Genomic DNA, 1153433 nt, shown 5'->3' with positions numbered 1-1153433 from the left:
AAACCCTTGTAATCTCTAAAGTAATAAGTATTGTTTTGTATGCTAATGAGATAGCCTGGGGCTAGTGCTCCTGGATGGAGGCTGGTTGCCAGGGAAATGGACCATATCATTAGAGGATTGGAACTTTTAGCTTCGCTCCCCAACCTCCAGGGTGGGGAGAAGGTCTGGGGTTTAAGTCAGTTACTAATTGCCAATGATTTAATCAATTGTGCCTATGTAATGAAGCCTCCATAAAAGGGGTTCAGAATGCTTCCAGGCTTAAGGAACACATGGATGTGCTGGGAGGGTTGTGCGCCCGGAGAGGACATTGAAGCTACACCCCTTTCCACATACCTCACCCTATGCATCTCTTCCATGTGTCTCTTCCTGAGCTGTATCCTTTTATAATAAACTGGCAATCTAGTAAGTAAACTTTTTCTGAGTTCTATAACCTGTTCTAGCAAACTGTCAAACCTGAGGAAGGATCATGGGAACCCCCAATTTATAGCTAGTCAGTCAGAAATACAGGTAAAACTTAGGACTTGCAACTGATGTATGAATTTGGGGGTGGGGGGTGCACTCTTGTGGGACTGATCCCTTAACCTGTGGGGTCTAATGCTAACTCCAGGTGGTTAGTAACAGAATGGAGTTACATTGTAGGACACCTAGAAAGCTGTCTGCTGAGAACTGGAGAATTGCTTGGTGTGAAAAATCCACACATTTGATGTCAGAGTGTTGAAAGTAGTAGAGAAAAAAGCAGAGGTTTGCCTTTAGCTGGTGAGCAGAAGAAATGGGAGTTTTTCCTTTACTTGGCATATGTTTCTCTACATCATTAGACCTGATTTAGATGATAAATGTTACATTTCATTTATCTCTGAGCCTCCAAGCCTAACCAAGGCTTTTCACACAGTAAGTGCTCCATGAATATTTACTGAGAGAATGAGTTCCTGAAGTCACTAGACTAGGTAGGCATTACAGGAGTTGAGGAGCTGAATGCCCTTGGCAAATCTTTCCCTCTTTTGGCCTTAGTTTCCCCATTTGCGCTCAGCGTGCTCAAGACCTCAAACTCCATTATTCCATAGTGCCAAAAGGAGTAGATTTTAGAGCTACTAAATACCAACCAGTTTCTATGGCAACCACAGGTTCTATTGGCCCAGAGCTGCAGAAGTTCAATTGGAATGTACCAGGCAGTCGAAGATTACAGAGGCCCTCTCTTCTCCCAGAGGCCACCCAGAGGCAAATGATATGGTCTGTCTTCTCCCCCTTGCCAAATCCTCAATCCCAGACCTGTTTCTTATGTCCCTAGAGATGTAACAAATGGTTGCTATAGAAACAGCATCCCTCCTGAAAGCCTTTGCTCTCTCTGTGCAGACTGCTCCTGGCTATGTGGGTAAACTCCCAGTGATTGCAAGATGGGTCCTGATAAAAGCTGGCTCAAGGGGGAAAACCAGGAAAGAGCATCAAGTACAACACAGGGCCTCTGTAGTGAGCTTTCACTTATACCAGCTCATCTTATCCTAAGTCAGCTGGTGAAGTGATTGTTACTCTCCCTAGTGCACAGATGAGGAAACCAAAGCTCCTCTCAGAGAATTAAGAGGCTTTCCCCTGGTCACAGAACTAGAGTGTGAAAACAGTGATTTAAAGTCAAGTCTGATTTCAAAGCCTATGTTCTTAGCCATTAGGTGTTGCTGCCTCATAATTCAAGCAGGTAACAGTGAGACCTTAGCGCTATGTTTGGAGAAAAGAGGATTCCTGGAACAGACCAGGTACCAGGGAGTCACCAGCAGTCTAGTCTCCCAAATCTGGAAGATGATTTAAGAATGTCTGCAGCTGGTGCCAATGTCCAGTTGGAAGGACAAGGCAGGATATACCAGGCACTGGCAGAATTCAAGGTCATGGGACTGTAGGGAAATCACACGTCCTCAAAGTCTTACTTCTCTCTTTTAGTTCACTTAATTCTCATAAGACTCATAAGAAGCAGGTTATTGTGCCCATTTTACAGATAGGCACACTGAGGCTCAAAAAGTTGACTTGTCCAAAGTTAAGTACCAAGTAAACAGTTGAAAAAGAGCTTACTCTCGATCTTTTGATTATAATTCCTGTGCCCCAAGCACTAACATTTTAATCATCTCTAGTCACAGAGGGCATGGCCAGCATAGATGATAATGATAATGGACACCATTTTTTGAGACTTATGTGTTCAAGAAAGTTAAGGGACTCACCTAAGGTTTAATATTCTCTCCCATCCTCACTACAACCCCGTGGAGTAGACATTACTGTCCCATTTTATAGATTAGGAAACTGAACTCAGACAGGTAAAGTGTGAAATATAATAAGAAATGTATAATTGGTCTTCACCCTGGTTTCTAGCTCCTAAAACAAGTTTCCAAAGCAGTGAGAGTGATAAAGGTGTTTTGTTATGTTAGTGAGGTGACTTTTGGACTAGACCTAAAGATGAGGGCTGGTTGTCAGCTGAGTCAACCACGTGATTAGAGAGTTGAAACTTTCAGTCCGACCTCTGACTTCCAGGGAGGGTAGAGGGGCTTGAGATTGAGTTCAGTCCCCAATGGTTTATGACTTAATAAGTCATGCCTGTGTAATGAAGCCTCCTAAAAACCCAAATGGACAGGAATCATAGACCTTCCAGATTGATGAACACATGAAGATTTGGGGGGAGAGGTGTGTGCTCAAAGAGGGCTTGAAAGTTCCAGACCCTTTTCCCATACATTGCCCTGTGTATCTCTTCATCTCACTGTTGACTTGTGTCCTTTAATATCTTTTGTAATAAATCAATAATCTATGAAGCAAATCATTTTCCTGAGTTCTGTGAGCCTCTCTAGCAAGTTAATCAAACTCAAAAAGGAGGTGATGGGAACCTGACTTATAGCCTGTTGATCAGAAGTACAGGTAACAACTTAGGCTTGTGACTGGCATCGGAAATGAAGGGTAGTCTTGTGGGATTGAGCTCTTATCCTGGACTCTAATGCTATCTCCAGGTAGACAGCATCAGAATTGAGTTGAAATGTAGGACACCCAGTTTGTGTCAAAGAATTGCTTGCTGGTGTGGGAAAACTTTCCCCCACAAGCACACACACACACATTGGAATGGGTGCTCAGAGCCTTTTTATGAAGGGGCTTTCCCAAGATTATCAAATAAGTAACTTGGTAGAAGCTGAATTTCAACTCAGGTATATCTGATTATAATCTCCTCCACAACCAAACCGGATCTGTAAAAAACTGGCAATTATTTCATTTCTCTTTACCTTGCCTACTCTGATAGATTCCTCAGCTTAGAAAGCCTTCACTTGTCAAATCCAAGCCCTCTTATCTGTATCAGTGTTTTGGCTGCATGTGACCCAAAATAACAAGAGTTTAATGATGGAACATTATTTTTCTTTCACATAAGAAAGCCTCAGAGGTAGATAGCCCAGAGCTGGCATGGCAACTTTGGAATGATCAGGAACCCAGGCCCCTACCAGCTGTCTCTCTGTCATTCTTAGGGTATGACCTTCCTCCTCAGGGTCCAAGGAGTTGCTAGAATCACAGCCTCCATGCCCAAGTGCCAAGCAACCTGAAGGAGGAAGGAATAAAAGGTAATACATGTCCTTCCATGAAGAGACTTCCTGGAATTACTATATAACATATTTATTTACATCCCTGGTCAAACTTAGCCACACCCAGCTGCCACACCTAGCTGCAAGGGAGGCTGGTGACCATATCATTCGACAGGGCATTCTGTTACTGAGGAGGGAGGGAAGAATGGATGATAGAGCAAGCAACCAGCAGTGCTGGTCACATCATCCTTCAAGGATCAGCTTTAGTTTCACCTCTTTCTTGAAGCGCTTCTGACCATCAAAGCCCAATGCGATCTCCCTCCTCTGAACTCTCATTGCATTTACCAAGGTGGCTTTTGGCATGCACTGTACTAGCTTCTGTATGATTTATGTGCCAGATATGATAGGTAGAGGGATGATGTGGGACAGATATATCTGAGCCTGAAAAATGGATATAGGTTGTATACACATAGATACAGATGCACATGTGAACAAAGATTTAAACTTTCAGTGGGTAGCACAGTGATTCAGAAAAAGTACAAAGAGTCAAACAGACCCAAGTGTAAGCCCCATCTCGGCCCATAATTTCTATGCCAATTTGTAGGTTAATTAACCTAAGCCTCAATTTCTTGATCTGTAACATGAAGACCATAACTGAACCTAGCTAATAAGGTGGTTTTGATCGCTGCATAAGATAATGCATGTAAACAACTTGGCACTTTGCCAGGCACATAGTAAGTACTCATTAAATATTAGCCACTCTTATTTCTCCTTCATTCCTCACCATGGCCCAATGAAATGATGACATACTTTTGAAAAGAGGGAAGTGAAGCTCAGAGAAGTTAAAAGAACTTGCCTAAGGTAACACTGCTACTGGTGGTACTCAGACAGGAACTTGAACCTGCCCTCAAATCCTGAGCACCTAATTCAAGACCCCGTCTTCGGTCTCTTTTCACCCCTGACATGTCAAATACATAATTCGTCTGCTATAACAAAGTCAAATGAATCAGCTGTCACTCCGCCTTTTGCTTTAAGGCCTTCTAGGCTGTTATCTCTATGGCACAATGCAATACAGGGAAAAATATTTTTCATTTTCAAGATAAGGATCATTTTCATATGAAAACCATACAGGGTGGAAAATCTGATTAGAAAGCTTTTATTTAGAAAGAAATTAGCTCAAGGCAGCCTTTTTGGCTAGCAGAGGAATGACAAGGAGAAGCAGATGCATCTAAGTAAACATGCAGCCGCTCTCCCTCGGAGATGCAATTTGGCATTCCAAGCCGCGAACTTCATTTGCTTCAGGAACAAAACCATTTGAGTCTCCACCTCACTAAAAAATCAAGATATTTTCATAAGCGATAACTCAATTTTGAGAGATAATTGGCTTTGGGAATGAAAGATTCAGTGCACTCACATACATTTCTAAAAATTAGGAGGTATGCGTAGTCCACTGTAACGGATAACCGAAGTGGAGGGCGCTTCTACTGTCTGTCCTGAGCTGGGATCAGGAGCACATCAGATTTTTCACAGTCCTCTAAGGTGTATCCTTCTTAATGTGAAGACGCTCAGATTCAGTGTCAAAACTCCCGGGCTCTAGTTCTGGATGCTGCCGTGAGATAACTGCCTTTACATGCAAGCCACCCTCTCTCTCTGCCTTTCCATTTTAACTTCAATAAAATGAGAGTTAGGCTATGTGACCACTGAGGAACCTTCCAGCTGAAACCATGTTTTATATCTAGACCTGGGATTAATTCTGGACACTTGCAAAGAATTAAGTAAAGCATATGAAATGTTATAGGTCCCATTTTAATTTGTTTTGTCTGCTGACTTTTGTTCTTTTTTTTAACATTTTTTATTGATTTATAATCATTTTACAATGTTGTGTCAAATTCCAGTGTTCAGCACAACTTTTCAGTCATACATGGACATATACACACTCATTGTCACATTTTTTTCTCTGTGAGCTACCATAACATTTTGTGTATATTTTCCTGTGCTATACAGTATAATCTTGTTTATCTATTCTACAATTTTGAAATCCCAGTCTATCTGATTTTGTTTTTTATAAGGCATCTTTTCCCCTTCATTTTTTTGTTGTTGTTACCTTTAAGAGAATGGTCCTTCTTAGGATATGTGCTCTGTACAGAATATCGAATCGTGTTGCCATGTTGATGAATACTTTTTAAAAATCTAATATCTGTATAGCATTTCACACACTCCAAAGCAATTTCACTGTCATTATCTCACTCACTTTTCACAATTAACTCTTGAGACCAGAACAGTATTGTTGATGCATCAGAACAAGGATGGATTTGGGACTCAAATAGCCTGAAGCTAAATTCCAGCTCAACCCGTTACTAAGTCAAAAGAACTTGGGAAATTTTCTTAACTTTTCTGAACCCTCCGCCTTCCTTATCTGTGAAACTAGGAAGGTGGTAACAATAAAATGAGATTTTTGTCGAAAATGCCTAGCAGCCTCATGGCTTCATATTGGGAGGGCACTAGAAGACAAGATTGGTTGAGACTCTCGTAAGGTTAGGAGCTGCCATCTAACAGGAGGGAGTCAGGGAATTAACCAAATTTAAGACATCTGCAAAAAGGGTACTTCCGGTTTTTCCTGGCAGCCCAGTCATTCATCTTTGCATCCAAGGAACACTGACTGAGCATTTACTGTTTGCAGAAAGACCTGGGAGTGGGGGCAGGAATGAATAGATTTGGGGGTTAGAGCGAGGCCCTGAAGGCACAGAGTTTTTCTTTGTACCTTATTGAGGTGATGGTGTTGCAGGGCTGATGGTGGCCTCTGGGAGGATTCTTAGGTCACTGGTTTATTCCAACACTATGCTGGGTACTGGAGACACCAGAACTTGTCCTCTTCAAGTTGCTTCTGGTCTAGTACTATGCTGGGTACTGGAGACACCAGAACTTGTCCTCTTCAAGTTGCTTCTGGTCTAGTGGGGACACAGCAACAACCCCAGGAAAGATATGAGCGCTCAAATCGAGGTGTCACAGAAGGGAAGATGCTTCTGTGCGGGAAAGTCACGTAGGCTTCCCAGAGAAGGGAATGTTAGAGCTGATCTTCGAGTAAGGGCTTAAGAGGGGTGTACCAGACTGGCAAGAGGAAGAAACCATTCCAGGCAGAGGTGAGACAAAGCCTGAAGCACTCTGGGAACCACAGATAGTTAGGGATTTATAGGGGAGCAGAAGAGGTAAGACTAGAGACATAGGTGGCCAGGGGAGATCCAAAAGGCTGTTAAGGAACAAAATTCAACCAAGGAAATTTTAAAGATCTTATTAGCTTTGTGAATGAAAAATACTGCAAACGGTATCAGTAAACAAAGAATGCTGAAGCCATCAAGTCATCAGCCGCTGCCGCCACCCCCCAGTGAAGACAAGCCTGCAGCCCGGCCTCTGCAGCCACTTACAATGGTGCACTAGGAGGGGACTCAGAATAAGAAAGGACAGGATACTGGCCCTAGATAGCCAGGTGGTTGTCAAAGTAATGAATTCAGTGAGCCCAAATGTTTGCTTCCTCCCATACATAGAAAAGCACTAAATTCTTTAACTTGAGATTCCTGGTTTTCTTTAGTTAACAAGTAATCTTTTATTGTTCCAACTACCTGGTCTTTGTTGTAAAGCTCATATATGCTAGCTCCTCCCCTACCTCTTCGGAGCAGTCCCTCAGAGCCATATAAAACAACTCTCAACTTTTAGGCTGCGCATTTATTTTAGTCGACAGCTTTATTCAGCAAGTTTCTTACATTCCCAGCTTCATTCCATCATCTGTAAAATGGAAATAATAGTTCCTATCCTGCGGGGTTATTGCGAGATTAGGATAATGGGTACAAAGGGCCTCATGCTCAGTAGTTAGCTTGATAAATGTTATCTATTACTATACAAATGTTTTTATTTTAATTTTCTGAAGAGTCAGCCCTCAGAGTGTATTTAAATATGACTTAATTTAGAATGTTCGATCTATAAAAACTTGATTACACATGACGTACCAGGAACCTGCTTTTTTAAAGGAGGCATGCCAACATCTTCTTTGTAGTTCTCCTTCTATTCCTGAAGGTCAGATTCTTAAACTATTATTGGGTGGGAGAATGGAGAAGAGGGAAAACAGGCAGGAAACTGTTAAATCTTAAATTATATGTTTCATCTAAGTCATTTGAATCCTACGATGATACCTAACCTTTCTCAGTTTTCCTCTGATTTTTCTCTTTATATCTCTAGTCACCTCAGACAAACTAATTGAACTTCAGAAATCCTTGAAGGATTGTGTGTTCCCATCTCAGCCGCACTTAGAATTTCAAATAAGATGCCATCTTCTCGGAGAATACACAATTGTTCTTTTATCAACTCCTGTGATTTCCTAATGTCAGTCATTCAGCCAGCCTTTATTAGGTGATTTCTATTCTTGGTGGGTAGTGCAAAGAAGAGAAAAAGACAAGTCATTCAGATGCAGAATTAAGAGTCTTGGGCTCTCTGCAAAAGCTGCAGCAAAATGGGCTTTGTATACCTTACAGTTTACAAGGCACTTTGCAGTTTTTTAACGTGCTTTCACAGACATTGTAGTTTTTAATCTTCTCAAGGACTCTTGGATGTATTATAATCAGCATTTTGCAAATGAGGGACTATTGCTCAGAAAAGATTTGTGACCTAGTCAGGAGATACAGAATTAGTACGAGGCAGAATTGATCCTTCAATCCAGGTCTCTCTGACATGAGTCCAGGTCTAAGACACAGTGGCCTGAAAGCTGAGCCTGAGAAACTTTAATGAAAAGGCAAATTACCCTAAGTTTGTGTGATGTGTGAGCTACATCTTCCCTAGAGGAAATGAGAATAGAATTCTTCAGTGACCATGAAATATAGGCACAGTTCGGAAATGTGCCTCTGTGCACTTAACAACTACAAAATGTTTTTGTGAGTTAAAAAAGTATTCACTTAACACAGGTTTACTGAGTGCCCAGTAAGCAGCCTGTACTGTTGGATGTATTTGAGAATATGACAATGAGCAAAATGAGCAAAACTCTTGGGGAGCTTACACTCTAGAGGAGGAGAGGAACAGATAATAAAGAAGTAAATATATAAAATGGTGAGAAAAGATGTTGAGAAAAATAAAGCAAGGGAAAGGATTGTGGAGTGCTGAGAAGCTAAAGTCAGTCAATACAGACGTCCATAAGAAAGAGTTTTGATGTGCGTTCAAATCCAGGATTCACCACTTAGGAGCTTTGAGTTGTGGATGAAGAATGTCACCTGCCATATCAGGCAAAGGGTGTTGTGGCCATCAAGCCAACAGCCACTGCAGCTGTCCCCAACTGCACCCCTGAGGGGATTCAGGATGGAGAAAAGCAGGATGCCGGCCCTAGACAGTTAAGGTGCGTATCAAAGAAATGATTTCAGTGAGCCCAGAACCTTACACCTTCCCACACAAAGAAAAGCACCAAATTCATTAACTTGAGATGTCTGGTTTTCTGTCATTAAAAATGATCTTTTGATGTTCTGACCACCTGGTTTTATTGCCAAACTTAGGTTCGGCTGCTCGCTGTTCAAAAGCCAATAATCAAGAGGCAAGTGTCAATAGAAAGGAAAGGTGCTTTAATCAGAAAAGCCAGCAATCTAGGGAGAAGGTGGGCTTATGTCCTGAGACCAACTCGGAAGATTCTGCTCAGCCGTGACAGTTTTTAAAGGGAAAAGAGGAGGGAAGAATCTCAGTGAATCCTCGAGGCAGGAGGTTGATTCTGCATCCTTCTCCACTATATGCAGATTGGCTGACTCTCTTCAGGTGTTATCTTGCCCCTACGGGTCTGCCTGCAGGACTGCTAAGAGGGCTGTGGGAGGAGAGAGCTGGTCATTCTTTAACTACTTAGCTCTTCATCCTGACTTCTTTTAATCTAGGGAAAGAATCAACAGGTCAGGCAGGGCTTGGTGTGCATTCAGGAGACCGTAAATCAGGAGTTTCGTGATCTCATTCCTATAATTAGGTTCTCTCAGGGTTAGAGGGGAGCAGAAGTGGGCAAATAGGAAAGGGGCCAAACAGCTGCTTTCCGTTTCTGTTGCAAAACTCCTCTGTATCCTGGCTCCTCCCTTACCACTTCAGAGCGGTCTCTCAGAGCGATCTGAGTCCACCGAATAAAACATAATTCTCAATTTTTAAGTTGTGCTTTTTTTTAGTAGACAGAGTTTTGAGGAGTCATTTAATTAACCAATGTGAGCCTCCATTTCTTCATCCATAGTGTTGCTGAAAGATCCCTGACGAGCCAAATAACTGAGATCGGGTCTTGGAGCTTAGAAGAAAAGAGGCAGCTTTATTACTGTGCGGGGCAAAGAGGGCTAACAGCAGGCTGGTGCCTTCAAAACTGTGGACCCACCTTGGGGATGGGGCAGGGTGATTATACAGCCATCGCTTAAAAAACAAAGCATTGATAACAATCAACAGAATCATTTTCTTCTCATAAAACTTACAGTTGCATCATGGTGTCTCCAGGAGACCAAGTCTGTAGAGGCTAGTGGTTGTCACTCTTTCCATCTCTTTATGTTATAAGCTCCCAAGGTGTGGGTTTCTTGGTAATTCAGGCTATTTTGTAAGGTTACAGTCCTGTGTGACCTCCCTGGAGAGTGGCTCAGAGACGAAGCTTGATTATTGCTTTCGATTCCTGGAATAAAGTAGAAACAGTAAGATCAATAGCTTTAGAGTTAACAGTGGGCCTGGGGCTGTGCGTAGCAACCGGTCAGTCAGGGCAAGCATAAGAATAAGCCGTCTGTTAGCCTAAGTGGGGCCATTTTATTATTCCTCCTTCCACAGGGCCTCCCAGGGTTACTGGGAGACTCAGCAATGAAGGCAGTATCTCTTGCACAAAGAAAGCCCTCAGTAAACATTCGTGTCCTCCCTAACTCCCCTTTGTCATTGTTAAAGGATAAATTGAGGCATATTAAACATTTTAAATTCATTTGAGCAAAAATCAGTTCTAATTGTGCAGCACCAAACTGGAAGTTAGGAGCACCCACCAGTGAAGCCAGAGGAAAGACTTATAGACAGACAGTGTATGTGGGAGCAAAGAAAGGAAATTACCTGCTTGACAGTTGCTCAAAGCCTAGTTGGCTGATTGTGGTGGATGGTGTCGGAGAGGAGGACATTTTCCTTTTCCCTTCCGGGTTCTTCCAGCTGCTCTAATAATTAAATTGACATGAGACAGATGGACAGAAGAAAATTAAACAAAAGTTTAATAACATGTATACATGTTAGAGATCCAGGAAAACTGAGTAACTTGCCGGAGTAGCTGAAGCCCTCACCTTAAATGCCATCTTCAGCTAAAGGCAAAAGAAGACGTAGTGGGTGATGGTCTGGGACTTGAAAGGGGAGGAAGGCAATACACCTAAAGATGAAAAAGCAAATGTTTGGTAAAGCAATGTCTGCTGGGCCAGGCAGACACAATGGGACACAGAGTGGACTCTGAGGCCCGGAGTTCCCCCCTCACACCTGGCCCATATTCTTTGCAGATACCTCGGGTGATAGCTCTGTTCCAGGAACAGATCTTCTGTCCAAATTCTTTTAGGCAGTTTGGGGAAGATCAAAGTTTCTTCCTGGATCTTTGGGCCTTGATTGTTTTCAGCTTGAAATAGTCTGCATGCCAAAAAACATGATGGGGTGGCAAGTTTTGCCTACAGTTTTCTTTAGCATTTTGATTTTTGTAAGGTTGAGGCATTTACAGGCTTAGATTTCGGTTTGCGTTCCTAGGCCACCACGGCCTTAAAGTCATCTCAGTCTAATGGCCTCCTTGCTTAATCAATTTAACAGCATCCACCATCCTGCTGCCCAGAGATGCCAGCCTTATTATAGCTCACTCCCTCCAACCTGGCTTCCCCCATTCCCTAAAAATAGCATGCTACAAAATTAGCATATCTCTTCCTCATTTCTTTTTTTGAAAGCATGAAAAAAACAGCAAAGGAAATCAAAGTAATAATAAAACAAACATTCATGCATTCATGTACTTGCCACTCAGAATTAAAGTTTTTTTTTAATAAAGAAAACAAAGTATTACAAAGTTATTTTTATTCTCTATGCTCATCCCTTCCAAAGTAAATCATTATTGTGAATTTGGTGTTAATCCTTTTAGCTCATTATTAACACATTTACTAAAAGATAGAATCTCTGTGAAGTTGCTGGCCTCAACCATTTCTGACTTACAAAAATATTTGTAAGTCCATATAACTCAACTTACTGCCTGTTGACTGGAAGAAAAACATACAACATAAAGTTGTGAGTTAAGTTTTATTTAGGGACCTTACTGATGACCCAGGATACAGCTTCTCAGCAGCTGAGGGGACTGCTCCGAAGGGGTGAGCCAGTAGAGAGACATGAAATTTTTGGCTGGGAAATACGTGTAGTCAAGCATATATCTTGGTAAATGATTACTGCTAATCACAAAGAACAGATATCTCAGGTTAAAGATTTTAGTGCTTTTCTACGTGTGGGAGGATGCAAGAATCTGGGGTCAATGAAATTCTTCCTATGCATCTAACTGTCTAGGGGTCAACACAACATGCGTGAGCTTACAGAGGCTCCTTCCACAATCCAGCCTTGAAATGACTGCAGCCCCAGCCAAAACCTCAAATGCAGTCTTGTAAGAGACCCTGAGCCAGAGGACCCATAGCAGTTGTGAAATAATAAATATGTATTCTTTTGAAAACACTAATTCAAAAATATACGCCAATGTTGATAGCAGCATTATTTACAATTGATAAGAAATGGAAGCAAACTAAGTGTCCACTGACAGATGAATGGAGAGGAAATGTGGTATGCACCCACAATGGAATACCATTCAGCTCTAAAACAAGATGAAATTTTGCCAACTGCCACAACATGGTTGGACCTGGAGAGTATAATGCATAAGTGAATAGGAGAGACAAAGAAAGACAAATACTGAATGTTATCGCTTATATGTGGATCCTAAAAAATAAAACAAACAAATGAATATAACAAACCAGAAACAGATTCACAGATGTCAAGAACAAATTAGTGGTTACCAGTGGGAAGAGGGAAGGGGCAAAATAGGGCTAGGGGATTTAAGAGGTACAAACTACTATGTATAAAATAAATAACCTACAAGGATGTATTGTACAGCATAGGGAATATAGCCAATATTTTATAGTAACTTTAAATGGAGTATGATCTATAAATATTTTGAATCATTATGTTGTACACCTAAAACTAGTACAATATTGTAAATAGCTATACCTCAATTTTTAAAAAAGTAATGTGTAAGAGCACCTAAATGATAATTTAAATGCATCCATTCCTGTAAGATGAATTTTAAGTGGTTTTGTTTATTTAAATATTGTGGCTCACCTTAAAAAAAATCATATGCCCACTTGGTGTTATATCAAGCATCCATTTAAACAGAAGTTTGTCAAATGTGTATAATACTACAGAAACGTTTATAAATGATATGAAAGGAGCAAATTAAAATAAAATAAAAATATACGTGTAGTGTTTTAAGATGCAAAGTTTTGGGGTACTTTGTTATGCAGCCATAGAGAATCAATAAACTTCTTTTCCTTGGTCATATTTTATTCATCTTTTAGATATAAAAAAGCTAACCAAATTTCTCAGTGTAGTTTTTTATTTATTAGAATAGGTATCTGAAGTGTTGGTTTCAACATCTTTACCTGTTTTCATCTTCCCAAGCAGTGACGTGTGTGACTCAAAAAAGACCTTGCTAGGTTGTCACATGAAAGAGATCTTGAGTCTAAGAAACTTTCATTGTAAATAGGCCATATATATTTTTAAAGCAATGCAAGTACATGGCTTAAAAACATAGAGTATACAGAAAGAATTAAAAGCAAAAGACATTTTTTCCTGTTAATCCCAGTATTACTCCCCAGAAATGTTTATTAACACTTTTTTTAATCTTTCCAGGAAATAAATTTCTCATATATATACCACGCATGTATCTTTTCCATATTTACAAATAGGGATATGTTACTTATACTTTTGGTTACTTTTATTGACCTAATTTACCCTGGAGATCTTCCCTTGCCAGCCCATATATACCTACCTTGACGGTTATTTTTCTATTTTGTGATTGTAGCATAATTTAACTAGTCCCTTGCTTTTGGATCTTTAGATTGTTTCCTTCTTTTTTAAAACTATTAAAAGTAGTGCTTCAGTGACTTGCATATATGAATAAGTCTATAAAAAGACCCCTAGCAGTGAAACTGAGGTTTAAAACACACACATCTGAAGATTTTATGTATATTAATAAAGCCTCTTTTTTTTTTTAACACACCCTCACCACCACTGGGTGTTATCAAACTTCTAAATTTTTGCCCATCTCATAAGTGAAAACCATGAAGAATTTTCTAGAAATAACTCAGAGTCTTGGTTGGCTTCTGACCAGATGCTTTTATTTTTAATGGTTTTCTTCCTGAGCACCTTTGGGTATTTTTGTTTGTTTTTTATTGAAGTATAGTTTTACATGTCGTGTTAGTTTATGGTGTACAACATAGTGATTCAGTTATACATATATATATTCCTTTTCATATTCTTTTTCCTTATAGGTTATAACAAGCTGTTGAATATAGTTCCCTGTGCTATATAGCAGGACCTTGTTGTTCATCTATTTTATAAATAGTAGTTTGTATTTACTCCTAATCTATCCCTCCCCCACCCCCTTTCCTCTTTGGTAATCATAAGTTTGTTTTCTATGTCTGTGAGTCTGTTTCTGTTTTGTAAATAAGTTCATTTGTGTCTTTTTTTTTAGATTCCACATATGAGTGATATCATATGGTATTTGTCTCTGGCTGACTTACTTCATTTAGTATGATAATCTCTAGGTCCATCCATATTGCTGCAAATGGCATTATTTCATTCCTTTTCATGGCTGAGTAGTATTCCATTGCGAGATAGATATAGGTATAGATACAGATATAGATCTATCTCACAACTTCTTTATCCAGTCATCTGTTGATAGACATTTAGGTAACTTCCATGTCTTGGTTATTGTAAATAGTGCTGCTATAAACATTGAGGTGCATGTATCTTTTTGAATTAGTTTTCTCTGGAAAAAATCAAAAATAGAAAAGGTTAATGAGAAAAGACATGGGGAAAAATTTTTAAGTCAAGTTGGTGCCATGGGCACTGGAGCTAGACCCTCGTTGCTAAAGCTGGCACTGTAGACACGGACCACTATATACTTCAGATCCCACTGTCTCCACCCACCCCAGGATGAACTCAGCTCCCATACTTCTTTCTATCTCTTACATTAGACTCACAGTCCTAAGGCCACATCTACTCTCTGGCTACCAGGGAACTGGGAGCAGAATGTCTGCCACTTCAGCTTCCAGTCCAGGGATTAAAGAAAGGATTCGGATGTGAGACAGCATCAAGTGTCATAAATATGCATGATGGGAACTTAACCTACACATTTTTAGCAATAGTCGAGGGACCATAGACCAAATATTGTGTCTTTAGTCACTCCACCAAGGAAGAAGAGTGCCAGCTTTGATCTTGGTAGGTTCCACCAGGCACATTGCCAGAAGTCAGAGCATGAACACGTGGGCTACAACCCTGAGGGGAGAATGTGATGTGGAGGCCAGTGTGCCTGTATATGGAATTTATATTCTCCACTCGGAACACCTATCTGATCTCACACTCTGAAAATGTTTATTTTGGAAGCTATGTGTAACACCATGGAAAGAGCAATTTGTCTTAAAGAAGTGAAATTCATCCATCAGTTGACAAACATTTATTCAATGTGCAGTCTGGGCACTAGAAATACAAATGTCAGCATGAGACAGCCTTTGATCAGGAATTGCCCACAGTCTAATGACGGAGAAGTCTAGGATGTGAGGCGGAGAGTTCAAATGTTACAGATGAAGTCCAAGTGAAAGGCGTTGGGTGGGGAGGTCACCAGGGGGAGAGGACTTGTGAGTGGCAGGGGTTACAGAAGGTTGTGCAGGAAAGGCAGTCGTTGAGCTGGTTCCTTCACTCTGGTATCTAGAGAGGACCTTTGAACAATAAGGGTTTTAACTGTGTGTGGCCATTTAAATGCAGATTTTTTGACAAAACATGTCCTACATTACTACACCATCTGTGGTTGGTTATATCTGCGGATGCAGAACCGCGGATGTGGAGGGCCAACTGTAAAGTTATATGTGGACCTTTCACTGTGTGGGGGGTCAGCGCCCCTCACCCCCACATTGTTCAAGGGTCAGCTGTGCTTCAGAGTTGCAGCACGAGGGCTGACTTACCTCTCTTCCTTCATGAAAATGTTTAGAATATTTCCCCTCACACTTTTATGATAGTTTGGACAGTGAATCATGGACTATCATTTCTTTGAAGGCTGAAAATAGATCTAACTCCAACACCTCACAAGAAGCTAGCACATAACTGGTGCTCGGAAAATATTTTTCCAACCAAATGGAACTAGTTACAAGTCAAACCCCTCCCCAGATTTGCAACTCAGTTTTCTTCACAACGGAATAAAAGGTATAGACTAGACCAGGTGATTTCTGGGGTCCCTGCTAGTGTAAATGGTCTGTGACTCCACCTTGCCTACTTTTTCAGAATATTCAATTTCCCCGATCAGTTCAAGCCATTCAAGTCTTTGCAAATTAATTTACTAAAGACCTGTGGGTCCCGGCTGTTGAGAATTTGGTAGATGACTGGCTTCCTTCTGTCTGTAGCGGCTGAGGCCGTGCCTAAGAAATGTCAAAACAATGATTGAGCTCTGTCAAACCGCTCAGCAGGGCTGATTGAAGAAAGATCAACCAACTCCTCTGAAGAGAACAGGCAGTTCTGTTAAAATGCTCACTCTTACGACCTCAGGCAAATACAAATCTCATTCGCTGGATCTTAAATGTCCTCAAAGTCACGGGTTCAACATCCCCTCTAATCATAGGGAAAGGAAATTATGGTAGACATGCGTGCCTTGAGATCATTTCTGTAAAAGGACTTTGCAACTAGAGCATGCTATGAGAATGTGACTTACTACATTATTGTTCACAGTGATGATGCTATTAAAAAAATTGGGAAAAATATACAGCTAACAGTTAACAACATTTACATCTGAAAGGCGAGATTAAAAGATAACTTTCTTAGATTTGTGTTTCTAAGGCGTTTGAATTTAAAACAATCAATTCATGTTGATTTTGTGCCAGCAAAACCAATTAAGAGAAAAAAACAAGGTGACCTGCTCTGTGTGTAGTATTGCTTTGTAATAATTTTAACCCCATGTCCCTGAGCAGGGAGGTCACTTGAAGTCCAGATGCAGCCATGTACTTAGTAGGTAGGTGGCAATAGCCCAGCCACCTAACTTCTGGAAGTTTATTCCTTTATGAGTTAAATGTCCACCTCCCAGAACCAGTCAAAGGACTTCAGAGGTGAACTGAAAACAACATTGTAAATAAAATCAAGGAAGTATGACTATCTTACTGCATATGTCCAGCAACAGTGTTGTTTTGGCTGGATTTCTTATCTGCCCATCTATGAAGGCTACAACAGAGACCCAAACAGGTTAAGTAAATGGTTTGAGCAACAAGCCTAGTTAGCCCTGAGGTTTATTTCCTGTTTGCATGTTTTATGCATATGTTTTTATGTATCTGTTTGTTTGCCTAGGGCTAGGGTATCAGTTGCATATCATTTTCTGATACAATCCAAAAAAGAATACAAGTATAAAAGAAGAAAATCTCAGTTAACAAATCTACCATTAACAAAATAGTTGTCACCATCTTGGGCAGCCGTGAAGAAAGAACCACGCATCCAAGCCCAATTGAAGGCTGCCAAATGTAATTTTCTCTAGCTTTATTTATCTCCAAAAAGCAATTAAACAGAAGGCAGAAAAGATGCAAGAGGAAAAAAATAGCTCATTTCAAACTAAAGCAACCTATATTCCTTGGGCTGCCTCTTCCCCTCCCCCAAGCCCTCCTTCAGCTGCAGCCTCTAGAAATGCCTGTGAATTCTTAACATATTGAGGCTGCATCTCATATTTCACAGCTCCTGAAGTGACAGATATTGCACAGGTTGTCACTGTGAATGGCAGATCCAAAGACTGGGGGCTCAGCTGCCTCCCTCATTCAGAAGGGAATGGCTGAGAGTTATTTTTTACCGTCGCAGGCAGGCATGGTTGGCTCTGCCACCAGCCAGCTGTTTGAATCATTTAACTTTTTCAAACCTGTCTTCTTTCATCTGTGGAATAGATGCATTGATAGCTACTTCATAGGGTTGTTGCAGGAATTAAATGAGATAACGCAGATGGGATTAAATGACATTAATAGTAAAGTACCTAGCATGGGGCTTGGCATATGGCAGGTGCTCAAAAACTGCTTGCCAGCTAAGGTGCATTGTGGTATAAGGGCTAAGTGTCTGGACTTTGACCTGGGCAGCCTGGGTTTGAATCCTGGCTCTGCCATTTACTAACGTGTACTTAACAGTCACTGATCCTGTCTCTATAGAGTGGGGGGTAATGACAGTGCCCATTGTAAGGAACCTGAAATGCTCAGAACAGTGTTTGTTAAATAAATTGCAAAGGGCTCGTACATTATCTAAACTGCCATGTAGGAGGTAAGGAAGCAGGGGGAACCGCTCAGCCACGGCCACCTCATGGCACCACGACTGTTCTAACGGTCCAAACAGCACCCCCCACTTCTCCCTAAATCTGTTTCTGTGCCTCCTGGCAACTTCTTGTTCTCCACTCTCTCCTCAGTCAGTGGCTTCTGTCCCTGAGCTTCTCCACCTACTGCACCTACTGTGCCCTGCATTCACGCTCCTCATTTGACTCGTGTAGCCACCCACCCAGGCTGCCCCAGAAGCCAGTGGCCTCCCTCACGTGCATCCACGTGGCATTTAGTCGTAACCACAGTTGAAAAGTCATGTGATTCAAAGGCCCACAACGTGTGTCCTAGGAAGTTGGCCGTAAGAGTGGCAAATGATTTAAATTACAATTTCATAACAGTCACTGCAATTATTAAATCCAATGCTCTCATTTTATAGATGGGGAACTGAGCTTCAGACTGAGAAAGTGAGTTGTCCAATGGCATATACTGTGTTAAAAGGTAGAGCCAAACCAAGTCTTTCTTTTGTTTAAAAATATTTTATTTATTTATTTATTGCTTACCGTTGTTGTTTTGGGGAGGAGGTAATTAGATTTATTTATTTATTTATTTATTTTAATGGAGGTACCAGGGATTGAACCCAGGACCTGGGGCACGCTAAGCATGCACTCTGCCACCGAGATCTACTACCCACAAGCCACGTCTTTTTGACTCCTAGTCCAGGGCTGGTTCCGCTCCTCCAAATTCCTGCATCTTCCTCAAATGTTGCTGAGCCCAAACTGAAGACTGTGCATTTGGACAAGCGCACAGTCTGGGACAGCAGGGAAGCACATGACCGCCCTTGAGGGGCTCGGGTTCTGCTGGGGGAGACAGGCAAATGAAGCAATAAGACAGGCAATGTTCCGCAGGCACCCGTAATGTGCTAGGAAAGTCCAAAGGCAGGAGAGGTGAGCCTGTGGGCAGAGTCAGAGGAGAATGCCCAGAGCCAGGCTCATTTGAGTTACCCCGGTAGGATGGAAGGATGGATGCGTAGGAGATGATCAGCATGACAAGATGGGGGAAGGGGGAGGCAGAGGGAAAAGGGTGGGCAGAGGCATGGAAGGTAAGAGAGCATGCCTAGTCGGGAGGATGGTGTGGCAAGGTGGGGAGGAAGCAAAAATGTATCTGGGGGAAGAGACAAGGAGAAGAAGCAGGGTCCAAGGAGCACTAATTTCCAAATGCGTGTCTAGAGCAGCACGATCACAGTCGTAATAGTCCTTCATTTTGCCGCCTCCTCATTCCCACCCACTGGGCTACCTGATCAGCTCAAAATTCACCTCCTGGGAGCTTTCCCTAATCCTCACCCCCTTCTGCACCCTCCCAGGGACTCTGTACACGCCCTGCTATAGCACTGGCATGGCATCCCTGAGCCAGGCAACCCCAACCAGGCTGTGAACCCAAAGGCAGGGGCTCTGTCTTCGTTCCCTATTATGGTTGCATCAGTACCTAAATCTTGCACAACAGTAAACACCTGTGCACAGGGAACTGTATTCGATAGCATGTAATAACCTATAATGAAAAAGAATATAAAAAACTATATATATGCATAACAGAATCACTATGCTGTATACCAGAAACTAACACAACACTGTAAATCGACTATACTTCAATTTAAAAAATTTTTTTTTAAAACAGTAAACGTTTGTGGACTAAATAAACAAATGCATGGGGGAAAAAAACAATGAATGAACAAAGGCTGAGTAGATCTTAGGCAGAGAGTATGGTGAGAGAGTCCCAGGAAGATAAGTTATATGGTAAGAATATGCTGATCTAAGGCTATCTGATCCATTATCAGTCAGTTACAAAATAAAATAGGTCAAGTCAGAGAATTACAGAAGAAAAAAAAGCCGTATATATACTGTGGCAGAGGTTACCAGTTGTTTCCAATAACCCTTCTCCCAATCTTTCTTGAAGTGATGGAAACCCAGATTTTAGCAGGTCATGTGACCTTCTGGAATAAAGACTGCACATTTCTCAGCCTGCATCAGCCAGGCATGGCCATGTGACCAAGTTCTGGCCAGTGAGATGTGACCATAAGTGACACATGCAACTACCATCCCATCAGCTTCCAGTGGTTTCACCTACACCTCTGACAGCGATTTTTATAAACTCCTCACTTCTAGTGAAGCTATCCAAAAAATACAACTCAGCTTTTATGGACATAAATTCTATTTCACATTTTATCCATTTATATAACATTTTACTGAACTGTATAATAACAATAACAACCACCGTGGGAATAAATAGTTTAGGATCAAATAAAACTGACTCTCCGTAAGCAGAAACTAGCACTAGTAACTTCCTTAGTAGGAGTGAAAGTCCACACGTGAACCAGAGTAGCCTCTTCGCAGCCGAGGACTCTGCCTCCCTCAGGTGTCAATCAGAGCATCTACAGAGGAAATAACCCCAGCTGACCTGGCAAGGCGGTAACATGAAGTTAGTTGAGAGCTTCTGCTATAAAAACCAAAGGCACGGGGATGCATTTGGGGTGTTTGGTGGGGAAAGATGAATAGACTAGATGCAGCAGCACTGCCAGCAGTGACCAGGGCTGGATAGAGGAAAGCTTCTGGGGGGTCTTGTCTCCTCTGGGCTCTCCTTGGATGAGTGAGCAGTAGGCGGTCTCACAACCTGTCACCACCAGTCTGGCCCTCGCCTGTAAGCTTCAGCTTTCTTAAAGGGGCAGTTCCTCTGATTGCCTGCCGTCTGGGGTTGGGCGAGTACACAGCTCTTTGTATACCTGGCAGATAGAAGAAAGTTTTGCAGTTCATGGGAGAGAGTAGAGATCTCTGGGCTCCTTTTCCACGCATGCCATGCCTTCTGCAATAATACATACTCAAAGAAGCACATGAGGCGTGGCAGAGTCCCCTGGCCCTGAGGCCGTGTGCACACAAGAATAGCCTGTATTCTGGGAAGCTGGCCCTGCTCCCTCTACAGGATGTTTGCCCAAGAAAGGAGAGCAGACCTTGTCTGCTCTTTGGCTTGGAAAGAAGAGGGTGCCAAAAACAGGTCAAGCAACAGAGGATGGAGAGAACAAACAGTAACCTGGAGCCAGGGAGGCTTATGCCTCAACCAGAAGAGAGAGAGAGACATAAGTACTGAGCAGGAATTCTAGAAATGTTTGGTGACTGGATAAACGTATTGCCCTCCCGGGAGGTGTGTGTGTTTGTTGACCTGCCCTTGGGAGTCACCAAGTCTTCTAGCTTCTCATAGTGTGGTAACCTGTAATTGCTATGTTAGGATGAGTCACAGGGACTTAATTATGCACTTCCTTGTTGATACCCATATCAAACTGAAAGCCCCATAATCTGTCTCATCCATATATTCTCAGGGACCAACACAGCCATAACAGAAGTAATAATAATAATAATAATAACAACAACAACAACAACAACAATTTGGTGAATGAATGAATGACATGCTATACACTTCATAGAACATTTTTACAGTCATTGTCTCACTTGATCCTCCTAAAACCCTGTGAGTTAGGAGGAACAACTTTATTATCATGATTTTAGAGATGAGCAGACAGCCTTAGAGAAACCAAAGTCACAGCTAGAGTATGTGCCAAACCCTTTTCTCCAAGCAGAACATCAATCTCCTTCCCAGGGAAAATAAAAGAGAAAGCATCACCTCCTGATGTGCAAGAGGAGACCGATCTCTGGTCTGACTCCCTGGCTTTGTGGACAAGGACAGCGAGGCTGAGAGAGCCAGTTAGGGGCAGAACAGAGGCTGGAACCCAGGTCCCCATCTCCCAGCCCAGTGCACTGTCCTGTTCAGCATGCAGAGTCTCTCTGGCTGTGGGGTGTCGGTCCAGTTGTTTCGGATGTGACGGAGTGACAGGAAGGAAATTCTGGTAAAAGACCGTACCGGACAGCATGGCGCCTGAGTTGCTGTCAGCTGTGCCCCGAGCAAGGAGGCCAAGCGCTCACCAGCCAGCTGTGCAGTCACCGTTTTGGCCCCGGCAGCAGAGGGATCTTGAATCCAAAGGAACCAGTTTCCTTAGTGTCGCTTTCTCCTCTGGGGTCCTAGCAGCCTTTCCTTCACTGAAAAAGAGAGAGGCTTGAGGTTTATCCTCCACCACCCCACCCATGTCACGGTAGCAGATATCTGTCCCAATAATAGGAAAACCCAGCCCAGGACCAGTGCTCTGGCTGGGAGTGGCTCTTATTGCCTCCTTCCTACTGGGCTTCCCCACAAATATCTGTCCACCTGTATGGGACACCATTGCTTGACATGAAGTCACCATCCGTGAAGGGCTCACCTCAGCTGGAAAGTCTCCTGCTGGCTGCCTGAGGATGGGGCCTGAGGAGCCCACACCCAGAACCTCTCCCCAAGCCTCAGGGAGCAAGCAGGCTCTGGGCTCTGGGCACTGGGGAGGCGGGGAACTGCTGCCAGTTGTGGCTCAAGAGCCACTGTCCAGAGTTTGTGGGGTTCCCTGCTCTAATGGGAGGAAAGTCACCCATTTCCACACCACCCCTTCCAGTGCCTGGAGTGGCTGCAGAGGGACAGTGTGTGGAACCCAGATGCCCCGTGGGGACCTAGTCCCCCAGCCCGTGGAAGCAGATGAGGCTGTGCTTAGGGTTTGGCCGATTCCTGAGGCCCTTGCGCTCATGATGCAGTTCCAAGGACGGCGCGGTGGCCTCTGGTCTGCCCCACATCACCCCAGATGCGTGCCTCAATCCCTTCACTTGTTTCTCCAAGAAGATTTTGCGAGTTTAAGGGAGGTGAGAGGAAGACAGCCCAGCACAGAGCGTGGAATTCTGCCATCTCTTCAGCTCTGATACAGATCACGCCCTGTGACAGACACTACTGACACCCTTCGTCCTCCTCTGAGTCCACCAGCAGCTACAGTACACAGTTTCCAGAACACTGCAACTTTCCCCCTGTGTCTCTCTTCTGCTCCATCTGTGGGCTTTCTCTAGGACCTAAAACTTGTTCAACCCATCCAGGGCAACCCAGGGGTGCCAGCCAGGAATAATCCTCAACCAGTGAGCGACAAGAGGCTACAAAAAATACTCCAGCCTCCCTGACTCCAGATGGGATGACTCTGAGGTACATTCAGACCAGTTCTTTAGTCCCTCTGGGACTGAGCCCCTGTTGCCCACATGGAACCTTCTCGGCAAAGTGCCTCTGGGGCTCGCTCCCTTCCTTGTCACTTCCTCTCTCACCTGTGATCCCTGGCTCACCTTCCAGATAGATGGCCTACACCCAAGCCTTTGTCTCAGGGCTGGGTTTGGAGAAACCCAAAGTCAGATGCTCCTTTTGGAGCTTCAGAATTTCCTTCTCTGTTAGGCAGATGGTTCACTTCCCCTCTCCGGGGGCAGCACATACTCACGGGCACTCAGGTCCCCTACAGAGCCCAACGCTCTTTCTTCCCACAGCAGTTGCTCTCTCACTGAGAGGAATTCTGTTCCTATTTTTAGAAAACTATTTTCTCTCTCGTCTCTCTTTCTCTCCCTCTCCTCTCACTCTCATAGGCCTGGTTATTTCATGTGTGTTTCCTCTGTGAAGAGCATGTGCTTAAGATCAGCAGGGTAACAACAGGGCACCAGAAAAACCCAGTTTGTCCTCACCCAGCTAGTGCCCAGCTGCTGGAACTGGGAGCTAGAAGGCCTGGGCTCTGGTCCATTTGTCTCACTCACTCGTTGGCCTTGGGCAAGTCACAGACATTTCTGCCATGAGTTTCATTACCTCTTAAAAGAAGGAGGTGCCCCAGGAGAGCTGAGAGGTGTGTAGGTAGCCGAAAGAAAGCCAGGAGGTGGCAGTACTCACCAGAGGAACAAGTCCCTCAGTCTCCCCGGTTTCCTTTCCCTCTAAAACAAGGGAGTTGAACCGAATGGCCTCTCATCTCCTGCGGCTCTACAAGCCACAGAATTGAGTCCCTCCTCCCGGCAACTTTCAGAGGTAGTTGGAAAAACTACAGAAAGAGGGAAAAGTGAGTGCTATTGGGTCCAATTGATGTTGTTTTCAAAGTAGAGCAACCTGCCCTAAGATGAATGGATAATTGAGAAGAAAAGGTACCTGCCGCCTCTGAGATTCCCACAAGCCTCAGGGGAAGACAGAAGAAAAGGCACCCTGAGCGCCCCCTGACCGGAAATGCTGGGGTGGTTCCTGATGCCGCTAGCAACACCGTCCACGCAGTTCACAAGTCTGAACTTGTTCACGAGGAAGATGAAAGAGCTCCTGTTCCCCCAGCAGTAGGCATGGTCCCAGGGTGCCCTGGAGGCCACCTCCTACATACAGGTTGCCCACACAGCTCAGAGTTGACAACAGGGAGACGAAAAGGAGGAAAGGCCATTTTCTCAGCTTCAGTACTGTTTCTATAGCTGTAAAAGAATACGTGTTCACAGCAAGGAAATTTTCAAATGCAGCACAAAGGAGATGCTGCAGCCTGGGTGCTGCGGTGGGTGCCAGGCCAGGCTCTAGATGCTAACCTGCTGGGTGAATACCTTTGTCTCCCCAAGTCACAGATACCTTCCTTACAGAATTGTGGTGACGACACGCCCCTCCCAGAGCTGCTGTGAGCATCAAATGGGGCAGTGTGTGTGCAAGGGCTTTACACACAGCAGCCGTCTCTTCAGACTCCGGAAGGTCGATGTACTTTGCGGCCGAGTGCACAGATGCACAGGATCAGCTCCTAGCTGCCACTTGGTAATCATAACCCCTGTCCATGCCTGTCTTTGTACCTGCAAAATGAAGATGGTAATAATAATAGCGGCCTCAGAGAGGGTGTTGGGGGAACTAAATGTGATCATTTACAGGAGGTTCTCAGATCAGTATCTGGCTAAGATAAGCCCTTGAAAAAATAAGTCATTATAGTATTTCTCATTTAGCATAGGCTCCATGAGGGCAGGAATGTCACTCTTTTTTCAGGCCCTTGTACAGTGCAGGACACACAGGAATAGTAAATCAGTGCTTACTTCACCACCACCTCTCTCATCCACCCACATGTCCTCTTCTCCAGGCAAAACCTCCCTGGTGTCAACTGCATCTCAGCCAACATAGACTCTGAGACATGTCCCCACTCTGTTAGTTCCTGCTCATTGATGCCTCTCTCCAAACACAGTGACCAGCCCTGAAAAAGGGCTATAGGTTGAATGAAGTGTCCCCAGTTTATGGTCCTAATAGCTGGGCTCATTTTCTACACCATAAGTGTGGATGTAGGTTGAGTTGGACTACAGGTGGGTCTTATCCAAAATGGTGTGATGTTGCTGAGAGGCAGTGACAGTGGGATCCATTACCTCTGCCTGGGTTATGAGGCACCAGCCCAGAAGCTCTGTCTGCAACCTGGAAGCAGCTAGAGTGGCCCTCAGCCCAGGGAAGTTTCAGATAGATCTGCCTGTGCCTACAAAGGGCAGAATGAGACAGGCTGGGGCATGGGACCTGGGACCCTTTGCTTCCGTGCTTGCACCTGGAGAAACATCTCCTAGAGCAAGAGAACACAAAGAAACGATAAGGGACTAAAAATAACGGCACACATGCACAGTCGGGGCAAATTATGAGTAAGATACAAAAAGACCAAAACCCAAAGGCCACTTCTGAGGTGCAGGGAACAAAAGCACTGTGCTGCGCATGATCCCTGCACACAGCACCACCAAGGGGGTGGGCGGACCCACTGATTTGCCCCAACCCTCACCCCTTTTAAGGGACTAGCTCATCCTACCACAGGGAGCAAGCAAGAGAACCTGTTACTTGTTTTCACTCCCTTGTGCTGCAGCACGAGTCTCAGTAAAGCCTTGCCTGACTTTCCCATCTGGCCTCTTATCAGTTGCTATTGATTAAGGAGTTCAAGGACCCTGATCAGTAAAACAAGAAGAAAATGAAAACTGCCATTGAAGCCACTTGGCATCACATAGGAAATCAAGTGAACAAAAGAATTATTGGCTGAATTCAACAGTCATCATGCTTCCCTACTGAGAGCAGGAAGTTGCCTAGTGTACTGTAAAAGCACTGGGGTGGCCTGGGAAGTCTCAAGTTCTGCTCCATGACCTTCTGAGCCTCAGTTTCCTTATGTGGAAAATGGGGCTATTTCTTCTCTCACTCAAGGTGAAGATCAAAAAAAACAAAAACAAAAACAAAAAACAGTAAGGAACCCAAAGAACCTGGAAATTGTAAAGAGCTACATAAATTTAAGGAAAATAAAAATGTATTTTTGCATTTTCTTTTTTAGCCACAAAGAAGAGAAGTAGCAATAATGCCTTCAAACTTTTCAGGACAGTTAGTCATGTGAATGTTCCCACCATATTCCTACCTCCTGGCACAGGGCCTGACAACTGTTAATAAATATCTGATAAAGGAAAGAATTAATAGCTACCGCCAGCATTTCCACTTTCTTAATCTTTAGGACCCAAGGAACATTTTATTTAAATGAAAAAAGCATGACTTGGTGACTCTGACAGGCCTGAGTTCAAATCGAGATCCGACCACTTAGTAGCTATCGAGGGCTAATCAGCCCGTGACCCTGAACCTTCAGGAAAGTGTGGACCATGGGCCCTTATCAAAACAAGTTGCTGTGTGGGAAAAGAATGAGGTAACGTAGGTAGAGGTTTTAGTTAGCACTCATTATACCTCTGATGTCCTCTCAATTCAAGAAGAGTTACATTCATATGAACTTAGAACAATAAAGTTTCTTAAGAATGATTTATTCCAAATTCATTAGTGGAAACCTGAGGCCCAGGAGTTAGGATGACTTCCAAGGTCACAAAGCTCTCAGATGCGCTCCTTTAAGTTGCCTTCCATCTGGGCACCGGGTGCTTGGGGAGGTGTCCCAGCACACAGGGATCCCAGACAGCATGAAGAGCCCCGTCTTCCTGCGACCTCGTGATGAGCGGGCGTAGGAGAGCACTCTTAGGGGTGCTGATGACTGTGGGACTTTTGTTTAGTTTTCCTCCCTTGAGTTCCTCTGATCCGTAGATTTCTTTATAGATATTTGTAGCCGGTGAAAGAAATTTCAGATGTTTAGGACTAAGCATAAAACTAGAAAGTGTGACCCTTATCCTTGGTGGTTTGTTTTTGTTTTTGTTTTTGTTTTTTTAATGACTCCAAATTTTAATTACCATAATCTCCATCTGCTTTTTTTTTTTTTTTTTAATTAGGGAGACAGTACTGGAGCACATATCTTACAACACTTCTTTAAAGATGCAAAGCACTTGGATTCTGCATAGCTCATTATATTCCTTAGGAAGGCACTAATTACATTTACCCAGGCCATGTGCTCCCGTTCCAGTTGAGAACATCTACACTGGAAAGCTTCTGCTGCAGAGCAGAGCAGATGGAGAAACGGCTGATAAAAGAAGGGTTCCTTTGGGGAAAGGTGCCTCGGTGCCAACTAACAAAATTCCTTCTTTTCCTGTCACCATAGAGAAATATGGTGACAACAGAACTTGAGACCAAACAAGGTGGCAACTTATCTAATTGTACAGGCATCTTTGGGCAGCACATACACAACTTCCTGATGCTGGGAGCTCTGTGAGGCATTTTAAGTGTTTTCTCATTTAAGTGGTTTCTCATCTCTGAAGGTTCAAGCGAGCCATTTGGGAGGCTATCGTCATTCTAATGATGCTTCCTGTTACGTGCAAAGTATTCTGCATTTCTCACCTCTAGGTCTCACAGTAGCCCCGTAATAAAGATATTATCATTCCTCCATATTATAGATTGAAAACTGAGGTTTAGAGAAATTAAATTAGTTTAAATTTAATTTGCCCAAGTTCCTACAGCTGGTAAGCAGTGGAGCCAGAATACAAACTTGGGTCTGCCTGGCTTTGAATGAAGCCTGTGTGTTCTGTCTCTTAGATCCCAGATCATATTCCTCCACTCTGTGTTCCAGAGAGAAAGGCAGGTGCAAATAGGAACAGGGAGTCTAGCTTCAAGTAAAGCATCTTATGAGCAATATCTAAGGAGCCTTCCTATTCTGAGGTTCAAAGACTCCAAGAGAATGTTTCCATCCGTGTGCTTGTGATCACAAAAGTCCTCTACAAAGCCAAGCTGCTATTAGACCTTGAAATCTTCTCTGATTCTCAGTTTGTAGTGGTCCCAGTAGCTTGTTCCTATTTTTTAGCCCCCTCTTCACCTCTCTGTACCCCATCTCCAATGAAAAGAAGAATCAAAAATGTGCGATCATCATAAACTTTCTGGGAGAGGTGACTGGGTATTCTCTGTTTTGTTAGGGGAAGGGGGGGACGAAGCTTCCTAGCCCGGAGAGATGGAGCAGTAGGTGATTCCTGCCTGGACCTGCCTGAAGTAACACTTGGTTAAGAAAAGTTAATGTATTCCTTACAAAGTCCTGTAAGAAGAGTACTACTATTAACCCCTTTTTTACAAACCTCCATTCACAAATGAGAAAGTCTCAGGTACAAAGAGGTGACATAAATTGTCTGAGCTGATCAAAGGTCAGCCCACCCAAGATGGCTGTCCTCTTGCTCTCTGTGCATCCCCTGCTCCTCCAGCTCCTGCTTCACCTTCTCACATGACTGACCTTCCTACATACCTGCCCCAGGCCCCAGCTGGTGACTGTTCTTATCAAAGGGGTGGTGAGGGGTGTGCCCCTTTGCTAGCTTCCCTGGTAACCAGCGAGCCAACCTGTTATCAATTCCCCCTATAACTGCTAACCTCCCCCCAGCCCCTGGGAGCAAAGTCTGCCACACATGGTGGGGATTCGCTCCAGGACCCTGAAGACTTGTAAACTCCCCCATCCATTAACCATTGATGGCTCTGTAGCTGACTCCAGGCTCTTCTTTCAGTCTTGAAGCTGGGCAAGTACAGGACATGTAGGCCTGCAGGGTGCAGCCCAACACCTGGTAGGGGCGGAGCTAAGATTCAAGCCCAGGCAATCTGGTTCCCAAATTCAGATCTAACTGCTGCCATATACACCTGTTAAAGCCTGTCATAAAACACCTTGCTTACTAACACAATATCTCATTCTCTACTAGAGACCATCCCAATCTGCCTGTATCCTGATCTTGGACTTTCAGCCTCCAGAACAGTAAGAAATACATGTTTATTGTTAAAGCCACCCAATCTATGATATTTTTGTTATAGCAGCCCACATGGACTAAGATATCCATCATCAAGCGTCTCAGAAAAGAGAGAGAATGTTTTGGGGAGCAGAGAAAAACAGTCAAATGATAGAGCAAAGATTGACTTCAAAAATTCATAAGATTTATGCTTTGAGGCACCCATCTTCTCCAAACACAGAATAACGATAGATACAAGAAAAAAAAGAGCTTCACTCAAAAACTATAGATACGTCTCAATAGACCAAAAAAGGAGCAGAAATACAAGGAGTGTAAGAGGGACCAATGCCAATGGAGTCTAGTCTGTGAAGGAGGAAGCAGCAGCCAAGAGTTTGGCCCCTGAAAAGATGGTCCCTGAAGAGATACTAAGACTAAAATTGTTCACGCAAGACAAGAAATCAGAACCAAAGCTTAAAGGCACACATGCTTGTGAAAGAAGGTGAACAAAACTGGTGCCAATTCATGGCCTGGGGCTAAGGCTTTCAAGGACATAATGAACTGAGAAAGGAGAGAGGACATAGACCAGCCCAAGAACTGAACCACCAGTAATTACCCCTGTGATACTCTAAAACACACTACAGAACAGGAGCATCGAATTCCATCACATGGCTTGATTCTGAGCTGAGAGTTCCAGGGTACCAACTGGAAGAAAAAAAAAAGGGGGTGGGGGGATAACCAGTGCAATCAAAGTGCCAAGTCTACTGCTGAGATAGCCAACAAGATAAATCATTGAAACAAATTTCAGATTAATTTTTAAAAGTTGAAATTTTACAGAAACTTAAGATTTTAACATAAATGTTTAGAATGTTCAGAGATGAATAAAATGACTTTCATTTTTTTTTTAAAAAAAAGGACATGAAATGACATTGAAACAAGCTGAAGAAGGCTATGAAAAATAATCAATTAGAAAATGTGGAGAAAAAAATATACAGTCCATTTGGCTGCTACAATAAATTACCATAGGCAAGGTGGCTTATAAACAACAGAATTTTATTTCTCATAATTCTGGAGCCTGGGAAGTTCAAGATTGACATATCTGGTAAGAACCTATTTCCTGGTTCATAAATGGCCTTCTTCTTACCATATCCTCACATGGCAGAAGGGGCAAGGGACCTCTCTGGGGTCTCTCTTATAGGGCATTAACCCCATTCATGAGGGTTCTAGCCTTATATCTTAATCATGTCCCAAAGGCCCCACCTCCAAATGTCATCACTTTGTGGATTAGGTTTCAACATATGAAATTTGGGAAACACACAAAACATTCCATCTATATATATATATAATACTTATATATAAAGTATAGGAGAATATCTTTATGACCTCAGAATGAGGAAGGATTTCTTAATCCAGGCATCTATACAAAAAAGAAACACTGATTAATTCTGCAACCTAAATTTTTTTAATGATTATTTCTCAAGTTACCATTAAAAAAAAATTAAGGTAAACGACAGACTTGGAGAACATGATTTGCCACACATATAATCTCTTTAGAATGAATGGGTGTTTTCAGCTTAGGGGATGTAGTCACAATTTAGTACATAGGGAAAAGTCCCATTTTAATATCCCTTCCCATAATGTCCATAAATAATAATAATTCCACAAACAATATATCATGCTTTAAAATTTATGTAAGTGGTATCATATTTATTATTCTAGAGCTTGCATTTCCTCTCATTATTTTTTGATCCATTTAAATGTATACTGCTATTTTTAGTTATTTTTACCTGTCATATAATATTCCATTGTATGATTATATCACAGTTTGCCTTTTTCATTCATTCTTCTATTGATGGACTTTGAATTTTTCTTAAATCTTTTGTGACTACTAATTATGCTGTTAAAACAGAATAATGTGACTGTTCTACTTAGGAGTATGTTTCAAACCATATTATACTGTTACTGTTTATTTCTAATTTAATTATACTGAGATCAGAGAAATGGTCATTGATTATTGACTCTGAAATCTGATGAAGCTTTCTTTGTTTCTCTTATACGGTTAATTTTTTAAATGGCCCATGAATACTTGATTAAAATGTATTTCTTTATTTGTTGGGTAAGACTTCCTCTTTATCAGTTAGGTGAGAGGGTCTGGAAGTTATGGCCTTAGGGCCAGTTCTGGCCCACAGCATGTTTTGTAAAGTTTAAGTTGAATTTAGCCATGTTCTTTCATGTAGCTACTGTCTATGGCTGCTTTTAGGTGAGGGAACCCTATGTGGCCCACAAAGACCAAAATAGTTACTATAATCTGGTCCTTTATAGGAAAAGTTTGCCATTCTTGCATTAGATAAGGCTTTAATTCTGTTCTTCAAAATGTTCAACCCCTACTAATTTTATATCGGTTTAATCTGCTAGTTCCTAATAGTGGCGTGTTAAAAATCCCCCACTTACAGTAGATTTTTCCATTTCTTTTTGTAATTCTAGCAAATTTTGTTTTATACTTTTGGCCCAGATGAAAGCCTTGGAGGTCCAGAACCTTCACTCTCTCCCTCCCACTGCCCTCCAGCCACCCTCTTGCACTTGAAATTATTTTTGGACATGAGTCAGATATCAGCCCCTGCGACCTCAATCTCGATGAGACAATTGTTGTTTTCCAAATGTTTCTCTTTTATTTGAATTGAGGAAGCCATTCCGTAAATGATAGCTGTCAAAGCAAGGCAAAATAGAGCATTTCCATGTCCTGAGGACAAGCTATCAATTTCACTCTGCAAGCGCAGCCTCTCTCTAGCTCCAAAGAAAAAATCTTCTTGTCCTCTTAAAAAAAAAAAAAAAAAAAAAAGTCTAGCAAAACTAGTTGTAAGCACTATTGTGGGGAGAGGCCAAAGCCAAGAAATGTCAACAGTGGGTCCCACAAGGTGTCGAGCAAGCACATTTGGAGCGCGACTGCCAGGACTTATTAGACAGGAGGTCGTTTGCCAGCCAGAGAGACTGGCTGCATTCTATACACTACTTGTCTTTCTGCAGCTGCCGGAAACAAACGGGGGATTAGGAGTCCCACCACAGATGTCGCATTACTAGGGACATCAGCAATGACCCGTGTGACATGGTGAATAATGCGACCTTTTGCCCAGGACTGCTCATGGAGCAAACTATAGATCTGAATCTGAAAGAAGCAGGTTAAAGATGGAATTCTTTTTGAAGTATAGTTGATTTACAATATTAGTTTCTGGTGTACAGCAAAGTGATTCAGCTTTATATATATTGTGATCAACCCTAGAGAATGTTGCATGAGTCTAATATTTTCACTTGGTTTTGCCAAGGCTCTAAAATGGCTCTAAAAAAATTAAGTCTATTAAATTTTTTAAAAAGAGTGAGGGGTAAAAAAGGAATGAGCCCACGATAGCAGCCTCATTCTCCGCCTCTATGGGTTGTGGGAGCACGGAAGTCCACAAGCGCTGGCGGGTTGCCCACATGTGGAGGTGGGGCTGAAATCCAAGCCAATCTCCAACCTGCAGCTTCAGAAGCAGGGCTGACATCTGAGTGTCTCAGGGGCTGTGTGATCCACAGATTTACACTGCCACGGGCAATTTTGTAAACTCAGCGCCTGTGGAAAATCTGAGCAGATTACTGGTGCTTCGCCGGCTGCGGTGGGCCTGGCTGCAGGCTCCGGCCGTGCGCACGCGGAGGCGGGGCTGGGGTCTGGGTTGACGCAGCCGCTCCCTCGGCAGCTCCAGGTGCTGACTGCTGCCGGCCCAGCGCCCGACCCCAGCGGTCCTGCAGACCCAGCGGTTCTGCACCAGTGAGTCTGCGCTGATGGCTTTGTGAGCACAACACTTGAGAGACACCCGGACCAGTTGCCTGAATTCCCACGGTTGAAGCGGGGCTGAGGGTAGTGCCAAAAACAGTGTACTGTGTGAGCCTGGACAACGGGTTACGGACGGCTTCACAGGAGTATGGACGTCTTTGATGCACATGAAGCTCTGTGCATCCTCCCTTCCCTGAAAACAGCCGCCCTTGGCCACTCCTCAGGCCTAGGGGTGCACCTGCGCTTGTACAGTCCTCCGGAGGACGGGTCTGGGAGCTGGCTGTGCAGGCTCTGAAGGCAGGTGTGGTCCATTTGGACAGGAAATTCTGGGGTCTTGGGTTTCCGAAAGTGGGACTAGAAAGCTGTTCTCCCTATGGGGAGGGGCTTGGCCAAAGGAAAGCTAGAGTGGGGTGCCCTAAATCATTGGGTCCAGGGCAGACCCTTGGTTGCTCAGGTCTACAGGTGATACTAGATTTAGATAGCCATGGTCTGTTGCTTCCGGAATCTTACAAACAATATAACGCTTTGGAATCTGCATTTCAGCCCTACAAACACTAGTGACCTTAACACACTCCTTCTGAAAGACTTTGTAGGTTGATTCGGGACACAAGAATGACAAAGATGGTTTTTAACTGCTAATGCCACCAGCTGTTTTGCTCCAGCAGTGGCCCATAAGCAGAATCTGAAAGCTGGACTTCCACGTGAGTCCTGGTGGATAAAGTGGCTCTTTTTCTGGAAACAGCCGTGTTGCTTTTGCCGGCACCTAGGCCACCGATTTGCTACAGTCTCATCCTCCCTGGGTGAAAGAGGCTGAATCCGACTTCTCAGCCCCTCAGCTTTCTGGAATTCCTTTTCCTATTCACAGAATGGCTTATGAGCTACAGCTTTCCTTCAGCAAGGACCTTGTGCATCAAAAGGAGCTTCTCCATCTGCACTCAGCTCACCCCAAGTTCTAACAAATCTGGAGAAAGCTTCAGACTGCCCAGTTCTTTGCTTACAGACATTCATGTTGTCAAGGACATGGGACAAGAGGGCAAAACTCTGCCTCTTCATGAGGATTGTAGGGGCCTTAAAACATTGCTTGAAACTATTATCCCATCATTACAGAGACAGAGCATCACTGTCTTGAGAGTCTGTATTTTAAATTCTGGCACCTCTTAATCACTCCCCCCTCATGCATTCCACTGCAATTTACAAAGTGCTTTCACAGAAATTTCTTTTCTGCTGTGTCTTTTCAAGTCTAAAATCGGACATTGATTTCATTAAGTGTTCTCCCTTATTGTAAAAGTAAATGCTATAGATTATCTCTAATTACTGATTTACTGGAACCTCAGAAAATATTTTCATGGTCATCCTGTTTTAAATGCTTATTTCTGTTGTGGTTTCTTATTGAATCCATGAAGTATTTAATAATGAGGGTTTTTTTTTTAATGTTTCATATCAGTTTCTTTTTCTTTTAGGGCTTCTTGTATCCCACTCCTTCCTCCTAAGTTCAGTCTCAGTACTTCCTTCAGAAAGGGTCTGTGAAAGGTAAATTTTCTCAGCCTTTTTCTGAAATTGTCTTTACATTCCCCTCACTCTCTAATGAAAAGTTAACTAGGCATAGAATTCTAAGGTGGCTGTTACTTTCTCTCAGCACTTAGAAGATACTTATTCCACTGTCTCTTGGTCTTTATTGTTGACATTGGAAGTCTAAGAATTCTGTTTTCCCTTCTGGTTGTGTTTAAGACTTTTTGTGTTAAAGATTTCTCTTTCGCATTTTGCATTTTCACTATGAATTACCTAGCTGTAGTATTTATTTTATTTTTTTTTTTTAATACTGCTTGACACTCACTGGGCTCCTTAAATCTGAATGATGTCTTCAATAAGTTCCAGAAAATTCTCAGTCACTATTTCCTGAATGTCACCTGTTCTCTTTTTGGAGTGCCTGTTAAACCTATTAATCTTCCCCTTCTCTCCTCTCCATTTATTAATAGTTCCACTATGTTCTTCATATTTTTATCCCTCGGTTCTCATTTCCTCTGTGTTCATAAATTATACTCAGTCAGTGGTTATAAAAATAATTTAAAGAACCTGTTTTATTTACCCATCTACTGAAGTCGTTTTTTAAAAAAAATCATATCTTTCCTTTTAAAGGTCTAAATAATGATTTGTGTTTGTTTTTATAAGCTCTACTTAGTACTTTTCAAATCCACCTGCTCTCTTTTGCACGGTGTCTTTTTCTTAGTGTAGTGAGAGAGTGTTCCTCTGGGATGGGGTTATAACAAAAGGATTCAGCAACCAGCCTGAAGAGGCTCCCTTTGGACAAAGATGGGGCAATCTGAGCTTCAGTAAGAGCAATGCCTGCAATTGATTGGAATACAGTGTGTACACGTAAAGCCATGAGTTATGACACATTAAAAAATTTTATTAGTCACCTTTGGAAGATGCTCTTTCCCATGCACATTGTACATAAAGGTAACTGAAAAGTTGGTAAGAAGTGTCTCTTTATAAGAATTCCAGCTAATAGATGAAGAAGAAATGATACAATAAGAAATGATACAATAAGAAATCACCACTTTACAACTTCAAGTGATAAAATAGATGTAGTCAATGATCATCAACGGCTGCTAATGTCACAAAGAGAGATCAAGGCAAATGTACTTTTAGATAGAAACACATAACTCCATTGTAACCATTGCAACCCTTGCAGGAATGTTTAAATGCCACGAAGTTTCAGGTCTTGAATGGCAGAAGATGATTTTAAGCATTTAAACATGTGGATAGACCATTATGCTTGCCTTGAACGGAGTTATCAATATAAAACCAAACAAACAAAAAGCAGTCCTTGAGACTGAATCATTTCCCTTTAACATACAGTGACACAATCAAAAAATATATATCCTATATTCTAAATGACCAGTGATTGGTCACACCAGAGATCTCAGTGTGCTTCCTTGACGTGCTTCATAGGTAAGCACCATGCCTACTGCCAACTAAAGACTGTCGCTCGTCATTCAGTTCTCAGCTGAGGGTTGAGTCATTAGCCACTGCAGCTGCTGAAAAGAGTTCAGGGCAGAGATCAAAAAGGAGGCACCCTGTCATCTGGGAAAACTGGCAGAACAGGCCTTCAAACAGTTAGAAAATGTAAATGAACCCAACTTCTTGCATCTTTCCATACTTAGAAAAAAACCAAAGTCATTAACAAAGATATCTGTGCCTCGGACTGACAGTAACCTTCTACCAGGATGTGTGCTTGATTGCATGCACCCCTTCTCCAAAATCACCTATATGCTGACCTCGCCCCTTCTTCTTCTAAAGCAGTTCCTCAGAACTATCTGAGAGGTTGTCTCCTGGGCTCTAATCCTCAGAAAGTCCCCAGATAAAACTGAAACTCACAGCTCTCATGCTGTGTGTGGTTTTTTCTTAAGTCAGCACTCCTCATTGGGTGACCACAGGCTGCCCACAGCCATTGGGTGACAGCTTCCCTCTCTCATTGACTCTGCTCCCAGCTATATAAGCTCAGCCTTAAATGACCTCACACAGTTAAACAGGTTGAGAAGGATGCTTTAAAATACCCACAAACCTCCACAGTACTTCGTCCAGGCAGCAGTAGAATTATGCCGCCCAAACTTTCTATGAGCCCAAGCGTAATTTAACAATAGTAGTTTATCACCTATAGTCATGGGAGACTCTCAGAGCCACAGAGGGGAAGTAGCCAGGCCCTTCATGAAACATAAAATCGGCCACTTTAAGAGAGATATTCCTAAGAAAGTGTATTGCAAACATCCTTTTCTCATTACTGATATAATAAACCTTATTAGCTCCTTTCTCTTTATGATGTGGGGGCCCTAAGCATTTTAAACAGAAGCCCTCATTTTGAATCCTCTCCAGCATTTGTTTCTGGTACACAGGGTTCCTGGACCTTTTGTGAAAAGGCGGGGGATGGAATGGAAATTAAGCATGAGAAGTTATTACAGACCCAGCTGAACTGGAAATGAAATAAACAGTCACTATACCCTAAATAGGAAACCGCTAATTAGATTTTTGAGCTCAGCATACACGCCTCCCAAGCTGCATGTTAATACAGGAACTCACTGTATATTGATTCAATTTGCTTGAATCAAAGGATGCACTGGCTGGATGTGTCCCTGGAGGTTTAATTGCGCTGAGCATCCCACAGCAGTGGCTGTATTGAAATCTAAATAACACCGTGAGCCATCATTTATGTCTACAGTGTTTGGAAGCTGGTCATTCTAAATGATTATTTTTATCTTTTTCTCATCTTAGCTTTGGGAAAATGTCAAAAATGACTGGAACTCATTCCCAGGTCAAGCACACGCATACATCTAATATTAATTAAACACAAAGCAGAGGGCCCATACCTTTCAGTCCTTGCATCAGTCCAACAATTCTTTAATTAAGAAACTTCAGCCATCAAACAGTCCTCAGTAAGAATGTGAGGTCGACAAACCCTCAGGGTGGCGCCAGGTCAGTGACAGCTCTAAGAGCGTGCTCTGCTTTTGACAATTGCATTACTTCAGGAGAGAAGCAAGGAGCAGAAGAGAGCTCAACAAGGGCAGGGATAAAGGAAATAGGAAGAGGGGGAAGTCAGTGCAAAGTGGGGAATTGTTTGCTTGGTAGGAATGCAGTAGAGGACGTTGACAGCACTTGAAGACAGAAGACTAATTTTCCATCCTGAATTCAGTCCACCACCAGAGTAAACTGAGAGCCAATCGGACATACACCCAGAGCTCAGAGGACAGGGCAAATATTTACACACAGTCTGCCTCCCAAGATCTTCCGGGTTTGGAGGACAGTGGCTGCTGCCTGAGTTTGAATTTCCCCCACCCCACCTCCTCAAAACAACCAAAATTGACAATGAGAACAAAATCAACAGTGGAATAATGAGGAGGCCCTGAAAAGAGTAAGAGGCCGAGAGTAGGGAGAAGGAAGAAGGAAATAGACTCAAAATGAATAATGCCAGTCAAGCTTCTCCATCAGTGATTCTTTATTTTTTTAAGTATAGTCAGTTTACATTGTGTCCATTTCTCATGTACAGTATAATGTTTCAGTTCTACATATACATACATATATTCCTTTTTCATATTCTGTTTCCTTATAGGTTACTACAAGATATTGAATATAGTTCCCTGTGCTATATAGAGGGAACTATTTTGTATATAGTAGTTAGTGTCTGCACTCAATCATTCTTAAACCTGGTCCCTGGATTCTCAGCATCAACATCACCTGGGAACTTGTTAGAGATGCGAATTCTCAGGCCCCACCGCAGACCTAAATCAGGAACTCTGGGGGTAGGTCCAGCAGTCTGTTTTTACAAGCCCTCCAAGTACTTCTGAGGCAAGCCAAAGAGGGAGAACCACTGCCTTAAGCTGTTTTCTCTCCGAGACTGTGCCCCTTCCATAACGGAGCCAAGGAAGCCCCAGCAACTTTCAAGTTGGCTGCTTCTGTTTCTGACAGAATATTGTGAAAATGATGCTTGAATCTGACACCCCATTCCTGAAGCTTTAGGAAAGAAATTCAAATAGAACTTCCCCAGCAGCCCTCATCCTGGGACATCGACCCTCTCCCTCAGTGTGTTTGTGAACACTGTTCTTCCTTTAAGCTTGGGGTTTCTAATTTCATTTCTCTTCCTAATTTTATTGTCTTTCCTTAGAGCAAGGGTCTGTAAAGGATCTTTCCACGGAGTAACCAGGTTAACTCCATGCAGATTTCAGGTTTGAATTAAGTAGCGCATGGATGTGGCCACCAGAAAACTAAATTATCTCTCTGTCATCTCATATTCATAGCCATAGACACCATTCTTTCATAATTTATAAACATTTTCTTAAATCTCTTAAAATCTGTTTCTCAGTTATTTTTCCAGAGGATTCCTGGTCATGTGTATATAATTTTATATGCATATAAATGTAACTTTCCCTAGGATTCCTGGCTATTGTAAAGACTGTTGGTTTCCTCACCTTTAAAACTAAACAGTAATACTAAACTTTCAAGGTCACTGTGAAGACTACATATAATGAAGTGTTTGTCACCAGTATATGCTTAATAAATGGTATCTAATTTTACTGATATTTTCAGCTTAGTCTATTGTATCTAAACTGCCCAAATGGCCCAAAATAAAATTCTTCACTCTAATAAAACTATGAAGAACCTAGGAGAATAATGGGAACTTAAATTTTTAATTTTTAAGAAATTTTAAATCCTGGATAGAGCAAACACTGTAGAAGAAACTTTCTATTTCTCTTTTTCCCAACCATAACATACCAAGTAGGATGGTTCTTAAGGGCCTGAAAGTTGTCACTAAGTAAGTGGGCTTGGAAGAGAAGAAATCACTATCAGAATGGCCCTCGTAGAGGAGAAAGTGCTCAGAGTGAGGGACATGAGCATCAAGAGGAAATAAGTAATTTCCATCCAACCTCTTCTCTACCAGAGAGATGGTGAAGGCTGTGTGTGGTCTGTGAGCTCAGACTGCTTGCATTGGCATCTGCCTCTATTACTTCCTAGTGTTCTTGTGCAAGTCGCTTAATATCTCTGCACCTGTTTCCTCATCTGTAAAGTGGAGGCAAAAATAGCACTTGAATTGCCTGGCTTATAAGTCTAAAATGTGTTTGAGTGCTCGGTGGGAGCCAAGTACCAGTCTGCATTCTTTAGATGCACTAGTTGATTTGGTGCTCATAACAGTGCTAGGAACTATCACCAGCTTCCAGTTCAAGAAACCAAAGTACAGCGAGGTTGAGTGACACCTCCCACAGCTAGTCACTTGCAGGCCCAGGATTCAAACCCAGATAGCCTGGAGCCAGAGTTTTCTCTCCGTCTATGTAGCCCCCTTGCAACAAACAGGGGCAATTATTATTGCCACCACCACTGCTTCTACAGATGATGTCATTTGCTCACTCAAACTCTACAGAACTAACAACATTGATGAAGCACCCGCTGTATTCAGTGCACAATGTCAGGCACAGCTCTGTCCCTCCCCACAGCAATTTCTAATCTATTTGTGGAGACGACATAGACAGAAGTAGTGAAACCAGAATTTGCACACTACTTATGAGATGGGCAAAGGAAGAAGGGGAGGAAGGGAGGAGAGAGACAGGAAAGAAACTTTTAGCTCTCATTCCTATGATCTATCTCATCTTGCTCCCAAGCACTCATTCTGCTAATGTGATGGGGGAGAGAGAGTTGGAAAACTTAAAACCTAGAAGTTATGCTTCTTCTCCTTGTTTCCTTCCATCTCCAGCTGCCTCTGCTGCTGATAGGTCTGTGACTGGCCTCCCCTGGGTCTGTTCTCTCCCTGAAGTTCAGGACTGATGTGTGGCCCAACCCTGGATCTCACTGGATTCTCTGGTCCTCTGAGGCATCTGCAACTGCTTTGAGGTCCCCAGTGGGGGTGTCCTGCCCTGCCCTGTCCTCTTCTGTAGTACCTCTTCATCTCTGACTATTGTGAACAAGCTCCTTGGCCTTCTGAGCTCAAGAGCCAGCATCTTCCAAGTGCCTCAGTGCCTGAAGACCATGCAGAACTTCTGTATCCCCCAGGAAGCAGACAATAGAGACCTAAGGTTCATCTCTTAGACAATTGTTTTAGCAATTTTTACCCTACCACTTGGATACCTAGAGGTAGGGGTGTCATCCCCAAATCTGGGCTTCTCTGTGGGGTTTACAACTTGTTTGGGCCATATGTGAGGAAAGCAGGATCATGTATTTTCAGTCCTTGTCCTTCTGTCATCCTGTCCACTGGTTCACCACCATTCTCAATATTGGATTCCACAGAGAGGAAGGCAAAGTCATTGGCATCTGAGTTCTGTCTCACCTCTTCCACCCAGTACCAGAAGGTCTTCCAATGTCCTCTTCCCTCCCAGAAGGGACATTCCTTATATTAGAGCCTCCTCTTTTCTTCATTTTAGCCTTTTTCTTTTAATTTGGGGGAGTAATTAGGTTTTATTTTATTTAAATTGAGGTACTGGTGATTGAACCAGGACCTCCTGCATGCTAAGCATGCACTCTACCACTGAGCTATACCCTCCCCCCATTTTAGCCTTTTGATCTTGTCCTGTTAGAGAAAACATTACGGAAAAATACACAGAATTAATAAGAAGTGAAATTGCAACAAGAGTTATTTTTAAAATATTATCTATGTTATGCACATAAAACATTAAGCTGTCCAAGGGGATTGTGTTTAATTCAATTTTATTTATTTTATTTTATTTTTTAGAGGAGGTTCTGGGAACTGAACCCAGGACCTTGTGCATGCTAAGCATGCACACTACCATGAGCTATACCCCCCAAGAGGGTTGTGTTAAATACTTGATAAGGCGCTTCAGGAGTTCAGAGGAGTTCAAAGGCGGAGCAATCATCAAAGCTATGATAGTCCAGGGAGGCTTCATGAAACCAGTGGGATTCAGGCTGTTTGAAAACTTGATACTCCTTGGACAAGCAGAATAAACTGGAGTTAGCATTGCAGGAAGGGAAAACTAGGCAAGCAATGTGAGGCATGTGTAAAGTCTCCTGGGTAGTTCAGATAGAGCAAAGGGTTTGTTTAGGGAAGTGGTACAAGAGAGGCCACTAACAGTCAGATTATGATGCACTTTGAATGCCAGGCTAGGTCCTGTCACAAATGTTCCCTTTTTCACCCTCAGAACAACCCCATTAGGTAGGCAATTTTTGTATCCCTATTTTACAGATGAGGACCCAGGAGCTCCAAGAAATTAAGTGGTTTGTCTAAGACCAAACAGCCAGTTAGTTGCAAAATCTTCAGTCATCCAGTCTTTTTTTTTTTTTAAATATGTATTTATTGAAGTATACTCCAAAGTGTCATTAAAAATGCTCTGTAAGAGTGCAGTCCTTGGGAAGGAGTAAGGTCGCTGGGGCGTTGCTGGAGCTGGCGGGCGATCACTGCTATAAGCCCTGGATGGAAACCAGGCAGGGCCGAGAGCTCAGCCCAGGGAGGGCCTGCGGATAGGGATAAATATAAGGATTTGGGGGCGCTAACGGGCACAGGAATGGTGGATGAGGTGCTCAGAAGGGCCCAAGCTAAGATAAAACCCTCCTCGAAGGCTCTCAATTATCCTTACGATGAATAAAGACTCTCAAAGCAGTGCTCACTCCCTGCTCAACATCTCCACTTGGAAACTGATCCGGGTCTAGGTGTCTTTGAAATGTGTACATTCTAACTTTCCCTTAACCTAATTACAGTCACTTCAAAATTAGGCTAAGTGGATCTACTTTCAATCCTAATCAGCCTCTAGCCTAGAGGTGTGGATTTTTTGATTCACATTTCTACCATTTCCTTCTCAGTATCTATTTTCAGCCTCTTCTCCTCAACTTCCCTCAGAAAATGGGGCAGCGTTGTCAACGGACTCTGTGTCTTAATGGACTATTGTTTGCCTCTCTCTGTCTTCTTTTTTTAAGCCTATTTACTTACATTATATAATCCTAGTCATAAGAATAAGCCCTGGCTTCACTAAATCACGCGCCGGTGAATGTGAGACCATGAGCAAAGTGTATTAAATGTCAGTGCTTTTTAACAAACATTCGCGGTGAGATTCTGCCCCGGAGCGCCAAGTGGAGAAGGCCGTCCCAGTCATAGGTGCTTACGGCCAGGCCACCACGCGTCCTCAGAGCTCCCTCCCGCTCTGGAATTCTGTAAGGCAGGCCCGTGTTATCTGGGTCTGACAGGAGCGCTGTCTCGGTGTTTTGTTTGCCTTGTTTTCAGCACAGGACTTTAGTGCAAAATGAGCTCCCTTCTGGTCCTTGTCCCCAAGGAGAGTTTGTCTTTCCACAGCTGTGCACAGGCACATTAGTGCTTTTTCTTAAATTCTGAGCGTTTTGTTCCATTGCCACACCTTAGGTTTTTATTGTGTACCACTTCCTCCCGCACAGATGGTCCTCAGAATACATTCTGTTTTCTCACCCCTTTGGACCTTTACATACTGATCTCTCTGTCTGAGACACTGCTCTCCTAGGAAATATCCCCATAGAAAGCCTTCCCTAAGTGTCCCAAGATACATGCAAATGCATCTTTGTCTGTAAGATGTGTACGTGCAACTGACCTTTAAGGCAGTCTTCATGCTGGATTAGAATCACTTGTTTGCATGGCTGTTTCAAGAGACACAGAACAGCTGCTGTATTAGTCAGGGTCTCCAGAGAAACAGAACCAATAGGTGTGTGCATAGAGAGAGAGAAAGTGATTTATTTGAACGAATTGGATCATGTGATGGTGGAGGCTTGGGGAATCTAAAATCAAATGAGGGAGGCTGCCAGGCTGGAGACTCAGGAAAGAGTTGCAGTTTGAAGCAGTCTGCTACAGAAGCAGAAAGAGCCGATATTGTAGATGAAGTCTGAAGGTTGTCTGCTGGCAAATTGCCCTTTCTCTGGGGAGGAGGTCAGTCTTTCATTCTACTCAGGCCTTCAACTATTTGGATGAGGCCTACCCACACTATGGAGGGCAATCTGCTTTACTTGAAGTCCATCAATTTAAATGTAAACTTCAGGGGGAAGGGTATAGCTCAGTGGTCGAGCACTGTGCTTACCATGCACAAGGTCCTGGGTTCAATCTCCAGTGCTTCCATTAAGAAGTAAATTTAAAAAATAAACCTAATTACCTCTGCCCACAACCCCAAAATAAAACATTTATTTTAACTTAAAAATAAGCAAATAATGTAAACCTCATCCAAAAACGCTCTCATAGAAATACCCAGAATAATTTTTGACCAGATATCTGGGCATAGTGGCCCAGGCCAGTTGACATGTAAAATTAACCATCACAGGGGCTTGGTTTCATTTGTCTTTAACATCCTTAGCACCCAGCAAAAGCTTAACATACAGGGGGTTTGTCGAATAAATGATGTCCAATGAGGAGAGAACAAACTTTCTCAGAGGCTTGAAATACTCAGTTCAGTATGACCAGAATTTTTCTTTTTTACTTATCAGTAATAATTGCAAAAAAACCCCTTAAAACAGTGTCAGTGTCCCATTTAGAGACTGATGGACAATCTGGACCTGTAGGCAAAAATGATAGGAGCAAATCCTGTGACAAGAAAAATAAACCTGTGTCCAGGAATGAGAAAGGCTATGTCATGCCCATCCCTAAAGCTGAGACCATGTGGTATTTCCATTTATGGTCCTTCTCCTCTCTTTCTCCTCCCTCCTCCACTGGGCCTCTGAGTGGGAGTGGAAATATATCCAACAAGGACTTTCCGACTAATCCCTGGACACAGCCTACACCTTTTCTCCCATCCCTGCTGCTCTTAAGCCACAAGAGTCACAGGGAGAGATTGTAATAGATGGAGTGCAAGCTTTTCTCCCAGAAATTCAGAGAGGCTACTTCCCCACTTTTCCATCCTTTGGTCTATATGTGACTCTTCAAACCTGGCATGTGGCCCCTGAAGCCAGGGTAAGAGAAAGGAGGGGGGGGATGCCATGATGAATTGTACTAAGATTATACTTAAAAGTAATAAAATGTTCTTGAAAGACCTATAACATAATGATCTAGCAGAGAGACACATGAGGGCATTCTATCTAACCAGCAACAGAGGAAAATGAGCCTGGAGTTGCTTGGAGATTTTATTCATTTGATTTATTGCAGCCCTTTTTAAATGGCATTGGTGAATTAAGCTCCTACCTTGGGACTCATTTCTGTGGTTTTGATATGGCTCCATAATTTTCAAGAAGAGCAAAGTGTCCGAGCACTTACTCATTCATTCAAAGCACATTTATTGAGGCCCTGTGCTAAGCCATGAAGATGACTAAGACTCAGCCCCCGCCTTCGAAGAGCCCAGTGGGTGGAGGAAGTCGTCTAAGACAGTCTTGGTAGCATTATTTGTGATCACAGAAAGCTGGAAACCAACCAAATGTCTCCATCAAAGAGAGAATGGAGAAAAAAATAATCATGGAGCAGGCCCCTAAACTTTGGAACCTGAGAGCAACTTCATAACTTACTAGGCAGCAGAGCCTGACTTGAATTAACATGAGGCTATTGAGTATCTGTATTATTCCACTTAGCGTTAATGATTTCTCCATTTTAACCAGACATATTCATGTGTCTGATTACAACATGCTTCTCAATACCCAAATTGGGATGGAGGTGGGGATGGGTATGTAATTGATAGAACATATATCCTATTACCTTTATAAAAATAAGCAAAAAAGGCTATATTTGGAAACACCTCTGGCCCCAGGGATCTTTACTAAAGCCTCAAGGATCTGTATATTCATACAATGGGATTCCACCATCAATGAAAATGAATGAGTTACATATCAACTTGGATGAATCCCTAAAGCATGTTGAATGAGAGAAAGCAAGTCACAGAAGAAAGCATTCAGCATGTTTTCTAAAGTTCTGATGCTGACTTAACCCTCTGTTGCTTAGGAGTGCACACATTTTACCAGTAACTAACACTGTAACTAAAAGCAAAGGAATCGTAAGCACAGATTCTGAGTGGCGGCTCCTCTTTGCGGGGGAGGCTCCCACAGTTTAGCAGTGACAGAGCACAAATGCTTGCTGAAGTCTCTGCAGGCAGGGTCCCCACCTGGGGCCAGTAAGAGAGCATGCAGAGGAGCCCACTGGGGTGTGAGGTGTGGTTACGGGCTCTATGACTTGCAAGGCTGCTCGAGTCCTCCTTCAGTGACTTCTCTGCAAAATCATAGTATTGAACCTATGCCTAACAGGACTATGGGACTCCGTTCTCTAGATTTTCCTTCTCCTTTGTCCTAGATTTAACCTCAAATGCCCTGATTAGACTAAAGTGGAGTTGGTTCAGGTAGGAGTTACCAACAGGGGCTAAAAGGCTGCAGTTGTTATGGGGACCTCTGATGAGGAAGGATGCAATTAAAAATCTCCAGTCAGCAGGAAGTCAGGGTATAAGTGATTCATTTTAATTTGCAATCCCGACTTTATGAGCATTTCAAACAATTTATGAGAATTGCTAATGAGAATATAAACTAGCTTGATATTCAGAATGGTTATCCTCGTTAAAAACTAATCATAATTTCTACTCACGGTCCCCCTACCTCATCCTACTTCTGCACATAGAAGCTGCCTTATTGAATCTGGCTATGATGGGTAGAGCCTGAGGATGGAATTGCAGAATCCAAAAGTGTCATAAGTTTTACAGTCAGATGGCAGTGCCCTTAGTAGTACTAGGGGGAGATGTAGACATGATTGGAACCAGCTAGTGGTGGAAAATTATATTTATCACATGGTCCTGACTATATACTTTCATGCATCCATCCATTCATCTACTCATTTTTTTCCTTATACAATGTTCTAGGTACTGTGCTAGATCCTGGAGGTAGAAAGTTGATTATGGTCCATGCCCTTAAAAGAGCTCCCTGTTAGAAAGAGATACAAAAATGAAAATAGATGAACAATATAATGAGTATTATTATAGAGTAAATACAAGGGCCACCCACTGCTATTTATTTATAGATAAAATTTGCTGCTCCCTGGAGGTATGTGTTAAGAGGACCTAAGATGCTGCTGAAATACAGGGAAGGGCTAGGCAGAGACAGAAAAGGTGCCATTAGAAGGTGATATTGTGGCAGGGTATAGCTCAGTGGTAGAATGCATACTTAGCATGCACACAGTCCTGGATTCAATCCCCAGTACCTCCATTTAAATACATATATACATATATACATACATACATACTTAATTACCTCCCCCCCCAAAAGAAGGTGGTATTGACCTTAATTTTGAAGAATGAATAGGAGCAGGCCCTGAGAAAGAGGAAAAAGGGAGATATGCATGAAAGTACAGTTTTGTTCCTCATGAAATAAGGTTTATTCTTCAGCTTGAATCATTTAACCATGAAGATGTCATATCTGCTTCCTGTCAGTTCCCTCCATTCTTGAGAAATTTTTAGGTGTTGAGAATCTATAAATTCCATCTGGACAGAAGAAAATTCCACAAGGTCCAACAGACCAAGTATACATAACTCTCCTGGGGAATCTAGAATTTGAAAGCCTATGAAGGAACAAACAAACTTAAAGAATAGTAAAAATAGTTTCTATTACTGAGTGCAACTCTGCACAAGGCCCTGGACAGGGCAATTTACAAGTAATGTCTCAGTGAATCTTTGCAAAAACCATAAATGATATGTTTTACAGACATTGCAATTGAGGCTGGAAACAATAAATTTATCTGCCCAAAGTCACAAAGATAGTAAATGGAGGACCTAGTTTTGTTTGATCCTAAAGCTTTGCTCTTGAGAAAATAAAATGAATTAAGAAATAGTAGAGATTTAAGAAATCAAAGAAAGTGCTCCCTGTCCAGATCTCTCCAATTACAGTTTTGCAGGAGAATCTAATCTATTCTGCCAAACCCCACAACCCACTGAAGGACCCATTTCCCCTCTCAGAGGTGTAATAAGAGTAAATAAATAGTCTTGAACCTGTATCCTTTTTGACACAACTCAAGTGATGCACATTTTGAAGAAAACTTTTTTTAGAGATAAAAATCATCTGTATAACTTCCAAAGAAACCATCAGACAACTCTGGCTTAAATAAAATAATTAGAAGTTATTGTGTGTAGTGGATTTCATTACTGGTAAGGATTACACAAGTATATCTCACTGTCTCTAATATACAGCAGCCTAGAAGGGGACATACTGTCCAACAACTCAAAGGAAGAAATAACAACATTGATATTGAACCACAATATCCCCTGGCATAAGCAACAAAAATAAGCCTTCATTTTCTTTTTCAAAAATCCTGAACCATTGTTTCAGCAAAGCACTTCTGAGCTGCAAACTTGAATAAAAAGACATCCTCTGATGTTAGTCAAGGTTCCCTGGAGAAATAGAACCAACAAGATGTATATAGAGAAAGAGAGACTTATTTTAAGGGATTGGCTCATGCAGTTGTGGGTGCTGGCAAGGCTGAAATCCACAGGACAGGCTGGCAGGCTAGGGTCTGAGGCAAGAGTTAAGGTTGCAGTCTTGAGTCTGAAGGCCATCTGAAGGCCTCCTTCCTCATAGGATCTGTCTTCTCTCTAAGTTGATTAAATGAGGCCCATCTGCCTCAATTTTGGAGGGTAATCTACTCAAAGTCTACTGATTGAAATGTTAATCACATCTTAAAAAGACCTTCACAGCAGCATCCAGACCTGGTGTTTGGCCAGGGAACTGAGTACCACAGCCTCACCAAGTTAACACAAAATTAACCATCACATCTCCCAGATCCCAAATCTCCATAAATGGCAACACCACGCACCTGACTGCCCAAGTAAGGAGCATGGACTCTTCTAGAATCTTCTCTTCCCTCATCCCACAAACCCAAGTCCTGAAAATACTGACTCCCAAATATTTCTAGACTTAGTTCCTTCCTCTTCATCCCCATGCCTACTGCCAAACCATTGTTCCTTACCTGATTTATTTAAGTGGTCTCCTTGCCCCCAAGTTCATCCTCCTCTTACATTTCTAAACCATTAAACTCATGTTCCATCTTAAAATGCTTCAATGATTCTTCATTGTTTTCTAGATAAAATCTAAACTCCCTAAAACATGGCCTATGGGCCCTTCAAGACCTGGCCGATGCCTGCCTCTCTGCCTTCATGTCCCTCCACGTATCCTTACCCCAAACCTGGACAGCCCCTTGCAGGAGCCAAACACCCCAAACATTTTTCATATTGCAGTGATAGTTCACATGGGGCTCCCTCTGTTAAGAATGTCTTGTCCATCTGGCAAGTGCCCACTCTTCCATCTTCCCATCCCAAATTTCCCTTCTTCCCGATCAGGCTCACTTTTGCAACAGATATTTCATACAATACCGAGTTACGTTTTCCTTTTTCTGAGCTCCCATGGTATTCAGTTCATACTTCTATCAATCACATTCATTTATGCATGAAAAACATATCTATTTACATGCTTGTCATCACCATTAGTACGTGATCTTGTTAAAGGATTGGATTTTTTTCTTTGTTCATTTTGTAACTTCAGTTCAAAAGATAAAACCCAGTATAGCGCCCATCACTTAACAAATATCCCATACGTGTGTGCAGTGGTCTTTTAACTTACTTGTAAACACTTCCTTCTAGACTTATGCTCTTTAAGGAAAATAATTGTGGTTGGTTTACCCAGTGCCTGCATAGTGCCTGGTGTATAGGAGACATCTAGTAGAGATTTGGCCAATGAATGAGCACCTTAGCCATTAAATTTGATCATTTCTACCCCAGACATTCTCTCCATTTTTCTTGTCCTGAAGTCTTCAGCTAGGTAGAAAGGTTCTCATTGGCATAGACTAGTCTTCTACTTTTCTGTTGTTCTTTCTCCTCTTTGCCCCCACCCATCCGAGGACCTAGCATGGGACTGGATACATGCTAGGAACTCAGTTAATACTTACTGATTAAATGATGAATAGGTTTTATACCTATGTATTCTTTTCTTTGGATCAGAACTTCCTCATATCAAAATTTGTCCCTGAACCTATTGCAATGAGCTGGGGAAAATCAGGCTGAGTGAGTCTACCCAACAAAGTCAACTCTGCCCAGGAGAGACAGAGCAATGTCTTTTGTGATTAATCTGTACACATCTCAGGAAGGCACATGCCCATACTCTCCAGAAGGACTGTATTTCATCCTGATGTGCAGGTGAAAGATGAGGGAAGGAAGAGTCAGAGGGAGGAGAGCCACTGTTGAAGACGAGCACTCCATGTAGGTACCTAGGAACTAAAATGAAACCAGAGCAAACTGGAGTTAGTTAAGTCAGGGGAACTTGTGGCTTAATCTTGAACCAAAAAGCAATAAGCTCACCCTGAGCCAAAAAACTCACCTGTACCTCTTGGGCAAGCAACACCTGGAAGGTGACTAGACTTTTACATCAACAGTCTTTGAGTTCTGAGCATCCTCCCAACCACATTCACAGTGAAAACCCTGGACTCCCACATCTCATGCCCACCTTGACTCCTCTCTCTTCTCTATTCTTTTTGACTGTGTCTTCTGTTTGTAGGTCCAAGGTCAAACTTCCAGGGCCTAAAAACAAATATGACTTCTCTGATGTGAATCTCTTGAACATGGTTTTATAGGATAAGCAGTGTATCAGAATGGAAAGAGCAGGGGTTTGGAGTTATTAGACCTGGATTTGAATCCCACTCACAAGCTGAGCCTCTGTTTCTTTATGGGTTAAAGCAAATTGAATAACCTATCCCATAGAGGGTATCTTAGTCCATTTGGGCCACTATAACAAAAACTATATAATCCATAAACTGAGTGGTTTATAAACAACAAACATTAATTTCTCATAGTTCTGGAGGTTGGGAAGTCCAAGATCAAGGCACCAGCAGATTCAGTGTCTGGGGAGAGCCCACATTCTTGGTCCACAGACAGCACCTCCTTTCTGTGTTCTCACATGGTGGAAAGTCTAGGGAGCGCTCTGAGTCTCTTTCGTAAGTCTTAAGGACTCCACCCTCATGACTTAAGCACCTCCCAAAGGTCCCACCTCCAAATACCACCACATAAGCCATTAGGTTTCAACATATGAATCTGGGGGGACACAAACATTCAGACCATGGGAGAGTAGTTTTGTGTATTAAATGAAATAAACAAGACTAGCATTTATCACCACTCGCCCTCTTTATCTGCATCTGTTGGTCTTCCAGCCTAGAGGCAGATGGGCATATAACCAGACCCAGCCAACTGTTCCATCCTTTCCTTCTGGCCACGGTAATTAGTTGATAAATGGGCATGTGACCCCAGCAAAACAAATGAGCTCAATGAGGTTTGAAAATGGAAGACAGGAGATGAGATCTCACTTCCCTTTGAAATTATAAGCTCTAAGAATAACATAAGACTCTAGGAACAAACTGTATAGCCATCTTTACCACCACAAAGAAAGGCCTTGCCTGAAAATTAAGCCAATAGAGGAAATCTAACCCAGACATGCAGAGACTGCATCTTAATGTTTGAACTCCAGAACCCAGCAGTAACTGAAGCTGGATGTGCTCTCAGATTTTCCAATGCATAAACAATACATTGTCTCTTTTTCACTTACTCTAATTTGAAGTGGGTTTTCATCACATGCAACAGAGCACAGAATGATACAGAAGAAGTGCGTTCCCTCAGATTCCAGCGGCCAGATTCCAAAAGTGAACGGTAAGGGGAAGTCCCCAAATCCCTACTTATTACTAATAAGGTAATCAAATCAGGTACTATCTGGCCTTTTTGAAAAACTATATATTCTAAAATTTACTAAATCATGTGTTGTATATCAGAAATGGGAAGAGGATAAGAAGCTTTATCTGGAAAGATCACACAGCACTTCTCAGTTAAATGATTAGAAAACCAGATCATGTCTCCAAATCCATTTTTACATTAGTCTGTCTATCTGTCGGAAAAACAGAAACCACTCTAACCATTTCAACAGAGGAAACTTAATATGGGGAATTGGTTAGATGCTGGAGGGCTCAAAGAGCAAAAAGGGAATATTTGAAGTACCCAGAGGTAGTAGCTTCAGTAAGAAGCTACTACTCCTAAAGCAGAGGGAACAGAGACTAATGGAGGTGCTTCGTGGAGCTGGGCTCAGATCTCTGGGAGAGGCAAAACCTGGCTGCTGCTGATACCACTGATGGGACAGGATGAGGCCAGATCTGGAAGTTCCAAAAGATGCTGGAGGCTAGAACCAACTGCACCCCCTGGGGCAAAGAGCTATGGCTTGAATGACAGTGACCAGAACAACAAGCAAACAGGAAATCACTTCTCCCCTCCTCCTGCCTTCCAACTTCCCTCTAGTGCCCCCTAATGGCAGAACCTAAAAAGATGCCAATGGACAAAGTAGGAAAATGTTATGCAGAGATCCAACACAAAGCAGAGCATAGAAAGTTGGATTTGGAGCTGAGTGATAATAATTTAACAACCAACACAATCCACAGTCTTAAATTATATTTCTATTTGATTTATCTCGCGTCTCAACAAGTTACCAGACAATTCTCTCATCAAGGGACTCTTCCCAGTTCCATTTGCCTTGACTGTTAAACACAGAGCTCAGATAATCCCTAAAAGTTTTTGTTTGCTTGCTTGTTTATTTGTTTATTTGTTTTTTAAGGGTGAACTAAATCTTTACAAGTTGTTTCTCAAGTAGCATTCCAAATAGAGAGCCTGTAGCCTGACAGAATCTTCTAAGAATAGTTATGAATGTCTCAGGATCTTCTCTTCAGAGAGTATCCAAGTAACCACTGTAAGATATGAAGAGAATAAAAATCAATCTAAGGAAAACTGCTATGGCCACTTCCCTCTATACAGGATAAGAACATAGGCTGTATTACTACTCACTCTGAAAAACTTTACACGTCCTTATAAACCCTTTAAAGTCCACCTTTCAATGATGTAGGCAGGTGTCATGGCATTCATTGCAGCCCATATGTCCCTTCAAGCCAATGGACTATTATAAATATGTGTATTTTAATATCTCCATTCTTTTCCACTTATCCCATAGTACACACAAATGTGACTTGAAGACAAGGTCCTAACTACTCTGCTTAACTTGGCTATTTGCCAGAGTACAGTGAATCCAGAGTATGGTGGAATGGAAAATAAATGGGCCCCCAAAATTGACCTCTAAAAATTGAAGTTCTGAAATTTCATGATAAAATGCCTGGAGTAACATTTTTTGAAATTCATTTTGCTGAGTCCTCAGTGAATTATTTATCTCTGCAAACTTATCCTTCAATTTTAGAATTTATGTTTTATCTATTGAATAATTTTCTTCCCTCTCCTTCCCATTTCTTACTGAAACATCAATTAATCAGCCATTGGACCTCTTGATTGATCCTCTAATTTCATCTCTTTTCTCCTCTGTACTCCATCTTTGTCTGACAGCCTGCTCTCTAGTAGTCCAGTGAGAGTAGGAGGGTTTGTGCTTCATTGTCCAACATGCAGATTTTCACTTAATTCTGCTACTTTCAGTAAGATGACTGCCCTCTGCTGTCTTTGGGGTCTTGAGTACAGAGCCTGTATGATTCAATTTCCTCAAAGAATAAACTACTTCCCCTTGCCTGCTGGATGTGAAAAGTGGTTGCCTGGTTTATTAAGGTGCAGAAGAGAATCTGGTGGTTTTCCTTTTCCCAATATAGTCCTGTTTTCAGCCTCATCCCTCACCTCTACCTTATGAAGCATCGAGTACTTTCAATTCCTGAGCCTTTCTGGAGTTCTGAAATTGAACCAACTTTGCTTCTTGTCATCTCCCTCTGCAGATTTCCAAAAATTGTCTAAATAATATAATAAAGCATATAAGAGCACAGGACCTGTGTCCAGATTACCAAAGTTTGAATTTTGGCCCTTTTACCTACCAGCCATTTGACCATGGGCACAAGTTAAAATCTGTGCTCTAGTATTTTCATTTATAAACAGAGATCATAATAGTACCTACCTCTTAAGGTTGTTATAAAGATTAACTAATTTCTTTTAAATATTTAGAAGGGTGAAAGGGTTGTACATTGAAAACAACAAAACACTACTTAAACAAATTAAAGAAGACAAAAATAAATGAAAAGACATCCATGTTCATGATTGGAAAACTTAATGTTGTTAAGATGTGAATACTACACAAAGCAATCCATAAATTTAATACAATCTCTATCAAAATCCCAATGGCATATCTTTTAAAGAAATAGAAACTTCATCCTAAAATTCACATATCTCAAGGGACCCCCAATAACCAAAGCAATCTTGAAAAAACAAAGTTGGAGTTCTCGTACTTCCTGATTTCAAAACTTACTACAAAGTTACAGTAATCAAAGCAGGGTGATACTGACATAAAGACAGACATACAGACCAATTGAATAGAATAGAGTCCAGATATTTTTGACAAGGTACCAAGACCATCCAGTGGGGGAAAGGGCAGACTTTTTAATGAATGGTATTGGGATGACTGATATTAAAATGCAAAAGAATGGCATTAACTCAAGATGGATCAAAGACCTAAAATTATAAAACTCTTAGAAAAAAACATAAAGAAAAACTTTATGATACTGAGTTTGGCAATGATTTTTTTGGTTATGATGAAAAAAGCATAGTCAACAAAAGTAAAAAGAGATAAACTGGACTATATTAAAATTAAAAACCTCTGTGCATCAAAGGATACAATCAGTACAGTAAAAAAGAAATCCATGAAATGGTAGAAAATATTTGCAAATCATACATCTGAAAAGTGATTAATAACCAGAATATGTAAAGAACATCTCCAACTCAAAATGACACCACTAAAACAGACAAGACACTTGAACAGACGTTTCTCCAAAGAAGATATACAAATGGTCTTTCCACATCTGGCTTCAGTCCCAGAGAGTCAGCCTTATCTTCCCAGGTATCCCTAATGAGGAATAAATCAGACAGGAAATTTCTCTGCTTCGGTCTTTTTCAGTTCCTTAAAAACACTCTCTAGCTCTCCACAAGAGAGCCTTGAAAACCTGAACACTTGCCTTATACGTCAGTGAACAGTGCCATCTGCCTTACAGCTCTTGAACGTAAGGTGAGGCGCCCTGCCCTCGGATGGTGGGCAAGAAGGAAGTCTTCACCTTCCCAGATAGGGCCGAAAGCCCAGGACAGCCTGCAGGTCACCCAGACTGAGAGACCCAACAGCCGCGCCCTCTCCACTGCTTAAATGACAGACCGGAGAGTCTGACCTTCCAGCTCCCCAGGTTTCTGGTGCTAAATCACAGTCCCTTAGAAAATCAACACACTTAGAGGCGTTAATCACTTCTCCTTCTCACAGGTAAAATGTTTTTTCTGCTAATCCTGTGCAGGATGCTCTCTCAGAAATAATGTGTAAAAGTGATTCTTCTCAAGCTTCCCAGTTCAGGGAAATATCTTACCAACCAGGATTCCAGCCTACATCCTGGGCACTCTGCCTCATGATCTGCCCTGGTGCTCAGAGATCTTAGAAGTCATGTAATTCACCCTGGACTTTGTATATAGAGAGAAACTGAGGTACAGAGTGGAGATAAGGCGTGACCGAGAGGCATGAACTGTCAGAGCCAGATTCAAGCCTAGATTTCTGTCCAGTTGTCTGTCCCACCAAGGGGGGACCATATCTTCAGTACCACCAATACCACATCTTCAAGGCCACCAGATAGTGTTGAGAGACTAGGCTTTAAGGATTCCCTTTTTTGGTACTATGTGACCATGAGCAGGTTACCTACCTTGCACCTCAAGATGTGGTCCCCTGACCGGCAACCTCGGCAGTCCCTGGGAGCTTGTTGGAAATGCAAAATCTCAAGCTGCAAGCAGGGTCTACTGAATCAGAATCTGATTTTAACAAGATACCCAGACAGTTTACATATACATTAAAGTTTGAGGAACACTACTTAAATTGTCTGAGCTTCAATTTCTTTATCTGTTAAATGGGATAATAGTACTTACCTTGGGAGATTGTACCAAAAATTAGCTGTATCTTGCAAGCAATAAGATGCCTTGATTTGAAAACTCAGAGAGTCTTCAAGAAGGTTTAAAACTCAGCCATCTGGCAGCATTAAAAGAAAAGAAATCTCCATGTACTGCTTCAATTCAAATCACATCTCTTATAACTTTTGGGTAATGATTAGAGCAGGAGCTGGAATATAATTCAAATTAAGAAAAAATATATTTAGCTTTTGGTTCTTGGGTGAGACATTCTGGGTTTGCTCCTTTCCTAGAAAGGCAACCTTGGGTGACATATTTACCTTCACTAACTTCGGTTTCCAGATCTGTAAAGTGAGGGTAAGAATGCGTCATATGGTGATGAGAATTCAGTGGGGTAATGCAGTGAGAAGTACTTAGCACAAGGCTTGGACATCACACGTTTCCAGAGAAGGTCAGCTATCTTCAGCATCAGCATCATCTTCATTATCATCATCATTCACAACTATGTCCTCCAGGATGTCACTCAGTGACTGTGACTTGGGAAGGTCTCAGAACCAATGCTCCTGATGAGAGACAGGACAGGAGCCTCTCCCTCTCTGATACAAATAATCAACTGCGACCTTCCTTTCCCTTCCATGAAGATCCGCTTATCCATGGCAAGTCAACACAGCGTTCTTATATTGAATGATACCTCTCTACCTCCTTACTAGCTCCCTTGGTCCTGAATAATTAAGTAGAATTTTCTTTTTGTCAAACATTTTGTGGAGAAAAGCTCGAGGTGGGTACATGCAGCCTGCTAAAAGTTTTTTTATCTCCTCCAAATGAGCACAAGGGATAGTATTTCAGTAGTTCAACAGTTACATTCAGTTCAGAGTCACTAACCAGATTTTTTACCAAGTTTTTGTACTATCTGTGAGTTCTTCACAGGGGCTTTGCGGGAGAGCAGAATTCAAGTTACCTCACTTATCTCCTACCCAACAAATTAAACAAAAAGAGCTGCCTCCATCTTTCATATCAGAACAAGTTCCAGAAAAGGAGATTCAATTCAGCCGGCATCTTGGCACACACACTATTACCGCAATACAGCCCCTGGGAAGTAACTGAGCCCCAGAGAGCCTTGGTAATTTAGTAAATGGAAACTCGCCTGAGGTCACACAGTCAGTCAGACGGGACAACACTCAGGTCTTAGACAGTCCCAAGGCTGCACAGTCCAGTGTCTCCCAACCTTTAGAGCCTGGTTTATTCTTCCCAGTGGTTGACCTAATCGCTCTTATCCTGCCGTCTGGAAAGCTCCAGGGATCCCCTTTTAAGTCCCACTCACCTTGCCCTTTGCACAGGTATCACCTTGGAGGAAATCTATTCGACCTCATTAGCCTCAGATCCCACCATCTTTGAATGAGAGGAGATGAACCAAAGTGTGGTATGTCCACTCCCTTGAGAGATGGGGTAAAGAAAGGCATGGCCTGTGCATTGCGAGCGCCCTGCAGTAACAGTCGAGGTCTCTGCCTCGGAGCAGCGGAGAGCACAGGGCGTCGTCAGAGGCTCTTGCTTGCCTATCACACTCGAACTCTCCAGAGCACATCCGCATGCTACTGAGCCTTCCAACCATCCCACGAGGAGGGCAGAGCAGGAATTACGAAGCCCCATGTTTTTAGGTGAGTAAGATGAACCTCAGAAAGGTGGAACGGTTTTTCCAAAGTCACATAGCTAGTGAGCAGTCAGGCCAGGACCAGGCAGAACCAAGACCAGGTATTTTTCCCAGACTTTCTCTCACACACATTGGAAAAGAAAGCTCGGGGTGGATCCTGTCTCAAGCTTGATTAGAAATGCTCTGATCATCAGTTGATGCTTTAATGAGGACGAGCTGGCAGTCAGCTGAGAACAAGAATGGTACAAACTTACTATCACGGGGAAGCCTGGGATGTGGTCAGATGGAGGAAAGGAGAAGAGAGGAGGGTTCCCAGGGCAAAGATCTCAAACTCCATTGTTTTATTGAAGATGAGATCTGACCAGGCCAAACCAACCGATTTGTAAGCTCTTTGGGCTCTGGTCCAAGACAGAGATTTTGTGTCTCTAATGGCCAGCATGCTGCTGAGCAGACTAAATTCACGTACAGGTTTGGTGAATGAACGAATGAATGAATGAATGAATGTGTCCACGCTAACTCTTGGTTTTGTCTTTTACAAGGTCATTGACCTCATCTCTGGTTTTCTCCCTGGCTCCTCTCCAATCTCTCTAGCCCAGGTCAGTGTCAGGGCTCTAATCAAGAAGGGAATTATGGCCCAATAAAGAAGTCATCTTGGCGCATTGCAGAGTGCAAGCAGCTCGGGGCCTGAGAGCAGTTTTCAGTTGAACCCAGCTAGCAGTTTTATTGTTCATTCCACCTGGATACATCAGATTTGACATTTCTCCCAGCAGAGGGATTGCTTGTTGCAAAACAAAATGAAATCAATACGGTTTTATTAGCCATCCAGTGTAATAAATTTGCCCCAGATGACAGCCTCAAGGCCCAATTCTTAGCAATCTAGGTTGAGTCTGAGATCACAAGGAATATGTTCAAATACTCTCCACTCCTCCTGCCCTCTCCTTTGTGTCCCGAGCAAAATCACCCCAGTCGCTTCCTTAATCACCCTCCGTCTCACAAACACTCTCCCAGACTCCAGGCTCTCTGCCCTCCAGCTTTTCTCCACCTGACCTGAACATTCCCTCCTTCCTGTGGTGTTTAGGGGCCCTCACAATGTGGCCCACCTCTCCTGATTGGTTTCTCACCTCTCCTCCCAATCACCCTACAGGTCAGTGGAACCACTCCCCAGTCAGTCCAGGAACATCCCCACCTTTGCTCACACTAGTCCCTCTCCCTAGAGTGCCCTTTCCTGCTTCTTTACCAGGAGACCTCCTACTCATCTTCCAGGACTCACTTCCTCTGGGAAGCCTTCCCCAGAGTTCCCCAGAAAGAGACATTTACTCCCTCCTCCACACTCTCTCAGCATTTATTCCTACTTTGATACCTGGCACATTATCTTTTAATTTCATTTATTCGTCTCTTCTCCTACTTGTAAATTCCTCTAAGATGGGTATGGTATGTTATTTAACTTTTAGACATCCTTGAATGCCCATCCCTATCACAGCATCCATACCATGCACCCAAAAGTGTACTGCACTGAAAGAGTTACCAAGGATGGTCCAAATCTCTGGAGAACTCAGGAGCTATCGATTCAGGCAAGTCATAGGTTGCACGCTGGTAAGAGCTATTGAAAGTTAAGGAACACCTCATAAGAGTATGCAAATTAGCGAAACTTTCTGGAGGGCAACTTAGCAATATATTTCAACATAGTAAATGTGTGAACTCTTTACATTCAGTTTCATCACTTTCCTCAGGGAATTGTGAGAAGCTATTACATCCTAAAAAAGAAACAACAAAAGATCCTGAAATAAATAAAATTACACATTAATAACAATGGGATGAAGAATACATATGGAGTTGAGAATTTTAAAACAACCTTTAAAATTACGCTCAGGTTAGAGAAGGAAAAATTAAAATTACAAACTATTCTAGAAGTAAACAGCAATGAAAGAACTAGATATCAAAACTTGTGGGAAATTGTCAATATGGTATTAGAAAAAAAAAAGCTATAGCCTCAAATGCATTTATTAGAAAACCAAACAGAAGCTACATGGAGAGAGAGAACAAACCCTCCCCCCCAAAAAAATAGAAAAGAGAAATTAATTTTAAAAATTAAGCTAATTACTAAAATCAAATCTGATTCTTTGAGAAGACGAATAAAATACATCTCTAACAAGTTTAATCAAAGAAAAAAATAGGACAGCAAAAACTAGCTTTTAGCTAAATGTAGGGAGATATACAGAGAGGATTGTTAAAATTATGAGAACAATATTTCTAATAAATTTGAAAATCTAGATGAAAGGAACTACTTTGCTAGAAAATGTAAATTGCCAAAAATGATGCAAGAAAAAGTAGAATTTCTGAATAAACCACCAATAACCAGGGAAGATATTCAGAAGGGTCTCAAAACATCCCCTTTCAAAAGATTCCAGGTCCAGACAGTTTTGCCAGGAGTTCTACCAAAACTTTAGGGAATAAATCAACATAATAACAACAAAGAATGATAAAATACCTAGATGAAATACCTATAAGCTTAATAATATGGAAAGAATCTTACTGAATGACAGACAAGGTGCAGACACACCATATTCTTAACTGGAAGGCTTAATGCTAGGAAGATGTTGATTCTTCCCAAATTGATCTGTAAATACAGTTTATTTCCAAGGATAATTCCAGCTGGATTTTTAAATGGAATTTGGATAGAATGAGGAATACACTGAAAATCTTTTCAATCCTCAAGTTATAAATGTCATTCCTGCTTATAATTTTCTCTATAAAACTTATGTTTTCTAGCTAAAAATCACACTTCCTTATTTTCTCTTTGTTTCCATAGGCACAGATAGCAATTGGATTGGGGGGGGGGGGCTACTACTATTGGCAATAACAACCAAAAAATTCATTATATTTATAAAATAAATATATTTAATACTTATAAATCTCACTCTGTGTGAATGCAGAAGGTATATCTTATCTCATATAATTCACCAAATACTGTGTAAGACACCTTGAGTTATAAGAAGTACCACTGACTTACAGACCACTAAAAGAGAAAAACCCCCACTATTTAATCTGTATCTCCCAATTTCAGAGCCAATAAAATCGAAAGAAAACATGTCTTAGAATCAATGAAGGATGTTATTATCCCCACTGTATAAAAGAAAACTGAAGCACATTCAGATTTAAGCAGCTTCTCTGTTAGTTTCTTCTGCGCTCTGCGTGGATTGTATTTCTCCTCACAACTCCATCCTACACTTAGAGTTGGTTTTGTTCATTCATTTATTTTTAATTAAGCATGTGCATAAAAACTACACCCCACTTATCCTACTACAAGCATACGATTTACTTGAACGACCCTGGAAAGGCCATTTCTCTTTGGAGGATGGGTTCTTTGTGTCTTAAGGCAATTCTAATGTTTCATATGACCTAAAGTCAGGACCCCTCAGACTATTGCATGTGTTAGATAGGGCTTTCCCTTTTATGGCAAGCATCTCAGGGTTTGGGGGAGGCTGAATGAGAAGACTTGAAAGGAAAAGCAGCATTCCTTAGAAAGAGCACTTAACAGCAATCCCGAGACCGCGTTCCAGTTCTGACCTGGCCTTTGGTCCACCAGCCTGTGAGGCGAGTCTGTGAGGAGCAGCAGCTACAGCCCCCCAGCATCTCCTCCTTCACCCACTCAAGTTAGAAAGGATCCTGGAGGACACCTGCTTCAACCCTCATGTTATAATGAGGAAACTGAGGCCCTCCTGGAGGAATGACCAGCCTTCATCACACACTCCATGGAAAGAGCTTGGGCTCTGGGGTCCATTCCAGACCTGCGCTGGAGCCCGGCTCTGCCGTTGGTTATCCACGTGACCTTGGGCAGGGCCCGTAAGCTCTCTGGAAAAGCTCTTCCCTAAAATGGTGAGGATTAATGGGTACCTGACACATGGTGTGGCATGAATCACATCATCAATATCACTTATTATTTACTACCTACCACTTCCCATCATTTACTCTGGTTATGCCTTCTCCACCTGTGCAGAGTAAGTCTGATTCCTCTGTAATGCAGTCCTGTCCCCAGGATCTCATCCAGATTATACTACACTGTCCCTTCAATCCTGTTTTTTGTGACATGATCTTTTGATACCTCGTGGATCCAGCTATCCTCATTGAAAGATTCCACTTGTAAATGTTTCTTTTAAAATGATACATACTACTAGAGTCAACACAGAAAAAAATGACAGACCATTAAAAATATTCACAGCATATATCAGAGGAAGGATTATTATCTCTCTAGTATACAAATGAAAAAATTCTATACCATATACTACATACATAATTTTTAAAAAATTTAATACCATATGGTATCACTCATATGTGGAATCTAAAAAAAAAGAAAAGAAAAGGACACTATGAACTCATCTACAAAACAGAAACAGACTCATAGACATAGTAAACAATCAATTTTTTTTACCTTTTTATTGAGTTATAGTCATTTTACAATGTTGTGTCAATTTCCAGTGTAGAGCATAGTTTTACATGAACATACGTATATTCATTGTCTCATTCTTTTTCGCTGTGAGCTACCACAAGATCTTGTATATATTTCCCTGTGCTATACAGTATAATCTTGTTTATCTATTCTGCGTATGCCTGTCAGTATCTACAAATTTCGAACTCCCAGTCTGTCCCTGTAAAGAATCTTATGGTTACAGGGGAAAGGGTTGGAAAGGGAAAAATCAGGGAGTTTGAGATTTACAAATGTTAGCCACTACATTATAGAATTTTTTAGAAGTTTTTGCTGTATAGCACAGGGAACTATGTTCAGTATCTTATAATAACCTTTAAAAAATATGAACATGAATATATGTATGTATATGCATGACTGGGACACTGTGCTGCACACCAGAAATTGACAAATTGTTACTGATGGTACTTCAATTAAAAAAAAAAATTAAGAGCCCAGTTGATAACTGGACAAAGGGTATAAGCCCCAAATTCACATGTGAGGATTTATAGCTAGTAAGTAAACATCTAGAGAAATAACCAACTTATTAATAATCAGAGAAATAACGTTTAAAAATGAGTATGAGGTGCTATTTTATGTGTAAAATTAGTTTTAAAAAAGAGGGGGAGTGTTTTGTCATGGTAATATCCAGTGCTAGCGAGGGTACAGGGAAACGCATGCTTCCAAAAGCATAAATGCTTGAATAAATTTATACGACTTACATATAAAACAATTTGGCAATATATCTGAAGAACAATAATAAGTGTTTATACTCTGATCCAATAAAATCAATTCTGGAAGTTATCTTAAAAAGTGAAAACATTTTTTACTGTTTATAAAAAATAAAAGAAGGCTCAAGTAGCCCACAGTAAGAAATTAGTTTAAACAATTCAATCTACATTCTCTAATGCAATGGTTTAATGGTCTCTGTACCCACATGAGAAAACGGTAATAATGCACAATTTATATTAAGCTGTTAATACTATATTTTTTAAAGTAAGCTATAAACTGTTGTAAATTGCAACTATGATCTAAAGAAAAGAACTCATAAGAAGAACGATTGTAAATAAATACACTAATATGTAAATGATTGTTTTCTTAAGACAGTGAAGTTATTTTGATTTTTCTTTTCACTTCAGCTGGAGGAATCCATGGTGACTGTACTCTGGTGTACTCCAGGAGGCTGCAGCCGCAGAAATACCTAACACCTCTGCAGGAAAATTCAGTTAAGTAAATCTTTGCTTTGACTAAGGAATTTTATCAAAAGGATTTTAAAAATAACAATAATGCATTTATTTCAAAAGCAAGTGCTGCCAAAAACAATTTTCCTAAAACCACTTCACTCCAGTATCTGGAGGCTGGTGAAAACATATCAGTTCGTGAGGGATGCATATATATTCGTATAAAAAGATGTCATGGCTATTTTCATTTGGGAACAGATCTTGCCGTTGAAATTATAAATCTGTGCTGTTTTTACCAGAAGAAGATAAAAATATTAAAAGGACAGCCAGGGTAATATCTTGTGGGGAATAACTTCCCAAACAGCTCCTTGAGAACATTTTGCTTTACTTACTTCATCTGCTGGCTGTGGCGGAGAGGGTCTGAGATCAACTGGGACTCTTGATTCCAATTCTGACAGCAGTTAATAAGACCTTGAGCGAGTTATTTAACGTCTCTAAGCCTCAGTTCTCTCATCAATTAAATGGGAACGAGAATACCTAGTTATAGAGGTATAGTAAGGAATAAACGAGAAAGGGAGTGTACTTCCAATGACCTACCAAAGCACATGGTTGGACACGGTATCCCATCATCCTACCAACCTGCAAGATTCCTGAGGGAAATATAAGTGTGGGGTCAGGCCTGGCAGAAGAATAGTCTTTACTGCCATGAGGGTTCTCACACTAACGCAGACTGAGCCACGGGGAGCACGCCTTTGTCCACCTGGCCTGGATCGTGAGTTCAAAGTGAAACTGAGCAGGACCCCGCAGGACTTTCCCAGGGACAGGACCCTGACGTCCCCTACGTCTTGTTTGTAAAAAAGCTTTAGCCACCTAGACCTTTCCCGAGTTACAAAAAGCAAATTTAATCAGAGAAGTGAGAAAAAGGGAGAAACAAAGGAAAACGGTCAAGCAAGACAATAATAAGGGTTTAACCATAAAACAAAGTCAAAGACCTTTTAGGTCCCCCTCGAGGGCTATACACAATATTCTGAGCCATATCCTTGAGTTGTTCTGCAGACACTAAAACCCCCACCAGGAGGAAGAAGTTAACTGCATGTCTGACCACCGGCACATAGACCCCGGACCCACTGGAACCAGAAGGCTGATAATATTGACTCTGGAAATACTGCCCGGCTACCTCACCACCAGCCAATCAGAAGTAGGTCCACAAGCTGATCGGGTACCCAGCAACTGTCTCCCTCACTTTGTCTTTAAAAACCATTCCCTGAAAGCCACTGGGGCGTTCAGGTCTTCCGAGCACAAGCAGCCCTTTCTCCTCGCCTGGACCCACACTGAGTGCCCCGCAGCCAAGGCAGCACTTTTTCTCACCACAACCTGGTAGCAGTAGGCTGGCTCTGCTGCATCTCAGGCGAGTGGACCCAGGTTTGACTCAGTAACAAGAGCTGACTGAGTGGCCTCCTTTGCCCTTTCCCTGTCAGCCCACATGAGAACCCCAGATCATACATCTCAGGTAGGGAGGACAGAGCAATGCAGGAAGAGCCCACATGCTCAGGAGCAGAGCAAGAGGGCCTCTATGGGCCTGCCCTCAGTAGAGCTGGTCTGGGCTTCACAGGCTGGGGCAGTAAAAGCCTCCAGGCTGTCTCACCTTCACGCAGCAAGGAACAAGATAAGACAACCTTCCGCAACAGCGGAGGACCGTTCTTCTTGGTCAAGGGTATATGAGTAGCTGTGCTCCTCTCCTAGAACATCCAAACAAGCGTTCAAGATGATAAAGGAGCACAAGAGAGTAAGAGAGAGCTGGTGCAGTGTTCCCTGAGCAAGAGAAACTCAGCCCTCTGGAAGGAAGAGGATCCCAAGAGATCAGCCCTATGTCAGCTCTGACCTATAAATGGTTCAACTCAGTGGATGCTCCCCATCCTGGTCCAGCAAAATGTGTTCTGATGCCAACAATCTGTAGCAATGCTCTTCCTACATAATGTGGAGAGAATGAGGCAGCAGCCAGGACTGGGTGAGTCTCCCCCAGCGACTTACATGAAGGACCAACACGTGGTCCATCATACCAACGTTATTTCCCTTTCTCTTCCAAGCTTCTGGTATTGTTGATGTGAAAAGGATAGTAAAGCTGATCTACTCTTGGAAGAAGGACTGGGTTTCAGGTATTAGGAGCAGAGAAGGGGTCAGAAGTAAGCCCTCACCAGCTCTTACCTGGAACTGACTCCAGAGGAAGGCTATGTAAGGTAGGGGGTATGGGTAAGAGCGGGAGGGGTGGGGAGTGGCCAAGGGCCAAGGGGGCAGGACTGAGCTCTGCTGCTTGGAAACCAGGGTTCAGGCACCAGTTGTCAGGTAGGAGCTCTAGACTTTAGCACCAGGGGCTGACCAGACATCCAGGAGCCAAGCATCATATTTCCATAATCTTTTGTCATGTCTACTAAACTAGCCTGATAAGGTCACAATATTTCTGTCATATTTTTTCTGAATTCTGGGGGAGAATATGGAACGATAGAGGATTCCTCAAATGCAGAGATCCCAAAGGCCTTGGTATGTACCCTCTGAAATGTAAGCATCTACTGGACATGGTGAGCACTTCCATGACAGTATCCGTCACCTGGGGGAGCTGGGGATCCTGCCTTCTCTTGCACTAGATGGACCAGGGACTCGGTCTTGGTGGTCCTTGTTGCTATCTATGGGACCACAGAGCAAAGCGGAGCAATCATGGCATTTGCCCACTTGACCAGGTTGACTGGTCCAGGATTGAAATCAACTTCAAGCTGGCTTATGAATCTTTTCCCTTCAGATGTTTGGAACCAGAGAAAACTCAGTCTCTCTCTGGTGGCCAAAGTCAGGATGGAAAACTTGAGAGCTGTCAGAGGCCATTTTCCTCCCATTTGGAAAAAAACAAGACTACAACTGAATAATAGTAATGACAGCTAACACTCTTTAAGCATCTTTACGTACCAGGCACCATGCCAAGCCCTTTATGTGCATTAATCCATTTCATCCTCACAACAACCCCAGGAGGTAAATAATATGATTATCATTATTTACAAAGGAAGAAATGGAGGCAAAACAAGGTTAAGTAAATTGCTCAGTATCACAAAGCTAGTAAGTAACAAAGTGTGAAGTGAGCTGGCTCCAGAGACCATCATCGTGAACACTACTCTTACAGAGCTGGCAGGCGGATAGGAGGGAAAATAAGAGATGGCCAAAGGCCTGGTCATGTTCTAGCCCCGGCTTGCCCTGGGTCTGTAGGGCAGACTGTGTGTACAGACAACACATGGTTGGTTCTCAAGGTGAATTTCTGTCACCAGCCACCAAGAAATTCCTGACAAAGATAGTGTCTGCCCAGCATGGAGCATGCTGCCCACCAACAACCTCCGTACTCCACATTTTACTCCTCCCAAAGTGAGATTCCAGTTCCAAATGAAATCACATCCTAAAACCCTCCAATACCCTCCTAGTGCCCTGGGACAAAGTCAAGACCTCTCTGTGTAACGTACAAGATTCTTCAGGGTCTTGCTCCTGCTTCATTTCTCACCATTCCCCCTACCCGCTTCCCACGACAATCTACAGCTAGTGGGGAGAAAAATGAATTCCTGGGCTCCCATGTATGGTCTCAATATCAGCATCATTTTATCTAAGCTCACCCCAGTTGCTTCCAAGTAGTTCTCAGGATTGGTGTCTGCTTTGGCTCCTGCTACCCGGACTGGTTTTTTCTGCTCACTTCTCCAGAGACAGAAAGCCAAAAATAGAAATCAAGACCTTAGCACTCCCAGATGAGGGCTGCTCACCTGGCTGACTCCCAAACACTGTATGCGCATCATTTCTGCCCACTGTGCTTCACCCAGCCGGGATTCCGCTGCCTAACTGAAGTGACACATGAGCAAGTGCCCTGCACAGTGCCTGGAACATGGTAGTTGCTGAGTATGTGATAGTCTCCTTCCTTTGTTCCTCTGTCCCTCTCATGGGACCCCTATTATTAAAGTGCTTTTGTCCTCATCCTGCCCCAATGAACGCATCTCAGGAGAGACTCCCCCATTCATCTGCCCTATGGTATATCGGTTCTATCAGGCCTCCTGTCCAAGTCCTAAGATCCAACAAGAATGGTTCAAGTCCTCGTGCCTTAGGTCAATGTGGGTGCTGCTTTGGGGGCTGGGTCTGTGGCTGCAGGTGGGTATGAAGGGCTTAGCTGTGAAGAGGAAAGAGCTTCAGAAGCTGACACCCCGGGAGACCCAATAGGACCTGCCCACACAGCACCTTTCCCTGACCCTGCATTCACTTTAAAAAGAACAAGCTCAAAGCAAGCTGTTCTGGAAGCTTGTTCCATCTTCATAGCAATTCTATTTGTGTCAGCAGAAGAAAGAGGGTGGAGCATCCCATTTGGGTACAATTGGAACAATTACCCCATTAAATGTGATGATTACAGTTTGATCATTCGTAGCCAATGGCAAGATTGGTTCCAAGATCTCCTCCGCATTGAAACTTTCTATAAAGAAACTACTTATTTTGCAGAGCCACAGCCTTCCAGTGCCTACCTTTCCAAAAGGACATAAATTCTGGTATTTCTCTTTGTGCTGTGCTGCTAAATTTAATGGTGACCCATGGCAATTCTCTGGATAATTTAAACCAGAACGACTAGACCTTTTACATGTGTCCATCAGCTTAAGAGCCTCTGTCTTGTCAGATGCCATGTGACATTTTGACATTCATTTGACTAAGGTGGCAGCATAAATAGTGTTTCTCTCAAGGCCCTGAATAAAAAAGCTATATTCAGATTTCATTTTGTATCTGTAAGCTGTGTAACTGATCTGCCCACTCTGGACATCAGAATCTTATCTGCATAATTCAAGGTTTGGAACCTTATCATGGCTGCAAAAAGTTGAGAATAAATAAATCTAACCCATGAAATAAACTATATACAGATTGCCATGTAAATTATTTAAGTGTAAGTACATAAAACCAGTTATAACCATCACCATGGGATGAGAAGTTATCTTCAGGGATGGTGAAGCCCTTTGATCCCTAGCCAGATATGTCTAAAGAAACATTTCTGCCCTCTTCCTGTCCAGAAGGTCTTCATGTGTCATCCCGAGTCTGCATTATAACTCCTTTTGGGGCCCAAAGGGCCCATGTTCCACACATATCTGCCCTTAATGGCCACCTCCTAGTCTTGAGGTTTTGAGAATTCTCAGTCTCTCCTTCTGTAGTAGTTCCAAGTTCATGCCTTAAGTGCTGACAGAATCACTAGATCAATATTTTTATGTTCTAGTGGCCACTACTCCTGAGGTACCAATGCAAATATCCACAAACGCTCCAACTTCAAGACGTTCACCGTCCTGCTGGCCTTTCTGCAGCTGCTTGAGGCCGAGCAGTGTTACATGTGTCGCTCGGGCTTTCAAGGGAAGAGCACAGCCTCCACATGAAGTGCCATCCTCGGGTGTCTCCTACCACCTGGAGGTCCTCTGCCCCCTCTTGCCTACAGCAGTTTGGAGTGTTGCTGTTTCTCTATTTCAAATGCTCTCATATCCAACCTACACACGTTCTGTTAATCTGGAGAGGATACCTTTGTCATCTCTGGGTCTTTCACAGGAAAACATCCACGCCTTTCATATGTATCTATGCCACAAGTTGTTTATCCATTTATCCTTTGATAGACATGTTTGGGCTGTTTCTATCTTTTGACTAGTATGAGTGCTGTTATGAACATGCGTGTATATGTACTTGCCTGATTGCTTGAGTATCTGTTTTAACACTTCGGATAGACACCTAGGAATGGGATTGCAGGCTCATATGGTAATCCTATGTTTAACCTTTTGAGGGAAGACCCATTTCTTTCTAAATGAATGGCCAATTCTTTATGAAAGGGGGGTGGATGTTTTCCCATGGAAGACCCAGAGATGACAACACATCCTCTACAGAGGGAAGGACTGTCTTATGTTTAGATTCTCACGGCTTAGCACAGTGCCTGGCACCATACATAGTGCCCAATAAGAATTAGCTGAAGAATCAATGAGCGACACTATCAAATATGATATAACATTGAGAAGTATATAATGCTTTAACAGTTATTTATTTTCTTTTTATTATTCTTTCCTTTGATTCACTGTGATCAGCCAACTTGTAGTGGGGTGTCATTGCCAGCCCTCTAGTACAATTAGGAAAAAATTTCTTCCCAGATCTGTGGAGGCCAGGGGTTAGTGATCACTTTCAAGCCATGAAAAATGTGATATTAACATAAAATAACATAAAGCTTTTGTGACAACGGACTCTTCTGACTCAAGGATTGCACAACAACTATAAAATTTGTTGCAGAAATAAGGGCAAAGGATGGTCTTTGGTTCAGTCCACACACTCCCTCTAGTGTTGAGAACTCCAAGTAAGCTAAGGAAGGACATGGAGTCTGTTGGGTCCCATTGATCTCTCTTTCAATGCCTCCTTTACTTGCTTTAAAAAAACACACTGGGATTCCTTCACATCACTTATTCCAAGAGAAAAGATCTGACCGATCTTTTGATGACCAGGCTGCATCCTCTCTCCTCAAAGTCACCAGAGCTACATTCACTGGCTATCTGGCCATCTCATGTGATTATGCCCAGCCTGGGTCCCCAGACCTCTGGGCATCAGAGGAAAGAGTATTGGGGTCCCCAAGAGGGTCCTGGCATTTCAATATGCCTAAGGAAATTGTACTGTTGCTGGAGATGAGATGGAAAACCACCAAGGAAATTGGCAGGTACTTTTGCCTTCAGCTGGAATTTATCAGCTTGGTCTTTGATCATCACTGCTTATCTCCCACTTGCTAAATGGCAGTCATCTTTGTCTTGAATTAACTGAAAATAGGAAAATAGGTAATATCTTCATAATGTGATTGGTAAAGAATGTAAGGTATTCAAATGTGGGGCGTACAAGGGTGAAAATGCAGTAACAGTGGTCCTTTTCCGTGAAAAAATCAGGACCCACCTCCTAGCTACCCTAGCGGCCTCTGAGGTATGGATTAACCAGACTGCTTCCAGAGGGGAGCATTTCTCACGGCCAGGTCCCTCATCAGATGTCAGGAGCAGCAGTGATTCATTAGCTTGTACTAGTGAATGGCAGGTAGTATTTTCTGGAAAGGCATTCAAACTTATCAGTTTGGGCTCAAAAACTTTTGGAATCTCCTGAGAGTCTACTCAAAATTCTACCTAAAGTGTTTAGTCTCTTTTTATTCTTCTTTATTTTGGGTTTTTTTTCTCCCCCAATTCCACCCAATCTTCCAAATGCCTCCTATGCCCCAATCTATCAGGTCTTCTCACCAAACTATGACTATATTTTGAATGTTTATTCATTTATTTGACACAAAGGCTTGTTATGGGCCAGGAATGATGTTGGAGAAGATGGTGACAGATGTGTCTCTACCATCGTGAAGGATACAAATAAGAGGTGCCATCTGTTTACAATAGCCAAGACACGGAAACAACCCAAATGTCCATGGACAGACGACTGGATAAAGAAGATGTGGTGTATATAGACAATGGAATACTACTCAGTCATAAAAAAAGAATAAAATAATGTCATTGCAGCAGCATGGATGGACCTGGAGATTGTCATTCTAAGTGAAGTAAGTTAGAAAGGAAAGGAAAAATACTACATGATATCGCTGATATGTGGAATCTTAAAAAAAAGGACACAAATGAACTCATCTATAAGACAGAAACAGACTCACAGACAGAGAACAAACATGTTACCAGGGGGTAAGGGGGGTGGGAAGGGATAAATTGGGAATTTGAAATTTGCATGTCTTGGGAAATGATGGAAATGTTAGCTATTTTGATTGCAGTGGTGGTTTTATTGGTGTACACATCTATCAAAATTCATCAAATTGTACGTTTGAAATATGTGTAGTTTACTGTACAGGAATCACACCATAATAAAGGTGTTAGAAGAAAAAGTGCCATGACACGGGAAGCTTGGGTTGCTATGGGAGTCCATAACAAATACACGAAAGCTCCATGTGGGGAGAGGAAGGACCCCACCCCCCTCACCCCACCCAAGAATTGTATTTAAACTAAGATCTGAAGGACAGGAAGGAATGCACCAGGTAAAGAGGAGGAGAAATTGCTCCGAATTGAGAGAGCACCATGGGCAGAGGCCCTGAAGTGGGAAGGAGCAGGAGGTTACTAAAATGTCCTTGCTTACTCCAATCCTCTTTCCTAGACCTCCTCCCTACAATCTCTACCTAACACAAACCCTTCAAAACACGGATCAAACCTTACCTCCTCTTGCTAACCGTGACCAAAAAGTATCATCCTCAACTGAACCAAAGAATTTTCTCCTGTAACATTTAGATGGCATTAATCTATTCCTGCTGTGTGTCGAAGTTATTAGCAGGGTCTGAGATCGTACCTACTCACAAGATAAGTTAGCCTGCCACCGTTGCATCGACGTTGGCAGAAGACATGAGGCTCCTTGGCCAGAGACAAAGGGTATAACTACTCATAGCACAGCACGCAGTCAAGCATCAGAATATTTGAATGATTCCCCTTCCCTGAGTCCCATGGTGGGGATGCAGATAGGCCCAGGTGGGTACCTGAGTGTGCAGTGGATTGCATTACAGAAAGGAACCCTAAGCTATAAAAACCCAAATCTTTTAGAACAGGCAATAAGCATGAGGCCTTTTGCTCCGGAGGGACAGACTATACTTCCCAAGGCTGTTCATTATACAAACTTCCTTAAAAAGAGAGTCCATAACAAAAGGCAGAGAGGGCCTCTGTGGGCAAGCTATGCAGAAGCATGAGTGACCCATGGCAAATAATCTCCCAACACTGAGCAAAAGGCAACAGGCATTAGTAATAAAAACAGCTACAGCTTTTTTGGTGTTTATATGTGTCATGTATTGTGCTAAGTATTTTATATGTATTGTCTCCTTTATTCCTCTTAACATACTTTTGAGAAAATATTAACAAATTAATGGGAAAATGCTTTTATAAACTAAGATTTTCAGCAAATAATTAATAGCAACAATAGACAGTTTAGAAACACAGGAGCGTTAGAGAGGTCTCAGGAAGCTGTAAAATCTATTAGCTGCATACCACCTAGACTCACTCCATCTACTGTCCCTGCTTCGGCCTCTCTGTCCTTTGGCCCACTTAGCAAAATATGGCTGTGCCGGCTCCCAAATTCACTTGCTGTGGTTCCACCCAGCTTCAGAAGGTAATTAAGAATCCCTGAATCCAATTGCCAATTACACAAAAAAGAATATGATTGGCCCACCATCAACACTGTGTATTTGTGTTTAGGAGAGTTTTACAGTAATACAAATAGCAATCAATATGTATTAATGTAAAAGAGGTACACTTTTTTCCATAATCCTTACTGAATTTAAGTAAGGGTTTTTCTTGGGGGGAGAGGGGAGTAATTAGGTTTATTCATTTATTTAATTTTAGAGGAGGTACTGGGAATTGAATCCAGGGCCTCTTGTATGTTAAGCCTGAGCCCTACCACTTGAGCTATACCCTCCCCACCATTACTGAATTTAAGGTAAGTGAAAATTTTGTGTTCCCAATTACTAGTCTATATATTCCAGTAGGCTGTGAGCTCCTCCAGAGCAGCTGGAGTTATTTTTATTAATAATGCCTGTTGACTTTACTTATATCATTTGAAGAATTATAATCATATTGGGGAGATAAATATATATATTTGCATATTTTATATTTATTATATTTATATATTTATATATATATAAATTAAGCATTTTCTTGTCACTAAGTTTTTTTTAATACTTAATGATTGTATAATATTCCAGTTTGGGACATTTCTGCAGTTTATTGAATTATTTTGAATATTTAGATTATTTTCAATTTTTCACTATTATAATTAATATTGCTAGAGTTATCATCTTTAAACATCTTAGCTACAGATGTGATTCTTATTTTAGAGTAGAATCTTGGAAGTGAAACTGGCTACTCAATTTTAAGTTTTATACCTTATTGTTTTCCAAATATGTTGTACTAACATACACTCCTGCCAGCAGCGTGAATGACTCTATCTGATGGTTTATTTGGAAGAATTTATAATTATTTTTTAGAAAAATTTTAATAGCTAAAAATGTTATTGCTTTATGTTTTTTTTTTAACTGATGTGATTAGGTTTTTTTCTTTAGTTTTTAATAACAATTTATATTTCCTTTCCATAAATTGTCTATTAAAGCCCTGGCAGAAATCAAGTGTTTTAATGTGCCTCAGTGCTTTGAATGGTGCTTGTCACGGAGCTGATGATGCTCACAAAGCTTTGAAAACAAATTCGTAGATTGAGTAATCTAGTGGTAACTTTTTACATCCTTGTAAGAATAATTAAGCCACTAAAATCTAACAACTGTAACCACTTTAGAATTTACAAAGACTATATTAGCACATTTGAACCCCACAAGTACTGTGTGTTGTTATTTTCAGCATTTTACCATGTGGGGCAAAGACTGCGGTAATTAAATTCTGAAAGGGATAAATGGGGAAAATCAGGTCCACCCTAGAAATTGAGAAATTCGGTTTCCCTGAAGAGAGCGTCTAAACCAAGTAAAGTACGTCCTCCTGTACACGAGAGGGCGAAGCAGCAGGATATGAAGCAGCAAGAATGAGGGACTCGCTGAACTACACTTCCCAGAGGTCTCTGCGCGATCCCCCGAGATGCTCAGCCGCCGAGGACTGCACGTCCCAGGTTGCCGTGCGGCTAGACGTGACTCCTACCGATTTAAGCTCTTAATGGCCGTTGGCTCTCCGTCGGGAACTGGTTGTTGAGCTGTACACCTCGTTGCTAGGCCCCGGAAGTTTCTCAAACAAGATGTCGCTTTCCTAGGGCGGTAACGGCGTATAGAGTTGGGGAGGGGTGGTGGGAGAAGAGGAGCCGCTCTGAACCATGCTAGGGAATTGTGGGTCCGTGTGTGAGGAGGCCCGGCTTTGCTGGACCGCGGTGCGAGCCCGCACCGGGAAGTGTGCCTGTGCCAGGCCGAAAACTACATTTCCCAGCATCCTCGCGGTGCTAGAACTACCTTGCCCGAAAGCGTGAGCTCATTCATCTAGTCTTTCGCCCCTTCCCGCCGGCCGGAAAACCGAGGGCATGTGGAGTCGCCGGGTTTGGCTGCTCCTGCGGTCTGAAGGCAGCGGGGGCCGCCGGGCTTCAACTCCCCGCGGGCGTTTCTCGCTGGCCCTGCCGAGAGGTGAGAAAAGGCACCGTATTACCGACGCCTGCGTGCTTTGTAGGGAGACGGTGCCCGTGGTTCTTGCCTGCTCGGGCGAGCGGGAGGCAATGGTGCCACGCCCTCCTCCCAACCCACTCCTGGCGCTGGCGACCCGGCTGCTGGGGCTCACCCGGTGGGGTTGAGGCGGGAGGGGCGAGGACCGAGCAGAGGACTGCCATTCTATTCTGGCTGAGCTTCCCACATGGCTCCATTACTAGAGCTGCCGTCAGCCTTTTTTCTGAGCCCTTGTTTTTTTTAATTAAATCAGGCTGATAATCCCTGCCCTTTCGTAGGTGTGTCAGGAAACCACAGAGTAAGCAGTGTTGGGGAAGTCCTGATTTCTTTTGCGCCCTGTTCAAACTTAGACTGTATTACGCAGGTGCTGTCCTCGACCCCAGGTTTTTAGTAAAACTACAGCGTACATTTCAGGTCAGGTCACTTGGCAGTCAGCTATTCGAACAACAACAAAAGAAAACGGCAATGCGGGGACCTACAGGTGTTGCCTGGCCAGCGCACCTGACAGCAATGTGTCCTAGTTATCTGGCTTTATTGAGAGATGCTTCCAGAATCTTTGTTTTCCCCAGTTTTTAAACTCTTTAAGGTTGTTCGCGGAGGAGGCACTTCATACTAACCTTAGCATTCTCGGTTCACCGTAAATCTAAGGTGCCTGGTGAACTGAGCCGCCTAGTACCACTACTTTGTTAAGCTGTTACCATATTGTTTCATTTTACTCACATGGCAAGAATATAGCTGTCCATCCCCCATCTATAAGACCGCTGTTAAGCACACAGGGTCCTTCACAAGGTACTTGGTTACATATTTAGGTATTTAGTATACAAACACATTATGATGGTCTTTACAAAAAGGACGTAGCATTTTTTGAACCCTAGGAAATCGCCCAACCTCAATCGTTTGTAAACTTGTAGAGCTATGCTTTTTTACATATGCAAATGAAAACGGAATATTAAACATTTTAAGAGAATGAACTTTGCAGTACATGCCATACATGGAAAATGCATCAACATAATTAAACAGTAATGTCTCAGCATGTTTGTTGATTTAACCTGCCTGAATCTGAGTGTTCTTAGAGAAACCTTAAGTGGCCCCTTGCACCTAATGTAATTGGGTCCCTCATCACTAAATACTTATTGAATGTTTACTGTATACAAGTAGTTTGTTTGCCTAATATTGTTAGTAATAAAGGAATTTGAAAACCTTGAGCTCTGACCCAGGGAATGAGCTTAATTATTGTCTAGTCCAATTCCCTTCTTAAAGAGAAGGGACAGAAAGGTGATGTTATTTGTCTTAAGTTTTGTGACCAGTAGTGCTGGGTTCATTACTACTTCCCAAATTTAGCAGAATATCAAAAACACTGGAGGGTGCTTTTAAAAACAGATTTTAGGCCTTCCCCTAGAACTACTGGGTCAGTATCCAGAGGTGGAGCCCAGAGAGCTCTGTGTTAGTTTATTATTTAATATATTGAAGTATAGGTGATTTACAGTGTGTTAGTTTCTGGTAAACAGCAAAGTGATTCAGTTTTATATGTCTATATTCTTTTCCAGATTGTTTTCCATTATAGTTCATTACAAAATATTGAAGATAGTCCCCTCTGCTGTACAGTAAAACCTGTTGTTTATCTAATTTGTATGTAATAGTTTATATCTGCTAACCCCTAACTCCTAATTTATTCTTCCCCCACTCTCCCCTTTGGTAACCATAAGTTTGTTTTCTGTGTCTATGACTCTATTTTGTAAATAAGTTTATTTGTATCCTTTTTTTTAGATTTTACATGTAAGTGATGTGATATTTATCTTTCTCTGTCTGACTTACTTCACTTAGTGTGATAATCTCAGGTTCCATCCATGTTGCTGCAGATGGCATTCTTTCATTCTTTTTTATGGCTGAGTAGTATTCCATTCTGTATATATACACCACATCTTTATCCAGTCATCTGTGGATGGACATTTAGGTTGCTTCCATATCTTGACTGTTGTAAATAGTGCTGCTGTGAACACTGGGGTACATTTATCTTTTTGAATTAGAGTTTTCTCCAGACATATGCCCAGGAGTGGGATTGCTGGATCATGTGGTAACTCTGTTTTTAGTTTCTTAAGGAACCTCCATACTGTTTGTCCATAGTGGCTGCACCAGCTTATATTCCCATCAACTGTGTAGGAGGGCTCTCTTTTCTTTATACCCCTCCAGAATTTATCATTTGTGTACTTTTTAATAGATGGCCATTCTGACTGGTGTGAAGTAATACCTCATTGTAGTTTTGTCTGCATTTCTCTAGTAATCAGCAATGTTGAGCATCTTTTCATGTGCCTATTGCCCATCTGTATGTCATCTTCAGAGAAATGTCTCTTTAGATCTTCTGCCCATTTTTTAATTGGTTTGTTTGGTTTTTTTGTTACTGAGTTGTATGAGCTGTTAGTGTTATTTTGGAAAGTAAGCCCTTGTCAGTCACATCGTTCACAAATATTTTCTCCCATTCTGTAGGTTGTCTTTTTGTTTTGTTTATGGTTTCCTTTGCTGTACAAAAGCTTATAAGTTTGATTAGATCCCATTTGTTTGTTTGTTTGTTTTGTTTTGTTTTTATTTCTGTTATCTTGGGAGACTGACCTAAGGAAACATTGCTATGATTTATGACAGAGAATGTTTTGCCTATGTTCTCTTCTAGAAGATGTATGGTATCCTGTCTTATGTTTGAGTCTTTAAGCCATTTGAGTTTATTTTTGTGTATGGCATGAGGGAATGTTATAACTTCATTGCTTTACATGCAGCTGACCAGCTTTCCCAACACCACTTGCTGAAAAGACTGTCTTTTCTCCATTGTATATTCTTGCCTCCTTAGTTGAAGATTAATTAACTGTAAGTGTGGATTTATTTTTCGGCTCTCTATTCTGTTCCATTGATCTATATGTCTTTTTTTGTGTGTGCCAATACTATGCTGTTTTGATTACTGTAGTTTTGTAGTATTATCTGAAGTCTGGAAGGGTTATTCCTCCAGCTTTGTTCTTTTGCCTCAGGATTGCTTTGGCAATTCTGGGTCTTTTATGGTTCCATATAAATTTTAGGATTATTTGTTCTAGTTCTATGAGAAACGTCATGGGTAATTTGATAGGGATTGCATTGAATCTATAGATTGCTTTGGATAGTATGGTCATTTAAAAGTATTAATTTTTCCAATCTAAGAGCATGAGAAATCTTTTCATTTCTTCCTTTGTCAGTAATTCTCAGCATATAAGTCTTTCATCTTGTCAGGTTTATTCTGAAGTATTTTATTTTTTTGATGCAATTTTAAAGTGGATTTTTAACTTTCCTTTTTTGATATTTCATTGCTAGTGTAAAGAAATGCAACAGATTTCTGTATGTTAATCTTGTATCCTGGTACCTTGCTGAATTTGTGTCTCAGTTCTAGTAGTTTTGTGTGGAGTTTTTAGGGTTTTCTATATATTATATCATGTCGTCTGCATATGTTGACAGTTTTACCTCTTTCCTTGCATTTTGAATCCCTTTTATTCCTTTTTCTTGTCTAATTAGATATGGATAGGACTTCCAGTACTGTGTTGAATAGAAGTGGTGAGAGTGGGCATCCTTGTCTTGTTCCAGATTTTAGCAGGAAGACTTTCACCTTTTCACTGTTCAGTATTATGTTGGCTACGGGTTTGTCATAAATAGCTTTTATTATGTTGAGATATGTTCCCTCTATATGCACTTTGGTAAGAGGTTTTTTTTTTTTTTTTTTATCATGAATGAATGTTGAATTTTATCAAATGCTTTTTCTGCATCTATTGAGATGATCATGTGGTTTTTGTCTTTTGTTTTGTTGATGTGGTGATCACATTGATTTGCATATGTTGAGTCACCCTTGTGACCCTGGGATGAATCTAACTTGATTGTAGTGTATAATCTTTTTTATGGGTTGTTGGATTCAGGTTGCTAATGTTTTGTTGAGAATTTTTGCATATATGTTCATCAGTGATACTGGCCTGTAATTTTCTTTTTTGGTAGTGTCTTTGTCTGGTTTTGGTGTCAGGGTGACAGTGGCTTCATTGAGCAACTTTGAGAGTGTTCCCTCCTCTTCAGTCTTTTGGAAGAGTTTGAGAAGGATCGGTATAAGTTCTTCTTTGTATGTTTGGTAGAATTCTGCAATGACACCATCTGGCCCTAGACTTTTGTTTACAGGGAGTTTTTTGTTTATTTGTTTTTTTAATTACACACTATTTCACTTCTAGTGATTGGTCTGTTCAGATTATCTGTTTCTTCTTGATTCAGGTTTGGTGGACTGTATGTTTCTAGAAACTTGTCTGTTTTTGTAGGTTGTCCAATTTATTGGCATGTAATTGTTCATAATATTCTCATTTGTTTTTGTTTTGTTTTTTGTATTTCTGTGGTGTCAGTTGTTATTTCTCCTTTTTCATTTCTTATTTTCTTTATTTACATCCTCTCCTTTTCTTCTTGGTAAGCCTGGCCAGAGGTTTGTCGATTTTTGTTTACTCTTTCTAAAAACCAGCTCTTGGTTTCATTGATTTTTAAAAAAAATCTCTTTTATTTTTTTCCTCTCTGATCTTTATTATATCCTTCCTTCTGCTGACTTTAGGTTTTGTTTGTTCTTCTTTTTCTACTTCTTTTAGGTGGTAGGTTAAGTTGTTTGGGATTTTTTTTTTTTTTTTTTTTTTTTTTTTTTTTTTTGGTTTTTTTGAGGAAGGCCTATATAGCTGTAAACTTCCCTCTTAGGACTTCTTTTGATGCATCCCATAGATTTTGTGTGTTTGTGTTTCTGTTGTCATTTATCTCAAGATACTTTTTAATTTCCTTTTGATTTCATTGTTGGCCCATTGGTTTTTTAGTAGTATATTGTTTAGTCTGCACATAATTGTTTTTTTCTTGTTTCCCTTTCTGTGGTTGATTTCTAGTTTCATGCTGTTGTGGTCAGAAAGATGCTTGAAATCATTTCTATCCTCTTAAATTTGTTGAGGCTTGTTTTGTGTCATAATATGTGGTTTATCCTAACAATATGTGGTTGTTCCATGTGTGCTTGAAAAGAATGTGTATTCTGGCTCCCACCACCGCTTGGGCTGGGGAGTACCATGAGGTGGCACAGATCCTCTGTGCCAGTCTCTCTCTCTTCTTCCTGCTGCAAACTGGCTGCTGTGTTCTCCAAACCTGTGGGGCTCCCTTTCTATCTCAGCTGATCTCCCTGCTGGTGAAGGGGCTTCCTAGGGTGAGAGAACTTTTCCTCTTTCACAGCTCCCTCCCAGGGGTACAGGTCCTGTCCCAATTTTTTCTTTTCCTATGCTACTTGATTACCACCTACTTGAGAAAGGTGGTAACTTTTCTCATCGTTTTCATTGTATGAGATCTGCCAGAGTTCAGTAGGTATTCTATGAGAATTGTTCCACATGTAGATATATTTTTGATGTATTTGTGGGAGAAGGTGAGCTCTGTGTCCTTCCATTCTGCCATCTTGATCCAAGCCCAAGGTGGAAATTTTGAAGATACTTGTTCCAAATGAATAAAGAAATCTTTAGATGGTTATTTTAAAATGGGGTAAATAAAATTGACATTAATAGGACTAAATCAAAGGTTTGATACTGTGCTACCTAAGGTTGGATGGGCCAAAGGAACCCCCTGCTGGCCCCAACATTAAAGGGCCCCAAACAAGTCTGCTCTATTTACCCCAGTTTAATACACACACTTCAAAAGCTGGAAGAAAATTACACTGAGATACCTGACCAGCAATTACTTGGAGCAACAGTTTGAACAATTAATCAAGTTAAAAGAGTGACAAAAGGGCCTGATTCCCTTGGCTAACCCCATACTGGGGACCCCAGAGCTTTTTATAAAAAATAGATAAAATTGTTAGGATAAAAAAAAAAAGGCTTCTAGGACTTCTTGTAAGACTAACACTTGTTGATTGCATCCTAATGGAAACCAAAGTTGATGGTGTAGTAGTTGATAGAATTGAGATGAAGGTCTGTAAAAGTTGGTATATTTAAATAGTCTTTATATAAGATGGTTACATCTGTTTTGCTGAATTATATTGTGGGATAGACATGTTTCACTGGGAAAGGCTTCTCCTGCTTCGTATTATAAGACAGGGCATATGAATCTGCCCCTCAGGATACATTAATGAAATACAGTAAAGGAAACCAATAGGGTTACCTGAGCCCATACAGTATAAAGTAATACTGGGAACTAATATTCAGAAACTGATCAAAATGGTAGAGACTTTGAGTCTAACCTGTGCACTCAGAGAGCCTTTGTTGAATGCTTTATGCAAGCTTTTGAAGACATGATAAATTAAAGCCCAAACATTCCAGAATATAGAGCTCTTGAGCTTCAGTTTGGTTGGAAATCTTCTCACTGATATAAGAAAGGAAATGAAAGAAAATAGTTGGGCAAATCAGTCTTTTAATATTATTTATGTGACAGACCAGTTCTTTGGCGAGTTAAAAGCAACTGTCGTTATCTTGCAAATCTCTACAAATCAGAAATGTAAAAACAGCCCACAATGACATGAGACTGAGCCTAATTTGCTCAATCAGGTAAAACCTGAAACCAAGGGGAGGGGAGGTAGTTTTCATTTGAACTCTTTAGTCATAATTATGTTTTGAGAATGTCTGTCTAAAATAGTTTCTTCAGATTTTTGGTAACTTGAGTTTTGCTAAGTTAAATGATGGGAATTCTTTGGATATCCAGGTCATTTTACGTAAGATAAAATATTGGATCATTAAATACTAAATGGATCCAAATTTACCTACTTTTGTCTCCTTACAAGAGGAAAACTAATGTGTTTGGCTATCACAATGAGGAAAGAAATTAAATTATAGGTTTCTAGAGGTTATGGGATATTCCAGTCAGGAAATGCTGGTATGACGGAGTGCAATCATTTGCTGCATGTAGGTTTTTGCTAGAGATAAAGGTTTTTAAGGGTTAAAATTGTAATATGAAATTAAAAGCACTAAAGATAATAAGGGAAACATTTCAATATGCAGGGAAAGTACAATGAGTGTTTTCTGCAAAAGAAGGTATGGGAAATGGAAATAGATTTTGCTAAGGGGAGAGAATGATTTTGCCCTAGAGCTGGTTATTTTTGGATGGAAAAATAAGGGACAAACTAATATGGCTACAAAAAGTTTTGAAAGGTTTGTAGAAAGGGAGCCCTGGAAAAGGAGTTTTGTACATGGTCAGGCTGGGTTTAGATTAAATTTAATTAGGTAAATGGGTTTTGTTATTAAAAGTAGGCTGGTGCGGGACTAGATTTGGTTTTTCTCTGTTGGAGTACTGTATTTGGTAACAGATTGTGTAAGTTTCTTTGCCTTTAAGTGATCTGTATTTTTCAACTTCTGTCACTTTGGTTAAGTGAGTAAGTATTGTTTCACAATGACCTATGATCCTATTTGAGTAAGTGTTTTGAAACCTTTTTAATATTTTTGACAAACTTCCCAAATAACTAAAGTTCTTCTGACCTCCAGCTAACTCTGGGATGCTTCAGAGTAACCCTGTGACATCTCAGAGAGGAATATTAAACTAATTAGACTTATTTGGTATGTTAAATAATCATTGTCAAGTGACATGAGATAAACCTTGGGTTGTAGTGTATGGATAAATGTTATTAATATAGATATTCCAAAATTTATATGAAATTCCTAAAAATCTGATACACCCTGGTATATTATCAGTTATAATTCTAGTTATTATCTTTTTTTTTTTTAACAGAGGTATTGGGGATTGAACCCAGGACCTCGTGCATGCTAAGCACACACTCTGTTACTGAGCTGTTACCTTCCCCTCTTAGTTATTACTTTAAAATGTTGTATGTCACAGAAATATTCAAGTTTCTTGTCAGTTGCATTGTAATCAGATCTTTAACCATGCCATTTTGTCTTGTCATTTATAGACAATCATTATTTTATTCTGTTGCTTCTATAAAATGAAGATCTTCATGAAGATTCATAAAAAGGACTTTTTGACAAATACACGTTTCTGATAGTATTTAGATCATACCACTGAACTGGAGAAGAAATGACAAAACTCTAATGGGAAACCTGATGACTACATTCAGATCATCAGGAATTAATTACATAAGACTGAATGAACTGATAAATGATTTATAATCTTAGGACTTTTTCTGAAATATGCTGACTTTTAATCTGTATATTCCAGAGAAACCTTTCCTCTTGTGATCTACAAGTTGAAAGCATACCTTTGTAAGCACAGATGAAACATGGATCTTTTTCTCTCTACCTGATCCTTCCAGAATTTGGCTTCTCCATCTGGCTCCCCTGTGGACTTTATGGTTTATTCCAGCCAGATTACGATTAGTTATACTAATCATTGTTTTAAATTGTTCTTTTGGTTTTCAGTTTCTTTATGCTTGTGTCTCTCACTGCTGTACTATGACTTTATTAATGTCACTTGCTGTATTACTTATATCCTGTTTTATAAGACTGTTGTCTCTTTCATTACCCAACGTGTAACCTGGTCTCCAACAAAACTGATGATGGCTAAAAGTTTTGAGACAGTTAATACATAATTCTACATAGAATAATTGTAACAGTGCAACTCTAGATACAGGAAGAAGCAATAAGGAAAAACATTTCCTGGATCATAATAGATTAGTTAGGGGACCCAGTTAATTTTAGAGTATCAACAGGGCCTAATCTAAAAATTAATACACTGAGTGGCCTATCAACAGAATCTTTTCCTGATCTGGGAATGAGCCTTCCTAGCACCGTAAGACAAAATTGGTCATGCAACGCCTCCCAAATGTTGGTTGAATTTATGACCAAGGGGAGACACCGTGGATGAGAAACGTTACTTGCCATATCAGTAAGCAAAGGATGTTGCGGCCGTCAAGCCTTCAGCCATGATGGAGAAAAGCAGGATACTGACCCTAGATAGTTAAGGTGCATGCCAAAGGAATGATTTCCGTGAGTCCAGATCCCTTGCATCTTTCCAGACAGAGAGAAGCTGTAAATTCATTAACTTGAGATGTCTGGTTTTCTTTAATTAACAGTGATCTTTTGATGTTCTCACTACCTGGCTTTTGCTGCAAAACTCCTATATGGCCTCACTCCTTCCTTACCTCTTCAGAGCAGTCCCTCAGAGTGATCTGAGAGGCTGTCATCTGGGCTTAAATCCCCTGAAAATCCTCCAAAAACATAATTCTCAACTTTTTAGGTTGTGCATTTGTTTTTCATCTGACAAGTAGGAAGCTTCTCTTTGTGGAAAGTATTCAAAGTTTGTTGACTGAACTCAGAGGAATTATGTACTAATCTGCCTCACTCTTGAGACTAAGCTCTCAGACAACTTACTTAGCTCCTTTGAGCCTCATCCACATCATGAGAATTTTAAGAATAAGTAAGAGGTGTGAAAGTAGTAACATGTTATAGAAATGTTATTACTGATTTTTTCCCCTCAAACTCCAAATAAAAGATGGAACTTCTAATCAAGGATAGGTAACTAAGGCTACCAATCATTATTCCTAATGTAGTTGTTACTGGAACTATTCTTGAAATCTGCTCCCCCTTTTCCTCTAATTTTTCCTTTTCTCTCCCTCCATAGGTCTAGTATTGACACACACAGGCCCGTTGCTTAACTCTACTAGATGGCACTCAAAGCCAAAGATGACTGACCCCTGTGCTAATGAGTGTGTGTGTGTTTGTGTGTGTTCATAATTTCACCTTTACATCTGCTTCCTTTCGTATCTCGTTAACTAGATAGAGTTCATCTGAGTATTTGAATGAATTAATGTATAGGACTGGATATTACTCTTTCATCATTTGAATTTAGAGTTTAAGTTTGATTTTTTCTTAAAAACCTCTGTTTCCTGCCTACTAGTCTAAAAAGTCAATGAAGACATAGCTTTGTCTGGTTTTGCTCATCATCTTCTGTGCCTAACACAGTGCCTGGCACTCAGATGTTTGTTAGCTGGAAAGACATAGAGGAAGCAATCACATTTGCCTTACACCGTACTAGCAGAAAGGAATACTTGAGGTTGCTGCTGTTTTAAGTACCTAGATGTCTTAGGTGGCTTAGGATAAAAAAAGAGAACATGGGGTGACAGAGCATGAGCTTTGCATTTGGAGGACCTGGATCTGAATCCTGATTCTGCCAGAGACTCTGTGACCTTAGACAAAACCTTAGGCTTTCCCTTTCCTGGGTCTGGCTTTTCTTATCTAAAAAGGTAGATAATACTACCTTGCCTTGGCCGTATGTAAAGTATCTAGCACCTTGTATTCATACTAATTAGCGGTTATTTTACTTAACACATGGTAATACAATAAAGTTGTATATGGACAAAGTTCTCCCCAAAAGAAAACAGTTCTTAATAAAATTTGATGATGAAAGAGTAATGTCCAGTCCTATACATTAATTCACTCAAATTTAATAAAATCAGCAGTAGATGGAAAAGGACCATGCTGTGTCTAGATTAAAAACTGAGAAATTATTATATAATAGGATATTTCAAAAATGAGAAAAATTTTGTGGGTCTTTTGTGTTGATAACACTAGATATTCCAGGATTTAAAATCCAATTCACTGATTGAGTCAACAGTAAAATACTGTGACCCGACTATTTGCCAAGCACTGTTTTAGATACTGAAGATACAATAATGAAAAACACAGTCCGGGCCTCATACAGCTTACAGTCTGGTTCAGAGAGACAAACAGTAAACAAGATAGTTTCAGACACGACTTGAGAACTATGAAAATAGACTGTGGATATATAGGAGAGTGGGAGTACAGAAAGCTACTTTATATGGGGGTGTATGTATGAAAAATTGTCATAGCTCTATGGAAGACTTCCTAGCACTGAGGAGAGGTGGGCGGTTTCTGCTCTCCGGTAATTAGAGGTGTGGCAGTGATACTCAATGCTGTTGAAGTATATTAAGACTGACTCTTAACATTTCAGAATACTAAAAGAAAGTAAACATTTATTGAATGTTTGCTGTGTATAGAATAATGTTAGAGACTTTTCAAATATAAGAAATCGGGCTCAGAGGAGTCATTTATCTAGCTTGAAATTATAGAATTCCTAAGTAGAAGAGCTGGAATGGTATTATAAACTGCTGGGAGGTGGGGGGAGATGCTATAGAAGCTAAAGTATGATGATGCATCTGTTAGTTACTACAAAACAAGTTGTCTTCTCTTTTCAGACTTCTTCACCACCACAACCAAGGAAGGATATGATATGAGGCAAGTGGACATAACTCCTTTAGGACAAAGGAAATTAACTTTTGATACCCATGCACTGGTTCAGGACTTGGAAGCTCATGGTAAGAAACACAGGTCCCTCTTGAAAGGGGAATATTAACAGCACTCACAATAGATTATCTAGTCAAGACAGTATCACTATTAGGAACAACTAAGAGTCGCTAAATACAAGAGCCATCCATACAATGGAATATTTTAGTCATAAAATGGTATAGCTAGAAGAGTATTTACTGATAGAAGAAATACTCAAGATATGTTAAGTGAAAAAAGCATTATATAAAATTGCATGTGCAGAATGATTCCAATTACGTAAAAAAATAAAAACAACAAGAGTTTCTAGGCTGATAGTGTAGTTCATGTGGAAGTACAAGCACAGTGTTAAGAATAGACAAAAAGGAAATCAAAGAACAGGCACAAAAAATTACCAGATGTCAAAACAGTAATTTAAATTATGTCCTACTACAGAAATAGAAGAGTTGATTTAATGGAGTAGAATGGCATTCAGAAACGTGTGTGTGTGTAAGTATGTCTTAGCAATAAAGAAGGCATTACAAATTAGAGAAAGGAAGAACTAATAAATGAGCTCTGATAAATGACTAATCATTGGAATGCAATAGATTAGATCCCCTTACTGAAAAATAAATCCTAGATTGAGTAAAAGCTAAATGTAAAAAAAAAAAAATGATAAACTACATAAAAATTATAATATAGATATATTATAGACTAATTTTAGAGTAAGGAAGCTAGACAAAACTCAAAAGCAATGAAAGTAAAGATTGACATGTGACTATAGAAATATTTACTTAAATCTCTGTATCAGAAGATACGATCCGTAAAGTTAAAAATGTTAGCAATACATATGAGATTATTGCTTTAATATATAGAGAATTTATATGAATCAATAAGAAAAGTTCAGCAATTTTATAGAAAAACGTCCAAAGGCATCCATAAATATGTGGCTCATAGAAAAATAAATATAAATAACCAATAAATATATATAAAGATGCTTGACCAAGGATATGCAAACCGTAAGTATAAATTAAAGTAACAATGCAATACCATTTTTATGTCAATTATACACTCAAAAGAGACTAGTAATATCCATGTTGATGTAGATGTGGGGAAATGGATCAGTGGAATTAAATGTGGATAGTGCTTTTAGAAAGTAACTTAGCACAATCTGTTGATTTTTTTAAAAAGACTGCAGCTGACCCTTGAACAAATGTGGGGTTTAGGGGCACCAACCCCTGCACAGTAACTTTATAGTGTAACTTTATAGTGTCCCTCTGTGTCTGCAGTTCCACATCCATGGATTCAACCAACCACAGGTCGTAAGGTACAATAGTATTTACCATTGACAAAAATCTGCGTCTAACTGGACCCACTCAATTCAAACCTATGTTGTTAAGGAGTCAACTGTATGACAATTTAAATGATGAAAGTTATCCTGTTTATTCTGAGAAGGATTTGCACTTTTTAAAAAAATATAAATACCTATTTGCTGCCTATAGGATTTGACAAAGCACAAGCAGAAACAATTGTATCAGCATTAACCACCTTATCAAATGTCAGCCTGGATACTATCTATAAGGAGATGGCCACTCAAGCTCAACAGGTAGTATTTTCATTTTTATCACTTCTAACTGTTTCATTAGACAGCCTTTTTCATAACTGCATCTCTGTCTACCCACCCACCTCCCCAACACACCTGTGTCTTCCCATTGTTCTTTCTAAAGGGACCAAAAACAAAAAATGGAAAACCTTTAGTAGAGTCAGTATCCAGAGAGATTGAGGAGTTGGAATAGTCTTCACAAAATTCTGGTAGCACAGAGAATTAAATTTTGTTAGATCTTTCATTGTGTAAAATAATTATATTATTGGAATCATGGGATGGTGGTAGGTTGTTAAGCAACTTTTTCCCCATAGAAAGCCCACCGCAGCCAAAGAGCTAATCACTTCACTGCAGTAATGTGTATGTTCTGGTTGATTTTCACAAACTTGGAAAGCTGGAAGGGACTTAATAGCTGGGAAGGACTTCATAAATCACCTGGCTGTAATGCTTTAATCCGACCAGATATTCAAATCCTTAAATGTCAGATAATACCATTTACTAAGAACATAAGAAGTGAGAGGCACAGTGCTGGGGACTTCTCATATATTATCTTATTTAATCCCTCTTAACAACCTGAAAAGTAGGCAGAATTGTTCTATTTTGCCACGGAAGAGAGGATCAGGGATGTTGAGTAATTTGCAAGAGTCCTCATTGTGGTACTATGGACAAAAAGCAATAATTTTATATAAAGGATGGAATAAGCTAGATGAGCTTAACTGTGGAATAATAAATCATAGTCTATCAATCATGAATTCACTGTGTTTAACAATTGTTTCCTTTCTATGGCTGTATTTTTTAATTTTAATTTTCCTCCTCAGATAAATACTCATATTTAGGCTTTCCTCCTCAGATAAAATTTCATAGCAGAAAGAATTAGGATTTCTTTCTTATATAAAATTAGGAGCTCTTGCATAAAATTTCATTACTTTAAAGGTGATGAAAGATTGAAAGCTTTTAAAGATCTTTACTGTAATCTCTAATTAATTATATGTTTAGAATTAAAAGCATTCAACCCCTAGATTTAACAACTTTCAATTTGTGTGTGCATTATTTTACCTAAATTTACTCAGGATCATAACAGACTACTAAATCCACCAAAGAAAAAGCCAGTTGTTTAATGGTCTCAAACACCTGAGCTATCCTGAAAGAGCTAATGACATTTTTAATAAAGTCATTTACTCTTAAATCAGATTTTTAAGTTTGCCTATATATATATATATAGTCAGTGAATTAAAACTGTTGTTTGAAGAATTATGCTGCCAGGACCATTTAGTCTTTTTTTTTTTTTTAATTCAGATTTAATTTTTCTTTTTTTTTGAGGTCCCAGTGTGTTTCGTGTGTGTGTGTGTGTATTTTTTTTTACTGAAGTATAGTCGGTTTACAATGTTGTGTCAATTTCTAGTTTACAGCACAATGCTTCAGTCATACTTGAATATACATATATTCGTTTTCATATTCTTTTTCACCATAAGCTACTACAAGATATCAAATATAGTTCCCTGTGCTATACAGTATAAACTTGTTTATCTTTTATATATACCAGTCAGGACCACTTAGTCTTACATTTAAAATGTAGGATGGGATGTAGGACTACTACTAAACTTTTGGGTTTTTTATGACTAGTGTGTGAAACTGAAATCCTGTTCCATCCTTGAGCATGAGCCTCAAGGCAAACGAACTTCACACTTGATCACTTCAGAAAGGGCCATGCTAAATCAAGTCCGCTCAATCTGAGAATTCAGTTATATTCTGAATTTGCTTGTAATCTGAGTTACATTCGTATTCTCTGGTGGCTCCACGATAGTTAACAATGATCGCACTTTTAATAGATTTGACTACTTAATGCTAGATTATATTTTTCCCCTTAAAGTTTTTGAAAATGGACATATATGCTGTTTTGTAGGCTTTTTGAGCCACAAACTGTATTTAAAGGAGGAAAGGAAAATAAAAAGAGGCTAATTAGGGTTACAGTACAATTCCTTATCCTCAGGTTCAGAGTCTACAAGAAATATGTAATTAAATTTTCAGCTCTTCTCTACATAGTCTTGGTAATAAAATAACATTTTTATTAAGGATTTGAACAAGGATAACATTACAGTTACTGTCTTAGAACTCCATAATATTTGGGGGCAACAGGACTAACAACCCCTAGAGGCCACTTCCATATGATTCTGGGGTAATTCTCATGAATGTTAATTCTCACGAAGCCTAACTACCCAAAAGAAAATAAACCCCTTCCCCAGTAATATAGATGAGGGTTAGGGAAGGCATTAGAGTCAAGGATGTCTGTTGCACACTAAAAAGTACTTTCAAATTTTATGATAGGAATAATATTTAAAGCAAAACTTCCTCCACGTCAAACCACTGGAGCTATACTGTCCTGCTTTAGCCATTAGATCCATATCTCGTTACATTCATTGAAGCGCTAACTGTGCACCAAGTATTACTGTAAGCATTTTATGTGCGTTATTGCATTTAATGCTCAAAATAACTGTATAAGGTATAGGTAGTTATTATTTCCATTGTACCAAAGAGGAGGTCAGAGAAGTTAAATGCCCAGAGTCTCACAATAAATGGCAGCGTTTGGATTCACCCAGGCAGCCTGACTCCAGAACTCACATTTTTTTAACCTCCACTCTATGTGGCTGTGCCATCTGAGAGTTGTTTTTGGAGAAGATGTGTGCATTCCAGACCCTTTAAAGACTGAGCCATTTCCTAGTCATGCATTTGGAACGGTTGTAGCCTCTGCTTTCTAAAAGTCATGTCAGTTTTGAGATAGCCTTTCTCACCCATGTTGGCCAGTGGAGGACCATAACCTCAACAATGCACCCCTAGCCACAAATTGTGACAAAAATGGGAGTTCTGCTGGGGATCCCGTTCTTGTTTGGGGTTTTTTTGTTGTTTATAAAACTTGTTACAGAGGGTCCTTTTCAAGGTTACACCTTCATCTGCCTTTTCTTTTGATAAAAAAGGATAAAAGATGAGTCAGCAAGCCACATGAGTTTGAGGTTAGTGGTAAAAGTTGTATTTTCTTTATTTGCTACAATTTCTACAAAAATGTGCCTCCCTAGGGAAGGAAAAGTTTAAAAATCTATCAAATACGGGCCAGCTTTTCTTTCACAAATTCTTTGTAGTGCCAAATATAGGAAAGATAACTCAGGAATTTAAACAAAGCTAATTATGTTATGCTGACAAGGGGTAATTATTTAAACCATATTTCTACCTATTTTGCTTTATTACCTGACTTCTGAGTCTTACCCATTATCCTAGAAATTTCCAATGGTAGAAAATCCCTCAAAATCAAAGCAATGAAAATTAAAACTTTTCCATGTAAATATTTTGAAAATAAGTAAATAAACAAAGAGGCATTATTTGTTGAGAAACTCTTAGAGGTTAAGTAAGCATTTTATTGGAATTCTTTCAGTGAAAAGACCTAGACATTTGTTTCTCTTCACTGGGAAATTTTTTTTTCCCTTGCATTTCTTGTTCCTTTTCATTTTGATATTTCAGGCATATTGGTTTCAAGTTTTGTTATTTTTACTTAGCCAAGCAACATTATACCTTGTAGCAAGATAACAGATTCTTTTTAAGTTTCATGAACAATTCCATGTAAGGGGATGGCAATACATAGATCACTATATTATTTTAATTTTGCTTTCTAGGAAATAACAGTACAACAGCTAATGGCTCATTTGGACTCCATCAGGAAAGACATGGTCATCCTAGAGAAAAGTGAATTTGCAAATCTGAGAGCAGAGAACCAGGTGATACAAGTTTTAATTTATTATTAATAAAATAACTTATTTTACAAATATTCTGTTTGGTAAAGAATAGGACCCAAAATGATTTCATGTGGTTATTAAATAATTATTAGCAAGTTTTTAGATGAAAATATACTACATGTTTAACCATACCTAATGTATATATAAATCATAGATTCCTGAAACTAGAGAATAAGAGTTGTATCTTCTATAGGTCACATAAAAAGGGAACTCTTTGAGCTACATATATTTTATAAAATTTCTAGTGTGGTTCAGTGTAATGTTCTCAGAGCTGACAGTAATGTGGCATTTTCCTTTTTTTCTTGATACTATAATCATTTTTGTCACATAAGAGAAAAATGTTTCTGTAATTCAGACCTTTGTTGTTATCCACTAGCTTAAATATTTTTAAATTTAGAATATCAATCTTTCTTTAAGTAAAATACAGTAGTGCCCCCTTATCTGTATTTTCACTTCCCACAGTTTTAGTTACCTGTGGTCAACTGCAGTCTGAAAATATTAAATGGAAAATTCTAGGAATAAACAATACACGTATTTTAAATTGCTCGCTGTTCTGAGTCGTATGATGAAATCTTTCACTGTGCCACTGCACCCCCCTGGTATGTGAATCATCTCTTTGTCCAGTGTATCCATACTGTATGTGCCACCCAGCCGTTAGTGTTAAGAAAAAACACGGTACATATAGGGTTCAGTACTATTTGAGGTTCCAGGCATCCGCTGGATGTCATGGAACATATCCCCAGTGCTAAGGGAGCTACTATAATAAAATATAAACACATTTTCTGATGTTCTAAGAATTGTTTTCTGAATAAGATGAATTTTTAGTTCTTTTTTTGTCTTTATTTTAAATCAAATTTTGTATTAGAAATCCATAGATTGTCTAATATTTGCTTATGCAGGGTTTCAGATTTCTTTTTTAGTAAATCATAATATGGACTTTTGGTTTAATGCCAATTGTGTATGATCTTTATACCTAGAAAATGAAAACTGAATTAGAACAAGTTAAGCAACAACTGATAGTAAGTGAAACTTTTTTCCCACTTCAGAGTATTTTATTAATTTCAGAACAAATATTCATTATGAGATCACTTTTTAAATATTTTTATTTTCTTTAAAGAATGAAACTAGTCGAATTAGAGCAGATAATAAACTGGATATCAACCTGGAAAGGAGCAGAGTGACAGATATGGTAATGTGCTTTTAAATGTACCTTCTTGGTCACTTATTCCTTTTTAATTCCTCTTTGTCTTTTTTTTTTAACCTCCTGATAAACCATATCCTTTAGTTTACAGATCAAGAAAAGAAACTTATGGAAGCAACCACAGAATTTACCAGAAAAGTAAGCTGCTATGTCAAAGTTTCTCTTTTGCCCAGCTCTCATGCCTTGTATAACTGCTTTTATGTGTAACATTTTGTAAGTGTGGACTTGAACAAGCCATCCCTATAGAATCCATGATCTCCTCAGAGCTACTGTAGTTACCTGTACTTGGGGGGAAGCCGCCGCCAAGTGGATGGTAGTGCCTGAGCTATGACCTCTGAGTCAGAGTCACGCTTCCCAGGTAGCAGACTTTTTTTTTTTAAACTAAGTTATTTTTATATGGGAAAGAACTATTTTTTTAAAAGACAGGGATTCACAATTAGTATTTAAATGAGTACCGAGGTTCAATTAAATAATTATCTTAAAATTTTTTTAAATAATAGCAAATAGAGTGCTTATTACATATTAGATACTGTTTTACTTATTTTTGTCTATTAATTTATTTCATCCTCTTACCCTCCATGTGAGGTAGGCACTCATTCCCATTTAAGAATTTGGAAAATGAGGCAGAGGGAGGCTAAGGTCACAGAGCTAATAAGCATGAAATGTGAACTTGGATTCTAAACCTCAAACTCATAACTACTGTTTACCTCTTAGTAATCCTATAGTGTAATCATTACTTAATCTCTATGACTGAGTGAAATCCAGCTTTCTGACTCAGTGTAGTCCTTTTCTTAGAAGTTAAGAGCTACTTGGTCTACCTTCTAACACAAGAGCCATCACTAGATTATAATTCAAAAGAAGCGAAGGTCCCATTTGCCTTTCCAAGCAGCCTATTCTCTTCTCTTACTTCTTGACCAAGATAAAGGAGATAAATACGGAAATCAACAAATTCTCTCACAGCTAATTTCTGAGCTCTAAATATCATCTTATTTCTCTTCCTACCCCTTAGGCCCTGTGCACATAGCATTCAGTGTTACCTGACAAGCATTTTTGCCATTTCCTTTAATACTGGTGTCAGCTTATGTTGTAAACCTAGTTGGTTTTTTCTTTTGCAAAATGTCAAGTTTCAACTATGCTATCTCAAGGACTTTATACATGAAAAGTGAGAGTTCTGTGACTAACATTTTTGCTTCTTAGTTTATCCTCTTACATATTTAGGTCTCAAATACAGGCATACCTCAGAGATATTGCAGGTCCCGTTCCAGGCCACATCAATAAAGCAAATGTTGCAATAAAGTGAATCACACAAATGCTTTGGTTTCCCAGTGCATATAAAAGTTATGTTTACACAATACTGTAGTCTGTTAAGTGTGCCGAAGCAGCATGTCTAAATAAACAATATCCATACCTTAATTAAAAAATAAGAGTCACTAAAAAGATGCTAGCCATGTTCTGAGCCTTCAGTGAGTGGTAATCTTTTTGCAGTAGTAACAGCAAAGATCACTGTTCATAGATAACCATAACAAATAGAATAAAAATGAAAAAGTTTCAAGTATTATGAGAATTAACAAAATGTGACACAGACATGAAGCGAACAAATGTTGTTGGAAAAATGGTGCCAGTAGACTCGCTTGACTCAGGGTTGCCACAAATCTTCAGTTTGTTTAAAAAAAACAAAGTGTGTTATCTGTGAAGTGCAATAAAAACAGGTATGCCTGTATCTTACTTACTGTGAGGCTGTTAATAGCGTGTGCCCAGAATGTGATAATCCTGTCTCCAATATCAACAGAGAAGGAATCTTTTTTGTCAGCCTGTAATGTTCATGTAATGTTATATTTTTTAATATCACTGTGCTTTTACGTATTTCTGCACTTAAAACTTCTGTAACACAAAATTAGCCCATAAGTGAGGGTTTCTAAAGTAAACATTTTGTCCATGATACATAGGGACAAAATTTAATTGTCTTATTAATTACTACAGGATACCACAACCAGAAGTATTATTTCAGAGACTGGTAACAAAATTGACACTGAAATTGCTTCTTTAAAAACGCTGATGGAGTCTAATAAGCTTGAGACAATTCGTTATCTTGCAGGTAAGGCTGTGTTTGTCATGTGATCTTCAGACCTGTTAGCTCCTACATCCCAAGGTAGCCATGGGGGCACGGAAGGAAAAAAGGAGGCACTGTAACAGGTTTCCTTTATTGTTTGGTCCCCTGCAGTGCTTGGAGAATGTAAGTTTAACAGGCAGTAAGTTTAGGATATAAGTTTAACAGGCAACTCTACATCCTCCTAATAGTATGTAAAGCATATGGATGTCAAGGATATACATAAACACAACTACAAAATGGCGCAAAAATAAACTGGGTATTCCACAGTGGGAAAAAAAGAAAAGTTTTAGACAAAGGTTGCTAAAATAGATACAGGCTATTGAAAACCATAGCAAGCAAAGGGGGGGAAATTACTTCCTGCCTTGAATTCAATTGACAGAGCTCCCTAAAATTAGATTGTCACACACTGAGTTCCTCACATACCATGTGACCTGACGCATGTACAGAGCCCCAGGAAGTTAGGAAGAATGCCCTATTCAAGTACTACTTTTCTTTTTCCTTTTGATAAAAGAGTAATGTATTTTCATTCTAAATTGTTTATAATTCAAAAGCAGTGTAGTAAAAGTGAAAGCCTCCTCCCCATTTTACTGTTCATAGTGTATGTCTTTCTAGGCTTTTCATTCTAGATATAAACATTGCAGATTTTTTAAATAGTAACTAGATGTTACTGTACAGACTACCACTTGTTAAAGTTTAACCAGGTGTCTTGACTATCTTTCCACATGAATACATATATAGACATCTTTTTACTAGAAAGCATAGCATTCCATTGTATGAAAATACTATTATGTATTTATCCAAACCTCTATTAACAGACATTCTGCTCCCAGTTTTTCATTGTTAAAAACAATATTGCACTGAATAGCCATATATATTTGTATGAATAAATTACACACACACAAATATCTTTATACCCTCATACTAATATTTCTATATAATAAGTTGCTTATGCACATTAGAATCTGGGATCAAAAGATATGCATATTTAAAATTTTTTATATTCTTGTTGTCCAAAATAAAATTGCTGGTTTATATCATCAGTGATTTTCTGGCAGCCACTAATTACGTTAAAGTGGTAATTGGAGTAAAGATGGAGACCCACACCCTCTTCATCTCCTCAGTTTGAATGGCTTAGTTTCTATTTTTTAAAATATTGGGCTTCTGCTGAAGATCCATTTGAAGAAAGGGTTCTAGGCTTTCAAAAAACAAGTTTTGAAAACCCCTATTCTAGCAAAGTCTCTGGAAGTGGAGATCTGTTGTTCAGTAGTAATGCTCAGGGAAGTTCCAAATCAGCCTTGTTTGGTGTGTGCATTCCCAGTTTCAAAATAGATCTCAAAGCAACCCAGGTTAGGGGAAGCTTTGTACACATAGTGTTAGTCCTGCTTCCACCACTTGCTGGCAGTACAGCCTTGGGCTTGTTGCCTCATCCACACGATGGGAATACTATCACCAACCTCATAGGGTTTTAATTATGGCTAAATAAGGTGATATATGGAATCCTTCAGCACGTGCCTGGAACATGGTAACTAGTAACAGGATCAAATAGGGGAATATACAATTGACCAGTGGCAACAAGACAAGAAACTCTTAGTGTTATTCTTTCTTCTTAAATGTCCAGCTTCCCACTCTGTCTTGGAGAGACCTAATCCCATTTCTTAAAATTAAGGAAATGATCTTGTCATTAACCAAGTTTCAGTAAGTAGCAGGGTCAAATGGGATAATGTATAATTAGATTTATACATTAAAAATAGGATAGAAGTTTACTCTCCATCTCAGAGTCTCTTCTAAAAGTCATGATTGTTTAAACTAGAATCTAGGGAGTCCCTAAAAGCCTCACCAACATTCACCTCCTTAAGGAGAACAGAAAGGTTTTCTATCCAGAATGATGTAACAATAAAGGTATTAACTATTTAAAAAGCCTGATTTTTTGCTGCCTTTTCTTTTACCTCACTGAGTTTTTTTTAAGGGTTTTCATTAAAATTTCATTTTTTATTTAAATTTTTAATAATTATGAAATTATTTTTAAGTACTGAAAAGGCAATTAAAATTCTTATGGATAATACAGATGTGTCTCGCTAGCTTAACCATGTAATTTTTTAATATAGGTAAGATAGTTTTTCACTTAATAAATTATATCTAAAATTAAAGTTCATAATTATTTAAAGTAGTCATTGTTAAGTGCTAATGTTAATGATGACAAACACTGTTCATAGATTCTGACATACAATCTACACTTTGAAATTACTGTCATCCTTATTCTGGTTTAGAATACAAGATTTTAAGAAGAACTGGTATTAATCCTGCCCTAATGGGTATCCTTTATCCTTAGCTTAATTTTCTAAGAAATGAAAAACCTAAGGTAGAAAATCGGTTGGATTTCCTGTGCTTTTTGCTTTTCATTTAAATTGAAGATATTATTCTGTTTGTCTCTGCAAGATACTCACAAATGCATGGCCTGTATGTAACGTGGTTTCTTCTTTTCACAGCCTCAGTGTTTACTTGCCTGGCAATAGCACTGGGATTTTATAGACTCTGGAAGTAACAGTGAAACTACTATATTGTGCTCCTACTCCTACTATTGACTTCTTAAAAAACACTATGGATTTACTTTGGACGTTGAAAGTTGCAGCAGAAACAACACAAGATTATGTAAAGTACATACGGACTGAAAGGAAATGTTTTAGAATGGGAAGGTATTTTGTCTTTTTTTTTATATACGTCTTTATTATGCTGAAAAGATGCCATTCAAAACCTGATTGATTTGAGATAGAAGGGCCTTTTGTCTTTATCCTTTTGATAGCTGGAACCAGGGTTTTCTTTTGTTAGCTTAAACAACTGTCAATCATATAAGATTTCTTTGGTATCTGCTGCAAATTTGAAAACTATTCCCAAGCCTACATACTTGTTACTGTATTCAGTTTTCCTGCAAACTGTTGCACAACTACCTTTTTATATAAAATACTATTATAACAAAGTTGTTTGCATTTTAAGAGCAACTTATCCTATAGCTGGAGTTTGATTTTTTTTTGTAATGAACTAAAACAATACATTTTAAAATAATGTGTGCCCTACTGCAAGTGTATGACACTCAGTATGAAATCTATAGAGTTGCTTAATCTTAAACTCATTACATATATTTTAAAAAAGCTTTTTTAGAGGACGTAATTAGACATATTTATTTACTTATTTTTTAAGTGGAGGTTCTGGGGATTGAACCTAGGACCTTATGCATGTAAGGAAGGCACTCTACCACTGAGCTATCCCCTCCCCATATTTTTAAATTTTTTGATTCACAAAAACCAGTTTATCCTTGCTTTTCAGGAACCCATTGTAAATTTATTACATGAAAGAAAGCTTTTGAAAATTCAGCACATGTCTTGATATATAATCCCTACTCAAGAAAATCATGGAAAATTTCATGTTTTCGTTTTGTTTTTACTGGCCCTATTTTTTTTTTTAGATAATAATGTCTATTAATAGTATATATGTAGTTTCAAGGAAAGTACACAATACTGTTTTCATCTCAGACATTCAGTTTTATCCAGATCAAGAAGCCAAGGCCAGGAAGTGCTAAACATTTCAAAAGATTTCATAATGCCTTGGCAACAGCTTTAAAAGTTTGATAATCCACAAGTTATTCAAAATGATCCCCATCATTTGTTTAGTAAATAGGAAATCTGAAGTATAGGGCAGTCAAAAGACCAACCTGTACAGTCCAAGTGAGAATCAGAGGCCTTCCAACTAAATTTTCTTCAAAGATCTAACCACTGAGTTGTTTTCAGAACAAAACTCTCTATGTTATAACATTATTTTGTTGCATTCTGATTCATTTTTATCTCAGAAGCTTTTGCCTAAGAAAATTCTTGGCACATTGTAGACTTTTTATTGGATTAATAAATAAAGACCAAAAAGTTTGCATTGTAACAAACTCTACAGTGCATCTGTTCATTCAATAAATAAGAATGCCTGCTGTGGGCCTGACAACATTCTGGCCCCATGTGCACAGAGCTGAGCATGGCTTCCTTCTCATGGAACTTAACTGAAGTCTTAATTGAAGAAGACAAGACAGCAAACAGGTAAGTTATTCATCTGCTACAATTTAAAATATGCTGCAGTATTGAGAGGGAATACTTCTTTCCTCCACGTGAAGAAAGCTTCAGTAGCATAACACTGTGATCACTCTTCCTTCAGCCACCCTGCCCCAGGTTATTAAGTGAGGTGAAAGGAGAAACAAGGCCCAAATAGCCCAGCCACTTCTCCCCATTCCGGTTTGGGATCAGCCTGTCTACAGAGAGCATTCATTCTGCTCTGCCCTAAAGGATCAAGCTCAGCTTCTGCAGGGTGAGGCCTGCTCTAGTACAGTGATGCTTGGGACAAGGTGAGTAAGTCTGTCCAATTCTGGGGTTCAGTGATGAGAAGTTTACTGGACTGAAGATATTAACCATATTCTCCAATATCAGTTTTTAACAGTAAAGAAAGGTACTATTTAGATCTTTACATCAGTTCATTTGTTTATTTTTTGTATATGATGTTAGAGAATGTTCTAATTTCATTCTTTTACATGTAGCTGTACAGTTTTCCCAGCACCACTTATCGAAGAGACTGTCTTTCACTCCATTATATATTCTTGCCTCCTTTGTTGAAGATTAATTGACCATAGGTGTGTGGGTTTTTCTGAGCTCTATTCTGTTCCATTGATCATGTCTGTTTTTGTGCCAACAACATGCTGTTTTGATTACTATAACTTTGTAGCAGTGTCTGAAGACTGAGAGGGTTATGCTTCCAGCTTTGTTATTTTTCCTCAGCATTGTTTTGGCAATTCTCCATCTTTTGTGATTCCATATAAATTTTAGGATTATTTGCTCTAGTTCGGTGAAAAATGCCATAAGCTGTAGTCAGAAAAGATGCTTGAAATAATTTCTATCCTCTTAAATTTGTTGAGCCTTGTTTTGTGTATTAGTATGTGGCCTGTTTTAGGGACTGTTCCATGTGCATTTGAAAAGAATATGTATTCTGGGTTTTTTGGATGTAATGTCCTGAAGAGATCAGTTAAGTCTTAACTGTTTTGTTGTGTCACTTAAGGTCTCTGTTGCTGTATTGATTTTCTGTCTGAAAGATCTGTCCATTGATGTCAGTGGGGCTAAGAGTCTCCTACTATTATTGTATGCGCATCAATTTCTCCCTTTATGTCTGTTTGTATTTGCTTTATGTATTAAGTTCAATTATATGGGGTGGATATGTTAATGACTAATATCCTCTTTTTGTATTGCTCCTTTTAGCATTGTATAGTGTCCTTTATCTTTATGGCTTTTGCTTTAAAGTCTGTTTTGTCTGAGTATTGCTTCCCCTGCTTTCATATCATTTCCGTTTGCATGAAATACCTTTTTCCATCCCCTCACTTTCAATCTGTTTCCTTTGCCCTACAGTGGGTCTCTTGCAGGCAGCACATTGTAGGTTCTTGATTTATTATCCAATTTGCTACTCAGTGTCTGTTGATGGAGCATTAGTCCATTCATATTTAAAGTAATTACTGAGAGAGAGGTATTTATTGCCATTTTAAACCCTGTTTTCCAGTTAATTTTGTATTGTTTCTTTGTTCCTTCTTTGTTTTCCTTTTGTGGTTTGATGGTTTTCTTTTGTATTATGCTTGAGTACCTTTTTTGGTGTTTGTGTGTGAACCCATTGTGTTTTTGATTTGTGGTTACCCTAGTTTTTCAAGTATTTTAACCCATCACTACATTTACTTGCTTTAGACTGGTAGTCATATCAGCTCAGACACATTCTAAAAGATCTACATTTTCTTACATTCCTCCCCCACATTTTGTAGATTTTGATGTCCTATTTAACATCTTCATGTTTATCCTTGTACTGTTCTTTGTAGTTTTAACTGCTTTCACAGAATGTTTTTGATTGTTTTTTAAACCTATGTACTGACTTATTTAACTGACCTCCATCATTTTATATATTTACCTTTCCTATTGTGATTTTCCCTTTCCTATAGGTTCTAGCTTCTTTTCTATTTAGATAAGACCTTTGAATGTTTCTTTTAGGATAGGGTTAGTATTGCTGGATTCTTTTAGATTTTGCTTGCCTGAGAAATTCTTTCTCTCTCTTTCTATTCTAAATGATAATCTTGCTGGGTAGAGTATCATAGGTTGCAGTTTTCCCTTTCAGGACTTTAACTATATCTTGCCACTCCCTTCTGGCCTGCGAAATTTCTGTAAAGAAATCAGCTGATAGCCTTATGTGGGGCCACTTGTAATTGACTTTGTTTTTTTCTCTTGTTGCACTTATAATCCTGTCTTTAACTTTTGGCATTTTAATTATGATATATCTTGGAGTAGGTCTGTTTAGCTTCATCTTATTTGGGACCGTCTGTGCTTCCTGTACCTGGATGTCTATTTCCTTCTTTATTTTTCAGCCATGATTTCTTCAAATACATTTTCTATTCCCTTTTTCTTCTTCTGGGATTCCTATTATGTGTAGATTGGCACGCTTTGTATTATCCCATAGAGCTTGTATATTGCTTTCATTTTTTTAAATTTGTCCTTATATTTTTTAAATTTGTCTTTATATTTGCTCTGATTGGGTGATTTCCGTTATCTTCCAGATCACGTATTCATTCTTTAATTTGCTATTTATTGCCTTTAGCTTGGTTTTCATCTCGGCAATTGAAAAGTCAGATTTTGGCTCCTTTTTATAGTTTCTAGTTCCTTGTTACAGTGATCTGCATTTCTGTCAATAGGCTTTCCTAATTCCTTCAGCATTTTTACCACCTCCTTTTGAACTCAAGGTCTGGTAGACTGGAGAGATCTGTTTCATTGTTCTAGGGGCTTTCTCTTGTTCTTTTAATTAGGAGTAATTTCTCTCCTTTTTTACTGTTCTTATATTTCTGTGACTTTATGAATTTAGGAGAAAATTATCTGCGGTGGTCTTGAAGGGCTGTTTTTATGTGGGCGGATCCCTGTGTAGCCTGTTTGCATCAGATATTTTTGGTGTGAGGGCTGTTTTTGGTATGGATGCCTGCTGCATCTTTCCTCAGAGTATGCTGGCCATTGTTCCCTCCATAGGGGGTGTGTTTGGTGTGGTGACCAGAGTCCCCAGTGATGCTGGGTGGGGCCTTTTTCCTCTGTGGATGTCATAGCCCTGTCAGAGGCAGGGTCTGCTCCCCAGTTGCTATAGTAGAAGTCCTCAGCTCTGGTTCTAAGCTGTTGTGTGAAGTAGCCAGGACTGGAGTGCTCCCTCTGGGATAGGAGCCACTCGTGTTCCTTCCTGGGAACTGTCCACCAGGACGTGTGATTCTGTGATGCTGCCTGCCCCTGGGTGTGCACCCGCATAGATCACTGATGCTGCTGTTGCCCTCAGGGGCCAGCTCTGGTAACGTCTCAGAGCATGTGCACTAGCAAAGCTGCCAGTGAGTAAACCTACAGGAGCCGAGTTTCCTGAGCCTGCAGTCAGCCCAGATGGCCCTCAGGCACGTGCATGAGGTCCTGTGACAAAAATCCAAGCAGGAACCTGCCAAAACTGCATCCTTGCACCCACAGTGGGGTGCCCACAATCGGCTCACATTTCAGCCCTGCCTCCATGTACGTGCACCCACAAAGTTTGCAGAACCTGCTGTGTCAGTAGTATCCCCAGGTCTGTCTGCTGAAGCCTGATTTTGAGCACCTTGTCGCTGCACACACCAGTAGGCGCGCGGTGCCATGGCCAGGCTGGTCTGTGTTGTTCTCTCTACCCTACAGGCTGCAGCCCGGCTCCCACACTCACCTCTCCAGCCTCTGAAGCTCCCTGTCTGTCCCATTGGACCTCCCGGCCAGTGAAGGTTCCCAGGGTGAGGGAACCTTCCCTCTTTCGCAGCTCCCTCCCAGCGGCACAGGTCTGTCCTGTTCCCTCTCCTCCCTTTCCCCTTCATCCTACCTGGATATGTGGGGATCTTTCTTGCAGCAATATAAAGGGGGAAAAAATGAGGCAGTGGGAAAGGCTACGGTCACCAACACTGAAATTAGTGATTGTCACTTAATAGAATAGCTATATTGACTGTATAACCATGGATGTACTAAGTAATATATATCAACTCACCAATTTTCATAGCAGTCCTCTTGGGTAGGCGGTGTAGTCCTAGTTGAGTTCTCTATCTCAAGAGATGGACAGTCTACTGAGGCATAGGGAAAAGCAGAGTTTCTACTTATATCTCTTTTGTTTTAACATCTTCTCTTTATTATGGTTTATTAACAAATGTGCCATGATAAACGTATATTTGGTCTTCGTCCCCAGTTCCTGGCACGGAGCTCCTAAAACCCTTACAGTTTCCTGAGTGATGAGCTGATTAGGCATTTCTGTTTTTCTGGTGCATAGCTCCTAAAATCCTTGGACTTTCAGGAGTGACAGGAGTATCTTGGACTGGCGGCTAGGAGCCCTTGCAGACCTTCAGAATGAGGACTGATTGTCAGAAAGACCAAGGTATGGCTGGAGTTGGAACTTTCAGTCTCCCCCACACTCCACCTCAACCTCTGGGGAGGGGAGAGGAAAAGAGAGGAGCTAGAGGTTGAGCTCAGTCACCAGTGGCCAACCTGATCAACATCAGGGTGCTGGGAGGGTGGCACACCTCCTACCCCATACTTTGCTCTATGTATCTCTTCCATCTGGCTGTTCCTGAGATACATCCTTTTAAGTAACTACTAATAGTAAGTTAAGTGTCTTCCTGAGTTCTGTGAGTCATTCTAGCAAATTACTGAATCTGCAAAAGGAGTTCTGGGAACCTCCATTGTACAGCAGATCAGTCAGAAGTACTGGTGACAACCTGGGACTTGCAAATGGTGCCTGAAGTGGGGTGCTCTCGTGAGACTGAGTGTGATGCTAACTCTGGGTAGTCAGTGTCAGAACTGAATTGTCAAACAGTTGCTGTCTGGAAAATCAGAGAACTATTTGTTAGTGTTGGAAAACACCACACCTAACATGACAATACATATACATGAGTTATACTTAAATACACATAATTTGACAGTTGTATTACAATTTAGATTTAGCTGCCATAATTAGACACAAAATAATAGTGGCTTAAATACAGAGGTTTATTTCTCGCTTACCTGCAGTCTAAGTAGATACATTACCAGGCTTATATGTCAGCTCCATTGTGTCAGGGTCCAGGCTTTTTTTTTCCCCATTAAAGTATAGTTGATTTACAATATTGGGTTGGTTTCAGGTGTACAGCAAAGTGATGTGGTTATGCATATATGTGTATATATATTCTTTTTAAAACTTTTGCATTATAGTTTATGGCAAGATACTGAATATAGTTCCCTGTGCTATACAGTAAATCCTTGTTTTATATGGCATTGTGCATCTGTTAATTACATACTCCCAATTTTCTCCTTCCCTCCGTCTTCCCCTTTGTTAATCATAAGTTTGTTTTCTAGATTTGTCTTTATTTTGAAAGTAAGTTCATTTGTACTATTTTTAGATTCCACATACAAGTGATATCATACAATATTTGTCTTTCTCTGCTTGACTGACTTAGCATGATAACCTCTAGGTCCATTCATGTTGCTGCAAATGACACTATTTCATTTTTAACAGCTGAGTAATATTCCATTGTGTGTGTGTTTGTGTGTCTTGTTTATCCATTCATCTGACATCATGACAAATATCAAATGACACTTAGGTTGCTTCCATGTCTTGGCTATTGTAACTAGTACTGCTATGAACACTGGGGTGTGTGTATCTTTTCAAATTAGAGCTTTTGTCTTTTCCAGAAATATGCCCAGGAGTGGGATTGCTGGATCATAAGGTAAGTCTATTTTTAGTTGTTTAAGGAATCTCCATACTGTCTTCCATAGTGGCTGCACCAATTTACATCCCCACCTACTGTGTAGGAAGGTTCCCTTTTCTCCCCTCTCTCTCCAGCATTTATGATTTGTAGACTTTTTGATGATGGCCATGCTGACCAGTGTGAGGTGATACCTCACTGTAGTTTTGATTTGCATTTCTCTACTACTTAGTGATACTGAGCATCTTTTCATGTATCCAGGCTCCTTTCTGTCTTATTACTCCATTATCCCTGGTGTTGCCTTCATTGACAAAGGTCCAGTGACTCACCAACACACCCACATTCCAGAAGAAAGGGACAAGATGTGGGGTAGGCCTTTCTCTTTATGGGCATGACCCTAAGGTTATACACACCATTTTTGCTCACACTCTATTGGCTATAACTTGGTATCTGAGCTGCAGAGGAGACTGGGAAGTCAGTCCTTATCTTGAGTAGCCACAAACCTAGGGAAATCATAATACTGTGGAGAAAGGGGAGAAGAGATATTGGGAGACAACCAGGGAACCTCTCACAAGGGTGCATGCATGCTTCTGTTACAACAGTCTTCTGGTGTTTCCTACCTCACTGGTACAGAGAGAGGCTAGAGATGTGGCCTTGAGAAAACTGGAGCAAGTATAACAAATTCCTCCCAGGGTTGGAAGGACCTTAGGGTCACCAGGCTAGAAGGAAAAAGGTTATAATCCTGGCTCCACATTGCTGTGTGACTCTCAGCAAATTTCTTACTCTATATCTAAAATAGTATACCTGCCTCATACAGCTGCGGTGAGAATTAAGAAATAATACATGTAGAAGACTTGACACAGATCCTACACATAGTAAGTGCCCACTAAATGGTGACAGCTATTTTTACTACAGATTGAAATACTACTAGAAACCACAGAAAAACTAACAATAATGACTATAAAGGTTATCAAAGGATAGGTAAGCCATTTTTGAACTCTTGCTTACAAGCTCTTGACCAGCATGAACTGGTCTTAGCAGTGAAATGCACTTATGTCAGGGCAAACTGGCCCTTATGATACTGGGCCAAAATGGCCTTTAGCATCCATGTAAGGTACCTGCCAGGGCCTAGAGGGTGGACAGTCTGATGTATGGTGAGAAGGCTGCTGCCTTCTATCCAGAGGAAAACTTTAATTCAAAAAGATACACGCACCCCACTGTTCACAGCAGCACTATTTACAATAGCCAGGACGTGGAAGCAACCAAAATGTCCATCGATAAAGAAGATGTATATATATACACACACATACACACACACACACACACACACACACACACACACACACAGGAATACTACTTAGCCATTAAAAATGAAATAATACCATTTGCAGCAACATGGTTGGACTTAGTGATTATCATACTAAGTGAAGTAAGTCAGAAAGACAAATATATGACATCACTTATATGTGTAATCTAAAAAATAGCACAAATGAACTTATTTACAAAACAGAGACTCACAGTCATAGAAAACAAATTTATGGTTACAAATGGGGAAAGGGTGAGGAGGGATAAATTAGAGTTTGGGATTAGCAGATAGAAACTACTATACATAAAATAAACAAGGCCCTACTGTATAGCACAGGGAACTACATTCAGTATTGTGTAATAACCTATTATGAAAAAGAATATAAATATATATGTATAACTGAATCACTATGCTGTACACCAGAATCTAACAACATTGTAAATCAACTGTACTTCAATTTAAAAGAAATAGTGTTGTATATAGAAAACCCTAAAAGCACCACATAAAACCTGCTAGAGCTGATAAGAATTCAGCAAGACAGCAGGATACAAGATTAACATACAAACATCAGTTGCATTTCTTTACACTAACAATGAAATAGCAGGAAAAGAAAGTAAAGAAACAATCCTTTTTAAAATCACATCCAAAACAATAAAATACTTAGGAATAAATCTGACCAAGGAGGTGAAAGACTTACAGAGAACTACAAAACACTGATTAAAGAAATTAAAGATAACCTAAAGAAATGGAAAGATATCCCATGCTCTTCAATTGTAAGAATCAGTATTGTTAAAATGGCCATACTCCCCAAGGCAATCTACAGATTTAATGCAATCCCTATCAAATTACCCAGGACATTTTTCACAGAACTAGAATAATCCTAAAATTTATATAGAATCATGAAAGACCCAGAATTGCCAAAGCAATATTGAAGAAAAAGAACAAAGCTGCAGGAATAACCATCCGAGACTTAAGACAACACTACAGTGTTATAGTAATCAAAACAGCATGCTATTGGCATAAAAACAGACATATGGATCAATGGAACAGAATAGAGAGCCCAGAAATAAACCCACAGACTTACGGTCAATCTTCGACAAAGTAGGCAAAAATATACAATGGAGAAAAGAGTCTCTTCAGCAAGTGGTGTTGGGAAAACTGGACAGCTGCATGTAAATCAGTGAAGTTAGAACACTCCCTCACACCATACATAAAAATACACTCAAGATGGCTTAAAGACTTAAATATAAAACAAGACATGATAAACCTAGAAGAAAACAGGCAAAACATTCTCTGACATAAATCTTACCAATACTCTCCTAGGGCAGTCTACCCAGGCAATAGAAATAAGAGCAAAAATAAACAAATGGGACCTAATTAAACTTAAAAGCATTTTGCACAGCAAAGGAAACCATAAGTAAAACAAAACCACAACCTAAGAAATGGGAGAAAATATTTGCAAATGATGCAACTGACAAAGGTTTAATATCCAGAATATATCAATAGCTCATACAACTTCAAAAAAATAAATAAATAAACCCAATGCAAAAATGGGCAGAAGACCTAAACAAGCAATTCTCCAGTGAAGACATGTGAATGGCCAATAGACACATGAAAAAATGCTCAGTATCACTAATTATCAGAGAAATGCAAATCAAAACTACAATGAGGTATCACCTCACACCAGTCAGAACGGCCATCTTTCAAAAGTCCACAAATGATAAATGCTGGAGAGGCTGTGAAGAAAAGGGAACCCTCCTACACTGTTGGTGGGAATGTAAATTGGTGCAGCCACTATGGAAAACAGTGTGGAGATTCCTCAAAAAGCTAAAAATAGACTTACCATATGATCCAGCAATCCCATTCCTGGGCATACATCCAGAGGGAACTCTAATTTGAAAAGATACACAGGCACCGTAATGTTCATAGCAGCACTATATTCAATAGCCAAGATATTGAAGCAACCTTAAAGTCCATTGATGGATGACTGGATAAAGAGGCTGTGGTATATTTATACAGTGGAATACTACTCAGCCATAAAAAATAATAAAATAATGCCACTTGCAGCAACATGGATGGACCTGGAGATTGTCATCCTAAGTGAAGTCAGCCAGAAAGAGAAAGAAAAATACCGTATCACTCATATGTAGAATCTAAAAGAAAAGAAAAAAAAGGACACTAATTCACCTACAAAACAGAAACAGACTCACAGACATAGTAAACAATTTTGTTTACCAGAGGAAAGGAGGTGGGAAGGAATAGATTTGGGAGTTTGAGATTTGCAAAGGTTAGCCACTATATATATATAAAAAAAAGACAAATTTCTTCTGTATAGCACAGAGAACTATGTTCAATATCTTGTAATGACCTTTGATGAAAAAGAATATGAAGGGGAATATATGTACATATGTGCATGACTGGGACATTATGCTGTACACCAGAAATTGACACATTGTAACTGACTATACTTCAATTTTTAAAAAAAGAAGAAGGCTGCTGCCAGTGAAGCCAAGCCCAAAGCCAGCAGTCAGATGCTCAGGGGGAGGCAGGATCTAGACAAACGCCCCAAGACAGTCCCACGTCTTTGCTGGCTCAGGGAAGAAATGGGTAGGGTAGGAAAAGTGAGGGAATTGCTTTCAGAACTGAAATGAAATGCCATAGTTTTTTGGTCAGCAAAGTCAAGGGGAAAAAAGAGAAGGAAAAATAATAAAGCCGCATGTTTTTCATCCTATCCCCTCCGTCTTGTCTCTGTTACTCCTTTTTTATGAAGCTTGCAAGACAGAACAATGGCTGAATTCTAAAGCAGATTATTTAAAGGCATATTTTTAGCACTTTTTTTTTCTTTTTACAAGAGCTGATTTTCATTTTATGTAAACTTTCCTGAGTGAGATACTTGGTTATTCCTGTAAAGTTGTCCTTTTCTAAAACTTATTTTCTTCCAAGGTTAGATGCTTTTTAAAAATCATCTGAAAAAATTGAAGAAAAAGCTATACCTACACTAGTAAAATGGTACTCTCTAGAAAGCAAAAGAAATATAATTCTACTGTGAAGCCATTAACAGAACTTTAATAATCTTTAATATCAATAACTAGGTATCTTTCGATTACTAGACTGTATTATCTTATATTTTAAATTTTATGTGAATGCTTGCAAATTACTCATAAATCTAGCCTTGCCTACATAAATATATAAGAAGTATATTGGGAGGGGAGTATAACTGAGTCCATGTAATTTTTAACCCCTTTGATAACATGTAATATATTTCTGCTTTCAGAATTGTAATAACACCATGTGAGAGTAATGCTGAGAAGAATTTATATAGATTTACATTTATATGTATTTAAGAATAAAAGAGAAAAATCAAGCAAGTTTATTTAAAGTTATTTCACTGATCAGTACTTAGTACCTTTTCACAAAAACTCCCCCAGAAGACACCTTTTTCTTCACTCGCCTCTTCTCTTTGCTGAACTCACAGGAAGAGTCGTCTTCCTACAAAGGAAAAGAGAGCCAAATAAGATTCTGTGCTAGATACATTTTCATCTTTCTACATTATCTGTTCCAAAAGAAAAAATTTAACCATACTAATATTTTCAATTCTGGCTTACATTTATTTTAGAATTTTGTGTAAATAAACTCTCACATTCGAAGTACCAGTGCATCATATTCTGCTGATTCATGAGACTGAGAGGCACCTTGAGAAACCATCCAGTCCTCCCTCTGCCTCATGTATCCCCCATACAGAACACCTTGTTATTTCTTCTTCTTTGACCAACATTTCACAACATTGCTAACACAAAGTGTTAGCATGCCATCCTCAGTTTTTTGTAAGCCCCATTGTTCTAGGAGTCACATTTCCTGGGACCTGCATTTCCTCCTCTGTTCACACAACATCCCTCAACTGCTTTTGTCTTATGTCCCACTTTGCCTTGCCACCCACTGTTTCTGTTTCTCATCCATCGTGGTATTCAGTACCTAGCACAGAAGATTCACTTAGTAAGTGCTATGAGAAGGAGCAAAAGAGGACTAGAAACACAGTGGATACTCACTAGATGTCATTCATCTTTGAATAATTCTCTAGTCAAAAAATACTCTGCACCCAGTGGGACAGGACAGAACAGATCTAAATGCAGTAGTTTCAGGAACATCACAAGGCATGTGTCCATGAGGAGAGCCCATGGCTGGAGTAAGTATTCCCCAAGGTGCTCCTGCCTACACCTTTGCTAATGAGGTCAGTTAGCTTAACTCCTATAGTAGTGTGTGAACAGAGAAGCAAGTGGCCATTATTCCACCACCACCCAGAAAAACAACCACACAGCTGTCCCTCCCCTACTCTCAGCCACAAACCTGACAGAGGAGCAGGTGGAGAATCGTCTAGCCCTTACAGTGGCCAGGCACTGGTGGGCGCAGGGTAATACGATGGTCCCTCCTTGTAAAAGCTTACCAACCAGCCTTAAGACCAATAGCAACAAACATTTCATTGGGGCTTAGCATATGGTGAATACTTTACATATAACAAGGTGAAGTAGGTCGTATTACCAGCATTTTACAGATACAGGGACAGAAGTCAGAGAGGTTAAACAGCTTTCTCCCAGGTCACAAAACTAAATGGCAGGATTTGAATCTGAATTTTGTCTGACACCAAAGTTCATGTTATAACCATTCCTCAATCCTATCTTTAGCAAAAAACTTGCTCGTTCAGTTCCTAGAACTGCACTGAATACTGTATACAGTATACTATCTGTACACAAAAAGGAATGAGGTATGGTTCCTACTCAGGAGTCTGTGGGGGAGTAGCCAATTAAAAGAAGTGCTCGATTCACCCCTTCCTCCTCACCCTCCCCAGGTTTCAGGAGGGACTCGGGATCATTAGGGGATGAAATGCAAAGATGGCCATGAAAGAAAAACACTGAGGTAGGGCAGGAGTTTAACCTCACCCAAATAGATGGAATTAGAGAAAGAACACGGGGAAAAAAAACAAAGCTACTTGTCAGAGGTAACTGAGTTTCTACTGCTTAATAGAGTTTAAGACTTTAAGAAACAGTTCTATTTATTTTCCTTTACTTTTCATATATGCTAACTCCTAAAGGTTTTTAACAATTTCAAATACTCTAGAAGTAGTGGTTAAATACCAAAAGCTCTACTAACAAAAAATATGTAACTTATTCTGTCTAACCAGGCCTTAGCGTAAACTAGTTCAAAAGAAAATACGTGCTTGGCAGCTGACAGTCCTCCAGTAAGTGTTCACTGAAACTGCCAAACCTTCAAATTCCAGAAGTTCCTGCATCTGGGGAACATTCTTTCACCAAGATTACTCATTTCCTCATCATGAATTATAGTCAGAAACATATTTCTCCCTAATATGTGTTTTCTCCCAAACTCGAGAAGAGCGCTACAATACTGAGATATTAAATGTGAATCCCAGTGCTTAGGCACCCAGAGCAATTCCAGGTTACATGCAGTCTAGTATTACACCAACAAAATTAGGCAACAACCCCTGTGTGAAAGGACTTCCATCTGAGAGAATTTACAGGTTTGTTGAAGAGATTAATACTGCACAGGAAACTTGACAGAGGGCATGGACCTACAAACTATGGCTTGGGTATATGGAATTCTTATTTTTAAAAAATTCCATGCAACCTGAGAAGTTCTGGGAAGCATATACAACTGAAAGGAGATAAATGCCACTTTCTTGATTGCTAGCACAGTCTCTTAGCAGAGTGTCAAGACAGTGTAGCCAATTTAGAAAGACAGAGAAATCACAAACTTCTAGAACTTCCCTAGACTAAAAGCTCAGCTTGGATGAGCTCACTTAAGCCCTCAGATTGTTCCAAGAGGACAGGGAGAAGCCCAGCAGAGACCATATCAGTGCCCAACCTAGTTCCAAATCCTTGTAGGTAGAAAACCAGGGTAAGTTAAACACAAAAGTAATGGAGTATTACCAATTCCAGGTTGGCCATTCTTGATTAGTAAGCATGGCCCCAAAGCTTTAGACCAATGACTTCCTGAATGATTCTAGTTTTGGAGATGGAAGCTATGAGGAGTCAGTGCTTCATTCTGTGGATATGCATCTCTGCCAAAAGGATTACAGTTCCCATCTAGTTTAAAAATTTTAAGTAAACATTTTAAGTATAATACACATATCAAACAGTGCCCCCCAAACTGTACAGTGTGATGAATTTTTACAAAGCAAACACACCCAATGTGGCCACAACTGAGATCAAGAAATTGAACATTACCTATATCCCAGAAGCCTCCATTTGCCTCCTCCCAGGCAGTATTAATTTGATTTATTTTACCTATTTTGGGACTGCCTGGCATCATTCAGTACTTTTTTGTAGTTTTGCTCAGCATTATGTTTGTGAAATTGATCCACAGTGATATGTAGGGCAGTAATTCATTCATTCATTTCCATTACTGTATAATATTCTATTTTATTATACCAAGATGTATTTATTCTTACTGTTGATGGAATATGTGGTTTTTTCCTAGTTTGGGGGATATCTATAGTAATCCTAGTATGAACATTCTTGTACACATCTTTTGGTACCTGTCTGTGTACATCAAGAGACGTGTACTCATTCCACTGGGAATTGAGTCACGGGTATGGATATGTTCAACTTTAACAGATACAACCAAACAACATTCCAAAGTGTCCAAAGTGACTAGAATTAATTTACACCATCACCAGTGATAATAATGTTACTTGCTCCACATTCTCATCAACACTTGGTAATGTCTGTTTTGTTTTAATTTTAGCCATTTTGGTGGTATACTGGTACCTTGTTGGGTGTTAATTTACATTTCTGATAACATTTGAGTACACTTTCATGTTTATTCGCCACTTGGATATCTTCTTTTGTGAAGTGCCTGATCATGTCTTGTCCAGTTTTTTACCAGGTTGCCTGTCTTTTTTATATTGATTTGTGTAAGTTCTTTATACTTTTAGATACAAGGAAGGAAAATAGGAAGAAAGGAAACACATTCTCCTATTCTTTGGCTTGCCTTTTCAATCTGTTTATGTTGTGCCTGATGAAGTGAAATCTTATTTTAATAAAGTTGAATCTACCAACTTTTTTTCTACCCCACGGTCACAAAGATATCCTACTGCATTATCTTTTGGAAACTTCATCACCTCAACTTTATATTTAAGACACATCTTGAAATAAATGGTGAATTAATGTGTATAATTCCAATGTAACACTTTATCAAATTACATTTTATATTTAAATTTTCATAAGTAAACTCTATTGACAAGCTACCATCAAAAGATTTTAAAGATCAATTTTTCAAAATAAATTTTCTTACAAGCACAGTGAGTGAGCAGGAAGGGTCTGCAGGCTATAATGGCAAGAATAAGTGTCATTAAAAGCACAGGCTTGGGGCTGGGCAGTTAGGTTCAACTCATGGCTACCCCTCTAACAAGCTGTCTCACTTTATACAAATTCCTTATTTTCTCTGAGATTTGGTTTCTTATTTGTAAAATGAAGATAATGACATCTTCCAGATACAAAATTCTTGGCACTGAGCCCAACATGTAACAAGTACTCAGTAACTGTTGTCAATGAATATGTTATTAATCAAGGCAAGTTAGACAATCTCACAGAACCTGACTTTCCAGCACTGGGGGTAAAGTATCCAATTAAACTATAATGCGGATGATGAGGTGCCCTCTGAGCAGTCAGAGCAGTACAAAGGGCTTGCTGAGAGAGGGAGAGATCATACATAATCATACATAATAATGAGGGAGGTTAGGATGAGGTGGACAAACCAGATGGCTCCTAGAGGATTTTGAGAGGCAGAGCTGACAGTGAGCCTTCAAGGCATATGGACAAAACAAAGGCTTGGGGGTGGGAAAGGGGCGGCCAAGTTCGGGAAAGGTAGGCTACATGTGGGAGAATAGGAAAAATAAGGCAGGTGAGGTAGGTTAATTCAGGCTGAGATAATGTGTGAAAGCACTATAAAAATAGTTACTATTATCAAAACTGATCATTACTTTAAAAAAAGATTTAAGAGCATTATGTCAAACTATCCTCAGAATTTTTTTCTGGCTAAAAATTACTCTATTATGGGTTCATTTACAGGGGAAAAGTTCTTAAAGATACAGTTGTATGCAATCATAGGTCCTTACCATAAGGTGGCAGGAGAAAGATTTAGTCAGAGCTTCTTCAAGAGTCTATAAATGAGCACTGAATCAAAAGTTCATTTTACTTATACTTTATATATTTAGACTCCAAAATAAACTAATTCCTCTTACTCTCAGATGCATGTGGCTCTACATGTTTATTCACCCACTAACAATGCTGAAACAATTCAAATGTAGAAAATGGAAAGGAAGGAAGGGAGGAAAAGCCATGAGGAAGGGAGACTATGGTACCCTGACTACTGCTAGGCAGAAAACACCTCAGGCTTTCTACACTGCTTCATCTAAGGTCAACACCATCCCATGAAGTAGGTCTTATCCCCATTTTACAGATTAGTATATTGAGACCCAGAAGCTTTTGCAGAACAAAATAAGCAGCTGCCATGAGAGGTCAGTGACATTTGCTCGTTTACAAAAACTGGTGTAACCTAAGGCAGGACTGCAGAACCTGGTGGGCCCAGGGTGCAGGACTTTGAGTCAGCTCTCCTGAGAGCCTCCGCATTGTAGGTAAAGAGCGAGGTTTTACAGAGGATGTGCTCAGGAGTGTGACATCAAACCCAACCCTGGGAACAGACGCTTCTGGGCAAGAAAAGAATATTTTTATATAGCTAAAAACCAAAAATTTATTAAGTAGACGATCAATTTGGATTGACTCAAAAGGGGTGCAGCTTGGTTGATCTCCAAAAGATCTAGGCAGCTAGCAAAGAACAACATGCGTTCCTGCCTCTGAGGAGACGGGGTCAGCAGAGTTCCTGCCATGAGGTGGAGAGGGAGCGGAAGTGGAGTGTCAGCGGCGGTTTATTAAAGGTGGGTGTCCGCTAGCCAACACCGCATGACTGTACAGGCTGGCCTCTCATACTGAAATGACCCAGGGGCTAAATGTAGCATAAGATGATTACTGTAAAAATGAAGAGAATGATTATGATTAATTATACCCCTTGGAAAATTGAGCACTGGTGAGATACCAAAACCCAGAGGAAGTGTTTGAATTTGTATATAGAAATATGTTCTTGCAGATGAACAGAATGTTGTCTACTCTGAGACATACCAAACTGTTAACAGTAGCTCCCCCTGGAGAGTGGAACTTGGTAATAGGGAGGAACATCTGCCCTGTTTTTAACATTTTACAACAAGCACATATGTTATTTTAATATTTTTTAAGTTGTTATTAAAGAGACTAATGATTTAGTCTGTACAAAATAAAAAGCAGCCAGGAAGCTTTTATTACAGTTAACATTTGAGGTCATGTAGATCTAGAACAAAATTAACTCACCTGCAAGAACTGAAGAAAAAATTTCCCCACAGAAGGAAAATACAAAACATATCTGACCCCCTACACTGAGTCACGTGAACTGTCCATGTGGGCCACATCATGGCTGTGTTCACTAGCAGAGGACAGCGAGGGGCAAAGTGCCCCCAGACCACTTTCCGCCTGCTCTCCTCTTGTCCCGAAATACAAGCACTACTGGCTGTCACTTTCAGTCTATTTTTTTATACTCCACTAGCTCTTTTGTATTTGTTCTTTGTATCTATTTCTCATATCACTTTCTTTTTAGCTTCCTTCTACATATTTGTCTTCTTTATTTGCCACTCTAAGCATTTTTCTATATTGTAGCACTATATTCTGAATTCCAAATTCATAATTCCAGCCAGGAATTATAAAAAGAACAAAGGCTGTGGAGTCAAAAGTTAGAGATTGAATATTGATCCCACCATTACAGTGTGAATTTAGACAAGTCACTTAACCTCTCTGAGCCTTGGTTTTGTTGTATGTTACATGGGAGCAGATCAAATGACACACTGTAACAGGTCAAAGAATTTTGTGAAGTGTTACAAAGGTTAGTTTTTATTACTGTGTAATCTGAACAAAGAGATGCTATGATGATTTTCACACCGGCTCCTTTCTACTCTTAAAACTGCTCTTTCTACTCAGCCATAAAAAAGAATGAAACCCTGCCATTTGCAACAACATAGATAGACCTATGCTAAGTGACGTAAGTCAGGGAAAGACAAATACAGTAGGCTCTTACTAAAAACCAAAATAAATGACAAACATAACAAAACAGACTCATACAGTGAACAGAGGAGAGGGGGTGGGAAGATGAATGAATTAGATGAAGGATTAAGGGATACAAACTTCCAATTATAAATAAGTCATAGCCTAAACAAGAAATTATCCATTGACACAACATTGTAAAATGACTATAACTCAATAAAAAAATGTTTAAAAAAGTCACTTAAAAAAATAAATAAAATAAAATTGGAAAAAAAATTATCTAATGAAGATATATGAATGGCCAATAGGCACATGAAAAAAATGCTCATTATCACTAATTATCAGAGAAATGCAAATCAAAACTACAATGAGGTATCACCTCACACCAGTCAGAATGGCCATCATTCAAAAGTCCACAAACGATAAATGCTGGAGAGGATGTGGAGAAAAGGGAACCCTCCTATGCTGTTGGTGGGAATGTAAATTGGTGCAGCCACTATGGAAAACAGTATGGAAATTCCTCAAAAAACTAAAAATAGACTTACCATATGATCCAGCAATCCCACTCTCGGGCATATATCCAGAGGGAACTCTAATTTGAAAAGATACATGCACCCCAATGTTCACAGCAGCACTACATACAATAGCCAAGACATGGAAACAACTTAAACTTCCATCGACAGATGACTGGATCAAGAAGCTGTGGTGTATTTATACAATGGAATACTACTCAGCCATAAAAAATAATAAAATAATGCCATTTGCAGCAACATGGACGGACCTAGCACTGTATAGCACAGGGAACTATAGTCAATATCTTGTAGTAACCTATAATGAAAAAGGATATGAAAACGAATACATGTATGACTAGAACAGATGCTGCACACCAGAAATTGATACAACATTGTAAACTGACTATACTTCAATAAAATTTTTTAAAAATAAAAATAAAAAGTCACAGGAATGTAATGCACAGCACAGGGAATATAGTCAATAATACTGTAATATCTTTGTATGATGACAAATGGTAACTAGACTTACTGTGGTGATTATTTCATAATGTATAAAAATATCAAATCACTGTGTTGTGCACCTGAAACTAATATAATATTGCAAGTCAATCATACTTCAATTAAAAAAAGAAACAAAACTGCTCTTTTGAGGATTTGAAGCTTTCTTACATGGATTCCATTCAAAGCAGTTTTTTTGGATATTTAAAATGTTAAAATATACATACTCTAGCTGTCTTAGAATCCTCATTGATTACTGTGCTTATAGTAAAATTTTTTCCTTGTATGGTACAATAATAAGAACAGTAGCATTTACAGCACACTTGAGAACCCAGCTACTGTTCGGATAGACAGACAGCTCCATCCAAAGCCTGGGCTCTTAGCTACTCTTTTATACTACTACTTGAGAAAGATAAATGTGTTAAGGATACCAACCACAGCCACAGAGTTGGGAACCTGAGTTTTTTCCAGCGTCTCCCTGAGTTGATCCACCTCTGCTCGATACTCATCCAGCTGACATTCTAATTTTTCTCTACGTAGCCGTTCATACTCCAGTTGGCCCTGCAGCTCTCTGATAGTCCTGTCAAAAAAAAATTGTTTTCAATCAATCTCCAGTATAAACTAGCAATTATTTTTGGTAATAGTGAAAAGCATTCATCTATTATATTTAAGTCAAATGAAGAAATCACTGATTGGACAAATATATATGGAGAGTCTGCTATCAGCCAGCACTGATCTAGACACTGGGGATAGAGGAGTAGTGAACAAAACAGGCCAAATCTGCCCTCACGGGGCTTACCTTAGCAGTGGAGGAAGATAGACAGTAAAGAAAATAAGTAAGTAAATATATGGTATGCTGGAAGGTGATAAATGCTAAGGGAGAAAAAATAAAGCAAGAAAGTAATAGGAAATGTTGTCAAGAAGGGGTTAATACTTCATACACAGTAGCCAGGGAAGGCCTTACTGAGACTGGGGCTTGTGAGCAAGTCCTAAAGATAAAGATAATGGGTGAGATAATCAAGTAGACATCTGGAGGAAGAGCATTCCAGACAGAGGGACCAGCAAGTGCAAAGGCCCTAATGCAGAATGCCTGGTGAACTGGAAGGAAACCAGAAGGCCAAAGTGGCTGGAGAAGTAGTTCAAGGTGTAAAAGGGAGAATCAGAGAGGTACAAGGGAGCCAGAATAAGCAGGGCCTTCTAACCATAGCAAGGACTAAGTTTTCCTTTGAGTGAAATGGGAAGCCATTTGAGGGCATGATCTGACTTAATTTCCTTTTGTTTTGTTTTGTTTTGCCTTGTTTTTTAATGATGTAAAATTTACTGAGTGAAATACACAAACACTGTGATCAATTCAATGAGTTCTGACTAATGTGTAAACCTTTGTATCCACCATCACTTCTAAGATATAAAGTAGAATATTTCCATCATCTCAGAAAGTTCCCCCCTGCCCTTCCCAGGCAATCCTCACTTCCCACAGGCAACCACAGTTCTGAATACTTATCACATTAGATCAGCTTTGCCTCTGGTTATAAATGAAATTTTACATTATGTACATTTGTGTGCCTGGCTTCCTTCAGTCAACAGTATGTGAGATTTATCTGACTTCGTTTTAACACGATTAACAGACTGCAGGGTATGGGGTGGGGGACTAGGGAGCAGGCACAGGAAGTTGGGAGACATACCAGGAAGATGTTAAAATCAATCCAGACAAGTGATGCTATGACTCGAACCAGGGTTTTTCCTGCCATATTGCTGGATGGTGAGGGGAACTGAACTCCCAGGCATGCTGGCGTGGGTGTCAGGTCTCTAGGAGAGTGACCTAAGAGTATACAGGAGTGGCTCTGGTATGGAAGTGAGTGGGCTGAAGGTAGGGACAGGCTAAAAGAGCTGCAGCTGTGGAAACTCAGAATCCAGCAAGTAAGAAAAGAAAATCAGCCCCAGGACAGAATAATACAACCAGGTTTCGTTGTATTCTGAGTTTCATCTAACCCATGGAGAACATCATCATCAAGAGGACATCCCTCAAACCAACACTTACCCAGGTTTTCTTTACACTGAAACATGAAGATTAGAATGAAAAGTTTCATTAAAAACTATTAAAATCGTAATGACCTTGGATAACAGGTTTGGAGTCATACAGACTCAGACTCAAATCCTGGCTCCACCTCCGACTCTTAGTCCTCCCTTTGTGACTTTATACAAGTTACTTAACCTCTACATTAAGTCTTGGTTTCCTAATCTGAGTAGTGAGACGACAGATGGTGGAGCTGTGAAGCTGGCATGAAGTAATACACGTGAGCGGCTTATCTGGTGCCCTGCACGTAGCAGTGCTCAGCAGTGACACAGCGGCCTTAGCAGTAGTATCTGCCTTGGAAGAGAAGTACAGAGAGCAAATGTAAAGCTTGTTTTCTGGGAAATAATACTCCACTGCAAAGCACTTTTCTAGACTACATGGAGTCTAAGAACTTTTAGCCAGGTTCTTAGGCAGAGGCCAATACTGAAAATATCCTATGTCTCAAATGCTTAAAAACCAATATAAAGGCACTGGAGAGCTACTTATGTGATGTGATTTGTAAGATACCAAGAGGGCCTCTGATACAAAGAAAATTTTTTTTTGATCTGCCAGAACATCCTAGTGTCTAAAAACCCACTAAGAGCATGGAATATTTTGGCTTAAGGTTTTGTCTTCTGTTCAGATTCCCAAGTACCTGTGGAAGGATAACATACTAATTCTTAACAAAGATTAGAATTAGATGTTACTCTGTATAGATTTACCAGACCTCTTACTCAGGCTAGATTCAGAAGAGGATGGAGGAAAGGGAAACAGAAGGTTCTAAGAGTGTGAGGGGAAGAAACCCAACCAAAGGAACAGGCAGAGAAAGTGGAGAATCCATGCAAACCGTTCTTTACAGACCTGTTTTTTTTGTTAAACTAGAAGTCTCCCCTCCTTTCTCCCATTGTTCCCCGCCCACTGTGGAAAGCACACAGAAAAGTAGTGAGGCAGTGGGAGGAAATAAGCACCAGGAGTCCCCTATCCCAGCAGCCATTAATTAGGTAGCAGTACCCAGTGTGCAGCCAGCCAGCTTCCGGTGCAGGGAATGAGAGGGGAGGGGCTATGGAGGCGCTCACTGCCTCCAGGCACGAGCGCAGCCTGAGGGTACTGCCATCAGTGAACACAGGACTGGGTCGCAGACTTGTGAGCAAGCAATCCCATTTGACAGGGATGGCTACAGACTGCTGAAAAGCTCAAAGTAGCTGTGGTCTCAAAAAACAAAACCAACCAACCAACCAAAAACTCCTTTGCAAGACAAAAAAGAGTTCTGGAGATTGGTTGTGCAACGTGAATGTACTTAACATTACTGACTCCTACCTTAAAAATGGTTAAGATGATACATTTTATGTTATGTATATTTTACAATTTAAATCTTAACGCCATCTGTGGGCTCAGGAGGAAAACAGGCTGGAAACTTACACCCTTTGGTGGGGAGGAAAAAAGTTGTTGATCAACAAACCCTCAAGTAGCATATAGAAAAGTAAGTAAAAACAAACCACTAGAGTTTGGAGGACATTACTTTTCAGACTCGAGCTGTTCTTTCTTCTGCTTTAAATCTTCTTCTGTTACTCCTCCCAAGCATTTATAGTTGCTCTCAGCAATTTCCAGGAGGTGTCTCAATTCTACAATTTTCTTGTAAGCTCTCACTGCAAGACAGAGTGGAACAGGAACCTGGTTGAGACAGACAGCAGCTCGTGTGTGCATAGGATGCGGGTCCTACGGTATATTCCTCCTCTAGAGCCAGCGTCTGTGTGGTCTGGGGGAGGGCAGGGAGGGACGGTGGCATCAACACAGAAGGACAGATATCAGCAGCAGAACATCAGGGTGTAAGAGCAATGAAACACCTAAATGGAGGATTCTTTTCCTGCTGTTGGAGGATGTATCAGATTGTTATGACTAGTAATATCTCAAGAAAGGGGAAGGGGGAGGGTAAGGGGAGGAAGAAAAGAGAAGAAAAGAAAAAGACGACAAACTCACAGTGTTTAGGACTAGTGGTGTATTACAGGACCACACATAACCTACTGTATGTTGGAAAATTAGAAAAACTAAAATGTTTGATTTATTTAAAATAAACCAGAACTAATCTAGCCCCAAAATATTATGATCAGTCACTTGTGATATCTACACAAGGGGACACTGAGAAGGAAGTATGTTGAGAGCTACTCTTAGCTCTTCTCTGACTATCAAAACTATGATTTTTCTATCATTTATGGTACGGGTTCTCAGCCTGGGGTGATTGTCTCCTCCAAGGGACACTTGGCAATATCTAGAGGCATTTTCACTTGTCAAACCTTGGGGGACGGAGGGAAACAGGCTGTTGGCATCCTGAGGCTCAGGAGGCTACTAAGTGTCTCACAATGCACAGGAGAACCCTCCTCAACAAGTAAGTACCTGCCCAAACTGTCATCAGTGCAGAAGGGGAGAAACTCTGCTTTACATCCAGGTTAGCAAACCACAGCCTCTCCTCCCTCACACTCACCTCTCTGATTTATCTGTCAATAGGTTAGAGCTGCAGATTCCAAACTGCATACAACAGAATCAACTGGGGTTCTTTTTTAAATGTACATGGTTAAGCCCCATATATCAGTCCTACACATTCAGGTATCAGTACTTAGTAAAAGCTCCTCAGACAAATCTGATGGGCAGGCAGGTTTGGGAACCACCAGAACTACTAGCAAGCAAGTAAAGGGGATTTTTTTTTTTAATGTTACATAAAATTGAAAAAATTGTTGCTGTTGAGATTATATAATTTAATATCTGAAGGCTTTGTTTTGAAAGAGCTGTTCTATGGAGTCATTGGAAGTAGGAGCTAGGAGTAACTGGGATTAGCTCCAGGAAGACAGATCTTACATCAACAAAGGCGAAACTTTTCAACAAAAACAGTAAGAGCTGTCATGTATTTGTGGAGTCCTATGATGTGCAGGACACTACACTGAGTACCCTAAACATTTTAATCCTCACAAGGACCCTGTCAAAAGATAGAAATGGGCCACTTAGGCAATAGGGATTTCCTCGTCACTGAAGGTGACTGGATGCTGGATTGTCCACACAAAAACATGTATACGAATGTTCATAGCAGCATTATTCTTAACAGCCAAAATGTGGAAACAACTGAAATGTCCAACAACTGATGCATGGATATATAAAATGTGATATATCCAAACAAGAATATTATTTGGCAATAAAAAGGAACAAACTATGAAGTAATGATCCATGTTACAATGTGCATGAACCTTGAAAGCACTATGCTAAGTGAAAGAAGCCGGTCACAAAAGACCACATCTAGTATCATTCCATTCGTGTGAAATGCCCAGAAAAAGCAAACCTAGAGAGACAGAGTAGATTAGCAGTTACCTAACGCGTGGGCTTTGAGGGAGAGGGAAAAGAGGGTAAGCATAATGAGAACTGACTACTAATGGGTGTGAGGTTTCTTTTTGTGATGATGGAAGTGCTACAAAATTTATTGTAATAATGGTTTCCCATATCTGAGAATATACTAAAAACCATTAAATGGGTAAATTGAATGGTATATGAATTATATCTTGGTAAAGTTATTTAAGATAAAGCTGTCAGGGAGGAGGTGCCAAGATGGAGTAGAGAGACTCAGAGCTCGCTCTCTCCCAATACACCAAGACTTGCATCTACAAACCCACTGAATCACACAGACCACCTACTGAACTCTGGCAGAGTGTCTCTCGCTTCAAAATACAGGAGGATACTCACAAAATCTGATAAACAACAAGTTCATACTGTACAGCATAGGGAACTATATTCAGTATCTTGTAGTAACTTATGGTGAAAAAGAATATGAAAACGAAAATATGTATGTTCACGTATGAATGAAGCATCGTGCTGTACACCAGAAACTGACACAACATTGTAAACTGACTATACTTCAATTAAAATATATGAAAAATAACAATAAATAAGTAAATAAAGCTGTCAGGAAATTCTGACGGGGTCACTGATTCTGGGCCTCACTGTCGGGGGACCTCAGAGGGCTGCTGGTTGGGAACCCTGACCTGAGCATCCTCAGGTTGTGTTTACCAGGGAAGGGGCTTCTACCATCCCCTGGAGAGTGATGCTCTGCCTGGCAATGTTGTGGGAGCTCTTTTTAAAATTTTTCTTTAATTTAGACATGAATTGGAAGTTTTCCTTGGAGAATACAGTTTTGGTACAATTCGTTCTTCCTGCCAGAATAACTGAAGACACTTTCTGAAGATCCAGAGGAAGGGAACAGATGTTTATGAAGCCTCAGCAATGGGCGGGCATCTCCTGTTCTCTAGTGCACTCATTTCATCTGTGTAGTAACTCTGCGGGTGACATGATGTGAGCAGTCTCATTTTTATAGATGAGGAAACTGAGGCTAAGAGAGTAACACAGCTAGAAAGAGGTGATGCTCTGAGGTCTGAATCCAGTGTCCAAGCTCTGCTCACTTTACTCCAGCTGCCTTTGTTTTGGTTAACCTCGGTTGAAACAGCTCCTTCTCACCTTTCTCCTAGTTAGGAATGCCACTGACTCAGTTCTTCTCCATTCACATGAACGACAACTCTGACAATATCATGAGAAGTGAAATTAGGGTCATATGACATGAAAATATCCCTTCCCTCTTCGATGGACAGAGGTCATGTCTTATACTATTTGTATGTTCAACAACCCCTAGTACAAAAATCTGTACTAGCTCTGTTTCCCCCCAAAACATCAAAGTAGTTTACTTTGTAGATGGTGGTTGTCTTTGGATGATTCCCAAATTTGTGGTAAAAACGAGCTATGGTATTTTTTAAATGATAAATCACAAAAGAGTTGGCACACTTACCTCTGGCATCTGTTTTATCCGACTCACTGAGACCTAAATCATCCTTGGCATCAGTGCTTCCCTCAACACCATGTCTTATAAAAAACTTCATATCATTTTCATCAATTTCATTCTCATCATCTGTATCATATTTCTGTAGTCCTTCCAATAGCTTTACTGCTGCTAAATGGGCAAACCTGTAGAAAAGAATTAGTAATTAACAAGATCTACCGTCTTTTTCAAATTGATATTGCAGTTTGCACTTAATTTGGGGAATTACACTCTACAACTCAGGAAAGGAGCAAAACTGAATCTGAAGGTCAGTGACAATTTGATGCATATCCAGCCACGTGAGAAACTCAGTTACTGGAAACTAAGGACCAGACATCCGGTTAAAAGATTGATTCGGTAATTTTTATTGGCAAAAATCCAACTGAAAGAGGAGACCTACTATCAAAAGAATATTTAGTGTGACCCCACACAGAGTTGCTCAACTGAGTAGGAAGTCCAGAACCACCCTACTCAATTATCTGTATTTACTGCCTTCTCCCTGATGGCCTCACTTAGACTGTAGAATTAGTTCTGTCCCACTTTTAGGGCAAACTATAGCTCTAGCCTTCTTAATTGCCATCCTTCCTCAACCCTCAAAGCACTCAGCATGGCTTTGAAATTTAAAAATAATGACTTTTCTATCCACATTTTCATTTTTTTTGATCTTGCTCACATCTCTATGAAGCTTTTAGTAATATACCCTTGGTTTTCTGAGTTAGTGTTGTGACTGTATGTAATCTGCATATTTTTCCCAGTTCTGCTAATTAAAATGTTTAATGCTTTCTCTTAGGACACGGAGAGTTACTGCTAAACACAAAAACCTCGCATCCTATTTTTTTCACACACTTACATAACCACATGCACATGCACAGATATCCTTACCTTTCACCAGGTGCTGCAAATCATTAACGATAGAGTAATAAACACAGGAAGTTGAAAGGTTAGTAGAATTTAATATCTCTATTACTAGGCTGTAACTTAACAGCTATCATTTACTGAGTACTTACTGTACACCAGATTCAAGCTTAATTCTATAACAACTACACTCACACTTAGCATTTTGGTGCAAGAATGACAAATATGGGCCAGAAATTACAAATAACTTTACATACACCCACAGTACTGAATCACCCATGTGATACTGATAAAGATAGGCAAAAAGATGAATGGACAAAATATAGAGTACAGAAATAAGCCCACACATACATGGACACCTGACTTGGACATAGACACAAAGGCAATACATTGGGAAAAGGACAGCCTTTTCAACGAACGGTGCTAGAACAATTAGATATCCACATGTGAAAAAGAAAAAAAAGGACTTGGAACATATCTCATACTATATGCAAAAATTAACTCAAAATGGATCATAGACCTCACTGTAAAACCAATAACTACACAACGTCTAAAAGAAAACATAAAAGAGAAAATCTTTGTGACTTTCTGTTAATCAAAGATTTCCTAGATATGATACTAAAAGCATAACCTATAAAAGAGCAGACTGACAAAAAAAAATGTTTGCTCTTCAAAGACATTGTTAAGAGAATGAAAAAACAAGACACAACTGGGAGAAAATCTCTGCAAAACAAAAATCTGAGGAAGAATTAGTATCGAGTATAGAAAGGGTTCTTAAAAATCAACAATAAGAAAACCACCAAATTTTTAAAAGTGGACAAAAGATCTCAACAGTCACTTCACTAAAGGAAAATATACAAATGGCAAAGATCTGTAAGAAAAGATGTCCCAAATCACTTTTCAATAGGAAAAAGCAAGTTAAAACCACAGTGAGATACCACTACACACCTGTTGGAATTACAAAAATAAAAAAACCTAACAATATCAAATGCTGGCAAGATAAGGAGCAACAGAAACTCTTATCCATTGCTGGTAAGAATACAGATTGGTGTGGTCACTTTGGCAGTTTCTTACAAAGTTAAACACACCCTTTAGCATCTGACCCAGCCACCCTACTGCTAAGTACTACCCAAGTGAACTGAAAACTTACGTTCACACAAAAATCTGTACCTGAGTATTTATAATAGCTTAATTCATAATCACCAAACAATAGACACAATCGAGATGTCCTTCAACAGGTTAATGGATAATCAAACTATGGAATACTGTGGAATTCTATATCCTGTGGAGTACTGCTCAACAACAAGAAAGAAATGAACTACTACACATGAATGAATTTCAGAATAATTATGCTGAGTGAAAAAAGTCAGATGTATGAGTACATACTGTATGGTTCTGTTTATATAAAATTCTAGTAAATGCAAACAAATCTATAGTGACAGCAGATTAATGTTTGTTTGGGGAAGAGGCAGTGGAAAGCAGTGGGAGAGAGATTTCAAAGGGGCACAAGGTGACTTTTGGGGGTGATGGCTATGTTCACGATCTAGATTGTGATCATTTTACAGGTGTATACATATATCAGAATTCATCAGTTTGTGCTGTACAAATATGTGTACTTTATTGTATGCCAATCATATCCTGATAAAGTTATTTTAAAAAATAAAAATAAAGTGGACCTGAGCTGATAGTGATGCCAGTATGTGGTAAAACAAAACCACATTCCAAGACCTCAAAATGATCCCACAAACAAAATTTTAAGGAACACGAACTCACAAACAAAAATTACGGGGCATGAATAACTAGATCCTTATATCCTGTCAGGCCTCATGCACAACTTTTAGCCCACACACCTACTTTAGGGTCAAGCAGTTCTGAACCACAGGCAGTTCCTCAGACACACAAGGTGTTATCTCACGACTCTTCCTCCTTTAAGTGTCAGCCTAAATGTTGCTTTATCCAAAAAAAGTTTTCCCTGACTTCTCTATAAATTCTGTCTCCCTGTAGTTTCCTTCATAACTCCTTACCATCATCTGTATTAATATTTCTCTCCCACAACATTTAATTTTTTCCAGATTTACTAAAATATAACTGACATTTAACATTGTGTATATTTAAGGTATTCAGTGTGTTGAGTTGATACACTTATATACTGCAGTATAATTACCACCACAGCATTAGCTAACACCTCCATCACATCACATAACTACCACTTCTGTTTGCAGTGAGAACATTTAAGATCTACTCTCTTAGCAACTTGCAAGTATAAAATATAGCATTATGAACTATAATCACCATGCTGTACATTAGTCTGCAAAACTAACTCACCTTATAACTAGAAATTTTCACCCTTTGAACAACATCTGTTTCCCCCACCCCCTGGCAACCACCATTCTACTCTCTGTTTATGAGTTCAGCATTTTTCTACGTCTAAGTGATGTCATACTTATTTAAGAAGACATATCTGTCTTTCTCTGTCTGACTTATTTCACTTAGCATTATGCCCTCAAGGTCCATCTGTGTTGTCTTCTTTCTCAGACTGAATAATATTTCACATTATAGTTCACATATATATATTTCATACTTCATATATATCACATTTCTTTACTGATGGACCCTTAGGTTGCTTCCATATTTAGCCAACGCTAATTTAGATGTAGTGACATGGCTATAATTTTTTTTTTTTTGGTTTCCCATTCATTCAACTGTGAATTATTCACTGTTTCACTCGTCCAGTGAGTTTTTAATTTCAGTGATTAAATTTTTCATTTCCAGGGATTCTATTTTTTCTAATCTGCCTATCTTTTTTATTTATAATGTGCTTTTTATGTGCTTTTTTATTAATGCCTTTATTTGAACACTTGCATATTTAAATGTGCCCTTCAATTTAGTCTATTTTCTATAGGTTTTTTGGTATATGAACTCTCCAGCTTTCTGTACTTTCACTCATAGCAGTTTTGCTTTTTCTCATGCTTTGCTTTATAAGTTTGGGGTGTGCACGTGCATGTGTGTGTGTGTTCTCATCTTAAGTTAGAACTGTTTTCCACGGATACTCCACATGGCCTGAGCTGTGGAGGAAGTCTAATGGGATATTTTGACTTGTCAATAGACTTAAGGGTTTACCTGCTTCTGGATAAGTTTCTATGTTAATTTTCAGTTCTTTTTCTGGCACTACATGTATGGGTTCTAAGTTCAGATTCTTCATATAAAGTTGGTGAAGGCGTGGGGCAAGGGGTGGGGTCCAAATCCTAGTAGGTGACATTTTCAGCCCATAGCAAAGGGTGGTCACACACTTCTATGCAGTGCCCTGGAGTCAGTTGGCAACGTTTTCTTTCCCTGTTTCATATACTAAACAGCTCTTCCAGACTCCAGATTTACTGAAGGATGCCTGGCTCTGGCTTCCCACAAGCAAGGGATTTCATCATAGACTCCTATTCCTGTGAATGTTAAAGCCCAGCTCAGTGGATGGATCTCAGTTCTATGGGGCCTGAAACATGACTTGGGTAGTCTTCTTTTACAAATTGTAAATATGAAATTAGACACTAAAGTAAGTCATTATTTACAATGAGGAAATAACTTGTAATAAATTACAAATTTTAAAAGGTTGACACCACAAAAACCACAAAATCCAAGAAAAATAACGTATCTTTATGAATTAACTGCCTGACACACTTCTGATGCATTTTTTCCCCGACATTTTAGCTGCAGTCTTTGTTTACCTCTTCAAATGACAACAATTACCTCTTCAAAACAGGTAACAGAGTAAGAAGTCTTTCCTCTTATATAGAATCAAATTTTGTATGAACTTTTAAATAACTGACAGCTTCAAAGGTTTCTTTCAGCTCCAAAACTCACTGGCAATTTCACATAAAGTTTTAAGACTGTTGTAAAATTTGTCCCCAACTTTCAAACAGGAAGACTTGGGCACTTTTTCTCCTCTGCTCTTACTGTACCTTATACATAACAAGTAATGTGATATAATGACTATAATTAATAAAAATTATGTTTGCACATCTGTCTGTCTACAAGACTGTAGTTCCTTGAGGGCAAGGACTATGTTTTTTCATCTTTGTAATACTAATGCTAACCATAGCACCTGGAACATGGTAAGTATACAGGAAGTTGAATGAAAAACAACCAAACGGATGGACTAATTATTCCTGAAGGACTTGACCTGAATGAGCTGGAGGTATTTGATAATAGGTATTATATTTAATTCAAAAAATTCTAAAAATCCATGTGACTCCTTTTGATTACTTCTTTTTATCACATAATACTTATCAACAGGTAGCTGCATTTATGGGGTAGGGCAGTTCTTCGCTGTACACCACTGTTTAAGCACTGTAGAACGTTTAGCATTCCTGGCCCTGACCTCACTAAATATTACTGATGGTTTCTGTCTCTGTGACAACCCTCCACACATTTCCAAATGCCCCTCCCCTCCAGGAAAGGGGACAATACTACCTCCCAGTTGAGAATCACTGTCATTGTCAAGGTCAATTCAGCTTGAAAATTACCATTCCATCAGCATTTGACTGAGTCCTGTAATTCCAGAAATCTTCAGATATTTCTGAGTATAGGAGAGTAAATGCAAAACTTTAAAACTTTAAAAACAAAAGAAGTAAAGCAGATAGGGTTACCTCTTAGCCACATCACTGGCTTTCTCCCCTAATTTGTTTGTAATATTACTGTCTGCGCCCATTTTAATAAGCCACTGCAAACATTCAATGTGGCCTTGTCCAGCAGCTGTGAAAACAAACAGACAAAACAGAAGATACACACACACAAAAAGTTATTGTTATTAGTAATTATTTTCTAAAATTTTGAACAGTACCACTAGGGAGTACTTTTGTAAATACTAATCCTTGCAATGACCAACAAAAGTAGGTTGGGCAGATGTTATTTTCTCTATTTCATTTATTCATTCATTAGACAAATATTTCATCAAATATCTGCTGTGCTCAGCCCCTATGCAGATAACTTCACAGATAGATATAAAAGTTGAAGCTCAAAGAGGTTATTTATTTAACATCACAAAGTCAATAAGCAATGGAATAAGTGATGGATATGAAACTATAACCTAGATTTTTTCTAATCCTTATCCAGTGCTCATTTACTGTATCCTGACCAATCTTGTATCAGGCCAGAATGTGAGTGCAATCTGTGTGAACGTGAAAGACTTTGAGAATCTTTTGCCATCTTATACAAATAGCTTCTTCTTCTGACAGTCACAACTCAAATTTTATCCATCTTCATTGAATACTTTAACTATTTACTACCCTTTCTTAAAACACATGCACTCAATATTAATCTTCACATCCACAAGTCTGCTCATTGTCTTCTCACCTAGTGCCCTTCACTCAGTTATGTGGTCATCTGACTTCTACCCATCCTTCAGGGTCCACCTCAAGACTCAGGGAAACTGAGGGGAAAAAACTCAATACACTTTTAAGATCTGACTTTAGGACTGCTGAACAACAGACTGGCAGACAGGACAGAACTTAGCAAGTGGTAAGCACATACAGACCCTCAATAATTGTCTACAGAGTGGATGAAAAAATAAATAAATGAAAAAAATGAATGAAATCTCAGCTCTGCTCTTACTAGTTGTACAACCTCAGTCAAGAAACCCAATCCCTCTGGACCTAAATGTCCTCATCTTTTACAGAGATGATTCATATTTATAAGGGGAATACGCTGCTGCTTCATAAAATTACAATAAGGATTAAACGTGATGACAGCTTTACACCCTGCTAAGTGCCATATAAGCATAAGGTATTGTTTCTGAATTCTCATAAACATTTCCTCAATGACTTAACCCTTAGCAACTTTCTCTGCACCTCAATATCTACTCCTGAATTCCTACTGCATGTATTTTAACAGCCAGATACTCTTTGCCACTAATTATATCCTGACTGATAAAAAGCTCTAGCTGTTCGTGGTATGAGTATGCAGCTCCTTAACAGTAAGATCTGGATCTCATACTGTCTTCATGGTGCGGGCACATGGTTGGTGCTAAATATACACGTGCCTCTGTAGAATGAGTCAGAGAGCATCCGGGATGACTTTGATGCCTTAAAAAGCTAAGCTACCTCCAATACCAGCAACGGAGAGGAAAGGACACAAAGCCAGATCCAGTGACAAAGCAACCGCCTCACTACAGCCTTGTAGCCCAGCTCACGAAAGGTCTGTAAGACCAGTGTCCTGTTCCTATGCTTGACTCAGAGCCACCTGCCAAACCCAGAGTTGGCTCTTGAAGAGCCTGGGGCTTCTTTCAGCGAATCCAAAACCAGCTAGCAAGGAATACTACAAGATTTCCCAGACCTCTAGAAATAACCTCAGTTTAGACAAAAACAGCAACATATTGTGCTTTAAGGGTTACAAAATCATATTTATCAATCACAGATAATGGTGAGTTTTTATAAGACAGTATGAGTTTAACCCAACATTTCCATTTTATTACACAAGTAATGCTTACAAAGGGCAGGGGAGGCTAAGTAATGTATCTACAATGAAATACAACTGAAAGATTTTTCACCCGGAATATTTGTTGCATACTGATTAGGATATGTTGATTAATTTAGGAGAACAAAATAAAATTATGCAGTGGCTAAACATTTTTAAGAACTGATTTGAAATAATTATGGCTTATGTATCTTTTTGAATTAACTCTTATTTTGTGGTTGGCTTTACTCCTTTGATAACTATGTAAGTTTAAAAATCTAAAGCTCTAAATATTCTTAGAAACCATGAACAGTGTATATATGTAAATTTTAAAAATATGTGCAGTATATTGTGTATATGTATTTGCATGCAATATATTGTATATGTGCAAACTAACAATTCTACCTAATAAAACTGAAAAATGAAAAAAGAAAAAGCAAATGAAGAGAGGAGGCTATAGCTCAGCAGTAGAACACATGCTTAGCATGTACGAGGTCTTGGGTTCAATCCCCAATACCTCCTTTAAAAATAAATTAGTCCTCCAAAAAAAAAATAAATAAAATAAAAAAGAGCAAGTGAAAAATAAGAGAAGTCATAGAGGATTTAACAATCATTAAGTGACTAAGAAGAATGCCTCAATAATAGATACTGTAGTTTATTTACTGAATCAAAATTAAAATGAAAGAAAAAGAAGTAGACTGACAAAATGTGAGAAATATGACTCAAACTATGAGGAGACATCAACTTTTATTCACCCATTTTGCATATGATCTAAACACAGATGTTCCCCAGGAAAAGGCGAAGGTACACAAAACGCCCCTTCCCCCACCCGCAGCCCTGTATCACCCTTCCGCCACAGCATCTGATCCCCCCTGACCCAGGAGTCCTTAAAGGACAGACTAGATGGGGGGGAGGACAAAGCTTTCTGGTTCCTCCTCACTTTCATCCTCCCACCTTTTCACAGTGGCTGCACCCCAAACACCCTGTTGTTGTACATCAGTCTCTCCAGAATTTTCTTCCAGGTCCCTCATTTCCATCTCAGCTCAAGTGGTAAAGAAATGACTGTGATAGGCCGAAACCAGCCATCAGTGAAACTTACTTTATTGTTCCCCGAAGATGCATTATGACACTACGTGTAAGGGAATCTATCTTTTGCCACAGTGTGACAGTGACAGCCCATGTGCACATTAGCAATAAAAAATGGTTATACCTAGGATATGAAATGGGAGCTTTGCTCCAGAGCACCACGTTTTTTAAAAAATAGATTTTGTGCACATTTTACGTCTCCCCTCTGTTCACAAACGTCATGGTGAAGAATCTTACCCCTAGACAGCCAGCAGAAATGGATGGAGTGAAATTCTCCAAAGTCCAGGGTAGAATGTTAGCCAAAATGGGGACCTTTCTGTATTAACAGAAACCCCTTTCACATTCCTCTTCTTCCTGCTCCACCCAACCTCTCTTTCTTATTTAAAAAACTACTGGTATTCATGGTGCTTATACTCAATACTTGAGATACAGTATGAATTAAACTTTAATGATTAAGCTAAGAACCGAACCAACAGGAACACAATCTGTGATTGGGACTACCAGAAGTTATTTATGAAATAAAGTCTAATTCAAATGCAAGACTGTATTAACAAGCCTACTATCTTTTTACAAGAATTATCTGCCATCAATTATAAAGAAACTTAAAATATCACAAATGAAGCAGAATGGAAATTCACATAACAGGTTAAAGATTTGGTTTTGATTTTATAAATAAAAGATTGGCAAGAATAAATCCTAGATTGTATACTTTTAACACTAAGTTGACAATTTGACAAAGTCTGATTAAAAAATAACAGAAAAAAGATTAATATTTTAGAATTCCACATAGACGGAGGGAGAATATACAGAAAAGTGGCACACATTTTGAAAATATGTTCAAATCTAATGTTCACTGATACTTGTATGGAAGTAAAAACATTTTTGCAGAATACGAGAAAGAAGAAAATTCTGCTATACCTTTTTTCAAGAGAGATGGTTTCTGCTTTAATGAACTAAGGTCCAAAAGAAAAAGTTCTTAGAAACTTCTCTGGCAGTGAATTTCACATCTGAACTAACATGACAATGTCACAAGAGAATTTCTTTTGGAATTACCCTCAAATGTAATAATGTGTGAATCTCTGGCATCATAAGAAGAATATCACACTTGAATTGCAAATTAAGCACTCTATCTACCATATAAGGAAGGCTGATACCTTTTAGGGTATCAGGAAGTTTTGCATTTGCATGTGTTTCTGATGAATAGTTATTTTAAAAGGTAAGTAACTCAACAGCAATTGTGTCAGAACTGAAAATGAAGCAGAAACCATAACTCACCTTTATGCATAAGTGTTGATCCATTATTATCACGTTCATTAATGTTGATTACTCCATCTTCTATTAATTTCTTAAGCATTTCCAAATCACTCTTATAGGCAGCCACATGACCTGGAAATGCTAAAGCTATGAATAAAAATTTCAGCATTTCAATAAACACAAGAGTTCATTTTTTTCCCCGCCTTAATCAATCATGCATTTCAATATTAACTCAAGTATAAGAATGCTATATTGGAATTAGATCAGTTGATGCAATGGCAAGTAATAAAAAGAGAATCATAAAGTAAGATTATTATTAATTGTGTAGTCTTTCCATCCCTAGGAATCTCAAATATGCCAGGATTATATTGTACCAGAACTATTCTCAGTCATAGTCCCAGTTTCCCTCAGGCCATCATAAAACACAAGGTGGTGGTCATTTTCAACCCTTTGTATAAAGACACAATTGGTCTCAAGTCCTATATTTGCACAGACTACTCCCTCTCTGTTTACAAGGAAGTAAAGAAAGGAAAAGAAACAGGAAGCAGATAAAGTATACGGGTGTATGTAAACATATACATATACATAAACAAATGTGACTGCACCTGATCTAGTGCCTAGCACATAGTAAATACTTAATAAAATGTTTTCAATGATAACAACTACATACACTGAGCCCTTACTGAATGCCAGGTATGGTAGTAAGCACTTGTAAGGACTGCCTTGTGTAATCCTCTTAACAATTCTAAGATAGAGCGATTCTCAATTTTATGTATGGAAAGGAAGCAGTTCAGAATACCCAAAGAGTATTTTAAAAAGAACAAAATTGGAGACTTACACTACCTGACTGTAAGTCTTACTATAAAGCTACAGTAATCAAAATTGTGTAGTATTGGCAAATAAACAGATACATCAGTAAGACAGAATACATAAACAAAATATGGTACAGCCATACAATGGAATACTAATCAGCAATAAAAAGGAATTAATTACTAATATAAACAACACAAATCTCAAAAGAGTTCCACTGGAAAATTCAAACTAATCTATAGTGATAGAAAGCCAATCAGTGGTTGTGCAGGGCCAAGGTGAAAGGAGGGATGAACAGCAAGGAGGGACGAAAAAAACCTACAGGGTTGACAGAAATGTTTTCTATCTTGATTGTGGTGGTGGTTTCATGAGCATATACATATGTCAAAATTCATCAAACTGCATATTTTAAATGAATATAGTTTACTGCATATAAGTCATACTTGAAATAAATTTGATTCTTTTTTAAAAAAGGATATCATTTGTCAAAAAACAAGCCACAACGTGGGCTAAAATAACTTTATCAGATAAAATTAATACAAGATCGGTATCAAGACTTTATAAAAGAACTTGAATTATTTAGAAAAGGACAATTCTATGGGCAATTCATAGAAAACGAGAATAGACAATAATTTTATGGAACAATGTTCAACCTCATTAGTAACCAAGAAGATGCAAATCAAAACACAAATTAAACCTCTTCATACCCAATCAATTGGCAAAAATTTTAAAGCCTGACAATATTGAATATTGTTTCTCTAAATTCTCACCAGGCATCACTGATGAGAGCACAGATCTCTATAACCACTTTGATGAAGAATACAGCATCAATACCTATTTATACTGAAGATGGGCATATCCCACCAAGCAAAACCTAAAGTAGACTTTCCCAACTACCTACCAAGGCAGAGCTCTTAACTCTCAGTCGTCAGAGAAGACGGGCAATACCTCAAGAAGCCTCATCCAGCAATCCCAGTGGATCATACAAATATCATTTTCTACATGGGCTATGGGTGAAAAAAGCAGGGAAGTACTTCTCTAAAGAATCTCTTGTACATGTACACAAGGAGACACATACATGAATATCCATTACCCACACTGACTGTAATACTGCAAACTGTAAACAATCTAAATGTCATATTGGAGAACAGATAATTTTTGTTAATAAAATGCAGTACTACACAAACACTTAGAAAGAATAAACTAGAATACATCTATCTGCCTAATAAACCTCAAAAAAAACAAAATAATTCGTGGAAAAAGCAAGTCATAGAAGGATACATAGCGTTTTATGCCATTTTTATAGTTTTAAAAGAAGTTTCAGACTTCTAGTTGTCCACTAAAAGCCCCTTCCTTCCATTGTAACAGAGTTGCAGCTGAGCTGAGGCTTCTCATCTAGGTACTAATTCTCCAGGCTTCCTTGCACCTAGGTGTGGTCATATGACTAAACTCTTGTCAACATAATGTTAGCAAAAGTGATGAGTGCAAATCAGACCTTGAAAATCCCTAGTCCTAGACTCCTGTTCCCTCTCCACCTCCTGCTGGATAAGCAACAACTAGAGAGAGCAAGCTGGGAAGATAGCAGGTCCCTGAGTGACTGCACAGAATAGATTCACTCTGCAACCCGGGCTGTCATATGAAAGAAATAAAGTTCTGTATCATTTGAGCTGCTGAATTTTAAGATTTCTTAGTTATAACAGCCTAGTCTCTTACTCTAAACATACACAAAATAATACTGCCTATTTTTCCAGTACATATGTACTAAATATAAAACCACAGAATGGAATTAGAAATCCATGTATCTGAGAGGGAGAAAAGGGAGTGAATGGTATTAGGAAAAGAGAACCAAGAAACTTCAACTGTATCTATAATATTTTATTCTTAAATCCGGTGGTACAAAGACTGTTCATCACATTACATTAATCTCTATATATTTCTGCTTAAAATATTTCATATAAAGAAGAGAATCTGGATAAATTTGTGGACAATGATATGGAATATATTTTAATATAACATTTGCCTTATAACTTCTTTCTTTTCCTTTTCCATTTGTTCTTCTTATTAAATGCTAAAACACTTGAGGTTTATCACTTACTTTGCTGATCTTCTGGATCATTTCCTTCATACTCAGCCCCCTGGATAAATTGTAAAATGTTCTGTTTAAAGAATCTCTGGGCCAGATCCACCACATTTTCTCCATTATCATTGAAGGACTTTAAAGCTTGAGAGGTACTGCTCATTCTACTGAGTAGGAATTTAAAACAGTGAAGGTGGCCCTCCATGGCTGCTAAGTGAACTACAGGTGAGAGAAAAAAATATTTAATTTTTAAATTGACAACAAAAGAACTTATAAAAAGGAATAACACAGAGATTGTAATCCTCACAGGGAGATGACTATTCCTGCCCTGTGTATCAGGAATGTACTTTGTGCAAGGATAACAGACCTTTTTTCCAGCTTACGTGACCTTACTCAGCCAGCCTTCTAGTTATGCCAAAGCAACAGACTAAATGGTTGAATAGCTACACTTACCATGAATGCAGAGAGGCCAAGTGAGGGTCACCAATGAGCAGGCCCCAGAAAATTTTCTTGGAAACTGAAATCCCAATTATGCAGCTTATAATTATATGAAAAAATGCTTGCTATGTAAGATAGATAATAAATTTATCTTAATATTTTGGGGGAAAGTGGAAGAAATAAACCAAGATAGTCACTAGGTAAATACGGGTGATGTTATTTTTATCACTGTGTATTTTGTCACTTTTCCATAAACATTATTTTTATTATGAACAAGAAGAGTGGATCAGACTACAAACTAAGCACACACACTACCTCATTTCTCCTCTTAAATCTTTGAAAATAACAGGAAAGATATTTTTTGAAGCCATAAAGGACAAGAAAATCAGGGAAGAACACCATGAAAAGACAAGAAATGTTAAGGAATCCCTGAAAGAAAATATACTGAATGAGACTAAGGGAGAGCCATAACCCAAAATCTGCCAAAAAAAAAAAAAGGAATGGTTCTGCGTAGTAAAGCTTAGAAGCAACAATTACAAAGAACAAGACAGGCTTGAGAAGTGACTATTTGGGAAACAGCCCAATTGATACACATACCTTGCCTCTGGAGAAGCAGGGCAGTGACCCTATAACTCAAGAGAATCAAGTCACAATGTCTAAAAGGGAAGTTGTTGGCACATGTCACTCTACATTTTTCAGCTGAACCTTCCACTAAAAACCTCCCCCTAAAACTTCAGACTCCTCTAACTGCTTACTCCTCAGACACTTAAATGTGTCATAGGCATTCCTAACTTAACATTCAAAAACTGAACTCCTTACCCATTTTGCATATATATTTCTTACACAGCTTTCCCCACCTCAGTTAATGAAAACTCTCTCCTCTTCATGAATTTCAGGCCAAAAACCCTGGAGCCATCCTTGACTTCCACTTCTGTCACCTCCCACATCTAATCAATCATTAAAACTTACTGGCTCCATCTTTAAAAGATACACAAACCCCAATTACTTCTCACTATCTTTGCTGCCTCTACTCTGGCCCAAGCATATAATGGCCTCAATTATTGCATCGAGCTCCTAACTGCTCATGCCCACACCCTCACTGCAATCTAGTATTATAAACGCAATAGCCAAAATGATGCTTTTAAACGTAGGTCACGTGACTCCCATGCTCAAAATCCTTTGACAGCTCCTGTTACCTCTCTGACCTCATCATCTATCACTTACCCCTCACTTCTGTTCCTAGAACACTGACTTGCTGTACTACGGGCTGTTAATCAAGCACACCAGGCACACCCCTGCCTCGGGCACTTTACATTTGCTGTTACCTCCTCCTAAAATGTTTTTAAAATGTTATTCCCTAAGGATACCCACAAGCCTTGCTCCCTCAACTCCAGGCCTTCACTCAGGTGTCACCTCTTCAGTGAAGACTTCCCTGACCACCCTATTTCAAACTTCATCCCCTGTAACACTCTACTCCCCTTTGCTATTTAATCCAAACACATATCCCTATTTAATATAATATGTATTTTATTCATTCATTTTTATTATTGTCTGTCTCCCACCTTACCACCACACAAAGGCAGAGACTTCTGTCTGTTTTATTTGCAGTGCTATCCCCAGCACCTAACAGAGGGATACACAGATGCTGAATAAATAAATTTTGAATTAATAATTTTTAAGAGAAGGCTGAACATAAGCAGTCTCGTCCTGAGGCCACATATCCTTTACCTCTACATTATACTATTAAAAATGTACTATACATGGTTATAAAATAATTATACATGTTTCAAGAAATAAAAGTTGGATTTTTTTTAAATGAGCAAACAACCAGAGACTAACAATGTGATCACACAAAATTAATAAAGAACTAAATAAAAATGAAATTGCCCCTGTCTTGTATTACAGGAAAGTCATAACCAGGTGGGTTGGAGATCTAAATGTGAAAGTAAAATAATAAAATTCCTAGAAGATAATATAAAAGAGTGTCTTCATGACCATGGAGTAGGGAAAGATTTTGTTAACAGGATTCAGAAAGCACTAACCATAAAGGAAGAGCTTAGAAACCTGGACTACATTAAAATTAAAACTTCTGTCCATCAAAAGATATCTTAAAAGAATGAAAAAGCAAGACACAGAATGGAAGATACCTAAATGGAAAAAATAGTTGCAACATATATAAGTGACAAAGAGTGTGTTACTAGAAAATATAAAGAACCCTTATAATTCAATTTAAAAAAAAGACAACTCAATAAACAAATGCAGAAGCTTTGAACTGGTATTTCACAAAAGAAAAATAACCAAATGGCCATTACATATATGAAACAATGTTCTACATCTCTAGTCATCAGAGAAAATGCAAATTGAAACCACAATGAGATATTACTATACACTCAAAAGATGACTAAAACTAAAAAAACCAATAGTATCAAGTGTTAATGAGAAGGTGAAATAACTGGAAGCCTTAAACACTGCTCGTGGTATATAAATTGGTAACAACCACTTTAGTAAATCAAAAGAAGCCACACACAAAAGGACACCCGCGTATTATTTTACTCCATAGAACTCAGAAAGAAAAAAAAAACTAATTTTTATGTTGTAAACCAAGTTAGTGATTAACTCTGGAAGCTGGTGGTAACCAGAAAGAGGACATGCAGGAGACTATTGTTTCTTGATTTAGCTAATGGTTACAGAGACGTGTTCACTTAGGAAAATTTAGTGAGCTGTGTATTTGAAATGGGCGCTTTTCTCTATGTAGGTTACACTTAAATTTTTAAAAAAAATTTAAAAGAGTGAGAGTAAAATAGTTACTTCCAGATACATTAAAAATTGAGAGTGTATATCAACAGAAGTTCACTAAATGAACACTAAAGGAAGTATTTTAGAAAGAAGCAAAATGTTCCCTGATCATAGTGTCAAGGGATAGAAGATGAGGCCAGGGAGGCAGGACAGAGCCAAATTATGAAGGCTGAGCATGCCAAGCTAAGGAGTCAGCTCTCCATAGGAATTTAAGGAGTTTTTAAGCAGCAAAGTGATTTGATCAAAGTAATTATTTTGCCTGGACTTCCCCTTCATTTGTTTGCTACCTAAGATTCCTTTAAGACAATTCAAGTATTATTTTCAGTAACCAATCTTATTGTAGTCTATCTTTCTTCTGAATTTCTACAGCACCTCATAGACAAAGACAGGGTGTTTAGAGTATAGATCTCAACTGGCCAGTTAATTGCAGGCTAGACAACTGCAATTAGCAAATTAACTCAAATACACTAGTGTCTACTATCCGTACTATTTTCAAGTAGTTTGTGGGGAAGACACATATGAAATTAAAAAACAGTAACACTAGACAGTAGATGAAGGAAACAGCTGGTGGGAAGAGTAAATCCAAGTTTAATTTTGCCAATTTTTTTGCTGATATGGTTCCAGAAAAAAAAAAAAAAATCAACCACATGATGGATACATAACATAGACATAATATAAGATAAAAAATTTTCATGCCAACCTATTTACTACTTTAGTTTTGCTAGGGACTATTAGAATGATGAAAGTTTAAATTTCTTAAACATGATCAAATATTTTAAAAGTTTATATCAATGAAATACCAAAATATTTGCTTTTGCAAATACCTGGAAGGTTTCCGTTGTAGTCCACATCTTCTATGCTACATCCCCATTTAATCAGAAGTTGCAAACAGCCCAGCCGCCCATGAAAAGCTGCATAATGCACTGGTTTCCATTCTCTCTTATCAGCCACGCTGGGATCCTAGAGGTAACATTCACAGGAACTCAGTTTCTTTCCATTTTGCAGGGAAAACACTAAGTCTAGCAGCTTAATTCTGCAAATGAGAATTGGAGGCTGTTCTTAAAACTATATGGCAAACCATAGGGAGTAGCATCATGATAAAGAGTACAAATAAAAAAGAGATTTGGTGTTTTTAAAATTTAAAAAACTACATGGCAAACACAAAATATAATAGAAATATTTACTACAACCACTGATTTGAAAATATGAGCTAATAGGGTACTAATGAAATTTTAGTTTGTTTTTTTTTAAATATAACTAGCCACATTAAAATCGTTTTTAAAAAGGAACTTAACTAGTCATTTTACTGGTCACAAGTAGGTCGAATAAAATGAAAGAGATGAATTCAAATGATCAAAGCAAATCATTGAGAGCATAAGCAAAGAGTTAATAAGAAGATATTTTAATTCTTATAGGAAGTTATTTTTTACAACCACTAAGATTAAAAATAAATATCACAACAAATGAAATTTCTAGAGACATAAATCACTTTCTAAATTAGTGTATGAAATAAGAGTTACAAAAGAAACACACAGGTAAACAGACAGCAAATTCAGAAAGATTTACAATCCCTAGTTAAGATGTGCTTGGAAGCTTCAGAATCTTCCTTATTAAACTCTGAATTGACATGAAGAATCCAGAGCATCCAAAATATTTTGTACTACCAAACTGGGTTTTTTTCCTGCTATTGAAGATTTCTCTAAATTAGTGCTCCAATATTTAAAGATGGGAAAGCTAAAGAAGAGATCAGATTACTTCCTCAAAGTCATATAAGGGCTTTAAAAAAGTCAGGAAGAGTTAACCAGACTGCCAACTGTTAGTCCATCTACAAGATTACACATTCCCACATAGTAACAGGAGCCCTCACCACTCCACTCCGGAGCATTATTTGTAGAGTGAAAGAATGTCCATGTGTTGCAGCAAGGTGTAAAGGAGTGCATCCACGATCATCCTGAGCTGCCAGATTCGCTCCGTTGATTATAAGAGCCTAAAAGTAGAGAAATAAGAATGACTTCACATGAATATAGACATTAAATCATAAATGCAAATGTAGATTATGTAAAGGCAAACAATTCAGTAACCTATAACTAAGTTACTACATAAATTCTTACAGATGTGCTACCTGCTAAGTGTAAAAAATTCGTAGCTAATCCTAAGGAAATGCTTGAGATCCTTTTTACCATTGCCTAGGAGACATTTATACCCAATTTCACATTCTGATTTGAGCATGTACATGCAATTTATAAGGCAAGCTTTTCATAAGCACAGATTAACAACCACTGAATTGAATACTTTAATGCTAAGCTAATAAAACTGAAATTGAAACTTTCTCTATTTCAAAAGCAGAATCTTTTTATCAGCTGGGTTTTGAATACAATAAAAGGATTTCATTATTAAAGTAATTAGATCTAAGCTCCAAATCAAACTTCTAACTGATTCTGAGAAGATTCCATCTGAATTTACAACTGGCCCAGTTTTTTTTTCTTTTTTAAAAATTAACTTGCATTTTATTAATCTCAGCAATATCTACATATTTTTGATGCATATGCATTTATGTGTAACATTAAATATTTATCCCAACAGAGAGAATGTTTTGGCAGACATATGAAATTGCAACTCCCTTGCAATAATTCTGAACTACCTACCACCATCCAATACCTGTCCAGGGAATCCTCAGACCATCTTTGAGAACCACTGTCCTAATTTATAAAACTCTGAATTGGACGAATGTGCATCTTGTCACCAAATATCCCAAAGCTTGACTTAAAACATGAAACTTGAAAGAGGTATATTTAGAACACAGTAGTCTAAGATTTGTAAATATAACCTCAGAAATAGTATAAAATTAAAAATAGGAATTTTTCCAAAATGTTTATGTTAGTCACTGCCTGATATGTCTGTAATAAGTTTTTAAAGAAAATTGTTCTTTCAGATTCCACAACCTTTGTGGTGACATCAGGGAGTGAAGCAGGGCTGTGTCATGACATTTCTCGGTGCTACTAAGCCAAATAAACCAAGTCTTGTCAATATTAGTTCTCACCAATGTGTCCTGATCGGGCATAATATAGAGGCACACTGAATAAAGACAAAATGAATGAATGAATCATGAAAACAAGAGATGAAAAATGGAAAAAAGGAAACCCAGTTCTAGGACTCAGTAATTTGCCATCCTACAAATAAAGTACAGAAATGATTTAAGGCAGGGTTCTAAAAATCAATTTCATCTAGATTTCCAGAAAAATCAGAAACTATAGAGTGAAACAGAATGGCTTAGGTTCACTTCTTCATTACCGAAAAAAATACATTTTGTTATTTGCACATATACAATCCCATTCAGTTTATTTTCTAGGGAAGCCCAGTCAGTTAACCCTTTTGCTGTTCCTTTCAGCAGATCTGAACATGCCTTTTAGTCCCCCTGCACAATCTACCTTGGAACCCAGAGACTTCCCTAATGGCCACAGTCTCCGTAACTTCTCTAAGAGGTTCTGGACTAGCCATTCAAGAAGGAAGAGCAGAATGAACAAAACAATTATAATCTTCATGGACAATCTGTGTTCATACTTTTGTCATTAAATAAAAAGAATGATAGGTCATTTCAGTCAATCAACAGATCAGTAAAATTCTTAAAGTTTAGTAAACTGAGATGGGAAAATAAATTTACACAATCTTCCTTTTTAAAATGAAAAACTAAGCACTAGGATGTTTTTCTTTTTTTTTTTTTTTTAATTTTTTTTAAAGGATGTTTTTCTTTTTGTTTTGTTTTAAAGAAGACTGTACATAGCCTGGTTTCTGGTTGTGGCTCTGTTAATAGCTGTGTGGCCATGGTTACAACTGGCCCAGTTTCTGTATATGGGTTATATCATACACACAACATGCCCCTTTATATAATATACAGAGTAATTAGTTAAAAAGAATTATTAGCTAATATTTTTTAGTTTTATCTCCTGTAGACTTTTTTTTTTTCTTTTTTAACCAGTCTATGTTTACTACCAGTATTTCAGCAAAAGTTTACTTAGTCATAATGTCTATCAAGAGTTTTAGGAAGAATAGTCTCCATGATTTTGCCTGACTCCCATTAACAAACTAGTCAATTATCTTCACAAACCATATATTGAGTGCTTACTGTGTCACTACAAAGAATATGAAGATGTATCAATTAGGGATTTAGGACATATGTAGAGACAAAGATAATCAGTTCTACAAAGCAGCCCTTAATAAATAACAACTACACAGTACAGTAGCCCGAAAGCATCACAAAAGCTCTAAGAATGAAGAGATCACTTTGGGGAAGAGAAGGATAATCAAGGCAGACAGAATGGCTTAAACTAATGCTTAGAGGAAGGAAAGCATCAAGTGAAGTTTCATTGCACCCTGACATCCCTTTAAATTACTGCTGTATTTGCTCCTTCCTTTTACTGCCTACTTCTCAAATTAATACCTCAATGACTCACCTTCAAATCCACCTGCAAACTGGGTGCCATTCCTATCATTGCAAAGAAATGCAGCCAACCTCCCCTTATAGTGAGTTCTCCAGTTCAATGACACTTCCTTAAGCGTTATTCCCCTTAGTTGTATCCTGTAACTGCTACTCTGCCTAACTTGCTAAACTTCTTCCTTCACTTGTACAGCACTAACGGATCCCAAATCTTCTGACTTTCTCCTCTGAATTCTTTACTTGCTTGTCTGCTTCCTCCCATCCCTACTAGTAACATTCTTCAATATTTAATCCTCAATAGTCTACACTCTTCTCTATGCTTTATTATTCCTGAAATCTGCATCTCCAGCACCGTTTTCAACTGCCTGGACCTTCTGCATCTGAATGACCTACAGGCACCTTAAACTCAACATGTGCCAAATTGAACTCAACACATTTCCTGTCAAATCTCCCCTGCCTTTCAGATGTCCGTGTCTATAGTGCCATAATTACCTGTCATTCTGACTCATAACTTTATATTCTCACCATACTTTGTCAATGCCTGCTTCGCAAGATGTTTGAATCATTCTTTCTTTCCCACTGTCATCAACTAATCTCACCCTCTATGGTTAGTGATTATACTAAAAGTCTCTAACTCGTCTTCTTGCCTCCAAACTCTCTTCATCCTAGGTAATCCTGGATATATCTTACTAGAATAATTTCCCGTTTTCATTACCACATTCCCCTGTTAACATCCATGTGCATGTATATGTATGTATGTTTGTATATGTATGTGTGATACATATACATACATACATAATATACATAAAACTCTCTTTCCTATACAAATGAATCTTTATTCTAAGACATTTTACAAATCTGGCTAATCTAAACTTAGTTCATAACAGTCCACATACAAATCATCTACATTCAGTCAAACTCATATAAAGGTATATTCCCTGAACTCACCTGATTTTTCCAATTCAAAGACTACACATAGAATTACAGCTTAGAGGTTAACAGGACAAAGTCTAGGTTCCAATTTTGGCTCTGTCACTTACTTAGGCAAGATACCTAACTCTCTGTTTCCTAATCTACTTGAAGGGAAACTCACAAGATGGTTGTATTGAATGAAGTGACACATGAGAGGCTGTAATTGACACATTAGAAGTGTTCAATGATAATCATTATTTTTATTTGCTCCTGACACATTCCCTACTTACAATGCTTCTTTATTACTTACGTTTTTTTAATCAACCCATTCTTTTAGGATTAGCTGAAGTTTTAATTCCTCCATTTATGATTCCTCAATCTCCTCTTAAGATTTACAGTTCTTCTCATCTATACTTTTCATGAGAAACTTACTCTTAGACTGTGCTTTGTACTGTTTTGTAACTCATTGAGTAGAGCTCCTATCTTTCCAAACAGAATCTAAGGCTTCTTATAGGTAGGGACTGTTTGCTTATACAATTCTGTATTCCTTCAAATTCCAGTCCATCTTGCTATACTAATTAATTCTAGTTACTCTAATACACTGGGTATCACCATATATTAATGTATAACTCTGGCCAAGAAATACATTATATAAGGAATTTTAGGCATAGCAAGCTATAAAAAAGTTAATCTGGGCATGACTGTGTCATCCCTTAAAACAACCCAAACAGAGCCAACTACTTCAGAGAGAAAATTATTTCCAGTCTTGTACAATTTGTTTCAGTGATAGTTGTTGGTACCAAAATATCTGAGTCTTAGAATTCAGTGTTTATTTAGAACACAGAACTAAGTCTATAGGATCAAATTATTAGAATAAAGGCAAGAGCCGAACAGAAGTATGCTAAAGTAATTAAACTTACTGAATTAATAAAAAAGAAATCCAAGTTATTATTACCTGCATACAAGCATCCTGTCCCCTGATTGCAGCTATGTGAGCCGCTGTCCAACCTCTCACAGTTACTTGTGAGATATCAGCTCCATGCCAGAGGAGCCAATGAAGACACTATATTAAGGAAATAACCATGTTAACAAGAGATAAGGCAGATTTTTTAAAAACATTTTTATATCTTTTAGGTTTGTCTATTATCATGAAATACTACTATCTGAGAAGCATCATAAGTGAATGGCAGGGGGCAGGCATAAGAAAAACGAAAGCACAAGCACACTGACATGGTAACCAACACTTGGCTTTACTGTTGGGTAAACGTAACAGGGGGTGGTAGGAGCTGTAGCAAACTGGAGACCACATTCCTTGACCATAAGATGAAATGCTGCTCAATCTCAGCCAGTTGTTGCTGTGAGTGAAATGCTGGTCCAAGTCTTATGTTTGACCAATACTCTACAAGCCAAACAAAACACATCTGTGGTCAAATTCACTCAATGGCTGCCAACTTGCAACCTCTGCCATAGATCTTTAGATGAATCCAGAAGCTTCTGTATCAGAGCAAACATTGTTATTCTGACAATCCTTTCTAAAAAAATAAGTGGCATATTAAAAAAAAAAAAAAGGGAGGGAGTCAAACACATCTTCATTTAAGATTTTTTAAAAATTAACTTACTCCTCCAAAAATAAGTAAACCTAATTACCTCCCCCTCCAAAAAAAAAAAAAAGAAAAATGAAAAAAATTAACCTAAGCTTCAATGTAATACAGTACTACAGATCTTTACCACACACAGTGTTACTGCCTTTATATGTTCAATTCTGTAGATTCCACCTTAAAGAAGTTTCTTTCTTATAAAAAACTAATTGCATCCCTGGGGTACACTATCACATCAGTCATAGCCATACAATTTTTTGAAAAACCTAATCATCTACGTATCATTTGCCTGTCACAGAGATTAATGGCTAATAAAAATATGGGGGGGAGCTCAACCTCACTAATAAACACAATAAGTCATTCATTTGTTTAACAAATATTTATGGAGAGATAACTGTATGCCAAGACAATTCAGGTACTGGAGAATAAAACCACTGTAAATATTCATGTACAAGTATCTTATCTCTCCTGGGTAAACACGTAGAAGCAAGATTGCTGAGACATAGGTAAGTATATGTTTAACTTTATAAGAAACTGCTAAACTGTTTTCCAAAGTGGCTGTGCCATTTTACATTTCTACCAGCAATGTATGAGAGTTCTAGCTGCTCCATTTCCACAAGGAAAAAAACCCAACCCATTTTTTTGGCTTTTTGTTTTGCCACTCTAGTAGGTATGCAGTGGCATCTTATTGTGGTTTTAATTTGCATTTCCCTATTGGCTAATGATGTTGAACATTTTTTTCAAATGCTGAATTGCCATCCATATGTCCTCTTTGAGAAAGTGTCTATTGAATTTGCCCATTATTAATTGGGTGTTTTGTTTTCTTACTATTGAGTTGTGAGAGTCTCATATATTCTAGCTACAAGTTCTTAGTCAGAGATATGGTTTGCAAAGATTTTCTCCTGTGTTTTCTTCTAGAAGCTTTATAAGGTTAATTTTACATTTGTTTATGATCTGCTTTCAGTACATTTTTATAGATAGTGCCAAGCATGAGTTGAGGTTCATTTTCTTACCTATGACTGTACAACTGTGCCACACCAGTTAGTGAAAATACTATCTGTTCTCCATTGGACTGCATTTGCATCTTTGTCAAAAATCAACTGACCAATCAGCAGGACTTCAGAAATGGCTAAGTGACGAGCTTGGTAAACCCTCTCCAAGAAGCAATAACAAATCTCCAGAAAGTGGACATAGACAGAACGTATCTCAACATAATAAAGGCCATGTATGACAAACCCAGAGCTAACATCATACTTAATGGGGAAAAGCTGAAAACATTTCCTCTAAGATCAGGAACAAGACAAGGATGCCCACTCTTACCACTTTTATTCAGCATAGTTTTGGAAGTCCTAGCCACAGCAATCAGAGAAGAAAAAGGAATCTAAATTGGAAACAAACAAGTAAAACTGTCACTGTTTGCAGATGACATGATACTATACAAAGAAAACCCTAAAGAAGCAACCAGAAAACTACTAGGACTCATCAATGAATTTGGTAGAGTTGCAAGATAAAAAATTAATATACAGAAATCAGCTGCATTTCTATACACTAACAATAAAACAGAAGAAAAAGAAATTAAGGAAACAATACCATTTACCACTGCATCAGAAAGAATAAAATACCTAGGAATAAGCAAACCCAAGGAGGCAAAAGACTTGTGCTCCAAAAACTATAAGACACTAATGAAAGAAATTGAAGACACCATAAACAAATGGAAAGATATACCATGTTCTTGGATTGGAAGAATATTGTTAAAATGGCCATACTACACAAGGCAATATACAGATTCAGTGCAATCCCTATCAAATTACCATTGACATTTTTCACATAGCTGGAACAAAAAAACGTTCAGACTTACATGGAAACACAAGAGACCTGAATAGCCAAAACAATCTTGAAAAAGAAGAATGGAGCTGAGAGAATCACGTTCCCTGACTTCACACTAAACTACAAAGCTAGAGTAATCAAAACAGTATGGTACTGGCACAAAAACAGACACACAGATCAATGGAACAGGACAGAAAGTCCAGAAATAAACCCATGCACTTATGATCAATTAATGTATGACACAGAGGCAAGAATATACAACAGAGAAAAGACAGTCTCTTCAATAAGTGGTGCTGGGAAAACTGGACATCTACCTGTAGAAGCCTGAAATTAGAATACCAGATACAAAAATAAACTCAAAATGGATTAAAGACTTAAATGTAAGACCAGATACTATAAAACTCCTAGAGGAAAACATAGGCAGAACACTCTTGGACATAAATCACAGCAATATATTTTTTGAACCAGCTGCTAGAGTAATGGAAATAAAAGCAAAAATAAACAAATGGGATTTAATTAAACTTGAAAGCTTTTGCACAGCTAAGGATACCATCAACAAAATGAAAAGACAACCTACAGAATGGGAGAAAATATTTGCAAATGATGTGACCAACAAGGGACTAATTTCCAAAATATACACACAGCTCATGTACTTTAATATCACAAAATCAAGAAATTCTATCAAAAAATAGGCAGAAGACCTAACAGACATCTCAACAAAGAAGACAAGTAGGAAGGCACCAAAACCTTCTGACTGAGATTTGTTCTTGTTAAAATTCAACAAATACTTCTTGAACATCTGCTATGCAGTGTGCTAGACACTAGAAATATTTATATATTTAATTCAACAAATTCAGCAGTACAACATTCATTGAGAACCCATAATGTGACTCTAGTATGCCAGACACTATGCTAGATGCTGTGGGGAAAAAAGATAAATAAAATCCAAATGGTACCTTCAAAGAGCTCAAAATCTAACTGAGAATACAATTCAATTGTGACAAAAACAATTTTAAAAATACGTATAAAATTGAGGGAAAAGATGCTAGTTGGAGGATATTAAGGGGGGGGGGGGAACACAGAAGGCTCTGCTAAGGGGATGCTACCTGATCTGGATTTTAACCAGCTAATCACCAGGAAGAGGTGAGACCAGGCAAATGAAACGGCATGTGCAAGGTCTGTGATAATATGAAACAACAGACTAGTTTGGGAAATGACAGCAGTCGCCAGTACTGCAGCACCAAACAAGTATGTAGGGAGATGTGGTTGGAGAGGTAAGTCTACCATATTAAACAGCTTAAACTTTATCCCACAGGGTATAGAGTCACTACAGGGTCTTAAAGAAGGTTTTAAGTGATATCACACATTAGTTTTAAAGCAGTAAGTTTCTATGCCAGTTATGAACCAGAGGTAGGTGAGACAAAACAAGGAAATCAAGTAGATCTAAGGCAGTGGCTAGGATGGAGAGGACAAATTCAAGAGACAAAGATGGAACAGAATCAACTGACCTAGTGATCAGTTCTCACCGCCTCAACGTGCATCATGAAATGCAAGTCATCAGGACAAATTTTTTTTTAACATTTTTTTATTGAGTTATAGTCATTTTACAACATTGTGTCAAATTCCAGTGTAGAGCATAATTTTTCAGTTATACATGAACATACATATATTCACTGTCACTTTTTTTTTCGCTGAGTTACCATAAGATCTTGTATATATTTCCCTGTGCTATACAGTATAATCTTGTTGATCTGTTCCACATTTTGAAATCCCAGTCTGTCCCTTCCCACCCCCCGACCCAGGACTAATGTTGATACTGTGTTTTGCTTCTGTAAAACGCTGAGACAACCCAATAATGGCGCAAAGGACATTAGCCTGGAAAACTTATGGAAGGAAAAGAATAGCAATTTAGTTTTAGATCAACTGAATTTGAAATGCCAGTCATATATGTATGAGCTGTTTATAAGCACCTGATGCATAAGCTAGAATTCAAATTCTGGGGAGAAAGTAAATCAGTGAATTATTATGTAGAAGTGAGTGATAAAGCCAAGGAAGTCTAAACATGGCATGGAGAGAGAGTGTAAAGTGGAAGAGAAGGCCATTAGCAGAAGCATAAAGAATACCTATAATTTGACTATGAAAAGGAATATATATATGTATAACCAAATCACTATGCTGTACACCAGAAATTAACACAACATTGTAAACTGACTATACTTAAATAAAAAAATAAAAAACAAAAAAAGAAAGTTTGAGATTACATTCTCTAAGGAAAACCTGAAATAAAGATTTCTAACTAAAAACAAAAAAAGAATACCTATAACTTTAAAGTAGGTAGGGGAGGTTAACCAAAGGAGACAGAATAATCAGAGAAGCTGAAAGGATCCCAGAAAAGAGAGGAAATAAATGGTATAGCAAGAAGTCCTATCCCATTTGAATATGGCAGAGTAAAATCAGTATTTCCTCCTTCCTTCAAAATCATCACAAAAAAAAAAAAAAAAAAGAGAGAGAGAGAGAGAGCAAGAAAACCCCATCTTTGATGAAGCTAGGAGACATCTGAAACCACAAAACAGATGGGAAAGCTGCCAAGGTGTAGACCAAACAGGGATGTGGGAGGAAGCAGCAGAGAAAATATCCACACAGGGCTGCAAGCACAGAAAGACCCAGCAAGGCACATTTCTCCCACATGAGAGGAAGCCCCTAAAAGGCCAAAGCAAAAATCCCTACAGTTCAAGTGGGGCACACAAACCGGTGGAGAGAGAGTCTCTGGACCAGAGCTGGTTCCATGAAGCAGAGAAATCAAACAAACAAGAAATCACATGGAGAAGCCATATTCCTAGAAAGCAGTCTCTATTTGTGTGGCAGGGGAAGAAAGAGAGGCTGCACAGTGAAATGTAATAGCTGGGGAAATTTAATAGCTAAAATAAGCTCCCCACACACAACCATCAATCATGAGAAAAATTCCAGTTGGCTTTGTACAGCCAAGAATAAGGAGTTTTGCATAAAAATATTCACTAAGCACTGCTTACACTAGCTAAAAACTGAAACCAACTAAATAGTCATCAATCAAAAACTAGATAAAGTCTGATACTCATCTAAGAAGAGACTATTACAACACAGCTGAAAGAAATGAACTAGAGTATGTATATGTAACCATACGGTTAAAACTCAAAAACATATTGTTGGACAAAAAAAAAGCAAGCTGCAGAAATACACAGAATATATCATTTACATAAAATATGTCATTTAGAACAGCGATGTGATCATATGTAATAAAAGCATAAAACATATATATAATCACATGTAATAACAGTATAAAACAGCAAAAAATAAACACCAAATTCAGGGTAATAATTATCTCTGGAGTAGGAACAAGAGAAATGACACCTGGGAGAGATGCACAGGGACTTCAAGTGTATCTGTGATATTCCATTTATTTTCCAAAAATCTGAGGCAACTACAGCAAAAATAGTAGGATTTGATAGAGTTCAGTTTGCATTATGTTATCCTCTGTAAGTTACCCTCTATGCTTGCATTTGGAACCCAGCCACCACAATGTGAGGAAGCACAAACCAGCCCAGGTGGAGAGACCTCACAAAAAGGCCCACGTGGAGAGGAATTAAGGTGCTCAGCCTATAACCAGCGTCCACCACCAGACGTCTGTGTGAACAAGCAGATTCCAAAAGATTCCAGCTCAAGCTTTTAAATCTAGCTGAAGCCCCAGACGGCATGAAGCAGAGACACAGTGTCCCTGAAATCCAGACTCCCGGTTCACTCCTGAGCATATATAAATTGTTATTTTATGCCACCCAGTTTTAGGATGATTTATGACAAAGCTATAGTAACCAGAACACTTAAACGTTAGACTGATTTGAAAAGAAAAATATTTCTGGTGCCTAGCATAAGGCCTCAGTCCTGTTTGCTAAATTTACAAAACTGTCAAGAGCTCTAAACTCACTTTAGTTTAATCATTTATGTAACTTCTTACCTCCAGACTTCCAGAATGGGCTGCCCAATGTAAAGGGGTAAATTTATGAAGAATGTCAACTTCATTGATGCTGGCACCTCGTTCTACTATTTCTGAAAGCTGCTTTACATCTCCAGCTCGTACCGCATCATGTATGCTACCAAAATGCACATTCTTCCTGGCACCTATTGAAAAATCAAATTGCTTAAAATATATTACAAAACTAAAACAAACAAACAAACAACAATAGCAACAACAAACTAAAGCAATGATTGAACTGAAAGCATGTGATCACTTGGGCTTTCCAAATATTTACTAAAATATTGTAGTATTTATTACAAATACTACAAATACTTCAGTATTTGTAGTAATTAACATCTTAAGTAGACTTCAATTTCACCTCTAATATGTAAAGAATATGGAAGTTGTCACCCCCATATATACAGGGGAAAAGCTGAATAAACTGAAAGTCAACAACTTTAGTTGGACTCATCAGAGAAGTAAGATTTCAGGGCAAACGGCCATCCTGAATCTGGAGAGACAGGCAAATACAGAAAAATACAGTCAAGTTCAGCTTACCTGGAGCAGAAGCCACTGGAGCCATAAACTTCGAGAAGCACCTAAATGGTGATTTTGATAAATTGCTGGGGGCTGGGTATGCAGCCTAAGAGTGAGAAACTCCTGGGGGCCAGTCTTAGAGGCCCCCACATTTTCATAGAGATATATATATATATCCTTTCTCCACAATTAGCACATTTAATTTCTTGAGATCTGGAATCATATCTGACGCCAATTCTTGGCAAAATGCTGTATACTTTACTCAAAAATCCTTTCTGAGCATCTACTACATGCCAATCACTACAATAACACAATGGAAAATAGACATGTTTAACACATTTTCTTTCCATCAACACTTTAAAATCTATTTGGATAAATTCAATGAAATTAAAAACCTCACAGTAACATCTTTAAAGAGTACAGCTAAAATGAAGGAGGAGGAGGGGGAAACACTTGAGCAAGACCTTGAAGAACAATTAAGACATACATAAACGGGGAGAGGAGCACTCCAAACTGCTTCTGGTTATCCACTACAAGTCTAGAGAACCAAATCCAAACCCTCAGTATGACATCCATGCCCTCACATAATTTGGCTCCATCTAATCTTATACCGTTTTTCTCATCACATTCCATCCCAATTTATTCATTCACCTACCCATCCATCCACTCAATTTGGTATCTACCATAAAAATAAAAAGATAAACAAGACATGACCTCTAATCTCAAGGAACTCACAGAGATATACAAACACAAGTTACAAAACAATGTAGTAAGGACAATGGCAGAAATATTCATAAGAACTTATGTAAGCACAGAAGACTTCTAACTCAGCTGGGTAGGAGGTAAGGGTAACAAAAAACAGTATAAGGCAGCTTTTTCTGATCCCCAACCTCACCCCATACTGAAACAAAGGGCCCTCTACTCCTCTTTCTAATTGTCATCACACTAGTCATTACTTGGCTATTTATCTTCCCCACTAGAAGGTAAACAATGTGCCTTTTTCGCTTACGTATCCTTAAAACAAAGCACACGGTAGGCACTCAATAAATATTTACTGGATTACTGCGTGAATAACACAGACTTGGGGGTCCTCAGTAGGGTCAAAGTCATCGTACATGACGAGAATAAAAGCACCAGTGATGGCACTATTCAAGGAAGAAAGCAACATTTAAGAAGTGGATGGAAGAAAAGTCAGCAAAAGAAAACAAAAAAATAAATAAATAAAACGGGAGCGTCAATAAAGTGAAAGGAAGAATACTGGATAAGTGTAATGTTATCTCCACAGAGTTAAATGCTGCAGAGACGCCAAAACTTACAGGGGTCCATAAGATTGACCAAGAGTTGTTATCAGTCTGGGCAAGAAGTCTCGGGAATGTCGCAGATAGGAAGAAAGGAAGGAAAGCTGAAATCAGTAAGGATGGGGGCCAGGTGAACAGCTTTGGGATCCACTGAAAAAGGTCAATTACAGGAAACGAGGAGTAACAGCTGAGAAAGGGAACTGCCAGAAAGAGCGAAGGCACCTGTGGGCTGAAGGGAGAAAAGGAGTGTGGCAGAGGCAAGGGCCAGAGAAATAGTAGTCTGACTCACACGGGGTCGAAGTCTCCGTGGAGGAGGTGGAGGGGCCTGAATCCGACACCCCGGGCATGGTGCGGTCCCTCAGACTCCGGGGAGGAGTCGAGTCCAGGCCCCTGCTGCGGCAGCGGTCTTCGCTCGCTGTTACCCACGAGCCACTGCAGCAGCGGCTGTCTTCCTCGTTGTCACTAAGCCCGGGGCCACTGTTCTCCGCCGTTCTCTCCCAGGAGCCCCGGCAGCGGGAAACTTCGTCTTCACTTTCCCTCTCCCAGAAGCGGCGGAGGTTGGCGTCTTCGCTGATGCTCACTTCCGAGGAGTCGCTGGCCAAGTAGCCGCGGTCTTCACTTACCCCTTCCCAGGCACTGCTGAGGTTGCGGCCACCATCCACACTCCCGCCCTCCCATGAGCCACTGAGGCGACGGCTGCGGTCGTCACTGCCTCTCTCTCCCGAGTCACTGGTTTGGGGGCCCCGGACCTCCCTGACTCTCTCCCAGGTCCCACTGAGGCGGAGGCCGCGGCCTTCTTTGACTGTTCCCCCGGATTCACTAGTAGGGTGGCTGCCGACTTTACTTAAACTCTCGTCGCTGCTACGGTCTTCCCTTACTCTCTCCCAAGAGTTCCTGGGAAGGTGGCCACCATCTCCCCTGACTCTCTCCTGAGAAACACTGCGGCGGTGGCCCAGGTCTTCACTGACCCTTCTCGAGTCTTTGCAGGAGAAGCCCACGTCTTCACTCACTCTTCCTATCGGGACCCTGCAGCGGTGGTCGCTGTCTTCACGGATTCTTTCCCTATCTTCGCTACCACTAAAGCCCCAGTCTTCGCTAACTCTTTCCCTGAACCGGTCGCCGCGTTGGCCGTGCGGGCCGTTTATTCTCCACACGCGATGGCTGGCGCGACGGCCGCAGTCTTCGGTTGCTACTCCCCGCGACCTGCTGTGGCGGCGACCGCCGTCGGCGGGTACTCTCTCATCCGACTCGCTTTCCAGCGTCCCGACTCCAGCCGCCTGGTTGGAGAGGTGGAGCCGTCGCCTTAGAAACGGGCAAACTTCCGGCGTGCTGCAGTCATTTCCGGTTCCTCGCGACTGTGCGTCACTTCCGGCTTTCTTGCATCGACGTCTTTTTTTTTTTTTTTTTTTTTTTTTTTTGTCCCCACCCCACCCCTCCCCCCGTCTTCGCCTCTTGAGAAATTGGATGATAGTGTGGACCGGTTTTCGGTGAAATTCTGCTAGGTATCACAACCAGCCTGTCTAGGCCCCATCTCTGTAACGGCACGGCATCCGTCGCGCCCGCCATGGTTCGGCGACGCATGTGGAGGCTCCAGGACTGCAGTCGGCGTAGGTGACCTGCGAGTGTGGTGCGGACCGGGCGGGGCCTTTCGTCCTTGGCAAACCTAGTGTCATTTTTCAGTGCTGGTTGAAGCATTGGAGAAAATGTATTCTTACCCTGTCACTTCACAAGTATGGGAAAAAAAGACCAAAAGGAGAAGTTAGCAGCTGCAGCTCTATCATTATTGAGTGTTACCACTTCCAGGCTCTTTGATAATCGCTTGGTACTAATTCTCACACTAATTTTGTAAGGTAGGTGTTATCCCCATCTTACAGGTGAGGAGATTCATGGTATCAGTAATTTGCTAAGGCGAAACAGCCGGTAAGTTGTAAAGCCAGTATGAAATCACAGATCATTAGTCAAAAGACTGCACCAGGTCTCCTGACTCAAAGATTCTTTTAAATGTAAAATGTTTATTTGTCAGCAGTTTGGCCCAGATCTTTTTCTAACCAACCCTATTGCTTAACGTGTGTTCTTCCATTCATGTTTATAGCAAATATATGGGCTAGGTTTTGTGCTGGCAGCTGAAAATACAGAAATTAGAATTCTCTGCCCTCCAGGGGCATCACCCACCTTGCTTCTCCCCTCGCCCTGTTTTTCCCATCCTTACTGCCTTGTCACAGTTTTTGTTCTGTGAACACATTTGGGAAAGTCCCCTGACCTTGCCTTTCCTCTCTTGAAGTACAGTAAATGCCTTTCTTTAACTTCCATAGCCTCTTGTATCATTAATAACTAACATTTGTTGAGCTTATATGATGAGACTGGCACTGTAGCAAGCTCTTTATATTAATTTTCTTGTTTAATCCTTAATATAACCTACCAGGATAGTATTACTGTTCCTTTCTACAGAAAGAGAAACAAAACACCAAAATTAGTTGCCTGAGGATACACAACTAGTAAGAAGTACCTGAATTAGTACCTAGATCTTTGATTTTGCTGCGCATACTCCTCAAAGCCCCTGAATTCCCACAGCCTTTATTAGACCGCTATCACATTATATTATAATTACCTATTTAACAACTGGTCCTCACCTCTATCCTCCGAGGACTCTGACCTTCTGGGAGGTAGGAACTGTATCATTCTGGCATTCTTAACATCTGGAGTATTTAGTTAAAGGGAAGGGCTTGCTAACTGTTCTGTGGATGAGTGGGTGGGTTGATGATTGGTTGTTGGTGGATGAACTGATAGATTGAAAATAAAATTTTTGAGTTAGAAGGGAATTTGGGATTAGTCAGCCCAATCCCCTCATTTTTAGAAATGGGGCACCTGAGGCCTTTTATCTTATTAGACATCTATTTAGTTATTAATATGGGCCAGTTTTTATGCTAAATGATTTGCAAATAGTTTTAAACTTAATCTGTATTGTTATTTCTATTTTTCTATTTTTACAGGTGAAGAAATCAAGATTTGGCTAAGATCACATAACTAGGAGGTGGGGAGTTGGAACCCACTATGACTGACTCCAAATTATTACAGTGTTTGTAGCCACTTACATAATAATGGTAAAGGCTTTATTTTATGCTCTGTTGTATGGATAAACACACTGAGGGAAAAAGGCAGCATGTTCTTAAAGGACATACTCTTGGCAAAAAAGGATCAGAAAAGGAAATAGAAACAGATAGAGAAGCAGAAAGTAAACGCTCCCAAAATAAAAAAAAAGAATTAAAAATAAAAGCAGAAGTTAATGAAATAGAAAATAAAATTGATTATAATAGCTGGTATTTGAAAAGAACAATGAATAGACAGTAAATCTGAAACTACTGGAAACAAAAAGAACATATTACAGATAGGAGGGACTTTGAAACTGAATTATTTAGTGTAAACTTGTACTAATAATCTTGAAAATTGACTTGGACAATTTCTTAGGAAAATACAAAATTCAAAAATTGGCTCAAGGGTTAAAAACCTTACTAAATTGATAATCATAAAAGAATGTCGTATGTATCCCTGACAGAAGTCACTAGGAACAAGGCATAGAGAAGAATAGAGTACTTTCCAACTTTGGAGGTTACATATCTGTAACAGAATCTAAATAAGGAGAAAAACCTTAAAGCTCCATCTCAGTTATGAATATACCTGCAGAAATCCTAAGGAAACTCTGAAACCAGCAGTGCATTTAGAGAATAATGTCATAACCAAGTTAGGTGTATCCCACCAGTCCAAGGATGGGTCAACATTAAACAAGATAGTAATGAAAATTTCTTATATTAATAGATAAAAGTTGTATGGTCTTAATTGACACTGAAAAAGCACTTAGAAAATTAGTGTCTGTTACAGACTCAAAAAGAAGAAAGTAAAATTCATATTAAGCAAGTGATAAAAGGAAGCTTGCTTAACTGGGTGAAGGGTATCAACCAGAGATAAACAGCATACTTAAGGTCATACTCTAGTGTATCTGCCTGTCATTCCTATAATTCAGCACTGTTCTGAGAATTTGTGACCCAGCATAATAGGTAAGATAAATAAGGCAAGTAATGGAAAGGAAGAAATTAAGATAAATGATATTATTTACCTGGAAAATATAAGACAACTGTAAAATACCATTAAATATTAGAATAAAGAGTTTAGTAAGATGAAAGGCTGTAAGAGCAACATACAGAATTAAGGTTACCTATGAACTAGATAAAATTACATTTTAAATGTAAAGGAAGATCTTGCTCACAATGGCAGCAGTGATAGTGAAATATCCTAGAAATAAACCTATTAAGAAATGAACAAAAAAAACCCATAAAATTTCATTTATGGTTGTTACAGAAGTTCCAAATAAAAAGAAGCTCTGCTACATCAGTAGGCTCAGTACTGTAAAGATACGATTCTCCTCAGACTATATTTGTTGCATTTCAAGTTAAAATTCTAATGTAATTTTTACTGGAAATTAGCAAGTTGATTTTAAAGTTTACCTGGAAGAATAAATGTGCAGTATTACCCAAAACATTTTTGAAAAAGAAGAATTAATAAGGACTTACCCAAATACGTATCAGAACTATAAAACTAGAGTATTTAGAACAGGGTGATATTGGAACAGGACTGGACGAATAGATTAGTGGAACAAACTAAAATCCAGAAATAACCCAATGTTTTTGTTTATTCTTGAGGTGGCATTTCAAATAGAGAAGTGAAGGCTCTTCAAAATTTTCATGTACAAAAATTTCAGAAGAATTAAAGAAATTAACAAAGTGTTAGAAGAAAATATGGAAAATTTATAAACCTTAGGAAGGTCTTCCTAAGCAAGACAAGCCATGCAGGGAAAAAAATTTACTGTGTAAACTTAAATGTTTGGGCTTCAGGATACGTTACAATAAAGTTGAGACCAGAGATAGGCTTAATGTTTATCATCTTCTAAAAATTTAAGTCAGTTATAAAGAGTAACTCAATAGAAAAATTAATGAGTGAAAAACAAAAATATCAAGAGCAAATAAACAAAAGAAAGGATATTCACACTGATAGAGAAAGACTGCTGTTTGTGCATCACAATGATGCACATCAAAAACTGAGAGATTATGGCTAACAAGTTCTGGAAGAGGTTGGCCAAAGTATTCTAAAGATCCTGATGATGAAAGGCTAAATTGGAGTGACCTGTGAAGGACAACTTGGGCTGTATCTGTCAGAATTCTAAGTACACAATAACCTTGAACCAGCAACTATTCAGTTGTAAAATCTTCAAAAATAACTTGCTTAGCTGTATCTACTTTGTAATTGTAAATAATTAGAAACTTGAATACATGTCAATGAAAGAATGACTAAATGAGTTATGCTACATTCATATTATGAAATATTACACAGTGGTAAAAATGCAGATCTCTGTGCATTAATCAAAATGGAAAGAGTTGCAAGATAGAGTAGATAAGAAGAGTCCAAACTATATATATGTGATGTCATTTAATTCCTTAAAATTACTTTGTAAAAGATTTTTTTTTCAAAATTTGGCAAAGAGCTATACTAAATTGTTAAGTTAGTGGTTACTTTACAGAACAAGAAAGGATATGAAAGCAGACTGTTTTCTGTAATTCCAGAATTATTTTATTTTTAATTAAAAAAAATTTTCCTAAATAAAAATATAGAAGCATAGGAAGACATGCACTGTCACATAAAAGAAGATAATTTTTAACAAGTATATGGGCCAAGAGCAATTAATTAAGAGGCTAAGAAAAGCACACTGGTTTTGGTAAAGGGTCATTGATAATGCTCAGGAGAGTAATTTTGATGAAATAGTCTAGATGTAAAAACCAGATTGCAAAGGATTTCAAGGTAAGTGAGGGACTGACTATGAAGGAAGTTTCTCAAGTAAAACGGGTTTCAGAGCACACTGACAGCATCTTGGCATTCCATAGAATCAGAACCCTTTGTAAGTATGAAGCTTATGGTTACAATTAGTCAAAAATGGCTAGTTCTCCACCTTTACCTCAGTTTTTCCAAAGTGAGGTGATAAATCAGATTGTCCCTCTAATCCTCCATAAATCAGCTCTTTCCATCTAGTTCCACAGGAGGGAGTAGGGCCAATTCCAGGACAAAAACATTGAATTAAGTGGGTTTTGGTAACCATCTCCACTCTGCTTATGTACCCTCTTGCTTCCCAAGCATTCTTGCTTTCCCCTTGGTGCTCACCGCCATACCCTTACTGGGGTGCCCCAGGGGTGCTTTTTGGCTCTTATTCTTTTGTTTGTTTTATTTTGGGGGCAGGTAATTAGGTTCTTATTTGTTTACTTATTATTTTGATGAAGGTACTGGAGATTGAACCCAGGACTTTGTGCATGCTAAGCAAACACTCTACCAACTGAGCTATACCTTCCCCAACCCCGGTCCTGCTCTTATTCTTTAACTTGCTCTTCCCAGCCTGCCCAACAAAGTGTCCATTATTTCAGAGAACTGACCCCATGTAGGAGAAGGAGGAAACTTTCTACTGTTAATTAGAAGTTCAGGATTTTCTTGACAATAGCCTAATTTTCCGTTTCTATCTCCAAATGACCTCCTCTTTATAGTCAGTTAAATCTTTCCGTTTGCAGACATGGTTAGATGCCTCCTTGTATCTTCCTGAATGTTTAGTATAAACCCTGCAAACCATTCATTAGGTGCTAAATATTAGGCTGTAAGGAAAGCCAACCAGAATCTAAAATTGTCTGTTTCAGGTTAAGCTATTGTGAGAATCTTCAGATTTTTTTAAATTGAGGTGTAGTTGATGTACAATTTTACATAAGTTTCAGGTATACATTGTGATTCACAATTTTAAGGGCTATATTCCATTTATAGTCATTATAAAATACTGGTTATATTTCCCGTAGCTTATGTTTTATACAGAGTAGTCTGTACCTCTTGATCCCCTACTCCTACCTTGCCCCTCCCCACTTCCCTCTCCCTACTGGTAACAAGTTCTCTATATTTATGAGTCGTTTTTTGTTGTATTCACTAGTTTGTTTTATTTTTTAGTCTACATATGAGATATACAATATTTGTTAAATTTTTAATATATAATTTTTTTCTCCCCAAACCTTGTTTTATTTTTAGCTGAATAACTAATTACTTTGTTGTATATTTAACAGGACATGAAAGTTGGAAGTTTTAAGTAGGTAAGTTATGTTGAAATCAGAGGACACTTTAAAGAGAATATAAAAAATGAAATTTGTAGATTTTAGGTAATACAATATTCCTTATTCTCACAAACTTCAACTCTTACTTCAGAAGACAGTGTTCTATCTTCTCTGAAGTTTCCTTCAGCTTTCCTTGCTCTACTTTCTCTTATAGAATAATAGTTCTAGTTCCTAATGGTATGTGTTGACTTAGTCGATTTTCTTAGGGGATTAAAATTAAGTGTTGCTGATTTCTAGATCAGTTGTCAGATCTGTTTATTAGAATTAACTGTTGGGGCTTTTTGTTAATTGAGGTGTAATTGATATGAAACATTGGCTTCAGCTGTAACTGTAGAGCTTCTTAAATATTAGGTGTGTATGAATGCCAGTCTACTAAATGAGAGTGGGGAGATAAGCAGTCTGTTCTTAGCATTCACTGTGTGATTCTAATGCACAACCTAATTTGGGGACCACACATCAAAATCACTACCAGACATCTACCTCAAAGAAAAACTAGGAATTGAATTCTCAATTTCAACTGTAAATACCTGTGACCATCTCAGAAAAAATACTGTTCCTCCTCCATTCGAACTCATTCTTCTTGTGCTATTGATAGTGTCTCATTCCAGTTCTGAGACTGGCCTATCAGCCATCTCTCTTCAATCTCTTTCCCCAGTGAGCTGCTTTTAACATAAATGCTAACATCTCTCCTATTTGTCTAACTGAAATTAAATCTCTTCAGTTCGCCTCTCACGCATACTCAACTGTTCCTCAGTCAATAGGGGGTATTTCTCAGTCTTTCTGTATTTTCTTGACTTTGTTGACTACCCATTCTTTGAAAAACATACTTTTCCCATTGCCAGTTGTCCTGTTTTACTTCTTTTGTGCCAATTTCTCACTTTCCCACCTAAGAGTCTTTAAATGTTTGTTTTTCACACCCTCCTTGTCCTTGGCCCTCTTCCTCTATACAGATACTCTTGGTACATTTGTAGGTTTGAATGGCATCTTTCTCTTGATGGTGACACACTTTTAAGCATTTGATAAAAGCTGTGGATGGTCTCCCCAAAAAAGACAAAACAGAAGTTTTGCCTGCATTTTTATTAGATTTAGACCCCAGCATTTCTTCCATGAAATTGTTCATGTATACTCTTAAGTTCAGCTGTCACATAATGTGTTTATATTTCTCAAATCCAGTGGACACCAGTTTTCTTACTGGACCTTTCTATAGCATTTGGTAATCTTTTTATATTTTTATTCACTTGATTCTTAAAAAAAAAAAAAAAGCCAACCTTAGATAAAAATAGGGTATCACTTCTGTTTAAAATTTCCAGTGGTTCCTGTGGTCATCAGTGTAATACAAACTCCTCCTTAGCATGACCAAGAAGACTCTTCATAATCTATTCAATGTTACTGGGTTTTAACCAAGTAAAAACTAATTTTTCAAGCCTTCATATTTGCTGCTCATCCTCCCACTCTCCCACCAATGTGGACTCCACTTCAAGTTATCTTCTAAGACTTAAATATCACCTCTGTAAAGTCTTCCCTTAACCCACCTCGAGGTAGTTTGGTGTGCCTATTTCTATCTGGCATTTCTCTCAGGGTATTTTTGTAAATTGCAGTGGAATAAAGTGAAGCAAAGCCAGGTTCACATTCTTGTTCTACAACTTTTTAAGTGAATGATTCAATTTCATCTGTAAACTGGGGATACCACCTACCATTTAGGGTTATTTGTAAGTTTCAGAGAAAATACATGTAAAGAGTTTGCCAGTGCCTACTACACAGTAAGTTAAATGCTCAACACATTGACTTTCATTGTTTTATATGCCTATCTCCTCCAGTAGATGGCAGAAAAGATTATTCTTGCATTTCAGAGTACCTGGCTCATAGCAGATGCTTCATTCATGTTTTAATGAACAGAGTGATGAAAGACAGGAAAAAGGTCTCTTTCTAAAAGCCATTCAAGAAATAAAGAGATACAAACTGGAGTTTCTTCATCATTCTATTTATTACATGTATGAATATTAACATCTCATGGCATCCATCTAATTCAATCAAAACCAACAAAGGAAAAAAGGTTAACCATGTTTCAAATTAACATTCTTACAGATCCCCCTGTAACTTAAAATAGAAATATGTTCATCTGCATTAAATTGTTTGACAAATTTGAAAAATGTCATTAAAAAAAAAATCACCTTTAGTACTTAAATATATTTGTTAATCATTTGATGGCATCAGTGTCCAAGTTCAATAAAAGTTGCTTCATTAGGTACTTTTCAAAAATGGACATCTGGATGGTTCTTTATAGTTGTAGATAGATATATGCAAATATGTCCTATTTTGTTTTAAAAATTTTTTCAAATCTGACTTTTCAATTTGAGAAAAGTCCTGCAGTGCTCTCACAACCCCCTTTTAAAGGATAAAACTCAGACTTCGCTTCTTTGATCAAGGGAAGCTACTAGAAAAAAACCTTATGTTGAGGTTGCTGTTTAATTCCATTTTCACCCAATAAAAAGTACAGAAACACTGTCTTTATTTGATGGTGTGCATAAATATTACACTCCATGGATAGCAAAAATATTTTTTATTTATAATTTACAGTTTCACAAGTGAAAATCGTACATTTTTACACATACAATTTCATTTTGTTAAATTTGCACACATCTACAGAACTTTCACACGACAAGCACCTGAAACTGTGCAGGCAGTAGGAAATGCAAATACTAAAATGTATTTATTAACCAAATGATAGCTGAAGGCCCTGCCTCAGCTGGACAATTTATATAGATATATGTCTATATATACATAAAAAATTCTTCACCTTCTAGATCCAACAGCAGCTCTTTTTTTTTTTTTTTAAAGAAAAACATACCTTTCTCATTTTATTTAAACTGACTCAACTGTATCATTTTCTATTTTAATTTCAGTGGGTGTTGCTATGCTTTCCTCTGTACAAGCTGGTGGAGTATCAATTCGTTCTTCCTTAACTTTGGGACTTTCACAAGGTTCCTGCAATTCATTTTTGACAATGTTCAACATAATGTTCAAAGGATTTTCAACTGGTGTCTTGCTGGGAGACGGTGTACAATCAAATGAAGATGTCTACAAGATGAAAAACCCTTTTAAGTACTGATTAAAGTTCAAAAGTATCACATTAAGTGACAGGTTTATAAGCCCCTCCTATGGGCAAAAACACATATACCAAATGCAACTGAAAAACCTGCTTTCCCACAAAACATGTCATAAAGGCAGCCAATGAATAAAACATATATTGAGCACTTGATACAGACTCAGCAGTGAGCTAAGGTAAGAAAAGCGGTAACCAACAGAAGGCCAAACAAATTGATTAACTGATTAGGCATGTTTCTCTATTTAAAACCCCAATATCTGGATGATAACCCCAATATACATATTCTGAGATTTGTGACTCCTAATTTCAAATAGTCTTGAGGATTTTAAAATCCCTACAAACCATCAAATCATCCTACAAAGTCTAGTCTTTTGATGACCTAAGTATCTTTCAAACTGCCCCTTGAACTTGTAGAACAAATATTCTTTTCAAAGTTCATCTATTCCATTGTTTGGTTTAAAAAAAAGTGATCACTTTACAAATATGAAAATTTGAATTTTGAAGGTAAACAGACTGATGTCTTTTTCAGATTTCATTTATGATCATTTAAAAATTATTCCTATATTACATGGCTGACTGGAATATGTAAAGAAAAAAAAGTAAATGCTACCCGTAACTTTTAGAAAATTATTTCCATCATGAACCTTCTCATCTTTAGTTTTCCTCATATTTCTCTAGGCCTAGTGCCCTCGTAGAAGATATCATCAGGATTCAAATAAACAGAGTGCAAGGAATGATACAAAAATCTCAAAATTTAAATTAGATCGTATCAACCCTGCACCAGTATTTACTGAACAACCTAAACACTACATCAAAACTAAAACAGCTCAACATGTCTAGATTAACAATGTTGCTCTGATGCAAGAAATAACTGAAAATAAAATTTATTAAAATAAATGAGAACAAACAGCAGCCAAAAAGAACTTACATTTTGATAATCTTCATAACATGATGGATGATAAATCTGAAGCAAAAACAAAAAAGTGAGTAAGTATTCACATGCATATTCATTTCTAATGGACTATTCTGATACGATTTTCTTTTTGGAAAGGCAATGAAAATCATCTGGTCATAAAAATGAATAGAAACAAAATTTCATCCTGATTTCTCTTGGAAGTTCCTTTATGTATTTAAGTAGACAACATGGTTTGTTTTCAAGACAAATAGTTTTGGTGGTGAAATATAAATTCAGAATCAAAGTAGTGTAGTTAGGCAGAAAGAAGACGAACAAGGCTCAGAAGACCTTGTCCTGGATTTATCATTTACTAGTTATGCAACCTCTTATATAAAATATGAATACAGGACCAGATGACTGCTAAAATCCCTTCCAACTCAAACACTCTGACTCTCTAAAATTCAGTACTTTAGAAATACCTTTTGTATTAAAAACCAAAAAAACCAAAAACAATTAACATTTTTCTTTCAAAGTGGTGAACTACCCATACAAAAAACCAAAACTATCTTAACACCTCCTTATAAAGTAAAGAACTGAAAATTACCTTTCCATCTACTCTAATAGCATTTTTTAAATGCCATTCCTCCTCCTCTTCATCCCAGTACTGTTCAAATTGTTCTTGACAAATTTCACAACTCTAAAATAGAATCATATAAAATTAAATTTATGTAGCAGAACACATTTAATCCCCTTAAATAAAAATACATAAACATTTTGTTAAGTGGAGAAAGGAATTTAAGAGTTTTCTGAAAATTTAACACTATTCAAATACATGACACAAAATAAAAGTCTAAGGATTTCATATTCTTCCATGCAAAAATAGTTAACATTTCACTGCTCTTGTTCACTGGTAATTATGTAATAACTACAGTGGTTATGAAATCCAAAGCCAGATCATAAGATTGAAACTGTAAAGCTTAAGAAATCTTAAAATCATTAAAAGAGGGAGGTAAATAAAGTTATATGTTGATGATTATTTCCTTAAAGAGGGAGGAAATTTAACATTTTTCTTTTACCTCAACTGCCCCAGCTGGTCCAGCAGGTACACTTTGGAACTCCTTTTCTTTAGCAGCCTCCTGAGTTTTGAGCACAACTTCTTCATGCACCTTTTCAAAAAACTGGCTCTTTGCACGTTCTTCCAAGTCAGCTATTTCCTCAAATTCTATCCAGTCCTTAAAAAGAGTTAATTAAAAGAATATATTCATTTGTTTCTGAACTTTTGCTGCACACCATCAATATAATCCCGTTTAAAGGTAAGGGTACATTCTTCTATGATATCCTTTACTATTAATTATCTAAAATTATACCTTCTTTTTGAGCTCCAAAGTAGTAGACAACATAAAGCAACTAATGAATAGTTAAGATCTTCATGTTAACTTTCCATTACCTCTAGAGTTACAACTATTAAAGTAAACAAGATAAATTTCATGTACAATTTTTTACAAAAAAAAAATCAGTCATAGAACCTTGGAATTGTGTTCTAATCAACAAAAAGCAAATATATACTCCTCAAATTTATTTTTTAACTAGTTAGCATTCAGCAATTATTTAAATACACTTTAAATACACTTATAGAATGATATAATTTAAAGGCTAAAAGATAGTTTAGAGGCACATGTATTACTTACTGTTAAACTGTAGTACCAACGTCTGTGAGTGACTTTTCTGCTAACATCTTTTTCAGTTCTATTTTGCCGATAATGCCAGTCCAAGTGATCTGCATATACATCTGTCTGTGATGTTGTAAACCTCATTCCACAAGAGTAACACTGAATACCAGTGTACAGTCGATTTATAACACTATCATAACGTCTATTTTGAAAAATACAGAAATAATCCTTAGTTTTGATTAGGTGGCTTAATGGCCTTTAAAAAAAAAGGCAGCTATAAATACTTCAGATTTCCATATTTTAATAATGGTGAAGCCATTATTATGTAACAAAATAATGTTTCAGCTAAGAGCTGGCTAAAAGAGTTCATATCCAAAGACCACTATTATTCTCTAATAGTGTATCACTGACTCTCTTTATCCTAACTTTGGTTAATTTTGGAACATGAAGTCTACTCTCTTAACAACAGACCTGACCCAGTTACTTATTTCCTTCTAGGTAATAATGGAATGATCATCTGCCAACTAATAAGGCAACAGTTGGCCTGTTCTTAGATTAATGTCAACATCAAGGTGGATATGGCATTACAATTAGATTTCACATCTCCAGAGATCTTTAAAGTTCTAATAACTCAACTTTACCACACTGGTCTAAAGAATAGTGAAAGAGGTACAGAAGAAGTAATAGTATGACTAACTAAAAAGAAAAATTAGAAGACTAATGAGAAACTGAGGTCAACAATAATCAGTTTTTTTACTTCTGGGCTCCCTGTTTGGAAAGAGATAGTTATGCAGATCAAGGAAGTGAACAAAAAGGACAAGTTATTAACTCCAAAATTTTTTTTAGTGTGTATAAAGACAAAAGCACAATACAGTAGTATTTTGTATACCTGAAAACAAAATAAATATTTCGAGTCATAGTACTGATACTGAATAGTGATTTAATGAAAAATGGTTTTACAACTATATGAAGGAGAGCTGATAGGACAGTCAAAGAGCTAGCTAAATCTTCACTTTCAGAAAGTCAAGCGACTGTCTAAATGAGATAAATCAAGAAATGTATTAAATCAGAAGACTATGTATCTTTTAAGAAACGAAGAAGTAAGTACCAGAAACCATAGTTAAAAGAGCTAGAGAAAAAAATGGTGCCTTTGAGTAAAGAGCAGTACTAGGAGAAAAGAATGCCATCTTTTATTATAAGCCTTTCTTGTAAGACTTACATTATAAAGTTTTAAATTAACTATGTGAAAGTATCACTTTGAAAAAAATTGCCTTTAAAAGGCTGAAACCCATTAGTTCTGTTTTTTTTTTATAAAATAATCATAAGGATGTAATGAATCCATAAAGCAACTTTAAATGTTTTTTATATAATATAGGCAATAAAAATTTGTGAAAATATATGCACCAAATGTTAACAGTGGTTATCAGTGAAGTGGGAATTGTAGGAATTTTCTTGATTTTATTTATTTGTATTTTCTATAAAATGAAAATGCTAATTTTTTAAATACTAGACTACAAAAATCTCATTTTCTTAACTTCAAAAGCATAGGAATATCAATACAGGGAAAAAAAAGATTAAGAAAAAATAAAGATAAAAAGGAAGACATATGAGTGATTATCAATACCTAATACTTAACTCCCTATACTTGCTATACCAAACAGCGATAATAAAAAATAGAAATACTGGGACAGACTTTTGGCCTAAATACTTGTACAGCAGACATATCTGAAAAGGGATTTAAGTTTATGTTATGTATATTTCACTACATTAAAAAAGAGAAAACAGGCTTCCTTAATTTTAAAAACAGTGAGAAGGGTAAAACAAATAGCACTGATGATAATATCCACTGTATTAAAGTCACTGTCCCTTTTATCTTAGAAAATTAGGAAGAAAATTAGATTACATACTGTTTCAATTCTTCGATTGTAAAATTGGTAAGATCTGGAACATCCTGATCTTCATTTTGATCTTCCTCCTCCTCAGCAGGGGGCTGAGCAGCAACTTCATTTACTTCTTCAATTGAAAAGAGAAACATAAATTTCTCAACACCAGTTTCCATGTATTCTTTATACGGAAACACTATAGTGTTATAAGCATATAGAGAGCCCCATCTCATCTATTCAGTGCTTCTGATCTTAGGTTTACTAGTCAAGGAACCTAAGAAATTCTTTACTTTGATAAGTGATATTAGGTCTGATCTCTTAAAAGTCAATCTTTATGAAATTTTATTTCATCAATATTCAAACAATTTTTTGAAAGCTAAAATAGTATAGAATAACTAGAGAAAAGTCTGTACATGGTGTCTGTAGGAATGTTAGTTAAATGAAACAATGTCAACTCTTACAGTAACAGTGTACTGTTAAACACGTAACAGTTCCATGTTAGAAAATTTTTTAAATTTCATTATAAACGAGTTATACTTCATTTCAAAAATAAAAAAAATCTAAGAATTCAATTATTGTAAGAACTTTTATCATAGAATACATCATTATATCATACATCTTTATAACTTAATGAAGCTTTGTGTAGATGAATTATAGAACCATACTTACGTGTTGTAGCTGAATCAGGCTGGGACAATTTGAGAATTCCTGTTTTCAGCAGTTTTGAAAATAATTCATTTACATCCACCTGACTGAGATGATTATCAGGATATGCCTTAGGAAGGGCTCCTTTAAAAAAAATAACACTCTTAAAATCAAAGTAGAACTTAAAGATGCAAATTATACTAAGCATTTTTAAAGCTTTCTTCAGAATGTCCTATAAACATTAAATTTGATAAATCTTGTTATGATGAGTGCAATTATCAATAGCTCCCAAAAATGAACTTTGCATTTAGGTAAGCAATCATCACCTCTTAAAAATATATTCTAGGACAAATACTGAAAACAACTAATACTTTATAAGGACATATGTATTATCTTAAAAAAAAAAAAAAGAATATTATTCATTGTTGCCCAATTAACCATGCCAAAGAAAAGCAGAATACAGAGGGCAGAGAGCTTCCTGCTCCCTTCCGTGCAATGAAGCACCACCTCTGGGTCGAACTTTTCACCCTTCTAATTATCTATTCCTCATCTTCTAACCATATTGAGAAAGATAGTTTTGTGTAGATAAAGTAGATTACTATCCCTCAGCCCAGATTTCTAGGGGAAAAAAGTACCCAAAGCATAAGTATTCCTGCCAAGTCCCCCTTGCCTCCCATGACTACCCAGGGAAACTAATAAAGGCAAATGAACCATGTGGCTCAGAAGTATACCTGCTCCTCTGACCTTTGCTGAATTACTGCCTGTGCAAAGCAGCTCAGGCTACTGATGAACAGGTGTCAGGCTTACTAAAGCTTCAATAATTTGAATAAATGAGACAAGGATAACAATCTTCTTAAATTCACCCATGAAGAATCAACCCAATTAAATATTTTGCTAAACATTAATCTAATAATTATAATTGTTTAACTCAACTATAAAAACAGTATTTTAACATATTTGTATGTCACTACTATGCATCTTACCACTAAAAGGTTCTAAACCACTAAAAATTCCTCTTAATGGCAGAAAGGTCCTGAACCACTAAAAATTCCTAATGGCAGAAATTTGCACCCACAATACAATACATAATCCTAGCCCTTAACCATTGCCTACTCTTTATACTTAGCACAGTGCCTTGTATACAGTAGGCTAATAAATGTTTGAAATGTCTGAATACATGAATTAATAAATCAACCTCAATAGTCAATTACAACAGCCATTTCATAATAGTTTAACCTTCACATTTCATTAGAATTAACTATTTATATGTCTAAGAGTCATAACGAACTAATCACATGTCTGCACACAGCCAAGTTTAGTAAACAAGAACATGAAATATGGACCCAGACTCCTGGTATTCTAACTAGAAATTACACTTTCTAGTTGTGTGACATGATCAAGTTGCTTATCTGTGCCTCAGTTTTCTTGATCTGTAAAAGGACAGTAATAATTGTTCTTATCTAAGGTTGTTATCAGGATTAAATGAATATTTGTAAGGCACAGAGGTGTTTGGCAGTATATATAATATTCGTTTAAAAAAAAAAAAAACAGTCCAAGTAAAATAAGTCAGACAGAAAAAGGCAAATACTGTATGATTTCACTTGTACATGGAATCTAAAAAGTACAACAAACTAGTGAATATAACAAAAAAGAAGCCAACTCACAGATACAGAGAACAAACTAGTGGTTACCAGTGGGGAGAGAGAAGGGGAAAGGGGTAAGGGGCAATACAGGGATAGGGGATTAAGAGGTACAAACTATTATGTATAAAATAAGCTATAAGGATATACTGTACAACACAGGGAATATAGTCAGTATTTTATAGTAACCATAAATGGAGTATAACTTTTAAAAATTGTGAATCATATTATACATTTATAACATACAATTTAAAAAAACACTGAAGAAAAATAAAAAAAAAAAGCTTAGACATACTCAGATTTGATTTGATTTTCTATGCATTTAAAAACAGGAAGAGGTGATTTCAGAACAGATTTGGAATTTCATACTTGGGCACCCAGTGTTGGTATCTAGCTTATCCAAGGATATAAATAAATGAATAGTTGTTTCAAAAAAAAAAAAAAGCACACAATAGTCCATAGATCCTGCTACACTATAAAGCTCTTAGAAGGACAAATCTTACTAAAGTCATCCTAGCACAATGCCTAGCATATAGCAAATGATCAATATTTGTTTGGATGAATAAATGAACATGAGTATATTTACTACTAGGAAAAGGGTGTTTTTACTTTCATTTTTGAGGAAAAACCTTGAGAAAAGCTGAATACAAAACAATGAATACTTTTCGTATCTCTTTAAGAATAAGTAAAACCTGAAGAAGGCAGGCATACCTAACATCTCATTTAATACCTTCAACGCAGGAAATAAGATGTGACTTCCTCTGTGACATTGCTATGCCCCGTATACACAAGCACCCCAAGGTTGTGAAAGCAGAAAAATATTCCCAAGTTTTGTATTTTATCTCATACAAAAAAGAGCAAAATTTGCAGTTGTTGCACACCACCTCATGCTATCAACCCCAATACAAGTCCTCTACTAGACAAGAAAAACTGAATTCTAAAGGAAAATACACCAACATAGCACAAGTTACAAAGTACTTTCGCATATACTATCTCATTTGATTCTCCAAAACAAAAAAATTCCCAGGCAAGTACTGACTTTTACGATATCCTTTCTACAGAGGGAAAACTGAACCCCAAAGGATATTTGCTTATATCCTGCCCACCTATAAAGTAGCAGAGTGGAGATTCTAACCCTGGTCTTGTGACTTTAGACCTCAAATTCTTTCCTTGTCTTTTCATTATAGTGAAAACAAAAAATATGAAAAATATTAATCCTAATTGTCAGTCTAGAAATTAAAAACAAAATGTTTTCAAATTAATTTGAGTGAATTTCTTGTGATGATACAGTTTAAGAACAAATGCATAAACTAGTGCTTGGCTAGGACTTCCACAGTTACTCCTAAATTTCTGAAAAACTCCCTAACTTTGTAAATAAACTGAACAGAGCCACACTAGAGCATGCTTCCGAAGATGGTAATGATTCAGAAATAAAGCAAGTAGCAAGTATCACTTCAATTTGGTTGAGCTAGTTCTCAATACAGTGACTCTGCAGTAATTTTAATTTATATAGTTCTCATTTTTCACATATTAAAACTAAAATTTATTTTTAAAGACCTCATATCTACTATACTGTATCCATAACAATATTGTTATGCCTCACCCCACAGGTGCTTATCAGGGGCATCTGGCTAGAAGATCAGAAGTGGATTTTTTTTACTTCTCTTTTAACATGTTGTATACAATTATTTTAGTGCCCAGAAAGACATATGAATGAATTAGCTTACAAGGTGATGTCCCCAGTATTCACTTAATGTATACCGGATCACCAAACACAAAACAAAAACTCAGGATATTAAATAACTGAGATTTCTAAGCTTTGTCATTGATTTCATTTTACCTCAACACAAATGTTGCATTCCTATCCCACCCTCCAGCTTCCACTCAATAGGTCTCCTTCCCTTTTTTCGGTCTACACATCCTGGCTAACCATTTCCAGTTGTAAAGAGGATCAGTGTGACTACACATCAACTATGTAAATAAACTCAGAAAAGGAACAAAACGTTCTAGCCAGACTAAATTTCTCTAAATTGCATATGCCCTCTAAAATTGTCATTTTCTAAAATTGACAAGGTAGCTATTCAATCAAACAATAACTGTCTTTTGAAAAACACAAAGTTTAGAAAGTACATACCTGAAGGATTCTGAACAAATGCTCCAGGATTTTGTGGATGAACTGGTAAAAATTGTTGTCCCTGGCCAAATGCTACTGGCTGAGCAACACCAGTCAGAACCTTGAAGAGAAGGATTGTTTTAAGTAAAACTTTTACATTCAAATTACATTAATATATTCACAGATATCATAAGACCTAGTTTCTATCATAATAAAGATTTACAAGTGTAACCAAAGATTTACAAGTGTAACCTATCAGGGTCACTTCACTTCTAGGCTTTCTATAAAAATGAACAATAATACCTTCCCTTATCTTTTTCACACAATTATAAGGAACTGAGAATAGATGTGAAGTTTCTTTGAAAAGTTTACGATACCATGCAAATGTAACATAGCCAACAACCAGCTGTCTGACCTTACACAAATCACTTTAGCTTGCCTATGTTTCCCCTTATTATACAAATAGAAAACTGACATCCAGAGATGTGACCTATACACAATCGTAACAGATGTCAAAAGCCTGCTTTAATTAGCAATCTGAACTTCTCTATGATCATCCTGCTCGGCCAAACTCTGGGTTACAAAGTAGACTGTAAACGATGTTAAGGGAATGTTAAAGAATAAAACAGTCATGAAACATGTACCGCACAGGCATACAAATATTGTATTTGTAGTCAAGGGTGAGACTGGACTTCTACAAATTGCTATGTAAACAAATATTCATTTATAGGGCTTGTTCAGTATCCAACGAATTTCAGTTAATTTTCAGTGGTATGCATACATAATAAAAACTCCATCAATTCTGTATAAGTCTAAGTCCCATTCTAGAGTATCTTGTCAATTACAGAATCATTTCTTTTAAGAACATAGCAACAGAGTAAATGTAACTAAGCAGGCCAACTTCCTCAAACCACTGGGTATTAACAGAAGACTGCCTTTTATCAATAATGTTTATAACATGCTTTTAAAACCTTTCTTCATGTTTTACACTTTCTTCCATGCAATGTTAGTAGTATAGAATGAATTAGTCCTAGAAAGAAAGACTCAGCACCTGGAAAAAAGTAAATTTAGCCTAGGAAAAAAAGTAAATTTGCCTAGTAAATTCAGCAGGCAAGCAAAAGTAGTTGTTAATATTAATTAAATCACAAATTATAAGCATGTTGTTTTAACATTTCAATATGCATTTAAAAATGTATACAGAATAAGTGCAAAAAAATAGCAACAAGTGACTACACATTTGTTGAGGTGATCTAATGAATATATTTAGAAGAGAAGTTGGAAGTTTGCTGTGTTGGCATTAACATCAAACAACTGTATTTGACTGGAATGATGGAAAAAAGTGGTGGAAAGTTAGGAAAAGAGGAAGAAGAAGAACCACAGACTGTAAAAGCATGGGCAATTTGATTCTCTTATTTTTTGCTTAACTCAAGCTGAGGAAGTTCTTAAAGAACAGTCTATAAAATCAGCTGCTTTAAAACTTATCAAGGTTCAACAGTTGTACAATGTAGCAGAGGTCTATGAAACATGCACAATTTTATCACACTTTACTATCTTTGAAGCAAAACAAAACAAAACAAAAAACCATAATGGGGAGGCTATGCATGTGTGAAGGCAAGGGGTATATGGGAAACCCTCAATTTTGCTGTGAGCCTAAAACTACTCTACTCTAAAAAACTTAAGTCTATTTTTAAAAAAAAATGATTGGGGGAAGGAGGAGATTGAGATTTACAGAATTCTCTAGATCCTGGAAGAACTAAGATCAATTTTGGATTTAAATAGCAAATTTCAGCCCCAAATGACTCTTAACCTACACATCCCTAGCAAATGGGTTTTGGTTTTTTTTTAAGTACATTAAAAACTTTCCAAAAAAAAAATTTTTTTATCAAAAAGAATTTAAATTTTTAAAAAAACCTTTCCAACCTATATAATAAACTATCTCCTGAAAACCTTCCCCCAACACTAGAAACATTAAAAATGGTTCATATCTGCATACAACATAATTTTAAAATAACTGTAACAGACTTACCTGTTGAGATGCCTGAATATTTCCTACTGTTATTGGAGCAGGTAAATTGCCAAAGTTTCCAAATTGAGAACTCTGAAGATTCTTCTCATCAAAATAGTGTCCAGAAGCTCTGTTAAGGGGATTCGAGAAATTCTGGTTTCCAGGGCCATGTGGTCCATTAAAATTTGGTCCTTGAGGTGAATCAAATATTTGTTCATGTCTTTGGAACTGTAGTCCTTGGGATGGGGCATTAAAAGCATTGCCAGGTGGATCATTATATGGACCAGTCTGATTGAAAGATACTGATTCAAGCCTTTGTGAAGGATGATTGTCAAATCGTGTGCCTTGAAGACCAAGAGGAATATCGAACCTTGATGCTTGCTGGTGTTGTGGCCCATCAAATCTCTGAGGTACACCATCAAATCTTGGTTGAACCTGCTGTCCAGGTGGTCCATCAAATCTCTGTGGGCCTGGCTGACCAGTTCTTTCAAATCTAGGACCTGGCTGACCATGTAATCCATCAAATCTTGGCAACAGCGATGGCTGACCTGGCTGCCCATCAAACCTTAAAGCATGACAACCTTCAAATCTTGGACCACCTTGACCCAGAGGTCCTTCAATTCTCAGGCCACCTCCTGGTACAGAAGGACCGTCAAACCTCATTCCACCTCCTTGTTGGACTAAAGGTCCTTCAAACCTGATCCCAACCCCTGGTTGACCATGTGGACCCTCAAACCTAAGGTTGCCACCAAGCTGATTATGTTGGCCTTCAAACCTCATACCAGCTACTGACTGACCATGGGGGCCCTCAAACCTCATTCCAACTCCCTGCTGTAGCAAAGGGCCCTCAAATCTGATCCCACCAGATGGCTGACCATGAGGTCCATCAAACCTAAGTGCAGCCCCTGACGGACCATGACCTCCCTCAAATCTAAGCCCACCTACAGGCTGACCTCGGGGACTATCAAATCTAAGCCCACCCACGGGCTGACCATGAGGTCCGTCAAACCTCATACCACCCACAGGTTGACCCCGATGTCCCTCAAACCTGAGACCACCCACAGGCTGGCCCCCTGGTCCTTCAAATCGCAAACCACCTGCAGACCCCTCAAACCTCAGACCGGGAGAACCTTCAAACCGAAAACCACCTCCTCCTGCTTGACCAATTGGCCCCTCAAACCGCAGAGGTGTCCCTACTGGTCCTGGAGGACCTTCAAATCTCAAAGGACACCCACCTCCTAGCTGGCCTTGTGGTCCTTCAAATCTCAAAGGGCCACCTCCCCCCATTTGTCCTGGTGACCCATCAAACCGAAGAGAACCTGGTGTAGGAGGTCCATCAATTCTAGGGCTTAATTTATTAGGTCCTTCAAAAATCATCTTGGCTGGGCCATCTCTTGCTACTGATGGCCTACTAGGTCCATCATATAATGGTCTGTCTTCAGCTAAAGCCGTAAGTCGTTGATTTGTATCAAGGCCGGCAAATCTTGATGCTGGGCTATCTACAAATGGTTTATCTGAATCTTCATATCTAGGTCGCTTAAGTGGAAAACGATCATTGAACGGTGATCTCTGCTCTTCTCGTACACCTTTTAAAAAGAAAAAAAATTTATTTTCCCTGAATCTGAATATATATCAAATGATCTTAAAATCTTTTTTCTATATTTCATAAAACATCCATAACTATCTGACTTTATTAGAGGGGAGGGAAAAGAAAGCATCAAGCAGCAAGTAAGAGAATGCCCTCCAGAGTCATACAAACCTGGGTTTAAAAAAAAAGAAAATCCCCATTCGGTCAACTTACTAATTATTTGACTTCGAGAACAAGTTATTTAACCTCTCTGGTCTTGTTTCCTATCTGTAAAACGGGGATATTACACATTTCATTGGGTTGTTGTGAGGATTAAGTCAGAGTACACATGTAAGTACCTGACACACAGTTGGCCTTATAAATATTAGCTCCCTTCCCTTCCCTATGAGGGAAAAAAGAAACAAAACAAACAAAAACCAGTAGCCTGAACAGTCACAAATATCCATCCCCACTTAGCTTGTTCATTTTCCCTTCACTGCTGTGTGATTCAATAGGCATAATCTGATTTAACTTTTTCTACCTTTAGCAGAGACTTGCTCGTCATGTCTTCTCCGGCCCTCATGGGGTGAAAGATTCTCAGCATAAGTACGACTCCCAGATATAGGAGAAAGACGTCTTGCTCTTTCACTAAATTGTTCTTTTCTGTCAAACTGTGCTCCACTATTCCTACTTGCATGTTTACTTTTGGATGGCTCACATTCTATTCCAGACAACAAGGCATCAGTCAAAGGGTAGTCAAAAATATCAGGATCTAAGAGATCAAGTCTTGGAAATGAATGCTGAACCTGTGTCCTTTTCAGTTTTGCTTTATGTTCATAGTAGGTTAATTCAGCATCAGACAAAAGAGGTTTCTTTTTTAATCCACCTTTATTTTCTTCTGTAGGACTATCCCGTACATTGCATCTATGTTTACCTTCTTGATACTGAAATAGCTGTCGAATTTGATGCACAACAACAAGGAACTCATCCTGTGTAATTTCACCAGATGCTAAACGTTCACTCGTCTGCATAGGGGTGATAAAAGGAAATCAAATATTTTAAATATAAAAAATACTTACAAAATAAGACTTACAGATAAAAGGAGAATAACGACTATATGGGGAGCACAGTAGCTACCTTTTGAAGTAATTCTCTTTTGCTTGCAAGAGTTAACTCTTTAGGAATCTGAAGATTGGCATCTACACTTAATCGATGCTGCTGCTTTGGGGCTCGAGGTGACAAGATTCCTTTAGTGCTTGACCAGCTCTCCCTATGCCTTAGATGAGGAGCTTTACTATGTTCATCACCCTGTTGTAAACTGAAACCATAAAAGCAATGTTACTTCATAAAAAAAAAGTTTAAATACACCAGGACCTTATTTAAGGATCCTTAATAGGATCTGGTTAAAATGAATATATGTAACCATAAAAGTTAGTTAAATGATTAAGAGCATAAGATCTGAAGTCAGGAAAATCAGACATGAATTCTGATTCTTGCATGCCTTGGATGTGCCGCCTTAGGTGGATTAGTTAACCTTTCTAAACTTTACAGTTTCCTTATCTGTAAAATAGCAATAGCAATAATAATGGTCCTTAACCCATGGAATTGTAAAAATTAAATGGTAAAAAAGTACTAATTATAGCACCCAATAAACATTATTCAGTTTTTATATTAGCACTGTATTTTTAAATGTATATATTATTCTACTTAATTAAAAATGTTAACATCCTACCTTTTATTCTCTTCCCAACCAGACTTCCATCGTTTGGTAGACTTGGAACTTTGCCAATTTTCTACATTCTCCTTTGGTTCAGTGCCTGATTTTGTAGAATGCTGATTTGCAGTTTCTTGCGGTCGGTCCTCTTCAGTCTTTTTTATTCGCCTTGGATCTCGAACATCTTGTTTAGTACTTCTCTTCGTATTTCTTTCTTCCCTGGAAGGTGGAGTAAACTCTTCCATATGTGACTGCTTAACTCCCGACTGGCGAATCTTCCCAGCTTTGGGTGTTGAGGTTGGAGACATACTCCTTTGCCTTCGTTTGGGTGACCGCCTATCTCTTCTCTTGGGAGAATGTATAATCGGTGAGCGGGACTTGGGTGATCGTGATCTTGATCGCTTTCTAGTACTTGATCTTCCTGGTTTTGTCCCCTGTTTTTCCGAATCTTCCGTTATTGTATCCTGTTTCTGTACAATGCCATTTATGATTTTATTTCTACTTCCTACCAGTCTATGTTCAGATGATTTCATGTGCTCATCTTTATCCTTTTTTTCTGTAGTTTTTCTCTTCTCTTTTATATCATCATCTTTGCTATCAGTCTTATCCTGAAGATGTTTTTTCAATCTTGGATCTCTCTTGCTTATATCAGACACCCTTGTGCTTTCAGATTCTTGATTTTTTAAGTCTTTTGTGTGGGATAATTTGTTTTTCAAAGGTGATGGTGATTTAGATTTAGATTTGGATTTAGAATCTAATTGGTCGAGTTCTTTCTTGGTTATTTTTTCACCTGATTTATTTTTTTCTTGTTTGGATGAATTTAATTTTTCAGAGGGTACAGTTTTACTTGTCTTAGTATCAGACTGGTTCAGTGTGTTCATTAGGAATTCTTTCCTGTGACTCTGATCTTTTCCATGAGAAGAATGCTGACTCATCCTATTAAGACGGGGATCCCGGTTAGTTCCCTTCAAATCCTGAATTTGTAAGGATGGACCTGGACGACTTTTCTCGGGTTGCACAGGAACTTGATGGGGAGCTTTAACTGCCATAGGGGGAATTTGTGAAACATGTAATTTGGACGGTGCAGATCCAGGACCTAAGTTGGATGTCTCCTGCTGAACACTAAGAGAAACTGCCTGAAATGCAAAATAAATGTTCATGTTAAAACTGTAAAATATGCAGATTATCTGTCAAGAAATTGAAAACTAAAGAATGTAATGCTTTATTCAATAAATCTACTTATTCAATACTGTATTTATAGTGTATACTTCTACCATTAAAGATTGAAATGAGAAAAGTGATGTACATACATGGTCTGTTATTTCTTACTAGTCCTCTACTTTTTGTAACTTCGATAAGATGAAGAAAAATTCCTCCTTCTTCCTAATTATTCAGAATTCTGAGCCAGACTGATACTAAGAAACTACTAAACAAATCACTGCACTCCAGCTGCACAGGAGTCAAGGTCATTCCAACTGAATTCTATGTCAGTAAATTTAGTTCTTCTCAAAATGGTACTGATAATGAACTCATAAAATTCTGCCTTCCTGTACTCCTTCACTCTCAGGGAAGGTCAAGTGCTAAAGAAAATAACTTACTGTAAGGTCGTTCATGCACAGAACTATGTAATCTTCCTGGCCTCCTTAATTTTGTGATGGCTTTTTTCTTTTCTTTTTTTTTTTTTAGGCTTCTAAGCTTCCTGCTAAGGATTTCTGCTAATAAAGTATAAGCTCATAAAATATTAAAGACTAGGCATAAACATTTGCCACAACATACCTACCATCTTGGGACTGATATTAAGTCCACATGATATAATTTTTAACAAAATTTAAGGTGCTATCTCATAAGATAGCTATCTCACAAAAACTATTTCAAAGAAAATAGTGCACAGTTTATATTCAAGTGAGTTTTACAATAAGGATACAAAAATTTGGACTAATAAATACACCATAATTTGCAAAATATGTGAAAGTAGAAAAATATATTAGTAAGAGTAACATGTTAATACAATTCAAATACAAAATAATTCCTTCTCCATCAGAAAACAGGTTTAAAGTATTTAAAATGCCAAATCTCCTCTACTTACCAGTTGTGCCTTAGCTTGCTCTAGCTCAAGCTCCAGCTTCTTCTGCTGAAGTTCTAACAACTGCTTTTGTTTTGCCAGTAACTGCTGCCTTATTAGTTGCTCTTGGGTTAGATTCTTTTGTATATCCGGAACAATTGGAGGAGTGGAGATGCTAGGGGAACTGACCACTGTGCCAGGTGTTGAAGACTCTTCAGGCTACAAGAAAAAATAATTTGTTAAAAAAAAAAAATTCACAGCTATAAAGGAAGCTAAGGGGGAACTAAAAATTATCAACTTATCTCTTACTACTATCCATAGTCTTAGATAGTCAATCATGTTTAAAAGCACACAGAAAATGTTGGGGAATTTAAAAACCAAGATAAATATATTACATAAAACCTAAGCAAGAATAGTTATAATGCACTGTGAACCTTGCAGGGGGTTAGTTAACTAAACTAATTCAGTACAGCGTATTCTTGAGACATTTTTCTGGGAAGAAATTTTACAGAAGTAAAAATTTGACAGTTAAAACTATTAGTTATATACAATACTTGTTAAAACTTACCGATTTATTTAAAAATTTAGGATTCACATGGATGCTAGATGTATTCACATTGGGGGGTAGAGGTTTAATAGGCCAAGCAGGATCTAACGAATTGACTCTGACATCCAAGGCATAAAGTTTCTTCAAAGGGAATATTTCATCCCATGTGGAACGTAATTTAAATAAACTTTTTCTAGTATTTTCATCCACCTAGAACAACAGAACAATTCTATGGCTTGTTAAGTTACTATAGAATGTTTTTTACATATTAAAGTACAAAGCTCCAAAAATCTTCTACTTCACATATAGCACACAAACTACTCATTCATAAATATATACAACAGTAATAATTTATTAAACATCTACTTGTTTGCAGATGTAAAGAAATTTCTCTGTCCAAAAAAAACTAGACAAAGTCAAGTCATTATTACGTAGCCTTCATGAAAGCAAACAAGTAGACAAGTCTGTATTTTTAAAAGAACAACAAACACGCTTCCAAATTTTAGGGCTTGATATAGTTATTTCTAATATTACTCTTACTCTGGACAAATATTCAACAGAAAATAGTTTACCTGATGGCTTAAATTTTTAAAGCTATTTACATGTAGTACAAAATTAAAGAAAATTATCTCATTAACTGATCTTCCACAACACAATATGGTTGGTACCTAGGAAGAAGCTATTTTGGGTATGGAAGGCAGCTGAATAACTGAAATTCACAAAATCTTGCCCACTGATGAGCTTTAGTTTTATGCCACTTATCTGCTCATGCTTGTTATGGGCATAACAACAACAGTACTTTTTAAATCAGCCATCAGAGAAATCTCGTACTTGGAAAAACTGAATTCTTAACTTTAGAATAATAAAATCTTGACTATATTCAAGTTTTTAGATAATATTTACTACAAGTTCATTTTCATCACCTGCAGTGTTAAGGCCCAAGTAGATTTAGTAAAAGTATGCTACCAAACACCCAAATGAATTTGACATACTGAAATCAAGAAATTGGTTTAGCACCCTAATTTCTATAATGCAAAGTTGGCTTCTCCTTCTCCAGTCTCAGGTAAGCAGTATTTTATCAAAGGTCTACCATACACTATTAGCAAGCTCCATAACAATTTGAAACACAGCTTTCCAAATTTCTTCTGCATATACTTACTTAGCAGTATTTCTTTTCTCTAAGAGCTTAAAGGGAAAAAATTACTCAAGTAGCAACTACACATTTTCTGTTCTAATGAACAAATTAAATTGATAATGAGAGTTCTTTCAAAATAATCCCAATTCTCCAAGTCTGACAACTGTTAAGATTTCTCCAGACACAAAAGGTACATCTACTAAGATATAAGAACCACCAATTTTTTGTTAGGAAACAATCTTCAAACCCAAATAAATGCCCTTTTGCTCAGCGTGAAAGATTAGACCTGACAGGAAGAGAATTACTTCAGCAAATCCTTTGTCTTCCTCAAGATAATACTGTATTAACCAAACTACCAGACACAATGTTATAGAAGGAATTTATAATCTCTAGGTATAGAAACTAATAAGCCTTTCTTCTAAACACTAAGAGGCGCCAGGGTTGGGGGTAAGTATTTCCAAAATAACCTAAAGCAATTAACTGATCCACCATTAACACATATCTAGAACATTCATATAAAATATACTTGGACAAAGTAACAAGAGGAAACATTTCCAGAAAAAAAGTGTCACAAAAGTTTCAGGCATCAATCACAGGTTGAGACACACTACCAGATTCTTTTTTGGTTTTTGTTTTTTGAAGATAGAAATAGTCAACATTCTAACACCAGAAACCCAAACAATGAAATTTGGAGTACTCTTGATAGCTTCAGATCTGTTTGCCCATATCCTATTGACTAAACAGATCTTCAATCAAATGAACAAATTCAATCCAAAAAAATTCTAAAAGCAAATCCACCTACTCTTGAATGGATAATGTAAAACACCTAGAATCTGCTTTAAACATAAAATACTAACTTAAGCATGGTAAATGTTTAAGAGAATAAAACATTTCACCACCCAAGAAAACCCAACACAAAGGCAAGTATTTATTTAATCAGGGAACATTTTTTAAAAATTCAAATGTTTCTAAATGTATATATACCTTTTCAAACACACAAATAAATGTTGCAACTAGATTTTTAGTAAAGGCAGTGAGATACTCTCTTCCAACATTTTTCACGATAGAATCCATAAGGTACATAACAGGAAGCTTCTCTGAGGAAGGAGCCTGAAGTAATAAAAAGAAACTGAGAAGTTTAGTATAATGAATTGCCACCAAAGAAATTACTTTTAAAAGTGAGTTTTTAACCTATAATACAGACCTCTATTTTGTGGATATTAAATACTTTTGAGTCAATTAACTTTATGAAAATTAAGTGTTCAAGTTCTCACCTTACAACGAATGACCTTTAGTTGAGCACACAAAATAAGCTCAGAATTACCAGGAAGAAAAACAGAGTCTCTAGTACATTCATTCAAGTCAATGGATTTGTCAGGTCCATATAGTCAAAAAAAAACAAAAACAAAAAAACTTGTGTTTTAAGTGACCAAAACAAGGGACAGGGTATTTTCTGTAATCCAAGTGTAAGATTTGTGACCCACATTAACTTATGATGAATTGTGCCTATCCTCAATGAAACAAAGTTTCCAGACCTCTGGCAGAAACCCTAATTTCCATAGGCATATTTTATATGTTAAAGTCTACGAGGCCTTTGTTACCTGTAACATCATTAGGATTATTTCTCTATAATCCAATGAACAAAGTACACTTCACATATGAAGTTAATGGCAAAAAAACACTTTTAAACTTGCACAGGAACATGCAGGAAGGTGCAAGTTGTTACTTATACAAGAAAAACTGGATGGAGCAGCCGCTGAGTCATGTAAATCAGGTTGAACTTGACTCTGGAAACCAGGATTTGTCCTGAAGATTTTCTTCACAGCACAGACTCTCCGTCGAAACACTTTTCCTCTGACACGCACAAACCAGGGGTTCTAAATTTGTGCAGAGCCAGTGTGATGATGCCGATACAGGTGGCCCTTTCCAAAGGAAAGAAATGTGGCCCCAGCTCAACTGGAATGCCTACCCATTACTGGCTTTTAGAAGGCACAGCAAGTTTCCAGAAAGCATCAGCAGGTTCACAGACTTGTTGAGGAGCATTAAGACACACCATATAAACCGTTAACTCCCACTCCACAGGAACACCCATGATTTAAAAACAAAAACAGAATTATCCCCATTTACCCTTCCCATGTGTATAGGAACCTTAACCCTAAAACAATTTGCCCATAGCTACCTGTAGCTAGGGTAGACACAGTTCTGCAGTACACAATGCCATCTTATTTCACAAAACCAATTGCCCATACAAGTGTGTGGAAGTGCTCTTGCTTCTGATAACACCTTTACAACCAAAGTTGACTAAGGAAACCTCCGAATAACTTAAAATTTTCTTTTACAGTACTATCTTAAAAAAGGGTTTCACAAGGCCATTGCATGTGGGTAAACTATTAAGTACCAACATGTCAACTGCTTCATTGCTGTGTCTTCATCTTACCATGTCATGTTTTATACCATTTTAGTTATTGTTGTACTTATGAAAATAAACAGGCTCTCTTTAAAACCAAAATCTGTTCAGTAGGCTAACTTTTTATTGTACAAGTGAATCCTTATATGTAATATTTTTTCGCTACTGCTGCCTCATGGGAGGGGTCAAGTTAAGTGTGAATTCTTAAGTTTAGTAATGCTGAGACGCTAGAGGGTAAGGACACAAGCATTCACCTCCAGAAACACAAAACCAAGCCAGTTTGCTACCAAATGACAGAAAATCCCTCCCCTCACCCTCACCCCCAACCCTGATTAAGGTATTTCCCCAAAGTGACTTTTACATCTTTTCCTCAATCTGGCTTTACAAAATTACCAGAAAGCGTGTGCCAAAAAAATTTCAGCTGTCTTTCATCAGCAAATAGTCTAACTATTTTCGCCACTCTGTGTAGCCATACATAAATACAAACTTTAGTGTGGTCACTATAGTCAGCATTTAGTTTTCATTTCTCGAAGGTCTTCTGGATCCATTAAAAACCAGCAAGGAAACAGGTCTTTTGAGTGACAACCTAAACTGCTAAAATTTTAGGCTCTGTGGAATATTAGTAATCCCAAAAAACACTAGGTAGGATTTTAAAAATCGATGTTATTTTTTTTAAAAAACGGCAATGCAGTTGTTTTTTTTTAAAGGCATTTAATGATAAGCCTTTAACAAGACAAAAACTAAGTTTTCACGTCCAACATGTTTGCGGTATCAATAAAAAGGATGTTGAGTATGAGAAACGCTTCCTCTTTAAATCTCATACTTTAAAAAAAGAACAATAGCTGTTTCACACAGACATTCACAGGAAAAGGTGAATGAGGACTTGTATTTTAGCTGTCAGACAGCATGACAAACTTGTTGGGCCTTTTAAAGAAAAACAAACCTTACTTTCTGTCCTCTTTAAGGCATGAAAGGACCACCTGAAACCGTGTATCTTGTGAACAGATTTACCCAAAAGAGTGGATGGAACCTAAAGAATGAACCCAAGTCACTTAAAGACTTTTGTTAAAAACACACAACCACGTAGATAAAAATAAGTCTTGGAAACAAATTCTACACCTTACAAAGGTAAATAAAAAAGACAAATACATATTTTATATGTTTTATTCACAAATTTTATAATACCAGTCACACATTTCAAAACCATTTATTAAAGTCAGACCACTCAGTTTTACACTAGACAGAAACCGCCTCTAAACAATATATATTGGTGGTTGTTGTTAAAGTGGCCTTTTAAAAGGGGTTCACTCTGCTAAAAGGAGGCTCATCCTGGTAATTTCAATCACTAACAACTAGAAAAAAACTAAACCATAAGTACAAACTTGAAAAATAACTTAAAATGAAGTACTGGGAAGCCATTAAAACTCAATATGATAACTAAATTTAACAGTAACTTTACTTAAATGACATATCGCTCCCACATGAATCCACAGAAGAGGAGGACTACAGGGAAATAAAGGGTGGCAGAGGACCACTGCTGTCAAGGGGTGAAGCAAAGCACGTCTTCACTCTCAGGGAAGGGAGGAAAAAAAGAGAAAAGGAAGAGGAGGAGGGACTGAACTTTTTCAAAAAAAAAACTACAAGTACTTGTTACCCAGTGGGCCAGTTCTCCACCTACAGGTTGGATAAGATCTCCTCCCCACCCCACCCCCAAACCCCACCCTTACCCCCAGTTTCTCGTATTTGGGGGGCAAGTTAGACCCTCCGATAGGAGAAGAAGAGTTACATCTAGCCGCCCCCACCCCAAAACGGGGCTGACGGGTGTGAGCAGCTGCCTGGCTGGCAGGGAATGGATTCTCCTCTCTTCCCTTTCGCATCATGTGCTTTTCAGGCGCCATGTTGGGCTCCTAACAGGCGGCTGCTCCACTCGGGGCCAGTGCCCTGTTCCCACCCACCAACAGCTCGCTCCCAGGTCCCCCTTCACCTCCTTCCAACCCACAGAGCACAATTACCCAAAAGGGTACGGGGGCCGGGCGGGGAGGGGGGGCAAACGGGGGAGGAACCACTCCCCACCTTCCCAGGAGATTAAAATGGCTTTAACTCTTACTTCCCCACACCACAAACTGCCTTTAGGTCTCCCCCTCCCCAAAGGGCTCCATTATTCAAAGCGTGTGTGTCGGGATACACGATGCGGTGGCCTAAATAGGGAGCTGGTAAGCGGAAGTGGGACTCCACCCTTTAACCTCCCCACTCCCTCCAAGAGAGGCCCACGCTCGAAGCCTGGGCCAAGGACCGAGCCTGAGTTGGGGTGGGGGTTGGAGAGGAGGAACACTGTCCCCCTTCGGATGGAAGCGAGACCTGGGATGAGGCTGACACTAAAATCAGGGAGTATTAGAAGAATAGGAGGCTGCGGGGTGTATAAAAACCTTGGCGGTTTGGGCCTCGATGAGAGAGACGATCTCCTTGGCGAAGGGCAGGTTCTCCTCGGCTAGAATGGTCAGCATATTGATGTGCGGTTTGCTATTGAAGGTCAGGTCTTCGAGTGATGACTGATAATCCCGACAGGCGTCCTCCCGGGCCCCCGCAGTACCGGCCTCGGCCGGCGTCTGCTCTGACATTGCGCCGCGGCCCCCCTCCGAGGTCCGCCGCAGCTGAAGCTGAAGCCGCTCTCGTTACCCCGCCTCCCTTCCGACTCCTCTTCCTCTCCCCGGGTCGCTCGCGGCTCCGGCTTCACCACATGCTGACCGCGGAGGGGGGTTGGGGGACGACACAGGGGGAACCTCGGGTTTGAAACGCCGCCGTCTCACGGGTGATCTCCGTCCACTTCCAGCCGCCACAGAAGCTTCTTTCTCCACAGACACAAAATGGCGGCGGCAGTGGCGGCTCCAGCTCCGAAAATGTCTGTGTTCCCAACCGCTGCGTCGTGCGAAATGAGCTAGGGGAGGGGAAATGTGCTGTAAAAGGGCGGGGCCGTTGATAAAGCCCGACGTGATTGGCTCGCCCGCTAACGTCACAAGCCCCCGCTCCTGGACCTTCCGCTGAACCTCCCGACACCTCCTTCTTCTCGGGATCCTACCCGGGCTTTCGCAATACCTACTGCCCGGAGGTGGGGTGGAAAAGACGGCCCCTTTCATTGGCCGATTCATAAGGGACTGTTCGGTCATTTGTTACCATAACAACCCACTCGGAGTGGCCAATAGGCCTGGGGGAGGCTGTTCCCGCGACCCAACCCAACCAGTTTAAGGGGAAAGCTCAGCCGTCCCTGCTTCGTCCCACCCTCTGCAAAGTCTTAGCCGCTGAGCGGCCCCGTCAATCATGCCCTCTTCCGCCTTCCTCGGCGGCCGCGCTGGGGGTGGGGGCTAAGCCGAGCGGGGCTTCGGGCCGCCGGCCCCACCTTGTTTTCGTCTCAGGTGCTCCCGAAAGCCTGGGCGGGTCGAGCCGCCGCGGCCGACTGCCCCTCCTGGAACTGAGACCCGGAGGAGGGACCGGGCTTCACCCCGACCTCGGCAAGAGCACTGGAGTCTGCTCCAGCACGCTGATTCCCACTTCCACAAACAAAAACATCTAGGCCGGCTTTCTTGAGTTGAACCCTTAGGAAAATGCGTTTATTTATGGGTGTGTGTGTGTGTGTACCCTTAGGAAAATGCGTTTATTTATGGGGGGGGCGGTGTGCGCGCGCGTGTAAGAGAAAGGCTTTTTCTATAAGGAATTTGGAGGAGATTCTTTGGGAAGCCCACTCGGATCTCTAGGAAAGGTTTCTCACAACAGCCACACCCAGCCCCGAGCCTGATAGCTCCTCTCGACCTTCTGCACTTCGAAACGGCCCTAGGATATGCAATTTGGGTCACCTACGAAAAATTATGTATTTCACTTGCAAGGAGCTTTCCCCAGGCTTCTAAAATCCTATTTAGAGGCTGAAAATGATGCTCGCGAAACACAAAGCATTCAAATAGTTCTGCCGTTGAGCTGCAACGTAACACAATAAAAGGGTATTTTTTTCGTTGCGTAGAGGTAGTAACCTAAATGTAGGCTGAAAAAAAACTGGTATTAATTACATAAAATACTTAGGCTACTAGGCTCCGTAGAGGTACATTGTTGTTCCCCAGAAGACACTGCTCTAAATAAATGAAGTAATTCCTTTATTTGTCCTAATAAGTAACGTTTTCATTTCTAATTTTTGTTTTGGGGTTTTTTAGCAGCTTTATTAAAGTATAACTGATATATCATAAACTGCACGTACTTAAACATGTACAAGATTGTTTAGACATGTATTTTTCATTTCTTAACGTGATAGCACATAAATGAGAAGAGTTTTTTTGTCATTTGAAGCTGAGAAATACTGTTGAATAGGTATTTATGGATCTCAATTTCATACCATTGTTAGTGATGGTATTTAGATACAACAGACAGTTAAAATTAAGGAACTGTCAAAGTTCCTGTTTTCTGGAGGAAAATGCGGTGAAATAGTCCTAATAGATTTCCTTATAATTCTAAAGGTCAATTTAATCACTAAACTTTGAATTGCAGAAGCTATTTGCCTTTCCTTATTTTTTCTATCGTCTTAACAACCAAGTGAGCTTTTAAAAAATAATTTTCAAAACTCTGATTTGGCTCTTATGCAGTCCTCCGAAGCTACACAGAGAGTAAATATACGCTTAGCATGTAAATCAGCAAATCTATGTACCCACAAAGGACGTGGAAAACTCAAGAGTGACGTAGCAATCATATTTGAATCATGTGCTACACTACAAGAATACTTTTACTTTATATCCTCATAACAGACCACAAACTAAATAATCACTATTTTTAAATAAACAAATGAATGCATGAAACTTCTCCCATGATAGTTTCAGTGCCAGTTTTTTCATCAGAATATGTAACTAATGCACTCGGCACCAATATTAAGCCCATCTCTATGCCAGGTGCTGTGGTGACCATAATAGGACCTTGGCTTGGCCTTCCTGAAATTTATAGCCCAATTATAATCTCATGGAATGATATGAAAAAACACTACACCTGACCAGAGAAGAGTGGGTATCCCAGAACTACTTTCAAAAATCAAACCCAGTGGTTATTATATTTCCAGAGAATATGAAACTTTTTTAAGGAAAATAACTATACACCTCCCTGGGTTCACAGAGTGTTTACAAGAGGACTTGATTTCTCCCAAGAGAAACCTGTTCTAGGCAATCAAGTACCTTTTTGATGTAAATATTTGAAGTCATCAGAAAGACTAAAATGTATACACTAAACATAGAAAGTAAAAAGGAAATAAGGGAAGAAGAATTAAAAAGCAATCCCTTTAAAAGTAGATAGTTAACTAGCACTGCCAGCAGGTGGAATATCCCCCTTTAACATGTGAATTCAATGTGTATAAATAATATGCAAGAAGAATATAGTATATATGTCTATGTATATATAAAATATACCTTATATATGATATATATATTCTTGTTCAAAACATGAACAAAACTTGCACCCATTTAAATATTCTTTATTGTTTACACATTTTATAATTACAAAAGTAATACATGCTTATTCTTAAGAATTCAAATACAAGTGTATAAATAGAAAATGAAAGCTCCCATTCTCTGCCCCTGGCCACAAGGTAACCACTGTTCACGGTTTAATGTGTATCCTTTCATGTATTTTTCAATGAACATACCCACAAACAGGATGCGTACAGCTTTTTATTTTTGATCTTTACAAAAATGGGATCATTACTTGCTTTTTAAACTCAAAGTATAACGGACATCCTTTCATGAGCAGACCTAAAGCTATATAATACAAAGCACTTGTTTTCCAAGTCTGTGGCTTAGAAAGATGGCTATCACAAGAATAAATCAATTCTGGTGTTAGCTCCAAAGGAGATTCTAAAATTGGCATGTAGTATATATTTAATGAACACTTGTTGACTCATCCAGATCTTCTGATTTCAGTTTCACCTTGCTTATCCAATGTTGTATTCCACTAGTTCAAACAAGCAACTATAGGGTTAGCTGAGAACCTAGGATAGAGGTTGGACGTGATGTTACTGAGTTTAGAGAGAGATTATCAAGGGAGGAGAGGCTGACTGACTATTCAAACGGTGTGATCACCCTGTTCCAGAAACCAGTTTATAGTTTTGGGCCTTAGAAATTTTGCCAGTGATCTTACCCTTAGCAATCTTTTCACTGATTTGCAGAAAAATATGCCTTGATGGATACAATTTCTCAGTATCACTTTTGCTCCCATATATTTATCTTACCACTTGGCATTTCCTTCCAGTTGTGCATGAAAAAAGCAAAAGAACACACAGCAAATAAATACAAAGAGAAGATCTCCCAAATACTGTTTCATAACAATTATAGGTAGACAGATTTTCTTGCTAAAAAGTTGTTCATTTTTCATTAGTCCATTCAACATGGCCCCTGCTCTCATGGAGATATTTACATTGTATATATGTAGTTTATACTACATATATATAGAAAGAGACGAGAGAGAGTCTGCTGGGTGAGATAAACAATTAAACCAACAATTACCTTATAGTGTGACACAAGTCATATCTTACTGTGTAACAAGGTAGCAGAGTAGACGGAGAGCATTCAAGAAGTATCTAAATCTGACTGAAGTGGTCAGGGAAGCCTGCCCTGAATTTTTGACAGTTGGCAGGTTTCAAAGGAATAGAGTAACTTAAGATTAAGGTAAAAAAGGGCATTTGAAGCAAAAAGACAGTAGATCCAGGTTTTGTGGGTCCCAAAGCTATACAATTTGCAAGACCTTCTTGGAGAAAATAACACAATATTACAAATATAAAATGTTATGGCTGTGTAAGTGAGGTTTTGCTGGTTTCTCTGTATGTCCACATATTTGAAGAGACCTATTCAAAGAAGGAACTAGATCTCTGAGTTTTGTAAAAAAAAAAAAAAGATCAAAAGCATGTGTGTAGGAGAATTTTTGATACAAGAGCCAACTGCAAATGACCTATGAGCTTTGTAGTACAAGAAATGGGAGTCCACCAAAAGATTTTTATGGGGAAGTGGCCAGATTTTTGTATCAAAAAGGTAATTCTGACAATGCCAGGTTTGGTAAAAATTGAATTACATTTCTTTTAAAACACTTAGGGTTGTCTTTTTTTTGTATTTAAGCAGAAAATGATTTTGCTTAAACAAAGGTAACTACAGTATAATTTCATGGGGGGGAAGTGGATATACATCATAATATGTTATTTTGACATGTAGGTTTGGTTACAAAGTTTACTCTGAGAATTATGTGAATTAGTTTTAAGTACATCCCATTTTCATTTCCCAGATTATTTGGTGGTTGAAATTCTTGTGAGTCAAAATAAAAAGCCCTATTCTTCTCATCATTTAGGTCATTTTCTGGTACTGACTTTTGCTTTCAGAAGCCCAGTTCATCTAATTCCAGGACTGTTCTGTGCCAGGAAATAACTTAGGCCAAGGCAAGAATAGAGCCTGATATCAGGTAAGTGAATTAAACTGAAGGAACATGTACATAGACTGCATGGAGAAACCATAGCTCAGAGTAGTGGTTCAAAGCACGGAGGCTGATAAAATGGTTTCCCTCCTGTCTCTGTAGCAGCTTCTTAGCCCGATGATTCTAAGAAAGTTATCTAATCTCTTTAAGCTTCCAGTTTCTCATATGTAAAAAAGAATTAATGACAAGTCTCACCTCACAGGATAATTACAAGGATGAAATGAGATGACAGATACTTTGTGGACTTTGTCCTGCTATATTGACTCAGCAAATCCACTTTTAAGAACAAAAGACAGATTTACCCAGCCATGTGGGAAATCAAGTGTGTAGAAGGTTATTCATTTCAGCATGGCTTGAAGTAGCAACACATTGAAAACAATTGAAATGTCCATTGGCAGAGGACAGGGTTAATTATGGTACATCTGTGCAATAAAACAGCTGTTCTAAAGCTTTGTAGTCTCAAGACCATGTTGAGGGGGTGGGTATAGCTCAGTGGTAGAGCACATGCTCACCTGGGTTCAATCCTCAGTACCACCCTTAAAAAAAAAATTACTGAGGATCCCAAATAGCTTTAGTTTATATGGATTGCATCTGTTAGTGTTTATCACTTTAGAAATTAGAATTTAGAAATTATAAAAATATTTATTCATTTAAAATAATAAGCTCTTTACATGTTAACATAAAAACACATTTAAAAATAATTATATTTTCCAAAGTACATACACAAAATCAGTAAGGAAGGTTTATATTTTTGCAGATCTCTTTAATATCTGGCTTAATACAAGAAGACAACTGGATTTTTAGGCCTGCTTCTACATTCATTCTGTTGCAATAACATACGACAAGTAGGCACTGGAAAACTCCATTTTATTCTAGTGAAAGAGACTGAAAAAGGAAAATAACATCTTAGTGTTAAGAAAATAATTTTGACCTCAAGACCTCCGGTCACTATGAGAACCACTGCATTGGAATACTAGGTGACTTTTTAAAAGAATGAGAAAGCTCTTTGTGTGTTGCTATAGAATAAGCTCTAAGTTACATTGTTGAATGAAAAAATAAATAAAAGCAAGATACAGAACCCTAGAGGGGAGGTTATAGCTCAGTGTTAGGGTGCCTGCTTAGCATGTATAAGGTCCTGGGTTCAATCCCCAGTACCTCCATTAAATAAGTAAATAAACCTAATTACCTTCCTCCAAAAAGGGGGGTGGGGGGGAAATAAGATACAGAATCCTATAATTGTATATTAAGATTGCATTCATTGAAAAAAATCAAGGAAACAAAATACATACAAGTAATTATATATATATGTTTGTATGTGTATTTACCACTACTGGAGGAATATACAAAAAACTGGTAACATTAATTGCCCTTGGATAGGGCAGCCTGGAAACAGGGTAAGAAGAAATCTTTTCACTTCATTATCTTTTTTGCTTTTTGAACTTTCTACCTTATGAAAATATTAATTAAAAAAATAAATTTGTTTTTAAAAAAAAGAGATGATATATATACTTTTCACAGCACTTAGCAGATGCTCAATGAATTATATATAGTGCCTTTATTCTGAGATAAAACCATTATTCTAAAAGCTTTTCTTAACAATAGGGAAAATGTACAACAACTGAAAATCTTTTATTTGAATGCACACACTCTTATTAAACAGCCTCAGAATTAAATATACAAAATCTAAACATTCTAATAATTGCAGTTACTTTAAATCTGTTATTAGAATGATCATGACAATCATGGAGATAGACAAACAATAATCTGAAAATAACATCAATTCAATCAGACAGCAAATAGATGAGCTACCTGATAAATCAAATGAAGAAACGTAGACAAATTAGAAAACTTCACAAAGCCAAATCAGCATAAATTTCTAAAAAATGTTTAATACGAACCATTGGTTTGAAACAGTATTTGCTGCACATCAATCAACTTTAAACTCTTGGGCTTTTAGTAGCAAATATTTATTTCCTCTCTCACTGGTTTGTAGGTTGAATGTGGCTCTGCCAGGCTTGACTGGAATCAGTTAGGCTTGACTCCAGGCTGCTGGTTGGAATCAAGCCTGTGCCACATATTTCCTCATTCTCCCTGGACCAGTGGCTACATGGGACATGTTTTTCTCATGGAGGGCCACTGGAGTCCAAGAGAGTAAGCAGAAATATAAGATGCCTCTTGAGGTCCTGGCCTGGAACGATCATTTTGGCCCACATCTCATTGACCAAAACAAGTTGCAAGGCCAAGTGCATCATCATTTGGGGTGAGGGGACATGTCCTCTGCCTCCTCTAATAGGAGACACTAAAAAGTCATATGATAAGTATGTAGATGTAGAATTGCAATATAGGAAGGTCATGAAGCATTGAGTGCAATGATTCAATCTATCGTATCATTTTAAAAGAGCTCACTGTGCTCCTTAATGGCTCAACAATGACTCTGGGTATATTTATCTCAAGATACAAAACCTCTGGTCCATAAACAACCTCATCCTGCTGAACTGGTAACCCTGGTTTTCTTGCACCAATAAACATAGAAACAGTGAAGCAAATCAAACCCACACTGGAACAATCGGTATATATGTATTACTTATTTGGGAGAGAAGCAAGCAAGACAGTGGCAGCATTAAAGGTTTGCAACCAGTATGAGACACCACCTTCTGGCTCCAGGCTGACTCCTCAGCTTTCAACCTTGCTGAGTATAGCAGCTCAAGTTGCCTTTGCCACCACACACTGGATTGTCACGAAAGATAAGATCTAGCAGCAGGATTCTTGCTGAGTGTGTGACAAAGCATGAAACTAAAGGCTGGGCTAGATGACAAAGAGGGGCTTGTGGTACTTAGGTCAAAACATGGTACTAAAAAGGAGTCATCTAATATACGTAGAATTTATCCTTTCCTCAAGATATTTTAAAGCAGAAATGAAACAAAACTAATTAAAGATGTGACCCATCCTTGACCACCTCAACTACTGATTGGACCAAAGTGATCAGTTCCTTAAGCTAGATGCCTAACAGAAGAAAGGCATGTTCTCTGGGGAGAGGAGGTAACATGTACTCCAATATCTATGGTCTTTTAAAACAATGTCTGGCTGACATTAATTAAAAGTTAAAAGACTTGAGATGAAATAGAGTGAAGTGACCCAAAATCAAGAGGAAAAAAGTCAATAGAAGCAGATCTACAGATGACCCATATATTGAATTAAAATAGAAGGACTTTAATATAACCATGATAAATATATTAAAGAAATTTGAGGAAAAGATGAACAAAATAAATTAAAAGATAAAGTTTTTTTCCATTAAATGAAAACCTTTATTTTTTTCCAGTGTAGAGCACAATTTTTCAGCTATACATGAACATACGTATATTCATTGTCACATTTTTTTCACTGTGAACTACCACAAGATCTTGTATATATTTCCCTGTGCTATACAGTATATCTATTCTACATATGCCTGTCAGTATCTACAAATTTTGAACTCACAGTCTATCCCTTACCACCCTCCTCCCCCTTAGGATCCAAAAGTTTGTATTCTATGTCTATGAGTCTCTTTCTGTTTTATATTTATGTTCCTTTTTTTTTTTAGATTCCACATATGAGCGATCTCATATGGTATTTTTCTTTCTCTTTCTGGCTTACTTCACTTAGAACGACATTCTCCAGGAATATCCATGTTCCTGCAAATGTTGTGTTGTCATTTTTATGGCTGAATAGTATTCCATTGTATAAATAGACCACCTCTTCTTTATCCAGGCATCTGTTGATGGACATTTAGGCTGTTTCCATGTCTTGGCTATTGTAAATAGTGCTGCTATGAACATTGGGGTGCAGGTGTCTTTTTGAAGTAGGGTTCCTTCTGGATATATGACCAGGAGTAGGATTCCTGGGTCATAAGATAAGTCTATTCCTAGTCTTTTGAGGAATCTCCATACTGTTTTCCACAGTGGCTGCATCAAAAAAGATAAAGAATTTAAACAAAGAAATAAATCTCTTTTAAAAAAGAAATGGAAATTGCGGAAATAAAAGAAAACATATGAAGTTAAAAATGTAGCTCAGTAAATTTCTGGCTGTTACCTCCCAGTCACCTTGACTTGATATGTCAAATACTTTGGTATAGCTGATAGAGACTAGAGAAACACCTTGATCTCATCAGCAACACATTAACATTCCATATACAAAGCCACTCTTGGACAGTTAAAAATTCACTTTAACAAAGCTCTTTGTTTAATCAGAATAGGTAATAAAAATTGAAAGTATCTCTGATAATCTGAAATGAATATACGTCCTTTTGTTTAAATACAGTATCAGCCTGTTAGAGACCTTGGAATACATTCTTGACAGCCTAACATTCTCCATTTAGCCAAAGAACTTACAGGCCAAGCAGTGTAGTGTAGGTTCTGACATTCCCTAGTCTGCTGCTGGAGCCATCATGCTAAACATCAGCTGCAAAAACTTAAGCCCTCCCACGGCCTCCCATTGCCCCAGGATCAAGTCCCTAATCCTGCAAGTTTCCCACTGATTCTGGACCTTGACTACCCCTGAGCCTCACGAGGCCAGTGGGCCCTGGTTCTCTGTACTTCCACCACAAAAGCAGAGTTCCAAGCATCTTCTTTTCTCAGGGCTTTGGCAACGCCATTCCCTCCGCTGGGACTGTTCCCCTCAGTGTTGCCTCCTTCTAGCAGACACATGGCTCCTGTCACTTTCCAAAAGACCCTCAGACTAGGTTAAGAACTCCTGATTTTAAGACTTTAAAAAAACTTGACAGAAATTATATATCTTTGTCATTAAGTTATTCAGAAAGCTTTAGCCAATTAATTCCCTCTAAAGTATATTTAGATTGTTTATAGTGTTTAGCTTTTATGCACATGACTCAGTGAACACCTCTGTATATTATTAATATACTACAACAGAGCTCTTGGTGCCCTACAGATGTTCCCTTGGCCCTCAATGTCTTTTTACACTAGGGTATCTCTTTCAACTTCAGGTACCTGTGACTTGGCCTTAGACTTTCTGAGTGGGAGGAGAGAGCTTGGATCATGCGTGGGTGGGGCATTAACAACTCAGCAGCTCATCATTCAATGGTACTTTAGCCTTCTTGGGTAAGACACCTCTGAGGCAAATTCTGTATAGTACCCCTGAGTAGAACTGAGCCCAAGTTGCCCACAGGAGTGATCTGTTATGAATTTTGCACCTTCCCTTCCCTCTCTCCTTTCCTCGCTCCCTCACAAGTGATTCTGGGTCACTTTCCAAATAAACCGCTTACATTCAAATCCTCATCTCAAGGACTATTTCAGGAAGAACTCAACCTAAAATGTTATCATATAGTTGCTTACTTGGATTCATCTGATAATTACTAAAGTAGAATTCTTGGTGCAAGGGTTAAGCATTTCAAATTTTGATCAATAATCTCCAAAAAAAGTTGGTGTAAGGAATGCCTATTTAACAAGGATCATTTAAATTTTTAAATTACTATATTCTATTTTATTTCATACAGGACTTGAAACACTTTTCTAGCAGTGAGCAACTCTTAGCCAAATTATTTACTAGGATTTTTTTTTTTTTTTGGTAGCTTGTTAAGAGAACAGGGCCTTTGAAGTCAGGTAAACCCAGGTTAGAATCCCACATCTTATTTATTAATTTACTTGTTAATCTTACTTGTTAATCAACTGTGTGATGTTGACAAGTTATTAACATCTCTTAAGCATCATTTTCTTTAGGTCTAAAACAAGCAAATAATAATAATACCAATTTCACAGATTGTTTGAGAATTAAATGAAATGATATATTTAAAAAAAATTGTATAGTACCTGACAAGTAGTAAAAGCCCAATAAATGGTAATTATTATTACTGGAAAGAAAAATCAATGACTTATGCATATTTATGTCCTGTGGTACTAAGCACAGTACCTGGGACCTAGTAAATGTTCAAATGTTTATTGAATTACCTAATGCACACAGTTGTAGAGATTAAATGACAGAATGTGTATAAAAATGCTCTGAAAACTAGAAAAGACTGTAGAAACATGGTGCTATTTGTCTCCTTGACTGGCAAAAGCTTCACTTTTTTTTTTCAGAAAATGGTTGGCTAGCTGATGTCCCTCTTCCTGTTCTCAAAATCAATATTTTGAGGCAGTTTTAAACTTCACCTTGTGAGAAACTGCCCTTTCTGTGTGGGTTCTGCCTGCAGGTGCAAAGCTGTGGCGGACAACTGCTTCAGTGTGGAATCCTACTGTCCTGAGTCCAGCTCCTTCAGGCCCATGGGTTTGTGCCGCAGGCAGTCAGACCAGGGTCAGAAGCATGGAGATTTGATCTGGATTTTCTGAAAACAGTCCAAATTTCAAATATCCACACATTCTAAACTGAGTTTGTGAATTGTTGTATTTCTCTTTAGTATAAATTTATTATTATCAATATACTCATTCCTTCCTTCGATTTTTATTGAATACCTGTATGAGATACTGAAGAGGACAGACATGATCCTTGTCCTTGTAGAGCTTACAATCTGCGAATTACATGAGACACTAGATGCGGTTTAATTCTTATGCTTTTGCAACACTTTTCATGTGAATAAATTCACACACTGGGAAAAAAAAGTTTTTAAAGCTTGTGTCTATATTTTTCATTTTTAAAAATGTGGTCACGTTAGCTGTGAAGAGGTGTCAAGGATCGTACCTTTCCCAATAGTCCTCTCAGAAAGGGGAGGAAGGGGAGGTTACTTTAAAACCAAACACTTCACTTACCTAATTAAATTGTAACAACTTGAGAGGAAGCTGTTCTCATCTCCACTTTAAGAAGAACTGAGACTAAGACAGGCTAAATGTCTTGCCAAAGTCTACCACTTAATAAGATGCCGCTGCTAAAATTAGAACCCGGTGCTGCCTGACTCCCCAATCCAAGCTCTTTCTCCAACCCCATTCTACCCCTAATCAAGCAACCAACTATTAAGCCAAATAAGTATCATGGGTGGCACACAAAAAAATATGGTTCTTAAACTCACGGGGTGTAAATCTGGTTGTGACACAAAACGGACATGAACTGAAGTTAAGTGACTCTGAGTATAATGAGTTTCCAGTGAATATACATAAATGTGGATTTGAGTGGTTCAAAACAGTTTCACAGAAGATATATGAGTTGCCCCAGTCCCTTCTGGGCATGTGTATTTCCCATGTAGCTAAGTGATCTCTCTTAATCACACTGTATTCAGTGAGTTTTCCCACCTTCCTTCCTTCCAAGAAAGTGAGCTCCATGAGGTCAGGAACCACATTCTTATTTCCTTAACCTGTGTGTCCCCAGTGCTTACTATGAAATAGATAGTAGGAGTTTGAGTAAAGTTGGATTAAATGGAGAAGGTTATGAGAACTGGGTATGGAAAGAAGATTTAAGATTAACAGGGGAAGTGATTCTAGGGGTGAAGGGGACGATAGTGGAAGCAAAGGTGAGGACGTTTAAGATGGAATATGGCAGGTATGGTACAAATCGTCTGAATGCAGCAGGTCTGAGAAACTGAATCTCAGAGCTGTTCCCATGTTTGTGGGCCACCTAGACCTGGAAAAGAACTCTTTTCAGTCCAAAAAACTAACCTGAGATTATAGGCACCCACAAAGGAAAATAGGAAAAGGTAGTTAGAACCATCATGAAAACAGAAGCAGCAGGAGCACTGGAGAAACTTGCCTAATGCTCACAATCTCCCAACAACTCTGAGCAGCCAGCCTAGAGGAATCAGACGGTAGCAATCATCTCATCAGTGCTGCTAGACTGCATTCCAGGGCTGAGTTAATGATCCTGTCTTTCCATTTGATCCTAAGTATAGCCCTCCGTGAGGCCCATGAAAACATCCCTAAGGGTAACCAATTAAAAGACACTTCTTTCATTTGTAATCTTTCCCCTGCCCTCTCTTCTACCCCTCCCCAAAGTCTTTAAATCCTAAGGACTCCCTCCTTGGCTGAGTTGCTAAATTCTTTAGCCTGCTAGAGCAAATCAAAATAAGATTCAAGACAGGAGAAAAACAAAGTGAGTGTTACATTGTTTCTCACGGTACTAAGAGGCCCAATATTCAGAGGCTGACGGGGGTGGGGTGGGGTGGGGTGAGGGTGGAGGGTCTTCCATGTGCTGAAGACATTTAGCCCGGGTTTCAAGCACAAGGAGGCCTCTGATTTGGGCTGCTATTTAGTGTTGAATCTGCAGGGAGCAAGGAAAGGCCTTGTCATAAATAGTAATCCTAAATGAAATTTAGGTACCTCTAGGGAGAAGACTGATTCAAAATGAGGAGGTCTCCAAATCTGAAAGCTGCCCCAGCTCACAGAAACTCTTTCAAGGTCTGAGAATAATCTTCATACCTAAACTACATCGTTATCTTTGTGCCCAGAGGACTGGTATGAGAATTTTCTGGTGGTTATTGCTGCCTTAAAAAGAACAAGCTCTGTACTTGGGCAGTTTTAAATTTGTTCCTGCTTGAAGCTGACTAGTTCATTTACAAAAGCTTTCACTCACAATCGCGGACTTGATCATTATAGCCCTGGGAGGTGATCAAATCGAAGTTCATAGGTGAGGGTGTAGATGTTCAAAGAGGCTCAAACTATTGAAAGAGTTCACTGGGTAGAAAGTTCTGGGATTGGGACTAGAATCCAGGTCATCCTTCACCTGGTCCAGTAGTTTTTTTTTCCCCTCCACAAAACAAGTGGTCCAAAAAGTATCTTTATAGTCTTTATTCCCACTAGCAGAATCAAACTACAGCCTCAGATCTGACATCTTGCTAATAACTCAGCAAACATATACTGAGTCCGACCATGAACCAGGAATTAGGCTAAGTGCTGGGAATACAGAGTATAAAAAAAAAGTCACAGACTTTACCCTCGAGATCCCAGAGTCTTGTTGGGGAGGTAGTTATGTAGACAGTTAATCTCAGTACAGTGTGGTATGTGCTGTAATTCAGCTGAGAATTGGAATAGAGTTGTATAAAGAAAGATCAAACTACTTGGGGTGACTGGAGGATAATGTCCCAGAGAAAGTGATGATTAGATTAAAATTAAGATATAAGTAAGAGTGTGACTGGTGGACAATGGAAAAGGCATTCTTGGCCGAATGAACAGCTCAACCAAAGGCATGGAGGTCTGACTAAGTTGTTATCATTATAAACTAATGAATACAAGAGTTACACTTGCTGGTGGTGTCACTCCTTCAATCAGCAGTGCCCACCTCCGCAGTTCTCATCAGATACCACTGAGTATGTATATATTGAGCCCCTTCTGTGTTCTAGGGCCTGGAGGTACAACAAAGTAAGCCAAGTCCCTGCCCTCAAGGAGCCCACATTCTAGTGGGAGGAAGCAGGCAATTAAAAAATAGTACATTAGGGGTGATAAGGGTTATGTAAACAGGTATCATAGTATAAAATTTCAGTTCCAGAAGTACATTATTTAGGATATGTTTGGCTGTACATAACAGAAAACCCTAATATAACAGAGACTTACACAATATAGAGTTTATTTCTAATGTAAAAGAGAAAGGCAGTCCAGGGTCGTTACGGCAGGTCATCAAATTGTCAGAGACCCAGGCCCCTTCCAACATTCTATTCCACCAAGTCTAGGGTGTGACTCTAATCCTCATGTTCTAATATGGATGCTGGAGCTCCAGGAATCACATCATCGTCTAGACAGCAGGATGGAGGAACAGAGAAGGGTGGGCCTTTTAAAGAGATATAAGAAGAACCATATAGCATTTCTACTTACTGTGCCCCTGCTTAGCTACATGGGAAGCTTGAAAAATAGTTTTCCAGCTGTGTAGCAATGAACTAAGATAAAAAGGAGCATTCTGCTTCCAAAGAAGGGGAAAATTAACCTTAACAAGTGTATGGTCAAGATCCTAACAGGAAACAATTGGTACTCTCAAAATTAAGAAAGGTTTATTTACAAAGAGACTTTTATGAAAGTGAAGATCAGGGTCCCACAAGGCACAGTGCAGTCATCTGGGGGCTGGTAGCAGCTGTGCTGTTACCACCCCAAGGTCTAAAGGGACAAGGCGAGTAAGCGGTTTCAGAACTCAGAAGGAGAGAGGAAGTGTAGATTCGGCGACCTCGAGAGGAACTGTGAGTTTGCTTAAGGGACTCAGCCAGCCAGAAGTGGCCCTGCAGAGAGGAAGCCAAGGAAACAAACACCCTGCCCTCCCTTCCTGCCCTGGCTCTGCTCTCAGGCCAGGGCTTCTTTTATCCCTGAAAACTTTAACTGAAAACTTGAGGGCACTGAAGCCCTAAGCACGGAGTGGGGAAGAAAAGCAAACCGTGGTTCTAGGGGCCAAACAGGAAACATTAAACACAAGAGGTGGTGGTATTCTCGGCCACAGGAACAGGTCTGGGAACAGCAGACCCCCTTTCCATATCAAATTTTGCATTCAGTTCTAATTGTCTCTCACAGGCCTTCCTCTCTATTCTCTCTCTCTCATGAGACTTAGGCCTGCCCCTAATCATGCTAATTTGACTCTTCCTGATTATGGTCTATCTTTCCAACAGCCAACACTTCATTTGATCCCTTCCAACTTAGTAACCTAGCACTAAACACTCTTGTCAGAAACTATCCTCAAGGGATGTGCTTCCCACTTGAATCTGTTTCTATCCCAAGAGTAGGAATCATCCAAGCTTCACAGAAAGTCACAAAATCTGAAATACAGAGTTCATGTATAATGATGCAAATTCACTTTAAGGATCAGCAGCCCTTAAATATGCATAATTTCAGAATTTTAGTCACCCATTTTGCACCTACCATTGTATCCCTAATCTGCTATTGACTGGAGTGTTCAGCTGATCTCTTTCATTGGACTGATTTAATTCCAGGGTGCTGCTAATAACAGAAGACATAAATACTCCCTCAACCTTAACAATCTCTGTCTTGATGTTCTCTGCTGTAGGTACTGATGACCAGTTCCGTAAATAAGCCCTGGAACAGGGCAGTCAACCCAGGCACAATATCTGATTATCAGAGGAGCATCAAGTCATATGGGGTAACCACAAGTCCTGGGACAAAAAGCTTGGATGTTAATCAAGGATCAAGCATTTCTGAGAGTTTCCTCTTTTGTGGTTGGTTTTTGGTGGGCACTCTATGCATGAGTGGCTGCAGCTTCCACTATCCAAGTTTTTTTTTTTTCCCCTTAAAAACAATAAAATGATTAAAACAATTTTATAAAACAAATCCTGAGATCATAAGTATTGTTTCTACAGAGAAACCACCATTAAAACTTCAGTATTAAGGTACTCAGAACGCAATTGGTAGAACTGGTTTGTATGTGACTGTAAGCAAGTTACTTTTACTCCTAAGCCTCACTTTCATCATCTGTAAATCGGAGATAAAAACACCTACCTCCCTGGAGGTTGTAAAGATTAAGTGAGAGAGTTTGTAAAGCTGATATCACAATACATAGCATTTAGAAGGCACTCAAATGTCTGTTTTTTCCCCTCCATCCTTCATGAAACTGTTATTTGTTGTTGTTGTTGTTGTTGGGGTGGGGGGAGATGATTAGGTTTGTTTGTTTGTTTATCTTTATGGAGGTGCTGGGTTTTGAACCCAGGACTCCAGGTATGCCAGGCATGTGCTCTACCACTGAGCTAAACCCTCCCCTTCATGAAACTGTTATTTCATATAAAATTCTGTAATTACAAAACATCCACTTCCAAACCTGGACAGATAGACTTTGAAATTATTGGCAAACAATAATATTAAGTTTAAAATTTCCATTGTTAAATGTCAATCATACCTCAATAATAAAAAAATTTCTCCCAGACATTCCTTCTCTTTATTAGCACAGTACCTAGCAGACAGTAGGTGCTCAATAAATGTCTGTCAAGTGAATCAATGCATGCATGCATAATTAACAGAATCTTTTCTTCTGTGAAGCTCTACATAATATTAGTTGGTTTCTCTCTCATTATTTTAAACAGACTTGATTTTTCAGAGCAGTTTTAGGTTAACAGCCAAATTGAGAGGAAGGTATAGATTTCCCCTGCCCCAACACATGCATAGCCTCCTCCATTATCAACATCCTCCACAAGAGTGGTGCATTTGTTACAACTGGTGAACCTACGCTGACACATCATTATTATCCAGAGTCCATAGTTTACATTAAGGTTCACTCTTGGTATTGTGTATATGAAACTATGGGTTTGGACAAAAGTATAGTGACATGTAGCCACCGTCATAGTATCATACAAAGCATTTTCATTGCCCTAAAAGTCCTCTGTGCTCTGCCTACTCATCTTTCCCTTCCCCTTAACCATTGGCAACAACTGATCTTCTCACTGTCTGCATAGTTTTGTCTTTTCCAGAATCATATAGTTGGAATCACACAGTATGGAGCTTTTTAAGAATAGCTTCCTTCATCTAGTTATATACATTTACTATTCCTTCGTGTATTTTCATGGCTTGATAGCTCATTTCTTTTAGCTCTGAATGATATTCTACTGTATCACAGTGTTCTTATCCATTCACCAGCTAAAGAACATTTGGGTTGTTTCCAAGTTTTGGCAATCATGAATAAAACTGCTATAAACATCTGTGTGCAGGTTTTTGTGAGGACGTAAGTTTTCAATCCCTCTGAATAAATACCAAGAAGTGTGATTGCTGGATCTCTGGTAAAAGCATGTTTTGTTTTTTAAGAAACCACCAAACTTTGGAAAGTGGTTGAACCATTTTGCATTCCCACCAGCAATGGAGTTGCTGACAATCATCAAACTGTTCTCTGTATCTATAAGGGTAGTTTGTTTGTTTTTTTGAAAGTATCCCAAACAAGAAGAGAAACTTCTCAGAGGTGACTTTAAAAAACTTTTTTTTGCATTTTAGCTTTGTTTTGTTTTCTAATTTTTCTACATTGACCATGTATTGCCTTTTAAAAAAAGAAAAGAAAAATAAATACTTTATTTTTATTAAAAACAAATCTTCTAGCCATGTACTGGAAGAGTAGTTTTTGGATATGTCCCAGCACAGAGCTGGAGGTTTAACTGACTCATTCCCTTGGATACTGAGTCATACCTAGAGTTATCTCTTGAGTAGAATCTGTAGCCCTGTCTTGGGGTACACTTTTGACCTATCCCCTCTTAGATTACTCCCAATTAATTGATAAATTTGACATTATTTTCTGAAATTTGCAAGCCAATCTCAAGACTCAGACCCCAACAGGTCATTCACTATTAATCTAAAAGCATTAATTGAGGAAGGTAGGTCTGAGCTAGAGGAAATAGGGAGAAATTAGTGGTGCCAAGGACCTTCTTAAATGAAACAGATAAGAATAATACATAGGGAATGTAGTTTGGTGCAACCATTATTGAAAATAGTATGGAGATTCCTCAAAAAACTAAAAATAGACTTACCATATGATCCAGCAATCTCACTTCTGGGGATAGATCTGGAGTGAACTCTAATTTGAAAAGATACATGCACCCCAATGTTCACAGCAGCATTGCAATAGCCAAGACATGGAAGCAACCTAAATGTCCATCAATAGATGACTGCATAAAGAAGTTGTGGTATATTTATACAATGGAATACTACTCAGCCATAAACAAGAATAAAATAAGGCAATTTGCAGCAACATAGAAGGACCTGGAAATCATCATTCTAAGTGAAGTAAGCCAGAAAGAAAAAGAAAAACACCATATGATATCACTCATATGTAGAATCTAAAAAAAAAAAAAAAGAAGAAAAAGGACACTATGAACTTATTTACAAAACAGAAAGACTCACAGACATAGTAAATAATTTTATGGTTACTGGGGAAAGGGGGTGCGAAGGGATAAATTTGGGAGCTTGAGATTTACAAATGTTAGCCACTATATATAAAAATAGATTTTAAAAAAGTTTCTGCTGTATAGCACAGGGAACTATGTTCAATATCTCATAATAACCTTTCATGAAAAAGAATATGAAAATGAATATATGTACGTATATGCATGTCCAGGACTTTGTGCTGTACACCAGAAATTGACACATTGTAACTGACTATACTTCAATAAAAAAAATACATAAACGTGTATAGATTAGTATTTTCTAAAATACTTGCTTAGAAATCATGATCTAATTTTTAATTATAAAACTTACATGTAGTTACAATTATAAATTAATGCACACTCCTTAAATACAATCTAAAAAATACAGAAAAGAAGAAAATGATTAATTGCCTATAGACTGCAAACCAGAAACAACCACTGTTACATTATTCCCATTCAATTTGGAGGGGTAATATACATAAAACTATACTATATTTTATGCATCCCTCTATGGTCTTGCTCATTTCATTAATTTACAGTCTAGGACAGTAATTTCCAAACTTTCCACCATCAAGGACTTTTATTTTTTGTATGCATAGACCTCACCTCCTACCATCGTGGATCCCAAATTTTGAAAAATGTTGTTAACCAAACTATATTAATTCATAATTATTTGTTTCATTACTTTTTAAGTAGTCAAGGTCATCAGTGACTCACATCAGAGCTGATCTGTCACACTGAATAGATCATTACAACCCCAAAGCTAACATGTGAGTTAGGTCCCACTAACTGATAGGTCCCACTCGAGGTTGAAAATTATTCTGAAACTTCTGTTACCACTTTCTCAGACTGCTTAAGTATCCAGGAACCCCACATCATGAGTCTGTCTTAAGAAGAAAATGCTTGCTAAGCAAGGGAAATTTACCCGAAACCCAGTCAAAATTATCACCAAGCCTTAATAGGTGATATCTAGATTAATAAAGATTCAGAATCATCTGTTCTTATGCTTAGTTTGATCTTCACCTTGGAACTAGACAATTTTCTCACTAAAAGCATGCCTTGAGATGGAGTCATTTTGGAATTTCTTTTTGAATAGAGTTGAGGTTTTGCATAAAAATATAAATTTGTGGAACCTCTAGTGGTGACATTGTTTACTTCAAGAAAAGTCACTGTCAAAAGATGTATGGATGAAGAAGATGTGGGGGGTCTGTGTGTGTGTACACAATGGAATTCTACTCAGCTATAAAATGAAATTTTGCCATTTGCAACAACATAGATGGACCTGGAGGGTATTATGCCAAGTGAAATAAGTCAGACAGAAAAAGACAAATACCGTATGATATCACTTATATGTGGAAAAACTTTTTTTTAATAAAACAAACTAGTGAATATAACAAAAAAGAAACATACTCACAGATATAGAGAACAAACTAGTGGTTACCAAGTAGGGAGATGGAAGGGAGGAGGGGCAAGAAAGGGGTAGGAGAGTGAGAGGTACAAACTACCATGTATAAAATAAATAAGCTACAATGATATATTGTACAACACAGGAACATAGCCAATATTTTATTAAACTATAAGTGGAATATGACCTTTAAAGATTGTGAATCACCATGTACACCTGAAATTTATATAATACCGTACATCAACAATACCTCAATTAAAAATTTTTTTTTAAAACTCAGTGTCCATAATGATCTCAGTAAGAAATATCAGCAGCAGAGGTGTCAGCCATACTCCTGGCCACATTCTCAAATGTCTCAACGAGGCACTCATAGCAAAACCTACCCAGCAAGATAAGATGTTAATATTATTGAATCAGGGTTATACACAGTCAAAGTCCAGGGCTTTTACAATTAGTCTTTCTACAGCAGTCTGAAACTTCAGAGTATTTTGGTATCACTAATTTGATAGATAGAGTCACACACTGGCTGGAACAAAATGTTCTCTGCCCCTTATCGTGGCTTTAATTTGGAGCCACTACCTTGATATCCTGAAGACTTACTCTATAAATGTTCTCTTTTAAGAGAAAATGTTCTTGCCAGAGTTACTCCTTCACTGTTGATGGAGAACACAGAGTGCTTGGAAATGAGCACACCTGGGTTCACACAAGTAGAACTCTGAGTCCACAGGGAAGGTGTCTGGGCCCAGTGGTAACAAGGGGAAGACTCCCAGTCCAGCCTTATAGGTACTGCCATCTCTAAGAGCAGGATAACAAAAACATTAGTGACTGGGTAGTCCAAAGTTCAAATCCTAAATACTTCCCAGCTAGAGAGACTTTTGAGGAAGTGAAAACTTATGAGCCCCAGTTTCTCCATCAGTATAAATTAGGTATATAAATGAAACTTTATGAGGCACTTGTGAGAATTCAATGAGAAAACAAATATAAAAAAGGCTTGCCAAATGATGTCTCTCTGAAAGAAACTGTGGATTCCAAGGTACCTTTAAAAAATGTCATCCTCTCCACACCCTTGGGTATTTAGTATTACAGAGGCACTAGCCCTAGGGGAACTAGCCTCTTGACAGTAAAAAGATACCCCAGATTTCTCCCGGCTCCTTTGCACCAAACTGGGTTGGAGTTTTAGCCTCTATGCAAAGCAGCCAATGGTTTTGATCAAAGAATAAGTAAGAAGTGCTTTTCTGGGAATGTGTGGTCATTACTCTTCAGTGTGGTCAAAAAAGTTAGGAGAGCCTTGAAGATATTTCTTCAGTTCCTACTATGTTCAAGGCTTGAGTGAGAAGAGTATGATGCAGTGGTTATGAGCATGGACACTGGTACCCGACGATCTGGGCACCACCGCTTAACTGTAGGGATGTTAGTTTTCTCACCTTAAAATAGAGTTATAGTAGTACCTTTAATGAAGATGAAATGAGGTAATGTTTGCAAAATGCTTTTAGTGGAGTGCTTGGCACATGGTAAGTGCTATGCATTGGATAAATTCATTTTGATTGTGTTGAGTGTTTACTTGGTCTATGTAGGTCTTGGCTTTTTCTATTGGATTATAAAATCCCCACAGAAAGAATGAATTTGGAAAGGGAAGGGGTAATTCACATTTCCCTTTGTATTAGAGAGTGTCCCTACACCTACTCGTGTTAGATGGTCTCATATATGCTTTCCATACAACTAATTCCCACCTTTCGGAATAGATGTTATCTTTTTTTTTTTTTTTAACAGACGAAGAAGTTAAAGTTGAGAGAGGATGGGTAAATTGCCTACGATTGTGCTGTATTGAAGACAGAATTTGAATCTGGCCTAATGACACACTCCATAATCAAATACTTTAACAGTTATGAGGTGAGCTGAGGGGAGAATCCAGAGCTTGTTGTTAATCTCTTATCAGTCCCCTAAAGTGTTTAGTGAATGTTTCTGAAATAATGCAGGGAAAAATAGTCCATACTGTGCCTATGGACCACACGCACAAAAGCAATTATCCTGCTTTCCCAGTGCAAATACAAATTTATGTCAGAAAAAGAAAAAAATTAATAATTATATTTTTGAGAGGGGAGGGTGAAGGAGCAGAAGGGATGAAAAGGAAGGGAGGTATTCTGTGGAGTAGTAAATGCTGTAAACATAATTCACAAGACTGATGAACACAAACATTCAGGAAGTACCATAAGAAACATGAAATTAGCTTCTGCCTGGAGGAAAGAAAAGGCCAGCGGACAAACACGTCACAGGCCACCAGGAAGCACTCATGTGAACAGGTGCAGGTGCAGCCAAGCACAGGAGGTGTCCCGAGGACAGGTGAATTTCAAGCCAGGCACTAGTGAAAACAAGGAGCATGAGTGAACAGAAGACTAGGACCCATTGTCACTGCTGTGGACCTTCAGGTAAGGCTGACAAGTCAGTGGCTTTTGGAGTTGGACTTTGAAAAAGGCTGTTCAGAGTACTTGGGAAAGATTGTTCCATACAACATGGAGTATAACGAGAAGGAGAAAGAGGATGGGAGACAGATGCGGAAGAGGCAGGAGGAAAGGAAAAGGGGAAAGAGAGTCTGGGGAGTAGAGAAGAATATTAAAGGTAGAAATAAAAAAGATCATACCATCGGTCAGATATTTTAGTTTAGCACCTGCTATACGCTCAACACTGAAACTCTAGGCTGAGGATACGACAGAATAAGAATACATACCACCATTCTTTGAATGTTAACAAAATGACAGGCACTATGGCAACAAGTTAGACACTTATTTCGGTTTGTTTTCATCTTAACAACAGCTCTCTGAAGTGAGGATTCTAGGCTTGAGAGATTAATCATAGCTAGTTACTGGCCATCTGGGATTCCCAAAGTATCAGAGTTAAGATAATGTACTTTTCTTCTCCTCTCTCCTCATCTTCCCTTTAATTTTGATAGAACTTAAAAAATGTTTTTGTGTATATTGCTAACTGTAAAAAGGATACATATTTACTGTAGAAAAATTGGGAAACACTGTTAATAAGGTAAAAAGGCAGTATTTTTCAAGTCTATGCAATTTTAAAGAAGTACAGGAAAGACCATCCTGAAACTGGTTGCTAAAGCATGTGTGAAAGATCCTGTTCTTGCATTCACATCAACACTGAGCATCAATCACCCTTTAAAAAACGCCCATTTGATAAAGGGAAAGGGAAGCTCGTTGTTATTTTAATTTGCATTTCTCTAAGACTCCTGAGATTTTATGGTTTTTCATGTTTTTGGCTGTGGCCTCTTCTGTTTTATGTGCATATCTTTCCTTCATTTTCTTTTGGAATATGTGTTTCTAATGGATTTGTAAAATTATATCAAGAATATTAACTTTGTTGCAGGGGGTTGTGGTATAGCTCAGTGGTAGGATGCCTACTTAGTATGCACAAGGTCCTGGTTCAATCCCCGTGCCTCCATTAAAAAATAGATAAACCTAATTACCTCCTTGCAAAAAGAAAAAAAAAAGAATATTAACTTTGTTAAATGTGGCAAACATTTTTCCTAGTTTCTCTTGTTTATAGGACATTTGACATAAAGAAAAATTTCATTCTTGTATAATCAAATTTACTGCACAATTTCTTTATGTTTTCCTCTTTTGCTTTCTTCATTTGGAAAGACCTTCTTCACACCAAGGTTGGCTTTGTTATCTGCTAATGGGCTGGGTTTTGAAGGAGGCAAAGGATGTGGATTGACCCAGAGGAGAAGAAAGGGATTTCGGGACTCAAAGCAAATGCAGGGATGGGGCTGGTGCTGGCAGAAGCAGGGATGGGGCCCAGGGACTGGCAAATAGAAACTGGACTGCATCAGTCTATGGAAGGCAGACATGGAGGAAAAAAAAACATATGGGTTTGGGGCCGGGAAGGCTGGGCTGTGGAGCCTGGTATTGATTTGTTAAACAGAAAATAGAGAGTCATGCCAGCTTCTCCCCAAAGGGAATCCCAGATGGGAAAAGGACACTGTATAACAATAAATCTACTAGAAGTTGCACAGATACAGGGAGCCGGAAGAGCTGGAATGCTGTTGCTGCAACCCAGGCCCCAGGTGATGACATACTGATGTCAGAAATGTTTCTGCAGGGAAAACAACAAAAACTAAAAAACAGCAACAAGAACAACCCAGGACTTGGTGACAATACACTAGGAGACACACAAAAGATCGAGGTTAAAATGTCTCCTGTGTTTCGAGGAGGTGAAGTTTCTGTTTCAATGACAGCAGCAGAGGGATTTCGAAGGATAAACTGGTTTGGGGAGCAGCACAAAAAGGGAAACCTAAGCTCAGCGTTTGGGCGCTCTAATTTCTGGGTGCTGATTTAATATCTACAAGCACTATCCCCTAGATGAGAAGAGAAAGAGAGAGAGAGAGCAGCTCACTGGTAGAAGGAGGGAAGCTTGAGATTAGCAAGGAAACTGAGGGACTTGATTCTTTCCTCCCCAGCATATGACTCTGTGCTTGGAAAATGAAGCAGCTTGCTGGCTCCTCAGGCATATTTGGGGACTGATTAATTAATGAGCACAGAGCCTAAAAGGTGTAATTTTGAGAAATGACAGCTTCCATGTTGATGTCAGTGCTTGGGGTGAGATCCTCTGAGCAGAGTTGCCAGATAAAATACAGATCTCAGTTATATGTGAATTCAAGATGAATAATGAAAAAAATTAACAGAAGTATAACTCAAATGTTGTATGGGACACATTTACACTAAAGAAATTATTCACTGTTTATCTGAAATTCACATTTAACTTGGTGGCATATATTTTTATTTTGCTAAACCTAGAAACCCTACCTATAAGGGGAGATTCTCCAGGAAGATGGCAGGTTGTACTAGCAGTTGGTGACAGTTGGGAAACAGAAAACACAGCAGGAAATTTCAGCTTCCCAAAGATGAGAAGATGCAAATGAAGCAGGATGAAGAGATGATAAATGCAGAAGAGATGAATCAGTCAATTCGTGTTTCTTGAGCACCTGCTCTGCACTGTGCTGGGTACTTTGGGGGCTTTACTCAAGGGGATTACAATGAGTTTTAAGTTGATTCCTACAGTCAGTCATTTAACGAGCAGGTATTGAGAACGTACTGTGTCCTGGGTTCAGACCTTGGCACTAAGTTCTCAGAGGAAGAAGATTGTGTTGGGGTTCATCACAGTAGAGGAGACTAGAATAACCCAGGAAAAAAACATTTGGAGACCAATTCAAGAGGGAATCTAACTGGGAACTAAAAGTGTGGCTTCTGAGAGCAAAAAAGTGAGTAAAGAATTGACGTCTCCTCTATCTCCATGGCTTTCTTTAGTTACCTTCGAGAAGCAACCAGTCAAAGGATGCAGCAATCAGCTGAAGATCACACATTAATTGAAGGATAGGGCCTTGGAACCAAGCCCTGAGTCACTCTAAAGGTCTGTGCGTGACACCACTCTGTGCTGCTGTAAGAAAGGGCTCGTGAAACATGCCAGCTGTTTGCACTGACAAGAAGATGGAAGAGTCTGCAGATGAAAATTCACTGTGGGGATATTCTGCAGACAAAGTGCTGAGCAATAACATTCTCTCCCCAGCCCCACTTTCCCTCCAAGTTCCAGGATCCTCGGTGAGAGGCATTTCTTCTTTGGGAAAGCTGAGCGTGCAGATGAGTTTTCCTGATGAGGGTGAGCACTGGTGAAGGGTTCCTTACTAGACAGACCTGGGAAAGATGACCTGGAACTTCTGTGTCCGAGCTCCCCTTCATGTCCCCTTCTCCCCCGAAATGTCAGTGGCTCAGCATCCAATACAAGTGTGGCCGTGAGGGCACGAGACCTCTGCAGCCCATGTGATGGGAAACCTGGCACCTCATGCACAGTGCCGTATTTCCTGTCTCAGGGCATGGCTGGTACAGGGCCAGAGACAAAGGACTCGCTAGTGTTTTTAAGAGTACGTCACAATTTATGAAGGGCTATAATCCACATATTTCTCTTGTTACTCAGAAAAATCCTGAGAAGTACTTTCAGATGGGGAACCCAAATTTCAGAGATGACAGGTGATTGGTCCAAGTTCACACTGCCTAAAAGTGTTGGGGTTACACTTTGGGACCTAAATTCTTCTAATTCTAAATCTCACAATTACTCCCATCACAGCTGCCTGATTTCTGGGAAATTCCTTGTAAACATACTGATACAACTGTTTCAGGGGACTGTCTTCTGAGGACTTGGGCTTTGGGATATGAGAGCTTATTATTAAGGGATTTGGCCTCAACTCTTGCCCTTCTTCCTCTGATAATAAAAACTACCATTTACTGGGCACTTTCCGTGTACTCTGCATCACTGAAGTTAAGTAAGGTCTCCAAAGCTTAACTCTTCATTATTTAGGCTTTGAACATGTTCTTTCCAAAACAACGAGTCCTGCCTGTCCCCAACAATGTTACAATCTTTCAAGTGCCTACTTTCAACATAGACTCAACCATAGTTTCTCAATTAGATGTGGTTGGACCAGTTTGGGGACTTTGGGAGAAATCTGCAAGGCTGCCGTCTCCAGGAATGCTCAAGTGTTTTGTGGAAGGCCTGCATCCTCTCACCTTTCAGTGAGGAGCGCCCTGTGCTGATTTTCCTGAAGCTTTAAGATGAGGAAGTCACAATGAAGGGAGGGGGTATTGGGGGCAGGAATGGGAGCTGGCACGACAGCTCCCGACGGGAAAGGAACAGGGCTCCTGTGTGCTTACCGCTTCCCTTAGTTGATTAGCAAATATTTACTGAGTTCATATGTCACCTGCATGCTAGCTGTGTGTGTGGGGACTCTGGCCATATCCTCCTAGCACGTGGGAGGAGACAGCCATGTTAATAGGTCATCTTAGTTTCCTCTTTCTACACAAAGTGCCTGCAGATTATACAAAGGATCAGTGCTCGGCTTTAGGTTTAATCACAGATCTTGATCTGCAGGTTGGGGAACATTGATTTTCTTTTTCTTTTTTCTTTTTTAAAATCTCATGTATTTTGAGCTTTCATTATTTGCCTGGTGATTTGCTAAATATTTGTATGTTCATTGTCTAAGACTGTTTCCTTGTCTGTAAAATAGAGGCAATGATGGTAGCTGCCTTGTGGGGTTATAGTAAGTCAGATGATAATAACAGGGGCAATTTGTTCAGAGCGAGCCTTATGCCAGGTACCATCATAAGCATAGTAATTACTGAATTCAATACTTACAAAAATCATGAGGTGGATACTCTTATTAGCCACATTTCACAGATCAGCACATTGAGGCTCAGACTGGTTAAGTAAGTTGCTCAAGCTCACAAGGCAAATAAGTGACAGAGTCTGGACTCTAGGTTGGTCAGAGGTTAAAGCTATGTGTGCAACTAGAGACCCACAGTGCCTTCATAATAAAAGTGTAAGAAGATTCTAATATGTGGTTTGGCAACGACTGCTCTCTGTTGGTTGTTTCTAATCCGTTCTGCAACTCTATAAACAGTTTTACAAACTAAAATTTAAAATTTTCTCTGCTCCACAGCCTTGGACAGATGTATTTTTTTCCCCCTCAGAAAACTACCTTAGGGCTGTAAGATGCTAGTGGAAATAACATTAATGCTTTATAAGGCATGAAGGCTTCCAGGTCCCACAACCCTCAAATGGACTTAATTGCCTTCTGATCAGCCTCCCCATCAAATGTGAGACCTCTGCGGGGTGGGGATGGCCTGGTCTGATTTATTTCTGTGTCCCAGCACCTGGCACCCCACAGATGAACGAGGAGAGAGCAGAGCTCCTGCACAGAGCCAGCCCCTCTCCTCCCTCCTCTCCAGTAATGGACAGATATATTCTTGATAAAAGAAATAGAAAACAAAGGTCATCCCTCTGGGGCTTGGAAGCTAAAGTGAATACATTTCCACTGCATGCTCCCTTTTCACCTTAATTAACTTCTTTTCTCCAGTTAAAAATAATCTTTGATGACCTTTGGCAGCAACCTTGAAGGAGAAAAATTCACCAAAGGGCAACAGATAGCCTGAACAGAAAGTGAGAAGGGCGAAGAGCAGGGAGGGGATTAATATTTATTAAGCTCCTCTATATGCCAGTCATCTTAAGTATGTTATTCAACTCAAATTTGCTCAAGACTTATTGAGCACCTACTGCATGCCTGAAAGTGTGCTGATGACGATCTATCAAATTCTTACCACAACATTGCAAAATGAGGACACAGAGCCTCAAAGGAGTTAAGTAATTTGCCCAAGGTCACATGACCGGTTGTTGACAGAACCTCATTGCAAACTCTGGTCAGCCTGCTTTCAGTCTGTGCTATTTTCATTATTTTTCTGCTTTGCCCGGGTGATGCTGCTAGTAAAGGAATTCTCTGAGATTCTAAGTTGATAAGCCCAAGTTCTAAGTCCCAGTTGATAGACCCAAACTGCACCCCATCCCCTACCCTTGTTCGCCATCGGTGGACTCACACTTTCAGAGAAGCTGGGAAATTAGGGGAGACCAATAAAAGATTTCTTTAAGAAATCTTTTTTTATAGATTTAGTCAACTAGCATTGCTTTAAGCACTATTCTGGAAACTTTCTAGTAACTTTGAATTTGGCTTTGAAGAAACGCCTTTTAGGAATTGCTGATTGCTCTGGAAAAGTCTAAATAAATATCACAGCTTTCCAGAGGCTGTACACTTTGCACTGAGTGTAGTGTTTGCACATCTCAGAGGCACGTCACTAGAGCTAGTGGGGCCAGAAATCCTCTGATGTGGGGCAGAAATCCTCCAGGCACAAATAGGCTTGGAGCCAACCGCTTCTGCTCTAAGCAGTCCAAGTGGAGCCAGAAACAAGAGGCATGGAGTGAAATGTTTCACAGGATAATCGGCAGGGTCAGTCTCACACTTGCCCCTGTCAGCTATGTGAAGAGGCACGTGTTTTTAGAATGTTTTGAACTATTCTCTTATGCACTGGAAAACCAAACATCAAAGAAATCAGCTTGCTCTTGAATTCTGCGGCTGCAGTGTTTCCCATTATGATCCCTTTTTTTCCTCTTTAAATTGCTTGGTATGATTAAGACAGAAATCAAAGTAGTCTATCTTTTAGAAAAGCTGGCAAATTCTAGCATTTACATCTCATAAATATCTGGATGCTAAAAGAAAAGCATCTATTGATGGCAATAGTTTATTGAACACTTAACCATGTACTGGTCCTTGTGATAATAGCTGATGATAAAGTGATGAATGGCTCCTGCTTTCAAGAAGCTTTCAGTCTAGTGGGAAAACAGCACAGACATGCAGAGTCATACTCAGAACAAAATGGGGTTATTCTTCACCACTGAAGTACTTCTAAGGCAGGCTGCAGGGAGCTGGTACCAGGTGGGGCCAGGCTCATGTCCCTTCTGCTTCTTAATGACACAGGGACCTTGTCCAGATACTCCATCTCATCCATCATGTTTAGCTCTCTGTTAGAGATGAACAATGCCATCTCTTAGGACTATTTTGAGATCCAGCACAGTACTAGACTCATGTATCATCAAGATAATCTGCCATAATTTGCTTAACCATTGCTCTGGTATTTTTAAAAAATAATATATGTGCTGTGCCTGATGAAAGAAAATTCAGAGTACTGAAGAGTATAAAACGTAAGTCTCTCTCCCTTGTTCCTAGTTCACCTCCTGGAAGGCTACCACTCTTTTTAATCCTTTGTCTATTACTCCACAGATGTTTTAATGCTTAATATACATGCATATATGCCTTTTAAAATTTTATACAAATCCTAGCATCCTATATAGACTGCTCTGCAGTTTGGTTTTTAATTTATTTTGAAACTCTTTTTATATCAGTGCACAGAGATTGCATCATTCTTTTTAATGGCTCTATAGAATTACATTTTGTTGATATATTGCAGTTCACATAACCATCACCCTGTTGATAGACATTTTGGTTATTCTCCATCTTTTGCTGTTGCAATGCTGCAATTAATATTCTTCACATATATCTTTGTATGTATGTTTCTGTAGGATAAATCTGATGCTGTGTCAAAGTAATAGTCATTTTTGATAGATATTGTTCAATCACTCTTCAAAAAGATTGTACCAATTTACACTCCCATCAACAATGTATGACAGTGGTTCCCCACACCCTAGTCAAAATAATGTATTGTCAAACTTTTTGATCCTTGTCAAACTTTTTGATCCTTGCCAAACTGATGAAAAATAATGTCTTACTTAGTTTCAATTTTCAGATCTCTTACTTTAAGTGAAGTTGAACATTTTTATTATCTGTTCAAAAGCCACTTAGAGATCTTTTTGTTCAGAAACTTTGCCATAACCTAATCCAATAACAATTAAGGAAGCTAATAGACAAGGGTGTAAAACATAGAACACCCTGTTTGACTTTGGAGATGAAAGATGAAGATGACAAGATCTGTGCAATAAAGATTGGTCATGAAAAGTACTTAGGTAAAAGAAGCTGACTCATAGTCAGACTGTTTTGACAATCTCTGGACAGTGTGGATGATGTATTGGAGATGCCAAGGGAACTGGAGGGAGGAATATAAATTAGTTAAAAAGTTGTTGCAATAATCAAGGCAAGAGACAATAGTATCCTGAACTAAGGCATTGCCAAAAAGAATGGAGATGGTGAAATCAATTTGAAAAACATTTCAGAAACAGATCAGAAAAACTTGATGGTTCAATAAATGTCAGATATGAAAGAAAGAGAGAAGCAATTTAGGCAAATGAATGGATTAAAAAGAAAGGAAACCCATAGTGGGGAACCTGGCTTCTAACATTACTAAACAACTACTAAGTAAGGGCTTTTATTAGTTGGTTGTATATATATGGTTATATATATAAATATAAACATCAAACAATGAAAATAATACACACATTGCATTGATTCAATTTCACAATAACCCTATTAGGGAAATATTATAATCCAGGTAAATATTCAAAAGCCAAATTAGAAAAGTTAAGTAACATGTGCAAAGTAAAAACTATTGAATTAACTGACTATACTTCAATACATACATACATACATACAGAAAAAAAAAAAACTATTGAATTGTCTCAATTTATACAGAATTCAAATTCTGACATATCTGACTGCAAAACCAATGCTCCTTACACTATTCCAAGTTACCCAGGCTTAAAGAAAAGATTTAGGGAGAAAAAGTTATCTTACATCATGCAGTGAAGCAAACCCTCAACACCTGCAAAGCGTCAGGAATTATTCCCTGAGCTACTATATCATCAGTTTGGTTTAAATACAACAATTCTCAGAGGAACCCATTATAACTCACAGCTGCCTCCATTCTGAATTGACCAAGTTCACCCTTTTTACAGAAAAAACCTAACCTCTTCCCTTCACCTGCTGTCACTTCTCTGAAACTCATTTGGGAAAACATGTCAAATTGTATTAAGAATTTTGACACTGTAAATATAGTCATATTCAAATGTTACACAAAAATGCCTCGCCAAGGAGATAACATCTTCATTAAATATATTGACTGTTAAATTGGATGGGGGATTGTGAACACATAATTAACATAACTACTTTGAAAGGGTAATGGACTACTGGAGAAACAATTCCTGATATTTGGACTGAATATTACATATTATCTGTCAAAGCAGATTCTGTATCATTGCTTACGTTGGAGAAATCATATATTTAAATTTCATTTAACACTAATCAACTACTAGCTTCCTTCTATATGTGTTATTACTTTATTCTCAGTCTTTTCATTGGGTAAGTGCTTTCATTATTGTAACCAGCTAGTGTGTACTGAGCCTAGCAAGGTAATTGATTACATGGCTCTTTAGTTTTTTGTTCCCAAAGCTAATTATACACTTCATATACTAAGTCCTTAATGAAGACAGTTTAAAACAAAAAAAGTAAACACTAAGACAAAACAAAAAATGTGAACAAGAATAGCTAACAGTAATAATGAACATTAATTCCCCAGGTATTGAGTTATGGAGTAAAGAAGTGACATAACTCTTCAGAAAAATAACACAAATCTACAAGTTTCAAGTTTCTCAGAATCGGGCCAGGATAAAGAGGAAACTTGGAATTAGATCAGGTTTAAAAAAAAAACAAACCTTACCTGGCAGGGGAGATACCATGATCATGAAGGTGGTTTTCCCAGGGCGAGGCTTATCCATTGCACTCCGGATGTGCTGACTCCTGCGATTTCCCCAAGTATGGGAAACCCATAATTTGTAGTAGTTGGGGACTGCGTTCGCACTTTCCCCTAAAAGAAAAGAAAAAGAAAGAAGAAAAAGGAAATGAGAAACCTCTAAAGGCTATGATTAGCTTTACAAACACCTGAGGAGTGAGCAGCATAGGAAGAGATCAGCCTTGTTCTGTAAGAGAATTTAGACATGAAACTGTTATTATTGGGGGAAAGATGGCTTATTCAATAACTGCTAAAAAAAATCCAGATATGCATCTGGGAAAAAAAATTAGCTTGGAGCCATACCTCAAACCATATGCCAAAAATAAATTTCAGATAAACCAAATATTTAATTATTTAAAATTACTAACAGAAATAAGGAGCTATTTTATAATTTCAGAATGAAGAAGAGGAATAAATAAGCTGCCATTATTCACACATGATAAGGTTATATACATAGAAAATCCAAAAGAGCCTACAGATAAATTACTAGAATTAAAAAGTGAGATTAAGAAGGTTGCTGGGTAAAGGGCCAATATATAAATCAATTGTATTTCTATGTACAAACAACAAACAATTAGGAATTAAAATTTTTAAATTTTCAAAAACTTAGAAATAAATTCAGACCCCAAAATGTGTAAGATCTTTACACAGAAAAATATAAACTTTATTGAGAAACATTAAAGAAGTATTAAAAAAAAAAAAAAAGGAAAGCTATACTATGCTTATGTGTTGGAAGACTCAATTATCTTATAGATGTCAATTCTATTATCCATAGATTCAATGCAATTCCAATGCCAGTCCAAAGAAGACTTTTGTTTATGAAACTCCATAAGCTGATTCTAAAATTTATAGGGCCATGGAAAAGTCCAATAGTAGCCAAGCCAAAAGAACAAGGTAGGAGTAACTGCTCCATCAGATATCAAGATTTATTATAAAACTATAGTAATTAAGTCAGTATGGTAATGGTGCAAGGAAAGAAAATAGACCAATGGAACAGAACACAAAACTCAGGAAAGAACCGCCACACACACATTTGATTTATGATAAAGGTGGCACTTCCAAACAGTGGGGAAAGGACGGTCTTTCAATAAAAATGGTGCCGGGTCGTTAGATATCCATATACTGAAAAAAGGAAAGACAATATACAAAATTTAACACTAGGTAGATTACAGTCTTAAATATGGAAAGCAGAACAACACAATTTCTAGGAGATTTCATAGGGAGTATCTACCTTGAGACAGATGAAAAGTTCCTAAACAGAACCAAAGAATGCACAATAGAGGAAAGACTGATCAGTTTACTACATTAAAAAGAAGAACTTCTATTCATCCAGAGACAGCACTAGGAAGAATAAAAAGCAAAGCACAGATTGAGAGGAGATATGCAGCATGTATAATCTACAGGGATTTACATCTATATATAGGAAAAAGCACCTACAAATCAATGAAAGTCAAACAATTGAAACTTACAGATAGGCAAAAATCTTCAAAGGCACTTCACAAAAGAGGATATCCAAATGGCCAAAGAACATTTGTAATCAGGGAAATGTTAATTACACAATCATAAGCCATAGCATACCCACTAAGATGGCAAGTTTTAAAAAAGAAAAAGAAAAGAAGAAGAAGAAGAAAAAAACTCCAATAAAACTTTTATTTAGAGAAAAAGAAAAAGAAGGAAAAGGACGTGGAAAGACGTCTCTCATACGTGGCTGATGAGAATGCAAATTGGTATAACCAGAGGCGAAACTGTTTGGTATTAGCTTTGGAAGTTGCACATATACACACCTGTGACCCAGCAATTCTACTCCTAGGAATATACCCAATAGAAATGCATTTACATGTGCATCAAGGGACTTATATTAGCACATTCACAGCAGCATTCAGCATTAATTATAAGAGCAAAAAACTGGGAACAATCAACATGACCATAAACAGTACAATGAATAATAAATGGTGGCATATTTTTATAACAGAATACTACACAATGAAGAAATAAACCCACAACCTATAAGCCAAAGAAGTTAGATATAAAAGAATATTTCTGTATATATTATTCCATTCTTAAAGCTCAAAAACAAACAAAAAAATGAAACTATGATATGTGTTTAGGAATCACTATTATGCAGTAAAACCATAAAGAAAAGCAAGTAGTTATTACTATGAAAATTCAGGATGGTGGTTACTTTGATGGGAGGGTGGACACAAAAGGGGGCTGTTGGGAAGCTAGCAATGTTCTATTTCTTGACATTGGTGGTGATTACCTGAGTATTAGCATTGTGATCATTCATTGAGTTACACGTTTTGTTTTGTGGACTTTTCTGCATATGCACTGTATCTCAGTTTGGAAAATGGTTTAAAGAAACCCTCTGTTTAGAGACAACGCAAATATGGCAAACTGTCAACAATTGCTGCTGCGACTAGGTGAAGAATATATGGATATTGTGATATTCTTTCAACCTTTCTGTAAGTTTGAACATTTTTTAAAAAGTTGGAGGAAAAACTCTTCTTTAAAAAAAATCATAGTATAGTTGATTTACAATGTTGTGTGTTGTGCTAGTTTCTGGTGTATAGCAGGGTGATTCAGTTATACACACATATATATCTTTTTTGTATTCTTTTTCATTATAGATTTTTACAAGCTATTGAATATAGTTCCCTGTGCTATACAATAGGACCTTGTTGTTTAACTATTTTGTATACAGTAGTTTGTAACTGCTAATCCCAAACTCCTAATTTTTTCCTCCCCCTTTTCCCCTTTGGTAACCATACGTTTGTTTTCCATGTCTGTGAGTCTGTTTTTGTTTTGTAAATAAGTTCATTTGTGTCATTTTTAAAGATTCCACATATAAATGATATCATATGATATTTGCCTTTCTCTGTCTTTCTTCATTTAGTATGATAAGGAGGAAAAACTCTCTTTTGATTTAACTTCTCCTGTGATTGCTACCTCATTTCATCCCCTTACCTTATGGCAAAACTCCTTGAAAATGTTGTCTATACTCAGGGTCTCCAGTTCCCTTCCTCCAACTTTCTCCTGAACATACTTCTTTCGGGGTTTTGCTTCCACCACGGCAGTGAAACTCTTCCTCAAGGTCACAGATGACCTCCACTTAATCCAATGATTGTGTCTCCATTCTTATCTTTATTTACTATCTGCAGCATTTTACATTGTTGATCTCTCTGCCCTGCAACACTTTCCAGTTTCTGGGACAAAAGCCTGATTTTTCTCTAATCCAGATGCTTCTTGTCATTCTCCTTTCCTGGTGCTCTTCATCTTCCCCGACCTCTAAATATTAGAATGGCCCAGGGCTCTGCCCCGAGGCAGCACATGGACATTTCAAACCTTTATTTAAAAGTAATTTTTTTTTTTCACTGAGACCTTGTCTGGATACCGTTATCTAAAATTGCAACTCTACACTTCTTAACTTCTTTTCTTAGTTTGTTAAAATATTCTCCTTAGTGCTATCAAAAAATGCTATCTATTTTACTTATTTATTTTTGTTTACTCCCTGTCTCCCTGACTAGAATGTAATTTTCAAGAGTTTTAATGTTACTACTGTGTGTCCAGAGCCTAGAACAGGGCCTGGGACACATTAGGCACTCAATCAGTATTTGCTGAATAGTTAATGAATTGCATTTTTAGGTAAAATCCATAGCCCAAGCTTATAAAACTCTGCTTAATTTGTCTTCATTTCATACCCCTTTAATGTGTTTTTTTGGTCTGTCTACTCTGAAGAAATACAAGCTTCATGAGGCTTGGGGGTCTAGTCTGTCTTTCTATCTCATTGATATGTCCCCAAGATCTAGCACAGGCCTAGCACAAAGTTGGCAATCAATAAATGTCTAGGGAGAAAGTGAATGAATAAACAATGAAGTAAATAAATTAAGGAAAAAAACCCCCCAACTTTCTCAATGGTTAGAGCAGGGTTCAAATAGACACAAAGAAGCTAGGCCATCACTCTCCATGAGAGGAGAAAGGATATTCGTCCTGAAGCATCAAGAGTCCAAGATGACATACTCAGAATTCCTTCAGAGTCAACAACCTTCAAGAACATTTTTCCCTCTGAATAGTCTGACCAGTTACTGAGGGATAAAGAACAAGTGTGGAAATAGTCCACCTTCACCAAATGGGCTCCTTTTGATGTACTAGTCAGAGATGGCTTGAAATGCCTGGTTATGGACAATTAAGGATGACTGGGCTTTAAGACTCAGTAGTTTGTGCTTGAGACAATGATGGCTGTGTGGGAAGAGAAGTGGGAGGATGCCTTCCTGGTTGGGGGTAAAGTACATTGTGTGTACTACATGTATTTTATTGTTATTATATGTTTGCAAGAAGTTTTACAGCAAATTAAAGTCAGGTTTAAAGGGAAAAGAAACCACAAAAGGGAAAAATGCAATTTGGAGTGGAGAAGTTGGAGGAGCAGATCGTCAACCAATTTCATGAGAAGAAATCACTAAAGGCCAGGCATGTCATTTAATTGACACCACTGAATCTTTAAAATAACTTTTCATGGTAAGTATACAGTTCCCATTTAATAGATGAAGAAATGGGAGTTTAGAGGTATGAGGAACTTGTTCAAGTTCACATGGAAAGTAAGCCACACCCTGAGTGAAACCTTGATCCCTCTGCTGCCAAGCTCAGACGTCTCCCACCATAGCTGGTAGTCTGCCCCCCGTCCTCCAAATAAAGTCTTAGCCCCCTAGAGCTTTGCATCTGAGGTGACTGCCCCAGAGTTCCCTCTACAATGCTGTTTTATGATGTATTTCTCTCCATTCTCAGTGACAAGCATAGTGCCTGGTACATAGCTGGCTCTTCAATAAAGGCCCACTGAGTAAAAAATAAAAGAATGAACACATGAACAAAGGAGATGTCTTAAACAGTATAGCTTCCCTGTGAATCACAAGTTGAGAACCAAAAACACTTAGTTTCTGGGGCTCTTCCTCCCCACTGAAGCTCTCTAGGGAAAGGATGTCTCTTCAGAAAGAGCACAAAAGACCTGGCAAAAAGAGGCTGCAGTTAGTCTGGTGTTGTGTTTCCTCTGCCTGGATCTGGGCAATACTCTGGTTGTAAAGCCTGTAGGATTGTCTTCTGGTGGTGTAGCAGCTGCCAATAACAATAAATGCCAACAACATTTATTGAGCACATACTATGTGCTAGGCACTGTGCTAAGCCCATTCATGTTTTACTTTAATCCTAAAAAGCCTAAGAAAGGTAAATCTATTACTTCAGGTATAGGAAAGAAGATTTTGGCTTTATAACAAACATCAACTGCCAATTTGTGGGGCAAGTACTATAAAGTCCCTACTTTATCTCCTTTCTCTCCTTCAGTTTCTTTCTAAGATGTAAAAATATAATGCCTTCAGAAGCCCAATTGTTTGAGAATAGAGTCATCAAAAAAAGGATTTGCCCAGTCAAAAGACTCAAGAATCCATAAGTCATTGCATTTGCCCTGATGAATAAGGTAGGACAGGGCTGCTCTTAAAAAATACTGTTTTTATAAAAGGGAATGCATCAAATCTGATGTCAGAAGCCCTGCATTTGAGTCCCAGCTTTATGACTGACTGTGGGTCTTTGATTGTCATTAACCTTTGAAGAGCCTCAGCTTTCTCACATATGAAGTGGGGATAATACAAAACCTTTCCCCATGGGCTGGTACAAGGACCAAAAGAAGGAATGCGATTTGGATAGAGTGAACCCATCTATAAATGCTGACTATTCTTCTGTTTGGAGATGAGCTGGGGTCCCCCAGAACTCTTAAAAGTCAGGATCCACCATGCAGCCGCGGGAGAGTGTTGTCATCAGAGCTAGTGACAGTAAGTTTTTGTCCAGGATTGGACACAACTGTCCTGAGACTATTAGGAGCTATTTCTGTGTAGCATTTTAGTTTTTCCTTCCTATACATATGACATTTGTTTACAGCAACAAAGAACTGGAAATAGGGAGGTTTCTGAAGCACTTGGTTTTCAGAAAGGGTATTGTACTTGGAGCATTAAGAAGTGGGGTGAAAATAGTCTGAACATAGTATATTTCTCCATCTGTTTATGTCTTTTTTAATGTCTTTGAATAAAATTTTAGTCTTCTTTCTAGAGATAGACACATCTTTTGTTAGATTATTCCTACGTACTTGAAGGCTATTTTAAGTTGTCTATTTCAGGTATGCTTTTAAAAACTATTTGTGGCTGGTATATAAAAATGCAATTGATTTTTAAAATTAGTTTTATATGCAATCAACTTTCTAAGCTCTTATTAAGTCTAATAATTTATACATAGTTGTTTTTGGATTTTCTTTCTTTCCTTCTAATCCTTAATACCTTTAATTTATATATTTTTCTTGCTTTACTGAGCTGGTTAGGACCTCCAGGACAATTGTAAATAAAATTAGTCTTTTATTCTTGAACTCAAAGGGAAATTTTTCATCTTTTAATCATTAAGTATTATATACTTTTAAAAGTTATCCTTTATCAGTTTAAGCCAGCTATTGCTTCCTTAAGCATAAGTTTTTTTTTTTAAATACATATCCTTTATTAGTTTAGGAGGTTCTCTTCTAGTCCCAGTTTGTCAAGAGTTTTGTTTTTATGAAGAGATGTTGAATTTTATTAAAATTTTTTCTGCATCTACTGAAGTGACCATTTGTGTTTATCCCATCAATCAGTTAAGGTACAAATTACATTTTGATTTTAAAGTTATTAAACCAAACTTATATTCCTGATACAAATACATGGTTATAATGTATATTGTGGGTTTGGTTTGCTAGTATTTTAAGATTTTTTCACCTGTATTGAAAAGTGAGATCAACCTATACATCTCATTTACCTTTGCAAAGTGGGTTTTATCATCTTCATTTTAGCTGTGACTCCTAAGAAGTGAATACGTGACCAGTGTCACAGCTAGTTGGTGGCTATGCCAGGATTGGAAATAAGGTCTGTTTGAATACAAACCTGTTTGTTTCCTCTAAGCCACACAGTTGAACATTCATCAAGACTTCAAAATCAAATACCTAGCTCCTTAATGTTTTGAAAACATAAGTTTGAGGGGAGGAGCATGGTAAGGATAATAGCAGCAAATAGTTTGGGAGGCTGGGCTAATATTCTGATTCACCAAAGTCAAGAAGAAATAATCATCTGCACTTGAGGAGAAAATGTGAAGCCAAGAGCCTAAGTAGTTAACCGTGCAATTCCATAGGAATTGACTTTGCAAATAAGCATAAAAAAGAAAGAGAGAAAACACAGCAAAAGTTGCCAGACCAAAAGTATGTCACGAGATCATTCAGAGGCCAAGGGCAAACCAAATGACAAAAATCCACCTTCTCAAGATAAAAATATGGCTCCAGCTAAGTATTGTAATGTCCAGAAAATGTGTTACTGTGAAGGAAACTACTGATTATATACAGGCCAACTTGAGGGGAAAATGGAAAACCCACATTTTAGCTCTTGGATTTGAATAAACAAGAGAAAATCTTCAACAAGATGGAGGAAGCAGTCCCAGTGCAATATAAAAAATAAATTCAGATTTGTTGGATCAAAGACTTAAACAAGACAAGATACAATAAACCTCCTAGAAGAAAATATAGGCAAAACATTATCTAACATACATCTCAAAAATATTCTCCTAGGACAGTCTACCCAAGCAATAGAAATAAAAGCAAGAATAAACAAATGGGACCTAATTAAAACTTCTGCACAGCAAAGGAAACCATAAGTAAAACAAAACGACAACCTACGGAATGGGAGAAATTTTTTGCAAATGAAACTGACAAAGGCTTGATCTCCAGAATATATAAGCAGCTTATACGACTTAATAAGAAAACAACAACAACCCAAACAAACAAACAAAGTTTCCAAACTTTTTTGGAAACCAGACAACCAAACAACCCAATCCAAAAATGGGCAGAAGACCTAAACAAGCAATTCTCCAAGGAAGAAATACAAATGATCAATAGGCATGTGAAAAAATGCTCAATATCACTAATTATCAGAGAAATGCAAATCAAAACTACAATGATGTATCACCTCACACCAGTCAGAATGGCCATCATTCAAAAGTCCACAAATGGCAAATGCTGGAGAGGCTGTGGAGAAAAGGGAACCCTCCTACACTGCTGGTGGGAATGCAGTTTGGTACAGCCACTGTGGAAAACTGTATGGAGATTCCTCAAAAGACTAGGAATAGACTTATCATGTGACCCAGGAATCCCACTCCTGGGCATATACCCAGAAGGAACCTTACTTCAGGATGACACCTGCATCCCAATGTTCATAGCAGCACTATTTACAATAGCCAAGACATGGAAACAGCCTAAATGTCCATCAACAGATGCCTGGATAAAGAAGAGGTGGTATATTTATACAATGGAATACTATTCAGCTATAAAACCTGACAACATAATGCCATTTGCAGCAACATGGATGTTCCTGGAGAATGTCATTCTAAGTGAAGTAAGCCAGAAAGAGAAAGAAAGGTGCCATATGAGATAGCTCATATGTGGAATCTAAAAAAAAGTAAATAAATAAATACAAAACAGAAAGAAACTCATAGACATAGAATACAAACTTGTGGTTGCCAAGAGGGCGGGGGGTGGGAAGGGACAGACTGGGATTTCAAAATGTAGAATAGATAAACAAGATTGTACTGTATAGCACAGGGAACTATATACAAGATCTTGTGGTAGCTCACAGCAAAAAAAATGTGACAATGAATATATGTATGTTCATGTATAACTGAAAAATTGTGCTCTACACTGGAATTTGACATGGCATTGTAAAATGATTATAAATCAATAAAAAATGTTAAAAAATATATTCACATTTGTTACATATTTTTATAAACATTAGAGAAATGTGTTGAGCTGATTTAGTAGCCTATAGAGTACAAGGTGCTGGAGGGGTGGTATCTTCATTCCTTCAGGTGTTCCCAGTGGTGTCTATGAAAAGCTTTGGAAACCAGAGTGTAAATCCTGACATTTTTTCACACTTTACCCAAAGGACTTTTACAGCTATTTTCTCATAAGCTCTCTCATAATCTTCATGTTTCTTAAGTTAATGGGGTTAATCTCCCTCTTTATTGTCTTAATGTGCCAGACTGTGGCAATTTCTCTCTCCCTTCTCTGGGCTCTTGTCAAACCTTGTTGTTTTAGTCAGAGTACACTAACTGCTGTAACAAACAACCTCCACATCTCAATAACCTAACACAGTGAGTGTATTTCTGACTCATGTCACAATCCAATGCAGACTGGCAGTGGAGGGAGGAAGACAGAGCCCCTTACATCTAATGGTATCCAATGCTGGATCCTCTGACAGATGAGGGAAGAAGAGAACATGGAAAATTGCATGGGAAAGTTTCATGGCTCAGGTCTGGAGGTGGTGGTGATCACTTCTGCCCATATTTCATTGGCCAGAGCACAGTTATGTGGTTGCAAAGGAGGCCAGGAAATGTGTCCTTTTAACTTGCCCATGTTTTGATGAACAACTAGTTAGTCTCTACCACACTAGAATATGAGGAAGTTTAAATGAATTCTTGTAAAGAGTTTAGCTCAGCATCTCTGAGCACATAGTAACAGTTCAGTAGCACCATGTTAAATTCTTCTCAGTGAGGTGGGTACTAGTGTTAATCATCCTCATTTCAGAGATGAGAAACAGACTACAAGAGGTTGCTTCTTTCCCAAAATTGCATGGCTAGTAAATAGCAGAGCTGAGATTAAATCTAAATAGCTCTGACAAGGTCCATTTTCTTAAAAACTAGAATGTGTTTCTTTGAATGTAGGTTCTGCCTTTGTACAGACAGACCGGACTCTCAAGGGTTCCCCTATGCTCAGCATTTCTGATTTCCTGGAAAGTCTTGTACCCTTCCCATTTGCCATTCATAAATGAACCTGGATCAATCATAGCTAAAGATAAGATTGGCTAGTCCCACCATTGATCTCCAAAGTGGAATGTGCTCACTCTAGTGGTATGCAAGATAACCCCCTGAGGTGTGGTAACAATTTTTGTAGCTTCTATGAATGTTTGTTATTCACCAAAGAAAAAAAAATTAACCTCTGTTAGTATGGATTGAGCTTGGCATCCCCACACTGTCCTTGTATTTAATGTTCACATGTCACTGAGGTATGAATGGAGTTCTTTCACTTTCAACATTTAGTGACATATTGCGGTTCAAAAAAGGATTTGTGGATTTTTTTTAAAAATCTGATTTTCACTAAATTTCACAAAATGAACAATTGGTTTAAAAAGACTGCTTTTAGGTGGAGGGTATAGCTCAGTGGTAGAGTGCATGTTTAGCATGCGCGAGGTCTTGGATTTGATCCCCAGCACCTCCATTTAAAAAAATAAATACATAAAAAAAAAAATCTCGCTACCTCCTCCCCCAAAAAATATTGCTTTAAAAGATTCTGTGAATTGAAGATGATACATAGAAGGACCAAAAAAAAAAAAAAAAAAAAAAAAAGGCAGAACTGATACTTCTACTTAGTGTCAGTCACATTATGAGGTCAAATACAATGGTGATCTAATCAAACCTGACAATTTGACCAAAAAAAAGTCCAAAATTATAAAGCAGTGTATTTGAAATATAAATTTATATCCACTATTAATAACAAAGTACATAATCCTAAGTATATACTTTGGCCTGAGATAAAACTATTTTAACTTCATTTTATCCTTTAAAATTTCTGATTGTATCTACATTTCATAGTGGCTATCTTATACTAGTAAAGTAATATACATATATTGGCCCATATTAAGTGTACTTAATTAGAGATTACTGACTTAGACAAAGCCTTTCCACTTTTCTCCAGTTATGAGTTCTGGCCTGTGAACACAGCAGTGACTAGTACCTAATGATCATGAAAAAAGAGTTGCTATTACCAACGTTAGTTCAAGTTACACAGTCCAAGACATTAGTTCAAGTTACAAAGCCCAAGGAGATTCAGACGCTTCTGATGCAGATGGAAATCATTCATATGTAACCTCCACCATTTCACCTCAAGTAAACAACATAATCTGATCTCTCTGCCGATAGTTTCTTTGCCTGCAATATAACATTTGCTGCAATTATAACACTAGATCTACAAGGCAGTCATACTGACTTGAGGAAGTCCAGAAGGGTGTACTTCCAACCACTGTCTTTCAGTGTGACTTGAGGAAACCCACAAAGACCTCTCTTAACTCTTCCTCTTCCAGCAAAAGCCCCCTTATCTCATTCCTGCAAAGTCCCACTATTAGCATTTATTTTTATGAAGAGGACTACCTTCATTTCCCCTGGCCCCCAAGTTCACCTTCTCTGCTCTGTGCTTCTAGGCGTCAAGTACAGTTGTCCCTCCGTAGGTGGCAGGGATTGGCTCCAGGACCTTCTATGGATGCTTAAGTCCCTTATATAAAATAGCCTAGTCCAGTCCACCCACCATAGCGTGAGCTCGGCATCCACGGATATGGAGGGCCTACTGTACAAACCTCAGTTAACAGTACTTTGAATATAGATACTTGCTAATACCTGCCTGCGGAATAACACGCTCCAGCGGGCATAAAGGCTTTCTTACTCACAAGCTTTGGAGTTAGTGCTGACTATACAATCTTACGCATGTTACTAAACCTCTCTTAACGTAGGGTCTCATTTATAAAGTGGGAAAGTACTTTATAGGGCTGCTGTGAACGTTAAATAAGACAATATAGTTTTAAAAAAATATTTGGCTCATGTTAGGTGTTCAAAGAAAGTTATTACTATTTTCTCTACCCCTCCCACCCAACACAATAATAAATGTTGCTAGATGTATGTTAAGTGAAAAAAAAAGTGAAATTGATTAACTTTGTTTAAGTCCTGAGATTCTCTTATAAAATATGACTTTTCTGAGTAATAGTCACTAACATTTCAAGAGTGTTTAGTACATCTTAGGTACTATGGTATATGCTTTATACTCATTTAATCCTCAGAACAACTATATAAAGTAGGTACTACCTTAATCCTCTTTTTACACATGAGAGAACTGCCTGAGGTCTAGTAATTTATCCATATTTGAGTGTTGGAGCCAAGATCGGAATCCAGGTCCTTCTAACTCTAGAGCCCATATTCTTAACAGCTGTATTTACTACTGAGGAATACTAAGGTTTAATACCCAACTTTCAGTCATGCTTACGGCTGGCCCTGTGGTTTTTATTACCAAACCCAGAACAAGCTGTATATATTTGGATTTAGAGCAAACACTGCTTAGGCCTTTCACAAACACTTCATGGAGACTCTCCTGTTCCCTCCCCAGCAAGGCTGTGGCCTCTGAAAAGGAACATGCATAGCAGTGCCAGGAACCAGACCCTTTGAAGTATACAGCCCCGTGAAATCAGCCTGCCTGGGCTTTGGCTGAGCCCCATCTCAGTCAGCTGACAAGCAAAAGGGCCAGAGGCTCAGATGTAATCAGTCCCTGGACAGGCTCAACCACTGGACCTCGGCCTTTCTCAGTCTTTCTTATCCTTCCAACCTGATTTCACCACAAGAAACTTGTGAGGGAAGGCACCACTTCTTCAGGAGCGGCCCAGTGACACCCCCTTAGTCCCTCCCTTACTGACTCCCCACAGCAGACAGCCACACCTACTTCGTAAATGACAACAGTCATGAGTGGTAACCAACACTGGAAGCTTTGGTAGTGGATTCGAATGGAGCATAGACTTTGGTGTCAAATCAGCCAGGGTTCAAAGTCGCAGCTTTGCAACATTGCTGGGCAAATTGCCTAATCTCTTTAAATTTCAGTGTTCTTACTGATAAATTTGTGATGACAATATTAGCAGTATTTTACTGAGTTGCTATAAAGACTGAGAAACACGTGAATGGAATGAAGGCAATGCCCTTGGAGCAGTGCCTTTGCTTACAGTGAGCCCTCAAATGTTAGCTATAACTGTAGCCTGGGGCGAGTGAACCCTGGCAACTCAGTTACTCTTCACTCAGAAAGTTTTTGTGCAAATCAAAAAGCCTCTGTCATATAGTAAGTGCTCAGAACATTGATCCATTGGATTAACAAACTCCCTCTCTGTTTTCCAGTTTAGTAATAATACTAGTAAAAAACCCTCTAGTTTCTTCCATCACAAGCCTGGGTTAGATGCAGTACTGCCATCATGTATAAAAGGGACAACACTATTGGAGATTAGGTAAGCATCCAAATAGTTCCTTGAGTTAGACTGTGCTAGGTCCAAAGGATTTTACAGAAACTAAGGGCGACTAGATGTGTTTAAACAGCTTTATAGTTTACGTGGCATCCAGTTTTTCTTTAACCAATTTGATCCTCACAACTTTATGGGGTAGTTATTATTCCATATTTGGAATTATTTAGAATGTTTCTTTCACATGTCAGTCTCCTCTGAGACAGGACAATTTTTTCAACATTTTTCTCTACCCAGATAAAATTTCACAGATAAGGACACTGGCCTAAGTGTTTTAAGTGGGTTTCTGCGTAAGGAAAGGTTAAAAAAGAAATAGAAATTCCATCTAGAAAGCCAGAGATATGTTACCAACATAAAATTAGCTTTGGGACAAATCTTAATTTCTTTATCTATAAAATAACATAACCTCTACTTCATAAGCCTTAAAAAGATAAAGAATATAACACTGATCTTTTGATTGCAGCACATATTGGAGAACCTAAAAGCAAATTAGATACAATTTCTGCTCATAGAAAGCAAACTGAACATGACTGTTAGTTAACGGTCAGGAGACACAGAGTAATTTTCTCAGATCTATGAAGGACGAATAAAGGATGACAGCACCACACGGCACTACAAGCTAATGGAAAATGCATCCAAGCTGCTTAGGTGCACAGAGATATTTCCAGGGCTGTTCTTACGTGGGCACACAGGCGATTACAGAGGGGCTGAAAACATTACAAAATTATGGGTTTTGCACAAATGCAGTGGGGGTGGTTAGGGTGAGAAGAGGGACTTAGCTGTTTCTTTTTGTATGTAATGGGAGAGGTGACATCCTAGATGGGTCCAATGGGTCTACAGATTTTCTAAAATTCTTAGAGGTCCACGGACCCAGAAAACTTTCTAGGGCATAAGTAAAATCCCTACCCATTCAGCAAACATCTGTCAGACACTTACTATGTAGAGGCACTATGCTGTCTGTGCATGCATAGTGGAGAATTAGATGAGAAAGAAATATTCTGAATATTTCCAGTGAATTACGGCGTAAGTTTTTCTCCTTTTTGTTACCAAGACAAATAGGCTCCCTTTGTGATGTCTCTACCTAACTGCTTATCTCAGTGACCTAGAGAAGAGAGGCATGTATAAAGTGACTAGCACATGGCAGGCCCTCAACAGTTAGTTCCTTTCTCTTCACTTATCAAATTAAAGCCATGTACAGCTTCTCCTCTGCTTCCCCTCTCTAAATGCTACTTTTAACATTCACTGAAATGAAATCTTGTATATCTAGGCATATGTTATCCAGGATGAGAGGAGACAGGGTGTGATTTTCCCATATCTGTGCACATATAAAGGACAGCAGCATTATAAAAATCCTTAAATAATGTACATCAAATACCCAACATTAAAAGTTCATAGAAGGTACTGAATGAATGGCTCATTAAAAAACAAAAGAGAGAGAGAGAGAACAGGTGCAAACCCAGAGGAAGTGAGAACAGAAGTAACACTGGTTAAGTTTTAACAGGTTTCAGAGTCATAAAATGTGAGAACTGCAGGGAAACTCAGAGTATATATAGTCATTCTATAAGTGAGAAGACTGAGGGTCAGAGAGCTGTATCACCAAAGCCCAATTAAAATTGGCCTTAATTTTGCTCTGCAGCTACTGACATCAAACTACCTGAAATTTTAGGGGATCATAATGCTTGCTAGAGTTTGGTTATTGTTATCCACAGATGTGTCTCTTCAGTTGAAACTGGAGGACAGAAACTCAGAAAACACACACAAGGGTTTTGTTTCTAGTTGGAGAAAACTGAAATAGACTTTAGAATATACTTAATCCAACCTTATTTTTTTATGCAAAAGAAAAAATTTTTAATATGCATGGAAAAAATGACACAAAGTCTAAAGTCAAACAGCAAACTAGGATAAAATATTTGCATTGCACAGCACAATTTTTCTCAATGTACAAAGTGTGTTTACAAATCAGTAGGAGAACTAGGTGTGTTGATGGATGTTAACTAGACACATTGTGATTGTTTCACAACATATACAAATATTATGTTGTACACCTGAAGCTAGTATAATGTTACGTGTCAATTATATCTGCATAAAAACAAAAAATAATGGGGGGAAAAGACCAACACAACAAGAGACAAAGAACACAAACAGTTGAAATAAAAGGCATCTAAACATTTGTAAAGGTGTTTTGCCGACTTATAATAAGAGAAAAGCAAATGAAGTCAAGAGTAAGATATTGTCATTGCTGGTTTGGCAAAAATCAAAAGGTTTGGTAACACACTGGCCCCGCCATGACTTGGGAAACAGCCTCTCTCATACATTGCTGCCAGGAGGGCAAATTGGCACAACCTCGATGAAGGTAACTGGGCAATGTCCATCAAAATTACACATGCGCATAGTCTTGAATCTGACAATTCCCCTCCTAGGAAATTATATTCACACATGAATGTGATGTTGTATACACAAAGATGTCTCTTACAACATTGTTTGCAATAGCAAAAGATTGGGAGAAAAAGCCTACCTGTCCTTCACTCAGGACCGAGTTAAGCCCATTATGACGCATCCACACCACAGAATTTTTTGATGTCTTTTAAAAGAGCAGGTCTGTCCTATATGTATCGATGTGGCAGAATCTCCAATGTACAGTGAAAAAAAGCAAGGTTCAGAACAAGGGGTTACATTTGTTACCATTTGGATGTGCATGGGTGTTGAAGGAACTCTATGCATGTAGACTTGTGTATGCACTAAACGCTTCTAGAAGAATCGAAAGAAAATGATAACACCTATTGCCTCTAGGGAAGGAATCTATGCAGCTAGGGAGAGGGAGACTATGACAATCTACTTTTTTGGTATAATTTTGGTGTCTTTTGCATTCTCTGCCATGTTTCCTATTTTTAGGTTTTATTTTTCCCATATATGATTCTGTTTTTACTTGGATACCATATCATTTATTTTTTTTAATTGAGTAATAGTTACTTTACAATGTTATGTCAAATTCTAGTGTAGAGCACAATTTTTCAGTTATACATGAACATATATATATTCATGGTCACATTTTTTTTTCGCTGTGAGGTACCACAAGATCTTATATATATTTCCCTGTGCTATACAGTATAATCTTGTTTATCTATTCTACATTTTGAAATCCCAGTCTGTCCCTTCCCACCCCCCGCCCTCTTGGCAACCACAAATTTGTATTCTATGTCTATGAATTTCTTTCTGTTTTGTTTGTATGTATGTATGTATTTTAGATTCCACATACGAGTGATCTCACATGGTATTTTTCTTTCTCTTTCTGGCTTACTTCACTTAGAACGACATTCTCCAGGAACATCCATGTTGCTGCAAATGGCGTTATGTTGTCAGGTTTTATGGCTGAATAGTATTCCATTGTATAAATATACCACCTCTTCTTTATCCAGGCATCTGTTGATGGACATTTAGGCTGTTTCCATGTCTTGGCTATTGTAAATAGTGCTGCTATGAACATTGGCGTGCAGGTGTTATTTTGAAGTAGGGTTCCTTCTGGGTATACGCCCAGGAGCGGGATACCTGGGTCACATGGTAAGTCTATTCCTAGTCTTTTGAGGAATCTCCATACTGTTTTCCACAGTGGCTGTACCAAACTGCATTCCCACCAGCAGTGTAGGAGGGTTCCCTTTTCTCCACAGCCTCTCCAGCATTTGTCATTCGTGGACTTTTGAATGATGGCCATTCTGACTGGTGTGAGGTGATAACCTCATTGTAGTTTTGATTTGCATTTCTCTGATAATTAGTGATATTGAGCATTTTTTCACATGCCTATTGATCATTTGTATTTCTTCCTTGGAGAATTGCTTGTTTAGGTCTTCTGCCCATTTTTGGATTGGGTTGTTTGTTTTTTTTTCTTGTTAAGTCGTATAAGCTGCTTATATATTCTGGAGACCAAGCCTTTGTCAGTTTCATTTGCAAAAATTTCCTCCCTTTCTGTAGGTTGTCGTTTTGTTTTACTTATGGTTCCCTTTGCTGTTCAGAAGTTTGTAAGTTTCATTAGGTCCCATTTGTTTATTCTTGCTTTTATTTCTATTGCTTGGGTAGACTGTCCTAGGAGAATATTTTTGAGATGTATGTTAGATAATGTTTTGCCTATATTTTCTTCTAGGAGGTTTATTGTACCTTGTCTTATGTTTAAGTCTTTGATCCATTTTGAGTTTACTTTTGTGTATGGTGTAAGGGAGTGTTCTAGCTTCACTGATTTACATGCTGCTGTCCAGTTTTCCCAACACCATTTGCTAAAGAGACTGTCTTTATTCCATTGTATATTCTTGCCTCCTTTCTCGAAGATTAGTTGACCGTAAGTTTGTGGGCTCATTTCTGGGCTCTCTATTCTGTTCCATTGGTCTATATGTCTGTTTTTGTACCAATACCATGCTATCTTGATTACTGTAGCTCTGTAGTATTGTCTGAAGTCTGGGAGAGTTACTCCTCCAGCCTCTTTTTTTCTTCAGTAATGCTTTGGCAATTCTAGGTCTTTGATGGTTCCATATAAATTTTATTATGATTTGTTCTAGTTCTGTGAAATATGTCCTGGGTAATTTGATAAGGATTGCATTAAATCTGTAGATTGCTTTGGGCAGTGTGACCATTTTAACAATATTGATTCTTCCAATCCAGGAGCATGGGATATCTTTCCAGTTTTCGAAGTCTTCTTTAATTTCCTTCATCAATGGTTTATAGTTTTCTGTGTATAATTCTTTCACCTCCTTGGTTATTTATTTCTAGGTATTTTATTACTTTGGGTGCTATTTTAAAGGGGATTGTTTCTTTATTTCTCTGTTGATTCATTGTTAGTGTAAAGAAATGCAACTGATTTTTGAACGCTTATCTTGTAACCTGCTGCCTTGCTGAATTCTTCGATCAGCTCTAGTAGTTTCTGTGGTCCTTTTAGGGTTTTCTATATATACTAACATGTCATCGGCATATAGTGACACTTTTACCTTTTCTTTTCCAATTTGGATCTCTTTTATTTTTCTCTCTTGCCTGATTGCTGTGGCTAGGACTTCCAAGACTATGTTGAATAAGAGTGGTGATAGTGGGCAGCCTTGTCTTGTCCCAGATTTTAGTGGGAAGCTTTTGAGTTCTTCACCGTTGAGTACTATCCAAACTTAGTTTTTATAAGTGATGAAATTGAAGCCCAGAAAGGGCATTTGACTCTTTTCAAGAACAGGTTACTGGCAGAATCAGTACTAGAATCCCAGTTCTGTAGCTCCAGATAAAGACAGATCAGTCTTCACAGGAAGGACACTCCTCTTCAGGGCTCATCTATTTGGTGTTCCCTATCTTTGAGAACCCAGGACCCTTATACTTCTCAAAACACAAAACACACTACCATTATCTATCCTTCCAAGCACACTGTTCTACTGTCAGGCTCTAATCTCCAATTCCACCCACTGACCCCTATCCTCTTTCTAATCTAAGGCACACACACTACATACACCATGCACCCTTACCTTTTCTGAGTCCTAATTCTTTTCAACAGTTTGATCTACAAACTAAAATGTGGATGACAAGCAATGGTGTAATGATTCAGCCCCTCCCTGGATATCTGTATTTCTAAAGAGGCTTAACAGAAAGGGTACTGTCCCAAAATACACATTTTTTTTTTGAATTAGGAATATATATTAAACATTCAAACAATTTTTGAAAAATAAAAGTATTTTTATCAGAATTATAAAAAGGGCAGCACAAGAGAATTTGGGGGGGTGATGGAACTGTTCTAATCTTGACTGTAGTGGTGATTACATGACTGTGCATTTGTGAAAACTCATAGAATTATACACCAAAAAGAGTGAATCTCACTATGTAAATTAAAACATTTTTTAAAAAGGAGAAAAAAAGTGATTTCATAGCCTGTTAAAATCCTTTAGTTTTCCTGCCCAGAGGCAACTACAATGCAAAGCCGGTCTTATAGAGAATAACATTCTAGTGGTGGAAATTTAGTCAGAATCAGACTTATTGGAGAGCTATTTTTGGAAATAGTTGTTTTAGAACTCTTAAACCAGGAAACCATCTGATCCACTACAATATTATACAGCAGATTTTTCAGTTTACATATCTATTTTTCCACCTCTTTCCCAAAAGACTGTTAGACTTTGAAGGGCATGTGCCTATTTAGTTATCCTGGAGTTCCCAGAATCTACCTAGTATATCTGACACCTAGTGGATACTCAATGAATATTTGTTGGAGAAACAGAAGTCTTGTTTTAAGCACAGGAAGTGTGAAAATAAATATGGTATAGTTCCCGCTCTAAAAGAAACTTAAAACTTAGTGTCATGTACCCTGAATATAGTTAGTAGCGCACAAACAAAAGTGGGAAATAAAAGGACAGAAGGTAGGGAAAGATTTCGTGTAGGCTGATTATGTCAAGTGTAATCCTATCTTAATGTCCTATAATGAACATTGGTATATAGTGAGTAACAGGAGACCCTTTAATGTCCTTTCATAGAGCTGTGGCTGATGAAGAACATGGGTGACAGGAAAATAGACCAGATGGAGGTAGTCTATCTAAAAATGTTTTACCTAATTGCAGAGTATTTTTTTTATTTTTAAAGGCATTGAAGATGGAACAGCCTTTGACCAAACTACATCATCTTTGAATCTACAAAGAATTAGGTCCCAAAGGAAAACAATAATTAATGTCCTAAAAACTAAGTCATTCTGGACACATTTTACAGGTTTCTGTTAGAAGATAAGTATTATAGTAATGGCTTTATGGTCATGGCATTAAACACATGATATAAAGCTCAGCTATTAATAATATGTTTATTTTTAAATCAAGGCCCTCTCTCTACTGGGACTCAAAGGTTCTAATTCAGTCTTCTGTCCAGGCCATTTAGGTTTTCATAAACAACCACCTATTTCCTTCATTGTCTGAAACAGTTCACTCCACTAGCTAAAAATCTGTCACAAAAGAATCAGGTGGTAAGAGGTGTTGTAAATCAATTATTACTTACAGGATTAAACAATCCATCAAAGTATTATAAGTTTAACAACTTATTTATCCATTAAACAATTGCTGCCTGCCTACTGTATATGTGGCAGGCAGAAGGGTGTATTACCTACAGGTAACAGTAACATCTGGCTGCCAAAGGCAGTTTACTGGTTTATGATCCTGTCATGTTGCAGCTTTTTGCTAAAAGGGAAGGAAAGTGAGAAAGTAGAATCAAATTGTTTCCTAGACATTGTAATCAGCTTTTGGCAAGCACTGTCAATTTTAAAGGTGGTTTTCTAATTTTCTCCGTTGGCCTACAATTAGTCACAGGTTTGAATTGTAGGTCAAACAATAAATGCAATATATTCATAATTATTTTCAAAATATAAAATTATATCATTGGCCTGCACAGGAACTACAAGTTAAAAAAGAATTCTGGAAATTAGAATTATTCTGGAAAGTCTAGAACATACTGTCACTATGCTTATGCTTCTAAGTACCAAACCATCTAGATGACTATTCTGGAAAGAAAATAACTACAGGTCAATAATTCCTTACCATAAACTCTTGGGACCAGGTGTGATTCAGAATTCAGAAATCCTTAGGGTTTACAATGGCAATAAGGTCCATATAATGTATATTATAGAATGTCTCCAGCAGAGTCTGGGGTATCACACCATGATCAAACAGTATTTCTGCAGTGAAGTGAATAAATGTTCACACTAAGTAGTATGAGTAAAGCTTATAACTGGCTTCATACCAGTACAGGCCAGGCCAGGTTTTACTTCTCAGGTGCTCAATTTCTTTATATGTAAAATGAAGTTCCATTTAACTTCTCCAAGTTATGGATTGACCAACATGAGTGCCTGAGTCAGAAATGAAGTATCTCTCTCTACTATGCATTTAGAGATGCTGGTCTAGTATTCCTCACGTAGATCAAAAGGCCCTTGAAAATCACTTTGTGTCTGAATGATCTTTTGTCTAGGCTGCTTTATTGCCTTCTAAACAACCCATATGAAAACATACCCACTAATATTGATGGAGGGTGGGTGTAGGTAGGAGAGTGGGCATTAAAAAATCCTTTTAGCTGTAAATTACCAACACAAACCTCAGAAACCTTGAAATGTTTTTCCTGGAGGGTACAAAAGATGAAAAGATATCAAATAAATTGTGAAGGCAAAGCAGAGATCATTGCAGCATAAACTACAGCTTGTCTGTATTTAAGGTTTTAAAAATATTATGTATTTTCAAATGAGACTTTTAAAAATGTGATTTAAATAGTTATGGAAATTTTGTTGTATCATCCAGTCAGCTTCACATGGCTGTTTTCTCTCTTTGGGAAATGAAGGGAAAAGACCACATTTGTAGTCTTTGCCAAATAAAAGATACTTAGGTCTGGGACATTTACTTCATTTCCTTTGTTGTTTCACCTAAAAGTAAAAGATACTAGCAGCAGTTACTGTGTAGTAGACTTTAAAACCTGGGTTTTATTTTCAACTCCTCTCTATTCATTAATGGGTGACCTGGGTGGATTTGTGCTTTAATTTAAAAATGGAGGTGATTCCTACTCTGAAGTACTGTTCAATGAAAATGGTAGCCAAACATACTTACAGCTGTACTCACTAGCATTCTGTTGAGGAGAAAATAAAATATCCCTCTTCATTCACTTATTAAATGTCTGAGGAAGAAGAGGTATTTTTAATTTCCATAGTTGGAGGTAGATTAATGTTGAAATGTTTCAGCAGAGTCTAGAAAAATAGAGGTACCACAGCTTTGAGACCGATCAAGTGAGGATAAACTAGTTGAGCATGCCAGGGAGTTTCCTAGGCTTTTGGAATATATCAGATACAGTGAACAACAACAACAAATCCTTCTCTCAGGAAGCTTACACACCAGTGTGACCACATGAAGACACTAGTCCTACCCTTTAACTCTATCTATAAGACATATTACTTGAGTTACAAATAACCCCTCCAATCTGTTTACTTACAGAGCGAAGAGAGCATTTAGTCCGCAGTATGGTATTCCATTATTCACGTTATACCTTGATGAACTTACTGTTCTCTAAAACTGTGAATCCCTTACAGAGAAAGTTTCATTCATTCATTCATCCCGTTATCGAGCTCTTAATACTCTTACTACGTTCTAAGTGTAGTGGATACAGACAAGCTTGGATACTTTCAGACAACAGCAAAGGAGCCTCTTTCCCTGCCTGCCCCCACTAAACAAAAGGACATAATTTAGTACTTTCTAAAAACTATCTCTTTTCTTAAACACGAAAAATAAGGGAACTTCCTTAAGTCTACTTTATACTGCAACTGTTTTGCAGTTTTGAATTGTATGAGGTAAGGCATCACAAGTTTTTCAGTGCTTGGGTCTCTAAAGATCTTAATCAGGCCTTAGATATAACAGTGAAAAATAAAGTTCCTATCATTAAAAAGTTTAGCCAAGGTTCTTAACCAGGGGTTCACAGGTAGAATTCAAGAGTCCATGAACTTGGATGGGAGTCCAATATACTTCTATTTTCAATAGCTTCTATAAAATTTAAATGCAGGCAACAGATTACAAGTGTTAGTAAATGTGACTATCAGAGCTGAACTCTGGTATTCTCCAATTACGACTGTTGCAGACAACTTGAAATATCATATATACTCACCACTATGCTGAAATTTCAGTAGTTATTAGAGCCACTGCTAGATTTTGTTAACGAGTTAATAACATATACATTTCAGTATCAAAAATGTTTTAAAATTGTTGATAATTATTTCTTTATTGTCTCCCTATGTAATCCAATATACTGTGCTTGATGCTTTTAAAATACTTTTTTCTGAAGTGATCCATAGACTTCACTAGATTGACCAAGGGGTGCATGACACTAAAAAGGTTGACTCTAATGGTGGAGGATCATAGTGATCTTTGTACCTCCACAGTCTTTTAGTTGGTAACTACTCAATACATACGTATAGAATGAAAGAAATGGATTTAGAACTAGCTGAAACTGACCCCACCTCCAAATACTGATACTTTACATGTCTATAATATAGTACTGTAGGGCTTCTCCTTATTCAGAAATTTTTAATCAAATGCTTTACATGAAGACATGGATCATATAATTTGTTCATGTCCCCAAAATAAACTTTACCATACACCTCAATTAAGCAATACTTGATGACTATATTCTTCATTGAATATACATACAAAGAAACATTTTTAAAGTTTTGGCATCTATGTCGTGAAATTGCAGCAAGAATAAGTACTGATCAAAATGGAAAGAGTGAATTAGGCACACAAAAATGAGGAGCCTACGTATAAAGGGCTGACTTCGGCAAGTTATTCTACCTTGATGCTTTCAAGTAAAACTAGGTGAAGAGGAATCACCTGGCGAGTTTATTAAAAAGAGATCCTCAGATCTTGCCCTCAGATTTTTAAGAAACACAACTATGTTGGGACACTAGAATATGCATATTTGACATGTATTTCAGGAGATTCTGATACTGGAAGCCTGCAGACCACACTGTAGAGCTAACATTACAGAAAACTATGTATTTGGTGTTCTATGTTAGATGCTACCATATTTTTAAAGATAAGGAAACAGATTTAAAAAGTTAACCTTTTTATCTCACAGCGAAAAAAATGTGACAATATAGTATGTTCATGTATAACTGAAAAATTGTGCTTTACACTGGAATTTGACACGTAAAATGACTATAACTCAATAAAAAATGTTGAAAAAAAAAGAAAAAAGTTAACCTTTTAAAAAACATGTTTTCCCGGTTATTCCATATTCTTGAAACACACTTGATTTTAACAGACTTTCTCATTTTTGCCAATCTGGTGGGTGTGAAATGGTATGAGGTTTTTTTTTTTTTCAAGTTAAAAAAATTTATTTAATCTTATTTTGGGGGGGCAAGGGGAAGGTAATTACGTTTATCATCTATTTAATAGAGGTCCTAGGGCTTGAACCAAGGACCTCAATCATGCTAGGCATGCACTCTACCTCTGAGCTATAACCCCCCCTCAAAAAGTTAATTCGATTAAGCAGATACTTTACTTATGAATTTATTACACAAGGAATCCAAAACCCAGGCCTGACTCTAAGACAGTTCTTTCAAGCTATGCCTTTGGAGTTTCTTGCAGACCTAACATTCTTAAAGTAGGCCATAAAGCTTGAATTCACTTCAAGTATTTGCAGACCAAACTCTGTAAATGGTTTTATTTTAGATAACACTTTCCTTATATTCTCAATCTTTAAACTGTCAGTGATAGAGTCCCTGTTAATTGTAAATCATGGTATAAATATCACATGTAAGTTACACACAAAATATTTATATAGTATATAAAGTATCATTTAATAAGAAGTATCTGGTAAACAGGGACATTAACTTACAGCATCTAAGTTAGAGAGAATCATACTACTCATGTTAAAAACGGTTTAATTTTGAAGGATTATGTACTTTCAGTGAGTCCTAATCTATGGTGAGTAGACTTGCAAAAACCTTTTTGCCTCAAAAGTGATCTCACATGTGACAGTGCTTTACAGATGCATTCAGCTCTCACAGCAACGCGCTGAGGGAAGTACTATTCCCACTGCACAGATGAAGCTGAGGCAGAGTTAAATAACTTGCTCAAAGTCAACACAACTGGCAGAAGTGATTTCAACCCAGGCTGACTGGCTCTGAAGCTATGCTCTAAGCCACTGCACTATACTGCCTTTTGAGTGCTTATTAATTTCATGTTATTTCCTTAATTCTAAGGAAAACTTAATAAAGCTCATAGTATTACTCTCACAGGACTCAAAGTCTCAGACTGCTGAATATGCCCAAAGTCACATAAAAAGTGTTGAGATTCAAACCCAGGTCTTTCCATTGCTAAAACCCATACTCTGAACAGCTAAACCACCTTCTCACAAACCTATGGTGATGACTGTATATGAATTTATCCATCATAATGTGTAATATGAACATTTTAACAGCATGTCCTTGCCAGTGTTATCAGGCAAATTACTTTTCAGTTGTCTGAACTGTTAAATGTATTAAGTGAACTCTATACAGTACCAAGATATATTCTATGAGGGGAGGGTAGAGCTCAAGCTTAGCATGCATGAAGTCCTAGGTTCAATTCCCAGTATTTCTAAAAATAACCTAATTATCTCCCCACCAAAATAAAATAATTGATACAATAATAAATTTTAAAAATATGAATAAAATGTTAAAAAATTTAAAAGATATATTCCAGAAATCTAGAGTTATTTTAAGTTACACTGGGTCATACACAATTTTTGAGTTTCCACTTATTCAAAAGCAGAATGGGCTAAATGAGTAGCCTATATGAAGTTTTCTTAACCAGACCACTGAGCAGGTATTAGCAATTAACAATTGAATTAGTAACTAATTACCTTAAGTAAGTCAGCAATAAACAGGGGTGTCAAATAACCTTGTGAATCTGGGTATAACTCCGGGCTCATTACAATAAACACTCTCCTAACATTGTGTTGTCTTTCTCTCTCTCCAAATGGTCAGTGGCAGGAGACTGGGATTGTCTAACATTTGCTAGAAATAGGTTATTAGCCTGGACAGTCAAGTTTTAACCTAAACTGGGGGCTACATGCTGGATGTATGAAGGTTTGCACTATGACTGCAATCCAAAATGTAACTTGTAGCAGAGAAAAATTCAACTGGTAGCCACAAATCTGTCTTTTCTTGGAAATCTCAGGTATTTTTGGTGTGTATTTCATGAAAAGCAGTGAAATCACATTGGGACACACTGGGTTATTGTGCTAAGATCTAGCAATAACCAACTCCCTTTGATATATTTTTTGATTATACAAAATCTTTGCTGCTTCCTTCTTTTGCTGACATCTACCCATTTATCCCGCCAGTTAAAACTCCCAAAAGAAAACGGTAGCTCATTTATACTACTGGGTAATGGAACGAGAGTGAGTTCAAGTTATGGGAAATTTAGTTCATAACTATCAGAATTGGATTTTCCACTAAGATGTTTGCTTTTCTCTCCTTGTGCATTTTTTTCTGTGTTCTCACAATCATACCCTCCTCACTTCAGTAATCTGAAGATTTCTTCTCTTAGATTTCTCCTCCTCTACATAACATATATTGAAAATCACAGCTGGGCAAGAAACAGACAAGTCCTGTTCAAGTCTAACCTTCTGGTTCAACTGACACCAACTATTTTCTCTAAAAGTGGCTGTGAGGATCCCAGTCAGTTTGGCTAGAAGTATGAATGATATAGGTATAAGGGGCAGATATCTTTTAGAACAAGTCATTTTTCAAAAGAAGTTGAGGCTCATGGTCACTGCTGTGCTTTTTTTGGAACTGTCATAAAAACCACTATTCTTGGTGTACAAGTTTAGTTAAAGAAAGACCTAAAAAGAACTGAAAAGTAGGAAGGAAAAAAATCAAATCAAGTGAAAAGCACTGAGTATTATGTAGAAAAAAAATCACAAAAGTACCTCAGGTGTCTTCCCCCTCTACTCCTAGTCTGATTTCAGGGCAAGGTAGAATTTTAAGTCCTGGTTTCTTTGGGAAATGATTGAACTGCTCTAAAGTAGAATGTGATTTTGACCTCAAAGTAGCAAGATTTAAATATAAACCTTCTTTCAATCCCACATGCCCTCTGTAAACTATTATTTCTTGCCCCTTTCAGAGCCAAACTTCTTAAAAGAAGTTATCTATTTGTAGTACCTACTTCTTTCTCCATTCCCTTCATTCACTCCTCAAACTCCTGAAATCTGGCTTCCTCTCAGTACTTTGTAATTCTAAGAACTTCCACGTAAGAACCCAGAACTGCAACGAATGCAAATCAGGTTCCAAGAACAAGGAAAATGAGAGAGCAGAGTTTATCTGGAAAACAAGAAAATCCATCTCAGGCAAATACACTGCCAGATGAAAAGCAATAAAAATTGCTCATAGATTATCTCAGGACCAGCCAGAAACAAAGCAGCAAAGAACTTTAGAAAGACACACAAATATGAACACTGAAAATATAAGTCACGGGACTGAAACTCAAGAGGCATAATGCCCAATGTTAATGAGTAAACAGGATTGAAACGGAGATTCTTCCATTGAGATTGTCAAAATGTAGTAACTTTGAAGTTCACCACCAAAACCAGCCAAGTTACACTACTTTCACTATTCTCAATTTCTGAGACAAAATAAATGCTGTACCATCCTATCGTTAGGAAAGCATTCCACTGAAATAGCATGGTATGGTAAAGGTCCTTTGTATCTCTTATGTAAGATGCTATTTAGCTGCAGTACAGCAACTGTAATGAAGTGCTCAACTATGTGAATGTTATTTGCTTCTGAACACTACTACTTATGCAACTGCTTTATTTCAACATGTTGAAAAATTTAAAGCTTTTCCGTATTTTTCTGCCTTGTATGTAAAACACTATGAAACATTCACAAGCTCTACATATGCTGACATTGAACCAACAGAATAAATCCTGTCCAGTTAAAATAGGGACAACTGCCAAGAAACTATGAAAGACCCATATAATACATTAATGACTAAAATTCTGGTGGGAGAGGGTAAAGAAGGGGGAAAGCTGAGTTTCATTTTGGCTCAAAGTGAATAAAAAATTACATCTTAGGTTATGTCAAGGATTATGGTTACTGAATTTTATCTTCTGGTGGTGGATGGAGGAGCTCAAACAAGTCTGTAGGTGATTCTATTTGTAAGCACCTATGTGCCAAATTCATCAAATTATGAGCTAGGCATGAAGAGGGTGACTGATGAACATTTCCTAAAATGTTTAGACAGCATTCACTGAGGATTAACCTTTACACCAAGTTCAAAAAATACAGCATCGTCAAAAAATCCGTATCAAATTACTTATGAATAGGTACCTATTTACATAATTGCTTACAATTGTGTATCTCTGCAGTTTCCTTACATGGCTATATTCTTGAACATATTTATATTGGATTAAGTTCATCTTCATATACTTATTCTTGCAAAAAATGTTTTCTAGTGTCACTTTAGTTATCAGACCTATTAAAAACTGAGAAATAAAAATCACAGAATAGATGGTTTGCTTTTCTGGTTAATCATTAGCTATGCACATTATTTACCACACTTACAACTTTTGTGGCATATGAAATCTAGCAGCTAAAATCATTCCAATCTGTTGCAAACACAAGAGTGGATCAGCTAAACAAGACTAGAAAACATACATTTTAGTTTTCTTAATATTGCTAACTCAAGCTGTTTAAAATATGAAATATAAAGTTTCAAGAATGAGTTATACATCTTCTATAGACAAACTCCAACTGCTGAATGCTGCATGGCACGCTCATCTGTGTCCATTATAGAAATATACACCCTGGAAAATAGTTAGCTCAATTTAAGTTTACAATATAATATAAAGTTAACTTTGCTAAAATGTTTTTCATTTTCTCCCTTAAGTTTGCTTGTCTCAATTCTATAATCAGGTTAAAATAATTTTTACTGTAACTACTGAGTTTCCATCGCCTTTGGGTTGCTGACAGTTCATTTCTGAGATTGGTAAGAAAACTGATTCTATCTTGGAAGAGATACAGAAGGACAGGCAACATAACAGATAGCTATTCTCTTAAACTTCATAGCTTGGAATATAAAAGCATTATTTTAGAACTTTGTTAACACGATACAATTCTAGTATTTTTCATACTTTAGATCATCTTCTTTTAGAGGATTAACTACAGTGATTCTCAATAAAGACAGGGCCTAATTTTCTTAATCAACTGTGGGACTTTTTCAAACTACACAAGTACGCAAGCAAAATTTTACTGTTATGTAGTTTTTTTCGACTTCAGTCACCCCAGGCACTACCGTGATCTCAGAAAAAGGAATTTTACATTCTTTATGTAGTATGGGCTGAAAAAAAATTGCCCTGTATCATCACTTTATCAAAGGAAAAACTGAAACTGTATTTTGCTAAGAATTTGGTCATACAAGTTTGACTCATCGACAAATAGTTAAGAGCAGATGTAAGGTAATCCTTGTCCTTGGGTCCTAAGTAGTATGAGACTACTTAAAAAAAAAAAAAACCCACAACAAGTTTACATGTTCCAAAATCCCATGCTAAATGCTTAACATAATTTTGTTTAATCCTCATCATCACCCCTATGAGGCTGCTATTACCACTAAGGGTTACTAATTTTACAAAAATTAGTAAGCCATTCAAGACAGGTTTCAAACTGATGCAGTAGGAACCCAGTGGCCACTGATATTACTGTCCAAAACACTGAAGTCAGTCTTCATATACCATCTCCAAGAGGACCTCCCTCCTTGACAGACTCATTAAGTGTCTGACTCTTGGGGCTGCTTTAAAATTTTCACCTGCCTGTTCTGTCTTGTCTTTATTCTTTAGCAGATATGGATGAAAGAATGTTACAGGATTTTGAATGTAAAGATCACAAATTTAGTGACTGAGTAAAAGAATCTGGAGCTTAAAAAAAAAAAAGACACCCAAATGTACCCAAATGCCAAGAATACTATGATAACATCAATAATTAAAAAAAAAATTAAGGATTAGGGCAAGGAGTTACTAAATTATTTTCAGAAAATTCTAGTATCTTGTCGTCTAGATACTTCAGTTTCTTTTAAATACCTGAATAACTTTACCTTAATTTTGTCAATAGTGTTAGGCTCTTACTGGGTAAGTGTCTGTTTACTTTCTGAGTATTAGACTAAACCCACACTCTAAGAAATATCCACAAAGTCAGGAAATGTGGTAGTCTTAACGCTAAAACTGATTTTCTTTTCCTTCCCTCCTTCCTTCCTGCCACCCTCAACTACCATGTATAAACTGATCCCTAGGTCATCTACACATCTTCAAAATTCATTCATGAGTATAAATAGTAATAAACCTTTGCCAAAACTTTTGTTACTAGTTGTGTGACACACCAGAGAAAAACACAAATATAAGATGTGGAGGACTGCTCTACCCTACCCCTGTACATGCACCAGTTTTAAAAAAACACAACAGCTGGTTACAACCCTGGAGAATAATTCAGCTGAGGCGAGTGGGCAACAACTACACGTTTCTAGAGTTCTATAGGTGATCCAGACACTTGATGGCTGCAAAAAAAAATCCTTGTTCTAACAGCAACTAACGCAGTACTCTTTAATGAGTTGCCTAAAATTATAACACAAATCAATGTCCTAATTCTCTTTTGAAAGATGAAAAGAATATAGGTTTTTTTTTTTTAAATCTACTTAAGACATTCCTAATTTCATTTTTCAGTTTTCCTAGTCCAGGTTTTTCTCTGGGACACTGAGGCTGTTCTTTCAGAAGCTGGCATCATCAACTCCTCAAATATTAATTTTGTAAATGAAATTTTTAGAGTGTAGGATTTTTCGCCCTAAGATTATAGAGCCTTTTTTTTTTTTTTTAAAGCTATTAACTAGCTTTGTTTCATTTCTTTATGGTTAGATGTCCACTGGGTATAAGGCTAGAAAAATTTCTAACTACCCAAACATGACAAATTATAGAAATCACTGCATTATACAGGTCTTATTTCTGACAGACAGTATTTCTGAGAAATCTGCTGAGTTCCCCCACTACAAATTTGTCTTCCACAGTAACTCAAATTAAGGTTACTGCTTATACAAAGAAATAATATTAAAAAAAAGTTTTAACTTGAACAAGGTAAGTTTGAATAAGACAACACCACCCGAATCACCACCCCCTAAAAATAATTTGTAAGAGTCTGAAACTAAGCCTAAATGTAAACCTGTTCAGCCTATTTTATCTTTATTATGCTTAAAACACTTCTGTACTTACTGAAGATCAGAAAGAAAATAGTGAAGATTTTGTTCCTTTTCTTATACTTACCACCATTACTTGCAAAGAAGGTATTTCTGAATAACAGATATCTGCATGAGCCCTTCCCATTCATGGATAAATGAGACCAATATATGCTACCTTTACTTAAAAATGAAACAAAGCCATTCATCTTCTGACTTGCCCGAGGAACATGACATACATAAGATCATTCTTCATAAAACTGTGTAGTTATCATCTGCATACATACGAGACAGTCCCTACCATGTTTTTGTTGTTTATAATCACTGTATGTGGCCTTTCTTTGATAGAACAATCCATTTATCAGCTATAATTTTAACTCCTAAAACGTGAAGTACATACCCCATCTGACCTAAAATGATTTGTTAATTCTGTTTTCAGAATAATACGGAAAAGGAAAGGAGAGAAACAGCACAAATATATCAGCATTTTTAGCCCTTCAGACACTTTCAGGAAGAAAAGAATTTCCCATCTTTTCAAACTGTAGAGAGAGTCTGAAAAAGAACAAACACACAGCACGGTTTTAGTAACACAATTGGAAAAAAAATACAGTTCATTTGAGATACTGGGCAAACTAAAGACCAATGACTTTGGTTTGTTAGTTAAAAAAAATCAGTTCCTAAAGTAGTCGTATTTATGGAGTTCCACAAACTAAACACTAAACGTAGTTTTAAAATAAGTTGGTGATCCATGCTACTTAAGATCCTATCTCCGCAGTATTTTTGCACACACTCTAGGTTTATTAAAAAACCCGGGTTACTCTGGAACCAATCGCCAGCCGTCTGCAGGCCTAACATCGGTATTTCCTTTCAGCATCTCCCTGCTTTCGCGGGCAGGTATGCAGAGATAGTTTTAAACCAGGTGTGTTCACTCCTGTAGGATTTTCCCTGTCTTTTCTTTATTGCGGGGCCAAAACACTGTCCCTTTCCAGCTTGGCTGCTTTCCAACAACTACTTCTTTGGAACCTTTTGCAAATCATTCCTGTATGAAAAACCAAGGAGGGTCCGACACTTTGGGGAGGGGTATGGATGGCTGGAAAATGAATAACAAGAAAATAAAAATAACTTCGGGAGGGAGAGGCCAGTTCCGTAGGTTGAAGCTGCTCCGACCAAAGACGAAAGGGTCGCCACCCGGGGTCCCCAGACCCCCCCCCAAAAAAAAACACAACCGCCCCAACTATCCTGTTAGCCGGTCTAAATGATGCTCTGTGCCCAGAAGTAAACTGACTCCCTCAATCCCCTGGTTATAGAACCGAGCAAAAGGCGTAGAAGGGACTCCGCAACCGCTGCAGGGCCGTGCAGCCCAGGCCCATTCGGCCTCTGATGCCGCCACCAGCCGGACGCGCCCTACTCCTTCCCCAGATGCCGCCTCCACCCCACCCCCCTGGCCCCCCGGTTCGGAACCCAGGCTTTCCCACTGGCTTGTCCTGCTCCTCACCGTCCCCTCTGCACCACAACTCGGCTCCCGCGCTCCCTAAAACCTCAGCCGGCTCCGCGGACTCGTCCCGGCAGTCCTAACATGGCGGCCAAGTCACCTTCGCTCCCTTCGCCCGCTTTAGGCGCGTCCGACCTTGGCGCATTTTGGGCATTGTAGTTCCGGCGGTAGCCTCGGTGTCCCGCCAGACCGTGAGGAGACTACAACTCCCAGAAGGCACCGCCCCTGAGCATGGCTATTGGGGTCCTTTGGACAGAGGGATGATGTCATTGCAAAAACCCTACTGCATTCATTGTGCTACGGTCTATCCACCCCCCTGCTGCTGCTGCCGCTGCTGCTGCTGCTAGGCTTGCGATTGCCGCTCGCTCCAGCTGAGCTACGAGTAGCAGCCGCACCAGGGCAGGAACTGACTCCAGCCCTCGGACTTAGGACATCGCAACACCTTCCCTTGCGTGTGTGATTCATTCTCACATCCTTTCTGTTTATGCCTGGGGTGGGGAGAAAAATCCCAAACCAGGTGAGTTGAAGTTGATTTATTCAAATGGTTCTACCAAGTTATTCCTCCCGCTGAGTTCTCAAGGCTTTCTTTCGGGAACATGGGGGCGGGAGGATTGGGGAGGTGCTCGCAAGCGCTGCTAAGCAAAAAGCTCTGTGCAATTTGGGTCACTGCAAAGAACAACTCCAGCAACCTTCCCCCGCCGGAGGACCGATGCCTGCCAGTGCCCTCGCAACTCCCCTCAACCTTTTTGGAGCTTAGGAGAGGGGGCTGGGCTGGGGAGGATGTTGGGAAATGCTCTTGGAAAATCAGAAGAAGGCAGAGGTGGGGGACTGCAGTCCTGTCACATAACGGCCCGAGTGCTGCGATTTGAGTGGGAAGGGGTGATGGCGTGGGGAGAAATGGAGACAGTGATTTTATGTGGTCGCACTACTTTGGAACATTTCTGTGTCTCTTGAGCGAGCACACACTATTCATTTTAAAGACGAGCGTGCTTCTTCTGAGTAGGTTAAGTTTTGTGGGGCTTTATTATATGTGCGTGTGTCTACGTCGTTAGTCTCGCCTTTTCTGCTGATTTGAGGTGACGGTGTCCTTTAATGGTGCACTCCGTGCCAGTTAGAAACATTTCACGTGTCTGGGGAAGGTTTTCTAAGGCTGCTAGAAGCTGCATTTTTGTTAAGTGTTTTCTTCTCCCGACTGCAGGATTTCAGAATTGTTTGGAAGTGGAGCCGACAGATTTGTGCTTGTGTTGAGTGTTTTAAATTACATTGCAATAGGCTCCTTGCCACTGACAATGGTACCATAATGAGCTGCTGTTTCCTGAGGCACAGTCACCAGTCACAAATAACGGTTTGGAGAAGGAATCATTAGGGACACTCGGGTTCAATTTACGCATTAGAGAAAAGAAAAGTTGGAAGCGCTTTTAACCTTCATTTGCCATTACTGAAAGGTACGCATGGAAGAGTGATCCTGGACAGGGAAACCAAGGAGCATAGTAGAGGTTTTGTTTGTTTATTTGGGTTTTGAGGGGCTTTTTGGTTCTGTTTTTAAACAAACTGACACGTTTAATGGGACAGAGAGCATTCTGACTTGTATGGTGTTGGCTCTCTTGTAAGAGTTATTAGGATCATTAGTGCAATAAATATGTTACTTTGAAATAAACAGCTGGCTGACTCCAGAACAGATGGGGCCAGTCTTAGCTGAGAGATGTACAACCTTGGAAATGAATGGACCTAGGGTCAACCACACCCCCTCCTGGAATGTCAAAAGGAGAAATGCCAGAGTGTTTTATGCTTAGCTCCAAAATGCCAAAGCTTTTCATAGCCAAGTCAGGCACTGGGGGAAAGTCATTACTGGTTGTCTTCTGCTGCTGAACCAATTTTGTTGATTTTTAATTCAGACCCTTACATCTCCAAAGTTGCAGCTGGGTGATGCTTCGTTAAATGCTGCTTGTTACTGAATGCAAGGGACAGTCCATTGTATGGGCTTTGTAGTAAGGTGATTTATTGGGATGCAATGAGCAGCTTTGGGATTTGGGAAAAGATGGACTGCCTGGCTTTGCCTCTCTGTCACTCTGTTGCTTACAGCCTGCTTTTCTGAACACCCTACCCACCCCCACCCCCTTTTTCCTTTCCCCACCCCTCTGTTTCTTGAAGTTCTTTCAGATTCTTTCCCTTTCTCTGCATTTGCAATGCTCATTTTCCCTCTGTGTTTCAAAATCTCCCTGTTTTTGCTGGGATAGCACATCTCTTTCTCTAAATCTCTTTCCAGTCTGTCTGAATACCCTCCTGTCCCTTCTCTACTGCACCCAGAAACTCCAGGGTGAATCAGACTGTGTGAATATTTATCCTACAGAGTCCTTATTGAAGAGGCTTTGCCTTTTCTTTTTCTTGCAGTTGGTGCTTGGTAGGATGAACGGCAATGAACCTGACCCCTTGGCCTGGTTTGTGGCTTCTGTGACAGACATAATTTGTCCCTCACAGCACGTGGGCAGTGAACTGTTGCAGTTGAGCTCATGTCACTTTTCCTTTCATTGGTACCTGTGTTAAGAACTGACAGTGGGTTAGCAAGGTTTTTAAATGCCCTACACAGAATGTTCTCATAATTCCCAAAGAAAAAGTAGACTTTGAATAGCGGCTTTTGCCTCATTTAATATGCTTTCTTTTTTTTTTCTTTCCCTGGTTCAGTAAATGGTGGGAAATGTCCCAACCCCTCCCTTCCCTGTTGATTGCTGAGGAGCAGTCCAGGTGGCCAGACTACCCATATGGGGTTTGTTTTTTTTTTTTTTTTTTGGAAGTTGCTTGGAGCAGCAATAGTGTTCCCTCCTGTCGTTTCTTCTCCTTTGCGGATGAAAGAAGTTTGTTGTTTCATACCCCAACTATTAAGGAGGAGGGCATGGTGGTGGTTATGTTTATTTGTGTAACGGCTGTGCTTCTCTAGGCGTGAAAAATCTAACTGCTGCCCATCTGGAGGCAACTAGTGTGACAGGCAGATTCAGAAGCTCTCATCATCCACCTCTCTTATCACCTTCATTCCTGTTTCTTTTTCTCAGTTGCTCCATCTCCTACCCAGGCTTTTTGTTGTTTGAGGAAATAGAAACGAGCTGAAGGGAAGGTTAGATTTGGCCCACTGTCTCTGTGACCTTGAATAACTATGCATTTATTTCTCCCTCAGTTTAAATCTTTTGCAAAAGGATAAGGATCCTTGGTCCTTGGTTTTACTTGGCCTGATGTTATAGCCCCAGCCTGTCCTTCTGACAACATATACTATGAGCAGCTACTGTGTTCCAAGACTGGATACATCAGTGAAAAGGGAAGCTTCCCCTGCCCTCACGGAATTTATGTTCTAATAGGGGAGAGAGTCATTGGAGAAGTAATTGCAAGTGCTATGGCCAAAGGGGATGTACTACAAGGTGGGATGGGAGTGCTTAATGTGGTGTGCTTCCCTTGTCTGGGGGAATCCGGAAGCCTTCCTGTAAGAAGTAACATTTAAAGAGACTTGGAGAGTAAGTGGAAGTAATTTAGGATGTCAGTGGGAGGTGCTGAGAGGGCAACAGAGGGTTTCTGACCAGGTAACTGCATGTTCAAAGTACAAAGGAAAGCGTGCTGACTATGCGTATTTAAAAGGTTAGTCACTATAAGGGGGCAGAGCAAGAGGAGAGAGACCAGAATGAAGAAAATTGAGGCTGGAGAGGTGGACAGAGTCTAGAGAGTGGGCAGTTTTCTGAACCACAGGTGAATTTGGTCTTTATTCTAAGTGAAGGGCTTTAATTAGCTAGATGACTTACACATGCAGGCAGAATGATACTAGAAACATCACCATAGCTGTTAGGTGGAGAAGAGATGGGAGAGAATTGGCCAAAGTGAATGAACGTGAGATAAAGTAGCAAGTCATTTTTGTAGGCTTCGTGCTCAGTGGTGGTGACTTGGATCTAGGGTGGTGGCAGGGGGCTTGGAGAGAAGGGAAGAGATTGGAGAGACACGAAGTTTGAAGATTATAGTTGATGAGATGGTTGACTGATTGGTTGTGGGGTTAGGGTAAAGATGAGGGTAGTCAAGGTGACTTGAGTTTTTCCTTGAGCCACTGGAGATGCCACTTACTAGAGAAAGAGAACAGTGGTTGGGGACCAGATTTTTGTTTGTTTGTTTTTTTGAGAAGGAGAGACTTTTGGACATACTGAGTTTGAGGTTCCAGAAAGACATTCATCTAAGTTCTTTCTCTCACTCACCTTGTCCATGTGTAGGATGCAGCATGGTGGAAAGGAGGAGCGCTCTGGTGAGGCTTTCAAAGACTGAGTACTACTTATTTATTAGCTGTAAGATGTTCAACACATATTCTTTTACTGAGCTTTAGTTTCCTCATCTGTAAGATATATTTACTCCACCAATTTATACTGATCACCAGCTATATGTGCGCTGTGCTCGGAATACAGCATTGAATAAGACAGTGTTTGCTTTGGAAAAATTCACTCAGGTGAGGGAGAGAAACATCAATAATCACTTACAGAGAGGTCTGTAAGTGGTGCCTGGAGAGCACAGCCCCAGGGGAGGCTTTTTTGCTTCTTTACTGAGATGGGATGGGGCGGTGTTCACAATGTGGTAGGTGACCTTTGACCTGAGACACAGAGACAGTGGAAAAAACTCTCCAGAGTGGGTTCCCAGGCACCTAATAGAGCACTTTGCACAAACTGGAGAATCTGGATGTTTGTCGATTGAGTAAACTAGCCTAAGTCATAAGGGCCCATTCAAAAGCAGGAAATAGCAACACATTGGAAGATGCCAGTTAGCAATGCAAATATAAAATGTGAAATGCTTTTAACAAATACATTGAAATGAGGAGACCTGATTCTGAGGAGACTTGCAGCCTTTGAGATGTCTTGTGGGTGACTGTCAGGGGAAATTCAGAAATATTTCAGATCTGGTTTCTTTTGGGGCTGAACTTCCTTTATTCCAGTTAGTTTCTCAAAAATAATTTTGATTGTATAGAGTTCCCTAAATCAGTGCATTTCAGACTTTTGAATTTTATAGATAAGTAAAAATACAAAAAATAAGATAAAATTGGGTGAGATAAAAACCTTGTTGCTAAGGATTATTTTGCCATAGTAAAGATATTTTAAAAATATGTCCTCCTTTGCTTTATCTCATGAAATAAAAGGCATTTAATATCAAAAGTTGTAGAAAAAGCATCATTTTAAAATTCAAGATATATTTAGCTTTATGAAAAATTCCCTACATTGTCTTTATTTTTTTTTTCATTTTGTTGCAGAGTAGTAAAAAACAAGACAAACACACACCAGAATGTTATAATAATTTATAGGACGATTGCCCTATTTTCTTGGCTACAGTAGAAATGTGGCCCATCTCCAAATAAGATTTCCAAGTGTGGAAGAATTGTATATGGAACACAGAGACTTTGTTTTCAGTTTCTTCTCCATGGGAATCCAACACTTGAAAGCTAGGCAGGCCTTCTCAAGATTCGTCTGTCTAAGGTAGGGCTTCTTTACTTGTCCTTGGAGGATCTTCAGGGATCGTCATGAACCCGGGAGATCATATGTTGAAATGTGTGTGTTTGTGTGTGTGTGTATGTGTGTGTGTGTGTGTGTATAAGTTCACATGTGCATATGCACATTTTTCTGTCACTACATATGTGTCCTCCAGCAAGTGACTTAACCTCTTTGAACCTCTGTTTCTTTGCAAGATTGTTGTGAGCCTTAAATGAGATAATATATTTCAAAATGTCTGGCACTATGCCTGGGATGGCTGGTGCTCATGGGAGCTGTTTTTTGACATTATATTTATTTATTGTTTTAAATATTTTATTTATTGGCTGATGCTTTCTTAGTACCCACAGTGACACAGTGAAGAAAAAGATAACTCAGTGTAACTAGACAACTTGATGCAGTGGGAAGTACACAATATTACCAAGGTAGAATTCTTGCCAGAAATGTTTAACTTAAATCTAATCATGAGGAAAGAAACAGGCAGATCCAGATTGTGGGACATACTGCAAAACAGCTGGCCTGTGATCTTTGAAAATGTCAATGTCATGACAGAGAAAGAAAACAAAATAAAACAGTGTATGGGGGACTAATCTAGATTAAGGGAGACTAAAGAGCTATGACAACAAAATGCAGCATGCAACCCCTGATTGGATCCTGGACTTTTAAAAAAAGCTATGAAGGACACTGGGGGCACAATTGGGGAAATTTGAATGGGAGCTGCATAGGAGATAATCGGTAACAATGTCCGTTTTCTTGGATGTGATAATCATTCCGTCTGCTTAGGCTGACATGTTGTGGATACTGGTGTCCAGATCAGTTGCGGTTCCTGACTGTCGCCTTTAGGCAGGTCACAGCAGAGCTAGAAGACATCAAGGAGTTCTTCAGACGATAGTGATATTCTTGGTCACTGCACGTAGTGAGTCAGCCTGTGGACTGGAATACCCTTTGTTGGGGGATATTGTAAGTGATCTTTTCTGTCCTTTCTAACCACGATCCTGTCATTCCCTAAGAGTGCAAACTTCTACAGCTGGCACTCTTTATATCTAGAGGTAATAATGCAGGTGGAACTAGCTGTTTGCAAAGTGAAGAGGGAAGGATGGAAAAGAGGACATAAATATATATCTTAAATTAGTTTTTTGATTCTAGACATAAGATTAATCAAAATTCATCACAGAAATACGCAATGAACTACAAAGGAAAGTTACCCTTAATTCCACCCTACATAGTCAGCTGTTGAGATTTTGATGTTTATCCCTGTCAGTTCCCCCCACACATATGCTTATGACACTATTATAGTACATATTCTGCTTGCTCTCTTTTACTTAACATATTTTGTGCATTTGCCCCGTGTATTTGCAGGTTCTAGGCTACCCTTTTTAGTGGCTGTTGGACACTGCTGTGGTGAGCATTTGAGCATGCATCCTTTTGTAATGACCTTGTGGGAACATTTCTGTAGGATTTATTTCTAGGGATGGAAATGCTGGGTCAAAGGGCATGAACAGGTTCCCTTTAATTGCCCCCTGATTTAAATTCTCATCGCCGTCTTTGACAGTGCCATTTCTACGTACTTTTGCCAAGTCCTTTAGCCACTTGGGCTACCCTCTCTTACTAAGGGAAGGAAGTTGTGATGGTGGACAGAAAGGGGGCCAAAATGGAATTTGAGTTCCTGCTGGTTTTTGTGCTGGCTGCAGTAAAGGTTGATGTGTAAATAACATGGAAACCTCTGGAAGAGAGAAAATATTTTATCCTTGTCTGCAACACAGCACAATTTTTTAAAAAGTGAATCGAAACAATAAAGCAGCCAAGAGTCTTCCCTAGAAAATCCTTCAGAAAAAAGTAATTTTGGAGTTAAGGTTAACTTCACTAAAATGTGGACACCATCAACCTTGAGATGAAAATAACCTCTTCTGCTCACTTCCTCTCCATGTCAGTCACACAACCACACACGAAAGGGGAATTTAAGTTCCATTCTTAATATCTGAAGCAGGTAGTTAAAAGGCCTGATTGTTCATCTTTCTGAATATCAACAGAAGCAATCCCAGAAGGCAGATTTCTGGCATTTTTTTGTAGAAAAGGCCTGAGTTTAGGAGTGGCCATTGGTGACTCACCCTCTCCCATTGGAGACCCTGTGATCACCAAGCTATGAATTATTTCCATTCTTTTAGCCAGTTATTTTCATTCTTTTGTGGCTGGGTGGAGCAAACACAAATATGAGCTGTGGGATAGATGGCTTATTTAACTTTTCAAGCCTCAGTTGATTCATCTCTAAAGTAGGGGTTATTGTGAGGCTTAAATGAGATAATGTGTACAATAGGGCTTTGGCAACTTTATGTTGCTAAGGTGCTGCTGTCTGTGGCTGGACCAGCTCATATTAATCTTTCCTTTAATTCCAATGGCATTTGTAGCCCAAAAGACTGTCCTTAGGCATTCTGTCCCATAATACCTTACTGTTAACGTCTTCATCCAGCTACGTGCAAATCCCTGTGCTGAGTGTTCTGATAGGGAAACAAAAGTAGAACCAGCCAGGAGCTTTCCTTCTTCTCCACTTTTATTCTAGGAGACTAATATCTTTTAATGAGAATCTTCAATAAGATATGCTTTACAAAGATGTATTATGTATGCTGTCTTATTCTCTCAACCTGGTGGTCGAATGTAGCTCCATTTTTCCGTATGAGTGAGGAAACAGTTCTTAGTGAGGTTAAGCAACTTACTGTTTTGTTTTTAAAAATTACCTAACTTAAAAAAATTTTGCATCCTTGGGAAAATGGTGTTGAGAGGCTTAAACATAAAGCTTAGTTATCAGAGAGCCGTAAGTTTATTTACTGGTTTCATGCAGGTTAACTTTCTTTAGTTATTTTATCTTAAGAAAGAATAATAAAACCATTTCATGCATTGTTTTGAGTATTAAAATGTCTACCAATATACAGAGCATGCAATCTTTGCTAGTACGTGGTTTACTTTCTTTATATATATATATAAAATTGAAGTATAGTCAGTTTATAATGTGTCAGTTTCTGGTGTACAGCATAGTGCTTCAGTCATACATGAACATACATATATTTGTTTTCATATTCTTTTTCACCATACGTTACTACAAGATATTGAATACAGCTCCTTGTGCTATACAGTGTAAACTTGTTTATTTTATATATATATTGGTTAGTACCATGGTTTACTTTCAATCAGTAGTTTTCCTCTATCCTTTCCTAGAATCATTAGAATAACTAGGTAAGACCACTTAAATTGTGTCTAGCACAGAATCAGTACTCAGTACCCCTCTTTTTCTATCAATCCAGTGTTATTTTTTCATAAAGAAAATTTATCATAAAATAAAAAAAAATGTGCAGGTAGGTAGATTTTCTGCATCTCCAGTTGCTTCCTGTTTTTGCTTTACCTTCTGATCAAAAGTATAAAGTTTATGAAGGCAGGATTGGCCGGCTGGTGGCATTTACTTTGATTTGCTTATTCTCCCTCTGTGCATAGGAGGAGGAGCTTTCTGTAGATCTACTGAGGTGCAACTGTGACGGGAAGTGTCATAGCACCCAGTAGGTGCCAAATGGTTTACATGCTTTGATTTTTTTCCCCAACTTATTTTGAAACATTTCAAACATATAGAAAAATTGCAAAAATGTTATAGTGAACACCCTAGACCTTTCATCTAGGTTTATTTGCTTTCTCTTTCTGCCTGCACACATGCACACACATTCACCTTTTTTTTTTTTTCTAAACCACTTAAAAGTGAGTTGCAGACACCACAACACTTGATCTCTAAGCACTGCAGCATATATCTCTAAAGAACAAGGACATTTGCCGCTGTAACCACAATATCATTACATTGAAACAATATTTTTCAGATTTCCCCAGTTGTTCCAATGTCCTTTATAACTTTTGGGTGTGTGTGTGGAGGACCCAGGATCTAGTCAAGGATTACTTACACAGTATAGTTGTGTCTCTTCAGTTTCCTTTAATGTCGCAAAGTTCCCCTGCCTTTTTTGTCTTTCATAACATTGAATTTTTAAAGATTCTAAGCCGCTTTGTAGGCTGTAAATAGGATTTGTCTGACTGTTTTCTCATTCTTAGACTCAGGCTAAACATTTGCGGTAAGAATTCCTCACAGGTGATGCCACACTCCTCCCCTTTCGTCCCATTAGGTGACACATAATGTCAGTTTGCCTCTTCGCTGGTGACGGGAGGTTTGCATTTGGATGAGGTGGTATTGCTTGATCTCTGCATTGTAAAGGTACCCTTTTCTCTTTGTAATTAATAAAATTATCTGTGGGATGATACTTTGAGACTGTTTGGACATCTTATTCCTCAACAACTTGCATCCAGTGGTTTAAGCACCTATTGCTAATCCTGGCCTAGGTCAGTTAATATCTATAAAAGGATGATTTCCTAATTCTCTTTCCTTCTATGTTTGCTTCCTGGCATTGTTCTGATAGATTAGCTTTTGGCTCCCTTCTTTTTTATTTATTTATTTATTTTTTTAATTATCTCTTGGACCCCTCGATTCTTTTTCTCCCCAATGTGTTACAATCCCTTACCAAACTTCTGCCTCCCCTCCCCTCACATTTATGCTTTTTGATAAAAAAATTATCCCAAATTTGGCCAAGGGGAGCCTGAATTATCTTATTTAGCCCCAGGAGCGACCTGAAAAGTAGGTGGGATTTTTACAAAGTGAGGAAATTAAGGCTCAGAAAATACAAGTAACTTTCCGAGAGTCTTGTAGCTAGTCAGCAGAGAAGGCCAGATACAGACCCGGTGCCGACTAACTCTTAAGTGCTTCCTGCTATTGGTCCTGTCTCCTGGCTGTCCAGGAGCACGATGTCACCCGAGGAACCAAGTTAAAAAGAGAGCATGGTCATTGCGTCATTGTTGCTAACTGCAAATGGTTGGAAACAACCTTAAGTGGGAAACTGATTAAATAAATGGGTATGTTCACAGAAGGGAAAGCTGTTAAACTACAGACAAGAATTAGGGTTTCTCTAAATACCGATATGTGAAGATCTCCAAGGATATACTAAGTGAAAGAAGGATGGTGCAGAAGAAGTGCATATTTTGTGAAAGAAGTGGGGATGAGAAAATACATTTGAATTTGCACAAAGGAATCCTGAAAGAATATAAAATAACATAACGATTACTGGTAGAGGGCAGTAGGAGTGAGTGTGGGGTGTGTGTGTGTAGTGAGATTCCTTAAGATTTACTGTGTTGTATAACGCTGTCTTTTAAAAATAGCTTTATTGAGATATAATTCACACATCACATAATTCACCCATTTAAACTGTACATACACTTCATTGGTTTTTCATAAATTCAGAGTTTTGCAGTCATCACCACAATCAATTTATAATATTTCTATCATTCCCAAAAGAACCCCTGTACTCATTAGCAGTCATTTGCTGTCTTCCTCACCCTGGCCTCCCAGCCCCAGGCAACCACTAATCGACTATAAACTTGCCTAATTCTGAACATTTCATATAATGGCATCAGGGCACTATAAGGTCTTGTGTGACTGGTTTCTTTCATTAGCATAATCTTTTCAAGGTTTATCCCTGTTGTCCCTTGGATTAGTACTCCATTCTTGTTTTATTACCAAGTATTCTACTGTGTGGATATACAGCATTTTACTTATCCATTCATCACTTGATGGACATTGGGTTGTTTCTACTTTTTGGCTGCTGTGACTAATGCTGTTATAAATATTTGTATACAGTTTTTAATTGGACATTTGTTTTTATTCAGTTTGCATCTGTGCCTAGGGGTATAATTGCTGGGTCAACTGGAAACTTGGTGTTTGAACTGGAAACTTTGTATTTGAACTGGAAACTTTGTATTTGAACTAGAAACTTTGTGTTTAAACTGCCAAATTGTTTTTCAAAGCAGCTGCACCATTTTACATTCCCTCCAGCAATGTGTGAGGGTTCCAGTTTCTCCATGTCCTTGCCAACACTTGTTATTACCTATCTTTTTTTTTTATCATACCCATCCTAGTGGGTATATCACAAGGTGTTTTGACCCATATGAATGTGTTACCAATATGATATCTACTTTAGAATAAAAGAAAATTATAAAAAATTAGAGGTAAACAACAGCCCCAAAAGAAAAGTTTCAGATGACCAGCTGAAGGGTCAGGATTTGGCAAGATGGCCTTAGTAGAGGGATGACTTCAGGTTTTCCTTGTTCAGCCTGGTGTCCTGATACACATTTACATCATCTGCTTTTTGGTACCAGCTGACTTTTCTTCCTTGGGTGCTCTCTTTGGTCATTGCCGAGAGAGTGAGGGGGCTTGGGTGTGAAGTGCTGGCCTCAGGATTTCTTGCATTGTAGAAGCAGCCCTAGAGACAGGGTGGTTAGGACTGTGTTCATTTTTAAGACCAGAGGAAGTACCAGGATTCTGTGGGCCGTGACGTCCCCACTTTAGTTTCCCCTGTGCACACAGTGAAGGCATTAGACAAGACTGCTTTAGCCATTGGTAACTGGTCTAGGAGGCAGTGGGATGCTTTAGAAGAATCCTACATATGGGAGCCTATAACCTGGAGTTTGAATTTGCGTTCTGGCATTTTCTCTGAGCTTCAGATTCCTCATCCATGGTAGAGAAGCCTGGACTGAAGTATCTCCTCACAAGGTACTTCTTAATTACAAAGGAGGAAAGAGTAACTTTACAGTGATGGACCTGTTTTTACTAAATGATTAAAATTAATCCCACTGATGAGGCAAATCAACATTTGAGAAAGACCCATCACTTGTGCGGCATTCCTGCCAAAAGTGCATAACATGAACTGGATCATGAGGAAATATCAGATAAACCCAAAATGAGAAACATTCTAAAAAATAAATGAACTGTACTTTTCAAAAACGCCAAGGTCATGAAAGACAAAGACTGGGGACTAGTTCTAGGTTAAAACTAAAACACATAGAAACTAAATATAACACATGATCCTAGACTGGATCTTGGACAAGAGAAATTTTTTTTCTTTTGACGTAAAGGACGTTGTCACTTTTATGTAGAATCTAAAAAAATAAAACAAATAAATCAATATAACAATACAGAAATACTCACAGATATAGAGAACAAACTAATGCTTACCAGTGGGGAAAGAGAAGGGGGTGGAGCAAGGTGGGGTAAGGGATTAAGAGGTGCAGATTACTATGTATTAAATAAGTATGCTGCAAGGATATATTGTACAGCACAAGAAATATAGCCAATATTTTACGATAACTTTAAATGCAGTGTAATCTATAAAAATTTTGAATCACTATGCTGTACAGCTGAAACTAATATTGTAAATCAGCTATACCTCAACAACAAAAAAATTATCAGGATGGAAAAAAAAGCACATTATTTGGTCAACTGGTGAAATTTGAATAAAGGTTGAGACTAGATTATAGGATAGTGCCGATATTAATTTTCTGATTTTGATAATCATATTGTGACAATATAAGAGAATGTCCTTTATTTTTAAGGATTTAGAAGGAAAGTAATATTTATAAACAGAAAGAATAATAAAGCAAATGCGGTAAAATATTTATACTTTGGTAATCTGGATGAAGGGTTATATAAATTCTTAGTAATTTTCTTGAAGGTTTTTTTGGTTGTTAAATCTAAAATCAATTCAAAATAAAAAGTAAAAGAAAAATACCATAAGATATCACTCATATGTGGTGTCTAAAAAAAAAAAAAAGGGGGAGACTATGAACTCATCCACAAAACAGAAACAGACTCACAGACTTAAACAATCTTATGGTTACCAGGGAAATGGGGTGGGAGGGGATAAATTGGAAATTTGAGATTTACAAATATTAGCCACTATATATAAAAATAGATTAAAAAAAGTTTCTTTTGTATAGCACAGGGGACTATGTTCAATGTCTTTAATAACCTTTAATGGAAAAAAATGAAAACGAATATATGTATGTATGTACATGACTGGGATATTGTGCTGTACACCAGAAAGGGACACATTGTAACTGACTGTACTTTAATAAAAAAAAAAATAAATAAATAAAAAAGTAAAAAAGGAGGGAGGGGGCCACGCCAGTACTTAGAGCATAGTGTCGTGAGGATTTAACACGGTCTTGTGTGTCCAGTCTCAGACTGGTGCCCTTCACCTGGTGGGCCTGGAAGTCATATGGGTGTCCTGGATGGACAAGGCAGCCAATAGCCCTTCACCATTATTTAGAAGCCAAATTAAAATTGACACATGGCATATGGGGACAGTATTGTTCTGAATCCAAAACTGGGACACATGATCTGACAAAGAATTTTTTTCCCTTATGTATAGGTTAATTTAATTGCACAGTCTTACCAAAAATATATATCAAATCACAGTTAGTCATCCATTTAACAGATCATCTCAGTATAGTGTTAAATTTACATGAAATCATGATTGTCCCAGGAAAGTTATGAGATACAGTCCCTTGGGGCCACCTTTGGGCCAATGTTAGCATTCAGGCAACTTTCTCTTTCCTTCTCTTTTTTCATCCCTTTCCTCTCCTCCACCACACAACCAAGTTTCTGATCTCACCTCAGAGAGCCATTTTAATTAGCCTCGGCAAATGTTAATTGTTTTGGCAGACAAAAAGAAACTTGGATAAGTTTTTCCTTCTAAGATGTAAGGATTCCACTTTCTAAGAGCTAACTTTGGAAGGAATGTTTCTGGGCTGGAAAATTTGGATAGCAACCTCAAAAGGAATTCATGTGCTAGAGGAACTGGGAGTGGGGTGGGGAGCCCAATTTCCTTTGAGACAGATTGAAACAAATACTTCTGTCTGAAATAGTAATAAAGATCTATTTCTCTCTTTCATCCTTTTGCTGACAAGTTCAAAACATGAATGATTAAATTCAAAATAGATTTAGCCCAGGCACACAAAAAACCCTCAAGTCATCCTGATTAGAAAACATTTATGAGATCATGGACAGGCTGCTTTGCTAAGTGAGATGGTCCTTAGTACAGCATTTATGGCTGTCCCTTTGAAGTGACAAAGTTTTCAGCTCCTCGAACTACAACTGTATAGCTGAAGATTTCATGTTCTGTGATACCAATCTGGATTCATTGTTACCGCTGTGTTGTCTTTCTGTTTTGACTCTTACCTGTCCTAAATTACTTGGTCTCAGAATTCTGCATACTCTTCTAAAAATTAAAAAAAAAAATTTTTTTTTTTTGAAAGGAGGTAGTTAGGTTTAGTTTTGGAAGAGGTACTGGGGAATGAACCCAGGACCTTGTGTATGCTGAGCATGCACTCTACCACTTGTGCTGTCTCCTTCCCTGGTCTAAACACTCTTTGCTTTTAAAATTATCATGGCCAGGAAGCTAACTGGCATGTTTGTATGGGCATTAAGTTACTTTTATTGTATAACTTTGTCATCATAATATTGGCAAACATTTTTTGAGTTTATAGTGTGCCAGGTGCTGTGCTGACTGCTTTTACATAAGTTTCAGTGGTTAATTGTGGCAAAAACCACATGAGAAAACTGACGTTCCGAGAGATTAAGCAACCTGCCTAACTAAGGTCACATGACTAGTAAGAGGCAGAACCAAGACCAGGAATCAAGGCTGTTTTACTGCAAAGCCTGTGCTCTTCTGCTGTGTGTTACTGTCATTTTGCAGATTTTGTGTGGAAGATCATTACTTTTTTACTTCATCTTTGGAGCAGAGTCCTGTCTTACTTGACAAGTATTTATTGCATGCCCATTGCATGGCAGGAACCTTGGGGAGTACAGAGATGATTGAGACCCATTCTTTGTCATTCAGAAGTTCACACTCCAGTAGAGGAGATAAAACAGATATACCCCTGAACACCCACGTTCATAGCAGCATTATTCACAATAGCCAAAAGGTGAAAGCAACCCAAGTGTCCATCAACAGATGAATGGATAAGCAAAATGTAGGATGTACATGCAATGGAATACTGAATAATTATTCAGTATATTCAACCTTGAATGTATTTCAAAGCTGAATAGCCTTGAAAAGAAAGGATATTCTGACACATGCTACAACATGGATAAACCTTGAGGACATGTGCTAAGTGAAATAAGCCTGACACAGATGGACAAGTATTGTATGATTCTACTCATAAGAGGGACCTAGAGTAAGCAAACTCATAGAGACAGAAAGTAGAATGGTGGTTGCTAGGGGCTGGGGGAAGGAAGCAGTTGGGGAGTTGTTTAATGGGTATAGAGCTTTGGTTTCACAAAATGAAGTTCTGGAGATTGTCTGCACAACAGATATACTTAACACCATTGAACTGTATACTTAAAAATGGTTAAGATGGTAAATTTTACATTATGTGCTTTTTGCCACAATTTAAAAAACCAAACAGTACACTCAAGTACGTGGTGGAAAGTAATTAGTGAGACAGGAAGGACTGATGACATCATAAAACCAGAGATGGCTTTCTAGACTAGGTATATCTGACTGGGCAGTGAAGGATGGGTAAGATTTGTGTGGCAATGAGGAAGTTGGGAAGGGCAACCCAGGTGAAGGGTACAGAGAACATTATAGAGACTACTCAGTGCTGCTTTAAGATCCAATTTCCAGCAAGAAACAAACTCCAAATACATGGCTCTCTAATTATGGGTGTCCCAGCCACCTTCCATGTGGGCAGGGACTTAAATGCAAAGTCTAAACCAGGTTTGTGAAGTTGTGGTATGCTGGACAGGGACTTATTCATGATTCATTCAGTAAACATTTGTTTAGTACATAGTGCGGTTGCTATGTGAGGTACTTTATATATGTTGGCAGATTTAATATCCCCAACAACTCTGAAGTTATTAACGGCCCCAATTAACAGATGCAGCAGTTGTGACTCAGTCAGATGAAGCTATTTACCCAGTCACATGACTGATAGGTAGCAGAAGCAAGACTTCACCTGGGAGCCCATGCTGTGTCCACTGAACTACACTGCCTCCCTCTGGGGCTAACAGTGAAGTAATGTCTCCCTTTGAACGTACAGTCAAACTGACATGTGACTGCCACTACTTACCTCCTTACTGCTTTTGAGGCTACCTTGGCTGAGTTATCTCATAGCTCTGAGCCTCACCTTCCTTATCTGTGAAACGAAGACCTTGTATTAGACCAGAATTCCTAAGGTTTCTCCCAGATCTAAAAGCCCTATTTATACATCCATCTATCCATCCATCCAACATTAATTTAGTATCTATTATGTACCAGGTACCATGTTGGTAGGTACTGATAATCAAGATTTGGCAGAACATTGTTCTTACCTGAAAGGAGATTGTAGGCTAGTGAAAGAGACATAAAATAGATGATTATTGTATCGTGTGGTCAAAGCACTGGTAGTAGTGTATGCAGAAGACTGGAGCATAGAGGAGGGGCACATCCCTGTCTTGGATAAGAAGATGTCAAGAGGAAATGGTTCCAAAGACCAGGAAGATAATGAAGGCCAAAAGAACCCCATCCTTCCTGTTGTCCCTGTGGTCACAGGCACACACTGCATATTGATTAAATCCAGTAAAGCTTTGGTAAACTCCAAACTCCCTTTATTTTAAGCCTTGTGAAAAGTTTAGTTGAATTTGACAGTTGTTAGATGCAGCTGTGTGCCAAATAGCCATAAGGTTTGGATTCTCTTTCACATTGGAGAAAGATTATAAGGTTGAATTTTTTTTTAAAGGGAATTTAGGAAGCATGAAGTAGTCTAGTAAAAGGCCAAAGGGCCCAGAGTTATTTTAGATGTCACAGATGATTCTGTTTCAAAGAGGCAAGTGAAATGGGTAGGACATTGGATAATATATGTGATTCTCTCAAGACTACCAAGCCTGGTGAATTACTAAGAATTAGAATGACTAAATATTAGAATTCCAATACTAAGGTATTGAAGTGAGGGTTGAGGGGAAAAGTTAAGAGCTCACATTCTAAAACAGCTTCTTCATTTTATCCTCCCCAGAATCCTATACGGTCAGTGTTGTATCCTTTACAGATATTGAAACTGAGGCTCAAAGAGATTGTGACTTGTTTAAGGTCACAGCTAACAAGAGACTGAGCAGTGGCTCAAGCCCAGGTTTGTGAAAATCAAGGCCTTTGCTCTTTCCACTACCCCCTGTTTCTTTAGGTTTCTGGATTTTCTGTTTCTGGGGAAACTGCACCAGGGTACAGGATCTCCCTCTCATCCTTGGAGCCTGAGATGTAGTGATATTCAGGAGACGCTCACTCTTCAAGTTTTCCAACACCGCAAAGGGCAGCTCCCCCAACTTCCCATGTCTTCTTCCAATGTGGTACGTCACCAGCTGCCAGGGATAAAGGGCTTTTACTAAACCATTAATTTTTTTTTCCCCTTTTCCCCTCTCCCAAGTAACATGTGAGTATTTGATCTTGGCAATTTGTCTCTCAGACGCAGCTCATAAGAATCATCTGAGATACACATTACTATATGTAAAATAAACAATGAGGACCTACTGTAGAGCACAGGGAACTATACTCAACTTCTTGTAATAACTTATATTGGAAAAGAATCTGAAAAAAAATGTATATGTATAATTGAATTGCTTTGCTGTACACCTGAAACTAACATTGTAAATCAACTACACTTCAATTAAAAAAAAAAAAGAATCATCTGAGAGAATGCTCTTTGAAGCCAGCTAACTTTATGTGTCTGATCCCCTCTCCCTTCCCAGGAAAGGGTAACTTCAGTTCATTTGCCCCAGATTCTATCTTTGGGGTCCTGAGAGAGCCAGTTGCCTGGTTCGCAGAGGCTCTGACCATGTGGTTCTGCCAGGATCACGTGGAGGTCTCGGCACTCCTAACTCCCTGCTTCGGGCTCCTTCCTCCTCTCTCAAGGCCTCCCTGTGGGCACAAGCTATGGTGTCTTGTAGGAGTGTTTTCCCATCTGGGTTTGGAAGCAGACCAGGCATTTATCCCAGGCCCTTTAACCTCCCCCCACCGAAAGTTCCCACGTGAAACAGAAAACTGCCCCAAATGGATTAACAAATTATGGCGGTGGGGAAAAGTCCCCTTCAGCTGGGCCATTTCTCTGCCCCAGTATTCCATAATTTGGGTGATGATGAAATGGACCGAGGATATGGGGTCAGGAAATTGGAGCTCAAGTCTTGGCTCAGATCACAAATCCTGGGGCTGTGAGCCCTTGACCTGTCTGAGCCTGTGTTCTTAGCTGAAAATGAAGGACTGATGACAATCCCAGCTTGATACTGTCGTTGTGGGAGTCAGAACTCCCACGTTGTATGTACTACATAATACACAGTGTACATACACATTGTATGTAGTGTACAGGGTGCTCTGTAACTAACCCATAGAATGCATTACAGACATCAGTGCTTGTGGTTATGAAACAAATTTGGCTCATTGAGAGACATTTCTGGAAACTGAGCAGGATGCATGCTGTGTCATCACTAGCTCCTCGTTCAGGCAAAACTTTTCATTGCTTACGTAGGCATTCCTGGCATCATTCTCCTGTTTATTTTTTTAAATCTTTTCATTTATAGTCTTACAAATATTCCCTTAAGCTTTGGTGGTTCTTTTTTTTTTTTACCTGATAAATAAACAAAACTTTGTTGGTAAACAAAATTCCATAGCTAATGCAACTCTTGAACAAAAGGAGGTTTTTTATTTCTTTTTTCTGGCTTTTTTAAAACTGAAGTATAGTCAGTTTACAATGTTGTGTCAATTTCTGGTGTACAGCATAATGTTTCAGTCATACATGTACATACATATATTTGCTTTCATATTCTTTTTTCATTAGAGGTTACTACAAGATGTTGAATATAGTTCCCTATGCTATACAGAAGAAACTTGTTTATCTATTTTACATATAGTAGTTAATATTTGCAAATTTCAAACTCCCAGTTTATCTCTTCCCACCCCCTTCCCCCCCGGTAACCATAAGTTTGCTTACTGTGTCTGTGAGTCTGTTTCTGCTTTGTAATAAGTTCATTAGTGTCTTCTTCTTTCTTTTTTTAGACTCCATATATGAATGATATCATATGGTGTTTTTCTTTCTCTTTTTGGCTTACTTCACTGAGAATGATGATCTCCAGGTCCAAACATGTTGCTGCAAATGGCATTTTTTATTCTTTTTTATGGTCAAGTAGTATACCATTGTATAAATATACCACAGCGTCTTTATCCAGTCATCTGTCGATGGACATTTAGGTTGTTTCCATGTCTTGGCTATTGTAAATAGTGCTGCATATGAACATTGGGGTGCATGTATCCTTTCAAATTAGAGTTCCCTCTGGATATATGCCCAGGAGTGGGATTGCTGGATCATATGGTAAGTCTATTTGTGGTTTTTTTATGGAATCTTCATACTGTTTTCCATAATGGCACCAAACTACATTCACTTTGGTGGTTCTTGAATGTTTATCTTTGAAAAGTCTGGTCAGGCTTGTACACTCATACCCTGAGCTCTTTGCCCCAGAGTAATTATTTGACTTCTTGGAACTGCATGTGGATCTATTTTCCAATAAAGCCTGGGACAGCAAGGCTGGCTGTGTATGATGAGTGACATTTATCTGCTTGCTAGGGCTCTAGATGGGTGAGAACTCTTGACGGTGTACCCTAAAGCTGGACTAGTACAACTTCATGGATGCTTCTAGTAATGAAATAAGAATGGAGAGATTATTTTACTGTAAGTGGCTTATAAGTTTAGACCTAGAAGCGCTTAGAAACTGAAGAGTCTTTTGTGATTTATCATCAGTCTGTGGGAATTACTACTGTGTTCTGAGAAATTTTCTAGGTGTTCCCTAGACACTTAAGGATTGTCGCTTACTTCTATTGTCTTGCCCCTTCAGATGACTGCAATTCGTTCTTCTTGGCTGTGTTCCTCAGAACTCTTTGAGTTGTAAATGAAAGACACCCAACTCAAACTAGCTTGGGCAAAGAGGGAATTTATGGGAAGAATACTGGGGTATTTCATGTAACCATAGGAAGGATGGGTGCAGATGGAACCAGGAAATATTAGAGCAGGTAACTGTCTTAACAGGCCACCCAAATTTCGGTGCTTAACACAAACAAAGCTGATTTCTTGTTCATACAACAAGTCAATTTGGTTTTTCCTGGTTAGGCCACCTTCTAGGTTTTAGGGACCCAGACTTCTGCCGTCTTGTGTCTACCTTCTCTTCTAGGTGTCTCAGAGTTCTCTCCTCTCAACCTGCAGATGGAGAAGATTGAAGGATCTCATGTCAGAGGTTTTCATGGGCCAGGACTGGAAGTGGCTTATGTTACTTCTGTCCTCATTCTGTCAGTTATTTCTCAGTTCATGATCCCACCTAACAGTAAAGGAAGTGAGAAATAGAACTTAAAAAGAAAAAGAAATGGGTTTGGTGAGCATGTAGCTAGTTTGAGCTATACAGGGACTCAAATGATGTCATGATTCTGTCTCTTACCTTTGCTTCTCTCCTACATGGCAGGGAGCATGGCCAGGGATCGTTCCTGGACTCTAAATCTCACTGTCGCTCACACCAGAGAAGAACTGACCTATACTCTCATTAGCTCCAAGTCAGAAATCTCAGAGTAATTATTGGCTCAGTTTGAACCATGTGACCACCCCTGAACCAATCAGTGTGGGCAGAAGGACAGGGTCAGTTAGCATAGACTGGCCCCTGGGATGCTTTTAGAGAAGGGGGAATCATTGTGAGAGAAACAGCTACTCCACTTGCCAGCCACCAAAAAGGCCCAAGCTCTCTTTTTGTTTCTACTCTTGTGGAAAATTCAGTGCAGGTTTACAGTCATCTTTCCAACCCTTCTTACCACGGCCATGTCAAATGATTATATTTCACTGAATCTGTGACACCATTATTTTTAACATGTATGGCTACTCTATGTACCACTGAGAAAGAGAGAGAAAATAAGGTTCCAAATAAACCATGACACATTGCCAAGACGCCATCCATTGTGAAATGCTTCCTAATTTACCAGCTGTCAAAATGTAGGAAAACATGTTTTTAGAACTGATAAATGATATTTATTACTCTACAACCAAGCTCTATACTTTCATGCCCTAGTACCACTGCTCTTTTATTTCTTCAGTCCATCCATTAATTCAAAAAAACATTTATAGGCCAGGTAACAACGAATAAGACAGATTCAGTGTCTGCTCTGTTAATGCCCACTGCCTTTCCCGCTTTTCCGCCCTGGCATCATGAAGTACCTGCTGAGTACTGGGCAGTCTACTGGAAAATGATGAGGTCCTTGTCCTCAAGGAACTTAATAGCCTGGAGTAGTGGAGGCAGTGGGGTGTGAGGAGATGATTATACGAACAAATGAGTGAATAAAGGGTCACAGATCCTGTTACTAACATCCTTACAGGGTCCATTGAGCCCACAAAGTAGAGGGAATGGTCCGTTCTGCTTTGAGGAGTGAGAATGGTTTTACCGTGTTTACTAAAATGTTTGTGTACTGTTAAAAGAATAAGCAATAGTGTCTTTTGAGTATTAATATGCAATTTTCCCATAAGTACTTGGTAAGAATATCTGAGTAGTCCAATTGTTTTCCAACACCTATTTGAATCACCTCAAACTTTTATTAGACTTCACATTCAGAAGGCACATAGACTTCACATTCTCTTTGTGCAAATGTTAATGAATAGTCTGTGAAACCTTTTATAAAGACAAAGTGAGTAGATGTCAGATTTATCTTACGGTAGAGGCAGTCAGTTTGCATTTCTGTACACTAGATGCATAGACTCCTACCAGGGATTTTTTTTTTTTTTTTTTTTTTTTTACCATGTGATGATTTTTTTGGCCCTAGAAGATGCTCTGGATCACACGCTCCAGCAGGGAGAAGAGCCAGGAACAGGCACTCAGGGCTGTGCTGGGTCCTGCAGCAGGGGTTACATTGATGGGACTGGAGAAGAGGTGGGTGAGGCTGTTTGGTTCTGGGATCAGAGAACAGCCATTGCAGGATTTTTCCTTCAAGGGTCTTAGAGCTCACAGAATATAATCCAAGTGCTGGATCCTTATCCTTCAAGCAAAGATGCCGGCCAAGGGATTAAATCTGTTTTTATTGGTTGAAAAACCTATGAAAACAAGAAGACTCTGAGAAGCAAAGGGATATTTTTTTTTTTAAGTTCGCACAGAGGTCAGCAGAGTGTCAGTGTCTGTCTGTCCTGGCTGTTGGAAGAAGTTTACCTAATGAGTCAGGAAAAGAATCCAAATTTAAACTATTCTCTCTGGTTTCTGAAGAGCCTGGAAATAAGCATTGAGGCATACAGATGGTTGTTTTTTACCCTTCTGGGCCAGGATATCTGGAGCATGGTGCCTGGGGGTGGGGCTGGAAATGAGACTGTATGAATCCACCTCATCACTGGGTGGGGAGGCCTTCGGACTTCTCTGGTCAGCTGGAGGAAGAGAGGGCTCCAAGCAGCTTCTTTAGAGGAGACTAGAGGGGGCAGAATCTCCAGATGAACTTGATAATTGCTAAGGAACAGTCTGACTAGGGAGTATGTGGTTGGGGTGTGCTGCACTGGTACTGGAGATGCTCAGTTATGGGGTGCAGAAAAGCACCCCCAGACCCACTCAGGAGGACTCCTTATAAACATACAGAGGAAGAGTGAAGGCCAGAAAGAAAAAAAAAACAAAACCAGAAACCCATTCTTTGAAATCAGCAAAAGGCATAAAAGCCCAGGAGTGATTTATGGATGTACAGAGAAGGAACATTAAAAGTATAATTGCTGGCTGTTTATTTTGGAAAAGTATGTGTGGTGAGAGTGGAGGCCGGCTTTATTGTCTCTGTTACCTTGCTCCAACTTCCATTAGTGTTAATAGGATCATATATTCTAGACTTCACTTGGCTTGCTGCCCTGACATAAATGTTTGATTTCCTTGTTTTGGTATTATGCATTCTTAACAACAGAGGGAAAGAGAAACAGAATGTTGCGAGCTAAATTATTCTATATGCCTAATTTTGGATGGGATTTACTCTCTTGGGTCCATGGCTATTCAGATGATCTGTGTTTCTGATAGCTACTCCTAGATAGCGTTATAATTTGCCCAAGGGGTTTGTTCAGGGAGTGGCTAAATGTATTTTTTATTTGGTGGAACAGGTGAGTCTTAATCCTGGATATCTGAGCTCAGGGCCGGTTCGGGTGCTGCTGTCACCCAAAGGGCCAGGAGAGCTGCTGCACGGTCCCCTTGCTGTGGCAAACCGATGCTGGGGGCACACATTAGGCAGTCATTTGATACCCATTGACCCACTTTACCCTCTTGGTGGGGGATTTAGTTCTTAGGGTCACTGCTCCAGAATCCATTTACTCAATTAGACAAATGACAATTGAGCTCCTGCTGTGCCTCGTGTTACTGGTTCAGACTTGGGAATGCTCTGTGCGCAGAGCCAGGATGGGACTGTTCAAGCAGAATGAGAATGCTGAAATTTCCGGGTTTGAAGGGCCCTTAGAGCTCATCTAATCCAGCGTCAGCAAGCTCTTCTGTAAAGGGCTGAAAAGTAAGTATATTAGGTTTTAGAGACCCACACAGGCTTAGGGGAGCTCAGATGTATATTATTTAATGCATATTGTTTGCTTTTATAACCCTTTAAAAATGTCAAAATCATTCTAAACTGGAGGGGTATGTGTGGACCATAGGCTGGATTTGTCCCATGAGCCATAATTTGTCACCCCCTGATCAAATCCATTCCCCTCGTTTCATTAAAGAGGAAACAGAGCCAGAGATTGAAATGATCCCTGCCTAACCCCACCCCTACCGCCCAGGGTCACACAACTTCTTCTTGACACTACTGGATTGGTGACCCTTGTAAAAGATCCCCAGAGGTTTAGGCCCACACCTCAAAATGCCTAGTCACTTGGCAGATTTATTGTTTTGGGTCCTATGGGAAGTATGAATTTTAGTTAATTATTAAGTCATTAGGTGCCTACCACATTCCAAGCACTGTGTTTGGGACTGAGGATGCGAAGTTAGCGTGACAAAGTCCCAGCACTCAAATCTGCCTGGTTGTTGGTGCAGGCAGGTAAGATGGCAATGTGGGGAGTGGCATATGGGGATGAACTGTGGGTGCCGTGGGAGCACAGAAAGGCTCTCCTCCCTCAGTATGTGGGATGCTCGTGTGGGTTAATGAATGAGTCTGCTCATTCATTGCACCTCCCCTACTTGAGTTTTGGAAGACACTACCCAGCCTAAAGGGCGGGGACGAGGATCTGGCTTCCCCTGCACGTGCTTATTTTTCTTTCTGGGGGCTGACACCTTGTGCACATCCTATATCTGCACAGGTAGGCTATGAGATTAAAGGAACCAGAGAAAGACGGTTTATTTAGCAATTGCTTTGTTGTGCCAGTTTATCTCAGTGATGCTGGGACATATATGAAACCATGGGCACTCAGCTGTAGAGCCTTTTATTATTCTAGAGCTGGAAGGGATTTTAGAGATGCCTTAGCTGTACCCTTTCATTTAACAGATAGAGTGTGAGATCCAGGCATGTTAAATTTCTTACTCTGGGTCACAGCTAATTCATAGAGTCTCAGGGTTGTAAAGAACCTAAAAAGATATCTAGTACAACCACCCAGATAATAATAAAGAATAATAATCATAGCCAACATTTATTGAAAATTTATTGCCGTATATAGAGAATACATATATCTCATTTAATTCTGACAATAACTCAACATAAAAGGTACGATTACCATCCCCACTTTACAGCTTGCGAAACTAAGCTTAAAGAATGTAAAAAAAATTTGCCCAAAGTCACCCAGCCAAGTGGCAGAGCCAGGATTCAAGTCCAGGCTCAAGTGCTTAAACCTGCTCAGACCCTTTACTCCAGCTCATCTAAGTGTTTGGACTGTGCTTCTCCATTAGCTTAGGAGCTCCTTGTGGGCAGGGGCCCTGTCTCCTTCATCGGTGTTTCGCCATTCTGGTTTTGGTGTCTAAAATTTGCTCAACAGTTGTTTGCACAATAAGTGAATCAATTAGTCTATCAATCAATCCATGCTTTAAGCAGTTAACACTTCTAGGGTCAAGTGAATGGGAACTCAGTGGCTGAGCTAGAACCATGCCCAGGTCTGCTGTTGTCTAGTCTTTTCATCAGACAGATATGCTAACATGCAGCTATGGGCCAGGAAAGTCTGTGTTCTGCAGCTGTCTTTACAGTGTCAGTAGACAGTTTTGAGAATTAATGTGCACAGTAGAATTCTCTTTGAACATCAGAGGTTCCTTGATGGCATGGCAGCCTGGTTGTTTTCTGGGACTGGGATGAAGTTTGTGGAGCCCATTGGATGATGCTCTCTGCGTGTGGTGCCTTCTTCCTTTTGCACAACCATTTTAATTTGAAGTTGTGGTTTCAAACTATAGTCTGAGGCATCCTGGGGTTTGTGGGCTAGAGAAATGAGGGATTCTGTTTAAAAAAAAAAAAAGTGGGCATGGATTTGGCTTTGAGCCAAATAACGCCTGAAACAAATATCTTTGCTGCATTAAACTTTCAGTTTTGACGGATGAGAACAACTGACTCATTAAAGGTACAGTACCTTGAGCCATTTTCTTTCCTTTCTTATATAAGGCTTTTTTTTTTTCCTCACCTGACAATGGTTAACACACGGGAATGCTTGATTTGTCTTTTTGGAAAAGACATTTTAATAGATTTGTAGAGATTGATCGAAAAAATTAATTGCTCTACCTAAATTACTGGTTTTTTATATAAAGAACAGCGTGGGCTTTGTTTGCCGTTCGTTGTAAGCAGACATCCTCTGTAAGGCATAGGAAAGCTGAGGCCCTTGTATTTCAGCTCAGAAAGCCATATCCTTTGAATTTAGGTCCCTGGGTTAGTTCATATAAGTTAATACACGGTGTTAATAATTGCTGCATATCACTTGGAGGAAAATTCAAATTAAATAAAGGAGGCTTTCATCCGGTTGTGAAAAAACAGATTTTGGCTCTATTGGTAAGAATCCTAAGGGATTTTCAGCGGGGAGAGATGTAATACAAGATATTCTTCTCATTCGTAGGCGTTTGAGAAATCCCTTTAAATAGAGGAACACATGAATATTTGTTTCCTAACACAAAATAATTCAAAGACCTGCCCATGTTTCTTGCCAAAGCTTTTTTCTTTTCATGCTCTAGCCAACCCGCCACAATTTTTTTTCTGATTATGTTTGGTAGAAGACCTCACTCAGTGATTGCTTGCTACTTTTAAACATTTGTTATCTATGAATGGATCTTTTTTTAACTATAGTAGGGCATACCTCTGGTTTACTGCAGTTTCTGTCTGTTCTGCCTCCCCCTTCAGCGGCAGTACAGCTTCCAGTACAAAGGGGTAGGAGGGGGAGGATGGCAAAAAAAGGATGAGAAGGATCTGTTCACTGTATGGTGGTGTGCTGGGTTACCAGATAAATATTCAGTGTCACCATGTTCTGGAGATCGGTGTGTAATTTTTCTTTCTAACTTTTTATTTTGAAAAATTTCGAATGAGCAGATTAGTGCAAAGAACAGTCAAAAACTCTCACATTTACTAATTGTTAATAGTTTGCCACATTTGCTTTCTCCATATATGCACATTTATGGTTCTGGGGAGCAGACGTCATAATACTTTATCTCTAAATACGTCAATATTTATCTCCTAAGTATAAATAAGGACATCCTTCCACATAACCACAATACCATTATCATGCCCCAGAAACTTACATTGATTCCACAGTATTGTCTAATGTACAGTCTATATTTAAATCTCACTTTCCATCAGTTAGTTCCCTTTCATTGCATAATAAATCATGCCAAAACTTTGTGGCTTAAAACAACCACTATTCACTCATTCATTCATTCATTCACTCATTCACTTATTTATTGGGTTAGGTTTTTTATTTTAATAGTTTTCCTTGTAAAGACAATGTCAAATACACACACCCATACACAATCTCACTGCCTTAACACAAAAGAGGTATTCATTTTGGTGCATAGATTTAGAGTACAGATGCATAAATTTTTGCAAGCATTGAACAACCACTATTTATTATTGCTTATAATTCTGAGGGTCAATGGGGTGGTTCTCCTAATGTGCATCTGGCTCTGCTGATCTTGGCTGGGTCCCCTCGAAGTCTGCAGTCAGTGCTGGATTCACTAGGGACTGGCTGGTCTATGTTGCGTCACTTTGGACTGCTTGTCTCTGCTCCATAGGGTCTCTCAACCTCTAGTAGTAGAGCCCAGACTTATTCCCATGGCACGCAGGCAGATTCTGAGAGAGTGGAAGTGTGCAAAGCCTTCTGAGGCTTAGGATGGAAGCTGGCACTGCCTAACTTCTGTTGCAGTCTTTTTGCCAAAGCAAGTCACAAGCTCCTTTTGGAGGGAGGAACCGCAAAGTCGTATCGCTCAAGGGCATTAGTACAGGGAGTGAACAACTGCAGGCATTTTTGCAAACAATCTATCATACCCCTATTGTCCAAATAATATTAATAGTAATGTTAATTTTAACCATATGATATCACATACATGTGGAATCTAAAAAAAAGAAGACACAAATGAACTTATTTACAAAACAGAAACAGACTCACATTCATAGAGAACAAACTTATGGTTACCAGTGGGGTAAGGGGGTAGGTAGGGATAAATTGGGAGTTTGAAATTCTCAGATACTAACTACAATATATAAAATAGATAAACAACAAGTTTCTACTGTATAGCACAGGGAACTATATTCAATATCTTGTAATAGTCTTTAATGAAAAAGAATATGAAAGGGAATCTATGTATGTATATGTATGACTGAAACATTATGCTGTACTCCAGAAACTGACACCAAAACTGACTATACTTCAATTAAAAGAGAATGTAAAAAATTTTTTTTAAAATAATGTCAATTTTATAATGTTAATAACTGTTACTTTTTTTAACCCAACCCCCTGATCAAGGACTATACATTAAATTTAGGTGTGTATCTTTAGTCTTTCTTACTCTTTTTTTTTAAGTTTTTAAAAAAGTCTCTCCTCTTTTTGTGTTTTATGAAATTGATATTTTTTAAGACTCCATGCCTGTTTTCTTAAGAATATCTCACAATCTGAATTGGTCTACTTCTCCATGATTATTTTCAGGTTAGCCGTTTTTGGTAAGAATTCTAAATAGCTGATACTGTATACTTTCCATTGCTTCACAAGTGGAGGCACATAGTGTTAGTTTACCCCATTATTGGTGATACTCAGTGTAATCACTGCTAAGGTGGTGTCTGCAAGACTTTGCAATCATAAAGGTGCCATCTCCTGTAGGTAGGTTTGTATTAGGTCTGAACATCTCGTGCTGAAGTTCTTCCAATCACATCAGCATATACTTATTAGATACCTACTGTGTGTCTAGTCTTGAATTTAGTGCTATGGCAAATCTAAAAGATGGTAAGGGATGTTGCCTGTTGGAAAGAATATATAGTTTGAGTTACTCTTTTAAAAACTGGACAGAGTGCAGGAGTTGTATAATGATTGGTTTATAAAAACTTTTTGCTGAAGTGTGATGTACGTGCAGAAAAGTGCATATTTAAGTGTATAGCTTGATGAAATTTTCAAACTATACACACCAGTGTAATAATGCCCAGATTAGGAAACAGAATATGAGCATATCTCAATAAGACTGATTTTTAACTGCATGGAACTTATACCCGAATGATGGTTGTCTTTTTCAATACCAGTTTATGAGTGGCCCGAGAAAATAAGTATCATTTTAGGCTCAAAATGGTGTTATCTAACTTGATCACTCTCTGTACCCATCCAGCTTGATTCAGAGTATCTTTCAGAATGTCCATGCACCAGTCTCTCCTCCTCGATTCCTGTCCCAGAGCAGAAGGTGACACCTCTCCTTTCCCAAGGGTAGCCTTTCCCTCTGCATTCTGTCCCACCCCTCTTGACTCCCTAGAGTCTGGTCCTCTCGATTTCTTTCTTGTATCTCCTCCATCTGTCTTTTGTCTTCAGCCTCCTCTTTTGGTTCTTGCTCCTTAACCTTCCATTGTATCAGTAGTCCTTCTGCTTCTCCCCAGGCTGCTATTTGTCCCTCTCCTTTTTATCCCCAGACTTCTTAAAAGACTGCCTCCTCTTCCTCCTTAACCCACTCATCCAAATGCCTTCTGCGACTTGGTTTCTTTCCCCACAACTCTAGTGAAGTTCATCAGCAAGCTCCGAGTTACTAAGTCAGCCTTTGTTCTCTGAGATTTCTGCTTCCTTTGGAAGTCTTACTCGCCTTTTCTTTGAGATTCTCTCTTCCCTTGGCTTCCATTTATTGTGTGCTCTTAGTCTTCTGCCCCCTGCTCTGACAATCCCTCTAACAGTTTTGACTTCCCAAAGAGAAAACAACAGTAATTCCAACTTCTTTTGGTCTGTATGAGAGTGACATTTCTTAGAACCTTTTTCATGGACTGTGGTTCATTCTGTTGGTAATTTCCCTGCAGTTTGAAGATTGTGGCTTTAATGACAGATTCTTAATTAAATGGATGTAAATTCTCTATAACCTTAGTTTCTTGATGCTCTGCCTGGTAGGAACTCAGTAAATGCTTGTTGGAGTCATTTATTCATTCAATTTTTCATTGATATGGCAATAAATATTTATTAAATGAATTGAATTGTTTGTGAAATTTAAGTTTACATTTTTTCACATTGTTGAAATATGGTTGTCTTTATCTTTAAAAGCCTTTGTTGAAGTTTGCTTATTTGCTTATTTTTTTCCTAATTTGAACAATTACTAGCTGTATGACTCTTGGGTAGTTTACTTAACCTCCAGAATTGATTTTATAATTTTGTATACAGGGTATTAAGTGCTGACCTTCTGGGCTGTTGTAAGGATTTGATGGCAAAAACGCACACAATTCAGAGAGCACATACCTAGCATATAGTAATGGTTCAATAAATGCTAGTTGTCATTATTATTCTTACCGTAATGTGCCAGACGCTGGACTCAGGTCCTTACAACAAGCATCCTAAATTAGGCATTGTTTTTCCCATTTTGCAAAGAGAGAAACTGAGACAAAGGGGATTTAAATACGTTGCCAAATGTCACAGAGCTAATAAATTGCAGATCTAGGATATCTGATTCTGTAGCGTGTGCCTTTTGCCTAAGCAGAAAGCCTTTCATCATTTTGTATGACACTTAGCAGTAAAGTAGGAGTCACTTTATAGTGAATGAAACAAGCTAATGCTGTTCTTATTTACCTTCTAGAAGATAGGACATACCATGGAAGCTCTGACCTGTTTGGCAGACTCCAGTCCTAAAGGTCAGGTTAATAAAGATTTTTATATTAAAACCACAGAATTCTAGGGCTTGGAAAGATTTTAGGTTTAGAAGATTTACCCACCAGTTATTGAATTCCATAACAATCTAGCCAGGGGGTCATCTGGTTTATTCTTTAAGACTTCCAGGGACAGGGAAGTTGTCATCATTTGGGGTACCTCACTCCACTTTCCACAGCTCTGACCATAAGACAGCCCTTCCTTACATGTAACTAAGTTCTGTTCCTGTGTTTCCTGTGGCAGCGATGGATGGCCATGAAGTAACTAGAACCCCTGTTTCTTAAAGGCAATCTTTCAGATTCTTGTTATTGACTCTCCATTTTCACCCCCAACTTCTTCTCTTCACCAGGTTAAGTAGCTTCAGGTCTTTAATTCACAACTTCCCCTGCATGAACACAACTGGATCTACTTTTTTTGCCCTTCTTGGTGTGATAGGAATAAAAAGAATGTCTATCTTATGAGCATTTTGCTTTTCATCTAGTCTTTCTCATAATCCATGGTACCACCATCTACCCAGTTGTTCAAGCTAGAAACCCAGGAGTTTATTCCCTTCCCCATTCACATACAGTCCACCAGCAAGCCTGTTCAGTCCTGTCTCCAAATATAAAATCCATCTCTACTACCATCATCCCAGTCCAAGCCAGCATCATCTCTCCCCTGATCCCTAACTCTTGCCCCCGCCCTGCACTCCCTCCTCCACACAGCATCCAGAATGGTCTCTTTAAAGCACAGAGCAGGTCACATCACTCCTTTAAGTCAAACTCTTCTTTGATTTCCTGTTGACCTTCCAACAAAACCAAACTCTTCTGTGGTCAGCGAGGCCCTGCCTCATCTCATGTTCTTTCTTCCCTGTTGCTCATGCAGCCTCTGTCCCTGGCGTCTTTCATATTCTCTGGACACGCCAAGCCTTTTCCTGCAGACGGCGTTGGCCCCTCTTGTTCCTTCTGCCTGCACTCATCTTCTAGTTTTGCAAATGCCCACCTCATTCCCATCTTCCAGGTCTCAGCTAAAGTGCTTCAGAGCAGCCTGCCCTGATCCCTCACCGGAGGTCCTAATCTCATCACCCAGTACCTGTCTTTCTGATCACCTCATCTTCTCTGCTCATGAGAATGTAAGTCCTTTGGTGACTGGATCTGCACTACACGTTAGCAGTGGGATCTTCTCCCAGTGGCATAGTAGCTGTCTAGAGAAGGTGCTCGGTAGATATCTGAGGAATAAGTGCATGGCCTCATGATTGAATGTTGGAGTTCTATTAAAAATGCATTTGAATCTGAGCTTTGCCACTTTCTGTGTGACTTTGAGCAAATTGTGTTACCTCTCTGGTCCTTGGGTGGCACATCTGTATGATAGCCATCTTATCTACCTCACAGCATGTGGTGAAGATTAATTAAGATATTCTGTATCTTGTAGTCATCTGTAATGAAAAAGAATATGAAAAGGAATATATGTATGTTCATGTGTGACTGAAACATTATGCTGTACACCAGAAATTGACACGACATTTTAAACCAACTATACTTCAGTAAAAAAAAATTAATAAAACAAAACCTCCAAGGAGGAAAGAAAAAAGAGATAGCATCTATGAAGGTGCTTGCCACAGTACCTGGCACGTATTAGGTGTTCAGTCCTCCTCCAATCCTGGTGCTTAATTGTGAACATGTGGAGAAGAGCTCTGTCAAGTTTCAGCCTGATTAATGGGACTGTATGGTGTGCCTGTGTGTGCGTGACCCACACGCTGGGTGTAAGGTGCCTGCGACCCCCCCAACCCCAGGTAACACTTACCTGGCTGGGAAAACAGTTCCAACCCTGGATATCAGCTGTTGTACTGAGTGATGCTCAGTCTGATAACACAGAGGTGCTAAGCCCAGGGCCTTCACTGGGCTGCTGAACACAGACCCCAAAAAATGAAATGAGCAAACCTGACACTGTGTGGCCCATCTCTCGTCAAGATGGATTAGGATGCTCTGTCTAGACGGTAGTCTCCCTTGGGAAATCACAGTTGCTCTAAGAGAAGGCACATGGTCTCCTGTTAGGAATACAAAATAGGCCTGTGAGCTGTTGATGGGGATGTGGGGGGCGGGGGCTCTCTGTGAGGTGTGTGGGTCTACGGAGCAGAGCCTGTGGAGAGGAGCCGATGGCTGCACCATCGTGGTGGTGGCCTTCCCCTTCACACGCACACAGTGTCAGCAGAGCCCATGCTCTGTGGGAGGTGGAAACAGCACTGTCAGCCTTCTCAAAGCCGTAATTCCGTGCCCTCATTGAGGAGTGCTGGAAGGAACTGACAGGTAACCCTGGAACGTGGATTACCTGCTGGGAAGGGGGCAGAGGTCTCTGTGCAACTTGCTTGAGCATAATGGCTTCTGTGGTTCCCCTCTGTAGGCTGTCAGGGTGAGTGTTTTCACATGGGGGTGCTCTAGAATTAGGTGGACCTGGGTTCCAATCCTGGCAGTGTCATGACATTGGCCAAGTTACTTAGCATCTGGCCTTAGTTTCCTCATTGAAAATAGGGATGATAAATGACCCCTATCTTGTCTGGTTGTTGTGAGGATTAGCTGATATAGTGTGTACAGAATCTTAGCTTACTTCCAGGCACACAGCTGATGTTCAGTGAATGATCATTCTTCTTATTAGGCCACACAGGTCAGGATTTTGAGTTTATTTCTGATCAGCCTCACCCATATTGAACTTTGAGTCTTGCTTCCCCACTTGCCAGCTGTGTGCTATCTAACCTCTGTGAGTCAGTGTTTTTATCTGTTAGATGCAGTTTATAAATCCCACCTCATAGTCAAAGTGGAATGAGATCAGAGCGTCTGACACATAGTAAGTGATCAAAATATTTGTTTCCTCCTCTTTGGTTCCCGAGTATCTGAAAGACGGTCCCTTTAAGCATGTTAAGATTCCTCACTAGCCTTGTATGCAGCTGTGTTCAGACAGCTTTGGCAGAAAGAAAGAGGCTTTTTTTTTTTAAATGACTGTTTCATAATCTGTTGGCTCAGATCTGCTGTTGCCACACCCTGTGCTTCTCAGGGTCCCTGGGTCCTGTTGTAATTAGCATGTGCCTTCCCTCTCACCTAAATGACCCTGGAAAGTGGCTGAATACAAAGTGGATCTTCCTCCCTTCTCTTTGGGGCGAAGCTGGCCCCGGGATTCTTAGCTGCTGGGGGAGGGGCTGGCGGGAGCCTGGGCTGCAGTTGGACTGAGCAGCCAGGCGTTTTCTGGTTTTCATTAAAATTCTCTTGCTGTCTTTCGGGATTGCTCCATTGGCTGTGACTACGCACTGGAGCCCGTTGTGCTGGCTCTCAGCCGCACACACCCATCAAATCACAGTGGCCCTGAGGACGAGAGAAAACTGCAGGTGAGGGACAGGCTGGCTAAGGGGTTTTGCTCAGCAGCCTTTGTGATAAGGAACACCCATCTACAAGTGCAGAACTTGAGCTTTGCAAATCCTTAAGGACCAGTGGGGAGGCAGACATAACTGAGCTGGGAATGGGTAGCAGGGAGAATCCTCACTCCTGATGACAGACTTGCTCCTGGGGGCAGATCAAGGTTTCTGGGCAGCTGTTAGAGGGTCTCCAGATGTTTAACGAATGAAATCAGTCTGGTTGAATCATTTTTCTGAGATGCTGATACCCTCATAGGCCCAAGGGGTTGGGGTTAAATGGCAGTTCTCTGAGAGGGATAGACTGCATTAGAGTAAAGATTCATTTTTTTGTTTTTGCTGTTGTTTTTATTTCTATTGAAGTATATAGTCAGTTTACAATGTGTCAATTTCTGGTGTACAGCATAATGTTTCAATCATACATATACATCCATATATTCATTTTCATATTCTTTTTCAGGATAGGTTACTACAAAATATTGAATATAGTTCCCTGTGCTACACAGGAGGAACTTATTCAAATGTTAATTTCAGATAGCTGAAGAAATCTCACTTGAGATTGAAACTGAAATCTGAAAACCTGGGTTCAGAATCATGACTTTGCTATTGACTTGCTTTGTGACCTTGGGCAAGTTACTTCCCTGGGTCTCAGCTTCCCAGTAGGGTTGTGAAGATTAAATGAGATAAACTATGTTAAACTCTTGGCCTATCCTATGTTCTCCGTAGATGGTTGATGTTCATATAAATTGGGCTCGATTTGACCTGTCCCTCCAGCTCACCAAGATACAGCCCAGTTCTGTCATCTAAAACATTTGTTCTGCATCCTTCTCAGCTTTGTGTCTTTTAAGAATTTGAGGCAAATGTGTTCCCTAGGGCAAGCTGAATCTCCTTTCACTGGAAAAATACATCAAAACCATATTATTATGTTTCCCAGTGAGAGGCTTACAATGTTGGATGATTCATCTTCATGCAGCTTAGTAGAAAAAAAAAGTTATCTATTATTCTCAATAATGGATAGGTTGTGAGAAAGCCGTTTTAATTGATCTTGGATATAAATGTCCTTGATGATACACCCAAGAGAGCATCAACGAGGCTCCCATTTGCTTTCAGAATTAACTCCACTTCCAGTCTTTTCTCCTTTGACTCTGCTCTTCAAACCCTGTGTTCTAGCCGCAGTGGACTGCTCACAAAAAAATAATTAATATGAAACCTACCAAACTTACTGAAAAATCCTTTAAATATATATTTATAGTTAAAGAGCAATAAAGTGAAAATTGTGTATCCACCATCCAGCTTATCAAATTGAACATTATGGGTCCCTTAGAAGCTGCTTGGGACCCTCTGTCCCAAAATCCTGACCCCTTTTCTTCTCACTTGAGGCTGTGGTGATCCTGATTCTTATGTTGATCATCCTCTTACTTTTCTTTATGATTTAACCACTCATTGTTGTATTACAAAAGTATACGTTGTTTAGTTTTTTTAAAACAAAGGAGCAAGCACAAATCTAGCAAGCTTTGTTAAAAAAAAAAAAGAGCAACATTGCCACTAGTAGATGGAAAAATAAATTAAATGGACTCAGGTTCATAGCCTGGCTTTAGCTGCCCTGGGGGTTTACTAAAGGTCCTAATGGGGAAGTCAGTGTGCAAGGTTGTGAGTGAATCCCAGGAAAAACAAGGCTCACCACGACCTGGGCATCTGATGGGGCTGTAGAGTGGGCCAGGTCCTGGACATCTGGTAGCAATTGGTCACAGAGAATGGACTGCTATATCTTTTCTCTTTTTGGTTTCTTGGTGGCCTACCTCCAGGTCTCAGGGAGTAGGTCAAAGCAAAACTCTTCCATGGGATGAAGTGAATGCCGTCAGCTAACCCAGATGGCCAGCATGGAGGGGATGAGCAGATACTTCATTAGCACATGGTCAAGGCCAACAGAGTCAGAAAGGAGTCTCAACTGAGTTTACCTGTCATTCTTGGTCAAGTCTTTTTAACCTCTTTTTGAGAGTATGCAGTACCACCATGGAATATGTTCACCTTAAAGTTCACTGCTAAATCAATCAAGCCTCTAGAAGTAACTTTTTTCTTCCAAATTTATTAACTTATTTCAACATAATGTTAATAAATGAATCATATGTTAACATAAATAAAAACTGTGTTTTCCAAAACAAAAAGAAATTGGCCAGAACACATTGTTACACTTTTGCAAATTTCTTTCTTTTCTTCCAGTTTTATTGATATATAATTGACATACAGCACTGTGTAAGTTTAAGGTGTACAGCATAATAATTTGATTTACATACACCAGGAAGTGATTTTCACAATAAGTTTAATGAACATCCATTGTCTCATAGAGACATAAAATCAAGAAATAGAAAAAAAAGTTTTTTCTTTGATGAGAATTTTAGGACTTACTCTCTTACAGAGCTAACTTTGATTTATTGGAAATATGGGAGAAAGGATGACAAACTGAAGTACACTCTAAGGTTCAGGATTAACAGATACACACTACTATATATAAAATAGATAAACAACAAGGACCTACTGTATAGCACTGGGAACTATATTCAGTTTCTTGTAATGAGCCGTAATAGAAAAGAAAAAATATATATGTATGTATGTATATGTATAACGGACTCACTTTGCTGTACATCTGAAATTAACACTGTGAATCGACTGCACTTCAATAAAAAATAAAAGTTAAAAAAATAAAAAATAACACTCTAAGGAAACAAACATATGAATTCAGAGTGTTGGACAACTGACTTGGCTTCTGCAGCAAGTCAACAGCATGAAAAAAAAATTAATGTGACTTAAAAATCATAATCAAATGTGGATGTATGAACCTTACTTTGATTTGGATAGTCTATATATTAGTTTGCTACAACTTTCGTAACTGAGTATTACAGACTGGCTGGCTTAAACAACAGAAATTTATTTTCTCATAGTTCTGGTGGCTGGAAGCCCAAGATCAAGGTGCTGGCAGGGTTGGTTTCCTCTGAGCCCTCTCTCCGAGGCTGGCCAACAGCTGCCTTCTGCTGCCTCTTCACATGGTCATCCCTCTGCACACATGTGGCCCTGGTGTCTCTCTGTACGTTCTAATCTCCTTTCTTTTTATCAGGACATCAGTCCAGGTAGATTAGGGCCTACCGTACAGGCCTTATTTTAACTTAGTTACCTTTTTAAAACTCCTATCTCCAGTTACAGTCACATTCTGAGATATACCAGCGTACAACATATAAACTTTTTTTGAAGGGTGGGAGATACAGTTCAGCCATGACAGTCTAATTATAAAAAGGCATTTTTGAGATGTTGGGGAAATTTTATTATGGACCAATATCAAGGAATTACTGTTAATTTTTCTAGGTGTGATAATAGTATTGTGATGTTAGAAAATGGGAACATAGAGATAGGTTCTGGAGTATACAGAGGTGAAATGATACTATGTGGAATTTGTTTTAAAATATTTAAACAATGAAAAAAAAAAAAAGAGGATGGACTGGTAACAGACCAAAATGTTCATAATTGTTGAATCTGGGTGATGGGTTTCAGGGGCCTACTTTTGACTGTGTTTGAAAATTTTATAATCATATACTTAAAATATTTGGATCAACAACACCAAAGAGGGTTTAATGGCAGTGGGGTTGTTGGTGATGACTGTCTTCAGCACGTCTGCCCCTTGAGTTACACTTCTCTGGTCTGGCTGGCTTCTTCATGTGGTATCCCTCTTGGGGTCCTCTGTTGCCTGACTCTACCAGGTCCTCTGTTGCTTGTATATAGCTTGGTGAAAGACATCCTACGGGAGCTTCTTAAGAAAAGGTTCATGGAGTGTGAATTTCTGAGATCTCAGATACCTGAAAATGTCTGTGTTCTATTCTCATACTTGATCAACAGTTTGGGTTCTTAGATCTCATTCTAAGTTGGAAATCATTTTCCTTCAGAATTTTAAAGATACTGCTCCAATGTCTTCTTGTTTTTTATTGATGCTGTTGAGAAATTGGAAGCATTCTGGTTTCTGATTCTTTGTACGTTCTGTTTGATTTCTCCTTTCTGACAGCTTATAGAATTTTCTCTGTCTGCAGTTCTCTGAAATTTCACAGAAATTTCATGCTGTCTTTGGTGTGCTGGACCCTTTTACCTAGCCACCTGCACCCCCCAGTTCTTCCAAGTTTTATTGAATTACTATATTGTTACAATTTTTCTTTCTTTTTTCTATTTTGTTTTTTTGGAAATTTCTCTTTTTCATCCCCCTGTACTGGTTCTGTGGAATGTACGTTACTTCTCTCTCCTGTTTTCTGTATCTTTATTTTTTAATTTTTATTCTCAAGATTTCCTCAACTTTATCTTTCAATCCTTTTATTGAGTTTTAAAAATTCTGCTATTAAGTTGTCAATTTCTAAGAGCTCTCTCTCTCTCTCTTTTTTTTTTTAGTGTTTCCTTTTTATGGGATCCTATTTTTGTTTCATGGGTACAGTTTTATTTCATTTTTGTGAGAATATTAATGGTAGTCCCCACCCCACTGCAGAGTAGCTGTTTCCTTCAAGTTGCTTTTGTGTGTGTGCTGTGGTCTGTATCTTTGTTAGCGGCTCTCCCAGTATGTCAGTCTGAATGTGATCCTTGGCTGTGTTGCTTCTGATTAAGTTTGGAGGGTGGTGGGGTGGATAATAAAAACTGTTGAGACTTTGACGTTATGGTAAGTGAATGAAGCCACTCACAAAATACCACATAGTGTATGATTTCATTTATATGAAATGTCCAGAATAGGCAAATCTATGGGGACAGAAAATAGATTAGTAGTTGCCTGGGGCTGGAAAGTGGGGGGGAATGTGGAGCGACTGCTAATGGGTATAGGGTTTTCTTTGGGGTGATGAAACTGTCCTAAAATTGATTGTGGTGATGCTTGTACCACTTTGTGAATATATTAAACACTACTGAATTGTACCTTTTATTTTATTTTATTTATTTTTGTTGTTTTTTGTTTGTTTGTTTTAGTTGAAGTATAGTCAGTTTACAATGCTGTGTCAATTTCTGGTATACAGCATAATGTTTCAGTCACTAAATTGTACACTTTAAAAGAGTGACTTGAGTATGTGAGTTACATCTTAATAAAGCTTAATATTATAGCTTAATGAACCACTCCAGTGATGATGGTTATACAACTCTGTGAATATATTAAACACCATTAAATTGCACACTTGTAAAGGATGAATTGAGTATGTGAGTTATAGCTTAATAAAACTGTCAACAACAAGAAACTTCCAGGAAAGTGAATGTGGGATGGAGAGTGTTCCGTTTGAGCCTCCCCCATAGCTTGAACTGGGCGGGCTGTCTGCTGGGAGCCCCTGGGACAGCATCTTCAGGTTTTCCCATGGTTGTGTCCCCCCCGCCCCCTAGGAGGAGTCCCCATCCTCCTTACAGAGCACGGGTCCACCTGGCAATGTCCTGGCAGTCAAGAGGAGAGGGCATGTGAAAATCTGCTACCCTTCTCCTTCAGTAAACACAGGACCCTGTCTTCTTCTGTTCCCTTTCAACCTTACTGGGTACTCCTGAGCCAGAGATACTTATTATTATGGAAAATTTCAAAGATTTACAAAAGTCAAGAGGATAGTGCAACAATAAACCCCCATGCTCCTATCACCCCAGTTCACCAGTGATTGCTTTGTGGCTATTTTCCTTTCACCTGTATCCGCCACTCCCTTCCCCAGGTTATCATAAAGCAAAGACTAAACATTTCTGTTTTATGCTTTCCAGAGACTAAGCATCCAGAATTCTGTCAGTGAGGAGAGGGATTTAGGGCTCTAACTTCTTTTCGAGCAGCCTTTCCCTGCTGTCTTTCTTTTAGGATCTATACCCCTGCTCTAGGAGTACATGGGCCCACCAGTCCCCGGCCCGGTAAGGATTCTGTGGTTTAAATCAGCCAATTCTCAGCTTCCCCTGCATCTGGTTTAGGATTCAGATTTCTTGAATCTGCAAAGTCTGTTACTACTTGCTCCCAAGCTTCCCAAATCTGACACCATCATCTTCTCTCCTCTTTCCTTCTCCTGAACAGTTTTGTTACTAAGAAAAAAAAGCAGGAGTTGGTGAAACTGATGGCAGTTGTTCAATGTGCCGCCTTCTCAGGAAGATCGGCTGTTTGTTATTACTATTTTTTTTTTTTCTTTTCAGTTTTACTTTGTCAAGCCCTGTTCTACTCCAACCTAGGACCCTCTTTTATTTATTTACCCATGATTGATTTCTTTGCCTGGAAAACTCCCTTCCAACCTTCTGAGAAGTAAGAGGAATCTCCTGGTTTGAACATGCCTGTCTTCTGACCTGCAGCCCAGGCGAAGTTAAGGAGAAAGTTGGTGAAGGCATTTGTGCCTGCTGGCATCTTGTACTCGCCTCTTCTAGCGTCATCTGCCTGCGCTCCGCGGGCTGCATTGCGGTGTGTTTCCCAGTCTGTCTTCCCTGTTGGCCTGGGAAGCAGGACTTGTGAGTAGGACTATGCCTGGGTTTTGCTCTGTCCTGTGAGCCCAGTGCCTCACTCCTAGTAAACATCTGGTAACCCCCAGACTGGGTAATTAAGCGCTGGGCTTCCTGGGTGGGGACGGCAAGTGGACAGATGATGCGCGCTTTCCTTCTTGCCTCTTGCGGGCATGACTGGTAAATACTAAGAAGTAAAACATGCCTTGTTGGCTTGTTATACAACATTATTCCCTTTGCTTTCAAATCTGATGTTTTTAACCCTGTCAGCAGCTTGGAGAGGGCTAGAGGGCGGCTGTGAGGGTGTAAACATCCTAATGAAGAAGGAATGGCTTCACTCGGAGATGCGTAGTTTCCCTCCCTTGATAGAAAGGCTTGTGGTCTACACGCTGCATCATGCAAAAGAAGGAGTGAAGCTGTTCTGTCTTGACAGCTACTTCCTTCTCCACTGCCTTTTCCTTTGGGACATGATGCTAGGAGAATTTTTTAAACAGTTGATATTATGTTGTTAAAAAAAAATCTGGCGTTAAGATAGTATCTCTGAGAGGTCCTGTTAAAATGCAAATATATAACCTTGGAAGAGTTACACTTGTTATTTCTTAAAGTAGATCCTCAAGATGCTATAAATACCCTCCAGTGGAAAGAAATAGAGAACCAGTGGTCAAACAAATTTGGGATGCTAGATTAAACAAAGTTAAATCAGGTTCCTTACTTCGAGGCTTCTCAAAGCCTTGCTCCTGTGCATTATGAATCTCCTAACCTATGTATGTGGGGAGGGGGTGGAAGCTGACAAATCCAGGAAAGCTTCCAGAAGGAGAGTGATTCCTTTTGGACTTGATTTTGAAAACCATGGGAAGCCATAGTAGGGTTTTCAGCAGAAAAGCAAGCTGTCCAGCATATTTTGGATACATTTCCAGGTGGTGGGTGGTAGCCAGTATTATTCTCATTTTCTAAATGGGGAAACTGAGGCTCAGAAAGTGACTTGCCCAGGGTCACAGCTTGTCAGAGGTAGAACAGAACCACAGTTTCAACTCAGATCCATGTGGATCTCCCCACTACTGAGCTACCTCTCAAAGTAACCAAGGCCACCAATTGTATTGGATTTCTTACTGAAAAGGACTCATACTCTCACTCTGATTCTTGAGTTAGAGCATAGTTTTAAGACTTAATGCGATCAGGAGCTAAATTTCTGTGGTACAGGTACTTAGGTGCTATAAGGATTCAGAGAAGGAGAGATCTGGGAGGACTTCATGGGGGAGATGGCATCTAGGTTGCCAGAAGGAAGAAGTAACTAGAACAGACGAGAAGCCAGGTGAGAGAAAGATGGAGCCAAAGGGGGTGGGGCTGTGCCACCATGTGGTGGAGCAGGAGTGGGCAAGGGAAACAGATGACAAGAGGCCCCTTCCTAGCACAGCCATTGTCACTTGCTTCCTGAGATAGCTATGTAAAGAGGAAAGAAACAAAATGATCACATATCTTAATTTCCATCTTCACTTTTGCTGAATATATATACACAACTGACACTGAAAAAGTATTTTTACTACCTTATTACAGTCAGTAGCGAGTTTATTCCCAGTGATGTTCCTCCTTACTCTGCACTGTGGTTTATCCCACTGTGCCCATCCCCTCCTCAGACCCACTCTGTACGTATAAGGGCAACAACTGAGGGTTCTACCACTAGTAGGACCACAGTCAGATGTGCAAACATAAATGACATTTGAGTGAAAATGCAGGAATAGAATTCTGTATGATGAACAGAGCTTGCTTACATAGAGGAAGAGGGTATGTGTTTCTCTCCCAAGTTCTCCTAAGAGTTCTCTAACCCTATTCTGATTATCTTCAGAGCCTGGAGTTGGGGTCTTTTGCAAATGCTACTCTTATTATATCACAGTCAATGGTGTGGTGGAAAGAGGATGCATGTATGAGTCAAAACAGACCTGGATTCATATCCCAGCTCCCTGCCTACCAGTTCTTTTACCTTGGGCACATTGTTAGCTGTGTTAAGACCAAATCTTGTAGATCTTTGATCTTGTAATTATGGCCCCTCTCTGCCATCATGAAATTTACCCTCATCCCTGGATAATTTTCAGTAGTACATATGCATCCTCTAGTGTTTCTTTTCTGAAAACAACCCCCCCGGCCAAGAAAAGATTCCAAAATGTTTTCTAATTGTGCCCCTCAAATATTACAAAATAAGTTCATTATTCAGTTTAAAACTCTGTCTAGCTATTGTCTCATTTTTTTGGTTCCCTTTCTCAGTGAAACATGAAAGTTGTTGATAGTCTTGGCATGGACTGCTTCCCCTCACTCTAATCTCTCCTCACCATTCCATGGGACTGTTCTTGCCTGTGTCAGCCAGTGACCTTCATGTTGCCAGGTTGAAGGCCATAGCTTTGTTTTAGTCCTATTTATTCTCTCCGCAGCATTTGGCAAGGCTGAGCTCTGTCCTCTTTGACAGTCTACTTTCCTGGGTCTCTTCTACCTCTTTGACTCTTCCTCAAGTCTCCATCTCTTCTTCATTGCTAGATGGTGATGTGCCCCATGTTCTGAAATGGCCCCCTTCTCTTCCCTGTTCTCCATCCGTAGATGTCCTCTCCTAATCCAATGGCTTTCCATAACATCCATTTGCTAAGGATCTTCACATTTGTAGCTTCATCCTCAGACTTCCTCTTGAACTCCAGACTCATAGCCAAATGTCTAAGAGGCATTACAAATTTATCATGGTTGAAAGAGAATTCTTGATTTAATCTCTACCCCAAACTTATTCTTCTTTCAATCTTCCTCATCTTGCTTACTATTCCTGCTAAGTGCTCAAGTAAAAATATTTTTTAAATTACTTAAAAAATTTTTATTTTTAATATAGTTGATTTACAATGTTAGTTTCAAGTGTACAACAAAGTGATTAAGTTATACATATACATACGTATATTTTTTTCAGATTCTTTTCCATAATATGTTATTACAAGAAACTGAATATAGTTTCCTATGCCATACAGTAGGTCCTTGTTCTTTATCTAGTTTATATATAGTAATGTGTATCTGTTAATCCCAAATTCTTAATTTATCCCTCCCCTGCCCTTTCCCCTTTGGTAACCATAGGGGATTATTTTCTATGTGAGTCTATTTTTGGTTTGTAAATAAAATTTGTATCATTTTTTTAGATTCCACATGTAAGTGATAGCGTATGATATTTGTCTTTCTCTGACCAATTTACTTCACTCAACATGATAATCTCTGGGCCAATCCATGTTGCTGCAAATGGCATTATTTCATTCTTTTTATGGCTGAGTAGTATTCCATTATATAAATATACCACAACTTCTTTATCCAGTCATCTGTTGATGGACATTTAGGTTATTTCCATGTCTCAGCTATTGCAAATAGTGTGCTATTAACATTGGGGTTCATTTGTCTTTTCAAATTATAGTTTTCTCCAGGTATATGCCCAGAAATGGAATTGCTGGATCATGGGGTAAGTCTGTTTTTAGTTTCTTAAGGAAACTCCGTACTATCTTCCATAGTGACCACGTATTACTTTTGATGTCTTTCTTCACCATCATCATCCAGTCCTTCAGCAAGTTCTATCTTCTGTATCTTCAAAAACATTCCCAAATTTATCTCCTTCCCTCCATCTCCACTACCAGCACCCTCGTCCAAGCCACATCCTCTCTCACCTAGACTTCCTGCAGTAACCTCCTAACTAGTCTCCCTGCTTTGACTTGTGTCTGTGCCACAATACCCTCCATTACAGGGACCAGAGAAATCTTTGAAAAATGTTAATTGGTTTATGTCACATTCTGACCTCCCCCTCCAGGTGGCCTCCTGTTGCACGCAGAATGAAATCCAAACTCCTCATCTGGGCTGACCCAGCTCTGTGGGACCTGCCCCATGCCTGTCTCTCAGCTCTCTTCCCACTGACCGTACATCCAGCCTCGTTGTTCTATTTTGGGTTCCTTGAATATGCCAAGTCCATTCTTGCTTTAGGGCCCTTTTCACTAGGTATTCCTTCAGCCCCACATGTTATTCTTCCAGTCTTCATGTGCTTGGCTCTTTCTTATTCAAATCTCATCTCAAATAGAGCCACCTCAGAGAGGCCTCTGACAACACACTCTAAAATTGCTGTCTAGCCACTATCCCTTTTATTTTTATTCTCTACTGGCACTTGCCACTATCTGATCTTTTCCTCGTTTATTTATGCATATGCTCATTTCCCCATTCATCCATCGCTCTCTTCTCTGCCCAACTGGAATGTGTGCTCTATGAAGGGGGAATTTATCTGCCTGGTCATCACTGTATCCTCTGCGCCTGGGTCAGTGACTTGCACGTGGTAAATGCTCACTACAAATGTATGAGTGAATGTGTTTTTCTCATCTGTAGAATCCAGGGGCTAGTATTTCTGTCTCAGAGTTGTTGAGGACTTGCATTATTAAACTTGATAATGCACCTAAAGTGAGTAATTCTGTATCTAGCACACTATGTTTCATAAATAGAAATTATATTATTTTTTAAGTATCTGACTCATCATAGACATTCAACAAAGATTAATTCTCTTTTTTTTTCCCCTTGCAGTCTGGGTCCCCTGCAGTATTTTGTATTGAAATAACCTGCACTCTGGACAAGAGGAAAGGTCTTCCAATCAGCTTCTAAAGAAGAAGCTTTAAAAGTCCTATTCAGTGAATAGTCCACATCAGCTAGTTTTGAACTGTTATTAATGTCACTTCGGCTCCCCCCCGCCCCACAGAGACACTGCATTGTAATAAGGTTTGGCTTTCTCCTGGGAAATTATCATTTTCTTCTTCTCTTTGGTTGTATGATCTTTGCCAGTGAACTCTCCTTAGGATCAGTGTGTTTTGGAGTTTGATTTCCTCATCCTGGTGTTTAAGGTTCTCTGAAAAGTATTCCTAGCTTTTGCACATGCTGATCAATATTTCTTTCATATTTATTTAACAGGTATTTATTTAGGCAATGGGGATACAAATAGGAGGAATTCATAGGGGCCTGTGTCCTTAGGGTCTAGTGGGGGAAACAAGATACCTAAACCAATGAGGATAATGAAGTGTCAATGAAGAGAGTCCCCGTAGAGAGTAGTGGAGGCGTAAAGGGGGGAGCAGCTAATTCACAGCAGGGAGGGGAGGAAGGTTTCAGAGATCTGTAGTTGCACCAAGGAGAGAAAGGCACCATGTGAGTGAAGATGTGGAGGGACGAACCTGCCTTGGGGTCTGCATCCTGGGAGCTTGGCACAGCCATGTGATCTGAGTGGCGGTGGTCATGCAAAGATCACAGGAAGTGAAGGCAGAGAGATGCGCGGGGGTTGGCTCAGGGGTGCTCTGCAGGCCCTGCCGGGGAATTTGAGATTTCTCTAACCATGACAGTAACAGGAGCAAACCCTAATACCGAGCATTTCCTATCTGCCAGACTGTCTCCTTTGTGCTTTGTTATATTAATTCCTTTAATCCACATGGCCACCCTCTGAGGTAGGCAATGCTGTTATCTCTACTTACAAATAAAGAAACGTGGGCACCAAGAGGACAGGGAAACTGCCCGAGGTCACCCAACTTGTAAAGGGCAGAGGCGGAACTCAGACTCAGGCAGCCTGGCTCCAGAGTGCGCGCCCTTCACCAGGGCCCTGTCCCTCGGCTCACAGAGGACTTGCAGCCGGGAGCCCCCAGGGGACTGAGGCATGGGAATGACGTAGTCTGATTAGGACTTTGGCAGTGTTGTGGTGGAGTCACATTGCATCTTGTTCAGAGGTTAGTTTCTAACAGCCTCTAAGGCAGAGAACGCAGCGTGACAATTTCCCTTGGAGTGGGGAGTATCTGACCGAGGTTGGCTGTGTCAGCGGTGGCCTCTCCCACCTCAGGCTGCCTGCCCCCAGCTTGCCCCCCGTCTTGCAGCAGAGGGCGGAGACTTTGCTAGACACGCGTGCAAGAGAGACAGAGTCCGCTTGTATTGAGGGGCCCGTTTTTGAAAAGCCCCAAAGCACTCACATCCCTGCAGAAACCAAGTCCCTCCGGGGTTGACAGTAGTCTCGGCCTCCCCTTCACTCCCTCTAGGGCCCCCACCCACCCACTGAGCCTCGGAGCCCAGCACTGCTTAGACAGTGATCCGCCCTGTCCTCTCCCTGAAGGGGTCCAGGGTTGGGTGGGCATCAGGCCTGTGTGTGATGATTGTGGGTGGAGGAAAGAATGTTTGCAAGCAGGGAAACAGGAGGGAGGTGGGAAGTCAGAACAGCCAGGAGAGGGCAGCTGGCCCCCTTGAAGGCTAGGGTGGTTGGACAGGAGAATAAGCACGTGAAAGGTGTCCAGGAGGTCACATATTCTGGATCTAATGACCGATTGAATTTGTTCCCTTCAAGCTTTTTTCTAATCTGAAAACTTATGACATCGTTATATGTATATTTTTTCCAAGTCTGATAAAATTCCTTCTAATTTCCAACCACATCAGCTTTAGTAACACAGCATCCTGTGCTCCGGATTATAGCTACTGAAATAGGCCTCAGAGCCTTCTGCAGGAACTCTGATCATTCCATCTACTTTGTCACAATGGTGCAATATTTCTGTTTTTCGCTCACAGACACGTTGTAGCAGGTCAGTTCTCTTGATGGCACTTGAAAAAACCCATCACTGTATGTTCACACAGATCTTATGTTACATTTTTAAAAATGGAAATGATTTTGTAACTACTTTCAAGAAAATGTTGACATGATCACAGTGATCAAAACAAAACCAGATCACCCAGTGCATTGGTAAAAGAGATGGGGAAGAACACATCAAAATGCTGACAGTGCTTGTGTTCCTTTTGGTCATTTATTTTACCCTTTTCTGTGTTTCCTAAATTTGAAAAAAATGTGTCTGTAGTACAGAGACCTCTGTTAAAAACTTAAGAAAAGAGGGGGTTGTGGTGTGAAGAAAAGACCAAAAAAACAAAAACAAAACCAAACCCAAAACCACACACACACACACACACACATACACACACACAAAGGAAAGAAACAAAGCGGGGGTGAGGATAAAACTTAAAAAACAAAAAGTGCCCTGTGATCTCATAATCCAAACACGATATATGTTCTTGCTTTTCCAATGCCCCTATTCACATACATACTTATTTTGTATAGCTGCAGTCCTAACAAATGCAGCTTTGTGTATTCTTTTAATTTTACAGCGTATTTGCAACATTATTTCATATTTCTGCATAGTTTTCATAACTGGCATTTCTAATGGCTGCCCTGCATTCCAGGGTGTTGGTTTTACATATTGGACCTTTGGATTGTTTCCCATTCTTTTAAATAAAATGTAATGAGCATTTTTGTTCCTTTTGCATTTTGAGTTTGTTCAGTTCTTTCCTTAAAGTGAATTCCCAGTAGGGAGCTCCCAGCCAGAAAGATTTGAACTCTTTTATGGCTTTTGGTTTGTACCTAGTAAGATCCTACTTCCTAGAAGAGCCGATTGAATGTGGATGGTCACTAGCTGGTTATGTGTCTACCTGTTCCATGTTTCCCTCACCAGTACTGAGTCCTTATATTTTAATAGTGTATTGTTTCTAAGTAAGTCATGTTTATGGAAGAAAATTTAGAAAAGGTAAAAGTATATAAAGAAGAAAATAAGGTATCTATAATCCCACCACCCAGAGGTGAGCATTTTAAAAATGTGTTTTCTTCCAAGTATGTATTTCATAACATTACATCCTGTGGCTCAAAGTGTAACCACTTCTCCACTGTTGGATAGAGGTTTTACTCCTTCCATTTTGGGGGTCAATTCTAAGTAATACTGGAATGAACTTCCTTGTGAATAAATCTTTGTGTGCACCTTGGAAATCCTTCCTCAGGGAAATTCTCAGGAGCAGAATTGCTAGATCAAAGAGTATGGGGGTTATTAAGGCTTTTGATAAATATTGAAGACTTGAGATTGCTATTTCCACTTCACCTGGTTAAAAGTGTGTGGTAGACTGACTGGGGGAGAGGTGACAGGGCCTGGGCCAGGGTGCTGCGGCAGAGACAAAGCTGTTGCAGAGAAGGAATTCCAGCTGTCTATCTGACAGCACCTCTACAGGCCTTGGCGCCAAATGGCTTATGGCATGCTGTGTGCCTGTGGTGTGTGTGTTGGAGGAAGTGTTGAGGGGGAATTTCTACCCTATCTTCCATAGAGGAATTTGCCAGGATGCAAATAAGATAATTTACTGGACAGCACTTAGCAAACTTGAGGTGCTCTGTAGATGTGAAAGCTTATTGATAGTAATGGTAACTAAGAAATCTCACCCAATCAGGATGTTTTGAAGATGAAATGGGCTGGTATGTAGAAAGGACTAGGCTCTAGACACGTGGTCATTCTCCCCAGTGACACGGGACCAGGCACAGCCTTCGGAGAGAAACTTGGGACAATTGCTACATTTTCTCCTCATCCATTTGAGTCCTGGAGCATGTAGACACTTGCTTCCCTTCTCCTTTTCCTCCTGTTGCCCGTGAGGAGGGAGTCTCTTTAAGCAGCTGAGGGCAGGGTCCAGCCTGGAGTGACAGGGAAGGGGCTATAGCCTCTGTCCTTGGTCTGCCTTGGGTCCCTGGGGCGGAGGGAAGCGCCCTGGCCTGCAGCCCTGACCTCTGGCTGGGCAGCACTGTGTGCTCAGCCTCAGGGAGGAGCTACAGATGCTGATAACGAGGCCCTTCCGGCCCAGCCTAACAGGCGCGGGGAAGCTTCTGCAGAGGAAAGATTAGACACAGCCCCCGATTTAGAGAATCGCTACGGGCAGGACCAACCTGCCCTGCCTCCCTTGAGCTCTTTGCGGGGGGTATTGTTTATTGTTGGAGGAGGACAACAGAGGGAGCCTGTGCAGAAGAGGAAACAGCCAGTTGGGGCTGGGAAGGCCTTTTTTAGATCCGTTCAACAAACATGTTTTGCAGACAGGGGCTCCCCATCTTGGAAGGGGATTAATGAGTGGGAAGGGTATCTTTCTTTTCCCCTAGGAAACAAGGTGCCTGTTCTTACAAGTGCATCCAAGACTGTCAGGCACCTGCGCTCCAGTGCTGTGGTACCAAACAAATGAGCTCTGCCGGGAGAGTGAACTGAACGGGGGCCCAAGTGGGTCCCACACAGTGGCCTTCCCCCCTCCTCTCACGTCTCTGTGGGAAAACAAACCCGGGCTCAGCGCAGTGACGCCTGCTCACGGCGGGAGGTGAAAGAGCATTACTAACTTCAGCAAGAGAATTCAGACCTTTGCTTTCGTTGCTGTTGATGAAATGCTGCTCCATGGATTCCATTTCATCTTCCTTGTATGTCCAGTATCCCCAAATCCATTTTGTATTTCGAGGAAATAGGAGAATACAAAAGCCAGTATGTACAAAGAATAAGAGACTAAAATGTTACTGTCTTGCTTTTTGAAAGTAATATCATGGAGATCTTGGGCCTGCTTTATTTTTTATTTTTATTTTTTGCACATTTAAAAAAATATTCCCAAGGGCTACTTTTGACCTCCTTCCCCTCTGTGGGTCCACACCAGCCCCCCATGAGGTGGTTCTGCCCCTGGCCTTGCCCAGGAGGGATCTATATTCCCACCTGTGCTCTTCTGACGCTGCTGCTTGCATGCTGTGTGGCCTGAGGCCAGTCACTCTCCTAATTTCAAATGTCATTTCTGGAAGATTCTGTGTCAGAGTGCGGTGAGAGTAATTTCTGAGCAGTAATCCATGATACACATGGGTGAGAGTTTTGTTTTTATTAGTGACACAAATAAACTATTGTTCTGTCCATTGGTTTTGGTTGTCACACAGTGGTTACTTGGCTTTGAGGGAGGTTGGTGTGAGAGAATGAGTCCACCACGTAAGGACTGGCTGGGCGGAGACATGGTTTAATACACAAGATGAACTGGGAAAAGAAAGTTCTTAGCCTGGGTGGGACATTCCTTCCTGGGTCTCTGTCACAGGAAGGGGTGCGGCTGGAGTGACAAAAAGAAAGAAAAAAAGAAACACAGCACTCCAAACAGATTTTTGTTTTTTAAGGGCCCCTCTCACTGTATTGCGACAACTACCTGGCCTTTCGAGAAAGCTTTATAATAGACTGAACGGAAGGGCAGAGTGTAATTTGTTAAGAGTTGGAGATTGTCTTCTTTCCCACAAAGAGCTGGATACAAAGTCTCCCCTGAAGCAAACACTGTTGGCTAGTTTTCTTTTGTATCCTTCGGGAGATATTTTATGCATGTACAGATAAATAATTATATGCCCTCCTTTTCATGCTATATACATCATTTTCCACTTTGCTTCTTTCTTGCAGATGTCCATAGCGGGCTGCATGGGATATTGATGTACAGTTTTTGTAATCTGTACAACTGTTTTCTTGCTGATGGACTTAGGCTGTTTTCATATTTGCTATTACAAACATTGTTGTAATGGGTCTCCTACCCAATGTGTCTTTGTACATGTGTATCAGGATAAGTGTAGGATAGATTCCTAGAAGTGGAATTGCTCAGACAGAGGGGTTATAATAGCCTTTTAAGTTTGAAGTCAATATTGCCTCCAAAGAGGTTGCATCGATTTGCCTCCTACCAGCAGTATACAAGGGCCCCATTTTTCCATACTCTGTCCACTACAGAGTGAATGTTGCCAATCTGAAATGAAAAATGGCCTCTGATCACAAATTCATTATAGTTTTCATTATAAATTACAATTTATAATGATAAATTCATTATAGTTTGAATTTACTCTAATGAGTGAGGCTGATTATTATTATTTTTAAGTATGAGTACAGTTTTTATTTCCTTTCCTATAAACTATCTGCTCATGTCCTTTGCCCATTTTTTTCTATTGGGTTGTTCAAATTTTCTTACTGATTTGTAGGAACTCTTTATGCATTTAAGGAAATTTGCTCTTAGTTATATGCATTTCAAGTATTTTAGTCAGTTCATCCTTTATTGTTTTGCCATGTGGAATTTTTAAAAATTAGTCAAATTGGTCAATATCTTTATTTTATGGCTTTGATTTTGAGCAATTCTTAGAAAGCCTTCCACACTTTAAGATTTTATGTGTATCATGCCTTCTATTACTTTCATGTTTTCATTTTTAAAAATCCAAATCTTTAATCCATCTGCAATTTATTTTCGTATAAGGAATGACAGAGTTCCAACTTAATTTTTTCACAAAAAAGAAATGAATTTTGAATCCTGGCACATTTACTCATTAGCTATGTAATTTTGAACAAAAAAGTTAACCTCTCTGAACCTCAATTTCCTTATCTGTATAATAGGAACAATAATAACAATGCCTACCTAATGAGGCTGTTGAAAGGTTAAATAAGATTGTATATGGAAATACACATGTATGTATATGTATGACTGAAAAAGGCTGTACACCAGAAATTGACACATCATTGTAAGCTGACTATACTTCAATTAAAAAAGATTATATGTGAAAATATGTAGCACAATTCCTGTCACATAGTAAGTGTTCAAATCATGACTCACATATCCAGGAACCTGAGAAGACATAGTGTGTTCCAGCAAATGGGGGAAGTTCTAGGTGGCTGGGGTACAGAGGTCACCCTTGCAACTCACCAGTGTGTGACTTAGGGTGAATCACTTCATCACCTAAACCCTTGGTTTCCTCACCTGCATAATGAATGATGAGAACCAGTTCATGAGATTGTTGGCAGGTCCAGATTAGATCACGTCTGTGAAAGCATTTGGTAAACAGATGAAAATCCTGGGGATTATGGCCCGATGAACAAGAAGCAGTCATGGCACAGGTGGGTCTTTGCCATCCCTGGCCAAGGAGAATAATTAACTTGCAATAACATGAAATTAGCAGCTGATGTAAAGCAAGTGAGCTTGCAGCAGTTGATTATAGTAATGTTTAGTAATTGCCTTCTGGTGATTAAGCAATAATGAGCTTCCTGAGACAGAACCTTGTTAAAGCAAAAGACGGATCAAATGTTTCCAATTCAATGTATACTTCTTGAACACAGCAGTAGAGCATGCAGACACGAGTGTCTGAAACATGGTCCTTGTCTTGAAGGACAGACAATAGGAGCAATGGATGTGTAGAGCACAGCCCCCTCCATCAGGCAGGGTGCATGTGGAGATGTACTTGGAGTCCACGATGCCCCAGGTTGTCCAGGAGGGAGAGACTCACCTTCTGTGCCCTGTGTACCAGTCTGAACCTGGTCTCTGGAGTCTGGCCCAGATTCTAAAGAACCACAGCTCAGCAATGCCTTCTTCTGTGTTACTTGTTGCCTTTTTTTAAAAAACTTTTTTTTGGTTATTTTTTAGTTAAACATCTTTTTTTTCTTTTTGGAGATAGTAATTAGGTTTGTTTATTTATTTGTTTGTCTATTTATTCATTCATTTATTTTTTTAGTGGAGGTACTGGGGATTGAGTCCAGGACCTTGTGCATGCTAAGCAGGCATCCTACCACTGAGCTATACTCTCCCCTCTTGCTGCTCTTTTTTATTCCTCTTTTGGTTGTTTTGGATTTATCAGGCTCATATCTTCTTTCTCATGCCTTGCCCATCTCCCTCCACAGCTTCTAGGGAAACTGGGGTTGTGCTTAAGGCCTCTGTTTCTACCAGACCTGATGGGTCAAATTTTCCCTGGGTAGAGGCTGTCAGACAAAATATAGGATGCCCAGTTAAATTTGAATTTCAGATAAACAACTAACAATTTTTTAGTAAGTATGACCCATGAAATATTTGGGTCATATTATATACCAAAAAATTATTCATATGTCCCATGTAATATTTGGAACAAACATATTAAAATTTATTTGTTGCTATCTGAAATGGAAATTTAACTATGTCCCTTTCCTTCCTTCCCTCCTTCTCTCCTTCCTTCCTTCCTCCCCCCCCTCCCCCCAGCCATTCAAATGCTGTAAAATAGCATTTACCACACTAATGTGTCATGGAACCCTAGTAGCAAGGGATGTTAAAAGGTGTTAATATAAGAAAAGAGTTCTCAGCTAAAATCATGTTTGGTAAGTCCTGGATTAAACAGTTAGCCAGTTTTCTTCATTATGGGAATTTTTAGAACCTTTTAAATCTCCGACTATACTATTAGTTATAGTATTTAGTGTTTCTCAAAGTTATGTTACTAGCCTCCGCCTTCTCCTTCTTGAGTGTTTAGGGTCATAATAGCAAACGTTACATGAATACTGACAGTCCTGGTAGCTGGTTCTGTTTGTAGACCGTGAATTCTGATTCTGGGTTTTGGGAAAATGCCACTCTATAGAAAACAAGACAAAACAAAACAAACAAAAACTTTTGTATAATATTATGATTCTGTTTTTGTTTTACAATCCATAAACTAAAAAAAAAAAAAACCACATAGGTGTGAGAATATATATATAAAACTAGAAGGATGTATACCAAAATATTAACTATAATTATCCCCAGGAGAGGGTATGGTTAGGGCAAGAGATTTCCCTAGGTGATTTTCTTTCCATTTTGTTTGGCTGTATGTTCTGCAATTAGTATATATGACTCTTGTCAGAAGGGTTAGGGTAAAGAAAATATTTGATATTTATATTTTTAAAAGGGTCATTTTCCCATACATTACCTGATTTGCCTCTCAAGCAACTCAGTGTTATTGCTTCTAATATTATCCCCATTTTATGGATGAGGAAACTTTACATAGCTCTTTGGCAGACCGAAATCTCTTGGTTTCCTTACAGTACTCAGGCTGCCTCTTCGGGTTGGAAAACAGCAGCACGTGCCATCCTGGGGGGGCCATCCTGGGCGGGGCCTATCCTGGGGAGGGTGGCACCTCTTCACCCAACCTCCTCACATTACAGATCAGGGTTGAGACCTTGAAGGGAAAATGTACCTGAACGAGGCACACGGTCCTTGAACAAAAAGAAGTCCCGGAATATCATTTTCTTGGGCAGATGCTGGGGGTCAGAAGGCAGGGCAGGGATCTGGCCCTGTGTTCACCAGAAGCCTTGACTTTATCTGTTACACTGAGCCGAAAAGGACAATGGGAAAAATGTTCTGATGTACAGCAGTGAATACAGTTTGTTTTGTTTTTTTTTTAAAATGTCACTTTGATAAATGGTTTATGTTACCAAAATCACATGGCTTAGAATGTTATTTTCTTTTTAAGCTTTTCATAGTACATCTTGTTTTCTTTTCTTTTCTTTTTTATTTATTTTTTAACATTTTTTATTGACTTATAATCATTTTACAATGTTGTGTCAAATTCCAGTGTTCAGCACAATTTTTCAGTCATTCATGGACATATACACACTCATTGTCACATTTTTTCTCTGTGAGCTACCATAACGTTTTGTGTATATTTCCCTGTGTATACAGTGTAATCTTGTTTATCTATTCTACAATTTTGAAATCCCAGTCTATCCCTTCCCACCCTCCACCCCCCCTGGCAACCACAAGTCTGTATTCTCTGTCTATGAGTCTATTTCTGTCCTGTATTTATGCTTTGTTTTTGTTTGTTTGTTTGTTTTTGTTTTTTAGATTCCACATATGAGCGATCTCATATGGTATTTTTCTTTCTCTTTCTGGCTTACTTCACTTAGAATGACATTCTCCAGGAGCATCCATGTTGCTGCAAATGGCATTATGTTGTCAGTTTTTATGGCTGAGTAGTATTCCATTGTATAAATATACCACATCTTCTTTATCCAGTCACCTGTTGATGGACATTTAGGCTGTTTCCATTTTTGGCTATTGTAAATAGTGCTGCTATGAACATTGGGGTGCAGGTGTCATCCTGAAGTAGGGTTCCTTCTGGATACAAGCCCAGGAGTGGGATTCCTGGGTCATATGGTAAGTCTATTCCTAGTCTTTTGAGGAATCTCCACACTGTTTTTCATAGTGGCTGCACCAAACTGCATTCCCACCAGCAGTGTAGGAGGGTTCTCCTTTCTCCACAGCCTCTCCAGCATTTGTCATTTGTGGATTTTTGAATGACGGCCATTCTGACTGGTGTGAGGTGATACCTCATTGTAGTTTTGATTTGCATTTCTCTGATAATTAGTGATATTGAGCATTTTTTCACATGCCTATTGATCATTTGTATTTCTTCCTTGGAGAATTGCTTGTTTAGGTCTTCTGCCCATTTTTGGATTGGGTTGTTTTTTTATTATTAAGTCATGTGAGCTGTTTCTATATTCTGGAGATCAAGCCCTTGTCACTTTCATCTTTTGCAAATATTTTCTCCCATTCTGTAGGTTGTCATTTTGTTTTATTTATGGTTTCCTTTGCTGTGCAGAAGCTTGTAAGTTTAATTAGGTCCCATTTGTTTATTCTTGCTTTTATTTCTATTGCTTGGATAGACTGCCCTAAGAGAGCATTTTTGAGATGTATGTCAGATAATGTTTTGCCTATATTTTCTTCTAGGAGGTTTATTGTATCTTGTCTTATGTTTAAGTCTTTGATCCATTTTGAGTTGATTTTTGTGTATGGTGTAAGGGAGTGTTCTAACTTCATTGCTTTACATGCTGCTGTCCAGTTTTCCCAACACCATTTGCTGAAGAGACTGTCTTTATTCCACTGTATATTCTTGCCTCCTTTGTCAAAGATTAATTGACCAAAATTTTGTGGGTTCATTTCTGGGCTCTCTATTCTGTTCCATTGGTCTGTATGTCTGTTTTTGTACCAATACCATGCTGTCTTGATGACTGTAGCTCTATAGTATTGTCTGAAGTCTGAAGTTATTCCTCCAGCCTTTTTTTTTTCCTTCAGAAATGCTTTGGCAATTCTTGGTCTTCTGTGGTTCCATATAAATTTTATTATGATTTGTTCTAGTTCTGTGAAATATGTCCTGAGTAATTTGATAGAGATTGCATTAAATCTGTAGATTGCCTTGGGCAGTATGACTATTTTAACAATATTGATTCTTCCAATCCAGGAGCATGGGATATCTTTCCATATTTTTAAGTCTTCTTTAATTTCCTTAATCAGTGTTTTATAGTTTTCCGTGTATGTCTTTCACCTCCTTGGTTAGATTTATTCCTAGGTATTTTATTACTTTGGGTGCTGTTTTAAAGGGGATTGTTTCTTTACTTTCTTTTTCTGTTGATTTCATCGTTAGTGTAAAGAAATGCAACTGATTTTTGAACATTATCTTGTAACCTGCTATTTTGCTGAAATCTTTGATCATCTCCAGTAGGTTTCTGTGTGGACCTTTTAGGGTTTTCTATATATAGTATCATGTCATATGCATATAGTGACAATTTTACCTCTTCTTTTCCAGTTTAGATCCCTTTTTTTTCTCTCTCTCTTTCCTGATTGCTGTGGTTAGGACTTCCAAGACTATGTTGAATAGGAGTGGTGATAGTGGGCAGTCTTGTCTTGTCCCAGATTTTAGTGGGAAGCTTTTGAGTTTTTCACCATTGAGTACTATGCTGGCTGTAGGTTTGTCATATATAGCTTTTATTATGTTGAGATATGTTCCCTCTATACCCACTTTGGTGAGAGTTTTTATCATAAATGGGTGTTGAATTTTATCAAATGCTTTTTCTGCATCGATTGAGATGATCATGTGGTTTTTGTCCTTTCTCTTGTTGATGTGATATATTACCTTGATTGATTTGCATATGTTGAACCATCCTTGTGTCCCTGGGATGAACCCCACTTGATCATGATGTATAATCTTTTTTATGTGCTGTTGGATTCTATTTGCTTGTATTTTGGTAAGGATTTTTGCATCTATGTTCATCAGTGATATTGGGCTATAATTCTTTTTTTTGGTGGTGTCTTTGACTGGTTTTGTATCAGGGTGATGGTGGCTTCATAGAATGAGTTTGGGAGTATTCCCTCTTTTTCAGTCTTCTGGAAGAGTTTGAGAAGGACTGGTATGAGTTCTTCTTTGAATGTTTGGTAGAATTCCCCAGTGAAGCCGTCTGGTCCTGGACTTTTATTTGTAGGGAGGTTTTTTATTGCTAATTCAATTTCATTTCTAGTGATCAGTTTGTTCAAGTGGTCAGTTTCTTCTTGATTCTGTCTTGGTGGACTGTATGTTTCCAGAAACTTGTCCATCTCCTCTAGGTTATCCAGTTTGGTTGCATATAGTTTTTCATAATATTCTCATATGATATTTTGTATTTCTATGTTATTTGTTGTAATTTCTCCATTTTCCTTTCTTATTTTGCTTATTTGTGCTCTCTCTTTTTTCTTCTTTGTGAGTTTGGCCAGAGGTTTGTTGATTTTCTTTACTCTTTCAAAAAACCAGCTTTTGATTTGATTGATTTTTTTCTATTGTTTTTTTAATCTCTATTTTATTTATTTCCTCCTTGATCTTTATTATTTCCTTCCTTTTGCTGACTTTTGGGTGTTTTTGCTCTTCTTTTTCTAGTTCTTTTAGCTGGTAGGTTACAGTGTTTATTTGAGATTGTTCTTTTTTGAGGAAGGCCTGTATCACTATAAACTTCCCTCTTAGCACTGCCTTTGCTGCGTCCCATAAGTTTTGTGTGGTTGTGTTTTCATTTTCATTTGTCTCAAGGTATTTTTAAATTTCAACTTCGATTTCATCATTGACCCATTGGTTTTTTAATAGCATGTTGTTTAATCTCCGTGTTTCCTTTTTTTCTCCTTTGTTTCTCTGTAGTTGATTTCTAGCTTCATGGCATTGTGGTCAGTAAAGATGCTTGGGATAATTTCTATCTTCTTATAATTGTTGAGGCTTTCTTTTGTGCCCAAGTACATTATCAATCCTAGAAAATGTTCCATGTGCACTTGAAAAGAATGTGTATCCAAATTTTGGGGGGTGTAATGCTCTGAAAATATCCACCAAATCTCATTTTTCTGTTGTATCATTTAATTTCTCTGTTGCCTTATTTATTTTTTGTCTGAAAGATCTGTCTAGTGATGTTAATGCACTGTTAAAATCTCCGACAATGATTGTATTCCCATCAATTTCCCCCTTTATCTCTGTTAGTAGTTGTTTTATGTACTTAGGTGCTCCTATGTTGGGTGCATATATATTAATGATTGTAATATCCTTATCTTGTATTACTCCTTTAATCAGTCTAAAATGTCCTTCTTTATCTTTCATTATGGCCCTTGTTTTAAAGTCTGTTTTGTGTGAAATCAGTTCTGCTACACCTGCTTTTTTGGCTTTTCCATTTGCATGGAATATCCTTTTCCATCCTTTCACTCTCAATCTATATGTGTCCTTCTCCCTAAAGTGGGTCTCTTGTATGCAGCATATTGAAGGTTCTTGCTTTATTATCCAGTCTGCCACTCTACATCTTTTGACTGGAGCATTAAGTTCATTAACATTTACAGTAATTAATGATAGGTGAGTGTTTATTGCCATTTTGAACTTATTTTTGCGGTTGATTTGATATTTCCTCTTTGTTCCTTTCTTCTTCCTTTTGTGGTTTGGTAATTTTCCTTTGTATTATCTTGGATTTTATTTAGTTTTTGTGACTCACTTGTAAGTCTTTGGCTTGTGGTTACCCTTTTTTGTAAGTCTATTAACCTATTACTATAACTATTTATACTAAACAGATAGTAATGTAATCTCAAACCCATCCTACCAAGAACAAAAAATTTAAAAGAAAGAAAAAAAATGCTCTATATTTTCTTGCTTCCCTCTCCCGCTCTTAATGATTTAGATATCTTCTTTTACAATTTTGTGTTTATTCTATTTGTAATTCATGATAGTTATCACCTTTCCAGTTATGAGTTTCTCATTTTTGTAGCATCCTGCTTCTTTTCTATTTAGAGTAGACCTGTCAATATTTCTTTTAGCATGGGTTTTATGTTGCTAAACTCTTTGTTTTTGGTTGTCTGAAATTGTTTATCTCTCCTGGTATTCTAAAGGATAGCCTTGCTGGATAGAGTATCCTAGGCTGCATCTTTTTTTCATTCAGGACTTTCAATGTATCTTGCCACTCCCTTCTGGCCTGTAGTGTTTGTGTAGAGAAATCAGCTGAAAGCCTTACGGGGATTCCCTTCTAACTCATTCTTTGTTTTTCTCTTGCTGCCTTTAGGATCATTTCTTTATCCTTGATTCTGGCCATCTTGATTATGATATGTCTTGGTGTGGGTCTGTTTGGGACCCTCTGAGTCTCCTGTACTTGGATATCTGATTCCTTCTTTAGATTTGGGAAGTTTTCGGTCATGATTTCTTCAAATACCTTTTCAATCCCCTTTGTTCTTTCTTCCCCTTCTGGAACCTCTATTATGTGTAGATTGGCACGCTTTACATTATCCCATAGGTCCCTTATATTGTTTTCACTGTTTTTTATTTGTTTTTCTCTCGGCTGTTCTGATTGGGTGCTTTCTGTTGTTCTGTCTTCTAGGTCACTTATTCGTTCCTCTGCATTATCTAGCATGCTTTGTACAGCCTTTAGATCAGGTCTCATCTCAGCCAATGAGTTGACCAGTTCTACTTGGCTCTTCTTTATAGCTTCCATTTCATTCTTGACATATTTTATATCTCTAAACACTATCTCTTTTAGTTCCTTCAGTATTTTGATCACTCCTTTTTTGAAATCCTGATCTAGTAGGCCATCAATGTCTATTTCCTTGATCATGCTTTCAGGGGATATCTCTTGCTTTTTTAACTAGGAGTGGTTCCTCTGCTTCTTCATATTGTTCATATCTCTCTGGCACTGTGGCTTAAGGAGTATTAGTTATCTATTGTGGTCCTTAAGGAGTTTATTTATCTATCTAAAGCCTATGCAGGAATAAAACTTTAAAAAAAAAGAGAGAATTTTAAAAGAATGGAGGAGAAAAACGTTTGAAAACAGTGTATAATCAATAATAGAAGAGTAAGTTGAAGCAGAATAGCAATTTGATTTGAGACCTCTTTTAAAAACCTTAAAAAAAAAGAGAAAAGATCAGAAAACAATATTTGAGACCTGTATATAATCAATAACAGATCAAAACCAAGAGAAATAAAAATGAAATGAGGTGGATTTTTAAAAGTAATAAAAATAAAAATAAAAATATTTTAAAAGAAAAATTTTAAAGGGATTAAAACTGGAGACACATACAATTGTTTAAAAAGTAAATTTTTAAAAGGTAATAGAAAATAGAACAGATTTTAACAACAGATAAAAGAGAATTTTAAAAGAAGGGAGAAAAAAATATTTGAAAACAGTGTATAATCAATAATAGAAGATCAAGTTGAAGCAGAATAGCAATTGAGTTGAGACGTCTTTTAAAAACCTTAATAAAAAGGAGAAAAAAATCAAAAAACAATATTTGAAACCTGTGAATAATCAATAACAGGAGATCAAAACCAAGAGAATTAAAAATGAAATGAGGTGGATTTTTAAAAATAATAATAAAAAAATTTTAAAAGAAAAGTTTAAAAGGGATTAAAACTGTAAACATATACAACTGTTTAAAAAGTAAAGATTAAAAAGATAATAGAAAATAAAACAGATATAAAAAAGATTAAAACAAAAAAAGGATGTGTTCTCCTGGAGAGTGTGCACTCTTAATGGTTTTATCGAGAAGTCTTTCTGCCTTCGCCCTGTTTCGCGAACTCAGCTTGCTGTTTCCAGAGGCCCTTCCTTGGCGCCCTCCTCTGTGCTGCTCCCAGTGCCTGTCGGCAAGAAGATTACGCCCCCTCCCAGCACCTCGATCAGGTGCTGCGTTCCTGCCAGGAAGGTGTGTGACCGCCCACCCTCTGCTGGCGCAGGTCCCTCCGCTGCTCTGTGCGGCTGCCTGCTCAGCCTTGGGTCGGTGCTTCGTAGGCAGGCTCAGGGAAGACCACAGAACCACCCCGCCCCTGCTCTGTTTCAAAACTCAGCTCCTTGTCTGTCTTGGCGGTGCGAGTTCTCTGAGGTTTCAGGGCAGGAAGATCCTATCTGCCTCCAGCTGTAAACAAGTCTCAGTCCTGCCTAGGAGGTTGCAGAGCCCCCAGGTGCAGATTCAAGTCTTGACCCCACCCCTGCGCTAGCACTGCGCACAGGAGGAGATGGCGGCCATGGCTGCGCCCCGCCTCTCTTCTCGCGAGAAGCGCCAGTAATGGTGTCGCGGGTCTGAGGAGACAAAGGCTACAGCACTCCTCCCCCCAGGGCACCCCGGCAGTGTTGCTTTGCTTTTTTTTCCTGTAATTTATGGGGGACCAAGGTTGTTCTGTTCCGTATCCCCTCCCAGCCATGGCGCGCAGCCCCCTGCAGTCCCCCCGGGGCTGCCTCAGTGCAGCCGCCGCAGTCCTCCGCCTGGCTCGGGCAGCCTGTCCCGGCTCGGGCAGCCTGTCCCGGCTCGGGCAGCCTGTCCCGGCCCCGGCAGCCTGTCCCGGCCCCAGCTGCCGGCTCGCATCTCGGGCTGGGTGTTGCAGGGACCCTTTGTGCCCGTTTAACTTGGTTCTTTTGGTCAAGGGGTGCTCTGTACAGATCCGAGCCTCGGAGGCTCCACCTCCGTCCTGCTGCCCTCTCCATTGGAGATGGGGAGGTTCAGCGAACGAGCTCTATTCCTCCTTTGCCGCTCCCTCCCCGCGGGACCGGTCCCGCACTGTTTTGCTTTTTCTTCTTTTTTTCCCCCTTTTCTCCTACCAGATTTTTGGCATCTTTGTCTTTCGAAGAGGGCGATGTTCTGTCGGAGTTCGGCAGGTACTCTGGTCAGCTGAGTGGGTCTGTAGATGTGAGTTTTGGTGTATTTGTGAGAGAGGGTGAGCTATGAGCGCCCTTCTACTCCGCCATCTTGCTTCTCTCTACATCTTGTTTTCTTACCTTTTTTAAACTCATTTTTTCTTTTCCTCATCTTCCTTTTTTGAGTCTTATGTACATATCTGTTTATTTAGAGCTCTCATGGTGATTATGATGGTTGAGGTTTTGCTAGTTTATCTGAGTAGTGTTCCTGTTTATCTCCCCTGTGCTGACCACAGCAAAGAATGGTGACTGAATTGTGGGCGTGGTTTGCCAGGAGGAGTCTGGGTCCAGCTCCTAAGAGACCTGGGCTCAGAGGGCACAGCGAGAGCCGTGCTTGTGCAACCTGGAGTCAGTGAGTGGCCCTTTCAGTGTGGGTGGGCTGCTTCCAGTGCAGGAAGTTTCCAGAACACTGCAATTCGAGTAGGTCTGGAGGTCCAGTCAACTAAGCCTCATGACAGTTGTAACAGTGCTGTCAACCACAAGGCAAGGCGTAGCAGCATCATATTTCAGAAGGAGCCGTGCTTTGGAGTCAGATGGATCTGGGTTTGAATCCTTGTCCTAAGACTAACTAGCTGTGTGACTTGAGAACAACCTCTCTGTGCCTCAGTTTCCTCCTCTTCTGTAAGTTAGGGTGATAACAGTAGTACCTACCTCATATGATTGCTATGAGGATTAAATGAGTGAATACATGTAGAAGAATACCTGACACATAATAAACATCGAGTTATGTGTCAGTTATTATTGTTGTTGTTGTTATTAACAACAAGCATAGAATATAAAATTCCTAGGATTGTGCTTGGCCAGTAGCATATCTCTGATATGCTTGCTCTCCAGACAAGGTGTGACTTTTGTTGTCAGTTGTAGGGCGAGGTGTAACTGACTGCTTCTGAGTGGGTGCCCCCTCCTGGGATGCTGTCTCATCACGTGGTGACTGGTGATACCTGAGCTGTTACGTTACTGTTACGTCCCAAAGTAAAAGGCTTCCTCAGAGCATAGTTTCCAGACAGTCTTGTGAGCTTTTCATCCAGCAATGTGTTTTCTATTAGAAACAGAACAGTAACCACAGCCAGTAACCCCGGAGTTTACAGCCCAGCCTTTACCACAGGCAGTCTGCATTTTTAAAGAGGCCAAACACTTTTTCTCCCAGAGGTTTATTTAAAGAAACATTCAATGGAGGATTAAAGTTAATTTCTTATAGAAAGGAGAAGGGTCTTCCCTTTTATTCTGTAGCTGGCTCCTGCTGATAACCGTGTAAGACTTGACTTTGAGAGCTGATTCTGGCCGAGTAACCCTTTGCCTCCTTTCCCTGAAGATGCGTAACTTGGGCACCACTAACCTTCTCTTAGGAGCCTGGTTTCTCTGGTCTTTATTTTCAGACATCCTCCTCTGGGTTCTCTGCTTTGTTTCTTTGACCTCTGCTAAAGATAGAGAAATAAATACGTTGCAATCTAAGCACAGAAAAAGAAAGCAGCTCCAACCTGTGTTCTCTTTTAGCTGGCTGAGGAAGCAGAGTTGTGGCCCGTGCATGACCCACAGAACCTCATGTCTGCCTGTTCTCCTTTTTCCTAGCCCTGAGGTCTATTTTCTTTTTACTTTTAACAGCTTTATTGAGTTTTAATCCCTGGGTTTTTAGCCGGAGTCTGAACTTGATTCTTATTTAAACTACTACAGTGTGGTAAGAAAGAGTCTGGGAGTTGAAGCCAGAGGGGAAGAGAAAAAAGAAATCACATTTATTGAGCCTTGTCCTTCATCATTCGGTTCATCAGATCTTTCTGAAGCTCCTAGTGTGAGCCAGGCATTGTGAAAGGTGCTATAGGGGAGCGCTTCAGGGACATGGGAGCTGGACCCAGGTTATTTGGGTTTGAATTTCAGCTCTACCAGTGAAGTGGGACCCACCTTTAAGTGGGACCTTAATGACTTATTTAACTTCTCCTGTGCCTCGGTATCCCCATGTTAGGATGCTAATAGTGTCCCCCTGAGATATATTATGAGGACTAAATGAGTTAATAATATAGAATGAGATGATGATGGTGGTGGTGGTGGTGGTGATGATGATAGTGATGATGACAGGGAGGTGTGGGATCAGGACTCTACCGGACAGACACCTCGTTCCTCTCAGTTGTGTGTGCATGTGGGGTAGAAGTGCTTAGGGATGGAGTGTGAGAGATATATATGATTAAGTACAGTAAAACTTGGTGAGTATTATTGTAGGGCAGGGGAGGGGACCGTGGGAACACGTAGCAGGGAGGCTTCTTTGGATAGCAGGGTATACCTTCTGAACTTGAAGTCTGGCTCTTTGCTTTATGACTTTGGGCTACCCTCAATTTACTCACCTGTAAAACAGCTAACATGTTAATAAATACCAGCCTCACAGACTTGTAAAAACAAGTGGAAGTAGGCACAAAGTGCCAAGTAGAGAGTCTGGCATATAGTGAGTTCAACGACTGCTTATGGCCCCAGATTCTTTTATTAATTAATTAATTAATTAAATAATTAATTAATTTAAAAAACTCAATTTATAATGTTGTGTTAATTTCTGGTGTAGAGCATCAGGATTCCGTTTTACATATATATATATATATTCCTTTTCATTTTCTTTTCCATTATAGGCTGTCAGTCCTCTTCCCAAGAATCACTGGAATCACACAGACATCACCTTTGCTCACGGGGAGTCTGCTCCCCTGGCTCCTTGACAGGTCTCAGGGCAGCAGGCTTTCCATCCACCCTGCAGCCCTGCGGCACTTCCCGCTTCTGCTCCCTGGCAGGAGTGACCCCAAGGCTGCTCTGGCTTCCGAGGTCCCTTTCCCCTCTTGGGCTTGCTGATCGTCCTTTTCCTCTTCTTCCAGGCTCCGTCTGTCTTGTTCTGCCTTCACCTTATGAAATGAGCTCTGCTGCTGGTTTGAATTGTATTTAACTTTGTTATTGTTCTTTAACTTTTCTTGTGTGGGTCTCAAGGGCAGAGACCGTCTCATCTCTGTATTTCTTACAGTGATTAGCACAGCGCTACAGTAAGTACTCAATTGTTTTCACTGGGATAGGGCTTTATGGGTCCCAAGATCTTTTGTGTAGTTTTTTTCTTTTTTAGAATTCTTCACAATCATCCTCTGAAATCAACAGAGTAGAGAGTATTCTTTTTAGCACTGTTGAGAAACTATGGCCTACTCTAAAGCCACAGGCCCATTAATTAATTATTTAATTCTATGGGGTAGATATTTAGTAAGTGTAACTCTGTCCCGTGGGCTAGGAAAATAGAGTGGGAAGACATCATCCCCTCCCTCAAGGATGAGGCAGACATTTGAACAAATACTTGTATGAAGTTTTAGGACAGAGGAATGTATTTGGGGGAGATCAGCGAAAAATTCAGAGAAAGAGATGCTTGCATTGGTCCTTAAAGGACTGAGTTCCCGACACAGGGTGGCAGGAGGGCGTCCCAGGCAGAGGAAACGCAGTATACACAGCCCATGGGAATGAAAAGACTGGCACTTTGGGAGGTTTCACAGCATCAGCAGGGCTTACAGGAGGTGCAGAGCAGGGGGGTGGTAGAAGGGAAATTGGCAGTGACTCCCAGTGGTAAGACCCCACCCAGGGCTTGCAGGAGACTGGAAGGTACCTCCCTAGTTCCTTCCCCTTGGTTCAGTCTCCCAATCTCTGACCCTTCTTCCCAGAGGCACATACAGTGGGTCCAAAAAACCACCTTTCAGTTTTGGATGGGCTCCCCATCACTCTGCTCCCTTGAGCCCCTAGCTTGTCGGCAAGTCAATTTATAATCTTCTTTTGATGCTAAAAGAAAACATCTTATCACATGAGCGACCTGCGACCTGACTGCTTGGAAGAATAAAGGTTACCAGGTGAAAGGGCATCTGTGTCCTTTACTCTCTGTGGCGTGAGGTAACGGGGAAGGAATAAAGTCCGTCTGTGACCAAACACCTGTGTTCCTCTCTCGCTTGCAGGGTCACCGGAGGGGAGCGTTAAATTGCTTCTCAAATGAGTCAGACCCGTTGTTCCCAAGGAGACCGGCTGGCGCAGCTTGAGCTCTGCGGGCAGGTCTGACCAGGCCCCTCTCACTCGTGCCTGTGTTTGCCTTGCAGCTGTGTAAATGAGTATGGAAGATTATGATTTCCTGTTTAAAATTGTTTTAATCGGCAATGCTGGTGTGGGGAAGACGTGCCTAGTCCGCCGATTCACTCAGGTAAGTCCGGGGTGGATTTCTCCGTCTGGCCTGCGAGGTCCGGGGATCCTGATTGGATGGGTGAGTGGTACCCGCACCAGCCTCCTGGCTGCCGGGCCTGAATGCACCCTTTGCAAGCGCACCAGCTCTATAGCCTAGAGTTTTGCGGATTTGGGGTGGGGGGAGACACTTAAAATTTTTCATTTTATTTGAAGTCTCAGCAACGGTGAACACGACCCCTCCTTTCTCTGTGAAATACCCTTTGTTCTTTATTTTTTTTTAAATTTTTTATTTTTAAAACTGAAAGTGTAGTTGATGTACAATATAACATGTTACAGGTGTACAACATAATGATTCACAAATTTTAAAGGTTATATTCCATTTAGAGTTGTTATAAACTATTGGCTCTGTTCCCTGTGTTGTGTAATATATTCTCATAGATTATTTATTTTGTATGTAATAGTTTGTATTGACTAGAGTTTTTAAACCGTGTCGAGGGCACACAGCTGGGTGGCTCAACACCAGCCCTCCCACGCCTCCTGTGGCTTCCTTGTGTGAAAGGGGCGAGTAGTTTTGCTTTCAGTGTGCAGCATCAAAAATAGCTTATAAGATTAAAAAAAAAGATTATTCGTTAATAATAATCCAAAGGTGGAAACAAATGAATCTGGACATCAAGTTCAACCTAAATATTAACTTTATAAAAACTCAAATACAAATTAAACTATTGAAGCTCCCTGCTGATGCCCTGTCAATTTCTTCCAAGAAACTGACTGAATTGTTTTGGTTTAAAACCACATATGCTCATTTTTCTAATCTGTTTAACGGGAATGAAATGAGAACAGTGAAGGACTATTTGAACTAAATTAAATGTTCCTTCTGGGTTGAGTTCTTATCGTATGTTTTGAGTACAAGTTCCCTCTGGGGCTGCCCTTTTGAGAATTCCTGCCAGGAATTATATACCTGATTTTATACAGAAATGGGTGGGAAATCTTTCTGAGGTTGACCTTTTGTGTTTTCCCGGAAAATAATGAATGGCATCCTTTTCAGGATTAGCGTGCTTGCCTCTTGTATTTTCATAAAGTAATAGTTGGGAAGATTGATAATAGCTCTCCTGTCTAAGGCACAGGGCAGCCTGGTGTCGGGGGAAGAACACTGGTTTGAGAGTGGAGACACGGGGAAGTTATGTCCCCCGGCCAGGCCTCCCCACCGCCCGCCAGGGGCATGATGATCTCCAAGGCCCCTTCCAGCTCTGACAGTCTGTGGTTCTGTGGAAAACTGCAGAGGCGGATTGGATAACACAAACAGCTAGAGGACAAAGAGTCACCTTTGGAAATGTCAAGGTTTTTCCCATGATAATGAACACAGACTAGAACGTGTGCTTATTTACTAAGCCGTGGCCTGGTAAAATCAGAAGTAACAAGCTAACAGGCATCTGGGCTCAGGCAGCTGCCACGGCATTGTGCCGGGAATTCCAGCTGGTTTTCCTTCCACCTAATGTCAGTAATCTTTTCTGCTTTTGGCAGGAGGACAAGACTGCAGAGATGTAGAGAAATTTTCAGTCCTTTTATCAACAGTTCCCTTGACCTTGTCTTATTACTGAAAGTTCCCTTAGAGATTTGTCAGCCCATTCCTCTCATTTCACAGGTGGAAAACTCAGGTCTAAAGGGATGAAATGACTTATTTGCATCTCATATCATGTTAGTGGCAAGGCTAGAATTAGAACTCAGGTCTTCTGGTTCATAGCCTGACCATTTTTTTTCTTTTTTTTTAAATGGAGGTACTGGGGATTGAACCCAGGACCTCATGTGTGCTAAGCATGTGCCCTAACACTGAGCTATACTCCAACCCTTAGCCTAATCATTTTTATCTTCCACATGTCCTAACCTCTGAGACCATAGGAATCTGGCCTTTCTTTTTAAAAGCCTAATTCTTGTTATTAGGGATAAAAATACTTCCATTTTTTAAACAGTAATTTTTTACCAGTAAGCACAGTGCCCCTTATTTTTCTTTTCTGTCTACTTTTTACCCTTCCCAGTCCCTCAACTTCAAAAGTTCATATTTCATAGACAGGGCTATGTTTGGTTTTGTTACTTACTAGACAGTTAAAATGAATTGGATTCAACTGTGTTTGAGGCATGAGGAATTGGGGAACAAAATGATGGGGGAGACATTGGGAAGGATTTGTTTTCTTCTTTGGCACTTGTTATACTGTAAAACAGCTGGAGCTATAAACTTGAAGCTTGGCAGCCTTGTGTTTGAGCCAAACCAAAATAGAAGAAAATTGATTCAATATTTGTAAGTAAAGTTATGAATGTTTATATTTACATCTTTTGCAGACATGCAGTGGAACATTTTCTGTTGGTTTGAAGCTCATTATTTTAAGTCCAAACTTTAATGAAAGAACCGTCTTTTTAGGGAATGGACTTAATTAAAGGTGCCCCAATCTTAGCTTCCAGAGCTAATAAAGTCCATTTTACTTTAATCTCTGGAAATTCTGGAATATGGATGTGAAGAGGAAGAGAATCTAGGTGATGAGGTCTTTCTCTAGAATTCCTCCTACCTCCAACTCCCTCCCTAAGCTTACAGGAACTATTATGTAACAGAAAATTACATTATACATGTGATTTTACTAGAATTGTATCTTTCTAGTTCAAATTCCAGTTTGATGTAAAGCTTTGTCTTGAAATAATTATATCTGGCCAGAGGGAGGGACTGGTGTGCCTGAGGTCACTCAGAGTGGCTAGGGCTGCTGACTCCTGGCTTGGTGCTATTTCTGATATACTGTCCCCCTGAATGACTTTATTTTCTTCAGCTGTCTTTCCAGGGTCACTGGCCCTGCTCTCATGTAGATATATCTGTGTGGCACATTGCACTGGGGACATAGTTACCACTCTCAGAGCCGAAGGAGATTAGGAGATTCAAAACTTCACTGTCTCATTTGCGTTTCTTGTATTGAGTTCTTGTTTGTTTGTTTTTTTTCATATTTGTAGTTCACCCCAAGGGATGTCCCTGCCGTAGACTAATAGTCAGTTTTAACGTCCTTGATACTACCTTTTAGAGCACCTCCCCTAACCATCCCGATCTCATCCCTGCGGCTCCATGTTCCTCAGTCCTATCCTTGTGTCTGATTTCTCTGTTTAATTCTTTGAAATCAGGTCCCCTGTCCTTTCCCAGTTCTCTCCCTATATCCTCTCTGCTTGCCTCCCCTTTCTTTGTCCACTTTTCCCCTTCCGTCTGCTCTCAGCACTTTTCTCTCCCCCATTCACCCTCCTTCCTCCTCTCCTCAAAACATACACACAAAGTTAAATTAAACAGGGCTCCCATGACACTAACCAGAGTTCTTTTTCCTACCAGTTAACTCAACCAAAGAAAGGGGCTGGTGATTTGCAGTGATGGGGGAGGTGGGGAAGAGTTTCATTTCATCAAAAGATTTTGCTCATTGTCATTTTCCATTATTTCTGCTTTAGGGTCTTTTCCCCCCTGGACAAGGAGCCACAATTGGAGTTGATTTTATGATTAAGACAGTGGAGATAAATGGTGAAAAAGTGAAGGTAAGATGCTAAGTGTTTTATAAGGCTTTCATTGTGCTGTGTGAGAGGAAGGAGTGTTTTCATAACATTTATTAAATCACCTAATGGAAACCCACATTGAAAATAACGTAATCAGCCATGGCAGCTTATTTCCAAACAGAGTTCCTCTCTTCCTTTTGTGGGGGCAGGATCGAGTTGTGGGCGATGTGTTTACACGTGGTAAGACAGAGAGAAAAGGCTAAGGCAAGTTTGTCCCGTCTCTGTCGTGTCAGAGGTGATGTAAAAACAAGGAATTTCTTTTGAGGATCTCCTGAGTTGAGCAGAGCTGTTTCTTCTGAACAGCAGTCTCATGAAAGAGCCTCCTGATTCCTACATTCGCCGTGGGTCACTCTGTCCTATGAATCATTTATTAGAATTATTCTGTCTCCCACCCGACCTCTGTCCCTAGTAGGGGAGAAATACTAAATAAGGGGTCCGGGAGGGATCCTTGATCTCCCCTCCCCCTTTTGTGGCCTCTGGATGGTTTGGTGCTTGTAAGAATATGGTGTGTTCAGTAACAGGAGAAGGGAGGTAGTGTTTTTCAAGTGCCTAATATGTGTCAGTCCCTCGCTACATGCTTTTACACTTGCTACTGTATTTAACCTAATCTTTATTGTAAACCCTGTGAGGTAAGTGGTGAATTATCTTCAGGTCATAGTTTTCAGAGAGGTTGGGTGACTTATTTATCCATGGCTACACAGTTAGCAAGAGAGTTAGGCAGGATCTGAAGCAGTTTTGTGAGCCGGTGCGCCCCACTGCCTCTCTGGGGTCTCCCCTGCTATGAGAGAGAGAATGAAGGCACAACAAGCCCGTCACCTTGGAGCAAGGAAAGAAGGAGGCGATGGAAAGAAATGTGCCGTGAGAATAAATTACTTGGAAGGAGGGTAGAGATACTGATTTTTGGCACTGTGCTCTGCCTGCCCCTCAGAGTTAGTGAAATTCCACCATCAGATCAGAGCTGAATCCCATGGAAAGAAGTGATGACCCTGGCCCCAGCAGCACAATGAGACCTGTAGCATCAGAGCTCCAGCCAGATCTCAACCTCAGCATCCTAACCTGAGCATCCCAAGTCTGAGTCCGTGTCACTTGCATCCTTCTTCCGCATGAACCTGCACTCCTTCCGCATGAACCTGCACTTTAGATGCTTCTGGAAGACCAGAGAAGCTCCAGGGTGCTCTTACAGAATTTCACAGACACACAGAGATGTGTTTAGGGATGAGGCTCCTGCGTGGGGGACAGAAGCTTTCCCAGTGTCTCTTCCAGCCCTGACTCCTCATAGAGGTTCCTTACTGCAAAGACGTCTACACTGAATACAACAGTGATGGAGAGCTGAGGGCTCTGGAAAACAAAAGTGGGGTGGGAAATCCACATAAATGCCAACCGGAGAGGTCAGAAAAATAGTGTGGGGAGAGGAGGGAGACAGGGGTGTGCACTTAAGAGGCGGCAGCAGGAAGAGCCACTTGTGGTCTTGTTCCAGGAGAGGGAGGTGGTTGCCATCCCAAGGAGCTGGGTGAAGATAACTGCTGTTTCAGGCATTTTGTTTCCAGGTGTTTGGGTTTCTCATTTATATTCACATATGTGTATGAGTTCATTCCTTTGACCAGAGATCCAGTCCCGTGCACCAGGCCCTGGGAATAAATAGCCGTGAATCAGAAGTGGTCCCCATCGGTAAAGAACAGGTTTATTTTTCTTTCCTGAATCCCCAGGTTTAGGTATTATATTAATTCCACTTTCTGTGAATCATAACTTCATTTTAAAGTACGTATTACACTTAGCTAAAATCCATCCTTTTTTAACATCTCACTCCACCACGAGACCGCAGGCTCCCCGGGAACAAGGTTTAGCTCTTCCTCATCTTTGTATCACAGCACAGTTCCTGTTCCTTTCATCGCTTTATGCCTCTGGACCTTCATCTCTGGGAAGTGAGAGTTGGCTGATCTCCCAAATCCAGTCCTAATTAATTTGCCTGTGATTCTTTCTAGCCGTGTATGTAGAATCCAGATACAAAATGACTGTCCTCAACCGCGTTACATTAACGCGGGTCTCATTAACACTTGGACGCGTGAGGAGAGCAACCCAGGCTTCACTAAGGAGATGACTGTTGTCTGACTGTTGCCAGTGTTCTTTAACCTTTACTGAATCCCTCTTCTTGGTGATAGTTCAGTCTTTTTGCTAGTGGTTTGCAGGCTTTCTCAGAGCCCCATAGAGTCAGTGGAGAGAGAATCCACTGGTCGTTTTTGCAAGATCGGCTGCCCGGCGAGTGGCAGGGCAGGACCAGAACCTCAGTTTCTCTCCTGACTTATCCTCCCTCAGCCTCCCCTACAAGTACCATTCCTTCTAGAGTGGTTCCCAGGATCAAAGGCAGCTTATCAAAGGTATTAGAAAGATTCTTGTGGCTTTTAAGGCTTGGTGCCAAATCAGTCAAGGCAAAGTTGAGGAAGAGGCTCTTCTCTTAAAGTGGTCTGCATTATGAAGGTGACCTTGGGTAGAAAATATAATTAAAACATACAGAATTTTCTCCTCTCCATTGATTTTTTAAAGCCTATCATAAGTTAATGAGTCATAAGCAAAGCTCTAAGCTCAGTCTGCAATGTTTTAATGTTAGGAGATGAATTATAATAGAAATAGAAGATTTGCTGGATTTTCCTCTCATCAGGTGTGTATTGCATAGATCTGAAAGTCTGGAAAGTGTGCACATGTATCTGCTCTTTCAACCATCTGTCTATCCTTTCATTCATCCAACCATCCTGTCTTAGAGTAGATGCTTTGTGCCAGGCACTGTGTTAGGGGAAGCATCCTTGGTCCCTAGTAACTTACTGTCATCTTGCTCAAACATTTTATCTGTGAAATCTTCTTTAATATCCTACTAATTTTTTAAGCAGAATGCATCAATCCTTCCTTTGTGATTCCACCATCCTTTGTTCATTTAGTTATCCATCATTCAAATGTGTTCACCATGTATCACATACTGTTTTAGGAAGGCGCTGGGGATATAAGGTTGAATAAAAGACAGCCTTTGCCTCCTTAAGAACTCAGTCTAACAAGGGGACATGCTAGTAAACCAATGATCACAGTATATTATTGTAATGGGGAGGCAGTAGAGGTGTAAATGACTGTGCAAAGAAGAGACTGGAAGAGCGCAGCCCCATGCTAGAGTGAGAGTGGTTAGAAAGCCCAGGGCTGTGGTATTGAGAGCATATTGATGGACATAAGACTAACACCAGGAGACACTCTTTCATAAAACATCTCATATCTTACTCTGGTTGGTCAACTACGTGTTGTTTGTCCTTCTTGTACTGCAAGCTCTTCGAGATCAGAGATTGTATTTTATTTCACTTTGTTATCCTCCCTGTGCTTAGCACAGTGTTCTGCATCTATTAATCATCTATAAATGCTGAAAAAGAGCAAATGAATTGCAGAGGGAATAGTGAAACCAAGTTCAATGATAAAGGCAGTGGAATACGGATTCCCTCAAATTAACCATAAGGCTAGAAACAGGCAGCCCCCTTTGAGGAAGCAGCATACGTCTTAGCAAAAGCATAGAATCACTATTCTAGGAAATATTTCAGTGGTTTTAATTCTCAGAGCTGTTCTCAAGATGTGCCAGTCATGGGAACATACTGATTTCTAATGATGGACAGAATTAAATCCAATCACAAGTGTTTTTCAAGGCTCAGTGTGGCACTAAATTAATAGTCTTTTGTTCTAAGACACATCCTGGTAGAGGGGAGCCATGTCCCTAGGTTTGGGGCAGAGAAGAGAAATAGCTTTTGTCCTGGCAAAAGCTGTAACATCTGCATGGGTGCCTTCAGCCTACACAGGCTTTCGTGTACATCCTCAAAGAGCAGCTGCTACTTCAAATCAAAGAAGAGCCTGTGTGCCGCTGATTGGTGGCAGGGACCACCAGTCACTCATCGTCTCCTCAGCTAAACTGGTATGAGCAGAGGGTGACACCAACTGCCTCATCCTCTTTGGATGCAGATGTACATTTAAATCGGTCTCCCGTGGCAAAGGCAGCCCGGTGTGTGGACTGAGTCCCCCACTAGGAATCAGAAGCCCCGGAGTCTGAGTCCCAGCCTTGCAAGTAACTAGCTGTGTGTAACCTGTTAATGAAAGGGAGGCATAAACTTGCCTGCCTCACTGGGTTGTTGTAAAGTTTAAACGAGACCATGAGTAAATATTTGAACATTTACTACATGCCAGACACTATTTGGTGTAAGGGATGCTGCAAGTAAAACGGACCCTGACTGCCCCTTCATGAAGCTTTCAGTCTAATGAGGAAGACGGTTATTAAACAAGTTGCTACAAATAAATAAGTGATACGGATGTTGTCAGGTGCTGTGAGGGAGGAGGCTGGGTTATAGCGTGGGTTGCAGGAGGGAATATGTGGGAGTCGGGGGGCAGGGATGGGGAACCTGGCCTGATCCAAAAGTTCAGGAGGTCTTCCCTGGGGAAATGATGTTCTGTTAATGGGGGTGAATGCGTCTTGTGACAAGTGAAATTTCTGCGATTAGAAGGGGAGATTACTGCTGTTGTTATTTCTCAAGGCCTGCGATTTGTTCTGCACTCAGCAGTCTCTCTGGGGAACGGTTCTCTTTCAGAAGTCTGCCCTGTGCTGTGAAATTCAGGTTGAGGTGAATTTGCCTTCTTTGTTATTAGAACCATCAGTTATTAGGTCTTAAAACTGGTAAATGACTTCAGAAAATGTGAACTTTCAGCAGGTTTGCATATTATTAAAACCTCTTTTTAAAAAGAAGCCGTAGAAGCCCAGAGAGTTTAAGTGACTTGCCCAAGGTCAGAGAATTTAAAAGTGGTGGAGAGAAATTCTTGTCTGTCATGGCACTGTTCCTGTTTTCAGTAACAAAGATAATGCCTTAATATAGTCATTTGAATTTTGAACTGGAAAAGGTGGTGAAGTTGGGTTTTCTCTCTCCAGTTGCTACCTGATATGCCAGCAGTCACAGAGTGACAGCTTGCCCTGTGTCCCGACCTTTGTAATAAGGCATTGAGATTAAGGACATAGACTCTGGGACCACAATGCCTGGTTGAATCAGCTCTTGGACATATTGGCCATGAGACATTGAGCAAGTTCATTAATCTCTCTGTGCCTCAGTTTCTTTATGTGAGAAATGGATATAGTAATAGTACCTGCCTCATAGAGTTATTGTGAGGATTAAGTGAGTTATTACATTTAAAGTGCTTAGAAAAGAGCTTGGCACATAAATGCTCAATAGTTTGGTGATTTTTTGTTTTTTAAAGAATAGAGGGGATTTACTGCTTACAACCAAAATGAGAAAGTTTGAAATATGTTACAGGAATATAAAGCTTTAATAAGACATAGGAATATGCTTTCTGGTTTAGAAAATAAACAAAATGGAAAATGAAAATATGAGCTATGGAGAATCTATAGATAAAAAATATCAATTCTTATGGTAATATAGGTTTATACTAAAAATTAACAGATCATAAATACCCTAATTTCACCTTTTAAATGATGTTACACTAGATGCCTTTGAAAAGGAAGAATAAAGGGGAAAACTCAAAATATTTTAATGAAGAAAAAAACCCAAAAAACAAAGTGAGTCCCTCTCTCTCACCAGACACACTGAACAGATTTTTTAAAAAAATTATAGGTGCCTTTTTCTTAGGGCAGAAAATAACTATGAAATTATTTGGGTGAAGGTGATTCTGTTTCTAAACTAAGCAAACCAGTGCTTTCTTTCTTTTCTGCTTCTCCACCCTGATCCTTTTCTAATGCCTTTACAGCTTCAGATCTGGGACACAGCAGGTCAAGAGAGATTTCGGTCCATCACCCAGAGTTATTACCGGAGCGCCAATGCCTTGATCCTCACCTATGACATAACCTGTGAGGAATCCTTCCGTTGCCTTCCTGAGTGGCTGCGGGAGATAGAACAATATGCTAGCAACAAGGTCATCACTGTGCTAGTGGGTAAGTAATGACTAATGAGGGAAATTTTTTTTATTATTGAATTATAGTCAGTTTGCAATGTTGTGTCAATTTCCAGTGTAGAGCACAATTTTTCATTTCCACATGAACATACATATATTCATTGTCGCATTTTTTCGCCATGAGCTAGCTACCACAAGATCTTGTATTTATTTCCCTGTGCTGTACAGTATAATCTTGTTGATCTGTTCTATATATATCTGTCAGTGTCTACAAATTTCAAACTCCTGGTCTGTCCCTTAGCCACCTCCCTCCCCCCGGCAACCACAAGTTTGTATTCTATGTCTATGAATCTGTTTCTGTTTTGTATTTATGTTTGACTAATGAGGGAAATTGACATGTGAGCATCAGAGAATTTATAATCACATAAGGCTTGTGCCATGGTACCTTCCAAGAGTGTAGTCTACAGCTATATAAATCAGTCGACATTCAGTTCTTCTGAACGCAATTGAAGAGAAAATGAAATAGATCCTATCCCATGGTGATGGTTTAGAAAAGTAAAGTAGAAAATATTGCTGATTGGTTTTCCTACCAGTGCAAGCTCTAGGGAAGAAGGTGGGCTGCCATGAAAGCTATGTGGGCTGCTAAAAATTTAAAAAATCTAGGCCACAGAAACTGCTGGTCTACAAGTAAAACATATCTAAGTTGATAAAGAATTTGTTATTGAAGCAGTTGTTTTTTGCCTTAAAAATGTACTTTGATTAATTTTTTCCCTTCTTACATTCAAACTGATCTGAGAAATTCCAATTTTCAGAAAGAATCCACTAAGGATTTGTTTCATCTTGTAGGAGGGTAGGACCTCTATTTAGTATGGGGAAAAGCAGAAAACAACCCATGATTTTCTGTGGTGAGAAATATACCCATTAAAAATGGAATTGCAGGGGGAAGGGTATAGCTCAAGTGGTAGAGCTCATGCTTAGCATGCATGAGGTCCTGGGTTCAATCCCCAGTGCCTCCTCTAAAAATAGATACATACATAAACCTAACTACCCACCCCCGTCCCCCAAAAATGGAATTGCAGTGAAATGGACTAGATTATTAAAAATCCCCAGTGGTCATGGAAAAATACGAATACTGTATGATTTTTAAAATATTTTCTTCCTAAGAAGAAATATTGCTATATATTCTAGGAAGACCTGAATTTTGGAAAGCCGGGTAGAGAACCTCAGAAACATTCAGTTATGAATCATGGTTAACAGTAAGCTAAGTAAACACTTTACAGAAAGCATTACAGCTAGTATCTGTGTACCAGAAATCATATTAGGAACATTATGTGTCATGTTCCCAAATATATAGATGAGGAAACCAAGGTTCAGACAGGTGAAGTTCTTCCCCAAGCTCACACAGCATATAAGAATAACTCCAAACCCTGTGTTTGTCCAGCTGTAATATGCTGCCTTGTAACAAACTGCTGGACTTTTCCTTCAGGCCACAGGATTAAGTATGTGTCTCTCTATGAGCTAGTGCTCCAGGCTCAGTCCTGAAAACCCTCCTGGAGCATCTTTGCTGTGAAGAGCTGAAAGCCGTCTGTTTTGGACTTGAGCTTTTTCTCTGTTCCACAGAAAGCCCTTGAGAACTTGAGTCAAAGCAGTACTACTTGGGATTCTAAGGAAGTTAAGTGAGGTTATGAGGGGACATAATTAGTCAGTTCAGTATGAAAGAGACACTGGCTTTTTTAAAAAAAATTTATTATGGAAAGTTTTAAGCAGAAGCAAAATAGAGAAAACAGTATAATGAACTCCCATATACACATCTCACAGCTTTGACAGTTACCAACTCAGAGCGAATCTTATTTCATCTGTTCCCCATCTATTCTGTCTGCCCTCCCCTGCAGGTTATTTTGAAGCAAATCCCAGAGTTGTACTAATTCAGTTTATATTATTTTAGTGTGTATCTCTAAAAGATAAAAATTTTAAAAAAAGAGAACCTAACCACAATGCCATTTGCACACCTAAAAATATTAACAATTCCTTAATAGCATAAAAAATTTAGACAGTATTCAAATTTCCTTGATTGGCTCATACATTAAAAAATTTTTATTCAAATCAAGATCCAAATAAGGTCCATATCTTGTTATTAATTTTTATGTCTTTCAATTTTCCTTTTAGTTGTAGGTTATCCCTCCATTTTTGCTCCCTGTGAATTTATTTGTTAAAGCATTTGCTTGTCCTGTGGTGTTTTCAAGTCTGAATTTTGTTATTTTACTTCTGTGTTGTCATTTGATATGTTCCTCCATCACCCGTATTTCTTGCAGATTTGTAGGTAAATCTAGAGCCTGGTCAGATTCAGGTTTTTTGTTTTTCATTTTAGCAAATGCACTTCATAGTTGGTATTCTGAGGTACAGTTCTCATAGGACAATCAAGAAAAATGCTTGATTCTTTCTTTTCCATTTATCACTTTTTAAAGTAGTGAGTTGGTTGCCTAGTCTTCCAAAAATATTGACATTTGTTTATATTTTGAATATCATCATAGATTTAAATATATTTGATGTATTCCAGTCCCTTGCAATGATTATTACTGATGCTCCAATTGTTGCAACTTTGAAAGTGGAGTTTCAGATACATGTACCCAAATGTTCTCATAGTAGCACCATGTATATAATAGCCAAGACTTGGAAGCAACCTAAATGTCCATCAGCAGATGACTGAATAAAGAAGTGGTGTATTTATACAATGGAATACTACTCAGCCATAAAAAGAATAAAATAATGCCATTTGCAGCAACATGAATGGACCTAGAGATCATCTTTCTAAGTGAAGACAGAAAGAGAAAAAAAAACAACTATATGATATCACTCATATGTGGAATCTGAAAAAAAAAGAAGACACTATGAACTCATCTACAAAACAGAAACAGACTTGCAGACATAGTAAACAATCTTATGGTTACGGGGATGGAAGGGGTAAATTTGGGAGTTTGAGATTTACAAATGTTAGCCATTAAATAAAAATAGATTTTTAAAAAAGTTTCTGTGGTATAGCACAGGAAACTATGTTCAATATCTTGTAATAACCTTTAGTAAAAAAAAATATGAAAACGAATACATGTATGTATATGCATGACTGGGACATTGTGCTTTATACCAGAAATCGACACATTGTAACTAACTGTACTTCAATAAACTATATATATTATATAAAAGTGGAGTTTCTTCAAATGGGCTCCTGAGTCCCTTTGACATGACTCAGCAATCTTTGATAACTTTCTTGCTTTCTGGTAGGAAAAGCGTTCCAGGCATATCTTATGCATTCCCTTTCCCGGACCTGGAATTAGCCATTTCTTCAAGAAGCACTGTTTCTTTTCAATGGGAAGTTGTATTTTGAGGCTACAACCAAGGTGATAGGAATCCTTTTTACTAGGGGGTTTGTGATTGCTTTTTAGGCTTTTCAGTGGACAGAGCTAGTGTGTGTGTGTATGTGTGTCTGTGCACATGCTGAATTGTGTAGCATCCACAGGGGGTGTCTTATTAGGCTCTGCTAAACACTTTGACTCAGGAGACTACCGTAGGCCCCACTTGGCATCATAGTCACTTAGAAGGATGTAGGCGAGGAAACAGCTTAACAGCAGGTCCGCATCAAGCATCCCTCTTTAGTGGAGGCAGCCCTCACAGCAGTCCAGTGCTGTGAGGACCTCCCGGGACAGTTCAGGTGTGAAGGGAAAAGGCTCATTTCAGGCAAGTGCAGGATCATCCCTGGCTAGAAGCCTCAATGCCCCAGAGGAGCCAGTCATTCTTGTAACAACCTGACAGGCCTAACTTTCAGGATCTCTTCAAGTGAAGAATCACCATACTCAGGAAAGCCCAAAGTTAAGGCTTTCCATTAAGTATTTATAATTCATATGTAGAATTCTCAGGCCAGATGGAAGTTATCAATCAAGGGTCAGTTTTACTATGAGCAATGTTACCAAGTAATACAGTTGACATATCACCTTGGTCAGATTTCCAGAATAGAGGTAGGAAATTTTTTAAAGATAAAATAACACCATGAATTATTCACACTGATACTTCCATTTATAATTCAGGACTATGGAAATTTTATTTAACCTCATTAATTTTATATCTGTATTTCCTCTCTCTCATGCCGAAGATCCCTGTCCCAATGCCACCAGCATAATTACTCATTTGCTTTATCCCCTAAAACATGTATAGCAACCCCAGAATAATGATGCCAGTGCCACTACCAAGATGATTACTGCAACAGTTCAAGATTTTTTCCTTTAATTCTTTCTGTCCTTAGGGTACATGCCACTGGGGATGTGTGATTAAATTACTGTATCTTAAAACTCATCTGATATAGTTCCTCTCTGTGTGGTTATGCCACTTCATGATTAACAGGTTCATTTGTTTAATTTTGCTTTCAGTTTTAAGAATTGCTTTTTAAATTTTTAATGTTATATTAATTGTATAATCATGTAAAACATCAATAAGATTCTGAAATCAGATCTATAAAACAAAGTATATTTAGAGAGGTCTAGTTTCCATCCTTCATCCTTGTTTCTTTCATTGGTAACCATTATCTTTAAAATGAAAATTCTGTTTTATTATCATGTTAAAAAAAGCAAATGAACTGTACGTATTTTTTCATTCTACATCTAAGAAAGTATCTATTATGTACACTTTTTTCTACTTTGTGTCATTTGTTTAACAATATATCCTAATGTTTCATTCCGTGGCAACATGTAGACATATTCCTCATTGCTTTTTACAGTGGCAGATAACTCCAAATACCTATGGATGTAACATAGTTCATTCTGGCAGTGCCCAACTGATGGACTTTTAGGTTGTTTCCAGTTCTGTGGCATTACACATGGCACTGACATTTTAAAATGAACAATCCAGTAATCACAGTCACATTGGTTTTGTGTTACTTGCCCATCTGTCTGGTTTGACTTCAGATTCGGGGTCGAAGTTTTGAGGTTTCCGAATTTGCGAAAAAGTCAAATGACGATTCCTTCTTTGATTTTACCGCTGTTTTAGGCAACAAGATTGATCTGGCTGAAAGGAGAGAGGTCTCCCAGCAGAGAGCTGAAGAATTCTCAGAAGCTCAGGACATGTATTATCTGGAGACCTCAGCCAAGGAATCAGATAACGTGGAGAAACTCTTCCTTGACTTAGCGTGCCGCCTCATCAGTGAAGCCAGGCAGAACACGCTGGTGAACAATGTATCGTCACCCTTACCTGGAGAAGGCAAAAGCATCAGCTATTTGACTTGTTGTAATTTCAACTAAAGGCTGGGGCAAGGTGAAGCAAGAGGAATCAGCAGCTGCCCCAATGGGCCACGAATTGCTAGGGAGATCTGGCGATGACTGTGGCTCCCGCTCTGGGACCTTCTGACTCCTGTGGGCTCCTGAGCTTACAAAGCATGGCAGGCCCAGGGCCCTGTCCACAGGCCAGCATTAGCAGAACATATAATGGTTTCACCCTTTTGCGGTCTGGAGTCGGATCAAGGAGAAAATTGCACTAGGCACTCCATGATCTGCAGAGCATGTTGCTTTTGTTTTTTTAAAAAAGCAAGTAAAACGCATTCCTGAACACAGTCCAGGGGGAAGTGTACCGTAGGGACCCTCCTGCACGGCAGTGGGTGCATGTGGGGGCTGCTCTTTAGGGCTTCTGGGGGCCCCAGGGTTTCTTGTCTACCAGATAAACCAAAACTGGGAAGGCCAAGTCCTGTCTCTGCGGTGCATGTTGATGGCGCCACGGAGATTCTGAAAAGTGTTATTTCTCTTTTCCACCGGCACTTTCAAGAACTTTGGGATGTAAAAATGAAATGAAACTACCCGTGACAACAGTAACAATCCTTGTTTTAATAATACATACAAGCTCCATGACTCCTTTTGGTGCTAATGATTCCGCTCTTTCACAGACCAAACATTTTACTACAATGATGTCCTTAAATACATTACATAGAAATAAAAGGAAAAAAAGGAGGGAAGTCCATGAATCAGCGCTCTTTCTCGAAGTCTCATTACTACCTTTTCTAGGGTAGATTTGTTGGAAAAAGAATACTTTTCCTTTCATGTTCCCTTCTGAATCTCTACCATTTTCTTCTTTCATTCTCCCATCTTTCCTGACCTTTAAGTAAATGACAAAGTTTGAAAAATGAAAAAAAAAAAGTCAATACTCTACTATAAAAGATTAGCTTGAAGACATTACAAGTACTATGAGAAAACAGACCAGATCTGACCAAAATACTGTGGATTAATGGGCTGCAGGGCAGAGTTCCAGGCAGAGCACAGTCCTCGAGAGCAGGTCACACCTTTTACTTCCTGGTACTCTCCGTCTTGGACAGACCAAGGCTTAGGATTTTGTAGATGTTTTTAGTATGGTACGTGAGAAGAGCAACAGATGAAAAGTCTCACGGACCATTTTTGTATCTGCAGTGATAACCTTAGAAAAAGTCTGCTTGTGGAAGCAGACTGAGTAGTCATCTGTCACCTCTTTGTAGTACTGTTACTCTCAGACTCATGACCATACATCCTTTCCTGTTTCTTTTTCTTTTCCTCTCTTTTCTTTCCTGGTCTCCCCCTTTTACCTCCTTTCCTCCGTATCCCGCTCCATCCCTCCCTTCCTTTTATGCATGTGTTACTGCAAATCTCCAATTCGAATGGAGGTGTATATGCCTTTACCTAGCCAATTTAAAGACAGAACTCAAAAAAGAAGCCATGCTGCTGAATATGTGTTACTGTTTCTTCAGTGCCATACTTTGAGACCTTCCAATTTGTTCACTGATATAAATGCAAATTGGGAAAATAGTTAAACCTGTTTGCTGTTGATGCTGTCAGATGTTTCTGTAGCTTGCTGCTTAGTGTAACCAATGGATGGGGAATGGGATAAGGACAGGATAGGTAATTCCACTGTTGCTGTAGGTGGTGGCAATCTCGGTCCTGATCTATTGATGTGTGAAAGCTACTGAATATTAAAGCAATGAGTCATGCAGAGATGTGATATTGGTGAAGCGTTTCTAGTGTTCCTCTAGCATTTTTCAAAATGACCCATCTCTCTCACCTGGGAACTCTAGACTGTTTAAGGGACTGATACTTACAGTTGGCCTCACTGTGCTTGTCCTGATCCTTTGGGTAAGAGAAAATGATCACAGAAGTTTGAATTGCTTTTAATTTAGAATCCATCTCTACAGGAAAGAAAAATTATTTTAATAATAAACACCAACCAAAATAATTTATCATAGATGCCTTTCCCACCTCATTTTCCTCACCAAGCCAGCAACTAAATGTATTCAGAAAACAAGCTGATCAAGGTGGGCAGAACAACTCTTTTTAAATGGTGAGGAAATGTCCCTAAGTGTAGGTTTATTATCTTTCATCTATGGCAAAAACCCAATGTCCCTAGCACATCACAGCCCAATTTTGTCTTGCAGCAGCAAGACAATAAAGTTGCTTTGTGAATGTGGAGAATGAGACTTTGTTAGATTGGAAATTTCGTTGTAAAATAACAAGTTCTAGGGTAACTTTTGAATTCTGAAGTTCTTATTTCCCAGGGCTCAGCCTCTTCTGCCTACCCTTGGCCAAACTCAGAAGGGGATTAGGAAGCTGTGACCTTGACCCCTTTCCTCCCGGTTACTCCTCCCAGCCTTTCTGAAACTTGCAGTCACCTATCTACAGCACATCAGCAGGGACACGAGAGAATGCAGGGCTTTGTTTCTTTTCTTCCTCGTAGTTGTGTGAATTCCAGATTAGGCCTTATGGACACTTGTTCAGTGATGTATCTCAAGTTTGAGAACAAACCCTGATAATATTGTAGGTGCTCAATAAACATTAGTTGAATAAACGACTTAGTGCCAAGAGGAGGTTTTCCGGATAAACAGAACTTTCTCAAATAGAACTTGAGAAAGGACATTAGTTCAATGTGGTCATCTTAACCCAGGCCAGGACCTAAACCTATTGGTTTGCCTACTAGTTGTTACTGTCATGGCAATATTTGCTAGGATGAGCCTTCTCATTTAATGGTGGGTGAAAATGAGGTTGCCTTTTCAATGTTCAGTTTGGCTTGATCTGACTCATAAGACTACCAGAGTCCATGTCTGCTTCCATTTTGGTGTGATTTTTTTTTTTTAAATACAATCACTAAATATATGGCAAAATTTTCTCAATTTCCAATTAAAGCATATATTCATGTCAGAGAGTTGGATTTGGAGAATCTGTGAAATCACATAGCTTGCTCATATTAAGGATGTTAGGGCTTTGTGTAGACTGTACCCTCACAGGATTTTGTGCTTTCTCCTTTACCAATGCAAGGCTTTTATTTCTTTATATGCGTTTGTTAGAGCTATTCAATTATATTAACATTTAATTTTGATTATATGGGGCCAATTTATCTTTCTGTGGATTATTTAGAATAGGCTATTAGGTTTTCTTGGCCTTTTCCCGCCTGTTTTTAGTCGTTTCACGTTAGCACCTCTTCCTAAGTAAAGAGGGAAGAAAATAACTAAAAACGAAAGTCAGATGGATTGATTTGATGATGTGTCAATTTCTGAGTTAGAGTTTGGTAAGAAAGGTGAAAACCACTGGCCAAAATAGATATTTGGTAATTTATTTTAAGCAATTTAGACTTGTTGGAGAAAAGAGGCAGAATTTAACCAAGGACTGGATTCATCTTTCTTCCGTTCATGAATGTTTGCCTTTGGGGGACATCAGTGACTTCCAGTATTAGATAATGATTTGCTTCATATACCCTTTGAGTTATACCATAATTCTTCCAGATCCAGCATCAAGTTTCAGTTAATGAATCTTTCTGCATAGATACCAGTTGCAAGTGATTTTGAATTGGTCCTCTGACTAAAGGGAAAAAATATCTTTTTTTTAACAAATCAAGCTACATGAATGAAATCATAATCAGAAAAAAACTTTAATTTTTTTCCATCTGTCAAACTAATGGCTTTAAAGATAGACATTTTCTATTTTGTAATTCTACAGAACTCTGTGTATTGCATGGTCATAAATACTTTAGGGACCGCTGCCCTGTTAGCCTGTGGGAGAGCTCTCCTGGGGTTTACCTTTTCTTTTTTCTAGAATTTTTTTTTTTTAACTGCAACTGGTTACTTACTTTCCTCAACCATGTCTCTGACAGATGTGGTTTAGTGCAACTGAAATACTCTTGAGACTTAACTAGAAAAGCAAAAGCAGTGAAAAAACATGTGTATCTCATCCTTCTGACAAAATGTACTCCACGTAAGCTGTATGGTTGAACGTTAGTTTGGGGATAAGAGAGGGATGTGTTTTGTTTCCTTTCTTCGTTTTGGATTTCCTATCTGTGACATAAGCCTATTTGTATTTGGAGGGAACGCTGCCTTCCCTTCCATTCTTCACACTGGAGAGAGAACATACTGAATTAAGAAATGATCATCCCTTCCAGGAGCTCATTAATACAGTAATGTTAAGGCCAGGAAGATGCCACTTCATCTCCTTTCGTAAACCCATGTTGTTGGAACATCGCAGTCATTTTTGGGAGCCATAGTTTAAAAACAAATTGAGGCATAACAAAGATGGTGAAGGATTTTTAAAATTTAAGACATTTGAAGAATGTTTGAAGGATTTAGGGAAATGTAGCTTGGGAGAGGGAGAGGATTACAGTCAGTACATTAGAGCAAGACTGTGGCTCAAAGGGGTGGAATGAGGCCCACTGAAGAGAGGCCACAAGGCCACAGATTTGAACTTCATGTCAGGGAGAACTTTCTCAAAAAGTTGGTTCACCATGGAAGGGGCTGCCTCAGGTACCGGTCTGTCAAGCAGAGGTTACGTAAGAACTCAGCAAAGATGATGTGGAGAAGATCCCAGCATTTGCTGGGTAACATCTTCAATTAAATATCTGTTGACGCACAGCTAATGATTTTTTTTTTAAGGCTTTGATCTTCTGTCCGAAGTGCATCCCATCCTCCAGGAAGGAGGTTGGTAACATGTTGTTATGTCAAGAGACTGGCTTGCCATTATGCCCTATTCTGGGATTGCTTTGTGGGATTCACTGATGTCCCGTTGAAATCACAAACTGGGTCTTGAGTTAAAATTTTTAAGAGGTATTGTTTTAGTAGAAGTTACATGAAATCATGGAAACTTTGTGTTTGTCACTTGCCAAAAATTGGCTATGCTCGGTTTTAGTGAATAACTGGTATCTCTTCAGAATTTCAGGATAGGCCTTTTTAGCAGAGCAGAATCTTCAGTGAAAGGTCCCATAAATATACCAACATGAAGTTTTGCAGCTCCCATCACAGATGGGCTGGTGGTCACTGACATAAAACAGTCCCCAAGATCTATTCTGGAAAAATCTCAAATGACATTTGGTCAGTTGATCTGATTCTCTTAAAAAAAAAAAAAAAAAAAGAAAGGAAAAATGATCTGGAAATGATTTTTAAAAAGTGGAGGACAACTTGCTTCATGTAGAAAGTAACAAAATATAGATCTTTGATTTCAAAATCAGAGATAACAATAAGCAACATTTGGTAATAAAGTCCATGACCCACATGATTCCACCTGCAAAATAACTTGCATCCTTGCAAGGATGGTAGATGGCTCTTCATTGGTCTTTATTTTAAAAAGTCATTAGTCTTGCATCAGTATGGTGAGAAACCCTTGAGTTTGGGTGAGACTTTCTTTGACCCTTTTGGATAAGAAGTCATAGCACAAAAGCTAGCCTCTTCTTTCATTGACTTCCTGAGGTGTATGAGTAAAAATTTTACTTTCCCACTAAGTTAAAGCAGAACTTTTAGAGCTGTTGTGCTCTAGTTCCTGATGGAATCCTTGGTGGGTTGTGACTTTGACTTCAATGGGTGATACAGGGAGTTGTACAGAAGGGGGAACACTAGGCTGGGTGTGAGGAGTCCCAGTATTCCCATGAATTAGCTGTAACATTATGCAAAGCACAATCTCTTGAGCATCAGTTTCCTCATCTATGAGATAGACTCATAATAATACCTGTTAGGATTATTGTGGAAATTAAATAAGATAAATGGAAAGTATAGTGTTTAGTAAACAGTAAGCACTCAAATATTAGTTTTTTTCTCCTTGATTAAGAGCAGACTTTGGATGGCGTGATACAAGTATAGACCCTTAGAACAAAACAAGGAACCCTCCTGACTGAAAGAAAAGAGTTGCATTTCTGAGAGGACCTTGAAAGAAAGTCACTTACTTGATCCATCCTTCTGCCTTAGGGCACAACTGTTACCCAAGAGGCTCCACTCTTTACCTACTTCAAGAAAGGTATTCCTTCTCTCTCTCCCAATGGGCAATTCCAGGGTTGGAAATTCATTATCAGGAAACTTAACTTTATTACTGAAATACCTCACAGTGCAATTTGAACCTCTTTCTTCTTGATCCCATTCTTCATGGGAAGAAAACTTTGTTGATCTTGTCTTCTTTTTAAGGAGCCATGTTTGCCATTTATTATTGCCCTTTTGCCTCTTGTTTTTTTTTTTTATTGACAGTCAGAAAAGCTCATTAAGGTGATTATTATTCCCTTGGGGAATGTCATAGGTGTTTATAAACTCAGCTTCTTACTGATATCAGATTTAGATCACCATCTTCCTGTTGATTAACTCTTCAATTATCCATGTATTTTCTTCTCTAATTAACATATAATTGATAACCAAGTGTGCTTCTAAAGAATTATTCTGGTTGTATGGCTCTTGTTTTCTCCTTTTAGTAAAAATGGAGTCATGAATCTCAGTTTTGTCATCGACTTTTAGAATTTAATTTCATATATGACATTACTTAATGGACATAATTGCTACCACCTAAGTTTAGCAGGGTTTCTTTCCCTTTCTACGTGTGCACTAAGTTCTGAAATAAAAATTGGAATACCAAATGCTCACTAAAGCAAAACTTCATGCACAGAATAACAAACGATAAGAATCTGGTCTGCTAGGATAATTTGTCACTAGTTGGTTGAATGGTGCACAGCTTTTGTTTAAGGTTACACAGTTATGCCTGGATTAAATAACAATAGCAAAACTTTGATAAGCCCTCTGAAAAACAGCTGCTAAACATACTGCTTTCTGGAATGTAATCATTAGGAATAAATACTCTCTTGTCCTATACAATTGCAGAATGTTAATGGGACTTTCTTGTAGGCTACTTGACAATGAATGTCAACTGATTTATTTAAAATTTTTTTTTGTGAATCTGTTTAAGGCGTGTTGGGGCTTTCATGTTCCTTTTGTAGAAAATTTCAAATGACTGGAATGCTGGCTTCTAATTTCTGCTCACTGAAGTGTCCTCTAGACATACGAGATGGTTGGGGCTTTTTTGATGATATGTGAGGGCACTACATACATGTATTATGTAAATACACTTACATAAATGTAAGTGTGTGAGTAAAATTGCTGTTTTCAGCAAAAAAAAAAAAAACCCAACTCTGCTCAAAAATTCAGATAATAAAGGGTTAAGAGAGATTTTTGATAATCTAAAGGGAAAAAGTGTGCCCCATATATATTGTTGCATACATTTTAATGCATGACTTTTAGTATAGGGATGAAATAAAATACAACATATAATTCTGGAGGTCTTCTCAGCAGCTAGTTAACTATTTAGAGAAGCTGTTCCATGAAGACTTAGAGAATCCCTGATTTCCCTTTTCCTATCTCTTCCCATTGAAACATGGGTCTTTAATATACACATAGTTTTAACAAACATGTTTATCACTGAATCTTATGAACTCAACTCTATTTGGTTGTTGATTTCAAGCATAGGCTCTCAGTAATATCTGAATATGCCAGTGTATAAAATCTAACCATTAGCTTCAACACAAGCAAAATACTTGATTTTAAATGTTAATATGCAGATATTAACAGTATACTGTATTGTGTCTTATGTGTTCATGTGTTTTTTTAAAATAAAATGCCTGTTAGAAATATAAGCTGATGATGGCCTGAGTGCAATTAGCTGAAAACATTCTGTAGAAAGGTGATTGGATGAAAACTTTAATCAACATTAAAAAGGGGGGAGTGGGAACAGGAATCTGAGCAAAATATTTTGACATGAGGTTGCATTTCTCTTTTTAAAATTAAGATATAAGTCATACATCATAGAGATCACCCATTTAAAGTATACAATTCAGTAGGGTTTTTTGTATTTGTTTTTTAGTATTTTCACAAAGTTGTGCAACCATCACCATTATCTAACTCCAGAATATTTTCTTCATCCCCAGAGAAGTTACCTGTTAGTAATCACTCCCCCTGCTTCCCTTCTGGCATATGGCAACCACTAATCTATTTTCTGTCTATATAGATTTGCCTATCCTGGACATTTCATATAAATAGAATTATACAGTATGTCCTCTTTTGTGTTTGGCTTCTTTCACTTAGCATAATGTTTTCAAGTTTCATGTCATAGGATGTTTCATGTCATAGGATGTTTCATGTTGTAGCATGAATCAATACATTCTTTTTATGGTTAAATAATATTCCAGTGTGTGTGTGTGTGTGTGTGTGTGTGTATACACCACATTTTATTTGTCCATTCATCAGTTGATGGACATTTGGGTTGTTTTTACCTTTTGGCTATTATATATAATGCTGCTATAAATATTTGTGTACAAGTTTTCTCTGTGGGCATATATTTTCACTTTTCTCTTATAAAGCAATTAGTCTAGTATTTCAAGTCACTTGTGTTCATTTAAGCAGAACCTCTTAAAATCCTACTTAGAGAATGCAACTTATAATCTTAGATCAATTGGTCAATTAGGAGATCCCCAAATAATTGCCAACTCTCCCATATGTCTATAAGAATTTTTCTATGAGGCTATCATTCAGCTATGATAATCAATTTCATGAAGACTGCTTCAGTCTTACAGAAATTGAATTGTCATCACATAGAGAATTTCTAAGTCTTCTGCAATGTTTTAAAGGACAGCTACAAATCATGCTGGAGCGCAGCACTCAATCTTCTAGGATTCAGTAAAGGAGCACTTTTAACATAAAATTTCCTTTCTGTATATCGACTGTCTTTTAAAGTTTGGACTTTCCTTCTTGAAAAAAGATTGTCAAATTGCCAAACCACCTGACTGTCCACTGTTGCTTCAGTTTTTATTATTAAGAAATAATTCATACTGAGAGTAAAAGTAAAAAGAATGTATTTTGTGTGCAAAGGATGAATGTATTAATAACTTTTTATTTGTAACAGAATTTTTTAAAAAAGATGAATGGAAATTGCTTTCCCATGTACTTGTATATAAATAAACATTTCCTGTTGCCCACATTTTGGACAATCATATGCCATCAAAGTATATAAAAAACAAATATGCTTTAAGTGCACTAATGTCCTTCAGCACGCTGTAGAATGTGTTCTGGATTTGGGGGTCTGGAGACTTGAGCTTGAATATTGATTCTCTAACTGGCTAACGTTAGACAAATCATTTAACATTTTGCACTATGGATTTCTCCTTTGTAAAATAAGGGGCTAGAATAAGTAATCCCTATTTTTTAATTTTAATTTTTAATTAATTAATGTATTTAAGAACCGTCAGTTGCAATGTGTCAGTTTCTGGTGTACAGCACAATGACCTAGTCATGCAGATACATATATTTATTTGTTTTCAAATTTTTTTGAATAATGGCCGTTCTGACTGGTGTGAGGTGATATCTCATAGTTTTTGATTTGTATTTCTCTGATAATTAGTGATATTGATCATTTTTTCATGTGCCTATTGGCCATTTGTATGTCTTCATTGGAGAACTGCTTGTTTAGGTCTTCTGCCCATTTTTGGATTGGGTTTTTTGTTGTTGTTATCAAGTTGTATGAGCTGTTTATATATTCTGGAAATTAAGCCTCTGTCAGTCGCATAGAATGAGTAATCTTTAAATCCTCCTTCAACTGTAATACTAAATAAGACTCCTCTGCTATATTCAGGATGTGAAAATTATATGTTAGTTTTCTAATGAGGAAGATGCTTTATCATATCATGTATTGGAAGGAGTATTACACTGAGAAGCAGGAGTCAAATCCTAGTCCCAGCTCTGACACTGAGAAGCTGTGTGACTTTGGGTCAATCATTTAATTTCAAGCCTTAATTTTCCCAACTGCAAAATACAGATATGAGATTAGATATGTTTAAGGTTCCTTCCAGCTAAAACACATTACATGGTTTTATTTATTTAGTGATGTCATTTAAGTTATTTTTCATAATTTGGAATGAGACTGCTTACTCATTACTAAGGCACTGATTCATTCAGTCATTCATTTATTCACCATTTATTGAGCACATAGGGCAGGTGCAGGAATCTGCTTTTAGATGTCTCCCACCTTTACTGCAGGAGTCACGGATTTGCACCTTTTTTGAAATTCATCCCCACCCCAATGCTTGCCTCTCACTCTCTGCCTTGGAACATGCATTTGAGAGATAAATGTCCTGGATTAGGAGTGAGTACAGTGGGTCATGGAGCATGGCAGAGTTAACAGGATAACAAAGGGATTGTACTATGACTTTTGGGTTTCCTGGCATGGTGTTCTTGAGTTAACTAAGCATAGGTAGTCTGTAACCTTATTTGACATTATCATTTAGCATTCATAAAATATTCAATTTTGCAAAATCACTTATTATAAGTTTGTTTTTATCTAATGACAGCTCTCTGCAGTTGGTAAGAGACTTAATTTTGCTCCTTTAGCACCTTCTTTAAAATAATATATTTGCAAAACCTTCTGAATTTATACATGCTGTGGTTTTAAGTGTTTTATTATTATTAACTTGAACCATGTGAAATTATGTTTTATAGGTCAAAATCAGTCACATATTGGCAATTTTGTGATTCTAATACGACCTAGTTAAGTCGTGAGCAACAAATACTGCGAGACAAATATCACTAGTTGGAGGAGAAACTTTGGTAAGTGTTCTCATCCTGTTTTTTGGTTTTTGCCACTAAGGGAATTTCGACAAACTATTTCAACTTGCACGTTGGTTTTTTTCCAATAGTTAAATGGGACAAATTGCAAACATGAATAGAATTTTTAAATGTTTATTCATGTACAAATCATGACAGATCACTGGAAGAAAATTACAAATGTGGTTTATTCCCCAAATATCTAAGTGTTTAGATCATTGTGCTTCTCATTTGGGCAATGTAATGCTTCAGATACACAATTCTTTGGCAAATTGGAGATCAGAGTTTTGAAAACACTTGAGGCTCGCTATCATTAATTTACTGAATTATTTCACAACTGCTAACTGGCAGACTTTACATGCTATATGCTATCTATATACCCCAAAACTCATCTGCAGCTGAGAGGTGAAACCTGGAGCTATTTTTAAACCACAATCATGTGGCTGTGCTTTTGGCCAGGTGCTCACCTCTGACTATTTCAAGAACCAAAATATCTTAATTCCTTTACTTAAAGGAAACCACATGTTAGTAACATAAGACAGCCCGTCTAAATTTTAATACCTGGAGTTTATTTAGGCTTCCCAGAGAATAGTTGTATTTTTCACATGTAGATAAAAATAAGCTTGAAGAAACAGGGTAGTCTTTCTGACTTTGATCTTAGAGATGAAACCACAAGAACTAACAACTCTATGTGGCCTAAAATTCTATAAAGTTTATTGATGCTTATATTCACATTTAATCCTGACTGTAACCTTGTGAAGTACTTTCAGCAGCTGGAGTACAAAGTACAGAGGTTTTGATGGGAGACAAAGATTAAGACCCTACTTTGAACATGGAAGGTGTTCTAGGCAAAAGGATTGAAGAGTACAAAGGCTTTAGGCCAAAGTATCTGTATTACTTTGGGAAGTTACTCACCCTCTTTTAACCTTAGTTTCCTCATTATAAAGTGAGGAGCAAACAACTTCCTTTCATGGAATTGACTTGGCATGGGAGGGGTAGAAAATAAAGAAATACTAATAATGTCAGGCAGTGATAATTAGTATAAAGTAAATAAGTCAGGGCAAGAGAGAGAAGCAGTGATGGCAGAGTGTTGTTATTATATATACATATATCTATTTTTTTTATATAGCCACCTTATATTTTATATAAGGTGGTTAAGGGAAGACCACATTGGTAATACGTCATTTAATAGTAGACCTGAAAGAAATGACAGATTGAACGGTGTGCATATCTTGGTGAAAAGTGTTCTAGGCAGAGCGAATAGAATGTACAAAAGCCTTAAGGCAAAGGGATCCCAGGATGGCTAAAACAAAATGAAAAAGTGAGGGGCAAAGGGTCTATGATGTTTGAGGGGAGTGGTGGTATACATCACAGCACCTTGGAGTCCACTGCAAGGACTCTGGTTTTTACCTAGAGTGAGTTGGCAGCCCTTGGAAGGTTTTGAGTAGAGAATTAATTTGACTTACATTTAGATAAGATCATTCTGCTGCTGTGTGGAGAGTAGATTATAAAACAGTTAAAGGTAGAACCAGGGTGACCATTCAGGGAGATCACTGCTATAACCCGGGTGACTTGGACATGGGAGTAGGTGAGGAAATTGTGGGAAGTGCTTGTATTGTGGCTATATTTTACTTAACTTTTCTTTAAAAACTGAGATATAATTGACATATAACATTGTATTAGCTTCAGGTGTACAACATAATGATCAGATATGTATATATATTGCAAAATGATCACCACAATAACACTAGTTAACATCCATCACTACACATAGAAACAAATTTTTGTGTGATGAGAGAACCATTTAACTTTTTGTTATAGAAAATGTCCAACATAGATAAAAGTAGACTAGTATAACAGACCTCCAGGTACACATCACTCACCTTCAACAATTGTCAACTCATGATCAGTCTTCTTTCTTCTATGTTTCCATTTTCTCCATTCTGTATTATTTTGCAGCAAGGCCCACACATCATTATCATTTCATCTAGAAATATTTCAGTATGTTTCATTAAAAGGTCAGTTTTAAAAACCATAATATTATAATCATATCTAAAAAAGTTTAAATAATTTTTAATATTTTCAAACACATGTTCTGTATATATTTTAAAAATACAGCCTACAGGTCTTGCTCATGGTTTAGATGTAAAGAAAGAGGAGTCAAGGACGACTCTGAAGTTTTTGACTTAAGCAACTGGTGTTGTATTGATGTTTGTATGGAAAACACTGTGGGAGGAGCAGTTTTGGTGGGTAGGGTGAAACAGTAGTTCGGTTTAGGACTTGTTGAGTTTGAGATGTCTATTTGACATCCAGATAGAGATGTTGATTTGGCAGTTGTATATACGTGTCTGAAATTTGGGAAGAGATCAGTCTGGAGTTAGAAATGTGGGAATTGACAGCACAACGATAGTACTAAAAGACATAAAACTGTTTGACATCACCAAAGAAGTGAGTATAAGTGGAAAAAAGGCCTGAGGACTGAACCTTGGGGCACTCCAACATTTAGTCAGCAAGGGATGGAACACATGACCAGTAAAACAGGAAGAAAACAAACAGTGGTATTCTGGGAGTTTTACTTAAAGAACTGAAAATAGAGTTACCATATGATCCAGCAATTCCACTCCTGGGCATATATCTGGAAAAGACAAAAACTCTAATTCAAAAAGATACATGCACCCCAATGTTCACAGCAGCACTGTTTACAATAGTCAAGACATGGAAGCAACCTAAATGTCCATCAACAGATGAATGGATGAAGAAGACGTGTATACATACAATGGAATTCTACTCAGCCATAAAAAAGAATAATGGCATTTGCAGCAACATGGATGGACCTAGAGATTATCATACTAAGTGAAGTAAGTCAGAGAAAGACAAATATCATATGATATCACTTATATGTGGAATCTAAAAAAAATGCCACAAATGAACTTATTTACAAAATTGAAAGAGACTCAACAAACATTGTAAATCAGCTATACCTCAACAGAAAAATAAATAACAAAATGCCATAGACTGGATGGCTAATAAACACCAGAAATTAATAAATTAAAAAAAATTTATTTAATAAATAAAAAAAATTCTCACAGTTCTGGAGGCTGGGAAGTCTAAGAGCAAAGTGCCTGCAGATTTGGAGTCTGCTGAGGGCATGCTTCCTGGTTCACAGATGGCTGTCTTTTCACTGTGTCCTCACGTGGCAGAAGGGGTGAGGGAGCTCTCTGGGACCTCTTTAATAAGGGCACTCATCCCATTTATACCTGCTCAGCAGTGTATAAAGCACCTGGATCTGAGTACAGGTGCTGCTGTGTCAACCCAGGCCCTGAGCACTTGTAGCTGCTGTATACAAAATGAAAAAAATACTGGTCAGGCCTGGGTTTTGCTGTGTCATGAGTTATCATTTCCTGCTCAAGGCAGGCAGGAGATGGACAAACATTTGGCTCTTGGCTGGTGCCTCTGGTTAGTCAGCAGAAAATGCTTCAGCCAGTGAGGGAGCTATGAAGAAGGGAGACAGTCCAAGTGGTCATACACTTCATCTTGGCACCTAAAGGGAACTGCAGGAAACAGACTGAACCCTATTAAGGAAAAGGCAAGATTTTTAGAGGTGAGTTCATTTCTCTCCCATGGAGACAGTTTTCTTTATCACATCACAAATTAACTTAGGCTGAAAGGGCAAATGATGGTTCAGATAAAAACACTGCAGAATATTTAACTTACCTTCAACCTTAAATTATTCAAGTGCTTGCAGCTATTGGTCAACAAGAAGACAGGGGTTTCACAGAGAAATGCCTCGTCTGAGAGATGAGGGCTCATGCAGCATTCTCCCAAGCTCCGAGGGGCAATGCAGTGCGCTGGAAAAATCAGAGCTTTGGCTCTGCCACTTAGTGATGTGGCCTCGGCCTTGAGTGAGTTACTTGACCTCTGTAAATGACAAAGTATGTGAAATATCTAAGAGGACTGGCCCAGAGAGAGATGCTCCACATGTCAGTGCCTTTTGCTTCCCTCATTACAATGCACCTACTTACATTCTTTACAATTATTTTAAAAACATTAAAAATATAAACTAAAACATGAATGCAAGAAAACAAATGTTATCATTTAATAAACTATCATAAGGTAAACACCCTTATGTTTTAGTCAAGAAATAAAACTTTGCCAACAATCCCTGAATCTCCTCTTTCCTCCTCAAAGAAACTGCTATCTTGACTTTTACAGTAATCAAGGAAGTGACACCCACAAGTGCGCACTTCAAATCAGTGGAGTTCAGTCTTATCCAGTTAAAATTCATGTGCCTTTTAAATGATTTATAGGCTCCTCCTCCATCTCTTTCTTTTTCTTAAAATCATCTGTTGAAGAACATACATTGTTTGGTATGCAGTTTCCCAGTCTGGATTTCGCTGATTTCATTTTTATGGTGCAGGTCTCCATGTTCTTTTGTCCATTGTGTATTTTGCAAATTGACAGCTAGATAGAGGCATGATTAGAGACAGGTTCAATCCCTCTGGCAAGATTAAAGGAAGTGATATATTCTTTCACCAGGACGCATATAATATCTTGTCTCTTTTGGGGTCTTTTTGAAGATCTAATTGGCTCTGTTGAATGATTTATGAATCAAGCAGCAACTTATCTAGTAAACAGACAGGTGCTCCTTGTTTCTTTTTGGAAAGTTAGCAGCCATTGATGCTCAATGAGTATATCCATTATTCATTGGGGGTTGCAATGTATTAGTTGGAGTATTTTTATAAGGAGAACTTCCTTACATCTATTTGTTTATCCAAAGATAAATATTTAATTCTTTCCCTTTGTTTTTATCAGTTTTCAAGATAATGAGTTGGTTCTCTAGCATCACTTAAAAATGACTAGTGTTTAAAATATCATTATTCTCATGAAATATATACAGGTGTGTATATATATATATATAAAACACCATATAGTCTGACCTTTACTTTTTTCACTGTTTTTTTTTGTGTGTATCCTTCCAGCAATATTTTACACATATAAAATCATTTATAAATGATGGTTATTTCACTATTTTGCTATTATAAGCAATGCTGTATGGAATATCTTTAATACTTGTTTATATATAAATGTATTTGTGGGATAACTTCCTAGAAATGAAAATGATGCTTTTAAAATTTTCATAGATGATGTCAAATTATCTTCCACAGAATTAATACCAATTACATTACCATCAACAATGTATCAGTGATACATTGAAGGCATATTTTCAAAAAATACTTTGGGTTGCAAGGGGGAAGCAAGAGGTCAGAAAAAAAGGGCTGAATTTTAATAGAGGAAGGAAGATGAGAAAAAACTATGGTGGAGGTGAGGAACTGGAATTGGGTCAAGGAATTACAACTATAGAGCAGATGCTAATTCGAATAAAGGAGCAGATGGAAGCAAACAGAAAATTCTGGTACTGGCAGGTGTGGTGGTGTGGAAAGAGCATTGAATTTGATGGCAGGAACCATGTTCCACAGTTATTATCTTATTTAATTCTCATAGTAGCTTTAAGAGTTGTTATTTCTGTTTTACAGAAAAGAAAGTAGAGACTATGGGGATAACACTATCTATTTCACAGGACTTAATGAAGTTTAAATGATACAATGTATGTGACATTATCTATTAGAGTATGAGCTTCTTGAGGGCAGTTATCTCAAACCTAGCACAGTGCCAGGTACATTCTGAAACTCAATAAACAATTTGCTTAATACTCTTAATGAATGACAGAACCTAGCACAGGGTCTGCCACATAAGTATGTGCTCAAAAAATGGTTATTGACTCTTTAAAGATCAGCAACTAAAAGAAAGTCTGGTTGGCCACAATACCACATTAGATTCTGGTACCTATTGCCTAAACAGTCAATGATGATGCAGTTCTCATTATTAGAAAGTAATCAAGCCTATCACTTTTGATGTGAGACAGTTTTCCCCCCCTGGTATTAAATTCTAAACAACAAACACAACATTTTATAGCACCTCAGGTAGAAGATGCAGCCTAGGTGGTAACTTCAACACCAGCTTTGAAGGACGAATGCTAACTAGATAACCTTTATAGTTTTCCATAAGCTTTCTCTCCAAGTTTAGATTTCCAGAATGTCTTTGTACTCAGTCATCCTGTCATCAGTGCTAAGTACACAGAAAACAGTTGATGTTTGTTATATGAATTCTTGAATTAAAAGAAATGTTGCCAATCTTTAACATTCAGTAATAAAGGAGGCAGGAAGGAGTATTGGGTCCTGGAGTAAGAGTTAGGGTATCTCACATACTCACCTCAACCTTGTGTAAATGTGGCCTTTGGGAAGACTTCTAGCATCTCTGGGTCTCAGTTGCCTCATCTATGAGGGTTAGACCAGTGCTTTTAAACCTTGGCTTCACATTAGAATCATCTGGAGAGTTTAAAAAACTACTGATGTGTGAGATTTATCCCCACAAATTTTGATAAATCTGGTCTGGGGTGGGATCTAGGCAATACTACGGTTTTAAAAGGTCCCAAGTGATTTAAATGAGCAGCCCATGGACGAGGACCACTAATACAGATGTTTTGCAAGGTCCCCTCCAGGTCTAAAATGGTAAGAATTGATAAGATTCAGTATTTAGAAATTTAGTTACTCTTTTAACAGGCTAATAAAGGTAGTTGCAACTTTGGGGATGGATTTTTTTTTTTTTTAATCATCTAAAAAGAGTAAAAATCCTGGGACATTTGTTACTAAATGATAACTCATGGCAGGTCACATATTGTAATATATTCACAAATAATTCAGCCATAGGAGATCAACAAAATGCTTAGGGAACAATGTTAATCCAGTTTTCATTGTTGTGTAGGGCAAGGGGGATAACTTGCTCTTGATAAGGAATTTAATAGGATTAGGAATTGCCCACTAAGGCAGGACCTCAGAAGGTCTCCAGTATAGGGGGAATCAGATATAAACCCTTAGCAGTGGAGGAAGAAAACAGTCCCTAAGAAGTTATCCATACCCTGTATGGATGAACAACCCAAATTCAGTTAATTTAGTGAATCTATAAAAACCCCTCTAACTATGAACTTTGTTAGAGTTGTTTTAGATTGGTAGCGTTTCCAGGCACTTGGCAGAAGCAAATGGAAATCCTTCCCCAGAACACTTTCTTAGGCCTCAGAATTCTCATAAATACTTCCCAAAGAAAATAAGTTGCTTCAGCTAAACTAAGACTCAAGAAAACATGGCAATACTAGTGAGAACCAGCAGGAAAAAAAATATGACAATAAGAACCTGTCAAGACTTCAGTTATTGAAACTGTCAAACACAGAATGTAAAATAACTATGCTTACTGTGGTTAAAGTAGTAAGAGACAAACTTGAAAATGTGTACAGGAAATAGGAAACTTTGAGATGTGATATAGTAAGTTAGAAAAGATATGAATCTAGCTTTCAGAAAATACATAATTTCGGGGGTAAAAACTCTCAATAGGTAAGTAGAAAAGGAGACTAGACACAAATGGTCAAAAGAAATGATACAGAATGAAGCACAGATATAAAGATGAAAGCAATCAAGAAAAGGTTAAGAAAATGAAAGTGTGAGAATGCATAACACGGTTAATTGGAATTCTAAAACGAGACGATAGAGAGAATGAAGTAGAGGTAATATTATAAAAGATTATGGCTAAGAAATCAGAATTGATGAAAGGCAGTAATGCACAGATTCTGTAAACTTAATGAATCTAAAGGAGGATTAATAAAAAAAATCCATATCTCAACATACCATTAATAGAACCAAGAAACACTAAAAACAAAGGGAATAAAAATATCCAGAAAGAAAAATATCAGATTACTAAAAAAAAAAAAAAAAAAAGGGAAGCCAGTTAGCTGGCTTTCCAAGAGCAACAAGAGCCAGGGACAGTTGAATGGCATTGTGAGTGGAAAGAGAAATAAAGAGAATAACTCCTACCCTAGAATCAAAACCTGAGTTTTCCATCAAAAGAATCTCAACAAAAGAAATTCTGAAGGATATATTTCAGGTCAAAGGGAAGTGACAGAAGATCTGGGATTCAAGATAAACCAAAGAGCAAAGAAAATGGTAAATATGTGAGCAAATCTGAAACAAAACCCCCCAAACTCCAAAAAAAAAAAAAAACACAAAACAAACTGACTATAGGATCTAGTATCTTGTGGGGTTAAAAATACAGAATTAAAACTTATGACAAGTGTAATTTAAAAGGAGAGCAAATAGATTAAAAAAGATTTAAAGTCTTTAGGAAAGGATTACAAGCACTGATTAGTTTTACACTTTGATTAAGTATGCATGTTGTAATTCCTAGAGTAAAAACAAACAAAAAAACCAGCATTTAACTTCCAAACCTAGGAGAAAGAAAACCAGAAATGACAAAAAATAATCAACAGAAAAAGAAAGAAGAAATGAAACATTGATAAATAGGAAGTGTAAAATATGATAAACCAAATATATTTTCATTATTACATTAATTGTTAATGGGCGAAATGTTCCAGCTAGATTGTCAAACTGGACAATAAAACCTAACTATATGAGGTTTATAAAAAACACTTGTAAGACATAACAATATGGAAAGATCTAAAAAATAAATGAAAAAAAAAAACACCCCAACAAAAACCTTTTGCAAATACTAACCAAAACAAAGGAAATATAGCACAGTAATAACAATTAAATTTTAGGACAAAAAACATTAATAGCAACGAAGCAGTACTTTCATGACGGAATTCTCAGTCCATCAGGAAGATACAACAAGACTGAATTTGTACCTAATAACATAGCCTGAAAATAATGTAAAAATTGACAGAACTGCAAGGAGAAACATACACATTCACAACCATAGAGGGAGATTTTAAAATCCCTCTTTCAATAATTAATAGAACAGGGGAAAAATCAGTACAGATGTAGATAATTTGAACATGAATAATATATCAGACATACATATAAAATTCCATGCCCAATAATGTTACAATATATATTCTTTTCAAGTACACCTGGAACATTTACAAAGTGACTATAAATTGGACCAGAAACGTTTCAACAAGTTTCAAAGGACTGAAGTAACATAGAATAAGTTTTCTGACTACAATGTAATTTAGGTAGTAATCATTCACAAAGAGACAGGAACAAAAAAAAAAATTTGTTTGGAAATTAAGAAAACACATTTGTTAAAAACTCATGGGTCAAAGAACCCATATGGAAATTATAAAACATTTTGAGCTGAATGATAACAAAAACACTAACATATAAGTCTGGTCTCAGGAGAAAGTCTAGATAGAAGACAGACTTCAAATTAAACAGTTATGGGTGGTTACTGTGGATAAGTAGATAAATTCAACCAAAGAGTACATGTATAAGTTCTAATAATTGAACACTAAGAGGCACCATCTTTTAAAAGGCAGGCAAAAGAAGGCAGTTAAGGACTATAAGGAGAGATGATCAGACAGTACCTCTAAGACCTGAGTAAGAAGGGACCTCACCCCAGTCTCATGTCTCAGAGACTGATGCTTTGTTATGCCTTTAAGATTTTCTAAATCCTTCTCCAGTTCCTGGGACTAAGGTACCCTGAGCTTGGATCTGGTCCTACATGGGACGTAGTCATCAGAGTGCCTCTTCTGAAATTTTCAAGTCCACTTTGGTGCTGGGACAGATGCCATTTCTCCCCTTTGAGGTGCTCTTTGACCCTCTCTTGGTGTGGAGCAAATGCTCTGAGGAGCTCTGGGTCTTGTGCCTAAGGAATTTCCCTGGATCTGAAGAGTGGAGCATTTCTACTGACTGAAGCAGTATTTCTTCCACACAATAGTATGAAGTTGAGCTGCCAGAATGGTGCTGACATGCTTTTAGGTGACTCTTACATTGGACACAGAGTGAATTCAGGGTTTGAGGATTGAGTTGTGTGTGCGGGCCTGTGCATTGGCTCCTTCTGGTCTGTGTTTAAACTATGGGGCTGCCCTTGGTCTCTAGACCCCCCCCCCCCCACCAACGCTTATGAGAGTGATGGCATTGTTCTTAACCCAGTCTACCTCCCACAATTGGTGCCAGGAAGGTCACCCTACTCCTTTCTTTAGATTCTGCACTGTTTGTTGGGACAGGCCTACCTTATCTCAGGCTTTTCAAGATTGTTATGCCCCCATGCCTACTGGCTCTTCCAATCAATGTCTTTCCTCTCATTTCCAGTTGACAGTGACATTGTGCTCTCCAGGTTTGGGCTTAAGACATGCTGATGAAGGGATGGATATTCATTGCACAAATGAAACCACTCTTCATGCTCCACCCATGGGCCTCTTGCCTATTTTTCCTGGGTGTGACTAAAAGATCACAGTTTAGGAATGCAGTAATTACAGCCTAAAGAGTACAAGAGAAGACATGGTTGGAATATGTGTTCTATGTCTATGCTAGGAAAGTCCAAATGCTAAATACAATATAACCAGAAAATGAATTATCATTCACATTTTCCTGCACACTCTGGGTAAGACTTGCATTTTCAGTAATCATCAACGAAGCAGAGTGACAACATAGAGTTACTGGAAGTCAGTACTCATGGTGGAACAATGAATGCACATCATGGGTAAAGATGTAACCAGCATTAAATATTAGGTAACTGTAGAGGCAAGATCTATATAGTTCCATACAATAGAAACTGCATTACAACTCTTTTATCACAGTGGGAGATAGGAAATAGCAAGGAACAGCACATTTGGCAACAAAGAACATGAAGAGACTATTTTCTTGGCCTGAGAAAGAGAGGCTGCTGGTATACTATAAAGATCTTCACATGCACTGACTGGGCAATAAACATGCACCTTTTCCTTATCCATTATTCTAAATCTTCATTGACAAACCACTCTACCTTACATGGGACCAACCATGACTTTTGTAAAATATTTTAGAATCAAATTGTTTATGTAGGGCCCTGAAAAAAAAAATTGCCCTGCAGGCATACCTGATCAGAGACTATGAGAAACCAGAAAACATGAGTGGGTATGTTGGAAATAGAGGAAGTGCAAAGAGGTCAAATAAAATAAAATAAGGAATGATAAATCCATTGGATTTGAGGGTTAAAAATCTACTGATACCATAGCCACTGGAAGTGGGGGAGAGAGAACAGACTGCAGTAGGTTGAATAGTGAGTGGTGTGAAAGTTGACAGTGACTATTTTTTGTTGGAGCCTGGCGATGAACAACTGTGGTTAGTAGTGACATAGCAAGAAGTATTACATAGAGTACCAGCAAGAATAATGAGTGCAAATGACTGTAAATCATTGAGAAAACAAAAATTTTTAAGTACATAGTGATAGGGAGCAGGAAAAGGAAATGCACTCAACACCACTGGTAGGCAAGGATAATACTGACTCTTTACTCTTAAAAAGTAAAAAAAGAGTACCTTTACAATGGAGAGATCTGGTGAGCAACATCTTAACTAAGCAATCTCATTTAGCATCATTAAAAGTGGACAACCGGACATTGTGTCTCCTAATGTGATATAATAGGAAGTGCACAACATAAACCCATGAAGTATCTCTGCCCAAACCCTGAACCTAATCAAGCCTTTAGACTTTACAGGAAATACTGGGGGATAGAGAGACAAGGTAGTGATACTATAAAGAAGCAAACACAAAAATCTAGAATGGGACACTCTACAAAACAATGGTCTGATTTTTTCATAAAGCCAATGCAGTGGGAAATAAGAGGTGAAATTCTGGAAAAAGAGACAAGAGACATAACTAAACACATGGAGTCATCTTAATAATAAAATTTTGATTAAACATCAACAATTACAAGACAACTTAAGGACAAGTAGAAAAACTTAAAAATGGGCTAAACATTAGATAATATTGTAGAGTTACCATTATTTTTCTTTAGTATGATAATAATATTGTAGTTATGCAGAAGAAAAAGTCCTTATTTTACCTTCAAAAGGTTCAGCAAAAGCAACCATAGATACATTTACAGACACACTGGAAGTAAATACACCCATACATAAAAGGCAAAATGTTAAAAATGATGGAATCTAGGTGGCGTGTATAGATGCTGTATCATTGTGTCATCGTTCAGCTTTTTTGTGTTTGCAAATTTTCTAAATAAGAAGTGGGGGAGGGGGAGAGCCAGTAGAGTGAAAAGGTAAAGATGGGTGTAACAGAGCAACAGCCCTAAAAGATTAGCACTAAATAGGAGGTGTGCATCATTTTCTGAGATTAGAGGAAAGAGCTGTGGGTGAGCAGAGATAAGTCAGTAGGTATGGGTGTGGGAAGGTGAAGGTAATACCAGGTGATCATGACGTAGGAGGCAAGGAGCGCAGTGTAGGTTGGGAGGCGTAGTGAAGATTTGGAATAGTTGCTGTGAGGAATGACCAGAGGTACATAAAAGAGCTGAGGTGCTGCAAAGGACTTGAATGTCTAGAAAACAGTCCTCATTTTTGCTCCTTATTAGTCCTTCAAGCTTATCTCCCTATCATAGAAATTACTGGATACTAATTGTCTATCCTTTAGACCTTCAGTTTCTTGAGGTAAGGGGCTTGACTTTCATTTTTGAATTCCAAGCACTTAGCACAGTGCCTGGCATATAGTAACCATTCAATGAGTACTTAATAAAAAGTGAGTTTCACATTTCACTCTAAATAGTGAGTTTTTATTGACCTTTCTTCTTATTCCCAGCCCATAGATGGTGCTGGGTTAACTGATTCCCTATCACACTCCGGAGCAACATAAATGTAATATCCATGAAAAACCTCAATCATTACATTTACTGCATTGTATTGAAAGTGTCTATTCTATTTCTGTTGTACCCAGTAGACTAAAATCTTTTGAGATCAGTGAACTTGCAGCTTTGTATCACGAACTCAGCACAGTAGTTGGCTTAATACATGGCAGGCATTTTCTGATCTAAGCTGAACAATTAAGAAAGACTAAGTTTTGGTTTGCAATGCCTTTATTTCTGAATGTACGTGTGATTTCAACAAATACTTGTAACAAGCAAAATTAACAATATTGCTTAAGTACAATCAACAATATAAGATAAAGTGCAAAATTATCTGAAATCAGAGTATTCTGGATAAAACACTGGGAAAAACAATGGCTTCCCACCATTTAAAAGGCAAAACAGCACCTCTTTTCTCTTTGCTTCTCTTCAAGTGGTCAAAATGGTAAGAATGCTTTCCATGCCAATGGAGGTAAGAGTTTCCAAACAGACTTACCTTTGAAAGTCCAGTAATTGGGTTCAGGTGACATTTTGTGAAAACAATTCAGGAGACCAAGCACTTTTAGTGTCAGGCATGGAAGGTGGCCAGTTTTCTGAAAGTGGAAGGCAACATTTGACTTCTGAACAAGAACCAAGTCCCAACACTGACTCTTTGAAAATCCAGCCTGACCTTGTTCTGTTATATTCAGGAGTTTTCTGATTTGTAACTGCTGCTGTAAGCATATTCTTTAAATTTAACTCCTTCTTAATTAAACATTTATTAGTTCTTTGTTTGACATATTTCCGTTTTTTTCTTGGTAATTCTTTTTGATCAGGAGAATTATAAGCAGCAGGAAATTTCCTTAGACCCATGGCCTGGAATCCATGCATTTCTGAAAGAAATACTTTTTGTGTGGTAGGAGGGACCCATTCATCAACATCACTTTCAGGGCATTCAGCAACAGGACAGCTGTTGAAAATCTCTGGTTGTGTCATACCAGATATAGTAGGACTTCTGGATTTCTGGCTGGGTGTCTTTATATTTTTTGGACAGGTAGGGGTGGCTTGCTGTGTGTCATTTTCAGAGGAAAGCCTTGTTTTTTTATAGTTAACATCAAGATCTGAATAAAACGCAGGAAATTTTTTGAAAGCTCCTTTCATCCCGTCGTGAATTCTAGTTTGGTGGAATCGTGCAACTGGAGTTGACTGTGAACATGGAACAAAATCTTGGCTATCTTCAAAGTCATACTCCAAATCTGACTGAAAATGAGGTGAAGAGGAACGTGTTCTTGGATACAGAGAAGCAGATGTGCTTTGCAAGGATAATTTTTGTGAAGACTGGCTAGAGTTTTCAGAAAGGGATCTCAATGAAAAATCAGATTCTGTCTGACGACTTTCTGCCAAAGGCTTTCCCCACTGTAACAAAATATCCTGTGACTTTTTGGTCATTTCTGTTGCAATGTCCATTTCTTTAGCACTATCATCAAAGAGATCAGCAGAAGCGTTGTAGCCACCTTCATGACCAGTAGAACAGTTCTGTGTTAAGTTATTACTGGTGTGTTCATAATGCATTTCTTTCAGTGTATTCGTACTTCTATTTGGACTACTGCAGGGAGCTTCTAAAGGATATGTGAGTTTCCTGCAAATTGGAAAACTGTCACCCTGGTTCTTTGGCAACCTAGAGTACTGTTTATTTTCTAAGGTGTGAAGGCTGGAAACATCATTATATCTCCTAGAATGCAAAGTTGTCAACTTTTCACTCATTTCTGAAAGCGATTTTTCTCCACATCCATTAAAATATTTGCCTTTGAGACAAGAATGGTCACTCTCTGAAGCACTGCATGTAAGTGAAACTTCAGCCCTATGTGATGTAATTTCAGTAGACTTGAGAGTACTTGTTGTGCCTGAGCCTTTTGAAGATGGAAACAGAGCTGACAGATAAACATTTGGTAGAAAATTTTCAGATGTGTCTCTTCCACTACTACTTATAGAGATAGCCTCTGCGGTGTTCTCTGGATGTGACTCCTTATGAACACTAGGACTTAGATTCGCTTCACAGTTGGAAAGGAAGTTATCTTTGCTGGTGTTTGCTTTGGCTGTCACTTGTGGTGATCTTAAGGCTATGGGTGGCATATTCAGTATGCTAGTAGTTCTCTTGGGAGTTACTGATAACCTGCTGTGGTCTACAGGTAATTTACCAACATCATTATCTAGATGACATTTCCTGCTACTGACATCTGTGTGAGTTAGAGAAATCTCATTTTCGAAAGCTGCCAGAAATTCATTTAGGCTTTCAGAGAATGGCAGATCATCCCAAATCTCAGGTTCACAGTCCTGGGAACCACCAGCTATCTCTTCAAATCTGAGTGATGGAGGTGGACAACACACAGATCTCTCCTGAAGGCCACGGAGGGTATCTACATCATGATACTGGCGATATTTTAGTTCACACTGGGAATACCTATTTTTAATTTCCACTGTACTGTGAAAGGATTTTGTATTAGTTGGCTCAAGGGGCTTTTCCACTTTCAAAGGGAATAAATTAGAGCCAGAGACTCTAATTTCATGATGATTGCTATGAACTGCTCTTGGCTGATTAGCTTGTAAGCCAGGTTCTTCACACAACTTTTGTGCTGTACTCTTTTTATCCATGTATGAAACAAAGTTCCACGAAATATGAGTGGTATCATGGCAGGTGTTGGAACCAGTGGCCTCTGTAAAGGAGATGCACTTTCTGTTCTGGGAAAGAGTACCAATGGCCTTGCTTTGTTCTGAAGCTGAAAAATCATCATCTGTTAGTTGTGAATCAGTGGAAATGAGTTCAAGTGATGGCTGCCTGAATCCTGAAAAATTCTCTCTGCCATGGGACTCAAAACAACAAGAGCTGCTGTCAGGGCCACATATGCTGCTGAAATCACTACTTGAGTGTTCTAAAGCAAGGAAGCGGCTGCTAGGTGCCCGGGAACCACAACGAAGTTTCCTGACATCAGAAAGCTGCAAAAGCTGATGGAAATAGTCAATGACAGTGAAGCCTACAACACCTGGGTCTGGTAGAACAATCTGGCAAGCTATAAGCGCTTTAACTTCTTTCTTGAGGTCTGAGCACTGCTGTAAGAAGTTATTGGAACCTGAACCTTGTCCATATTGGTTTTCAAAATTCTATGAAAGAAGTAAATAAATGTAAATGAGAATAAAATTTTCTTCCTTTGACTCAAATGTGAAACAGGGTTTAAAAGGTTAAAACAGATGCAATTATAACCCCACTCCCATAATTTCATTTCCTCTCGTATTGCAGGCAGAGTAGCCTACCCTTTGGGCTTTTCTCACTGTTCAGTTGTGGAGGGCTCTCTTCCCCTTTTAAAATTCTGATTCCAGTAGAGGCAGAGTAGCCTATAACACTAGAGGAACTGAAATTATAGGGAAGTAAACCTTGTAGTAAAGAGACTTGCCTTCAAATCCTGGTTCTAACATTTCCCAGTGTTGGGGCTTTGAACAAGTAATTAGTTTTCTCATTTATAAAATAGGGATAAATGTGTAGGATTATTGTATTAGCAATAACAACACAAAAAACTATAGTGCTTAGCAAATATAGTAGATGCTCAATAAATGGTAGCTACCATTACATCCTCATTAGCTTCCATAAACTTTGAGTATTTAAGGAAATGCTCTCATTTCTTTAAAAAAAAAAAAAGAAGAAAAGAAAAAGAGCCATCTAAGATTGTAACAAAGAAAACTTCTGTAGCTCCTGGTTTCACTTTCCCTTTGGGTTTTTCTCACTGTTCAGTTGTGGAGTGCTCTATTCCCCTTTTTAAAACACTGATTCCAATGTAGACAAAATTTTCATTTGTTCCCTTTAGCATACAAGAGACAGAAAATGATGACTCCTTCAGAGTCAGCACATTTTTTAGACTTTTCCTACAGTTACTTTGGTAATTATTTAAGATGATCCTTCCCAATCTATTTGTAGAGTTATCAATACTCAGTTGCTTTGCCTTCAATGTTAGTTCCCTCCTTTTATAGATGAGAGAATTAAAAAGCCAGAGTTAATGAAAGTTTTGCTACAGAATCTGAACCGAATTTAGAGGATACAATAGATACCAAATATCAAAACATCTAACACTTCTGAATTTATACTAAATTTAGATTTTTAAAGCTCTGAAAGCATTTGAACTGGGTTCTTCTAACTTTTGAAAGAGGAAGTTGTCACCATGGTGTTTTAACAAATCACCTAAAGCCTATTTTTACATAGCTTAAAAGTGCTTCTACAGGCCCTCACATTTATGACTCCTAAAAACTATTTAGAAAATTCAAACCATCTCATTACAATGGAAATGTTAGCATAATACTAAAAAGAATGCTAGTCTCAATTACCGTCACTCCAAAAATGAAGCTTTGTCCAACAAAGCAAGTTTCAACTGCTTTAGTTAATAGGTTCTGAGTTGTATCACTGTCCAGTGTTTCGGGAATTTCATTAGGATCCTGAATATACCTTGATTGAAAAGAAAATTAAAAATGTGAAGAGATAAGCTTTGAAATTTTAACTTGCCATGAAGTCAGAAGATACAATTGGTTTGAAAATGCAGCATGAACCCTATGAGTTTACATATAGGGGGAAAAAATGACTTTAAGAGCTAGTCATTTTGTTCCCTCTAGGTTCTTATAGCCTAGAAAGACAAAAATAATTGATCAAGTGTGATTAAAGTAGATGCCTGCCTAGTAATTAGGCAGCAGTTATTCTAAAAGTGGCAGTGGGAGTAGTGGTGGGATCTTTAGCACCCTTCTCCTCAAAGCAGAGGGAAGTCTTTCCTTCTCCCTGGCAATCCTGGCTGTGGTCCCTGGGCTCTTTCATCAAATCAGTTTGCTCTCAACAACAAGAAGACAGAGATTTCCTTAGTTAAGTGATTAGGGGAGAAGGGTAGAAGATTGAAGGGGAAAAAAAAGATTCAACTGCTTATATATATATATATATATATATATCCTTACATTCTCAGGACAACATCTTAACAGGTCAAGCTATGCAGATGAAGTTGCAATGCAAATTAAATAAATGAAAAAAATTCAAATTCTGATAATGTAAATATTCCTTCAAATAGCTTCTTCCACTGCAAGAGATCTTAGCCTCTTGAATGCTAACCTCAATTTGAATAATCTTTCAGTTTGAAACAATTTTATTTTCTTAGTCTGTATTTCTATAACTTGGATTAGAGTTTTGTAATTTAATACTCTAATTATAGCTTAGTTGGCCTAACTAAAAGGAGCATGGTTTAACAATATGTATTGAGGAAATAAACATCTTTCACTTCAACTCTTGATTATATTTTAAAGGAACCAACAATACGAGGTTGAGTGATCATCTTTTTACTAAATGTGTATTACCTTAAAAACACATTATCTTCAAATTCTATTGATGTACTAAAGGAGTAGCTAGGAAAAAGAATGCTTTAAATATTCTTACCTGTGCAAACCAGTGGCTGTAAGACCAAAAAATGCATCTAAGCAGCTTCCAAATACAGTAATACCAAACAATTTGTTTGACTCTGCAACTTTTAAGGAAAGTTTATATCTGTAACTAGCATTTTCAGCTTCACCAGTAGAGCCACATTTTGGACAATTAGACCTGGAAAAAGGGAAGAAAAAAATCATAGAGATAGTCACTAATTTTTTTTATATGATGTAAAACAAATCTGGAAAAGTAAAAATCAAAAATAATATTTTGTATACAAATGTACCTATACAATTTACATTCTTTTTAAATGATTTCAGATCAACCACTTTTGAATTTTCTCTGTCCATAACAGTTAATTTTACTGATTTAAATAAAGTAGCACCAAACTGATAGAAACTGAAGGTGGGGAGGAGAGGGAGAGAGAAGAAGGAGGTTAGCTGGTTGGTTGTTACTGGGTAGCTAAATCATCATTAACAAACTGAGGCATATTATAGTCTGAGGTTGGGGGTGGGGGCAAAATAATATAATAAAGGGAGTGCCACACCAACAGAAGACCTGAAATTTAATGTCTGTTTTTTGTTAAGAGAATAATGCCTATTAAGGGAATAATGAATAATCTTGAAATGTTTAATAAATATTTATACACAAGGTACCTAGTTATATTTTTCTGACTATTAAAAGAATAACCTTACTTTCTTTAATTCATTGAAATATACTAAAAATTTATTAGATTACAAAAATTAGGCATAAAACATCTTGTTTCACTTGCTTGTAAGGCAATTATGCAATTATGGCCAAAGGCTTTCCTATCAAAAACTACTATGTGTCAAGTGTAATATCACTGTTATGTACTAGCTGTCTGGCCTTGGGATAGATACCAAATCCCTTAAACCTAGACTCCCTCATCGGTGAAATCCAGGGTTGAAGAAGGATAAAGTGAGACGAAGTATAAGAAAGGTAAGTAAAGAAAGGATCTAGTACAGATCTTGCCAAATTAATGTTTAGTCTGCTTCTCCCTCATAATTATACTAAATATTGTGAGGGTTACTGTCACTTTTACTTATGTTTCCCTCTTTTCTAGTTATTTGCAATATAGAACTCTGATCTCCATCTTTCACATTCTTAATTTAGCAAACTGACCCCTTAAAATATCTTATGGTAATGGTTAATCCTATGTTTCTTCATGTCGCTAATGATCTGGCTTAAAAATGAATGGCAAAATGCAAATAGAAAATAATGTTGAACATAGTTGTATAAATTTGGTTGCTGCCATATATGCCACTAGGGGGAGCCTAAATTCCACAGCTCACAAGGTGATTATTTTGAACAGAGGTTAATCCTTCCTGTAAGAAGTTGCTGATTCCTGGGGGGAGGGTGTAGCTCAGTGGTAGAAAGCATGCTTAGCATGCATGAGGTCATGGGTTCAATCCTCAGTACCTCCATTAAAAATAAATAAATAAACCTAATTACCCCCTCCCCTCCAAAAAACCACAAACAACAACAAAAAGAAAGTTATTGACTCATCATCATTACATCTGTGCTAATTATTACTTTTTTCCCCCACACTGAGGTTGGATCTGTGCCAATCCATTCATATACTCCTAACCAAATCTGCTGTAGTTTGTGCTACAGTCCAGACATAGAATAAAGTGAAGGTAATTGACTCATCAGGGGATAGAACCTCATTAGTACCAAGCTCTCATAAAATGAACTAACTGTTTTGAATATATATTAGAATGTCTTTAAAGATTACATATTAATAATGTATTCATGTCTAATGTAAAATTCCCAGCAAATTCTAGAATTAATATGCATCTGTATTTTACATTTATAAATGTTTTCAATATACATTATTTCATTCTGATAGGTAAACAAAGCATTTACTCCCACACACAAACTGGGGGAATTGGGGTAAATTTTTGCCTGACGTGATAAAGTTGGTGAATTTTATGACCAAATACAAGGCTTTGGATTCCCAGCTTGGAGTTCTTTCCTGTATGGTAACTATAAGAATGGAATGGTTAGTAATGAACTATCTTGCAAACAGAGTATCAATGATAGCCTAACAAAGGCTAGGTCTATTAGTATTAATGCATATACCCACTAAATTATATATACTTTTATATTACATATAAAATGAAAATATTTATTTATGCAGTTTCCTTTAATCCTGTAGGGAATAAGTCTGGACTGAAATAAGTAATTGTTAGTATGGAGTAATATAGATCACAGCTTTTTCAAACTTTAATATGCATACCAAACACCTAAGAATCTTGTTAAAATGAAGATTCTGAGTCAGTAAATCTGAGACAAGGCCCAAGATCCTGCATTTCTAATAAGCTCCCAGGGTGACACCAATGCAGCTGTTCCTCAGAACACTTTGAGAAGCAAGGGTAGAGACAACACATTCAAATAATAGTCGCCTGATTTAACTTCTAGAGGCAACCCAATTTCCAAAATGTTATTTGTTATGGAATCTAATTTTCAAACATTTTTGGTCTCAGGACCCTTTATATTCCTAAAAATTAATGAGACTACCAAAGAGCTTTTGTTTATGTGGGTAATATCTGTCTATATTTCCAACTGAATATGAGAAAGTAAATAAAAGTGAGAAAATTGAGAATTCTAAAAAATACTTATTTATTCCTCAAAAAAATCCATTGCATAGGTAACAAAAAGAACATATTTTTATGAAAAATAACTATGTGTTCCAAAATAAATTAGTGAGAAGAGAATGGCATTGTTTTGTATTTTGCAAACCTCTTTAATGTCTGGCTTAATAAAGACAGTTGTATTCTCATACCTCCTTCTCTGCTCAATCTGTTGTGATATCACATGTCATGGAGTCTCTGGAAAACTCTACTATGCACTTTTAAGAGAATGAGATTGAAAGGCAAATAATGCCTTAGAATTATTATGAAAAGTTTTGACCCCCAAGAAGCCTTTGAAAGGATCTATCTGAAATAATACTGGTAATTTGCTAGTTTTTTGTTTGATACCAGTTAAAACACCAAATTTCATTCATTTTTCTATGTTAGTGTATTTATATTTAGCCCCAAAGTAGAAAAATTGATGAGATTAGTAATTCTTAGTGTTTTCTTGGCCTTGAAACCCTTTGAGAAAGACATAAAAAATGTCTTTATCTGTATCTTCATCTATGTCATGGAATCCTTTTTGAAATGGAATCTAACTTGGAACCCTAATACAAGGCTGAGACTAGAGCTCTTGTTGAAACTAAAGTGGGAACTCTAAAGCCTTACAATCCACTATTACGTCTTTAATCTTACATCCTAGAAGCATACAGCCCTAAAGCGCTGCAGAACATAATTTGAAAACCACCACTGACTGCTCTAATCTTGGAGGTTGTTGTCTCTAAGGATTTGGGGTTCAATGACAAACTTCAAGGAGCAGTCTTTTTGCTCTTCATTGTCTCTAAAATCTAGAGTATGAAATGTCTGTCATAAACTTGCCATGCTGCAGCAGTAAGGAATTTCCATTTCCTGTGCTGGCTTACAACAGACTCCAGGTAAGGGAAAAGGAAAGCAGAAATAACAGTAGAAAAGATAAGCACCTGAAATTATGGGAATAAGACTTTTTATAGCACCGTCAATGTAATATCTATAGAGGACAGGCTATATTTCTGGGGACTATGTTTCCATAGGCAAGGACCAAGTGCTGTGGATTATATGTGCCTCAATGGAGCAATTAGAGCTCACTTTTCCTGGGGCATCTTAAATGCTGGGAGAGAAAGAGGGGTAGGTGTTCACTGGATACAAATTTCACTACTCATTAGGAGGTAACAGTGATTAGGAAGGTAGACAGCTTTGTTTAGGCTTGAGTATGTTTCTGCCACTATCTAGTTGGTTGTGTGATTTGGGGTAAGTTCTTTAATCTTTCTAAGCTTTAATTTTCTCCTCTGAAAGTTAGCATTAACAGTAGCATCACCTCACAGGGCTGTTGTATCAAAAGATATAATGTTTAAAAGCTCCTAGCATCATGCCTAGCATATAGTAAACATTCATTAATGTTATCTATTGTTATTACCAGTCTAAAGAGGTAAAAATGGAAGTATTGTTCAACCTAAATTTTTGTTGTAGATTATCTTTAAAAAGAAATGACTTGGGGGAAAAAACTCGGTTTTAAAAAAATTTCACATCTGTATATTATTGATTACATATCACATAATATTTGAAGCATTTAAGCATTTATTAATTCATTTGATCCTTACAACAGCCCTATGAAACAGGTATTATTACTTTCTCCATTTTGAGATCCAGATAATTTAAGTGACTTGCCCAAGGCTACAGAGCTTTTAAGTAGCAGGGTTGAGATTTGTACTCAGGCAGTCTGGCTCCAGGGAACTGTGCTTTTTAATTACCAGGATAAATGCTATTATATCCCAAGATCATACAATTATCAAGTGTCAGAGCCTATCTGCAACCTTGTTGCAGTCTCCAAAGTTTGAAACTATTCTATTATACCACACTGCTTCTAAGAATAGGCCCTGATCAAAGGGAAACAGTCCTAGGGTTTTAGTTTTTTTCAGGAAATAGGTAGAAATCTAAAAAATGGGTGAACCTACGTCCAGATCTAAGACAACCTAGACACTATCATACTGTCATTTATTCATTCACTGAACAAACATTTATTGCATATTTTCTATGAACTAAACTATAGATTGAACGCTAAGGATTTAGTGATGAATAATACAAATAGGTTCTTTCTCTCAGAGTTGACAATGAGTACTTGAAAGAATAGCTTAATAAAGTAATAATAATAATTAATGGAAGGATGACTTTGAGTCCAGATGTGCGTTAGAGCTGCCAGTTCCTCCCCATGTGATTCTAATGAGACAAAAAGACTAGTTAAGAATCATTGCTGGCCTACTGTTCTTGCTTATATACTACCAGGTACTTCCTAGGTAGATAGTCTTCTCCTCTCCTCCAGGCAGAGAGAATGTGTTCTTAAGGAACTCCAACCCTACCTCTCACTTGCACTCTATGAAGATCAGAGAAGAAACTGAGGTTCTCAGCCTGAAGTAAGTGGCCTGAATCTGAGCACCGTAATCAAGTATCATGTGCCGAGCACTGCCCCAGCTGCTGAAGGAGACGGAGATTACAACAACGGTCCCTATTCTCCAGTTTATTTGTTAAAAAAAAAAACCACCCTGGAGATTATGCAAAAATAAACAACGAACAAACAAAAAAACCCTATATTATTTCCAGGGATATCCCAGAAGGAGGCTAAGTTTTTGTATTAGGTTCGTGATTTCCTCTGAGAAATTATTTTTCTTCTCTGAAGCAGGTACTTAGCAAAGATTTGGAGATAATCTGAAACTTCCCTCTAGTAATAGAGGATTACCAGCCAATTCTATTCTAGGATTTACAGAAGAACCTCAAAGAATCTTATGTCCTGGTAAGAATTTAATCCTTATTTGCCTTTGAGCCATGGGAAATCTACAACATACACTTGTATTTCCTCTCTCACATTTACAGACTTTATCTTTACCTTTTGGAGATCAGGATTATCCGAGAAAAGCACCTTTGACATGAAGGATATATAAAACTCGAATTCTGGAGAGCAAGAACTGAGGCGAGAAGAAATTTTCTTCTTCTATTCATGTGTTCTCACTGTGGCCTGAGAAACAAAACAGCCATGGGATGAATGGCAGATCTTTAATTGTATGTGCATAATTCATTTCCTAGGAAAACACTTAACCTTCACTGCAAAGCTGATAGATTTTTTTTTTGCATTAAATGTCAGTGTACTGAAAAACTAATTCTCTTTTTCTGCTTAATTAATTAAGAAAATAAGATTTAAAACAGAGTAGCTCAAATATGCTATTTCTGAATAAATGCTCCAGCCCTGTAATTCATAAAAGCTATCATTTAGCTTCTTTCAATATCTTTATAAGCCATATAGAACTTGTTTCTACCATTAATAAGTAGGAATGTAAATGAATTTACACGACTGTTGTATCAAATCTAAACTGGTGGGAAAACAGTTCTTTTTAGCTGAAAAAATCACTTTATTTCAGTGTGTACACTTTTATACAGCTAGATGAGGGAAAAAAGGCAATTTAGAATGTGCAAACCAAAAAGAATGCTGCATGGTCAAAGGAGAGTTCAAAGAGCTTTATGAGCCTTGTATAAAACATATCAGAGAAGTAAAAACAATAAAATAGCAATGTTCTCCTCTTTCATAATTTCTTTTTAAAAATTCAAATGTTGGTTTATCAAAATTTAAAAATTGATTAGCTTATTTATAGCATAATATAAATGGTCTGAAATAAGTCTCTGTACATGTTCAAGATAAAGCTTTTTCAACAAATTTTCATCTGTAAACACATGGCAAAAGCTTTCAATTTCTGAAAATGGGTGAAACTGTTTCTGAGACTGGCATCAGTAAATTTTGACAAAGTGGAAGTCATCAGTTTAAAAATCATAAAAGAATCTTTTAGGTATAGTAGTACATTTATATAGAATATATATACAATATATTATATAGTACTATATACGATAGACAAATAACTTCAAGAGATAGATAATTAAAAAAAAAGAGTAATTAGAAACCGAAAAAAAAAAAATCCTGCTGTTTAGAATGAATCCTCAATTCCTGACAATGCCTGCAAGGACAATGCCTGCAAGGCCCTAGCTCATCCTGCCCACCTCCTTGATCTCACCTTGTACCACTCACCCCCTTAATCACTGCATTTCAAATCATGCTAGCCTTCTTTCTGCTCCTCGAACACACCAAATATTTCCTCTTCTCAAGCTTCTGTACTTACTGTTCCCTTTGTCTAGAATGCTCTTTCTACTCTTAGTTCTTCAAATAGCTGGCTTATTTTCATCCTTCAATCTTTACTCCTCAGAGAGCCCCATTTTATCTCAAGTAGATACCTCCTTCCTCTTAGTTTCTATGACATCACTCATTTATTCCTTTTTGGTATTAATCATCCTTGTGATACATGCAATCATGAAAATGTATATATTGGATGATATATACTTACTTATTTTTCTTGGTTCTACAACCATTAGTCTAAATTTTCATGAAGATGAGGACCTGGCCTAACAAGTCACCAATAAATGAAAAACTTGTATAAGCAGAAATATTTGGGAATTAATTTCTAAATTAATTGTACAAGCACTAATTACTGTATTTTTAAAGGAAGGGTGGTTAAATTGTCATTATTTAATGGTTTATTGCCCTCTAGTGGAGAAATAAGTATGTTTAGAAAACTATAACTTCATGGTAAATTTGAGAACTGAAATGAAAAAAGTCATTAAAATATTTTTTACTATTTGTGTTTCATTGTGTAAACTCAAGCAAAAAGACTTTCCATTCATTGACTGGTGGGCAAAAATGCAATAAGGTCCTTTCAGGCAGTCACTTTAGTTATTCCCTTTGCTGTATTCATAGTATTTCCTTATACTTGTCATCTAGTTTGTTTTCTTCTTTCTCTCTCTCTCTCCACTGCCTGACTTGCAGTAGGGTAAATTCATGTTTGATGGATAACTGAATGAACCATCAGGGATGAGTAAATACTAAAGTTAGAAAAACATGATCATAGACTTAGGAACAATTTTATATATGGTATCTATTGCAATTTATCTTTCCTGTTTGATTTTATTGGGAAGGATGGTGATATAGCATTATATTTCTTTCATCCCATCATAGTCAGCAAACCATATTCCAATTTAAAAAGTTCAATATATTTACTTATTTATCAATTATTTATTGTGTAGCTGGTAAATACCAGGTGATGGGAATAATATATTTTGACAGACAGACAAGGTCCCTACCTGGTCACTAGACTTACAGTCTAGTGCAAGAGACAGATTTTAAATCAATAATCACACCAAAAAACTGAAATTGTGGAAAATTCAATAAAGGAAGTGTACAGAATATTATGAGAAAATATAACAAGAGGACCGATTTAGTCTTACCTTGAGGGGATGTGGACATAAGGGATAATAGGCCTACAGATAACCTTCTTTTGAAAAGTATTTTCTCTGAGTTGTCAGATTATTTGAAGATGATCTTTATTTCCTTTATATAGTCAAAATATTTTCTAAATCCATTACTGTTATAAATCAATAAATATAATAAAAGTACTAGGCAGGGAACTTAGCAATAATGTACAAAGAAAAACCTGGGTTCTCTCAATCTCTCACATATAGAAGTAGAAACAAGGAGGCTGAGATGGGGAGAGAGGAAGAAAAGTATAAATGCTAGGGAGTTAATTAGGGCCTCAGCTGGCTTTTGTTTTGAAGGCCCAGAGACTGTTCAAGTCAACGTCCAGGAATGAAGACTGATAGACTAACGCTTATGAAAATATGTGGGGTCCAGGTGGACACATTACAGTGCATTTCTAATTAAACATGGAATACTCTGGAATACTTGCTTTCTCTCTTTCTAGTCAAGCCATGTGGGAGATCAACCATAATCCAAGATGCTTTACTAATTTACCATGAAAATTACTGTCAGAGGGAAGGGACTCATCTTAAGCCCGTATTTTCTTTTGGATATAACTACATGTTAAGCCAAATTATAAACAGAAAGTTACTTGAAGAAGGGGCATTAGGTGAAGCAAATATTAATGGAATCAGGCCAATATAGTTGATGCATCCTTTTCGCACTGGAGATGTTTTTGTCAATGCGCCCAGATATGTAAGCTCATTGATTATCACTCTTGCACCCCATTTTCATACTAGCCAAGTGGTTCTCAAACTTTAGTATGCATCAATATCACCAGCAACATTGGGCTTCTTTTAGGTTCTTGAACACTAAGACGTTAAGCTCTTTCCTGCTTTAGGGCTTTGGCATAACCTATTCACTCTGGAATGTCCTTCCTTTCCTCTGTTGCACGGCTGGATCATTCTCATCTTTTAGGCCTCAATTTAAGTGTCAACTCCTCAGAGAGGCCTTCCCAGACTAACTTAAATAGGTTCTCCTTTATTCTTCTCAAGTCCACCCATAAAAGGCTTAAGTTCCACGAGGACAGGAATGTCACATCGTGTTCACCATTGTAATCCTAGTACCTAGCAGTTCTTGGCACAGAGGAGGGAGGCACTTACAAACAATCTGTAGAATGAGGAACTACTGGGTGCTTTGTGACTCAATCTTGCAGAGTCAGGAAAGGCTTCCTGACTTAGAAGGCTTCATAAACTAAATTTTAAGGAATAAGAATTAGCTGGGTTGGGGATGGGATTTAGGAGAGGTCTGGAGGTGAGGGATGGTGCATTTGGGGAACTCAAAATGACATTCTGAATGGTTGGAGCATAGGGCTAGAGTGAAGAAAAAAACAAAGCCAGATGGGAAGGGTTAACCACGTTAAGAAGTTTAGACTTAAACCTTAAGTTAGAGCAAATAGATGCAACCAAAAGAAAGGTGATTAATGGGGAGAGGCCTGATCAGATTTGGGTTTGATCAGCCTGGCAACATGGAGACTGGACTGGAATGTAACAAGACTGAAAGAAGCAGAACCAGGTGAGAGGCTAGTGTCGTAGTTATGTAGCAGTCTTGCTGAACCAAAGTAATAACAGTAAAAGTGGCGGTAAGTGTAGGGGTTTGAGATACTCAAGAGACTAGTATGACTGGCTGGATGTGAGAGAAAAGAAGGCATCTAGAAAACATTCAAAGTTTCTGTTTTGAGCACCCTGCTCAGTTAAGCACTTTTCCCTCTGGGTCATAAAAGCAGTTTGGAAAAGACCCCTTTTGAGCACGTATTACTCAGCATAGCAGCCAGCTGAATACGTATTTCTGAGTACCTGAAAGGCTGGAGCAGCACCTTTTCCTCTCTGTATTTCCGGATCCAGACATTCACCCGTGTCCAGTCCGATGGCACAGTAAATATTCGACAAACGTTCGGTGAGTGATTACAACAGCACTGTCTAAAATTAAAAAACTTAACCTTACACTTCTACCCTCATAACCGCCCTTTTACGGAAGAGACTGACTCCTGAAAAAAAACCAACATAGATAGCTCGGAGTCTCACTCATAATGACGTTAAGGGTCCCGTTAGGAGTCTCCAGCCCTTGCTCTCCGAGAACCTCCTCCATCAGCTCCTCACCTGAGGCAGAAGACCGGGGCCCTGTCCGGGCAAAGCTCAGTGACGCCGGCCGGCAGGGATCAGCCACAAGCCAAGCGCGCTCCAATCAAATCTCCCGCGCCGTCTTCCGCCGGAAGTGACGCTTGGTCGCCCTTCCTCAGAGCCAATCAGAAGAAGGCACCGTCGAGGGTGGCGATTCAGCACAACAACCTGTGAGCATTTGGGAACGACCATTTTCGTCAAACTTGGGGTAGAGACAGGGTTTGACGAGGGTTCTTTCCCGAGTGGTGAAGCAGTAGTACAGTCTGTAAAGTTCGTTTTAGGGCAGCGCTGAGCTGGGTTTAGGGTCCCCAGGAAGGGCTGGGAGCGGGCGGGGGTGCCCCTCAGACGGGTCAGCCGGCTGACTGGAAGGAGAGGTGGAAGCTGACTGATCGGGGTGGGCGGAGCCGTGAAGATGGAGGGAGCTCCGCCGGTGCGGGATGGCACTGCCGGGGGCCGGGGGAAAAAGGGAAGGCGGGGCCTGAAGCGGGCTACCTGCTGCCGGGAGAAGGGGCCTTAATCTGAAGAAGGGACTGGGACTTAGTGGGATTCTCGGGCGACTTCCGTTGAGTGACGGACTGCGTGGGTCACACTGAGGTTTGGGGTGACTCACGGACAGAGTATCGTAGGAGGTCGCTAGGCTGACGTCATGGAGGTGGGGTGCAAAGGAGCCAGACCGAGTGGTTTGCGAAGCGTGCTCCACTGCATGGTATCCGAGAGACCCAGTGCAAGTGTGGGCACCTCTCTGAGCCTCAGTTACCTCAGCTATAAATGGGATAACAACCATACACGACGAACAGCGTTGGTGGGGTGGTTACTGAGGTGAAGTGTGTGCTATAGTGACCTGCTGTGAATGATTAATAAATTGTTATGGTACCACAATTATTAACATTATATGGTATTTGCGGAGGGCAAGGGATGTGGCAATCGAAATGACGCGGACAGGACAGGGTTTGGAGGTGACTAGAAAGGCGAGGACATAGGGTGATGAGGCGGGAAGCTGGGTTTGGGAGGGGATATAGTCAAGGATGGGTTTCGGCGGTCAGGTAGGAGGGGCCCTGGAATGATAAAGGCAGACTTAGAGTGTGACCAAAGTAAAGGTGGACTCTAAAGAAGGGGTGGTACACTCTGGTACGGGGACGGGGCCTTGTGGCTGGGGTGACCCTGGGTTGAGCGGCGTTGCTGAGGGGCGGGGTGTCTTAGCGTTTCCCGGGGGAGGAGGAGCCTGTCTGCGGCGGGCGGAGCTGCGGGCTGGACCCGGCTGCGCGCATCTGCCGGTCTCCCTCGTACTCGCGCTGCAGCCGCCAGCCTGAGCCATGGGACGTCGCTCCCTCCTGCTCCTGCTCTTGGTTTTCCTGACACCCGGGGCCGCCACCCCGGTACCGCCGGCCCTGAGGGCCCTCAGCAGCCTGCACATGTCCACCAGCTTCAAATACCGCCCCACTGTGGCCCTGGAGTACTCGATTCACTACATCCAACAGAAGGTAAGGCGGAAGGGTTTCGGGGTGTGTAGGCTGGAGCGGGGCGAGGATTGGGGCTTTGTGGTCCTCACCCAACCGACGGGACCCCAGGCGCTGGAGCTCACCTGGAATTTCAGACCCCTAATGCCTAGGACTTGTCCAACGATCGGACAAGTCCTAGACTCACATTTTATAGACGGTGGCCCCAAGTCACAGTCTGTTTAAAACTCTTTCCTCCCATTACCAACAATTTAATATCAGTACTGGCTCCACACACTATTCTGTAATTGGCCACAACAGTCACTTCAACTCCTTTTGCTCCCAGAGGATGCCCTAACTTAAATTCCCTTGACCTCCCATCAAATTCAAATTATTTAATGCCATCTCTGGTCCCTACTTCTCCGTGACCATCCTTTGTCCCAAAGCAGCTCCCAGCTTCAAATTTCCAGTACCTTATTAGATAGTATCTAATGTTTATCCAGTCTAAAATGCCAGCCTATCATCTCATGCTCAACTCAGAGTTGGTTTTGTAGCCCTTTTATTAAGAGTTTTAACATTCCCTGTTCACCATGAAACTGAACGTATACGTAGCTCATGCTTGTAAAGGAAGTTGTAGTCTCATGATTTGAGAAGCGGAGTAGGGTGAGCATCTCTGAAACCTGAGTTTAGAGGTTTAAAGTAGGCATGATGCTGAAGTTGGCTGAAGCGTGAGGTAGGAATTCCTTGAGAAGCCTGGATGAAGAAGTACATCCTGTGTGAAATGACAGAATCCCTTACAGTTCTGCATTTCTGGGAGCCTCTGAAAAGATAGGCAAAGATTTGGGAAAGGCTAGAATAGAAGTGCAAGAGTCTGAGGTTGGGCATTAGGAATCAAATAGACCAGAATTCCAAGCTGCTAGCTCCGTGACCTTAGGAAGGTTACAGTACCTTTGTAAGCCCAATTTCTTGATGATCTGGGGATTTGGTGATGGTTAAATGAGGGTAGATGACATGTCGTAGCAGAGTATCTGGACTCAAGTATCCACTTATATTAAATTCATAGTTACTGACCTATGTGAATTTTGAATAGGAATTTGAGATAGAAAGATGGCATGAACTTGTAGAATAATTTATAAGAAATGATTTTTAACCCAGAAATTTAAATTAGAGATTATAAAGAAGAGAAAGCCTTCTAATTCTGGCAGGGGTACTAGGAAATGGGTCTTTTTCTCAGGCAACTCTTTAGGCTACAGTTTCCTTACTGGTAAATTGAGAGATTTGGACAAGGACCAGTGTGTTTCACATTTTATTGAGGAAAATTTAGGGGTCTTTGGGGAGCTGTCTCAGAGGAACGGTGAAGACTTAAGTGGAAGCTAAGTTAGCGTGCCCCAGTAACCCCTCTCTCCCTGATCTCTTTCAGCCTGAACTTTATGCTTTTATCTGATTCATATACTGGGATTTTGCAGAGTTCTGTAACTAAAGTTCAGTTGACGAGGAACTATTGGAATGAGGATCTCTAAAATCCCTTTAGGAATGATGAAAGAGAACTATCAGCAGAAAGGGGGGAAATGAAAGGGTGAAAGAGACTGAATGATCTCTTAAGTCCTAATTTATTTTCCTTCATTGTAGAGTCCTTTCTTTACCACTTCGCTCTTTAGAAATATAAGTTAGGGCCAGTTCTTTTTCCATTTTTGGTGATTTGCAAGATTAGGTTGGCCTTACTCAGCCACCTTTTGCCCTCTGGCTTATATTTAGTTCATGTTTAAGGACACAGATTCCACAAAATATTTATTACCATAATAATAGTTTTCTATATATCAACTCCTGTTGAGTTTTATTTCATTTTTTCATTTTAATTTATTTTTTTGAGAAAAACTTTCACATATATATTTGTTGCATAGTAATGGCTTTATAGTAATTTCCAATTTTTCTAGACCATAGGTTTTTAGTTGGGACTAAAAAGTATGTGTAAATTCAACTTTAATTTTTTTTAGTTAGAGCACATTAAATACTTTTATGCCTTTTAATAATGAACATTATTATTGTAACTAAGGCTTAGTTTTTATTCAAGGTTTAATTTTCATCAAACTTTACAGTGATTTCTTTATATGTAGTTATATCTGATCACCTGACCAAGCTATTCCCAGCTGTCCTTGTATGCACTTAAGCTCCATGGATGGTCTTGGTAAAAAGGCTTAGCCCATGGTCCTGCTCCTCCTCTGCTTAGGAATCTTTTACAACTCTGATTACTTGCAGAATAAAGGTTAAAGTCTTTGGTGTTGTTCCTCATCACATAACCCCAGCTGGTCTTCAGCTGCCTTAGACCTCTGCCTACACCCCTCTCCTCCCCACATACACGTCTAGCAACATAGAAAATAGACTCAGTTGAAGTTTACTGTATCAGAAATTCTGCCTGGAAAACCATCCCTCTTTTCCACTAGTTAAACTCATACCTCTATCCCAGCTGAAATGTCACTCCTTGTGTGAAATCTTCTTGACTTTAATTGGTCTTTTTTCACATTAACTATGTCACATGTGTCTCCTTAGCTTGATAGCACTATCCAGTACCCACAAGAGCCCATAAAAACATAAAATTCAAAATAAATATTTGTTGAGGGAGTGAATGGACTACTATCCAAAGAAAGCCCAAACAAAGCAAAGTCTACCATTATATAATTGACACAAATCATTTTTTCTTTTTCTTTTTTATCTTTCCTTCTCTTCTTTACCACTTATATTTCCTCTTCTTTCAAAGTCTTCAAATGTTGTCGACTTAGAAGGAATATTTGATTCCTTTTATCCAGAATAACTGAATCCAGACACTGGACAAAGGATAGTTCATCACATGGGCGCATCAAGGCTCTGTGTTGTATATGGTGTGATGCCAATGTTGTAAAGGGCTCCTTGGGATGCATGACTTGTGGTTATGAGGTTTCCCTGCTCCTCATTACCCTCCGACTCCTGCCCTAGCCCCTCAGACTAGAATGTGAGTCCTGAAGGCATTCTACTGTGTGGTGTAGTGGGGAAAGAGAATGAGTCCTTTCAGGCTGTTATTTTCCTCAGTGGTGAAAACAGAAAGCAGTATCTATTGTATTACTCAGAGTTCTCTAGAGAAACAGAACCAATAGGATGTGTGTGTCTCTCTCTCCGTGTATATATCCCTTTCTCCAGAAAGAGAGAGAGAGACTGGTTTATTTTAAGAAATTAACTCATAATGCTGAAGCTTTGTTAAGTCCAAAACCTGCAGGTTTGGCCGGTGGGCTGGAGACCCAGGAAAGAGTTGCAGTCTGAGTCCAAAAGCAGTCTGCTTGCATTCCTTCTTGCTCAGGAAAGGTTATTTTTTGTGCTCTTTAGGCCTTCACTTCACTGGATGGAGAGTAAAGCTGCTTTACTCAGAGTCCACTGATTTAATTGTTAATCCCATCCAAAAGACATCTTCACAGAAACATCTAGAATGTTTGACCAAATATCTGGGCACCATGGTGAAGCTGAGTTGACATGTAAAATTAACCATTCCATCTACCAAGGTTGTTGTGAAGGTTAAATATGGTAATATAGGAAACCACATGCACAATGCCTGGGACGTTAGGAAATTAAGGAACTTAGTACAGTAAATGCTGGTTCCTCCCCTACTCCATCTTAAAACCACACTCTTCATAGTGCTGTACATTTCAGATTGATCCAAATGCATAACAGTTGTGGTAACACTTCTTCCAGTAACCTAGTGGTCAGTCATCTATACTTGACTATTTTTACTTAACTATTGACAGTGTTTATGTGAGAACTCTGCTTCCTGGCCCAGCATTGAGCTCATGGCCACTGACTCCTGCAGGGCTTTCCCACAGCTCCTTCCTTGTCTGCTGTGAGACCATTACTGTGGGCTAAGCTATTTCATTTATGTACATCCCTTACAGTTCTGCTTTCAATTCCTGTTCTGGGTTTCCCTTTCTTGTCACAGTGGCCCTGATGTCTAGTAAAATGGAGCTGTGTTGGGCCCCTTGGAGAAGGACCTATTGCTTTTTCTCCTCCTCTTACTCTTTATTTTTTCTTTCTTCTCATTGTCTTCTTATTGGTTCACTATTTGGTGGCCTTCCCCTTAGGCTGAGAGTATACTGTCACAAATATTATGTAAATTCTGAACTGGTTTTTGTTTTTGCTCATGATAATTCTGTGAGCAAAAGGGGTCATGTAGTCCACCCCTTACATAGGAGGAATTGACCTTGATCTAAATTATAGAGGGTTAGAAACTTGATAGAGCTTGAATACTGTACAGGTTTGAGAATGAATTCTATCTCTAACACTACCTGAGTAACTTCAGGCAAGTTACTCTGAGCTTCCATTTTTATGATCAGCAAAATAAGGATAATTATACTACTCATTTCACAGACTTGTGAAATGAGCTGGTGTGTGTAAAGTGCTTATTTAGCATAGTTTATATCACTTGGTAAACACTCAGTAAATGGTGAATGTTACTTTTATCTTACAGTTTCTTAATGTATATGATTTTAACTTATATCCTTTCCACTCAGAATAAAATATTTAAGTCATTCCTTACTATACCTAAATTAGTTATTCTGGAAAATATGAAAATCTTTGTGAATTCTGTTCTGTTACATGCATAGTACAGCATAGTACATATGTGTCTTTTTATCAGTGGGATGTAATGTAATACACTTATAAATAAGGCATAGAAATTAAGTTTTTTCATCACTTGAAACCATTTTCTTTCATATAAGACTGATACATAAAGAAAGGCATATGAAGCTTTCTTTTTTTTCTATGCTATTTTGAGTTTTGGTAAATTGTGGAGGAGAAAATATATGATAATAAATGTATCCTTTTAGATTTTTGCTTCTTGATAATAATACTAAATCGAACACTGTCTTTCTGATAGCTGAATTTTGAATATTTTACTGGTTAATACTAAAATGTAATTCTAGCAAAAATTAAATTGAGATTTTGTACTGTCATGTTTATATCCCTTTGTCAGCATATTGCAGGAACTTTGTGCTTTAGGCACTTAAAACACAATATTTTCAAAGTTTGGGTGCTAGTATCAGCCCTGCCACTAATGTATTACTACCCTGGGCAAGTTGCTTCACTCTAGATCTCAGTGTCAATATGTGAGATAAGAAGATAAGATCTGCAGATCTCTGATGCATCTGTGATTCTGTTCATGAATGTCTCCTGTCCATAGGACACTATATCAGGAGTAGTGTGGATGTGAGCACAGGTTCTCTTTTTTGTCCTACCACTAATTGCCTTTGGTAAATCAGACCTAAACAAATTTTCCATCTCAACTTTGAATAACATGCAGACTCAAATCATGTAAAATGTTTTATAAATAAAAATTAGCTCTCAAACTGACACAATATTTATAACAATAGAGCATTATATTTATGTTTATGATTTTAAAGTCTGCTTGGTTGTGGGTGGATTGGAGAGGAAAGAAGAATCATAGGTAAAAAGAATCACTGATGATATGTCTTGTTTCCATTCCCAGTGCTCTGCATGGTGCCCTCTACATAGTATTTCTTAATAAAGATTTTTAGAATGGAAAAATTTTGCTATAAATTGAAATGAATATGGAATAAGAGGTAGGAGGGTAAATTGAAATTTTGCGTGTCTAATGCAATAATAATAATCATCATAATAATCTGCTACCATTTATTGGAAGCTTTATATGCCCTTGGTATTCTGCTAAATACTTAATAGACATTCACCTATTTAATTCCTATAGCCTTGCTATGAGATAGATGCTATTATTGTCCAACTTTATAGGTGAGAGAACTATCAAACAGAGACGTTAACTTACACATTCAAGATAAATTGCTTATTTGTACATTCTGTTTTTTTAAAAATAAACTCATGAGTTTCTAGTTCTAAAATGAATGTCATTACCTTGCTTGTTGTACTAAGCAGGATAGGCTAGGTTGTGCTGCAGTAACAAAACTCCAAAATTTCAGTGATTTAACCCAACAAAAATTTATGACTCATACAGTATATTTCCATTGAGGTAAGCAGAGGGTTCTGCTTGTTACATTCACTTAGAGACCACAGGACTGATGGGGCTTCCTCTCAATTTATGCTTTCATGAACACTGTAGCAGTGGAGAAAGAACACAGAAGGACTTGTGCCAGCATGTAAATGCTCCAACCTGGAAATGACAGGTCACCTCCTTTCATAACTCATTAGCCAGAAGAGGTTACATTGTTTTATCTAAAGACAGGGTGGGGAGACAAAAAGTATTAACTTTGGAGTACCTGAAAGTAGAGACAGCACTAGTGACTACCATAGTCAGTCAATCACTTACCCATCCACCCACCCACTTACTCAGTGTTCATCCAATTCCTTCTGTATGTCAGGCACTGGGCTAGGTCCTGGGAAGACAGAGATGATTACATCCTGAGGGACTTCACATTATGTTTGTTGACCATTCCAATAGCACACACTTAAACTTGTATCTGAAAAATATGGAAAGGCACTGATAAATTGGTAATGTCTTGGCATTTATATAACTCAACAGACTGTTTAAAAAAAATCCCTAAAGTGAGGCATATTTATATGTACACATTGAAGCACATAATAAAAAGGGAATTTATTTATTCATATTGTCATTCAGTAATTAAAAATAATTGTTCTGCTTATCTTTTTTAAAATAAAAGAAGCAAAATTGATAAAGAGATCCATATAAAAAGTCTTATGTGTGCTTTGTAAGTACAAGTTAATTGTTCATCAAAAAAAGAAAATTGTGCATTGATAATATTTATTTTATTCGGGAATATATAAAATCTTTTTCTTCTGGTTCACAATTTAAGGAAAGTCCTAGTTATTGTTTATGAGCAGAGAGCAATGAAATTTATTGATTATCTTATCTGGGCCAGATATTATGCTAAACTCTTTTACATATCTATTTTTAATTATTACAATCACTTTTAAAAATAGATGGTTTAATTAAGATTGACACAGGCTAAATGTCTTGATCAAGGTATTAATGGACAATATTATGAATTATATTATAATTTGTTGCTTCCAAAATCTATGATCTCTCATTCGGTTGACACCATGATGCCTCTGTGCTGTAAGCAGTAGTAACAAAACTGATATCTCTGTATCTATTTATATTCCACGTTCAGACCTTACAACAATCCTATGAGGTAAATATTATCTTCATTTTTAGATGTGAAACTACCAGGGTTCAAAAAGATCAAGGGAGGAAACATCCAAAATATCCAACTTGTAAATATCCTGGTTTTTCATTGTAAATACATTATTGTACATCATTGTAAGTGATTTGTGGTGTATGCATTAAGTGGAATATTATTAGCTGTTAAAAATGTTGGAAATGATGGCCTTGAAGTATATCTGACAACATGGAGAAATATTCATGAATTAATGATGTGAAAAAATCAAAACAGAAAATTGAATGAACATTGTGTTTCCAAATTAATTCACTCAGTTTTTATTAAGTGCCTACTATGTGCTAAGCACTATTTTGGCCAGTGGGGGAAGAACATTCAAGGCAGTGAGAAGAGCAAGTACAAAAACCGTAAGGTAGGTATGTGCCTGGTGGGAACAACAGGAAGGAGGCCAGCATCTGAAGGGATGTGCCCAAGTAGGGGATGAGGACAGTGAAGAGGAGAGAGAATGTAGATACTCTCCTCTTAAAAGAGGAGGAAAACAAAGGGACTAGGGAAATAGAGTTTGATTGCAGGGCAGTTATGAAGTCCCATGCAAGTTAGTACAAGCATATGACATGGCTGTATGTTTCTCTAGCTACATTCAGTTTCTTGGCTCTGGGTGTGGAATTGGCGGAGAGTTCTTTTCAACCAGGATTGCCCTTTTGCCAAATGAGTAAAAGTGAGAGAGAGAGAGAGTGAGCGAGAGAGAGCGAGCGAGTGCTGAGTGGTGTATGCAAGGGAGTGATTATACTCATGGACCTTGGAATTTAAACCAGGTAGCGAGGTGGGTAAGGGACAGTGAAAAGGGGGATAATAAGAGGTTGACATATTTGGAGAATCATAGTAGAAGAGGGAATGAGCTGGAAAGATAAGAGGAAGTAGAATGCTTGAAATTGAGGGTATGGTAGGAACTGGGAGCAACAAGATCCAGGGTTTGACCGTGGGTTAGTGACCAAGGTAGGTGAAGGAAAAGGTTATTGGAAAAGAGAAGCAACAGGAACTACAGGGTCAGGATATTGAAATCACTAAGAGTTTTGAAAGGAGTTATGTTGGAGTAACAGTGAACAAGGAGCTTAAATCTTCAAGGCTGAGGGAAAGTGAACCACGGGTCAGTAGGGGATTGTAGTAAGAAGGGTAGTGGGGTAGTATAATTTGACATCGTAATATTAAAGGCAGTGGAATGGGGAAGAGGGAGGGAAAACTAGGAACAGTGAGAATACCTGTTCCACCTCCAGGCCCGGTAGTGGAAGAGATTTGAGAGAAAGATTAACTACTAGTTGAGAGGGTCAAATATGTTTAAAAATATGTTTATAGCTGTGTGGAGAAAGAGTAGAAGATACTATACTGAAATATTAATAATGGTGGAAAGGTATGTGTGATATTTCATTTTATTCTTTATACTTTTTTGTAGAAAAAGACAACAGCTGGACTGCTCATGTGGAGCTTATTTTCTGGTTAGGAAATAAGTAGATAATAAGCAAATAAACATTAAATAAATAAGATAATTATAGATTATAATGATGCCTTGAAGGAAATATGCAAGGTGATATGTATGTGTAAATATAGGGTATAGCAGATAGGAATGTCTTATCTCAGGAAGGTTTCTCTGAGGTAGGGACCCTGGGTCAGAGAGGGAGCAGAAAGTATAAAGGCCCTAAAGCTTGAAATGTCAGTTACTTTTGGCTCTTCCTTCTCCTGCACTCTTTGTAAAATTTGGGTTGATTCCATTCACAGAGTGTGTTTGTTATTTTCACATATATGGCCCTCATACTTTGCTGTGGCTCCTGTTACTGCCTTCCTGTACTGAAAGAGTCTTTTAACTCGTCCTCCTTGCAACCTGCAGTTCCTCCTCCACTACAGTCCCTATGGGCCACATTAATTACCTCTCCTCCAGTCAAACAACTCTTCTGCTCAGGACCTGCAGTGATTCCTTATTGTTTGCTTTATTAGGGAATAAAATCCTGTAGTGTTCACAGCTTTCCACCCTTTGACTCCAACCCACCTTTCTAGTCTGCTAATCTGTTCTCCACACATGCCCATTCCTTTCCTGTTTCTATGCTTTAGCACACATTGTTGTTCCCTTTGCCTGAAATGCCTCTCCCCTGGCCCTTCCCTCCTTAAGCAACCCCTTCCATTTTTTCAAGCCCCGTCTCAGACAGTGCCTCCTCCAGGAGCCATTTCTTAATCTCCCAGAAAGTGAGTGATTGGTCAGATCTTTCTTTGTACTTCTCTCTTGCTATGTGTCTTACTCTAGCCTTGTGTTAAAATCTTTTTGTGCTCTTGTTTTATTCCCCCTTTAAAACAGGAAACCTGTCTTGTAAGTAACCAGACCCCTTCATAGCATACTGCACATTACATTGTTTTTCTTAGAGTATCATCTTCACAAGTGTTTTTTGAATTTGTGTCTCCCTGCTTCCCTTTTCCTGTTTCCCTACATTGAAGTAGGGATGTGTGTGTATAGGGAAGGGAAGGGTATGGAAACTTGATTTCCAACTGTCTAACATGTTTTGGGGGAACAAGGTAGGAAGCCAGGCAAATAAATACAGGCCTACTTGTTCTTATCCTCTTATTTTTATGATCTGGGAGCAGTCTCCATTTTTTTCTTTCTGTTTTGTGTTTGGGTGAGGGCTATGGGAAGGGTGAAGAAAGAACATATCAGTAAAAATATCTCCTTAAAAGCTACTTCTGTGGTGAGTGTGTACGCCCATGTTTATTTTATTAGAGAGCTAAAGTCAAGGCAGTACTTTTCATTTGCTAACAGAGGCTAATTAACTATGTGTATTTGTAAATCCTTACTATCTATTATATGAGTCAGGTAGTTCCAAGTTGCCCTGCAGTGTGGTGACTAGAGAGAAGCAGCTGCGTGTCTCTGGCAGCTCGTGATGTTCTTGTTCTGGCCGTTCATATTGTGAGGGCTGCCCACATGGGGTTAGGAAAAGGCAAATTTATTAAAGTCACATTTTTTTAGGAACTTTCCCTGAGCAGCCTTGCAATTTGGTTATATGATACAATTTATATGTATGAAGTATCACTGTTATAGCAGATATGATATCTAACATTTATATAGTAAAGCAGCACGGTTATATATTCATTCAGCAAATATTTATCAAACTCTTCCTAGGTGCCAGACATTGTGTCAGTAGCTGGGGATATGGGGAGGGCAAAGACAGACCTCATGAAGCTTACAGTTTGGTGGGAAAGAAGATAGTGACAAGTAATTACAAGTGTGACATGTGTTTTAAGGAAGTAGTTTGTTGTGGGATCTACAGTGGGGTCCTACATCTTGGGTATTAGGGATTCCTCTAGTCAGCAATGGTGTTATAGCAGAAGCAAGAAGCTGAGTAGGAATTGGCCAGGAGAAGGGAGGGGTGATCAAGATTTCTCTCCAGGTAGAGGGTGTATCACATATAAGACGCTAAGTTAGAAAAGAGCAGACCATGTTGGAGGAACTAAAAGGAGGCCCCTTAAGGCTGCGACAAGGGGGCAGAGATGATAAAGCAGGAGTTGGGCCATCAACACTGAAGTCAGTGTTGTCACTGTTTCCACTTACACACTCATGGTGTGGGTATTTCTTCTTTGAAGCTTTCACTGACTTTAAGAACATAACTTGGTGTTGAATTGGGGCAGAGCACTACTCTCTTCACCAGAGTATGACACATTTATCTTGTGATGGGTATTGTGTACATGCTCTTATATACTTAACCCTGCACAGAAGTACTATATCTATTTTATAGAGGAATAAAGGGCTCAGAGATGAAGTAATATATTTGTGATCACATAGCTGATAAATGACAGCAGCAGGATTTAAACTGAGCTTTGTTGTCATCAGAGCCCTTGTTCCATGTTGCCTCTGTACTAGCTGTGATTCTGAAATGAATGGAAGATTTTGTAACTCATGTCTTGATTTAGATATGGTTGTGGAAGTCACATTTAGTAAGGAAATCCATATTAGTAATAAAGTTGAGAAGAGGCATTTCAATTCTCTTTCTAACACAAAGTTGGGTAATTTTGGAGAGTAAAAAAAATCATAATGGAGGTATTTACAATACGGAACTTTCTTTCTTTCTAACTTTGGCTTTGTGTTATGGAAAGAAGAATTTAAAGGAATGGGAACTATGTTAGCATCAGAAAGGGACTGTGAAACCTAAGATGAAATGTACTATGGGATATTTTGGGGGTGGCTTTATACATTCTAAAGGATGTTAAGAGACCTCCACTGATGATTACAAAAGGGCAGTCTCCAAAGGAATATAGGAATGAGGTCACTACTGTAGTACTTTGTCCCCTTAAGCTTGTTGCTTGATGCAATTTACCCTAATTCCATTAGCGAATCCTTCATTTTAAGCTTTCCCAGCAGTCTCTGTATAAAATTTGGCTTGGAATAAGTTAATAAGAGTTTATGTAAAGGTCTCTAATCTATGCTGCATGGACTAGTCCCTGCCATATCTTCATCTTCCACTCTACTTGCAGAGGTCCTTGCAGGTACCCTGTCCTCCCAATAACTCCAAAGAACTGAGATCACTGTTTGGTACTCTGCTTTTGAAAGTCTACCAGTCCCTGGATTAGGGAGTCAAGTCCTGTTAACTCTGCATATGAATTTTGTTTTCTTTAAAAGCCTCGATATTGGTCTCATCTTTAAACATGACGTTTGGAATAATAGTACCATTCTTCTGTTTATTTAATAAAGTATTATTGTTTTAAAGGATATAAATTAATTTATTCACATTAGCCTGAAAATTTAAGCTAATCTCTTTAAACCACGTTTATTAGAAGTCTGGCTGTTTGAACCATTGTTCTGCCACCAAAGAGGAAATAAGTAGTTCCTTGAGATATGGATTTATAATCCTTAGCATATGAAGTGATGAAGTAGATATCACAGATTATTTTAAATTTCTTTAGAAATAAAGTATCCACAGCAACCATATTTTATTGCTGGCAATATGTAGTTTTCCTCAGAGCTACATAGTTTACACAGCAATGAATGTGTACTAAAGTATATTGCACTGTCATTGCATTGGTGACTGGTAACTGGACAGAAAGTCAAAAGCAAAAGCATAAGCATTTCACATACTAGGCCACAACATATTTGGTATGTAAGAGGCTTTCAGTGTCACTGAGTCACTACTCTGTTGGCTATCATCAGTTCCAAGAGAGCTGAAAAAATTTTTTTTTTAATTTTACTTTGTAAGGTCATGGTTTTTTAAGTGAACGCTCAGAAAAAATTGCTAAGTTTACATATACTAATTTTTCCCTCCCAAGTGGCAATATTAAACACATAACTTAAATCATTGTGTGTGTTTGTGTTTGTAAGTGGTTTCAGACTTGGATGGTACATGCTAACAATACACTGTAAAATATATTAATAATACATGAAGCTCTCACTTCCTCCAGGCCCTTGCTGGAAACTTACATGAATCTATTATCCAACTTAATCATCACAAGACACATCTGGGATAGGTATTAAGTTTTTCATTTTACATATAAGAAAACAAGTCCAAAGACATGGAGTAACTTGTTCAAGTTCAAGTAGCTCTAATAGATGGCAGAATTGTTACTCAAACTCAAATCTGTCTTCAAATTCCCTTCTCTTTCCACTGCATCACAGAACGCTTGTGGTTTCCAGGGGGGAAAAGCCCCAAAGTTTTTGAAAGATGCCCTTGGTACTGGTTAGATTTTATTAGTGCAAAAACGTGTGTGTGTGTGTGTGTGTGTGTGTTTGTGTGTGTATATTTAAGCCTTGACACACACTGACATTTTTGATAAGTTTTCCTGATGGCATATGACTAGCATGTATGGCCAGCATCATTGTGTTTTAATAACCTAATTTAAACAAGGAACTGCAGCCCAAACAATGGCTCTGATTCAGCAGATAGGAAAGTGAGGAAGTACTTGTTATCATTTGTCAGTTAATTTTTATTTTTACGCAATTTGAACCATGGGTCACACTGCAGACGTTGTGCTTTAAAACTGTCGGAAACCTCTGTCACTTCCTGAGCAATGATGGCCTCTTCCTTTCAGGGAGTCGCTCATACAACAATTTTGGAAAGCAGTGGTGATGACTCTCTTCTTGGCGTCAGGCGGATGCTTCCTTTCTCTTGAACAATTGTGTTTAAATGACCATGACTGGTGCAGCCAGAACAGACCAAAACAGGTTTTTTGTTTGCCTTTTTATATAGTCTAAACTAAATAAATTTCTAGAAAGTGACCACACTTTAAAAGAGAAGGGAATTCGTATTTACTAAGCATCTCTCCATGATCTCCTCAAGGGCAGCAACCTTGGGTTTCACTCATCTGTGGATCTGGGAGGCCATAGCACCAAGCTCTGTACCTGGGGAACTGAGCTGATGGAATGGCACTACATGTTGTATTCTGTTTTACTGCAAATATCAACCTTAGGCAAGGTATAGAAGAGCCTATTGCTGCTACTTAAATATCCCCAGTGCTTTGGTCCATCTCTGAATAGTGTGAGTGATACTATTGTGAACTAGATGTTGGCTGAGATGCCAGGGGAATTACATTCCAGAAAATATGGATTATAGTTTTTGAAGATTTCCAGAAGGGGTTTTCACAGTCAAATTCTATAACATTGCCAAACCCTTTTATTAATTTGAATTTATAGTCATTTATCTGTAGTCTCTGTTCTCCATGTGACCTTTTTCCACTCCATGCCCCAGGCAAATATATATACACACATTTATTCTTTCCTTCTTGGTCTTCCTGCAAAGCTTTATTCTTTAAATACTTCTTTGATCTTCAATGTGTCTGGCCTGTTTAATGGTCACTTTTTCCCTCCTGTTAAAAAATGTCCCCCTCCAGGAAGGACTTTTTTTGTTAATTGGAAAAGTAGTTAGCTGGTCTTTTGTTACTACTTCATACTCCAGTTCATTCACTGTTCTTCCCTCATCTTTGATTAAGCACATCTAACAAGTGCAGGCAACTCCAGATAATGTGTGGATTCCGTGTGCTTCATTTTAAAATTTCAAACTGACTGACCCCATGCCTTCCAGGATATCTTTTGTGTGTGTGTGTGTGTGTGTGTGTGTGTGACTTTTTTTTTCAGTTTTACTAGGAAGAACTGTTAGAATTTGACTGCACATATACATTATATTGCATGTAAATAGATGTATTCAATATACTGCACATTTTTTTTTTAGTTTACATATATGTACTGATGATTGTTTCTAAGAACAGATTAGAGCTTTAGCTTTTTAAACTTACATAGTTATCAAAGGAATAAAGCCAACCACAAAATAAGAATCAACAGGATTCGGTAATCCAATCATAAAGGACAGTCAAGTGTGTTTACACATATTCAAGAAATCAGTCATCTAAATTATAAATAATAAGTGGTTCATTTGTGTCTTTTTTTTTTTTTTAAGATTCCACATGTAAGTGATATCATATGGTATTTTTCTTTTCTTTCCGACCTACTTCACTTAGAATGATGATCTCTAGGTCCATCCATGTTGCTGCAAATGGCATTATTTTATTCTTTTTTAATGGCTGAGTAAGTATTCTGTTGTGTATATATACGACATCTTCTTTATCCAGTCATCTGTTGATGGACATTTGGGTTGTTTCCATGTCTTGGCTACTGTAATTAGTGCTGCTGTGAACATTGGGGTGCATGTGTCTTTTTGAATTTTATTTTTCTCCGGGTATATGCCCAGGAGTCTCCCAGGATATTTGATTGCCCCATACCTTGCTTAGCTAGTGTAGGCTCAGACAATGCAAATGAATTTTAGGATCAACCTTTAAAAACATAAATCTGCTAGGGAGAAACTATTTATTATTTATTGTTATTTATTATTGACCCTGTGTGCCTGGCATTACATATTGGTCATCTTATTGTTTTGTACACACTGTGCTGGGTTGTGGTTTATACAGTGCTGGTATATCTCTGCTTGGAATGGTTTGTTTTCTTTCTTTCCCTGCTTGGCAAACTCACAAACGTTTATCCTTCACTGCTCAGATCTTGGATCACCTACTTTGTGAAACCTTATGGGACTGCTTTGCTTCCTTCCCACAGGCTGGGTAATTGACTACATCCCCTTTGTGTCTCCCATTGCACTCTATAGATACTTCTGTGCTACTACTCTGGATTGCATTGATTTGTTTATATGTTGGTGTTTCCCTCCTGAGCACTGGGACCACATCCATTAGTGTATCTTCAGTGTACGGCCTTAACAGCTGTTTGAATGAATAGGTGGCTGAGGCTGAAGTGAATACTCCCTCTTCTGAACGCTGTTAGTGCTCGCTTATATTTTATTTTGCCTGGTACTACCAATATGGCATAGACACTGCCCAACCAAAGCAGAAGCTGATCATAGAGCTGAGGCCTCGCGCAGTGCTGTGGGTTAGTTCTTTAGATCTTTAGGTCTGGAGAAGGACTGGGGAAGCTGGGAAGGTAGGCATAGAGAGTGGGTGGGGATCACTCAAGGTGCAAAGGTAATTATTTGCCAACAGGTATGGAAGTGTTTCAATATTTTAAGAACTGGCTGAGTAGCAGCCTTGATTCTTCCAGGTAATGAATGACTTAAGAATAGGATACTGCTTATGCTGCTTAGTATATCTCATATGGACACCTAGGGACAACTCAGAGGTTCAGAGCAAGATAAACTTGTAACACATATTAAGGTTTTATTTCACAAGACTCCCTTCTGAAACTCCTTTGATTTTTTTTTCACATTACTGTTAATGGCACTACTCTTCTCCTAGGATAGGAAACTTTTGAATCGTTTGATTCTGTCACCTTCACCTTCATACCAAAATCGAGTCAATCTCCAAGGCTTTCCATGATTCCTTCCTAGTTTTTGCCCCTTCCTTTACATTCCCAAGGTTATCACCTTGTATAGGCCCAAGGTAAATTATTAAAATAGCCTCTTCAGTTTGTATATTCTTTCTGCCTCAGTCCAGGCCAGCTGGCCTGGTGTTTTTTTCTCTTTTCCAGTCCAGGCCTTACTGGGCCCTGCTTAAACCTCACTTACTCAGGGAAACCTTCCCCAACTGACCCAGCCTAGCATAAGCTATCCTTCCCCAGGCTTCCCTAGTACTTAACATCTGTAGCATTCATCCAGTTAACTGTGCTGTACTTTGTGAAATGGCTCTTTTTGCCTGACCTGTGATTACATCTTGGAATGTGACTTAATAGGTAGTTATCCTTCAAGTATTAAGTCCTAGAATTAATATACCCATGGGGGCATAATCATTCAGGCTATTAGATTTGAAAATTTTGGGGATAGATGTAATTTTAAATTCTGTAGCTAGGTTGCTGAATAACATGCCATTTTGTTAAAGAGAAATGCTGACTGTGACCAACTAAATGGATCACAACCTCCATTTTATAAAATACTGATCTAGACTATATAGGCCTTACAAAGATGAATCTTTCTCCCGTAACGAAGAGGTAAGTCCTGGAAGCAAAAATCCTTAAAGTGTTGCAAGAGAGGTATATAGCAGGGAGTTCAGAGGGGAGAGAATTTTGCATGGCAAAACTGCTTCCTGTCATAGGAAGATGTTTCTGTTTGGGGGAGAAGGGACTTGGATATCCCCTAGCAGTCTTCTAGATTTTCCTTTGGTAGTTAAATCATTCCTTTCAGAGGTTTTTTCCTTTCACAAGGGCAGTTGGGAATAATACACATTCCTTTCCTCTTTACTTATTCACCATCTTGTTTTCCTTCTCAGTGTTCATGTGCTTGTGTAATAGCAGGATTTGTAATTGACGTTTCCTGACTTGGATTATGTTTCCGAACACTAACGAGCAAAGCAGGACACCATAAGGGATAAGATTTATTTCTTGTTTAATGTTCATCCATTTTGAGGATGAACAAAAAAGACTGTTTTTAAAATGGGAAACTCTAAGAGGTACTAGGCTTTGAGATGAAAACATCATCACTTGCAAATAGTGGTAATTACCCTTTCACTGTAGCTTCTTGAATTATAGTTTTAAAGGGAGGGCATGTTGTATAGCAAGCAATGTTGGCAGAGTGTAATTCTTACCCCTGAGTGATTTCCCTCAAAATGCACTGTTTTTCATTGCTCTTTCTTTCTTTCTTTTTCTTTCTCTCTCTCTCTTCTCTTTCTTTCTTATGAAATGAGTCTTTGAGGTGAAGCTTTTCTTGGTTATATTCTTTGTGGCAGCTCTTTTCCCTTATGGAAGATCCGTTATGTAAAGGCTACTTTACATCATTTTCACTCCCTTAATAAAGACAGAATTGTACCTGGGGAAAATATATTATCAAATTGTTTTTTAGGTTCCTCAGGGTCACATGCCACATGTTGTAAAAATATCCGTATGGTTGTAAAGTACTTTTGTGTGTGTTTTTTAATAGCACAAGATAAAATGATTGATGGCTGTTAATCCTCAGGGGATATTTGCTATAATTCAGTAAATTTTGAGCCTTTACTGTGGTCAAGGTTTTGTACTATACTTGAATCCTGGCAGCCTTGTCAGGAAGATATTAGTAGCTCCTTTTAGAGATGAGAGGCAGCTGAGATTTGTAGATGTGAAAAAGTTTGCTGGAACTCACCTAACTGGAAAGTGGTACAATCAGCATTTCAACTCAGGATTGCCAGGCTACAAAGCAGGGCCCTTTCCATTAGAGAAGGAGCACTCTACTCTGGTCTTGGGGTTATCTTGGAAAGCAATGGGACAGTGCTTGAGTGAACACCTGGATGGATGGAGGGTGAAGCTGGAGTTTTCTGTAATGATGTGAGGGAGGAGGACTTTTCAGGCGGGGGGAAATCCATGTGCAGCAGCTTGGAGACTTGAGAAAGTATATTATATCCAGATGATTTCTGAATTATGAAGCAGGAGAGGGTCAAGTGGCAGAAGATGAGGTTGGAAAAGAGGTAGGTAGGGTCCCAGCACGGGCATTACTAGCTTCTCTGAGTTTGCCTCCTCTGTAGTCTTCTGTACCAGCAGTTAGTTGGGTTGTGTCTCCTCTTGGCTTCCATAACAAACATCCTGTGCATAATGTGCATCCCTTGTTTAGAAATAGTTTCTTTGCTTGCTTGTTTACAATAAATTGGCCTCTTTGAGAGCAAAGATTGTGCCTTTTATCCGTGTCTCCAGTGTTGCCAGGCACATGCAGTAGGCACTAAGGAAGCAGTGGGAAGATGAAAGGGTGTTGGTCTTGCTAAGGAGAATCAGTATTAATCATAGTCACCTCTGTGTTTGATTTTAACTTGATAATTTTAGGATCTATTTACATTTCCTGAGGCTAACACACCTGATAGAAAGCTAACAGAGCCTCGGTGGTGGCCCCTAGACCCAGAGCAGGGTTAACTGGTGTGGTGCAACTACAGCCTGGGTTACTTATTTTCTGGTGTCACATCCCACTTCTCACTTCTTCTGCTTGGTTCAACTCAACAGTCATTGGTGGAGTAAGTGCTGTGCCCACTGTACTTCATGTTCTGCGGGTTCAGACATGAACAAGAAAGGGGAGGCAGTATGGCATAGAGGGAAAAAAATGCAGCCTTTCTGTTGCATAGGGTTCCTGTGAAGAACAAATGAAAGAAAGTACATTTAGCTGTTAGTGCAGCCCTTACATTATTTACGGGACAGGTGGGAATACTACACATTTTTTTAAGATTTCTTTTTTTTTTTAATTGAAGTATAGTTGATTTACAATGTTTAGTGTTAGTTTCACATGTACAGCAAAATGACACAGTTATATACATGTATTTTTTCAGATCTTTTCCATTATAGTTATTACAAGATATTGAATATAGTTCTCTCTGCTATACACTAGGTCCTTGTTATTTATCTATTTTATATATAGTAGTATATATATGTTAATCACAGACTCCTAATTTATTCCTCCCTCTTATCTCCTTTAGTAATCATAGTTTGTTTTCTGTGTCTGTGAATACACGTGGTTTTGATCAATAGGCTCTTAAAATATTATATGGGTTTACTTTAGTCTGGGGTTTATAATAGTATCGCAGATGTACGATATGTGTATATAAGTAACTACAGTGCAAAGGTTACATTTGAAAAGCACTCTAATGAAAGCACAATGGAGGTAGGAAGGCCAAGGAATGCTTCATGTAGAAAGTGGAATTGAATAGAATCCCTTGACCTTTTCACACAGTTGACATACCTAACTAGAAGGCTGTGGAGATTAAAGAGTTAATTAACCACTGCCTGCTCTTGAGACCTCTTCTCTGATCACCCTATTAAAATTAGGTCTATCTCTGTTATTCTCTGTCAGAGTGAAATCTACACAATTACAGTTTCTAAGTGTTTCTTTATTTGTGTATTTGCTTGTTTGTTATCTATTTCTTTCACTAGATTATATACACTAGGGGGCAGTGACCATATCTAGCTTGTTCACTGTTGTATCTCCAGCACTAATTCTTGGTAGGCACTAAAGAAGTACTTGTTAAATGAATGAATGACTGTACCACTGACTGTCATTTATCTGTCTATCCTATTAGCTCTGGGCAGTTGCTATATAAGATAGTGGCACAGTGACAAAAGCACCTGAAAGTAATCAAAGGAGGAACTTGGTTGCGTTTGAACTTGCTGTCGTTGTTCTGAGCTTTTTGGTTTCAGCTGAGGATATCCTTTTCCCTTCCTTTATCTTTCTTACAGTGAGTGCCCTTGCCCCTCAGACCGGATGAATGCTGAAAACAATGAGTAGTCCATAGAGTGTATTTTTAAGTTGATGATTAAGAGTCTCTAGAGTCCATTTTATAGTGAAATCAGGACTGAAAATTGGATGTTGGAGTTCCTCAGCAGGAAAAAGCTCAGGCTGCTACTTTCTTCAGTTGTTTCCTTTTGTGGATGATCTTCATGTGGGCATTTTGTAAAGCTTAATTTTTTGGAATACTAAAGCCTTTAAAGTCATGTATTAGTCAATGTAGTAAAAAATAATTCCTTTAAAGCAGTCTCTAAAGAGAAGATGCTGTAGATTTTCTGTTTCAGCAGTTCTCACAGTATGATTCATAGAAGATCCTTTGTGAGGGAGGAGCATTTTAGCATTGTGTTGTAGTATCTTGTTTGTATGTACTACTTAAAAAAAGAAAGTGGTCTATTGACTTAACAGAGGTAACTAGATAAAGACATCCCCTGATGTCTTTTGTCTCACTGGAGAGGAACAGAGACTGTCGCGTTTGAGAACATTGGATTTTCACTTTGTACAATTTCTTTAAATAGTCTTTGGAGGAAAAGTTAGAAATAATATCTACTTTGTTAATTTCCATTAAATGCTACAGGGAGCCTGATGGCCTTGGAACTCTATCACCATTTTAGTGGGGCTCTTACTATTTAGAATGTCCAGAGTCAGGATCAATACAGAATCAATTATTAAAGGACAGTACTGGTGGTTACAGCTATTCAGGTTTCCTTTTGTTGATTGCTATTATGCAAATATTGCTGATGTCATCCATTGAGTCCTTTTTCATTGTGATCTTTCCTGGGTGTACTATGAGTTTAGAAAGTAGTATATTATATTAAATGTGTTATATATGTCATGATTGAGGGAAGACTGGGTTGAAACCAGGCTTATTTATTATTCTTGCCATAATCTCTCACCTGGACCTTTCAATAGCCTTCTGTTTACTTTTCTCCCTTTCTTTATTATCTCCTTCTCCAGGCCAGCCTCCACAGAATAGCCAGAGTGATCTCTTTAAAACATAGATCAGAGTAAGTCTTACAATTCTTTAAGGCTTTCTCATTGCTCTTCAGGTTAAAGTTAAACTACCTACTGTGGTGTACCCAGCCCTGAGCCCCATCTTGTACCACTCTCTCTGTTGTTCACCATGTTCCAGACACTGTGGGTTCCTTTCTTTTTCTGCAGCATGCTAGATCTCTAGGCCTTTGTATTTTCTGTTCTTTCTTTCTAAAGTTCTTCCTCTGGCTGGCTCCTTCAGGCTTTACCTCCAATGGCACCTCCAGGAAGAGACCTATGCTAGTTTTTAGGGCTGTTGTAATAAAGTGTCACAAACCAGGAGGCTTAAAAGAACAGAAATTTGTTTTCCAACAGTTTTGGAGGCCAGAAATTAAAAATCAAGATGCCTAGCAATCCTTAGTGGCTTGCAGCTGCGTGATTCCAGTGTCTCCTTTTGTCATCCCGTGGCTGTCTTTCTTTTGTACATTTGTGTCTCCACGTGGCCTTCTCTCTGTATGTCTCCGTGTTTCTTCTCTTTTTATAAAGACACCAATTATATTGGACTAAGGGCCAACCTTACTCCAGCGTGACCTCATTGTAACTAATTATGTTTGTAATGATCATTTCCAGATAAAGTCACATTCTGAGGTTTCGGGAGGAACATGAATTCAACCCAGTACACCTTTCCTGACTCAATTTAAAGTAGGCTGCATTAGTGGAACTGTATCTATAAACATACTCACAAGTTATTTCTGTCTTTGGTGAGCAGGACACTTCATTAGACCACATTTCATGCATTGTACTCAGTTCTGCGTATGCCATCCATGAGAGGAAAGTTATTTGAACTAGGATGTGAGTGGCACTATGAAGAGTTTAGAAATCATGTCACATGGGTTAGTACTGGGGTTTTGCTCAGTTGGAGAAGAGAAGATGTGGGAAGTCATCACAGCCCTCTGCAGGAGGACCATCCCTTCAGAGGAAGGGGAGTATGGAAGAAAAGATTGTAAGTTACATCCATCACAGGCCTGTATCCTGTATTTGAGAAGCATGGTTTCACCTTTCTGAGGGTGGGGGTGGGGTCTTTATCCTTTTGCATTTTACCAGATACTAGCCTCCATCTCTCAGAAGATCTGGTGTGGTATATGTTTATAAAATGCTACCAGGAGAATATTTTGCATATACAGAAACATTCAGAACCACAGAGCATAAGGGAAGAAAAACATTAGTAATATATCACATTATATTTAACAAAGGAGGAGAATAAACCTGTAAAGCTTTGTTTGATAATATTATATCTTTTTATAAGATTATTATTGAAATGCCTATGTATTGTGTATAGGAATCTCCCCTTATCTATGATCTTGCTTTCCACAGTTTCAGTTAATGTACAGTCAACTGTGGTCCAAAAATATTAAATGGAAAATTCCAGAAATAAACAATTCATAAGTTTTAAATTGTGTGCCATTCTGAGTAGTGCAATGAAATCTCACATCTTCTACCCCATTCTGCCAGGACCTGAGCCATCCCTGTGTCCAGCATAACAGATGCTATCCATCTGTTAGCATAGGAAAAATATAGGATATGTTCCTTTGGTACCCACAGGGGATTGGTTCCAGAGCCCCTCCGTGGATACCAAAATCCATGGATGTTTAAGGCCCTTATGTGTCATACATTATACTACACAATGGCATAGTACAGTCAGCCCTCTGTATCTGTAGGTTCCACATCCGTGGATATGGAGGGCTGAGTGTATAGGGTTCAGCACTGTCTGCAGTTTTTGGCATCCATTGAGGGTCCTGGAACATATTCCCCATGGATGAGGGGGGATTATTGTATATGCGTTCTGGCAAGATTTTCCACTTTTTGAAATGAAATAAAGATAATGTAGTTTAGATACCCTTGCAATTCAGCAAGCATATTTTGGCAGCATTTACCTGGAATGGAGAGGACCTCATGGCTTTGGGTATTAATGGATTCACGGACATCAGGGATGACCTCAACTCTCTTGCCTCCTGTCCTCTGTCATAGCTTCTCCCAGCCTAGTTTTATCCAGCCATTAAACTCCTCTACTCCTATCCTGAGTTGTGGATGTCTGCTGAAGCAAACCACAACTAGGAAGATTGTTGTGTTGTGTTGCAAATTCAGCCTTTAGACTCAGGGACCCTATGGAGGCCTCAGCTTCAGTTCCTTCTTCCATGCTACACTTTCACCTCTATTTTCAAATCATTGCCATACTGTGCCCTTTTCTCTCTTTTAATAGATAGCCTTGTCCTCTACTTCACTGATTAAAAAACTAAGTTGTTGTATGAGAGGCATTTTAGCTAGAACCCCTTCAATTTCCTCCTTCTCCAACTAGAGATGTAAGTCCTTCTGCACTCATCTGTTTCCCAACGGAAGAGGGATTCCTCCTGTTCAGATCAAATCCCTCCATCTGTGTCTTTGACCCTATTTTCTCCTGTCTCCTCAGAATCTCCCAGCATCACTAATCCCCCTCTCACCTGTAATCTCAACTATTCCCTCTAATCACTTTTTGCCTTTGGGCTTTATACCTCTCACATTTTTCTTCCTTCTTTATAAAACTCTTTGTTGGAAAAAATGTATCGTACACATTGATCAAATCAACATTTTGCAGCACATTTGGGTTTACTGAACACTAGTATGCTGCTGAATGAACCCTTATGATAATACATTTTACAGGAAGCTGTCATTCAGATCAAATAACTGCACTGGTTGAGAACCACAGCTTTGTGTCCTTTATAGCCCTAAACTTACTGTCACAAGGTCATACCTGACCTTGTAGGTTACATACTTCAATAAAATGCCGATTAGTTCTTCCCCTGTCCCTCCATCCAGATGCTGGCCTTTTGTCTGTATTAATTTGTAGTTATTTATCTTCCTGTTTTTCCTCCCAGAAGAGGGCATACAGTTCGTGATTCCTCAGCAGCCTGGATAAAGCTAAACTGTTGTGAGTTGGGTTTAGATTTTATGCTTGGGTTCTCCCTCAGCCATGTGATTTGTCACTGAGCAAAAGGCACATCTGACTATAGTGTTCTGCAGCTCTTCCAAAGCCAGTAACAGACCCGTGCAACAAATGAACCTGCACAAGCTTGATCTTGTGAACTGTGATTTTCATTCTCTTTGCTTTGAGTCATGCTATTCTCTGAAGCTGTGTTGGGCTTGTTTTAATTCTAGTTGCAGAGCTAGGATGTATGCATGCATGCATTCATTCTGTGTATATTCATTGATCTTCTACCATGTGTCAGACATTATTCTAATCACTGGAGACTTAGCAGTGGACAAAACAGACAAAATTAAGACTGCCTCATTAAGACTCTACGTCTAATGTACCGATTTCATTATTCCCTGTTGGTTTAGAGAGGCAATCTCAGATTTCAGATAGGTTTCTCTTTGTAGGAAGATTTTCCTGTCTACATCAGGTGGCAGCCCAATGAATCTACTCTCATCTCCCGTCTCTTACCCTCATAAACTATATATCTCTTGCTATAAACAAGAACAGTTCCTGAACATGCTTGTTCTGTGGAGTTCATCATGCTCCCTTTGCTTGAAATGCTTTTCTGTACCTGAAAAAATTCTTGTTACTCTTCAGAGTTCAGCTCAGATATCACCTCCTTGGTGAAGCCTTCCATGATTCCCTGAGGTCTGAATGTAACTTCTCAGCTCCCACAGCACTTTGTATATAAAACTTAAACTATACCATCTTGTGATTGTTTATTAGTATGCTCATCACTTTTTTTAGATTTGAAACTTTAGAAATGGAATTGTATCTTACTCAATTCTCTTTCTTTAGCATCTGTCATTTAATGAATACTCAATGTACATTTTTAAATGAAGGAAAAATTTAATATATATGTGATTTAGTACAATATAATTTACATATGACTATAGTGAAATAGAAATGTAAACATCGTATGTACATTATAATACATACATCTTAAAGGAAATCTTAAATGTTTATAAATCTATTTGCTAATTATCTTATTATTATAGATATAGAAAAATGCATCACCCTGACTCCAGAATCTCCTTATTCTCTTTTAGAATCACTATCCCTCCCCTTGCAAGGGTAATCACTGTTCTTACTTCTAACAGCATGCATTTTGAACCCAGACTTTACACTATGTGAATATATCTTTATTTAAAAAAGGAAGATTTAAAATAATTGACATCTGTTTTTTGACGTCTCAGTTTTTTTTTTTTTTCTTTAATTTAAGAGTTTGGACTTGAGCTTTAAGTTCCCTTCCTGTCCTAAAATTGTATGAATCTAATTTAACACCTAACGAAGGGGGGAGGGTATAGCTCAAGTGGTAGAGCGCATGCTTAGTATGCACGGGGTCCTGAGTTCAATCCCCAGTACCTCCATTGAAAAACCGAATAAATAAACCTAATTACCTCCCCCCTGCAAAAAAAAGGTGCCCATAACACCTAACAGGTCTCTCACTTTATCACTTATACAACAGCGCCCTCTGACGATGTAATATTTTCTAAAATTTGAGAGCTTAAACTGTGGTCAGGGTAATTCTAGTGATACAAAGCTTCCTAAAGCCACAGGAAGTTATTGATCATGTGATGCTGTCACAGAGCTGTTTAGTGAGCAGTTGATGCCAGAATCTTCCTCTGATGAAGTACTTAACTATTGTTTGACAAAACATGTTATTTCTTGATTTACTGGAGTGTTTTAGGTGTTCTCAAGGACAGGATGTCTTCACCTCTGTTTTAGCAGTAGAGCAGAAAATATTTTGATATCATAGATTTGGGTAATTTAGAATGTGATTCTGTCTTTGGGGCCCAAAATCCTTGGTCAGGGGAAGTGGGGCTTCTTGAGCACCGTAGAACTGTACTGAATCCATTTTCCTACCAAGTATAACTATTTAAAAAATGTAATTGGATCCTGTTGTGATATTTATTCATACTGTTATTAAATTGATAATAGCTTCTCTTATATTTTCTCAAGCACTGGCTTGATAAAATGTAAGATATAAAATGTCTATGAGAATTTTAACATTAACAAGAGGACCTTATACACAGCTATGTGGGGAATCACTGATTTACAAGATTTGAACTGCAGTCATTTAATAATTATTTATAAAGTATCTGTCTTTTACAGGGGCACTGTGGTAGCTACTGTATTTTTGTCTTTCTAACTATCCATTTATAAGTATAGGAGTCTGGATAGCCAAACTTTTTCCACAGTGGACTGTCTCATATCTTTTTCTTCCCTCCCCAGTTTGTTATTTTATCTTTAAGTAAATAATTTCTTTGTAAGTGTCCTTTTTCAGACTAGGAGCAGATTACAAGTAATATATAGAAGAAAGGCATACAATTCTCTCTTCTAGTTAATATGGACAGAAAGATGTATGAAGATGAGCAGCATCTTATTACATAGAAGGATGGTTTCATTTGAAGGTTACCTCTGATGAAACTTCCACTTCCTTGTTAAAATGGAAACTAGACCTGCTAAGATTGTCAATGAAGAGAGCATCCCTGTGGGAAGGGAAGGACAGTCTTGTTTCTTAGACTCATCTTCCTCTTGGAGGGACTTGTGATCCTTTCCCTTGTCACCACCACCACTCTTGTCATCAAGGGATACTGTTTCCCTTTTAATTCTTTAAGTCAGATTTACTCTCCAGTCCTTCCTGGTATCTTTATAGTACAGGTGAACAAAGGTTGAGCATTCAAAGGATTCTTGAAAGGTTCTGACATAATAAAGTAGAAATTAATCAAGAGTCACCCGTGATCTGACTCATAAGTTATGGCTTGCTCTCCCATCTTGTCCCATCTCTGAGGCTACTCCTGGGTGAGGGACAAATTAGTAGGACCCTATTTTTTTCCAACTATAGGCCCAGGGACTGCCTAAACCCCAGCTTCCTTTCAGGTTTTGGTTCCTTCTTTGAGAACTTGTGTCCTTCTAACACAGAGTTGTCTGACGCTTCAGGGGAGATCAAGCTTGCCCAGAAACAATGTCAGTCTCCATTTAGGAACTCTTAACAGAATGTAATGCCATTATTCCAAAATTAATACAAGACACATACATCAAATGGAAGAAAGGAGGTCTTATTTCATTTTAGCATCTCTGAATTAGAATCGGAGAGCCCTCTTTCAAGGTGCTTTAATTTATGGGAGGTGTGAGTCCATTTTTTGGGTCCTGTATACCTCTGAGTATACTTTTCATATGTTTAGTAAAATTTCACTTAGCTATTGTCATATATCTGAGTATGTAAATGAGACCAATTGTATACTGAGTTTCCTAAAACTAAAGGCTACTGAGTAAGAGTCAATGTGATTTTGTTTTTTATCAGTGGCCTAATTAAATGAGTTAAAAACAGTATAGTAACAATTACCGAATCAGGTCAGTGAGAAGACCAACATTCCGTATATTCTTTACTATAACTGTTAGTATGCGGTTGAGGATGTGTACTTCATTTTGCAAATCTAGGAGAAAGATATTCTAGTGTCCCCTGCTGAAAGTTGAACTTTGTAGCCAGCTCTGTCTGCAATACTGTGTTATAGTGAAAAAAGCAGACTGATTTTGTCAGAGGTTGGATTGGATAGTGGGTAAAGCACATGAAAAAGAGTTGTATTTGACTTTTGTTTGTTAGTTATATTACCCTGGACAAGTTATTGGACCTCTCTGAGGTTCAGTGTCTTTATTATAAGACTGATGTAATGAATGTGCCCCCAGAGGGTGATTGGGAGGATGGTGAGGTGACCTGTGTAAAGCACCAGCACAGCACCAGTCACAGAGTAAGTGCTCTATGTTATCCCCCCAGCCCCCCACTCCTCCCACGTGGCCACCAAAACTGTGTCCAATAGATTTGATGTTCTCGCAGCCTTTTCTGGATATAAATCTTATTTCTGATCAGTTTTAAAGTCAAAATAGTTATTTGTGCCACAATAAACTATTCACAGGGTGGTGTTCTCTTTATTCCTTCTTGCCTACCCATTCTCATGGATCTGTTTCTCCTCTACAAGGTGAAGGAGGGAAGCATCCCTTGACATTTCTTGGATCACATTCTGGAAAGAACTGTTGGGTGTGACTAGAGGTGTGTTTCCTTCTCGAGGTCATGCTTGTGTTGCTTTTACAGAGCTATTATTTAGTTATCTGAATACACCAAATTGCAAAAATAATGAAAAATTCCAGCTTTGCCTCTGACTTGTGACCTTGGCCAAGTCATTTGACCTCTTTGAGCCTGGTTTCTTCAGTTGAACAATGCAGATCAAATAGTTTCTAAGGCCCTTGTCTCCTTTTATGTTGTAATTTATAAAATCTCTATTCAGGAACTCAGAGCTGGAAGTGGCATGCAGGCCTCAGTTCTCAACAGCAGAGGGCACAGTGCAACTAGTGTGCCTGGCCGTTAGGTGTTGGAAACTGTCTACAGTTATGTAACCTGAATTGCTATCCTTGATGATTATGAAGAGTCAGGAAAATTCTGTAAATTAGTGTTTTGCAAAGGATATTTCACTACCTGTTTCTAACTGTTTAATATTTAAGAAATAGGAGATTTTAACATTCTAAGAGTACTTCCTGTAATATGGGAAGAGCTTCATCTCTCTTCACCTCATTTACCCCATCTAAGTACTCCATGCTTATCATTGGTGCACAGATGGGTTGGAGAGGAGAACTGAGATTCACTGAGCATGAATTATATGTCAGGAACTATACCTGATACTTTCGGTACACTTTCTCTAATCTTCACAGCAATCCTTTGAGTTATGTGTTATTATCCTTATTTTATATAGAACGACAATGGGGCTCCGAGAGATTAAGTGACTTGCCTGAGGCCTCACAGTAGCAATTCAAGTTCAGATCTATTAACTCCTTAACCTACTTTCTTTCTGTCATATCAGAGTTCCACCCCCTTCCCCCCAGTCTAAACACTTAGGGATTGCTAGGAGCAAGAGTACCCTGAGAGTGGCCACAAAAGGAAGTCTGGTCTTCTCTGTCTAAAGTTCTCATTGCCTTTGTAATTCTGGATGGAATCTTTTCCTCTGGCAATAATTTTTTTTAACATTTACATTTAACATGATATATACAAACACATACCCATGTTTTCAAATTTGAAACCTTTAAAGTGGATTATTGAAATGTTTCTTTGTGGGCTGCTTTTAAAGGGAACAGCAATTTCATTTCATAAGAATGAATAAGAAAGAATTCTAGGCTCTAAAGTCAGTGGGTAAGTTGAAAATCATTATGGCAAAATTACCTTTGAGAATACCACGGGAAAGCATCTTGTTTGAGAGCCATATGCTTCCTTTCTTTAAGTCCATCACAGCTAGTCTTTTCTCCTTTGTTGAAACAGATCATGGTGTTTCCTGTTGAGCTTCAAATGATATACTTTGCTTACAACTGGGGCCTTGTTGGATGATAATTCACATCTTTAAACATCAGAGTGTCATTCAGTGTGGTGAGATGCTTGTAGTATTAGAAATATTCTGCAACCTGGATCAAGACAAGGAACAGCAGACTCATGTCTTATTTTGGAGCTTATGCTAACTCAGTGGTTCTCAAAACATTAGCTGTACATCAGAATTATCTGGAGGGCCTGTTAAAACATAGATTACTGGGTTCTATTACCCACAGTTTCTAATTCAGTAGGTCTGGTATTCAGCAAGAGAGTCTGTGTTTTTAACAAGTTCCCAGATGAAGCTGATACTGATATCCAGGGACCTCACATGGAGAACCACTGTACAAAGCAAGTGGAATCACTTGTTTATAGTCCCTTCACTGTCTGCCTGTTTCTTTTAGGCTGAGTGGATATAGTTGAATTAGTTTAAGTTAAATGAAGGAATTGTGGCTCAGCCAATTCCTTATCCTGTTGCTAAGCTTACTGCTTGGCCTAGAACGCGTACTTGGCCCATTCAGTAGATGCTTATTGAGCGAGTGAGTAAGTGAGTTAACATATATCATGGGGGTGGTTTTAAGCATACAGACATCATTATTATATACCTGTTCCATACAAACTGCTTATTTTACTGCAAGGCAATTAGTCTTTATAATAGAATAGCTTATATTTTAGAAGTATAAATGGTAACGATTGTGGACATCAGGAAGTATGCAATTAGGTGCAGTATTGAGAAACTTGCATTTTGGGACCAATGGTATAAATGTGAAGAGGGTGTGTGTGTGTGTGTAGATAGTGGGTACGAGAGTTCCATCTGTTGTAGAATGACCTAGGGAAATCTTGCAGGGGCTGGTTTAGGTCAGAACTAACTCCTGCCCCAGGGAGGCTGGAGCAGCGCTGGATTAGCCTGAGTGCCCCAGGCCAGCCTCTGCATTCTCACTCCTGTCCCTCCAAAGCACTGAGAAATTCAAACCCTATGATCCTAAAAGCTCAGTGGGCTCTGTATTGGTGGGTAGCTCTGTAAATTCAGATAGTTGTGTATGAATCTTACCATATTATAGGGTTTAAGAATTTTATTTTTAATGTGGTGAGTTTTAAAATGATGAGTAAAAGTGAAGCGTAAAAGAAAAAAAATCTCAAGAATATAAAGTTCAATTTAAGCTTAAAATTGTGTCCTTTTTTCATTTTTGACATGTTTTAGATTATGTCTCACAAAGTCTTAGTATCCAGTATGTTTTCTCTTTCTGTGTAGATTAAAATTTTTCCTTTAAATTTATTTTACTTTTATATGCTGAAGTATTTTCAAGTAAATTACAGACAGCATGAGTAGCTATCTCTAAATCCTTCCATGTACAGCTGTAAAAAAGAAAAACGTTTTCTTATATAGCCAAAACAATATGATCACTCCTAACAAAATGAATGAGTCCTTAGTATCATCTAATACCTAGTCCACATTTAAATTAACATAATTTCCCCTAAATTGTCATTTATATCTTGTTTATTCAAACCAAGATATAATCTGGAGTCATGCATTACATCTGGTAACAACATAAGGAATGTTGTTCCTACAATGTTCCTTAAAATTTAATCTAAGACAGTCCTTTTATCAGGACATTGCCTTGCCATTGTCTTGTAAAATGTCCCACCTTTGGATTTGTCTGATTGCCTCATCAGAGTATCTTCAGCTTGTTCTTTTACCCTCTGTATTTCCCAGAAACTGGAAATTAGATCTAAAGGCTAGACTAAGATACAAGTTGAACATTTTGGGCAAGAATTCATCATAGGTGATATGTACTTTGTGTTATACCATGTGAGGAGATACATAATCCCTGCCTATACCACTGTTAGTGATGCTAACTTTGATCACTAGATTAAGGTGATGATGACAGCCTGATATTGTGACAGTATTCTCTATGATATTACTTTGGTAGTAATATGAATGTTCATTTTCCTATTATCCATTCCTTTAATGCTTTTAACACCATTTGATAATTCTTGCCTGACTCAGTAACTTCACTAGGGTTTGCCAAAGTATCATTTTTCTAATTCTGTTCTTCCTTCTGCATCAGCTGACATGTGATTTAACAGAGCTCTTTTCATTAACTGGAACTTATTTGGTACCCTGAAATGCAATTCTGTTGGAAAGGCAGGTTAAATGTTGAGTTCTTTACTTTTTTAGTCACATTTTGTAAGTGAGGAGTTGGCTTAATAGATACCCTAAATGGTGGCAAATTAATATTTTTCTTGCTTTCTTTTTTTTGGTATCCTTAAGGAGTAATGGATTTTCATGAATTGAATGTTTCAGTCAACTACAATGATTTTTTTATGTTCAATTTGTTTTATGTTCAGTTTATTAAAAGTTTAGCCAATGCTAGTCCCTTGCAGTTGGCATCTGTGTTCGTTAGACATAACTCAATTAATTTTCCAATGCGTCCTTGCTTTTTTGTGCAGCAAGATGCATTGATTTATCTTGTAGCTTCCTTATCCCAAATATCAGTCAGCCACTTCACTAACAAGCCCTAGTTCCTTTTAGTAGGGAATGGTATTGGACACCCAAATCATAGCCCTTGAAATGTCAATTGTTATTGGGATGACAATGTTTATAGACCTTTTCAGTGGTCTGTTTAGTTCTTGAATTTTGATATTGAAAGTTTCAATAAAACAAAGCATAAATACAAAACAGAAATAGACTTACAGACATAGAATATAAACTTGTGGTTGCCAAGGCGTTTAGGGGTGGGAAGAGATAGACTGGGATTTCAAAATTGTAGAATAGATAAACAAGATTATACTGTATAGCACAGGGAAATATACACAAGATCTTATGGTAGCTCACAGAGAAAAAGATGTGACAATGAATATATATATATGTTCATGTATAACTGAAAAATTGTGCTCTACACTGGAATTTGACACAACATTGTAAAATGATTATAAATCAATAACAAATGTTAAAAAAAAGTTCTCTATAGGAAATAAGGTGTTGGATCATAAAGGAGGGAAAATAAAATTGCATTATATTCAGAAAAAAAAGTTTCAATAATGAAAAAAAGTAAGGAATATCTGTGTTTTGAAAGTAATAGGTTCATATCACTATTTCCAATCCGTTTTAACATTATTGTGTTTTTAAGTAGCTACTTGATTTTATAATTGTGTCTTTTCTCTTATATCGAAAATCCTGACCATCACTAACATTGCTTTATCTTACAATAAAAAGAAATTTAAAAATAACAGTGTCAGTACTACTACTAGTGAAACCAAATGAAGTTTAATTTTTTGTGTGATTTTTGTAGCATAGGTTGATTTTAATGGAAGAATAAATATAAATTGTTTTGATCTTTATTTTTCTTTGAAATATGTTTTGTCTGTTTCATTTTTGTCATAGGTTGATCATTTTGGATTTAATACTGATAAAACTTTTAAACAGCGGTACCTAATAGCTGATAGACACTGGAAGAAAGATGGTGGATCAATACTTTTCTACACTGGTAATGAAGGGGACATTATCTGGTTTTGCAACAATACGGTATGTGCAGATTAGTGAAACTCCTCTGCTCAGTTTTCTTTCTATTATGTTTAACTGGAAAAAATCTTTTGTGGTATGTATGACCAAGTTTTTCTGTATTTAATTGTGAAGTTCTTTAAAAAATAACGAAAAGATAAACTCACTAATAATAGAAAAAAATCAAAAGTAAATGAATAGGCAGTTCACAAAAGAATAAATATAGATCTCCAATAAGCCTGTTCAGCCCTAAAGAATTATACATGAAAAGAATGAAATACTGTTTTTGGACAATTGAATTTTAAAAGGTTAAAAATAAATTTCTAGCTTATTTCAAGATTGAACAAGGATGTGAGGGAAATGAGGATGGGAATGTTATTATGTGTGGGGCCTGTAGAATAGGAACACAAGGGCAGGAATTTTTATTTGTTTGTTTATTTGTTTATTCTCAGATCCAAGACTCTGCTAGACATATAGTAGGAGCTCAATAAATATTTGTTAAATGGATAAATGAATAAAATCTAAACAAAGCCAGTGCAGATAAGAAAAAAAAATACAAGTTTGATTATCAAATGGGAATGGACAAAGGCAAAGTTGTAGCTGTATTTTAGCTTTCCTTTTCTACCATTTTTATTATATTTGTGAGGGTAAACAACAATGCAGCTGTTAGCTTGCTTGCCTGCCTATATAGTCTATCATCTTTATAATGCTTAAGTCTGTTAACAAAACTTAATTTAGAAGACACATGAAAGGCAGAAATGTTCCTTTTTAATATGTCAGAGCTAAGACTAGAAAATGTCAACTTGCTACCAAAAAGTTAGTCTGTGAATTACCTTAGAGTGGGGACTGAATCATATTTTCTCCACTGCCAATGTCTGGCATGGTGTCTGGTATTCAGGAGATCTCAGTTAATGTTGAACTGAACTGCACTGAAAGCAGAGATATGAATCCAATTATACTGTGTTATTGCATTCTGTATTTCTGATTATTTCCTTAGAAATGTTAACAGTCTAAATATGTTAGTTGAAATTAAAATAATTCCCTAAGAATTGAGATCCTAGATATCTGTCTCTTAGATAAGTGACAGATGAAATCAGGACTTATTTTCCATCAGGTTCCTGCTCTGTTATTCTGTGAAGCAACTGAGGCTCCTTTGTCTCTCTTTCTCTTTCTTGTGTGATTTCTCTTTTATGCCAGGGCCACAGGCAAAAAATATCCAGTTATTTTCCCAGGTCCAGTTCTTCATCATAGGTAGGCAGCTCTTCCTGCCTCCACAGACCCCACTGCTCTGACAGGCACTACAGCATACCTTAAGGCTTCTGGGGATTTCTGACCTCAGAAGTGGTAGAAAGGAAGAGCTACTGAGGGTAGGAACAGTTCCAGATAACTCAAAGGACAGATCTTGGTACTTTACCAGCCCTAAACACACCTTCCTTTATATATTAGAATGTTTGGGTTGCATATTCATATATTCTGGACACTGATTTGTTGAGAGCCAGTGTAGCATAGTGGTCAAGAGTGAAAACTTCAGCCAGACAGATAAGGTTTGAATTCTGGTTTTGCCACTATGGTTTGTGACTTTGAGCAAGTGATTCTGTGCCTCATTTTTCACGTGTTAAATGGGTATAATAATAGCATCCAGTTCATAGAGTTGTTGTGAGGGCAAATAAGAAATAGGAACTTAGAACAATGCTGGCACAGAATGTTATTTAATGTTAATATGTTACATGGACCTCTTTTGAAAAATAGAACTATCCTAAAATAGATGCTGGCAAATAATCACTTATTACAATGTGAATCAGATACTTCATCTCAAAGCCTGAGGTCAACTCCACAAAGGTCTGGCTGTTTTGATGGATGATCCTTACTCTTAAGAAAGATCCTTACTCTGACCCTATCATAGTCTGGTAGGGTCAGACACCTAGGTAAGCAATATTGCATCAAAGTAACCGAGATCTATACCTAGCGCAGTGGAATTAGGAGGAGGGAGTGATCCGCAAGCCAGAGTGAGGAAGACGGAGGAGGGCTGGTGTTCCAGGATCTGAAGGTACATGTCAGGGAATGAGCAGAGTGTTATCCTCACCTGCATGCAGCTCTTTTGTTTGTTTGTTTATTGGTCAAGACAAACAAAAAGTTTTAGACGTTCTTAGTCCTTGTTAGGGAGCAGCAGCTCATTAAAAAGCAATAGTGTGCATTAGGAATGACAAATAGTTTTTAATCTGTGCTAAGTTTAAATCTAGTCGATTGATGTTGGCCACCTGTAATGCTTTGTTGCAAAGGATTCTGAGGGCACAACTTGAGGTAAGTGAAAAAAATGCAGTGGTTGATTAATGACCAGTATTATGTATGGAAATAAGGAAGTCTAAATGCACTTGATTTTGTTCTGGAGCCAGACAGCCTGTGCTTGAATCTTGGCTCTGCTACTTTCTAGCTGTGTATCTGTCACAGGTTATTTAAACTCTTGTGCCTCAGTGTCCTTGTCTGTAAAATGGGGATAATCAAAGTGCCTGCTCTTAGATTGTTGTGATAATTAAGTGAATTAATAAGTAAAGTGTTAAGAACAGTGCCTGACACTTTGTAAACTTTCAATTAATTAATATTAGCTATTGTTAGCTACTGTTTATCTTCAAATAAATAAGATTACTATAAAACCCAAGGGGGTCCAGTACATTTATTTGTACTGTTCTCTTATGTTATAAACGTCTGTGAGTAGGCAGATATCTTAGTTATCCTCAGCACTTTTCTAGACTCTTTGGGACAGTGCAGTTTGAAGGCTATTTTAGACATAATGTTGATTCTAAGACTAGAGTGTCGGAATAAGGAGAGTTGGAATGACTGGTGGTTGAGCAACTTGGGCCTATTTTTAATTGTTTCACAGTGTGAGACTGATGTACAACAATGAAACAACAATTATATCATTTATCTGTAAAACAAATACGAATTGTGCAGCTTCTCAGATAATCCTCTTTGGTCTGGTTTAACATCTATCTCATATGAGTTGCAAAAAGATTCAGACTTTTTTCACATCTTGAGTTTACACTGTGAATTTGTAAATTCTTCCTAGGGGTTCATGTGGGACGTGGCTGAGGAACTGAAAGCTATGTTGGTGTTTGCTGAACATAGATACTATGGAGAATCCCTGCCCTTTGGTTCCAACTCTTTCAAAGTAAGTGTACTTTTTACTTTTGAGTTTAGAACATTTTCTAATTACATGAAAGAAATAATAGCTTTAGCTTGAACTGCCCAAAATTCCAGTAATTTGTATATAATTTTTCCTTTTTATATAGAATTTGAACAGAATTTTTATGTAGAATTTTTTAAACCATATTATTACTATTATGTTGATCAGTCTTTAGCTCAGTGTGATGAAGCTAGACGTCTCCACGTAAATCTTAATCTTTGGCTTCAGAGACTGTGGAGGGAACTTTTCATTGTTTAAAAAATGTCAGTAAATAATCTGCTTTGTAAATTATACACTTAAGTTATCGGTTCTACCACTGGAAAAAGTGTAATGAACGTATATATATTTGTTTAATAAAAGGTGTTTTTCAATAAAATAAGAACAAATAATCTCTATGATTCAGTGAGGTCAACTGGCCACTTGGATTCCCTTCTGGCCTTTCTGTTCTCACAAGGAGCTTTGGCGTTGGTCACAGATCTACACTTAAGAAACTAGGACACTTCTTCCTCAGCAGAGTCACTCATGTACTACCCTTGTGTTTCTGACTTTATGAATTTGCCTCTGTTTTATTACTTACTGAATATTTTTCTTTAAACAACTCACTTTTTAGACTTAGCATTATCTTAATAAGGGCTTTATGTACTATTTTTTAAAATTATATTAAAATAAAAACAATGATTAAATTTTAAATGTTTGTGCACTACCTAAGACTATCATGCATACCATTAGTATGTACATACTATGTTTTAGAGAACTGAGTTAGAAGAAACTTGGGGTTAACCATTTTCTAGGCTTCTTGTTTTAAAAGGGGTTTTGATTTTTGTTCTCAGAGGTTTTATTATATCGTATTATAAATAAATAAGTAAAAAGTCCTTGTGTTACAAATGAAAAGCTGATCAATTTGCTGATATTCATTGGGCTGCATAGGAAACGCCATTCTTTAGCTTATTATTTTGTGTAACTATCTGACTAGATGAGTTGACATATCCTGAAACCATTGGGAAGTAGTCAGCTTGTTGCAGCTAAAAATGTAACTCTTTTCCTAAGTCCCTGTGGTTCATACTTCATTGGCATAATAGAGCTAAGGGCTGTCTTTGATATGCTTCCTTCCCTTCATGTGCTCACAGAATTTGTCAGTAGCATGGGGGAATATTACAAATATATTGTGAGGATTGGGGGAAAAACTGCACTAAACTACATACATTAGTGCCATGAAAACTGGAAGTGAAAAACAGTGACAGACATGAGAAAGAAGGTAAGAAGTTCTAAAGCATACATCTTAGATTAGGGGGAAGGCTAAAGGAGTGAATGACATGCATAGGAAAGAGGAAAGATGGGACTCTCTGGTTCTGAAATGTGCCAGTGATGGGAGTGTTCAGAGTGATGAGACCAAAGCATGAAGGTCAAATAGGATAGCTTAATATGGGTATGTAGCTGTATTAGTTATCTATTGCTACATAACAATTTACCTGAAACCTTAGTGGCTTAAAACAGCATTAAACATTTATTATCTCACAGTTCCTGTGGGTAAGGAATTAGGAGTAGCTCAGCTAGGTGGTTCTGTTTCAGGGGATCTCATGAGATTGTCAGCTGGTGCTTCAGTCATCTGAAGGCTTGACTGGGGCTGGAGGACCCTCTCTGATCATATGGAGGATCCACTTAAGTGACAAACTGGTGCTGGATATTAGCAAGAGGCTTCAGTTTGTCTCCTCCTGGGTTTTTCCTAAGGCCCACTTGAATGGCCTCATGACGTGGCCGCTACCTTCCCTCAAAGTTGACAATCCAAGAGAGCAAGGTAGAAACTACAGTACTTTTAACGACCTCATATTGGAAGTCACATATCACTTCTGCCACATTCTGTTTGTTAGAGTCAGGTCACTAAATGCAGCCCAAGTTCAAAGGGAGAAGAATTAGGCTTTACCTTTTAAAGAGAGACATCTCATTAGCCTCCTGAGCTAATCAGGACTCTGCTTGAGTTCCACCTCCCTACATTGCAGTGAGGAAATTCTCCCTAAGCAGAGAGCTAGATGATCATGAAATTTACTTGCTGAGTGTCCTCTCAGGGATCAATGTCTTGTGTTGCCTGTATTCCAGTGCCTGAAATAGTTGTTCCATAGGTTGCTGTTTTCTTTTTTTTTCGTCTCCAATTTTATCGTTGTACAACAGGCAGGCTAACTTATTTCCAGTTGTTGGTATATCAGACATAATAATCTTTTTGATGAGGAAGGATGAGTTTTATTTTTACTGATGATTCTAACTTCAATTTTCCACAGGATTTAGTTTACCTTTGACTATATGGTAGCCACTGTAAATGTTTCAAGATTTGAAATAAAAGTTATAATAAAGTAGTTGTCTGTTAAGATTAGTATTGTATTCCATCACATTTGTTGTTAAATGTTACCTACCATTTGTTTCTGTTGTTTCTACTGCCTCAACAAGGTCTTTGGTAAATAGCATTTAAGAGAAATTACATTTGAATGCAAAATACATTATCTTTTTCCCCAAATTTTAAGATCAGTTTTTCATAAGTTGTTTAAATCAGCATTGCTATACTTTAACTGGGTGTTTTAGCTCAGTTGCCTAGAAATTCTATTTGGAGAAAAGCTTATCAGGCTTTTTTCTGGAGTTGTGCTATGACTAAGCTGCTATTATTTGTACATTTATACCCATGTTCTTTGTCATTTTTCTTTAGGATTCCAAACACTTGAATTTTCTGACATCAGAACAAGCTCTGGCTGATTTTGCAAAGTTAATCAAATACTTGAAAAGAACAATCCCAGGAGCCAAAAATCAACCAGTCATTGCCCTAGGGGGCTCTTATGGTGGCATGCTTGCAGCCTGGTTCAGGATGAAGTATCCTCATATTGTGGTTGGGTAAATGCATTTATGTTGGCATGAGCACGTCTTAATAATTGTCAATGAAAACTTAGAGATTTGTTTTTGGTAAAACATGTTCTATTTTATTATACTGAGGTTTCTAACTTCTGTTTCATTAACAGCTGTTATTTTTCTCACCATTTTTGTTCAATATCAATTTCAATTTTAAAACTTGAATTCAATGAGTTACATTTTTTTCTTTTCTCCTTCTTTGTTCTTCTTACCATTTAGAGCTCTTGCATCCTCTGCCCCGATCTGGCAATTTGAGAATATAGTACCTTGTGGTGTATTTATGAAGGCTGTAACTACAGATTTTAGGAAGAGTGGCCCAAATTGTTCAGAGAGCATCCATAGGTCCTGGGATGCCATTAGTCGACTCGCAAAAAAGGGTAAGCTTTAATTAAGAAAATGGAATCGTGGTTTTGTTTTGTTTTTTTTAACCTGTTATGTGTTAAATTTAACACTTCCCACTTTTTCAGTAAACTTTTTATTTAAGTATAATATGCATGTTTAAGTATAACGTATAGAAAAGTATACATATCAAAATACACAGCTTGGTGAATTTTTGCAAAGCAAATACATAGTGTAATCAGCATGCAGAATAAGAAATCCCATCAGGAATCCCCTCATGCCCTTTAGAGATACTACCTCTGCATTTATCAGGCTAAACACTATCCTGAATTCTAGAACAGTAGATTAATTTTGCTTGCTCTGGAATTTTTTAGTAATTGGAATTGCATAGTATGTATTTGTTGTCTCTGCTGTCTTTTGCTGAATGCTTTGTTTGTCAGATAAATCAATTTGTTTCATTTAGTTGTAGTTTATGCATTCTCATTGCTCTGTAGGGTTCCATATGTTTATTTACAATAGGGAATGATTCAGAATACTAATTCTGGTAAGCTCCATAAAGGTAGGCAGCTTACCTATCATGGGAATAATTAGGTGTCAACTTACCTATCATGGAATTACCCAGTTATACTAAAAATATTTTGTTGAGTGTTAAAAAAGCACTCTTGGAGAAACTGTATAGAAGATGGAGTTTTATAAAATATCAAGTTAAGAATAAATGATCTGCAAAGCCCTTCTGTTGAGCAGTGTTTTTTAGATCTAACAGTGTGATTCTATACTCAGGCACTGGCTTGCGTTGGCTTTCTGAAGCCCTTCACTTATGCACTCCGTTAACAAATTCTCAGGATGTTCAGCATTTGAAAGACTGGATCTCTGAAACCTGGGTAAATCTGGCAATGGTGGACTACCCTTACGAGTCTAACTTTTTACAGCCTTTGCCTGCTTGGCCTATCAAGGTAATAGGAAAATGCCCTTTCATCATTTTTAATAACATACTTCTCTCTGTCTCCCCCCGCCTTCTTTTTTTGGTGTGTGCTCTGACTTTCAACATCAGAGGAAGTCCCAGTGACAAAGGGGCTCTGGAGTTAGTCAGACTTCAAACTTAGGCAGGAATCCTGGCTTCTGTCACTTTCTGGTTACTCAGCCTTGGACATGTTACCTAGCTCTTCTGAACCTCAGTTTCCTCATTTAAATAATGGAGATAAAGTGCATAAATTACAGGGTTGTATGAATTACAACTCTTAGGACTATGAACTAACTCTTAGAAATAAGACCAATAGTTGCTGTTAATGAAATAATTACTATCTGCCAAATCCTATGCTATGCACTTCATGTACACTATTTATATATATGAGACACATAAAGCTGTGGATACACTATCAGTGCTTAATAAATGGCAGCTGCTAGCACAGTGCTATGATTTAGTCAACTGCTAACGCATTCTGAGTGCTACATACATCATAAAGGTGTGATCCCCATGCAGCATGGTGGAGTGGAAAGAGCACTGACTCTGGATCCTTGTCCAGAACTACCATTTACCAGCTGTGTCATCTTGGTCAAGTCTCCTCTTCTTGAGCCTCCATGTCTTCCTCTGTGGAATCGGATGATGATCCTTATTATCTCAATAGGGCTGTGCTGAGGATCAAATAAAATTTTGGTTGCGAAAACACTCTGGAAAGTGTAAAGACACTTGACACAATAAATTTTAACTTTCTTTTCATGCCAAAATTCTTTATCGTATGTATTCTTTTTATGTATTCCTTTGTAAAGAGCATTCCTCTTAATTTTGAAAGCAAAGGTTGGCCAGCTTGATGGTTATTAAATTTAGAGAAAAAAACAGTCTCTGCTAGAAGGAGTGCTGTAAATATAGATAGAATTGGTAATACAAGAACCAGGTTTCAAAAGCACTTTTAATTTAACTGTCCTTTTGAGCTATTAAACGCACATCTTGCTTAAAACTTTGTAACCCAAGTGGAACAAGGTCATTTACTATTAGAGATATTTTTCTTCATCTAAAAAGTAAAATGACCAGTGAGGGTCTTGCACATAGCAGGCCAGAGGTAAATGTATATTGAATTAAATTGAATTTTGACACTACAGAGTTATTTTAAAGAGCAGATCTCTCTCATAGTAAGAAAACCTGGATCAAAATTATGAGAAAAAAGTGAATCTGAACCAATTATAGTCTCCATAAATGCCTTTGTGCCAATAATGTCTTATCTTCCTATTTTATTTTACTATTTACAGAACATTTTCTTTTTTTTTTATTGAAGTATAGTTGATTTACAATGTTGTGTTAGTTTCTGGTGTATGGCAAAGTGATTCAGGTATACATACATATAAATGTCTATATATATATTATTTTCCATTATGGTTTATTACAAGATATTGAATATAGTTTCCTGTGTTATACAGTAGGACCTTGTTGTTTAGATATAGTAATTTGTATCTGCTAATCCCAAACTCCTAATTTATTTCTCCCCCACCTCCTTTCCCCTTTGGTAACCATAGGTTTGTATTCTATATCTGTGAGTCTGTTTTTACAAAGCACTTCCAGATACACTACTTCATTTAGTCCCCATGAAAATATTGTGGGAAAAAGAGGTATAATCCCAGTTTTATGAAGAAGAAATTTAAGCTCAACTAAGAGGTGGTGAAAGTGGGATTTGAATTCAAGTCAGCCATTGTTCAGAGCCTGTGATCTTCTCCCACATTGCACTGAACCAGGAGGAGACCTGACTGAAGATGTGGGTGGATTGCTGGCCACAGTGTGACAACTATAAGATTTAGCTGTGTACTCTTTGTACAAAGTGAGAAGTACATTTGCATCTTTATGCCCACTTGGAGAGCAATGGAGTTGTCACAGATAAAAACATATGGGGAATTCCCTTGTTATTTAGAATAGGGGTTGGCAAACGTTATCTGTAAAGGACTATAGTAAATATTTTAGGCTTTGTGGGCTATACACTATCTGTCACAACTGCTGAACTCTGTAGCTCTAGCAAGAAAGTAACCACAGACAATATGTAAGTGAATGAGGATGACTATGTTCCAATAATACTTTATTTGTAAAACAGGCAGTCGGCAGGCTTTGGCCTGGGGGCTGTAGTTTGCCGGCCTGATTTAGAAAAAATGCCAGAGGAATACAGCTTTTTAGTATTCATTTGTTTATAATTTGGAACAGTGAACAGTCTAACTGGCTTTGTTTTTACTTCTTGTTTCTTCCTTTTGAGATATTTGCTTTTGAATCTTAGGTATAAATGTATTATATTCTTTCTCTCTCCTAAATAATCACTTAAAATTAGTGGAGCATATCTCAGATGTTTTGTCATCTGTTTTTGATTTTAGCATTATCTTTCTTATATCTTTTGTGTATATATATTTATTATATATATATATGTATATATATATATATATAGATAGATAAAATAAAAGTTTATTTTTAAGACAAGATAACTTTGTGTCTTTGCCTTACAATCATCTTTTACTTCTTTTATTCAGGACTTGTTCTTGTCATTTACTTCAGTTATTATTATTATTATTATTATTATTATTTTTTACCAACTTTATCCCTTTTTTTTGACATATTAAGCAATTCTTGATTGCTTATGATATATGTATAATTCTGTTTCCTGCCTGCACCCCAGTAAAAGTATCTTCTCTCTGCTTCCTGCTTTTCATTGCAAACATCTATCTTTAATTTTATACTATCTGATTTCAGAATTTTTCCACTGCATGGCTCCCTCACAGACTTTTAGCTTCAGATCACTTTCTTTCACTGTTCATTCTGTTTCTCCTTTCTTGACCCCCTCTCTGTTCTCCCAACCCACTAATCCCTGGAACACTACCCAGTTGGGGACCGCTCTTTCACTTGGATAGTTCCATTTAACCAGGGCTCCTCCTCCCTCTGATACACTTCCTCCTTTTTAAAGGGCTGACAAACAGCGGTCCTTTTCTGAGTCTCTGACTCAGGCTTAGGATGGTGAGATAATATGTAATAGTTGGGTTATGAAAAAAAGCAGATGATTTCCAATTCTGCCTGAATCTTGCACGGTTCTGAAGCATCCATAGGCAACGACTGAATGCCATTTTCTGTGTCAACTCAAGTATCATTCTTTTTAATTTATCTTTGGGCTGTGCACACTCAGACTCCATTTGCTTTTGTTTACTGTTAACAGAAGCTGCAACATTCATGCAGAAATAATCATGGACTTGGCTGATAGAACACAAGGAAGAAGAGAAAAGGGAAATAGAAAACCCCCTCTGTCATTTGACTGCTCTGTCAGCATAAAAACTGCTAACTCTTAGTTCTCAGGCTTAAAGAGCAGTTTTAAAGGATACTGTAGAGTTTGTTTATTTTGGAATCATTTTGATAACTCATTAAATTTTTTGGCTTAGCCTTCTGAGCACACAGATAGATATAGTGAAATAATAAGATGTAAGATGGAAAATCTCTTCCGTTTGTCTTGGTGCTTGATAATGTATGCGACCTCTCTGGGTGGTTTAAGCGGTTTAGGTGCATTCTATGAAAAGGGAGCTTTTAATGACAAAACTAATGTGATTATCTGAGTGAGTGTGAGAGGGGTATTGAAACCTTAGAGAAAGAAAATCTGTTAGAAAAGCTGAATGTATCTGCTTAATCCTTTCTCTAATGTGGATGGACCATACTCTCTGAGAAGAGATTGGTCTTTTTTTTTTTTAACCTATCTTCTTTCCTCCCTCTTTAAAAACATTTTCTTTGCCTTTTTTTTTTCTTTCAAATGCTTATCCTCATAGGTAGAGGGACACTTAAAGCTTTTAAAGAATGTATTATCTTTACTTTCTCTGATGGTGTGCATAGGTCAAAGGGCAGAACCTAAATTTGAGTGCAGGGATGATTATTAGTTTGGTACTAAGGTTAGAATGTTCTACTGTCTTCATAATTTCTACACTCTTTAAAACAGAATTATTAAAATGGATTTCTTATGCTCTTGTTACGTTTTTCTTGAATGTTCACCTTTGTTCTAGGAAATAGAAAGTGAATTAGGTCTGTCCGTTTCTTGAACCTCATTTCACTCTACTGTTTTACAGTTTTTATTACTGCATAGTAAAAAGTTTTATGATTTTATATTGCCACAGAATCCCTTCTAAGTTTTTACCTGAGACAAATTTAGAAAAATATAAAAAATATAAATTATAAAAATCGAAAAATTAAAAAATTGTTTAAAAAATTAAGCATGAGACTACAGGTATGTTTAGGTATTGTGTTGTTATTTGTCTCTTACTCTATAACTTCAAAATTGAGTGTGTGTAGTGTAGTAGTAACAAATGGAAGCTTCAGATTGAGTGCATTTGAATCCCATCTGCTACTTCCTGGTTGCATGGCTTTGAAGAAGTTTCTTAATCTCTTTGTTCTTTAGTTTCCTCATCTGCAAAATGGGGATAATAGTAATTGTAATGGTTATTCAGGTCGTTATGAGGATTTAATAGGAGCTCGTATATAGTAAACACTAAATTGATGCTAGTTATATAATAATAACACTAGCTATAATTGTTATATGATATCAAGGAAACATTGTTATACCAGGACTTTGTAGCCAAAGTCTGGGTTCAGAACCTATAGATACACCTAATTTGTGTATCTATAGCCAGACCCTTCTGAGATTATTTCCTTCTTTGTGAAATGGGGATGGCCATTATGTTTCTTCCTGGGTCATTGAAGGGAAAGCACATGACCTCAAGGACCATTTAATAGTTTTACTAGCTGATTCAGCTCCTGATGCCCCCATATCAGTGAATTTATGGCATAAGTAGGAATGCTGTGCCTTATGTAGAGGCTGTGTAGAAGATGCTCTTTACTAGCGTCTGCAAAATAAATAGAAAAGATAGTACAGGGGCTATCTCAGCGTTGAGTATTTTGGATAGAAATGGTTGGTTAGGGACCCTTTCTTTGTTGTCTGATTAGATTATAGCCCCTAAGTAAATAACCAACAGACCAAGTGCTTGCCTCATCAGGTGGACAGTATCTGCAAATGATCAGACTTAAGCTGAAGCATTATAAGAGTTTGAACCAAATATGCCAGTATTTGTATTTGACTTATAAAGATGGCAGTTTCATATGGCTCAACTTAACATTTACATAAGTATTTTGGCATCCTATAGAGCTTATTAAGTATATGAATGTCTCCTTTTGAATTACTACAGTCTTTGAATAAACATGGGAATAGTGCTGAGGTTTTATTAGCATAATATAAGTATTTTTGCAAAAACTTTATTCACTCCTCCTGGTTACCAAAATTGTTAAGGAAGTACAGTCTTCCCTCAGTATCTGCAGTATCTGCAGGGGGTTGGTTCCAGGAGCCCCTGTGGATACCAAAATCCACAGATGCTCAAGTCCCTTATATAAAATGGCATAGAGCTTCTGAATCCATGGGTTTTCTATCTGTGGCTTCAGCCAGCCTTGGATGGAAATTTCCATCCACGGATGCCAAACTCGCAGATACAGAGGATTGAATGTATATTTGTTGGGAAAAAAAAACTGTATATAAATGGACCCATGTAGTTCAAACCCATGTTTTTTAAAGAGATATATAGAGAGTGTCTCTGGCATAAAGGTAGGGGCTGATGCTTTAAACTGACAGAATTGAGTTAGAAAGTAACTTTAGAAACATCTAAAATAACAAAATTGCCTTAGTAAATTTGCAAATATTTTGCAAACAGATTTTAAGTGCTATTTTTCAGTCCTGTCTAGCATACTGGTTGAATTATAAATTGGTACTTCCTCTCTGTAAGGCAATTTGACAGGATGCAGCAAAGGCCTTAAAAATGTTTATTTCCTTCAAACCAGTAATAACCCTAAGAATTTAATCTCAAGAATACAATTAAGGATATATAAAAAAATTTAGCTCCAATGATGTTTATTGTAGCCTTACTTGTAATAATAAAAGATTGAGAATGATACAAATGATCAATGTAGGATTTCTTCTCAACTCCCCATCCTGACTGCTCCCCTATGAATTTTTTCATGTTAGTCAGTGTCCTTCTTAAAATGTCCTCAGAACCGGGCCCTATTCTCCGAGGGTGCTCTGACCTCACAGGGGACAGTGGTCTCAGGATTGTCCCTAATCTGGACATGGAATTTCTATCAGCAGGGGCCCAGTTTCTGACCATGATGTTCTCTCTGTGTAAGTGGGGCTGCCAAAACCCAAGTATTGTCAGCTGGTGCCAGTCCCCAGCCATGCTTGTATCTTTTAGGGAGTGACAGTAACTGCTGTTTGCAGAGATGGCTATTCATGGGGACTCCTTTTCTTTGCCTGACAGAGGCCCAGTGTTCTAGCTCTGAGAGGGGATCTGATGCCAGCATGTGAATCATACTCACTTGTTACTGTTCTTTTCCAGAGTTTTAGGCCACTAGTTGCTGCACCCCCTTTTCTCCCTGCCCAGCTTTCATTGTCACCCTGCCTCATCTACCATGCTGTGCTTGAATATAATGCTTTTCTCTGCATTCCATGGGTCTACTCCATAGTTTCGTACTGCATTTGGAAAAAGCCAAGTCCACTGAGGGTGTCCACAAGCAGGAAAAGTTGCTGATCGACTGTTGGCAATAAATAAATTAATAAATTCTATGATTGGCTCTTGATTTCCATATATTCTTGAATATTTCTGATTGGCATATTTCTTAGAAACATTTTCTGAGAAAAATGCTATGCAGTTTTAAGTATTTTTTGGCTTACCATGAGTAATCAAGAGTTTTCAGAATAGTAAAACACTCTTTTGCCTTTTTTCTTCAACTTGCATTTTCTTACTGCTTTAGCCTTGATAGGTCTGTGAAGCTTTCAGTTTAATTCAATTTTCTTTCTTTAAACCCTAAACCCTGGTGTATCATATACTCATGACCTCACAATTACCTTTTTAAGGTATAGTCATTTAGACATCTTAATTTCTGATTTTTCTCACACTTATTGTTTCCAAAAGCCTACTGAGAATAATGCACACTCTTACCTCACTTTTGGAAAGTCATAGTGCAGTTGAGCATATTAAAGGCTCTGGGAAATCCTGCAGTTAAGGACACTGTTCACATTTGCTGCTACATTCCTAAAATTATTTGACTGTGAAATCTTTTCTCACAAGGTTTCATTTAACATTCCATAGAAATATTGTTGTGCCAAATACATTTGGGAAGAGGTATTAAAGTTTCCCTATGATTCATTTCCTCCGTCTTTTCAAGTTTCCCTTCTTTCAGGAAGGTGTTGCTGGAAGTTGGTCCTAGACAGAACTGTGATGGGAGGCTGGCTTTGCTTGTGGCCGCTCACCTTCTTTCTCAGTGCCTTCCTTTCCTGACTGGGAGCGTGTCCCTAGACCAGGCCTTGTTGGTTCTGCTGCCCAGAATCTCTCTCTGAAGTGGGATAACTGGGCTCTTTCTTTCCTGGCTCCTCCTTCTCTGGACTTGTCTCTTTTTTTGTTAGAACTTGCCTTGTGTGTATCTTTTTCCATGTGAAATGAAAAGGGACCAGATATTGAATTCATGTCATGATGTTAATAAAGGATGGTATATGATCCTTTTAATGTATCATTGAATTTGGCTTGCTAATTTTTGTTGAAGATATTTACATCTATGTTTATCAGGGATATTGGCCTATAATTTTCATTTCTTGTGACATCCTTATCTAGGTAGATCATCCAGACAGAAAATTAATAAGGAAACATTGGCTTTAAACAACACATTAAACCAGATGGACTTAACAGATAATTTATAGAACATTCTATCCCAAAGCAGCGGAATATACATTCTCAAGTGCACATAGAACATTTTCTAGGATAGATCAAATAAATGTTAAGCCATAAAACAAGTCGTAATAAATTTAAGAGGACTGAAATCATATGAAACATCTTTTCCACCCACAGTGGTATGAAACTAGAAATAAATTACATGAAGAAAACTGGAAAATTCACAAATATGTGGAGATTAAGCAGTATGTTATTGAACAACCAGTGGGTCAAATAGGAAATTAAAAGAGAAATTGAAAAATACCTTGAGACAAATGGAAATGGAAATGTAACATATCAGAATTTGGGGGTGCAGCAAAAGCACTTCTGGGAGGGAAGTTCAGAATGATAAATGCCTACCTCAAGAAACAAGAAAAGTCTCAAATAAACCTAAATTTATACCTGAAGGAACTAGAAAAAGAAGAACAAGTGAAGCCCAAATTTAGTAGACGGAAGAAAAATTAAAGATTAGAGCAGAAACAAATGAAATATAGACTATAAACTTCAGCTTTAATATCATTATCGAGAGTTCAGTATTTGTTTATGACTCTTTGAGGTAAAATTTATATACAGTGAAGTGTACAAAATCGTAAATGTGCTGTTTGTTATATAACCCAGACTCCTATGAAAAATATTTCTACAAAAAATATTTCTGTACCCTGAAAGTACCCCATGCCCCTGACTGGTCAGTCCTGCCCTCACTCCCAGCTCCAAATATTACCTGTGATTTTTAGCACTGATTATAGTCGAGTGTTAGGAGTATTTGGAAGCTGGGGAGCTGCCTAATATGCTTCTCATCACGCTATAGGCATAGGAGCTTAGGGTAGTTTTTCTAAAAGAAATTTCGTAAATTTTGCATTTTCATAAAAATATAGTCACTCATTCAGCAAACATTTAGTTGCCAGATACCTTGCTAAATGCCGAGGGAGATGTTCTGGAATGAAATGAGTGTGGTATCAGCAAGACAAGAGCTCTGATAGAAATAGGCACAGGATGTAGTAGGGGCACAAAGGAGAGAGTGATTTAGTTCTCCCTGACTTGAGGGCAGAGGCAACAGTTGCCTCATAGAGGAGGTGATATTTGAGCTGCATTGAGGGAATGAGTTGGTGTTTGCTGGGCTTTAGTGGAGTGGGAGAGTGGGAAAAGGGCATTTCAATGTGAGCAAAGGCAGTGAGGAGGGAAAGAAGTTGGTGTGGTGGGAATGGTTTTGCTAGGCTGGAGCAAAGGCTACAGGAGATGAAGCTAGAGTGGTAGGTGGAGAGGACTTTGCATATCATGCAACTGACTTTGGTTTATTTCTATAGCTTATTTCCATTATATAGAATTCTAAGATTCTAAAGAGTAATTTTAAAGGTATATTTATTTATGAAGGGGATTATACTCAGATGAAATCATCAAGCAGTGCGGTTAGATGCTTAAGATTGTTTTATGATCAAATCAAAATCGTATTTCTTCTTTGTTTTATTAAATTGTAATTTTATATTTATATTCAACTCTTCCTTTCATCTCTCTAAAATGACAGGTAGTGTGCCAATATTTGAAAAATCCTAGTGTATCTGATTCACTGCTGCTGCAGAATATTTTTCAAGCTCTGAATGTGTATTACAATTATTCAGGCCAGGTGAGATGCCTGAATATATCAGAGACAGCAACCAGCAGTCTGGGAGCCCAGGGTTGGAGCTATCAGGTAAGTGTGTATAATTTTCCTAAGTGGAACTTACTTTTCACTGGTACAGTTGTGCTGTAACAGAGAATTCACAAGATTTTGTCACCTAACCTGTATCCAAATCTGGGCTTTGTTACCTTATACTTTGACACCATGGATAAGTTTCCTGATTCGTTCATTCATTAAATACCAAGTCAATTTGATATTTAATCATCACCAAATATTCTGAGTATTTACCACATGTCAGGCACTGTTCTAGGCTCCAAAGATACAAAGATAAGTAAGATGTGTTCTAATCATCAACTATAGCTTGATGGGACAGATAGGTGACTAAACTAATATTACAATAGATCTCGGTAAGTCCTATAAAGTAAGCATTTTATGGACACAGAAAAGACAGGGGGTCTAACTTGATTCTGTCTGAGCTTTTATTCCTTCATCTGTACAATGAGACTAGTAATAATAAAAGTAATACTTTCCCTCCAGAGTTGTTTTGAGGGTTAAACATGATAATACATGGGAAATAAAGCAGTTTGCGAAGAATGTGTAGCCCCAAATTCTGTTACTTCTCAGCTGAGCCTTTCTAGGAATAATGAGAGGTGGGGTGACATAGACATAAAGAACAGGGGCTCTGAAGCCAGACTGCCTGAGTTCAAACCCTGGCTTTGCTGCTTACGGGCTGTATAACTTTGGACAATTTATTTAACATTTTATGCCTCTTTTTCTCATTGGAGCCTCTCCTGGTTTGCTTTTTCAGGCCTGCACAGAAATGGTTATGCCCTTTTGTTCTAATGGTATTGATGACATGTTTGAACCCCGGTCGTGGAATTTGAAGGACTATTCCGATGAATGTTTTAAACTGTGGGGTGTGAGACCTAGGCCCTCCTGGATCACTACTATGTATGGAGGCAAAAACATCAGTTCACACACAAACATCATTTTCAGGTGAAGTTTTGCTGATCCAAAGAAAACTTTGGTTGACAGAGACATTTTGTAAAATGACTGAGAAAACAGAACCAGGAGAATGCTGCACAGTTAAAACAGTATAGAATGCAGTAGTGGTATCCATCATGTTTTTCTACTCCTTGAAAGACAGAGGATGTTGAGAAGTGATTTGATTTTATGCTCTATACCAGTATGCTTGAAGGCTTAAAAACAATAGTAACAATATTAAAATATTAAAAAAAATGCTCTCGAACACAAAATGAAGCATCATCTGGCGTTCTCAATTTGCCTTACTATTATTATTATTGTTATTAATGATAATACAAACTTTTCAGTATATATTCAACAAACACTTTTGAAGTACCCACTCTGTTCTGTTCCAGGCACTGTATGAGGCACTTTAAATAAACCACCTAATTCAACCCTCATAACAACCCTGGGAAGCAGTTGTTAGAGTGCCTTTTTTACTGAGGAGGAAAGTGAAGGTCACTGTGTTCAGTCACTTGCCAAAACTCATCCAGCTTTGTTTTAGTTACCAGGTGATAAAGCCAGTTTTCATCCTTGGCCTGACTGCAAAATCCATGTTTCTTCTTCTGTTTCACTGCTCCTTTTAGAAGTGCCATATTTGGTACTGGTTCTCTTTGGAGTTGATTGAGTAGACTCTATATGTATCTGATTGTGACTTCAAAATTTCCATGTTTTGGCTTGAACATTAGGTTGTCAGTTATTAAAACAGCAAGGATCCTCAGTTTTCTCTTCTGTAAAATGAGAATAACAATACCACTCACCCCATAGAGTTGTTGTGATGCTTTAAAGTGTTAATCCAGTGAAGTACTTGGCCCAGACTTGGCGAATGTATTTCCTTTAAAAAATATTTGTTGAATGAATAAACAGAAGTACACTCTTAGCCTTGCACTTTACCTTCAAAAGAGGACTGTCTATTTGTCCTTGAGTGTCCTTTCCCTTCCTCTTTGTTTCCTTTTCTTAAGACTCAGGAATCCTCCAAGAACCCTTCCCTGACTCCTTCAGGGAGGTTAGGTTTCTCCCACACTCTAAGCTCTCCTAAGGCCTGTGACTATTCCTTAGCACTGTGTGTGGAAGTTATCTGTTTCTATCTGTCCCATGAGATTGCGAACTTCTCAATGGCAGAGACTTTGTCTTAATCATCTCTGTGCCTTTAGCACCTGCTACAGTTACTGGCACTTAATGGATACCAAATAAATGTTCGTGCTGATAAGGATGAGGAATGATATAAAATTCAGGAAGTCTTCAGAGGCACGTGAAAGTTTAAAGGCAGGACTATATGAAGATGCTGGTTTATCTTTCTGCAGTGGCAAGTCTACTTTTAAAAAGAAATCTTTTCCCATATGCTGCTAGGTGTGAAGAATTCAGTATAAAATATAAGTTATTTAAAAATTCAAAATTCTACTACTTTTCTGAAGAAAGCACATTCTCAAAGTAAAGGAGCAGCCTTAGGTGTCTCTCTTCTGTCTACTTAGTGGCTACCAGCCAGAAAACTTTTCTGGTTGATGAATAAGAAAATGTCCAAGGAACCATGTGAAAAGTATATTTTATGTTCATATGTCTCTCCTTAAGTCACTTCACACAAATCCAACTGTGACTGCTTGTCTAGTTAAAAAATTCAGTCTGTTTTTAATTGTTGGATTGGAGATTTGTCTGTTAAGAGCCTGGGCTTTCAAGTCAGGGAGACCTGAGTGCCATTCTGCTTCTTTACCAAATTAGCTGCATGGCCCCAGGCAAATTGCCAATATATATGCTAGATATAATGGCTGTGTGACAGGGTTACTTCAAGAAGTAGATAGATTATCATAGAAGTGAGCACTATTAGGAGTGGCAGAGATTTTGTTCCTGGTTGAATCACCTGTGCCCAATCAGTACCTTACACATAGTGGGTACTCAGTAAACATGTGTTGAATGAATGAGGACTTAATAGTAGCTATTAATAGTTCCATTTCAGCAGTTTTCTTATTTTACAGTGATTTTGTTGAAAGGATTAATTTTTTTCCCAACCCCAATTGGTAAGAAATTATCCTACCACTGGTCATTTTCAGTTATTTAAATATAAATCCAAAAAGTCCCTCAGAAGCTGATTAGTGTAACATTATTTCTTAGGCAAATTAATTATTGCCAGCAATTAAGTGAGGCTCACTATTGGGAATTTTATCCAGGCATCTAGATTCTATTGTGATAGCCAGTTTTTTGTTTTTTTGTTTTATTTTTCCTGTAAATTTCCCAGTGACTGGTTTAGCTTTCACATGTCTAAGACCAAGAAATTCAAGTCCATGTGCATCTTAGGTCTCTCAGCAACTCCAAACACTGTTGCTAAGCCACTAGGCTGATTTCAGATGACCTTTTAAATCAAATGCAGTTTGCTTATTATGTGGCTGTTGGGATAGCTTTTTTGTTTTGCAAATAATGGAGAGTTTCCTATCTGGGTTGGTCCTGTCAAATTAGAATAATGATAAAGGCCGTTTGTTCATGTAAGAGAATCCAACTCCTTGTGTAGTTTACTTTAAAATTTATCTGGTAGTTGAAAGCTAAGGCTCCTATTTTGCATGTATGTTTTCCTTCTTGTTTTTAACAAAACCAAAAAAAGTACATTTTTGGAGTGATTTTCTTTTCCAGTAATAATGTTATCCAGCTGCAATTGAATTAATTTTTTTTTAAGAAAAATGTAGTGAAAATAGAACAGGGATTTTAAACTTGTATTTCAAACACACATATATTTAATGTACCTAAATGCTTATTTCTCCTTTAATTTGTACACTTACCTAGAAAATTGATTGCATTAGTTTTCTGACCAAATTTCTGTGAGAAATGCTGTCATGTCCCTTTTCATGATTCACTTAACTCTTAGAAGTATTAACACTTTGCATGCTGGTAGAATAAGATAATGATTATAATAATACTGCACATTCATGTAGTATTTTATAGTTTATACCTTACTTCCACATATATTATTCAACGTAGCCTCACAGTATTTCTGTGAGTGAGGGGCATTATCTTTTTTTAAAAATGGGTTTTGGGTTTTTTTTTTTTTTTTTTTTTTTTGTTAATACATACCAGAATTGAGGTTTAGAGGGATCAGGTGACTTACTGAAAGTAATATGGCTTACTAGGGTTTAAAACTTAGATCTGCTTAGTTCATTGTTCTTGCCAGTATTACACATAGCTGAAGGTCAGTCTCTATATATTTATATTAATCACTTATATGAACTCTGCTTTTCCAGAGTACTTTAAAAAGTAATGAAGTGATTTACATGTTCCTGAACTTGCATAATGTATTTATAGATCTCTTTTGTGTAGGGCATCTGATATAAGGCAACAGACAACTAGACACTTACATTCTTTTTTCATTCATTCAGTAAATATTTGTGTGGCTCCTACTGTGTGCCAGGCATAGAGGATACAGTAATAAAACAGACAAAAATTCCTGCCTTTGGGGGAGTTCTAGTTTGAGAGATGGGTGATAAACAAGATAGCACCTATAAACATGTTAGAAGGAGGTACATACTGAGGGGAAAAAAACTAAACCAGGGAAGAGGGCTGTGAAATGTTGGTGAGGTTAGGGGGAAGTTTGACATTTTAGATGAGGTGACTAAGGAAGACCTCACCAAGGGGCGACTTTTGAATAGTGATCTGGAGGAAGGAGCTAGCTAGTCATGAGTTTGGTGGGGTGAGAATTCTCCAAACAGGGAGGTAAGCAACGGCAAAGGCCTTGAGAGGTAGATGTCCCAGCATATTCTCGTCCAGGTACAGTGAGAAGGTCAGTGTGGCTGGAGTGGAGTTAATGAGGGAGAGAGTAGGCGGAGATGAAATCAGAGAAGCCATAGAGGGCCTGGATCTATATAGAGACTTATAGGTCCTACATGTTTGATTTTTACTCTGAATGAAATGGGAAAACTTGGAGTGTTTTGAGCAAAGGAGTGACATAATCTGATTCAGGTTTTAACAGGATCAGATTGACTGCTCTATTGATATTAGATTGCAGGGAGACAGCAAGAAGATCAGTTAAAAGGCTATTCAGGCTAGAGATAATGGTGACTTAGACCAGAGCAGTTGCACTGGAGAGGGTGAGATGTGTTCAGATTCTGGTTATATTTGAATATACAACTGACAGGATTTGTTGACAGATTAGATATGAAAGGGAAAGATTGAAGAATAACGGCTTTTTGGCCCAGCAGCTGGAAGGATAAGGTTGTCATTAACAGAGATTGGGAAGATAGTGGAAGGGGCTGGTTGGGAGTTGGAGAGTACCAAGAACTGTTTTGGACCTGAAAATATGAAATGTCTAGTTAGACATCCATGTAAAAATGTCAAGTATACAGTTGAATTTTGGATCTGAAGTTTAGAGGAAAGGTCCTGGCTAGAGATATTATTTGATAGTCATTTGTGTATAGCTTGTACTTATAGATGATTATGCAAATTATGGAAATAATTTCATGTATCTGCTAATGTAACCTTGAAGATATGTTATTTCAGGCTTTGTGATAATATCAGCAAAATGCAATGTGCATTAAACAAATGTCAGAACACATATTAAAATGTTATGTAAGTGATTTCAGGTGATATGTAGATAAAGCTATACCAAGAGCTGCTGTACAGGGAAAGGGACCTAATACCTGCCATGGGCCAGGTACTTGAATCCAGGTATTTCAGCCGCTGTTGTATCCTGAGGAATTTAAGCTTCCAGGAAATTAGGAAGATGAGAGGCAGACCTGAGACTAGAACCCAGGATGTATGATCCCAAAGTTCATACTCTGCACCACACAAACCAGGAGAGTAAATGCTGTTGATTTCCATGAAATGCTATGTAGTATAAAACGAGCATTAGAATAGGGTTACAGGAGTTTATATCTCAGAGGCTTGATTTGAGCTAAAGTCCTGAGTTTGTATCTTAGAGGCTTGATTTGAGTAAGCCTTCTAACTTCTCTGGGCATTAGTTTTCTCATCTATTAAAAGAATTGTAATTAAACCTACTTCACATGATTGCTATAATGGTCAAATGTGAATGGCTTTTAAACTCTAAATCAGTCTATTCATGTGTGTATTGATAATGCTAGGGGAAAATTTGATTTACAATAGCATCAAGAATGAAATACTTAGGAATAAGTTTAACAAAAGTGCAAGGCATACACACTGAAAACTACAAAACTTTGTTGGAAGGAATTAAAGATCTAAATAAATGGAGACATCTCATGTTACGGAAGAAATAATATTGTTAAGATGTCAATCAATACTCTACAAATTCATCTACAGATTCCATGCAATCCCTATCAAAATCTCAGCTGACCTTTTTTTTTTTTGACAAGGTGAATGGACTTTTTTTTTTTTCAAAAAAGATGTACAAATGGCCAATCAGCACAATAAGAAAATACTCAATACCATCAGTCATTTGGGAAATGCAAATCAAAACCACAGTGAGATTTCATTTCATACCTACATAGGATGATATAATAAAAAAGACAGGTAGTAAGTGTTGGTGAGGATATAGAGAAAATTGGAACCCTCATATGCCACTTGTGGAAATATAAAATAGTGTAGTCACTTTGGAAAGCAGTTTGGCAGCTCATCAAAAGGTTAAGTAAACATATATCCCAGAAATTTCATTCCTAGGTATATACCCAAAAGAAATGAAAAATTCATCCACACAAAAACTTGTACATAAATGTATGTAGGAACAATATTCATAATAGCCAAAAAGTGGAAACAATATAAATGATGACTGGATAATCCATATGTAATGGAATATTATTTGGAAATAAAAAGAAAAAATGTACTGATACATGCTACAACATGGATGAAACTTGAAAATATGTCAAAGTGAAAGAAGCCAATCACACACAAAAAAGACTATTGTATAATTCCATTTATAAGAAATTTCCAAAATAGGGAAATCTATGGAGATAGAAAGTAGATGAGTGGTTACCTGAGACTGAGAGTGAGGGGATGTAGTAGAGGGAAATGAGGATTTGACTACCAATGAGTGTGGGTTTCTTTTTGGGGTGATAAAAATGTTCCAAAATTGATTGTGATGATTGGTTGCACAACTGTGAATATACTAAAAACCATTGAATTGTACAAGTTAAATGTACATTTAAATGTTCATTTTGTGGGAGATGAATTATAGCTCAACAAAGCTGTTAACAAATATAATGCTGTCTGTGGTTGTGTTGGCTTTTTATTAAGCTAAACTAAATATCCTGTTTCAATGATTGATCCTGTTTACATCATTCCAGCGTATGTTGTATAAACCAGCCAAAACTTATAACCTAATAGCATTTCCTTAATTTTAAAGCTAATGTTAAAGGAGGATCTTTGAGTAATGCCCAAATTTTCTGATTCTAGGATTAAGGGTTTTTCAGTTCTACTACCCTATTTCCCGAAGTACTATACTAAGAGGGAAATATTGTTTAGAAAAATGCAGTGTTTTTTTTTTTCTAAGAGCTAAGAGATAATTAGCATTTTTAAATATGGGAGTTTTTCTTTATCACGTTGGTAGTTGTATCCTAGGAAAGAAGGAAACTGGCTTTAATGGAGGAACTCCTATTGTGCCTGACACTTACTAAATAAATGTACCATCTGATTAACCTTAAAGCAACCTTGTGAGGTAGACTTTGTTAACTCCACAGATGAGAAAACGGAATCAGGTAACCTGTATAAGATTCCAGTCCCACCTTCACCACTCATTGCTTTTGAGTGATGAAGGCGGGACTGGAATTCAGTCTTCTAAATTCCAAGTCCCAGTGCAATCTAGGTTGATTCATGGTGCACCACCTTCAGTCTTCTCTGGTCCTATTCTTGTACCTGTTTGCAGAAATATTGTCAAACTCCATGATGAAGCACCTTTCTGTATGACAGATTAAATCCTCAGATCAAACCTCTCAGGTTATGAGCTTATAATTTTAGGTGTTATGCATATAATAGGTTTCTCCTATCTTATCTGTGTATAGATATGAAAAACTAACAATCTTTTATTTTTTTTCTTTCCCTCACTTAGCAATGGTGAACTAGACCCCTGGTCAGGAGGTGGAGTAACCAAGAATATTACAGACACCTTAGTTGCAATCGTCATCCCAGACGGGGCCCATCATCTAGATCTCCGAGCCAACAATGCCTTTGATCCCACAAGTGTGCTATTAGCCCGCTCCTTGGAAGTTAAACACATGAAGCAGTGGATCAAAGATTTCTATGCCAGTCTGGGAAAGAAACACGGAGTAACTTTTGATCACTTTTAGTTTCTTCTTTTAAGTTCATTCCACCCACATTTCCATTCACTTTGATTTTCTGTACATAATTACTTTCCCTTGTTTATCATTAGATTTGGTGGGACAAAGGTTGAGATAGAAGAGAACAAGATGGTGTTGATAGTAGCCATCCCACCGCCTGGATCCTCGCCACCTTCGCACCATCTCCAGGAAGAATCTCTTCATGAAAGCTTCCCCGAAGCATCAATGGCCTACAGAACTGGAACAAAGTGTTGACTGCCTTTCACAAGAGGGAGAGTCACTTCCTTTGTTTCTCTGAAAGCAGGGATTTCTCTTGGTTTTGAAGTTGAAGTCTCTTTGGCCCATTTGTCACTCCTCCCTCCTCTACCCTCCCAAAAGGAAAAGCAGAAGATGGATAAAAATGATGTAATTGCAGCTGGTAGGAAGCATATCCAATGCCAAACCAGGAAATGGGAGCAATTTCTTTTGTACTTGATTTAACGACATTTGACTATGCTGTAAATAAAGAATAGGGCTGGACCTTATACCTGTGTGTTGCTTCTGAAGCTCCCTCCAGCTGTTGGGAATGCCCTGTGTCCTGGGCTTGGCTGTTTTTGGGAAGTCCATTAATTTTTTTCTCTTCTACTTGGCAGCTTTTCTTAGTTCTGGGATATTTGCCACTGTGGTACTGCCAGTAAGAAATTTGGCCTTTTTCTGCTCCATTTCTCTTTGTTTCTAAGGTTAGTTTTGTGGTAATTTGGTTACATTTTGCCAGTTTAGGAAATGACTCTGTTTTCTTTTTCTTTTTACATCTGAGCAAGCTTTTATATGCTGTGATCACTGATGATACTTCAGTAAGAAGCCTTTAAAAATGGATGAATCAGCTATTCAGAAGGTAGAATATAGTTATGTTCAGCATTTTGTTTTTTGAATTTTATTTTCTGGTGGTTGTTACTGCTGTCATTAAAGCCAGAAGTGTCAGGACACTTAAGAGGCAGGTGCACAAGAACTTTTCTGTATGGCTTCCAAAAGACAAGCTGACTAATTCATGCAGGCAGCATATTTGACGTTAATAAATGGCCAAGCCGTTTCTATTTCCAAGGGGTTGGCTTCTTTCAAGCAGTTCTTACACTGAGACCTTTCTTTAGAAGAGCTTTTCTAGGATAACAAATAGGGTTGGATCAAAACCTTTCAGGGACAGAGAGACAGACTAACAGTTTCTACTCTGTTGAAAGATTTCTTTTTCCTTATTTCTTTTTATTTTCTCTCAATTTTTTTTCCCTTCACTCTGTTTTGGGAACATTTCTTGCTTTTTAAAAATTGTGTCTTGAGCTTGATTATTTCTAAAGCACTTATTTATTTTTTTTCTATAAAATGCAGATGTAATGTTTATTCTTGAGTGGGAGACTGAAATATTTCCCTACTTTCCCTGGCATCTGGGAGATACAGAAAAATCTTTGTCTGGTTTCGGAAGCCCTAGTTCTCATTGTAATCAGTTGTCCATCAAAGCATTTGGTCACTATTTTTATTTCTGCATCAGAGGAAAGTCTGCTGGGGTAGGAATTAAAGGGTCAAAACAATACTAGTTTGTTTTTTTTTTTTGCCATCTAAGAAGTTATATAATGCAGGGTTTATGGGCTTAATGGAGGATATTCTTGCTATTTATTTTAGGCTACATGAACTTCAGGATATTTTCCTTAAAACTTTTTTTACTTAAAATCTTTAAAATACTTTGCCACTTCATTTAATATTGATTGTTTGGATAAGTTGCATTTTTGTGAAGAGAAAAATTGCCAAAAATGACTATTTTTTTTTCAAGTATAATTTGGTTTTAAGTACATGGTTTTTTTTTTTTTTCTATGTACGTTTCATGGCAGATAGCAACCTTAACCAAAGTTGGCCTAATTATAATATATTAAAATTTAATTTTAAATTGAAAAAGAATTAGAACATCAAATAAGCCTTATTATTTAAATCATCTGATCTTCTAATTAATAGATGATTCTTTTGAAAGACCAGGAAAGAGAGACATAGAGAGTTGGGGGTGTTTTTATTTTTTTGTTTTTGTTACTATAACTACCTAGAGTCAATGGGTAGAGCTAAAGAAATTTAAAGAGTTATTTCTTAAGAGACCCATAGAGTCAAAAGATTATCCAGAGGAGCCATGTCTAGTCTGGCATATTAGAGAGTTCTGAGGACGTTTCAGATGTCATACAATCCAGCCACATCACCTGTAGGAGATGGCATTGTAGTCCAGATAGAAGGGACTTTTCTAAGGCCTCATAGCTCATTTTTAGCAGAACCAAGCTTTGAATCCAGGTTTGTTTGTTGTTGCTGTTGTTTTGTTGTTTTTACTTTATTGGTTTAGTTAGATCCTTATTTGAATTCAAGCAACAAAACCTCACCAAACGATCTTAAGCAAGAGAGGGAACTTACTGAAGTTATGCAGGAATAGCTCCAGGACTTGGGTAACTGGGAATTGTGAAGGAATGGAATTGTGGTCTGGAAAGTCATTAAAAGTTAAGACTGCTACTTTCTGTTTCTCTCACTTACAACAGAGGTCACCAGTTGTCAGCCTGTGAGTAAAATTTTTTCCTCAGATATTTATAGTTTGGCTAGCAGACTAGAGTGTGTATGTGCATCAGAATTACCTGAAGGGCATGTTAGAACATTGATTGCTGAGCCCCACCCTAGAGCTTTTAATATGTCTTGGAGTGGATCCTGGAAGGTTGGACTTCTAACAGGTTTCTAGGTGATGCTGGGGGACCGCATTTGAGAACCACTAGTTAAAAGAGAATTCAGATTTGAATTCCTTCAGACAGGGCATGTCCCTTCAGTTCCCCTCATTCCTTTTGTCCTACCTAATCCCATTTAAGTACAGGAACTCTGCCTAACACTTCTTTTCCCATGGCTGCTTCATCTCTGCAGACCAGCTGCTGCTTCTCTTCTTGCAGAAGGCCCATGATGTCTTCCCAGAATGGTGTCCTCAGGCCCCTAAGGCTGCATCACCTCACAAGCCCACAGCTATCAGGTAGTTAGGGAGGGACAAGTTCATAAAAACATGACTTCAGAGATACACTGTTTAGGATGGAGGAAGAGCAGTTCAAACAACTCAGTACATAATCTGTCACTCAGTGTTTCTTGGAAAACAGGTGTCCAGTGAAATGCTAATTACTTATGTAATAGAAAGATCCATAGTAAAGCAAGTTTGGAAAATGATGGGTTAAACAAAGTTGAATAGTTTTTTTTTTATCTGTAAATATACATTGTGACTTTCCAAAATGGTAGTCAAGAATACAGTTTTTGCTACTCTTACTCACAGAGCATCTCCAAGGCATAAGATGTTCTGGAACCTGGAGGATACAATAGTAAAAAAGCAAACACAGTATCTGTCCTAATAAGGTTTACATACCAGTGGGAAGAAGGCATGTGATGTCAAATTATACAATGAATTGTTACAATTGTGAGTGCTATGAAGAGTAGGGGTTATTAGGACATTTAGCAGGGAATATTCTGAACCAGTCTGTAGAAGTAAGAGAATGCTTTTTTGAGATGTGACATTTTAGCTGTTATCTAAATGATAAATAGGGGCTACACTAGAAGAGGAGCGGAGAAGACGGCATGTGCAAAAGCCCTGAGTGTAGCATATTCAAGATAGCAGATGACCACAGAGGAAGTGATGTAAGATGAATCTGGAGACGTGGGCAGGAAGAAAGCTCATTCAAGTAGATGCTGATCGGGACTGATATAGGAGACCCCTACTATCATTCACCAAGTAAGAGAAAAAGAGCTTTGACTAGGGTGGTAGAGGTGAAATGAGAAGTGGATGAATTTGAGAGAGGTTGAGTAAGGAATGTCAGTGGGATTTGGTGATAGGTTCTATTTGAGATATGAGTTGGGCAAGTGTCAAAATTGATTTCTTACTTGTGCACTTGGATGGATGCCATATACTGGAAAGAGAGCCCCACAAGATTTGGCAGGAAGATTATGAGTTCAGTTCAGTTTTGTCATACTGAGTTCTATGCATTTTTGAAATAGTGAAATGGAGCTAGCTGTCAAGTAGGACTGTTGGATGTAAAGATCTGAAGCACAGATCTGGAGAGCTATAGTGAATAGATGGTATTTGAAATGTGGGTTGTGAGCTCAAGGAACTAGTGTTCAGGAAATACACTTCAGGAGCTGCTCCTATACTGTATCTACCATGACAATTCTTAAGAAAACCCTAAACAACCTAATTCTCCAACAACTGTAGTACATATGACTCCTCTGAGCCCACTCACCACTTGATCCCTGGTATAGCCTTTGCCAAAATTGGGACCTACCTCCCTGCACTCATTTCCCATTCTTACTGCTGCCTTTCCCTTTCCTAATACCCTGCACTTCAGCCACACCAAACTTTCTATTACTCTGAAATACTGTTCCTCTGCCTAATATTCCTTTCTCATCACTACCCTCCAATATGTTTCCACTGGTAAACATCTATGCTTCTTTCAAAGCCCAGATCAACTTGATTATCTCCCCTGTGAAGTCGTTCTCAGTTTTCCTAAGGGAGTAGTTCTTTTTTATCTATGATCTCACAGAACAAGGTTCACACCTAGCATGTCAGCTAAGATGTAAACTTCATCAGGGTGGAGATTGTCAGTCTTGTTCATTTCTGCATCTCCAGTACTTTTCAACAGTGCTTGACCACCTCTAATTTAGTACACATACCCCTAGGTGTAATATATTGCTAAATGTTCTCACCCTCTTTTTAGGAATTCCAGGCTCTCTGAAAGGAGAAACTATGTCTTATTTCTTCTAGTAATCAGCATCTAGTAATGGCATGGGGCCTGGCTGCCGATCTCAGTAGGCCCTCCATAAGTTTATAAGAATGGATACTTTCCAGGGTGGAAAGGCCAAGTTTCCCACCCATCTCTGTAGCCAAGCATCTTTCACAGCTCTGATACGCTCATGGGACCTGCCCTGGGGCTGCCTGGATTTTGAAAGGTATTTAATATCTCTAAAACTTGGACTTACTAATTTTTCCTCACTTCAACCACACATACCCTGGTTTCCCTCTTCCACTCAATCAGCCTGGCACTTTTGTCAAAGGAGCTGAAGGTAACTCTACCTTGATGTTACATGGGAATAGAACACTAAAATCTACCCACTACTAGTGAGCCACTTTACAATGCAAGGGGATGAAGGAAGAGGATGGTTCCAATAGATTTTGCTGCCTAATAGTGGAGATAGAAGGATAGAAGCTTACAATAGCAGAGCTGGAAAGCAGTCTTAGGATCATTTAATTCTACATGTCTTTTCAACATGGCTAACATCTTTAATAAGAAGCTTAGATCTGGAGTGTGAAAGTTACTTGCCCAAAGTCATACAGCTAAATGTTTATTATTTGCTTTTAAATTTTTGTCATACCTGGTTCTGAAAGGATTTCAGATAATCTAAAGATAATGAGCACAGCATAAGTGGGACAGAGGAGACTTAAAAGAGATAGAGATATAAAATGGATCTAGGAATGCAAACCATAAAGCAGCATTTATCAAACAGTTTCCACAGAATGCTAGTAAGGCCAGATGATAGTGAGTGTTACATAGAAAAGAGTTATATGATCAAACTGCTTAAACATAGTTGAAATAAATTTAAACAGGTTATCTTTATTGCAGAATCTCAAAACTTTGATATGCCATGTGCATTGTAAATCAACAAAAATGTGACATTTCCCAAATTTATTTGATCTGAAAGCCTTTTTTCCCAAAAACATTTGAGGAACTAGTGCTCTGCCTGACACCCACTGGGAAATGCTGCCATGGAAATCTGTACATTTTCTGAAGATGGAGACCAGGAAAATTTGGCTCTAAGCTTCCTATCAGCCATCTGCAAAGAGGAAAACAAAGTCAGTTAAACAGTTCTCACTGTGCTTAATAAAGTCAGACCAATAAACCTGGGAGAAGCCTAGGCAGGAACTTCCTGAAAGAGCCTCAGAAAGAGGAAAATTATAATGTAATGAATGTGATCTTCTACTTTTCTACACATATTGCTAAATTTAACTGTATTCATTCTTGTATGATCATTCAGTATAAAAGAAAGTCGTAACATTAAATTATAATGATCATTTCATAGTGAACTAATGAAATAGTCTGCTGGTATGTATATATATTGAAGTGCGTGTGTATGTATTGCTACTTAGAAGGCTTAATCTAGAAATAGATTTTTCAGTGTCTGGAAGAACAGTTTCAGCCAAAATTTTGCCAGATAGATGTTTACTGGCCAGTTTAAATGCCACTGCAGGTAGTTGACTAGGGGGAAGGAATGATGTTTTGTAACACAGATGAAGTAGTTTGAAAAACTACTTCTGAATCTACACAGACATTTGAGTCTAGTATTAACCCTATTTGGCTCATGGATGAATTATGGCACCAACAGTAGCTCACCAGCCACGTGGAGGCAGAGCAGAGACAGGGAATCAGATGATTCTATGCAGAGATGTTTGCATCTGTTACCAAATTTCCTCTTTGGCTTTGGGAGAGTGGTTTTAACCATTTTTCTTTGTTTTGTAGCTCCTGAAATCTAGATGTAAGTAGCCATCAAAAGACATGCAGAAAACCATCAATCAGTAACTCCAAGATATTAAGCTCCAGATGGAACTTTTTGCTCAAGTGGTATGTAAGGTGCTATGATACTGAGAGTGTACAGTAAGTGCCCTTGAATAAGTTCAGTACACTGCAAGTAGCCAGATGATTTGACAAATGGCTTCCTTTTTTTTTTTTTTAATCAATTAAGGCTATCAGATTATTCCTGTTTTAGAAATCTCATGGCTGACAGAAGACATTTTGTATAGTATCGTGTTATCAGTTTATTTGGTCAATCTATCTACCTTCAGAATGGAAGGTACAATTATAAAGCAGTAAACCATCTGCTTTATCTTTAAGGAACTCATGGTCAGATTTACACCATCTCTTTTGTCTTCTTTTCTGGTGCCACAAAGCCCTCACCTGCAGGAATTTACTCTTTAGGTCTAAGCCAGTGGTTTTCAACTGGTGTCAGTTTTGCCACCCAGGGATATTTGGCACTGTCTGGAGATGTTATTGGTTATCACAACTTGGTTGTGATGGCGGGGTGGGGAGTTGCTCCTGGCATCTAATTTAGTAGAAATCTTCCAGTGCAAAGGACAGGCTCCCACAAGAAAGAATTATCTGGCCCCAAATGGCAATAGTGTTGGTATTGAGAAACTCTAGTCTAACCTAAGTCTTCTCTATTATAATTTAAGGTCCTTTCTTCAAGTTTTACCCTGCAAAGGAGATGAAAGACTGATTGTTAATTCAGTTCATCCAATGGTCTTGTACTCTAAGCAACACAATAGCACAAAGATTAGCACAGACACATTCTTCTCTAAAATTTAATAACCTTTATTTTGAAGACTGATTCTTAAGTTACTCCTTGAATTTCTCTTCCCTGGGCCAAATAACTGCAATTCTTTGGGTTGTTTGTTCATTTATCATTTGTTCATTCAAATGTTTATTCAATAGCTACTCTATGCAGTACAGTGTTAGGTAGTGAGAATTCAAAGGCAACGCCCTATTGTTTTGTTATTGTTGTTGTTGTTTAGCCTTATTGTCTTTAAGAAGCTCAGTGTTAATGGGGAGAGATGGTCACAATGTCAAATGATTAAGTACAATGGGCCAAGAATTTGTGTTGTGTTCAGGATGCTGTGGGAGCATGAAAGCTGAAGTAAATGAATTCATCCTGGAGGTTTGAGGAAGGCTCTAAAGGAGAAGTAGCATTTAAATTGAGACTTGAAAGATGGAAGTTTGCAGGGTGGATGAAGCTTGGTGAGAAAGGCAATAAAAGCACTATTCTTTTTTAAAAAAATTATATTATACGATTTTTAAAGATTACTTTCCATTTACAGTTATTACAAAATATTGGCTATATTCCCTGTGTTATACAATACATCCTTGAGCCTATCTTACACCCAGTGGTTTGTACCCTGCCCCCAGGTGGTAACCACTGGTTCTCTGTATCTGTGAGTTTGCTTCTTGTATGTTATATTCACTAGTTTGTTGTATTTTTTAGACTCCATATATAAGTGATACAATACAGTATTTATCTTTCTCTATTTGACTTATTTCACTTAGTATAATGTCCTCCAAGTCTATCCATGTTGCTGCAAATGGCAAAATTTCATTATTTTTTTATGGCTGAGTAATATTCCATTTTGTGTGTGTGTGTGTGTGTGTGTGTGTGTGTGTGTGTGTGTGTATCACATTAAAAACACTATCCTTTAAAAAATATTATCAAGCAGCCATTGTATACCAAGGGTTAAGTACCAATCATGTTACTGTGAAAAAACAGGCATATTTCCTGTCACTATAGGGGTTATAAAAAAGTAAGCCAAAAGAAATCCCCCTTTAATGTTTGTATCATAGTTATAGACCTCAGAATTCTGCCACCTTCCTTTTCTCATTTGAGCTCCTAAACATCCCTGTGTGGGAGACAACACAGATGTTACCTACCTCCATTTTATAAAGGAGGACCAGGAGGCCAAAAGAAATGACTTTTCCACCCCTAACCACTAGCCACAGATCTAGTAAATGACAATGGTCTCTCTGATCCCAAATCCTGTGCTTTTCTATTCTTTTTTGATTCTAAATGCAATTTCCTGTGGCAGAGAGGCAAGCACGCTTTTTCCTACCCCCCTCCTTGCCCTGCTGTCTTCATCTCTGTCTTAACTTTAGGTCCCAATGCTGAAGAAGTTTTCCAGTTTTCCCAGTTCTGATTGCTGAGAGATTGCCAAGGGGAGGAAGGAGTGAGAATTGCCACTGTCCATTTTCAAAATAATTTCTACCTCGATTTCCCAAGTTTTTTGAGGAATAAGGAAAACTGAGATGTGGAACAGAAAATCCCTTTTGTTTGTCTTGGTGTTTGATAATGTATGCAACCTCTCTGGGTGGTTTAAGCGGTTTAGGTACTTTCTATAAAAGGGATCTTTTAATGACAAAACTAATGTGATTATCTGAGTGAGTGTGAGAGGCGTATTCAAGGCTTAAAGAAAATCTGTTAGAATAGCTGAATGTATCTGCTTAATCCTTTCTCTAATGTGGCTGAACAATGCTCTGGGAAGCCATTGGTCCGTTCTTTCTTCTAGTAAATGCCTGTCTCCAGAGGTAGGGACTGTTTGCAGCTTTTGATTCCCTTACGCTTCACCTTCTCAGCTGCACAAAAGCACAGGAAAGGCCTGGAGGAGCCCCAAGCACTGGCAGAAACTGAGTGTCTCCTGAGTGCTGAGGGCAAAACGTACAGCACATGCATGCTTTCTCCATGAGGGTGTGGAGAAGTGAGGGCTGCAGTCATCAGCAGGAATGGCATCTCCAAGAAGGGCCCTATTCTCAGCGCCTGCTTTCATTGGGTGCTAGGTGAGGGATCACTTTTGGAAGCTTAAAATCTTACACTTGAATTTGAAAAGTAGCTGAGCTACTCTTTTTTTTTTTTTTTTTTTTTTGAAAGAGAGGTGGGCAATGGTATCACAAGAGGGGAGAAAATTGCCACAGGTTTGGGTTCTGCAAGTTGCTCTGTGACTTTGGGACAAAATCAAATTCTTCTGAGTCTGTTTCTCTCATTTGTGAACTCAGGATAATAATACCTGCCACATAAACTCACTGTGAGAACCAAAGTGAAAATGTGAAGATGAATGTGAAAGTGTCACAGCCAATCTAGAGCATGATCAGATAAGATGTACACTTTTATTTTTATTTTATCTTACTTTATTTAAAGCATTATTTTTAACTCTTTTTCTTTTAAGAATACCTTTCTTTTCTAAATGTATAATTCAGTTTAACTCAACAAAACGTTTGTTCACTAAGTATGTGCTAGGCACTGTTCTGGGAATACAGATATTAGTAAGTCTTTGAACTTTAAGGAGGTCATAGTCTTGTAGGGTAGGCAGGCATATAAAATTCAGCTTGCTAAATATGCATTAGAAGTGATTAATTTTTCTTGGAGGGGTCTATAATAATAGCTAAATCTTATACAGTGCTTATTATTTGCCAGGAGCTGAGTTAGATGCTTTGCTTAAGTTACTTCATTCAGTTCTTATGCCCTATGGGGTAGGAACTGTTACGCCCATTTCTCAAGTGAGGAGACTGAGGCTTGGTCAGATCAATTAAGTCACTTTTCCACAATAGTGGATAGTAGGCCAAATTACAGTCCCAAATCTGTTTGACTTTACAGTTTAAATTCTTACTCATTGTGCTGTACTGCATCTTAAGTCAAGGAAGACTTCCCTGAGGAGTTAACCGTAGATGGGTTTCCAAACAGAATTAGAAGTTTTCCAGAGAAGAAAGGGCATTCCAGGCAGATGGAATAGCATAGGTTAAAAAACCCATGTTGGCTAGAAAAGCATTTGTGCAGAGAGGAACCAGAAGCAGTTTGTGATTATAGTGGAGTGGGCAGGTTGGAACAGTAAGTAGGGTTTATGATCTCTCACGCTGCACCTTTGTGGAAAAAGTATGTAATTATTGATTTTAATTAATGACTTGATTTATACCTTGTTTATCAAAAAGGGTTTTGCAGTAAAGTGAGGACAGTTGCCACTTTTATGGTGCAGAATCACAAAATATACTTCCCATTTTAGAATCAGAAAACTTTTATGATGGAACACACTTAAGAGACCATGGACTCACTCTGTGCAAGAGGAAATCAAGGCTGAATGCTTGTGAATGTCTTAATCAAGGTTATAAAGCAGTTTAATCAGCTGAACCAGGAATATTTGTGTTTTTTCGATGGATTATGGAGTTAAAGTGAACAGTAAGTGAGAGTTATAGGATTATCTTCAGGTGCACTTATAGAAATTGGTGAATTGAAAAGAGGGAGAGATGAAGTAAATAATTCCAGTGAAAAGGAATAAAGTCCTTAGCCGAAGCTGTAGGTTTCCCACTGGGAAACGTCATGACAGCTCTCTTTGGTGAGTGGTGTTGGGTATGTAAGTAAGTGTCTTGGCTGAGCTGACGCTGGGAATCGGGTTTGCCTGGAAAGCAGAGTTAGGGGATATCTTCCTACATCTGTTTGTTGATTCTTTTGGACTGCTTTAAATGGGGGCCTGGTACAGATGTGGGCTGGTTCTTGTTCTCACTGAGCTCACAATCTCAGTGAGAAAGATAGGACAGGGAAGAGAACAGGTAATTGCAACCAACTGAAATTAGTCATAAAAATAAGGTACAGGATGCTATGGCAGCCCTGAAGGGACGTGAGTAACCTGACTATGTTCTGGAGGGGTGACGAAAAGCCTCCTTGATGAGGAGGAGGGGAGATAGTGACATGGGAGGTAAAATCTGAAGGACGAGTTAGAGAGTAATGAAGGGGAAGGCAAAGAGTGCTCTAAATAAAGGGAACAGTTTATGCAGATCTCCCAAGGGAAGAGACCACTGCATTTGGGAAAATTAACTTGAACGTACCATTCCCATTTGGCATAGCCGAAATGTAGTGTGTGAGGTGGGAGAGACATCAGTTTTTTCTCTGACCTTTCCTTCCCCAATATGCAAGGTTACATATACAGGCAGTTTACTAGAGAGTATCACAACTCTGACAAAAAAAAATCAAAATACTTTCGGGAATACAGAGAGCAGGTGCTGACGTCCTGGGAGCACACTAAATGATGGCACAAAACAAAAACTCTAATATTCCCCCTCCCCATCCCACTGACCTGAGAACCAGCCTTTCCAAAGGAGCTACTTCTCACCTCTAAGACAGAAAACAAAAGGCATGAAATCAATGCTCTGAATGTAAACTAGACAAATAAATGTCAGGGCAGCAGGAGGGAGCAGCAATAAAGTGAGCAGGCCTGAGTGATGGTGGTAACCTGCTGAATTCTCAGGTCACAGAGTAATTTACTGACTGGTCCTAGGCCACTAGATAATTATCTGGGCAGCCCTGATTCTGTGCAAAGCCTCCTGCTGCTTATGTTATTAATACCAGCAGCAATCAGCAGGTGTTGGTGGGAGCAGAGAAGAGCAAACTGAGTCCCCAGGCTGCTGAGTGAATGCAGAGGCACCTGCCAGGGCCCCCTGAGCTGGGCCTCACCAGGAAAACTGACCAGCTTCAGCATTTAGCTCCTAGCCCAGCTATTGCATGGTCCCCAGGGAGAGGCTCCCCAAGGGTAGCTGAGGGCTTGGGCAAAGGAGTAAGTCACCCAAGTTCTGGAGTTTGAGCAGCTTGTGCAAAGAGCCTCTGCCCCATTCCCCCTTGGAGCTGACTGGAAAGTGATTTTGAGGCCTCCCCAGAATAATTTAAATTAATATCCATGGAGCAATGTCAAACACTCCTCTTTGACATGGCGTGGGAATTAGACTTCTTGCACCCATATGGGGCCAGGGAAAGTAATACTGTCGGTTCTAGGATTTAATCATTTGGGAGCTTGACCTCAGGTAGCCCTGAAGGGATTTCAGGGGATAATTGATATGGGATTGGGCTCGCTTATCCCATATCCCTCTTTAAAACATGATAACATTTGTAAAGTGCCCAGCACATAGTAGATATTTTCAATCAGTGTGAGTGTACTTCCCTCTTCTTCCTCTTCTAAGATTATCTAGTGAATGGCCTCTTGACTGATCTTTTATCTTCTTTTCCCTCCAAAACAGTGATTCTCATCCAGGGGCAATTTTGCCTCCTAGGCAACATTGCCAGTGTCTGAAGACACCTTTTTGGCTTTCACAATTGGGAAGGGCATAAAAATCATATGATCATCTTAATAGATGCAGAAAAATCATCTGACAAAATTCAACATCTGTTTATGACAAAAACTCTCAACAAAGTAGGTATGGAGGGAACGTATCTCAATAAAGGCCATGTATGACAAACCCACAGCCAAAATCACAATCAACAGTGAAATGCTGAAAGTTTTTTCCCCCAAATTGGGAACTCTACCCACTAATTGCCATTAGCACTTCCTCATCTGCTTTTTTGGAAGCGCTTGAGAATAGTCGCTAATAATTCTTTTAATGTTTGGTAGAATTCACCAGTGAAGCCATCTGTCATGGACCTTTGTTTGTTCGGAGGTTGTTGATTACTGATTCAGTCTCCTTACTAGTAATTGGTTCAGTCAGATTTTTCTTTTTCTTCATAATTCAGTCTTGGTAAGTTATACATTTCTAGAAATTTATTCTTTCTTATAGATTTTCCAACATGTTGGTGTATCTTTATGATCCTTTGAATTTTTGTGGTATTAGTTATAATGTCTCTTCTTTCATTTATAATTTTATTTATTTAAATTCTCTCTTTTTACCTTGATAATTCTAGATAAAATGTTGTCAGTTTTATTGTTTAAAAAAACCTAGCTTTAGTTTCATTGATGTTTTCTTATTTTCAGTCTCTATTTCATTTTTTTTTTTTTTTTTGCTCTGATTTTTATTTCCTTCCTTCTACTAACTTTGGGCTTAGTTTGTCTTAAAAAAATTTTTTTTAATTCTTTAGTTCTTTGAGATATAAAGCTATGTTGTTTATTTGAAATCTTTTTCCTCAAAGTAGGTATTTGTCACTATAAATTTCCCTCTTACAACTGCTTTTGATACATCCCATAAGTTTTGTTGTGTTATGTTTCCATTTTCATTTGTCTCTAGATATATTTTGATTTCTCTTTTGATTTTTTCTTTGACCCATTGGTTGTTCAATAGTGTAATGTTTAATCTCCATATATTTGTGAATTTACAGTTTCCTTCTTATAATTGATTTATAATTTCATACCATTGTAATCAGAAAAGATGCTTGATATGATTTTAGTCTATTTAAATTTATTAAGACATGTTTGGTAGTCTAACATATGGTCTGTCCTGGAGAATGTTTCATGTTGTGCTTGAGAAGAATGTGTATTCTGTCTCTGTTAGATGGAATGTCCTATAAAAGTTTATTAGGTCTATCTCATCTAATGTGTCATTTAAGGCCAGTGTTTCCTTATTGATTTCCTCTCTAGATGATCTATTTATTATTGAAAGTGGGGTATTAAAGTATCCTACTATTATTGTATTGCTACCTAGTTCTCCCTTCAGATCTGCTAATATTTGACTTATATATTTAGTTACCCTGATGTTGGGTGCATACATATTTACAATTATTACACACTCTAGATGAATTAACCTCTTTATTATTATAGATAATAACATTTATTACTATTGTCTTCTTTGTCTCTTGTTATAGTCTTTGGCTTAAAGTCTGTCTGATAATATAAGTATAGCTACCCCTGCTTTTTAGTTTGTTTTTATTTGCATGGAGTTGGGGAGGGGTAAAGGCCAAAGCAAGAGAAGCCTTCAAGAGCACATTTTCTAAAAGACAGCGGTTCCAGTTTCCTCCGGACCTCTGTTAAAATATCTGGATAAATGGAGCTCCTTTTATCAGCATTCCCCAAGGAACTCTAAGACACATGCAAATTACCCTGGGCCTAAGGATTCACTGGCTGTGAGATGACAGCAGGTTGATCTCCTCTAAACCAATTTCCCAATCTCTCTCCTTTTTAAAAAAAATTGAAGTATAGTTGATTTACAATATTAGTTTCAGGTATATGACATAGTCATTCAGTATATTTATAGATTATACTCCATTAAAGTTGTTATAAGATAGTGGCTGTAATTCCCTGTGCTGTACAATATACTTTGTTGCTTACCTATTTCATACCTAGCAGTTTGTATGTCTTAATCCCATACCCCTATCTTTCCCCTCCCTCCTTTTCTCTCCACACTGGTAATCACTACTTTGTTTTCCAAATCTGTGAGTCTGTTTCTTTTAGTTATATGCATTCATTGGTTTTATTTTTTAGATTCCACATGAAAGTGATATCATATAGTATTTATCTTTCTCTGTCTGAATTATTTCACTAAGCATAATATTCTCTAGGTCCATCGATGCTACAGTAAATGGTAGAATTTCATTATTTTTTATGGCTGAGTAAATTCCATTGGGTGGAATGGATAAAGAAGAACCCGAGTATTCATCAACATATGAATGGATAAAGAGGATGTGATATATATCATACATATATTTTCAGTTTTTTGAAGAAACTCTGTACTATTTTTCATAGTGGTTGCACTAATTTACATTCCCACCAGCAGTGTACAGGCGTCCCTTTTCTTGACATCCTCACCAATGAGGATTTTGTTATTCATAGACATTTTGATGATAGGTGTTCTGACAGATATGAAGTGATGTCTTATTGTTGTTTTGATTTTCATTTCTCTAATAATTTGCGATGTTTAGCATCTTCTCATGCACCTGTTACCCGTCTGTATGTCTTCTTTGGAAAACTGTCTATTCAGGTCATTTGCAAATGATATGACATTTCTCCCATTCCATAGGTTGTATTTTCATTTTGTCGATAGTTTCCTTTGCTTTGCAAAAGCTTTTAAGTTTAATTAAGTACTGTTTGTTTATTTTTGCTTTTGTTTCTTTTGCCTTAGGAGACAGATTTAAAAAAAACATTGCTATGATTTATGTCAAGGAGTGTTCTGCCTATGTTCTTTTCTGGTTTTATGATTTTAGGTCTTACATTTAGTTCTTTAATCCATTTTGAGTTTATTTTTTACATAGTGTGGGAAAATATTCTAATCTTGTTTTACTTATCGGTGTCCAGCTTTCCCAGCACCAATATTGAAGAGACTGTCTTTTCTCCATTGTATATTCTTGCCTCTTTTATCATAGATTAATTGACCATAAGTGTGTGGGTTTATTTCTGGGCTTTCTAACCTGTTCCATTGATCTATGTATCTGTTTTTGTGCCAGTGCTATGCTGTTTTGATGACTGTAGCTTTGTAGTATAGTCTGAAGCCTCAGAGGGTGATACCTCCAGCTCTGTTCTTCTTTCTTGAGATTATTTTGGCTATTTGAGGTCTTCTCTGTTTCCATACAAATTTTAAAATTATTTGCTCTAGTTCTATGAAAAATGTCATGGGTATTTTGGTAGAGGTTGCATTAAATCTGTAGGTTGTTTTAGGCAATACGGGCATTTTAACAATATTAATTATTCCAGTCCAAGAGAACAGGATATCTTTTCCATTTCTTTGTAACATCTTCAATGCCTTTTACTAATGTTTTATAGTTTTCAGAGTATAGGTCTTTTACCTCTTTTACCTTGGTTCAGTTTTTCTTAGGTATTTTATTTTATTTTTTGATGTGATTTTAAATAGGGGTTTTAAAACTTTCTCTTTTTGATAGTTCATTATGAGTATATAGAAAAACAACAGATTTTTGTATATTAGTCTTATATGCTGCAACTTTGCTGAATTTATTTATTAGTTCTAATAGTTTTTTTGTGTGGAGATTTTAGAGTTTTCTATATAAAGTATTATGTCACCTGCAAAAAATGACAGTTTAACTTCTTCCTTTACAATTTGTATGCTTTTTATTTCTTTTTCTTGTCTGATTGCTGTTGCTAGGACTTCCAATACTAGGTTAAATAGAAGTGTTAATAGTGGGCATCCTTGTCTTGTTCCTGAATTTATAGGGAAGGCTTTCAGCTTTTCACCATTGAGTATGATATTAGGTGTGGGTTTGTCATAAACGGCCTTTATTTTGTTGGTATGTGTTCTCTCTATACCCACTTTGATGAGAGTTTTTTTCATGAATGGATGTTGAAGTTTGTCAAATGCTTTTTCTGTGTCTATTGAGATGATTATGAGGTTTTTGTCTTTCCTTTTGTTAATGTGGTGTGTCACATTGATGGATGTGCAAATATTGAACCATCCTTGCGACTCTGGAATAAATCCAACTTGATCATGGTATATGATCCATTTCATACATTGTTGAATTCAGTTTGCTAATATTTTGTTGAGAATTTTTGCAACTATATTTATCAAAGATATTTGCCTGTAATTTCTTTTTTGTTATGGCTTTATCATTACCCTGATGGCCTTGTAGAATGAATTTAGGGGTATTCCATCCTCTTCAATTTTTTGAAAGAGTGTGAGAAGGCTAGGTATTAGCTTTTTAATATATATATATATAAGTTTGGTAGAATTGCCCTGTGAAGCTGTTCAGTCCTGGACTTTTGCTGCTTGGAGGTTTTTTGCTTTTTTTAATTACAAATTAAATTTCGCTACTAGTGATCAGCCTGTTCAAACTGTCTGTTCTTCTTGATTCAGTCTTGGCAGGTAGAGGCATTGCTTCTAGGTTGTCCAATTTATTGGCATATAACTGTTCATAGTATTTGCTTATGATTTTTTTGTAACTCTGTGATATAGGTTGTTATTTCTCCTCTTTCATCTTATTTTATTTATTTGAGTCCTCTCTCTTTTCTTCTTGGTGAGTCTGGCTAAAGGTTTATCAATTTTGTACATCTTTTCAAAAAACTAATGTTTGGTTTCATTGATTTTTTTTCTATTTTAAATCTCCATTTTATTTATTTCCTCCTGATCTTTATTATTTCCTTCCTTCTGCTGACTTAGGGTTTACTTATTCTTCTTTTTCTTCTAATTCCTTTAAATAGTAGATTATGTTATTAATTTGAGATTTTTTTATTGTTTCTTGAGAAAGGCCTCTACTGCTATAAACTTCCCTCTTAGAATTGCTTTTGCTGCATCCCATAGATTTTGCAGTGTTGTGCTTCCATTTTCATTAGTCTTGAAATACTCTCTGATTTCCTCTTTGACGAGGTCACCTCTGTGTCCCACAGTTGAATCTTCTCTCCGGTCATGGCTGCTCCAGATCCAGTACTGCTCTTTGATGTGGAGTGAGCAGGTTGGAGCATTTGCTCAGCTTGGGCTGAGTCATAGGAAACCCAGCAGTCACTAGAGCAGTTGTCTCTCCATGCTGCCTTGGGGTCAGGCTAGCACACATGCTCCTCAAGAGTGAAGTCCAGACTTCCCACTGCCCTCCTGTTATTCCTAGCAGTCCTTCTACTAGCCCAGAGGGCTCGTCTCCCTGCATGGGGCCCCAGGACTAGTGCGTCCAATCTAGGCTCTAAGGCACAATGTAATTACTTGTTTGTCAAGTTTGTTGTTCTCACTAGGCTGGGAAGTCCCCCAGACAGGAACTAACTCCCCTCCCCCTTTCCAAACTAGCATTTATTGATGACCTTCTATGTGCCAAGTACAGTATAAGAATTGTAACTACATTAACTAATTTCATCGCTTTCTGAGCAACCCCTGGAAATAGATATTATGAAGTCCACTTTAGAGGTAAGGATTCTGAGAACAGAGTGTTTAAGTGACTTGCTGAGCTGTGATTCAGAAATTTCCTTTGTTTTCTGTCAATGACCAGGTACATGGTGAATGTTCAATACTAAGTGGCAAGCTAAAATTCCTGAATGGAAATCTCAGTTTAGATACCATCTGTTCTAGGTATCCTTCTATACCCTATGTTACCTCTTTGTTATAATAAATCCTGATCAGACCTTTGTTATCACCCTTATCACTCTGACGTGTGGTCTTCACTAGGCAGATCAGTTTTCTAAGTCTGTTGAGTAGACTAGATGGATTACAATTCTCTTCCCGCCAGAGTGGGCAGGAGTGGGAGGCTAGCCGACTGAGCCAGCTCTGGAAGAGGTGCTCATGGAGCACCCAGGGCCGAGGCAGTTAATTTGCCCCAGTGGTGAGGAGGAAATTTCTTGTAAAAGCTAGCTTTCCTCAGAACAATGTGGCCTTTTATTTTTTAGCTTTGGAATGGAGCCTAGCTGTCCATGGAAACAAAGAGAGGAGAGAATCACTGAACCAGTCTCGCACATAAAAAACTGACCATGTCTGTCTTTGAAGTCTCCTTTATGTCGTTTTGAAAACTTTGGATTATAAGGGTGTATTTTCCTCCTTTTCTTCCTCAGTTCCTCACCCCACCCCAATTTTTTTTTTCATAGAAAAGAGAGAACTGGGTGTAAGGGAACCTTTCTTTGAAACAGGGCAGAAGTCATTAATTAAGGCTTCCATTCATTCCTGCTGACACTTGCTCATCAATCAGATTTCCTCTTAGCATTCTGATGACCCTGCTGACCTGGAGTCCTCCATACTGTCTGCCAGACAGAATTGAAACTCAGACCACACACCAGAAAAGCAGGAGTGGGCCCTGGCTCCTGGCTTCCTGAGACTGAGGAGAAAGCATCTGGGGACAAAGCTGGCTGGTCGGGAGCTCTTTGGAGTCGAGGTGAAGGTGAATAAAGAAGATATTATCTCTGCGGAAGCAAGTGTTGCTCACTTCACTGAAACAGTGATCTATAGTTGCCCTTCCCTTTCTCCTCCAACCCAGGGTCAGCCATGCAGCTCGGAGCCCAGCCAGCTGAGCCAGGGAAACCAGGCTAGCAGTTTTCTCTCTGCCGGCTCGGCACTGCTGAATGAAGTTAACAGCTCAGAGACGTCTCAGAAAATTACAGGGAGCTGTTCTGGAGATGACAGTGGCATTTGGGGTGGGGGTGGGGTAGTCAGCCTAAGCTGTGGGACTTTTACTGTATTACTTATTCATTCATTCATTCAATAGCCATTTCTGTGGCATCCACTGTGTAGCAAATATCACATTAGGTATCGAGGACAGTACTGTGAAAGAGGCAGATGCAATCTCTATCCTCATGGAGCTTACAGTCTATCTGGAAATGTACCTGAGACTTTCTTTAAGAAAAATTGGGTATTTAAGAGGACCCATGGCAGTCATGTGCAATTAAAATGCAATGACTATTTATTGGTCTTCTTTGTAGTAGGCATACGGAATACTAAAAGAAAAAAAGAAAAGAAGTACCCACAACCCATATCCTCAAGGAATTAACAGAGTAGGCAATGGTAGACAGGTAAACAAGCTCATTAATATTCAGTGTGATGTGTTATTACAGGTACATACAGGATTCAGAGGAAACAGAGAAGTTTATTCTACATGAAACTCCTTGGCTCTTACTCAGAGTGAGATGGGAACCCCAGAAAAGTTTGGAGCAGAGGGATGACACAATCTCACACATTTAAGAAAGTTTGGAGAATAGATTTAGAGGGTGAGGCAAGGGAGGAAATAGGGATACTGGTTAGTAGGTTTATTGCAATAAACCAGGTTTGTTATCTTAGACCATAGAGGTAATAATGTAGGTGTGGAGAAGATGTTCTATTTTATGTATTGGAAAACAGAGCCAGCAGAATTTGGTGGTGGATTCAATGTCTGGTATTAGAGAAAAGAGTCAGTGTTGACTCTAAAGTTTTTGACCTGAGAAGCCAGAATTTTGGAGTTTTCATTAATTGAGATAGAGAAAATTGTAGAAGTAGAGATTTTAAGGGAAGATCAGCAGTTTGGCTTTAGACATGTTCATTTCGTATGTCTATTAAACTTCTAAGTAGAATTATTTGATCAAGCAGTTGGATACTTAAGTCTGAAGTTCAAGTGAGAAGTCTGCACTGTATTTACAAATTTAAGAATTGTCAGCCTGGTAATTGTATTTAAAATCATGAGCCTGGATGAGATCATAAGGATGTGAGTACATGAAGGAAAGAGAGTAGATCTAAGGGCTAAGCCCTGGAGTGTTCCATTGTTTAGAGATCAGGAAGAGGAGGAGGAACCAGAAAAAGGAGACTGAGAAGGTGCAGTCAATGAGATGAAGAGGATTGCATGTTCCTGGATTCCAAGTAAACACGACGTTTAAAGGAAGGAGGGAGGAACCAAATACATCAAATGTTCCTGACTGGTAAAGTAAGCTATGACTATGAATTAGTCATTGGATTTGTTAGCGTTGGTTACTAAAGACCTTGATAAGAGTAGTATCTATGAAATGGTAGGGGTGAATTGTTGCTTGAGGTAGACTCCCTAGAGAACAGAGAGGAAGGAATTGGAAAAAATGGACATAGACAAATCCTTTCAAGAATTTTGCTTTACAGCAAGTAAATTATTTTTTTTTAATAAATGGAAGAATTTCAGGTGTTTTTTAAGCAAATAGGGATGATTTTATAGAGAGATAGTAATCAATGACATAAGAGAGAGAAGAGAATTTCTGGACTGATGCCCTTGATTAAGCCAGAGGAGAAGGAATAGGAGTAGACAGGTTGGCCTTTGGTGGGAGAAGACTGTCCATTCAGAACAACGAGAGGGAAGGCAGAGTATGTGGGCACAGACACCTGTGTGAAGGCAAATGTGATGATGCAGCTTCTGGCAATTCTGTGTGACTGTTTCTACTTCTCCAGCGAAGGAGGCAGCAATGGAAGAAGGAGTGGAAGTTTACAGAGAGGAAAATGTATGAAATACTTATCTAAGAAAGTGGGAGAGTGAATGCATCTGGGAGACGATTCCTGAGCAGCTCCAAGTGTCTGCGCAAGTTTTGGAGTCATAAACTTAAATTCAGGCCTGTCGGCATGGCTGTGTGTTTACCTCCAGCCAGGTTCAGCTGCTCAGGAGCAGGCTGGGAGAAGTGAAGAGGTGGATCTTGCTGAGGCTGGAGTTTTTCAGGGAGAGTACAATGGAGCAAGAAAGGGAAAGGGACCTGAGGGGGCATGTAAGGGAGAAATTGTGTTGACAGATTATAGACTCGAAGCTGGGTAGAGGGGATGTGAAGCCACAGCAGGGTGCTAGAGTGGGGAAAAGTGAACAGGAGTAGGAGCTGTAGATTGTAGGTCTCTGTGGGCTCAAAAATTTGTTGGAATTGGGATACCCAAACTGGAAAGATAAATGGTGGTGACCAGATGGTGGCATGCTTGGAATTGAGATTAGGCAAAATTGTGATTATGGTATTAATTAGGTGTAGAATATGACTATGGGAATGTCTAGGTTGGGGTGTAAGACAATATCACTGGAAGACATGAGGTCAAGGAACACAGAAGCCAGGACTTGGGGAGGAACATCTCTATGATTATTGAAATTATATCTCAATGAAATTAATTGAATTATAAGTGAGGGTAAAAGTATGATACAATCTCCAAGAAATGAAAGAGCATGACTTAAAGGTAAGTAGATGACAGCAACAAAGAGAGGGTAATGGGTAGGACTGTCTGGTGACATTATTTAAAGCTGGGAGTTTTAAGGAGGACGAAGTGAGAGTTGTCAAGAGGCACTATAATGGGCAAGGAGAACATTTACTTCACCCGGGTCTGTAGTACAAGGAGTTTGGAGATAAAACAGCAACCACTTGAGAGGGTTGCTGGGTAAGCAGTGCACTCCCAAGAGGGTCAGGTTTCTGCTAGAACAAGAAGGCAAAGGGAAAGTACAAGATTGAGAATATATGGGATTTGCTGATGACTGTTCTGACTTCCGGGAGGATACAGTGGAAGGGTTTCCTCAGGTATCTCCTGAGGTCAATGGCATCAGAAAAGTGGATATAGAGAGCCAAGTGGGAGCTAGGAGCCCAGAGGATGAGAATGCTGTGACTAAAATGTGTCTTACTTAAAAAGGTATAAAGGGCATATGAGATTGAGCCTGATGCTCTCAAGGCAGAGAGTGATGTGAGGCTGTGAGTGTTGAAAGGGGGAGGAGGGGGAGGAGGGAGAGGTCAGGGTCCCATCAGAAGCATAGAGAAAGACGGTCCTGTCTAGATCAACCCAGACTGCAAGGCACTCTTCTCATTTTCATAATACACGGTGCTCTAAGACTTTCTTCTGACTCTGTTGGTGGATTTTGCTGGTGAAACTGGGCTGCTGTCAATTTTTAAAACCATCTGTGTTGATATTATTATGTAATCCAGACTTGCTCTAGCTCTCCTTATAAATTGGGGTCTTGGGAAGTGGCCTGGCTGGTCTGCCCCTAAATTTGACTCTAAATTTGATTGAAAAGAATCACTGAATTAAAATAGACCATTTGTGATAGGATATAATTGAGCCAGGATATCTTTGATTGAGATGTCTGGCAAAGTGCTAGATAGTGACAGTTCATTGAATCTTGGTATGCTCCTTGGGCCAGATCTGCTAGCAGTGTACATGCTTTTCTAAAAGATATACTGGGGATTGTACTTTTTGGACTATTCAGATAAATTTTAATTTAAACTTTGTTGCCTTGTAGCTCCTTGCTCAATGACTCAATGACTTTCAATGGGAGAGCAGATACCACCTAAAGCAAACTGTCCATTATTCATCTTTCAGTTTCAGACCTGAATTCTTTGATGAATCCTTAGGAGGACAATAGTTTTGAGAATCAGGTATTTTTGAAGGTAAAGATAGATTTTTAAAGATATTAAGCTTCCTTTATATATCAAAAGCAAAGCTTAGATTTCCTAACATGAACATTTATTTTTGGCTAGTGTTTTCAGACTTTTTTGACCACAACCCATGGTAAAAAATACATTTTCAAATCACCACCCAGCACACACATGCCTATATTCACGTAAAATTGAAACAAAATTTTCAGGAAATAAAAACAAACAGTCCAATTAAAAAATGAGCAGAAGACCTGAATAGACATTTTTTCAAAAAAGACATACAGATGGCCAACAGGCACATGAAATGATGCTCAACATCACTAATCATCAGTGAAATGAAAATCAAAACCCCAATAAGATATCACCTCACTATGTTGTACACCTGAAACCAATATAACATATATAAATATATTTCAATTAAAGATTCAGAAAATAGTATTACTCTTACTTCAGGGGATGCCCCCTAATATTTTCTATTATGTTCAATTCTATTTTATTTCATTTGTAAAAATGATTGTTTTGAACCACTAAGTTGATCTTGTAACACATTAATAATTTATAATGTAATTTAAATAGCTACTGTAAATCATAGTGCAGGGAACAGTCAGAGTACACAGGGAAAGGCTCTAACTGATGAGACTGAAGAAATCCCACCTATCTTAGTGTTGTTAATATTGGAAGGGAAAGAGAGACCATGGAAGAGGTAGGGTAAGACAGACAGTGGAGTCCTCATCAGGGCCCCTCCTTTTTCAGGGTATAACCTTGAGGGGTGTGTGTGTGTGCACGCACGTGTGTGTGGATGTACGTGCGTATACCACAGAAGTCAGATAGGTGTGATATAACTAAGAGCATTGGAACTAGTGGCCTAGGTCCAGGGCCTAGGGATGCTTCAAACCTCTAGGAGAAGTTGTACATTTGGGTTAGTGCTAAGTCTAACAAGAGCCAGGAGCTGTACAGTGTAGCAGTGTCTGAGAAGTAGTCTAGCTAGATGGTTCCCTTGACCTGTGAAGAGTACACAAGGAATTTAGAAGTTTCTGCTTGGCTTGGTGATGGGGCTCAGATGTGTTGAGAAGCTTTGTGGGCTAGCAGAGTTGGGGTTGAGATAAAGAAAAGGCCAGGTAGGAGTAGAAATTTTGCAACCACAAGCAAATAACCAATAGTCTGAACTTTAATAGCACTAGATATGGGTATGATATCCCAAAAGATCTGATGGGATCAATAACACCTCTGTGTGTACCATTCTAGGGACCAGACATGAGGGTGATGAATAAGGAACGTGCTGAAAAGATTCAAGGGCCCTACTCCCCAGCTACCACAGACCGATATAACCCCCTCTCCAGGATCCAAATGCCATTCCTGGGGTGGATTAGAAGGAAGAGAAAGCCAAAATCCTAAGCATTTACCCTCAAGACATCAAGATACACGAAAGAGACTGGTGGTTGCCTTTTTGTGTCTGGTGTTGCTGTTCAGGACTGGTGGAAGCTGAATTTTTGTCAGGTGACTAATGGCAATGGTCTATTTCCCTTTCTGCAGTCTGAGGGTTGGCAGCCACTGCAGCTGGGAAGCAGCTGCCCAAACCTGGGGTTTGGTGGGAGAGAGGGCCTCTGAAATGCTTGGCCACAGGCAGATGCAGTTAAGCCCCTGCCTGAACGCAGACCTTTCTGACCAGCTGGTTTGGCACCTTTTCCTCTCTGGTTTTAAAGAGTCGGAGAGGATGAGAGATGAGAAAAATTCTTTCTTGCTGACTGGAGACATAGCTTGGAAGTCTGAATAGACTGGCTTCCACCTTAAAAAAAATAAAAGCTCTAAATGAATTGTGAACAGAGGAACTGATGTGTCTCTTATCGGTCTGCTGCCTGTTGACTGGCTGGGAGATAATCACCATGGTTAACAAGGATCCTGGCAGCCAGTTATTATTCATTCCTGACCACTCTCATTCACCATTGTTTTGGCATATAAAACCCTGAAAGAATATGAAATCCCCAATGCTCTGCAGTGTTGTGGGTTTCTCTGTGAACCACAACCTCCTCATCCTTTCCCCAGCTCTCTCTCCCTTCCTTCTCCCTTCCCCCCACCCCTACCAACTGCATGAGACAAGAAGGGGGCCGAGCAGGTCCTTCCCGATCTCATGTCCTCACTCCAACCACAGGAGCTCTGCTACCATCACTTATGAAGTGAGCTACTGGGCATCATTTATTCCAGAGGGTTCCTCTGTGAAACAGCTGAAAACCACATGCTCTCAGATGTTCATGACCTCCAGCTACAAACCCCAACAGGGGCGAGACGGTTGCATGCAGTCTTCCTGTCCTCCACCCATTGAGTAAGTAAGTGCAAATCACTGTTAGTCCTTAGTACCTGTCCTCACCACATCACTGACACCAGCAAGAAAGTGAAGGAACCCTGGGGCATCCTGTTTGTATAGGTGTCTGACAGCTGATCGAATCCATTTTTGTAGTCAAGTCCTAAGTCTCTGAAGGTAGAGCTTGTTTTCCTGTCAGGAAAAGGGTGGTCACTCTTAAATTTTCTCAGCCTTGGTCCAAATTTTGTTTGGTCCCTGGGGTAGGTTTGAAGTGCCACAGGTTAACAGCATCCACGTAGTTCTGTTTTTTTTATCTAACCTGGACCACTTACTTGAATTCTTGGTGGGAGGATACAAAGGAGCAGCAGGATTGGCTTCTGGTCTCCAGAAGTAATTTGGGCAGCAGTGTGAGCTTGCTCCAACCCAGTTCCTTGCTCCCTGGTGCCCAACTTGACTCTTATCCATCCCTTCACTCTCTTCGGTTGACATAATATTTTGGGTTCATTTTTCTGACAAAGGGCCAGAACTTTCCTTTAAGATATATATATATCTCTTAATAGAAGATGTATGTGTGTGTGTGTGTGTGTGTGTGTGTGTGTGTGTGTGTGTGTGTGTATAATTAAATTTACTTTCTAGATCCATTAATTGCATTTGGGCATAAAAGTATTTCTTTGCCAAAACCTCCCTCCCATCATAGCTTGAGGGTTAAATTCTAGGGCAGCCTCCCATCTGAATTTTTGTCAGGGAAGAGAAACAGAATTGTGCACAATTAAGGAAAGTCCAGAGGAGACAGCAAAGTCTCCATCAGGAATGGGAAATTGGGCTGGTGCATAAAATCATTACCATTACTAGGTCCTGAGATAAGCGATCAACACAGCTTTTACCTTCATAGGCCAGCAGAGGAGGTACCTCCCAAAGCAAATAGTTCCAATACAGTTTGTCCAATGTTCAATAGATTTCATGTCAAAAACCAAAGGAGAGAGTAATTATTGGGCTGTTAAGATCTATGAGAGGCTATTTATCCTCTCTTGGATTAGCCCACTCCCAGTTCTTGGGCATATACTATATTTTACTACCTTTTTACTTACTAGTAAAATCTTGTTTATATCATACTTTCAGTCTCTCATTAAAAATTCTTTTTTTTTTTTTTTTGGTGACCAAGAACCGAGGTAATTCTTTTTTTTTAAATTTCATTTTATTGAGTTATAGTCTGTTTACAATGTGTAAATTTCCAGTGTACAGCACAATTTTTCTGTTATACATGGACATACACATATTCATTGTCACATTCTTTTTCACTGTGAGCTACCACAAGATCTTGTATATATTTCCCTGTGCTATACAGTATAATCTTGTTCATCTATTCTGCATATGCCTGTCAGTATCTACAAATTTTGAACTGTTCCTTCCCACCCCCTCCCCTCTGGCAACCACAAGTTTGTATTCTATGTCTATGAGTCTGTTTCTGTTTTATATTTATGTTCATTTCTCTCTCTCTCTTTTTTTTTTTTTTAGATTCTACATATGAGTGATCTCATGTGGTATTTTTCTTTTTCTTTCTAGATTACTTCACTTACAATGACATTCTCCAGGGACATCCATGTTGCTGCAAATGGCATTATGTTGTCATTTTTATTGCTGAATAGTATTCCATTGTATAAATATACCACATCTTCTTTATCCAGTCATCTGTCAATGGACATTTAGGCTGTTTCCATGTCTTGGCTATTGTAAATAGTGCTGCTATGAACATTGGGGTGCAGGCGTCTTTTTGAAGTAGGGTTCCTTCTGTATTTTTGCCCAGGATTGGGATTACTGGGTCATATGTTAAATCTATTCCTAGTCTTTTGAGGAATCTCCACATCTCCAGAATATATAGCAGCTCACATGACTTAATAAGAAAAAACCAAACAACCCAATCCAAAAATGGGCAGACTAAACAAGCAATTCTCCAATGAAGACACATGAATGATCAATAGGCACATGAAAAAATCCTCAGTATCACTAATTATCAGAGAAATGCAAATCAAAACTACAATGAGGCATCACCTCACACCAGTTAGAATGGCCATCATTCAAAAGTCCACAAATGATAAATGCTGGAGAGGCTGTGGAGAAAAGGGAACCCTCCTACACTGCTGGTGGGAATGCAGTTTGGTGCAGCCATTATGGAAAACAGTATGGAGAGTTCTCAAAAGACTAGGAATAGACTTACCATATGACCCAGTAATCCCACTCCTGGGCATATATCCAGGAGGTAATTCTTATTTCCCTCCTCCCAATAACATTATAAATCACCATATCACAATGAGTCATCATCAGATGACTCCAGAAGTCCCTTACTAAATTGTATGTGACATTTGTCGACAAAAAAATAATCGATAGTCGATCTAAGAAGGAAATAAAAAATTTTAAGAAAAGATCTATTAGAGTGAAGATCCTGTCTGTCTTATTCACTGTTACCTTGAATTTAGCACAGTGCTTGGGACATAATAGTATTTCATATACATTTGTTTAATTGAATTGATTCAATTATACCAGGTATATCCAATGGCTTGATTGATTCATTCAATTATATAATCATTCACTTAATCATTTATTCAATTCCTAAATAGTGTTAACTATTCTTAGGTAGTAAGGCAATTTTCCACCACCTAATTTGAATGCAAAGTTATACTTCAATAACAGTAGGAAGAATTTTGATTAAATATACATGAGAATTATGATCTTAGACACACCTACCATTTATTGAACAATAACTGTGTGCTGACTCCTCACAAAATACATAGTGTCATTCTCCATATGCAGATAAGAAAATAGAAGTTGATAGAGCTGAAATAACTTGCCCAGCTCATAGAATGGGATTCAAACCCAGGTCTGTCTGCCTGACTTCAAAGTCTGTGATAATTTCCTACCCAACACTGTGCCTGTTAGAGGGTGTGGAACCCCAATGTCCGGTCCTGGAGAAGTGGATAGAGCTGGACTTAGGCCCAGGGCTATGGGAAGTAAGCAGTAGGCCTGGTCCCTGAGGTAGGTGGCCAAGAGTCTTAGGGCTGTGATTAACTTGATTTGATTTAAACAGGTATTTGGAGGTAAATTTTTATCTGGAAACAGGGCCTAACAAGGTCCCAGTTAGTGATGATACCTAGACAATAGAGGGCAAGGGTAAGACAGCCAGGATTTGAAATAGGGCTGTAGCTAGCCAAGATTGGGAGGCAGTGGTCAGAGAGATGGGATGGAGCCCATTCCACTGAGAGAGGAGGCCTTTCAACAAAGGTTAGTAGGGCCCTGGGGCCCAGTAAAGCAGGTTGGATTCAGGAAACAAAAGTCCAAACCAGGAAACTGTTTGCTAAACTGCACTTAAGGTCACTTTTTAAGGCATACCTCTCGTTTCCTCTTTTGCTGACATCTTAACAACACAACTGCAGTGTGGTGCAGTATAAAGAATCTTAGACTTGGGGCTCCTGTTTTTCTACTTGCCAGCTTTGAACATTCTGTCAAGTGGCCTCACATCTTTGGATTTCATTTCCCTCATTTTAAACACGGAGATTTTTAACATTGGCTTCACTTTGTGATAAACAGGATGATAGGAGAAACAGTTTGTGAAGTACCACACTGTTTTAATGCTGAGGCTCTATAGCCACTGAAGTCTTATTCTCATGTGTTACATTTTCTATAAAACCGAGGCTTGAGACTGTATGTGCAGAAAATAGGCCTGGAAAGCAGAAGTTGGTGGAATGGTATGTGTCAGTGATTATGGGGCAATGGGACATCGATTAAAAATGGACTGCAGCCTTCTATGGGGGAGGTGGTGGGACTTAATGGAAAGTAACAAGAAGTGCTCATAAAACAGCTCTTTATGCAGAGAGGAGACAGTTTTTGCCTTGTTGCTAAGGTCCTGATTGTTTCCTGGCTATGTTTTGTGTGTCTGTGTCAGGCCATTCTGTGAGTTCTTTTAAAAAACTTGGTGATATTGGCCTGCAGATAATTAGATCAGTGTCATCACTTTCACTGTCCCTTTTTTTTATTCTGCTGGGACAATTTGCATCAAAATAGAAGTGGGTGATAGTCCTTTCCCATTAACAAGGCTTAATTTCTTACTGGGACACAACTTGGGGGGGTCATTGCACATAGGGGCTTTGGAAAAAAGTCTCAAGTCTATTACGTGAGTGAGCCTGCTTTAAAGAGGCTTACAAGACCCAGATGTTCAGATAAGTCATCCACTTCCCAAACCGACCCTTTAAAAACTTCCCTTCATGATATAGAAGAACTTCCTCTGGGGTTAATCAGACTGCAACTTGTTCAAGAGAAACTTTTAGGAGGCCTATATTCTGTAGTGAAATTGGTGCTGATGTTTGTAAGCATAGATGTGTATGTTTTTGTAGGTCTCTCCTCAGCTTAGAGCTTATCAAAGAGCTGGACCTAGTAAGAACCTCAGTTTGCAGCAGTGAAATTTGGGGAAAAGATTCACATAGTTGCCATTAATTTACTGTAAAGGGATGGAGGTGTAGTAAAAAGAGGATAGATTTAGGTGTCAACCAGAATCAGATTTAAATATTAGCTGCATGTGCACTAGTGGTTCAATCTCAATGACCCACACCCACGATGTCATGGGGGAATTCTCTGTTACTGTTTGACAAAGGAAGAAAATTCTAGCCTGGTCTACATATGGTTCCACATGTTTTACTGGCTCCAGCCAGAAATGTACTTTAGGAGCACAGTAGTCCAAATTTGTAGAAGTCAGTCTGTCTTTTCCCAGCCACTCTGATGCTTGCTCAAAGTTGTACATGAGTTTAACAACACAGGCCTCCCCTTCTCTAAGGCTGAACTACCTATCACCACGGCTGACAGCCCAACTTACCAACAGCAAAGATGAATACTGAACTCCTGACCTCACGCTATACCCCGGGGGTACGAACCAGCCACCTGGTAGCAGGTTGATTAAAATGTCCCCTCCATCACTAAGAGAACAAATTTTCTTTTGCTTTCCTTTTTAAACAAATCTCTCACTAGAATGGTCATTCTGGGTATGGATTTGCTTTCCTTCCCAAATGCTTCTGCCAGCTCCATCATCTATGGACTTGCAGAATGCCTTATTCACCATCATAGCATCTCACCATTTCATTGTTTTGTTCAAGGAAATAATTATTTACAGCAAAGGAGTGAGGCTTAGGGCTCTAGCTCATGGGATTCACTGTTTTTATTGTGCAACCGTACATCCTATTCTCCAGAGGAAGCTGGCTTTATAGGGCAGTAGAATGATCCAGTTATATCATCTGGGAGACAACACTTTTGGAGGATGGATGCTATCCTACAATTTGCAATATATGCTAATCTAGTGACCAATATATGACTCTGTTTATCTCATAGCTAGACTACACAGAGCTGGAAATCAGAGGGTTAAAGTGGGAGTTGCTCCTTTGACTAACCCCAAAATTGTAGAATTTTTCTTCCCATGTTTATGTATTTGGACACTGCTGATTTTAGAGGACTTAATATACAAAGAAAGAATGCTTTCATGAGGAGACATACAGTGAGTCCATTGAGTTGGAAGTTGGGACTGTCACCTGGCTATTTTGGGCTCCCTCATGTCATTGATCTAACATACCAAGAAGGGTGTGACTGCAGTGGTTGAGGTGATTGATTCTAATTTCCAAGGGAAAATTAGGTTGCTGTTACACAATGAGGGAAAGAGAACAGTGTCTGGAAACTAGGGGAGTCTCCAGGTGCACGACAGTGACCCAGTAAAAGTAGGACTGCTTACAGCTTCAGACCCTTTAAGAATGAAGATTTGGGTCATTCTGCAAGGTTCTAAACCTTGATCGACTGAGGTGATGGCTGAAGGAAAGAGGAACATGGAAACTTAGTGGAATAAAGAAAGTATAAAACTCAACTATAGCATCATGATCATTTGTAAAGATGAGAACTATAGCAGATATTATTTTTTCTTTGCTTTTATGTATATTTTAGTATACATTAACTATTTTGCCTCACTATATTATTTTTATGAGATTGTTTGTTGGGATTAACTTTTAAATTTAAAATTTAGGTTAAAAAATATTCGGGTAGAATTTTGACTGAACTAAAACAGAAGTTAAATTTCATCTAGAGATGGATATGATGGCTGTGGGGATGCTGTCTTCCCTTTTTGGGTGAGAATGTCTTCCTCTGTGCAAATGTTAGTTGCGTCATTAGGAGGTAGCATGAAGTCGTTACTGTTCTTGTATGCAAGTTTAAGTGTTGGTCGAGGGCTTTGATTGGATACTGAGTAAAGGGGTATATTGTGCATTCATTCTTATTATTTGTCTCTTGTCTCCTAGATCTAAGCCTACTCTTCTATATTCTGTTCTGTGATGCTGGGGCTGGGTCTCTGCAAACTGCTCTTCCTAGATTTCCTTGCTAGCTGGCTTCCTTCCGCTAGGCTGTGCCAATGGGAAGCACTCATGGAAAACTGGAAAGAGTGAAGAGAGGAAAAGGTACTGCTTCCCTGTTTCCAGCTCCCTTTAGTGTCAGCTATTTTGATAATGATGGCACTGAGTCTATAGAACAATTTGGTTAGTATTGCTATCTTAACAAAATTGTTTTCTGATTCACGAACATGGACTATCTTCCATTTATTTAGATCTTCTTAAATTACTTTCAACAATGTTTTACAGTTTTCAGAGCATAGGTTTTGTCAAATTTGTTCCTAAAGTATTCTATTCTTTTTGATGCTATTATAAATGGAATTGTTCTCTTAATTTCACTTTTGCATTGTTCATTTCTAGTGTGTAGAAATTCAACTGATATTTTATGTTGATCTTGTATCATGCAATCTTGCTGAACTTTTTTGTTAGCTCTGATAGTTTTTATGTGGACTCCTTAGAATTTTCTATATATAGGATCATGTCTTTGGCAAATAGATACGTTTCTTCCTTTCCAATCTGAATGCTTTTTATTTTGTTTTCTTGACTAATTGCTCTAGTTGGACTTTCTAGTACAATACTGAATAGAAGAGGTGACAGTGGATATTCTTCCCTTTTTCCCTTAGAGGGAAAAATATTCAGTCTTTTACTGTTAAGTATGATGTTAGCTATAGGTTTTTGCAGTTACATATATTATTTTTGGAATTCATGTATAATTTCTTAATGAAATAAATTTTGGCCTTTTTATGACTATGAAAATATAGTTCATAGACTGACCCATGTAGTAGGTAATAAAAGATCTGTGTAGACTTGTTTCTGTGTATACATCTCACACACTGGAAATTCCCAGAAACAATTTTAAGAAAGGTCAATTTTCTCAAATTAGACCAGCAAGGCTCTTGAAGCAGATGGCATTTTTGTCTAGAAATTCATAGGGCTTAAGTAATTGGTTTTAGACTTTTCCTCTTTTCTAATATGAGCATTTAAGCATTTAATATTATAAATTTCTCTCGTGATTATATTCACTGTATTTCATGAATTTTTGATATGTTATGCTTTTATTATTCAGATAAAAATATTTTCTAATTTCTCTTGTTATTTCTTCTTTGACCCATGGGTTATTTATAAGTGCATCATTTAATTTCCAAATATTTGAGAATTTTCAAGGTATCTCTAATTCCACTGAGGTCAAAGAACATGATTTCTATGAGTTTCAATTCTTTTTTTCTAAATAATTTTTTGCTTATTTATTTTTTGTAGGGGGAGGTAATTAGGTTTGTTCATTTATTTATTTATTTTTAATGGAGGTACTGGTGATTGAACCTGGGACCTCATGCATGCCAAGCACACACTCTACCACTGAGCTATACCCTCCCCCTCTATGACTTTAATTCTTTTAAGTATATTGAGACTTGTTTTCTTGCTGAGAATATGGTCTACCTTAGTAAATGTTCTATGTGCACTTATAAAGAACTTAAATTCTACTGTTATTGAGTGGAATGTTGTCAATAACAGTTGTATCAAATAGGTTGATGATATTATTCAAGTATTCAAAAATCTTTTTGATTTTCTATCCACTTGTTTCAGCAGTTACTAAGGAAGGACTGTTGAAATTTTAAACTACAAGTGTGCATTTGTCTATTTCTTCTTTTCATTTTTGTCATTTTGCTCTATTTATTTTGAATTTCTGTTACAAGATACATATACATTTAGGAATTTTATGTCTTCTTGATGAACTGACCCTTTTTGTCACTAGGGAATGTTTTTCTTTATTTCTGGCAGTATTTCTTGTCTTTAATTCTACCTTATCCAAAAGCAATATAGCTATTTCGGCTTTCTTATGATTAATATTTACATAATATATTTTTCACCATTCCTTTACTTTTAATCTATACACAAAGTGGGTTTCTTGCAGGAAGTTTATATATGGGTCTTACTTTTTATCTAGTCTAATGATCTCTGTCTTTTAACTAGATTGTGTAGGTCAGCACTTTCCAATTGAAATATAATGTAAGGCACACATGCAATTTTAAACTATGTAGTATCTACAGTTAAAAGTAAAGCTAAACAAGGGGAATTATTAATAACATATTTTATTTATCATGTAAAATATTATTTCAAAATTTAATTGATATAAAGATTTATTAACAAGATGGTACACATTCTTTTTTGTATCAAGTCTTCAGAATCCAGCATGCATTTACACTTATAGCACATCTCAGTGTAGACACTAAATTATTTTTATTGAGTTATAGTCAGTTTACAATGTTGTGTCAATTTCTGGCGTACAGCACAATTTTTCTGTCATACATGAATATACATATATTAATTTTCATATTATTTTTCACCATGAGCTACTACAAGGTCTTGTATATATATTTCTCTGTACTGTACAGTATAAACTTGTTTATCTATTCTATATATACCTGTCAGTATCTACAAATCTCAAACTCCCCGTCTGTCCCTTCCTACCCCACACCCCCCCAGCAACCACAGGTTTGTATTCTATGTCTATGAGTCTGTTTCTGTTTTATACTTAAGTTCATTTTAGACACTAAATCTATATTAGAAATAGTTGACTTGTATTTAGTTTCACAAAATTTAGAGTTGAAAAAGTAGATTCACAGACTTAAGTTCTAAAAATGCTTGAAAAATTTCCAATAATCAAAGCATCGTTTTTAAAATCTAAATTAATTAAAAGTAAATGAAAATTTTGTTCCTCAGTTGCACTAACCATATTTCAGGTGTTCAATAGCCACATGTGGCTACTATATAAGACAGCACAGGCTTAGGCCATTGATATGGTTAGGATTAAATTTAGTCCTTCTGCTATTTATTTATAATTAGTTATTTGTACCTTCCCCCCTCTTTTCCTGCTTTCTTTTGGCTTAACTTAATAAATGTTTTTAGTATTTTACCTTTCATATTGACCTATTAATCATATCTTTTGTTTCATTTCTTTAGTGGTTGATCTAGGGTTTACAGTATGCTTTTTAATATGTTGCATTCTACCTTAAATCAATAATGCAATACTTTATGACTAGTATAAGAGAGATATAATCAAGTGCTTTAATTCCTCATTCTCTGTGCAGTTTTTGCCATACATTTTACTTCTACATGTTATAAATACCATTATACATTGTTATTATTTTTCCTTCAAAGAGCCAATCATCTTTTAAATACATTTAAAAAAATAATAATAACAATAAGTAATCTTTCATTGAATGCCTATGTGTTGTTGCAAGGCAAGGATGCTTTATGTAAATTGTATCTTTTAATCCACACAGAAGTTGGTAAAGACAGTATTACTTTCATATTTTACAGTTGAGGGATTAGAGTCTTAACGATGCATTTTCCTTTGAGCAGAGCCTTTGCTGAGTTTGATCTTGTTTCTAGGCCGAGAGGTGAAGGACCAATAACTCTGAGAAGGGGTATTTGTATATTGAAAAGAAGAATATCTTCACCTGTCTTTGTGCCTTGTTTCTGTATAAGTAACGTCCAATGATTATGATTATGGGAGTCAGCAGTATCAGAAATGCTGCCAAAGCTGTGACTACTCTGAAGACTGATGAACTGAAGGACTCAGCAACTGAAATGCAGATTTCCACCAGTCAGTTACAGTTATGAAGAGCATTGTTCCCACCTGCGCTTCTTGCTTAGTGAGTTCCCAGTCATAGCCCCTCAAGCAGTAATAATTGTGAACCCTCCCTCTGCCTCCATGTTCCTTCAGATTATGGTTAATTAGTAAGTTCAAACTTCCATTCGAATATTATCTTACTCAGCTTACTTGTTCAGCCAATAAATTGAAGCAAATAAATTCTTTTCCTCAATGGAAAAATAGCAGTGTGACAGAATGTAACAGAATTGAGAGTATTGACAAAAGAGTAGGTCAGGGAGTTAGTCCACAGAGTTCAGAGGGGGCTGAGGCTGGTAGCCTGGGATAGCACATAACATTCAAGGGACCAGAGGTCTCTAGGAGTGGGAAAAGCCTAAGTAAAAAGAGGTAAAGTATGAAAGTTGGAGAAATTGGAAGTTGTCATCAAAAAGTAAAATATTAGGATTTAACATTTCAGAACTGAAACATTTTCACGTTTGGACCAAGCCCAGGATCTGACAAGGGTGGTGGGTGATGGAAGTGAAGTGAGTCTCTGCACTTTGTCTATTCTGGGACCACCTGTCACCTTTCCCTTTGCCATTCTTACTGGCCAATTTCTACTCAGTCTTCAGGTATCAGGTGAATATTATCTCAAAGAAGCCTTTGTTGAGAGAAAAGTGTCTAAAACATGGAAATAAGGCAAAAAGTTAATCCCATGTCTTTTCAATGCCATACTAAAGCATTATCTGATAAACTTGCCAAAGCGTCACCCGACTTAGGGAAATAATACTTTGCTATGGTTTTACTGACCTGTAAAACATTAACTTAGCAGTCTTATTTTAGGATTCCACTTTTTTTCCTACTGATTTTGTTATCCTACTCTTTCCCCCATTTATGAGTTAATTAAGCTGACAGCACTTGATTTCTAAGTATTTTTATGAGAATTGCATTTTTAACATTTTGAAAGTTATACTTTGACTCATTCTCTCGCTCTTCCCATTATCTGTCTCTCCTTTCTGTTCTCATATTATTCTGTGCTTACTCCATACGTTGTATTATAACTGTCAATTGCATTCATTCATTCCTAGGTGCCACATACTGTGATAGGTGCTAGTGATACTGTAGTGAACAAGGCAGACGTGGTCTAGCCCTCAAGGGCTTTTTCTGTTGCACAGCCTTCTCCACCTACCAAAGTGTAAGTCCTGTAAGCATAAAGACTACGTCTTAGCCATTATGGCATTTCAGTGTTTAGCATTGTGCTGGCCCACAAAAGTTACCCAATAAATATTTGTTGGATAGATGCATGGATAAATGTATAACAATGGAAATGTGGCATTCATGGAACTGAGATGCGAGTTTATTAGATGAACTGTTTCCTTGAACATTAAAGTGAACTAAGGCGATGGCAGGTATTAGGGTGGAAAGGCAGATTATGGCTCAGTCTTCAATAAATGGAGAGAAGTGATGGGCTCATGACAAAACCTTTAAATACAGGAGGTATTTACATGATTGGAAGGGGAGAAAGGGCTGGAACTGGCCCTGGGAATTGAATGCAATGAAAGGGAAAGTGGGATCTTTAGGATAAATTCAGGTTTGTTTGTTTCTTTGTTTTTTTAATTTAGGTAAGATGGTAGATGGAAATTGAGGGAAGAGATGAAAGACGTCATAGGAGTTACTTTCAGTGGAATACATTTCTAGATGGCCAAGAGGAAAAGTTTGGATTGGGGGAATTGGAAACAGTGGAAAATCGATCCAAATTAGAGAATGAATGGAGGTGAGTGGCCTGTATCGTAACTTAAAATTTGATCCTATAAAAACTCTCTCTTTTGAGCTCTGTTTCATAGCACTGTATCTCCCCCTGCCTGGTCTCACAGTCATTCTCCCCACTCATTGATGGCACCAGGCCCTGGCTTCCATGCCACTCCCCAGGCCAAGGTCTATCATTATCTTTAGTGACTTTAGTGTCCACATGGACCCAGGCTGCCCAAAACCCTTGTCTTTCTCTTTATTGAACTTTTCAACCACAAATGTTTATTGAATGCTTTGTTTCATTTACTATATTACATAGTGGGTTGAGAAATATTAAAAAGAATCATGCCTCCCATTGTCATGAAAGTTACTCTATACTGAGTGGCATTGACATTAAATATAAATGCACAAGGGCATATATAATTGCATCGTTTTGGTACCAATGTTATGAAAACAGCAAGGAGCTATGACAGAGAATAATGCTGGAATCAAATTCTGCTGGAGGGGCAGTAAAAGGTAGTCTCCCTAAGGAAGTAATATTTCATCCAAGCATAGAAGAATAAACAAGAGTTATCCAGAAAAAGAATGGAGAGAATAACTGAAAACCACCACATAGAAATGAGGTACAATGTGCTAGTGAAAACAGCTCTGGGCTAGGAGACAGAGAACTTGAGTTTGGTGAGCTTTTGGTGTTCAGCTACACTTGGCTTGGAGTGATAAATTGCCTTAGGCAGGTCTTATTGCCTTTATCCATGGCAGTTTCTCTGACTTTCTCTTTGGAACATGTGAGGATATTGTAATGGCAGATACACATTATTTTCATACTACTTTTCTTTTAACCTCCTTCTAAGGTGTGCAGTTACTGAATGGAAGGCCCTTAGTTCGGCTGAGGCATTGATGAGTTTGGACAGGCAAATTTGGAGAAAGCTGAAATATCCTTTATAAAAGAAGGAAAATAATTCAGTGTTGGGTGAGGGGTGGGGGGCACACAGTTCAGGAAGGACGGGATGAAGCACTGAAGAGTGAGCATGGCAGGAACAAGGAAGACTGGAGCTCGGAACATAGCAGGATTTTGGTGTGATCCCTCCATGTCATCCTCTCAAATCGGTAATATATTCTACTAGGAAGAAAGCCAGAGCAGAGTGTTCTAGTCAGAGAGGGCAGCAAGTGCAAAGGATGGATATAAGAAAAAGGCTGGTGCATTTGAGGAACTGGTCAAAGCCAGTGTGCTTAGAACTCAGTGAGAGAGAGGGAGATTAACTGGCATAAAGTTTGGGAGCTCAGGAGAGGGTGAATTATGCTGGTCAGCCTGCACTTTGACTCCTCCTTTCCTCATCAACTCTTATGGCCATTTCTGGACTTGTCATCACCTAGAATTGCCCCACATCTTGCTTAACTTTTAGACTTCCAATACAAATATGGCTGGATAAGTCAGTATGTTCCCCTTCTCTTCTTGGAAATAAAATACCAGTAAAAAGGAACCAAATTAAAAAAAAAACAACCTGCAAATACCACACTTTAAAATAGGCGTCAAGGCAGCTAAAAGCAGCTGTGGACACATAAGAGCCAAGTGGCAAAAAATGAAGAGAGGTATGGAGAATGGTGAGAAGACCATGCAATGGCAAATATCAGGAAGCAGCAGCAGAATTATACTTATTGAAGATCAAGGGGACATCCTGAAGGTCAAAAGCTACATGCCTGTTTGTAGCAAAGGGTTTGAGAACTGGGGTATTCAGTCCTAGACCAATTTTTGTTCAGAGAAGCAGAGTGGGTGGAATACGCAAATATTCACACATATGAGCCATGTTTACAAGAAGCAGCCTGTCTCTGTGGCAGTAGTTAGATTGTGAGGATCGGCTATTCTGGAAGACTATACTAGTCTCTCTGCCTCACTTGTGGAAATGGCTGGTCCAGGAGAATTCAGTACATGCAGTAAAGAGTAAGACAAAAAGAGCTGGTGTGGCAAGGATACAGAGATTATACATGGAAAAAGGAGAAAAAAGACAGTCGACATTTACTAGAAAAATGTTGCCATACCATAGAATAGATGAATACTGTAGCCGAACTTTTAACCATGAATTTAAAAACTATTAATGAACCAATAGATTCTGTGAAAGAAGGACAAAAAACAGAAATACAAGAACTTAAGGGAACTGTGGCAAAACAATAAGACCTGGCAGAAGTGAGCAAGAAAGTGGAATATATATATTCATATATACTTATCTATCAAAATTATAACTGCATGCCAATAAGAATTTGATCTGTGCTTAGGCTCATAGTATTTTTGCAGCAGGCTGTCTAAGCAGAGGGAGAATCTAGCAAAAAAAAAAAATGTAACAAGAAACAGGAGAGGTTAGTCTATTGGAAGTCTAGTGAGGAGAAAGTTTGAAAGTGGTTTGAATGTTTATGTCCCCTCAAAAATCATGTGTTGACATCCTAATGCCCAATGTGATGGTTTTAGGAGGTGGTGCCTTTGGAAGTACTTAGGTCATGAGGGCTTTGCCCTCATGAGAATGAGATTAGTATCCTTATCAGTGGACCCCACAGAGCTCCCTAACCCCTTTTACTATACAGTGACACAGCAAGAAGTTGACAGGCTGCCACCCAGAAGAGGACTTTCACCAGAACCCAATCGTGCTGGCACCCTGATTTTGGTCTTCCAGACTCCAGAACTGTGAGAAATAAATTTCTGTTTTTTACAAGCCATGCAATCAAAATACCCAGTGGTATTTTGTTATAGCGGCCTGAAAAGAGTAAGACAAGAGGGTCCAAGTCCATGGAGGTACTAAGTAGGTGAGGGCTGGAAAACTTGGTCAGGAAAGAAAGGGACGTGGTAGAAAGAAGTGGAGGGAAGTTGGGTTGGGGTGGAGAGGCTGGTGTGGGTGTAATGGAGAGAAGCAGCACTGAGCAGAGCTGGTGAAGGGACTAATTTCCCAGGTGGCAGGTTAGAGCTGCCCCTGCAGGGAGTCGGGGCAGAAAAGCCCATTTTGGAGGGTACAGAGTGGGAAGACAGAAAACTGACCTGCTATGGACAATTGTTCCTCCTTTTTTTGATTCAGTTTTGGGTTCCAGACAGAACCTATTAGATTCTTCTGAGAAGGTTCTCTGAGTAATTCCCTTAGACAATTAACCCCTTTAGCATTATGTAATGTCCCTATTTATCCCTGATAATTTTCCTGTGTAAGAATAATATAGCTACTCCTACTTTTTTGAATTAGTATTAGCATGCTGGTTTTTCTCCATCCATTTATTTTCAATGTATATGTATTTTATATTTAAGGTGGGCTTTTTTTTGTGGACAACATATAGTTGGGTTTTGTTTTTTGATCCACTCTGACACTCTGTCTTCTAATTGACACATTTAGACCATTGATGTTCAAAGTGATTATTGATATTGTTGGATTAATGTCTACCATATTGTCACTGTTTACTATTTGTTACCCTTGGTCCATTTTTTTTTTTTGTCTTCCACTATTTTTCTGTCTTTTGTTGTTTTAACTGAGCATTTTGTATGGTTCCATTTTCTCTTTTCTTAGCACATCAGTTATACTTCTTTAAAAAAATTTTTTTAGTGGTTGCCCTAGAGTTTACAACATACATTAACAACTAATCCAAGTCTACCTTCAAATAACATTATACTGCTTCATGGGTAGTGCAAGTGCCTCATAACGAAATGATTCTAAGTCCTCCTGTCCCTTGTGTCATTGCTGTCATTCATTTCACTGATACATAAGCATATATAAGCATATATATACACTTACATATATGTATGCATACATAAGCATATATAATCAAATACATTATTACTATTATTATTTGGAATAAACTCATCTGCTAGATCAATTAAAAATAAAAGGGTTATTTTATCTTCACTTATTCCTTCTCCATGCTCTTTTTTTTGTGGATCTAAGTTTCTTGTCTATATTATTTTCTTTCTCTCTAAATAACTTCTTTTAATATTTTCTGCAAGGCAAGTCTACTGGCAACAACTTCCTTCAATATTAGTTTGTATGAAGATGTATTTATTTCTCCTTAACTTTGGAAGGACAATTTTACAGGATACAGAATTTTAGGTCCTTTTCTTTCTCTCAACACTTTAAATATTTCCCTCTATTCTCTTCTTGCTTTCATGGTTTTTGAGGAGAAGTTGAATGTAATTTTTATCTTTACTCTTCTCTACATAAGGTGTTTTTCCCCTCTGGCTTCTTTTAGGATTTTTTTTTTTAATCTTTGATTTTCTGTACTTTGAAAATTTTATCCCTCAGGATAGCTTTTTGTTTGTTCATTTATTTCTGTTTTGTTTTGGATTTTTTTTTTTTTTTGCATTTATACTGCTTAATGTTCTCTGATCTTCCTGAATCTTTGATTTGGTGTCTAACATTAACTTGGGAGAAATTTTCAGACATTATTGCTTCAAATATTTCTTCTGTTTATTTCTCTCTTCTCTTTCCAGTATTTCCATTACTCATTTTACACCTTTTGTAATTGTCCCACAGTTCGTGGATATTCTGTTCTGTTTTTTCCTCCCAGCCTTTTTTTTTTTTTTCCCCTCTCTTTTTCTTAGTTTTGGTTGTTTTTCTTGAGATATTCTCAAGCTTAGAGATTCTGCCCTCAACTGTGTCCAGGCTACTAATAAACCCATCAAAGGCATTCTTCATTTCTGTTACAGTGTTTTGGACCTTTAGCATTTCTTTTTCTTTTTTTCCTTAGAATTCCTATCTCTCTGCTTCCATTTCCTATCTGTTCTTGCCTGCTGTCTACTTTATCCATTAGAGCTCTTGTCATATAATCAGAATTATTTTAAATCCCTGGTCTGATAATTTCAATATCCCTACCATATATGAGTCTGTTTCTGTTTCTTTGTCTCTTCAAACTGTGTATTTGGCCTTTTAGTATGTCTCATAATTTTTTCTTATAGTTGGACATGATGTACTGGGTGAAAGGAACTGCTGTAAATAGGACTTAGTGATGTGGTGGTGAGGGGAAGCATTCTATAGACCTACGATTAGGGCTTAGTCTCTTACTGAGTCTATGCCTCTGAACTGTGAGCTTCCTAAGTGTTTCGCAGGTCTGGTTTCTCCCCCCTCCTCTTAGGTGGAATAGGATGGCAGGAGTGGGCTGGAATTGGGTATTTTCCTTTCCCCAGGTGGATAAGGCTCTGGTTAAATAGTTTTTTTCTAAGGACTGACCTCGTTCAGAAGAGAATAACCTGGCATATTTCAAGATGATTCCTTTTCCCCTCCTCCTGTTGGAAACACAGGAAGATTTTCCTCCACTATTCACTGTGAGAACAGGTAGAGCTCTAGGAGGTAAAACAAAAAATTGTGGGATTCCATGATGACAGGGTCCCCCTTGAGTTTTTCTCTCTCAGACTTTTCCACATGGAGCCTCTAGCAATTTGTCAATGACAATTCAGGTCATCTTACACCATAGGAAACCCTGTGGTTCCCACAGATGTTTCTGTTCCAGTAATTTGTGATTCTCTATATTCACCTGTCTCTCCCTCCAGTCTTGAGGGCAGTGTTTTGCCCTGTAACCTCATTTCTCTTGTGGAACTAGAAAGAGTTGCTAATTTTTCCTTTTTTCCCAGCTTTTTACTTGTTGGATGAGGTAGCAACTTCTAAGCTCCTTATATCCAGGACCCAGAAATCTTTTAGCTTTTTTTCATAGCTCCTAGTTAAATTATTTGGTTTCTAACAGAATAAATTTAATCTCTTTTCTAAATGATATACTTTAAATATGTGAAGAAAGCTATTGTGTCATTTCTAAGTTTCCCTGGACTAACATTTTCCTTTTATTGTCTCATATTTCCTCTTTTCTCTTCTCTTTCCATCTCCCCTTTCTCTTTCTCCCTTGTCAAATATTTCTTAAACTTCTACCTGTCACATTTTCTGTCAGGCACCGAGGATAACTTCTTTCCTTCTCTTAGAAAGATTACACACTGGTAGGAAAAAAGGCACATAAAATTTTTTACTTATTAAAATAAATAGAAGAATTCAGGGATGCTCTGAATCCTATAGAAGCATACTTCCTCCTGTGCTTTGATTTTTATCAGCATCACTCTCCTGGTCATTTTCCTTTAAATAAGTTGTAACATAACATTCTCCTTAACTTGTAGTCTGGCTGTGGTTAGATCCAGAAAGTTCTCTCATCTCCCATCTTTAAGGCTAACTGTCTTTTGAGTAGGTTGGCGATTGTTTATGTAGGATAAGTCATGACTAGAAAAGTGCATTTGAATGGTTCATGCCATGTGTAAAAGTTGGACCAGCTTAATATTATTTTCTAATGAATATTTACTGCACTGCTAAATTTAAAAATGTAATTAAGCTCACATAGGATGGCATAGCCATTTTGGACTCTGGCAATCTTTAATGGAAAGTGAATGAAATCTTGTTTGCTCCAATGCAGGTGTAGACCCTAATAACCATCAGGGCTCACACTGAGCAAAGTCCATCCCAGAACTTGTCACAGACAGCAGTTTTTTATGAACCCAGAATTTCATGGTGTGGAGAGCCCATGATTTACATTGGTCAACCGTGACTCATTGGTGGTAGATGGACGAAGAATAAAACAATACTATTTAGTGGGTCACCATAGTTACTATTAAAAATGAACACATACAGAGGGTTTTTTTTTTCTAACTTCAAGATATTTTCAAGGTGGCTTTGAATTGTCCAATGCAGAATCCTAAAAAAAGTTAAATCAATGGCTTAGACTTCAAAATGAAAAATAAAATAGGTTCCAGAAAGAGAACATAAAACTTCTTAGAAAGGAAGTTTTGCCTTTTGTATACAGCTTTGCAACTGAAAATCTGTGTTTGGATTCCAATGACCCTGAACAATGAGGGTGGAAGTGGGCCTTTATTTATTTCACATTGCCTTTCAGATTTCCCTTTAAATTCCCTGCGATGAGGGACTTTTGTCGTTTTTGATGGTAAAATGATGCTTAAAGATGAAAACCAGGCCTTGACTAGGGTAGCCTGTAATATACCCAGGAGATGACTCTGTATAAAGATTTGAAAACACGAAGGGTAGGGGAGCCTGTAAAGAAGAATTCCCAGCTCACAGCAGCTTAGCAGAGAAAAGCTAAGACCACCAAATGGTTTTATCTGCCAAAGCACAGTGGCTTTTGCTTGCTCATGAGAGTGATTGGAAACTATAACATTCCAGCCTGTGTTAGTAGAAGTTCTATCTCACCATGCTAAGATGTGATATGACCCAGAAGAAGAGGCAGAAGAGAAAGTTCTTGGGCACACTTATGCGTACTGCTAAAAATCTCAAACGTAAGAGACAGTCTACTGAGTCAGTTGTCAGAGAACAATACTCAAATCAAATATAACTCTGAGCTGAAGTGAGACAATTGGATCTCCTCCCAGAGAGATTCCTTATTTTTGAAAGAAGGCAGAAAAACTGAAAAGAATGGCTCCTGGTCCTTCAAGTATTCCAAGAATGAAAGAGAAAGCCTGGTCTTAAACAAAATAATTTTAAAAATTAAAAAACAACCCCCCCCCCACTTCTTGTGGCATATGGCAAAGTCCTCTCATATTTCCTTCTCAAAATTACATCAATCCTTTGTCTCCTCTAAGAGCCCAAGATTCACTTTGGGGTGATAATGTTGAATAAAAAACATTGCTATGGTAAGCCTGCATTCAGTGCTTTTATGTCTCATTGCCTGTCACGAGGAAGCTTCCTGGACATTTTAAACTTTTAAAAAAAACTTCAATTCAATAAAAATGAAGATTTTCCTTTTAGGTCGCCATTTCTTCTGGCAGACTGAGTCTAAAGTGCACTTTATTTCCCTTTAATTTAACAGCTCCAGCAGCTTTTCCAGTTAAATCGACTGTTCATTATTGAGCCCCATTTATGAAGGGGCTGTGCAGTGCAGTTTAATGAATCCTTGGCACAAAGCTCCCTTTCAGGACTGGGAAAGAATAGGGGCTGTTCAGGCCCTGTAGGGCTGTATGTCAAAGCCAGCCCATAATGCCTGTCAGCCAAGGGCAGAAATTCCCACTGATATAAGAATGTGCAAGAAATCAACTTTCACCACCGACGAGCAGATTAAGACACGATCAGGAAATGAGACTGTAGGTTGAGAACAGTGACACCTGTTTGAACAGAGCATTTTCCCATCCCTTGATCAGTGCTGGCTTGGGTGGGGGCTGGTAGAAGCAGCCACAGAGCCAAGTCTTCAAAGCCTTCCAGAGTCTTCTGAGAAGGAAAGGAAAGACCAAAAGACATTGGGGATGGGAGCATCTTTAGGCTAGGTCCTGTGCTAAGTGCCTTCACATTCTTTTTTCTACTTTAATCCTTATAAGCAGCCCTATGAGGATTATTTGCATGTGACAGGGGAGGAAACTGAGGCTCACATAACTTCATTCTGGTTCAAGGTTCCACTGCTAATTGGCCATGAAATGGCAATGACAGGGTGGAACATAGGACTGTCTGGCTCCCAGGTGTTTGTCTCTCCTAGTCCTCTGAAGTGAGGCTTCTCAGTAGATTTGGTCCTTTGGAAATAGCCAAGCTCTGGCCACTAGGAATACTTAAATTTTTTTAATTGCATGGGGCATACATTGAGCGCCTGCTGTGTCCTGGGCATATTTGATATACACTGGGGATACAGGCAGATGAGACGTGGCATGAAGGTATGAAGAGTGTAGTTAGGGCCTGCTTTTAGTGCTTTTAGTTGGAATCCCAGCTCTGACTATCCATAACTTTAGTGACTTTCAGACCTTGGGAAACCCTGGGAAAGTCCCTCTCACTAAGCCTTGGCTGTGCAGCTCTTCCCCCACCCGCCACCCCAGCCACCCAGTGATCAGGGGGTGACGGCTCCAAAGGCTCTGGTACTGCTGACTACTCTCTGAAGGGTAACATGGTGCAAAGGATTTCTACAGAAAAGAGTCCTCTCTGCCTTGTGTTATAGTAGTATCATGTGGTCCCTGAGTTCTCAAGATGGGTGTGTGAATTGGTTTTCTTCCAGTATCATGGATCAGATCAAACCTGTTGAAGTGTAACTCCTAAAAAGATGAAATCAGGACTCTCAGGCAAATATAAAATGAACAAATGTAAGAGATTCTATTTAACTCATGAATTAGTGAGGGAACCACTAAGATATTATGATTGATTCAAAGGACATTTTTTAAAAAAAGCCAGGTGTATATTATGTAATATTAGGATACATTTACTGGGTTACATAAAAAACTGGGCTATAAATCTCCGTGGCTGTCTGTTCCATGGGCAGAAATTGTTTGTATAATTTGTATAATTATTTGTATTGTAAGTAATTTCACTAAATCAGGGACCTTCAATGAACAGCAAATTGTGAGAGAAATTAAATACATTACCTCTAGACAATCTCTGGGTGGTCTTTGTTCCTGTATAGCATTGAAAGAATGTGGGACCCACCTTCCTGCCTTATTTCCAAGTTTTGGATAGTTTTTCTGGATAGCCCTACATTTTACAGACAAGTAAATTTGGGCCCACCTAGAGAAAGGAAATGATTTGCTCACATGATAGTGAGTCAGTGGCAAAGCCAGAACTAAAACCCAGGTCTCCTATCTCCCTAAAAGTGTTTACTTTACTTCTGTAGAACAAGATACCAATGCTGCTGAGACCAGAGAAGGAGAGGACTTGAACTCTTCTAATTGCAAAGAGTGAAGGGGTATTGAATTTTCCAGGACACCTTTTAAATTAAGATCAATTAAGTGTGAGAAAAAGAAATATATGCTAATTGACCTTTGTTCCTGAGGTACAGATTAGGATGTTAACCCCGGGTTTAATTCTCACTAATGACACAGAGGTAGTCTGGTTCCTTGGACAGGGATCCCTGCAAACATCCCCTTGGACAGATCCCCTGATGGAGTTGTGGGTAGAAGTTTGATTGAGGAGGATTCCTGGGAGATACATCTGTAGGGAAGTGAGGAATTAAGATTGAGCAGAAGAAGAAGCCAGCAGTTTTAGCCGATCTTACAGAAAGCTCTGGAGCTGGATCTTTTAGACTTGACTCAAATTGAAGCAAGATGGGGTCTGGCTTTTGTATCCTCCCATCAGCCAGTCACTGGTCTTCAGTGCACTTGGTAGAGGACATGACCTCTGGCAAGGCAGTGTCCTTCAGCTGTGGGCAATGCTTGGTGAAGGGACCATCTGTCAGCCATCAGCAGATGGTAGATTCAGCAACTGAGGGATGGGTGCATCAACCCCCAGAGGCATATGGGCAGAGCACAGCAGTATCCACTGTGTCTGGTTTCTACTGTAAGATAAACTGTGATAAAAAGATTTCAACCCAAGGACCACCACTGCTGGATTAGCAGTGTCAAGGTCACTTGTTCAGAAAGGTTTTGGGCTCATCTGGGCTCAGCAGAAAGAATGTGGGGATTGATGAGTGATGTCTGTAGGACAACGGGGCATGATGCCATGTTTCCTTTTGGATTTAATGGTGGTGTAAAGTGACTACACCAACAGTTTCTTGGGACCACCCTGGTTTATGCTTATGCTTCCAGGAGAATTACTAATACATGTTACGTTTTATTCTCAAAAATGTCCTCCTCTAGAAGATTGATTTTATGGTTATGCTAAGAAAGAGATTCTTCTCAATCTTGCTATTCTTGCTTCTCCCTTCTGAAAAGTGGGACAAGTAGCCTGGTATCCTCAGTGCACTGAGGGTTTCAAAGAAGACTGGCAGAGTTTTCTTTGGCAACTTCTGCTTCTAGCTTAGCAATACAAATCTCTCTTGAGGCATAGGTGCAAACATCCCTGGCAACCTTCCTAGAATGGGCAAGGAGGAGGCGGAGTGTGGAGATGTGAGACAAAACATGCTGCAACCACAGAAAATGATTCTGCCAATGTTAAAGAGGGTCTTTGCAGGTATATGGCCACCATCTGGCCTGGATGAGGGCATACTGACCCTACATTTAAAATCAGAGACTCTTAAGTCCAGAAGGGAAGGTAGAACAAGCTATCCATTTTATAGAAGGGCCACAGGCAAAGGCTACATTCTAGGAACTTGCAGAGCGGGGATCAGGACCCTGCCTCTTTAAGTCTCCTAGGCTAATACTGCTTCCACTGGACCAAATTCTGTTCTCCAAGGAGAAAAAAAGCAGAGTCTGTAGCAGTGACAACAACATGGAGGCAGCAATTTGGCCTCAGATAAAAGAGAAAGATTGCTCTCAGACCTGGGATGAATTGGCAGAGGGGCTGGCAAGAAAATTGCTATACGCAAGAGCATGGGCATTATTTTTCCTGTGTAAACAGAACATGACATCATGTTGGGGGCCAGAGTCTTCTCTGATGCCAGGAAAGTGACAAATGCTAAAAACTGCTACCAAGAACAAGGCAGCGTGCCACACGCCATGGAACACAAAGACAAATAAGCTCCTCTGCTCAGAAATCTCTCCATTTTCATAAGATCAAGGCTAAGCTCCTTTATATAACTTTCCAGGTGCTCTTTCCAATTTTATCCCCCTCTACTCCCTGCCTCACACCCTGCACTCTAGCCAGAAAGTACTGTTTAAATTACCCTGACACTACTATGCAGCTTTTTACCTCTGTGCCCTGGCTCTTGAGGACTCTGTCTAGGATGCCTTCCCCACTTTTTGAAAAAACCTATCAGAACTCTCCTTATCCTTTACAGCCCCTCAATGGCATCTTCTTTATGAAACCTTCTCTGAGCTTCCCAAACACAACATATCACTCCCTCTTGTGTGCTCTGGTGACAATTTGCTTGTGCCTCAATTTGAACACTCTCCTGAGGACAGGAAGCATAACTGTGCCGTTTCTCCATGCCTAGAGCATGGGGTCCCTAGGATATAATAGGTGCTCCTCAGATGTTTCTCTATTGAATAAATAAATGACACAACCACTGGACTCAAATAGATTATTGGGAGTATGTCTGTCTTCTTAGGACCAGGACTTATGTGTGTATTCTTGGTGCTTAGGATGGTGTCTGGCACATAGTAGGCCCCATTAGATATTTATCAAGTGACAGAGATAGACAACTACACAAATAGCTGATTCGAGGCACTCGGAGTTGGGGGATAGCAATTTAGATTTTACTCTATCATTATTTTTCAGTTTTCAGTTTTACTCGGTAGAATTGTTACCATTTGACTGCACATATACAATATATTGCATGTAAATACATATATACAATATATTGCACATTTTTTTAGTTTACATATATGTGCTAATCATTCTTTCTAAGAACGGTTTAGAGCTTTAGTTTTTTAAAGTTACATAGTTATCAAAGGAATAAAGCCAACCACAAAATAAGAATCAACAGAATGTGTAATCCAATCATAAAGGACAGTCAAATGTGCTTACACATATTCAAGAAATCTGTCATCTAATTTATGAATAATAAGTAATTCATTTTTTTAGATTCCACATATGAGTGATATCATATGGCATTTTTTTTCTCTTTCTGGCTACTCTGTTGTTTTTTTAATTGAAGTACAGTCAGTTTACAATACTGTGTCAGTTTCTGGTATACAGCATAATGTTTCAGTCATACATGTCCCTATCTATATTCCTTTTCATTATAGGCAACTACAAGATATTGAAAATAGTTCCCTGTGCTATACAGTAGAAACTTGTTGTTTATCTATTTTATATATATAGTTAGTATCTGCAAATATTGAACCCCCAATTTATCCCTTCCCACCCCTTTTCCCCCGGTAACTATAAATTTGTTATTTATGTCTGTGAATCTGTTTCTGTTTTGTAAATAAGTTCATTTGTGCCATTTCTTAAGATTCACATATAAGTGATATTTTTCTTTTTGTTTCTGGCTTCACTTTGTCTGATGATCTCCAGGTCCATCCATGTTGCTGCAAATGGCATTATTTTATTCTTTTTTATGGCTGAGTGGTATTCCACTGTATATATACATATATATGTATATATCCCACAACTTCTTTATCCAGTTATCATCAGTGGACATTTAGGTTGTGTCCATGTCTTGGCTAGCAATTTAGATTTGAAGCTAAACATTGTCAGTACCATCTGTTAGACCTTTGGCCAGGTTTGTGAGTTTAAGTGTCTGTAGTGAAATGGGGATGATATTAATTACATGAAAGGGTTATTGTGAGGATTAAATAAATTATATGTGAATGTGCCCAGTACTGCTTCAGATATAAGATGGGAGCTCAGTAAATGCTTGTTGAGCAATGGACAGATGAATAAAGTGTCATAGAAAAGACAAAGGTAAAGCATCAAGGAAGCATAAGTGGGAGGTAGTGTCAGCCTGAATCGGTGGTAACAGTGATCTTGGGAGCTTTTTGAGAGAGGTCAACATTTAATGTGGATTTTGAAAGCAGACTAGGATTTTCGGGAAGTACAGTGGAATTAGTGATACCCTGATTCTACCTTATAGAAATCTATTCTAATCTATTTTCTGCTGCCCCAAATGCTGTGTCCAAGAAAAGTCACCTTAATAGTATTGAGGAAAGACCAAGCATAGTATAGCAAAACTGGCCGTGGCAGGGGAGTCATAACTTAGATTCTCTTTTCATAAAAGTGATCTTGAAGGCTTGGAGGAGGGGCATTGAAAGATGGGTGTGGTATCCTAAGACTTGAAAGCTTCCCCTTATAACTCATTTCCTCATCGATGTGGTCAGGAAGTGCTTTCCGGAAAGATCGGGCAGGTTTAATGCAATTATGCGGTATTGGCCCTCCCCAGGTATTGGCCCTCCCCAGCCTGCCCATGTGCTCGGCAGCTCCAGCTGGCCTCACACAAGAGAAAGCAACTTCAGCTGCACACCCGCCCCCCGCCCCCGGGCCATTGTTTTAGCACTCCGCAGAGAAGTGTTCCAGCGGCTGATCGGAGCCGCTTAAGCTGTTAATTGAATGAATTCAACCTCATATAATAGGATCTGGATCTTTAAGCATTTCTGTCTGGCACACCGGATATTGGACTGAGGGCTGCTCAAGTTACCCGGCCTTCCCGAGGCCCTGGTCTCCCCGGTGTCCGCACTAGTCACATTTTGGTGTAAACCTCTGTGGGCTCAGAGCAGCCTTCCGCTGTGCTCTGATAGGATTGCTCCACATTGATTCAACTTAAGTCACGAAATCTGAACAAAGGAAAATTCCAAGTGGAGGGTCTGGTGTAATTTCCCTCATTTCCAGGGAGAGGAGGGGGCACAATCGCTCTTTGGAAATCAAGCCCTTCAGCTCCATCTTGGACGCCTCTGCGTGGGCCTGCAGCAGAACTGCCACGTGATTGAGCAGGCCCTGATTGAACTGAAACGAGAGAGAAAGCAATGGAGAGGCAGGTTGATCTTCCTCACCCTTGCTCTGTGCCAATCCATCTTTCATATTCATGCCAAACTGAGATTTCTTTGTGTGTGTGTGTGTGTGTGTGTAACTTACAAACACGGACATGACAGATCTTAAGTGTACAGTTCTATGTGTTTTGACAAACGCACACATCGAAGTAACCAACACCTCAGTGAAGATACACGGTTCTGTAACCGCTGAAAGATCCCTTGTGCCCTCCTTCAGGCAATCCTTTCCCCCAGAGGCAACCATTGTTCTGATTTCCTGCACCATGAATTAGTTTTCCTGTTTGAAATTTCATATAAATGGAATCATACAGTATGCACTCCTTTATATCTGGCTTATTGGGCCCATCATAATGTTTTTGAGATTCATTTGTGTTATTGCAACAGTAGTTTGTAACTTAAAAAAATTTTTTTTAATTCATTTTGTTGAAGAATAGTTGCTATACAATATTATGTAAGTTACAGCTGTACAATATAGTGATTCAGTTGTTAAAGGTTCTATACTCCATTTATACTTACTATGAAATATTGGCTATATTCCCTGTGTTATAAAATAAGTACCTTTTTATTACTAAATAGTATTTCATCACATATATATATTCCATATATATATGCATTCCATATGCAATGGAATACTCCTCTGTTTCTGTTTCTCTGTCTCTTTCTATATAATTAAAATATATATACTATGTCTAAAACTATATATACAAATATATATACTATATATATAATAATATTATACATATATATAATTAAAAAAAATAAACAACTGACCATCTTAAAGTCCTTCATCAGTCCCTCACTGATGGTAATAGTGCCAAAACTTTTTAGGATGACATTCAAGTCTCTTCTTCTCTGACATGGCCTTATCTCCTGCCACTCTCAACTACACAAACCATATTCCACAGGAACATCTCATTGTTCTGCTAATACATTATCTCCTACTGCTGTGTATTCTGACCTGGATGTGTCCTCAGCTGAAATGTTCTTTGCCCTTTTTCCTTCATGGCAGTTTCCTCCCCAGCCTTCAAGCCTGTGTAAGCCTTCCCTCACCTATTAGCCAGTTATTCCTCTGACCTCTGTGTTGCCATGACCCCTTAGACATCCCACAATCACAGACTGGACGTTGGGGCCCTTGACAATGGGATAACGCGCAACTTTTCTTGGCAGTCCTGGGATTAGAACCGTGCTGTGCTCTGCAAAAAGAGAATTTTAAGGTAGCAAATCAATAATTTCATTGGTTGGGTAAGGAATGGGGTTGTTTACCTTATGCAGAACAGCTTTAACAGCCCAATGAATTGGAGTCTCTTCATGGCCTGTGAAATTGGGTGGAAAAACAGGCAATACAGGTGAAGCACCTCACTGCTGACTCCACTGCTTTGGGGAGCCTAGTTCCTCTCTCTAGATTGCCTAGGGGGCTCTTTCTCAAACTTTTGACACCTGAGCACTTCTCAATGGGAGTTCAGCACACAGGCATGTCACTGATTTTCTTTATTTGAGATATAATTCACATATCATAAAAACTCACCCTTTTAAAGTATGCAGTTCAGTGGTTTTTAGTGTATTCACAAAGTTGTGTAACCATCACCACTATCTAATTCCAGAACATTTTTATCACCTCAAAAAGAAACCCCAGCCCCATTAATACAAATCATCATCTTTAGGCAAATGGAATAAAATGTTTAAAAAATTAATCATAGATTATAGCAAGAGAACACAGTTTTAAAAAGTAATAAAAATATTTTGTATCAGTCAGAGGAGTGAAATCATATGCAGCAAGGTGACTGTCCTGAGCAGTAACAGACTACTTCAACTGTGGGTCAGATTCTATAACTAGGAAATTTTTCTTCCTCTCTATTTATACCATATTAGAAGTTCTAACTTACAATTGTAGGAAGTTGGGAATGACAGCAAAGGTTTGATGGTTTTCTTAGACAGTTCTGGATATTTGGATCAAATGAAGTATCTTGTCCGTTATACACCCAAAGCCATCCTTCCCCCTTTTCCTGCTTACAGAACACTCATCTGTTTAGATGTTGGGCAGAGAGCCTTCCATCTCAGTGAGTGTAGATGCCTACCCTATCCAAGGGTAAATTATGATTATCCTAAACAAATCATCATAATATCCTTTCCCATAGTCACTGAGCGGTATAAGGGTAAGCATGTAATCTAGTTTTGGATAATGAGATGCTTTACTGGGGAGAACTTCCCTTTCTGTGTAAAGTCATAAAGACTCTGAGGAAAAGGCCCTCTGCCCTTTTGGAACAGGAATGTGATATCTGGAAGCAAATCTTAACAACAATGAGGCAAGGATGAAAACAAACACATTAAAGAAGATGGAGCAGAAAAATAGAGTTTGGGCTCATGGTGGTACCTATATGTAGTGAACCAGTGCCAGAATTTGCTTACATTAGAATCTCTTTATTATCTATTATCTATCTATCTATCTATCTATCTATCTATCTATCTATCTATCTATCTATCTATCTATCTATCTGGTTTTCTATGACCACTAGTCCAATTATAAAGACCAAGAAATTATTAAGAGATTTCTAACTTAACATCCCATGAGATGTTACTTTTTATAAACATGATGTGCTTGAATATTTTAAGTTGGGAGGTGGAGATGAATGGGCTTCTAATTCCACTATTGGCCACATATGTATCTAGAAAGTACTTTTTTTATGCTGCATTGCAGTATGTTGATATAGTTTTGAAATATTTGTCAGTAATGTGCTTTTAATTACTTTCTTGGATAAGCGAGGGAAATCATCACCTAAAAAGAAAACAAAATCAATCTTTAGGTAATCATGTTGCTTCCTCCACAGTTTTATTCCTAAAAATCCTGTGATCTTATCCTTGACATAAAGCAATTTTGATATTTCAGCTCTACTATGATTAGTCCTGGCTATTCAGGATACTGAATATGTTGCTAAGATGAGACACTTGAGAAATATTCATGCCATTGCTGAAATTGCCCTTATTAGTATCACAATGTCATTATTTCTACTTGGAATAGAGTAACAGTGGAAAAGTACCTATAGAGTGGCTTTTTCAATTTAAAATTTTAAATTGTTATTAAAATAAATATGTGCATGGTTTAGAAAGAAAAATATTAGAATTTTCTTCCCCATTATCCCTATTTCTGACTCTAAACATTTTAAAACTATTTTTTTCTTTCTATTTTTTACCTAGATGTTTTAAAATAATCATATGTGCCAGGCATGGAGATGCACTGCTCAGATCCCTCTTCGGGAAAGGACCCATTGCCCAGCAGCTGCAAGTATGGTAAGCCAACAGCCTTCAGGTGTTAACTTGTTCAGGCTTCCCGCTCTTCCAGGCTGAGGCCACACTCTTCTGGAGGTGGCTCCACCTGATGACGGGCAAAGTGGTAATACACAGGCCTAGCCATTTCTGCTTAGTGTCGTTCTCCTTTAGATGCCCGCTCTGGGCTCACTGAGACTTTTATCAGGCTTGTGGACTGTCTGAGGCCCTCCCTGCTGGATTTGGCTTCCTCTTTCCTTTCCATTCACAGGTCTCAGTTCTACATTGCACTCAGAAGGTTTTCCTTGTCCAATTCCATTTTCTCTCCCTTTTACCTTTCATAAATATTGCTCCTCAAAAAACTGCTTGTCCTGAAAACTCTATTACTTATAGAACACTTACACCTTTTCTACCTGTGGGGTACTCCCCCTCTTCCCTTTCCAGGTCCTCCCAGTATAGTTATAGTTTGGTTGAATTAATATTCAATGATTATTCTATTATTATGTAACTATTGTTCACAGTTCATATGTATTTTACTAAAATTTCTGGCACAGCTTTTTGTTTTGCCTGAAGTTAACAATTGCTTATTTGGGGGGGCACTTCGTTTTCTATGTGTATTTCACTAATTCTTCCATAAACACATTAACAGAAGGATAATACCTTCTTATAGAATTTGGAATGCTTTTTTAAATATGTAGAAACAAAATATTATTGGAAGTGTATTTCTTTTCTTTTTTTTTTGAACTATAGTGGATTTATAATGTTGTGTTAGTTTCAGGTATACAGCGAAGTGATTCAGTTTTATATATATACACACACACACACACATATATATATATATATACACACATATATATGTATATATATTCTTTTTCAGATTCTTTTCCATTATAGGTTATTACTGGATATTGAATATAGTTCCCTCTGCTATACAGTAGGTGCTTGTTGTTCATTTTATATGTAGTAGTGTATATCTGTTAATCCCAAACTCCTAATTTACCCCTCCCTCACTTTGCTTTTGATAAACATAAGTTTGGTTTCTATGTCTGTGAGTCTGTTTCTGTTTTGTAAATAAGTTCATTTGTATCATTTTTTTAAATTCCATATATAAGTGGTATCATATGGTATTTGTCTTTCTCTGTCTGATTTACTTCACTTAGTATAGTAATCTCTAGGTCCATCCATATTGTTGCAAATGTCATTATTTCATTCATTTTTATGGCAGAGTAATATTCCATTGAGTGTGAGATACACACACACATCTTCTTTATCCCTTCGTCTGTTGATGGACACTTAGGTTGCCTCCCTGTCTTGGCTACTGTGAATAGTGCTGCTGTGAACATTGGGATGCATATGTATCTTTTTGAATTAGACTTTTCGTCTTTTCTAGATATATGCCTAGGAGTGGGATTGCTAGATCATATGGTAACTCTAATTTTAGTTTCTTAAGGAACCTCCATACTGTTTTCCATAGTGACTGCACCAATTTACATTCCCACCAACAGTGTAGGATGGTTCCCTTTTTTCCTTACTCTCTCCAGCATTTATTATTTGTAGACTTTTTGATGATGGCCATTCTGATTGGTGTGGGGTGATACCTTATTGGAGTTTTGATTTGCATTTCTCTAATAATTGGTGATGTTGAGTAGAATGCTTTTGATTGCAAAGTAGCACCATACCAAACTAAAAGTAGCCTAAACAAAATAAGTTTTTATTATCTTACTCTTAAAGAAGTCTGGAGCTAGGGAATTCCGGGGTTGGTTAGCTCAGTGACATTATAATATCTCTGAGGATTCAGGTGCTTTTCATATTTCTGCTCTGCCAACCTCAGTATGTTGATTTTTTGTTTTTAGGCTTAACTCTTCATGATTATAAGATGGCTGCTGTAGCTCCAAGTGTCACTTATATATAACAAAGCCAGGAAGGGCAGCATTTCTTCCTCTCTCTTTCCTTTTCTCCTTTTATCTCTTTTTAAAATATGTAGGTGAGAAGGAACTCTCCTGGAATTCCAAGAGTAGATTTCTCTTAATGTCTCTTTGGCCACGATTGGCTCTCATGCCCTGCTGTGGTTAAAAGGGAGGTGCAACTATCTGTCATTTTCAGCCTCCACAGACAGTGCACTCTATCAGGTAAGAATAAGGGTAGGATATTCAAAGCAGCAAGAGTATCTGCTTCTGCCTATCATCATGGTCAAATACATTAAAAAAAGTTATCACTTCCATTTATTTTTCTTGGAGAAATCTCCTCCTTCTCCAGAATTCTGCATTTCCCTGTTCCAATTTAGACTGGTTGTCCCGTGGTGGGGTGATATTTCTCTGTCACTATCCAGGAATTCTCTTTGACTGTGTCTCAAGATGGATTCCCTGTTTTCTGGATATTCTTTTCTTCTACTTTCTTCCACCACTATTCAGTGGTTTCTTGAGAAGAGTTTCCTGAGAGACAATTGTATAAGAAAATGTTATTCTACCCTCATACTTGATTAGTCATTAGGTTTGCTATGGAATTCTAAGTAGGAAATAATTCTCTCTCAGATTTTTAAGAGCATTGCTCCATTTCCCCCTCAAATTCCAGTGTTGTTAATGAGAGGTCTGATGTTATTCTGATTTTATTTTTATTTTTTGTTCATAACATTTCTCTCTCTAATTTAGAGTCCTTTATTCCCTGATATCCTGAAAACTTGTAATGTGCTTTGGTGTGGGTCTTATCACTAAGTTTACTAAGCATTTAGTGGATTCTTTTAATCTGGAAATACATATCCTTCAGTCCTACACTATTTCCTTGTTTTATTTCTTTGCTAGTATTTTCTCCTGCATTTCATCTATTCTTCTTTTCTGAAATTCCTGTAGGCTTAGTGTTTAATATCTCTTTGACTTTTTGTTCATGCTAGGAGATTTCCTTAACTTTATCTTCCAAGCCCTCTATTAACTTTTAAAAAACATTACCACAAATTTCTAAGAGGTCTTTCTTATTTTTTAGTTACTTGCCCTCCCTTTTTCGGTAGCATCTAATTTTTGTTTCATAGTTGCAATATTTTTTCTTATCTCTTCAATCTTTGATCTTATTTTATCTCTTTGAATTTTAATTATATGAAAGTTTTCTTTTGCTCTTTCTTTGTTCATTTCCTCTGGGATTCTCTCCCCCTAATTTTTTTTTTCTTGGTTTCTGTTATTCATGTTGGAGACATTGCCAAGTGTTTGATGAATGTTGGATGTCAATTTATATTTAAGAGTGGATAACCAAAAAGCTTATTGGAAATCCACCCAGTCTTCTCTCTTGTGCTATTAAACCTTCAGAGAAGACTCCTCCAATTTCCTGATTGGGGAGTATGTGACCTGCTGCAAACATTCTAGAAACTGCCTGGAAAAATGAGGTTGAGGGTCATTATTCATTACTCATAATGTAGAATCTCATTTAATTCCTTTGTTTTCAGTACAGTGTGTCATTGCTCACTCTAAATTGTACATGGAATCCCCTAGACTAGAATCATCTTGGTTCAATTCCATAGAAAATAAAAATCTTATTTTCAATCTGGGAGAGACGTTGCCATGTGGCTGCATGGGGTAGGGGAGGGGATCTTGAAATCTAATTGCTTCTTTTTTATTTTCATTGATTATTTATTGAAGTATAGTTTACAATGTTGTGTCAATTTCTGGTGTACAGCATTATGTTTCAGTTATACATATGCATACATTGGATTCCTTTCCATATTTTTTTCATTATAGGTTACTACAAGATATTAAATATAGTTCCCTGTGCTATACAGTATAAACTTATTTATCTATTTTGTATTTAATAGTTAGTATCTGCAAATCTCAAACTCCCAATTTATCCCTTCCCATCCCCTTTCCCCTCTGGTAACCGTAAGTTTGTTTTCTATGTCTGAGTCTGTTTCTGTTTTGTAAATAAGATCATTTGTGTCTTTTTTTTTTTTTTTAAGATTCCACATATGACTGATATCATATGGTATTTTTCTTTCTTTTTCTGGTTTCTTCACTAGAATGACAGTCTCCAGGGCCATCCATGTTACTGCAGTTGGCATTACTTCTTATGGCTGAGTAGTATTCCTTTGTATAAATATACCACAACTTTATCCAGTCATCTCTCAATGGACATTTAGGTTGTTTCCATGTCCTGGCTATAGTAAATAGTGCTACTGTGAATATTGGGGTGCATGTATCTTTTTGAATTAGAGTTCCCTCTAGATATATGCCCAGGAGTGGGATTGCTGGATCATATGGTAAGTCTATTTTTAGTTTTTGGAGGAATGTCCATACTGTTTTCCGTAATGGCTGCACCAAACTACATTCCCACCAACAGTGTAGGAGAGTTCCCTTTTCTTCACACTCTCTCCAGCATTTACCGTTTGTTGACTTTTTAATGATTGTCATTCTGATTGGTTTGAGGTAATGCCTCATTGTAGTTTTGATGTGCATTTCTCTGATAGTTATATTGAGGATTTTCTCATGTGCCTATTGGCCATTTGTATGTCTTCATTGGAGAATTGCTTGCTTAGGTCATCTGCCCATTTTTGGATTGGTTTTTTGTTGTTGTTGTTGTTATTAGGTTGTATGAGCTGTTTATATATTCTGGAAATTAAACTCTTGTCAGTTGGATCATTTGCAAATCTTGTAGATTGTCCTTTTGTTTTGCTTATGGTTTCCTTTGCTGTGTAAAAGCTTGTAAGTTTAATTAGGTCCCGTTTGTTTACTTTCCCTTTTATTTCTATTGCCTGGGTAGACTGCCCTAGGAGAACATTGCTAAGAATTATGTCAGAGAATGTTTTGCCTATGTTTTCTTCTAGGAGGTTTATAGTGTCTTGTCTTATGTTTAAGTCTTTAAGCCATTTTGAATTTATTTTTGTGTATGGTGTGAGGGAGTGTTCTAACTTCACTAATTTACATGCAGCTGTCTGGTTTTCCCACTTGTTGAAGAGACTATCTTTTCTCCATTGTATATTCTTGCCTCCTCTGTTGAAGATTAATTGACAGTAAGTCTGTAGATTTATTTCTGGGCTCTCTATTCTGTTCTATTCATCTATATGTCTGTTCTTGTGCCAATACCATGCTATTTTGATTAGTATAGCTCTTTAGTATTGTCTGAAGTCTGGGAGGGTTATTCCTCCAGCTTTGTTCTTTTTCTTCAGTAATGCTTTGGCAATTCTGGGTCTTTTGTGGTTTCATATAAATTTTAGAATTATTTGTTCTAGTTCTATGAAAAAATGTCCTGGGTAATTTAATAGGTGTCACATTAAATCTGTAGATTTCTTTGGGGAGTATGGCCATTTTAACAATATTAATTCTTCCAATCCAAGAGCATGGGATATCCTTCCATTTCTCTAAGTCATCTGTAATTTCCTTAATCAATGTTTTGTAGTTCTCCACATAGTTCGCCTCTTTCGTCAGATTTATTCCTGAGTATTTTGTTTTTTGGATACAATTTTAAACGGGATTGTTTACTTTCCTTTTCTGATATTTCATTGTTAGTGTAAAGAAATGCAACTGACTTCTGTATGTTAATCTTGTATCCTGCTACCTTGCTAAGTTCTTTTATCAGCTCTAGCAGTTTTTGTGTGGAGCCTTTAGGGTTTTCTATATATAGAATAATGTCATCCACATATAGTGACAATTTTACCTCTTCTCTTCCAATTTGGATCCCTTTTATTTCTTTTTCTTGCCTGATTGCTGCAGCTAGGACTTCTAAGGCTATGTTAAATAGAAATGGTGAGAGTGGGTATCCTTGTCTTGTTCCAGATTTTAGCAGGAAGGCTTTCAAGTTTTCTCATTGACTATTATGCTGGCTGTGGGTTTGTCACAAATAGCTTTTCCTATGTTGAGATATGTTCCCTCTATACCCACTTTGGTAAGAGGTTTTTTTTTTTTTTTTTTTTTATCATAAATGGGTGTTGAATTTTACCAAATGCTTTTTCTGCATCTATGGAGATGATCATGTGATTTGTGTCCTTTCTTTTGCTGATGTGGTCTAACTGCTTCTTATACAGGCTTTCAACCAAGTCTCCTCTTTTCCCTCCTCTCACTGTTACTTTCTCAAGTACTGAGGCTTTCCTGGCCCAAATCAGATAGTTTCCAAATTTCTTCTTCCTTTTTTTTTTTTTTTTTTTTGTAGTGCTTTAAAAAAAGGCTTATCTTGTATATCCCAATAGGTGGAGGGGGCCACAATAGAAGATTGCCCTCTCTGAATATGTCCTGTGGTATAGTTTTGGCTTTGAAACCACATAAATTAAAAAAAAATTGTAAAACAAAATTAAAGATTTATAAAGCAATTTTATATAAAGCAAAGTAAAACAAATAAACCTAACTGTGAATTGAATTGGTGGCATAATCACACAGAGAGGATTTTTTTAAAGTGAATTTAAAACACAGTAATTCGACTGTTTATCACTAGTGGGATATGTTTTGAGCACAAAATAATGGAGAAGAGAGAAAAAATAAAATTGTAGTAATTATACTATTATTAAGAATACTGGCATCATTATTTTGAATCCATTATACATACTATAGCATATATTTTATAGGATGTATGTGTGTGTGAGCAACCACTATAGCATAAAAAAGAACATGAATCTGACCAAGCCCCTGTATATTTACTTCTCACTTACAGAAAACACAGGGGCCAGAGAAACATTAAATAACACCATGGAGATGGATGCAACTAACCAAATCCAGAATGTGGGAGAAGAAAGATGACAAGACAATGACCAGTTCCTTCAATAAACCAATTGCAAAGAAAACAAAAAGGTAGGTGATACAGATGAAAAGAGATTTAAGAGACATACCAAAATTCTTTGCTATTTATTCTACTAGGCAGTGGATTCTAATTTCCTTCCTCTTGAGCTGGCCTTAATGACTTGTTTGACCAATAGAATGTAAGTGATGTTCTGGGAATTCCAGAGATAGGCATAAGGAGCCTGACAGGTGCCACATGGGGTCTCTTGCAACACTGTCTCTGGGATTCCTGAGCCTCCATGTAAGAAGCCTGATTACTCATAACCAGCATACTAGGTAGGGCTGCATGTGTAGGCACAGGTGCCATCATGTGAATGGTGCCATCTTGGACCTTCCAGACCAGCCACTGTCAATATCACATGGACCAGAAGGATCACCCAGCCAGTCATTGCTCAAATTATTGATGCATAATATTGTGAGATATAACAAAATGGTTATTAGTTTAAATCACTCTGTTTGGGAGTAGTTTGTTAGAAAACTATAGATAACCAGAAGGGCATCTAATATTTTAAGATGGAAATTAAGACCTATTGTTGGGAGAATCTGGTTTGCAGGAGGAAAAGATGAGAAATAAAACAAGAGATACATTTTGGAGGTTTCAAAACTTGTAAGGTAACATCATTTTATGATGAAATTCAGTTTAAAAATTGTGTGGTAAAACCGAGGAATTGATTTGTTTTGAGGTTTCAAAAATAGTGAATGACAAGCAATTGGTATGGGAAGAGAGATGGAGAGAGAAAAAGATGCATATTTTTTCTCCCTTTATGAACGTGCATTCCTGACATTTCTGAGGACTAAGATTGTGCTGCAGGGAATATGATTAAAGTTACAAAGAGGAAAACAAAATAAGTTAGTCAGCTTTTGATCTGGCTGCTATATTTACCCACAAGAAAGGAGACAGCTCTCAGGTGGGCTTTTGTCTAAGTAATGTCCTGAAATCCAAGTGTAAAAGAACAATATGAAATCTCAATTCTCCCAAACGGTTTGGGGCGAGTTCAGCCCTTGAATCCCTGCGGGACTTGGTTCCCAAGGAGACTAATCCCACTTGCTCAGCCTTAGGTATCAGTTCCGCAAAAGAGCTCTAGTTTGGAACTCTGCGGAGAGGCCCTAGTGCAGGCTAGAGCCGGGTCCCTTCTCCCCATAGGAAGTGAAATGGATTGATGTCAAAGCCGCTTAAGTAAGCGTGCTCACTCAGGGTATAGGAGGGGTGGATGGGCCCGGTAGGAGCTGGCCACTCACTTTTTGCTGAAACTCATTTTATGAGACAGAAAGCAGATCAAGGGGAAAGCAGCTGAGACCATGAGATGGGGTCCACATGTACAATTTAGTTGCATATTGGAAGCTCTAAGGATTTATCTTGGTCTCAGGTATAGAAAGATTTCAAGCCGAAGCTGTTCTTTGTTGCCTTCTTATCTATAGTTTTCCATAGACACCAGTGTTTTCGTGTGATCATACCTCTGCCTCACCGTTCCCAGGGATACTGCTTGTTTGCTTGGCACACTCAGATGTATCCTCTAAGTCTTAGCTCAGATGCTACCTGTCTATGCAGGCGTCCCCAGCTCCTCTGGACAGACTCGGGAGTCTTTCAGCCCATTAGCTATTGTACCTTTAATTTACTTCCATTTAGAAGTATTACATTTTATCACCATGGCTTGTTGGCATATCTGTCTTTCCACTAAAGAGAGTAGGAATCATGACTTCTTCCCTCTGTATCCATAGTACTAACAGAATGCTGAGTACATTGTTGGTGTCAGTATCTTTTGGTTGAATGAATAAGTGACTGGATGGATATTTTATGTGTAAGGATCACTTTTGTGAATCAGTCTATAGAACTTTTAAGCCATGAATATCTTATATTTGTATATAGAGCTTTATGGCTGACAAAGAACTTTCATTTTCATTATCTCATTGATTTTCACAATAGCCTTATCAAATAGACTCACGTGATTATTCCCACTTTATAGATGGAAATATTGAGCTACAGGAGGTTAAGTGAATTTTTATAGTCAGGTGGATAATGAAAGGGTAGATTGAACTCCAGTCTCAATCTCTGTTCCAATTTGAGCACTCTCTCTATGCTATTATACTGCCTTTTTCTAAGTTTCTACAACCTGCAAGTATAACTACTCTCTTGCATTTGGAAACAGTCATTCACTTTGTTGGGGGAAAGAACAAATGATGCTGATTTTAGAGGGTATGTGTTGGTAAGAAATGGGTGGGGCCTAAGGAATAAAGAACAGGGACATTTGTTGATCTGCTATTTTGAGCCAGGAGCTTTCATATATACCATCTCACAGCACCCCTGTGAGATGAGATGATCTCCATTGCACAGATAAAATAAGCAAGACTCAGAGGTAGTATTTGCCTATTAGGTTATGTAATTCTCACAAAGACTCTGAGAACAGTTAGGACCATTCCCACTTTTCAGATGAGGAAACTGAGCCTTAGGAAGACAGACTGACTTGTCCAAGGGTACTCACCTAGCAAGTGGCAGTCCAGAATTTGAACTTGTCCTCCTCTAACTCCAAATCAACTTTGATGCTCAGAACACCAATGATCTGGAGATAGAGACATTTACATATAAATCTTTTCATATTCCACTTTTTAATATGATTTTGTAAGGACTTAAGCTAATTCCCTGCAGATTAAGAGAGATTTTTTTTTTCAGACTAAAGATGTCAATTAAATGTATTGTCCTATGAAATCTATGTCTGGGGATTTGTAAGAGTTGCTCAGTTGAAAGAAGGTTAAAAAAAAGAATTAGTGCCTTTGGCTGCCAGACCCGGAGGTCTATGGAATGGTCCTGCCAAAAGGGAAAGGAAAATGCTGATGTCCACATCCGAGGGGAGAAACACAACTTAGTGACAAGCCCACACAATTTTCTGAGTGCAGGTTCACCAACAATAAAATAGTCCAATCATGGAGGACAAAATCCTGTGTGTAACTCAAATGAAAGGTACATTATAATTGAGCCAACTTGAGTTAAAAAAAAAAGTTTATTTCAGTGTCAGCTTGAGAAAAGTATTTCATCTCCCAGATGAAGAGTGTTCATCTGCCCCGTTCTTCTTTGGTAAGGCTGTGCCTTCAGGGTGCTCAAAAATGGTTTTGCATTCTGAAAAATGAGGCTTAAAGAAGAGTTTTGAAAGAGATGGTCTTTATCTTCCCCATGTAGACTCTACACCTAAACTATAGTAACTCATTTAGAGAACACTTTATCACACACACAGCATCTTCATATATGTGACCTCACTTAATCCTCATGAACATCCTGTGATTGAGATGCTCTACTGCATGTTAGGTGATCATGTAAGGAAATAGAGTCACCGTCTTGTGCTTTTAGAGAAGTAAGGGCAGATACTCATCACAAGTGCCCTGTGAGGTGGGCAAGCTTACCCGCATTCAACACAAGCAAGCTAAGGCAGAGAGAGGTCAGCTGTTTTGCCCAAAGCTATGTACTCATCAAAGCAAGGATTTCAGCCTATCAAAAAGCTATAGAGTGGTGAGGCTGAGACCAGAACCCAAGTCTTCTGAATTAGCCTCCATGCTCTACCACATTACTCATTTTCTCCATCTCAAGAAGCCCAGGTGAAACTGGGTTTAAATGAACTTCAAAGTGATTCTTAAAATGCAGCAGAAGTTCCAAAAGGACAACCTAAATAGCATCACAAGTAGGGGAAAGGTTCCAATCCATATTTTGTCCTAAGATGCTGAGAGTTTTATACACACACACATACAGGGCTCTCTCTCAAATACCAGGTAGCTTAGTGGCCACTGCCTCCCTTGCCTCCTGGCGTCTGTCTACTGCTAATAAAAGATGGGTCAAGTACTGGCCTCAATTTGCTATAAACTGTTACCTGTAACAATGAAGGGATCGAAGAAAAAACACCAGACTTGAGAGTCCTACAGAAACTTGAGTTAGAATCTTAGGACCAAGGCTAGAGCTTGAAGAGACATTAGTTTCCTTCCCCCATCTGATAGATGAACATCCCGAGGCCAGAGAACAATTTTGTCAAGGGCTTAGGAACGGCTTTAGAGTCAGACTGGACAGGAGATAGCCTTGGCCAACTCACTGAAACTCTGAGGCTCAGTTTCCATATTTTTTAGATGGTGATAATAATAAGTACTTCACAGGAGTATTGTTTAAAGATTAAATGAGGAAATGCATGGCCAGTGCTTGGCAATAAGCAAGCTCCCAGTAGCTGATGGCTATTACTGTTACCAGAGCTAGTACTGAAACCCAGTGTCTGGATTCTGGCCTTCTCAACCTCCGGTGGGTTGGGTTCCCTAAGCCAGGGTGTGACTGTACAGGAGCTGGAGATTGAGGACCTTCTCACGTCTTGCGGTCGCAGCTGGCCAAGAGAAACTCGCGGGGCAAAGGGAAACTAAGGGGTTAAGGCGACGAGCTGGAGAAAGCCCTGAAAACGAAAAAAGCGACCCCCCACCCCCGGCTTAGCCCCACTAAGTAAGCCCCTCCCCTCCGCCACCGGGGCGGTAGCCGCGCGTTCCCTCCCTCCGCCCCTCGCTTACAAGACCTAATGAGCTCCCCCGGGAGGCCGAGCAGCAAGCCCGGCCCGGAGCGAGGAGGCTTCGCCGCGCGCACCGCGCCAGGGCGGGAGCCGGGCCTGGGCCGCGGGCGGGAACCGGCCGGGGGCGCACCGGCCGCGCTGCGGGCCGCCGGGGAGCCACGGCGATGGCAGTCCAAGCGGCGCTTCTCAGCACGCACCCCTTCGTCCCGTTCGGTTTCGGGGGCTCCCCGGACGGGCTGGGGGGCGCGTTTGGAGCCCTGGACAAGGGTTGCTGTTTCGAGGACGAGGAGACCGGGACGCCGGCGGGCGCGCTGCTGGCTGGCGCCGAGGGCGGGGACGTGCGCGAGGCCACCCGCGACCTGCTCAGCTTCATCGACTCGGCGTGCAGCAACATCAAGCTGGCGTTGGACAAGCCTGGCAAGTCTAAGCGGAAGGTGAACCACCGCAAGTACCTGCAGAAGCAAATTAAGCGCTGCAGCGGCCTCATGGGCACCGCGCCCCCGGGCCCGCCCTCCCCGTGCGCCTCCGACACGCCCGCCAAGCGGCCGCTCGTCGCCGCCGGCGCCCAGACAGTCGCGGTCCCAGCCCACGGGAAGGCGGCCCCCCGGCGGGAGGCGTCGCAGGCCGCTGCGGCGGCCAGCCTGCAAAGCCGCAGCCTGGCCGCGCTCTTCGACTCGCTGCGCCACGTCCCCGGAGGCGCCGAGTCGGCGGGGGCTACAGTAGCGGCGCCGGCGGCCGGGCTCGGCAGAGCAGGCGCTGGGGGTGCAGGAGGGGACGCGGCCGGCCCCGCGGGGGGTCCATTGGTCCCTGGCGCCAGGAAGGTCCCGCTGCGGGCCCGCAATCTGCCCCCGTCCTTTTTCACCGAGCCGTCCCGGGCAGGCGGCGGCGTGTGCGGCCCGTCGGGGCCCGGCGTGAGCTTGGGAGACCTGGAGAAGGGCGCCGAGGCGGTGGAGTTCTTCGAGCTGCTGGGGCCCGACTACGGCGCCGGCACCGAGACGGGCGTCTTGCTCGCCGCGGAGTCCTTAGATGTGTTCCCCACCGGAGCCGCTGCCCTGCGGGGACCCCCGGAGCTGGAGCCCGGCCTCTTTGAGCCGCCGCCGGCGATGGTGGGGAGCCTCCTGTACCCTGAGCCCTGGAGCGCCCCGGGCTGCCCCCCAACCAAGAAGCCGCCCTTAGCTGCCCCCCGCGGTGGCTTGACCTTGAACGAGCCCTTGCGCCCCCTGTACCCCGCGGCCGCGGACTCCCCAGGCGGGGAGGACGGGCCTGGCCTTTTGGCCACTCTCGCCCCCTTCTTCTCAGACTGCGCTCTGCCCCCGCCGCCGCTGCCCCAACAGGTGTCCTACGACTACAGCGCGGGCTACAGCCGCACCGCCTACTCAAGTCTTTGGAGAGCCGACGGGGTTTGGGAAGGGGCGTCCGGGGAGGAGGGGGCGCACCGGGACTGAGTGCGAGGTGCCCTCCCCTCCCAATAGAGACTGCTGTGGGGGAGCTCCCGCCTAAAGTACGATGGGAAAATGCACGTGGAGAGGAAAAGGGATTTTTAAAAATTCAATTAAATAAAAGAAACTTAAGAAAACGATAAGAGAAGTGGGGGGTTGTTTTAGTCACAGCCTCGTGTTTAAAAAAAAAAAAGCCGTTGGTAGGCTCTTACCGGATGAGACGAGCCAAGAAACCAAGACGGGGTTTGGAGAATGGGATGGGGATTGGAAGGGACAGGAGATGGCTTTTGTAGCCACCTGTCCCTTCTTCAGCTTTTCATCAAAAGGTCAGTGTATTAAGTGTAACTGCTCCTAGCAAACAGTGCCCTGGTCCCTCCCCTTCCGCCCCCTTTGAGTGCGTTATGAATTAAAGCCTATATTGAAAAGAATGGAGCAGAGGTATGTTGTTATTGATTTGGGTGTTTTGTATAGGACGGTTTTCCATGTGATCTCTTTGCCCTGTTAGGTGAGAATGGTATTGAGGACGTGAGGCCAGTGGCCACTGAGGACCTCCCCTGCGCTTGTCCTTGGGTGTGGAGCTCTCTCTGTCACTCTTCCTCTTAGGTTTTTCTGGCTCCCTTCCCTCTTCCATCTCTTTATCTCTGCCACTCCTATCAGTGCCGTTGTTCACTTCTCTTCTTTTGGCCTCTCATTGCTCTACCTGATATCTTTTTCTGTGGGCTTTTCTTGCAAATTTCTGATGTAAGAGGCTTAAATTTAGCAAACTCGAGGTCCCTTTCCCTTCTTTCTTTTTCCCGTTCTTCAACCACTTTGGGAGGGAGAAACTGGGCAAGTTATAACCTCTTTGCATCAAAGTTTTCTTATCTGAGAGGGTGGGGATGACAATATTCTTCCACTTTTTACTTCTTCACAGCTTGTTAGATAGCTCAGAGGGAAAATACATAATATGCCTTGAGACCACTGCAGGGGTGTGTGTGTGTGTGTGTGTGTTTTATGTACATGTGTAAATGGCTTCCGCATATGGAAGCCATTAGGATTGTGAGTCCCATGCACTTTGTTGGCCCATCTATTTGCCTGATGATTGCCCTTTCCCTTACAAGCTGTACACCTCTTTCCCCTCCCTCCCCCTGTTCCACCCACAGGCTCCGTTGGTTTCTGCCTCCCTGTGCTTCCTCACTGCCTATACCCACATCCTCTCCATGCAAGGAAATGGTGAAGGTATGATGTTTCCAAGCAAATCTCTTCCCTGAATAGCAGGTTTGATGAATGGCATCTGAAGGCGCCCTGGAGAGGAGTGTGATCTGTTCATCTAAGGGAGATTTGAGGAAAGTCAGAGAAATGTTTTAACCAGCCATGAAGTGGCAGAGAGGACATGTGGCATATCAGGGTGGTTGAGGGGCAGAGGAGGAAGGAGTGCGTGGGAAGTGAGCCATTGGGGAAAAAAAAGGTCGGGGGGAGCCCTTTGCAGACTGGCTGGCAAAAATGTCCCATGAAAACAGCACCCAGATAATGCAAGATGTTGCTACTGGTTATGTTGCAGAGGAGAGCTGCCTCTATTCAAGCAAGCAAGACCCATCATAAGAAAATCGACATGTGAGAAAGTTGAAACCAGTGTCATAAAAAAGATTTTAAAATCTCGGTCAATGTTTGTGCAAAAGTACTGTGATCTTTTCAGAAAAGAATTTGCGAAAAAAACAAATGGTATTGAGCCTTGGCAGACAGCTTTAGATGCATCCCTAAGTCACTTTCTTCTGAATAAAACCTGTCTTAAGAAAGCACCACAGGAAATAAAACAGTCTTGTTAACTATGAAAATAACTTTTACAATTTGAGAAACTTGGTGTCTTATTAAATTTCAAGGTGGTGAAAAGTGATTAATTCCATTGTGTTAGCAGAATATTATTCAGCAATTACTTAATTTGTTGAAATTACTTTATGACGAATACAGTCCAGGATAGAGGTGCGCAGCAGGAAAACGTGAATACCCCTGTGACAATTACTAAGTGTCACTGCAATGTTTCTTAATTTCCTCTTCCTTCTTACCTAGTTTATAGTAAAACAAGGTCTCTCTCTCCCAGCATCTTACTTGCTGTGCCTTTCATTAAAAATGATAATACCAAAACGGTGTGTTTCCGTGTGCCAGCACTAAGCTGGGGACCAACTCACTGAGCCTCTCTCTTAAGAGTCAGATGACGTAAGTGCTGATATTCCCATTTGAAAAGTGAGGCTCAGACAGAGTAAATAGCTTGCTGAAAGGAAGTAGTGGATCCAAGATCCAGATCTAAAAGTGACTTGTCACCAAGACCTGCCTGTTGCTTGTGAAGTTCTGCTGGGCTTTGTTAGTGTGCATGGTCCCCAATCCCCTGTATGATGCTGCTAGCAGGGACTCAGCTGCACCACTGTTAACTTTGGGGGCAGGATATGCTTTGCTGTGGGGGCTGTCCTTTACAGAGTAGAAAGTTTAGCAGCATCTCTGGCCTCTACCCACTGGATACCAATAGCACTCCCCTAGTTGTGACAATCAAAAATATGGCCCTTACTGCAAACCCCAGTTGGGCAGGTGGGGAGCAAAACTGCTACCAGTTGAAAACTGCTATGCTAGACAAATACATAAGCAGTGTCTACTGGGTGCCTGGCACTTTCACACACATGATCTCATTTAATTCTTACAAAGACCTGTGCTTAGGCATTGTTATTATCCTCATTGTTATAGGTGAAAAGTAAGAAGGACAAAGGGAGGGGCTTAATCAGTCAGCTTAGCTACATCTCATCTCTGCTAATTTACCAGCCAGGGACTAGCTATTTAACTGTATTGAAATGCAGTCTTCCCATTGACAAAACTGGATGACCATCACAAAGGGTTATCTTATCTTGAGGCTTTGGCATGGAGTACATATAAATGGCCGAAGAGGGAGAGAGAGTTGTTAGTATCAAGCAGCCAAGGCTTGGCATTATGTCAAGTTTCTAAACCCTCCTGCTATACAGGATGCCAAGAATGTGTGTCTAGCCCCCATGTAGCCTCCAAATTGCTCCACCTCCGCGTCCTCTTCTCCCCACTTTGCTTTGCAGTCTGAGCTCATGTGTGTCTGACCATGCCCCCTACCACAGTACAGTAAGGCGTGCGCATTAATAATAGTCCTGCCAAAGGCTGAACATATTGTTGCTTCCTCTCACGTGTCATTTTCTCCCACAGCCTGTTAGAAAGTATTTTTGTCTCCTCTTTGGCCACATACTTGCCTGTATACAATTCTTTTTAAATGCAATGGTAGATAATTTTCAAGACTCAAATTATGTCATAAGATGCTCATAGCTGTACAACTTTGGGCAGGCTAGGCATCCTAGCCTGTTGGTAGCAATAATTACATTATATGCTGCATATTCATGATTCCCCATGACAGCTGGGCAGTCCTTCGTGCCTGGGGGGTGTTTCAGTGTCTTCTTGCATCTTCTAAATGGCTCTTCCAAGCCTCTGTTATCTCCATTCAAGCCTCCACTCTACCCCTCTCCTCACACCACATCCTGACAGGGTGGAGCTTGTGTTGTAATCTCCTCACTTCCCAACTTTCACATACAGGATTTTCTCTCAGGCAGGCAGACCTTCTCCTGCTCTGGGGGCTCAGCATCCTGCCTCTTCTACTTCAGGAAGACAAGATGCTGCTCCACCCATTATCCTTATTCTCCTTTCTCTCCAGCCTCATCCTCACTTCTTCCTTTCACTTTAGAAATAAGCCTTTAGCATGGTTTAAAAAATAAGAAAGAGGGGATAGAGATGTGAAAATCTCTCTCAATCCTGTTTCCTTCTCCAGATATTACCTTCTTCTGTTTAGAGTTGAGTCTTTCAGAAAAAGAATCCACACCTTTGGCCTCCATCTCACCTGCTATTTAAACCTTACCTGTTTTGAGTCCCAGGCTGACTAATCATCCCAGTTTGCATAGAACTGTCCCAGTTTTAGCACTGAAAGTTCCACGTACCAAAAAGCCCCCCAATCTAAAAAAATGACACAAACAAAATTATTTTTAAAACAGAGAGACTCACAGACATTGGAAACAAACATGATTACAGCAGGACAAGAGGGGGAAGAGAGGGATAAATTGGGAGTTTGGGATTAATAGATACAAACTACTATGTGCAGAATAGATAAACAACAAGGTCCTAATGTATAGCACAGGAAACTGTATTCAATGGCTTGTAGTAACCTGTGATGAAAAAGAATTTGTATATACTTATATGCATAACTGAATCACTCTGCTGTACAACAGAAACTAATACAACATTGTAAATCAACTGTAATATAAAAGATGGGAAAGAAAATAAAAGACTTGGAATAGTCATAACCCTGTTAAATATAATAGCTGTGTTCCTGGCCCCTGCAAAAATAAAGATTCACATTTAATATTAGCATATTAAAGTTTCTGAAAAGAAAAAAAACAAAACCAAGCGTTCTCAAAAAAAAAGAACCCCCCCACCAAGCCCCGGGCAAACTGAGATGGTTAGTCCCTCTAGTTCTGCCCACTTTTCCCCCAAGTTGTTCTCACTGAAGCCCCAATTACCAACCACAGGGTCTTCAGCCTTAAGCTTCCGTGGCCTCTGTGCTGCATCTGAAAAACTGGGCTCCATCTGCCTAAAACTCTTCCCTTTGGTGTTTGGAACCTCATTTTCTTTTGGTTTTCCTCTAACTTCCTGGCCAGGCCGCCTTCTCTTTGCAGGGGCTCTCAGACACTGGTGTGCCCCAGGGCTCCCTCTCTTCTGCCCTGTGCTGTTCACTCTCCACACATTCTTTCCATGTGCAGGTGGCTCTTCCCAAAGCTTCCTCTATCACTAATGCACTGATGACCCCCAGCCTCTCAGCCTCGGTGTCTTTCCTCCATCCTAGAGCCAGTTCCCCATCTATTTCCTAGACATCTTCTCCTGGGGGTCAGGGGCAGTCTCATAAACTCCTTGAACTTTATGTCCCAAAGTTAAACACACACACAACCTGAGTGGCCACCGTCAACCAAACCACACTTTTTCTTGTAGCCTCTCATCCTGTCCAAATGGTTACCAAGGCTTACTCTGTACTACCCTTTAAGTCAGTATGTTTCAATTATTTTTATTCATGATCTCTAGAAAAACTTCATTTTGCATCATGTTCTAATACATCCATATGAACATATCCATGGTTAATAATATAAATCTTATTAGGTTATTATCTATATTAATATTCAGTGATCTGTTTCAATAGGTAATTTTTAAAAAGCTATTTTTATATATAGTGGCTAACATTTGCAAATCTTTAACTCCCAAATCTATCCCTTCCCACCCCTTTTCCCAGTACCATAAGATTGTTTACTGAGTCTGCAAGTCTGTTTCTGTTTTGTAGATGAGTTCATAATGTCCTTTATTTTTTTCTAAGATTCCACATGTGAGTAATATCATATGGTATTTTTCTTTCTCTTTTTGGCTTACTTCACTTAGAATGACGATCTCTTGGTCCATCCATGTTGCTGCAAATGGCATTATTTCATTCTTTCTTATGACTGAGTAGTATTCCAGTGTATAAATATACCACAACTTCTTTATCCAGTCATCTGTTGATGGACATTTAGGTTGGTTCCATGTCTTGGCTATTGTATACAGTGCTGCCATGAACATTGGGGTGCATGTGTCTTTTTGAATTAGAGTTCCCTGTGGATATATGCCCAAGAGTGGGATTGCTGGATGATATGGTAGGTCTATTTTTAGTTTTTTGAGGAATTCCCATTTTGTTTTCCATAATGGCTATTTCAATAGATAATTAAAGTTTTTATTACTAGTTCTTGCTAAGAGCTATGTGATACACTGATATTTTCTTTTCTACTTTTTTTGGCATTTTATTATTTTTTATTGAAGTATAGTTGATTTGCAATGTTGTGTTAGTTGCTGGTGTACAGCAAATTGATTCAGTTATACATATATATATTTTCATTATAGATAATTATAAGATACTGAATGTCATTCCCTGTGCTATACATCTTCTCTATTTCTTAATAAAATCCATCTATTATCCATTAGGTTGCTGTTATGACTCACTAATAGGTTAGACCTGCAGTTTGAAAGACCCTGTTTTAAGCAACCCTTGCATGTCTCCTCCACTCTTTTGTCAATGACCTTTCTAATTTGGGCTCTTGTCACCCCTCACCTCACTGACTGCTATAATCTCCTAATGACCTCCTTGTCCCTGAATTCACAGTCCTTTAATTCATCCTTCCCATTGCTCACTGATGTGATATTGCTAAAAAGGCAACTCAGGTGCCATTGCTCCTTTGCTTAAAATTGTTCAAGGGCTCCTTGTCATTTCTAAGGTCAAGTTCAAAGTTGTTAGCTTCAACACGTGGCTCCTGTCAGCCTCTCTAGTCTCACTACCACTCCCCTATTGTATCTGTTACGGAACTCTAGTACTGATTGTACAGAGATGCTTGAATTCTCCATATCCAAGTCACTTACATGAGTTTATTCCTGTTCTACCTATACCTAGAATGCACTCCTCATTTTCTCTGCTTGCTAATTTCTACTAAACCTATCATTCTCAGCTTAAGTGTCGCCTTTTTAAACCTCTCTGGATCAGTTAAGCACACCTACTCTGGAATCATCTGTGATACTCCAAGACCTCAGGCTTATCTTCTTATAACAGTTAATTATACTATTGTAATAGTAGTTATTCCTCTGCCTCCTCTGTAGGGGGCAGGTACTTACATCTGACTTCCTATCATTTTCTGGAATCTAGCAATAGTTACCTGTAATAAATGATTACTGGATGATTATTACGGGGCTTTAACGTTGAAAAAGAAATTTCACATTTGTGCTTCACCCCAAACTTGTCAAATGGCCATATAATCATATGCCACTATATGTTAAGGACTTACTGTGCCAGGAGTGCCCCCTTTCTGTGGAAAGCCTAATTGTGGCAGAAATTGTGTATGTGGCAAGAACAGCCACGCTAGTCATTTTACTGAACAAAAGGGCAGAGTTATTTTGCCTGGAGCAGTGCGTGTGGTAGCAGGCATAGAGGATACTGTGACCTGCTTTCTGTCATTTGTTCTACCCATAGAATGTGAGCAGCATTTTCCTCTGTGACATTAACAATAACTAGAAGTCCTGTTCTCAGGGAGTCTAAAATTGAGTTGGACAGTTAAGACTACAGATACAAGAGACGTTTAGTGCCAAAGTGAGAGTGAAGAAGCAATACAGGAAAATAATCTGAGGGATGTCACAAAGTGCTAGATAGTTTGATGGCTAAATGAATAGTATAAGCAGGTATTTTTTTCACTTTCAAAATGTAATGTTCTTAGAAACATATTCCAAGTTGAGAAACATCATGTTTATTTTTTCACAGAATGTGATGGCAAGGAGAGAGAGATGGGGGGTGGAGGGAGAGAACAAATATGTAGTTAGAGTCCTGGCTTCAGGCTCAAGATCACTTGTTACCTAGAATAAATGTTATGGGCTGGACTGTGTCCCCTCAGAAAGATATGTTGAAGTCTCAACTCCCAGGCCCTCAGAATGTGACCTTATTTGGAAATAGGGTCTTACCTAATCAGAGATTATCAAGTTAAAATAAGGTCTCTAGAGTGGGAACTATTCCAAAATGATTGATGTTCTTATAAAAAGGAGAAATCTGGACGCAGAGAGATGTCTCACAACGAGGGAAGACAGTGTGAAGACACGAAGGGAGAAGATACCCACGTGACTGGAGTGAGGCAGCTCCAAACTAAGCAGTGCCAAGGATTGCCCACAAACACCAGAAGCTGAAAATGGCAGGGAAGTGTCTTTCTCTAGCACCTTCATAGAGACCCTACCGACACCTTGATTTCAGACTTCCAGCCTTCAGAACAATAAATTTCTGTTGTCTTAAGTGGATTAGTTTGTGGCATTTTGTTACAGAAGCCCTTGGAAACTAATAATGAACATTATGACAAGTAAAATTAAATCCTATTTGTTGTGCCACACAGAGGTTTTGTAGTGTGCTGAAACAAGACTTATGTAACCATGCCATTATTTTATTTTATCTTATTTTATTTTATTGTGTTATTTCATGTCATGTTATTCCATTGCATTGTGTTGCATTGCATTTTAGGGAATACTGGGAAAGGGACTCTGAATAGATGTAACACAATCTCTAGAAGCTGTCCACAATTAGAGGGACAGGCTCTCAGCAGCCAAGAACGCCAGGGAACGGACTGAGCAGCTCAGTTCATGCCCAGGCTTGGTCAGAATGAGGTGCATCTGGCAGCGAGCAACTGATGCCGACAACTTGTTACGCACTCTGAGACTGTTGTTGAACCTTATCGCAACCAGCTTCACTTGGCTGTAAATACTCAGCGTCTGGGCCGGTAAGAACCCATCCTGACAGTGCATGGGGGCAGTCTGCTCCTCACCAAGAGATGGTCTAGGTGGGAGGGTATAGCTCAAGCGGTAGAGCGCATGCTTAGCATGAACAAAGTCCTGAGTTCAATCCCCAGTACCTCCTCTAAAAATAAACGAATAAATAAACCTTATTACCTCCCTCAGCCAAAAAAAAACACCAAAACATTAAAGATATGGTCTAATGGCTCCCTGGTGGTGGGGGTAGAGTGGACAAGCCCCTCTGTGTTCAAGATGGTGCAGCCTCACCCCTCCCCTCCTTGATGCATTCTTGATCTGTGTGATTTTTGCCCTGTCTCCCACTAAGTTCAGCTGGGTCTGGAGCTCTATGTGGACATCCAGCTGGGGCCTGGCCCTTTGTCTTCACAGGCATTGTGTGCGTCCTGTTCATTGTTGTACCTCCAGGGACGACCTGTGTCTGACATACAGGGACTCAAATTCTTATCATGTGAACAAATTGCCAGCCCTCCTTGCTATTGGCAAGACTTGTGCTTCCTTGCTACCAAATTTTCTACCACCTTCAGCCACTGCTTCAAGATGCCTTCAAAGATGAATTGGAACAAAAATGCTGCTTCTCGTGTGACTTCCTTTCCTGGATTCTAACAGCTCTGAATGTCTTACCTACTCCTCTCGTCCTCTCTTCCCCTCACATCCAAGTCCCAGTTGTCTCTGGGACCTTGTGACTAGGTCACTTTCCTGGACTCCAGTCCTATTCAGTGCCTCTAGCCCTGTTCCAGTTTCTTTGTAGTATTTACCCCACAAAGACTCCCTCACTCTTCACTTGCCCAAAAGAAAGGTCTTTGTTAAAGTCAGAAATTGATAGAATTGTTAAAAACACAGGAAATTAAATATATAAGTCATGATTCTATTTGTTTGGCAACAAAGTAAAAATGAACTATTTTGTTTAAGGTAGAAAACAGTATCAAGCAGTATCAGTCAGTAGAAGTGAGGTTAGCAAAATGGTGGAATAAATGGTCCCAGCTTCAGTTTCCTTCACAGAGAGACCAACTAGCAATTGAATAGGACAGGACGCCTTTGTGAAGATTCCAGAACCCAGGAGTGAGGCTGAAGCATACCCTTGGATCACAGAAACTAAGAAAAACTGCATTAGAAGGGTAAGAGCAGTACTTCACTTTGATAGCATCACCCCCCACTCCCCCGGGGCAGCATGGCTCTGCACCTGCAGGGTCCTGGGGCCTCAGTTCCTCCTGTGGGATAAAGAGAGTTCAAGGTGAACATCCAGCTTCTGCAGCATTTCAAGATGCTTCCAAGGAAGCCCACTTCAGTCTTGTCTCCCAGGAATCATTGGGGAATCTATAGGGTTAGACCACCAGGGATCAGTTGGAGATGGAGAAAGGGATGCGGCTCACAGCCAACAGCACATAGATCTTGGCTGACTATGTTCCTGCTGTTGGCAGTGCCTAAGCAGAGAGCCGAGCCAGCAGTCCTGCCCATCTACACAGCCCAGCTGGTGGACCTTTCTGACCAGGGAGCTAGATAAGTGGTTCTGCCCAGTTTGGATCCCCAGCCAGTGGGCTGTAGTTCTCATCCTGTTTCTCCACCTGGACAAGGTGCCAAGCCCCCAGCCCTGCCTGATTGCTAAGCATAACTTCCAGCCTTGCCTAACGAGAGCCTGGCAAGAGACCCCGATTAGCCTCTGAGCCCAGTTTATTGCCCTCCTTAGGCAGGGAGCCAAGCCAGCAGCCGAGCAGCAGAGCACAGCCTGTGGCCCCGCCCAACCCGGGAGGCTGGGCACTGACCCTACCCAGTGTCAGAGCCTAACACCCAGCTTGATTGCTAAGTGTACTCAGTGGCCCAGCCTGATCGGGGAGCCATTCCAACAGCAGAGTACAGCCAGTGGCCTGTCCAGTTGTGCATGACAGCCTGTGGCCCTGTCTGATTATCCAGTTAAGCCAGCTGCATTTTATGAGGCTGGCATTACCCTGATATCAAAGCCAGGTAAGAACGATACAAGAAAATTAAATTACAGGCCAGTGTCCCTGAGGAACATGGAAGGCAAAACCATCAACAAAATGTTAGCAAATCAAATTCATCAGTATGTTAAAAGGATCATACACCATGATTAAGTGGAATTTATTCCAGGCATTTGCATAAATGTGATGGGGGCCAGAGTTGGCAAATGTGTGGCAAGAACCACTCCTCACTCCTGCAGTCTTGGCAGATATTGCTAATTCTGTAGGCTGCGCTTGTGCTCTGACCCTGAATTTAGTTCTATTTACTGTCATTTGCCCGGATTAAAACCTGTTTTCAATCTGGCATTGAGTCAGTGCCCCAGAACAGATCCAATGCTTGAAGACTGACTCACACTATCCAAATGCACAAGGGATCCCAGTGTCTAAACCATGAGTCCTCTTGCTAATAAGAGTGAGACACATAAGCCTGCATCAGTTCATGCCTGACCAGGAGAATCCCTAGTATCTACCTACACAGACAACAAGAACACCAGAACAGCACCAAATGAGCAGGAGCTCGGAGCAGGAGCGGTCTAACTTGCATAAACTTATCCACAATTTGGACACAACTATGGCTAAATTTATTTTTTTTTACATTTTAAAAAAATTGAAATATAATTAATACAGTTGACTGTCAGTTTACAATGGTATGTCAATTTCTGGTGTACAGCATAATGTTTCAGTCATACATATACATACATAGATTCTTTTTAATATTCCTTTTCATTATAGGTTACTATAAGATATTGAATATAGTTCCCTGTGCTGTACAGTAGGACCTTGTTTATCTATTTTATATATATTAGTTAGTATCTGCATATCTTGAACTCCCAGTTTATCCTTTCTCACCCTCTTTCTCTCTGGGTAACCATAATTTTGTGTTCTATGTCTGTGAGTCTGTTTCTGTTTTGTAAATAAGTTCGTTTATCTCATTTTTTTAGATTCCAGATACAAGTGACATCATATGATACTTTTTTTTCCCTCTTTCTAGCTTACTTCACTTAGGATGACAATCTCCAGGTCCATCCATGTTGCTGCAAATGGCATTATTTTATTCTTTTTTATCGCTGAGTAGTATTCTATTGTATAAATATACCACAACTTCCTTATCCAGTCATCTGTCAATAGGCATTTAGGTTGTTTCCCTGTTTTGGCTATTGTAAATAGTGCTGCTATGAACATTGGGGTGCAAGTAGCTTTTTGAATTAGAGTTCCCTCTGGTTATATGCCCTGGAGTAGGACTGCTGGATCATATGATAAGTCTATTGTTAGTTTTTGGAGGAATGTCCATACTGTTTTCCATAATGGCTACACCAAACTACATTCCCACCAACAGTGTAGGAGGGTTGCCTTTTCTCCACACCCTCTCCAGCATTTATTGTTTGTGGACTTTTTAACAGTGGCCATTCCAACTGGAGGGAGGTGATACCTAATTGTAGTTTTTTTTTCCCATTTCATAACATCTTTATTTTACTCTGTTTCAAATTTCTTAGGCAAGCGAATTTGTCAAAATTCAAAGAAAGCTGAATTTGATTAAAGAAAATAACTTTCAGCATTTGTTCCAATGATGAATATATTCCGCTTGTGTTGCTAATTTATTTGATCTTTTCCTTTGAGATTCAATGAGGAAGGCAAGGATAATCCAACAATTGTACATAATTTCCATATGCCTTTATAATTTCTTTTAAACGGTTTTTTAAAAACATTTTTTTATTGAGTAGTAGTCATTTTACAATGCTGTGTCAAGTTCCAGTGTAGAGCACAATTTTTCAGTTATACATGAACATACATATATTCATTGTCACATTTTTTTTCGCTGTGAGCTACCACAATATCTTGTATATATTTCCCTGTGCTATATAGTATAATTTTGTTTATTCTACATTTTAAAATCCCAGTCAGTCCCTTCCCACCCTCTGCCCCCTTGGCAACCACAAGTTTGTATTCTATGTCTATGAGTCTGTTTCTGTTTTGTATTTGTTTTTGTTTTTTTTTTTTTTTTGGATTCCACACATGAGTGATCTCATATGGTATTTTTCTTTCTCTTCCTGGCTTACTTCACTTAGAATGACATTCTCCAGGAACATCCATGCTGCTGCAAATGGCATTATGTTGTTGGTTTTTGTGGCTGAATAGTATTCCATTGTATAAATATACCACATCTTTATCCAGTCATCTGTTGATGGACATCCAGGCTGTTTCCATGTCTTGGCTGTTGTAAATAATGCTGTTATGAACATTGGGGTGCAGGTGTCATTTTGAAGTAGGGTTCCTTCTGGATATATGCCCAGAAGTGGGATTCTTGAGTCCTATGGTAAGTCTATTCCCAGTCTTTTGAGGAATCTCCATACTGTTTTCCACAGTGGCTTTCCTTGCTTCCCTCTTCCACTCTTAATGACTTAGATGTCTTCTTTTACAATTTTGTGTTTATTCTATTTGTAATTCATGGTAGTTATCACCTTTGAAGTTATGAGTTTCTCATTTTTGTAGCATCCTGCTTCTTTTCTATTTAGAGTAGACCTGTCAATATTTCTTTTAGCATGGGTTTAGTGTTGCTAAACTCTTTTAGTTTTTGCTTGTCTATGAAGTTCTTTATCTCTCCTTCTATTCTAAAGGATAGCCTTGGTAGATAGAGTATCCTAGGCTGCATCTTTTTTTCATTCAGGACTTTGAATATATCTTGCCACTCCCTTCTGGCCTGTAGTGTTTGTGTAGAGAAATCAGCTGAAAGCCTTATGGGGGTTCCCTTGTAACTCACTCTGTGTTTTTCTCTTGCTGCCTTTAGGGTCATTTCTTTATCCTTCACTCTGGCCATTTTGATTATGATCTGTCTTGGTGTGGTTCTGTTTGGGTTCTTCCTGTTTGGGACCCTCTGAGCATCCTGTACTTGGATATCTGATTCCTTCTTTAGTTTAGGGAAGTTTTCAGTCATGATTTCTTCAAATACCTTTTCCATCCCCTTTGTTCTTTCTTTCCCTTCTGGAACCCCTATTATGCATAGATTGGCACGCTTTATATTATCCCATAGGTCCCTTATATTGTTTTCATCATTTTTTATTTGTTTTCTCTCAGCTCTTCTGATTGTGTTCTTTCTGTTGTCCTGTCTTCTAGGTCACTTATTCGTCCCTCTGCATTATCTAGTCTGCTTTGCACAGCCTTTAGGTCAGCTCTCATCTCAGCAAATGAGTTTACTAACTCTGCTTGGTTCTTCTTTATAGCTTCTATTTCATTTTTGACATATTTTATATCTCTAAACACTATTTCTTTTAGTTCCTTCAGTACTTTGATCACTCCTTTTTTGAAATCTTGATCTAGTAGGCCATCAATGTCTATTTCCTTGACCATGCTTTCAGGGGATTTCTCTTGATCTTTTAATTGGGAGTGTTTCCTCTGCTTCTTCATATTGCTCATATCTCTCTGGCACTGTGGCCGGTGGGCAGGTGGGTCACTCCCCCTCCCGATGCCGCAGTCAGATGCTGAGCTTGGGCGAGGCAGGTGGGCGGATCTTGCTCCCTCCCAGCACCTTGGTCAGGTGCTGCGTTCCTGCCAAGAAGGCAGGTGGCTGCCCGCCCTCTCCCAGCGCCTTTGCTCCACTGCTTTGTGTAGCTGCCTGCTCCGCCTCGGGTTGGCGCTCCGTAGGCGGGCTCAGGGAAGACTGCGGAACAGCCCTGCCCCTGCTCTGTGCCAAATCTCAGCTCCTTGTTTGTCTTGGTGGCGTGAGTTCTCTAGGGTGCCAGGGCAGAAAGATCCTATCTGTATCGGGCTGTAAACAAGTGTCAGTCCTGCCTAGGAGGTCGCAGAGCCCCCCAGGTGCGGATTCAGGGCTCGGCCCCACCCCCACCCGGGTGCTGCACACAGATGGCAGCTGTGGCTGTGCCTGCCTCTCTTCTTGCCAGAAGCGCCAGTAATGTCGCCGCAGGTCTGAGGAGACAAAGGCTACGGCACCCCTCCCCCCAGGGCACATCAGCCTTGTTGCTTTGCTTTTTTCGCAATTTATGGGGGACCGAGGTTGTTCTGCTCCATATCCCCTCCCAGACACAGCACGCAGCACCCTGGAGTGCCCCGGGGCTGCCTCAGTGCAGCCGCCCCCATCCTCCGACTGGCTCGGGCAGCCTGTTGCGGCCCCAGCTGCTAGCTTGTGTCTTGGGCTGGGTGTTACAGGGACCCTTTGTGCCCGTTCAACTTAGTTCTGTCAGTTAAGGGGTGCTCGGGGCAGATCTGAGCCTCGGAGGCTCCCCCTCCATCCCACTGGCCTCTCCGTTGGAGAGGGGGAGGTTCAACGAACAAGCTGTAGTCCTCCTTTGCTGCTCCCTCCCCGTGGGACCAGTCCCACACTGTTTTGTTTTTAATTCTTTCTTTTTTCCTTTTCTCCGACCAGATTTTTGGCGTCTTTGTCTTTCGAAGAGGGTGATGTTCTGTCAGAGTTCAGCAGGTGCTCTGGTTGGCTGAGTGAGTCCGTAGATGTGAGTTTTGGTGTATTTGTGGGAGAGGGTGAGCTACAAGTGTCCTTCTACTCTGCCATATTGGTTCTCTCCTCTAATTGTAGTTTTGATTTGCATTTCTCTGATAATTAGTGATATTGAGCATTTTTTTCTTGTGCCTATTGGCCATTTGTCTGTTCTTATTGGAGAAATGCTTGTTTAGGTCTCCTGAACTATGGCTAAGTTTCTTCGTGTTTAATTAACTGCTGAAGCACTTACTGCCTTATTTTCATTAATTCTTAGTATCTTTCCACTAGAATATTCCCCTCTTCCATAGTATGCCAGAACCTGGAGGCTTACTCAGTCCGGTAGACATACAGTCCAACAAGGATTCAGACTGGCTTTGCCATTCAGGTGAGTTTAGAACAGGGGTCTGATAAATCTGCTACTGTCATTGCTTTTTATGCAACTTAGGGTCACAGAGTTGTGCACTGTAGAGCATACACAGACAGATGAGTGGAAATGAAAATCCAGCCCATGCTTACTCTAGGACCACTAAGCTGTGCACCCAAGGAAGGGGATGCCTTCTTCTTCATTTTAAAATTTGTGTAAAGGCACTGTATAGGTAGCTCTGATCCTGGAGGTCACCAGTGGAAACTGGTCTTACTCAGAAGAACAGACCTGCTGGTACAGTTGATCCCATTTGCTGTGAAGTTCCCACGTGCACTGAGGGAAGACGATCTCCTCGCAGGAGCATTAGGTCAGGACTCTTTTGGAACCACCACCTCAGGGACCCAGCACCTCCAATACTTGCCTTCCTCTCTTTCTAGGGTCTACTTGGGTCACCAACTTTTACTTTTCAACCCTTTCTCTGAACTGTGGGGGTTATGGACTGAATGTGTGTCTCCCCAAATCTGTGTGGTTATGTTTGGAGATGGGGCCTTTGGGTGTTAATCAGGTCATAAGGATGGAGCTCTTATGAACGGAGTTATTACCCTTAAAAGAAGAGGCCAGAAAGCTAGCTCACTCTCTTCCTCCATGTGAGGATACAGAAAGAAGGGGGGCCTTACCAAGAACCCAAACATGCTGGCACCCAGTTCTCAAACTTTCAGCCTCTGGAACTGGGAGAAATAAATGTCTGTCATTTGAGCCACCCAGTCTATGGTAATTGTTACAGCAACCCGAGCTGACTAAGAGAATGGGGCTCCTTATTTATAAGGGTGCCTTCTGCAGGGTTCACAGTTTATTTCCTTTTCCAGCCAATTCTAGTCTAGCTGGCAATTCCTAACTTCTGGTAGGGGCCAGGGTTGGAGGGTCCTGGCTACATTACTTAGGTGGTCTGAATGTCTAGGGGCATCTTCGGAGCCAGGCAGGCAGAACTGAGTATTGATTCCTGGTTACCCAATCAGCTGTGTGCCCCTGAGCAGAATTCTAAACCAGAGCCTCAGCTTTCTCTTCTGTCCAATGGCAATAATGAACCACAGAGAGTTGCGGCTGCAATAGATGACTATATACAGTCCCAGGCATTATATTATGACCTTTAAAAACCTGTCACTATAATTGTTACCACTATTGCCCAGAAAGGCCTCAGCCGAGAGCAGGAGAAGGGCCTCGGTCTTCTGGTCCTTTTCTTCTCTGCATCCAGTGAGGAAGGGCTCTGGATGCCCTGGGATTTTCATCTCAGGATTTAAATGGTCACTGGAAGCTCTGGCCTGATCCCTCCACAGTGTCTCGGAATCCGTGACTAACTGGCCCCTTCACATGAGCTGGTTCCTAAAGGAGCGATGTGGAGGGAGCCTTTCTCCCAGAAGGCAGAACAAAACCCGCACAAAGGACTCGCGGCGGCGGCGGCGAGTGATGTGTCCTCCCTGGAGTGTGCGTCCTCCCTGCACGCTTTGTGCTCTGGTCCTGGTCCTTTTCTCTGCTGGGAGCAGGCCCCACTATGAGGGCCCAATGGTGGGTGGTCAGCTTTGTGACCAGGACACCCGAGTCCTGGGTGCAGAGTGCTGCTGAGAACCTGATCTCTCAATCCATTCTGCCCAGAACAACAGGATGCCATGGCATGGCAGGGAACCAAGTGGCCCAGAGAAACCCGGACACACTTGAACAGTAGCCCAGAACTCGGACAGAATCTGAATCTCCTTGGCACAGGCCTGGGTCATGGGTGGCTGCCAGGGCAGCCGTTCTCGTCCACACAGCGGCATGAGGAAGCAGGGAGCTGCTACATGATTTTAATTACTAGCTTCTCTCTGAGCCGGGCTGCTGTTCAGCTGGGGTTGGATGCTGGGGGGACTTACCTTTGCTCCTGTGTTTCCCCGCACCCGCACTGCCCAGAGCAAGTTGGAAAACAGTGGAGAAGGGGAAACAATCACAGTTCCAACAACAGCGACCTGGACTTGCACTGGGCAGGCACCCAGGTTGACCTGGGCTGAATTCTATTGCCGCCTTTCCTAGTGATGCCATCGGTAGTCACAGAACCCTCTAAGCGTTGGTTTTCTCTCTGGAGAGTGGGAACAAAAACATTGCCTGCTGTTCAGGGTTGGTCTGATCATTAGGAATCTTGTGTTTAGCTACTGGCAAAGGGCCAGGCACACAGCAAGCTCCCAGGCAATGGGAGATATCCTTATTTCAACACTGTTACTTACAAACACTGAATAGGTCAGTCACTTGATCATTTTTGAATATCATCTCTAAAATGAGGACTCTGGTGTCTCCACATGGTGGTTGTTGAGTTGAGAGAGAATGTAAACAGCTTCCAGCAGAGCATCTGCTGCCTTCAAGACATTAGTAAATGTTAGTGAAATCTGAAAATCACATAGTCAGAGAACAATCCCCTCCTTAGCTGTGAATTTATTTCCCTTTAATATGGAGTTTGAGGAAGATCAAAGTCCTGTTGACTCTTTGAAGATTCTCCACTGTAAACTAATACTTGCAGCTGACTTTTAGGTCAGAGTGATATTATTTCTTCTGTGTGAGATTGTCATTTCCTTTCGGCTAAGGGAATAGTTTCAAACACAACTTCAAAGAGCAAGTCATGTACTTCCCTTGGAGAGCAGACTGGTCCTCAGTCCTGACTGATCTTCAGAACACCTGGCGTGAGGGGAGGGCTGGAAAAACAGCCTCAGCTCCACCAATACTAGCTGAAGTGGTTGCTGCAGCCAGGCCAGGGATGGAGCCCAGTTTGAGAACCACTTTTGTGTGCCATGTGCATCTTGTGAGGGTACTGGAGGACTGGCTGTTTATTCTATTACCTGCTTGCTCCCCAGCCTCTGTCAATGCCTTTTTTGTTTTTCTATTTTCCTTATTCACATAACTTACAAAATGTTCAACTACAGCATATGAAAGACAGGGCTAATCTTGACACTGGACAAAATTATAGGATCATGTTTGATGAGAGAAAGGAAGAGATTCTTTTCTAAATATTAAAAAAAATTTAAATATTTATACTCTATGTGGCAGTGAGTGGAGAAAATTGGCCTTTTGGCCATTAAAGTGTTTGATGTTAAGGTTAAAAAGCCTGTTTTAAGAAGGAACCTGGTGGGGAGAGTATAGCTCAGTGGTAGAGTGCATGCTTAGCATGCACAAGGTCCTGGGCTCAATCCCCAGTACCTCTGTTGAATAAATAAATAAACCTAATTATCTACCCACCACCAAAAAAAAAAAAAAAAAAAAAAAGAGAGAGAGAGGGAAAAAAGAGGAAATCTGGAAATGTGAATTACAGCCTTAGCCCTGCCAAAATGGGCAGGTTGCTTAAACCTCCCTGAATGTCAGTATTTTCCTCTATGAAATGAATATTGTGATGGCACTACTTGTCCCTCTTACTTCATTATGCTGTAGTGAGGAGTCAGGGAATTGAAGCATTGGCAGTATTTTATAAAATGCAATGTAACAACGTAAAGAATCACAAGTTCTGCATCTGCCTCTAACTTGCCTTCTGATCTCAGGCAAGTTAATTTTCATTTTAGTCCCTCAGTTTCCCCACATGCAAAGTGGGACCAACAATGCTTAATGCTGACCTCACTGGGAGGTCATGATGACAAAGGTGAGGGCGTTTGGGAAAGCACTTGCAAAAGCTGGAAAACTGTATTAAATTCCTGTAGTGTTATAGTCTCCCCTTCATGAAGATAAAACAGAGATAGGGAGAGATGAAGTCCTACTGAACATTCAGGCCAGAGCCAGGGTTTTGGCCTGGCATAGACGGCTCAGCGTCTCTGCCTCCAGTAGGCATCCTCCATGCCCTGCTTAACTGCACTGACCTCTCTTTTCTCTCAGTTGCTAATCTTCCTGAGGTATAGGCAGGCCCAGACTCATTCTTCGGATGAGGCCAGGAAGAATAGGGCCATTTATGTCTCTGCTCAGATGACTGGAAAATCCTTTTATCCTGCTTCACTGAAAAGCATCTCAAATCAAAACTTTCGGCATCTGACGGCCTAAAGAGCCACCTAGTGATGACACGTGCAAAGGACTCCATCTTTTGTCAGTAGCTTTATTGGCATAAGGATAATAGGAATGGATTTGTTTTCTTCCTCTCTTAAATTTGTGCCTACCCTGCAACCACCAGATGGAGACTGACGTAACTGTCCACCTTCTCTGCTTATAAACAGATGGCAGAGTGAAGCAGGATGAAAGCTGGGAACCCCTTGCAAACCTGAACTGCAACAAAGCATGGCTTCCACTCTCAGCTCCCAGTTTGTAGTTAGATGTGTGCATGTGACTAAGTTTTAGGTGATGGATTGTGAATGAAAGTCATATGCTTCAGTTGTATGTTGGGCCCCTAGAACTTCCCATGTGTGATCTCCATGCTTTTTCTCCTTTGTGCTTTGATGCAGATGGGCATGGCAATCTTGGAATTCTTGTGTTGAAGGTGGAGCCACAGAGGGAAGGAATCTTGAGTCTCCAAGTCATCACTTAGAGGAGAGCTGCCAGCCAGTGAAGAAAATCTCTTTTGGACTTTATACAAGTAAGAAATAAACCTCTCTTATGCTTGAGTTGTAACTCAGCTTTGCATTTGTTTGTTACAGAAGTTATGGTGAACTTAACCAATACAGGTGTGTGTGTGCTGGTTGTGCTAATCAGATCAACCATGGGAATTCAAGACAGGTTTACTATGAAGCCAGTGAAACTCTATCTTTAGGGCTCTTCACTTGCACAAGACCCTTCCAAGGCCAAGGGTGTGTGTATCTGTGTGTGTGAATGTGTGTTCATATGGTTATATTTTGTGCCATTTGCAGAAGGTATTCTCAACTGCATGCAATTGGTAAGGATGGCTGTCTCCTACCTTTTCAACTTCCCCTCCATCACACTTTACTTTGTATTGGATGCTACTGGAGAGGCCATGGGATTTTTTGGATCCATCTAATGGGAAGTTGTGTGGAATGCATTTGGTTTGAGTTTAGTGAATATGTTTATGTGGTCTTTTCTCTCTTCCATGGAGAATTAAGTTATTGCTAGCTGTTTAGCATAGCAGTGGTTTCCAGGAGTATTCATACACTCACTGTGCAGTTGTTAAAAGAAGGTGCCTGGTTAGAGGTTGTATTGCAATAGAATCTGTTCTAAAGTGCCTGGTCCAGGAAAAATATGAGTAGTAGAGAAGAAACAAAGTTTGATATGTATGGAGTCAGAAGATGGTCTGTAGAAATTTCTTCTAATCTATTGAATGTATAAAACTAGAGAATATTCAGCTCTCATTGATGCTTTGTTAAACTTGAATTTCTCTCTTGTCAGAAATATACTTGATAATTTTTAAAAAGCATATATAATCCTAAACACTTTACATGTCTCCCCTTTTTGATGTAAATAGTTTAATTGATAAAACTTTAATATACATTTAAAGGGCATTTCTGAAAGATGTTTTGGAACACTTCAAAACAGTTGAATTACAGAAATTACAGACTTCTGAGTTTACCTTACTTTGACAACTTTAAATTTAGTTATTTTCAAGGAACTGAGAGAAAATACAGATAAAAGTAACAGAATATCAAATATGAAAGCAATAAATAAGATGAGGAAAATAATAAAAATTATTATGACTATAAGAAGTTATTTGAAACAAATTTTTTTTTCAGATCATGCCCAAAATAGTAGTTCACTAGAAGAAAGAAATTGCAAATAGAAGTAACTAGTAGTCTCTTGGATTATTTGGTAATCCATTTGCTAAAGAGTAGTGAATTATATGAACATATCAGAAAAGATTTAAATTTCTTGATAATTTGACACAATATTCAGACATTGAAAAAATGATATAAAGCTCAAAATCTCCATGACAGCAAGAATATTGACAGCAAACTGGTTAATGAAAATGATAATTCAAGGATGATTTAAGACTAGTCACTGCACACAGAAAAATTGTGAAATACTTTGAAATCTTAAAGTTCACACATGAAAGAAAATTAATAGAGGTTTTCCCAAATTTTGACAGCAATTCTAAAATTTCACATGACACTATCAATAACAATTTGTGAAGGTGAAAAATACTTTCCTAAAATATAGAGAAAAAAAATCACTCATGCTAGAGGAAAGACTAAATTGTCTATTTTCTCCATAGAAAATAATATTGCAATATCATTGCCATATGATGGTGCAATTAACAAAAACATAGTCAAAATGTAGGACAAAAGCATTTTAAGAGCAGTGAAGAAAAATACTAATTTACTTTTTAGAATTTTGTGATGTTTGTGGCATTTGATAGCTTTCATAAATCTGTTATTTGGTGTGATTTTTAAAAATTTGAAATAAATTCTTGTATAGTGATTAACTTTGTGATTATAAGTTTGGATTCTGTGTCTTGATAGGGTCCTAAATTTATATAAGCTATTCTCCACAAGATCCCAATTCATGCTTGGGCCTGGAACCTGTTGGTACCTTCCTTGAGTGAGGCTCTGGGAGACTGACTTCAGCCTGTGATCTCAATGTCCTGACCAGTGGGAGGCGCTGGTAGGAGGAAACCATGTGGGTCTTTGATTCTGGCAGCGGCTGTGTTCCTCTTTGGCTATATACTAGTTTTTTATTGCTGCTGTAACAAATCACCACATTTAGTGACAAAACAACACCCGTTTATTGGCGCACAGTTCTGGAGCTCAGAAGTATGGGTAGGCTTAACTGGGTTCTCTGTTCAGGGTCTCCTAAGCCTGAAATCAAAGTGTCAGCTGGGTTGGGTTGTTATCTGGTGGCTCTGGGTGGAGGCTGGGATGTCTACTTCCAAGCTCATTGAGGCTGGCAGATTCAAGTTCCCACCGTTATAGGACTGAGGTCCCATTTCCTGGCTGGCTGTCAGCCCAGCTCCCCTCTTCCCCCTACAAGCTGTCCACATTCCTTTACAAGTAGCTCCTCTGTTTTCAAGCCAGCAGTGACTTTGATGGCTAGCTTGTCAAGTCCTCACGGTTTGAGTCTTTCTCCTTCTTCTTTTACTAGCTAGATAAAGTTCTCTGCTTTTAAATGCTTATGTAATTAGATTAAGCCTATCTGGATAATTTCCCTTATTTAAGGCCACTGGATATTTTGATAGGATATTTGGGTATTTTGATAATTTTAATCTACATTAAATATGTAGATTGCTTTGGATAGTCTGACCATTTTAACAATATTAATTCTTCCAATTCATGAACACCGGTTATCTTTTATTTCTTTGTATAGTCTTCAATTTATTTCATCAGTGTTTTGTAGTTTTCAGAGTATAAGTCTTTAACCTCCTTGGTTAAGTTTATTCCTAGGTATTTTATTCTTTTTGATGCAGTTTTAAGTGGGATTGTTTTCTTGCTTTCTCTTTCTGATTGTTCATTATTAGTATGTAGAAAAGCAACTGATTTCTATATATTAATCTTGTATCCTGAAAGTTTACTGAACTCATTTATTAGTTCTAGTAATTTTTTTGGTGGAGACGTTAGGGTTTCCTGTATATAGTATCATGTTATCTGGAAATAGTGACCGTTTCACTAATGCCTTTCCAATTTGGATGCTTTTTATTTCTTTTTATTGTCTGATTGCTGTGGCTAGGACTTCTTTTATTAAATACTATGTTACTATGTTAAGTAGAAGTGGCAAGAGTGGACGCCCTTGTCTTGTTCCTGATTTTAGAGGAAAAGCTTTCAGCTTTTTACCATTGAGTATGATGTTAGTTAGTTGTGGGTTTGTTGTATTATAAATGGCCTTTATTATATTGAGATGTGTTCCCTCTATCCTACTTTGATGAGAGATTTTTTTTTATCATGAATGAATGTTGAATTTTGTCAAATGATTTTTCTGCATCTATTGAGATAATCATGTGATTTTTATCCTTTGTTTTATTAATGTGGTGTATCATATTGATTGATTTGCAAATGTTGAACCATCCTTGCATCCCTGGAATAAATCTTACTTGGTCATGGTGTATGATCCTTTTAATATATCATTGAATTTGGTTTACTAACTAATATCAATGTTTGTTGAGGAGTTTTACATCTGTACTCATCAAAGATATTGGCTTGTAATTTTCCTGTTTTGTAGTCTTTGATCTTGGTATCAGGTTAATGGTGGCCTCAAAGAATGATTTTAGAAGTGTTACTTCCTCTTCCAATTTTGTAGGATGGTTTTAGAAGGATAGGTATTAGCTCTTCTTTGTCTGATTGGTAGAATTCTCCTGTGAAGCTTCCTGGTCCTGGACTTCAGTTTACTGGGAGTTTTCTTATTACTAATTCAATTTCACTTCTAGTGATTGGTCTGTTCAGATTGTCCATTTCTTCCTGATTCACACTTGGAAGAGGATATGTTTCCAGAAATTTATCTATTTCTTCTAGGTTGTCCAGTCTCTTGGCATGTAACTGTTTATTGTATTCTCTTATGATTTTTTATATCTCTGTTATTAGTTTTAATTTCTCCTCTTTCATTTCTTATTTTGTTTATTTAGGTCCTCTCTCTGTTTTTCTTAATGAGCCTGGCCATATGCTTATTAATTTTGTTTATCTTTTCAAAAAACGAGCTCTAGATTTCATTGACCTTTTCTGTTGCTTTTTGTGTCTTTTTTTATTTATTTCCTCTCTGATCTTTATGGTTTCCTTCCTTCTGCTGACTTGGGGCTTTGTTTGTTTATTTTTCTAACTTCTGTCGATGGTAGGTTAGGTTATCTGAGTTTTCTCTTATTTCTTGAGGAGGAGGTAATTTGGATTATTTATTTATTTATTTTAATGGAGGTACTGGGGATTGAACCCAGGACCTCATGCATGCTAAGAACACTCTACTCTGAGCTATACCCTCCCCTTCTTGTTTCTTGAGATAGGCCTTTATTGCTATAAACTTCCCTCTTAGAACTAATTTTTTACTGTATTCCATAGATTTTGAAAAGTTGTGTTTTTATCTTCATTTGTCTTGAGGTATTTTGTGATTTCCTCTTTGATTTCTTCATCAACCCATTGGTTTTTTAGTAGCCATATTGTTTATTATCCATGTGTTTGTGTTTCTCCCAATTTTCTTCCTGTAATTGATATCTAGTTTAACATCCTTATGGTCATAACAAATGCTTTATATAACTTCTGTCCTCTTAAATCTGTTGAGATGTGTTTTGTGGCCTAGTATGTGATCTGTCCTGGAGAATGTTCCATGTGTACCTGAAAAGAATGTGTACTCTTCTGTTTTTGGATGGAGTGTCCTATAGGAATCTATTAAGTCCAACTGGTCTAATGTGTCAATTATAAGACCACTGTTTCCTCATTGATTCTCTGAATAATCTTTACACTGATGTAAGTGGGGTGTTAAAGTCCCCTTCTATTATTATCAGTTTCTCTCTTTATGTCTGTTAATATTTCCTTTCTATAACTAGGTACTCCTATATTAGGTGCATATATATTAAGAGATGTTATATCTTCTTATATTAATACCTTTATCATTATATGATGCCCTTCTTTGTCTTTGTTATAGACTTTGTTTTAAAGCCTACTTTGTCTAGATATGAGTATTGCTTATCCTACTTTTCTGTTGCTTCCATTTGCATGAAATGTCTTTTTCTATGTTGTCACTTTCAACCTGTCTGTGTCTTTAGCTCTGAAGTCAGTCTGTTGTGAGCAGCGTATAGCTGGGTCCTTTTTTTTTTCCCCCAATCAGCCATGGTATGTCTTTTGATTGCAGTGTTAAGTCCCTTGACACTTAAAGTGATTATTGATAGGTACTTACTGCCATATTGTTACTTGTTTTCCAGTTGTTTTTGTAGTTCTCTCTTCTTTTCTTTTTCTTTTAGTTTCTTGCCTTGTGATTTGATGATTTTCTTTAGTGAAATGTTTGTGTTCCTTTCTCTCTAGTTTTTGTGTATCATGGGTTTTTGATTTGTAGTTACCATGGGAATCATATATGTTGACCTATAACTTTATCTACTTGTTTTAAACTGATACTCATTTAAAAGACCTACTTTTTTTTTTATTCCACTCTCCCACATTTTGTGTTTTTTGTGTCATATTTTACATCTCCACTTTATTCCTTCACTGTTTATGGTAGTTAAAGTTGATTTTATAATTTTTTTTTTTTGTCTTTTAACCTTTGTACTAGTTAATTTAAGTGGTTGATTCACAACCTTTACTATGTATTTGCCTTTACTAGTGGGACTTTTCCTGTCCTATAAATTTTTACTTCTTGTTACAGCCTTTTCTCTTCCACTTAGAGAGGATCCTTCAACATTTCTTTTAGGATTTGTGTAGTGTTGATGAACTCTTAATTTTTGCTTGTCTGAAAAGTTCTTTATCTCTCCTTCAATTCTGAATGATAATCTTGCTGAGTATTTTAGGTTGCAGGTTTTTCATTTCACTACTTTAAATATATCACAAATAATATAAATATGCCACTTTCTTCTGGCCTGCATAATTTCTGCAGAAAAATCAGCTGATAGCTTTATGGGGATTCCCTTATATGTGACTCTTTGTTTTTCTCTTGCTGTCTTTAGAATTCTCTCTTTAACTTTTGCCATTGTAATTATGACATGTCTTGGTATTGATCTCTTTGGGTTTATCTTATTTGTGACTCTTTGTGCTTTCTGTGCCTGGATATTTGTTTCCTTCTTCAGTTTGGGAAGTTTTCTTCCATAATTTTGTCAAAAAAAATTTCTACCCCTTTCACTCTCTCTTCTTCTGGGACTCCTACAATGCAAATGTTAGGATGTTTGATGTTGTCCCAAAGGTCCCTTAAACTGTCTTCATTTTTTAAAATGTTTTCCTTTTTGTTATTCTGATTGAGCAATTTCTATTATTCTTTTTTCCAGATCACTTATATATTCTTTTGTATCATCTTGTCTGCTATTAATTCCTTCCAGTGTGTTTTTCATTTCAATTATTGTATTCTTCAGCTCTGAGTGGTTCTTTTTTATGTTTTCTATTTCCTTGTTAAAATTCTCACTGTATTCATCTATTATTTCCCACCTTCAGTTAGCATTCTTATTACTAATGCTTTGAACTTTTTATCTTGTAAACTGTATATCTCTGTTTCATTAGTTGTTTTTTCAGGTTTTTTTTTTTTTTTAAATTATTCTTTTGTTTGAAACAAATTCCTCTGTCTTCTCATTTTGTTTAACTTTCTACTTCTGTATGAAGTTAGGTGAAACCGTTACCTATCCTAGTCTTGAAGGGGTGTCCTTGTATGGCAGCATCCTATGCAGTTGGCGTGTGTCCAGTGGCTTTGGTGGGAGATCTGGATCTGACGCACAAGTCACATCTTCCCCCAGGGTAAGCTGGCAGCTATCACTTTGTTGGGAGGTGTGGCTGGAGAAGGAGGGGCTAGAGCCAGAGCCAGAGCCAGGTGTGAGCTGGGGCTTCTCCTATGCTCACTGACTGTCTCTGCTTTACTGGGGGTGGCGTCAGGTCCCAAGATGCTGGAGCAGAAACCCTGAGGGTCAGATATGAGCTGGTTTCATTTTAGTTTTGTGCTCTCCCTACCCTGAGCCTTTGCCACAGAGGGGAGCAGTGCTGGAGCACAAGGGGCCAGAGTGTGTGCCTGGTGTGGGCTAGGGTGTGTACTGCGATAATCCTCGCACATCAGTCAGAGCTCCAGACAGCTCCTGATCTGCTGCCTCTGTGACCACCAGCAATGACCATCCTTACCCTATTCAGATGCAGTGCTGGGTTGGAGCCAGCTCAGTTCAGTCCCCCTCACGCATGCACATTCCCCAACAATGGCAGCATTTGCTGTAGTGGGGAGCTTTGCAGGAGCTAGAGGGGCTGGGGTGGGTACTCAGTTTTGTCTGGGGCATATGCTGGGGAGGTCATGGGAAACTGGCCAAAGCTGAGCAGTTTTTATCTGTTTCTTCTACCTTGTTCCTAGGAGTAAGCAAGGGTGTGCATGCTCTTCAAGAGCAGAATCTAGGTTTCTTACAGCCCTCCTGTAAGTCCCACTGGTTTTCAAACCAGCTAAAGGGATTCATCTTCCTTGTGTCAGACCCCAGGGCTGGGGTACCCAATATGTTGTTTGAATCCTTCAATCCCCAGGGAGGGATCTCAAGTCTATGATGTCTCTGTCCTCTTCTCTGTCCCCTCCTAGGGGCAGGGGTTCTTACCTGATCGCTTCTCTTCCCTTCCTACCCGACTCCATGTAAACCTTTCTTTATAACCGTGATTGTAGGAGTCTTTCTGCCAGTTTCCAGTTTGTTTTCAGTGAGAATTGCTCCACGTGTAGATGTGTTTTTGATGTGTTTGTGGGGGAAGGTGAGCTCAGTGTCCTCCTGCTCTGTCATCTCATCACCTGACTCCTTCATTTACCAGCTGTGCAAACTTGGACAAGATGCTTAACCTCTGTCAGCTTTGGTCTCTTCATTTGAGAAATAGCAGTCATGAGAATGTTGAGAGAAGTGAATGAGTTAATCCCTGCAAAGCACTTGGCAGTGCCACATAGCAAGCATTCAGTCACTGTTGTTTCTTTGATATTACTTGATATGAGGGCTGCTTGATGTAGAGTAGCTCTCATACTGACTTGCCTGTACCAGGCTTGGTTAAAACCAAGTTAGGCTAGCTTTGGTCTGTTTCATCTGTGTGCTGTTTGTGCTCCCTTGTGCCTTCTTTTCCTGTTTTTCGGTCATGGTATCTAGAGTCTGAAATCCCAGAAGTTATGGATACAGTCTTCCTTCTTCCTCCCACCTTAACAAAAAGATATTTTGTATTTACTTCACCCTTCCATTGTTTATTTTTTATTTTATTTTTATTTATTAAATTTTTTTTAAAAAAATGGAGGTGCTGGGGGTTCAACCCAGAAGCTTGTGCATGCCAAGCCTCTGCTCTACCACTGAGCTATGCTCCCACTCCTCCATTGTTTATTTATTTATTTATTTATTTATTTTAATAAGTTGAATATTTTATTAAACTGTTTCTTATTTTCCTGCAAAGCTATTGCTTCACTGTATAAAAATAGCACCAGCAAACACAATATATTGCAAAATTTAGATAGTATTGTTTGTTCTTCATCTGACACTGTACAACTAACAAAAATTTTTCTCTACTGCCAGTTATTTCCAGTGGGAAGATCATTAAGTATTTTCACCCAAATCCAGGGATGGATGTAAGCAAGTTACACTATTATATAATAATTATGATGACAATGTTACCATTGAATTATATACTTTTTATAATTATAACTAGTTTTACCACAGGTAATTTCAGGAACTCTGAATATTATAAATGGAGCTTAGCCTAAAAATCATAGGGTGCTGTGAAAAAGATGCATAGTATTTATCTAAAGCCATTAGTAAGTTAAGGGATATTTTTCTTCTGGTAACATTGTTGCAAGTAGTTTCTTTTACTAAAAGCTCTTTTAAAATTTTTTTCTATCTACCACTAATTTAAGACAACTATGCTAGATTAAGTTGTCTCAGACTAGTTTATTTAAGGGTTCCATTTTCACTCTTCAGTAGATTTTATGCATTTCTCATATGCTTCTTCACTCATTGGTTCATCTAGTTCTGAAGGGTTACTGAGTCATCTTGATCAGCCAACCATCTTCATAACAAGATTTGTTGGCAAGTCCTGGATTTTCTGCTAGAGCTTCACTGATTTAAGTAACTTCTCCTGATAGAGGAGAATAGAGTTCACCAGCAGCTTTCACACTTTCCAAAGCACCAAACTCCTCTTGTTTGTTCAATTTTGCCTCAACTTCAGGCAGACTACAGTAAACAACATCTCCCAAAGCTTCCTGTGCAAAATTGCTGATTCCCACTGTTCCAACATCGTTTTCTGTCCTTATCCATTCATGTTTGTTTGTGAGTTTACACACGGAGAGCAGAGCCCGGCCCGTGCGCAGCGTCTGGTTGGCGCTGGTCGCAGCCCCCAGCGCCGGGGCAGGCAGGGTGCGGCGGGCGCGGAGACCGTGGCCCGCTCGCTTCGCGCCGCCAGCAGCGCCGTGTTCGCAGGGGTGCCGAGGGCTGCGGAGCAGCACCCTCGGCACCCGGGCCCCTCCATTGTTTATTTTTGATGGTATAGAAACACTTGTCTGTTTTCAAACTAATGCAGCAAGCACCTTTTAAGATCAATATGATAGGAAGAGAAAATCCTTGGGGAAGGACGGGTAGCATACTGCAGAGGAGGCTCCCTGGCTCCCTTCCTTTTCCTGACTCTTGATTCAGAGAAGCCTCCACCCCCTGAGGACAGTTCCTTCTCAGTGGGTAGCTTTGCCAATGCAGCACTAATATAATCCTTTAGGGTTATGATTCTCCATGTATGATCCCAACCAGCAGCATCAGAATCACCAGAAAACTTGTTAAAAACGCAAAATTTGGAGCCCACTCCAGATCTAACGAATTGGAAATTTTGAGAATGGAGCCCAAGTGTTTTAACAAGCTCTCCGGTTGATTCTGATGCACTTGGAGTTTGTGACCCGCTGAATGCCCTCACCTGCCATTCCACATTGCATTTTTGAGTTCCCATGGCTGTCTCTGGATTGCTTGAGAGCAGGGACTCCGACTATTCTATATCAACCTTCCTTCCCACCCACCAAGCATCTTCCTTGACACTGCCTGCAAAAAGTTGGAGCTTGTCTTTAATCTCTGCTGCTGGCTGCCACACTCTGTGAAGGCAGGACTTTTGCTGAACCAGCTGCTTCACCTCTCCCACCCACTGGGCTCTCACAGGGCTTCTACTAACAGGTGGTATAGGAGACTCCTTACTACTGTCACTGCCTATTAGGAAAACCCTCTGTGGTGCCATGCTGGGGTCTGTGTCCAGTCACCACCATGACTATTTCTCCTGGTTTTGAATCTAAGAAAACAAAGGGTCTTTGCCCCATAATGTTTACAAATTTCCCAACAAACTGGCTTCAACTTTTGTCCTCCACAGACTTGTTCAGTAGGGCCAGTTCAGGTGTGGCCAGATAGATGCAGGGCAGCCATTCTGGGTTGAGGGATTCAAGGCAGTCCTTTCACAGCAAAGCATGGGTAGACATTCTAGCAGGACTGCCTGGCTTTACCATTTGCTGTTTCTTACTATTTGAGCAAGTTATTTAACTTCTCTATTTTGGGTCTCTCTTCTAGGAAAGATCAGGAATAAAAAGATCTACCTCATATGGTTATTATGAGGATTAAAGGAGAAAATATGCTTAGAAGGTGCTTGGCATGTAGTAAGTGATAATGTCTATTAATTTAAGCAGAAGCTCACTTTTCTAGCAGAAGAGGAATCCTCTTCTTCATTACAATAATTCCTGGCCCAACTAGCTATTCTTCTAGAGCGCAAGCAGTTAGAAGCCAGGGAAGGACCAAGGGGGAAAGAAGCATTCCCAGCTTAAGTCTTTTCACTCAGTGAATGTTCGTTGAATGCCTTCTCTGTTTGCCAGGCTCTGTGCTGAGCAGTGAGGATGCAGTGATGGGTGCAATGCACAGTCACTTCTTCCCTGGCTTACAGTCTGGGGTGGGAGATACATATTTTAATCAATTGCACAGTAAAGATATGACGTGGGCTCTGACAAATGATATGCAGGTAGACGACATGTTGTGTGAGAGTGTGAAAGCATCATTACCAGCCTGAACTACTCTGCAGTTTGAGGGTCACCCACCTGGCGAGTATGGGATCTGATCATATCCAGAATCTGTTCCTCCTACCAGTCTCATCGTGGTTTCTTCTTTAAGATTTTAGCTATAGAAAATCCTTTCTGGTAGTTTCCAGTCTTTTTGATCGCTAGTTGTTCTGCAGTTAGTCATGGTCTTGGTGTATCTGTGCCAGGAGGTGACCTCCAGCTGCTTTTACTCCACCGTCTTGAAAGGAAGTCCTCACCAGCCTGGACTAGTCTGAGAAGACACAGCTGTCCACTGCCCAGGTGGGTCCAGCTCATCAGAAACCTATTTGCTGGGGGGTCAGGGGATCCTTGTAAACAAGACCTTACCCTGATGGGAAAAGGAGCCCCCTTGGACAGACTAGACCCAACCTGGAGGTCTTGGTAGTAGGTTCGGAGGGGCAGGTTTGAGTTGAGTGTGGCATCTGCTATTTCAGTTTGTATCCTCATCCAGTCCCCACTAATTCTGGATCTGAATTTTTGGACAGTGGATAAGAGGGTGGGAAGAGGAGAGAGACGGTGGCTCCCACATGGGGGTTGCCTGACTTTTCTCCCGAGCACAGATGAGACACATTCTGGCAATTCTTAGAAAGACCCTGCAATTGTTCTGCAGAAGATGAGGTTCTACATACAGAAATGGAGGCAGGAAAGGGTGGAATTTGGATTTTGACTGTTAACTGTGACCTGAACCTCATTTATGGGGAGAGCCTGAAGCTTGGGGCAATGTGGGGTACATACAAATTTCGAGTAGTCTTCCATTGCCTGGAGCAGTTGTAGATTCTGGATTATAGCACAATATAGCAGATGCTGCGTTGGCTTTAACATTATGTGACACAGCTTGTGCCTTGCTCACAATTTGGGAGGGGGACACAGAACTGCAGTATAAAGATGACCTTGAATGTGGATTTTGTTGAAGGATCCAGGTCCCCAACATTGCAACATTGGGAGGTCTTGGTGTATCTGTGAATTGAAAACTATAATATCAATATGGTTTAATCATGGCAGGAAAGACTCAATGAAAATTACTCCTATATGTTTGGACCTAAAGTAATTAAGAAATGAATCACTGCAGGCATCTGCCCATTAAAAAGGAAGGCAGAAGGACCCTTGGCGTGGCTTTTTTTTTTTTTTTTCCCCCCAGAACAGCGATCTCTACCTTGTTTTGATGGAAACAATTTCGTTCTGGAATCCACATCAATGAGTTTTTAATCCCCTAATTAAATCACTCTTCTGGATTATCCAAATACATGTTCTGGGATAAAATATCTTACAAGATTTTCTTTTAATGAATCCCACTGGAATCTAACAGAAGCCTAATTAGTCTCCTTAATTGATGTGTTCGATACAAGGAGACTCAAGCCAACTGCTGATACTGGAGTGTCCTCACTCTGCAAAGAGTTTCAGCACCTGATTCTTGGCAGTTACTATGTACCCAGACAGATGGCAGATGGGCTCATCATCCCAATGACTTGTGTACCCAGAAGAAAAGGACAAATGCATACTCAGCTTGAGGATATTAATTATCTCCCTAGAAAGTGGCTTTATGTATTAAACAAGTTTTGTTTCCGATTGGTAGCCATCATGGTCTAACTTCTCGGTCACTTAGGCAAAGCTTAATTTGCGAAAAAGTGTGATATCAGTGGGATACCCTCGGCTGCTCTGATACTTGGTTGGTGTATCCTTTGCATTATCCCAGGCCCAGTACATACACCAGCCCCCTCTCAAGTCATCCTGGAACTCCACTGCAGGGGATAACATGGTGTTTTGGAAAGATTAAGGGCTTTGAAGGGGCACTTAAATTTGTATCCCATTTCTACTAATACTTAGCTTTGTGATATTGTGTAAATTCCTTAATTTTTCTACTCTCAATCTCCAGTCTCCTGAGCTATACAAAGGAGATAAAATATACTCAGCAGTGTTATTGTGAGGATAAAATCTGACATGCTGGACAATAAATTATTAAGCAGAAAATATCATCATCTCTTTATCTGTGCTTTTCTAAGCATATGACTTACATCTCTACCAAGCATTTACTTCATTCTGCCTTCTAGTATTGTCTGTTTTCAACTTCATGTGTGTAGGCTCGGTTCTGGTAACAAAGGATCCACACATGTAATGGGGGAACACAATAGAAGTTTATTTTTTTGTTCTTATAATAGACCAGGGGTCTGTGGAAGGGGATCTGTTTTATGCAACAGAAGAATATGTGGCTGAGAAAATTTGAATTATTCATCACATGAAGATTACTTCTTTAAATAAAGGGACATTAAGAAAACACCAAATTAAAAGTGTTATTTCCCCCATTTAAGCCTGTATTTCAGATGGTCTCAAGGTAGCTCCCCTCATACTGAAAGAGAGAAAGAAACATGGAGACTGGCATGAAAAGAAAGAAAACAGACTTCAGAACTGTGTGTAGGAAAGAAATTAGGTTGTGTAACTGGCACATGAAATTGACTGAAAGCAAATTACAGCCAGCCCTGTCGGGTATATACCTGTCTTTTTTGCTAGAATGCAAGTTTTCTAAGAGCAGCGATTTTGCGTCATACTCTGCATCTCCTTTTACAGTCCCTGACACTTTATAAATGCTGAATTGAAGTTCATTGAGCCCCTTGGATCTTTTGAATGAGGGTTATATCAGTATTGGAGACTTAAATTCCGGCACTTGGACAGCACATAGGCATTTTCGGTGCCTGTGATATCCTAGGACCTAAGCAAGGTGTGGGAGACACTCTGGAAGCAAACCAGATGTGGTCCCACCCTGACATCTTGCAGCTGTCAGCCTACGGGGGACACACATTTATCCAATGATTACAGACATACTTAACGTCACACTCTAATAAATGCTAAGAATGTTACTTAGAACTGAAAAGAGGGGTGAATGGCTGCATTTTAGGCATTACAAAAGCTAGTTGTGAGAGGAACTGAACAGCAGACAGAAGTTTTGGGGATCGATTGAATCACTCCCAGGTAGGCAACTTCTCTTGCTGCTACACAATATCCAGCCAGCGAACGTTTACCAAATGGTGTTGGGGACAGAACTTGCTTTTGGAGTCGGATAGATTTAAATTCAAATTCTGGTTCTGCTCTTTACTAGTTGGGTCATATTTGATAAGTTGCTTAGCCTCTCTGTGCCTCGATTTCAAATGATTAAGTGGGATTAATGATGATGATGAAGATGAGAACAAACATTTTTTGAGACCTCACTGTGTGCTTGGCAACATCCTGAGTATATTAACTCATTTAATGAGATGGTTGTAAGCATTAGATAAGCGAATATATTTAAGACTTGCAGCACAAAGCAGGAATCTAAAATCAGTATCCAGTAACAGTGGTTCCAAGGGTGGAGGTGTTGGGGTGTCTGCCACATGTGTGAGCAACAAGGTGGTGCATTTTCTGTGGAGAATTTATAAACAGTAATAAAGCTGTCTGGAAATTGCTTTGCTTTTTATTGTCACCATAAACCAGCAATTCTAAACAATGTCAGTTACAAAATACTGGTTGCTGAGGAGGGGAAGAAAGGACTTCTGCTGTGGGTACTATGGAAGTTGAAAAATTTCAATAGGCACACACATGTATTTTTTATTGAAGTATAGTTGATTTACAATATTGTGTTAATTTCATGTGTACAGCAAAGTGATTCTGTTTTACATATTTTTTTTTAGGTTATTTTCCATTTTAGGTTATTATAAGATGTTGAATATAGTTCCCTGTGTTATACAGGAAATCCTTATTGCTTGTCTATTTTATGTAGAGTAGTTTGTATCTGTTAATCCCAAACTCCTATTTTACCCCTGACTCCCTTTCCCCTTTGGTAACCATAAGTTTGTTTTCTGTGTCTATTTGAGTGTGTGAGTCTATTTCTGTTTTGTATGTAGATACACTTGTGTTAATTTTTAGATTTCATATATAAGTGGTAACATACGGTATTTGTCTTTATCTGTCTTACTTTAGTGTGATAATCTCTAGGTATATCCATGTTGCTGCAAATTTCAGTATTTCATTCTTTTTTATGGGTAAGTAATATTCCATTGTATATCTCTATCTATCTATCTCATATCTTCTTAAGCCAATTGTCTGTTTATGGACACTTGGGTTGTTTCCATGCCTTGGCTATTGTAAATAGTGCTACTATGAACATCGGGATGCACGTATCTTTTTGAATTAGAGTTTTTCTTTTTTCTGGTTATATACGCAGGAGTGGGATTGCTGGATCATATGATAACTCAATTTTTAGTTTTTAAGAGGACCTTCATACTATTGTCCATAGTGGCTGCACCAATTTACATTCCCACCAACAGTGCAGGAGGGTTCCCTTTTCTCCACACCCTCTCGAGCATTTATTATTTGTAGACTTTTTGATGATGGCCATTCTGACTGGTGTGACATGATACCCCATTGTGGTTTTGATTTGCATTTCTCAAATAATTAGTGATGTCTGTATGTCTTCTTTGGAAAAATGTCTATTTAGGTCTTCTCATTTTTTGATTGGGCTGTTTGGTTTTTTTTTGATATTGAGTTGTGTAAGCTGTTTGTATATTTTGGATATTAACCCCTTGTTGGTTGCACTGTTTGCAAATATTTTCTTCCATTCTGTAGATTGTCTTTTCATTCGTTGATGGTTTCCTTTGCTGTTTTCACATATATATTTACACTTCATCTAGTACATTTTTGTTATTTATGTTTTATTAAAAATGTAATTTACATGAAAGTTAATTTGGAGACTCCAGTTTTTTAGTCAGTGGACTGAACACATGCGACTCAGCTATATGTGATTCATGGAAAGTAATTCATAATGATGTGGAATTGTTTTGTGTCATTTTGGACACAGTTCCCTGTGGTCCTACATATTTCTGCATTTAAGCAAGTAGATTCAAAATAAAAATAGATATCACAGTGATTGAAGGACGAAGAAACAGAACTTGGTTACTTCAGTTCTGTTCTCTGTGCAAATCACTCTTGGATAATCATGGAGTTCATTCTCTTGGAAGCTTTTTTGGTCTTCACTGCCCTCTTTTTTAAGAAAAAGTAGTTCATGTAATTATATCAATCCCCTTCTTTAATATTTAGGTAAGTTTTAAATTTTTTATTGTCATGGTACAACATTTCTTTTTTACTGCTTGATTCCTTGTCTGATCATCCTGACTATTTGTTTTCTTTCATGATAAATAATAAAAGAAATTTATTATTTTATGGAGGAGGGAGGTGTTAAAAATGATCTTCACCAGATGTCACATATTCTGGGTGTGGACCATTAATATTATTCTCTTCCCTCTTCTTACTTAGGCCAGTTAGGAGTTGCTTCACTCCCTTGAGTTGCAGAAACTTATCAGTAAAATACTATTGTTTGGGAAACTGCTTTGGGTTTGCCTTGGAAGGAGTTCGAGGTGGGGGTGATGACTCACTCACTGGCTTTCCTGAGACCTCAGAAGAAATTCTTGAAACTCAGACAATGAGTGACTGAAGGACTGATGACTTATTCTAAAAGCATCAATTCTAGGGGTGGAGGGATGTGCTGAAAAGAGATGGAAGCCTCTAAACCTCACGCCTGAGGCAAAGGGAGTGAGTGTTCATCCAGCCAGAGTGCGGGAGTGACTGGGAACAACTCAGGCTCTCTGGGGTCTCGGTAGCACCTGCAAAAGCCTCCTGGACAGACTTTTTCTGTGGGAGGTGATCTGGGTAAGGCAGCACACACTGCCTCCTCCCTATTCACTGTAGGTTAACTATCTTGACGGACAGATTCTGTAACAGAGAAGAACAAATTTTGACTCCTTGACTCCGTATTAGACCTGTTTCTTTAACCGTGTGCCGTTTTCTAAGCCTACTCTTGCTATCTCTGTACCTTTTGTAAAAGAATGTTGTCTTTAGCCTGAAATATACAGAAGAGCCTATTCTCAAGGCTCTGACACTTTTGCACTTACATAAAGATAACAAGTTGCAGAATAGAAAATAACGTTTATTTTGTAAGGTTTTACAGGGGCAGCATGACCTGACCCAGGTGGACAGCTACAAGAACAAAGAATTCCTACACCAGGAAATTTGCAACAACCAACCACCGCCCCTCCGTTTTAGTATGAAAGAAGCCTGAATTCTGACTTGAGTAAGATGGTTCTCCAGGACTTTAGTCTGCCATCTTCTCGGTCTGCTGGCTTTCCGATTAAAGTCGCTATTCCTTGCCCCTGCACCTCGTCTCCCGATTTACTGGCCTGTCGGGCGGTGAGCAGAATGAGTTTAGACTCGGTAACAATTTGAGCACGTGATGGTGGTGGGTGGGGCTGTACCAGCCATGGAGTAAGTTTTCACTGACCATCTTCTATTCCGCGTCAGCTTCATTCTCTTGTAGCACATACTGAGTGCCTGTGATGTGCAGTGCTGTGTGGGGAGGGGCCTTCACATTTGCTCTTTTAAGAACTTGTGTGGGGCTATGAAGAGACCAATGTAGTGGGTAAGGAGGCTGTGTTTTGTTGTTAAACACAAGGAGGTTCAAATGTGAGCTCTGCTAGTTCCCAGCTGTGTGACCTAGGGCAAGTTACTTAACCTCTCTGAGCCTCTACTTCCTTCTCTGTAAAATGGGGGTAACTAATAACCACCTGGCTGAGAAGTGGAGAGAATTAAGAGCTGCACTGTAAGTAGAGGCCAAGCATAGCATCTGACGCATTGCAGGTCATCAGATGGCTACTATTTTACCTCTTGATGCAAATGAAAAAGGCCCAGAGAGGTAAATGACTTGTTTAGAGTAAAACAAAACCAGCCCCTACTACTTTACATGTTTATTTCTTCCTAGAAGAAATTCTGTGCAGTTCTCCTGCAGGGGCAGGAGATGTGGTGAAGCCACATTTCTTTTGCTTGGTGTGGTCTCTCCCTGGTGGCGGTCGGTGCTGATGGAAGTGATGGAATCAAGTCCAGACACAACAACTCCTGTGAACCGTGGTTAGAGCAGGGGGAGGATGTTTCCCAGAAGAAGAAGCACCCCAGAAGTGAAAAGTGTGCAGGTGCCTATTTAGACAGAACAATGGGTGTCCACTCAGTAGCGTCACAGCTATCATAGTTCTGCATTTTGTTAGCTGTTCAGAGCTACTAGTGCCAATATACGTGCCCTTAGAATGTCTGGCTTTCTCCTCCCCTTCGGTGGTATGGAAAGTCTACACAGTATCAGTATTTGTGACGCTGGTCGTGAGGGAAGATGCTTTGGTGCCCTAATGTTGAAATGCATGATGCGAGATATGAGGAGCTCACATTGAGAAGATGGGTGGGGAGCTCCCAGGACCTGTGTCTCTGAATTAAGGGTCAGAGTATCGGTGGCAGCTGCTACTTCTGTGAGCAAGCCCTTAATACTGTGGGTGTGGAAAGGGGCTAAGCCAGGAGGGGGTTATGAAATGCTGCCATGGGAAAGTTCTTCTCTCTGCCTGTAACTTAAAAAAGCACCTTCAAAATGTACTCTTTGAATCCATGTGGGAAATATTTATCGCATGACTGGTAAACTATAAGATTATACAGTCCTGATGTTCTATATCTTTCATTTATTCCAGAACCTCAGAGAAGGTTTTCGTACTATTAACTGATTCATCTGCTTTATTTGTTGTCTCGCCTGCCTATAAACCAGCTGAGAGAATCAGGAACTGCATTTACACTTGTTGGAGTTCCAGATTACAGAAGTAAAGTTAGGTCTTCTGTCTAATTGATTCCTTAATACATGCAGGCTCGATAAATGCTTGACTAGATGGTAAGACAGGGATACTTCTGCATTTCAGAGGCACAGATTCTGTGGTGGGGTTTAGCCTTCAGTCCAGCACCTATGGAAGAGGTGACAGGGAACAGGACTGGGCAGGGGCCAGGTGAAGCTGCATGCAGGTTCAGGGACAGCCTCAGCCAACTCAAGGGAGCTCTGGAGCAAGGATGGCCTTTTAGGAGTGTCTCTATTGGCTCGAGATCACCAGATCCTTTCCCCACTGCATCAGCTGGTCATTGTATGTGGGTCTCCCTGGGAAGGGCGTGACCTTGGGCTAGGCAGCTCTTTGCAGCAGAGGTGGTTCCTGGTGCTGACGCCTGGAGGCTGTCCACATGAAGACTCCCAGCAGCTGGGTGAGAAGTACTTTAATGAGGGGAGTGTAAGCAGAGCACATGGTATCCATCATACAGTGGTATTTTATAAAGAGTGGGGTGTCTATGACAGCATATGTGGTGTGTGTGTGTGTGATCATTAACATTTGTCAGACTGGAAAAAGACCAGAAAACATTCACTCTGTTTACCTGGTTCAACTGGGGTGACATAATGGTCTTTGAACACAAGGTGGCGCTGCAGTTTCAGTTCTGAGGAGCTTTGAGGCAGCTAGGGATTCTGGAGAAGGCACCATCCTATTCTCTTTACAAAGAAAAACCATAGGAAAGAGGCTGAGCTGCTGTTTTAAAGTCGTTTCCCCCCTGACAACTGAAATACTCAGAAGAGGAGAGGTGTAAGGTGTGTGTAGGTGTGGGTGTGTGGGAGTGAGCGCACGTGCGTGCGCCCAATGACAGGTATGAAGGTGGTGGGAGCTGGTGGAGTCATCTCTCTTCCTTCTTTTCTTCCTTCTGAAAATACTCACCTTAGTGCCAGCTCTGGGTTCCATGCTCTGGCTGATCACCAGGGTAACACAAATGAACACTACCTTGCTTCCCCTATGTGAGCTTTGATGAAGCAACGAAATGGCATCTGTATGCACCCCTAAATATGTGTCGTGGGTGCTACATTCCTAAGTCAGAGCTTAGGAAGCGATGTGGCAGGGGGAGGGGTGGTGTGGCTGCAGGCGAGTTTGAACTAAGCCTGGAGCCAGATGACACAGCTCCCTGTTCAAGAGGCAGCTGTAGCACTGGGGTTAAGCCCATGTTTCTGGGGTCACATGCCTGGATCTGGTCTGACCCCTGCTACTTCCTAGCTGTGTGAATTTAGGCAGATGACACAATTACTTTGTGCCTTTAAAACACTCTTGGATGGAATATAATTATCGTTCTTCCATGTTAGGCTCTGTAGGATTCACTGAGAGTTAATACACGTAAAGGGTTAAGATTAGCACCTGACATAGGACAGGACTTGCAGTTATTTTGAATATTCTATTAGGTCCCAAATGTTCTTGAGCATCTGTACTATGCCAGGTCCTGTACATTTGCCTGGGAAGCAAAGATGGACCCAGAAGCCTCATGGGGCTCCCAGGAGACAGGTGTGAAGTCCTAGGATGAGGTACACACAGGGTTAGTGGGAGCAGGAGGAGGGGCACCAAACTCATTCTTGATGGGGAGGGACGTCAGTGAGGAGCTTGGGGAAGGCTTCCCGGCTGAGGCGCTTCTGGAACTGAGTCCTTGAAAGAACAAGTTTTTTTCTGTATAGCAGGGAACTATATTCAGGATCTTGTAGTAACCTATAATGAAAAAGAATATGAAAACAAAACTATATATGTATGACTGAAACATTATGCTGTATACCAGAAATTGACAGAAGATTGTAAACTAACTGTACTTAAGTTAAAAAAAGATAAGTCAGAGTTCAACAGGTGAGGGTGGGGTCAAGGGGCTGGATAGCAACAGACACGTTGTAATTGACTATATTTCAATTAAAAAAACATTTATAAAAAGAGTGATGGGGAGACAGCACAGAAGGGAAGCTGGTGACAGAAACTTGTGAGCAGGGAACGACTAACAGTTGAGTGTTGCCAAAGGATAAAGTTGTGTGTGACATGCCAGGGGTTTGGGTTAGGAGGGCCGGGATCTCAGACTTTGTCATGGCTGTGAAAAGTCATGGAAGGTTTTAAATAGAACATTGTGTCCAGAGATCAGGCCTGGCAACCAGAGGGGATTCAGTGTTAATGGACAGATGAATAAAAGCTGAGTAGGATTTTAGCAAATCAGTGTGGGGAATATCACTGGCATTAGGCCTAAGGTGGATGATGGCATCAGGCCAAGTCTAGAGACTGGTTCTAAACAAATAGATGTATACATATGTATGTGTATGTACATGCATGTGTATAGATGTATGTGTAGGCAACGCATGCTCTTAAAAATAGACAAGCAGTACAGATAGTATAGTGAAAAAGTAAAAATGCTCCTTCCATTCGTCAGTTTCCTAATCTTGATTCTCGGAGGTAACTAGCACTAGGAGTTTTCTTGGGTTTCTTTCCAGACAAGTGTAGGCAGAACCACCTACACAGAAAAAAGCAGTGTGGTGCTAAGATGCTAGACTCCGGGGTCAGCCTGCCTGGGTTCTCATGCTAACTCTTTGTCCCTGCTAGCTTTATGATCTGACCCTAGTTGTCTAACCTCCCTGTGCCTCAGTTTTCCCATCTGTAAAATGGACACCTACCCCATCAGGTTGTTACGAGATTTAAAGTGTTCGTATATGTAAAGCGTTGCACTCAGAGTGTCTGACAAACCATGTTTGTTATTTTTATAGAGAATCTTTTAAAAACGGTTTAGGAGGGTATCATACTACTGCTCTCCGGTGTCCTTTTCCCCACTTACTGAAGAATCTTGCACATCTTTCCACATCAGTAAACATAAATCCACCTCGTTTTTAACACTGCGTGGCATTGGATGGTATGGATATACTGCAATTTATTTAACCACTCTCAGATTTATTTATTGGTTGTTTCCAGTTTTCCACTCTTACACACAGTGCTGCAATGCCTGTCTTTGTGCAGTTGTCCCAGTACTTCTGTGAGGCAAATTCCTGCAAATCGCACTTCTGGTTTAAGAGAGAGAGCCCTGCTGTAGATGAACCGTTTTCTTCGTTTTCAGTGAAAGCCCTGCTGGCTGCTCTCACCCTGAAGCACATCTCGACTGACACATCTGAAGTCTGCAGGTGCACCGGTCCGGGTCCCTGCCCTGAATGAGAGGTACGGTGGAGCCGGTGGGCAGCTCTGGGCAGAGGGGATGGTTAAGCTGATGGATGAAGCAGCCTCTCTGAGAGGCAGGGGATTCCACTCCTCTTTGCTTTCCTTTCCATGCTCACCTTCTACCTGAGGCTGAGAGTTAGGGGAACATGTGGAGTGGATGTTGGTGGCCCTAACTCTGGCCCAGCGATGGGGAAGGGGAGTGAGTGTGCAGAACCCAGCCCTCCTGCGGCTCTCTTCCTCTCTGGGAAAGTGGCTCTGAGAGAGCTGAGCACGAACAGCTGAACCCCTGGCACTGGGGTGGAGCCCTCTGGCCACCACACTTGGGGCATCACCTCCCCTAGCCCCACACCCTCTGGGGCATGTTTCCACTGCTGCTGGAATCTCCACTGTTCCCAGCTTGCGAAGGACAGACCCTGGACCTGCCCCTCTGCTACGTGAGGCCCTGTCCAGTCCTGGGGAAGCCGAGTAGCTGTGTGAGACAAACCTAAGGGCTTTGACCTTGAGGGCCTCAGTGTGACCAGGAGTCCTCTTCAGTGGGCCGACACTTGGAGGTGGGCTTCTGTCATCTCAGAGAATCCCAATGACTGAGGCAGGGGCCACAAGGGCAACCAGAGCCGTGGGCAAGAACTGTCTGAGGACCATTCCAGAACTAGCTTTCATTGGGGACTCAGAGCTGTGGTGAGTGAGAAGCCACCATAGGGCCAGGCACATAGCAAAATGTTTAAAGTTTATTCCAGTTGTTTTTTTTTGCAGGAAATTGTGAGTTGGGTTGACAGTCTGCTCACTTCTCCTTCTGACTGAGAAGCCCTTGTACTTTTAGAATATTGGGGCAGGCAGTCAGGAAGGAGGACCTGGACCTCCACACGAGCATATATGTGTAAAACAGAAAAGAGATGCTGGTCCTTGCACCTTGAATTGAGGGAGTAGACTTTCCCAAATTGTTCTTCTAAAAACCAATTTATACTCCCACGATGTATGAAACTGCCTATTTCTGTTCATCTTTGACAAGAGTGACTATGATTAAACTTCAAACATTTTGCCAAACTGATAGGAATGTAAAGTGGTGTCCTAGTGTTGATTTAATCTGTAATTTTCTTAATTATGAGTGTAGCTGAGCATATTAAATCTGCTTACTGGATGTGAGCATTTCTGTTGGGTTGTGGGGCTTTTCCTTATTGATTTGTAAAAACCCATTTTGCAGTAAGGAAGTTGGTGCTCTGTCTAGCAAATGAATGGCCAATATTCTCCTAAGTTTTTGTGTTCTTTTAACTTTGTTTTCTTGTGCAGAAGTATACACATTTTACTCAGTCGGATTTATCACTCTTTTCTTTAGGGCTTCCACACCAAGATTGTAAGACGATTAACCCATTTTTTTCCCCTGTTACTTCTATGATTTTTTTCTTTAATTTTTTTACATTTAAAATTTCTCTGGAATTTATTTTAATGTAGGAAGCCAGGTAGGAATCCAGCTTTACTTGCTTTTCTAAAACGGCCAGCCAGTATTGCAATGCTATTTATTTATTGGCTAATCTTCTTTGCTGGTTTGAAGTGCCTCCTCTTTCACATATCAAAGGTTCTCACCCTTTCTACTTAGGAGATCTGGAATTTGTCCCCAGTTCTGTCACAAATTTCTATGTGATATCTGCGGAGCCCCATCCGAAGGGCCTTACTCCTATGTAAAATGAAGGGTTGATGGAGACGATGTTTAAATTCCCGACTAATCTTAACACTGTAAGTTGATGCCACAATTCCGTCATGATATCAAATCCTCCTCCCTCTTGGGTCTTTTTCACTCATTGTGGGGAAAGGCTCAACTTAGCACCCAGTGCCTGGGGTCTGCTGCTCGCATCTCTTTTTTTCTCCCTATATTTAAAATTGAGGTACAGTTGATTTACAATGTTGTATTAGTTTCTGGTGTACAGCATAGTGATTCAGTAGCTAAGCATGTTCTGGATTAGTTAAGAAGAGGGGTAGTGGATATAGTTCCCTCAATAGACCATCATGGTACAAAGGTACAAAAACGTTCCTTGGTGGAACTGCTAGGCTCCAGATCCTGATGGCTTTGACCCTGGGATTAAAAGTAACTATGGTGGCACAAAACTTCCACCAGGTGGCACTGCGAGCTCAGCAATGGAGTCAGCTTTCCACTTAGTGCCCACGAGTGCCTCTGGGGACACGGGTGCAGAAACAGCTTCCTCGAGCAGATGAGATTTCCTGTTATGTTTATTCTGAATTTGCCAGGTGGGCACGCTGTGCTGGTTCTCTTTGGGCTTAAAGAAGGGGCGCTGGGTGATCCCTCTCCTTTCCATCACCCAGATCTGGTACAGGGTCCTTCTCCTGGGCAGTTACGATGGAGCTCCCATGCTGGTGGCTGGTTGCACCCCTGGTTATAACAGGTGGTAGATTTTGGGTGGGGTGGAGATCTTTCTGCCACTGCTTTTGCTGTGGTGCAAGTAGCAGCATTTACTAACTGTGGATGGGCAGGTCCTGCTAGAAAGGCGAGAATTAAATTATAAACTGGGAGACCCTGGTGTGCTCCGGTGCAGGCAGCAAGGAGGCAGCTGCAGGAAAGGGAGCCATTATTTACTGAGTGGCTACGCTGTGGTGGGCACTGAGGGGAGCTTCCTCCGTGTTATCTTAGTTAGTCCTCACAATACGCCTGTGGCTTAGCTGCTATTATTGTTCACATTTTATAAATGAAGAAACTAAGCCTTGGAAAGATGAGGGCCTTTGCCCAAAATCACTAAGCAGATCAGCTTTGCAGCCAGGATTCTGTCCCAGTATCTGGTCCAAGGACCCGATCCCCAAAACCTGAGAAGAACAGATACAGAGGGGCGCTTTCACATCTGTCATTTAGAAATGCAGCCAGCAAAAAGTCCCTCCTACTTTCTCAAAACTTTGGTGCCTATAAATGTTCAAGAGACTATAAAAAATGGGGGGGAGGGGCGGGTACACAATATTATCACCGTATTACAAGTGAGGAAACTGAGACTCAGAGGGGCTACACATTTGCTCCAGGTTACAGCCAATAGTAAGTGGCACAGCTCCGGTTCAAAGATCTGTGGCTCAGAACACCTATTCTTTTAAAAAGGCAAATATAATTGGAATGTGAGAGCCCATCCATTCATTCATTCACTCAACAAACGCTGACCAGGCAGGATCTAAGCAGCAGGCGCGGTAACAGCTGTTTTCACTTAAGATTAGTCCTACTAAATATTCTCTAGTCTTCTAAGTTCCTCCTTGTATCATCCATCCTGCTGCCGTGTCCTGCCATCCTAGGCAGTCAAGAAAGGCTCATTGAATGGAATGGGATGGAATGGAATTGAACTGACTAGATGCAGCTGAAGCGTTCAAAGATCTTTGGACTTTCCAAGTCTCATGAAATTCAGTTTGATTCAGTGTGGCCAGCACTTGTTGAATGCCTATTGTTTTATATTTCTTTACTATGCAGCTAATTTTGGCCATACCCACCCAGGCTGTTGCTAATATTAGAATGTGCACTGAAATATAAAACTACACTAAATTCCAAATCAAGAGCAGGAGCATGGGTGGTGGAAGAAGGGAAACTGAAACCCTAGGCTGTGGAAAGGTAGCGTTTTGTTTAGAACTGAGTTGTGTTTGAAATGTGGTTATCCCGTTAACTAGCTTTGTGAGCGTGGGCAGGTGACATACCTTTCTGAATATCAGTTTCCCCCTTTGTAGGAGGCAGCCTTCCTCTCACTGGATCATCACCGATATCAGCTTCTTGAGGGCACAGTCTGAGTGCTGAGTGTTCTATTTTCAGCCCCTGGCAGAGGGGCTGGTTCCCAGTCAGCACCCAATAAATATTGAAAGAAGGAACACTGTTCTTCGAAGTAGGTAAGGCAAATTCAATTATTCCAGCTTCATAGATGGGGGAACAGATGCAGGGGGTTTGTTGAATGAGAAAAGTTGAGATTTGTTTAAGGTCTCTCACCTAAATGTGGCAGAAGCCAGTTTTTCTAAATCCTGACCTTGTAGTGTGCTGGGTCTGAGTTTTCCTCCCTGTGAAAATGACCTCCTAAGGGATCTCTGTGGTTCTTTTAACCCAAATATCCCATGAGTTTCGGTCAGTCACTCTGGTCACTGGAGGAGAATATGGCCCAAGATCACAAACCATGACCAGGATTAGGATGGGTATTTGGAAAACTGGGTTTGTTCATTCACTGACACAACAGTGATTCTTTGAGCACTTGCTCTGGGCCAGATGCTGTGTTGTATTCTGAGGATGAAGGCAGATACAAATACGAAACACAGGCCCTGCCTCCACTGAACTTACAGCTGAGGGGACAGTGGAGCAAGCGGCAACAGCGGGTGCCGGGCCAGGGGAGGCAGAGGATGCTGTGCGAGTAAGAGGGGGAGAAAGGAAGGGGTCGGAGAGGGCTTTCTGGGAGAGGTGTTACATGGTACGCTGAGAACTGGAGCGTGAGTTAAAGGCAGCTGGGAGGAGAGTCAGTAAAAAGTCTCTGTCACTGGGGGATGGGCTACGCTGTGCTCTCCTCTCCTTACCTGGGAGGGGAAAGAGGGCCGAGCCGTCTCTGAGCTGGAGTGGGGAAGCCTGCGCTTTCTTTTACAGGGAAGGAGGTCAGCTCGTGTTATTCTGCCACGTTATCTCATGTCGACATTCATGTTGACACAGGCCCATCTCTGATGACGCCTATTTCTAGGTGGGTGGCATTGGTAGTTTGGTTTGCGTTCCCCAGAATCAGCCCCTGAACCAAGGATGTGTGTGCAATTAGTTCATTGGAAGGTGCCGGTCACGTGGACGGTGAGACGGGAGGAGTTGGGGGAAAGATGGCAGCCACGAAGGGTGAGTGGTTAAGCCAGTTACCATAGTGGCGGTTCTTGCTTAATTCCATGGAGAAACTCTGGAAAATGTAACAAAACACACGTCTCAGAATTCTCCCCGTCAGTGGGAGAAGGAGCTGGGATATCTGTTGATTAAATGCTGCCTGCCTTCTCCTCTCTAGGGTGCGTGTGTGTTCAGTGCCGGGCGGCTCCGGCCTGTGCCGTGGGCAGTCAGAGTGGCTCCTGTTGGCCTGAGCGGGCTCTCTGAAGGAAGAGGTGCTGACGTGAGTGTAAATGGTGAGGGGATCTGCGGGGCTGCGGGGGGAGCACTGTGGCGCCTCCTGCGCTGAGGCCTTAGCTTCACGTCACGCTGTGATTCCTGTGCTGTGTTGGTGGTAATTCTAGAGATGTCATCAAAGCTGTTTGATGGTCAGATTCCTTCTAGTTCCAGCCCATAGCTCATTAGATGGGAATAAGATGGAGAAATAAATTTAAGACAGAGAACATGGTCTTGGTGATGTATCTAGAGAGTTTCTGACTTATGCCAAATTTCATAGAAATTCATCTATGAATCCATATTACGTAAATAGAAACAAGATATTATTAGGGAATAAATTTACAAGCAGAGGTATCGAAGAGCCAGACCCCACACTCTTTTTACCCCACAGGGAGATGTGCTCAGACTGGGTTCCACATCTAGAGTTCTAGCAGAGAGGGGTCCTATCTTCACCTTCAAAGTGTTGTATATGTTTTCAGACAATGGTGCCAGGAGACATCTGTATTGCTGTGAGGATAGAAGGTCCTTGGTCAATAGGGTGAGCAGCCATCCTGGTTTGCCCGGCACTGCTGTTGGGAGATTAGCACTCAAAGTTGTGCATCCTGCAAAACCCCTTAGTCTCATACAGAGACAGTTGTGCAAGTGGCCTTGTTAGAAATGGGAAGCCTTCAGAAGAGCTCAGGAACTGGTCACCACATGTTTTTTAGTGGAGATAACCCACACCTTCTGAGCCAATGCTCTATTAAGTTACCAAAAGGAGGAAGGAAGTCAACCTCCAAGTCATCGGGATTTGTCTTTCCTTATTCTACCCCCTGGTCTTGCAGGCTTATGAAATTCTCTCTATTGACTCCAGCTGATTCTATGGCAATGTTCTGGGTGGGGTGTCCATGAGACTTCCTGCTGCTGGGCTTGGTAAGGGTTATATATTCAACATAGTGATGAGCTTGCATTCCAAGCCTGTGTCTGGGATTCTCTCAGACCATATCCACAACAAGAATGCAGGAAGCTATTCACCCTCTGCATTACCAATAGAGGTATGTCTATGATCACTCTTTGAGGATGCACCAGACTCTTCCCCTCTACTCCAGAGTACAGGAGCAAATTCAAGGCCATTGTCCATTTGCCCAGTGTGTGGGGAGAGCTGCCCATATCAAATTATCCAGCATTCTCTGGGTCAAAGCCATTTGGCCCAGAGTTGCCCCCTGACGCCCTTTCCAATGGAGCAGGTTATCCCAGAGGGGCTATAGCCTTGTGTCCTCCAGTTCCACTGATTCTGGGAAATCTCCTTGACGGAGTAATTCCATGAAGTATCCAGTTCAAGTCAGAAAAGCTTTATTATTCTTAGTCAACCAAGATGACTTATTTTGCAGTAGAGTTTGTGAGAGATGCTCCCTGGTAGGCCATTCAGCTTCATTCAGTGAAACCGACAGCACACGTATTCATGCAAACTGATCATCCAACCCTCCAAAGACTTCTCTGGCTTGGACACTTAGGATAGCTCCCCCGGGACAGTCTAATTCTAGTTTTGTGCATGAACATACTTGCTGCTGCTGCTGTTTTCCTCAGGCCCCTGTCAGGCATGCCAGACAGTAACTGCTGTACACCTAGAGGGGCTGACTGCTATCGTTCTAATAGAATCATGGGGGGGGGGCTGTTCCGTTTTCCCTTCTGGATGTGCTTTCCCTGTTTCCAAGGGAGTCAGTTGCCCTGTTAGCTGCATCACAGTCCCTCAGGATGCCCTGACTCTCTGTCTCCAGGACAGTTTATTATAACTGCTCCTCCTGAAGGCTTGAAAAGACTTCCAAGTTGGTAAAAATGCTCATGCTTTGCACATTCTTGTCTTCTTTAGATGCCTTTTCACTGCAGATCCACTGCTCGACAGCTTCCAAGTCTGAGGGTATAACTTTCCCAATTACCCAGTCAGTTACTGTCCCAGTTGGCTGGTGACCTGCCACTGTCCCCAGCAGTGAAGTTTTCCAACGCCAGGAGTCAGGTGAAATTCTTCCCCACTTCCAAAATCCTGTACCAATGGAGTGAACGAACCCACATTCGAGGCCCCTTTGTACATGGTGGACTGTAACCCCCACCACTAATGACACGTGGCATTCACTCTGAAAAGATCTTCCGAGGGTGACCTACCTGCAGAGGAGCAGCAGAGGCACAGGCTCCCCTGAAGCAGTGCAGTCATGCAGTGAGGTGCGGCTGGCCTAAAGAGCTGGACAGTGCGGGGCGAAGTACTCTGGTGGGAGGTTGATGTTCACTGCTTCACATGTGTACAGGGAAAGCCAGAAAGGAGCTGGGTGTGAGGGACTTAGTTTCGCATGTAACAAAGAGATTTTCGTCCAGCAAGTAACTCTGAGGAGCCTCCTGAGTTTAGGTAGGAAGTTAGTGAACCAACCTTGTTATCAACCCTCATTTCTGTCAATTTGGACTAACTCATTGCGAAGACCTCAGGAAATGGGAAGGACATGGATGTCCCCTGGCCACTGGAGAGCAAAGGCTTGTCTTTCTTCAAAAAGTTATGTCTAGATTCTGGATCAGCCATCACACATTTCCCCCACTGAGAAACAACTTCTAGTATGTCCATATTGAAAATCCTCCCTGATCCCTGTAGGTCTTGGCCCAACTCCTCAACCCTTTCACACTCACTGTCTTAGGCTGACAACAAAAGGTTTAAAATGAGAAGACTTGGGTTTGAGTAGGTGCTTGGCCTTGTGCTAGCTGTGTGGTCTTGGAGAAGTCATCAATCTTCTAAACCTGTTTTCCAGTAAATTATCTAACTCTTGGGACTTCTTTAAGAGGCAAATAAAACAACACCTGTCAGTGCTCTTTTTCAGAATCTCAGGCACTCTCCGAGAGTTTGCTATGATGATTATTGCTACCTGAAAAATTCTAGAGAATCCAAATGTGAATGGCACTGTTCCTTGCCCTGGAGCAGCTGTTCCGGTTCTGTTTACTGCACATGGGCGAACAGTTTACTCCAAGGGAATAGTTTACTCATTACAGGATCGTGACTGCGGCAGATAGCACAGGGTGCCTCCCACCTAATGCAGAACACAGCCTACGCCATCCCAGGAGCCAGTCAGACGCCAGATGCCACACTATGTGTGCAATAGAGAGTAGCTGGGCCTGCTGTCTTATAGAAATGTAATGGCAGGTATCTAATGTGATTAAGCTCAAGCAAACAACCCTGATTCAATGACATGTTGTTCTGAATCCCACTGTAGACATTCTTGGACAGTGAACTCCATTTCTCAGCCGATTGCCCATATGAGTTTTCCTAGATTTGGCTGAGCCTTTGGTTTATTCTTTGTTTTTAGCAATATGGTACAGTGGCATGAGCATGTGCTTTAGACACAGACTTGGGTTCAAATCCCAGCTCTGCTTCTGAAAAACTGAACGGCCTTTCGTGAATTACTGTAGCTCTCTGAGCCTTGGTTTTTTCACCCATATAGTGGAGATTATAATGCCCACCTTGTAGGGTTGTTGTGGGGAGTGAGTGAGATAATGTAGGTAAAGCACCCAGTCTAGTACCAGCTGAGTGGTTCATAATTGTCAGCTGTCCTGCAAACGGCCAGCGAGCCATCGTATCTCACCTGACCCCTACTTAGGGCTTGTTGCTAAGTATTTTTCAGTGTTTTTCAAGCTGCACTATGTCTACAAAATAGCTGGGCATCTTGTTAAAACACAACTTCAGAAATAGTAGGTCTGGAGTGAGGTTTGAGATCCTGCATTTCTAATCATCTCCCGGTGATACTGTTGCTACTGTCAGGGGCCAGATTTTGAGAAGTGATGCTTTTTCACCTTAGTGAGCACATCCAACCTACTAAGCCAGTAGAGTCCACCCACCCGTCTTCTACTGCTCTTGCTTAACTCAGAAGGTCTCAAGCACCATTCAACCAACTGGCGCCTGTATGACTGCAGAAGAATCAACTGTAAAAATACAGATTTCTGAATCTATCCTGGGAGATTCTGTTTCTGTAGGTGAGGAGAGGGTCTTGGAGTCTGCATTTTTAAAAGGCATCCTAGATATTCCTAATGGGACCCAGCCATGTAATAATAGCTGCCAGGTGTTGGGCCAGCATGTGGAGACCCATTGGTTATTATAATTGAAACTAATTATGACTATATAATCATGATTGCTGCATTATGAAACTGGGCACCGTGGAGGTCCACTGACCAAAGGATAAACAAGAGTGGGTCCTGTCTCTTTGGGCACTTGATTCACATCATGGCCAGTATTAGAAACCCCTCTCCATTTACCACAATTATCCATAAATTATTCATATATCTACACTTGTATGGGGTTCCGGTCACATGGCCACTTATGGGAAAACTTGGATGCTCCTGCCTTTCCCTTTGGAAAGCAGCAACATGCAGTGTTTAAGTGCTTACACTTTAGGATAGACCAGGACTTATATCCTAGCTGTACTGCTGAAAGGTGTGTGACTTTGGATAAGTCACTTTACTATATAAGCAACAGTTTTTTTTAATCTGTAAAATGCAAATAACATTACCTATATCTCAGGTTTATGATGAGGATGATTAAGCCCAACAATTCCATTCTCAGTCATTCCCACATCAGATGGTGGCAACTTGATCCTTCCAGCATCTCAGGTCAGAAGCCATACAGTCATACTTGACTCCTCCCTTTCTCTTATAGCCTACATTCAACACATCAGCAAATTCTATTTGCTTCACTTGCAAAGTACACACAGAATCCAACCACTTCTCTTCTCCTCTCCTGGTTCATGCCAGCATCACTACTTTTGTAGTAACTTCCTGGCTAGTGGGTTTCTCGGGTTCTGCTCTTGCTTCACCATCATTTATTCTCCATACACTAACCAGAGTGATTCTGTTAAAACGTAAATAGATTAAGTTACTCTTCTGATCAAATCCTCCAATGGCTGCCCTCTTTCTCTCCAAATAAAAGCCAGAGTCCTTACCATGGGCTTCTACAAGGTCCTATATGATCAGACTCCCTGTTACTCTCTGAGCTCATTTCTGATTACTTTCTCTCCTCCACACTCTGCTCCAGCCATAGAAGCCCCCTTAGTTTTTGACACACACGTCAATCATGCTCCACCCTTTGTTTCTTTGTCCTGGGATCCACTCTGCCTGAGGTGCTCTTCTCTCTGGTATCTGCGTGACCAACTGCTTCTGCTTCAAGTCTTTGCTCAGATGTCACTGTCGTGCCTACCCCAGACCACCCTGTTTAAAATCTCCTCTGCCTGCATCCCCACATTCAGGACCTCCTTTACTCAATTCTGTATATCTTTTCTCATCATCTTCTAATGCACCACACAATTTACTTTTTAAAGGTTTGCTATTCATTGTCTGTCGTGCCCCATGGGAACGGCAGCTCCAGGAGGGCAGGGAATTACCATCTCTGGTGTGTTCTGTGTACCTACTGTGCACCAGCATCTGTTACATAATGGATGCTTGATGCACCTTTTCAAATAAATGAATGATGAAGGCAAAGTTCTAATCATAGGGCCTGGCATGTAGATAGCATTGAGTAAATGGTAATTAAAATTTTTTTATGTTAATTAATTAATTGTTTTGTTTTTTGGGGGAGTAATTAGGTTTATTTATTTACTTATTTATTTTAATGGAAATACTGGAGATTGAACACAGGACCTTGTGCCTGCTAAGCACGCACTCTACCCCTGATTATACCCTCCCCCTGTAAATGGTAGATTTTTTTATTTGTGAGACACTTAGCTGTTCCTGTCTTGGGTGCCGCTGCCTACAGGGTTGCATAGCACAGGTTACCCATCAGAGGGCCTATGACTTGGCCATAGCCTGGCAAGGTGGGTGGGGCTGGGATTCCCATTCTCCAGTCACAGATGAGTAACGAGGCCCCCAGGGGCTAAGTGAGTCATATAACTAGTGTGTTAGAGAGCCAGGGCACAGTAGATTTCTGATCTCAATTTGAAGCCCGGCTCTCCTTTTTGATGCCATGAAAGTTAGAGAAGAGAGACGACTTCTTACACCAAGTTCTTAGTGTTCCCAAGCCTGGATTATGTATTAATCAAGCACCCAAAGTGCTGATGTGCACAGGTGCCAAGATAATGTCAATAGTCTGACATGAGCCTCATTTATCTACATTATCTTGAAACAAAGATCTGTAAATTTGGGCGACATTGAATTGAATGACAAAGATCAATTATAAGAACTTTCACACAGTAGATTAAAAAATCACCGATTCCCCAAAGATATTTTAAATGTCTTGTCTTTAACTGTTATTTGGCTAAAAGAAAGTCAGTTTGGAATAATGCCAAGCTCTACTTGAAATAAGTTATATTAAAATAAATGGATTGGAAATGAAAAGATAAGGGGCAAAAATATCTATAATCACGTCACCCTTACAAATTAGTAGTTGTCATTCTACTGTTCTCTTCTGCTCTTTGCTCACATGCATATGTTATTTTTGCACGGCATAGCAATTTTTTTCTTCTTAAATTTAACATGCCCTAAACTTTTTAGCTTTATCTAGTGTTTAAAAATATCGTATTTAACAGTTACATAAAATACGATCTGTTTGGTGTCCCGCAGTTCCTGTAACACTTATCCTATGGTTGGATCTGTAGGTTATTTTTAGTGTTTCACTGTTTACATAGCATTGCAAAGAATGTTGTGCAGATGCAGCTTTTTTAAAAGAAAATTTTCCCTTATTAATATCAATTCCCGAGAATTTTTCTATTGGATTTCAAAAATCTTTTAGGACTCAATCAATATAGTTCCCTTTTTTGCTCCTGTTTATGGCTTGGGATGGTTTCATCAAATGGCTCGTATATATTTTATAGACAAGAAATTGGAAAACTATAGATCATTATCCCTTGCTTGTCAGTTTTTCCTGTCAAGGCATCAGCTTCTATGATGGCCCTATCCTGGAGGTGATTCTATTGGAATTGTTTTCTTTGGAAATTTACTCAGTGAATAAGGAAGTTTCTCTTTTTGGAGGACTATGTGGTCATCCTGATCTCTGGTTTAGATTCCTTCGAGACAGGCTCTGGTGGGAAGAGGGCTAGATGTGGAGTCAGAAAATTTGGATCTAAATCTTAGCTATGCATTTATGAAAAATACTTTGTAAACTTCCTTACATAGCAAGGTATTATTATCTTTTTAGAAAGAAAAAGTCCAATTATCCAAATAGGCCTAAATTCCTGAGGAGTGTTCTGAAGGTTTAAATCTCTGCTTTGACTTTTTAAAACGTTGAATTATAGTTGGTTTGCAATATTGTGTTAGTTTTTAGTGTACAGCATAGTGACTCAGTTATAGACACACACACACACACGTACATATACTTTTTCATTATAAGTTATTACAAGATATTGAATGTAGTTCCCTATGCTATACAGTAGGACCTTGCTTATCTGTTTTATATATAGTAGTTTGTATCTGCTAATTCTAAACTCCTAATTTATCCTTCCCTACCTTATCCCCCTTTGGTAATAAGTTTGTCTTCTATGTCTGTGAGTCTCTTTCTGTTTTGTGAATAAGTTCATTTGTATAATTTTCTTAGATTCCACATTTAAGTGAAATCATACGCTATCTATTTTTCTCTATCTGACTTACTTCACTTAGTATGATAATCTGTAGGTCCATCCGTGTTGCTGCAAATGATATTATTTCATTCTTCTTTATGGCTTAGTAGTATTCCATTATATATATAATGTAGTATTCCATATATATGTATAATACAATATCGATATATCACATCTTCTTTACCTAGTCGTCTTTCAATGGACATTTAGGTGGCTTCCATGTCTTGGCTATTGTAAATAATGCTGCTATGAACATTGGGGTATATGTATCTTTTCAAATTAGCGTTTTCTCCATATATATGCCCAGGAGTGGTATTACTGGATCATATGGTAACTCTATTTTTAGTTTTTAAGGAATATCCATACTGTGTTTCATAGTGGCTGCACCGCAGTGTGGGAAGGTTCCCTTTTCTCCACACCCTCTGCAGCATTTATTGTTTGTGGACTTTAATGATGGCCAGTCTGATACATGTGAGGTGATACCTCATTGTAGTTTTGGTTTGCATTTCTCTGATAATTAGTGATATCGAGTATCTTTTCATGTGCCTATTGGCTATCTGTATGTCTTCTTTGGGGAATATCTGTTTTAGGTCTTCTGCCCAGGTTTTGATTGGGTTGTTTGTTTTTTTGTTATTGAGTTGTATGAGCTATTGGTATATTCTGGACATTAAGCCCTCGTCAGTCATATTGTTTACAGATATTTTCTTTCATTCTGTAGGTTGTCTTTTTGGTTTGTTTATGGTTCCTTTTGCTGTGAAATCTGCTTTGACTTTTAGGTCTGACTCATTAGAGAGGTAAGTCCTGTGGTGCTTGCAAGACTGCATGTTGTCTAGTGGGTTGATTATACAAGGTAGACAGACCTGGATTTGACTCTAGGGAAATTCGACAACCTCTCTGAAGTGGGGATAATAATAGGGCTCAAGGGTGAACTAAAGAGACAGGAGAAGTCAAATGTCCAGCAGAATGCTTGGCACTCAAGCCTTTGTAGTGTTAGCTCTCCCTCCCAACTGCCACACCCCATGAGAGGTTAGTGGATATTTTCACAGATTTTTTTTCAGAAGCTTTAAGGGATTAAGACTTTACTGTAGCATCAGTGTATTTCATTTTTGTATCCATAAAATATTTAAGAGTATTGAAAGAAATGTTTTCTTATTTCAAGGGCATCTTGAATTATTTCTAGAGACTGGCTGGTTCAGTTGGCTGTATTCAGCAGGTGATAGCCAACACTTAATGCTATTTATTTCAGTATATTTGCTCTGCACTGTGCCTTTCCTGTCCATTCAGATAGAATGGATTTATTTTCAAGTCAAGATGAATGCTTATGTCTAAGACTCAGAGTTTGATGCAGAATTGCAAGCATTGGTAGTTTAAGAGCATAAATATTGCTGCAGGTTGTCTTTGAGATGGAAAGTAATAACTTCTCTCCATCCATTGCAACTCTATGTAAAAAGGTCTTTGTTTTACTATTGAAAAATGTAACAATTCTTTCCATTTCTATACCACTGTACATGTTATAGAATGTGTTCACATGAATTGCCTCAACCAAATCTTACCACACTTCTTTGCGGGATTGAGATTCAAAAGGCATTTATTATTAAACCCTCACTGTATGTTAGGTTTGGTTACTGGACACTTCTACATAACTTTCTCATGTAATCTTCACTTTCAACACTTGATAAGGGACATGTAATTGGAAAGGAGAGTAACCAGGACTCAGTCCCAGGTCTTGGATTCCCTGTCCAGTGCTTCTTTTTTTGATAACAATCTTGTTCCTCAGGAAGATGCTGTAGAAAGAACACCAACTTGAGTCAGATGCCTGGAGCTCTAATCACAGTGAAGGGCTCATGCTGGGTCCTTCAGGGAGTCAGGTCCTCTCTCTGGGGTGCAAGTCATTCTCTAGTAAAATGAGGAACTTAGATATGAAGACCTTTTTGGTCTTTCCCTGCCCTGACAATCCATGTGCCTATGGGACACACTCTTATAACGGGAAGATTCTAAGGATGTGCTTTCACTAGACAGCTGTCCTGATCTGGAAAGAAGTTTATGAGATGAACTTCGGATATAGAGTGATCTGGTCCCCTGACTCTGCAGGACTTTCCTCAGCAGTCTTGACTTTCAGTGCCTGCAGACAGCCTGCCCAGGACAAGCCAGAAGTGTAGGGCTTGATCTGATCCTGCCTTCGGTTTAAGACAGAGACTTTTCCATCATTCTCAAAGAAAACAATGAGAAGAGAAAATGGAATGAAGAATTCTGATCTGTTTTTATAACAGTCTCAGATGCATAGACCATTATGGTTGGAAGGAACTGCAGCAAGGATTTGTTTCAACTTAGTGATTTAATATGTAAGGAAACTGAAGTCCAGAGCAAGGCAATGTGGGAAGGTGTGAGGTCCCAGGGTGAGCTGGAGGCAGTCAGGGCTAGAACTGCGGGCTCTTGACTCCTAGTCACCATACTTCCCATCACTGGAAAATTTGAGCCATGCTGATTTTCAGGTTCCTGCTCATCATCAGGTATGTAAAGCTGCGGGTTGACTGGTATAATCTTAGATTGCTTTAACGGAGGTAGCAGAATGTGGCGTATTGATAGGATCTTGGGCTTTGGAGTCACCCAGATGGGGGTGAACTTGGGCAAGCCACTGAAATTGGCCCACCTGAGGTCAATTGACTCCTTTAGGGCCTGCGTGTGTTGTGGCAGGGCTGGAGCACAGTGGGTGAGGAGGAGAGTGCTGGTAGGTGAGACTGAAGAGGGGAAGCAGGAGGTACATCATGGAGGGGTTTTTAATTCATGAAGGTTGTGTCTGGATAATCATCTTTCTGTGTCCTCACTTTTTTTTTTCCTATTTGGGGAATAGAAAGAAGAGAAAGTCTTCCTTCTAGAATGGAAGAACAGATTTGTGTTTTCAGTTTGTGTCACTTTGGGCAAGACAGTCTCCATCAGTTACGACATCTCCCTTGTGGGATTCTTCTTGTACACTCATTGCCTCTCATCCTCTTGGCCTCTTCCCTGTTTCAGCAAGAGCTGTTGTAAACAGTTCTGCTCAAGTTTCCACCAGCTTCACTGTTGACAGCACTCCAGTAGAACATATGCTGCTTTTTGTTCCAGTATGTATGCGAGAGCCTGCTTACACATGTACAAGCTGGATATAGGAGAGAGCTGGTGCCCCATGGAAGTTTTCTCCTATAGTGGGAAAGGAGAGTGGGGATGCTTCAGAAAGGAGGGCAGGGATGAGCACCATGACTGAAGTTGCTTGGGTGATACCTACTTACATTGAGTATTCCGTCTTCCTTATGTCCATCACTTCTGCTGTGTGGCATCACTTCTCAAACTATGTGCACACAGCACTTGTCACGGGTTCTGCTTTCAGGTGGAAGCCAGGTTAAGACATCATCTGTTAAGTGGGGATCATATTATACCTCCCTCATGAGTTGTTACATGAGGTATAGCTGCACATAACATTATAAAGATTAAATGAGATATGCATGTAAATGTGCATGTAAAATGCATAGGGTGGTTCTTAGCACAGAGTAAGTGCTCAAGAAGTATTACGTATTCTGATGTGGCTACTGCTTCTGTTCATGGGCTCACACCATCAATTCTGTTGCCTGTATTACACACCTTATTTGTGAATTTATAGGCTGAGTTTGAATATAGTCATGTGATTTTTGTTTTGCAGGCCATTTCAGTATAAGGGTAAAAAAGATAATAAACCAGATTTCTTTGGATCCTCTCCACCTAGGATTAAGGAACTTCCAGCTTTACCCCTTAATCTTTTTCCAGTTTGCTCTTGATGTTTCCAGGGGCAGATTTTCATGTACTTTCTGCTACTGTAGGGGGAGGGCAGCATTTCTTTTTCCCTCCTGTTGCATATCTGTAGACAGAGTTTTGTGCCCATTCTGCAGATGTGGGCATTGCAACTTAGGTGCTTTCTCAACTTATTGAAAGTCATCAAATTCATGAATGGTAGAGCTTGAAGTTGAACTTGTTCATTTTCAGAACCCAAGTTCAAACTCATTTGTTAATTACTATGCTGTATTAGCTCAATTGATTCCAACATTTTCATTCCATCCCTTATGATTTAGTCATAGTCACTCCTACGTATATAGGGAGTGTAGATGATTTTAATTTCCTCTTTTCATAGACAAGTTGTTCTTGTCTGTTACCAGACTGAAACCCTCAAGACAAAGGAGCCCAGGAAAGAAATCTCATCAGGAAAATGGAGGAAGTTTTCATGGAGTTGCTATGAGTCAGAAACTTTTAATGAATCCAGTTGTATTGTTTACCAAGTTAAGATCCTCTCAGATGTCAGGAGATAGATGCATGTAGATGTCAGCTTATAAAATACAGCTCTGGAGTGATAGCAGAAATATGAGAAGCTAGAATCCCTCCGTGCTAACAGATAATGAAGGAGGCCAGAGATAAGTTGGAAGAAACACTGGTTACCAAGAGGGATAGCAATTGTCTTTTGCTAAATCAAATATTTATGAGACTGGGATTTGATTACCCATGGCTTAACAATTCAAGGGAAAGATAATTTTCTAGAAATGCCCAAGGTGTTGGAGTAATTCAGGTAACTGTACCTTGTATGAAAATAATTAATCACTAGAATTTGGAGCGCATGCAGATTGTGATGGGGATAGAAGATATTTTGCAATGTGAAAGCATGATGGTGTAACATGTTGGGAGGATTAAAATATATCCTGCTGTCATAGGCACGATTCTGTCCCTCATTCAGTACAGAACATTTGGTTTTTGGTTTTGAGTTTTGATTTTGCTAACATTTATTGAATGCCTACCATGTGTCAGACAATTTTATATTGGTGCTTACATTTTTAATAAACATAAAAACCATTAAGGTATGTATTATTTCATTTTATGGAAGAGGAGACTGTTATGCAGAGAAGTTAAATGGTGCTCAAGGACACAAAACTTGGTAAGGCAAAACTTTGGCTTCGTACTCAGGTCTATATGATAGCAAACCCCTCCATCTTTTCCTCACCTGACTCTGCCTTTCAGGCCATCCTAAACTAAAATTTCTAGCCCAAAAGGGGGTTATGGAGACTTAACCTGAGGTATATAGTCTTGGTGGAGCCAAAAAAGCAATATATTATCTCGAGTGAGGATGAAGTAAGGGCGGTTAAGATCATTTATCAAGTGTGCCTGCTGATTCATTGCTGGAAAAATCCTGCTCATTACCTTTGGTGAGAAATGAACCAAAGTCTGTTGGAGCTGAAGGAACCTGGCACTCATGTGATTCAACCTCCTCATTTTACAGATGAGCATTCTGGAGTCCATAAGGGGAAAGTGATTTGTCCAAGGTTGTTAAATGATGAATCAGTGTCAGGGTTTGTTCACCAGAGTCCTAGCTCTTTGCAGCACAAAGTTGGGTCTGGTCTCTGGAACTACATGAGAAAAGACTAATTCTCCTTCTACATGACAGCCCTTTAAATATTTGCTGAGAGTGTTTTTGTGCCCCCGCATCTTCTTCAGGCCAAGCAGACTTTCATTGGTCAGATGTTTCTATCACAGAAACGTCATATTTGATCTTTTCCAGAAGTGCATCATATTGTTAATTTCCCTCTCAAACTTTGATATCCACAGAATACATCACCCCAGGTTATATCAGTAAAAGACTTAATTAAGGAGAGTGGATATAAGTTTTTGCAACTTGCACAACTAAGATGGAAGCTACAGTTACTGGTTTCAGGATTATGGAGTCACAAATATCGCAAATCAGATGAACTGGATGACTGCTCTTCCTACTTCAAATTAATAAAAATGTTGGATAAAATTATACGAAAGAATTTTCCACATACATAGCTGAAGAATTAACCAAGAACAGGAAATACACAGGTACCAAAACAAAGAGGAAGCTCAAAGTCAGAGCAGAAAAGCTGAAAAAGCTATATCGTTACTGTAATATATGGAATTTAAAGTCTGGAGACTGGGAACTAGCATTCTCTGGTATTGGCATCAGTAGGGTATTTAAAGCTGTGGATCTCAACCTTATGCTGTACATGAACTGTCTGCCTAAAGGCAGGAACCATTAATATCTGTCTATTCCTGGAATAAGGACCAGAAGAACCTGACCTGTCTCTTCTGGGAGGCAGCAAAGGAAGTTTGTAATCCATCTGGGGCTGTACCTGGTAAATAAATCACCCCAGGACCCCAGATTTGCATCATACACAGCTGTGGGATGTGACTCAAAGTAGTATCAAGGTAGTATGAATACCAAACCAAAAAGTTAACTTAAAAGCTAGTCTAGAAGCAGTGAACACTGTGGAGACTAACATAGGCCAATTTAACACATCCTCTAGGGACATTTCCAGAGCACCAAGACTGCCAAAGTGCTGTTGAAGATGAGCATGCAATCAAATATTAAAAAATCACACGTGGAATAAATTGCCACGAGAGAATTCATCAGGTGAAGCCAACATCAGCAGATGAGCTAAATATCCCCTCAAGATAGAGAAATGATAGAACAATCTAAAATAGATGTTAAAGTAAATAAATTTAAAATGATCAAAGGGCCAGAAAATCAAAGAGGAATAGAAACTAAGGTAATTTGAAAAATCATAGGTAGATTTGAAACAGAACCAAAGCAAAATTCTAGAAATGGAAAAAATAGTCATTAAGATAAAGCACTCAGTTGAAAGGTGGGGAGAGAAATAATGATTCTGAAGATAGTTCTGAGAAAATTATCCAGAATGTAGCACAAGAGGCAAAGAAATGGAAAAAAAATATCAAGATTTGGAAGCCAGGGATTCCAACATAATAGAAGTAACAGAGGGAGGTAAAAGGATAGAGGCAGAATTGAAAGAAATAATAGTTTAGAATTTCCAGATTTAAACACATGAATCTACAAACTGAGAGAGCACATAGGTCCTGATCAGGATAAATTAATTTGTTAATTCAGTAAATAGTTAATGAGCACCTATTATATGCCAAATATTGTTGGAGGTGCTGAACCAAGTAGATACAAACTTTGGTCCTTATAGTGCTTACATCCTAGCTGAGGGTGGGGAGAAATGGACCATAAAGATAACAGACAAGAGAAATATAGCAGGGAAGTGGGAGAATTGTGTTTAGCTTCTGGTCATCTGGTGCCTGTACATCGATTCTGCCCATGGGCTTCTGCTGTGCTCTGAGACAAGAGATCTGGTCTTGTTCATCCCTGCACAGGATGAAATGATGTATCATGGTTCCTGACATAATCTTGACATCCAATAAAAATCAGATGAATTTAGTGGAATTATATTCTCCACTATCTTACCTCACAATCTTTTTGCTCTGATTAGTCTCCATCTTATTGATTTCTAAGCCTGTACTTGTCTGCTCTTGGAAAAGAAGAAACTAAAACCTTCATTCTCTGTCTGCCCACAGCCATGTCTTTGTGATTATCGTTTTCATTTGTGCTTGTCCACTCATCTATATCCATACTGCTACTCCCGCCGTTTAGTCCTTGTAGTCTCTTCCCTAAATTATTGCAACTGCCCCCTAATAGGTCATCCTTCCTCTAGTCTCTCTCTCCTCTAATTCATTATTCATACTGGCAGTCAGGATGACATTTCTAAAATATATTTGAGTATGTAATTTTCCTGCTTACAGTTCCTCAATGACCCCTGTAGCTTTCTTAAACTGTTCAAGACACTCTATGATCTGCCCCCTTCTTATCTCCCCAGACTCCTTTCTCCTTCTGCCTCTATTCCTGCCCCATGTGCCATGCATCGCAGATGACTTACAGTCCCTAGATTGCTCGTATGTGGTCAACGTATTTCTAGTCCTTCATTTATTCTGCTACATTTGTATGGCAAGCTTTTTCTTCCTTAATTCCCATTCCTTACTGCTGGATACATATTCATCATGAGATTCAGTTCAAGTTTCACCTCTTCTATAGTGTTTTTTCTGACACCCATCTTGTAGTAGAATTAATCCTCCGTTCTTTGAGAACCTATACACAGATGAGCTTTTTGTCATAGTACCCTTATACGTGCTTTGAATGTTTTTGAGCATATTTGCCTCCTCTGCTAATTTTGCAGATAGATATCATTTCTTATTTTACTCTATTTTCCCTCCGAATATCTGACACATCTCTCATACCCTGTAAATGCTTTCTGAAAGGGGAAATGGGTAAAGGAATGATGTTTGGCACAAAGAAGATATTTATTTCAAAACGCAGAATTGATGATCTGACTCTGTTTAACCCTGGGAGTCTGGTTTGCTATTCTTTGGCTGCAGAGAGCTAATCAGAAAGTGTAGATTATTTTGAGGCACAACTTTGAGTCCTCAAACTAGGTGTTCTTTATTCTGTCTTTATAGGAAGCTTCCAGCCACTCAGAGACCTTGAAAGTCCCCCCTCAAAGGTAAAGAATGACCACATTTGCTTTAACCACAGAAGCAATTAACTCTCCAGCAGTGTGGAAAACAGCTTTTGAGCTGTATTTATCGATGCATAGATTTCACAGAGCTGTGATATTTGAAGACAAATGGTGGTGCCCATAATTAAGACTGCTGAGGAATTGGCAACTGTGATATGATGATGGAAGACCCAGAGACAGGGTAAGGGAGATTGGGCAGGATGATGCAGCCTCTGTGACCTCGATGCTCTCTTCCTAGTCATTGATTTCCCAATTAAATATAACTTTTCACTCAGTCAGTTCCTATATACTGCAAGTTATTGATGCCCTGCTGTAGGAAGTCCAGATGACCTACAAACGAAACTGTAGGGGAGGATGAGCTCACTATATTTTTTCATTCACTGTAGCAAGATAGTGAAGAAGAGATTCTCCATTAATGATCTTTTCTATGAAGACTGTTTAATTCTGTCCTAAAACCCACAGAGTAGGCAGAAGTCACAATTGGCAAGAGTCTTGATTTTGTACTGGGTTTGGGTTCTGACTCCACCACATTTAAATATCTTATGTCACTTATTCCTCACACAAACTTTGTAAGGTGTGGTGAGCCCCGTTTTAGAGATAGAGAAAATGAGTCGAAAAGAAGTTAACTGAGTTTTCTGCAATCACACAGTAAGTGGTGGAGTCATTTAGGATCAAGAACTGATTCCAGAGCAAGAAGAGTACATATTTTTATTTTATTTTGAGTATCAGTCTGACTAGCTATGCTACTAATTAGGGATAGTGATGGTTCTCCGTCTTTCACCAGGGCACGTCTAAGATCACGGACGTGGCATGCAAAGCCCTCTGTGTTCTGACTGCTGTCTTCCTCTTTGGCTTCATCTCCTGCCCTCCCTGCCTCATACATTGTGTTCCTGCAATACGGACCTGCTCGTCATCCCTAGGGTACATGGCTCTTTTCTTGCTTTTGCTTTTACTTATGCCATTCTCTCTATCTAGAATGCCCATTCCCCATGTTTCTCCTCACTAACTCCTACTTGCTGTTTAGTGCTCAGTCAACATACTCAAATAACATATTCAAATCAAATAAAAGAGTTTTCTCGAACTACTTCAATCCTGTAGATTCCTTTGAACTCTCTAAGTTGGGCTAGGGACCTCTTTGTAATATTCTGCATATCTTAATATTGCATTCATCACATTGTATTATAATTATTTCTTTGTCTCTGTGTTTCCAGCTAATCTGTGAACTCTTTAAAGGAAGGATCATGTCTTTGTAACTTGAGAGCTTAGTCGAGTATCTGCAGCTTTGTAGGGATTCAGTACATACTTGAAAGTGTATTTGTCAGGATTCTTCAGAGAAACAGAATGAATATGAGAGAGAGAGAGAGAGAGAGAGGGAAAGAGAGATTTATTAGAGGAATCGGCTCACATAACTGTGGAGACTGAGAAGTGCCACAATCTGCTGTCTGCAACTTGGAGAACCAGGAAAGCCTGTACTTTTTAGTTTAAGTCCCAAGGCCTGAGAACCAGGAGCTCCGAAGTTGAAGGGCAGAAAAAGATGGAGGTCCCAGCTCAAGAAGAGAGAGAGAATTCATCCTTTGTCTTTTTGTTCCGTTCAGGCCCTCAAAGGATTGGATGATATCCATCCACTTTGGGTCTCCTTCCTCAGTCTACCGAATCCAATGCTGATCTCTTCCAGAAACACCCTCACAGACACACCCAGAAATAATGTTTTATCAGGTTCCTGGGCATCCCTTGGCCCCAATCAAATTGACACATAGAATGAACCATCACAGAATATACAGAGACACAGCCACTTAAATCCACTTATGATACATTTTTGACTCAGTTGCTGGGATTAACAGGTTTACCTGCCAGAGGGGCTGAGGTAGAAGCAGAGGTTCAAAAGGCCGGGCTCTTACTCCTCTTCGACCGCTAGGATGCACATGCTGAAGATATTCAGCCTCTAGGCTCAGCACCTCTTGGATGTGAGGTGATGAGGGCTGAGTTTGGTGATGTGTTGAAATTCTCCTCACTAAACACAAGTGGAATTTGGACTTGATCTTGTCCTAATCATTTTTAAAAATTGAAGTATAGTTGATTTACAATGTTGTGTTAGTTTTAGTTATACAGCAAAGAGATTCAGTTATATATATATAACTTTTTTCAGAGTCTTTTCCATTATAGATTATTACAAGATATTGATTGTCTTCATCCTTTATATGTTGTGCTTAGAATAAGACTTGGGAATAGACATGTCTGTTGGGCGTTTGCCTTTTCCTTACCACCCTGTGTATGTATGTACACTTAGGCTTTCGGACTGTCTATACCACGAAAGTCTCTTTTTTAAGCATAGTTATTTCCCATGAGCTTCCTTGAACTTTCAGGAAAGTCAATCCCTAGATCTCTAACACTGGGCAGCTCCAATGACCTGGGGCTTCAAACCACATTCTCCACTCATAGATCTGCTGTCCAGCTTCAACCCAGACATAACTAGATAAATAGAGACAGTGAATATCACGAATCATCATAGGCTCCTGCTGCTGAATCCCATCCCATGAAACAGCACCCTTCTCCCACTGATGCTGGGCTGGACCAGATCTGAGTTTTCCAAGCCCCTTAGAATAGTAAGAGTGGCTTACTGCATTCTTTCTTCTTGGACCACATTAAGGTCTAGAATGTTTTGTGATCCAGATTCTTTGGGTTATAGCAGAGGAAGAGGGGGATGATGGGAGAAGGCTTCTGTAAGTTTTCAAGGTTTGAGCAGCTCCATCTGGATGAAACCAAAACAAAGAAAAATTCTGATCATAAGTGCCTTATCACTTTAGGGAGATAGATATGTCAATGCAGTAGTGAAGAAGAAATTGAACCATTTGAGAAATTGAGATATACAGTATTTTTGAGTAAGTCAGCCATTCTCATTCTTCTTTTGGACAGTTACAGGGTCATGCCTTCTAGGGGAATTTAAGAACTCTGAGAACTCACTCAGTGGTCTGGCTTTAATCAGACTGGAGCGATTTCCTTTTCTGTGGCCTTGTCATTGAGGGGGGTTTGGTCAGATACCATCTCTTCAGCCCATAAGTTGTAATGCAGGTTTTTATGCATGGTCTGAACATGCAGGTGATAGATGGTCCCCAGGATGCTTGAGAAGATTGCCTGATGACTTTGCCCTCAGCAAACTGACCTTCACAAACTGGAGGCATCACCTTCACAAGGGCAGCTTCATTGCCTCCTTTGAAAAAGTAATTTTCTTTTGTGAGTCACATGCTGTGTCATGGTTTATAACAATAGAAGAACTGAAAGCTATAGAACCTAGGAGGCAAAAAAGGGCTGTCTGTCTAAGGAGTAACGAGAACTGATTTTATTCTCTGCCATGCAGTGATGAAAAGGCATCTTGTAAAAGCTTTTAGTTGGTTTTCTTTTTTCTTAATCATGTTCAGGAACGCATCTAATGCATTTTGTGCTTTTGAAAGGAAAAAGGAAAAAGGAGAACCATTTTAAAGAAGAATTGCCTTCATTTAAACAGATTTTATCTGACTAGAGTTGGAGACATGGGCTCCTTATAAAGTATACAAGTCAATAGTATACTATAGGAGCATAGAAAAGTTAGTATGAACCCTGCTTGGGAGAGTCTGGGAAGGTTTCATACAGGGATGACATTTGACTTGGCCCCTAAAGGTGTATAGGAGTTTTCTACATGAAAAAGGAGACATTTCAAACAAGGGAAAAAGCACGTGCAGAGGCACAAAAGCATCCCCCAGATCTCAACACAGTTTTTGCAAGCACTCAGACTGCTTTTCGCCCTGGACTCAGTATGAAAAAGCAGTGCTGCTTAGGTTTCTAGAAGAGGCACAAATTCCATATTAGTAATAATGGATCTGAAATATTGAATTAACAGTACAATTTCAGTTACATTCTTTCATTCAACAAATATTTATTGAGTACCTGGCACTGTTCTAACTACACATTAGCCAGATGATAAAGCCATGAATAAAGCTGACAGAAATCTCTTCCCTCATTGTGGGTAAGTCTTCTCAGTGCTATTTATAACATTTCTTTCTGAGAAAATCTTTTTGATTTGAGGATGCTAGAAAAGCAGCTCCCTTCTCTCCCTGTCTCTCCCTCTCTCTCTGTATATGTGTGTCTGTGTGTGTGTGTTCATGGAAATATACAGACACTTCTGTACTGTTGAACAGAAGTGACTGGATGTCAGGGATTACAGATAGAGGCACGGGGGCTCTGGCTTCTCCTCTTGTTCCTCCTCCTTTCTCAGACATAGCTAATTAACTGTGACTTTGTGTCTTATTGAATCTGAATCAAGCCCTGGAATCCATCTCAATATAGCACTCCAAGTAGCCACTTCCAGCTAATCAGATCTGACTTTAAAATGAAAGTTCCAGGTCAGTCACTCTGTGTAGTTTCAGATTTGGGGAGAAAAGGGACACTTCAGCGACTTTTGCCCTGGATGTGGAAGGCAGTTCATGCCAGATGATGATGATAATGATAAATGTTTAACCTTCTACTTAGTTCAATTCAACACAGAAATTTCTTGAGCACATACTATGTTCTGGCATAAGTTATGGTCCTTGCTATCAGGAGCTTAAATTCCAGTGAGGAGGGGAAGCTGCTCTGTTAGACGATCCTTGCAGTATGAGTTTAGGATAAGACATGCAGGAAACAAGGGAAAGGGTAACTCTACTGGAGGGATGGGGGAAAAGTGTCATTGAGGACTCACTGGAGATGTTGCTTCAACTAAGTTTTAAAAGATAATTAGGAATCAGGTAGGTGGGCAGTTGGAATGAGAGAATTCTAGACTGACAGACACAAGGCCTAGAAGGATAAAATCATTTATATTACCTTTGCATGGATCACCTGTATTATAGAATCTTAGGTTTCTGCTAGATCTTGTCCTTGAGGAAAGAAACACGGATTCACATCTGCTCGGCACCTAGCTCAGCGTAGGTGTTCAGTAAATATTTGTAGAAAGAATGAAAGTTGTCTAGTCTTTCCTTTGTCTCTCTGATGGTATTACTTATGTTATTAGTTCATATCTCTACTAAAGTTTCTAGGTGCTCTAAGTTCAGTGGCATTGAGCAATCAATTTGATTCAGTTCAATTAATCAGAACTGAGTACATATTCTGTGTAAAGCCCTACCTTGGAGGATTGGAGAAAGGGTTCAGGAAGAGCTGACTTTTGAAATGAGACTCCTTTGTATATCTACATCTAGGATGGCTCCGTAAGTTACCATCCAAACCTGAACTTTTGTGGAGATGAAAGTATGTGCTGTTAACAATTACACTGTGATAACAGGCATGAACTGAACCTGTCCTAGGTGAACAGGGCGTGTTGATCAGTCTACCTGTAACTAACTGGCTTTGGAATCAGTCTTGGATTTAAATTTTGACTTTATTCCTGTTAGCTATATGGCTTTGAACAAATTATGTAATCTCTCTGAGCCCCAATTTCCTTAATTGTAAAGCTAAGATATAATATATCGCAACATTTTGGAGATCAATGAGATAAAGTATGTGTATTACTTAGCTCAGGGTCTGTGATAGGCAGCCTCTAAAATGGTCCGCTGTAATCCCGGTTTGTATTCTGTATGTTCTCCTCCTCCTGACTGTGGACTCTACCTAGTGACTCAACTCTAATAAATAGAATGTGGCAGAATTGATGAGTTGTCACTGTTGATATTAGGTTATAAAAAGACCGTGACTTCCACTTGGCGTTGTCTCTCTCAGTTCTCACCCTGGGAGAGGAAAGCTGCCACGCTGTGCGTAGCTCTGCAGAGTAGCCTGCAGCGCAAGGGACTGGTATCTTTGGTCAGTAGGCAGCGAGGACCCGAGGACTCTTGGTAGCAAATCTTCCCTTATTTGAGCCTTGAGGTGAGACTGCAGCCTTGGCTAAGCAGTTCACTGTCACCTTATGAGAAACTCGAAGTCAGAGGTACCCGACTAAGCCAGCCCAAATTCCTGCCCCACTGAAACAAACAGTTTTAAGTTGCTAAGTTTTAGCGTAGTTTGTTACCAAACAATAGATGACTAGCATAGGGCCCAATGCATGCTTGTTAAGTAATTTCTCTTTGAATGGACATACCTGAATAATTTTCTCTTAGTGAGAATCCGTCACACCACAAGCTTCTCTTCTGCTTCCCCCTTCAGAAACAGCTTCTCTTTTCTCATTCCCTTTATGAACAACACTAACAATGTGTCTAGAGCCCTAATATACCCCAAACTCTGCAAGTTTACTCATTTGTTAGATGTTCACACTGGCTTAGGTGGCTGTTTTCATATGGCAATGAAATCCAGATATCAAGAAAATGCCTTTCTGAGTCAATCCTTGTTGGACTTTCAGGTTTCTTAGAACCTTCTGTATTGTCAGCCAATTCATCAAATTTCATCAAGCATCTACAGAGCAAATTCAGATTCATGTCTTCTCAAAGACCTTTTGGTTAGGAAGAGATGCTAACACAGGTTCACACACTTATATGCAAGGCAAGACAGGAAATGAAGATAGTCAACTTGAAATGATGGAAGGAGCAAATTGCTGGGGTCAAAGAATCTGAATTTCAGTCCTAGGTCTGCCATGTATTCGATATGTGATTCTGGAAATCATCTATTTCTCTTCCCCTTTTAACTGAGTTATGTGCCTTCTATAAAGTGAAGATAAACATATTACTTTATAGCATTGTTGCTGAGTGGGAACAAAAAGGGAAACTGGGTGTAAAAGTTCTCTGTAAATAATAAAGCAGTTTACAAGTTTATTTTTCATTGGTTAAAAGAACCAAATCAATATGTTATAACTAATGATAATGACAACAAATTAAAGACTATGGGAGTTCAGCAAGATGAAGGGATATGGCTTCTGACTAGAGGATTTGGGAAAGCATTTATAGGGGGCCTGATATCTGAGCTGGATTTGAGGAATGTTTTGGGGGTGGGCAGTGCAGGCAAAGGGGGAGTAGGGTTGAGTTTCAGTGGTGCATCAGTGTATGCGGTGCATCTGGGGAAAACAATGAGCTGTTTACTGTTTATGGAATTATGTGATAGGGAGGCTGGAAATTAAAGTTGGATCTAGACTAAAAAATTCTTACGTTTTGGGCTGAGTAGTCTTTAATTTTTTTTTTTTTAATTTGTAATTCTGTCATCATACACGCAAAGTTTGGAAAGGCTTGGGCATAGTCCATTGTCTTAAAGAACCCAATCTTATTTGAAGTTCATCATTACCTACTCTCAGTCCAGAACATGGCATCAAATATTTTCTTTTTCTTTCTTTAAATATTTATTTATTTGCTTTATTTTCTTTCTTGTTTGTTTTAGAGGGGAGGTAATTAGGTTTATTTATTTATTTATATTAATTTTTCTTAATGGAGGTACTGGGGATTGAACCGAGGAGGACCATGTGCATGCTAATAAGCACATACTCTACCAGTGAGCTATACCCTCCCCACCATGAATATTTTCTTATTGTTCCTTTTTGCGTTACTTTCAGACCTTCCATGGTTTCCTGGAAATCCCTTTCCTATAGGCTGTCTTTATATATATATATATACATTTTGTGGGGACTTTCTTGAGGTTACTAAAACTATTCATCTCTTTTGTCCAATGCCAGAAAAATCAATTGGTTGGCTTGGCCTGGATCTCCATGTTTTTTTCTTTTTTTCAGATTCTAGAGTCTCTAGGACAAACTGATCTTTTACTTGCTAATGATGACAACCTTTTATAACTAGTGTTACTGTATTATGATGCTAAAAGACCCTTTCCCTACAAGGTAGAAATGGAAAGTAACTAAATTGGATGAAGCAAACAGAGAATTCCATATTCCCACTTCATTCATTCATTTGTTCATTTATTCAAAAAACAAAATATATTTTGCTATGTAGGCATTGTACCTATAGTGTTAAATAAAATATATAATATCTGTCCTTGGGAAGCTCATATTTTTCCTTTGAGACCTAGTTATTAAATAGCCAGTTACACATAAAAAATAATTATTCACAGTGGTGGCAAGTGCTATAACAAAAAATTCCAGGGTATTGTAAAAGTGAATAATGAGAGGACTAACCCAGCCCGGAATAGATCAAAGAATATTTTGTTATAGAAGTGAGGAATGAGCTGGGACTTGAAAGATGATTGGGAATAAGCAAGGGGAATGGGGAGAGGGAGTAGAAAAGCATTCTAAGTGGAGGAAACAGCATGTGCAAAGGTCCTGTGGGAAGAAGCATGTCACTTTTGAAGGCAACTGTGATGAGAGAACAGAGAAGAAGAGTGGCATAAAATGTAGCTTCCCAGGAGTCTGATTATGCATGAATGGGAGTCCATGTTTGGGAATTTGATCTTTATCTGCAAAGCAAAAGGAAACCATTGACAGGAGTTAGGCAGGGGGTGGTAATATGATCAGATTTGCTTTTAAAAAAAAAAAATCTCTCCAGATACACTGTGAACAATAGACTGGAGGAGGGCAAAAGTGGATATAAGAAACGAGTTGTTATAGTTCAAATGTGAGGCTAGAGTGGCTTGAACTAGGGCCAAACTGGTGGGGACGGAAAGAAATAGATTCGAGAAACGTTAGTGTTACACAACATTGTAAACTGACTATAAATCAATTAAAAAAAAAAAAAAAGAAACGTTAGTGGCTAAATCAAAAGGACTTGGGGATTGATAGGATATGTATAGATGGAGAGGAAGGAGGGTGTCAGAGATGAGTCAGAGTTCTGACTATTGGATGTTTGATGGTGACATCCCCTGAGATGGTGACCTTGAAAAAGCACTAGGTTTATGTGAAAACCATTTTACATTTGTATCTTACCCCTGAGGAGCCCAAGAATTAGAGGAGTTAAGTAAGTTGCTTCAGGTTATACAGCAAATTAGTGGTGACCAAAATTTAGATTTCTGCATTTCTCGTTGTTCATTTTCTTTTCTTCCTCTCCTCTGCCATGGCAACCGATTTCTAAGTGATTTCTAAGTTTATAGCCTGGCCTCCTTTTAATTTATTCTCCACACTCATACGCTGCTCTGTCTAAACCCTTCAGAAACTCCCATTCTTTAACTAAAGAATAGAGTCAAAGGTCCCTTCATGGCTTATGAACCATTTCTTCATGGTTCACATGAAAAGAACTGGAAGTCTTTTTAGTTTAGTTGGAGCATAGAATGTGAATGTGGAGAGAGATAAGAAGAGAGACTGAGTCTATCGGAGTCCAGATTAGAAAGAATTTTGTAAATAATTTTCATATATTTAGACTGTAGTTTAACAGAAATGGAGAGTCATTAGAGGATTTTCAGGTAGCTTTTAGTTTTATCGGTTACTTATGCACATGGTTTAAAGGGTCATTTTATTCTACAATGCTTTTATAAGAAAAAAGAAAGAGCAGCCCCAGCTCTCCACCCTACCCCTCACTTTCTCACTTTATAAAAGTAACCACTTTTAAACAATTTTAGCTGATTTTAGATATTTACCTCCCATTTTCTAAATGACATGCCTATATTGCTACTGTTTGATTTTTTAGTTTTTGATATTTATCTATCAACTTCCCACTACGGAAGATAAGAATTTATCTCTTTTTACTTTTCATCCCCATTCTGGCCCCATCATACACATATGCACTTACCATCCCCCAATTTCACAAAATACATCATAGTTTTAGCTAGGTAAATATTCAGAGTTTACATTATTATGACTATGTCAATTCTATTTAGAGCTTAGAAATAAGGTAAACTTTTCCTTTTCTGCTCAGCTGATTGTTTTCTGTGTAGTTAATAAAAGTCTGAATTGTTATTTGCTTAGTTTTCTAGGTATTTATAACTAATTTATCTCTTGACTCACCCGAAGTTGACTAATATCCTCTCAACACATAAAAACACATCAGGAATTTTATTAACTTTATCCTCTTGAAGAAGTTTACCTCAGAGTTTTCTACTATGAAGTCTGTGCTTGGTGTGAGTTGTCATCCTGGTATCTCCTTTCTCCATCATCATGGGTATTCCCTTTGCCTCTCCCTAATGAGGGATTCCTTATTTCTGTGATTCTGCGTATTGTTCTTTGATTGTTTAAAACTCCCACGTCCTCCAAAAACTTCATAAAAAAAGGTGCATCAGCAGTGAATAATTTGAAACATTGTATGTCAAATAATATCTTTGCTCTCACAGTTGATAGCTCTGTTGGGTATAGAATTCTTAGTTGAAAATAAATTTCTCTTTAAACATTGAAAGCATTGCCCTGTTCTAGTTTCCGCTGAGAGGTCCAATGCCATTCTGATTTTCCTTTGTACTAAACCTGTATAGGTTTGGGATCTTATTGTATGAAACGTGTATAGACCTTTGAGGATCTTCTCTTTATTCCTGTAGCTCTGAATTTTCTTATTGACATGCTTTTGTATAGGTCTGTTTTATCCATTATTCTGGGCATCCAGTAAGCCCTTAAAAATACAAAGCCTCCTGTTTTTATGTAAAAAATTATCAACTTACTTCTAAAATAATTTTTAAATTTTTATATTCTTCATTCTCTCCAGAACTCATAATATTTTGAGTATCAAAAAATAGGACCAGTGTTTCCATTTAATATTTTTAAAAAAATTCTGCTTTCTGGGATAGTTCCTCAATATTGTGTGCCAAAGTGCAATTGAATTTTTCATTCCTATTATCATATTTTGAAACTTCCAATCATTATGTCCTCTGAATATTCCTTTTTATTTTTTAATAAACTTTGATTTTTGTTTTATGGATGTATTGCTTTCTCTTATCTCTCCGAAACTATTGATTTTGAGGGGTTCTAACTCCTTGCATAGTCTGTTTCCTTATTAAGTTGTTAATTTCTGTTTATTTTGGTCTCTGTCTTTCATTTGTAAATGTTTTTCTCAAATAGCTGGTAATTATTGTTGACCATTCATATTTAAGAGTGGGACATAAAAATCTAATTATGAGCTGTGTGCACATGGATAGGGCTTCTTTTTTTTAGATTCAAATTAACCACTTTTATTTCACAGATTACTCTTCTTTATATGCTACTTCATTTTATCACTTCTTTTTTTTATAAGTTTTTTTTTATTGAAGAATAATCAGTTTACAATGTTGTGTCAATTTCTGATATACAGCATAAAGTTTCAGTCATACATATACATACATGTATTTGCTTTCATATTCTTTTTCATTATAGGTTACTACAAGATATTGAATGTAGTTCCCTGTGCAAAGGGCCTCTGTTCAACTGTGGGTGGGTTTCTCATCAACCATGAGCTTTACTGTAGAGAGATCTGGTTGAACAGTTTCACTGGGGAGCCTGTGATATCACTATCTTTAGGTCTTTATCCTTAGGCCCATCAGATTCCACAGAAGAGTATCTTCCCATCCACCGTGTAAATGATGTTGTAGTTTATGTTCCCTGGGAAGCAGAGATTAACAAACAAGAAGTTTATTAGAGAATACCCTTGGGATCAACACTTACGGAAGAAAAGAGAAAAAGGCAGCATTGGACAGAGGGAATTTGGGCTATGATACACTCTCAATGAAAGCCTCAGCTGACCCTATGGGGGCTCTGAAACTGGGATGGTCCTTCTAAATTGTCTGTATTGGTATGAGTCTTTATACCCTCATGTTGGTCAGTCATTGGCTGTACTTGCCCTTGGCAGAGTTCATGTCCTTAGGGTTTCTTTGACTGAGAGATTTCCTATATAGGGCTGACAGTTGAGAGTTGTCTCCTGTTAGAACTTCTGGAACCTGGAGGAAATTCTTTAGTTCTTGAGATGACTAATTTTATGACCAACTTCACTGGGCTAAGGGATGCCTAAATTGCTGGTAGAACATTATTTCTGGGTATTTCTATGAGAGTGTTTCCAGAAGAGATTAACATTTGAACTGCTGGACTGAGCAAAGGAGACTGCCCTCGCCAGTGTCGGGGGCATCATCCACTCTGTTGAGGGCCTGAATAGAACAAAAAGGTGGAGGAAGGGAGAATTTGCTCTCTTTGCTTGAGCTGGGACATCTGTCTTCTCCTGCCCTCAGACATCAGTGCTTCCGGTTCTCAGGCCTTCAGACTTGGCCAAGACTTACACCATTGGTTCCCTGGTTGTCAGGCCTTTGGAGTTGGATTGAATCATACGACCAGCTTTCCTGGTTCTCCAGCTTGCAGCCAGCAGGTCATGGGACTTCTTGGCCTCCATAATAGTGTGAGCCAATTCCTATAACAAAGGTATGTATCTCTGTATATCTCCTCTTGGTTCTGTTTCCCTGGAGAACCTTGAGCATTACAGTCCTGCAGGGGCATCTAGGTGGCATACCACATTGTTCAATACAATGGTATAAGCCTGGATTCTAGAGTTCTGCTTGGTAAATGGGGGAAATAGGCCAGGAAGTCTCTGTATGGAGTATGTGTATGGAGTTCACAGCAAAAGAAAAGGAAATTAAGGAATTATTGAATGACAGTGTAGGTATTTTATTCTTCCAAAACACATGCAGTAAATAACAACAGAGTTCTAGCTGGCAACTTGAAACCCACTATTCCCCATTTGCTCTTCTCTACCTGCAAATTTTTATTCACTTCTTTATATTATCATAGTTGACTGTCTCTGTATCTATTTTTACATCCTTTCCACCTTGCAGGGTACTTGATACATAGTAGTTGCCCAGTGAATGTTTATTTTGTTAAATAGGAATTGTCTATTGTAGTAAATATATGTATGATCTAATTCATAGATTCTTTTAAAACTGATGCCGTCCCTTCATCCTCCAGCCAAATCACTGGATGAAGATAAGCAATGAGAGAGAGTTGGGTATGATGAAGTCTGTCTCTGTTAGTGAGCTCCCAGAGCTTCCACCCAGCTGAAGTTCTTCCCTTATCCTGGCATTGTCCTGGAGGGGCTTGCCCTCACCTTGGTGGCCTTTTATGACCACTTGCTGGTAAGGTCTTTTCCTTGAGGATCAATGGAGCTCCCATTGCTACCCCTGGGTGGCTTGAAAAGCAGCTGAGATGATGCTGTTCCTGTGGTCCCTGAGGCCTGGGCTATTCCTTCACTTCACACAGTTGCCAACCTGTCATCATCCCTCCTGGGCCTGGGTGATCCTCCACACTTCTCTGCTTTAATAATTGCTCTTCCTGAGAGCAGGAAATGGCCCTCTCTGGGCTGGCCCTTTCTTTGGGTCCTAAATAGAGAGGCTTTGCTCCCTGTTTCCTTCAATGCCTCTACTATTTTAACTTTTATTTGATTAAGTTTCTGTTGTTTTTGTATTTTGTTAAGAGTTCCGTATATCAGCACTATGGGCCGAGTGTTTGCATCCCCTTCAAATTTGTATGTGCCCAATATGATGGTATTAAGAGATGAAGCCTTTGGGCGGTGATTAGGTCATGAGGGTTCTGCAGGACTTCATTAATGGGATTAGTGCCCTTATAAATGAGTCCCTAGAGAGCTCCATCACATGAGGTTACAATGAGAAGACAGCCGTCAAGTAGGTTCTCATCTACTGAATCTGCCAGCATCTTGATCTTGGACTTCTAAGCCTCCAGAACTGTGAGAAATAAATTTCTGTTGTTTACAGTCACCCAGTCTATGGTATTTTTGTTATAGCAGCCTAAGACAGACTAAGACAACCAGAAACTGCAGACAAATTCTCCAGTTAGTAGTGGATAGTGTTAGTGATACCATATGGCTTCTTACTCTACGTTGTCCCTTCTCATTTACACTTGGCTAATATCCTGGTACTGACTCCAACCACTTTTAGTTATTTCCTATTTTAGGACAAATCTGCTGTCTGTCTGAGATCCTCTCTGAGAGACAGGGGAGGCTTTTGTTCTCTATATTGGATTATGAATTTCAGTCCCAAGGCTGAATTTAAATATATACTGATCTGCAGCAAGCAGAACCCCAAGCTGACCTCATCCCTTCCCTACTAACTTCCTACCGCCATAATGGATACCTCTTTCAGGCTGCGTTGGGAACCCTCTGCGCCAGGCTGTATGAAACATGCTTCCAGTGAAATATACCCATAGAAGGGTGCAGCAGAGTGCCTGATATGTGATAGCAGTTTCATAACTATTAGAGAAAGGAACTAACAGTTTTTAAGTATCTACCATTGATACGTAAGAATATCGCCCAATAAAAGTGTTGCAAGGTATTGTGCTATGTAATTTATAACCTTTGACTCTTTTAATCCTTAAAACAGCTTAAAATACATGTGTTAATTATCCACATCCTACTAATGAAGCCCTAAGTTTCAGAGAATTTAATTAAATCATTCAGTGCTGCATAACTAGTGAGTGGAAGAATTGGGAGTCAGTCTCAGGGCCGTCTGTTTCTGAAGTTCATGCTCTTTCCATAGTGCCACGTTTTCTCCTGTTTGAACTTGAGTGTGAACTTGAATATCTATAGGTAAAGAATAGTACTATTTCTTATACATGTGTACACGTAGCCTCTGACATATCATGTATAAAATACATGCGATAATTTTTCATACCTCACCCTTCTGTGCTGGAGGACAGGCCAAAGGGATTTTTCACGGACTCCTCCATCTCCAACATTTATTTCAGAAAAGAAAAAGGAGGAAGAGAAGAAGATGAAAAAGAAGGAAAATATGATGAAAAGAAAGATTAAGGTATACAGTGGGTATTTGAGGGGGAATGATCTTTGGGAAGAAAAACAGAGCAAAGGTTATTTAAACCACATTTGTTCTACTGAGAAAGTATCAGAGAAAAATGCACTGAATGCATGTTAAATGCTCAAGAAGTGTGTGCTGAATGTAAATTAATTGCTAAAACCATCTGGTAATCATTTGAATCTGGCAATAAAAGTGATGAGTGAAGCATTTATCATCAATCTGAAGGTTCATTTTTCTAATGGATCTTTTATTCAAGTTTTATGTCTATTGTGGACTTAAGATTTTTTCTAGACACATAGTACTTCCAACTTCTATTTGTAATTTGGATGATTCCAAAGACATAGTGGTGGCACTGGAAATAATATTGCAATTGACCTTTATTGATCAATAAAGAATTCACCTCTTGACCCCCGTAAAATAATGCGAACTTGGGTTAAATTAAAAGAAAACCGATGAACATACTTTGATTTTAAGAAAGTGTCTCTTACTTGTTTCAGACTATGAATAGAAGTGTGTGTGTGTGTGTGTGTGTGTGTGTGTGTGTGTGTGTGTCTGTGTCTGTGTCTGTGTCTGTGTCTATGTGTCTGTATGCATTTGTGGCTTAAAGAGTGCAGATTTAAATTTCTATTATGTACTATTGCAGAGATGCTTACCTAACCTGGATAATGGTATGCTCTTCAGGAAGATAGCAAAAGGAAATAGCATCTTTGGTTGCAGACTAACATCTTTAGGAAGGTATCAGCCTCAAACTGGGGCAAGAGGGGTCTCTATGCAGGGCCCTGTGCTTTTTTGGGCCCTCCAGATGACAAACACACCAAAATAAAACTTATTTAAAAGCACCTGGATAGCTCTCTCACGCAGAATCCGGTGTTTATCACTGGCACATTGTGACCCGTTAACCCCAAACATCAGCTCCTGTGATTACCAACGTTCAGGCCCCAGGGTAATGCTTCTTCATATCTCTTGCCCTATGTTCTTGAAGTAAGAGACAATTGTATCTGAATAATTGACGTTTTGTGGGTTTGCCTCAATTCATGTCAGAGATGGACACTTCTTTGAAATGCAGGGAGGATTTGAGTAGCAGAAGCTTTAGATAAAGAGAAAAGGCAAAATAATGATCTTATTGAACCTCTCCTCTTAGATAACACATGCAAAAGATTTTTGCCTAGCCATCCATCAGTATTCCAGTATTGCTCAGCATCCATTAGGAAAGAGATGCCTTGTTTTTTATTATGTGATTCCAGAGGTTCTCATGAATCAGCATGATAGTCACAAGAGCTATACATAAATGTTGAGCATTATTTGGAGGTATTAGTCAAAAAATTTTAAGTAAAGGTTGAAATTTAATTTTTTTAAAGTGTAATTCTTGTTAATATGTTTTAAAATAAAAATAACTATTTGCAATTCTAGTATTCAGTCTCTATATATTTGCCAATGTAAAAAGACAGTCTCACAACTCACTTGCATATGTCTAGACCTGTGTCTGTACAAATTAGCAGATGAAATTTTGAGTATCTTTGTGAACCAGTTTTGGGACACTTGAAGTTAAATTGATTAGGGGAAAATGTGGGTAAAAATGATCCCAGGACATTGTCTAGATAAGGAATTAGCTAAATGGATAAATAGCAATGTGTGTATTAGTTTTATATTGCTGCTGTAACATATTATCACAAACCTAGCAGTTTAAAACAACACAAATTTATTACCTGTTTCTGTAGGTCAGAAATTGAGGCACAATTGGGCTCATCTTAGAGTCCCCAAGGTCAAAATCTAGTGTTGGCAAACCTTCACTCATTTGTGGAAGTTCTGAGGATGAATCTGCTTCTAAGTTGAGATTGTTGGTAGAATCAGTTCCATGCAGGTGTAGGAATGAGGTCCCCATTTCCCTGCTGGCTGTTGGCCAGGGGTTCTACTCTTCTAGAGGCTGCCTGCATTCACACTTTGAATCTCTTTGACCTCCTCTTTTGCTTCATCTCTCCTACCTCCTCCTCCTTTTTTTTTTTTTTTTTTTTTTTTTTTTTAGGAATCTCTCTAATTCCTCTTCTGCTTTTAAGGGCTCATATGATTACACTGGGTTTACCTGGGTAATCAAGATAGTGTCCTATCTTGAAGTCAGCCGATTAGTAAACTTTATTCCATCTGCAAAATCCCTTCACAGCAATCCCTACTGTTTGATTGAATAACCAGGGAATGGAAATATTGCTGGTTGGGCATCTTTAGAATTCTGTTTGTCAAAAAGTGCTTTGTGATAATAGTGATTTTTAATGTTTATACAGGAATTTACCAATTATGATCATTCATTAATTTGTTTGAGTCTCACAACAATTCCATCAGGAGGTGTCACCTCCATTTTATAAGTAAGGAATCTAGCATGTGTCTCCCTGCTCCATTTGAGTTATCTGGCTGATACTTCTCCATTTCTCTTTGTTAATTAACCTTAGTGCCATGGTAGCATTTTAGACTTGGGGAAAGAGTTTGGCCCTTGGGTTTAATCCTTGGCAATCCTCACATCATGGCTCAGCCTCATCTTCTTTCCATTTCTGACTGCTTTGCAATAGTTCTTAATAAGAGCTAGCTTGGAATGTTATCTTTAAATTTTTATTTATTTTTTTAGCCAATCTAGCTGGTGTCCCTCTCATCCTCAAGGTATGTAGTCTATATCACTCTGTAGCCTATACTTTCGGAAAGACTATGTGGTAGGATGGAAAGAACATGAACCTCATAGTAAGTGAGACTTTACTGTCATCTGAGCATATGGTCTTGGGCAATCTAGATAACCTCTATGAGTCTGAGTTTTCTCCATCATAAAAATGAGAATAACAACTTAATAAGAAACAACCAAACAACCCAATCCAAAAATGGGCAAAAGATCTAAACAAGCAATTCTTCAAGGAAGACATACAAATGATCAATAGGCACATGAAAAAATGCTCAATATCACTAATTATCAGAGAAATGCAAATCAAAACTACAGTGAGGTATCACCTCACACCAGTCAGAATGGCCATCATTCAAAAATCCACAAATGACAAATGCTGGAGAGGCTGTGGAGAAAGGGGAACCCTCCTACACTGCTGGTGGGAATGCAGTTTGGTGCAGCCACTGTGGAAAACAATATGGAGATTCCTCAAAAGACTAGGAATAGACTTACCATATGACCCAGGAATCCAGCTCCTGGGCATATATCCAGAAGGAACCCTACTTCAGGATGATACCTACACCCCAATGTTCATAGCAGCACTATTTACAATAGCCAAGACATGGAGACAGCCTAAATGTCCATCAATGGATGACTGGATAAAGCAGCTGTGGTATATTTATACAATGGAATACTACTCAGCCATAAAAACTGACAACATAACGCCACTTGCAGCAACATGGTTGCTCCTGGAGAATGTCATTCTAAGTGAAGTAATCTAGAAACAGAAAGAAAAATACCATATGAGATCGCTCATATGTGGAATCTAAAAAACAAAACAAAAACAAAAAGAAACAAACAAAGCATAAATACAAAACAGAAACTGACTCATAGACATAGAATACAAACTTGTGGTTGCCAAGGGGGCAGAGGGTGGGAAGGAATAGACAGGATTTCAAAATTGTAGAATAGATAAACAAGATTATACTGTAAAGCACAGGGAAATATACACAAGACCTTATGGTAGCTCACAGAGAAAAAAAATGTGACAATGAATATATATGTGTTCATGTATGACTGAAAAATTGTGCTCTACACTGGAATTTGACACAGCATTGTAAAATGATTATAAATCAATAAAAAATGTTAAAAAAATGAGAATAATTATACCTGCCTCTCAGTGTTGCTTAAGGATTAAGTTAATAATATATGGATGCACCTGGCACACTGTCTCACATAGATTAACTGCCTGGAAAAATCATAGCTGCTATCATCATAATTAACAGTATTTATTCCTGCTTTCTCTTTACATGGTGATTTCTTGGAAGATCAGAACCATATTTTACTCATTCTTGCATCTTTGCTCTGTTTCCTAGCACATGGTGGGTTCTTAATAAATTTTTGAGTTCAGTTGAAAATATACTTAGGACAGGAATTCCTCTTAACTATTTCCACATTATTTTATGGGGGCAATGCTTGATACAGGATGAATATAATTGATGACTACTGCTCCTTAGTTGTTAATTGAAAAACAGAGCTAAAAGTACATTATTTCTTCTTCTGTTCATTACCTTTCTTCATTTTCCATTGTCCAGGTTCATTCTCATTGACTCTGAATTGCTCCCAGGTATATGGTTATATTAGCTTTGCTCTTACGCATACTGTTGGTAGGGGCAGCACTTTTTTTGTGTTGTAATGTCTGCAGAACTTTTCATGGCCCTTAGATTTAGCTCTTTGTGGAGCACATTAGTGCCACTGATAACGCCTGCTTGCTTTCCACTGTCCCTTTAAGGCCTCCCTAGCAAGTTTTTCTTCTAAGAGCTTGTGTGCTACCATGGATTGATGGTTAGGGAGCTTCTCTGTAAATGGAGTTCCCCAACACACCCACATGCTACAGAGCCTTGAATGATCTGTTTCTTTAGTTTTTTTGTTTCCCAAGTGAATACTGGAAAGAGAAAATATTTGTTTGTCATATAATGTCTTCTGTCAGACATTTCCTAGGATAGAGCTGGCATGGGATGTTAATATATAGGCTGAAATACCAAATCCACTTCAGGTTGTATTCAGAATGTTGTCAGCTTTCACCAAGATTATGGCAATAGCCTTCCACTGTATTTCTGCATTCATTCTTGCCCCTTTTTAAGTCGTTCTCCATGCAGCACCTACAGCAATGCTTTTGAATGCAAATCTCATTTTGTAACCCCTAACTTGTGGCACTTTTTAATCTCTAGGTAGTTCAATTGTTGCTGTTCCCAGTGAGTTTGTTGGCATTTTATCAGTTAGGATGACTCTAACATTTTAAACCTCCTAACATGCATTTGTCATTCCTCTCAATTGAAGATTGTGCATTTAATTACTGATTTTCATTGATCATTAGTGTAGATCGTAATAACATGGGATTTTATATTTATTCCAGAAACGTGAATTAGGTATGTAACTAAACTTGTTTGAGGATTGTAAAGACCCAGAGAGATCTGGCTTTCCGTCATGGGTCCATCAACTCTGATAGCCTCATGCCTTTGGCAGTCTTCCTCTCTGAACCCGTTTCTATATCCATAAAATAGGAAAAATATTACCAGCCTCTTTCCAATGAGTATTAAATGGATTGATAAACCTAGAATACTTAGCATGGTGTCTGGAACAGAGCCAGCTCAGTATGAAATGTAGTAAGCTTGCTATTATTATGAGGCAAGTACCAGGGAAAGTCCTTCTAACTGAAAATTTCTTCCTCACTACCTTATCTACTGCCTGAAATTGCAACTTCTAAATTATTTCTTTGTGGTCTAGTATGAAGGACTCTGGTTAATGTAATTGTTCTGTGAGAAGCAATGTGGTGCAGCAGAGGGAGCATGGTCCCTGGCCCATGTAGACATAAGGTTATATTCCTGCACTGCAACTTATGGCTGGATGACCACAGGCAGGTTATTTTTACCTCTCTGAAGTAGTAAGTTTCAAGAAGTTTAGAAATGCAACTAAAACTAAGCTAGACCATCAGCAAGGATGCTACTCAGCCAACCAATTTGTTTGAATGCCTACTATTTGTTAGATTCTAGGGATGGGGAATAAAAACCAATCCTTGTCCTCAAGGAGCTCACAGCTGAGATGGCATTGGACCTGCCAGATGGTGGAAGTGGAGCAGCTAATATAGGTACATCCCTGCTGTGGGTGGACAGCAGGAACTGACATTTGTGGTGGATTATCTGTGAAGGCACTTGTTCAGGACTAGCTGTGGATCCTGGGTACTAACAGGAACTGGTAGTATCCCTGTACAATGTTGCTATAGTCAGAAAAGGAACTGTGAACAAAGCAGTGACACCTGTAACGTATGGTAACCTCCTGAAGACCATTCAGGATCCTCAGAAATTTTATTAACTGTTATGCTTGGGATATAGGAAGAGCAAACTCAAATCATTTCCTGAAGGACATCAAAGCCCTGAATCCAGGGCAGATCAGAAAATAGTCACAGAGCAATGTGAAGTATTTAATAATTGAGAATGTTATAAGTTGCTATGGAAACAGAGAGACTATCCCATATATCTTAGCTTGGAATGGAACGGGAATAACTCATAAGAAGGTGATGGGTAGACTGAGTCTTGAAGGTGCTTAACAGATATATCCAGATACCTGGCTAGCTCACAGCTAGTCTCTGATTATGGCCTGACCTACTGAGATCAAACTGAGGGTGTTCATGGCTAGGGCTACCTTGTTAGTATCCTGGGATCCAGTAACTTTGGGTAACTGGAGTGTGAAAAAAAAGGTTTTCATTAGTATCTGCTGGATTTATACTTTTGCATAAGTTATTTATTTACTAAAGTATAGTCAGTTTACAATGTTGTGCCAGTTTCTGGTGTACAGCACAATGCTTCAGTCTTATACATACAGATATTCGTTTTCATATTCTTTTTCGTTATAGGTTACTACAAGATAGTGAATATAGTTCCCTGTGCTCTACAGTAGGACCTTGTGGTTTATCTATTTTATGTATAGTAGTTAGTATAACTGCAAATCTCAAACTTCCAATTTGTCCCTCCCCATCCCTTTTACTCCCTGGTAACCATGGGTTTGTCTTCTATGTCTGTGAGTCTGTTTCTGTTTTGTAAATAAGTTCATTTATATCTTTTTTTTTAATTCCACATACCCCTCAATCTTTCACCCATTGAGTCTGTGAGTCTGTTTCTGTTTTGTAAATAGGTTCATTTATGTCTTTTTTTTAGATTCCACATACCCCTCAGTGTTTCAACCACTGTGAATTTTGACCCAAATCATTATCGTTATGATGTCACCTGTGAAGTAAGCAGGTCTTGTAACTATAAACCTTATTCTTTCCCAGAGATGATGCAGTACAGTCCCCTAGTAAAGAAATAGAATCTCTCCTGTCAGCAGCAGTTTTATTCTTGATCTTATGAAATGTAGACTCTCTGGTTACTGATCTGAGCATCTCTTGGCTTTTCCTGACCCATCTTACTTACTGTTAATGGACATTCTCTTTGCTACCTTAAGGGAGAGGGGGAATGGCGTCAGCTTGGACTGGCTGGATCTGATTACATCTTTGATTCTAAGTCTATCTTCTGATAAAAGCTGGTGGATGGGAGGTAGTGAGGAAGACTGGTTAGTTTATGCCACCACACAAACAATATTGAGTTCAACCCTGTATTAGTTTTTGTCTGTATGGCAAGAATCCAGAGTAGGTTAGATGACCTTGCTGGGAGTACAACAGTCCTTTCTCTCTCTAATTACTTGTGGACTTGTCTGCTTCACTTCCTGTTAGATTATGGGATTCCTAGCAGGCAGGAGCTTATGATGTTTATGCTTTGATTTACAAATCCCAGCACTTTAACTACTTGGTTAGTCTTCAAAAAGATGTTTTCTGAATTGAAGAAACCAAAGCAAAACAGATTGTATAATTCAAAAGAATCTTTTTAAAAACCCTCTACCGGGACTATTAAATACGTATTAATAGTATGAAAATACTTTGAAGAAAATTTCTGAAATTTTCTCCAAAAAGCGCTCCCTGTTGGCAGACCATCATTAGGACCAAGGAGCAAGTCATTTTAATCTCTGTCTGGAATCTTACGGATGCCAACCTCTTAGATGGTCCCACTCTGATTCCTCTCCTGGACCCACAGAGGCAGCTTCAGCTGAAGAGGTTGTTAGCCTTCCATCAACGGGATAGAATCCTTTTGTAGAGACCAGCTTCTTAAGGGCTAATTTTCTTCATATGAGCTGCCTGGATCCTGTTGCATTGATCAAGTAGTTAATTGATAGCTGAAGACATACCTGAAAGTGCAAGGCAGCTTTTTATTTTAAACATATTTATTTTTGTTCCTTTTTTTCCCACTGCCCACCTTCAATATATGGATAAAAATTTGTTTTTATGCTTGGTTATGGGTATCCTTTGGTACGTCTTTTTTTTTTTTTTTTAACTCACTTCTGGATTCAGGAAGAAAGTAACATTTTTGATCATAGAAATTCAACTGTTCGTGTTTTTTCAGTATGTTTGTGGTCGGGCTGTATCGCATTAGGTTTTGCTCTTAATATTTGACTCTCCAGCTGCTGTGCATTCATACTTCCTCTTGTAGGTTTGCTAAAAGCAAAGGCAACAGCCCTAATCTGTCCCCTAACCAAGAGGAGATGGATTGCTATTGAACAATAGGACACTTGTTACAAGGGTATATGTGTCAGCAAAGTTGCCTGATGTTGGCCTTGGAAAGCCATCGTGATCTAACCATCACTGCTTCCTCCTTGTTTCAGAAGTGTGGTCATTGGTGGTTCAGAATCCATCCCTAGTGGTGCAGCTGAGAAAGGGAACTCAGAGGTGGGTGCTCTGACTGGGAGGTGACACAGAAACAGATCTTCCTCTAACATTTGCGAGGTCCAGGGCAAGGGTGTAAATGGAGGCTCATCTACCATCTGTCTAAATATTTAAAAGTTATAGATCACACAACACTCACAGCCAGGCTTAGGTTTCCAGTCAGGCCCCTCTAGCCTGTCGCTGGGTATTGCTCTTGAGGCTTGTAGATTAAAGATGCCACATTCTCCCCTGTGCCAGTTATCCTCTGTAAGCCTTAAATCTGCCGGTGAAGGCAGAGTGGAACCTGGGCCAGAGCTCCAGATTCCAGGGCGGTGACTGGATCAGCTTGAGCCCAGAATGGGGACTGACATGGTCATACTCTCCAGGGGCTGATGTGGTCAGTTTCTCCTTCACATGTGATCTCTCCAACTGAGGACTAGTAGGTCATCTAAGCACTTCCCCAGACTACACCATCTGAGTAGAAAGGATGGAGGAGATCAGTTAACAGAGACACCTGGCCTGTCGGGATACCCACTTAGGATGAATTTGGGATAGTCAGATTTAAATGAAAGCAGCTACTCTTTATATGGTTTCTTAATCAAGAGGCAGTGGTTTTTTCTTTCTTTTGCACACACACTCAGCCCCACATCTGGTCTTGGTTGGGGGGCGAGGAGAAGGGGTTTGGCTTGAATGATACTCTTCTATAATTCTTGTTAGCCAATGAATTACTAATATTTAAAAAAATTTTCTTATGGGATTAAACAGAAAACAAACTTATATTTTGTTATTTGTGATACATGGAGCCCTCCAACACCTGGGACCCAAGGCAAGGGCTCCTCTTGCCTGGATTTAAAGGCAGTTCTCTAGGTACTGACCTGGCCCCTTTGGTGGCTTCAGTCTAGAATATCTGAATAATTTGAAGCTACTTGCCAATGCCCCCCCCCCCCAAAAGTAGACTCAATCCCATACTCGTTGGTCAGTCCAAGCAAGTGGTCATACTCTTTAATTGTAAGCAGTCGTAGATGGGATGGTGAAGTCAGCTACTGGCTAGACTTCAGGCAGCACGGAGAAGGAAGAATTGATTGTTGCCATTGGCAACATTGGTTGGAATCTCCAGTAGGAAGTTAAGAATATTAGATTTAAGGAAATAATTCAGCCATATTCTTTGATCTTGCTGAGCTGTCTCTTCAAATAGCTCTTTAAGTTGAAGAACAGAGCAATTTTCCTAATTCCTCTTAGAACCTCTATCTTATCACATTTACAGCCAAGACTTATGAAACTTACTATGTGCTGGAGACTACAGGGATACCTCACTTTATCGTGCTTCACTTCATTGCACTCTGCAGATACTGCATTTTTTCAGAAATTGAAGTTTTGTGGCAATCCTGTCTTGAGCAAGTCTATTGCTGTCATTTTTCCAACAGCATTTGCTCATTTCGTGTCTCTCTGTCACATTTTGGTAATTCTCATCATATTTCAAACTTTTGCATTTGTTATGGTGATCTGTGATCGGTGATCATTCATGTCACTGTTGTAACTGTTTTGGGCACCAAGAACACACCCATGTAAGATGGTGAGTTTAATGGATGAATATTGTGTATGTTCTGGCTGCTCCACTGACTGGCCATTCCCCCATCTCTCTCTGTCTTCTCCTGCCTCCCTATTCCTTGAGACACACAATATTGAAATCAGGCTAATCAGTAACCCTACAATGACCTCTAAGTGTTCAAGTGAAAGGAAATGTCACACATCTCTGACTTTAAATTAAAACTTGGAATAGATGAAGATTAGTGAGCAAGGCATGTTGAAATCTGAGATAGGACAAAAACTAGCCTCTTGCACCAAACAGCTAGCCAGGTTGTGAATGCAAAGGAAAAGTTCCTGAAGGAAATTAAAAATGCTACTCCAGTGAACAGGTGAATGATCGTCAAGTGAAACAGCCTCATTGCTGTTATGGAGAAAAATTTAATGGTCTGGATAGAAGATCAAACCAGCTGCAACCTTCCCTTAATCCAGAGCAAGACCCTAGCTCTCTTAATTCTATGAAGTCTACTAGAGGGGAGGAAGTTGCAGAGGCTGGTCCATGAAGTTTAAGGAAAGAAGCCATCTCTATGACATCAGAGCGCAAGGTGAAGCAGCAAGTGCTGATACAGAAGCTGCAGCAAGTTATCCAGAAGCTCTAGCTGAGATAATTCATGAAAGTGGCTGCACAAAACAACAGATTTTCATTGCAGACAAAACAGCCTTCTACTGGAAGAAGATGCCATCCAGGAATTTCACGGATAGAGATAGAAACCAATGCCTGGCCTCAAAGGGCCAGCTGACCCTCTTATTAGGGGCCAGTGCAGCTGGTGACTTTAAGTTGGAGCCAGTGCTTATTCACTATTCCAAAATTCCTAGCACTCTTAAGGATTGTGCTAAATCTACATCTGCCTGTGTTCTGTACGTGGGACAAAGCAAAGTCTGGATGACACCACATCTGTTTACAATATGGTTTACTGAATATTTTAAGCCCAGTGGTGAGTTCTGCTGCTCAGAAAAAAAGATTCCTTTCAAGATATGACTGCTCATTGACAATGTCCCTGGTCCCCCAAGGGCTCTGATGGAGATGTCCAGGAGATTCATGTTATTTTCATGCCTACTAACACAGCGTCCATTCTGTAGTCCATGGATCCAAGGGTAACTTTGTCTTTCAAGATTTATTATTTAAGAAATACATTTTGTAAGGCTATAGCTGCCATAAGTAGTAATGCCTCTGATGGATCTGAACAAAGTACACTGAAAACCTTCTGGAAAGGATTCACCATTCTAACTGCCATTAAGAACATTTGTGATTCATGGGATCAGTTCAAATATTAATATTAACAGGAGTTTGGAAGAAGTTGATTCCAACCTTCATTGATGACTTTGAGGGGTTCAAGACTTCAGTGGAGGAAGCAACTGCAGATGTGATGGAAATAACAAGAGAACTAGAATTACAAGTGGAGCCTGACGGTGTCACTGATTGCTGCAATTTCATGATAAAACTAAAACAAGAAAGTGCTTTCTTGAGATGGAATCCACTCCTGGTGAAGATTGTTGAAATGATAACAAAAGATTTAGAAATTACATAAACTTAGTTGATGAAACAGCAGCAGGGTTTGAAAGGATTGACTCCAATTTTGAAAGAAGTTCTACTGTGGGTAAAATGCTATCAAACTGCATTGCATTCTACAGGGAAATCATTGGTAAGAGCAAAAGTCAATCAAAAGTCAGTCAAAAGGCAAACTTCATTGTTGTCTTATTTGAAGAAATTGCCACAGCCACCCCAACCTTAAGCAACCACCACCCTGATCAGTTAGCAGCCATCAACATGGAGGCAAGACCTTCCACCAGCAAAAAGATTAAAATGAATTGAAGGCTCAGCTGATGGTTAGCATTTTTAGCAATAAAGTATTTTTAAATTAAGGTTTGTATATTATTTTTTAAGACATAATGCTATTACACACTTAATAGACTACAATATAATGTAAGCATAACTTTTATATGCACTGGGAAACCAAAAATTTCATGTGACTTGCTTTATTACAATATTGGCTTTATTGCAGTGGCTGGAACCAAACCAGCAATATCTCTGAGGTATCTGTAAGCATATTATATGCCTTTAGTCTTCAAGCAATCATATGAAGTCAGTACTATTTGAACAGATAAACTCAAACACAGAAAGGCAGATTTATAAAAGGTCACCCACCTAGTAAGTAAAAGGGCTGTGATTCAAACAGGCTTGTCCCACTACCAAGTCCTCACTCCTAACCTTTACACACTACTGATTCTTATGAGAAGTTCTTGTGTATTTATCTGCCAATGGGGTCAGGAACATTATCTTTTTATTTTAGCTATCTGGTGAATTCATATTTATGAAAAATTATTCTTATTTTTATTGTAATAGTTGGTCTCTATGTGCTTACTTAGGTTCATAGGCTTGGGTCAAAGTTTAAAATGGAGTGGGAAAACTTTTCCTATATAGGACTAATAGTAAATATTTTTGGTTTAGTGGATTATATGGTGTGGTAGAAAGAAGACTGGCCCCTCAAAGATATCCACCTCCTAATCCCAGGAACCTGGGAATATGCTATGTTACACGGCAATGGGAAATTAAGGCTGCAGATGGAATTAAGGTTGCTAATCAGCTGATTTAACAAGAGGGAGGTTATCCTGGATTATCTGGGTAGGCCCAGTGTAATCACAAGGGTCCTTAAAGTGGAAGAAAGAGAGAGAAGGGAAGATTAGGGGTCTATTATGTGAGATATGAGAGGGCCTCAGTCTATTGTTTCTGGTTTTGAAGATGGAGGAAGGGGGCCAGAGTGAATGAGTGCAGGTAGCCTTGAGAGGCTGCAGAAGTCCAGGAAATTGTGTTCCCCAGAGGCTTCAGAAAGGAATGCAGCCCTACTGATGCCTTGATTGTGGGCTAGTGAGACCTGTGTTGAACCTCAAACCTACTGAACTGTGAGGTAATGAATGTGTTGTTTTATGCCACTGAGTTTGTAGTAACTTGTTATAGCAGCAGCAGACAGCTAATACATATGGTCTCTGTCACAGCTGCTCAAATCTGTCACTGTGGTGTGAAAGCAGCCACAGGCAGTATGTAAACACATGGGTGTGGCTGTGTCCAAATGAAACTTTATTTACAAAAACAGGATGGTCAGTCAGATTTCGCTTGTGACACATAGTTTGCTAACCCCTGGTTTGTGATCTACAGCAAAATTAAGTGTATTTTGTAGACAAAGATGTCCAATAACAGAATGAAGATCTGAGCAGCTATCAATGGGAATGGTAGGTAGATTAGAGAGGAAAGAAAATGAATATTTATTGAGCATCTACTATGTTACAGTATGGAACAGACACTACTTTAGGTGTTTGATGTGTGTCTTCTTGTTTAAATTTTGAAATAACATGGTAGGGTTTTATTTTTAGCCTCATTTTTGCAGATGAGGAAACTGAGTTCAGAGAGATTAAGAAATTTATGTTCACACAATGAGTAAGCTAGGTTTTGAACCCAAGTCTCCCTGATTCTCATCCCCATTTTTCCATACTGAGAGATGTCTTATTCATTCTTCATTTATTTTTTCTGAGTCCCAATCACAATAAGATTTGCTGACTATGAGAACTAGGCTGAATTGAAGAGGCTCATTATCTTAATCCTTTTTTGGAATCAAATTCAGTTATGACATTCCACGTTTGGCTTCTCTGAATTTTGCTAATGTTTGCAATCTCACTTCTTATAACCCTATCCACTCTTCAGAGGAAAGATAAAATGGTTGATGGAAAGGACAGCAGCAGGTAATACCTAATTTGATTTGGGTTTCCATGCTTTATTGAAGTTAATGGGGTTATTATTTCAAACAATTGATACAGTAGGTAAATTCTAAATTTGAAGTAGAGGATTGGAGCACATACTTAGCAAAGGATAGTTCTCCACATATCACTGCTTCTCTGATGTAAAGAATTATCCATGCATCCATCTTAAGGACATACTGTTACAGTAGCAAGACTCAAACCTGATATGCTTTTTCTTGGATTTTTGCAAAATCTATTTAATTCTATGACTGGTGGAATTAACAGAATTAGAACCGAAGATCCACTACTATTTCCTGAAAATAAAAGTATTAAATATTCATTGGGCTCACAAGCCAAAAAGATGAAGATCTAAGTATCACACATACAACCATTCATGTATAGGAATGGAGTTTCTAAGATGTGTTTCACAAGATGCTTCTTCAGTAAATCCCAGGAGATTCTACTTGAAAAAAGAGTTCTGTTATCAAGTGTCTTAGCAAAGAATTAAATGAGCTCTGGTACCAATTTCAATTTGTGTGTGGGAGGCTTCCCCATACCAACCAAGCAATTCTCGAGGCACCAGCTGGGTGTCCTATATTTCAACTCAATTCTGACACTGTCTACCAGGAGATCGCATCAGTTCCTACAGGCTAAGGGTTCAGTCAGACAAGTCTCTCTGTCTCTCCCCACCTCCCACTTCAGACGCCAGTTGCAAGCCCAGGTTGTTGCCTGTGCTTCTAATTGGCTGTAAGTCAGAGGTTTCCAAGATTCCCTCCTAGCTTTGGTTAATTTGTTAGAGTGGCTCACAGAACTCAGAGAAACGTTTTACTTACTAGATTACCAGGTTATTATAAAAGGATATAACTCAAAAACAATCAGAGAAAGAAATGCATACAGCAAGGCATGGGGAAAGGGCGTGGAGCTTCCATGCTCTCGTGAGCACCTCTGTCCCAGCACCTCCATGTGTTCACCAGTGTGGAAGCTCTCTGAACCTTGTCCTCTTGAGTTTTTATGGAGGCTTTATTACATAGTCACGATGGATTAAATTGTTGGCCAGTGGTGACTGATTCAACCTCTAGCCCCTCTCCCATCCTGGGATGTTGGGGGAAGGTGTGGGACTGAAAGTTCTAATCCTCTAATCACTTGGTTGGTTCTCCTGGCAACCTGCCCCTATCCTTAGGTTACCTTACGACTTTCCAAAAGTCACCAATTAACATAAAAAGGACACTTCTATTGCTCTTATGACAGGAAATTCCAGTATTTTTAGATGCTCTGTACCAGGAACAGATCAAAGACCAAATATATACTTCTTATAAATCACAGTATCATAAGAATTAAACAAAATTAAATAGATTTCTTTTTGATTATAGGACATCTTAAGGCCTAAAGAATTTTCAAGAGAAAAAAAATGTGCAGTTTTTCTAAAACTTACTTGAGTAATGGTCACTTGTTTTACAGAGCATCTCAGGGGACTAGTATTTCATGAATCACCCTTTGGGAAATGAGGAGGAAATGGTGTGGTGAATACACAGAGGCATGAAATACCCTGCCAGGCTTGGGAACCAATATTTGTGGTGTGTAGAGAGGGATAGAGATCAGGGACATAATTTAGACCTTATCCTAGATACTGAGACCAATTGAAATATTTTAAGAAGAGCGGACAAATGATCAGATTTAGTGCTTTAGAAAGATTGCTTTGTCTTCAGTGTGGAGATTATATTAAGGGGCTGAGGCCTAGAGAAATTTGTTACCCAAGACCTGGGTTCATCTCTTGGTGGATGTTGAGCCGAAAGACATAACCAAGCCAAAAGAGCTAGAGGAGAAAGGATTTTATTGCTTGCAACAAGTAAGGAGAACATTGGGGATATTTCCTAAAGCAGTGTCTCCCCGAACAGCAAAATTGGGCAAGGTTTAAGTAAGGAAGCCTGCGTATTTATGAAGGGACTTGTGCAAAGAGAAATTTAGCATAGCGTTTGGGCGAGAGTCACCCTAGGTTGACAGAGTCCAGGTCTTACTTGTTTGCAGTCACTAGGACTAGCAAAGGTCAGCATCATCAACTCGCTGCCTCAAGTTAGTCTAGTGGCTGATTGTTCCAGGGAGTGCAGATCCTGTAAAATAGCTCAAGAATGTGCATCTGGCTATTCTTTACCTTTGAAACAGAACTGGGAGTCTTAGCGACTGATTTCTTGTCTCTGATATGGTTAAGTTATTTCTCTGGCCTGGCAATAGCTGCTTGTTCCTACATTCTTTTGTTCTCTTAAAATCATTAACTACTGAGACCTGTTCTTCTCGTTGGGCAAGCATTGTGGCCAGACTCGGATCATAGAATGGTCTAGGTCTTAAATGGCTTCTCTTATGTCAAGGAAGCTATTCCTGGTTCTTTTTCTTCAGGGAACCCAACTCCATCTGCCTACAGAATCCTGGTTAGGCCACCACTACCTTAATCCACAGGAGAGGTGATGGAGGACTAAACCAACAGAGGGCTGACATTCTCACTGACTGAGACGGAGAGGAAGGAAGGTGTGAAGTAGGTAGATTCTACAGGATTTGGTGACTGGGAGGTAAAGAGCGAGCAAAGTCAGAGTTGACTTCCAGGTTTCTGGTTTAACTGAGGGGTGGGTGTGTCATTCATCAAGATATGATTGGATAAAGAAGTTGTGGTATATCTCTATCTATCTATCTATCTATCTATCTATCTATCTATCTATCTATCTATCTATCTATCTACCTACCTACCAACCTACTTACCTATATCTATATCTATATCTACAATGGAGTACTACTCAGCCATAAAAAGAATAAAATAAAGCCATTTGCAGCAGTGGATGCATGCATGCATCCTGGAGATCATCATAATAAGTGAAGTAAGCTGGAAAGAGAAAGGAAAATACCATATGATACCATTCATATGTGGAATTTAAAAAAAATGACACAAATGAACTTATTTGCAAAACACAAACACCTAGCTTTGCTGTCTTTGGACTGTTCTCTTTCAATTCTTCATTATTGTAAAAATAATCTTAAAAAAAGAGCCTCTCATTAACATAGGGCATTAACATAGCTGACACCATGCTAAAGCACTTGACCTGAATATGATACCACTTACTTTCATTTAGTCTTCTGAACATCTGTATGTAGTATGTATTATTATACCCATTTTATAAGTGAAAAAACTGAGACAAGAAGAGCTAAAGTAACTTGCTCTTGTTCACACAATTATAAAGTGGCAGAGTTGGGGTACCAACCAAAATTTTTTCCAGACTTAATTTTTTAGAGCACTTTTGGGTTTACAGCAAAATTGAGCAGAAGGTGCAGAGATTTCCCTTATATCCCCTGCTGCCACACATGCATAGCTTCCCCAGTTATCATCGCTCCCCACCAGAATGGTACATTTGTTACAACTGATGAACCTACATTGACACATCATCATCACCCAAAGTCCACAGTTTACATTAGGGTTCATTCTTGGTGGTGTGCATTCTATGGGCTTGGACAAATGTATAATGATATGTGTCTATCATTACAGTATCATACAGAATAGTTTCACTGCCTTAAAAATCCTTTGTGCTCTGTGTATTCATCACTCCCTTCTCCCAACCCATGCCAACTAGACTTCTTAACAACTAACGTACACTGAATGGTTGTGCATATCAGGCCCCTGCATGTTAAGTTCTCATCCAGGGATCAGACTTTCCCTGGTCCCACTTCACAGAATGGATGGCTCGAGGCTCTGCATGCTGCTAGACCTTGGATGGTGTCTTCTCAGAGCCCTTGCCTCATTCTTTCTTGTATTATTGCTGGCAGAGTGCTTGTTATTTTCCCTTCAATGCTGTTATCTTCTCAGGGGCAGAAACTCTCCCTGAGTCTTATCTTTGTCCCGAGTCCAGCACAGTGTCTGGTATAGAATGACTAATCTGTATGTGCTGAGATTTTCACAGACCAAGATTTTTACTTTACTCTTGCCTTAGGTTATCCTAGATTTGATGGAATCCCTGCCCAAGTGTGTGCTTCCTCTAGATCCAAGATACTGGGACTAGCCCATGCCAGTAAGGTGTGATGGGTGAAATGGTTCTGGAAAACCAAGCAGAACGAAGTATTCGGGAGAATTCTAAGACGTATGGAGGGGTCTCTTAAGACATTCTCTACTTTTTCCCTTTTCCCTTTTTTTTTTTTTTTTTGGTACTGATTTTTCCTTTTTTTCTGTCCATATGAAGGGGAGCTTCAGGAATTGCCTATACCTAAATTTGGCCTCCTGTTTTTCTCTCATGTGGAAAATGTAGTGGAAAGGGCAGTGGATGTAGAACCAAACCTTTGAAAGGCTTGTTTAAGCTCACTTACCAGCTGTGGTTCTCAGGCAATCACTTAACTTTCATGAGTTTCTCTTTCCTTATCTATTAAACGGGTGTAATGTACCTTCCTGCCTACCACACAGTTACCATAAAAACCAAACATTCTATAGGGTGTGAAAACACTTTGTGGACTTGAAAGCACCCTGCTTATTTAGAAGGCTGTGGGAAAGTACCTTAGGAAAAGACTGCAGAATGTCCTGGCTCCGGGGAGTGAGGAAAGTAATGGAAGGCTTGGGTAGACCAGACGGGAGATTACTCTGTATACCGAGGAGCTCCTATAGAAATTGACTAATTTTGAGGACAGCTCTCCTTGTACAAAATCCTCTGGACATTTACATACTGATTTAGACTCGGGGGAAACCAAATGGTCTTGAGGAGTAATCAAGGGCTTTGCTCCAAAGACTTAGGTCTGAGTATCAATTTTCAGGCTGTGAGGTGACTGGCAAGTCACCTAGTCCTCTGAGTCTCATTCCCCTTGCATGTTTAATGGAGATAATAATGTCTGTCTTTAAGATATTGAGATGATTAGTAGGACAATGTGTCTAAACTACCTGGCACAAGTTGGTATCTTCTTTTTGTTACCAAGTCCAAACTCGTTCTGCTCGCGCACAACAGGCCAATAAATCGGGAGGTGTTAGGACAAGGAAAAGAGACTTTATTCGGAAAGCTGGCAGACCGAGAGGATGGCAGACTAACGTCCTGGAGACTCATCCTGCTCCAGTTAGAATACAGGCTCCTTTTATACAAAAAAACGGGGGGTAGGGTGTGATTCGTTGTTGCAAACTTCTTGCTGCAGGAATTCTTTGTTTTTGCAGCTGTCTCTGTGAGTCAGGCTATGGTGTCCCTGTAAACCTCCAACAAAACAAAGGTTATTCTCTATTTTGCAACTTGCCATCTCCACGTAAGTGCAGAAGTGCTAAAATCCTTAAATGTTAAGAGTCTCAAGAATAGGCTCTCCTGAATATTTCAGGCTAAAGGCAACATTGTTTTACAAAAGGTGCGGAGCTAGCAAGACTAAGCCTAGAAAACAGGGCACAGGGTTAAAACTAAAGGAACAGATCCAATATGGAGTCAGATTTGTTCTCCTCTATTACATTTTGTTAATGAATTCTTCCTTTTATTGTTATCACCAGTCTACACCCTCTTTCCTGGCAGAACTGATCTCTGCCCTCTCTGTTGTCCCAAGTGCCTGTGCATAGCTCTCCTGGCATGCTCACCACGTGGTGTTACAGCCAACAGTCTGTATGTGGTATCCCTCCTCCTCTCCCCCAACCCCAGCTGCCACCACCTCCCTCAGCACAAACTCCTTGAAGACAGCCATGGATTTATATGAGTTCCTACCTTATTAGGTCAGAGAATTGTGCCCTTGTGCACTCATGCTGAATGAGTGCACCTGTTGTACCCTCTTCCCCCTTACATTGCTTTATTTTCCTTCGTAGGTCTTACCATTGCTTAAATGTATGCTATTTATTAACTTATTGTCTGTCTCCTTCACTGACAATGCAAGCACCAAGATAACAGAGATTTTTCCTCCTTGTTCATTGTTGTGAACAAAATCCAGAATAATGCTTAGAACATAGTAGATAATCTCTCAATATTTGTTGAGTGAGTGAATTAATTTTACTTCTTATTCTTATCAGTGCTGTTAGTTAAAATATCATTAGAAGTTAAGTGACATGCCTGCTGTCTTTTAGCTAATCAGAAACAGAGTAGAAATTTTGAAATCAGATCTTTCTGACTCCAGAGCTTATTCTGATTTCAGTATACTGGCTGCTCATTTTTAATAACTATTTTAAATAAAGAGGCATATAAGTAGTGTTAGGGGAGACTTGAAGAAGCACAAAGCAGCTTCCTTTCCACTCAAACCTGACAGGCAATGTCATGTAGACAGAAAGGCACGTAATCTTTGGGAAACTTGAACATGAATTCTGGTTCTACTCCTTATTCATGGGTCACCTTGGAGAAGTTCCCTAACTCTTCTCATCCTCAACTTTCCTGTTATTAAATACTTATAATACTTTTCTTTCAGGGTTGTTAGCAGGGTTAGATGAGATAATATTTGCAACACAGTACCATGTAGGAGGAGATTCATAAATGACATATCTACTTGTAATGGCACGTCCGTCTATATTTTTCGGTTTGGCATTTAGTTATTATGTCGATATTTTCTTGCATTAGTATTATCTCCATGACAAGACTCTAAGCACTTTGAGGATAGAGGTGATAGCTTTCACTACTTATGTATTTCACACAGCACTTCCTGGGACTTATGATGGTGGCCTTCACACTTTCCCTGATGAGGGACTTCTTTGATTTTTTTCCTAAATCCCAGGAAAATCCCTGACGGTGGAATGAATAGGTGCTGCCAGGCCAAGTTAGTTCTAATAATTGGGGGTGGAAGATGGATCATCTTCCAGGTTGAAGATCAATTACAGTAAGCCTCAAGATCAATGAATGGAACAAGGTCAACATGTCTGTAAACTTCTGAAATAAGATGACACTATCTTGCAGGTATTTTCAGTTGCTGTCTTGATTTTTTTCTGCCACCAAACAAATGGCATTACTAGAATCAGAGCTGCAGGAAAATAAAAGCTAGGAACATGTTCTTTGAACAGATGTTATTTATAAAAAAAATTAAATGGATTTGTCAGGCACTTTAAGGATCAGGTTTCTAGATTGTTAATAATCTAAACTTCATAACTTATAAAAAAATCTGTTTAGACAAGTGGCTCAGTTACCTCTGGGAAAAGTCTTAAAAATCAGTTTGAACCAAGTGTAAAATTGTATGAAATGTCTCTTAATATGTGAATTCTAAGGACTTGGTGGTGAAATGGGAAACATACATTCGTTATTAACAACTGAGGTAAGGAAGGCATTTTGATTTACAGTGGAGGCGGAGTGCAATTTCACTTTCCACTGGATAGGCAGAAATTGGGCTCTGCCTCATTACATTGCGAGATTTGTGTTTGTGCTGAATCCCCATCCATGTGAACAAAGTGAGCCACTGAAGTCTGAATTATTGGGTTTCTTTCCAGGAAGTCACTGGCTTTCAGCTTAAATAGAGCCTACTGCTCATTCTTCCTGCTTCTTGTCCCACTGGTTTATTTCTTTTCCTTCTCAGAGATTCAGCTATGACCCAGTAAAATGGACCTTCCAACTCTGCTTACACTACCAAGTCAAGGTTACTTGTTAAGAGGCAAATGAGAGTTCTACTCCTTTTGCCCATATCCAGCCAACTTTCATGATGAGCAAATCTAACCTTTCCAAAGAGAGGACACGGTATGAGAGCATGGCAGCAATTCAGATGCTACTGCAAATTCACATTCCTATAAACTTGGTTGTTGAAACAGTCATCTCTTTCCATGTAATAAATCACTTCCAAAATTAGGAGCTTAAAAATCATTATTTAACATATGATTTTATGGGTTAGCATCTTGGCCTGGGATTGGTTACAGGGTCCAGGTTTGGCTGATCTTGGCTGGACTCTTTGATGTGTATATAGTTAGCAGGGTTGGCTGGGGGCTGGCTGGTCCAAGATAGCTTGATGAGAGAGCTTGTCTTAGTCCTGTTCACTCTCTCATTACCTATCAGACAAGCCTAGACTTGCATATGGTGGGCATGGCATGGATCCCAGGGAGCAGGTAGAAGTGTGCAAAGTCTCTTGAGGCTTAGGTTCAGAATTTGCATAATGTCATGTTCACTGTGTGCTATCCCCCAAAGGAAATCACCAGCACAGGTGGATTTAAGGGTGCAGAAATATATTCCACCATTGATGGGAGAAGTGGCAAACAATTGTGACAATTTTTATACCTACCATATGGTGTCCTTTGTGGTTTTATTTGTTTTAAAGTTTTTCTTCCATCAATTTGAAGTCCATTGAATCATTGTGTGCTTAACTCCTATGGAGGTACATTTTAAGTCTCTTATCCATGTCTGGGTCATATCTCAGACACCTAAATGCCCTGACAATAAGCCCAGATCCTTCTTGATGTCTCTCATACCCTGTACACAGAACTTATGCAAACCAGACCTCCAAAATAGTTACCATGAACCTAGGTAGGTAAATTAAACTAGGATAATATCCTTAGATTCTGAAGCCCTTTTCCTTCTTTATCTCTTCCATTCTCATAACAGTCCTGTGATATAGGCAGGGCAGATATTACTGCCTTCTTTTACCTGATGTAGAAATTGGGACTCAGAGAATTAAAATGATTTCTGTGAGGCCCCATAACTATGTAAGCAACGGGGCTGAGATGTGAATTGAGGTTGTCTGACTGTAGATCCATCTCTTGATTCAATGTGCACGTTGTCTCTAGCTAGCTGGCTTTCTTCAGGCTGATGTTAAGACCAGATTGACTTCCTCTACCGCCCATAAGCAATCCAATATAATACTTCTCAAACCAGAACTTTGGGTGAAGAGGCCTGATAGTGACCTGGACCACACAGGCATGAACAAGGGTCATAGTTGACTGTGGAAGAGATCTAAGGGCTGGCTCAACTCTCTGAGTTTTTCCTTTCATTCTTGTCTGTGTGTGTGTGTGTGTGTGTGTGTAATGTACATACCAAGCATCTAAAACAGTGCCTGGTACAGAATAGGCACTCAAAAATTTTGTTGAATGAATAAATGATTTCTGACAAAATTTTTGTCCATTTACCATCCTGTGCAAATCTTTTTCTTTGCTTGTTCGAGTTAAATACATACATGTTTCAACTGGTAGCTCGATTTATTTTTGTAGGCCGATTTTAGGGTAGAAGAATGTGATTATTTATAAGCAATGAAAATATAGTATATAAAACTATAACTAAGCTCTTTTAAAGAAAACAATATAGTTACACTAATATTAACACATTTCCCCCATAATTCTGTGCTGAGAAAAAAGAAATATCTTGGGAAAATGATCAACTATGGAGCACACTATGCACATGAATTAACATTCAGTTCAATTTGAATAGGCTCTATGGCTGCACAGTTTTGAGATGGAAACCTTTGCATTTTGCTTTTCAAATCATTCTTTGCAAAGTCTTAACCTGACCTGCCATGTCCACTTACTTTAATGAAACATGAAGCTGCTTAAAATGAAATTTCCCATCTCTACATTCTGTTCCTCTGATTAATTTAGTGTTGGCATTTAATCATGATTACGTTCCCTTGGGAATCAGTGATGTTTTAGGCAATTTCGTCTGTTTAATTTGCATTTTGTTGAAAGACTTAGGAAGGCAACTGCTTTTTAAATCAAGATCCCCAAATGTCCGTGCATCCTGATTATAGCTGATCTTTCTATTTTCATTATGCTTTCATGAGTTGAACTTATTAAAATCTGAAAATAAAGGAAAGCAAATCCACCATGTCAAATAAAATGCACCACTGCTTTCCACTCTCCACACAGAGATGCTTTCCATCATGCCTCCATGCTTTTTAAATTAAATGTCAAGTTTTGCACAGCTGCCTCAAGAGACTTGATCATGGGGTGCAAAGTTTTGCTTTGCCTTGCCCTGGATTATATTTGACTTAGTGCTTATTACTAATAAGACTATTATATGATCAGAACAACTAATATTGGATTTTGATGTTGAACATGTCAAGGAGGTTTTTAACCAATATCCCATAATTGCTTCTTTTCATCAACAGCTGTAATAAAAATAATAAGGATCTAAATTATCGTAAGAAGTCTATTTTATGGATTTTCTTTTTTTTTTTGACTTGGTAGTGTAAACTGCAGAAGAATCAGAACCACTGTGTTTCTAGAGCTGAAGGAATATTAGAAATTACTATTATTTTTAAAAAATTACTTTCCTTTCATTCCATTCCCTGACTGAGAGGGAGCTGGCATTTGAAAGGTTGAAGGAAGAAAGGGAGAAGAGTTTTCAGGCAGCAGGACCCTGATTAGAGTACCCCTTCCCACTTGTTTTCATGAATTTAACAAATGCAACGATCCTTTATTGAGTTCTATATTCTATCCCCATGCTAGAAGTCAGGCAAACAATAAAGAAGACACAGGTCCTGCCTTTTATTTATTTAATTGAAGTACAGTCAGTTACAATGTGTCGATTTCTGGTGTACAGCGTAATGTCCCAGTCATGCATATATATATACATATATTCATTTTCATATTCAAATCCTGTCTTTTAGAAATGGTTTTTAAAAGCGTCTTGGCAGAGACATTTACTCTTTCCTTGAAGTCCAAACTTAAAATGAATACTTCTTTGTGTGGCACCATTTTTCTATTTTAAATAATACTTTAAACATTCCCTAGATACTAGTAACTAAACACATTGGTATTTATCTGCTTTTTATTTGTTGCACGTTTAACTTATTGGCTTCCAGTAACTTTTCTGTACAATGGGTGAATATACTCTAGACATTTGCTCAGGCAGTAATCCAAGGCGCACGCCCCATCGCCCCCTAAAATTTCCAGTCATAGACTCCATGGTAGATCATCAGTCCATCTTGGGAACAATAGTCTTTTCTCTTATTGGTAAAACTAAAATGTTTTATTATTTAGAATTAAGCCCTACACTGCTCCAAGCTTTTGAATCTCAGCTATTCCCACATCTGTTTATTTTATTTTGTTTGATCCCCTCATATAGACTTATTTTCAGCTTGGTTTCTAGGACTAATTTTGATCTATGGTGGGACTTGGTTTGAATTATGATTTTACTACTTTCTAGCTGGGTTATCAGGATCATCACATACAGATATGCACACAGCTCTAGGAATTGTCAAGCACTGCACACTTGCCCCAAGATACCTGAACTTGTGGTGCCAAATTTTGGTTGTCTAGACTTGGATTTTATTGGCTTACAGCTTATTACTAATAAGGTTCTTACATGGACTGAACAATTAATATTAGATTTTGCTTTATCCTTGTAGTCTTCAACTCTAATGAAAAGAGTAGTGATATCTGTTATTCAAAAGATCAATTAAGCAGCATTTTTATCCATCTTGCTTGATGGTATTATTTGTACTCTGTGTAAATGGCACATTCTGGAAGTTTCTGTGTGCAAGTTACAGAGCCACATATCATGGCTCATGGGTTATGTTGGTGTGAGAGTTTAGGGTTGACTACAGAATGAGAGTGCACACAGTCCTCCACAAGACTGCCCTCACTTCTGTCACCAGCAGCAAATCTGAGGTGGGAGGAAGGTTCCCAAAACTACCCTTAGTTTCATTAATTCTCTATAAAGACTCACAGAACTCATTAAAAGCTGCTATCCTCACAGTTTATTACAGAATTAAGATCAGCCAAAAAAAAAAAAAAAAAAAAGAGATGCCTAGAGCAGAGTCTAGGAGTGTTCCAAACTTGAAGCTTCCTCATTACTCTCCTAGTAATAGTGTTACTCTTCGGCCATGATGAGTGACAATATGTGTGGAGTATTGTCAACCAAGGAAGCTCACCCAAGCCTTGGTGTTCACACTGGGGCTGCATTACATCAATATGATTGATTGCCCATGTGATTGACCTCAGTCTCTAGTCCTCCTGGTGTGATCCAAAGCCTTTCTCCTAAATCACATGGTTCGTGTGAGCTGAAGTCCCCACTTTAATTCACACTGTTACTATTTGGCCAGTCCAAGGCCCTCAAGTCAACACAGACACTTTCCTTCCCAGGAGGCCAGGACACAGTCCAGACCTCCTTTTAGGCAAGATTAAATTCTTTACAACACACTTGGGAATGTCCTTTAATTTCCTTTTATCTCTATTCCCTCACTCAGAATGAAACTAATCATATGTAATTGTTAGTGTTGTTACTCAGATAAGTGCTGACGTATATAAACTACTTAAGATTACAGAGGCAGAAAGTGAAAAATGTGCCACTCTTCTTCCTGCCGTTTACCAGTCTCTCCATGCATACACATGTGGGTGCTGCCAGCCCACTCTGGTTAATTTTGTCTTTGTTCCCAACTCCAGTGATTTTGATAAACTCAGCCATAGTCATCGTCACTGAGAAGCCTTGGGCTTGGCCTTTTTCTGCCTGTCTATTGGTTCATTGTTTTATTTGGGTTCAGTAACCTGTTGACATTAGATCTCTTCCAGTTTTGTTCTATTCTTCCTATGCTTGAAGCTGAAGTGTTTTCTTAAAGACTTTATCAAGTTGCCCATTGTTCAATGGTGGAATTTCTATAATCATTATTCTATAGTCACTCCCAGGAGTTCTCCTCTTATCAATCCCCCACTTGCCCCTTTTTTTCCAGTTAAGAGAGCTGCCATTTTGGTGCAATAGCTAAAGTTTCCCATCCAACTGCTCTGTGTGTGTGTGTGTGTGTGTGTGTGTGTGTGTGTGTGTGTGTGTGTGTGTGTGTGCTTGGAGAAGATTAGGATGGAATGGGTGGGGCCTATGACTGATTTTTGAACTAACTGAGAAATAAGACGGAAGAGTGAATAGATGGGGCCCAAAATTTCTTTATTGGCAAAATCTAGGTATTGGACAGTATGATTTTTATCTGCAGACAAGTGGATTTTTTTTTATTGCTGAGTCCCTAAATTCAATGGACACAGGCCACCCTTAGGATACAGAAGTAGGATGGCCCACCTCAAGTGGGAAAAAGAGAAGAACTAGTTGAGCATGTTTGCTTTATTTCCCCCCAAATTTCCAAGAAAAAAAATCACTGCTACTTTCTTGGGGATGAGTGTCTGAAGGGGCAGGAGAGGCCAGGAGTGTTATGTAATTCAGCCTCTGCCACATAGAAGGAAATATCAGGAATGGCATGGTTGGATATTGTAGTAATGGCTGCAAGTGTGTTCATGCCTTCCTGTATCCTTCACTTTCGCTAGTCTCCTCTCACATTGACTCTGGGTTTGGTTTTGCCTCACTTTGGCAAGTGGGAAAGTAGCAAACATGACCGAAGCTGTAGCTTAAGGAGTGCTTGGGCTTTGCGGCTTGCCTTCCCTTTCTGCTCTTGAAACTGTGACCTCCATGTGAACAAGAGCAGATAGCCTGCTGGAGGTTGAGGCTCTATGTAGAGCAAGGCTTTAGTCACCTCAGTGTCTCAGGGTGGCCCTCATAATCTAACCAGCCCCAGCTGGCCACCGGCTGACCACCTACCACATGGGGGAGTCCAGCAGGAAACTTCCACAGCTGAACCTGATACAGGAAAATGGGGCTCAGGAGGATGGCCACGTCACAGGTCCCAGGTGAGTCCCTGGGATGAGTTCCATTAAGTGAGAGTCCTTGGCTTCACACAGGAGAGAATTCAAGAGTGAACCATAGTTGAATAAAAGCAGATTTATTCAGAGAGATACACACTCCATAGACAGAGTGCAGGCCGTCTAAGAAGGCCAGAGAGGCCATGAGGCAAGCACGTGGTTAAAACAAAAGTAGGTCCACACTCTATAGACAGAGTGGGAGCCATCTCAAAAGGCAAGACAGAGGGCTACAAGGTGCGGGGTTGTTAGTTTTTATGGGTTTGGTAACTTTGTATGCTAACAATGGGAAGGTTATTCCAACTACTTTGGGAAAAGGGCTGGGATTACCAGGAACTGGGCCACTTTTTGACCTTTTATGGGCAGCCTTGAAACTGTCATGACACCTTTGGGAGTGCCATTTACATGCTAATGTATTACAATGAGCGTATAATGAAGCTCAAGGTCTACTGGGAGTTGAATCTTCTGCCATCTTGGTGCTAATTGCTGTGTCATTCTTTTAATGGCTATGCCCTGTCCCCTTCCTTCCTGTCTCAAACCCAGCCCATATTACCAACCCACAGAACTGTGATAGAAATAAATGGTAGTTTTAAGCCACTAAGTGTGGTTGTATGTCATGTAGCAGTAGATAACTGACAAATGGGGAAGATACATTTCCACAAAATGGAAAGTTTATGGCCTCTGTGGGAGAAGGGCAGTGGGAGTGTGCCAGAGATTCTAAAACAACTAGTATTTTATTATAGGTAAAGAAAGAATAAACAACATGCTTTTCTTCCTACAATTTGTAACTATGGAGTCACCAATCAACACAGAGAGTAGAGAAGGAAAACATTAACTGTAACACTGATATCCTTAATACATGTAGGTATAATTCACTTGTATTATATCAGCAATTAAATCCACAAGGTTCAAGATCCTAGGTTCTGTGAGACTTCCTCTCCACATCATTATTTGTTCTAATTTTACATCCTATCCTACCCTATGTTGGTGAATTGGAAATTTTATTTCCTCAAGCAGTTTGCCATCTCTGGTTGTAATTTACCTGGCGTTTCATTGGGATAGATAAGTTCCACCTTTGAATTTATAGTTTTCAGGGCCTGAACTCTCATTTCAGAAGAATTCTTTTTCTTAATTTGATTTCTGACAATAAAAAGCAGTGCATAAAATATAAAGTCTATAAAAAGAGATCATCAACTGCAGTTATAGGAACTGCTCTCCCAGTGGGAGAGTTATACAGCTATTACCAAAGCATGGCATAATGTGACTGCCTGAAATATAAATACACATACAAATCAATATCGCCTCATATTTCAGATAAACATGTACATCACAAACACTTCTGTACCAAAGACACCTTGATAAAGAAAATACAGGAAAAATATGTTTTGTAGGGTTTGTGTTATGCTAGGAGGCATGTTCGGGAGCTAACTTAATTCATTCAACAAATCTTTATTGAGTCCCTGTTGCATGTCAAGTACTTTCCTGAAGCTATGGATACAGAGATAATAGATTTGGTTATTGCTTTTAGGGAAACTGTTGTCTAGTGGGAGCAAGCAGTGTGATCAGGGATAAGATAGGCATATAAGAACACAAGGAAACAGTACTAACCTAGAATGGGAAGAGATCTCAGCAAAGGTTTCCCAGAGATGCTGAAGCCAAAGCCTGTCCTGTAAGGGGGAGTGGGAACTAGTGGGAAGATTGATTTGGATGGAGGAAATGAATTGTGCAAGACTGAGTTGGAGTTGGGGAATCAAGCATAGTGTGTTATGGAGACCTGCTGAACTACTAACCAGCATGGCTACAGCAAAGAGCTAAGGTGGTAAAAGGAGGAATGTTGAGCAATGAGTCTGATGAGGGGAACATGGTCCACATGATAAAGTTGTAGGGCTTCCTGAGGAGTTTGGGGTTATACCATGGTGCAAGGAGGAGTCAGTCAGTCATTGAAGGGTTTAAAATGGGGCTGTAATGTGGAGACCTGATAAGACTTTTTTTAAAGAAAGATGTCACTAATTAGACTATGGAGAGTGGATTAAAGACTAGGCAAGTGGGTGTTGCAGTAATCCAAAAACAAAAGATGAAGTTCCAAATGAAGGCAAAGGCATTGGGTAGAGAAGTGGACAGATTCAAGAAATATCTAGAATAAACAGGATCACATGACAATATTAGTCAGAACACAGTAACTACAGGGCACAATCAAACTAGTTATATTGAGGTGAGTTTTAGTAAAGTAACTATTTACAAATGTGAAGGTAGAATGTAAGTGTGCTGAAAGGAAGGTTGATACAATGGGAAGTTATTTCCATCTCTAGGCTTAGATAGCAAGAGAAGAGGGTAGTTACTAGAACCTGGCGAGAAGGAACTCTAGAAAAGCTGGTTAAAGCTGGCTCAGAGGGTCCTGGTAGAGATGGAGCCTTGGGCAAAACCCCCTGACTTCCCTCTCTTCCCTCTCTTTGGTGTCTTCCTGGGGCTCTGGATTGGCTGAATGTAAGCCTACTGAAACCCTGCACACGAAGCCAACTTAAGGAAGAGACAAGAAGAAAGCACATCTGGAGAGGGGCTCTGCAAGGCATCTAGGACAGGGACACACTGAGTACAGGGGATCGGAAGCAGGAGGAGTCAGGATGACTTCTGTGTATCTAGAAATCTAGTGTAGGAACCAGAGTGGACGGTGATCCCATCCACTGTTAGAGGGACTTACAAGGTAGATTTGTTTATCATTCTATTTTTGGAAAAGGAAAACTTGGAGAAAATGAGTTTAGTTTTGGAGATGCTGACTTTTAAGTGCTTGAGGGACTTTTATTTATTCATTTAACAAACCTATGGTGGGCAGCCGCTGTGACGACTGAAGGATGTTTCTTGTAAAGAGAGGAAGTTTTATCTTCTTAAAGAGCCCCACACCCATACCAGCACTGTTTTACACTTTAAATAGTGATCCTGGTTATCTCCCCAAATCCATGAAAAATTCCCAACTATTCATTGTGTTTAAATAAGGTTGGAGCCAAACATGTTTCCATAAAAATTATTAAAGTAAAACACACTTTATTGCTTAAATAGCATCAACTTAAACATTTTTATCAATTTAAAGTAGCATGGTGGAATGGAAAAGCTAGGTTTGGAGCTAGACATGGTAGACATGGTCTAATTATGGAATATGAGCTCTGTAATTAACTTACTGTATATCCTTGAGCGAGTATTATAATTTCTCTGAATCTCAGTTTACTCTTTTGTCAGTAGATTGGAATGTAGTAGTGGGGCAATGGGATTAAAGCAACATCAAAACTCTCATTTAAAATCATTTTTGAATTAGAAGTCAGTTCTATAGCTGGATATCAGTTCAATGGTTACTACATGAATAGTAGAACTTTGACTGAGGACTTCATTTTTAGGTTCCCTGACTGTGGCATGCTTACAAACATTTTTATGTGACCTTATCAAGCCCTGACAGTTTATTTCCCACAAAATCAGGAGACAACGAGATTAAGTTCTTTTGCTAATTAATTTTTCACCAAGAAATAATTACATCTAGGCCAAGTGTGATCCAACTGTCGAATGGAATAAGTTTACTGGAGAAGCAATATTACTGCTCTCTCACACTCAGTTTGCTAATTGATGACAATTTTTGTTGGCATTTCCATAAATTGGGTGAGTTTGGAGATATGCTACTTTTTTGTCTATCATTAACTTGTCTAGTAGCATGAGACTATGAAGGTTGTTGGGATTAATTCTTCTAGATGGTATAGGTATAAGGGACCAGGGGTCTGTTGGCTGCTTCACTGTTATCAGCAATGTCATCTAGTTTATGAGGGTCTGCACAGATGGTGTCTTTTATGAAATACTAAGTGTGGCACTGAAATATCTAAGTGTCGCTGTATTAATTGAATCATATACTTTTACCATCAATACATGCTCTTGAAGTAAGATGTGTAAATGGCTTCTAAATGAGGTTATTTGTGAACATTAGAATGAACAGTAGCATTCTGATGGAAATTTTTATTTATTTGGTTACAAGAAACAGAAATAGTAAAAAACAGAACAAAACTACTACAAGGTAAATGGAAGTTTTTTATAAACTGTACTGATGTGAGGGACCCAGGATGGAAACTTCTGAATGGCTGGGCCCCACTAAAGCTGGAAAAGGAAAACTGTAACCAAGGCTAATTTCCCCATCCCTTTTTCTCCTGGGGAATTTGTCGCTTTTCAGTGATACTTCTGCTTCTTCCTGTGCATCTGCTCTTTTCTCTCTTTCTAAGGATCAGCATTCGCTTTCTTTCTCATGCTGCTGAATGTGGCCCACAGAGTCCTGTTCATCTCTTCACCCACAGTCTACACCAGCCCTTAGCCATGGCATGGCCTGTGCACTTTAGTGCCTCTTCAGAACTGATACAAGTTTCAGTGTCTCAGGTCCAAATTCTCAACATCATTATTTGACTGGCTTCACTGATCATTCTGAGTAATGTCCCACAAGTCTTAGGTCACTGGCCAGCTAATGATTGGCTGGTATTGGGTCAGTCCACCCCTGGTCCAATGCACTCCTGCCAGCACTGTGTGGGCTGATGTTCACACAGCAGGAGTTTTGAGTGGGACATGCAATGATAGGAATATTTTGTATAATAGAGTCAAATAGAAAAATATAATTAAGCCATACCCATTCCAAAATAAACTGTGATTCATTCTTTTGTTATCTTTCTGTAAGATAGAAGAAGGAAAGGAACTAACATACACAACTTCTGACACTTAAGAAGCCACCGTGAAGCAATGGCAGTCTCCAATTAAACAACCAGGCCAGCTATCTCAGAGGTTATGGGACAGAAGGGTTCACAGACCAAATTAAGATGCTTGAATTACATAGCTTATCAAATAAATGTAAAACATATAGTGAGAAGCAAGGGAAAGAGAAGCAAAAGGAGAGATCTGGTTAATGTACTTCGGTCAAGATACAGGTGAGATGTATGAACCATGGTACCTGAAATATACTATGCTATATATTTTGTCTCTCTTTGCTGCATCAGCCTTCCTCACTGATGTTGTGTATGCAAGGACCAGAACTGAGGTTTGAACAAAGGGACCCGATAAACAGAAGGTACCTGGTGCCCAAACACATAGTCTGTCTGTTATAGAGATATGAGTTCAAGTCCACATTAGCCTGATGAACTGTTATGGATCTTATTTCTGTTTCTTGGGCAAAGAATAAACTGGGCCCATAAAGGGTAGCTGATTTTTGGATGACATAGCTGTCAGCCCAGAATAGGCATAATCACGAACCTTATAAATTTGTCTTTCTATCCCTATTTATTGCTAGCACTCTTGCTTATTCTCTCATACAACCCATTTATTATAGCCATCTTTAACATATCTTACAGGTTACTAACTTAATTACTGTTGATATTTAACATATCTTGTGAATTCTGCCCGTGTTTTATAAACTACTTGCTTACTTCCTGTCTTAATTAATACTTTTAAAGGGTTTCATCCATCCCATTCATTTTTCTTGTCTTCTAGAGCAGAATCAAATATCCTCAAATAATAGAACAGGCACATTTTACAACATCAATGGTGATACCCTGAAACAAAAACTTCCATATATGTTATCTCTTTTAATATCCCCAGCAGTTGTAGGTACCTATTTGATAGGGAGCTGAACCTAAGTGAAGCCGTGTAACTTGTCCAAAAAATCACAGGGTAGTAAGAGACAGTGGTGGACTCCATATAATTTCTGGTTTTTTTTCATGCTGTTGACATACTGGAAGCTCTAAGGGGGTCCTCAAACATGATGGATATGACTCTAATATGGCCCTTGAATTACACGGAAAATGTGTGCTTACAAACCTGTCTTCATGTTCTCCTGTGAGGTGCCCAAGGAGAGAGATTTTGCCTCACTCAACTCCATATCTGCAGTGCCTTGCAGTGTTTCACACAGAATCATCTCAATAAATGTAATATTCCCTTTTCGAAAATCGCACACTGTCACCTGCCCTATTTTTCCTCCTTTTCTTCTTCCCTTCCTCAATTCCTTCCCCTCTTTCTCCCTTCCTCCTTCCCTCCCAAGGAATCTTAGCCTTTGTTAGATGAGCTTGATGTTCTGCCAGGGATGCGTTTAAATAAGTTCTTTCCCATCTTGTCTTTCCCTGCTCACCATCTTTGTTTGAGACTGTGTTCCAACTGCTCAACATTTGTAGGTGAGAGTGATCTCTAACTGTCAATCAGTTTAAAGGTATTATGACCTGTCTCTTCAACAGTACAAGGAGTGGAAAGTAGTTCTGCTTAATGAGGCAGAACGTCTGAGCTGCTAGTCTAGAAAAGATATCCAAGAAGGATATTCGTGCACCTTGTCAGCTTCTTGGTTTTTACTGTACATGCTTTCTTAGTTCCCTGAGACATAAAAAATGTGCCATTTAAAAGGCATTAGATACATTTCTTTGATTCAGCATGCTTAATGAATCTCGGACATCGTAAAAAGTTGTGAAGCTGACAATTCTTATGCCCCCAGTGTTGGGAATTATTTACTTGGAGCCAGAATTTAGTATAGGATTATAAAAATGTGGGTTAGCCACCAACTAGCAGAGAATAAACTTCCTCTATTTTCTATTTTTTCAAAAGATAAACTGGAAAAATTAGTTTGGGGATGAAAATGTTAGTAGAAGACATTGAAAGACATGATTTCATCTTCATTTTATCTGGTGATCAGTCTGAGAGTAGGAAAGGTAAATGACATGTTCACATTCTTCAGTGGTTTCCCAAGACTCTTCCCCACCCCTATGCTAGTCATCAGTTAACTCATTCAATCAACAAACACTTACTGAGTCCTACTATGGGTCAGGTATGATGAACAGGGCCACATCCCAACACATTCCTCATATTACCTAATATATTTCAAATGCTGCAGTATTTCCACCCAGTTAACATTGCTTTCCTCTGACGCATCCTGTGATTGTGCCTCTTTGTAGACTGTCTCTCTTCTTATCCAGTCCTGCTTGTCTACGTTTTTCCTCCGCTCACTTCCTCCTGGCTTCCCTCTTTCCCTCCCTCCTTTCCTAGAATATTTATTATGTAACTTCTGTGTTCAGGGCACTGGGGAGACAATGGAGATTAAGTGTTCCTGCTTTTTAAGAAGATTTTTATTTATTTATTTAATGGAGGCACTGGGGATTAAATCCAGGACCTCATGCATGCTAAGCATGCATTCCACCGCTGAGCTATATCCACCTCCCCAAGAGGTCTTGCTTTTAAGGAGCTCACAGTGTAAATTGGTATGTCAAGCCAGATATTACAATACAGTGTGATAAAGGTCTTGTTTTACATTTAATTGTATATATTGCCTTCATCTGATCCATGGTAACACCTCAACAGTTTTTTAGAGAACATATCTTTAAAAATAGAATCTGTTTCCAAGTCATCTTTGGATTTTACATAATTCCTCATAGATATTGGATGTGCAATAAATGTTTCCCGAATTAAAGTGGAGAGAATCAAAATGCTGTGCAAATCCTGTAAGACAATAGGTCATCCCTTGCTACTTTAGTTTCTTGCTGCCTTCCCTTTCTGAGTTTTGCTCTTTTTCTTGTGCCGTGATGAAAACAGCCAACTTTTATCACTCACTTATTATTTGCTGAATGCATGGTGCTAAGTGAGATAGATACTATTATCCACAATTTACAGATGAAGGAATTGAGGCACAGAGAGTTAAAGAAATCTGACCAAAATCACGAAGCTATAAAATTGAAGATGGTGAGATTTGGTTCCATAATGTAAGTTCTTGTTTATGATTCTGCATCACACAGTGTGAAAGATAAAGAAGAACAAGTTCAGTGTCAGCTAGCCTTGACCATTTTATATGAACTTGAGTAAATTAATTAATCCTTCTGAGTTTCAGTTTGCTGAGATTTGGGATAGTACTATTAATAAAAATTATTGCCTTGAGGATTACATGAAATAAATTTCCAGCACAAGACTTAGCACCGAAGAAATGCTGACCCCGTTCCTCTACTCCTCTCTCTTCAAAGACCCAGTATTCTTGAGAATAGTACCTACTAAATCCTGTTTCCTGGGGAACCAACATTTTATACGAGGGTGGGAATGTTTTGTCCCTTTAATAGGACTTAGTGAGAGGTGGGTAATATGGGGATGGGGGCATTGCAGAAGGGCTTTGGGTCTCTTAAATCCATGATCATATTCCAGAATTAGAAGGGGACCACCGTAGTCAACTTATGCAGGGTCCTTAGTAGATCTTGGCACCAGAACATGGACGTATTCCTAACAATTATACACAGTAGTTCCTCAGCAGTTGTTCTATGTCCTTAATATATCTTGAGAAGGGTTGAGAGGGTAATAGATGACTCAGCCCTAGCTTCCCTTTTTCCAGCCACAGAATGGCACCCGGTGTGTTCCCTCTTCCCCTCCTTTGATGGGCCCAGAAATCTCAGCGTGCTCATCTTTTTTCTTGGAAGCTACATTCCCTGCAAATCCCTGCCACCTACGCTGTTGCTTGGGTCTGTTCTTGTTTTAGTGCTTTCTTTCCTATTTGCCTCTGTAGGGAAACTCAAAGCCATTCTGGCTTCAAGGAGTTGCTGATGACTGTGGAATGCAAATAATTTTAAACAATGAATACAAACAAAGGAACAAGCTTTCAGACCTCGGAAGGTTCTTGGCTTCCAGACTTGACTCCTTCCTGACGTGAAAGTTGAAATTCCTACTCCTTTTAATTCTAAGTGGTGGAGTCCACCAAACTTCCCCCATTTCCCAGACTCCACCCTTTAATGACACCAAGTTGAATAATGGGAGGAAAGGAAGATAAGAATTGATTTCTTCTAATTTCTAGAAGGCAATATGATCAAAATCCAAGGGATCAAAACATTTTTTTCTTTCTTTGTTTAATGTTTGTTTTTGGCAGTTCTAGTGAGGCTTATAGACCAATCTCAGAATGAAGTTTTTATATGTATCCATTAAAATAGATACAATTACAGAAGATAAAAATTGTACTAAACTAAAGGAATCAAAATGTTAACATGATTCATACCTTTCGGTGTATTGACCTGTCAACAATTTTAGATAGAGTGCACTGGAAAGCAATGACCATATCTTGGTTACCGATGTGAGAACACACTGCTTCATCGTTAGGGGTTGAGTGACTACTAAGGGCAGAGTTTCCCTGTAGGTGGGCCAACATCTGTAGACAGGAAGATGATGATGAAGTGTGATTAGAGGTGAATCCTAAATACTACTGTAATTTCAAATTAGTGGTGTATATAAGTGATATATTTACAAAACTGTAATGTTATGGAAAATATCTGTTATTTCTCTTGGTGACAGATTTGTAAGTATGGCAGATACTATGTTGGTTTATTACTTACATTCACAGTCTAAGAAAATGCTAAATTTCAGTTAGAATTAAATGAAAACAATAAGCATTATGTTTTTGCATCCAAGTCCATGAACCCCCAAAACCTGTTAATAGTCCAATTGGTGGTCATTGGACCCCAAATGAAGACCTGGCTTAGGACTTTTGTCAGCTGTCCTCTCTCCCCTTCTCTTTACTAGGTCACTGTGACCTGCGTCCGGGCCTCCCTCATTGTCACAGAGTTTTGTCTAAATATCTTGGAACGTCACTAATATCAGAATAAATTAACAGCATCTGTAAGAATAAGAAAGCTTATGCTGTCACTTTGGCTTGGGGCTGCAAAATTCAGTGATAAAATTTTGCTTTCCCACCCTTGCCATTTCTTGCATTAAAAAAAAATTATTTAGTGGGAGCATTAAGGGGTGGGGAAAGGAAGATGGCAAATGCAGATGGAGCATAAGGACCATATAGCTCATGGTAGCTTTCCAGATGAACATGAATATGCAGATTTTAGGCATATGATAATCAGAAGGCCTGGAGGTTCTTTTCCCAATCTCCTTATATTTCAGTGTTATTTCCAAAGCACATTCTGATGATCCTAATTAAGTTTTTCTCCCATCTGTGTTAGGATTTCAATTATGATTGTATGTGTATGGATTTATGAACAGAAGGGAATGCCATCTCAATTCATGGATCATCTGATGTCTTTCAATTCAGCAATGACAGACAGGGAGTGTGTTCTAGCCTTAATGTTCAGTGTGTTGTGTTGTCTCTGAAGTTGTGTGACCTGAAGCCACCTGCACACCTCTAGGCCTCGAACTGAATGCATCTTGGATTGCACAAACTGCTGCTCAGTTAACACAGACAAAAGAGTCCATCTCCAAATGACCACACTGGTTATTTTAGGAAGAGTGTGGGGCCCTGAACAAAAGAGGTAACAGTCCTATTCTTTGCATCCACACAGCGTCATCTCCCTGCAGTAGAATGTCTGTTTTGCTTTTTTATCAGTGTGTATCACACCATGTCTTTAGGCTCTGGCTTCTTCCTTTTTGGTTTCTCTCCTAGCACTCTTTCACATGCACCCTGAGACTGAGCCTCACCAAACAATCTGCAGATCCCCAGACACACCAGGTCACTTCTCATTTCTGTACATGTGGTCCCTGAGGGCTAGAATTCACTCGTTCTGCTGTGTTCTGGTAAACCAAAGGTTTTCCTTGAATTGCACCTCATTCAATTAAACCCCTTCAGAAATCTTTTCTTAAAATCTCTGGGAAGAGTCAAGCCCTTTCTTCCATGTATGTTCACGCCACTGGGTTTAATGTTTGTATATTGAGGGCATAATTCACTCAGCACATGTTGATTTATTTCTTTTTCATATTCTTTTTCATTAAAGGTTATTATAAAATATTGAATATAGTTCCCTGTGCTACACAGAATAAATTTGTTTTTAATCTATGTTTATATATGTGATTAACATTTGCAAATCTCAAACTCCCAAATTTATCCCTTTCCACCCCTTTTCTCCGGTGACCATGATATTGTTTACTATGTCTGTGAGTCTGTTTCTTTTGTAGATGAGTTCATTAGTGTCCTCTTTTTCCTTTCTTTCTTTCTTTCTTTCTTTCTTTCTTTCTTTCTTTCTTTCTTTCTTTCTTTCTTTCTTTCTTTCTTTCTTTCTTTCTTTCTTTCTTTCTATTCCACATATGAGTGATATATGGTATTTTTCTTTCTCTTTCTGGCTTACTTCACTTAGAATGACAATCTCCAGGTCTATCCATGCTGTTGCAAATGGCATCATTTTATTCTTTTTTATGACCGAGTAGTATTCAATTGTATAAATATACCAAAACTTCTTTTTTTAAAAAATTTAATTTTATTGAGTTATAGTCAGTTTACAATGTTGTGTCAATTTCCAGTGTAGAGCACAAATTTTTCAGTTATACATGAACATACATATATTCATTGTTGCATTCTTTTTCACTGTGAGCTACCACAGGATCTTGAATATATTTCCCTGTGCTATACAGTATAATCTTGTTTATCTATCCTATATATACCTGTCAGTATCTACAAATTTCGAACTCCCAGTCTGTCCCTTTACCACAACTTCTTTATCTAGTCATTTGTTGATGGACATTTAGGTTGCTTCCCTGTCTTGCTTGTAAATAGTGCTGCTATGAACTTAGGGGTACATGTATCTTTTTGAATTAGACTTCCCTCTGGATATACAGCACATGTTTATTGGAGACCTGCTCATCACAGGCTCAATCTCCAGGCATTGATGAATAAGACAGATGTGGCCCTGCCTTCCCAGGGCTTACAGCTCAATAAACACTCCATGTCACTATATCTTGTTATTTACCAGTTTCCTGCCATCAATTCAAACAAGAAACACAGTCCTCTTTTCCTTAATTTCCCTTCAGACCATTCACAAAACCATTTGTGTTGTAGTAGACTTTATTTATAGAGAGGTTTTTACATCTGGAAATTGAAAATATCATAAAAATCAAGGCTAGACATCTTTATTAAAAGTTCTTCTACCACTTCACCACTGGGAATTGATCACATTTCTCAGTGAGTTCCAGCCTTCTGCGAGGCTGATTCCTCTCTTTGACTCTTCAAGACACAATCCTATCTTAATTTCTTAGAATAGTTTTTCAGAACAATTTAATTTTCTATTCCCTTATTCACTTCCAGGCATACTTTCCAAAACCACAAATTAATTGAGGTACTCTGATGAAAAGGTGTCGTCTGCCCTGGGTGTTACTCTTTAACAATACAGACATAGTCAAAACTCAGAAATTTTAGGTTTCAGTCTCTTATTAATGGTAAGTGGAAAGAACCAGGCTGGAGATATTTTCTTCTCCATTAACATGATTTATGTACCTCAGCCAAACTTTTAGAAGGCAGAAGTATCTACAATCTGGTTTCATTTTAAATAATATTAAACATTCTGCTATGATATAGTGCTATATGTTGATACAGCATTTATGGTTTCTTTAAAGGATTATAACTTTATCTTTATTGAGAGTCAATACTAAAAGATTAACGGACAATGGAAAGATGAGTTTAACTTTGTTATGAGACTGGGGACTGCTAAAACCTGGGGTGGGCCTACTGAGCTAGACTTTAGGTTATTTGCAATAAAATGTCAGTTTTGCAAACCTTTATAAGACAGCCTACATTCCACTTTTTTTCTTGCCATAAATCAGGTTCTTCATAGGTCCCTCCTCTACTTTCTGATTTTATCACAGAAAGTGTCTGTGGCCTGTGGAAGTATTAAGCCAAATCTCCATTATGTTTTCAAATACTTACATGTTTAAAGATAGATTTATTTGCTTATTTATTTATTTCTGTTTGTTTGTGTTGGCTAATATTTCCATAGCTCTTTGAATGTGGGCTTGTATTAATTTGAATGGAAGAAATCTCTATGTGTTTAGCTTGATTTTAATATTGTTATTGTCACTGTCATTACTACTAATACTTGGTGTATTTCATTTGAGAAAATTTTCATACATTTATTTTATATTATTGTGACAAAAATCTATATGGTATTTTGTATCTTGTTTTGTTCAGTTAATACTTGATCTGCATTTTGAACAGTGCTCAGAATCAGTTTTTTCCAGCTTTACTGAGATCTAATGGAGATATAGCGTTATATAAGTAAAAGGTGTACAATGTATGGATTTGATACGTTTATATATTGCCAAACAGTCACCACCATAGCCTTAGCTAACACCTCCATTCTGTCACATAATTAGTTTTTCTGTGGTGAGAACATTTAAGATCTACCCTCTTAGTAACTTCCAAACGTATCATGCAGTATTATTAGCTGTAGTCACCATGCTGTACATTAGATCCCCAAAACTTTTTCATTTTATAACTGAAAGCTTGTATCCTTTGACCAATATCTATTTTCTCTACCTCTGGCCCCTCATAACCACCACTCCATTTTCTATTTCTCTGAAAATATTGACTATTTTAGATTCCATGTGTAAGTGATATCACACAGTATTAGTCTTTCCATGTCTGGCTTATTTCACTTGGCATAATGCCCTCAAGATTCATCCAGGTTGTCACACATAACAGGATTTCCTTTTTTCCATGGCTATTATAATGGAATGGAATAATAATAGAAAAATAATCTTCCATTGTTTATATATATGACATTTTAATCCATTCATCATTGTGGACACTTAAGTTGTTCCTATTCTTGGCTATCGTGAATAATGTTGCAATAAGATGGGGGTGTAGGTATCTCTTCGAGATCCTGCAAAACCAGATTTTTTAATGATTGAATAATATTTCATTGAGTTGGTATCAGTGTTTACTTTCATTTCCCAGGGCTGAATAAGTTGCTTATTTTTGTGTTTTCACCAGTATAATTAATTCTGTGATTATCTACTTGGATTTGATTTTTTTCTGTATTTTGAATTTATAGATATATAATTGTTGACTGTCAATAAAATTGTTTTTAAGTTCTTGATTTCCAAAGTTTCCCAAAGGTTTGGAATAGCATATAATCCTGCCAACTATATAGAAGAATTTCATTTTATTCATTGATCACCAGCTAGTAATGTGTAAAATCATTAAAGAAACATGCAATATGAAAGATGCTTCCTCATTGTTGCAACAAGGACTTAATTACTATACTATATGGCTTTAATTGGAGTTATATTACTAAATTTATATATATTTGTTTATTAGTTGCTTTTTCTTTTTTGAATTATTTAATTTGTGTCCTCTGATTATTTATTATATTATAGTCTTAGTGGCTTCTTACTTTGTAAGGCTTTTATATTTAATACAGTTATTTCCCTGAATAATAGTTCCTGTAAATATTTCCTGTAATATTTTTTCCTCTTAATCTTTTTGAAATTTGCCATTGACATTCAGGAAATTTTAAATCTTCATGTCATCAAATCTATAGGTCTTTTCTCCTATGCTAGAAGTTAGAAGACTGGGGTAGATGTCTTGACCTCTGAACTTCCAATTTTGTAATTCTTTTGGTTTATGATTTTATCACAGAGAATCAGCTAATACATATTTTCCCTTTTGCTTTAAGATGATGTATCTTTACAAAACAGAAATAGACTCACAGATATAGAAAATAAACTCCTGGTTACCAGGGGGAAAGAGAATGGGAAGAGAAAAATTGGGAGTTCAGGATTTACTAACCACTATGTATAAAATAGATAAACAGCAAATTCATGCTGTATAGCACAAGGAATTATATTCAATAGCTTGTAGTACCTATAATGAAAATGAAAAAGAATATGAAAAGGAATATATATATATGTATCTGTATGACTGACATATGCTGTACACCAGAAATTGACACAACATTGTAAACTGACTATACTTCAACTAAAAAAATAAATAAATAAACTCTGAAAAAAAAAAGGTGGTGTGTCTTAGTGGACACTACCTTTTCATCCATATTTCAGAGCACTAGTTTTTTTTTTTAAACAAAATTTTAATTTTATATTGAGTTAAAATGCTAAGAAGCGTAACCAAATCCCCTGAATAATGGCAAAGATTCAATGTATAATTTAAGAGAATTTTATATAAAAATAATTGAAAAAGTAGCTGTGGTTTGTAATCTTTGTGACCATGTACTTTTATTACTACAGCTAAGGAAACACAGCTAGGTAGTCTGTCTGGATCCAAAGCCTGTGAGCTTCTTCTGTATTTCTTTGCTTTAGTGATCAGAGACCGCTGTTTGCTTCTTTTTTTTTTTTTTTTTTCCTTTTCATCATTGTTATAGTAACACAGATTCAGTAACAATGAAAATTTATTAAGAGCCTATGATGTGCTATAAACGCTTCTAGGTGCTGCTGATACAAATAAATTCTCTTTTGGAGTTTACATTCAGGAGAAATGCATTATATAATAAGGAAGGATGTGATAATTCATCTGAAATCCTCCCCTCTTTGATTTTTTTGAACAAGGAAGCCCATAGAAAATATTGTGGCAGAGAGAAATTGAATTTAAATAAATATGACTGAAAAAAAATCCTTCAATATAGTAGTTAGAAAATCTTGATACTGAGGGGAGAAATCCAAGAAATAAAAAATGCCCCAAAGATTTATCTTTGAACAGACAGAGAAAAATCCATGGACTCTTGAATTTCATTACTTCTCTGGGGCCCGGGAGACTGGCTTGCTGTGGCTTTCACTCTCCTTCTTGGGAGAGAGAAAGATCACAACTACTATATTTTCTAATCAACCCTCCACATTCCAGTAAACAGTTAAGTGCTAATGTGGTTTCTCACCTTCTTCTAGCCTTTGATTAGTTATTAATAAAAACTTCAGTCCACATGTCAGCTCAAGCTTCTAATTCGCGTTCTTCTTAAGATTGCTACACATCAGTGGGGGCGATGGTTTCAGGGTCTGCTAAATAACCTTTTAGTTATTTGGGTTAACCTTTTGGATATCAGTCCTGGGGAAATGTGAGGTAAGGCACCGGGGAGGTGGCAGGGATAGCGCTGGACCAACCAAAGACATGGAGGAGCCTGCTTTCACTGGCTGGGGCAAGGGCTTCCTTCATAGCTCTGTTCTCTCTTTCCTGTCTGTCGACCTTTTAACAAGGTGACCATCTTAGGGGTCTTCAGGATGCATGAAACCAACACTTACTCAGTGCAGATCAAAAGAGAGAGATTAATCAGAAAGCTTCAGGGAAAACTCAATGGTGAAAACACAAATGAGGCGCCCCTGCTTTACAGTTTCTGCTTCTCTTTGTATACCTGTCCTGTTCTCAGGCTTGTTTCTCTTTTCCCCAGCTTTACTGAGGTATAATTTGACAAATAATGTTGTAATGTATTTAAGGTGTACAATGTGATGATTTGATATATGAATACATTGTGAAAGGATTTCCCCTATTGAGTTTCTGCATGTCAGGGTTCACAACAGTTGAAATAAGCTTCCAAACACATGTGTGTCTGTCCAGGAGTATAAATTCCACCCTCCCAAAGTCTTTTTTGATAGCAAGTGGTAGCTGTATGGGTAATACTTACCTAGTGTTTTCTACATGCCAGGCCCTCTTCTAAGTGCTTTAGAAGTGCTATCTCTTTAATCTCATAAATTTATGCTGAAGGTACTATGATCCTCATCTTAGAGTTGAGAGGTTATGTAACTTGTCCAAAGCAGCACACTAGTAATGTTATACAATTGAGATTTGAACTCAGGCAGTCTGGCTCCAGAGTCTATGGTCTTGACAGTCATGCTTTACTGTCTCTCAAGCAGTGCTAACAGAGACTTTTCTTAAACACCGACTGGTGTACCTGGTTCTACTGGTGTACCCTGAAATGTACTCAGGCAGGTGCCAGTCCTGCATGCATTACTGTGGAACTTCACGAAACAGACATTTAACATCAATGCAAATCAACCTGTCTCATCAATCATCCTTTTATTTATAGCAAATTGTTGATTTAGGATTATTCAATACATATTCGTTAAATATTGGTAAGGTAAATTAAAAATAAATTACCAGCTGGAGAACATTTGTGTTTCACCTAGCAGGGAGGGTAAAGAATAGTTTAGAATAAGTCTCTTAGAATGTATCAGTTTGCCATTCCTATGCAATTTCAATGTAATCTTGAATAAATATGGCTTCAGTATAGAACTGAGGCTACATCAACACCCAAGGGGCATCGAATCTACTGAATATTTTTATTTCTGGGTACATGTGTGTATCTACCAAATGAAATTTTGAAGGCAGTATGATGCAGTCTAAAGTAGGTGGACTTTAGAGCCAGACAGATACTCGTTCAAGTCTTAATAAAACCTGTGAGGAATGGACAACTTGCTGTGTGTGTGTCACTGTTCTAAGTGATGACAAAATAGCATGTGTTAAGAGCCCTCATTTAGAATCAGCCAGATTAGGATGGAAATCCTGACTGTACCATGTCCTAGCTTTGTGATTTTGCCTTCGTTTCTTCATCTGGAAAGACAGGTATAATTATTGTTGTAAAGATTAAATAAGAAAATCACCTTTCCACTAGAGGAATAACTATTAGCAGATTATTTAACCTTCCTTGGCTTCCTTCTTTGTAAAGTGGAGATATTAAATCCGGTTTCCTAGGTGACGGTGAGGATTTAATGAGAAAATGTAGGTAATGGTCCTAATGCTTATTAATTCCAACATTGTAGGTGCTCAAATACTTGATTTTTCTCCTTCCTTCCCATTACTGACCTAAGTCAAAATTCTTCAGTTGGTTAAGTGTCTTCTGATGAAATATTCCAGTTACTTCCACAGGAAGCAATATATTTGAATAAATAAGAGTTATTATGAGAATTCAAGAAGATTGAAAAGAAAGGAATCAAAACCACTATAAGACATCACCTCACACCTGTCATAATGGCTATTATAAAAAAGACAACAAATAACAAGCATTGGTAAGGATGTGGAGAAAAGGGAACCCTCATGCACTGTTGGTGGTAATGTAGATTGGTGCAGCTACTACGGAAAACAGTATGGAGGTTTCTTAAAAAATTAAAAATAGAACTACCATATGACCCAACAATTCCATTCCTGGGTATATATCAGAATAAAATGAAAATGTTAATTCAAAAAGATATATACACTTCTGTGTTCCCTGCAGCATTATTTACAATAGCTAAGATAGAGAAGAAACATAAATGTCCATCAACAGATGAATGGATAAAAAAGATGTGGTATATGTATACAATGGACTATACCCAGCCATAAAAAATAATGTGACAGTAAGGATGTACCTAGAAGGTATTATGCTAAGTAAAGTAAGTCAAACAAAGAAAAATACCAGATGAAACAAAACAAGCAAACAAACCAAAAACAGAAACAGACTCAGAGATACAGAGAACAAAGAAGTGGTTGCCAGAAGGGAGGGAGGTAGAGAATGAATAAAATAGGTGAGGGAGATTAAGAGGTACAAACTTCCAGCTATAAAATAAACAAGTCAGGGGGATCTAAGGTACAGCATAGGGAGTATAGTCAATAATATTGTATATCTTTGCATGATTATGGTGACAGATGGTAACTAGACTTATTGTCATGATCGTTTAAAAATGTATAAAAATATTGGAACTTTATGTTGTAATATAATATTGTAAGTCAGTTATATTTCAATTTTAAAAAAAGAAGAAAAAGATGCTTCTCTTTGACAAGGCAAAGCTTTAACAATCCTGAAAATAAGCATCCAGCAACCGGAATAAAAAAAATTATGACAAGTAGAATCTATCCAGGCAGAAAAGAAGGAAAGAAATGTATTCAAAATCACAGAGGTAAGGAAGAGATTAATGACCTGCTTTGGAGGACTGAGTATATAGTTCCATGTCAGTGTTTGTGGGAATGGTAGAAATTGAGGCTTAGAGGCAGTTGGCATGGAGCAGAGGTGGCCTTGTGTGGCATGACATGTTAAGACTTTCTGCTGAAGACTGTGGGGTATCAAAGAAGGGCATTGAGGTGGCACTGGTCCATAGAAGAAAATGTGTACATTTGCAGTGAAGAAAAGGAATAAACCACTGTTAGAATAAATATTACAGCAGTGGAATCTGTGACTGTAACAACTGAAAACAGAAGAGTTTAAGTTTTTGGCCTGAAGTATTGGATACTTGGTGATGCCATTTATTAATTTATGTTTTAATTCAACAGATATTGATTTATCACCTGCCATTGGTCAAGCACTGTTTTAAGCACTGTGGATAAAAAGATGAAAAGGTTATGGACCTTCTAGGGGCTCACAGCTTAGCAGGGAAGACAGAAATCTAGACGAATATTGACATACAGTGTGCTAATGGCAATATATATTTACATACATATATATATTTAGTTATAAGGTAGGATGGGGACGCAGAACAGAACGTGATTTATATTCTTGGGAGTGGCTAGGGAAGTGTGAGAAAGCTGATAATTTTGGGGTGGTGTCTTAAAATGGAAATAGAAAGCCCCAAGTGGACAAGGGGAAAAGTTTATTCCAGGAAAGAGAACAGTATGACAAATGCATGATGTTACCAAGCAACCCCAAGTAGCTCACTGTTACTTAGGCTTAAGTGTTGAGGTGGTTTGGAGATGGGGCTGGTATGTGGTGCTGAGGCAGAAGCCAGTCACCCTAACTCAAGTGACTGTGGTAAAAAGCTCAGACTTTATCAGGCAAATCAGTGGTTCTCCACTGGGGGTGCACAACAGAATGATCTGAAGATTTCAAATACATTTCTTATATGTGGGCTCACCCTATGTCTCTTGAGTTAAAAAGTCCAAAGGTAACTTTCAGTGTGGTCACTGTCAAAGCGCCAGGGACCCCCATCTGATGCAAAGCCACTTTAGGGAGTGGTGGAATCGTTGAAATCGTAAGCCTGTTTCATTGCCACAAAAAGAGTTCTCTTGCTTTTCTATTGTTATGAGTGACCTACACCTGTCTCCTAAAACACAAAGTGGATTGTAATGCTTACTGACGAACTTTATAATAATTAGTTGTCATTTTCCAATCAAATGCACAGAATAAGTGGAATCTGAGGACTGTGGAATAAGCCTCCTTTGTGGATGTAACCTTGTGGGAAGCCTGATAATGTGAAAATGACCACGAATGATTTTTTTCAAAACCACTTTAGTTATGAAAAATCTTCCCAAAGTATATAATTGAATAATTCAACAGATTTTTATGAAAGAATCAGGTACTGAAGCTTGGTACTTGTCTTTTTTTTTTTTTTAAGACATGGAAACCAGTAGATTAAGAATGAAAAAAAAAAGATTAACAGCAAATTACAATTTTGAAAAAGTTGATTAAAAACTTCATCACAAAATTAGACATAGATACATTTTTTCTAATTACATAGGAGGTAAAAAAGAAGGAAATCTTGCAATACACAACAACATGGATAAAGCTATAGTACATTCTACTGAATGAAATAAGCCAGTCACAGCAGGACAAATACTGTATGATTCCAACTTACATGAGGTATCCAAAATTGTCAAAGTCATAGAAGCAGAAAGCAGAATGATGGTTGCCATGGGCTGCAGGGAGAGAGAAATGGGGAATTATTGTTCAAAAGATAGCAGCTTTGAATTATGCAAGATGAATGCGTTCTGGAGATCTGCTGTGCAGTCTCGTACCTGCCGATACAATAGTTAACAACACTGTTACTGTGTACTTAAAAATTTGTTATTCAGGTAGATCTCACGTTCTTACCACAATATAAAAAAAGAGAATTCCTGTATTTTGATTTGGCACTTGTCTTCTTCCTTTCAGTAACCGGTGGGTGAAGTGTCTCCCAGTATTTTGTAGGTAGAGCAAATAAAAGTGGAATCTCTTTTGTTATCAAAATAGATAAGCTATCCAGCTTGAAGACAGGAAATGAGGTGATGATTTCAAGCAGAAAGAGGGATCATCTTCTTTCCGTGAAGAAATGGTAGTGAGAGCATCTGAAATACTTGGGAGATGGGCAGTTCATGCTGTATCCCAGTTTGAGGTTTCAGCATCAAATGTAAAGAGCGCGGTAGGAACGCTTGCATTTCACACCTCAGCTTTGAGTGGCACTGAAGCTAATGCAAGTCAGCATACTGAACAGGGGAGGGAATGAAGATATTGGGAAAGAGAAAAACCAGGCAGCTGAAGAACAAGTTTCTTCTGTTTTCATTGCTTTAGGAACTGCTGGCATTATTCAGAACAAGGGAAATAAAGAGTTACAGAATTGCATGGCTAGAGAAACTAAAAAATTACTCAGTTCTGTTTTCTACCTCACACTTAAATCTGCTGTCCTGAAAACAGTCTTGCTTTTCATTTAAATCCTTAACTTGTAAAATAATATGACTTCTACATAGTACGCACTTAATAAACATGGATTGAATGAATAAACACATCAATCTTCTCCGTACGATAACAGTGGAGTTAGTTTCTCAGCCTTTTCTGGAGGTATAAACCTACCATAGGGAGCCTGCCATATTTGGAAAGTTCTGTTTCAAAGTTTTTCTTCCATTATGGTGGGAAGTATGCATTTTGGACTCCAACAGTCCTAGGTCAGTATCCACTGCTCACCAGTCATAAATTTATTTAACCAATTACTTAACTTATCTAAGCCTCTGTTTCCTCACCTGCAGAATGAAACCTCCACCTGCACTGTCAGGATTAAATGAGATGGTTCACATAAAGTACTTAGGACAGTGCCTGCTGGGTAATAAAAATTTATAAATGTTACCTTATTATTATTGTCAATAACATTATTCTCCCACTATGCAGTCTGCCACTAGTCTTAGCTCCATGGAACAAATCTAATGCATCCTTCACCACAAAGACTTTCAAGTATTTGGAGATGGTTATCATATTCTTTGAGTCAGTAGAGGTGAAGAGAATGAAGTAGATCATTTAAAAAATGAATGTTATGCAATGTGATTTGATATTCTAACACCGTATTTCCCCCTCTTGATATTTATCATATGTCTTGAATATATGTTAATATCTTTCTCTCTTGCATCATAAAACAGTGATCTGATTCTCAAGTAAGAGTAAACATTTATAGTTAAAGGTTGTAAGTAGATTGCTTTCCCTGAAATTTGAACTAATCGTTTTCTCTTATTGTTAAGCCATTTTGTAATAATAACAGTTGTCCATATTCATATTTTCCTGTCTATGCTATGTAATTCCAGTCCAAACCTGAAGGCCTGAGAACCAGGGGAGCCAATGGTATAAGTCCCAGTCTGAATCTGAAGGCATGAGAACCAGGGGTGCTAATGTGCCAGGGCAGGAGAAGACAGATGTTTCAGCTCAAGCAGAGAGCAAATTTGCACTTCCTCCACTTTTTGGTTCTGTTCAGGCCCTCAGTGGATGGATGATGCCAACTCACATTGGTGAGGATGATTTTCTGTACTTAGTCCACCAGTATGAATGCTAATCTCGTCCAGAAACACCGTCACAGACACTTACAGAAATAATGTTTACTAGCTTTCTGGGTATCCCCTTAGCCCAGTCGAGCTGACACATAAAATTAACCATCATAGGTAGGTAACCAGATATAGGGGACAGACAACAAAGGGGTTGTATCAAGAATTGTGGGCAGTGTGTGTGTGTATGCAGTTTTCTACAAATCAATACAAAAAGTACAAATAACTTAATAGAAAAAATGGAATCAGGGAAATGACAATACCACATATTGGAGAGGCTGTGGGGTCACAAACTCTCTTAGATGTGCTATTATGTATGTAAATTGGGTCAACCACTTTGGAAAACAGTTTGATTGTATCTACTGAATTTAAATATTCATGTATCTTATGATCCAGCAAATCCACACTGACATGCAAATACCCAAGGGAAACTCTTACATGTGTACAATAGTAGATCAGCAAGAATGTTTATAGCAGCTTTTTTTCACAATAGCAACAATGAAATAGTTCAAGTCATCATCACTGGGAAAGTAGGAGAATCTATGGTGGTATATTCACCGAATGGACTACTATACAGCAGTCAAAGTGAATGGACTACAGTGACATGCAAAATTCTGGGTGAACATTAGTAAATATATATTAAGTAAAAGAGTAAATCCACAAATATTAGTTATAAGTTGATTATCTCTTTGTAAAATTGAAAACAAATAAAATATTTTTAGGGATACATATAGTTGTAATAAACTTAAAAAAATCAAAGGAATACTAGAACACAATTCATTATGATAATTGTCTTGGGTGGGGCAGGCAGGGAATGTGAGTGGCTGTCAAAGTTGTAGGCTATTGTCAAGATCCTAACTTATTTTGAGAAGGGAGTTCATCAGTTTCTATGATATTATTAGAAAATAAGTGAATAAAAAAGCTATACATGGAGGAATAAGAGTGTGTCATCAGTGTAGGATTATGACTAATCCATTTTTGTTTATCTGTGATCCAAAAATAGAGAAAAAATTATCCCAGGCCATTTGGTTCTAGAGTCTATAGTCTTAACAGATGTGCTATGTTATTTCTTTCCTACTGTTATTACTACATTCTAAAATGAAATAGGTTGCTATAGGTTGTTTAAATATAAACTATGTATCAAATACTGTTTTGAGTTCTGAGGATACAGAAGTAAACAAGATAAACATCCCCCATGGGGCTTACATTTTTCAAATTGCTTGTGACCAAACTAAGTTACTTAGATAAAACAAAGTCCTAATGAGGGGTTTCTGGGAAAAATTTTCTTCCTTTTGTAAAGAACATGCAAGAAGGATGTAGTTATGTTTATTTGGGAAGCTGGAAAATGTAGCAGCATCTTTCAATCATAAGAGAAACTTCCCTGAGGATTAAGCTGACACATTGAGGATGGAAAGAACTTGGGTCCTTAATAATGTTGAGTAACTGAGTTAACTAATCCTGTGGTCACCTTATTTAGGATTTACATTAATGGGTCCATGAGATGATCATTTTCCTTCTTGCTTAAGTCATTTTGAGTTGGACTTTCTATTGCTTTCAACCCAAAGAACCCTAACTGAAAAATAATTTGGTACTAGGAACGGAATGGTCGAAGGAACAGACTCCAAAATTTTGGAATTGTTAGGGATAGCTAGAGAATTAAGATATTCTCAATGTCTGTAAACATCCCCTTAAAGGGATTTAAGTTCTTCCTGAACAGTGATATGAACTCCAAGTATGAAAGGATGTGATATAGCATAAAATTAAGTTTATTGGATGCAGGAAGACCCTACTTTGCATGAATAATATAACTGGTGGCCATAGAGGGCCTCCCTTCAGCATCCTTTGGTAAATAAATAAGGAAGTGTTTGTGTGTTTCTTGTGCTCATATTTTACCAGTCACTAGCTCACTTTGTACTTGGTGCCATGAAAATACAAAAATGAAAAAAAAAGACACAAGGGACATGGCAAGGATCTACAAGTAACTAAGAAAAAGCTAAGTCCCATAACTGGTGCTCTCAAAATGCAAGGGTGATTCTGAAGCATGAGAAATCTCTTTCGGATGGCAAGAGAGAAAAGGCTTAAGATTCCACAGCATTGTCTTCTTCAAGTTAAACCCGTGGGCACGCGCTCTACACCATTACAGTTCTTTCTTCAGAAGCCATCCCTGGGGAGGAAAGGATCGTGCATTTGTAAGTCAAGATCATTCATTTCTGATTCTTAGTAGTTATGCTTTAAATTCACATATTTGTTGTATCACCTTGGAAAATTCACTTTGCTTCTCTAAGCCTTAATGTTCTCATGTAAAATACCTCAAAGGCTGGATATCAAAATGAAGTGCTTGGTCCACGGTAGGTTGGGCAACCTTTACAATTTATTTTCCCTCCATCCTTCTCTAGTTTTATTTGTCTCCTGTACTTTCCTCAATTTTTTGGTCTGGCCTTTTGAAAAATTAAAAAAAAATTTTTTTTCTCTTGAGAAATGTTTATTTACTTAACTTTTTCTTTTTAAATTGAAGAATAGTTGATTCACAATGTTGTGTTAGTTTCTGGTGTACAGCAAACAAAGTGATTCAAATATATATATATATATATATATATTCTTTTTCATTATAGGTTATTATAAGATACTGAATGTATCCTGTGCCATACAGTAGATCCTTGTATCTATTTTATATCTAGTAGTGTGTATCTGCTAACCCCACACTCCTAATTTCTCTCTCCCCTCCCGCCCTTCTGGCCTTTGAGGCATTCAAGGCCACAATATTCCTATTGTTCCTGGTTTTACAGTCAATGTGTCCTGACCTCTGGTGTTTCTCTCTTGGCTTGTTATCTAATTGCAAGCACTTCTGATGCATCCAGTCACAATCAGCTTTGCCTTCGGGTCTTTGCATTTCCCTATTGATTGAAAACATCTCTGAGGACATTCCAACCTGCTAGTTGTCCCCTCAGGTCTAATACGTAGAGAGGGTTATCGCCTCTCCCACTGAATACTTTCTGCTTCTCACTTGTAGTGCCTTCCATCTATGTTGAGCTGGATTTAACGCAAGCTTTTGTTTATTTGTTCCTTTTTTTTTTTTTTTTTTGCATGTTAACCAAAAATTCTCTTTGTTGGGAAAAGATGCTAGGTCTTCTGCTATTGTACATAGGTACATATATAAAATGTATATGTACACATATATAAACACCGTTTCTAACCCAGTATTATATACATTAGACAAATGGATTGTATGATGCCTATATTTATCATTATGGGATGATAGTTAAGGAAATAGGTTCAATTCTGCCCCTCAGACCTACTCTCTGTGTGACCTTATACAAGCTACTTAGCTTCTGTATAAAATTGGAATAATGAGAGCATCTTCTCTAAGAAATTATTTAGAAGGTTATATGGGTTAATTTAAAAACCTGGCAAAGTGAGTGCTTAAAAAGTATTAGCTATTTTTACTCATCTCTGATGCATGGGTAAGTCTAGTAATATGCAATTAAAAAGTTTTACTATAAACAGAGGAGTAAGCATTTATTCAATAAACAACATGTGAAGATCCTGAACAATAATAGTAACAGCCACCATGGCTGATCTACAATCTACCAGGGGCTAGCCTAGGTGCTTTACCTAGATGAACTCAAGTGAGTTGTTTGAAATCCTGAACCACGGTCATAATTAGCTGGGTACAAACAGCTCAAGGCCTAAAGTCCTCGTATAAACTCGGGGTCCACCACTCCCATCGTAGCTAACACTTCCTCTCCCCCCAAAATGTCCGTATCATCATCTGTCTGTTACTAGAAAAAGGAAAGTAAGAATTACTGCGGTTTTAGTCACCTGAAAAAAAGATTTTTGACGAGAGACAAGAAGCGTGATGTAAGCAAGATTTTTATTAGTGAAGTAAAAAAAGTGACACATAGTACACTCCCGAGAATTGGGAGCAGGTCATCCAAGAGAGGAAAAATTGCGCCATTCCCTCGTTTTTCCTGTTTTTATATCATGGTTTCGTGATTGAGTGATTGACTGACAACGTAGTTTCCCTGCCCTCTGGTTGATTGACAGTTCAGGTTCCTTGTGTTCTGGATTGTTCCTTTCCCCTTCCTCTCCCCCTGCCCAGTGCTCATTTCTATCTAAACTACCTAACATGTCCACTCCCATGCTGTCTCTCCCCAACCCAGACTCACAGAGCTCACTTCCTTTTCAAACTTCACATTCTCCCCATGAGAAACTCTTCTAACATCTTTAAATATCCACAGATGTTTTCCATCATCGCTTATGAGATAAACCTGGCGTTCCCTGAGAAAAACACTTTCCTTGGTGTTTTCCTAGTGAGTCGGCCCAGGGACTGACATCCTAAGGGATATGGAAGTGATGCCGGCATCATCTGGCTTCGCAGAGACGCTGTCAGCCGAGGGAGGCTGGATAGGAATTCCAGGTGAGCTGCCCCAACTGCAACACGGCGCAAGGAGCCAACATGGAGCAGAACAGCACTTTATTGCAGTATAAGCGGTTGGCGCAGGCCCTCAGGTGTACGCACTAGTCCTTTTATAATGCTAATGGCGCATGCGTAGTGTTCATAATGCGGAGTCACACTACTGGCGCATGCGTAGTGTTCATAATGCGGGCTCACGCTACTGGCGCATGCGTACATTTACCCCTCACCAGGTGCAAGCTATTGTGAACTCTGGCCTGGGCCCCACGGCCTACCCACTTAAGGCTGCCGACAGGGGCTTCCTGACTCTTACTCCCCTGCTCTTGGGAAAGAAACTGTCCTGTTCTTAGGAGGCAGAGGTAAGTAGAGAGTGCTAGGAGAATCAGAAGATAAGATGGTGATTTAGATGGTGATAATCTTTGGTTGTGGAGTCAGACTTGGAAGGACATCCTAGTCATATTTTCTACTAGCTCTGTGACCTCGGGTCGGGCCAGTTATCCTTTTTTCAGCTTCAGATACGTCATCTATAAAGTTGGGAAAAAATTAATGCTTATTTCTCAGGGATGTTGTTCGGAGCAAACTGACCGCGTCTACTCACAAAGCTAAGGGCTGTGTCGGCATATAAGAAAATTTCTGTGTCAGTCGCAATTATGTTTGTTACTGTTTTACTACTAACATCACTTATTGAGCATCTAAAATAGATCAGATCTGGTGAAAGGTGCTTTCCATATGTTGGTTCATGTCTCCTTTAAATGTGGCATATATTATTTTAAACTTTTTGTTTGTTAGCTTTGCTGTGCAGAAAAATGGGACAGTAGCTAGAAAGAAGTTTTGAAGCTAGAGAGAAATTTTTTTAAATACAGGAGGTATGATAACAAATTTAATGATGATATAAAAATTGATTAGAGAAGGAGAGAAAAAAAAGATGCAAAGGAGAAAAGGATGACTGGGAGAATGCAGTAACATTCGTTGCCAGGCAGTAAGTATTAAGTTGGGGGCTGGAGATCATGAAAACAGGTGAAAGCAATTTTTCCAATTACACGATGTCACTCAGCAAATTCAGCTGTGAGAATGAGAAGGCAGAGAGGTTCGTTCAGGGTTGGGGTGAGTACAACTGAGAGATGTAGGAAAAGAAATTAGGGATACTAATAGATAATAAGCATGGACCGTGGAGCTGGGCTGAGGTCTGCGTGATAGAAGGCTGGTGATGAGATTGAAAGTGGAAGGGTCAGTGGATTGGTGATCACAATGAGGTTGAATAATAATTGATAAGGGGGTGCTACAGCAAATGACCTGGTAGGAGTTTGTAGTTGGTGAGCAGAAAGTTGAATTTACAATTTAAGAGGTGATAGGGTTTCTGGCAATGTCATAGTCAAGACCACATGTAAGGTGAGCGAGATATAAACCTTTGTTGTTGTGAGGCCCTGAGATTGAGGGTTGCAACTGCAACAAAAGCTGATTAATACAGGGGATTATGTGAAGGACCTGGATTTACCCCGTGAAGAAGCCCCTGGTGCTTTAATGAGCGCTGCTCGACAGCCAGTGATCCAGGCAAAACTCCTCTCTGTTTAATGATGTCTCAGTTTCAGGTGTTTCCAATTCTACCAGATACTGGAATTCAAATGCAAAGAATGTCATCCAGGGAGGTCAGGCTTTCTGCTTTGTTAACCAGTTCTCTTCCTTCTGCTTAAACCCGTAGCACTTAGAGATAGACACCGTGGCATGAGTTTCAAGTCAGGTAGACTTAATCAAACACTACCTTTTGCATTTACCAGCTGTTCAACATTGGGCCAGTTTCTCTCTCCAAGCCTCAGTTTTAAATTTATAACAGGCTATCATAAAGCTTAAATGATATAGTTTATCTCCTTCACTTTGTTTAGAGGCAATTTAAGGAAAATATTAAACCAACTGTTGAGTGTCTGTCACTACAGAGAATAAACCCAGATCGCGTGGCTTTGTAGTGAAGAGCCCTTTTGGGTGCTGGGGCTCTGTTTGCTGGGCTGAACATCTCCCTGCGAGAAAGGAAGCTGCAGAACAAGTGCAGTGCTTCGGTAGTGGGAGGCGTTTTCTCACTTCTTTGACTGGAAAACCTGGACCCGGACAGTGGTGCAGATGAGGAATGGTGGTGGGTGTGGTGGGGGGTTACTGCTTTGAGAGGCAGGGGACAAGTCTCAGTGGAACTGAAAGTACTTTTCCTTCCTTTTCCGCTTCCTCACCTACTGTAGTTTTTGGACTAAGAGGAAATAATTGAGTGTTTACGCCATTCCCTTTCCACTTTTTAGTGCCTTTGTTCATGCTGTTCAACTTGCCTGGAATGGCCTTCCCTGCCTGGAAAACTTTCTCCTCTTGGAGCTCACATGTTACCTCTGTGAAGACTTTCTTCACAGAGGTCTTCCTGGGGCAACCCTCTTGTGCATTGGCAGTGTCTCTTCCTGGGCTCCCATTGCTCTCTGTAAACCCTCTTTGACAGCACTTAATGTCTTTCATTAAAAGTTCATCTCTTCCAACAGACCCTGGTGTCCATTAAAGGCAGGGTTATGATCACTGATTCCAGTTTTAGTCCTTACTTCAATTCATATAATACTTAACTATCTTAATTTTTTTATTTGAAATTTAATTTTTTCCAGCTTTGAGATAATTGACATATAGTACTGTATGTCTAATGTATACAATGTGTGATTTGATATGATTATATTTTATAATGTGATTAGCACCTTAGTGTGAGCTAACATGTCCATCATGGATGAACCTTGAGGGTGTTATACTAAGTGAAATAAGTCAGACAGAGAAAGACAAATACTGTATGATATCACTTATATATAGAATCTGAAAAAGCTGAACTTGTAGAAACAGTAGGATGAACTCTGGGGCTGGGTGAAATGGGAAGATGTTGGGTAAGGTCTGACAGGAATTTAAATTTCAATTAACAAGCAATTCCATAAAGGTAGAATTTGGTCGCTTCAACACACCCTATAAACTGGGTTCTTAGCTTGCTTTGATCCTCAAAATGGTTTTCTCAGTGAAGCTGAAGGTTAGCTTCAGGAGGACTGACTTACATTAACCCCATTCATAGAAGATTGATGTATAAATCAGAATGCCCATTTGTTAATTTGTAAGAAATAAAACTGCCACATAATAGAAACTGTATTAACTGGTCAGCTTCTTTTCATACAGAAAATGATTTAGATGAAAAATGGAAATATTACTTAGAAGACTGACACAAGTTGTAAAGAGAACTAAGGGTAGAATTCAGCTACCCTGATACTATTCATTGTTATATTAATTCTCAAACTATCCATTTATTCGACCCATTCATTCCTCAGATATTTGTTGAGTATTTGGTATGTTCAAATCGGGATTCAAAGATAAATAAGATGTAGTTTCTCTTTCCTTAAGGAACATAACAATCTAACAAAGGAAAGTAAAGAGAGTTCTAAAATGACAGACTGACATGGGATAGGTTTTATATTTAACAATGTACAAAGAACAGTGGGTGCCCAAAGATGAGTGATAAACTGCAATGATCGTGGGAAGCTTCATGAAAGAACTACATTTAACCTAGGTTTTGAGGAATAATTGGGAGTTTACTAGTAGGAGAGGTGTGTGTGTGTGTGTTGCAGTATATGTGAAACTCACAGGTATGCTGGAGAATGGGAAATGACAATATTTTGATGTGGTTGCCATAAAGGGATTAAGAATGGGGGTAGGGAGAGCTGCAAGGGACAAGGAAGGAGTCAGAGGCCAGAACATGGAGGGTGTTATACCCTTCTTAAGGTTTGCACATGATCAGGTAGGTGTGAGGTTTTAAGCAGGTGAGCAATATGTTCATATTTATATTTTGGAGCCACATGTTTGAAATCAGTATGGAGTGTAGATTGGAAGAGGGAAAGACAGGAGGCAGAGTGGCCAGTTAGGAAACTGTCAGGTACAAGAGCTAATGAGGCCCTTTGTTAAGACAGTGTCAATGGTCCAAAAAAGAGAGCATAGCTAAGAGTGAGTAGAATAGATCTGAATAGAGCTGCCTTTCTGGATACCGGAGCCCTTTCCAAAATGCTAATGACCCTCAGTCCTGTGGTGCTGTGGGTGGAACTTCGCTGAGTCTGACACAGATGGACAGGGAATGAGGAATCCTGTCTGCCTAGTGGGGAGAGAACACCAGTGTCAAATACTAGATAGGCTGTGAGCCTGAGTAGGGGATGGGAAAAGGACTCTCTTCTCATTCGAAGAGTTCACTCCCACCCACCCCAAACCTCCCCAGTAGAGTTGAAAGAACAAGAACTTGGGAGTTGGACAGACATGAATTAAAATTTTAGTACTACCACTGGTTTTCTGTGTGACCTTGGGGTTAATAATTAAATCCTGTTCAGCCTCAATTTTTCTTGAATGCAAAAGAGGTATAAAAGCTTCTTCCTGGCATGATGCTAAGTGAGAGTCAGAGAAAGACCAATACTGTATCCCACTTATACATAGAATCTAAGAAAAAAAAAATGAACTCATAAATACAGAGTTGGTGGTTGCCCAATGAGGAGGGTAAGGAGTAGACAAAACGGAGCAAGATTGGTTAAAACGTACAAACCTCCAGTTAAACGATAAATAAGTCCTAGGGATGTAACGTGCAGCATAGTGACTATAGTTAACAATACTGTGTTATATATTTGAAAATTGCTAAGAGTAGATCTTAAAATCTCTTATCACAGGAAAAAAAATTGTGACTATGTGCATTGATGGGTGTTAACTAAACTTACTGTGATGATCATTTCACAATATATACATATATCAAATCCTTGTATTGTGTACCTAAAACTAATACAATGTTATGTCAATTATATGTCAATTAAAAAATTCCTCAAAGACTTATTAAAGAGATTAAATTGTATGTAAGTTGCCTGTCAGAGTGGTGGGTCTGTAGTGAGTTCTCAGGAACATTCATTTATTTTTTCTTCCATCAACTTAAACTCAGAACTCTTATGTTTGTCTTTCTTTTAAGTTTTATTCAGCGTCTTACTGAGGACCATAGCCCAGGGACAGCTCTGAGGAACTGCTCTGGAGAGGTAGGGGAGGAGCCAGTATATTTATATGAATTTTTTGGCTAGGAAATACATGCAGTCAAGCATACATCTTGGTAAAATGACTGCTAATCTCAAAGAATAGTTATCTCAGGTTAATGTTTTTAGTGCTTTCCAGTGTATGGGAAGCTGCTAGAATCTGGGTTCATTGAAATTCTTGCTGGGTTAGGCATCACTGTCTAGGGGCCTGTTTATCCAAAGCACGGAGGACCCCATCCTGAGAGACGTGTACGTTTCAGAAGAGTGTTCTTAAGTCTCAACTCCTTGGGCTATTGATTCAGCTTCCTTTTACTTTTGGGTGAAAGTAAGGTGCAGAGTCAAAGCACTCTGGCTGAAGGTGCTGGAGTTTCAGGCTACTGACCACATGCTATTATGATGAAAGCAGAGGGAAAGTGAATTTCCTAGAACTGAATTTCTTAGACTGACCCTGGATATTCCAGACACATACCCTTGGAGAATAGATGTGACTGACTCATTCCGGAGGGCTCCTTCCTGAACATGGGAGAGTCCCACTCCCGGGCGTGCCAGCGGTTTTTTTCTCTTTCCGCTGTGAACTTTACTTACTCTTCTGATAAAAATGCCAGGATGGATACATTTCAAGGAAATGAACAGTTTAAAATGTTGCCTGTTTAAAAATTAAAATTAATTTGCTCTGTGAGTTGTGAGTCTCATTTTAATAGCGACCTGAATAATTCAGGAGCTGTCGAGTTTGTTGAGAGCTTGTGCTCAGCTTTTGGCTGTCTTGCTTGGGAAGCAGCCCGTGCAAAAATGCTTAGCTGGTACAGAATGAATTCTCCTGGGAATCTTAGGGGTATGGTTATGGAAGGTGCAGCTTAGAAGAATTTCAAGAACAAACTGGAAGAGGCTTGCAGACTGATCCCAAGTTACCGGTTTATCTGAGACAGACAAGCTGGCCCAAGATGTGACTGAGGGAGGAGTTCCTACATAGATCACCCGTCTCTGCGTAAACCTTTCCATCTCTTGCGATCCATAGGATAGTGTCTGATCTCCTTAGTGTGAAACCGATGGCCCTCAGTTTTCAGGCTCCTGCCCACTTTTTCAAATTCAACTTCTACACTGCTTCTTTGCAATGTGGACCGTGGGCTCTAGCTACACTGAGCACCTTGTAGTTTCTAGAGGCATCCTGCTAATGTGAACTTCTACACCTTTCACCTTCTGTTTCTTCTGCCTGGAAGACAGTCACCCTTTTCCTCCTATGGAACCATCTTCCCTTGTCCTTCTTTCTTCAGTTTAATTGTCATGGCCTTTGGAAGCTTTTCTTGAATTGTTTTAGGTATTCTGTCTTTACCCAGTGCCTTGTACTTTCCCCTGTCACAGTACTTAATCTTCTGCACAGCCATTGCCTATTTACAGGTCTACTTCTGCCCTCAGAACCAAAGTACCTTGAAGTCGGAAGCTGGTTTCTTCCCCATGGCCCACAGTAGTTCCTCGTCACATGCCTGTTGAATTGACTGCGATTGGATAGACGTGGTACCCTCAACCTCAAGCGTCTCTCGTTCCTCCAGGAAGCAGCACAGTATCTGAAATTCCACTGGGAGAGTTGCTGCTTTTTGGTGAAGCGTTGCTCTTTCTCTGCAAGTGCTCCCAGTAGGTGTAGAGCACACCATGGAATGTCAGACGTGGAAGGGCCTTGGAGACTCTTCAGACCCTCTCTCTGTTTTACAAGAGAGGAAATTAAGGTCCAGAGAGAAGAACTGACTTGCTCAGAATCACACAGCTTATCAGTGATAAATTCAGGATAAAAGCCTGGGTATTGTGACTGGATATTTACTATCTGCTCATCATGTGGTGGTCAAATTCCCCCATGCTATCAATTAAGAGCTCTGGGAGTCTGTGGTAAGGTGATTGGTTAAGAAGAGGAAGATATTATGTAAAAAGAAAGGCAGAGAAGCCCGAAGACCAACTATACAGGTTTTTAATGCAAAGAGCCTTTAGGACCAGACACACCTACCGGCAAACAGGTTGTGTTATAATTTGTCATTTATACGTCAGTCTCAAATGAGAGGTACAAGAGGTCAGGAAACTTGTCTTAGTTTTCTTTGTATTTCTAGTACTTAGTTATATCCTGGCCATGAGTAGGTGCTCAATGAATGTTTCATTCTTGGAAACTGGATATGAGGAAAAACTAGCACATGATTGATCTAATTAAATAATATATTTCATGTTTAATTCTGAATATAAGGGGAAAAGCTGTTCTTTTGGTTCTAAGTGTTTTTCCTTACTTTAATAATGATATTCTTCCCCTATTTATTCATATCTCTACTACTGAGGATTTGAAATTCTCTTACATAACCATTTAGATGCTTCCTTTGTCCTTGTCCTTACAGATCATGAGGAAAATGTTCTGCATATTACTAGTTCATGGTGTGCTTGTGCAGAAACCCCATTTGGGTCCAAAGAGCATTGTCTTCTCTCTGTCACTGAGGCAGTGTCCTAAGAGGGAGCCACAGTACTTGTGGGTTAGATCTTTCCCGTACATCAAAGCCTTCTAACAAACCTTGACAGAATCTTCTCAGAAAGCCTCAATTCAGAAATAGGAAACTAGCAATGCAGATCCATGGGGTGCTTTATTCATTCATTTTTCTTAAAAAAAGTGATCTTAATACAGGGATTTCTTTTTTGGAAAACCTTTTTATTTTAATCAGTTTTCTTTCCTGGAGAACTTGCCCCTGAAAGTTGTTTCCAATTTGTGATGCAGACAGAATGAGAACAAGTAGGGGGAAAAGAGAGCTGCCACACCAAGGATGGATTTGTTCTTCAGCTGGTTGTTCAGTTCCTCTTGAGTCACTGTAGAGAAACACTCACTGTCATCTCTGTTTAGGAAACAGTGCTGTGACTCTAAAACCTCGTTAACCCGAGTACAGTCTAAAATAATGCCTTCTTGTTGGGTATCTCCTAAAGACTTTGGGAAATACCAGGATGACATTTTTTTTTTTTTGGTCGATTAAAAATGTATGTTTTTAAATAAAACTTGTGTAAGACTACAAGTGTCACTAAGTAGTCCATGGCTGCTAAAAACAAAACGAGATACCTATACCATCTTGGGCCACATTAATTTTGATAGTGTTCAAAGTGAAGGAGATTATGGTGCTTTTCAACCCATTCTAAACTGACCGCAACTTAGATCATCGCATTCGTCCCTGGGAGTTAGGATTTTACGAAGGATATACTATATTCTTGAAGGAGCATGTTCAAAGGTAGATCAGGATGATGGGAGGGCTTAGATGGTGGTCACCTAGAAACATTTCAAGAAACTAAAATTGTATACTAATAAATCTTACTCTTTTCTGCCTTTGAAAGAGGCTTTATGGAGGCATCATTTCACCAGCATTCCAAAAGGAACTTGGAGATGGGTTGGTTCCATTCATGCCCATCTCATTCCATGTCTTCTTTATTCCAAAGGTCTTGAAATTCTGCTGAATTCGTCAACCCCTTTAGTGAGGCATCTCTCTGTACTCCTTGTACATCCGGCTTTGCCCTTCAGCTCCACTCAGATGAGGAAACATTTGTGGAATACTTTGTAGAAAATCCTTTATCTAGGTATCTCCAAATAGGTGGAGAGGTGGCATGGTAGAGGTTTGGGTTCTAATTCTGCTACTTGCCAGCTGTGTGATCTTGATGTAATTTAATCTCCATTCCCTTATCTGTGAAATAGACAAAATAATACTTCCTTCTGGGGTGGTGGTTGGGATTAAAAATTGCAGCATAATGAGAATGTGGTTGGTTTGATAAATGTCTAGTTCCCCTTTTCAGTTGGGATGTCTGCTATCTAACAACATTTATAGAATGAGTGAAGAAACTTTTCATGTTCTACCCACTTCTTTCTCTTCAAAATACGTCTTAAAAAAAAACACATTCAGAAAGGATAAAAGCACCATTGCTCTGCTCTGTATACATTTCTGCTACAGGGTCATTTGTCATAGTTGTTTAAAACTCTTCTTACCTACTAAGGCAAATAGCTAAGGTCTATTGGGATTTACCTGCTTTGTGACTAATTCTTATAGCAGCTATGCAAGTTAGGTATAGTATATGACTTTGACTGCTTTAAAGGGGAAGAAATGGGGACTTAGAGAGGTTGAGTGATTCCCCCCGCCCCCCAGGACAAGCACCACTGCAAGGCAGAGCCAGGATTCAAAACTGGGGCGTTGTGTTTGTAAGAGCCATGTTCTTTCTGTAGTAAGATAGAATTGAGTCCTAGGGGAGAGAAACTTTATCTCAAACCTTCTTGTAATCCCATTACCTAGAAGAGTGCCCTGTATGAAGTAGGGGTTCAATAACAGTTTATTTAATTGGGTTGAATTGAACCAAATGATTAATTTATCACAACCCTGTGCTTTCCTGATTATAATTTTAGTTGTGTATCTTAACTTCATTAATAACAACAAAGGCTCATTTCCTAGGACTTATCTGGAATCAGGTCATCTATCTGTTAGAAATATTTTTCCACCTTTCCAAAGTGATTAGAAAAGTTTTACAAAAAATTTTCATTAAATTCATGAGCTGTGTTAAATAGGACTTTCATGTTTTAAAGTTTAAAATTAATTGAGGCAATACCAACAAAGAGTCATGCTGAGAAAATATTAATTGAGACATACTATAATAATGATGATGCTCTTTTTGAGAATCAAGAGCTTTGGAAATAATTTCTTGGAATTTATGGAATCTGATTTATTTTCAAGGAGATTAATATTTCAGGAAGGTACATATCCAAAACCAACTTTAATATTTTCTTTCTATACTGACATACCTCCCATCACTAAATAGATGGTAACCCCATACTTGAATTTCTTCTGTCTCCAAATTTGAAGGTTATCTTTGTGAGGCAGACTGGCCTGGGGAAAATTCACTGACTTTTACATCAAATAGGCCTGAATTTTAATTCTCGCTCTACTTTCTGTAAACCTCTCAGCTGGATATCTTGCAGCAGTCTCCACCCATTTGATCTCTTCCATACATTGCCACAAGAGGGATTTATGTAAACCTCAAGTATAATAATCTCTTTCCCTTTTGCAAAACTTTATTTCTCACCATTTCTGTAAAATGAAGCTCAGAGTTCAGAGACTGATACTCAATAATTCCAGAATTGGATTTTAACCTTTAGTTTAGCATAGTGATTAAAAGGAAGATTTGACATCAATTGGACATGGGATGGTGTCAAGGCTGTTGAGTTTTATTTTTTTCATGTCATCAAAAAATAATCTTTAAACAAAATCGAAGTATAACTGACTTATAATGTTATATTAGTTTCAGGTGTGTAACATATTGATCTGATATTTTTATAGATTATAATTTATTACAGTTATTATAAAATATTGGATATATTCCCTGTGTTGTACATTACATTCTACCTAGTTTGTACCTCTTAATCCCTTTCCCCATCTTGCCCCTCCCCTCTGCCTCTCTTGCCACAGGTAACCACTAATTTGTTCCCTCTGAATCTGTTTCTGTTACATTATATTCATTCTTTTTATTTTTAGATTCTATAAGTGAAAACATACAGTATTTTTCTCTGTTTGGCTTGCTTTACTAAGCATAATACCTATCAGGTCCCTTCATGTTACTGCAAATGACAAAATTTCATTCTTTAGTATGGCTAAGTTAATATTCCATTGTATTTATATACCACAGTTTCCTTATTCATTAATCTGTTGACAGACACTTAAGTTGTTTCCATATCTAGGTGATTGTAAATAATGCTGTTGTGAACATTGGGATGCATATATCTTTTTGAAGTAGTGATGGTACACCCAGGAGTGAAATAGATATTGTTTAGTCTCCATGTGTTTGTGTTTTTTTTTTTTTTCTTTCTGTAATTGATTTCTAGTTTAACGCCCTTGTGGTTATTAAAAAAAATACTTGATATAATTTCTATTCTCTTAAATTTATTGACAGTTGTTTTGTGGCCTAGTATGTGAGATATCTTGAATAACTTACCATTTGCACTTAAATAATACGTATTCTGCTGTTTTTGAATGAAATGAAATGTCCTGTAGATATCTATTAAGTCCAATTGGTCTAATGTGTCAGTTAAGGCCATTGATTTTCTGTCTGGATGATTTGTCCATTGATGTAAGAGGGGTGTTAAAATCCCCTAGTATGATTATATTTTTGTTAATTTCTCTATTTATGTCTGTTAATACTGGCTTTATGTATTTGGGTGCCCCTGTATTAGGTGATTGTATATTTATAAATGTTATATCCTCCTCTCATATTGACCCCCTTCATCATTATATAATGCCCTTCTTTGTCTTTTATTATGGACTTTGTTTAAAATCTATTTTGACTGATATGAGTAGTATTGCCAGCTTTCTTTTCATTTTCATCTGCGTGGATTGTTTTTCCCCATCTCCTCACTTTTAGTCTGGGTGGGTTTTTAGCCCTGAAGTGAGTCTCTTGTAGGCAGCATATACATGGGTCTTGCTTATTTAATCCAATTAGCAATTCTGTGTCTTTTGATTGGAACATTTACTCCGTTGATACTTAAAGTGTTACTGATAGGTATGAACTTATGGCCATTTTGTTACTTGTTTCCTGGTTGTTTTTGTAGTTCTCCTCTGTTCTTCTAGTCTCTTCACTTGTGGTTTGATGATTTCCTTTAGTATTAAATTTGTGTCCCTTTCTTTCTAGTTCTTGTCTATCTAGTGTAGGTTTTTGATTTGTGGTTACCATGGAGTTTATATATGTTGACCTATAACTATATCTACTTGTTTTAAACTAATAGTCATTTAAGTTCAAACACATTCTAAAAGCTTAAGTTATTTACTCCCCTCTCCCACATTTTGTGGCCTGTTCTCTCCGGTAGGATCTGGTGGCTTGTTCTCTCCGGTAGGATCTGGTGATTTTCCTACCCCCTTGCTAAATAACTCCACCCTTTAAACTGGTTCTGAGGATGCTCCTGGTTGACTTTGTTGAAGCATCCTCTTCTGTAGCCCTTATATAGGGTTGCTTTGCTTTGGCCACAACATACTCCGTGGTCCAAGCGGGAAACTTACGGATTCCACGCAACAATGGAGTTGGGGGAGCTTTGGAAATGCTGATTCAGGCTCTCCTCCGTCTGAAATGATGGTGTGACCTCCGTGTTGCTAAGGGACTGCCTTGTGTGTTGCCTCTCACAACTGTCCTCAGATTTCAAATGGGGAGCAGAGCACAGCTCGTATCTCCTGCCCCTGAGATGCTGGCTTTTTGACATGCTGTCTTCCTGCTTCTCCTTCCTTTTAAACAGAAATTCCACACCCTCCTCCCATACCAGATGGAGTGGGCTTTTTCTTTTTCCTTTGGGTTTGAGGAAATGCCTCTGAGGTTCTGGCTTCCTCTTTTGCTAGCTGTTACCAGTGGAAGGGGCTTTTGCTCTACATGATGGGAAAGTAACTGTGATTTGACTTGATCAGCTTCATTCTTGTTAGAGGGAATACAGAGCAACTAAGAACCAGGAATTACCTGTGTTTGGTATAGAGTTCAGGGTAACATAAGTGGACAGAAAATTTTGGTTGCTATTAGCTTTTCTCCACGCTGACCTTTCAGTTCACTTCCCGCTCCTTCTTTGCACACTACATACAGTAAGTCTTTTCTGCATGAGTCTGTATTCCATTTCATTTTACACTTTCAATAAAGATGGTTTCTTAAACAGACCACAGAAAGAATTTGATTTTTATACTCTTCTAAGGATAGGAAGCAAATTTAAAAGCAGGAAATACCAACTTTTGAGACAATGATAATATTAAAAATATCTAAATTTTTTTTTAAAAAAGACTTTATATGCTCCAGAAGCTTTATATTTATTATCTCATTTAGTTCTTGCAATGGTCCTCTGAGGCAGGTGCTACTCCCATTTCAATTTTGGGTATAATTTATGGAGGTTAATTTATGGTCACAAGTGTAGGAAATAATAGGACCAGGATTAGAACCCAGCTTTTCTGATGGCAAAGTTCATGCTTTTGACTCTGTGATTTGCTAGTTCCCATGTGTCCTGACTTCATTTAGGATATATGCTCACTCAGTAATCTGCGTACTGTCTTGACTTTTTCCCACCTGTGTCCTCAGAGCTCTACACGTAGACCTCCACTAACTGTCCTTAAAAGCTCTTGATAGTCCTTCATAAATGTGACTTTAATTTGTAACTCCGCTTTGAATACCATCCTCTCTATCCTCAGCACCAGCCTATATCTAGTTCATTTCTAGTTTTCTTTAGATCCCCACTTCTTCCCAAGTTGCAGTTAATATTTGCCCTCAGACCCTAGATATGTTCATCTGTACCTCAGTCAGGGCATATAACCCACCCTGTCTGCTGTAAGGGGCATCTAGGTGTGCGTCTGTCTCTTTAAATTGAATGAGGGTTTTGGGGTGCAAGGGTAGCGTCTTCCTTCACTGTTGAAATGGATGGAATAAAAAATAAGAGACATGGATTTTGAGTCATCTGCATGTAATTTACCCTAAAGCTGTAGGCCTTGAGGGAGAGAGTGGGGAGAGGTAAGAGGAGAAGAGGGGGTTTGTGACAGAGCGATAGGGGTTCCAGGACGAACGGTGCACTTTTGAGCCAGAGGTCCGTGTTCTATGTTACACTGTGTAAATATCATTTTTCTGTGATTATAGTTCATTTTTAGTTAAATGTTGCTTAAATATGCCTCTTAGTCACAGGGCTGGGACATGAAAACGGAAACAGTGCCCTGTGAGGCCAGCAGGGAGTGGCAGTTGTCATTAGGGAGAAACTGAGAAGAAAGAGCTATCTGGCAGATTGTGAGAGGAGAGGCATTTTCCAACTTTCTCTATTCTTCTGGAAATCTTCTCTTTGGAACCAGACTCAAAGGACCTGGATATTATTCTGTGAAAGGAGAGCTAAGATTTCCTTTTAGCTGTACTCAAAATGGATCACATCTCGTCTGCAATATCTATCAGTGCTTCCCCATTATTCTAACGTGAAAGCCCCCGTTCCTCAGCTTGGTGTACGGGCTTCTCAGTCTCACCCCTGCCACCCTTTCAGTCTCATCTATGCTACTCCTTTTCTCACTCTTTATGCTCCTTTTGCATTGGAATGTTTCTTTGGGAAGTCTGTGCTGTGCTGTGTCTTCTCCGGACTCTGCTCTGATTGTTGCATGCTGTTCCAGCTATTCCATTTATCTGGAATGTTCCTCCCACTCCTCCTTTTACTCGGCTGGTTCCACGCTTTCTACCGGTTTTATCTTAGACATGACCACATCTGCTTAATCAAGGAAGCCTTTTCTGACGCCCTGGAAGAGGGTCAGGTCTACCTGCTGAATACTCCAAGGTACCCTATAAATCCCTATGAAAGCACTGCACACACTTTAATTGTTTGTTAAATGCTTGTCTTCCCATTATGTCTTAAGACATAGAATGGGTCGGTGTCTGCCTCTGTGTTCTGCCCAAGGACCAAGCACAACTCCTGAAACTAGAAAGTACTCAGTACATATTTTGAATTAAAAAACAGACAAACAGACATATGAATGAATGAACTTCTCATTAAGCCAGTCCTATCTATCAGGCACTGTCCTTTGTATCAGGATCAGAATTCCTTCCTGGCTTAGGTTCAAATGTTAGTTCCCAAACAGAGGACAAGCGATACTATCCCAATTAGATGGGGAAACAGACGGAGGAAAGTTAAGTGATGTCTTTAAGCTTTCATGGCTAGTAAAGTCACACTGGGAAGCAAGGTCTGGGCTGGGAAGTAACTCTGAGAGCAAATTGCCTTACCTGCTTATACACTTGATGACACATTCTCCTCTTCCACCAGAGGGTGTGGTTCCCATTCCCTGGAACCTGGAGCTGCTCTTTCCACCCCCAGGGGCTGCTCAGGAGGTCCTGTGGGCTGGAGTACACCTGCAGGAGGGCTACAAGCCAAACTGCAGGGCAGATTCAAGAAAGGACTTCTGAAATTTTCTGTAATTTCTCTGTCTCCATGCCTTTGCCCGTGCTGTTCCTTCTCCCTGAAATGCCTTCCCTCTCTTCTCAGACCCTGATACTCTGTATCCCCATGGTCTGCCCTTCTTGCCTGCCTCATCATACCATCCTTACCATGTGCTATTATGTTTGTTACTTTCATGCTTATCCTTTACAGTTGAGAGACTGACGAAATGAAGACACATCTTGATCTTAAGGATTCACAGTCAGCTCAAGGCTCTTTCAAAGTAAAACAGGCATGCTAACCATTAGTTAAAGTGCAATATGATAAATGCTTCAATAGAAATATACCAGTAGTATAGTGTGATCTAGTGGGTGTTAAGCACATAAGCTCTGGAGTCTGACAGCCTGGATTCCAATCGTGATTTTACCCCTAATTACCTGTGAGGTTTCAGGTAATTAAATAATATTCCCAAGTTATATTTTCCCCATCTGTAGGATGGGAATAAAAATAATATATACTTCATAGTGCGTGTTGAGAAGACTAATCATTCATGAGACTAGCTTATGGGAGATGCTTAGCACTGTAGCTGGAGCATGGTGGATGCTCAGTAGATGTTAGTGTTGCTGATAATAATGTGGAGAGCTGAGCTCCAAAAGGCTGGAGTGGAGGAATGACATGACTAGGAAAAACTTCATAAGGAAGCAGATGCTTAAGTTAATGCTCTTTGAATGATGTGAAATTTTCCAGACAAAAATGATATGGTTGTGAAGGGTGTGAGGAGGTCCAGGCAGAAGAAATGGCAAGTAGCTAGGGCAGAGAACTAGGACAGAGCTTGACAGTTTGGGAAGTTTGAAGTTAAATTTTGACATGGCTAGAACAGAAGGTGCCCTACCTTTACTGCTTCAATTTTTCCCTTCTCTCCCATATGCAATCTCAAGAAGAGTCTTGTTAAGAGATTAATACTTGATTTAGTAAATAGTAGGGAGTTATTTGAGTTTTCAGTCAGATAGTGTCATAGTCAGATCATTGTCTTAGAAACAAATCATTCTGGGGTTGGGGCCCTGGAGTGTTGAAGGCCTGGATTCTGGAATTGGCAATGCTGATGGCTCAGGAGGGATAAAGTGGAATTGGCAAGGCTGATGGATTGATGAGATATGGGGTTGAGGGAGAGAGGAGGACACCCACATTACTCATCACAGTAACCTGGATTTCAAAGAGGCAGAGTCTAACAGAGCTCATGCATTTTGCAGAACCTTTAAAAGCCACTAGGACAGGCTGTCAGGAGCATTTGCATTTGAGGATGAAATAGTACAGATAAAATTTGAGTTTTGTATTAAACAATCTAGTCAGCTGTAACTCAGAGCCTGTCAAAGTCCATTTTCATATTTTGCTGTGATGGTTGGTGGGGAAAATCACCCAGGAAACACCTCAAAGTACTTACTCCATCAAAAGTAAGAGTGACAAGAGAGCAATCAAGATGCTATTTCAGTGTGTATTTACACCCACACAGCACTCTTCCATGGGTGTACACACACACACACACACACACACACACACACACACACACACACACACACTTTAGCAAAGGGTCAGTAGTTCAACAGGGTCTGTAGCCTCAGTTAATGAATCCCTCATATCTATATAGTGTTTTTTAGTTCAGACAGCACAGTTCTGTCTTTTTCCTAGTGATTCTCACATCCACTGTGAGAGAGACAGGCAGAGGTCTGTCTTGCAGGTGGGGAGATTGGACGAATCTTTTAGCCTCACTGAGAGTCAGTGTGCAGAGCTAATGAGTGGGTGGATTGGCTCTCGCACAAAGTTCTCTGTCCCCGGGGCTGAAGGTGGAATCACGACTTTGGAGGACATGTCTAGAACTCTCCACTATTGGACAGTGTCAGCAGTTTCTCAACCTGTTATTCACCATGTAGTTAAAGTAAATGGTTCTTTTAAAACATTTCTTTACATTGATTGGAATCTACTATATATGGATATATCTATATATGCCTTAAAGTTTATATAGCATAATATTTGTAAGATCATTTTTGGTTGGAAGTGACAAGAACTGAACTTGAACTTCATAAAAAAAAATAAGAGCGTGCAGTGTTCCATGTAACTAGGTAGTCCAAGGTGGTTACTGTTCCCTTTAACCTTGGTTAGATCCAGGGGATTCTAATAATTTTTTTCTCTTCTTCCCTTCTTCTGGTCATCCCTTCATCCTTCTTTTCTTCCATTGCTTATTTTATTCCTATATTTCTGTTTTTTGTTCTGCATTGGCTATATTTCCAGGCAAAGTCTTTTATTGGTTGTGAAGATAGTTTTGGAAGTTTGAAATTTATATGGCCCTTATTGTCTAAATCTCAGCAATAATCTCAGCCATCTCCTAGCATCCGTATCAGTAGTCTACAAAACGTTGATTGGTCTTGCTCGGGTCTTGTGCCCTCTTGTAAGCAAACCAGTTTGAATAGGGTACTCTGATTTGACAGCTGGGGTCAGGAGCCTAATGCTGTGGTAATGGAAGCACCTCCCCCTCTAATGCCCCACTCTCACCAAGGCTGTATGGGATGGGAGAGTGCTGTTCCTCAAAGAGAATGTAGGTGCTGTTATCAAGAAACAGGAGACGAATAAAGAATTCTGCACAGAACACACTCAAGAGATATTACACTGTACCCAAAGGCACACAGCTAGTTAATGTCCAAGAAGGGTTTAGAATCCAAACTGAGAGGTGCAAATAATTTTTCCATCAAACCCTTCTCCTTGGTTATCTGTTTCGTTTTAGTTCTCTTTGTGCTGTGCAGTTATGTAATACTTTACCACTTAGCATTGCACGAATTGAGCCCTCCCTATGTGCCGGCCTCATGTAGATGACCTTTAATTCTTACAACAGTCTTAATGAGCAGACACTGTTACCCTTGATGATGTTGCGAGAGGTGACTTAACTTAGGGTCACACAGCTAGTAAGTGGCCCAGCCTCTGTCTTTCTAATTGGAGAATCCCACACACTTTCCAAGACCGGATGCTACCTTTGAGGACTGGCTTCTTGGGTCTTTAGGGATTATAGATAAAAATTTGGAAAAGAAAGGTGAAGAACTAGATGGGGCTAGACAGGAAAAGGCTGGACTAAAGTAGTCAAGAAAGTGTTGACTGCAGGTGCATTTGGATTCCCTGTCAGCGAGAACAAGTATGTTAATAGAATTCTTTGGTATGATGGCATAAATATATGGTCCACTGGCAACATCCTCTGTTTCAAGTTTAAAGTAAATTTATGAAGCTTAAATCGTGCCTATGAAAAGATGCTCAACATCTCTAATTAGGAAAATGCAAATCAAAACCACAGTGAGATACCACCTCACATCTGTCAGAATGGCTATCATCAAAAAGAACGCAAATCACAAACATTGGTGAGGATGTGGAGAAAAGGGAACCCTTGTACACTGTGGGTGGGAATGTAAATTGGTGCAGCCACTGAGGAAAACAGTATGGAGGTTTCTCAAAAAAACTAAAACTAGAACTACCATATAGTTTGTGCAAGAGGAAAGACAGGCCGAGTGACATATGGGGAAACATAGAATACACTGCCTTGTATTCTTGCAGAGCAGGAGGCCACAGGAGTATTGAGTTTCGGAATGAGAAAACGAAATCAATTGGATCTCTTCTAACTAAAAAGCTTCTTGTGCCACCCAAAGGAAAGTTGGCAAATCCTACACTCAGAATGTAATTTTATTTCCAGAATGGATTATTTATGACAGCAGGTAAAATGCTTTACTCCATGTGGCCACTGTTCGAAGCCCAGGACACACAAACAGTGCCTCCACTTCAGGTAGTCCCCTGGTGAGGTATGAAACGGGCGATGTACAGAATGAAATATTCGCAATTCTTAGGAAACATGGCTCCCTGATACACCACATTGCCCTGAGGATGAAGAAGAAAATGAACACAGGTAGTCAGAAGATAGATGAAAGTGGCTTCAACTCAATTTTTTTTATAGTCAGGATGAAAAGCTTTTTGTTTACATTAGACTATATTTTTCATTTTGAAACCTGAGAACTAAAACCTTGAAAAGAAGAAAAGGCACCTATGATGCTTGCACATTGTCATACCACTTTTAGCGTTTTGGTTTGTATGCTTCCAATCTTTCTAGGCTTGTCTCCATGTATAATTGTCATCTTATATACAATTTCATGCACTGAACTTTCCAATGAAAATATCTTAAGCACTTTCTACATTATGTCGTTTTCCAAAAAGGAGTTATTAATGATTCCTGATACTTACCGAATGGATAGATCATAATTCATAACCTTTTCCTACCATGGGACGTGGAAATTGTTGTGAATGGTATTAAATTTTATTAAAACTTCAGCGTCTCTTACAGTGGTATATCTTTTAATCAGTTAATATAATTAATGACATGAATGCATTTCCTGATTTTTAAACTATGCTTAAATCCCTGATACAGATTCTACTTTGTTGTGATGTATTCTGAATTCCCTTTGCCACAATTCTACTGGGGATTTTTAAATCCATATTCATAAAAATGGTCAACTTAAGCAGACCCACCAAGGCAACCTGTCTTGTCAGATCTGGTTTTGGATCATCCACTTCCTCATCTTATGAACTTGAACAAAATATTTAGCCTTTCTTTTTATCTGTTCTTTTACTTCCTTTTAGTTTGGTTGTATATTTTGCAGTCAGCACTCAAGGGGTGTGATGCTTATGGGATAAGGCACTCAGTTCTGAAAGGTAGGCATTGAGTAGGTCAAAGCTATTGTCAAGTTAGGTAGACCTACACTGTATTTAAAATTGTAATGACATTTTCCTTTATTACCCTATGTTTTAAATAATCAGTCTTTCAGAATTGGCAGAATGAGACTCCTGTGAATTGCGGCAGAAGTATGAGAAGTCAGAGGCAAACTGTGACCAGTGTGGTGTAATCGGGTGGCCCCTGCAGCCTCATGTGCTGGATAGGAGGGGTTACTAGTCCTGTCCACCTGGACAAAAGCCACACGCACAGGTGACTGTTACGTGCAGTCTCTGCTTAGGGAAACGTGGTTGTAGTGGAAAGAGATTCATAGACTTTCGGTCACACTGGTTACGAAGCCTGTCATTCGTTGATCGTAGGAAAATTTCATAAGTTTTCTGGGCCTCAGTTTTATTACCTGTAATAAAGGTTTAAAACCCCTATGGGGTAACAAAGTGTCCTTCATGTAGTAAGTGCTCAATAAAATGGCAACCCTTTTTTATTATGACTATTTCCCTGATGATATTACTTCCCAATACATGTTAATATTTCTGTGGTTGAGATGCATCTCAAAATTAAGATAAACGATTCTGCCAGTGGCCCAGCAGAAGAGGGTTACTGGTCTGGTAACGCTGCCCGAGACAGATGAACTTGTCTATTCATAGAGGTTATTTAATCACTTTAATGTTAATTCAGTTGACTGTATCAGTATCAATACAGTGGGGTCATATTTTTAGCTTTAATTTGGATCCTAATTATTGATTTAAATGCCTTCAAAAAACTGCATTATGATGAAGCATTAAAATTAAAAAATGCATATCTCATGCTTCTAGAAGAATGATTGACACATGCCAGTCAACGCAATGAAAGGAAATAGAAACTGCCAAATTCCTCAGAATAGATCATAAGAATCTTAAAGTGAGAAGCTGGAGTGTCAGTTTGTGTTTGAAGGACTGGAATTTCAGTGGCGAACAGCTCTTTCTTTCTCAAAAGCTGTTGGCTGACTTTCAAGATAAGCTGGCTAACTTTCAAGATACTTCCTTGAGTTAAGAAAAAGAATAAAGTTATGAGAGCTATGCAAATGAAACATCAATATTCTCTTTTGCACCTGAAAATAACACTGTTAATCAAGATTTGAAAAGGCCCCTGTCATGAGCATAGTTTATGCAAAGTCCAACAGTTAGGCTTCAAACTTGATCAGGCTACTGAAGAAAAGAGTATGCATGAATAGAGATGATTGTTAAACCTAAAAAGGTGAATATTGGTGTTTCTTCCCCCATTCCAAAGCTGTAATAAAATGATGTGGTTACAGTGGACAACATATTAGATCCTAGTATGCTGTGACAGTGTGTGATGTTGTAATTTATAATAAATACATACTGATCTTCCTCCCGTTTTGCTGCATAGGACTCCAGAAACCCTTAGAATTTCTTAAGTGATAAAGATGTCTTTTGTTATGTTAATGAGGTGAGTTTTGGACTGCCTATAAATCACCTAAGGATGGGGGAGCTGGTTTCCTGGAGAACCAACCACATGATTAGAAGTTGGACCTTTCGGCCCCATTCCCCTGACCAATGGCTGATGATTTAATCAGTCTTGCTTATGTAATGAATCCTTCATAAATACCCAAAAGGACAGGGTTTGGAGAGCTTCTGGGTTGGGGAACACATGGAAACTTTTGGGAGAATGGTGCTCAGAGAGGGCATGAGAGAAAGCCCCCATCCCTTGCCCTCAGCATCTTTTGATTTGACTGTTCCTGAGCTTTATCCTTTTATGATAAACTGTTGAGTAGTTTCTTGAGTTCTGTGAGCTGCTCTAGTAAATTAATTGAACCCAGGTTGAGGGAAACCTCTGATCTGTAGCCAGTTGGTGAGAAGCACAGGTAACAATTTGGGCTTGCTACTGACATCTGAAGTGTATGTAGAGGGGTGGAGGGGGAGCAGTCTTGTGGGATTCAGCCCTCAACTTGTGGAATCTGATGCTATTTCCAGGTAGACAGTGTCAGAATTAACCTGAATTATAGGACATCCAGCTGGTATCCTGAGCATTGCTTGTTCTTAATGGAAACTGCACCCTCTGCCAAGACACAGTGGAATTGATGATCGGAACACCTATATCCAGTGTAATAGCTGATTACCTTAGCATGTGTACGTGGACTCCTATGACAGGCTGGACTAATTCTGCTGAGTAGCAATGTGCTGTTTTATGCGTCATTGTAGGTCTGGGTTTTGTTCACATAGGAAGGCTTGGTTTTTTGTTATCTCTTTAAAGCAGGAAAAAAAAATAACAGGTAGAGTTACTCATGCTAGCAAGCACTACAAATTTAAGTGAGCTATTTGATCCTTTTGGGTTTTTGTAGAGTTGCAAAGATGTAGGTGATGTTAACATAAAGCTTAAATAGTAATAAATGTTTACATTGTTTAATGCCCTGCCTCTTCGGAAATGCCAGTTACACACACAACGCATAGTGCAATCCTATTCAGAAACCACAGGCACCTTAAAGAGCTCTGGCTGTCAGCTGCAACTTTAAAAATCCCTGAGGAGGGCTTTCTATCTGAATTTTAAGAAGAGTCTGACCATACTTGCAAAGCATGGACTAAAATGTAAGTGGAAATCACCATTAAAACAAAACAGAGTCTGAGGAATCCGGCATAAACATCCGCTCCTTATTGTATTCCATAGCACCTATGGGCATGGAAACATTAGCTGTTAAGAGTAAGAGTTAATGTTGTTTGTTTTTTAAATTTTGTGACCTAGTCAATGCTCCGACCAGAGAGGGACTGGATACAGATGTTGGGTCCATTCCCATGAGGGATGTCTCCTTAATAACCTCTGTTGGAATCCATTATTTTGAGACTTTACACAAATAGCCTAAGTATTTGCTAGAAGACGTTAACACATGCTGAAATGAATTGTGTTAAGTATGCTTATAGTTTAAATAAGCATAATTGTAAGTTCACGGTTCTCTGTAAAACTAGAAAAAATGTAAAGGATTATCTGTAATGTTCTCTCTCATTCTTCATACTGGTTTAGGCTAGCCCTTAGGGCTGGGTTAGTATTTTCTTTTTTTCCTGGTATGCCATCTCTGCCTTCGTTATGTTCTTCACTTCTAACTTACATATATTGACTGTAGTTGCCCATACCAGGCAACTGGCCTGCCCACATTTTATGCAGTGATAACTGTACTAAAGGATGTCTTATCTCTTTGAGAGTCATGGAGTATGGGGTGAAGAATAGCAGATTTTGAGTCAGATAGACCTACGTTTTAATCTCGTTTCTGTCATATAGTTCCCGTGCAATGCTTAAGCTTTGAAAGCCTTAGTTTTCCCATCTGTGAAATGGGATTAACAACATCTGCCTTATGGATTTTCTGTGACTATTAAAGTAAATAATACATTTAAAGGCACACTGCCTGACACATACTAGGCCCCAAATAAAAGCCAGCTTCCCTTTCATTTCATCATTCTTTTCTTCTCAGCCTATAATAGATCAAAGTTCATTCTCTAGAGCAAGAGTTCTCAGAGTGTGGTCCCCAGACCGCATCATCATTAGTACAGACCTCAGCATCACCTAGGGGCTTGTTAGAAATGCACATTCTTGGGCTCCATCACAAACAACTGCATCAGAAATTTTCAGGGTGGAACCAAGTAATCTGTGAATTCATCCAGGTTATTCTAGTTCACGACAAATTTTGAGAACAACTGCCCTAAAGTATAGGCTTCCTGTTTAGAGTCCAACAATTTGTTTCTATTTTGTCGTCTCTGAAAAAATGTATACGTTGCACAAGTGACAAAAGTCCGGCTCTCTGGTATAATGCCCGGGTATGCCCTCTGTTCGTGGTTTTGTCCTGGAGGGAGATGAGATTAAGAGGATAAGGACTGATAATTGTGACTGACTCCAAGATGGAAAACCAGCACCAAATGAAGCCTCTTTGTTTTATTCCTTCTGCAATGCTTGGACCACCCTGCCTTTCTTGACTTTGTCAGATTTTATAATTTCTACTAATCTAATGGATAGGAAATGGTATATATTTCTGGGTTTTATTTTCATTTTCCTGATTCTAATGTTGATTGCTTGTTTAACTGTTGATTGGCCAGTTGCTTACACTTCTGTGAAATACTGGTTATGTTTGTTAGTCATTTTCCTATAAGACTGCTTAGCTTTTTCTTTTTTTCAGCCTTATTGAGATATAATTGATACATAAAGTTATGTAAGTTTAAGGTGTACAACATGTTGATATAGTTACATATGGCAAGTGGTTACCACCAAAACATGAGCTAACATCTCCATCACATTGCATGAGTACATTTCTCTTCTGTGGTGAGAACAATTAAGATCTACTCTGAGCAACTTTGGAGTATATAATACACTACTATGGCTATAATCGCCATGCTATACTGGCTATAATCGCCATGCTATACTTTGGACCCCCAGAACTTTTTCATCTTATAACTGGAAGTTTGTACCCTTTGACCAGTATCTCCTCATTTCCCCCACCCTCAACCACTACTCTACTATTTCTAGGAGTTCAGCTTTTTAAGATTCCACATGTAAGTGATAACATACACTCTTTGCCTTTCTCTCTCTGACATTTCACTTATCATAATGCCCTCAAGGTCCATTTGTCACAAATGGCAGAGTTTCCTTCTTTCTCAAGGCTGAATAATATTCCATTATCTCTACATGTCACAAATATACCTGATTTCATTGAATTGTCTTCCTGTGTTTTCTTGTAGCTCACAGAGTTTCATTAAAATAGCCATTTTGAGTTCTTTATCAGGTAAATTGTGGGTCTCCTTGCCTTTGGGTTCAGCTACTAGGTAGTTACTGTGACCCTTTGGTATCAAATTTCCTCGATCTTTTATGTTCCTTTGAGTTTTGTGTCGCTGTCTTCACAGTTGAAGTAGCAGTCACCTCCCCCGGTTTTTACTGACTTTCAGGGAGATGCCTTCCATCTGCGCTGGGGGAGAGTCAGGCTCTCTCAGACCTTCTGTGGCTACGCTGCCCCAGGCTTATTGCTCCCTCTAGTGGCAAAATTTTTTTAAGCTTGGATACCTGCTCTCCACCCTGCAACGCACCAGGCCCAGCGTCCACAGTCTCTTGTTTTCTCAAAGGTGGCGCCAGAGCTCAGCTTTGTGGGCTCTCCTTGGCCGGCTGATTCAGGCCAGCTTTTTGCATGTGCTCGCTGCATCATCTCTCAGAGCTCACTGTCGCGGCCACCTTCTGGGGGATGCACAGGTAGCCAGTGCAGAGTCGGGGTTCGTGTGCTTGAGGTATGAGGGGCGATGGGAGTGTCCGTGGGTCAGCTGGCGGATCTGTAGATGGGGCTGTCCCAGCAGCGCAGGGCAGGCTTCTTGATGGAGTCCACCATATCCTTAGTAAGCTCAGCATCCCTTTAATGCTCTCAGAGAGTCCTGGGTACTTTCCCGGACTCTTCCTGCCGGGTCCCTCATTGTGGAGCGGGGATTTAATGTCCCAGGCTTTATCAGCTGGTTCCGCTTCCAGGGATTCGACCAACCTCTGATCAGATTTCAGTCTACTGTTGGTGGGTCCCGGGGATGCAGAACCCTCCGATAAGGAGAGCCAAAAGTACTGTGCCGTTTAACATAAGGGACTTGAGTATCCCTGGATTCTGGTCTCCGGAGTGGCTCTTGGAACCAATCCTAGAGGATGAGGCTAGAAAAATGAGCTTCTTTGGCAGCGTCTACAGACCTGGGAACCTGGGTGTCACTCATGTGTTCTTTTTCCCTCATGGGGAAAAATCAGGGTCCAGGAAGTATCTTTTGGCCGTAAGCTCTGCCTTCTTGAGGGAGAGGTGATGCAGGTAAAGTCAAGCTGTTCCTATTACTCATTCCAGTGCTTCCAAACTTGTATTGTTTTGCACCAGCTGAGTGCTGGGTCTTCTCTGGAAACCTGCTTTCACAAAGGCTCTCTGCCTGGCCTGGATGATGGTCTCAGTCAGCGTTTTCTGCGAGTTTGGACCTTGGTGGAAAAGGGGACAGATCTGGTTCACAGGTCACTTTGGGATCGACAGATGGTACTGAGGTCTGCCTATTACCCCGTGCACAGGTGGGTGAGACCCCTTCTGGGTCCCTTGGTGTATGGGGCTAAATTCTTCACCTCGCACAGAGGCACGTTTGTTCATAGGTGATGCTGGTGTGTGTTGTTGGGAGGCGGAGGAGACAAAAAGTGAGGGATGCCTTACGTAGCCACAGCACTGGTGTCACTTCCTTCCTTAGCTTGCTTTTAATGACTCATAGGAATCCTTCATATTAGATTTTAACCAAATGAATTGTCAGTGTTCGACTGTTTTTTCACCTCCAAAATTGGGAGTTCTATATTGTTCGATGTAATATATTTTGGATAAATAATTCTTTAAAGAAATATTTTTCTGCCAGTTCATGGTTGATTTAAAATTTTCTTCATGGCATCTTTTGATAAAGATGTTTTAAATGTAACGTAATCAACTATATTAATACTACCCTGTAAGATTTTGTAGTTCATGTATCCTGTTTGAGTCTTCCCTACATTTCCCCTACTGATCTGTAAAGTTAACTGTTTCCACACAGCATACTTGGAAAATTTTTCTTAGCCTTTGTTCTCTTAAATTTATTTTAGAATTAGCTTGTCAAGCCTCATGCAAACTTGTTGAGATTTGATTGAAATTTGGCAGTATTGGAGAAAATTGACTTTATAATATTGAGTTTAATTTAAAAAGTTTAGTCAAGTTCTGTTTTTCCAAAGTTAATAGAATATTTACTCTACTAATCTATCAGAAGGTTCTTTTGAGTTTTCTAGGTAGATACTCAATGTATTGACCTAAAACAAATAGACTGCCAGTTATTTCTCCAGCAAAAGGGGAAAAAAAAGACTTATTTGGGATCAGCAGGGTATTGCAATTTGGGGCCTGCAACCATGGAGAGCTATGTGCAAGTCCCTAGCCAAAATGGAGAGGATAATTCTTTCATAGAGGTGAGAAGGGAGTTGGGAGGGCTATAGTAGACGAGGAATTGATGGCTTTTCATCTGCCAAGTTCTTGCCAGGAAAGAAGAGGAGTCTTTCTTCTTCCTATAGGGTTCTGCTAGTCTGGTAGGGTATAAGAGCTCCCCCTTCTGGTCTTTTAACTATTTAATTAAGGTTTCTGTTAAACAAGGCCATCATACTTTATAAAAAATTATTTCACTTCAATGCAATGCTTACATATGTTTTTTCTTTCTTGTGTTACTATTCTGGGTAGTTTCATAAATGCAATATTAAGGAAAAAGATTGATAACGGGCATCCTTGTTAACTCCTTGATTTTAGAGGGGGATTCATTTAACTTTTTATCTTTGAGTATGTTTGCTGTAGTATTGTTTCTTTTTGCCTATTTGTTTTTTGTTTTGGTTAGATACCCTTTATCAGTTGAAGGAAATTTTATTCAACTCCTAATTTGCTGAGAGTTTTAATCAAAAAGGAATATTAATTAAAATTGTGTTCTGTATATATTGAGGTTTCTCTCCTGGAATATTTTATTTGGTGAATTACATTAAGATTTTGTGCATTCCTAGAACAAAGGAAATTTAATCATGCTGGCTGGGTTTTTTTCTAGATGTCTTTATGAATTGATGCATCAGGTTTGCTAATTCTGTTTTTTTAACTTACCATTACCTGCTATTTTTCTTTTTCTTAGTTTTACTCAACATATTGTTTTAACATATTTCACACACAATAAATGTGTTTCTTTTAGATGTTCATCTGACAACTCCAATATGTAGAACTGGTTCTGAGATTTCTGTGGATTCATGTGCGTTTGACAGCTCGGTACCAGCTCAAAATTCCAGTGGTGGTGTTGATCACTTAGTGGTCCTCTCTAGTCCACCATAGTCAGAATCCTGTTCATTCATGAAAGTCCACGTTGAAATCTTCTTCTTCATAAGGCCTTCCCAGATCTTTGTGACTAGAAGTAATTACTCATTTTGTAATGCTTCTACTACATTTTATTGGTGTTTTTATCTGGCCCTTAATTATTCCTCCTTTGCTTACCTATTGTCTCCTGCATACTTTGTGAGGCCCTTGCTAGGAAGGATGACCTCTGACTCACTTCTGCACTCACAATCCTGATTGCTGTCATGTAGAGAGAGACTGACTTGGGTAATGGGGGAGGAAAAAGCTATAGCCAGCCAGTGTTTGAAACCAGCTTTTACTGATTGTGTAACCTTGGCTTAATTACTTAATATTCTTGAACGTAAGCTTCATCATCTCTAAAACAGATATTGTAATTGACACACTCCTCACAAAAGTTGAGAAAGAATTAAGTGAAATAGTGTGTTTAAACTAAAAAAAAAAAAGAAGACTGTCTTATAGTAGATTTTCTCTACATGTTGAATACACGTGAATTGACCTCCTAGAGGAATCTGTTTTCAGCAGTAATCCCGGCATATCATTTAGAAATCATGTTAAAACTTATGCAAAGTTTTCTGTTAGAGCTGCAAATGAAGGAAGCTGGTACCAGCCTGCACTTGTCAATGAAACATCAGCTTCAGGCTATTTGGAAAGGAGTCTTTGCAAAGCACCGTCTGAGGTGCTGCTGGAGTTAATAATTCCGCTGCTTCTCGCTAGATAATGATCCTTTCATCACATTAGTTTTGCTGAAGGCAATACAGGGAGGCCTGGTTGGAGATTCCATCTGGAGCTCCGTTGCACTGGGACATAGAGAACTTATCATAAGGTGCCAGTTATCTCTAAGCACATCCCCAGGTTCTCAGCGAAAGTCAAGGATTAACACTGGATCAACTCAGGAACATGATTTTACCCAGGAATTCTAACATCATGGACTATTTGATATGGAAATTGCATGTCCAAGCATTTATGTAAGACATGATTCATTAGATCAACTCTTAAGTTATGAACAAGTGATTTAAACTTGGGAAGTGTGGTTTAGGGAAAACATGAAACCAACATTGCCTTTCTTAGAACTTCCCAGTGTCTCCCAGTGACCACCAAGTGAAGTTGAGATTCTAAAGACTCTGACTTAAATCACTGCATGACTCCTTGCACCCTACCTTACCACATGCTTCTCTCACTATTTTTTCCTGAATTGTCTGTGCTCCTATTTCACATACTTTGCTCCCCGCCAAACATGCCCATCACTTTGCTGTCTCTCAGTCTTTAGAATTCCCTCCTTGGAATATTCCTGTTTAACCCATTCTTCTATACCCGGCTCAAATGCTACCTTTCTTAGGTAGCCTCCTATGACCAAAAACTAATAATTAATATTTCATTTAGTTACTGAATAGAACAATTTTAACAGTGCTCCTGTGTACATTGAGCTAGAATCTAAATCTGATTATTTTCAATAAGCTCAGTCCTGTCGGGAGATAAAGAAAGAAGGCAATAATATTACACCATCGACTGTGACTGTATTTAGATAGTACGAGAGCGTGGAGGACAGAAAACCAGTCTAGTGGATCTGTTGACTGAATACCTACCTGTGACTTCTTCAGTATGGTCATTCCCTTTGGGCTAGTTTGGAATTACTGACAGCATGGTGTCTAAGATCTAAAAGCAGTGTCCTAAGAAAGCAAGGTGAAAAGCTATGGTATTTCTTTTAATAGGAAATCCCAGAGCATCATCCCCACCTTTCTCTGTCATCAGGCGGTCACAAAGATCTACTCAGGTTCAAGGAGGTAGACACAGACTTGGCTACCTAATGAAAAGAAGGCCAAGGTCGCTTTTTTTTTTTTTTTTTTTTTTTTTGTATTTAAACTTTTTAATTGTGTTTTTGAGCCCTAGTTCTAAATTGTTTGTCAAACTATTTATTTACTTACTTGTTTAATTTTATTTTTCACATTGAATATAGTTACAATGTGTTAATTTCTGGTATGTAGCACAATGTCCCAGTCATGCATATACATACATATTTGTTTTCATTAAACGTTATTATAAGATATTGAACATAGTTCCCTGTGCTATACAGCAGAAACTCTTTTTTAAATCTATTTTTATATATAGTGGCTAACATTTGTAAATCTCAAACTCACAAATTTATCCCTTCCCACCCCCTTTCCCAAGTAACCATTAGGTTGTTTACTATATCTGCAAGTTTCTGTTTTGTAGATGAGTTCATAGTGTCCTTTCTTTTCTTTCTTTCTTTCTTTTTTTTTTTTTTTAGATTCCACGTATGAGTGATACCATATGGTATTTTTCTTTTTCTTTCTGGCTTACTTCCCTTAGAATGATGATCTCTAGGTCCATCCATGTTGCTGCAAATGGCATTATTTTATCAAGATCACATTTTGACATGAATATGTAGGCTGGGAGATACTGGGATATCTTGGAAAATAACATGCGCTACGTGGCAAGTTTTTATCTTCTGTTTATCAATCCTTTGTACCGCATCAGGAAATCCTTAAATCACTAAGGGTCTGTGAATTTATCTCAAAAGTTAGAAGAACTGGGCTTGCTAGGGAGATGGTATCCTGTTTTGGAGATGGGCTTGTGTTCTGTTTTAGAGATGGAGCTTGGGGGAGAAGACTCCGGAAGGGTGGGGTGGGGTGGGTGGTGACAGCCTAGAGGAAAGGAAGAAAGTAGACTCCTGATGTCTGGGGTAGAGAGATGGAAGGAGAACCCAGAGCCAGTCCAGACCTGACTGGGTCTTTCTGTCAAGGGCTGATATATTAAGCCTTGTTTATCTTAATTTAGATGTGAATAATTAATTGCATTGGTAAAGAAATAATGAATTTTTGCTTAAGTTTTATTTGTTAAGCTTAAATAATCAATTTAAAAGAATAAATAATTAAAGCTTAAACCTTATTGATTAAACTTTATTTACTCTTGAGTGTGAATGGGCTTAAGTCAGATCACTTGTGACAGGAATTTAATAGTTTTTGGGAAGAGCTTCTGGGGAGAGCCTAGTAGCACAAAGGGATGAAGGAAGCATCCGGGCTGGGCAGTTCCTTGGTGTGGAGGCTACAGGCAAAGGATAACGTTTTGACTTCTGTGTCCATTAGTCAGTCATTTTGTATTTCTATTGCTTAGAGATGCTGTAGATGGTGCCCCTTAAGAGACCAAAATTTGTTCCTGGAATCTTATTTTAATTCCTTCTTTAATACTTAGTAGCAGAGCAAATGCAGAAAAATTTGTGGCTTTGAAACCTCAGTTACCTGATCAACAAAATGGGAATAATAATAGTAACTCTCTCAAAGAGTTGTCATGGAGGATTAAGTATGATCATGTCATAAAGCTCATGCTTGGCACAGTTTCTTGAGCATTTGTTCTTCATTCAGCCTCGTATGATTTATCTCCTTTATAATTTGGTGGAAGGTGGCACAGGTTTTCTGTCATCCTCCAGGTGGAACTCTGACGCTGGGAAATCGTTTTCATGAAGATTCAAAAACAAAAAAACATATGTGAGCAGAAGCTTCTGTGAGAGGAGTTGCTTTGGCCAATGAGTGGTTAGAAGAATCCCAGTCTTAATTACCCAAATGTGTACAAGGACCCTCCAGGGCACTCAAGTGCTCCTTCAAGCCTCACATAATTTGGAGTGCCAGACGGTGATGTTGCTTGCATTGTGATGAGAACGGAGACGTAGTTATCTCTTTCCTTAGGTTTTCGCTCTCTTTAAACCTCTGGACTTCCCTAGGGGCTCAGCACATAATGCAAAGCAATTCCAACTGGCTCCAGCACACCAGGGATGAGGCTGGGAGCCCGGTTGGGTCAGGGGAGGTGCAGGGATTTCTGTGTGATCCTGAGCCAATGACTTGACTTCAGGGGTCTGTTTTCTTCTCTGTAAAGTGAGGATAACAGCACCTCTGTCACAGGGTCACGGTAGGGTCAGATAAGCAAAGGACGAGCACAGAGCTTGGGGCACGGTAGGGCTTGATCAATATTATTTTTCCTTAGTCTCCATTCTCTCAGGACAGTCATCCCAATTATGCAGAAAAGAAACACTTCCTAGCCTTAGACACATCTGGAGCTGGAAGTTGTCAAGTCAAAATTACCTCCTCCCTCCCAGTTTTGCAGTCTTCTCTCACCTTCTACTGGCTGTGGAGATGTGTGAAAATCCAACTCTTCCTGCATACATGGTGGATTCACTTGGAAAAGTTTGGAAAAAGGGCATAAATAATAAATGCAGGAGAAGCTGTAGTCTGAGAGAAGCTTTTCAGATTTCTTGACTTTTAGATGATGAATTTACTGCAAGTAAGAAGAACAAAATTTGCACTTGAAACATTTTTAGGGGCAAGTAGTAGGGGCAAACTAAGCTCTTCTCACCTTGCGATGGACTTTAGGGGTGTTGCATCTTTCTGAGCTGCCACTTCGGCAGCCAAAGAACCGAATTTTCACTTAAATCACTCAAAGCCACTCTTTATCTCTTCCTTCCCTCCCTCCCCCCTCCCTTTCTCTGTCCTTTCCTCTTTTCCACTCCCCTCCCTCCTGCCCTCCCCTGTTCTGACCACTGTGTCAGGCGTGGGATGCATCGTATAACCAAGGCAAGATTCCTTTAAGTTATTAGCTAATGAAACCAATTGCTTAAAGTACCATTAAAATGATGTGTGCATACCTAAAACATTTTAACCTGCAATTGTCAAGGACATGTTTCATCAATATTTTAATGTAGGGTCACTTTTATCTTTGATTATGAGTTGGCTGATAGAAGGCCCTGGTCATTTTACTTGCATAAACCTCATCCACATGGCAGTGCTTAGAATTTCCAGATTCTTTAAAGTAGAGCCCAAACTTCAGTACTTATCAAGCAAACCAAATGCAGAATCTTTGAAAAAATGTTACATATTTTTTCTCCCAATTGTAAAAAAACTTTTATCTCATTATTAATCTAATAGCATTTTAAAAATGACTCACCTTCACTGAGTCTTTCCAAAACATTCTATTTATTGTTATTGACATAACAGCTCTCTTTTTGCATCCATTTTTAAAGGGCTTATATCATAATTAAATGACATATTACAATATCAACTATGATAAGCAGAAAAAGATTTGGGAACAAGCATCACTGGCTCTTGGCAAATTCACAGCCTAGCTGTTGGGAGCAAAATTATTGAACATGTTTCAAACAGCCCACCCAGTCCTAAGCTTCAGTAGTCCTTCATTAGCCGGCTATAGAGGTGAATGCTTAATCTGGAGAGCTGATTAAGAAGAGATTGGTTAAAAGAGCTGGTATTACATAAACCAAGTGTCAGACAAGTGAACAAGTAGCTTGGATGCAAAGTGTGTGTGACGGGCTAGTTCAGATATATCCTGGTTTCTGCGAGACTCAGGAAGGCCAGGTGACCCAGTCTGGGCTATCAGGGAAGGACTCAGCACAGCATTTGACACAGAATGGGCCCTCATTTAATATATACCAAATGAAGTATTTGAGGCTAACAGTCCTTAGGATTTGAGGTTTAGCCCACTGAAAGATAATTGGACTCACTGTCCATAAGATTCACAGTTCAAGACCTTTTTTTCTCATCTGTAAGTAAAGTGATCATATAATGATTAATAATCCTATTTGCTAAGACAGGATTACTGAAGTAATTATAGGGTTAGGAATGGGGGCTGTATTTCATACTAGAGAAGAAATTTCAGGTGGTGTCTGCTTGGGAGGGGCTCTGTTTTTAGTTCACATGCTAATGAAGAAGGAGCTACACTGCTCCCTTCACCCTCTCAGAACAGAGAGCAGAAAGGGGTTCAGCACCATGATGTATAACTCAGAATGTTCTGAGCAGAAAAGTAATGTAAAAAATGGTGATAAAAAATAATGACTGCTTTTAAAGGGTTTCTTATGTGCCCCAAACTGTATTCAGTACTTTACATATTATCTAATTTAATCTCCAGATCTCTGCCCCTACCAGACTGCTACTATTATTTTGCTTATTTTAGAGAAGAAGAAATTGAAACTGAAAGAAATTAAGTAACTAGGGACACAAGTCCTTGACAGTGTGTTTTCCAAGGCTCTGGTCTTTCCAGCTCTTTCTATAGCCCCCTAGAGCAGAGAAACTGGTAAAGACCCAGCCCAGGGCAGCTTTCCTTGAGACAGCAAGTTAGGTTGAAAAGTATGCCTTCAGGTGAGGGTGGGGCAATCCTTAGCAATGCTGAGGATGGAAATTTTAAGCTAATTTGGGGCAATTCAAGTATTGAACAGTACTCAAGAGGAAAATCCGTAATGAATGAACAGAGAGACACCTTGGGCTGACCCTGAAATAGACCCAGTCATTCTGGTGATGCCAGAACCCACTGTATATTCTTTCTGATATATGTATGTATATATACAGATATAAGTATACGTGTGATACATATGTACATATATGATATACAACGAATACATATAATATGAATTTATAAGAAACTGTACACTTGCCCAGTAAGTCATCCTTAGCTAACCCTTTTGCTTCACAATGTTATTGGCAACCCCTCATAAGAGATATTGGAGCTGGGTGAACCCCACTCCATGCAATTCGACAAGCTTTCGTTGGCTGTCTGCTCTATGCCAGGTTCTGAGGCAATAGAGATGGAGGGCCCCCTCCTTCTAACTGCAGATGACAGCCCCTTAAGTAGATCATTTCAGTTTATTCTCCTAAGCAAAAGAATTTTGTTACCTGGGGCATCACAGAGATACCTTCTAAGCCTCTTCATTCCTTTCATTCAACAAATTCTATATTACAAAAACACCACACTGGGGCTGCTCAGATGGGGTCTGTCCAGACGGTGTGAGACATGAAATTGTTGGACTGATGCTTTTGCAAGAATGACATCTGGGTAACTGCCCTCAGCAGCATCTCACAGGCGAGATGGTTCCTGCTGCGATATATCACCCTTGTGTCCTCTGACCTCGGTATCATCCATAAAACAATGTTACTTTGCTTTTCATCAGTTAATAAGTCATACAAATTGCCTTAACCTACCGTAAAGTGCAGTCTGATGCCCCCAAACATTAATAGAAAGAAGCTCCCAGCTTGGCTAATGTTTTTATTTATTTTTTTCCTTCCCCTCACACCTCTTTCTTGAAAGAATGAAACAAATTAATCCAGATTACAAGCAAAGAAAGCTGGCTTTGTTGAACTGTTAGTCTTTAATGCTGCAAGGGACTGAGTTAAGGATGTGCTGCCAAGAAACAAAGCAGTGGAACATCAGGATTAGAGGTGTGAATTTCAGGCATAAAATGGAATTGTTTTACCAGTTTTCACAGGGCTCACCACCTGGCATTCGCCAAAGCTATTCTGAGTCAGCCCTCATCATCCATAGGTATGAAAACAATGAGCACACAGTTGCTTTTATGTTAATGTATGACCCATAAGTATTTCCTCCATGGAGGAGCTACCAATACAAGGTGAAGAATCAGAGTTAAGTTGGATACCACACCCTGCTTCTGTCACACAACTGTTATTTCAAGGGGCATCTTGAACACTTCCCAGTTATCTTGGCATTATGAACCTTCTTCCCAAACTCTGCAAATGGATTTTGTATTAACTTGGTCACATTTGCAAATAAACTCAAAGTCTGTGATTCAAAACTCCCTGTTCCAAAGGACATGGCTTAGGTATGGTGTTTTGTTGTTGTGATGGCCCTGAAATTTCTGAAACGGGCAATTGTGTATAGTAAGCAGCCTCTCTGGTGCAGTAGTCAGTTCTCTGTTTCACGTAACAAGCTCTCTCTGAAATAAAAATGCCCAAGGGAAGAGATGTTTTGGAGAGGAGTCTGTTGTGCTGCCTGCCTGCCACGCACACAGCCTTCTGTGGGTGGAAGCAGCCCTGGGGGTTCTTCGGCATCCGTAGAGTTTGCTTCTGAGGTCCCGGCTGTAACTGATGGGACGAGGGATAAGTATCTGAATTATGGTCTGATGGAAGCTTTTCCCTGCTCAGGTGATGGAGATTAGTTTTGACAGCGATAAACTGAGCTAGAAAGTTCTCCACTGGGGAGTTGGAATATGAGCTGTAGAATCAGGAGTTGTCTATGGAGGCAGAGAACACAAAGAGGGCATCATGAAACGTGTAAACAGGCTTCATGAAACAGGAGACGTTGTGAGCAGCCGGAGCCGTGAAGAAGTAGAGGCCATGTGCAAGCAGAATCCTTGAGACAACGGGAAAGGGGACATGGTATCAATTAAAACAGCAGGAGCAGAAGGAGGTAAAGAGAGAGTCACCAGTGATAGAGGACTGAAGCCAAGGGACCTGGTTGCTGAGGGAGTGACAGGAAAGCTTGGTTGCTAGGGCTCTGCTGAGTTTTGAGTGATCTTCCAGGCTTTCAGCAATGTGCTCATCTAGGGGAGGTCTGGTTCTACTATTAAAAATTTCCATTTTCTTTATTTCCATTTGTGGAGCAGGTGATGGGAATGAACTAAAGAAAAGGGATCTAGCTAACAAGAGAAAAAGGTTGCTTGAATAACATTTGAGTGAAGATTCTTTGTTTTATTTTGTTCTATTAAGTGGATATTACCCTTCTGTTCTAATCCTGCTAATCTCATTCTGGAAAAGACTTCTCTACTCCCAAATAATCTACTAAAGTGATGAAAAAATAACAACAACAACAATAAGACAGATGTAGATTTTTAGTGGAGGTTGACACAAATGACTTCTTGTGGCCTACAACTGACTCCTATTTATGGAAGACCAATAGCAAGCAAGGTGCTTTATATATCTTATTTCTAACCCCTGAAGAATCTTCAAAGGTAGGTATTGCAAAATTTGTATTACATATTAAGGAAGCTGAGGCTTAGAGAAGACCAGGGAATTGACTAAGTGTACTCTCTACCATTAACAATCCAAGTGGTGTGAACACCACCACCAAAAAATAAAGAGCATCACTCATCATCTAGTTCTACAAGGGTTAATTTGCAACTCACCGAGGTTGCTCTGCCCACCGAAAGCGCACCCTGGAAGGATGTAAGCTGTGCCTTGGATGAACGAGCCCCTAGATAGTTGGATGCGTAACTCATGAAGAATTTCAGTGACCCCAGTTTCTTGCATGTTGCATCCATACATAGAAAAGCAGTAAAATCATTAACCTGAGACATTGTTCTTTGTGATGAGCAGTAATCTTTTACCAAGATGTATGCTTGACTGCATGTACTTCCTAGGCAAAAAATTCATATGTATACTGGCTCCTCTCCCAGCTCTTCAGAGCAGTTCCTCAGAGCCATCTCTGTTCTGTAGTCCTCAGTAAGACCCTGAGTAAAACATAAAAACTCACAACTCTCATGTTGTGCATTTCTCTTTAAGTTGACAATGGGGATCCTCACCCAAGTCGGCCTGGCCCCGGGGTGGATGCTCTTCCTACTTTGCTTTACTGCCCACCTGAGGACAGGCTCTTTACAAGGCATCCCTACGACATTCATGCTCCAGAGAAAACAGATGTGCGGGACAGAGGAAAGGAGACCCTCCCAAGGGCTCCTGGGAGCAGGCAGGCATCAGGGCCTGCCATTCCTGATAGATGACTGCCAATCCATCTTGTGCAGACATGGTTATCCCAAACACACTGCATTTAGTAAGTTGCACAGCTCAGTCAGGTGTTTTATTACCGGCATCATTGTAATTTATGTGTGAAAACTCAATCAGTTTCCTTTGCCTTGTGAGAAATCTGATGGGAAAAAAGTGACAGATGGCAGGTAGAATGTTCCCCACTTGTGGTGTGCATCATGGAAAATTGGACAGTTGGTCTATATTGGTATTTCCGGCAGAAATCACGGGGAAGAGGGAGTTCTACACTGAAGCCTCATTCGTCCTGTTCCTCTGAATAGTCGGCTTCAGGTGCAGTGAGGCTATTGGAGACTGCCTACGGATGAAAGACACCAGCTTATCAGTCTGGCACGAACAAGGCTCTGGATGTACTTGGGTGGGGCTACAGAACTGGTAGAAGCTTCTGAGTTCCATTTTGAGGTCATAAGCCTTTCCCTCTCCTGGTCAGAGGGTGCTAGAATTTAGTTATTTGGAGCTAGTCCTGATGATAGGACAATAACATTGATCAAGGGATGGGGACTCAAATGCTCATGACCAGGCTCTGATCCAGGTGCTAGGGACAAACAGGCAGTTGGGAAACTGTATGCAAGGGGAAGAGCACTATTAATATGATCTGGATTCTCCAGCGGGAACCAGCCTCAAGAAAATTCGCTAGCCCAGGTTTCAATCAGGGATGTGTATTCTTAAGCCCTTTCCACCCCACTGACAGCTGGGAGTAGAGTGCATGCTGAGCATGGGCATCAGGGCAGAAAGAAGTAAGCAGAGTCTCTGCCCTGAAGGAATTCCCTGTCTAGTAGGGGTGGTACAGAGTTGGGCATGTGAGTATAATAGAGGGTGATGAGCATTATGATGGAACTACGAAAGAGGTTTCCCTTGGGGCGTCCCGAGCTGGCTGTCATTTCTGCTGATACCTTGCTGTCCTCCTTTCTTTGTCCTACTACAGGCTGGATGGCTGACTTGCCAGACCTCTGCACAGAAACTTCTTTTTGCCCTTCTGCTGTCCCAGCTAATTGCTTTCATTTGCCTGAGTTATCTCTAGTATCCTACTAAGAGACTAAGTCCCTCTGAAGTAGACACTTAATTTATCTTCTCTTTTGAAAATAAAGCCAAGGTTTTAAATGTCTCTGATACTGAAGGGATGGGTCAAAGATCTGTCCTTTTGACTGTTTTTTTTCAGTGGATTTGGGAAAGGCACAGAATTGGCAGATCGGGGTTTTTTTTTTTTTTTTGGTGTATGTATATATATATTTTTATTAAAGTGCAGTCAGTTTACAATGTTGTGTCAATTTCTGGTGTAGAGCACAATGCTTCAGTCATACATGAACATACATATATTCATTTTCCTATTCTTTTTCACCACAAGTTACAAGATACTGAATATAGTTCCCTGTGCCATAAAGTATGAACTTGTTTATTTATTATATATATCAAAAACAAATATGTATATATATATTTTTTTTGTGTGTGTGAAAGCCTTTTTTTTTTTTTAGTTAAGTTTGGACTGGACTGTGGCTCTGTCTAGTGCCTATGGAGAAAGTATCTGTGTGTGTGTGAGGTGGTATTGCAGTAATGTGTAGTAATGTGTGTAGTAATGCAGTTAATAAAATCTTCTGTATTCTGCTTACCTTATAGTGAGTTGTTCCAGAGCCCCCAAAGGCAGGGGCAGGATGGTTCTGTTAGAGTTAGCAGATTCTTTAAGTCCTGGAGACCCACTAGATTTGTAGTCACATGAGTGAGAAAATTCCATTTGTCTTCAAAGTGGTCACCCAGGTAGTAATGTGGATCAAGATCTGAAGTGGCAAAGCTAATTTGGAACTGGGAGAATGGGGCCATCAAAACAACTTCCCCTACTTCTGATTTCGCCTGTTCGCCGAGTTCACTCAGATGTGCATTGGGGAAAAAGGAAGGAAGAAGAAAGTAGGCAAATCTTTGAGTTTTCTCTGTGATATGAATGGATGTGTGTTATTTTTTAAGTACCATGGATTGAGCACTCTGAGACGAGAAAATACAGCTTGCAGCCAATTTCCTCAAGAAAAAATAGGGAGGAAAAGAAAGAAAGCTTTTTCACTGTTTAGTCTGTAAAATGAACTAATCCCCAACAGGCCTTTCTGTCAGTGCTAACTACCAGAACAGAGCTACCGTGGAGAAGAGACAGCAAGGATGAGAAAAAAATGTTAGCATTATCCCAACTGGCCCATTTCTCTCTCCTCAATTTTTAAAATAGAAATACCATATGGTTCCATATGATAGGACATCTTAATGTAGTGTTATATATAGTCTTTTTTGATATAACTGAAGTTTTCATTTGTTTGCACTTTCATCCCCAAATCATTGATGATGCATAAATACAGGGCCAGAGTGCTAATGCCAGCAGACAGAGGACTTAACTAACATGAAGTCTAAAGCAGGAGTTCAAGCAATAGTAGCCCATTAGCATTTATTTCTCAATGTTAAAATATCCACGGATTTTCCTTTAAGGACGAGGCCAGCTACATGATTTGCAAAATGAGACTGTAAGGCTTGGCACGGCGGAGTCATCCACCTCCTCTTCCCATGGGTCCCGAACCCTGTCCTCGACAGCAAAGAGCAAGCCCCAGGGATGGCCACCTCCATGCAGGGATGTGCCCAGTGCTGGGAGTGGGGTTGAATGAGAAGCCCTCTTTGAATTGCCCACTGTGGTCCTGTTAGCCCCTGGCAGGGATGGTCATGCCTTGCCCCACCCCCAGATAATCCCCTATTTATATCCTCTCTTCCCTTTCCCCTCCTCCCAGGCTGCTCAGAGGAAGTGTAGGGAGGGAACCGAGGAACAGGACCTTGAGATCTGGTGGTTGTCAGTGTGGGTGGAAGTCTGTTTCCCTGAGTGGAAGTCTGTTAGCTGATGGAGTAGCTGGGGCAGGCAAGGAGGGAGGGGGTGCTGGGTGTGAGAGGGGAATGAGCGGTCTGGGGAGGGAGGCCTGGGAAGCTGTTAGAGGGTAGGTAGGTGGCAAGAGGCAGGAACACGTGTGAGCTGCGGCTCCCAGCCCTTCCCCTCCCCCACCTCCACAGTCCCATCAGACATCACTTACCAAACACAAATTCAAAGACACAATTAAGAATGTCAAGATGGCCACCGCAGGACATTAAACCCCAAGTGCTGGGGCCCTTCTGAGGGTGGAGCCCTGCACAACTGCACTGGTTACGAGCCCATCAACTTGGTCCTGCTGGAAGAACTGTCCTTCAGCGTTGACAATAGACCAGGCAGGGAATGGTTCTCACTGAAAAAAATGGAAACTAGTGAAACAGTTGCAGGGCTTGGGGAGGCCAGGTGGTTAGATCTCTGGCTTCAGCATATGCTGTTACCTAAACTCTGGCAAGTCATTTCCCTTTTCCCAAGTGCAGCTCTAAAATGGGGACACTGAGAGGCAGAGAATTTGTGCCTGCGTCTGTGTGCACGTTCGAGGTCATGCAGCTGAACAGTGGTGAAGGTGGTTCACTCCTACCCTGTATTGCTCCGAGATACCTGCTCTTTGCCCACATGGTTTTGTCTTCTGCGGTAACAGGTCACTAGTTCTTAACCCTTTGGTGTGTTGGAATTTGGATAAAGCAGTAAACTGGCTAAGTCTGCCACTGAGAAGCAATAAAAGCACATGAAAGCCATTTTCCATAAAATTTCAGGGGGTTCACAAGGCCCTTGAAGCTCGTGTAGGCATCAGGTGGAGAGCCCCGAAGATTTGTAAACACTTCACACATTGTCTGACTGGTCACAAGCTTGCTTTCTGTCAGGATTTCCTGTTTGCACTGGCCACGCGGCAGAGCCCTGCATTCTCGTTCCTCTCTTACTCATCTCATAGGCTGTCTTGGCCCAAGCATTCTTTTCCGGCTCCTGTTTTTCTTCTGCCCATATTTTCTGTGGTAGCATCATGTCTGCGCTGTACTTGTCCTCTGTGGGGAGATCTTTCTGCCTTCTGGCCACTCTGTTTGGAACAAGACATCCTTTCTGAAGAAAAACAAGAGCAGTCTTTTGAAAAGAATCCCTTTCAAGGACATCTGGTGTGACATTAAAGCTTCATTCTTTTCTTGTCCGGAGATCCACAGTCGCACGAGGCTGGGCGTGTGCTGGGAGACTCACTGCATGGGCCCCAGCTCCAGGCGCTGCTGCAGGAGGCTCACAGCCAGTAGATGGCGACAATAGCCCAGAGATGCAGTTGGAGGCAGTGTGTGTGTGTGTGTGTGTGTGTTAGGCTTGGCTGTGTATTATTTATGAGGGGAAATTAACTTGAAATCTTACTCCCCCCAGCAATATACGCAGTAAACATGATTTTCTCAGTCTAAGATAACAAATAGTCTTTCTAACAAATTTGATGACTTCAGATGTCAGCTTTCTGGTCCTTTGGAGTTATGTGTATTTAGCTTTTAAAAAATTATTATTAATATTTAAAATACCTCTGCTTCACAGAGAATAATGTCCAAAAGGTCCTGTGAGGTCTTAGGAAAAATAAATAAAAAGTGGAACTCCTGGTGAAACGCAAAAGGCTCAGTCTAGAAATTCTGTGTTATTGCTTAAAAGGTAATTCTCTGCTCCCTCCACAGTACATCGTGGTATTGGACTCAGATGTGTATGGAGGAAAAAGCGTTCTGCTTGGGAGTCAGGCAGATATGAATCTGAATTATTTGTCATTTGGAAGTTGTGTGATCCTGGGGGAGTTACAGCTCCTGAACCTTATTTCTTCATCTGTAAAATGGGCTCATAATTCTCATTTTACAGAGTTGTTGTTTATACTACCTGAGCCATATAAAGTAGTTGATGCCAGGTGAACATTGAGTAAATACTAGTTCCATTCCTCTTTTTAATGTGCTGCTGGACCGAAGAAATGGCCAATGACCCTTGTTTGTAGTATCTGTATGAGTTTTCGAGTGAGAATTTGTCTGAAATAAATGTTCCAACATTGCTTGAGAAAACAAGGGTGAATAGGGAAGTAACTATTTTTATACAGCAATTGAGGTTTAAAAAATGACAGGTGAGAATGGGAGACAAATACCATATGAGTCACAGTGGCTCTGGACAGAGCATCTGGGGGCCATAATGTCACAAATCAAACCAACAGCTGGGAATGGCTTCTGTTAGAATAAGAGCTACATTTTGACCCGTAACAGAGCCATCGCCTAGGATTAGGTCAGATCTCAGCTCCAGCACTTCCTGACTGTGTGCCCAGGCTGCAGATTGCAAACACCCTCTTGGAACCTCTGTGTCGTCATAGGTAAAAGGTGGACGATAATATCATTTATCTATTGCATGAAAATAGGATTGTCTTAAGGGTTACTTGAGGTAGTGTATGGCAGGAGCTGCGGTCAGTGTTTGGCACAAAGTAAGCAGGTTAGTGGTCGCTGATGTTGTTGCTAATATATGTCAGGATTGTTGCAGTGGTTGGGCTGGAAGATCTGAGCTAGAAAACCCCAGCAGGATCAGTTTCCTGTTCCATCCTGTAGTGACAGTGTGAATTTGGGTATCACTGAGTTAGTTTTCTCCTTGATCAGATTCTGATCAGCATGTAATAAGCTCTGTACCAGCCACCTTGGAGGATTTTTCTGAGTACTGGATGTGGTCTAACATGGCTGTCATTCAGCGGTGTGGATGGGGAGGCTGAAATCTTATTAGGAAAAACCGTGCCAAGGGAAGCCGTCTAGAGGAGACAGGCAGCTGGGGAGGAAGAAGACGGTAATGAACTGAGAACAACAGGGAGGCACTGGAAGGGAAAAGGATTGCAATTACTGCCCATTTGTTTGACAAGGAGAAGATGAAGGCAGATTCTGAAAAATAGACCCAGAGAGTATGTGTACCGCTGAGGCCATGTCGCAGACAGTGAGCAAGGACACCTGTGGAGGAGGAATTTAGACAGTACCTAAAACAGACTCTGCGAAAATGACCCAGGAGGCTGCCTCTCTCCTCAGCCCCTGAGTGAAGGGAAAGGCGGCTACAGATGCAAGTTCAGGTAGCAGGGACCATTCCGGGGTCTGTGTGACACCACCAACTTGACTGTTGTTACTTCTGATTTCTGAATTTTAATTAGATTTGTCTTGAAGTAAATCTACAGTTAAAACAGATACCCTACATGTCTGATATTTGCAGGAGGGATGGAAGTGGTGACTTTGACAATGAAGGTCATATGCTGTGCAACTCGTGTTACTAAGCGTCGACCTCACTGTGAGATATTAGCGTTTTGTAAACTGTAAAGTGCCATACAAATGGTGTTATAAGTACAACTATAACTGATGTATCTTGAGTGGCAGCATGTTCAAGTAGACAGGACGTAATTTTGAACTCAGACATCTTTAGGTTTGAGTCTTGTCTTAGCTACTTCCTGGTGGTGGGTGTAAGTTGGGAGGACGTCAGCTCTAGGTCATTGGAACGAGAAGGTCATTGGAGAGAAGGATGCCAACTTCAGGTTCGGGCAAGTGTCAGCAGCACGGAGCTCAAATAGGAAGTAATGAATTCCTCCAGCAAAGGGCTGTCACAAGCAATGGGAATCTGGGAGCAGGCCATGTCCAGCGATCTGCACAGTGAGGTAGGCAGTCAGGCCCCAGGAAGTCTGTTTGGCGGTGGCTCTCAGCTGCCTTCTGAGGTTCAGGAGCAACTGTCCAGTCTTTGTTGTAACCGAGAAGAGCAAAGAGGGGTCCCAATTCTGTTTACTTGGAAAACGTTTATGGAGCACACCTACCTGCCAAGTGCTGTTTTAGGTGTTGGAGGGACAGAAGTGTGATGACAGCAGAGAGCCCTGCTTCTATACCAGAGGGGAGAGGAAAAAAGTGATAACTCATGCATAACTGAGGTAGGTCAGATTCTTGGGAAAGGGACGCTGGGCTGGAGACTGGCCCATAGGACCAACTCCAGGTAAGTGAGTGGGGATGCAGGTTTGAGCAGAGGGATAAGTTACGCTGAGACTTGTTACAGTAGTGGCCTTGGTCAAGCCGACCTGCTGCTGTGGAGTGGGAGTGGTCCTTCGGAGTTGTCTCACGTGGTGGCTTTTATACCCAGCGTCATTCAGTCACTGATACTGGCCAGGGGGTAACCAGAAAGGGGGTGTAACCTAGGGTGAGGTAGCTCATTTTGGTGGAGGGACTCACCAGTGAGCTCTCAGCAGCCTATACTCTCAGGGGCTAGGAAGATGAGTGCCTCGGACTTGAAGGAGTATCTGGCTAAGGCATGCACTGGAGCTCCCTGCTGGCGTGCCTCAGAACCCACTTGCTTTATATAGTAAGTTAACTGGTATCAGGACAGCTGGTAGACTTTTTCCTGCAGATGCTGGTCCAAGTGGTTGGAACTTTCTTTCTGGAGAAAACATATTACATCCTACACTTAACAGTGAACTCTCCTTACCGTCCTCTGCTTTCAATCATTGGCTTGCCTGTGTGTTTTCCTTTTCAGGTTCTGGACAATTCAAAAGGCTGCTTTTCGTTGTTGTGGTTTGTTTCTGAATCTTTTGTGTGGAGCAGAAAATAGCCTATGTCTGATGTGTCCTGGACATACATGGCACTCAGAGTGTTTTCAGTGATTGGGAGAAAATACTACAGAAAATGAATGATACTGCAGATATCTTGGTTATACCCCTAAACATGCAACCAAAATTAGCGATAACAATGCAACTTAGATACACAACAAATACACAACAATCAATGGCATTCCTACTTATCTTCTTTTTAAGTAGAGCTTGGGAATTACTGAAAAAAAAAAAAAAAAACTTTTTCTGAAGCTGGCCAATCCCTCATCCCCCAAATTGCCTCTTACTTACATACTTATACTTAATATTTTTTCCTAAAACACAATAGTGTTTTTCATAGAAATAAATTAGGTTGCCTCAATGGGAAAAACAAAAGAAGATATGAATAAAAGGAGAGCTATGCTCTGTTCCTGGACGGTAATACTAATTATCATAAAAATGATAATATCCCCTAGTTCAATTTTACACCTAGGGGTTCAATTTTAGAACCTTTGCAGGATGTTCCATTGACTTTACAAAGTCTGAAATGTGAATTCCTACAGAAGAGTGGGCCAGAGGACCAAAAGCTTTTTTTATTTTTTTTAATATAATAGCAATATCACTGTTAGATAGATTTTTAAACCATTTTAGAAAATGACAGTTATCAAAACTACACGATAGAGAGTTGAAATTTTGATAAATTCAAAACTAGATTTACATTAGTGGATGTTTTAAAATATTAAAGAGAGTGACTGGATACATTGAAGGCCTCAAGATTTAACAAAAGTATTATTAAAATGAGAAAAGAAATTCTTAAAGGTACTATTGGACATTTGAATGTCAGCAAAACTATTGTCACCTTTAATTCATTCCTTATCCTACACACTAAGATAGTTTTTAGAGGAATAAGAGTGTTAAATATTTCTTTTAGTGCATGCAAAAATCTAGAAGGCAGTGAAATAGTATATTTATGCTAGTTCTGGATGGAAGATGCATTTTGCAAGCCAAAAATCTAATGTAAGAAATATTGAGAAGATAGAAAACTGGATATATGGCTAACAAAACTGATGAAAAGATTACTAACTCAATATATAGCAGCAACTAACTTTTATGCAATGCCTAACAGCTTACAAAGTGTTCGTGTACATCACTAGCTCTTCTAAAACCTTTCTACTCAAAGTGTGCTCCTCAGACCAGCGGTGCTGACATCATCTGGAATTGGACACTGTTAGAAATACAGGCACCTCCACCCAGTCTCAGACTCACTGAGTCAGAATCTGAATTGTAACAAGATCCCCAGGTGAATCATACGCATATTTAAGTTTGAGAAATGTTATTCTAAACAACTTCTTGATAAAAATGATGCCTTAAAAGTTTGAGTAATTCGTCAGAGAGCACAGAGTCACAGAACATAGTGAAGTTTGATTTCCAGGTCTTCTAACTGCAGATTCCTTTCATTCATCCATTCATTCATCAATTTGACACATATTGATTGATGCCTGTGTGTGCAGATCCTGACTAGGGCTGGGGACAGTGTGGCGTCCCCTGCACCTGATCTTCATGGGCCCCTTCCTGAAATACGTGTCCATGGTCCTCCCTCAGCACTAAGACGCTTCTGCTTAAAAAGTAGAAAATACCATCACATTGAAAGACCTGTTCTTTCCATCAATATCTAAACATGTGTTAAGTTAAAAGCTGTACTTTAATAATATTTTAACAAAACAAAAAACATGGTACAGCTCAATGTTAATTAAGATTTAGAGAAATAAGTACAGTCTTGCTGAGGGCAAAAAATAGTTTTTATGTGTCTAGAGTGGTTATATATGAGATGAGCTATAAAACTGCTTAGACCTTTTAACTACCTTATTTCACCTTTGGAAAAAATACTTGAAGGAAATAATTTCAATGGAAAAAATAGGTCTCCATAGGGTTTCAAGATTTGCAGATACTACCTAATATATATAAAATAGATAAGTATCTTCTGTATAGCAAAGGGAACTCTTCAATATCTCATAACCTAAAATGAAAAAGAATATGAAAACAAACGTATGTCCATGTGTGACTGAAACATTATGCTGTACACCAGAAATTGGCACAACATTGTAAACTGACTATACATATAAAATGACTATAATTATGTGTTTTTTTCTTGTAATGATATCAAAAGCAAAATAACTCAGATACCAGTGTTATTAACAAAGTAAGTGTTTGTTAGTATGCAGCTACACGGGCAATAAGAGAGCTGAACACACTAGGAATAGCTTCCCTGCCGTAGCTTAGAGAAGCAGTCCTATGCTCTGCAGCCCAGCATCCTGCATGATCAAGTCTCCACCCTCCTTCCAGATGCGACTCCCTGGCAACAGCAGGCTGGTTCCCCCAGGGCAGCCCCACCATCCCTCCTAATGGCCCTTGGCCTCTTTTTGATTCTGTATTTTACATTTCCGATTATCTCTTCTCACTCTGTAATAAGGCATATAACTCCTTCGTGATCTCTTCTACCTCCCTCTCTGGCCCTACCCTTTGGGACTCTTCTTGTAAGTTTGGTTCCCAGTATTCTAAACTCCCTGCAGCACCTGGAATGCACAGGACCCCATTAAGCTTCTGGGTGCAGCCTTCATTATCCCTTCTCTGACGGGTGGACTACTCCTCATCCTTGCAGACTCACTTAACGAGTCCCTTTTATCAAGCATCATCTGCCCCTTATCCTCTTTTTTGTGTTTCCCTGATAGACTGCGTTTGTCTTTACTTTAGCTTTTATCTTACCCTATTTTAATTTTCTGTTTTTTCCCCCCTCCATCAAGTTTTGAGCTGATTGAAGACAGGATGGCTTTAAAGAAAAAAACTTTGTTGTTTTCCAGGATCTAACCAGTGTCTGGCACTGAAAAACATTAATAAATATTCACCTAAAGAAAGCAAGGATGACTGAAGCTGTACCTATTGAAGTCCTTCTTATCCTTCAGTGTCAAACTTGAGAAGACTACCTTTTCAAGTCTTCCCAGTGGCTAGAAGTGGCCTTTCCCATCTTTGAATCCCCTTGGCATTTGTCACATTTTGTTCTTGGTTGGTGCTTAATTATTCATCCTTGTTCTGTGTATGTCCCAGAGGCTGGCACATTCCAGGTGCTCATCACTCTGGGTTAGTGAATGAATGAACCTTGCTAAATGTCTTATGACAATCCAGTGCCCTGACAGTTCCAACAAGTGGCCAAAGCTGCATTCTCCTCCACTGATGCCTAATATTAAACAGAGCAGGGGTTGGGAAAGTATATGCTGTCTTACATCCAGCTTGAGAAATTTAGTGGAAATAATTTTCCTGCAAATAGAAAGAAAATTTGACATTACCAAGTGCTTCTCTATAGTTTTGCTTCATCAGAAGTATCCCTGCAGAATGAGGGTGCTTTTGAACTCTTATTTAATTAGTTATATATTCGCTGCATACTTTTCACATGCTGAGAGCTTTTCTTGGTCCTGCAGTTAGTAAACAGGTGTGGTCGCCATTCGGGCAGGGAGGGAGAGACAGAGAATATAGAAGTAAATAAACCAAATAATTTCAGATACTGATGAGTGCTAGGAAGGTGATGACAAAGCCCTAGAGAGTGAGTTGAGGATGAATGGATACTGTTTTAAATATGGAGGGCTCAGAGAGGAGGTGACATTTGACCTGAGACATGAATTACAAAATGGGATTCAGACTTAAGATCTGGATTTGTGCCACAGAGATCCTGGACATTGTGCTACAATGGTCCCTTCCTGGTTTCTGACATCTTTTTCCTGTTTTACATGCAGTTACCAGGTGGTGAATAGCAGTACCCTCTTGTGGGTCGTGGTCTTAGAAGCCTTGGCTGAGACACCTTGAAGGTGGGCTTTTGAAGGAGGAAGACTTAATTTGTTGCTTTGATCCTTGGCTCTAGGGCTTCTTGCATTTCCATCATCAGATGCTGCTTCTCTCCATGACTTCCAGGGTCTTGGTGCTCTGGTCCTTTTCATTTGTATCATTTTTCCAGGGTCTGACTCCAAACCCAATCTTTGCCTCAAAGGACAGGCTCTCCTCCGAGTTTCTCTAAGTGGACTGCCCAGTGAGTCTTCCTCATCAGTCTTCACCCATTGCCCTGCGGGGAATGGCTTTCTCTTCTGAGAAAGATCTGATACCCACACCACAACATGTATACACGTATTCTATACACTAGATATTGGTAAGCACCATTTAACCGTTTTAGTGGCTCTGCCTTATGTTCTAACTTCTGAATAATATACAGGCCCTCTCATGAATTGCTCCCTACCGATTTCTCCAGTCTTCCCTCTTGCCCTTCTCCTTCATGCCTTACGCTCAATTCTTACTGAAGTACAGTGCCTTGTCTAAGACCACTCCTTTACATGAGGACTTCCCTGTGCCTGGAGTGCCTTTCCTCTTATCTCCCTTGAAACACTATTCATCGCTTGGACCCAGTTCACTTCCTCTGTGAAGGCTCTCTTGGGAGTGTGGAATGCTTCCTTCTTGGTGATCCTATGGCATCTTACAGATCATTCTGTAGAGCATTTACCACATTGGCATGTTTGTTTATATCTCTTCTTCACCATTCTGCCCCCTCCCTATGTCAGGAACTATGTCACATCTATAGCAGGAAATTTTCTTCATTTCTTCATTTTTATATTTTTGAGCCTTGCCCCTGGGCCTGTGAAAAACTGCACACTTAAGTCGTAGCATTTTAGCAGTTTTGTCAGATACACATTTACCAATCTGATCCCCCTCCATGTTGATTCACACACACACACACACACACACTTTCTTATACATTTATTGGGCATTTACTCTGAGCAGGCAAACACTGGGAGGCCTGGCTCCAGGTAAGACAAATAAGCAGAAAGACTCTAGACCAGAAGGAGGGTGGTCCCTTTGACCAGGTGGTCAGCAGGGACTTTACAAAGCAGATGTCAGGGAGCTGGCTTTGGAGGATAAGAAAGGATTGGAAATGAAAATGGTATTTGTGAATGAAGAACGTTGCCTGCCATATCAGTAAACAAAGGATGCTGCGGCCATCAAATTGTCAGCCACTACCACCACCCCTGACTGAGCAGAGGGAACTGAGGATGGAGACAAGTAGGCAGCCCATCCTCTGCTATCAACCAAAAACGTGCCCCCTCTGAGGGAACTCAGGATGGGAAAGAACAAGATCCTGGCCCCAGATGGATAAGGTGCATATCAGAAGAATGACTTCAGTGAGCCCAGACCTTGGCATCTTCCCATACGTAGAAAAGCGCTAAATTCCTTTAACTTGAGACACCTGATTTTCTTTAATTAACAGTAATCTTTTAATGTTCTGATTACCTGGTCTTTATATATCCTGGCTTCTCTCTTATCTCTTTGGAAAAGTCTCTTAGAGCAATCTGAGAGGTTGCCTCCCAGGCTTGAGTCCTCAGAAAGTCCGCCGAATGAAACATAACTCTTAACTTTTAGGTTGACCATTTTTTAGTCAATACTTTTAAAAACTATTCAGATTGTTCCTAAGGACATTTTCAGAATTGTGTTATTCCGTCTGCACCTGTTATCCTGATAAATTTGACCAAATATCACATTCCCTTGACCATATGTCAGTGACCTAAGGGGCTACTGATTCCAGTGGTGCAGACTGTATAGAAGTGGCAGGAAATGCCCAGAGAAACAGAAAAAATGTGAAAGATCTTTGTTGAAAGGCTCATCATTCTCTTCTTCTCTGGGGAGGAGGAGAAATGGACTCCGGCTGGATGATGGGGAAGTGGAAACCCATAAAGGGGGAGCAGGAGGCCAATTTATGCTGCTTCTGTCACTGAGCCCTGCTGCTCTGATTTGGCTCGTAAATAGACTTCCTAGAACCACTATAGAGGCAAATATTTGAGCTAAATTCTGTTTTTATGTTTTTAGCTCAAGGGTGTTAAAAACCTGCTTCATTTAAACTTTTTTGTTTGTTTATGGTGATTAAAAGCAAACATGATGGATTAGAGTGGCTTTGTCAGGAGACAGTGGAATTGCTTTTATTGAAAATGACCCAGACCCTTGGACTTGGTCAGTGCGTCAGCCTCATTGCTGTGAGGCTTGTGTGGATGGGCAGCAAGGGAGGGACTTGGGTCTGTGGACAGAGGACCTGGGTCGAATCTCAACTTCCTGATGGTGTGACCTTGGGTACATCATAACTTCCGAGTCTCAGATTCCTCATCCCTACGAAAGGAGGATCATAATGTTCAACGGCCAGTCTTGTAACATGGTTCAAACGAAAGGATCACAGATGGTAATGGTAGGTGGTAATTTGCGACGTCAGTTGCCTGAGATCCCAGATCCCTGCTCAGGGCTGTGAAGTGCCACACGGGAGACAAGGTCAAGTGAACGCTTGGTGGTGGGGATGTTTGTAATCATTAGCTCAAGTTTGGTTCGAAGTCTCAGTATGTAGATTTCTGCAGGTGAGCGGAGCTGAACTGCCCAGAACCGTGAGGAATCCTTTGGTGGCAGCTGAGGCAGATCTAAGGTCTTTGCCAGGAGCAGGCCAAGCAGCCCTCTAGTTCTCTTTCCCCTCCACCCACAGATGGTTATTTAGAGTTTGTATACATTTGAGAAAAACTGCACCAAGGGAAAGAAGGAGAGATGAGGTTCTCCCATAAGTTCTGCAGCAAAGCTGTCCTGGTAGGAAACTAATACTTTGTGAGCATTCTCTCTGTCAGGCTTTGGATGAAGCATAATCTTATTTAATCTCACAGCGATCCTGTAAGGTAGTTATTACTGTGTCCCCTTTGTAACTGAGGAGTGAGACTTGGAGAGGCAAGGTGACAAGCACCACTTGGTGTCTGTCAAGGTCTTTCAGCTGGCAGGTGACAGAGTCCAGGTTTGAGCTCAGTCACTGAAGTCCAGAACCTAAGTGCATAACCAGTCTGTCCAGTACCCGTCACTGTGCAGAAAGGGTCCCCTTGGGTCATCACTTTTGTGTTTCTATATGTTTGCTCCGGGAAAACACCTTTAACCTTCTTGAAATCAAAGGATGATATAAAGATGTCCAACATCTTCCTTCAGAACTCTTAAAACATATAAAGCTGTATTATGAAAATGACAGGGAAGCTTTTTATCCAGTAGATGAAAACATCAGCACGAGCACATCGGAGCAGAGGGATGCCTAATCCCTCTTGTCGCCACCATGATGATGGGTATTATATTCCAGGTGCATGAGCGATAACACGGTTGCCTCACCATGTAATTATCATTGTTTCCGTTGGTGTTATCATAAGCAGCAATTATCACTAACTAACATATGGCATTTGGTCGTAACTTGGAAAACAGCCTGTCACTTTGCCTTTATCACGTCGGGTGGATGTGGATGGTATCTCACCATGAATCCTGCCCTGCCGGTTTTTCTTCCTGTGAGGCTCCCCAGGGAGCCGTATACACAGGGGACAATAGCAGATTGGGAAGCAAAGTACCACTTTGTCACTAGCTGTACGAGCGCCTGATTCCCTAATAAAAACCTCTGGTACAGATAGAACAAACTAATGGCTACCCGGGGGTAAAGGGGTGGCAAGGGAAAAATTGGGATTTTGACACACACACACAGGGAACTATATTCAATATCTTATGGTAACCTATAATGAAAAAGAATGTGCAAAGGAATATATGTATGAATGAAACATTACACTGTACACCAGAAGTTGATACAACATTGTAAACTGACTATACTTCAATAAAAAAGGTTTAAAAAACCCCTCTGGTAAAGGTTAGGTGGGGAGTTTGGCTGAGGCACGAAACCTGAGCCAGGCTGTATCATCCCTTCGCCTGGCTGCAGGGCCGTGTGAGTGGTGGAGACGTTGGCTCAACTTACTGACTGACTAGCTTTGTGGAGGAGGTGAGGGAGAGAACCAGAACCCTCGGAGAGGCCAGCCTCTGCCTGTGCTGTTTATCACGGAGATGGCAAAAGCAGCCCAGTGCCAGGTTGCTATGCTGTGAACATAGAGTGGCCCTTGATAGTTTCTGGAAATTGAACAATTGGCTACTCTGCCCACAGAGAGGAAGGCACAGGAGTACGACTGAGGTGGGGAAGATGCCGTGACAGTTTGTAGAACAAGCGATGCCAATATACCAGTCTAAGTCCTTCCACCATTTCTCATGAGAAATTACAGCCGACTGTGGCTAGCTCTGGTTCTTAACAGCTCCTTAGCCTTTGGTAAGTTACTTTCCATGTCTGAATTTCAGAGGGCTAGCTATAATTGTTCCTGCCCCAGATGTGAACACTTCTAGATGCAGCTTGGACATTCTTTGAGCCATGCAACTCAGTTTTCTGGTGAGCTATAACTTACTTAGACATATTCAACTCCTTTTTAATTTTGTCAACAACCTAAGCTATTGTCTATTTTGAGAGTCCATTTTTTTCCTCCTTACAGAGAAGCAAAAGTTGGTGTTATTTCACACAACTACTCATTAGCCATGAGCGAGGACAGCTATCCTCTCCTTGAGATGGGGACACTGGCTGAGCCCAGGCTCATTCATGAACAGAGCAATAGTCTCACGTACAAGACCCTCAGCACATGTGATTCGGTTCCTGCCTCGGCCGCATTCAGTGGAACCACAACACTGGGCTTGCTCGTGGAAAGTTGAAACTGAATTTTCCAGCTACAAATGTTAAAGTAGGCTTCATTAGTCTAAATTAAATGAATGGCAGTTAAGATCTTGTGTTTTAGAGTTAGTCAGACCTGGGTTTGCCATTAGTCAGACCTGGCTCTGCCATTGAGCAACTGTGTGCCCTTGGTCAAGTTTCTTAAACTCTCTTAACCTTACATTTCTCATGTGTGAAGTGGAGATGGTAACAGGACCTACTGCTTAGTGTTATTATAAGTATTCATTAAGTAGTGTATTATATATTGTTCATAAAAATGTAAAACAGTGCCTCTGGCCCCTAGTTAGCATTTAATAAAGGTTAGCTTTTATCTCATATTCATTCCATTTTCTGGGTGCTGGCAGTGGCTACCAAGGGGGATTGGTATGGGTGGTCCATCCCTGGTGCAGACAGAAAAGGTGTGCATTGTAAGAATCTACAGACGAAAATGAAACTGACTAAAAGTTCCTGCTTCTGATTATCACCTTGGGCCAGCAGTTCTGATCACTCTCAGTGATGCCACGCTCTCTTCCAGGGCATCCACTTTCACTGTGTTTCTTCCTTGGTGTCAATGGGGAATAGATCCCTTGTGTTCTGTTGCATCTCCGGGTTCTCATGCTTTAGGCACAAGACAACCTTTCTGTGCTCTGCCATTGACCTGCAGAGATGGCTGCCCCAGTGTGGTCTGAATCTGCCGTTGTGTATTGCCTCCCTTGTTTTCCCAACAGTGCTGGATACAGGCAGTTACAGAACTTGCACCCAAAACAGGGCTTTACTTCGATTTCTCAGGGACCCAAAACATCTTTCGAGTTTTAGTTCTATGACTTTTTTTTTAGATACAGAATTCTGACTCTTTGATTAAAAAGATCTATTGGCTCTACTATATGAAATATATCCCAAATCTGTTCCCTTCTCAGCATTTCCACTGATACTAAACTCCTCTTCCTGCAATATTGTGTTAACCTCCTAACTGGGCTCCCTCCTTATACTCCTAACCTCTCTGTAGTCCATTTTCCAGGTAGGAGCCAGAATTTAAATTGAAAGTGTAAATTGATTTACACTTTTGCCTAGCATCCCTCCAGTGGAGTTCCATCACATCTTGCCCTCATCTAGGGCAAACTCTTTACTCCGTATGGGGCTCCTCATGATCTGACTCTTGGAAGAGCCTCTCTTAACCTCTTCCTCCTGGAACTTTCCCCTTGCTCATGTCACTCCAACTCTCCAAGCTTTCTTGAAAATCCCAAGTTTGCTTCTGCCTTAGGATATTTTAACTTGTTTTCCTTTTGCTTGGAATGCTCTATACCTAGGTATTTGCATGGTTTGCTTCCTTACTTTATTTGCATCTTTTATCACATTTCTGCTGTTTAGAAAGGGCAGTCAACAAAGTCCTATCTTCAGTGGCAACCCATCTATAGGAAGTGCTGTTGGATCCCACTTATATCTTCTCAGCCTACAGCAGATGCCTTCTGCAGCTTTGGACAGTTTCCTGTACGTGCAGATAGCTTGCCACCTCAAACATTTCTCTGCAGGCAGGCTTTCTCAGGCTGTAAGAGTTTGCTTGGCTTGTGGGTAGGGTGGGCTGGAAGTACTAGACTTACTAACCCAAGGAGCAACCCTCAGCCAGTTACGGGCAGGATGTGGTGGATACATACCCCGGCTGTCTCTCCTCTCGGTGGAACAACTGGAACAACTCCGAGGCAGTGCTACGCTGCCTCTCTGAGGGTCTGCAGTGGGATTTATCCCCAGTTGCTCACATGAAAACACACTCAGGCTTTGTTTTTACTGGGGGGAGGGGTTGAATTCCTTCAGCTTTATTGAAATGTAATTGACAACCAAAACTGGTATATATTTAAAATGTACCATGTGATGATTTGAAATATCTGTACACACCACAATCAAGCTAATAAACACATCCATCATCTCACATAGTTACTGTTGTGTCTGTGTGTGTTGAGAACACAAGATCCGCTCTCTTAGCAAATTTCAAGTATACAATAGAACATTATTTAAGGCATTCTTCGTTGGCCTTTCTCACTTTCCGACTCCTCCACCTTGTTTCCTGGGACCACATACCAAATAAGTTACTTGGACTCAAATCTGATACTAGGTATTTTCGCCATAAGAATCTTTGCTGTAAGCAGTTTTGCCGCACAACTAATTGACCATAAGGCAATTTTGCCATAGAGGATAAAATAACTGGCTGGCAGTTTGGTTTGACAGTTTGGTTTCAACTACATATATTGACTTGATAGAAAATAAGGTGATAAGAAAACTTACTGGAGGTGTGAAATATGAGAGAGTAAAGCCAGATTGCAAACTATACTAGAAAATGATAACATAGTTTGCAAATCCTTCAGTGAGCACAGGCACCCCTCCTATGCGCCAAAACCAAAAGTTTACCGATCTGTACAAATATAAAAGAGGTGACTAGTAATTCACATTTGTCTTTGAGAGCACTAATTATTGATTCTGTAGCTAATTTAGATCCAAAGCTTGTTCTCTGAAGCCATCTTGACCAAATTTGTCACCCAATATTAGAAGCAGGAGGCAAAAGAGGAATCAAGCTCCTCTCCTCCCAAAGGAAGTAGTTACGTGATTCCTGATGAGTATAAGTTCCACAAAACTGGTGAAAATTCTTTGTTATTTGCCAAGGAGAACATGATACAGATAGAATTTTGGTATTTGGGGCAGAATCTGGCTTAGATAATTTGGTGAAATGTAAGGACTGGGCAGGTGATGGGACATTTAAATGTCGAAGTGAGGTGTGCCACCAGTTACATACATTACGTACATGGATAAGAAATAGCATCCTTCATCTGTTTGTTTAAAATTTTGTTATTCATTTTTCATGTCTCATTATGTCCTTGTCCCTCTTTGTTTTTCTTTTAAAAAATGTTGATTATCTTATCTTTCATGGCGAAACTGTCTTACGGCCAGTTAGTTGTGTGGCAGACAGCTCATGACAGAGATCCTTACAGCAAAAATACTAGATATGCCCAGATCCTTCTTTCAGTGTCTCTTTTTGGTAGAAGCCCAATTAGATACCCTCATCCATAATTTTCTATTCTTCACTTTTTTCTATGTATTACACACTTGTGAGATTCATGAGGACCATGTTTTAGAACTCACTGCTCTATTCTTTGCTTTGCACCGTGCCTGGCTCACAGGAGGCTCTGTTAAATCACTATGGAGTGAACAATTAAAGAATAGTGACAAAATCCCCAATTATTTGCTCTCTTGGTTGAATGATTTGCCTCAAACTTAGGAGAAGGTAATGTAAACTGGAAAGATAGTCCGACTGCAGTGTTTTCAGTTTAGTTACTGTCTTCTTTAGATTATTATTTTTTCATTACCATTATTTTATTTCAACATTTCTTGAAGGCATACTGTGAAGGTGTACTAAATACTAGTTTCTTTATAAACCTTATCTTTAATAATTGCAGTTGATCTCTAAGGTAGGTTTTCTCATCCATAGTCCAAAAATGTGGAAATTAAGGCTTATTCAGGGTCACAAAGTTTATATGTGGGGAACTAGGGCTTAGACCTCCACGTATCTGACCTGAAAGCTAACACTTTGCTTCATATATCTTACTTTTTCGGCAAGTAATACACTTCTAAGTTGCAACCTTATTTTAGTTTTGTGTTAAGCCAATTCTAAAGTTTGAATTGTCCAAAAGGCAGAGTGATGGTACATATCAGGTCCCAGAAGCTTTCTCTAAGCACGAGAAGATAACTATTCCAAGAAAGGACAATTCTACAAACTAGTGTTTCAAAGATACAGGTAGAAAAGAATGAATTTTTATGTCTGAGTTAATGCTCTGTTGCTTTGATAGAAAGGTGAAAAGGAAGATGACTGCTGAGCTGGGAATGTTGGAACAGGTGCTGATGTGTTAATAGTTCTAGTTACAGTCATATATCATGACAGTGTCAAGTGTGTCTAGTTAATACACTTGTGATGGCAGAATAATTGGGAAAATGTTACATTGCTTGTGGAATCAAGGCAGAGTACCCTGGATTTCTCTTCGAAAGTGAAATTTGCTTAAACAAATAATTTTAAACCTCACAAATGACAGGGAATTGCTCTCATTTTTTCTTTTTAATTAAAATAGGTTATTTACTTAAATCTGGACTTTTGGAATAAAAGTGATATGTTTGAATGAATAGTACTCCTTTGCATATTAAACAACTCTTAAAGAGAATGATCAAGAAATTTCAATGAAATTTCAGATGTCCCTACTAACAATCTAATTTTAAGTTAATAGAAGACAAAATTATCTCAGGAATCCTGAGCAAACAAGTATTTCAGCAAAGAAACAAAAGAAATTCAATGTTATTCTGGTCCTTGTCTGAGAGGTCAGTGCGGAATGGTTGAAAGGGCCATTAGACCAGAAGTCAGACACCCATGGTTGGCTGTGACATGATATTAATAAGTATGATCTTGAACAAGACTCCAAACGTTTCTTGCTCTTGATTTCTTGCTGTAAGTTTGGACCAGATGATTTTTATGGGCTCTTCCATTTTCTGACATGCTGTGACTTTATGACTGTGTTACAGAAATGCATTAGATTGACTGATTTTAGTGGTGTCACACAGGGAAAGCTTACACTCTGGAAATACTATTAACTGATGTGAGAGACAGCTATGATCTAATAGAACAATCCGTGAAGTTAGAATATGGAGATACAATTTTAATTTGAACTCTGTCACTCTAACTCCTTATGTGACCAGGTTATGGGCCTTGGAGCTGGAAAGACCAGGTTCAAATGCCAGCTTTGACACTTTACTATCTCTTTGGCCTTGGTGAATTCGTTCCTGATCCTCAGTTCCTCATCTCTAGAATGAAGATGATAATGTATGACCTACCTTATACTGAGTGGGTATTACGTGAATATTGTAAGATGAATTTTTGAAAGCATTTTGTAGAAGTGAAAATGACTACCGTGATGTGAAGTATTGGTATTGATTAAAAGGAACAAGGCAGGATGAATGTTAAAGCCTTTCAGGCTGTTTTTGAGAAGTGAAGTGAGCCCCCAAACCAGTGTGACCCTTTGTATGGTTATCATTTCTCTCCTCCTGGGGAAGGTCTACTCAGAAATGCAGGAGTCTTCTAATCATAAAAAGATTTGATTTGCTGTTCTGTAGGATCCAAATGTAAAATACAAACCTCCAAAATGTTTGAAAAAATATGTAGTAAGAAATCTATGCAGTCATAAAACATAGCTTTATTGAGCAACCATAATGTGTTATGCACTGTTCCAGACTCTTTCCAGATGTCGTCTCATTTTATTTCCATAATGACCCTGTGAAGAAGGCTTAGAGATGTTGAGTAGCTTGACCATGGTCGTGTGGTTGGTGAAAGGCAGAGCCTTGATTTTAACTCATGCTTTGCAGAGATCAAGACTCATACTCCACCTTCTGTCCTATGCTGTCTCCATGTGAGGAAAATAAATTATTTTTATAGTAATATTGAGCTCCAACCATGTGAGAGGCATGAGAGTAGGCAGTTACATCATCCCTTTGAATCTTCACAAAACTCTTCTGATGCACACTTAATTCTCATTTTTGACAGTTTTTTTTCTTTTTAAAGACTTTACTTTCTAGAATGATGGTGACGTATCAGTGAATTGGTTTCAAAATCCAACGAATGAAGCAAATTGAAAACAATCAACAAAATGACTTTCAGGTCATAGAGGGAAAATTAATTTCCTACCATGGTATGCACACATATTTTAATGGATACATATGGATTGTCTTATATATATTAGCATTTAGATGCTAATTTTGGGAATCAATGATGCAACTGTTGGCTAGAGAGAACTAAAGATTTAGAAATAACAGAGAGATGAGGATTAGTTCGAATGGTTTAAAGTCAACTAAATGGGCAATGATTTATAGAATATCAGGCTCCACCAAAACCATTTCAAGTCATTGGCCATCTGTAGGATTAAAATGAAGTATAGAGAGAACAGTTACATGAAAATACATGTTCTATTATCAGATACAGGAATCTACAAGGTGTTTTGTGTCAGAGTATACAGCTACATAGTATCTCATCGAATTCTCAAAACAGCCCCTCAGTGTACATTTTATAATTTCCACTTACCAATAAGGAACCTGAGCCTCTGCATCTGTCGTAGCTGCGACCACCTCCTCTCCCCTACTGTGAGAATAACCCTCAGTAAGAGCCCTTTCTCTTTTCGAATGAAGGGAGATAAACTGCAATCTCTTGAACTTCAGGTCCTTAAGGTCTTTGGCACCTGATCATAATTTTCATCTCTGTCCCAATTCCTTCTGTCACTGTGGATAACTTCACATCCAAGGTGGTGAATGTCTGTGGTGTGTTAGCGATTGTATTTTATGACCAGTCACTTGCTGCTCCGTCCTCCCTGATTGCTACTTCATTGCTCAAGTGCATAAACAACTATCTTTTAAGAAGGGAAGATGATAAAAGCTGCAGTGGAGAGCATTTCCAAGTGTGGAGGAAGGGTACCAGAAACCAGGTGAGGACAGGATTCCAGAACCTAGCAGAGCTGTTACATCATTCTACCATGTGAGTAGGTATTTGCTTCTGAAGCTTTCCTCCTTCCCTGTGGGCTCCTCAGAGGCAGGGGCCAGAGGATGTGGGCTCTTTGTCACCACAGACTCCTTTTAGAAGGACCTAAACAGTGAATTGAAGAGAATACTGAATATAGTTCCCTGTGTTATACAGTAGAAACTTATTATTTATCCATTTTATATTTAGTAGCTAGTATCTGCAAATCTCGAATGCCAATTTATCCCTTCCCACCCCCTTTATCCCTTGGTAACCATAAGTTTGCTTTCTATGTCTATGAGTCTGTTTCTGTTTTGTAAATAAGTTCATTTGTGTCTTTTTTTTTTAGATTCCACATATGAGTGATATCATATGGTGTTTTTCTTTCTTTGTCTGGCTTCACTTAGAATGATGATATCCAGGTCCATTCATGTTGCTGCAAATGGCAAATGGCATTATTTCCTTCTTTTTTATGGCTGAGTAGTGTTCCATTGTGTAAATACACCACAGCTTCTTTATCCAGCCATCTGTCAATGGACATTTAGGCTGTTTCCATGCCTTGGCTATTGTAAATAGTGCTGCTGTGAACACTGGGTGCTCTTAACGTTTCGCTTTAATTCTTTCTTTATTCACCTTAGACCACTGGTGTGTCTCTCCAGCCACTCACTCTCTTTTCAATATGATTTATGCTTTTTCCTCCTTTTTTTCTATGGAATCTATCCTGGATGTACCACACGCACTTAAAACACAAAACCTACAAGACTTCACGCATGTTTTTTGTCACCAAACCCACTCCTTCTGTGTTCCTAAAAATTTTGCTGAGTTGTGTCACACAAGCTAGAAACTTGGGTGAGGTGATCTTTTACTCTTGCTTTTCATCACCCTCATACCCAGTACACATTCAAGACATGTCATGAATTCTTAATGTCTCTTCCATTCACATCATCCCCTCCTTCTTGTCATAATGCAGATTCTCTCATCTTTTGTTTGTCTATTAAATAGTGTTTTAAATTCTCTTCAGGAAAAGACTTGCCTCGTCTTCCTCACTTTTCTTTCCCTTGAACTTGCTGTGACATTTGGAGCTGCTGACTGCTCCCTCCTTATTCTTTAAACCGTCTTCCGTTGACTTTTAAGAAATCACTTTCTCTTGGTTTCTTTTTACCTAGATGACCCTTCCTCTTCGTCATCTTCTCGGCTTTGTTTGCCTCTTTCTAACCATTAAGCCGTATCTTAAATGTTGGCACCTTACACTCTATCCTCGGACATTTTTCTCTTCTCACTCTACCTACCCTCCCTGGACAAAACCATCCATTCATGTGATCTTATCAGCCACCCCAATATGACTGATCTTTGCTCTGTGTCTCCAGGCTGGACTTTTCTTCTGAGACCCTGTCCCTTTTTGCTAACTGCCTACCTTCTTCCCTTCTCCATGTGGATGTTACATGGACTCAAGCTCATCATCAAAGAGAGAACTTGATGTCTTTCCCCAAGTATATGCTTCTCCTCTATTCTGCATCTCAGTTACTGACGTCCCCAAGCCCCCAAAGCAGGATATTTTCTCTTTTTAACCCTTCACATGCAGACAGGCCTACAACCCTACATCCTCGACACCTGCGAGGTATCATCTGTTCATCTTTGCTGCTCCTGCCATAGTTCAGGCTCTTGATGTGACTCCACCTCAGGTCTTACCATCTCTGCTTGTCTTGTCCCCTGGACTTGAGTTCTGTGGCGCTATTTGAAGTTCCCAGGACAAGAGAGGCTGGAATGTCTTTGGACCCCCACACGGACACTTACAGTCTCCTGTTCCCTTGGTAACACCCGTCCTTTTACATGACTCAGCTTAAGTGTCACTTATGTCCTGAAGTCTGTCTGTATCTCTGCCTGTAACTGGCTGTCACATGCACAGCGCTTCTCTTCCTAGTCTGGTAATGGAGGCCAGCAAAGCTCAGTTTATTATACTCACTTGTTCACAGGTCGGTTTCACCTATTGGACCAGAAACTCCTCGAGGGTGTAGCCATGTTTTATTCATCTCCGTGTCCCAGAGATGAACAGGCAGCTCAGTAAATGCTTGATGAACTTTTTAAACAAGTGGAATAGATGCTGTTTTTGAATATTAGATTTTTCAGTTCACTTAATACAACAAGGATCAGTAAGACTGCCTTTAACGCATGTTTACATTCTCATCCAAATCTCTGTAGTTTTTAGTGAAGTCCCATCTTCTGAATAAACAAAACCCCATTTAAAAACATCACAGCTTCACGTCTATGAGCAGATTCCTTCCACTCCCAGGTGGGCTCTTTGGTAAATGCATAGCTTGGTGTATATTAGTTAATTTCTTCCAGTACTGGGAGGAAGTTGGAAAGACACTTATATGTAATGTGTTATAATCTTTTTCTCATGTAAGTATAGCTTGTATAACTACTCCACCAGGAGGAAGTTTTATGTACATTTATAACACTAGGTTTGAGAAGAAGCAGTTCTCATTATTTCCACACCCTTCAGTCTGACTATGTGGCTGTTACTCTATTGTAGGAAAGTGCAATGAGTAAGAGTGAGAAGACAGGAGTTCTTGGGCTGCTATTCACTGGTTTTGTACACAAGCAGCATCAGTATCCTGAGTCTCAGTTTTTTCATTTGGTGATTTCACGGGGAACTGGGCCAGGCTGAAGGATGTGGTGGATGTGAGAGGTGCTTTGTCCTCCACCAGCTTCAGTGAAGAAGAAGTTCATGTAGAAGGCACATGGGTTTGGGAGTGAACAGGCCAGCTTCAAAAAGCCACTTTTGTGTGACTGGGCAAACTACTTAACTTCTTGGAATGTTTCTTTCTTCATCTGTAACATCGGGATAATAACATTGTCCTTCTACCATTGTGGAGAAGATTAAAGGCAGCCATGCATCTGGCTATAGTCATTGCTCTGTAACTGGTGGCTAGTACGGATGAGAGCAGCAACCAGTTTTTGAAATCTTCCATCTGCTACACATGTCTTGTATCCTGTACACTGATCATCGACCAGTTGAGTCTCTAATATGGGTTAAGCCCGAGCAGAATCAGGTTCATTTAGAATTTAATTTTTTGGAGCTGTCCACACTCCTTTAAAACAGACACGTGGAAAGCATTTACTGTGCCTGAAACTCACATGATAGTAAGAATGATTATAATTTCCATTTGTTACTTGGAGCCAGCCACTAAAATAGGCACTTTGTATAACATATGTCGTTTAAACTTCACGTCAGTTCTGCAAGGTTGGGGTGACTACCCTCACCACTTACAGATGATAAAACTTAGTCATAGAAATTCCAAGCTTCATTTACAGGCTAGTAAGAGGCAGGATCGGGAATGAAGCAAGGGTTTCTGATGATAAGCCTAGTGCTATTTTTGCCACACAACAGTGACAAGAGGGCCAAGCTCACTCCAGCACTGTGGCTACGCCTTCCAGGTCAGCAGCATGGCTGAGTTTATGAACTTACCTCGACAAACCCCAGCTCTCATGTGCTTCCAGGGCACTGATCTCAGCAGGAGTCCCTACTTTTGATGAGGCCCAGCGCTGACTCCAGCATGAGCCTGAATCTAGGGCAGGGTAAGAACATCTGGGGCTTCATGCATTTGGCTTGTTTCCCCCATTTTGGTTTCAGGAGAACCATATCATACAATCACTGATTTGTTGACTTGTTCAACATTTGTGTACTTGTCAGCTCTGTGCCTTGAAATTGTAATCTGAGGATAACAGGATGAAAACCCCAGGCTTGGTCTTCAAGGAACTGAGTCAAGTAGAGTAAAATCAAGATAATTACAGTTTATTGTGTTGTATGACATCGGCAGGCATCATAGTGGTGCTCTGGGAGCACAGGGAAGGGCTGTGGAAGATTTCTAACCAAGGATGAGTACTTTCTTGAATACTTGAAGAGTGAAGTAATTTTAAAGTAATTTTGAAAGGGAGAAAAGCAGGGAGGGGGGAAAAGAAAGCATGTGCAGAGGCATGGAGGTGTTCAACATGAGGTCCTACTCAGAAGTGCCAAAAGTTTAGGGAGGGCTCGAACAGAGAGGTGAGGGGAGCTGGCAAAGGGCAGATCAGGGTGGGTATTTCAGTCACATTGAGGAAATTGGAATAAACGTTACAGACAAGAAGGCATCACTGACGTGTTTTAAGGATGAAAATGAAAGGATCAGAGTGGCAGCTCAGACACATCCAGCTATCTGAAGAGGTTCGGTGGATGGATCGGAGGAACGCACTTGAAGGAGGGATACCAAGCAGGAGCAGTCTGGGCTGGGGATAATGAAGGCTTTGTCCCAGGTGGTGGCAAGTGGTTGGAGAGGAGAGCAGGATGCAATCTCAGAGGCAGAATTAGCATCACTTAATGGTTTGATGGGATGTGGCGTGTGGGACAAGGAGGCCTCCTGGAGTTTTGTCCTCTGTGATTGAGAGGGTGATGGTCCTCAGTAGCAGCAAGTTCCGTGGGAGCATGAGGACCGCACAGGACGTGATCACAAGCCCCCTGTGTGGCCTTTTCACCAACAGCCTCTCCCTTATGTCCACTGCCAAGGTTCTCATTACTGTCTTCATCGCCTCCTGCCTAGACTACCATAGGAGCCTCCAGGCTGCTCCCTAAACTCTATGCTCTCCCTGAAAATAGCCCTGATGTGCCACCCTTTTGCTTAAAACCTTTTAATATTTCCAAGACCCTTAGAGAGGGCTGCAGTCCAAGGCCTTCACCAGTCTCACCCCAGCTGACCTCTCCAGACTTGCTCTCCACCACGCCCTCTGAGCAGCAGCCCGATCCATTGTGGTTGGAGGACCTGACACAAACAGGAGGGGACTTGAGAAGGTGTGTGTGTGTGTGTGTGTGTGTGTGTGTGTGTGTGTGTGTGTGTTGTTTTTGTCAGAGGAATTTAGAAAAAGAGAAGAAGAATACCTATTTGAGAAGCTATGAAAAGGTCTCGTGGATAAGGCAGGATGTAGTTTGGATTTGGAGGTGTAAGTGGGGAGAAGGTAGGTGACAAGGAGGAGGGAAGGCCTAGGGGGCAGGGAGAGCAACTTGAAGACCAGCATGGATGCTGGGGATGTGCACGGGAGGAGGTGGAAGGGAGTGGCTGGGAAGAAACCGATCGACAAGGGTAGAGGATGAACCAGAGCAAAGTTTTGGGGTCACAAAAGGAGCAGTCTTTGTGATCCAGGAGCTTAATTTAAAAAATGAATATTTACTGATATTCTCTGTATATAACATTGTATCTGGAAAATCAGCAAGAAATCATATCAAAATACTTGGGTAATTAAAATACCCTCAGGTTAAAGCCTTACATTTGCAAATGCGTTGCAGATTACTTCACCCTTCACTGAGGCCCGGAGTGCTTTGCCAAGGTTGGGCTCAAACTAGGTCATTTGACCCCAATTTCAGGTGTTTCCCCACTATGATACAGCTGCCTCTTTTAAGATGTTTTAATGTCTAAACAATCATATACTCTTGTTGGGTAAGTCAGACCCAAGTGTAGCCTAGATGGATTGTGTATAATTTCGTGAGCATTTTGTTAAGCATCTCTTCATTGATTTCCTCCAGCTGAGAATAAGCCAATAAAAAGGAAATAAACAAAAAAATGCCTCAAACTGTAGCTATAAAGATTCACAAATAAGGGCACACAGCTGAACACAACTAGAGAGGCAACACGGGACTTCACTTTGGTTTCCCTCACGAGCTGGAGTGGAATGAAATCACCAAAGGGCACCCTGATGCCAGTGTTTGAAAACTGCTTCACATCTCGTAAGTGTAACATTTGTTCTGGAAGAACTCGATTCCTGAATTCCCTAGTGTCTCAGTCCTCTTTGAAGTGAAAGATTCTGTTTCACGATGATTGTGTTGAGAACATAGATTTCCAGTACTTAAGAGGTCTACACTATGTTTTGAAACAGAGTGCCAGGAGGAAACAGCTCATGCCAAGTCATGTGGATTTGATTGGTACAACAATGTGGGATATTTTTGAGCTAGACTGTTCTGGGGTAGTTTTGAAAAGGAATTATCTTCTGAAAACATGTTCTTTTTAAATAATGAGGATTTGCATGGAGAACGTAAGACTCTGTGGGGTGCCGGGAGTTGTGTGTCAGTCAGGAAGGACGGTGCCTGGGGGGTCTTTTCTGGACACACACTGAGCCGTATCAGGTCTCTGGCAGCGGCAGAGGGGCCCCTGTGTCTGTCTGGAGGTTGCCAAGACCTCCAGGAAGGAGGAGAGGAGAGGAGGAAAACAGAGGCAGTGTTTTTTTCCTGTTTGAGTCGCAGGTGTGGTAGCCCCCACGGTAACTGCTGCAGTGGCTACTGCTGGGTCAGGCGCAGGACTCAGGTTTCGGGGAGGCAGAGTAGTCTCGTTCTCTTTCTTAGCACTTGCCCTGTCTATTCTTCATGGCACTCTGTGCTGTAGTAGTCGGAGCCAAGCTTCTTTGTTCTCTTTACATCCTTAGTGCCTAGCATGGTATCTGACAAGTAGCAGGCACTCGCTAAATACTTACTGAATCTAAGGATCTAAGGATCGGAACAACAGTCGATGGACACTCAAGGAGGCAAAAATAGAAGAGATGTAGGTGAGTTAAAGTAAATTTTTATTGAGACATAATTCATATGCCATAAAATTCATTCATTTAAGTATACAGTTCAATGATTGTTAGTATACTGAGGGCCATACAACCATTACCACAGTCTGAGTTTACAACATGTGCATCACCACCCCCCAAAAAACTACCCATTAGCAGTTACTCTTTATGCCCCGCTCCTCACACATACATGCTCCTGCCATAGGAAACCAGTAATGCACCCTAGTGCTATGCAACATTTTATACATCTACATATTATACACACATGCACATTTTTTTAAACAAAGAGTGGCATCATCCTTCTAATGCTATGGGTTGTCTTAAGGGAATCCCTCAGTATATTACCTGAGGGATAAGAAAGGCTTAAACCAGGTGTTTTATCTAGGCTGGGGTCTGTTGAGATGTTGCTGCGGTCAGATGGGAGGGAGGAGCACCCCAGAAGCAGGAGTACAGAGGTTCAGAAGGGAGGCAGGCAGTGGACGGAGGCAAGTTAGTTGCTACATTAGGCCTATTCAAGTGCCAGGTACCAAGTCTGAGGGCTCAGAGGGAGAATTAAGAGTTGAGAATAGGAGACACCAAAAATGAGCGCTGATTTTGGGTTAGATCTTTTGCTCTGCTCTCTGAAGGTCTTCTCTGAGAGTGGCCTCTGACCCTTAGGAGTTGGTCCAAGGAAAGCAGTCAGGGGTCTTATGTAGGGAGAATCTTGACACTTTAATAGGAGTTACATCTTGAATGTTTTAGGACCATTTCAACTGATGGAAAATCCAAGAGGAAAAAACAAAGAGGAATGTTAATTTCATTTGTTTAGAAAATATTGGTAAGTTGCCTGCTATGAGCTCACTGTTACTCCAGGCACTGGGGACACAGCACCGAATAAAGCAGGAAAAAGAAAAAGTCTACTTTAAAAAACCTACATTCTAGAGGGAAATATAGACAAAAAATGATAAATAACAAAAACATAACAGACTGTTAATGACCATTAAGTTTAAAGGAGGAAATTACAGAAAAGGGGAAAAGTGTCTTGGAGAGCAGGGCTGGGAGGAGGTAATCTTACCTGGTAACCAGGGGAGGACTCACTGCGCAGGGGAAAGTGAGTCAGGGCCTGAGCAGGTGAGGAAGCGAGCTCTCTGGATGCTGGGCGAAGAACATAGCAGGCAGCAGTGAAAAGGTCCTGAGCAGCGACACATGTAATGTGTCCAGGAACCAGCGAGAAGGCTGGCCTAGCAGGAGTGGCTGAGCAGAGAACTGTGGGAGGTAAGCCTGCGGATTGTAATAGGCAAAGGCTGGCACAGCATCTTCTAGGACCTTGAAGACAATTTAAGAATTTTGGATTTCACTCTGGATGAGACGGGAAGCCACTGAAGTTTTAAAATTTTTTAAAATGAGCTTTATGGAGAAACTCTTTGCATTTAATAGTTCAATCATTTAGAATGCCTATTTTAATAAATACACTTCCTCTCCAGCTGAGTTTCTTGACCTCTAAGTGCCTGGGAATAGGGAGATATGAATTCCCAGTCCTACCTCCTTCCTCTTTTCTCTGTTTCTGTGTATTTAAGCTTTTAGTGACTGGAAGGTGATAAAGAGGGAATAGTCAAACCCTTGGGGTTTCAAGCTGCTAAAAAAAAAAAAGAAAAAATATAAATAATTGGGTCTATAATAGTTACTTCTAATCTCTAACGTGAGACTGGAGTTAGCGCTACTTCCTCAAAGACCCCTTTCCTTTCTCCATTTTTAGATGACTTGGTATCATCTCCCCACTCATTCCATCACTTTTCTGTTTTCAGGGCTAGAGCTCATTATCCTCCTCCCTTGGTGGTGGATAATCTCCCCCAACCCAACCTCACACACTTTTATTTCCCATTAAATTAGGCAATCTGCTATTTGATTTATCTCAGAATTCTACGTTCTGGCTGAGATCCATCCACGTCTTGGGCGTCTTCATTTCCATCATCACTCCTGCCAGTTGGCTTTCTTGTAAAGGCCAATTGATGTGAAAAAGCAGTTTTTATTACTCCAAGGAAGTGACTGTGTATATAAGGATGTGTGAAAACACCAAGATTCCTACTGAAAAAAAAAAAAAGGGCAAAGGGAAGGTAATTTAACTGATGAAAGAAGATGTTGAAATAGCCACTAGATACACTACAAGTGCAAAGAAAATTGGGTGCACCTTTTCTGAAAGAGATTTATGTATATATTTATATCTCTATTTTTATCATTTATTACTATCTCTGGCTATAGTCATAGATTCATTTATATCTATACCCACATCTATATCTAGACTGATATGCAGTCTTAAAATTTCATTTCTTTTAACCTAGACCCTTTCTTAGAGGGTCTGTTTCTGCTATATTATTCTCTGTGGCAATTCTTCCTAAATCAGGTACCATATGAGCCGTGTGTATTCTGGCTGTCAGGGCCCTTCACTTCCTCATCCAATGGCAAACAAGTAATCTGACCCCCTAACCTTCCAATTATGTGTTTACCTCTCCCGAGCCTCAGTATTTCTTCTGTAGAATAAGGTTGTTTTGAGGTAAATATAAAAGAATAGGTATAAATCATTAGCATAAAGCATGTCTCATTTTAATCATATATATTTGTAATTTTTATTGTTCTTACCAATGTAATTTTTTGAAGGATTTAGAGTAATAAAAATTGGGAAACAGTATAAATGTGCAACAAAGGGGCATTCGTTGAATAAACTTTGGGCTATTGATATGAGAATATATTTGAGATAAAATATTGGATGACAAAAAGCAGTTGATGATTTTAGTTCCTAGTAATATCAAGGTGGATAATTTGGACTGACCCGTAGTTGGTACCTGAGTAAAATATAAAAATAAATCTGATTAAAGATATTGAAGAGCTAACAAGACTGTGGAAAATTAATAACTAGAAACTGCAGAGGAGTGAAACCCAGAAAACTGAGCCTGTTATTTATCATTTGGGACCATTTTTCCATAGGAGAGTTTGCTTTTTCCAGGAAGCTGTTAAGACTCAGGGAAGCCAATTTTTTTTTTAGGCATTTTTTTTTTTTTTGAGGCGTTTAGGTTTACAACGAAATTGAGAGGAAGGTACAGAGATTCACCATGTAGCCCTTGTCTCCTAACACATGCATAGTCACATCACTCACTAGAATGGTACTTTTTTTTTTTTTAACCAAGGATGAACCTAGATCGACACATCATAATCATCCAAAGTCCAGAAGTTACCAGAGTTCACTCTTGGTGTTGTATGTTGTATGAGTTTGGAAAAATGTATAATGGCATACCCATCATTATAATATAAAGAATATTTCAACTTCCCTAAAAATCCTTTGTGCTCTGAGTATATATATATATATATATATATAAAATCTCCTCCTTCCCATGCCCAGCACCAACTACTGATCTTTTTATTGTCTCCGTTTTAGCTTTATTCAAAACGTCATCTAATTGGAATCATATAGTTTGTAGTCTTTTCAGATTGACTTTTTTCACTTACTAATATGCATCTAAGATTCCTCCATGTTTATTCATGGCTTGATAGCTCATTTCTTTTTAGGGCTGGATAGTATTCCATTGTCTAGATGTACCACAGTTTATTTATTCATACACCTACTGAAGGACATCTTGGTTGTTTCCAAGCTTTGGCAATTAGGAATAAAACTGCTATAAACATCGGTGTGCAGGTTTTTGTGTGGACATAAGTTTTCACCTCCTTTGGATAAATACCAAAGAGTACCATAGCTGTATTATATACTAGGAGTGTGTTTAGTTTTATGAGAAGACACCAAACTTGTATTCTAAAGTAGCTGTAGCATTTTGCATTCCCACTAGCAATGGGTGAGAGTTCCTGTTGTTTTGTGTCCTCAGCAATATTTGGTGTTGTCAGTGTTCTGATTTTAGCCATTCCAGTAGGTTTATAGGAACATCTCATTGTTTTAATTTGAATTTCCCTGATGACATATGATATGGAGCGTATGCTTACTTGCCATCTATGTATCTTCTCTGATGAGACATCTGTTAGTCTTTACCCATTTTTAAACTTAGTTGTTTGTTTTCTTATTGCAAAGTGTTAAGATCTATTTGTATGTTTTGGATAACAGTCCTTTATAAGATGTGTCTTGCAAATATTTTCTCCCAGCCTGTGGCTTGTCTTCTCTCTTACTATTGTCTTTTGCAGGGTAGATGTTAACAGTTTTAATGAAGTCCTGCTTATCAATTATTTCTTTGATCATGTTTTTGATGTTGTATCAAAAAGTCATCACCATATCCAAGGCCATCTATGTTTTCTCCTATGTTATCTCCTAGATGTTTTATAGTTAAGTCTGTGATCCATTTTGAGTTCTGTAATGATGCAAGATCTGTGTCTAGATTCCTTTTTTTTGTTTGTTTGCAGTTTCACCATTTGGTGAAAAGAGGATCTTTACTGCATTGTATTGCCTTTGCTTCTTTGTCAAAGTCAGTTGACTATACTTGAGGGGGCCTATTTCTGAGCTGTCTATTCTGTTCCATTGATCTATTTGCATATTATTTGCCAATACCACACTGTCTTCATTACTGTAAATTTATAATAAGTCTTGAAGTCACATAGTATCTCCAGCTTTTTCCTTCTTTTTCACTAACCACTTTTTAGGGCTTTATGGGTCCCATACTTCTATTCATCAGCAGTAATTATAGACAAGTGGCAGGAAAACCAAGCTTGGTCTTGGGGAAAAAAAGACTAAGATTCCAGCTCTCTTACACAAAATTACCTCTTTCTGTTGTAGTTTTCTCATCTTATTGATATATAGCACACTGAAGAATATATATATATACACACACACACACATATATATATATATATAAATTTTAAGTACCCATAGAACTTTAGCCAAATTGACCTTTTACTGAACTGTAAAACAATTTTTAACATTTTCAAAGATTGAATTCATGTATAGCATGGTCTCTCTCTACAGTAAAGAAAGCTAGAAATAACGGAAACTCTAGAAAATAACTTATATTGTGGAAATCAAGAAATATTTTTCAAAATAACCCATAGTCAAAGAAGAAATCATGATAGAAAGAAAATATTTTTAACTGAATGATAATAAAAACATAAGACATATCAAACTTGTAGACTACAGCTAAAACCATGAGTTACAGGGAATTAATGGCTTTAAATGTACATAATAGAAAACAAAGTTGAGAATTAATGATCTTAATATCCATTTTCAGAAGGTATAAATAGAAATAGCATTCTTGCATATATGCCTAACAAAACTTGTGCACATGGTCATCAAAAAACCTGACCAGGAGTATTCATAACAATTTTTGTAATAACTGTTGACTGGAAATACTCATGTACAGCAAGAGTAGAATGACTTTAAATTACGGTATATTTTCCTTTGATATACTGTATAACAGAGAGAGTAAACTAATGCTGTGTACGATGACAGGCGTGGATTTCACATACGTGATGTGGAATAAGAGAGGCTGCACACAAGAGTTCATACTGTGATTCTATTTATATAAATTCCAAATACACAAAAGGAATCTATGATTTTAAACGTCCACTGGGGAGGAGTACCTGTGTGACTGATACACTCTGGTAAAGGCATAGAAATACCCATGTGTGTTTGCGCATGTCTCCATGTTTATGTCATAATTCAATGTTTTATTAGAAATATGCTGTACAAATAGTGTGATGATTAGATGAAAATTTTCAGCTTTATCTGCGTAAGACAAGTTAAAGGTTTAAAAATCAATGAAATAGGACATCATTTCAAAAAATAGAGAAATGATACTTTAAACCCCTGAAAGAGAATGTGCTAATTTTTGCTCATATTTTCATAATTTAAAGAAAAAGAAATAAAATGAATATACAATAAAGAGGATTAGTAAATCCAAAATTGGCCTTTTAAATGTATCTATAAAATTGGTAAAACTATGGTGATACTGGTAATAATGAAAGAAGACACACATCAACATGAGGAATGAAAGATGAATATCATTATCATTCCTGCAGACTGCCAATAAATTTGAAATTTTTATGCCAGTAAATTTGTATAAAACAGAATAAATCTTAGAAAAATAAAACTTATCAAAGTTGACAAAAGAAGAAATAGAAAATCTGAATAGTTCTAGAATTAATGAAGACATTGAATCTATTATTAACCTTCCCAGAGAGATGATACCATACTCTGATGACTGTATCTATGAAGGACATAAAATATTTAAAGAATAAATAATACCAATTTTTGAACTTTTTTTTCAAGATAGAAGAGAGAAAACTTCCCAGCTCACTGCATAAAGCCAATGTAATCTTGACCCCAAAACCTTTAGGATTGTTCCCAGCAATTCCACTCCTCGGTATACATCTGAACAAAACAAAGCAAAACGCTAGTTCAAAAATACACTCCAGTGTTCACAGCAGCATTATTTACAATTGTCAAGATATGGAAGCAACCTAAGTGTCCATCAACAGATGACTGAATAAAGAAGATGTGATACACACCCACACACACACACAATGGAATGTTACTCAGCTATGAAAAGAATGAAATTTTGCCATTTGCAGCAACATGAGTGGACTTGGAGTGTGTACGCTAAGTGAAATAAAGACAGATACTATATGATATCACTTATATGTGGAATCTAAAAATCACGACAAACTAGTGAATATAACAAAAAAGAAACAGACTCACAGATACAGAGAACAAACTAGTGGTTACCAGTAGGGAGATGGAAAAGGAGAAAGATAATATAGGGGTAGGGAATTTACAGATACAAACGATTGTGTGTCATATAAACTACAACGATATATTGTACAACATAGAGAATATAGCCAATATTCTATAATAATTTAAATAGAGTATAACCTTTAAAAAGTATGAATTACCATATTTTATACCTGTAGCTTATATAATACTGTACGTCAACTATACTTCAATTAAAAAAAAGCACAAGGAGAGACCACTGTCCATCCATTAAAACTGATTCAATTAAAAAGAACTACAATTAAAAGGACTGGTAACATGAAGTGCTTTTTAGGATACAGTGCAGCTGAGACTTAAATGCCCTGGTGAGAGTGTAAATTGGTAGAGCCAGTTTGGAAAACTGCTTGACATTATCCATTAAGATGAAAATAGATATTATCTGTAACCCAGCAACCCTACTCTGTTAGATCATGAACAGAAAAGTGTGCATGGTGTGCTGAAAGACATACACATAAATACTTATGTGAGTATTCATAATAAACTGAAAACAACCCAAATGTCCATCCATAGTAGCATAAACATAATTATGATATATTGAAATTAGGTATTTCAGCAATCAAAGTTAGTGAGCAATACTGATAACAGTATGAATATATTTCATAAAAATAATGCTGTATGAAAGAAACCAGAGAGAAAATAATATGTATAGTATCCTTTCCACTTCTATAATATTTAGGAAATGAGCAAATTTCATCTAATATTTTAAAAAAGCTTATTTTTAAGTAATTTTAGATTTTTAGAAGAGTTTGAGTAAACTTCACCCCATTTCCATTAATGTTAATATCTTATATAACCATGATAAATTTATCAAAACCAAGGAATTACTGTTCGTCCAATACTGTTAACTGAATTACAGGTTTTATTCAGACTTCATCTGTTATTTTTTTTTTAATAGTTTTTAACACTTTAATGAAGTATAGTTGACTTACAATATAATAACTAGTTTCAGGTGTATGACATAATGCTTTGATATATTTATAGATTACACTCCATACAAAATTATTATAAAATATTGATTATATTTCCTGTGCTGTGCATCTCTGTAGCTCATTTATTTTATAGCTAGTATTTTGTACCTCTTAATCCTCTTCACCTATTGTCTCTCCCACCCACCTTTCCCGTCTGATAACCACTAGTTTACCAATTTTGTTCAATTTTTAACTAAGTTTTTTTTTCTTCCTGGTCCAGGATATATTTAGTCTTTATGTCTCCTCAGTCTTTGTTTTTCATGATGATACTTTTGAAGAGAACTGATCAGATACATGGAAGAACGTGCCTCAGTTTGGATTTGTCTGCTGTATTTTCCATGAGTAGAGGGGTGGTATGTAATCCTGAGAATACCAAGAGATATGAAGGACCCTTCCCAATGCAGCACAGCCAGGAGTGAGGAGCAGAGTGCATGATGTTAACATGGCTTTTAACTCATGATGTAATCTTTGATCACTCACTTAAGGTGGTGTCTGCCAGGCTTTTTTACTGTAAGGTTACTATTTTTCCTTTTCCATAATCTATTCCTTAGAAGCAAATCACCAAGTCCAGCCCATAGTCAAGGAAAGGGGAATTAAGCTTGACCTCCTAGAAGGAATTTGGGGGCATATGTTTGATTACCACAGGAAACCAAATATTTTAGAAAAGATATTTTTAAGGCTACGAAAATACCCTGATTCTCCTTAGAAGTTTCACTCGCTAGTTGTAGCCCTCAGCACAGGATCTTACGTGCAACAATGATTATTGTGGTCTGTTGGTAATTTTTTATTTGCCTCATTCCCTTTATTGTTTGTAATTCTTCTACAAGGAAAGTTTGTCCCTCCCCCTCATTTATTTATTTAATATTTTATTTATATCAGTTTGGACTTATGAATATCTATTTTTTGGCTTATAATCCAATACCATCATTATTGATTTTGTTGCCCACAGTGTTCCAGAGTTGGTCACTGAAAACTCTTTTGGGTTGGCTCCTATGTCCTTTTGACACACTCCCATTTTTCACTTTTTATGAGCACTTCCTTACTTTATGACACTATAGAATACTCCAGGTTCATCTTTATTTCACCTGCCCCATCCCTAGATTCAACCATTTCTCCAAGGATCTCTGGTTACTTTTAGTGGAGACTAGTATTTAGTTATGAAGACCTAGATGCTAAATATATTTATTGCAGCAGGGGGAGTTACTGCTTCGCAGCCCTCTCAGTGAACTGACAGAAAATATACGTATGTACACTAACTCATGTATACCTTCTATCACTTATCCATCTGGTTTAAATGAACATGAGTTCATATTGGTATCTGGGACACAGTATCCAGCACATCAGGGTTCTTCCCAGTCTTCCTCACTTGTTTGTTTCTAACTTCTTTCTCTGACAGTGAAAAACTTTGGCCTCATCATATACAATTTACTTAGGTGTTCAGTCCTAGTACAAATGTAAAGCAGTCTCAGAATTGCTAACCCAGATCCCAGTTAGAAGGAAATGTATCAGCTAAAGTAAGGTGTTTGTGTACAGTTTTAGCCTTCTAGTTTCCAGTCAAAACATTTTTTTCTAATGCTGTTTCCTCCCTCCCTCCACTTACTTCAATGAGATGTGGCATACATTTTTAGTACAATTAAATTCATTTTTCACAATCCACATACCGTCCTGGGATCTTCTGACATTCTAGTTGATTAATTTATACTTTTAAAAAATGTGTGTGTATTATAGGAAAAAATAACTTTGAAGAAAAGTGGAAAACTGATTACAGTAAAAATGATTAGTTATTGCCTTTGGGGAGGTAAGAACAGTGAGGGATTTTCTGGAGTGTGGGCAAGGTTTTAGTTTTGGGTTTTTTAACTATTTAGGGTGGTGATTACATTTTATAATTTTAATCATTGAGATACAAAGTTTAAATGCACTTTTATTTATATGATTTGTATTTCGCAGTAAAATGGTTTAAAAGAGCATGTTGTGAAACATGGCACAGCACAATCCTTAGTTTTCTTATTTATAAAGTGTGAATACTTGTCCTGATGACCTGATAAGATTAAGAGAGTGGAAGTGGGAAGTCAACCTCAGATCGACCTGTAAAATTGAAACTCAATATAAATTGTGGCAAGGAATGCCAGTTGACTACCAACAACCAATTATCTTTTTTTCTCCTCCCAATAAAGTTGAAAATTTTCATGGTAGCAATGAGCACACTAGAACTCTGTATTTTATAGCAAATGGCTACACTAAAACTCTGTTTTCCAGCCTTCCATACTAAAAGGTCAATAGAAATTGTTCTGAGGGTCTTTTAGAAAAATGCTTTAAATAAGGTTGTTTTAACTGAGAGAAATGTCCTTTGTTTTTTCCTTGGAAATTTTTTTCTTGCTAGAATGATTGCTGTACTTTTAGCAGCCATATGCTGACCTTGACGATGGAATCCTTTTGCAAAAGATGGCAGAGCAGAAAGTAAAAAGAAGCCTGGTTCCCTGATAATTCCATCGACTCAAGAATGGAATTTTTACGTATTGGTGGATTAGGACATTTTTGGGTGGGCTAGAATTTTGACACCAGTATCAGTGTCTTAAATGGTTACAGTGTTTCATAGTTTATGAAGTGCTGCCATGTCAGCTAAAGTAGTCCTGACCATAACTCTGTGTGATGGACATAACTTGTCTCATGTTTCAGAGGAGGAGAAAGAATGACACTACTGAATTTGTCTGAGGACAAACAACAGAGTCAGAACTTTAATCCTAGGTTTCTGACTTCATGTCTACTGTCTAGTATACCAACCTACAGGAACCCAAGAGTTCTTGGAAGAGGTGAAGCCCATCCCCAAAGTCATTTGTATGATATTTGATGTTGCCATCCACCCAGAGAAGGACGGGCCTTTTCTGTGTTAGTCTCTGACTGTGATTTTCGGTCTCTGAGTTGTGACCTCATCACATCCAAGCCAGTGGACTGGGGTGTGGGCTAGATCCAGAACCAAAGTAAATTTAAGGGAGTCTGGATCATTTTTTCTTATGATGGTTTTGGTGCTAACCCTGTTCCAGTGATGCAGAAGTCAAGGGAAGTTTGTGGTATAGGCAAAATATATTGCTATTTACTAACACTGAGCTACTTTGAGTAGGTAAGGTTGCCCACAAATGGATATGGCTTCCAATTGTATTGTGATTGAATTCTGTTTACTGTACATTTACTGAGCAGCTATAATAGTATGTGAACTTACTTGTTTAATTGTTTATCACCATGTTCTGAAAGCATTTAATTCTCGGTTTTCCTATGTATAAAATAGGGATAATAATAGTGCCTGTCTCATGAGGATATTGTGAGTGCTAAATGGATCAGTAGATATAAAGTTTTTAATTAAGTGCCTGAACATAGTAGGGGCTCAAAAATGCTTGTGATGACTATTATTGCCATTATCATCTGTAAGCAAATATGATGCCTACCTTGCAGGATTTTTTTCAAGGTTCAGATGAAGTAATTAATATGATGCAACTAGCAGAGGTTCTTTTCCCATCTGATTGAGTTGGGGAAGACGGAAGACTTAACCAAGCAAGTCTTCCTGAAGAAGGTAGCAGTCAACCTGGGGCATGACTAATTGAGAGAGTTTCAGTAATCAGAGACTGTGTGACTTATAACTAGAGGAGCCGTGCATTCATTCATTCTGTAGCTGTATTGAGTACTTGCTGTGTTCCACGATGCTGAGGTGGTGAAGTCCGTGGAACTGGAACTAGGACTTTTGTGTTAGAATTTTGATTTCTTGTTCTACCACTTGAAACCTGTTGTGAACTTGGGTAGTTTACTTAATTTTTCCTGGCCTCTAATTAATTAACATTTGATTTTGTAAATTAAGGATGCTTGCTATAATTTCTAGGGTAACTCCTAATAGAGCTGAAGCTTGCAAAATGGCAGTTTTCTCATTAGTAAAAGGTGGGGGAATAAAAGAATGTATGTCATAAATTCACTGTGAGGATTAAGTGTGTTCACACATGAAAGCATTTAGAAAGAGCCTAGCACATTATGAGTATTCGATAAATGTTTGTTGTGGTTATTTTGGTTACTGCTCTGGGTCTTGGGGATAAAGTGACAAAATATGTGTGAGGAGATAGAGACATGGGTCTGTGATACAAAAATTTATTAATATGTTCTTAAATCATAATAAGGAGTTCAGTGAGGACATGATAGTGGGGCAGACTTCTAACTTTCTTAGAAGTGATGGTGTCAAAGAGTTGTTGCAACTGAATCACTGGAAGAGGAGATGTGGAAAATTAGGAGGAGGTCGTCAGAGGCGCGACACTTGGAGTGAAGAATTGAGAGCTGGTGCTGTTTTGAGAAGTCAAATGAGTGACCATTGGAGAGGGTGGCCGAGGTGGATAGGAGGAAGAGATCTTTGGAGTAAAGGTGGAGGAATGGAGTTCAAGGAATTTCATGGATGGTGCCCATGGATGTCAAAGACACATTTAATAAAAAAAGAAGTATTTATTGAAGATATACATAAAAATTCAAGCAAAACTAAAAAGTTGGGAAAGTGTTTGAGGAAAATGGTATTAGGTTATGAGCCCCCTAGTTTGTGGTTTATTGGAGGTCTGATGGGAAGTCAGTTTTGAAGTGTTGAGACTGCAGAATGGGAGGTTTGTGAGGGCAGCAACGCTCCTCGGGTGTGGTTCACTGATAGTTCGCACATGTCCAGAACTGTGGCAGGTGTTCAGTAAATGTGTAGTGAATGAATTGAATGAATGAATGGGTACCATGAAGGACCTTCACCCCAAGAAAAGGAGGAGGGACTGGATTCTGTAGGCAGTGGCTAGCCTAGAGGAGTTTCTGGGCAGGGGACTTGGATAACTCGAGTGGTGCTTAAGGAGGATTCATTCTGCAAAGGCAGGAGAGAGACACAAGGAAGAAGAGGAAGACATGGGGTTTACATGAGGGCAGAAGCAGTAGGGGATGAGGGGGAGGGAAATGTCAGAGAGAAGCAGGCTAAAAGGAGATATGGAGACATTAAATTGTGGCTAATATGCAGAACAAATTGAAAGAGATTACCTAAAATGTGAATATTTCTTTTACCATTTGACATTCACAAGTCCTTTTCAGCCTGATTCTTCCATTGATACCTTCTCCAGTTGATTAAATACAGGACAGAAAACAGAATACATCAGCTTGACGTTTTTCTGAATCGAGGCTCTTGTCACAGAATGAAGGATGCCATTTGTTATTAAAACCCTCCTGCTTACATCTCCTATCAGTGAAATAACTTCCCACTACCCACCCCCACCCTGGCCCGTTGGGGGTTTGCTTTGTCCTTCACAACACTATCTACAAATTAGCAGCAATCCCATAATTTATCTCCGTGATGCTCTGCTCTTTTTATTTATAATCCAGAGGCAATTAAAATTGCTTTTGTACAGCATTGTCCTGATGACAGATGTGTGGCTGCCACTCTGACACATGACGGCTGACATAAATCATTTGACGATCAAAGTGTCTGTTGATTTGCTAGTCTCTAGTTACAGCAGATGCCACCCCAGACAGAGTGACAGTGACATTCTTCACGGGAGCCTCATTTTAGCTAAGTGCTCTACTATGCTTCCATTCTGGAATCTTGACAGCTTGGTTAGTTTGTGACAGCTTGGAAGTTCTTCATGTAGCTTTCACAAGTGACCAAGGGTCAGTCTATCTCTTATTCCCACCTCTGTAGGTTTCCAGTGGCTTCCTGGGACATACGAGGGTCTTCACAATCTGGACCCGCTCTATTATATGTGTCAGCACCAGTCTTGCATCTCTTACCCCTCCAAATGTCTTCCCCAATCCACCAAATTTTACTGTCTATACCCACCAGACTACCTGCTGTTTCCTGAACATGATGATCGCTTTCTTGACTGTGTCCTTGAGTATGAGGCTTCAAAACCTTGGAATGATTTCCTCCTTGCATTCTCCACCTAGAATAACCTATAATAATCCTTGAAGACTCAGTGTAGTTGTCCTTGCCTCTGTGAAGCATTTAATACCCACTTCCCATATAACTAGTTTCTAATTTGTTCTTCTAAAACAATGTAATTTATTTTGTATCAGGTTCATAGAGTTGATTCAGTTATATTCATTCCTTCATGGGGTTATAACCGTCATTGGTCTATGCAAGAGTTCTCTCTTTTTATTTCGCTTTATTATTGTATTCTCCATCCCAGCTCTTCATTCTTAATCTCTACCAAACACAGTTATTCTAGTGAACTTAATTTATGTCCTTAGTTATGCACAGATTTGTGAAGATTATGTAGTGTCATTTTGCTTATATATATGTTTAAATTTTCATATTTCACAGCATACTAAAATATATCTTTCCTACTTTTTTCACTGTACAGTTATGTTTTAATATCTATTCGTATTGTTGTGTGTACACAACCCATTGCTTTAGAAAGAAATATGGAGAAAAGATAGATAAAACATTAGCATTTCTCTGATTACTAGTGTTTTGGCATCTCTTCATATACTTCTAGCCATTTGGATTTCTCTTGGGAAAATTAAATATTTAGATCTTTCGTCATTTTCCCATTGAGTTTTCTGCCTTATTCTTGATAGGCTGAAATTCCTTTTATATTCAAGATGTTAGTCTATGGTTACTTTTTGTTGTTGAAGTATAGTCAGTTTACAACGTTCGGTCAATTTCTGGTGCATAGCATGTTTCAGTCATACATATACATACGTATATTCTTTTTTTTTCATTTTCATTGTAGATTACTACAAGCTATTAAATAGAATTCCCTGTGCTATACAGTATGAACTTGTTGTTTATCTATTTTCTATATAGTATACATATAAAATAGATTAAACTATGGTTACTTTTAGATGCTACAAGTAACATTGCTTTTTTCCCCCCTACTACTCTATCAGATTCTAAGTGAGTGTGTGCTAAAATCTCCAACGACAATTTTATTTTTTCTATTCTCTCCCTATTTCTGTCAGTTGTTTTTTTTAAAATACAGATTGAAACAAGAATATTAAATGTATATAAAAAGTATGATTGCTAACACTTCTTGCTTATTTTACCAGTGTATGACATCTTTTTTTAGTTTTGTTTTCCATTTAAAATTATATTTTGACTGATAGAAAGTTGCTGCCATAACTTTTTGTTCGATTATCTACATTTTGTATGTTTTTCTATCTTTTTCCTTTCTAACTTTGTATATTATTTCATTTTCAAATTATCTTATACAATTAATACACTTCTGGATCTTCTTAGCCAATCTGAGAGTCTCTGCTTTTTGATGTAAGTTTTTCTTACTTATATTATTGTAACTAAAACAAAATTTTAAACTATTTTTTGTTATTCTGTGAAATTTTCAGTTGTAATTAAGAAAAAAGATTTTCCCTTCTTTATTTTTTTTCCTTTCCTTCTTGGACTAATAAAGAAATGATTTCTCTGTTATTCCCAATGCCCTTTAGGAGAGTTAGTCATTCTGATATTCAAATTCCCTAATTAATTCTTTATCTGTAGCCATTCTGCTGTTCAACCAATTTACTGAATTTTTAATTTCAACTGTTAGAGTTTCCTAGTGCCCGTGGTTCTTTTTCCTGCTCATTTCCTCCAATATCTTCCTTTATATATTTGAGAATATTTACTATGCTTATTTTGAATTTTTATGTTGATTGGTTCATTAGTACTGCTCAGTAATGTAGGTTGTCCAGTGTATTGTTTTTCTGTTATAATGTTTGTATTCTGTAAATGTTTAATGATCTATTTTTCAAGTGAATATTTCCCTGGAATATCAGCTACCTTGTTAGGCAATGTCTGTCTGCAAAGAGCAATGACATCTTACAGCACACAACCCACCTGTTCTCTAGATCATCATTTCTGTCATCCTCTTCACTCCCAAACACACCCCCTGCCCCCAACACACACACCAGCCACTCTGTTTACCCAGGAGTTTTTCATAGATTTTAGGTTAGTATTAGGGGTCCATCAACTTCCCTGTCACCTCTGTGTTACCTTTAATTCAGGATTCAAGAAAGGGAGTCAGGAGCCCATGATATTTCCCCCCAAGTTATGAGCTAATCAGAAGCAAAATGCCTTCAAATACATAGCTGTCTTTTTCGTCTTGTTTCCTGAAGGTCAGAGACTTTCTCATTCCTACTGAGTCCCATGTATGAGCACACTGTAATTATGCAATGTAGGCTTGTCTAATGAAGGAATGAAAGGAATAAAAAAGTCCACTCCTCAAGGAACACAAAAATAAGCTTAACATTTGTTGCAAGTCACTCAATCTTGATTAATTATAATGTGTCAGAAAGAAGGATTTGATGAGTGCTTGTTATCTTTTCAGACTTGGTTGTTCAAAATTCTTCTAAAATAAATTATTTTCATTTGTTTGGTGAAATAGGCAGGCCTGACTGATTTTCAAGGGTTTGGGAAGAGGGATGGATTGATTGGTTGGTTGAGTTTTAGAAGAGGCACTGGGGACTGAGCCCAGGACCTTGTACATGCTGCACTCTACCACTTGAGCTATACCCTCCCTCCGGGAACAGGGTTTTGAAGACATTTCTGATGATCTATAGCTATCTCATGAATGAGCACTCAAATTAGAATTTGACTGGACTCTGCATTGTCTGTGGCTGTGTCCTCGTGGCTCTCATGGTTGTGTTCACTGCCTTTCTCTTCCCTCTGTGCCCTTCGTCTAGAGCGCTGTTTCTTACCTGGGGGTAATGTTCTCCGCGTCCCCCCAGGGGACAGATCGGGTGGGGGCCAGGGATGCTGCTAAGCATCTCACAATACACAGGACAGTCCCCACAACAAATAATTACCTGTTCTCAAATGTCAGTAGTGTTGTTACTGAGAAACACTTCACTTCAGGGATCCTGATCTGCTAATTTATTCTCAGCCCTGAGATCTCCATGTGGTGTGCCCTGTGGCACTGGACACAGGAGAATGAAAGTATTGTCAAAGTCTGTTTGCCTTCTGAGTCTGTTCTGCCTGCTGAAAGTTCAGAATCTAGGATGTCTACACACACACGCGCGCACACACACACACACAAACACACAAACACACAAACTTGGACATTAGAGTCAAGTCTCTCTGTGCTGTATCAATTCCTCAGCTTTGACCTTCAGCCCTTCTTAGGATGTGGTTTATTTTCTCCATCCAGCTTTTCTTGCTCCGGAATATTGGATAACTCTCTTAAGATACTCCCTTGTTTGGGTACCACCTATATGCTGGCATGTTCTAGTTTACTTTCTCAATGTCTTTGCCGAAATATCTCTGATAAATACCAAATATCACCTTTTCAGAAGATCTTTCCTGATTGTGTAAGTTAAAGTAACATCCTGCTCCTGTCATTTTTGTCCTCTTACCCTCTTGTATTTTTCTTCATAGCAGTTATCGTCATCTTGCATATATTTGCTTACTTTATACTTTTCCTTCTTTCTTACCCCCATAAAATTCAGCAAGGATATGTTTTGTTTAGTGCTGTATTCCAGGGCCTTGAGTATATAACACTCCCAATTCTGGATATTAAACCCTGGAGTACATGCAAAGGTTAATAAGTCATGGTTTCTGCTTGTCCTTTGGAGGGGAACTTGGACAACTATAAAGTGACAGGATAAGGCTATACAGGTGAGCGTTCAGATGACATCACTGTCCTACCTAGGAGAACTCAGGAGGAATTCTCAGAGGAGGCAACACCTGAGTTAGGTCTTGAGAGATAACATAGGATTCACCAAAAAGCAGGAAGGGGAAAGAGCATCTCCGTCCAGGAGTCACATGCAAAAGTGCTGCACTTTTGAAAGAGTATAGGATGCTTTAGGAATGAAGCAGCTAGCACTGCAAGTGTAAGTCTGGTCCACACTGTGAAGGAAGATACATGGCATACAAGGAAGGTTGGACTTCGTCCTGTGGGAAACTGTGAGCTCTAAAATATTTGGAGCAGCCTTGTGTTTGAAAATGATAATGCTAGTGACAATGTGGAGATTGGATGGGATGTTCAGAAGGTAGTGATAAGTCATCATGAAGGGATTTAAAAATTATTCAGAGACTAGTCTATCACCTCCTACTGAGATTACCTATTCTTTGTGACATTTCTTTTTCCTCCCTACATGATATAGTATAGAGCCTAATTTCTTGTAAAAACTGCTTTTTACTTTCTAAAAATTATAGTCAGTAACCCTGTGGTCAAGCATCTGATCCATCATTTGACACATTTCCTATCTGTCTCCTGCATTGTCATTGGGATAGATATAGCTTTGACTCATTTCAGAGAAATTCTTTGAGTTTGCACCAGAAAGTCGTTAACTCACAGTCAGTGTCATTTAGGGCTCAGTCTCAACCATCTATCAAGAGTTTCTCAATTAATTTTGCTGAGGCTAGAAGTCATTTATAATTACAGTCCTGTTATCTGAATATGTCTTCCTTATCTTTTACTACCCCATGCTTCATCCTTGGCTCGATTACCATGGGTACCATTATTTTATTGGTAAGCCTGGGTCCCGTAGCTCCTAGCTTAAGTTGATTAACTACTGCTCTTCTTCTATAGATAAAGGGCATGACTAGCTTTTAGATTTTTCAAATAGAGCTTCTGTACTTACGTTTATTTGCTATAATGTCTCAGGAACAGCTCCTCCAGTACAGTTTGGAATGATCAGACTTCCAGTGTCACAAGATCTGATAAATGATAGTTCTCTTTTCTGGCTAGGCATGCTCACAGAATTGAGAATGGTCTTTATCAGTCTCCAAGGTTATATGCAGGTCATTGTGATAAGAGGAAGAAATGTATATCTGTTACATTTCTGTAATTCATATTTTTAGTAATGAGCATAAGTTTTAAATTTAGCTCATCTGAAAGATTGTGGAATGACCTTTGGGTGATTTTAAGCCTCAGCTTTTTCAGTTTTAAAATGGTAAAAATAATGTCTATTCAGTTGTTCTGAGGATTAAATCAGAGAACACAGGTAAAGCACCTAGTATATTTTTTAATCTACATATGTAATTAATACACGTTCATTTCCATTCAATTCAGTGAACATATATCCAGACTATTTTGTGTGTCAATGTCTATGCTAATTGTTGGTAATATAAAGATAAGTAATAATAGACCCCTACTTCAAGGAGATTATGGCTTAGTTGGGGAGATGAGCATCTAAACAGATCAGTGCCATTTTCTGTGACAGGTAGAGAAATAGAAATGGAGCACCACATGCAATGAGGACTTAACGGAATTGGTGGTTAGTTCTCTCTGGGGAAGACGTTTCTCTATAGTGGATGATAGGTGATCTAAGCCTTCCCTTGTACAGGAAATCATAAGATGGGCCTGGGAGGGGGATGGATGGGGTTGGTGGGTTGAAGAGAAGGAAAAACAGGCTAAAGGAATGGCATTTGTGAAATGCATTCCTCTTTTTCCTTTTGTTTTTTTTTATCCCCTATTTCATAATAAGACTCTTACTAAAATCTAAAACTCAGTCATACCCTTTTTCAACTGTTGGAAGGAGACAATAAATTTGAAGATTAAAAATTCTGATGAACTGTGTCCAAGGTAGGAGAGGAGAATTTGTCCTTTCCTCATTAATTCAAAGCACTATTCATACTTGTTGACATATCATTAGGTATTCAAAGCATTCTTTCAGTTACATTACTTCATTTAATCACCCTAAAATTATGAGGTGGGGATTATTAATCTCATTTTACTACAAATGAGGAAAATGAAATGTCATGACCTGCCCAGTGCCTCACAAGAGGTAAACTGTAGGACTAGGACTTACTGAGTCTTTTAGTCTAAATCCAGTGCTCTGTCCTCTACTACCAAGTCTTCCTCTGTCAACAAAATAATTAAAAACTAGCTTGTATTTCACAAAAATAGTTGGAGGATAATCCTAATTAAGTTTTCTTTGTGTCCTTGGAAGGTCAAGTAAGAGAAAGCCAGCTTAAATTAAAGCTGGAGAAATTGGCTTAGAAACAAAGAATAAGAAAAGTGTAAATAGGGTTACCCTGGAAGTCATCATCCAAACAAGGACACTTTTGAGATTAAAAGGACTGAGTCTACAGGAGTATAGACTATGCACTAACTCATTCAGTCACAAACAATTACTGACTGTCTACTTTGTGCAAGGCTCCGGGCCAGGGTAGAGGTAAAGATATCTTTGATTAGCTTAATGGACAACAGAGGGGAGAGATATAGACCAGCGAAGAGTAATAGCTGCCAATTATTGAATAGGTACTAGGTACTGTGTTAGAAGCTGAATACTGTTGAATTTTATGCTAAATAACTCCATGAAATATTACTATTATTATTCCCATTTTGTGGATGATGAAACTGAGGTTAAATCACCTACCCAATTATATTATACAGGAGAGCTAGCCTTCAAAATCATATCATACCTCTGCTTAAAATTTGAGGATAGTTGGGCCTCTTGAAACCACAATTCTGGAATAACATGCCCTTGTGTTTCCTTCATCCAGAATGAATCTCTAGAATGTTGCTTAGTTGGGCAGTAGGTGCTGAGTCACTGTGTCAGGTAGGATTCATTGGCTTGGGACAAGAAAATCTTAACTAAACTGACAGTGCAATAGATACATTTATTGGCTTGCATACTGTAAAATTCCAGAAGAAGACTTTCGGTATGTCTATGTGCAGTGTACAAAAGTTGCCACCATGACTTGTTTTATTTTTTCTCCCCTTTGTTCATCTTTCCATCTTTTGATGCTGACTTCCTCTATGTCAGCTGTTTTCAGAGAGAATTTCCCTTTAGTTTTTTTTTCTCTCTACCATGTCACATTTCTGAAAATTCTACCATTAGGGATTGGGACTTTTATTTATTTATGTTTCAAAAGCAGATTTTCCTGCTTGTTTCTTTTTTTCTTTTTAATTGAATTGTCAGTTTCTGGAGTACAGCATAATGTTTTAGTCAGACATATACATACATATATTCCTTTTTCATTATAGGTTACTACAACATACTGAATATAGTTCCCTGTGCTATACAGTAGGACCTTGTTGTTTATCTATTTTATATGTAGTAGTTAGTATCTGCAAATCTCAAACTCTCAATTTATCCCTTCCCACTCCTTTCCCCCTCTGGTAACCACAAGTTTGTTTTCTATGTTTGTGAGTCTGTTTTCTGTTTTGTAAATAAGTTCATGTGTGTCTTTTTTTTTTTTTTTTAAAGATTTCACATATAAGTGATATCATATGGTATTTTTCTTTCTCTTTCTGGCTCACTTAACTTAGAATGATGATCCCCTTAAGTTTTAAAGATAGTGCCAACCCACATCCTTCCTAATTTTATCTGAAATTGTGAATGCCTTTTCTCTGTAACTCAAGTACAGTCCGCAGGGTCAGCTCTGACTAGTCCTGATTTGTTTGGCTCAAGTCACATGCCTATCCCTAAGGTGCTGATTGGGCACAGGGTAGAAGAGTTGGCCTCATGATCTGATCATGGATCTTGGAGTTGGAGGCTCCATCTGAAGCACGTGGTCTAATAATGGAGAACGGAATCCCCCAATACTAGTCAGGATGAATGAATTCTTGGTGGCCCCAAAGCAACCAGTATACACTATATTCTTTGAGTATGAAGGGCTTTGAATGAAATGAACCATGATAACTTTAAAGCCACTAGAATCTAGGGATTAATGGGAAAAAAAAAACCAAAACTCAGAATTTTTTTCTTTCTCTGGGGCCATGACCCAAGAAAGAATGGGGCAAGTGCCAATTTGCTGAAACATTCCATTTCCCCCTTTTTTTTCTTCTTATGCCTTCTTGAGTTACTTAGTCATTCTAAAACCCTCTTTTATGTCTTGAAGACGACTTCCTATTTGTTGCAAGATTGATCTTTTCAATTTCCAGTTCTGGTGAGGGTATATCAAGCTTTAAAACAGGCTGAAGCTACTCATTTCTTTTTATGGATAATTAATTCACTCTCAGAAAATAGGATTTATGCAAAGTGAGGAATCTAATTCTGGGTATAGAATCATTTTCTTCAATGAACCAAGATCAAATTTCTTCTCTTTCAACTTACGGTTTTGAAAATAGTTCAATGAAGAATTAAACTCTATAGTATGTGATGACAAAGAATAACCAGAAAATTAAGTGGCACACAAGTTTCTACAACATTTACTCTGTTTCTGAGGATGTTTCACTGAGGAACTATCACGTGTATTATTAAGGACCTCAGGAAATGTCTGGGCCTACATTTTTCTAGGACTATGGAGAATGGTCAAGCTTATTAAACCTATTCACCTCAAAAGACATGTAAAGTCATTGAACTGGAACATCAGGTATAGAAGGGATTTCATGTTCTGCTTTTTTCTAAGTATCACACATAATGTGGGGGCCAAATGAATCAGTTACTCAGGGTGAGTCTGATGTTGAGCTAAATTAGCTAGACATATACCATGAAGTTTCTAGAGGCTGTCTAGTTTGAATTAGATTTGGGGTTGTAGGATCCAGAGTCAGGAGATTTGTGTTTGATTGTCAGTTCAGCCATTCAGAATGTTTGTGACTTGGGCAAGTTACTCAAAACTCCAGCTTCCTCCTCTTTAAAATAGGCAAATATGATATTTAAAATTAGATTATTGTCACAGGATAGATGTACATTGAATGTTAGAAATTTCAAAATTATATGCTCCCTTTTTTAGTGTTAAAACCGCTGTTTGGTTTATCTTTCAGATTTTAGTAAAAAGCAAAGCTGTTCACCCCATTTCCTCATTTATCACTTCTTTGGCACAAACCTACCACCATCCTCAATGACTTCACTACATGGACAGGTGACCTGTCCTCACCTTCTCATCTTCAGGGACCTACTATTTTGCCCTACTTGGGGCACTCACTCTCACGGTGACAAGGTGATAATTTGGCCCTTGCTATCACCTGTAATTGCTTACCTAAAACTATTATTAGTTCAAATTTCCTACGTTTCACCACAAGCTTATCTTCTTCCAGCCTCTCCTCCTCACCCTATGATCATTCTTCAGCTTCAGAGAGATCTCCATTGCATTGACCTTTCTGCCTTCACTCACCCATAAAACCTTTGCTTTATTCATTTTCCTCCTCAGTCTTGATTCCATGATGTCATTGGTTTAAATAACACTTTAAATAATGACCTAAATGTCCTTGCTCTGCTATATTTTATCACAAGTCTATGGCAGAACACCAGCCCTAGGTGAACTAAATCAACGCAATCTTTTTTTTCCATTCCTACATGTGAGCAGCTGATGCTTCTAGAGAAGTTCCCACTAGAGATAGATTTATTTCTTTATAAATTGAAGTTCACCAGCCTTGCCAAATGGGTATTCCAGGCAATCATAGTATGTTTTTCTGGTCAGCCTGCCTTTCTACTCCCAATAATAACTATTTTAAACACTCTTGTTCCCACACCCTAAGGAGGTGATCTTAGCTCACATATATAAAAGAAAAAATACTCAACTTATCAACCTGGAGGTGTCTTATTTGCTAATACAAGATACAGACCTTCATATATCTACAAGTATCCCATGTTTTTTCCTTTCTTACATATCAGACTAACAGTATTCCTAGTTCAGGCTTTTACTGTGTGATAGACACTGTCTTGAGCCATCTGCAAAATCACTTCATTGCATCCTTACAACCACCCTCTTGAGTAATAATAATGATAATTATTATTCTCACTTTATGGATAAAGAAATTGTAGTCCAGAGAGGTGAATGGTTTTGGCCAGGGTCACACAGTTGGTAAAAGGTGGGGCTTAGATTTGATACTTGCCATTCCAGTGACAAGTCTTTAAATTACCATGTTATGTTGCATTTTAGATATTCTTAAATATCTTCTCTTTAAATATTGAAACTTTAATCTCCTTCAGTTTTGCCTTCTCTCTTTCCTTCATTTCACTGGAAAACTTCATACATTTATTTGTGGTCTCTATTTCCTTATCTTCTACTCCTTCCCCAGCTCTTTGCAGTTTGGTTCTGGTATAATCATTTCTCTGAAACAGCTCTTACTGAGCTCATGACTTACCTTTACATGTATCTATCCAATGCATCTTCTCTAGTCTTATCTCACTTAAACTTTCAGCCATCTTTACACTGCTGGCTTCCTCCCTGAAGTGCTCCCTCTTTGTTTTTTATTATTTGATTTGGCATTTAATGACAGTTTTAAGTACAATGGCAAACATTGAAAGAGAGAACCCTTAGTAGAAAAGAAAAGACAATTTAAAACCAGATTTTGTTAAAGGGTGTTATAAGTGCAACTTTATCCATATGCTTTCCTTTTAAGGCATTTTCATTGTTGCACAAGTGTCTCAACATGTACATTGAGGCCCCTCTCTTGCTTTTTAGTTTTGGCATGGAAGTCTCTCTGTTTTCTTCCTACCACCTTGACTGCTTCTCACTCTCTCTCTGCATTCTAATCCTGTCTGTCCAGCATTCTGGGGTCCTGAAATCTCACCCCAGGCTTGTTGTTCTCCTTACTCTCTACTTTTTCTACAAGTTACCGTGTTCACAGCCACAGATTCAATTGCTATCTGATTTCAGATGATAGACACATTTATATTTATAGGTAAAACCACTCATTTGACTTCTAGATCCTTATAATCCATTGACCATTTACCTCCAACTCCTGTGTATCCCCAAAGTACCTCAAAGTCAACATGTCCAAAACCAAACTCAAGATTCTCCTTCAAACTTTGTCCTCTTCTAATATTTACAGTGTCAGCTATTGACAGTGCTAATCTTTCAGTTGCATAGGCTAGGAAACCAGGACCATCCTTGATACCCCCTTATGCATCAGCCCTCACCTTTGATCCATTATCCATTTTTATTGGACTTTCCTCCTAACAATCTCTCAATTGAATAAACTCTAATCTAACCATGCTATCCTCCTGCTTCCAGCCTTCAGTGTCTTCACAATTTTCTTTTAAAAATGACAAAAATCCTTCCGTATCTACAAGTCTTTGCAATGTCTGACCCTTACCTACACCCAAAGCCTCAGCTTGCACTACCCTTACCCTCAGCACTCCAGCACCGTGGGACTTTTTCAGTCCCTCATATTCAGTCTTGGCTCTTGATACAAAGCCTTTACTCATTGTACGCTTTCCACCTGGGATGCTAATTTCTCCATTATTTGCCTAATTAACTCATCCTTCTAAGCTCTGTATGCATGTCACTTCTTCAGAGAGGCCATTCTGATGAAGTGTGATCTTTGAATTATAGGTGCATAGCTCTGTGTATGTCTCCATAAATGTTGTCATGGTTACAAATTTACAATTAATATTGAGACTATATGATTAATACCTCTTTCCTACCAGACTGTGTGCTTCATGAGGGCAGAGACTCATGACTGTTTTTGCTCTCCATTTTTTTCAGACATCTAGTTTAGTAACTGCATATATGATAAGCACTCAATAAATAATAAATTAAAAAGTTGTGTGTAAAGCTTTGAGGATATGAAAATGAACAAGTCATGGTTCTTATGTTCAAGGAGATCCTAATCTAGAGTATGGAATCTGCCACGTAAATTAAGTGAGAAAAGTCCTAGGAGCCACAAAACTTTTTGGGAATATCAGGATTGTGTGTATCTTACTGTATCTGGGATGATGTATATTATTTGTGTGTGTGTGTGTGTGTGTATACACACAGACATACACACACACACCCCTAAGGCAGAACTGGTCATAAAAAAAGTTCTAAGAATATGTATTATTTGAATTGTCTTGAAGGAAGAATGGGATTCAAAAGTGAGTATTCATACCAGCACCAGCTCTTCTATGTGAAGGGGTAAGTAGAAACAGGTAAAATGATCAACCAGTTAGAGACCAGAGCCAAACCAAGGAAGGAGGGATATTGCTGAAATTTCATGTCAGACAGGACATGAGAAGAATCAAGATGTCAGCAGCAGAAAAATGATAGGAACAAGTCACAAATGGGGTGGAATAAAACAAAACACAGAATTCCTTATGTAACAACTTATTTTTTGTTGTCCAATGGTTGTATTTCTTTAACCTGTGAAAATTGTTTCACTATTTTTGGTCAAGTTGAAATGTCAAACGTCAAAATTTTCACATTGAAACTAATGGGATTCTTTTATTTAAAGGCTTTCACTTACCAATAAGGGTTTTAGGAATGAGTTAAAAACTAATAAGGAATATTTACACAGCTATCTGGATTTTGGAATTAGACTTCAAGACAGAGTTATTTAAGCAGTCTGTTAGTCACTTGGGTGTATTTTTGGTAACTAAGTCCTACTCCTTTTTTGAACACACTGTGCTCGTGTAACGAAGTCTTCCTCATAGGCTTCCTCATCTTTATGGTCTTAACTATTATTAAGAACATAAAATGCTGTTGATCTTGAAAATGAATCTCATGAGAAATGAATGAATGAATGAATTTCATGAGAAAGTTAACTTATCCTGCGATTCTGCTGTAGGGCTGTAGTCTTAGTTGATTAGCCCAGCATCATTGGTTTATTGGTGGTCTCCATAAGTGAGACACGTGGTGCTGGATTTGGTTGGACAGGTAGACAATGCTTCCTGAGACCTCCAGGTAGACAGTAATGTTAGCAAGAAGCACAAGTGAAGAAATAAGTTTGACAAAACAATTCTGAAAAGACCTTTTTTGATTATAGTAGACTTGAGGTGTTGCTCTGGTCTCTAGGTCAACTAAGTATTAGTCACTGGATAACTTAAAAAAAAATCCTTTTTCAATTCTGATGAACAAATGATTTCCATTTTTTATATATGATTAAAGACTAAGTATCAATGTCCCTTAACTGGCATGACTTTAGACTTTAATTGGCAGGCTTTAGTTTTTACTGACAACTCTAACACAGTGGCCTGCTAAGAATTCTGGCTGCCGTGTTAGGCTGGGTAATTTGTCAGATGTGACTAGTTGTGCACCCACAGAGACAGCTGGTATTTCTGAAACTTGGGGAAGAAAATTTTGCTATTAAAGCATGATTATTGTTTTAGGCTAATGGTTTTGTTCAACTGCTGTTGTTTATGCCATTTTAAAATGCTATACCAATTTAATTAAAATTTTTTTCCCTTATATTATTTCTTGGTCTTAAATTCTTCAATTGCAAAATGGGGATAAGTAGGCTAACATTCTTAATATTAAAATTTTAAAAAATATTTTGAGATTTGGTTTAAACTTGTACATTCAATTCATGCATATTTTATCTTTGTCACCAAGGCAAGGACAGTAATATTATTTTTCTTACTTTTCACACATCCCTCACATACTTTTTTGGGGAGTCTTAAACTCAGTTTTCCTTTATATTGTTTGGGAAGTGGAGTGAAACAGGAAAGAGAAGTATATATGATAAAAAGGAAAAGACCCGAGACTTTTCTTCAAAACCTTGTTATTTTTTATTCTTGGTTAGACTTCAAATATTTGACAATGTAAAAATTCTTGAATATTGAGCACTAGTTAATCACATTATTCTGAATGCTGTTTCTCTTGAAATTTATCAAGGCAAAAATACAAAACCAGTTGGCTTCATTATTTATTTATTTATTCTTTTTTTTCTTTTTATAGAACTTCTCTATCCGATATCAACTCTTGAAAGCCTTTTCCATGTTCTAAAAAAGAAAATTGTTATTGAACAGCTTAATTCATATTACTTAGATCGGCATATTTTCATTAAGTAATTGTTATGTATGGTATAGTAAAATGGTATGTGGGTTCGTCACCAGTTGTGGGTTCTGGCCAGCAGAAGTCCCACCGAGACGGAATGAATTACTCAAGACTGGGGAAAAGTCAAGAGAGCGAGAGGGAGTCAGGAGCCAACTCCATGAGCCTCTCAAAGCTCTCATATTTATTGAGTACAGTTGAAGCAGGAATTTAGGGAAGGACAGGGTGGGATCACAATGAGTACAAAGGCTTTGTTTATTGTTGGTGTTTGGCTCAAGGTCAGAAGACCCTTTTTGGTGAATCATAATCGTGTTGAGCCTTTCAGCTTATCAGGGTGGAACGTATGTGAATCAGCTGCTTAACAAGATTTTTCTTGGACTCAGGACTGTGCCTGTCTTATGTTTCCCCTTCAGGGGGTCTTACCAGTCATTGGCTAACCAGCCTTCTCACCTCTGAGTCTGCAGCTTTTTACCATTCCAGCCCAAGGCTGTTTTGGGGATAGAAGACTAACAGCAGGCACGTCCAGCATTTATAGCCGGGGGCCTGGGTCACTGCTAAAACCTCAAGGCAGGTACTAAGCACGTTGTCTTTAAGGAGATAAGTGGCTGGATTGTTACAATTTGTTAACCCAATCATGGGCTCCCACAATGGTATGCCTGCTTTCTCAAATGAGGGATGAGTTTTGACTAGAGGATCTTAAGCTTTTTCACTCGAGTTTCTTCAGTGGCCGAGTATAGTGCGGCTCGTCCCAGTTTCTTGCCTCTAACCCTCCCCATCCTGGTTTGGGGGGATGTGATTCTCTGTGATCCCATGAAATCATGACTTTATTTTGAGGTTTTTACTTTATCTTTAAAACACATGCAAACTTTGAATTCTGTTAAATAATACACCTACTCTGAAATGAACGTGACTTTCTTGGTACAGGAAGAATCACCTGTTTACCGTGTGGGTTTTTTCCCATTCCTTGTACACATTTATGTAGACTTTTATAGGTAGCCTATTCCTCCAGTTTGAAAGCCGATGTGGAAGAGGGCTTCCAAAGAGAACTGACCAGAGAGCTTTTCTCTCTTCTCAGCTCTGATAATTTAGGTCAATGTTTGTCATATTTTTTGTATGTGTTCTGATGCTTTCTTCACAGTCTATTGAGTCTGTGTGTTTAATCAATATGTGTGGAGGTTTATGGACATTTTGTAGAGGCTGGAACATGAGTCTACTGTAAATGCTTTTGATGGTTTATAGTCATTGTATATTTGCTTTTATGACATTGCTGGTTGATGATGTTAAATCCTAAAAAATGATATGAGGTATGACTTCTGTCTTTGAGAAGCTTACAGTAAGAGGAGAGATAGAAATATGAATAGATAATATCAAAGTAATAAGAAATGTGTTGTTAGGAAGAACTGCACGGGGCACCTTGGGAGCATAGTGGAGAGGTGCTCAGCCAAGTCTGGTGTTGCCAGGATGACACTTATGAATTAAACCATAAGGAGTTTCTCCAGAATACACTGAGTATTCATTTTTCACGCCAGAGACAGTTCTTTATCCAGTAGTCTATCACCCTTTTATTTGTAAATACTTCTCTCCTGCTGTAGAACAGAAAGTGAGGAAGACAAGAGGTGGATAACACGATATCGTTAGGAGTGGTGGCTGAGGAGCAGAGCTGTGGGAGTAGCATGTCCAATGGGCTCACCAAGGTGAGGTAATGAGCAGAGGTAGCCCTAGAACTAAAAATGCCCTTTCTTAAGACCCTTTGATTCTCTTTTTGGGAAGAAAATGAACAGATATGTTTCATCCTTATTTCTCTTTTTATATTAGAAGGCATCATGAAAGAAATTTCGGGAGAGTCTTGAAGCATGTGTAGAAATTTGGCAAACAGTCAGAAAGGACAAATGAAGGAGATAGCACCAGTCTGCATGGTATATTCATAGATGACAAGAGGTGAGGTGCATGGGCTATAAAATATGCAAGTGAAGAGGGTGGAGGGTATAGCTCAAGTGGCAGAGTGCATGCTTACCATGCACAAGGTGCTGGGTTCAATCCCCAGTACCTCCTCTGAAAAATAAATGAAAAAGTAAACATAATTACCTCCCCCACCAAGTTAAAAAAAGAAAAAAAAAAACCTGCAAAGGAAGAGCTGGCGAGGCAGGAGTACCTTAGACCTGTGTGCGGTCTGACTGTTGAAGCTGCGCTGCTTACTGGAACTTACAGTTGTTTATGGATAGCTTTCCAGCTGGTACGTGTTGACTGTATTATTTCCCTACCAGGAAACTAAAGATGATATTTTTACCTTTTAATCGCCAGACTGATGTCAACTTTTGATGAATTAGAGAAGAATTAACTTTAACTTTATAAAGCTTAAGGACCTGAAGCATAAACAGCACATAGTTCATTTTATAATATTAGTATTGCATCACTTTCTGATTATAGACATAAAATGTGATTTGGACATAATCCAAAAAAAAGAAGGACAAAGAGAAAAATAATTACCTGTAATCCTATCACCCTGAAATATTGACTCTTTATCACTTTTTTTCTGATACTGAGTGTGATACACATTTGTTGAAAAAGTATCTTCCTGACAAACTCATCCTTTAAAACCTCTTGAGTGTATTTCTTCTGTGAAATCTTTGATTGCCCTGGGGGTGATTTATCATAATAGGTTGATACCATATATCATATATCAACCTATATGGTATATATATCAGGTATTCGCATGACGACGCATTTATCACTCAGTACTCTAGCAATTTTTCCTCTCTGTCTCTCCCACTTTCCTCTGTCTCTCTCACTGAGTTGTACTTTTCCAAGGCAAAGGCCTTGACATATTTGTGTTCCCTACATGCAGGTACTTACATTCCAGTCTCTCAGTAATTGCTTCCAAATGAATAAATGAATGAATGCATGGTTATCAGTTTATAAATTACAGGATGTCATCTTATGGAGCTCAGGGAAATGGGCTGGCATGTTTTTTCATGTTATTAATTTCATATTTTGGATATTCGTTTGAAAAGTTTTTGTGATTATTAGATAACATTAGACTCAAAGGGGATTATTTTATTGCCTGGAGTAAACCTTAAAAAGTGAAATTAAGATAATTTTACACTTGTAGGAGTTTGGAAAATTTACATAGAAGATATTTGCAAATGCTAAATTTTACAAATGCAAGAGATCAAGATTACTGTAGATTTTAAATACTAATATCTTCAGGCCTCGAACCACGTATTTCTGTTAAAAAAAATTGTCATTGTTGTTTCCATGGTTGCCTGTTTCTTTGTTTTAACTCTTCCTGTTACCCTACAAGGAGGTTGTGGACATAGCTGGTGGAAAAGAGTAAACCTTCATATTTTGGCATAAATAATTATGACTTTTTTAGATGTGGAAAAGCCCATTAAAATAAACTTTGAAACTTACTGAAACATACAGTAATAGAGCTGGAGAAAGCATAGCATTTATTTAGTGTGCTTTATTCACTATAAATGATGAAGGAAATAAAACCCAGAAACGCTGAGTGACTTGCCCAAGGTCACACTAATTTTTAGTGTTAGAGGTAAGTCTAGGGCACAGATCAGAAATCTGCCTAGTTATGGATGCAGTCGCTAGGCGCCCCAGCTGAGGGGAAGCCAAATAGTAATGTTAGAGTCTGTGGGCCTAGGTACCTGTTGTCTCTCTAGTTACCTGTGTCCTCATCTTTAGCTCTCCTGTCCTGTCTTCCTCTCTCCTATCTTATCTTGTCCTATCTAATCACATCCTAATGCATCACATCCTATTGTAAATCTGCTCATCTCTCTACTTATATATCATCTGTCCATTTAAATAACACTGATTCAGCTGCTATAAAGCGACAGATGTTTTATATATATTATCTCACTGAAATCTCAGAACTCCATTGAGAAAGCTACTGTTGCCTCTGTTTTACATTAAGAGCCTTAAGGCTCAGAGAAGATCAGCAATATGATGGTCCTCTCTAAACGAGCCAGTGGTAGAGCCCCTTGACCCTGACACTCGTGCTCCCATGACTCTTGGATCCTGCAGGTTATTCTCACCCGAGGCAGCTCAGCTGCCAGCCTTCTCCTTCACTTCATTTAGGTCCTTGTTAACATACCACTTCCAGAATGAGGAATTCCTTGAGGACCCTGTTTGCAGTTGAGTTTCCTCCCGCATCCACTTTCCTACCTTAGTTTTTCTCTTTAGCATCCATCACTTTGTATAACTTAGTTATTTATTTGGTTTAATATCTTCCCCATGAGATAGATATATATTTTTTCCTGCTCTGTTCTTTGATATTCTTTGCACCTAGACCAATGCCTAAACATATAAGTATTTGATGACTTTTTTGTTAAATGCATTAGATAAGCCAAATTTACACAGTCTTCTTAAGTCAACCTGAGGTTTCACTGGGAGAGATCAGACAGCAACATGAAGTTCACACCCTGGGAGCCACAGGTAGATTTTGAAGTCTGGTGGTAGCCAGTGAGAAAAGGATCAGATTGAGAGCAGCTCAGGAATGAATACCTGGAATTAATGCTTTTGGCAGAGCAGATATCTTTGGCTTGCTTTTGTTGGTTCTTAGAAGCATATGGCCAGATGTATTAAATTCTCATAAGGGACGGGGATGGTGTGGCAAGATGGCGAAGCCTAGTTGCTGTCCAGAATGTTGGCTTTGGGGCATCCAAACATTTCCCATTGAGGACCCCAGGAGAGGATGTAAGGATCCCATTGGACCACACTCTACTACTTGGGAGAGGCACTGTGAATGCAATGGTTCTGAAGAATATTGTCTGTCCAGCGACAGAGCACTCCAGGACTAATGAGATATTCCTGCTCTTTGTGCTCATTGGTTGGATTAGTGGAGTTACAGATGGGCCATGAGCAAACTAGAACTAACCTTGCAGATTCTGGTGGCTGCTTTGTGACTTATTGAGATTAGGGCTCTGGAATAGATTTTTTTTTTTTTAATTGGATTGTGGAAGCCAGGAGGCCAGATGACGAGGGTCTGAACGGCAAAGTTACAAGTTGTGCAGCAGATTACACATTTGATATTCCAGAGACAAGTTCATTAAAGGCATTATTCCAGTTGACAGAACAGCACTGAATAGAGCTGCCAGATTTGACGCTGTAAAGGAAGCACAGCACTCTGGAAATAAATTATACTTTGTATTAACTGAATGATATATTAATCTTTTCCACCATCGAAGCAGGAGAGAGAATGAGTAGTGAATGTCAACGTGGCATTATATGAATACCCATTTGCAGTTCCCACTTCTGTGATATTCATAGGCATGGAATTCAGAACTATTTTGAAAGTTTAACTTGCTGCAATATTTATAACAGCTTTTCTTTTGTGATTGATTTGGTTACAAGAACTTGAGAAGCTTGCAAATTCAAGATCTTTGGGTCACTGAGTATCACAACTTTCCAATATTTAATGGTGTCTCCAGAAAAAGTTATCCTTCGATTTGTTTTATTTTTTTTTTCCTGAAGAATTTGAGAAAAATAAGACACCTGCAGCTAAAGAGTTGTCACAGCCCCCTACGGTGGGAGATTGTAACTAACACAGGATTGCAAGTCATTCTGACCTGAGCTTTTACACTGAGCAGCTGTGTGACATGGGGCAGGCTGTAGAACATCTCTGAGCCTCATTTCCGTCATCTGGAAAATGACAACACTAAATCCCTTTGCCGAGATGTTATGAAGAGAAATGAAAGACCGTATATCCAAGTATTTAGCACTGTGCACGCAGTTAGTTGATTTTCTTTTTCTTCTTTCCTCTTTTGGGAGAAGAGAGAGGGAAAAATCCCAAGACTAATCACACTCTGTTTCTGGATTCTCTTCTCAACAAGTATTTGAACCGGTGGACTTATTTTTAAAAGAGCAAAGATCTTGTGAAGAAGAAACAGAACTGATGGGTTGTGTCTTTGGTTCTTTTATCCAGCTTATTGCTGCCTCCCAGAATGAAACCAACTAATTATTAATTAATTAATTAATTTCTGCAGCTGGAGTTTAAGAACCGCTCCACAGACAGATGTTTTAACTTGGAAGCCTGAGGGTGGATGGTCTTGAGCTTCCTTCGCTCTGGACACTTCCCCTACCGGACACTTCTGGTCTCCTTCTTTGTGTTATGTGAGTGCATGTTTGCCTCTTTTACCAGAAGTGAAGCTCCTTTATGACGGCGCCCCTCTGTATCACAGTCCCAACACCTAGCTCAGAGCCTGGCACTTAGTAGGTGCTTAAAATGGTGGTTAAGGAAACAAACAAGATGAAAACATCAGGTGGAGGGGGCAGCGATCCTTCCCACCTCTCATTCAGGATGGCGGACGTGGTGGGAGAAATGGTGTCATTGGGCATGGGGCAGTATCACCAGCTGCATGTATTAAGCACCTACTTACTGGGTGCTAGGTACTAGGCCAGACATTTTCATTTACGCTGTGTAATACTTCTGATGGCCCTATGCGGTAGATACTCTTGTTCCCTGTTCCTAGGTGAAGAAACAAGGCTCAGAAGTTTCACACATCTTCCCAAATTTCACAGCTAGTGAACGGCGAGCTAGAGCTCCAAAGCCCATGTCGTGACCCCTGCATCTGAGAACTGGTGACCTGCAGGGTGTGCTCAGCGCACTGTCAGGGTCTCTTGGAGGCTATTAGGGAAAGCTGCCGACTGCAAAGAACTAGGTTCATAGACTTACTTTGAAGGGGAGAGCGCCATCTTGACAGCCTCAGTAGTGGCCCCAAAGAGAGAAGTTACAGAAAGGGGCTTAGAGGGTTGTTTTTTCTTTTGTTTTGAATTTTTAATTGTGGCAAAGAATGCGTAACATAAAACGGACCATTTTAACCATTTTTAAGTGTTCATAGTGTTAAGTACACTCACATTGTTGTGCAACAGGTATCCAGAACTTTTTCATCTTGTAAAACTAAAACTCTGTACTCACTAAACAACAACTCCCATTGCTTCTCCTGCCAGGCCCTGGTAACAGCCATTCTCCTTTCTGTTTGTATGAATTTGGCTGCTCTGGATACTTCAAATAAGTGGAAACATACAGCATTTGTCTTTTTATGACTGGCTTATTTCATTTAGCATAATGTCCATAAGATTCATTCATGTTGTATCATGTGACAGAATTCCCTTCCTTTTTAAGGTTGAATCATATTCCATTGTATGTATATTCACAGTGTGTTTATTCATTCACCTGTAGATGGGCAGTTGGGTTGGGTTACTTCTTGGCTATGTGAGTAGTGCTGCTATGAACATGTGTGTGCACTTATCTCTTCAAATCCCTGCTTTCGGGGTTTTTTTTCAATATATACCCAAAACTGAGATTTCTGGATCATATGGTAATTCTGTTTTTAATTTTTTGAGAAACCACCATACTGTTTTCCATAGTGGTTGCACCATTTTGCATTCCCACCAACAGAGCACATCCTCACCATTATTTGTTACTTTCTGTTTTTTGTTAGTAGCCATCCTAATTGGTGTTGTGGGTGTTATGTCTTAGTGGTTTTGATTTGAATTTCTCTAATGATTAGAAATGGGGTTTAGAGAATTTTAGAGGCTGGAGTTAGTCATGGAGTAGTTTCAGGGTATAAACTAATAAGTATATTTTGGTGTTCTAGGCAGGGTTAGAATTTGTAAACTAGGTAAGTTGCTGAAAGAGTTAGAGATCTTACCTTGGGAATGTATGAGTCTTCAGGAATTTGCTGTCAAAACAGTTTGTGATCTTTTGGGAGAATATTTGGGTATAAATGAATTGGTGTTAAAACAATTTGCGTGTAGGTAGTTTCTGCTGCACATCATAGCTTGGTATGCAAGCCATGTTTGTCTTGCAATTTGTGGTTTCTATTTGGTTCTTCTCTTTGCCAGGGTCACTTTCTCAATGCCTCACGTGATGCTTTGTACAGTAACCGGCAGCCTAGTGCCTGTCTTGCAGGGCTCCTACTGTTAAAGTTAACTAACGTAACAAACAACATAGTTCTTGACGCAGTGCCTGGTGTGCAGTAAGTGGTGATTAAATAGCAGTTAAGTTATAGTGGTCGTAACAATGCAGTAGTAGTAGTAGATGTGTAAAGCAGTACTGGGGAGATAAAGATGGTCTCTCATCTGTTTTTTCTGAATTCTATACTTCCAGCCAACCCCATTACCACCACCCTGGTGTAGGAACTCATCACCTCTACCTTTGATCATTAGTTCCCTCCTCCACTCTATCTGATCACAATACCACTGACAGAATGAGCTGCCTAAACCCGAGTTGCAGCCAGTCACTCTTCTAGTGGCTCTCCCTTGACCTCAGGATGAAATCTTGCCTCCTTTACATTCTGCCTTCCTTGCTCAGACCTCTGCCCAGCTCTCCAGCTTCATCTCCTACAACTCCTTGACACAGTATTTGTTCTTCAGAGCTCTCAAATGCTTTAGTGTCTTATAAATCTCCTGTTGTATTATTTCCCTTAAATTTTGATTTGTACACACTTCTTTAAAAGGTATCCTATTCATACTTTCTCTTTGGGGTTCAATTCTTTTTTTTTCTTCTGTACCCCTCTCCTTTTTCCACCTTGCCTTCCCTCCACCCCACTTTCAACCCCTGCTGTAATAGCATCATATTAACAACTTAGGAAGTATCCTTTTGAATTTTTTCCATGCTCATATTATGTTATATAATCACACACACATCTATCTATCTGCATACATATTCTTGTTTATACGTGTTACTGTGTGTCTTCAATCTCTAGTGTCATTTCCTGCCAAACTTAAGACCTCCTAAACATCTCTGAGCCATAATTTTAGAGGAGAAATTTGGCTAGAACATCACTGTTTCACCAAGGTCACCTCCTTGCCCTGTCAGTTACTGAACTGAAGGGCCCAGTATTTGCAAGAGCTTGATGTTTTTAATTTGAAAGTCCCATTGTCATTTCTGTCGCCTTAGACTGGAGTGTTAAGAAGAGGTCACTGGCAAATTACTGACTCTAGATGAACAATTTGCTGTTAATTAAAAAGCCTGATGAAACTCTCTGGGAAATGAACTCATTCAAATGGGAGATAATTTCAGCTTGTCCACTGAGGACATTTTCTCTCCATTTTTCCTTCACCTAGTACATAAAATTTTTATTAAGTCTTGTGATATAAATTGAATTTGACAGAAGCAAAAATTCTTTTTTTATTCAGACCATAAAATTATGTTGTCTGAGTTAACATTGTGTTTTCCCTTCAGAAAAATAATGAGTGCCACTTTCCCTAGAGTGGTTGTCTGGTGGCAGTGGAGGATGGAGCAAAATTACTCCCTGCTGGAGTTTCAGAATGGAGAGGAAACATCATATCATTAAATGCTCAGGGGATTCTAAGTGGGAAGGTCAAGGTTCAGGCTCAGTTCTCTTAGCAACTGGATGACCTTGGATAAATATCTGAAACTTGGCTGTGAAAAGAATGCCAATCCCTGCTCTGTACTGGCTCTTCTAAGGATCAAATGAAGTAATGGTGGTGAAGACGTTAAATAACTGCAAAGTGTGACGTGAACATACGTCATTGTCAACAGTAATGCCTCCTGCTGCTGATGGCAGTGTGAGGAATGATTTCTTACCTGACAGTTGGCTAGGTAGATCCACCAGCCAATGATGGTGGTCATGGGCCAGAATGTCTTTAGACGGGAAATTTAAGCCTAACCACTCCCTTCTTTACTCAAAACTCTCCAATATAAAATGAGGACATGGAGAACGAGAATGGTGAAGAACATTGACCAAAGCCACACAGCTCGTTAGTGGCAGAAATCAGGACTGGATACTCTACTTCCTGTCCAGTATTCTTTCCAAAACACCCTGCTTCCAACTTTATTAAATAAATGCTAGTAGTCTATCTTGACATGATCAGTTAGTTAGAAAAGAAGAAGTGGGAAGAGGTTGGAAGTTGCTTAACCTGTGTCCTTCCCATTTATCCCTGGATGCTCCTATTTGCATATTGTGTGAGGTGTCATAAAGGAGAACTTTGAATTGAAATGAAATGCCAAATTCTCAGACACAGAGTCATGCTACCTCACATCTCCCTCTGTACCCTGAGCTGTGTTGGTGATTAAGTAACAAAACAGGCCAATAATTGCAGGGCGTATTGGAACAATGTTTCCCAAGTAGAATTCTAGGGAAGATACTCCAATAAACAAGATATTTGCTGCATTGATACACCACCTTTTGGAGATTCATAATGTACACCAGCATCTTAAATCTTCTAACCAATGTCACAGCAAAGAAAATTTGCTTAGTTTTATTTAAAGGTTAAACTGACAAATTTGTTTGTGCAGAGATGTTTTCTCCCCTTGAAACATCTACTGTTGTCCCCTAATTCTTTGTCTTCCACCTAAAAAGAAAGGAATATCATTGCAGGCCAGTGTCTCTCTCCATATGAAAGGGACCTGCACACTGATGTCCTTGCCAACCCCTGCCCACCTTGTGCAGCCCTGGGTAGAGCAGACAAGGGCTGCTATGGTTTGTTGAGCTTTAGAGAGTTCTCAGGCAGGATGAGGGGAAGAATTCAATGCCAGGGTGAACTTAAAAACCATTGACCAGATGCAAATGCAGGCATCTCTGCAGATGCCAGAGTGAACAGATGACTACAGGCAAAAAACCAGATTATATTGTCTACATCTCGGTGAACCTCCATGTGGACAGACTATGCTGAGGTCCATATTCTGTTTGCCTCCAATGCCTTCATTTGAAAAACCCTTACCCAGTCCTCCCATACTTTAGATGCAGCTCGAAAGATTGGGAGAAGTCCTAAATTGCCATTCAAATCCTAAATTCATTAGAGGAAAAACAAGAAGAACTGGACCAAAGACATGCTTCACCTTCAGTCAGATGGAGGATTGAGAGAAAAGTCAAGTTCAGAAGTGGAAAAGTAAAGTAATTTTTTGGCATCCCTGAATTTGTGGACTGTAAAAATATTGTTACCTCCTATAAATTTCACATTAGGATCTTTTGGTACCACTACACCTGCTCCCACAGTTCCAGAAAATTGGTCATTTAATTAATACATTTAAAATTTTGACATCTATTTTGAACGTTATTCTATTTATATAATTTATATAAGGTAGGGTCCTTTTCAAGTTGTTCCCACACCAGCAATGCACAAAAAACATACTGTGCTAGATGCTCAACTGGGGATAGAAGTTGACTGTACTATATTGCTCAGTGAGGAAATTCAGAGAGGGAATCACTTTCACACTAGGAAAAAAGGGCATTGGATTTGTCTAGTAGAAATAGAATGAATTAATGTAATAATAATGATAATAATAATAATAGTAAGAAGTTAAGAAAAATGAACAGGTTGATAAGACCTAGTAGAAAAACAGATAAAAACAAAGCTGGCAGGATGTCTTACATTCTTTAAACTGTGTGAATGAAGGGAACAAGATCCCAGAGTCTGACTAACTCGAGTTAAGAATTCCATACTCCCTGAATTGCCATACACCATGCCTCATTGACCCTGGGTCCTCCAACTTCTAATAATAATATTGTAGTTTTAGTTAGCAGAAATAAAATGAATTGTTAGTAAATCTGAAAAAGAAAAGGAATGTAGATGTATTATAAAACTTTTGTGGAGGGAGAACCCAAACAAGAATGCTGGAAGGATAGTAGACTACATGAAAGCATTTTTCTGCAAAACCCAAAGCACATATACCTCACTCCTGCAGGTGGCAACCCTCTTAGACTTCTTTCCCCGCCCCTTCCTACTGGCCAGAAGTGTTCAATCAGTAGTACTAAGTGGAGGAGAAGTTAGCAATGTGCGTGCTCCACCGTGGGACATAGAGGAGGGAATATTGAATGCGAGTTCAGAGCGGCTTCATGGAGTTGGTGGCACTTTATGTTTGAGTCCTAAAGAATGAGTAGGCATCCTCTGTCTTACTATCGGGGGACTGAGGGAAGAAAGAGAAAACTCCTTAAGGAGGAAACACAGTTTTTGCAAAGACATGGAAGTGAGAAGTGCAGGGTACATTTGAGGACCTGCAACTCTTTGGAAAAGTTAGGGTATAGGCTCTCCCAAGCAGAGGGGGATGAAGTATGTTTGAGATCATGGCACGCCTTGCATGCTGGTGCAGAGCAGCTGGTGCTTACAAGACGAGCATTCCATTGAGGAAAAATGAATAGATTTCACTAGCTTTTAATATTTGCACATGCAAACCATATTGTAACCCCAAATGATAAAATCTCAAATTCATTGTCTACACCTTTCATTGCAAACATAAAAGAACAGTATTCATCTCAGGTTTAAAAAAACCTGGAAGGTATACAGGAAATGCATTTAAATTTTAAAGAAATCAATATGAGCTCTTCAATTGGTGTAGGCAATTCAAATTAAGTTCCAGCTGAAACAAATGAAATCAATTATATATAACAGCTAACTTTACAGAGTATCCTCTCCTGTTTTTAGGTAATACAGGACCCATCAGGGTCTTCCACTCAGCACTTGACTGCCAGTAGGGAACATTTCTTCTGTTCTGAAAAATTTGCATGGTCAAGCCAGAGTTTATGATCTTTCTTTTTTCTTTTTCTTTTTTTTCTTTTTTTCACTTAAAGTACAGTCAGTTACAATGTGTCAATTTCTGGTGTACAGCATAATGTCCCAGTCATGCATATATATACATGTATTTGTTTTCATATTCTTTTTCATTAAAGATTATTACAAGATACTGAATTTAGTTACCTGTGCTACACATAATACACTTTTCTTTTAAAAATATTTTTATATATAGTGGCTGACATTTGCAAGTCTCAGACTCTCAAATTTATCCCTTCCCACCCCGTTTCCATTGGTAACCATAAGATTGTTTATTATGTCTGCGAGTCTGTTTTTGTTTTGTAGATTAATTAATTAGTATCCTTTTTTTTTCTTTTTTTCAGACTCTACATGTGAGTGTTAACATATGGTATTTTTCTTTCTCATTCTGACTTACTTCACTTAGAATGATGATCTCTAGGTCCATCCATGTTGCTGCAAATGGTATTATCTTATTCTTTTTTATGACTGAGTAGTATTCCCTTGTATAAATATACCATAACTTCCTTATCTAGTCATCTATTGATAGACATTGAGGTTGTTTCCACGTCTTGGCTATTGTATATAGTGCTGCTATGAACATTGGGATGCATGTATCTTTTCAAATTAGAGTTCCCTCTGGATATATACCCAGGATGGGGATTGCTGGATCATATGGTAAGTCTGTTTTTAGTTTTTTGAGGAATGTCCATACTGTTTTCCATAATGGCTGCACCAAACTACATTCCCACCAACAATGTAGGAGGGTTCCCTTTTCTCCACACCATCTCCAGCATTTATCATTTGTGGACTTTTGAATGATGGCCATTCTGACTGATGTGAGGTGATACCTCATTGTAGTTTTGATTTGCATTTCTCTGATAAGTGATATTGAGCATTTTTTCATGTGCCTATTGGCCATTTGTTATGTCTTAGTTGGAGAATTGCTCTTTTAGGTCTTCTGCCCATTTTTGGATTGGATTTATTTTTTTCTTATTAAGTTGTATGAGCTGTTGATGTATTCTGGAAATTAAACCCTTGTCAGTCACATCATTTGAAAATCTTATCTCCCATTACGTAGGTTTTGTTTTGCTTATGGTTTCCTTTGCTGTGCAAATACTTATAAGTTTAATTAGGTCCCATTTGTTAATTTTTGTTTTTATTTCTATTGCCTGAGTAGACTGCCCTAGGAGAACATTGCTGAGATTCATGTCAGAGAATGTTTTGCCTATGTTTTCTTCTAAGAGGTTTATACATAAGTCTTGTCTTATATTTATGTCTTTAAACCATTTTGAGTTTATTTTTATGTATGGCGTGAGGGAGTGTCTAACTTCATTGATTTACATGCAGCTGTCCAGTTTTCCCGACACCACTTGCCGAGGAGACTGTCTTTTCTCCATTGTATATTCTTGCCTCCTTTGTCAAAGATTAATTTACTGCAGGTCTGTGGATTTATTTCTGGGCTCTCTATTCTGTTAAGATCCTAAATGTATAGCCCCAGTCATCTCGCTTAGCTTTGCTTGGTGGACTTTATGTTTCATTGTGTTGATCCGTGTTCCAAAATGAAAGGCGTACTAGTTTCCTGTTGCCACTGTAACAAATAGTGGCTTAAAACAACACAAACATACTCTCTTTCAATTGAGATCAGAAGTCTGAAATCAGTTTCACTGGATTAAAAGCCACTTTGTAGGTGGAACTCGAGGTGCTATAAGGGAGAATGTGTTTCCTTGCCTTTTTAAGCTTCCAGGCTTTGTGCTTTTACTTGTGATTCCTTCCCCCATTTTCAGAGCACAGCACTCCGATCTCTGCTTCTGCTGTCACGTTACCAGCTCCTCCTGCATAGTCTAATCTAGCTGTCTCTCTCCTATAAGGACATTTAAGATTACACTTAGGGTATACCTGGACAATCTGGATTAATCTCATCTCATGATCCTTAATTTAATCACATCTAAAAATTCCTTCTTGCCTTATATCATAAAATTCACATATTCTAGGGATTAGGACCTGGACATAGTTGAGAGTACAATTAAGGCATTATTATAGGAAATGACTCAGAATCACCAAGTTCTTGAATTGAAAGTTTGCTTAAATTGCTAGCACCATGTTGGAAGACCATACTCTAGGCCACTAACCAGATGAATGTTTCTTTATCTGTACCCTGTTCTTCTGATCTTACAACCTCAGCAGAGTCACCTCTTTTTTTTTTTTTTTTTAGCTGTCTTCTCTTGACTGCATCTTAGTGATAATTGTTCAGCTCCCTCCACTTACATCTATTAAAAAAGACAATATACCTGAAGTTTCTTTGAAGTTAATTTGTCCAGGAAAAAATAATGGATATTGAATACAATTTAACCACATTATTTCTTTAATGTTCACAGGAACCTAATGGAATAGGTTTTATTAGCATCAGCGTGTAAATAAGGAAACCAAGGCTAAAAGAATTATGTACCCAAAGTCACACAGGAATGTCTGTCAAAGTTGAAAGCATGTTATCTTTTCACTGCACTGTGCTGCTAAACACTGCAGGGAGACAGGGAGTTAGAATGTTACTATAGGGAAAGTTATGCTGTTGTAGAGATATTGCTAAGCTTTCTTGGTCTGTCTTCCAGAGTCCCTTAGGCAGTTAATGTGCCACTGGGAGGGAGCAGAGGTACAGAGAGGTTTAGAGAGTTTTAATAACCTTCCCAGGGTCATACAGAGACTGCTGGAAAATGCATCCAGTTGTTTTAATCAATGACAACTAAAGTTCCAGGATTATTTTTTAAAAAAATAACTACCATTTTAATTCTCAAGCAGAGAGTAAAGACAGGAGTATCTTCCACAGTTAGGTGTCAAGCTATGGGCTTTTACTACCATTGTGATCCCTTAATAATGATGGAAGAGAACCAATTTCATGTTTTGATGAGGAAATTTCAACGATACTCCTTAGCTATGGGGAAATCTGGAGTCTAGGAAAAATCTTTTTAAGGGAATTTGACTATTTATAAAATATGAATCAACGGAAAAAGGAGGATATATGAAGGTCAGTTTAATACTGAATACTTTTCATACTCACATTTAGTGAACAGCTCTGAATGTGCCAGCAAGACCCTGCACTGGATACTTTGTGTGGTGGATCTCATTCTCACAGCGACCTAACAGAAAAGTACTCTTAGCTCCATTTTTTAAAAATAAACTTTATGTTTTAGAGTAGTTATATGTTCTTAGCACAACTGGGCAGAAAGTTCTGAGACTTGCCCCCATGCATGCACAGCCTCCCCCACAGTTAAGGTTCTGCACTACAGAGACACATTTGTTACAGTTCATGAACCTACATGGATACATCATTAACACACCAAGTCCATTGTTTTGTTTACATTAGGGTTCACTCTTGGTGCTGTAAATCCTGTGGGCTTTGACAAATGAATGACACGTATCTACCATGATAATATCATACAGAGGAGTTTCATGGCCCTGAAATCCTCTGTGCTCTGCTTCCTAGACCCTGTCTCTGTAATTTTACCTTTTCCAGAGTATTATCTAGTTGGAATCATACACTTTGTAGCCTTTTCAAATTGGATTCTTTCACCTAGTAATATGCATTTAAATTTACTCCATATCTTTTCATGGCTTAATAGCTTATTTCTTTTTCTGGTGGTGGGGCAGAGGGAAGGAGGTAATTAGGTTTGTTTGTTTGTTTATTTATTGATTGATTGACGGTACTGGGGATTGAACCCAGGAACTCATGCATGCTAGGCATACACTCTACCACTGAGCTATACCCCCCTATCCCCCCATAGGTCATTTCTTTTTAGTGCTGAATAATACTTCATTGTCGGGAGGTACCGCAGTTTTTTATCCATTTACCTATTGAAGGATATCTTGGTTGCATCCAAGTTTTGACAATTATGAATAAAGTTACTAAACACATTTATGTGCAGATTTTTGTGTGGACATAAGTTTTCAGCTAATTTGGGTAAATACCAAGAAGTACACTTGCTATTATCATACGGTAAAAGTGTGCTTAATTTTGTAAGGAATCGACAAACTGGTCTTGTAAAGTGGCTATACCATTGTACATTCCCACCAGCAACAAATTAGAGTCTTTGCTGCTTCACATCCTCACCAGCATTTGGTATTGCCAGCGTCTTGGATTTTAGCTGTTCTAATCTTACATGGTGGTATCTCACAGTTTTTAAAATTTGTAACTTCCTAATGACAGGCTGTTGAACATCTTTTCAAATAAAAACTTGACATCTATACATCTTTGTGAGGTGTCAGGCATTTTGCCCATTTTTAATTGGGTTGTTCATTTTCTAATTGTTGAATTTTAAGAGCTCTTTGTATATTTTGGATAACAGCCCTCTATCAGATGTCTTTGGCAAATATTTTTCTCCCAGTCTGTGGTGTATTCTCATTCCCTTGACATTGTCTTTCACAGAGCAGAAGTTTTTAATTTTATTAAAGCCCAGATTATCAATTCTTTTTTTAATGGATCATGCATTTGGTGTTGTATCTAAAAAGTCATTGCCTTGTCCAAGGTCATCTACATTTTCTCTTATGCTATCTCCTAGGAGTTTAAAATTTTTGCATTTTATATTTAGGTCTATGATCCATTTTGAGTTAATTTTTGTGAAAGGTGTAAAATCTGTGTCTGGGGTTTTTGGGTGTTTTTGTTTTGTTTTTTGTTGTTGTTTTTGTTTTATTCCTATTTATTTATTTAGCATGTGAACTTACAGTTTGCCCAATACTAGTTGTTGAAAAGACTATCTTTACTCCATTTTGAGTTTGTTGCTTTGTCAAAGATCACTCTACTGTATCAGAAGATGACAGAAGTTGAGGAGGATATTGAATGTTTTTATCTTGGATGAGTGCTGGATTTGTTGAATGCTTTTTCTGTATCTGTTATGATCATGTGATTTTTCTTCTGTTGTCTTTTGATATGACATTGATTACATTGATTTTCAAATGTTGAATCAGCCTTGCATAACTGAGGTAAATCCTACTTGGTCTTTTTATATACATTGTTGGATTTTAGTTACTAATAGTAGAAGCTTGGATCGTTAATTTTAGACCTTTCTTTTTTCTAATATATACTTTGAATACTGTGAGTTTCCCTCTAAGCACTGCTTTCACTGCATCTCATACACTGTATTCTCATTTTCATTTAGTTCAAAATATTTCTTAATTTTTCTTGCGATTTCATCTTTGACTCCTGTTGTTGAGAAGTGTTTGATCTCCAAGTATTTTGGGATTTTCCAGTTACCTTTCTGTTACTGATTTCTAGTTTAATTCTACTGTAGTCTGAGAGTATATATTGTCTGATTGCTATTCTTGTAAATTTGCTAAGAATGTCATCTTTTGGTGATGTTCCATGTAAGCTTGAGAAGAATGTATATTTTGCTATTGTTGGCCTATGGAATAGTCTGCAGATGTCAATTATACCTAGTTGATTGAAGGTGCTGTGGAGTTCATCTATATCTTTACTGATTTTCTGACTGATGAATCTGTCCATTTCTGATAGAAGGTGACATTTCCATAGTGGATTCATCTATTTCTCCTTGCAGTTCTATTAGTTTTTGCCTCATGTATTTTGATGCTTTGTTAAGCACATACATGTTAACATTGTTGTATCTTTTTGGAGAATTAACCCCCTTTATCAATATGTGGTGCCTTTCTTTATCCCTGATACCTTTCTTTGCTCTGAAGGGTGCTTTATCTGAAATTAATATAGCTACTCTAGCTTTCTTCTGATTAGTGGTCACATGGTATGTCTTTCTTCATCTCTTTACTTTTAATCTATATGCATCCTTATATTTAACGTGAGTTCCCTGTAGACAACATGTGGTTGGGTCTTATTTTTTGATCCACTCTGACAATCTTTGTCTTTCAATTGGTGTATTAGGATCATTGACATTTAAAGTGATTACTGATAAAATTGAATTAACATCACCATATTTATTACTGTTCTCTATCTACTGCTCTTGTTCTTGGTTCCTATTTTGTTTTCCACTTTTTTTTGGTTCTTTTTGTGGTTTTAATTGAGCATTTTATGTAATTTTGTTTTCTCTTTTTTCTTTGTATGTCAATTATACTTTTTCTTTTCTTTTTTTAGTGGTTACTGTAGAGTTTGCAAAATACATTTACAAGTAATTCAAGTTCACTTTCAATAAATAATGCTATACTGCTTCACAAGTAGTACACGTATAGTACAATAGCACAATATTTCTAATTCTTCCCTTCTGTTCCTTATATCATTGCTGTCATTCATTTCACTTATACATAACCCTGTATCTATATACATATACTAATACATTGTTGCTGCTCTTATTTTGAACAAAGTATTATCTGTCACGTCAATTAAAAATAAAAAAGTTCTTATTTTATCTTCACTTAATCCTTCTTCAGTGCTCTTCCTTTCTTTATGTACATTCAAATTTCTGAACTATGTCATTTTTCTTCTTGCTGAAGACCCTCTTAACATTTTCTGCAAGGCAGTTCCACTGGCAACAAATTCCTCCAAATTTTATTTATCTGAGAAAGATTTCATTTCTCTTTCACTTTTGAAGGATAATTTCACAGGATACATAATTCTAGGTTGTTTTTTCTCTCAAAAGTTTAAATATTTCACTTCAGTTTTCTTGCTTGCATGGTTTCTGAGGAGAAATCGGATGTAATTCTTTACTCCACTATAGACAAGGTGTTTTTCCTCTTTGGCTTCTCCCAAGATTTTTTTTTTTCTTTATCTTAGATTTTCTGCAGTTTGACTACAATGAGCTTAGTTGTAGTGTTTTTTTGTTTTGTTTCATTTTTGCATTAGCTCTATTGGGTGTTTTTTATCTTCTTGATCTATAATTTGCTGTCTGGCATTAATTTGGGAGAAATTCAGTCATTATTGCTTCAAATATTTGTTCTGTGTCTTTCTTTCCCATTATGGATATGTTACACCTTTTATATTTGTCCCCAGATTTTGTAATACTCTGTTTTGTTTTGTTTTTTTTCTCAGCCTTTTAAAATTTGCTTTTCTGTTTCGGAAGTATCCATTGACATATTCTCAAGGTAGAGACTCTTTTCTCTGCCATGCGCAGTCTACTAATGAGCCCATCAAAGTCATTCTTTATTTCTGTTACAGTGTTTTTGATCTCCAGAATTTTTTGATTCGTCTTAGAATTTCCATTTCTCTGCTTTGTACTGCCTGCGCGTTACTGCACTTTGTCTGCTTTGTATGTTAGAGCCATTAGTGTATTAATCATAGTTGTTTTAAATTCCTGGTTTAGTAATTCCAGCATCCCTGCCATATCTCTGTCTTGCTCTGATGCTTGCTCTTTCTCTTTAAACTATGCCTTTTAGTGTGCTTTGTAATTTTTTATTGAAAGCTGAGCACAATGTACTGGGTGAAAGGAAGTGTAGAAAATTGGCCTTTAGTAATGTGGTGGTAAGATAGTCCTATGATTAAGTCTTAGTCTTTTAATGAACTTGTGCTCTTGAGCTGTAAACTTTACAAGTGCATCTCAATTTTCCCCCTACTTAGTTGGGTCAGAATGGCCAGAGTTGGCTGGAGTTAGGTATTTCTCCTTCCTCAGATCAGTTAGGCTTTGCTAAAGCTCTAGGAGTTTAAGGTCTACTAGAGTAGTACTAGAAATGGTACTGAGAAGCTGGGATGTGGGGATAGGCCTGAGAACCGGATAAGGAAGCTGTGAAATGCACAGACCTCTGCCTGCCTGCAGAAGTGGTTTACTCTGGACTGCTCTCCACAGTAGGGCCAGTTTACTAGGGCAGGCTCTGCCCACGAGAGGGAAACCTGGGGTTATCCTGCTGTGCCGACGCCTGGAGTTCACCTCTCTGGATGGAATCTAGTGAAATGTGTTCCCTTGTCTTGCCGGTGTCAGCTGATGTGTCGTCCACGTGGAGTTGTTCCTTTCAAGGTTTCTATCCATAAAACACTCCTCAAATTTACTATTGCATGAGAATGCGAGATGTCCAGATTTCACTTCATGTCTTCTTTAGCCTTGGGTCTGTTCTCTGCTGGTGGGTAACATGCCATCTACGGCGCAGTATTTCTAATATATGAGAACAGCTTTAGTATCTTCCTTAGGCATTGTTCAATTATTTGTCCTTTGACCTTGTTTCTAGGTGGGGTTCTCAATGTGCCTCACTTAATCTTTTGTCTGTAAGTGAAAACAATACTTAATAAGTGATCAGCACGAAGCACGGGGGAATGTCATCTCTTTTATTTGGATATCACACCTCTAGTACTATAGTCTAAGATTAAATTAGGTGTTTTGGTGTCACAGTATTGACTCCTATTGAGCCTACTGTCAGCTTTTCCCTAGGCCTTTTATACATAAATGGCAGTTACTTAATATCTTAATCATCATGGACTTGTGTATTTGATTTTTAGAGTCTCAGTGGATTATTTATACTTATATTCATTTATTTTAACATGGTAATTTGGCCTGTTTTACAAGGCTGCTGAGACTTTTGATTCAGTAGCATTCTCCTAATTTGATTTGATAATCTTGTCTTCTGAATTTGTTTTTCCACTGGTTGATTTTAAAAAGTTGACCAGCAAAGAACCAAGCAGTCATAATCCACTTGGATATATGTTAACTAATGCTCTAAATGTGGTTCTTAGTTAGTCATCCTCCAATATTTGCATATCATGCTAACAACACAGCATGAGAGATGGAATACGCATCTTGGGGGACTATCAGTTAAGGGTATTCCCTGTCTCCCAGTCAATGGTACTTTCAAAAAAAGGATTGTTTTAAATAGAATTTTTTCTAGTGAACACAGAAATTCCAACTTTTTAATAATGCTTTTTCAAAAATATAAGTAACTATTAACTTCTTTTCATGTCTTTTTGTTTTTTCACAGTCTGTCTTCGTGCCAAAAATGCTCTGTGCTCTATTAGTTCTCTATGTTGGAAAATTAGATTATCTAATGTATATACGTCAAATAAAAAAGTCAAATTGCATTTTTTTAAAGGAATGCAAAACCTTGAAGAAGAGGGCTTAGTTTTTAGAATTCTGATTTTCAACATTTTTTTTTTCACTTGCTTTTTATCCACCAGCACACTTACACTCATATCCACATCTATCATACAGTTGCCCTTTCTGCACTGATGGTTCTTCTTTACCACCATTCACTCAGTGTGGCCAGTTGTGGTCACAATGGGACTGTTGGAAGCTTCAGTGGTGGTGACATAGGATGCGTGGTGCCCTAGGATGCGTGGTGCTCACGAAGGGTTCCTCTCTATTAAATCCTTGCCTCCTAAAACTTACTATTGCACGAAATGTGAGATGTCCGACTTCTACTTTATATTTTCTTTCCTCAGTTTTTCATTTTTTCCCAAAGTTGAGTGAAAGGAAAGACATATAAGTTTGGATTCTGAGAGACTTGGGTTCAAATCCCAACTTGGCATCTACTAGCTGATTGACTGTGGGCAGATTTTTTTATCCCTGCTGAGCTCTTTTACTGATTTCTGATGATAATACTGATTTTAGGGTTTTTGTGAGATAAGTGAAATAATGTGTACAAAGTATCTAGCAGAGTTGGGGACACGTACTGTGAGCTAAATAATTGTTTTCTTTTTCTTCCCTTCTCATAGCAAATATATAACTTCACACTTTCTTTTCTAATTAGACCATCAGTATTAGTTCAATTATAGATTTGCTCATATTAATCACACTTCATAGTTGCCATTGTTCTTTACTAATAGTAATAATAAAATTCCTCATATAAATTGATGTCAACAATCACTGTTTTAATTACCCATATAAATCTTCCACTATCTAGTCAGTGTTAACGGCATGGCTCTGAAAAGCTCACACAGATTGATGATTACCAGCCAAATTCAAAAGAAAGGTTGTATTGTCTTCTCAGTAGCCAAGACTGGGCCCAGAGTGCGAAGTCACCTTACTGGTTCTAGGGAGGAATGAGAGCTTTGGCTTTGCAGTTTGGTTAAAATTCTGTTTTTCCCATTCTGCCTATCCTCTGGCAAACTTTTCTATTTCATATAAGCCCTCTCATGTAAGCTTTCTCTTTCTCTATTGATTTAATGATGTGTAATTATTCTCTGACTCACTGTTAAAGTAGCTATCATTGTTATAATTCTTATGTACCCATAAAATTCCCATAATTATAACTTCATAATGAGTATAAAAACTGGCACTTAAATTGGTACTAAATATTTGATGAATTGAAGTTTAAATTTTGCAAATATCATAACAGACAAAATAGCACTTATTAATTGCTTTTTACAGAACAATATTCATTTCATAATAGTAAGAATAAGGTTACAGAGGTGGATCTCCAGGTGGTGAAGGGCTCAGAGTACTAGGCTAAGAAGATGATATTTTAGTTTCCATACAATGGAGAATGATCAAAAGCTTTGGAGAAAGCTTTGTGGCAGAAGATTGGGGAAGATTGAATCCTTCACTAGGGTCTAGGTAGAGAGCAGAGGCAGTTAGGCTGAAGATCTTGCTTAAGTGGTAGAAATGGGGTGGAAAGGATCTGATAAATGTTCATGGTATTATAAAAGGGAATTTCATTCCTGCACTTACTAATTCAGTTTTGGGGAAAACAATTATTGAGTCCCTAGTATGAACCTCATGCTCTGACTGGCATTGCGATGAAGACATGTTCCTTGCTTTGCTTTGGAGTTTTGTGAAGTGGAGGTAATATGATATAAATGATTTAACAGAGGTTAAGACGGGGTGCAATGGTTGGAGTGGATGAGGGGACACCTCAAGCCTGCAGCAGTGCTCATAGGTGGGTCTGAATAATTCTTTTGTTAAAATTTTGTTTGAACCTGAAGTTCAAACTATTTTTGCTTTCCAGAATTACAAGAAAATTTTAGTAAAATTGTGTGCAGTCTACGCTTTTGCATCAGCAGACTTGAAAGCAATAGCGTCCAGCAGATACCATTTTTAAAGGACCCTCTTGATGTGCAGCATATAACCACCTCTCACTATGTTAACGTCTTTCTGAATATGTGCATATGGGCGTTGTTTCAGTTTTATCTCAGTATCTCCAGCGTCTAGAGAACGCCAGGCACATAGCAGATGCTCAAGGGATGCCTGCTGAAATGTCACCATTGAATCAGTACCACAGCAATTGCCTGTTGTCGTTCTTTGTTTTTCTTCTCTCCATCTCTCCACATGTTGAATGATGATATGTACTAAGAAAACTTATGTGATTTAAAAATCCATCAGCAGCTCTACTGCCTTGTGTAATCCTGCCCACCTTGGCCAAAGCTCAGGCCTTAAAAACAAACCAGACCTTTATATTTCTGTATATTTTGTTCATGTTGCAGGATGTTGGTCCCTGGCCAGCATTCATGTGACAGCTTCCCATATGAATGTTAAACAGGCAACGATGATGCTCTCTAATTACAGTGCTTGAAATGATTGGAAATAAATTGGCACTCCGATTATAGATGCATGAAAGAGGCACCAGTATATTACAGGCAGTCCATTAATTTCTAAAGTGGTTCAGGCCATCTCACTATTTCGGTGACATTCCTTATTCACGGCTGCAGTGAATCACTCTGAGTTGTGGTACCTACAAATTAACAAGCTGAAGGACATTTTTTTTTAACCTAAAGTACCCTTAGTTCTTTTCTCCTAGGGGAGTGCGGGGAGGCAGACAGGAGCCAGGGTCATGCTATTAATTTCTGTAATTCTGTGTGTAGAATTTGGAATAACTGGCCTACACAATAGAGTTTTAATAGGCTTTATTTTTATTCTTTCTTGTGGACAGACTGTGAAAAAAATTTTCCTCAGTTCTACTTGAACTAAAGCCATGTACCTTTCCAAAGCTGTTAGAATTAAATTAGAAAAGTACATTCTTCACTGTTTAATTTTTGGTCTTTGTATGGATGTCTGTTTGAGTTGGGTGGACCTAAAATATCACCTTTCACACAAAAGCAACCTAAAAGATACACTAAATGTTTCTAAAACATCTCCTCAATCATCATTAAACTGCACCTTTCTAGGTTGAAATTACTATCTATATGCTTTCAGAAGTTTCACTAGATAACTGACTGCTATCCACGAGTTTCACTAAAAGATGACATTTATTTGATTCTGATGACTAACCTCTATTAAACCATCTTTTCAAGTTAGAGTGGTAAGAATCTAGGAGCATGCTCAATCCAGCCATTAATGTAAGTAAATCTATAGTTGACTAATAGACGCTAAACTCTTCCGTTGTGTGATGGATTCTTTAAGGGTAGGAACTATGTCTTATTCATACGTGGTGTAGGTACTTGGCATATTTACTGAGTGAATGTTATTGACTATGGCCAAAATATAATTTAGCTATACAGGAATTTAAGGTGTATGCAAAGAAGGTAGAAGAATATTTTGGGAACAAGGTGATATGACAATTAGTTTCAGATTGGATATTTTATTTTCTAAAATTAAATGTTTATTATGTGTAAATTACATGAAAATATTCTTATAAAGATAAAATGCTACAAGTAGGGATAAAGAGCTGGTATCATCTATATAAGAAGTAGTTTTCCATTGTGAAAAACTATGGTAGAAATTCCTGTTTTACTCTAGAACTCATTGTAGAACTTTCTAAATCAAAAGTCTTCTAAAGACATTTATTATTTTTGTTAATATTTGTATATAAAATTTCAAACTCATACATAAGTAAAGAAAATAGATTGTGAACTTCCACATATCCATCAACCATTTTCAACAGTCATTGTTACATGGCCCATAGAATTTCATTTATTCTCCCAGCCCTGTTTGCCTTCCAACATTGGGTTATTTTGAAGTACTACTCAGCATTGTATTATTTCATCTCTAGATGCTTCAACACAAGTCTCTTTAAGATAAGGACTCTTAAAGCATAACCACAATACTGTTATCACACATAAAATTTAACAATTTAAAAAATCATTATATAGTCAGTGTTCATATTTCTTAGATACTCATATTTCTTTCTTTCTTTCTTTTTTTTTTTGAACCTGGATTCAAACAAAATCCCCATTTCTTCCACTCCCCTCTTAATGGAAGGACTGAGGATTGAATCCAGGACCTTGTGCATGCCAAGCAACCACTCTGCCACTAGGCTGCACTCCCCACCCCAGGATCCCCCTTTCTGAGACATCTGTTCTGACTGGTGCTGACTCCCAGTATCGTCCCTCTCTCTTGCTTTCTTCCCTTTACCATTTACTGTGGGGCAGGTGCCAGACATGTGAGAGGTTTCAGGTACCCAAAGATGACTAGAATATCGATCTAGTATATTAAGCTTTGGGGTCTGGGCTCCTATAAGGGTATCTTCTCCTACTAATCCATCCACTAGTCCCAGATACTTTCAAGATCATGAGCTTGTATTTCTTTTATTCCTTTTGCCTAGAAGCTTTTACTGCTATCAACTTTCTATTCTTTTCAACCTTTGAGGCCCACTTTAAATATCACTTGCTTTGGGAAAATTTTCTTGATTATCTAAATAAAAGTCATCTGTTTCCTTTCTATAGATACTTGCGTATGCCATATGGAGCACCTTTATGAATTTGTCTTCTCTGACTGTTGTGTGTCTTCTCCATCATTAGATTGAAATGTTTTTTTTCGTGCAAAGTATGAATTTTTCTCATATTATTTAAGCTTGTATTGAGGTTTACTATGTGTTAATCATACCAACAAAAATACATTCAGCCTGTCCTTGTCCCAAATAATATGCAGGCTCAAGGGAGAAGTGCAGCGTCTGGCACAGTGTCTTGCGTGGAATGGGGATTCAGATGTTTGTGGAGTTGAAATAAATCAGATGGCACATTTCAAAAGTTCTGCGCAATTTTTAAACTAAAACTATAGTATGGTGTCAGTTTTAGAGTGTAACATTTTAATTTAGGGTTTGCTAAAGAGAGCTTCAAATAAGAAAAAGAACTAATTTCTTAATTATAATGTAGCTAATTTGGTCAAAATGGCCAAAATGAATGAAATAAGCAATTAAAACCTTCTCTGCCTTTTTATGACCTTCCTAACTGAGCTGTGATTCTTCCAAAGAGTGGCTATACCTCAACCATTACCTGGCATAGTGCCCAGCATTCAGTAGGTGTTAAATAAATGTTTCATAAATTGTTAAGCTGTGAAAAAGAAAAAGAATAAAAATGTTGAAAAGGTCAAAGAAGTTTAAGAAATGCAGGGATATTATATAGGCCTTGATTAAAAAAAATTTTCTTTATTGAAATACAGTTGATTTACAATGTTGTGTTAGTTTCTGGCATACAGCAAAGTGATTCAGATACACACACACACAACACTTTTTCAGATTATTGTTCATTATAGGCTATTACAAGATATTGAATATAGTTCCCTGTGCTATACAGTAGGACCTTGTTGTTTATCTATTTTATATATAGTAGTTTGTATCTGTTACTCCCCAAGTCCTAATTTATCCCTTCCCCACCTTTCCCCTTTGGTAACCATAAGTTCATTTTCTATGATACCCTGATTTTTCATGTGAGGCAAAACATATGAAGCCATCTAATATAAAGAAAGCTCTCATAAATCAGTAGGATTTTCTTCCAACAATTGCGTTTTAAAGAGGCCAAGATGGAGGGAGGGAGGCTCATGAAGGAGGCTTATGTTCATCAATGATTCATTCCATTTCAGAGTCTGATGGACTATGGACTGAATGTGCTGTATTTTATAGCCCAAGACCATGTTTCTGACTGGACAATTTCCTGGAGAAATTTTGATGAGTCTTTTAAATTGCAGCTGAAGCAGTCATGCAAAGGAAGAACAGAAAGGGCCAAAGTCATTTTTCAGTCATTTATTTTGTTTCTTAAAATAGACCACACACTTCTAAAGGTCCTGTGGATATGATACAGGGAGATTTGAGACAACGTCCTAGTTAAATGCCTAACTAGTTTCCCGATCTTGAGTATCCTTGACAGTTAACATTATTGAACTCTCACTTGGACTTATTTAATCCTCATTAAAATCCTATGAGACAGGTACTATGATTATCCTCATTTTGTAGATGAGGAAACTGAAACCTAGTTAAGGCACTTGCCTAGGAACAGCTATAAGTAATGCACTCAGTGCTCTAATAGTTCATCTCATTCCCAAGTCCATAGTCTGATCCCGAGATGCTGAGAGAGGGCCTGTGTTGGAATCACTAATCTCTAAGGGCTTTTTGCTTACTTGCTATGTGTCCCTGAATTATTTTTAAGTCTTTCCTTGTTGCCCAGGTGAGTTGACGCTCATGATTGTGTTATAAAATCTCCGGAATCCAAGACTTCTGTTCCTGTAATATTAGAAAGGAGCCCTTTCTGCCTGAGATTTGATGAGAATGCAGTTGTCGAAGGCTGGCAGTTTCTTTGGTTCAAAAAAATAGGTAGGAGCCAGGAAGTGTGTGTGTGGATGTCTCAGTCTGGATGAAAGAAGTAATGGGGAACTAAGAAAAAGTCTTAGGGAATGCTTGAAAAAGAAAAGAAAAAAGAGTAAGTCCAAGATCAAAGAAGAAATCAACTGCCTTTTAGGGAGAGGTGAGAGGAGTGCGTGCTGGGCCTTTCCTTCAGGGGAGGGTGGTTTGGAGATAAACCACATGGAGTTATCTATATGTGTACTGTGGGTTTTGACGAGGTCTTGACTTTGTTCCCTTCTGAACGTCTTGGAAGAGATGATGCCTGGGTTAATTAGTGAATGAAGAGCAGGAAATCACAAGATTGAGGGGATTGGTAAATAGGAGAGACCCATGCAGTGATAGGAAGAATACCAGGAAATAGCGTGGGAGGGTGAGAAAGAATACTTACTGGAGATACTTAGAATGTCGAAAAGGAAACATATGACTAATGTTTGCCTTTGCATGGTGCATTCACTACTGTGTCTGGGACAGGGTAGTGCTCTGAGGGATGGAGAATACAGGAGGAGGGGAAGAAGCTCATTTCTAGGGAGAACTGCAGACTTTAGTGCCCAGCCTGTCACGACTGAGGCATTTCTGGGATATCCAGGAGCAGCGATGAGCAGGTTGTAGGGCAAATGCATCAGGAGTTTGGGGAGAAGCCTGAACTGGAGGTACGGACTGGGAACTAGAGGATCCTATTTGTGGTGGTTAGAACCACCTAAAACTACAAGTAGAGTGTGAGCAGTGGTCCATTTGCTCTCATCCAGGTGGATTATAGTGAGCCAGTCTGGCCATCTCCTGCCATGTAGCCCACATAGTATGCCAACCGTGGTGTAAGCTTCTTATTACATATAGAGGAAGATATGTACAGAAAATAGAAAAAAGGATGCTATAACTGCTGTGAGTTCAGAGGAGAGTGACAAGGACAGTGAGAAAAGGCTCAGTTAAGCTGCATGAGAAGTAAGATGTTGGCTATTTAGCTTAGGGAAAAGAACATACCCAGGGTGTTCTCCTGACTCAGGTAAAGGAAGCATCTTTCTGAACATCTGTGCCCCTGAAATTAGGCTGAGCTCCCTTTGAGAGGAGGGAATGGGTTCCTTGTTTGCAGTTGTTTAAAAAGAAGCTGCAGGGATGTTGCAAAGGAAACTGAGATTTCAAGAAAAGTGTTAAGGACCAGAGGATAGCCTAAGCCTAGTAACATTCTGTGATTCTTTGTCAAAGGATGCCCTCTGCCTAATAGTCTGCACTCTGGGGAAAAAAAAAATTTATAATGGCTTCTTTCACTTTGGGATTGAATTTAAAAAAATTCACTTGAATTTGGTTCATTTTAAGACTCCTTTTTTCTAAATAGGTTTGCTCTTTTCTGACTAAATATTGGTTATTTTTTCTTTCTACCTTCTTTGGTCCTTGACTATAATAGTTGTCTCAGAAATATTAAAAAATATGTTACTGAGGGTTGACAATCTACTGTGCTAACTGTTGAAAAGATGTAGAAAAGATGTAGCAGTGAAAATGACACATTTAATGTTGCCTATGGGTTAGCAGTGTACATTTTTTTTTGGTGTATATTATGAGTCCTTTTTAAAGTACTATCAGTTATAATGTATCAGTTTCTGGTGTATAGCACAATATCCCAGTCATGAATATACATAGATATATTTATTTTCATATTTTTAAAGTTTATTATAAGATGTTGAACATAATTCCTTGTGCAATACAGCAGAAACTTAAAAAAAACTACTTTTATATATAGTGGCTAACATTTGTGAATCTCAAACTCCCAAATTTATCCCTTCCTATTCCATTTCTTCAGCAACTATAAGATTGTTTACTATGTCTGCAAATCTGTTTCTGTTTTATAGATGAGTTTGTAGTGTCCTTTTTTTCCTTTTTTTAAGATTCCACATATGAGTGATATCATATGGTATTTTTCTTTCTCTTTCTGGCTTACTTCCCTGAGAATGATGATTTCCAGGTCCATCCACGTTGCTGCAAATGGCAATATCTTATTCTTTTTTATGGCCAAGTAGTATTCCTGGTAGAAATATAAATATTTATTTTATACTTTATACAATAATACTACTCAGTGTACAATTCTAATGGTTCTGTGAAATCTTTATCTCAGAATAAGATAATTTAATGGGTATATTGAATCAGACCTGCAGTGATTCCCAAAGCTTGCCATTTGGCAGGGAGCTTGCAGTTTCTTTATTTCATCAACATTCTCTTCTATTTTCTACCATCCTCCCTAACTCCACTCAGTGGGCTGATTTGGCTCTCCAGAGTTGGAGGGGATCAGGAAGAAGGCAGGTAAAAGGCAGAAGGTCTTAATCTGACTTGTATAATTATAGAATTGTGTTGATGACAGTAGCAATCTGGGTCTGGAGGATAGAAACTACACAGTAGGTTAAACAGAGGAAGTTCAATATAAAGAATTACTGAGTATGATAAAAGGGCAACTATAAGATATAAGGAAACTGTATGGCATCCTAGGACTGAGAACATATCCAAGAAAGGACAAACTTGGAAGGGTTCAGACCTACCTCCAGGAGAAGGAATGGTTCAGCCCACTGGATGGCAGAAAAGTTTCCTGTTTGGCCAGTCTGGAGCTGGTGAGTTGTTGCTGGTGTACAGCATAGTGATTCAGTTTTTTATATATATATATTCCTTTTTATATTCTTTTTCATTACAGTTTATTACAAGATATTGAATATAGTTTTACAGCAGGACCTTGTTGTTTATCTGCTTTATATGTAGTAGTTATTGTTTGCAAATCCAGAACTCTCAATTTATCCCTCCAACCCCTTTATCCCTTGGTAATCATAAGTTCATTCTCTATGTCTGTGAGTCTGTTTCTGTTTTGTAAATAAGTTCATTTGTGTCTTTTTTTTAGATTCCATATATAAGTGATATCATATGGTATTTTTCTTTCTCTTTCTGGCTTACTTCACTTAGTATGACAATTTCCAGGTCCATCCATGAAAGCCCCAATTTTTATTTTCTCAGAAATCCCCAGATGGGACCCATTGCTTTATTGACTCTAATGCTCACACATCCCATATGTTTTTAGGAGTGATTCTGCTTTCTCTTTTTTTTTTTTTTTAATTTATGACATCACAAGCTCAGTTTGTTCTTCTTTCCTTGAAGTTCCCTTGAAGAAATCAGTCACCACCCATTTGATCCTCCCTGTGGGCGATAACCCCTGATAGATTGGAGAACGTGACCAATGGCCATGAGGGGTACCTTCTGCCAGCTGGCCCGGGCACATTTCCCACAGCAACCATTGGGGAAAACGCCCAAAGTACGGATGACCTTCAGAGTCTCAGGACAGTTCCCTTAACTTTCCCTCTTGTATCTTGTATGTGGTTGAGGGGCACATGCTCTCAGGCTGATTTTATAAAACCTCAGTGTATCTTATCACCCCACTTTAGGGTATGGAGTACTTGGCATTCCTGATTTTTTTCCCCTACTTTCCAAGTGACAGGAACAATTCTCAGTTGTTTTCATAGCAGTGAAATAATGACTACTGATTTGGAACATTTTCATACAATTTTTATATTTAGGAAGCACTGATGACCATATTGCTAAATGGTCTGCAGTATACATGAATTCCAAAGAAGGACTCTCTGCTCATCACAGAGACGGTTATTGCATGTGGCTGGTCAGTCGACGGTGCTGGAGCTGCCACACCATCTGTGTCTTGACTCAAAGACCTGTTTGGAGACTTACGTAGCAGACCCCGTACTGCCCACACAGTAGGAGTCTTGCTGTGTTTGCCAAATTTGCGCTGTAGATTTTATTACGACTTGTTCATCTAGGGTCAAGAAATGCTGATCATGTCATGCAGGAAAAAAAAAGTTGGATTGAATTTATGATGAAAACCTCTTATATTACCTCCCCATTGAATGCGCTATTCACCTAGAACAACAGACTTTATTTTCTCTGAAAAAGATGTGGTCTCTCTGGGTCACCACTGCATAGAGAGAGAGGGTGAAACTTTTTATATTCTTTTCTCTTGGAAACTCTGAGTAGCCAGCAAACAGTATTAAGATCCAGAAATGGGATGAAAATACAGGAACAATTAAGATAAAGGCCCTCTGACTTCTCTATTTCGACACTGGCTAATTGTAAATGCAACCTGCACATCCAGTCTCTTCCTCATATGAAGCCCATGGGGAGGCCTCTGGGCTTTTGGCTTTCGGACAGGAGGGTGTGACCTTCGTTAATTCATCATTTCCCACAATCTGGCCTGCAGTTTCCTTAATTCCAATTGGGAATCCTTGTATACTTGTGTACGGTGTTGCCTTTCAGTGAGCAAATTAGGGATTTCCTCCCATTCTCTGTTACACTCGACTTCATCTTTAAATATCCAGCTCTGACGGCCCCTCTTCTGTGAAGGCCATCCTTGTGCCTCAGGAAGAGGTGGATGATTAGGTCTCTCCCTCCACTCTGACAAAACTCTTTATACTCTTGGTTTAGAACCTGCTGTGTTGACCACTTTCTCCGTCTCTGTCTCCCTTTCTCTCTCTCTCATCTATCTGGTCTGTCAGATAACAGAGGCTCAGTAAGTGTGAGCACATTGGTTTATAGAAGTCAGAGACTATCTACCAGTCATCTATTTATCATATCTTTCTTACTTATCAAAATGTGAGCTCATTTAAGGTAGGACCTGCATTGATTTTTATTTTTATTCTTTTTTTATTTTTTTGCCTTATAAGATATTATAGTACCTGGTACATAGTAGGTACTGAACAGGATAATGAAAGGATTTCTGAGCAGTGAGGTCAGTTCTGAACACTTGAACATTGTGAAAGGAAGGTAGAAGTCATTTGGTTTCTTTTTTTCTTTAGCCTCTGTGGTTTCATTAACCAAACAGTTGGTTCTGGCTGCTGTCAAGCTCTCTGCAGCAGGGACAGGAGATTTCAAAACAGTGCTGTGTGCACAGAGCACAGATGCTCCTCGGTGTTGTTTAGCCCAAGTCCCTTCTTTTCAAGGCCACAGACTTGTGCCAAGTTAGGAGGAAGCCAACAAAACAGGAGGCGAGGCATGTGTCTACTCTGTAGCAGCTTCCCTGATTCACGGGGTCAAGCAGAAACAAATGTCTTGGGTATCTACTGTTTACCAGGCACTGGGCAAAAAGTCTACCTGACTGAATCATGTGATGGGACTTTGCCGTCGATGGGGGCAGCATGGGGAGGGCTCAGGCAGAGACACTTGTTTATAGTGAGTGAGCAGGGCTGGCGTGGCGGTGGACTATTTGGTTATCTCTGTGAACGACGCTGAAGTAAAGAGAGTTTTCATTCTTCTGCCATTGCCTTAATTCAGATCCTCATCCTTTCTGCAGAAACTTATATTTCTGTCTCCACCCTCACTTGTCTTATACCATCTTGCACACAGCAGCAAGGAATATATTTCTGATCATACTGCTGCCCTGGTGAAAACCTTCAGAGACTTTCCATCAACTTCTTAGCATGATTTACAAAGCTCTCTATTATTTTGTGCCTTGTCGCCTCTTTAGTCTCATCTCTGCCACTCTCTGCCTGGTATATTAAATGATCATTTTTATGTCTCCTTCTGTTCATAAGTACCTTGAGTATAGAGATTGTTTCTCATTTACCTTTTTCTCCTTAGCTCCGAACATAATGTCTGGCAGATAATAGAGGCTCAGTAAGTGTGAGCCCATTGGTTTGTAGAAATCAGGGAGTATGCCTTATCCATGTCTCTTGCTAGCTCTTACCATGCTTCTGAGTATCGTATGGGTGTTCAGGCAACTTCAGTTAAGTGACCTGAACTGGAATGAGACCTTTCACAGCAAGAAATACTTGTTAACTAATTAATTAATTATTTTTTTTGAACGTGATACCTGTCTTCCATTGTGACACGTTTCCTACGAACACCCTTGGTGTATGACAAGCTCACTCTGCTAGCTGAGGCGGCGTCCTTAGGCCTGATCTTCCCTGCCCCCTCCCCTGGAAAGTCAACTTTTGTATCCCATTCTGCTTCCTAGATTTACATTGTTGGTTTGATGTCTAACTCTCACAGCTTTGAGTTTGTGAGTTCTATTGAGTTTAAATAAATTTGATAGCCATATGTTCAAATTAAACACACACTATTAGATTGAACCATGTAAAAATTCTACTATTTGACCACTCTTGACTTATAAAAATGATAACTTCGTCTGATGGGTAAAGAGAATTTGGTCTTTCTTAAACTTTCTATTTCTGTTCTGCTGGTAATCTGATAAGGGTAGAATGATGACGATATTGCTAAGCAACATTGCTTGTGATGAAGATGATTGAACAATGCAATTAAGGTGGAAGGAACTATTTTAGATTCTGCATATGAGTGAGATCATGCTGTATTTGTCTTTCTGTGTCTGGCTTAGCCTGATGTCCTTCAAGTCCATGCCTAACCATGTTGTTGCAAATGACAGGATTTCCTTCCTTTTGAAGGATGAACTATATTCTATTGTGTGTATGTTTGTATGTATATATATATATATATAGAGAGAGAGAGAGAGAGAGAGATATGTATGTATGTGTGTGTGTATATATGTATATATATGTGTGCATATATATATATAAATATATAAAATGTTTTCTTTATCCATTTGGCCATTGATGGACATTTAGGTTGTTTCCATAACTTGGTTATTGTGAATAATACTGCAATGAACATGGAAGTACAGATGACTGTTTGAAATCCAGATTTCTGTTCCTTTGCATATATACCCAGAAGTGGGACTGCTGGATCAGATGGTAATTCTGTTTTTAGTTTTCTGAGGAACATTCGTATTGATTGCCATGGTGCTTACACCAACTTATTTTCCCACCAACAGGGTAAAAGCATTCTCTTTGCTCCATCTCCTTGTTCTTCTTTGCTTTTGGTTAATAGCCATCCTAACAGGTGTGAGGTGATGCTTCGTTGTGGTTTTGATTTTAATTTCCCTAAAAATTAGTCATGTTGAACACTTTTCCTGTTGCCTGTTTCCTGTTGAACATTTGTATATATTCTTTGGAAAACTGTCTAGTCAGGTCTTTTGCCCAGTTTAAAAGCCAGGTTATTTGTTTTTGTTTTTGAGTTGAAGGAGTTTCTTATATTTTAGATAGTAAGCCCTTATTAGGTATACTGTCTGTAAATGTTTTCTCTCGTTTCACAGGTTCTTTTCATTTTGCTAATTGCTTCCTTTGCTGTGCAGGAGCTTTTTAGTTTTGTGTAGTCCCCTTTGTCTATTTTTGCTTTTGTTGCCCATGCTTTTGGTTTCATATCCAAGACATCATTGTCCAGTTCAATGCCTAGATCTCTTCCCCTCTGTTTTCCTCAAAGAGTTTTATTGTTTCAGGTTTCATATTTAAGTCTTTAATCCATTTTGGGTTGATTTTTTGATATGTTGTGAAATAAGGATCTAATTTCATTCTTTTGCATGTGGCTGTCCAGTTTTCCCAACACCATTTCTTGAAGAGACTGTCTTTCCCCCATTGTGTATTCTTGGCGCCCTTGTTGAAAACCAGCTGACTGTATATTCTGGCCTCTGTATTCTATGCCATTGTTCTATATGTCTGTTTTTAGGCTATTACCATACGCTTTGGATTACCATAGATTTGTAGTGTTTTGAAATCAGTTAATGTGATATCTTTGGCTTTCTTCTTCTTGCTCAAAATTGCTTTGGATATTTGGGGTTCTTATGGTTTCAAATGAATTTTAGGATTTTAAAAATTTCCATAACAAATGCCCTTGAGATTTTGATAAGGATTGCACTGATTTTATAGATGTAAAATTAACACATAGAAGCAGAGAGTAGAATGGTGGTTGCCAAGGCCTGAGGGAAGAAAATGGGAGGTGTTGGTCAAAGGATACAAAGTTTGAGTTATGCAATACAAAAAAGTTCTGGAAATCTACTGTACAACATAGGACCTATGATTAATTATACTGCATTGTATATTTAAAAATTTGTTAAGAGGGTAGATCTTATGTTAAAAGTTACTATTACAAAAGGAAATAAAAAATGAAGGGGGCGGGGGAAACTTTGGATGTGACATTGACTGTGCTGTTGGTTTCATGGGTATATACTTAGCTTCAGGCACATCAAGCTGTATACACTAAATATCGACAGCTTTTTGTATGTCAATCATATTGCAGTAAAGTTATTTAAAAAAGATTTAAGAAACTATATGAATTATAAATGCCATATATGAATGCCATACCTTAGACTCCTTGGACTTCCTGAATGTAGTAACTTTTTTTTTTGTTAAATCGGTGACTGGGGCTTCTAGGTCAATGATGGTGATGGGCACATATTTTTTGGGGGGTGTGTATGACAAACTAAAATGTGTGAAGCTGAGTATCTGTTTCCAGCTTCTTTATCAAAAATCTGTTCATTGGTTTATTGAAGATCTTTACCTACTAACAGTATTTAGCTTTTTCATATTCTAAGCATATCAACGTGATTCTCTCTTCCTCCCAATAAGTGTAGTGACTCTTGAAACTCTTGTGTTCCCTGAGGGGTGCCTGTAAGCTCTGATTATGGATTTGTTATGAGAGCTATTGACTCTTTGGGGAAGTGAAGCTTCTAAGCTGCTTTGGTTCCCACAGTTCTGTGGTAGACAGCTTCCAAAATGAATCTCAGTGATGTCTTTCTCCTAGTATTTATGCCTTTGAATGTTGGCTGGACTTAGTGACTTACCTCTAACAAATAGAACATAGCAAAAGGAATATTAATTCCAAGATGAAGTTAAAAAAAAAAAAAGATCCTGGCTTCCTTCTTGTTCATCCTCTTGATTTCTTGCTTGCTTGCTCTGATGGAAGCCCAATGCTGTGTTATGAACTGGTCTCCTATAGAGATGCTTACATAGCCGAAAGTTGAGTGAAGCATCTGGCCAACAGGCATAAAGGAGCTGATGCCTTCAGTCAAAGCTTGTGAGGAATTGAACTCTGCCAGCCAACAAGTCAATAAACTTATAAATTAATCCTCCTCAAGTCAAGTCTTGAGATCACTGCATTACAGCCTTGATTATAGCCTTGTGAGAAATCCTGAGCTGGAAGACCCAGTTAAGTTGCACCCAGATTCCTGACATACAGAAACTGTGAGGTTAAAAAAAGCCAACAGATTTCAGAGGCAATTTTTTATATATCAGTAGATAACAAATAAATCTGTCTCATGTGAGTTTCATCTTCTTGCATCTGAGGGATCACCTGAGTAGTAGATACCTCCCAGAGAGCTATGTACACTGAGGTGCTGGGCGTCAAGAAGAATGCTGGATGTTACTTTCTTGGCAAGTGGGCAAGTGGTGGTTTCCATTCTATATCCCGATGATGCTAAAATACAGCCTGTGGTAGTCTTGTGAGCCAGGATTTCAGCTGTACTATGAAGATCCCTATTGATAACGGCAGACATACAGTTAAACCTAATATATTCCAGATACTGTGCTAGAAACTGGAAATGGAATTATAGAGACATGCTATGGTCTCAAAGAAAACAGACACACAAGCAAATAAAATATATTAGATGATATAATTTGTCCAAAGCCTATGCTGTCTTAGGCTTGGTCCTTGGAACTTAGAAGATGTCTGGTACATATATTATCCCTCATTATCACTGGTTCCTTCAAGGTCAATATTATCACTATTTAACAGATTGGAAAACTGAACCTAAGAGAAATTAGCTGATTGAGTCAGTAACCCAAGCCTAAAATGTGGCAGATTTGGGATTGAATCCTAGATCTTCCTGAATTAAAAGCCTGTTTGCTTTAGCTGTCACACATCAAGCACTGAGATGGCTTGGAGGATGAAGATATCCTGTATATATGGTAGCTTGGTAGGCTGGAGGGGGCTTTGAAGGAAGAAAGCTTGGTCCAGCAGGCAAGACAGGATTTTCCACAGCTCTCGACTAGCATGGCTGTAAGCTGACTGGTGTTTTGGATGAGCTACACCTCATTTCTTCATGAGCTGATGGTGGCAAGTACCATGACTCTCTCTTCATAGCCTAGCATGTTACTTGAGAGTGTATTAGTTTAAGTCCCTGTCAATCTTAGCAATGTTTAGTATGTTTCTTCTGGGAACCCTTCATACTGCCTTTGTTTTTTGTTTTTTTTTTTTTAATTTTTTATTGATTTATAATCATTTTACAATGTTGTGTCAAATTCCAGTGTAGAGCACAATTTTTCAGTTATACATAAACATACATATATTCATTGTCACATTTTTTTCTGTGAGCTACCGTAAGATCTTGTGTATATTTCCATGACATTGTAATTTCCTGATTGTCTTTCCTGAGCTTTTCCTCAGAATTGCTTTTATTTTATTGTGGAGATATATATGTGTGGCACAACATTTGCCACTTTAACTGTTCTAAGTATATGTTCCAGTGGTCATTAATTACATTCACAATGTTGTGCAAACATTACCACTATATTTTATTTATTTATTTATTTATTTATTTATTATTTTTGGTGGTTTTTTTTTTCCTGCTATTTTATTAAAGTATAGTCAGTTTATAATGTGTCAATTTCTGGTGTACAGCATAATAGTTCAGTCATGCATATACATACATATATTTGTTTTCATACTTCTTTTCATTATAGGTTACTACAAGATATTGAATACAGTTGCCTGTGCTATGCAGTATAAACTTTATTTTATATACAGTAGTCAGTGTCTGCAAATCTTGATCTTCCAGTTTATCCCTTCCCACCCTCTTCCGGCACTGGTAACCATAAGTTTGTTTTTTATGTCTGTGAGTCTGTTTCTGTTTTATAAATACGTTCATTTGTCTTTTTTTTTTCTTTTTTAGATTCCATATATGAGCGTATATTATGATATTTTTCTTTCTCTTTCTGGCTTCACTTAGAATGACAATCTCCAGCTCCATCCATGTTGCTGCAAATGGCATTATTTTGTTATTTCTTTCATGGCTGTGTAGTATTCATTGTATAAAATATACCACAACTTCTCTACCCAGTCCTCTGTCTATGGCGTTTAGGTTGTTTCCTGTCTTGGCTATTATGAATAGTGCTGCTATGAACATTGGCTATACTTTGAGGGATCATTTCTATGGTTCATTACCACTATCTTTAAAACTTTTTCATCACTACAAATAGAAACCCTGTGTCCATTAAGGAGTAATTCCCCATTCCCTGTTCTCCCAGCCCCGACTAATACCTAATCTACATTCTGTCTCTATGAATTTGCCTACTTTAGATAATTCATATAACAGTAAAGTCGTAAAATATTTGTCCTGTGTCTGGCTTACTTCACTTAGCATAATGTTTTCATGGTTCATACATGTTGTAGCAGGTGTCAGAACCCAGTGCCTCTCTAGGACTGAATAATATTCCATTGCATGTATATATACCACATTTTGTTTATCAGTTCATCTACTGATGGACAGTTGGATTATTTCCAGCTTTTGGATTTTGTCAATAATGCTGCTGTGAACATTGGCATACAAGAATCTGTTTGAGTCTTTATTTTCAATTCTTTTGGGTATACCTATGAGTAGAATTGAGTCATATGGTAACTGGATGTTTAATTTGTTGAGGAGTCACCAAACTTTTCCACAACAGCTTCTCCATTTTACATTTCCATTAGCAATGTATGAGGATTTGAATTTCTCCACATCCTTAGCAATAGTTGTTTTTTATTTTTTTTTACTGTTATTATAGTCATCCTATTGAGTGTGCAGTGATTTGGTGTATCCTTGACTAACAATGTTGACTCTTTTCTTGTGCTTTTTTCTGATGAACTGAGTATTTTATCACTGTGGAGTGGTCATCTTTATCTTTGGTCAGATTTTTTGCTATTTGGTCTATAGCTAAATCATTTTTCTTTGGTTCATATTTGCACACTACATCTTCCTCCATGCTTTAATTTTCAATCGTTTTCTGTTCTTGAATTTTAGTTGTGGATGTATTTTTAAACTACCTAACAATCTTTGTCTTTTAGCTATAGTTAATTAACATTTAATATAATAACAGATAGATGTGGATTTATATCTACATTTCTTTATGCTTTTTCTTTGTTTCACCATGTCTTTGATTTTTTCCCCCATATTGTTTTGCTTTTTTTAGAACTGGTTGTATAACTTGTATCATTTCATGTTTTCTATATGTGTTACTTCCCTTTGCTGCTGTAAGAAACCATCACCAATTTAGTAACTTAAGAAAAAAAATATTTATTCTCCTACATTTCTGGAAGCCAGAAGTCTGAAATCACTTTCGTTGGGTTAAAGTAAAGTAGGACTGATTACTTTTGGAGATTCTGAGGGGAGTATCTGTTTCTCGCCTTTTTCACTTTTTAGTGGCCACTGTATTGCATTTGGTCCCTGCTCCATCTTCAAAGCACATCATTCAAATTTCTTCTTATGTCATTATATCACATTCTCCTTTCCTAGTCAGATCTTCCAATCCTACCTTTTATAAAGACATTTATTATTTTAGAGCCCATCTGCATAATCCAGAAAAATCTCCTCACCTCAAGATCCTAAACTTAACGATATCTACAAAATCCCCTTTGCCATATAAGGAAACATTCACGAATTCTAGGATTAGGCTGTATCTTTGGGAGCCATTTATTCAGCACTAGAGTAGCTTAACATTTATATAATCTGTTCCTATTTTCCATTGGTCACCTTAAAAATTAAAACACGTGCACTTACAAAGTCTAAAGTTAATCAAAAACATTACTCTATTTTTAACAACAGAGGGCTTTAGAACACTCTAGCTTCATTTCCCTTCTTCCAACTTGTATACAATATTTGTGAATTTAATTACTGTATCCCATAGAACACTATAAAATTATTTTATATAGTCAGTATTCTTTTACATTTATCTACATATATTTATGACATTTTGCTTTTTATTTTTGTCACTCAAACTTTTCATCAGGGTCACATGCCATAGAACTTCCTTTTTGAAGGTCATATGGTACCAAACTTTAAAAATATACTTGTTTGAAATGTCTTTAATTCTCCTGAACTTTTGGAAGGTATTTTTGTTGAGTATAGAATTCTAGGTTGCAAATGTAGACTTTCAGTATATTGAAGATAAAAGTAAACTGTCTTCTGGCTTCTGATGTGGCTGATAAGTCAGCTATCAGTCTGATAGATTCTTCTTTGAAGGTAATCTATTTCCCCCCTTCCCCAGGATGCTGCAAGTATCTTTTCTTCATCTTTAGTGTTTCAATGTCATTATGATGTGTATAGGAATGAAATTCTATATATCTTCTTTCATACTCCATGGGCTTCTTAAATCTGAGAAATTGAATTTTTATCTGTTCTGGAAAATTCTCAGACACTCTCTTCATATATTGCCTATGTTACAGTCTATCTATCTTTTCATTATGTAACTTGGAATAGACACCTGTTGAACTTTCCCTTCCTCTCCTCCATGTCTCTTATCCACTCTTTCGTATTTCCCATGACTCCTTGAATTTTTGTGATGCATTCTGAATAATTTCTTTTGACTCTATTTCTATTTTTAGTTGTGCCTAATTTGCTATAAAACCTGTACATTGAACTTTTTCTTTGGGATATATAGATTTCATTTCTAAAGTTTGTAGTGAGTTTTTTTCCCTACAGTTATTATAAAGCTTTCCTTTTACTTTATTAAGCACTATAAAATATGTTTAAATAGTTTATATTTGATAATTATCAAAATTTTCTGAAGTTTGTGTGAGTTTGTTTCTGCCAGTTTACTTTTATCTGCCTTTTTTTTTTTTTTTCTTTTTTGGATGATTCTTCTTATAGTGCCTTGTGTCCTTCTGGGCTCATATTTTGGCTATGAAATGCTTAGTGTCCACAGGAAATTATTCGTGGGCTTTCTTTGAGGCTTAAGATGAGTTGCTATTATCTCCAGAGCCTTTGAATTTGCTAATTCCAGGCACCAAGGAGCCCTTCTTATCAAGGACCACTTTTACTTTGATTCTACATGGGGTTTTCAAAATACAAGGATGATAGGAATTTTAGACATAAAGAAGCTTGAGATTTACTTGTAGCCTGAAGTTCTTGTGGAATCATTTCCATACAGCATCCTCCTTCGTCACCGTCAGAGCCAAGGTCAGTTTCCTTGCGCTTTACCTGGGATTAGGATGGGTGGGATGGGTTTATTCAGATCATTCCTACCTGAGTGAGTTGTCCTTTGAGGCACAGATTTTACTGCTCCTGAGCTTTTATCCTTCTACTCTAAGCCCTGGGAGACTCAAAATTTAATCCTTTCACAAATTTGGCAAAAGGCCTCAGGACTAAAGTGGTTTCAGCTCTCTTCCCCACTTCTTGGATTCCTGCCTTTGCTTTAATGTTGGGGCGGTGATTCATGAGTCTCTTGTCAGCTCTATATTGTTGTAGGAAGGTTCTTAAAATATTTTAACCTGAATTTTTAATTATTTGTTAGCAGAAGTTTGATAGAAATATGTGACCAATCAAATTAACAGAAAGAGAAAATGTTTTCTATGTCTCTTAACTTTCTTTTATAGTTCCCTTTTCTTGCTCTGTGTTTCACTTTGTGTCATTTCTGATCTAGTTTCTATTTCTCAGTTTCTGCTTTAGATATATTTAATCAGTTGTTCAACTTTCACATTGGTTGGGGGGTTGCATATAAGTACCTAAGAGTATGAACCAAAGATGTTAAGTATGATTGGATGAGTTTTGACAGATGTACACACTTGTGTAATTACTACCACAAATAGGCTCTAAAACGTTTCCATACCCTAGTAAATTATAAATTCTGTTGTGACTCTTTCCAGTCACTGATCCCCTCACCAGGCCACACACTTCTAATATTGACAATGAAATCTTAGTTTTGTCTCTTCTGCTCTAAAATTTTATATAAATGGTAATACATTGAGTATATTATTTTATATTTGGCTACTTACACTCAACATTACATTTTTCAGATTCATGCTTCATTCAGTACTTCATTCCTTTATTATGAGTAGCACTCCACTGTTCGAATATGCAACTGCAATGTGTTCATCCATTTACCTGGTAATGGACTTTGGGCTCTTTCCAGAACTTTGCTATTATAATGCTTCGTTTATAATTTCTTCTTGTGGGGCTATGTTATCATTTCACTTGGGTTTTTACCTAAAAGTAGAATTCCTAGGGCAACTTATTTGAAAAATCACTCACCAAACATTTTCCAAATTTGATTAAAAACAAAACAAAACAGAACAAATAAAGCTCCAGCAAAGTCAGTGAAAAATAAGCAGGGCAAAGTGCAAATAAAACCATGTAATAAACAAACAGTTTAAAACCAAAGATAAAGAATAGATCTTAAAGATAGCTGGTGGGGGTGGAAAATTTTACACACAAGGGGACAGCAATCTGAATGACATCCAGTTTCTCATAAGAGGAATTGAATGACTAAAGGCAGTGGAATGACATCATTAAAATACTGGAATAATCCCCCCCCCCCCCCCAGTTTTTGGCATAAATGTATATCTAAGGAAATATTTTTTAGAAATGAAAGTGGGATGTAGATCTTTTCAAATATTCAAAACTTGGAAGAATTTGTCAACGGCGTATCTGCACTGCAATATGTGCTAAAGCCTGGCTGGGCTTGCTGACGCGTCTGTGGTAACCCCTCCTTCCTGGCCACCTCACTGCCGTTTGCTCAGCCGCTGAGCCGTGGGTATGCCACTGCCTTTGCGGGTATGTCCTCCGTCATAACTTTCTTGATCTTCCAGTACCACCTCTGCTACTGCTTTTCTTTCTGGTTCTTTTTTTTTTTTTTTTGGACAGCTTAGTTTTACTTCCTAGGTTCTTAATTCTACCTTAACTTTTTATCTTTTCAACACTGAATACTGTTCAATTTTGTATCTGGAATCTTGGGCCATCTAAAGAAATTTGCCATTTGTTGTTTCTGCTGAATTGTTCGGTGGTTTGCTTCCTTTTGTGTTTGGTCATATTTTCTTGGTGCAGTTTAATCTGAACGCACCCTGAGGGTGTGAATTGATGATGCTTTCCTTCAGAGGGTTTCATTTGTTTCTGTTGGGAGCTGATGGGCCCTGCTGATTTAGAACCACATGAGTCCTCTTGGAGGGTCTGGCCTTAAAGTGGGTAATATATTGAGTATATCACATATAATACTCAGTATATTAAAGTGGGGGAACTCCCAGGTTCATCCTCTCCAATTTCATGTGGGCTTAAAATAGCACAGCACTGATATAGACATTTATCCTAAGGTACCCTGGTTTCCACCTTCTCTTACAACCCATAATTCTCAAGTCTTATTTTAGCTCTCTCTTGCTGCTCTTGTTCCCCCTTTCTTACTTCTTACATTCTTTCTTTTCTTTTTTTCCCCTTATTTTCTTGTATGTTTGCAATTTATTATAAAGTTTCTTTGAATAGGGCCAGGAATTAGATTGTCATGGGAGGTTCCCCTGAAACTGCCTGCCGTAGAGAGTGGCAGATAAAGTCTAACCTCTAGGCTGGGCGTGCATTTACTCTCAGTTTTCCCTTTGTGAAACGGAGACACTAATAAGGCCACCTCAGGGTGATGCTGAGGACTGTCAGGGCAGTGTCTGTGAACTTGCTTTGCAACCTTTGGTTACACAGCAGTTAGCATGCAGGAGGTGTTCAATTATTTCTTGTCAAATGAACCAGTAGATGAACGTAAAGGCTTTACCTCCTGTGGACCTAGAGAGAAAAATTGGAGCTTGCTTAGCAGTTTTCCTCGCTCAAGCTGGAGAGTCTTGGCAATGCTGTCCCCCTCCCTGTGAAGACATGCTGGGAGCAAACTAGAAATAAAAGGAAAGTGAGAAGAGACTGTTACTTGCGTGTATGGGATTCTACTGGGACGGCTGGGGAAGGGTAAATGGAAGAGGGTGTGAGAGATGTGTTGACAGGATAAAACACAACGAGATGGCTAGTGAACTTGAGAACAGCTGCGAAAGGAATGAATGCATAATGATAACAATCAGAAATTGCCAGAAGGAGAAAATACTGAAATAGTTCTGTTGTTTTTCATCTCAAGCCCCTATTGTCTGAGCAGCAGCTGTATGTGGTGTGCGCACTCCTGCTGGCCTTTCTCCTCATTAATAAGCCACTGACCATTGTATTCTTAGATGCTGTTTGTGTTATTTAACTTTTATTAACTTTTTAAAGAACACCAACACCAGCAGGCTCTCTTACATGCATTATTGTAATTAATACTTAACATGGTGAAATGGATACTTTTTAATCCTCCTTTTTCCAGTTACTAAAATTGAAGTGACTTTAAAAAAATTCTTTCCTTTGATTTGTAAGACAAGGTTCAGAGTCTTTCCAGTAGCATTATTTCCTTGACCCACAGTTCAGATTTCTTAGTAGTAGTCATGGTATAAAACAGATTCCACTTTTTGTATGCCTGGATTCTATGATGATTTTTTATGTCTTGCATGTATCAAGAAGGAGTGGGCAAGTCTTTAGCATTTGGAGTTTAATTATTAGTCTGGTTGCTTTTATAGTGTTCTGGAGTCTTTCTCTTCGATTGACAGATATTTTCAAGAATCTGCTTTTTACTTACTTTCTTTATTCCTTGCTGCAATAGTAAATCAATACCAATACAGGTGACCTTAATCTTTTTTTTTTTTTAATTGAAACATAGTCAGTTACAGTGTGTCAATTTCTGGTATACAGCGTAATGTCTTAGTCATGCATATACATACATATATTCATTTTTCGTAGTCTTTTTTCATTAAAGGTTATTACAAGATATTGAGCATAGTTCCCTCTGGTATACAGAAGAAATTTGTTTTTATCTATTTTTATATATAGTAGTTAATATTTGCAAATCTCAAACTCCCAAATTTATCCCTTCCCACCCCCTTTCCCCCTTTAACCACAGGATTATTTTCTATGTCTGAGAGTCTGCTTCTGTTTTGTAGATGAGTTCATAGTGTCTTCTTCTTTCTCTTTTTAGATTCCACATGAGTGATATAATATGGTATTTTTCTTTCTCTTTCTGGTTTACTCCACTTAGAATGACAATCTCTAGGTCCATCCATGTTGCTGCAGATGACATTATTTTATTCTTTTTAATGGTAGAGTAGTATCAGGAGACCTTAATCTTAATGAGGAAAAATAAGGGAATGAAAAACTTGTGTTAATATACGAAGTGCATGCCCTGAAACCCAGAGGTTTCAAAGCTCTGAGTTGGTCAGAAGTAACCTGAGAGAGGAAAAAATGATCCTTTATGCGATTTAGTGTCCAGAGGGTAAAATCGTGGTTTGCAAGTAGCTCACATATTACTGAAATTTCTCTGGTTTGTCCTCATAGAGAGGATGTTGTATAACATGGTGAACAACTCACTCAAGAGCATCCCTCCAGAAAATACAGCCTGTGTTGTTGAGGCTACTTCTTATTATATCCTTTGGGGACTTTATGGCAAATCAGTGAAAATACAATGCAGTCCAGGTGTGTGGCCCCCACATCTAATGTAGGGATGTGTATATATATATACATATATATATGTATATGTATATATATATATATATTCACACATACATACATACATATATATGTAGATATAAATTTAAATTTACAGAAAATTTAAAAATAGCCATTTAAAGTGTACATTTTAGTCAATTTTGACAAATTTACGTACTCATATGCCCATATATTCACTGCATTTGTGTCACCTCCAAAATTCCTGTGTCCCATGCTAGTGAAACCCACTCACCCCTTCTAAGTCCACTAATGTGCTATCACTAAAGATTTAGATTTGTTTTTGCCAGAGTTTCCTGTAAATGGGGTAATACCTATGTAATATTTTGCAGTTGGCTTTCTTTGCTCAGTGTAGAGCTTTTGAGATTGATCCATGTTTTTTGTGTCTCCATTTCATTCATTAAAAAAATTATTTATTTATTCATTTATTTATTTTCATTTCATTCATTTTTTGCTGATTTGTATTCCATTGTATGACTAGGTCTCACATTTAAAGGCCCAACAGAAGTTTCTTTACTTAGAATGTCATTGACCTGATTTGTTTGGGCTGAACATTTTTTAAAATAGACTTTTAATATATTAATTCTCCAAAGAAATTGCTTTTATTATGCAAAATACTTACATATGAATGTAGCAAGATATTAAAATACATTTTTGGTCATCACCAGCTAAAATCTCAAGAAAACAGGTGAAATAGGTGGAGAATAGTCCCACATTCCAAAGTGAGGTGCAAATCTACCTCAGTGGAATTGATGAAGCAGGCAATCAAGAACTTTTTTTTTTTTTTCAACTTTTAGTTCAAGTCTCACCTTGGTTATCCAGAAGACACTGGCGAGACCAAGACGGTGGTTGGGAATTCGAGCTGCACCTTGTAAAGAGTGTTGCTAGTGTGTGGAATCCTCTGGGCTCATGGGGACAATGGAGTTGGTGATCCCTCTTTGCTTTTGCCAAATGCAAGTTCAAGGGCTTCAGGGAGGCCAGTTGGAGCACTTGATCCTGTGCTACTGGAGTCTGTGAAGATGCAGAGTTTCATACTGGACCTCTGCCCAGGAGGTCTGAAAGTGAAGGATGTGGCTGCAGCAGCCTGTCTGACAGGAGGACTGAAGGGTGGTAGCTCCGTTTTAGAAGCACCTGTGCTGTGCTCTTACCAGTAATGAGGCAAGGTGTGTTTTCTGAGGATCAGAAGTGTGTATGTCTGTGTTACCAAGAGAGAGGGAGAGGGAAGGGGGAAGAGAAAGAGAGAGAGAAACACCTGAGGCCATGTTGATGGGACGTTGCCCTGGAGGGGTGATGGGACACTAACAATCAATAAAAGAGATTATATGTGAAAATTTCCATATACAACCAGGTATTGAAAGGGGTGTATTATCTGTGTTAGGGAACTTAAGGAAAAGACTTGTTCTCCAAAGAACCCCTGAAAGTGTCTCTCTTTAAGAGACAGATCAACTTAAATCTCTCTTAAGTCCAGATAGCCCAGACATGAGCACCTGGCAATGCCAGTCAACTAAATCCTTTCTGCCTCCAGACCTCTTCTACCTTCTCTGTCTTCAGCCCTGGAGATACCAGAAGCAACCTGGTAAATAGAGAAAGGAGAACAAAAGTGCAGAAGTAGTACGAAATAAGCCATACGCATACCTTTAAAGCAGGTCTAAGCTAGAGAGGGCAGAAATTTTAACTCTAAACGAAGTATAGATTTTATTTATTTTGGTCTTACACCTTTGGATATAGAACTACTAAGTGATGACTGCTTTATAATTCAGAAACAGCATTCAAGGAGCAGTTATGAAATAGGCCTGCAGAGGATGGATGTCTGAATGGGCAGTAGGGAAGAAAAGGATACACTTTTTTTTTTTCTGATCTCATTCTGTAAGCCCAGCTTGTTCAAAATTCATACAATTTGTGTATAATTATGTGGTATATAATAAATGATTGTAATTTATGTTCTAAAATAGAAAATGTGTGGCCAAAATACAAAATGGCCAACAGTAGCCTCCATTAGTGTGTTATCAGTGTGAGATTGTTGCTCTGATCTGCTATGAAACACATAACCATAGCTGTGTAATAGACAACCATCATGCCAACACCAGTGGGTTATTCACAGCCTGGCAGATCTATTTTCATATACCATACAATATAGCAAATGATTATTTAATTTTTAAAATGACAATTTATAAAAAGGATGATTGTGAAAATAAGGTCTCTTCTAGAGGAATTTGTGGTTTGAACTCTCCCAGGAGGTGGCCTCCTAGATACAGTCATCTTCTGTTGTATGTACAGTCATTTTCGGGCTGCATGCCTTTTAGGTAGTTCTCCCGAAGTATCAGCTCAGATAATGATACCTTCTGGCTGGCAGAGAGTGTTTAAAATGGCAACAGGTATTTCTAGGTAGGCAGCTGGGATTCTTATTCTGAGTGGGAGGACAAATTGTAGTTTGGGATGATTCATTTGGTTTGGAGCAGAACCCCAAGCAGCACTTGGATTCATCTCATGACAAGAATAAGGTAACAAGAGGTAGGTGAGGTTTCAAGTCCTTAGTCAAGTGAAGGGACTACAGTGCCTACTCACAGAGGAGTCAAAAGATAACTGGGTCCAGGTAAAAATGCAGGTAATTGCTGTCCACTCCACATGCTCTAAATACCAAGAGTAAAGGAGCAGAAGTAATTCGGAAACCACCTTTTCTACGTGGGGAATTAAGATTTTATCTCTGCCTTGTCACCAATATTGCTTTTGTCAAAGTCATTCATAACCTTCAGCTGGAAAAAGCCAGTGGTCTACTCTCAGGCCTCATGTTACTATCTTACTGTCAGATTTTGATACATTTGATCTTTCCTTCCTTGAAACATTTTGTTCACTGTGCTTTTCATGCAGATACTTTCAGGGTTCTCTTTCTGTCTCAGTGATCACTCCTTCACAGTTTCCTTTTCCATTTTGAAATGGCTTATATTGGATTTTTAAAAAATATTAGAGTGGCATAGGTCTCTGTCTGCATACTTATTTTATTCTCTATCCAAACATACTCTTTAGGCGATTTCAACCATCCCATGTTGTAAATACCAGGTAATCGCTGACAAACATCCCAATGTATATCTTTATCTTTGACCTTTCCTTGAATTCCAATATTGTATCCAGCTGCCTATTCAGCATGCCACTTGGATGATATTTTACTTTCAAACCTGCCATTCCCCTGGTCTCTTTTTTTTTTTTTTCCCCCTTTCAGTAAATGGTAACTCCAATCTTAGTGCTCAGGGTAGGAAAAAAATGTAAGGTCATTCTGGCATCCTCTTTTTCTCTGACATTCTACATCTGTTATGGGCTGACTAATATCCCTGCATAATTCATCTGTAGAAGCCTAACCCTCAGGACCTCAAAATGTGACTCTGTTTAGAGAGAGGGCCTTCTTTAAAGAAGTAATTAAGGTAAAATGAGTTCATACAGGTGGGTCCTAGTTCAGTATGACTGGGGTCCTTATAAGGAGAGGTGATGAGGACATAGACACACACACTGGGAAGACCATGTGAAGGCACAGGCCGTCTGCAAGCCAAGGAGAGAGATCTTGGAAGAAATCAGCCCTGCCGACACTTTGATCTTAGACTTCTAGCCTCCAGGACTGCAAGAAAACAAATTTCTCTTGTTGAAGCCCCCCAGCCTATGGTATTGTGTTGTCGCAGCCCTAGAAGATGAATACAACATCGAATCCAACAGCAAATTCTCTTGTTTCTAGTTGAAAACATACACACCAAGTCGCATCATTTTCCACCACCTCCTGTGTTCCTCTCATGGCCCAAGTTGCCATGACTTTTATTTGGCTCCTCTGATATCCTCTCAACTGAAAACCCTGTTTTCTTTCTTTCCCTTTTAAATTGTTTCTATCCAGCAGCCAGAGTGGTTCACCTAGGCTCCAAACCCCCATGACTTCCCAGAATTAAGTAAAAAATGCCCTCTCTGGATTATAAGGCTCACATGATTTGTCGCCACTCCCTCCCAGCCCCTCTCAGGTACCTTTCCTTACCTTTCTCCACTCTCTTCTTGGCTTCCTCCTGCCTCCTTCCTATTTCTGGAGTACTCCAAACTCACTCCTGCCTCAGGAACTGTGCATCCCTCTGCCTGGAGATACGCAGACCTTTCCTCTCTTACTTTCTGCAAGTCTTTGCTCAAATCTTGTCTCATCAAAGGGAAGTTCCTGATTACCCCATGTAAAATGGCATTCCCATCCAGTCACTCTCAATCTCCTTTCATGCTTTACTTTTCTTAGTAGCACTTTTCAAATTAAATGCTTATTATTCATTCTTGGGAGGAATTTTATTTATTTATTTTTTTAATGGCTTCATTGTTGGCGCTTTTCACTGGCAGATGATTGGTGCTCAGTAAATATATGCTGATAGCTGAATTCATGTCTGTGGATTTCCTTACTGCATGATTGCCTCAGAAAAGGGACCTAATGGATCTTGAGGGCATTGGTGCTCGTACTTGGGGAAAATTGCAAAAATTAAGCAGGGAATGATGTTGAATTGTAGACGCAGTTTTGATCGGTCAGACAAGTCTTCAAAATTGAACAATTCAAAGTGGCACCCAAATACCTATTTGCTTGCTCCTACAGAATGTCTTCAGGAGGCCACTAACAGTGCAGTACTCTTGGTCAATTTGCCAACTGTAGTAATTTTGTGGGGACTATTCTAATTTCTACACTCATATGCTTCTTATTCCTTTTTGTTTATTCTGATTCTTTATCTTCTCTTCTCTTCATTTCAGCGCAGTGAGATTTATCTGTAAAACCCCACAAAACAGAACAGGGATGTAGGGAGGTCTGTGGAAAAGATTCCATCTCAACTGTGTACAATACTTGGTAGAAGTCAGAGCCTTGCAGGGATAGCTCGCCTGGGCAGGTGGGATAGTCTCTGTCGGTGTTAATGTTACAGTCGGAGAAACATTGTTGGGAGTGTGGCAGGGGTGGGCAAAAGCACTGAGTTTTTATTTTATATGGCCTTAGGTCAACTGATCCTCTTACTAGTCTTTTTAGTGGTAGGTGGACAGAAAAGATACCTAAAACAATATGCTCATTAATACTGATGGAAGACAATATAGTCATATAGCCATTTATTTATATTTGTGCTTTTTCTCCCTTAGGAGACCAGCACAAAGCAATCAAGGGCAGTGACTACATTTGATAACTCAGAACAATAATGATAATTGTGACACTGATGCTATGGTATAGTTGATGCCAAGATTTAAAAAAAAAGGCTTTTAAGAACCAATAAAAATTATGAATACAGTATGTCTAGTCTTGAAAATTAGGAAATGTAAATTAAATTAAATGACTCATAGATAATCAGAATTAGCCTTTGGGTGCCCTGGATCGTTTTCCCATACAGTAAAGAATTTATTTTCTTTTTTCTTTCTTTTTTTGGTAGGTAAGAGCAAGGGCTCTAAAAACAAACAGATGTTGGTTCAAATCGTGGCTCCAATGCTTACCAGCCAAGTGAGAAATTTTGTTACTTAATTTCTATGAATTTGAGATTCCTTATTTATAAGTGGGGGCTAATCATAGTCCATATTCCAACTTACTCTATTGAGTTGTGTTGAGAATTCATTGTGGCAAAATATGTAAAGCATTTAGCATAGTGCCTAATCAAAGCCAGTGCTCAGTATAACAGCATTGGAAATATGTAAGAGTGATAACAACTGACTAAATATAATAATTATTATGTGTTTGCAATTACTGTCCTCAGAGAGAGCAGATAGGAAGGGTATGAATCTATTTCTGCTGCAGAAGGGTTGGCCTCCCTGGCCTGTGTGAGTGTGCCAGCCTTAGCAATCTCTGTGTCCCTATCTCAGACTGATCGGCTGTGTAAATTACAGGCTAGCACAGGGCAGGAATAGCCCTTGTATAATAAACTGGGAAATCTGCACAGCCTGCTGGGGTGGCTTGTGTCCTCATTACTGGGGAAGAAAAGGTATTGAGCATCATCCAGGCCCTCTTGTGCTCGCATTTCCATATTGATTAAACCTCACCATCCCTGACTTCTTCAAATTGCTCTCTCTTGCCTCGTCTCCTTGTTTTCTTGCCATCTGTTTAACGTGTCTCTTGCTGGCCTGATGATCTAAGCCTCATTTTTCTTTGCATGATTTCCACAATCAATCAAGTAAAACTAAGAATGATAAATGAGCATCTACTGAGTGCCTACTATGTTTCTGATTCTTTGCATAATTCTTTACTAATTCACAGTAATCTTATCAGATGGGTGTTACAGATACTTCTGCTTGACAAATGAAGAAACAGTGCCCTGACCTTGAAACCACCAAGGGGGAGAACTGGGATTTGAACTTCATGTCCACAGATCTTACCACAAGTCTACTCTTTGCAGTGCTTATCGGTAACACCGTGTTAAGTTGAGTTCAGAAAACCTGAACTAAGTAAGGCAAGACCCCTGCTCACATAGAGCTTACAATTTAGATCAGGATTTTTAAAAAGAGCAAAGGCCCATAGGTAATGGAAATGAATGTAGCTGCTCATGGAAATGTAATAGTGGAGGGGGTGGTAAATAATATATATTGGAGAATGCATTTTTCTTTTGGAAAGTTTTGTTGCTACTTCATAGCCATGGTGGAAGCTGTGTCACACTGCTGCCTTCTGAATTTTTATGAAATGGGAATTTTTGTGTGTCATCTCTTACTTTTAGATATTGGAAACTAAAATGACAATATTAATAATAACAAAGTAAGATATGGGCACACAGAATGAGTAGAGCTTGTTGTCACTCCCCAGGATGCCTGGCAAACTGATGTCTTGTTCTGCAGCTTTGGCGTCTGGAATGTTATTAGACCCATTCTGATTTAGCCTGGAGAGAGTGAGCGTAGTGTGGTGTGTGAGAGCTTGGCTGTGTACTACATAGCCCATGTTCATATTGTGAACTGTAGATAAATTAGAGGATAAGCAAATCCAAAAAATTGGTTCTTTGAAAAGGTTTTTAAAAAATTGGACACACCTATGGTGAAGTTGGTCATGAAAAATGTGCCATGGGATTTTTGGGTATTAGAATATGCATATGCTCAGATGGAGTAGGTATCAACCTACAGTTCCCTAATTTACACCCTCCTCAGTAGTGTGGAAATATTTTATTTGTCAACAGCCTCACCTCCCAGAATATTTTATCAACAAAATCAACGTGATTTATTAGAATTAACATAGGTTTTTGGAGGCAGGTAGACCTGAGTTCAGATACAGGCTGTGGCACCACTGTGAACGCTCCTGGGATTCTCTGATATCCTGGCTTTGGTTTTCTTGAATCTTTTCCCCTTTCTGAACCTGTTTCCTCACTTGGAAAATGAAATAATATTTGTCTAACATGAAGATTATTAGAAAATTAAAATGGGATATCTGCGTAAGGACATAATACAGTTCCTCTCACATTTTGATTAGTGAAGAGCTGTTGTTTTGTTATGACGATGCCCCTGTTCTAGTCCTAAGACTAGATTAACATTATCCTTCAGGGTTTTATCCTATTCGACTTTTAAAACCTGTAAATGTGAAGTTCAATGCCTTGCAATGGAAAGCGCTCAGTAAATATTTACTAAATGAATGAGTAAGTAAATGCTATTTTTAGTATATCCATAAAGGTTCATCAGTTGGTACCATTTTAATTTGCAGACCAACGTGATAGGCAGTTTTACCTCTGGGTTTTATTACATTATCCTACGTTTATCCAATTGGCAGGACTTCTTTGGTTAAGCCATGTGAAACTGATATTTTTGCAGATCAAAAGTTTAAAATCAGTAACTTCATACGACTCAACCTAATGCCCTGGAGTATTTGTCTACAGCTGTTCCTTCTTGGTTTATATTAATTTTTGTTTCTTGCTCTTTAAGCAACATCTGCTCAGAGGTTTCTTTGAACTTTTAAGAACATTACAATTCTTATGGAAATTTGCTTCATAAGTGTTCTGCCACAGATGAAGAAACTTTTCCAGTACCACAGTCTGTTAACTAGAGTACTGCTGAAGTTATAAAGATCTAGAATCAGGTAGAACTGGATTTCATCTCTGGTGCAGATACTAACTGGAAGGGCAATGAGCTTGGGCAAAGTAGTTCAGCTTTCTGAGTTTTATTTTCCTCAACTGAGAATGAAAGGGCTTGAACTGGAAGGATTATCCTTGAATCTTCTTCCAGTTATAAATTTCTTTACAGCTAAACATGCAGTGTTGATTATTGTACACATTGTTTATTGAGTTTATTATTAATCAGACCCTGTATAAGGTACTGATGATACACATATGAGTAGGTAATTCGGCATGAGGCTAAGTGTGTAACAGAATTGTGTAATTAAAGGAGGGATGGATAGAGTCAGAAATCTGTCTTTCCTTGCTTATGCCCATAAGAAAAGCACACATCTCTTGACTTTTCCTAGCCTATAAATGACAATAACCGTAATAGCTCTTTTAGGTATACCAGAGAATTGTAATAAGTATCAATGTTGGTAGTGCTTGTAAGAAGTCTTCAAAAGGTCTAAAAGAGAGGTTTCCAGGTTTGGTTATATCATAGGTCAGAAAAAGTTAAGGAAACAAGTACTTAGAAGATTGCATGGTGTTAATAGTGTATTTATTTACCTTTTAAAATACTTTTAATTTGAGAACAATTTTAGATATATAGAAAAATTGTAAATTAGTACAGAATGTTCCCATCCTACCCCACAACACGTTTCTCCCATTATTAGCACCTTACATTAGAATGGCACATTTGTTACAAGTAATGAACAAATATTGGTGTGTTGTTACCAAATAAAAAATCTATGCTTTATTCAGATTTCCTTAGTTTTTACCTAAAGTCCTTTTTATAATCCTGGATTCTATCCAGGGTACCACATTACATTTTGTCATCACCTCTTTCTTGGCTCCTCTTAACTGTGACAGTTTCCTAGACTTGCCTTGCTTTTGATGACACTGAGAACAATGTGTATTCTGTGCTAGTTGTATGAAGTATTCCATATGTAAATTAGATCAAATTGATTGATGTTGCTCTTCAAGTCAACTACGTTCTTACTGCTTTTTTTCCTGCTTGATACATCAGTTACTGAGACAAGAGTGTTGAAGCATCCCATTGTAATAGTGGATTTGTCTGTTTCTCCTTTTGGTTCTATTGCCTTACATTTTTGTTGCTCTGTTCTTAGGTACATACATGGTTAGCTCTGATGTTTGCTTTGTCTCTTCAAACTATATTTTTCTTTCTTTAAAAAAAAAAGTACCAGAAACCTATTTAATTTAATTAGCTTATTTATTTATTATATATTTTTTTATTGAAGTATAGTTTATGATGTGTCAATTTCTGGGGTACAGCACAATGCTTCAGTCATATAGGAACATGCATATATTCATTTTCATATTCTTTTTCACCATGAGTTACTACAAGATACTGAATATGGTTCCCTGTGCTATACAGTGTAAACTCAGACTGTGTTTTTCTTGCCTTTACACATGCTAGGTAATCTTTTGGTAGCTAGACATGATGTATTGTGTCATATGGACAAGAGGTAAATAGGCCTTTAGTGTGAGGTTTCATGTTAATCTTGCCAGGTCTTGGGCAGTTTTTAATGTTTGCTATAGCTGTAGGTCCCAGGTGCTCCAAATTCTAGTTTCCTTGCACTTTTCAGAATTTTTATTTAATTGTTTTATCTTAAAGTTAGTATTTCTCTGGTGAAATTCCTTAGTGTTCATTATTTTGGTCCACCTCTTCTGAGAAATTGTTTAATATGTTTATAATACTGATTTTAAAGACCTTTTCTGCTAATTTCAATATATGGCTCATCTGTGGTTCTGCTTCTGCTGACAGTATTTTATGTTGATTTTGGGTCACATTTTCCTACTTCTTTTCATGTCTCATAATTTTTAACTCTATGCCAGACATTATTTAAAAATAAATGATAGAGATGAAAGTAACTAATATTTACCTCCTGAAAAGGAGATTCTTTTTCTCTGAGGCTGCTAGGTTAAGGGGCTAATTTCTTTGATCTGATCTAATATTGAGCTGAGTCTGGGCTAGGTTCCAGTTTTAATAAGCTTCAGTTCATTACTGATTATAAATGTTTTGCAGGCATTTTCAGGATTCCCATTTTAGCAGGGCTTGAGATATAAACCTCAGTACAATTGTGGTTATCTGTTTTACAGTTCACCTGCTCACTCTGTGGGCTACTGAAGAGCCCTGCTCTTTTATTTTGCTCATGGCTTTCTAAGCCTTGGGAGATTTCTGTCTCTCTCCGTCCCTTCTTATCTTTCCTAGTCTTTGATATGTCACCTTACACTTGGTCATGGCCCCTTGGGAAATAATTGGTAGACATGAATAGATTTTCTGAATCTGGAGCTCCTTAGAATTCACATGTAACGTGCTGACCCATGCATTGCCATGAAAAATTTTACTTGTTTCTTCTATACCAGCAAAATTCCCTATGTACAGTGTGAAGAATTCTCTTTGAAAGGGATTCCATCTTTCTGGAATTTAGTTCATTTATACTTTTTAACATCATCATCTCACTGATGGTATTAAAAACTAATTTTTTTTCTACCTTATTCAGTGTTTTCTTATTATGTGAGAAAGGATCATGGAAAACTTCCTGTTCTATTTTTATTTTGCCTATTTATTTTGATAAATTGTATATTTGAAGATTCAATTTTCAGTATTTAAAAATTTGATAAAGGCAGCTGTCAGTCCTTTGCCTGGTGACTGGGAATGACTTCTCTAAAATACTGAACAAATTTATAGTACTATTATTATTGTTTATATTTTACATTTAAAGTTAAAAGACACATAATTTATTATTTTGAAGAACGTAAGCCAGAGATTTGAGTTGGAAGCATTAACCATTCTGCCTACAATGTAGAATAACTTATCCTAGAGACACTGAAAATAAATAATGTAATAAGTTGCCCAGAGGATTGAGCATATTCAGGGAAAAAAACGTATGCTTAATTGTAATCAACTCATTTCTAAATACCAATATACAGTTGGAGGGTTCATTGAAATCCAGTAGTAACAAGAAACAGTATTTATATGAAGTCTCTTTTATAAACATTTATAATACAAGATAAAAAGGAGATAGAAGAAATATCCCTCGACAGAACTATGGAAGTTTGAGGAAGGGATATTTTAAAGACACAGGATAAAGATTTGGTGCCTGAATTCTGTGCGTTTTAGTTCCTCCCATTTTGGTTTCCTGCCAAATAGAGAACAGTTTCACTTTATTAATGACCAGGCAAGTGCAATCCCAAATCAGGATTTTCTGGTGAACACTATTAGAGAGCACATCTAAGCCTGGAGACGTCTAAGGCTCCCTCTTCTTGTTCTGTCACCCATGATTTATGAGGTTGAATGCCAACAATAGAACTGACGTGACTTAGTGACACAGTCTGGTGTATAAAACAGAGAGAATGAATAAAACAGAGGTCCTATGAGTTTACTGCCCAGATGTGCTTACTGTATGGGAGGCAAGAAACTGAAAATACAACCTGCATTTTCTTTCTTTCTTTTTTTTTTGTTTTGTTTTGTTTTGTTTTTTATTTTTATTTTTTAATTTTATTTTTTTGATTTACGGTGTTGTGTTAGTTTCTGGTATACAGCATAATGATTCAGTTATACATATATATGTTCATTTTATTACAGATAATTACATTGGTTATTTTATTTTATTTTATTTTATTTTTTTATTTTATTTTATTTTATTTATTTTATTTTATTTTTTTTATTTTATTTATTTTATTTTATTTATTTCATTTCATTTCATTTCATTTCATTTCATTTATTTCATTTCATTGGAACAGCTTTATTTTGTCTTGTGCCACCTCTGCAATTAACAGACCACTTCATTGTTTTGAGTTTTTTTTTAACTTGTTTGTTTATGTTGGTTATTTTATTTATTTAAAAAAAAGTTTTAAACATTTTTATTGAGTTATAATCATTTTACAATGTTGTGTCAAATTCCAGTGTAGAGCACAATTTTTCAGTTACACATGAACATATGTATATTCATTTTCAGTAGATAAACAAGATTATACTGCATAGCACAGGGAAATATATACCAGATCTTATGTTTAGCTCACAGAGGAAAAAATGCATTTTCTTTCTTTTTCTCCCTTTCCTCCTTCCCTCCCTCCCTCCTTTCCTTTTTTTCTTTCCTCCCTCCCTCCCTCTGTTCTCTTTCCTTCCCTTCCATTCCTCTCTCTTCCTTCCCTTCCCTTCCCAGCAATCTTCAAGGTGCCCATTAACCCTGCAGTGTCCCAGCAAGTGATTAGGTTCTACTCAATAATATTACCAATGTCCCTGGGGATATTCCTGGACACACCTTTGATGAACTTTATTGCTTTTTCATGATGACTACTGTGCATCAGAATATTGAGGATGGTTTCTTTCTCTAGCGAAATAAGACAGATACTGTATATCTGGGGATAGTGTGTAAGAATGTGGGAAAGATCCCAGTGATCCAGGATTGTTTATCTTAAGCCACTGTGGACTATGACCAATTGCTGAAATGAGAAGATGCCCTGAGAGGCTCAATAGGACTGAGACATTCTAATAAATTCCATCTTCTTTTCATTTCTTAAAACTAGAGTTAATAGTTTTGAAGCATTTCTTGGAAATCATTCCAAAATGGCATTTTTGTTAATAGATTTCCATATATTTTCACCTAGTGCTTCACTTTGTCAGATTTGCATTTCAAGACTGTGTGCTTGTGCTGGGCCCCTTAGTCTCCTGCCCGTCTGCATCCTAGCTATGCCCTCATCTCTGACAGCTGATGGAGAAGAAAGACAGTCCCCAGACACAGTTCTGTTTAGTTCCAGTTGTTGAGTTTGGGACAGAATACTCTTTTTTATTACTTGTTTTAATCCAGTTATTTCATGTATTTAGTGGGGAGAAGAAAGGGAGAAATGGCAAGATAAGGGTCTGGGATTAAGAGGTACAAACTACCATCTATAAAATAAATAAGCTACAGGAATATATTGTATAGAACAGGGAATATAGACAATATTTTATAATAACTATAAATGGAGTACCCTTTAAAAATTGTGACTCACTAGATTGTATACCTGAAATGTATATAATATTGTCATCAATTATACTTCAATTAAAAAGAATTTCACTACCATAAGGAGAAATGGGAGGGCAAATGAGAAGACCTTAATGAAATTACTTTAGTCTTGAGACCAATGAACTATTAGTAATAATAAAATAATAATTGAGAAATATATACTTTATGATTAAATTGTTTTATTTGGCAATTTAAGTGGCACTGACCGTTTCTTGATTCATCCTTTAGATTTACATTGAACTATCTAGTTTTTCATTTCCTTGAAGCTTTGTGAGAGTACAACTTGAGAGTTCGGTTTAACAAAAAAGGAACCACTAAGTGTTCAACTTACAGTCATCAAGGACTTAAAGATATATGAAGCAAAGAGTAATATAATTTGTTTTGGAGACTGGTAAGACATATTTTTCCCAAAGGGTAGAATTTGAAGTTTTATAGTATCCTTAGATGGGCTCATAGAAGGATTGTGACTGGTTCATTCTATAGATAAGAAGACGAAAGGTCAGAGAGGCTAAATGACTTCTTCAAAATCACGTGGTTACAAGCACAAACCCAGTACAATCCTTGTTTGAGCCCCACCGCTCTGCAGTTTGCACCGTGCGGTACTGCGCTGACCTTCCCCGTGAGCCCCACCGCTCTGCAGTTTGCACCGTGCGGTATTGCACTGACATTCCCCGCAAGCACACTAGCAGAACTGCTGAGGGCGGGTTTCAGTGAACCGTAGATATAGATGGACACTAGTCAGCACATAGAAGACGTGGGGCCTATACTTGTTAAGACAGGGTCATAAATACAGTCTCCAAGTAGGATGGTCACCCCTGCTAAACAGATTGAGTGAAGAGCTTTTCACAAGTCCCAGTTCTCCGCCTAGTCTGTGGCTTTTATCATACCATGTCATGATTTACAAGCCAATGCTTACATCTGCTGTGAAAGCTGAGAAAGAGTGAACAAATACTCAGTTAAACTCAACAGAAACATAACACAGCCAAGATGCCCTTAATGAAATATTGTCAATATTTACATATAAAACGTATTATGGCAAACACACATCTGGGCTGAAATGTGGCTAAAGTTACTAAACAACTTTGGAAAACTCTGCCACAATAATTAACATATTAGCAAATGTGAAAGCATATTGATTTCGAGGAAGATGAACTGATTAATTGACTGTTTTTAACTGTGATTTATTCCTTCCACCTGTAAATGCCCTATTTGCTGTTAATTTTTCTGTTTCCAGGTGGTAGGAAACTCATTATAAACAGTGAAAAGAGAAATGGTGTTAACTTCTTTTATCCACGTGGAGTCTTTACTATCTGAATATGGCAAACTGTGATGATAGTAGTTAACAATAGTTGTACTAAAAATGATAATTATGCAGTTTATATTTTGTGACACAAAAATATTTGTAAGTAATTTCGATCCAGTGACTACCATATTCAAGCCATCTTTTTCTTGCATGACTTTATTTTGATTTGACAGGGTAAGTACCATTATCTTGATTTTAGGTTGTCATACAAATATAGGAAGATTAAGTAGTTTGCTGGAGGTCAAAAACTTTTGCATAAGGGAGAGAGCTGGGTTTTGAATACAGTTGTGTGACTGACTCCAATTATCAGTGTTCTTTTAATATGCTACTATATTTTAGCCTCACAGTAATCCTGAGTGGTGGTGTTACATATATAGTAGTCATGGCCTTCCAGAGAAACTGAGCCAATAGGATGTATATATATATGTACATGTCTGTCTGTATCACCTTTGTAGCTATCTATTGATGAGCAGGGGGCTTGGGAGGAGAGAGTTTTAACAAGTTGACTCACATGATCGTGGAGGCTGGTTAAGTGTGAAATCTGTAGGGCAAGGCAACAGGTTGAAGATTCAGGTAAAATTTGATATAGCAGTCTCATATCTGAAAGCTGAAAAATCAGGGTTTCTATGATGCAGTCTGGCAGCAGAATTCCTTTTTTCTCAATCTTTGCTCTTAAGGCCTTTGACAGATTGGATGAGGCCCTGATGGAAGGTAATCTGCTTTACTTAAAGTCAACAGATTGCAAATGTTAATCACATTTAAAAAGTACCTTTCCAGCAATATCTCGACTGGTGTTTGACAAATGGTCATTCTATCCTAGTCAAGTTGACACATAAAATTAACCATCACCGTATGAGAATCTCAAATCTTCGAGTAGGAATGTGCGGTAAGCAGTCTCTGCAGTGTTCTCCACTGACTGCTGCCTCTTACTACTCATGGCCATGTGTAACACTCTCCCTTTGAGTGTGGGCTGGATCTAGTGATTTGCTTCTAACAAGTATCATAATGCAAAAGTGACAGGATACCACCTCAGATACTAAGTTACAAAAAGACTATGGTTTCCACCTTGAATGTCCTCTGCTTTTCTCTTGCATGTTTATTCTGAGGGAAGCCAGCTTCTATGTTGTGAGCTGCCTAATGGAGAGGCTTTGTGGCAGAGTTAATGTCTCCAGTTAACAGCCATTGAGGACCTTAGACCGACCAACATGAGTAAGCTTCGGCTCACTCTAGTCAGGTCTTGTGGTGAACAACTTGATTGCAGTCTTATGAAAGACTCTGAGTCAGAGCACTCATTTAAACCACATCTGGCTTGCTGATCCACAGGGAAAAAAAATGAGATAATACACATTTATTGTTTTAAACTTTGGGATAATTTGTCACATAGTCATAGGTAACTAACACAGGACCGTCATTGTCTTGCCTGTAACTCAGATATCTGTCTGCGATGGAGTCCTCTTTCCTTCCACTGGATTTTTAGTGAGGATTTGTTGCTAGATATAGAGATGCCATTGAGAGATAGAGGATAAAGAATGTCTTGCCTTGTTGATTTTTTAATCAGGAATTTCTAGGTCCAGGGCACTTAGCAGGTACTCAATGAGAACTTTTTAAGCAGTAGAAATTAGAACCACAAGAATCAGTATGAAAGTGCCCGAGAATGCTAGTAAATAACTTCCATACCTGTTCATGCTTATTTCTGTTCATTTTTTCTGTTCCTGTTAAAGCAATCTGAGTGATCTAAAATACAATCAGAAGTCAAAATCAGCTCCTTATTAAAATTCAGCTTTTCTCCACATACTTAGTAAATTCTCCCATGCATGCCATAAATTAATTGGAGGATATTCAGTTAGATTACTTTTTACAACCAAATGATTTTCTCAAGGGGTGAACATGCCATTTGAGACTCTACCCTTGTCTCAGGTGTACTTTGAGCCCATTTATGTGAAGAAAATTTATGGGGAAAATATATGCATGGCTCTTGGGCCTGATTTTGGCAATCAGCTGGCATGATTTGAATGCACAGAACTATAACAGCAGATTTCAGCAATGGTCCACAGATGGAGCTACTGGATTTGGAAAATCAAATTTGGCGTGGGAGACCCCATTTTAATTGCATTGTGTGGACGTATGCACAGTTTTAAAATGATCCGACTTCCAGATTATCTCCAGATTCCTTACAGTAGGACATATCAGCCTTCACACTTTCCTGTGACAAAATCTGCAAGGAAGGCAGCAACTCAATAGTAAATGGCCTCAGGATTTTTGAGCAAACCCAAAATACTGTTTTCTTTCTGTTGGGAGTAATGGTTCAAGTATGGTTCATGATTACAGGAAACCCATGACTTTTGACAGCATCCCAGATTTGTCACTAAACTTTAGTGTTGTGACACACTTGTGTGTCCAGGTCATTGTGAAGTATATCACAAATACACTTGCCCTTTATTATGGTTAAATATTAACACGTGCACATGACTTCTCTTAAAGTAAATTATTTAGAGTAGTTTTATTCATATTTCTATATCAGTGGTACAGTTTGCTATACTTTATAGAGATGAGGAGACATGCTCAGAATTAGAACTGGAAATTGCATGGAACTTTAACCTACGTTATCCTTTTCCGTTGCTATACTATTAATATACATCTTGCTCATTAATATGTTAATTCATTTGACAAATATTTGAAGTATACAGAATATATTGAACATTGCTGTAGGTGCTGGAGATACAATGGTGAACAAAGTAAGTAAGGTCTTTAATTTTCATGGAACTTACTTTCTAGAAGAAGGAATCTGACACTGAACAAATGAATAAGATAATTTCAGTTCTTGATTTGGTATTAGATGCCTGCTGCTGCTGTAATAAATTACCACAAACTCTTGGCCCACAGCTCAACTCTCTGGAGTTAGTGATTTTTGCTCTCTGGTCTGGTGACTCTGTCCTCTGAGTAATCTTTCCTTTTCACAAAGGGTAGCAAGCATTTGCACTTGAGTAATTTTATGCCTGTAGAATTTGGGGAGTCTAACAACTCTCTTTTATTTCCTTCTCCATCCTTTCAGTCTAAGCTGGCAGTGTTTCTGCTGCTATCATACTCTCCAAAGCCTTGTAGGTCTCTAATGTGTGCCTCAGGGATTCACTTCATTAGGCAGGAGTCTCTTCCATAAGCATTTCCTGAATAGTTTATTTATTTATATATATATATATATATATAATATATATGTAACTTATATATATCATATATATGCTTATAATTAGATACTGAGGAGATCCATGAGTTACATGCCTAATCTCTTTAAAGAGCCCTCTGTGTGACTGAGTACTCTGACCTTTGCGCCTTCCAAGGCAGTCATAAAACGTTGTCCAGGTATATCCTTGATTTTTCCTGACATGTTTCCAGAGCATGTTTCCCTGACAATGAATCTACTAATTTTCGCATATTTTGCAATTTGGATAGGCTGAGAATTTTTCAAATTATCAGGTGCTGCTTCCTTTCTGCTCAGCACTCTTTCCCTCAATTTATATCTTTTACTTTACGTTTTACTGTGTGGCAGCAAGAAAAAACCAGATGGCAACTCTGGGCTGCATCTCTACCACTTTGCTTAGACATCTCAGCTAAATATCAAGCTTGTTGCTTACAATTTCTGTTTGCCATATGTAGGATACAATTCTGCTAGTTTTTTTTTTTTTTTTTTTTTTTTTGCCAATTTATAACAAAGACCCCATTCCTCCGGTTTCCAATAACATGCTCCTAATTTCCTTCTGAGTCCTTACCAGTATCTTCTTTAATGTTCATATTTCTAGCAACAGTCTGTTCAAGGCAATGTAGGCTTATTCTATCATGCTCCTCAAGATTCTCCCACCATCTGCCCATTGCTCAATTGCAAAGGCACTACCAAATTGTTAGGTATTTGTTGCAGAAATACACTATTTTCAGTTACCAAAATCTGTATTGTTTCCTGTTGCTACTTCCGTACAAACTTAGTGGCTTAAAAGCACACATACTTATTATCTTACCATTCTGAATGTTGGAAATCTTCAAATTAAGATGTTAACAGAGCTACATTTCTTCTGTAGGCTCTAGGGGAAATTATCTTTCCTTTTCATTTTCTAGTTTCCAGAGACCCCCTGTATTCTTTAGCTCATGGCCCCATCCTCCATCTTCAAAGTTAGCAGCATAGCATCTTCCACTCTCTCCCTTCAATTCCCTTCTGCTATTCTCTTATAAAGACATGCATGATGATATTGGGCCCACCTAGATTATCCAGGATAATCATCCCATCTCAAGATCCTTAATTTAATAATATCTTCAATGTCTCTTTTGCCCTGTAAGATAACATACTTATAGATTTGGAATTAGGATATGGACATCTTTGTGGTATCATTATTCAATCTGTCATAGATATGTTGTGCAAAGACAATGAAACAAAGTGCAGTAATAGGCAGTTGCTTTAGATAAGGTGACCAGAGAGAACTTCTCTGAGGGGAATGTGTTCAAGTCGACCTGAATGGCATGAGGAAGTCAGCCATGCCCCAAACTGACAAACAGAACAGCAAGTGAGCGCAGTGCCCCAGGGTGGGAGCTTTTTACCTTTGAGGAATAGAACAAAGTCAGTGAGGCTGGAGCAAGAGAGGGAGAGGTTTTAAAAACTGGGTCATAGAAGGCCTGGTTAGTCAAATGAAGGATTTCAAGTTTTTTTGAGAGTTCATAAAAAAAAAAAAATGAAAAAACGAAAAAACTCCAACCAAACAAAAAACCCTCACCTGACAGTTTAAGCAGGGAGATGACATAATCTGATACACATTTTATAAAGGTCATTCTTACGTGGAGAATGAATTGTAAATGGACAAGAGAGCAGGGAGATAAGAAGTGCCCTAGTAAGGGCAGTAATTTTGGTGAGAAATCATGGTGGATTTAAACCTAGGGAGGCAGTAGAGTTGTTCAGATCTGTGATTCATTTTGGAGGTGGCATTAATGGGATTTGCTGATACTGGGTGGAGGGAGGGAGAAAAAATACAGGGATTAAGGATGACTTCTGGGTTTGAGTCTTGAGCAACTGAATGTGTTTACAGAAATAGAGAATAATGAGGGAGGAAACAGTTTGGAGTATGCGAAATCAAGAGTTAAGTGCGTTATTTCTATTGGAGATTCAAGTGAAGGTGCTGACTCTCAGATTGGATATTTGACACAGAAGTTAACCTCAACAAAGAGGTTAGAACAAGAGTGATTCTTCCAAAGTTTAAGTCAACTGAGGATGTTCCTTGCTGAGAACCTTCCAAAGGCTTCGGTTTCACTTAGAGTCTTTGCTGTGTTTCAAAAGGTGCCCATAATCTAGTTCCCCATTACCACTCTAATTTCATTGCATGCCACTCCAGACTTTAATCCCCTTGCTCTAGCCATAGTGGCTTTCCTTTTCAGTTCATTTAGGTCTCTGCCTAAATGTTACTTTATCAGAGGACTCTCCTCTGACCACTTTGCTAAAACAACAACTTTCTCCATCCTTTAACCTTAGTTTATTTTTCTTCATTGTATTCATCCCCCTGATAGTATGTATGTATGTATATATGTATGCATTTATTCACCTGTCTAGATTCCAGAATGTAAAATCCATTAGAGTAAGTTTTGTTTATTTTGACCACTGCTGTAGACTTAATGCCTAGAATAGTTCTTTGCACAGGAATTTAATTTATGGGAATTAATGAATATTAAATACGTAAGATCTGAGGGATAATTGGACACAAAGGATATGGATGAGGAAGATTTTGGGTTTAGGTGACTTACTGTTACCACTGAGATAAATTCTAGAGGAGGAAAATGGGGAAAATGACAAATTCCCATTTGGTCATGAGCTTCAGTTACCTTTAGACATCCAGAAGGAAATAAGTGAATGGTTCTGGAGCTCAGGATAGGAGTTCATAGAGGAAATGCAGATTAGACAATGTGATTTGGTAATAGTTTCACCCATAGAAATGGTTGATACAAAACAGGTAATCAAAATATGTTAAGTAATTAGTAGTCAAGAAATACCAACTTTCAAACAATATAGAAGCTCCTCAAAAGCTAAAAATAGAACAATCATATCTAGCAATCCCATGTCTGGGTGTATATCCAAAGGAAATGAAATCAAGATCTCGAAAAGATATCTGCACACCCATGTTCATTGCAGCATTATTCACAATAGTCAAGAAAGGGAAACAACCTAAGTGTCCATTGGTGGATGAATGGATAAAGAAAATTTTACACACACACACACACACACATACACACACACACACACAAATACACACAACAGACTATTACTCAGCCATTAAAAGAGAGTAGATCTTTAACATTCTCACCACATACACACACCAAAAAACAGTAACTGAGAGGTAATGGAGGTGCTATCATTTTGCAATATAGATGTGTGTCAAATCATCATGTACATCCTAGGCTTACACAATGTTATATGTCAATTATATCTCAATAAATCTGGGGAGAATGAAATAAAATAGCTTGTACATATTTTAAAATATCAACTTCTGTTCCTCATATCTTTTTTGTTTTAATAAAAATCACAGGATAAACTATAGCTAGAACAACAGATCACAATTATTTTCTATCATGAAGCACCTACTCTGTGCCAACTCCTCTACTTTCATATGTTTCATTTAATCTCCTTAACATGGGCATAAGGTATTTATCACTGTACCTATTTTTAGAGGTGAAGAAAATGAGACTTATCAAGACATTCTCTAAGTTCTGCTTTTCAATCAAGAAAGAGGTTTTTGCATGATTTAGAAATCTCTGTTTCAACTTGCTACATTTGTGGACCTTCTGCTTCCTGCTGTCTCGTTTCCCCATAGTGACCTTTTGTTAGAGTTTAATTAAGTTTGATAAATTTAGTATTTGCTTTGTGCTGGGCAAGGTGGCTATGAAAAAGGACAAGTCTCTGTCCAGAATGAGTTCACAGTCTAGTGTAAGAAATGCGATGACCATTGTGACAGCAGTATGAAACTATAATCACCATAAATTACACTGCATTCTATAACAAATATGTACAAGGTGTTAATGAAGCACAATGGGACACCTAACACAGTCTGTGGTGATAGAGAAATTTGGGGAAGGTTTCTTAGAAGATATTCTATGTTATATGAATCTTCAATGATGAATAGACTGGGTTAGGTAAAGATAAAGGAAGGACGGCCATTCCAAGCAGAGGGAGGAGCATAAATGACATAACAGAAGTCTGAAACTAGGTGTTGTGGGCAGGAATCTCGAAGAAGTTCTGTTCCTTTATGTTGAATTTCCCAGGCAAAGGCACTAAAATGGTCGGTTCATACTGCCATTCAAGGCAGAACGTGAATTGTGGGTAAGAGGAAGGCAAGGCTGTGTGTGGCTGGGGAGATGGTGCTGGGTGTAAGGAGAGCAAGCAGACCCAAGGCTTGGAGGAGGAGAAGGGCTGAAGTGAGTGGAACAAGTCTGATGAGATGGCTCATCAGAGAGACTGTGACAGGGTGCCTGTCGTGAGTGCCTGGCACAGGGTTGGGGGGCTGCTGCAGATCTAAGGGCTAGGCAGAAAGGAAGCTAGTTTGGTTCCTTTTCTTAAGTCACATCATCTTTCTGGGCAAATAAGAATTTTGCATGGATCTTTGCTTCATGACAAAATCAGATTGAGGACGAATACTTTTTGTTCCTGTTCTTGAATTCTTGAAAAGAACACAAGAAAATGATTTAGAAATCAAAACTAGGACAGCAGGCCTGTCATCAGTTACTGTATCATGTGTTAAGGAATTCTCCTGATAGATGAACACCAAGATGTTTCAAAGAGTGACTTTGGATAATAAGATGCAGGTAATGACAGGAACATACGTCTTCCCAGATGCGAAAGATATTAAGTGGGGATCAGGAGAGAATCAGTATCATGCTTAAGGTCTCTCTGTCTCTCTCTCTCTTTAGAAATTATCAGGAGGATATGTTGCTACAAATTTCATTTGATTGAACACCTTGAGTTTTGAAGGGAAAAGGAATAAAGCATTAGTTCAGTTCCACCTAGATGGTAATTTTATACATGTTTGCATATGTTGGGTGAAATCTCATGACCATCCCATGGAACTAGTTAGGTCTGGATGAGAAAAGGGACATCCAGAAAGGGTGAGTGCCTTTCTCACAGACAAATGAGTCTGCTTAGCCCTGAATGGCATGTTCTTTCTACCATACTACACTGTTAACTGGAATTTTAAATCTTAATTCAAAGAAATTCAGAAGCTTGACAGGAAAATGCATGTTGAAAGTTGGGAAAGTGGGTATAGAAATTTAATGATCCCTGGGAAGTCACCGCAGCTGTCTTCTGGTCCTGGTTCTCTCACTGACCCAGCTGTCAGTGACAAAATATTTCCCTTCCATGGGCCTAAGTTTAAATGAGGGCTTTCGATGAGAAAAATTGCCAAGTTTTTTTTTTTTTTTTTTTTTTTTTTTTTTTTTTTTAGCTGCTGAGAGTCTAGGCTTTGGAGGCAGGTTTGTTAAGTTGGTAAAAAGTTAAATTTTGCAAAGAGAGAAGTGATTTCATCTTTCCCCTCCTCCAGGTCCCTTCCTTCATTTAGGTGTCAGGTTCCTGTGCTGTGCTGGACGCTCAGAGCTCCCCATTGTCTGCACCTTTCCAGCTCTGCCACTCGGTATAGGACGCTAAGTTTTCATCGTTCATGGTAGATTACAATCAGACTTACTTCATAGAGCCTTTGTGATTAAATAAATCAATATATGTAAAGTGCTCATGCCACAATCTGGAACATAGTAGTAGTTCAGTCCACGTTGTGGTAAGATGATTACTGTGACTACTACTCCGACTATAACCCCCATTATTCAGAGCAGTCTCTCTCCTCCTGGTCAAAATGTGACCATTTTGTGTACTTCAGTCAACTAGGCCTTGCTATTTACTTGCCAGTGAGTGATAAACTGTTAAACACTGGTAATCTGAACAGATTACCTTACTTCCCATCTGAGGGAACAGATTCAGGTTTTGATAGGCTCTTTTAACACCTGGACATGGAAGGAAATCAGTGGAAGGGGGCACAGCATGAGTAAAGACACAGAGAGGACTGCGAGTTATGGTTTTACAATATAGTGAGGGTCCTTTGACTGCTGTCACCTTTCGGCACAAGTACTGCTCTTTGAACTGGAGACTAGGAAGGACCATTATGTAAGTGGTCCAAGTACTGCCCATGTAATGGTACTTGCTCTCTATATTTAGCAGGTCTCCATCCAATAGTAGTCGGAACTATTTCTGATGAAATATAGAGCAACTTCAGTTGCTTTCTGTACCCAGTCTTTGATTTGTTTGAACAGATAAACTGGTAGTTTGTTTATGTATTTTTTTAACATTTTTTATTGATTTATAATCATTTTACAATGTTGTGTCAAATTCCAGTGTAGAGCACAATTTTTCAGTCATTCATGGACATATACACACTCATTGTCACATTTTTTTCTCTGTGAGTTATCATAACATTTGTGTATATTTCCCTGTGCTATACAGTGTAATCTTGTTTATCTATTCTTACAATTTTGAAATCCCAGTCTATCCCTTCCCACCCTCCACCCCCCTGGTAACCACAAGTCTGTATTCTCTGTCTGTGAGTCTATTTCTGTCCTGTATTTACACTTTGTTTTTGTTTGTTTGTTTGTTTGTTGTTTTTGTTTTTTAGATTCCACACATGAGCGATCTCATATGGTATTTTTCTTTCTCTTTCTGGCTTACTTCACTTAGAATGACATTCTCCAGGAGCATCCATGTTGCTGCAAATGGCATTATGTTGTCGGTTTTTATGGCTGAGTAGTATTCCATTGTATAAATATACCACAGCTGCTTTATCCAGTCACCTGTTGATGGACATTTAGGCTGTTTCCATGTTTTGGCTATTGTAAATAGTGCTGCTATGAACATTGGGGTGCAGGTGTCATCCTGAAGTAGGGTTCCTTCTGGATACAAGCCCAGGAGTGGGATTCCTGGGTCATACGGTAAGTCTATTCCTAGTCTTTTGAGGAATCTCCACACTGTTTTCCATAGTGGCTGCACCAAACTGCATTCCCACCAGCAGTGTAGGAGGGTTCCCCTTTCTCCACAGCCTCTCCAGCATTTGTCATTTGTGGATTTTTGAATGATGGCCATTCTGACTGGTGTGAGGGGATACCTCATTGTAGTTTTGATTTGCATTTCTCTGATAATTAGTGATATTGAGCATTTTTTCATGTGCCTTTTGATCATTTGTATGTCTTCCTTGGAGAATTGCTTGTTTAGGTATTCTGCCCATTTTTGGATTGGGTTGTTTATTTTTTTCTTACTGAGCTGTATGAGCTGCTTATATATTCTGGAGATCAAGCCTTTGTCGATTTCATTTGCAAAAATTTTCTCCCATTCCGTAGGTTTTCTTCTTGTTTTACTTCAGGTTTCCTTTGCTGTGCAGAAGCTTGTAAGTTTCATTAGGTCCCATTTGTTTATTCTTGCATTTATTTCTTCTAGGAGAAAATTTTTGAAATGTATGTCAGATAATGTTTTCCTCTAGGAGGTTTATTGTATCTTGTCTTATATTTAAGTCTTTGATCCATTTTGAGTTGATTTTTGTATATGGTGTAAGGGAGTGTTCTAGCTTCATTGATTTACATGCTGCTGTCCAGTTTTCCCAACACCATTTGCTGAAGAGACTGTCTTTATTCCATTGTATATTCTTGCCTCCTTTGTCGAAGATTAGTTGACCAAAAGTTTGTGGGTTCATTTCTGGGCTCTCTATTCTGTTCCATTGGTCTGTATGTCTGTTTTGGTACCAATACCATGCTGTCTTGATGACTGTAGCTCTACAGTATTGTCTGAAGTCTGGGAGAGTTATTCCTCCAGCCTCTTTCTTTCTCTTCAGTAATGCTTTGGCAATTCTAGGTCTTTGATAGTTCCATATAAATTTTATTATGATTTTTTCTAGTTCTGTGAAATATGTCCTGGGTAATTGGATAGGGATTGCATTAAATCTGTAGATTGCCTTGGGCAGTGTGACCATTTTAACAATATTGATTCTTCCAATCCAAGAGCATGGAATATCTTTCCATTTTTTGAAGTCTTCTTTAATTTCCTTCATCAACGGTTTATAGTTTTCTGTGTATAATTCTTTCACCTCCTTGGTTAGATTTATTCCCAGATATTTTATTACTTTGGGTGCTATTTTAAAGGGGATTGTTTCTTTACTTTCTTTTTCTGTTGATTCATCGTTAGTGTAAAGAAATGCAACTGATTTTTGAACGTTAATTTTGTAACCTGCTACCTTGCTGAATTCTTCAATCAGCTCTAGTAGTTTTGTGTGGACCTTTTAGGGTTTTCTATATATAGTAACATATCGTCAGCATATAGTGACACTTTTACCTCTTCTTTTCCAATTTAGATCCCTTTTATTTCTTTCTCTTGCCTGATTGCTGTGGCTAGGACTTCCAGGACTATGTTGAATAGGAGTGGTGATAGTGGGCATCCTTGTCTTGTCCCAGATTTTAGTGGGAAGCTTTTGAGTTTTTCACCATTGAGTACTATGCTGGCTGTAGGTTTGTCATATATAGCTTTTATTATGTTGAGATATGTTCCCTCTGTACCCACTTTGGCGAGAGTTTTTATCATAAATGGGTGTTGAATTTTATCAAATGCTTTTTCTGCATCAATTGAGAAGACCATGTGGTTTTTGTCCTTTCTCTTGTTGATGTGATGTATTACATTGATTGATTTGCGTATGTTGAACCAGCCTTGTGTCCCTGGGATGAACCCCACTTGGTCATGATGTATAATCTTTTTTATGTGTTGTTGGATTCTATTTGCTAAAATTTTGGTGAGGATTTTGGCGTCTATGTTCATCAGTGATATTGGCCTATAAGTCTCTTTTTTTGTAGTGTCTTTGCCTGGTTTTGGTATCAGGGTGATGATGACTTCATAGAATGAGTTTGGGAGTATTCCCTCCTTTTCAATCGTCTGGAAGAGTTTGAAAAGGACTGGTATGAGTTCTTCTTTGTATATTTGGTAGAATTCCCCGGTGAAGCCGTCCGGTCCTGGACTTTTATTTGTAGGGAGGTTTTTAATTGCTATTTCTATTTCCTTTCTAGTGATCGGATTGTTCAAGTGTTCAGATTCTTCTTGATTCAGTCTTCGTGGACAGTATGTTTCCAGAAACTTGTCCATCTCCTCTAGGTTATCCAGTTTGGTTCCATGTAGTTTTTCATAATATTCTCGTATGTTATTCTGTATTTCTATTTTGTTTGTTGTAATTTCTCCATTTTCCTTTCTTATTTTGCTAATTTGTGCTCTCTCTTTTTTCTTCTTTGTGAGTTTGGCCAGAGGTTTGTCGATTTTATTTACTTTTTCAAAAAACCAGCTTTTGGTTTGGTTGATTTTTTCTATGGTCTTGTTAATCTCTATTGTATTTAATTCCTCTCTGATCTTTATTATTTCCTTCCTTCTGCTGCTTTTTGGGGCTTTTTGTTCTTTTTTTTCTAATTCATTCAGGTGGTGGGTTAAATTATTTGAGATTGTTCTTCTTTTTTGAGGAAGGCCTGTATCGCTATAAACTTCCCTCTTAGCATTGCCTTTGCTGTGTCCCATAGGTTTTGAGTGGTTGTGCTTTCATTATCATTTGTCTCAAGGTATTTTTAAATTTCAGCTTTGATTTCCTCATTGACCCATTGTTTTTTCAATAACATATTGTTTAATCTCCATGCTTTCCTTTTTTTCTCCTTTGCTTCTCTGCTGTTGATTTCCAGTTTCATGGCATTGTGGTCAGTAAAGATGCTTGAGATAATTTCTATCTTCTTAAAATTGTTGAGGTTTCTTTTGTGCCCAAGTACATGACTGATCCTGGAAAATGTTCCATGTGCACTTGAAAAGAATGTATATCCTATTTTTGGGGGGTGTAATGCTCTGAAAATATCCACCAAATCTAGTTTTTCTATTGTATTATTTAATTTCTCTGTTGCCTTGTTTATTTTCTGTCTGGAAGATCTGTCTAGTGATATTAATGCAGTGTTAAAATCTCCAACTATGATTGTATTCCCATCAATATCCCCCTTTATCTCTGTTAGTAATTCTTGTATGTACTTAGGTGCTCCTATATTGGGTGCATATATATTAATGAGTGTAATATCCTCATCTTGTATCACTCCTTTAATCATTATAAAATGTCCTTCTTTATCTTTCTTTATGGCCTTTGTTTTAAAGTCTATTTTGTCTGAAATCAGTACTGCAACACCTGCTTTTTTGGCTTTTCCATTTGCATGGAATATCCTTTTCCATCCTTTCACTCTCCATCTATATGTGTCTTTCTCCCTAAAGTGGGTCTCTTGTATGCAGCATATTGAAGGTTCTTGCTTTATTATCCAGTCTGCCACTCTATGTCTTTTGACTGGAGCATTTAGTCCATTAACATTTACAGTAATTAATGATAGATATGTGTTTATTGCCATTTTAAACTTATCTTTGCAGTTGAATTGGTGTGTCCTCTTTGTTCCTTTCTTCTTCCTTTTGTGTTTTGGTAATTTTCCTTTGTATTATCATGGATTTTATTTAATTTTTGTGACTCCCTTGTAAGTTTTTGGCTTGTGGTTACCCTTTTTAGTAAATCTATTAGCCCATTAATATAACTGTTTTTATTAAACTGATGGTAACATGATCTCAAACCTTGTTTATGTATTTTTAAACTCCCTCTGGAGTGTACAGTGTTCATTCTTTGGGCTATAATCTCGGACATGATTCTCTCTAAATCCCTGGGGTAAAACCAGGAGGAGGCTTGGATACCTAAGATAAGGAGGAAGCAGCCACCAGAGAAGTCCTATACAGAATGCTGGTTGATGTGGCCCAGAGAGTAATGGCTCTGAGGTTTTCCTAGAGAAAAGCAATTGGATGTGTGTGATGTCCCAGTTTGTTACGGTATGGCATAAGCTATGTAAATTTTGTGAATATGTATTATGATACATTCATTAAAACATCAGACTGTGAAAAAAGGAGAAGGCAGTCTGCAATGGCAGCATCTGCGTTTTGGAGCCTATTAAAAAGTCATCCATGGAGCAGCCTGAATGAAGGAGTCAGAATCTGCATTTAGATACGTTGAGGACCTGATGCAGGTGTCAGTATGTTGTCAGGAAAAGATCTGTGCTCAGAGATAAAGGGACAGGTATGGAGCTTTGCTTGTTTTATCCAAATCATTTTGGCAATTTTATAAAGTTTATGTCACCACGCTAAGCACCTCCAGGCTCTGTTTAAAAGAAATGCCCCATTACAAGTCCTATTTCAGTTGAGTGAAGACTCAGAAGGTGAGGAAATGTAGGCAGTGAATGCTGTAGACCAGTGTTTGGATGAACTGTGTAATAAGTAGTTCGTTAACTGCCCGAAGAGTTTCAGGGTCAAAAGAGTAGCATTTTTTGTTGGTGGTGGAATTGATTTGAATACCTTTGTGAGCAGAGAGAAAAAGCCCAGTTTCCAAAGGAAGAATTCTTTGGAAGAAAAGACTGAAGATGCAGAGACAGAAGCCAATAAAGCAGTGTGCTAGAAAGGCAACAGTTAATGGATTTTGTTTTAAAAAAGGAAATATCTCATTGACTGGAAAAAAGACAATGAGGATGATGATGGATATACATATTGAAACATGCAAATAGTTTACATAATTAAAACAGAAGTAAGTTAGACAAAAAGTAAGCAGTTCCCAAAGTGGAAAAATTAGACCTATCAGGTAGGTTACATAATAATATATAGAAAGATGGTTTCAAATAATTCTAAAACATGTATTTTGAAATATGCTAAGTATAAAAGCAATGGCTAAGAAATTTTAAACATTTTTGCAGTTTTATTATGGGTAATAAAGCAGTAAGTGGTAAGTGATTTTGTTAATATCTTAGCAACCAAGTCTTTCAATACAAGATTAAAAAAATAGGAATATAGAAAGTTTTCTTGAATTCTTTAATTTTTCTATCATCTTACATTTGAATTAGAAATATCAGCATAAATTCATTGTTTATTTTTCTATTAAAATACGTATTTCTTAGCTTTATCTGCTAAAATAAAAGGTTTACAAGTAATGGAAATTTCGGTTAGCAAAGATCACTTGTAGTGCCTGTTTGCACTCTCTAAGTGTCATTTCCCAGGAATGAGGATTTGTGTTTGGGGCAGGAAATACACACAGTGAGCCTGGAATATCATATTGTTGTAGAAAATAAGTAAGATCTCAGAATATCCTAGGGATGTTTGAAAGAAATCCAGGATTTATTTACAGGGGTTTCCACTGGCTAAAGATGGGATAATTTAAACATCAGAAAGAATAATGATGGCAATGGATTAAAACACACCAATCCTAGAAAAATCTTTAAGTCTATAATAAAATTCACAAGGAAAAATTTTGTTTATAGTTGTAGGTTATTTTGGCACCAAGTAATTAGTCTGAAAATCAGTAAAAAAAAAAAAAGAATCAGGTATTTGTCTTGTTCATTTGCATGAATGTTATTATAGGGCAATGAAATGGTGAGAAGGGAATGTTCTTAAATATGGAAGAACTGTTGCTAATTAATGCACAAGGGATGATGAATTTTGAAAATTACCATTTGAAATCCTCAATGGGGAAAAATGATTCTAAGCAAAGTATCAATGAGTTTTAAAACCAATATGTGAAGGAAACTTTATAATGGATAGATCATACTGACAATGCCTTAGTCTAATGATCAATCTTAATACTTCTGAAATAAAAGAACATGATGTGCTTCCTAACATTATATAGTAGAAGGTGCACAGTATATTTATAAGGTATGAGTATTCTTGGGGTAAAAAAAGAAGCTGAATTCAATCAACTTTGTAGATCTAACTGCTAATGAAATGTGAGTGATAAAGGAAAAATTTAAAATCAATGGGAAAGTAATTAGCTAAATCACAAATACAGGATATTATACAGGACAAATGATTTGTTTACTTTAAAAAATAAATGGCAGCACAAAGATAAGTTTTAGCAGGGATCCAGAGTGGAGGCTTCTGAATAATGGAAGCTAGGGGTGTAAGACAATGCAGGAGCATGTAATGATAGTTGAAATAAAACTTTATGGGGTCCTGGATCAACAGGAAAGAAAAGAAGTCTGGTAGGAGACCAACAGATCAAAAAGCAAGGAGTCAGTAGACTGGCGATACTTCTGAACTGAAAGTGTAGGGGAGGGAGAATGAGGGCATGAGAGAGCTAGTTGGCTCGGAAGTCCTGCCCAGTGTAGAGAGCTGAAGCAGGTTGACTTCTAAGGTGGAGCAGATCAGCGGATGATATTATTTGCTGTTTGTCCCTCTGCAATAGAGGCTGAAGTTCAAAAGAGGTGGAGACATAGGAGTGAAGGAGGCTTAAGGTAAAGGCTGCAGTTTTTATGATCCAGTTACATGAATTTTATCTCCAAAGATGAAAGCATGATCTGGGATAGAAAGGAAAACTGAACCACAGAATCTAGAGACTTTAATTAATAAAGGAGAATTCTTAAGATGTTGTAAGTTGATAGTAGTGAGGAAAGGAAGAGATGAGATATAATGAGTTTCAAAGGATGATGAGTTTTGACTGAAAGGTGGAATGACTGTGATCTGGAAATGGCAATGGGAAATCAGAGTACCCAACCCCTCCTGAACCCATGTGTGTTTGGTAAGAACTGATTGAGTTGTTTCTTTTGGAGGACACAACGTTTAAGTCCTGAGTAGAGGCATAGTCTTCTGGTTAAGGGTGAGATAGGTGCAGTGCCTGAAAAGGATGAATGCAGAGCTTTTTTTTTTTTTTTTTCTTTTAAACAGTGGAAACTGGTTTTCAGAGAGATGAGTGAAAAATATATAGAGAGAATCTATCAACAAGAGGCATGGAGAAGCATGGAAGGTGGGCAATGATTGAGTGAATTTCAAGATTAAGAGGCATGTCTACAACTGACCCTCCGACATATTTACCTTTCCTCTAGGGGGATAGATATGATTGTTATTGTCACTACCACTCACCTACTTCCTGATTAGAAACCTTGTAGCTCTTCTTAGTGGTTCCTCTATATTTGTTAGTCTGGGCATGGCATCCCAGTTCTCTTCTATTCCTTATAATGCAAAAGGCAGTGGTAAAATTTACTCAGTATATAGAAAACTTCACATTTGTACCAGGTGTATTCTTAGACTATTGTAAAGTTTTCAGTACCAGTCTAGGATATGGTTTGCCTTATATACTTGTCTATGTATGGAAAAATCAAAGGTGATTTTAGATGAGGGTGGGGTTAAAAATACTTACTACCTAAGTAACTTCACCTGACCGCTGGCTGAGCATATGTGTAATTCAAATTCATGACTTGGCAAAAGAATTTCTAATGGAAACTACGGTTGTTTTGAATTCGTCTTAAAATTCTAATGTTAATTCTGAATTACAAGGCTTTAACAGCATTTCTGACTGATTCATAGTGATATATACTAATGTATATCTGAATGCAATAACAGTAAGTGCCCTTAGAATCTGAAATACCTCAGAGCTCCACGGTGGATCCTGATTGTTTTGTGTCTTGAGATTCTTATTAATTTTTCAATTATACTTTTTTTGCATAAAGTACTGTAAGCATTAAGCCTGTAAGTAAGTAAGTATCTGCTGGTATGCCATTTTAAGATATTCAGAGATGAGTAAAATCTTAGATTAGCGTTGAACCTTAAAAGTCATAGAGCTCAGTGACCTCTTACCTCTTAGCAATGCTGTCCTTATAAAAATAACTCACATAATTTGGAGAGTCACAATCAATCTGTAAAATAAGTAGAATGAAAACTAGCTTTACAGATGGGGAAACTGAAATTCAGATGGGTTAAGAAGTTTCCCTAGCTGGGGTTGGACTCAAAATCAGATCTTCTGACTTCAGATAACTTAATTGCCCCATGAGACATTTTTCATATTAAAGACTTCATGGATGGGAAAGAAAAGTAATTTCTTTAGTAATGTGTAGAAAAACTAATGAGGTTAATTGGGTGTAAGCCTGCCATTTGGTTTTACATACAAGCAGGGAGTGATGATGGAATGAGCACAGGACTCAGAGTCAGGAGACTTAAGTGTGAGCCTCCAGACAGCTTTTTGACTCTGGGAAAGATACTGAACCTCCTTGATCCTTAGATGTCTCTCTTGGTGAATGGGAATAGCAACACCTGCTTTAAGAAACTTACGAAATGAGTTACTACATCTTAGGGTACTTGTGAATAACGGTGAATGATGGGAATGGGTAATGTTGTTGCTGTCATTGTTAGTTATAGCAGGAGGCACATAGGTTCCAGTGGTCCTCTCAGTTTCCTCAGTGGTCTTTCCTGTGTGTCCAAGGGACCAGAAGGCACACAGCTTAACTTTGGAAGAGCTGTCTGGGAGGAATGCAAAATGAGTTCCGGAAAGCCAGTTGGAATTTAATAATGCATGAAAAATACACCAAGGGGAGGAAGGAACCAATTAGGAAGCAATTAAGAAGATTGCAGTTACAATGCATCTTAATGAAGTCTAAAAAATATTAGCCTACAAATAGAAGACAGGCTAGTTACCTGTGGAGGAAAAGAGCAGTGGAGATAAGGAAGCTTTCCAAAGTGGATACCATGAAAAGGAAGAATAGGAAAGGTGAAAATAAAAATGTATTTTCCACTATTTCCACTGCATGTTCAAATCCCAAGCATCCTTCAAGGATCTATTCTTATGACACTCCTTGAAGCACTTCTGTTCTGTACCACTATTAAATTATTGTACTGCCTTCACAATGAAAAAAACTAACCCCAATGATTCCCCAAGTAGAAAGTATAAATAATTAGTGAATTCTTGAGAAATGACCAACTATCTCAGAAATCAAATAAATGAAAATTAAAACAATTTAACGTCCCACTTTACCTTGAAAATCAGAAAAGACCTTTAAGCATTATTTGCCTGCTCCCTGGGGATCTGTCTTACACCGAGCAGCTATTTGAGGAACAGTGCTTCCTTGGTACATGACTGTCAGACAAGTGCGCTGTAGAGAAAGGAGCTCCGGGAAAGGTGTCAGGAAGCTCAGCCAATTAAGGCCTCAGCTCCAACAATGGAGGCCTGAGAATTCATATTTAGAGTTACCTACTGTTCATTAGTTACCTACTGTGTGAGAGGTGAGAACTTCATATCACACAATTCATCTGCACAGTAATCTCTACTGTTTGTTCTAACCTCTTTTGTTCAGCGTGGAGTGGGGGACATAAAGCTTAGAGATTGGGTACCTTTTCCAAGTTCAGGGTTTTAGTAAAAAGCATCAATTTAATATGTGTGAAAGGGTTTTGAAAACGAATTAAGCATTACCACCATCTTTATAAAAAGAAAGCAAACTATTTGAGCAATGTTAGATGCTAATAATTGCAAAGAAGATAAGCAAATTATGGGTGCACCTAAAATTTAATAGTAAAAAATATTGAGAAATTTTGAATTTTATTTTGAATGTTTACACTCCTATTTTGAAATGATATTATACATCAAAGCCAAAAATCTAGTCACTGTATTTGAATTCAGCTTTAGAAAAGCTACAGAATGTATTAGATTTGGTTTTAATTATTTGGAATATTAATGTGATTTTCCCAGTCATTTATTTAAAACCTTTTGATATGTCCAGCCTTAGAACAATCTGGTTGGTTGATGATCTGGCTCCTCAGAGACATAGGGTCTTTTCTATGAGCTTTGGTACCTTATTATTTCCACTTAGCTATTCATGGTGTTTTATTGTTTGCCTTTCAAATTTTTTTCTAATTGTAAAAAATGATTGTACTCATATATTTTTCATGGCTGATCATTTCATCCTGGTGAGTCTTTTTCTCACCTTGGATTTATACATTACTTGGAAGAGAGGTTATATTTTATTCTGTGGATGTCTTATGTTTTTATTTTATGTATATTTCCTTAGCACCACTTGACACAGTGCAGGCCACTTCCCCAATATCTGGGGAGTCAGGAGTAATTTTTAAAAATGGAATCGCAGAATTGGAAGAAGCTGTGAGCAACAAATGACCTACCTACGCCCTGAGACAGCAGTTTGCTCCTTGATGCTCCCACAGCCCTTTGACCTTTATCTACATGTCTTTTCAAAGTTCTGCCAAGGTTCTGAGGACACTTTTGGCTTTAGGAAAAGAGGAATTTGGGGGAATTCTCAGGTGACTCAGCATTAAGATCTCCTGTTTCTGGACTCGTTTTGAGATTTTGATCCACTTAAAACCGTCTTACTACTTCTGTCTTACTACCAAACTGAGTTCCCACATTGTGGGCTCTTTCCTGGTTTTCCACTGAGATAGCCTTCCATCACTCCCTTCTCTGCATAAGGCATCGTCTTCTCTCTTGAGGCAGCACTGTGGATCGGAAAGAATGTTGGCTCTGCAGTCACACACACCCAGGTTAACCCTTACTCCATCGTTGCCTTCTGTGTGATCACAGATAATTGAGTTATCTAATTTGTAAAATATGATCAATTGAACCCAACTCACAGAGCTGTAATAAAGATTAAATGAGAGTGAAAAATCCTAACTAGTGCCCAGCATTTTGTAGTTAAAAAATATTGGCCCCTTTCCACTTTCTTTTCCTTTTTTCTTGTCCATCCGCCTTAGAAATTCGAGCCTTCTCCCAAACTTGAGTTTATATCTCAGCCTGGCTGTGTACTTACAGATCTCCACATCTTTGAGCCTGCCTCCATGGCTAGCCTGCCTTTGTGTTCTAATTAAGGATGTCTCTTGCTTTCATATCTAATGTAACCTGGAAACTTGTATGAAAGTTACAGATGCAAAAGAAAGTGGAGCAATAGATTTAAATACAATAAATATAAGACCTCCATTCTGAGACATTATATAGTTATTCCCCTAATTATGATATAAATATTATATTTTACTGCCACAATGTATATGTACATTGTATAATGCAATGTATATGTAATTATTTAAAACACAGGTTAAAATATCAAATATAAACAAGAAAAATAGTATAAAATTTTTTTGTTTCTTTAAATTGTGTTGCTTAGCTTATTTGAAAAAATCCATGAAAAATACTGATTTTTAATGTTGGCAGCAAGACCATGCTGTTCATCATTTTCCAAAGTGTTTCGCAACTTTGGAAGAATTTTGTGAAGGTAACATGAACCACTGACCTTCTTTTTATAAACAAAGCTGTTCTACTCTAGGAAGATATGAACTTCATATGCATATAAACTGTTGGGATGCTTTTAAAATGCCTACTCTCAAATTATAATTTCAAGTAGCATTAGTAGCTTTCCTTAGAGAAGCTGCCGGCATTCCTTCTCTTGACATTGCTCAGTTGTCCAAACAGGTGTGCTGAAGTTGGCCTGCACTGGAGAGATAGCTGGTTTCCCATACCTCTTTCCAGCTTTGTTTCCATGATGTCATGCTGGCAGGCCATGATGGGAATATTTGTGTTGTGGAAATTGGTAAATGCCAGAAGTCAGGAATACATATATACTTACACACACACTTTTGAGAGGTGTTAAAGTTTTACCAGCACCCTATCACCCCAACTACTGTCTTTTATGCTTACACATTAAGGTGAAGACTGGGAGTCATCAGATTACACGATATTGATGATATTAAATGATATTATTCATTCTGAAAATAATCTCTTGAATGCTTACCCTTAGGTAGGTAGGTTTAAGAGGCACCTGTTAACCTGGAGAAAAGAGAGGGACAGAGTCTTTGAGTTGCTGAAAAAAACTTAAGTATCCCTTGGTGCACAGAGCCAGTCACTGGGTAAAAAGCAGATTTCCTGTATAAGGCTTTCTGGAGCAAGAAGAGAGTAAGACCCAGTTACTACTACACAAATTTTTTGAGACAGAAATCACTTAGTGTGAATTTAGATGTTTGCATTTAAAGACCCAGTGACAAGAAAGGTGAGTAAGCCTGGTGTAATAAATTATAATGAATTCACAGGGAGTCTGAGCAGGTGAACTGTGCTTACTACAGGGGTCCAAGGGTCTAGTATTGGGTAAGCCTGGTTTCTGCATGTCCTACTGTTGCTATTTGTAGTGGCTCCCATCCAGGCCATTGTGGCCATTAGAAAGTGGTAAGCGGCTGTGCTTACAGAGCAAGAGATAAAAGTCAGAATAGGAAGGGAGAGTGTGATTTGGGAGCCCATTTGTGGACGGAGGGGTTGGCTTAACAAGGGTTTGCCAGTTGTAGAGGATTGACATGAGTCTCTGAGTGCTGTATTGCTTAATGCAAGAGTCAGTGACTAGAAAGGACCAACCATCCTGTTCTTTCTCTACTTGACCTTTGGAATCAGGCCTGCCTTCTTGAGTTCCTGGGCAACTTGGAAGAACATGAATTACTGGACTTTCTGACACTAGACCAGGGACAAATTAGAATTAATTTGGAAAATAAAGGAGATAGGAACACATTAATTAACTCATTTATTCAACAGTCATTTATTGAACTCCCACTACATTGAAGGCCCTATTGTGAACACTGGGGATATATCAGTGAACAGAACACCAAAGACCCCTACCCTCCTGGACCATGTTTGCCATGTTTCTATCATGAGTACGTGGAGCAAATCACACTGTATATTTCCTCTTGCCTACATTGCTCCTTTTAGGAAAATTTTTCAGAAATCAATTTACAACATTTGATATATGCTTTAAATTCTTTTCTTTTCTTTTCTTTTGCAGTTGAACATAGTCTACATTCAAAGGCCAATCAATTGTGATTATGCATTTACATTTCTGACATGCCCATCATTTATTTCTGCCTTTGCACAATTATCACAAATATTATATTTTAACTTTCCTATTTTCCATTCATATGGTAAAGCTAGTAATTGAACTGAACTGGATTGATTTGACCATTTTCTTTTTGCTTGTTGTTCTACTTCCTGGAGATGCTTAATAATTACTTGCTGGATATTTGATCAGTAATTGTTGATTATTTCTTTGTAGTGTTCTAGGGGAAATGTGCGGTAAAAACTGTGTGATGGGGTTCTCAGGCATGGATAATCCATAAATAGGTCAGATTTTTGAAACATTTTAATTGAGCCTATTAACTGATCTCTAGGCAGAAAAATCAGGTCTATGTTTATTCCATCCAAAAATTTCATAATTATTTGCATTGGGTTAGAGTGCAAAGAGGACTTGGAGACCTGGATTTAAATCCTATACTTTGTCTTACTGACTGGGTAACCTAGTGCAAATAATTTAAACTTGCTGAGAATCTGTTTCTAATAATTAATAAAACAGGAGCAGTAATACCCACGTCACAGGTTAAGATAATTGAAGAGACAATGTATATGAAATAATATTATTAGCCAATGCTGTTGAATGGAAGTGTGAGCTGACATTTTAATACGTATTTTTTCTCACTATAACCTTTCTAGGTTGGTATTGTCATTATTCCCATTTTACAGATAATTGGACCACAGAAGTTAAATAACTTGCCTAAAAGTATACAGCTAGCTAAGAGAAAACTTGGGTTATGGCTCAAGCAGTCTGGCTACAGGATTTGCTTGTAATCACTGCTCTGCTGCAGAGTTTCTCGACAGCAGTACTGTTGGCATTTTGGGCTGAATAATTCTTTGTTGTGAAGGGCTGTCCTGTGTATCATGAAAAGTTTAGCAGTATCTCTGGCCTCTACTCAGTAGATGCCTGTGGCATCTCCACCCCCAAATAGGACAACCAAAAATGCCTCAAATGTTGTCACATATGCCCAAGGGGCACACCTAGTTGACAGCTCCTGCTCTACCGTATATTGTCTCATAAGAATGTGTAATATATAACCTTCCAAAGGCAGAGGTTAGCATTAATTAATAAAGTGCTTTCAAGAATATTGTTTATCTATTTTTCTACTTTGGACATCAGAACCCTAGCCAAAATTCATATTCTGATGTCTATATATTAAAATACCTCACAGGTATTAAGAGGAGTACTGAAAAGTCAATGAAGTATTTTTGAGAATTATTTAAAGTATGATGGAAAATAATTTTCATTTACCATACATACCTATGTACTTTTGACTATAATAGTTAAATAAAAATTTTTGTGGTCATAATAAGAATAATAATATTAATGATGATGATGATAGAATTTGCCAGGCTTTGTAAAACGTACTTTACATGTATTAATACATTTAATCAAAGACAGGCCAGTATTAGTATCATTATTATCTGAGTTTTAAAGCTGATGAAATTGGGATCCAGAAAGGTAAACTCTCTTCCCCAAGGATCATCAGCTAGTAAGTGTGGTGGAGCTAATGTTTGAAATCAGGTCTATTTGACTATGCTGTTCTACTTCCTCTACATCTGATTTTGTTTATCTGTGAATTTCTCAGTTATAATACTGGTTCTGGCTTTCAGAGCATTGAGAGGAGAGTATTTAAAACCTCTGCTGGTGATAATGTTCACTTCCTGCTTGTATTTTGAATATATTCCACAAGACCATTTTCTGCTTTTCACCACTAAATACTGTTTGGCACCTATACCTTGGTGCATTGTTTAATCTCTTTACATTCCATATCATGGACAATGTATTGAATCTAGGAAAAAAGGGGAAAATGGAATTGCACAGTAATTCCTATTGGCTTCCTCTGAACATCTGTAGCATGTAGTTTTCTAACCATTTTAAATAAAAATGAGAAACAACAAAACAACAAAAATAAAAACGATACAACCCCCCCCCACTATTTTTGTATCTGTTAGGGTTCTTACCTGTGGATGACAGAGAATACTAGATATTAAAGGATGTTAAATAGCTTACAGAATCTTAAAATGAACCACTGAATAAGCAGCTGGGACCAGTGAAATCAAGCACAACACATGACAGTGGTGGCGGCCACTTCCAGCCTCTGCACACCTGTGATGTGAGAATTAGATTCTAGGACTCCACTGTAGTCACCCCAGATACACAAAGTTTCTTTCTCCATTTGCTTGTCTGAAGAGCCTTACCATGACTATCAACAAACACGAATTCTCTCAGCTTGGTCATTTTTGCATTTAAATGATGGGGTGTTTGTCTGATAGGTAGAAATTGTCATCTGCTGCGTTCTAGCTACAACTGAGTCTGAGAAATGTAGTTTTGCCTTTCTCATCTCTGTAATACAAGATTGCAAGCTAGAAGGAGATAGAAATGAGGACAGAAATGATCCAACTTCTAAAACTTGTTAGAAATTTTTCATATGAAATTATAGAAATATAAAAGTGCCATCTTTATCTCAGTCCAAAGATCTTAAAGGCATGATTCATAGCAGTTTAATTTTTATTACCTGAAAAGCACTGAATATATTGCTTTGCATATAATTATGGTCAAATAAATGTTTGTTGAATTAGGTTAAATGTGCAATTTAAGATGTTTTAGAGGAAAGAAAACTTACTTAATTGAGCAATTACTGGGTTCTAGCAATTTTGTGCACCAATTATGTTTATTCTCCCCTAAAACCATATGGTAATTGTCATCTTTTCTCTTGTTTTAGTTTGTCTGTCTTTCTAGAGCTTTGCCAATTTTATTGATCTTTTCAAAGAACCAGCTCTTTTTTTTTTTTTTTTAATTGAAAAAACACGAAACACAGATAGAAACTCTTTCCTTCTCTTTCAGCCATGACATAATGGGCAGTGAGAAAGAATGAAAGAGGAATCAGAGAATAGACTACACCCCTTTCCCTGAATCTTGGGCCAGCTTTGGTGGTGTTAGTATTCTGGATTTTAGGTATTCTAATAGGTGCCTAGTGGTATCTCATTATTGTTTTAATTTGCATTTCCCAGATGACGTGATGTGGAACATTGCCTTATATGCTTATTTGCCATCTATATATCTTCTTTACTGTTATGTGTGTTAAGGTCTTTGGCCCATTTTTAAGTGGAGTTGTTTCCTTACTGTTGAGCTTTAACTGTTCTTCATATATTTTGGATAACACTCCTTTATCAGATACGTCTTTTATAAACATTTTTTCCCACTTCATGGCTTGTCTTGTTCTGTTGACGTTATCTTTCTTGTTTTAATTTTTTTTGTGGATCATGCCTTTTGTGTTGAATCTAAAAAGGCATTGCCATATCCAAAGTCATCTAGGTTTTCTCTTATGCTTATCTTTTAGTTTTATAGTTTTACATTTTATATTTAGGTCTGTGATCCATTTTCAGTTAATTTTTGCAAAGGGTATAAAGTTTGTGTCTAGAATCCTTTTTGTTGTTGTTGTTGTTGCATGTAGATGTCCAATTGTTCCAGCCTCATTTGTTGAAAAGACTACACTTGCTTAATTGTATTGCCTTTGCTCCTTTGTCAAAGATCAGTTGTCTATACTTATCAGACCCATTTCTGGGCTTCCTATTCTCTCCATTGATCTATTTGTCTTTTCTTTGGCCAATATCACACTGTCTTGACTACTATAGTTTCATAGTAAAGTTTTGCAATTGGGTGGTGTCAGTCTTCCAACTTTGTTCTTCTCTTTAATATTGTGTTGGCTGTTCTGGGGCTATTCTAGGTCTTTTGCCTCTCCAAAAACTTTTTAGAAACAGTTTGTCAATATTCACAAAATAACTTACTGGGATTTTGATTAGGATTACATTAAAGCTATAGGTCAAGTTGGAAAGACATGCTATTTTTTTTTTCATGAGCATGACTTATTTTACATTCACATATGTCTGTATCCCTCATACCTCTTTGTCCAGGCAATGCAGACAGTAGGTTCTTAATGAAAAAATTTGGGAAAAAAAACCCAGCTCTTTAATTTGGTTAGTATGTGATTTTTAACATTTTGGTTGGACAATGCTTAGAGGAGGTAAGAACTCTCCTGGAGTGATAAATATAACATAGATGCCTAGTTATAACCCTCCAGCCTGTTTTCCAGCATGCTTTTTATTATGTCTTTTGTGCATAAATACAAGTAATTTCTTGTTTTTCTTTCATATTCTACCAATGATAGTGAAAGTAAGTATCTTGACAGATAATGTTCTTTGCTTTTGATTAATTTGGTGCACTCTGACCCCCTGTACGTAAGAAGTTCATTAATTTTATTGATTAAACACTATTTCCCTTATTGATGACCTGAAATATTTTATAGAATTGGATTTTATTCAATTCAGCAATCATTTAAAATTTAATTTTATAATAAGTACTGAACCTGGCACTTTCATTCATGTTATAATTTTTAGTCACAAAAATATTTAATTTTTATGGCTCAATATTGAAAAAAACAACAATCCTATCAAAAAATGGGCAGGACATCTAAATAGACATTTTTCCAAAGAAGACATACAGATGGGCAACAGGTACATGAATACTGCTCAGTATCACTAATTATTAGAGAAATGCAAATCAAAAGCACAATGAGGTGTCACCTCACAGCAGTCAGAATGGTTGTCACAAAAAAGTCTCCAAGTAGTAAATGCTGGAGAAAATGTGGAGAAAAGGGAACCCTCGTACACTGTTGGTGGGAATGTGAAATGGTGCAGCCACTGTGGAAAACAGTATGGAGATTATTTTAAAAACTAAAAATAAAGTTACCATATGATCCAGCAATCCCACTCCTGGGTATATATCCAGAAGAAAAACTCTAATTCAAAAAGATACATACACCCCAGTGTTCATAGTAGCACTATTTACAATAGTCACAGCATGGAAAATACCCAAGTGCCTAACAACATATGATTGTCTTAAGAAGATATGGTGTATAAATACAATGGACTATTACTCAGCCATAAAAAGAGTGAAGTATTGCCATTTGCAGCAACATAGATGGACCTAGAAAAGTCACTCTACTTGGTGAAGTAAGTTAGACAAATACTATATGATATCACTTATATGTGGAATCTAAAAAATAATAAAAATGACTCTGTATACAAAGCAGAAAGACTTACAGACCTAGAAAACAGTCTTAAGGTTACCAAAGAGGAGAGGGAGAGGGGGAGGGACAAATTAGGAATATGGGATTCACAGATGCAAACTACTACATGTAAAAGAGATAAGCAACAAAGATTTACTGTATCACATAGGGAATTATGTTCAATATCTTATAATAACCTATAATGGAATATTATCAGAAAAAATAACTGAATCATGTTATACACCTGAAACTGACACAGTATTATAAATCAACTATACTTCAATAAAAAAAGGAAAATTGTATTTTTATTCTACTTTGGTAAGGAAATTGAAGTCCACAGATGTTAGGTGACTTTCAGAAGAGCCCAAATGGAAAGCATTAGAGCAGTGTAGGGAGTAGGTAAGTGTTTATGGCATGGCTGTTAAGTGACAAGGGAAAATGCCCAAACAGTGTATACCAGACTTGCTGGAGAAGTTTTTATTGGGAACACTTATGCTGACAGAATAGCAGAAAATGTGCCAGTCCCATGTTGCCCATTACATCGTAGGGAGTGCAGAGCCATCTGGCAGAACCAGACGTCAGATTGCCGAAGAGGGACCCTGACCCTTGGCTATGGTGCTTTGAAGCTGCAGTGTTAGGAAATTCCTGGTCCTTTTTCCCTGGTGTGAACAGGAGCTGAGATATAATAGCTATGTGATACTGTGGAACCTTGCCCTCTAGCTTTATCCTGTCATCTAAGTATTTGTGTTTGGGAAAGCACTAGCACCTCACCTCACGTGATGAGTGGTTCACTTGCAATCAAGGCTTGTTACTGACCAAGACTGGTTATTTTAAGCACTTGGTCCCGTCCGTTTCCTTGGGACTTTGTAGGAGACAAACTCTTTTGCTGGCAAGTGGGCCTTTAAGCGATCGATCTTGGACAAGTCAGCTCTTACCTCTCAATTATTTTTCTTGCAACCTTATGCATATTTTATAGATATTCTATTCTATCTCTACAGTGTTGATTTTAAAAGTATTATTTAAAAGAAAGTGTTAGAGCTAGATTTGAGACTAGATCTTCTGAACCCACTTTCTATAATCATTTCATTTCATTATAGCAGCTGAGGATAATCCATGATAAAACAAATATTATTCTCTGGAGTTTCAAAATTTTTGTTTGCAGGTAATGAGATAGGGAACGTTTTTAAAGAGAAGAAACTTCTGATAATGATTGTCCTTAAGGACATGGTGAAGGATGAATTGAAAAGAGAACTAGATTCGGGAAAGTGCAGTCGATGTAATTGTCTGGTTGCTACATAAGGAGTTTTAAGTAGATTATTGGGAGTAAGAAAGGAAAGCAAGGGACAGTTGCCAGAGGCAAAAGTGAGACTACTTAGTGACTGATGAGCAGTGGAGAGGGAGAAAGACAAAGGGTTCTTGCCATTTGAGTCTGAGTTTTCCATCTGTGTTCTTGGGAAATTGGGAGGACTGTTGGTAGAAATTAGGTGAGTCAAAAGAAAAATAGGTTTGCTAGGATATTAAGGATAACAATTTGAAATGAACTTAATAGTGCTGGTTGGGGTCGTGAGATGAAAACTAAGGTCAGACCTGAACCATGGACTTTGTATGGAAAATCATAATTGACTTTTCAAACAGCAATTTTATGACTGTATTGGGAGCTGGAACTGGATTACAAAACGTTATGTGGGAAAGTATGGTTATGAAGTAGGAAAAAGCAGTAAATATAGATTGCATTTAACAGAAATTTGGCAAGTTAAAAGAGAGAATGAGAGTATGAAGGGGTAGCAGTCTTGAAAGAAGCATTTTTAAATCGTTTTTGTTTTCAGGATAGGAAAATATAAAATTTTGTGTGGTTCAGTCAAGGGAGGATCAAGTAGAGAAGGTGTGGCTGAAATTGTAAGAAGGTAATTTATAGAAAGTAGTCCTAGAGATTCTGGGAAGAAATAAGAATTTACATGATACGTGTAGAACTTAAGTTTAGAAACAAAAAAGGATGCATGTCTTTTCTTTGACAAATAGAGAAAGCATTGGAGAGTTAAGGAAAAGATACACTGACATAAAGGGGAGAGGGTTGATATAATTTATGTCATCCATTGAATCTTTGAATACGTATTTACTGGGAGTCAGCTGCTTGAGAACAAATCCAGCACAGAGGAAAGCAGGGCAAAGAGAGAGTGTCTGAGTTTAATGACATTTATTGGGCAATTCCCAAGTATTCGTTGCACTCATGGACTTTCCAGTTATGAGGCAAAACTGCCTATATTTTGCTTAAGATAGTTAGATGTCTGTCACTTGCAGCTCGACCTCGTCTACTGCCATCATGGTTTCCTCCCTGCATCTAATCCAACCTCACCCCTGGCCATGGCTGTATTAGGTGTCACCGCTCTCAGCGATACTCACAAACCAAAATTTTAAAGATCTTACTCTCTACTACATACTGTCTTTCAAGCCCCATTCTTCCAGTACGTTCACTCTACTATGCTTTGGCTGCTCAGATGTCTACTTTGCTGAGTATATCCCATCTCCTTTATGTACCACAACTGTGCCCTTACAAATATTCTTGACTTCCTTAACTCTTCTTTTCAGTCCACCTGGTAAAATACTAGTCATAGTTAAACTTAATTGTGTGTCTGCTCTGTGTTGTTCATTGGAATACTTAGAACCCCAAGAGAAGTGATTAAAAAGCTCTGTTTGAAAGGGTGAAGTTTCACTACTCTTGGCTCCACATCAACGTGACCTTTGTGCTCTGATTCGTTGTGAGAACTCTGATGTTAATATCTCCAGGTGATGTTCCATGGACGCGTCAGACTCATTCTTACCTACGGAACATAATCTTGGCTGACAGAATTCTGAGAGTTGAATGAGGGAAGAAGGCATAGGTATCAAAACCTAGAATGGGAATTTTCACTTAGTACCCCTGTTTCCTGAAACTAAGCCTAAACTATGCTTGGTTTTCCCCAGTTTGGAGACTTTCAGTATTACATTGTCAGAAAAATCTCAGGGGTTCTCTTAGGATGGGAAGAAATACTTCTCTAGCTGTGGAGAACAGAAGATGAGATCTGAAGTTAAATTTATTAAACATATCTTCAGCCAATTCTGATTTTAGCCCTGTTTTATCTCCATTTCTAGAGATATTAGGACCACCAATTTTTGAGCCTTGTGGGAGACTTGGAAGGAAAATTAGGTTGCTTCTAAGTTTGGCCTACTTTCAACTCAGGATCTAGCTTTCTCAGCTTTGCTGTCTGTAGTACCTGGTTCATTTGCCTTCCAGATTCCATAGTCATACTGTTCTTGTGTTCCCTCACATCTTCTTTATCCTAATGGGTTGATGCCTTCAAAAAATTCTTTACCATTATTTTGGTAGAGTTTTCAGAAGGAACAGAGATTAATGCAGGCTTTAAACCTTCAATCTTTAGAAATCACTCCTGAAGTCCTAGAAATCTTCATTTTTTTCTATGCTTTTGCTCTTTAGTTAGTAAATAAATTATCCTGCCCATGGCAACAGAAGACCTCCTTCAGGACTAATAGAAATTTTCCCAAGTCCTACAAAAATGACAGTTTCTGTTTATCCCTACAGAGTAATTATTTCAGAGTATCCTTATCCAACTCATTCAGTTAAAATGTATTGCTTATCAACTTTATGGCAGCTGTACATAATTTATTTCATTTGTTCCTCAAAAAAAAAAAAACCCCTTATGTATCATTTCATAATGTAAACACTGAAGCTCTGAGATGTTACTTTTCCCAAACCATAAAGCCACTAATAAGCTGAGCTAAAGCACAAACCTGGTCTCCCCAATTCTAATTTTTTTCACTCAGCTTCATTTTGCATCTTATCTAAGAGCTGTTGATAAGAGGCACTTCTGCTGTTCCCTAAAGGAATACATTTTCTCTCTCTTTAAGAATGTTTTTGTTTGTTTAATTTTTGTTTTTGTCAAGTGAGGAGCAGTGAAAGAGAAGAAAATCTAGTTGTCATGTTTTGGATTATTGTTTTACAATTATCTGACACACTCACCGTAGATAATGATGTTTTTTTCTGTCTCTTTCTCATAATTATCTCAATTATGGTGATGTTGCATTAATCACTTCATTAAAGTGTTTTCTATCAGATTTCTCCACTATAAAGTTGGCATTATTTTCTTTGTAATTAAAAAGTATTTTGTAAGGAGGTTATGTAAATAATGATTCTTAATTAAGCTTTTCCTACTGGCTTTAGCACTCATTGTTGACTTCTGAAAACCATCGTTCTTTCTGTATGTAGTATTCTGCCTGCCACAGTAAAGAAGAACTTCCTCATACTCATTCTTTCTCTCTCTGTCTCTGGCTCTCATTCTGTTTCTGTCTCCCTCCCTTTTTCTTTTATCAGTATGGAGGCACGTATACCATATTCAACTTTTTGGAAAGTTTTTAGTCATTATTTCTTCAACTACTTTTTCAGTATCATACTTTTTCTCCTTTTCCAGAACTTCAGTGATACAGATGTTAGATATTTTATTATTGTTTTTCAAGTTCCTGAGACTCTGTTCATGATTTTAAAATCTTTTTTTTTCCCCCAAGTTCACCTATTCTTTTTGCTATTATTTTCATTCCACTGTGGAGTCCATCCAGTGGGTTTTTTTTTTTCCTTTCATTTCTGTTACTGCATTTTTAAGTTCGCAGATTTCCATTTTGGTTTTCTTTGATAGATTTTTCTATTTTAAAATTTGTTTTAAGAATGCTTGCAGTTGGTCATTTGCTTATTTTTATAACAGATGCTTTAAAATCTTTCAGTAAGTGCAATGTTTGTGTCATCTTGACATTGGCATGAGTAGATTGTCTTTTCCCATAAGAGTTTAACCTTTCAGGGGTCTTCCAATGCTAAATAATTTTCAATTAAATTCTGGATGTTTGAAATACTATGTTATGAGACTCTGATCTTGTTTGAAGCCAATGGAAAATGCTGTTTTTGTTTTAGCAGGCAATTTACCTGGTTAGGTTCATGCTGCGAGTTTCAAATCTCCCTTTGTGGGCTAGGATTCCAAAGTCAGACTAGATTTCAAAACCATTGTAGAGAGCTTTGCATCTGTTCCCATTGTGCACCGTTTGGTTGAAAGTGTGGCACCTGGGCAGTGGTCTCTACATTACTTCAGTTCTCAAAGTCGTAGGTATGCTCTAATTTGTACCATGTTCATGCATCTGTGGCATGGATTTGAGCCCAGAGTTCGTAAATAACTTTACGGGGTCAATTCTGCAAGCTCCTCTGTTGCTGTAACGTTCTCAGTCTTTTCGGTTCCCTGGAGCCCTGCTTTACAGATGGTCCCATCCTGTTAGAACTGCAGCACTACTGAATAGAAAGGAAAAATGATCCTCCTTTAGAATTTTGGCTCTTGTTACCTGAGAATAGGTTCTCCTATCGCACAGGAAAGAATTCAAGGGCGAGCCATAGTAAAGTGAAAGTAGGTTGACTCAGGGGATATGCACTCCACAGACAGAGTGCGGGCCATCTCGAAAGGCAAGAGGTGGCCCAAAGAGCATGAGGTTGTCTCAGAAAGTGAGATTGGCCATGAGGTATGGGGGTGGTTCGTTTTCAATGGGCTGGAATTTCATATGCTAACAAGTAGGAGGATTATTCCAGCAGGTTTGGGGAAGGGGTGGGGATTTCCAGGAATTGGGCCACCACCCACTTTTTGGCCTTTTATGGTCAGCCTGGGAACTGTCATGGGGCCTGTGGGTGTGTCATTTGGCATACATTACAATGAGCCTACAATGAGGCTCAAGGTCTACTGGAAGTGAAATCTGCCATCTTGGGGCTTAGTAGGTTCTAAGCAGTTTTTGTCATATCCTCAATGGCTATGTCATCCTTTTAATGTGAGTTTCCATTATAGGCTGCTTTGTCCTTTGCCTCCATCCACAACCCCACAAGATTGCTTGGGAGTTGGGGTACAAGAAAATGGAGGGGGAAAAAAAAGAAAAAAATGTGGGAGATTTCTACATTCTTTCTGTGTGTTCAGATTTTCCCCTCCAGCTCTTCCTTCTAGAGCTAGAGGGGTTTTCCTGGAGTTCTCTCAGCACCTTAGCGCTCACTTCAGGATTTGGAGCTGTGTTGAGTTCAGGCCATTTACATTTAAATTTATATTCTATTTAAAATTTTTACACTAACAAAACAATAGTATAAAAATACAGCTGGAAATAATCTCATGTGGTGATTAAAAACAGTATGAGGCCTTATATGAATGTGCACAGTGTGGGGGTCAAATGGCTCTCTCACCTGGGCTCCCCCTTGCTATGTCTGGCTCACCTAGTATAACTGTATGCTCTCTCTGGAGATTAGTGGGAAGCTATTGAAAGATTTGAAGCAAGGCATTTGCACTGTAGAGGAATGTTTTGGTGGCACGTAGTGGATGCATTGGAGAGACAAAGGATAAATGTGAAATACCAGTTAGGAGGCTGTCTGAGTAATCTGGACAGTGGTAGGAAGAATGTTGACCCCAAAGATATCCAAGTCCTAATGCCCAGAACCCGTGAATGTTATCTTAGATGGCAAAAGAGGCTTTGCAGAAGTGATTAAGGACCTTAGAGTGTGCAGATGAACCTGGATTATCCAAGCAGCCAAATCTAATCATATTGGTCCTTACAGAGAGCCTTTTTTGGCTATTGTTAGAGAAAGATATTAGAGGAGAGCAGCTGGATCAAAGAGATGCTATATTACTGGCTTTGAAGATATAAGAAGGGGACCACAAGCCTAAAAATGTGAGTGGTCCCTAGAATGTGAAAAAGGAAAGTAAATGAATTCTCTCCCAGAGCCTAGTGAATGGTACACAGCTCTGCTCATCCCTTGATTTGAGCCCAATGAGACCTATAGAATTGTAAGAAAAGGAATTTGTGTTATCTTAAGCTGCTACATTTGTGGTGATTTGTCATGGCAGCAGTAGGAAACTAATACATGGATATAAATTGATGGCAACCTAAATAAAGCTACAAGCACTCAAATGGGGGAAAATAGACTGATTTGCTATATATTTAGGAAGACAGTTGATGACACTTGGTGAAAGATAGCAAATGTGTGAGAGTTAGAAAGAAGGCGGTAAGGGCGAGAGTACCCAGAGATGTTTGTCATAGTGGGGTGCTGCTGTAACAAATACCAAATAATGTGGAAGTGGCTTTGGAATTGGGTAATGGCTGAAGACTAGAAGAGTTTTGAGGTGCATGTAAGAAAAGCTTCCATTGCTCTGATAGTGGTGTCCTTGACTCTGATTGGTCATGTAAGAGGGAGAAGGGAAGTTAATTTTACATATGCCAAGTTGGAGGTAACTGCAGTCATCACAGTACCCAGTTGAATTGATTGTATGTATGGTCTTCGAGCTTAGGAAAGAGAGTCTAGGAATAGACTTATAGTTTGGGGAGTGATCAATATATAAATATAACTTACGTGGATTTCAGTGGGTGGTACCATCAATGGGCAGTTGATAAGGAGAGAATAGCCTGCCTAAACAGAACTGCTTTAAAGAATTTAAAGAGCTTTTCTACTTTGGGAGAGTATTTGGAAAAGGATGTGAATTGAAGAAAGTTTGGGGAATATAGTGGGTATGTTTGGATATTGACTTAAAGGACCAATAAGAGAGAATATAGAGGCAGGAAAGGGAGAAGAGAGTAACTACACTGACACACATGCAGAGGTGGAATTGGGTGGAATTTGGCACAGGAGGAGATGCTAGTCTTCCTTATGAAGAGGCTCTCCTGTTCGACTGTAGGAGGAAGAAAGAAGAAAATTATGGCGTGGACTAATTACCAATAGATAGTAGACCTAATTAGTCTAAGAAGGGCTCTGGAGTCAGGAAGCTGGCATTAAAGTTATTACAATTCATAAAATAAATGTGGGTTCTCTAGCCAGTTTCTAGCAGGTTCGATTTTAGGCAAGCTATTTAACCTCTGTAATTTAGTTTCATCATATGCAATATGCTGATATAAATTTGCCAACTTTATTGAGTTAATGTGAATATTAATCGAGTTATTACCTTATAAAAGACTTGGAGCAGTGTCTGTACAGAGGAAGCACAATAAATGTTTGCCATTGTTATTAGGCTTTATCGTTTTAAGTCCATATTTATTTTTACCTTTTTATGATGGATTTTCCGATCTAGCCTTTACATTTCTGGAGGCCATGGCAAGAACATTATTACTTATTATGCTTCAGGATGCTAGTTTGTGCTGAGTGAAAAGTAGAGTTGGATAAAATGCCTGCTCAATTACACTGAGGCAAGAGGGCAAACAAAATTAGGAGATATAAATAAACAGCTCAGAAAATTATTTCTATGGCAAAGCTTTGTGTTCTTTTTATTGTTTTTCAAGTTCCTTCAGTTAGTAAATATTTTCAGGAAACTTGGTGTTACCTCGCCTTGACGGAAATTGGGGAGGGTGTAATGATTCAAATATTACAATTACTATTATAGTGATTTAAATTGTCAAGTGCTGAACAGTTTACACTACTCTTCACATTCATTATTACATTTCATATCTATCACAGTGCAATGAAGTAGGGAGGGGCAGCCTTAGGAGAGTATCTTGAATCAAGAAGACACTTCATGAATGTTTATTATGGGCTAGTCTTGTAAGATTTTTATTGTTCTATAAAAATGCAGATTCAAGGATGTAATTATTCCAGTCTGGGGTTTCTTATTGACTATGCAACACTGAGCAAGTTGGTTAAATTCTTTGGTCTCAGCTTTCTCTTTTCTAAGATTAGATGGAGGACCAGTAAACTCTAAGGTCTGATCTTTCTATAACATTCTGATGTGGACTGCACTGACTTAAGAGCTATATACATTAGTTCCTTTTTTGATTAAAATTTTAGAGTTGTCCTGAATTTGCAAGCTGATCATTTTATATGGACAGATTCTGAAGTTAACCTGTACTCATTGCTCTTACAATCCAATAGGTGGTCAATAAAAGTATTTTGGAAGATCAAATGAGTTGATAATCGGGGCAGACCAGTGTTGCCTTGGGCAGCTCTTGCCAACCTGACTGGGACAACCTCGGTTGAAACTGGGTCGGCAACACTGCCATAGCACTTGACACTTGGAAGTGAAGAATGTTGCTGGAATCCAGTCCACGTGGTGATTTTGAGCTGCTGAAGGGTTTCATATTTCTTTTATGCCTTGAATTGAGAAAATGGCCAGAGAAGTGGTTTTGGATTTTGAGCACAAATGTCCAACGTAGACTAGAATGTAGAGATGATCTCCATGCCCCTGAGATCTGGGGAAGGGGACCCTCGGGCCTTTGTTGAGTGACTGGCTGTCTTTATTTGGCCCCAGGAAAGCAGTGGCTTTCCTTAACTTCATTATGGATGGGAATTTGGATGGATCTATACCTTTCTGTAGACTTTAATTTTCTGTCTTGGGTAGACAGTTCTACAGTAGTATGTAGCTGTGGATAAGCCTCTGTTTAACTGCAACTTTTGTTACAATTGCCCATTTTCTTATTTCTCTCCACCACTAAAATTTAAGACCCATGATGGCAGAGATCCTACCTCTCTGATTTGTAGCTTTGTTCCTTGCGCTTTCCACAGTACCTGATATTAGGAGTCATTCAGTAGGCAATTGGTGGATGAATATAAAATAAGAATCTTTAATAACTCTATCGGGGGTCAAAGTAAGATTTCAGCATTAAAGGGAGCCTTTATTTATTTATGGGTGGAGGCTTAGAGTGGTAACAGTGCTTACTGAAAGAGATGACTTTCACTGTCTCTGTTGGCAAAGCAAAGAATACATTTTCTTTACAAATACCCAGAGCATACAAAATTGGATTATTGGATTTGAATTTGATGTTTTTCAGATTTCATAAGAGGAAAACAAACCAGATCCAGGGCTGAACCAGCAAAATATAAGATGATTTAAAATGGCAGTTGAGAAAGTGTGTGAGGAGCATTACAGAAGAGGGAAGGGGTCCTGGTTTAGGATCAGCTGAGGCAGCCAAGGGCATGATTTTAGCTGACACAGCGTGAACCAAAGTCAAGGACAGGGGAGAGAGGCAGGGGCTTAGAGATACTGCTGTATGAAGCTCCAGGCGGCTCCCGACAAGGAGATCAAGGCATGTTTTTACTGATAAGCAGGGCCAATGTGAAGGTCAGAACTTTGATCATGAGAAATTTTAATTACTCAGATATTGATCAGAGCACCTAGAAACCAACTACATAAGGGAGAGTTTGAGAACAGGACTGGATTCCTTAGATTCACGTTGGGGGACCTGCGTGCTCTTCCTAGGCTGTGGTCAGTTGCTATTCTAAGTGCATCCTAGGAAAAAAGCCAACTGTGATAATGGGATAGACCTTGGGGAATGGCAGTGACCGCAATATTATTACACTTTAAATGCTAAGTGGAAGAAACATTAAAGGAAGTTGATTTTGTAGGAACGTGCAGAAAGCCCTAAGGATCTTTGAAGGATATTTTATAATGTAAAGGGGAAGAGGGGAAGAATATTTAAAAGTGAGTTGAAGTGCTTCTTTAAAAATCAATAAAGAAAATTAAACTTCTTTAATGATCTTAGACCAGTAATACAGTCTCAGAGCCAGGGCCTTCCTGAATATACCAGGTATCTCCCAGGCCTTCGAAAAATTGCTTTTTATGACTTTACACATGTCTGATTGAGTGAACGGGCTTTTATTTAGGTCTTGGTCTCAGTGGGTAGTGCCATATCAACAAAGATACGCTAATTTAGGTCCTTAAAATCCTCTGCCTGGACTTCGTAGTGCCTCTGCAACTGTGCTCTTTTCTCCAAGCCTTGCCTCCCCTCCAGTGTACCTTCTGAAAGATGCCAGAATGCTGTTTCTAAAGGACAAGTTTGATAGTTTCACTGCTTTGTTGAGCTTTCATTATTTTGTATGGAAAAGACAATTCTTTAAAATTTGGTCTTCATTCATTCCTTAAATCTCAGTGTTTGCCGCCCTGGCCTTAGAGCCATACCTAAATCTTTTTTCATTTGAGAATAATATCTTTGCTTTTACTTTTTACTTTGGAATAATTTTAGATTTACATAAACTTGGCAGAGATAGAACAGAGTTTACATACACCCCCACCCGGGTTTTCCTATACTTGGCATCTTAACACTCCCATGGCGTATCTGTCAAGACCAAGAAACAAGTATTGGCACATTACTGATAATTAAACTATGCTTCACGTATAGAGCTTCAACAGTCTCTCCACCAGTGTCCTTTTTTCTGTTCTAGGATCCCATCCAGGACACTGCATTGCATTTAATCATCACATCTCCTTCGGCTCCTCTGGTACGTAACCATTTCTCAGATTTTTCTTGCTTTTTTATGATCTTGAGAATTTTGAAGAGCACTGGTATTTTGTAGAATAATGTCTGTCAGTTTGGGTTTGTTTGATGTTTTCCTCTTGATTAGACTGGATTTAGGGTTTTTTGTGAAGAATACTACAGAGGGGACATACCCCGCTCGTCACATCATATTGAGTGGAACGTGCTGTCAACATGACTTAACACTGTGATGTTGGCCTTGACCTCTTGGTTGAGGTAGTGTTTGCCGGGTTTCTCCACTGTGAAGTTACTGATTTTCTCTTTCTATACTCTTTGCAAGTGAGTTGCTAAGTCAGTCCACACTTAAGGGTGAGGGGAGGATTAAGCTCCACCTCCCGGGTGGAGTAGTAAGACACATAGTGTTTGGAATTCCTCTGTAAAGGTGATTTATCTCCTTTCCCACATTTATTTCCTTAATCAATCAATCATATATTTGTATCAGCATGGCTTTAGGAATATTCATTTTATCCTTTGGATTATAATCCAATACATTATTTATTTTGTTGCTCAGTGTGTTCCAGCTTTGGCCATTGGGAGCTTGAAATGGTTGGCTCAAACTTTTTCATACAGGGATAAGTAAAGACTGTTTTGCTACCAGTAATGAAACCAGCTCAGGTCTGCTTAAGCCAAAAAGAAAAACTTTATTATAAGGACATAGGAGCACCTCCCAGAACCTTAGAGCTAGCTTACACCTGGGTCTCTGAAGGACTGGAATGGATATTTAGAAGGCAGTCAGGACTCCTACTTTTCTCTTCTCCATGTCTAGTGCATTTAATTTCCTCCCTTTGCAACCTCAGGCCACATGGTGGGACATAGCTGCTATTTCGGAGCTACTGACTTCATGCGTTTAAGTTACAGCCATGTAAGAAGAGTGATATGCCTTTCTTAAGGTCCCACATCAAAATTACTTGGAAAAGAAATTGTATTTGGCTAACTTAGCTTAAATGTGCACTTCTGGGCTAAGAAGCTATGGCCAGGAGAGTGGCATGGGTCATGAAGTTGAAACTTGGCTCTAGGAGTCCACATCTATCAATACCATAGGTTAGGGAGACATAGCCTAGACAAGGGTGGATTGTTTTGGGCTTTCCAGGCACCCATAAAGGTTCCACTGCAAACACAGAGCTGCACAGAAGGCTTCACATCAAGCATTACTTCTGGGGTATCATCTCTACACAGTTATTTCTCATAGATGTACTCTCATGTGAGCATCAACAAAATTTTATTATTAATAAATACATCCATTATTTATTATATGGTATCTATTACATTTTTTTCCCCTCAAGATTCTAAGCCTCTTGAGGGAGTTTTCATGTGTATTTCACCTTGACATTTCTGAAATCTAATATAGTCTGTAGCACACTGTATTTTCAGTAAATGGGTTTTGAATGAATAAATGAACAAGTATTAGTGGGATATGTATTAAATTATGGTAGGGCTGAGGCACTGAAATTAAAGTGCAAAATTAATGAATTTTAGTTAAAAACATATTAATATTTGCTGATAAAACAGTTAAAGAGATAATTTTCTTTCTGCCACTCCCCACAAAGAAGCCTTAGAAAATGAGATGCCTAAAAAGAAAACCAGAGCTCTTCAGTGATGGGAAGAATTGGGAAGATTCAAAGGCAAGTAAGCGGAACAAATTTTTAAGAGATAAGTAGAAGCGAAAGGAAGTAAAACATAGAGTATTAATTTGCAGGGCCTAATTCAATCAGCAAGAAAGGATTTCTCAGATGTATTTGCAGGAGGCAGACGGTAAAGAGAAAATTGGTTTGCTGAAAAATGAGAATGGGGAATTAGAGACATAGGCTAAGCAAAGGGAAATTTGTTTGACAGCTGCATTTTGCTTTGGTCTTTACAGATCTAAGGGGAGATAAAGAATCACTTAAAATAGAAACTATAGTTCTTGTTTTAAAGTACACAGGCCACAGCTGAGGGTGGTTAAATGACAAAGAAGAAGAGGGCAGTTGAAAGAAATGCACATTCAAACTCTACCAGTTCTATCTGGGCTCGGCACTCGTACTAGGTCTTACCTGGTTTCTTGACTTTTCAGTCAGCTACCAATAATCCAATGTGGTTTTAGGAACCCCACTTGGAATTTTCAACCTGCTATATTTTACCTAAGACCATAATGTTACACTGGAAAGGGTATAGACTGATGAGTTGTGGAGAGGAACTGAAATTCTAGCCTTGAGTTGGAGATATGAGTTTGGATTACAGTAGCATGTTATATTAAGTTAAACTTTGAGAGTAGAGGTTAGCTAATAAAATCTGATGTAGTAAAATAAGCAGCAGGACAAGGGAAAGTTAAAGGGAACACCTGCTCTTGAGGATCTGGAAGAAGGAGAGGAAATCAAAGTAAGGAGATTAAAAAAGAACAGTCTAGGAAGAGAAGAAATGTGGTGTCACAGACAAATAGGGAAGAGAGAGTCTCAAGTAAGAGAAAGTGATCAGTGGAATCAAGTGCTACAGAGATTAAGCAGATACGGTTTTAAAAGGGTCCTTTTATTGAATATTCTTACAGCCTTTTATAGGGGATCATTTTGGATTATCTTTCTAAGAGACCCATGACTTGACTTTGATTTTCTTTCTTTCTTTTTCTTTTTATTGAAATAGCTTACTTTCCGAAGACCCAGACAGCAATAATTTTTATGTGGAGTTGCTCTGATAGCATTATCTTATGTTTTTAAATGTCGTAGGATATTTTTGCTACTTTAATTTTATTTAATATCACTACCAACCACTTCTTGTGAAGATAAGCTGGGGATGTTTATATTATGATTCTACTCCCAATCCCTACTCCAAAAAATATTGTGGGGGTGATTTTGCTTTTTAGGAGGATGACTTTTGAACTAGGGGAGCAGTTTGGATTTTGGATAGAGACAAGTCTCAATTTAATCTCAGTTCTGTCATTTCATATTTGCATGTTCCGGGACAGGTCATTTAATCTATCAGAGGCTTTTCTCATTTGTACACCTATAAACTGGGTCTAATATCTATGTCATAGCATGGTTTTGAAGGTATATGTGAACATAAGTGCACAACTGAAAATGTCAGTTTGTTGTGGTTTAAGTTTATATTTGATCATGTTTACTTGAAATGAGATGGCTTTTGAATAGACTGATTTTCTCTAGGTTAAAAGGTAAGGTTCAGCCTGTGGTTCTAGATGAACTCAAAGCCTTTCCATACTCTTACATTAGCCTGGAGCAATGCTGTACTGAAACACTTACCTTGGATAAACACCAACTTAAGGTCATCTTCTCATTTTATGTATGGTCTCTAGGGAAATACCACAGATAAAATTTTGTATTTTCAATTACGCTTACATGAATATCTTAGACTACTCTAGTTAGTCACTCTTTTCTTCCTTAGTTTGTCTACTGAAAACTTTGAATGCCAGAAATTGAAATATCTTTGAATGGTCATTTCTCCAGTGTTCCCTAGAAACAATGGATAGAGGGGATTGTTCCGGTACATAAATGTGATTTGACTTCCATTGCCTCAGGCTTTGCTTTCACCGTCTATCATTGACTCTCAGAATAAACTTGTCCACCATCTTCTTCAAGAGAAGGAATGTCAAAAGACACCTGCTTCAGGCAGAGCCTTGACTATGTTAATACAGACCTGAGCTTTAATCATTGATTTCCTAACTACATTTCACACTAGATCAGAATGTTGAATGCTGTAGGGGTAAATGTATTTATTTTACAGCCTCAGATTTGGTCATCAACTTTTTGTAGGACTGTAAGTTCCTTTATAGTATCATCTTCTACAGAAAATCTTCCCTGGCCTAATTGTCCAACTCTGCTCCTCTCCCCTCCAGAAAGCTTGATTAAATGCATTTGAGTCTCCTGTGCACACCTTATCATGGCGCTTATTCATCCCATTGTACTTTAGATGTTTCCACGACTCTCCCTCCACTAGCTGTGCCAGCCTTGAGAGAAGGTATTGCCTTTATAACCTACATCCCTATGTCCAAAATGCCTATGATGGAACAGGCACACATTAAATATCAGTTGGATGACTCAGCAAATAGACTGAGTCCTTATTTGACTTCTGATCCTACAATACTTGATATTTGTATGATTCCACAAATTCTCTTTTGATCAAGACATCAACAGAAATACTTCATCCTCTGTTGATTCAACAGTGACCTTTGCTTTTTTTCTGTTTTCAGCATACTTTGGAAACACATGCTCATTTTCATATTCCTCTGACACCATTTTTGGATATTTGTGCTAGAAACATTAAGGACTTCTCACAGCTTCTAAAATAATCCACTTGGGAACAGGACATCTGAAGGTTGAAGATCAAGATCAAATGTTACCTTCTTTTGTAAAACTTTTCTTGACTTTCCAAGGAGTATTAGATTCTTAGAACTTTATTCATTCCCTCTTACAGAACTCAGCTTGTCATGGTTTAATTCATCCATTTATAGGGAAGACACAGACTGGGAGCTCCCTAAGGACAGTATCTTTGTTTCTTATTCATTTTTTTTTTTGTTCCTCATGCCTGGTCGAGTATCACTTTCTAAAACTTTGCATATATTGTTTCCTCTGAACAGAACTCTTTATTCAAAGCCCTCTTCCATTGCCACCTCCTACCCTATTCCAGTGTCAATACAAACAGACATACTTCTACGGGGTAACCCCTAAATAGCCTTTAAATTTCAACTTTTGCCTACTTTCAAAAATGTCCTATGACTGCCTCCACCCCTCACTCCACATGGATGTTGTTATCATATTGTATTTAAATTGTTCACTTTATTTCCCATGCTAACCTGTGAGATCCTTATGGTCAAGAACTGCCTTGTTCTCAGTTTTGTCTCCCATGCCTCATGGAAGTCTGAACATCATAGATGATGAATACAAATATTTAACAAATAAATGTACCACTCTGGGCAAGTATCTAACCAGTTATTGGCCAAGCAGTAAATCCTTCCAGGCAGTTTTGCTTACTGGTGCTCTTTGTATACCTGTACCTAAACTTCATTAAGTGAGCTCATCGCTATGGAGATTTCTGGAAGAACTTTATAGCTATTGTTTGGGGTTAGGGTCCAGTGGGCAATAATGGGAACATAACAGGTACATGTTACGTGACTACTGTTGACTGGATTTGAAGAGAAAGTCAATTAATCCTAGCATTTCCTTTGGCGGAAGAGCTGCTTTGTTGATTGGTCTTTCTGTGGGGAAAGGAGTTGACTGAGCAATTTAGTTCCAGAAGTAAAAAAGGTGCAGCTGTAAAATGCCCTGCAGGCTGTGTCTACTGTGTCAATGATTTTTCTGTTGACATCCAGACTCTGGTGACAGCCAGAGGTGACTCAGGGCCTCCTCAGATGTAGCAAATGTTACCTGTGTTATGAGCAGAAGATCTGATACTTACAGATATTAGCATTTCCACTTATAAAAGTGGAGACTGAAATTTGGAGAAAGTACGTACCTTTTCCGAGGTTGGTTAGCTAATGAATGGGTTGAAGCAGAAGACTGGGCTAAAAGAGAATAGATATTTAAGAAGATTGCATTGTACATGTTAGACAGTGGGGCACAAATGAATGTCCTAAGCAAGAAAGTGATATGGGCGTTACATGTGGGGAAAAGGATTCTTGGTTGATGGATGCTGTGTCTTTGGTCAGTGGAATAGTTTTCATCAGATGTCTGAGATTAGACCTCAGAGTATTTTAGAGTTCTTTGAATTCTCTGCAAAATTCAGTGTTGGAGTATTTTCCTTTGTCTAGATTATATCAAAAGAAAAGCTAGAAGGAGGACACAGCAGGAAAATATCATAGATTATTACATAGGCAGGAGGGATTTTAAGGTACAAGCAAAGCATATCTCAGAAAATGTAGTTGTCCAAGGCATTTGTGGCTTGTAAAATTATTTACATAAAATCAGGCAGACCTCATGTTACTGTGATTCACTTTATTGCACTTCACGGATAGTGCATTTTTTACAAAATGAATGTTTGTGGCAACCCTGCATCAAGCAAATCTATCAGTGCCATTTTCCAACAGCATTGGCTCACGTCATGTCTCTGAATCACATTTTTGTAGTTCTTGCAGTATTTCTAACTTTTTAATTATTATATTTATTATGGTGATCTGTGATCAGTGATATTTGGTGTTACTGTTGCAAAATAAACTCACTGAAGGCTCAGAAGATGGTTAGCATTTTTTAGCAACTCTTATTTTTCAATTTTGGTATGGACTCTTTTTTAGACATGATGCTATTGAACACTTACTAGACTACAGTACAGTGTAAACATAACTATACGCACTAGGAAGCAAAAAAAAATTGTGTGACTATATTGTGATACTCACTTTATTGCGGTGGTCTGGAACTGAACCCCCAATATCTCTCAGGTATGTTCATAATTATCATATCCACACCCACACACATATACCCACCCACCTCCATATATGTAAGTGTGTGTGTATGTGTGTGTGTGTGTGTATATATATATATATATATATATAGTCTCATAATAATCACTAATGTTGAAAAGCAGAGGTGTTTTATTTTAACATGTAAATTCAGTACAGCTTTAGTATTTTAGTTTCATCTTTTCATTAATTCATTCCACAAATATTAATGAAGGCCTACTGTGGTAGGAACTAGAGATGCAAAGACAATTTAGTTCATAATCTAGTAGAAGATACAGAAATCATGTAATTACACGCCTTGATAAGCGCCGCTGTGACAGTTTGTTCCCATGCGGAATCACATACCTGAATGCTCAGCTGTGGATGTGAAGACAGTGAATGATGTTAGTCGGTCACATCTCCGTGCAGCTAGGTGGTTCTCTCCTCCTTAGATCCTTAAAAGTTCTCCTAAGGTTGTAAAAATGTTTTATTTATGAAATACTGCTGGCAAGGGAGAGAGAAAACTTTAGTAAATGTTGAAAATAATGGCTAAAATTTGGAACTATGCCAGGGAACTCATTATTCTCAACAGAAACAGGATTTGAGGTAAAGGAAAGAGTCTGAAAAAGAATCCATTTATAAATTTAGGAGTTCACAAAGGTTCCAGGGGATACTTCTGAAGACTCTCAAGATAATGTCAAGGGTCTACTGTAAGAAAGGCACAGAAACACCCACTCTTTTTGGTCTAGAAGTTGCACATGAGATCAAGGTAGAAAACCTTAATGATGATAATGGTTTTTACCCTGAGGGTATCTAGGCACTATTGACCTAGATATACTACTTGACAGTTTCTTCTCTGGGTCTTGCCAGCCATTTGGGCATTTACCCAAAGAAGTGGGTACAGGTCTCCTTTGATATTAGTCATTGAGTTTTGGACGATTATGTTTTTTAAACCACTCAGTTTGTGGCGCTTTGTTCTAGCAGTGCTAGGAAACAAATATGTCAACTAATGTCACTATACTCAAAGATGTAAAAGAAAATGTTTGTTGAATGAAAATATTGAAAATCACAACAGACAAACCAAAACTATCAAAAAAGAATCAATCATTAGGAACAGGTGGGACGTGTCTAAGCTCTAACTTACATGTAAATAGGCGTTCCAGAAAGAGAGGACAGAGAGAATGGGACAGAGACAGTATTTGAAGAAACAACAGCTGATCATTTCTTTTATTTGATGAAAGGCATCTGAGAAACTCTCAATAAATCTGTCATGATAAATTAAAAAACTGATGGCAATAAAATATAAAGAAAACATTTTGTAAACAGCCAAAGAAAAATAAATTACTCATTACATGCAAGGGGACAATAAATCAAATGAAGGCTGACTTCTCATCAGAAACACTGGATGCCATGAGACAGTGGGAAACGATCTGTAAATAACTAGGAGAAAGAAAGTGCTAAAAGTCAACCTAGAATTTATCATTAATAATATTCTTCCCTCAAAAGCAAATAAATACATTTTCAGATAAAAGATGACTAAGAATGTCTTGCCATTAGCCCAGCACTAAAAGAAATGTTAAGGGAATGCCTTTAGGCTGAAGGAGAATTTTGCTACATAGAAACAAATATCTTTAGGAAGGGATCAAAAATATCAGAAATGGTAAATATGTGGATAAATATGAAAGACTATTTTTTCCTTTTAATTTCTTTAAATTATATATACTTGTATAACAAAATTAACAGCAGTGTATTGTCGGCTTATATGATATGTAAACAGAATATATACAAAAGCTATAACATAAAGGGTGAGGTTGTAAATAAAACTCTATGTGAGACATTTTCTACATTTGATGCAAAATGACAGAAAATTAACCCTAAATGACCTGTGAGAAATTAAGAATCTATAATACAATCTCTAGAGCAACCATTATAGAACAATGCAAAGTATGGCTAAAGTCAGGAGGTAAGTTAAAGTTCTAAAAAGAACATTTAAATAAGGCAGCAAAGCAGTAACAGTGGGAAAGCAACAACCAAGAAAACAGAAAATAAGTAGAAAACCATGAGTAAATCAAACCGTATAAAAATACGTTGAATGGTAATGGACCACACACTCCAGTAAAATGGCAGAGATTGTCAGAGTTGCTAAAAAAGCAAGGCCCAATCATGTGCTGTCCACAAGAAATACATTTTAAACAGAGATACAAAATGTGTTAAAGTAAATGGAAGGAGAAAAATACATCTTGAAATCAGTAAGCTTAAAAAGGCTGAAGTGGCCATATTACTATCATGTACAGTAGACTTTTTTTTTTTTTAACGTTTTTTATTGATATATAATCATTTTACAATGTTGTGTCAAATTCCAGTGTAGAGCACAATTTTTCAGTTATACATGAACGTATATATATTCATTGTCACATTTTTTTCTCTGTGAGCTACCATAAAGTAGACGCTTGAACTAAAGTGTATAAGCAGAGATCAAGGGAGATGTATCATAATAATAAAAGAGAATTTGTGTCAGGAAGATACAACAATTGTAAAAGTGTATGCACCTTACAACAGAACTTTGAAATGCACAAAGCAAAGATTGTCAGAATTAAAAAGAAAAACAAAATTTTCACAATCTTTTTTGGATATTTTAACACCCTGTCCTCAGCAGTTGATGGAATAATTATACCAAAATAATCAGTGGTCCATACACCAGAATGGACCTTATAGCAGGTCATAAAAAGTCTCAATACATTTAAAAGTATTGAAAATGTAGATACCACAACATAAAATACATCAGTAACAAAACGATATTAAGAAAATCCTCAAGTATGGCATATCAATCAATACTCTCGTAAATAATTCATGGATTAAAGAAGAAATCCAGGGGAAATTAGAAAATAGTTTGAACTGAATGGTAATAAAAATACTATATATCAAGTTCTGTGATATGTAGCTAATCACGCTTTAGAGGGAATTTTAAATGCTTATGTTAGAAAGTTGGAGAGAAATCTATAGTTTTAAATGCTTATCTGCCATAAAAAATCTATAATACATGATCTGTAGTTCCACTTTAAGAAGCAAAAAAAAAAAAAAAAAAAAAAGGCAATGTAAACTCCAAATAGGTAGGGTGAAAGAAATAATAAAGAGCAGAAATCAATGAAAAATACAACGCACAATAGATAAAATAAACAAAGTTGAATCTTCTGCATGGTTAGAATTTAACTCTGCAATCCTGCTGGCTCTTAGAATCTGGGAAGAGAAACTTTCCAGGCTCCCAGAATCTGTGGACAAGGGGAGCTCAGAGGGGCAGAAATGGTGCGGAGTACAAACAGATAACATGTATTCAGGAAACAGCCATCTCAGTCACAAACTCCAGTCTGGTACAGACTCAAGCAGCACAGGGACTCTATTTTGAAATTTCCAACTTGTTCAACTTCTAGTGTGTTGTTAGGCGAACAGAAGTCAGTGACTACTTAATGAATGGCTAGATAATAAGGAGGGTTGTCTCCCTTCAGTTCTGTTGGGTTTCTGGGTTAAAGGAACATGATAAAAATCATGGGCCTGGGAAACACTGTGTGTGTGTATGTGTGTGTGTGTGAGAGAGAGAGAGACTTCAACTGATCGTGGATTTCAGACTTTGATCTGTTCTCTCTTAATGTTCTCTGCTGTAACAGTGGTTGATATAATTTAACAGGAGATGTGACATTTCTATTATTACCAAGAAATGTTAAGTGGAAAGATATTCTGGGAAATAGACTCTCCATAGGTAATCAAAATTATATGAACCCAAGATGTCCAAGTCGCTAATTATATAATTACTATCAAATATAATTTGATTCAAATATATGGCTTTGTAATTCAAAAACACAGTCTTTGGTAAGTTTCAGACAGTAAAATCTTCCCACTTTTTAAACTGATGTATCTATGGAACAGTTATTTGTAACAATTTTTATTATAACTTTTTCATTTTCCAGAAAGCCTTTCACCACAAAATAATAGGTTTTCAGTTTCATCAAGGAAAGATTTGAGTTGTAATAGGACATGTGTTATCTTGTGTAAGCTGGCGACATTGAGAGAAAGCAAAGTGACGTGTGATTTCAGACTTAAAAAAATTATTGGTGAGAACACTTAACATGAGATCTATCCCCTTAACCAATCTTTGAGTGTACAGTACAGTATTAATTATAGGTGCAGTGTTGTACAGCAGATTCTGGAACGTACTCATCCTGCAAAATTGAGACTTTATGCCTGTTGACTAGCAGCTCCCCATTCCTCCTCTCCCCCTATGACACTGATCTTGGCAATGATTTCGTTTGATATAACACCAAAATCACAGGTAACAAAATCAAAAATAGACAATTGGGACTACTTCTTACTAAAAAGCTTCTGTACAGCAAAGGGAAGAATTAATAGAGTGAAAGGGCAGCCTATGGAATGGGAGAAAATGTTTGCAAACCATCTATCAGATAAGGGGTTAGTTTCCAAAATATATGAGGAACTATTCCAACTCAATACCAAAAAACAAACAAACAACAACAACAACAACTAAAAAAACCTGATTTAAAAACGAGCTAAAGACTTTATATACATTTACCTGAAGAAGATATACAAGTGGTTGACAGGTGTGTATGGAAAGATGTTCAACAGCACTGATGACTAGGGAAATTCAAATCAAAACCACAAAGAGATGTAACGTCATCCCTGTTAGGGTGGTTATTAGCAAAAGAGAAAAGAAAAATACAAGTGTTGGTGAGGATTTGGAGAAATTGGAAATGTTGTACACTGTTGGTGGAAGATCAGAATGGTCCAGTTGTGATGGAAAACAGTAAGGAGGTTCTACAAAACATTAAAAATAGAACTACAATATTTTTTCAGGCTTTTAAGTCAAATATTTTATTTTGAGATAATAATAAAGTCAATTGTAGTTGTATGCAATAATATAGAGCTCCCATGTACCCTTTACCCAGTTCCCCTCAATGGTAACAACTTGCAAAACTATACTATAATATCCCAACTAGTATATTGGAATTGACCTGGTCAAGAAATAGAATACGTTCATCGCCACAAGGATTCCTCATGTTGCTCTTTTATTTCCACATTTACTTCTCTCCAGCCTTTCACCCCTTTAAACACTGATGACCTCTATTCATCATTTCTATAACTTTGTCCTTTCAAGAATTATATAAATGGAGTAATAGAGTCTGTGGCCTTTGAGTTTGGCATTTTTCACTCAGCATAATGCATTAGAAATTGTTCCAGATTGTATATAACAGTAGTTCATTTCTTTTTATGGCTGAGTAGTATTCCATGGTATTGATACACCACTGTTTAACCATTCACCCACTGAAGGACATCTAAGTTGTTTCCAGTTTGGGGCATTACAAATAAAGCTACTTTAAACATTTATGTACAGGTTTTGTGTGAAGACAATTCTTAATTCCTATACGATAAATGTCCAGGAAGTGTAATTTCTGGGTTACATGGTACTTGCATATTTAGGTTTTTAAGAAACTGTCAAACTATTTTCCAGAGTGTCTGAAATATTTCATATTCTTACCAGCAGTGTCTCAGTAGTCCAGTTTCTCTACATCCCCACCAGTGTTTGTTGTCACTATTTTTTGTTTTAGCTATTCTGCTGTTTACATAGTGCCATTTCATTTTGGTTTTAATTTGCCTTTCTTGTTGAACTATGTTGAACATCTTTCCTATGCTTATTTGCCCTCTGTATGTTCTCTTTGTTGAAATGTCTGCACATGTCATTTGCCCATTTTCTAATGTTACTTTTTTCTTTTTTTACTATTGAGTTTTGAGTATTCTTTATGTATCCTAGGTCTTAGTCCTTTTTTAATATGTGGTATGCAAATATCTTCTCCCAGTCAGTAACTTGTGTTTTAAGCCTCTTAGCATCTCTCACAGAGCAAAAGTTTTTAATTTTGATGGTGTCCAATTTTTCACTTTCTTTTATACATTGTGTTTTCGGTGTCAAGTATAAGAATTCTTTCCCTCACACTTTGTACTTAGCACTTAGATCTTGAAGATTTGCTTGTATTATTTTTTCCTGGAAGTTTTAATTTTTATGTTTTCCATTTATGTTCATGCTACATTTTGAGTTAATTTTTGGATAAGGCTTGAGATTTACACAAAGACCTATTTTACCTTTTCGCAAGTAGAAATTCAATTTCAGACTTTGGAGAATGTGTGAGAAGATGGACGTAAGATTATAGTGCTTTCCTGGGGAACATGCCATCATGCAGAAGACACAGACCCTGACTTTTTGATTATGTAACTTAAGGTTCTGTGGTTAATGCAAAATTTGTATCAAATTTCTTGCTTTTCAGGCTTTTTGGGGATGAAATAATATGATATACAAAAGAGATTTGTCAGCTGCAGAGTCAGTGTAAATTTAAATTACTTTTATGATTGGGTGCAGCAGGTCACAAGAAGGAAAGCTGGAATAGGGGTGCGGACTATAGGCCACAGAGAGGTTACAGGTTATGTTGCATTCTTGTGTCTGTCTTTCCGTATTATAGGCATCTATTGTTCTCACCCACTACTGTCTGGCTCTGTATATCCAAAAACAAGATGATAGACTTTAATTTTTTTTTTTTGGAATTTTTTTTCTGCTTGATCTGGAAATTTCCTAGATAATCATATGCACCATCAAAAGAAAGCAGATCAATGGCTAAATGTTTGCGTACATTTCCCAGCACATGGAAAGAAGGGCCAAAATTTAATTCCTATTCCCTCGTGCCTGCAGTAGGCAAAATAATGCCCCTCTCCTAAAGATATCTATACCCTAATTCTTGAAACCTAGACTATATTACTTTATGTGGCTACGGGGCGGATTAGGGTTGCTAATCGCTGATCTTAAACTAAAGTGGTTAGCCTGGATTATTTAGTTGTTCCCAATGTAATCACATGCTTCCCTTAAAGTGAAAGAAGGGGCAGAATAGGAGGTTGGAATCAGAGAGAGATTTGAAGATGCTGTAGCACTGCGTGCATGAAGGGACCACAAGCTAAGGAATTCAAGCAGCCTTAAAAGCTAAAAAGGGCAAGGAAATGGATTCTCCCCTGGGGCTTCCAGAAGGACGTCACCTTGCCAACACCTTGATTTTAGCCCAGTGAGACCCATTTTGGACTTCATGCCTCCAGAACCATAAGTTAATAAATGTGTGTTGTTTTAAGTAACTAAGCTTGTGGTAATTTGTTATGACAACAATAGGAAACTAAATCAATTACTAAATTATTAAATAAGTAAATACAATTGATATATTTTTTATTCTCATGAACTCCAGAGCACTTTATCCATGTCTCTACCCCTTTTTTGTGTATGTGTGTGTGTATATGTATATATACATATACATATATATATATGTATATATATTTTTTTTATTGAAGTGCAGTCAGATTACAATGTTGTATCAATTTCTGGTGTACAGCATAATGCTTCAGTCATACATGGACATACATACATTTGTTTTCATATTCTTTTTCACTATAAGTTACTACAACATATTGAATATAGTTCCCTGTGCTATACAGAAGAAACTTGTTGTTTATATATTTTATATATATTAGTATCTATCTACCCTTTGTCTCTTTTGTTGAATGCCAGATCTCCAGCACCTGGCAGAGTGCATAGCACTTCGTAGCTGCTCAAAAATATGCTGATTGTGTGCATGGATACATGAATATCTTCCTCTTGTTTTAATTAAATTCAATATATATTTTATGTATGCATATATATTTTTATTTTTGAGGTAATATTGATATACAATATTATGTTAGTTTCAGGTGTGCACATTAGTGATTCAAACTTTATAGATTATACTCCATTTAAAGTTATAAAATATTGGCAATATTCCCTATGCTGTATAATATCCTTGTAGTTTACTTATTTTACACATAGTAGTTGTTACCTCTTAATCCTCTACCCTTATATTTCCCCCTATCTGTCTCCTCACTGGTAACCACTAGTTTGTTTTCTCTGTGAGTCTGTTTCTGTTTTGTTGTATTTGTTTGTTTTATTCTTGAGATTCCACGTCTAAGTGATAACATACAGTATTTGTTTTTCTCTGTCTGATTTATTTCACTAACCATGCTACCCTCCAGTTCCATCCATGTTGTTGCAAATGGCAAAATTTCATTATTATGGTTGAGTAGCATTCCTGTGTGTGTGTATATGTGTGTGTGTGTGTATATCATATCTTTATCCATTCATCTGCTCCTGGTGGTCACTTGGGTTTCTTCCATACAGTATTTGTTTTTCTCTGTCTGACTTACTTCACTAACCATGCTACCCTCCAGTTCCATCCATGTTGTTGCAAATGGCAAAATTTCATTATTATGGCTGAGTAGCATTCCTGTGTGTGTGTATCATATCTTTATCCATTCATCTGCTCCTGGTGGTCACTTGGGTTTCTTCCATATGTGGGCTATTGTAAATAATGCTGCTATAAACATTTTGTATCTTTTCAAATTAGTCTTTTCATTTTCTTGGGATACATACCCAGGAGTGGAATTGCTGGATCATATGGTAGTTCTATTTCTAGTTTTTTGTGGAACCTACTGTTTTCTATAGTGGTTGTACCAATTTACATTCCCACTAACAGTGTACAAGGGTTCCCTTTTCTCCACATCCTAGCCAATGTTTATTATTTATGGTCTTTTTTAATGAGAGCCATTCTGAATGGTGTGAGGTGATATTTCTTTGTGGTTTTGATTTACATTTCTCTGATAATTAGTGATGTTGAACATCTTTGCATATGTCTGTTGGCCATCTGTATGTCTTTGGCAAAATGTATATTCAGGTCCTCTGCCCATTTTTTAATTGAGTTGTTTGTTTTTTTGATATTGAGTTGTATGAAGTGTTTATGTAGTTTGGATATTAAGCCCTTATTGGTAATATCATTTGCAAATATTTTCTCCCATTCAGTAGGCTGTCTTTTCATGTTTTCAGTGGTTTCCTTTGCTGTACACAGGAAAACTTTTAAGTTTAATTAAGTCTCATTTGTTTATTTTTGCTTTTGTTTCCTTTGCCTCCCGAGACAGATCCCCCCCCCCCACCAAATCCTGGTATGATTTATGTCAAAAAGTAATCTGCTTATGTTTCCTTCTAGGAGTTTTATGATTTCCATTCTTACATTTAGGACTTTAATTCATTTTGAGTTAATTTCTATATATAGTTTGAGAAAAAATTCTGATTTTATTCTTTTACATGTAGTTGTCCAGTTCTCCCACCACTTACTAGAGAGACTGCCTTTTCTCCATTGTATATTCTTACCTCCTTTGTCATAGATTAATTGATCATAAGTGTATGGGTTTATTTCTGGGCTCTCTATTCTAGTCCATTGTTCTGTGTGTTCGCTTTTTTGCCAGTACCATACTTCTTTGTAGTACTTTGTAGTATAGTCTGTAGTCAGGGAGTGTGATTCCTCTATTCTTTCTCAAGATTGCTTTGGCTGCTTGGGGTCTTTTGTGTTTCCATATAAATTTTAGAATTATTTGTTCTAGTGCTGTGAAAAATGCCATTGGTATTTTTATAGGGATTACATTGAATCTGTAGATTGCCTTGGGTAGTGTGGTTGTTTTAACAAGATTAATTCTTCCAATCCATGAACACCATACGTCTTTCTATCTGTTTGTGTCATCTTCAGTTTCTTTCACTAGAGTCTTATGGTTTTCCAATAATTCAGTATATGTTTGTTAGATGTCTGTTGTGTACCAGCCATTGCAGTTTTTGAGCTGCTGGCATCAGAGTACTGAATAAGGCACAGAACATTCTACTAAGGGAAATGGACACAGATAATTCCATAATAGAGTGGTAAGAAAAATGACAAGAACTTTGAAAAAAAATGCACTGAGTACATAGAATAGGTGATTTTTTTTTTCTGTCCAGAAGAGAATTGTATAAAGCGTTGGAGTAGAAGTGGCATATAAGATGAATTCTGAAGGATAATTTTATGCCTTTCATGCAGTAGCAAGGGCTTCTAGGTAGAAGGAATAGCGTTTGCTATGTATGTCAAGGTCCTGAAGATCTCCATTAATAGTGACATATGTGGTGGTCATTTGTCACTGCAGAGAAAAAAAGACCTTGTTGAGAAAATGATATGCATTTGATTTCTGCTCCTTCCTCTTAGCAGACGATTAAGACAAAAGGAAACAAATGTTATTGAACAATTACTAAGTGCCATGCTTATTATACACTTTATCTCTTGAGTCTTCTCCATAATCTCATTATTCTCAGCAATTTACAGATACATCAGTTGAGGTATAAGGAGGTTAATTGAGTGTCTCAGATTCACACATTTTTAATGCTAGCTTTGCGCTGAAGTTCTAGGCAATGCCAAAATTCATGTTCTTTTCACCATGACGTAGTGCCTCTTGCTTTTCAAATAAATAAATTCTAACAATTATAAGGAGCAGTCTCCTTGTGCACATATAGTACTGTGGAACCTTCTTGAAGGACAGTTTGATTTTTGCAAAAATCAGGCCAAGTATTGTCTAAAGCAGCAAATGTCAGGGAGTGTTGCATATAAGCAGTGCTGTTGTAGCTTGCATGCAAGGGGAAGAAGGGGAGGATTTCAGTGATGGTAGGTCTCTAACTGGACATTGGGGAATGGACAGGATTTGGATATATGAAAAGAGGAAGCATAGCCCTCTGGGCGGGTCTGTTGGTTTAGGCCAATATGAAGTGGATCTTCCATTATCGAGGTTCCAGGTAGGGGCAATGATGCTTTACAGCTAGTCTTGACCTAAGCAAGTCATGGATGGAGAGATCATACGAAATATGTTGTGTGCTGAAACACATAGCGCTGGTCTTTACCTAGTTCTCAGAAGTTTTCAGATGGTAATTGTGAATATTACAAGTAGAGGAGATATTTTAAGTACAACAAATAACATTTCATACAATATCCAAAAGGATGAAGAAACTCAAAGATTTGCACTGCTGCTTTAAACAACCCTATACCTACAGAAAGGGCAAAAGGAAAGCTTTAGCAGAAAAACTGACAGGGAAAAAAAAAATCACTCAAAGGACAACACAATCAAGGTTGCTTCCTGTAGTCATTAGAGGTGGGTATAGAGAAAAGACTTTTACAGAGATAAGGAAATGGCATTAGTGTTTTCTAATATAGAGTCATCCAAGTCTATTTAGTTTTTATGGCCAGATAAAGTTTCTGACCTTACAGGAGACTTCAAAGACAGATAAGTGGGTAGATAAAACACCACAATGGAATTTAATTAAAGCTATAATGAACATTGGTTTTGTGTTATCTAGATAAATTTCCAGTCTTTTGAAATTTGTGTAACATTGGGAGATTTCACTGTAGTCAAGTTCATGCATTTGGCTGTGAGCTATTTGCTGATGGTGTGTCCAAGGAACAAAGGAAATGTTTAGAAGTGGAGGCCTTTATGTTCTTTGAGACCACAGTGGTGAAAAACAAGCTAGAGACAAAGTTTACAGAGTTATAAAGGCTAAAAGTCATAAGACAGGAGTATTTTTATAGTAGCTATAATTTATTGTTTATTATATGCGAAGAATATTATATTCATTAACTCATTTATCCTTCATAATAATCATATGAGGGAGGCAGAGACTATTGTTAACTCTATTTTTGAATGAAGAAACTGAGGTCTAGAGTAGTAATAAGCTTATCAAGGTCACACAAACAGTAAGTGGCAGCGCTGAGATTCTAATCGAAGTTTAGGTGATTTGGTAACTGAGCTCTTAACTACTCTATTATACTGGTCTCAAATTCTATGCTAGGTATTACCCCGTTCCATTTGGTATGTGGCAGTGGAGGAGAGGACAGAGGACTGGATGTAGAGTCATAAGACCTGTACTCAAATTCTAGTTTTGCTTCTTACCAGTCGTGCAACCATCAGCTGCACTGGGCTGCACGTCCACGATGGCTCAAACACTTGTCTGGTGGTTGATGCTGCCTCTTAGCTGGGAGCTCAAGTAGGGCTTATTCACATGCCTTTGACTTCAGAGATGGTAATGGGTTCCTGAAATATCCACTTCCTCTGTTCCGCTTGTTGAACTTCTATTTATTCCCTAAAACCTATGTCCTAAGCCTTCATTCCAGAACTATCGGGTTGATTTGGTCTCGCCATTCTTGCGCTCCTTGAATAAGCTGTTCAGCTCTGTCAAGAGCTCACATTCTCTTGATATCGTAGGTGCTGAATTAGAGGTCAACCTGCCCCAAACAGGCGGTAACCTCAAGTGTTGAAACCAAGATTTTGTGTGTTTTTTCTTTAGAAACTAGGCATTGTCTCCGTAGTAGGAATCTAACAGTGCTGATGAATGGGCGCTCTAATGTCAACCTTCCACTATAGTATTTTAAATGGTCAAGAGCTTATTTGTGTAGCAGTTACTCTGTTTATCCAAGTAAAATCACTTGGTCAGAGAGTGAGTCACAACACCACAAAATTACCTCATTAAAGCAGAATGGGGACTGTGTAAGTCTCTTTATGTTTTACCTTTTCCATTAAGGGACATATTGACAGTAATACTATTTATTTGCTTCATAAACCTATGAAGGCTTAAGAATTACTCCAGATTCACATGATTTTATCAGAGAGATACAGCAGTATGAATAAGATAAGGCAGCTCAGTAGAATTTGCTCTATCCAATATCAGATAGGAATTGTAAGAATCATTATATTCAACTAAATATTTTAGAGGCAATAGTGTTTTTCTTTACTCCCCCCAGATAATAATTATATACCTAATGATTGATTCACCATTAATTCATTCATTACAAAAACATTTATGGGACACTTATTTATATACTAAATCCTGTGGATACGGATTAAGATCGAATAATACTCGTTATTTTTGAAAACACACTCTGCTAGTGATTAATAACCAAATATGCAAATAAACAGTGGAAAAAATAGGAGCTGAATAAAGTAAGAGATAGCTAGTATAAATGAAATAAGTGACCCAGTGAGACATTAGTTCTGTTTGAATGTTTAAGGAGATGCTTCAGAGAGGATGGAATAATTGAGCTGTGTCTTGAAAAATGAGTAGCAAACTACGAGGAAGAATGAGCTTGGAGAGGGAAAAAGAACACCCCACACAGAGTGGGCAGCCAGGAGGGACGCTGAATCACAGACAGCCTGCTCTTGGCACTGCATCTTTAACTCGGAAGCCAGAGAAAGTTTGAAAGAAGGAGTGTGCCATGATCAGAAGGTGATTTACAGAGGCAGGTAGAGATATTTTATGGGGAAAATGATCACAGGGAGGAGAAACCAGAGGAAGGGGAACCAATTAGGAGTTTACGGAGATATTAGGCCAATGGGAATGGGGGATACGAATCCAGGCAGGAGCCATGGTCATGGTGACGTAAGCTTAGGTGAGAGATACAGCAAAGTGCAATCTGTGGGATTTGATAGCAGATCGTAGAGTGACACGAGAGGGAGCAGGAGAAATAGCACACTGTGTGTTAAGCTGTGAATCTTGGTGACGGGAAACAGTAATATTATTAGCATAGATTCAACAGAAAGAATGGGAAGAAAGTAAAGTTCTCTTTTAGAAACTGCATTTGGAATACACATCAGTAGCCATGATTCTGTTGCTGCCAGAGAGGTTCCACAGCTTCACTGAGAGGCCAACGCTTCCTACCTCCTGCATCCAAGCAGGCAACATCTTTGGAAACTGGTCCGTGAGTTTTAGATAAACCCAGATGTTATGCCAGTTGGAGCATATTGTGATAGGAATTCACATTTTATCTTTAATTGACACACAATGGCAGCAAAAACATAATTTGCCTTCTGGTAGTGAAGCCAAGCCAGTACTGATTCGGAGACAACGGTTTGGGATCTCTATCTGGACAGACAGTCTTTGCTCATACAAATGAGCACAAATACAGTAGGGAATCTTGGGCGACTAATAATGCCTCCTTTCAGATTCTGAGCAGAGTTTGTTTGCTTGTTCGCTGTTTGCTGCTTCTCTGATTTGGGCATGTTACATGGCATCACCACCCCCATTCCAGCTGCAGGAGAATCAAAGCACGGTTAATCAAGAAGAAAGTTTACATTCAAATTTACAAAATCAATCCAAACCGAAAGACAAACAAACAAAAACACTGCTATACATATACCAGGATTTGAAGAAAATGCTTTTCTTCCTGAGCTGGGGTGAACTGGCATTGTCCCCCCTTGTATTACTCTGTTAAAACAACAACAACAACAACAACAACAACAAAAACAACAACAACAACAGACATAACCTTACTCTTATATTTCCTAGTATTATAGTAATTTAATAAATGTCTTATTTGTTGAGATTGATAATAGCCACTATAACTAAAATGTATATAAAGCTACCTTTGTGCCTCGTTAGGAAATGGCTGCTGACTTTCCCAGACTTTCCCATCTGTAATAACGGATAACTTCCCCTGCAGATCCAGCTTATCTTGCTCTGAAACTGGTCCTGATCAGTGTGAAAGTAGCTTTTTTTGTTGCTCAGTAGCCTTAGGCCTTTCTTATGATAGAATATGCAGTTACAATATTGCCCAAATTTTTGGTAGGCATGTTTTGAGGCTCAAGATTAGAGTGACAAGGAAAGTTGGTTTTCCTGAACCACCTATGAGTCCCCCTCCCACCACCCCCTGCCCCATGCAAATTACCTTCTGCCTTAGCTTCTCTTTGCCCATCCTCTAGAATGTCTCCTGTCATGATTGTCCCTTGACTCTGCACTGCTGCTAAGGGCAGTGCCCTGATCTAATTACTACCTGGCCAGGTCTGCTGAGCATCACTCCCTGATTCCCAAGAAACAAGAGCAGCCATACAGGGTCCCTCCCTGACAAGCCACAGAGTTGAGGTTATCTGCCTTCCTTATGAGAGATCCATGGACCCTGCTCTCATATCACTTTCCCTTTCTACCCAGTCTGTGGTATGAACGTCCACTACCCTATAAAAAAGACACTGTTAAACATTTTGCTTTCATAATCCGTTCTAATTTTCTTTCTGTAATCACTTAAGTTATGCAAAGAACATTGTTCTTTGGAGTCAGAAATACCTTAATTAAAATCTTAGAATATTATTACGTATTTTATTGTATCTATCCTTGGAAGGATTTGTTTTGTCTTGTTTGAGTAGCAACTTCCTCATCTGTTAAGTGGGAAAATCGTATTTTTAGACTAGACTAGCAGGCAAATCATTTTCTCTGAATGACTATATCCTTTACTGAATAAGGTAATTAGTTTGTGGGTTGTTTGGTACCATGTAGGTCCAGTCTTCATTCCCAGGTGTTTATGTATCTCTTCTCCAACCTAAAGTAAAAATTCTAGAAACTCAGAATTGGAAAGACCTTTAAATAGTATTGCAACTCAAAACCAATTCCATGTATAAATCCTGCAGCATCTCTACCAGGTGTCCGTCTGTCACCATGGAAACACTCCCATCATCAGGAAATTCACTGCTTACAATTTAGAAAGGTTTTTTTCATATTCAGTCAAAATCTACCTCCATGACTATAAATTTTTTCTTTTATTTATATTGTTTTTATTAGTTTATTTAAAACTCTACTTTCCACCTAGTTTTTCATTTCTTTTTCTTCATTATGTGTGCATTATGCAAACCTAGCCTAGAAATAGAGCTCCCCACAGAAATCACTCCTGATTGCCTGTTGAGTTTACTATTTGTTTTTGTTTGTTTTTTTTTACTTTATTAACTATGTGAACCATTCTCGGGGGAGTGGAAAAAAAATCACCAAAAATATGTTTTAAATATTCAATATACAAAGCCATCTGCTATACCCAGAAGAGACAGGATTGATGGACAGGACATGGGGAATTACTCTTTCATAAATGAATCCCAAAAGATTAGACTTTCAATGAGCAAACCACCTTTTCTGCTGGCTCCTGATGGGACCTGGCAAGTTTGTTTTGCCAGGACTGTGAGAGCTGAGGGATTTGTTAGGTAGTTATTGAACTTGTCAATCAAAGTCTAATACAAATGGATGACCTTATCGAGAAGCAAAAGGAAAAGGGATAAAATTAATAGAATCTTAAATCTCTAGACTATTACAATAAGTAGCGGTTGTTGGGATCCACGTTTAATTTATATATACATAGGTAAGCTTTAAAAACAAGTCTTGGTCTCTGGTCTCGAGTACCTTCCTTGGCAGGGAGCTAATCTCGCCTACGTAGGTTGATTTCACTGATGATTAACTCTGCTTATACTAAAGTTCATCTTTTGTTAAAATATCATATGGCTCTCTCTGCTTTCTATTTTTTAGACTTATTTCTTTCTACTAAATCATTCGTTTATGCATTATGTGTCTTTTTTCTTTGAACAAAGTGCTTGTTGAGTTCCTATTCTGTTCAAAGCCCTAAGGATGCAATGATAAATAACACAGTACTGGTTTATGCTGAGATAGGACTTGGAATATGTGATTCAATAGTGAAATCAATAGCGACTGGAAAGTCACATAATAGGTGTAAAGTTTCAAATTGTAATAGGTGCTATTAAGTAAAACTACAGGGGGCTTATGAGGTCATACAACAGACCAAACTGACCAATTCTGATGGCAGGAGTAGTCACAGAGGCAGTGGTGGTGGACAGGAAACTTCCTGAAATGATATTTAAATTAAGATGTCAAGAATGAGTTGTCTTTAATGAAGTAAGAGTTAGGAGTAGGAATAATGAAGCGCTCTTCTAGACAGGGACTGATCTATGGGAAGAGTGTGAACTGGGCAAGAGGAGGCCAAGGTCAGGCTCAGATAATCACTCTTCCCCACGACAGTGCGCTGCTATGCTCTTCGGTCTTCTCGGTCTACATGTCTTTGGGTCCTTGAGCCATTTCTCCCATGACGTGAGTTCCAGAATTCTCACCCCTCTTTGTGTTCCCCTTTGGCCATACTCCAGCTTGTCTTTGTCTCCTTTACATGTATTCCTAACAACATAGCAGCATAGAAGTCCTGTAGGTGTGTCAGGAGGAAAACCAATGCCTCTGAATCCCAAACTGAGGATGGAGGAAGTTACAGCTGAAATTGTACAAAAAAAAAAAACCAGCTTAGCCCAGATTGACTGGAGTAACCCCAGAAACCGTGCTGGGCTGGTGAGACAGGTGCTATCCCCTAAGCTTCTCTGCTTCCCCTCCTCATATCAGTAATGTGTTAAAAGCTGAAAGAGGAGAAAAACTGATAGATTTGGAATCAGTCTTCAAATGACTTTGGCCAACATAAATAGCATTTTGATGTAGGACAAAAGAGACAGAACAAAAGAGGTCTTTTATCTGTTTCTACAAGCTCCACATTATAACAATCTCTTTTTTTTTTTTTTTTTTTTGGTATTTCATCTCTTTTCTCTCAACCTGAAGTTCCCTGGGGCCTATTTCTCTTCATAAATAGTTTTCACCGTAGACTGGAAAATATCACCATTGGCGATGGATTCCCCCAGGTGGACAGTGCCAAGCAACTCCCAAAGAGCCCCAGAGGCTTCAGTCTAAAGGATAAAAGGCAATATCTGAAGGGGAGAGAGTTGATCCTCTAAATAAATTTGACTGGCATTAAGTATTTAACGTGATGGTTGGCTCCATGAGGGAGTTCCATTAAATGCATAATGGCATCATATCCATTCAGGCTTTACTCTAAGTCTGACAAGCCCCAACCAGGCTGCATGGCATTAAATTGTAAGTGACAAGTTCTGATAGACCTGTCAGCTTCTGATGGTCTACTTCAAAGCAAACAGAAAAGGCTGCAGATTCTTTTATTAATAAAGTAATGTTCAGCTGGAGAAGAGAGGGTCGGCAGTAAGATATAGTCAAAGGCATAGGGCTTTGGAATCAAACAGACCTGGGTTTGAATTAGTGGGCCTGTTACTTATTAGTGTGTATTTTTTGAGCAAATTCCTTCACCTCTCTGAGTCTGTTCACTAATGAGTAAAATGCCTTGGGTGAGGTCCCCCAGGGAAAAAAAAACCCTCTGGGATAGAGATATACACTCAGCTCATTTGTTAGGCAGTATTTTGGGGGAAAGTAGCTACAGTAAAGTAAGAGAAGGAGGATTGGGCTAAGAGCGAGCTTAGATATTCTTCTTCTCTTCCTTTAACTGTTTGCAGCAGTGATAGCCACTGATAGGAATTTATAGTTCAGTATTTTTGTTCATCTGAAAAGCAATTATTAAACACTGCCATAAACACATAGAAACGTCCTGGAAACAGAATCTACGATGGAACTTTGAGTGCAAGTGGCTTATTGACCAATGGTCTTAGGTGTACCACTTATAAAGGAGTAAGGGACGCAAGATTGGTCAGAGCAAAGGTTGATCTGCAGTGTAGTTGCGACGGAGGTCTCAGCTGATCCCATGGAATGCTGTTACACAGAGATGGCGTTTCAAAGATGTCTCGCATTGGAGCAAGGGATCTGGGTCTTTGTTTAACTGCATCAGCAGGTCACTGGATGCGAACTGCCTTTGAGGGTATGACTTTGGGGAAGGCAGCTCCTTCGGGACAAGTGCAGTTTCTAGGGAGAGTCTCAGCTGTGAGCTGTAAGCAGACAACGTGTTTGACAGCCAAGGGGAGAATGCCTTGGTTCTGAATAGCCTATGCCTTGCACTTCTTGGATTCACTTGCTTTCTCTAACGAGTTCATGCCATCTAGAAACAGCTGTTCCTAGATTCGGTTTGGTCACTCCCTGGGTTACCCATAGTCCTTCCTAGAGGAAGGTTGATGGGATGAAATATAGCCCCTGCTGCTGTGGTTACACTCCAGCTACAGCTGATATTCATAATTTCCCCCCATTACTATCGCTGTAGATTTCCCTGCCCCTCAATGAAGCATGTCTGCTGGAGGTATCTCCCAGACCATCATCCCTGAGGGATTTTGAGCTCCTTCTTATCAAGTCTTACTCAGGTCATGCTTTCTTAACTTATTGATATGCTATCAGAATTGGGCAGAAGAGTACCAAGAGGAATTCCACTTGATCGCATGGGTGTCCAATGCATTATTTTCTCCTGCATTGTTTAACAGCAGACTTACCTCCTTCTGAATATCATTGTTAACTACCCCTTCTAGGATGGTAATTTCTCTTTAACTCCTGGTATCTTGGCACAAAGTCCAAAGTGACAGTGTCATAGCTATAGATAAAGTTTAATGAGATACATTTTCCTCTTGGAACTAGTACCTATGGATCCACAGAAACTAGAAATGCAGGAATGGTCAGTATACATTTACTAATAGATGATTGGGAATGACCACTTATGATCCTATCCTTTGGTTCCTAGATCTATATTCTACCTATTAGGGTTATAGCGCTGTAAAATAAGTATTAGTTTAGGGTACATTCTGCATCCTAAAGAATAGAGTCCTATTATTTTAAAGCTGTAACCTCAAGCATGCCTTTATAAGTCTGTCATTTTGTTTGGTCAGACGGTCAGCTTCAGGGTGTATGGCATATGATAGAACCAGTGGATCCCCCAGAACTCAGTGGAGCCCACTGCCATGCCTTGCCTGATGTAAAATGGATCCCCTTAGTCTGATGTTATGTTATACAAAATCCTGTTTCTGGTAGATCACTACATACTACATGTGAGCCTTGATAGAAGTATTGGTTGAGACACTCTAGGCAAGAAAGATAAACTTATACCCCTAACATGTTTTGATTCCAGTTTTAGTAAATTTCTGCTTAGTCCAGTTTAGAAGGAGCCCAGTAATAATCAATTCATGACTAAGTGTCTGGTTGGTCTCCTTGAGGAATATAGCCATATTGGGGATACAGCATTAGTGTTGGCTGGTGGCAGTTTGGATATTTGACAGTTATTTGCAAGATCAGCCTGAGTGAGGGTCATGTTCTTGGATCTATGCCTTGTTTTTATCCCTGATACTATGCTTACCCTAATCCTGACTCTCATCAGTCCATAGAGACTGGCTAATGTCAACTGGCCATAGTTACTCTGTCACCTTGAATAAGGCATAAAGAAAAGTCATTGAATTTGATGATGGATAAATAGAAAGTATTCACTCTGAAGAATAAAGAAAAAATGGGAAAAATATGAATTAAATTATATCAAAAATCATGACATAAAGAAAACTCAGGGTGTAAATGTCTTCACTGGGCAATTCTGTCTAACAGGAATTAAAAACAGCAGAATTACAAATATTATTTCAGAAATATAGGAAGGAAGCTACTCAACTTGTTTTTTAAGGCCATTGTAACCATGATATCAAAACATGAAAAATACATTAAAAGAAAAAGTGTTTTTATAGAAAAATACTTCTTATGCAAAGACCCATAGTAGAATATTAACAGCTTGCATTCAATATCCTATAATAACTCAAGGGAATTTATCTTGGGAATTCAAGTCTGATTTATCATTTGGAAATTAGTCAATATAACATACTGTATTAACCAAAAAAGGGCAGAAAAAATATGATCATTTCAATAGATGCAGAAAAGGTGTTTAACAAAATTCAATGCCTATCATGATGAAAACTCTGTGTAATCTAGGAGTACCAGAAAAGTTTCTCAGTCTGGTAAGGGACTTTAGTAAACAAAACAAAGATTATTCTTTATACTTAACATTGAAATGTTGAACACTTTCTCCCAGAGATCTTTTCAAAGTAAGAATGTCTGCTTTCACCATTCCTATTCAGCATTGTACTGGAGGCCTAACCATTTCAACAAGGCAAGATAAAAAGGCATAAATATTAACAAGGAACAAGGAAAGCTGTCTCCAGTCACAGGTGACATAATTTTTATGTAGAAAATCCTAAAGAAACACAAAACACCTACAAGTGCTAAGAAGTAAGTTTAGCAAGTTTTCAAGATACAAGATTATTATCAGAAGTGTATCTCAGTACTTGTAACAATAGCTTGGAAAATAAAAATTTAAAAATCAATTTAATGTATCATTTAATGGAAAGAAATTGACTGACATTTATATGGTTAATTGATTTTAAATGAACGGTTCAAAGCAGTTTGGTGGGGGAAAATATCACCAATTGTTACAGTACCAACTAGACAGCCTAGTTGTTATCTAGATAACTAGATAAGGAAAAAGATATGAACCTCAAACCCTATCTCACATGAAATAAAAATTTATTCAAGGTCAAAACAAAAAAAGTTAAAACTATAAAAATTCACGAAGAAAACATAACTCCTATAATTCAATACCGAAAATACAATCAATCAAGTTACCAAAAAAAAAAAAAAGATTAAAGACTTCACATTTCACAAAGGATCTCATTTTAAAAAGTGCTCCGTATCTTTAGTCATCCAGGAAACGTGAATTAAAATCACAAAGAAATATCTCTACATACCCATTATACTGATTAAAGTTAAAAGGACTTACAATACCAAAAGTTGAAGAACAAGGAAAACTTTCCTCCCTGTTGCTAGGTGTGTAAAATTGTATAGCCACTTGGGATAAACGTTTGGGAAATTTTTAAAAATAAAGTTAAGCATAAACTTTCTCTTTGTGCCAGCAATTCTGTTCCTAGGTGTTAATCAAGAGAAAGGAAAAAAACAAGTGCAAAGGACTTTTGTGAGAATGTTCATAGCAATGTTATTAATAATAACCCCAATGTGGAAACACGTCCATCAACAGGAAAACTGAAAAATTCCTTGTAGTATCTTCACATCATGCAATAGTACTTAGCAATTTAAAAGGAAAAAAAAATCACACAACAGATTCTCATAGGCATTACACTGAGGAGATCACATCACACACAAAAGAGAACATACCCTCTATTATTTACATTGCACAAGCAGAACCAAGATAGAGTGGAAGAAAAATTAGAAAAGTTGTTGTGTCAGCCATAGTAATGAACTTTTTTTCTTGCTGCATCGCTTTTATTTGTACAGAATTGACAAGAAGAAGGCTGTAGGAGGTAAGCACTGGCCATGTGCTGAAGCCATGAAAAATTGGTACCTGCATTACCTGATGCCTGCATGGCATTTCTGTTTACACAGTGTCTTTAGTTAACAGCAAAACTACTAATAAATTCCCACTTGTTTCAATTACAGGTGGTTGGAACGATGAATTTTCCCTTTAGAGCCATGTAGTTTGTAGGTATGGTCAGATTTTAAGAATTAGACAGAATAGAGAAACTTGAATGTGCAATATGTACTCTTTAAATTTGATTATTTTCACTAAGTCACACTGTCACCTAGATAGGATGGGCATATTTGATTATATTTTTCTCATTTCTGAAATCATGCTCAGATAAGTTAAGCAAATTAAATTGTGCATTGTGAACAGAGGAGGAACTCTTTCACTTAGCAGAGTATTGCTTAGTGTGGAATAGGAGTAAGGAAAGAAAGCAACTATCATTTGTTAGTCCTACTATGTGCTAGGTTCTCATGTATGTTCTCAAATTGTCCCATCCAATTCCCATAACCACCTTGTGAAATAAGAAAAAAACATTTAATTTAATGTAGACACAAGAGCCTTTGAACTTTTTACTATAACCTCAAGAATGTTTTATTCAAACTCGGTTCTATCCATATCTAAAATCTTATCCCTTTTTCTCACCACTGCACTTCCTCCATATTTTATTTTGTGCAGATAGTGTTTATAAACTGTGATGTTTCTTTTTCTTTTCATTATTAGAAAACATGGTACCATAGCACAGATGCAGTGCTTAGCTGGTCATATTTGCAAAAAGGCCTGATCTCATAAATTGGTTGAGTGGGCATGAATTACAAGACACATAGATGATGTTATTTCCCTTGGTTACTCTGCTGTGGTTTAGGAATACATTTTTATTTTGATGAACTGTGATCTCTCCCTCTCTCTGTCTGTTTCTTTCTCTCCTGGTATTTTGCTCCAGTCTATTTATTGAACTTTTTTTTTTTTTTTTGAGTGCCTACTCTGTAACAGGAATTGTTCTAGGCACTGGGACTTCAGTGATAAAGAAAACAGACAGGGCTGATATTCTCCCATAGCTTGCATTCTATTGAGGAGATATGGAAAATAAGTAAATTTTAAAAAATACAGTTTTAACTTTTGATAAATTTTAAAAGAAAAATGAATAGATGATAACATAGTGGAGAACTGGCCAGTGAAAAAGCTTCCTTTGACTGGATGAACAGTCCTTTCTGAGAAATAAAACTTGCATTGAAACTTGAATACCAAGTGGGATTAGTGAAGCAGAGATCAGGGGAAGAACACTCCAGACTCTAGGAATAGCAAGTGTAAATGTCCTGTGGTAGGAGTGAATGTGTTGAGGGATCCTTTGAAGGCCAGTGTGACTAGAGTCCATTGAGGGGGTGCGGAGTTGATAGGAGGTGAGATTAGGAATGTAGGAAACATACAAATCATTGCTTGGAGGCACTGGAGTGTTTTAAGCACGTGGTTAACATCATCTGATTTACTTATTTGAGAACATTCCTCTAGCTATTGAAAAGCATAAGTAAGGAGGAAAGTGTGAAGATTATTGACGTAGTCTAAGTAGAAGATAATAATGGCTTTAGCTAATGTGGTAGAAATCCAAAACAGGGAGAGTCCAACACTTTTTAGAAGTAGAACTGACAGCACTTGCTGATAATTGGAACAAAGAGAGCTGTATTTTTTAAATCATGGACCACAATTCTTTAATATCACTTAATTTAACAAATAGTGTCTGAAGGTCTAGTCTGTACTAGATGTTTCCAGCTTGAGCTGGCATTCTAGGAGAGAAAATGAGACACTTCCTTCCCTAACGCAGATAATTGGACTTCATCTCAGACTTACTGATTTCACCTCAGAGTTACTGAATTTCAGGAGTGAGCCTAGGAATCTGAATGTCAGGTAGTTTGAGAATCACTAGTGTGCTAAATAAACGTACACCTGTTTCCCTACGTAGAAGTGGAGAGGAAAAGTAGAAAGGGCAGCCCCCAACAAGATTGTCCTCCCAAGAGTGAGACAAGCCTAAAGGAGAGACTCATTAGATTGAAGACTGCATACTTAGACTGCGACTAAATACTTGTGGAGACAGTACTTAGGTTGAGGGCCAGGTACTGAGTGGAACAAAAAGAGCTCTGTGCAAAGTAATTTGAGGATGGGTTACGCATATGGAGAGGCAGATACTGGGGGAAAGAATCCAGATTGCACTTGAAAAGAAAATTGTGTCATGTCTACAGAGCAAGAAAAATAAACAGAAGAGGGGGAATGTTAGGAATAACTGAGAAAATTGTAGACTGAAATTCTGTGTGGGTTGTGTAATTAAGGAAATAGTACAGTAATTGCGAATATGTGTGTTACTGTTATTATTGGTGGCCAAAATTTGCTAAGCATGAAGTTATGATGGTTTAAGTAATAATATCAAACTGGATGGCCTGTTACTATTTTTATAACTTGGGCAAAGTTGGTTGTAAGACATAATGGGAAGAGTGCTGATTCAGAAAAAGGATTTTCAGGGTTTAGAAAAAATGGTTAGGTCTCAGTACCTTGTGCAATTCCAAAATAAATAGTACTTTTGAAAGGAAACAAATTATTTATTGGATTGTTGGATTGCTGCAGGGTGGCTGATTAGAGCTAGGACAGTGACAGAGCCCTAGCCAAAAAAACCCCCCAAAACAAAAAACAGAACATCAAAATTGAGAGGCGGAGTTTCTATTTCTCCACCAAAAACTATTAGGACTAATAAAAAATTTCATTAAAGTTAGAGGATATAAGATCAACATAGCAAAATTAGTTATGTTGTTATGCATTAACAATGAACTATTTGAAAAAGAAAGTAAGAAAATAATCCCATTTACAATAGGATTAAAATCAGTGAAATAATTAGGAAGAAATTTAACTAAGGAGTTAAAAGATGTGTACACTGAAAACCATCAAGTATTGATGAAAGAAATTGAAAAAATGGAAAGCTCTCCCTTATTCATGGATGGAAAGAATTAATATTGTGAAAATATCTGTGCTACTGAAAGTGATCTACAGATTCATTGCAATCCATATCAAAATTCCAATGATACTTTTCACAGAAATAGAAAAACAATGCTAAAATTCACGTAGAATTTTGGCAAAAGCCCCTGAATAGCCAAAGCAATTTTGAGCAAGAACAAAGCGGGAGACATTACACTGTCTGATTTAAAAATATACCACAAAGCTATTCTAGTGAAAACATTATGGTTGTGGCATAAAAACAGACATATAGACCAATGAAACAGAATAGAAAGCCCAGAAATAAATTCACACATATATAGGCAACTCATCCTTGGCAAAATTTCTAAGAATACACAATGGGAGAGGCTATTCTCTTCAACAAATGATGCTGGGAAAGCTGGATATGAAATGCAGAAAAATGAAGTTGGAACTTAGTATCATACCATATACAAATATCTACTCAAAATGGAATCATGACTTAAATGTAAGACCTGAGTCTGTAAAACTTGTAGAAATAAACATAGGGCAAAAGCTTCTTGACATTGGTCTGGACAATTACTTTTTTGGATATGACCCCCAAAACAGGTAACAACATTTAAAAAAAAATAGGCAAATGCAATTACATTATATTAAAAAGCTTTTGCACAGCAAAGGAAACAATCAACAGAGTGAGGAGATAACCTGTGGAATGGCAGGAAATATTTGAAAGCCATATATTTGATAATGGGTTAATACCCAAAGTATATAAGGGGCTTTTAATAAAAAGAAAGCAAATAACCTGATTTTCAAAATTGGCAAATGAAAAAAAAGATATTTCTCCAAAGAAGACATGTAAGTGGTCAACAGATAGGTGAGAAGCTCTCAACATCAATAATCATCAGGGAAATGCAGATCAAATCTACATTGAGATATCATCTCAGACCTGTTACAATGGCTATTATCAAAAATACAAAAGATAAATGCTGGAGAGGATATGGAGAAAAGGGAACACTTGCACACTGTTGGTGGGAATATAAGCTATGTGAGGTGATGGATATGTTAATTAGCTTGATTGTGGCAATCATTTCATAATGTGTGTATCAAAACATCATCCTATACACTCTAAATATATGCAATTTTAATTTCTGAATTATACCTCAATAAATCTGAAAAAAGAGAAAGCTATAAGCCAAGCCTATCAGGCTTTGGGGGCAAAATATAAGAAAATAACTTTACAATCTGTGGGTAGTTAAAGATTTCTTAAAGGAGTTCAATAACCATCAAGGAAAAAATTTATAAACTGGACTTCATCAAAATTAAAAATTTATGTTCATGAAATACACCATTAAAAAATGAATGGACAAGCCACAAACTAGAATAACATATTTGTAAATAATAAATCTCGCAAAGATTTTGCATACAGAATATATAAAGAATTCCTTTAACTCAGTAATCAAACGATAAATAACCCAACTGAAAAATGAGCATGTAACTTAAACAGACATAAACTATGACAGAAGGTAAATGAATGGCTAATAATCCTTTAGAAAGTCTCATAATTTGTCATTAGGGCAATGCGAATTAAAGCCACACTATAATGCCATTTCATACACACTTGAGTGGCTAAAATTGAAAAAAAAAATCCCAAACAAAACTAAATACCCACTAATACTAAATGTAGTTGAGGCTGTGGAGCAATTGGGACTTTCAAAAATTGCTTTTGGGAGTGTAAAATCGTGCAATGACTTTGGAAAGAGTTTGGGCTTTTTTTTTTTTGTTTCAATGAAGCTAAATATACAGAATGCTACTAAGATTCTCAGCATCAGATGTACACTTCCTGTGAAATTCTTTCCTTTTGAGTGTGCTAAGGATACGTGAACATGCTGGAATAATCACTCCTTTGATAATCACTCCTCTGATTAGTTTACATTATATACGAATCTGACCTAGGTGGCTAGAATGAAATTCTTCTGCTGGCTTTGAAAACTTTAGCTGCCATGTTGTGAGTCAGCCACATGGCTAGGACTGGTGGGCATTCTCTAGGAGCAAGAATAATTTCTGGCCAACACCAGTAAGAAAATGGGAACTTTAGTCTCACAACTGCAAGGAACTGAATTCTGCCAACAATCTGAACGAGCTTGAAAGAGGACTCCTAACCTTCAGATGTAAACACAACCTCAGCTGACATCTTGATTTCAGTCCTGTAAGCAGAGAATTCAGCCATGCTGTGCGGACTTCAGACTTGCAGAAACCGCGAGATAATAAATGGGTATTGCGTTAAGATGCAGTATTTGTAGTAATTTGTTATACAACAGTAGAAAACTAATGCATACTTGTTATTTATCATCTCTCTTTTAGGGCACTTTATTCAGTAGTTTTCACTTACAGGTCCTTTGAGCTCTTTTATTTCACCTTTCTCTCTGTGACAGTGTGATATTCAAAACCCTGTTTGCTGTATCTGTAGAGGAGGAGGAAGTGAAGTGCCTCAACATATGATCAATCCCTGTCTCCAAAAAGTCAAAATTCCAGGTTTAAGAATCATAATGTTCATGTCCCAAGGCACCACATACCTTATATACATGTCTAATTTGATTCATGTCCCTGGCGATACTTTGTAACTAATTCCTCTCGGTTTTCACCTCCACCAAAGAGATGTTGTTTTAGATCATGTTTTTCTCTTTTATTAGCTCATATTTCTTCCTAACATTGAAGCTCATTTACTTATTACTAGTGTAGAAAATCTAATTCCTCAGATCTCTCCCTTTTATTTCTCTGTTCTTAGTGGTGCATTAAAAAAAGTCTAGGGCAAATTTAGAAATGTTTCAAAGACTTGAATTCATAAAAATGACCAAGCATTTTATTCATGAAAATTGGAATAGGGACAAATTGATTTTAAATGGGAATCCAAAATGTCTTCCTCAAATATACAGATTAAATTAATATGCTTTTAACTTACTCTTCTTAGTTATTCAGCTTCCATTTCTCTATCTAGGGCTCAGTGGATGGCTGAATACCAATTTCCAACAGGAACAAAAGGTCATCAATGAAAACTTTGAGAAAAGAGCTATTATCACTGCTTCCCCATCTGCAGTCGGGATTTATGCTCAGCCCATCATTAAACAATACTTTCTGTTAAGCTGGACTTCAGACAGGTTAATGTGATTCTGTTCATATGCCATTCTATTTGGAACAGGATTTTGGCTATGGATTTTTGAGATGCTGCATGATTCAATGATGGCTTTGTGAAAAGAGTGCTAGAGTAGAAGCCAGGGGTCTGCACTCTTGCTATGACCTTCTCATTTTTTCCCATACATTTTTCCTCCTTTTGGTAGCATAGGTCACAGTTGTAATTGTTTATGTTGATATGTTAAATTTCTAATAAAACAGGCTTCCACGAGGTCATGGATACAACTGTCTTGCTCCCAAGTGTATTTCTAACACATAGCATATTGCTAGTCACACCTTCTCCCAGTTATTCAAGTAAAGGTAATTTTATGAGGGGATTTTACAGAAGTTATTAGGTTCCCAAATCAGTTGACTTTTTAAAAATAGAGACTTGATTCATGTGGCCCTTACCTAATCTCACGAGCCTTTTAAAAGCAGAGTTTTCTCTGCCTGGTTGCAGCAGTGGAAGTCCGACAAATGTGCACCAGCTTTACTGGAAGAAACCACGTGTTCATATTGCAGACAGCCTGTGGGGACCCTATGACGGGAAACTGGTCAGCCTCTAAAAGCTGAGAGTGGTCCAGTCAACTGCTAGGAGGAAAATAGGAACCATAATCCTATAGCTACAAGGAAATGAGTTCTGCCAACAACCAGTAAGCCTAAGAGGATGACTCCATGCTCTTGTGAGAACTGCAGTACTGGTCAGTACCTTGCTGTTGCTCCACTGAGTCCATGAACAGAGATCTGGTCATCCTATGCCTAGAGTTCTGGTATACAGAAATGTGAAATAATAAATGGATATTGTTTTTAGCTACTGCACGTGTAGTAATTTGTCATGTAACAATAGAAGAGCAATAAATAGGGAATGCCTTCAATTTGCTGGAAATTGTCCTGGGAGTATAAGCACTGATGGTTTTATGCCATTTTAGAAAAATGGACAATAAAATGGTGCCAATGATAAAAGACTATCAGATAATGGAAAAACACCAGATTGGGTGTTCTGTTCTTTAAAGGAAGAAGTGTTACATTTTGTGGGATCCTTCAAAAAGGCTTGAACCTCTTATAGCCTTCCTGGAAGGTTATTTTAAAAGTGCCTGCTTTTGGAGGGTGGGTATACGCTTAGTGTGTGAGAGGTCCTGGGTTCAATGCCCAGTACCTCCGTTAAGAAAAAAAAGTACATGCTTTCTCTTTATATCTCTAACGTTTGTCAGTTATTCTCGCGGGTCATTTGAGTGAGTGTAAATAGGCATACTGCCATTCTCAGAGGATTGTTTTGAGGATCAGCTGAATAAATGCCCTCACAATGAATTATTACAAATGAAAAAGCTAAAGATTTGAAAGGTTGTTGCATGGCCCTTGTTCTTTCTATAATCTTTTGTGTTTGAGGGCACTCTGACAGAAGTGCCTTAAAACACATGATCGTTTTGGGCAAAGATTAAATGAGTTCTGATTATAAGGACATATATGAAAATTTATGAGAACGTGTATTATTTTCCTCTTTAAAAAGAGTCATCTATCATGTGATACACTTATTTCAACAGTTTGTCATTTCACACATGTTAAAAAGATTCCAGCCCAGATTTTAAAAAATAACTTAAAAACAATGTTGGCAATTTGAGAGTAAAATTAACACTTATAAAAGACAGGTTCTGAAGAGTAAAATGAGGAATAGCAGTTACGATCACAATACAGTCTTCTGCACCATTTATGCCATAAATAGAAAAACTGTTCATCTTGAGCTTTGATTCTGCTCAATACCTTTGTTCCTGCCATTTCTTCTCCTAAAATGTCCTTGAACATCTTCATCTACTGAAATTTTTCTCATTCTTCAAGGTTTACTTATTTCTATTTCCTCCCAAGGAGAATGACTTTCTTCCTCTTCTTCACTCCTACTTCCATTCTGCTTTGATATATTTAGCCCTGGATCTGTTTCCCTCCATTATATTTTGAGTCCCAAAAAGGCAGGATTTCATCTTATTTGCGTCTTTATGTAGGGCTATCTTGGATGGTATTAGGCATATATTAGGTGCTCAATAATTTCACGAAATAAATATGAGTGATAAAGATAAAACTACTTTGAAATATCCATTCTAAATTAACAAAACAATAATAGTCATCTTCAGATTTTATTAAAAATGAGAATATGACATTTTCGTCACATTATATGCACTATCAACATGACACCACTGTCTGCAAGACTTATCAAGATGTTAACATTGATCGTTCGTTTTCTATTCTGTAGAGTTACTCTTTTTTTTTTTTTTTCTCCTTCCTGCTTTCCATGCTTTACTCTTTGGAAGAAAGTGTCTGTGAACAGCTCACATTTAAGAGGTGGAGAGTTACCCTCCATTCACTTGAGTGGAAAGTGTTTCCATAAATTATTTATCTCTATGGTCTTTCTTGCAATAACCTATAACCCTAGCCTAATCATCAGAACACCCACCCTCCCAATCAGTTGAAGGGCATTCTACAGAATACTTGATGACAGCTCTTCAAGACTGTCAAGGACATTAAAAAAAGGAAAGTTCAAGAAACTGTCACAGTCTGGAGGAACCTAAGGAAGCAAAACAACTAAATATAATATGATATCCTAGATGTGATCTTGGAACAGGAAAGAGAAACTAGGCAAATAACTAAAAAAAAAAAAAAAAAGAATAAAACATGGATTTTAGTTAGCAAAAATGTTTCTATATTGTTTTATTACTAAAAACAAGTGTTCTATATTAATATAAGGTATTAATAATAGAGGAAACCGGGTGTAACATATATGGGATTCTATATGCTATCCTTGTAACTTTTGTGTTCAACTAAATCTATTCTAAAATAAAGTTTATTATACTCAAGAGGATGAGAAGAAAAGCCTCAGACTGGGAAAAAATATTTGAAAAAGATACATATGATAAGGGACTATTATTCTAAATATACAAAGAACTCATAAAACTCAATAATAAGAAAATGAACAATCCAAGTAAAAAGTGAGCCAAAGACCTCAACAGACCCTCACCAAAGAAGACATACAAGATGGCAAATAAGCCCTTGAAAATATAGCAAATCATATGTTATCAGGGAAAGGCAAATTAAAACAACAACGAAATACCACCACATACTCGTTACAATGGCCATGATCCAAAATGCTGACAACACCAAATGCCGGTGAGAATGTGGAGCAACAAGAACTCTTATTCATGGATGGTGGGAAAGCAAAAACAGTACTATTTTTTGCATTCCCACTGGGATACAGTTTAATAATTCCTTACAAAACTAAACATCCTTTTACAATACAACCCAGCAATTATACTCCTTGATGTTTGCCCAAATGAATTGAAAACTTACTTCCACAAAAAATTCTGCACACACATGTCCATAGCAACTTGGAAGCAACTGTATTGTCCTTTATTAGGTGAGTGGATAAAAAAATGTGGTACATGCAGACAATGGCTTATTATTCAACACCAAAAGGAAATAAACTACTGAGCTATGAAAAGACATGGAGGAACCTTAAATGCATATTACTAAGTGAAAGAAGAAAATCTCAAAAGGCTACATACTTTATGAAACCACCTGTATGATGTTCTCGAAAAGGCAAAACTATGGAGATGAAAAAGATTAGTGGATGCCAGGGCCTCGAAGGGAGGGAGGGGCGAATAGACAGAGCACATTGGATTTGAGGGCAGTGAAACTATTCTGTATGACACTACAGTGGTTGATCAGTGTCATTAAACATTCATCAAAACCCAGAGAATATACAACACCAGGAGTGAACTGTAGTGTCATCTATGGACTTCGGGTGATAAGATGTGTCGATATAGGTTCAATTGTAAAAAATACATCACTGTAGTGCAGGATGTTGATAGTCGCGGGGTGGGGGTTTGTGCATGTGTGGGGGCAGGAGTTGTCTGGCAGCTATCAGTACTTTCCACTCAGTTGTGCTGTGAGCCTAAAACTGCCTCCCAAAATAAAGTCTGGAAAGGCAAAAATAAAAGTTTATTAAATTAAAATTATCAAAAGAAGAAAAGGAGTATGATCTAAACCTCTAAGAGTACTGTATCTCTGATGTGAATTCTAATAATGTCAAATACAGAGGAAGGGGGAGAGAAGGAGAAGGTCTCGGGCAGAGAAGGGAAATCAGAGAGATTTTTGACATATCAAAGAGTACCTGGGAGCTTAAGGCCTAGAACGAGAACTAGGAAGGATTTTTAGTATCATCCATGTTTGTTTTACTTTCAAAAGAGGAAGCAATATAAAAAATAGTCTTGATAGTCAACCTTCCCTGAAGAGGTCTTCCAGCCTACCATCCTGATTATTTTCTGTGCCGTGAACTTTACTTTTCTTCGTAGTCTTAACAAATGTTAAGATTTGTTGCTAGATTGTTTCTGTATCTTGGCTGTTGTGAACCGCGCTTCAGTGAACATAGGAGTGCTAATGTCTCTTCAACATCCTGATTTCAGTTCTTTTGGTAAATACCCAGAAGTGTCCACCAGCAGGTGAATGGATAAAGGAAATGTAGTATATATAAACAATGGAACACTATTAGGCCTTTTAAAAGTAGGAAATTTTGCATACATGGTTACATGGATAAACCTTCAGGGTATCATGCTACGTGAAATAAGCAAGTCACGGAAAGAAAAACTCTGCATGATTCTACTTATGTGATATATGAAATGTCAAATTCATAGAATCAAAGAGCAGAGTAGTGATTGCCAGAGGCTGAAAAAAAGGGAAAATAGGGAGTTCCTAATCAATGGGCATAAAGTTTCTGTGAAGCAAGGTGTCTAAGCTCTAGAGATCTGTTACACAGCATTGTACCTATAGTCAAGCCAACAATAATGTATAGTATATTTGGAATTTTATCAGGTGGGTACATCTCACGTTAAGTGTTCTTACAACAAAATAAAATAAAATATTGCTAGATTCTTAGTGGATCTCCTCTTACATTCTGTAAGAGATGGGAGTAAACATGTGAATTGCTTTGACACTACTTTTGGCTTCTGGTTTCACTTTGAATGAAACATCAGGCTGAAGGTAAGTGAAAACAAGTCTTAGCTTATATTGGTTTTATTGACAGCCATTTTGTGAAAAGTAAGGTGATTTTCTGTTTGTGAAGTCATGAAAGGTGTCCCAGGAGATACAGTATCTGATCAGGGTAAGTAGGAGTTTTACAGAAGGTTCAGAAAGAGTAAAGTTAGCCCTATAAGGTGAAGGAAACAGGAAGTATAAAGCCTCAGAGATGTAGTCAACCACGAAGTGCTCAGTAACCATAGCTGGTTTACAAGGCCAAGGAGCTGAATTTCAAGATGATGGAGTGGACTTGATGTGTGAGTGTGTATGGGGATGTGTCTGCATTTGGGAGAAGGGGTGAGTAGTTTGTTTAATCTCTTGCTGAACATTGGTATTGTTCCAGTCTTTTGCTATGATAAACAGTGCTGCAGTATATAACCTCATACATATATTTTGTTTATGAGCAGGCATATCTTTAGAATAAATTTCAAAAAGTGCAATTGCCAGTCAAAGGGTAAATTCAAGTGTTTTTTGAAAGCTATTGTCAATTTGCCCTACATAGAAGTTGTTCCATTGTTATATTCCCCAAAGTAAGTAATACCTTGATTGCTTTGTCCCATAGCCTTGCTAATGATGTGTGGGCGTACTTGAATTTTTGTTAATTTGAGGGTGAAAAATAGTATCTCTCTTTCATGTCTTCTATTCTGAGTGAAGCTGAACACCTTTTAATTTATTTAATAGTCATTTGTATTTATTTTTCTGTAAACTGTCTCTTTATGTCTCTTGAACTCTGTTTCCTTCGGTTGTTTGTTCTTTTCTAGATTTCTAGAAGCTGTTTATGTGTTAGGATAACTTTTTTCTGTGATATGAATTTCAAGTATTTTTTCCAGTTTATGAATTGTCCTTTGACTTTGGTTATGGTGTTTTTATTCACGTAGTTAAAGAGAAAATCAGGTAGTTTAATTATCAGTCTTTCTTTATAGTCTCTTACTCAGAGATTTATCTGGAAAGGACTCCTCCATTACAAGGATGTACAAGAATTTGCCCAAGTTTTCTTCTAACATTTGGATAGTTTTATTCATTTATTTATTTATTTATTTTAATATTTCAACTGATACATTTCCAGTAAATTCTGCTATGTGGTTTGATGTATATATTGGACATTTCCTTGTGTGCCTTTGTAATCCCTCCTCTCTTTCCTTCCTGCACATCTGCATCTCTAGGCAACCGCTCATCTGCTTTTTGAAAATTTATTGTGGTAAAAATGTATAACATAAAATTTACCATCTTAACCATGTATAATATAAGAGTGTTAACTCTGTCCATTGTTGTGCAAGAGAGCTCTGGAATGTTTTTATCTTGCAAAACTGAAACTCTATACCCATTGATCACCTCCTTTCCCCCTCAACTCCCCCTCCCCCAGCCCCTGGTAACCACCACACTACTTTCTGATTCTAAGAGTTTTACTGATTTAGATACTTCGTAAATGGAATCATGTAGTATTTGTATTTCTGTGACTGACTCTTTTAGCAGAATGTCTTCAAGTTTCAACCATGTTGCATATGACAGGATGTCCTTCTTTTTTTCAGGATAAATGATACTTCATTGTGTGTATTTACCATGTTTTCTTTATCTGTTCATCCATGACTGGACATTGGGATTGTTTCTACCTCTTGGTATCGTAAATAATGCTGCAGTGAATATGGGTGTGCAAATGTCTCTCTGAAATCCTATTTTCAATACTTTTGGATACACACCCAGAAGTGAGATTGTGGTATTTCTATTAATTTTTTTGAACTTCCATACCGTCTTCCATAATGGCTACGCTATTTTACATTCCCATTAACAATGCACAAGGGTTCCAGTTTTTCCACATGCTTGTCAACATGTTATCTTTTGTTGCTTTGATAGTAGCCATAATGAAGGGAATGAGACAATATCTGATTTTGGTTTTGATGTGCATTTCCCTGATGATTAATAACGCTGAACATTTTTTTTCATATACTTGTTGGCCAAATGTATATCTTCTTTGAGAAATGTCTATTCAAATACTTTGCCCATTTGAAAAATTGTGTTATTTGCCTTTTTCTTGCTGAGTTGTAGTTCTTTTTACATTGTAGTTATTAACCTTTTATCAGGTGTATGATTTTTCAAATATTTTCTCCCCTTCTGTAGGTTTCGTTTTCATTATGTTGATTGATTCCTTTGCTACTCAGAAGTGTTTAAGCTTAATGTAGTTCCATTTCTCCATTTTTACTTTTGTTAGCTGTGATTTTGTGTCATACCCTAGAAATCATTGCCAAATCTAATGTCATGAAACTTTTCCCCTCAGTTTTCTTCTAGAAATTTTATAGCTTCAGATCTTACGTTTAAATCTTTAATTCATTTTGACTTAATTTTTGCATAGGTGTAACCAAAGAGTCCAACTTCATTCTTTTGCATATAGACGTCTGGTTTTCTCAGCAACATTTATTGAAGAGACTATCCTTTCCCCACTGTGTAGTCTTGGCACTTTTGTCAAAGATCATTTGGCCAAGAGTTTTATTTTTGTGCTCTGTTTTCTTCTAATCTATTTTTCTGTCTATATGCCAGTACCATACTGTTTTGATTATGGTAGCTTGGTAATGTTTTGAAGTCAGGAAGTGTGAGGCCTTCAGCTCTATTTTTCTTTCTTAAGGTTATTTTTGCTATTTGGGAATTTTTGCAGTTTCATATGGATTTTAGAATTTTTTCCTATTCATGAAAAAAATGCTGTTAGGATTTTGATAGGGACTGGGTTGAACCCATAGGTTGCTTTGGGTAGTATGAGCATTTTAACAATATGAAGTCTTTCAATCCATGAGTTTGGGTGTTTTTCCATTTATTTGCATCTTCTTTAATTTCTTTCATCAAGGTTTTGTAATTTTCAGTTTACAAGTCTTTCACTTCCTTAATTAAGTTTATGCCAAAGTATTTTATCTTTTGTAATGCTGTTGTAAATGGGATTGTTTTCCTAATTTCCTTTCCAGATAGTTTGTTGTTCGGGTTTAGAAACATAATTGAATTTTACATGTTGATTAGTATCCTGCTATGTCCTGCATTCATCTGTTAGTTCTAGCTGTTTTTAGTGGAATCTGTAGTTTTCTACATATAAAATCATGTCATTTGTAAATAAATAATTTTACTTCTTTCTTTCTCATTTGGATGCCCTCTCTCCCTCCTTCCCTCTTTCTTCCTTCCTTTCTTTTTTCTCTCTCTCTTTCTTTCTCTCTTTCCTTCCTTCCTTCCTCTTTTCTTTTCCTTTTTCTCTTCTTTTCTCTTTCGTCTTTCCCACTTGTTCTAGCTAAAATTTCCATTACTATATGTTGAATAGAAATAAGTGAGAGTGGATATATTTGCCTTATTCCTGACCTTAGAGAAGTTTTTAGTCATTCATTATTGAATATGCTGTTAGCTGTAGGCTTTTATGTATTTTTTTATTCTGTTGAGATAATATCCTTCTATTCTTTGTTGAGTGTTTGTATCATGAAAGGGGTTTCGATTTTGTGTAATGCTTTTTCTGCATCAACTGAGATATTCGTGTGGTTTTTTTTCCCTTCATTCTGTTAATATGGTATATTACATTGATTTTCATATGTTGAATCATCTTTGCACTTCAGGAATAAATCCTTATTGTTCATGGTGTATAATCATTTTAACATGCTACTGAGTCTGGTTTACTAGAATTTTGTTGAGGAGTTATGTATGAATATTCATAAAGTATATTTCTCTGTAGTTTCTTTTCTAATGGATACTTTGTCTGGCTTTGGTATCTGAGTAAGTTTGGCTTCAAAGAATACCTAAGAAAATGTACCCTCCTCCTAAATTTGTTTTGGAAAAATTAAAGGAGAATTGATTTTAGTTCTTCTTTAAATGTATGATAGAGTTCCCCAGTGAAGTCATCAGGTTTAAGGATTTTCTTTGTTGATAGATGTTTGGTTACTGATTTAATCTCCTTACTAGTTGTATGTCTTTTTAGGTTTTCTATTCCTTTGTGATTTAATCTTGGTAAATGTTGTGTTTCTTAGCTTTTGTTCATTTTGTCTAGGTTATCCAATTTATTGGCATACAGTTTGTTTTTTTTTAGAGTTCTCTCTTATAATCTTTTTTATTTTTTTTACTTAAAGTAATAAAGTCTATTAATTTTCCTAAACTAAAAAGGACATCAAAACACATATCTCAAAGCAACTATTAATTTAAAACAAGGTAAATACAAAAATAACCATTTGTAAGTAGTTTTTAAAAACAAAAACAAAGAGAAAAAAATATATGTATTTTGTTGGAGTAATTATAAAACAGAGAGCTGAATTTCTATTAAGAACAATGAGTGCCAGTAAGCAATGGAATGATATATTTAATGTAAGAAAGAAGATAACTGCCAATCTAGAATCTGTACTCATCAGTTACATTATTTATAAATGAATGCATAATTACAGTATTTTAGTCAACAAAATATGACAGAATTAATTAAAGCAGAATTGAATAAAGTGAACTATTGAAAGATACCTTTCAGGTAAGAATATAATGATCCTTTAGGCATGTCCAGAGATGTAGTAGAAAATGAAGACCATCAGAAAGAGTGACTGTGTGGATGGAGATAAATAAATGTGAGATTTAAAATGTCTATAGAATTGGAACTGCACTGCGAAAAAGCATACACGTTCTTGGGAGGAAGATGACTGACATTACAATGTTCTAAGATTCTTGTCTAAATTAGATAATATTTTAATATATCAGACTCTAGGGTAAAAAGTAAAATAATAAGAAAAAGCTTATATATCTCTATGATGGAAAATAAATGAAATAATAATCAAAATGAACAAGAAAAGAGAAAGAAAAATATATAATACGAGAAATGAATAGAAGGAAAATACTTTGATTGTATATTTAAAGATAAATGATAATTTTTTTGTATGAAAATGATCTGTTAATGGGTGTTAAAAGCAAAGGTCTACACAACTGAATTAAAAGAAAAACAACAAAAATAAAAACAATTGGCTGCTTACTAAAAATATACCTTACATAAAATTATAGAAAGGATGAAAATAAAAGAATATGGAAGTTATACTATGTGAATATTAATCTAAATAAATCTGATTTTGCTATATAAAAAACAACAAAGTGTTTAAGATATAAAGCAAACTAGAGGTTAAAAGGAGTGTTTTATACTTACAAAAAATGAATCCTCAGCTAGACATAACAATTACACATTTGTATAAGTGCAATAACATAAGTTTAAATATAAAGTGAGAAATTGATGGGAATATAGGTAAAAATAAATCCAGAGTAGTATGGTAGATTTGAACACATATTTTTCGTAACTGATAAAACAAGCCAAAACATCAGTTTGAATATAGAATATGTAAATAACATGGTTTAAAGCTGGACCTAATTGACATATACAAACTACTTTATTGCAAAACTGCAGATGTTTTATATATATATATTTCCAGATGCACATGAAACATTTATCAAAATCTAGCATATCTTGGACCACAAAGCAAGTCTTATTAACAAATTCCACGTTGAAGTCATACAGTGTTCATTGATTACAATGCAAATAGGTTAGCAGTCAATAGCGAGAAGATAATATAAAAATTCCTATGTATTCATCAATTAAGTGTCTAAGTAACTTGTAGGTCAAAGAACACGTTTAAAGTAGAAATAGGAGATTAATTTGAACTGAATGATAATCAAAACTCATCAAAACTTATAGAGTGAAAATAAAATAGAGCTTAGAGGAGGATTTTTTAAATGCATAAATAATGAAATTAAGAAGGCTGAGAATCAATTTTCTAAGTATTCTTTGTAGGAAATTACCAAAAGCATAAAAAGTAAATCCAAAAAAGAAAAAAAAAAAGAAAATTAAAAAGAGAAAAGCATTAAGTGAAACTGAAAACAAATCTTTAGTACAAAAGATTAATTAAATCTAAGGTTGATTCGTTGAGAAGACCAAAATAAATTAATCTTTGACAAAAAAAGAATTAATAAATAAAGGAGAGAAGATACCAATAGTATCAGGAATTAAAAGTGGACATCACCTCAAAAAAGTGAATATTCCTACAGAAATAATAACATTAAAATAATAATTAGATATTATGAATAAATTATAACACTATATTTAAGTAAAATTCTTATGCATTGGATAAATTCTGAGGAAAGCACCATTTGTCACAGTGACATAAAGTTAAAAAAAAAAAAACAAGTCTGGAGAGTCCTCTAAATAGTAAATAAATTATTTTTCACTAGGAAAATCCCAAACCCATAAGAATTCATGGAACTATGGTATTAGAAGTCAGAATACTGGTGGTTTTGGGAGAAAAAAAAATGAGGTAGATATTGGAAGAGAGAACTAGGTGCCATCTGGACTGGTGGTAATACCCTATTTCCTGAGTTGAATAGTAATTACATGGCTGTGCTACTTTGTGATAATTCAATATGTAACCTATACCTCAATAAAAAAGTTTCCATGAGGAAGGTGATTATGCCTATGTCAGCAATATGTAATGTATGTAGATACAGCCACATCTAAAGCTATAGTTAGCACCTTAGAATGGATATCCATTGGTGAGAGATGAGATGCATATGGAAACCAGGGATTGAAAAAAAGAAAAAAATAATTTAAAGATTTAAAAATAATCAATGGTGATAACATGCCATAAATTATGAACTGTGATTAATTCTGTATCTGAAGTCAAAAAAAGCAAGCTGGGGATAATCTCTCAAGGTAAATTGGGAAATGCAGGGACATCTCCTCTAGGAATGATGTTTCAGCATTTTTTTTTTAGCATGCATTACTCACCTTAACGTGGTCCTTAAAACTAGCTGGGATGGATGAGTGACAGTAAGTTAGTTTAGATTAGATAATGATAGATCACCACTTCAGTTTGTATCGTGTCATTCAGGAAGCAAGCACTTATGAGTGTTAAAAGTCTTACGAGTGTTAAAAGTCTTATGAGTCTGGTCATGTACATGGCACCTAATTTGTACACTGCCCACTTGTGAGTTTTGGAGTATGTAGATAGATAAATCGCTGATAATCAATTACAATTGCAGGAAATTTTGTTAGATAAAGGCAGCTCCAAGTTTTGAACTGACTTTTTTTAATCTTGGAGAAGGCAGTTGTCATTGTCTTGTCTTACTGATTTAATCCCTGTATCATCACTATCTCTTAACATTTCTATTACTTTTCTAACCCCATATTTTGAAAGAATATTCCTATAAGACTGAATATATTAATTAGTCATTATTTACATTTGTACCAACCATAGCACAGATTTTTGCATATTACCACTCTAAGTTGGTATAAATTGACCTTTTCTTTCCCCTACCTTATGGACCTTAACTGAAGTAAGTGTATGATTTTCATGATTTCTTTTAAAAATTTGGAATTAGCTTCCAGGATACTAATACTAACTAAAGGATCACTAGAAATATGGAAATACAAGACTGGAAACCAATGGACTGATTGGTATCTGAAACATCTAATGTTAAGAATTTATGAATCTTGTGTCCTTACCATGAGTGATAATTTGCAGAATGCAAAAATTTGGTTGAAGAGAACTATGACTCTTATATGTCATTACTAGTCTCCATAGTCATTGTACAAAAACGAAGTAAAGGTTTTCATATATCGACACTTAGATAGAAACAGATATATATATATACCCTTTTAGTATTATAGATTTAGAGATGAATGCAAAGCAAAGTTTATAACTCAGGAGAATGATTTTGCTTGGTATTACATTTTCCAAAGTAAAATTTGTTCAATTATCCAGCCAAATGCAGTGTGTGTTTAGCGATTTAGAAACATGTTTAAGTAAGTAGGCAAGAGGAAATAAGTGACTTGGCTGGCTTTCAGTATAGCAAAAGAAATATAAAGGCCAATGTCTGTAAGGTTTAATTTTGGTTTAACTAGATTATGTTGAAAAATTTGTCATTCAGTCAATTACTTCATGTAGGTACATGCAATTTTCAGCTGCATTATAGGGTCCCTGGTGCATTTTTTATCTAATCTACCAAAGATTGAACTTCAACATCTTGCTGACTAATTGACCACCAGAGATTAAAAAAAACCCAAAAAACCTTTTGGTTTTTCCCTCAGGCTTGTTTTTTCCATAGTGAATTAGAAAAAAAGTAGTTTGTACCCCCAAAAGAGACACAGAGTACAAAATAGTCATTCAGGAAAAGGTTATATATATAATATGTAATACATGTTATACAAATATGTATGTAATATATATAATAAGCTCAGGCTCAGAAGGAGAACATGGATTTCAATGCTATACTGGCTAACACCAGTTGTATGAACTTGGGGGAAATTCTCAGTCTTTCTGAACCTCATATTCTTCAAATAAAGTGGACACCGTCTTAATGGACCTCCACTTAAGTAACTCATTCAGTTAGCCATCTGTCTCTGTATCCTCTGTGAAACACACTAATTGATAACCAAACCCTCTGAACTCATGGTGCTGATCGACCACTCTCTAGCATCCCCATACTTTTTTTCCTACAAAAATAATGTTTGTATGTCAAGATGTTTTTTTCACTCAAAAACTGTTTGTGGGGTTCTACTTGGTATCATAATTACATGATTTAATTATTTTTAAATAAATTGGTGAAATAGGAAAATAAAAATAGTTTTTATTGCTTTGGAAGGCTATAAAGATGAAGCACAAAAATTATACATCTCTGTGTAGGTAAGACAATGGTAAATGACTGGAAATATTATAAATATCTAGGATTTGGCACCCAGCCTCACAAGAATTTTAAATTATCATTCAATTTCATAATAAGAAAAGCCACATATTAACAAAAAACAATTATGAATATGATTCCTGCAAGAGTACTCAGTAGAATCCAGTTAGCAGGCCAGAAAAAATATTTTAAATTAAAATGAAATATTAAACTGAATTTTGATAATGATAATGGAATAAGTGATCACTAAATTCTGTTATAGTTACCATAATATTGAGACCAAAATATTATTTAGCAAAGGAAACCATAAATAAAACAAAAAGACAACCTACAGCCTGGATGAAAATATTTGTAAAAGATATGACCAACAAGGGGTTAATTTATAAAATATGTGAACAGTTCACATGACTCAATAAAAAAAAAAATCAAAAAATGAACAGAAGTGCTAAATAGACATTTCTCCAAAGAAGACGTGCAAATTGCCAATAGGCACATGAAAAGATGCTCAGCGTTACTAATTATTAGAGAAATGCAAATCAAAACTGCAATGATATTATCATCTCACATAGGTCAGAATGGCCATCATCAAAAAATCTGCAAATAATAAATGATGACAAGGGTGTGGAGAAAAAGGAACCCTCCTACACTGTTGGTGGGAATGTAAATTGGTGCAGCCACTGTGGAAAACAGGGTGGAGGTTCCTTAAAAAACTCAAAATAGAGTTACCATGGAACCCAGCATTCCCACTGCTGGGCATATATCCAGAGAAAACTCTAACTTGAAAGGACACATGCACCCCAGTGTTCACAGCACCACTGTTTACAATAGCCAAGACATGAAAGCAACCTAAATGTCCATTGGAATATTACTCAGCCCCAAAGAAGAATGAAATAATGTCATTTGCAGCAACATGGATGGGACCTGGAGATGATCATATTCATTGAAGTAAGTCAGACGGAGAAAGGTAAATATCATATGATATCACTTATACGTGGAATCTAAAATATGATACAAATGAAGTTACTTACAAAACAGAAATAGACTCACAGATACAGAAAACAGACAAGGTTACCAAAAGAGAAATGGGGGGATAAATTGGAAGTATGGGATTAACAGATACCACTTTATATAAAATAAACAACAAGGATTTATTATATATAGCACAGGGAACTATATTCAATATCTTGTAATAAGCTATAATGGAAAAGAATCTGAAAAAAAAAATACATAACTGAATCACTTTGCTGTATACCTGAAATAACTCAATATCGTAAATCAACTATACTTCAATAATAAAAAAAATATTTAAGACCACTGGAGCATCAAAAAGGAGATTGAATCAGGAAAAGAATTTACTCTTGAAAAACTTCATCTGTAAGTGTTAAGAACTATGAGTTTGTGGCTTTTTTTCCCTTAGAGTAATATGCAATCAGATTGAGGTAACAAGGACAGAGATTAGGGCTGGATGACATTCTCAAAATAAGAGAAATGTGGAAGGGTGAACGAAACCCAAATCTATACAGACTTAGCCTAAATCTCTGGTTTTCACTATAATATGCAAATGAAGAGGAAACTAGGGGCCCAGTGTCAATCAGTCAGAGATGAGAGAGGACTCTGATCTTGAAAGACAGGGCTGTGTAAGTTGAGACTGTTGAGTCTGCCACTTGAATGAAACGACTCCAGTGGGTCACAGATGTTACACTGACAGATTTCAAGGCATCTATTGCAAATGTGTTTAATAATTAAAGGAATATATGTACAAAAAGTGAAAGAAAATTAGTTTTAGTGAGCAGATAGGAAATCTCAACAGATAGACAGAAACCATAAAAGAAATAGGAAATCCTAGACTTGAAAGGTGCAATAACTAAAATAGAAAACAAATTCAGATGGCTCAAAAACAATGAAGATGAGAGAAGCATAAGTGAATGTAAAAATAAATGTCTTGAAGTTAAGCCATCTGAAGAAAAGAAAGCAAATTGAGAGAGAATAAGAGTGTCAGTGATCTGTGACAATAAATAGGGTTCAATTTATGCATCACATCTACCTGTATATATACCTGTATCTGATAAAAGACTGTATCTAGAATATATTAAAAAAAAAAACCCACAACTTAGTAATAGGAAGACAAACTTAAATAAACATAGGCAAAAGAATTGGGCAGACACTACAGAAGAAGATATACAGAGGACCAATAAGCATGTTAGGATTTGCTCAACATCTTGTCATCAGGCAAATACAAATTAAAACCACAAATGGGCTACCACTGCACACCCATTAGAATGACTAAAATTTAAAAAGACAGAAAATTGTAAGTCTATCATGTGCAGCAAGTAAAATGTTCACACATTGCTGATGGGAATGTAAAATAATGTGACTATTTTAGAAAAGTTTGGCAATTTCTTAAAATGTAAACATTCTCCTAACATGCTTCATATGTCTCCATATGCTCTTTAACACAGAGGCTACCTGGGGCATGCCCCTCTTATGGCAGATCACAGAACCCCAAGAAAAACAGTGAGAACACAGGCTGTCTTTTGAGGCCTTGGTCAGAATTGGTACCTTGGAACCTCATTTTGTTGGCCTAAGCAAGTCCTATGGTTAAGTTCAACATTAATGGGTTGAGGAAATACATTCCGTACCTTGTATGAGGTAGCCACGGGGCAAGCGTTGTAGATATTATTCTAAACCAAGGACAGTGTGAAAAACTATATTTATCATGGATGATATATTGTATTATAACATTAGCAACTATCAGCATCACTATTTAGTGAAGAAACAGGGCAGGAGATGGCACAGTTTTGATTAATGGATATGAGAGAAGAAGAAAGAAAGATTTAGGTCAGACCTGAGAAGGGGCTGTGAGTCCATAGGCAGCATGCTTGGTTCAGCATCTTCTAGAAGCAGAGGAAGGAGGAATGCTTCCCAAATAGAGTTTAAACAATTTCAGTGTAAAGGGACTTTGTAACAGGGTTAGAACTGAAACTCATCTTTTTTCCCACTTACCTTGGAATAATTACTAGCATTTGCAAATATACTTTATAGTTTATGAAATGTTTTCTTGTACGTTATCTGATTTATTCCTTGAAGAACCCTGAAAAGTAGGCTTTATTACTGAAACCGTTTTATAGATGAGCAAAGTGGAATACTGGAAAAGTGAAGAGACTTGTCCAAATTCACTTAGCCCTTAGAAGACCAAGGTGAGGAGTTGAACCTGTATCTTCTGATACTACACTCAGAGCTTTTATATTATTTGACAGTTAGTAATCCAGATTTTGAACACATAGAAATTGTTCAAGAAATACTCTCATACTTGAATTTATACAGATGAGCAAATTCTGCTTTGGTTCGGGAAGAAGCGAATAAATCTCAAGTGTGAAGGAATTGTTGCCTTTCAAATTCTACACTTTTCGAATATGCAGAAGCAAATCTTCACCTTCTTCCAATGTTGCCCATGTGCAATCAGAAAATAGCAGCAGTTTATCAAATTTGCAGTTGTTAGTACACGACATGTTCTCCTTTTTCAAGCCGCAGCTAAAGCAGAGAGCATTATTATGCCCAGCTTATAAAAGAGGAAACAGATAGACAGCCTGTAAAGGCCCGTCCAATATCACAGCAGCAATAATAGCGGCTAAACTAAAAGCTTAACCTGGCCTGTTGTATTTTTTCATAAATTTTATTCCATTTGTCTGTGATTATTCAGAATATAGCCTCATATGTGCAATTCCCTCCTCAACTCTAGAGAGATGGTTACATTAAGAGACCATTTATTTGTGGTAATCTTAATGTCTTCATTAAAATTTTGTTATATCCTAGTCAAATATGCCTGTTTTCTAATTGTTAATGTTTTTAGGCTGCCGAATTCCTATGGGATCTGTGGAAAACATTTAATTAAGACATAATTGTTCCAGCATACGTTAATTTTTACTTATTTGTTTATTAGTATAGATCCTCTGTTGAATCCGTCCCACGATTTTTTTTTTCCAAAGTGTTAAATTATCTTGTTTTCATTATCTTGCAGGAAGCATCTTGTTTTTTTGGTTTATGACTTAAAATTCTATCTGGGGCCCCCCTTGGAAATGGTGCCACACATAGGAATAAAAAAGGAACAAAGATAGGGACTCTTTCATTCCTAAAATACCCCTCTTTTCTGCTGTTGGCAACCAGAGAATTATTTCAGTGCTCTGATACTGAATTCCTTGAAATACGTTCCACATACAGAAAAGAAAGTTTCATGGGCAACTTCATTGGGACACACTGAATATAACTCTTTCCCTTTAAATGTTTCTAATGTATATATCGAAGCTGTGAGAAGAACCCTACTAAGAAATTTGGTCAGTGTTTAAGTACATAAAGACATAAAAATATCATTTAAAATTTTTCCTCATATAAGTAAAGAGAAAAGTAACAAAACTCATTGTGTGTGAGAATGTGATGGCAGAACTGAAAATCATTTGGGATCCTTTCTAGACAATAATTTTATTTATAGCAATTGGGTCTTATGATCAGAAGTACAGCTGAACCTTTAATGACTTTACTTATAACAAAAGCGAAGAAACTATAAAATTCCAAAAATAAAAATTACTACATAAATTAAAATATTTTGTTCAAGAATGCTACAATATTACTCAAAGGGCATGAAAAAGTACAGCATACACTAATTTAACCTAGTCACTGTTGGGGAGTAGGGTACTCGAGATTAGAGGGAACTTTGTAATGAATTTGTAATGGACCACATATATGTGATAAACTGTGTATATTTTAAACAGACACATACAGAAAACCATGTGATTATGAGATTTCATACATGCACATAAAACAGAAGTTTAAGATCTGTAGGGCCTAGGAAGGAAGAGTTGGAGCCAGAACCTATGGAAAGAAGCCACAAGGATCAAAATTTTGCTCTATCTCAGAAAGAATTTAAAGATAGATTATGTGATTTTACAATTAGAGCTGTCATTTACCAACCACACAGTGTATGTCTGACTATTTCAAATTCTTCACATATATTAACTCACCAGATCCTTACAACAATCCTCTGAGTTAAGTATACTCATTATTCCTGCTTCGTGGAGGGGAAAACTAAGCACTGAGAAGTTTCCAAGGTGACGTATTTAAGTGGTGGAAGCAGTGTTTGAACCCAGATCATATATGTCTTTAAAGCCTGTACCCCTAGCACTTGTAATAGTTGTCCTTTGAGAGAGACAGTGGCTCATCCCTAAAAATATTCAAGCAGACACTGAAAACCCACCTGCTAGGCATATTGTAGAAGGGAACACAAGCATGTAGAAGGGAATGTTAGGCTCCAAGCCTGAATTTCTGATGCTATAAAGTTCCTAAAATATGAATTCTTTAGAAAAAAAAAAACAAGCTTAATAATTCTGCATGCTGTTGAATGTCCCCGACCTTAGCCTTCATTTCTTGAAGGCTATGCTTCGAACAGAGCTAGACACAGCTTCAGTCAACAGTACACACTTGCCAAATTTCAGTTCCTTTATATGTATCTCATTAATAAAATTAAGAACCAGGCTGTTGATATTACACTAAATTCCCTCTGCTGCCAAATTTATCTTGCTTTCATAGCATTTCTTAGCTACTTTCCTCCAGTTTAGATGAGTGCATGCGCGCGCTCTCTCTCTCTCTGCACCTGTTGAAGACTAACCTCCTGTATTTCAGTCACTTTCCTCATTCATCCACCTCTGTAACCACATCTTACATTACTTCTTTCCCATTAACTAACCCCCCCTCATCCCTCTCTCCCTCCCCTCCCTTCTCCTCACCTCCTTTCTCTTTTCTCTCTTCCCTTACCCTTCCTTCTTCACATAATGAAATAGTCATACAATGAAATATTTTTTGACCATAAAAAAGGATGAAGTACTGATGCATGCAACATGGATGGACCGTGAAAACATTATTGAATGTGAAAAATTCAGTTTCAGAAAGACCACGTATTTTGTGGTTGCATTCATTAGAAATGTCCCGAAAGGCACATCTAGACAGATGTTAAATTAGTGGATGCCTAGGGCGTGGATGGATGGGGGAAGGTGATGGTTTGGGTAAGGAATAGGGAGTGATTGCTAATGAGTATGGAGTTTCTTTGGGGGTAATAAAAGGGTTTCAAAATTAGTTGATGATGATGGTTGCAAAACTAGTGAACATACTAAAAAACATGGAATTGTACACTTTAAAGGGTAGACTTTATGGTATGTGAAGTATATCTCAATAAGGCTATTTTAAAAACTACATATATGTTTACACACATTTGTAGACTGATTTATTGATACATTGATTTTTTTTTGTAAACCAGTTTATTCAGGGATCCTGAAGAACATGATCACATTTTTTTTCACAGTGTTAGTAATAAACACAAATTTCCCAATAAAGTTAGGATATAGCTGTTGTCATTCATTTTTATCATAAACTTACCAGAATTTATAAAATAAATGAGTTTGGTCATTTAAAATCTCCCATTTTTTAATGCATCCTTATGTCAAGAACAGTCTCTCCAAGCATTCTCTGAAGCTCTGAGGGAGATTAAATCCTCTTTTATGCCAGAAATACCTGCCTTCAAATTCTGGCTCTGACACTAGAAGTGGGTGTGACCTTCAGCTTTTCTGAATTTTATTCAGATATAAAATGAATATTAAAGTCAATTTTTGTAGGAATTTTGTATTTATACAAAGTAGTCGTCTTGGTCCTTCATTTATGTTTCCTGAGCTTTAGTTTTATGATCTATGTAATAAGGCTAATCTACCTCAGTGTTTACATAATTTAAATTAGATATTACAATTAAATGTCTTAGTGCAGAGCTTGGCATAGTCAGTGGTAGGTAGTTGTAAAATGATTATTATTATCATTGTTGATTTTGTTGTTATCATAACACACTTGATCTGTTGCACGTAGCGCTCATGTCCTAGCACGTGTCCCTTACCCTGTCTTTGTGTCCTTGTCCCTCTGCCTTTAACTGTTTTTTCCCACTTGATGCCTAGTACATACTCAGTTTTATCTTTTAGACATTGTGGCTGAAAGAACTAAGCCATATGTTTCTCTGCAGATAAATATTGGTAAGTCTACGTATAAAGTTATCACAGTGCTAAATTCTGTGACATACGGAGTTGTGTGTGTCTTCTTGCAAAGAAGGAATTCCTGTCCTACTTTGTTGTTGGGGGATAAGATATATATGAACACAAGTATATACAAGTTGGAAAAAGATCAGTACCATGCAGAGGTTAAAAAAAAATTCAGAAGAAGGGATTTATTTCTGTGAAGTGAAGGGATAGACATTTCAGATCAGAGAAATTGGTAGAGGAGGAAAGATATGGAAGGAAGAATAATGGCCATGCAAAGATGTCCCTGTCCTCATCTTTCTAGCCTCTAAAAATGTTAGTTTGAATGACAAGAGGAATCTAGGTGGCAGATGGAATTAAGGCTGCTAATTAGTTGATCTTAAAATAGATTTTTCAGGATTGTCAAGTGGGCCCACAGTAATCACAAGGGTCCTTAAAAGTGGAAAGGGAGGCAGAGGAGAAGAGTTAGTCAGAGAAGGATGTGACTCTGGAAGTTGTCACAGAAAGGTGCAGTTTTGCCAGATTTGAAGACTGAAGTGGGCCACGATCCAAGCACGTGAGTGGCTTCCAGAAGCTAGAAGGGACATGGAAACTGGTTTTTCCTAGGCCTCCAGGTATCTACACGGCTCTGCTAACTTTCTGATTTGAGTCCAATGAGATCCATTCTAACATTCAGAACTGTAAGATTTTTTTTTTCCTGAAGCCATTGTTTTTGGTAACTTATTACAGCAGCAATAGAGAACCCATAGAAAAGGGTATGATGGCATGGTTTCAATCTGTGGAAGTTTGTATTTTTGAGATAAAGATCACTAACTCATTCATTCATTCATTGAACAAATATTTGTTGAGTGTGTTTCCAGGCACAATTTGAGAAGTTGCGATATGGCTGTAAGTCAGACAAGATTCCTGTCCTCTGAGAGCTCCAGAGTAGTGGGAGACACCCAATAAACACATAAACATTTAAATTAGCAGAAAATTAAAAATCAGGACAAACAAACTGTCCATTCCATGAACACTTATTGAGCACATAAGGTGTGCAGACTTTGTGCTGGCCTTAGGGTGTAACTGGTAGTCATTAAAGGCAGCAAAGTTCTTCAGAACAGAGGCCATGAAGCCTCACCATCTAGTTCCCATTCCCATCTTCCTTTGTTAGCTCATGATCCTGGCAAATTACTTAATCTTTATGAGTCTCAGGTACTTAATCTGAAAAATAGAGATAATAAAAGTCTCTAAATCATAGGGCTATCAAGAGCATTAAATGAGTTATAATATTTGGAAAGCACTTGGTGTAGCGCCTAAGCTCATTGTGCATACAAGGCAATTGTTGGATAAATTAAAGAAAATAATGATAAAAATCAACTGTCTTGTCTGCAAAGAATTCAGTCTGGGGTGGAGAGATGTCCAAATATACAAAAAGTATATTTGGTATGAAAATTATTAAGTCCTGACATTGATATAAGTTGGGGTCTTGAGTCCTGGGTGCTATGAAAAATATGTTTTTCTGGAAATGTGGACACTTCATGCCTTTATTCTTGGAAAAATAACTTTCTTTTCTTCAACTGGTTCAAACTGCTCTGAGGAAGGAGCTGACTCAGCATCTCCCAAGCAGTAGAGGCAGATGAGGTCATGACACAAGTTCTTTGTCATCCTCCACATGGTCCAGTGTATAAGGAATGGGAAAAAGACAATTCATTTTTCACAGCTCCTTCCTGTACTCTTTGCATGAGCTGGATGCTCTAGTGCTTTATTTCAGTCCATTTCCAACGACTCTCTAAGATCAATATTGCAAACTAACAATAGATTCTGGATGTGTGTGCATGTTTAAGCACTTGTGCATGTGTGTGTGGGATAGTGATACTGTGCTCCATTTCTAACTTCTGTACTGCCGATAAAACAGTGAAAAACAGGAGAGACAGGTCTACAGAACTCTAAAAACAGCAGGCGATCGATGGCAAAGCAAATCCTATTAATTTATAAAGGATGAAACTACATGAGGGATGGTGGGGGGAGCTTTGGTCGAAAAGCAGGAAGAGAAAAATATACCCAAGTGATTGGCCCTGGCAATGTCCTGTAGTTGAATAAGAATCTTCAGAGCCTACTGAATTTTTTTTCTTCTTTTGAAAAAGAAAAGTACAAAAATGCCATTCAAGATACACATATAGGATATTTATGACCAGGAGTATTTCTTCTTCAGGTAGCACCTCAGCAAAACAGCGTCTTACCACTTAGCTCCCCCTTTGTCCATCTGTCTCGTGGGGAGTATGAGATGCACTGCAGCCAGGGGAGTGAGCAAGAAGTGGCCATAACAATGGGGGCCCCGTGAATCCCTTAAATTATCCTCCTGGGACTTCAGTGAAACGTCAAGGGAGAAGAAGGGGAAAGAGCAGCTAATTCTGGGGGGATCAGAAAAAAATCTGGTAGAATTGTGAACAAGCATTTGGATTCTCAGTATCAGTAAGTTTGGGCATTCATCCCCTGGTGTGGTCCAGCCCCCAGCCAGACTTAGGTGAGGCTCTCATCAATATTGTGCATTCACGATCATTGTTTGCTCCACCTTCCACTCGTCTTCTCCAGCCGTGTCTACCTTTCTGTGTGACATTCCTTCACACTTTTATGTGCTTTTCTCACCTGGAATATCTTTCCCACTTTTCTGGAATTGGATACGGTTATCCATTCACTGTCTCTTCCTGCAGCTTGCTCAATCTTTCATTCATCCAATGATGTAACTGAATGCCTGTCATAACTCACAGGCCTTGGTATACGGTATCTTGTTTATTCTTGAAACAGCATTATAAGATACATATTTTTATCTTAATTATCTACTAAGATCACATGATGAGAAAGTGCCTGGGAAGAACTTGGACATTTATTGAGCTCTGAAGCCTGTATCTTAAGAGCTTTAACCCCTGGGCTCTCTGGTCAATAGTGCTGAGAATAGGTGCTGGGAAAACTAAGCTCAAAACAGTCAGTCCCTCCTGGGAGCGCCTCCAGGTTCACTGGGCCAGACAGAGAGACTGATGATTTCTACACAGTGGAAGGAGAACCATAGTTACAGGAGGGGGATTTGGGTACAGAGGAGGAAAAGGATCTGGGCAGGCCAGTGGATGTAATCTGAAAAACCCAGCGGGAAAAAGCAGAAAATGGTGTCCCAGGCAGAGTTAAGACAGTAAGTTAAGGTGCACACTATTTGGGGAACTACAAATGGTTCACTGGACTTGGGGAATAGGGTGTGAAGTGGGGAAGTTTATTAGGAAGTGATGCTAAAAAGTTAGGAGAGTGATTATAAGGGAGTTTGTATGTCATGCTAGGATTTAAAAAAAAAATTATCCTAAGGACATCAGGGAGCCGTCCATAAAGTGGTAAAAACCAACCTCTTCTGAGGGAGAATAAGTGGTAGGCAGTTAACTAGTTGCGAGACAGTGTGCTATGTGATGTTACATGTTTCAGGACCTGCTAAAGGAAGACAGAGAGGGAGCATCAAGAGCCTGTGGTGTCAGAGGTCCAGGATGACATTAAAGAGTGAGTGATCCACACTTTGTGCTAAAGGAAAAATGGAAATTATCAAGGAAAGAAGGAAGAAGGGGGTGGGTGTAGTTCAGTGGTGGAGAACCTGCTTGCACGCATGAGTTCCTGAGTTCAAACCCCAGTAACTCCATTAGAAAAAAAAAGGGAAAGAATGGAGGGAGGACATTCCGCACAAGGGATAGAACATGCTTGAAGGCAAGAGCCATAAAACAGCTAAGAGAAGGAGTGAATAGATTTTTGGAAGATTGGAAGCAAAGGACATTTATTAGGGCGCGGTATAAGAGGAGATAAGTTCAAATTACAAATCTTACGAGCTAAACTAAGCCATTTCTGAGTAGTCCTATAAGTAATTGTGAGACTCTGAAGGATATTAAGCAGGTAGCAAAAATGATCAAATCTGGGTCCTCGGACAGTTGCTCTGGCAGCAATTTAGTAGGTGGAGCCAAAGGGGAGGGCAGCTACATCTTGAAGACAGGAAGATCAACTAAGATGGTATCAGTCATCTAGAAGAGAAGTGATGGGACCTGAACTAAAAATATGGCAGTGAAATGGGAAGGGGTGAGAATTTTTAATGACACACATAAAGAGGGAACAAAGATGACTCTTCTATTTCTGGCTTGGGTGACTGAGTAGTATCAGCCATTGAGCTGGGACATTCCAGAACAAAAGCTGATTTTGGTTAAAGTTATCTCGCTACTAGACATAACTATTTTGGGATGTGTGTGGAACCTTAAAGTTGATATGTTCAGAAGGTTTTTGAAGTCTGTGGTTCAGTTAAGATGTTGGCTAAGAGTGTGCAGATCAGTAAATGTTGGTTCCCTCATTCCTCTGTTTGATCCTAATCAGGTTGTTCTTGTTTTCCTTTTCTAAACAATTCTATGTATACATCAGCCCATCAGAGGCTTCTTAATGCCCCACTCTGTATTTAATGAAGAGCTACTTGAATTTCATAAGCTGTGAATACAATACTCTGACAGAATTTCAACTAGACATTCTAACTTCATGGAGACTTATGGTAAGGAGCAATCCATTTTTTTAAACAGACCTTCTAGTACCCCAAGAGAAAACAAATCCTTTATAATTCGATGATTTCCCACTCTCCGTTTTCCTTCTAGTACCACCAGCATCCTATCTGCCCAACTAAAACTCTGACTACAGCCAAGGATACACTTAGATTCCTAAAGAGATTGCTGGTGTTGTGGGAGACAATTCTCAGTTCTACATCATGCAAAAACCCGCTCCTGCAGGCGCTGCAAGTGCCCTGGACGAGGAGCCCTCTTTCCCCAGTGCACCAGCGCCTTGCAGAACTGCTTGGCCTGCGGTGCCTTGGAGCTATCCCCATGACAGACTTGTGAAACAGGGATTATTGTCACTCCTTTAAAAAAAAATCTTTCGTTAAGACAAAGCCTGTGCTAGGCACTGGAGATGTGAAGGGAATGCCGACCGTTCAATAGTTGACAGTCTAGAGGGTATGACACATATGGACATTTACAAAACTATGTAAATATGCAAGGACGGCCTTGGCGGGTGTGGGTTTGGAGGTAATGGGTGATAAACTTAAGATGATCTCTCAAGAAAGACTGCCTGAACTATTCAGATTTTTTTTTCTTCACTGTGCTAGTGGAGGGAAGTTGTATACCTAACCTTTTAAACCTAGACAAGGCTGATTAAAAAACTAACCTAAAAAACAAACAAAAAACTAATTTTTTACCCTAGACCTGGAATTGGTGTAAGTAGAGACTACCAGTTTCACTTTCTCTAAATGGAAAATATAATTAGAAACCTGCTAAAATATTTTCATTTCTCTAATTGCTGTAAAAAATCGAAAGGCCTCTAGAGGTCACCGATGGGCTAATTTGAAAGTGGACTGCTATGTGGTTAGTTTATCTTTGCTTAAAATTCGCCATCTTAAAGGATTCTGTACACACTAGAATCGGTGGGAACAAGAAATCCCCTTCATCTGTTCTCCAGCATTTTAGCTGCCTGTAGACAGTCACGACCCACTTCGCATAGTGCTGTTTCTGATGGAATCATCGACAACATAGTTCCATAGTTGGAATGATCTTAAGAGACTTCAGAGAAATTCCATTCAACTTATTCTCTTAAATACCTCCTCTGCACCACTGATGAATCACACACTTAAGATAATTTAAGTCTAGTAAATTTATTAATTTTCCATATGAGGAACTGAAACCCAGAGGGAAAATGTGATTTGCCCAAAGTCACTCAAAGGGTTGTTACAGAGGGCAAATTAGAACTAACGTACTCTGATGTCCTCTCTGCTCAGTTTTCTTTTCTCTAGTCCAGAGATTTGAACTCTTTGAGTTCAGTCACTTTCCTAGGTCCTAACCCACACCAGCCCTATGTTTTGGTGGATGCTGAGATGAGCTATGGTCTCTGACCTAGTGAGGACCCGGACACATACACAGAGACTTTATGAAGAGGTCATGTAGTAAGATAGAGGTACCACCTTCTGTGGAACATAGGGTGCCATGGAGCACACGAAGGGTACCTGTCCAAACCTGAGCACCTTGTGGGTATTCAGTGATGTTTTCCAGCATGTGATAATTCCTGAGATGGTAGATAAACTAGTGAAACTTACCTAGAAAGAAAAGATGCGGAGATTGTAGAGGGAGGGTGGCTGAGAAGCAGAGCCATTCCAGGCAGACTGAAACAGCAGCCAGAAGATTGTGCCTTTGCGCAAGGCTGTCTCTCACTTTCTTTTGTTTTTGTTTTTGTTTTTGTTTTTGTTTTGTTTTGTTTTGTTTGATCCTAGCTTCTTCTGTAGGTTTATGTTTTTAGGCACAAACTCAAATGCCTATTGGCACTACACATGTAACCTTAAATGGGTGAAATCATCCAGATGTAGAAAAATTGCAACAATGTTAGTTATGGGGTATTGGAGGGTATGGCCCTTTAAAATGGGAGAAATTGCTACTTGATTTATGACAGTTAATGCTGAGGAGAACCAGTCTTGCCAGATCTTCCAATTTTTCAAAAGTCCTCCAAATCTGGATTTTTATGTGAGATCTTCTGAATCTTTAGCTCTTGGAAGTTATATACTTCAACTTTAAGACCCTCAGCAGGCTAACAGCACATACCAAATTCATGAGCTCTAAAGTAATTGCAGGTGTCATTATATTACCAGATGTGGGGTAATTTTTCCTGGCAAAATAGAACAGTAAACATAGCCATAGTAGAACAGTCACAGATTAGGAGTTGGGAGACTTGAGTTTTGCCTCTAAGTGATTGTGTATCTTAAGCAAGCAACTTACTCAATGTTTTCAGCTGAAAGTCATGAGTTTCCAAGATTATCTAGTCAAGGCATTTTAATACGAACATTTATGAGTTTTTAATCCTAGGGAGGCTCATAATATGCTTTCAGATGTAACTTTTTTGTGTGTGTGTGGTTTTGTTTTGTTTTGTTTTGTTTTGTTTTCTTTTCTTTTCTTTTCTTACTTTCTTCCCTGCCTTCAGCTTCCCATTATCCAGCTCTCGTGTTGCTCCATTGGGTTTTTCTACCTCTGAGACCAGTGTTTGGAGACTGAGGAGAATATTCAGAAGCACTGAAGTCAGGGACAACAATCCTTTTTCCCTGCCCGAGTTGCACCCTTCAGCACTTACTTAGTTAGGCAAGTCAATGAGCATTAGTTTCAGAAAAGGAGATGGTAATACTATAGCTGCCTGACTTTCTAGAGTTAGATTAGAGGCCTGATGGAGATCCCTTCCACAATGGAGATTCAAGGAACTCCATCAGCTTTCTGCCCCCTGAGATCCTATTTGCATACGGGTTCTTTGATCCTTCCTTCTTGTTAAAGAGGAATCTTCCTATTTTATAGCACTAATCCCCCCACCTGGACTCTACTTCCATTCCCTTCCACTTTCTCTGAAAACTTAATCTTCTATTCTTTGATACTCCATTGACTTCAACTATCCCCTTTTTGCAGGATCCTGCCCACTCATATTTAAATATATGGGCATCTCTCCTGATTATTACAAACAACTATTTAAATAATGTAAAACTCTCTTAGACTGGCTACTTCATATGGCCCCTGCCCTTTACTTACTACTTCATGCCCTCTGTTTTCCATTTCCTTACCACTTGCCCCCCACCCCCACATTTAATGTGACTTTCATGGCCATCACTGTGCTTTTTTTTTTTTTAACATGTTTTATTGAGTTATAATCATTTTACAATGTTGTGTCAAATTCTAGTGTAGAGCACAATTTTTCAGCTATACATGAACATATATACATTCATTGTCACATTTTTTTCTCTGTGAGCTACCATAAGATCTTGTATATATTTCCCTGTGCTATACAGTATAATCTTGTTTATCTGTTCTACATTTTGAAATCCCAGTCTGTCCCTTCCCACCCCCAACCCCCTTGGCAAACACAAGTTTGTATTCTATGTCTATGAGTCTGTTTCTGCTTTGTATCACTGTGCTTTAAAATCACCATCATTTTTGCTATTAAATCCAATGCATGGGCTCAATATTCATCTCACTTGATTTTTTTGGAAGTTTTTAAACACTATTTGTCACAACTTTCTTCTTTAAATTCTCTCTTCCAATGACTTTTAAGACCCTATATACTCCTCACATTCTTTAAACTTTTCCTTTCCTTTCCTTTTTGGTTGTCTTTTTCCAGTTTCTTGGTGACTGGGACTTCCGGAATGGCTGTGAGGATCTTGGTAGACACTCAAACAATTAAAACAACTATTTCACTGGTGAAAATTATTTTTAAAAATGTGTTTTAAGTCTCTGGAAATTGACCTAAAGAATGTACATTAAATGGAGAAACATTAATACAAAAAAATCTACTAAATCTTGAGAATAAAAGTGAGTCTGTGGCATTTGAACTATGACCTGCTCCCCTTCCCACACTACCCCCAACCCAACCCTCAGCTCTATATTGTGGAAGCTGTACCCCAAATGAGGGTAGTCATCCCTAACATAGGATTCTTAGTCAGGTTCACTGAGAGTCACTCTCAGAGACTATCAGGGAGTCATTCATGATATTAATTATAATTGTAATTAAATAAATGATTATATAACTAATTTGTGATTTTTTTTTTTTCATTTGGTAGAACAGAGCCCATTAAGAGTAGGGACTGAGTTGACCTTGTTCTTTTCTGTATCTACAGCATTTAGCCTGGAGTCTGGCATATAGCCTCTAAGTTTATAGAAATGAGTGAGTAAATAAATATGATAATGACCCTAGGAACTTACAGGAAATTTACCTCTACTGGAGTAATGGCTCCATTTCCCCAAATTCCCATGGGCCACAAAGTGAACAAGAGGGGGTTTCTTGTAGCCAGTGTTTCTGAAAGGGTCATCAATTGAATAGTTTTATAAGGATTAATTAAATACAGATTCCCAGGCCCTGTTCTAAGTGTTTATTTTGATAAGTCAAGATGGCCCTATGTATCTGTATTTTAGGCATCTTATGTGATTTTGTTTCCAGTTTCCCTGTACTGCATGTTCCCATATTACCATAAATGATCAAGTAAGTATTTACTTGATTAAACAGAAAGTTGACTAAAGAATAGGTCCTAGCAGATTGAAAAATGGGAGGAAAGGCATTCAAATCAGAGTTAACAAGTGCAAAGGCACAGTGGCAGGAATTAATTTGGCAGATTTGGTGAAATGGAGCACAGAGCAGAAATAGCACTGGACCACAAAGATGAAGCAGGGTGTGAAAGGAGGCCGCAGAATGAGACATGCTCTGGGTCCCTAACACTTGGCATGTCATGAAAAGGCATTTAAATTTCAACTTACAGATTTCACAAAGGAGAACAAAAAATTCAGTCAGGTGAGCACAAGTCAGAAGGTCATTGATGCACACGGCTGGTAAGAACTCTAATAAGGAGCAATCCAGCTGTCTTTCATGACTGAGAATTTCTGAGCCCATTCAAATGCCTCATTGAACAGTGGAAGAAAGTTTCCCAAGAGAGATGACTTTCCCAGGGTTGAACAATGGTTACGTCTTTTGGCTCCTGGTTCAGTGCTTTGAGTTGTGCATGAAACCTTATAAAAAATATTCTGTATTTATATCTCAACTAACAAAACATTTGAGGGCTAAGTACTGTAGGTTAGAGGCTGTCCAAATTGTCCCATTTAATTTTGATTTATATGTGGTTTTCTTTCCAAAATACTTTTACCTTATAAAATCATCTTAAGAGATTTTTCTGATTTGGACTTATACTTACAGGCTTACCCTGCTAAAGAAAAAATTCTCCTTATATTGAAATAAAATAAAAACTTTCTAAGACTAGATATTTATGTCATCTAAATATAATATATAGTATAATGTGTATGTGTGTGTGTACGTATTACTAATAAATGCCCACACAACTATAGCAGTAATATATCATGTGCAAATTAGTGTCTGAATTAATGTTGTGTGGCTAGAGCTAGAGAAAAGGAATCTATTTTATTACGTAATAAAATGTTTTTAATTGTTGGAGTAGAACAGCTTTATTATGTACCATTACTTTTAGAAACAACACCAACCTTTTCATCGATCGAAAAATGTTATCAGTCATAGAAAGACTGAAAATAAACTAAAGAATAATACTCCTGAAAGAGTGAAGGAAAGTGAAATAAAGTGACAGAAGTATGGTTCTGAATACAAAGTGGAACGTAATTAAGGGGCAGGTTTAAAGCAGAGCTTACACACATTTGGCTGTTTGAAGTCGGTTGTTTATATCAAGAGCTTTGAAGTGTTAGCTTGTGTTTCTATTTTAATTCAGAAATGAGGGCTTCTATAAGATTACTAAAGCAAATTTCAACAAAATAAAGTGAGACTCTTTCTCTTTGCGCTTTAATTAAACACACTTTGGATGCTGTGCATAAGTGTCCCTTTAGATTTAAAATCAAGGAAGGTTTCTATGTTAACATGTAGATCTTTTTACAAAATTTTATATATGTGTTTTACATATACGTGCAGATATTAGCTATATTTTAATATACAAATATATACATGTATATATATGCATCAGGAGTGCTAATATATGCAAGGACTGGTTCACAGTAATAATTTGCATAAAACTTTACAGTTACAATGCACCAATGCACTTTAAAAATATTGTTACCCATAAATTTTATGCTTGATTCTCCCTTTCCAGGGACCATCTAGATGTATTCATTCATTTGTTTATTCTGGAAGTATTTACTGAATGCCTCTATATATCAGGTGTCATGTTCACAAGACAGATCCAATCCTTGCCATTATGGAGGAAATAGTCCAATGAGAAGACAGCTGGTAAATGAATAGTCAGAATCAAACTTTGTGGAATTCAGTGTTTTTCTCTTGCAAAACAGAAACAATATTTGCCTTTGTTCCTCCATAAGTCAAATAAGGTAATTATGAATATGTGTAAAAAGTTAAAAGTACACCTTGAGCAGAATTGAATAAATGGATATCAAAAAAGATCTTTAAAAAGATCTTAGCTTCTCCTTCCTTTGAGAGGTAAGAAATTGTCTCCTAGAAAGTTATCTTGGATATAGCTTTGCTCAGAATAAGAAACCACACCCTAGGACATAGGTTATGCCCCCAAGTAGACTGCTGGTTTTGTTAATAATTGCTACTAGGTGAATGATATATAAAGATTTCACTCAGAAAAAAATAACATCATATGCTTTTGCTATTTGTTTGTTAATTCCAGTATTAATGTTTCATTCTTCTTTGTCTGAATGATTATGAGTCCCTAATCATGAAAGTCTTTCCTATAAAGGAATCATAGCCTCTGGTATTATCAATTAATTACTTCTGGTTGTAGAGTAAAACTATAGGCAGAAAGTCTTAGATGGAGAAATGGTTAGAGATACAGGGAAAGTTGAGTCTAGAGGGAGGAAGTTTTCAGTGAGGACAGATGTAAATCCCCAAACTCTCTCTGCCCAATTCTTACTTCATTACCACATGTTATTAACAGTTAGATAAGTAAAAAGCATCTTGAGAATGGAATGTGGGCTTTGAACAGGGGGAGATGAAAGGGAAACAAAGAATGTAAAGACTCTTTGCCTTCAAGCATGTTGGTGGGAAACGTCTGGCATGGTCTTCAGTTAGAGTGAAATTCAGTAGCAAGCATTTCCCCGAAAGTTCCTTCTGGTAGAAGAAGGTATATATAATTGCCTTGGAAAACTGAAAGAAGATTTGGGGAATGGAATTTATATGGTTCCCGCTGAGTGACGTTGATGCATTGGAGAAAGTAAATGAAAGAGTGTGGGTGATTAATCTCCAACTGAAGACAAAGGCTGAAAGCCAGAGGGCCTCTTAGGTGACATATAAGAGACTTTTATCTATTGAGGTCCAGAAAAAGCTAACGAGCAGGTTAGGGAATTAATTATGAGAGTGATAGAACTCCAAGAGGGTTGAATTTTAGTCCCACCAAGTTTACTATGTCAAGGTCACAGCCCCGGATAGAAGGGGCTCTGAGAATTAGGATAAGGTTATCAAGGTTAATGTACTTAAAAATCTTGAAACTCCGCATCACCCCGCACCATTTCTGGGGAAGTTACTCGCTGTTAGAGGATGGTCCTTCCCAGCCTCCCTTTGCTTGAAAACAGTGCCGATGCCTTTGCCTTGTAAATCAGCCTGTGTTCCCCTCCTGAGTACCAGATGAGGGTCAAGTCACAACATAACCAAGAACAGGAAAGTGCTGGGTTTATGAAGGGAAGAAAGAGACAATATGTTGAAGGAGTTACAGAGCCGATTTACTTCTATTAGCAGGATCCAGGAGTATACTGGGGGTTGTATTCTGAGACTGCTGGGATAAGGAGATGAAATAATAAACTTGAATAAGGGAGAATTATAAAAAAAATTGCTCATGAGAACACTTTTCCATGATATGTTATTCAAAACACTGGGAAAGACCTAGGCAGCTGATGTTTACCTAGGATGGCTCTTGAAAGTTTGGAGAAAGTGATAACCCATCAAAGTGAGATGCAGGTGCCATAACTGTTATATCAGATTGTAGGAAAAGAGATCAAAAGGTGAAGAGAAGTGAGCGTGTCAGAATAGATGTAACCCATGAGCACTCTGTGTTCTTTGGAAAAGCCTACAGACATCCTGCTTTCTAAAGCAAACGCAAGAGGGATGGGGCACTGGCAATGCTCAGAAGTCAGAGGTGGCTGTCCACTGTTGGCCAGGGCTAATGGTAGGACTTGGTTTCACTGGGATCCTTGGTAAGAATGACATTGACAGAATCCTGAAATAAAAGAGGTTTGGTGGCAGGGTTTAGTGAAGTGGGTGTGATTACTGTAATGAACGCTAAGGTTGTAGCGGCAGCTGGCAGTGTCGGGGCACTGACTGTTAGAGAGAGACGGAGATGGCCAACAGAACACAGTGCCCCTAGGAGCAAGACAGACTGAAAGTCCAAACAGTTATGCTCAAATTACATAATCAGATTTATCAAGGATGGATGATCAGGAGGCTGAGGGGCAGATATACTAACAATGTCATTATTCTTTGCTTAGCTTTTGGATCTGAGCTAGTTTTCAGACTTCAGTGTCCCTGACTGCAGAAGCTTAAGCCCCCAAGAAGCAAGGATCCTGAAACACTATGGTTTGTGCACATAGTAATGACTATACCCTTTCAGGAATAGTTAGTGCTACTGATATATGATGAGAACAAGGAATAATAGATTTGACATCACGGTCATCCACTGAGGCATCTTTGGGGAATCACTTGCACAATTTTGTTCAAGAGTAGTGCCCACAGTCTAAGAAGAGCATGGTAATCAGGGGTTAAGAATCCTCAAGGATGAAGGGTCTCTGTACCAGGTAAGACACCTAGACCAGCAGAGGTACTAGTATGAGTAATAGAAGGAGAAGATGAGTATCAATCGCAGCCTCAAGACATGCTGCAAAGGTGCACTTTGTCTCACTAATGCTTCTCTTAAGCATTTATCTAGGAAAAGAGATGAACCGGAATCTTGAAAGAATTTTTCCCAGAATTTATTATATAAAGTAAATGTGTCCAAACAGCACAAGGAGTAGACCAGAGGTGTTACTGTGTTGTGCCACCCAGATCTCCCCTTCAGGACGGAGACACTCATTTCGCCTTGCTGCAGGGTGTAGGTTGGCTGCTAGCTCAGAGCTGAGTCCCTCTCATGAACTGATCTTAGGTGAATGAAGTAGTGTTGCCCAATGTCACTTCGTCTCCAAGAGCAGCCTACCTCCAATGACTGGTCAACATCAAGTGTATAGAGTCCTGGTCACTTTTACTCAAGACTGAACAATTCTGAAGGGCAGGACTACGCTAGCTAGCTCCAGAGTGGTTTACCAGATCAGCTGAGTTCTTATTGTAAGTTCATCATAGTTTAGCTCCTAGCTGTGCCCCATCCTATCTACTTCACTTTTCAAAGATGTTGGTCCCAAGGATTCATCCCAACTAATTAACTTCCTACTAATGCTGATCTCTCTCTCTCTAAATCTGTTTCCTGAGGAACATAACCTGTTTTGCATAAATCACTGCTGAAAAAATAGGTCATATTTTACAGTGCTAATTTTTGATTACAGCAAATATAGGTGAAACACACCTGCACCCATGAACTAAAACATGGGCAAAAACAACATTGGTTTCACTCATCAATCTCTCTCCAATATTTGTGTCAATAAACAAATATTTGTTGAATGCATCCATAGATAAATGAATTCGTGAATGAAAGAGCAAGCCCTTAGAATAGTACCTGCAATATAGTAAGAGATCAGTATATGATAATAGTTGTGATTATCATTGTATGTTGTTACTGTTATTAATGGAATCAATAATCCATGACAATTTTATCATACTAATATTTTGATAGAAATTGAGTCTAGTTGATTAATTGATAAAGATATATATTAAGTTCATAACATGGGTCAGAAACTGTTGGACTATGAGGATATGAAGATAAAACACAGTCTTTTGTATCAAGCATCTTGCATTTTAATGAAGGATGTTGGAAAGTGAGTTAGTTGAAGAACAGTTTATTAGATGGAAAATAATTACTAGAATATTAAGAGAAAAGATAGGATAAAAATGGATTTGAAATATTTTCAACTATGTGAAAAATACACAGAAAATTAGAGGAAAATACACCAAAATGTAAGAGTAATACATTGAAACTACAAGAGTTTTCTTATTCAGAGTCTTTATATTTTTCAGGATTTTTGAAAGTTTACATTGGATACTATTATCTTCATAATAAAAACGTAGTCTTTTAGTCAATTTATATTCTAGATGTATATGTGCCCAGACTTTACTGTATTATATTTGAACTATGTTCATGGCATGGTTTGCATTTTGTTTAAAAACATCAAATTCCTGATTTTATTCAGTTGCATCCCTGAAGGGATAATTTAAATATTCTTTCATCTTCCATCCTTTATAAAAACCCAGAAAGTGCAGTATCTATCTTCATCCCCTTGTCATTATGAAATTTATAATAATGTTGTTAAATTAGAAAAGGTTAATATTCCTATATTTAAAACCAGAGAACATTTTAAAAACAGTTCCAAATTTATAGTATGCAAAATTCTCTTCAACACACAATTAATTTATGATTCATTGAATAGCTCTGATATTTTGAATACAGATAGATTTATTAAAATGCATGGGCTATAATTTAATGGCTGGTTAGTTGGCATTGTTCCTAGTCCCCCATTGTTGAACTTTAAAAATATGTTTTAATGAACAATTATCATTTTGTATTCAGAAAGAACATTGTTGAGCAAATAGCTAGAAAACATTGTATTACCTAGATCAGGTAGATTTTTCTATTTTCCAGGTAGTAGACACTAAGATATTTGTCTTCTAAAATCTAGCCCTATGAGCAGAGTTCATTATTTCTGAACTTGTTTACATAGTTCCAACTATATCAAAGACTAGAAGTACATTTTCAGAACCAGTCATGGATCTGTGGGTTTAATTAATTATGTGACTCTCTAATTCTATTTTTTTCTAATTCTACTTTATATTAATCTTTTAAATTTAATTAATATGTAAACCACTGTAACACGATAATCAGGGTCAAAATAATTGAATTGCATAAAAATGTGAACTCACAGTGTTGCCAAAACTCAGCCTCTGTGACCTGATTATCAAATAGAGACTTGAGGACAGAGTTTTGGATGAAATAGAAAAGGCAGTTTTACTTGTTTGCCAGGCAGAGGCGGTCATAGTGGGCTAATGCTTCCAAGACTGTGATCCTGCTGGGGAGAGAAGGTAGGAGGGTTTATAGTAAAAGTTCAAGAGTTCAAGGGGTGGTGCTGGTTTCCATAGAAATCCCACAGAGGGTAACAAATTGTTGCAAAGTTGTTCTTGTTTTTGCAAATGCAGCAGTCATCTGCCTTCTGCTGGGTATGATGTTTACCTCTGGCTTTGAGAATCTCCTAATATTCTTGTGCCTAAAACAAGGGGTGCTTAGGAAGGGGGTCTGTGGAAAAGTGCTCTAGAGAAAAATTTTAAGTCATATCAGTATATGCTTCTTGCATTTTCATTAGGCTGAGGCCTGGGACCTCTTGCTGCAGTGTTTGTACAGGCTGGGACCTGTACCTTGAACAACAGAATGCAAAGAAACCACAAGGAGCTAAAAATAACTACAGACATGCACAGTTGGGGTGAATTATGAACAATAAGATGCAGAAAACAGAAGTCCAACTGCCATTTCTGAGGTGTCAGGGGCAAAGGTGATCCCTGCATGTAGCACCATGAGGGGGTTGGGTAGGCTACTCAAGGCCACCCCCATCCCCCCACTCTCCAGCCTAACCCTGGCCAGCAAAAGCATGAGAAAAACCCTTTAAACTATTACACAGTTATCAGTTATAAACAGCATTACAAATACCATATAGTAACTAGACATTATTCCCCATTGTTAATTCATTCCTTCCATTTGATGGTGGTTTTTAGCATCTGAAAAACCTATGAGATACTATTTTCTAAATACTTCAGAGAGGATCTACAGCGGAGGATATGGGGGAGGGGTCTGTCTCAGGAGGTCCCCATAGGGTCCTACTTGGTTACAATAATATTGCAAGGTTAATGACATATTAAGCTGGGTCTGTACTACTGCCAGACCAGGAGTTTGGTGATATCTTCATGTAATCCAAGTTCATCTTAGTCTTCTGCAGTATGGTACAGCCTGGGGTTATAGTTGCTCATTTAAGCTAAAATATTAATTGGGAAGATTCTGGGTCTTGTGGCTGCTGGTACTTTTAGAATGGAGGCAACAAACTTCAAGAATCTCACAGGTAGTTGTTGGCACCTGTTTATCCATCCTGATCTAGGGAAGTGGAGGCAAGAGAAAATTGAGACTATGCAGACCCACTTCTCTGCTTGGCCTTGCCTTGCAAGCCATTTCCTCCATCCTTACCCCTGAGGATTAAAATATTAGCCTACCACTATTAATAATGAGAGCTGGGCAGAGGAGCCAAATTGCCAATCATATAACATTCTAATTTATAATATTTCTGAGTATAGTATCTCAAGGTTTTATAGTGTTAGCATCCTACAATGTATGAGACACTTGTGTTGGCAGGTTTAGAGTTGAACAAAGATACTATGTAGCCAGTTACGATGATGCATTAGATTGCCTTAGTTATTCTTTAAATTATTCTTCCATCAACAAACATTGCCTATTTTGTGCCAAGCACTGTGCTACACCTTTACAGGCAAAAGTGAAAAAAAGCATACTTTTTACCCTCTTGAGTCCACTGTCCATTTGCCAAGAAAAGGTTGTAAATCAGCAATTCTGTATTGAGTGATAAGTGCTCTGGTGTTAGTACTAGAAGCTGTAATACAGAGGAATGTCTTACTGTAGGTGGGAAAAGTTAGACATATGGAACTAGTAAGAGATGGGGCCAGGTAGGCTGAATAGGGCCAGTTATATATGTAATCTAGACCAATCCAAAACATAGAGGAGTTCTTTATTATATAAAACTTTCATGACATTGTGTTCCATATTTTATGTAAAGGAAGGATATCAGTAGCATGCTCTTGGCTCTAAAGGAGTTAGCAATTAGATTTGGTTTTTAAAATAGTGATTAGATCGATAAGTTAACCTTGGGACCAATTTCAGAGTGCTTTTTGATCCACTGTAATGTAGTAGAGTGGATATGAATTTGTCTTCCTTATCAAAAACATGTGCCTCATTTTGTGTGTGTTCACCCAGAACCTCTCGATTTGCTTTCAAAGCTCAATAAAGATTGCTCAAGAAGAAAAATCTCTTGTTTGAAAATGAGGAGTCCAGTCTACTATACAGTTCTAGTTCAAAGAGCTTTGGCTACCTCCATAGTAAACCAGTTTTCTGGATCATAATCCTTCTTCTGGTCAATTGTGTACAGAAGCCAAATCTCAACCTCAAACCAAGGTTAAAATCTAAGGTACTCTAATGTGTGTATGTGTGTGTATTGGAGAACACTGCAATGAGGCTTCATAGAGAGAGTGGCATTATGGTTTTTCTACGTATATATCATTTAAAAAAAGGAACATTCCTAAAAAGTCAGAATTTATGTTTATTGGATATGTGGGTAGGTTTTGACAGTAAAGTCAATATCTGCGTTTTGAAAAAAGTATATAGTGTATCATTTAGGATTAGTTCTGAAAATGTGTAACAGAAAAATTGACATAAAAAAGATAGGACTTTATTTTCTCTCACATGAAATAAGTCCAGAGGCATGTAAATCAAAGCTGTTGTAGGAGCTGCAGGCATCAGAGCCCCAGGCTTCTATCCAACTACCCTAGTGCTTACCTTTAAACTTAGGAATGCTTCATGTTTTAATATGGCTGCTGGAGCTCCAGCCTTTTTATTCTTTCTAAGCAGAATGAAGGAAAAAGGAAGAAAGGCAAAAGGCATTTTTTTACAGCTGAACCATTTATCTTGAAACAATCTTCTGAGAAATTCCGTACAGCTCTTTTATTCATATATCATTGGCTGGAACTTGTAACATGTCAAGGGTAGTGGTAAGAGAGGCTGATAAATTTAATAACTAGATGCATCACAGACTCAAATAAAATGAATTGCCCTACTAAGGAAAAAGGAGAGAATGGATTTTGCATGGAAAATGAAAAATTTTACCAAAAACTGATATTTTTGTCTGTAAATAGCAGGAAATCTAACTAAAAGTGACTCCAACGATAAAGATTGCTTTGTGACTTCAGGTAATAACTAACTAACTAACTAACTAACTAACTAACAATAGTTAAAGGTTCAGCATGGCTGTGTCATATTTCAGTGTTGGTGTATCCTCTTGGGCAGGTCTCCACATGGTCCCACTTCCAGGCATCACATGCAGACCTGCCATGTCCAGAAGCAAAAAAGAGATGTTTGCTCTATTTATAAGCTGAGAAGAAAACTTGCCTGCAGCTTCCCAGCAGTCTTCCCATCATGTCTCATTACCCAGCACTGGGTCACATCCCTGTGCCTGTAGGACCAGCTACTTAATTTGCAAGGCCAAAGTCAAAATGACAGTGCAGGGCTCCTTGCTAATAATTAAGAATCTCAAGATGAAGGTGACAGAGCACTAAACCAAGCATGAGGCCATTCTAAGTATGCCCATGAAGTAGGATCTTTATGCCCCAACAGATCGGCTGGCAAGGAGAGTGAATTCTGCATGATTGGCTTGAATCACAAAGATTCACACCCTGGGACTAGAAGGTGTCTTGCCTTCCATGAAGGATATGCCCTTTGTAAGAGAAAATAAACAAACTCAGGGTTCCATTGTGAAGGTAAATGGAACCAGTGCGTGTTGTATAGACAATCCTGGTTTGTCACCCAAGATGTTAAGAATTTGAAGTTACGTCCTCCTATAGGAAGAAAACAATGTTGACCCCTCTCCCCAAATTTCATAAATCATGTTAGAAAATATATCTGATTACTTAAACAACTCATATTTAAATGAAAAAAATTAATTTAAAAAAGATCTAATGGCTTTGATTTTTAATTATTCTTAAGTAATACTGATTAAAGAGCATGCATAGGTGTACTCCTGGTGAAATATATAATGAGGAAGATTAGTTACTTACACCTATCGAGACTAATGAAAACTCCAGCTGGGTAAAAGACAGGAGTTGTGATCAGAGTCTGTTTTTGAGGTGGATTGCAAGCCTCTATGAGCAGAACATTCCAAAGGTGATATAATCAGGTATTGCCAATGGACTTTGATTTTTATGGACTTTCATTTTAGTTTTCCCCAATTGAGAAATTGATTCAAATGTGAAATTGTGACCAGGCAATGAGAAGGAAAGAAGGAAAGTTCATCTATTGAGTATCTGCTGTCTACCAGGTCCTTCACTTCTGCTGTGCTCTTCCATTTAATGCATTACAAAATCCTGTGAAGTAGATTTCATTACTCTCATTTTGTGGATAAGAGAGAAGCTAAGTACCATTTCCAAGGTGAGTAAAGGACACCTGGGACTTAACCTCAGGTGTATCTGACTCCAAAGGCCACATTCCTATTATACTATGTGGCCCTATGATTTTTATGGTCCAGACTCATCTTTAGAAATATTCAGTCTGTGACTATGGACAATTATGATCTAATTGGCACATTTTTATCCAAGGCTGGTCTATCTTCAAAATAGCTATTCATCATTTTGAAATGTAATGAAAGTTCAGTCTTTGCTACAAGTATGGGCAAACTGAGATGGAAAGAAATCCATAAAGATATCTACTCAAGTATTTCAGGGAAGATTTTTGTAAGAAAGATTACAGGAATACATAAGAAAAATAGACTTAATTATGGAGAGTATGGTAAAAATTTTTGTAGGTTGAATTGGCTCCTATAGCGTTAGGGTGGAAAAAATCAAGCTAAGGGATATGATGAGGGAATGAGAAAGGAGTCCAGCATTAGTGAAACGTTCTGCTACATAGTTCTTAAAGAGTAAAGAATTATCTTTCCAAAGCATGTTAATATTTCTCAAGCATAAAACATTTAGACTAAAATTGACTGACAGCTATTTAGAAGAATCATGTTTAAGATAGAAGACACTTCTAAGAGCAGTGGTTTTCTACATTTTGTTAGGCAGATATAAAGAAGTGGTTAGGGGCATTGTTATGGGTTGAATTGTGTCTTCCAAAAATTCAAAAATTCATATGTTGAGTGGGGCAAAGAATAGCTCAGTGGTAGAGCACATGCTTAGCATGCATGAGGTACTGGGTTCAATCCCCAGTACCCCATTTAAAAAAAAAAAAAAAGATCCAATTCATAGCCCACAGTAACATTAATCAAAAACAAAAACAAAAACAAAAACACCTCTCTTTCCAAGAATTCATATGCTGAAGTTCTAACCTCAAATGCCTAAGATTGTGACTTTGTTTGCAAGTTGGGTTGTTGCAGATGTAATTGGTTAAGATAAGGTTATTAGAGTGGGTGCTGATGTAATATGACTGATGTTTTATGAAAAGAAGAAATTTGGACGTAGATAGACATGCATAGAAGGAAGACAATGTGAAGAGGTATAGATCAGTACAATAATTCTTTTTATTGTTGTTGTATTTAATGTTCTTTAAATCTACCAATTGAGTTCTTTGTTTTGGTTACCACATTTTTCAATTCTCGTATTTCAAGTGTGCTCTTTTTCAGATACATGGTCACTTTTTATAGAAAGTTTTTAGTTACTTTCTGAAATTTTTATGCTTGTCTTTAACTCCTTGAGCACAACATGAAGAATGGTTTTACAGAATATTTCTTCTAATTGTAATATCTGGGTCTATTTCCATTATTTGTTTACATTTCCCCTGCTGGTTTTGCCTTGAGTCACCTGTTACCTGGCATGCCTGATTTACTTTGATCTTGTATTTGAAATTTTTATTTGGAAAATTAATTTGAAGCAAGGATGATGTTCTCCTCCCCCAGAAAAGGGGAATATGTGTTTATGTTTGCATAGTGCCTGAAGACAATGGCAGTGTGGAATCACTGTTTCCAAGTTCCAGGCTTGAGGTTTTCTTCACTATTTAAACAGTGGGAACCCAGGTGGAGAGTGTGTGACAGTTTTCTTGTTTGTTTGTTTTTTGGTTTATCTTTACCTCCAAGGCACAGAGCCCTTTCTGGTCCCATCGTAAAGCATAGATCCTTTACTAGGCTCTACACCCTCATCAGGACTGAAATTCCAATATTTGTCCCTTTGGCCCCTCTAGGCAGCCCCAATGCACAGAACACCTCCCCCACCCCAGGTGTTACCAAGTCCAAAGTATTCTGCTCATTGCAGGACAGGCCAGTAAATTGGAGACAAGTTGTTGGGGCAAGGAATAGCGACTTTATTTGGAAAGCCAGCAGACTGAGAAGATGGCAGACTAATGTCCTGGAGAACCATCTTACCCAAGTCAGAATTCAGTCTCCTTTTATACTAAAAGGGGGCGGAGATGTGGTTGTTTGTTGCAGACTTCTCAGTGTGGGAATTCTTTGTTCTTGGAATCCTTTGTTCTTGTAGCTGTCCAACCTTGGATCAGGTCATGGTGTCCCTGTAAAACTTCTAACAAAAGAAATGTTATTTTCTATTCTGCAACTTGTTATCTTTATATGAGTGCGAAAGTGTTAATATCCTTAAAGGTCAGAGCCTTGAGAATAGGCTATAGGCAACATTCTTTTACAAAAGGTACAGAGCTAGCAAGACCAAGCCTAGAAAATAGGGTGCAGGGTTAAGGCCAAAGAAACAAATCTAATACAGAGTCAGATTTGTTCTTTTCTATTACACAGACACTTAATAATAAACAAATGCTCTGGGGACTAAAGCAATCCTCGGTGTTATGCTCTTCCTTTTGGGACCCTGGCATCTCTCAAATCTTGCCCTTATTAATTGCTTAGTATTTGGTTAGCTTCTTGATGCTTTGATGAAAAATGGAATTGTTATTTCATTCACCTTTGAACACTATTTCAGTGGAGTAGTTGCTCCAAATTACATAGCCTGTAATTACTTGAAGCAGAAGCCTCAATTTTCTTTCCATTACAAAATATTCAAAATGTCCTTTAATATTTAGTAGTTCAAAAGAAGAAACTTTTCAGGTAATTTTACTGTCTTATTTTTTTAAAATAATCTTAATTTTCTGTCTTTAACTAAATTATGGATCTCTCATTATTTGTATTTTCCATAATAACTTTCATGATTGACACAGCAACTAATGGATGCTTAATAAATGAACTGACTGAAAGAATGAATTGGTATATGTAATGTATCAGGTTATAATTAAATTATGAAATTTCACCGTCCTAAAATGTAGAATACTGAAGTAGTGCAGGGAATAAAATTATTCTACCTCTACTTTTATTACAGAGGAAGAAACACCCCCAAAATAAACTAACATCAATGCATTTGGATACCAGATGTCTTTTCCTTTCCCTTTGTATCTGTGTGCAAGAGTTTCAGTCTCTGATTTTATATACTGTTGAAAGACTGAGGACCACCCTAAAATTTCTGAGGAATTCCAGAAGTTCTTACATAATCAAACTCTAGAGATGAGTTTCTTCCCCCTTTGACCCAGTTCACTTTATGCATTACTAACTCAATCTGACCATGATCTCTCTCATTTCCACCCAGATTTAGAATGGAGGCCTATCTCTCATTTCCTTATCCAAACTCATGTTCTCACCTGTATTTCTGTTTTTACATAATGGATTTGTATCCTTTTTTTTCTCACTTAAAAGTTTATTATGAGCTGCTTCTTATGTCCTGAGATATCATTTGAAAACATGAGCTGTACATCATATTCTCTGATATAGATGTACCATATTTTACTTTAATTCTTCTATTTTTAGAAAATTTAAAGCATTTCCTATTTATTCTGTAACATAAATAGCAGTTTAATAAGTATATTGACACATAGATCTTTGTCTAAATTTTATCTATTTTATTAGTGTGGAATTAAGTCTAGGGAAGAAATTACAAACTAATTATTATATGAACTTGTTAAAGGATCTAAAAACATATTCCAAAATACCTCTCCATTTGTTGTAAAGATTTATTTACACTCTCTCCAACTGTTAATGCCCGTTTTATACCACAATTTAATCACTAATCAAGTAGAATAAAACAATATATACATTATTGTTTGAAAGTACATTATGTTGACAACAAATGAAATATTCTGTTATGTTTTGGCCTGATAAAATAATTTTTGTTTCACAAAGAATACTATTAGTATGGATAAATGGATGGATTTTGGAATATAATCTGTGTTTCATTCATGAAGACTTAATTGACTGAGAAATCTTGGAGAGGTCTTCTTTTCGTGCCTTAAAGTGACTGGGAAAATGAAAAGGGCTACTGAATTTGTCTGAAGGCCAAACTCTGACTCAAGACCATGCTATCCTGAGAATCTATCAGAGTAAAACAAACAAGGTTCAGAATGTGATGAAAATCCATGTTCACAGGACCTTACGATTTTCTAGAAAGAAAAGGGAACAAATACCAGTGAGAGTCATAAAAAACTCAAAGAAAGAATGTGTTTGGGATTGCCCAGGCATGAAGACAAAGCTACACCTACCTTAAAGTCCTCAACCTTAGGCTGATCCAGGTGACACGGCCACTTCTCTCTGAAGCCCTATCATTATCTATGATTTAACTCTCCAATATGAACTGTAGTCAAGAGTGTGATGCTGCAAGTAGTTAGGCTTTTGTGTAATTGTGTGTTACATGGGGAGTCTGTGATCATTGGTAAATTTTCTTAAACTTTCTAACTTTTCATGTTTTGTTATACTTTTTCCACAGTGTCAACATAGAACAGAATTTGACTTTAAAAGGGGGAAAGGGATTAGATTTAAACCTTAGCTCTATCACTTCCTTATTACTTATGACTAGGCTGATTCCCATCCTTGCTCCACGCCTCAGTTTCTGTATATTAAACTGGGGGTAACAGCATTCTCCTTGCCTTTCATATAGGATTGCTTTGATGATCAAATATGACATAGATAAAAGAGTATTTCAAAATTTGAAAGTGTTTAAGAAGCTTGAAAAACATAAGATTTTCTTTTTCTTCAGTTAGTCAAAAAACTCCATTCCTTGGGTAAGCGGTAGATTACTATGCTGTAACAATTAAGATCTGTCTTACTAAAAACAGTGGTACCCTTGCTGGGTATGAAGAGATAGCAGTGAAAACTTCAAGCCATTTCGCAAAGAAAAAGGCACAGAATAGCAATAGACTGTGGACTCATGGAGCCTGTCTGCTTATTTTTAAATGCCAAGTTTTAAATCCCTTTTGGGTTGACGGGGGAGTAGTGATCAGAATAGCACTGACCCATCACTTTGACATGGTGACAGCCTGAAAGGCATTATCACAGGGATGGATAATATTTTTAAATGATTACATTACCGTTAATCTGGTGCTGAGCATTCTCTCTGCCTGGGACAAAGGCTGTGCAGCAGCTGGAATTCAGAGCCCAGTCAGGGCGTCCAGCAGGTATTTCTGACACACCGTGTGCCTTTGGAACAGCATGGTTTTTCTTGATAACAGATGATACAAAGGCATCCTTCCTATGCAGAAGGGTGGGGAGATAAAGAGCATCACTAAAAAGGAGAAAAGGCAGATCCCTTCAAAGATAGCTCACCTGAGCCTAGCCCTGCTTCCATTTCTTTCAGGGAAAAAAAAAATTATCTTCCACATATTCGTACACCAGAGGTTTACTGTTGTTTCATTGGGTAAAATGCACTTTGTACAATTTCAGTCCTTGGCTACAGGGCTATGAGGATTCTAGGGCAACATCGGTATTTTTAAACTTCAAAGGGAAAAAATACACATGACAGTGGTTTCCATTAATTGTACTGAATCAAACATTTGAGAGAGTCCAGCTAAAAACATGCAGATAATCTTTTATAACTTTCTTGCCCTTCAGTTAAAATGTCATCTGTATTATCAAACATTTTTTTGTTTTACTCTTTTCATTTGAACTCTTGCTCCAATTACCTCCTGCTCCTCCTGCCCATTCTTAAGGCTAAAAATGATTCTGATATCCTGCATCATAAAAATATTCCTGTGGTTCTGTTTCTCCTTTAAGTGCTGGTAAGCTGGTTTAAGTATGAACTTCGGAATCTGCCAGCTCGAGATCTGAGTTTCTACATCCACACATAAAATCTGTGTGACTTTATTTAATGTCCCTAAGACTTAGTTTCCTTATCTGTAAAATGAAGATGATGCTAGAACAAACTTCACAGGGTTGTGAGTGTTAAATTAGATATAGGATAGAAAGGATGAGGTACAGTGCCTGTCACATTTAAGCACCCTTTTTTTCTTCTGCATGGTAGACCAATGGGTTTTATTTTATTTTTTTAATATTTTATTGTGGTATAGTTGATTTACAATGTTGTGTTAATTTCTGGTGTACAGCATAATGATTCAGTTATGCATATATGTATATATTCCTTTTCATATCCATTTTCATTATAAGCTTTACAAGGTACTGTATATAGTTCTGTGTGCTCTACAGTAGGACTTTGTTGTTTATCTATTTTATATGTAGTAGTTAATATCTGTAAATCCCAAACTCCCAGTTTATCCCTCCTCATCCCTCTTCTCCCTGGCAACCACAAGTTGTTTCCTATGTCAGTGAGCCTGTTTCTGTTTTGTGAATAAGTTCATCTGTGTCCTTTTTTTTTAGATTCCATGTATAAGCCATATCATATGATATTTTTCTTTCTCTTTCTGGCTTCACTTAGTATGATGATCTCCAGGTCCACCCATGTTGCTAAAAATAGCATTATTTCATTCTTTTTTATGGCTGAGTAGTATTCTATGTTATATTGATACCACAGCTTCTTTATTTAGTCATCTGTTGATGGGTATTTAAGTTGCTCCCATGTCTTGGCTATTATAAATAGACATTTAAACTCTCTTCTTAATTTGCCACAGCAATTCTTCATTAATGTTAAGTGCCTTGCATGCAAGGAAGTATCTTGTTTGTTTGGTTCACTGCTATACCTACACTGCCTAGAACAGTGTCTGGAGCATATAGATAGATGCCCAATAAATGTGTTTTTTTGAAAGAATGAGGAAAATAGATGAATAATCTCCATTTGCAATCTCCACATCATTTCCTACCCTTCACTTGCCCTGGGAAGGGAGAGTGCCTAATGTAGTGCTTAAGGGCTAGCCTGCCTGTCTTGGGATCTCAGGTCCACCGCTTATAGGTTGTAAGACCATAGGCAGGTTTCTCCATCTCTTTATGCCTCAGCTTCCTCATCTGTCAAATGTGGATGATAACAGTGGTCCCTATATCCCAGGGTTGTGAGGATTGAGGAGTTACTATTTGCAAAGCACTCAGGGACTTACATTGTAAGCACTATGTGGGCATTTGCTGCTATTGTAGGCTGACTTACCCATGGTTTTGCTCTTCATTCTTTTGTACCACTTTCTGTCTGGGATGGACTTTTTATGGTTTGTTGTGTCCCTGTGTTATTTACTCTTATTTCCCCAAACTGAACGATGAGGCTGGCACACAGTAGCTGCTAAACATGTACTTCAGATGAGTCTTCTCTGTGGCTTGAAAAACTTTCCAAAAGATGTCCTGGCAACCCTCCTCAATTCCTTTGTCGCAGAACCTCCCACATACACACCCTTCCCTTTGACATCCAATTGTTCATTTCGCATAATAGCCACCTAGAAAACTCGTTCTATGTACTAATGACCTGCCCATGAACAGTCCATTCCATAGGCTATTTTACATCATGTCCTAGAGTTTCTGTCTTACTTAATGATATAAAAAGTAGCACCACCACCCCCTAACCTACATTACAGTTGTCCATAAGATTTTGACTTTGCTGCATTCTCTTTGACCATGGACAAATTACTTAATCTCTCTGTGCCTCCATTTCTTTGTCTGTAAAATGGGATACCAGTAGGAATCGTCTGCATTTTCGATGGTTTGTGTATTTTGTGAATCCATTTATGTGACAAGGTGCTTAGAACAAGGCTTATCACCCAGTGAACAATAAGTCTGACCTAATATTCTTATTCTTATTGTTGTTGAAATCTAATCGTTCTCAGGCCCAATTCTAGTCTTAGGTGATTATGTGTAGGTTTAGCACTCATGTAGTTACTTATTTAACACATAGACCATCACACTTTGTGACTTCTTATCATTTCCAACCAGGAGAGACCACCATAAGGAATAACGCCTCCTCTACAAACCCAGAGGTTGGAATCTTGATATGTCAGAGTGTGCAGGAAAGCATCTGATACTTTGAATCCTGATCTGATTAATATGAATGGCTTTCTTCATGTTTAAAAGACTGTTTTCTTCAGTATTTCTCCTTTACATAGGTCTTATATTTTTAATTCTGTCTTGTACTTACCACATTGATTCTTAGCATGAGTGTTTCTTCCTGGGATGACCTGCCACTGATTTCCATTTCATTTTCTTAAAAAAAAAAAAAAAAAAAAAATATATATATATTTATTTATTTATTGAAGTATAGTCAGTTTACAATGTTGTGTCAGTTTCTGGTTACAGCATAATGCTTCAGTCATACATGAACATACATACAGTCATTTTCATATTCTTTTTTTTTTTTTTTTTTGGTGGAAATGTAGTTTGGTGCAGCCGTTATGGAAAAGAGTATGGAGATTCCTCATTTCATTTTCAAAATCCAAGTCAGATGACATTTCCCTTCACATTTGTGCTTTACCTATACTTTCCATGTAAATTGCATATAGTTAATTTATTGTATTTTCAGTGTTTATGCAGTATTTATTTACATTTGTTTTCTCAAACAAAATTTAGTAACTCACCCATGCTTTAATCTTTCCCATACCCACAGGACACAGAGTATAAGCCCCCATATAATAAGTGCTCAAAACATGCTTATCTAATACAAACTGGATTTTCAAGAACAGATTCTATTAGTGATAAGGAAAGTATGCTGAAGCTCTTTAATTAAGGGGCAGTTAAAGAGCAGAATTATTGAAGAATCAATTGAGTAGTTTTAACACTGTGGTGATTCCTCTGTTTTCATGAGCACAAAGTTATCTCAAATGGCCGAAACTTGTTTAAGATTCAGAAATAAGGTACAAGGAATTCATGTACTGAAAGGGGGAAGGGAACTGTTAATTTGATGACTTCTAAGGTTCCCTTAGAGCTTTCATTCTATTGGAGGATATCATACATAATCACAAACAAATAATAAAATCAAAATGTAATGAAATATAGATAATAGTAAGTAACATAAAAGAGGAAAGACAATATGCTATGGGAGTTCTTAAGGGGGGTTGATTTGGAGATAAACCTAAGGGGCAGTATGCCACGTGTTTGTGAAGGGAATTTGTGATAATCCAATGGCCAGCCTGATGCCTTGGTGCTTCGGAAGGGGCAGTGATCCAGATTCACTGGCAGAGGACCCTGTGACGTCCTATTCAGTCTCACAGTTGAGGGCCGCTGGCTGGCATCACAGCGTCGGTGTTTTATGAATGAAAATCAGGACTAATCTTCTCCTGGGAACATGGGACGGGAGCCTTGAAGACAGGGCAGCCCTCCCAACTGCAGCACACGCTTACCATCCACACGGTGCCTTCTCTTTCCTCTTTCATTCATTTTTCAACCTCGTTGAACATTTAACTCAGTGGTTTTGTGATTCACAACAAATGCTGCCTGAATTAAAAAATGAGCATAAACATGTTATCACCATAGTTGTTTTTATAATGGTAAGAATTTGAAGAGTGTGCTTGTTTTGCTTACTCATTCATGAAACATTTACTGAGTGCCTACTGTTTTATCGTTCGGAAGTTAGGAAGTTGGAAGCTACCCTAGATTTTTTTTTTTAATTATTCTTTTCTCTTCCTAATAACTAAAATGTCACGAAGTCACATCAGTTCTACCAGATCAGTATCTGTGCACTCCCCATTATTCCCACAGTCCTAATTCACGGCTTTACCATCTTGTGTTTAGATGAGTACAGGAGTGCCTTAATGGTCTTCCTCCTTCGCCTCACTCCGCTGGCTGAGCCACGCACCCCGCAGCTGCTAGGGGCATCTTTATCCCCTGTGAATCTGATCGTGCCACACTCTGGTACAGACTTCCTCACTGGCTCTTTGAGTCTCTCTTCCTTTTGTGCATGTGTCTGGCCCTTCTATGCTCGTGCTCTTCTCTGCACTGACACACTCTTTGCTGTTGTTACCACTCCATAGAGCTGAGGCAAAAATCATGCTTTTGTCACTCTCCCTCTCGTATCTCCGACTTTTTAAAAATAGACCTTATTTTTTAAAGCAGTTTTAGGTTCACAGCAAAATTGAGCAGAATGGACAGAAATTTCCTGTAGATCCCTTCCCCAAACATGCACAGCCTCCCCCATTATCAGCATCCCTCCCCAGGGTGGTTCATGTGTTACAATTCTTGAACCTGCATTGATACCTCGTTACCATCCAAACATCCCTGACTATTTAGTGTATCTTTCTCTCCTGGTTATATTTCTGGGTTCTTTCATAGATGGATAATTCCCGTTTTGCATTAAATATATGCTTAAGATCATTTAGTTCATTAGATATATTCTTTGTCCAGCAACTACTTGAGGTAGTTGAGTAGACAGACGCAGTCCCAGACCTTGGTTGCTTATGAGCTAGTTCCTTGTCACAGGCACTGGTCTCCGCCACAGTTTGTATAGTAATTGGTAATGACTATGAAAGGCTTAAGAGACAGGGGTGCTTACAGGTACTCTGTTTCTTGACATGTTTTCAGAGATGCTAATGTCTCCCTTAAATTGACTGAGACTACCAGGGTACACACCATGCCTCCGTGGGCTGGGCGCACCTCTCCAGCTGGTCCTGCTCCTGTGAGTGATGAGGTCTGTCTTGCTCATTGCCTGTGTCCTTGCTTGCCCTTGACCCAACTTAAACTCTTGCCCCATACTTTAGGACATAGTCCCAGTCATCCACGTGTGCGACATCTTAGAGATTTATACCGGATGTTCGGGGGGAAACTCAGACCTGATGCTCTCCTTTTCTCGTTGGTTCATTCTCTGCTCTATCGTTGTATCGCCTTAAGACTTAATTGCCATCCTTTTCTTTGGCATATAGTTCACCAGTTTGGCTTGGTCTCTGGAACTCTATGTATGAGGCTTTATGTATCCTTGCCTATAGTACCCTGTTGGGTTAACTCTGGTCTCATGCGCAGGTTCAAAACTGTCACCGTGCTTTCCAGACCTTTCCAATACTTCATTGCTATGGGCAATGTAATATATTTGAAATATGGAGGACAAGCATTTTACCCTTTTCCCTGCCCTTTCTGTTATTAATAATCACTGTGACTTTTCAAAGTCTCACTCTTCTCCCTCCACCCGCCTCTCCCTGGAAGTGTCCTGTCTCCTGTCTAATTAATGACCATAGTTTACAGACAGTGCAGCTGTCTACGCATATGGTTCATTACCCTTAAGACAGAAAACGATGTAAGAGTTGAAGGTTTCTTTCTCAGGGTTCTTTTTGGGCAGCTATGAAAGATGAAATCATTAACGTGACTTTTAACTAAAACAGAGCCTTGTGGTATTGCATCATCTTGTTGTACTTCTGGTGCACACACTAGCAGCATTATAGCTTTTAAATCAGGGTTTATTAGCTTTTATTTATTGCCAGATTTGCTTGGCGCCAGAGATAACTGAAAAATAATAATTAAACACTTTGCACTGTATCTGAGGTTTTGAATTGTTTCACATCTGGTGTGAACTACCAACAATAAAATGAATTAATTAGAAAAGAGGACTCAGTGTTTTCCTATAGAGACAACAGGCTGACCATTAGAGCAGCCGACATGTGTTAGAGAAGGCGGCATTTATAAGCCTCAGAGGGAGTCCTCGGGTGCTACATAGCGTTGCCTTTATTCATTCATGTTGAGACAGGAGGGAAGGGGGCAGGGCACAACCGCTGAAGGAATGTCATAGCAAATGAGGACAGGACAAACTGGTTTTGAACCAAGATGGCAGAAGATTCAACTTCCAGTAGACTCTGAGCCTTCTGTCACACCCACAGGTGCAGTGACGGTTCCTAGGCTGACCATAAAAGGTTAAAAGGTGGGCGGGTGCCCTATTCCTGGAAATCCACACCCCTTCCCCAGAATTGTTGGAACAATCCTCCTACTCCTTAGCATATGAGATTACTGAGCCCACAGAAACTGACAACTCCGCACCTCTTGGTCTCGCTCCCTCTCGCCTTTTGAGATGGCCCGCACTCTGCCTATGGAATGTGTGTCTCCCAAGCTGCTCTCCCTTCTGAGTGAGTCGGACCGCACTCTGTCTGTGGAGTGTGTATCTCCCTGAATAAACTTACTTTCACTTTACTGTGCCTTACTCTTGAGTTCTTTCCTGCACAAGGGAGGAACCTATTCTCCAGCAACAATGTGACACATAGTCATTCATACTGTTTGCCAGATAGTGTTCTAGGTGCTACCAGTGAGCAACAGCTACTCCTTGCCCCCTAAGAAATTAGGGGAGTGCTTGACAGTTTGTACCAATACGATTGTTTTGCTGACGTCTCAGTTCTGCTTCCACCAACACTCAGGAGTCCCCGGTAATAGCGACTACTGATGATGGTTTTACACACCCTTCACCAAGTCCCTGTTTTTATTTAGCCTCTGCCTTCCCCAGTTTCTAAGATGGCCCTTAGTTACTGGCATGTGACTCCTCCTGGTTGATGTCACAGCTGGGTCCTGAGCCAGTGCTGCCGAGTCAGGTGGTACAGTCACCCTCATATCCCAGATGGTGGGAGGGGATCAGTGATGGCCTGTGTGCCTGAGGTGGCCCCGAGAAGTGGGTGCTGACTGAAGGTCACATTGTTTTCCACTGTCTTGTTGCCTTTGTCTCTGGTTCTTTGCTCTTCACTCTGTTTTTTGCTGAAGGTCTGTTCTAAACTTGTCCATGTGACTAGGACTTTAGCACTTAATGAACTCTAGCTCATGACCCAGGAGTCCAGATCTCGTTTCTGTTCTCTGATGAGATCTTCCCTTCCTTTTCATCTCTTTGTCATTTTCTCCCTGTTCATCCTTTAACTGAGGGGTTCATATCTAACTTGTACTATCCTTATAGGGTCTTTGGATAGACTTCATGAAATCCATAGGCTTCCTGGAACTGTATCCACAAAATGATTTATGTGAGCCTGTGTAGTTTTCTGGGAGAGAATTCATGGCTTGCTTAAGATTCTCAAAGTGGCCCAACAATATACTCTAATAACAAATTTGAACCTCTGTAGTTTTCACTCTACCCTTTTGTCTTTTCTCTGAGTGGTCACCATCATGGTTATAGTATTCAGTACACCGTATAAGTACCATTCATTCTCAGATTGTATTTCCGTATTAGGATTCTGTCCTACTCAGCTTCAAATACCTACAAGATGTCATCCTCCTTGGAGTCTCCCAAGCTTTCATGTCCTAGCCTGACCTGTTGCCCTACTGTTTTCCTCCCACAACTCATGTTCCTCTTGCTTCCTCTGGTTATTTTGGATGCGGCTCTCCTTAGCCAAGACAGATAAGACAGAACTGTCAAGCTTCCCTCTTTTCTCCACCACTGCCTGTCTTCACCAGTCTGTGAATACCACATATTGTACCAATTTTTTAAATATATCACTTATATCTTCTTATCACTATGTTCTCTGCTACTGCCTTACTTAAAACCTTAACTTTAAGACTCTTAGCTTCTCTCTGTCTCTATTTTTGATACCGTCCAAAGTCTTCCATGTAGAGATGAAAGGGATCATTCTCAAATACACATATAATCGTGTCATTTCTTTATTTAGAATGCTTTAATGCATCCCTTGTCTACAAGATAGGATGACATGAAAAATCCATGATCTAGTTCACACCTTCCTCCCCAGGCTCATTGGTTGTTTGCGTCTCACATAGGTTGGTGTCTCCAATGCTATAATCCTTCCTGTACTCCTGCAGTAAAGTGCCCTCCCTCTGAGCATGGGGCTTACTTCTTTACTCTTTGACTCCATGTTCAGACATGAGACATGCTTTGACTAAAAAGATAACAGCAAATGTGATATAAGCAGTATCTTGAAAACTACTTGGATGGCTGGCCTGATTTGCTTTTGCACGTTTGCCATCACCATGAGAAGGACACGCCTAGTCTATCCTGCTGATCCTGGAAAGAATGATGAACAAATAGGACAGAGCTTTTCCAGGTAAATTGCTTCAGCCAAGCACTGATAAGAGCAGAGTCCTCTGCAAATGAGTGAGCAAGCCCAGCTAACATAAGCAGAGTCCTACAGCTTATTGTTTTGTGCCTTGGAGCTTTCAATTTTGTTACACAGCAAAAGCAAACTGATACATTTTCCATAAAGCTTTCTGCATGCTAACTCTATTCAGCTGCTTCGTGCTACTCAAAGCCATAAAGAACCTTATGATTCTTTGCTTTGATTTCCTTGAGATTCTTGTCTGCCTACATAATTCTTACTTATTGTTTGAGACCCAAATCAAGCATTTCTTCCTCATTGAAGCTTTCTGTGAATCTTCCATAAAAGTTGTCACTTTCTCTTTTGGGCCATGTAGGACTTCCCATGTAATAACTTGTATTTGCAGCTTATCACATGTCCTTCTTTCCCTACCAGTATGAGTACCCAGAGGACAGGGATGTTTATTGGTTAACTTTAGGCAAGGTCAGGAGAGCCTTCACAGAGGAAGACATACCTAAATTGAATGTAGAAGGATAGAGATGAATAGGTAGGTAGGAGATAAATCAGGAAAGCTTAGATAACAAGGGGGCTGATGTAACCAGAAATGATGATGAATAATAACATTTTTCCTTGCTGTTTCTTCTACTTCCCAGGTATAGTGGAGCCTGTTGTTCAGTGCAGAAAATGATTTCAAAGGCACAGCCCTGGATATACCCAGGAACACTGTAATTTTCTTCCCCTTGGGCAGCAAAATCATGTGCTGCATGGTCAGCACCTGCTTTTCTCTGGGCATTCTGTCCAGCTGTCCAGTCTGTGAGAGATAGTGACATTTACAACCATTACAAGGCAACTGTCCTGGCTGCCTGCCACAGTAGGGCCCGGGTCCAAGTGGCTACCATCTGGCAGGACATCTGCTCAGCCACTGGGAGGGCTTCGGGTGCAGCAACATGCCCACAGAGAAGACATTGCACTCTTCCCTTTAGGGGAAGAGAATACATTGCATTTCTACCCTTGCAAGGGATGAACAGTGAGAGTAACCCAGAGGGGAGTGTGTTTCCACTATGGCTGTGGTCCTTCATAGCCTTCAGGTTTGGGGCCCTGATGATGTGTTTAGAAAGTACTTGATGGGAACATGGCCTCTGTAGCCAGACTGACTGGGTTCCATTCTGGCTGCATTACTTGACTATGTGACCTTAGGGCAAGTTACTTAACCTCTCTGTTAGGGCAGAGTCTATCCTCAGTAAATGTCAGCTATTTTTATTTTAAATAATACCTTAGGGTTTGTCATGTTCTCTGAAACTCTGAGTCTCGGAAGAATATCTGTGCAGTGCCTTTCAATGACAGTCAACCTTAGTTGACACGCACTCTCTTCCCCAGCCATGCTGAATACCTGTGTGTCCCTGAATTTGTAATATTCTTCCTGACACCTCTAGGATTTTGCACATGGTGTTCTCTTTGCTGGAAAATTCTTGTCCTGTTTTTATCGAGTTAACTCTTCATTATTTAAGATATGTGTCACTTCTTCCTGGAAGCCATCCTTGATTGCCCCTAGGCTGTGTACTGCCAAATGTCTCTGTGTACTCACCTCTAGGGATGGATAAATGGATGAACTGCTTATGCATGTGATCTCCATTACTCTCATTTAATTAATCCTTAAACAGTCAAATTACATGCTTTATTGTCTTCTTGAAAAAACATCTATTTTTACTTGTTTCAAATGCAGATTGTGACCCACAAGGGAGGGAACTGAAAGCCCAGTGCTCAACAAAGAGATTGGAAAAATCACATGCTACTTTCCCATCCAAATCTCCTCCAGTCTGTAATTGTACAGCCAAATTGACCAGCTGGAAAGAGCTGATTCAGGGAATTGATGTTATTGGTCCAATATAGACATTTGTTTGGCTGAATCTAATCATGTTTAAAATGATTTCAGTTAAGTGAAATTGTGTGTACATGCTGTCGCTGGATTTAGGAATAAAGATGAAGCCATTTGGACGCTGGAAATTCTGTATTTTTTGATTATAGCTGAGGCCAGCCAGCCTCTTAGGCAGATAAGTTGTTGTCCACTTTATGTAATTTGACAAACTCTATGGGGCTTACCTGTCCAGAAACAAGTCTCTCTCCAGCCTCAGATCAGATCTGATATTCTTACCATTTTAGCCAGTCCTTGAGTTAGTTATATCTGTAGAAAGTCACTACAGAAATGACCTGTCAACTGGAAAGGATAGTATCCTAACTAAAATTAAGATAATAATAAACATTAACATATTTGTTCATTTAACAGCTATTTCTTTCTTATATAACATATACTAAACATTCTTTATTGATACATGTTTGGGACAGATCAGTGAACAAAAGAGATACAGATTCCTACCCTCCAGGACCTCAGAATCTGATAAGGATGCACAGAAACTAATGAATCAACATAATACATAAGCAGGATGCAAAGATAACTGCAAGGCAATAAATGCTATGAAAAAAATAAAGCCAATCAAGATGCAAATTTTTTACTTTATGTAACCCTTCCACATGCATAGTATCACGTGATCTTTCTTTATAGCTTGAGGCAGGCAGGGAAAATATTGTTTTTATTTTATAGATGAGAAAATTGGGGTGTTGGGCTGCACCCCGTAGGCCTACAAATTCTGTGCTTGCCCAGCCTCAAGACGGAAGAAAGAGCCTGGAGTCAACAGAGACATCAGTGGTTTAATGCATAGAGAGATCTTACATGTCTGAAGCAAGATCCTGGAGTGACACCCCACTGTGTGCAGGGGACAGTGGGCAGGACATGGTGGTGGGGAGCGGGGAGAGGTTAACAGTTACAGGGAGAATTGACATCAGGTTGGCTCATTGGTTACCAGGGAAACCGCAGAGGGGCACACCCCTCACCACCCCTTTGAACAGTCACTTCCTAATTTGTAGGAAGGTCAGCCATGTGAAGCAGGCACTGGTGGAGCAGGGGATTCACAGAGAGCAAGAGGACAGCCATCTTGGGTGGGCTGGCTAGAGGTGGGGCACAAAGGCAGGGTGGTGGTAGGCCCTGCGTGGTCTTAAATTCTTCCTTATGTGTGGAAATATTTGAAAACACTATTAGCCTAGATTTAACTCAAGACCTAGAGACAATTCTAAAAATAGCAATTTAAATAGCTCCAAGAAAGCATTCTTGGAGTAAATATCAAGTAGTCTTTGTCTTAGTGTGACTCGAATTTGTATACTAGTTCCAACAATCAGGAGCTTCTTACCATTGAGCTGAAGCTCCAGTTCCTGGTTTGTAGGTGTTTTAGTGCCTGATTCTTGTTCCTCGTGTCTTCAGTCTCTGCCAGATAGTTTTGAGAACTGGAGTTCTGCTAGCATGCTTGCTGGTCAGCACCCTGCACACCCTGGCTCTAGGGCCTAGTCTTCTCCCCGAACCCCAGCCTCCTAGCTGTGGCCTTGATAATATGACAAACACAGTCTTGACTGGTGCTCTCAGTTATGGAGCCCTGAGGGAGTGAATCCATAGTAAAGGTCCTAGGGCAGGCCGGGCCAGAGTGGGAGAGTGCCCCAAACTAAGGGCCAGACAGGAACTCAGAACTAGGGCGGAGCTTTAAGATAATAGAAGCATACAGCTGGGCTGCACCCCAGTCCTCCCTGTCCCTTCTCCCCTGACCCTTCCCAGTGTGAAGCTGTGTGAACAGTGGGTCCAAGGGCTCTGTCCCTGTCTGTCAGGGTCCTAAGCACCACCCATCTGCCTCACCCAGTGACTGGAATCCTCACTGGTGTGTGCTGTCCTCAGATTTGTGAATTCCTAGTAGTAAAACACTTTCAGATAAAAAAAAAATCTAGTTAATGTCTATCTTTACACAGGTGGTAGGTAAACAAGTGATAGTCGGTAGATAAAAATAAATCCATTTAGAGAAATTATAAAAATTATTCTGGAATTCAAATAATTTTACTAATAATTAAATATGATTCCATTACTAATAATATTACTATTATTTTGTGTTCCTTTTATTTGTTGGGCACTAGAGTATATACTTGATATATACCATTTAATCCTCCAAAGAACCACTTAGGGTAAGTAATGTGTCATTTTTAAAAGCTGAATTTTGGTTCAGAGAAATTAAGTGATTTGACCAGTTTCAGAACTAATAAAAGGATATTCTAGAGGGTCTAGAGCTAAATTATGGATTCACACTGACTAGTTTAGAGCCTTGATCAAGTTTCCTTATATACACAAAATAGAGCTAGTAATTAATTTACCTTGAGGAGTTGTGCTAAACTTTAGATAAAATTATGTATAAAGATAACAGCTCAGTGCTTGGCATATGGTCATATGGTACATATTCAAGCTTTCTGGGTAATTATGGGGTTTAAAATTTTTTTTTCCTTTTTTCCTTTTATCCTTTTAAAAAACAAAACAAAACAAAACAAAAAACTGTGTTCCTGTATCTGTGTTTACCCAGCTGGGTCTAGCCCAGACTATAACAGAACTATGGCTCCTCACTGTGATTTAGGGTAAGTGAGTGGTTGAATCAATGACTGTAAAACCGTATTGAATGCAATTCCTAGTAGTTATGGCAAGCTACCGAAGATAGGCTAGCAATGCAGTAGTATCCATGATGCTATTTATTTTCGCATTTCTTAAGAGGTATTTTGAAATTGATGCTTTTAGTTGCTTTCCAGTTGTTTCTGTTATGTGATTTGGTGTCTTTGCAGGCAGGACAGTCATTGCACGATTACTTTTGGTATTTGTAAGACAGAACAACCTCTACCCATTGAGCCAGGAGACTTCAGTTCCTTACCCATGATTCTTATATTAAACTTACGGGACCTGAAGCAAATCACTTTGCCTCAGTGTAGCAGAAATGTTAGAGGAAAAGAAATAGTGAATAACTCTAGTTCTATCTCCTGCTAACTGTGTGAAGAAAAATCATTTAACTTCTTGCAGTAAAAAAAAAAAAAAATAGATGAATAGCTTGTATCTCCCAGGGTTGTGAGGTTAAAGGGAACAACACATTGAAAATGACCAGCATATAGCATAGGGGTTTAGTAAGTATCACTTCCTTCCCTACCACCTGGACTCTGGGCCATCAGAGAAACGGTGGGGTTAAGGAAGAATAGTTGTCGGTTTCTCTCTCTCCCTCTCTTTCTCTCCTCTCTCTACCTGTCTATCTATCTGTCTAGTCATCTGTCTACAAATGATGTATTTGCCAGAAAACCCTGTTCTCAAATCTGGAACATCAATGCACAGAATGGTTACAGTGCAGCTGCTCTGGCAAACCCAATGACACAAGCACTTTCAAACCTAAAACTCAATGGCCAGAGAGAGTCACATGGCTTGTTAGACTAACAAAGCTCTACAAGATTTCATAGCAATAGGTGTGGATTCAGTGAGAGGATTAGAGCTGTAAATGAAATCAATTTACAACAGGTAACTAAATACAGGTCCACAAATCGGTTCACAGTCCTTCACTGACACTTGTTCAAGATGACAGAATAAGGACACTCGCACAGCAAATCCTGGTTCTGCCACTGTCTTGATACTTAACCTTTTTATGTCTTACTTATCGTTTCTGTAAAACACAGATAATAATATTCTTTATCACAGAGTTATTGTCAATTATATGGGTTAATGTATACAAAATTATTATAAAACTATATAAGTATATAAAACTATATAAGTGTTAGTAATTACTAGATATTATTGTTATATTAGTAATATATTCTCAGTCTCTGAACTGTAGGATATCATAGGCCTTTTGCTTTTCTGTATACATTTTTTAGAATCAACTTTTCAAGTTCTACCAAAAGCCAGCTTTCATTTTGCATGTGATTACATTGAATCTCTATGGCAGTTTGGGGAAAATCAGTGTCTTTACAATATTGAATTACACAGGAAACATGGGCTAGTGTCTTAGAGTTTCCCTGGTATATTTCTTTCTATCTTTTACTATTGTAATATCTGTGTCTTTATATTAAGTGGTTATATAACGCATATTCTTACATTTCACTTATTTATCCAGACTGATAATCTCTATTTTTAATTGAGGTATTTAGATAATTTACATTTAATGTAATTATCTAATTGTTCTTTTAAAATATAACACTTGTCTATTGCTTTTCTATTTGTTCTACCTGTTTATTTAAAATTATCTGGTCCTGTTTGCCTCTTTTCCTGACTGTTTTTAAACTAAGTATTTTTTTATTACTTTATTTATCTCAACCAGTGGCATATTTTTTTGAAAAATTTAAGTAGTTGATCAAAGATTTACAATACTCACACTTAATATTTCACAGTATATCTTTAATATTTTGCTGCTTCATGTATAATGCATGAACTTTAGAATCACATTTTTCCATTTTCTCATTCTAACCATTGGTGATATTGTAGTCTTACATTTTATTTCTACATATGCTTTAAATCCCTAAATATCTATACCTTGTCACTATTTTTACTTCAAAGAGTCAATCATACTGTGAGGTACGTGAAAATGAGAGAAAAAATGTCTTTCATTTACCTACATAATTACATTCCCGTTGTTCTTTATTAATTTGCAAAGATAGGTGTTTCCATGTGGTATTGTTTTTTTCATCTTCCTTTAACATTTCTTGTAGGCTAAGTCCATTAACAATCAATTTTCACAAATTTTGTCTGAAATTCTTTTTCTTTTTCTGTTACTTCTTAGTGGTATTTTTGCCAGATATAAAATTCTAGTTTGGCAACATTTTTCCCCTATTCACTACATTCAAAATGTTGATCCATTGGAGTCATCGGTGTTCCCATACTCTTCAGACCCTCACGTAGAGATGATCTCTTACGTCTTTCTCCAGATGGCTCATCGCATTCACAGAGTATAGATTTTTCTGAATTACTACTCAGTAGACATCTATATTGCTTTCATGAATGAATGCCTGGTTTTCTCAGTGCCATCTTGGTCTCAGAGAAGAGGTATGCTGGCCTTTCACTGCCTGTGAGTCCGAAGGAAAAAGGAGAAGGCTAACCTGACTGAAGCTTGCTCACTGCATCTCAAACTCAAACTGACAAAGTTTGCAGAGGCTAATCCAGGTACAGGAGTTGAATCTGGTGAGGCCCATAGGGCAACGGTAATGGGACAGATGTTAATCAGGCCAGCACTAGTTTCTGAGAAGTCAGTACCGGGTATTAGGCATTGCATGCATCATTTATAATCATAATTGAAGTATGGAAGGGGAGACATGTAGCTCAGCGACTCGATAGAACTTAGTTTCTTTCCTTGATGTTAAGGATCCAGTAATGATAGCACAATTATGTAAACCTTAAGACTGCGTGTGCAGGTGCACACACACACGTACACACCCCTTTCCTGTAAGGATGGGTTGGATTCAAGGACAAGAACCTTCACTGCACCTAGTGTTAGCATTGAAGCTCTGGTTGATTGGGGAAAAGATTCCTAAAGGGTTTTGAGAATAAGCAGTAGGCTCTTATCTTAGAATTGGCCCTCTCTTGCATGCCCTAAGCAGAGTGATTTTCTTCTTCTCTCCTGCTGGGTGATAAGATACCAAGGGCAAAAAATGAGGTGGTTTATATCGAAACAGCCAATGACTATGCTGATTTTAGTAATAGCCTTAGGGCAGGGGATGAAGTGTATCTTTATAGGTCATCAATGACTTAGACTAACTCATCTGGGAATTGTATTGGTGCTTGAAGCTGCGTGGTGTTGCAGTGTATGAAAAACCCATCTGACTGGGTGCACTTTCTGTATTACTTACCCAGAAACTTGTCAAGGGGCCCAACGGAATGAAATTCCGTAATCTTATAATCCTGTTAGTCTCTTACTCCCTCTCACTGTCTCTGTCTCTCTCCCTTCCATGCCCATCTCTCTTTTCCTTTTAAATATATGACCTAAATGTGATCCAGGAAATATTTTTGCTCTGCCTTGGTCTGTCTTCTGTTGCTGTTTGATTCAGAGTGGATTGTATACCCAGGCCTATCTAAGGGTGATAACTTGATTTTGGGACTTGAATCTACAGTTAGACTGTTATAACATGTAGTTGAAATTATTTATTAGTACTTGCTAAAAATTTTAACAATGGGTTGGGAATAAGGGAAAGAAGTTGAAACTAGAATATGTGTTGCCTCTACAAGATTCAGTGTGGTCTTGAGATAGAGAACTCTGCCTCTTATGCTTTGCCACTGGTGAACAATGTTATGCTTGGTCAGGAAGTCACAGCTCTTGTAAAATGTTATTAGTGTTCAAGATCATTAATAGGAAACGGAGGGGAAAAAGAAGTAAATATAAAGTGTCAGTTTCAGACAGTCGGAGACAAGTTCATTGAGCTGTAAATTAAATCAAATGCCACAAAATATGCAGATTGTAAAAATGTCCATTCTCTGCAAAGCTGTTAAACTTTAAAAGGTCTTTTCAATTAAAATAACTGAGATGAGTATTGTGTCATGTTGCTATGGAAAGGGCTTGCCGAGCAGTCAGAAGGCACAGGGTACAGGAAAATGGATGGGGAGTTTTTTTTTAAGTTTATAAAGGACCCATTTGCAGTGAATATTTGCCTACTCTGTCAACTACGTGCTCTACTCCCATTCCTTCTTTCCTGGTTAAACTTCTGCACACATGATTAAAATTTTGAGGCTTCCTCATTAATATTTATTTCACACTTGCTTGTTTAATGATGCCATCTCTTTTGTGTTAGCCTTGTCTCTGAATCTGAACCCCAGTTTTGAGTTATGAATAAGTGTGTTCCCACATTCATATCCAGAGTCTCAGGTGAAAGCATCCTGGCTGAGACTGGGTTATGTGTCCCAGACTCTGATTGTCATAGTTGGAGAGGCATGGCCCTGTGTCTCTGATGTGACGCATAGTGGGACGTTTCCCCAAAGACTGACTACGTGTAGACGTGAGTGGTCAAAGCTGGTAAACAGTCACCACATCTACACTTGGGTTGCTCAAACAAAAATACATATTCTCATTTTTAAGAAAGAAAGGAAATAAAGAAGGAAGGAAGGAAGGAAGGAAGGAGAGAGAGAGGTAAGGGAGAAAGAATGAGCAAGTAAGAACACACTTCTATTTTCCAGGTTTAATGCTGTATACCAGTCATTAGGGGTTGGACTTTTTTTGCTCAGCTAAGAAGCTCACATCTCAGCTGTTGTAAGAATTGGGATTCCTCCTTGATTAAGCATAAAATATCTACTATCATTCTCTCATTTTCTCCCTACATTAGTCCAATAAAAGAGTTAAATGAGTTAATAGTAAAAATCAATAACTCCCTACATCTCTTTTTTTTTGAAATGATGCTGGCAATTTACGTAATGCCCTTCTGCCTCCTGGTGTGGTATTGCTTTGTTTTTCTAATTTGGCAGGAAGGGATAGGGAGCCCAAGTGGTGCGACTCCAGTTGCTAGTGGACACCTCTCCTAATTATATTCTCATACTTGGGAGAAATAGTCATGGGAAGGACACAGATGTCTGTGATAGACTGAGCACTTCCCCCCTCCCATCCTGGGATGTCTACCTTCTAATCCCTAGAACCTATAAATATTCTTACGCCTTTTATAGCAAAAAAGGACTTTTCAGATGTAATAAAGTTAAGGATATTGAGATAGAGAGATTATCATGAGTTAGCCAGACAGGCACGATGTAATCACAAGGGCCTCCTGCAAGAAGGATGCAGGAGTAGTTAGAACCAGACAGAGGATGGTATGGTGATGAAGATGGCAGCAGAGGGAGGGAGAAGAGGTCTGAAGATGCTACGCTGCTGGCTTTGAAGAAGGAGGAAAGGGACATCAGCCAAAGGATGTTAATGGCCTCTGGGTGGGTAGTATTTGAAAGAGACCATGTGCTTGCTGTCAGCTTTGGTGCATGGCTTCCCAAGTGTTAGGTGGCCTGTGGATGGTGGTGGGCACAGAGAATTTTAAAGGAAAGGTGAGTTGCTTCTGAAGGTGAAAGATACGTGCACGAGCAATGTGGCTATGGTAACAGAGGTACCTAAATGAACATGATCCCTGGGGCTGTCAAATCTAGGCTCTTGTATGATTCCCTGGTACAGGTGACAGGACAAGTTCTGCTTCCACATTTTTAGTATTGCCAACTGCTGAGAAATAAGAATTACTGAATCATGGGTGAAGCATGAAGGAAAAAGGTGTGAAAAAGAATAACATTTGCAAAACTGAAATGTAAGGCAAGTTCTGAAGGGCTTACACTGAGGTCCCAGAATGAGTAAGTCCTGGTGTTTTACTAGTGGTTTGTTTTAATATGAATAACGTTGAGATTACAAAATGCTGAAAAATAGTATGTTAAGTTTTTGATTGTTTAGAAGACAGGAGAAAAGTAATTTTAACTTTATTGTTTTATTAGAATGATCTCAGTGTAAACTTAAATTAATCATTGTTTAGTCATGCTATGATGTGCTTCAGTCCTCTAAGACCTAAGTTAAATAAGCCAAGATTACAGGGGAACCGCATGTTGACAATGGGGTTCCCAGAGGTAAGAGAGAAAACGTATGTCCTAGGTATTGCAGTCAGCCTCACGAGAAACCTAAATGAATGTGGCGAATTGACGCAGATGCTTTATTTGGGACCCAATCCAGTCCTTCCCATGAGGTATTCAGTTGCTGGCCCTGACAGTTTAGAGAACAGCTTTTAGGTGTTCCTCCTGTGTGGACGCTGCACGTTAGTATGTCCTATAAGGGCAGGCTTTCTATTGTACCTGCAGGCAGGTGTGGAGCTGACCTTAAACGTTTATGTCTATCATGGTAATTTCCTAGCCCCAGACAAAAGGAATAGAACTTGGAAGGAAAGCTAATCTTTTGAGTGAGATGCATAGTAAGGAATCCTTCCTTCATGATGGTGTCTTTGTCTATGTAAAAGTGAAGCAGCACTGAAAAAAAATTATGGAACCTGACTCCCCACTCGCACTGTGACTTTTCATGGGTGCCTTTGGAGGATCGCTTTGCCAGAGATAGAAAAATTATAGAATATTGCAGAAATCTTAACTAATGTCATTATAGAGGGCTTAAAACTTACCTAAAGGATCACTGATTGTGGCAGGATGAATTGTGTTATTTGAACTGAACAAAGGAGCCAAGATTCAAAATGTCCTGGACTATCCGGCAGAAAGACACTGATTTTCAGAATAGGTTCTAAAACACTTGTTTGTTTTAAAGTCAAGGAATATTTATCAGACAGTCATCATGGATCCTCTAGGGGGTCAATGGTCCCTGATGGCAGCAGTGTACAAAAATCAATGACGTTGTCAGATTTAGATTTAATGAGAAGTATTATCAGAATCTCATAACTGAGGAAGAGAAGGCAAAGACAGTGAGAGCGTGCTTTAGGGTGCCTCTGGGATTTCCACCAGTTCTTAAAAAGAGAAGTTGTTGGAGTATGAACTCCTTTGGATGGGCAACTACACACTTGAGCTTATGTGATACAATCGTGTTCCAAAGGACTTGGTAGAACTATCACAAAGAAGACTACAAGAAGTATCTCTTTAAGGTGCTGGACATTCTTGAGGGGCTCATGTTGAAACTTCCTTGCTAAGTGTTGGTTGTATTGTCAGTTCTTTGAGACTAGTAGGGCATGAGTTCTAAGTATGGAGCAAGTGCAGAAACAGAAGAGACCTCATCTCCTAGCCCTGTTCTGCCTACTTATGCCCTCTGGAGGTTTATACTCTTATTCCCATTTTACAAATAATGAAATTGCATGTCGTCGAGGGGAAGGAACTTTTCTGAGGTCATACTACTACATACCCCTTAAACAATGTGGGGTTTCTTTGACTATAATTGACAGTCCTCCAGATCCAAGGTTCTTCTGCAGCTGGATATTCAGCCTGTCACAGACTGTGTAGTACTGTAGTATTTATTATTGAAACATATCAGCATATAAGTGGACCAGTGCAATTCAAACCCACGTTGTTCAAGGGTCAACTGTAGTTGGTGGCAAGCACAGAAGACAGACCTCAGGCTGTTTGCCTTTACTTTATGACCAATGTCCAGCTCTGATCTTACACTTGAGACGTTTTTTTTAAATTTTCCCTGAGGATTTTTAATTCATCAACATGTGCAGTGATTGTGATGGTGGAAACATTCCTTTTCCATCACCCTCAGGAAAGGATTCCTTATGTAAGTAGCGTGTTGTCAACATTAAATACACAAGTAATTGAAGTGCTGCTCTCATGCTGCTCTCACAATAGAAAGAAAAGAACAAACCAGAGTGAGGCAGCGCTCTGAAGGGCAGTGCCTTCAGGGGAAAGCCATTAAATGGTATTGTGGAGTATCTCAGTCATCCATCTGTGGAGGGTAAATTGTCTCAAGTGTTCTTAGCCTCAAAAATGCCTCCTCAGCCCATCTTCTTGGTCAACAACTAAATTGTGTTTTTACCATTTGACCCAAGCCTCCCTGTTTCCCGTTACTTTCTTACCTTAGCTGCAAATTATCTACAGCTTGATTTTAAATCTCCAAAGCAAATCTCCACTTTATTGCTTGTTCAGGAGATTAAAACTTGAACCTCCAGGCAGCAGTTAATAAGTCATTGTTTATTTAGCCATCATGTCAAGAGTGAAGTTCACAATCAATTCTCCAGACATCGACTTTAGAATTCACTTAAATACTGCTCTTTGGTCTCCAAGTGAATAAATTACTTAGTTGTTTCCTGAGTTTGATTAAAGTTACAGTGACAATTGTCCAATTCCTCTAATTAAATTGAATCTCCACTTAAGAATTGTATTTCCTAACAGGTGTTTCTCCCTCATTTTCCCTTTACCTAAAGAATTACTAATATTTATTGAAAACATACTATAGGCTAGACACTGTTTAAACATGTTACGAATTATTTGACAAATACTTCCAACATCCGTATTCAGTAAGTACTATTATGATATCCTTTTATACAGATGAGGAAATTACACTTAAGGGCTTAGACTACTATTTAGGTCTACACAGATGAGTAGTAGCATATCAAGGCCTCAAGACCCAGGTTTGTACAATTCCAAAGCCTTCGTTCTTAAACCCTGGCCAGACAGCATTGCAGTAACAGAATGCCATGTTTCCTAATAATACTTTAATAATTTTTTGAATACAATTTAACATTCATTAAACATGTTTTTGAGGCTAGATACAGCGATAGACATTGAAGATATAAAAATTGTAAGTTTTTGCTCCTACTCATATTAGCATGGTTTAGTTATAGGAAGGAGGTAGGAATATATGAATAAAAATTTAGGAAAAGATTTTGATAAATGTTCCTATGGAAGTATCAACTTACTCCCTTAAAATATGAGAGCAAAAGAGATAAATTCCAATGGTTGTTAACAGTCTGCTCTAAGCATTTATTGGAGGAGACGGCCTTTGTGGTTATTGCTGGCTTCATGGGTCAGTTCTGCTGCACCTCTGAAGTATGTCTGTCCCGTAACTGCTCAGTCAGGCAAGTAAGGAGGTATCGTGCTAGCAACCGTCACCTCTTCATTTCTCTGATAGGGTAATTCACCAGTTGTTGTTCTAAAGACCCAAATATAGAGTGCCTATAATTTTCACATGGTTAGGCCACTTTCCAGAGGAAAAATAGTATGTATGGAACTAGGCATTGGGAATGAACTCAGGGATCATCTAGTCCATACCCAAGCTGCACTCATTTTAAGTCTGCAGTGCTGTGCTCAACTTTTTTCACATTCACGCATCCTTCTTTTCTTTCCTTGGACCAAAGCATTTGTATAATTCCAGAACTGCAGGGTCAGGAGAGTTTCTGCATAAGGCACAAACCAAGCTGAGAGTTAACTCTTTACTCTGACATCCTAGGTCCTGGTGTAATATGAACTTGCCCTTTCTCATAGTAAATTCCCCTACCTCAGCCACGGATATCTTCTCTCGTCTACTGACCTAGGCAGCCCATCAAAGATTTTAAGAGATAGGAAAGAATAACCTGACAATTCACAGAATTATTATTTGAGTTGGATCTTATAAGATGGACAGTTTATCTTCTTATTTCTTTTTCTATTAAGTATTTGATTTTCTTTCAATAATTAAAATCTGAAATGCTTCACATGGGAAGAAAATCTAGTTCCAGTAGGTACAAATTATTCCTCCACTTCCAGTGGTCATGGATTCCTGCTCCATTGCTTGAGTATTGGGTGAATGGATGAAAGGGGAAAAGAAAGAACAACATTCTGTGCTCCATGTATAGTTTGATACAAAAGTAAATTCATTGTATTAGCAGGATGAAACCACCAAATATGTTTGCCTAGTGGAAGTGGCATGATCAAAACTGAGTTTCAGGTTCAGTGTAGTGTATGGCTTTGGAATAAAATAAATCAGAGGCTGGGAAACTGGCTAATAGGCTCTTTTACAATGTAAGGGAAGGGGTTATGAGGCAATGAGTAAGAGTTTGGCAGTAAGAAAAGAGGTGAAGTGGTTGGATTTAAGAGATGTGACCAAGATTAGCTAGAATGCGTTAATCTCATGAAGGGTGAGGATCCAACTTTGATCAATGGTTTATAAGGTTGTTAATAAAGATGCAGAGTTGTACATGCCATAGGTATTTGCTTTAAAAAATTTTGCTGGACACTCACTTTTATTAATTTTGTGCTTATAGGGGTGAGATTTACTCTACTACCTTAAATAAATATATGAAATAACAGAGAAGCCGGCGTAAGAAGAGAAGGAATATACATGTAATGAGTCCTAAGATTGTCCCTGCTTATTTCAGGAGATGAGTTTTCAGACTGCAGTGCTGTGGGAAAGAACCCAAACAGGGCCTGCTGGTCTGAATGAGTGGAGGAGGATTGAACTTTTGAGTCATTGTGTTGATTCAGTAGGTCAAATGATTCCTTAATTTAGGAAATAGATAAAAATAAGGAATGAAGAAAAGCAAAAAAAGAAGCCTGTGAGAATGGACTCAAAATGTAAATATAGATGTGAAGTCATGATTTTTAAAACATACGAGTCCCTGTGTATAATTATTTATACATACACATGTGTAAGTATGAATGTTTGAACATACATGTGTCTATATGTATACACACATATAGTAAGTCTATTTTTAGTTTTTTAAGGAACCTCCATACTATCCTCTGTAGTGGCTGTACTGGTTTACTTTCCCACCAGCAGTGTAGGAGGGTTCCTTTTTCTCCGCACCCTCTCCAGCATTTATCATTTGTAGGTGTTTTAATGATGACCATTCTGACTGGTGTGAGGAGATACCTCATTGTAGTTTTGATTTGCATTTCTCTAATAATTAACAATATTGAGTTTCTTTTTATGTATGCACAGTTGTTATTATTATTTTTAAGTCTGACTTTCTAGGGAACAACCCAGTGTCTGCATAACTTAGTAAGCTTAGTAAGGTGCTTTCAAACACCTCAAGATTTTAAGGCTTCTGCACTCTTCTGGCTAACCTGTGTTAGTTGGGAAGCATATTCAAAGTTATAGTCAGTTCTCATGTCTCCCTTAGCTTTTACTTCTCAATGGATTGTTTCTGGGTGTCTCTGCAATATACCTTGCTTTCCCATCAGCCAGTGTTTATGGAGAGCTACAGCAGCCCTTTCCTGCCTCACTGATTTCCTGAATCTCTCTTAAATTTCTGGCTTGTGCATTGTCCATCGTTTGTCCCAACAAAACCAGCAGCATCAGACTAGCAAGCCTTGGGGTTTCTGTTTATTTCCTGCCGAGTTCATTGATTTTAGAACAACAGAATGGGTTTCATACCCTCTTCTTGCCCCAAATCAAGTCTGCTCCCACTAGCAGCAAGGTATCTGGGTTTTGTGTTCAGGTTCATGTGATAAAATACAGTTCTCATCAACTGAATCCAGCGTGCGGTCGGAGAGTTAAGGGGTGGGGAGAAAGAATGATAGGAGTAGCCCCAGGCAAGAAGATCATCAACTTCCACTCACCTGAAGCCCTAGGAGTTTTTCAAGAATAATTGCTTTTCAATTTTTTTTTCTGCCTTTGATTTATGTCCAAGACTTGTTGTATTCTATACTTAATGAAATAATTGTCAAAATATCCATCCAGGATCAAAACATATGAATTAATTTTGACTTTTTCCTCCATTTCATTTTTTCATATCTAATTTGTTGCCAAATTCTGTTGATTTTTCTGCCATTTTTTCTCTCATATCCATAAACCACTATCCTCTACATCCTCACTTCCATCTCGCCCCAAGATTACTATAATGTTTTTTCAATTGGTTTTCAAACTTCTCCATCTCTAACCTTTATTTTATTTAGTAGGATATTTGAAGATCAGATTTCTAAACATAACTTTTTTCTTTCTCCACATTTAACCAAAACCTAACTTTGTTCTCTTGTCTCACATTTTACGCTATGGCAACAACTTGGATAATCAGACTGAAATATTTGCTGCAGAAATTTTTCCCTTCACCTGAGATGATCCTGCTCTTCTTCCTATGATCTTCACAATATGGGCAATTGGGAAGAATCACTACCTCCCCTGAGTGGCCAGCAAAACTCATATCCATTTTTCTTAAGACACGTCGCTTAGTTTGTATTATATACACTGCCAGTCTGAGTCCCACTTGGGATCGGAAATCTTACTGTGGCCAACTTTATACAATTCATGATGCCTGTGCACTTAAGAGGCATACGTCTTTGTAAGATAAACATAGACAGTATTTTAGGGAAATAAGGAAAATTATACTGTCTTGAAGGAAAACATAATGGCTTTATATATTTCTTTAAATAGCTATCATTATCTGTCAATTCATAGGGGAACATTTCAACCTATTGAATATCACCTTGACTTGTTTAATAATTTATTTAAGTAACTATTATGTACTATTTAATCCTATTTCCAAAAAACATATTCATATAGGGTTATTTTAGATCTGTCACAGACTATGCAGGTTTTGAGGACTTTTGAAAGATGTACACCTAGGAAAAATATATTTTAATAGAAAACTCTTTCAATATTTTGGATTGCCTTGTGGTGCTATTAGGTTGATTAATAAAAGATTATGTTTTTATGTTTAATGTTTATGTTGAATATGAAATACTATTTTTCACCCAAGGACTAAGATGGCTTATATAATTAACCTATTAATATTCTGAGTCTCCAATTACACATTGTAATGCAAGATTTAATAAGCTTATACATTCTTATTTTTCTTCATATGAAATTGGAATTTAGAATATTTTTGAAAATAAGTTTCAGAGGTTGGCTTCAACTTCATCACATATAACATTATAACTGCATCTATTTTGTGAATGGCACACTTTTGAAAAGATAGCATTCAATTGAACTTGCTAATTCAATAAAAAGCTCGCTTTCCTTTAGGAAGGTATGATTGATAAATAAAAAAATAAGACAATTAATCTTCTTGAATAACTGATTTATTAGGCAGACATCTCTGACAAATTTAGAATTTTTTTTTCAATTTGTTTCCTCTTTATCACTAGTTTTCAAAAGTTTTCCTGATCAAAACTGTCCCTTTACTGAACTGCAAATGACTGCCAATGAGACAGGAAGGAAGGGAGCAGGGCACAGCCATTAAAGGAATGGCACAGCCGTTAGCACCAAGATGATGGAGAATTCAACTGCCAGTAGACCTTGAAGCCCAAGATGGTGGAAGATTTGACTTCCAGTAGACCCTTGAGCTTCATTATGTGCTCATTGTATGGTATTAGCACGGTGAATGACACACCCACAGGCACCAGGACAGTTCTGAGGCTAGCCATAAAAGGTCAAAAAGTAATTGGTAGCCCAATTCCTGGGAATCCCAGCCCCTTCCACAAAGTTGTTGAACTAATCCTCCCACTTGTTAGCATCTGAAGTTACTTAACCCATAAAAACTAACAACCCCCACACCTCATGGCCGCTCTCCCTTCTGAGTGAGATGGCCTGCACTCTGTCTATGGAGTGTGTATCTACTCTTACTTTAAACTAAGCACCTTACCCCATACCTCGTGACCTCTCTGGCCTTCTGAGATGGCCTACACTCAGTCTATAGAGTGTGCATCTCTGAAGAAGTCTCATTTTACTCTACTATGGCTCATTCTTGAATTCTTTCCTGCATGAAGCCAAGGACCCTCACTTGACAGGGCGCATCCTAGGCGTTTGCTTGAGACCTCGGACCTGGCCATCCTCTCATGCCCCATTTTTTCCTATATCACCAAAGCAACAGAAAATTTTTCTTCAGAAGGCTTTGGAAAAACCAAAACCTGCCATGATGAGATTTACAATTTATTATGCTTTTTACATAGCTGTACAAGTCACCATTTATATAAAAAAAAAATAGTGCAAAATGTATCTGGATACAAGGGCCAACTATTATGCATCTCAGATGAGCACATAGTTCTATAAGATTTATTTTGTTACAGGAGCCGACTAGCATAGCCAGCTTTCTTACTGAGGTCTTCTATGCATTATACTGCTAATGGTAGAAAAGGAGCATTTTCACCCATCCGAGCTCAAAGCTTATATGGCAAAAACAGAGTTATGCATTCTTTAATCTTCTTTCTCTAATAAACTCCTTGGTATACGGGTTATTCCTGCCCTATTCCCAGTGCAGATGTGCTAAACATTACTTTTTCCAGGGTTAATACCTTCTCACTCAAATCTCTTGTATTACCCATACCTATTCAAATAGGGCAATATACTAGGAGATATTCACAATAGTTATTAACTAAAAGTGTTTGTTATAAAACTAGAATGTATCAAGTGCTTTTATAGGCATGTGGGTATGGTAGTAAGTAAAACAGGCAAAAATCTCTGCCTTCATAGGTTTACTTCAACTCATTTTTCCCTTTCTCCTTTCAGTTCTGCTGGTTTTTGCCTCAAGTATTTTAACATTCTATTATTATGCATCTAACACATTTAGGAGTATTTGGTGTTTTGGGGAATTTGACTCTTTTATCATTGGGGAATGTCCCTTTTTATTCCTGATAATTTTCCTTGTTCTGAATTCTGCTTTGTCTGAAATTGATATTGCTATTCCAGCTTTCTTTTGATTAGTATTTCTTCATATCTTTTCTTTGAGCTATTTGAAATTTTATATTTAAAGTGAATTTATTATAGGTGACATATAGTTGGCATTGTCCCATAGTTCTTGGATGTTAATTTATAAAAGTTCTTTCTTCCATTTGTGTATTACTTTGAGAAGTTTCTGTTAACCTATCTTCAAGCCCACTGATTCTTTCCTTGGCCATGTCCAGTCTACCGATGTGAAAAACGTTCTTCACTTTTGTTAGCTGTTTTAAAATTTTTTTCTTAGAGTTTCTCTCTTTTCTTACATTACCCATCTGTTCCTTCACGTTGTTTACTTTTTCCATTAGAGTCCTTAACTTATTAGATCATAGTTATTTAAAATTGTTTGTCTCATATTCCAGCATCTGTCTCATATTTAAGCCATCTTCAGGGTGCATGTTTTGTCTCTTCTGGCTATGTTTTATTCTGTCCTTTTCACATGCCTTGTAATTTTTTGTTGACAGACAGACATGTTGAATTGTGTAACAGGAATTGAGGTAAATAGGCTTTAGAGTGAGGATTTTTTTTTTTTTTGAACTGGTACACTCCATTGACTTTATTTATTTATTGAATTGAAGTACAGTCAGTTACAATGTGTCAGTTTCTGGTGTACAGCACAATGTCCCAGTCATGCATATGCATACATATATTCATTTTCATATTCTTATTCATTAAAGTTTATTATAAGATATTGAACATAGTTCCCTGTGCTATAAGGAAGAAACTTTTTTACAATCTGTTTTTATATATAGGGGCCAACATTTGCAAATCTCAAACTCCCAAATTTATCCCTTCCCATCCCCTTTCCCCAGTAACTGTAAGATTGTTTACTATGTCTGAGAGTCTGTTTCTATTTTGTAGATGAGTTCATGGTGTCATTGATTGATTGGTTCCATGCATGAGTGATGTCATATGGTATTTTTCTTTCTCTTTCTGACTTGCTTCACTTAGAATGATGATCTCTAGGTCCATCCATGTCACTGCAAATGGCATTATTTTATTCTTTTTTATGGCTGAATAGTATTCCATTGTATAAATATACCACAGTTTCTTTATCCAGTCATCTGCTGATGGACATTTAGGTTATTTACATGTCTTAGCTATTGTATGTATGGTTCTGCTACGAACATTGGGGTGCATGTATCTTTTCAAATTAGAGCTCTGTCTGCATAAATACCCAGATGTGGGATTGCTGGATTATAGGCTAAGTCTGTTTTTAGTTTTTTGAGGACTCTCCATATTGTTTTCCATAATGGCTGCACCAAACTACATTCCCACCAGCAATACAGGAGGGTTCCTTTTTCTCCACACCCTCTCCAGCACTTATTATTCGTGGACTTTTGAATGATAGAGTGAGAGTTTTTGTTCATCTGTTTAGGAGTTGGGCTGTGTTTCTTGTAGATATTGTACCAGAGTCTTCAAATTCTTTAGTATCTTTGTTTTTGTTTCCCTTCTTGGCTTTAGGACATTTTTACATGCTGCTCTGAGGAAAGCTGTGTCTTGCACCTTTTTCAGCTGTAACCTACTATTTTAAAATTTTAGGCCTGTTGGCATATTGATAGGCATGGAGGGAAGGGAGACAATTCTGTATTTTCTGATTAACTCTTAAGCTTTTAGTTGCCCTCTGTCCTGAGTCTTGGCTTTCACAAGAAGTTCTGGCATTCCTACAATGGTTTAGCTTTTTCCCTCCCCCCTAACTCCATCCCTGGCTCCTGCATTTCCAATCTATTTCTTTGAAACAAAGACATACATTCTGATGAGGTTATCTTTATAGGGAAAACAATGTGATACAACACTAGCAATAAGGAGATGGAAATCTTTTGATACAAGATTTTAAAGGGTAGACCTTTTCATGACCAGACAAATTAGCTTCAAATGAATGATTTTGTATCTGGACAGCTGACAATCGCACATATAGTGTCCCTTCTACTAAAGCCTCTCCTATTCGGATTGAATATTTATTTATGTAAAGGAAACATATGTCTCTCCCATTAGCATTCTTACTGCTCTAATTTATGAAACATGCTTCCATGATTTATATGGGAGTTAGGTGTTAGTAGAACTTTGATAAGAGAACTAAGCCTCCACAGTATTAAGAACTAATAGGCTTTCCCGTGAATCCTGAAACAGTGCTTGTAGGACCCTGCTTATTCTACTGCAGGAATTTTCTCTCCTGTTCTGAAACTAAGGAAACTACTGCTTTACCTCCAAGATAGAGAATAGTGGGGTATTTGAGCTGGCGAGGGGCTCAGAGATTATACTATCTAATATCACTGTTTTATAAACAAGGAAACTGAAGCTTAAAAAGAGGCTAAGTGACTGGATTATGAACGGTGAGAACTAGAGCAACAACTCAGTCTCCTGAATAAATGATCAAAAATTTGCCATGCATCAGGCACTGTACTAGGGACCAGGGTTTACAGAATTGAGTATGAAACTGAGCTTTGTCCCTTGAAGCTCAAGTTCTTGGGGGAGGAAAAAATATAAAGAGATGTTTACAATGCACTGTGTGATGCACTTATTTTAAAATCATAAGAGTCAGAAAGACAAATTAGAAACTCAGTCTCCATCTTATTAGCTCTGCCACTGTGCAATCTTGGCAAGTCACTTAATCTCTGATACTCGTTTCCTTATCTGTCCTTACTTGTTAAATGAGGACAATATTACTTATCTTAGATTTGTCATGCTACTCAATGTAATAATTCAGTTCTTTAAAACTAAAGTTTAGTAATGTGTAAATTATTGTTTTTATTTTATGCTTATTAATCAAAATGCACACACACACAACCATAACTACATGGCCTTATCTGTACCCACCCAGTGTAGGAACATGTAGATATAAAAAGTGATGCTACACAATTTTCACATCTGTCTTTGGATGGCTGTATTAGAAGATTAATTAGTAAAATTCAATCACAATTAAAAGAGATCTTTTGCAAAAGTTCTTCTTTCTTGTTAAATAATAGAGAAATAGCTGATTTTTGTTTATTGAAAATCTGCCTTTCATTTGCTCAGCGTAATTAAATCTCAGCATATTTCTGTGTGCTTTCTAAAGAATGATTTTTAATAATTAGTAGTGTTTTAATAATAAAAATTCTTCTAGGGACAAGGGACTGTATTAAATCATGTGGCAGCCTAGTGAATCTACATAATCTCTCCCAGGCAGGATTTAGATGTAGCCATGGTGACAAGAGAGGTTCTGCTGTAACTTGACCTCAGGAAATGGCAAAATACAGCAAAATAGCAGCCTATGAAAGTGCAAAAGGAAAAGAGAGACCATGGGACAGATACAGGAGATGGTAAAGGAAACAAGTTGCTTACTTCCGTCTATGTCATGATTTATAACAGTGGCTTTTATTGTGTGCTCATTATACGGCTATATGGTACAATATTAGACTCACTGTTCTCAAACACGATTTGCAGATATGCTACAGAGCAAGAGCTTTCATTCAGAAGGGTAAGGGCACGCATCTCTTTTGTCCAGGATTTCCATAGACTATGTCATCTGCGTTTAGAAAGTAGGAATTGTCATTTCAATTATAGATGAGAAAACTAAGCCTCAGAGGGATTAGGTCATTTGCACAAAGTCACGTAGCTTGTAAGTAGTGCTGGGATTCAAGTTCAGATTTATCCAAAGCCATTACTTTCCTTATGATAAACAATACGATCAACCTAATTGTAAGAATAGATGATTCATTTAATTAGTGTTTTAAGAACACATGGTGTTTATGGTTAAGATCAGTATTTCCAAGGATGACTGTGTTCCTTCCAGTGAAGAGCTTGGTCGCTTCTTGACAACTGTTGTTATTTTTCAGCTAACACAGTTTAATACAACCAACATTTTTATGAAGAGCAGTGTTCTAACTGATATAGACAAGATGATCTTTCAGAGAGAAATGAGACATTTTTAAGAACGTCAATATATTATTTTTATTGATGTAACAAAACTGTTTCCTCATGATAAAATTTTTTCCCTTGATTTCTATAAAAATCAAAGATTTCTACTGGCCTTCATTATATAGACTATGTGGCTTTATGAAGAGACCAAGTCATCAACATAAGTATAGGGCATGTATGACTTACAATAGGACACACCTTTCTGGCCACTCTCAGGACTCTCACCATTCATTAAAAAAACTTTTATGCATCACAAGAAAAATCACTGAACCGGAATGATTCATCAGAATCAGAATATCAGGGGCCATTCCTCACTCTGTCACTTCCAGTCATTTTTCTTGTTAAAAAAAAAAAAAGTTTTTTCTCTTTCTGAACCTCACTGTCCTCATCTGAAAACTGAGGGACCAAGATGCTATTATTTCTGAAATGTTTTTTGGCTCTGATATCTTAAGATGGAAAAATAATGATAATAAACTTCTGTGAAGATAGTAAGGTGGGTACATTCAGGCAAAAATTAAGCTTTTTCTTATGGCACACTTAGGCTTATAAAAAAAAGAAGAGATACATGATATAAAACAAGAACAAAACAGAACAACAATAAAAAAAAATCTTCCAAACAGATCATATTTAGAATTCAGTGTAGATTAGGGGATTTTATAATGTATAATTAGACCAAGGGTTGCAAGTATGCAACTATTGTTGTGTCTATATTAATAGCTGGTTATGTTGCTGAACCAAACTTGGGTCCGCTTGCCTACGAGCAGTCAAGTGAGCAGTAAAGCTGATCTACCGACACTGGGTTGTCTTGAAGGAAAGTGCAGCGTTTATTACAATAGCCAAGCAAGGAGTCCAGGCAGCTAGTGCTTAAAACACCCAAACTCCTTGATGGCTTTCAGGGAAAGGGTTTTAAAGGCAGGGTGAGGGAGAGGGTTGTGGGGTGTTGATCAGCTCGTGGACATTCTTCTGCTGGGTTAGTGGCGGGGTAATTGGGAGTCAGCATCATCAACCTTCTGGTTCTAACCAGTCTGGGGTCTAAGTGCTGTGGGCAGCATACAGTTAACTTCTACCTGGTGGGAGTTTCAGTCTCTGCAAAGAGGCTTAAAGGACATGGCTCAGAATATCATCCATAGCCCTTAAGAAGGAACCAAAGGTCCTTGACTTTGTTTAATGGCTAAACTATTATTATTTTGTCTTGCTTGACTGCTTTCCTTTGTTCTGCATTTTCTCACTTCTCTGATTAAATTTATTTTTGAAATTCAGGGAAGGCCTAGGAGGCTAAAGTTTTTCTAAGACAAGAGGCAGGTGAAGGCCATGGGTTGGGGGGTGTCTCAGGAGGGGGTGTCTGTCCTGGGAAAGCCCCATAGGGTGCTGCACCATTAGAGTTACACTTAACACTTTCCAAGCTTTTAACTTTTCTGATGGACTTGGTTGACTGTGTGTGTGTGTGTGTCTGTGTCTGTGTCTGTGTCTGTGTAGTTTGACTAACTTGTCATTAAAACAGTTGTATCCCTAATTCATTAATAACAAGGAGGAAAGACTAGGAAAATTAGTTCTTTCAAATTTATTGTAATGGTCTCAATTTAATTGGGTCCTCACCTTAATTTAGTTTATTTATTTTCACTGTTTTTGAATGTCTTAGCTACTTGAGGGCTTTTGTGTGTGTGTGTGTGTGGCAAATAATTATAATAAGACTTAGCCTTATACTCTGAGACTTGACAGACATAGCATTGAAATGACTCATAACCTGGGAAATTACATAAATACTAGAAGAAGGAAGGCTGGTAGGGATGGGGGGGTGAAGGAAGGAAGAAAACAAAGATACAGGAACAGAAGACAAAACAATTCAAAAAAAGAGGAGAAAAATGAAGAAAGGAATGGAAGGAAAAAGGAGAGACAAAGAAGAGAGATAAGGAGTGGAAGGAGAATGAAGAAAGTAGAAAGAAGCATCATTTGGCAGGAATGTATAAGTCTACTCTAAAAGCAACATTGTCAAGATCTAGAAACCTGTGTATCTCAACCAGATGCCTGTTTCCACTACAGGTTCCAGAGAAAAAACAAGGCTACAGTCTAAAGGAGTTAATATCAAAATATATAGTTTCTACAACTCAATAGCAAGAAAACCCAAATAACCCAGTTTAAAAATGGACAAAGAATTAGAGTAAATCTTCCTCCAAAGAAAACATAGCTCCAGAGAAAATATGGCTATGAAAAAGTGAATTTTCTCCTCCAGTTCTCAGAGAAGCATACCCAAAGCAGAGAAAACACAGGAAATCTTTAAGATTTTATCTTATTTAGATGCTAATCAATCCATGCCATTTGTCAAGGCTGGGATCCACTATCTGGGAACTTTCTATTTTATCCCATCAAAGAAAATTGTGATATGTGCCACTACATATCCAATATCTTAGGGAAAAAAATCCCCCACTCATAAAAGTTTGCTTTCTTTCTCTGGAGAGACTCTTCTGAAACAATTATGTATACTTTGAATCAGATACATAACATACACAGAGAAAAAGGCCAACTTTCCCACTGTGTTTTATGTGATTTTTCAAATCACTGACACTAAATAGATACAGGTAAAAGTAAAAACAAAACAAACAAAAAACTTTCTTCCCAAATTCCTGCCATAATTTATCCATTGAAATATAATATTTTTAACTTCTGGTGCTGGGCAGATAACTAGGTGGAATAAACCTACAGCAGCTTCTCCGTCACACAGCTCACGACTAAAAACTCTGCTTGAAACACAAAAAGCCCGAAGATGATGAGAAGGTAACAGAAGCAGCCTGACTGAGGAGGGGTGCCAAAACTGAAAGAATGATGCGTCATGGGAGTGAGCTGCCTTATTTTTTCAATAAATTTGTCTCCTGTCTTTGGTTGGAGGATGGCCCAAGCGTGGAGGTGAGTTGCAGCACAAAGGCCAGCAAGTGCTCCTGGACACGTTCTGCCTCTCTGGCCAGAGTATCTAGGAAAAGGGGACCCTGCACCAGAATGTAAAAAGAATCCCATTTCTTTTCTTTTTCATCATCTTTCTTTCTGCCTTTTTTCATCTTCTTCAGCTCTGTCCATGAAGAAGGGGTACAGGTACTCCATGGTACAAAGGATGTGGGAGATTTCCCTGTTAGAATTTTCTTTCATCTTATGTTTCACTCATAGCTTTGTCCTGAGAACAGCTCTAGTCACAAAGAACTCTTCAGAACCTGGCAAAATAAAACCATGGAGAAACTCTATTTTTTTAATTCAATAGTTGAGAAAATAGAGTTGATGACAAGCAAGAGTTCAGGGGAAATCCTGGACGTGAGAGGGCTTAAGAAATGGATACCCGATTCTTTTGTATGGACCAACACAAGTTCAGGCTCATACCTGAAACAGACCTAAAGAAGCACACAAAGACTTTGAGGACTGAAAGATGATATAAATCACTGCTCAAGTCCCAGATTACACCTTGAGAGGCATATTAATGGGATAGACTCAAAGCCGCATAGCAAAAGCTTGCAAAGCCAAACTGCCATTGGAATCGTACCCACAGAAAGTTAGATGGAACTTGTAGTATGAACCTGAGTTTGTTGCCTGATACACCAAAAAGTTCAACACTTAACATAGAATTTTAATAGGATAGAAAGCTTCACAAACTATTCAAAAAGTTCAGGTTACAATTAAAAATTCCTTAACATAGAAAGAACCCAGAAAATCTAACCAATTCTTGGGGGGAAGGCAGTCAACAAATGCCAATTAGGAGATAATACAAGTGATAGACTTATCAAACAAAGATGTTAAAGAAGATATTTTTACTAAACTTCATGAGGTAAAGGAAAGCACTGTTAAAATGAATGCAAACATAGAACTTACCAGCAAAAAAATATAAACTATACAATAAATCAAATAGAAATTTTACAACTGGAAAATAAAGTATCTGAAATAAAGCATTTACTTTTCAACTCAATAGCAGAATGGAGATGAAATGGAAAGAGTTAGTTAGCTTAAGATAGGTCACTAAAAATTTGAAAAACAATTTGAAAAAACAAAGAGTAAAATGATAGAATTTGAATCGAGCCTTCACATCTTGTGAGACAATATCAAAATATCTCAAACTTGTGATTGAAATTCCAGAAGGAGAAGAGAAAACTTTAGTGAAGAAAAAAAAAACTATTTGAAGAAATACTGGCTAAAAATGTGTCGAACTTGCTGAAGGACATCAATTTACAGACTCAAAAATTTCATCAAAACTAAAACAGGTAAACTCAAGAATGTCTTGCCAGGATAAACTATAATCAAACTGCTGAAAACTAAAGAAAAGAAACAAAATTTTGAAAGCAACCAGAGTAAAATGATGGTTACACACAGGAAAACAAACTGAATGACTGCAGATTTCTAATAATCCACAAAGGCCGCAAGACATTGGAACCTTTCAGGAGCCCAAGGAAAAGAACTGTCAACACACAATTCTATATCAAGAAAAATATTTTTCAGGAGTGGTGGAGGAATAAACACATTCTTAGATTAAGAAAAAATAGATTTCATTGCCAATGGATTGACATAGAAATAAATGATAAGTTATGTGTTCTTTGGACTGGAGAAAAATGATGTCAGAAAGAAACTTGGAACTGGAAAAATGAAGAGAGAACAACAAATGGTAAATAAGTAAATAGACTACTTTTCCTCCATTTATATTTAAAAAAATAAATATCACTGTTTGAAGCAAAACGTAAATAACATTGTCTTGTGGGGCTTTTAATACATATAAAGGTAATATACATGACAATCTCACACTAAGGTGGGAAGAAATACAGACCTGTATATTTGTAAACCTCTGTGTTACTTGGAATGGTACCATATTAACTCTAAGTAGGCAGAAAGTTTAGATGTGTATATTTTAATCCCTGGAGCAGGTACTATAAACAATACAAAAAGATACAGCCAAAAAGTCAACAGATACAATGAAATGCTAAAATACATTCACATAATCCAAAAGGCAAAGAAGGAGCAGAGAAACAAAATCTGACTAGCAAAACAGATAATAAATAATAAAATGATCAACTGCATTCTAAACATATTAATTATTACATGAAATGGAAATGGTCTAGGTTTCACATTCCTGGTAAAATGATTTAAGCACACTCTACCCTGTCTCTCCCATTGATTGTGTCTATAAATCCTGAAAAAAGGTATATTGAGCAGCTATTTGAAAAACTTTGAAAAGTGAAGAGTAGCAGGCACATAAGGGAAGATATGAATTTATAATTCCACCAAACCAGCAGTGAGTTTGCCACTCTTCTCCCTCTAGTTCCCCTGGTTGGAGTTCAGTGGGTTGGAAACCTGTAAGTTCAGTGCATTGGAAACTTTTCTGTGCACTGAAATACCAGAGCACAGAAAGGGTTCCAAGAGATTTACTCTATTTCTGGCTTAATGAATGAACAAGGGAACACAATGCTCAGAGGGAGTTTGGAACGCATCCTGTTTTTTCTTTCTTTTCTCTGTTCTCTTATTGTCGCATGACAGTGATTGCAACTTTTGGCAATGGGAGACTGCAGGAGCCAAAGTATTACAGGAGGAGAAAACTTTCCTGGATTGTGGTGTGATGTCTGACATTAATTTGGGGAATTCTCAGTCATTGTATTTGAAATATTCTCTCTTTTTCTGGTATTCCCATTGCATCTATGCTACACCTCTTATCGTTATCCCACAGTCCTTGGATAGTGGTTTTTTGTGGGTTTTTTTTTTCTCAAGTTTTTGTTCTATTTGCTTTTTGGTTTTCAAGGATTCTATTGATTATATCCTCTAGCTCAGAGATTCCTTCTTCAGCCAAGTCCAGTTTACAGATAAGCCCATCAAAAAATTCTTTGTTACAGCGTTTTTTTTAGCTCTAACATTTCTTTTTGGTTCTTCGTTAGGACTTCCCTCTCTTTGCTTACAATGCCCATCTGTCCTTGGATGCTGTCTACATTATCCATTCCAGTCTTTAGTATATTAATCATTGTTGTTTTAGATTCTTGTCTAATAATTCCAATAGCTCTGCCATGTCTAGTTCTGAGGGTTGCTCGGTCTTCTCCAATTCCCTTTTTTTTTTTTTTTTCTGCCTTTTGTTATGCCTTGTGATTTTTTTTTTTCCTTGAAAACCAGACACATGTATTGGGTAAAAGGAACTGCTGTGACCAGTCCTTTAATAGTGTGGTGGTGAGGTGTGGGGGGAGGGGAAGCAGTCTATAGTCCTGTGATTAAGTCTCAGTTTAGTGAGCGTACGCCTCTGGACTGTGAAGTTCACAAGTGTTTCTGAGTTTTTCCTTCCCCTGTTGGATGGGACAGAGGGGCTGGAGCGGGCTGGAGGTGGATATTTGGATATTTCCCTTCTCCCTTGTCAGTTAGGCTGATATCCCGGTGGGTGGGGTTTGGTTAAATTAGTCTCTTCCGGGGGCGACCTTCTTAAGAAGATCAGAGTTCCCTGGTGTATTTCCAAATGGTTGCTTTTCCTCTCCTCCTGCCAGAAGCCTGAGGATATCTTTTCTCTGTTATATACTGCGGGAAACTGGTTGAGCTCCTGGAGGTGAAGCTCACAATGTACGGTGTCCTCCCCTCACCAGGTCCCCTGAAGCTGTGCCCTCTCGGAGCTGTCTGCACTGAGCCTCTGGCAACCCATCAGTTACCGTGCTGGCTTCCTGCCATGGCGCTGCTTCCTCAGGCGGTTTCTGCTTGAGTCTCTGCTCTGATGAGTGACAGTTTCCTTTATTCTAATCTCAGGAGCAGTCGTTTGCCCTGTGTCTTCTCCTCTCTTAAGGATCTAAGAACTGCTGGCTCTTTTCAGCCTGCTTAGCTTGCTGTTAGGGTGGAGTGGTGACTTCAAACCTCCTTTCACTGGAACCAAAAGCCAATAACCATCATTTCATTTAAAGATGTGGACAAATGTGTTCTATTCACCATGATGAGTGAATACCCACAGATCCAGGGACTCATGATTTTCACTCCTGATTTTCCATTTTATACTTTAAAATAGCGTACACATAATGCCTAGTTGTTTGCAATCTGCCTGGCCTTGTCAGTAAAATGTACAACGGGGATTTGCGACTTTGTTTCTCCTATTTGTAATAGGAGTCATTGAAGGAAGATATATAAAATAATTACACTTAAATTACAACTAACATGAATTTGCAAAACCATAAAAATTCTTACATGTAGATATAATTAGTGTTTTTTTGATAAATAACAAAACAATATTAGGGTTAGACGTGCCACCCTGGCAACAAATTTCTAACAGCATTTTTCACTTGAGATGAACCTTTTTTAACAGCACACCATCAATCAAATCCAGAAGAATTCTTTTTCAAGACTAAAACCAAACAAATAATAAAAAACAAATGGAGCTTGACTGGATACATAAAAGGCAATGGATTATTGTAGTTTTAGGAGTAAGTTTGCAAAAGAGTTGGGGGTTAAAGAAGCAATACCAGACTTACTTGATTGGAAACATGTGCATGTGAAGTGAACATCAGATTATGTATTGTATACAAAGATGTAAACACAGCATGGTTCTAGTTTCAGTTCAGTTCATTCCTTACCATGGTATGGGTTAGATCCTTTGTTAATGTGGCTAAGGCAATTGTAAAAAAAATTTTTTTTAATGCTGTTTTTTCCAGTCTTGAGATCCTAGCTAGAGGCTGGTCAGTTTCCTGTTCTTGAGCAGCGGAGTAAGTCCACACCCCAACACTTCTCTTACCAGGGCTGGGGCTCTCATAATCGGGACACACTGTGAATTAACCAGGAACAGTTGCCAGACAGCTCGAGACAGTTCCCATGTCTCTGAGTCCTGAAATGATTCGAATTGGCCGATCCACAGGGAGCCTGTGACACCAGCTAGTCTTACCCCATCTGCCATACATATGCTGTCCCCTGCAGCTCAGCGTGCTGTTACTCTGTCTGCGGGGACACCCTCCTGTTTGGCCCTGCCTGACAGCCTTCTCCTGTTTGGACCTCTAATTAACAGAATTCTGCCTTTCATCTATCTGAATGTCATTGTGTTGTGCCCCACCATCAAAAGAATCTTGAAATCTTATAAAACAGAAATTCTCAGACTTTACACTATCTACGTTTTCATCTGCCAACTATGCTCCGCATTTCATCTGTGTTCATTGAGATATTTACTTCCTTTTTTCATCACTGAGGACAAACTGTGATAAATATGCCAGTGTATAAGGCATAATATGAGCAAGGAGCTCCAGGTGAAGGGTAGTAGGAGATGGGGCTGAGAAAGTTTAGAGAGGCGGAAATGAAAAAGGACTCTTATATTCATGTACAGAAATTGGACTTTATTTTGTCGATAACCAGGAGGCAATAAAGGGTCTTAAACAGGTCCTAATTTGTCAGGTTTGCTGATGACCAGCTGGGGAGAGATGGAGCATAAGTTGGCTTAGAGTTACCGGTGTGGCAATGTTTGCATCAATCTTTTTTTTTTTTCTTTCTTTCTTTCTAACAGACATGAAATTCAGGATTCTGTCTCCTGATCTAATTTATAATAAAAGACTTAAGGTTCAAAAATGCACTAGATATTTAGCCAATTCTGGTAACTGAATTCTTCATTCCCAGCTTACTCTGGAGTTGTTGGAAGGAAAGAGCTGATGTTTTGATAAGACTAAAAAGATCTAAAACTGTTGGAAGAAATGCGAGCGAGAACATTATCACTATCACAATGGAGAGAAAGCCACTGACAGTGGGCTCAGGCCCCAGACCGTGCACTTTATTCTAGGGCTCAACAGAGAGCAGCATTTAATTAGCAGAGAATCTTGTCAAGGCCCCCTGCCTTTGGTCTCAAGTTGATAATAGTGAAGATGCTAGTGATGGCATCTTCATTTACTCTGAGTGAAAATGTATTGTCTTCTATACTTTCCTGTGAAGTATAAACTTTAGTGGCAACAAGTTCAGAAGTTAATGATGAAAGTCGAGATTCATTTGAATTTAAAATGGTAATATTCCATTCTGTCAGTATTTTCTTCCCCAAGAAATGTCATTTCAAAGATAAAGGATGTATTGTCTATGCCCTTTCAGCTTTGGGCTCAGATTAAAACAAAAACTATTCTTAGATTATTTACCTTCCTAAAAATCTGACTCTAATTAGATGAGTTAGTGACCAGGAGAATTTTAGTAATTTTGTAGTCCTCTTTTACTGAAGAACAAAGTTATCACACCTGAGCTGATTGAAGAAGTGGCATATCATACTTTAGGCAATAATACGATATACTTTTAGAAGTAACACCTCTTTCTTCACTTAGGTGATAGATTGACAAGTTATAAGTATTCTGTGGCTGTGATGCAAGAACGCATTAACAACAGGATGCTAATAACTATTATGCACATTTTAAGTCAGACACTGATACATCACTGAATTCTCACAATTGCTTTGTTAAAAAAGAAAAAAAAAAAAAAAAAACCAGATCCCAAAATGAAATCACTTGTGCAAAATCCCACATCAGTAAAGCAAGATTTAATATTTAACCTAATCGCAGTTTCAGCTCCTCCCAGGAATGTAATCTTAACCAGTCAATCTGGACTTTGCTAGTCAGCAGCAGTGAGGTAAGGTGCCCGATAGATAGACCCCTTCCATCTCCAAAGAAGGATGAGGCAATCCACTTTTTCTTTGTCCCTGCCCTCTTCTGTCTACAAAATCGTTCATTTTGTACAGCTCCTCAGAGGTCCTTTCTATTTGCTAGATGAGGTGCTTCCCAATTCATGAATTGCTGAATAAAGCTAATTTGATCATCAAATAGACTCAGCTGAATTTTGTTTTAAACAGTCTTTTAGGTAGGTGTTCTTATTTAGCTTTTTTTGTAGACTAAGAAATTGAGGCATGGAAGTTTTAGGTAATATGTTTAAGATAACAAAAATAAAAAGTACTGCAGCTGAGCTTTGAAACCACATTACTTTCAGCGTCTACCACTTAATCACTGTGATCATCATTAGCTGTTCACAAATCATTTAATCAGTTTCCTAGAGCACAAGATTGCTGTGGCTCGTTTAAATTAAATAAAAAAAAAGCCCAGACATGTGACTTATTGAGCCCAGGAAATGCAAGCAACTGGGGTATGTGTCACTTCAGAGTAGAAATTTACAGTTGGTCAGTTCCTTGTGGCACACTCTGCCTATTTTAAGAGCAATGTTGGATCAAGGTTAATCTTTAGCTTCTGTGAACTGTGAACTGTGATCCTTGAGTGACTATAATGACCCCACGTTAGACACGAAGCAGGGATGGATAATTCAATTTTGTTGTAATACGCCTCTGATACTGTGAAGTTATTTGTTCATTCCACTTAGCCTTGTCTGTCTTGACTGACAAAACAACCCGGAACATGTCCTTTTTTTTCAGTAAGAGAAACCATTAGGAAGTCTGGCAGGAAAAAAGTAAAAGTGCCTCTCTGAGGGGCAAAGAAAAAGGGAATGAAGAAATCTTTAGAAGATGAGAAATGAGAAAAAGATCAGGCAATCGCCAATAAAATAAGCTGTCTTCCACTCCAATCTACTAAAATGAGCAGAAACGCAGGGATCTGAAATCAAGTCCAGTGACTGGAGTTAGGCAGCTGATGAGGTTAACACTGTCCATGGATTTCTAGAAGGTGGCTGACAGATTATATAGGATAAATCTGAAATAATTGTGTGATAAGGGCTATATGTTACCATACAGTTTCTTTCTGTGCGGGAAAAGAAAGCATTAGGATTTACAGGTGGTATTAATGGGTTTATGAATAAAGCTTACTCAGGGATTTTAAATTTCTTTGTGGCATTTAGACAACCAGACGAGTGTTTGGTATGTTTGTGTCCATATGGGTTTATTAAATTTACCTAACATTTTAAAATGGAACTATGTAGAAGTTGCTTATCCTAAACCTCGAATATTCTCAAAAATGCTAGTGAAGGAAGATTTGGATGTTTTGCTCTGATGTTTCATGAAATTAATTACCTGGAGAATTCATACAGTGAATACATTCAGATGTTACCAAGTTTAACAGGAAAATTCACCTGAAGAGGATATTCACAGTCAAGTGTAGTATGTGTTTGAACATCAGATTGATTTTTGCAATTTGACTGTTGAGGAATCTTTGGGCACATTTCATAATAAATGCACTTTTGTCATTATGATGGCCTTTTTAATGGGTGACTTAGATAAACCAGACAATGGATTGAATTACCTAGGGAAGAAAATTGAGTATTGTCAGAGAATTAAAAAAAAAAATGCAGAACTGTTTTCTGATTCTGACTTGAAAACAACTTAGTAAAAATAAAAACATTTGGCCAAAACTCCAAATTAAAAAAAAAAAAAGAATTAGAAAGATGAAAAGCCTCCAGAAGCAGGCTGGTCTTACCCAGCAGGTGACCATAGTTATCCACGTGTGCCTGACCAGGAGCATACTTTGTCTGTAAGGGTCACTCTGCTCAACTCAATATTGTAAGCAACGTGGTTATGGTGAGATGTTAGCCCTGTGGAACAGAATGGTTCTGAGGAACATATCTGAGGCTCAACATGATAATGGTGTTCAGCTAGAGGTGAGTCAAAGCTTCAGGAGTCTATGATTACTCCAAGGTTTGCTGAATAGAATATCCTGTGTAGCACTGAGATGGCAAATGTAGAATCAGGAGCTGGTTTAGGGAAGATGTGAAGCTAAAAGCACCAGTTATCTGTCCCCTCCCTTACATGTAACAGTAGAGGAGTCCTAAAGTAACCACTGGGAATATTCCTGCTTCAAAAGGGAGAACGCAAAGATGTCATTGGTTCAAAACAATTTTAAAATCCAGCATGAAAATGTTGGAAGGTCCTTGGCTAGGGCCCAAGGCCTCAGTGCAATAGTTTGGTTTTTTTCCTCTACCTTGTGGGATCTTTGATTAAACTTAATAAATAATCTAACTTAGTCTGTGATATTCTCTTTTTAATGCATCAGTACTGCTATAAATAGTATTTTCCCCACACTATTTTTTAAATTTTATTTTTTAGATTTTAAAAATTTTTTATTGAAGTACAGTCAATTACAATGTGTCAATTTCTGCTGTACAGCATAATGTCCCCATCATGCATAGACATTCATATATTCGTTTTCATATTCTTTTTTATTAAAGGTTATTACAAGGTATTGAATATAGTTCCCTATGCTAATCAGCAGAAACTTTAAAATCTATTTTTATATATAGTGGCTAATATTTATTCATCTCAAACTCCCAAATTTATCCCTTCCCATCCTCTTTCCCTGGTAACCATAAGATTACTATGTCTACAAATCTGTTTCTGTTTTGTAGGTGAGTTCATAGTGTCCTTTTTTTTTTAGATTCCACATATGAGTGGTATCATATAGTATTTTTCTTTCTCATTCTGGCTTACTTCACTTAGAATGACGATCTCTAGGTCTATCCATGTTGCTGCAAATGGCACTATTTTCTTCTTTTTTTATGGCTGAGTAGTATTCTGTTGCATAAATATACCACAGCTTCTTTATCTAGTCATCTGTTGATGGACATTTAGGTTGCTTCCATGTCTTGGCTATGGTATGTAGTGCTGCTGTGAACACTGGGGTGCAGATATCTTTTCAAATTAGAGTTCCCCCTGAATATATGCCCAAGAGTGGGATTGCTGGATCATATGGTGAATCTATTTTTAGTTTTTTGAGGAATTCCCATACTGTTTTCCATTGTGACTGCACCAAACTACATTCCCATCAACAGTGTAGGAGGGTTCCCTTTTCTCCATACCCTCTCCAGCATTTATCGTTCATGGACTTTTGAATGATGGCCATTCTGACTGGTGTAGGATGATACCTCATTGTAGTTTTGATTTGCATTCCTCTGATAATTAGTGATATTGAGCATTTTCTCATGTGCCTTTTGGCCATTTGTTTGTCTTCACTGGAGAATTGCTTGTTTAGGTCCTCTGCCCATTTTTGAATTGGGTTGTTTGTTTTTTTGTTATTAAATTGTATGAGCTGTGTATATATTCTTACTTTCCCCACATTTTTAAATGTCATTTATATTTCATAAACTGTAGCATCTCCTCTACCAGTATTCCATTCCAGTTCACCTAAGGTAAAAATCTCAATGATAGTACTTTGAGAACATTCCAGGACTTGTCCACACTTTCCCTATTCCCAACAAAGGGCTTTATTGTTGTTCAGCCAGTGAGTGATCTAGTTCCATGTTCTATTCTTCACAGTTGGCTTCCTCGGATTGAAAACTCCTAGATTGGGTCTCTAGTAGTAGAATCAGAGGATTTTCCTATACAAGTAATTTATTAGGGAGCGTCTCAGTAGAAATTGTTAAGGAAGTGAGGGAGATAACATAGAAGAGGCAAAGAAAAGGAGCTGTGAGGTCTGCAGCATGCATTGCACCATAGAGGTCTCTCTTTGTGTTTGTTTTTGCTTTACGTTGTTTTGCTTAAAGAAAAGAAACTTTGGGATCCTTTTTGGCATCCTCAGTCTGGCTGATCATTGACTCTTGGTTAAGGTAGGTTTTGAGGAATAACCTTCCAGACATCTCCAAACAAGACGTTACCTGCAGCTCAAGGGTAGTGCTGTGGAGAACCTGGAGGTGTGAGCTGCAGCTTCTTCACTTGCAGACGTGTAGAAAGCAGGAGGCAGCAACAAGAGTATCTCAAACATGGCCAGAGGCATCCTAATTAATGAAGCCTCAAAATTATAATAAATTCACATCTCTTTCCACCATAACAACTGTCTTTCAACTGTAATCCTTCATAATTTACATGTTATTTGAGGTGAGGATAGAATATATCCTTTATTACTTTTCCCAAGATACATAATTTTGCACAAAATGGGAATTTACAAGTCATTGGTTTCTAATGCAAAATCACTGTGGAGATATCTGGCCACTGAAAATCACCTTTCCTTGAATAAGTCAGGAAGGAAGTGAGAGAAAAGTGACGCATTTAAAATAATCTATATGAGATTATTTCAGATTCTGTTGAACCCATTTTTAACTTTATCATTATCATCATCAAAACTCTAATGTAATAGTAAGCAGTGTGCAGATATCAAAGGAAGTGACTTGAAAATGTCAGGTCACAGTGTCAGCATCCCTACTAAGCACAGTGAGGAGTGGGACAGAGTTTCTTTCTGGAGGGAGAGTCTTGTCAGGCGTGCTCGTTGGGGCGTGGGTAAGGATGTGCATCACACTAACAAGATCAACGTAGTGACGGTTACAGGATTACTTCTCCAAATCCTAAGGGAGGAAGAATTGTTTCACACCTGTTCAAAATGTTGTATTTTTAGTACCTAGACTGCCATGTAGAACATAGACTATGTCCTTGGGAAAAAATGAGTATGAGAACTTGGATCCCCTGATTTCCATGAGACACCATGTCTGTAACAGCAAAAACAACTCCAGATCTTCTTTCAACTTCCCTTTACCTCCTAAATGCCTCCTTGCTTGGTCCAGGAAGGGAAAGAAGGGGAAGGGAAAGTAGAAGGAGCCCACATTTTTTCCACGCATGGTCTGAGTAAAACCGTGTGCTTCACCCTTTATATACATAATTTCATTTGATTTTCAGAAGGATCCTGCAAGATAAATACTGTAGTTTCTATTATAAAGTTGAAGAACTGAATCCCAGAAATACAGGATGGACAAAATAGCAGCTCTCCATTACCATATATATTTTTCCATGGGATTCACTAATGCATAATTATCTTAGATTATTTAAGTTTCTGTTACTTAAAAAAAAAAAAAAAGAAAGGTGTGCTGATGCTGTTGTTCTCACATGAAATTAAGACTCACATGAAATTAAGGCTTCTTACATAAGAGTCAAGATGGATCCTCTTATATTAAAATCCATGCTAGGGCAAACAGAAAATAAAGGATATCTAGTTATATTAATGCATATACACACTATGTTTCAAACTCAGATGTATCAGCTGTGGAAACAGGTTCTGGCATATAGCTAGTACTTACAAGAATTTGTACAGCAATAAAAAAAAAAAAACACGTTTTGGGCAACAGACCAACCTAAAATTTTAATATACTGAGTTTTCCTCTCTAGAGAATCAGTGTTGGTAGGTGGCATACTGCATTATGTGTTCCAGACATATGCTTGTGTTTCCTTTACCTGCTGATAAGGAGAGAAATAGGGAGAAAAAGAGCAAGAAGTTTCAGGAAGAGCGGTATGTAATGCTGGCAAACATAACCTAAGTAAGAATCATGATGAACATAATTTTTGTAAATGATAAACAACTGTTTTGGAATTGTGATTATAAAACCCATAAGGGTAACACTAGGTTCAGACACAATAGAGAGAAGATTTCCTAGAAAATTCAGACAGGTCTGGGGTAACATGAGATAATGCCAGTGAAAGTCTTGTCTTTCTAAGGGGCTGCAAAGCTGATCTGTGTGTAGAGCAGAATGTTAACCTCTGACATTCTGAAAGGGCCCATTCATTGTATAGTTGTATACGTAACACTTGGAGGAGTTGCTCAGTTAGGGTTTTATGAAGATAACCAGGATAGTCTTAAGAGTGGCTAGACCTCCTGTGACTGAAGACATGAGTACAATTTATTATACAAGTTGTTTATACAATGAAATAAAAGATATATGGTGAGTTCTGAAATGAATCTCCATTTTTTCCTCTGTGAAGAGCTCAGAGTTCTTAACTATTGACGAGTATATAGTCTGGGTGAGTGCATTCTGTCTTTTTTCTGGTCACTTTATGTACGCTCTTGTTCTGTGAGCTGTTTTCTGGAATGCCATCATTTTGCTTTAAGGTCTTTAGTACTTTGTCTCTGTCTATGTGCTTTATCTGTCAGCACTTGCCACGTAAGAAACAACTATAAATCTCAGTGGATTTCACAAATAAGTGTTGCTTTTTCATACATCTCGAAGTCAGCTAGGAGAGCTCAGTAAACTTATCAGTGGTTTGTTAGGATTTTTCATCCATACGTGGACCCTCAAAAATCAAACCTCCCTCTTCACTTGTCAGTGGAAATAGCTGGGCGATTTTACAGCTCTCTGTCTCTCTCTCTCATCTGTGTCCTTGTGTAATATTCTTTCTTTTCATTGCTTTCTCCATCACTAAGTAATAAGCCTTGTGACAGCACGAATGCCACTTCGAGTAATGGTTGTCCTCTTTTCTCTCCCTCACTTCCATCAAAACCTGGGTTCGGATAAGGGACTATTACTGATCCTTCACCAGTCGTACAGTAAACTATTGGCTTATTTGTATATTATTTCCTCTGAACAATAAACTGCTTTGCAGCAGGTGTTACATACAAACCTGTTACAAGCAGGTTACCTTGTATGACCATTTTTAGTATCCAGTATAGTTTCTCTCAAATTTTCATGTGCATAAAATTACCTGGGGTATTGTTAAAATGGAGAATCTGATTCAAGTAGGTTGGGATTTGGGCCTGAGAATTCTATATTTCTTACAAGCATCCAGATGATACTGATGCTTCTGGTTCACAGACTACAATTTGAGACATGAGAATCAAATTGTGTCTCACAATTGGACCATAAGTTGCATTTCACAATTTGACAGCAAATAATTATAAAGAAATCTGATTCTCCTGCTTGCCAGATTAATACTCATCTCAGTATTATATTTTAAGATGTGTCACTTAAAATTAAAGAGAAGACTTGAATCCTTGATAAAGAAATTAAATATTTAATGAGAATAGGTATGTACTGGGGTGTATGCAGAAGAGGTAAGTACAGCCCTGTTTCCTCCTTGTCCTCAAATCACAAAATATAACATTCTTAGTCAATTGTGTTTAAAGAAGTCTTTCTAGATGAAAAGTACTTATTATTTGCCAAGGAAATTTCTTAATGAATGACAAACTAAGTCATTTCTACAAATTCTCCAACCCAAACCAAGGTCTGCTTATCGTTAATGACACAAAAAGTTTTTCTTTTTGGTCACATAAATTGAGGATTCTTTGCATAGTTTACATTATCTGCACAATGAATCCTCTCTCTGAGAGGATCTCTCAGTTCTTGATTCATTGCTTTCCTCAGTAAGCATGGTGTTCCAGCTTCTCTTACACCTAGGCCCGTCAGACACTCTTACTTCTTGGGTCTTCTAAGATTTCCTCTCCTTTGCATATGACATAATCTCAGGGTAAATGTCAAAGCAAGGGTGGCTAAAAGACTCTTTGAGGCCTGTAAAATGGTACTTAGACATGCCTCTCAGTGAAACAAAAGGGCTTCTAAATCCTTTAGATTTCTGTTCCCAGGAGTCAAATCTCTAAAATAACTATGAGTAAGCCTAGAGACAAAGAGGCTTATCTCATAAAATATTATAGGCTTGGATTTTGTTTAATGGAGATGAACATAATCCAATAGAAAACCCTCAAAGATTTAGGGGTGTTGTATGGTTCAGACTAAAAGGTACTGAGCTAGCTCAGATTACACGGAGGTCCCTGGACTCCCAGTTTTCTGTGCTGTGAAGCAGGCTGAGAAAGCTACTTAGTGACCATCATGGGCCATTTCTTACAGTAAAGGAAGAGTATGTTAGAGGGTGGAATCAAGAACCTTGGAGAACCCTGGACAAAGAGTGGAACTGGGCCCTAATCAAGTAAGACTTTCTGCTTGTTGAGCAGGGTGATCCAGTGATGTGTGTCCAAGTGGGTTTCAGAAATTCTGTAGACCAGTGACTGTTATGTGCTTGTTATTCCTCTCCTTTTGAATGAACGTATCTATTATTTCTATCTGCCACTTTCTCACCATAGTATGCTGGTTGTCTGCGCATCATACAACTTGCCTTTTTCGGTTCAAGGTCTCTGCGTCAGAGGAACTCTAGCCACGGGGCTGAGATTTGGGAGGCTTTTCTACATCTGGACTTAACTTAGAGGAGCAGATCCTAGATTTTAATTCTGATGTAGTGTGGGAATGACTTTTTGAGGTCCTAGAATAGGAGTGAGTGTTTTTCACATGTAAAAGGAATAATTTGTGGCAGTGAAGTATACAGAGCAAACAATCCTTTGGCTTACAGTCAAGAACAGTGATGCTACCTCACAGGATTATGGAATATATTATTTCTGTAGTACCTCACATGTAGAGGATGCTTCACATTCAGCAAGTATGAATACAATAATTTGTTTTAAGAACATCTCTATAACATCAACCAAAGGTAAACTCATGGTCAGTGTTTAGGAATTTAAAATTTTGAGAGGCTTTAGAGCTTTTTACTTTAGTTTTCTTATTTAACTGACAAAAAGACTGATGCCTAGCATGTGTAGGTGATTGTATATTAATCTGTGTTCATAACAGCATCAACATGTTTGGTTCTGAGTCTCGTCCATTCTATCTGTCTATCCATTCATCTTCTCTCTGTCTATCTGCACATACTCAGGCTCCTCCGCATAACAGTATCAGAGTTTATGAAGTTCATTTCAGAAATAATCTCCACCAGATGCTTAAAACGCTTATTTCATGGCACTAAAATGTTTAAACTTCAATGAACGTTTCAAATTTGCAAAAGTCTAGGTGAGTAAAACACTTCTTGATATATATGGTCAAAAATTAAGACCATTTTCCTTTGTTAATAACACAATTTTTGGCAAAGAGGTGTTGCAGAATCTTTATTTCCTTACCTCATAGAGGTTCAGTTCTTTCTTAGCCCTTCTATAAGTGGAAAAATACGATGGATGATCGTGTCTTCCTTTAAAAGATGAGAGGCACAGGCATTTGTGGGGAAACAGCTGAGAAAACATGTAATATCTTCTTTCACAAATTCTCATTTATATATAAATAGAATGAGGGCTATGTGGCAGGAAGCCTGAAGACAAATCCTGAGAAAGAATGGAGACAATGGGAAAACACATGCAGTGGTAGTGAGGGAGAGAGCTACCTCTTTTGAATGAAAAAGTCGTATGTTGTACAATGTTGGGAAGAAATCGGAGGCAGTGAGTAATGATTTCTGCATGTTTTTATGTCATTTGATCATTCTAACCAGGTCATTCAAGAGAGAGAACTTAATGCTATAACCATTGTTAAGACAGAGTCTGTGTCTTCCGAAAATTTCAGAGTATTGAAGTTTAGCTTTTAGGAGTTGCTATTCATGAAATAACAAAATATCATTCAATTCCAGCAGCATATAAATCCCAGATACTAGAGTAAATTATACCCTTTAAAATCATGACTAAACAGAAATTAATTAGCTAATCTCCACATATAAGAGACATCAAGAATAATGTATAAATACTGCTTTTAAAGGCTGAAATAATGAAATGGTATTACTTATATAATACTAATTTGCTTAACCTAGGACAGACAGTTTAATCCTACACATTAATACTTGGGTGAATTCTGTGTAATTGTGCTGTAGTTGGGACTCAGTGCACCCATTTAATGTGGAAGGTAATGGCTGCTAATGAAAAGTTCAAGTCAGGGTTTAAAATTGACGGGCCACATTCTTTGAGAGCCAAGTTTCAAAGGATGCAAATTTTCTGCTGCGGAAAGTTTATTTGAAGGAAATGAACATTTAACATTATTGGGTTTTTACTCCCGTTTCATCTCATTAATGTATTATTTTAATGAGAATTAGATGTTGATTAGATATAATGACTGCTAATGATCATATGTACTAAATTTAGGCAGATGTTAAGGGATTTATTGTAAAAAAAAAAGCCTTCTGTAATAACTCTCAGGAGAAGCCAGTGAGAGAAAGCCAGAGCCTTCTGCATTCACTATGATAATGAATTAATTGTGACCTGCAGAGGCAAAATGATATCTGTGGCATATGATTTGGCTCACACACAGGATGGAAATAACAGGTGCTCAGAACGCTTTAAAATTCAACTGTGAAATATCTTTAGACGTGTTGACAAACTGATGGAGTTGAAGATTTTCATAGCAGAACAAAGAAGCTTTGAATTGCCATCATCTATTTGTCTTAGAGCTAGAAGTGCCTTCGTAGATGTATTAGTCCAACCCCACCAAGTGCAATTTCTAGTTCATCTGAAGTCAGATAGGGCATGTTAAAACTAAATGCCATGTCTGTGTTTTCATTTTCCAAATGGTCTATTTGCTTGTGCAAATTTCTTGGATATTTAATTCAACAAACTCCATTTTACTTCACTTTATGTATTGATCATTTATGTGAAAACACAGTAGTAAGTACTGAACCAAAATTCCTTTGGCACTTAAGGTATTCTGAAGATTGAGGTGGAAAACAAGATGGATGGCTCACCATCTAGCAGAGGATCAATATTAGTATCTTTGAATTTGAAGGCAGCTCCACATATGGTTACCCCCAGTCCCTCTATGGTAGGCTACCTGTTGTAAGAAAACTCCAGATCTCCATGGTTTAACTCATTGAGATTGAAGACTCATGCGTGTCTCAGTTCAGTAAGGGATTTGGTGGGTAGTTTTCTTCACAGTCACTTGCAGGCCCATGTGTCTTCAATATAGTGGCTTTGCTGATCCACTGAGGTTGAGTCCTCCACTGGATTAAATGTTGATCACACACTAAGGCAGCTGGTGAACAGGAGAGTCACAGCAAAGGCTTTTAGGCTCATGGTGTGTCAGTTAAATGCCTCACTTCCTTCCTCGTTCCATTGGCTGGTATTTAGTCACATAGTCCCACTGGCTGCAGAGCAGAATGAGAAATATAGGCCTTATTTTGATCAGGAAGAAAACTAAATGGGGATTTATGTCTCTGCCATAATCCCAGTGTCCACTTTATTAAAAAACAATTAACTAGCCTCCAGGTTTCCCATGTTTCAGTGACAACAGAGCACTAAGTTAGTACTTTCTTACTATTCATGATATTTTGACTATCCACAGGGGATGAGGATCTTCCTCTGGATAGGAAATGATATCTGTTAATTTTTTTTTTTTGGCATTGATTGTGTGTGTGTGTGCGTTTAGAAAGAGGAGTTGCTCAGAAGTCACAGATGTTTAGCTCCAGCTGCAACTGTACAACCTCCTAGCTTTGTGATCTAGTCAGCTCACATCACCCCAAGTGAGGAAGATAATACAAGCTTTATCAACCAGGTAGTTTGATAAATTTTTTTTCACTTTTAGTAGAGTTTATTTTAGGAGTAGTTTTGGATTGACATAAAAATTAAGAAGAAAGTAAAATGAGTTCTCATATATCCCCTGACACCCTCCTCTACACACGCACACACACACACACCACCCCGCCCCCCAACTATCAACATCTCCCACCAGAGTGGTACATTTGTTACAGTAGATGAACCTACACAGACACATCATAATCACCTAAAATCCATAGTTTACATTAAGGTTCACTCTTGGCGTTATACACTCTGTTGGTTTTGATGAATGTTTTATCACCTCTATCCATCATTGTGGTATCATACAGAATAGTTTCACTGCCCTTAAAAATCCTCATTGGTCTGTCTTTTCACACCTCCCTCCTTTCCAACCCCTGATCTTTTTGCTTTTTGTATAATTTTGCCTTTTCCAGAATGTCATATCATGGGAATCATGCCTTTTCATGTTGACTTCTTTCCCTTGTAGTATGCTTTACATTTCCTCTATATCTTTTCATGGTTTGATAGCTCATTTCTTTTTAGTGCTGAATAATATTCCAGCCACCAGTTTATTTATCCATTTACCTACTGAGGGACAACTTGATTGCTTGCAAGTTTTGGCAGTTATAAATAAAGCTGCTATAAACATCCATGTGCAGGTTTCTGTACAGACAAGTTTTCAGCTCTTTTGAGTTGATACCAAAGAGTGTGATAGCTGGATTGTATAGTAAGATTATGTTTAGTTTTGTAAGAAACTACCAAAATGTCTTCCACAGTGATTGTATCATTTTGCATTCCCACTAATAATTAATGAGAGTTTATTTCTTTTTAAACAGTGATATGTTTCTGACCTCACTGATAATTTAGTCCCCATTGTGTCCCTGCCTCAGACCCCTTACACTTGAGTTCCCTCCTGCCTGGGATGTCCTTTTCCCTAGATCCTTATATAGCTAGTTTCTTCTCATATTTGGGTGTCAGCTCAAAAAGTCTTTTCCAAGAGGCTTTTCCTCACCATTTTGAGATATTACCTTTCCTTTTCCTTTTAGTCTCTATGATGTCACACTGTACTTTTTCTTTAAAGCACTTGTCAATGCATAAAAAGAGTCCATTAAACTGTAAGTCCTCTAATAGGGAGTCTGTCTGTCTTGCACAATGATAGGTATGTGGACACTGAATATGCATTTTTAAGTGAATTCACTGACAGAATAGAACACACACAGCCAGAGGAGGACATTACTGAAAAGATTTATTTGATCTTGTACAAATATTGTCCTCTTTCTGCACATTCTTAACTTCTAGGTGATGTATCAGAATCTTTCTAAATGTATGGTGGTCCTTCTGCTCTTTGTAGTTTCTCAGGGATCACCTTGAGCAGGTAGGGCCTTTTCTTACGTGGCTTATTTAAGAATTATGGGCATACGTAGCCACCAACTGAAGAGCCCTACAACGCATCTCTTATTAATTGTATGGTTTGGGATTTACTCAAGCTTCACCTGAATAGTGGACAAACCAAGAGCTTTTGCTTGAAGGGAAGCAAGTGTGACTTGTTTCATGTCTGTATCTTCTATTGCTTTGACTTTCATCAGTTAGGGCTCACAATTGTTCTTTGGAAGATTTGCCCACAGGTGCTGCACCCATGATGCTTATCATCTAATTTACAAATTAAAATATAATTTACCTCTTGATAGACTAGTTTAAAGCAGTTTAGCTTAAGGAAATCCTTTAAAAGTTGGGATTTTTTTCATGGCAATCTTTGTTGTGAAGAACAACATGATGCAGGCTTCTCAAAGGGCAAAGTACTGTAAATTTTTTTTTGAAAATAAGCGGGCATTGGAAAAAATAGATACTTTTCTTCTTTTAAGGTGTTAAAAATTTGAAGAACACAGCATTGGAATGAATGTCCATTGTGATGTGATTGGAAAGCCTTGTATCCTAGGTGTAAACTGAATATGAGCCTCTGGTTTCCTGTCCTTGAATCCTATGTGTGCAAGGCTGAGGATAAGGAAATTCCTTCTGCTTTCTGTGAGATAATAACTAATACTTACCAAGCAGCTCTACTGACATTGTCTCATGTAATTATTCAGGTAGGTTTATAAAGTAGATATTAGTAGATCTATTTTATAGCTAAATATACAGAAAAATGCTGAAGTAGCATAACTATTAAATGAGACCTAGTACCCAGGCACAGGTCCTCTGACCCCAGAGCCCATGGGTCTTCCATTCTATCACTATCTGCACATTTCTTCTACATTTTCTTGTGACAGTTGAGGTGAAGTTATTTCCTTTATTTTCCATTTGTGGCTTCTGCAGCTTAGAGATTAAGTAAAGGCTTTACCATCACATTTAAAGATAAGTAATTTGGTGTTGATTAAGACACATGTCTTTTGGTCCCCAAATTTAGAATATTTCACTGTAGGTTTGCTCTAGATAAGATTCAACAGAGAGAAGGTTTATTAATTCCGTTCATACATCTGTTAAGAACCGCAATTCTTTATTTTAGTTAATTGAGTTTCTATAGTATTTTTGTTCATGTTATTCTAAATAGTTGTGTCAAGTATTTTTCCATAAAAATTGCAAATTAAGAAAAATGAGTTGCATGTTAAAAAAAAACATTTAGCTAGACCTCTCATCCCCAGAGATTCTGTTTCAGTAGTTGTGGATTGAGGCCCATAAATCCGCATATTTAACAAGCAGGTGCTTCTGAAATAAAAGGACTGCAGATGAAACATTGGGAGGCACTGTTGCTTTAACATGTACTATATTCTAATTTATTGATTTCATTTAATAATTTCCATTAACCTGAATTTCTCACTCATTGAGTCAATTCCTATTAAAAGTCCCACACAATCATGTTAGAGAATGAAACTGATAAAATATTTTCTTTGCTTTTATTGGTAGTGTTCCAATGTACAGGGAATCTTGATTTATTTTCCACTGTTGAATAATTACTTGAGGTGACATCCCAAGGGGAGGGATTGCAGGAGCAAAAGGCCTGGACATTGTGTTGATGCTTGATTCTTTAAGTCACTTGTTTCAATTTTTGGTTTCTCAGGCAGTTTATATCAAACTCATTCCCGATTATGTGTGGTCAATGGTGTCATCTCCATACACATGGGCTCCTTGTATGTTTCGACTTTTATAGCCTGTTCTTTGACCCAGATAGTTGCTTATAACAGGGCTGTTGGAGCCTGAAATCCAAAAAGTACTTAAACAAAAAAATAACACCCCCCCAAAATTAAAAAGAGTACCAAATGTTTGTCTTTTATTTCTTCTTGACTAAAAATTGATGACTTTTTTGGCTTTAGTAGTTTAATTCTGGAATTGAAGCATGATTAAAATAAATGGGCAAGTTACCGTAGACTTCAGTGAGTATTTTTTATAATACCTGCAAGGCTGTAATTAGGATATCAAGAATACTACTCCGTGTTCCTTTATGCATTCATGTAATGGGTATTTATGTAACACTCACAATGTTAGGTATTGGACTAGACAAACAAGACTGAATAGTACTTTTTCAGAACATTTACAGTCTAATGAAGAAGACTGGCACTAAAGTAATGAAAAGTGTGAAGAGAACATGTGGTAGTTCTGAATAACCAACTGGCATGGCACACACCTCACTACATAGTCCAAGACGTTCTTTCTGACAAAGTGATGGGTCAGCTGATGACTGAATAACTAGGGAGAAATTATCTAGACAGTAGGAGCTGGCCTGGAGAGCAACCTCAACAGAGTCTAAGAAGAGAGAGGGTCTACTCTATCTGAAGGAATGAAAACATTTCTATTTGGTTGAAGGCACTTGGGTGAGTAGTAAGAGGGAACACTGGATGGAATGGTGGTGCCTGATCAAGAAAGGCCATGGTCAGGGGATTGAATTTCATCTGCAGGACAAGAGGCAAAGTTTTTTTTAAACAGGAGTGTCCACATGTACATATTCGTGTTTTGGAAAAATCATTTTCATTGTTCTGTGGAGATATGATCTGAGCAGATCAGCAGTGGAGTAGGAGACCACTGACCAGGTTGTGGCAGTTGCCCCTGTGAGGGCTGGAGGCTGCCTGACCTTGAATGAGGCTAGAGGGAAGTGGAAGGAATTAGGACTTACTGGGGGAGTAGAATCTGTAGGATTTGTGTTTGAATGAATGTTGAAGGTGAGAAAGATGGTGATGTAAATACATCCATGCTACGCTTCAAGTTCTTTAAAGGAAAGTATTAACTTGTGCTTGTTCTTCCTATTTCAGAAGGACAAGCAAAGTTAAGCTTCTCTTTCTTTCTGTTCCCCCACCTTCCACCTCTGAGGGCAAGTTAAGTTCTGAATCATTTCACAATATCTTCTTTTGAAAAGAGCAGAGATGTCAGGGGAGGAGTTCTGAAACTTGGGTAATAGGGAGGCCTAAGTTTCCTGAGCCTGAAAATAGCTTTCGCTTCAATGGGGAAAGGGATCAGTGTTCAATGGATGGGAGTAATCGTTGATCAGTTCCCTATCCAATAGGAACTTCGATGGAATGGACTACAGATAACTCGGTTGTCTCTCTGAAAGATATCTAGGCAAAATCCAGCACAGAGCGATAAACAGATACCATTGGAATAGAAGTCAAAACTGTCATAAGTGATTTTGATACATTCTGAATCATATCTCTTTTTTAGGCAGGCATTATGTAAACCTCTTGATTCCTCTGGGGTCCTAGGGTGGGGGGGGGAATCTAAAACAATCTCTGTGACTAAACATTTTACTACCTAGCCTTTCCTCCATCCAGATTTTCAGAGTGCTTAAGAAGTATGGCCTTGAGGTTTAAAAAAAAAAAAAAGAGTTAAAGAGGGCATTCAACAGTTTGGACTATGCGTATTGAAAAGCCAGATATAAAAGCCGTTAGTACCCACCAGGTACCAGATGAAGGCTGTGTGCAGTGATTCAGCTCTGCTAGCTCTACTATTATCTGCGTTTGGCAAATGAGCCAAGTGAGGCTCAAAGGTGTTAGATGACTTTGTGCGTGGTCACATGCTGGTAGCGGAAGAATACATTTAATGCCAAGTCACTGTGTAATGGCTTCTGAAATGCTCCTCAAAATGAGTGGGGCCTAATAATCAAACACCACCTGACCCAGGGAACAAACCTCCAAACAGGAACTGTGCCTCCTTTTAACTTTGATGTTGTGGAGCACTGGTCCAAACTACCAGGTTAACAACTATAACTCTCTTGTTGTAATTATCCACACAGTTGGGTGCATCTATCCAGCCTGCCTCCTATCTTTAAGCCTGAGATTTATCTTCTGTGATATTAAACACAGTTTGCTGGTTAAAGGTAATTCAGTTTCCCTCACAAAAAGCTTACTTTTATTGTTCAATAAATATTGTGCTTGGATTTTCTCCTTTGACGTTGGAGAACACATGTTTCCCCAGGCATTCGAAAGTCCAATACATTATCTTCTTTGCTGGGTTTGTTACTTTATAGACTGTAAAGAGAATGGTTGCTTCTCTAAAAGAGCTGGGTTTAAAACTCTTGGATCAGTGTTTGCAGGACCCCAGAAACATTTTTATGAGGCCTTTTTCTGTCAATATAAATAAACACTTTGATTTAAAAATTTAATACAAAATTCATGGGCCCATGTGGAATTTAGTGATTTATCAATGGAGATTATACAATGAATGTGTAGAGAAGAGGTGCTAATATTTGTTTATTGTCCGATCAGTGCATTTGAAGATTCTTCATAGTGTTCAGGTATCATCTCTTCCTATTCAGGTCCAGGAACCAACTCTTTGTTCTTTATTGTCACATGTGTCATCTGTGGCTAATTCGATCTCCTACTGTGGGAAGGAAAAAAGGTAGCAGTGCTGTCATTACTCAAAATGCTATGGCTCTTCAGGACTTATTTGCTTCAAATAACATAGATCTATTTGCCTTTTCAGTTCCCTAATTTCTCTTATTTGTTGCTGGTTACACCATTGCTCATGATGCTATGTCATCTAGCACATTCATTATTCACAGTATTGCCTGTGAATATTGGCTTCCAGTGACTCAAAAATTTTTACTATGCCTCATGGATGATGACTGCAAGTGCAGGTCTTACCCAGAGTACATGGTGCATGTGGACAATAATTCGTTTTCCAGTGATGTTAAATATATCATTCAGTACTTTATAATATAACTATAGGGAGAAATCTTCCAATTGTATCTCCAGTTGAATTCTGCATTTACTGGATTCTTACATAGATTGTGTTGGCGCTCAGTCAGTGTTGACCATTTTGCTGTCTTTCACACACTAACACCAGTGGGACAGATATGCAGAAGTCCCACAGGAAAAGGAGAAACGTGGTCCTAATCAAGAAAGGGATGCCTGCCCCTCATTTGACAAAGCATAAGACCAAACTGGGAGAGCAGTCCCTACAGAATAAGTTAGAAGGAACAGAGAACATTAATCAGAAGTGACAACTGGCTTTGCAGAGAAAATCGGTGGAGCCACTCCCAGAATCCTGATAAACATGTGGCCTGGAGCTACAGTGGGGGTGATATGACCACCCTGGGTCTCTGTGGAAGGAGATGCACAGGGTAAAGGAATTCTGGGTACCATTCCTGCCACCTTTGGTTGGTGTAGACCAGAGCCAACACTGCAGTCAGAACTCAGACTGGTGAGAGAGAATCCTTGACAACAGACGAGGCTCAATCAAGTTCAAGGGCCAAGCGTGGACCATTAGATGGGGCCCAGGAATCTGCATATTGAAAAAACAGGTGTATCTGAAATAGGAGGTCTTTAGATCACACTTTGGGAAGTCCTGTCTTTTAGTGGTTATTGTATCAGAATTTATTCATTTTCTTTCTGGAATTTCCATTCACCTGAATTTCTCATTAAATCAGTCAATTCGTATTGAAAGTCCTGTACAATTACAGCAGACAATGAAATAGATGAAACATTTTCCCCTTATATTTATAGAAAATATTACTACGAATAGAAAATCTGGACTTATTTTCCACTGCTGAGTCATTTCCTGTGGCTACTTCCTCAGGGAAGGGATGGCTGGATCAAAAGACTTGGGCATTACGTTCACTCTCTTTTTCAGTTTTGGAGTTTTCAGAGCTGGTTGATCCTGTGTACAAAGGTGGGCATCAGAGGTCAGAGGGAAAAACTTGGGGCCACGTGGTCCCAGGCTCATGGTGTTCTACCCTCATGGCACTGCTGCCCCACCCAGTCTCAGGTACAGTGGTAGGGTCTAGAAAATTTCAAGGAAGGCACCCCACATTGTAGGACTGCCTGAGGCTAGAGGCAGTACTGTCCTAGGTATAAAAGTTTATTCCAGCTCTCAAAAGAACTCACTTTGCGAAATTAGGTGAATTGTCTTACCTCTTTGAAGTATAGTGTTCTTAACTACAGGTAAGGAAAAAAGATGCCTCTGATAATTGTTGAAAACGATGAAATGAAATAATGCATGTGAAAGAAGCCTATGTCTAGAATACTTTAGGTATTCAAAATACTGGTGTTTTTTCTTTCCTAAAGAGTCAGATTCCTATTTCAATTTTTGAGAATGTATTTCTAGATCTTTTAATAGAGGAAAAATAATCTCAAGCAAACTTTTGAAGGTGAATTTTTGTGCCTCTGTCTTCCTCTATTTTGTTCCCTTTTCCCTTATGTGCCTTATGTTCTCTCTCCATCTTTCTTCTCCAAAAATGTTCCTTGAGAAGATTCTGATTTATTTAGTAACATATTAGTATGAAAATGTGTCAGTATATTTTGTCTACTAGTAATTGATTCACCAGTTGAATAAATGTTTAGTGAGTACTTATTTGCCAGTTATTGTGGTAGACACTGGATATAAAGTCAACAGAGCCAGCTTCGTGTTGTATGTGACCTGTGCCATCACAGAAGGTTCTGTTCTCAAAAAGATGCCATGCTTGGTTCAATATGCCGCTTCCTTATCTTGAAATTCTTAACAAGTTTTGGGCTAGGGGCCACATTTTCATTTTGCGCTGAGCACCATGTAGTGGGTGCTGAGTGGTGAACCTGAAAATCACATTTCTTGCTCTCAATAAGTTTATAAAAAACACATACATTTAAAATAATAAACCATCAAGAAATAGATAATATATATGGAGGTTGAAAATGGAGGGAGTATTATTTGAAATAGAATAAAAGGGCAAAACTAATTAAGACCTAAGCAGTTAGGAGGACCTCTCTCAGGAGGTCCCCCCTCAGGAGGTGAGCTGACACTTGAAGAGTGAGTAGGAAGTAGCTATATTAGGAGCTAAAAAAAAAAAAAAAAAAAACCCAGCATGTTTAAAAGCCCTGAGGTAGATAAAAACTTGACATTCCCAGGAAAGTAAGAAGTGAGTCTGAGATGAGTTTGAAGCAGGAGGCAGGGACCAGATTATACAGAGTTTCATAGCCCAAAATTTCATGTTTTATGCCATGAAGAGTTGAGAAACTAGAGAAAGGATGTGTGTGTTTGTGTATATGTATGTATGTATGTATGTATGTGCTGATATGAGAGATGAATGACTGTCCTTAATGCTATTCTGAGTATGGACATGACTGGATCAGGAAGACCAGGAGAAAGTTGTTGATGTTTTTTGTAAAAGAGAATTGAGAAAAGTAGCAGAGTTGTTGGAGAAGACAGCATGAGATTTCAGCTTTGAGATGAAATATTTGACCCAATATTTTTGGATGTTTACTTCTAAAAATATCTGTGTTTCAATTTATTCCTGGGGATGTTAAGCATAGCTCTTGGTCTAGAATGTATATACTACCACCATGGGAACAGTGATGTTCTACCCCTTTATTATTAGTTCAGTCACTGGAAAAGTGCATTGGTCTAGTCTTTATTTCTCAAGGTTCCCACAGAATCCAGAAAGAATAAGATAGTTGTGATGGTTAATTTTAGATATCAGCTTGACTAGCTTAAGGGATGCCTATATAGCTGGCAAAATGTTATTTCTGTTTTTTTGCAAGAGATTCAGCATTTAGTTCAGTAGACTGAGTAAAGAAATCTGCCCTTACCAACACAGGCAGGCATCATCTAATCTGTCGAGGGTCTAACAGAACAAAAAGGCAAAGGAAGGGCAGATTCTCTCTCTCTCTCCCTCTCTCTCTCTCTCTCTCTCTCTCTCTCTCTCTCTCTCTCTCTCCCCCCCTCGAACTGGGCTGTCCATCTTTTCCTGCCCTTGGACATTGGAGCTCCTGGTTTTCAGACCTTTGGCCTCCAACTGGGACTCATACCATTGTCTTCTGTAATTCTCAGGCTTTCAGACACAGACTGAATTATACTGCTGACTTAGATGATTCTCCAACTTGCAGAGGGCAGATTGTGGGACTTCTCATTCTTCACTACTGAGTGAGCCAATTCCTATAATAAATTCCACATATATCTCCTATTGATTTTGTTTCTCTGGAGAACCCTGACTAATGCAATAGAAGAGATAATAGTACATTATAGAAGAATGTTGAAGAATCTCTCCACTCAGAAATTCAGTAGATGTAAAAGTAACATACATCAAAATAGCCTCAATTAAAGATTAATGGCAGCAAAAGGATTAGTCTTCGTTCATATGCGGCAAATTCATACTTTGGATATTGTATAAACATACAAATTTATTAGTAGTTAACATATATGCACATAACCACTGTGTGACCTTGAGAAATTTATTCACTTCCACAGGCTTCAGGTTACTCAAGTGAAAATGAGTATAAAAATATCTTCTTGGACTCTTCTACTTTAGTAATCTTATCACTCAGCTCAGCAAGCCTCCCTTGGCAGCCCCTGATCTTCCTGCACCTGGCTTAAGTGCTACTCCTCGTTGCCTGTGTAGAATTCTGGGCTTCCTTCTGGAGAGTCTTATTTTGCTGTTTTGAAATGGCCTGTTTACTTGTCTGCCTCCTCCTTAAGAGTAGATTTCCTGAGGGCTCAGAGAACTTAATCCCTAGATCCAGTACCTCGGACAGTCAACTATTGCTGAATAACTGAATGAATGAGTTAGTTCCACATAGAGGCATTTTACAGATTTTTTAAAATCGGGTCATATGTATAAAAATATCCAGAACAGTGGCTCAATGATTGTGGTCAATAAGTGGGAGCTGATACAGAATATAAACTTCTTAAGCTCTTTACGGCTTTGTTTCTGTGTGAGGAGATTCATTGTAAATCTAAAGAAGACATGCACCAATCCATAACACCAAGTCTGCCAGGAAAGCTGTTCTTAGGAAGGGACATGATTTGCAGAACTTAATCCTTTGTAAATATTTATTTCATTGATTTCATCCCCCTTCTGAGATTCTTAAAAGCACGTCCATCAGAAGACTTGCACTGAAGAATCCTTTTACAAGGATTTCTCAACCTCTTTGAAAATGGGTAGGATTCTTTGTTTCACTGATTTTTTGTTTGAAGAAATTACTAAGTGACAAAGACTGCTTCTGATTGGATTTGAAGCTATTCTTTTTAGTAACATTTTATAACTTGTTTTATGAATAGAGGTAGTGCCCTAGACTTCTATTTCAGCAATGAGGACATATCTCAGAGGAAAGTAATTCATATTGCCTTCCAGAAATTTTTTAAAACTATGTTTTCAATAAATCTCTATCCTAAATTTCTATCCTCTGTTTAAAATTTTCTCACAACACCCTTTCATGACCATTAGTGGCCTAATAATATATGTATTAACTATTTTACTGACAAAAAAGAATCAATGAATACATGCCACATCAGAATAGCTAAATTTCAGAAAGCTGCATTGCTCTGCAATCTTGTTGACAAGGTGGCTGACCTTTTATTCAGTCCCATTTAATATAAAGGCAAAATATTATTTAAAAAAATCAAATCAACATGGAAGGAAGGATCAGAACTTGATAGAACACCAAACATGCTGAATGTCATATCAAAAGGTAAAGCCAAAAAAAAGTCTATATTACAATTTTATGCCATATCTCCGTGCCTGCCCAACAAAAGACCTTCCATAGACTCACCATTCTACATATAATCCATAACAAGTGTTCTCTCACATGGTCAAGTCCTAAACAGGCAGTTTCTCACCTCTGCCAGTCTGGGAGGAAAAAAAAAAATAGGAAAAAAAATTTCTTACCTCCAAGTCTTTGAAAGACTTCCCTTGTCTTTTCCTCTTGTGTTGTTGGCTGCAAGTCTAACTCTGTCTCACATGGAAGCATTGCCATTATGCGTGGGTATTTTGTTGCTGCTGTGGACCCTCCAGCTGCCACTGCTGTTACTGAGAACGTGGCTGCCTGAGGGCTACTACTTGATGTTCTTCAGGATAGCTGACGTGGTCGAGACATCATCTCCACAATCCAGTTGTCTCTCCTATTTATTGCAGCTTTTCTTTCTACAACTTTTGGCTTAATCAAACTGAGGGGAAGTCTTTTTCCATCATGCATCTCTGTGATCTTCTCTGGCAGTCCTAGGTGGGGAATGAGTGCTAAATTTAACATAGTTCCTTGGGCAGCTCTAGTACCTGATCTAGTACCAGAGAAAGTAAAAGCTATTGAAACAGTTATGGAAAACTGCCCTGGACCCCAGAATATGCCATAGTGAGGTTAGTGTCTTTCACAGAGAATATCCTATTTATTTCAGGGAGAGATGCTTTTTTGTTTGAGTGATCGGTTGTTTTTAAAAACTATTTATTATTTATTGACATATAGTTGATTTACTATATTATAATAGTTTTAGATGTACAGCATAGTGATTTTTACAGTTTATACTTCATTAAAAGTTATTACATGATAATGGCTATACTTCCCTGTGCTACACTATATATCCTTGTTGCTTATCTATTTAATACACAGTAGTTTTTATCTCTTAATCCAATACTGCTGTCATGCCTCTTCCCCTGCCTTCTCCCCACTAGTAATCACTAGTTTGTTTTCTATGTCTGTGAGCCTGTTTCTGTTTTGCTATATATATTCACTTGTATTATTTTTTAGATTCCACATATAAATGATATTGCATGGTATTTGTCTTTCTCTGTCTGACTTATTTCACTAAGCTTAATATTCTCTGGGTCCATTCACATTGCTACACATGGCAGAATTTCATTCATTTTATGACCAAGTAATATTCCATTTTGTGTGTGTTTGAGTGTGTGTATATATATATATCAATCACATATTCTTTACCCATTCATCTGTTGATGGACACTTGGGTTGCTTCCATATCTTTGCTGCTGTAAATAGTGCTGCTGTGCGCATTGGAGTGCATATAACTTTTTGAATTAGTGTTTTTTTTTTTTTTCTGAACATATATCCAGGAGTGGAATTGCTGGGTTATGTGGTAGTTCTATTTTTGTTTTTTGAGGAATCTCTATACTGTTTTCCATAGTGGCTGCACCAATTTACATCCCCAGCAATAGTGTACAAGAGATACCCTTGTCTCCACAGTAATTTTTGGATCTGTCTCCTAAGGCAATACATACATAAATAAATAAATAAATAAATGCAAAAATAAATAAATGGGAACTAATTAAACAAAAGCTTTTGCACAGCAAAGGAAACCATTGGCAAAATGAAAAGACAATATATGGAATGGGAGGAAATAATTGCAAATAATATGATCAACAAAGGGTTAATATCCAAAGTATATATAAACAGCCCATACAACTCAATATCATAAGCAGAAGACCTGAAGAGATATTTTTCCAAAAATGACATACAGATGGTTAACAGGCACATGAAAAGATACTCAACATCACTAATTATTAGAAAAATGTAAATCTAGACAATGAGATATCACCTCACACCTGTCAGAATGACTATCATCAGAAAGTCTACAAATAGCAAATACTGTCCAAGGAGAGGTACTTTAAATGGCTTCTCTCTGGTCAAGAAAAGAAATCAAATGAACTGTGTAAAAATCTAATGCAGCCTATCTCCTATTCCAGGAAATCTGTTGGGGAGGTGTCTCCCAAGCACTGACTCATTGTTTTGTATTGGGGTCATTCTCTCTTGGTCTAAGTCCTTTAGGATGATAATGTGTTTGAAAAACCTACCTAACTAGTCATTGTGTGTGTGTGTGTGTGTGTGTGTGTGTGTGTGTGTGTGTGTGTGTGTGTGCGCTGATACACTCTCTCCATTTGGCCCCCTTGGGCTCCATGCACGGCAGATCACAGGAGAGTGGTACCTCATCTTGTGTATTTATGCACACACACACACACACACACACACAGTCTGAGAGCAGCTTAGATGCACAAGGCCTCTTTACCCCCGAATTCTTCAGTATGTGTTTCTTAAAAACAAGAGGATTTTCCTACATAATCATAGTAAATTGTCTAATGAAGAAATTAAACATGATGCTGTAGACCTGATTCAGGTGTCAGCGATGACTCCAGTAATATCCTTTATATATGTGTTGTGCATATATGAGTATGTGTATGTGTATATTTTTACCTTGTTTAAGATCTAATCTGAGATCACACGCTGAAACTAGTTGTCATAATTTTTTTAGTTTCCTTTAACCTTGAATAGTATCTTTAGTCTTTCTTTGTCTTTTTTAACCTTGACTGTCTTTATTAACCTTGACATTTTTGAAGATTACAAGGCACTTTTTTTGTAGAATCACCCTCAGTTTGGGTTTATCTGATGTTTCCCTGTGATTAACTGTTGATTTTGCATTATCTGGCAGCAATACCACGGAAGTTTTTTGCTCCTGGTCTTTGTCCTCCTCCTTTCTCAACTAGCATTGTAAGAGCAGGCACATTGTGTTGACCTGTATGACTTCTGTTGAAAATAACATTGATCACCTGTTTAATGTGGTATCTGTTAGATATCTCAATTTTAGCTTTTTATTTTTTCTTTTTGAAAATAAGTACCTAATGAGATCCTTTGAGACTGTCAATATGCCATTATTCCTTAACCTCTAATTCATCAGTGTTAGCATCCAGTGATGATTTATGGTGGGGTCAGTTATTACTATGACGGTTGCTAACTGGTCATTTTCTAGTTCCGTTATTCTTTCCTCAGTTAGCAGTTGGCATTTCCTTTCTGTCTCTCGTACGTATTTATTCATGTATTTACATCAGTTTGTGTTCTTGCATTCTTGTTTTATTCCATAGATTACAATCTCAGTTTGGGATGCTCAAACTGTCACAGATTTAGCCAGTGGGAACTTCTTCCATCTGGCTCCTTTTTGTTTTTAGATAGGTCTCTGTAATTGTTTGAAGACTTTCTTTTTTCCACAAGATGATCCAGGCTCATACTTTTTCAACCTCAGTTCTAGAATTAGCTCTTTCTCCAGAAGCCTTGTTTTTGTTATTCATTAGTTTTCTAGTAGAGATTTTAGATTGGAAATCATAATTTTGTACCCGGTGTTCTCATTGTTTTTATGCTGTCACTGCTCTCAGTTTCTCTCAACAGAGATAGGCGTATAACACATATACACACATTTCTATGCATCTATCTGTATATCTATTTACCTCTCTATATTAAAAAAAATGCCTATGTTGAAACCTCCAATTCCAATCCAACAACACAGAATTCATTCTACTCCTCCCCCTTTCACAGTGAACCTCCTTTCCCCAGCAATGAGAAACCTAGAACTATACTTACTACAAGATAGTTACTTATTTTATGAGTCCTGAATACACAGAAAGTAGTTTCAGAATTGTTTACATATACCACGGAGAAAAACAGCTCCACTAACAAGAGTTCAAAATTTATTTACAGTTTTTTGCCATCAGCCTGAGGATATAATGTCAAAACACTGGGTACAAAAAAGTAATCACTTTTCTTTTTCCTTTGATTTTTTTTTTTTACCTTTTTAATGTGGTTATTGATTTAAATTATATAAGATTTATGTTTGTAAGCTATTTTAAGATTTCCCCCATCTTTGATTGATTGATTGGACTATGAGAAATTTCAGCATAGTTCTAAAAGTCGGAACTGTACAATGAGGTATAATCAGAGCCACGTAAGTCTCCTGCCCAAATCCCTCACCCTTTTTATCCTATTCCTGATGTACCTCCTGTAAGTAAACAGTCTCATTAGTTTCTGATTTATACCTTCTGTATTTATTTTGCATAATTAAGCATATAGATGAAGAAGCCATTTTGACTGCACATTTAATACTATCCCATGACTTTCTTCTCCAAGGACATATGATTCAGTAGATTTAGTATAGCATTTTATTCATATGTGGATTCACTGTGATTTGTATATGCTGTTCTTGAGATATTATAATCTCTTATTGAATATAGAATTAATGCATACGTCAGCACACTATGTCATATACAATATACACATACATATTATATATGACATATGAATATATGCATCTAATTGTTGGGGCCATGACTATTTTTGCTTATTTGTATGCTGTCCCTCATTCATTGTATTATTTCTGCATCATTTTCTAAGCTGTTTTGTTTGCTTTTACCTTACATGTGATTGGCATTAGAGTTTGTATATATTAATTGCAGCATGCTTTCAGATTCATTGACTCATTGGAATTTTTAAACATTGTTTTAAAGTTTAGAAGATAGCCACCTCAATCAAAGAGATTAGTGTTTCTGTTGCACTTTTTTCTATTCCCATTTGGAACTGCACTAATCTTGAAAATGCACAAAATTTAGGAAATGCTACTCTTTGCAGATTTCCCTGATGTGTGGCTTTGATCGCCTTCTGCAAAGAGCTTCTACTTTGAGGCAGATTAGAATGGAGGGAGAATAAATGGACAACCAACAGAGCTTTGGGCTTTTTGACCAGAGTTTGTATCCCAAGAACATTTTAAAACTTATGTGGACCTTTAAAAGGAGTAAACTAAGGCTCAGAGAGGAGGGAAATTTCTTCTGGGATGTTTGTCTTTGCCAGTCTCCGTTACCTTTGCACAGCATGAACGACATGAATGTTAGGGTGTAAGCTAAGAGGCAGTGAGAGGACAGACAATTCAGATTCCCTTCTAGGCCTTTTAGTCCAGTTTCCTAGATAAGAAAGAAGGAGCTAAGATGGAGTTGAGAGTGAGTGTTGACAGAGCATCTGCTGAGTTACATGACTCTGTGCTGTTTTATACTGTCACTGATTTGTACATACTGGTCCCTTTATCCAAAATGCTCCCTTCCTGCAGCTGCCTAGGAAATTGTGATATATCTCCCCAAAACTTGGTAAGACTTCATCTACAATCTGAAACTGTCACAAATTCCTTCACAACAGTAAATAACTCCTTCTTTAATAACATGTCAAATAAAATCTATTACTATTTTCTTTTAGTGGATGTGGGCAGTATGACTCAAAAAGCTTTATGACTTCTTTAGTCTACAAAACTTGAAAATGGCTTGGCCAGGATTCATGCCATCACCTTCGTGACTTCTCCTTTCTGACTCTGCATCATACCAATCAGGACACCTCTGTTACTGCATGGGCCACGATGCATTTCAACCCCGTGATTTCCTTTCCATCTTCTGTACTGTTCTATGAGCTCCTAGATAGTCAAAGCCTTGTTTGTGTTTAATCTCTTTTCAAACTGAGCAGTGTTTCTGAGGCTGCTGGAAGGCTAAGGTGTGTGAGAGGGTGAAACTACTAACAGTGGCTAGTTTTAGAATGTTTTAAAAACCATTGCTTTCCTATTTATTATGTCATTTTTTATGTTGGAATGCTCAGTTTTCTCTTGTTAATTTCTCCAAGTACCATGTGAAAACTTTTACAGAGATTTCAGGAACTCTTCCCAAATCCCTGTGAATCTGAATTTGCCTCCTGGGTTTGATTATATGGGAGCAATACCTTTATCCTCCCAGCCAATCACACCCAGCAGACCGATTGTAAGTGCCTTGTGTTTTGTTTTGTTTTTTTTAAGATTGTAAGAGAGCATTTTTTTCTTTTTTTGCCCTCTACTGTGTGTGTGTGTGTGTGTGTGTGTGTGTGTGTGTGTGTGTGTGTGTGTGTGTCTCAAGCTGACCATGGAATGCTGATAATTAGTCTTTGCCTCTGATCTTTTACCTGCTGTGCAAAACTTAAGAACAGCTTGTTGGATCCACTCGGCAACTACATGCCCTCATTAATTATGGTAATTTTGTAGATTATGAGATGCCGCATGATATCTAGTAATTTATTAAGGGGAAATTCTGTGCACATCTTCTTGGTTAATTCGGAAACGGAGACCACATAACTCATGTGGGTTTTTCATTGGGTTCTTTTGGTGGGGGGTAGGTAATTATATTATTTATTTATTTATCTTAGTGGAGGTCCTGGGGATTGAGAAAATGAAAAAGCAAGTAATGAGTAAGAAGCAGGCTGATACAATGAAAGGAGCACTGGAATATGAGTGAAAGGAACTGTATTTCAGCCTCTGTTTTTGTGTTTACCTGCTAGGTAACCTTGACCATTACCTACAACCCATCCTGTATAATGTTTCTTATCTATAAAATTAATACAAGAACCTCTATTCTTCCTTCCCCTCAGACATAATGTAAATGTCAAAAGAAGTAATATTCAGCAATTCATTCATTTACTAATTCATTCATTTATCCTATACACATTTATTAAGCACTGGCTAAATTCTAGGGATTCTAAAATTCATAAAAAGCTCCTGATCTCCAAGTGGTGGAGAGAAAAAAGCAAGTACCAGTAATGTCAGAACAGTTGAGACAATTCTTTGTGCGAAAGCACTTTTTAAATTTTACTGACAAAAATAAGCCGCCCTTTCTTTCTTAGGGAATGACCTCACCATTCATTCAGTCCTACAAGTTGGAAACTCACAGGTCATCTTACTCTCCCCTCTTCCTTATAATCTTTCACACCACTGAATGAGGAAGCCCTATTTAATCTGCCCCCTTAATCAGTTAAAATGTCCCAGTCTGTCTACATCCTGTCTACACATGGGTGCTGCCTCTCACCTGGATTACCACCAAAGCCCCTTCACTGACCTGGCTGCTTTCTATCTGTTGCCACCACTCCATTCTTCTTGTGGAGCCTTAATTTGTCACTTTCCTGCTGTTTAACAAGAATTAAAATCCTTTTCACGCCTTTTCTATCTGCTGTCAGAGTACCCTGTATGTCTTCATCTATTTTTTTTATTGCTGCAGCCCCCAAATACTATGCAAACTCCTTGAGGGATCATGCCTGTATTTTTATTGTTGTATTCCTGACAACTAGCCTGTTTTTGTCCTGTAGTAGATACTCAGTAAATCCTTGTTGCAAGAATGGATTTCACTCCTTTTTTTTCCCTTTTTCTTTTTAGAACTGCTCCTTCTTAAGGTGAGTTGAATGAAAGTGATTTCCTGGGCTGCCACCACTCTACTCAGTCTCTGTTGGTGATTGGGGTTCAGCCCATGGGAAAAATAACATGGTTCAATAATACATTTTTTTAATCATCTGATACTTTCAGGTGCATAATCTGTATGTCACTATCCTACCAACAGGAGATCAGACATGCTTTATATACCTCATATGGTAATGAGGAGCTTAAAGAAGATTAATTTGTGAAACTGCATTAACATTCAGGGGCTCTAAAATGTTAAGGCATTGTTAAAATTATTATTAATTATGATTAATTTTACTTACCTGATCTTTGTTAGAAATATGACTAAATGTGACCCATAGAGTTTGTTCATCTAGCTACCACTGTGGATTTTACACTGCTGTTTGTCCTTGTCTCTTCGTTCTGATGGTTTTAAGTTCCCCAATATTCCTCTAATATATGTAAAGATATGCATTGCTAATCTAAACAAGGACATGATGAGTCAGGACACACAATAACTTTATTGATTCTTTTAAGCTGTTGCTGTGTAATGTATTTTTGAAATTAATAGCACCTACCACCACATGCTAAGCCAGCTGCCTGACAGCAGTAAAGATCAAGTTAAGAAAATTGAGCAAAATGATTAAACTGCTGAAATATACAAGGAGAATATTACTAAACTGTTACGGTGCTGACATTAAATGAACTGCAGCTGTTTTCAGTGTCCAGCACTGCTTGGCATTCAGGAATCATACATCATTCAAATGTGTAAACATTTCTTTTGCTAACAGGGCAATACATGTGAGGGGAGCTTTAGTGTTTTTCTTGCCTTTTTTCTTCTTTTTAAAAAGTCAATACCTCTTTCTAGGATCCTTTCTTGGTAACTCCCTTCATCTTGTAAACCTTACCACCTAAGACTGAAGAGTCTTTCTTGGTCCTTTCATTTACCCTGTGCATTTTGTTACCACAAGACTTGCTGCATTTACTGAATTATTTATTTAGCTGCCACTCTTTATCACTAAAATGTTAGTTCCTTGAGGGTAGACAGTGTAACTTTTTTGAAGTTTTGTTTATTTATTTATGAATAACAAATGAGAGAAGTTGCTCATTGAGAGTCTTTGCAAGATTTGGGGCCTGGGTAGTGATTACAAGAAGATTTTCATTCGCAGGACCCTACCAAATCAAATCAAAACACAACAAATTGTCTACTGTGTGTCACCATTATTTGGTAGATAAATGACGCATTGATTATAAAACCAGACTCAATCCAGAGTCCAAGTTGGTGCTTATATTTTGAAGAAGACAGTTACATTTTGTGGCATATTGCTTTTTTGTCAATAAAATTATCAGTAGACAAAAGCTCAAAGTTTTAAAAAAAAATACACAGTAAGTTCCCATAATACCACTGGGTTTATCTGTAAATTAAATTAAAGGGTATAGCTGAAGCTAGAAAACATTTCAGCACAATAGTTTAACATGCGAAGTAGGGAAACACAATCATGTATTAGAAAAAGCACAGGCTGTAGTCTCACAGGTATAAACTGGCTTGTAAAATGAGATGCCTGGTTTCAAATCGTGATTCAGCCACGCACTAGCTGTGCAATCTGGAGGCCATAAATTAATCTGAGTTTTCAGGCTAATTTGCAAGTAAAAATAAGTAACAATAGAGAAAAAAATATCTAACACTTATTATGCTCTTTTGATGATTTGTCAGAGCCTGGGCAACATTTCTTCCTTACATGATTTAATTTAATCTTCACAACAGTCCTATGAATTTAGTACTGTTTATATTTCACACTTTAAAAATAAACAAACAGATTTAGAATGGTTAAGTGACATACCTAGATGTGAACAGCAAGTAAGTGGCAGTGTCAGGACGAGAGCTTAGGGCTATGTGGCTTCTTAATCAGTAGCTCTGACCAACATATCATGTGGGTAAACAGCGCTGTAGACAACAATAAATGGTGACCAGTATTATTATTATTATACATTTACAGCTGCCGAAAGAGAAACAGGCACTATCTGGCTTTCCCTTCAGTCATAAGCCACTACTTAGGACTTTTTAATAAAAATCATCAATAGGTGAAATGCACGGATGAAGAATGATAATATCATTATAAACATACTGGAGTGAAATCAGAGGTTATGGGGTTTTTAGGCTGACTCTAGCAAAAATACCTGAATTGTTAGCAAGTCTATTGACTCAAAGCCAAAAATCTCGAGGCAGAAAACACCTTGTATTGGAATTTGTAGTCCTTTGGTTTGGGACTATTCATGTTTTGGATGTTATGAGGCATGAAACCATTTGTCCTTCCTTTCAACTGCATTTTACATGCTGAAACATAAATCGTTTTGTTTACAGAATTCAGAGATGTGATGGCGCCTGCTTGATGTTTCAAGGTAGATGACCTTGAAATTGATCAATGTCCAATGAGTTATTAAAAACTGAGCAGTTATTGGTGGCAGCAGGGGCCAATATAATTTACACTCAAGATATCTGAATTATAAATGCAATTGTATTGACTCGACAGTTGCTTAAGTTCCTGGGAGGATTGTTAAAGGGTGTCTTTAGGATGAGGGTAAGCTTGTAAAAGTTTATAAGCATGTGAGAGTGAAGAGTCTCAGAGATTTTCTGGAAGATAATTCAAGAAGTCTGTATTTTTTGCACTTGAGTAACTTAAATTCTCAAGTCAATTATGGAACTGGTCTAATTTTCTGGATCATACCTTTTCTGTCTTCCTTCTACATTCACTCATTTTGGATTAGAGATTATTCCAGTATAGTCCTGAGGTACTTACACTTTCTTGATTTTGGGCAGTTTAGCTACCACCTACGTCTGTGTTTAATAAAAAGAGCAATTAGATTTGTCTGGATTTTGGAAAGCCATTTCATTTTATGGGCATAGTTCTTTGTTAAGGAAAGTTTTATTTCATTATGTTTTAAACTTTTGTTTCTGTTGTAATTATTATGCTTTCTACTTGAGGGGGAAAAAGAGTAAGTCTCATGTTTGTTTTCCATTTTCAACTTTTTCATTGCTCTCTTTTTGTTTTCATACTATTAATACTTATAATAAACTCAGAAACTGATTAAATTTGTCCTCCGTATTCTGATTTAATTTCCAACTCACCTTTGATATATACCACCTTTAATCCAGATTTTCATTTTGGTATGTGAAGTTTGACTTTTAAAAATTTCCTGCTTATCCTTTTAATCTCTTCTTCATCTTCCCTTTCACTTGCAGCTGCTGACTATTTTTTTTTTTTTTTGCAGCCTGTTATTTCCTCATGAATTTCTACATGTTCTTGATGTAAAAACTTTCAATGACTTGTTTTTCATCTGTGCCTGTAGGATATTTGCTTTCTCTTTATTTTTTCCCATTAGTTACATATAACTCAATAGCAAGCAAATATGTACAATCCTAAGCAGATATCCTAGACCTAGATTTGGTAAAACATGAACCTTGTAACTTGCCCTTAACTCCATGTTTGTGTTGATCAAATCTCATTCTCAAGTATAAACATGAATGATAAGTTAAGATATCGGGGTTCTAGCCCAAGTTTAATGTCTTCTAAGAGCTTTAAGTAGTCAAGTAGTGTGAATCGAAAAACATAACCAACCTCTAGCATGATGCCTCTAGCATTAACTGTCAATCTGAGACTTGTCTAAGTTGAGGGCAGAGGTGTGGAAAAGATTTAACAATTATCTCTATGGAAGGTAGTTCTGGATGACAATTATATTATGACTACATAAACAATAAAAATTTAGACTTTCATTGCTACTTTTGTTGCTTTTAAAACTATGATTGTTTTCCTTGGTGATTATTACTAATAAGTAGATTGCCCTTCAAAAATAATGTAAATAATGTTGACAGGACTTATCTGAAGTTGTTTTCCCTTAAGTAGAACACTGTACCATATGTTTCAGAGATAATAGCAATTGAAATGTACATGTTAATTGACTGTGGCCTCATGGTTAATTTGTAGACACACAGATGAGACATAACTCTCAGTTATGCCTAAACTCATATAATTAGTGTACCTTAAATTATAGTGTTTATTCCCTTAAGACCTTTAAGAGAGATGCTTGGCACATATCCTTTGATAGCAAATCTACATATATATCCTACACTTCCAATCTCTTATGCTCTCTTGTGCAAAAGGAGATACAAGTTTTTTATAAAATCCTCCTAAAAGTAAATTTTAACAGTCCTTATTACCTACGTCCTACCTCAAAATATTCTTCATTTTGTCAATTAGAACTTAATCAGTCACAATCTTGAGAAATAGCTATTTCTATCTACTTAAAAAAATCTAAGAAATCCTTGAAATATATGCAGTGTGATGTAGCAGAAAGAATTCAGACTTTAGAATCAATCAGGCTATGTTAAAATAGGTTCAGATACCGCTTCTGCTATTCATTAGCTCAGAAGTCTTGGTCAAACCATAGAACATCTGAGACTCAGTTATTTTGTCTGGTAGAAGGAGGAGGATAAGGAGAAGGAAAAGGGGGAGAAAAAGGAGGAGAAAGAAGATGAGAAAGGGGAGGAGGTAGGAGGGAAGAAGAGAGAATTAATTCGAATTTCAGGATAGTAACCATTGGCACATAGTAGGCTCTTATTTTATTAAAGCAATTTCTAGTCTTTCAAAGGAACATGAAAAAGCCACATCTTCCTCTGCGGTTCTTAAGGCAACATAGTCGAGGAGTTCGGACCACTTGAATCTGAATCCTACTTCCCCACTTAGTAGTGTGACCTTGGGCAAGATGCTCAGCTGTTCTGCCTCAGTTTTCTCTTTTGTAAAAATTAGAAAACTAACAATAACTACCTCATTGCATGGGGAAGATGAAGTGCATATTTTTTGGGTAAAACATGTAAGTCTGATTTAAATGTTTACTGTTTTTCCCCCAACAGTGAGACATGCCTTTCTATATCAGGCAGAGGTAAAAAGTGTCACCAGATCACTGGTTCTTTACCCTGGAACACTAACATTTTCCCCTTAGGTGGTATTTCACAAGTTGCAAAGCGCTAGCAGAAAAAGATTAAGTGTGAGTTAGTTTTGGAAGGTTGTCTAGGCTCTGTCACTCACTAACCATATGCCATTCTGAGCAAGTTGCTTAGTCTGCTTGTTTCCAGAAATGGTCTGGCTGACAGTACGCACTCCATAGAACTGCTGTGAAGATTAAAACTATACAGTGAAGTTAACCTGGCAAGGACAGTGCCAGCCTGCTGAAACTCATAATACAGAGAATAACAATAAAAACAGTATCAAGGGTGTTTTATAATCTGTTATAACAGATTATAAAAGGGAAAAATGTCATCTATTATTATTCCTATCTTGATTTATTTTCCTAACAATAAAACTACGTTATTCTTAATTTTTCCATCATTTTCTACCTGCAGTCCAGTGAAGTGATTTGCTTAAACTCAAAGGAGTGGTGGGTTATAGTCAAAATTGAACTGTTTATCACATTTTAAGACTCTCTGTGCTACCTCTTAGTTTTAATAGAAATAAGTATAGGCCGACCTGAGAAGTAATTTTGAGGATTAAAATAATTACATTTTCTAAAGCTGCACAAAATAGCTGGAAAAAAGACTAGCAGTGTATCATCATTAAAATCATTCTAATGATATTTTGAAATAAAACTATCCTTTATAAGACATTAGGCAGGAAATATATCCTTTTATTTTCTCAGCAGTAATAAAAAAAAAAAGAGGCATGACTGCTCTCATTTACGATGTTTCCCCATTATATATATGAGGAAAACGAGGCTCGAAGAGTGTGAGCCACTTGCCTTAGCAGTCAGGTCAGAGCCACCTGACTCAGAAGTCCAGACTTTTCGACTATTTAATCCTGATGCAAGATTAAAAATAAATTTAGTTTGCCTCCCTTCCAAATCCAGCTAAAAATCACTTAGAAATTGTTGATGAGTGTTTGTTCTTTTTTCTCCCCAGAAAAGGATTCTAAGGGATATAATGGCTTGAAACCCCTTTGTCACTTAACATTTCAAATTTCTCAACAGATGGCTTCTCCCAACTCTAGGCAGATGATGGTTCAGAAGTAAGTGGTGTTGGGAGATTTCTTGGGAACGCGCAGGGACAGGAAGGACAGCTGTCACGGAGTATCTTAATTACAGCGTTTACAAAGCTCTAATTAATGTAATGGTACTTTTATGATTATATTAATGTTATGACCATCAGGGCATTTGTTGCTGAACTCATTTGGCAAGATAATTTGGAAGTCATTGCATATTTTAAGGCTAACAACTGTTATATGAGCTTGGAGATCTTTTGCTTTCCAGTAAAAGTGAAAAATCAAGAACTATCTTATACCTAACTACATCACTGAAAAATATAGTTTTAAAAATGTATTTTGCTGAAAATATAAATTGAAAGGGATACAAATTTATATAGTACATAATAAAAAACTATGAGAAAGAACAGTGCCTTTAGCGTCTGGAAGCTTGTGCCATATACTGGCTGTGGGACCCTGGCAAGCTATTTTATCTTTCCCGGGCTTATTCTTCTTCATTTAAATGGGATGGTAACAATAATATCTACTTTTCTTGATTGTTGTAAGAACAATTTAGATTACATCTAAATAATGTTTACAGTTTCCTTTTATAAAGAATAACAAATTCAGTTATATTTGAATTTCTCCATAGGAGCTAGATGAAACTAAAACGAACACTTTGAATTCCACTTGTCTCTTTTATTCACACAAATGAATTATTTTTTTAGTGAAGTATAGTCAGTTACAATGTGTCAGTCTGTGGTGTACAGCATAACGTCCCAGTCATACATATACATACATATATTCATTTTCATATTCTTTTTCATTAAAGGTTATTACAAGATATTGAATATAGTTCCCTGTGGTATGCAGAAGACATTTGGTTTTTATCTATTTTTATATATAGTAGTTAATATTTGCAAATCTCGAATTCCCGATTTATCCCTTCCCACTCCCCTTTTCCCCCAGTAACAACCATAAGATTGTTTACTATGTCTGCGAGTCTGTTTCTGCCTGTAGCTGAGTTTAGTGTCTTCTTTTTTCATTTTTACATTCCACATATGAGTGACATCATATGGTATTTTTCTTTCTCTTTCTGGCTTACTTCATTTAGAATGACGATCTCCAGGTTTATCATGTATGGTTTTTCTTTCATTGATTCTTTGTCATTTGCAGTCGAATATATTAGGTGAATAAGAAGGGTCTTGAATTAGACAGTAGAGTTTGAATCATACCTCTGATATGCAACTGTGATCCAGGGTAGAGAGGTTTCTTGTCCTTTTTGAGTGATAATTTCTTTAAAGAAAAGTTTTTTGAATAATACTGCCAAACACAGGGCATTATTGTGGAAACAAATGAGTTAGCATGTGGAAAAGCACCTACATGTAAACTGATTGTTTTATCAGATACATACTGTTTTAACACATACATACTATTTCATCTACCATGTGTTTGTTTCTTCTTATTTTAGTATGGCTGTGATTTAGGCAATTTAGTTTTATTCATACTTTTCAAATCAGAGATAGTAATAAAAATCTCATCAATTTTAAACATGGGAATATGATAAAGTTTCAATTGCATATAGTGATTATGTATGCAATTATTTTTATCTAATCTCTTCCAGTAGCCAAGCTCTATGAGGGGAGAACCATGCCTAAATGACTTATTAAGTGTTAAAAACTTTTTTTGAAAGAATCAAGAAATTCCACTTTGAATTCCATCTTAGAATGGATTTTATCATTTTAGGACACTATGCAGGGCAATGTGAGGTTGACAATAAAACAGTTCAACTGGATGCACCTTAATGTCAGGAAAATCCTGAAATCCTTGTTTTTATTGTTAGCCGAACACATTCACTAGCTATTTTAATAAGCCCCTAATGTAGTCCTGCTCATTATTTTCTATAATATCACCTTATTTTATTTTCTCCAGATGTACTGCCATCTGAAATTATTATTATTGTTTGTTTCCTTATAATATTATCTATTTCCTTCTCTACCTTTGAGGCTGTGAGCTTTGTCTGCCTTGTTTAGTGCTGTGTCCTACTTATATAACTACATTTAACACACAGGAGGTCAGGAGCCAACCAAGAAATACTGTTTGCATGATAGTCTCAGGCAACTTAGGCTCTCCCTATTGCCAAGATATACTGGTTTTAGACTAAACTGATGGGCCAAAATAAATGATGAGATGATTTAGCAAGAGAAAATATCACTAATAAAGGGACTATTTTGTTATAAAAGTAGTATATTTGTTATAGAAATATACTGACTAATCAGAATAATTTTTACAATCTTAATTTTTTAATGCTCATAAACAATGAATTAAGTCATATCGAAGATATGCTTATATAACTAGATAATATTATTTTTAGAGAATTAACATTGTAAATCACAAACTTAACAGAGCAAATAAAAATTCATTTAGAATTTGATTTTTTTTTCCCCCAGTAAGCATGTGTTGAGCATGTGTATATGTCAGGCAATGCAATGAGTGCTGCAGATGCAAAGAATACAAAACAATTCTGACCTTGGAGGGACTCAATGTCTAGCAGCTTTCTGTGATTCAGAATGGGAAATTAGATGCTGAAAGTATGCACAGATTGCAAAAATGTGGAGGGAAAGGGATGTTTAAGATTCATGAAGCAAATAACATTTCAATTGAGTTAGAAGAATGCAAAAGAATTGATGAGGATAACAAGCTGGGTATTAGGGTGGTTATGGGTGAAGATTTCCAATATATAATACACTATAGTCAAAGGCCTGGGACAATGAAAGAATTGGACCAATTGAGGAAACTAAATACTGTAGCCCAAGTAGTGAAGCTCAAGAGCTTCTGGGAATTGGCAGGAGATGATGCTTGGAAGTTAGGGATGGCTCTTGGAAAGGCTTTGAATTGCTTTCTAATGAAGTAGGCCTTTATGACAAAGAGAAATTAATAAAGGTTTGCAGCAGGAGAGCTTTATGATTGGATTTTGTTTTTTTGTTTATAGGAGAATTAGTCTGCTGTTGGGAACAGGTATGAATGAGAAGATCAAGATCAGTTAGGAATATAGATCTTCCTCAATTTCAGATGAGGTCACATCCTAATAAATCCATTGTAAGCTCAAAATGTATTAAGTTAAAAATGCATTTAATACATCTAAACTGCCCTACATCATAGCCTAACCTACCTTAAACACGCTCAGAACGCCACAGTCTACAGTTGGGGAAAATTATCTAATACAAAGCATATCAGGAAATTGATTGCATACTGTGCTAATGGTGAAAAACAGAATGGTTACGTGGACACAGAATGGTCATAAGTGTATCGATTGTTCACTGTCATGGTTATGTGACTGACGGGGAGCTACAGCTGCTGTTGCTGCCCGGCATCACAAGAGGATATTGCACTGTGTACTGCTAGTCCAGAAAAAGACCAAAATTCAAAATTTGAGGTATGGTTTCCACTGAACACATATTGTTTTCATACCATCATGAAGTTGAAAAATTACAAGTCAAACCATGTTAAGCTGGGGGATTGTCTGTATATTGAGAGTCCAGGGTAGAGGTTGTGTTGGCAGGATTTAAGGCACAGACAGAGGGAAGGAATATGAAAAAAATTTATAAAATAAAGAAGTATGGTCAATAGGATGGGGCTACTGATGAGATGGGAAATGATGTAAAAGAGGGACAGTATAAAGGGCACCCCTAAGGGATAAGTTTTCATTTTAGGCGGAAAATCAGAAAAGCCTACACCGAGGTCTCATTTGAGCCAGGCTGCACAGGGTAGATGGAAGGGTAACGTTTCGATAGGCCCTGGTGGGAGCAAATAGTGTTTTCAGTGTATGTGCAAAAGCACCAGTCTGAAGGGGCACATGCAGGAAAGAGTAATTTGGATCACTGTTAGGCCAACTCAGCCACATGTTCCAATCAGGTTCCCTCATGCAAAATGGGTTATGTTTTATTCATCAGGAATTTTCAATTATACCTTTTGCCTGTATTGATGAGTTACTATGATCTACTTGCTCTTGTCTCATAATATTTCATAATGAGAAAATTAGAACAGACTCTGTTACTCCATAGTATTTTAATTACTTTGTGTCAAATGTTGAAAAATGAGTACGCATTATAGATGATAACATACCACTGGTGTCATTAAGTCAGGCCGCAGCCTCATTTGTCTAACAGACGTGGCCAAATTATCAAAGGGTATTGGACCTCCACAGAGCCAGGTGACTTGAAGACAAATGAAGATGAGAACCTTTGGTACCCATAGTATTTCTTTTTAAAATATGTTTTCTGTAAAAAGAAGAAAGGGATTGTACAGATTAGCCTCTACTTGATAACCTTAGATTCATGCTTTATCTTGGCTATCCTTGTCTTTGCTCTGTGTGTGGAGGGGCTGACCTCTACAACAGTGTCACCCATATCTCCCTGCCTTCTGGCTTCTGATTGGCTCACTCAGTGGGACTTATTTGCAGGCTATCAGAGGGTAAGGGAAAAGAGAGGTCACAGCATTCCTTCCCCTCCTCCTTGCCTGAATCATCACACCTGTAAGCAGTGGCTGTGTCACCCCGTGACTGCTGCTTTTGTTGGCCACCTCCTGCTCCCTGGTAACAGCATTCATTGAGCTCCACAAACGCTGTTTCCTTCCCTTGACCATTCCACGTTACACCCTTTTTCACAAGATTGGCCTCTTTAAACCCTGAATACTCCTCTATAAATTGTTACTTCACCAAATTTTCTCCAAAGAAATTATGTTGAGTGAAATTCTGTTTGAGACTAAGTCTCAGATAACAATTGCCATTTGTTGAATTCCTTCTATGTGGTATCATGCTAATGACTCTCATATACAATTTCTCAGTCTTTACATTATCAGTGTGAAAAAATTCACTCCATATTTACTGATGTGGAAACATAAGCTCATACAGAGCTTTTCCAATGTTTCATAGATATAAACAGATAAGACACATCACCCAGAGTACAAACCCTTATTCATTTTGTATATATTTTGACATAATTATCCTTAAATATGCCATAATTTGATATTATAGCTGGCATTGTTTTTAAATATAATTTCAGATTGTTCGTTGCTAGTATACAAAAATATAATCACCATTTATTGTTCTTGTATCTTGCAGTTCTAAAATCTTTTAGGTTTTTCTGCAAATTTCGTATGATTAGCTACATAGGTGATTAAGCCATCTTTCTTTGCCATCTGGAGACTCTTTATATTTATTTCCTTGCAAATTAGCACTGGCTAACCTTTAGTACAAACTTGAATGGATAGAAGTGGTAAGGGCACAACATTATTGATTTTGGAAGGGGGTTAACTTGGCCTTTGGAAATTAAGTATAATATTGGCTGTAGACCTTTTTTTTCTTAACATTTTTTATTGATTTATAATCATTTTACAATGTTGTGTCAAATTCCAGTGTAGAGCACAACTTTTCAGTTGTACATGAACATATATATATTCATTGTCACATTTTTTTCTCTGTGAGCTACCATAAGATCTTGTGTATATTTCCCTGTGCTATACAGTATAATCTTGTTTATGGCTGTAGACTTTTTATAGATACTTTTTATGAGGTTAAGGAAGTTCCATTCTATTCATGGTTTGATGAGGTTTTATCAGGAATGAATGATGGATTTTGCAAATACTTCTGCATATATTGAGACAATCACATTGTTTATCCTTGCAGCTCTGTCAGGCCAGGTTTTTTTTTTTTTCCCCATGTATTTCAAAACTGTGTTATTAGTTGCCTAATCTATCCAATTAACATATACACAAAAATTCTAAATAAATTAACATTAGCCAAATTCATCAATAAGTAAAAGAATAATGTCCCCAAATCATGATGAAATTGGTTCTTTCCCTGGGAATACAGGATTAGTTTAAAGGAGTTGAAAATCAATCAATGTAATTCACCATGTTACCAGAATAAAGGAGAAAAGGCTATGATTAATGTACCTCAATAGATATAGGAAAGTCCCATTCATAGTAGAAGTTATTAGGAAACTAGAAATAGGCAGAAACTTTCTTATTTTTATATCAGGTATCTATAGAAAACATCAAACAGTAAATATCATACTTACTAATAAAACACTGACATTTTCTTCCTTGGGTCGGTAGTAAGATGTAGAAGCCCACTGTCACCATTTCTATTCAGTGTGACACAGGACATCCTATCCAGAACTAAAATAAAAAGTAACTAAAGGGCAAAATAATTGTAAAGGGAGAAATAAAACTCTTTATCATCAAAAATGCCACTATTATATATGTAGAAAACACAATATAGTTTCCAGACATCTAAGTGATTTAGAAAGATCTCTCTATATAAGGTTATTATAAAATATCATTCAATTTATGTATGAATAGACAATTAGAAAATAAAAGGTAAAAGACACAAGTTTAATAATACAAAACATCATATGTACAGCAGTAAATCTAATGAATGACGTGTAAAATAACTTCACAGAAAACTACAGCATATAATTGAAAGAAAATAGAGAAGACCTAAAAGCAGTGCTATCCCATGCTGATGAATTGACAGATAATACCATAAAAATGCAAAACTGTGCAAATTGATTTCTGTATTTGATGAAATCCTAATGAAAATCCTAGCAGGAATCTGTGTGTGGTGTGTGTAGGGACATAGAGGATAACTAAAATGTATATGAAAATGCAACAGGCCAAAACCAAAAACCATGCAGTGTTGAAAAAGAACAAATTTGCATGACTTTCATTACCAATTATAGAGACTTTAAAAAAGTACTGTTGATTTATATTGTATAGGATTGACACAATGAAAGAAAAAAAGTTTAAAAATGGACACACATGTAGAAATGTTTGATACATGACAAAGGTGAACTGGAAGAGTTGGGGGAAAAGTAGTCTTCTAAATAAACGGTGAAAGGGTCCATTAGGATACCCACACGGAAAGAAATGAAACTGGACTCATGCCATATGCAGAAATATATCTAAGTAGATTGGGAGAATATCGTAATTAGCTTGGAGTAGCCAGATAAATGTCAAACGACACACAACGAACTATGTGGGAAATACTCATAAATTGAACTATGTGTTAGAATTAAGAACTCCTTTTTATCCACATACTCCATTAGGGAAAGGAAAGTCGCAGACTGGGATATGGTCTTTGCAAAGTTTAATTCGTACTCAAAATGTATAAGGAACTTATGCAAATCAGTTAGGAAAAGGTAGTTGTGTTAGTTTTCTTCTGGCCATAATAACTTACCACAAACGTCAGGGTTTAAAACAGTATAAACATATTGTCCTGTAACTCTGCAGGACAGAAATCTGTGATAGGTCTGACTGGGCTAAAAGAGTGTTAGCAGGATTGCATTCCTTTCTGCAGACCCCCGGGAAAAATTCATTTTCTTGCTCATTCACATGTTGAAATTTGGTTCCCTGTGGTTTTAGGGCTGAAGTCTCCATATCATTGCTGTTGGCTGGGGATTGCTCTCAGCTCTAAGGACATCTCTCCAGTTATCTTAGGGGTACTTTTCAAAATCAGCAACAGAGCGTCAAATTATTCCCACCCTGGCATCACTCTGACCTTGCTTTATTAAGATTTCATATGAGATCTTAAACTAGACCCACGTAGATAATCCAGGATAATTTTCCTGTCTCAAGGTCCTTAACTGTAAACACATCTTTAAAAGCTACTTGTCCCATGGAAGGTAATGTATTTACAAATATGTGAGGATCAAAGTGTAGACATTTTGGGGTTCCATTTTCCTACATATCACAACGGTCAACCCAGTTAGAAAAGCGAGCCAGTGACTTGAACAGGAACACCACAAATGAGGATATCCTATTGACTATTTACCATAGGAAGAAGGAATCATTTTCTAGTGATAGGGAAGTGCAAATTAAAACCATAAATCAATGTTACTCTACACTCACCAGAATGACTAATTCTAAGAAAACCAAAAATACTGGGTTAGAAAACCAAAAATACTGAGAATAAAAAAATAGCTGAAACTGATTCACTCTTCATGAGTTTGCAAACTTGTAGAAAAATTTTGAAACTCTATTTGTTGGTAACTACTTAGGGTGAACATATATATATTTATATACAAGAGTCCAACAATTAAAATTCTAGGTACATTTCAGATAGTGCATATGTATGCACCAAATGTACAAAATATTCATGGTAGCATTTATTTGTAATTGATAAAATCTGGAAATAACACATATCCACTAATAGAACTCAAATAAAATATTGGTGCATTCTGACAATGGAATAATGTGCAGTAATGAGAATGAATAAACTGCCATTTAACAAAATGGATGAATCTCATAACATTGAGTATAAGATACCAGGAATAAGAGTGTGTGTGTATATGTGTGTGTGTGTGTGTGTATATATATATATATATATACACATATATATATAAGATACCAGCACAATTTATCTATGGTGTTAGATATTAGAATAGTGATTACTTTTCAGGATGGGGGTGCTCTTAAGGTGTTTTCAATATTCTATTTTTGATGTGTATACAGTTTTCATGGGTATGTTCATTTTGTGAAAATGGATCAAGCTCTACAATTACCTTTTTTTCCCTTTGTTGTATTAATTATATTTTTAAAAGATTAAAGGGCTGCAAAATGGGTGGCAAGACAATATCTAAAGTCAGAAGCATAGTCTAGAGCTGTTTCTCTGAAACTTTAGTAATATTCAGACTCATTTAAATTGAAAATATATTTCATAAATCCTTCATGTTCTGTGGAGTCCAGAGCAAACAGCTTTAGATGCAATGACAGATATTTTGCTGAACGAAGAGACAAAAACAAAAACAAGAAAAAAACTTAGTGCAGAGGCAAGAGCCTGTGGATTGGAGCTTGGGAGGCTGGTGGAGGGGTGGAGAGATGAGGGTGAGTATAACTGAGCTAAGAGTGCGTGGACAGTTTCTTGTGCCCTCATCTAACTCACATACTTGCTTTCTGTGTGTGTGGCAGGTAGATTAGTGGCCCCACTGTATTTGCTTTGCTAGGGATGAAAGGCACATTTTGAAATGGGATATAGTATTCTGAATGATCCTGTGCTTTTTTTGTGGGAGATCCAGGCTGGTGAACATCAATTATGGGCACAAAATAAGGTTGACTATGATATTAACAAATTTGCTTGTTTAAACACAGCAGCAGAATAGATGTTGAAAAGGAAGAGCTAATTCCTGGTTTTACACTTATGCAATAATATAAAAAACTAGCATTTAGATGTAGATCATTAGGATCAATCCTCATATATTTTTGTATTTTTTCCTAATAATGGCCCTACTAAATGCATATAATTACCTGTATTTAATACATCTATAAAGATGTGTTTCTCAAGCATTATCTATCCTCAGAAGCCTATCCTGCTGAAGTAAAATTGATCACTCTCTTTCCAATGGTTTCTCTCCCTTCACCTCCACCGCCATCTTACTCTAGTACTGCAGAGCTAATGACCCTTACTTAGGTTTATATCGATCCTGTCTTTAGATTGGGAGCTACGTTAGGAAGAAATTCTATGTTGCTCATCTCCCAGAGTCTTATCCAGGTGACGACATGTAGGAAGTTCTCAGTCAATGTTTGCTGAAAGAATGAAAAGGCTATGGGGACAGGAAGTAAGAGAGGCCAACTTCACTGTGGGCAAGAATCATCCATTTCAAATTAGAACCCAACTCTTTTTGATTCTAATTCCAAACTTTTAAATCACACTAAATGGACATCAATGCATTTGTCAATTTCTCATACTGATAATGAAAACCGCTTCTGTCCCTGACACCTTTTCCTCACATCCACATTTGGATTTGCATTGGGCTTTTAGGTGCCAGCCAAGGTTCCTGCTGCCCAGGAAATAATGCACATGGGCAAATGCCAGTTTTGTATAATTTAGGAGAAAGAACTGCATTTGAGGTGATTTACATAAAAATAAAATTTGTGCCCGTCTCTACTGAATAGGCTCTGGTCAGCAAAGCACAAATCAATCTGTTTGCTCCTAAATTTAAATTTCCATAAGTCATTACATAGTTCATAATCATATTGATATAACTGAATTGAATTTGCAGAGACTATTCTGTGAGAGAAGGGACTTGCAAGCTCTTTAAACTGCTGCTATTCAATAGATAAAGCCTCTCAAGTCTAACCTGTTTTACATTAAATTTGTGGCCTAATTTTTGTTTCTCTCGGAGTTCTCAATTTCTCAGATGAAGAGGTCTCAGAAGTACTCACACCTGGCACTCTGATATTGGCAGATGCAGAGAGAGGAGTTAAAGAAAAATGAGCATTTAGAGGTGATAGAAGGGAGCGTGGTAGCGAATTGGTTAATCAAGTGAACTTTGGGGTCAGATGTTCCGAGCTTTGAATATGGATTCCCACACATAATAATTATTTGTCTTTGGACAAGTTGCTGAGCCTAAGCTTCAATTCCCTGCTCTCTACTCTGTAGACAGTATTGGTATCTACCTCACATAATTGTAAGAATTAAATGTAAATACCCAAACTGGTCCCAGTTCAGTGGTAACTGCTGTGTTAGCCATTGCTTTTGTTAGAAATTTGGCTTATTAGTTCTAAAAGAAAAACACACACACACACACACACACACACACACACACACACACACACACCCACACCCACACACCCAGAGAGCAGGGTTACTTAGGAAAGATCCAGGCAAAATGATGAGCTTTTGTTTCAGCTTTTTGCCATAATAATTATTTACATTTTCCTAGTACCTTACAAATTTTAAAACTTTTAATTTAATTAGATATCTCAAAGCTATCATTGATAAAAATTAGATTATACTATTCTTCCAATTGAACAGATTGAATAGATGAGGAAACCAAGACTCCAAGAGGTTAAATGAATTCTCTGAAGTAGCTGGTCAACTGGGACCAAGACTAGAGTGTTCTAAATCTCAGACAACCTATTTATAATTGAGCTTTACACTGAAAGCCCTTTGAATAAAAAAGTGAACAAAAGTGAAAGGGTCATATTAGTCATAGAATTGTGACTCTAGTGACTGACCAAAGTGAAATTGGGAGGAATGAATTTGGGGATGTATCAAGTATGATGCAAAAAAAGGCAACAGCTGATGTAGTTTTCAGGCCCATAAGCAATTTGTTATGGGATGATATGTAATTCCTTCCTTCACTGATACTGTATTTCACTGCAAATTATTTCTTTATTAAAAATATATTTGATTCACTTGTGTTAGTTTCTTGTGTAGCGAGCATAGTGATTCAGTTATACATATGTATCTGTATTCTTTTTCATTATGTTATTGAAAGATATTGAATATAGTTCCCTGTGCTGTACAGTAGGACCTTGTTTACTTTATATATAGGAGTTTGTATATGCTATTCCCAAACTCCTAATTTATCCCTCCACCCAACCCTTTCCCCTTTGGTAACCAAAAGTTTGTTTTCCATGTCTGTGAGTCTGTTTCTATTTTGTAAGCCTGTTCATTTGTATTTTTTTAGATTTCATATATTAAGTGATATCATATGGTATTTGTCTGACTGACTTCACTTAATATGATAATCTCTAGGTCCATCCATGTTGGCAGCGAATAGCATTATCTCATTCTTTTTTATGACCGAGTAGTATTCCATTGTATAAATACACCACTACTTCTTTATCTAGTCATCTGTTAATGGACATTTAGGTGTTTTCCATGTTTTGGCTATTGTAAATAGTGTTGTTATGAACACTGGAGTGCATGTATCATTCTGAAGTATAGTTTTCTCCAGATACGTGTCCAGAAGTGAGATTGCTGGATCATATCCTGAGTCTCTTTTTAGTTTTTTAAGGAATCTCCATACTGTTTTCCATAGTGGCTACACCAGTTTACATTCCTCCCAGTGTAGGAGGGTTTCTTTTTCTCCACACCCTCTCTAGCATTTATTGTTTGTGGACTTTTTGATGATAGTCATTCTGTGCCTCATTGTAGTTTTGATTTGCATTTCTCTGATAATTAGCGATATCGAGCATCTTTTCCTGTGCCTGTTGGCCATCGGTTTGTCTTCTTTGGAGAAATGTCTGTATAGGTCTTCCCATTTTTTTTATTGGGTTGTTTTTTTTTTGTTGTTGTTTTGTTATTGAGTTGTATGAACTGTTTGTATATTCTGGAAATTAAGCCCTTGTCAGTTGCATTGTTTGCAAAAATTTTCTCCTAGTCCATAGGTTGTCCTTTTGTTTCATTTATGGTTTCCTTTGCTTTGCAAGAGCTTATAAGTTTAATTAGGTTCTATTTGTTTATTTTTGCTTTAATTTCTATTGTCTTGGGAGTCAGTGCAAAATTATCAAAGTACTACTATGTGCCAGACACTGTGTTATCACACTAAATGCTACAAGGAATTATAAAGTAAGTGACAATAGCTTATTTTTTAAGTTCTTTAATTGTGAAGATTTATGCAAAATTAAAAACTCAAAATAAGCAAAAGAGAAGTTTTGCATAGCTGAGGCAGGAACTTATGGGAGCTGTTTCAGGAAATGAGAACTTTCCTGGAATTGTGAAGTTATGAAGCCATTATGGGTACAAGTATAATATTTATACTTTTACTTATTATTAATTATTTTACTCTATAAATAAGAATACCCACAGTGTGCCAGATCCTATCCTACACTGGTCAGTTCTTAAAGCAAATTAAGAATAACTATATTTGCTAAATATTGCCAGGAAAAAATTAGCAGTATATATTTGATATGTGGAATGCTGAACCCATTCTAATATTTCAAAATGGAAAGAAAACAAAGAATAAATGTTTTGCAAGGAGCTTATAGGCAAATCTGAAGTTGTATATGTTTACTAGCAAATCAATCTAGTGGAAATAAGACCACTGAGGATATTTGAGGAAGTCCAAATTACAATATCAAAGTGGCTTTTCTCACTAAGATGAAATAGATCAAGGTCCTAGCCAAACATTGGGAAAAATGGATTAGCTAGGTCTAGCAAGTATAATTGGTAGCTAGGCAGGCTGCTAGAATGTTGGATAAGAGACACAGAAGTGGAACTTTTGAGAGATTATCCATTCAAACAACCATGGATGTTCCTCTTTCCCTGTGAGTGTTACTTGCCACTTTGATTGGATCGTGAGAACCATGAACAGGAACATATGTACCTAAGGGTTTGTGACTCTATGTGTTTTCCAATTAATAAGTCCACTGAAAGTATAATTCCCCCCTCATTTGACCTAAGACATCTATCCTGAAATGTTATATTTATAGAAATAATGTTTTTTTTTATTTTGATATTGTTCTTTCCTGTATCCCTGATAATACTATCTGTCTGGCCATGGATTTAACGCTAAACTAAGTAATGGGGAGTGGAGAATGGATGATAAGAATGAATATAACCCAGGAAGAAGCAGACAAAGGCATATAAGAACTGTTCCCCCAAATTCTGAGTGTCTTTCATACTGTGATTTTGTAAGGTGGATGGTTAAGTTCAGAGCTGTATCGTAGGTACTCTCATTTGGTTGAGCTGTATACAGGTATATATTTTCTGTTACCTGCTAAAGAGTCATGATTAAGAGAGGGAGCGCTGATGTTTGACTGCCTAAATTTGTATCTGGACTTTGCTCCTGGCTAGCTAAGTGACTTTGGGTAAATTATTTAACATCTCTGTGCCTCAAATCCTAATCTTTAAAATGAGAAATATGTAATAAGGAGAGTAAGTACCTCAGAGTTTCTTGACGATTAAGAGATAATAACTAGAATAGTTTCTAGTACATGTTAAGAACTCAGTGTTGCTAGATTAAATGATAATAATAATAACACTACATTAAGTATTGTTATTTTACACAGTGAGCCACTTTTCAACTATGACAGACTTTGTAGCTATGAATTTTGCAAGTTATTTTCCTTTGCAAGTACTGAGAAGTACCTGCACCCTTTTATCCTCTCTCTACCTCTCTATCCTCAAGTAAAATTATGAAATCCTATATAACAAAAGCCATAATATTTTGAACTTATCTCAGTAATTTCATTGCTGGAACATACCCCAAGAAAATAATCAGACATGTTAAAAGCTTTTTGCTCAAACATGTTAATTACAGGATTGGGCTATTATAAAACCATTAACATCAAATATTCAAATTCTCCAATATATAAAAAAAAAATTAAAGCACTAAAAGTGCAAATATGTACAAAGGAGTTGTATTTAAAAGGATGAATATGAAATACTTTTTTACCAATCAGCTCTATTTTTCTAAATTTCTTAAAATCCTTTATATATTATATATGCCTATGTATATGTATGTTTCTGTGGGTATCTGTCCAAAACGAAACTGCAAATGAAGTATCTAAATGAATTCAAAAAATTTGAATCTAACTTTGGACAAAATGAAGTCTTACAATGGGGGAGAAAATTTAACTTTAAACTTTAACTTAATTTAAATGCTTCAAACACTGTCGTTCAGGCTCTGATTATCTCTTGATTAGTTCAGTTTTTCCCAGAGTGCATTTCATATTATACTAGGCCTGCAGAATTTTTTGGGATCAGATAAGTTTGGCAAATGCTGCAAATTCTATTTCTTTCTTGGAGATTCTCAACACATATTAGCATAATAAAGGCTTTGCATTTTTCTGTAGTTACTCATACACATGCACTTTTACCCTTGCTGAAACCTGGGTTTCCAAACTGTATCTGACTAAGGAAACTTTAAAATATATATATATTATGGATGAATATTATGCACTCTTAACTTCCTGAATTTTACCAAGAATATAGACATTTATCAGAAACATGATGCACATACATACCATCAGCCAGTTTGCAGATCTCAGCACAACATCTCTTGGTCCTTAAGAAGGCAGAGAGGAGGGGGAAGAGCAGGCCTGGCCTAGTCCAGCTGCTGCCTGTCACACCACCCAAACCAGGCAGAGCTTTCTCAGGTCTGAAAGGTCACTCCTTGCTGGGCCACAAGTTTCAATTCTGTAAATCAGTGTTACCATTATTGAAGAACTTAACCAATTAATTTATGAACTTCAGTTTATGGGAATGCGTACAAACCTCGGGCTGTCCTAGTTCATAAATAATCAAGGTATCAGCAAGATCACATCCTCCTCCAGGGAATAAAGCAATGTCAGGGACAGGTGCCTTTGAAAAACATCTCTACCATTAGCTTTTCATCATTCTAGAAAGCCTGTGGCTTCACAGAGGAGAAGTCACTGTTCTGTGGAGCATGCTTAGGAACATGCTGTCCTGCTCTATTAAAATAGACTAGAGTAGTTCCTTTTTCCTCCTATTCCAAACCATCCCCCACAGAACTAGTGTTTTGCAAATGAGGAAACGGAGATGCAAAAATAGAAATTACTTTCCAAATACTAGTCTGCTGGAAGACAGGAAGCTGGAATTCTTTCATCTTTTACTAAATGTTAATTGCAACCCGATAGATACAAAGCACCAGGTATATAAGATGAATTGAACATGAACACTTTCATCATGGTCTCACTATGTGGTGGGGTTCAAAAAATTAAACAGTTATCTATAATGCAATAGGTTAAGTGCCACAAAAGAAGTAACCCATACGTATTCAAATTTGTTTAATACATATTTATTAAATGCCTGCTACGCACTAACGCAGCTAGATGTTGTCACAATAAAAATTAAGGTAAAGTCTGTCCTTGGAGTGTCTATGATTTAATGGGGAGGCCAATATGAATGCATTATTTCAATACAGTATGGTGATAATGATAATAGCTAATATTTTTTGAGTGCTTACTACTTATTAGGTATTATTCTAAGCACTTTGTGTATATTACTCAAACCTCATGACAAAATTTTAAGGTCAACACTGTTTTTCTCCCAACGGTGTAGATGGGGGTTAGTAAAGCAGAGAGTGATTTAAGTAAGTTGTCCAAAGTTACCTGCTAGAAGGTGGTGGAGCAGGAATTTGCAAAAGATCTGACTCTGGAGCCTACATTATTAACTCTGTACCAAACTGCCTTTAAGACTTCTTAGAATACTACTCAGGAATTTAAAAAAAAAAAAAAAAGAATGAATTTGAAACAGCATGGTTGGACTTGGAAGGTATTCTACTCAGTGAGGTCAGTCAGATGGAGAAAGACAAATACTGGATGATATCATTTAACACGTGGAATCCAAAAAAATAAACTAGTAAAACAACTAGTTAAACTAGTAAAAACTAGTTAAAAAGAGAAACAGATTCACAGATACAGAGAAGAAACTAGTGGTTATCGGTGGGGAGAGGGGTGAGAGAGACGGGTAGCAGAATAAGAGGTATGAACTACTATGAATAAAATAAATAAGCTACAAGGATATATTGTACAGTACAGGGAATGTAGCCAATAATTTATAACTATAAATGGAGTATAACCTTTTTTTAAAAAAAAGACTTAGAAAAGCTTAAACTCTGATTTAAGGCCTAACCCACATAAAAGCATTATACAACACTTAGAACTGAATGTTATTGTTTTAGACAGAGTGATAATAGTCTTAGTTACAGAGGTCAGCCCCATCTTACTTCTATTATTTAGATATTTAGCTTAATATTTTCCTCAGATCTTTAATTTCAATAAAGTATCACCATAATGACTGCATTAAAATAACCCAGGATGGGTTTAGTGGCCTTTGACTTGATAGTTCAGAGCCCTGCCATGAGCTCATACAGTGGTGTACCAGATGCATGGGTGCATGGGCGGCATATGGAGTTCTCACCCTAACACGTGATTAAATTTGCAAGATGACCCAAAATAGTCTGTCTTTCTTTTCCTGACCTTTTCTAGACAGAGGGTAATTTTAAAGGACAGTACGCAGAGCTATGGCTGATAAAAATGATGCACAGTATGAAAGCAGCCCCCAGAGGCAGCTAATTCCTTCTGGTCCCAGTTAGTGATATTTGATGGTGCTAACTTTGATGGACATGTAGTGGCCTGGAGCATGTTTTGTAAAAGTCACAAGGCTGCCAGTCTGCCAGTTAGTAGCTGAAGTGAGAAATATGAAGAAATGCAGGTTAATAAATAAATATATGCAGGAAATTGAGGCTGAGCCATGCTGCTATGGAGAGACTAGGGATTTACCTGGATGTTCCTGTTACAGTGATTTTGTCATTCATTGAATGACATACAAATTAACCATTTTATTATTTGATAGCACTATTACAATTTTAAGTAAATAATTTCAGCAGTAATGAGCTTAAAAGGCAAAAATGTTGTAAGAATTTATAATTTCTCTAAAAGCTGATAATGAAATATAATTTGGACAAAATATTTGGGGGCCCTAAATATCTGCCATGGGGGTTGTAGTAATATCAGTGGCAACATGAAAGCCAGAAGACATACTACAGCTGAAGAAGCATCAGCATTTACTTCAGCAGTATATATTTTAGAAGATAAAGCTTAAAAACATCAGTTTAATACTGGCAGTGGCAGAAGGTAACTTAGTACATCTCTCTGGGAAGCACAACTCTCAATAACCTCAGACAGTTGTTTTTCTAAAATAATTTTGCTCACCTTTTTGTTTCCAATATTCTTGTGAATATATATAAAGGGAAGTAAGAGCTGGTAACCCGTTGGTTCTATTTGCAGAAGAACTTCATAAATAGTTAAACATGATGTCAGTTTTACATCAGTTGTGTCCAAGGCTTCAAATAGAAAATTAACATATTTTTCCCCCAATCAGGACTTTTCATTTAGTTAGAGAATTAACATAAAGTTTTGGAAGTTCATAGTATTAAAAGGGAAACATCTGATATTATTTTGAATTTTTCTGTAAATTCAGTTAGTTTCTTCAGTAGTTATTTCATATAAAATTTCCTTTGAGCACCATGAACCTACTAAATTCGAAAACCTGGGGACTAGATTCCATAGTTCACTAAATCATTAAATTTAAAAACTTAAGAGATAGGAACTCATAACTGGTGTTAGTGCACAAATTATATATTAATTATCCAATCAAGCTGTCATATTTACAAAAGTATAAACTGGGGATGTCATAACTTAAAATGTTTACCTGTAAATATTAACTTCAAAATTTTAATGACAAAATTGATGTTGAACTAAAAAAAATACTTCAACTTTGTGATATAAGTACTACTGTTACCGAATCCAAACTCATTCTGCTCACGGCACGACAGGCCAATAAATTGGGAGACAAGGTGCTATTGGGGCAAGGAATAGGAACTTTAGTCTGCCATCTTCTGGGTTTGCCAGCTTTCCAGTGTCCAGGAGAACCATCTTTCCCAAGTCAGAATTCAGGCTCCTTTTATTCTAAAAAGGGGAGTGGGTGTGGTTGGTTGTTGCAAACTTCTTGGTGTAGGAATTCTTTGTTTTTGGAATCCTTTGTTCTTGCAGCTGTCCACGTGGGTCAGATCATGGTGTCCCTGTAAAACCTCCAACAAGACAAACCTTATTTTCTATCCTGCAAATTGTTGTCTTTATATTGATATCTTTAAAGGTCAGAGCCTTGAGGATAGTGTATCCTGTATATTTCGAGCTGGAGGCAACATCCTTTACAAAATGTGCAGAACCAGCAAGACTAAGCCCAGGAAACAGAGCACAGGGTTAAAGTCAAAGGAACAGATCTAATATGGAGTCAGATTTGTTCTTTTTTATTACCATATCTTTTTACTGTTCTTTAACAATAAATTAAAAAATACTTTTTAAAATTAGAGATCTTAATTTTGTTTGTATTTTGAACAAAATCAGTTGGGGATCTTTAATCAAAATATTAAATGAGTAAAGACTCAAAAGCTTCTGTTTAAACTTTCGGTGAATTGCATTTATTGAAGACAAAATTTGCAGAGGGAAAAACATGAAGTTGATCTGTATGAAAACAAAGGAGGGACTGAAAAATCTGAATTAGTTGCTGAACAATTATAAATCAACAATTATAATTTGTTCATGTTGAAGTTTGGAATATATAAACTTAAGGGGAAGGTTTTTTTTTTTTTAATTGGATGTCCTATTTTAATTGTCTATGTTATACTCTTGCCCAGAATGGAAGAAATTTCATAACCTTTAAAAATAATTATAAACAAAGAATACTTATATGATAATGTTTTTCTTATAAATATGATAGTACAAAAAGTTTTTAAGTCAAGGCAAAGAGACAATAAGCTGTGAATATGTTTGAGTAAATGTATTTATACATTTCAATTGGCAAAATTTTAAAACTAGAACATCTTAGAATTTTCTTTCAGTTGACAATGTAACTCAGCACTCACAGAAAGAACCTTTCTCAATGAAAATGGTTACATTCATATTATATAAATGTATAATATTAAGTAAATAATATATTAATAATTAAATATAAATTTTAATGTAAGTTGAAAGATTATAATTATAAAATGCAGTGTTAAAGAAAATACAGGAAAATTTATGACAAAATTTCAATTAAGAAGACTGTCTTATTAAAAAGCACATTATTTTATCCTGGAAAAATATCTATTGCAGAGTATTAAAAACACATATGATTAAGTATATGAATATATACCAAAATAATTATTTTATGCTATCAATATTATTTTAGATATGTATTTTAAACTCCTTTATGTTGCTTATTTTGCTATATGAATTATTTTTATTTTTTAGAAAAATTTAGTTGTGAAAACAGTCTATAAATCAAATATGAAATTTTACCACACTTCTTACTTAAAAAATATCTTAGTTTGGGAGATAGATTATAGGGTTATACTAGATGTAGGAAACAGACAATGTTTAGGAATTGAGGCAAAGATGTTAGCATAGTCTGGGGATATTTTGTGATAGCTTCCTGGAAATTTAAATTGAAAATTTCACACTTTCTGAAAATTTGGGAATTTTTTTCCTGAGGCTAAAATATGTTTTGTTTTGTTTTTCTTTCACCGACATCTCATAGAAATCTTTCTCATTTCTTACTAAACATTTGTTGTTGTGCTCAATTTAGATAGTCTGGGCTAGACTCATTTTGCTATAAACCTAGAATTATTATTTCATATGGAATCTTTTAATCTTATTTAGGATTTGTTCTGTCTTGTTGATATAAATCAAAGGGGCGGGGAGAAAATAATATTATATTTCAGACAATAACACACCCATTACTGTAATATGCCCTTGCATAAGAATGAAATTTGGATATATTGTTTTTGGGAACTGGTTCCTGCTCTGGCTCAATCCTGTTTTCAAATGCTTGGAGTCATTTAGTTAGTACTCCTCTAACTTGGGGTTAGGTTAGGAAGGATTTTTGAGACGCTGACAAGCAAAGAGCATGAAGCGGGAAGGCATGGGTACTTCCTGGAATCCCCTGTACTCTCCTAACCCTTTTTCCCTGGTGACCCTGACAAGTGCTAAATCCTTGGGAGATCTGTGGAAAAGTGTCATTTTGGTGAGGAATCAAGGCTCAGCACATTTAAGGTGGGTAATTTGGAGATAGTATGTGTCAATCTAGAGACTGACATATGGCAATAACAAATTATTACAATATACTCTTTGAAGTGCTTTATAATCTACACAGCATAATTAGTTAATAACCCTATTAATTTGGAAAATAACTTTCATGACATATCTTCTACCTAGACCAATGTCTATAGTGTAATACTTACCATTTTTCAGTAAGTTATCAAATGCTGCAATTATCAGATAAATATTCATATTTTCAGAAAAGTCTAGTATATTTGTTAGGTTGACTTTGAATCTAGATGCCTATATATAATTAATGCTCTTCCTATAAGCTAAGGTGGGCATTAGATATAAAAATCAATCTTTACATGTTTTCACCAAAATATAGCTATTTTTAGCTCAAAAATAATTCTGTCAGTCAACAGGTTTTGGTTTTTTTTTCCATGATATCAAATAACCAGCTTGATTTTTTTCCCCCACTGAATTGAATAAATTGAATTAATATAAATTTGAATACATTGGAGTGGTTTTTAATCACAACCTTATTTTGTCAATAGATGTTCTTGCTTTAAAAAGTTTCAGTAAATGAGACCATATGATTTGGATCCAAATACAAAGGTAACTGATTTATGGATAAAATGGAATTATCTGATTTAAATGGATGTGTGGATATAATTAAAACGTTACATTAGTACATTTACATAGCTGCAGAGTTCTTGCATCAATATTTTTAACCTCAAGGTTGTAAGTAATTATGTATAATTGGTTTAGTGTCTATTAAAATAATTAGATTACAGTGATGCAATTTTGAATGTGTATGTGTGTTTTGGAATTAATTTTTAGCAATTATCTTCCTCATAGATTCTATCAGCATTGTAATTTGAATTTTTCTTCCAGAAAGTTAATACCACAGGTTTGAGAACTCTTGTTTGAATTGCTGTTTGATGGAGAACACCACATTCTGTAGCTAACACAGAGCTGATAAACTCTCATTCAAATATACTTTATAAACATCAAATATCAAAGTATAATTGTCCTATTGAATTATTATCTTGTACACATAAAACTAATATAATACGGTATGTCAGTTATATCTCAGTAAGAAATAAAGGAGGATGCAGGTACTTTTGGGAGCAATAGAAATATTCTATATCATGATACCACTGTATACATTTGTCAAAACTCATTGAATTATACACTTAAAATCAGTTAATTTTATTGTACATGCATTGTAACTCTGTAAAATTGACAAAAAATAAAGATAAAACCTTTTAGGCATTCAAAAATCAAAGAATAAAAATTAATGACAATTTTTAAGAAGTATAATCATCTTTCTCTTCAAAGCTGATATAATGATTGTTCTAACTGGCTATTTACATATTGATAAGATAAATTACTCCTGCTTTTGTGCCCCAACTTTTTTTGTACAGTCTTTTGTCATGGAAACTTCAACAACTTTATTTCATTTTTAATTTTACATGCCAGTTTTCCACTAGGAGTCTCCAACAGCCTTTTAGCGTGGTTTATCTCAGTATGTCTAACCTTAGCACACTTAATGGACACATTTTATATATATTATATATATATATATGTAATATACTAATATATATAATACTAAAGAAAGATTGTATTTCCTTCTTGATTACAAATATTTCTCTGTTATCTAATTTTTTCATGTTGCCTAATTTCCTTCTTGTTGAATTCGTTTCTTTCTTTTCCATTTCCTTCCTTCATATTGTATTTGACTATCAGCCTTTTGCTAAGTACTGTATGGAGGACTTTCAGAAGTATGTCTAATATTTGGGAATTTGTAACTTGAGCTGAAGGCAGAAAAAATCTGTTGTTGCTTTTCAATAGAAAAAAGTTGATTGCCTAAGTTCCTACTTTTATCAGATTAAATTTGCCCTATAAAGGCTCAAGGTAAGACAGATACCAAGATTCCTAACTCAAAAACTCTTATTAGCCATATATGTACATATACACACACACATACATATGTATAATGTCAAATTTAATTACATATCCCTATATACATACGTTGTTCTCCATTAGCTATCACTACTTTTCTACTTATCCTCACTTTTCAATGCTCCTTAAAATCTCTTCACCACCACAGGTTGACTACTTTCATAATTTCCTCTATAATTTTTTGGTTTGCTTATTATATTTTTAGTCCCATTTGCAACTTTGGTTGGTTCAATATAGGAAAACAGTTTTTAAAAAAACGATCTGTCCTGTCCCTCAAATTTAAGATGTGTCTTAGTTTCATCTCTGCTTCTTACCTGTTTTTGTAAAAGACACTAATTCTCTAGGTGTCTTATTATTGTTCATATGCTCAGAATGATAACACTGTCCAACTCACCCTGAAGTTGTGAAGATTAAATCAGGCAGTGGATTGGGCGGTGCTGGCTGAACCATCTGACTTCAAACATGCCTCTGACTGTGTGATGTTGCCTCGTTTATATATCTTTTTACATGGTAAGCCTGTTTTAATGTTACTATGGTAAAACTACCTTCGATTCAGCAAATATATTCCCTGGTCCTCTACTCTGTGCCAGGTGCTATTTTAGGTGTTAGGATATGGTAGTGAACAAACAGAGAAGTTTGCTTCTGTTAAAAAACAAAGTTTGACGGAGTAAGTTTTAAAGATCACATTGGCATTAGTCAGGGATTCATAAGTCAGGCAGCATCCAATCTAGCAGATAGAATGCAATTCAGAAGAGCTGTACATGGCAAAACATTTTATAGGTAGAAGACAGCATGAACAAGAAAGCAATAATAGGCAAAATCAGACTGGTTATTGTAAGATGACTTACCTTACAGTGAGTGGCAGGGGCTTACCAGGCAGATGACCTAACAGGCAGTTGATCAGGCAATTCCTGATAGACTGGTTTAAGATTCCAATTCTGGGACAGCTGAAATTGTATCAGTATCAGTTGAGTGACGTGGGTTTTAGCATACACAAATCCATTTTGGGTCTGTTGTCTTTAACACTTACCTTGGAGCCACAAAGTAGAGGTGGACAAACAACAGTGAATATGTAGCAGAATAAAGAAAAATAATATCATGTACTGACAGGTGCTATGAGGTCAGTGCAACAGGGTGATGTGATAGAGGGACTAGAAGGAAGCAGTTAAACTAGACTACTCCCCTTAGATATTGATCACGTAGTGTAACCTAAAGTTAACCTATAGATAATTTTTGTTTGTCAACTAAATCTTTCCCTTTCTCTTATTAAAATTGAATTAGGCGAAGTGTAAGTTTTTTTTTTTTTTTTGGTTATTGTTTATTGTTACTTCTTATGCAGGATTAGGGAAGTGCACTGAAAAAATTCTTTAAAATTAGGTAGTCCTGGTCCTAGTTCTGATACATTCCTATTCAAATTCTCAAATGTCTTATTTACACATTAGGGAAGACTTTAACTGGCAAAATGCCTAGCATGAAACAAATATTTGATGAAGGTTTGTTTCCTTCATTTTATATCCTTATATTTCATGGGCCCCTAAAATTTTTTATCCCTTAGCTTTCATGGGTCTCTAACATCCTAGGATAATATAGTACTTCCCATATCTAATACATGAATCTATTCTCAAATCTTAAATTTACTTCAGTTCCAAAACCATGCTCATTCATGGCCAATCTCTGTTTTAATATGTCCACTGATAAATCAAAGAAAACCCATTACTTATAATTCCTATTCAGTGGACCACTGAGTCTTCGTGGAGACTGAGAATAGAAGAGGCAGCATATGGATAGGAATTATCATTAATTGAAGTAGAAGAGATTATTAATATATATTATTAAAATATACACTATTATGAATATCAAACTATTATATAATTATAAAAATACTCACTGGATTTTGTATTATTTTTCCCAATTCCTTATATAATATTTTCCACTATTTAAACAGACAGGTGTTTCTGATGGGGTTAATGACAAAACATAAGTGAGAAGCTAAGGAGAAAAGAAGCTCATTTCTTTGTGAAGATCTATTGTTTTAGTAATGGCTGTATTTGAAAACCCTGACAGCCAGTTCCTTTATTCAAGAACATTTATTCCCATATGTTCTTGTGTCCCACAGCATAAAAATTACCTATTGGAAGACTTATTGCTTCAGGCAATAATGAGACCATAAATCTGTTAGCCTCCGTTAAGGTCCCCGGAAATACACAAGAACTTCTGGGACTATTGTTTCCCTGGAAAGTGTAAAATCATCACTTTTGTTGATACTCATTTAAATCAGACTAAGTTTCTCCACTTGGGGCAGAATTGCTTTGATAGAAACTAAATCATGAAGTCTCTAATCCACAGCAGTTGGAGACACTTTGATTGAATAAAGCAATTATGTTCCAGTAAATAAGATTTCTTGACAAAGAGCATCCAAAATACCTATTAGATGGAGTTTGCATATGGAGATCACTTGCATTCTAGGCAAGCAATGATGCTCTGAAATTTGATTTCTAACTGGCAAGCCTCTAGAAGTGATTATGTGGAAGAGATAACAGTGGTGGTGCACATTGTCTGCTTACTGTTTAAGTTCTATAGTAGAGGACAGCTATTTTCTATGTATTAAAATGGGGAAATTTACAACTCCACATTGCAGGAATAGAAACATGGGGAATCAAACTGATTTATAAAGTTGCATCATATTGGAAACAGTATTTGACTTAGAATTAGCAAAACTGGGTTCAAATTAGCTTTCTAACCCATATTAACTATGGAAACCCCAGGCCTGCTTGTGCCTGTTTTCTCATCTATAAAAAAAAAAGTAACAGCCACCTTTTATCCAGTGGAAGAGTTGCCAGATCATTGATCATTGGTTCTGTTGTATTAAGACATTGAAACCAGTATTTAGGCTCAAGGAAACCGAAGGATACTTCTTCCTCTGGATAGGACTAGATAGTTCTTAGCCTATATTTATTACAATTTTGAATCTGCTTTTAATTTTCTATCCTTCTGAGTGTTGCTTCACCAATAGTTGTTTGGAAAGTTACAAAAATGCTCAAAGTCCCCCTCAAGTCTTATTTTAGATAGATTCATTTAATTTTAAAGATATTGTTATTAGTTACAACAGAGATAAAAGTGGTGATAAATGAAGAAAATAATATGAAAGAGTTTATAAAGTCAAAAGAAAATTGACATTTATTGAGCATCTACCATATTTGTACTTCCTTTTATTCGTTACAGTAATTTTGTGAGGTGGTGTTGGAAAAACAGAGGACTAAAATTAGATGACTTGTCTTAAGGTAAGACATACACAGTGGAAAGACAGGCTTTGAATTCAAGTTTTTCTGAAGGTGAAGACCATGCCTATTATATTATGCCATGTTGCCCAGTGGGAATGGCAATTTCATGATATTTTAAAAATTATAATATTTACTGTTTATACTCCTTTTATTAATCCAGATGACTTTTTTGATATTCTTTTATTCCCCAAAGTAGAGTCAACTAGATGGATAGTCTCTTCTCTAGATCTAAATGAACCATTCCTTCATTATTCCTACTCCCAAGCCTGTGGTTCATCAGAATGGTGCAATGTAAAATACTGGAGTTAAGACAGACCTCAGTTGGACTTCTGGTTCTGGCACTTAATAATTGTGAATTTTGGGGTCCCTTGGCTGAATCAATCAGGTATGCAGTTTTCTTATATATAAACTTCTGATGGTACTTAGCTTGCATGAGTTTTTACCAATATTAAAGGAGATAATACACATAAATTGTCTAGCCTGCACATATATGTAAAAATGCATTAGTAATTATGGGAACATGCTGAAATGGGGACACACCCAGGTGTGAGAACATGCTTGTGTTTAATTTTAGCATTAAAAAATGGTCGGATTTGAATTCCTTCCTCCTGCAATAGAGTCACTTGGTTGTGCAAGAATTTTTGATGGCTCCATGAGTTTTCTTTGACTCATTGACAAGATGATCATTGCTGTATCCTGGTCATTTATACTATGGAGCATGCATTTGATGTGTGTTATTTCAGTCTTGCGCTGGAGATTGAAGCTTGAATTTTGAAACTTTAAAAACGTCTTCCTTAGATACACATCAGTTACTTACAAAAACAATTCCTGATAAGCTTTCATTCTTCCTCAGAACTTTATGTATGATGAAAGCCTCCAGAATTAAGTTAAAGTTTGATTCTTTGGATCATGAGGCCTCTTGAAGTTGACAAGATTGGGACAAGGTCTATTTTAGTTTCATCCAGTAGTTCAGATTCTGTATATAGGAATCATGGTCCACACAGTTTATAAAAACCATACAATTGATTTTAGCAGAGAGAATTTAACATAGGTAATTGGATAAACAAATGTGGAAAACTGAAAAGGCAAAAATGGAACACTGACTAGGGAAAATGAGGTCTCTCCAAGCCCCAGTTTCCTCACTGTTTAAAAGAAACTACTGATAACTACTGTGTGCTCAAGGGGAGGGTTGCCAGGTTATTGCTCATTGTTTCCCAGAGTATTTAGTCTCTGAAACCAGTGCTTACGCTCAGGGGAGTCAACACATGAATACTTCTTACTTTGTCCAGGTCATAAAAACTCAGCCTATAGCCATTACCTTTTTGAATCCACTTCCACTTTTCCATTTTTTTTTTTTAATTGAAGTGGTCAGTTACAATGTGTCAATTTCTTGTGTATAGCAGTGTCCCAGTCATGCATATACATACATACATTCCTTTTCATATACTTTTTCATTAAATATTATTACAATATATTGAACATAGTTCCCTGTGCTATACAGAAGAAACTTTAAAAAAAAAAACAAACCTATTCTTATATATAGTGGCTAACATTTGTAAATCTTAAATTCTCAAATTTATCCCTTCCCACCCCCTTTCCCCAGTAACCATGAGATTGTTTACTATGTCTGCAAGTCTGTTTGTTTTATAGATGCGTTTTTAGATTCCACATATGAGGGATATATGATATTTTTCTTTCTCTTTCTGGCTTACCTCACTTAGAATGACTATCTCCAGGTTCATCAATGTTGCTACAAATGGCATTATTTTATTCTTTTTTATGGTTGAGTAGTATTCCATTGTGTGAATATGCCACAGCTTCTTTATCCAGTCAGCTACTGATGGACATTTAAGCTGCTTCCATGTCTTGGTTATTGTAAACAGTGCTGCTATGAACATTGGGGTGCCTGTATCTTTTTGAATTAGAGTTCTCTCTTGATATATACCCAGGAGTGGGATTGCTGGATCATATGGTAAGTCTATTGTTAGTTTTTTGAGGAATGTCCATACTGTGTTCCATAATGGTTTCTCCAAACTGAATTCCCATCAGCAGTATAGGAGGGTTCCCTTTTCTGCTTATCAGCATTTATTGTTCATTGACTTTTGAATGATGGCCATTCTGACTGGTGTGAAGTGATACCTTATTGGAGTTTTGATTTGCATTTCTCTGATAATTAGTGATATTGAGCATTGTCTCATGTGCCTATTGGCCATTTGTATATCTTCACTGGAAATTGCTTGTTTCGATCTTCTGCCCATTTTTGGATTGGGGTTTTTTTTGTTGTTAAGTTGTATGAGCTATTTATATATTCTGGAAATTAAGCCTTTGGTCAGTTGCATCATTTGCAAATATTTTCTTCCATTCCATAGGTTGTCATTTTGTTTTGATTATGGTTTCCTTTGCTGTGCAAAAGCTTATATATTAAATTAGGTCCTGTTTGTTTATTTTTGCTCTTATTTCCATTGCTTGGGTAGACTGCCCTAGGAGGACATTGCTAAGATTTATGTCAGAGAATGTTTTGCCTGTTTTCTTTTAAGAGATTTATTGTGTCTTGTCTGATATTTAAGTCTTTAAGCCATTTTAAATTTGTTTTTTCTGTATGGAGTGAGGGAGTGTTCTAAATTCATTAATTTACATGCTGCTATCCAGTTTTCCCACCAGCGCTTGCTGAAGAGACTGTCTTTTCTCCATTGTATATTCTTGCCTCCTTTGTTGAAGATTAATTGACCATGAGTCTGTGGATTTATTTCTTGGCTCTCTATTCTGTTCCATTAATCCATATGTCTGTTTTTATGCCAATACATGCTGTTTTGATTACTGTAGCTCTGTAGTATTGTCTGAAGACTGGGAGGGTTATTCCTCCAGCTTCAATACTGCTTTGGCAATTCTGGGTCTTTTGTGACTCCATATAAATTTTAGGATTGTTTGTTCTAGTTCTGTGAAAAATATCCTGTGTAATTTAATAGGGATTGTACTTACCCATTTTTCTAAATGCCTTTTCATAGAGATGGCAGAGACGTAATATTAATGAGGGAACTACCAACTCTAAGGCCTGTGAAACAATGGGAAAATCTGAGGACTACTGGGACCCAAAAGCTTATGACATATTTCTGAGGAGGGAGTGCTTCCTAGTTGTTGGTCTTTGGGGATTTCAAAAATGCCTGCTTACCCTCTATGGAAGTATTTGTGAAAAGTCTTGTGTTATATTTAGAACAAGAGCATATTTATATTTAAACAAGAGCAAAAGTTAAGGTACATGTGGAAAATTTCACAAAGGAGAAAGAACTTCAGGTAGGAAAACTTACAAACAAGCGTGGACAAGTGAAAGGATAAATGACAGCAAAACCATGGTACTGGGAGCAAGCATGACATGATGGGGATGGGAAAAAGAGATGGAGGTGAGTGGAATGAGGTTGAGTAAACTGTGTATGAATGAGGGAAGGGTTGGAAACCCCCATACATTTCACATCCAGTAATCTATGGACTAATAAGAGCAATCAAAGAGGGAAGATGCTTGTTCTAGATAACTTACATGGCTTATTTTTACTGGATTTATGGAACTTAACTAATTAGTTTGGTTCAAGTGGACACAGGAGACTGTCTTACTGGGCTGTACAAAAGACTAGATTTGCCATTCTCTGGGAAACACCTGTGGTGTGGCACAGGGAATTCAAAGTTTAGGGGATTTCCAATTTTGCTTTGTCTTTTATCTATGTCACCAAGGACAGAAATATAAAGTTTCATAATTTACTAATCTCCTTTTGGCTAGGAAATAACCGATTATGACTTTGAGTTGGAAAAAATCCAAGCAAAAATTTCATTGAAAGGACTGCACAGAGGAAATTTTTATGTCCTAGAGGTAAATTTCAATTATTTAATAATCGGACTAAATGGTAATTCCTCACCCCAGCTCCCTGACCAACGAGAGGCTGGGTGGTCTAAAAGCAGCTTCGTGTGTTATAGGGCTTTCTCACGTGTTGGTTTATCAGGGTCAGTGCCCTCAGGGTAGAATCTTAGAAGCTTAAGGAGCTCTATGGCTTAAAAAGGACACACTCCTGTGCAACCTTTGTTTAATGAATCCTTTTTAAAGATAATATATCTACTGAGCAGTATTAGCATTGCTCATATACATAATAAATTTAAATATCTAAATCAAAATCCCTTAAACATTTAGATATTAAACATAAAATTACCCTATCTCAAAATACTTCAGTAGTCATAAATCTAGCATATCAGATTATTTTAAATGCTCCAAATCTCTTACATACACAAAATATTATAATTATTAGAAAATTATTAGAGTACCTACTTCATAACATCAATCCCATGACTTTGTCTCATTATTATCTCTATACTAATATGATTTTATATATTCCTGGTGTTGTGGTTTTATTCATTTATGTCCAGTAATTTTATCAATCCAAAAATCAAGCAGTATAAACTAGCTGATGTTGCAAATTCTGTTTCATTAATCTATTCATTCCTTATTCTGTCAAGGGATCTTCTAAGTAGACTGAACCCTGAGTTAGTATTCATTGGACTGAGCCTCTTCTCAAATGAAAATCTACTTGTTAAACAAGTGCTACTTTCCAAGACTATGCCTTAAGAGTGTGATGGTGACCCAGCTTTGCCTCCATGTCACTGATATAGAGCATTCCACTTTAGGTCACAATTTACTTGACTATGCTCTTTTATCTTAGTAGGGATATCCAGAAGTTTCATACCTCAGGAGATTAGGGACTGAGTTTATACAGACATTCTCCATTAAGGTTATGCAGAAAACTATCATTTTGTTACAGGGTGTTGGAGTCTATATGACTTCTACACTGTTTTTGAAATCACCCTTTTTTGTTAAAACATAGAGAACAATTTTTTTTGATATTGAGCTGTATGAGCTATTTATATATTTTGGAAATTAATCCCTTGACAGTTACATCATTTGCAAATATTTTCTCCTATTCTGTAGGTTGTCTTTTCATTTTGCTTATGGTTCCTTGGCTGTGCAAAAAGGTTTTAACTTTAATTAAGTCCCATGTGTTAATTTTTTACTTTATTTGCATTACTCTAGAAAAAAATGCTGCTAAAAACTCTAGGAGTTTTTATAGTATCTGGTTTTACATTTAAGTCTTTAATCGATTTGAGTTTATTTTTTGTATATGGTCTTAGAGACTATTCTAATTTCATTAGTTTATGTGTAGCTGTCTAGTTTTCCCAGCAACACTTATTGAAAAGACTGTCTTTTCTCCTCTGTATGTTCTTGCCTCCATGTTGTAGATTAATTGATGATATAATAAGTGTATGGGTTTATTTCTGGGCTCTCTATACTGTTCTACTGATCTGTGTGTCTGTTTTTGTGCCAGTATCATATTGATTTGACTACTACAAAGCTACAGTAAAGTCTGAAGGCGGGGTTACAAACCCAGTCAAAATTGGGCAGAACTAAACAGACATTTTTTCAAAGAAGACTTACAGATGGTCAACCAGTACATGAAAGATGTTCAACACTGCTAATTATTAGAATGCAAATCACAACTACAATGAGAAATTACCTCATACCCATCAGCATGGCCTTCATCAAAAAGTCTACGAACAATAAATGCTGGAGAGGGTGTGGAGAAAAGGCAACCCTTCTACACTGTTGGTGGGAATGCAAATTGGTGCAGCCACTATGGAAGACAGTATGGATGGTCCTTAAAAACTAAAAAGAGACTTACCATATGATCCAGCAATCCCACTCCTGGGCATATATCCAGAGAAAACTAATTTGAAAAGATTACATTCATTCCCCAGTATTCCCAGCAGCACTATTTACAATAGCCAGAACATGGAAGCAACCTTCTACACTGGAATATTACTTGGCCATAAAAAAGAATGAAATGCCATTTGCAGCAATATGGTTGGTTATCATGCTATATGAAGTAAGTTAGATAGAGAAAGACATACCATATGATATCACTTATATGTGGAATCTAAAAAACTGATACAAAGAAACTTACCAAAAATAGACTCACAGACATTGAAAACAAACTTACAGTTACCAAAGGGGAAAGAGACAAATTAGCAGTTTCAGATGGACAGATACTGGCTATTATATATAAAATAAACAACAAGGTCCTACTGTATAGCACAGGGAACAATATTCAATATCTTGTAATAACCTATAATGGAAAAGAATCTGAAAAAGAATCTGAATTACTTTTACACCTGTAAATTAACTGTACTTCAATGGGAAAAAACAAAATAGAAAAAAATTATACTGTTAATTTAAATTATTACATTTAATTAAGTGAAATCAGTATTTACCTAACCATTAACATTAATCACTTATGGTGTAATAACTTGCTCTGTTTTTGTACTAAATTTTATATTCTAAATTTTAAATTTTACATATTTAGTAAAATTAGTCTTGTGTTCACATATTTGAATCAATTTTATTATAATTACATAAATTATTACAACTTATCTATTGGAAACCATATTTAGCTAATAAATTCTTTGCCTTTTAAGATACCACTCAAAATTTTTAAACCATCTTTGATTTCTGGCAACAAGCAATTACAAGCTAATCTTGTTTTTTCCTCCCCCTATTTCAATGGATGAGATCATCTCCAGAAAGTCTCAGTTCCTTCAAATGAAAAATATTTTTGAAGACCAACTTCAAGATACTATGAAAACTTGCCATATTATTCTGCAGGAAGAATTTTATGACTAAAATTCTCATGCTGCCAGACATTGAGTGATCTAGAAAATACTGATCATTAAGGTCATAAGTTCATACTGATTTTCCAGTTTACCCACAAAATTAGTATTATTTTTCAAAAACTTATTCTGACATGAATATATACTTCAACATGCCTAGGTGAAAATTCAGCATGCTCTCTCACTTACCTTCTAGGCTCAGAATGCTGCTTTTGCCAGCACACTATGAACAAAGCCATCATACTGGGACTGATTCCCAGTCACCAAGCTCATAATTCTAATATTAAAAAAAATCAAGGTTAAGAGGACATATGGATGGGCACTTTCCCCTGCAGACAGACATAAGAACGGAAGCCAAATCAAAACCAGAAGTCTGTTTGGTGAGTATGGAATCAAAATTAGCAGAGGTATCAAGGGTCAGAAGACATATTGAGTCAGTAGGCAAAAGAACTGATAAATACTTGATGTCAATAATGAGAAATTTGCAACAAAAAAAGTAGAAGTATAACTCAAAAAGGAAGACAAACAGATGGACAGGAAAGCACGAATGTAATTCAACAATTCTACAGCCTGGCCCCAATACAAGAAATACCCTTATCTCAGCACTTAGGCAAAACATCCTTAAATGAGTCTGCAATATTGGTTGCATGATCAAGAAGAAATATTCTGGTTATAGGATACATGTGAATGATATCTTTCAGGATCTTGGAATTCATCACATTTGACTGAAAACATGCCACTGATCTTTAGAAGTCCACAGAAAGTAAAAACAGGCATGCTCTAGACAAGTTTCATTTGCTACAAAGTACCATCAGATGCATGAGGTTATAACAACAGTAAAATTGAAATATAGGGGATAATTAGAAGGTATGAAGGTTGCTAACCTGTGAACAAGAAAGTAGATAGCTCAGTTTAACATCATTTTTACTTATTTATTCAATCATTAATTAAACTAATTATCACTTTTCATTTGTTTTGTTGAGATTTGTTAACTTGTATAAATAAGGCATGGAGCAGTTCTTTAATGAGCTCACAAGCTAGGAAGGATGAATAATTGAATGATGAATGTTCCATTATAATTTGAATAGATGTATGTTTGTACGAGGTAGGATAGAGGCATAAAGAAGAAATCAGTAAAACTGGTTAAAAAGAGAAGGTTTCACAGAACAGTGAATATTTGAATTGTATCTAGAAGGAAAATTAGGAGTTAGCCAATATGGCAAAAAGGAAAGGAACTCCAGGGCTAGAAACAAACTATGGCACAGTTGAGTGTACGTAAGTCGTGATACAGATGAGTTGTTCTGTGAATATAAAGGGATGAGAGGGAGAGGAAGCTGAAAAGGAAGGCAGGAATGAGGCTTCGGAGGCTCAGCAAAGTATACTAATGATCAAGAGGTAAAAGAAAAAGTATTCGAATTTCTAAGCTTTCTAGTAATATAGACAGTAGAGCTGAGACATCAATCCTAAATATTTACACAATGTTCACCTCATAGTTGACAGAGTACTTTGACATCAGTTAAGTTTCTAATAAAACTCCATGACTTGGGGGAAGATAGATAACTGTTTCCCCTGTTAGATGAAGTTGATTGTTGCTCAGGTATTTAACTTCCTGTGGTGAGAGGGTGACCCCTGAAAACTGTTCAGATCGTCTAACAGTAGATCCTAGTACTGCCACTGCTTTATTACTGGCATATCCACCAACACCCTTTGTGTGCTCTCAAGTGTTCAGAAGCAATTATTTTAGAGTAACTTACAATTTGCTGGTTTGTATGTGAACTTTACTCTTCCTGCTCCCCACTGTCTTAAACTAACCATCCATTTGTAACGTTCCAGGATTTTCTCTCCGACTTGTCCTTCTGCATGTGCAGCACTTACTGTCTGTTCGAGTCACCTGTAACTCAAACAAGTAATTGTTTATCATTTAAGTGTTCATATGACAGCTTTGAGACAGTTCAGGTATAGTTTAGAAATGGACCTTGGGTGAGCTTCATTTCATCCATGCTCAAGATAACTCAAGAATCTGCCAAGCATGTATTTTTGTCTGCTTAGTTACTTAAACTTTCTAACTTAGCTGACACAGCAGGCACATTGACTATCCTAAACAGCTGGGAGCAGCAAGGAATCTGAGCGAGTGGATCTGAGCTTCTCATACTTGACTGAATACTTACTCTCAGTAAACCATATCAGTGTTACCTGTATATCCCAATGTGTAACTTGGGCATATATGGTGTCTTAATCTGTTCAGGCTGCTATAACAAAAGTGCCACAGACTCGGTGGCTGATAAGCACCAGAAATATATTTCTCACAGTTCTGGAAGCTGGGAAATCCACCATCAAGGTGCCTGCAGATTCAGTGTCTGGAGCCAGCATGCTTCCTGGTTCATAGATGGCTGTCTTTTCACTGTATCCTCATATGGCAGAAGGGAGCTCAGCAGGGCCTCTTACATAAGGGCACTAATCCTATTCATGAAGGCTTCATTCTCATGACCTAATCTCTCTAGAGACCTCTCCTCCTAACGCCATCACCTTGTGGGGATTAGTTTTCAACACATGAATTTGTGGGGGGACATAAACATTCAGTTTATGGCAGATGGAAAATACACACCTCCATTCAAGAGCATACTGAACTGTTTCTGACTTAGTACAGCCCTCTCTATACAGATACATTTCCATGTTTTTGCCACAAATAAACTTTATAGTTTCTCCTGTTAATTTACTTCTTTCGATTATATTATCATCTTCTAATGATGTCTGCACTCTAACAAAATCTTTCCGAAAAGCATTTTGCTGTGTATCAAGTTGCTGTTACACAATAATCTACCCTAAAAGAAAAATTCTGAAATACCCCAAAATATTTTATACACAAAAAGGTTCAATAAAATGTTATTTATAATCATTGAGATTGGAAAAAACAATTTGGGATCATCCGTATTCAATCAATATTTTTTGAATGAGAAGGTTTTATAGCACAGAAAATTCCTCCTTGTGGATTGCTTATTGTGTTTATTCTATCTCCCTAAAAGGCCAACACCTTTATGCTGTGATCTTTTAGTCATGCATCAAATGCACACTCATGTGGGCATAGCTTATAATCTAATACGTAGGTAAGTTAAAACTATAATAGCCTTTTCTATGTATTCTTGGTAGTGTCTTTTAGGGGTGGCGAGTATGTTAGAGCCTGCACTGACTTCTTAAACTCAAACATCACTAATTCTGACACTCATTTCTTCCAAACCCAGGTATAGCCTCTGAATCCATTGCAACGCAGGGCTTGAGGATTTCCCCAGTCAATAGGAGCTTCATGTGATAAAAATCATGTGCTATAATGAGTGGCTTTAAGTGGTATGAATAACATATAGCCCTTGAATACCAGTCTGGGTGAGATTTTAAGGTAATGCCACTCTTCCAAGTCTCCAAGTCAATCATATGCAGAATTTGTGGTCCACAAGACAAAGCTCTGAAACATGAAAACTATAATTAATTCCAGCCCTACTGCTGAATGGCTTCTATCCTTACGTAAGTAATTTAACCTTTCTGGACTCCGCTTGCTTGGTAAAATAATTATAATAATAGTAATTCTTCACAGTGTTTTGTGAGGGTCAAATAAAAATGGGCTTTGGAAACTTAGAGTATTTTGCATATGTGTGATCATTATTTTTATGATTACTCATTCATCAGTCAACAAATGAGTGACTAATTAGTATTCCCAGAATAGGGCAAAACTCTGAGGACACAAAAGTTACTAGAACACATACTCTTTCATTGGAGGGATTTATTATAGATGTTATTTTATAATGCTGTTATTAATGATGGAATCTATACTGCGTAATGGCCAGGGTAGTGGTTAAAACAGGAAATGGTTGATTTCATTTAATAAAATTAAACAAGCCAAGTCACAAAGACCATACGTGGTATGATTCCACTTACATGAAATGTCCATAATAGACAAATGCATAGAGACAGAAAACAGATTAGTGGTTGCCAGGGCCTGGGGGAGGTAATGAGGATCAATGGCTAAAGGGTATGGAGTTTCTTTTTCGGCTGATGAAAATATTCTAAATTTGACTGTAGTGATGTTTGCACTACTCTATGAATATACTAAAATCCACTGAATTGTACACTTAAAATGGGTGAACCATATGGTTTGTGAATTATATTTCAATAAAGTTTTTATAAAAAATGAAGCCACATGTGATCCTCACTGTTGCTTGTAAGCAATGCAGGTTGTATTCACTGCCCCCACTACACACTGGAGAAAACAGTTTAGTGGAGGTAAAAAGGCTTACCTACCTGCAAATCTAAGCCTGGCCTCTACTCTTTCCAGTTAATTTTTGTTCTGCTCATCTCTGTACTCCCCAAGGACTTGTTTTAAAAAAATACAGGAATGCACACTTACTTAGATGAGTTACTGGTTAGCTACAGATTTGGTAAAATGGACCACAGGGTTATAGTTTCATCCTTCCACCATGGTAATCTTACTATGTAGTTTTGTGGCTGAACCAGCCCTCTTCAGTGATTATGAATTGCTCTCATCCTATTTAGCAGGGTATTTAGGACAGACTGTGGTCTGCCCAGAGGCCCTCTTTTTCAGCCTCACAGCTTAGCTCTCTCTAAAGGTGACACCATACCAGCAACATTGAACTACACATGGCTCCCCAGGCACAACATGTGGTTTCTTACCTTTATGCTTTTGTCCTGGTTACTTTCTTCTTCTGAAATACCTTCTTCAAGTTGTCTGATGGATGAACACCTACAGCCTTCAGCACCAAGATGAGACATCTCTTCCTGGGATGCCATCTCAAAGATAATGTATGTAACTGTAATGCGCTAGAGCTCTGGAAGCAAACAGATAAGGTTTCCATTACTTACTAACTGTGTAGAGACATGGACTTGGATAAAAGTCCCTAATTTATAGGATATAATTAGGGTTACATGAGATAATGCCTATAAAGGACTCTATACCGTTAAAAAAAAAAAACCCATTACAGAAAAAAACTCTTGTTTTGGGGCTGATATTCTAAGCAGTTAATCATTGTTTTCATTTAATTCATTTTGCTTCTCAATTATCTAATCTTTTATTTATCATACATTATTAGAATTACTTCTTTTCAACTCCATCCCCATATTAAAAATATGAGCTCTCTAAAAATCAGGACAATGTCTTTCTTATTTGTATATACCAAGCGTGCAGGACAAACCCTGGCACATAGTAGAATATCTATAAAGATTTCTTGAATCAAGAGTTAAATGGACAAATAAAAAGTGCCCAAAGTCTAGATTAATTAGATTTTGTTTGAATCCTAGTTCTGTCACTTACAAGTTTGGCAATTTCCTCAACTTCTCTAAGTTTTTAATCTCCTTACTTAAAATATAAATTATGACAGTGATACTAACTGAAAGGGGCTATTGTATACCTTCCAAGAGATAGACTCTTAAGTACGAAAAGTGCTTTGTGAATTGTACTGCTTGGCACAAATAATAAATATTATTTTTACATTTCATTTGATGATCTTTTATATATTCCTACAGCTGTAGGCAGTGTTGAATTTTACAAGAATATTGCTATCATTTAAGAGTAAAATATGAGAATATATAACTAAGAGAAGGAAAAACTCCAGTAACTTTTCTTGGCCCAGATGGATTTTGCATGTCACAGAACCTGTCAGAGGTGTTAGTTAATTTCTGAAATCTTTTAAGTGTAGAGGTATTTGCCTCTCACAGGGAATTCCTTAACACACCTGCCTAAAAAAACTTGTTCCACAAGCTCCCTGTCAAATTTACTTCCAATTACCCTGGTTCCTCCAGGCAGCTATTCAAACTTTTGGAACTTATAAGCCAAAGTGTTGGTCTTGTCCTGGCCCTGAATTTGTGTATATTTGTTGGCTACTGTTATCCTCGTGTCCTTAGTCTTTATCCATCCTGGATGAGTCAGAATCCAGTAAGTTTCTTTTTAGCATCTGAGATCCTTTTTTTTTTTTTTTCTTTTTTTGAGGTTCTATTTATCTGAAAATTGTGTGGCCATTTCAGTTATTTTAGCTTTAATTTAATTTAAGACTTCTGGTAGGATTCACCAAAATGATCATGGTGCCAAAGGTGGGTGGAAATAGGTAGAACATGGAAGAACAAGTAAAAATAAATTAAGCATTTATTAAGTTCTATGCATTGTTTTATAAATTAAGCATTTATTAAGTTCTATGCATTGTTTTATATATTTTCATTTAACCCTCACAGCACTCTAAAGTAAATCAAGGAATTTGTTCTTTTGACATATCAAGAAATTAAGTTCAGAGGTTTTAAGAAATTGGTCCAAAGCTATACATTTAATCAGAGGCAAGGTTTGAATTCAAACTCATCTTAATCCAGTTATACTCTGAATGCAGTTGTTCTCATCTTCTATGGGTCTGGTTTCTGCATTTTCTCCAAGCTTCCCAAGTAATTTTGATGCAAACCAGCAATATCTAAACCCCACTAAAGTGCATCTTATAGCCTCTCAGTTTAATTATTTGCTATTTGATTAGACACCATAGTTTGGTCTTTGCAAACACTTACATTCTTAGTTAAGTAAAAAAATGTATATAATGTATGAATATTATATATATATAATCTGCCTAATATTCTTCAAAGAATTGTTCAGTTCAGTCAGACGTATATTCATCAAGATTTATGAGTCAACTTAACTTGCCCAGGCAGAATAACACATCTGCATAAAACATGTTCCTGCTAATGCAACCCAATCTAAAAATGGGCAGAAGACCTAAACAAGCAATTCTCCTATGAAGGCATACAGATATCCAATAGGCACATGAAAAAATGCTCAATATCACTATCAGAGAAATGCAAATCAAAACTATAATGAGGTATCACCTCACATCAATCAGAATGGCCATCATTAAAAAGTCCACAAATAATAAATGCTGCAGGGGTTGCGGAGAGAAGGGAACCCTCCTACACTGTTGGTTGGAATGTAAACTGGTGCAGCCACTATGAAGAATAGTACACAGATTCCTTAAAAGACTTAAAATAGACTGACCATATGATCCAGCTATCCCTCTCCTGGACACAGATCCAGAAAATACTCTAATTTGAAAAGATCCATGCATTTTGGTATTTCTAGCAGCACTATTTTTTAACTCCTTTATTGTGATATGGTTCCTGAACAGGAAACTACACACATTTCAGGTGTACAGTTTGATGAATATTGATAGATGTATATACCTATGAAACCACCACCACAATCAAGAGAGCTAACATTTCCATCACTCCCCAAGAGATGCAATTTTCGAATTCCCATTTTATTCCTTCCCACCCCCTTTAACCCCTGCTAACCATAAGTTTGTTCTCTATGTCTGTGACTCTGTTCTGTAGATAAGTTAATTTGTGTCCTTCTTTTTTAGAATCCACATATAAGCAGCAACATAGGGCATTTTTCTTTCTCTTTCTGGCTTACTTCACTTATAATGATGATCTCCAGGTCCATCCATGTTGCTGCAAATGGCATTATCTTATTATTTTTATGGCTAAGTAGTATTCCAGTGTGTGTGTGTGTGTGTACACACACACATATATATCCATGTGTGTATATATGTGCATATATATTTGTGGTGTGTGTGTATATATACACATACACACACCACACATACATACACATTGTGTATATATGTATGTATGATCCAGCAATCCAACTCCTGGGCATATATCCAGAGAAAAATATAATTCAAAAAGACATGCACCCCAATGTTCATAGCAGCCCTATTTATAATAGCCAAGACATAGAAACAACCCAAATGTCCATCGACAGATGACTGGATAAAGATGATGCTGTATACATACATACAATGAAATACCATTCCTAGCAGCACTATTTACAATAGCCAAGACAATGAAGCAACCTATATGTACATCAACAGAGAATGGATAAAGAATATACAATGGAATATTAATCAGCCATAAAAAAGAATGAAATAGTCATTTGCAGCAACATGGATGGATGTACAGATTATCATACAAAGTCGAGTAGGTCAAACAGAGAAAGACAAATAGCATATGATATTACTCATATGCAGAATGTAAAAAAAAAATGATACAAATCAACTTATTTACAAAATAGAAATAGACTCACAAACATAGAAAACAAATTTACGGTAACCAAAGGGGAAAGAGGGGGAGGGATAAATTAGGAATTAGGGATTAACAGACAGAAACCACTATATATACAATAGATCAACAATAAGGTCCTACTGTATAACATAGGTAAACAACATTCAATAGCTTGTGGTACCTATGAAGAAAAAATATTTATAAATATTTATAACAGAATCACTATGATGCTGTACACCAGAAACTAACACAATACTGTAAATCAACTATACTTCAATATAAATAATTTTTAAATCCCTGTATAAAATTGTCACATTTGCCAGAGGAAGAAAAAAAAAGCTAGATTGAAACCAGAACACTTGGGCTAATTTATTCTATCTGTTAGTATTAGCTTCATGAATACTGAAATGGTTACCACAGTGGGGCACTGCTAGAAGATTAGCTAAATTATTTGTCACTGGCTTAGTGTTTGATTCACAAATAGCAAGGGAAATTATAATGGAATCTGGAAAGTTGAAGACATGCACACAATAGAGAAACAATTAATAAAAATATCTCCCATACTAAATTGGAAAGCAAACTATGTACTTACTGAGCCCATATCTTATGGGAAGAGTTTAAAAAGAATCAGATTGTTGCAGGCTTTTTTTTTAAGTATTCCTATGGTATATACTAATAAATGAAGAGAAAGATGATGTCAGAAAAGAATTGGCTGTTTGCAAGGAGAAATGAAAGGAAATAGACTTTAGTTTTTTGTCTTTGAAATATTAGAAAAACTGAAGGTTTTGATAGGCTATGGAAAAGATCTGACAATAAAATATAAAATTAGCCCTCTTTTTTACAATCATGGTCTATTGTACTTAAAATTAGTTAAAACTCAAAACACTAAAATTAAGAATTGATGTTATATGTGTTTTTAATTTCTTTGAAGATCTTCGAAAGAATATTCACTTATTTTGTAATTGAATATAATTTATTGTACCATGGATCCAATGGGCTATTTTTTTTTTTTTTTGGTATTTTTTTTCTTTTTTGGTGGGGAGGTAATTAGGTTTATTTATTAATTTTTTAATGGTAGTACTGGGGATTGAACTAGGGACCTTCTGCATGATAAACATGCTCTCTAACACTGAGATATACCCTTCTTACTCAGTGGAGTACTTTATTAAACTCAGATTCATTATGGGACATTAGTAATCTTATTTTTGTTATCATGAAACATTTTTCTAGTTCATCATCCTAGGAAATAACTCCATTAACATACACCAATTATTCTTAGCTATGATAAAAGATACAGAAATATTAGGAAAATGGAAGAATGTCTCATACAGGATAATGCAACAGTGAAATAAACTATCACTATTACATCATCCTTTAGTTTTCTTGTTGTGTTGCCCAAAGAATTGCACTACATTTCAAAAACATCAGAGTCATCTTCCTTGTAGTCCTTTTTATAGCTTTTATCAAACACCATGAAGAATTTATGATTTTTTTATGGTGTGTCCATCATGTCAAAAAGAAGAAAATTGTCAAAGGAAGAGTCTTCACAATCATTATGTGAATCAGAAGACAAATGCTAAGAGACAGAGTACAACACTCTAGACTTCAGTGATTATGGTCAAAATGATTGTAAGTGAACTCTCAAACTGAATTCTCAGAGGAGGATATCCAGATGATTATCTTCAAACTCAAGAATTAAAATCTGAATAATATATTTCTAAATAAAAATGAAATATGAAATATACTATTCCTATCTAATTATTCATTCAATATGAAGAATTTTGCTAAAAGAACCTAGACCATCCATTTTTGTTAAAATAATGTGTGACAGTATTTTTTAATATTTTATGAAGTTTGCACAAATTTTACTTGTTGAGAATCATAACTGGGAAATTGCTGAAGATGGGCATATATACAATAATGTAGAAAAAAAGAAAACATAAGACTGACCATTCTAATTGGTGTTTATAAATCTAAAAATAAAAAAAAAATTGCAATTATGGAGCAAAGATGGCTCTCTTTATTCAGTAAAATTAGGATCTATCAAATTTTTTAAATTAATTCATTTTGACGATGCAAGAGTAATAAGCTAGAATCTATTAGAGATGTATTTAAAATCTAGACTCAGTATTTACAAGACTAATTTGCACCAGGTTTATGAATAACAGTTAATGAGAACTTAGTTGCAATCAAAGGGAAATTAAAGCAGCATAAACTAAAGAAACTATTGGAAATTAACTATGCATACACAAATAAAAACATCAAAGGAAGGGTAGAGAGTAAAACTGAGGAAGTCTCTCCAAAAGTAGAGCAAACCAGAAGTGAAAAAACAGGAGAGAAAAATGAAAAAGTCTGCTCAGGAAATCCAAATTTTGAGTATCAAGAGTTTCAGAAGGCTACAATAGAAAAAAAAATATGACAATAAATTAAGGAGAAAAAATTAACTAACTTTCCCAAGATAGAATGTGAAGAGTTTATAGGTTGCAATGGTCTGATAAGTAAATAAAACAATGAATGAAAGAGTTCTATATGGTCTATGCTATTTTGAAATTCATAATCTGGGAAATAAAGAAGTTTCTGTGATGGGGGCAGGGAGGGAAGTCATACAAAATATCAAGTATCAGAATGAATTTGGAAGACTAGAAACAAGAAGATAATGGAGAAATGCCTTTAAAAAATTCTGCAAGAATTTATTTTCTTTGTAGAGTTTTATAGTAGGCAAGAATGAAGCTGGGGTAAGAATAAAAGAAAAGATATTTTTAGACCAGTAAGATCCCCAAAATATTGACCTCACATGTACTTTATTCTAAGGAAGCTAATGTATACAAACACACACAAAGGGAGGGCTAAGATCCAACTATATACTATCTACCAGAGACTTATTTTAGCTATAAGGACATACATAGGCGGAAAGTAAATGAGTAAACTGATGGAAAAATATTTCATGCAAATATAAACAAAGAAAAGCAGAGGTGACAATACTTATATCAGACAAAATATACTTTAAATTGATAACTGTCACAATACACAAAGAAGGACACTATATAATGGTAAAAGGCCAATTCAACATAAGCACATAGCAATTATAAATATATATATGGCAATTATATATAGCAATATAGCAATTATATATATATTTAAATATATATATATTTAAAACAGCAGAATATCCAAACATGAAACAAACATTAACAGATTAAAGACAGAATTAGACATTAACATAAAATAGTAGAAGATTTCAATACTATACTCTTTTGATAATGGATAGATCAATCAGACAGATCAACAAGGAAACAGAGGACTTGAACAGCAGTATAAACCAGCTGGGCCTAACAGACATAAATAGAACACTTCATCTAACAGCAACAGAATGCACATTCTTCTCAAGTGCATATGAAACATTCTCAAAGATAAATCACATGCTAAGACACAAAACAAGTCCTAATAGAGTTGAGAAAGCTGAAATCATACTATACATCTTTCCAACCACAATGGAATAAAATTAGAAATAAATTAAAAATGAAAACTGGAAAATTCACAAATATGTGGAAATTAAGCATACTCTTGAACAATCAATGAATTAAAAAAAATTATAAGGGAAATGAGACTTTCTTGAGATGAATAAAAATGAAAATACAGCTTATCAAAATGTATGGGGATGCAGCAGAGCATTACTGAGGGGGAAGTTTATAGTGATAAATGCTTATGTTAAGAAAAATCTCAAATCAACAATATTAATATTATACTTCAAGGAACTAGAAAAATAACAGAATAAACCTAAGTTAGCAAAAGAAAAAAATAATAAAGATTAGAACAGAAATAAAAACAGATTAGAAAAGCAACTAAAATTAATAACATAAGTTGTTTTTTGAAAAGACTAGCAAAATTAACAAAGCATTAGCTAGGCTAAGAAAAAACAGAAAATAACAAAAATCAGAAATGAGAAAGAGGCATTATAACTGATGCCACAGAAATAAAAAGGATCACAAGAGACGACTGTGAATAGCTTTATGACAACAAATTGGATAATATAGAAGTACTGGATACATTTATGGAAAGAATCTACCAAGATTCAATCATGAAGAAATAAAAAATCAAAATAGATTTAGGTAGTAAGGAGACTGAATCAGAAGTCAAAAACCTCTGACAAAGAAAAGCCCAGGACCGGAAGGCTTTAGTGATAAATTTTATCAAATATTTAAAGATGAACAAACATCAATCCTTCTCAATCTGTCCCCCAAAACTGAAAAGGACAGATTACTTCCAAAAGCATTTTATCAGGCTAGCATTACCCTGATGACAAAATCAGACAAAATATTTCCTTGCTAAATATTGATGGAAAAATTCTCAACAAAATATAAGCAAACCATACACAACGGCACATCAAAAAGATTATACACTCTTACCAAGTGGGATTTTTTCTGGAATGCACAGATGGTTCAAGTTTTATCCATCAGCATAACACACCACAATAAAAGAATGAAGAATAAAAATCAAATGATCACCTTGTGATGCAGAAAAAAAAGATTTAACATTTTTATGATAAAAAACACTCACTACAACAGGAATAGAAGGAAATTACTTCAACATAATAAAGGTCATATATGAAAAGCCCACAGCTATCCCACTGAATGATGAAAACTTGAAAGCTTTCCTTCTAAGATCAAGAACAAGGCAAGGATGTCCATTCTCATATGTATTCAACATAGAACTCAAAGTCCCAGCCAGACCAATTAGGCAAGAAAAAACATATCTAAACTGGAAGAGAATGTGCAAAATTCTCTTGGTTTGCAGATGACAGTTTTATAAGTAGAAAATCCTAGACTCTACCACAAAACTGTTAAAATTAATAAACAAATTCAGTAAAGCTGCAGGATTTAAAAACCAACATACAAAAATCAGTTGCACTTCTATATGCTATCAATGAACAATTAAAGGAAATTAAAGAAACAATCCCACTTAAATAGCATCATAATAATAAAATACTTAGGAATAAATTTACCAGGGAGGCAAAAGACTTGTACTTAAAACTACTAACATTGCTGAAAAAATTAAAGAATGCCCAAATAAATACAAAGATCTCATTCATATTCATGGATTGTTAGACTTAATATTTTTAAAATGTCTATACTACCCAAAGCTATCAGAGTCAAAATCCCAATGGCACTTTTCATTGAAATAGAAAAAAATCTAAAATTTATATGAAATTGTAAAAATATATCAAACAGCAAAAACAATTCTAAGAAATACAAACCAGGAGGTATCAATCTTTCTGATTTCAAAACATTACAAAGCTACAGCAATCTAAAGAGTATGATACTGGCATAAAGACAAAAATGGAACAGAATTCTCTATTTCTCCTAGAAATAAGCCCACAAATGATCACACAATCAAATAATTTTTTAAAGGGTGTTAAGGCTACACAATGGAGAAAGGACAGTCTCTTCAACAAATGGGATAGGAAAAGTGAATATCTAAATGCAAAAGAACACAATTGGACATTTACCTTATGCCATATTCAAAAATTAACTCAAAATGAATTAAGAGACCTACAGCAAAGGAAATAATCAACAGAGTAAAAAAAATTACAGAATTGGAGAAAATATTTGTAAACCATATCTGATACAGGGTTAATATTCAGAATACATAAAGAACACCTACCACTCAACAACAAAATAATCTGATTGAAAACTGGGCAAAGGACTTGAATAGACATTTCTCCAAAGAAGATATACACATGGTCAAAAATATATGAAAATATACTCAGCATTACTAATCATTACAGAAATGCAAATTGAAACCACAATGTGATATCACCTTACACCCTTAAGATGGCCACTGTGAAAGAAAATAACAAGTGTTGACAAGGATGTGGAGAAATTGGAACCCTTGTGCAATGCCAGTGGGATTGTAAAATGTTGCAGCAATTATGGAAAACAATATGTAGGCTCCTCAGAGAACTAAAAATAGAACTACCATATGATAAAATACCACTTCTCAGTACATACCCAAAAGAATTGAAAACAGGATCTTGAAGAGATATTTGCACACTAATGTTCATTGCATCATGATTCACAATAATCATGATGTGGAAGCAAAATAACTGCATCAATGGGTGAATGGATAAAGAATATGTGTTATATACACCAAAGGGTGTGTTATTTAGCCTTACAAACAAGGAAATCCTGTCATATGCTACAGCATGGATGAGGCTTCAGTAGGTTATGCTAAGTGACATAAGCCAGCTGCAAAAAGACAAATATTACATGATTCCACTTGTAGAAGGTTCTCAAAGAAGTCAAACTCTTAGAAAAGGAAAGTATAATGGTTGCCAGGGGCTGGGGAAAGATAAAAAGGGAAGTTGTTGTTCAATGGGTATACAAATTTGTTTTGCAAGATGAAAAAATTCTAGAGATCTATTGCACAACAGAGTGCATATAGTTAACATTACTATACTGTACACTCAAAATTATTAAGATGTTAAATTTTGTTGTTGTTTTTATCCCAATAAAAAATGTATTTTGCATACTCTTAAGAACCTAAAACTGTTTTGATCCCAAACATTGAAATAAATATTTGATTATTTTGTCTTAAAAAAGGTAGATAAGAAAGGAACATAGAGGAAGAAAAAGACATGATATACAGAAGAAACAAGGAAAAAAGTGACTGGCCACAGGAACTAATCACAGAGAATGTCCTACTTGACAGTAATTGTATAAGACAAAAGACAAACGTAAGCTCAGTGCAAACTGGGGCCAGTGCAGACAGCATCAATGTGATCCAAAGACAGCCAAGCTGTGCAGCAGGCCTGTCAGCACTCAGTCCAGAAAGGAGAATAGCCATCTCTAAGAGGAAAGTCTCTAAGAATAAATAGGAAATGACAGATTACATAATAAGACTGACTTTGTGGAAAATTGTACTGAGAGGCTATAGAACATATAGGAAGAGGACCAACAAAATAAGCAAAAAAGAAGTATTTGCTTTCAAAAAAAAATTAAAAGAAAGGAAACAAATATACTGCAATGCTCAGTTTGAGAATAATCCTACTTAAGGATAATACTGTAAACACCATCAATATGATATAAGTAAAAATTTAATAACAATATTGGAACAATGGGATAGGGGAAGCAAAAAGGATGTTGGTTTTGAGAAAGAAATTCACATGCACTTTAATAGTAATTCACAAGATAGTTTCTAAAGTTCATGAATGAAAATAAAGCTGTGTAAGCACATTACCTCAGAAGAGTTGAAAGAGCTTGCCTTTGAGGGATAACCAGGGAAGTGAGAAGATATGCGTCAGGAAACAACTATTTTTTATAACCCTTTTGCATCATTTGATTTACTAAACCAAGTATATACATTAGCTTTTTAAAGTTAATTTTAAAATAGCTTAATCTGGAATTGTATGTAACTATGTAAAGCATAAATTATTTCTAAAAGTTATAAAATTTTATATATATAGATAGATAGATATAGATATCTCCTGCAGTTATAGTCACAGTAATAAAATCAAGTTCTTATCAAAATGTGAAAGACACTGAGGTTTGAAAATCTAATATAATATTTTTTATGTTCATATTAAGATAATACAACTTTTTTAATTAAAAAATTAAGCCCCATGTAGATGCCCTCACAATCCTTCCAGTTTTCTCAAATATGTTATACAAATATTTTCTTTTTTTTTTCTATGTGCCCATGTGAACATGTTTGGGAAGCACTGTTCTAAACTATCCTCCTCCCAATTATTATTATTATTATTATTATTATTATTATTATTATTATTATTATTATTATTATTATTATAAAGTGATATAAATGAATTAAAATATTTGCCACAGTTAATAAATGTTATTTTCCTAGTCCTTTCCTCTCCTTCTGAAAGGCTGCCTGAGTTTTTAAGAAAATAAAATCCAAGATGTTAGATAACTTTTCCAGGCTAGACTCCAAAGCCTATTGAATCCATTCTGCAATTGAAAATTATATAACTGCTTTTGGTCTTAATGACTTCATATTTTTCTACAGCCAGAGTTGACCTCTTATGTTTATCCCAACAAGCACTGTGTCTGAAACAGAGTAAATGTCTAATAAATATGTCAACTAAAGAAAGAATGTCACCTACATTATAGGATACATAAGCTTTTGTGGGCTGGCCCAGAGGTTTAATGATTCTTTCAGTCATCCATTTCTCTCTGTATGACTAGTATATATTTTTAACTACTCTATACTTCATTATTATTAGAAGCAGATGAAGCTACTATCTATTTCCAAGGACTTGAGTTAACAGTCATTTAATGGCCAGTATTGTATCGATACCATCCAATCTTACCGGCTGCCCTATTGATGATTAAAATATTTTAAAAGATTAAAATAGTACAAGTAGTGCACAAAGCCCAGACCAATGTATATTGTAAGTTCTTAATAAATGCAAATTTTATCTCCCTTTCTTGGAGAAAATTGTGTTTCAAACTCTAAATTATCACCTTATAAAACTATTACTCTGGGTGTTCTTGTGTAAGATTGTGGATTTTACGTTCAAAAATCAATTCTTCCAAGGATGGCTTAGTTTCTCTGAACAAGTCATAGCTAAGGAGAGTAACAGGTTTTGGAGCTACTGAATCAGCAAAACGAAAAAGTGTATTAATGGAGTATTAATGCAGTGTGTGATGTGTCTTATCTCTACTGAGTGAAGAGGCAGGAAATTACGGACCCAGAAATAATGATGGAGTGTTGGGAATTTTCTCAAATTCGCTTATTCACTTTAGTGATGGCTGTAATGTTAGTTCAGTGTCACTGTGCTCATCAGTTCTACATTTTCAACTGGATGCTCAGTCTGTACTTTTGTAAATTATAAAGAAATAGAAATGACTCAAGCACTTTTTTTGGTTCTATAACCTGGTTCCACATCAACTATCTGATACCTCTCTTATTCTTCCTCACTAAAGTTCTAATCCAGTCTTGTCATATCTTTCATCCCCAACACTACTGCTTTGTTCACCATCATTCCGAATTGTACTACCACTAGCACCCCATCACCACCACAGTATCACATTTATCCTCTATGATTCAGCTTTTACCATCACCATTCTGTGCTGTAATATAGGTGCATGACTAAGATGCCAGTAGGCCTGAGCTAACAAGAAACCAGGTCGCAGAAAGTATTTTTCAAAGAAAACGTGAAATATTGACCTCCTACCCAGAAATGTTCTCCCTCTGTTATCGACTAATGACATTCTCTCTTGGTTTTATGCTACCTTTCTTATCAATAACTTTGTATCAGCTTTGTCAAGGTCCCTGCTTTAATTCCTGCTCCTTTTCTGGTTCCAAACTTAATTTTAGTTTTACCAGTTCCTTCTCCGATCACACTCTGGTAACTCAAGATAGTCCCTGTCATCGTTGTTGGCATGACCATCTACGTTCTGCATTGTTTGCATAATAGTTTTAATTTTCAAAGTGTTTTTACTAAGTCACATTTACTCTGGTCCTGGTTACTCATTCATACATGGACTTTCCTTTCCTTACTCCAATTTACTGAATTCTTTACTTTCTTTAATTTGGATAACTTTTCCATAAAGCCGTCTGTGTCCAGAAGAGTTCCAATAAGAAGCAGATGGCCCACTTGAAATTGGATTATATGAGGAGAGTTTATTTAAAAGGGGGTTATTTACAGAATTTGAGTGTTGGGAAACTTCAAAAAATTGTAGTACAAAGAATTTGCCAACCCTAAGACTAAATTAGGTAAAAGTGGAAGGTATTGGTATCAATATCCAGAAAAAGACCATGTAACCTCATATGCTTAGATAAACCCAGCTATAAGGCAAAGGAACCTGGAGTAGGTGAAAATATGAGAAGAGAGGAGAGTGGATGCTGAGAGCTAAATGCAAGATGGTTGGTGCACCATCCCTACTTCAATGAAGAGTATATACCTATTATCTTTTTTCCTTCTCTCTGGTGATGTGACTATTGAAATTACCATCATTGATAATTCAGGCCCCATTTCTGATGGTGAGGTCTCATATTCAGTTATTTATATTTTCTGGATTCCCTATTTTTCCATAAATCCCTGTTAATATATAGAGTGTCAAAATATACTCTAAATATCACCACCTCCCTAAAGATTTTTTTCCCATGAGCTTTCAACCAAATTTGGGCTCTCCTTGAGAACCAACTTGAGCCTCATCAATATCTTATGTTACATTTATACTGCCATAAATACATTAATTTTGGTTTATTATTTTTCCTCTGTGATTATAACATCTTTAGAAAGTCATTAAAAAGAATAAAGAACTTGAAAGCAGAAAGATATGAATTAGAACCCAAGCTCTTCCATTCATTATCTACCAGATCTTAAAAATATTATTTCATTGTTCTGTCCCTTATTCTTCACTTCTGTTAAATTTGAAATTTTCTGAGGATTAAGTAAAAAGCACATATAAAGTGATTAAAACACTGTTACAGGATAATTATATATTCATTGACCTTTATTCATATATTTATATTATTCAAAGATGCTGCCATGATTTATGACAGTAGGCACTGAGTAAATGTCTCAAAAAAAAAAACCAAAAACAAAACTGAAGTTGTCAAAAGTGCTTTGCTCTCAGTGCCTCCAAAAAAAAAAAAAACAAAACACTCCTCATATTTTATATAGTGAACATAATTCTTTATCATTTTTCTCTTGTCCTTTTCTGTACCTTAGGTTAAAAATACAAATTTTCTTGTTTGGCGCTCTGATTTGTTGAATATATACAAAGTTGATGAAGTTCTGTTGAAACTTCCTTTTACACCATCCCTCAAACCTATCCTATCTGTTCCTCATTTTTCCAGCATAATGTCTGGATCATGAATATAGACATGTATTTGTTTTCATATTCTTGTTCATTAAAGGTTATAATAAGATACTGAATATAGTTCCATGTGCTATACAGAAGAAATCTGTTTTTACCTATTTTTGTACATAGTGCTTATCCTCCCAAATTTAACCCTTTCCATCCCTTTTCCCCCAGTAACCATAAGATTGTTTACTATGTCTGCAAGTCAGTTTCTGTTTTGTAGATGAGTTCATTAGTGTCCTCTTTTCTTTTTTTTTTTTTTTTTTTTTTTGTTTCACACATGACTGATATCATACGGTATTTTTCTATCTCTTTCTGGCTTAATTCACTTAGAATGACAATTTCCAGGTCCAGAATCATCCAATCCAACTGTGTTATTTTCATTTTCTTATGAATAGCAAAAAAAAAACAAAACTAAAATTAAAAAGGGGAGACAACTATGAACAACTATATGGCAATAAATTGGACAACTTAGAAGAAATGGACAAGTTTCTAGAAACATACAGTCTACCAAAACTGAATCAAGAAGAAACAGATCATTTGAACAGACCAATCACTAGAAGTGAAATAGAATAAGCAATAAAAAACCTCCCTGCAAACAAAAGTCCAGGGCCAGATGGTTCATACCAATCCTTCTCAAACTCTTCCAAAAGATTGAAGAGGAGGGAATACTTCCCAACTCATTCTATGAAGTCACCATCACTCTCATACCAAAGCTAGGTAAAGACACTACCAAAAAAAGAAAGCCATAGACCAATATTGTTGATCAACATAGATGCAAAAATCCTCAACAAAATATTAGCAAACAGAATCCAACAACACATAAAAAAGATCAGAAACTATGATCAAGTTGGATTAATCCCAGGGACACAGGATGGTTCAACATACACAGGTCAATCAACGTGATACACCACATCAACAAGGCAAAGGACAAAAATCACCTGGTCATCTCAATAGATGCAGAAAAAGCACCTGATAAAATTCAACACCAATTTATGATAAAAACTCTTACCAAAGTAGGTATAGAGGGAACATATCCCAACATAATAAAAGCTACTTATGACAAACCTACAGCCAGCATAATACTCAATGGTGAAAAGCTGAAATCTGGAACAAGAATGTCCACTCTCACCACTTCTATTCAGTTTAAGTATTGGAAGCCATAGCCATAGCAATTAAATAAGAAAAAGAAATAAAAGGGATCCAAATTGGAAGAGAAGAGGTAAAATTGTCATTATATGCAGATGACATGATACTGTATGTAGAAAACCCTAAAAGCTCCACACGAAAACTACTAGAACTAATAAAAGAATCTTGTATACGGCTACCTTGCCAAATTAACAAACAGAATTAAGTGGCATTTCTTTACAATAAAAATGAAATATCAGAAAAGGAAAGTAAAGGGACAATCTCTTTTAAAATTGCATCTAAAAAAGTAAAATATTTAGGAATAAATCTAAGAAAGTAAAAGACTTAAACACAGAGAACTACAAAACACTGACTAAGGAAATTAAAGATGACTTAAAGAAATGGAAAGATACCCCATATTCTTGGATTTGAAGACTTACTATTGTTAAAATGGCCATACTAACCAAAGCAACCTACAGATTTAATGCTACACCTGTCAACTTACCCAGGACATTTTTCACAGAACTAGAACAAGTAATCTTAAAATTTATATGGAATCACAAAAGACCAAGAATTGCCAAAGCAATACTGAAGAAAAAGAACAAAGCTGGAGGAATAACGAAAACAGCATGGTATTGGCATAAAAACAGACATATAGATCAACAGAAAAGAATAGACAGCCCAGAAATAAACCCACAGACTTACAGTCAATCTTCGACAAAGGAGGCAAAAAAAAAGAATGGAGAAAAGACAGTCTCTTCAGCAAATGGTGGTGGGAAAACTGGACAGCTGCATGTAAACCTATGAAGTTAGAACACTCCCACACACCTTACACGGAAGTAAACTCAAAATGACTTAAAGACTTAAACATAAGACAAGACACTATAAACCTCCTGGAAGAAAACATAAGCAAAACATTATCTGACAGAAATCTTAGCAGTATTCTCCTAGGGCAGTCCATCCAGGCAATACAAATAAAAGCAAAAATAAACAAATGGGACCTAATTTAATTTATAAGCTTTTGCACAGCAAAGGAAACCATAAGCAAAACAAAAAGAAAACCTATGGAATGGGAGAAAATGTTTGCTAATGATGTGACTGACAAAGGACTCAATTTCCAGAATATATCAACAGCTCATACAACTTAATAACAAAAAAAAATCCAATCCAAAAATGGGCAGATCGAGACAAGCAACTCTCCAGTGAAGATATACAAATGGCCAATAGGCACATGAAAAAACTGCTCAATATCACTATCAGAGAAATGCAAGTCAAAACTACAATGGGTATCACCTCATACCGGTCAGAGTGGCCATCATTAAAAAGTCCACAAATGATAATTGCTAGAGAGACTGTAAAGAAAAGGGAACCCTCCTACACTGTTGGTTGGAGTATAATTTGGTGCAGCCATTATGGAAAACATTATGGGGTTTCTTCAAAAAAACAAAAACAGGCTTACCATATGATCCAGCAATCCCACTCTTGGGCATACATACAGAGGGAACTCTAACTCGAAAAAAATACATGCACCCCAATGTTCACAGCACTATTTACAATAGCCAAGACATGCAAACAACTTAAATGGCCATTGACAGATGACTAGATGAAGAAGTTGTGGTATATTTATATCATGGATTATTACTCAGCCATAAAAAAGAATAAAATAATGCCATTTGCAGCAACATGGATGGACCTGGAGATCATCATACTAAGTAAGTCAGAAAGGAAAATAACATATGTTATCACTTACATGTGGGATCTTAAAAAATGACACAAATGAGTAAAAAAGAATAAAGTAATTCCATTTGCAGCAACATAGATGGATCTGGATAAGGTCATTGTAAGTGAAGTAAGCCAGAAAGAGAAAAATACCATATATCACTCACATGTGGAATCTAAAAATGGAAAAAAGAAGACACTAATGAAATTATCTACAAAACAGAAACAGACTCACAGACATAGTAAACAATCTTATGGTTACCAGTGGGAACGGGGGTGGGAAGGGATACATTGACAGTTCAAGATTTGCAAATATTAACTGTATGTAAAAAGTATAAACAAGTTTCTTCTGTATAGCACAGGGAACTATATTCAGTATTTTTTAGGAACCTATAATGAAAAAGAATATGAAACCAAATATATGTATGTATATGTATGACTGAAACATTATGCTGTATACCAGAAATTGGCACATTGTAAACTGACTATACTTTAATCAAAAAAGAAAAAAAAAAAAAAAGGTCAACAATGAAATCAAAGAAGAAATTAAAAAAATACCTGGGATATATATTATTTTCTATTATATTTTCCATTACAGGTTATTATAAGATATTGAACATAGTTCCTTGTATGCAAAATTTTACATGTAAATCATCTAATCCAGTATCTGGCATACAAGAGCTCATTATAGTTTATTATGTACATTATTGTTCTATGTATCAGAAAAATATGTATGTATTCATGTATACTCATATTTTAAAATCCCACACGTGCACTGAGATGCATTGACTATGTGCACACACATGTGCGTGTGCACTCACAGGGACACTGAAAGCTAACTGATAACAACTTAATTTTATATTTATTAGGTATTTTCCTTTTATGTATTTTTTGAAGTAATTCATACAGTTATAGAAAAGTTGCAAGTATACTACAAATAATTTCTATTAACTCTTTACTAGGTTTCATTGGTAGACAGATGCCAGATATGCACAGACATGCATACATATGTAGTTTCTTGTATTTTAGATGCAAACATGATGCTTCTTTCCTTCTAAATACTAAACTCTACTTTCTAAAAAACAAAACAAAATTCAGTTTCTTCTAATAGAAACACAGTATAATTACCATAAACAGAAATTTAATTTGATAAATTAATATTCTCTAATTTACAAATCTAGTCCAGAAATCTTCATTCTTCTCCAAATAATATATTACTTTCAGTTGTTATGCTTCTTTATTCCCTTTAATTTGGAGAAGTTCATACTTTATCTTTCTTGACATTTAAATTTTGAAGAGTAGAAACAAGTTCTATTGTAGAACTCCCTCAGTTTGGGTTTTATCTTATGTTCCCTCATCATTACATTCAGGTAATACATGTTTTTGGCAGTGATACCAGATAATTAACACATTATTTTTTCTCAGTGTATTATAGCAGGAGGCTAATGATATGATGCCAAATTTTTCTATTACTGCTGATATTAACTTTGATGACTTGGTTAAAGACATGAATGTGAAGTTACTCCATTTTTGGCTTTGTAATGAAAAGTTATCTTCTGGGAGAAAGTCTGAGAATATGCAGATTTCCCATTATTTTCCAAACCCTTATTTATTATTAAGTCCACATGCAGTGATTATTTTTGCCTGAATTAGTATTATCTGATGTTTTGCCAAACAGTGAATTTTGAATCCCATCATTCTGTTAGTTTCTATAAACTAAACTATAATAAATATCTTCCCTTTTTGTTTATTTCCATGGTCTCGTGGAATTTTACTTTATTCTATGGATGATAATCCATTACCACCATTATCTGTTTTGATATTAAAATGTATCATATTTGGCCAGTGGGAGCCCTTTAAAGCTGCTACTGTGTTCTCTTAATGTATCTCCATCATGCTTTAAGCACTTTCTTGCTTTCTGGCACACAAAGATATTTTAGGATTAGCCTGAACTTTCTTATGTCTAGTACTAAAATCAGTCATTTATATCAAAGACCCTTGTTGCCTCTAAATGGAAAACCATGTTTAGTAACAAATATATAGCCATTACGTTTGCCCATTATTTTACAGTGTCATTACTTATAAGCCCTCTCAGTGAACAAGGCTAGGATATAAAAGTTGTATATGGGTGTATCTATACTTCATATTCTATGTGTCTGTCTGTCTATCCATCCAACTAAAACCAAGTGTTTTTCAAATACTTTTACATTACAGTTCTCCAAGGCATGGCTTACTGTTTTCCCTTTCCCATTTTTGTAACTCCCTTGCCTGACAATAAAATAAACTGACCCCTATTATCCCTCAAATATTTACTTATTCATTCAATTATAGAATCAGAGTAGGTACTTTCAGAAGTCCTAATCCATATTTCTATTCTAAAAGAAATCTATGGAATAGAGATCAGTATTGCCCATAGTACTTTTTGCCTTTAACATGAGAGTATAGTCTACTTATAGAATATTCTGTGTCCAAGTTTACTATATTCTCCATATTCTTCATTGTATTTGTATTTATCATCTACAGTACAGTTTTCTCATGGTTCTTAAATTTTATCTCACACTATTAGGTATCAATCTGTCAATTTGTTTATTCAGTACGTAAAATATTAACAATGTTTCAAAAGTCAGAACTGTTTAGTAAACATATATTCAGAGAGGTATTACTCTCTCCTCCATTTCTTCTATCTCACTTCTACTCCTTATGTTTTCTAACATGTTCTTACTCATCTTCAGTACATCAAAATCTCAATGTTTTCTTATTGCACAATTGAGAAAGATGCTTGAGTCTTTATTCTCCCTTCTTTCTCAAAACAAATTTAGGATACAATAGATGCTCCTTTATGATTTGCTATTTTTGCTTAGAAATATACATTGGAAATCACTCTATAAAAATTCATAGAAAACTTAATATATTTTAGAGACATAAAAACTTTATTTGCATTACTCATTTTTTTAAATCATCTTCTATGTGTGGCTATGCAGATTGTTTCCTATATTTTGATATTACAAACAGTGCTACCATGAATAACCTAGAACATTTGTATTTTTGTTCTGTTCGTCATATATTTTCAGAATAAATTCCTAGAAGTAAGATTGCTGAGTTAAAATGCAAACACTTAAAGGATTTCAGCTCCTACATGTAAAGAGACTGGGTGTTGTCACAAGAATTCTTACAAGAAAAAGCTGGAAAAAGTGAGTATCAAAGACTTGTGTTGGACCCGAAGAGAACTGATAGCTTAGGGCTAACCAAATCTGGAGAGACAGGTACACCCAGACAAACAAGGAGATATGCTTACCTAGAGCAGTAGCATTCTGAGCCATAAACTGGTAAGAAACATTAAAGGGGAATTTTGACAAACTATTGGAGGCTCAATGCGAACCAGAAGGACAGAAAAGCTTAGAGGCTTCAGTCGGAGGACCCATACTTTTGTGAATGTTTCCTCACAGATCTGACCCAGTTCTCACAACGAAGATCTAAAAATGATCCCCTCAAAACTCTGGGAGGACAAAGGAAACAGTAATCATTGTTAAATAAGCACAGAGTCTTCTCTGTAACAATGGTTTATGCTCCAGGGTCAAAAAGATGGCTTCAGAGACCTATCCCGATTTGGAGAAGGGAATTTCTCCCATTCCATCCCCCTTAGCCATGTTTTCTTTCATTTAAGGAGTGAAAAACACATAATCAACAGGATTCAGGGCCTCCAAAAGATAGATTTGAACAGTGCTATCAGCAAAGGGAGTATGGAGACAGAAGGGTAAAAGCTGTATCACTGGAGAAACTCTTGTAAAAGTTATGGCAAGACAATCATCTACTAAAAGACCCTCCCCCAACAACATACTTTATTGCCACGGCAACATGGTTTCAGTCTAACAATGGATTATAGCTGAAAAAGTTGCATGTCACAGACTGTCACTGAGAAGTATTTAGGGAATCTCAAAGTTAAGAGAGACAAAAACAAGAACACCAGAGGAATTTGAAGACTTTTACCCACAGACACAGCAAACATTGAAAAGCCTTATTCCTAGTCAGATTAAAATCAATTCTCATACTTGGGTCCCAATAATTTACACATTGTGTCTTTATTTTAACAGAAATTTAGAAGGCATGCAAAGAAGCAAGGTAAGACAAATACAGTCTTCAGGGAAACTAGAAACAGAAGATCAATGTAGGCCCAAAGCAAGCAAAGGGAAATAATACAAATCAGAGCAGAAGTTAGTGAGGCTGAGAGCCAACAAAACAGAACAGAACAAAAAAGAACGGAGATAATCAGCAAAATCAAAACTGGTTCTTAAACAGATCAATAAAATTGATAAAACCTTAGCCAGGTTAACTAAGAATTAAAGAGAGAAGATACAAAAATACCAGTATCACAAATGAATGACAGAGATTTCTACTAATCCCATGGACATTAATAGGATAATAAATAAGTAACTTGAAAAACCTCAATGTGTTAACGAAAAATACTGCAAACCATATGAGTAAACAAAGAATGCTGAAACCATCAAGTCATCAGCCGCTGCCACCACCTCCCAGTGAAGACAAGCCTGCAGCCTGGCCTCTGCAGCCACTCACAATGGTGCACTCTGAGGGGACTCAGAATAGGAAAGGACAGGATACTGGCCCTAGTTAGCTAGGTGCTTGTCAAAGAAATGAATTCAGTGAGCCCAAATGTTTTCTTACTCCCATACATAGAAAAGCACTAAATTCTTTAACTTGAGATGCCTGGTTTTCTTTAGATAACAAGTAATCTTTTATTGTTCCAACTACCTGGTCTTTGTTGTAAAGCTCCTATATATCCTAGTTCCTTCCCTACCTCTTTGGAGCAGACCCTCAGAGAGATCTGAGAGGCTATCATCTCAGCTCGAGTCCTCCCGCAAAATAAAACGTAACTCTCAACTTTCAGGCTGCGCATTTATTTCAGTTGACAATGTTATCAAATTTCACAAATCAGAAAAAAATATATCAAACCCTTGAAAGATGCAAACTACTACAAGTTACATAAGGAAAAATAGATAACCCAAATAGCCTTAAATCTGCTTAAAAAACTGAAAAACTAGTAATTTTGTAAAGCTACGGTCCCAGATGGTTTTACCAGTAAATTTTACCAAACATTTATTACTTAAATGTTTGGTAAATAAATATTTCACAGTATTTTCAAGAAAACAGAAGTAGAGGGATAACTTAATAACTCATTCTATGTGCCAAGTAGTATTTTAATAGTGAAACCAGATAAAGAGATTAAGAGAATAATACAGACCAATAATTCTTGTGAACAGATAAAATACTCCTTGACAAAATATTAGAAAATAAAAGTGATACATAAAAAGTATTATGTATCATGATAAAGCATTAATGGCAAACTATTTCAACACTAAGTTCATTAGCATAATTATCCTATTAGCACACTGAATAAGAAAAGCCACATGACTATATCAATAGACATACTAAAGCATTTAAGAAAAATAAAGAAACATTCATAAAACTTTCACAAAAAACTAGGACTAGAAGGGAACTTTCTTAATGAAATAAAAGGTATATATAAAAATGTAAATCTAACATCATACTTACGGTAAAATTGGTTTAAAAAAAAGAAAAAAAAAGAAAGGAATCAAAGTGTTCCCTTAATCATAAAGCAAGACAGAGAAGAAATGAACAAAGGAATTACAAAACAGAAAACAATTAATAAAATGACAGTAGTAAATCATTACCTGCCAGTAAATACATTTAAATGGATTAAATTCACCAAACAAAACAGACAGAGGAGCTGAATGGGGAATTAAAAAAGGATCCAATAATATGCTGCCTACAAGAGACTAGCTTTGGTCTAAAGACACAACTAGGCTGAAAGTGAAGGAATAGAAAAAAATAAATAAATAAAACTATTCCTTTTGGTAACCAAAAGCAAGGTGGCTATACTTAGACTACACAAACTTTCAATGAAAATCTGTCACTAAGGACAAAGAAGGCCACTAAATAATGATAGAGGAGTTGATTCACCAAAGGACATAAAAATTGTAAATATACAGGCATCCAACATTGGAGCACCTAAATACGTAAAGCAAATATTAATAAAACTGAAGGATAAATAGATAGCAATACAGTAATAGAGGGGGACTTCAACAGAATGAAAGACAAAAAGCACATGATCTTTTCAAAATATGCTGAAAAAGGATTTAACAAAACTCAATATAATTTCATTATAGGAACTCTCAACAAATTAGGTTTAGAAGGAATGTATACAATAGAAGGAATGTGTTTGAATATAATAAAGGCTGTTAATGACAAGCCCACTACTAATATCATACTCAACGCTGAAAAGAGAATTTTCTCTAAAATCAGAAATAAGACAAGCATGCCACTTTTCCTACTTCTGTTCAAAACAATACAGAAAGTCCTAGCCAGAGCAATTAGGCAAGAAAACAAAATAAAACCCATGCAAATTGGAAAAGAAGAAGTTAACATTTTTCTGTTTTTCTTACATACAGAAAACCCTGAAGTCTCCACCAAAAACTGTCAGATCTAATAAATGGATTCAGTAAAATTGCAGGATACAAAATCAATAGATGAAAATCTTGTTCATTCCTACATACTAAGAACAAGTTTTCTGAAAAATACATTAAGAAAACAATTCTATTTATAATAACATTAAAAGTAATAAAATACTTAGGAATAAATTTAAACAAGGAGGTGTAAGATCTACATACATACTAAAAACTACAAGACATTGATGAAAAAATTGAAAAAGAAAGATCAATGGAAAGCTACCCCATGTTCATGAACTGGAAGAATTAATACTGTTAAAATATCCATATTACCTAAAGCAATCTATAGATTCAATAGAAACCTTATTAAAACTCCATGACATTTTCAAAGAAACAGAAAAAAAGTAATCAGAAAGTTCATAAGAATCAAACAATACCCTGAATAACCAAAGCAATCTTGAGAAATGATAACAATCTGGATGCATCACACTACTTGATTTCAAACTATATTACAAAGCTATAATAATCAAAACAGTATGTTGGCATAAAGACAAACACATAGATCAATGGAACAAACTTGAGAGCCCAGAAATAAACCCATGCATGTTCAGTCAACTGATTTTTGACAAGAATGCTAAGAATACACAATGAGGAGAGTGTACTCTCTTTAATAAATGGTGTTGGGAAAACTGGAGATATATATAAAAATATATATGGAAGAATAAAGACTTTTATCTTATACCACAGATAGAAATTAACTTGAAGTGGATTACAGTCTTAAATAAGACCTGAAACTCAAACTCCTAGAAGAAAACAGGGAGAAAACTCTTTCATATTGGCCTTGATTATGTTTACTTTTCAATATGACACCAAAAAGCACAGCAACAAAAGCAAAAATAAACAAGCGGGACTGCATCAAACTAAAAGGCTTCTGTACATCAAAAGAAATAGTCAATGAAATGAAAAAGCAATCTATGGAATGGGGAAAATATTTGCAAATCATATCTGATAAGTGGTCAGTATCCAAAATATATAAAGAATTCATACAACTCAATAACAAAAAAAATAAAATAAAATAACCTGTTTTTAAAAATGGGCAAAGGGCTTGAATAGACATTTTTTCCCAAAGAAGACATACATATGTCCAATGGGTATATAAAAAGGTGCTCAAGGTCACTAATAAGCAAGGAAATGAACATTAAAACCATAATGAAATATCACCTCACATCTGTTAGAATGGCTATCATCAAAAAGACAAGGGATAATAAATGTTGATGAGACTATGGAGAAAATGGAACCCTAGCATAGTACTGGTGGGAATATAAATTAGGACATCTATTAAAGAAGACAGTATGGAGGTTCTTTAAAAAGTTAGAAAAGGATTTATCATATGATTTAACAATCCCATTTCTGGACTGAATGAAATTGAATGAAATTAAATCAGTAAATCCAGGAAATATCTGCAATCCCATATTCATCACACCATTATTCCCAATAGGCAAGATAGGAAAATAACCTAATATTTAATGGACAGATCACTGAATAAAGAAAATATGGTTTATTCATACAATGGAATATTATTCAGTCATGAAAAAGAAGTCCTGTAATTTACAACAACATGGAAGAATGTGGAAGACATTATGCTAAGCAGGATAGTCATACATAGCAGGACAAATACTGTATGACATCACTTGTATGTGGCATCCATAAAAGTTAAGCTAATAGAACTTAAAGAGGACAACATATTTACCAGGAATTGGGGGTGGGGAAATTGGGGAAATGTTGGTCAAAGGTACAAACTTTCAATTGTAAGATGAATAGGTTCTGAGGATCTAATGTACATCATGATTAGTATAGTTAATAGTATCATATTGTATACTTAAAATTTGCTGAGAGAGTAGCTCTTTAGTGCTCTCACTACACGTAAAAAAGAGTTATATGTTAAGTTAAAGGGTATCTTAATTAACCTGATTTTGGCAATCATTTTACAACATATGTACATTAAATCATCATATTGTACAGCTTAAAAATCACGCTGTACCACCTCAATATATCCAATTTTTATTTCTCAAATATATTTCCATAAAACTGGAGAAAAAAGAAAACAAATAATAAAATTTTTAACATGAGCTAAAGATTTGATCAGGCACCTCAACAGAGAAGAGACACTAATGTCAAATGAGCATATCAAAAAAATATAAAACATTATTTGTCATTAGGGAAATACAAATTATTATAAGAATGAGATACAACTACATACTTTCTAGAAAGGCTAATTAATTTTTAAAAAGTTGACAGAAACGTCAATTGCTTACAAAGATGTAAAGCAGAAGGAGCTTTCCCTCACTGTTTCGGGAAGACCCACCTTGAAAATAGCTTGGCAGTTTCCTACAAAGCTAAACATAGCCTTACCAAATTATCCCACAACCACACTTCAGGTATTTATTCAAATGACTGGAAAACTTCTGTCTACACAAAAATATTTTGTTTACAGCATCTTTATTTATAATTGCCAGTAACTGGAAGTAATCAAGATGTCCTTCAATAGGTGAATAGAAAAACAACCTATGGTACATACTATTCAATGAAATTATATTCACTTAATAGTAGAATGAGATGTTTAGGCACAAGGATGTCAATGAATTTTAAATGCATGTGAAAAAAGCATGTCTGAAAAAGCTACATACTGTACTATTCCATTTATGTGACAAATTGGACAGCCCAAATTTCAGAAAGTAAATAGATCAGTGGTTGCTAGGAAATTGAGGTTGGGTAGGGGGAGCAAAGAAGGAAGTGTTGAATAGATGAAGCACAGGGAATTTTTTAGGGTTCTGAATTTTGATCCTATAATGGTGGATATGATGATACATTTATCAAAATTCATAGAACTGCACAAAATGTGGACTTTAATATTTCCAAAGTAAAAAAATAAATTAGAAGACTGAGGGATTCACATAATATGATGCAGAATGTGACAAAACAATCTAAGTGAATTGCAAACTCATGAAAAACTTAAGTGAATGGAGAAAACAATGGTGACCAATCACATTTGGAAATTACTGGAATCTGTAAAACTTCGGCAAAAGGTATTGTACATAAGCACTGTACAGTTAATAAAATTTACCACACAGGGGTACATGTTAACAATTTGAAACTATTATAGTAAAGTTGAACAACTACACTGAAAAATTGTAGATGCTGGCAGCCAACTTTCTTATTTTGACAGTGAGAGTTTTTACATATAAACAAGGGAGGAGGTTAGAATGAACTGTCATAATGGATCTGAGTTCGAGGTGTCAGTGTGTTATGAGTTATATTTAGCTCATATAGATGAAGTTGGTCACATAAATATATACGTGTAAGCGACTGTAAGGATACACATATACAAATACACACATTATATTTACTTGTTCTTTCAGCTGACAGTGCCTAGAAACAGTGGCACTCTAGGATAAGTAAAAACATATAATGTCCAGATCTTAATTTCTGATGTCATTCTCCAATAAAAGGAACTAGGGCTCTTTGAAGAAGTGGCTGACTCTAGGACTAGGGAAAGGAATATACAAGATGATCCTGGTGCTCCTTGCAGTACCAAAATAAGGAAGTGCTCCAAAAACAAACATACACACACAATGACAGAGTATTTTGGAAACCAATTGTTAAGAGTTCCTAATCACCACAGGTGGAAAATTTTAAGCAACAATTGAAAGAAGCATTGGATATAACCCCAAGTGTAAAAATAAATATTAATTAGGCCATACTAAGATAAATAAATGATTGAATGAATACATACATGTGGAAGAATGAGACACATCTTTTTGGTAAAATCCTAATAATTTAACTGTTGTTCTAGAGGTGGAATGGAACTCCCCACTCCTATGTGTGTGCTGTACACAGTGACTTCCTTTCAAAATGTATAATACAGAGAAAGGAAAAGGAGTAACTGTCCACTGGAAAAATTTGAAAAACTATGTCAGGTGGATGACCCAGATTAACGTCAACAGTCATAAATCATGTTGATTGTACCCTGAGGTGATATGATAAGACTAACACTTAACCTCTGTGATCTTCTCCCCAAACCCGTAACTCCACTCTAATCATGAAAAGACATCAGACAAACCTCAACTGAAGGACATTTTGTAAATACCTGACTGGTATCCTCAAAACTGTCAGGGTCATCAAACACAAGGGAAGTCTGTGAAACTGTCACAGCCAAAAGGATCCTAAGGAGACATGCTAACAGAATGTAGTGTTAGGTATCCTGGACAGAATATTGAAATAGAAAAAAGACATTAGTTTAAAACTAAAGAAATTTTTAATCAAGTATGGACTGTGTTCCATAATATTGTGCCAATATTGGCTCATTAATTGTGACAAGGGCACCACACCAATCAAAGCTACTAATAATTTCGGAGGCTGCATTTAAGTATGTGAATACTGCTATCTTCACAATTACTCTGTTGTGATAAAACTATTTTCAAAAAAAATTATTTGTTAAAAAGTGGACACATATGTAAGTTTGTCAATATCACTCCATAGCCTTTTTGTGCTGTTTGCATTATTAACAATGTGTGAGATTGTCCATTTCACCATGGCCTCAAGAAGCTGGTGTTAAACTTTTAAAGTTTTGCCAACATGTTAAGTGAAAAATGATATCTTAGTGTAATTTTACTTGTGTTTGCATACTTCCCAGAGGGACTGAACTGCAAAATGCTAAAGTCCACTCTTACATCTTTTTCTGAATGTCTGATCATGTATTTTTGCCTATTTTTCTATCACTTTTATAATATTTCCTCAATTTATGTATCAGTGATATTACACTTTTACATGAGATGTATGCTAGAAACGTTTCCTCTGTCAGTTGTCTGGTGTTTTTTAATTTTGCCTTTAACCACAAACTTTTTAATAAAATGTCAAATTTATCAGTATTTAATTTTATTGCATCTGGATTTTGAATCTTAGTTAGAAAGCCTTTACCTACACCTATGTAAATGTTTTTTAAATTCAATTTCCAATTATTGATTACTAATATAGAAACAAAATTGTGTTCTTCAACATTGTTAAAAATTTGTTCTAGTTGATCATTGAAAAATTTTTGGTATTTTCTATGTGGATGGGGTCATGTGGACTTCAAAAAAAGACAGTTTTACTTATTTCTTTCCAGCCTGCACATACTGCATTCGTTTTTCTTGCTAGGAGCTCCAATACAATGTTGAACAAGGGTTTGAGAGTGGACATCATTGCCTTTATCCCTCATTGTAGGAGGAAGGATTGTCTTTTCCTGTTAAGTATGATGGAAGCTGTAGGATTTTCCAGATGTTCTCTACTAGGTTGAAGCAGCTTGTGTTCCACATGAGAGAAGCGTCACGGACATTGGCTCCTATGAAATGAGGAAGACTTTCTCACTTCCCTGGCCCCACTGCCAGTCTTTTTAAGTGAGCATTTTGTGGAGATCCATGAAAAGGAGATGTTGAGAGGATGCAGCCACCATTCTCTCTGTGGCTCTGGGGATTCTGAACGGTCACACTAGCCCACAATTACACTTCAAGAACTTCTTCAAATTCCAATGTTCTTCCTAATCTTTCTACGGCTGCCATCTTTTTTTCTTGTGTTCTACTGAAGACAAAAGCAGTTCGTGGGTCCCGTGTCTACTCAAAGAGGCTTGTCACACTTTGGAACTCAGTTCACCTGGGTGTCTTAAAATCTCAGATCTCTTGATGACTCAAGAAAAGACAATGATTTTGGACATTGTCTGGCTTTTTAATCATTGTTACTTTGGGAGTAATATTCTTTCCCAGTTGGTCATATCCTAATTAGGAGAAGTGGCATCAATTATTATGCTACACATATTTTTGAGCTCTCACCGTGTGCCAAGTGCTGTGCTAATTAGAACTTTGTGATCTGATTGGAAGGCTGTCTCCTCTTGGAGTAAGAAGAATGAGGTCTGATAACAACTCTACATCCCACGTGCTACAGACTGATTCTTAGCTAGTTATAGAGCCATTCTGTGCTTCCATTTTTTTCTCTATAAAACAGTGGTTACTTTGTCGCAAATTTCAAATGAGACACACAAATACAGTTTGTTAAACGTCTCTTAATTTGGAAATACAATAAGATTATATTTTTAAAGCTATCTTTCAGAGTAACTTATGGCCCCATGACCTGCCAGAGTGACCTATTATCACAACATTACCAACAATAACAATGAAAAAATGGTATTAAATGTATTAAAGAATTATAAATTATTTCAAAACATGTCCAGTTGGCAACAAGCTTCACAGTTTGGATTTCTATGAACACTTTCAGAAACAGTGAAATTGGGTTGAAATTGCCCTGTCATTGTATATTATTTATACATTAGGTACAAATAGAAAAAGAACCCCATGTATGAGACAAAGGTAATGGAATTTTTCTCCTGACACAAATCCTCTTGAAAAAATCAAAACAAGCAGGATAAAGATTTATTGAACTGAGTTGTTAGATTAGAAACATAATTTAAAAACAGGAGAAACCTTTTGTCAAAACTCATATTTGTGCAGGTGAGAAATCAAAAGCCCAGAGAGGTTAAGTGATATGCTCAAGGCTACACAGAGAAATTGCTGCATAACAGAGATCACTCCACAAGTCTCCTGACTCCTACACCAGTGACCCCGCCATTAAATTACATTGCATTTCTGTTATTCAGTGTGTTTCACTGCTTTATTATTTTAAATAAACTTTTATGTTTACAATTGTTTTAGATTTAAAGAATAATTTTAAAGATAGTAAAGAAAGTACATACTGTGTTCAGTTTTCCTTATTATTAGCTTACATTAGTCTGACACATACAGTTAAGTAACCAACACTGATACATTATTATTAACTGAAGTCCACAGTTAAGACTGACTTAGATTTTACATAATGTGTTTTTCTGTTTCAGGATCCTATCCAGGTTATCATATTATGTTATATTTAGTCATCGTGTCTCCTTAGGATCTTCTTAGCTGTGAAAATTTATCTTTGGTTTTGTTTTGTTTTGTTTTGTTTTTAATGACTTTGACAGTTTGGAGGAGTCTGAAGGTCAGAAATTTTGCAGAATACCCTTCAGTTGAGATTTGTCTGAGGTCTTGCCCATGACCAGAGAGTGGGGTTACAGGTTTCAGGAAGATCACAGAGTTCTATCTTTATCACATCATATCAAGGGTATGTACTATCAACCTGGCTTATTACTGTTGATGCTGGCCTGAAAGCTTAGTAGGGGTAGTGTCTGTCAAATTTCTACACTGTAAAGTTATTCTTTCCTTCTCAATTTTTCATAGTTTGAAAGACAATCACTATAATTTCCCACATTCAAGGAGTGGAGAGTGATGCTTCACCTGCTTGAGGATGGAGCATATTCCTAAATTATTTGGAATGCTTCATGGAGGATTTGTCTCTTCCATTTATTCACTTATTTATTTCTATCAGTATGGACACAGATATGTGTTTTGTACTGTGGGTTATAATCCCACATGACTTTATTTTGATGCCCAAATTGTCCCAGTTGTGGCCAGAGTTCCTCAGTTGTTTCCTATCCATTTGACACACTCTCATTGTGTGTGTATGTGTTTGTGTGTGTATGTATGTGCATGTGTTTGAGCACTTCCTAACTTTTTGCCACTACAAAATGCTATAGGTCTATTTTGTGTATTTCCTGCTCTAGTCCTAGAATCAGTCATTTTTCCCAAGAATCTCTCCTAATGCAGACTGCTATTAGAAACCAAGATATGAGTACTATATATGCTCCTTGAAGCCAAGATCTGAGTACTAAATATGCTCCAGTCATTGTTTCTAGGCCCTCTTAGCTGACAGAGCAAGAAAAGCAAGGTACTGTATGTATATATATTAACCAGTGTGTCTTCATTTACCTATAAATATTTCTGTGTGTAACCATCTGCATCAATATTGATTCAGTATATTATACTGAAACATACAACTCTACTTCATTACTACATGGTTCATTCTAGCCTCCACTCCTTTCTTATATATAACCTTCCACTTCAACAATGAAAATCCAGACTCCTACCATCTGCTATCAAATTATTTAATTGTCCCATTCCAGTATACTTGTCTGGTAATATCAGAGTTATTAATATCTGCATAGAATATAACTTTATCCACCAGAGTACAGTGGTTATCAACAGTACTTTTTGCCTTTAATCTTACAGATTCTTCTCCAAAGGTAGTTGGGACAGCAATTTTCACACCATCTCCTTCAGTGAGGTTGTTTCACTAAAAAAAATCATTTAGGTATTTTTCACATTGTTAATTTCATCCTAGGCTATCGTGACCACCTAAATGATATTTAAATTTTTGCCTAAGTTAAGGTCTTTCCTTTGTGCTGGAAACATCATAGGTATTAAAAAATGAATGGTAATCAGTTACATTTCTTACACTAACAATGAATTATCAGGAAAACAAAGTAAAAGAAACAATTCCTTTTAAAATTGTATCCAAAACAACAAATTACTTAGGAATAAAGATGACTAAGGAAGTGAAAGACTTACACATGGAGAGCTACAAAACATTGATTAAGGAAATTAAAGATAAATAAATATCCCATGCTCTTGGATTGGAAGAGTCAATATCATTAAAATGGCCATACTGACCAAGGAAATCTACAGAATTAATGTGATTCCTATCAAATTACCTAGGATAGAACTAGAACAAATAATCCTAAAGTTTTATGAAATCACAAAAGGCCCAGAATTGCCAAAGTAATATTGAAAAAAAAGAGTGAAGATAGAGGAATAACTCTCCCAGACTTCAGACAATACTACAGAGCTACAGTAATCAAAACAGCATGACATTGGCATAAAAAAGACACATGGATCAATGGAACATAATAGTGAGCCCAGAAATAAACCTACAGACCTATGGTCAAGTGATGTTTGACAGAGGAGACAAGAATATACAATGGAGAAAAGACAGTCTCTTCAGCAAGTGGCATTGGGGAAACTGGATAGCAGCATGTAAATAAATGAAGTTAGAACACTCTCTCACTCCACACACAAAAATAAACTCAAAATAGCTTTAAGACTTAAAGGTAAGACAAGTCATGATAAACCTCCTAGAAGAAAACATAGGCAAAACATTCTCTGACATAAATCTTAGCAATGTTCTCCTAGGGCAGTCTACCCAAGCAACAGAAATAAGAGCAAAAATAAACAAATGGTACCTAATTAAATTCATAAGCTTTTGCACAGCAAAGGAAATCATAACAAAACAAAATGACAACCTACGGAATGGGAGAAAACATGTCCAAATGATGTGACTGACAAAGGCTTAATTTTCAGAATATATCAACAGCCCATACAACTTAATAACAACAACAAAAAACAAACAACCCAATCCAAAACTGGACAGTAGACCTAAACAAGCAATTCTCCAGTGAGACATACAAATGGCCAATAGGAACATGAAAAAATGCTGTGTTTCACTAATTATCAGAGAAATGCAAATCAAAACTCTAATGAGGTATCACCTTACACCAGTCAGAATGGCCATCATTCAAAAGTTCATGAATGATAAATGCTGCAGAGGTTGTGGAGAAAAGGGAACCCTCCTACACTGTTGGTAGGAGTGTAGTTTGGTGCAGCCATTATGGAAGCAAGTATGGCGATTCCTCAAAAAACTAAAAATAGACCTACCATATGATCCAGCAATCCCACTTCTGGGTATATATCTGGAGGGAACTCTAATTCGAAAAGATACATGTACCCCAAATTTCATAGCAGCACTATATACAATAGTCAAGACATGGAACCAATCTAAATGTCCACCGACAGATGACTGGTTAAAGAAGTTGTGGTGTATTTATACAATGGAATACTACCCATCCATAAGAAATAATAAAATAATGCCATTTGGAGCAACACGGATGGACCTAGAAATCATCATTCTAATTGAAGTAAGCCAGAAAGAGAAAGAAAAATACTATATGATATCACTCATATGTGGAATCTAAAAAAAGAAAAAAAAGAAAAAAGGACACTATGAACTCATCTACAAAGTAGAAACAGACTTGCAAACATAGTAAACAATCTTATGGTTACTGGGGAAAGGGGGTGGGAAGGGATAGATTTGGGAATTTGAGATTTGCAAATTTTAGGCACTATACATAAAAATAGATTTTAAAAAGTTTCTGCTGTATAGCACAGGGAACTATATTCAATATTTTATAATAACCTTTAATGAAAAAGAATATGAAAACAAATGTATGTATGTATAGGCAGGCCTGGGACATTGTGCTATATACCAGAAATTGACACATTGTAACTGACAATAATTCAAATTTTTAAAAAAGTGTTTTTTCTTGCCTCTTAGCATAATTTCTAACTTTTTCTTGAAAGCCATACATGATGTATTGAATTATAAGTGAGACAGGAAGGGAGTAGGACACAGCCATCCAAGGAATGATACAGCAATTAATATCAAAATGGTGGAAGATTCAACCCCCAGTAGGCCTTGAGGCTCAAGATGGTGGGAGATTTCACTTCTAGCAGATCTTGAACTTCATTATACACCCACTGTAATATATTAACATGGTAAATAACATGCCCACAGGAACCATGGCAGTCCCAAGGCTAGCCATAAAAGGTCAAAGAGTGGGAAATTGCCAACTTCCTGGGAATCCCAGCCCCTTCCCCAGGCTAGTTAGACTGGTCCTTCCACTTGTTAGCATATTAAGCCACTGCGCCCATAAAAACTGGCAATAGGGTGCCTCATGGCCCCTGAAGCCCCCCTCTCTCCCCCTTCAGAAGTGGCCCGCACTCTGTCTATGGAGTGTGTACCTACTTATACTCTAATCTGAGCACCCAACCCCCACACATCGTGGCCTTTCTCTTGCCTTTTGATGTATCTCTCTAAATAAATCTACCTTTACTCAACTGTGGCTCACTCTTGAATTCTTTCCTGCACGAAGCCAAGGGCCCACACTTGGCGGGACACGTCCCAGGGGCTCAACCAAAGCCTGGGACATGGTCCTTCTCACGCCCCACATTTGTTTTTCCTGCATCATAAGAACTGGGGTAAACAGGTCTCTAGTGTCAGGTTATAGATTAATCTAGCTATGCATTGAGTTTTATCTTGTATTTCCTGTAACTCTAGGTGCCAAAGGCCTCAAGTTCCTCTAATGTCAATTTTTATCTAAGCTGTTGTCATTGGATTTTCCTAAGAACTACTCCTGAGGTAGATTCTGCACCTTGCAGCTTTTTTAGTGATAATCTATTTACTGCTATTGTATGGTAACGTTAAATTATGGGAAAGGGAAAGTATTCTATAATCTTATGGTTTAATCTCAATCTTTTAGTTGTCCTCTGTAGCAGGACTGTGATCTTCACAAGTATTTCTCAATTTTCTCTCCTCTCCTTTGGTGAGCCAGGCTGGCTAGAATGGCTGGAATGAAATAAATTTCTTCTATGGCTTGGGGAAAAAGTAAAACATTTTCCCCTGGAAGATAAATCTATTTTTAATGGAGAATGCTTTGGAAGTAATTCATAAGTATTCTTTCCCTCTCCCTAATGTCGACTGAAATAAAATGCACAGCCCAAAAGTTGAGAGTTATGTTTTATTTGGTGGACATTTCTGAAGATTCGAACCCCTTTGAGCCCGGGATGACAGCCTCTCATATCACTCTGAGGGACTTCTCCAAAGAGGCAGGGGAGGAGCTAGGATATATAGGAGTTTTACAATAAAGACCAGGTAGTTGGAACATGAAAAGATTACTTGTTACCTAAAGAAAACCAGGCATCTCAAGTTAAAGAATTAAGTGCTTTTCTATGTATAGGAGGAAGTAAACATTTGGGCTCATTGAATTCATTCCTTTGACAAGCACCTAGCTATCTAGGGCCAGTATCCTGTCCTTTCTTATTCTGAGTCCCCTCAGAGTGCACCATTGTGAGTGACTGCAGAGGCCGGGCTGCAGGCTTGTCTTCACTGGGGGGTGGCGGCAGCCGCTTATGACTTGATGGTTTTAGCATTCTTTGTTTACTGGTCTGATTTGCAGTATTTTTCATTCATACTAACAAGGTCATTTTATTGTATCTGGTGAGATTCCTGGAAATAAAGCCATGAAAATGTAGGGTCCCTTTAAGACTAAAGCCTCAAACAAGAGTCTCATGTAGTCCATACTCAGATAAAATGATGAACGAAAAATACTGCAAACCATATCAGTAAATAAAGAATGCTGAAGCCATCAAGTCATCAGCTGCCCCCCCCCCCCCCCCCGCCAGTGAAGACAAGCCTGAAGCCTGGCCTCTGCAGCCACTCACAATGGTACACTCAGAAGGGAGCGGACTCAGAATAACAAAGGACAGGATACTGGCCCTAGAGAGCTAGCTGTTATCAAAGGAATGAATTCAATGAGCCCAAATGTTTGCTTCCTCCCATACATAGAAAAGCACTTAATTCCCTAACTTGAGATGCCTGGTTTTCTTTAGGTAACAAGTAATCTTTTCAAGTTTCAACTACCTGGTCTTTATTGTAAAACTCCTGTATATCCTAGCTCCTCCCCTACCTCTTTGGAGCAGAATCTCAGAGCAATCTGAGAGGCTGTCATCGTGGGCTCCAAAGGGTTCGAATCTTCAGAAATGTCCACCAAATAAAACATAATGCTCAACTTTTAGGCTGTGCATTTATTTCAGTCGACAACATCCATTTGTCAGATTTGCCATTTAAGTGTTCCTCCCTGTTTAATATCTTCAGTGACTTCTCCAGATTTTTGTGTGACAGTTTTCCCTGCAATTTCAGTTTTTTGACGGGTTCACAAAAAGTCACTGATTTTCAGTTTTTTCTGGTCTTACTGTTGTAAGAATGTAATGTTGGCTTTCAAGCCCTTTTACACGGTAGAGGTAAAAACGGAAATTTCATTGCCTTTTCAAGTTAAAAAAAGCATTTTAGAAATATTCGCCATTAATAATAACATTTATGTTTTTTGTGTATTTTAGTCCATCCAATGGCATCAGTTTAATGTATATTCTCGTTGGTGATTTTTCAGCATCACAATTTAAGGTCCACATTTTGTGTTAATGCCTTCTGCATGATTCTGAGTTAAATAGGTTTATCTTTATTCACTTATAACGCTCATCCTATATTTTCCCATTATTGCATGTATTTTTTCTTCTTTCCTTACTTTCATTCTCCACCAGGTGGGCCTTTTTTTTCTCTACCAGGTAAAGCTAAGGAACCCTTCTCCCCCAACTGTCACAGAGGAAAAACAATTCTGCTTCTATACTGAAGCAAACTTGAAGAAGAGAGAGACAAGATGAGAAGAATTTAAAAGACTTATACTTTAATTAAAAGACTGAGTCATACCAAAGATTAAGCCAAGACTAATAAGCAGATAAAATGTGAAGTGACAAAATATTTTAACTAAAAGGGACAGTGATTAAACTGGAAACAAATATTGTAATTTGGCAAGTCTAAGTTGTCTCTACTACCCAGTGTCTTGTAAGCCTATGAGAAAAATTACACAAGATGTAGAGAACAACAACAAAAAATTCAAATGTAGAATAATTAGATATGCTATTTCTCTTACAAGTTAAATATTATATATATATATTTGTCTCATGTAAAAATTATGTCTTTTTAAGAGATTACTACCCCTTTTGCATACTATATTTTCATATTTCTAATTCTAAGGCAATATTTATTAAAAGGAAAACTGAAATGGCTTTCTAGGGAAGTAAATGATAGCATTGACAACTTTTAAACTGGTTTAGTTATATTTAGCGTAAGATCCACAACATCAGAGAGAACATGATCATACAAAGCAATTTATTATTAGATGTTTTAGGTTTAAAGCAGCATTCTTTGAAAGTGCAAATACTTCCTCTATTTATGGAAGAAATGTGATTTTCAAAAGCAACCCCATCTTCACTGTTTGTCACCTGAAACCTTTGCCTATGTGGACACTAGGTGGCTTGGTGAAAAGTCAGGAGTTAAAACCTAGGCTTCTGTGCTGCGATTTCTTCATAGCTATGAATGCCTAGGAAGTGAAATGGGTTTTTCATACAAAGACAAATGGCTTGGAGGAAAATCAGAAAACAAAAACAGTACCTTTGTTACGGAAAGGACAGGCCATTCAAGAAACAAGCACCACCTGGAGGGTTGGAGTACTCAGATGTATTACGCTGGCAGGCTCAGAGGGGCTTCTGCTCCAAAGCTCTGAGCACCTTCAAGATGTGCACATGAGGTTTTATAGGGTAAAGTACAAGCTTGGGGTATTCGGCCAATAGGCATGGAACAGCTTTAGCAGCATTATCATCACAAAAGTGGAGGCGGGGAGGCAGCAAACCAACATTCCAAAGCCAGATATGTATCTTTGAAAACCCAGCTGGCTAGCAAAAAACATGAACAGCAAACCAACACTAATTAACCTAGATTTACAAGTTAGTCTAGCAGAACTCAGATCAGTATTCCAATACTTAGACTTGTTAGCCCAGCCCAGCCTCTCCTTCACATTCCTAGACCTGTGAGTTATCTTGTTAGACCAGCCCAGCTTTTCCTTCACACCTTCAGATAAATCTCATTTAAGAAAAAGAACACTGAGTTGGAATTTGGAGATATGGGTATTGCAATAAGTTCTGATGGACAGACTGAGTGACAAGAAGCAGGTCACATACTCTTTTGGCTTCATGTCCCCCACTATAAAATAGATCTGAACAATATAAAAGATTATGATCATCAAGGGGTTTCAGTTTAAAATATTAAAGTCGCAGGAACACATTGCTCCCTTTCCAACAAAAAAAATGGCAAAGTCTACAAAATGATATCTTTTAGGATCCATCAGAACCCTGACTATGGTGGCAAGGTAATGATATACATCCAAAGAATTTTAAGCCACTCCAATAGATAGTGGTACACGTGAACTGATTCCTCGTTGACAGAACAGTGGTAGCTAACAAAGAACTGGATAAGAAAAAAATAACTAAAATTTCAGAAAATTCCCAAAGAGCAAGTGTGGCTGTTGGAGCATCTGGATTACTTTGGATCACCAAACGCAATAAAAACCTGTACCAACCTGGCCTGAGAAAAAGTGGGGCAGATTATTAGGCATGAGAGACCCCATCTTTGTTGTAAGCACGGCAGTCCTTCCAAAGTTTGAGGGTGAAGCAGGAAAATTTATAGAAACTTGCCTGTAGTCAGGGTACTGCATATACACAATATATTGACCATCTGCGTCTGGGGAAGCACCAGCAAAGTCTCCCAATCTAGGTCCTGCACTGAGTGGAAGACAGAGGGAGTTTGCTTCTGGAAGAGGAGTACTACTGCCTGCTCCCTGAACTCTCCGCTGAGAGTGAGTAAAGGATCATCCATCTGTCACTGGAGAATAGGCAGGAATGTAAGGAGAGCCCTCCCCTGAGGTACAGTCACATAGAATCTGCTTAAATAAAAGGCCAGAGCAGAAATTAAGAACCCCACTCCAAATCTCTGCTACTTAAGACTTCATATTCCTGCACCAGGTACAGGTAAGAAATGACTCCCATTGGGGAATGGTCTATCAGCACAAAGCAATCCTTTCCGTGTCACAGACAGGCAGGGCCTCTTGAGATAAAACAGAACTGTGAGAAACTCTTCAGCAGTGCAGGCCTTACACTAAGTAATCTATCACTGGAGCAATTTGAAGCACTGAATGTAACTGAAGCAACAACAAAGATCAAACCCAGATTAAATGTAAAATAAATTGATTTAACTCCCACTCCCCATGGCCTCACAGAAGAAAGGGGTGGCAGCATGCTAATTTCAGGATTTAAGTATTCATTGTTCCATTGTTGTAGTCTCTTACTCATGACTGGCATCATTTACAACAACAACAACAACAACAACAACAACAACAACAAACCCCAAAAACAATAAAAACCTAACTACAATAAAAAAAAAACCCAAACCACTCTACACACAAAAAAGTTAAAAGATGTGATCCACCATCAAGAAATAAAATAGTCAATAGAAACAGCCAGGAAAGAAAGTGAATTTTTAGTTTAACAAATTTCCACAAAGATAACTCCAGGCCCAAACAGCTTCACTGATTAATTCCACCAAGTATGTAAGGAGGATATAATGTCAACTGAGAAGAGAATACACCTCAACTCATTTTATTGAGTCACTTATCCTGATGCCAAAACAAGTAAGAACATTACAATGGAAGAAAACTGCAAACCAGTATTTTCCATGAATATAAGATATTAGCAAATCAAATCCAGCAATGCATAAAAAGAAGGAACACTGTGATCAAGTGGGTTTTACTCCAAGAATCCAAGCTTGGTTTATGTATGAAAGAAAATCCAAATTAAGAGATAAAAGAGGAAAGCAGATATACTTTTAAAATGTTCAGAGAAAGCACTTGGCAAGAAAAAACACATTTGTGATACAAAACTTTCAGTAAACCTGAATGGAAAGAAACTTCCTCAATCTGATAAATAGTGGAAAAACCTAAAGCTGTTATCATAGACTATCAAGAAATACTAAATTTCCTTCTAAATTGTGGATAATATCAAAACAAGATCTAATAAATTGTGAGATATTCAATAGACCACTGATCAGAATATTTAGCATGAGGAAAGTTCAAAATTCCCTCAAATTCATCTGTCTATTTGATACAATCTCAATAAAAATACCAGCAAGTATTCTGTAGAAATTTACAAGCTCACTTGAAAATCTGGAGAGGCAAAGAACATAGACCAGTTAAAACAATCTTAAAAATAAAAAGAAACATAAGAGTTATTCTAACCACTTCCTGATGTCAAGACTTATTTTAAAGTAATATTTTGTGATAAAGGTGATAGCACAGGAAAAAAATCAATGAAACAGAATAAGGAATCCAGAATTAATATGCACAAATATCCTCAGAACTTTTGACAAGATTGCCAAAGCAATTCAAAGAAAAGAACTTTCTTCAACAAATGATGGTAGCAAAACTGGCTATTTATGTAGATAAAAGAAAATTTGACCCCTAACTAACCATTCATGTCATCAATATGACATAGATCATAGACCTAAGTGTAAAAAATAAAACAGTAAGTTAGTGGAAGAAATTTTAGGAGGATCTCTCATTAAGTCAGGGTAGACAAAGATTTCTTAGCGCAAACGAAAGATACACTATTGACAAAAGAAAAGTGAATAAATTCGACCTCTTAATATTTAAAACTTTTCTCCGAGTCAAGTGTTCACAACTGATCATTTCTTATCCTTTGCTTTGTCATAACCAAACTTCAGTCAGACTTTCTCCTCCCTATAGACCCCTGAACTCTGCTTGCCCCAAGCCTAAAAACAAAATCAGAAAAAGAAATAACCTTTTCTTTTTATTAACCTGTTATTAACTTATCCCAAGAACTGGCTGATCACAGCAAGACGCAGTCCCTGTCAGGTACTGCTAATCATTTTCTCATTCACCTCACTTCTCCTCCCTCACTTCTTAACCCCACTCTATAAAAGAAAAAAAGCCTTTTTCTTTTTGATTTTGAGTTTCTTGACGATTTTTGAGACTACAGTGCTTTCCCTATTGCAACAGTCTTTATTTTGAATAAAGTTTATCTTTCTCTAAATCCAGATTTGTTTTTATGTGACAGTACTCTTCCAAGGATTCTGTTGTGGAAATGAAAAATAACTCACAACCGGGGAAAAGCTTTTGTAAAACATATCTGATAAAGAACTTGAATCCATAGTAACTGCAGAACCATTCCTCAATAATAAAATATGAATCATTCAATAAAAATAAGCAACAGGTTTGAGCACGCATCTCACAAGAAAAGATAAATGTCAAATAAGCACATGAAAATATTATCCACATTATTAGACATCAGGAAAATGCAAATTAAAATCAAGTGAGATGCCAATATAAATTCACTAGAATTGCTAAAATGAAATAGAAGGACACTACCAAATCTGTAGCAACTAGACCTAATACATTACTGGTGGGATTTTGAAAATGGTCTGTTATTTTTCTATTGTTGCTGTACACATCACTATACACTTTGCACTTAAAATAACACAAATTTATTACCTTAAAGTTTTATAGGTCAGAGGTCTGATGTTAGCAGGACTGTGCTACTTTCTGGAGGACCTAGGCAAAAATCCATTTCATTTCTTATTTATTGTTGGAAGAATTCAGCTCCTGTGGTTTATGACTGACGTCACCATTTCCTTGCTGGCTATGAGCTGAGAGCTATTCTCATCTTCTAGAAGCAGCTTATATTCTTTGCCTTGTGAATCTCTTCCTCCATCTCACATTCAGTAAAAATAGATCAAGTTCCTCTTATGCTCGTGATCTTCCCTGCCTCTATTTCCACTATCACATTTCTGACCCACTCTCTCTTCCCTCCTCTTCCACTTTCAAGATTTTATATGATTTGGACCACCAGGATAATACTGAATAGTCTCCCTATCTCAAGATACTTAACCCAATCACATTGCCAAAGTCATATTTGCCATATAAGGTGTAAGTTCTCAGGATTACTTTCTAGTTATTTTTGGGCAGCCTTTACTGTGTCCTACCATAAAAGGCATAATCACTTCAGAAAATCCATTTATTTTCTTAAAAAGTTAAATACACACCTGCCTTATTACCTAGAAATTCTGCTTCTAAGTCTATAATCAAAGAAAGAAAAAACACATGTCCACAAAAAACCTTATATAAAAATGTCCACAAAACACTATTCATACTAGTCCTAAACTTGAAAGATTCCCAATGTCCATCAATATGAGAATGGAGAAAATAAATGGTAGGTACAAATTCATAGAAAGGAACAGACTTCTGATTAATGACAAACATGAATGAATCTTCAAAATATTATACTGAGTTAAATAGGACACAAACATATATATGCTATATTTTCCCATTAATATGAAATTGAAGAGTAGGCAAAATGAGTCGACGGTGAATGAAATCATATTATTGGTCTTTCTGGGAGGAGGACTGTCGAGGAAGAGGCATGTGAAATGTTATGTGTCTTCATATTATTCATCAAAATGAAACTATGTCCTCTTACCATTTATCAAAACTGATTAAAGAATACACTTAACATCTGAGCTTTCAGTGTATGTAAAATTTACTTAAAAATAAGATCTTTCAAATTCAAAAATGCTCTGCTTCTACAAAGGATGAATTTTTCTTTTAATTGTCCTTTCTAAAATAAAATGGAGATATTTAAAATAAAATATATTCAGTTTCTAACTTTTCTTAGATGTTTAGAAAGCATCATCTTTTTAAAGCAAATGAACAAATTTTAATTTAATGTCCAAAACACCATAATCAATAATTTTTGAGCTTTTCTTTAGTCTCATCCTTTTAGTAGCTAAGATGATCACTAGTGAATATCTGGGGGACAAAGATACTCATTTCAATGTGTGAGATTTGGTATCAAAAACAGTTCAGATCAAGAAATTGGATTTCATCCTACAGATGATGACAATTCATCGACAGCTTTCAATAGTACTAGCCAATCTCAACACTGATAGGATTCAGAGAGATGTTTTTAATTTCAAATTTCAATGTTATTTCCTGTACTCTTGTTCCAAAGCTGTTGAAAACAGCAGGGCAGACTGTGGTGACCAAATGGGGGAGAGGGGGAAGTTAGGACTAAGAATGCAACTTTATTTTTGCAATCGTTTTCCACAGTGGAATATGACTTAGAGAAAAACAATTCAGAGGTTAGAAATCTTCTCCACATGAATAACAAATTCGGAGCTCACAAGAAAAGAATAAATCTTTTCCAAGGCATAATGAGTCTGGGCAGCAATTTCTTCAAACAAAGCTGATTTAATTACATGGAAGACCCTGTATTCACTATGATCAAGTACAGTACTTGGCCCATTCATTGAAAAGATTGGATAAATGAGGAATCATATACTATGATACAGAACACAACCATTTTAACTTAAAATATATAAATGCATATTAATTCACACTTTTTTTTCTGTAAGGCTGAGGACTTTTCACTAAATAAGTCACACAATTGGACTTGAGTCTGTTTTTCTTCTGTAGATCTTGTCTAGTTTCATTTTAATTCTTTAAAATGACACCACAGTATAAAATCTAAAAGAAGAATATTTCAAGATTTTTAACAAATATTTTTATAGCATATTCCCCAGCATTTTATTTGCTTTATTATACTTAATCTAGGCCATCCATTTATATAGAAATAATATTTCTATTTCTGCACCGATTTTTAATGTATTACATAACAGTGAGTAGCAAGGGCAGGAGTAAGGTTGGAAACAAACACAACTTAGTCTCACTGGAAACTGCTTGTTTGGCTATCTGGTGGGTGAACTGAGTAACCTCCATTCGTTCAGTGGTAATTTGGGTATATGTTAAAAAGCTTTATGGAGAGAAGACTTACTCTGATGGATTTGTTGAAAGGAGGTTGACTAACAAAACTTCTTTTGAAGTAATAATTGACATAATTACACCTGGTGACTAGAAATGCTACAAGTCTAAACTCTGGGATTTTCCATTAACCTGCTTTCTTTCCTGACTCATTATACATTATTTAATGGTGCTCTATCCTTTCAGGAACCCAATCAGAAACACAGAAGCACATGTGACTTCCATATTTTCTTATTTCTAATAATCAGTCATGATGATCTATCGATAGAATAGACAGCCTCCTCATTTCTATCCCAGCTAGTGTCTGACCAGTATTCTTCACATAAAATAACACATGCACACACGTATACAACCATGCACAAAACGCACAGTTCAGAGATCAATGCTATTCAGTATTATTGATAAAAGACAGAATAACTTGCAAGTCAGAACCACACTAGAGGGTAAGGTAAATTGCTCCAAACATCTTGGAATTTATGAGCAATTAAGAAACTTCATACACATACACACCCTTAGGACCTCCTGTTAGTTAGCATATTATATTTGGCTTTCCTCTGAGGGCACGTGAACAACTGCTTCTGTTGTAGAGTCTATCTTTGTTGTCATTTGACTGCCAATGCTAAGAACTGAATGGTCATCAGTAAAGGATCTTAGACATTTAAATAACAAAGCTCCTTTCTTCATTATGCCTCTCCCAATATATCCTCTCACTTATTCCTCCACACTTAGAAAATTGGCTCCTGCTATTCACTCATCCACTCTTTGAAGAAAGATCCTGCTCCTTACCCCATAAGCTCACCTAAAACAGAACAGAATCCCAGCAGTTCGGATGTTCCTTATATTTGTCCCTGATTGATGGTGTACCCTTCTCCATAAAAAGTACCCAGAAAAGGAACACTCATAACCTATAATGCAACAAGAAGCTGTTCCTTTCATGAAAAGCAGTTATATTTGAATTAGGGTTAGATTTGGGAGTACAACAGTGGGAAAAGGATAGCTAGAGGAAAGTTGCCACAGTGGGAAATGCTTCAAGGAAGAACAGCGACAAGGAATTAATAGCAGCTGGTAACAGCAGGAAATAATGACACCGTAATTCATGTCCAGGAGCTTAAAGTCATGATAACTTTTAACATCCCCTGTATCTCTCTCCCGTTAAAATACTTGTTAATACCTCCAATGGTGGAGTTTGAGGAAGGAAAATTTCTAACACTGAAGGCTATTAATCCCTTATCAGATACAGGGTTTGCAAATATTTTTCCCATTCTGTATGCTGTCTTTTCAATTTGATTTGTTAATTCAGATTTATTGTAGTTCAATTTGTTGACTGAACTACAATAGCAAAAAAAATAATCGTACTGAATAACAGGGCAAAGGAAATTAAATAGACATTTTTTCAAAGAAGATATACAAATGGCCAACAGGTATACATAAAATTGCTCAACATCACTAATCATCAGGGAGATGCAAATCAAAACAATGAGATATAACTCATTATAGAATAGCTATTATCAAAAAAAAAGCAAAACAAATAAATAAGTAATCCAAAAAAAAAAAAAGACAATAATTTTTGGAGAGTATGTGGAGAAGTTGGTGCCCATACATACTGTTGGTAGAAATGTAAAATAATGCAGCAACTATGGAAAAATTATGGAGTTTCCTCAAAACAATAAAAATAGAACTACCATATGATCCAATAACTCCATTTCTGGTTATATGCTCAGAATGATTGAAGTCAGAATCTCAAAGAAATACTGGCACTCCCCTGTTCATCATAGTATCATTAATAAGAGGCAAAATAAGAAAACAACCCAAATGTCCATCAACAGGTGAAAAGAGACGTGTGGTATATACATACACTGAAATATTAATCAGCTTTAAAACAGAAGAAAATCCTGCCATTTGTGACAACACGATGAACTTGAAGGATCTTATGCTAAATAAAATAAGCCACTCCTAGAAGGACAAATACTACATGAGTTCGCCTGTGTGAGATAACTAAAAGGGTGAAATTTACAGAATCAAGAAAGTAGGATGGTGGCTGCCAGGGACTGGTGGGTGAGGAAAAGGAGGAGTTATCAGTCAATGGGCATAAAGTTTGTCTTATGCTAAACGAGTAAGTTCCAGAGATGTGCTATACAGCATAGACCCTTTAACAATACAGTATTGTGTACTTCAAAATTTGTTAAGAGGGTAGATCTGTTAAGTGTTCTTAACACCACAAAATTCTTAAAAAATGTAATGTACACAAAGAAAAGTGATCAGAGAGCAGTTTCTAGTGAATTTTGGAAGAAAAATTTGGTTTCTTAAAAATTCTATGTAGGACAAAATTCTTTCATATGTTGACACCAGAAGATACTTTCAAATATGTAAAGTTTCAAAAAATATGTCAACAATATACATTTCTGGGGAAAAAACACAATGAATACATATTTAACCCTAATAAAATATAAACCAAAATTAATTTAAAAACCACCGTATCTCTGTATAAAAGACTATCAGATTACATAAAGCACTAAATGAAAATCAATACTGTAAGTAACTATCATAAAAACTGAATATGAATGTAATAAATAACACAAAATACATTATTGATGCTGTAATGAAGCAAATTTTTCACCTCAAAATGTTCTTTTGGCATGAGGCTTAATTTAGTCTGATTATTTTTAAGAAACAGAAAACCCAGGACATTTTTGTTACTTCACCCTTACTGCCTAAAAGATTTATATAATGGGCCTATTCCCAGAATAGAGCTAACCAGAGATATCTGCAGACTGTGGGCTGGGTGTGGTGGGGGGAACTCTAGAGCTCAGAGTCCACTCTGTGTCCCAGCATCTCTGCATCACCCAGCAAATATTTGTCTACCGAACATTTGCTTTTCCAGCTCTAAGGGAATTCTCCCATTTTAAGTCCCAAACCACTATTCCCAACATTGCCTTTGTCTTCAGCTGAAGATGGAACTGAAGGTGAGAGCTTCAGCCATCTTAGTGAGTTCCTCAGTTTTCCTGGGTCTCTCCCACGTATATGTGTTATTAAACTTTTGTTTGATTTTCTCTTGTTAATCCATCTCATGCCAATTTCATTCTTGGACCAGCCAGAAGAACTTAAAAGAGTAGAGGAAAATCTTTTCCTCCCCACAACGCTCATAAGATAGAGTATTTCCATAAACAGGAATTAATTTTACAAAGTTGGACTTGGAAAAAGAAAATTTTAAAAAATTGTTATTGGTCTTGATTTTTATGTTAGGCAGTAAGTCAAATGTTATTTTGAAAAGTATAAAAGCCCACTGGTAGAATTAAAAATGATAATTACCTTTCACTTTACTATAGAAGGTAAAAAGCAAACACAGTTTCTATAAGGCAAATGACAAGAAGCAAAGGCAACAAAAAATAAATATAAAAAACAAAACTGAGGACATAAACCAAAGTTACAGAATTTAGGCTACACATAACAGTGGTAACAGTAAAGGAAATTGCCTTAAACTATTTTGTTATTAGGAAGGGAATATTTTCAGAAAGAATAACAAAACTAAATCAAATTTTAAAACACCTAAAGAAAATGACATAGAAAGGTTTCCAGTAAAAGGATGCATAAAGTTTATCACGCATGGACAAAAACAAAGCAATTGAGCATGGAAATGCTAATAGTAAACAAGGAAGAATTTAAGACAAAGAGCATTAGCAAGAAGAATAGGATCATTTTATAATTCTAAAATTGGCACTCAATGGTGCAAACTAAATATTAAATCTTTGTGCATTAAATATGTAATATAAAATATATAAAATAAAAGCTAAGAAATAAAATGATAAATTCATAATAGGAAATTACACTGAAAAAGACAAGTATTTATAGATATTTATAATATTGTATAAGTGAATTAATATTTGAATTAATGTATATGAATCAAAGCTTTTACAGTGTTATCACTTCATTTTAAATAAGCATGCAATATTTGGGGAAAAATTATCCCTGCTTGACCATAAAACCCCACAAATTCTAAAATGTGAAAATTATTCCAGCCACATCCTTTGACTATAAAAACTAGGAATTTTTAGCAATGTTTATACTGAAATATGTCAACATTAAAATTTAAAAAATGACTGTAAAGAGAATGTTAAAAATGAACAAAATATTGTAAGAGTATGCCAATAACTGAATAAAAGGGTTTTATTTTTATCAAAAAAAATGTAAAGAATTAAACTAAGCATAATGCTCAAAATCACCTTCTTTAATGATGAACTTAGTAACTCAAATGAAGGTGAAAAAAAGTTGTCAAAAGGAAAATAGTATGAATGTTACAAAAATCTGATCAGTGATTCTAAAAATAATCAATGAACGAAGAGCCAAAAAAAAAAAAAGCAGACAAATTTAATGCTTTTGTTACCCTTTACCCCAATTTCAAATTATTTGCCTCCATATATAAAGGGGCTCCTGGCAGCCACAAATGGATAAAAAGTTTAAGTGTATATAAAATGAGGTTTTGGTGGGCTGTTGGTAAAATAAACGATCTAGGATTTTTAATCCTGAGAGCTAGACAAGAGAGAGAAAATTAGTATTATGGCAACAAATAAGGACATGAAATTGTACTTCAAAAATCTCTGAACTCCTAAAGTATTAAAATTCATCATCAGATTTGTTTGATTTTGCCAGGTTGTCCTGACTACTGAATGAGTGCATTGACTCTCACTGGCCTTGAGGGAAAGAGAATGCAAGGAGTCCAGAGAGCAGAGATCAGGGGAGCTCCAGCAGGAGTCTGGTAGCTGTGCTGCTCCAGGACCTTAATCACGGGACTCTTGACACCATTCCAGCTGCCGTTTTCTGCCAGATTCCCAATCCTAATGGCATTCCTATCATTTGACTCCACCAGCAATGAGCCAACAAAGAAAAGACCGCCACTATAAGATACTCAGCATGCAGAAGGAGGGAGATAGGTCAATCAGAATGTATGTTCCATATAATAGAACTACTGCAGTAGAGATATATCAAGTTAAATTTTAAAAAAAGATAAAAGAGATTAATAAAATAACAATGGAGCATCCCCTCTCCTTACACACACACACACACCCCTTTGCTGAAATGGAAACCAACACTAAAAACATGACTTCCAATTGTATCAATTACAAATGTATCAATTAAAATGGAAATTAAATTTGACTTACAGTGGCATATCAAGAAAAGGTTAATTTTTCTTACATTTGAAAAGTCATGAATCAAATAGATGATGATGACTGGTACAGTGATTATAGGATGTCATCAATGTCCCAAGTCTTACCCCTTTGTCTAATCCATGCGTTTTAGTTTGTAACTTCTGTTCTCTTGGTCTTAACAGGATCCCTGCACCAATAAGCATCCCATCCATTGTCAGATAGAACAAGTTAGGAAGGGCAAAGAGTAAAAGGGCATGGCAGATAAATCTGTTCATTTTTTAAGTTTCTGGACACCTCCCACATACAGCAATCTATTTCTATTTTATCAGCCAGAACTGAGCCCACTGGCCGCCATTAAGTGAAAGTCTGGGAAGGTGACTATTTCAATTGGTTAGAATGCCAAACTGTACAGAATACTAATTCTATAGGTAAGAAAGAGAAGAAAGTACATTGAACAGGCAGTTAGAAGTTTCTGTCACAGTCATTAGGAAATTCAGTAAATGAATTAAAGAAGAGAATGATCACTGTTAAAAGCCAAGTGAGTGGCCTGGAAAATTAGGTATAAGGCATATTTCAATGCAAAGAGAAAATACACAGAGGTAAAAAAAAAAAAAAAAAAGCCATAAAACCAAATACAGGAGGTTTTGAGAATATATTCAGAAGGTATAATCTGTGAATAATAGTAATACATGAAAGAAAGAAAATAAACTCATAAAAAGGAATATTTCCATCAATTGAAGAAAAACCTCATTTTGCAGATTAAAACCACTGGCCTATTTCTAGGAAAAAAGAGGAATAAAAATAAACATTAAGTGTATCTGGGGACTATTCCTAGACTCAAGCAAAAGGAAACAAGTTATCTACAAAGTGTGTGTGTGGGGGTACATATTAGTATTGTTCAATAAAATAAGAAACACATTATAATGAGTGGAGAAAAATAAGAGAACTACTTTAAAATTACATAAATAATTCTTGATAATGGTTCAAAGAGAATGTCATTTATTATGTAAAAAACAAAACAAAAATTGGAATGCTTAGTACAAAAACCTTCAGGGTGCATAAAAAGCTATTTTGAGAGGAAAATGTTTAGCCCCAAATGCATTCACTAATAAAAAGTAAAGATTAAAAAAAAGAAAAACCTAAGTACACGTTTTTAAAAATTAGTAAAGGAACCATAGGAAAAAGTTAAAACAAAAATAAACTAGGAAGGCAGACAAATAGAAATAAAGGCTAGAATGAATGACATAACTGATTAAACACATATACAGATAAATAGCTTTTCCTACTCCAAAAGTAACCACTTAAATAAGAAAAATATTTTAAATCAATAGTTACAAAATTTGTAATACTTAGGAAGATCTATTTACCAAGAAAGTCATAAAGCAAATGTGAATAAGACTTTAAGATAGTATTGAAGCACACAGAACCAGACCTAAACAAATAGGAAGACAGATTACATTTTGGATTATGATATAAAATGTTATAAAATTTGATAATACAATCTGGCAATATTTACCAAAATTAAACATTTAAACATCGTTTTACACAGAAATCCCTTTCCTAAACTTGGCCACTAAGGATAAATACACCAGTAAACAAAAACATCTGTGAAAGGATGCTTATTTCAGGTTTATTTGCATTGGCAAAATAGTGGAGACACAGTAGATGCCCATCAATTGAAGATTGATAAAATTATGGTACATAATAAAATATGTAGCCATTAAAATAATTAGAGCTATGCTAGATGATTCTATAGATGTATTTAAATACAACTATAGAGAGTTACTTTGATATTTTACAAAAGTAATTGAATTGTTATTCATTTTCTTAGGATGGAGTTGATCAAAGTATTATCAATGGAGCAGGATAGAGGAAGCAATAAAGTACAAGAAGGATCACATTTTGTTTTATGTCAAATTTTATATATCTGTAAGCAAGTTTAGAGACATTAAATGACTTATTTTACAGAAGTATTACAACATTAAGAGGACATAAGTGAGTATAAAAGGCACAGTAATGCATACAATGAAAGATTTTTTTAAAGAATACTGTGTATAATTACATATAATTGCAATGAATTCAGATGACATGAATTATTTCTTAGAAAAAATATATTTTGTCTTAGAAGAAATAGTAGATCCAAATATAAATGCTAAATTTGATATTGAAATTATATTTATATAGTAATATAGTTACATGCAGTTTATGTTATATGCATTTAAAACTGTCACAATATCTCCAGACAGTAATTTTATGATAGTTTAATCTCTTGAAAAGAATATTTTACATAAACTGTAGTACAACATGGAGAACTGAGAATAGCCATCCAATTCATTATGTGAAATTATCATAATTGACATAAAAACCCCAAGAAAGCTAGCACAAAAAATCTTCAAGTATCACTGAATATAGTTCAGCTCTATGTTGAAAGATTAATAGATAGGCAAAAAGAAGAGCTTATCCCAGCAAAAAATGCATGGTAAATATGAGGCTATCTATTAACATAATGGCTTATATTAATACATCACAAACAAAATATGCAATGCCACTACTTCTGTTGTATTTTAATCCCTGGGAGCAGAAATCCTTTTAGGGAGAAGCCTGCTCTCATTAAAAGATGCTTTGACTGGCAGGTGCCTAGAAGGACATTGATGCCAAGGCTTTCAGTTCACTTATGTGGTGTTTGAGCTGGGAATTCAAATCCCTGAGCTCATCCTGTACTTTTCCTATGTTGTCCAGCAATTTTAGGAGCAACCACCTAATCTTATTATATTCATCAGTTTGACAAAGTATTCAAAAATATTATATTCACAGTCACTCGGCTCCTGGCTCCTTATAAGTCGTTGATTAGGAGTAACCTATGGCGGTAATTTTTCGTATCTCTATAGCCAGATCACTCCATGTACTACCAATGCTCTCTTTACTACTGGAAATGGAATCATTAGCATCTTTAAATCTAGTCAGATTTGAGAGTCAATTCCATGGCCCTAGAACAAAATTAGGAAACTCATCTTAAAATTCTGTTCCTTGAGAACCACTCTTGGTACCAACCAGCACAGGTAAGTGTTCTCCAAAAAAAGAAAAAGGAAAAGGAAAAAAAAAAAAACCAGAACCAATAGGTTCAAAGTAAGTTCAGGATTTACAGATACTGACTACTATATATAAATAAACAAACAGCAAGGTCCTACTGTATAGCACTCGGAACCATATTCAATACATTGTAATACCCTATAATGAAAAAGAATACAAAAAGAAATATATATATATGTATAACTGAATCACTATGCTGTACATGAGAAACACAACATTGTAAATCAACTATACTTCAATAAAAAAAGAATCTAATACATATCTAGAACATGTTACCCTCTAGAACAGAGAGCAGTGTAAAATTAACAAAGAGCAGTATTGTAAAATTAAACATTAGTTTTCTTCTAAAAAAGTTCATAATAAGTGCAGTCAATATTAAATTTCATTATTAAGGTCACTGCTGAGCTATTTAATTCCAAGTTCCTCTACTCCACCTACTCCTGTCCCATCCTCCAAATAGCATATTTAATACTACTGAACCGAGGACTTCACTTATAAACAAAGAAGTCACTCCTTTTTTCATAAACTTTCACATCACACTTACCCTACCTTTTATTAGGGATAGAAAAAACTAAGTGAAAAAATTTAAATGTCTCATTATGTTTTTATTTCGCAAACTTTTCAAATCTAGAAAAATGTAGAAAGAAAAGTTAAATGAACATCAATATATTCTTTACCTCTACTTAGATTTACCCATGAGCATAATTCCATCCTTACCACATGTGTTCTCTCCCTTTCCCCTCCAGCCATTACTTATTCATTTTTTTCCCTTTTCTCCTTTTTTCCCTCTGAACCAATTGAAATTTCAAATGATCCTGCATAGCCACAGTATCATAACCAGTCCCCCCAAAATGAACACTTTGATTATATTATCCAAATGTAATCCATTTTTGAAAACTTTGCATTTTGCAGTTGTCTCAAAGATGTCTTCTATAACCCTTAAAAAAAAACCTAGAATCTAATCAATGTTTATCCATTTGCATTTGGTTATTATGTCTCTAAATTCTAATGAACTTCTTAAAGCAGTCTTACTAGTTATCTTGGCACATTCTGGATCTGTCTGATGTTTACTCCTATATAGATTCAGGATAAATATTTTGGCAAGAATGCTACACAGATGATTGCTTGTACTTATTATAGTATACCAAGAGACACTATCAAACAATTTGTGACTACTGTGTGAGACAAACTCTGTAACATTTTACAGTACTACATTTTATATCACATTCTGCCAAGATTCTTCCATGAAGGTTTATCTCATTTTTTTACACCCGAGAAAGCATGTCATTTAGAGTAGGAGTCAGTGACATTCTCTTACTCTGGCCTGGGGAAGAACCTTTGCTTTCCCAATCATGTTTTTACTAAAAATCTAACTGCTTTTAAATGTCACTTTCAATGTGAAACCCAATTTCAGGCATCTTTAAAAATAATAATCAGGTTGTCTTCACATCTTTTTGTTTTAATCAGGATGGCCAGATTAAATGGTCATAAATTTTCTTCTAAAATACCTGATTCCAACTACAATATCCATGACCTTAGATATATTTTGTTTATTCAAATACTTTGTTATACATTTGTCCTCTGTTGTTAACAATGTTGAAAACTGCAGAATGTTAATAACCTAGTAGGACAGACAAAACTAGTTTATCAAGTTGAAGCAAAATTATTAAATTATAATAAACTTACTCTACAATAATTAACAGGTCTTGTACTTTCTTTCCCAATATCAGCTATAAAATGATACAATTCTCCTGTTTCAAGTTATTATCAAACCAAACATCTATTTTCGAATATCTTAGTATAAGCACACAAGCAAACACAAGCAAGATATGTTGAGTGTAATAAATATCACAGATGTGGCAAAGGGTACAGTTCACAATTTATGCCTGTTTTATGACATTAACTTGTTATTTCTTTTTCAGTTCAAATCAACTTATTTCCTTTTTTATTCTCTGCCTTGAGTTAAATTCTTTGTTTCACATAAACTAAAGAAGCTCTGATCAACTGGTGATGGAGACCATTTCTCATTTCTAAGTCTCTTTACAAATTGAATGAGTACAAATCATGGGTATTGAATGTTTTAAAACCTCAAGTTTATTTATCTCACTATAATTTTACCTGCTTCCTACAATGGGTATTTTCTAAGGGATTTTCTTAGAAAAAAATTTTCTACTTAAGGAAAATTTTACAAATCACTTTTAAAGTCAAGATAAAACTATTGAGTGACTTGTTTCTAAATGGGGAGACATTAGATTTGCATTATAAAAAGATATTTTTAAGTTTAGGTGTATATATATAAGATGTGTCTTTAATTTCTCTCCTCTTAATTACAGACTTCATTTTAGAAGTTCAAACAGAAAACCAAGGAAGAGATGCTAAGGTTCCCAATTAGGACAAAAGTAATAGAATTACAGAAAAAGTAGTAATTAAAATAGATATTAAGGAGGTAGACTTTACTTTCATTGGTCACTAACTAGGTATGTGGGAAGTAAGATCAAAGGAATCTAGGGTAACTCAGATTTCTGTCATGAAATATACACATGGTGCTTTTACATAAGACTGAGAATTAAACAGAAGTTCTTATTTGCAGGAAAGGACAGTGAGCTCCATTTTGAAAATTATAAGTTTGTGGTGTTAAGATAACATTCAATTGAGCATAACTGGTATGCAATTTAATATGTAATTCTGGATCTAAGGTGAGAGGTCAGGTCTAAAGATAAAGTTTTCAAAGCCATATAAGTGGAATGGATTGTTTAAGGAAAATGTAGAGTGTGAAAAAACTGACAAAGACATTCTGGGAAATACTACTATTTATAAAGACATTAAGAGGATGTGAGTGCTGTCTCTTTCTGGTTCTGGTGTTCCTTTGGTAGAACTTCATATGACTCACGTTCAGTTGCATCAAACTGTGGATCCCTCCTCTTGGATAGTCCTTCTCAGTTAAGCCATTTTATATTCCTTTAGAAGAAGTTACTCTAGTCATCATCTAAGTACACATGCTCCTAGTTAAATAACCAATTTATAAAGAAATATTTAAAATTCAGAAAGCCTGAGACAGATAGCTCTGAGAGGGACAGAGGAAGAGAGACTGAGAGGTAACTAGCAAAGAAAACATTTATTCAAGGCCTAGGAAGGAGAAAAAACAGAAAATGAACTACCTAGTGTGGATAAGAGACAATGGAATGCAGTGCAGACCCTGCAATGAGTCACTTCCTCCTGTATTCCATTGGCAGAATTCAGTCATACACCCCCACCTAACTGCAAGAGAAACGTAGTCTAACATCGATTACAGGAATAAGAAGGTTGCTTTAACAGTCATCTCATCTTTGCCAGACTCCACAAGACTAGAAGATGGAGAAACAAGATACTGTGTGCTATGCAAATAAAGTAAAATCATGATTCTTCCTGAAGACTTGGAAGTTTTATTTAAATCATCAAATAAGACTGCAAGATTTGACTGCAACGGCAGTTATATATGCCTGAATGTTGTATAAGACATAATATCTACTAAAGATTAGAAGAGTAGAACATTAACATGAATCATTATTGGCTGGAAAAAGCTCAAAAAAGCAGGTGTCATCAATTAGACCTCCTACATAGCTGGGATTTCAACATGTAGAAGAGACAAGTGTCAATACACATTTATGTCTCCTCATGTACCCTCCTTCTATTCCTAGAGGTTTTGTCCTCCAGGTAGCTGATCCCATCTATTTACATAAGTGTGGTCTATGGACACCAAATTAATTGGATAGTTTTCCATTCCCTTTATCTTCTTGAAGTTGGGTGAGAGGAGCTGTCTGAGAATCATAAATCTCCATCAGTTCTGGTGCTGTGCTGGCTGTTCAGCTCCAAGTAGGCAGCTTATGAGTTGTGATGATTTATAGTTTTAATCTTTTCTATAAATGAGTATGGAGGCTATGCAACAGGCCCATATTTACAAAGAAAACAGAAGACAAATAAGTAAATAAATAAATACATGGATAATCATAATAACCTTAAGAATAAGATGTAATGTTACAAGAAAATTAAGGTTGAAGACATGCATTTTTAACCCCTTCTTCTGGGGTGATTAGTAAACTGTTATTTGCTATCTCTATAAATTTTTATGGTTGAATAATTGGAAATGTGTGAGGTTATTTTATTGTATTTACACTAGTAATAAATTCGAGTATACCCATTATCTTACTATTCATGATATTTATTTAAAACTTGTGAGGTAAATTAGAAATTAAGTCTCCTATGTCAACATAATTTCTAAAAAGTACAAAAGAAATATAGAGTATCAGCAATAAAAGACACTTCAAAGGTAGTTTAATCTATACCCAAGATTGTTAAAGTATTTTTGGCTAAAGTTATAGTAATAGTCGTTGGCAAAGACAGAAGTATAGCCAAAGAGTCAATTTTTCACTCTTTGCCTGATAAAGCATGCTGTCAGTGTTAACACATAACTGTGTTAAAAGTCAATGGTGAAATAATTAACCAATTTAAAGATAAATCTCTGAGTATTTTATGGAAATCCTAGCCTTAAAAATGTATTCACAACATATTACAGACTATTCTAGAAAGACTTACCTTGGACACAATGCATGTTCATTAGTTTATTGTGATGACCTCATTGATGGCTGAATTAATTGAAGATATTTGCTTTAACACTGTGATATTTTATAAATTTAGCAACTACATTTTTTCTTTCTGTGAGGTTGTCATCTTTATCTTCTGTTGCTATTAGAATAATTGCTTACAAACACAACAAAGTGCTATTTAATCCATTATGTGTATAGGGAAATGTTATAATTCAATTTGTTAGAATAATATGTAGTAAATAAGCACTGAACACAGTTTGACAACAGTGTTTAAAAATTATGGCATGGATTTCATTACTTTTTAAAATTAATGTCTCAACCATTAATTCCATACTGCATGGGCAAGATTGTTAGGTCCCTGACTTTAAGGTCAGTAAGTGAGTGTTGTAGGAAAATTCTGTCATCATTAAAGGACTGTCAGAATCTCCATCATCATCTTCATTATCATCATCATCATCACCACCACAGATATCCTTCACTAAAAACTGCCTATGTGAATTTATATCTAGATTTAACCCTAAATCCAGCATGTATTAAATGCAAAACGTTGAGGAGTTACAAAGTCACCTCTTCAATTACAAAATGAGAAAAACAACAGAATTTATATGTTGAGTTTTTATAAAGACTAAATGATTGAAATTGTTATAAAAGTGTGTGTCACAGTGCCTAGCACCTGGTAAGCATAGTGATTGTTGTAGTAGTTGCCACAGTTGTAGTGCAAGTAGTAGTAGAGGAGTATTATTAAAGGAAATAGGTAGAATAGTGGTAGTAATATTGGTGCATTGGTAGTAATACCCCATGTTTCCCTAATATCAACCTTGTTGTGGAAATGATGGAGAAGGGGCACTAAATTTAACAGAATTAACTTTAAATGGTCTGTTTCTCATCCACAAAATGGAAATAACAAGAATACTCTGAGAACAATATAAAATCTCAAAGACTTTCTATGAGAACTGTTGGGACCCATGGTGGCCAGCCCTCAAAATGCTTCAATACATATTGATTATTTTGAACTAAAATTACTTAAGAAATGGCTGATGCAAGATGGACACTATGACCTTCCTCTCTGTCTCCCTGAAAGGAAGTAAGTCTCCCATGTGAAAAGTGCCCTCCCTGTATTGGGAGGTAGAAAACACATCCTTACAATCAGAGATAGGAAATTCAGGGCCAAGATGCCTATATAAACAAACCTTGTTACTTTATCAAGCCCAAACTTTGCTTACATTTCTTATAATTAAGTGCTCAATCTAAGTTTCTTTGCCTTGTCAATCCCTCTCAAATTTGTTTCTTTGTCTGAAAAATATAAAAGCTGTCTGCTTTGGCCCCTTCTTAAGTCCTATTTCTGAGACATTTGTACACATGAAGTGAACTTTTTTTCCTGTTAATCTGTCAAATTTATTATCAAATTTATTATTAGTCTGACCACAAGAACTCAAGAAAGTTAGAGAGAGGGAATTTCCCCCTCCTTAACAAAACTGAATCAACTAATACACATAAGTGCTTAGAACAGTGCCTTACTCAATAAATATTATTTTCTATAACATTATGATGTTTTTGTCACACTATATTACTGGGCTGGAAAGTGATACTGTTGAGGTTTGAATCTATGTCTATGAACAAAAATTGCACTCTAACCCAACAGTACATTGCCTCCAAAATCAGCATGTTCTTATTATGGGTAACAAATAACATACTGATTAATGAATTTGCATTTATTTTTCCAGCAGAAGTGAGAATATCATAATCCGTTCTAAAAGTGAGGTAGCTTCCTACCATAGGGAATAACTCACTATGCTTTGTTAAGCATATTTATTATATAACCTGGATTGTCTTCAGATCTAACCTCAGGAGAAGACTGTTTCCACTATATGTTAACACATGTTTTGTGGCATCCCCTGGGTTTCCTTTTTGCTTGCTCCTCCAAGCCTTTGAGTGATTTTTTAAGGGCCTAATTCCCTGTGTTACATTTCTTTCTTCTTAAAATGGTGGTGTTTGATATGTCCTCCTCTCTCTTTTTACTACATTTATTGTCAGATTCTACCACTGAACTTCTGTTGGCTTCACTTGATTTTTAAGTGCCATTCTATTGTCTTACAGTTCTATAATGACTTTACCCAGGTATTAATAGCAATAGCCCATCTAAACCATCATTTGTATATGATGTGCCTGAGTGTGTTTTTTCTTTGTTTCTCTTTCTCCTGCTTGGGTATCGCCTAGGGTTTCTGCATCTGGAAGTTGATGCCCTTCTCAAAATTTAGAAAATTTAGGATCTTTATTTTTTATATTTTTCTCTCCCCTAGTCTTTCTTCTCTCCTTCTGGAACTATAATTGTATGTATGTTAATTTGCTTGATATCATGCCCCATGTTTCTGAGACTCTGTTCATTATTTGGTGTTTTCCCTTTGTGTTCCCCAGATTTATAGTTTTCTATGGGTCTATTTTTCAGTCTACTGACTCTATTCTGTCTTCTTTCTTCCTTTAACCCTTGTCCAGTGATTTAATTTTTAGTGGCTGTACCTACTAGTTCTAAATTTTCCTTTTGTTTTCTTTAGAGTTTCTAATTCTATGCTGAGATTTCTATCAGTTAACCCGTCATGCTTATTTTTCTTTAAGTTTATGAATATATTTGTAGTACCTGCTTTTAAATCCATATCTGTTGTAATGTCAAAGTCATCTTGGGTTCTGTTACTATTGGCTGACTTTTTTAAAGTGTACATCACTTTTCCAGTTTTACACATATATAGTGATTTTGGTGGGAATTTGGATACTATGAATGATGCATTGCAGAGGATATAGATTCTCTCATGTTTTTTAGAAAGAATTTTCTACCTAAATGAGCAGTTAATTTGGCTGCAGTCAAGCTCTAGACTGTTTTCCTTGTAGAAGGCAGCATCTGAAGTTATCTATTTCTCAAGCTTCCAATTGGTGCATTCTTGCTGCAAAACCTGGGATTAGGTTTGTATGTGTGTGGTAGAGTGACCAGCCAAGTACTTGAGTGAATTTTATACACAAATAGATGCTCTTTCCAGGAGCACCCCTCCCCCTACTTCATTAATTGGATGGCCATTCTATCACCTCTGGACTCCTTTATCTGACATCTCAAACCAGGAAAATGGCGGCTTTCTGCCACCCAATTTTTGAGGAATATAAAGTGCCCTTGATCAGTGGACTGTGAAATAAAAAATCACACATGCTGCACGCTGTCTTTCAAAGAAAATTCTCATATATTTTCTGCTGGATTTTGGTCATATTTTAGTGACTACTGACTTGCTTTGTTTTGTTTTTCAAATCATTTGAGTTTTTAATTGTTATATGCAAGAGGCTTAGCCTATCCAAGCTACTACAGAATTATCAGAATGAAGAACTAAGATTCTCATTATTTTTAAATCGAAAATTATAGTAATTGCTATCTTGTTTTTTGCGAGGATAAACTGAGATAATTTATATAACCCATTTTGTGCATCTTTTGACACACTGAGTGCTCAAAATGTTATATATTTATTGTAATACTAAGTTTTTGTTGTTTTGGTATCAAAGATTTTTAGACATTTCCCATGACCTGGGCATCTTTGTGTTGAGGAAAAGAATATTCTTTGTCTTTTATAGCTTCCTTTTTAGAAAGACAGAAATTATGTAAACAGCTAATTATTATCCAGTTTGAATGTAGCCACAAGTCATACACAGATTTTGGTGAGAGACAATGGAGGGAATGACCACGTTTCTGAGACAGGAAATATTTTGTAATCTTTTAAAAATGAGAATGTTCTGAATTACAAAGAGTGCATTATATCTTTCATAGTAATATAATTCAGATCAAACTTTAAAAAAAAAATCAGGAGCTATATATAAACATACAGTAGAAGGAAATGCTAATTCAGAATTGCAGAACTTGTCAGCATCTTTGGTTTGTCAACTAACCAATACAAGCCATTCCTTCGCCTGTTCTTAGAGCCTTCAACTCTTGCAGGCTCTAAGAACATTTCTATATAAATAACATTCTGAGTACTATGAAAAATGTTCCTCAGTCCTTTGAAAAGCTAAAGCATGTTACAAATTTAAATGTGTGATGATCATAATGTCGTACAATTAAAAAAAACCCACACACTTAAAAATAAATCTCTTGAAACATCAATGTTTAAATATTAAAAGTTTTATAATTTTCAAATAAATTTTCAAGCTCTTTCAAATCTAAGGTAATTTTGAAACTGGAATATCCTGTACTATCCTCTTTCAATCATTTCTCTTTTGGGTAAAAATGTAACACTGAAAAGTTTTTTTCCATTTAAATAAATATACTTCCAACCCAAAACTTAATAAAGAACAAAGTTTAACACAGCATGAATTAAGATGTAATAAAAATCATTACTTTTCTCATTTAAAATTTAAAGACTTTTAGTTACATCATGTAATTAATATAATTGGAAATGACAGCATGATTTATTGATTTATATTTTATTGGGATTAAAGAGAATCATAATATCTGGAGGATCTAAATTAACTCTTCTGTTATAAAATGTTATCTCCTTTATTTACATTTTAATTACTTTCAGGTTAATTATAAGTGTGATATTAACCACTTGAATATTTTTAGGTCTGCAAAGAAATACGAGTATTTATCAGTTTAGTAAAATTTTTTTTTTAGTTTTTAGATGGAAATCCACATTCATAAAAAGGCTTAAAATTTCTATGCTCACTCTCAATTATCCATGTCTCTTTTAAAGTATGAGCCTCGTTCTTCATTCCTTAGGTCTGAGTAATTCTTTGGCTATGACTCTCTCCTTCTTACATTCCTTTTTTTCCCTGTGATTCTGATGCAAGAGTCTTTTTTCAAATTTCAAACTATATGCTGATTTTCAAGATGAACTAGTATGTGCTAGTCTCCAGAGTCTTCCAGCGGACTGATATATGGAAAATATGGAAGTACAGAAAAAATATTACTATGGTAATTTTTCCTTGTATTAATGAGTACCAAGATACTGGTCTGTGATGGGAAGCTGGTTAGAATTTGGTTGGCAGACTGAAATAGTATTAGGATTTTCACACAGAGCAAGTCAGTAATTTTCTCACATGTTTGTGGGATGTTTTTCACACAACATCTGTAAGAAAAATAGACACTGTATCCACAGTGGACAGAAGGAGTTAGTTGAGAAGTCCTCCAGCCCAGTACTGCCAAGCTTTCAGATCTTTTGATGTAATCAGAGCACAAATTCTTATGAAAGAGGTCAGTGATGGAACTAGAAATTCCACTATATCAGAGCACAGTGTTTGAATGATGACTTAAAGAAGACACTATTGAAAGAGAAGCAGTTGTGTAGAAACAACATTCCTAGCAAGGTGTGAAACAGGCATGAACTTACAACCCCAGTCTAGACCTTAATTTTTAAATAAATAGGGGTAAGATAAAGAGCAAAAGACACCTGTCAAAAATGATGAATTGACGGTCTTGAAAATGAAAGTGGAAGAAAACAAACTCATCAAATTTCAAGCAAAATTTAGCACACTATATACTCCTTTAGAGCATCTTCACCAAGAACAGGTCTGCTGTTCCTGGCTCTAATGTGATGTGAAAATAGTAGCGGTTTCTTGCAAGCAGATTTCAGAAGTGCTCTACATGTGCCTTTCCATTTGGGGAAAAGACTCTTGATGATATGCTTCAAAGATATGAATTTGCCAGATCAATGCACTGCCTGCTAAAAAGCACCATGTACAGCCTCCTAATTCTTCCTCAGTTGCCTTCATTACTTCATGTAATCCTTGTAAGGTCTAACAGAGAGATTCACATTCTTAATGAAGTTTCACCAGGTTGTCCACTGCACAGAAATCACCAAGGATCTTATTAGTGCATTTGGGGTACCACATCTTAAGCTGATTTCTTCTCTTAATGCAAGGCCCTCATTTACTTCCCCTTCATTCCACTCATCACTAGACCATTCTACTCAATTTCCTCACTGTTACTTTAGTCTCAGAATTCTTATTCAGAATTCATGATCTCTATTCCACAACCTTGCAGTTGACATTCTTTGTTTTGCCTGCCCAACACTCACTCCCTCTGTACCACACACCCTGCACTCCCACTAAAGGTGTGGCCATTCAACACATGCAGCCTTATTTGTGATTATCTTTAGATCTAGAAATGTGTTCAAAGAGCAGGCATGTAAGCAAGGCTGATTCAATGAGAAACTGGGAGAGGAAAATTCCTTGCTCCTTGAATGATTGAAGGAGATACATTTGAATCTCAGATGCCAGGAGCTACATTTCTAACCACATTAAAAAAAAAAAATTAACAGGAGCAAATAAAGCAGCAATCAAGATGAGATGACAATGTCTGAATCCTCAGTCCTAACCTTTGAAGTATCTTAAGTACCACGCTTCCCATAGCTTTTCCTTTGGTTTTGTGAGCAACTTCAGCACATTTTTAATGCATTATCTTATTTGTGTGTGTAAGCTGATTTGAAGGTAGATTTCTGCACGTGCAACTAAATATTTTGACTAATAGATTTCCCCTCTCCTATATTGCCTTTTTCTGTAGTACCATCCCTGCCCAGCATTCTAAAGTAGCAATTTGGAGATAGGTCATTCAGTTCCCTTTTATTCACCTTTGTTAGTGAAACAGTGACTGTAATATCTTAATGTGTAACAATTAATATTAAGTGACATCTCCATAACTCTCAATTTTTTTCTCCATTCACACTGCCACTCCACATTAAAGGCATTTGCATCAGTCATCTGGATGACACCAACCATCTCTTTGCTTCCTGCATTCTGTGGCAAGTGTAGTCTCTCCCAAGCATACAGGAATTAAAATGCAAATCTGATCATGGATTCCCTTTGTTTAATCATTTTAGTGGTCACAAATTTATGCTGAACTCATAATTTTAAGTTTGCCATTTTATATGTCACCCTGAATGTTCCAAAGCTCTTCAAATACTAAATGCTTCCAAATTTCATTTTTTCACCCACTTTTGCTTTATTTTTCACTTTCTGACTTTGGTTAATAGTAATGTATTGTGGTGATCATTTTGCAATATATGCAAATATTGAATCGTACATTGTACACCTGAAACTAACATGTTATGTGTCAATTATACCTCAATACAAAAAGAGAAAAGAAAAAAAAGTAATTCCGGAGGAATCTTAGATTATCTAAATCCAGAATCCTTTTTTTTTTTTTCTATTTGTTACATACAAGATTCCAGTCATTGAGCTATATTGCATTTTGTTAAGAAATCCAGGGAAAATGCATATTACAGACTTCGTGGCAGGATGTGGTGGAAGAGATGACAGTAAAAATATTAACAAGGCACCCCTTGGAGTTGTTTATGTAGGCCACTAACATGACAGATATTTGAGTGACTTTTCATATTAAAAACATCAACAAAATAAGTGAATATTTTTTAAATAAAGATTATTCTCTCAAGAACATCAGGTGTATTTTTCATACCTGACTTTTCTTTATCCTATATGTAATCTATTCATGACTTTCTTTTCATTCATATACCACTGAACACTTACTGAAAAGCCTTTGGATTCAAAATACTCCTTTTAAATTGCTTGTCATGGAACAATTTAAAACTATCTCTTGTCAGCCAAATGCACAATGCAATCTCTCTTTCTTTGAGAGAATGGATTTATATATCAAAAATAATCTCCAAAAACATAATCAAGGATAAGAATCACTTTGAAAATCCTGCCTGCTGTATTCATCAGAGCACAGGCCTGAGATATTTTCAGTTGATTTTAAGATCACTGAATTAATAGCAGTTTCATTGGACTGGAATATTTGAAAGCTGAAAGATGTTATCAACTATACAAGTTTAGAGAGCAGCTGTAAGGTACAGCAGACTAATTTAGAAGAAAACTCTACCTGGCTATGTAACATGAAGAATGTTAGTATCTTTTTCTTCTTGGGCAATATGAAGGGTAATATACTTGATTATCTGCTTCCTAGTTTCCTTTGAGCTATAAGTCTCCCTTATCTATGGGAGAGTTGAGAAGAGTACGTGTCTACAGTCAGATCTATATAAATGATAGAAGAAGGGCATAGTCTGGATGCAAAAATCAGATCTTGATACAACACCTTCCTTCCTACTATAAATATTTATCTTTTTATAATCTTAAAAACTGCAGAATGATGCAGTTTTCTGTCATACTGTCATTTCTCTTACTGCATTGTTATATTTAAAATATTAACACTAATAACTATTTTGAGCACTTCATCAGCAGAAAACATTGTGCTGTTCACTTTACATATAAGGTTGCATTAAATCTTTTATGAAATTATCAAGCATTCGTTATGTGTTGGGCATAGTATCTGTCATGACCTCCATATGATAGATGACAGAAATGAAAGTTAAAGAAACTTGCCATAGGTGACATAGCTTGCAGAGCCTAACAGAAGTCCTTTTGGATTCCAGTGATCCTGGACAGCTATGGCAGAAATAAGAGTCATAAAACATGCTGAAAGAAGAGCTTACAACTATAATCAGAGTAGGTAAAGTAGTCTTTTAACTTGTATGAGCTATCTAGAGAGCAGGCTACAGCTCTAGCTTAAAAGACAGAAGCAGAGCTCAGTTATCTATGGATGGATCAAAGTCTAAGACATCTGTCTTCCATTTGTCAGACTCTATCTGATTCTGCAGAGATGACACATGAATCCATTCCCATTTGGCCTCTAGGGTTACCATTTTTAATGCATTGGTCTATGATTATTTTTCTAATTGATGGCTTGCTCCTTTTGTAGACAATATCCCTTGACTCCTTTGCCTATTCTTGGTTCTACAAACTTCTCAAGATCTGTGCTGTCTTCACAACTCACGCAGTCCATCTGAACTTTATTAGGCTCTTTTGTTTCATGCTTAATGCCTTCAGAGTTCAAATCTTACACCCAAGGCCAGATTTGGGGGCCAGAATTCCCTCACTGGACACTTTTTACTTCTCCATGCTTCTGCTAGATGTAAGTGTTAAAAGAATCCCTGGATCTCAGTGTAGTGCTCCTATGGTTTCTAAAACAATGAAATATTTTATTAAAAAATGAAAAAATTCAAATACTGGAAAAATTCATTCATCATTATTATGTGTTTGGACCACGGACGATTTCTTTTTACAAGGCAGTCTATCATCTTTTGAAATATGTTTTACTACTCTTTCTTCTGTGGTTTAGCAAGGCTCTTAAAAGTGACTAGAGGACTTCTTATCACTACATGCATTGATCTCTTTTTAGTTCTCATCCTCATCTCTCAGCTCTGTCAATATCTAGAGGAATGATCACAGGTGTTGAAAAAAATATTTAGAATTGATTCTAATGTAAGGTACTTACAAGTTGTATATCCTTGGGTATATTACCTAAACTGTTTAAGGCTTATTTTGTAATAGATAATAGGATTATTATGAGACAGGCTGGGATCTGGGACCCTTTGCTGCAGTGCTTACACCTGGACAAACGTCTCCTCATCTCCTTAGGCAACACAATATAAAGAAACTATAAAGGACTAAAAATAATTGCCTGCATGCAGTTGGCGTAAGTTATTAACAAGATACAAAAAGTCCAAACACCCACTTCTGAGGTGTAGGGAACAAAAGCTGGGTACTGCGCATGATCCCGGCACACAGCACCACAGAGGGGGCAGGCAGACCACCTAAGCCGCTCCTCAGGTCCAACCCATGGATCTGCCCCTACCCTTTCCTCATTTAAGGGATCAGCTCATCTCCTCTGCAGAGAGCAAGCAAGGGAATCTGTTACTTGTTTTTCCTCCCTTGTTCTGTAGCACAAGTCCCAGTAAAGTCTCGCCTGAATTTCTCATGTGGCCTCTTAACAATTTCTGTTGGTTAAGGAGTCCAAGAACCCTGGTCAGTAACAATTATAACCATTATGTAGTATAGTACTGATAATTAAATAAATGTTAGATGTGTTTCCCAGGACAGGATTGTGCAGGGCAACAGCACCTCTCAATCCATCTTGATCTATTAATAAGTTAACCACCATGCTTTACTTTTATTCAAATCTCTGTTACGCTGACATGAGCATTACAGTGACTCACACAAAGCAATAAATAAAAATTGTTTTTGTTTTTACTTTTAAAAATGCTCTTATAATCTGGATTCATTCATTAAGGCTGGCTGAGCAAGAAGTATTTAATATAACTCAACATTTGTAGAACACAAACTGAATATTCATTAAGTTCTTTATCCTTTGAAAGTTTTTATTTTACACAGGGGAAACTTTGCCAATAATATTGTGTCAGGTACCATGTAGAAATTTTTAGATGAAATGCAGCTCAAACTAGTGAAAAAAAAAAAAAAAAGAAAAAAAAAAGAAAGAAAGCACATCCCTTTAAAAATACCTCATAGCCAGATAAAGCATGTCCATCTAAATTGCTAACAAACATTTGCTACATATGGCTCTAAGTGTTACTGCATCATCTGTTTTCCTACTTCCAGGACATTACCTTCTTTCCATGGTTACTTTCCTGATACCAGTCCCTGTTTCAATCTTTTGAGACTCTGGCTTAGACCTCCTGAATATATGCTATCTCCTATTGTCACTAGAATTGACACTTGGTGTTCAGCTACTAACACTTTTTGGCCACTAAGTACTTGGTGTCACTCAATTTATATAGTTCAACCCAACAGGAACTGCCTTGGTTTTATCCTGAGCTTCCTTAATACTAAGTGATATGATCAAGTTTAATCATATACATTCATTCATTCAAATCCACTAGTATTTATTGCCAAATATTGTCCTGGCCTACACTGTCCTGGCCACTAGAGAATAAATTCACAGAGTAGAAAGCACACAAACCAAACTGAAGTGGAATACATTCATGTAGCATACAATAGAAGTAAGCAAAGAAAATGTAGAACCTCCCTATCTGAGAGGAAAATGAAGCATTTATTTCTGGAAGATGAGTTTGAATACCTAGATAAATATGTATGAAGAACAATCCCAAATCTTCTGGAACCAATGGGTGCATGCAGAATTCTGGTGAAGGGAAAGCTAAGGCTGGGCCCTACATCAAAGAACTTGGGATCAAATAACAAAGAACTTGATATGGAAGACAATGTGGATCTTTTTCAACATTAAAATTAGTGTTTTCTTAGAAGTAATGTTAAAAGTCACCCAAAACTTGAAAAGATGCACATAGCTTTATGCCAGTTTAAGGACTATTATCACAACCTGCCCTTTTGAAAATGAGCGTATACATAACTGATGTATATGTTGACTGATAGGTAGAGCTTTGTTGTCATCTGCAAAAAAACAAAACAAATAAAACACATACCTTTCCTTTCCCTGGTAAAAATGATAAACCTTTGCATCCCCATTTTACCTAGCACATATATTTAGCTGTATGTATGCCACTGAATTGTAATAGTCTCTGCACTTTCCTATAGTTTCAACGTCCCTTGAGTGATCACTTTAAACTCTATAGCTCCAGTTTTCATCTGTGTGCTGATGACTCAAAATTAGAGCCTAAGCCTGATTTGTAATTCTCTATGCCTTCTATATGTGACAGCTTAAATGTCTCATGGATTTATTATGATTCACATGAAAACTGAGCTAATGGAGTATCTTCTGGAAACATGTCATTAAAAATTCTAAACACCTCCCCTAATTTAGTATAATTTGATCCTAGGTAAATAATAATAAAAGCATACTTCTAAAATCATTTATCTGTGATCAACAAAGTAAGAAAAAACCCAAGTGTTCCCTCCGAAAGGAATCTTAGCAAAATAAGAGCAGTGAATACTACATGATATAGTAATAACTGCAACTCTTGAGAATTGCAGCCATTGACCTGGTCTAAAATGGATATGGAATTCAAACATGCATTGCCCACACTATCAGGGAAATCTCCAACAAATACATATATTAAAATGGTCCAAGTCACGTAGCATCTGCTGGCAAAGCAAATAAATGCGGAACTTCTCAAGAGGAAAATATCTGTGACACAGGCTTCTCAGGATCCCACAGATAAATTTCAACCAACTATAACAATACAAGACAATAATAATTACTGTATTCATGGGGAAATAAACTATCCTAAGTCAGGGTAAGTAGAAATCAAGAACAATAGTTTAGGATCACCAAAAATTACAGGTATTAAAATTACTGGACATAGAATATAAAATAACCAAGTTTAAAAATGTTTTTAAAAAAGTAAAAATAAATAAAATTTAAAATACAAATATGAAGCTAGAAATAGACTCAAATTTCATTTGTAACCATTCCAATCACTCACTTGCACACATCCCCTCTCTTTAGGGGAGGATTGAATAGGTGATGCACAGGGGATTTTTTTTTAATAGGCAATGAAACTATTATGTATGATACTATAATGGTAAATATGATATGATTTATTTTCCAAAATTCATATAGCTTTTCTAGTAAAAAGTATGAACCTTAGTTATGCAATTTTATAAGTATTATTTAGGAGGTCAGTGGACACCAGCATGGAGTGTAGACTATGACAAAATAATCCAATTGTACTACGAGTATATTTAGCATCTCACAGAAGAGGCTGGGGGAAAATGCTGAACTAAGTAAATTGGGCAATGAGTGGGGTCTATAAAACTAGAAGTAAAAGAAATTGTACATAGATAGCACTGCATTCTAGTTGACAAGGTTAGTGGTATGGGTTAATTATTTTAATACCACTAACCATGTATCCTGGGACCGAACAATTAAATAAATGGGTAACTAATGGTGTGAGCCAGAATTCTCATTGTTGGGTTAGGAGGTTACAAATAAGCAAGGGAAGAAGCTACAACAATCCACGTGGTAGTGGGTTACAGTTAGACATCAATATAAACTCATGTTTAGCTTAATGGTTATATATAGAAATATGTATAGATATGTACATATTCAGTGGTTAGTACATAGATTCCCTTGCTCTGTCAGTTCAGGCCTAGAGCAATGACACCAAGAGGCGATGAACACACTTAGAATATGAGCTCTAATATGATCCTCCAATAAAAGGGAGCAGAGTTGCCTGAACAACAGGCTGATTCTAGGACTGAGGCAAGAAATACAAACTATGAGCCTGGGACATCTGGTAGTATAATAAAGCAGGGAAGTACTCAAAACTAAAATCAATCAATCCAACAAACAAAAATATCTACAATGATCAAGGTATTCCCAAAAAGACACAGAAGATATGTGAAAGAGCTCCTAAAAGCCAATGCTGAAAAAAGTGGAGCAAATCTTTAATAAAGCAGTACTGAATTATAACCCATTGTAGGAAGTAAATATCCAGTGTTCATACTAATCTAAACATACTATTGACTAAGTAAGTGAGGGAGTAGAGACAAATCTCCTATGCAGAAAAATTTCAACAATTTATGCAGATACTCTGTCCTTAAATAGTTGGAGCATATCTTCTCTCTGGGCTGCACAAAGTGACTTCCTTTCAAAGAGGACACCATGAAAATGGCAATAATGGAGAAAACTGACAAATACTATCCTGGCCTGATAATGAAGGTCAACAATGATGAGTTATTTTGATAGTATGTACCCATGATATCATATGATAAAAACAGTACTTTCTCTCTCTGGCCTTCTTCCCAGTCACCCATGACAACAGTCTAATCATGTTGATGAGAAAAGCATCAACAAATCCCCAAAGAAACAATATATTTGACTAGTTTTCCTCACGTCTATCCAAGTCATCACAAACAAGGAAAATGTGAAAAACTGCCACAGCCAAGAGTAGCCTAAGGAGATGTGCTGCCTAACTGTATTGCAATGTATTGGATGGGATTCTGGAACAGGGGAAAAAGACATTAGGCAAACACTAAGGATATCTGAATCAAGCATGGACTTCAAATAACAGTGTAAAAATGTTGGATCATTAATTACAAAAAATGTACCATACTAAAGCAAGATGTTAATAATTGGAGAAACTGGGTATGGAATACGGGAACTCCTAGATCATCACAATTTTTCTGAGCATCTAAAATTGTTCTAAAATGATCCTTATTAAAAGAAAAAACATCACTAGGGACTAAGAAATTTAATATGAAATAATAGCAAATTCAATTGCCAGGAGGAATAAGCAAATATTCACTTTTTTTAACCTAACAAAATAGAATCAAATAAATACATAAATTTATATATTATAAACATTTAATATATTTATGATAGAACTACTACCAGTATATATATATAAAATATACACATATCTAATACATATACGTGTATATTTTATAGATATGTGTGTATATATATCTATTGCTCCTATAAAATCTATGTATATATATACGTATAGGAGGCAGAGGGCTAATTATACAAACCATGACCAACATAATTTTCTTAGTGATACAACAGACAAAATACTAGTGAAGTTATAAAAAATTTAACACAATTAACATTCTTGATTTAATGGAAGTATATGGAATACTGTATGCCAAATTAGAGAAAAAGCATTCTTATTAAGCAAAACATATACAAAACACTTTGTGTTTCCAGCCAGAAAGTAAAGTCTAAACACAGCAAAACATTTTTATCATGTATTCCACTTTTTAAAAAGCAATATACAGTTAAATCAGAAACCAGCAGGAATGCTAACCAACGTAACCTACCGATATAATGCAATCCCTATCAAATTACCCTCTACGTTTTTCACAGAATAAGAACAAATAACCCTAAAACTTATATGGAATCACAAAAGACCCAGAATTGCCAAAACAATACTGAAGAAGAAGAATGCAGCTGGAGGAAGAACCCTCCCAAACTTCAGACAATACTACAGAGCTACAATAATCAGAACAGCATGGTATTGGTACCAAAACAGACATATGGATCGATGGAACAGAATAGAGAGCCCAGAAATGAACCCACAAATTTTTGGTCAGTCAGTCTTTGACAAAACAGGCAAGAATATACAATGACGTAAAGACAGTCTCTTCAGCAAATGGTATTGGGAAAACAGGACAGCTGCATTGTAAATCAATGAAGTTAGAGTACTCCCTCACACCATACACACAAATAAACTCAAAATGGCTTAAAGACTTAAACATAAGACAAGACATGATAAACCTCTTAGAAGAAAACATAGGCAAAACATTATCCAACATAAATCTCAGCAAAGTTCTCCTCGGACAGTCAACCTAGGCAATAGAAATAAAAGCAAAAATAAACAAATGGGACTTAATTAAACTTACAATCTTTTGTACAGCAAAGGAAACCATAGGCAAAACAAAACGACAACCTATGAAATGGAAAATATTTGCAAACGATGTGACTGACAAGGGACTGATTTCCAAAATATGCGAACAGCTCATACACCTTAATATCAAAGAAAAAAGCAATCCAATCCAAAAATGGGCAGGAGACCTAAACAAGCAGTTCTCCAATGAAGACATCCAAATGGCCACTAGGCACATGAAAAAGTGCTCAACATCACTAATTGTCAGAGAAATGCAGATCAAAACTACAATGAGATATCACTTCACACCAGCCAGAACGGCCATCATTGAAAAGTCTACAAATGATAGATGCTGGAGAGGGTGTGGAGAAAAGGAAACCCTCATATACTATTGGTAGGAATGTAGGTTGGTGCAGCCACTATGTAGGACAGTATGGAGGTTCCTTAAAAAACTGAAAACAGACTCACCACGTGATCCAGCAATCCCACTCCTGGGTGGGATCCAGCGAAAAATAAAATTCTAAAAGACACATGCACCCCAATGTTCATAGCAGCACTATTTATAATAGCCAAGACATGGAAACAACCCAAATGTCCATCAATAGATGACTGGATAAAGATGTGGTACATATATACAATGGAACACTACTCAGCCATAAAAAAGAATAAACTAATGCCACTTGTAGCAATATGGATGGACCTGAAGACTGTCATTCAAAGTGCAGTGGGCCAGAAAGAGAAAGAAAAATGCCATATGACATCATTTATACAAAGAATCTAAAAAATAACAACAATAATAATAAGTACACAAATGAACTAATTATTATGTTGATTTCTTCAATATGTGAAAGCACATTTGACTGTCCTTTATGATTGGATCATCACATTCTGTTGTTTCTTATTTTGTAGCTGGCTTTATTCTTTTGATAACTATGTAAGTTTAAAAAGCTAAAGATCTAATCTGTTCTTAGAAACAATAGTTAGTACATCTATGAAAACTAAAAAAATGTGCAGTATACTGTTTGTATGTATTTGCATGCAATATAATGTGTATGTGCAGTCAAACTGTAATAATTCTACATAAAACTGGAAAAAATTAACATAACACACATGTATATTATGTATAAACATATATATATATATATATATATATGACAAATTTCTAGAAACTGTGTGTAAAATGGAGAAAACTAAAATTACATTAAGAAAATTAAGTTTGATTCAGCAGCTCAAAATATTCTCCAAAGAGAAACACAAGGCTTTATGATTTAAAGGACTGTTTCACAAAACATGAGTGAAACAGATCAATGCAATTTTATACAAATCTCCTAAAGTACAGAAAAAATGAAGGGCTCTCTTCAGTTAAGCCAATGAAGCTAATATAACCTTGATGGGCAAACCTTGTCAGGGCAGTATAAAAGAGGAATGTTATAGGTAAATCATATCATGAATAAATGTGTAAAATCCTCAGTAAAATATGAGCCAGCTAAATCCTGTGACATATAAAAGTGATCATGACTCATGAGCAAGTAAATCTAATCTGTGGCAAGAAAGGTGGCTTTGACATTGAAAAATCTAATGATGAAGATTATCACATTAACTGACCGAAAAAGGGAAAAATGTTTATCTCCACAGATGTACAGAAAAGGATTTGATAATAGTAAACACCCATTCAAGATGGCTTAGTTAATAAAAATAGAAAGGATTTCCCTGGTCGTCTAGGTATTATTTACCAAAAACCTACAGCAAAGTTGGTTACTAAAATAAAGATTAAGACACTTGCGAACTGTTTCTGTTGAACAGTTTACCAGAAATTCTTGTCATTGTAGTGAATACAAGGGAAAAAAATTAAATGTTTACAGATCATGAAGCAAGGATAAAAGCCATCAAAATTTGCAGGTAAATTTTTTTAAAAATAAGAAACACTTCAAAGAATCTACAAGTTTTTAGAATGAAGAAGAATGTTTACCAAGGTGTCTATATATATAACCAATATATAACAACCAGTGGAAATTTTAAACAGCAGCAGAAATGAAAATTGTAGTCTGTGAAATTATATAATTTGCATAATAACAAAATGTAAGATTCACAGCAATGCAACTAATGAAGGATGTACAAGATTGTACTACAATATTGAAAAACAAATATTGAGGAGACCAAAATAGGTGTGGAAATATAGTTTGTTCTTGGATAAAATGTCTCAGTATTCTAGAGGTATTTTTTCTTTATGTTTAGGGTCATTAGTGTCAATAAAATCCTAATAAGACTTCCAAAAGTTTCTTTTTCTTTGTGTGTGTGTGTTTTTTTTAAGAAACTTGAGGGTTATTTAATTATGTAATAAGAATGAGGCAAGAAACACCAAACCACTTCTGAAGGAAATGAAGAAGAAAGAAAGTAGAAGGATATTTATTCTGAATGGTATCAAAAATAACTTAAAAATAACGATAACTAAAACATTTACTTAAGAATTAGAAATAATTGGCTTGGGAATAGAAAAGAGCCACTTACATGTAACAGTAGAGAACACAGGAATATTTTCACCGTTATATGGAAACTTGATATATAAAAATGTTTTGCCTATCACTAGGGACAGATACGTTTATGAATTAATTACACTTAGACAATGAATTATCGCATCATATGCAAGATTCAATCCTAGGTAGATTAAAGAAAAAAAAATGTGTAAAGAGGAAAACTAAACATCTTAGAAGAGAATATAGGAAAATATTTATATGACCTCAGGCTAATGAAGGGCTTTCTCAGTACAAGTCTTCAAATGTGCACCCCATAAGGGGATGGGGGTAAATGTGAAATTCTGCTTATTAAGTCAACAAATTTTCATTGAGCACATTGTGTGTCAGGCATATGCTAGGGGCTATGGACACATCAGTGAACAAAGCAAACAATCTTTCTTCCCTTGTAGAGTTCACTCTCTAGTTAGGCATTTGCAATATACGTCTTAGTCCAATTGTGCTGCTATAACTAAATTCCACAGACTGAATGCCTTAAAACAACAGAGTTTATTACTCACAGCTCTGGAGGCTAGAAAATCCAAGATCAAGGCACCAGCAGGTTCAGTGTCTGGGGCCAGCATGCTTACTGGATCATAGACAGCCATCTTTTCTCTGTGTCCTCACATGGCAGAAGGGAGGAGGGAACTCTCAGAGCTCTCTTTTATAAGGGCACTAATCTCATTCCTGAGGGCTCCACCCATGCGATCTAATCACCTCCCAGAGACCCCACCTCCAATCACCATCAGATTGGGAATTAGGTTTCAGATATGATTTTTGTGGGGACACAAATATTTGGTCTATAGAAACAGAACTGTCGAAGGATTAGTATCTAGATACCTATCTTCTAAATGTCAAGTTTTTAAAAAAGACAAAACAGCCTCATAGAAACATGAGCAAAAGTCATGCTGTTTTCCATAGAAGTAGTCTTAATATTCAATAAATAAGAATGTATATTTTACTTAATTGTAATCAAGAAAATAAAAATGAAAACCAAATATAATAGCACTTTATACCCTCCTGAGTGGCCAACATTAAAAATCAAGACCAAAATCGAATACTTGAGAAAATAAGAAACAAATATAAACTTTAGACACTCATGATAGAGACATAAATCATTAAACCACATCAGAAAGCAATTTAGCATTATCTTGTGAAGTTGAAGATACACATTTCCAGGGACTTTGTAATTCCACTCTTGGCAAAACACTAGGATGTATGCACGAGAAATCATGTCCATGGATGTTCAGAGCACCAGTGTTTGCCATAGCAGAAAGCTGAAAACCCAAGTGGGAATAGATAAATAATTTGAATTTTATTTGTACATAAGCTTATACAAGAAATATATACTTTTCTATGTACTTTTAGAGCCAACGGACTTGAATAAAATGACATCTCATGTTTTGCTAACTTCTATATCTCTGCCCAATATTTCCTCTAGAAATAGCCTTTGCACCATTTACTGAAAACAATAGTTACCATGAGCTGTGCTATACATTTTTTTCACAATGTAACATATTTACTACTTTGTTTTATAAGTACTATGTCCCATTTTGCAAGGGAAAGAAACTGAGCATCACAGGGATCAAGTATTATACCAAAGACCACCCAACCAGCAAGAAGTAGATCTTATATTTAAATCCAGAGCTGTTTACCTGCAAGGTTTATACCTTTCTTGGTCTTATCTACCTATTACAATTTGATGTATCATATCTTTTAATGCCTCCTTCTGTGGTTTCTCTTCCATGAAACTTTTGACACATGTTCCCCAGATGGTAAATATAAACATATATAATACCCATCTGGGGATATATATATGTGTGTGTGTGTGTGTGTGTCTGTGTGTCTGTGTGTGTGTGTGTGTATAAAATACATGGATATATATGGATTATATATATATATATATATATGGATTTCATTAAAAATAAACCATCAAAAGGTTTCATGGAAGAGAAATCATATATATTGCTATAATACAATAGAAATAAATTACATTTATTTGGTTATAGAATTCCACATTGTAGCATAGTTTTTTTCTGTTGGTAAGTAATTCTGCTGGATTAAGAGGCTTTTGTGATTAGGGAGCACTTCTTAAATTTTGATTTCCTTTTGCAACACTTAAGTAGAGTGTCTTTTACATGGCAAGTGCTGAATTAACTGTGCTCCCATTGAATTATATTTCTATCTTGGTAGGCAGGTAGATAGATAAAAAGGTACACATAATACATTTAAATGCAATACATGATAAGATTACTGTTTAAGAAATATTTTAAATTTTTGTGTGTACTAGATTATTTTTGAGCCACATGCCAACACAGACAGTATGACTAATGACTGATAAACTGGGAAACTCAGATGACAGCTAGCATTTAGTGATAGATCAGTTCCCCATTATAGAGAACTAGATAATTTCACTATATCATACAAATTGCAAAATTATGGCTACCTGGCAAACTATAATAATTTACTGTAAATCAGATTACAACAGTCAAACATTTCCAACTGTGAATCTCTCTAACACAGATCTTCAAACGAATTCCAGTGTCTAAGGGAAGATGTGAATTTACTGTAGTCATAAAGAACAATTTGTAATGCATATTTTGATGTCATGAGACTATAAAACTGCATCCTATGGGCAATGATTTGTCCCAGGATTGGCACAGCCTCTAGAGGGCTGTAAATATTATATAAATAGGGCAAATTCTCAGCACTTCAATGTGCTTATAAAATGAGGAGAATTAATGTTTTAATCATAATCAAATGTGACGGCAGGTAGAGTTGGGGCACTTCTATGGCAGACATTCTATTAAACATCATCATTATCAGAATAGCCTCTATTATTTCCACCATATAGTTAAGTCAAAAGAATTAAAAAAAAAATAAAAGCACATCTTCTGGAATTTATAAAACTGCAGAAGATGTCTGTTTCACCACTCTCCTTCACAGGTACAACTGTCATCTTCCAGCCTAAAGGAGATGGAATATTTCTATTCCCTTTGAAATGGTTTTAGCTGGGTGACTCATCATTTGCGTTCATTTTACAGTCTGTGTTCCTCAGGGTCTTCATGTCTAGATTCATTCTGTCTCCTAAGTAGAATGTGCATTTTATTTAGTTTTTTACTAAACATATATTTATTGAGTACTAACCATATGGCAGGCATTATTCTAGACATTGCATATACAGTGCACTAACTATACAGCAGCATTATTCTAGACATTGCACATACAGTGATGGAGGAAACAGGCCAGGTTTGTGACCTCTTGAACCTACATTCCAGAGAAAAGCAAAGACAGTGAGCAGATTCTGTGACTGGTAATCACTGAGGTATTCTAGAAAAAAATTTGTAGATAGTAGGATTGAGGAGTAGAGTTTTTTTCTGAAAGTATCTATTACTCTCTAGCAGATTTGGCTGGAGTAATATTGGAAATGTTTTTAGCTTCAGGCAATAGAATAACAAAACAAAAGTGCTTACATAGTGGCTTCTTTCTCATACAAGAAAAGTCTGCAGGTAGCTAACTCACTTTTGGCTCAGGGTCTGCATCTATGTGATTTATTATCTTTCTTCATGAATACAAGATGGTGGCCCCAGCTCTGGCCATGACCTTCTGACAAAGCAGGGGGGAAAAAATGGAAAGGAGCAAAGTACACATTAGGTTTTTCTCATTGGCCAAAACCGTAACATAATGCCTTTCCTGTATCTCTAGTTGCATGGGAGGTTGGAAAGTATTTGCTTCTACAGCCTCTAAAACAGAAATAGATATGACGGAAAGGAAATGGAATTTTGAGTTGTGGGAGCCTACCCAGAGGATCTGTCATAACTGAAGAAACGGATGTGAGAGTCTTTAGCATATGGTATTTAAAATGATAGGAATGACTGAGATCCCTCAATCTGGATCAGTGCTTTTGAATACCACTTTCTGCAATGATCAAATTGTTCTATGTCTGTGCTATTCAGTACAGTAGCCACCGGCTACATGTGGCTATTGAGACCTTGAAATATACCTAATGCGACTGAGGAACTTAATTTTTAACTTTCTTTAATTAAAATTTAAATAACCTCATGCAGCTATCGACTACCATGTTAAACAGAGGAGATCTACACAATGTAAGAAAGAAAAGAGGGAGAGGGATTAGCATTTAGAAATCCAATATTTAGAAGGTTTGTAGTAAAGAAAGGATGGCAAAGACAAAATATATACACACATATTTATGTTTTGTTTATATATTTTTCTATATATAAATAATGAGATACATCTGAAAATGAGAAGGATGGGAAGAAAATTTAAAGAGAAGATATGAAATATTTACTTAAATAACAATATAGAAATGTATCAGCTAGTAAAGTCAGCAGAATGGTGGAATAGAATATTCCAGCCCTCACTGCCCGTAAGAAACAACAACTTGAGAACCGTCCATAGAGGAAAATACCTTCATGAGAACACCAGAATCCAGGTAAGATTACAGCATTCAAGAGCAGCACAGAAATGAGAAAAGACACTTAAAGAGACTAGGAAGGACAGTTTCACTTAATCTGCATCACCCTTCCTCTGAGCCTGTGCAGTACAGGGTCACGAGAGACCCCTCATGCACAGAAGTTCTCCTGTGAAGGAAAGAGAGCCAAGGGACTGTCAGACTTCACTGTGGACCCTGGTACTAGACCTGCCATGTGGACCCAGGCTCCATGGCCTCGGACCTGCTAGCTCATGGAACCTGGCACTAAGCCCACCCATGGACCCTGGTACCAAGCTCACTCATCCACCAGGTAGGAGAGCAGAAAAATGTTAATGAAAAAAAATTCTCTAAGTAAGATATTTAGAGAGTTAAGGAATGATGTCCTACCCATAAACCAATACCATGGTACCAATGCCAGTGTAATAAAGGAACAATTGGAGACCAAGAAAGCATTGTTTGAAAATAAAAATATAAATGGTGAAATTTAAAGAAGAAATCATAGAAGGGTTGGAAGATAAAATTGAGATTATCTTTGTGAAAGTAAACCACCCCCTCCACACACATCATTTAAAAAGGAAATTTTAAAATTGGACAGAAAAAAGAAAATTAGGTGACTCACCATTATACTAAGAGAAGTTTCAGAAAGGTAAGCACAAGCCAAAACTGAGACCTATGATCAGTCCTCCAAGCTGATCTGGGAGACAGCTGTTACTGCTAGTGGGGCATAAAAATGCTGCAGGTTGTACTGCCAAGGTCATCAGCAACCGACATGATGTGCTACAGCTGCAACCTCTGCCACTGCTTCCATGATCACAACTGGATTGAGCTGCCTGGTTCCCGTTTATTTTTGTCAACAGCTTCTGATTCCAAGTCCAGAATAAGTGGATCCAATTCATGGAAGCCAGATCTGGTGTTCATATCTTTGCTGCAATGGAGGCTAAGAAGTTCTTTATCTACCATTTCAACTTCTATAATGGGAATCTGGTTTATGAAGTATAAGATTTCACCTAAAGGGAGGGTTTAGATATTGGCCACCAAATAAAGCCACAAATTTCCACTACTCATGGGAACTAATATTAGAAAACAAAGAAGAAAAGTCCTAGGGTGAAGGCAAAGGGAAAATCAGAAGGATGGCTGTCTACAGGGCAGGAAGTCTACACTGGAGCAAGAGGGTAGAGAGTTCTGGGAGAATTGTAGGCAACAAATAAATGGACGAACACAATGCAATAAAAACACCAACCAAAAAATAAACTGATAGTGTAGCTGAAGAATTTGAGCATTTAGAAAATTATTAATAAATGTTTTATAGTTCTTATGGGGCATTTCCAAGAATTTCACAATAAATTGGTAAGTGGAAAACAAAAGAAGAAATGAAAAATCTAGAACAACATTTGTCAATGAAAAATAAAGCCAAAAAGGAACAAAAGAAATGTCACAGTTTTCAGTTAATTCCGCCATATCTTTCAGACATTTAAGGTCATAAAAGTGTAGTTTAACTATACTGGGGAAAAAATTAGGGAGAGAGGTGTTAATAGAAAGCATTCAATTGATAATGTCAAAAATAAAAAATACACAAAATGGTATTAACAGAATTTAGAACAATGACATCAGTAACAGAGGAAACAGCTGGGAGATTTGAAAGTCCCCGAGAAATAGAATTTCGAAGTAGAGATCATAACTGAGGGACTTGCTACAAGTAAAAACATACTTTTAAGGAAAACAAACTATTACCTCTTCTCATGAGCCCCCACCATGGCAGAATGAGTTCCTTTCCCTCAGCACTTTATATACATCTTCTTTATTGCAGTGCTTATCACACTGGATCATAATTAATTACTCACATGCCTGTTGCCCTTACCACCTGGACACTCTCTGTGCCAGAGTATTGTACCAGATGCAAAATAAATGCCAAGTACATTTTTCTTGAACTGATCTACACTCACCCTTCTCCACTCCAGTTTCTATATTTTCATTTATTTCCTCATCTTTTCTCCACTTGTCACATGATTATTTCAATGATTTTGCTTCTAATTAAAAATATACCTATTATATCTTCATGGAAGGAGAACCAGAAAACTTTCAGAGTGAATTTTAAATCTTCCAGTAATCATAATGTCTCTTTGGGTCCATCTTCACATTTTAATTTAAAATATTCAGGCAAAACCAGCATGGCACTTACTACCTAACCTCTTTTGGGTGAACTATGGATAACTTTTTGCAAGTGTATATTGAAAATGTCTCACAAACCAAAAACTAGATAAGGAGGGCTAAATTAGATGCACACATTGTGAAAAAATGGCAAATAATCCCTGAACATTCTTAGTCATCCAGGTATCTATAGTTAATTGACAGTTCTGTTAGAGGATTCTGATTACAATCACAAGACATCAGAGCTCCAACTCCAGATTATCACTTCTTTCCATACTTGCATCTTTTAAAAATTGCCCTTGAGTGAGGAAACATAGGACTCTCTTGTGGTCCAAGTCTCCAAAGTCAGATTTCCTGTTCTGTGTTAAAACATTCACATTAAACACTACACAAAGAAACATAGCTAGTGAGTTTCAATTAATTTTGTTTCGAGCAAACTGTCTATTGTTTTAGCTTTAGGCTATTTCCTGAAAAAAAATCAAATACTTATATGGAAAAAAAACCCAGCAAGTCATTTTCTCTGAGAACGCGGGGTTTGGCTTGACAGGGGCTGTTAAGAAGATTTAATGGAATCACCAAGACTTATTTGAAGCTTACCTAGGAACATTTTTATTCTCAATCTGCACACCAATGTTAATTTATTTTTTAACGCAGGTAGAGATTTTATTGGTACCCTAGAAGGTAGGGTAATTAAAGACTAGAGAGATTTTCAGTTTGGGGCTGGTTGCACAGAAGGTGAAGATCTAGTAAAGGCAGAAAGAAAGTATAAAGTACTCTGCCAAATTAAAATGAAAACAAAACAAAAAAACACAAAAGCAGTGGTGTAGTAGACAGCCAGACACAGGATAGCACCTGTGACCAACTAGCTCTCCACTGATGGAGAAATTAAATTCAGCGTGTGCTCAAAGGCTGACATGTAGGGGTACTTGGAGACTGTGTGGTAGTTAAGGATCCAGTGGTCATTCCCTTCTATTCAATGCATTTTCTTGGTTTGAAAATAATGCCATTAAAATTTGATTCAGGTTGAAATTGGCACCACTCAAAAGCAACGTACTTGGCAGTTGAGATTTATCATTTGATGCATTTGTGAGGATAAAGACATGCTGAAAATGAAAGGATATTTTATCCCTTCTTCTGGGCTCACGACTTGCTGAATTTTACATAAGAAATCAACGTTGTGTGAGTGTAGCAGTGGGGTATCATATCATGAAAATAGTACAGCCTGGAGACCAGAATTTGGGTTATAGCTCTGACAACACATTGTGACTTTGAGCAAACCACAATTGCTGATGTCTCAAATGCTTCATATGTCAAATAAAAGGAGACGACTAGGTGTTCTATGGGCTTTTTACAGTATGAAGATTAAATGCTTCTGTGTAACTAGAGATAACCAACAATGGATCATTGGGCATTAAAAATGAAGGCTGCTCATTGATTAACTCCTAGGCCCTGTAATGACCTGTAATGACCATCAAGAAGCATGTGAGCCCTGTGGTCAGACCACCTGGGTTTCTTCCTACCCCACTGTCACTATTTTACTAGATGTGACTCTGGATAAGTTATCTAATCTCTCTGGTTTTCTCATCTATAAAATGGGAACAGTTATAATACTAATTATTCTATAAAGTAAGGATAATTAGTACGTATCTCACAATCTTTAGGAGAATTAATGAATTAATTCATGAGGTGCTTAGAGGAGTACTTTTTGTATGTGCACATAATAAAAATTAGATATTATTAATGTGTGTGTTATTTGAATCTTCTTAGTGGTACATGCCCTTTTAAAACTGAAAAAAGTGATACTTTTCTTAGTTTCTTGATTATTTAAATTTTTGAAGAATGACAGAATTAAAATGTGAATATTTTTGTCAATTTGTATAACAAAAGTCCAGCTAAGTGCCTGTAAAATTGTAGATTCTGAATAGAATGAAGAAATGAATGACTGAGATCAAAGACTCTGTTTGATACTGGAGCTCATGTAACTAAGGGTGACAAGGATGGAAATGGATATATTCTAAGCAGGAAAAGCATGTCTTTTATGTCACTTTATAATCTTTAGATAGTGACATTCTCTTTTTTCCCTTGCTGATCAAAAGACCTCATAGACTTTTAAGTTACCTTTGGCCCTCACTACTCTGCTAAACAGCATTTAACGGAACCGCTACCTGTCCCCAGAGCTCAGCACTCTTAATGTGACATAGAATTTTCAGGTGCTATTGGAACAGGGCTGTTGAGCACTAGTTCTATAGAAGTACTAGAGAATAGCTGTCACTGAAATAAAGTCAGGGCAAGTAGAGGGTGATAATCAATAGAACAATTCATTATGACTGACAAGCAGTATTGTCTTAATTCCAACCATCACTTTCATGTAGTTAGTAGAGATCTGGAAATATTACTGGGTGAAATTGTAAATGTAGCGGCATCATGATGGCACAACATGTATTCTCATCTTTTTCTTGTTGCTAGGTTATGGTTACTATGACAATAGTCACTAATACTACCAATTTGATTACCACTAATATAAAGCCATTTCCCACAATCTTGTGAAGCATCTTATCATTAAAATAAAGCATTATCCGGTTTCCTACCATTTTATTATTTTTTTTATTTGTTGAGTATCAAAAAAGATCTAACTAAAATTGAAGGCATATTTGTTAAGAATATCTGTGCCAGACATTTTGTATGTGCTTTTTCATTTAATCCTTAATGACAATCCAAGGAGTTTTATTTTTCAGTTTTACAGATGAATAAACTAAAACATAAGGAGGTTACACTGTTCGAATTTACACACCCAGCAAATGAGAGCACCTAGATGTATAGTTGACTCAATTCTTATCTTTTCATGTTGCTATTTGGATTAATCCTTAGAAAATTAGAGATAGTTAAGTAAAATGAGAAGAATCATTTAATCCAGGTGATTTGGAAGGCAGGCTTTGCAGCAGCTTCAAAATGAATGCAATTTTATCAGCAGAACTCAGCAACCTGGGTACAATCATAGTAGTAGCAACTTATCAGTGCTTATCAATGCTATCTATGCATCAGGCACTGATCTTAGCACTTAACATTTATATTTTTATTTAATTTTCACAACAGTAATATGAAGAACATACTAATATTTCCATTTTATGGATAAAGAAATTACCACAGAAATTTAAATAATTTTCCCCGGAGTGTATAATGAATAAGTGCTTGAGTCAGTATTTAAACCCATGTGATCTGACTTCAGAGACTGCATGGTATTTGTCTCTACAGTATACTGATCAACCCACATCAAGAGCTGGATATTGGTCAGCGACTACAGACCAAAAATGAGCAAAAACTAGTTTGGTCTGATAGATAGACTGGAAGAGAATTGAGACTGTTTGTGAAAGAATGCTTCAAATCATTCCCACTGACTTCCTTTCTTTCGATGTCCTCAACACTGAATAACTGAATTCATCGATAAATGAATCTAACTAATGCATCACTGAGAATTTACTTTATACTAGACGCAGAACAAGCATCTTATAATCACTGTATGATTTAACACTCAAAACAGCTCTCTGGGATAGTTATAAACATTAAGGAAATCTCCAGGGAGGTGGTGGTACTAGCTTGATCCTAAACCAACTTAAAAGTCTCACACCCTCAACCAAAATGCTAGGCTGCCGATGACCTTTAATGCTGAAATTTTGGAGTTTTGAGAATAAAGACCTTACTCTGGAGTTGAATGTAAATGCAGAATATATTAGCTAGCCTGACCTACCTGGCTGAGGAAAACATGAGTAACTGCTAAAACCCTTTGTGGAGCAAGTTATATAGAGTTGCCTGAGTAAGAAGTAGCTTAATAGCAACTTTCCTAAGAGATGACCTTCTGTTTGTTTGAAGTACCCCTCAGTGCCCATGCAAATAAATCAATAATAGACCAAAAACACTAACTTTTGAGACATGCCGAACAAACCTCACAAAACATCCTTGCATATTTTCGCGATTCATAAACAAAGAGCAATGTATTTATAAAGCTGTATGAGTATGTATTACTTGAAGTTAAAGGCCTTAAGATGACACAAAGAAACACACCGTACACAACAGCAAAATTAACAACTAAGGGCACTGAGGCAAGGTTTAGATCAATGAGGCACAGTCTAGGTTGCTGTGACATCAAAACTAGATGAAGGCTAAAAAAATAGAATAGAAATTTTTTTTTTAATTTTAAAAATGAATGAGGGCTATAATCAAATTTATCTTCTCTTTGAGGAATTCTAAGAAGAACCTGTTAAAGGGAGACAGCAGACCCATTTAGCCTGTACTTCAAACTTGAGAGGCTTCAAAATGGAGCTCGCTTTATTAGCAAGTATCTGCTGGGATGCAAGTAGAGACTTCTTGTATTAATTAACTTATCATGTGTAACACTCTGAAATTCAGTGGCTTAAAACAACTCCCACTTAAGCAAATCATGATCTGGGGGGGACACATGGGCAGGTCTGGCCTGGCCTGGCCTGGCTTGTCAGCTGTCCTCTGCGCTTGCTCACCTGTTTCAAGTCAACGGACAGTTGTCTGGTGGCAAGATGATCAAGAATGACCTTGCTTTAGGCTGGCACTCACACACCTGCCAGAATGAAGGAGGCTCCTGGGACACATCGCATTTCCTAATTCACAGGCTAACCAGTCTCCTTTGCACTGTGGTAGTGGCAGAGTCCCGATGGCACTAAGTCCTTACGTGTAAGTGCTTTTTAAGTTCTGTTTACTCACTCTACTAATGTCCAACTAGACAAACCAAAGCAGGTAACAAGGTCACCCCCAGTGTCAACATGAGAGGGCATTCCCAAAGGCCACGGAGGGTGAGGGATAATTTGTGGCCATTTTTGCAATCTTATTACGTCCTTATCACAAAAGTTGATCATAATTGAAATATATCAGCTACTAATATTAGCCAAACTTAAGAGGGAAGAGTGATTTCAATGATGAAAGGAATCCAAATGGAATGTGGTCCATGTTTTGTGAAGTTTGTGGAGAACTTAGATAGTAATAATGATGTATGAGTCCACTGATTACAGTGAAAGCAAAATTTTTTAGCAGAAAGGGCATGAGTAGAGACAGATAAAGCGAGGCTGGTGTCTCATCTAATTATCTATTGGCTGAGTGACTAAATGTGTTTAAATTCCACAAGCATCCATTCCCCACTTGTTAAAAGGATTAGTATCTACATTACAAAGCACTTTTCCTTTTTCATGCTTCAGTTTCAACTATAAAAAAAGGACTGAATATAGCATTTCTTTCATAGTATTTCTTTTGTAAGAATGAATTAAGTCATCTAGAAGGACAGGCTTGATAATCTGCACTGTTCTACATAAATGTTGTTTCAATTAATAGGGATTTTTATTCTGAATCATGCGTCAAAGCCTTCCCTGTCAGTCCCTGAACTCATCTTTATATGATATTGTTTTGATCTTTTGATGAAACCAGAAATCTCAAGCTTGGGAGAGTGAAGGGACATGACATCCCTTAAACAGAACAGGTGGAATATTAAATTGGTTAAAAAAAAACAAATTAAGGTTTTTAAATGTATTACAATGATCATATCTAGAAAGACAATTTAAGTATATAATAGCTTTATGCTAACATTTGTCATTCACAGTATTTAACAAGTTTCCTAACATACATATTGTAAATATATATTTGACAATGGATATATATTCACATTGTCATTCATGAGATGAAAATTCAGTTATTTCTACTCACATCTGGACTGTGCCTTTTTGTGAGTTACCACAATTCTCTAAAACTCAGTTTCCTTATCTGAGGATTAGGGATAATGATATCTCAAAAGACTTTTTGATGGCTAAAGGCAATCTTAATAATCAAGTCTCTAGGCCAGTCTTAATTCAGAAGACCCTTTCACTTCTTCTGTCCATGGTTTCTTTCCCTCATAGTTGTCCAAGCAGACTTTGACATGTCTCCCTTCCCTGTTACAGGACTTGAGATAGTGGTGATGGGATGTCACAAAAGAACATGTTTGAAGGGGAGGATAATATGCTTACTTTAGCTTGTTCAGAGCTGAAGATGCCTATGTAATCCCAGTTAGTGAGAGGCCCCCATGACCTGTGCAGATTCTACCTCAAGGAGAGGGGAGACCAAGGCTTACCTTTTTCTATAGACCCACCCTGGATACCTTATAGGAAACAGATTCACTGTTCTCCCCTTGTGAGCGCTCCCGTTGGTTGTATCAGCTTGTGACATATTTCAACTCTGTTGTGACAATTTATTCAGCCCAATCAGAGATCTGTTCAATTCCTAGTGAAATGATGTTGTTAAAAATGCAGAGCCTGGTCGGGCTCCTTGGAAACGATGACTCTCACCTTGATTTCTATTGACAGAAGGTAGCTCAGGCAAAGGCAAAAATAAAAAGTTACAAAGACTGAGGAAAAACCTGGGGCTTCCAGTTGGACCTCATTACTCTGAGCAGTCAGACTGGGAAAGAGCAGCAGGGGAGACAGAAATGACTCCTCAAGGCAAGCAGTAATAATGAAATGAGCCTGAGAATAGTTGTCGCCAGCTTTCCTGAAGAATCAGGACAGTTGAAATGCTGGAGACCTAAGGAAGTTTCTACTCAATCATACACAATTCATGGCACAAAGAATAGCAGTTTGAGAGCCACACAAATTTCAAGGCAGGCTTGAATTATCCAGTTTCCTTTTTAGGTTTTTGTACGGCAGCATTCTACCTTAATGAAATGTGATCTTTGAAACCAAATTATCTCTAAGGTATCTTTCAACTCTAACATTATTAGAAGTATATAATTCTACGTTTGCACAAAGGAGAACACTAGTGTTTCATCTTCTTAGAGGGAGGCAATAGGGAGATCTTTCTTTAAAGAGAGGAAGAAAAATTATGATATTTAGAATCAAGGGCCAGAAACATCAGTATGCATCTTCTATATTTAATCTTTATATTATCTTTAAAAGAATAGCTGCAATTTTTCCTATTTTTTCTTTTTTCTTTTTTTGCTGATTAGGAAATTGAGGCTCAAGGAGATAAAGAATCTTTCTTCAAATGACATATTTTCTGAGTTTAACCTATATATTATTTTTACAGAATAGCTGTAATTATTCTTCTTTTGCAGATGAGGAAACTGAGGTTAATTGAGAGTTTAAGTGACTTACTTCAGATCACGCAGATGGAAAAAGATAAAGCAGGGATCTGATTTACTGCCATCTAACCCCAAAGCCTGTGCTCATTACATTTGGCCACGTTGGCTCTGGGTACAACCACCTGCAGCAGCAACAGGCAGGAATCAAGTGAAAACTTCTCAACTTTTTCAGGAACTATTTTATAGAATTAAGAAAAAGAAGCTTCAGGGAGGAAGGAAGAAATATGTGGAGGGTGAAAGATTGAAGAGAAGAAGGGAAGGAAGGAGGCATAGAGGGAGAAGTGTAGAGAAATAAAGATGCAGAAATGAAATTAACATTTGTTATCTCCCTTATGACTGGAGGAAAATATACTTTTAACAGCTTTATTGATGTACAATTGACATAAAGTAGGTTGTACATAACTAATGTGTTTAATTTGATAAATCTGACACTGAAAAACCATCATGGCAATCAGTGTGATGAATATACCACCACTGCCAAAAATTTCCTTGAAAATACTTTATACATACAGAAGAAAGTCTATTTCTGGACTCTATTGTTTTGACTATCGAGTTATTTTTGACTAGTCTAGGTCTTCTGCATCTCCACATTAATTTTAAAATTAGTTTATAAATTTATAAAAACAAGTATTAGAATTTTGACTGGGATTGTGTAGAATCTTTAGTTCAATTTGGGGAAACTGACATCTTAACAATACTGAGTCTTTAAGCCCATGAAAATGATACAGCTCTCCTTAAATCTGTATCTTATTCAGCTTCTCTTAAGCAAAATTTTATAGAGTTCAATGGAAAGATTTTTCATATCTTTTCATGTCACATTTATCTATAAGAATTTTATATTTTCAATGCTATTGCAAAGTGTATTTAAAATTTTTTCAGTTTATTTTTTGCTACTATATAAAAATGTAACTGAGGTTTTAATATTGATCTTGTATCCTATAACCATGCTAAACTCATTTTTTAGTTCTACTACATTTTTTTAGCTTATATTGGATTCCTCACATAGACATTGATGTCATCTGTGAATAAAGATGGTTTTTAATTCTTCTGTTTCAGTTTATGCGCCTTGTTATATGGCTAAAACTTTCAGAACTTACTGTTAGTGTTTTTCTTTGTTTTAGTACTTTATATTCTACTCTCTCTCACTTTCATTGTTTCTGACAAGAAAATACGCTGCAACTCTTATCTTGGTTTTTCTATACTTACTTATTTTAAAGCTCTTTTTAAGATTTTTCTTTCTATTACTAGTTTTGATTATTTTGATTATGATATAAATTAGTATAATTTTTCCTAATAGTCTTGTGTTTGATGTTCACTGAGCTTTTTGCATTTATGGATGGGTGTTTATGGCCACTATATCTTTAAATATCTTTTGTATTCCCCTAAAAAATTCTACTTACACACACATTAGGCTACTTAGTCCCACAACTGAATGACAGACTGCTCATTTGCTTTCATTATTCCTTTTCCTCTGTGTTATATTTTGGATAGTTTTATTTTTAAATGTCTTCAAATTCACTAATCTTTTCTTCAATATTTAATCTGCTATTAAGCCTACACATAAATTTTCCATCTCAGTCACTGCAGTTTTCATCACCAGAAATTCAATGTTGGTCATTTTTATCTTTCATGTCTCCTAACTTTTTGAACATAGGAAATATAACTATAGAACTCTTAGAATGACTTCTCTTAATTCTAATAACTATGTCAGTTCTGACTGATTTAGTTACTCAGAAGTTCTATTTTCCTGCTTTTTATATAACTGAGTTTTTAATTGGATGCCAAATATTTTACCTTTTTGGCGCCAGATAATTTCTATATTCACATGAATATACTTGATCTTTGTTCGGGAACATGTCTGATTAGATCATAAGTAGTTTTATTCTTTTAAATTTGGCTGTTAGTTTTTTTAGGTAGGACTGAAACAGTGCCAATCCTATGGCTAATTACTCCCTACTACTGAGCCAAGTCTCTTGTGTGCAGCCTGCCCAGTACCCAGTGCATCTGGTGGGACACGGCACTATCCCCAGTCCTTATCAATGCCAGGTACTGGGGCTTTGGATAATTTTTTCTCACAACTTATGCTCTAATCAGTACCCAACTGAATTCTTGAGTTACCCTGTAAGACATCTGTGTTTTTCTCTCTCTCTACTCTTTTCTCCTCTTCCTTACTTTATCTTATGAATTTACACCTTCATTTCAATCTCCCTAACCTGGGGAGTCTCCAAGTCTGTGCCTCAGTTTCCTTTTGCTATTCAGCAGCTTGACAGTTATCTCAAGGCTTTAAGCTGGGGCAGTCATAGAGCTCTTCTCATTTGTTTTTGCTTCTCAGATATCACTATCCTTCTTTGTCTTGTGTACAGTGATTTGAAAATGTTTTGGTTGTTTCAAAAAGAAATATAAATCCAATTTTGTTACCTCATTTTGATTGGATGAAATCTCCCCAGGTAGGTATTTATATAATGGGAGTGACCAGTGATACCAAGAACACTTTGTGCTTTGTGTGGGAGTCTAACTACTGCAGTACAGAAAGGAAAAAGGTTTCAAAACATACTCTCTCCTTCAACCTACTGTTAAAATGCTATTTCCAAAAAAAAAAAAAAAAAAAAAAAAAACCCAAAAACTATGCTTTCTGATATTACTTATATTTTTACAGACTTTTTTTGGTGACAGAGTAAGTTACCATCTTTTACTTACAACTATTTCAAGTACAAGAAACAATACTGGGAGTGGTTTGGAGACTGGTGTCTGAAATCAACATTTCCATTTTCTGAATGCATGACCTTGGATATCATTTGTCATTGTCTACTAGCCCCAGTGTCATCCTCTGCAAAATGTGGGTAAAACACCTGCCCTGCTTACCTTACAGGTCCAGTGTAACAGTACACTGAGATTATAAATGTAAATAATCTTTTAAATCACAAAATATTATATCAATATTGGTGTTATTAAAATTATGTCAGTTATGCCTTTGGGGATCTTAAACTTCAAAGACCATAAAAAATTAGACTTCACTGTTTGGTTTTTTTTGTCCTCAGGATGATCTCCTTGGCATATTCACTCAGACCTGTAGGGAATCACTTACCTATAAATGCTGTACTTTATCCTTTGAGATGTGCACTGGAGCATTAGAAATAGTATTAAGCTCTAATATTCAAGCAATTCTAGACTACATTCAGACTTTGCTATTGTGTGTTCTTGAGGAACCTATTACACCACTCAATTTTCTAATATCTAAACTGAGAAGAGTAGTATCAACTTTGTCAGGTTTTTATAAGGAGAAAATGCTGTCAAGTGTATGAAGTGGTACCTTGTAAGCATTCAAAAGAAGTTATTCTAGAATGCTATCACTATTCCAGGAAAGAGGCTATGTGGACCCAGTTCTATTCTAAAGGAATATGTTCTTTTCTCATCAAAGCTCCGTACTCAGATACCAAAGCTCAGTAATCTTTGCCCCTTTTCTACACCCAGTGCTTCACTTCCAATCAGTTCACCAAATTATAGCACCTCTTCCAGGCTTTCTACTCTGACTGCTCCCTCTTCATTTCAGTTTCATTGATGATAGTTTCCTCTTGTGTGTATGACCAGAGCAGCAACCTAACTAATTTCTCTACCTGAGTCCTCTCTGCACCAATTTATGCATTATATTTCACCCCACATTCTGACAGAATAGCTCTAAACATTATATATCATTTCTAGAACTCTTTGTTTACTTTTAAATACAGCAAGTTCTCTTATTTGGCATACAGGTTTCTTCCACGATCATCACGGTCTGTCTTTCCATGTACCTCCTCCTGTATACCCCAATGTACTCTAGGCTCCATTCATTCTGGGCAATCCTTCTCAAACATGCCTGGCAGCCTTTATCTCGACTATGTTATTCAAGTTATCCTCTTCTGGAATTTTCTCACTGCCATCTATCTATCAAATCTATTCCATCACTTGTAAGTCTGCTCAAATAATAGCTATCGTTTACATGAGTCTCATGATGTATCAACCATTATTCTCAAAATATTATTTTATCTGATATTGTTGGGCTGCACCCCACAGGCCTGCAAGCCTTGTACTTGCCCAGCTTCAAGACTGAAGAAAGAACCCAGAGTCAGCGACAGAGACGTCAATGGTTTAATGGATAGGGGATTATACACATCTGAAGCAAGGTCCCAGGGTGACACCCCACCATGTGTGCGGGAAGGCAGCTGGCAGGACATGACAGCAGTTTTCACTCCTAGGGGGAGGAGGAGGTTACCAGTTACAGGGGGTATTGATAGCAGGTTGACTCATCAGTTACCAGGGAAAGCAGCAAAGGGGCATGACCCTCTCTGCCCCTTTGATAAGCTCTCCAGGTGGAGATGTTCTGATCTAAAGGTTAGAACAATCACTAGCTGGGGCCCTGAGCAAGTATGTAGGAAGGTCAGTCCTGTGAGTAGGGTTAAGTGAAGTAGGCACTGGTCAGCAAGGGATGTACAAAGAGCAAGAGACCAGTCATCCTGGGTGTTCTGATCATACACTCCAGCCCTTCGTACCCTGCATGACCCTAACAATCTTGGCCCGCCCCTCTTCCATGATATCCCTGGGGTCGGGTATGGAGAGGGTTACTACAACCAAATACAGCACATACAATACAGACAGCAGCAGCCAGAGTATCAAGAGTAAGATACCTAGTATGCTAAGACCATTCATTTGCCAGGATGTTGGCAAATTTTAGAGTCAAACACTTACCAGCTCAATGGAGAGGGAGTGGAAAGGGAGTCAATGGCAGCAGCTTCCTGTCCAGTTATAAGTAAGGTAAGGCCACTCCTGGTTTTCATAAACCCAGAGCCACCCCCATGGGGAAGGGAAGGCCTGGCTCTAAAGAAAACCTTCTGGTGACCTACCCAGGAGTCAGAAGTCACAGTACAGGTCGGCCACCTCATGTTATGTTGAGTGCAATTGGGGCGGAGTCATTAGGTTTTTCAAAAAAAAAAAAAAAAAAAAAAAAAAGCAGTTAATCCCACTAGTTGGACTTGCATGTCCAGAAGCCAGCTTATTCCACCCCACACAGCATAGTTGAATGAGTCGACTGACAGGATCCTTCTGTTGTACTGGCATGTAGTATAGGAAGGTGGTAAGAGTCTTTCCCCCCATTGCCAGTCATCTTCATATATTCACCTTAGCCAGGTAGGGATTTCAAAGAAATCCAGAGGAAGACAACACTGACATTATGCTGTAGATCCAGAAATTAGACTTATTTTGCAGTGAGACTAACTTGCTTTCCAGTCCTCACTCAAGCTAAGGATGAAATGTAAGACATCTAACAGGCACAACACAGGGGAGATCATGACCATTAAGCAAACCACAGTCAGTACTTAGCAGTCTGAGGTAATATTACACTTGCCTGTGGTTTTTGTCCTGGTCTGCAATACAATTCAGAAAATTCAAGTTTTCAGTAATATGGGAATGTGTCCAAAATCACACCTACAATGGCTACCTGGTTTTACCCTGGATGTCTGAACCACATCTACTCCCTTTTGACTTTCAAATGCATCCCCCTCCACAATAGCCAAAGCAGACTTACAAATGTATATTCCACAGACCGCAAAGCAGGCCACTCTGGTCAGTAAAGTTCCATTTAAACCATGTATAAGCCAGAATGACTTCCCCATACCTCCACATGTGAAGATTTTTCCATCACTTCCCCTTTTGATTGCAAATCTTTTGATAGGCCAAATACTACCCTCAAAGGCAGGGTGAATGCTGCCAGCCCTGGGTCCAGATCATGCCCCTCAGTGCTAGGCCTCCTTTATATTTTCCCAGTTGACACTGGGGGAAAACTGATCAGATATTGTGAACAAGCTTAGAGGTATGTTAACAAGGAAACATTTTATAAGCTCTACATTTTATTACTTACACTGAATAGTTACACAAACATTATACATGTGCTTTTAGCAGAAGACTTAAAGCAAGCAGTGATACATCATGAGTAGTTAAACTCTGTGACAAGTTCACCAGATAATTTTCCTTTCCTTCTGAACATCAGGGCAAAAGTGTGATTAACACAGTAATTTTCATAAATACAGACCTCAGTTGAGAGAACTAGAATTTAACATCCACTGAAACATACTATTTTTCTCTCTGAAACTATCCTCATCTCCACCAAACATAGCCAAATCAAGACTAATTTGTTTGCAAAATAAGTCTGATAAATTGACCACACAGGTACCTCCAAACTGGCTGTGGTGAAGCCTCAGGAGTCTCAAACTGAATTCCCAAAAGGCCTCTTGAAGCCAGGAAAGCCATACCAAAGCCATGCCATCAGGCTCCACCTTGGTGGACTCTCTTCTAGAGATCGCCAAAATATCAAGATTCCTACACAGGCCAGGAGACAGTCTTTCCCATTCACCTGATAAGGCTACTTAGAACCCAACCATCTCCAATTTCTGGAGTGGCAAGGCAGAGAGAAAAGAAGCACGTTTCAATTCTACACAAGGTATAGTTTAACAAATTGCTGTTAAGTCGTAACTAACTTGAGAGGAAGGGCTTCCCTAGGTATGGAAAACACAGATCAAAACCGGTACTACTCCAGACAAATACCATAAAATTTATAACCATATTCACCAGTTTGGTTAGTAACCAATTCTTTGGTTAACTTTTCATGAAGCCATCAGGTTTTCCATTAGGATTCCCTAACTTCTTACCCAATTCAGTGGTATGATCTGAAATTTATCAGAGACCTGTACTTGTCAAAAGGTCCTTCCTATAATCTTCTTGAAGATGAAACACTTCTGCAAAAGCATCTGAGTACAACAATAACTGTCCTCTACAAATAACAAAAGACTTAAAAAGGCACAGTTAAACACTTGATCACAATGTAATTGATAAATAAACTTAGTTACAATAACTAGAATTATGACTCACTATAATCTTAATCCTTAAAAACCTGAATCTCTGACAAAAACCAAGAAGCAAGAGATTGTGAATTGTTTTTCATACCATCATCTCCTGATTGGAAAACTTACTTTAGTCTTCCTCTCCTAAGAAGGCAAAGGTAGGTAAACTTAGACCCACCCAGCAATTAATGTTCTAATATTTTATCTTACTTGAAATGGGTCAGATAGCCAATGAATTTTCTTTATCTTAGTTTAGTTGCCAAAATAACTTAGTTACCAAAGTAAGAGGAGACTATTTTAGACAGACATTCCAAAAACATAATTATTCCTGGAGAGTTTACCTAAAAGCAATTATCTCATTTACATTTGCTTAAAGTTTCATCAAGTTATTTTCCCTGCTAACAAATTTGCAACAGATATAATAAAGTCTTATTTGACTTCTGATAAACCTAGGTTATACCTAACATTGATAACTCTCTAAAGACATGTCTATATTAATCAAACCAACAAGCCTGACCTAGCTTTAATACAAGATATCTCTTCAGTACTGAATATTTCCCAGATCACATGAACCTGAGATTTACTCAGACCAGTTTTTTATATTTCTGACAATTTACGTAAGTGTATGATTTCTTTTAAGCCAATTAAACAGGGCTCATGCAGAAACCAATCTTGGCAATGCCATCTGGATGAAGAGACACCTCATATTTGTGTAACCTCAAGTTACACATAGGCATATGTGAACAAAAAATACTGCAAACCATATCAGTAAATAAAGAATGCTGAAGCCATCAAGTCATCAGCCAATGCCGCCACCCCCTCAGTGAAGACAAGCCTGCAGCCCAGCCTCTGCAGCCACTCACAATGGTGCACTCGGAGGGGACTCAGAATAAGAAAGGACAGGCCCTGGATAGCTAGATGTCTGTCAAAGGAATGAATTCAATGACATGTCTACTCCCTCCCACACACAGAAAAGTGCTAAATTTTTAAACTTGAGATATCTGGTTTTCTTCAGTTAACAAGTAATCTTTTAATGTTCCAACTACCTGGTCTTTGTTGTAAAACTCCTACATATCCTAGCTCCTCCCCTCCATCTTCGGAGCAGTCCCTTAGAGCGATCTGAGAGGCTGTCATCCCAGCTTGAGTCCTCCCGCCAAATAAAACATAACTCAACTTTTAGCCTGTGTATTTATTTCAGCCAACACACACATACTTCCATATAGACACAGACATCTCATAGTTCTCCTGCTATAGTTTAAAAAGTCCTTTTTATTTTTCTTAACTCTAATCAGGGATTAAAGTTCCTGAGAGTCCAGGTAGATCATTTACATCTCAAAGGCACAGGAAGAGAAATACCAATTCCTTCTAGAAGGCTAACTTCCTTTAATGGATATGCAAAAACCAATTTTAGAATGTCAAAAGACCTCCATCTTGGCCATTTGCAGGGATATTTTTTAGTTTCTAAACAGCCAATTCATAAACAGATGGAAAGATAAATTGTGTTCTTGGATTGGAAGAATCAATATTGGTAAAATGATCATACTACCTAAGGCATTCTACAGACTCAAGGAAAACATTATCAAATTACCAATGGCATTTTTCACAGAACTGGAACAAAATTTTTGAAATTTTATGGAAACACAAAAGACCATGAATAGCCAAAACAATCTTGAGAAAAAGAATATAGCTGGAGAAATTATGCTCCCTCACCTCATACTACTCAGAATGGCCATCATTTAAAAAGTCTACAAATAATAAATACTGGAGAGGGTATGGAGAAAAGGGAACCCTCCTACTGGTAGGAATGTGAATTGGTGCAGTCAGTATGGGGAATATGGAGGTTTCTTAAAAAACTAAAAATAGACTTACCATATGATCCAGCAATCCCACTTCTGGGCATATATCAGGAAAAAATCAAAAATACAATTCAAACAGACACATGCATCTCAATGTTCATAGCGGCACTATTTACAATAGCCAGAACATGGATGCAACCTAAATGTCTATCCACAAATAAATGGATAAAAAGATGTGGTGTATGTATACACACAGACACACACACACATACACACACACACACACACACACAATGGAATATTACTCAGCCATACAAAAGAATAAAATAATACCGTTTACAGCAACATGGATGGACCTAGGGATTATCATACTAAGTGAAGTAAGTCAGACATAGAAAGGCAAATATATGATATCACTTATATGTGGAAGTAAAAATATGATACAAATGAACTTATTTACAAAACAAAGGCTCAGATATAGAAAACAAACTTCCAGTTACCCAAGTGGGAAGGGAGGGAGGGATAAATTAGGAATTTGGGATTAGCAGATATAGACTACTCTATATAAACAAGGACCTACTATATAGCACAAGGAATTATATTCAATAACTTAAAATATCCTAAAATGGAAAAGAATCTGAAAAATACACACATATGTATAACTTAATCGTTTTGTATACCTGAAACTCTACAAATCAACTATACTTAATTGAAAAAAAAAATTTACCAATTCAGTTTAAACAAGTAACAGTAATAGAAATAATACCTATTATTCACTCACATCTCTCACTTTCATAGGAACAGGAATCAACATTCAGGTTAACCTTTGACTGGGCTATTAGCTCAGCCCCTGTGGCCTTTCCTAATAGAAAATGCGAAAGCCCGTCCACAGCTGTGGTCACCACCTTATTTTCTACCTTCTTTCTTCCCACTGTAATGGAGGCTAGTATCTCCACAACAGCCTTAGTAGTGTCTGAGTTCTCCTTACTCTCTTGGCGGCCACCATTTGTCAAGGACAGGCACCAAAAACCAATGAACAGCCACCTCGGGATTTCCGCCGCAACTTTCGGGCCCGTCATTAGTTGACGGCCACCCCGGGATTATCTCCATAATTTTTGGGCCCCATATGTCAGTGAACAGCCCCAACTTTCCCTTCCCAATCCTTACTTCCTGATATCCCGGCCCTCACGGGAGTTTCTGCGGTCTCCTGGCCCCTGCACCCGCAGCCTTGCAAGTCTTGTGCTTGCCCAGCTTCAAGACCGAAGAAAGATCCCGGAGTCAGCGACGGAGACATAATGGTTTAATGGAAAGAGGGAGCTTACATGTTTGAAGCCAAGTCCTGGAGAAACACCCCACCGTGTGCAGCAGACGGAGGACGGGACCTGACTCCAGCCTTCACGCCAGGAGGAAGGGGAAGCATATCAATTATAGGGGGAATTAAAGGCAGGTTGGTTCATTGGTTAAACCAGCAGAAGGGAACGCCCCTCACCACCCATTTGGAAAGAACAATCACCAGCTGAAGCCTGGCGCGGGTAATGTAGGAAGGTCAGTCCTGTGAGTAGGGAGGGGGAGGTGAAGCAGGCACTGGTCGAGCAGGGGTTATACAGAGAGCAAGTGAACAGCAGTCTTGGGTGGGCTGACCATACAGATATATTCTAATGTATACAGTGTATAAAATATATCGTCAATGCACATGTTTAGACGAAGCAAGGCACAGTTAAGTCCCATTCTAAGGCAATTAGCAAGTAAGGGCTAAATAAAGTTGTGACAAAGCTTCTGCTGGAATAGCTACGCTCAACTTCTGCTGAAATCTTAGATTTCCCCAGATTTTTTCCATGTAATCAATTATTCGTTCTCTCCTGGTTTCAGCTGTTTCTTATTTTCTGACTACCATATCAATCAGCTTTGTACTTTATACCATGTGTGTCTATCATCTCCTTTACTGAAACTCGAAGTTTTCAAAGGCGGGGACAATGGCATATTTGCACTTAATGACTTAGGTTTTGTCCCCAAACTGACTTGAATTCAAGTCTCAACCTTTTCATTTATCAGTTGATCCATCCTTAGCAAGTTTATTTACTCTAACTTTCAATTTCTTCATCTGTAAAATGAGATTAATAGAAATACCCACTTCATTGTATTGTAAAGATTAAAAGTGATCATGCATGTAAAGCACTCGTATTGTCAGGCATCAGGCATACATTAAGAATCAATGCCTTTAGCAATAGTTATTACTATTATTAATAGCATCAATGCCTGTTTATTTTTCCAGTAATGAAATACTTGACTTCCTTCTAACTCATTCCTTCTCTTGGTGCTGCAAGGGAACAGAGTGACTGATCTAAGTTTAAGATGTCTGAAATTAGCCCTGACATCTTTGACCTTACCAATGTTCCTCCAGATGTTAGACTTCGTTCTCATAAGTGGTGATTTACAATAAATGACACATTTATGAATCGCCCTGAGGAAAGAAATTCCTTCTGATGGGCGGCAAATGATGTTCCTATTGAAATACAAAATGACTCTGCCAAGATTAATGCTCTTCCCAGAAATGCCAAGGTAATTAATAACAATTAGCAATTTAATATAAAATGATGCCAACAGCTTGAAAACTGTGCATAGATATGCAGAGGTATGTGGCTTGCTGTCCTTTAGAAAAGGTAATTTCATTAAGAGCAAAGTCTCTTTATAAAAACATCTATATTATAAGGAAAACGAATATGACAACTGAAGGCCAGAGAATATAAAAGCATGAATAAGAAAGCTAGGAGCCAGCCTGTTACAGCCCAGAGGCTCCCATAACCAGTCCTCATCCCTATTTAGTGCTTGGTGGTCCCTGTAAGCTATGAGCTCTAAGAAAGGTGTAAGGAAGCTGGACACAGGGCCCAAGCTAAGGTCAAAGACTTGGGTGCTGAGTCATCATGGCCTAGAACTGCTAATAGGAGGAAAGCCCCTTCAACAGGCACTTTGCTTGTATAGCGTCTGGGGAAATATGCATGGCACATAGAATAAACATACGACCTACTTTAATGTTCACAATCTTTTATCAGTGATTTTGAAATGTGGCCCCCTGAGCAGTAACAGCTGCATAATCTAGCAGATTATTCTATGTGTGAATTTTGCACTCCACCCCCAGACCTACTTAAACAGAAACTCTGGGGAATGAGTCAAGTCATCTGTATTTTAACCAGTCCTCCAGATGATTTTGAAGCTCTGAAAGTAAATAGGACAATCATTATGATCAGCCGAAGAAAATCAGGGTCCTGAGAGGGTTAGTCACTGCCTGAAATCACACACAACCAGTGATGAAAATGGGACCCAGCCTCAGGTCTGCCTGACTCTACAACTCACAAGCTTTCCTCTCTGATAAGCTGCCACCAGAGGCAAAGTCCAAAAATAGATCACTTGGTTCAGGCCAAGTTCAGGCCAGAAGTAGAATATAGAGAAGAATCCGAGGTCCTACTGCCTGTAAATAGCTCTCAGCTGGTCCTAATTGTAAGGTATTCTGGCCCTAGCCCTGCAAGTTATCCCAGAGGGGTGCTTAAGGCTGATGTTCTAGGAAGATAGTTCATGTAGCTCAGAGCCAAAATAAGTGACTAAGACAAAATAAAAATGTTGTTACGGACACAGGACTTATGACAGATCCAGGCCTTGATGAAAGGAAAACAATAGCCTTTCATTCTTGGAAGCCTTTCTGAAGAACTGAAATGTCCCTACCCTTAGAAAGACAGACTATTCAAGTGCATCAGGTGTAAGTGTTAGAGCAGGCAGATAGCTAGATATAAGCAGAGAAAAGGGGTGACACAGACCAAATGGCAGGAATTGGGCAGAAAGGAGGGGCACAGGCCAAATGGCAAGAAACCATACATCATGCAAGCACCAGGGGTCCCTGGGCAAAGAAGGAAAAGCAGGAACCTTTGGGCTGATAAGTGATCACACCTGTTTGGGGTGATGAGTGGCCTGGAGGCTAACAAAGAAAAGGCAGGAACTTTCAGTGTCCGAATGTAACCTTTTGTTCATTATGCTCTCATTTCAATAAAATTAGCCTTGCAGATTAGAAGTACCCATCATGCACTGATGCCATGACACTTCTGATCCGGACTAAATAAGGGCAAAAATCCCTCCTCCCTTCGGGAAGGTGGAGTTTGGATGATAATCAGGGAATATGACCCCAAACCCTTCCCTCCCCAATGAATATCCCGCCCATTCACTTTTACACTCTATGTAACCAACTTGCCAAAGAAACATAGGGCAGCTGCTCACCTGAGCCTGCCAGCTCTTCCCTTGAGAGTGTACTATCCATCCTTTCGTAAATTCTTACTTTACTTTTTTAACCACTATGTCTTGTCTCTGAATTCTTTCTGGGACAGGACAAGAACCTGCAACACTGGTTATATCCACCAGCAACATAAGGACCTTCATTCTGGAACTTTTACATAATACCTTTGTGACTGCTATTTTACTCCCTCTGACCTCTGTTCAAATGCAAAATACCAGTAGCGCTTTGCCTGATATACCTCATAATAATAAATCTAATAAAACCTAAATAAACAAGCCACTTTCCACCTCTGAAATCTGCTAACCCCCTTTCCTGCTTTATTTTTCTCCCAACATAAATGCCCACTAAATATAGCACATATTTGCTCATTTATTTATTCATTTGTTAGTCTCCATTGTATAGTATTATTATCACCGGCATCCCAATCCCCTTCTACACACAATGCTCTTAGTTAGACTATCCCAAAATTGAAAACATATTAGTCGTATCAATAAACATTAAGCAATATCTTTGAGATGTTAAATGTCATTCAAGGGTATATATTTAAACAAGTTTAAAAAAAGTCAAGAGCTTTGAGAGTCTGGCTGAATATTTACCCAGATATATATTTTGCCCTTTTATGGCAGCCCTGGTTTCTAGACAAATCTTTTTTAACTTTATCTAATGATAAGACTGATTCTTGGAAGAATCAATAATAATTCAACTACTACAGATCTCACACCTAAATATATTTTAAGTATATAAAGATAAATAAGATAATAAAACGGAACCTGATGCTCAAAGCCATAATCATCTCATGAGAAAAAAGAACGATGAACAGGATGATACTATGTGGGCTGGAGTAGCGGGAGAAACTGTGCCCCGTGAGCTCAGGAGAGAATCACCTAAATCAACAGAGATATGGGGGAACCAGAAGAGTTTAGTGAAAGAGGTGTGGCTTGAACAAGTTCTGAACTCATGTAGCCCGTACTAATGTATCTTGTAGAAAACTAAATGTGACTTTTAGAGCTAAATTCAGCCAGAGGGTGTCAGGTGTAGAAAGTAAGCTTTTAGAAGCCGTAATAAGTTGTTTCTCCTGGAGGTAGCTACAGATAGCCTTAAAGCCAGCTCCATCCCTTCTTCACTTTCCATTTCTTCTTCTCTTTTGTATAATGATGTTGATAAAATCTTGATGGCATAGCTGTTGCAAGTATGTGCCTACAATGTCTCACTAAACCGTCAGTTTGAGATGGATCTGAATCTTGGAGATTACCAAGATTGTCAAGAAAACATTCATTTGGCCTTAGTAAAAATACTCAGTATTATCTGTATGAAAAGTTATAATAACATGTGTTTTTCTGATTATTAAAACACCTATCAGTTATTTTAAAATACAAACTTGTATTAAAAAATTAAAAATATCACTAACTTGAGATCACACTCATCATTTTTCAAATATAATAACAGAATACTTCCATTTTTATGTTGCCTTTGTTCCACTTACTATCATGACAGATGAAAATATTTCTCAGTATTGCTTTAAACAGTATTTATTTGGTACTAATGAAGTTGAAATTTTTTCATAACTTTTTGATTATTTTTATTTCTTTTCTTCCATTGCCCACTTTTTATTGCTGTCTTTACATGTTTTTGTTGGGTGCATTTTGGGGGGCTTTGAAGAGATATTGAATGTTGTTATATATTTAGAACTGTGTATGTATTTTTGTATTGTTCTTTATTTTTAATTTTTAATTATAGTATATTTTTAGCTCAGAAGCTTTGTGGGGGTTTTTTTTTTCGTGATTTATTCTTTTCCTTTAAAGCTCAGAAATGCTTCCTTCTAGGCCTTCCCAATACAGACTTTTATTGTCTTCTTTATTGTTTGAGCCAACGATTTAATTCTTAAGTTCCCTTGGAAATTACTGTTTTATGGTATGAGGTAGGGATCAAGCATTTTTTAAAATCGAATAATGGTTAAATGACTGTCATAGCACCAGTTATTGAATAAACGACATTTCTCAAGTGAATTTAAATTGTCTTTGGTGCTTAGAATCCTTTGGTCGTTTCCATGGGAATCAAGGAGGAGTCGGGTCAGAGGAGTAGATCTTTGAGTTATCACACTCAAAAGGCTTTGCTGAATTTTTTAATGGAGTCACATTATACTGTGCTTTCACTAATTTACCAAACATCTAGAGGCAGAGCTTGCTCATTAAATTGTTCAGTCAAAACAAAAATACAAAACAGAAATGGACTCATAGACATAGAATACAAACTTGTGGTTGCCAAGGGGGCAGGGGGTGGGAAGGGACAGACTGGGATTTCAAAGTGTAGAATAGATAAATAAGATTATACTGTACAGCACAGGGAAATAAATACAAGATCTTATGGTAGCTCACAGAGAAAAAAAATGTGACAATGAATATATATATGTTCACGTATAACTGAAAAATTGTGCTCTACACTGGAATTTGAAACAATATTGTAAAATGATTATAACTCATAAAAAATGTTAAAAAAAACTGTTCAGTCAAGCAACTGCATTAAAAAAATTATGTTGCAAAAGCTTAATGAAATTTAATAATGAGGTAATTTAAAAATTGATTTTTATGAGGTTTTCTCTTTTCTTTAAAAATAAAAGATAATATTTAAAAAACTAAATTACATCTTTGATGTCCAAGTTGAGCCGAAGCTTTGATTTGTAGATCAGGTAGGAAAGTGGAAAGTATGTCACCTGTGTTTGCAGGTAATTATATCCATGAACATTCAGTTGGCAATCTACCCTGATGTATTACCATATCAAAAAATTTGGGGAGAGGAAATTGCTTAGATATCTTAACTAGGAAACAAAGATGCAGACTGCTAATTATTGAAAGTTCCCTAAACATGCTGACGCTGAGAAGTTTTTGTGTTATCTGTGAACACTGTGAGCAATGAATTACAAGATGCTCTTTTCTGAGTGAAGTATTAACTATCTTGCACTCTGAAGCCACCTCTGCATGAAATTACTGAAAGTTTTAGAAAATTGGCAGGGGTTGAGGGGGAAATAACATTCAACCAAAAATCAGAAGGCCTGGCATTTAAGAGTTGTGACCTCGTAGAAGTTGTTTAGTCTCTTTGTGCCTCAGTTTCCACATATGAAAAAAAAACTTTACAGGGCTATTAGGATTAAGTGAGGTCATGCATGCTAACCTTGCTATGGAAAGAACAAATTGTTCTCCAGAAGCAAGACCAACTGCTTACCCTTAGCAAGAATAGTCATTTATACAGCATCTACTACATGCCAGGTGCTGTGCTCAGCAATTCACATAAATGGATGTTTTGATACTAAGATGTTTTGTCAGGTAGGTATAGTCATTGCCCACATCTTACATATGGAGAGGAGGAAATGAGGCACAGAGAGTTTGCATACCTTGACTATGTTACTGTAATCAGCGAATAGCCAAGCCTATAGCCCAGACCTTGCACGTAACAACTAAGCTATTACACCAGAATTTACAAGATTTATAAATGGCATTCCACTGAGAAGAGAGTAGCTGTATTTACTTCAAAAGCATGAGGATGTTTCTGTGGGTAAGGGCGATTTTATACAGAATATTTGTGCAACCACCAGATAATCACCCTCTTTTGATCAAGAAACATAAAGGCATTGAAGGATATTTTAGAGGTAGTGGTGAAATTACCACTATGACTGTGTAATACTTAAATCTAGATGTGGATAAGGAAGGGGTCTGACATTATTAGTCCAGGATGGAGTTATTTGCAGGAGTCACTCCAATCCTGCTTGAAGGTAAGCCCTGAATTTATAAAGACATAGCTTGTTTTCCCTCCAGTGATAGATCAATGGTAGATACTGTACAAGAAGAGAGGAAAGTCCAGTGCTGACAAATAAAAGCTTTTGGTTTCAATTAGACTTCAGGGACAACTCTGAATCCAGCAGGTTATTAATCTTCTACAAGTCTCAGTTGTTTGTATGTAAAATGGAGCTGACGATTGCTATTCTACAGAATTGCTGTATGTCACATGAGATACACTACATGGAAATTCCCTAGCATATATTAAGATGACACACTGAAATTATCATGGAGTAATCACAATTCAAGCATACAAAATTATAGTCAGGCAACCATTGAGGATCTGGTCCCAGACACATCTCTGCACCATTGAGAACTTGAAGTTTCTTTTAACAGTACCAGATCCAAGGACACCACCAGGTTTATTCAGAACAACACCTGCCAACTGCGATAATAGTCTCAAGGTCTTCCCATGTAACTATGCAACCATTTTGAACCCCAGTCAATCCTTACTTAACAAGCACCCTTACTTTTTACAGATCTTGATAAACAATTCATGTAACTAACTGTAGCCTTAGGATTTTTACCTTTAGAAGGCTTCCTCATTTTTTAGTCAGGCAGAACACGATTTAAGCGCTTCTTAATGTGTCTCCTGGGCTGCAGTCCTAACAAACCACAAACTAAACACCTTTTTAAATTTCAATCAGTTCTCCATTTCTGATGTTTTGGTTAACAATCATCTGCAGGTAGCTAGAAAACAGGTAGAAACAGGTAGCTAGAAAAGGGGTGCCTGGATTAGTTAAAAAAAAAAAAGCCAGGTTCATTTCTCATTTGATTCAAGTGTGGTTGACTAGTTTACTATTTGTAATAACATTTTGGATGTCTTAATGGACACAAAGACTGCTGAGTCATTAATTCTTTCCCACTTTCTGGCCTACAGCAGGCAATTCATTTTAGTTCCAAAATATTTTGTTTGATTGCTAGATCTGATTGTCTGAATTTAAATCATTAACTGAGTACTTTAGATTGGTTTACACAAGTGAAATATGATAAAAGTAGTACTTATGCAAAAGTTTTTTAAGGATTCAGATAACACATGCAAACAATTTGGCATAGTACAGTTCACAAAATAAGTTCTCTATGTGTATTAGCTGATATCAATATTATTTTTACTATTTCATGTTTCCTTACCTTCTCTCTTGAAAGGCCTAACAATTTGGATGTCTTTGGTTACAATGAATTAGTATTATAATCATAGAATGAAAGAATCAGAGATAAAAAAAGATCTTCAAAATTATATTCTGGCTTATAGGTGGAAAAGCTGAGGTTCAGAGATGCATTGCCACTTGTCAATGCCACTCAGGTAGTCAGGGGCAACACTGAGGCGTTACCCAGAAGCACTGAGACCCAAAGGCCTTCAACAATGCATTTAACAGTGTTTTCTTTTTCTTTTTTTTAAATTGAAGTATAGTCAGTTACAAGGTGTCAGTTTCCGACGTACAGCATAATGTCCCAGTCATGCATATATACACATATATTAGTTTTCATATTCTCTTTCATTAAAGGTTGTTATAAGATATTGAATATAGTTCCTTGTGCTATACAGAAGAAAAAAAATTAATCTATTTTTATGTATCATGGCTATCATTAACAGTGTTTTCTAAAGACTCACAAGGAATTTTTGCTTCCAATTCTTAAAATCTTGGACTGGGAGACTTTATAGGTCCTACTACCCAAGGTAGAATGAATCCTACTATTAGAGGGAAGGCAGATAGCTGTTCAGTGGAGGTATGAAATCTATGCCTGGAATCCATACGATCATTGGTATACAGCTCATTATTTCCATAACCGAAAATAACAGTGCATGAACAACTATAAGCCAATAAAGAGAACACTACAGAGGATTTTGAGCCTCAAGGAGTGAAGTTTATCCCATCAGATTAAAAACCTCTACCAGCTAAGTTCCAGCAAAATGTAACTGGAACAGAAAAATAAGTGAAATAAGGATCTATGATTATCAGTCTAATTCTTGTAACCAGCTACAAAAGCAGAGATCTTACCTGGGTTTATCGCCCCCACCCCCATCCCATTCCCACACACAATCATCTCTCCTGCTTCTCTATATGTAGAGCACAGATGGTATCTAGTTTTACAGTGGAATTTCAGTAACAGTATGACTGAACTGATCACCCTACAATGATACAGTAGCTGATAGGACTCAGGGTTGTTTGTGTGTTTGTTTTTTCATGTCTAAAGGAATGACAAGAATGGATGATCCAGATCCATTTTTCACAATTCTCCCCCCACCCCAATTTTACTGAGATATAATTAACATATAACATTGTTTGAATTTAAGGTGTACTACCTAATGATCTGATATATGTATGCATTGAAAAATGATTACCCAAATAAGTTTAGCTAACATCCATTAACTCATATAATTATAAATTATTCTTCTTGTGATGAGAACTTTTAAGATGTATGCTCTTAGAAACTTTCAAATATAACATACAGTATCTTTAACTATAGTTATCATGTACATTACATCCCTAGAAGGTTACAACTGCAGATTTGTGCTTTTCAACTACTTTACCCAATTACTCCACCTCCCATTCCCATCTCTGGCAACTACCAATCTCATTTCTTTTTCTGTGAGTTTGTTTATTTTTAGATTTCACATTTAAGTGAAATCATACAGTATTTATCTTTCTCTCTCTGACTTACTTCACTTAGAATAAGGTCCTCAAGGTCCATCTATGTTTTTGCAAATAGCATGATTTTCTTCTTTTTTATAGCTTAATAACATACATGTATATACATATGTTAGGTATAAAACATTTTTATTTTCCTTAATTTGTCATCTATAGATGGACATGTAGGCTGTCTCTATGTCTCGGCTGTGGTAAATAATGCTGCAATGTGACCATAGTGGTGAAGATACCCTGATGGAAGAGCAGTGACTTTACAAGGGTAGTGGCTATGTTCCTCTCTATGATCGCAGTTCATCTCAGATGCTTACATTCCCATGGCCACAACAATCATCAGACTGGAGAAACTCTGTTCCCTTCCACTGCCCTTTTGCTCATCTAATTGGGTGAAAATGGCACCCTAATGTAGCTAGTGCTTGAATACTTAACCATCCTTTGTTGATCTCCTTCTCACTCTCCACATTTTTAGAAACAGTTCCATCTTTAAAACTTTGCAATTCAACTTTTGAGTGTGCCAATTTTTCCTTTCCAGGATTCTAACTGATTCAACAGGGATTAATTTGTAAAGAAGGACTGACAAATGATCAATAATACAATCAGGACTGGATGCAGAGAAGGTAAGCATGATATAGTGGGAGAAAAGACCTGGGTTAATATTTTGGTTCCCAATATGTATCCTTTCTTAACCATTTGTACCACATTTCAAGTGAACAGAGTTCTACATATATATCTATCCTCTGGCCTGAGTGACATAAATTGTCCACTTTCCTCTTGAAATCCAGTATATGCTCACATTCATTCCAAATTCTTCTAGCCTCTTGATATGGCTGACGTATTTGTGTGAAAGTCTCCAATGATGTAGTGAGGATCTTGAGTGTAGTTTGATAAACACAAAGGAACTATTTTTAATTCTTAACAAAGATACTAGGGAAGTGATTTTTTAGGGAAATTCAGAGTTCTCCCATCTAGCATAAGTTTCCCCAGAGTACTCAGAATAAACCTATTTACGATAAAATAACTAAATAATTTTTGAATGTTTAAAGGTGACATTTAGAAGTTTGTAACTCATCAACTAAGAGCATCTACACTTCAACTGCTGATAAAAATGTCATATTTCACATGAGAAGTACAGAACCTTTAAAAATGAATCCTCTTTACTGATCAGGTTTCTCTCAATTTCCCTTAAAATATACTTTTAGAAAATTTTAATACCAGTAAACAAGAGAAAATTAATACTTCATGATTTTGACTTTTTAAAAAATACTGAAAAGAACATCTTTATCATTTTTACATCAAAACAACTAATTAAAACTTGCATTTCCCCATAATAAAATATGATGATATTATGGGCAAATATTCTACCAATAAGTTAATCTATTATTGTGCTGTAAATTTTTTTATTAAAAAGTCTGTGTGGATATGTATGTATGTATTTTTGGATATGTATTTAAATAGTCCATTTGAGCCTGAAATGAACTGCAAGGATTTCCTCTATCCCCTCTCCCACATCACCAAAAAGGTAAGAAGAGGGTGGAAACACGCACAATACAACATCATCATTAAATCCGAGAACTGCAGAATATATTGCTTATTTAACCACCAGCATTTATTACAAAATAAAGAATAGCATGAATCTAAGAGATAGCCCTTCATTTATACTACAGCAGTCATTAGTGCATTTTAACTTACATGTGTTTGTGATATTCATAGTCCTTTCATTCCTCCTTCAAAAGGCTGTGGCTTTAAATTACTGCTCAAGAGCTAGGAAGCAAGATGGGGCTATTAGATTTAGCATCATATATTTTCCCAAGCGGTATACACAGCACTTTTTAAATATGTATGCAGCCCGTTTTAGACTGTAATCTCTTTTCAGTTATTTATACCACTGACGGGCTTTAGATTCTTATTTCTGACACTATAATTTAATGCCATGACACAAGCCCCAGATTTATAGCTTCCATTGCTGGCCTGGGAGTTCCATTCCACTTTTCTGATACAGTGAATCAAGGAGAATTGCAGAAGGGAATTTCATCAGCCTTTTTTTTTTCCTTTCTTTGCAATAAATTTTTGCAGACTCAATGTTGATTTCTTTGCCTTTAGAGAAGTGCTCTAACCCTAGATTTTGAAGGCTATTTTACAATCCTTGATTTGCCAAAATTGACATTCCACTGTATTTATCTCCCCAAGTTCAAGTGTCATTCACTGAAGGTTTATATGACCATGGACAAATCACTGAACCTCTGTCAGCATCCATTGTCTCATCTGTAAAATAGGGATAAAATACCTACTTCATGGTGTTTTAGAAATACATGGGTTTTCGCATGTGAAGTACTTAGAACATCATCTGGTGCATACCAAAGGGCAATATAACATAGCATTCAAAGTGTGGGTTGTAAAATTGCAGGCTATGTACTACATAATTTCAGGGACATCCTTCCTATAGATCATGAGAATGGTATCTTCTGGAATCATTCAAAGTGGTAGCCTTGCCTTTCACCCAAATTTCAAGAATGTATCCCAGAGAAAAAAGTGCAAACAGACCAGATATGTGTAAGGAGTTGTGTGTGTAAGTATAATTTGAATAAATGAATAGAAACAATTTCAATGTTTACTAAAAGAGAGATGCTTAATTGTGTAGCATACAAACAATGGAATACATACTCTGCAGTTGTTACAAAGGAATGCAGAAAAATCTCTATTGGCATTCTATATATTCTATAATATGTTAACTGACAAAAACAAGTTGCAGAAATGTAAATGTATCAAGATTTAATATTTTCATTGTATATTAAAAATATGGGAGGAGAGGGTGTAGCTCAATGGTAGAGCACGTGCTTAGCATGCATTAGATCCTGGGTTCAATCCTCAGAACCTCCATTAAAACAAACAAACAAATAAACTAATTATCTCCCCCAATAAATAAATAAATAAAGAGAAAAATGGTAATGGTTAATTAAAAAAATTTTAAACTCTAAAAAAAAATAGGAAAATACTGAATACCAATACTATGCTGTTAACCAGTGATTATACTATAATGAGATTATAGAATATTTCTCTTTATAAGTATCAGATTTCTGTAGTTTTTTAAACAAAAAATATTACCAATGTAGTAAAAATGTCAATAAATACTGATCTGATAATATGTAGTATTTCTATTCATCTTAGTCCATATAGGCTGCTACAACAAAATGGCATAGATTGGATGGTTTATAAACAGCAGAAATTTATTTTTCATAGTTCTGGAGGCTGGGAAGTCCAAGATCAAGGCAGGGGAAGATTTAGTGTCCTCCTTCCTGGTTCATACATGATTGTCTTTTTGCTCTGTCTTCATATTGTGAAACAGATGAGGGGTCTCTCTGGGGTCTCTTTAAAAGGGCACTAATCCCATTCATGGAGTCTCCAGCTTCATGACCCAACTACCTCCAAAAGGCCACTCACTCAAATATCAACATGTTGAATGTTAGGATTAAACAAGTGAATTACGGTGGATGGGGGGGGGCACAAAAATACAGTCTGTAGTACTAGTGACAACCTTTTAACTAACACCCATTATCTACAGGATAAAGCCCAGGACCTTCATAAATTCTTCACTTGCCTACCAATCCAGTATCTTCTGCTGTTATCCATTTTGCTGCAAATTCTCAAGTTATAGAGTATGATTGTAGTTCCTATCAATCATATAATGAGATAACTTGATGTTTTTGTTCATGATAATTGATCTGCCTATAATGAATACCTCTGTAACAGAATTTATTGCAATTGCATATTTGTATATATCTCTTTCATTCTAAATTTTGACTACTTGAGAAAAGACAACTAACAGAGGGGCTGGTAAATAATAACCACTCAATAAATGCTTATTAAATTAAAATGAACTATACTGATATTTTGGGAGAGTTGACAGGCCAAGAGGTGCTCACAAACACAAAATCTAAATAACATATGGTATAAACTGAATATTAGCTGTATAGTAGCAAGTTGAAATAAATTAGTTGCAAATCATGTTCAGTCAGGCAATGTGTGATTTTTGTTAAATACATGGAATTATTATAATTTAACACTTTTGAGTGATTAATATTAAAATGGTTTGTCAGATACATGGAAGGATATAAATAAAGAGCACAAATTGTGACATTAATATGGGATTGAGCAGATAAGTTCCTTGAATAGAATTATAGACCTCTTACAGATAAGGCTGGGGACAAGAAAGGCACCAAGAGATGGAAGGTTGGAGAGAAGTAACGTAGGAGAATAATTAGAAAGAAATCATGCTGCTTTAAAAGAAGAAAATGTAAGGGACTGAATTTGAGATTGCTGATGTAGAACAATAGAGAGGCGATGTCTTATAGGCTGTTCTTGAGTACCTTTTAATTCAAGTACTAGCAGAAGCTCTTCATGGTGTTGTTTCCTCTCTTTAAATGGTTCTATTTAAATGGATGCCACATTATTTGGGAATATTTTGATTACCTGTAATACAAACCAATTCTAGCTTCATCTGATAATGTAGCTATCCTCTCTTTTTTTTTTTTTTTTTTAAGAAAAAAGAAAAAAAGGACAGCCAGATCAAGGATGGGATCTCTTAATTGTAGATCCAAATTTATTGGGAAAATCCAATTTAGCTAACATAAACCAGATGTCTAGTTACATTTATTTAGCTGGACCAGTGAGATTCAATCACGTTTCTAGAACCTTGCTTTCAGGAACTCCTGGCTGTCACCATGAAGTTTGTGGCAGATGCTATTCACAGAAAAATGTGGGCAGAAGCAATTCTAATAGATGTTCACTGCTAAACCCAGAAAGAGGTATGAAAAACTCCAGATAATTTCTCTTGGAATGCTCTTTTGTAAACATTCATGTAACCATTCATTGATTTCTTCATTCACTCATACATCCAACCATCTATTTAAGCATTTATTCACTCTCAAACTATGTTTGATGTCTGGCACAGTCATGCAGTGGTATCTATAATCATTAAGACATAACCTCAGTCATTTAAATGCATACAGACTGGCAGGGGTATAGACATTTTGATACAAGTTAGAAAGTGCTATAATAATTTCTTGGTATATGCCTTAGAGCTGTGAAGAGCACAAAGGACAGCTTATTGACTTTGACCAATAAAATCTATAAGGGGTAATATTGAAACTGAGCATAAAAGGATACATAGGAATTTCGAGAAGAGAAGAGATGAAAAATAACATATGCAAAGTCTTAAAAGAAAGGGGTTTATGAGTTTAGGAAATGAAGAAAAACTAAGGATAATGAGTCTGAAGGTGTGACAGGAGGCAAATGTAGGGAAGTGGGTGGATTGCAGATTATCCAGGCCCTAGTGTAGCATTTTAAGGAGTTGGAATTTGTCAAAGATTAAAAATCTCTTTAAGAAAAGGAAGAACTTGATTAATGTTCAGAAAGAAGAATCTGATAGTGGTGAGAGGATGACTGGCAATAAGATGGTATAAAGCAAGGAAACCAAATACGTAGTTTTTATAAAATCTTAGGTGATAGATACAAGAATATAGACTGAACAAACATAATATTTAAATTCTCTTAGTAATTAGGTTTTTCACATTAAAAAAAGAATATAGAAAAGAACAGAGCTCTGTGACTGATGAGGTACTTCTCTACATCTGTGGCCTAATTAATTGTTTTCTGATAGATATTTAATTAAATAGTTGTAGCTATCTTTTTAAAGGATGTGGAACAACCAATTAAAATTTTCATTGTGTCCTTTTAAAATTAATTAACCATTAAATGCCACAGACTAACCTATATCACAGATATTTAGATATACAGGAAAGAATAATGTTTGGATTTAGGTGAATCATAATATCTAGGCTATATTCATAGCTCATAGGGAAAACAAGAGGCAATTGGACATATACTGCAGACCAGAATTTTCAATAAAACTTTTGGTGATGATGAAAATGTTGCATACAGTTGCTGTCTGATATAGTCACTTCTAGTTGTATACGGCTATTGAGCACTTCAAAAGGACATAGTACAACTAAGGAACTGGATTTTTAATGTTTTAGATTTTTATTTAACAGTAATTAATTTAAATACAAGTTTAAATAATCACATGAGGCTAGTGGCTACCATATTGGAGAGCACAACTAGAGAGTGTGAGAAACGTGCAGACTCAGTTGGACAATACTGCAATGTATAGCTACGAAGAAGGCAGTGAGAGGCAGCAGAGCAAGAACAGGGTGGAGACTGGGGATGAAGTTTATTAGCAACACAGCTAGTTAATAAGCTGTGACACCTTGGAGAAATCAGTTCACACACAGATTTTAGTATCCTCATGTACCATGAAGTGATTATCCTATTTAAGCTTCACATTTCTATAGAAATAAAAGCAATTTTTCACAATGCAACTAAATAAGGGAACATTCAAGAAGATGGCTTATTTTCCCATTGCTTCATTAATTCTTTTTGTGAAATTACTCTGTTCTTTTATGAAATTGCTCTAGGCATGAACTTGAGATATGAAAGTCAAGAATGTATATTTTGGGTCAGTTGAAAAAGGGAAGGCAGATGTGAACATTTGATCAGAGCTGCTTATTTTCAAATAAGCACTTGATTTATCCCTTACTCTGTAACTTTTATTGCTGTCTCTTTGGTGTCTGTTACCTTCCGTGATAGCAACGTACAAAAATGACTTCCAATGATCCCCAATTCCTGAATTCTTTTTCCTCCTTCCACAGAGTAGAAGGTCTGGTCTGTGTGAATATGGCAGAAGTAAGGAAAAGTCCCTTCTGAGATTAGGGTATAAAAGCCTGAGGTTTCCAAGCCTCCATCTTGGGTTCTCTCTCTCCCTTACTCTTATTCCTTTGGGAAGGACCATGTGGTAAAAAACTTAGGTGTCCAGCCTATAGCTAGTAAGAAAGTGAGGACTCCAGATAACAGCTATGTGAGTGAGTCTTCTTGCAAGGGAATCCTCGAGTTCCAGTCCAAGCTTTAAACAATGTAGCTTCATTGCAATTTTGTGAGAGACCTTGAGCTAGAATCACCCAGCTAAGTTGCTCCCAAGGTTCTGATCCTCCGAAACCATGAGCTAATAAATACCTGTTGTTTTGGGGTAGTTTGTTATGCAGTAATAAATAACTAATACACTGTCTTGATTATTTTCATGCTTTACTGATTTTTCAAAAGCACTAGTTAGTCATCACACTAAACTATCTGTAATCATCCAAGTATTTTCCATTCTTGTAGGCACCCATAATTTCTTAAATATTATTCTTTTGGCATGAGTCATCCTTCCTATTTAAAATACCTTAACACATATTCTCTCTTTGAACTCAGCTGATGTTCTTTTTTAAGAATTCCATGTTCTCACCAATCTGAATACCCATCATCATTCTCGTTTCCATAGAACCAGGTGCCAGTATCTAAATTAGCACTAGACACATTGTTGTGTTTATAGTTTTCTACAAAACAGATATTTCATATTCTTCAATCTATAACACTCCCTTCACCCCTCCAGATATACTGTCCTAAGAAAACTTTAAATGAGAAGTTTTGCTCTAGACTTAAAAAAAAAGACAAACTCAGAAACAAAGAGTGGAAAAGCAGTTGCTAGGGAGTGGTGGGGCTGCAAAGAAGGATCCAATGTAAATGTGTGAGGTGATGGGATGTGTTGGGGGGGGCTAAGTGGGGGGAATATATTCACAATGTATACATATAGCAAGTCACCACAATGCACACATGAAATATCTTACAATTTTATATGTCAACTATATCTCAATAAAGCTGAGGAAAAAAAGAAGTTTTGTTCTTGATTCTCAACTACAGATTTGGAGAAACTCAAATCTCCCCACAGTCAGTTCAGAAAATCCTTAAACTGTTTCTCATTCACTGTGGCCAAAAATGCTTCTATTATTGACACTGGTCATTTTAACAACCATTGGTGAACTGCTTTCTTTCATTTCCAGTTTCTGTGGTAGTATCCTTTGATTGTTCAGTGCCAAATATTTTCAAAATGTACTCTAACAAATTCTAACAGTCTTTAATGCCAAAAATTCCACCTATGTCCAGTCTAACAAAATCTTTTCTTGTGTCCCTGGTCTCTTTGATACTTTAGAAGTATAGATCTCTTCACTTAAGATTCAAGATCATAGAGAAACTGAGCTGGAAGTGAAAAGGAAGAAGAAAGAAAAGGATAAACACTAACTTGTACTCCACTGCTTTTCAATGTGCTCCAGACAGGCAACTAGCAGAGAAGCAGGAAAGCACATCTTACAAATAATATATCTTATAAGATATCTCATGCTCTCCAACATGTTTATGTTGTTTTAATATAAAAAATAATTTCCTTAAAATTACCCATCATTGGATGAAACTGGGGCTTTGGGAACACAAACCCAAAACATAATAAAACATTCTTATCATATAATTTTAGAGCTTTTGCACAGTCACCACCAAAAAGCTCCATCTCAAAAAAAATTTTTCTTTCTCTTTTCACAGCAAAACTTGCTTTTATTCTAAGCTCATCCTTTTAGTTCTCCATTCTGCCAGGATTAACTTTTTTGATGAAACTTGGGCCATGTTTATGTCTATGTACTTCAACTTGAGTCTTAGCATATCAAAACCTGCATTATGTAGAAACTGAAGTTTGCATCCTGAGACCAGAAATATTCAGATACAGTGGTTTTAAGTGGTTCTGGATGAAGTATTTAGCTATCCCAGTAAATGAAATAAAATGGAGCCCTGCACTTGAAAAAATGAAAACAAATTTATTTTTGATAAAACAAACCCACCCTGGACAGAACTTTGACTTCATTATCAGTACTCACAATAGTAGATGGAGATGCTTAGTAGATGTGCAAATAACACACAATGGGATTACATCTTTTAGACCTAAATTCCCTTACTGAAAATGAAAATAATAAAGGTGAAAATATACGCACAGTACCCTCTAAATTATATCGCAAGGCTATCAGTCAGCTTTCAGTGAGAGTTGGTACACTGCTAGTTATTTGAAAGGTCTCTGCTTGACTGACTTCTTTCACAGAATATAAGTATATATTTCTTGTTTGTGGAAGCTGGTTGGCATTCCATCATTCCCCAGCATATCTCATTGTTGCTATAATAATGTGATAATAATTTAACAGCACAGTGTATTAGAGAGATATAGTGGCTACTCCCTGCTGAAAGTTTTACAAGGGGTGATTTTCTTCTGTTCTAGAGAATGTTTGTTAGAGTATTAAGAAAAATTACCCAAGCTTCAGTAGAAAAATGAGGATGACTTTTTAAGCCAGGGCTCAGGAACTCCTGTCATTTCCTTGTCACTGCTTGTGGGAGGCACCTGGAGGATGGTAAAAGCAGCATTGGTTTTAGTGTCAGAAAATGTGGGATTGAAAGAGGGCTCGGTCTCTTACAGTTTGTGTGGCCTGGGGCATGATTGTAGCTAATTGTAGTCTTTTTCCAACCTCAGTTTCCTCTAGGTAAGAAAAAATATATGATGGTAAACAAGAAGGATATTTCTCCTAGAATTATGGAGATAGAGTCTAGTAGGCAAGGTAGAAAGAAGTAGTAGTTAACAATATGTGTGTTAGGAACAGGAAGGGTGGGATGAAGCGGTGATGTTTAGTGGGGAGACAATCATTATGTCAGGAAAGCCACCCCTAAGGAAGTGACAAGTAAGCTGAATGCTAAAGATAAACAAATGCTAAGCAAATACAAAGTGGTGGGCAGATGAGAATAAAACATATCCTCAGACTCCTAGAAAACAGACTAATTTTTCTATGTTTTAAACTCTTGCATTCAATCAACACGGACAACCCCCCTCAGTGAACATGTCCTTACAATCTGATGAATCAGTGACATTTTCTCACATTTAAGCAGCAAGTCAGGAATGAAGATACTCCAGTAAAAAGGGCTTCTAAGTGCCAACCAAGCAAAAATACCTCCATTCAAGTATTTAGATTTTTACAATATAAGTCTCTGAAAATCCAATCAACCAATCAGGTCTAACACGGGTCCCTGAAAAGCCACCAATCCCTGAAATCTACACATTCCTAGAACCCTGTATAGTATCAGTGACTTGTTCTGCTCAGAGAAATTATGCCTAAGCAACATAGTTCTCCTTTACTAGAGAAAGCAAAACATCCAGTGTTTTGATTCCCCCAGATATTGAATAAGTCTATCATCCTTTGTCATAAGCGAAGGAGTGCGGCATATTTGAGGAAGTGGATGAAAGTCCAGCAGAGCTTGATGGTAAGAAATGTAGGGAAAATTAGTCAGCAACAAGATTGAGCAGGACTTTGTAAGCCATGCAGGTAGGTGATCTTCGACTTTTATCTTTAAGCCATGGAAACTCACTGAAAATGTTCAGTGTGTGGACAGCGTGATCACATTTCTTTTTGGGGTGATCATTCTGGGTATATTGTGGAAAATGGTGTAAGGAGAGTAGATGGAGGGAGAGCAAATAAGAGGTGTAGTAGTAGCTGGGGTGATGGCCAATTTCAGCTTGTATTGTTTTCTGGAAAAAGGGATAGATAAGAGGGGAGGAATTAAAGAAAACAACAGAGGGCTAGAGTGAGCTTAATACCCACTGGGAGTTTTACAGTGAGGAGGGTGAAAGAGCTGTCCTGGTTTCTGGCCTGTGCACCTGGATGGTTGCTGTCACCATTCTCTGAGGTCAGGAAACACTGTGGAAAAAGTATTTCTCAGAGGAAGATATCAATGTATTATAGGTTGAGCTGGGAGAAAAAAGGAAGATCATCCACGTGGAGCTGTTTTGTAAGAAGTCTGAGTCCAGAAGAGAAGGCTGAAATAAAGATACAAATGTAACTTGTCCTATTTCAGCTCTAAAATTCTGTAATCATTATTTTTTTTTTGGAGAAGTGATATCTAGAGATATGCTCTAATAATTACTAATGTTTTCTTCCACCATGAAGACAAGGCCGTTGTTTTCCTCTTTCTCTTTCTTCTTCTGCAACCACACCAGTCTCCTGTGGAGACTGTAGCCCAAATCTGGATAGGCAGCATGTCTGTGCCCACTGCTGAACTTCAGAAGACTCATGGGCATGCTGGAATGCTGGTTCATCAGTGTTCTGATGGTTGGAGACTCCAAGCCATTCAAATGAGGCATCCAGTGCCTTTTTTGTTTGATCTGGTAATACTGAATAAACATCCTGATTTTCTATGTGCTCCAAAACTGGAAGACATTAGAGAAGCACTGGTAAAGACTGTTTAATTGAAAGACTTTTGTTCCTTATTATGCATTGCTGGTTTTGGTCCTACGCTGGCAAGGACATGAATTTTTCGATTAGACAGAAAAGGAAGAGGTTTTTGCTTATCAGGAGACCGATCATAGAAAGAACTGAGGAACTGTGATGAGGGCCCAAACCAGCAAGATCACAGAGGCTGGACAATACTGATTTGGTGCCTCTCATGATCCTTTCAAACATCTATGAAGTATGGTTCTCATGATGTGCATGGTATCAAAGAATCTGTAGTATAAACTGGGTAATAGGCTTAATTCTGTGCCAGTGTTGTTTTGGAGGAACATGATTAACACCTGCAAAACACAGAGTTCTGAAGGAGAGACATGGGAAAGTAAATATAAGAACTTTTAAGAAATTACAGAATTTGGGAATTTTACAGGTTGTGGAATTGGAAGTTCAATGTTAGTTAACCTAGATGTAGGTTGTACTTCTCTTCTTTTTTTCCTTTTTCAAACTCACCAAAAAGGCTGAACTTCATCTCATCAGTGGATTTATCCTCAGATGATTTAGCCTTTTTGTAATAAGTTTTTGATGCCAGTATTATTCCCAGCCACAAGGAATTTCTAAGAGTAAAAGGCTTGTCTTTTCAAATTATAGGATTTTTTTTTTTTTGAAAGAAAACCCTTTAGGAGGAATTTAAAAGTTTCTCTGTCCAGCACATTGCAAAATTCTCTTCAGAGGTCTTATCTAGGATGACTTTTCTCTTGGGTGGGAAGAGTAAGGGTGTGAAAACCCTGAACCCTTTGTATCTGCCTAAGAACCCCCCCAAATAAAGTCTTCAGCAACTTTCCAGGTAGAATGGAAGTGTTTCCTCTGAATCACAAAGGACAAAGAAACATAAACTCAATTGGTGTTCTAAAAAAATTACAAATTAAGTAAGGGAGTTTGTCTACTGAAAACATTAAGATCTCTGTATTCCAATAGGAGAACTATAGAAAATTACATTTATCAAATAAAGACTTTAAAAATGAATATACATTTATATTTAATGTTAAATACTGTTTCTAACAAGATTTTTTCCATCAGCATTTGAAGGTGTGGTGAAATGGGTGAAATGTACAAAGACTTCCTACATGGGCACCTTTAAATGAGACATCTCCTTTCCAAACGGGAACAAAAATAAACTGCTTCATTCATATGACCTAACAAACATTTCTTCCCCTTTCTTCATTATCCTATAAATTATAATCTTTTTCTAAATTATGGCATTCTAAGACCTTGAAGAAAATATCAGCAACTTTGTTGAAATTTCATACTGGAATGTCTTTTCTGAAGGACTCACTTTTCTTCTTTCATTGACTTTTTCTCTTGAATCTAATACCATCCCGGGTGACCTAATGTTTGATCAACAGTATCTTGTGGCAACTAAGTCACAGTGCTGGTTTTTCTCAACTCAGACTGTCTGGAGCCTTGTAACTTTGCACTTAACACCTTAATGGTCTTAACAAAAAGAGATGCAGAGAAATGGAGACCTGTGGTGGGGATGATTAAAGACAGACATACAAATGCATTTGGTGCCAGATTTGATTACCTCAAATGAGTAAAATTAAAGCAAACATTTTATCATCTCCAATTACATAGTCACTCCCTTGAGCATAATTAAGACAAATGGTTAGAAGACACTAATGGCAAAACTTGACTTAGTTCTCAGGGCAAGTGGAAAACTCACAACCAAAATAATTTCAGACCAGAAATAGTACTATTTAGTTATAATTTCTAGCTCTTATACAAGCTGGAATAATCTCTTTTATTCTCTCCCCCATCTCTTGTCAAATCATAGACAACACTTACGTCCCATTTCTTGTACCAAGCTTTCTTTGAGAATGCACAGCTTAGGTGGAGACAGTCTGAGTTAGCAAGAAGCAACTGAATTTTGAATTCAGATAACCTAAAGTCTACATCTTATCAGCTAAGTGGTGTTGACCCACTTAGTATAAACACTCAGTTTCTCTGAGCTTAAGTTTCTTTGCCTAAGCAATATGAATTATAATAATACACAATCATATTAACCCCACGAGATGGCTGTGAGTAGGAAAGGTAATAATACAAGTGAGTAATCAATGAATTTTTAAATAGTATATAAAATTTAATCATCAGTATTGACCTCTCACTTTCCTGATCTCTAATATTTTATAATAACTGACGAATAAGAGTCATTCTTATAATAATATGATTGACATTGTAAGCTCACAATCCAACTAGCAAATATTTACTCAAAAACTGTCACATGAATCACATAGCTAAAATTCTGTGAGGACTCAATAGTTCCTTTACACAGTGCTGGGGTCATCTATTCAGCTAACATGTGTATTATTCATTTTTATGTCCCGAATGTCTACTTCAAAAAGTGGTAAATTCAACTGTTCAATAAATAGTAAACAAATATATTAAAGAATAATAAAAATGTCTCTTATTGATTGATTTCAGCAACAATATTAGGCAAATAAAATATATGTTATGAGAAAAAACAAAAATTCAGAGAGGTTAAACAGAAATGCTCAAGGTTAAAGAGATAGCAGTCAATGATAAAGTGGTATCATATCAAATCAATCTAATTAATGGTTTGCGAAGATACTGTTCAAATTGTTTGGATTTGGTATGTTTTTCTACTCATGGTAGGATTCTCCTAATCAATGCATAATCCAATTAGTGAATGAAATAAAAATATATGAAAACATTCTAGTCCTTAACTTTGCATCTGAATGCATATCTTGAATTTATATAAAATGCCACACATGATCAGTCATATCTATGGATATTCCTGGCTTTGGACCAGGAGCATTTTCACATTAAAGAAAATCCATGAAATTCATTAGCCTTTGGCAGAACTGCTCATGCATTTGTTTAATATATGAAATACCTCATGGCTGCTTTAATAGAGAGCTTTTCATGGCAGTAAATTAAGGCATCACTTTTGTCTACCTTCACACTGGTACACTGAATTCTAAGTACAAACACTACTCGGTCAGAATGGCTTGGTCAGAATTAGCTAATTTTTAAAGGTGTTAATTAAGAATATGGTACCCCTTCGATTGTCCTTTTCTTCTTTTCTTTAATTAATTCCCAGGTATCAAGTGCCTTCCCACTAAACCTGTCGGTCCAGAAATCCTCACTGCCTCTATGATACCCACATCCCATTCTGGGCCTTCCTACAGCTCTAGATATACATATTTTTTCATTTGAATTTCTGATAGCTTTATGTCCCATAGGCCAGCCTCTGCTTGTGATAGTGCTGAGTGTTTTCCTGGCAAAAGATGCTGATTGGTAAATCTTTTAATCTATTTACTTTTTGCTCTTTTATCTGTACAATGAACGACGGAGTTGAACTTGGTGATTTCTAAGGCTTCTTTCATTTAGATATTGCTATGCTTTTTCCTATGACACTGTTTTGGAGATTGCCTTAATGTTTCTCACATATACCTTTCCATGTTTCATGGACTAACAGTATAACAGAATTTGAAGGCAATTTAGAAGTTATCTGCATCTTTGACTCACCAGTCATCCTATTGCTTAGGATTTTCAGTAGCAGGAAAACTTACTCCCACGTGAGAAAGATGTTTTAATTTGCTGATAGTTCTGACTGTCGGACAGTTTTTTTCATAGGGAACCAACTATAATTCCAACCATTGGTTCTATACCTACTCTACCTACATGAAGGCTCTTCACAGATTAGAAGTTGGAAGTCATGTGCTTCTGAGATTTCTCTTATTCAGGGTTAATCTCTTCCCACGTAAAATCCTATAACTCAATACACTGTCGTTATTAGAAGCAGTGAAATGTAATGAAATAGCACAGGGCTGGAGGCTGTGTTAGAAATCCATATCTAAATAAGAGCTATTTGACCTGGACCTTGATATTTAACATATGTAAATTGCCTACTTGTAATGTCTGGAACATCGTTGTTATGTTTCTTTTTGTCCCCAAATACAAGTCACCTCCTTTACCAAGTTATCATGGTCCTCTATTCATGTCTCTATTAGAGACACTCTCACAGTGTATTAGAATTATTATTTTCTTTACGTGAATAATTTACTCTGTACCCTTTACTAGAGAGTTTTGCTCAGGACACTACATTATTCACCCCCATATCTACAGTGCTTGGCATTCAGCATGCTTTTAATATGTGTTGAAAACAATAATGTGATTAAAGGTATCACTTCCAGTACTGGATGCTATATAGTCACCTCAGAGCAGCAAAAGATCCCTAAATTCTGTACCCTCTTCATGTCACATTGAACACTTCTTTTTCATTTCCAATCACTAAGGCTTTTTCGCATGAACTGCTATGTGAATTAAGAAAAAAAAAAGTGAGAGCATTGTCTCACAGTGTCTTGCCATTTGGGGTGTAATATTTGGTGATATATGGCATATGTCTTCTACCAAGTGACAGGAGAATCACAGGCTGGTTTCTCAGCAGCCTCACAGATTAGCTGCGAAGCTGCAGTGTGGCATAAACCTTCCTTTTCCCAGACTGGCATATGCCCCTCGCTCATTCTGCTGAGCCCCTTCACACCTCTCCCTCTCTCACACACCAACATGCACACATGTACATGTGTGCATGCGTGCACGCACACACACACACACACACACACACACACACCCCAAATGCCAGTTGCATTATACAGCATTCCTAAGCTCCTGTAATGTGCCACTTATGTCCCATTGAGTCTTATTTTGAGATTGTCTTCATCTCTATACAATCATGTTACTATGATACCCTACAACCAGTAAATTTTAGCTGGTAATTTGAGAGAGAAGAAATGTTCATCAAATCAGTTGTATGGGAAATTAAAAAAAAAGTTGTTTTGGCTCCCGATTTAATATTTACTGAGCAAAAACATACAAAATGGGCAATTTTGCATATTGCAATCATCTCCTCTGTTCAATGTTAACCCCTTTTAAGCAGCCATCCACACTCTTTCCAAAGGGATAATTCTAAAATACAAATTTAAATGTGTTCTTTACTTTTTAAAACAAGTATTTAATACTTTGTTAATTCCTTCAGGAAGAAGTCCAAATTAATTAGAATTAAATACAAGACTCACTACTATTTATAACCAGCCCTTCGAAACCCCCAGAACTTAGCCACATACACAACACACACACACACACACACTCGCCTACATTTTAATCACTTATGCCAAAATCTGCTCATTGTTCCAAAACCTTATTGTGTTCATTCATACCTTAGAGCTTTCCTTATGTTAATATCCTTGCATGGGATGAGATCTCCTTTTACTCATCTGAAAAATTTTTACTGATTCTTCAAAATTCGTTCCAAATGTTATCTCTTCTGTGCTTCTTGCCCATTTGCATATCACAATTTGCTCTGTTTGGCAGTTTATCTTCCTTTCTTCCAGCTATAACATGATTTTCTCCATAAGAAAGCTGGCTGTATAATTTTCTTTTCATTATAAGAATACAAGCTTTAAATCAGGTGTTCTGAGTTTGAATCTTGGCTTTGCCACTTACAGCTAGATGACCAGAGAATTTCTTTTTTCTTTTTAAATGACAGTTCCTTCATCTATAAACTATAGGTAAAGCTAATTACATTACACCCTGATTTAGTTATTGTGAGGATTAAATGAGGTGTAGCCTAGGGAAGAGTAAGTAGTGGCTTTCAGGGATTTACACCTATTATTATGATTATACTAATCGGAGTTGTACCTTTTAAGTGAGTAACCCCGCACTAGACAGTGAGCAAAATGACAAGAGGTCCAGGAATGTATATCTTAAGAACTTTAAGATTCATCTGTATCTCCAGGACCACCTAGCCAAGATCTGAACATAGCAGTGGATATTTCCAAATCTTAAAAGTGTCAGCTCATCTATGTTCTCCCGATGAGCCCACTCCTTCCCTGGCCTTTGATTTGCACCAAGAAATTTGAACAGAATTTCAATAAATAAATTTGAATTTACCTATAGAATTATATTTGCTTCTGTTGAGACTGTCACATGTCCCATATACATGATCCTTGTTGCATCACAGCAGACTGTTAGGAGTTCAATCTCCTACCCCCTAATGACTATAATTAGAACTTATTATCATCTTGCCTTGAGTGATCATTAGGACTGATTTCAAAATATCCTACACCCCTTTTGATTCTGGTTGCAAGAAATTTCAGCCTTTCAGGTCATCCCTGATTCCCTACAATACTTTATATATATCCCCTAATATGACTCAGATTTCCTAGGCCCAACTCCTCCTCTGCTCCCTGTAACTCATGGTCTGTCATCAGCAACATTCACTTGACCTCCTCCTTTCAATTATTTCACTCACTTCCGCCATCCATTTCCATAGCCATATTCAAAGGTCCACGAATCATTTTGATCACCACCTCCTAACTCTCCATCTCATACCAGCTATACCCTCACTCCATGGACTCTTCAACCCTGTTCTAATCTTCAGGGCATTGACTTGACCACTTTTTCTATCTATCCTCCCCTTATATCTTTACTTCATTTCATAATAAGCAAGCATCATGTGGATTCTGATCATAAACATTACCATATTCTTACTGTTTCTTTCTTCCCTTTGAAGATTTGTCTGGCAAAACTCAAACTATCAATAATTTTCAACTCTGTGGCTATCCCATGTCTACCTCTGAATAACTGAATATATTTGCAGGAAATATGCTACCACAGATATGCAATGTTAAATTTACAGGGTTTTAAAAAGCAGTTATAGCTCCTCAGTCATTTGGTTTTCCAATTCTCTGAAAAACTATATTAATATCTTCTCCCCATTTAAACTTTCAACACCCCAAATTCTCTCCATTTTCCCATCCTATCTAATGCTCTAGCTTCTTATTTGACTAAGTAAATTGAGGAAATATGAAGAGGACTGCCCCTCAGCCACCATATAGACTAATATTTTTTAGCTTCCTTCCCTCCTATTGAAACTACTGATTTGATGCTGTTCTTATTTAAGGTCTGCACCATTTTTTTTTACATCTTTATTGAGATATGATTGACATATAACATTATGGAAGTTTAAGGAGTATAACGTAATGATTTGATACATGTACCTATTGCAAAATGATTACCATGATAAGGTTAGTAAACACATCTGTAATCTCATGTTTTATATATTTTTGTGTGTGATGAGAATTTTAAGATCTACTCTCTTAGCAACTTTCAAATATACAATCCAGTATCATTGACTATAGACACCATGCTGTACATTACGTCCCCAGGACTTATTCATCTTATTTTTGGAAGGTGTACACTTTGTCCACCTTCATCCTTTTCCCCCATCCCCCACCCCCCCATACCTCAGGCACCACCAATCTGTTCACTATTTCTATGAGTTCATTTTTTTTTTTAGATTCCACATATGGGTCAGATCATAGAGGATGTGTCTTTCTCTGATGTATTTTACTCCATTTCATATCACACATTCAAGAACCCTACTCCTGTGATTATCCTCTTTCTTTTGTCAACTAATTTCCCTCTCTTAATAACTCAGTCCCATTGGAATAAAAATATTGAATATTAGCCTCACTTAAAATTTTTCCTACTCTACATCTTCTTTTGTTATCACACTATTTCTCTTCCCTTTATAGAGACTGTTTTTTTGTTGTTGTTGTTGTTTTGTTTTAGTCCTCTTAAACATAATCTAATGAATCTTCATAGATTGCTAATTTATGTCCTCAACTTTTCTGAAATTTTAGGTAGGCTCATGGCCATCTAATATAGCTATCACCTTTTTGTCTCCCTAGCAGCCACATAAGCTCCTTTAACTAATTCTAACCAAATGAATATGAGAGAAAAGAGATGCATACATCTTTTGGTGCTACTGTTCAAATGGTGGGATCAAGGCTCCTTATCTCTTTTTCTCCGTCCAGCTCCTTGGACTGCAAAGTGTAGCTTAACAGCAAACTTGAAGCAGCCCAGTTATGGACCAATATGGCACTGCAGTATTAGTCCTAACCTGCTTCCACTTGGACTTGCCTTAGGAAAATAATAATACTTCTGTTTTGTTAAGCCACTATCAAGTCTCTTTATGTAGACAAACCAAAATTCTAACCAAAGTAATATACAAAAACTACCTTCTTACATTTGTATGCAAAATAGAAATATCCCGGGCATGTGACTATCCTTTCTTTATTCATCTGCTCAGCGACATTAAGTAGCTGAACTTTAACTTAGAGTGTCCTAGCTAAACTACTGGGTTGAACAACAGACTAAGGGTATAGAAAATATAGGATTTTCATTATACAGAGGCTCTTTGGAGAGAGAATAAAAGGTTGAGTTTGAGAGAGAGGCGAGAGAAAAGCAGAGAGGGAGAGAGAGGGGGAGAGAGGGAGAAAACTGCAACTGTGAGGCTTAGGGGGAAAAAAACAGCCACAGAAGATTTAAGTCTCAATAAACAGTTTTATATGCAATCTCCACAAACATATTTTCATTTGCTATAAAACAGCAAACAGCTTGGGAGGGAAAAGCCAGAAATATGCACAGAGAAAATAATAGTCTTAAATAAATATTGGCTTGCAAAAAAGAAATTGGACCTATATCTAAATCTGTTTATCTTATGGTGCTTTAAAATGCAATAAATTTCTCATGACAAGCAATAATTTGGTTAGAGGTTAAAACAAATTCCCATTTTGTCCTAAGAAGGTCTAGTTTCATACTTTTGAAAATGGATGGATATTTTTGCTTAGATATTGATCATTAGCCAGGTAATTTTGGCTGGGCTAGGTTACCTAGACTTTGTAGTAGTACTGAAATTTCATTAATAGGGTTCTTTGAAAGTTAAGCAAAGATGTCTGAAGAAAAAAGAGGTATTAAAACTTATAAATGAAAAACTAACTCGGTTTTCATCATAAGGAAAAAAGTAAAATATTTTAAGAAAAGAACTTCCTTTGGGACAGGGACTTAAAGTGAAGCAGGGCATGATATATTGTATTTGAATAATTATGACTTGTAATAGAGTTTGACTTTATACCTCAAAACCCCAAAGCATTTTAGGTTAATAAGTCAAATCTCGATGAGTTCCAATTAAACAGTAGATCACATGGTACCTATTCTATACCAGAGCAGAATAAGAGGATTACATATACATTTCTCTCTGTTTCTCTCTCTCTCTCTCTCTCTCTCTCTGTGTGTGTGTGTGTGTGTGTGTGTGTGTTACTAGGGCAGAAAGCACAGGTGGATGTCCGTTTTACTCATAAAACTTAGAATGTGGCCATGTATTCATTAAATTTATCCTGCACACCCTTTTATACAGAGGACACCATTCTGGGAATAAGGATTAAAGAAATGAAAGTATTTCACAATTTCTTTTCTTGATGAGCTTAGGGACCAATAAAATACATACAGAAACAAATAAATGATTATGACATGCTTCCTGTAAGAAAGACTATAATATCAAATATTTTACTTATTATCTCATATCATTCTAGAAAGAATTTAAGGAAACCCCCAAAATAACATGATTTGAAAATAAAACAAAAAATATAATTTTATTTACTACCACATTTCAGTTATTAAAAAAAAACAACTCTAGCAACTGAAATGTCTAACAAAAGGAGGGGAAGAGTAGAGCATGTGCTTAGCATGTACAAGGTCCTGGGTTCAATTTACTGCCATAAATAAACAGATAAACAAACAAACAAATCTAATTACCTCCCCGCTTAAAAAAAAAAAGCCATTAAAAAAATAAATGTCCAAGAAAAGGAATCACTTCAAATCAATTAGAAAAAAATATATCCAGATGTTTAGAATACTCTATACTGCCATGGAAATATTTCCATACTGCAATTAAGAAGAAAACATTATAACTAATTTGAATCTTTTTCAGGAAAAACAGTATATACGTAACCATTAAATTGTGCACTTATGTCTATAATATGCCTTCCGGACACTTTTGCGTTTGCAGTTCCTGATGACTTAGGACGGGGAAGAAGAGCTGAGAGAAGTTCCTACAAAGTAATCCCAGTCAACACAGAAAGCAGGGAAGCGGAGGCAAAAGGAACCAGAAAGAAAACTGCAGGTAGGACTAGAGAGAGAGACAAAAAAAACAAAAACAAAAACAAAAAACCCTCCACAAAATGGCATGCTAGCTATTAAGCAGCAAGAGATCCCCATAGGTTAGAGACTAGGCAGCTGGATGTGAAAGAGAAGATTTCAAAAACCTTGCCACTGCTAAGATCCCAGTCTCTGCTGGAAAGAAATTATTGATCCCACTGTGAAGCTAAATCAAACTAAATCTGCAATAAGCCCCAAATAGTTCAACTTTGCCACATATCAACCTAGCCCTGCTTGAGCAGACTGACAGAAGAATAGAAATATCACTTCTGAATATAGATCTCATTTATTTCAATCTCTACTGAGTTGTTATAAAAATGTCCAACACTCAATTAAGAATCATAATACATGAAAAAGTAATACAATGTGACCCACAGTTATGAAAGGAAAGGATCAACAGAAGCGGTCAAAGAAATGACCCAGATGGTGCAGTGATTAGAGGACAAAACCAAGCAAACAAATAAAAGCACTTGCAAGAATTCTGAGGAATCTAGTGGAAAATAAGGTAAACAACATGTATAAATACATGTAAGAATTTTAACAGAGACATGGATGTTTTGTCCTCAAGTACTGTAGTTTTTATCTCTAGTTTTTGTATATTTTATGTGTCTACATGTTAAACCTTTTTTCACCTTTTAAAGCCTATTTACTGTTTTAATGTCTTGATCTGAAATTTCTGATACCTGTGCTAGTTTTTAAAGAATTTTGATTAATTTTCTCTTGATTTTTGCATTCTATATACATCTGCTTCTTTGTATGCTTAACAACTTTTTTATTGGATGCTAAACATTGCAGATTTTATTTACATTATTCTACCTGTTGGTTTTGTTTGTAAAAAACATTTTTCTTTTTTGGGGCGATGCAGTTAAGGTACTTGGAAACATTTTGCGCTTTTCCAGTCTTTCCCTTAAGATAAACTATTTGGGACAAGAACAGTCATTAGTCTAGGGATAATTACCTCTTACTACTGAAGCAAGACCTTTCTGAGTACTCTACCCAATGCCCTTTAAACTATGAAGCTTTCCAGTCTGGATAATGCCTGGCACTTGTGGCCCTGTCTAAGTACTAAGTATTCTTTCTCCTAATTATTTACAGTGGTTGTTTACTTTCTCTTGGACATTTTTTCACTTACACATATGTTCTGATTAGTACTCTGCTGAGTACACAGGAAGAGATTCCTGTGTAGATCTGCCAAGTCCTGTCTCCATGTAGTGCTTTCCTTTCTAGAACTATGCCCTGGACACTAGCCAGTTTGATCTCCTTGGACTTGGCACTATGTCCTTTACTCAGTATGAGTCTTTCCAGCTCTGCCTGGGTTCACCAGCTCCATGCAGCCACCTGGAATTTCATTGATGACAACAAGCTGGGACAAGTATAAGTCTCACTTCATTTGTTTACTGTGTCTCAGGGATCATTGCCTGATGTCCCATATCATAAAAATCCTTTTTTTCATGTTATTTTCTTGTTTTTTTTTTTTTTTAACTTGTTTCAAGTGGAAGGATAGATCCAATCTTAGTTACTACTTCTTGACCAGAAGCAGAAGATTCTATTTTCGTGAAATTTATGGGTGATAAAACATCTTTCTCATATAAATTAGAACAAGTTTGCCTGTGAGTGAGGACTGACTGAAAGGGTACAAGCTATTATTCTGTAGTGATATAAATGTATCTTGTGTGGGTGGTTGTCAAAACTCACGGAAATTAACACCTAAGATACGTGATTTTTATTTTCTATAAAGTATTCCACAAATATGTAGAATAAAAAAATCTCTGCATTTGACATCACCCAAGCCACCTCTGAACTCAAAATGAAAGAGGTCAATCTGGCATTCTAGTCCAGAGAGTCAAGTCTTTTTCCTGCCAGCTTCCCATATACCCTGCCCCTCAAATACAGAAACAGCAGTTTCTGGGCTCATTCACAACACAAAAGAAATTCTGCCTCTTTCATTTCTATCCAAGGTATCCAAGATATTAAAGCTGTCTAGGTAGAGTTTAACACAGTTTTAGGTTATACAGAAAGAACCTTATTCATTCATATTGTTTGATAAAGGCTAACTCCATTTGTCTATTCTTTTTGGCATTACAGGGGAAAATGTTACTTTTCCTAACATGGTTTATTTTAAATACCTTACACAAAGTTGGCCTTTTAAAGACAGTATACATAACTTCCTGGCTTTTATAGGGCAGATTTACTACCACGTCAGTTTTAATGGCTTCTAAGAGTTGTGATTTTTTTGTTTCAAAGCTACTGCCCCTCAACTGAGTTTCATAGCTTGGCAGTTAGGGTTCCTTAATTTATTATAACGAAAAGTTATGGTTTGCAGACTTGTTTTCAATCCATTATTCCCCCCTCACCTTAAAATGTCTTACATTCTGTCATTATGATAAACAGACACAGAAGTGAAGATAGCCTTAATTTTTAAAAGATTCTTGCCTGCTCATATGCATTTTAAAAGGTGATACAAAATAAAGCCAATTATATACCTTGGTTATGGATTTGATTTCCAGGGTGATGGTTAGCTCATATCTAGAAAATATTTGTATTTGCCAACTAAAATGACAAAATAAATTTCATCATTTGATAGAAAGATACTGAAATTATGAGCAAAATTTAGAGGGCTAAAGACAGTGCCTTCAGTAAGGCAGAACACAGAACTGGGAGGCAGATCTGGGTTCTAGTCCCCCTGCTTCTCTTTGCTAATCTCTAATTAGAACAAATTATACCTTACTGTGACAGTAAAGGAAATAAAGAGGTATATACAGAATTATCTACTTGTGTTAGTTGTGAAATATACTCTTCACCTACAATTAAAGTCTTCAGTAAATCATTGAGGCATAAGTTATCTCATCTTTAATTCAAGGGATATCTTGATTTCCTGAAGGCCAGAGGCTGTTCGAATGATCATTATGCAACATTTTTTGAGGCCTCCTGATGACCCAGGCACTATGCAAAATGCTAAGAATGCAGATAAAACAAACAACTTGTTTGAGGTGATTATAAAGAATCAAATTTAATACAGGACCCAGGCTTCCCCCTTGTAAGAACAATCTTAGGAAAAATGATAGAGGGAAACATGGAATTAAGGAAATAATGTCAACATCAATAGCAGCATAAGCAAGTAACATAAATCTGGGAAACCACTGGTAAGACAGAAGGTTGTTTGAACTCAAGAGTTTGTGGGGTGTTGAGGAATGGCTACATTCTTAGACAGAGTGAAAAAATCAACTAGAGAAGAGCACTTGGACCTAGAAATTATCATACTACGTGAAGCCAGAAAGAGACAGGCAGATATGTGATACTACTTATATGTGGAATCTAAAAAAATACATAAATGGAATCTGAAAAAATACATAAATGAATTTATTTACAAAATAGAAACTGACTCAAAGACATAGAAAACAAACTTATGGTTACTTGGGGTGGAAGGGGAGGAGGGATAAATTGGGAGTTTGGTATTTGCAGATGCTAACTACTCTATATAAAATAGATAAACACCAAGCAACTATTGTATAGCACAGGGAACTATATTCAATACTTTGTAATACCTATAATGAAAAAGAATATGAAAAAAATATATATAGGTACATATGTATAACTGAATCACTATTCAGTACACCAGAAATTAATGCAACGTTGTAAATCAACTATACTTCAATCAAAAGAGCAGTTGGGACACAGCTCTTTTTTATCCTTTTCTGTTGCCTTTAGACTATCATAATTTACCACCTTAAAAGTTCAGACCTCTAATGTTGATGTTGACAAAGATTAGACAAAGGCACCAGAAAAGGCCTGCTGAGAAGAAAAATTAGGAAAAATGGGTGGGAAGTGTTGAATAGTTCTTGGCATTCAGCGTTCTACCTCTACCCCACCAATGGACTGATGGATTCCATTCTATGCAGTCAGCATCTTCTCAGAGCTACTTATATCTGTAAAATCAAGGGTGAGGCCATGACCTTGATGATTGATTGCCGAAGTTATGCCCAAATGCCATGATTTGCTGTGGTTTTCTGATCCTTGTAATTCTTATTACAGGGACAATTCTGTTCTCTTTTATTGAACTTACCAAAGCAAGCAAACCCAGCAGAGGTCTGATCTCTCTTCCCCAATGTGCACTACGAGAATGCTCATCCAGCAGCTTTTATGCTTACAACCAAAATAAAGAGAAATGATCCCATAATAAACTATCTCCAAAGAACAAAACAACAACTGCACAATGTGGATCATTAGAATGATTAGCATTTGAATAGGAACACTATGGATTTAAATAAGCAAAAAAAAAATAAGATGTTGGATTATTTATTGGAAATGCAAGAAATTATTATATAGACATGTGAAAATATTAGAGATAAAGCATAAAGTAGTTTTTGTAACAAAGGCAAGAGATGGAATGATAGTGTAGGATTGACAGAGCTAAGAAATTGATGACAAAGTATGAGATTGAGAAATCCTACCAATCTCCACAAAAAAAGCAGAGAATTAAAAAAACTAGAAAATATTAAAGAAACTTATGATATATAAAATATATAATTAGAAGTTTCTAATAATACAAACCACAGGAAAGAAGAAAAATAAAATTAGAAAAAATGGAAATGTTTGAAGAAATGGAGATATATTTGCAGGAAATGAAGAAAGATGAATTACATCAATAGACATTATGCCAAGTGCCAAATAAGAGAGTTAAGAAAAAACTCACACTAGACAACCTATAGTGATAGTTAAGAGCATCAAAAACAAACATAGCATTCTAAATGCTTCCTGAAAGAAAGAGCAATTCACTTACAAAATAAAAAATGTATCATTTTGATATTAGCTTCTTAAAAGCAGTGCTAGTTGTAAAAAGACAAGGAAGTAATGTATGTTTATTAGTTATGGAATGAAAATCTTTGTTGTATAATTTATGTAAAACTCTAGCTCCCATTTCAATTTTAGAGGCTAATAAAATTATTAAAAAAAAAAAAAACTCCTAAGAAGATTTTAACAATTACCCAACTGAAAAAAAAAAAAGTTGGAAGAAATGCTGAAATAAGATCAAAAACAAAACCAGGAGACATTGCAAGAGATAAGCACAGGAGGGGTAATCAAATATCTTACTAAAATCTCTTGTCAAGGCAAGCACAGTCACATACACACACTTACATGTACACACATAATGATAAAATAAAAGGAGAAAATGTGTCTCCAATAACTCGGATTTAAAGTTATTTACAGTACCAACATGGTAAGTCTTTTTTTCCTCATGCTTTTTAAAATGTTTTTATTAACTTATTGTGTTAGACACATTGGTAAGTTTTTACATTTGTAAGGTATTTAAGGCTTTAAGTTTCCTTTGATTTTTTTAATATATATAATTATCCTTTTCTAAGTATTTTTATAATTTCTATTGCTCTTTTTTCTTTGATAAATTTGTAAATTATAAGAATTAAAAATGTAATTAACCCCTGACTTAACTGTGTTACAGTTTGAAAATATGATTTGTATGATACCAGTTCCATGTATTTGTTGAGGCTTTTCTCACTGTTAAATAGAGATACATGTCTACTATATAGAACTATTTTAAGAGTTATAGTCAATGAAATTATATAATTTCCTAGCAGAATGCTAGTAGCAGAGTAGATGTCTAATAAATTACATTGTTACTATCATTGCTACAATATAATTTTCTTTATATATGGATCCAGGTTGCTTGGGGGGAAAATAAGTGTCCCTGGGCCAGTGTGTTTTGGCATCTGCCACTTGAGATGTGAGAAACATAAGGGTATTAAAGATACTGAGATATTCTTTGGTAAATTCACTTAAAGCTTATAAATATCCCATATAACACAGAATAAACTTTGGAAGACCTTGTCCTCGGAGAAGTCATTCATTGTCTTCCATTTTCTCTTCTGAATATGGATCCATGCTGCAGGCACCAATATTCTATTAATTTATAGTGGCACTAGAAGTAACCATAAAATAAGTGCTATGGGTCATACTAGTAAGTTATGTCTGTTCAAAGTCGAGAATGCCGACTAATGATGAAATGCCTAAAGCAAACATATATTGATAAAAATCATTTCAATTTTAGAACATGACAAGTTTCTTAAATACCAAACTAGGTATTGCTAGAAGGTAGAAAGTCAAGTTTTATTAACATTTATTTTTCCACCGGGAAATTTATTAATGCTGAGAGTACTGAAAAAACTGACATGGATATAAAATTTTGTTTAGCTTTGGACTCTAAGACAAAACTGCTAAGTTTTCTTTCAATTATCATTATTATTAGGAAGGACACAAAAATTTTCCAAAATACAAATTAGACTATGCTTCTCTCCTACTTGAAAACATCTGATAGTTTTGCAATTTAGCATACAAATCACATCCTATAATTTGTCCCTTATTTACCTCTTCAGTTGCAAGTCCAATATTGCCCTTTGTTACAAGCATTGTGAACATTTAATGTCTTCCTGGGACAATATAGCTGGCCACATCATAACTTCATATCTTTTATAGGAATTTTTTTGGCTGTTTGGAAGGTCCATTTCTCTCTTTATTTCCCAACTGTATTATTTTATTTCAATCTCTAGTTCTATTAACACTCCACAACTGCTGAAAGACTTTAGTAATAATGCTTAACATGTGACAAAACAAGTTTTTTTTTTAAACTATTAAGGAAGGGAATTTGAATTCCAGATCTTATCCCTTCTACCTGTGTGAACATGGGTAAGCGGATTAATTTCTTTGAGACTTGTTGTTGTATTTTTTTAATGAGATATGAGAATAATGCCTACCTTAAAGATATTTTGTGACAGTTAAATGAGATGAGTAAATGTCACAGTGTCACAGATGCACAATTTTACTCTGAGCTCTTGGATGACAAATGTTACATCCATTCATATTATGCTTCCAGGGTTTAGTATGATGTTTGACATATTTCTGTTGTTTAAAAATTGTTATTTTAAATAAAAATAATACAGATAACAATAGTGGTAGTCGTCATCATTGTCTTACTCATCATTGTTTATATGAAGGCAGAAGAGAAGCTGTTGGCGAGTTGTCAAGATGAGTCTCCAAGCAGAAAAGAGCTTTATGGAAAAAATGACCTTTTAGGAAGTTCCCATGAAGGAAGGGATCAGGGTTGATAAGCAAAATGAAAAGCCATCAGCAGCATCATGCTATATCTCTGCAAACAAAAAATTCCGTGTGATCTGATGGAGAAATAGGTATCCCCAGTAATTTTTATGAATAGTCTGTGTATACTTGAAAAAATATATGTACTTGTCAGTTTTGATTGTAGCTTTCTATATAATTCTAGTAAATTAAGTTTACTAATTATGTATTTAAAACATATACATTTCTTTTTCAAAAATAATCTTTCAGGTTCTGAGGGTATGTTTTATCCACCACTATGATGGTGGATTTGCTCATTTCACTTACTGTTTTTGGTCATTTTTTATTTATAGTATTAGTTTGTTCAAGTTTACATTTGTTATATATGTCAGATAAATTCAAACTTTTATGAATACGTATTTATTATTTCTTTCTGTATTGAAATCCATTTTATCTGATATTAATATAGCTACGTCATTTATTTTGATTATATTTTTCAGTTTTTTTCTTTCAAACTTCTGTGTCTTCTGTATTTTAAGTGTTTGTTTTAAATAACCTAGAGATGCATTAAAAATACTTTTGAATATATTTGCCTCTTCATTGAGGAATTTGCTACATTTACCTTTATTGTGATTAATAATATATTTTGACCCATTTCCCATATTTATTTGATGTTATTTGTTATACTTTTTTTTCCTTTGGTTTCCTCCTTAACCTCTATTCTTTCATATTATTTTCCTTTGTTTTGCTTTGGTTAAGTTTGCTATTTTTTAATTGAGAATTTTCCTTCAAAAATAAATGAATAGTTCCCTTTAATATTTTAACATGCTTATTTTAACTTATCAAAGCCTAAAATTATTCAGTACTTTTAGCCTTTATTACAATTTGTCATTTCTCTTAACTTACATGAGCAGTATTTTAGTTCTACAATAGAACTTTTGTACTAAAGCACAAAATAAGTCACAAATGAATTCCAGACCTCAAGAAGATTATACCTAACAAGAGTAAACATGACCACCCCTCAATAATGCAAATTATAAAATGATTGTGTAAGAGAGTAAAAGAGGAAATACTACGAAAGTCCATTTATTTACATTTGGTACAATCTAGAAAACTTCCTGTAGGAAGTGACATCTATGCTAAATTGTGCTAAGCTATGTATGGGTAAATACAATTTGAATAGGAAGAGAAGTATATAAAATACATATCTCATTGAGTAAGTATCTCAGCTCTTTTTATATGTCTGAGAAAACTCACTATTTTTTTTCTACTCACACTCACCAGTGTGATACCAGATGTGTGGATTTTCCACACTTAAGTAATTCTGACACTAATTTTCTGGAGTTAGAACAGACCCCATAGGTTCAGGGCTTAATCCCACAAGACTACCTGACATTTCAGATGCTAATCATAACTAGTGGGTTCCCAAGTTACCCACAACTTTTATCGTCTTGGCTATTAATTGGTTTTCATGACTCCTCTTCAGGTTCAATAATTTGCTAGAGAATCTCGCAGAACTCAGGAAAAGAATTTACTTGTTATTGTTAATTTACTACAAATAATATTTTAAAGATACAAATGAATAGCCAGATGAAATACATAGGGAAAGGTCTGGAAGGGTCCTGAGTGCAGGAGTTTCTGTCTCTATGGAGCTGAGGTATGCCACCCTTCCAAGACATGGAGGTGTTCACCAACCTGGAAGCTCTCCAAACCTTGAACATTTGGGATTTTTATGGAAGTTTCATCACATAGGTATGATCAATTATTAACTGTTTTCTAGCCCCTTCCCCTCTCTGAAGAATGCAGCAGGGCAGTGAGGCTGAAAGTTCCAAGTTTCTAATCAGGAATTGGTCTTTCTAGTCACCAGCCGCCACCCAGGAGCCCACCAAGAGTCGTCAACTCATTAGAACATGAGATACTCCTATCATCCAGGAAATTCCAAGGGATTTAAGATTTCTATGCCAGACACTCTTATCATTCAGGAAAGCAGAAGGAATATTTTAGGAGCTCTCTCAGGAGCTGTGATCAAGGACCAAATATTAGTAAGAACCAGGGATAAATACACACACACACACACACACACACACACACACACACACAAAATCTTATTATTTCACAATACAGTATTCATCAAAAACTGAATTAGAGAGTAATCTTAAAATTTCTAAGATGTTTAAATACAAATGCCCATTCTAAAATGTATTTCCTGTACTTCTGTGTGCTTTTGACTTTAGTAGGGCATTAAAATATAGTAAGTTATTCTGCCAGGCATGAGTATGACAGAATACTAAACACGACATAGAGAAAGCAAAATTCCTTTTATTTGTAGTGGTCCACTGCTGATATCTCAGATTCAGCCTCTTTCAACTTCAAGACATCCAACATGGCTTACCAACAGACACAGAAAACCATGCATAATTTCCTCAATTCTGCGGCTACCTACTGGTTGATATTATACATAACTGACAATGATTCAATGTATTGATTTTTTTTCAGGCTGCAATTTTTAAAGAAGCTTTTAGAAGAAAAGCACATTAACTAATCAAACATCCATTCAACTTTTAACATATCAGAACTGAGGAAAAATCCTTTAGGAGAAAAAATAAAAGTAAAATCTCCAGGGACTGTAATTTCAGTTAAAGATCTATTTCATATCTCTTAAATGTTTGTCACTAGGAAGTTCTCTAACAGCTCAGACTTTGAGAGCAGAAACTCTGATACAGATTACCAAAAACAAAAAGACCTAGCAAAAACAAT

The 1153433-nt window shown here is 38.0% G+C and overlaps 7 protein-coding genes, 7 long non-coding RNA genes, 1 other non-coding gene and 1 pseudogene across 22 annotated transcripts; 10 read left to right on the top strand and 6 right to left on the bottom strand.

Annotated features, from left to right (window-relative positions):
* The first annotated feature begins 73188 nt into the window (after positions 1–73188).
* Positions 73189–97552, top strand: CCDC90B (coiled-coil domain containing 90B). Of its 2 annotated transcripts, XM_031460448.2 has the most exons (9): positions 73189–73673; positions 84862–84981; positions 86431–86534; positions 90194–90295; positions 91291–91332; positions 91431–91502; positions 91599–91652; positions 93495–93609; positions 96111–97552. In XM_031460448.2, the coding sequence occupies exons 1-9, from the start codon at positions 73574–73576 to the stop codon at positions 96164–96166; spliced, it is 765 nt and encodes a 254-aa protein (XP_031316308.1). In that variant the 5' UTR covers positions 73189–73573; the 3' UTR covers positions 96167–97552. The 2 variants fall into 2 exon arrangements, with proteins under 2 accessions (XP_031316308.1, XP_010988540.1); XM_010990238.3 differs by lacking the exon at positions 73189–73673 and having other exon boundaries at positions 84862–84901.
* A 7267-nt stretch (positions 97553–104819) lies between these two features.
* Positions 104820–154476, bottom strand: ANKRD42 (ankyrin repeat domain 42). Its single transcript, XM_064491888.1, has 14 exons — positions 154460–154476; positions 153383–154395; positions 151259–151422; positions 144801–144908; positions 140366–140485; positions 139323–139458; positions 135283–135483; positions 132399–132524; positions 128234–128339; positions 122712–122887; positions 119415–119541; positions 116278–116422; positions 108103–108185; positions 104820–106849 (listed from the first exon to the last, which is right to left on the bottom strand). Exons 1-14 carry the CDS (start codon positions 154474–154476, stop codon positions 106837–106839), a joined length of 2535 nt encoding a protein of 844 aa, XP_064347958.1. The 3' UTR covers positions 104820–106836.
* Positions 154477–154531: 55 nt separating this feature from the next.
* LOC116155407 (uncharacterized) lies at positions 154532–160256 on the top strand. Its single transcript, XR_004139324.2, has 3 exons — positions 154532–154700; positions 156084–156194; positions 160230–160256. It is a non-coding gene; the product is annotated as an uncharacterized LOC116155407 (long non-coding RNA).
* A 1986-nt stretch (positions 160257–162242) lies between these two features.
* Positions 162243–186611, bottom strand: PCF11 (PCF11 cleavage and polyadenylation factor subunit). Of its 2 annotated transcripts, none has more exons than XM_031460443.2 (16): positions 186093–186611; positions 182244–182369; positions 180146–180334; positions 179602–179796; positions 177534–178651; positions 176939–177119; positions 176343–176826; positions 174256–175820; positions 172251–172350; positions 168501–168620; positions 167856–167961; positions 165967–166150; positions 165355–165510; positions 164883–164975; positions 164312–164347; positions 162243–163355 (listed from the first exon to the last, which is right to left on the bottom strand). In XM_031460443.2, exons 1-16 carry the CDS (start codon positions 186282–186284, stop codon positions 163140–163142), a joined length of 5061 nt encoding a protein of 1686 aa, XP_031316303.1. In that variant the 5' UTR covers positions 186285–186611; the 3' UTR covers positions 162243–163139. The 2 variants fall into 2 exon arrangements, with proteins under 2 accessions (XP_031316303.1, XP_010988522.2); XM_010990220.3 differs by having other exon boundaries at positions 176736–176826; positions 186093–186610.
* Positions 186612–194678: 8067 nt separating this feature from the next.
* Positions 194679–250879, bottom strand: LOC135318503 (uncharacterized). Its single transcript, XR_010383435.1, has 3 exons — positions 250753–250879; positions 218336–218482; positions 194679–195083 (listed from the first exon to the last, which is right to left on the bottom strand). It is a non-coding gene; the product is annotated as an uncharacterized LOC135318503 (long non-coding RNA).
* LOC116155550 (U1 spliceosomal RNA) lies at positions 218328–218485 on the top strand. Its single transcript, XR_004139434.1, has one exon. It is a non-coding gene; the product is annotated as a U1 spliceosomal RNA (small nuclear RNA).
* Positions 250880–251048: 169 nt separating the features above from the next.
* RAB30 (RAB30, member RAS oncogene family) lies at positions 251049–336832 on the top strand. Its single transcript, XM_010990208.3, has 5 exons — positions 251049–251266; positions 316874–316974; positions 320421–320504; positions 326289–326472; positions 331467–336832. Exons 2-5 carry the CDS (start codon positions 316882–316884, stop codon positions 331715–331717), a joined length of 612 nt encoding a protein of 203 aa, XP_010988510.1. The 5' UTR covers positions 251049–251266; positions 316874–316881; the 3' UTR covers positions 331718–336832.
* Positions 333488–345007, bottom strand: LOC135322679 (uncharacterized). Its single transcript, XR_010383434.1, has 3 exons — positions 344910–345007; positions 344193–344296; positions 333488–333618 (listed from the first exon to the last, which is right to left on the bottom strand). It is a non-coding gene; the product is annotated as an uncharacterized LOC135322679 (long non-coding RNA).
* Positions 345008–355178: 10171 nt separating this feature from the next.
* On the bottom strand, positions 355179–370569 carry DDIAS (DNA damage induced apoptosis suppressor). Of its 2 annotated transcripts, none has more exons than XM_010990961.3 (5): positions 370484–370569; positions 365919–366047; positions 360420–360581; positions 359336–359453; positions 355179–358123 (listed from the first exon to the last, which is right to left on the bottom strand). In XM_010990961.3, the coding sequence occupies exons 2-5, from the start codon at positions 366029–366031 to the stop codon at positions 355505–355507; spliced, it is 3012 nt and encodes a 1003-aa protein (XP_010989263.2). In that variant the 5' UTR covers positions 366032–366047; positions 370484–370569; the 3' UTR covers positions 355179–355504. The 2 variants fall into 2 exon arrangements, with proteins under 2 accessions (XP_010989263.2, XP_064348826.1); XM_064492756.1 differs by lacking the exon at positions 370484–370569 and adding an exon at positions 370181–370442.
* Positions 370570–370655: 86 nt separating this feature from the next.
* PRCP (prolylcarboxypeptidase) lies at positions 370656–430135 on the top strand. 2 transcript variants are annotated; one of them, XM_010990189.3, is made up of 10 exons: positions 370656–370674; positions 371803–371985; positions 404483–404623; positions 407664–407765; positions 410473–410654; positions 410889–411046; positions 411789–411961; positions 421273–421437; positions 422174–422361; positions 429383–430135. In XM_010990189.3, exons 2-10 carry the CDS (start codon positions 371818–371820, stop codon positions 429618–429620), a joined length of 1515 nt encoding a protein of 504 aa, XP_010988491.1. In that variant the 5' UTR covers positions 370656–370674; positions 371803–371817; the 3' UTR covers positions 429621–430135. The 2 variants fall into 2 exon arrangements, with proteins under 2 accessions (XP_010988491.1, XP_010988501.1); XM_010990199.3 differs by lacking the exon at positions 370656–370674 and having other exon boundaries at positions 370714–371985; positions 429383–429599; positions 429704–430135.
* A 23073-nt stretch (positions 430136–453208) lies between these two features.
* Positions 453209–457295, top strand: LOC135322678 (uncharacterized). 2 transcript variants are annotated; one of them, XR_010383432.1, is made up of 3 exons: positions 453209–454131; positions 454784–454954; positions 456497–457295. It is a non-coding gene; the product is annotated as an uncharacterized LOC135322678 (long non-coding RNA). The 2 variants fall into 2 exon arrangements; XR_010383433.1 differs by having other exon boundaries at positions 454784–454958.
* Positions 457296–460991: 3696 nt separating this feature from the next.
* Positions 460992–821123, top strand: LOC116155405 (uncharacterized). Of its 3 annotated transcripts, XR_010383249.1 has the most exons (10): positions 460992–461409; positions 464734–464996; positions 466555–466706; positions 484149–484241; positions 490836–490972; positions 516528–516658; positions 538435–538532; positions 540127–540263; positions 542235–542390; positions 543521–543633. It is a non-coding gene; the product is annotated as an uncharacterized LOC116155405 (long non-coding RNA). The 3 variants fall into 3 exon arrangements; XR_010383250.1 differs by lacking the exon at positions 540127–540263; XR_004139321.2 differs by lacking the exons at positions 538435–538532; positions 540127–540263; positions 542235–542390; positions 543521–543633 and adding an exon at positions 821109–821123.
* FAM181B (family with sequence similarity 181 member B) lies at positions 495526–497062 on the top strand. Its single transcript, XM_010990174.3, has one exon. It carries the CDS (start codon positions 495651–495653, stop codon positions 496929–496931), a length of 1281 nt encoding a protein of 426 aa, XP_010988476.3. The 5' UTR covers positions 495526–495650; the 3' UTR covers positions 496932–497062.
* Positions 505063–511685, top strand: LOC135322595 (uncharacterized). The gene is made up of 3 exons (XR_010383251.1): positions 505063–505273; positions 506304–506419; positions 511656–511685. It is a non-coding gene; the product is annotated as an uncharacterized LOC135322595 (long non-coding RNA).
* On the bottom strand, positions 525534–526091 carry LOC105098279 (glycine cleavage system H protein, mitochondrial-like; annotated as a pseudogene).
* LOC135322596 (uncharacterized) lies at positions 821112–1003850 on the top strand. Its single transcript, XR_010383252.1, has 3 exons — positions 821112–821165; positions 1000504–1000642; positions 1003607–1003850. It is a non-coding gene; the product is annotated as an uncharacterized LOC135322596 (long non-coding RNA).
* The last annotated feature ends 149583 nt before the right edge of the window (positions 1003851–1153433 follow it).

Source organism: Camelus dromedarius, chromosome 12 (assembly GCF_036321535.1).
Source record: "Camelus dromedarius isolate mCamDro1 chromosome 12, mCamDro1.pat, whole genome shotgun sequence".
NCBI lineage: Eukaryota > Metazoa > Chordata > Mammalia > Artiodactyla > Camelidae > Camelus > Camelus dromedarius.
This window is presented reverse-complemented; position numbering and strand designations above follow the sequence as displayed.

Coding starts and splice junctions, on each gene's coding strand:
- CCDC90B (XM_031460448.2), top strand. CDS start 73,574: ATGTGGAGTCGCCGGGTTTGGCTGCTCCTGCGGTCTGAAGGCAGCGGG. Junction 91,653..93,494: donor CCACAGAATTTACCAGAAAA/GTAAGCTGCTAT, acceptor TAATTACTACAG/GATACCACAACCAGAAGTAT. Junction 93,610..96,110: donor GACAATTCGTTATCTTGCAG/GTAAGGCTGTGT, acceptor TTCTTTTCACAG/CCTCAGTGTTTACTTGCCTG.
- ANKRD42 (XM_064491888.1), bottom strand. Junction 116,423..119,414: donor GAACAGCTCGAGTCTGAAAA/GTAATGTCCTCC, acceptor TTTTTTTGACAG/GACTATCAGAGAGCTGCAGG. Junction 108,186..116,277: donor TTCCCAACTCTGTGGCTGTG/GTTGGTATCCTT, acceptor TTTCCTTTGTAG/GAAGACGACTCTTCCTGTGA.
- PCF11 (XM_031460443.2), bottom strand. CDS start 186,284: ATGTCAGAGCAGACGCCGGCCGAGGCCGGTACTGCGGGGGCCCGGGAG. Junction 180,335..182,243: donor TTATTTGTGTGTTTGAAAAG/GTATATATACAT, acceptor CTGTTGTTCTAG/GTGGATGAAAATACTAGAAA. Junction 168,621..172,250: donor ATTTGTTCAGAATCCTTCAG/GTATGTACTTTC, acceptor TTTTTTTTAAAG/GAGCCCTTCCTAAGGCATAT.
- RAB30 (XM_010990208.3), top strand. CDS start 316,882: ATGAGTATGGAAGATTATGATTTCCTGTTTAAAATTGTTTTAATCGGC. Junction 320,505..326,288: donor TAAATGGTGAAAAAGTGAAG/GTAAGATGCTAA, acceptor ATGCCTTTACAG/CTTCAGATCTGGGACACAGC. Junction 326,473..331,466: donor GGTCATCACTGTGCTAGTGG/GTAAGTAATGAC, acceptor CCGCTGTTTTAG/GCAACAAGATTGATCTGGCT.
- DDIAS (XM_010990961.3), bottom strand. CDS start 366,031: ATGAATAGAAGAAGAAAATTTCTTCTCGCCTCAGTTCTTGCTCTCCAG. Junction 360,582..365,918: donor ATAATCCTGATCTCCAAAAG/GTAAAGATAAAG, acceptor CCCTTTTTCCAG/GTCTAATTGTCCAAAATGTG. Junction 359,454..360,419: donor ACAGCCACTGGTTTGCACAG/GTAAGAATATTT, acceptor TTTTCAATCAAG/GTATATTCAGGATCCTAATG.
- PRCP (XM_010990189.3), top strand. CDS start 371,818: ATGGGACGTCGCTCCCTCCTGCTCCTGCTCTTGGTTTTCCTGACACCC. Junction 407,766..410,472: donor TTGGTTCCAACTCTTTCAAA/GTAAGTGTACTT, acceptor ATTTTTCTTTAG/GATTCCAAACACTTGAATTT. Junction 411,047..411,788: donor TAGTCGACTCGCAAAAAAGG/GTAAGCTTTAAT, acceptor TTCTATACTCAG/GCACTGGCTTGCGTTGGCTT.
- FAM181B (XM_010990174.3), top strand. CDS start 495,651: ATGGCAGTCCAAGCGGCGCTTCTCAGCACGCACCCCTTCGTCCCGTTC.